This window comes from Lepidochelys olivacea (genome assembly GCF_965140295.1).
Source record: "Lepidochelys olivacea isolate rLepOli2 genome assembly, chromosome: 9".
In the NCBI taxonomy this organism is placed as follows: domain Eukaryota; kingdom Metazoa; phylum Chordata; order Testudines; family Cheloniidae; genus Lepidochelys; species Lepidochelys olivacea.
The window spans coordinates 90507852-91465345 of record NC_140419.1 but is presented as its reverse complement, the minus strand read 5'-3'; the positions used below and the strand labels follow the sequence as shown (position 1 = coordinate 91465345).

General features: G+C 42.4%; 4 protein-coding genes and 1 long non-coding RNA gene across 12 annotated transcripts; 1 reads left to right on the top strand and 4 right to left on the bottom strand.

Annotated features, from left to right (window-relative positions):
• Positions 1-17510: 17510 nt before the first annotated feature.
• On the bottom strand, positions 17511-62148 carry RNF128 (ring finger protein 128). Its single transcript, XM_084640293.1, has 7 exons — positions 61485-62148; positions 39532-39779; positions 27054-27125; positions 25963-26045; positions 22397-22493; positions 21111-21279; positions 17511-18977 (listed from the first exon to the last, which is right to left on the bottom strand). Exons 1-7 carry the CDS (start codon positions 62131-62133, stop codon positions 18859-18861), a joined length of 1437 nt encoding a protein of 478 aa, XP_084496419.1. The 5' UTR covers positions 62134-62148; the 3' UTR covers positions 17511-18858.
• A 23498-nt stretch (positions 62149-85646) lies between these two features.
• Positions 85647-120773, bottom strand: RADX (RPA1 related single stranded DNA binding protein, X-linked). 3 transcript variants are annotated; one of them, XM_084639982.1, is made up of 15 exons: positions 119976-120771; positions 118509-118651; positions 114093-114285; positions 110469-110577; positions 110164-110255; positions 109953-110075; positions 106676-106783; positions 104772-104939; positions 103969-104123; positions 103232-103449; positions 99603-99682; positions 96397-96696; positions 91092-91274; positions 89639-89734; positions 85647-87902 (listed from the first exon to the last, which is right to left on the bottom strand). In XM_084639982.1, the coding sequence occupies exons 1-15, from the start codon at positions 120574-120576 to the stop codon at positions 87757-87759; spliced, it is 2715 nt and encodes a 904-aa protein (XP_084496108.1). In that variant the 5' UTR covers positions 120577-120771; the 3' UTR covers positions 85647-87756. The 3 variants fall into 3 exon arrangements, with proteins under 3 accessions (XP_084496108.1, XP_084496110.1, XP_084496109.1); XM_084639984.1 differs by lacking the exon at positions 96397-96696 and having other exon boundaries at positions 119976-120773; XM_084639983.1 differs by lacking the exon at positions 89639-89734 and having other exon boundaries at positions 119976-120770.
• A 10096-nt stretch (positions 120774-130869) lies between these two features.
• Positions 130870-251834, bottom strand: NRK (Nik related kinase). Its single transcript, XM_084639819.1, has 31 exons — positions 251455-251834; positions 243954-244019; positions 209459-209515; positions 201490-201615; positions 200522-200632; positions 198766-198856; positions 196227-196357; positions 193235-193289; positions 190115-190193; positions 188763-188938; positions 186633-186705; positions 185989-186196; positions 184911-185075; positions 183183-183347; positions 178735-178887; positions 172766-172897; positions 171602-171669; positions 170453-170568; positions 167127-167215; positions 165524-165642; positions 161218-161311; positions 158469-158645; positions 157476-157605; positions 156921-157079; positions 153884-154027; positions 151932-152066; positions 148470-148570; positions 146835-146984; positions 144328-144487; positions 135488-135627; positions 130870-134674 (listed from the first exon to the last, which is right to left on the bottom strand). The coding sequence occupies exons 1-31, from the start codon at positions 251509-251511 to the stop codon at positions 134591-134593; spliced, it is 3711 nt and encodes a 1236-aa protein (XP_084495945.1). The 5' UTR covers positions 251512-251834; the 3' UTR covers positions 130870-134590.
• Positions 251835-286944: 35110 nt separating this feature from the next.
• IL1RAPL2 (interleukin 1 receptor accessory protein like 2) lies at positions 286945-839561 on the bottom strand. 6 transcript variants are annotated; one of them, XM_084639401.1, is made up of 11 exons: positions 839412-839561; positions 813537-813637; positions 547255-547528; positions 531955-532141; positions 525548-525701; positions 428928-429002; positions 317011-317140; positions 309809-309954; positions 303764-303907; positions 299410-299580; positions 286945-289591 (listed from the first exon to the last, which is right to left on the bottom strand). In XM_084639401.1, exons 2-11 carry the CDS (start codon positions 813616-813618, stop codon positions 288894-288896), a joined length of 2061 nt encoding a protein of 686 aa, XP_084495527.1. In that variant the 5' UTR covers positions 813619-813637; positions 839412-839561; the 3' UTR covers positions 286945-288893. The 6 variants fall into 6 exon arrangements, with proteins under 6 accessions (XP_084495527.1, XP_084495528.1, XP_084495529.1 ...); XM_084639402.1 differs by having other exon boundaries at positions 839418-839561; XM_084639403.1 differs by lacking the exon at positions 839412-839561 and adding an exon at positions 838735-839194.
• On the top strand, positions 733844-741590 carry LOC311526716. Its single transcript, XR_014713114.1, has 3 exons — positions 733844-734013; positions 739414-739506; positions 739757-741590. It is a non-coding gene; the product is annotated as an uncharacterized lncRNA (long non-coding RNA).
• Positions 839562-957494: the final 117933 nt, after the last annotated feature.

Below are 957494 nucleotides of genomic sequence, written 5' to 3'. Positions count from 1 at the left end.
CCTGCCGCCCCAACACACACACACACCCAGCCTGTCCCCCCAGCCCCAACACACACACACACACAACCTGTCCCCCCCAACCCCTACACACACACACCCAGCCTGTCCCCGCCGCCCCAACACACACACACCCAGCCTGTCCCCGCCACCCCAACACACACACACACACCCAGCCTGTCCCCGCCACCCCAACACACACACACACCCAGCCTGTCCCCCCAGCCCCAACACACACACCCAGCCTGTCCCCGCCGCCCCAACACACACACACACCCAGCCTGTCCCCCCAGCCCCAACACACACACACACACAACCTGTCCCCCCCAACCCCTACACACACACACCCAGCCTGTCCCCGCCGCCCCAACACACACACACCCAGCCTGTCCCTGCCGCCCCAACACACACACACACCCAGCCTGTCCCCCCAGCCCCAACACACACACACACCCAGCCTGTCCCCCCAGCCCCAACACACACACACACACACAACCTGTCCCCCCCAACCCCTACACACACACACCCAGCCTGTCCCTGCCACCCCAACACACACACCCCCAGCCTGTCCCTGCCGCCCCAACACACACACACACCCAGCCTGTCCCCCCAGCCCCAACACACACACACACACAACCTGTCCCCCCCAACCCCTACACACACACACCCAGCCTGTCCCCGCCGCCCCAACACACACACACCCAGCCTGTCCCCGCCACCCCAACACACACACACACACACACACCCAGCCTGTCCCTGCCGCCCCAACACACACACACAGCCTGTCCCCCCAGCCCCTACACACACACACCCAGCCTGTCCCTGCCGCCCCAACACACACACACACCCAGCCTGTCCCCCCAGCCCCAACACACACACACACACCCAGCCTGTCCCCCCAGCCCCAACACACACACACACACCCAGCCTGTCCCCCCAGCCCCAACACACACACACACACCCAGCCTGTCCCCGCCACCCCAACACACACACACACCCAGCCTGTCCCCCCAGCCCCAACACACACACCCAGCCTGTCCCCCCAGCCCCAACACACACACACACACCCAGCCTGTCCCCCCAGCCCCAACACACACACTCCCAGCCTGTCCCCCCCCCAGCCCCTACACACACACACCCAGCCTGTCCCCGCCACCCCAACACACACACACACACACACACCCAGCCTGTCCCTGCCGCCCCAACACACACACACAGCCTGTCCCCCCAGCCCCTACACACACACACCCAGCCTGTCCCTACCGCCCCAACACACACACACACCCAGCCTGTCCCCCCAGCCCCAACACACACACACACACACCCAGCCTGTCCCCCCAGCCCCAACACACACACACACACACCCAGCCTGTCCCCCCAGCCCCAACACACACACACACACCCAGCCTGTCCCCGCCACCCCAACACACACACACACCCAGCCTGTCCCCCCAGCCCCAACACACACACCCAGCCTGTCCCCCCAGCCCCAACACACACACACACACAGCCTGTCCCCGCCACCCCAACACACACACACACCCAGCCTGTCCCCCCAGCCCCAACACACACACCCAGCCTGTCCCCCCAGCCCCAACACACACACACACACCCAGCCTGTCCCCCCAGCCCCAACACACACACCCAGCCTGTCCCTGCCGCCCCAACACACACACTCCCAGCCTGTCCCCCCCCAGCCCCTACACACACACACCCAGCCTGTCCCTGCCGCCCCAACACACACACACACACAGCCTGTCCCCCCAGCCCCAACACACACACACCCAGCCTGTCCCTGCCGCCCCAACACACACACACACCCAGCCTGTCCCCGCCACCCCAACACACACACACCCAGCCTGTCCCTGCCGCCCCAACACACACACACACACACCCAGCCTGTCCCTGCCACCCCAACACACACACACACACCCAGCCTGTCCCTGCCACTCCAACACACACACACACACACCCAGCCTGTCCCTGCCGCCCCAACACACACACACACACACAGCCTGTCCCCCCAGCCCCAACACACACACACAGCCTGTCCCTGCCGCCCCAACACACACACACACACACACACAGCCTGTCCCTGCCACTCCAACACACACACACACACAGCCTGTCCCCCCAGCCCCAACACACACACACAGCCTGTCCCTGCCGCCCCAACACACACACACACACAGCCTGTCCCTGCCACTCCAACACACACACACACACACACACACAGCCTGTCCCTGCCACCCCAACACACACACACAGCCTGTCCCCCCAGCCCCAACACACACACACAGCCTGTCCCCCCAGCCCCAACATACACACCCAGCCTGTCCCTGCCACCCCAACACACACACACACACACACACACACAGCCTGTCCCCCCCCAGCCCCTACACACACACACACAGCCTGTCCCTGCCACCCCAACACACACAAACACACACAGCCTGTCCCTGCCACTCCAACACACACACACACACACAGCCTGTCCCCCCAGCCCCAACACACACACACAGCCTGTCCCTGCCACTCCAACACACACACACACACACACAGCCTGTCCCTGCATCCCCAACACACACACCCAGCCTGTCCCCCCAGCCCCAACATACACACCCAGCCTGTCCCTGCCACCCCAACACACACACACACACAGCCTGTCCCCCCCCAGCCCCTACACACACACACACAGCCTGTCCCTGCCACTCCAACACACACACACACACAGCCTGTCCCCCCAGCCCCAACACACACACACAGCCTGTCCCTGCCACTCCAACACACACACACAGCCTGTCACTCCCACCCCCAACACACACCCAGCCTGTCCCTGCCACCCCAACACACACACACACACACAGCCTGTCCCCCCAGCCCCAACACACACACACAGCCTGTCCCTGCCACCCCAACACACACACACACACAGCCTGTCCCTGCCACTCCAACACACACACACACAGCCTGTCCCCCCAGCCCCAACACACACACACAGCCTGTCCCTGCCACTCCAACACACACACACAACCTGTCACTCCCACCCCCAACACACACACACAGCCTGTCCCTGCATCCCCAACACACACACCCAGCCTGTCCCCCCAGCCCCAACACACACACCCAGCCTGTCCCTGCCACCCCAAACACACACACACACACACACAGCCTGTCCCCCCCAGCCCCTACACACACACACCCAGCCTGTCCCTGCCACCCCAACACACACACACACACACACAGCCTGTCCCTGCCACTCCAACACACACACACACAGCCTGTCACTCCCACCCCCAACACACACACACAGCCTGTCCCTGCCACCCCAACACACACACACACACACACAGCCTGTCCCTGCCACTCCAACACACACACACACAGCCTGTCCCCCAGCCCCAACACACACACACAGCCTGTCCCTGCCACTCCAACACACACACACACAGCCTGTCCCTGCCACTCCAACACACACACACACACAACCTGTCACTCCCACCCCCAACACACACACACAGCCTGTCCCAGCCACCCCAACACACACACACACAGCCTGTCACTCCCACCCCCAACACACACACACACACACAGCCTGTCCCTGTCACCCCAACACACACACAGCCTGTCACTCCCACCCCCAACACACACACACAGCCTGTCCCTGCCACCCCAACACACACACACACAGCCTGTCACTCCCACCCCCAACACACACACACACGCAGAGCCTGTCACTGCCAGCCCCCCCAACACACACATGCAACCTCTCCCTGCCAGCACCCCCCCATCCTGCCAGCCCCCCAACACACACACAGTCTGCCCCGCCAGCACCCTGCGTCCTGCCAGCACCCCAGCATAGACCCACAGCCTCTCTCTGCCACCCCCAACACACACACACAGCCTGTCCCTGCCAGCCCCACCCACCCTGTCCTGCCAGCCCCCTCAACACACACACAGCCTGTCTCTACCAGCCCCCCAATACACAGACACAGCCTGTCCCTGCCCCCCACAACCAGTCCTGCCAGCTCCCCAACCTGTACACAGCCTGTCTGTGCCCCCAGACTCTGTCCTGCCAGCCCCCGAACACACACACACACAGCCTCTCTCTACCAGCCCCCCAACACACACACACAGCCTGTCCCTGCCACTCCAACACACACACACAGCCTGTCACTCCCACCCCCAACACACACCCAGCCTGTCCCTGCCACCCCAACACACACACACACACACAGCCTGTCCCCCCAGCCCCAACACACACACACAGCCTGTCCCTGCCACCCCAACACACACACACACACAGCCTGTCCCCCCAGCCCCAACACACACACACACAGCCTGTCCCCCCAGCCCCAACACACACACACAGCCTGTCCCTGCCACTCCAACACACACACACACACAACCTGTCACTCCCACCCCCAACACACACACACAGCCTGTCCCTGCATCCCCAACACACACACCCAGCCTGTCCCCCCAGCCCCAACACACACACCCAGCCTGTCCCTGCCACCCCAAACACACACACACACACAGCCTGTCCCCCCCAGCCCCTACACACACACACCCAGCCTGTCCCTGCCACCCCAACACACACACACACACACACAGCCTGTCCCTGCCACTCCAACACACACACACACAGCCTGTCACTCCCACCCCCAACACACACACACAGCCTGTCCCTGCCACCCCAACACACACACACACACAGCCTGTCCCTGCCACTCCAACACACACACACACAGCCTGTCCCCCAGCCCCAACACACACACACAGCCTGTCCCTGCCACTCCAACACACACACACACAGCCTGTCCCTGCCACTCCAACACACACACACACACAACCTGTCACTCCCACCCCCAACACACACACACAGCCTGTCCCAGCCACCCCAACACACACACACACAGCCTGTCACTCCCACCCCCAACACACACACACAGCCTGTCCCTGCCACCCCAACACACACACACACAGCCTGTCACTCCCACCCCCAACACACACACACACACAGAGCCTGTCACTGCCAGCCCCCCCAACACACACATGCAATCTCTCCCTGCCAGCACCCCCCATCCTGCCAGCCCCCCAACACACACACAGTCTGCCCCGCCAGCACCCTGCGTCCTGCCAGCACCCCAGCATAGACCCACAGCCTCTCTCTGCCACCCCCAACACACACACACAGCCTGTCCCTGCCAGCCCCACCCACCCTGTCCTGCCAGCCCCCTCAACACACACACAGCCTGTCTCTACCAGCCCCCCAATACACAGACACAGCCTGTCCCTGCCCCCCACAACCAGTCCTGCCAGCTCCCCAACCTGTACACAGCCTGTCTGTGCCCCCAGACTCTGTCCTGCCAGCCCCCGAACACACACACACACAGCCTCTCTCTACCAGCCCCCCAACACACACACACCCTATCCTGCTATCCCACCAACACACACACAACCTGTCCCTCCCAACCCTCCCCAACACACATACAACCTGTCCCTACCAGCTCCTCCCACCACACACACCTCCTGACCTTGCTAGACACACACGCAGCCTTTGCCAGACACACACACACACACCCTGCTCCTGTCAGCATGCGCACACGCACTCGCAGCTCCTGCCAACACGCACACACTGCCTGCCTCTTACAGCCACAGACAAGGATTGTGCATGCAATCAGTGACCTGGCATGAACCATGCATTCCCTCTGCAATGTTATTTACGGACACTGCAGACGCACAGGAAGAACAAACCCATGTCCCCAAAGCACTGTGACAATCTATATTAAAACAGAAGACAGAAAACGATAGAGGCGAAGGAAGGGCAGTTGAGGGTTAACAATAATGCCTGGCTCTTATATAGCACTTTTCATCCGTAGATTTTCATAGAACAGGGAGGGGGACATAGAACTTGCCAGCAAGTTAAAGTATGGATTGGATGAATGGTCTATAAGGTGGATAGAAAGCTGGCTAGATTTTTGGGCTCAATGGGTAGTGATCAGTGGCTCCATGTCTAGTTGGCAGCCAGTATCAAGCAAAGTGCCCAAGGGGTTGGTCTTGGGGCTGGTTTTGTTCAACATCTTCATTGATGGGATGGATTGCTCCCTCAGCAAGTTTGCGGATGACACTAAGATGCGGGAGAGGTAGATACGCTGGAGGGTAGAGATAGAGTCCAGAGTGACCTAGACAAATTGGAGGATTGGGCCAAAAGAAATCTGATGAGGTTCAACAAGGACAAGTGCCAAGTCCTGCACTTAGGATGGAAGAATCCCATGCACCGCTACAGACTGAGGACTGACTGGCTAAGTAGCAGTTCTGCAGAAGAGGACCTGGGGATTACAGTGGACGAGAAGCTGGATATGAGTCAGCAGCGTGCCCTTGTTGCCAAGAAGGCTAACGGCATATTGGCCTGTATTAGCAGAAGCATTGCCAGCAGATCGAGGGACGTGATTATTCCCCTCTATTCGGCACTGGTGAGGCCACATCTGGAGTATTGCATACAGTTTTGGGTCACCCCACTACAGAAAGGATGTGGACAAATTGGAGAGAGTTCAGCAGAGGGCAATAAAAACGATTAGGGAGGTGGGGCACGTGACTTATGGGGAGAGGCTGAGGGAACTGGGCTTATTTAGTCTCCAGAAGAGAAAAGTGAGGGGGAATTTGATAGCAGCCTTCAACTACCTGAAGGGGGGTTCCAAAGAGGATGGAGCTCGGCTGTTCTCAGTGGTAGCAGATGACAGGACAAGAAGCAATGGTCTCAAGTTGCAGTGGGAGGGGGGGGTCTAGGTTGGATATTGGTAAAAACTATTTCACTAGGTGGGTGGTGAAGCACTGGAATGGGTTACCTATGGAGGTGGTGGAATCTCCATCCTTAGAGGTTTTAAAACCTGGATTGACAACGCCCTGGCTGTGATGATTTAGTTGATGTTGGTCCTGCTTTGAGCAGGGGGTTGGACTAGATGACCTCCTGAGGTCTCTTCCAACCCTAATCTTCTATGATTTTATAGCAATTCACAAAGGAGGTCAGTATCAGTATCCCCATTGTACAGATGGGGAAACTGGGGCACAGAGAAGGGAAGTGACTTTCCCAGGGTCACCCAGCAGACTATTAGCAGAACCACGAATAGAATCCATGTCTCCTGAGTCCCAGTTCAGTGCTCTAGACACTAGGCCACGCTGCTCCTTGCATGTTTAACATCAACCATGTGAAAGCCTTGCATTCTTACCCACACCAGGTGCCTTAAAGCTGCAGCACAGTGTATTTAAAAAAAGACACTAATATGGGTCACTGGGGGACATGGGAGGGGAAAATCTCTCCCCTCCCTTCTTTTATGAAGGAGGCTGGCTGCAACATTAACAGATTGCACACCAATAGACCTTTAGGAGTAGGGGGTGCTTCGCACCGCTCTTTAAATGTAGTTTACATTTAATTTAAAAAGTGGGCTAATTAACGCAGAAAGGTTTCTTTGGGGGTGGGTTGAAAATTCAAATTTAATAGCCAAAGAGACCCAGAAATAAACCTTTATAACTCACATAATCTGTAATTCAAATTTTATTACTTTTTTTCAGAATATATACAAAAAGCTGAGCGTGTCAGCCATGAAGAATACATATGGGAAATGGTAACACTTGTAATGTGCTCACATGATCGTATCAGTGCCTGATTTATACAGACCTCTGTCAAGATGATCTTATAGGCAGTAGAAATTGCTGTACCTGAAGGTCAGTATAGCAGATCTACCTAAAACAATAGATCAGATAGGAAGAAGAGGGAGGAGAGACAGTAGTTAGAAAAATTTTAAAAAGGGAAAAGAAACACCAAACAAAAGGGGCGTATGTGTGTGTTTATGTAATAGTAATAACAGTTCTTTACACTTATTTAACACCTTCCGCCTGTGGATCCCAAATAGTGAAATTTGGGGCTTATCAAAGTCAATGGTAAAACTTCTATTGACTTCAATGGGGCCATGGTTTCACTCAAAATGTTTTATAAACTTTAAACAGGGTGGTCTAATTTTTTTAAATTTATACTTTTTTCATTTAAATTTTGAATTCCAATGAGAAGGTCAGTCCATATATGAACATTTCAATTAAAAAAACTGAATTTTTGTGAAAATATCATTCTGTTTTTTGAGTAGCTATAGAGCTGGTAAAAATTAATTTAGAAATTTTGGTTAATTAACTTTCAAATGTCAGCCAGACGGGACTAAATTGTCACAAAAATGGTGACATATTTTCAACCAGCTGTAAGATTATTTAATTAAGCCTCACAACATCTCTGTGAGTAGGTAGATACTACTTTCCCCATCTTACAGACAGGTAAACAGAGGCACAGAATGAATAAGTGATTTTCCACACACAAAAAACAGTCACAATTGGGAATGGACTCCTGGCTTCCTGCTCTAATCACTAGATCACACTGTCTTCGGTGTTTCAGATTTGTTTGTTTTGTTTTAAATGGAATTGGTGCTCCAATTACTGAAATTTGTTGGTGGAACAGTAATGCATCATCAGTTGTGTGTTCTATGCATGAGCAGTGTCTCTTTGTTTAGGATTAATATATGACAGGTACAAAAGAAGGCGCTTCCCACATGCTTGTGGCAATAAATAATTTATCTGACAAATTTTGTCTCTTTGTGAATTGTCTGTGAACAGCTCAGTTTCCCTCACATATGGTTTATTCAGAATTATTCACCAAAGACCTCTTGGCTGTGGTTTGTTAGTGAGCAGTTCTGATTGGTGGAACAGGTCACATGGTACTGCATGTGATTTTATTCTCTGATCTGATGAGTGTAACTCTTCAAATCCAAAAAGAAAAGGAGGACTTGTGGCACCTTAGAGACTAACCAATTTATTTGAGCATGAGCTTTCGTGAGCTACAGCTCACTTCATCGGATGCATACCGTGGAAACTGCAGCAGACTTTATATATACACAGAGAATATGAAACAATACCTCCTCCCACCCCACTGTCCTGCTGGTAATAGCTTATCTAAAGTGATCATCAAGTTGGGCCATTTCCAGCACAAATCCAGGTTTTCTCACCCTCCACCCCCCCACACAAATTCACTCTCCTGCTGGTGATAGCCCATCCAAAGTGACAACTCTCTACACAATGTGCATGATAATCAAGTTGGGCCATTTCCTGCACAAATCCAGGTTCTCTCACCCCCTCACAAAAACCACACACACAAACTCACTATCCTGCTGGTAATAGCTCAGTGTGAGTATTCATTATGTATTCAGAAATCAGTTTTGGCAAATACACTCCAGTATGCGACTTATTAAGTGTCATCCTGTCCAAGAACACTCCTGCCAATAAACTCAGTCTCTAGAGCATATGTGAGCACAAATGCAGTCAAAGCAAACGTCAGACAAACATTCACAGAAAGCGTCTGGTGGTGTTTGCCCAGCCCTAGCTGCTTGCCTGTTTGCCCAGGTGACTGAAGCTCGGGATCAGTGTAGATGCAGAATTTGGGAAGAATGCTAATGAAGATATCAGAATTGTAGTTTTATATACACATTAATGGTAGGATGTAAAATGTACACTGATATAAAATAATTTATCCTACCCATTTCCAGTGTGGATACACCCTAGGAGCGATTCATACCTGGGGGAGGTTAGGCCAGGCCATGTTTGCTTTTCCTTGGGGGTTTCTACCAGGGGAAGGCAGGTGAAAGGTGTAGGTGGCTTTCCATAGCAACCCTGCAGCGAGAGAGGGCACATGGATGTGCTGAATCCATACATCCTCCAACTGCTATAGCCATGCGCATGCCCCAGCCAGTGCCACCAAGTTTGGGCCTGCCCTGACCAGCTGCATGGCTTCACATGAAGGTAACTTTAGGCATGAAGAACTGAAAAGTAGTCACCTGTCTGAAGTGTTTGAGGATCTCATGGAGCATGATTAGGCCCTCAAGGACATTATGGACTATTTCCTGGAGTGTGACAGAGTGTGTTGAACCAGGAGCTGACTTTTAAAATCCCCAACAGTATACATTAATTGGGACCTGATTGAATGACAGTCAATTGGCAGAGGTGGCTAATTAACTGAGTAGCGGTACAGCTGAGGGGCTAATTGGATTAAAGTAAACATCTCCCCGCCACCTACCTCTATCCCAGAGCTGGGACTATACAAGCAGCCAGGATGCACGGGGGCTGAAGGAAGGTAGGATTGGGGGTGGCATTAAATGATAAGTATACTGTACATCCCTAGAAATAAGCAGGGAAGCTGGCTAGTGACTGTAACTAGTATGTAAACAACACTCTAGTCTGTGGCCTCTTAAAGGGCTCTAATAAAGTGCAGTGGTGGTTCCGAGCACCTGGCATTCAGGTCCTCAGTTACTTAGTCTAGACGTTGGTAATCAGCTATTTAAAAAAAAATTACAATCATATTTTTACAAAAAGCAGAAACCGTTGTTCACCCCTAGCTAGATTTATTTTGTTGTTCAATATCTATTATTTCTTTCACATTCACTTGGAAGTGAATTATGAACTACAGACTGAAAACACACACAGCTATTCTTTGGCAAGTTAATTTATAGAGATTTAAATTTTCTCTCAATGTGTCATTTTCTTCGATCTTTATGAAGGCTGGTTATGCATTCTAATCAATGCATTCAATAGAAAGAGATAAAGCTTGATCTGAGGCAGGAGACCATTTGTTTCAGTGAAAGAATGGTTCTGTAGCAATAGCGGGTTATTCCCTTTCCATAACTGTGATCCAGTGATCACTGACATATTTTGGTGCTGCCGTCTCTCTGCATAACCGTTTGCACAAGTGGCATGGCACAGGGGACATCATTTTTGAAGTAAAGTCACGATTTTAGCACCGTGGGGCGGACTTAAGCTAGTATGATCTTAAAGTGGATTTAAACACTTCTGAGAAAAAGCATAGGGAGCTTCAACACCAAGCCCCAGCCTTACGTGCCCTTTAAAGGGCCAATCTTACATCAGTGAACTGAAGCCAGTAAATGCTCATTTATTTTAACGGGAGCAAGGGCTCACAGAAACAGCAGTGATGCTGCTGACCATTGCACCTCTCAGTGAGTGCCTTGCGAGCAGATCAGCATCTATCTCTATGTGAGGACAGCCTGCATTTAACCAGGGAGGAAAGAATAGGGCCAACTCCTCAGCTAATGTAAATCAGCACAGCTCTGCTGAGTTCAGTGGAGCTACACCAATGTTCACAGCTGAGGGTTAGCCCTGTAAACTTCATTTTGGAGTGGTTGGGATCAAGTTGAAGCTGCAGACACCCCTTTCTACCTCAGTTCTGTGATGCCACAGATCCCTCTCTTGTGCTGCTCGGATCTGAGAAGAAGAATTCTTCAGATATTGTTTCCTTGGCCCAAACTGTTTTTACAATTTTGCCGTCCCTCAACATGGGTCCTGTGTATATCTAGAAAATTCACACTCTGATAACTACATTGTTACAGTTACACTAAGGAAAGTTTCTTTAACATAAGCAGGACCTTAGATCAGTGGTTCTCAAACTTTTTTTTTCCATGGACCACTTGAAAATTGCTGAGGGTCTCAGTGGATCACTTAATGATCTTTCCACATGTTGTTTGTACCGTTAGCTAACTATTGTAAAACGCTTTGGATAAAAGCACTATATAAAAAAAACTTATTAACTTTTTTTGGTTCTACAAATAAAAGCACACAACTCATATTTTAATATCAGTAGTCTTACCTTTCTAATGCGATGGATGTGCCCTCTCTCCCCCGCTGCAGCAGCCCCTGAGCTGGGGCTGGAAGGAGGGCCGTCTCTCCCCGACAGCAGTAACCCTACAGCTGGGGAAAGCTGCCTCTTTCTCTGGCTGCTGCAGCCCTGCACATCCCAAATCCCCCCCTCCCACCTACCCCCTATTCCCCCCATCTCACATGTCTGTCTTCTCCAGGATTCAGGCACCTAATTAGTGCAGGCACACCTGCACAGCTCCACTAATTAGGTGGGTGGCCCTTCAATGTCTCATGTGCGGCCGCCTAGATGCTCACTTTAGAGGGATCTATCCACGGACCACCTGAATGGAGCTCATGGACCACTGGTGGTCCACAGACCACAGTTTGAGAACCTCTGCCTTAGATGATAAATAAATCCTTTCAGATGTTTAGGAACAATACAGTACTCAAAATCTCACTGCTGAAAAGTCTTGGGTTACACACACGACAGTTCACATAATTGACCTACTTTGCCACATCATCTTGTTGAGTAGAAATCTTTCCAGCATGATTTCTTGAAAAGAACTCAAACATGTCTCTGACTCAAGCCTCTTGGGCAGAATTTCTTCAGGGAGTGGAACCACAGGAGCATGAGTGAACCTAATCTGCTCTGGTTCCTCTTGGCGAGCAAAATAAAAAAGGAGATATCTAGATTTCCCAGTGGTAACCTCAATGCTTCTATGGTAGTCATTATAGTCATTACCGCCATTACCATTTGCAAGTACCACAGTATTCCCTGAACTCCGTGTTTGCAAAGATTTTAATGGAGCATGCACTATGTACAATGAGAACAAATGAACTGCAAAATAAGACAGAAGCCCACAGTTTTTTAGGATTGTGCGTCAGTTATTGTTCTCTGGCAGCAGAGGACCAACCTCAGGCACATTGTTATTAATAAAAAGGGTTAAAGGACCAACCCTAGCCCCAGGCAGGTTCCTATTTTTAGCTTGTCTGGAGAGCCACTCCTATCACTGCTTGTAAATTACATACCTCCATAATGCCAAAGAATATTTATGTAAATACAAAGTGGGCAGTTCAAAATTTATAAGGGTGTGTACATCAGAGTTGCACAACTTCATAATGTCACAGGTCAGGTCAGTTAAGGACTAACGAGAAAGGAAATAAAAATGCAAAGCCTTATGAATAATACAAATACATGGACTATGATGCTGGTAGTGTTAGAATCACAGGAACAGAGGGCTGGAAGGGTTCCCCCCCCCAGCAGATCATCTAGTCACCCCCCTGCGCTTGGAATGAGGACCAAGTATACCTAGACCATCCCTGAGAAGGTGTTTGTCTAACCTGTTCATAAAACTCTCCAGTGATGGAAATTCCACTGCCTCCCTTGGAAGCCTGTTTGTATTCTTAGAAAAGTTTTGTCTAATATCTTACCTAAATCACCATTGCTAGTTTATGAAAATTAGTTCTTGTCCAACCTTCAGTGAACATGGAGAACACTTGATCACCATCCTCTTTATAACTGACCTTAAGCTATTTGAAGACTGTTATTGGTCCCCACTCCCTTTCCTTCAGGCTTCTTTTCTCAAGACTAAAGTTCAGGTTTTGTTTTTTTTTTATTAACCTTTCCTCTGAGGTTGGGCTTTCTAAACCCTTTCTCATTTTTTGTTGAGCTCCTCTGGACTCCAGGCAAAGTGAAAGAAAACAGAAAGACCATTGTTTCTCAAAACACATAAGTTAGTGATTTACAGATTGTTGGGCATATGGAAATATTTAAGGATGGAAACATTGTGCATGCGTTTAACAAGAAATGTGCAGAGCTAGAGTATTTACAAATGGACTTTAGCCAATGCAAAAGTGTGTCAATGCGATATTAAAACTAGCCTATTAAGCAAAGGGAGGAAATGGGGTGGGGGGAGGAGAGAGAGGGGGAGAGTAAGCTTGCACAAGTTTAACTCTGCCCTCGTGTGCACATGTATTACAGTTGGAATGCCACTAGCTGTCACCTTCAGCCCCCAACTAAAACCTCTCCAATGCATCATCAAGGATCTACAACCTATCCTGAAGGACGACCCATCACGCTCTCAGATCTTGGGAGACAGGCCAGTCCTGGCCTACAGACAGCCCCCCAACCTGAAGCAAACACTCACCAGCAACCACACACCACACAACAGAACCACTAACCCAAGAACCTATCCTTGCAACAAAGCCCGTTGTCAACTCTGTCCACATATCTATTCAGGGGACACCATCACAGGGCCTAATCACATCAGCCACACTATCAGAGGCTCATTCACCTGCACATCCACCAATGTGATATATGCCATCATGTGCCAGCAATGCCCCTCTGCCATGTACATTGGCCAAACTAGACAATGTACAAACTGGGGGGGAGGGATAGCTCAATGGTTTGAGCATTGGCGTGCTAAACCCAGGGTTGTGAGTTCAATCCTTGAGGGGGACATTTAGGGATCTGGGGCAAAAATTGGGGATTGGTCCTGCTTTGAGCAGGGGGTTGGACTAGATGACCTCCTGAGGTCCCTTCCAACCCTGATATTCTATGATTCTATGACAGTCTCCACGTAAAAGAATGGACACAAATCAGACATCAAGAATTATAACATTCAAAAACCAGTCGGAGAACACTTCAATCTCTCTGGTCACTCTATTACAGACCTAAACATGGCAATTTCTTCAACAAAAAACCTTCAAAAACAGACTCCAACGAGAGACTGCTGAATTGGAATTAATTTGCAAACTGGACACCACTACATTAGGCTTGAATAGACTGGGAGTGGATGGGTCATTACACAAGTAAAACTATTTCCCCATGTTTATTCCCCCCCCCCGCTGTTCCTCAGACCTTCTTGTCAACTGCTGGAAATGACCCACCTTGATTATCACTACAAAAGGTTCCCCCCCCCCCCGCCACCGCCCCCCTGCTGGTAACAGCTCACCTTACCTGATCACTCTCCTTACAGTGTATATGGTAACACCCATTGTTTCATGTTCTCTGTGTATATAAATCTCCCCACTGTATTTTCCACTGAATGCATCCGATGAAGTGAGCTGTAGCTCACGAAAGCTTATGCTCAAATAAATTTGTTAGTCTCTAAGGTGCCCAAGTCCTCCTTTTCTTTTTGCGGGTACAAACTAACAGCTGCTACTCTGAAACCTGACCACAGGCTGTTTCTCAATGGAATAAATTTTGCAGCCACCATGTATACATGCATACTATCTTTATTCCCCTTAATCCAGAACTTTCATCTTTCTCCTGGTCCATTGTCCTCTGCCCGCACCCCAATCTCATGCCTTATGTATGCTAGACACTTTGCAAAACATAAGGCACACCATCCCTACCCGAGAGCTTACAATCTCAGGAAAATCAATTCAACATTATTTTCATGCACACTGACAATGGGGAGATGCATAGCAGAATATTTGCCCCACCTACATGCCCCTGTGGTCCAGACTCTGCCTTTTATATTATGAGCAGAAAGAGAAAAACGTAAATATTGCACTTCAGAGAACTGCAGAATGTTAAACAGGCTTTAGCACTCTGTGTTCATATGGAGAAACCCAGTTACAAGAGACAGGAGCAGAAATAGGAATTGTAAAATATATTACTATCAGCTAGACTTCCTGTAGTTTGATGAGTCAGTTTGGGCCAGATTTTGCTTCTATTGAACTGTAGCCAGTGGAAGTTTAGCTACTGCCATAACAGGGAGGATGACGGAGCCCTTAGATAGCAGAGTTGTCATTATCCTCTGGTGCATTTGTTTCAGCTTGCACAACTCCCTCTCATGACCAGCATCCACGTCATACTGACTCGCATCAGGCTGCCCGCTCTCTATGCTTGTCACATTCCAATCCTTCATTACCAGTGGAGACCCAGTTAGTGGAGACAGCATGCAGAATCTGATTCCACTCAACTTCATTCACAGGTTGAGCAAACAAGATGACTAGTGCTTTCCAGAGCAGGGGTTCTGAAACTGCAGTCCGCGAGCTCCATTCAGGTGGTCCACGGATAGTTCCCTCTAAGGTGCGAGTCCGGGCGGCCGCGCACACAATAATGAAGGGCCACCCACATAATTAGTGGAGCCACGCAGGTGTGGCCTTGGGGGTGGGTGAATAGGTGGTGGATGGGAGGGGGCAGTGGGTGACAAGAGGGGGTGGGAGGAATTTGGGACGTGCAGGGCTGCGTCAGCCAGAGAAAGAGGCGACTTTCTCCAGCTCCAGGGCTGCGGCTGCCAGGGAGAGGGCCTTCTTCCCAGCCTCCACCCTGTGGCAGGGGAGAGACTCCCCCTCCTTCCAGCCCCAGCTCGGGGGCTGCTGCAGCGGGATAGAGAGGGCACATCCATCGCATTAGAAAGGTAAGACTGGTGATATTAAAATATGAGCGGTGTGCTTTTATTTGTAGGACAAAAAGTTTTTTTTGTTCTACAGCGCTTTTATCCAAAGTGCTTTAAAACAGTTAGCTAACGGTACAAGCAACATGTGGAAAAACCATCAAGTGGTCCGCTGAGATGCTCAGCAATTTAAGTGATCCGCAAAAAAAAAAAAAAAAAAAAAAATTTGGGAACCACTTCTAGAGCTTGCAGATTATCTAGTAATTCTTGCAAAAGCAAGCTGGGTTACCTAATAATGGACTTTCTAGGAAGTGTGACATGTACACAGACTGGGTATGTGTTTATCATCTTAATACTTTATTTTAAAAGGTACAGTAGTTCTTAAAGTTATATGTACCATTGAACAGCCACATGGAATTTTTTTTTAACACTTCTGCCACTGTATTTCAAGGTGTGCAATATCAATTTAAAACATTGATGAAGGGTGCAAATCACCAACATACCAGTTCTCAAAAATAGCATGGCTGCTACATTTGCATATAATCTACAATTGGAGTTAGAGCTTTACCGATCCCTTTTTAGGTTATCGCATCAACTTTTGTTTTTGCTCTTGAAATACCAGCCTTGATTGCCTGTTTCTCCTATGCCACCTCTTCTGTAGGCAAGCTTGTCAAAAATCCTTAAAGCCACTTCCCCCTTCATCAACTCCCTTCTCAAAACTCCTCTGCTGTGGTGCATGTAGAAAACAGACAGCCACTAGGCTGTTGAGAGAATTGTTACAGCTAGCCTATGAATTAGGTATACAGCTAGCCTATGCAATGCATCATACCCCCACCCTCTTTCTCCCCCCCCAAACTCTTCCAGCTTGTTCCATGCACCTGTTGTGGTTTGTCTCTTCAATTGAAAGCAGAGTATCATTTACTGTACTTGTAGAAAGGTTTATAATGGTTTAGGCCCTCAGCGTGCAAACAGTAAACACGTCAAAACAGTATTACCTATTATGTTATGGGTGATAGGTAGTATGCATTACTACCTGATATTTAGTAATGTTTTTGGTCTTTGAAACACCATTCGTCTCAGATAGGGACATGAGGGGAAAAAACCCAAACAGTTTTGCGATTGTGGATGGAAAAAGGAATGAGAAGCATTGAAATAGCTGGAAGAAAAGGAGTACTTGTGGCACCTTAGAGACTAACCAATTTATTTGAGCATAAGCTTTCATGAGCTACAGCTCACTTCGCTCAAAATAAATTGGTTAGTCTCTAAGGTGCCACAAGTACTCCTTTTCTTTTTGAGAATACAGACTAACACGGCTGCTACTCTGAAACCTGAAATAGCTGGCTAAGTTTCCACCAAGAGGAGGAATTTAGTAATAAAAGTGGTTATGTACAAACATAAATAAGTATCAGACAGGCAATTTGAATATAGTTTTATTTACATTTTCATATTCAAAGAAATTCAGTACAAATCATGAAATATTTACAACATTTTTAATCATACTACACAGAAGTAAGAAAATGCATTGTTTTCTCCCAAGAGATTCAAACAGTAGTACATTATTGCTGTTCTTTAGACTAAATTCTGTTAGCATTAGTATTAGGAACAAAACCACAGAATAAAGAATAAAGACACAAAATAAAAATAAAGTGCATTTATAGATGTACTTAGTTAACTTTGGTGGATGAGGCTCTAGACTTTGTACTAAGGCACCCTTGTGTTCCACTCCCCACAAATATTAGAAAATTATCAGCCATAATTTATAGCTACATTTACAGGACATCAGTTGAGTCATTGCAATTTTATCCAGTTTGCTAAACTATGCACCCCCCGATACTCAGTAGCATTTTTTATCACCTGTTGCCTTACCATGTTCTAGTTGATGTTTGTAGACCTTCACCCTCAGTTGACAGTCTTCAGCATTTCAGACTCCCACAAAACGTGGACTAGCAAACATTGCTGGTGTTGCAGCTATTTAGACAACCCCTGAGACATAGGATAGCCTTCAGACTCCATTTAAAAGTTAGAAGAAGTTTGAGAAAGTGAATAGGTTTTTTTTTCTTTTAAAAAAAATACAGCACTTCTGCAATTGTTCCCTTTACAATATTGTGCAAGTCAGACTTGACCTGTTATTTAAAACCCTTCAAATAGGTTTAGGAATATATGTTGCATTATATGACTGATTAGAACCTTTAGCTCATCTGAAATAGGTTTAATATTCCACAAAAATATTTGGGGAGCAGGGGAAGGTTGATAGGCATTTAGTTTGTAATTCTGTCCTACTAATTTGGAGCAGTGACAGTTAACATGAACACTGCTTTACATAAAACAATTAAGTATCTATAAGTCCAGATCAAAATTGATTTGGTTGTAATAGAAATCCATCTTTATACTAAATCTGTAAGCTCCAAATCAAACAATTCCCAACAGAGACAGCTACTACAGGAGCATCCGCTTAGTACAATATTTAAAAAAGCAGTATACGTTTTCACAGGCTGAATGGAAAGATCACTGCACAAGACTGGCTGGGTTAGGAAGGTTTGGTTCAATGTTAAAATCAGATGGTTTTCTTCATACGTTCTTTTGAGACAGTTTTATCTGAAGAATACTTAAACTAAATTCCAACGGAAGATAAAAAAGGTTTAAATTAGCAGAAGGTTAAGTTTTCAAACCATGTAATTGTGATCTATTAAAAAATTTCATTTCATCCCAATATTTCCAATGCAACATTGCTGCTCCAGAGTAGTTCATTTGTTACACAGTTTGACGTACCTATGACCACAACTGGCAGTTTGTTACAACAGGTTCAGATTCCGCATTGCTTGACAAATTTTTAGGATTTGATTTCTTGAACACGGGTTTCATCTGCTTCAAAGCTTGGGTTGTCAAGGTGAGGAAGGACTTCCACTGCTTGAGACTGGGACTCATTGTTTACGAGATGCAGATTGTCATCTTTTAGAATGAAACAAAAGAAAAAAACAATTAATAAATACCTTTTGGGTCACTTAATTATCCTGAAGTATATAACACACACTAACTTTTCCTCTCCCGAGCATCATGCTCTCTACACAAACAGACCTACTTGCCATACGCTAACATGTTGCAACTGAAATGTTGCTCTGTACCCCTACATGCAGTACAGACCCTTCTGGGCTGCAGTTTGTCGCCCTCTCCCCACTACTTCACCATTGGCACCTTTGGAAATAAAGGGTAATGCCAATTACACTTTTGTGTTAACATCTCATTGAGTACACCCAATATGGGGCAGAGTGCCAGGTTATAGTTGTGTGGTAGATCCTGGATGAGAGGGTGAAGACAGAAAGAAGCTTAACAAAATGTATCAGGTATTGTAGCCTCACGCTAGTTACAATACACTAAAACTTAAAACAAAAGAAAGGGAATATGAATGCATACAAGAGCTGGGAGGAAATGTAATAAATATTAAGTGGCAAGAAGAGAACAAGACGTTCAATCATTTATGTAAATACACTAAAGTGGCATATGTTTGGGGGAATGTAAAAAAAATGTAGCCTTCAAGAATTCTGAATGAAAGAAAAGATCCACTTGTCTAGTTTGAGCAGAGCACACTCGCTCTTGTCTGAACAATTCTACCTGCATTTTCCAGGGCAAGACACCCAACAGGTGGCAGCAAATACCATGCTTTGCGATTGTTTTAATTATTCATTTGAACCATTTCCTATTACACACACAAAAAAGCACTCTGCTTGTTGCCTTTATCATCATCATTCTGGAGTTCACTGGAAAAAAAAAATTATTTTTTCAGGTGGGAAGAGCCCAGATAAAGCAACAGCAAAAATACTGAGCCATTTGGGGAAGTTGAATTTAATAGGAAGATTAAACTTACAAATCACATGAAGGATACAAGTACAGAGCAATTTCGCTACATTTTCTATATCTGTTCTAGTTTATAGACAAGAGATCGATATCTTATTTCTGATAGGAGAAAGTATGTTATTAATCTGTAGAAGAGACTATAAGTACTTCAAAGGATATTTATAAAGTCATGTTTTCTGTTTTCTATTCAAGTTTGGGAAATCTGAAATTCAGTATGATATTTACCATTTTTAATCATACTGCACTGCATCACTTAGAGTATTACACTACTCTTCATAAATCTTCCATAACTAGTGCAAAATTTCAAGAATGTAGATTAATCTAGTTATATTGTAGAAACTACATTTGACATGGAAAGGTCTCACTGCCCTTGTAACATGGGCTAATCTAAGAAATTCCTTTGGATCGCTGAAATCCATAGTTTACCAGTTAAACTTACATTCTCTCTTCTTTGACCTTGTTCCTCACTAGGATCAGAAAAGACTAGTTTCTCCTAGCTCTCTTAATGCAGCACAAATGCTAGAAAGCAGGAAACCTGATTGACACCAATGGTAAATTAAGATTTTCTTCTTCATAAGAGTCCTGGGCTTAATACAACCAAACACCATTAAACTTTGTGGCCATGAACAGATTTTCATATAAGGTACATATTCAGTTCTAATGTTAATACTAAAGCTTGTCAAGCTCCTTCCCAGAGTTAATACACATCTAGTATTTCGGATCCCACTCAGTGCATGGTTTCTTAACCTTTGCTGCACAGAGCATTCAGGAAGGGGAGCAGATGGGTTTCCCTTATACAGACTTCCAGCTTATACGAACAGCCAGTTATTCTGCCCAGCTGAATTTGGTGAGATGGCACCTTGGGCATGGATCTAGGCAGAAGTTCAAGTTGAATCCACTGGTGTTTCCCTTAACTTTAACTTCCGCCTCAAGAATGGAGTCCTACCTTTTGTTTTACTGGTTAAGGGCCTTTTTCAACACTTGCAAGACCTATATTCCTATCAGACTTCTTTTTCTAGGAAGAAGATTTTTACTAGACAATAGCCTTTGACTACTAGCCTTCACTAGAATTGGTTGGCCTGAGTGCACTCTGCTTCTGAGTAGGGGCAACTTAAATAGCCATATCAAAACAAAACTTAAGTTGTCCTGCAGCATGAGAACATGCAATGAGGGGCTAGTGGAATTTGTATAAACAATTACTGACAGAGACAGGGATCACTGAATACTTACGCTCTGAAGATGCATGTTCCTCTAGAATCGGCTCATCTGTTCCTTGCACTGAAGCATATCCAGATGATGCAGTCTCACTACGATTATCCTCTTCGTTAAGTGAAGCTCTATTTGATGCTTCATTGGACACCGTGGTCTGGAAAGACTCTGCTCCATCTTCTATATCCACCTTTTTAAAGTCAAATGATTTAAAATAAGGTGCAACTCTAGTTGTCCACTTTATCTATGAAGCTGTAGCCTGCCCAACACAGATGTCATATTAAACCTTGTGTCTACAGGGCAAGTGGGGCAACGTGCCTGCTGCCTTCTTGGAACAACCCTCCTGAGTAGGGCACAGTGAAACTAAAAAGATAAAATATGGAACACAGGCTCATGGGCTAAGCAACAATCCGCTGGAAAGAGCCACCTTCCACAGGGGTTCCTTTCAGGGCCAGTACTGCAAACCCTGGTGCTACGCCTAGTTCTCAAAGGACAAGTTAAATATTTTTCTACACACCCAGCAGAGGAGAAAGCTAACCTGAGATGATCTAGTGAAGCAAACTGGAAGAGGTTCATATATTTATTACCTTGTGTATTCCTGTTCTCTGCACTCTCCATTCCCCCTTCCTCCAAAACACACAATATAGTACAGTTGATTTCTCAAGTGTCTCACTCTGACACTTCCCTAGGTCAGAGGTGCCTAATAATAAACTGACAGTCTCTGATAAACACAAGCTCCTTAAAAGTATGTTATTAGAAGCCATCTGCTGAAGGGAGGAGAGTGATCTCTGCCAGCCTTCTTGTCATCTAAAGACTCCTGGGGATTTAATTAAATAGCTGCAGGGGTGGTGGAATGGAGGAAAAGTGGTAATTACCTGAATCTGCCAAAAAAATGCAGGCCAACCCCACTAACATAACTAATTTATTTCAAGAAGAGTTGCAACTCTCAAATGCACACATCTGCTAGCCTGGCCTGCTATAAGACCCATCCAAATAAGTTTGCTGTTAAAAGCAGCTACTAACTCTTTTTTATGACACTTGTAATCTACAACGGAGTATGTCACGAAACATTTTAAATAGTCAATGAGCAGCTACTAAGCCATGCCAAGTCAGCAGCAGTTTTCACCAAGAGATTAGTCTTTGCTGTTTTAAGTGCCACACAGAATATCGTACTATGGGAGATATTCACAAAGTCTCAGCGCTTATTCTCTACGATCTAGGAGTAGCTAAAAAAAGAGTCAGCTGATTCATTATACTAGCACTAACATTTCTGAAGTCATCTGTCACTAGGAAACATGTTAACTCACCTCAATTCCCAAAGCTTTGAGTATGTCCAATTTGCACATAGGACATGTCCTGTGTTCTAATAACCAGGGATCAACACAAGTCTTGTGGAAGAGATGGCTGGTAGGAAAAAAGTTAACCATCACTATTTCAGTCTTAACACCGTTTGGTCATCATAGAGCTAATTATTTTAGTCAACCCAACATTACTGAATATCCCAATGGCTCTCATAGCATCTGTTCAATACCATAGACTTTTAGTTCCCTGTAATACACTGCAAATGTTTAAGATAGACTTACATTTGTTGCTGCTTACTTTAGTTACACCAACTACAGGTAAGGGAAGATTTAAAGGTGATATTCTAATTTTGAACAGTAATAGCCTTAGAAAGTTTAGGAGCCTTTATATTTTTAAGGTGCAACTATGAAGAGATAATGCCATATTGGATGGATAAGACCTAGACTATAAAGAGGAGAAATTAATGGAGTGTTACAAGACAGCTAACAGGCAACACAGCTTTCAGTAAAGCCGAAGTAGAGTGTGTGTCCAAAATAGATAGTTAAACAGCCCCACCAATGAGTGTAGAAAGTAAAGGAGTACTTGTGGCACCTCAGAGACTAACAAATTTATTAGTTAGTCTCTAAGGTGCCACAAGTACTCCTTTTCTTTTTGCGAATACAGACTAACACGGCTGTTACTCTGAAACCAATCAGAGTAGAGTAATTTGTGGTTCTGTTTATTCAAGTTCAAAATAAGCTTTTTGAAGATTGTCTCCCACAGGTTTGGAAAAGAAATGCTTACATATTAACAGATATTAAGACTAGTTAAGGACAAAATTAACTCTTCCAAGACATGAGAGGTATTACACATGCATTGTGTTGCTTCAAATTACATAAGTAGTTATCTGAACCAGTTGTTTCTTATGACTAATATATAACTGTTTAAGCCTGTAATTGCTGTGTCTGGTGCTTTCGTTAGTTTCTCTGTTTAAAACAAACAAAACCACACCTTACTAGAGCAAGTCAGCATGTTAGCTGTATCACACCCTTTCTTAAAGCTTGCATGCGAGCACTAATTTCCCCCAGTGGATAAACATTGAACTTATATAAGCCAAGTTAACAACAAAGTCTATACATAACACCGCCCCCCCCCCACTTGTTTCTGTGAAATCTAAAAAAACCTCAGTTATTATCATGCCCTCATCCTGATGAGGAAGACTGCATCCCCACGTGCTTACTGTCAGTACACACTGGCTGCACAGACATACCAGTACATAAAGTGGGTGCATACACAAGGAATACATACAGTAGAACCTGAGAGTCATGAACTGACCGGTCAACCACACTTCACTTAGAACCAGAAGTATGCAATCAGACAGCAGAGAAAAAAATACAGTACAGTACTGTATTAAACATAAACTACTAAAAAAATAGAGGGAAAGTTTAAGAAAAGATTTGACAAAGTAAGGAAACTGCTTCTGTATTTTTCATTTAAATTAAGATTGTTAAAAGCAGCATTTGTCTTCTACATAGTAAAGTTTCAAAGATGTATTAAGTCAATGTTTAGTTGTAAACTTTTCAAACTACCACAGCATTTTGTTCAGAGTTATGAACAACCTTCATTCCCGAGGGGTTCATAACTGAGGTTCTACTGTAGTACACTACATGTGGCATGACTAATACACAGGCATGAACATAAGTGCCTACCACATACATACTGAATTGGTGATGGATCTGGGTAAGGAGACGGGGAATGGGGACATAAGAAAAATATATGTATGATTTCATATTAACTGTAGTCTAGCTATAAGTGATTGAAGGTTGAAAGGACAACTAATTTAATCTGGAGTGGAACTAGGTAAGGAAAAGGGACAGTCTAAGAGTACTGTACAGTGCAATCATAAGGTGCAACTGCAGCTTGACTAGACATAACTGAGCTTGCTTATGGACATCGTCTTGTAGAAGAGGGTAGCTAACTTTTCAAGTTACCAACTTAGATGTGTCTAAACCCCTGACTAGATGCCTTTTTTCTCTGGGAAGTTGATCCACTGTTAAATACCACTGTCAGCAAGAGGTCCTTTGGACAGTTGCTGAAAGCTATTTAACTGCTAACACATTTAGTACTAATGAAAATGTTAAGTGTTCCTGAGACGTGCTTGCTTTTGCTAACAGTTGCACTGTGCTCAGCACTGGACAAGGGAGATCAGTTGATAATTGCTTTTGTCAACTTCTTGGTGTCATCAAGTCTTAACATAGAGCTCCTATTACATGGTAGTAGGGCATAGAGTGCTTACACAAATACTCACTTATATAAGATTATATATAAGATTCCAGCTTGTATTAGATAATATATTTGACAGTTACATAACACTGTCTCTTCAATGTGGCTATCTTCCTATTGTTGATGAGAGATCAACAACTTTGGATTTGTCCTATCTTCAGAACTTATTTCTCAGCCTAAACACGGGATGAATGCTATTTTTTGCACGCTTCTTACACAAGAATTATGTTTCCAGCTTTCGAAAGCAAACTATCTTGAGCATTTAGCCTGATCTCTCTTGTTCCAAAGTTTTCAAAGTTCAATTGCTAACGTGGACCAAGTTCAGGATGCCTGTGTTGAATTCAGATTTTTTTTTTTTTCCAAACTTTACTTTAACCTGCAGATCAAGAGCTGTACAAACCCAGAAAAGCTTCCAGATTCAACTGGTTTAGTTATTAGAACACTAATTTTAGCTTTAACTCAGAGAGCTGGATTATTTTGGCCAACCCTTCCCAAAATGAGAGGTTTAGGCAAGTTATGAGAAAGGGAAGATGGGGGGATGTTATAAATCAGTTTTAATTATAGAGAAAGTAAGTAGCACACACTGAAGTGGCGTTGTGAAATACCAACAGGCATAATGAAGCCAAAGAAAGTAAGTACTAAAGTACTATTTACACTGAGCTTCTGTAGGGCGTAGAAGACTAGGATATGTAGGGGACATAGGAGATACTGATAAATATTTTCTGCAGAGATCTTATTTTAGTTTGGTCATCACCTTATCCTGAGAGTAGAGGAAGTGGAAGCTATTCCAGAACTAGTTTTAATGATAAACTGCAGAGGAAAAACACATTGCAAATACAGACTACACTCAAAAGTGCTGCCCATGAGACACCATAAATCTCAGCCAAAGCCTTGTTCATTTATACTTTGACAGCCTGGTTTTCAGAGGTGCCAAGTAACCCCAAATCCCAGCAAAACTAGTGGGAGATGCAGGTGGGCAGAACCTCTGAAAAGGAGTCACACCATAAGACCGAGGAGTTTGGGACCATACAGTTCACACAAGCTATGTGGTAAAATTCTTCGACCTTAAGAATCCATTCATCCTCACTGAAAGTTATTACATGGCAATAAACAACCTTTATTGCACATTTCCACAATTTTTAATGTTTATCTGAGAACCTGACAGTGAGGTTTAAAGGCTATTTTGGTGGGGCAACAGCTGTAGTAAGATTAGACCCCCTTGCATCCTTTACTGTCTTTTAACAAAGGTTTTGGGAAGTATACTTTAGCATTTAAAATATACATGGCAATTTAGCAGAAGATAACCTACTTGCATGTTAAAATACGCACTACATCATTTGGTTTGTATACTTCAATGCACACTGCACAGCTATCGCCATCAGGACCAATTTCCTAAATGAAGAGCACAAGTCATTAGTTATCCTGAGACAGATTCATGATTGAGAGTTGCACACAGATTTATTCTGGAAATGAATCTCAAGCTGAAGTATTCCAGCCAGAGTAAACTAGAACAGGTCTCAAATACAAATGATGAATTACCAACTCAGTAGGTTTGATATTTAACCTGAGGCATTAAAAAGCAAACCCATGACTTAATCAACAGCAAAATATCTTGTTTAATCAGTGGGTGGGTGTTTAAAACTTTAGAGAAGCCAAAAGGAAGTAAGGGTACGGCTACAGTGAATGTAGTGCAGTGAAGACTACAGGAGCGTGAACTGCAGAACGCTCCGAAGTGTTGCACTTTAAGCGTCCAGTGTTTGCGTTAACGTAGTCCTCTTTGAAAGAGGACGACGTTTTAACAGGACTAAATTAATGCAAATTGAGGTACCTTTTAGTTCACTCCAGCAATGTCCATACAGGGCAGTTAAAGTGCAACACTTCGGTGTGCTCTAGAATTTGCAACCTGCACCCCAATAGCTCACACTGCGCTGCAGTGTAGATGCTCTCAGTTCCACTAAAGAATGACTTCTGAATTTTAAACCAAAACAAAAAACCCCACACTCAACTATTTAGTTGTCTGCACGAATGCCCAAAGATCAGGAGCATTTGGCACAACTAAAAAACCCCAACCTTTTAAAATGAAGCAGCTGACTCAAGTTACCCCTGCCAACTCCTTTCTGTGACATTGACATTATTGCATCAGTTACATCTGCCAAAATTTCACAGTGAGAATGGAGTGGATTTTGCTATAGGCTACAGTTTTGCAAGTTATATGCCCTTTGGAAGGCTTAATCTCAAAACTGATTTGAGTTTGCACTCCGTTTCATTAGACTTAAGGCAGGAAGATTTTAGGATATTTACACAGCCAACTTTATTAAAAGCAAGAGGAGGAAAGTTTGGACAATGCAGTGTCAGATTACATTTCAAAAGAATGTAAGGAAATTATTTTGTCAATTATACCTTGTCCCCCTGTTTTAATGTGCGCAGTTGTAGCTGTCCAATAGCTTTTTTGGCATCTGCTTTTAATTGTCTCTGTAACAAAAAAAGAGAAGTGCAGATTAAACTACAGTATTAATTTTCCTATAAATAATGACTAAAAAACCCTAGTGTAACCAGGTCTCCCTCTATAATCCATAGGTATTCAGTGTGGCTTTTGAAGAGGAAAGTTTGCCTATTTATGCATCAGAAACATTAAGCAGAAAAAACAGCTGAAGCTTAAGTTTGATACTTTATGCAATTGTGCTTTTAAGGTACATACCACATGCTTTCCCCAAAGGTATTTTAAAAGGCTTTTCATTGAGAATACACAAAACCAAGGATTTTCAGGTTTGTAAACATACACAATCGTATCTTGATTAAGTTACATCAAATCTACCCGTGTCAACCTAAACCTTCAAATTAACTCAACCCAGAAGAGGGAATACTGTAGAACCCAATCACAGGGAGTTAATATAGCCAATTGCTGTGAATTTGTATTGTGACTTCCTAGCACAGACCGCCACTTAGGCGTATCTTAATAAAAGCAAGGTCCTTTACCAGTCAGCTCCTCAACTACTCTCAACACGCCCTCTGAACCAAACCTTTGAAATGAGTTCATTTCATAATGTATACAAACCGCTCAGGAGCCTAGAGCTTCCTAGCACCAACTGCAACTGTACACTGAGAACAATTCAAACAATTTTATCTGGCGACTGACCCATGTTAGCATATGCAATATTTGCATCTTTGTGAAAGCTAGTTTTTAATCTAAGCCTGTGGACAGATTAGGTAGAATCTGTAGACTGTTCTATCAAAGACTAGCCCTAAAAGACTTAAAAGGTAGCTACAATGCCAGCAAAGAAGTGGGACTGCATTCCCCCTCCTTGCCCACCTTGTCAATCACTTGATCTAATTTTGTCAGGCTGCCAAGAGACAGAGGCACACACAAATGGCCAAAAAGTGGAAGCTTTAGCTTGCCTAACAGCTACTGTTAACCAGCTGGTACCGCGGAGGGTTCAATGATCATGAAAGCCAATATTTCTGCTTAAAATGTCACAAAAGGTTTATCTTCAATAACATGATGAACCTCTCCCTTCTATGCAGGTAATTACTGCTTCAGGACATGAAGTCATAGCAGGCAGAGCCAGCTACAGTGCTGCAACACCTCAGTGCAGCAATGATAAGGATCGTTATAGCCCAGGCAAGGTGGATCAAAGTTCGGCAGCAAACTAGATATTCTGCTACAAGTTAAAATGTTGAGTTTATCAATGTACGAATGTAAACACAATCAACACAGAATCAGGGCTATTAGTTTTGAAACTTTATCCCTTCCCTACATTTTCAGTTCTTAACTGAACTAAGATTTTGGGAGTGACAATACATAACTATTGTAGAAAGTCAGGAGGAGGAAAGAAGTCGCTTGAATTTGACAGCTGAATGGAGGGGCACTTGCAGGTTTTGACACGTAGGCCATGTCTACACTAGCGTGGCACAGCTGTGCTGATGCACTCGTGTAGCTGTTCCATACCGATGGGAGCGCTCCCGTCGACATTAGACCACCTCCAACGAGCAGGACAGCGTCTCCCACCGACATAGCATTGTCCACGCCACCACCTGTCGGTGTAACATATATCGCTCGGAGGGTTTTTTCCCCCACACCCCTGAGCAACAAGTTATACTGACAAAAGCACTAGTGTAGACATAGCCTTAAAGAACTGAGACACAATTTGCAGCTGTAATACGAGCCCATAAACAGTCTCTTTATGCTAAAAAGTTATCAGCAGCGAACAATTTTAAAATGTGTTGTCTTTAGGTTTCACATGAAGCAAACAATTTAAACAAATATGGGCAGTTCATGCATCAGAGTTGACGACTCAAAGGCAACAGGGCATCAGTTTGCATTCCAGTCCCATTTTCAAAGTTAACTTTGCAACAGAAAGGGGGTAGAGGCTTAGTACAATTCTACAGCAAGATGTAAATTTCACAACATATACAGGGGCCATGAACTCAGCTAGAACAGACTGACAAGTCAATTTAATTTTGTTCTTTAAAACAAAAAACCTCAAAAACCACCACAAATTGATTTAAAAGTTTTTTTTTGTTGGTTGAATTAGAACCCCCAGATAATGCCACTTTGCTGTTTCCATTTGAATGAAGATTAATTCCTAAAACGTTAGGCAGAACAAAATCAGATATAACTTTAAGGTGTTTGAGGATGAGACTGTGACATTTCACTCTGTATGATTTTATGAGAGTATGCTGATGAGCGTGAATATAACTAAAATATACTTCATGCAAAAGGTCTCTCGTAAGGTCTCACTACAAAACTTATAATCTACTGAGTGTGGTCATCCTATCTGTATAAATGTATCACTCTTGTATCTGGAATTAGAAATATGAAATATAATTCTGAGGTCCCACTGTAGTTATGCAAAGTGTGGGCCATTCACGGTGGTTTGGAATCTTGATGGCTCCCATTAACCAGGACAATTGACTGTAGATGGCTCTGTTTTACTTGTAAGTCTTCCTGTATACCTGTGTGCTGGCAAGTGAGTAACGAAGTCTTACAGTGACATGTGATCATGTCACCTGAACTGGAATCTATCTTTAACCTGGTGCTTTTAGACTGAGAAGGAGGGGGTGGGAACCCAGAGAGACAAAGGATTCTTGCCTTATACCAAAGATATATGAGTGGGTGGAACAGAACAAAGGGAGCAGCCATCATGAGAAATCCTCTAGCTACCACCTAAGCTGGAACAAGGGCTATACCAGGGGAAAGGATTGTGCCCAGACTAGGAAGGTGTCCAGTCTGTGAAAGAAACTTATTGAAACATCTCTGAGGGTAAGTTTTTAATCTGTATTCAGTTTTATTACCGTACTAGACACAGACTTGTGTGTTTTATTTTATTTTGCTTGGTAATTCACTTTGTTCTGTTTGTTACTACTTGGAACCACTTAAATCCTACTTTCTGCATTTAATAAAATTACTTTTTACTTATTAATTAACCCAGAGTACGTATTAATACTTGGGGGGCAAACAGCTGTGCATATCTCTGTCAGTGTTATAGAGGGCGAACAATTTAAAGTGTATACAGGGTAAACTCATATACAGGGTATAACATTTATTTAGGGTTTGGACCCCATTGGGAATTGGGCAACTGAGCGTTAAAGACAGGAACACTTTCTAAGTTGCTTTCAATTAAGCCTGTAGCTGTTAGGGGACGTGGTTCAGACCTGGGTCTGGGTTTGCAGCAGGCTAGCAGATCTGGCTCAAACCAGGCAGGGCACTGAAGTCCTAAGTTGATAGGGCAGGAAAGCAGGAGCAGAAGTAGTCTTGGCACATCAGGTGGCAACCCCCAGGAGGTTTCTGTGATCCAGCCTGTCACAGAGACCACGTGGAAGCATTCTCTATTGTGGTCTTATGAGTCAGTCTGTATGACTAACAAATAGATGAAGAGCCCCAAGAATGACACACACTGCCACAGCGTTCTCAAGTGGAGTATGGTACAATCAATAGAAGATATAAGTATATAGCAATATCAATATTGTCTATTATCTATTGGCCAGAACAGCATATATCCAGTTTATAGTTCTCTAAATCATGACAACTGAAGAAAAGACTATGTAAAATTCACACCAGCATCTAATTCACATGGTTCATGTCAGGGTAGGCACATTACATGAGTTTTGATTGGCTTTATTAGTCATTTTAAAACAAAACATTTTGCATTTGTCTAAGCAATAATGTTTGTTAAACTCACAAACTACACTGACAGAGTCAACTCTAACATCAACATTAACAGGAACAGTGGGCATATGTAGGGAGCTAAACCACTAAGTAACTACCATGTTCTCGAGAGTTCCTGCTTAGGAACTTGCATCTAGATTCTGTGCCTCCATTTTCCTGCCTGGATCTCCAGCTCTGAGCCCTGCCTCTGGATGCTTCACCACTAGGTGTAGTAGTTTCAGTGCTCCCATTAAGACAGACCCTGCCCATGGACTGTTGATCAACCAGAGAAAGAAGCGGTTTAGAGGCTTAATCTGGAAACATGTTGATAAAAACAGCCACACATATTCAGACAATTTGTAGTTTAGACCTGGTATCAATGTATGATACTATGTACCATGATAATCAATGTATCAATTTCCAGCTTAGACCTGGTATCAATGCCACAATTCCTAAACAGTAGTTCATCAGCAGACTTTAAATTTAGAAACTCCACAGTCACTTACTCTGACAATAGTCAAAAATATTTCCAATTGTGCTGTCAGCTGTGCACAAGGAAGCTGCACCAGTGCTAAGAGCTGCACCAGTGAATTACTTCAGACACCCCTTCCCACTGAGCTAGTTTACCTTCTAGTGTAGACATTTTTCTAAGGAGTGTCCACTTCTGACCAAGCTTCAGTACACATTCTCTCTGCTAAGATCCTGTAGGACAGACACACCTGCTGTACCCTGGTTCTTTCATAAGAACGGCCATATTGGGTCAGACGAAAGGTCCATCTAGCCCAGTATCTGGTCTTCTGACAGTGACCAATGCCAAATGCCTCAGAGGGAATGAACAGAACAGGTAATCACCAAGTGATCCATCCCATCACCCATTCCCAGCTTCCGGCAAACAGAGGCCAGGGACCTGGTTAATAGCCACTGATGGATCTATCCTCCATGAACTTAGGGCTCAAAAAAGAACTAGATGCTATGGACTTGGCCATCACAATATCCTCTGGCAAGGAGTTTCACAGGTTGACTGTACGTTGTGTGAAAAAATATTTCCTTTTGTTTGTTTTAAACCTGCTGCCCTGTTGTAATTTAGGAGTTTGTGAAAGAGCAGGAAATAGTCTAGAAATTGTTCTATTACACAAGAGTCCTGAACTTCCGTAGCCTTTGGAGAACCGGAGTTGTGTCACTGTCTGCAGTTACAGTATTTGAGTTTGAAATGAAGTCTGCCTCACATACAGCTCTGAAGTTTTCATACTGTCATTAGAGGCAGTGCAAGTAGAACTACCTAAGATTAAGACTGCCCAAGGTTTTCCATTGTGAGTTCCTTTTTTTAGCTGCATAACTTCGTCACCAAGCTTAAAATGGTGTGAGAACTTACAGCCCACACACCAAGTGTCTGCTTCAGGCTGATTTTTGAAAATTTCAGGAAGAACTATTCAGCCATTTCTTAGAATAACGTTAGGGCAAAACATTTTTCCCTATGTTAAATTAACAGCATTTTGTTAAGCAGCTCCTGTAACTCCATGCTTGGAAAAGGGACTTGAAATTTAGTATTGTGGCTGCCCTAAAGTCAGGGCCTTTTGCTTTTTCTTTGAAAGAGTAAGTTATGGGCCACACATTGGTCAATGAAGATAAGATACTGAATAGTTGCTCATTCAGGGAGTACCACCTATTCTATACAATGATGGAGGCAGTGGTTGTGTGGAAGAGCATGCAGTCCTGTATTTCAAGGCTGCATCATAGTGCATATATAAGGGGGTTAAATTAAGGTTGCACAGGCAACCTTAAAGCTGTTTTCCTAACTTCAGTGCTTGCCTACCTTTTTTTTTAAAAGGTATTTTTATGTGAAAATTTAATTTAAGACAAAGTTTATGAACAAGTTTTAAGGGCTTAAATTGACTGTCAAGCTTCAGCAAAAAGTATTTTCATGAAGGTAAATGAATTTTTACCTGGGGTGGGAGAGAACAAGAAGGAGCCAGAGACGGGATGAGTCTGTCCTGGCTTCCATACACGTTTTGACAATTCAGAGTTAAGAATATGCCACAGTCTGCAAGACTATGGATTTGCCATTGCCTGGTCTAAACAGGAGTCAGACCCAGATGGAAGGAAGAGAGGGGAGGAGACAGAGTGGCTTTTATTTCTGTCCCTCCATTCTGGAAGGTAGCACTGATGCTGTCAAGTTCCTTTCCCTGCTCTTCCTCTGAGAGGATCACCACCACTGCTTGGAGATGAAGGAGTTTCAAACAGGTCTGACACTCCTTATGTTCCTCCTATAATCCAAGACAGACATCTGCATGACACGCCGAGCTCCACTACCCTGAGGCGCAGAGATTTAATTACTGTTCCCATGAACTTGAGCATTGCCCTGATGCAGGTCACCTTGCTTCCTGTATCACATTAAGTGGGTCACTTCTGAGGCATTATGTAATTTGTATGACGGCATTTAAGTTTAAACTTTGAACCAATTATGGTGAACTAAGTACTATCACTAGTTATTTCCGGGTGCCAGTAAACTAAATTAGAATGGACTAGATTTTGAAAATGTTAATGTCCTACACTGGTCAGCATCCTGCTAAAGTATTAGGAAAAACTTTTTCACTAAGAGGGTGGTGAAACACTGGAATGCGTTACCTAGGGAGGTGGCAGAATCTCCTTCCTTAGAGGTTTTTAAGGTCAGGCTTGACAAAGCCCTGGCTGGGATGATTTAACTGGAAATTGGTCCTGCTTCAAGCAGGGGGTTGGACTAGATGACCTTCTGGGGTCCCTTCCAACCCTGATATTCTATGATTCTATGATTGATTCTAATTAGTACTGGGACTTCCCTCATGGGTCTTATGTTTCATTCTATTTGCCTTTGACAGATTAATTTACTATTATTTCATACAATTTTAAGTGTAAGCAGCCCTCTTCAATTGTTAGAAGTGGTAACATCCAGAAATGCCATCCTTATTATCCTTGCTTAAGGATTTGCTGATCAGGCAGATTATTCCTTCTGCACACTCACTGGGCCCAATTCTCATTTACATTTAAGACCCCTTTACTCTGTCAGAGTGCTGTAGAGTCTCCTTGGCATAAATGAGAATCAAATCCTCTCTTAAAAGTCTATTTCTCCAGTTTTCAGATAACAGAAGTTGTCAAGTTTTGTTTTTAAAGGTAGCCTTTTAACGTCTCTCCCGCCCCGCATTAACTATAAACCTCCTGAAAGAACAGTAAAGGACTCTGCAGGGTGAGGGAATCATGTGGTTCATGAGAGATTGCAATGTCTTTTTCTAGTCTTTTCTTTGCTATCCAGCTTTCTACAGTCACTTAGTTTATCTGCTTATTCTGTTAAACTGGTGTATTTACTTGCATAAGAGTAAAGATCGCAACGAGACAAAGATGGACCTCTGCTACTGCACAGAAGAAAAAGAAAAAGAATCGGACCTCTCTCTCTAAACATTAAGGTTAGCATATATACCATTAAGATATCAGTTTGCAACAACTAGGTTCCTGTTTAGATTTAAATAAACTACACAGCTGAAGTCAGTAAACAAAACCTCTTTTTTCAGATGTTTTATTACAAACTTGCAAGATGGACCTGAAGGCATTTTTAGACTATCATTTAATAAATACTGATTCACTGGGCAGACAGCCAAACCCTGCTTTTCCACCAAGGGATGTTCTGATAACTAAGTACTATAAAACGGGTTCTGTGGTGGACAGAAAACAGAAGTCAAGATCAGAGCGTGGGGAAAGAACAGAGGCCAGCAGGAGACCAGTTCCAGAGAACTACAATTATATGAAGAGTATTAAGAATAATCTAACCAAGTAGTCAAAAATGATCATCAGACAAATAATAAAACAGTTTATTAAACCGACTACTCAAATAAGTTCATGGGTACTTCCCTGCTAGGTCAGTTTGGATAAGTCTATGCTAACTTAAAATTATATCCTTTGCCATTTGCTTGGGGGAACTCCTCAATGTTTCAAGGTTTGAAAGCTCACTTGCTTAGCACAAGATGTTCGAATGCCTTCATCCATCCGTCCAAAATACAAATTCATTCCAGTTCTTAAAGACCTTCTCTCGAACCCTTGCATAAAATTCAGCTTTTCTGCTTAAGCAGATATTGGAATAAAGACTAGAGTCCAGCAAGAAGGTAGATCTAATGGTGCAACAATATTGAAGGCAAAGACTGTTTACCATCTTCAAAATGACTAGGAGCTGCTATTTGAAGTTGATATACGAAACGGTCTTTCCAGTAATCAAAAATCTTCCATTTTGGTTTGGGAGTTATTGACCACTACTGGGAAAGCTGAAGTTTGGAATATTTAATGAGTCAGTTTTGTGATGATCAATCTCCAAAACACATGTTCACCTAGAGTATTGAACAGTTCCTACCATAGCTGGTATAAAGAAAAGCCATGACATTTCCAAGGCAGAGTCCAGTGAATAATGTAAGTCAAAGTTTTGGAAGTGTTTAAAGATCATTGCTAGAACTCCACGTTCAGTAAGCAAGTTTTTATTTGTACTGTTCAGCTAATGTTTAGTGTTTTCAAGAGCTAATAAAAACTTAAACAAAACTAATCCCATTCCTGGATTTTGTATTTACATCGTAAAGCCATTCTTGGGCATCGTAAAGAACATTCTTGGGCACACACCAAACAATAATAAACGAGGGATGTTTTGGTTTTCTTTTTAAAAAACATGCTTTGCCAGCCTATGTTCATTGAACAGAGATCTACCTCATGATACCACTTTTGTAGCTAACCACTAGTTATGCTAAAGCTTCAAGTAGTCATGATTTGGGAGGAAAATAAAGAATACGTTTAACTGCTCCTCTGGGTTTTGGCATGTTTTACAAGATAATTACCCTTTGCTGGCATATAGTAGAGAAATGACAATCTGAAATCTCTAGATTTGAAGGTAAGTTTAGTGACTACTTCCTTCTGCTGCACTGTTTCAGCTTCTTATATTGAACAGATCAGTTGAAGCCACCTTAGAAGTGACATGCCGGTTCCTCCCAATGCTATTTTTCAGCTTGAATCTAAATTAGCTGTACATGATTTGTGCCGGTTTGTAGAAAGAGTAAGCATTACTTATGTAATTCAGCTGCCAAACTGAATAAAAATAATGAAAATAAAAATCATAGTTAAAAAGCTAGAATGCAATTTAAGAAATGTGAAACCACACGTTCTAAAGAATTGGTCAGATCCCAGTAGAATGCAGTACAGTAAGGAATCCATCTGACCATGTATTACATCCAACAGGTAGAAACTTGTTCAATGTTCGAATTCAGTAACTTCAAAGGATGCATACAATAGCTTCAGAGTATTCCCCTACAGCTCCCTCACCTTGCTTTCAACATCTATCTTTTAAAAGGGCTTGATAATGAAGAGAGATTTACAGATGGCATACAAGGTCTAAAGAATTCAACTAAAAGCAAGTTTATTCCCCAGAGGCTATTGTGAAGGCCAAAAGTATAACTGGGTTCAAAAACAACTTAGACAAGTTCATGGAGGATACGTCCATCAATGGTTATTAGCTAAACTGGTCGGGGACGCAACCCCATGCTCTGGGTGTGCACGGGCCTTTGACTGCCAGAAGCTGGGACAGGATGACAGGGATGGATCATCAAGTGATTGCCCTGTTCCATTCATTTCCTTTGAAACATCAGGCATCGGCTACTGTTTGAAGACAAGATACTGGCCGGCTCAGATGTAACACTGGTCTGAAACAGTATGGCCACTCTTATGTTCTTATGTAAAAGATTAAGACAAATGTCTGGTTTGAGTAAAACTAACAAGCGGTCTAGCACCTTTCACAGATGTTGTGCCTGAACCCTATCTGCTATTTTCACCCAATGCCTCATGGAAGCAGTAGATTCCCTGACATTCCCTATAGACATGAGGCTTGGAGGTACTCTATTAGAATTAATATCCATAAGTAAAGAGCTCAAACTTACAAACAAGAGGTTCTCAAAATATATACTGAAAACTTAATTGAGCTAAAATTCTACAGTAATCATGCTATAACTGATGTTCAGCTGTCCTGGCTAGATTCACAAGAAACATTTTTATGTCCATCTCTCTAACCTTATAGCCTACCAGGAATGGAGATCATAATGTAGGTTAACTGGAGTTGGGCTACATTCCTAGTGAGTCAGTTTACCCACTCACTAGGTTTACAAGTTATGACTACGTTTGCTACCACAGTGACACAGTTATGACATTCTCAGGTTTCTTTTTTGAATTTTGAGCTATGGCAGTTTGTTTCAAGCAGTCCAGTTCATGGACTGGATGAACAAGCGTACTTAAGGGATTAGGTGGGAGGGTTATCAGTGAAATCATCTGAGATGAAGGGTAGGTTGTTTTATCAATCACAAGTATCCAAGCACCAAATCGGTGATTTGCTCTGAGACAATCAGAAAGTCACCTCGTACTTTGAGTGTCTCTTTACTGCATTATGGGTTGGGGGAGGAAACTGTTCATCAGATCCTCTTTTCAAAGCTCCAGAAGACTGGGGCTTTACCAGAAGCCCTGGAAAGAAATCTGGAGAGAGAGAACAAAGTCACCAGAGAGGATCACATGTTCTGGTAGGCTCCTGAATGATACAATTAGGACCATATAGAAATGGCTGTTCATATTTGGCACACACAGCCCTTCTGCCCACTAGTGACTACAGCCATTGGCCTAAGCTTTCCATGGGGAGAAGAAACGATAGGACTAGATTCTCATACCAAATTAAGGCCCATCATAGATTTGTCCCCAAGATTTTAGGAGCTCTTTGTGACTAGACTATCTACTGTAATACAGTCAAACTGGAGACATAATTTGTATTAATTATATTAGCTGATCATAAATTACCGCATAGTTGATGAAGAGTTACTAATTAGTCAACAAGTTTCCATGTAAATCCCTGCTGGTGCTTTAAAATCTAAGATTACAATTTTATATGTCAATATCACACCAGTGCTGCTTTTGACACCAGAAGTTGAAATTCAGTAATTTCCTCTGTTGAGGAGTGTCTTATTAATGTTCAGTTTCTAAAGCAATTTTCTTCTCTGCTAAAAATCCTAAAATAGCAAACTCCTGTGTGCACCTGGCTTTGAAGACTCTTGAACGTCTCTAGGGTTGTGTCTTTTACCACAAAACTAGGAGACAGGAAATGCTAATAGCCAAAAGTTTTATCACCTGATCTAATATCAGCATTATTATTAGGTCACAGCTCTAGGGATAATGTTTATTATAGCTGCTGTACAAAACAAGCAGTTGGAGCAGATGTTTTGTTAAGTGTTCCAGATAATCAAAATTGGCTTTTTGTAATTCCTTAGGAGGAGAGTTTTGGGAATAGAATATTTGGCATTTTAAAGACACACAACATCCTCAGAATGGGAATGGGAAGTCCCACCTAAGGAAGCACAAAAGTGACCTTAAGCAATGCATTTAAAATAACTTCTGCATTTGTCCATTCAGTGTTTTATAATCCTCTCCAAGGAGCACTGTAGAACTTGCAAGACTAAGCTTTTAGAGAAAAAAAATGTTTTCTGCTGTTTCAAGTGTCACTATATATTCTGGCACACCCCTGGAGCAGCAGTAAGAACTTTTACTTAAAGCCATGGTGAACTTACTATTAGCAGACCATTACTAGTATGCACTAGTGATGGGGGAGGCTCATTACAAGTTACCGGTTTTGCAAACAAATGAACCCAAACATACACATCAATTGTACTTTGCTCCTTTATAGCACACATTTAGTACAAGCTTCATTAAGTATTCTGTAGTGTCATTTTGCAGAGTAACTATCGCATCTACTACTAAATCTGAGGTAGGGAAAAGCTGTAGTTTTTGTGCAAGTTGGAAAGGTTCTACTGTATACCTAAGCTTCACAGTAATAACACAAGAACAACTGGAAAGCACACGCACTACATCTATGAATTTTAATATGAATGTTCAATTGCTTCCAGTGGCGAGAAAACTGATGCCTATTAACATTCTACTAACAGTTTATGAACTAAGTAACTTTATTCTATTTTTCCACAACTGAAGCAGATGACAGTTGGTTTTATGTTCACTGGGAAGCCAACCTATTAGAACTAGAAGCTTTTGATACACTGGGGTCTGTATTATAATAGCATATTAGGTGATCATGGGTTAAAATAAATACATCAAAAGACTGAGCCTTCCACTACTTGCATGAATTCAGACAGTTTATCAGGAGTATGGAATTCTGTAAAAAACCCAAGTCTCAAAATTTCACAAACATTTGAAGGGAAGGGAACCAGCACTGGTTCAGCTGGAGAGGTCAACGATAGCATAACCAACTGGGAAAAACAATAGTGTCGTGCCCCCAGGTCTGGAAATCACTGCTACCAAGTTTCACGTTAACTGCAATAGGACCATTATGAAGAGGGAGCTTTGTTTCTGTGAAAGTAACGTAGAAAGCTATCACAATGCATAGTTTCCAAGGGTATGTCTGCACTGCAGTGTAAGCCCAAAACTCCCCTTCCATTTACACGTCTGTTGGGCTTGGACCCAGGCCTTAAGACCCCACAAGCGTGGACATTTCAAGCCCAAATAAAGCCAGGACCCAGGGTTCAAGCCTTATTTTGCGTGACAGATGTAGCCCCAGAATTCCCCACGCCAGTGGAAAGATGCAGTGGAAAGACCCTGCAGGTAGAGCTACAACCACCACCATCTCCCAAAACAATATGCAATGTACAACATAAATAAGCAAGTGTCAAATATATAGGAGAAACTAACCTCTCTCCTGTTCTGAGCTCTTACAACCCTGAATCTTCGAGCAGAATAAAAAATGAAGTAGCCCACAGTTGCTGCTGTGACAATGAAAAACGACACTGAGACAAAAAAGATTGAATAGTGATTCATCCAGGGTGCATGCTTTTTCCCTACTTCAATAACCATAGTCACTTGAAAGCCCTTCTCAATCCGGCGTACAATGTCCAGGCCTTTCAGATTGCTGATCATAATTGCAACAATGTCTCCTGCCCCTGTAAAGAGAAGAGGAAGCTGTTTTCAGTTTCAAATTATTGTATAGCAGAAAGAAAAGGAGTACTTGTGGCACCTTAGAGACTAACCAATTTATTAGTGATTGAGTCAATTATTTCAACAGTGGTTTTTACGTTGCTTTAGCTCAGATACTAAAAAGAGTAGAATGGCAGTCTCCAACTGAACATTTCTACACTTGACCTGTTAGCTAGCAGTTGTTTAGTGTTACATTTTAAACTTTATCTTCATATATAGTGTTATAAAGATACAGCTAAGGGTAGCATAAAATTCCTCCTTTACCTGTAAGGAGTTAACAAGCTCAAATAACCTGGTTGGCACCTGACCAAATGGACCAATAAGGGAAGAAGATCCTTTTAAATTTGTGGGGGGAGGTTCTGTTTGTGTTCTTTGTTGTTCTCTCCGGGACAGAAAAAGACCAGGGCAGGAAAAACACATCTCCTAAAACCCGACCTAAAATAAGCATCTAAGATTACAAATTGTAAGTAATAGCAAGGAAATTATCTTTTGTTTTAGCTTGTAAATTTTCCCTATGCTAAGAGGGAGGTTTATTCCTGTTTTTTGTAACTTTAAAGTTTTGCCTAGAGGGGAATCCTCTGTGTTTTAAATCTTATTACCCTGTAAAATTACCTTCCATCCTGATTTTACAGAGGTGCTTCTTTTACTTTTTTCTTTATTATAAAGTTCTCTTTTTAAGAATCTGATTTGTTTTTAGTATCCTAAAAGCCCAAGGCTCTGGTCTGTGCTCACCTTGTTTACTTATTTGGTTGGGATATTATTCTCAAGCCTCCCCAGGAAAGGGGGTGAAGGGGTCTGGGGGGATATTTTTGGGAAACAGGAACTCCAAGTGGTCCTCTTCCTGAATCTTTGTCTAACTCACTTGGTGGTGGCAGCAACACCATTCAAGAACAAGGAAAAATTTGTGCCTTGGGAAAGTTTTTAACCTAAGCCGGTAAAAATAAGCTTGGGGGTCTTTCATGCGGGTCCTCATATCTGTACCCTAAAGTTCAGAGTGGGGAAGGAACACAAAATAGATTAGCGTTTCAAGATATCCACTTGTTACCCACAAACTAGGTAAACAACTAATTTCAAATAATCATTACATAAGGCACCTTTCGGACATGGAATGTTTAAATTACTGTTATACACCTGGAGCAACGCTATGTACTACGGAAGGGTACATTTTGATATGTTCCTTGGAACCACATCAGTACGAAATCTTGGTTTACATCCCAGGGAGTCACTATGATAGCTACCTATTTCTGAAGGGCTAAAGTTTGTATTTGTATGTATATAGTGGTTTAAAAGCTCTATCATGAACACGGTATTTCATAAAGTACCATTCTAAGACCTTGTTGATTTCCTTGTTCTGATGCTGCTTTTCTTACACCTCTTTCCTAAATTTGGCAATCCTACTGAACAAGATTTATTCAGACACAAAATAATCTGTTAAACAAAAGACAGACTTGGATTCTATATTTTAAACAGGAAATTTAGCATGAATTTGACTCTAGTGACTCCACCCAGGTCTCCTCTGAAAGATAACTGTTGCTATTGGTTTCCAAGTTTCCCTCAATGGCTACATCTACACTATGAACTATGGTGTGACTCCCCCACTGGTCTACACATACTGGTGCTAGCTCTTATCGAGCTAGCGAGAATATAAACAGCACAGGTACCGGCAGCACGGGTAGCGGCAGTGGAGGCATGTAGAGTACAGACCCCCAGGAAACCAGTGGGTATGTACTTGGCATGCCTCTGTTGCTGCTACCCATGCTACCACGGCTACACTGCTATTCATACTCTCAGTAGCTTGATGAGAGCTAGCACCGATATTTGCACACCAGCAGAGGAATCACATGCCTAGGTCACAATATAGATGTAGCCAGTGACTACCATATCAAGTGTTTGCAATTTACAAGTAACAAGACATGTAGAAGGATCAGTGTTGCAGAATCAACCTGGAATTTTAATGTCAGGCTGTGCTTCCTAGTTTACCCATCACAACAAGTCAATTAACATGCATTTCTGATGTAATGGCTGAAGTTCCTTTTCTACAAGTCTGGTTAGTAGGTATGAGCCAGAACAGAATCTCCTTCACTGCAAGTGACCAGGAATGCCAAGAACAGCCAGAAGTACCTGAATGGTTGTCTAAGTGTCCACAACTTTTTTATAATGTAAATGAACTCCTAAAAGGAGGAGTGAAGCAAATGTGGGACAAGCAGCAAATCACCTTAACTTTACCCAGCTCAATCAGTCCTCCCCTCCACACCATGAATAAATCCAGGTAAAAACTACTTTAAACATCAGCTAGAAAAGAGTCTCATGGCAGAGCTGTGTTGGTTCTGCGGTGCTATTAAACATTTGTGTCAGTAAAGTAAGTAGATATGACTCAGAATGTCCTCATGGAGCAGGAGTGGTTAAGAAGGTGCCATATTTAGTTAGTCTTCTGATCACACACTTTTATTACAGTTGTAGGAGACTACCATTTAATTAACCTCACCCAAACTTTGATGATTCTCATTTTCTTATGATAGAAATATAATAAAAGGAGCTTTCTTGGTAGTCAAGCCACTCTCTGCACTACAATTGATATACTGCTTTTGTTCCAAACTACTAAATATATTCAGCATTGAGTCTATCTAGTACAGGGGTCGGCAACCTTTCAGAAGTGGTGTGCCAAGTCTTCATTTATTCACTTTTATTTAAGGTTTCGCCTCCCAGTAATATATTTTTATGTTTTTTAGAAAGTCTCTCTAGAAGTCTATATATTTAGTCTATAACTAAACTATTGTCGTATGTAAAGTAAACAAGGTTTTCAAAATGTTTAAGCAGCTTCATTTAAAATTAAATTAAAAAGCTGATCTTACGCCGCCGGCCCACTCAGCCTGCTGCCAGTCTGGAGTTCTGTCCACTGGCTCCTGCCAGCCAGGGTCCCAGCTGCCAGCCCTGCTCAGCCTGCTGCTGGTCTGGGATCCCAGCCTTGCCCACACAGAGTAGGTACCTACCTTCTCCCTGGTTCTAGCCCATTCTCTTCCTCTCTCTCTGCACTGAGCTGAGGGTGGGAGTGCACTGAGCACAGGGCTGGGGGTGAAGGAACAGGCTGGGGGTTGGGGTGTAGGGTCTGGCCAGGAGCTAGAACGAGGGAGGGGGCTCAGGGTTGGGGCAGGAGGTTTGGGTGTGGAGTGCTTACCTGGGCAGCTCCCATTTGGTGTGAGGGGTGCAGGAGCTCCCATTTGGTGCTCAGGGTGGGGGTGGGAATGTGGAGGGTGCAAGAGTCAGGGCATAGGGGGGCTGGGTATGTGTGAGGGGTGCTGAAGTCAAGGCTGGGGTCGTGCAGGGGTCAGGGCAGGGGGCTGGGTGTGTGGGCTAGGGTCCTGGGGTTGCTCCCAACCCCCTGTCCAGAACGGCTCATGGCAAGGGGCAGGAGGGGATATGCCCTGATTCTACCCCCCTTCCCCAAGGCCCCGTCCCCACCTCTTCTCTGCCTCCTCCCCTGAGCTGCGCGTACACTGCAGCTCCACTTCTCCCCATCCCTTGCAAGGGCCATCAGCTGATGAGTGGCATGGAGGGAGAGGAGGAGGGGCAGGAACCCAGCATACTGGGGGAAGAGGCAGGGGAGGAGGAGCTTGCCAGCCCTACAGCAGCAGCCAGCAGGATCAAGCTTCTTCACCCTGCCCCCCGGGGGGCAGAGAAGAGTGAACTGGGGCGGGCAGGATTTTTAATGGCACGCTGCTGCCTGCTGGGGTCCTGGCCTGGGTTCGGCAGCCAGCTGAGTGGGGCCGGTGGCTAGGACCCAGCAGGCAGCAGCGTGCCATTAAAAATCGGCTCGCATACTGTCTTTGGCATGTGTGCCATAGGCTGCCGACCCCTGATCTAGCATCTCCCATGCGGCTAAACTATATTTTATTCAAAAAATGTTCTATGATGAGAACTATGCACCATGGTTGGTTAATATTAAGTCACTCCAAACTGATTCAGTGTCTAACATACCACGAGTTTTAATTAAGTGTTACAAGTAGATACAGTGATTAAGTACAGGTCAAGTCCCTCACAAAAAAAGAAAGATCGCTGCTTTCATAAGTTCAGCTACAGAGAGAATGAGTAATAACAAGCTATGCCAAAAACAAATCAAGTCAGAAAGCTGTTCGGAGTTAGTTTTGATCCTTATTTGCCTTAGTCTCACATGGTTTGATAGAGATATCCCATAGGGGAGGATCTATTAACCAGGATTCTCTATATCCTAGACAAAAGGAGAGGATAAAAATGGATAAAGTACAGGTAGGAACCGAAGAGAAACAGTTAAATGAAAAAAAGAGTTCCCATTCAATTACATTACATGAAGGCAGACAACCAAAAAGTGACAAATTTTATAAGTGCTGTATACAAATGTTAGAAGTCGAAATACCAACATGGGCGAATCTGAGTGCCTGATATTAAATGAGGATATTGACATAACAGCCATGACAGAAACTTGATGGAATGACAACAATCAATGGGACACATAACAGGGTACACAATATATAGGAATGACAGAATAGGTTGTGCTGGTGGGGGAGTAGCACTATATATGAAACAAAACAGAGTTTAATATAGTAAAAATGTTAAATCAAACTCTACCATAGAATCTCTATGGACAAATTCTATGCTTGAATAATAAGAATAGAGTAGTAGGAATACACTACTGACCACCTGACCAGGATGGTGATCGTGAAATGCTCAGGGAAATTAGAGAGGCTATAAAAATAGAAAACTCCATAGTAATGGGGGATTTCAACTATCCCCATATTGACTGGGTACATGTAATCTCAGGACAGAATGCAGAAATAAAAGTTTCTAGACACCATTAATAACTGCTTCTTGGAACAGCTAGTCCTGAAACCTACAAGGGGAGAGGCAATTCTTGATTTAGTCTTAGGTGGAGCATGTGATCTGGTCCAAGAAGTGAAAACAGCTGAACCGCTCGGTTATAGTAACCATAATATAATTAAATTTAACATCCTTGGGGCTGGGAGGGTGTGCGAATATCAAAGAAGATGACCATAGTAGCATTAAACTTCAGAAAGGGGACCTACACAAAAATGAGGAAGCTAATTAAATGAAAATTAAAAGGAACAGTCACAAGAGTGAAATGCCTGCCAGTTGCATGGAAACTTTTAAAAAACATCATAAGAGGCTCAAATTAAATGTATATCCCAAATTAAAATGAACTGTAAGAGGACCAAAAAATGCCACCATGGCTAAACAGAGTAAAAGCAGCAAAAAGGCATCCTTTAAAAATTGGAAGTAAAATTTGACTAAGGAAAATAGAAAAGAGCATAAACTCTGGCAAGTAAAGTATAATTAGGCAGGCCAAAAAAGAATCTGAAAAGCAGCTAGCAAAAAACTCAAACTAACAGCAAATTATTTTTTTAAGTACATCAAAAGCAGGAAGCCTGCAAGACAATCAGTGTGGCCTCTGGACAATCGAGGTGCTTAGGGAACACTCAAGGAAGACAAGGTCATTATAGAGAAGCTAAATGAATTCTTAGCATTGGTTTTCACTGAAGAAAATGTGATGGCCTCACATAAACCACTCTTTTTTAGGTGACAAATCTGAGGGACTGTCCCAGGTTGAGGTGTCAGTATAGAAGGTTTTGGAATAAATTGATTTACACTTACCAATTGAGGGAGGGAGTTTGGGCACGGGAGGGGGCTTGGGGCTGGGCATTGGGACATGAAAGGAAGTGCAGGATGCCAGATCCGGGCAGTGCTCTGCAAGCAGCGACATGTCCCTGCTGCTCCTAAGTAGAGGGATGGCCAGGTGGCTCTGCACACTGCTTTCACCCCCAGGCGTCACCCCTGCAGCTCCCACTGGCCCTGGTGCCTGGCCAATGGGAGCTGTGGAGCCAATGCTCGGGCCAGGGGCAGTGCATGGCGCCCCTGTGGCAGTGCACTGAGCCCCCAAAGCCATTCTTCCTCCTAGGAGCAGGAGGGACATGTTGCCACTTGCAGGGAGCGACCTGAGGTGAGTGCTGCCTGGATCCGGAACCCCGAAATGCTGGTTTCTAGAACTTTCCAATTGGTAAAGTGCTTGATGATAACAGCTTTTTCTGTATGTTGTTATTCTGTTTAAACTTCACCCAGTCTTGCTTTTGTAATGACTATCCCTTTGAGATACTTTCTGCTTTGCTAGGCATATTTTCCCTCGAGAGAAAAGAGGGAGTTGCTATAGCCGTGTACTTTCCATGCTGAAGTTTCTATGCTGAAGTTTTGCCACACTCTCTGCAGGCTTCTACAAGTTGAATCCAGCACATTTCCACTTCCAGACTGTGCACCCAATTTAACAGCAGGAAACGAGTCTTTCTTGTTCTCCTCATAACTGAAAAGCTTCATGTGTGTCTAACATCTTCCTTACATGATTGTAAATAGTTAAAAGTCAAGTTTGTTGTTGCATTTTCAGGTCTATTCCTTTTGCTGTAGGATGCTGAAATAAGATCTAATTACCACCATTTAGCTCTCAAACAGTGTTCCTATAACATTAATCTTTCTGCATTCATTCATATGGATAACTTCAGTACATTATGTAACAATTCTATGGAGCTTCATGACAAGTATTAGAAAAATTTAACTCCCAGAGAATTGTCATAGAGATAAATGTTTCCCTAATGACTTGAAAAGTCAATATATTCTCCAGCAAATATTTGCTATCTGAAACATTCACTTTAGTTTTCCTTTCAGAAAACCTTTACTGAAATGGTATGTTTTTACTCTTCATGCATTCATTAATACGTACAAATCGCAGCACTGCTTATACATGAAGTTTTTCCATGAGAGAGTTGTGGTTGGGGCAGGGAGGAGAAGAGGGAAGATACCCACCTATTAACCTCTCAGGAATAGCTAATCAACATTCCTACTTCAGAGTTACACACTTTATTTTTGGTAGCAGCATAATAAGTTAGTAACTTTACTGCATTAAAAAAATGCATTAAGATCTAGAAATTAAATTTGAAAACGTACTGACAGTCACTGAACAACAATCATACCTTGTATTTCTAAGGCTAACCATGGAATCATTAGCATTAGTATGTGTTCCTAATATAATGAGGAGAACATAGATTCTAAGGCCAGATGGAACCTGACAGGCCATAAAACTTCCCCAAAATAATTCCTAGAGCTCTCTTTTAGAAAAACATCCAATCTGGATTTAAAAATTGCCAGCAATGGAGAATCCACCATAACAATTGGAACAATTTGCCGAAGGCTAACCCAGAAAACTCAAAATCACTAAAAAGGCATGTTTTCTGATCCTTTAATCATTCTCATGGCTCTTCTCTGCACCTTCTCCGATGAACAATTCTTCTAGCACTGATGACACCAGAACTGGATACAATATTCCAGCAGCGGCCACACCAGTACCAAATACAAAACTAAAACAACAGTGCTACTCCTAATCAAGATTTCTGTGTTTATGCATCTAAAGATTTCATTGGCCCTATTGCCACAGCATTGCACTGAGTTCACATTCAGGTGATTTGCCACCACCCCCAAATCTTTCTCAGAGTCTCTGCTTCCCAGGACAAAGCTACCCATCCAATTCAACATCTTTGAGGAGAAATTAAAAGGCTAAGATTCGGCTGGCACTCCTTGATATGCAATACTCATGGATAACACTACAAAATGCATCTGAATACTCAGGGGATGATACCTGTGTAAACTCAAAAGCTTGTCTCTCTCACCAACAGAAGTTGGTCCAATAAAAGATTACTTCACCCACCATGTCTCTCTAATATCTTGGGCTACACCACCACCGCACAGAGTATTTTGATAAATCAAAATAAAAAATAAAACTTTGATTTACCCAAAATGCAGCTTTTAAAAGTTTTTCTTTGGAGAATTTTGAAATGTTGGGGTTTTATTCCAATGAAATGAAGACAAAGTTTTGAAACACTTCACAAATGGAATTGTCATCTTACAGCCAAATCTTCTACTGATAACTACTGGTTCCAGTAATCAGTGTCAGAAGACCGCTTTTCCTTGCACCATATGGTTAACACACTACAAAGTGACAGCAACTTATTTGTAAGTGCTTCATTAAATTATTGTTTCTGCATCCTCAAAGGGAAAAAGTGTAAGTTTTGCTTTTGCCCTAACCATATGGTGAGAAGTCAGATATTTGATGGAATTCTCAAAACGTCAAAATATTTTTGATGTAGCTCTCATTGTTAATATACATATTCATATTGATTAAAATTCTAATCTGGTATGAAACTCTCCTGAACTAATTTCAGCTTAGGTCTCAACTCCCTTTAAATACTTGTATATATTCAGCAACAGAACTAACAAGTTAAGCATTTGCACAGTTCAAGTCTCAAGTACCACACTTTAGCAAAAAGCTTCAGAGAAACTATTAGCTTAGAGATATTTAGGAAAGTCATCTTCCTGTACATGTACAATGTCTTAGGCACTACCAGAATACTAACAGCTAATGCCTGAAAGAAGCTTTTAATCCTGTAGTGAGAGTGTGTCTTGGAGTTCAAACAAGCTAAGACCCGCAGAATGTAAATAATTTAATAATAAAAGGTCTCCTTTTTGTGAAGTGAATTAAATGCAGCCAGTTTGGAAGAAGACCAATCAAATGACTCAACTGTCACAGCTCTGAGAGCCTTCAGAAGTGGACTGTAATGTTTTCAAGAATTTATTTATTTGAGCCAGCAAGTGTTTTGCAACAGTAGATTAAGTACTGTAGCATGATTATTGGCAGAAAGAGGGACTTCTAATCTAGAAATATAGGCCCTCTAAAATTAAATTAGAGATATTCAGAGAATGTAGCTACACAGGAAACCTATCTAAGCTACTAAGCCAACAACCCATCACTTCACCCAGTGCTAGTATGCCAATGAAACTCTCAATCATAAAGCTGTTACCCCAACCCGCCAGCCAAGCTTTTTCTACCACCCAAGCTGCGTGTATGAAATTCTCCACTGCACTGAAGGCAAGGTAAGGAAATGACCAAAGAATTTTTTTTCACTCTAGAACTAAGTTGTGTCACATGCAAATGGAAAAGTCAACACAGTTGTCAGTGCAGTTTGAGATCTTTGCTATTGTTTAGGCAGAACCTCTTACTGCTAAGTCACTGTATGACATCGCTTTATAAAGCTTTTGGCATGAGGTCAAAAGTGTGATGGTCTCATCCTTGTCCCTAGTGTACACAGGCTTACAAGAACTCAACACTGCATTTTCAATCCACAAGACAAGTAACCAATCTGCTCAGGAGCACTACAGAATGGAACAGAATGGAAAAACACCAAAAGGTAAACAAGGATAACAGCACAGCACACATGCACAATATAGCTGGTCTTAGCCAAAGTAGCACTAGTACTCACCTCAAGCACGTAGTGACCTTGTTAAATCTTATTCTTGAAATCACTAAGTCTGAAATGTAGTCTAAGCTGGGATACCAAATAGGCAGGCCCTGGGCCAAATCTGGACTGCCAGACGCTTTTGAACAGACCCCAAAAATCTTTATTTACTTATTACCATTGATTCTTTCAAAACTATTTTCTCCAGAGTCTGGACCCTGAATATACCTTGACCAAGAAATGTGGACCTTGACAAAAAAAACTGACTGCCCCTTATCTAGCTGATGTAGCTTGACCAGTGCAGCTCCTAATGCAGGTGCCCTGTATGTGCTGTTTTCCCAAGCCCTGATTTTGACAGATTACTTTAGTCTATTATATGTTGATCTTTATTGGATTAAAATCCAACAGTATAACCAGACAGCACTAGAGGCCAAACCAACATTTTCTGCACTTACAAGGAAGAGACATCATAAATTACACAGCAGAGTCAGCGGAACCTACTGGCAATTCCCCATCATATCACCACACCTGGCTGTCCAGGCATGCAAAAAGGGTTTGTTATACTCTCCTACAATTCTAAAATGCAAGTCATTACATCAGTCCCAAATGCTGCTCCTATATATTCTTGCCAGGTCAAAATAAGAAGAGCCATACTGGATTCTTGTTGATGAAAACTAGAATAAACTACATCAGGCAATCTAGAACCAGCCTGTAATGTTAGTTTTAGCAGAAAGAAAGGTATCCAGTATCACAGGAGAAACAGGCACCATCTTGTCAGTATCGCTGATTTATCTTGTGTTCAAATCTGGTGCTGTAAACAGACACAGAAACTTAAGTTCCACAGGTCATGAATCTCCTCGTGACAGGCAAAACAGGAAGCTTTTTTGGCAAGGTATCCAAGTTACTCAGAATGCCATACGTTATTTCACCTCTGCACACGCTTGCCTCCAATTCACACATCATCTGAGGCAGAAGCTGCTTAATGAAGGAACTCTTCATAATGCCCCCTCATCCTGTTTACAAGGATGAGAGCCTGAGGAATGGGAAACATTTCCATTTTTCTAGTTTAGTCAGACTAAGGTGAGACAGTGACACCATTTCAGATGTGACCGCTATCAGATAAAAGCTATGATGTTGGTGATGCAAGGAAACGGACCAAAACGTGCCACAATCTGGAAGTACGCCAAGAACCCCACTCCTAGAATAGTGTCCAGGTTTTAAACAAACCACTTTGTGAAAAGTATTTCCCAGCTCACATGCCACCTAAGATGACTATAATTGAAATATAAGGGAAAAAACCACCCCATTTTCAGTTAACTTTGTGCAGTAAATGGCACTTTGCATAGTCTGGTTCCCTGATCCTACAAGTCGTTATGGATCAAGGACAGAAAGATATTTAATGGAGAAATGCAGTTATTTAAAAAAAAAACCAACAACAAAAACCAAAGGCTAGCAGACGGTCTCAAGAGCAAGCTGCATTAACTGGAACCTTTAAAAAAGGAAACATATGTCAAGTTAGTTTCCCTTTAAAGAAAAGGGTACCCCTCAGAAGTGAAATACTCAAGTAAAAGGAGAGGATCAGGACTATTCACTGGTCAGTTGCTAGTTGAAATCCTCTACTCCAGGTGTGTGGGAAGGAGAAGATTTTATTATACTTTTCTGTAGCAGAACAGTGCCCTTGCAACTGCAGAGGTGTCACACCAAACTGCTTAAATATTAACCCCACCTCCACCATTCTTCCTATGCATTAATCATTACTTACAAGCATGAAAAGGGAAGAAGAGAAAGGGAACAGTACAGAATGACTGCATGACATGTAGCATTCAGGTAACTTTTCTAATTACAGCATTGCCACTAATAGTGGCAGCAAGAAAAACGTCAGAAATTAAAGAACTGATATCAACAGTGATCTGATTGACGTCCTAGTCTCCCCACCAAGCAAAGGCATCCAAATATCAGTAGTCCTGCTCTATAGATTATGAAGACAGGATGACCACTGAGATTATCTGCTCTGACCTCCTGCATAACACAGCCCACAGGCTTCCCTGAATTAATTCTTGTTTGAACTACAGCATCTCTTATAGAAAGGCAATCTAGATCGAATAACGTTTCCAGTGATGGCTAATCAACCACAACCCATGTTAAAGTACAGCATATCTTAGATGTAGTACTTGCTCGGAATGCAAGAGTCACCATCTCTTTTTAAGTCACTTCATGCAGCACATGATGTACACAGAGGGAGAACAGAAGAGTTTGAACATCAGCTGGATGACCTAGGCTAGAAATTGGTCGCCATCTGGGAACAGGAAGCAATCCCCTCCAACAATGGTATAGTATTAATTGTGAGATGCGTACTATAGGGTTTTAACCTTCTTTGCCAGAAGTAAGGTAGCAAACTCTGAGTACAAGTTGGTTTCACTCTGATAATTTCTGTGCTTTGAACAGGGGTACAGACTGAAGAGAAGTGTAAAGAAAAGCCAGATCTGGAGACCGGACAGTCATCCTACCAGAAGCAATACTTTCCAGTAAAACAAGAATGGCTGCCACAATAAAAGGTCAGGTGTCACAGCCAATAGAAGGTGTGTGTAAAAAGGAAAGGAAAATACAATGGCATTAAAATGCTTCCGGCTGCACCTTTATCTAGATTTTTCCTCAACTAGGACCCAAGGCAGAGCCCCACATCCCTCAATGCAGATTCAAAAACTCCAGCAAATTTAACTTATTGCCTTGATATCCTTCTTCCTCTGTGCCTTACAGATTCATAGATAATAAATGCCAGAAGGGATCATCATGATCATCTAGTCAAATCTCCTGCACAAAAGCCATAGAATCTCACTCAGTAATTTCTGCATCAAGCCCAGAGCTATAGTTTGTCCCCTTATTTAATTCCAAATTCTCTCTAGCAAGACACTGCAGTTAAAGAGCACAGAGGCAAAGCCTAAAAAGTGCTTCAGCTCGTTTCAGAAGCTGCACAAGGGACAATCCAGTGAGCACTCAAAGTGCAACCGAACTGGTTTGGTGAGGGATCTTTTTGTTTTTGAGTCAGCATTCTGTAGGAATGGCATACACGTCCTGCGTTTACGTCCTGCATTTTAATCCTACAAGATTTCAATGGGTACAAACAAAACTAACTTGGCTGGAGCATATTTTATATATATTTGCTGTTGCTGCTAATGCCGCCGCCACCCTTGTTTGTCTAGAGAGATTATTCTGCTAGGTTACCTTCATAGCCCACCAATACATTGATTTACAATAGGCAGGGAAAGTCACTTCCACAAGTGCTGAAAACATTGACTGAAAGCTCAGCATTCAGAAGAGAGAGAAGGGGATATGCCATGTTCTGTGATTTTCCATAGTCTCCAACTGTACTTCTCAGATTTGATTAAACTGAACTATAAGTGATCACTTGTGAGATGAATCTCACAATTAACAAAATCATCTCGTCTCTCAATGGTATGTTAATATAAATGTTACTATAGTTTGACACAAAGAGCCAGGGCCTAACATTTACTGATGTTTAAAATGTCATCCTTTACTGCATTGTAAGAATAGTATTTTAGCTGCAGATTTCAAAATCTGAAGACAGGATGTTCTATAGACAGCTCATTGCCTTTTCTTCAGTGAAATTTACAAGGTTAAAGCATTGCCTTTCCTGTCTAATGAAGAGAATTTAAAAAAATCCTCTGGAGAAACTTACAAAGTTCATGGAGCCTGTTCAATACTCCCTTCTGATCGCTCTTCACTAACCAACTGTGAGTAGTTTTGGCTTTGTAGAAGATCGATTTATTCTGTTCAAATGCGATTAAGTTCACCACCACCAATATTTCTTCCTGACATTGTACTGTGATGGGCTACATATACTTCAGTTACTGGATCAAGCTTTCATTCAACCTAAATATTATCTAGGACTCACAGAAATAAGCCAGATTGTTTCTTGTGTACCTCTTCAGAGATGCAATTAAGAATTCCACTACGAACAACAAATCACTTTTGTTGTTTTCTAATAAATCAGTACAGGAACTGAATTGTCTTGAATCCCCTCTGGCATACTCCTCCAGGAGTTATTAGCCAAAGACAAAGTTTGCTTTGTCACAGTGAGTTTCTCTACATCCTTCAGCACCTAGACAATATGCAGGTTCAACTGGAATGGCTTCCCAAGTCTCTTACAACAGAGAAACAACATTTGCTTGCTGGCAAGTTCAAAACTATATGCAGTGTTATCAACCTGTTAGGCTCTGTAGGATTTGCAAGGTATGAGCCAACAATGATGCAGCTGGCGAGAAAGACCAATATACCCTACCACTAGGTTAGTAAATACTTACAGTAACTGTTACTTCGTTACATTTTTTATTTCATCATTTGTCATTGCAACAGTTTAGTAAATCCAAAGAGCAACCGTTTTAGACATAACTGTTTTAGTACAGCTAAACCACCATAACCACACCTTGGGCAGTACCAGTGAATTCAAAGAGTCTGAAAACTCATGCCATAATAATATCCATCAACTGTGCTGGCTACAGACTCCTTGGGGAAATTTCCCCAAACACAAGGCACTGCACTGGAACAGACAGCTGAGAACCTACTACAGCTGCATCATTTTGGCTCATCCATGCTGTGGAAAAGCCACCTTATACTGTACTTGGCTCAAACATTGTAATTAATATTTATATGACAGCTATCTGTGGACACAAGAAGTTACAAGCTCAAGATAAGTGAAAACTTTCACAAGTGAGCTTTTACTTGGTGCAGAGATAAACTCAGAGTTCTGGATCCAGTTGTGTTCTTTCTGAATCAGCTGTGTCTGGTATGAGCACAGAGGCATGCAAAGAAACTACATCAAGCCATGGCTGAGGCAGATGAGGGTAGTCACATTTGACATTGACAGACAAGTCCATATTCCAAGTCTCTAGGGTATTCCTAATATTGGTGCATAACTGGTTGAAAGACTGTACTTGAAGAGTAGTTATCAATGGTTTGCTATTAGATTGTGAGAATAGATCTAGTGAGGTCCTACAGGTATCTGTCCTGGGTCCGGTACCATTCTACATTTTCATTAGCGTCTTAGATAGTGGACCGGAGAGTACGTTTATAAAATCTGCAGATGAAAGCTGGGAGGGATTGCTAGCACTCTGGAGGACAGGATAAGAATTCTAAATAACTTTGACAAATTGGAAAAATTGTATGAAATCAGCAAGATGAAATAAAGACAAGGGAGAAGTACTACACTTAATTAAAAAAAATCAAATGCACAACTACAAAAATGGGGAATAACTAGCTAGGCAGTGGTAGTGCTGAAAAGGATCTGCAAGGTATATTGGATCACAAATTGGTTATGAATCAACAGTGTGATGCAGCTGCAAGGCAGACCAGTATCATTTCAGTGTGTATTAACAGGACTGTCGTATGTAAGACATGGAAGGTAAGGCTTGGCCTCGATGAGGCCTCAGCTGAATATTGTGTGGTTTTGGGCACCACAATTTAGGAAATATGTGGACAAAGTGGAGAGAATCCAGAGGAGAGCAAGAAAAATGATAAAAGATTTAGAAAACCTGACCTATGAGGAAAGGATTAAAAACTGGATATGTTTAGTCTTGAGAAAGAGGATCGAGGGGGTACCTGATAGCCTTCGATATGTTAAGGCTATTATAAAGAGGATGGCAATCAATTGTTCTCCACATTCATTGAAGGTAGGACAAGAAGTAATCAGCCGACTCTGAAGCAAGGGAGATTTAGGTTAGATACTAGGAAAGACTAACTAATTACTGAACAGGATTTCAAGGGAGGTTGTGGAATCCCTGTCATCGGAGGTTTTTAGTAACAGCTTAGACTAACACCAGTCAAGGAAGGCATAATTATAAGGCATAAATATAAGGCATAAGGTCCTGCCTCAGCATGGTGGGTTGACCAGATGACATCTCAAGGTCCCTTCCAGCCTTACATTTCTATGATTCTGCTCTTTCAAAAGCAGCAAAGGATTGTTTATTTACCATTCACAAATATAGTGTTAAAAAACAGACTACTTTAGGATATACCAATCATAATACTTACCACAGATCTCAATCCTTTTCTCTTTTAGAGATTAGTTTCCTTTACTGCTTGTTTCTAAAAACCATGCTTCATAACAAGCCTGAACAGGACACAGCTAGTCTTCTTGCTGACTACTGCTTCCTCAAGTAACTTAACAGATGGTATGCTGTTTTTGCTGGTGGCAATTAATCCCTTCAGTACAAGTTTTACTATTGGCATTAAAGGTTTTAACCTCACCAGCTTCTTTTTCATATATTGATCCAAGTTTAGACTCTCAGATCCTTTTTAATCCTAGTTTGTTAATATAGGATACCCTAGAAACTGTGCCTCTTGACTTCTGCGCTTCATGACAGCAACACCCCTGCTTGGCTAGTATTCTTTCCTTGATACATTTGTTGGTTATTTTTAGCCAATGTCTGCTCAGGCCCTCTCAGGTATAGCACTCACAAAGCCAGATGATCTGTCATTCAAGGCCAGCAGAGTCAAGATCTGAGCACTGGAAGAAGGAAGTTAAAAAAAAAAAAAAAAAGATCACATTGTACTTTCTTTGCAGATCTTCAAGACATATTACTCTTAACACTTAAAGAACTTCCACAGCTATTAATGTACCCTGACAGGAAAACCACTTAACATTCTGGTTCGCTCAAGTCTATTAAAGAACCCTTTAAAGCTAACTGAACTCATTTTATGTACTTTGGTCTTGCTCTGTTTCAATCTTTCCCCAATCACATGTTTGCTTTTGAAGGCCAATATATGTTACAGAGGTCAGCAATTATCAGCCCATAATATTATACTTTGAAACCATGTTCAGCCTGCCACAGAAAGGCACCATCATCTTGAAATGAGTATAGTTAAAACTGATGTTTACTTGTTGATAAGATATAATGCTTACAAAATTACTAAATAAATATGACATCAGACTCCATTAAATCCTTGACATTTTAGATACTAGAAGGTATTAGGTAGGATATTATATCTGATTTGGCTATTTTTGTATTGTGTGTGTTTTTAATGGTAATTTTGACAAACTGATGTACCATTAATTTCTAGACATAAGACTGATGCGAACAAAACAGAATTAATCTAGCCCTCTCAATGTGTGCACAGTAATTAAATAATGCAAGCCTCTTAAAGTGAAATGACTAAAAATAAGTTACTTAAATGTACAGGAACGTTTGAGCCTCTAAATAAGAATTCTACCTCAAAAGATAAGTTTGATAATCATACAAAAAAATACAGTTGTTTATTGCACGTCTAGAAGATAAGCCTATATTAGGAGTTGGAAAGCTTCGTAGCAGCAGAGATCCTGTGAAGGAGAGAAGAGTCAACATATTTTACATTACTCATGTGCAAGTCCATCCAAGAGGGCTTTTGTTCTTTGTCTGGCAGTACTTGAAAGCTTCCATGCATAACCTCTTAGTGGACAGGAAGACGGTTTGCATATTCTTGCGTCGGCAACAATATTTAACTTCAGCCCCACCTGTTTTTACCATCATTTCCTCGGCTGAAATCTATTCCCCCCACCTGCTCCAATTCTCCCTCAATGTGGCTGCATTACTGCCCTGCACCAATGTCTTCCCAGAAGTGCGGTCTCCAATAGTCTATTTCATGCTAGCAAAGGCAGATTAAGATATTTCAGTCACTGTTCCATGCAGGCCTACAATAAATTTAGAATCAAATCAGAATATGTGAGCTTTTAGTTTCAAATATCATGGAGCTGCACTTCTCCAATTTACTATTTATTTAGGTTTCATCAAAAAATGAGCTGAAAGTTTACTTACACAAAGTTGGCCTTTGGAGAAGCCCCAGATGACAGTGGGCAAAATCCTGGTAATCTCGACACTAGGATTCCCATTGTTACTCCCTCTGGAGGGAGTCACACCAGTGATACACAAGGTGGGAAACTATGAGGTAAAAATCCTAGGACTTAGTGAGTAAGCTATTTCTGTACATGTTTTTCCTTCCCTGTTTCAGTCTGTCTTCTTGCTCCAAGTGTGATTCTAGATATAGCATTACCGGGTCCATGTTCAGGTTGGTAGTATTTCATATGAAATATACTCGCTTCATTTACAAGTGTTTTTTCCAATTGTCAGACCCAGAAGCTGGGCCCGGAATAAGGGTCAAACTGGTTTCTTTCCTTCCCAAGCACCGCCACCTGTAATAAAGGTTCTATGGGTCAGATTGTGCCCATAGGATCATTAGTAGGCATGGATAGATAGCTGACTGAACTCAAATTATTCTGTTAGTGATGCAGTAGAAGGAACAAAATCTAGTTCCTTCCCTGTACTGCTGTAAAGCGCTAACAGTTGCAGATTTGTCCCCCAAGTCAGCAGACAGGACTGACTACATACAGGGGTAAGAACCATTAAAATACATATTTTTTTTTAAGAAAAGAACTGCATTTTAATGTCTTAACTTCACTTCCCCTTTACTTTTCTGCTATACTGTCCCCAAAGAACGAACAGTGATGCATTGCCATCCCCATCCTCTTTGCAGAGGACACTACTTCTTCTGTTGCCTTGTCAGCAAAGTTTCACTGAACCAGACAGAATCACCAGAGCTTCATGCACCACTTCCCCCACATTCCTACCCTCTGCTAGGGGACAGACAAACATTCACTGTCCCTGGCAAGCAGGATAATTGGGAAGAGAAGAGAAAGGCCAGCACTGTCAGGGGCAGACACACAGGAAATACAGCAGCTGGAAGACAGATAACAGAAAAAGCAGAGGAGAGCACTGGAGGGTAGGGAGAGAGAAGAGATCAGAAGACTCAGGAAAGGTAATGAAGTAGAAACAGCGAGAAATAGGAGACAAAACAGTCAGACAAAGGACACAAGAAGAGAGAATGGCAGCACCACAAATTAGGTGCCCCAATTGTCATGGCACAGTGCAAGGATTCATGAGGTACCATAAGGCAATTACTACAGAGGGACAGCTTCAGACAAAAAGATTGGAATCCATTGGTTTAGAACTTCCTGTTCTATTTTTTGTCCATGCTTGGGCTTGGAAGTTGCAATATACCCCAGGGCACATAATGAATCATGCTGGATCACCACCTTGAACAATTGTGGCATGAGTCCCTGGGCCTAAAACTCAAAACTACACCCTAGGGGCAAAGGGGAGGGAGAAGATCTCTGAAGCACAGCACACACCATGGAGAACAGCAGCTTGTTCAATTAAGCTAACCAAGTCTCCATCAACTGGGATTTTAAGAAAAATATGGCACGGAGGAAACTGGCTGGCTAAACAGTTTAGTAAGGAGATGCTCCTATCCCTGGGACACTAGTTTAAGAGGTCAGCAGTGATCAAAAGTAGCTGCTCCCTGATGGCTGTTCAGTGATTTAGGTGAACAATATTCGAGGTGCAGGTACTGAAGAACCAAAGTTCTCTTTTCAAAGCTAGCGACAATCCCTTCAGGTCAGAACCCAGACACATGGTTGGGATGCTTCATTTCAAGAACTAGAAAGCGCCCAAAGTCCACGTTTTGTTGTAAGGTTACACGTGCAGTAATCGAATAGCAGACAGTTCTCTCCTTATTTCACTTTCATCCTCATCTGCCACTAAATTTTATTGTAAGTTCATGTTAAACATTCTTCACTACCTTCTCTTAATACTTCTTGCTACAGATATAAGTAGATGCCAAACTAAGGGTGATCTGTTAATGACTGCTACTCTGTTTATGCCCAGTCTTAAGAACATTGCCTTACTTAAGTCCATGCTTTGGCAAGTCTGTTTGGGCCACATTAGTCTTTACACCAGAGGTGGGCAAACTACAGCCTGCGGGCCACATCCGGCCCATGGGACCATCCTGCATTTAACTCTTCATCTCATAGATGTTTATGTGGATTCTGGGTGTACCAAAAAGATTCTTAAGAGGACTTTTGGAAAACCCTGAGTCACCAGTGTATTTGTTGAGTTAAACAGCTTCCTGCACATGCGCACACACTCTTCACACACACACCCCCCAACTTCATCTGTAGATCACAGAGGATAAAAAGCAGGATGACTGTATTTATCTTCTTTAAGTCCAGGAACTTGCAAGACTGAAACCTCAAGAGTGCTTTATGAAAAATACACCGGAAAAAGCCACACAAATGCCATTTATCCTTAACACTTTAAGAGTGAAGAAATAATCTTTCCCCATTTTCACCAGGTCTTTCTCAGGTCTTGTTTTAAGCCTGCAAGTTTTAAGCCACCCTGTTTTTGTTTGCTAGATTAGTAATGGAAAAAGTAGACACTTCAAAGGAAGTTCTTTTAAGAACCTAATATTGTAAAGTGTTAGCTAGAGTCTTAATGTCCACTCTGGTGCTCAAACTTAAGATATTTTCCCATGAAATATTAGCTTGACTGTACTACCATGACGACCAAACTGTTAAGTCTTCATTTGAAAAATGAGGAGTTTTGAGGGGAAACCCCCCACTCACCAGTGGCAAACAGGAAACTTTCTGTGGCAAGTGGAGGGAACCTATGTCATCAACTTCTGCAGAAGGTAAATTTGCTTAAAAAAGGCTTGATACTTGTACTGGAAACACAACTCAACCTGGCAAGGGACAAGTTGTGAGGCATAAAATGATTTTACATGAAGATCAAAGAGTGGGACCCACACTAATTCCATTCAGAGTTGATTGTTGTGTGGGATGCAGGGAAAACTGTGACTAAAAATAGAAATGTCTGGAGGAGACATCAGCCTCTCTCTCTGCCCTTAGGTAGACTGACTGAAAAGCAGACTCTGAGCACATTTAACTAGATTAGTAGCAAAAAGAACCAAACAATTCCCACCCCGAGTCCATATGTCTGAACACATGCTGCCATATGACAGTGCACAGCTCTCCCAGCCCAGGGAACTCAGGCAGCAACCTACTCAGGTTTAAGCTGCAATAGCTTATGTATTTAACACTTATGTATTAAATCAGAAATTCAACAAAATGCCTTGAACAGCAAGCTATGTTTAGGCTGATAAATTGGTATAAGTTCAGGAAAGAGTAACAGACATGTAATTATGAGGACTTCCTGTCTTTTGAAGTAGATCAAAATCACTCGAAGGGACTAAACTAGCCAGACTAAAGATGCCATCAGTCCCTGGCCAACACCCTTCTGAAAACCAAGTGTTGGCCAGGGACAGCTTTTCACTCCGCTACAGGTTTGGGAAGTTCTGAGCAGTAAGCACTGGAGCCCTCTGGAAACTCAGGACTGCAGTAGTTTGTGTTCAGAAGATCATTTTCAAAACCAAGAGCTAGAATACTAGTTAAACGTCTCTCCAGCTTCCTCCTTTTCCCCTTACAGCACCACCACCATTCCCCTATGCTTGCAGTCCTGGCAATATCTGGCCATCATTACTCTACCCCAGCCTCCCCCCCCCATCCAACCCTCACAATTCCTACTCTTACGTTGTCCCCCAAAACTCTTCCATTCTATCTTATTGCGGAGACAGTAGTCCATCCCCCCATATGTCTGGCTTGTCCCACTCATCCTTTTCACTTTCAGTCCAAGCCACAGCTGCCAAGATAGCCTTCCTGTCCACCCTATTTTAGTCTCTGCAATGACTCTTAGCCTTTCTATATCAAGGTCATGCTCCTACTTGCCTCCCAAGTTCTCCCAAACTCCACCTCTGCTCCACCAATCCTTAGAATCCACTCAAACTACCACTTAGTGCCCTTTTGACTCCCTGCACACACTGCCGCTGAGTGGATTCTCCTTCCCATTAGCATATGGCAAACTCCCTCTGTTCAGACCTTAGAGAAACTACTGAAGACCTCGCTCCCGGGGAAGGGCGAAAAATTCGAGCTCGACTGAAGACCATTCACTTTTAGTGACTAGCTGTTTGTTCATTATGACAGCAAGCAACAGCAGGTTTGCTGCCTGCTTAGCCACATGCATTCAGCTTGCAAGCCCCACTGCCCTACACCTGCACAGCACCACGCCCTCTTCGGGTCCTTGGCGTGAATCCCAAAACGCAGCAGGGACACTCACCCCTGGAGACCTAGCCCTGCCTCGTGAACCGGGAAGCCATCGGCCCCCTCCACGGGAGGCCTTTCTCCAGAGGGCAAGTCTCGAACCGGGCTTGCCCCTGAAGCTCTAGGGCAGCAGCATCGTTGCCATGCGATAAGGAAGCCCGGCCAGAGCCTGCGGCGCAGAGCCCAGCCCAGGGGACAGGGAGCCAGAGCGCGCTAGAAGGGACAGGGGGCGGTGCCCGAGAGTGGCCGGGGTGGGCAGCGCGCCCGGCGGGGACCGGGCTGAGGAGGGGACGATCCCCCGCAGTCACCGAGGGCCGAGCCCGGAGGCCCCTTCCCCCGGCCGGGGCCGGGGCCCGCGCGTCACTCACCCGGGTGCGACATGGGCAGCGCCTCGTTGCCCGTGCCCCGGTAGTTGTAGATCACGGCCCCCGCCGCGCCGCGCTCGGCCGCCAGGCGGATCTTGTCCGCGAAGGTGCAGCCGCCGCCGCGCTGGATGAGCGCGAGCCAGGCCTGGCCGGCGCCCGCCTCGCTGAAGTTGGTGAGCGGGCTGCAGGCGTTGAGGCCGTCGGGCCCGTCGGGCTGCACCAGCAGCCCGGCCGCCCGCTGCAGCGGCGAGTCGTGCCCGAAGAAGCCGCTCTCGCTCGCGTTCCAGCCGCTGCCGTTCCCGCCGCCGCCGGGCTCCCGCCACGACACGTTCAGCCAGGCGGTCCACACGGCCTGGGCGGCGGCGGCCGCCCGGCCCGGGGGCTGCGGGCCCAGCCACAGCAGCGCGCCCAGCGCCAGCAGCGCGGCCGAGGACAGCATGCCACCCGCACGGCCTCGCGCCGCAGCTCCAGAGCCGCTGCGCGCCCACAATCTCAGCACCTTACTGCGCCGCCGGGCCCGCCCCCGCGCCAGGGCGGGCTCGTGCAGCCCCGCCGCGGCGCCGGGCCCGCCCCCGCGGGGATGGACGGACGAGGAGCTCGGCCGCTGGCCGGGGAGTGCTTGTAACGTACGCCTCCGCCGACACAGCCCCATCACCCCCCCGGGGGGGGGGGCTGCACTGATACCGCTCCGCCACCGATACCCCATCACCGGGAGGGGGGGCTACAGTGATACCCCTCCGCCACAGACGCCTCATGACCCGGGGGGGCGGCTACAGTGATACCCCTCCGCCACAGACGCCTCATGACCCGGGGGGGCGGCTACAGTGATACCCCTCCGCCACAGACACCCCATCACCCGGGGGGGCGGCTACAGTGATACCCCTCCGCCACAGACACCCCATCACCGGGGGAGGGCTACAGTGATACTCCTCCGCCACAGACACCCCATCACCGGGGGAGGGCTACAGTGATACTCCTCCGCCACCGATACCCCATCACCGGGGGGGGGGGGGGCTACAGTGATACCCCTCCGCCACAGACGCCTCATGACCCGGGGGGGCGGCTACAGTGATACCCCTCCGCCACAGACACCCCATCACCCGGGGGGGCGGCTACAGTGATACCCCTCCGCCACAGACACCCCATCACCGGGGGAGGGCTACAGTGATACTCCTCCGCCACAGACACCCCATCACCGGGGGGGGGGGGGGCTACAGTGATACCCCTCCGCCACAGACACCCCATCACCTGGGTGGGGGCCAGCTACAGTGATACCGCTCCGCCACAGACACCCCATCACCGGGGTGGGGGCCAGCTACAGAGATACCCCCCACCAGAGATACCCCATCACCGGGGGGAGGGGCCAGCTACAGTGATACCCCTCCGCCACAGACGCCCCATCACCGGGGGAGGGCTACACTGATACTCCTCCGCCACAGACACCCCATCACCGGGGGGGGGGGGGGCTACAGTGATTCCCCTTCGCCACAGACACCCCATCACCGGGGGGCTGCACTGATCCCCTTTGCCACAGACACTCCATCATCAGCGGGGGAGGCAAGACAGACTGCGCCAATACCCCTCTGCCCAGAAACCCCATCACTGGGGGTGGCTACACTGATACCCCTCAACCACAGATATCCCATCATTGGCGGGGGGTGGGGGGCTTGTACTGATACCCCTCTGCCACAGACACCCCCCTCATCCTTGGGTGATGGGGGCTGCACCAAGGACCCTCGATCACAGACAACCTCTTCTGGCGAGGGGGGCTGCACTGGGATCCCTCCTCCACACACATTCCCCCATCGTAAGGGAGTGGGGGGGGCAGCACTTGGACCCCTCCACCACAGGCACCCTCTCTCTGGCTGGGGGGCACTACACTGCCCCCCCCCAACAGACACCTCCCTGCCAGTGGGGAGGCAGCAGCACTGAGATCCTTTTCCAGCATGGAACCCCCCCACACAAATAGTTAGCAGGAAGCAGCATTGAAACCTGTTAAAGGGGCTCCTCCCTTAGGGATCCCCCTAATAGCCAGGGGAAAAAACCAGTTCTGGAGCATGCTCCCACCCAGACACACTTCTCCATGGTCATACCCCAAGAAAGGTCAAGCAACAGCCCCTGGAATTCCCCAACATGAGGAATCCTTTTGGGGTTCTCCCCAACTAGGAAGAGACTAGCAGATACCTTTCCCCATGAGACTTCCCCACTGCCCCCTTCAGGGATCCAGCAGCAGCCCAGGGAACATCCACAGGGGTTGCTCTCCTGGGGGATTCCCCCACCATCTTAGCCTGTCCTGTGGAACAGTGCCAGACCATTCTACATTGTCATTGCTGCCACCAGGCACACACTGTTTATCCACATGCTCATTCTGCTTTGCATTACTGAGCTGTTTGCAGAGCGCTTGGTAAATGTAAAGTGCCATATAAATGCTCCCTAATATTAATTATGTATTTGCACTGTGTAAACAATGTCCACTCACTGCCTATTGTGCTCTGTCTTAATATTTTACAGAAAACCATCACTTTAACCAAATATTCATGTACTATTAGTTCCTACATTATTTTTATTTGATTTATATGGCATATAAATTGCAATACGAATTAATGTGCCTTTTGTTTGTTTCTCTGTAGTAGTATATTACTTTCTGGTTTTGTTACTATAGGGGCCTTATTCTGCCAGTTCATAGTCATCTGGGCCCCAATCCTCAGATTTACACATGTATTCAACTTTAAGCACCTGAGTTGTTCCACTGGTCCCATGTGCCAAAGAGCGTGAAGGGTTGGGATCTTACAGAGTCCCACTGATGGGCTAAGCAACTTGCAGAATTAAGTCTTAAAGGGACTGGGGAGGTGAAGTGAGGGGATTCATTTTTATTGATAATTGTCAATATGTTAGGCCTGGATCCTGCAAGCTGCTCCAAGCAGATGGACCCCTATGCCTTCATGAAGCCTCACTGAAGTTAATGGGCCTTCACATGCACAAAGATCCCCCCCATGCAGATTAGTTTGCAGGATCAGGGCCTTACCTTGGAAATTATTGTTCATATACAGAGAACATGTGTCCAAAGACTTGGTGAGAGGCACATATTTGATAAAGATAACATACTGTAAATAAGAATGAACAGACATTTCTCCAAAGATGATCACATAGGAAATCTTTCAAATGTGGAAGAGTATATTCTATTTGTTCTTTAATTATAGAGTTTGGGCTGATCCTGAACCTACTGCAGCTGATAACAAAACTCTCACTAATTCTAATGAACCAGGAAAGGGCTCATGGGGCCTGTTTTTCCACAGTCTTCCACCTTGTGGAATCATTTACACCCATGCAAAATGGGTGAAAATCCTGCAAACACATATGAGTAATTCTACCATGTGAATTGTCCCAATGGATTCAGTGGAATTACTCACATGAATAAAGATACTCATGTTCAAGTTTGCGGGATCAGGCCCTGAGTTTGGGAGTGTTTTATCACCACTTTACACAGATGTGAGTAACTTCAGAAGGAGCAGAGATTGGCCAACATTGGGTGGGATTTTCAAAAACATCCAAACTGTCAGGCAGTGAAGACTCATGCCTGTTGTTCCATGGCATCAGGGAAAAAATCAGAAATGTTGTCAGCTGAGCAAGTAAGATTCAGAAGGACATACTACAGAATTAAAAATATATATATATTGCATGTACCTTATGCAATGTCTAGTAAATTTTAATGTTATGCCCCAAAGATCTGTAGTTCCTATTTAACAGAAGCTGTAACATAATCATAATGCAAACAATCTCTTATTACTAAATTAACATGAAGCTTGTGACACACACATATACACACAGCTCTTGTTTCTTTCCTTTAATGACTGACTGAACAAATTGGCCCACCTTTCCCAGGACACAGCATGCTTGTCTTGTTCCATCCTTGCATGAAAGCTGATCATTTCCAGCCAGGAACCATTCCAATGTTCTCAATATTTCTGTGGTGCTCTAATTTATTTGCCACATTCAGTACTCCAGGACCAGGAGTAAGATATGGTGAAATAATGGTTAGCCTCCTCTCTGAACCTTGTGAAATTGGTTTAAAGGGGCACAGTCAAATTGAAAGTTAACTCCTTCCCTTTCCTCCCAAAAAATGAGAGTTAAAAAGAATACCAGGTACTACACCTGTCTCTGAATCCCCTTACACTTTGGGTGCTTTTACAATAACATTTTTCTATTTTCAAAAATGTTTTTTTCTTCCCTGGTTCTATGCAAAATACTCACACAAGCAATAAGGGAAACTAATTGGCTGTACAGCAGAAATAGTGAAATTCACTCGACAAAAAGTGCTGTCAAATACACAAAGCAAACAAACTGAAAAGTATAGAGAGAATTCACCCCTCCTGCCCCTTCTCTGATCTGTTCCACTTGTAGTGATCTTAATATTACAACAGCAGGTAAAGAAAACAGAGATAGAAGGGTAATTTTTAAGTTAATGCTGTCCCTTTAAAACAAAACTCTTTACCATACCTTTTCACCTTGCTGATACTGTGATTCTTGAAAGTACATAAGGATTTTTCTCCTGATCCAGCAAATGTTTATGAACATGCTTATGCTTATCTACATGCTTAACTTTAAGCACATAAATAGTCTCAGCAAAGTCAATGGGTTGAATCCTGGCTCCTTTGAGTTTTACCATTGAATTCAATTGGGCCAGAATTTATCCCAGACACTACTCGTTTTATTCGAAGTGTTTGCAGGATTGTGGGCTAAATCCTAACACAGTTACACTCTTCTCCCGGTAAGGAATTCAGCAGTTTGTATGCTACTTGTGATTAAAAAAAACCATGAACATTTACAGATTTTTACAATATTTTGATGCAAGGATACTAGACGGGTCAGAATGAGGGGAAACCTGCAGTTTAAAAAACAGAAAATATGACTCAATGCGCAAAAGTACCCTGGTCACTTCTGGTTGACACATATTTCTGCCAATCAAATAAGTCTGTGACCTAGAGCATCCTCATTTATGTACATGATTGTGTGTGACATTGTTCACTGGCTTTGCCACAGACCAGTGTGGCTGGCTGGCTTGGTTTGGTTTAGACCCATAGTGAGACGAGAAGACTTTTTTCGTTGTTGGCGGTGAAAGGGTAGTGAACAGAGTAGGTACTGAAGCCCTGTTATATGTCTATATAGAGAAGTTGAATATTGTCCTAAAGTTCAAGGAACATTTGAAGCTCACTGAGCAAATCCTTTTCTTCTAAACTATGCTAACCAAATGTCTCATTTCTTATTACACATGAAAGCATAGAATTGTAGGACTGGAAGGGACCCTGAGAGGTCTTCTAGTTCAGTCCCCTGCACTCAAGGCAGGACTCTAGACCAGCATTCTCTACCAGAGGTCTGGGGCCCTCTGGGAAGCCAAGAGTAGGTTTCAGGGGGGTCTGCCAAGCAGGGCCAGTGTTAGACTCGCTGGGGCCCAGGGCGGAAAGCCAAAGTCCCATCATGTGGGGCAGAGCCCACCCAGGGGCTGAAGCCAAAGCCGAAGCCTTAGCAACTTAGCTTTGTGGGACGCCTTGTGGTGTGAGGCCCCAGGCAATTGCCCTGCTTGCTACCCCCTAATGCCGGCCCTGGATTTCATATGCAGAAAAACATTTGTTGTGGCACAGGTGGGCTGTGGAGTTTTTATAGCATGTTGAGGGGGCCTCAGAAAGAAAAAGATTGAGACCCCCTGCTCTAGACCATCCCTGACAGGTGTTTGTCTAACCTGCTCTTAAAAACTTCCAGTGATGGAGAATCCACAACCTCCCTAGGCAATTTTTTCTGGTTAAAGCAGATCAATTATTTCAAAATTGAAGTTTCAGATAAAAGCAATAGTCTATATGAAGGTAATCAACATGCCAAGGCCCAACCCTGCAATCAGTTCTGCATGGGAGCAAAGATCTGCTCATAAAGATTAGAAAAATCTGACAGGGCCTTACGAAAGAACATTAACAGAGTTCCAGACTTTTTCCAAGTTTTGGGGATAATCAGATTTGGGTATTTCATAATGATAGGAACCAGCTACAAAACTTGGTCAGGGGAGTTTGGATCTGATCTTTTGGTCCACATCCAGTTGTCCTAAGAGCACCCCTTACATCAATTTTTAATTTGATTCTAAAAATGTGATTGTGTGACTAGAAGATTGATTAAATCCAGCTTTTAATGTTATTTTAGGCAGTGTTGTTATTTTGTGTGAACAACGTTCTTGTGAAATACAGCAGAAAGTTAGGAGGGAATCTTTCACAGGGACTGTATGGCTTTGGAAACTGACAGTTGGCTATTGCACCCTTTACTTGTAGGTCACCAGTTGAAAACTAGCTCAGCTTGGTAATGAACAAAGTTATGGTTCTTTGGCAACTTATGTGAAATGAGTTTGTGGTCTCAGTCTGGCTCCTGGTGGCCAAATATCCACAGCACAAGTCCACCCGCTTTACCAACTAGCAGAGGCTTGAGGTACAGCACTGTTACTTGAGCTCTGCCGCATGAGCTCTCTAAGATAGTCTTTATGGCTATGATTACAGACATTTCACAAACATTTATTTTGCTTGGGGCCACGTGATTCGCTCTCTGCTCAGGCAACATTCCCCTGACTTCAAAAGGGCAGGGTAAGCAAAGGCTAAGCACAAATAGAAACTTTGTTCATATTGTGTGGGGAACATATTTCAGCTTAGTGATCATTTGCGCTGGAAAAGGGGGAAGGAATATTGAAGCTGATAACATTCAGTCCTAAGTAGTATTTGTTGGAGGATCTCAGCACTGCTTGGAACTTAGAGAGTCAACATTGCTACCCACCAGAAGCCTGATTCTGCATTCCTTGTACAAAACTCCTACAGGGCTGATTCTCCACTCCAAGATACTGGTGTAACAGAGTGGAGAATCAAGTCTTTAACCATCATTTGTGTGTGCAAGGAAAACAGTATCAGAGCACAGAAGGACATATTTCTAGCAGTTAAAATTTTAAAAACATAATGCACAATTTAAATTGATAACTTTAAAAAAGTTACATGCCTAAATGTTAGAAATCTTCCTGTTCGCATTTCATGCTGAATTAATTCTCCTTCCATGATGATGCATTAATAAACAGATCTGAAACCTTACTAAGGTGTGACCCCCCGCCACCACCACATACTCTCCTTTTGTAACCTAGAAAAATAGCCTCTACATTGACTGTCAGCCCAGTTACCATCTATCCATAACCAATAAAAAGGATAATTGCCCAAAGCAGTAGCTGAGACCTCTGCAGTACTATAAAGGAGTTCTTTGGTACTATTTCCCTTTCCACAGAAAGGACCATTTTGCATGTTAGAGGGATCTCGTCTAGTAGTTAGAGTAGTAGATTGGAACTCCTGAATGTGACCTCGGTCAAGAATCATAACCTTTTGGTGCCACAATTTACACATCTGTAAAATGGGTCCAGCAATACTTACATACAGGGGTAAGCTAATACCTACATGGCAGGAGAGTTGTGATGATTTGTTGAAAAAGCCTTTGAGCTGCTTAGAGGCAAGGCACTGTAAAAATGCAGTATCCCATTTTACCATTGCATAAGCAAAAATGATGTGGCAAGTAAGTACTGGTAGCATTCAGAAGTCCATTCATTCCCCAGATCTCTCTCTGACATTGGTTTAAAGTTGGTTGAGTGTGCTATAGAAGGGCTTTTGTCCTAGCTCTGTATTTGTTTGACTTCTTTGTAAGATTTATTAAGTGAAGGATTTAGTCTGTGTAACTTTCCTCTTCCCCCTTTTTTTTTTCTTGGAGTAAGTCATTGAGAAGGTTTTATAAAGTGTGCTTTGACTTTCAGTTAAACAAAGTGAAATCCTGGCTGCAGTGAAGTCAATGGGAGTTTTGCCACTGGCTGGGATTTCATCCACACTCTTTATCTGAAGCATTATCTTACTGAAGTAAATATTTAAGCCCTTTTTTTTCCAACATGTGCTTGCCAAATAGTGATGGCGCTAATGTCAGGACAGCCTATTTTGGTGAATTCTTCCTCATATTTGTTGTATGGATTTGACTATGTCATCATTTGAAAACCTGTAGTTTGTGTTGTAAAAAGCCTTACTATAGACCACCTTGATGTTCTTATCAATAGATCCTAGATAGACCAAAAACCTTAAATCTAGTTCTAAACCTCTTCAAACTTCAGAGTCAGATACCCAGATGTGAATCCACCCCATTCATGCCGTGCTTCTTTAGGCCAAAATTTTATGAGCCCAGTTTGTGAGGGTTCAGTGTCATTGCATCAGAACGCAGCAGCTCTGTATCCGTTCCTTGCAACCTTAGCCCCTCTCCACTGAATAACTTTTAAAAATGAAAAAAAAAAAACCCCCAAAAAAACCCCACAGTGATCAAAATTATAGTCATAAATGAAACTCAGGACTGAAGAAATGAGATAAACATCCAGGAACAAACACTGAAAAAGACGCCTTCTAACAGACAATAAGAGTTGCACCAATGTGGGGGTGGGGGAATTTTCTCCCATTGTCTAAAACTGGAACAATGCCTGGCGTAATAACTGCAACAATTTCACAAGGAGTCAGAGGATCAGTAATGCCACAGCAATTCCATACTTTCACCCTCAGCTGTGCAGTTATTTAATCAGCTTCCTACCAACCTATACGAATAAAAGGCAGGCCAAGATTCCTCATTTGTCCTGCCTGCGGGACCCTAGCTTAGGTTTTCCATTACCCTAGTGCATTTTGGGGTGTCACCAAATACTGTACGGGGCGGTGTGGTTAGCAGGACCAGAATTTAGGTTTTGGAGTCTGCTGCTGCTGAATGGGGATGGGCAGGCAGCTTGCTCTGCTGAAGATGATTTCTAGGCATTAAGCTGGAGAGGGGGCCATATCTTGTGACACCCCTCATACAAGTTTTAAGATGGGAGAATGGACTAGACTGTTGTCCTAAGTGACCCCACATGGAGGCCAACTGGTCAGGCCTGAAGACATCAGGGAGGATGAGGTAGAGGTTGCAGTGCATCTTGCTTGTCCCTCTTTTCTGCCCAGAAGAAAAGTCTCCGAGGTGCTGGGAGATTTGAGGGAAAGGGACATCCTGGCTCACAAATTCACACAGAAACCAGCTGACTTTCACTGCTTTAGCATTTGTTTGAAACTCAAATAACTTGGAAATGAGGTTGAAATTCTACATCAACTGGAATGGAAAAAAGTGCATCAGATCCCCCTGCAAGTTGAAACCAATTAGTTTTGCTCAGCTCTTGCCACAAGACAATGAGATTTCCACAAGCGTCCTAGGTACCAGTAAAGCAAGCATTGTTTTTAGCTGTGGTTTTGGCTTAAGATACCAAGGGAGTTTAGGTTAGCTCTTTGCTATGACAGCACTCGACGTGCCTGCTACAGGCCAGGCAATATGTTTTAAACGTTCTGTCACCCTGACATATGGGCAGTATGAGATCATTACAGTTGTAAATGGATGAGACTTCTCCAGCATGCTTTCTCCCTTCTACAAAATGTGTGACCTCAAGGGATTACATTTTCTGCCACTTAATCTCAAAGGAAGGGGTCAATAAAAAGATCCACAGAGCAACTGGGAGAAGCAAGTGACTTAAACTGAAAGCTGAATCCGTGACACCAATTATAAGCTGCCTCTAGCTAGGAAAACATATGTAACACTAACTAATCATATAGGAGCTTATAAAGACATGGCTAAAGAGGGCCAGATCATGCAACATACCAAGTGCCCTCCATCCTTCTTGACTTCACTGAGATTTGGGGACCCTCAGCACTACACAGGATCAGGCCTAAGCCCCCTGATTCACTGGGGTCTTTCCTCAGTGGTAGGGGAGTTTCCATTCATTGGGATTGAATCAGTGCAGTTTACTTCCCTCTTTGGTAACAGATTGTGCAAGTTCCTGCCCGGTCTGGGATCTAGAATTTCCATATAATGCATCTGTGACACTGAGTTCAGCAGTTAAAGGGCACCAAGTGACTGAAAACCTGATTGTGTCCTCCTGAGCAGAAAACACTGCACATGGGGGCCCTTGGAAAAGAATGAATGAGGTTTGAGAACAAATGAATAAGGTACAAAATGGCATCACTTTTGGGACCAATTCAGACACCCCCATACATGAGCGGCTGGACCAGCAGCTGGAGCTATATGCATAGTCAAATTCCGGTCTCAGTGCAGATATTTCAGATACAAAATGGACATAACTCAGCACTGCCTCACGCCTTGTGAAATCACAACTGATTTCAATAGGAAACCTGTAGGGACTTAAATGTGTGTAGCTCAGCACTAGTGCAGTCCTGAGATTTTTATATAAAACGCTAAAAGCTGAAGAAGGGAACTTTCATTCTGAAAGCAGGTATTTTAAAACATATGACCGCAGAAGCTTAAGCGCTCAAGCTAACAGCCCACTTTCCTGGCATAAATGGGATGTGGTTGGTTCCAGAGGGTGAAATTCTGGCCCCTCTGAAGTCAATTGGCATTTTGCCATTGATTTCAATAGGACGGAGATTTCACTGGTCCCAGAGTCTTTAACGTGGGAACTTGTTTTTCTCTTTGGCCCACCAGACCAAAGATCAGGTGACACATTGCAAGATGTACCTATTGTACCAGCATATCTCAGTGGAAGTAGTGGTGGGAGCAAGGGACTGGTTAAAGGATTACCTGGAGAGGATGGAGAAGTTGGAGAAAGCAGGGATGGGAAATGGTTTCTGGGGGGGACCTTATTTTCCTTTGCCCAGATTTACATTTATATCCCTTGCAGGAACATACATTATAATTTTATTGAAATTCTGATTTAGGTAGCAACATTGTCCACCACCTAGACTTTTAAACAGGTGCAGTTAATAAATGCAAATAAATAAAAATGTATATTTGTCAGTTGCATAAGAAGACGCTTTTGACACGGTCTCCCACAGTATTCTTGTCAGCAAGTTAAGGAAGTATGGGCTGGATGAATGCACTATAAGGTGGGTAGAAAGCTGGCTAGATTGTCGGGCTCAACGGGTAGTGATCAATGGCTCCATGTCTAGTTGGCAGCCAGTATCAAGTGGAGTGCCCCAAGGGTCGGTTCTGGGGCCGGTTTTGTTCAATATCTTCATAAATGATCTGGAGGATGGTGTGGATTGCACTCTCAGCAAATTTGCGGATGATACTAAACTGGGAGGAGTGGTAGATACGCTGGAGGGGAGGGATAGGATACAGAAGGACCTAGACAAATTGGAGGATTGGGCCAAAAGAAATCTGATGAGGTTCAATAAGGATAAGTGCAGGGTCCTGCACTTAGGATGGAAGAATCCAATGCACCGCTACAGACTAGGGACCGAATGACTAGGCAGCAGTTCTGCGGAAAAGGACCTAGGGGTGACAGTGGATGAGAAGCTGGATATGAGTCAGCAGTGTGCCCTTGTTGCCAAGAAGGCCAATGGCATTTTGGGATGTATAAGTAGGCGAATAGCGAGCAGATCGAGGGATGTGATCGTTCCCCTCTATTCGACATTGGTGAGGCCTCATCTGGAGTACTGTGTCCAGTTTTGGGCCCCACACTACAAGAAGGATGTGGATAAATTGGAGAGAGTCCAGCGAAGGGCAACAAAAATGATTAGGGGACTGGAACACATGACTTATGAGGAGAGGCTGAGGGAGCTGGGATTGTTTAGCCTGCAGAAGAGAAGAATGAGGGGGGATTTGATAGCTGCTTTCAACTACCTGAAAGGGGGTTCCAAAGAGGATGGCTCTAGACTGTTCTCAGTGGTAGCAGATGACAGAACGAGGAGTAATGGTCTCAAGTTGCAGTGGGGGAGGTTTAGATTGGATATTAGGAAAAACTTTTTCACTAAGAGGGTGGTGAAACACTGGAATGCGTTACCTAGGGAGGTGGTAGAATCTCCTTCCTTAGAGGTTTTTAAGGTCAGGCTTGACAAAGCCCTGGCTGGGATGATTTAACTGGGAATTGGTCCTGCTTCGAGCAGGGGGTTGGACTAGATGACCTTCTGGGGTCCCTTCCAACCCTGATATTCTATGATTCTAAGTATGTGCGAAGCCAATCCATCACTAAAGTAGGAACCATGACCGTTTCCAATGGCAAGTGACCACGGTCCGGAACAGCATATGGGCTGCTGCACACAGAGAGGCAGGGTCACTGAGTTGTTTATAGAAGGCATCCTGGTTCAAACAGAGGACATTGTCAGCATCACGGAACACAAGCAGCTGGCCGTGGCACACAGCCATGCTTAAACAGCGTTCTCTCTCTTTGATAATGCTCTGGAGCGGTCTAAATCAAAGACCCGTTTCAGACTAAATGATTTTTGTTACACATTTTTGCTGACTTACGGAGGAACGTTATTTCAAACAGTGACAGGCCCAAGTTGCAATGTTTGGGTGTGTATAGCCAAATTTTCCAAAGGCCAACCTGACCTGGATTCTGGAAACGTTAATAGAACCTTTCTTAAGGGACCTTTGTACAACTGAGATATAAGAATACAACTTCTGAATGGATACATAAAAGGATAATTAAAAAAAGTAATCACAATTAATCACTATGTTAATCAATAATAGAATACCATTTATTTAAATAATTTTGGATTTTTTTTACATTTTCAAATATACTGATTTCAATTACAACACAGAATACAAAGTGTACAGTGCTGACTTTACATTAATTTCGGACTACAAATATTTGTACGGTAAAAACAAAAGAAATTGTATTTTTCAATTCACCTAATACAAGTACTGTAGTGCAATCTCTTTATCATGAAAGTTGAACTTACAAATGTAGAATTATGTAAAAAAAATAACTGCATTCAAAAATAAAACAACGTAAAACTTTAGAGCCTACACGTCCACTCAGTCCTACTTCAGCCAATCACTCAGACAAACAAGTTTGGTTATAATTTGCAGGAGATAATGCTGCCAGCTTCTTGTTTACAACATCACCTGAAAGTGAGAACAGGCGTTCGCATGCGCTATTGTAGCCAGAGTCACAAGATATTTACGTGCCAGATGCGCTAAAGATTCATATGTCCCTTCATGCTTCAATCACCATTCTAGGGGACATGCGTCCATGCTGATCTCGGGTTCGGCTAGATAATGATCCAAAGCAGAGCAGACCGATGCATGTTCATTTTCATCATCTGAGTCAGATGCCACCAGCAGAAGACTGATTTTCTTTTTTTTGTGGTTTGGGTTCTGTAGTTTCCGCATCTGAGTGTTTCTCTTTTAATACTTCTGAAAGCATGCTCCACTCCTCATCCCTCTCAGATTTTGAACAGCTCTTCAGATTCTTAAACTTTGGGTGGAGTGCCGTAGCTATTTTTAGAAATCTCACATTGTTACCTTCTTTGTGTTTTGTCAAATCTGCAGCAAAAGTGTTCTTACAACAAACATTTGCTGGGTCATCATCCGAGACTGCTATAACATGAAATATATGGCAGAATGCGGGTATAACTGAGCTGGAGACATACAATTCTCTCCCCAAGGAGTTCAGTCACAAATTTAATTAATGCATTTTTTTTTAAATGAGCATCATCAGCATGGAAGCATGTCCTTTGGAACGGTGGCGGAAGCATGAAGGGGCATACGAATGTTTAGCATATCTGGCATGTAAATACCTTGTAATGCCGGCTATAAAAGTCCCATGCGAACACCTGTTCTCACTTTCTGGTGACATTGTAAATAAGAAGTGGGCAGCATTATCTCCTGTAAATGTAAACAAACGTGCTTGGCTTAGCGATTGGCTGAACAAGTAGTAGAACTGAGTGGACTTGTAGGCGCTAAAGTTTTATATTGTTTTGTTTGTGAGTGTGGTTATGTAACAAAAAATGACATTTGTAAGTTACACTTTCAAGATAAAGAGATTGCACTACAGGACTTGTATGAGGTGAATTGAAAAAAACTGTTTGTTTTTAACAGTGCAAATATTTGTAATCAGAAATATAGAGTGAACACTGTACACTTTGTATTGTGTGTTGTAATAGAAATCAATATATTTGAAAACGTAGAAAAACATCCAAAAATATTTAATACATTTCAATGGGTATTCTATTGTTTAACTGTGTGATTAAAACTGTGATTTATCACAATTGGGGTTTTTTTGAGGTAATTGCATGAGTTAACTATGATTAATCGACAGCCCTAATAAATACTACACTACTTAGAGTTCATTTTTCCAGGTGGGTCTGTGCCAGTCCTGGAATTAATGGAGCTGTGCAGTAACGGTCTGCTCTAAAGCCCAGTGAAATCAATGAAAAGACTAGATAAGTTCATGGAGGATAGGTCCATCAATGGCTATTAACCAGGATGGGCAGGGCTGGTGTCCCTGGCCTCTGTTTGCCAGAAGCTGGGAATGAGCAACTGGGGATGGATCACATGGCGATTACCTGTTCTGTTCATTCCCTCTGGGGCACCTGGCACTGGCCACTGTCAGAAGAGTGGCCAGTGCTATGTTTGTAGGAGAAGCTCAGGAGCTTGGTTAATTCACACCTACTGCCTCTCATGGTGGGGGAGGGGGAGGGCTGGAGTAATTAAGTTGACAGGAGAGAGCTCTCCCGTAGAGCGGTTACACAGAGAGCTTACAGCAGCTAGTGCAGCTGCACTAGTGTAAGCTCTCTAGCGTAGTGATAGCCTGAGTTTCCCAGACCTAAAGAAGAGTTCTGTGCAGCTGGCCCAATAAAAGATATTATCTTACCCCCCTTGTCTCTCTAATATCCTGGGACCAGCACAGCTGTAACACTACATGCTACAGCATGGGAAGCAGGGGCTAGCCACTCTTCTGGACCATCTGGGGATAAACTCTCAACACACAGGACCCTTGTTAGCTTCGTGCTTTGCCATGTGGCCGTACTAGCTCTTACCTCTGATTATGAAAATGAGTTGGGTCTTTTGGGATGCTGTCCACATGGAAAAAAGCAGCTGTTTCATTGTAAACGAGGCCACTTATGCCATTTTCACTGACAAGGGGGACAAATGTCATCCCTATTATGACTTTGTTGACCTCAGGGATGAATTTGGCCCCTGGTTTGTAAAATGGGTTGTTGCACTGAAACAGGATTTAATGAAAATGTAAATCCATCAGCTGAATGTTGTATACCCTTAGAGGGTGAGCTGTTCAAACTGCAGCTGTTCAAAACAAGAATACAGCAATTGGCTGTTACTCCGGTGAAAGCTCAGATAATCAATGTATGTTGCAACATATACAGTACACTGAACATTGGAAAGTGGTATTTTCCAGAAAGGGGAGAATAAGGGAAAACTCAGTGAATCAGAAGATAAGTTTATACTAGCCTTCAAAACAAAAGACAAAACAAAAAGTCCAGTGGCAGACACTCAGTCCACAAGTTTCTAGCACTGTATCAAAAAGCGTAACAGCCTTGTTTGAATGAATCTCCAAGAGAACACAAATTAGCCTTTGAGGCTGCAGAACTGTTCTGAATGCAAAGTTTGGGGGGGAGGATGGGGAGGGAAATCAACACCAACTTTTTCAAGTACAATTGTAGATTAGGTGAGCTGTGTGAACTGAGGGAAACGTACTGCTGCTAAATATGTAAGATACGTCGGCCAGAGTGTGATTTACTTTATTAGTATGGGACGTATTAACTACTACAAAATTTAGTTTTCATAGACTGAGGCTTAATGTATCTGCCACAGCAAAACATTTCAGAACACGGTAAATACCTGTACCGTAGCCAACATATTTGAATGATTTCAGAAGTGAGCAATACAAATTCTCTGATTTCCTGTTCTATATACATGTGTCCTCCTATTCTATTTTGAAAATGAAAAGGATCTTTGTAAAAATAACTGGAAAGATAATCAACACAAGAGCTTAGTACCCTCTGCTGGTCCCTGTTCACAATGCAGGAGAAGTGTTGTCCATAAAGGACTATTAATGCTGGTTGAATTTCATGGAGTTGTTTTGCAGCCGAGTGGTATGATCTTGTAAGCCTATTTTGCCCTGAATTACCAAGAAATGCTTTTATCTTTTTTACTTAAGAAGTAGCATCCTCCTTAAATCCTGGTATGTTCTTCATCACCTACTCAAAGCACAAGCATGAGAATGACTCCATAGCCTAGTGGTTGGAGCACTCAACCAGGATGAGAGAGACTCAGGATACAGTTCCCACACTCCAATGATTCTTTCCTTATTTATCCACAGTGCAACAGCTTCAACAGAGACTGAGGGACTGCTTACATCAGAATACCCCATCTCCCAGTGGTTAGAGCACTCACCTGAGAGGTGGCAGATCCCTGTTCAAATCCCTTCTCCCCCTAGATGGAGGGAAGACTTGAACTGGGGATCTCAGATGAGTACCTTAACCCATGGACTAAAAGTTATGAGGGAAGTCCACCTCCCCCTGCCCCCCAGCTGTTTCGTGGAAGTTCATCTATTAGGCATGCTTCTGAGTTAGGTGGCCAAACATCCATCTACCACTGATTTGTGAATCATTCTGGGGCTTAGGCAGGAGATAGGCATCTGGACACTATAGGGAGGCAGAAACACAGGTGCCTACGGAACATTTACTGTAAAACAGAGTTTAGGTGCTTACAGAATTTCAGCTGGAGTTTTGTGGATTGCAGGGATCTCGAAATTAAGACTCTTATACCTAAAACAGGGACTTCGGCACCTAATTGATTTTGAGCTTTGAGCCCCAGGTGCCTGAGTATGGATTTAAGAAACTAAAGGGAGCCATTTTTGAAAATTATTACAGAAGATAATCTATTCAATGGATTGTGCTGAAGAGAGAGAGAGATCCTACATATATATCTTTCTTTAAGCAAGGGCTCCTTCCCTGTGTAACTGAATGTTAGTATAATTTACACAAATCACATACAAAATTTGCCTGTAGGATTTCAAGACTACACTACTATTAACACTTCCTGCCCTACAATTAGTGAGTCTGGTAATCAGACTGGGGACAGCAGAAATGCTCTCTCATTGTGATACTAAGCTTTTCCTTCTTAACAGCAGTGAGTGTACTGGCTTCACTTTACATCTATGTGCGCTACACTGTCACCCTGGCGTTAATGCCCACTGACAAATGAAATTGACGAGGAGCAGGAGGGAGCTGGCAATGGATCAGAGAGGGGAACCACTTCCCCTCCCCACCAATTTAAATCTGTTATAAAAAAAATATTCAAAGTGCTTTACAAGGGACAGGATTCTAATGGTACCTGTTTCAGTTAGTGGGTCACTCAGCAGACCATACTACACTATGGCACTTTCTCTAGCGCAGGAGATGTATTCTACCATAAATTCCATTAACTTAATGGAAAAGTCAGTGGGATGTAAGAGGAGGAACTCAAAACCAGCAGCAGAGGTCTAATAAATAAATGAGCTGAGTAATTCTAATAAACAATTATTCTCAGGTTTCAGAGTAGCAGCCATGTTAGTCTGTATCCGCAAAAAGAACAGGACTTGTGGCACCTTAGAGATTAACAAATTTATTAGAGCATAAGCTTTTGTGAGCTACAGTTCACTTCATCGGATGCATAGAATGGAACATATAGTAAGATATATATACACACACACCCCCACCCACACACACATACAGATAAGTTGGAAGGTGCCATACAAACTGTGAGAGGCTAAAAGAAAAGGAGTACTTGTGGCACCTTAGAGACTAACAAATTTATTTGAACATAAGCTTTCGTGAGCCTGTGGCCACTCAGTAAAAGATTTAAGGGTGGCAATTTTGCAACAGAAAATCTTCAAAAACAGACTCCAAGGAGAAACTGCTGAGCTTGAATTAATATGTAAACTAGATACCATTCACTTGGGTTTGAATAGAGACTGGGAGTGGCTCGGTCATTACACATATCGAATCTATTTCCTTAAGCTAAGTATCTGATGAGGTTCAACAAGGACAAGTGCAGAGTCCTGCACTTAGGACGGAAGAACCCCATGCACAGCTACAGACTAGGGACTGAATGGCTCGGCAGCAGTTCTGCAGAAAAGGACTTAGGGGTTACAGTGGACGAGAAGCTGGATATGAGTCAACAGTGTGCCCTTGTTGCCAAGAAGGCCAATGGCATTTTGGGATGCATAAGTAGGGGCATTGCCAGCAGATCGAGGGACGTGATTGTTCCCCTCTATTCGACACTGGTGAGGCCTCATCTGAAGTACTGTGTCCAGTTTTGGGCCCCACACTACAAGAAGGATGTGGAAAAATTGGGAAGAGTCCAGCGGAGGGCAACAAAAATGATTAGGGGACTGGGACACATGACTTATGAGGAGAGGGTGAGGGAACTGGGGATGTTTAGTCTATGGAAGAGAAGAATGAGGGGGGATTTGATAGCTGCTTTCAACTACCTGAAAGGGGGTTCCAAAGAGCATGTCTATACTGTTCTCAGTGGTAGCAGATGACAGAACAAGGAGTAATGGTCTCAAGTTGCAGTGGGGGAGGTTTAGATTGGATATTAGGAAAAACTTTTTCACTAGGAGGGTGGTGAAACACTGGAATGCGTTACCTAGGGAGGTGGTGGAATCTCCTTCCTTAGAAGTTTTTAAGGTCAGGCTTGACAAAGCCCTGGCTGGGATGATTTAATTGGGGATTGGTCCTGCTTTGAGCAGGGGGTTGGACTAGATGACCTCCTGAGGTCCCGTCCAACCCTGATATTCTATGATTCACACCTTCTTGTCAACTGTCTAAATGGGCCAACTTGATTATCACTACAAAAGTTTTTTTTCTTCTGCTGATAATAGCTCATCTTAACTAATTAGCCTCTCCCAGTTTGTATGGTAAATTCCAACTTATCTGTATGTGTATCTATCTTACTAGATGTTCCATTCTATGCATCCGACAAAGTGAGCTGTAGCTCACGAAAGCTTATGCTCTAATAAATTTTTTAGTCTCTAAGGTGCCCAAGTACTCCTGTTCTTTTTGCAATTATTCTCAGAGGCCAGTCACAATGCACAGTAACAGTAAAGGAATCACGAAAGCGGATTTTTGTAAAAAGTTTGGTGTTGGTATCATCCTGATTACCTTGGAGGTTGATGTTCTTTACTTATCCATGAACAGGTACATATCACAAGAGCAGTGTAAGTGTCCTCACACTGTCCTGCCACTTTAGATAAGCTATTACCAGCAGGACAGTGGGGTGGGAGGAGGTATTGTTTCATATTCTCTGTGTGTATATAAAGTCTGCTGCAGTTTCCACGGTATGCATCCGATGAAGTGAGCTGTAGCTCACGAAAGCTCATGCTCAAATAAATTGGTTAGTCTCTAAGGTGCCACAAGTACTCCTTTTCTTTTTGCAGATACAGACTAACATGGCTGCTAATCTGAATCCTAAGCTGATGTTATTGTACTTAGCCCTTGCTGTATTTAATGTTAAATTTGAAAATTACATTGATTTATAAACCTTCATTATCACCACCAAATACACATTCTTTTTATGTTTTATTGAAAAGAAATGCTAAAAAAAAATATCAGAACTTGTCTTCTGGAAAAGTAAATGCAATGAAGTCCAAGGGCTGTGTGGATCTCAGAGCGAATATTATTCAGAGAGTTCTGCTCCTTTCCTGTTTTGTTTTTTATAATGTATTTTTATCTTCTTTTTAAACTACCAGAAATATTTGAATGAAAATAGGATCTGCTTTCTGCTTCATCTTACTTCAGCTCCTCTTTTCTTTCTCAGAATGCTGTTTGTGACCTCCCCACTATACTGTATATGAATGAGGACTGTCTCCGGGAAATGCTCCATGCTCAGACCTCCCCACAGACTTAAATGGAAATGCCATTCAAAGGGCACATCTATACTTACCTCTGGAGCAATCTATCCAGCGGGGGTCGATTTATTGCGTCTAGTGAAGACATGATAAATCAACTGCCGAGCGCTCTCCCATCGATTTCGGTACACCGGCGTGAGTAGCGTACGCGGAGTTGACAGGGGAACGTTGGCAGTTGATCTACCGCAGTGAAGACACTGTGGTAAGTAGCTCAAAGTACATAGACTTCAGCTATGCTATTTTCGTAGCTGAAGTTGTGTAACTTAGACCGGTTTAGCTAGCCACCCCCCACCCTAGTGTAGGCCAGGCCAAAGAGTGCTTCAGAGATTCTGGCTGGCAAATCTAGCTCTTGATTTCACTTCAGATGAATTAGATCATGTGGCCTCTTGGGGTCTCTATTGTTCCATTAGAAATTGAGCAGAAAACCTTACCTACAGCTAAACACAATAGACAAGTCAACAATCTGTAAGAAAAATATATCTCCAAACAAACAAACAAACAAAGCTATACAAGATCCTTTATATCAGTACCAGCCAGTTTTTCTAGATTGATTAGATAAATCACTTTCCCGTAACAATACAAAAGAAAATCTTCAATTAATTGGCCATATTTTCATGTTAGGTTAAATATTTTAAATTCCAACTGTAAACACTATCATAATATTAGTAGCATGTAAGGGAATTATATACTGTATTATAAATATATATTATGTAATTTGCTTTCAACATCATATACAATTAATCTTCTATTGTATGACAATACAACACTTATGCCAAAGAGAGCACTTCTCCCATAGGTGTAAGTATTCCACCTCCCCAAGAGGTGTTAGCTATGTCAACAGGAGAAGCCCTCCCATTGACATAGTGATGTCTACCCTGGGGGTTAGGTCAGCATAACTATGTCGCTCAGGGGTGTGGATTTTCCACACCTCTGAGAGACGTAATAATACTGACATAAGTTTGTAGTGTACGCGACACTTTGGAAACAATTTAACGGAAGTAGTACATTATTCACATTAATTAGATTATCAAAACATGCCATCTATAAAAGTGTCTGACAACAAAATCTAGACACAAACAGGACCTGATGCAAATCTTTCTGAAATCAATGGAAAGGCTCCCATTTGATCCAGGTGGTACTCCTGAGGGCATTCTGCGCCCAAAAAATAAAAATTCTGCACACAATTTTAGAATTCTGCAAATTTTATTTGCCAAATAAATGTGGAGGCTCCAGCACGGCATTTAGGAGCACAGGCCACTGCCTGCACAGAGGTGGGAGATCATGGTGTAGCTCTCCCCCTCCCCCGGAGGACATGGACTCAGCGGTGAGGCTGCACCCAACGCTGACACAGCACAAGGACCTGGCCTGCCCCAGAAATACCCCAGGGCTCTGCCCCTCTGTGTGAGGAGGCAGGCTCAGCAAGGCAGGATCCAAATGTGGAGAGGCTTAATGTGGGGGATCCAGGTGTGGATTGAGAGGGTTCTGTGTGGGGCAATCTGGGTGCAGGAGACTCAATGGGGGATCTGGGTGAAGTGACTCATAAGGGTGGTCCAGATGCAGGGGGAGTGGGGTTCATTGTGGGGGTTCTGATTGCAGGGGCAGTGAGGCTCGGTGTGAGGGTGTGGGTATGAAGAGGATGCACGGGGGTTGGGTGGATGAGGGAGCAGCTCCCTATACAGAGATCCCTCCCCTCTGCAGCTGAGGAGCAATGGGGTGCAGGAAGCAAGGGGGAGGGGATGTTTGCAGAGCTTCCTGCAGCCAGAGGAGAAATTTGGGGGATGGGTCTGACCAGGCCCCAGATGCCATGCAGGTGAAGAAGCAGCCCTGTCCTCTCCAGCCCCGACGAGCAGCTGAGCTTGGCACAGCGTAGAAGCCACCAGCCAGGTCTTTCCCAGTCCCGCCTCCTACCCCACAGTGATTTACTTCTCTGCCGGCTGCCCTGGGCACCCAAAACATACTGCTGGGGAGGGTTGCATGACCGTTCTTGTGGCTTCCCTTTGCTGCCCTGTCAGAAAGTCATTTTTCTGTCAGGAAGCAAAGAAATTGCAGGGGACATAAATTCTGTGCATGTGCAGAGGAGCAGAATTCCCTCAAGAGTAGGGTGGCTTTGGATCATACTGTTAGTCCTCAGAAGAAAGCATACAAATTGAGTGAAATCTATCAAAATGCAAAAGTCCTGGTGCCACAAACCCATACTACTTAATGGGACTTGTCTGGTAAATAAGAAAGGCTAAGTTTTGCAAGTAAGGACTTGCAGGGATTGGGTCCCAAAAACTTCTCCATAAAAATAGCAACCAACCAACACAAGAACAGAAGATAAAAACATGAAATACTTTCAACATGTCAGGTTGCCTTCAGTGGAAATGGCATATTGAACTGGACAGAAATTAGCAGGCTCCCAGAGTTGATTATTGTAGTACTCACCAGAGTGTGCCATACGGATGGGATAACTGCCACTCTCTGGGGCATTGTAGATCACAACAGCTTCAGCACCCTTTTTGGCCGCCAGGTGAATCTTTTCTGAAAATCTGCAATTGCCTCTTTCAATCAGTGCAATCCATGGTGCTTCCGTGACAGTGAACTCCGTGTGAGAATCACAGGCTTGAAGGTTAGCAGATTTAGGAATGCCCACCAGCCCCGAAGCCGTACCCAGAAGAGAGTTTACTCCAAACTCGCCACATTCACATTGCTCGGTCACAGTGCTGTTGCTAGTAATGTTGAAATAGAATAGATTCACATAGGCTGGAACAGTCTCTGCAGCTCTGAATAAAACAGCAACCACCAGGAGGCAGGAATAGCTGGATTTATTCTTCTCCTTCATTGCTTATTAATTGAAGCATACAATTTAAGAGGTCTAGAGATATTTTCAACTAACAAGGACCACTGTTAGTCCATTGCTTCCCTAAGGAATTTGAAATTTCAGGTCAAAGTAGGTAACTGATAGCACCCACAGAAATATAAGTCCTCAGTGAGTCAGCTCTATTACAACTAGCTTATCCAGGGAAAAAAATCCACACCTGGTTACCGTTACTATGAGTGCCTGGAAATGTAAACTTTGGCCCCGTATTCCTGCCACTCCTTATGGTCCATCAGCTTTTTTCATTTCTCTACAGGCTTCCATCTGTATCTTGGTGGCACTTTGTAGGTGGCTGCATCAGCCCCTGAGCAGTAGCCAGAGGACAGTTTAATTCATACAAGCCACATTCACATCCAGGATAGGCTCCTATTTAGTCTGAAATGCTTCTTGCCAGGGGTCAGAAAATTTTCTTCCCTTCAAGGATATAACAGAGTGACCTCGTTTCAAAACAATCTGAGACTCTCATTAAAAATAAGATTTAACAAAGAAAGGGTCTGCATAATTTTTCTAATCTTATATAGTGGAAGAATTAAGTGAGATAGAATTAATCCAAGATTAACCTAAGGCCAGGTCTACACTAGTGAGCTCATGTAGCTGTTCTATGAGGACAGGAGAGAGCTCTCCCGCCAGTGTAGTGCTTTCCACACCAGTGCTTCTGTCAGTGAAACTTATACCGACAAAAGTGCAAGGGTAGACACAGCCTTAGACTTGCATTTCTCCCTTTCTCCTTAGCCTGTCCAAGATACAGGGCTTGTCTATATAAAAAAGCTGACACTAGTAAAACTGGATTGATTTAAAAAAAAAAAAAAAAGGAAAAAAAGGTCAATTTAGTTGCAACAGTGCAGACAACTAATGTAGATGTACTGGAACCAATTTTTAAAAATCACTTATTCCTCCTTTAAACCACAATCTCTCTCACATCCTTGTCATACCTTATAATTTTTTGTGTGTCTTGCTTTTTTTTTTTTATCATATCAGACGCCACTTTCCTATGTGGTGTGCTCCAGGGTTTGTCCCTAAGTACTATGGCTAGTCAAAGTTCCCATTTTCCAGTTCCAATCTCAGGGAGTATTCACCTGCCAATTCTGACCTCAGATAAATCTACGTAACTCCCTTTGAAGCCAATAGGGGATGGAGAAGTACTGCATGTATAATGGGGGGGGGGGCAGAATCAATGCCACCCACCCACCCAAGTCATATGAATTACAACAAGCAGTTATGTATATATCCCAGGCTCTGCTCTCCAATGGGGATTGCCTCCATCATGGGAAAATGCATGTATAAACAATTTTAAAAGCGCTTTCTTCGAAGGGTGGTCTATTGGAAAATGAAGGCAATGAAACCGGAGGAAAACAGATGAAGCCACTGGAACTCATTGCCAAAAAAAAAAAAGTTTAGGGTTGCAGGCCCAGAATGGCTGCAATACAGGATGCCTTGCATATTCTGAGGCAAGCGAGACTTAAAATTCTGCTGCAAGATCATTGGGTTATGCCGCACTCTGGTGGAAATTCTTGAAGTTCTGCAACAGCTTTAGATACATTTAAAAAACAGACTGTTTTATTCAATTATACATAAAAATGAAATAAAAACAGAAGCCTTTGTATTATTTGTTATTTCTTTTATTTAAGCTGTCCTCATTTTCAATATCCCACAGACTGTAGTCTAAGTTTCAGAGTTAACCACACACAGATAAATCTGAGCAGTTTACACCTGGTAGAGTTATTGTTTCAGTCTCTCTGTATATTCATCACTGCGCTGGTTTACACTCAACTGTCCTTTCTATGGTTTTCTTTGAAACTACGATGGGTAGAAACATTTATAAAAGAAAATAAGAGCTAAGATTCTGGAGTACAATACTTTGACAGGGTGTGAATTCCAGGATTAGGGAATACACAAGGCTCTGGTAACAATCCACCTCTGCAATGGCTGTATTCCAGTGGTGGATGAGTGATCCCTATAGAATGAAAAGATTTTACAAAGCCCTGTTCTTGAGAATGAGAGGCATAACAAAATGTTATGTTTATCAACAGGACCTTAGTTTCTTAGCATTTTTAATCTTACAGTTAGCTATGCTTCATGAAACAAAAGAATGAATGGATTCTTTGCAAAGAATGGAATTTACTCATTTTTGCCAGTATATATATTATATTTTTTTTAAGTTGTCTTTTGATACATTTCAAATAGCACAGATATAAAATAAAATGGGATATAAAGACCAGAGTCTACATAATTCTGAATTTGCTGTTAAGATTTAAGACAGCAAGCATTAAGGGATAACAACAATGTTAAGTATACACTGCTATGCAGTGAGACAAAGCAGGCAGAGCCATTGTTGGGTTTTACTACATGTAATGGGAGCACTGAGAAACAAAACAAAAGGAAGAGGGCTGAGTGACTAGAACAAATAATAAAATACGGTAACTCTGTACAAGTGTCTGTCATTTCTATTACAAAAACATAATTACCTTACACATTTAATCTTGAAATGCTGGTTTCCTTAAAATTAAGCTTCTACCTGAGGTATATCTACTTTAAAATATCTGCTGGCATAGTCAGCATGGCTCAATTTGGAATAGCAAGTACGAGTGCCAGACTCTCTTATTAGACCCTGGAGCCTATACCATATCATACATTTAAATACAAAATACAGTACAGAAAGATATAAAGGACAAATGTTTTACGGTATTAACTTTCACTTATCAGGACATTTACATTAATATTCTTCTATTAGTAAACTGTTAAAAATTGTGAGACACACCAAAACTTTACTGGATATCTATGCAGAAGCATAGAATGACATTCTAAGTGACCAGACAACACTCAAACTTTGGCCCTGTATCCAATAATGCTTCTAGAAAATCTAACACAAATAATGCAGAGAAGTGCCTTGTTTTTTAACTAATTTAATATTATGGAGCAGAACTGAAAGCACTTAAAACTGAAGGCTTCCGTTCACAGAACCTTCTGTGGCTTCCATTCACAGTATGCCACTGGCTGGGCAAACTTTTCCCCACCAACAGCCAATGCGTCTCTCAAACTGCTCAGAGGGACTCTTCTATAAAGCAGAGGATAGTTCTCAATCTATTGAAATTAAGTCTTTTGGCTCTACTGAAACTACAAACAAGGGAACAAGTGAGGTGGCAAGTTTCTGTGATGCAGCCATGTTTTCTCTAGAAACTGGTCTGAGACCACCATTTTATTTCACATGACCTTCCTGACGAGCTGTCAGATGGCAATGATTTTAGGTTACTACCAGCTAGAGAGACAGTCACACGAGTGACTTACAGCCAAATTCTTCCCATGCATATATGCAGGCAACTCTCACTGACAGAGGACAGAATCTGGCTGTACATTCCATTCCCCATCCAGTCTCTTTGCTTAATGATGGAACATGTACAAAACACCTGACACTTGGGAGCTGCCTGCAGCACTCAATGCATTACACTAAAGCAATAGAGGTATAAAAATAATTAGCACTCAGCCATATTTATAATACTCTGCTCCAAAGCCTTCAGATATAAAGGTAATGAACCTTCCTTGTCAATTGTAAGGACTACCATTACAATTGCTCTATCAGAGCACTTCATAACACTGGATATGCTGGCTCTATACGCTCTAGAAAGTGGCAATATGCAGAGGGTGTACTGTAAGTTACGAAAGGTTTTTTTCCCCTCCCTTCCAACAATATATGGATAACGTCAATCAAACAAGCTATTAAATTACACAAGGTTCACCACATCAGTCTCCATTATCTTATAAATTTTGTTCAGAAAAACTTCCACTTTATCTTCACCTAAACGACAGATGTCCAGGATACAGATGACATGTTGTCTGTCTAGGTCAACTGCTGCTTTTACAGTTTCATCTAGAAGCCAAACACAGATAGTTCATGTGTGTGTGTGTGTGTGTAGCAAAACAAATATTTAACTAGCATTTTGTTTTACATGCAGTATGCTGTACATGTTCACCTAGGATAAAAGAGAGTTCTCTTTTCTGTAACTGGCGTTCTTCGAGAGGAGTTGCTCATGCCCATTCCATGTAGGTGTGTGTGCTCGCCACATACACTGGTGCCGCAAGTTTTTCCCTCTACAGTATCCGTAGGGGACTGGCTCTGGTGCCCTCTGGAGTGGTATAAGGCGCGCTGCCAGCTCCCCACACCCTCAGTTCCTCCTTTCCGGAAACGCCGACAGTGGGGAAGGAGGGCGGGCTGTGGAATGGACATGAGCAACACCTCTTGGAGAACACCAGTTACGGAAAAGGTAACTGTCTTTTCTTCTTCGAGTGCTTGCTCACGCCCATTCCACATTATGTGTGACTCCAAAGCCGTACCCCTGGAGGTGGGCTGGAGTTCATGGACGTGTAGATTGCAACACAGCTCTGCCGAACCCAGCGTCGTCTCTGGCCTGCTGAGTGATGGCATAATGAGCAGTAAACGTGTGGACAGAGGACCACTTTGCGGCTCTACAGATGTTCTGGATAGGGATGTGTGCCAGGAAGGCTGCCAAAGACATCCCTTGATTGGTGTCCCCAGTGCTGGGATTGAAGAGGGCTCAGCTGAGCCCGCCTCTCTAGTCCTGAGGTGTGATGGCTTCAGGCAGGTGAGCGATGGCAGGACGTCCTTCTCAATGGGGAATGGTGCTGCTGAGGTGGAGACACACGTATAGGTCCCAACGCGGATTTTCCCTGAGACTGGGGTACCATTGGAGGTGTTAAGGAAAAGTTAGCACATGTGACTCCATTTTGGTTTGGGGCCCACCATTGTTTAAATGCCAGCACATCATACACCAGGAGGAGTAATCCTTAGATATTGAATCCCTGTGAAAATCCTCCTCCTTGTCTCCAGCCTGCCTTGACTCCCAGTATCTGGTTTTTGTCAGTCTCTAACTCCCTGTCTCTTGGCCTTGATGTGAGGCCTCCCATCCTGATAATAAAAGTTACTGATGCATAGCTTTAGGACCATGCTGTGTAATTAACATACTGGTATAGCACGAGGAATGCACCAAGCAGGGATAGGTGGTAGGTAAGACAAGGGTTTGTTTATTGGCTAAGGTTTCTGATGCACGAGGGCAACATGCTTTGCTAAAAAGTATATAACCTTTGTATAATCTGCATTCAGGGTCCCCTCCTGACTAGCAGGGGGCACCACGCTCGAGCGTAATAAACTTAGTGTCTTTTGGGAACTCTGCAGTTGTGGACTTTGTTTCTGTGCCTCAGCCTAGATTCGTAGCACTTGTGTGCGTGTCCTACCAGGTGTAATTCGTAGCACTTGTGTGCGTGTCCTACCAGGTGTAATTCGTAGCACTTGTGTGCGTGTCCTACCAGGTGTAATTCGTAGCACTTGTGTGCGTGTCCTACCAGGTGTAATTCGTAACAGAGGGTCAGGATCTCCTAAGCCGCTTGAAGGGCTGTAGGCATCGACAGCACCTGAAGTTGGCCTGGGCCTGCACCACTAACCGGGGTTACAGGTGAAGCATGGAATGGGCTGCACAGCTTGACCTGAGCTGGGGCTCAAGTTCCCAATGGGGGCATGGAGCTGCCCGGCACACGTTGTGGCTTGCCCCCAGCCCTCTTCTTTCGCTTTCGGGAGGTAGGAGATCTTACCCTCAGTCTTTTTCGGCTTCTTCACCGGAGCCGTGGAGGGGGACCAGTGCCGGCCCGTGGAGCACTGCGCATGGAGCGGCAGCAGTCGACTCACCACTGTGAAGACACCACGGTAAGTCGATCTAAGTACGTCGACTTCAGCTATGTTATTCATGTAGCTGAAGTTGCTTAACATAGATCGATCCCCCCCCCACAGCGTAGACCACGCCTTTGGCAGCTGGTATGCGGATTACTGACTGGCATAGGCCATTTGCAGCGATTGCAGGGCTTAAAACCTGGGGCATGCCCCGTCCCCCAGCGGAGTCCCGTTTGGGACTAACGAAGAGTTGAGAACTACTACTAAGGGTAACTAAGAGTTACTAACTATGTACAACTATATTACAGGTTTTCAAAGTTCGCTAGAACTGAGAACGCAACACCTCTAGAGAACGCTAGTTCTCAAGAACCGAGAACGTAACTGGTGTACTTCGAGAGGTGTTTCTCAAGCCGAAGCAGCAGAGGTTTCAGCACCATCACTGGTGGCAAGAAGGAACTGAGGGTGGGAGGAGCCGGCGGCGCCCCTTATACCACACCATGCTGGCGTCACTCCAGAGGATGCCAGAGCCGGTCCCCTACGGATACTGCTGAGGGAAAAGCTTCCGGCGCCGGTGCATGTGGCGAGCACACACACCTAATGTGGAACGGACATGAGCAAGTACTCGAAGAACGAGGACAATTTACATGCTAGTCCACGTAAAGAAAAATTTACTATTCTTCAAGCAGTTTGATATGGGGCAAGCAAAAAAATGGACTTAATTAAAATCAAGTATTTCTATTTCTGATGGATAATTTCCAGCATTTACATAGCACTTTACACATCTGAAGTGTGCTACAAACATTAGCTCCCTCTAACATTTTTTGTGGGCAGCCATTACATGGAACTATAATTTAAAAGACAATTAACAGTACACAAAAACTTCAGCTTTTACTTGTTGCAAGTTGCACTAGCTGAGTGCTGGCTCCTTGAAATGCCATCAGTGAAATAGGAATGAATGATTGAAAGCTGCAGTGTTTCATTTATGGACCAGATTCTGGGCCAAATATTAAAAAAACCTGGTCTCTCTGCTAGTATAACTTTGTGCAAACAAATAACTGCAGGCACAATACAGGTAATCCAGAAGTGACTCAATGTGTGTGTAGCAGGTACTTACATATCCAACTTCGTAGCATTCTTATTTACACCTGCTAACTTATGGCTGCAGAAAGGTAGGCCTAGTGAAGACTGGCCTGAAAGACAGACCTCATGTCTACAGTATCTAGTAAAGGTGTTAAGTGAAAGCATACATGTATCCTATGAGACGGGGTGCCGAATGCCTGACTTACAAATAGGGACCTGTATACAATATTAATGCTTACATTCAGAGATAAAAGAAGAAATCGATACATGAGTAATACCAATAATAGCAATTCTTACTTGAAAGTGGAAACGTGTCATAAAGCTTTTGATTGCTCATGGTGTCCTGCTGACACACAGAGATGCAGCTCATACAGGATAACAACATATCATTCTGAATATCCTCTATTCGAAATAAATGAGGATCTTCAGGACAAAACATAGGTGGGAATGCAACATCTATAGCCACATCATGGTTTATCCCTATTAAGAGAGAGAATTATTTCAGCAAAATATTTCACCTTCAGTTTGTAATAGTTTAATGCACAGTGTTTATTTCTCTTCAGTAATTCTTTTACCAATTACCACATTTAAACCCAGCTATTCCAATCTGAACATATGCAAGTTGTCATAAGATATTCACCCATACCCCTCTGTTCCCATTACGTACTAAACAATCTCAGATAAACTAAGTTTCAACAGAAAATATGTACACTTACACATGCATACTAATATTACATATATTTAAACTGACATCATGCAATAACCATATTTTTATGATAAAGGGATTTTATAGTATTTGTAGTTTCAGTATATGAAACCAATTTTTAAAGAGGTTTTCCTCTCTGTCCCCATGGTGTCACTACAGGAGAGAGAGTTAAGTTGCTTAGGTGCCTTAACTGTACATATCTTGCCCATAACGTGTTTGGATTTCTTTTAAATGTAACCTTATCTGAATTTCCTAGGTTTGTAATGCTTGTAGTAACCCCAAAAGCTATTATGTTTTGCACTCAAGTTACTGATACATACTCAGCCTGAAATCCATCTTAACAGTTTTCACCTGGAAATTTCCTTGTTCAGTTATCATAAATGTAATACATGAACATGGAATAAATGCAAAAACAGTAATATCACAATACTATTAATGAACTGAAGATATGGATAACATTTAAATATTTAATTTTAAATGATTCAAGACCAATTCACTAGTATACTTTGGCTACTTTGTGCTACTCTGAAGCAGCACAAAGTAGCTTAATTTACTAGCATGCAGCCATGATTCAGAGCAATGACAGTTGGACAGGGTGGATAAAAATCAATGATTTTAAAAAAATCACAAAAGTTGGATTTTTTTTGATAAAATGCTTTTTCAAGAAAAAACCTATCTAAAGATACATTATCGCTCATAGATAGCTCATCATGGAAAAGGAATTATAAATTCTAATTCTAGAGTATGAGACAATATATTCACATAATATTTAAGAAAAAGTTTTGTAAATGAGTTCCAATAGTTCATGGATTAGGGGGGACCCAATCTTATGGGGTCTGTATAGATTTAGGTTAATCTTCCTATCTACACAATGGGACTCAGTGCTCAGTCTAGAAGATACCATTAGAGATGCTTAGTTCTGCAGTTCTCAAACTGAGGGTTTGTGTCTCCAGAGATAACATGCTTGTTAACAGCGAAAATGTCTTAAATAAATAAAATAAATAAATATACAGAGGTGAGAAATAACAGACCTCAACTCTATTGTCCCTCTGCAAATTTGTGTACACAAAGTCAATCCCTGACCTCTCTCTAAAAGTGCAAAGTTTCAGAAAGTTCAGTGAATAGAAAACTGTTGGGGGTGGAATAGTTTTGGACAAGGAGAAGAAGTCTGGAGATAAATGTGAGAAGGGAGGGACAGGCAGTAGAAACAAAAGTGAAACTGTTTGAGCAGCATATTCCAGAAGTCTTGAGGTCTTTCTGAGTGCAGCCTTCATTAGTTTGAGATCTACCATACCATTCTCTCACTAGAAACGAAAACCTATAATGGCAGCAGGCCATAAGAGAGACCCAGTTTGCGAATATTTTAATGAAGTTCCTCTACCTTAAGTAAGACAGGCATGCGTGCAAAATGCAAACAGTACAACGAAGAAATGCAAGGCCTGGTTGCCCAAATGAAACAACATCATGAGAAGTGTTCCTTCTCAGGAGGAAGGTGCATTGAAGATGATGAAAGGAACATGTCTGAACATGCAGGATCTTCAGGTTGGTAAACTTTTATTTCATACTTCTTTCTTAAGGACTGCCTGTCTTCCTTCTGGACTGTTCTTGAATTCTCATGTTTGAGCAAAAAATATAGTTGTTACTCTATGGTACTATCATTTTAGATGCAGTTGTGATCAAAAATAAACAGCTGAAATTGGCAGATCTTCCTTTTAAAATTTCACCTTTAAAGTAGTACTGTCAGTGAATGCAATGAGTAATACCAAATGAGCAGTATGGTAATAATAATAATTAAATAACTGCCTTGACTTATTTTGTTTAGGAGAATCCATCCTCAACATACAGGATTCTGAAGACTATCCACCTTCAAGACCACCATCATTTTCTATATTTTCAGAGTTATCTGCCAATGATACTGTTTCAGTCACATCATGTATGTCACACAGCCACAGTATATCACCCGAAGCAAAAAGAAAAAAAAAATCTCCATCATCCAGAAACAACTGTAGAAAAGTTTGTGGTAAGAACTAGCAGATTACAAAAAGAGGTCATTGATGAAAAAATTACCCAGTTTGTTTATGTAACAAACTCTCCTTTCTGTATGATTGAGAACCCCCACTTCATTAACATGGTTCAGTCATTAAGACCAGAATACAGTCCATCCAACAGAGCAGATGTTGCAGGCAAATTGCTGGATAAAGCATATGAAAGAGAAATTGAGCAGTGTGCAAAAGGTCTAGAGCGTAAAATTGTTAACCTGAGTCTTGATGGGTGGAGCAATGTCCACAATGATCCTGTTGTATGTGCTTGTGTGACAACAGAAGAAGGGAAGGTCTTCTTTACAGAAACAATTGATACATCAGGAAATGCGCACACAACAGAATACTTACAAAAAGCTATAACAAACTGAAAAAAATTCAAACAGACAATGCTGCAAATGTATCCAAGATGAGAAGCAATTATTTAGAAGAGAGTCCCAAGCTAATAATATACAGTTGCAGTGCTCATTTGATGCACCTCCTAGCAAAAGACGTCAGTGTTCCAGAAATAAAGGCTAATGTTGAAATTGCAAAATACTTCCATAACAACCACTTTGCAGCAGCTGCTCTGAAAAAAGTGGGAGGAACCAAGTTAACTTTCCTACAAGATGTACGATGCAACTCAGTAGTGGACTGTTTTGAGCCCTGTATCAAGACCTGGCCTAATCTGATGACAGTTTGTGAACAAAATCGTGAAAAAATAGATGGCAAAGTTCTCAACACTGGGCTTAAGAGAAATGTTGAACACATGCTGAGTACTCTGAAGCCTATTTCTGTAGCCTTGAACAAAATGCAGGGAAATAGCTGTTTTATTGCTGATGCTGTTGAAATTTGGAAGGAACGGAGTGAGATCTTAAAGAGAGAAATATACAATGACAGAGTTAAATTGCAAGCATTAAAAAAATGAATGGGACAAGCACTATCTCTAGCTCATTTTCTTGCAAATATTCTCAATACTCGGTACCAGGGTCAAACCTTAACTGCTGAAGAAGAGGAGCTGGCTATGACATGGACATCCAGCAATCATCCCTCCATAATACCAACCATAATAAACTTCAGAGCTAAGGGTGAATCATTCAAGAAATATATGTTTGCTGATGATGTTTTAAAGAAAGGTATACCAGTGAACTGGTATAAGTCACTTAAGCACTTGAATTCAGAGACTGTTGAAGTGATAATCTCACTTTTAACAGCAGTAGCTTCTTTTGCTGGTGTAGTAAGAATATTTTCTTCCTTTGGACTAATTCATTCCAAATTGAGAAATAGTTTGGGACCTGAAAAAGCAGGAAAGCTTGTTTTTCTTTTCCAGATTATGAATGAACAGGAAAATGAAGGTGAAGATGACTGAGTTAGCTGCAGAAGCCAATATTTTAAAGTTTCTCATGTTGACCTGGCTGACATAGTCTATTTCATTTTTTTTAAAATATTTCACTTAACTATTTTAGTTAAAAACAATTTTAACAAAAACAAACCTGATTCAAAAGTTCATATGCTTGTTTTGTTACAATATTATATGTTTGCTGTTGAAGAAAAAAAATCCAGAATACATAACGTTGTTGTTTTAGTTAAATAAAACAATTTAAATGTCTGTGTGGTGATGTTCTCCTCCTAATACAGCAAGAAAATCCTCCAAATATTAACCTGCTGAATTGGAGATAGTTCACCTCCTAGTGACTTCATAAATATCTGCTTCAATTACCTTTGGTAAATGAAATAACCAATTATTTATTTTCTGATATAGCTGTAAAACTAATCTGAAAAGTTTTCAAAACAAATCACTTAAAAAGGTATAGTGTGTACCTTCTAAAAATGAAACCTACATCTATCTCTGCGTTGTGAAGAATGTGTATTAAAGTTATAACAACCAACAAAAAATGCACTTTTATGTAGAAATCCATGATTAAATTGAGTCTTCCTGACTAGTGATTTAAATCATGATTTAAATCAAATCCACTCTACAGTTGGAACCAGTCCAGTTATAGATGAGGCTGAAGTAGTACTCTTGAAACATACGTACAGTTCCCTTTACACCACTGACTCATTTCAAACACACACATCTCCAGCATGTAAAATAGCTGGAGAAAAAGGGTGGAGATTGGTTATTGCTGTTTTCAAAATAGCTCCACTTAAGAATGATCTGACCTACCGAACAATGCTTGTCCGTAATCGTAACAGTTACATAAAAACAAAATTTTAATAGCTTAATTACAACCCAGTCTCTTCAAATGTAGCTGAGAAACCAGATTTAAGTGAATTTTAACTGCACAGAAAGTACAGCTAGAAAGCAACTTTCAAATTCACAATTTAAGCTAAAAAAAGGGGAGGTGGGAGTGGGGGCGGGCAGGATATTTTCCACAAAAATTTAATGCTGTTTTTCAAACTGATATTTTGAACAGTTTGTTTTTGTTCTATTTAAAAAAAAAAGTAAGGAAACATCCAAAAGTCAAATTTTAACTTTCTTTAAAATTAATTTTAAAATAGGTCTTAACTCAAATTACATGGAAATTTGAAAATCATCAGAAAATTAATGCTGTACTCAAAATGTGCTGTAAGTCTGGAGACTACCTGCTTTTAGTGTAAAACGCAACTCAGACTTAACTATGGAGTTTGGAGTGGTGCCTCCTTAATATTATCCTTTAAAAAAAAATCAGTCTGTACATTTAACAAGATTGTATATAAAAAGAACCTCATTCATTTCTTAACTTAGCAATTTAGCATAATGCCCAAATTATACTAAAGTATCCATTCAACTTCATAGAAAGTTAAACAGTTCTTTGTTAAACATTGAGAATGCTAACAAACCTTACATTGCTATGATTTCTTCCTAAAAAAAATTAAAGTACTAATTGTCACTTACCCAGTATAGTCACTTCATAGTGCCCAGGGCCACTGGCACTTTTAAATTCATGAATTTCTTTATTTGTTATGTATTCTTTTGGATTGTGCACAGCTGGATGTAGATTGTATTGCTGTATAAGGAATTCTTTGAGCATATAATCAAATTTACGTGGGATGCTTTCTGGGAAAACAGTGCAGTAATGCAAGTGATCTATTAAGTTGTCTTTCACCATTACCCACAGATCACTTTGCCATGAATCATGAGAAGTTCTTCCCATCTCTTCTATTTCAGGTGCATCACTCAGTCCCTGTTTGTCTGCTATTATAAATACATTAAACATTTAGTTGATCAATATGCATAGACAAAACCATACTACCCCCCCCCAATGTATTAGGAAAAGCAAAAATTTCATGAATAGATTAATATTAAAGTCAAATGTGAAAATATAGGTGGAAAAATCAAAACGAAGAATGCATAAAGAATTAAGCTAAGGCTGGACTGTTAGTAAATACTGTATGTTGTTTCCAGCTACAGTTTGAAGACCGGATTCATAAAAATAATTATTGGTTGGAAGGTGCCATTCATTGCTTGCTTTTGGGTGGATAAGGATCAGTCACCTCCCCAGTCACTTTGTTTTACCAACACTCGGGAAGTATAAAAAGGAAACAGGTACTTTATGATGATATTCTTTACCACCTTCTGTACAACGTATATTCATGCAATGAAGACTACTGGCTGTACCTTATAACAGTGGTTCTCCAACTTTTGTACTGGTGACCCCTATCACAAGCAAACCTTTGAGTGCGACCCCCCGAACATTTTTAACACTATTAAAAATGCTGGAGGAAAAGCAGGATTTGGGGGTGGAGGCTAACAGCTCGCGACCCCCCCGGTAATAACCTTACGACCCCATGATGGGTCTCGACCCTCAGTTTGAGAACCCCTGCCTTATAATGTATATTGTGCAGAGTCCCAGTTATATAGCTAACTGTAAGTCCCTATGTCGACCATTATATGTAACCTGTGAACTAAGAACTGGAAAAACTTCAAAGAAACCATTTTTTTCCAATTTTGTAGGCAAGTCCCCATTCTGTGAGCTTACCACTAGGCCCATTCCGAAATGTAACCAGCCTATTTTTTCCCCCAGTTATCCCTATTTTGTCTTGCCCCCCCCCACAAATAGTGCCCCCATCCTGATACTATACTATGAAAACTTGTATTGCTATTTCCAATTTAGTCACATGAATTGTGTGTGCAAATTTCCTCACTGCTTCGCAGGAAGCACGACGGTAGTTATTACAACGGAGCTTTAGCTGTCCCAAAGAACTGAAGACACCAGGGTGTATATGGCTAAACCAGAAATGGCAACACCCAAGTGGAAGACCATTAAACAAGCAGAGTACACAACCATTACTGCATTGGATGAGACACAAGGAATTATAGTGAAAAGTAAGGAAAACTGGTGGGCCTAAGAAACTGCACTAGCATTTGAGTGCTGTCTGGAGAACCCTTGTGCAGAGCATGGAGCAGGACTTATCTCACAAAACTGGTGTGTATAGTAAGTTTACAACCACCATCCTCCCCCATTCATAAGCACTCTCTCAGTTTACTATATGGATGATTAAGGTGGTCATGCATTAGATAGGGGGAAATTACTATTAAATATAGATGAGTCAAATGAAACTGAAAACAATGACATCTCAAAAAACTAAAACAAAAAGCTTAGCTGCTTGATTATGTAACAGTTGCTTTTAATCTTTTAAATTTATAAGCAGCATGTTGTATCATTGGGAAAGTGTACATTATTAGGCATTCCATAACAATGCTGGCTGTTAGAACTGCAACTCTTTGGTAGCGCTGCCTTATATCAGTGGTACAGTATACCAAGTGTTAAATTTCATGCTATTGCCATTTTTAATTTTGAGCAACTAAACATCCACATCTGGTTAGAAAGATAGCTGGCTGAAAAGAAATTTTACTGGGATATTCTGTATAATTACATTAAGAGAAGAAAGAAAAATACTGTAACTGAGACCCTCTAGAATAAGTGTGAAGACCTTATTTGCAGGATTTTGTGGTATTAAAGTTAAAAATTGCTGGGATATAAATGCCAGGATTAAATATCTCTCCCCTTCTCAAACTTCAATCATGCCTTCTCTTACTTTCCTCTCTTTATATTCTGGGGCTGTAATTTGCATGTCCTATTTGTACACTCACATTTGAATCAACACAAACAGATGTGAAATTAGGACAGGACAGCAGAAGTTACAGCCTTTTGCTACTGAAAAGTGAGATGCTGAAATCCACGTTTAAGAGAATGATGGTATTTAAAAGTATTTGAAGCCCAGCTGGCTGGAGAGAGCTCTTTGCAGCCGACACCACACTTTCTTTGCCAGTCTAATATATATAAACGCCATCATGAACATCTGATTGCGTGAGCTCCCACTATGAACAATTACAATAATGCAGATTCCGCATGGAATAAGATAGAGTTTACATATATTGATAGTAAACTTACAAATGAAGCCCACACTAGGAACAGATATAATTTGAGATATCTGTTTAAAACATCTGGATTTAACTTTCAAATATAGACGAAGAACAAAACAGGGAAATTCTAATGTGTTTAACTTAAAAAAAAAAGTCCAAACATGTAGCTAATAAGATGTGTAACTCTCATCACCATGATTACTTGCTTGTATGTTACTACCTTTCCTCAGAGTGTGACTTTTTTTAGAATGTACTTATCATCTGGGAAGACTTTCCTGACTTTGGAAACACTACCACATTTGGACCACTACTGCAACACCAACAACAAAAATGGAGACGAGGTCCTCTGCCCTGCTCCAGAGATGCAACATGGACTCAAAGCCAGCTAAAGAGACATTAAGGATTCCTTACACAGTGGCATAGAGCAATACAGTTGTGTTCTACCACTCATACAGCCACCCCAGCATGTGTTGGGGGAAAAGATGCTGATACCTAGTTGCCAGAATGGTTCCTTAGAGGCTGTTGCAGCTTGATGTAAATAAGAACAGTCCTGGGGCTTCTCTACATTGTATTAAGGGCTGAACCAGCTCAAGGATGGTGGGGACAGGGGATGTAAAGGTGGTATACTACCACCTTTGTCCCCCTACTTTGGGCCTGAGCGGAGAAAGTCTAGATCTACATCTTTTGTAAAATACTGGAATGATCGCAGCCGAACAAAATATTTAGCCACATACCTCTATCGGGTTGTGAAGTGTCAGGCTCAGTCAAGATATTTTGTTTTGGAACAGAATCTTCTTGCTGAAATTCATGCAAGCTATAAAAGGAAAAAATTACAGTTAATTCTGAGGTTTTCAAGCTTCACATAAAATTGTGTGTGTGTTTGGTGACTAGGTTATAAAAAACCTGTAACTTCTAACGCACAAACTCCAGACCTTGATAAGAGTTCTTTTTATTGATAAGGATCAGTCTGACATTGAGCTCAGAAATTAACATTTGAGATAACTAGAATCATTTTTCTCAACATAAACCTTCTCAAAGTTCAAGGCTAAATGCATTTCTTGACACGTGAATCAGTGAAATCTACAGAAAAATGTTTTACGTTAAAAACAGCATTTCTCGCCCTCTAGTGGAAACTTGCTGAAAACGACATGTGTAGCCCTGGCAGAAACAGAGCTGAATGTCATAGACCAGCAGTTCTCAACCCACGGGCTGCTTGCAGCCCAAACAGCACATAGCTGCGGCCCACGTAACAACCTCAGGGCCATACAGTATGTATATTGTGGATGCAGCCCACATAACACAAAGAGCTGCATATGCAGCCCACAATAGTAAATGGGTTGAGAACCACGCATAGCCCATAAACAGGTTTCTATACTAAGCCCTCTCAGTTCCTTCTTGCGGCAACTACAACAGAGGGGCAGGAAGGCGGGTAATGGAATGTACACGAGCAACACAGTTCCAAGAACAACAGTTACGAAAAGGTAGGTAATAGTTTTTTCTTCTTCGAGCCCTAGCTCATGTCGATTCCATTCATGGTGACTCACAAGCAGTGTCCATGGCAGTGAACTTGGAGTTCACTGTTGTACAGCTTGCAGCACTGCTGTGTCAAGCCAGCATCATCTTGAGCTTGCTGGGTAAATGCATAATGAGACACGAACGTGTGGACAGACGACCAGGTAGTGGCCTTACAGATCTCTTGGATTGTGCCAGAAAGGCCGCTGATGACGTTTGTGCCCTGGTTGAGTGTGCCGTCACAACTACCCGTGGAGGCACGTTTGCCAGCTCACAGCAGTAGCTACTGCCGACATTCATTTCTGCTAACCCTAGCCAGGACTCCTGATACCACAGATATGGGTTGGAAGGCACACAGAATCCTCCCATCACAAACAAACACAGAAATGTTTGTTCAGAACATCAGTATTATGCTCTAAAGCAGTGGCCTCCAAAGTGGGATGTGCAAGACCATCCGTGGGGGTGAGCGGCAGGAGGAGTGCCACCGGCATACTGGCGGCAGCTCAGCTCTCCCCACTCCGTCTTCAGAGGCAGCTTTTCTTTTTGCTTCCCCAGAGCTGGCCCTGGGGGTGCGCGATTCAAAAGGTTTGGAGACCCCTGGTCTAAAGAGATCTAGCCTGACTGTCACCCAACTCCAGAAAGATTTGATCACTGCTAGTTGATCAACACAACCTGCGTATGCCCTTTAATCCACCGGCTTAACCTTTCTATGATTTAGAATTTGCTTTCCCTGACAGGTTGGTAATCCCCAGGAATGTCTCCTGTGGGGACTCTTCTCACACCAGAGTTTGTTTCTCATCACAATAGGTATGATCCTGCTTCTCCCTGTATATAAAAAGCACTGTGGTCCACTTGATTGTTTTAATCAGGGCAAGTGGAATGCCACATGTCTGAAAATTCTTAAAGCATTCATGATGCCACTTGCTAGGTCCAACGGTGCAGAAATTTAGAGCTGTGAGAGTTTCTTCCAAGTCTGCATGCTGGAGTACTGTGACAGTTTGTACCCGTATGCTCACCCCTTTTACAAGACTATGATACATTTTGTACAAAGTATGCCTTATGAGGTATCATTTGAAACTCATAATTTGCTGATCATTTTTGTCCTGGTAAAACGACTGTGGCAACATTGTATGTAAAGTTATAAAATTCTACTGTATGACATACTGAGACATGTTCCAAGTTTAGAAAAGCAGCCACAAACCAGTTCCTTAGGGACAAAAGGCAAACTGATGCCTGAGCCAGGTATCAACAGAATCAAATAGTTAAGTGGCCATTCTTTGGCAGGGAAAAGGGCGTGAGGGAGAAATTTACATCTTGGCAAAGAAACAGCTGGAGATTCCCATCCCAACACATTTTCTGCATCCTGAACCCCAGTTGAAGATAATACTCAAAGAAGAAGTATAAAAATGGGGGACAGATGCCCCAACTTATTCCTCCCTCTCTCTCTGCCCATGGCAGCCATGTCACCTGAGGAACAAAGAAACAGCTTAGGACTGAAGGAGGGATCCTGCTGAAGCATGTGGTGAGAGAGACTTTTGCTTTGAATTCACTTAGCTTGTTAAGTTAGGTATTAGATGCATTTTACCTTTTATTTCTTTGTAACCAATTCTGACTTTTATGCCTCACTACTTGTAATCACTTAAAATCTATCTTTCTGTAGTTAATAAACTTGTTTTATTGTTTTATCTAAACCTCTGTGGTTGGACTGAAGTGTTTGGGGAACACCATTTGAGATAACAGGATTTGTGCATATCATAGAGGTTCTGGGCAGTACAATATTCATATTTCTGGGGGAAAGTCTTTGACTGGGAATTTGCTGGTGTTACTCTGCAGTGTTATTCAAGAGAGGCTGGCCATAGCACTCATTCAGTATAGCTGGGAGTAATTTACATTCTGGAGGCTTTGTGAGAGCAGACTAGGAGTGGTTGCTCTCACAGAGAAACAGTGTGAAAGGCACCCCAGGTTGGAGAATTGAGGGGACACAGCTGTTCAACAGTCCAGATTGTTAGAGTCCTGCACAGATAAAAATTGATATCTGTGGATGCGGATATCTGCGGATAGAAATCGGTATCTGCTGAACCGCAGGGCTCTCCTGGGAACCAGAGTGGCAAAAGGAGCAGAACGTGGGGCCACCACTCCCAGGAGCCAGTGCCCCACACCGACTGCTCCACCCGTACAGCTGTATCTCCCCTCAGCCCCGCCCCCGTCCATGCAGCTGTTTGCGTGACTGTGTCTCCTGTCTGAGGTCTGTACAGCTGTGCTGGAGGAGCTGCTGGTGCGGGGCGCTGGCTCCCGGGAGTGGTGGCCCCACGTTCTGCTCCTTTGGTCACTGCGGTTCCCAGGAGAGCCCTGTGGTTCAGCGGATACCGATTTCTATCCGCATCTACGGATATCAATTTGTATCCGCAGAGGGCTGTACAGATTGTACCCTGGATAATGTCACAAGTATTTAATCAAGAATGGCAATCCAATGAAATTTATGTTTTTGGAGAAAATAAACTCAGAACCAGTGGTTCAGATGACTGAGAATTAATATAATAGCTGCAAGAATATAGCAAGAGCTAAGGAGGATGATTTTCTGCAGAATCATTTCCATGGCTTACAAAGTTCTAGTCAGTAAGGTGTTTTCTTCAATCCTGCTTTCATTGACTAATGGGAGCAAGACTGGGTCTATAAGGAACAAGGATTACCATTTTTAATTGGGCTGCTTATAGTTTCAGTCAGTTGCCTTTCAATGGGACTTGTACTGCTAGATCACTTAGGTACTTTTTAAAAATCTTACTCTATATATCTATAGTAGATCAGTGAAATGGAACAATTAATATAACCACACTTTATTCAACAGGCTTACTTTTCAGGCTCTGTACGGTGTTCGATCTTTCTCTTGATTCGACTCTTTCTGGTTAACATACGTGGATGCTGCTGTTGTTCCAGTGAAGCGCATTGTGAATCAAGTACGGAGTTAGCTTCTTTATTTCGATGACTTCGCTTTTTCCCTTTCGTAACACAATCTTTAGACATACCAGTGTTTTTTATAGTTTTTTGAGATGCTGACTGGTCTCTATCTTCCTGTAACAGATAAACAAAGCTATTTCATCTTCAATTTCAAAAAGATATCAGACTGATCTCTAGTTAGTTTTCCTCCAATAACTTTATGAGGAATTGGATACAAGATTGAGACTAGGGTATCGCCATCATAGTGTCGAGCAAATTTGCTTTATAGAAAATCCTCTCTAATCAAGTTTAAAGAAAAAAAGAAAACACCTCTGTCTAGAAAGTGACAGGTTATATTAAAGTAGCCAGTTCTCCCAGTCCCTAATTTACTTTAACTATGCTATTTAATTAGTTTTTAAATCAGTAACTTTTATACAGCAGGTACTTTTATTGAGGACTGTAACAGAAAACAAGTAAATCATTAAGTTTTAAAAGTTAAACTATGACTTTCATGCTTCTCTTGCGCTCAGAATGGTAAATTCAGTTAATCAAGAGACAATGTATGTGGGTTCTGAATTCAAATGCAAGAGATCTCAATTGTAATTACGATCGCAGCATCTTAAGTGCTACACTATTAATCCTCAAGCACTGTACCTGAATTGGTGCCACTCCTGAGGCATCTTCAGCTGCATAGCTGACATATTTTATAGCACTAATTATCCCCTGAACAGCAAAGCGCTTGTGCTCCCTGTAGTGCAGGTCTTCAATCTCCCTCTCCATTTCGCTTATGGCTTTCAAAACTGATTCAACTGCAAAAGAGCAATTCCCACAAATTTAAGTTTTAAAGAAATAAAAAACTACTAAAAAGTATCAATGTTGGATTCATAAAAAATAATTGGAAAGAACCTTATTGCTAAATTTAGATTATTGTCTTAAAATTGAAATTCTCAGTAATTAAATCCTCCTGTTTTCTCATCTCTCATTTTCAGAATATTTGGGGAGCAAAGCTTTTCAGCAAGCTCAGAGTTAATACTGAATTATCATAGTTATTCAAGGCTCTGCCTAATATACTACTGCGGAAGTTCTTTATCATTATCAAATCTTATGTTCTTCAATACGATGCTGACTTTCAAGCTGATTGAAGATGTAGCTGAAACAGATGGTACAGAACAGAACATCTATGGAGTATACATTCAGAGGGGCAGATTCTCTGCTGACGTAAACTGTCAAAACTTCAGTGCCATCAATAGAGCTATGACAATTTATACCAGCTGAGGCCTTGGTTCAGAGTCTATCTTCAGCAGCTACATAATACTTGTTCCTTGAAGGACATTCCAGTATTTAACCATTGATATAATCCAGGTGCAAAGCAATCAGAGTTGCTAATTTTGAATACTTGTGATGACATCTCAGATTGAGGCACATGTAATGGGGATATTAGGTATGATGCAGGATACCTTTATTATTTTTACAATACTTCAAAAAAGTATTTGGTGCTGGTGGGAAAGGACAGTATCCACCAATTACAGTTTTCTTCATTTGATCAGCTTCACTTTGAGTTTTAATCCACTGGATAAAGTTTTTCACTTTGGCATCTCTGGTATATGGTTGGCCTTTGTGCCACCCTGTTAAAACAAAAGGTTTGGGTATTGAAATAAAAGGATCAAATAGATTAAATCATTGTTTTTTTATAAATTGCTACATTTGAACACTATACAGCAATATGCACAAAAAGCCAAGTCAGAGATGCTAACACAATGTCCCTTCTAGCAGTCAATAGTGGCTTTATGAAAAAGTGAAATGGGACCCTTATAATATGGCACTTGGATTTAAACACACAAACTCTTAGGTACCCTAAATGCTAACATTTGGGTAGTAAAACAGTTAAACACTCTTTTTAGAACTAGCTAGTTATATTCTGTCCCACACAACAGTGTAAAAAAGATGAGCAAGAAGCAGCATTTCACACCAAGAAGTTACCTTTTCCTCATCAAAGGAGACCCTATTCTCCTGTTACCATTGTGTCCGCAGCAAGATAGACCAATTTAGAGGCTGTTGAGCTGAAAACAGTCTCAGCCGATGATTTTGAGATGCTAGCTGATGCTCTGATTTAGGAGCAAGGTGGATATAAAGCAGAATAGCTAACATACTGGAAGCAAGTCAGGAGGACACTAAAAATCAGAAGTCCTTCATTTGGGAGCTCTGAAATCTAGAACTAGATACCTCTGTCAAGAGGAAGATTTGTGGCTAATCCTGATTCAGCCAATCAGAAGCTCCTCTGCAGACCCAACTGAGTGCGTTGAGGCATCCAGATATTTTTATAATGACATAAAAGTGTATTTTCTTGTTTCCATCTGCCTATAAAGGGACTCAGTACTCATTGTCTGGGCTGACATACCATGTCAGGAATACTGTAGAAAGAACAAACTGGATAGTAAAACAAGGATATGTCTGGGGAAGAATGTTTACTGGGCTGAATTTAAGATTAAAAGCTATACAGGACCTTTTTGCAATAGAACGGAACACTGGAATCTATGAAAAAAGCAATTGATGGAATTACAGTTTTTATAAAGGTTCCTTGTTGCATATGATGTAGGAGTGTCAAGTTCTTAAAATAGTCTGTAATGAAGCAATTAACGAGTTTTCATATGGACCAACCCAACAATCGCACAAACACTGGATATATTATTATAATTTCTTAAAATATACTATGATGATTTAGCAGGGGAAGACACCTTACATCTTTCGGTTACCATACTGCAGTGTTCTAACTTTTGTAACAATCTCAATATTTTCAGCTCATAACTGTCCTGATCTGCCTTTCAATATCAGTTAGCTCATATCTTCTCATCATGGCTTGTTTAGAGTCCATCTGACATTAGCTCAATGAAGTTTTAATAGTTTTACTCAATAACTTCATTTTCCTTCTTGTGCACATGTCTTGTAGACAGGAAGGAAACCTAACCACTTTCCGGACAGGCCAATTTATGAATGCTGAAACTGGACTGGTCTCAAGTTTATAATCAGGCCAATAGGAGTTAAATATGAGAGTATTTTGATTGGGAGTGGGAGTGTGAGAGAGAAAAAGGAACCTGAAGTTATTAAATGGAAAAATAAAATTTATTGACTCTCCAGAGGATTTAAGAAGTGGCGCTTTGATAAAATAACATCTCTGAATGAAGGAAGCAATGCAAGGTATGCTACAGTGTGATGTTGGAATCTGCTTTAAAAGCTAATTGTTTTTGCTCTGTATCTAGAAATACTATGGACATCTTCAAGCTGAAATACCTCATTTATCAAGGAATATATAACATGCAGTACTTGTCATGTAAAATTAATTTAAAAATAATATTTTATTTACCTGTAATAAACATCTGACTCTCATTTGAAGTTGTAAGGTAAAGTGCTCTGGGAGTATTCTCAGTGATGTCCCGCACCACTCTCATCTGTGTGCACACCAAATAGGTCACTAGAGAGAAAAAATCATTTCAGTTTTTTCTGGTATATCAAGATTCCAAAGCTGTCCCATACCAAAGTAGTTTTAAATATGCACTAAAAAAAAAAAAAGTATCTTAACTCTTGATCCTGCAAAAACTTAACCATGTGGTCAATGCTTCACTCTTTTGTTGTCAGAGCTCACAATTTGGGGATGGAATTGGATTCATAGCTGTTAAACAAAGCAATAAGATTTCAATGGAAGTTAAACATTTGTACAAGTATTGGCAGGATTCAGGCCTTGGCAAACCATGCTACAATTAAGTTAATATTTCACAATTCAAACATCACAGATGTTTTGTCTCATGAAGATTTGCGTTCAGATTAAAACTATGCATTAAAAAAAACTTTCTTATGTGCCAGAGTAGTTTCTCTCTCTCTCTCTCATATATGTTGGAGCTACTGTTCCACTGAGTAAATAATTAAATCCTAATAAGGCCCAAGAGATAGAGAGACTGATTATAGACCAGTGGTTCAGGCACTTCCCTGGGTCTTGAACCTGGGTCTCCCACATCCCAGATGGAGCGCGTTAAGCACCAGGCTATCGGCTATTCTTGGATCAGCCTTGCTCACGTTTTTTCATAAATTTTTCTGAAAGGTCTCGTTTTTGTTCCACATTAGAACAGAATTTCTTGTCTTCCAGCCAGCCTTACTAATTCTTCATTATGCGACACAATGGAATCTATCAGTGTTAATAATTAAAAACAGCAACTATGGTCGTATACAATTCTACATTTGATTTCCTCAACTTTGATATTTCAAGTATTCTGCAAAAAAGGCCAAACAACTATGATAGTTAAAAGGGGCTTAATTGTGATACCATTCCAGTTTTTTCCTCAAAACTTCATCACAGAACATCCTCCCCCTCCAAACTCATTTCCCCTTAACCAAAAAACACAGAGTACAAGAAATAGTAGTTAATTTCTCTCCCTCCCCCCAACCTGTAACGCCATATCTTCTTAAGGTTTCACACTACTGTGGCTGGAGGTGTGATCTCATCACAGATGTTTCTGTGATACATACTAATCATTTTTGCCATGGGAAAGAAAGTGTTATTTAAGTTGATCTAGTATAACAAAGTTATGTCAATTTCAGCTGCATTCAAAGCGGAAGAAACAAATCAAGTACCAAACACTAGAGAAAAAAATTTCTTCTGAAAAGATGTTACAATCAATGGTCTAAACAGAAATAGCATCACTCTCTGAAAAAATATACAGTTCACAATCTTTAATGAAGAAATGACAGACTAGGATTGTGTCTGAAAAATCTTGACTAAGCAATTGGAAAAAGATCATCAATAAGATATCAGGTAAGCCAATACAATCTTTCATAAAACTGAAGCCCTGTATCCACAGAACCAATATGAGCAAGTTTTCCCATGCTGCCCTACAAAAGTGTTTCTTCCTTGGCATGGAAAAAAATGTGTTGGGGTGAATGCATAGTAAACTCCTAATGTTCATTCAATCCTTGGACTTTGTTGATACAGCTAATCTGGATACCAACTGTGACTGTGTTTTTTTTGTGTTTGGTGTGGACACTTATCTGCCAGCAACTGAATTAAAGCCACCAACTCATTTCACACAAACCAATTAACAGTCCTTCTCAACCTGCTCTATACACAAACTAGTAACTCAAAGATGAAAATGCTTTGTATCCTATTACCAGTCTAATACTTCAGTACAAGTACATCAAAGTTTTCAAACTAAAGTTTGGCACACAAATCCATATTTATGCACCTAGATATCTGATTTTCAGAGGTGCTGAGCATCTGCACCACCTGTTCACTTCAATGGGATTTATGTGTTCAACATCACTGAAAAGTCACGCCTTAATGTGTATTGGTTTAAAAACATTTAGAATAAGAGAGAGAGAAAGAGCAGAGTATTATCCTTAAATACTAAGGCACTATTTTCTAGTGATTAGGGGTCTGTTCCAAAGCCCATTTTAAGTCAAGGAAGTCTCCCAATGATATAATTAGGTGTTGGATCAGGCCCAAGTACCCTGAGTGGACAGGGCCGTTCCTTCCTTGCTGAGAGATCCCAGATGGTGGTTTTAGGAAATTGCTCATCATCCCTAGTTATGCTCAAATGTCCATTTGCACAGTTTCAACATGACTCCCCTCCCATTCAATCTGTACATGAATCCTTCGGGAGGGTTAGCAAAGAAGCACGTAATGCATGCACCCTGTTACTCAGCGCGCTCTCTCTGACTGAACCCAGCCTATTCTGACAAATGCCAGAGTTTAAGTAAAATTGGGTCATGGATGAGAACTGCAATGCAGATAAAATTGAGGTGATAGAGATGCTGATAGCAAGTAGAATATATGGCCCATTGAACTGAGGGTGCGCAGCTGCATACTTGATATTAAACATTACAATATGGGGAGTATAATCTGATTCACAGCATTTGTTAGCCACTCAAAGCAGCAGTTTCTAGGAAGGCCTTTTTCCACCTCTATCTGTCCAGGAGGTTGCGACCAATTCCTTTGGATGCAGATGCTGATACCATCATACATGCTTCAGTCACCTCAAGATCGTAATGTCTTATACATTGGGCTTCATTCAGAAACTGAAGATTATGCACAATCCAGCAGTTTTATTAACCTGTGCAGCATGCTGAGAACCCCTCATGAGTGCTCTGTGATCTCTACTGGATCCCTGTTGGTTTCTGGGTGGAGTTTAAGGCGTTAGTTTTTATCTGTAAAGATCTACACAGCTTAGGACTTGCCTACCTGAGAGGCTGCCCCTTTCCCTGTACTATACTGTCACAGTTACAGCTGGGGAGTCTTTTGAGCTGAGAAAGGGGGTTACCAACTGGGTGTTCTCTGCAAGGGGCTTCAAAATTGGAATTCACTCAAACTTGGTTAAAAATAGGCCAGATCAGCTCAATTTTAGGGTACGCTGTAAGGCCCATCTATTTACCTGGGTTATTGGGGAAGGTCTGTTATGATGAGGGCTACCGTCTTTTGCTGTGGTAGGCATTGTTTGGGTCTGTTTTCATTACTGCTCATTTATTTTCTGAGTTGGGATGAGAAGTTTTAGGGATAATTTGAATTCATGGCAAAGATGCCTAGATAGAAAAATATTGTAAACGGAAACAAACAAGTAAATAATAAAATAGTCAGACTATTGTACGATAAATACTTGGGTGAATATGTTCAAATACATCCGGCTGAGAAGTGGCAAACAATTCCAGTATGAATGGTTGGTCAGATGTCCCATCAACAACATGTGCCCAGCGATGAATCCAAAAATCTTCACTATATTCTGCACAGACAAAATTTTTTTTAAATTAAATAATATTCCACCAAATTGTAATAATTCGATAAATGTTGAAAAGAATTTTTATAAAAACCTCTCTTTCTTGTTCTTTCAGCCCTTCCTACAAATATTACAAGACCAATAATATCACAGGAATGATTGTTCGGTAAGTTATCCAGTTCTGACCTAAAAACAAAATTAAAGAGAAATGGTTGATAATTCTTAAAGACCTGAAATTTAAATCACTCTGAAAAATTCCTAAATAGTGTCCAGAGCAGAAAAGTTGGGAAGACATAACAAGGTATAATGGATGTTTTCCTGTAATATTCCCAGTTAAAATTCAATAAAAATTAGCAAAACATTAGGCCACACATAACAGAACACAAACCTTTATTTTACCTTGTGACAAACCGATATCTAACTTCAGGTAATCTCCACTCCGGTTTAACCATTTTTTCTGGAATAATGTTAATTTTAGTTGGAGGATCTCGAACATTCAGGCTAATTTCTGGGGAAAAACAATAACATTTTAAGCATAAAAATGTATTCAAAGGAAACCTTTACTTTGATTTTCTGAATAGGTAGAGACACAAGGTGGGTGAGGTAATATCTTTTATTGGACCAACTTTTGCTGGTGAGAGACAAGCTTTCAAGCCACACAGAGCTCTTCTTTAGGTCTGAATAAGTGGTATTTTTGCTGAATAAATGAAACACTCTTACTTTGGCCCACTGCTTTTGCAAGTACGAATAAAATTTGTGTCTCTGATTTTAGGTCACTACATGGATAAAAGGATCAGAAGGGTAGCTGTGTTAGTCTGGATCTGTAAAAGCGGCAAAGAGCCCTGTGGCACCTTATAGACTAACAGATGTACTGGAACATAAGCTTTTGTGGGTGAATACCACGAAATTCACCCACGAAAGCTTATGCTCCCATACGTCTGTTAGTCTATAAGGTGCCACAGGACTCTTTGCCACTTTTACATGGATAAAGTGAGGAATGTAAGGATGTCATAAAAGGTTGTAACAAATTATACGAAGAACCTTGCTGGATTGTCCAGCTCCCTCCATGGGGTAGTCTGTTGATGATCCAGTTGGATATTTTAAAAACCTTTTGTCAACCACTATCGACAGGTTCTTAAACACTCTCAAAGATCACCATAATTTACAGAACACTTTTAAAGGATGAAATAGGAGGGAAGCCAGCTGAAGTGCCAGTGGTGGAAGTTCTGATTTGACTCCAAGCGATTATGATCAAGAAACTCTGTTGTATATTTCCATTATAAGCAATTCGGCAGGTCCAGTACAGTGATTGATAGTGCATGCCAGAGATTTGGGCTCGGGTGAGGACTACTTGGCTGAAGCTTAATCCAGATAAGATAGAGAATTACTAGATTCTTGGAAGCAACCCAAATTATTATATAGTTATGTGAGCTCCATAAATTTGTGGCAGCAGGTTATTATTAACAACTCAGGTCTGCAATTTAGAGGTATTGTTATACCCTGGGATGAAAAGGCAGTAGTTTTGGGGAATGCATCCGGTGTGGTACGATCAGCTGTTTCATTTGCGCTTGGTGCACTCATCCCTGTCTTTGTCACTTTACGATTACTGTAATACACTCTATACCTTATGACCATTCAGACGCTGAAGATTGTTGCTAAGCACACTGAGCTATGTTCATTAGGACCACATAAATTCATTGAACTAAGATACACACACTGCCTCTGGACTACTGGGTGGCATTCAAGGTGTTGGTTTTAACATTTAAAGCCCTAAATGGTTTGGGTCCTGAGAAATCACCACAGTCCTTGCTCTAAACTACCACAGTTGCAACCAGCAGAGGAACACAAGCTAGCGCTCACTTGATAGAATATAGAAAGTTGCTATCGGGATATTCTTTGCGAAGGTCCCTCAACTATGGGATGCATTTTTCCCCATGGTCTGACAAAACCTGGCTTTTTTTAAATCTTTCAGACACACAGACTCATTTTTGGGAATCTGAGAATGAGGACAGGAGAGAATATTTGGTTATTTAGAAGATGGGATATAATGGACTATAAGTGTATTATTTCAATGGTCAGTGATTTTAGCAGTTCAATGTAACTGTCGATTATTGTGTTTCAATTAACTATTGGAAGGGCACTCACAGTATGTGCATGTTCTATAATAAATAAATATCCTATAGCAGGATTTGTGGCTGACAAAGTATTTAAATCAAGCCTTTGTTTATACATTTTATTTTTTTATACCATCTGAGACAATTTACTGAAACAGCATCTCACTTTTAATGTCATTCTGAAAATACAGAGCAAGTGCATGCTGAAATAGTTATATAAAATGGATATCTGTTGTCCTACAGAATTTTTCTATATTCTTGCAGTCTACAACACTACTCTGTCTTTTTACAACATCCATGAATATAGCTCATCCATCAACACATATGTAATTTTTTTTTGTTATGTGTACGCCAGGGAAAAGTGTTTGAGCTATTTGTCAAAAAGAGAAATATACAGAATAACATACACATTTTGGATAAGAGAAAAATAGTTTTGTTTTTTTTTAAAAACAAACTACAACTATATTCTGCAGATGCCCCATGACACTTCATTATTGAGTTACAATTTTATTCTTGCATTGTGCAACTATTAGCCTATATTATATGTAGCCTTACTTCCCAAGTTGTTTTTAATCTCATCACCACTGATACCCCAATAAATGGTGTGGTGACACCAAACTGAAGATTTCTATAAGCGTTAAAAATTTGAGTGATTTTTGTTTACACAAAAAGGAGTCTCAGACTAGCATATCTGACAGCGCCTCTTTGCTGCAGGCAGGTCTGTGGCAAGTATAATTACTGTTATGCTGGCTTGTAAGCATTAACAGTTTTCATTTCTGTCTTCCCCCCCCAAGTCTCCCTGCCTGGCAAAACATTTCTCTCTCCTGCCAACTCATCATAAACACTTCAGATGCTAAGTACAGGGTTTAAAGCAAAATGCATGAGACAGAACACATGGCTTTGAGCAGTGCAGCACATTGTCTATTTTCATGCACTGTAGTGACTACTTTAGCAAAACTGTCATTACTAAGAAGAAAAGGAGATGTATACACCAACACCCAAAGATATGTATTTTTGTGTGTGTCAAGGAAATGGCTTTTCTGATTGCTGTTTAATTCAGAATATGAGTACGTAAGGAAGGGGAGTCCATATTCAGGGAGAAAGAAGTGTTGGTGACAAGGCCTGTTATGGGGAGGCCACTGTCTTGCAATAAGTTGCATTAGTGTTCCTGTATTAGGGCTGCCTTGGCTCTGTCACACCCTCCAACAGCAGAAAGGAAGCCTCTTTCCTCTGTGTTGAGGAATCAGTACATCAAGGACCATGATACTATTGTTTAGTGCACCTGGTAGCAATCAATCATAAAGCACCAAACTTTTACTTCAGTGGGGCGCCACATGGGCACCGGTATGGATTGTTACAGGATGTGACTCTTAGATCCCACCTTGAATGATCCGGATGAGGATGGAAATAGTACATTAATTATATTTGTTTGTGACACTAATTTGGAAGGAAGGCCAAATTAAGACATAGGCACTAGAGCCCTGTACCTAGGGCTCCAACACTTGGAATTATGTGATCATATCAGACTCAGCTTTCATTTACAAAAAAATGATAGTTTTTCATCTAATGGTTGTGGAGGGAAAAAAAGCTTGTCAACATGACCCAAGTGTAACCAAAGCAGGAATATCTACCCCAGTGTGCAGACAGCCTGAAACAACAGCTGTGAGAGGTATGCATTACCTCATTCATTTCAAGTGGGTGAAGCGCCAAGACCCGCTGCTCTCGCTGACCATACTAACATCATCCCAAAAATGGACTGTGTATTTCACCTGCCTTTAAATGGGAACTGAAGGTAAATCTATCGAAAGGCCACGTAATTTCACTGTAGCTCTTGTAACTGGTCAGCTGAAATGGTATTTTCTAACTTTTTAACAGCAATACTTGAAATCAGATTTCTGGAATACTTAACCAATCGTAGTAAATCTCTTCATCTGCGAATCCCCTGGTGTTGGCTGTGTTTTAAATGGATAACTGGTTTTGATACCATACTGTTCAAGCAGAAGTACTGTACCAATCTTCATACTGTTATACCACTCAGGACATAAAGAATTCCACAAAACCATCGACATCATGCCTGAACTATCAGCAACTTCAAAATAAGCCTAGAAAAGAAAAACCAAACATGTGTTTGACCTTTAACTACATAGATAACAAATGTTCCTCTTTTTGGATAACTATTAAAATGCCTGCCCAATTAACAGCAATTTCCCTTGTAGTTTTGATACTCATTATAAACTTGAAGCCAGGGTATGCTCCACAAGCTTAAATTCAAACATGGAAGTGCAAGAATCCTGTATTTTCCTGCATCACAGTCCCAATTACGTAGCTGCTCCTGTTCAGCATTTCTAAGTGCCGTGAACATGCCATGAATCGGTTTCACAGTATAAACCTTGAGGAAATATTATGGGCCTGAGCTGTCGGACTACAGGGAAAGAAATGAAGCAACCAAGCTAGAATTGTATTACTAGCTCATCAGGGAATCTCACCTCTCTATTGATCTCAATCCTGCGAAGATTTATGCACAAGTAGTCCCTACTGACATCAGTGGGAGTACTCACATTCTTAAAGATACTTCCATGTTTAGTCTTTGCAGGGTCAAACTCACAGTTTGCTACTTATGTGGGATCTTCACCAGTTTTTTCAAATAAATGCATAATAATAAATCATAATTAGCAGAGTGCTTCTCCCTCCAGAGCTCCATTAGAAGGGTAATTTTGAGCCTCTCCCACTCTCCTCCCCTACCTCCTATAGTGAAAATGTTCACATTTCTCACACTGTTAAGGTAACCCTTCAAATGGGGGGGGGGGGGGAACCCAGAAGTTTTTTTTAAAGAAGATAACACTTCAAAATGCCAGTATAAAGAACCTCTATTAAAAACTGTCAAGTTATAACTCAGGAATCATTTGGTAAACAGCATGGGTCATAATATTGTGTGTGGGCTAGTTTTCAAGAAAAAAAATATTACTAGCAGAGGGGTATTCTGTCATCAAAACTAACATATAAAATTGTGTAAGAACCCCCTTCATGTGGAAATTTTGTGAACAAAATATTCTGACAGAAAACTTTATGTGAACCCTTTTCACAGGGAAATCTTCATATGCCAAATTGGGAAAACGTTGCCTAAAAAGTTTTTCCAGCTCTAACCTGCTGGCATGCAAAGTCTACAAATGCACTTCAACACATACAAAAAAATCCATACACTGAATGATTCCCCACTGCCACTCCTCTACTCAGATAAAACCTTGTCCAGGGACCATGTTTGCGCAGGTGACCCAATCCACATAATGCCTCTCAGATCTTCCAGGATACTTACAGAATGCAGCAACTCAGTGGAACAAACCTCTTTTCCACTGATGTTTCCACCTGTATCCACTTATTTGTTAGCCTCCAAAAATCACCATTATGCTTTCTTCCACACAATCCCCTACACATGGTTGCCCATGAACTCACCTGCAAGGCTCCTACATTCTCCCTTTAAGTCCCTCTTAAAAATCTATTTCTGCCATTCTGCCTATAGCGAATCGTGTTGATCAGCACAGAATATTCCTTTTCTGGTTCCCTTTCCCTGACCTCTGTATTACTTATCCATCTGTCCTCAGATTGCAAGTTCTTTGGGGCAAGTTATGATGTGCCAGAATATTTTTGTTACATGCAGAATAATGCACACATCTGCGTGTGTTAAAAATAATTCAATACATGTAGCTTTAGGCACATAACATTTTACACTATGTGAGGACTTCAGTGCATTATGGCCTAAATGCAGAATATTAATTAAAAAAAGATGTAAAGAGCAAGTGGTGCTGGATCTTTCCTCTTCCTCATCTGCCATTGACTCCTCCACTTGAATCAACTCTAGGTACTGATCCCATAGTTCATACCAAGGACTGCGACTGATGTTCCACCCTTGTTCCTGAGCAGTTTAAGAGCACCACCTGGACTGGGTCTGCTGAAATACAGCACCAACAAGAGATCCAGACTTATTTTTCATCTGGGTGGGGGAACAACAGCTTAGAACAATAGGAGTGTAGAGACCCATCATCAGGCAAAATGTTATGTACCGATGCTCATTTGAAAGTATCCATGCAGGCCTAATTCATGCTCTGCAAAAACAACCCTTAAAACTTAAAGTCAAGATTTCTATGATAAAAACAAACACTTGAAAAACTAATATTACAATATAAAAGCACCTAAACATTTGGAAGCAATAACCAAATAAAGTAATGTACATGATGTTTAAATACATGTACATTCTAAGAAAAAAGTACACATGTAAAAATTTCCAAACATTACAACTAAGGCTGGCCAGAGATTAAAAAAATTAATCACGATTAATCGCACTAACAATAGAATACCATTTATTTAAATAGTTTAGATGTTTTTCTACATTTTCAAATATGTTGATTTCAATTACAAACACAGAATACAAAGTGTACAGTGCTGACTTTACATTAATTTCGGACTACAAATATTTGTACTGTAAAAAAAGAAATTGTATTTTTCAATTCACCTAATACAAATACTGTAGTGCAATCTCTTTACCATGAAAGTTGAACTTACAAATGTAGAATTACGTACAAAAAAATAAATGCATTCAAAAATAAAACAATGTAAAGCTTTAGAGCCTACACGTCCACTCAGTCCTACTTCAGCCAATCACTCAGACAAACAAGTTTGTTTCCATTTTGCAGGAAATAATGCTGCCCGCTTCTTGTTTACAACGTCACCTGAAAGTGAGAACAGGCGTTCGTACGCACTGTTGTAGCCGGCGTACCAAGATATTTACGTGCCAGGTGTGCTAAAGATTTGTATGTCCCTTCATGCTTCAACCACCATTCCAGGGGACATGCGTCCATGCTGATGATGGGTTCTGCTCGATAACAATCCAAAGCAGAGCGGACCAAAGCATGTTTATTTTCATCATCTGAGTCAGATGCCACCAGCAGAAGGTTGATTTTCTTTTTTTGGTGATTCGGGTTCTGTAGTTTCTGCATCAGAGTGTTGCTCTTTTAATACTTCTGAAAGCATGCGCCACACCCTCGTCCCTCTCAAATTTTAGATAGCACTTCAGAGTCTTAAACCTTGGGTGGAGTGCTGTAGCTATTTTTAGAAATCTCACAAAGGTACCTTCTTTGCGTTTTGTCAAATCTGCAGCTGAAGTGTTCTTAAAACGAACATGTGCTGGGTCATCATCCGAGACTGCTATAACATGAAATATATGGTAGATTGTGGGTAAAACAGAACAGGAGACATACAATTCTCCCTCAATGAGTTCAGTCACAAATTTAATTAACACTTTTTTTTTTAAAATCCGATCAGCAGCAGCATGGAAGCACGTCCTCTGGCATGGTGGCCGAAGCATGAAGGGGCATATGAATGTTTAGCATATCTGGCACGTAAATACCTTGCAAGGCCGGCTACAGAATTGCCATGCGAATGCCTGTTCTCACTTTCAGGTGACATTGTAAATAAGAAGCAGGCAGCAGTATCTCCCGTAAATGTAAACAAACTTGTTTGTCTTAGCGATTGGCTGAACAAGAAGCAGGACTGAGTGTACTTGTAGGCTCTAAAATTTTACATTGGTCCATAACTGCACTCAAAAACAAACAAAAAAAATCTACATTTGTAAGTTACACTTTTCACAATAAAGAGATTGCACTATTGTTCTTGTATAAGGTGAATTGAAAAATACTATTTTTCATTTTTACAGTGCAAATATTTGTAATAAAAATAATATAAAGTGAGCAATATATACTTTGTATTCCGTATTGTAAAAGAAATCAATATATTTGAAAATGTAGAAAAACATCCAAAATATTTAATAAATTTCAATTGCTACTCTACGGTTATAAGTGCGATTACTCGCGATTAATTTTTTAAATAGTGATTAATATTTGAGTTACTCGTGTGAGTTAACTGCCATTAATCAACAGCCCTAACTACAACCACCTTAACTCTGAGCTGTAGCTCACGAAAGCTTATGCTCAAATAAATTGGTTAGTCTCAGGTGCCACTAATACTCCTTTTCTCTTTATGATATAGTTACCAAGAAAAATTCAGTTTGAGATTAAGACAAACAATTAAAAAAACAACACTGACACTGTTCTAACACCATGAAGCTCTATAGTAACTGGGATCGGTCACATATACATATACACATATGGGATTTATCATTTTCATACTTTTAAATGGTTAAGCTTTTACAATTGAAACAATTTTAGGGTTTATTTGTTGCTGACTGTAGGACCCTTGGCTGTACCCTTACGGTATGGAAATAAGATCTGCACACCTCAGAACTACTCAGACAAGTTGGATTTTTCCCCCCTACCTGATACGGTATATCCAGTTTTTTGTCAGGTTTCCCATAGTACCTTAGTCTAGCCTTATGCAAGATTCTCACAAGCAATGGACTGAAGTGTATTCTGCTCCTCCAGTTCATTTCCAGATGACCAAGAGAAGTTAATTTGGATACTAGTGAAAAAACAGAAAGCAGGAAAAAAAAATCAAGTGATAAAACAGTCCGCATGCTTGAATTTGAATAAACCTCTTTGGTGGTACATGTGCCGCTGCATGATTTGTATCAGCAGATTATAGAAATGTGTTAAGGCAGACAGGATTTCATATGACAGGTTTCAGAGTAGCAGCCCTGTTAGTCTGTATCCACAAAAAGAAGAGGAGTCCTTGTGGTACCTTAGAGACTAACAAATTTGAGCATAAGCTTTCATGAGCTTGCATCCGATGAAGTGAGCTGTAGCTCACGAAAGCTTATGCTCAAATAAATGTTAGTCTCTAAGGTGCCACAAGGACTCCTCTTCTTTTTGAGGATTTCATATGTATTTTATAATGTTTCTCATAAAAATTAAAACTGTTTGCTAATGCTGTATAAACAAACTCAGTTCTCAGTCATCTGCACAAAGTACTGAACTTTTTTTTCTTCTTCCAAAAGCAATAGTGGCATACATGTTGAAAGTACGACTACTACATTTTTATCATGCAAGTAAAAACAAAACAAAAAAAAACAAACAGTGGGAAACTTTTATGAAATACAGATTTCAGTGAACTAGGGCCCCCAATCTTGCAGCAAGTTGTGCATGGGCAGACTCCTGCACCTAAACAGAGCACTGTTCACTTTTGAAGGGCTTGTGTGTGTTTGCAGGGGTCTGTTAGTGCAGGACATGGAACTACATTTCTGCTCAGATTTCACTTCAAATCTGAAATTAGGCCCCTACGTAAGACCTGTATTTTGAGAAAATACTTCTATCACAGCTGTTTTTTAATTTAACATGTTTTTGCAATATTTAGAATGTTTACTGTTTACTAATTGTTTAATGTTTATTGTTTAAATTGTGAGGGAATTAGCCAATGTCTACTCTAGGCTTGCTTTGCCGCTATAGGAATATTGGTAGACTACTGTGGCAGAGCACTCCTGCTATGGATGCACCTCTACCGGCATAACTGGATTTTATTCCAGTAACCAGCCCAGAGGCAAAACAAGCTACAGCGGTAAAAGCACAGCTTTGCCAGTAGAGCTGCATCTACACGAAGGACTTCTGGTGGTACAGCTACCTTGGTCAGTGATCACATCTCTTTACACAGAGCGGACACAGCCAGCAAAAATCTGTCGCATAGACCTGGCTTAGACCGCCCAACCCCCTCGCTAAGTAAACACAACACCAGGGCTTGGGCCAAGGGGCCAGGTCAGTTTCCAGGCGCCCGCAGGCCTGACACGGCCAACAAGCCCCCCCCCCGCGCGCCCTCCTCGTTTTCCTGCATCGACCCCCCCCCCCCGTTTTACCATCGACATCGACGCGCTCCGGCGGCCGGCCCGCCAGCCACATGTCCCCGTAGGGATCTTCGTTGTTCCACAGCGGCAGGTAATGGCTCCTCCCGCCCTTGAGCGGCGGGCGCCGTTGCTGGTCGGGCTCGCGGCCCCCGGGGGGCAGGTCCGGCGGGTCCCGCAGCACGTCCAGCCGCTCGAGGCACAGGAAGCCCGCGCTCAGCTTCTTCTCGTCGTAGAGGTAGGAGCAGCGGGTGAGGCGCAGCCGGCCGCCGGCGCGCAGCGCGCCCCTCTGCACCAGGGCGTTCAGCGGCGGCGCCAGGTAGCACTTCTCCCGCCGGCTGCCGTCCGCCAGGGTCACGTCGTAGCAATAGGCCGGGGCGGGCGGCTTGGGCAAGGCGCCGCCGCCGCCGCCGCTGCTGCTGCTGGGCGGCGGCGGGCTCTCCGCCATGTAGCGCTCCACCGCCACCACGGCCACCGGCGGGGCCTCGGCCAGGGACACGCTCAGCTGGGAGGAGCGGAGCACCTCGTTGCAGAGCCGCTGGAGCCAGGAGGCGGGGCTTGGGCCAGCCCCCTCCTCAGCGCGGGGGGCGCTGGGCCCCGCGGCCGCGGCCTCCATGGCGCTGGGCACCGCGGAGCCCCCGGGCAGCGGCCCGCTTGGGCTCCCTCCGCCGGTCACTGGGCGAGCCCGGGGGCCGCCATGTTGCACGCGCGAGGGGGCGGTTCCCGGAGGCGGCCGCAGGGCCCGCGCGCTCCATTCGAAGAGTCCAACGGCTGCGCCGGCAGATACGGAGGGGAGAGCGCGCGGCAGGCGGCCAGGCCATGGGCGGGGCTCGGGAGGGGGGCGGGGCAGCGAGCAAGAAGAGGAGGGGGTGGGGCAGGGGGCGGTTCTGGTAGGGGAAGGAAGGATGGTGGGGTAGGGGGAGGTTCTGGGAAGCGGAGGGTTGGGAGGATCTGGTGTGGGAGAAGAGGTGGAGAGAGGATCTTGGTTCTGGGGAAGAGGCTGAGGATCTGGAAGGTTTGGAAGGGGAAGCAGGGACAAGTAGGAGAAAGGTGGGAGGAGGGGGTGAAAGGATATGGCAAAGGGAAGTCATTTAGCATGTCTCATTGTGACATGGGCTACTGGGGCACATGACACCTGGCTTTCCATAGCGTATTAAAGTCACGTTCAAGGGCTGTGTCCTTATTTTCCAGGCACTCCTTGGCGTGGGCCCAGGATATGTAAAAGAGCCTAAAACTCGGGGATGAAGACCACGATTGACAATTCTGCTCCTCTGGCACAATAGGACTCGCAACAATAAGGATAACCCTCATCTGTGAGAGAGACAGAACTTTCTGGGGGGTGCGAGCTGTCTGAGACTGGGGAATGAATTTCCCCAGGAAATCAGGAGCATCACAAACCTCATCACCTTCTGTCCCAAGTGCAAGGTGCATTTCTTTGACCTTGCCTGCAAGGTCATAACCACGCAGCACCAACAAAAACTAAAAAAACACACACCACCAACAAAAACTAACAGTATATTCCACTGCACACATGGTTCTCTCGCTGAGGATGAGTGAATGAGCCACATATGACAATTTTTATTGCACCATTTAATGCACTACTGGAAGGTGCTCAGAGACTACAGTGATGAGAGAAGTATAGGAACCTATGTCGTATAGAACGTCTACTATTATTATTACTATTGGTTTGTGTAGTGGTTGCACTTGGGTGGCCTAATCATGGTTCACTTTACTAGATACTGTACAAATTACATCAGAAAGATAGTTCCTTTCCCAAAGACCTTACAATCAAAGTATAAGACAAGAGGCAATAGGTGGATATGACAAACAGAGAACATAGACAATACTAGTCAGCATGATTCAGTAATTGAGGAAAACATGCTTCTCAAACTTGCACTTACAACAGCTTCATTAGGTCTCCCCATTTTGTATCTGTGCTGTTTATTTCCTCTCCTAGGGCAAAGGCGTTATTGGTTGTAGTGAATTTTTAGTATAAAATTTCCCCATATTGCTTGCAACTTTTAATGGGCTAATCTCACATGGTCACTATGCAGTCTCTCTGTGTTTGCTATCCCTTCTGTTTTGGTGCCATCTGCAGTTCTGATCACAGATGAATTTGCACCAAAGAAACCTCACACACATCACATAAAGCTGCAGCACAAAGTGGCTAAAAGTGGCAAATTACAACTGAGCCCTGGATAACAACTAGCTCCTCCGGCTGTAACAGCTGCTCACAGGCATGACTGCTTGAAGACTAACGTGCTTCAACATCGGGGCAGTGAACCGCGATTTGAGAATGGTTAAATATATCTGCCTGTTGCCTTTGAGATAGTGGAGTATTCATCTTGGGGAAATAGTGGAAGCTTTTTGGTTGGGGCCATGTAAAAGAGATCAAAACTGTATTGCCCTTGGACTAGTCCTAATAAGTCTTTTCTATCAATGATTTCTGTGATTATGTCTAATACATTCCTTAGAGAGTTTAAAAACAAGATCAGACATGTTCTGTGTTTTTACACTTAAACTAGATTGCAAAAGCATTTATTAAGCACATCTTTATACTGATGTGACTGATGAAACAGTATCTGTTCTAAAGAGCCTTTTCATTACATTTGTAGATAAGGATTTCACCTCACAAGCAGTAAAACCAAATCTTTCCCAGAGATTTGCTACTTTAATTTTCAACTAGAAAATGGCTCACCAGTTATAACAAGAACATCTCCAGGTCATTCCCAGATTGCCTGCAATTACATACTTACTGTGCTTATGGAGATAAGTAGTTGTTCTGCAGGGTGTCTTGTTTATGGCAATGCCAAGTGCTATGTGCACATATTTCCTTAGGATTTACATCACTCTATGTATCAGGATATGGCACAAAAATACAGTCCACTATGAGAATGTAGCCTCCACACAATGAAAGTACCTAAAGAAAACTAGCCATGAAGGCAGAATTCACAATTTCTAATTCTGGAAGAATCTACACGTTGTATGTTTTTGCAGGAGGGGTGCTTCTCCCATTGGCTGGCTCCTGAAGGGCTCCTTTCTCACCAGCTGCTGTTTTTAGGGCACAGAGGTCTGACTGACATGCTAGTTTCAGAACTGAACCGGGGGAAGCTTCTTTCGGCTTCAAGTCCCCTTTGTCACATACTTCTGTACTAGATATCAGAGCTTGCTCATACACACCAGGTACAGTTAAGGTTAGTTTACATAAGGTACAGTAGAATCTCAGAGTTACAAACATCAGAGCTATGAACTGACCAGTCAACCACACACTGCATTTTGAACCGGAAATACACAATCAGGCAGCAGCGGAGACTGGGTGGGGGGAAAAAAAGCAAATACACTACAGTACTGTGTTAAACTTAAACTACTAAAAAATAAAGCATCATTTTTCTTTTGCATAGTAAAGTTTCAAAACTGTATTATCAATGTTCAGCTGTAAACTTTTGAAAGAACCACCATAACGTTTTGTTTAGAGTTAGGACAACCTCCATTCCCGACATGTTTGTAACTCTTGTATTTTGCATACAGTGCCACCCAGTGGCTGAATAATATAATACAGTTTAGCATTCCATTACATCTACCACACTTTTCAGAGTAACAGCGTGTTAGTCTGTATTCGCAAAAAGAAAAGGAGGACTTGTGGCACCTTAGAGACTAACCAATTTATTTGAGCATGAGCTTTCGTGAGCTACAGCTCACTTCATCGGATGCATACCGTGGAAACTGAGCTCATGCTCAAATAAATTGGTTAGTCTCTAAGGTGCCACAAGTACTCCTTTTCTATCTACCACACTGTAAGTTATACATCCTTACCATTTACAAAACTTACACTATCATGCTGTCTTTGAAGTTCAATATATCTCACTCTGTTGAGTGTCTGTGAATCATACTGGTTTTCTAATTACTCTACCCGAACTTGTAACAACTTGGTCATCAGTCTGTTCATTTGTTACGTCTGACTGTGGCTGGTTTGGAACCCTTGATTCTTCTTTTTACTGTTCTGTATCTGCCATTTCTAGAATTTACTCTGTTGATTGTTCTTTCTGAGGAACAAACTGTAGTTTCTGTTGAAACTGTCCACGGTTGGTTTCTATCACAGGTGATCTGAATTCTTTTTCTTTACAACAGCTGCCGTTGTCCATCCTTTTTCTCCATCTAATTTGACATGAACACAGTCATCAGGTTCCAGACCTGTCAGTTCTCTAGCTGCGTGACATCTTTTGTAAAAGTGTTCATAAGCTTTTTTAACCCTTTTATCCGATTGGCTACTCTCTTCGTGTCTGGCCACTTTGGAGACAGATTCTTTTCCCAAGTTCGAACAATAGTTCTGAGTTGTCTTCCCATCAGGAGCTGTGCTGGACTATATCCAGTAGTTGCTACTGGTGTTGATTTGTAAGTCAGAAGATCAAGGAATGGGTCTTGTAGGATTTTCTTGGACATCTGTATAGCTCTCTTAGTCTCTTCTTTTGCTTGTGGGTAATGTGGGATGCTAATAATGTGAACAAAATCATATATAGTTTATTTGGAATGACTTAAATTCTGCTGCAGTGAGTTGTGGTCTGTTGTTCATCACTAGACGTTCTGATATACTGAAGTGAGCAAAAGTGCATTTAAGTTTCTTGATAACACTGTGACATGTTATGTCTTTCAAGTACATTACTTCTACCTGGAAAATAGTCCATGATGACCGGGTAATGAAGTCCTCTGAATTTGCATAAATCTGCAGCTAATCTCTTCAAGGTCTCTCTAGTAGGAGTGTTTGAACACTGTATGGTTCAGCATTGTCTCTTGATTTGTACTTGATCTCCTTTCAAAAGCTCACTATCATCAACTCCTCCATCGAGTTCTTCCACCTTTCTCACTAAGGCCCGTCATGGCTGCCACACTGTGACTGAGGAGTTTGTTGGTCTTTGAATCTTTGATCACATGCACTCTGAATGCATATCTTTTGTCTTTGTAAGTTATTTCTGTGGTGAACTGGCCTATGCAGTTCAGAATATCTCTAGGGATAGTCAGAGCTGTGTCAGGTGACTTCAGCTCTGGGAGGAATTGGGGGTGTCAAGTGACTTCACCTCTGGGAGATTTTAAGTCCCTTCTGAGGTGCCTGTGATATCCGTGTCTGAATTTGTTTTAAAGTGTATAGTCTTTCCATGAATATTCAGTTTTATTCTCTAGGCAGATTCTGTGTCATCAGAAGCAATAGATCCCAGAAACAATGGATCTTGATTGCTTATAATATGAGTCAACCCCTGACTGCTTTAGTGCAGCAAACAGCTGCAAAATGCCCATATTTCATGCATGTATAATACTGTGCACCTTTGGCCAGACATGCATCATTTCTTGGGCTATGACTTTTTCCACACTTTGTGCACATAGGCTGGAATTTGTCCCTCTTAGCTTGGGAGTTCTCTCTCCTTGCCTCAGTGATTTTATGATATGACTTTTAACATTAAAGTGTCTGTTTACAGTTTCTAAGCTAGTTTCAGGTTTGTCAAGTTTCTCTTGGTTTTGCTGTTTCACCAGTTCAGGCTGTTTTGCTGCTGTGGCTATAGAGCTAAATCTCTCTTCAGTTGCAGGTGCTGTGAAAGGTTTTTCTCTGTTAACCCAACAATGAGCGTGTCTAATATTTTTGTGTTTTGCATTTCCAAAAACACAGTTTTCAACTAACGTATGCTGAGCTTTTAGAAAACATTCAGCGTTTTCCCCTCATTCTTGAATTTTCTGGTGAAAACATGCTCTTTCATAAATCACACCTCTCTGAGGTTTAAAGTATGCATCAGACAGCCAGAACCCTTTCATAGTCATTTTGGTGACTGTCTTCAGAAAGGTCTAAGGATTTAAAGATAGGGAAGTTCCTGCTTCCCTATAGCATAAATTAAAGAAGATACCTGTATATCTTCAGGTTTCAGAGTAACAGCCGTGTTAGTCTGTATTCGCAAAAAGAAAAGGAGTACTATTGGTTAGTCTCTAAGGTGCCACAAGTACTCCTTTTCTTTTTGTATATCTTCAGTTTCTTTTTGGGGTTTGTTTGCAATTTGAAATCTTGCACTGTCTTCCAGTCTCTCCATTATGAATGTTTGTCAAAGCTGTATCAGAGGGGTTATGTTGATGAGATCCTGCAACCTTTGTTGTTTTACTCCTTCTATTTGCAACCTTTGTTGTTATTTTGATGCCATGTCATGTACTTCACCGCCAGATTGGCAGAGCTGCCTCATACACACCAGGTGTGTTTATCATAATAAGATCCTTTAATGCTGTGCCAGATATGGCTGAGGTTAATTTAAATAAGGTATTTTACACAGTGCCACCTAATGGCTGAACAGCATAATACAGTTTAGCATTCCATTGCACCCTTTATCTCTCTCCCCTGGTTGGCTGAAATTGTCAGCAGTGGAAGAATCTGCCCACATGTTAGGACAACGTGTTACTGTGAGTGATCATACCTGAATTTCTCAAAGAGCATTCCCATGGGACTGATTGCCATACAATATGTGACAAGTGCGTTAGATAGAGTCTGTGATCATAATGGGAAATGGACAGTCTTCGAAAGCGGCAGAAACACCTTCCTAGTCGGTATGGAGGGAGAAGTATACCCTCAATAACAACCTCCTCGACCATAGAAACTTGTGGCTAACTGCAATGTGCTGAGCCTGATCCAGAAAAGCACTTGACCATGTGTTAACTTTGAGCATGTGAGTAATCCACTGAACGAAGTCAACAGCACTACCATACTTAAGTACTTTTCTGGATTGGGTCAGAGTATTCGGCCCTTTGCAGGATCGAGCCCTTAGTTACCATGTGCAGCATACGTCACTAAGATCAAATGCCAGAGAGTCCCTTTTTCATTGCCATTTGAAAATACGTATGAATCTGTGAGGCCCAAACTGCACTAAAAAAGAAAAAAAAATCTGTTGTGGGGGGCGGGGGGGAGGGGAAATCACTTTTAACACAAGTACTGTTGGACCAATGAAAGGCACAAGATAAAATTTCATGTTGCAGCTAAAGCATCTTATTATTGTATAGGATGATAAAGCCTACTGTAAAATACAATTGTTTGTTGCAAATTATTTTGAGGACAAAAAATAGCCTTCCCAATATTTGTTTCACCATTATCTCCTCCAGTATCACCATTATCTCCTCCTTTTGTTGACCCTACCTCGAAAATAACAGGAAACCATAAATAATGCTAAAATATCATCCGAGATGATTACCCAGCAGACACCCTCTTGCCCTTTAATCAGCACTGTGCACTGTGAAGAGCATTTTAAGAAAGTGGCAGGCTATGAGCAGGAAGGTCTCTTGTACTTTTGTTACGTGAAAGTTTGATTTATTGCTCAGCTTTTAGAATCCGTAGAAAACAGTCTTTTTATATAGATTGCAGGTTTGCTCTTGTTTCATTTAACTTAAATACAGTTGTAAAAGCACAGAACCTGAACTTGTAAACCGGATTGTATGATGCTTCTTATAGAAAATCTCATTGCAGAACAATTTAGCACCATAGAACTACTCCCCCGCCCATTATAAAACAGATTAAAATTAAAATGCCAACTTCCATTTAGGTTCCACTGAAGATAGGTGCTACAACTAGATGTAAGCTATAATCAGTGTGTTCTATATACTGTGCAATTTACAAAATATATGTATTTATCTGTACCTATGTTGTTTAGCACATTGTTATTCATTAAAGAGGAATGATAAATCATTCCCTGTGGTTTTTGTACTTTGCATGCTCCAGTTTTGAGATGAAAAACAAATGTTTTCACTTTGAACTTGCACTGTTTGGTTTGCAAAGGCATATTTTTTGTAGATATATGTAAATCACTTAGTCCATGCAATGGGGAACTTCCCAGTGCAGCGGCAGATGGACAAAAGCCCTAGCAGGGAAGTTCCATTGAAAATGGAGGGAGCGGGGTTGGAGGGCTTTAGAATCAGTGGAGGTACAGAGGACACTGTGTGTGATGGGATTTGCAGGTTCTGGGGACAGAATCCCCTCTTTGTTCTGGAGATGGGCATCATCCCCTTCACTCTCAGCAGAATGATCTGCGGAAAACACTGCAAGAGAAAACATCATGCAGTTTTTCCTTCCCCTGCTTGACCTCTTTCCAAGGGTTTCTCTATATGAGAGAGAAGAGCTGATCCACGAGACCTAGCTTCTTTGAAGTAGGCATCATAGATGAAGGTGTTGCACAGTGCAAGCAGGTTAATGAATAAAGCTAGCAGGGTTGGCTGAACAGCTGGCAGAAGTTATTGATGGAGTGCTGCAGACATCATATACTTTCCCATGTTAAAGGAGATCGGGAGTGACGTGATTACATTTTGCTGCTGCTGTTAGAGACTGAGGCCAGATTCAAGTGGGACAGCACAGAAGGCATATCCCTGTAAAGGGATGGCAGCAGGAGGAAGGGGAGATGCCTGTACACTAACTTTTGTGTCTTCTGGCTTGGTGGCTGCTGTAGAGATTTCTGTACAGACCACATTAATTCTGGCTAGGGCAGATATATTACAACCCTGTGCAATATCTTTGGGGACCATTGTATTAAATTTCTGACTTGTTTATATATTCTATTCCATGGGGGAGGCTTAGCACAGCTCCTCCAGGAAATAAAAACAGCAGGGGTGATTAAACGAGTCAGTGAGACTAAACAGCTCTAGACAGGTACAACACCCTGGAGAGATTTGCACTTACTAGTTCAAACTGAGTTTTACAGTGACAAACAAAGAAAGGGCTTTTGGTATAGAGGCTGATTTAAAACTGACACAGGGTCATTCTGATCCATCAAATGGACACAAACTTTGTCCAAGGAGGCCCCAATCCTGCTGAAGGACTTTAGCCTATTAGGCACCCATAAGACTGATGGCTGACTCCTGGCATGTTTAGTACAGGTCCTGGCAGGGACCTGTTCAGCCTTAAACCCCCCCCCCCCCACTCAGAAGGGAAAGGGACAAGGATTTCTGCCAAGATTCAGGTGATGGCTGGAGACCTGAGCCCTGTCTGGCACTCCTGGAGTGGACCATGGGGGGCAATACAGGTACAGTTACCTTTAAATTGACAGTGAAATTTCCTAACTGGAGTGCTTGATTTTTCAACCCTAATAAAGTTTTTGTAACATAGATTTTGTATATGTAAATTCCTAGGTTTTTTAGAAAGCAAACTGAAAAAACTAATTCTTTCATATGGCATCATATTTACATCCACACAGGTTGCCAGCAGGATTGGAATCATTAGATCTACTGCATGGACTTCTGCCACTTGACTTGAATTAATGAAGTAACTGATAGCAGTAGCAGGTTGTCCTGTACCAGCATTAGCGTGGGTTTCACAGTTGTTTGCTGACAGCAAAGCAATGGTAAGACTCAGGAATCTTGGGTTCCATACTAGGCTTTGGAGGGATAGTGCTTTAGTGGGTATAGATTCTTCTGCTTCATATCCCTTTCTATCCCATCCCCTCCACCCTGTCCCTCTCCCACGCCTATCTCTTTCCACTTCTTTGCATAGGAGTGTGATTTCTAAAGTGCACTAGCATTTTGCATGTTAATTGGACCATGTAGACCTACTGGTGCACACTAAAAGTTCCCAAGTGCATTTTACATAGTACTGTTTCAAACAGCACTATGTTAGAGCACACCAGCAGGGGCCACATAGACCAGTGAATGTGCCCTTAGTGCGGTTTAGAAATCATCCCCCCCCCATTATCCTTCCGTGTATACAAGCCCTCAGAGTACTTTCCCAATGTTAATTACATCTCACAACCCATCAGTGAGGTAGGCGTAGATCACTGCACCCATTTTATAATTGGGTGAAATGAGTTGACCAAGGTGACAAACAGTCAGTGACAAAGCTAGGACTAGAACACAGATTTCTTACCTCCCAGTACATGCTAAAACCATTTCTAATTTTGTGGAGCAAACAAACAAAAAGCACAGCGAATAAATTATTGTCTCTGAATGCAGTCAGCCCACAGGTAGAATTGTATGGACACTCAGCCTGATTCTACTTTCACTTATGCTGCGGTAATTCAGGTGTAACTCCATTTAAATCAGTTGGGTTGGAGACCCCTGTGTTTATAAGCTGCATGAGACACTGCCTGGAAACAGCTTCTGTGCAGTAAATAGAGGGTGAGTGGCAAGGGTAGCTTTTGATTTCTTATGGCTAGCTTCAAACAGATGGGTTGACAGATGTTTATGGTGCAGTCCCTGCTCAAAAACACAAGAAGGCATGTGCTGTGCTAGTCAGAGAAGCACATTCAAAATAGGAGGACAAAGCTCGATGAAAGGCCAATTGCCTTTGTTTTTACACTTAAGGTAAAAGCATGACTCCATTGATTTCAAGGGGAGGGGGATCAGGCTTTCACCTTTATGCCCTTCAGCCTTTAAGTGGTATTGTCACAGCAGGTTACCACGAACTGTACTGTAATGTGTGACAATGAATTTTACAGGATGTAACAGAGAAGACAATACTCTGAATCTCAAAGAAATGTGATGAAGACGGATACATTGGCATTAATAATTCTAGCCACCCATAAAAGCAGAAACCAATTTTTGTACAGTATTAACGTTTCCATGCTGTACCATCGTCTGGAGGGAAACTCTAGTTCCATCTTCTCTGAGGTTTGAGACCGAGTTTGTGTAGCTGCTTCGTGGCACATAGCAATGTGCAAAGTGTCACTGTTACCAAAGTTCTGTGTAGTCTAGGCTCGCACTTCATTGCCCAGACACCTTTTCCCATTGTAAGCAAAATGTAAAATACGATTTCACTTTGTCTCTATAGGCAGATATAGACACACAGATCTAGACCTTTCTAGAGGTCTAAATATATAAAGAGATTGAAAGAAATACTTCAGTATGTTTTAATATCAGTCTACACCAATATAACAACTTCACAGTCACATTTGTTTTGTTTTTCTGTGTACTGTTTTATTATTGCTTTTTCAAATGTACAATTTGAACATAAGATAACAATGAAAAGAAAAAACCCACATACCCAATGTACAGTACATAGTCAGGTTGTTCCCAGTTTTTAAAGTCATGAGTCAGGGTATAAATTGAAGAATATGGTTTAAAATTTCTAAAATGTATACACTATAGTCACATAAAATAGTGCCTTGATGGCATATTAGCTCAGACTCCTGTATGCAAATATGAATATTGGCAACCCTATGTGTCATAAGAAAACTGATGGCACAACTAGATTGCACAGCTTAATGTGTTGGCTATCTCCTCCTACAGTATTTTATTCATAACAAAATGATTACACAAAAGAAACAATCTAACAGCTCACTTCCTTGCTTTTAAGAATACAATTAATAAAATAAAGCAAATGACTAAATGAAGTTGGAGAAAAAACACAACTCTGAACAAAGTGAGTCTGACAATTAGATTTAGTCTGCATAGTTAAATTCATGGCATTAAAAATTACTTTGGGTCTCAAACTTTTCTCTCCAATCTCCTGAATCTTATTTGCTTTGAGCTTCAGCAGTTTTTCAGTATCTCCCTCCAAATAAACCCTTCCAACCACTGTGGATATCTCTTGATCATTAGACACTCTCCTCTCCTTAACTAACTCAAACCTCTCCAAACCTTCATATTTTAGCCACTTTTCTGGACATCTTCTATTTCCTCTCTTCAGCTACTTCTATTCACTTTCTTCAGCTACTTTCCCTTCTTCATTCTTCAATTAAGGCTCTGGACATCTTCACTCTCTATCCTTTTCAGCCACTCTAATCTTTTCTTTGGTCTTGATTGACCTCTTACACCTACATTTTCTCCATGCTACGCCTAGCTCTCATTATTAATTGGAATTCCACTTCTAAATCCCTTAAAAATGTTTCTCTCTTTGGGCCAGATTTTCTCCATATTGACATGGGTGCAACTCAGAGAGGAGAACCTGGCTGTTAATGTCTTCCACCACACATAGAAGAATTTGAACTAATGGAGTGGAGACAAAATGTGAGATTAAACACTTAATACAGCTATGGGCTCTCTCGCTCTCAAAAGATCAGCTTTTTTTTTCTTTTTGTATGGCTCTAAACAGGTTTACAGTAGGTCAACTCACTATCACATTTTTCTGTTACAATACATGTGAAAAAAGTTTAATCACATTTGCTTCTTTAATCTCATAGTATGGGCTGTTCCAAGCTCCCAGTGTTATGTGCTAAACTCTTTTGAATTAGTGCCTGGTGTCAGGAAAACCTGCCTCCTAACTCTTGGCACCAAGATGTTCAGAAATCACATGCCTCATGTAATGCAGAGACTGATATGATAAGCACACATTTTGAAGTATACAGGGCAGCCGGGATCACTGATTTGTGCAGGAGCAAGAGCATTTTAATAACAGGTTTTGCACACCCATGGGATACATGATGAAAGATGTCCTCTCTTCACAGTATTTCAGTTTTTTAAAAGACATGAAAAGTAAATGACATTTTTGACTTATTGCTGGTCTATTAGCCTGTAAATATATATTTCTTTTAACTTGCAGCTTTTTCTTTTTTTGTTTCTTTTCTTTTTTTGAAAGCTGAGCAAACGGAGTCCAATGTTCAGTGGCATAGAAGCCCAGGACCAATCATTTTTGTTATTGTTGCTATTTTGCTCATGCAATTATTATGGCCTCAATCCTGCAATTGACAGCAGACGGGTGGAGTGCTGTGCCCACACAGAGACCCCTTGATTTAAATGCAGCTGTGCCTGGGCACAGCCGTCCCAACTCACTGTGGATCAGAGCCTAAATTTGGGTGCACAATTGGCCATTTGGGTGTGCAGATGCCCTCCCAACTTTGACATGGCCTTGGTTTTGAACTCTTGTAAATCAATACCTACCTATTTGAGATGTGAATATTTAATGTTTAAAACTCCACTTTACAGTCTGAGTGGAACTAATCCTTACCAAATGAGCTGGATTGACAGCCATGGAGACTGCCATCCTCCAGTTAGCCAAAGAACATGGACAGCGGAAGTGCGCACACACCACGAGCACTATCCTGCCTGCCTGCCTCAGCCTTCGAGGGATCACCAGCAGTGGGTGAGAGTGGTGATCAGCCTCCAGGCCCATCTAGTTCTCTGCTGAGAGTACATAACAAGGTGCATATTATGGTGGTGGTTTTGCTACGTGAACACCTGTCACCGGGACCACTAACCTCATTGCACATAGGGTGCGGAAGAGCCGTCGGTTGCTAACAACTTTCATTTGGTCAATTTTCAATCATCGTAGAGGTAGAAGATCAGATATTGCAATACCACTTCCCCTTCCAGTCTCATACATTTCAAGTTAAAAATGGTAATAGTTTTAAAATACTGTAGCTAATGATTTCCTTTTTCTTTTTCCATACAGTTTGGTCTAGACTGAGATCTTGTGTATTGAGTTTATTATTATATATAGCCATACTTAGCTCTTTACATTTATATAGCCCTTGACATTTTCAAAGCACTGCACAAACATTAGCTAAGTAATGATTGTACATTTAAACCTTAACGTTTAACCCTAGCATGTCTCTGATATTAAGCCCCTGAGAACAGTGTTTTATGATAGAAATGAATGCCACTAGGGGGTGCAGATTTATTTTGAAGTAACTAGAATAGAAAGAGCGCCTGAAATTCAGTCTTTTATAATTACTTGGTTCTCTGGATATGTTTATAGCTGTATTAAGAATACTTTTGTTAACCATGCCATCCATTTTGGAAAGAGCGTATTTACAAGCCAACAAATGTAAGCCTGTTGTTGAATCAGCAGGAATGAGGAATCATGCAAAGACAGAGTCCCTGATCCTACACCCTTATTTATATACATGGATAGTCTCATTGAAATCAACTTACATGAGTAAGAGCTACTTGTATGAGTAAAACCTACATGATCAGGCCCATCATGCTTCGTGTATATATGTTCGAACAAATTGCTATTTAAAATATTTTTACAAATACATTCTACAGTAACTGTGTCTAAGGGCTCAATCTTGTCCAGAGGCACACAAGGAGTCAGCCTTATGCGTTTTGTAAACTCCGTTACTGTACAGGTGCCTATGTATACAGTAGCTGACTCTACAAACTCTACAGTGATGCACACCCATGCTTCTCAAGGCAAATCCATCCCTAACTGTCCAAGTCTGCAACAGTAACTATTCACAAGGAGTTAATGCAGACTTGGACAATTGCCTTTGGGTGAACCTGTTAAAAGAAAAAAGTGAAACAAGCAAAAATAATTCAAAATCAGAGGAATTCCAGCTCATAACATATGTGTGTACTTTATACTATAAATCTACATATAGATATTGCTGTCCATAGAGAAAGACTCAAGTTCAAAATAATAAAATTACAATATTTGTGCAAAAGAAATTGTACGCTTTTCAGAGTACAAGCAACCTGCTATATTGGCTACATTTTCCATGACAGTTGCTCTTTGCTACATTGTACATTCAGTCTTGGTTTGCACCATATTTTTAAAAGAGAGAACTAAACATATTTGCAATTGTTTGACAAGAGAATGGAATTCTTCCACAACTTGAGGAATATGAATTTTGATAAGTTAATGACCAGTTTCTTGTAGGTAAAAAGTGCAAATTTAAGTGTATAACCTTCCAGCATTTTACACTGCTTGTATCTACTGGGAACCTTCAAAACATCCTTCAGTCTGATGGGATTTACCAGTTGAATAGGACGTTTTGTCCAAGTGTCATAAAGTAAATTTGACTGCTGCCTCCAGATTGTACAGATGCAAAGAATACCTTGAAAAGGACAAAGAATAGACCGCTGTAAGTTTACATGTATGAGAATATTTTAAACATATTTGAAAGCAGAGAGAAATACAATTCAGAACACTATGACATATAAATCACAATTCAATTTTAATCCCATTGGTAACATTTGCTTAGAAAAATGAAGTGTTAATGCTTGCAAGTATACATTCTGGCAATAAGTTATAGTGTATACATTTTCTACCAGAAAAGAAATCAGAGCCTATTTTCAAACAATGAGGTAAACTAAACAGTTTCTGGTTACAGTATTCTAAACACACCAATGGTCTAGAACAAGCTACAGTGAATATTTACAAATCATTACCATACATATGTGACAAAATGCACTCATACTGGTGGCATCTCAAATATTGGTGTGTGATACTTCGCTCAAGGCTGCTCTAAATCATACCTGGTTGCAACAGTTCTTAAGAGACTTTTGTAGCCAGAGATTACTGGAGTGCAGATGCATGCTAGCCACACCCCCAACATATTCTCTATGCTGAAGCCAGACCACTGGGGGATTCGCCAACAGGTTGGTTAAACTGATTTTCCGTCTGCGGCACAAAGCAGGTGGAAGAGGTGGCTAGGATCTGGCTGTCTTCAGTGGGGCTCTGCAAAGGTGCAGGATTCCTCCCACAAAGCGTAGTTTGTGGGATCAGTGCCAAAGTCTGCTTTTAATTGAGTGGTAAGTACTATGCACTATAATAAAACGCTAAATAAAAATTAAATGGCCTCAACTTTTTTCATATTCAACTGTAAAACCATATTTGTTAAATCACTATAATTGAGTCACGTGTGTACCTTGTCATTTCTTTCACATAGAAATTTTAGCTTCTGTGCTTTCTTGTGCATAAATACACCTTCCAAATTTCCTGTTTCCACGGAACGCAGTTCGATAGCCTTCTCTCCCCAACCCATGACCTGGTTAGACTGCAGATAAGCTAAACAAAAAAGTCAGATTTGATAATTAGAAAAACACAAGGGAGCCTGAAATATTCATCTGTTAGTAGTAAGTTGGCAGCTCCGTGTCCCCACCCCAGTAACATAAAGATTGTATAACTGAACCAAATCCAGACACACGCAATATTTAAATATCCAGTGGAATCCATTTAGATTGTATCTGTTCAGAGAAGGAAATCCTATACATCCAAACAAACCGTACACTGAAATACTGTACAACAAATACCATTCAAAGTATTAAATCCTGGCCTCGGGTGCAAAGCCTGAATAATCAGGCTTTGCAACAGTGATCTGTGCAGGGCATTTGTTGGCCGTATAGAGTCTTCCACTGAACACAACAGCAGGGCAAGAAACAGCAGCCTATACAGCTGCTCTGTGGCTGCTCTACAACCTTTGAGCTTCAGCAGAATTTGCACCTGCTTTGCCCTCTGTCTTTAGTTGGTCAGCGTGTTTACACAGTTCTGGCCCCACTCCTGCCATTCCACTGCCCTTTATTGCTGCTACACTTTGAAAAAAAGAGCAGAGTGTTGTGGAATGACAAGGCAAGAAATTCACTCTGCACTCAATAATATACCTGTAGGTTTTTAATAGTTATTCCCCCCACCCCCCCACTTGAGTTCACACAAAAGATTAGAGCCTTTCCTCTGGTTAAACAGCACTTCAGCTTAATGTGTACTAGGGATATTCAAAATTCATGCTAGAAGGCTATGGAAAGTAACTATGTATGTAACAGCCACTTTACAGTTGAGCACCAGATTCTGACTTCAGTTACATCGACATACATCTGAAGTAACTCCACTGACCCCCCCACCACTACTGGAGTTTCTCTGAATATACGCTGCTGTGAATGAGATCAGAATCTGCCTCTGAATATATTGCTCATTCATTCTAATTACTTCCATTACAGAAAAGATCTTAGTTGTAACTAAACTTCATTAAAAAAGAGTCAGAGCAGTTTTGGACTTCTACAAGTATGTTAAACAAGTGAACAGGGTATTTTTTTGGAACGATGGGGCAGTAATACTTGTATGGCGTGATTTTAAAAATACTGTTATATACCCATATTACATGGCACTTAGATTACTATAATCTAAGTAGGTAATCTTAGATTACTACTTGTGCCATGGTAATTAGGTAGGGTGACCAGACAGCAAATGTGAAAAATCTGGACAGGGGGTGGGAGGGTAATAGGAGCCTATATAAGAAAAAGACCCAAACATCGGGACTGTCCCTATAAAATCGGGACATCTGGTCACCCTATAATTAGGCAATATATGTAAAATAAATAAGTGTTGCTATGGAGGATTTTGTTGAATTTGGCCCCATTGAAGAAAATGGCAAACCCCCTAGGCCCAGATCCTGAAAGACATGTAGGCACCTAATTTCCATTTGAGGATCTAAACCTTACTGACTTCAATATGACCTGGGTTTCACCCTAAATCTTTGTTGTATCTATTGACACTGGGGATAAAAGGTAGGTGTGAAGCCAAGTAGCATATTTCAGTATCAAGCATTTCACCAGCCCTTCATGTTGCAACTGAGATTTGGTGGAAAAGTTAAAAACTCACAGCACAAAGGAAAAACTTTAACTCAGCTTGCAACTGGAAATGATCTGTGTAGCACCAAACCAGAGGGGACAGTTGACACTAGCTGTACATTTCCAACGGTCATCGATAACTGACTGGGGGTTAGTGATACTCTGTCACGCCCTCTTTTACCTGGCCACGTCACCACATTGGGGGCCAAGAAGGTGAATGCTGCCCTGCACTCAACATCTGTCTGGCAAGCATTCATCCCTTTCGCTGACTGAAGCACCAAATAGGTCCGATGTTCCATGGATTTCACTGGTTCATTTTAAAGTACCATCAGAAAGGGGGCTGCGAGTGGAGTAAGGTAGATTGGAAGTTGGCTCCCTTATGCATTCAACAACAGGTCCTGGACTTTTTAGATAACAGGACTCTAATATCTTACCATGAATGAAAAGCACCAGGTAATTAACATGCTGGTGAGACACAAATCAATACTTAAGGACCTACTCTAGTATATTAGAATTAAATTCTACTCTTGATAGAGTGACCTTCACAACCCACAGGATGCTCAAACTTTCATGCACTATGGGACTTCCCTTCCACGTATCCTTAAATGAATTATGGAGGGCAGGACCAGAAATAAACTGGAAAGATACTGACTATAACCTCAGCATGTATTACCTTTAGAGATTAATTTCCATGGTGCCAGCAGGGGATGATTTGCATGCCCCTGGCTTTGCTACTCCGAACACGATCCCTCTCTCTGTAAATTCTGGCCTACGTGGACAGGGACATTGCCCGATTGGGGAGTGGAATGGAAGGGGCATCCTCATTCCATTTGGAAGTGGGGTGCTCAACTCACCAAGGGTTCCCTCCACACACACATCTTGCTGGGAGGACAATCCAGCTCTGTGGTTTTAGTTACCCAGAAAGTCTTTTTCTAAATGATTTTAAAATACGGAGGTATCTTACATGGTCTTCTCTCACTGTGTGAGATGCTATCATGTGGTGTTACTGTACGTGCTTATAGGACAGTCACAACATAAATGTTACATTTTTAAAGGAATTTTTTTAAAACTGCAGCTATATCAGAGTACCCTGGTTTGCTACTGTACTTCATTGTTTAAAGGCTAGAGACACAATCACACTTTAGAAAGGTCTCTAATTTGTGTTTTGCTGGCCTATTTTATCATGCTCAGCACACTAACATACAAAAGACTGTGCACAATATATCTAACTCCCTCAAGAATGGCTGTGTTGTTCTCTTGGGATTTTGGTGACATGTCCAATCCTTCCCTCGGGGCTTTGCTCACATTGTTTAAGACAAACACTAACTAAATATGTTGCCTCGTGACTCGATCCTGCAAAACCTTTACTTGCTCAAGTAGACCCACTGGGGACACTGGATCTGGTGTTCTTTATATAGAAGCTTGGTAGAATTTGACTTTTCTTAAAAATTTTTTTTGATGGATAATATTGATGCTTATTTTAAGCCATTTTTTCAGTTTTTGTCGATTTAAGTGTTCACAGCTGTGGAAATTATGGGAGGGTTAGACAAGAATTATTTAAGGACAGCAGCCGTTGAGATTCAAAAGTTAAAGCTTTACAGTAGTTAAAACATAAATTGTCACCATCACATGTCAAAGTAAATTTCCTTAATCAAACTCTAATACGTTGTCAGGCAGCATTTTTCTTACTTTGCCTATCTGGACATTTCAATGATCACCAGTGGGACTATTTTTTTGGGTCAGTTTGTGATGGTGAAATCGATGTTCACCAACATTTACAGACAAAAATCTAATTCTTCCATGTCTATTTACATACACACAAACATGCATAAACGGAGTTAACCTTGAAGAGAACTGAGTTTACATTTTGATTGTGTCTTCTAAGTTAATCGCTGGACCGCCAAGGTTTCCTTAAGCAGACATATTTCTAGGACTCTGCATTTCGGATGGGAAAGAATTTGCCCTACTGGGGCATAGGACACTGCCTTTCACATTTAAAAGGCCACAAATGGTACAGTTGGATATGTTTTAGACTCACATGTCATCCATTTATCAGCCACCAATTTATTACTGTGTCCCCAATTCTGTCTTCAGATACAGCGATAATGGCACGCATGTATCTGACAACAACATTTAGAAGTACATAAATTAAAAAGCTAAACCCATTGCAAACAAGGGTGACAAGTTCTGCCTCTGCCTCAGAGGAAAGACAGTATAATCCTGTTACTAAATCACAGCTGAGCAGGTTTCTGGTTACTGCCTGTTTCCCTGTGAACCCATTGTTTCCTTTTGGAAATGCACCATACACTCAAAGAAGGGTCATTTGTACAGCACAGTGGAAGCCTGCCATAATATTCCCTTAACACCTGGCAAATAGCGTAGAAGTTAGCACAGAGCTCAAGGAGTTCACTCCAATGGGAGTTCAAATTTGGCCGTTTCAAGGAAAGCCATGAAGTTAGTGTACATAGGCATTTCCAAGGTGAAAACACATTATTTATGCTCTAGATATCCAACATGCAGAACAGGCTCTTCTTCCTAACGATGAAATGTTCTTTCATTAGACTAGAACGCTAGTGCTGTGAATTTATCTAGAGAAAAAGCTTTTGTAGCTTCACCACAAACTCCCATCTGTCCCACATTGTTCATGTGAGCATGCTCTTGTCCTGGTTGGGTTGCACTGCACAGGTTAAGGTGCGCATACTCTGACATGCAGCATGTCCCTACCAAAAGAAAGTTACACACAACTTAGTGTGTTTTAAATAAGACTTTTAAAAACACGTAAATATCTATGTATCTATGTTCCAAGCGTCTAGGCTTATAGTAGCTGCTCATTCCTCAATCAATTGTTGAGTGTATATAAATAAAACCCAGGGAATTTTGTGGTTGCACCAAGGGTACAGGAACAGCTGTAAATGAGGTCCAAGCCATAGTTTTCTTAAGGACAATAAGAATCATTCTGATGTGAGCAGACTATTTCTTTGCATGAACTGGGCTGCAATTATTTCATGAACCAATAAAGAGTGTTGACATAGCAAAGTCATTATAAGATACTTTGGCTAGAGTGCTTCATTTCTCTAGATCAACATCCTTTCTGCTTCCCAGTAAAGGACATCCAAACCACTCCCAAAATCATGCTTTTAATAATTTTTACTAATATGAGAGGACAAAAGTACCTCCCCATCTTATTAACTGGATGTTTCCTATACCTTTTTAAAAATCTTGTGTTATATAAAGAAAACATGCTCTCTCTATTTGTGTGTAGCCCTACATATCTGAAATATCTCACCAATTAAATATAGATAGAGTAGCTCTACAATTTTAATTTCCCACTGGATTTCAGTGTCCTCATTCCAATTTCTGATTAATGGACTGGCCATACAGGTCCCACCCTAAAGACTACAAGAGGCTGCTATTTTTAGTTTTCCTGCCCTAGAGCCGTCAATTATATTGCAAGCATTTGCCACCTCTCTCAATCACTTAAGATATTCTAATAGACCAGGGAAGTTTACTATCCAAAATAATTTTGTTAAAGAATGAGACCATATATTAAGAATCAAGCAAGTGGCAGCTAGCTAGAACCCTGAGTTAACACACAAGCCTTTCACCTCTGAAAAAACAAGGTCAAAATTCATAATAGGAAAATCGTCAGTACAGTTCATACAGATTGTTGTCAAAACGTGGTTAAGTGTGGAAGTTTCAAGGGAACAGGATCTCTAGTGGAACTTGCAAGTTCTTCTTAGGTTTGGCCAAGCAAGAAATGTGGTGACCTGAACTTCGCTCGTAATTTTTCAATGCTTTTGGCCTGAGGCAAGAATTTCAGAGGAGCAAGAGTATGAGTGAGCATTGGTGGGAAATGCACGCTTAAAATAAAATACTAAATGGGGCTCTTCGAAGCCCCCGAAGTTTAGGATTTGGTTTGAGCTGGAAGTCAAGGCTTGGGTCAGTTTGCCTCTAAATGAACTCTGACTCCAATCACAAGTGGAACATCTGGTGCCACGTGACAAGACCCCTGTCAAACTTGTTACAATTGACAATATCTGCTCCAAGAAGCCCTGGGCTGGGATAGTCAAGAGCGCTGCAGACAGTGGCGTAGTAGTAATATTGAAAGTGTGGTGGCCTAAGGTCGACTGGAAGAACTGTTTGGAGGCCAGTGGCTGAGCCCTGGCCAACGGGAGGGGAAGAGAGAAAGAGTGCCTTCCTTCCAAAGATAAACAGCCCTGTTTGTCTGCATAGCCTTTGGTGGTGGTCTGTGGAGAGCTGGTTAGTCCCCCAGAGCTGTGTTCTCCTTGCTGTTCCTGGCTGTTAAACTCCATTAAAAGAAGTTAAAAATCCATTCAGATACTTTCCTGCTGTCACTTTTTGCATGTAAGTGGTTCCTGTGGACACCCAAAGGATGCTGTGTGATTGCGAAGGGGAGGGGAGGTGGTTGTGCGATCCTGAATGGGAAGGGGAATAGTCACCGGGCAATCTTTCTCTCACGATACTATCCACCTGCAGAAAAAGACAGCGCACCCCTGTAGTGCACAGCAGAGCATCCTGAAGAAATGTCAGCTGCCAAGGGCCATTTCACTAGCATGAAGCTGGTGTAAATCTGTTTAGCTCCGCTGACTTCAGTTCACACCCTTGGGGGATCTGCCTTGAAATCCCAACCTGTGACAAAGCAGCGCAGTCCCCATGTATGCCCAGTACACAGTAGATCTTTACAAGCCACCAACAAATTTCTGTGGGTTCGCTGTCTCAGCGCTTTAGGCAATGAGGGAGGGCGATTTGCAAAGGCACAATGGGTATTTAGGCACACAACTGCCATTGACTTTTCTTTGTGCCTTTGAAAATCTCCAGCTGTCTCTGGATTAAACAGGAATATTCTTGTAGACGACTATTGATGTCCAAAATCACAAACTCCGCATTTCAGAGCATATCGTAACAGTTGGCATATATGCAAACCTTACAGCAACTAGTTTTCTGAAGCTAAAGGTAACAAAACACTTAGTTCCTTATATATCTGCCTCTGGGGCTCCCTCTGTAATTTTGTCTGGTCTTTGTTCATCTTCTAAAAGGAAACACCTTGGGACAAGGACTATGTCTTGTACAGAGCCAAACACTGTTGGCACCTACCACACATTCAAATAATACAATCAGACAATCTCATAATAGCTACAAGTTCATCCATGCTTTAAAAATCGTTAGAGACAAGATCCAGGAAAATGTTTGACAGCACAGGATGGCAAATGAAGCCAGTTTTAAAATTTTGTTGCTTCCCAAAGGGGGAAAAATGAGTGCAAACCAATGGAGTGCATTTATAGGAAGAAGAGAAGAGAGCTTAAATATTTAAGCTGATCGTATATTCACCAATGTTACTTTGGAGGAAACATTAAGATTGCTTTTTAAACTGTAATGTTATGCCCTTCTTGAGAGCATGCAGTTCCTATTTAGGCAAAAGAAATGTACTTTCCATAGCATCATATCTCCTGCAGGCTGCTGTCTCCATTTTGCAATCCAGCTTCCAATTAGATTCAATACTCACAGATAGAACTTTTCTTTTCCTAACCATACTGGGTAATGGTTCTCTTACCAGTGATTGTTTCACACTAATGTTAGAATGTGGGCTGTAGAGACTCAGTGTATCCTACGGCATTAAACATTAATACAGCATTGAGGCGGACGTACTTGACGTGTTGTAATTTTACCCTACAGCTTAATATTTGGGTTGGAAAGTGAAGAGGATACTATTTGCCAGAGGAGAAGGAAAGTACAGTATCTAGTCTGTTGCTATAGCTGTGTCTAGGCTGGGGGTGGTGGTGGTTATGGGGGTTGCTGGACTAGCTAAGTTGGTCAGGCATGTGTTTTTTTTCACACCCCTGACTGACATGGCTATGCAGATATAAATGTAGACCAAGCCTGAAGCTATGCCTTCACTAGAAATGCTGCAGCTGCAGCGTCGACACTTACTACAGTGAGAGGTTCTCTGGTCACTATAGTTAATCCTTCTCGCCGAGAGGTGGTAGCCAGGTCGACAGAAGAATTCTTCCATCCACCTAGCACTGTCTACACAAGGGTCAGGTTGGCTTAACTAGGTGGATTTTTCACACCCCTGGAGCAATGTAGCTGGGTTGATCCAACTTTTTAGTGTAGACCTGCCTTTAATATGTACAAAAGTGAACTTATTCCTAAAATGATTCCTAAAGTGGTTTTACTACTCAGAGCAGCACAATGTATATGGTACCATGTAGATATCTGAGTTCAAGACAGAGGTGGGTCTCACGCTCTCAAGGGTGGCTGGAAGCCCTCTAAAAAAGATGGGCCTCTGATGTAATTCTACCAATTTCATGGAGTAACTCCAGATTTACACCAGTATTGAGAATCAAATTAGGTCAATTTTGCTATGATTTGCTTGTGACTTAAAAAAAAAAAGATGAAGAAAGATTAGAATACACAGAAATAAAAAGCCAATCAGGTGAAATTTACAAATGCAAAAACCTGCTAGAGGTGGGTTTCCTTTGTTCTTAGTTATAACGTTAACAATTGGAAACCTAAGAGAAAAAAAACGTCCTGATGAAAAATAATCAGATCCCCCTTTTTAGCATTTGTGAGGCCAGATGAAAAACATGGATAGCCTGACAACCCATGTAACGCTATATCTAATCTGATGTACTCTGAATGGATGATGATAAAAATAAAGGACAATTTGATAGGATGTTATGTTTATAGACCCATTAAACTACTGTACTTTCTACATATTATTAATTTCTATACAAAATACTGTGGATATGAAAGATTCAAAGTAGGAAACAGCCGCACTTTTTCATTCCTTTGTAACCCACTAAAATGATTACCAGACACAAGAATATACCTATTGGAAGGCCTGCATCCTATTATACAAACTCTGACTCTGCAGTAAACCCTTTGTGGCATAAACTACCATGAAATGAATACAAACAAATGCAGAGACCCTTTTATAATCATTGATTGGCTCAAGAATGTACAGAAATTCACATACATGTATCTGCTCATTAGAAATCTGTTTTAACCAGAAATGGCTTAATGTGCCACACAACCTCTTTCAGTTGGACACAAACCTAATAACAAACTCAGATTTCATACAACAGAATCTTACATTCAACACAGTGCTGTTTTTCATACTTACCTACAGATGCTGGCATTTCTCCCCACTGTAAAACAGTTTCCTTTGTGAAGTGCCCATATATATCAAGGTAGACTCCTTCATCTTCATAAGTGAGTAGAAGTTCTGTTCCATTGGTATTAGGGAGGATAATAATGGCATGTGGGTGAATAGTCCCTTGGATCTGAAATTGTATTTTATTAAGATTTATATCAGAAAATGGGCTACAATTTTAGTGACTATATCAATCTAAATAGCTTGGCAGAGCAAAAAAAAACCACCTACTCATCGCTCACAGAAAGTAAATATCTGGTTTATGATGGACTATATATTTTGCTAGCTGAAAAGGGATATTATATTTCCCCCTTTAGATATTATTAGACTAGGTTTGTATAGAAGTCACTGTTCAATTTTTCACTTTATATTTACAAGTATTACTTGGTATAAAGAAGCCAAGGAGCATCTGAGATACAATGAGATTTATTGGCTTGTTCATGAAATGCTGGTATATAAAGCGACAGAAGGAGCGTGAGCCACACTTTAATTCAAAGATGATTTTAGAAGAGGATGGAAGACAACTTACTCAACTTCCCTATTCTAGGAACCCAACGCTTCCATTTTTTGTGATACAGACCGAGCATAACTCATGAGCTAAAACAATGATTCATTAGCACTTTTGATGACAATATTTATGGTAGTTTGAAAGAATCACCTGAGCTTTCTAAATGTGAACATCTCTGCAAGGTCTTTTCCTGCTTTGCATACAGTGTCCTTAAACAAAGAAAGTGCTACTTTAAATACTATTGGGTTTACATTTTACACTCATGCCACAGGAACGATGCAATGCACGCAATAAAATAGTCCAACAGCAGAACGGGACCCAGATTCTCTCTCACACCAGCCAACACACTTCGCAAGTGAGAAAGGATTTATAAGAAGCATATAGCTATGGAGGTGGGTTTTTATGGAAAGTACTTTCAGACAAAAAACAAAACAATAACTAAGCATTTCTAAAACACTAACAGGATCTTTTCACTTTATGTAAACAATGAAATATCCTTGCAATCAGCATTTCCACAGGAAGAGACAGATAAGCGGAGAGTCATTTTTCACAAGCCAATAACACACATATCTTTTCTTTTTCAGCCCAAAACATTTATGCACATGGTAATGGCACAATAAACAGAAAAGAAGCCTAGAAGCTGTACTTGCCGAACTGAATACACTCAGGCCAACCACTTGAGTCCGTGCTTCCGCAACTACGATCCGTAACACTAAAACAGGTATCCAGAGTCGCAGAGCAATTTTAATGCGTTGCCTTGGTATTCTCATGAGCAATTGAAGCAGACGAAAGAGAGAGAGAGAGAGAGAGGGAACAGGGGAAAAAGGGTACGGAAAGCAAGCGTGTCTCAACTCAACCTGTTAGATTAAAGTAAGTCTGGGCTGCCGACACTGAAAACCAGCTTGTGATAATTATCGTCTATGAGACAGTCCCTAAAATAACGATACAGCCCACTGTAGCAGCACATTTACTTCTGATCCAAGACTCCTAAGGGAAAAAGTATTTTTAGCACACGCTGACTTACGGTGGAAGAGTGCACACAAAGGGAGTCACAGCTCTTCTACAGGTGCCCCATATTCAGGGCGTTCACTTGGGAAATATCTTTCCTGATGTACATCATTATATCTGGAGCGTGTTGCAAAACTAAATCATTTAAAAGGGTTCACCTTGTCCCTTGCCTTTTATCTATTGTGCTAATTATCTCTTTGACGAGAAATCATTTGCCACGCTTAGCAACCAAATTACACATGCAGTGGGCAGGCAATCCTGGTTAGACTTATAAACTAGTATGAACTTTGAACGGTGCCATCATCAAAGAAGCGACTAGCTTTCAGATGAAAGAAACCACTTTAAGCTACGTATAAAAATAACATGGGTCTTTAGTAAGTGGATCAGTAGAAATAATTGTTTTCAACAACTAGATATCTACATAAGTTACGTTTTAATGCAAATGAGTTTACAAAATTAACATCACTGTAACTACTAGAATTACTGCACTGGCATAGTTTGGTGGGCACTGCTTGTTTGGGTGCCTAGGAGTTGGGCTGGTCTTCAGCTGGGTTTCCAGAGGTAAGACGCCATAGGAGTGGGTTTCTCTGTGTTGGAAGATGCAGGGTGAGGGGTGGAGTACATGTAAAAAGTTCGGAGCACAGACGATAAAGTTTAGATCTGGAATCAGATATCCCCAAAGTTCAGGGGATTTGCTTAGGCTCATTTTGTAGTTAGACCCCAATCCTGCACAGAAATCCATACTAGTGGACCACTGTCTCTGCACAGAGACCTACTGTGAACACAGGGGTGGCCTCTAAAGTGTTTGAACACGAACATTTTGTTGGCTAGCCTAAATTATACATGTTCTTAGAAGATAAGCAAGATCCAAACCACTGATCTAGTCACCTTTAACCTATAGCCATGAGGAATAAATAAGGAAACAACTCAATTATTTCAGCTTTAGGAAGTAATATCTTACATGAGTTGGCAAGTACAGGTCATACACAGACCCAGAGTCCACATCGATAGCGTGAAATCCCACTTGCGAGCCATAGATCACTTTTAATCTTTGTCCATTTTCAACTGTCAGGTCAACTGACAGTGGTTTGTGATGAAGTGAAATGAATGACTGGAAAGAGAAAAGTCAGATAAAATTATAAACACATTATGAATATAGTAACTGCTACCTGATTCGTCGGTTTCTGGGTTTGTTATTTTCACATTTACAAATATGAACCTTTTTCAATATTTACTAGAACTCAAAAACCAAATGGCTATTATATGTCACATTTACTTCAGCGTCCCTATTCCTGTGGTACGACGGAATCTTATTATCTTCCTTTTTCAACTCAAAGGTGCAAGTTACTGAGAAGTGTAAAAGAATAACAGAGGAAGGTGTGAGGATAAACATACCAAACCCCCAAAAGACATTGGAGCTGTAAATATATACATAGGCAGCACTTGATATCTTGACTCTAGTTTATTGTAAATTAGTACATTCAATGATATATGAGTTAGATATTGAAGACAAAGGAATTACTACTTATAACATATCTTGTAAAGAGGCAGTTTACTAAAAATACATCCCTACACCAGAAACAGGGTCAAATTCTCTTCTCAATTACAACTGTAATCCCAGTGATTCTATATCTAAGGGCAGAATTTGGCCTTACAGCTAGTATCTGTTTACCTAACTCAGGTGATTAGGACCACTTAAGTCTATGAACTGCTGGATAAATCAAACAAAATTTGGTCCCTTACCTGAGCCATGCCCTTTTCTAGTACTTCAGCATTCTTATTTCATTTCTCTGTTAATCAAAGATCTGAGTTTGCGATTTCCTGTCTCAGAGTAAACTTCTACTCCAGTCAACTTTCTACTGTTTATTTTGGATGAAACCCAAAAGTTTGTTCAGTCTCTGTCACAATTATCTTGATTTCAAGGAAAGGTTTAGGTGTTTCTTTCCCCATACTTGAAATTAAATTTTGTTGACAGTACCTTTCTGATTTTGTAACCTAGAAGCTGAATTATACAGCTGAGCACGATGGCCATCAGTCACATTTCTGTGCTAAATTTGATTAATTTTGGCAGACATCTCCAGAAGTGCTCAGTGCTGGCTATATTCTGCTCCCACTAAAGTCAATGGAAGCTTTCTTATTGACCTCAAGGGCTGGGATTTAAGGATTAAAGAATCCTAAGGGAGTGAGGTATCCAACTCTTAATGACTTGCATAAGGTTCCTAACTCCTTTAGGTGTCCTAACCCACATAGATTTTTATAGGGTATTAGACCAACGCTGAGCATTTTTGAAAAGCCAACTCTTTGGAATTTTCCCCCCTTACTTTTGGGGCAGTTCATTTGCTTGTGTATCCAAACACATATTTTAGACAAGATGTTGCAAACAATTAGTAAAAGCATGTCTGCAATGTTTAAGAGACAATTTGACATGTGACATTTGCGTGGTGAGCAAAATGATCTAAATTAAAAAAAAAGTTTACTCATTTACTCCTAAATTAAAAATAAATGTTACACAAAGCAACAAAATCTGGAGCAGTCGGTGGGGGATAAAACAGTGGGTGCTAATGATACCTTTAAACTGAGATGTGATCTATCTTACCTTAAAAGCCATAAATTTGTGATAGGGCTTTGGAGCCCAAGCATACACCTCCACGGAGCTTTTCAACGCAATAACAAGAAATTTGATTCTCTCATATTTCACTACAATACAAAAGGAACAATTATTTCCGTTTCAGATGGCCCATACAAATCAAAAATACTTCGAGTTCAGATTTTGATGCCAATATCAAACGCAGCCAATAATTAAAATAATTTAAACGCAGCCAATAATTTCAATGGGACTATTTTGGGTTTCAATGAAGTCACAGAAATGATGGTCATTCTTGTCAGTTGCCAGCTTGTGCAGATCAAGGAGTGACTGGTTCACATTCTTTTCCAAGGGGCTGTTCACTGAGTAATGGTATTAGAAGTTGGTCCTTGATATTTAATAACTTGTAAATCATCTCTCCTCTCCTTTAAACATTCAGTTCAATGACTTTCAGTAACACAGCCAATGCTTATTGTTATTATTAATATTTATTATTTATTTATCATCCAAATGTATGCTACCTTACATACAATCAAGACAGGTCAGTGCCCTAAAAACACTCGATCTAAGGCCCTGTTCGTGAAAGCACTTTTGTGTGTGATTAAGTTACTCACATGCATAAATTTATACAAGATTGGGGCTTGTGTGGTCACTATACAGACCCGAGAGAGGAAGGAAGCAATGCAAAATTATTTTATTGAAGTCTAAACTTGGGCCTATACCATTATCTACTGCTCAAATTCTTTACAAAGGTGGTATTTTAAAGTTTTTAAACTGAGGCACAGAAAGATCTGTGCAGTATTTGCAAGCAGTTCATTAATAGTATTTGGTGATGGGACGTCAAAGCTTTTAGACTCAACGTATATAGGTCAGAGGATAATTTTCTGTTCCTGGGTTGGACAAGAAACTCTACAGTCAGATTCCTGGCATGAATGCTTGACAATTATAATATTGATACCTTGTAACGAGGGCCTGATCCAATGCCCATTATTGGAGTCATTCCATTACCTTCAATAGGCACTGAGCTGGGCCGTTGAAGAGCACCTTTGTTGTACAGCTCTCAAAGCAGTATAAAAAAATTAATGAATTAGTCTGCACACCACCCCATCAACTAAGCAAGTCTATTATTCCCATTCGCAGAGAGGCTAAGGGCTCTATTGTGGCTTTATGGCAATGGCCATAAGACACCATCCCCACTTCCATACTCTTTTGGTTCTGTTTCTTATTTATCTGGTTTTGTGTGGGTATTGCAGGAGTGCATGGAGTCCCAGGCCCATCATGCAAGGTGCCGTACAAACGAATAACAAAAAGCCTGCCATAATGGTCTCGATCATCCACTATTGCTTCTATCCAGCGAGATGGCCTCAAATCGCTGCTAGAGGCTGGGGAAATCATCAGACAAACAGCTGAGCAAACTTTTCCATAGACAATTGCTTTTTCAAAGGATTTGCTGTCAAACAACAGACCCCCGTTGGTATTACTTAGCGATGCTATCAAGCACACGTTGTGATATCTTCTAGGCTACAAAAGGAGGGCCAGCGGTTTGCTGAGCTCCTTCGTGGAGCGCTAAAGGCTTTATTCTCTTCTCAGCGTGCACGTTGGCAATTAAATCCCCACACATACGGGCGGCAGTGGCTTCCCCATGTGTCAAGCTGAATGAGCATTTCAGAGAGGAGCAGTTTCTTTGAGATGGTTAAACTCACGTTGGGTTTATGAACAGTAAACGCAGAGCTGGGCACTGAAAAGTAAGGTTTTTTTGGTCTGTTTTATTTTAATTCTGCCAGACATGAGCATTTCCCTCAGAAATAGAACACGCCACAAGGGTATTGCTTTCCTACACATTTCTGCCTTGTTTTACATTCAGCGTCTGTGTGGCAAATTACAGTCAGGTTCTCTAAAAGAGATGCAGGTGTTACACAAGTTAGGTAAGAATCATTTCTGGGGGAGTAAGGGGGTGCTCAGCACATGCCGCTCAAACGGGACCATTTCACACTGGCACAACACATAATGGCAGCTCGGTGAAGGGGTGAGGCTGGACGAGGATGGAAAACTGATGAGAAAGGCCAACCTGGGCAGAGAAAATAAAAAACAGCGTTTTCTTGCTCTATACAGGAAAATGCCCGTAAGGACAAAGGTTAGAATACACAAGGATTTGCAAACAGTGAAATAGCAGCCGGTGCTTGCCCAAAGCAGCAAAGCAACAGAGACAATCCCTGTTTATCTGACAATGGAGAGAGAGGAATATATTGCATTTTGCTGAAGGTCAAAGTTGAGAAGCCAGTTTAAAGGGGATGCTGTCTGCAAAGTCCAAGGGCATCCACACAACTCCTGTAGACATGACCACATTTTGGTAAACTGGAAATGTCAAGGTGCAGGGAGGCTTTTTGTCTGAGGTTTGCAGGGGGTTCTCTAGAAGTTAGAGTTTTTCTGGCTCCCCGAGAGTATTTGTATGACCATTTTGTCAAATTACTTAAGTTATTTTCTATCTCATGCCCATCCTCCCAGAAGCTGCAAACAAGTGTACATTTACATTTATGAATACTTTTCTTTACAAAAGCTAAAAATGAGCCATTAGAGTTGAAAATAAATCCAGATGCACTATAATTACAAAGAAAATAACTATAGGTTCATGCAGATCTATTTAGCTTTCTGTCTCTGATTTCATTCTAAACTATGCCAATTTTTAAAGCACTGTGTTGTACAAGCAAAGCAATAAAACAGAATATAAGGCAAAGACCTCCCCATCCCAACCACCCATCCACCCACACATTAGTTTGCTATATTGCTTGGGAAAACACAACTGTAATATAGCATCTTTTAATACAGTCAAATCTATTTTATGTTCTGCTACAGCATGCATCACTGAAATATCTTAAGTGCTAAAGTAATAATGACTGTCACACATACTGGTGTTCATCTTCAAAGGTGCTCTATGCAGAAGCCGAATAAGAGCCAGATGATATTTCAGCTATGGTCACAAATGCATTTTACTGCATACTTAAGTAGAACATTGATATGTATATTTAGGGCTTATACAATATAGAGACAGGGACGAATTGTGGGACACCCATCCAGATCAATTACCTGCAGGCATCCCATTGATACCGTTACCGTGCAGGTACTCTGGGCCAGAAGAAGAGACTGGTATGACGGAGGTGAAAGATGTCACTAACAATGAGGATGCCAGCCAACCCCAGAATGCTGAAAGCACCGGCTGAGCAGAAGAAGCGTCCTGCCTTTCAGTTCAGCCAGCCCTTGCAGCAAAGAGTAGTACACCCTGCTGGCAATGGCTGCAAAGGGAGGAGCAATGTGCAGTTAAAGGGAGAGGGGCGTCCGTGATGTACTGCACGCGGGTGTGAAGAAATGACCAAGTCCAGGTATAATTTTTCAATGAGGGTGAAGGAAAATGTGGCCAATACGTGTGATCAGATAGGAAAGGAGGACTGCGTAGGGCTGCCTAGGAACTAGACTCACCGACTTTGTAGTGCACGCAGCCTTCCAGGTCTCCCACGGACACCCAGCCTTGCCGCTTCTCCACCTCTGGATCATTGCGCAGAATCTTGTTTCTCAGCCAGGATAAATAATACACCCTCAGCTTATTCTTTTTGCCTGACATACATAGATCAGAAAAATAAAAGGCATCACATTTTACTTCCGAGCAGTACAAATCTCTTGAATTCAGCCTCAGTGATTGTTATGACCCAGAGTGCAAAGAGACTTGTGTCGTTTCAGCGAAGCCACGTGAGACATGAGGCCAGCAGTGCAGAAGAGGAGACACCATGTGGTGCCGATGTCTGCCACGGCACTGAGACACCGATTGTATTGTGGCTCTTGCACACCTGTATTTATTTTTTTCTCTTTTCCCAGTCTTCAGACTTCACACAAAGGTTTTCCCTTACACCCACAGAATGGCTGCCCCCAGACCCAGGCCTGATGGGAGAGTTGAACATCTGACATCAGTCTGAAGGGAGGATTACAGATATTATTTGGAAAAGCCATTCTGGATGGGGGAGCTTCGTCAGTTCCAATTCATTGTCAGCCTTCATTGTAGGCGCCTATTTTCTTTTGATTCCCGTTGGAGGGTGTGATGCGGTGCCCACCCTACACAAGCCCTGGAGAGGTTAAAGGACTCAGCAGGCCAATTAACTGCCCAGGCTGCACCTGAAGAAGAAGACAGGCAGCAGGCCACTCATTGGAAATGATCTCAGCTGGGCAGGAACAGAAGCGGGCTGTATAAAGCCTAGAAGCTGACAGCAGCAAGGGGCTGGAAGGAAGTAGTCTACAATCACTACCTGGGAGGAGAGAGGTTGGACTGGCAAACCCAGAAAGAGGGGGAAGCCAGATAAGGAGGACGAAGCCCAGGGAAACATCAGCAAGGGGTAGGACTGTATAGACCTTGGCTGCTTGTCACAGGATCCCTGGCCTGGAACCCAGTGTAGAGGGTGGGCCTGGGTTCCCCTGCAAGCCACTGGGAAGTGGCGCAGTGAGTTGGCGACACCAGCCACCCAGCTGGTCTGGAAGGACTTTCATTTCCCTGGAAGGGGAGAAACTTAGTGACCAAGCCACAAACAGGAAGCTGCAGCTCCGGGAATAAGAGAGGCCTCAGAGTAAAAGAGATGATGGGTAGCGACACTGACAGAGGAGGGCAGCGCCTGGCAAGAGCTAATCCCCAGAGCCACCAGGAGGAGGCGCCACCAGCAGTCCTATGATCGGACGGGGGGTGGGGCATTATTTCGTAATTCCTTATCTCAAGAAGTCTTTTTAATTTTGTTTTTAGACCTATATAAGGCAAAATAGCAATCTAGATTCAAGAGACAGGCTCAAAAGGGATGCTGCATTACGTGGAAAGTCAGAACGAGCAAATCTGGGAAGCACAGGCTTCAGCTATGCCAAATGCATTGTGTCCAACCTGTGTATAAATAGAAGTCATTCCAACCTTCCCATCAAGGGCCTGATCCTGTGAGGTGCTGAGCATCCTCAGCTGCCTTGGCAGCCAATGGGAGCTGAGGCCCTCAGCACCTGCAGACTAGGGTCCCACATGATTCATTTGCCCTCTTGCCAGCCATACATTGATGTGATTTAACAATGTTTGGATGGAAATCTGCTTAGAGCGATGCTCACATGTTATACGAGCAATTAACCAAACACAGACTTCCTTAGCAGCAATGGAATGATGTTTTAAGCATTCAACACATTTTTATATCCCACAAACCATTTTACACATTAAGTATGTAATGGCATATCCCAAGTCACAGACGAATCTGGAAGGAGGATGCAAATATTGGAGATCCAAAGAGTGCTTTCCTATTAGCAAAAATAATTGTCCTGCTTTGTCCTACAAGAGGAAAGTCTATAACCGAATTCATAACCTAATTCTTCTTTATAATTTATAAAGTGGGTCAGATACTTTTAGACACTGAACAAACCTGATATGGTGATTAGCACATTGAGTCCTTCCAGAACATCCATTTGCTGGAATCGTCTCCTTGTGATCAGTGAGTAAACCCTTCCTTGTCCACTTCGGTCCAGCAGCCATAACCCGTTCTCCGTCCCCACCAGTAAATTTACTCCTGTTAGTACATAAAAACCACTGTCAATTATCTACTTAGTCATAGCATATTTCAGCATTAATCGCTTATCTATAACTGACTCTGCTTTGGGCTTCCTTCTCTTAACTGCCTCTGATATCTTCTCTGGCACTATGCAGATGACCTCGTGAAAAGTGAATTACAAAATTCTCACCACTTCACAATGCAATAAAACCCCAATCCAGCTAAGTACTTAAGTGCACATGTAATGTTAAGCATGAGTAGTCCCCCTTAAGTCAACGTGGATTTAAACTGCTTTGTGAACTCAAACTGGTTTGTGATCCCAAAAGCAGACTATGAATATTGCAAAACCTCCAACTCCACTAATGCTCCTGCATTATGCAGGAGGTCAGACTAAACAATATAATGGTGCCTTCTGACCTTAAAAATCTATGAACCAACTCCAACCTCAAATTCAATGAGGGGTAACAGTCCCAAGCACAGGGCACACTAGAAAAGGAACAAATGATGCTAGGAAGTGGATTGTTCAGGACTGAAATTTTCCGTGTTTCATAAAGACGCTTTCGAATGCCAAATTAATGGAGTGAATCCATCTGAAATCTAATTATTCCCAGCGAAGTGAAGGCTCCAATGGGCTGCTGACATGAACTGACACCCACTGGATGGGGATTCAGTTTGGCTGGAGTGATTGGTAAGGTTCCTAATCAGTATGTTGTAGTGGAAATAAAACAGCATAAGGTATTACACTGCACAAAACCATCGTTTCTACTGGCAATGCTCCGATGAGGACCTGGCGTTGTTCAACCTCAGTGTACATGTAATTACAGACTTTGCTACGCTGTTCTGTTCTTAATTTAAAATCTTGGCCTCCTTTAAACATGCATTAAACAAAACTGAAGCTGTAAATGGGAAATCCGCATTTCCTTTGGATAGCGTTTCCCCTATTTCATTCATTTATTTTGTTTTTCATGTGAGACTCAAGCTGACTGGAGATAAATATTTTGTCAGCTCCACAGAGCTCATCTTCTTTCTTCTCCTAAAACAGATGGATGATTAAAACCATTTCAGAGCGAAGGCACTAGGAAATGCGGGCCCTGTCCACAACTGGGCTAAAGTGGAGTAGCTCCCCCGGAGTCAATAAATCTATGCCGATTTATACCCACTGGGTTCTCTCTGTACGTGGCTGATCCTGCAAGGTGCTGAGTACCTCTTGAGAAATCTGTAGGAGTTGAGGGAGTCCAGCCTCTGAGAGAATTGATATCTTGATCTGTTTTAGCTTCTAGAGAAGATTCCCATAGAAAGACTCTATGGCAGAGGTTCTCAAACTGTGGTCCGTGGACCAAGCTCCATTCAGGTGGTCCGTGGATAGTTCCCTCTAAGGTGTGTGTCTGGGCGGCACACACAAGAGAATGACGGGCCACCCACCTAATTAGTGGAGTCATGCAGGCGTGGCTCCACTAATTAGATGCCTGGACCCTGGAGAAGACGCACATGTAAGGTGAGGCGGTGGCCTTGGGGAGGGAATAAAGGGTAGGTGGGAGGGGGCAGTGGGGTGAGAGGAGGGTGTGGGGGGAATTTAGAATGTGCAGGGCTGCAGCGGCCAGAGAAAGAGGCCTGTGGCTGCTGCGGCAGGGGAGAGAGGGAGAGACCCCCCCCTCCTGCCCAGCTCCAGCTCGGGGGCTGCCACGGCGGGTGAGAGAGGGAGAGACCCCCCTCCTTCCCAGCCCCAGCTCGGGGGTTGCCGTGGCAGGGGAGTGAGGGCACATCCATCACATTAGAAAGGTAAGACTACTGGTATTAAAATATGAGTTGTGTGCTTTTATTTGTAGAACCAAAAAAGTTAATTATTATTAAGTTTTTTTTATGTAGCGCTTTTATCCAAAGCGCTTTACAATAGTTACCTAGCAGTAAAAACAACATTTAGAAAGAGCATTAAGTTGTCTGCCGAGAACCTCAACAATTTTCAAGTGATCCACGAAAAAAAAGTTTGAGAACCACTGCTTTATGGAATATGTAGCATATGTGAGGGGATGGCTTAACCCAGTGGTTCTCAACCAGGGGTACACATACCCCTGGGGTCTTCCAGGAGGTACATCAACTGATTCAGATATTTGCCTAGTTTTACAACAGGCTACATAAAAAGCTCTAGCAAAGTCAGTACAAACTAAAATTTCAGACAATGACTTGTTTAAACTGTTCTATGTACTCTGCACTGAAAGGTAAGTACAATATCTATATTCCAATTGATTTCTTTTATAATTATATGGTAAGAAAGAGAAAGTCAGCAATTTTTCAGTCATAGTGTGCTGTGACACTTTTGTATTTTAATGTCTGATTTTGAAAGTAGGTAGTTTTTAAGTGAGGTGAAACTTGGGGGTACGCAAGACAAATCAGACTCCTGAAAGGGGTACAGTAGTCTGGAAAGCTTGAGAGCCACTGGCTTAACCCATTCAGCTTCAGGTGTGGCATTATTTCCACTCCCCAGAACCTGAAGGATAATTTGGCAAAGCTTGGCATGGTCAATTCAGCACTTCATTCAGCTAAGGAAGATTCATAAAATATTGTGCGGTTTACTGTGTGGGAAACGTTCTGGCAAGGCCTTAAAAACCCAGGTCCTGATGCTCTGGAAGAGCATGATGATCTCTTGGCTCTTTCAGTGAGAAAGATTTTAATTTAGTGCCTTCATCAAAATGTCCTCCTACCCTGTTGCACAGAATGTTCTGCAACAGAGATTCGTCTGCCTGTCACCTTCCACCTCGAAGGTGGCTTCATTTAAGTACCGCTGTAGGTAAATAGTTAGTCACTTTGCGATGAGGTGCAATACAAATGCAAAATCTCAGCACAGCCTATGCTCTCAGAAACATGCTGTCCCTGTTTTCTAAATAGACAGATGCCTCTTTATTTCTAAGCTTACCCCACAGAGCAGCACACAGGATCTCTGAATTAAATTTCTTCTTGTATTTGCGAATTTCTGGACTGTCACTCTGTGGCCGGATATTTGTGGGGTTGACATTGACAACAGAGCCTTTCCTTGCATTCCCTCTTCTAATAGGCTCTGGTTTGGGGCTAGATGCTGGAAGAAAAGACACAGAGAGTCATCAAAGATGTAAGTGTTCGGTCACACCCCACACATGACTTGTTTATTGCAATTTGAAAGCAAGTCCAGAGAGCTGCATGTTTCACCAACAGCCAGGGAATAGTTTCTGCAAAACTTAACGTAGCATGAGGTAGAACCATAGGTCTGCACAGTTTCTGATGTATTCATGAATATGCATTGGGCTCACACAAGAACAGAGTAATGCACACTTCATCAGGAGCCAGTGCAATGAAACCCAACACTATTAACATGGATTTAGCGTTTCAAAAAGTCACCAGAAAATTCCAGTCTTCATTTCCAAGAATTAAGCCAGATGCTTTTGGCAAAAGAGCCAGGCATGATGCATTTTATGATAAGAGCAAGCATACTCACGAGAGCTACAAGTAGGCCCTGCTGGACTGCTGGGAGGTGAGATTTGTAGTAGTCTAGGATCTATGAACGAAGTAAAGGATGTTGTAGATGATGAACTGCCCTTTGAGGGTGTACTTTCAGCACTTGATGTCTACAATGAAAAATAAGGTCGGTTTTCACTTCGGAAGTTGATGGCAGGGAACAGATATTGCGTAGCACTGTTGGTATCCAGAAAGCTCTCTGAGGTTTATATGAAACTGTACATGACATAATTAGATATGAACAACAATTCTGAAGTGCGAGTTTGTGGTACAAATTGAACTACAATGAAGGAAGCCTGAGCAAAGAGTCATGACAAGACACAGCATAGAAGTGAACTAATTGGTGCCTAGAGGAAGAGATAGAATAACAGACACCTTGCATTTACATCACTCCCTGCTGTCTGATTTGAAGTAGGACATTATTCAAACCTCTCTGCAGCCAGGAGGATGCTGTTGCAGCAAACCAGGGCTGTTTTAAAGACCTGTCTCTTGAGAGAGTTATGACTTATTTGCATCTTTAATGTTATCCCTCACCTGGCAGTGCTGGCAATGTTCCTTTGATGTTGCTGATTTGCACCATCGGCAGAGAGATGGATGAGTAGCTAAGGTAGCACCCTAGGACAGCGCTGAAGGCAGCAATCTAAGAGCATTAGCACCATGGGAAAAGAGAAGACGTATACTACTGGAGTGCAGGGGAAGTATACTAATGTTTGGGTAGGGGGAAAAGGAGGGAGTAAAGAGTAAGGGGGACATAGAGGAGTATGGATGGAGAAACAAGAGAGGAAGTAGGGATTGGGTTAGGGCACCCAAGACTTTCTACTGGCCCCTGGTTCAAGCCTCTTTGAGAAGCAAGGGGAACAAAGATCTCTTCTCTTGACGAGATTTGATCCTTTGGCCCCTATGCTGGAGAAAAGGAAGGACTGGAGGGGACTGTTATTGCAGTGAATCTAATGAACACAATTTGAAGCTATACCTTATTATTTACAGATTTGTTCTGAGGTCCTTGACTATTCTGAGTAACTTTTTGCTGGTTCACCGAGGAGTCTGAAATTTGGCTTTGCTGTAGGAGATCCGGCAGGAGATAGTTCTGGTTGTGTATGCTCCAGAGTCCTTCCTGGGTGCTACCACTTTGTTTCTCTGCAATATGATTCTGCACATGAAAACAGATTGGGAAGTTAAATTCACCACAACATACTTTTGTTTCATCGTGTAACCCTAGCTAGGTAGGACAGAAAGTACTGGCAGGGCATGGTGAGGGGAGGCACAGTACTCTATGTGGTACATCAGGTAAAGAAAATCAGCTTATGGCACAAATGTCTAGCCGACAAAAATATTAAATTCAAATGACAGTGCACTGACATGCTGATCTATGGCAAGCATTTATACAACATCAGTAATGCGCCTTATTTACAAAATAGCCGTCTTTAGTTCATTAGTAAATCTTCACATCCCCAAGTGGTAGGTAAGGATGTACTGTCATCTGGGTAGAAAAAATGAGGCACAGAAACAAAATGATTTGCCCCTCGACCACAGGTGGAGTCTGCATCCGAGCTGGGAGCAGAACTCATGAGTTCCTTGATCCCAGCTCTGTTCCCAGACCATACCTCATTATCGTCCTTGTCATTAAAACTTTCACTTACTGTAGCTGTAAGCTTTTATTACAGAATAATCGCATTCAGTGAAGGGACAGTGAAAAGACTGGAAAGACTAAGAATCAGTCTTATCAATGCGGTGCATTTTTATACTGCAGCCTTCCTTAGTAGGATCACAGACATCTGGATAAATACCGGTCAGTTCAGTGGGTTTATAAGACATCACACAAGTAGCATCTATAGATGTGGTAGGGCAGAGGGCTCTGGGTACAACGGCCCAAGTTTAAGGGAAAATGACTAAACATAGGGAAAGCAGGGTTAGGAGCCATTGGCAAGGGAGAAAGAGATGGACCTTGAGATGGGATTTGTAAAGGGTCATTGAGGCACTGATGTATGTTCTAGAAGGTGAGTGGAGTGCAGAGGGATCTGTCTACTGTGGAGGATGAAGGGGAAGGATGGTATTTGAGGACCATCAGTGCTGGGATGTAGGAAAACAATGGGATGCTAAGTTTTACATTAGAAATTTCCTTTTGAATTATACTAAAGGAAAAAAAGGAACACCGGCTGAATCAGAAGCAGCAGTCTGTGTGGTTTGCTGGCTGATAAACAACCTAGTGAAGTAAACTAAGCCTTTGTGAATGCTGGCCAATGTATCTGAAGACAAGCAGTGAATTCTAAATCTAAGCTGTTTGTCTTTTAAAAGACAAATAACCAACTGGAAATTAAAGGGATGCTGTGAGGCATTTTTTATTCTACTTTTTTTTAAACTTGCCATTAGGCTAATATCCTGGGCTGTATTAACAGGAGTGTTGTACGTAAAGACATGGGAGGTAATTGTCTCACTCTACATGGCACTGGGGAGGCCTCAGCAGGAGGACTGTGTCCATTTCTGGGCACCACACTTTAGGAAAGATGTGGACAAACTGGAGAGAGTCCAGAGAAGAGCAACAAAAATGACAAAAGGTTTGGAAAACCTGACCTAAGGACTTTTTTTAAAAAAAACCTGAGCATGTTTAATCTTGAGAAAAGATGACTGACCGGGGCACCTGATAGTCTTCCAATATGTTAAGGGCTGTTATAAAGAGGATGGTGATCAACTGTTCTCCGTGGCCACTGAACGTAGCACAAGAAGTAATGGGCTTAATCTGCAGCAAGGGAAATTTAGGTTAGATACTAGGAAAAACTTTCTAACTATAAAGGTTGTTAAGCTCTTTGTTGCTTTTTCAGTTGGGGAACCAACATTTGATTCCTTCCTAAGAGAGGAAGGATGCTATTATGACTGAGGCTCAGAAGCCAGGGTTGGGGCCTGGGAACCTGAGCACTATTGCTGGCTCTCCCACACTTTGCCTCTATGACCGAGGGCAGTCACTCAATCTTTTTGTGACTCATCGTCTCCATCCTTGAAATGAGAATAAATTCATTAATGTTTGTCAGTGCTTCAAGGCCCATGAATAAGAGGTGCTCTACAAGAGCAAAGTATTATTATTATTCCTCCAGCTTGGTGTTTTCAAGGCAGTAATGGAGTGAATGGTTCTATTTTGTTTGCTTTCTTTTTTCGTGTACCAGCAATATCATCTGCTCTGGGAACATGGTTTGCTAGTTAATGCAGGTGGAACTGAGCCAGCAGATGGAGTAAGACAGCACAACATACTGGTTTTGTGCGGGTCCTTTATGATTTCTTAAATTCCTAGGAATGAAGATATTTTTCACTGGGTAATGATTTAAAAAGTGAGAGGATATTTCTCCCTAAGTTATAAACATTATAAAGAGGGTGAAAAATCTGGACCCTAATTCTGTATTATGATGACGGATAGTATTGTGTTATGTAGGTCCTTTAACAAATCTGTTGATTCAAGAAACTCTTCTACTCAATAAGAAAGAAAGACAAATAAGGAGGCACAATTTTGTAATAATAAGCGAATTTATAGGAGGCACAAAACCTGAAATGGCTTAAAAATCGCTTAAAGATTTGCAGTGTAATTTGAAATTGCAGATCAAAACTTTACAGTAAAATGACCTCAGTGCTGTTCAGAAGAAATGGAAATGATGTCTACCCTGTACATTAGCAATGATAGGCAATTTGACTTCGCACACCTTCCCTCCGCCCCCACCTTCAAATGTCCAAATTACCTTCTGTTCTATTACGATGCTTTGGGGTTTGAGTTCAATTCCATCTGGAACTCTTGTCCTTGAGAAATCTGCCATTCCATTACTTAGCAGTTGCCTGGTGACAAACTCCAAATAATGAGCAGACCAAATCCAGGTGAAAATAAAACACACACACACATTCTAAAATAAACTAACACCACTGAAGTAGCTAGTACACTTGGATATTTTTGTACGGGAGCAAGCTGATTAGCTTGCACACAAATCTACATAGACTTTATGCTGAAACTGGCACTAAGGACGACTTGCAATAGAAACCCCTCTACCACCCAAATACCAAGTGATTACTTTATACTTTCCCCAGTGACTCCAATATAATTTTTTCAGACACCACTTCAATTAGGCAATATATATTTGGTGCATAGAGTAGTCACTTCAGACAGGCGTGACTATGTACTTTGCCCACTCCCCTGCCCCCAAAGAAAGTATCTCCCACACTAGTGAATTTTTGTCCAAAGGCTGCAATTATTATTAAATAAATAAGAAACAACAATAAAGAAACAAATGGGGAAAATGTGTATTTGTACAGCAAAGTTGGCCATGGCCAACCATCCCCACCATATGCTACCCTTTCATTCAATAGCAGTTTACTGACCTAAAAGCCACAGAGAGGGCCCCTAGCAGTATGAAACCTTCCATCCCGTCTAGGCCTAGACACAAGGTCTGGACTACAAGCCTTAAACCTGTGCCTCCATACACAGCAGTCACTTAGCCTATCCCTGCGAGCCTCTACTAGTAGATGTTAATGTCCCCTGGCAACAATTAACCCTAAATTCCAAATGATAATCTGGGAGTTTAAAACTACCTCCCTCCCCACAATTTTGGCCCAAATGGCTAGGAAGAACCACATGAGACCCCAAAGAACATAACAACGTAAGAATGGCCATACTGGGTCAGATCAAAGGTCCATCAAGCCCAGTATGCTGTCCTCTTATAGTGGCCAATGGCAGGTGCCCCAAAGGGAATGAACAGACAGGTTATCATCAAGTGATCTATGCCCTGTTACCCAACCCCAGCTTCTGGCAAACAGAGGCTAGGGACACAATTCCTGACCATCCTTGCTAATTGACACTGATGGACCTATCTTTCATGAATCTAGCTAGCTCCCTTTTGAACCCCTTTATAGTATTGGCCTTCACAACACCCTCTGGCAAGGCGTTCCAGAGGTTGACAGTGTGTTGTGTGAAAAAATACTTTCTTGTGTTTGTTTTAAACCTGCTACCTATTAATTTCATTTGGTGGTCCCTTGTTCTTGTATTATGAGAAGGAATAAATAACACTTCCTTATTTACTTTCTCTATACCAAGAGTAGCAACAATGCTAATCACACAAAGGTATGCAAATGCTATCTGAGTTTGCCCCCAACGGAAAAGAAAATGGCAATATATTAGACAAAATATGCGTAACATGTCCATGTATTAAACCCTATAACCCACCCAGCTCCTCCCTCAGCACATTCGTAGGGTGGGAAATAATTGCTACAGCTGCAGGAACTGGCTCCACATCTTCCCCAGCAGCAGCCTATAGAAGGAAAGGTTAGTTCCACCCTCCATGCCAATCAGATGTCCCATTAGGGCCTCCAGGGCAGCCAATCACTCAAAGTTAGCCTGGGATTGGATGAGAAGGGCAAGGTGCCCTTGGCATCTCCTTCAGGTGACCCTCAACAAGAATTTCCCAGCCATCATTGTGCTGTAAGGAAAGGTAGGAGCGTGGGCTGGGGTGGAGATGATGACAACGATGATGACACTCTGCTCTAACACAAGTCAAGCTGTGCAGTTTTTCTTAATACAATGGGCATGGAAGAGCACAAGTGCATAGGGTTCCTCCTATCAAGTGGAGACAGAATCCATGAGCCTGATCTGGCTCCGCTTGAAACACATGGGAGCTTTCATTGTCTTCCGTGCTGGCACAGCATAGTGGAGTTTCAAAGCATTGTACAAAAGTACATAAACTATTGTTATCAACACTTTATACATGAGAAAACTGAAGTGCAGAAAGACGTGAGTGACATGCCCAAGGTCACATTGTGAGTAGTGGTAGACATGGCAACAGATCCCAAATCTCCTGACTTCCGGGCTTCTGCTCACTCCATGAAGCCTGACAAACAAAGGTACGTTCTGAGTGGCAGATCCTCAGCAGGATAGTTGAGGACCATTGGAGGACTGAACTTGTATTTGTATATTTTGTGTGCGATATATGCAAGTGTCTCTTCATTGAGGTTTATTTTTATTTTCTGCCGCTCCCCCCAACCCCCGCATTTTCTACTAATTGATTCTGGAGCCTGGTGTCAAAACCTCTATTGTACTCCTGGGGCTGTATCACAATCGGTCCGAGTTGTCTTCTGTAAGCAAAGGCAATAACAGTGCAAGGGGCTATTGTTTTCAGAGGAACAGAGTCTGAAGAAGAGCAGTGACTTGCTTCTGAAAAAGGGATTAAATTAAACAATCGCAAACGTAATAAAATTGGAAGGAAGCATGACATGACAGAGGAGGGATTGCTGGGACTGCTCTTATGAGGAAGGTGAGTAGGACTTGCCCTGAAGGAAAACTGAAATCCACTTTTATTAATTGTGACCAAAGAGAGAAATACAAATCCAGGGGTGGGGTGCGTATGAATTTTCTGTGTAAATTCAGAGCTGAGATGTGAAACTGATCTATAAAAATGAGCCACAAGAAATCCTCTGAATTAGGGGGAAATGGAGTTATCTGAACATTGTGACGTCTCCCAGGAGCTGCATTCTCACTGGAGTGGTATTAATATGCATAAATACAGTACACCGGTACATACACTTTACAGGCATATGGACAGTTTAACCCATGCAGACCACATGCAGGAAAGTCTTTTATTAAAAGAAAATTCTGACTTATCCGGTACATAAGCAGAGCAGCAAATAGCACTCAAACCATTTCCGCTGAACAGCCCATGGCGAAAGACAGCTGCCCCTGTCCTGGTTCCCCTGAAAACATGCCCAGAGAGTGCTCCTCAGATCCTCCACATCAGCAACAGTGAATGGGATTTGGCCAAGGGGACAAAACAGTTTCTTCATATGTGGCTATACTGCAATTACAATGTGGACATAGCCTTCAGCTCCCTGGCAATTTATGCACTCCAAGAGAGGACAGATTATGCAAGATGTGGCTTTCTCTCTTTCACCTGTTCTCAGCCCGAATACGAGCAGATACCAAAGCTGCTTTGTAGTTCTCCTGGGAACAGAGGTGAAAGTAAGCCGGTACGCCCCGGACCACGTACTTAGTGGGAAGGAAAAAGTTTTTAATTCGTAACTCCTGTGGGAATGGAACTTTTATCCAGGTTCTGAAAAGATTCATTACTCGCTGCAGATTTCACTTTGACCACTAGGGCCTCCTGTATCCAATTAGCATTAATCAGGATACATTTCCCTGCAGATCTATCACGTAATCGAAATGGTGCTCAACTGAGATCGGGTTATTAGCTAATAGGTGAGATGATACTTTTGATGGCACAAAACTTCTAGATATGACTCCATATATCTAAAGGCAAACCTCATGGGGGTCATACTGTGAATTTCCTTTTACAAAAGGCCCTGCAATTCTCAAATTTAGAAGAGAATTATGTGGAGTTAAAAGGACAGTGATGAGAAACTTCAGAATTATTATGGCATGGGAGGGCCACAAAACTCTAAAAATTAAGTAATAGGTTTAATGTTATGTAGTGAAGCAATACGTTTTTTGGATTATCTGAGGTTTACAATGAACTCTCACCTACAATTGATAAAAACGTCCCTTTTCAGATCACAACAGGGAAGTCTGGAAGAGGGGCACTCAAGAAAAATAAGGCCTTATGTAAAACAAAAACCAACAAGCTAGAGAGTTTTCAACATTTCCCCCCCTGTGTTTTGAAAGCGGTAAAACACAAATCAGGAGCATATGCAGGACGGAATAGATGTGCATTCTGGAAACAACTGGTAATAGCAATGCACAAGCAATTATTTCTCAGGAAAATATGCCTTTTAAATGCCTGGTAGGCCTTGCAGATCTCACTCACAAAAACTGCAATAGAGAACGGGAAAGCTAAAGGAGAATAAAAAACTTTGAGATCAGCTTGATAAAAAGCATGCAAATTGGAGATACACCATCTGATCACTGTAATAATGTTGCAAAATCAAAAATAATACTGGCCACATTGTCGGCTGGCGTAAAGGGGTGGCTCTTATGTCAATACAGCTGTGCTCATTTACACCAACTTGTCCTTTGAGAGTTAACAAATTAGTAACAAAAGAAAAAAAGCTAACCTTGTGTGAATCGTATCATCATCATCGCTGCTGAGCAGTTCATCACTGGATGATGAATATTCTGCTACTGTGGAGAACATGTTGGCACCGTCTTTCCCTTTGGCGAAGAAGGCTGGACTCTGAAGAAAGAAAACTCGATTGCATTTTCCCATTTAAGAATCCACTGCAAAATCACATGAGCAAGCAGCCACCTTATTCCATTTCTAGTTGGTAAATAGTTACTGCAACTTTTAACTAAAACTCTTTATTAGGCAGATAACACTTTTGCACCGCCCCACACTGGAGCCAGGTAGTACACAAAGAATAATGAGCTGAACTAAAATGACTGAATTCCTCTAGCAATGGCGTCTGGTTAATTTTAACCAAGCTGTTAATTTTAGGCTCAAACATCTCACCACCATTTAGCAGGGTGAATGCTCACTAGTAGTATAAGCACCTTTCATCCAATCTTGGCTCTTTAAAAATGTTACTTTTGAATTTTGGGGCCAAGGTTAGGTTAAATCTCAATGGTATTCAAGGGATGGGCTTTAATACCTGTGTAGAAAATGCTTGTGTGGAGAGGTATTATACACAGGAAAAACAAACCTCTCACTTTCATTTTACATACACATTCCCCCAGGCTGTTTGGGGTGGGATTGTGCTTCAAGGAGCCTCAGCCCAGCTGCCTACTTGGGCCAGTGGGTAAATGCCATAATTTAGCCCTAAACTGGAGCCCCTTGGCCTCTACTGAGTCTGCTAAAGTGGACACCATGCTAATTGTGATGGTGGTTTTGATAATGTGGATACAAGTCTACTGGGAAATGAAGTGAGACCATCATTTATCTACCAATGATACTTCTGTGGCGCCCATTACCGCAGTACCTGAGCACCACTCAATCTTTAATGTATTTGTCTTAATACACCCCTGTGAGATAGGGAAGTGCTACTATCCCCCTTCTTAAGGATGGGAAGCTGAGACAGAGTGAATATGTGGCTTACTCAAGGCCACAAAAGGATGCAAACCTGGTTCTCTGATGTCCCAGGCCTTTTCCCTAAGCCCTGGACCATCCTCCCTCTCCTCCAAACCTGTCTTACACAGACCGCCAAACAACTAGCTGACCTTACGAACTCTAGGCTGCTACAGGTTTGCTCTAGATTTGACCCAGTCTCTGGCTATGCATTCCTCCAAGCCATCTAGGTCCTTCCCTGCAACTTTTAAAATACCAAACATTCCATGTATGATCTCTTGCTCAGGGCATGTTAGCTCCAGTTAACTGAACCGATGGGCAAACACCCAACTTTACAAGGCTGAACTAATAAAAAAAAACAAACCCAAGAAACAGAGGTCACACTTTATATTAAAGACACATTTATACACAGCTCCTGAAGGGTTAACGCATTATTAAGCGTGTTACAGTCATAAGTGGTAGGTGATCAGAGGGTTATAAGAACAGCAGTAGATTCTGCTACAGTGGGTTATATGCTCTGCCTATGAGCAGCCTGTTGACTTGGACTCTATAACAATTGGTTAACCATTAATTAAAACGTTTATATTGTTTATAAATGTACCCTTACTAGAAAGTGTGACCAAAACCAAAACAGTATTGGCAGTAAAAGAACCTACTGAAAACTGGGCCAGGTGAGGAGCATTTTCAGACTTCTTGAACTGCTGCGGGTGGTTCTGGGACAGTGGGCTCTCTGCCTTGGACGAGCCTTGATTCCCCAAAAGGAGAGTTGTAGAGAGAAGCATTAAATACATGGCACATACAACAACAGGACAATCCCTCAGCACGTGCATAGGCCTCCTATGCTTGCATTGTATTGTTTTCTCTTTTATGGAAAGGGAAGCCTTCCTTTGATTTTTAGGGTGAGCCGGCCCCTCCTCCCCTTTCCCGCCCCCCGCCCCCCCTCCCCGGTCCACAGCCCTGCATGGCTGTGGAAGTCCCGATGCATTTCTGCTGCCTAGGGTGAGGCCGGCAGAGTGGAAGCCAACTGGCTCGCACAAGCGCTGTGGGCAGTGGAAAAGCAGCAGCTCTCTGAACGAGAAGAGTGGGGAAAGTGGACATGCCAGGGTTGGGGCCGACGGGTCAGCCTAACCCTCTTAAACAGCTCATCACATCAGTGATTGCTCGGCACATTCCACAGCAGGGGTGCCACCCAGCTGCGCTCCACTGATTGCAGGCCAAAGCAGAGGATGGAAACCCTGAGCCCCAAACCACACGTGCATGTTTTCCTAAGCACTTCATCTGACTGTAGAGCAGAAACAGCATAGAGGGCCCCATCCTGTAACCCAGCCTTTGGGTAAGTATTCCCTACTCCCGTCAGCGGTCCCGCTAACATCAATGGCTCTGCTCCCATTCGTAAGAGGGAGTCAAGCCCTACATTTTTTAGAATATTTTATGACATTTTGCCACTGTCCAAACTTCAGAGCTCTCATCTCTCTCCGAAGCCAGTGCCCTGTGGAAGCCAGGGTAAGTTTACACTGAAAGCGAAGCTGCCATAGCAGTCAGAGCTAGGGTGTATAAAACTGCACTGCTCCCTCTGCTAAAAGCAGAGGGGAATGCCCCCTTCGCCAAGGCTGTTGCCTTGGAAAGTCACTGTTCAGGTCTTGCTTCTCTTTATTCTTTGGCAGTAATAAGCCATGTCAGCACTTCTCCTGGCACAGATTGCTGGCTTAGCTGTGCTGTCTGATACATTGTGTATATGCGTGTGTGTGTCTGTGTGGGGTGGGGGGAGTAGCCAAGGCTACTTCCCAAGCAGCTACACAGGAAGGGCAGAATTGTCCAGGATCGCTGCTGTCCTCCTCCACATATGGTCTAATGATGCAATTGGCCCATGAAAGGAAGTACTCCTTTCTCCTCTGCACCGGCATGGAAGGCAGCTCATAACTCAGTTCATTGCTTAGTAACTTATTACATAACCTGTCCCATTGCTATCAGCGGGACTACTTGCAGAGCAAGACATTGCTCAGGGAGAGTAAGGATGGCTGCATCTGGCCAGATTAGAACTCTATAATGCAGGCAGTTATTTGTGTATCTACATAATTTTATTACAATCACTATATGGATTTAAGCATTTTCTAAAGCTGTTTTGATTCCAAACTCATTACTAATCACTGAGTGTTTAAAGCAACTAGGCTGCTATATTAGTTTAAATGTATTTAAACACCAAATTCACTGTTCCTTTGGCTTTGAGAAAATAAAACTTTTCCCTGACTACCACACATCAGAACAAGCTGTCATTCAATTACACTTAAGAACCCAAGGAGACAGGTTAAACCACTGGGGAGTTTTTCAATTCTTTCCATGGCCAGTGAGGTTTTTAGTTCCCCTTCCCAGAATAGCACAGGTTTTACATATCAGACAATGACTGTGAAGTGGCGCTGGGCTGCTGCATGATTGCTTTTTGCTGAATTATTATTGAAAAGGAAAATGACATAAAAGCAAAAGAAAAACAAGGTCAAATCATTTGAGACTGTGGTTTGGATTTTTCTTGAAGCCAAGTTTTCTATATCCAATGGCTATTTAAAGCAAAGTTTGCTTGAATGTGTGACTGCAATAAATATGCAATTTGGCCTTCATTTGTCAAGTTTTTGTAAATTAACATGAACATCACTTTAAAAATAACTTTTTCTTTAAATTCCATATTATTATGAAATGAATTTCTAAGATGCTCATTGCCATGATATCAGCCTTAACGCCAATAGAAACACCAACGATTTCCCCCTGCCTTAGTAGTCATTTACATAGTGCAAAGTGGGTATCAAATGCTACCATTCTGCAGAGAGCTACACAAGCAATGGCCAACCAGGCTTAATATACGTAACTGGTACTCTGACATCAAGGCAATGAGATTCTTATAATTAAATGTATTTTTAAACAAGACACGGTGGGTGAGGGAATATCTTTTATTGGCCCAACTTCTGTTGGGGAGAGTGAGACACGCGTTCGAGCTACCTGAAGAAGAGCTCTCTATAGCTCAAAAGCACGTCTTTCTCACCAACCGAAGTTGGTTTAATAAAAGGCATTACTTCACCCACCTGGTCTTATTTAAAATACATTTAATTCTAAGAATTATAATATCCTTGGACCAACATGGCTACAACAAATGACATAATATATTTAGGAGTAACTAGAGAGGAATAAGGCTGTCTACTTCTCCTTCCGTGTCCCTGCCTGCTGGTGCTTCAAGCCACATATTTAAGAGGAATCTGAGTTTGTACCGCCACGCATTTGCATGGACTAGCATAACCCAAGCGAGCTATGCAGGTCTTCATCCACAAGTACGATGCAAAGCTGAAAACCCACCACACGTTTTGGTTACTCTACATGTGGTTGTCTTTGTCTAATAATTTGCTTTTGGCCCCTTTTAAAAGTTTCACTATATTTTTCAATAAATTATAATATACCAAAGGAATGTTTCATAAGAGGCTGAATGGGGAACCTCATGTCTTCCCCAGCCAAAACAATAATAAAGTGCAGAAATGTTAATGCATAACAGCTGCTAAACTGTATCATCTCATTAGCTAGCAATCCAATAAAGTAGTAAAGGTCATGAAGAAAAGCTCCGGTGAGTTACCCTTATTATAGCGTTAGGCCAATGTACCCGTAACACCAGATCTACTGACTTTCAACAGTACTAGTGAATAAAAAGACACTGATTTTGTTTTTCACCTCCTAATTAAGACAGTTTATTACATTTTCCATCTGGGAACATGCTCACTGTCAGTTTTGCACTCAAAAAAGGAACAGTTTCTATTTTAACTCCGTGCTTGGAACACAGACCATACAATCCAGAAAGCAATCAAAATCATGTCATGAAAAGACATGCAGTGAACACAAATATAAATTTGTATGCAAGATTTTGACATCTTGGACTCAACATGTACCAGATTTCAAGGCATAGGAACATTACACATTTTGATTGATAAATCATTGACCTAAGAATCACCTGAGGTTGATCTTTTGCTGAGATGAGATCCCATCTCCCATTGCCTGCTGCCAGGAGAGCTGCTGCTGCTATTTAGTTTCAGAGCATGTCCCCCTGGGGATGGCTGCTGCACGTTACTAAACACAAAGACAAAAATCATATCCAAATATTTTGCATTTCTGTTCCTGGGCCTCAGAGCACTTACAGATGTTACTGAATCCAGCCTCAGAACACCCCAGGGAGGTAGGTATTATTGCCTCCATTTACAAACAGAGAACAGAATACACAGGAAGATAAAGGGACTTGCCTAAGGTCAAAATGAAGACTGTGGCATTCCTGACTCCAAACACTGTGATTTAACTACTAGCCCATGTCTCTTTTTTGCATTGCATCCTATAATACTTAAAGAGAGCATATTTAGTAATGAAGCTATTGGCAGAAACACCACAAGTCACGGCTAAATTGCATATATGCAGAGTCAGAGACAGAAATTGGGAGCATTATTGCCAAAACCCACTGACCTCTACCACCTGCCCACAGTGTGACACACATGAGTCTGATTCTCCATTAGCCTGCTCCTCAAGCAGTCATTTACACAAGTGCCAAGCGGGTGCTAGCAAAGCTGCACGGAAGGGTTTTACACCCACTTTTGTGCTGGTGTGAATGATGGCACCATATCCAGGGCAATGGAGAGTCAGGCCCACTGAGTTGTATTCATTGTGCTCAAACTACTGGACCAAATGAGAGAACTCAGAGCAGTCAGCACTAGGCCCTGCATACGAATGTGCAGGATCAGGCCCTTGCATATTATCAGTGCAATTAGGGACTGATAATAGGATGAGATTAAAATTATGCTGACGCAAAAAGAGAAGCGGAGCCACAAGCGGGTTTTATCTGGGTTCAAAATCACACATGTAAACTGTTAAGAGGAGAAATGTGAGCGGGTTTAGAAGCTTCGTTAAGGTTCAAGGTCAGAACATTTGGCTGGGTTACTTTGTGGGTAAGTTGGCTCCAAAGAGGGAATAATTGTCATGGCCATTAAATGAAGTATGAACCGACGTTGACAGTGGAGTTCCTGAAGTTATGGCTTTGATTTTAATGAGCTGGCTTCAGTTTTCCTGTTGGTAGTAAATCAACATTAGTTTAAGCACAAAACACAGAGGAGCTTACCTTGAAGGACATCTTTGACGGCCAAGATGATCCCTGCTGTAAAATTTAGAGGTTGTTCTTTCTGGAACCTTAAAGATTTAACCAAATGTTTCAGTTCGCTACTCTGATATCATATACTCAGTTAATAATCCCAACGTATGCCCTGCATAAATACAAGACAGACTAAAACACACAGAAGAAAAATGCTCCAGTGGGACATTCTGGGAATGTGTCTTTTTATTGGAAATTACTTTATTGTTGGGTCAGTTTTTGTGGTGAATGGGGGAAATACAGTTCCGGTCACATAAATGTTGTTCCTGTCCAGGGACTACCAGCGTACAGGGTGAATTACCTTAAATTGCTACAAACAACACACCCACCCAGGAGGCAGTAGAACATATATATGCAAATACCCAGCACTTGTACATAGGGGTTTTGGCTAAAAAAGAAACAAAAAATCCTTTGAATTATGTGAACTAATAATCTAGCTCTGCAGTGTAACTAGATTCTTCAAAACCCGGGGCAGAGGGAAGGGGGCAGGGAGGAAAGAAACCAAATAGTTGGTCTAGCCAAATAAGTGTTTACACATACACAGACCACACACATATATTACATGTACTGACATACACAGCATTCACTCAGTTAGGCCAGATATTATTATATTTACTCAAATCCATGTTTTTACATTATCCTTTCCAGATTAACAAGATCTCTTCAACCACATAACCAATTTTGAACTCCAGGGTGATTTTACTAATATCCTATCAGTCTATTCTAACACAGGGAGTGACAGAATTACAGGGTGAAATCCTGGCTTCATTGAAGTCAATGGGAGTTTTGTCAAGATTTCACACATAACCCCTTCATCAGTGTGTTGGGTTTAATCTGCAATAGCCATTCCTATCAACTGTACATTAATTGTAGATTAAGAAATGGATAGTGAGATGGGGGGGGGGAACCCCCCAGCAGGAGTCTAATTCTCCCCTTGATGCAGATCTATCTGTCATGTGCCCATCAGTATCAAGGCGTATGTATAAGTTCTGGTAATATGTATGGGGGTAAAGGACCTTATTCAATGCTTAATGAAGCAAGTCAATGGAATGAATCCCACTGACTTCAGTGAAGCTGAATTAGGCACTATTAATAATGGCCAGCTGGAACATATACCCCTTCAGTTTCCAGTACCTTTGGAGGCTGCTCTTCATTTTGACAAACACTCCAGAATACATCATCCTGTCCTGGGCTCACTGGTGTTATCACCATGTCTGACAGTGAACTGCTGTGGTATACGTCTCTACTGGTCCGGAGGTTTTCACTCTTCAAACAAATGAAGTTTATGTCAAACATTATCCCCCAGCCAGAATCGCTCTACAAACATCACCACCGCCACACTGTTGGTATAGCCAGGTATTTGGCAAAGCAGACATATTGCATTAAATAAGGACCACTGGCACATGAACACAGTCTCATTTATCTTCACCTTTGTAAAGGAATTTATTTATTTTCAGGATGTGTGTGTGTGTGTGTGGGGGGGATAATGGGTACCATAAAATATATTGCTAGTAAAAATTTCTTATACTTCACATTTGTCCTAAAAAAAACCCCCAACCCAAAGAAGCTAATATTTCATTAGTAGTACATGGCCAACTGCATAACTGGATGGTATAAACCATATGCTGCAAATCAAACAGATTTCAAAATGAATATTTCATGGAAGAATTAATTTCCAGTATGCATGTTGCATATAAAGCAGTCAAATACTCCTATTTTCAGAGTTAAGTATTGCAAATGTGTTCCCCAAAATGTAACCAACAGTTTTTCCCAAGAGCTGTACAAATTAAAGATGAGACCAAGCCCTGAGTCAGATTTGAAACAATAATTTCACCAAAGCTCAGGGATAGTCAAATCAAGGGGTGCCAATTTGGGCCCATGTCTGTTTAAAAAAAGCACCCTGATAAAAGCAGGTTGTTGTATTTAACCAGCAGCTGGCCTGAACTGGCAGGAAAATATTCTCACACGTGCTCTTCATTCCAAATGAAAGAACGTTTAAAAACTTAAAAACTCAAACTTTCAAAAGAAAGAAACTTTCAAAAGAAAACTTTCAAATACCCAGCATTTGCTACTTAAGGTTTCTGGCTAAGAAATAAAATCCTTTTGAGTGACGGGATAGCTCAGTGGTTTGAGCATTGGCCTGCTAAACCCAGGGTTGTGAGTTCAATCCTTGAGGGGGCCATTTAGGGATCTGGGGCAAAAACTGGGGATTGGTCCTGCTTTAAGCAGGGGGTTGGACTAGATGATCTCCTGAGGTCCCTTCCAACCCTGATATTCTATGATTCTATTAATCTAGCTCCGCAGTATAACTAGACTCATTCATGGGGTGAAAGAAGCCAGAAAAGTCCACTGTGATGATCGTCTCTGAAAAGAGCAAGCTTCTTTGATTCAAGAAAAGAATAAGGGAAAATATATGGCAATGGTGTTGTATGAGCTGGGTCCATCCAGAGGAATTTCTATGTGGCAATCCAGTTGGCGTTGCTAGTAATATCAGAGAGATGCCTGCAGCTATAATCTCTCATGTTGTTATCCTGTCAGATCTCACATGCTAAGCATGGCAGGAGCACTCCAGAGAACATCTAGGGACTGCAGGAAGTGGTATTAGTTATTCATTAGTTGACATTCTTCCTTCTGAATCAGGACTGAAGCAATGCCCAAGCATGCTAACATCTTGCTGCCTCCTTTCAAGGTACCTCCTTTCAAAAGCACCATAAAACCAGGATCACTTCCAGGCCTTAAAGATACCATTGCAATGTTTAATAAGAATAAAGGTACTGAACCTGTGTCCAAACCAAATTACATGTTGCCTGCTTAAAATCCCTCTGTGCATTCAGTGGGAACTTCCTGTCCCAAATTGCTACCGTGTGTCGCTATGCTCTGTTAAACAGCTGCTGTGGTTCATTCCAGAGGTAGCTGCTGTTCAATGAGTGAAGTTTCTTTATACATTTTTTCTTTACAATACCTCAGAGTGGTATTTTACTGATTAATTAATTGAAGTCAGTAAAAATGTTTAAAATGCTCAGTAGAAAGATACTATAAACAGGTGATGATTGTTTACTTAATATTTCATTAATTTTCAATACTGTAATTTATATAAAAAATACAAGTAAAACAAATAACTAAGAACTAGGCACAGAATTTCAGAAACATAACGTATTATGATTCTGAAGTCTATATAACCCATCCTGGACTACTTTATGGGAACAATAGGGCCTCATTAAGATTCCTTAACAAATATTGAAAGGAACAAAGTATAAAAGAAAAGAAAAATAAGCTAATCCCAGTTTATACTTTCCAGGCTGGGATGGGAAAACCAGATGCAGGACACAGTTTTATCTATTTCATCTGCTTAGAGATTCAAGGTGCTTTATCTCAGTTTTGGGAGCAAACAGCTTTATAAGCATTTAGAACATTTAATGGTCTATTTTTCCAGTTTGTGTTCTAAAAAAAATAACTTTTTTGCCCAACATGATTGCCACTAATAATAGTTTTTATTTACCAAAATTATCTGTGGCTGCAAGGTGTTCCCTCAAGTGGCTTAACCTGGGGATAGGTATGGGTTTTATAGGAACTATGTTATCAATACACAGGAATATTTTTCTCCATCTTCTCCTAGGCCCTGATGCAACAAAGTACTTAAGTGTGTGCAAAAATTTAAGCATGCGAGCAGTTCTGTTGACATCGAGGGGACTACTCCTATGCTTAAAATTAGGCACATGCCTAACTGCTTTGCTGAATCAGGGCCCCAGTGACTGGACAAATCCAACCAGGTGCTCTATGGGTGAAGTCTATTCCTGTGCAGATAGCCAGCCCAAGGCTAACATAGAATTCAGGTCCCACTTATGAGTGAAACTCTGGCCCCACTGAAGTCTAAGGGAGTTTTGCCACTGACTTCAATTACACTCTATAAATCAAAAGCAGTGGAACCCTGGGGTATTGGAGATAACTACATCTCCTTGTGTTTGTCTGAACGAATCATTTTTACAAGGAAAGCTCTGTTGATGATTTTGAATTAAACAGAGCTCAATCGCATTGTGTTTTTATTATAAGCACAAGTGAGGGCATCCCACCCACTCCTAATCCCCGAGGCTTCCCTGTGGGTTTCAGAAAGATGCCCTGGGACCAAAGAATGGATCCTAACTGAGTTGAGGTAATGGGCTCTTTTCTGCATGGGAATTATGACAGAAGAGGACACAACACACAGCAGGCCATGCTTGTTTGAAAAAGATTCCAGAGGGGGAGTACAAGACAACTGGATTGCTTTGTGAGGACACCCCTAATATCATTTTGGCATGCATCCACAGGCATTCCTGGATGCTGTCCACATGTTGTCATAGGATGGCCTAAAGAAGGGAATTTTTTTTAAAATTACTTGTATCTTTGTTGCAGAGCTTGGATCAATTCATGATTTAATGCATAGCTGATTATTTTAATACAGCCAGCTTTCTGGTTCTAATTTAGCAAAAAAGTAGGACATTAATAATGTTCTATAAATTTTAATGTGTACAACTGAGAAAATATATCCAACAAATCCTTACAGGTGAACCACAAAGCCAATGAAAACTGAGTTCATCACAGATTTGTGTGCTACATCTTTCCATTAGCCTGGCTGTGGGAAACAGTGAGAAGGGAAATATGTGGATTTTTTAAATATAAGTCTCAGGCACCATGAAATTCTGAAGATAACCCAGAATGCATCACAGATAACCATGGGGCTCGATTCACCGCAGCCTTGCACCTAATCATATGCAAAGTGAGTGAAGACTGGGTGGAAAATGTAATCACTAGGGTCCGGTAATGTTTTGCAGCCCCATTGCATGGGTGAAGAGGACTACACAAGGTGCAAGGCACTTCCAAATCAGGCTCTCTACATCTTCATGGCTGTGATGAGATTTCTTCTTTAATCATTCAGATACAGATTCAGCAAACCATTAAGTGTCACTTGATCTTACGGAGTCTGAACTATGACAACATGCAGCCGCTGCTCTGACCTTTCAAAGCCTGGATAGTGGTACTTCAACACACACATCTGGGATTCATTTAGTTTTCGTATTAGTTTTACAGTTTACTTTTAAGTCAATGGTATTATATTTTGAGAAACAAATGAGCTCTACCCCTCTATACTTAGTTTTACCAGTCTTTGTCTCCGAGTCTTGTAAGCTGCAGATGACTGACTGGTCTCTGAGCCATCTTATACCATAAGCACACACGGCAAGAATGCATCGGTTCATTCCACCTTGCCGCAAAATGCTAAGTTACAGTGTGTACATTCATATGATTCACAAAAGGAATGAAAACACAAAACTCATTTTCTTCTTGAGACTAACTGCAAAACTAAATGTTTCTGATGTGGCCATTTCAAGAGAAGGATTCTTACACAGTATGTTTTCAAACATGCTTTTTGGAAACCATGTCTAGATATAATTTTTGCCTTTTGATACAGGAATCTTTAAGCCTACTTCCAGTTTTAGGACAGTTACATTAGTAACCAGAGTCTAATAGCAGAGATTTGGGCAACTCACATGGGGCAGAAGCTGTAAGGATCGGAGTGAAAAATAGGTATATGGATAAGTGTCAAGTGAACAAGGAAGGAAAAATCAAAAGCATCATGGAAAAGTTCCAGCAATGGTTCCTGGCCAAGCAAAGTGAAGTAGAGCGTGGAATACAACCTGAGAGGGGAGGGAAAAGAGAATGAATTGTGCCTAAGTTGGTCTCACGCTTTAAGAAAAACTGTTGGTAATAGCTCACCTTAAGTGATCACTCTGGTTACAGTGTGCATGGTAACACCCATTGTTTCATGTTCTCTGGGTATATCAATCTCCCTGTATTTTCCACTGCATGCATCCGATGAAGTGAGCTGTAGCTCACGAAAGCTTATGCTCAAATAAATTGGTTAGTCTCTAAGGTGCCACAAGTACTCCTTTTCTTTTTGCGAATACAGACTAACAGGGCTTCTACTCTGGAACCTATCTTAATTTGAGAAGACTTTCACGGTTCTGAGGGTCAAAAAATGATTCTGGAAATTGTGAAACCCTCTGCAGTAGTGGAAAGTGGCAGCTTCTTGGTGCCCTTTAGAACCGGGGTTCTGGGCCTGGGAAGAACCTGTATGCATGTGTGGTGTCCCAGTGAATGGAACTATACTAACTATCCTCTAGGTGTGAAGGTGTAAGGCTTCAGTGGAGGCAGCTGGTGTCCCAGTTGGCTCCCTGGAGATTTTAGGGGATTTATAAGGCTTGTAGGTCAAATCCCCTACTTCTTCCAGGGTGAGGCAAATCTTTGGCCAATGATGGAAGAACACAGAGGAAACTCAGCAAAAGGAACTCCACAGATCTTCCAGGTGCCACACGGGAGCAAAATCTGACCCTACATTGATAACTATTCCTCATTCCACCTCCGTGTGCTTTCAGAATATTTAACAAGGTTGGCAACAATTTCGCCAGTGTCAAGGCCTTCAGGTATTCCCTGCCTTTTTCACTTATTATGTAAAGTGTCATTTACCTTTCTGGTGCTATGTAAAAAATACAGAATAAAATCCTTCCATAGGAAATAAAACAGCATAGTTGGTTCAGGCTTTTTGTGACACATGTAAGGGCTTGGCTACACTTATATTTTATAGCTCTCTAACTTGCTGGCTCAGGGGAGGTCAAAAATCACGCCCCTGAGCACAGCAAGTCTGAGCGCTTTAACGCACTAGTGTGGACAGGCTCCCAGCGCTCGGAGTTTTCCCCTCGTGGACCACACTCACACTTCAAAGGGCTGCTGTGGGATTACTCCCGCGGCAGCGCTTTGAAGTTTTTAGTGTAGACGTAGCCTAAGCGTGACATCAGAGACTCCCTGCCGCCAGGCATCAACGTATCTGAAATTAACTGTTATCTAGCCCTAATCTGCAGCGCCTGCATACAATCCCATTTATAATTCAGCAGGAAAGGATGGCATCAACAAATTCTTAGGGCTAGACTGTCACAGCCCTTAGTCAGCTGTGCCGGGGGGTCAGAGGGAGGAAGGGCTCTTTTACCTCCTCTGCCGAGACGGCAATTGACTTGAGTGAGGCCATGATGTCACCCCGGGTTTTACACACTGCACATGGAACAATGATACTTCACCTGTGCTACCACTGCTCTTTGCAAAGCTGGGGTGCAAGGACTAGAACTACTGCCAGAACCTAGTCTAGTGTGCGGGGCGGCTTCGTGTCCAAGAACGGCTGCCCAGTCGAGAGGAGTCTGTAGCCCATCATTTTTCTTCTTTCTGTCCTCGGCCTGAAAACAAGAAATGAAATCAGACCCATTGCAGACGACAGCCTCAGTCCTGCCATCAGGTCCCTGTGGGTACACCCTGATGTCCGTGCAGACCCACTTTGACGAGACTCCGTGCGGGTGTGAGATCTGCCCATGTGGATTCAAGTGAAGGATCAATACCTATACATTCTCCCTAATTTGAACCTCACCTTTTCCATGAAGCTTCCAATCTGCAAGAAAACTCACTGCAGCATGATACTGCCAAGTAAAAGCCTCAACTGTGAGGTGCCTGGATTGCAATTTTGTTTTCTTTCATGCCACCCAATGTATTATTCGTTGAGATCTCATAGGAGGAGGGAGACCTTTCCTTATGTCTTCAACAGGGTTTTTAAAATCTACATTGAATTTCCTCCTCCCTCTTCCCCCGCAATGTGTGGTCTGCTGCACCTGTTCCTTCTGCTCCTGGTGTATAGTCACCTGACCCGATAAAGCAGACATTACTTACAGGTGGTTTTCTGCATTAAAATACGTGATAGCATTTTATATTGTTTGGAATATTAACCACGCCACGTAAATTTGGCAGATGAAAATGCCCTAAACTGTACAAAGATCATTTCATTTCCAAAGGCCCTGCTCACTACAAAATTGCTTTCCCACAGTTTTGACCCTACGGCTCTTTCTGGTTTTACTCAACAGGACTAATTCCTGTTTACTAATTCTTTAGTGTAAACCTTTCGATTTTTGTCTGATTTAGAAGGATAGGAACAGTTTTACAGAGCTACCCAGAGATTAATGCTAACTCATTTCTAGCTATCGGTGTCTAAATATTTTATTTTATGTAGATAGTTTTTTTTAATGCACCCATCACTGTATCTGGGTGCTTATGCCTATGTTAGGAAGGGCATTAACACTGTTGGGAACATATTCTAGGAACCTGCTGATGACCTGTGATGGAGAATGATTCCCACTAGTTTCACAGACCTGTATTGGAAAAGGCACTTCATTAAAACAAACAAACTCCCAAAGTATACCAAGAACTTTGGGAGAAATTCTGGCTTGACTGATGCCAATGGCATCACTCCCATTGACTGCAGTGGGGCTAGGTTTTCACCCTTTGTATCCTCTCTCAGTAAAAGACAAGTGCCCCCCTCCCCTCCCAGTCACTAGCAAGGAAAAATGAAAATATTAAAGTATTTTGGACTGTGACGGGTTGCCCCCCTTTAAGGTGCCACCTGATGTACTGGGATACCACTGAGCCCACCTGTTCCACCAGCCTGGGCCCTCTTTACCCTGTCTAGCCAGGCTCTTAAGCCTCCTCTAGCACACACAGGCAGGGCTACACCCAGCTGCAGACAGACCCAAAGTATATTGTCTTGCGCTGTAATTTAGCCGCGACCATGAACTGGTTCGAAGACAGTCTCCCCTTTTTACAGCTAAGCGAATGAATTCTCAAGGGTAGCTTCCGTGGTCATGAAGAACAATTTTTTTTAATTCTCTCAACTCAGCTGTAGAGCCAGTGAGGCTTGGGCATGAATGTCTGCCAACCGTCATTTAACCAAATCTCATAAAAGTACTAATGAACGTAAATTCGACTTCTGCAGAACAAGCTCTGGAAGAGGGAGTAACCTCTGTCAGAAGTCATCTTTTTGTAGTGCAGAAGTTAGCAGCTCTTTGGATAAGAAAGCAGGAGAAAGATCGATACAACTGATAAGTTCGATGAGACCTAATTTTTAGAGAGGTTCAAAACATTTTGACTTTTTTTTAAAAGACGACATACAAAAAGTTGAACTGAAAAGCAACTGGCTTTTTTCCCAAAATTTGACAAAAAAAAATATTTTGCCACTGATCAGTGGCACTGATTTTTATTTAGCTGGGAGACCCTGCAATTCTTTTCCAACCAGGTTTTCAGCAAAATAGTGATGTACAAATGTGATTAAATATAATCTATCATCAAAAATAGAATAAATAAATGGCTGCAGTATGGTACAGTGAACACAAGAGACCATTAGTACTGGTGAAGAAATTGCATATTTATCTGATTTCCCTTATCTTTTTTCCTCAGTGCCGCATATTTCCAGATGAGTCCAGCTATGCACAACTGATAATGTCAGGATTCAATATTTAGCTTAAAATTTAACAGGAACCATATGAACTAAATTCTACAATACATTTTATTCAAGTACAAAGAGGTCACTTATGGAATACATGCCAAAACCAGATGAATATTTGAGTTGACATTTTGCTGTAGATTTTTCCCTTGGCTATCGCAAAAAGAAAGTGAAATAGGCTCAACAGAGATGCATTTCTTCCCCCACCCCTGAGAAAGTTGAGCAGAAACACAACATTTTCATTGACTCTTGTAGGTACATATTTAGTAAATAGCTGGCTTCTCTCTCTGTGGGCCCAACCTGCTGACACAGCCTTGGCTAGGTTTCCAAAACAAACATTGACTTCCAAAAAAGCTAATTCCAATGTCACTAAATTATTTATTTACTTACTTAATGCAATAAACCTCTTGGAGAGGAGACATTTGTTTTTGATAGCTAAGTTGCGCTTCAAACAGAATTATGCATTCTTCTGTTTTCACAAACAGCTACTGTAATAACACGCTTAGGCGTTTTGTTTCCCTAAACTGATTTCATATCATTGCTTGGTTTTGTTGCAGTATTAAAATGTATCATTTCAAAAGTCTAGCAAAATAGTTCATTTAATTTATCATCAACAGAGGAAATTCCATCTTGTGAACATCTGCAGATCTCTTAATCTAAAGCTCTTACACTGATAACGTCAGAGTTCACCCGTTTAGATACTGAAGCAAAGTATGCTTATCAGCATTCTGCTTTCCTTAGACACACACACACACACACACACACAGTTTTTCACAAAGCCTTTACTCAGGTATTTTGGAGGGTGCTTTGCTAGAAATATCACCCAGACTGTTCACGCCCCATACTTTACACATCCACAGCAAACGTGTGGGGCATGATCCTGCAAGATGCGAGCAAACTGCTCCCAACCCAGCAAAGCACTTCAGTACATGCTTAACTTTAATCATGTTGTAGTTCCACTGGCTGCTGGATTGAGCCCCTAGCTGGGAAGTTTAAAAAAGAGAAAAGGGGCTAAAAATGATGGGATATTAGATACAGTAAGAGAAGCAAAGGAGCTTTGGCTCCATGACAAGATGGCACGATACAAACTATCAGTAGGATATACATAGAAAGAATCCATTTTGTGGGCAAAACCCTTTTTTGAAGCAGCAAAAGGAACTGAAGCTCTGTCTAAAGTAAGTCACTGACTACATGGTCATGCGTTATCCACCAAATCTAAACTTATTAGGTAAAGAGACAAAGTGGTAGAGGGTACTATCTTTTTTTGGGTCCATTTCTGTTGGTGAAATAGACAAGATTTTGAGCTACACACCTCTTTTTCAGGTCTGGAAGAGCTCGGTGTAGCTTGAAAGCTTGTCTCTCTAACAGAAGTAGGCCCAATAAAAGACATTACCTCACCCACGTTGTGTCTCTAATATTCTGGGACCAACACGTCTACAACACTGCAAATAACTAACTAAAGATCTTTAAGTACAGTGAGTGGCAAAGGATGTCACATTGCTTGTTCATTGACTACAGGAATCTAGAGACCTGTGCTGGGTTTAAATTACAGAGGAAAAAATGTTTGTGAATCTGAACTAGTTTTCACAAAAAGAACAGGAGTACTTGTGGCACCTTAGAGACTAACCAATTTATTTGAGCATAAGCTTTCGTGAGCTACAGCTCACTTCATCGGATGCATGAACATCTTCCTGTAGCTCACGAAAGCTTATGCTCAAATAAATTGGTTAGTCTCTAAGGTGCCACAAGTCTTCCTGTTCTTTTTGCGGATACAGACTAACAACGCTGCTACTCTGAAACCTGAACTAGTTTTGCAAACCTAAAATCAGTCTCAGAGGTTCACCAAATCTCATACGCCACAAGTTTCATTCATCCCTCGTCGGAAGGCAAGGACATGACAGAGAGAGAAAGTAGACTGGTTACATGCCATTGCAGAATGTGGCCAAACTGGCTATGTGGAAGGATCTCACTTTTTTTCTCTCCTTCATCAAATCCACTTTGATTTGGAGTAGAAGTAACGGAGACAAAACCTGTACTCTATGGAGAGGTGGTAGCCAATCAGGCTTCACTGCGATATACAGTGCCTGGGAAAAAACACACCTTTGCCCAGATTTGGGTTAAGGTTTATCCAAAAGACCAGTCAATTCCCTTCCTCTGAGTTACCTGCACATCACAAAATGTAACTGTAACAATCTGTTATGTGGGTACCTCTTTGCTTGTACTGCTTGGCGGAGGCTGTGATGCTGAACTTGAGCTCTTTGGAAGCTCTTTCTTCTTTTGCTTGTGGTCGTGCTGAAGAGACAGCAGTTGGGTCTGATCTTTGGGGAGAGTCCGATGTAACTTCTTATTGTGTTGCACTTCTTCCATCTTTTTCTAAAAACAAGTCGGTATTAACAATTTTCACTTTTTAAACATTCCTACTGGGATTCTTAAAGGGGCTCACATGAGCTGTATTTCAGTAGGAGTCGGGTGCCCATCTTTCTTAGGTCCCCTTTGAAAATGGCTAGAATCTTGGCTCTTGTGAACCAAAACTTTCTGAATTTGCATTTAATAGAAGTATAGCCTAAAACAATAACAAAAAAGCCCCTCTGCCAGCTCCAAAGTGTTCTCTTAATATTTTTCATTGGTGCCTTTCTAATACTCTTATGACTTTTCCAAAAGCCTGTGGCTTTATTGAACATTATAGTTTTGAAGGATTCCATGTTTCCAATTCCATATAAGCAATTCACCTGTGAAAACACTGTGGCCAAAATGCTAGAATTTGCATCTGTTACAAGATCTAGGTGGTGAAAATATTTCCATTTCAATTTCATTTAGTGAGGGAGAAAGTGGGGTTGGTTATATTCAGAAGGAAAATAAAGGAGCTGGGGATTTACATTAAAGATGGGCTGATGTTTGTGGGAAGCATACAGGATTACTATATTTTTCAATCAAGTCAAAAGTAATTGACTGGGATTATTTTAATTTTAATTGCGTACCATACATCATATGGTTTCTTGGGTATACAAGTTCAGTAACTTATTCATAAAGTGTGTGGGGAGGTGTTTCCTGGACCTTCTTTTCCAGGAGGACAAGATGAAATAGGAGACAGAAGACAGATGCCCCAAACCCATCTCATGTACGTTGTGCTCAGAGGGATCAGATGGATCTGCATTGTATTCCATTTCCATCCTTTGACTGTTTTACGTAATCATCACTTTCTACTTTACTTTCAAGGAACAGAAGAAATATCCCAGTTCTGATGCTTTCTGACAGTACCCTACTGTACGTGTTAAGACTTCCAAATTTTCTGACTTTACTGGGAAATATAATCCAGTCTAAATCAACAGGAAATGCAGATAAAGAAATGGCCAGATTTGCACTGCTCACACAGAAGCTGGAAAGCTGCCACAGTGGGGCAGGTACATCCTTTTATGTAGAGAGGTCCCCAGATGTATGCCAGATTTGGCATATACCACCCTCTCTTGGCCTTCCCCAGCATGAAATGTACGTGGGAGCTGGGGGCAGGAGGGTGCTGTGCTCCAGTCATCCCAGGCCAGGGCACAGCCTCGATGGGGACATTCTTAGTAATTTTCGACATGTACCGTGGCAAAGTAGGCCTTAAGGCATGAGCTGAAGGAGAAGAGGGTAGTGGTTTTACAGACCAGTTCTGTAAGGAAGCTCTACATGTTAAGGAGCAGCATGGAAATAAGTGCAAAACTTAAGGGAGAAGAAATCTGGCATTGCTGGAGGAATGGAGATGACTCAATACAACACAAGCAGAGAGGGGCAGAGTTGCCAGGGGCTGTTAAGGTGAGGAAAAGAACCAGTAAATAAATGAAAAAAGCCCCTCTATATGGTCCTTGACCTATAGGAACAAGACTCCATTAATTAACTTAGACTTCAGCCACAGAAACAAGGAGCTGTGAATTGCATTGGTAAGTCCTAGAGTTATACCTGCTTCCTTTCTGATTTCCTCTGTCCGTCCACTTTGCACATTTCCTCGTCAACAAATCTCTTGTCATCTTCACACTTTTCATCTCTGCGCTGAACTGCCTTAATTTCTGGCCATCTCTGCTCACATTCTTGCTGCTTCCGGAGCTCTTCTTCTCTCTTCTGATGCTGAATAAGTGCCAGGGAATAGCATTGTTCATTTTAAATTTTACTTCTTTGCTTAAAGATTATTGGTAAAATATGCAATTAGCTATACACTTTTTATTCATAATTATGAGACATTCCCAACGGAGAAGGTCAAAAAACCCTATTCCTGGAGTATAATCAGTGGTGGTGTCATGTATTCTAGTATGACCCAACAGAAGTTGATGGTTGTGTTTGGTATTAAAATAACGATAAGCTTCTGGGATTATATCCTGGCCACACTGAAGTCAATGGCAGTTTTGCCATTGATAGTAATGGGACCAGGATTTAACCATTGCTGTTGGGTCAAACAAGCCTCCATCGTAGAATTCCTTATTTCAGCACATGGCATTTTGATAGGGAAGAGTTATCTGGACTGCCTAGATTTTGTTGGAGCAGACTGGTGTTTCAAAAGCATCATCTTAACTGTCCTATAATGGCTTCAGAGGCCATGAAAAGACATGACTCTGATTTAGCAACTGCAATGTAGCACCACAAAAGCAGAGTGCAATCCTATCACAGGTACCAGTGTAGTTTGGACTCACAAGTATAGACTTGAACTTGGACTATGCACAAGGGCAAGGGAATAAGAATTCCACCTCTGTTTTGCCTACCCATTCCTGGGGTCCAACCACACTGAGGTAAGTGTGGTTACACATCGACTTCCCAGAGCACATGGGCAGGGAGTTAGCAGGAAGTGGGTAGAACCTTTTCAAAAAATTGATTAATCTCAGTGGTCAGAAGCCACAAATTTCTACCAGGGTTAAAGATTCCAAACCAGCTGGTGACGGGAATTTAACAAGGCCTCTTTTTCTTTTAAAACCTATTCTTGAAATTGGCATAGTTTCGTTGGTCACTGATTGATATACGTGGATTACAAATACAAGCCATTTCCTACATCCTCCAGCCTCTTCCTCCGCTCTTTTTCTTGCTCGATTCGTTTCTGCCGCTCTGCCTGCAGCTGCTTTTTGTATTTCTCCTGGTCCTTTAGCTGCTGCTGCTGGAACTGCTGCTGTCGATGAGGGTCAGACCGATTTTTGTTCTCCTGCTGCAGCCTCAGAAATTCACGACGGAGCGTTGATTCACCAGGGATATTAACTATGGAACTGAAACAGAAGAGAAGTTTCTATAAGACTCACCATAACGTTAAAGCCGCAGAGCAAGTACAAAACGTCGCTGGGAAATGGCATGCTGCCTGTGCTAACAAATGTAAATGTTCAAATAAATCTCCACAGAATCATTCTCTGTAGGCTGGCCATGCTTCGGTATTTACTACACTACAAAATCCAGGCTGAAGCTGATTATCTGCTTCTTTGTTTGTGACATTCCCTCCCCATTGCTGGGGAATTATGAAAACAACATATTGCAGATACCTTACACTCAACATTTAGATGCAACAGCTACAAACCAGTTATGGCTAACTGGGTACCACAGAGCATTAGGGGTTAAAATATGGTAAGAAAACCCATCTGGCTGAGGAGAGGTGCCTTTGATGAAAATGCTTTGGTTAGTCCAATATTATACACAGCTAATAAAATTAACCTTGGTTCTCCTTCATCTTCATCCAGTTCATCATCTTCTTCCTCACTTCCAGTATACTCATACTCTGTTTCGTCTAAAAAAGAAAACAATACAAACCCAGATAAGGAGTATGTTACCTCCCGATACTAACCTAAGTAATGGTTCTACAAAATCACAGCAAATGACTTTAGGGTCCGATTCAGAACCCACTGAAGCCAATGAGAGGCTTGTTTTGACTTCAATGGACTTTGGATCAGGGCCCTTTATGTATCAGATTTGAAGAGTCTTAAAAGTGTAATGGAAGAAGGAAAAGAAAGAGACATCATCAGCTAGTCATTAATGGAACCCCTTATGGAAGGAGTAGATGGTTCAGGGGATTATGGATGGGTTACCAAGTTTTTCAACATTAGGTCACCCATTCAAACCCAGCTCAGGTGATCTGGGAAAGTCAATGGGAGTTGGGAAACTAACTCCTTTAGAGCCCTTTGAAAATCGCAGTCTAAAAGGTTGTTCCCATTGAGTGGTCTACATGAAATGGGTTTCATGGATCTAGTCTACTTTTCTGTAAGCAGGCGTCCACATTGGAACCAATCAGAAGAAGCCAAAAAACGGTGGCAATATCTGCAGAAGGGTGCCTCAGAACAGGATTTGAGGCACATTGGTGGGAGGGTGTTAGGGAGCTTGCATGGCCATTGCCTGCCATGCTATGCCTGTTTTGTGGATGAGCCAAGGCCTTCAGTCAATCCAGACCTAAATTCATATGAAAATTAATAAAACTAATTAAGTACAAAAGAGAAACACCTTGTTAACTGGTTAATTTGAGCGTTAGTATAAACATCTCATAAAGAAGCAAAGTTGTAAGTCTGACGTTCTTTCCAACTTTTATCACGAAGGCAGATCTTTGAAGTTTTAATTTCATCCAAACAGGGTCAGCATCTTTATTTCCAGCTGGGCACAATGTGACAGTGGGTGTCTGTAACTTTTTTTTCAAGTCACTGAAGTGTATCATGAATAGTAATTCCACAACATTGCTCCCCTTCAGGTGAGCTTTGACTATCAGTAGGAATTCCGCCCCCCATGTAATTTTCTAGCATTTATGTAATTATTACCATGAGCTTTTGCACAAGTGGCAAATGTGTAACCTTTTAATAAGTTGTTTTCCTACTCATGTTTGCTACCGTTCCAAACGCTTCGAGACCCGCAGATGACAGGTGCTATAGAATGTACCATTATTATTATTTCAGTACGTAAATTACACCTTGCGGCAGTAGTTTCATTTCAGATACAAAAATCTCATTGTGTCAAACCAGTACTTAGACTTTATACATACAGCACTTTAAATTTTCATTACACTTTACAACCAGGCTCTAATATTCAACTAATCTTCACAATGCCCTTGTGAGGTATAAAATATACAGATGGAGAAAGAGAAGTGGAGATGTTGAGTGGCTCCGTGGCTCTCTCTTTCTATGCTGCATGGCTGATACCACGCAATATATGGTCATTTATTCAAAAATCAATCATTTAGTCTAAAACAGATTCTTTTCTAAATTTTGCTTTGGAGAACAAAGTTAGAGTTTGTTTTAGTTGTTACAAACTCAGATTCTTGTTTTTGAATAAATCAGTAGGTTGAAAGCCCAGGTAGGAGTAAAACAAGGAAATGGATTTATTGATCTCTTCTGTGTGATTTAGTCACTTGGGGCCCAGATTTTCAAAAGAGCTCAGCTCCTGGCAGCTCTCATAGAGACATTTACATCCCGATTTTCAAAAGAGCTCAGCTCCTGGCAGCTCTCATAGAGACATTTACATCCCGATTTTCAAAAGAGCTCAGTGCTTAATGCATTGAACTCCTTTGAAAATCGAGACATTTATCTAGGTGATTTCATGGGAGCTGATTTCTCTTGAAAATCTGGGCCCAGCTACAAGTGCTGAACCCTTCTTAAAATTCCATTCTCGGGTCCCCTGCAATCAGCTCCATGCAGACACACACTGTGGGTGAAATCCTGCCACCACTGAAGTCACTTGCAACTTGCAAGACTTTCATTGTCTTCAGTGGGGCCAGAATTTCACTGTGTCTGCACATAGCTCCACTGCCTTTCGTAAGGCTCTGTGCAGGATGAGTGCCTATGTTTGCATTATTTTTAACCTTACCTTTCTCTCCCTTTTTCTTCCTGGTCCTGTCCAGGTGGTCTTTCAGCATGATGCGCACTTGCCGTTCATTCTGCATGTCTCGGATAAAGGAATGCTTAAGCAAAGTTTCAGTGGATGGACGATGCAAGTAATTTTTAACCAGGCAACTTTCAACAAAATTAAGAAATTTCTTGGACCTGGGGGGAAAAAACCAACAACAAACAAACAAAATCAGATGAAAATAAAATTCTGCTTAAATTTACATAGCACCTTTTACTCTGCAGGATCCCAAGTCACTGTATTTGCAAGGTTTGCTTTGGCCAGCACTAAAGCACAGCCTCCTATAGGGTGGAATACAGCAGGAGTTTTATCAGTATATCACATCACTACATGAAAGTTTAGGACACAGAGCAAGGAAGAATTCTAGGACAAATTCTGCTCACTGAGACATTACGGTGAATTTACACCAGTGTAACCGAGGGCAGAATTTCACCTCCTGTATCCAGTTGAAATAGTAGGGGAAATTTAAGGAGGCAGTAACTACCAAAATTGGATTTTGACTATAATAATAAGACTATCATCACTACACTTACAAAAAGTCCATAATGACCATACATGGCAAAGACCACAATTTTATGTCTCATCTGAAAGACAAACACAATTCTCCCTAAATTCATGCTAGGGAATGTGTTCATTCCTGATGTATCTGGATACAGTGCCACCTTCTGGCCTACCAACACTACTGCCTGCAGCACCTTGGGTTTTCCTTGGAGGTCTCCTGATAAACACTGAACAAAGCAACCCCACGTAAGCCATGTCTACATTGGAATTTCAGCCACCAGTGCAAGTCCCTAGTGTAGGCACAGTTTACACCAACGCAGTGCAATTTGTACCGGGGCAGCTTAGCTGGGTTTCAAATTGGGGTAATCTGCCCCAGTGCAGATCATGCTTCACAAACAGGAATTGTGTTTATACTTGGAACTCACATCAGTAGCTGAAAGAAACGGAGGACTTGTGGCACCTTAGAGACTAACACATTTATATGAGCATAAGCTTTCGTGAGCTACAGCTCACTTTATCAGATGCATTCAGTATCCGATGAAGTGGGCTGTAGCTCACGAAAGCTCATGCTCAAATAAATTTGTTAGTCTCTAGGGTGCCACAAGTCCTCCTTTTCTTTTTGCGGATACAGACTAACACGGCTGCTACTCTGAAACCTATCAGTAGCAGAGGGGATTATATCAGTAGCAGAAATACCAGCATAGACAAGATCTCATTTGTAAGATTTGATAAGATCACAGTCTTTGAGCTTCAGGCATCAAAAACCCACAGAAGCCTGAGGCTGCTAAAATATATTTTAAAAATATCTTTACCATTTTCTGGATTTCAGTTTTGGGGGAGGGTTTCGTGGAATGAGAAAGAGAGCTCTCATGGGATGCATATCACACAGGGCTGCAAAGGAAAACACAAGCTATTAAAAAGTACACTAAAGCAATGCCAGGTTTCCCCTGTCCTTTGATCCCTTTGACATACCTAGGGTGATGTGGGGGCACGGAATAGCTCTTTCTGATATGAGAAGTAGCAGCCCTTTAAAATTCCTCCTGTTCTAAAGAATGGAAGGATCCTTCACAGGAGTTCAATGCTATTCAGTGGAATTCACTGCCCCGAGGAGGAAAAGCTTTGCAGCACAGAAGGGCTCTGAGTGGGCCGGACTGTACATTGCTATAGCTGAGATGCAAGGATTCAGTAAAAGGAAGGACTCCATTGAAATGATCAATGCAGCCCTTCAGACTTTTAAGGCTCTATATCTCTGTTCAAAACAAAGGCCAAAGAATGCTTGACTGGATTATAAAACAAGCACATTTTCATAGCGATGAAAGGACATTTACACCTACATGTGAAAGTCAAACTCTGGATCAAAATGTTGATCTATTTTAATATGCCTGGTTTACAGCTGAGATAAACAATAAGCTCGGTGTTAACAAACCTCCTCACTCTAAAGCACGTGGCATAAGGGAAAAAGAAGGAAGAGAAAAACCTGGCATGGGAACTGGTACGTCGCTCCATTGGAGCTGGACATATGGCTAAGAACATGTTTTGGCTACACTGTATTTAAGGACTCTGTGCCCACTTAGACCAATCGGTGCTTTCTAAACAGATTCCATCACTGTGTTTGGTACACTGTTTTTTTTCTATCTACACCCACTCCTGGTTTTGTTGTAGAAAGTCAACACGGAAAACAACACTAAAAAGTAAATACTGTCCTGACCCAGAAAGTCCACCCCCTACATTTCACTGACCATTCCCAATGTGTCACGTTTGCTGGGTGTGGAGTAGAAATGTTGGCGGACGGTTGCCCCTCCAAAATGCTACTGCAGGCTGAATGACACGGATGGGGACTATCAGGCCTGATAATCTTGGTGTAAATCAGAAGTAACTCTATGGCCACATCTGCACTACAAGTTGGAGGTACGATTCCCCTGCTCGCGGACACTTACTCATGCTAGCTCTTGCAGAGCCAGGGAGAACATAAATAGCAGGGGATGGGCAGCAGCGGCAGCAGAAGCATGGCTTAGCCGTGCCCAGTACAAACCAGCCTGTAGCCGGTGGGTACATAGCTGGCATGGCTCAGCCGTACCTCAGCTGCCGCTAACCGTGCTATTGCAGCTGCATGGCTATTGACACTCCCGCTAGCTTGATGAGAGCTAGTGCATGTGCGCATACATGAGTGGGGGAATGACAACCCTAGCTCGTAAGGTAGATGTAGCCTACTAAAGGCAATGGAACCACACTAGTGTGGAACAGGTGTGCCAGAAGAATCAGGCTCCATCGTCTCATTGTTTCCTGGTCTTCTGACATCTGTCTGTCTGTATCCACCTATTGTCTCTTGTCTCATACTCGGATCGGAAGATCTTTGGGGCAGGGACGGTTGTGTGTTTGTACAGCGCCTAACACAACGGAGTCTGGTCTTCGCCTGGGGCTCCTAGGTGCTACCTCAATAGAAATAATAAATACACTATCGCACCCTCCTTAAAACTTGCCTACTAGCATTAGCCAGTCTGAAAATACAATAAATAAATACAACTGAAATATGGTGTGAAGCAAGAATGTTTGTTACATAAAAAATATCCTCCAAGACTTGTGCCTCAAAACTAAGATCTAGCTAGCCTGGAGCATGATTTGTGAAAATGCTTTAGATCTCAGTTTGGCCTGACTTGTATCTTGACTGGTTGATAAACACATCCCAGGTGCCCTCTAGCATAGGCCAGGTCCTAGGCTATAAATAGGATCCCCTCCAGCAGGTTCAGCAATTACCAAACACCCCTATTGTGTCTTCACACCATTATGCTGCAGAACATCCAACATGCCTTGTGCTCCTAGGCACAAACCCACCCTATTGCACAAGGGTAATAGTCTGCCGCAATGCTAGATAACCAGGACCCTGCATCTAAATTACGTTCTGTACTTGTATCTTATATCAGGAGTATCTGACTTTGGTAGATAATACTGAAAGAAAATTTAAGGCCAGAAGCATGTTGACAGAATTGTGGTGCCATGTGGCTGTAGGAGAGTGTCTGGAGGAGCAAGAAAATTGCAGGAGAGGGGAGATGATGGAAGCAAATCAGAACTGTGACTGAAGTGTGGCTGAAGTATTTTTGCTGTTCTGTGGGGGGGGAGGGGTCTCACTCCACAGATCTCCAAAATTGCTTTGAGGGGGGAAAATGATGTAATCCTTGTGAAACTCAGGAGTGAGCAAGGCACTAACCCCAGACCAATTTTCTTTCTCTAGGGGGCCCCGTTCTCCATTACGCTGCACCTCGTACAGCCACTTACACCAGTGCAAAGTGGGAGTGAAACGCTCCCATTCAGATTTGATCGTGTTTCGCCTCAGTAGCATTTTCACTCTGAATGACTGCGTGGGGTGCAGTGCAATGGAGAACTGGTTCCCTTGATGGGAAGGCCAAAGAGGTGGATTAGCCCACTGACGTACCGTGAAGGTGAATAGCTCTTTCTTGACACTGGCCCCTATTCCAACCTCCTGGAGGAATCTTCCATCTGGAATTACAGGATGAAGATTCGTGCCACAACAGGTTGGGGGACCATTTTCAAGGGATGTTTTTCTCTGGAGAAGCCCCAGTACTGAAACTGTCCCACATTTACGCTGAAGCTTTAATCGCTCTTGCTCATCTATATCCACATGTAATGATCAATGAAGTGACACTACTAACCTCAGCTCTAGAAGACAACACTTGGCTTCCCTATCTTCCCAAAGGCAGGCAAGGAGTGAAGAAACAGAAGGAGAGAATCAAAAGAAAAAAGGGTGAGCAAAGGAGCACAGATAGGAAAAGAGTCAAATAACGAATTATTTGAAAAGAGGCAGTCAGAGCTGAACACGCCCTAGACAAGCATGAGATAAGCTAACCTAGCAGGACAGAATGTGTCCATGAAATTTAGGCTAACTATTTAACAAAGAACTATACCCAATCACTTACGAGGAGCTCCTTCTGCCATTTCTATAGCTGTGATTCCCAGAGACCACAAGTCACTCTGTAGGAAAAGAAACCGTGAATGATGTAACTTGTAGTATGTAGGGTTAAAAAAACCATAACGCTTGCCTAGAGTTCCATGGAAGGGTCTTTTCTTGTGAGTGACATCCATTCTGCTCCCGCCCGTTCCCAGCTGAGCCTGTCGGAAATGTGCTAATGGCCAGCTTTCCATTTCCCACACAACTTGGAACAGCTGATTCATCATTGAAATAGCCAGCCCCGAAACAGACCTTTCATCTTTAAAACAAAAGTTCCAGAATATAGAAGGGCCCATTTGAAGCCATGGCCCAGATTCTCTCCTCTGTTACAGAGGAGGTGCACAGGTGAGACCCCACTGCTTTCCTACACTGCTTGAAGGGAGATGGCAGTCAGGCCCACGGAAGGTATTTCAATCCATGGACAAGTTACTAGCCAGTGGGAAAAAAAGTAGAACTATGTATTCAGATTTAATATAGATATATTAACTTAGTTCAGTTAGGTCAGACTGGAGTCTCCTCTATGAATATTATATGGCATCAGAAACCCAAATGGCCAGATTCTGATCACAAAGGTGTAAATCAGGAGTAATGCTATTGACTTTAAGAATGTAACCAGGCTTCCACTTGCTTAGTGGTGTGCAACACTTCTCTCTTTTTGTGGACATATGCACCTAGGCAGATACATTTATCCAAATAAACTTATGGGAGATCTCTATGATTATTATGTAAAAGAAAAGGGTACCCTGAAGTCTCATAGCACTTTGTTACTCAGAAAATCAGACAAAATACTGGCAGATGGCAAATCCTTGCAGACTTGGCGCAAAACTCCTTAATGAACAGCTACTTGTGTCCGACCTGGCCCTAAGACGACACCTTCACAATAAGAAAAGGAGTACTAGCGGCACCTTAGAGACTAACCAATTTATCTGAGCATAAGCTTTCGAGAGCTACAGCTCATTTCATCGGATACAGTGAGCTGTAGCTCACGAAAGCTTATGCTCAAATAAATTGGTTAGTCTCTAAGGTGCCACAAGTCCTCCTTTTCTTTTTGCGAATACAGACTAACATGGCTGCTACTCTGAAACCTTCACAATGTGTACAGTGCCAAGCCAACCCACAGCGCTTTACAAGGCTGGAAACAGCTTGCATTGCAGACTGTGGGCCTGATCCTGAGGAGGACCCTGGATTTCAGTGGGAGCTGGAGAGGATTCAGGATCAGGTTGTGTCATTTAACTAATGACTGAAAGCAAGAAAAGGGAGATCTTTCAGAAAAAGTGCGAAACAAATGGCCACCCACTGTACTACAGTTAGACTCTGGTGATGATGGGACATGCACGCAAGCTTCAGATAACCTTGGGCTGATGCTTAGGGGTGTACGGAGAAACGAGGCTAGTGAGATAAGAAGAACTGCATTTTTTGGTGGGATTTTTTTTTATTTTTTAAAAGCAGGACCTGTGAGAAGTCATGGGCACAGCAGAACAGCTTCCTGCTTTTCACTCAGCATATCAGCAATGTTTATAAATACTTGCCCCAGTCCAGGCTTCTGAATAACAACACTGTGTCTGAATCAGCACTTTGGAAACCCCCGGCTGATCAGCTTTGGACTACGGTCTGTGGAATCGGACTGGAGCTAGGGCAATGTGGGCAAAAGTTATTCAACACAGGGAAACCACACAAACTGGGGATACCCTTCAGTCATCACTAGAAAATGCGCTAAATAGGAATAGAACTGGGGGTACAGATGGGAGCTAACGGATAAACTTCTTGAGTCTTTGGCATAAGGTTTATATAGTATGAACAAAAGGCAAAGAATAGTCTTTGGACTTGATTTTCTCTTATGTTAAGATGCCTTTAAATGGGTGAAAGGCCATTTTTCAACAGTGACAAAGCAGTATAAATCAGAATCATGCCCTTTGACTCAGTAGAAAACAGAGGTAATAATATGAGCTCTGAATATGCCACAGCTGGAATAACAGATGTAATTTTGATGATCCTTGTGTTACAAACTTGTTATAAGGACAAGATACACAAAAGAAGGCAACCAACCCAACACAAGGACTTGGCAAGAGCAGTCATTCAGAAAGCATTCTTTGGAAATTGTCCTATGTGGTATGTGCAGATATGTAAATGATGACAGTGGTGCAAGCAATTCAACCACAGGCTGACAAACAGTATCACGTGCCTCTTTAGAGCCAAATCAGCATATTATAATAGTAAGGGGGACTGCCAGAGAATTTTTTGATAGCCATTTTTATACGGTATCCAAATTGCAGTGTGCCCAGATGGCCTCGGAAGAATAACACATACTCTATCTCTTTGGTGTCAGTGAGGAGGATATTTCGTTCATGGTTGTACAGTGCCATGAATGAGTTGAGAGAGTGTCTCACCAAGAAAACAGTCCGGATATAGTCATAAGGACAAGACACATAAAGTCATTCAGACTTTTTCCTCCCGAGAGCATGACTGTGGTGAATGGTTAGTGATCTTTTCTGGAGCAAGGAGTCTTTTGTTGTTCTAAGCTAATAATTATATGTGTGATATTATTGTAAAATTACCCCGAGGACTGTGCAATAAGCATAAGGAAAAATAATTTGCTATCACAGAGGAAAGAAGCTGTGTTACACTGCTTCTTAACCACCCTTTTTAGGTCTTTTCACCCTAGCCATCTCCAGATACTGTGTCTTGTTTTCAGAGAATAAGCGATACTTTCATACGTTTCATTCTAAACATATTTGTATTTCATTTTGTACGTTAACGGTTCACAAAGAAAATAAATTCATATTGAAACTCTTTTTTTTTGGTCACAAACCGAATATTAAAAAAACAGCCCTTTACATGACTGTGGTTTTAAGGGAGGGTGACGCCTTTTTTCAATTCTTTCGGTTAACTACTTCAAAAGGATGTCAATAGCAAAAACTTGTTTACTTTACTATTGATTCTAAGTTCCTAACAACACTCACTCTGTAATCATATGTTGAATCTTGGTTCTCCTCGCAAGCTATGACCTCGGGCGCCATCCAATAGGGAGTTCCGATGAATGTATTTCTTCTCCCAATCGTCCTAGCCAGTTGAGCGCTTACCCCAAAATCCACTGCAGAGTTAAGCAAGCGTAAAGTAATGAGCCAAGTGCTGAATTCATAGGACAAAAGTCTGATATGTTATTGTCTCTGCTTGGAAAGCAGACTCTAGGGTTGCAATGCATAGCAGATTTGAGCTCTTATAATATAGGGTTTCCAGTGGAGCCTAGCTATTTATACCAGACAGTCCAAAAGGAAAATTTAAAATTAACACGATCCATGCTAAGTTTGGCAGAATGGCCACTATAGGGATGTACTCTTATGATAAATAAAAATACCTAACTTACAAAGTGCTTTTCGTTGGCCTCAAAGTGCTTTATAATAGGATACTATGGAATATATAATATATACTTGGATTAAGCACTACTTTGGGGTGTGGATGAAGATTTTCAAATGGTATTTTAATCTAAAACGAAAACCTACACGTAAGTGTTCAGGTGAGACTGGGAGATTTCTAGTATTACGGCTGGTGGTTAACGTTGGATAGGGTCAGCACATTAGCGAGGAAATGGATTGCTTTGTTCTGAATGGTTTCACAGACCTTTTTTTTGCTGCACTCCTGTCTCAGAATATGTTGGAGGAGTGCACTGTTTTATCCACCTGTGACGTGCATTAAGAGGAATAAGTTGTGCTGTGCAAATGGGCAGTGGCATCACAACCTGAATTTTTAGTTGTATTGTCAAACATCATTGCTCAGATGATAAATAGGATCCACATTCAGTAACTATGTACTCATTGAAAAAAACACCTCTGCACAATATCTGATCAACTGGGAAAAGGATATAAATAAAGTTGAGTGTTACTCAAAGAGTAGCTACAGTAGTATCCAATTAGTGTAAGCAGCAGAGGAAAAAGAGATTAGGCAGTGTACAACCCTATTATTACCCATGGCACCAAGGAGCAGATTTTCATGCTTGACTCCAATGAGCAAATTATTTGCATGCAACTTCTGGTATATCTATTGATAAACAGACCTCATAGAACCATACGGCAACAGGAAATTATTGTAGCACTAAATTGTGTAAGCTTATCTAATAATGGGCGGGTGTCTTTTCATCGAAGTGTTCTGTATTTTGGATGTGAAATATTAGTCTTTTATATAAAGCCCATTAACAAGGTTGAATGACATTGGATCTCTGAAGTCTGAGTTTTCCAGCTTCTTGGCTTTTAGACATGGCTGAGCTAAATTTCTCTGGAAATATTTTAGTTTTACTTTGGTACTTTATAGAAATGTTTCATTATTGTCTGCTCATCTAAAATACGGAGTACTCGCTTTATTTTTTTAATAGGCGAAAGACATCCCTTATGCTGTTAGCAGCAAAACAAGGCAGCAAACAAAATGAAAACAAAACAAAAAAAGGCCTTGCTAATTTCAAGAAGTACAGCAGGAGCATTTGCGAAATGGAAAAAAAAGACTCTGGGTGAAATCCTGCCTCCACTGAAGTCAGTGGCAAAACTCCCACTGACTTCAGTGGAGCTAGAATTTCACCACATAGATCAGATCTCCACCAGGCGTCAGAGCTTTGCTGATTTACATTTACTGAGCATCTCACCCAGTATCTACACAGAATAATCTTTATTTTATTTTTGAACTCCTGAAACCATGAAACAGAGAAAACAAAAGAAAAATCCTACATGAGAAAAGCACTGTTCTTGATACGCTCTCTTTAAAAATTGCCGGATATTCCCGATGATGTCCTTTCAAAAAACCAAACTCCTAACTGTCCACATTTGCTTTTGAGCTATTGACATTGTTGGCTTTCACAGAGCTAAAAATTGTCAATAGTCCGCACACCGCGACATACCACTTGGAAGAGGAAATGAGAGGGCTCTCAAATACTCTTGGGTGGAAACTCTTGGTACATAACTACCTTTTCATGGTGCCCTTTAGACAGGGCGAAGTGTATGTCACAGCCTCAGCACTGACTATGAGTTTCATTAAAATCTCCTAACCCACTTTGAGTAGAAAAACGGCTCAGTGGAATTTATTGCTCAAAACTGATTTTTCTAAACTGTTTTGGCCAAAGAAGAGCTCTGTGTAAGCTCAAAAGCTTGTCTCTCTCACCAACAGAAGATGGTCCAGTGGCAGATAGGCAGAAAGGACAGGACAAGGACACTTTTCTACATTTTGAATTTAGTACTTATGCGTAATGTAGTGTTGCTGTGGGCTATTAAACAGGTTCTAAGTGTGACTCTATTGGGATGGTTGTATTTCATATGAGGAGAGCAATTCCCATGCACAGAGCCTATAAAGACCTTTGGGATCCTTCTGTATGAAAGGTACCATATAAATGTAAGTCTTTACAACTATACTTAATATATTTTTCACTCTTGAGTTATTAGATATCCTTTTCAGGTTAACATGGAAACCTCAGCATATCTTTAACTCACAGGTTTCTAGAAAAAATTGAGAGAAACTTACCTAGTTTTACTTCTGCATTTTCTGTTAAGAGAACGTTCTGTCCTTTAATATCTCGGTGGATAACGTGATTAATATGAAGATGTGCCAAACCCTGCAAGACAACCACATGGTTCTAGCTTTTTTCTATCAGTTTCATCACTTTGGAATTTTTGTCCCATGAAGTTCTTTTGCTTTGTTCTGGCTATATTAATGGAGAAAAGGGACTAAAATTTACCAATCTAAAATTCTTTAGCTGTGATTGGCAGCAACAAATTAATTGACACCATTTTAGCAGTAAGAGAAGAAAGCAACAATGGGTTTGATTTTCTTCTCACTCCCACAAGTCTGACAGCAGGAGACCATCTCTGATGACAAGTAAGAGGAGAAAGAGGCCCCAAAATTGCATACTGCAATTTCAGAATCAGAGGGATGCCCATTTACAGTATGTGTTAAAGGCACATGAAAGAGGAAACTGGGGTGTGAACAGCAAAGTGTTTGCACAGCACGCAGAGTGCTGTGTATGGAGTATGCAGAGAAACAAAAGACTGGTCGCAATGGATTAAATCCTGTATTGAGCCAGATTCCCGCAGACTTCAGTGACTAGTGATCACATCTCCATTCGAGACTATTTTAGTTTCAAAACATTCGTTAAAGTAGGCTAGAAATAATGGAATATATTGCACTGATGCTGACGAGAAGTAAAAAGACCACCAAAAATGTTTGCCCTCTTTAATATGAGTGACTAGAAACACAGACAGCGTCTGACAAAATCCAAAGTTCTATCACAATTTCCTCGCCCCACATACTGACAGGTCACTCTCCACACATGCTCTTCATCAGTTTTCATAGGGAGATGGGTGTAGCCATTCCCTTTTGTCCTACACTAATGTGTATTTATTATCTTAAGTTGCAGTACTTAAATTAAAAGGGGGCTTGTAAAGCCAAATTTTCTAAAGGGGATGCAATGGCTGTGCAAGTAAAATGGCATAAGTGTCCACAAAAATTAACGTGCCTTTGCACTTGAACAGTGAGAAACTGCATACGTGCCCGTCTCACCATCAGTTACCCATTTGCCATGGACAGATGGGAGGTTTTTACACCTCTGTGGAAAATGTGGCCTTTCATGTCCCCAAATGGAGGCAGAATGCAGACCATGGTGGACCACGGTAATGACAGCAAGCTGAGGTGTCTGACAACAAAATTTCCAAGTGATCAGGGGAGCTACTCCATTCAAGTAATTCCCAACAAGAGAACAGATGCCCCCAGTGACTCATGGATTTGATATCTATTCAAATCTGCAGTCCAGTCCCAAATCCAAGTGGGCTATTTGATGTTCTGTCGAACAGACCACCCATCTCTGTCCCTACACAAATAAAAGACTTTAGACCTTTGAAGCCTTAATGCACTATTTTAACATATGTCATTTGAATGGCCGTTTATCTTACTGTTATTTAAAAATGGGTAAAACTCCACGGTGATGATGATAGATCAATATCTCACTAATGGGCTTGGATCTTTTCAGCCTGGCTTGCTATGTAACCCTTGCTACCAGGCTTCTATGTGTATTGCTTTCACAAAAAACAATTAGAAATTGGTTTGGTTTCTGTACTATCCAGGAGAAACAAGTAGCAAAGAATGAAGATTGGGCTCAGGAAGTAACCTGGGACATCCTCTTTTATTGACACTAAAGCAGCCCTGGTGCCACATCTTATAGTTATTACAGGAAACTCTTCACATTGTCAAGTGGCAACGAGCAAACTCTGTTAGCAAGACTCACCCTGAGAACCTCTCTGCAGATATATGCAATCCAGTCCTCCTTGAAACAGTTACCTTTTGTCTTCTTTACCAAATCTGTTACAGAGCCAGCTCCACAATATTCCATCACCAACTGCAGAGAGGCAAACACATTATACCTCCTTAACACAGCCCCCATTGAAACACACTGTGCAAGTTCTGGCCTGACACAGTTGGGCTTGACTGTAAATGTGCGGTGCTGTACGTAACCTCCAAGGATTGCAAGTGGAGTAAATTTTCATTTCACTTTGCTGCTGGAGTAAAACAATCCAGCAACGCCTCTCATTTATTACAGTTCTGTGGGCATGTCTTTCCTTACTAGAGCTGGCTATAAAATTGCAGAGCCAGGGGAGAATTTTGAGAACATGCAGAAACTGTTTTCATTTCACATTTTTCAGAAAGAACTGATTTTGAAACAATGATCACAAATATTTTTACCGAATGTTTTTGGTATTGATTTTTCCTTCTTCTCCCCATTTTTAACTCCCCTTTTTGCTTTTTCCATTTTGCCAATGGAAAAAGGGGGAGAAAAAAAACCAAGAAAAGGAGGCACAAAGGGGGGAAAACCTAAAAGGAACAAATGAAATCAAAACCAGGAAAACTGAAAACATGGCTTTTCAATTTACATTTTCATAGGGAAAAAAAGGAATTCTGTGTTTTGGAAAAAGGCGATTTATCTACAAAACTATTTTGTGTTTTGACTACCTAGGAGTCTTACAGGACCATGTCACCATAAGATGTACCAAGTCCCATTTGTGCTCCTTCTCCAATTCACTTCTCAATCATAAGTGGGGCAGATAGGTAGGCAGAAAGTCTCTCTCTTACAAAGTAGTCCTCAAAGCAAAAAAATGGATCATTGAGTTAGACTCAGGGCTAAGCACACTGGAGCTCCCAATGAAGAGTTGCTCTCCCAGGGAAATGTGATGAACACAGATGGGATTCAACACTTACCCAGAGCTGATCATCCTGGCCTGCAGGACTCTGCTTTACAAATGCTCCATAATATGTCGCAATATTTCGGTGATGAGAATATTTCTTTAACATATTTATTTCCAGTTTGATTTCTTCTTCCTCATTCTGTGGCAAGAGAGAGCAGAACACAGTAAAGATGATACCGTATTGATCATTGTATTGCTCTCATAACCCTCTGTTCTTTGAAATCGAGGGCTAGGCCCTCCTACAACCACAGGAGCAAGCTCTTAAACAAAGGAATGAAGACTGAAACATCAGGGATTGAACCTGGCACCTAAATCTGTTTAGAGCTGTTACAGCTTGAGCTAAACAGACATACCTGTCTAATTGCGGCTGTAATAGACCCATATCCTGTGTGGATTGGGAACAGATAGGGAACTGTAACTCACTCATCAGTGGGTTAAATATATAGTCATTTAGTCATGGAGAAATTAACCAGATTTAAGAGAAATAAAATATTACTATAATAGAATATTACTAAATATTACTACCAACATTTCATATTTAAATAGGGCTTTACACATTTTAAAGCATAGTACATACATCAACTAATCCATCCTCCTGATACCCCCAAGGCATTGATTATCCTCCTTGTACTGCTGCTGGGGAAATTTAAACCAAGACAGGGGAAGTGACTTGCCCAAGGCCACAAAGCAATTCAGAGGCCAAGCCAGGATTAGAAGTCTGTTCTTTTCTCCTCATCTTGGGGTTAGTCCAGTAGAGTGTAGAGTTGCCTACAGAAAACTGGACAACAGACAGGCATCTGGAGTGCAGAAACCACTGCCTATCATTCTGAGGAGTATTGTATGCATGTGCTGCCCTGTTTGCCTGTCGTATCTACCTGTTGTCTCTTGTCTTATACTTAGTTTGTAAACTCTTTGGGGCAGAGGCCATCTTTTGTTCTGTGTCTGTACAATGCCTAGCACAATGGGGTTCTGATCTCTGGCTGGGACTTCAGGGCTGCTACCGCAACACAAATAAATAACAACACTACAAAGAATTAGAAATAATGTCATCGGTAGCATCTAGTGGCATCCTCCATGAGATTATCCTTCTCTGAGAAGAGAAATCTCTGATCCAACGGAGAATTCAGCCTCCTTTATAACTAGCCAGCTGGGATGTTTCTGTCTCTGATTGGCAGACTTCTTTATGGACTCCGCTGTCTGTATTAGCACCCTCAAGAGGTGGTGCATGGTTTCAAGTTAGGTGCATGTGGATTTAGCGGCCTGCTTTGCCATTATTGGATCAGCACAGCTACATGCTGAGGAGCTGTCTGTCTGGATTGGCTCAAAGGAACCAAACAAGGCTGATAATTAGTTTACGTTTTGTTGCAGAATATTCTGGCACTTAGTAGCTGATGAAAAAAATGGAAGAGAAAAATGGCTGGCACTTACAGGACATTTTTCTGCCCTTTCCCACAATTTTCCAGTAGCCTTGCCATTAAAGCATTCCATTAACTGTCAGCACGAAAACAGTGACATTGTCCTATACCGGCCGTATGGTGGGGAGGGGTGAGACACATGGAAGAGTGATAGGCTGGAGCCAAAACCCCTCAAGAAGACCTAGAAGTGGGCCATCTCCTAGTATAAAACACCAAAAAGCATTCCCAACAGACACGCGGTGGCCATGTGGTTACACAATGACATTAATCCAGAAGAGAAATTTTGCCAGACCATAAATACAGAAAATATAATTGTCTTAAACTTGAGGAAACGAGAAGCGTAAAATGGCTCCACTCAAAGCAAAATCAACTCTGAAGTATTAAAACAGCCGCTCTGCTGAACACATGGCTCTCAAGTTGCATACAGTACCCCGGCTACTTCATCTGTCTTATATTTCAAATGAAGAGGAAAGGGAGAACTCTGAACACTGGGCTTGATTGTGCCCTAGGTGATATCCAGCATAATTAAAGAAGGTGAAGAGGAGCTGGGCATAGCTGGGACAGCCGCCAGGACAAATTCTAGATGACTCAAGCAGAATTCCACACAGCGGCTCTCAGCCAGCACACATTAGAGCATGTGTTGCAAAACCCTGGAAGGTCATATTTCGCTCTCCATGCCTGGCCACCATCTTGAGCCATGTGGCATTAGAGGAAGGAGGTTTCCGCAATCAACTGGGAGTGAGCAACTGGACAGCTCTGTTGATTAATGAGAGCAGGTCCTGCCCTTCTTCCCATTACAAGTTCCTTCCTAGCATTCATAAGGATTCTAGCAGGGAGCAGGAGCTTTGCTTCCCTGTGGGATTCTAGTCAGCATTGACATAGGGATGGAAATGGGTGGGTGGGGAGGGAAGTCAGAGGATAAAGCCGGCCTGGCCTTTCAAATGATCTGTTCAGATACATACATATAACAGAAAGTATTTTCAAAGCCTGAATTAATAATCCTGGGCAAAGATGGGGCCAGGAAGGAATTCCTCCCTGTTATATTGGCAGGGACTTTGAGGCTTTTATCACCTTCCTCTGCAGCATGGGGTGCAAGTTACTTGCCAGGATCATCCGGGCATATATCTCACATAACTCCCTGCCCTTGCAGGAGTGTTGAGTTTTGGTGCACCTCAGCCCATGCTGTTCTCTGCCATCTGTAAAATGGACATAATAATCCTTCCCTACCTAACTGGGGCATTGAGAATGTACATAAATGTATGTTTGTAAAGTGCACTAGTGTAAGGGAGGCCATACATGTATGTATGTAGGTAGGTACATGTTTTTCCTATAACCAGCTAGTACGACCCCTAGATCCATCTCTTGCCCTTATTAGCTTCCCAGAATCCTTGCCATCACCCTCCTTGCCGTTCCTGATTTTCCTTCACCCCCACACTGCCTTCAGATGTCCTTACGCCAGACTCCAGTATCTCTGATGAAGCTCAGATATTGTGGTATGCTGCTCAGATGTTCTAGAGATGAGATAACAGGCTTCTCTGTTGAGATCCAGCCACTGCTGAACAAGCCTTGCAATCTAAACTATTCTGCCCCTACAGAGACAGAGGCATGAATTGCGCAAAGGGCAGGTCTTCAAAAGGTAAAAAGACAGAAATGGGGGCTGTCTCAGTTTGGGAGCTGAGATACTGTGTGAAGCTGGTTACTGGAAAGTGGTAGGAGGTGTTAGTGGAAGAGCAGAGGGTAGATGGTCCTGGGCATAGGGTGCTGGTCTGGGAGCTCGGAGACCTAGTTCAGTTCGTTGCTCTGCTGCATGCTTCCTGTGTGACATTGGGCTAGGCACCTGCTGTCTCTCTGCCTCTGTTTCCCATCTGTAAAACGGGGACAACAGCACTTCCATCCCCCACAGGGCTGTCATGAGGATAAATATATGAAAGACTGAAAGATGTTCAGATACTATGGAAAAAGGGGTGATATAAGGCCCTTCAGTAGATGCGGGTCAGGGAAAAGGAGGGGGAATAGCCTCAGTGGTTGGATCCCTCCAGATGCTCATGATTCCAGTCCTGATCTTCTCCTTGTTAATACTACTATGGGCCACATTTCCAAAGGGCATTGAAATCTGCTTGTAAATGTTGCTGGCAAAGAAATAAAAGTCGCTCTCGGGTGTGCAGGCGCCACCGCTGTTTCCCCACACAAACCGAGTTATTTCTGGGCACAGCTGACTGCATGCACAAAATGACAGGCTCATGTTCAAAGGCTATGTTTGAAAACATGGCCCTATCTGGTAGGTAGCAGCAGCATACACCTCCAACCTCAAGAGGAACAAGATGAGGCTGATACACACTGCTGCCAGGAGACCCCTTTATGGCCCTGATATTATTCATTTAAACAAATAGCACTTAGATAACTGGAAAGACTGAAAGCAAGAGATTCACAGGGACAGCCTGCTGCTCCCTCCGTAGACACAGATCCGCAGGGAGAGTAAGTCAGCAAGAATCGGATCTCTTTGCAAACACTTTGTTTGCTAGGCGTGATCAGATAACAGGAAGCAGAGCCTGTGTAAAGAGGCACAGAAGCACACTTTGCCCTCAGTTCTCATTTAAAGCTCCCACGCCCCTCCCTGTAACATGACACTGCAGCACTTCCTGACAGATGTCCAGATGATCCCACCCTGACCACAGCATCCTGCTGCTATCATAAGAAAGCAGCTCCGAATCTCGGAGCGCACGCTAGAGAGAGAACAGATTTACTCCGCTCTGAAGCTGGCACAGTCCTCAGAAAGAAAAGGAGGTCTTGTGGCCCCTTAGAGACTAACCAATTCATTTGAACAAGCAAAGGCTGTAAGATAAAGACAAGAACGATGGAGGCTTGTCCCGGAGGGCTAGGAAGCTCTTCGTTTCACATCACTTTATTACGAATGTGCCCCATTCTCTATTACAAGTCGACCTCCCCATGAGATGCGCCCTCGGATGTGCTGCATATTGAGCACATTCGAGGGGATGCACTTTGATATTTTTTTAGACTTTACTTAATATGTTTCAAACCAGTTTTTCAAGCCCAAAGGAATAGAAAATAACTTAATCCCAGCTAGACCATAACGTTGTGCGAGAAACACTGAACCTTTAGTGGGCAACCAATTTTATTACACTGAATTCTTGGAGAATGAAAGTAGTTCAATCCAAAATACTTCTGTGACCCCCTATTACTGTAGTATATGAGCAACTCACTTAATCTCACAACATTCCTGTGAGGTAGGGAAGAACTATTATCCCCTCTTTAAAGATGGGTTTCAGAGTAACAGCCGTGATGAAGTGATGAAGTGAGCTGTAGCTCACGAAAGCTTATGCTCAAATAAATTGGTTAGTCTCTAAGATGCCACAAGTACTCCTTTTCTTTTTTAAAGATGGCAAATCAAGACCCAGAGAGACTAAGGCCTAAATCAGTGGTTCTCAAACTTCTGTACAGGTGACCCCTGTCACATAGCAAGCCTCTGAGTGCGACCCCTCTTACAAATTAAAACCACATTTTTATATATAACACCATTATAAATGGCGGCAAAGCGGGGTTTGGGTGGAGGCTGACAGCTCACGACCGCCCCCATGTAATAACCTCGTGACCCCCTGAGGGGTCCTGACCCCCAATTTGAGAACCCCTGGCCTAGATCCTTAAGGGTATTTAACTCCTATTGAAATCAAAGGGAGTTAGACACCTCAATACCTTTGAGGCTCTGGACATAAGTGACATGTCCAAGGTCACGCAGGAAGCCTGTGGCAGAGCATCAGGCTGTCACCCTAACCCCTGGAAACTTGTTAGTCTACCATTTCACAGCTGAAATCAATAAAACTTCTGCCTGCAGTCCTACTGCAACAAGCTATGAACTCATAAGAGCTTTTATACTAAGCAGGGCTTAGAGGGGAGAGCACCACAGAAAACCCCAGAAGGGGTTACACGAGATCTAAAGATTTTGCCTTGAAGCGCTGCAGAATTCTTAAAAAGACACAATCAATTTTGTGTGGAATGATTCAAACCAAAACCAACCAGACCTGTTACTGGTAAATCCTCGGCGTGTAAAGACGCTGCTCAGCTCCCCAAATAGTGAGTCAGATACCATCAATACACCACAGCTGCTCTGTGCTGCTACGGTGATGCAAAGCAGCTGTAAACCAGGATTAATGAGTCAATGAAGCAAGTTTATGGCTGCTTTGTGCTCGCAGAACTGCACACAGATACTGATGTGAATCTGGGCCTCTGGGTTATCTTATCTTTCATTTAAGTTTGGTTTCCAACAGTGTACTAGCACACACTATATTCTGTTATTTAAACATGGAGAATATCAAATTGTGTGCAGCACAAGGCAGGAGATCTTTGTAAAGTTCCCTGCCTCGAGTTTTCTCATTGATACTCCCTGTGGCGGTCTCTATCCCCTGCCCATGGATCAGGCCTCCGGAACAACCCCTGTCCCCTGTGGATCCCTGGGGTTCAGTGGGAGGCAAAAGCTATCCATAGAACAGCTCTGGGTCTCTGGCAGCCCCTTCCCAGCTGATCTTGAAGTCTGGAGGTGCTCAGATCTGGGAGTCTGATTTGGGTTCACACCCCACCACAAATTCAACCTCTGCCACTCCCCGAAAACCTTTCCTCTTCGGTGACTCTCATTTCTACAACATAAGGCAGATGGCGAGGCCTGTACCCACAGAGCCAGAAGCAAAGTCCCAGCACTTTACTGGTCCAATCATTTCAAAAATGTACCCTCTCCACAGACAGAAAAGCAAAACCTTAGTAGTTTGACCTTCTATATGTACACAAGTATATTTTATAAAGGTATAAAAAGCCTGTTTTTTATTCATATTAAGGCCCATTTGTACTACCCTGGCAGTGTAAAAGGGCCTTACAGTGGGTGTGAGTTACACTATACTTAATCCTGCTTTAAGCCCTCCTTGTCTTAGGATATGTCTACATTATACAGCGGCACAGGTGCAGCGTTGAAGCTACGCAGCCGTAGCACAGTTGTGTAGACACTGATTACAGTGACGGAAGGGTTTTTTCTGTCACTGTTGTAAATCCACCTCTCTCAGGGGTGGCAGTGGGGGTTAGGTCAACCGAACGACATTGCACAGGGCGTGACATTGTTCACAGCCCTGAGTGATGTAGCTAGGTTGACCTAAGTTTTAGGCGTAGATCATGCCTTAGCGTTTTACGCGGCCACCCACTGCCATAGTATATGTACGCTGCCAGCATAGCATAAAACGAATTTAGGCCTTGTCTGCATATGGAGTTATTCTGGAATAACTCTCCAGGAATAGCTATACTGGAATAACTCCATGTGAGGATACTCTCAGGTCTTGTCTACAATAGAAAAGTTTTGCTAGCATCATGATACTGGTATAGCAATTATAGCAACCCTCCCTTCTCCCCAGTGTAGACTCAGTTTATATCAGCAAAAAAGTGCTTCTGTCACCATAGTTTACACCCGTTTCCCAAGAGACACAAACTATATTGGCAAAAACACTTTGATGCCTGTATAAATGTATCTACACTAGGCTCAGTTAGGTTGGTAAAAATCTACACCCATAACTGACATAGCTATGCCAGTATAAGTTTTAACTATAGACCAGGTCTACTATTTCGGAATAAGAATGCCTTTTTCTTTAGTATCTTAATCCACTTTGGAAGTGGATTATGCTAAACCAGAAAAAGGCATTTATACGCAAAAAAAGAGTGTCTATACTATTTATAGGCATTATTATATAGCTATTCTGCTTTAAATGAACATCCTACCTTACTCCGGATTAATTTTCATGTGCAGAAAGTCTTTTAGTGTAAATGAGAATCAGGCCCATAATATGCAGGAACTGAATTACAGGAAACTCTAGGGGAAAATGTTTTTTGGCCTTTCATGCTAACATTGTCTTGAGGTGGCAAGTTACAGTTCTATAAAACCAGCTGCATTGATCAGAGGAGGAACAAAAAAATCAATGCTTAGCAAATTCTGTGACACTGTGTTCTAACTCTGACACCACTTTATAAATGTGAGCAAGGACTGTGCCAATTAAACTGTCCCCTTCTCTCATCTAGTTGATAAAAAAAAAAAGCAACATTTGCAACTCTAATGTTCTTTCCTGCTTGCTGTCAGAGTGACTACAATGCCCTAGATTTTTGTACTGCAGAGAGGAATAGCTGGCGTGTGAGGGGAAAGGATGTGATGAAACACAGCAGGGGCAGCACAGAGCTACAGGAAATCTTCTATTTACTATCTCTGGAAACAGATAATCAACTAGCAATAAGCAGGAAGAAAATTCTTTTCTTCATCATTCTAGACTAGCAAAAATATACAGAACTACTGGCCCTGATTGCTTTGCCCCCATTGTACAAATATGATTGAAAACAAAGAAACTTGCACATACAACCATCCTTAGCACATTAGGAAAAAAAACCCAATTCCCAGCAAGCAGTACTTATGCAAGCAGATCATCTTCTCCAATAAGTTATCTAACTCTGTAGTGATCTGGCTGGTTGTTTTATATGTCCTTTTTGCTTATATCCAGACAACTGTTTTTTCCACAGATGCTCACTCACCTCAGTAACATTCATAACCTTGATTGCGGCTAGTTGTCCTGTCTTAACGTGGCGGCCCTGTGAAAATAAATGACATGCTGTAGGTAAAACAGACATGTATGTAAACCATATGTACAGTATTCACTGACTCATAGAAAAGTAGGGCTGGAAGAGATCTCAAGAGGTCAGCTTGTCCATCCCCTCCCATTGAGCCAGGATTAAGTATTTCTGCAAGCAAAATAATTCAACTAATCATTGATACAGTGAATTTGCATAGCAAGATTTTCTTGTTCAGTTACATTAAGTCAATGAAAATAACATGCATGATGCAAAACCATTAGGGTGAAATTCAGCACGGTACAGGGGGCTAGCATCAGACCTGTGCCCAGCTTAAGTTCTGAGTTTCAAAGGTACATAGTCTTTTGTGCTGGCCCTCTCCAGGAGAGAATTTCACCCTGAATGCAGACAAGGCAAAGAATATGAAACTCCTGTTTTCAGAGTCCAGTGTGGAATTAGTTTGTAGGTCTCAGTACAGCTCCCAGGAAACAGGTGTCTCCAAGACGCAAACCAACATTTCTTGGTAATCTCAGCAGAGATGTCAAGGATTCCGTGAGCATAGAGCCCAAATGACCTTTTCGTCCCTCCATGTCAGGGCGGAGACATGTTGGTGAAACGAGTGGGGATGCTGGCACTGCTTCTTCCTGTGTTGTACCCTACGCATGGATAAACAGAGGACTCCAGTTTCCAGAGCTGTCAGTCTGGCACCTTTTCCACAGTCATCAAAGACTACCTTCGTACATCCCGCCCCCGACCCCTCCGAAGGTTCTATATTGTGAAATAAGCCTCTAGAACTCAGGGTCAGGTATCAACTTGAAAAGCATGTGGAGGTTTTGCACTTATAATAAGGAAGAACCCGTCTGAGTTTTGTAATGCACACTGAGACTGTCTAACTGTGCAACGCTGAGACCTAGAAATTGAGACAAGCAACAGCCTTACTTTAAAATGCACCTTTTACACTTCTCTGTTCATCAAGATGTCTAGGCCACTTTGCTTGGAAGAGGTATGCAATGGAAAGTACAGTACATTACCATGCTAACCAGCACTAATCTCGTAGTTGAAGATTGCATCAAATTACATGGGTCGACATCATATAGGTTAAACATTCCAATTATGTTTCCCTTGGGCCAGATTTTCAGAAATAGCCTTCAGCTTTTTGAGTGCAATTTCTCTCCTGCAAATAATTGTCTACAATTCTGTACCCACAATTAACCGCAGAGGGTAAACCATAGGAAATCAGGTATTCCAACATGAAATGGTATGATTTGTGGACACAATGATTTGCAGCTGCAATTTTACACTTGTAAAATTAGAAGCTGAGTTGATCCTTTTAAAAAAATCAGACCCTATATGTTCAGAATTCCATATGAGAATTATGTTGGGGACTAAGCAATTTTGCTTCAAGAAAATGGATTCTTTAATATCAGGCAGTATGTCACAGTCCTGTTCTATCTTTGTAAAAGATAAACCATGCTGAATTTTTGTATATTTATGAGTGCTCTCTTTTTGTGGGCACACTCGTGGGCCTGCAAAGCTTTTTCTCACAACAAAGAAATCCTATAATTCTAGTTTAATCACAGAATTTAGGAGGAAGATAAATGAGACACACCCAAAACATATGCATGACACATACATCAGTGTGTCTGACTACAGATCCTCTAGTGATGAGTGCTACTCCAGACAGATGCCTGCCTTTGGTCACTGTCCATTTCAGCTGACGTCAATCATAGTCAGTAAGCTTCCTTTTAGCAGCCACAGTTCCTTTGTTGGAGGCCATTGTTTGCAAATGTTTCCAGGCATTGAATGTCTTGGCAATACAGGGAGACGACCCACCACAAAGTACAGTAATGCTAGACATTCTGGCACCCTGATTTAACCCCAAAGCCCATCTGGAATTAACCATGCTGATAAATTCAGGTCTTTAGCCACTGTACCTAGCAGGCAGCTGACCTCTCTACGTGATACCAGCTTTTAGGGCAGCTGCGTGCACTGCAAAAGGATGACACACTTAGTTTGCCTTTGAGAATTTAGAAGGATTTTCATCGTTGCAGTCTGTCAGATAGATCGAGGATCGAGATGGGGGAAAGAAAAGATTTTCCTTTTGTAATAAACACAAACCTTTTAGTACCAAGATAGTGTTGCACAGGGTAAAGACAATTCAACAGACTAGACAAGAAGGGAGGACTTGGTGTTTTACTTTGATTTCAGAACATCTGCCCAAATAACTTGTCCCTTTGTATAAAAGATAGCTGTTACTTTATAGCCAGAATTATCTCCACTCCATGCAAACCTGCTGTACTTGCTTACTTTTATCACTGTGAATCAGAAGTGTCAAATCTGTCTCCACATCAAAAAGAGAGGAGAAAAGCTGAGAGTAAATGAAGAATTTTAAGCCAGCCCTGCAGATTCACTCTTGTTCCCATCCTCTCTGTGAGCTTTATCATGATTTTTTTTGTTTGGATTTGGGGGGGGATAATCTCAGCCCTCACAAAATTCTTAAGAAAAGGTAAACATAAACCCCATGTATCAATTAGTTGGGTTGAATGCAATCATGTAAAATGCTGGAGGGACAGCATAGAGAGAATGCTTTAACGAGGTTGGAAATATCTTATATGAGACACTAACTGTAATGCTATTTGTGGTGAAATGTGGGTTTGTGGGTGTGATTTGTGGCATGCTTTCCAAAAATAAATAAGTAATGGGTCTACACCCCAAGTTCCTTAATCTGGCAGGCAAGTGGCTCCTTTCATAGCATAACCTATGCACATGCTAACCTCTGTAATAAGCTTGACATAGGACGGCATTACACATGTGACAAATACACACTTTCCACATGAGCCTATGCCACCCTCATCTAGGTATGCACAAACAGGCCTTTCCCACCAAATATGATGGAGCTACTATAAGGTGGGTGCATAACTGGTTAGAAAATCGTTCCCAGAGCGTAGTTATCAGTGGTTCACAGTCATGCTGGAAGGGCATAACAAGTGGGGTCCAGCAGGGATCAGTTCTGGGTCCGGTTCTGTTCAATATCTTCATCAATGATTTAGATAATGGCATAGAGAGCACACTTATAAAGTTTGCGGACGATACGAAGCTAGGAGGGGTTGCAAGTGCTTTGGAAGATAGGATTAAAATTCAAAATGATCTGGACAAACTGGAGAAATGGGCTGAAGTAAACAGGATGAAATTAAATAAGGACAAATGCAAAGTACTCCATTTAGGAAAGTACAATCAGTTGCACACATACGGAATGGGAAATGACTGCCTAGGAAGGAGTACTGCGGAAAGGGAGCTGGGGGTCATAGTGGATCACTAGCTAAATGAGAGTCAACGGTGTAACGCTGTTGCAAAAAAAAGCAAACATTCTGGGATGTATTAGCAGGAGTATTGTAAGCAAGACACGAGAAGTAATTCTTCCGCTCTACTCCACACTGATTAGGACTCAACTGGAGTATTGTGTCCAGTTCTGGGCGCCACATTTCAGGAAAGATGTGGACATACTGGAGAAAGTTCAGAGAAGACCAACAAAAGTGATTAAAGGTCTAGAAAACATGACCTAGGAGGGAAGATTGAAAAAAATTGGGTTTGTTTAGTCTTGAGAAGAGAGGACTGAGAGGGGACATGATAACAGTTTTCAAGTACATAAAAGGCTGTTATAAGGAGGAGGGAGAAAAATTGTTGTTCTTAACCTCTGAGGATAGGACAAGAAGCAATGGGCTTAAATTGCATCAAGGGCGGTTTAGGTTGGACATTAGGAAAACCTTCCTAACTGTCAGAGTGGTTAAGCACTGGAATAAATTGCCTTGGGAAGTGGTGGAATCTCCATCATTTGGGATTTTTAAGAGTAGGTTGGACAAACACCTGTCAGGGATGGTCTAGATAAGACTTAGTACTGCCTTGAGTGCAGGGGACTGGATTATATGACCTCTCGAGGTCCCTTCCAGTTCTATGATTCTACGACTAAAGACACAACATGACAGTCATGACACACTCAACAATAGCTTACACACACAGCCTCAGTCATGGGAGACAAAGGGAACAGCAGAGAGGACTCCAGAATTCTCCCAGATTTTATTCTAAACATCCAACAAGAACGTTAACATCCATTTGGACACTAACTAGAGAGGGGCCCAAGGGAGCTCTCTTCAATGCCTTATCCTATGAATAACAGTCCCTAGGCTGTCAGCATTGGCAGCAAGCCAGAATCCCTGCATGAGTCTTGAACTCAGAACCTCCCAACTAAAAGGATGCTACCACAAGGATGTCTCTTTAAAAAGGTTTTAGGCAAGTCTAACCCTGGTTAAATTCCTTCACGTAGGATTTCACAGACTGTTAGCTCATTCAGTTTAGCAGTGAGACTTACCAGAGGTTGCATGCTAAAGTTGTTTTGATGTATAGAAAAGGCTACTGGCCTTTCTGCCAGAACAGCAGTGATAATACAAGTAAAATCACTGCTCCCTTGGCTTTTCAGCTGCAGCAAGTTTCTTCTCCTTGCAAGCTTTACAAGTGGTTTTAAACATCTTCAGCCCCACCCTGAAGTTTTCACTCAAGCAACCTTCCTGAGCAAAGACCAAGTAAACACGTTGGGGTTTGGCCTTTTTGTATGTGTGTGTTTTGTTTATCAATAACTTTCAAGGGTTATGCAGAGTGCATGGGAACTCTTGTGCACTTCTACTTCTCTAGCAGCCCCAAGGATCTGTTTTGGTAAGCGTGGCAAAACTGGTATCTATTTTCTAAGAGGTGTTGGTTTTGTGTTTTTGCTTAAAGCCACCCACTGATTGTTTTGACCGTTTCATTGCTGAGTCAGATCAGCCACTATCTTAACAAGCCAGTCATTTAGAGTCAAATCCTGTGCACTTCACTTACGTGAGTAGTCCCACGGTGAGTAAGAGAAGCAGAATTGGTCAGCTAAAAAAGGAAATTGAAAACACCTTCCAGCAGCAGGAAAGGGTTAAAGGGCTTCCTCACCCCACCCCACAAACGGCAGATGCTAAAAGCCTGTTCATTTCTAAAGCTGGTTTAACTGCAGAGCGCTAGAGGGCTTTTAGGTGGCAGTGTCCTGTGTTAGGCTGGTCTATTATCTCACGCTTCGGGCTCAGCAGAATTGGCTGAAGGTGTTTGTGAGGCAGTGACTCCATGTAGTTAATGAAAGGTTTGTTTAAGTTTCAGTCTTCATCCATGTGCTCAGTTTGTTAGTCTATTATGACAGTTGAGCCGAGAGCGAAATTATCTAGGAGCCCCTCCCTGGGGAATCACTCAGGTTTTCACCTCGAACGCTACATTAAATAATAGCAAACACAGCAATAGCCCGACCATCTAGCGGTGCTCAAACATGATGATTTTTCTAGTAAAGATCTCTCCAGCATTTTCATTCATCAGGGGCTTAAAGCAATTCTCCCACTGACTTGAACAGGCTTTGGATCAGGCCCCAGATAGCAAAATTCTTCTGTAATATGTTTCCAAAGAAAGCTTTGTTGCACTTTCCTACTTAACTAGTCACTGTAATAATAGTTTGCAAAACTGAAGTCAGTTTACACATTCCCCTAAATCTACCTACCGCTGATCACAGCTACATTTGTGGAGGCTGCCCTATGCCAGAGATCTGGTTTTTGTGTGTTCTAGCTGTGTATTCACACAGCAGGGCAGAGAATGGGAATAGATTAATCCATGTATTTATCTTCTCAATTAATTTAGCTAAAGAAGCCCTTAATCTCCATCCCCTAGCGAGTGTCAGTCACATTGTACATGCGTATGGAGAACTTCAGTAGTTAGTGGTCAGGCCATGAGCTAGACAAGGTGCTTTGAAGCAATTTCATGGATTTACAATGAGATTCGTTTGGTTAAAACAATTACTGCAAATGCTGCTCCATATCAGGGGCAAGGCAATGGTTTTGCTATGTGGACCATGCAGCAATTACAGGTGGAGGCCCCGATTCTCAATTATATTCGAGCTGTGCTTGCAGGGCAGGGATGGACGCTCACAGCCATCTGGCCCCAGCAGAAGTCCTGATCTAACTTATGCTGGTAGTGTATGGTCCCTTATGCCAGTGTATCAGTGGAGCTCAGCTTTGCCACACACAATCCCAACATGCCCCTTTACACATCCTGTGCCAGGGTTGCGGGGGGGGGCAGATGGTGCAGAAGGTGGCTACTCTGCTTCCTCCAGCTCTACACAAATGGAGAGTCCCTCTGCACATGGACATCTCCACCTGGTTTGGAACAGAGAATCTGAGCCAAGGGCTCTAGGTAGCAAGTGTCTCATGACTGATTCTGGCTTCCACCTTCTCTTTCTCTCTCTCACTGATGATTTACTTTGGCTCAAGTCAGCCCCTTGTAGCTCCTGTCCCACATGTCCTTCTTGGCACCAAGCACTCAGTTGCTTCCCCTTGTTTCTGGGCCCATCCGCTCCATCTGCCCCAGCTAAACTGAGGCAAGAAGAGGAGCTCGTGAAAGGCAGAGCAACATCTGCCTCACTGTTACACTGCTGACCTTTCACCATATCCTTGGGGCCATAAGCCAACTTTGATCTGACATGGCATTTCCAAGGACAGTGACTGGTCCAAGTATAAGGGACCCCAGAGCATGGAAAAAGAAACAGGCAGCCACCCACTCGCTCCTCATAAGTGCAAGGTGAAGGTAAAGCTGCTCAACTGTAGGCTGTTATTGCTGGTGAACTTAAACAAGCAGATTCCCTCTTCAAAACCCACATCTGAGCTTTGAAGCTTGCGCCCTTGTCTGTGTGTGTGGCCCCATGGCTCCCAGCAAATGGCCAACACAGCCTTGTTTGTCCTACAGAATGGGACTCACCCCTCTCCCTCTAGCCTGGTAGCTGCAGGAAAGCATGTGAGAGAGTGTGCGCTCTACGGGATAGGGAAAAGGCCCGGAGTCAGGAGACCCATGGGTTAGTCCAGGCTCTGCAAGTGACCTTGGGCAAGTCACTTCACTCCTCTGTTTCCTCGTGTATCTTCGGTATTGCGATGGTAAGTTCTTCGGGACTGACTGTTTGGGTGCCCCGATCTCTGCTGGGGTCTCTAGGCACTACAAGTGAACAGCAATAGGGCACAGTGTATGTATTTGGGGGCTGCTTGGGTCAAGGCGATGAGCTGCGTCCCACTGACCAGCCTTGCTTTCCCAGGCAGGCAGTTTAGGCCTCCCTGCTTTTGCCTGGTACCAGAGAAGGGGAGGCTGAAGGACAGCCCACTGCTGCGCGCCTTAAGCTTCACTGCTGAGGGGAGCGGGGGGGGGGAGAGTGGTGGAGGGAAACTGTTTAAATGGGACAGGAATAATTGCCGAGAAACAAGCTGTTAGGAGTTTATAGCTAGCTTTTGTTAGTTAATGGTCTGAGGCAGAGCTCAGGGTGGTTAATGCACTAAAAACAAGCATCAAGTTGCAGTTTTGAACAATTTCTCGAGGAATACACCATTATAAACCATAACAAATGATTTACAACAGCAGCTGTGACAGCCGGGTTGGAAAAATCCATCCCTCTTTGGCAGTTAATTACAAGACTTCCCTCCCCCCATAAGGAATTCAGGACACTCCTTGATGGATCTGTAATTCTACTTATGCCCCAGCCCTTTTTGTTTTAATCATGCAATCAGCGGTATTGCTGTGGAAAGCCCACTTTGGCTGACACTATAAACTCTCTGTGGCAGCTCTCTCACAGCCTTGCCTGTTTGTCATATGTTGATTACGTAAATCAAACTGCGTGTTCCCCTGAGGAATTTTTCCATCCTTTGAGGTGGCAAGAGTTCCTCAGGCTTGCGAACACAGGCTTTATTCCACTTCAGTTCTAGGATGCCCCTCAGTTCCATTTGTCATCTGCAAAGCTTCTTCCTTCTAAAAAAGAACAGGAGTACTTGTGGCACCTTAGAGACTAAAATTTATTAGGGCATAAGCTTTCGTGGGCTACAGCCCACTTCATCGGATGCATAGAATGGAACATATAGTAAGAAGATAGATATCTAGATATAGATATATATATATATACATACAGAGAAGGTGGAAGTTGCTATACAAACTGTGAGAGGCTAATTAATTAAGATGAGCTATTATCAGCAGGAGAAAAAAAACTTTTGTAGTGATAATCAAGATGGCCCATTTAGACAGTTGACAAGAAGGTGTGAGGATATTTAACTTAAGGAAATCCATTCAATATGTGTAATGACCCAGCCATGCCCAGTCTCTATTCAAACCCAAGTTAATGGTATCTAGTTTGCATACTAATTCAAGCTCAGCAGTTTCTCCTTGGAGTCTGTTTTTGAAGATTTTCTGTTGCAAAATTGCCACCCTTAAGTCTTTTACTGAGTGGCCAGAGAGGTTGAAATGTTCTCCTACTGGTTTTTGAATGTTATGATTCCTGATGTCAGATTTGCGCCCATTTATTCTTTTGCGTAGAGACTCTCTGGTTTGGCCAATGTACATGGCAGAGGGGCATTGCTGGCACATGATGGCATATATCACATTGGTAGCCGTGCAGGAGAAAGAGCCCCTGATGCCGTGGCTAATGTGATTAGGTCCTATGATGGTGTCACATGTGGACAGAGTTGGCATCAGGCTTTGTTGCAAGGACGGTGTTATGAGCTGGGTAAAACCTTGTTATGGGCTGTGTTAAAACCTTGTTCAAACTGATGGGTGAACACATCCTTCACTTAACATAGTTGTAAGAGGCGGTTAAGGGCCACACCTAAAACAAGTTAGTCTCTAAGGTGCCACAAAGGCTCCTCGTTATTTTTGCTGATACATGCAGGGTCCCACAGCTCAGGTTCCAACCCAAGCCCAAAACGTCTACACCGCAGTTTTACAGACCCACAGCTCAAGCCCCACGAGCCCAAATCAGCTGACATGGACTATCTGTGGGTGTTTAATTGCAGTGTTAGACCCTGCCCAGAAACGAGCACCATGTGGGCAGGGGGTTCCATTGGGTATTGTGACCAGGTAGGTGTGCATGCACAGGGGTGTGAGAGAGAACACACAGAAATGGAGAAGAACAGACAGAACAGAGAAACAGAGGCAGAGGCAAAAAGCAAAGAAGCCATGCAGTACCCTGGGAGCACAGTGTGACCCAGGAAAAGCTAGAGAGAAAGCTTTGGGGTCTGCTGCTTAAAGGGGCTTGCGGCTGCAAGCTAAGAAACTGCTTCTTTTGTTCTTGATTGCTTCTGCATCCAGAGACACAGGATTTTGTACATCCATGTAAACAAACAAGAGTGCATCAAGAATACCAGAATCCATCAATTTCTACTTCCAACTGGAACATTCCCAGGGCTCCAAAATTTGACTAGCTGCTTGGGTCAAAAAGGGGCCACAGTAGCAGCGCGTTAGTTAAGAGGAGAGGTTAGAGTATGTCTCTTTTTCCATTAGTTAGAATGCAATAAAAATCCTGGGGTGTGCATGTCACCTTTTCAGAGCAAATGACTAGAACGAACAGATGTGGGAGGAAATAGACAATTTTATACCCATATTGCAATTGATTATACCATGATCCACATGAACTGTAAAAACCAAGAGGCACTGAGCCACCAGAAGAAGCTTTTGTGTCCAGCTTTTTTTACCCTTACAGTTTCTATTTCCTCCCATTATCCAGTGGAAATGCAAAGTGTATGCTTTGCTTAATGTTCATCTGTGTTTGACTGCAGGCCAGTGGGAAAAGAAAACCAGACAAAAAGAACGAACTGAAGCCTTTTCGCAAACACAGATTTGAATATCTAAATTTTTGCAATATTAGTATGAACACCAGATTACTGTCCCCATGCAAAATGTGAATGCAAAATATGAATTTGACTTTGAGGTCCCTTCCCGCTCTTCATTTCTATGATTCTGTGAAACAGCTAGGATTCAGGACAAAGAAAATACTTCTTTCTAGGCTTTAGGAGTATTGGCTTCTCTTTGCTCCCATCGCTGTTAATGGGATTTGTACCATTAACTTCAATGGAAGTAGAATTAGGCCAAACACTGCACCCTGTTGAAAATCCCACCCTAGACATACAATGAAGGAAGGTCTTTTACTTTGAAAATTAGGCCCAAGCAGTCATTATTGCGAACGTTTTAAAAAAATGTACCCATTGATTATGCTTGAGAAGTCAATGCGAAATGAGGTAGCTAGCAATGATGGCTACCGATAAAAATTTTAGTTCAACCCACTGCTGCCCAAGTGGTTGTTATGGGGCGTTTAGAAAGTGTCCTTTTGCCCTTCCCTGTGGCTACCTAGCTATGCAGCGAAATGCCCCGAGGTCCTGATGCTCATTGGAGCCCCCTACTGGAATGTCAGCTACATGGCAGCTGTGGGAGCACACTGTGAAAGGCATGTAGAATGAGGACAAAGGCCATTTGAACAAGCAGTAGCCCTTTGTGGCAAATGGAGGGCAATAGAAAGCGGCAGCACATTCAACTACCTACAGGTAATGAGGCTTAACTCAGGGAATGCCACTCTGCTGGGTGCACTTGTGGTCTATGTGGATTGCAGAGACCTCGGGGCACACGATTAGGGCAGCACAGGGGCAGCTACGCTCAGTGAAGGCCAGACCCAAGTCCACTGAAGTTAGTGGAAAGGCTCCCGCTGACTTTAAAGAAGCTGGCTCAGGCTTTGAGTGCTTCACATCCAAGCGTCCTGAAGGAAATCCAAAGGAAGTCTTCCTAATTGTTTAACCAGGAAGACTAAGGCTTCTTTGAAACACTGGCTGTCCCCAATTCAGAAAAACACACAGGTGTTTAACATGTGCTTAAGTGCCATTACTTCAAGGGGATATAAGCATGTGCTGAAAACAGAGCAAGTACTAAGGCACTCTTCCTGAATGGGAGCCATTATTCGGATCTAGAGAAAAAAGAGATTCCATGCCTAGGTATAGACAGACACAGAGCAGAGCCCGAGTGAGCAGAAGGAGACGTGTGAAAAGGCAGGCTGCTCAGTTATTCCCTTTCCTCACATTTTATTTATTGGGACATAAAACCTGACTTCTTTAGGCTTAAATTTCAGTATTTACATAAATAATGGTTTAAACAGTCTTACCATTCATCTTGGGTTTAAACATTTGTCACACCTCTTAACATCTGCTGAAACACATTGTAGGGTTTCCAACCTCAGAAACGCCATTATATAAGGATACTGCTATCTTTCCATGCCAAAAAGCGGTGATTTCACAAACACAGGAGGCTTTATTTGCCTCCAAGATTTTCTGACTCTGTGGGTGCCTGCTGGCAGAAGGTCTGCAGGCTTCCATGAGTCAGCAGCAGTGCTGGAATTTAAGTGCCAGAAAGAACTGGGTGGGAAGGAATAGGGGGCCACTTTCTGACCAGGGCTCGCTCTCAAACTACAAGGGCTCAGACCTCAAAGGCCCTGGCATAAGGCCAAAGCTCCTCAGCACCTGTGGAATCCGATGGTGATTTATGAAACCAAAGTTCTGTGACACAGAGAAAATATTCATACTAAAAAATAAACAGTTTAGGAAAAACTCAGGCTTTGGAAGTTTCTCTTCTCATTTTACAGAATGAAGCCTGTACAGAGAGACTTAAAGTGGGGTGAGGTAGAAAAGTATGTCTCCACGCCAATGAATTCTCTTCCCCAACCTTAGCAGTCTTTATCCAGCTTCACAAACATAATGGACTAACTAATGTGTACACGCATCACAATGCTCTTCTAGATTAAATCAGAACTATTTAACTGTGTGTCATAGGCCCTGTACTACTGACAGGAAGTGAAGATTTTCCTTTAGCTCAGGGGAAGGGGTCTGGGGTTTTGGAGCAGAAGAATGTGAGTTTTATGCCCACCTTCACCACAGAGCTCTGAGTTGAGCAGATCAGTGACAACCATGAAGTTAAAAAATATATGTGTGAATAATGTTGCCTTCCCTCAAACTAATAAAACTTTTAATACGATCAGACACACAAATGTGCTCTGTTTGTGTGTGTGTACTTGCACATGCTCCCTCTCAAGTAATTTTGCCACTGACTTTTCTAAGAGCGTGATCAGGTCCATGGTTCTTGTGTGTATTGTAAATTCTGTTGTTTATCTGAATTTTCTGTTGTATACAATTCAGAATGCACAAGGGACAATCTCAGGTTAAAACCACATCATGTTTTTTTAGAAATATCCTTATCCATATAACTAATAGGACTGGAATTTCAAAAGAACCTAATGGTATGCATACACTGCAATGTAAGCCCAGGGTTAGTAGAACTTGAGTTAGCAGACCCTGGGTTTATTAACATTTGTAACCCCAAGTTAGGAATTGTTGTTCCAATCTAGGGCTCCAGCCCCTATGCTGCATTATACAGGCCCAAGTCTAACCACTCATATCCCAAACTACCCTCCCAAAATATGGCTGCTTTAGCCCTTTGTTTGTGGTGCAGTGTGGGAAAACTCAACTGTCCACCAAACTTGACTGTCCAGAGGAGACAGAAAGTCGGACCGTGGAATTGTGGTATACAGAGTGGGACAAACAACAAAAATCTTCCTGACAACCATTTGATGGATCTGGTTCATGGTCCTGTACGTCTCCTTCCAGTGGCTAACTTGCTGACAAATAGCCTCATGCAAACCTTTCCTCCTGATGTGGATACTGTGGATGAAATCCTGGCCCCAATTAAGTCAGTGGGAGTTTTTCCAGGATGTCACCCCACAAACTCAGTGGCATCCACCCTAAGTCATCAGAGTTGGCCATGAAGGTGGTTCAGAAAAGGGACAAACTTCTTGCACAAAATTTTGCACAAAATTTGTCCCATTTTTCCATTGAAAATTTAAAAAACTCAACAGTTTCTCAGCCAGCTCTAGCTGACTATCATCTATAAAAAGAAGAAGGATCTAATGGCCACAATTTGAGTTTGTGAGATGAGTACTGCAAAATGTTGGTCTTCTGATTGGGCTCTGCAGGAGATAATCTGTAAGGCACTGTTCCTGCAATGAACATTGCACGAGCAGACCCCTGTGCCCACACATCTGTTGACCAAAGGGTCCCCATGCCCACTGTCTACAGCATTACATGTTTTGAAGAATTGGGTTTTCCAAAATTAATCAACTGATTTCTTATGTGACACCCGACACATTTATTTGGATTATCACTTTTTTCCTGGAAAAGGCAAATCAGTTTATTTAATTTACTTTTTTTCTATTATGCTTTGAAACACTGCCTCAAAGTTTATTTTTCATAAATAAAATTCTAAATTGAGTAGAGTCTGTTATTTTGTTCAAACTAATCTAATGTTTCATGTGACAGATGTCTATTTGGCAAAATTTCTCTCTTCAAGTAAGCTACAGGTCAGACTTATTCTAATAATTCCCTGCATGCCCACTTTTTGCATTTATTTTAGGGACTGAAGTCAATCAGCATCCAGAGAGTAATTAACTAGATGAACAGAGAACTCTTGGGAAAAAATATTGTATAACAATTGCAAACAATTGCTAAATACAGTACCGTTGAAGAATTGCAGACCTACAGCTAGACTGGAGCCGCAGTTACTGGCAACTTTAAAACAGCAAGATTTAACTTTACTTGATGAATTAATCAAAGAAGGGGCTACCAGTTTCTAGGAGTAAACAGTGAATTGCTTTACCAGATTTTAAAGCTCTGAACTATTTTCGTCTTTCAACGCTCTTATCCTCCCAGACTCATTTTGTTCAATGTCCAAGGAGTTGTTTATGATTACATGCATTCCTACCAGTAACAAGTGTGAACAGTTAGCTCCTACACAGGCTTCATCAATATCGTGTAGTTGGCCCTACAAGGCTGGTATACAATCCATTTTCTGTCACTCCTCTCCAGTACATCCTGTCTATTGACACTTACCTTTCTTCCGAGTTGCTAGACTCTTCTTGCTCTCCTAGCCATGTTCAGTGGTCCTGGAATTGTGATATCATGGGTGCATTCCTGCAAAGGGATCCCCCTCTGTGGGCTCCTACACCCATTTGAAGTACCCTGGGAGTAAAGGTCCATGCAAATGGATCTCTTTGCAAGACTTCAGCCATGGTTTGGAGTAAGAGCTCATAGAAGTGAACTTCTTCTGTCACAAAATCCTGTCACCATTGTTCTCTGTCAACCTTTTATGTTAAATTTCTGCTGACGTGGGATCCACTAACAGATAATGGACCACACTGTTGTCTAAGTAGAAAATTTTACTCTGGCGAAATGCCTAGAAGAAATCAGTCTGTCAATATGGCTGGATGTGAGGAGCAGAAGCGACTAAGTGGCACTTATTTTACCTATTTACAACCATTTTTTAAAATTACAAAAGTACACTGGCTACCTGTGTATGTATTTGATTGTATCCCTCTCCCCGCTGCCCTTGATATTTCACAGTAAGCTTTTCAGAGCAGGGGCTGCATCTCTGGGTATGGTACACTGGGAGCTACAAACGTAATTTTCCCAGTTCAGGTAGACATACATGCGCTAGCTCCAATCGAGCTAGTGTGCTAAAAACAGAAGTGTGGCAGCAAGGGCTTGCATGGCAGCTCGTGCCAGCCCAATTACGCACCTAGGACCTCGGACCGGATTGTACTTGGACAACTAGCCCCAGCTGCCACAAACACAGCTCCTTCAGAGCTAGCATGCGTACATCTCCCCAAGCTAGGAATTACAGTTGTAGTAACACCCTCTGTATACATTTATACAGCATCTATTATAATGGGGCCTTGATCCTCAATAGGGCCCCTGTGTACTATGGAACATAAATATACAATAATAAATAAGAAGGAGGAGAAGGAGATTTAAATCTCACCAGACCAGATCATAAGACCGCAGCTCTATTGAATCTGAACCAAAACTCTACCTGTGATTCAACTTGGCCCAATTTTAGTTTTAATAACAATAGGCAAGCCAACCAGCTGCATCACATAGCAAAACAGATGGGGGGTTTCTGGGAAAGGAGAGAAGAAATAAACAACTTGAACATTCCAGTAGGTCCCTAGCCTGTATTAGAGGCTTAGTGGAAACAAATTCAGAGTAGCAAAGATTTGGGGGATGGCTTAGGGTATAAAATAAGTTTAAAAACTGGCATCATTCTGTTAATACTAATACAATTAAGAGAAGATGTTAACTAGGAGTTTCAAAGCTTAAATAGGCAAGGTAATATCTTTTATTGGACCAATTTTTGTTGCAGAGAAAGACTAGCTTTCAATCTTACACACAGCTCTTCTTCAGGTCTCTGTTGTACTGTTTCCCATGCAAGTAAATTTCCATTGTAAAAAAAAAGTATGTTAGGACAGCCCAAATTTTACAATATTGCCAACCACAAACATTCAAAAATCCTGAGTCAGACCCGTCAAAATCATGAGACTGTCTAAGAAACGATAAGATTGATTTTAAAGATAATATTTTGAGTGCTTTTTATTTCCCTTATGGTTTAGGGTTCACTTGGGTCAGGTTTTCAAGCTTTTGTCTCCCACCATCAGGACTAGATGCTTACTTTGTTTTTCCACATGAAAGCTGAGATTCCCATGACTCCAGCAGCTCAGGCTTTAAGAAAGACATCAAATATATTGAGACTCATGATAAAACCATGGGAATTGGGAACTCTGCTTTAATACAAATAGATTTTTGTAACACAGGGGAAGAATACAATTGTCCCCCGTTAGGCTGGTGGAGACAAAGTACTTTTGGATAAGTGGGAGTTTAAATTAAATCATTGTTCCCTATACAGTCTGAATCTTATTTACACGGAGGCCGATCTGTTCTAGCAAGCAGCAGTAACACTGTTAGAGTGGTGTAGGGCAAAGCAGTCTCAGGATAAATGAGATTCAGGCCCAGCACGTAGAGCTTTGCATCTATACAAAAATAGGTATATATTAAAGTGTTATGGAAACCAAATGGCTAACAGGAGCCTGCTGCTAAATACAGGCTAGAAGGAAGTTATGATGGTTACTAAACAAACCATTGAAGCTGAGCCCTAGGGCCTGATTCTCCAGGGCCTTGCCCCTTTGGTAGCCATTTACTGTTGTAGCCAAAGAGAGTACAAGGTGGGTGTAAAGCACTATCATTTAGACCTGGTAGCATTTTACACCCAGGTGTAAGCGACAACACCAGTTGCTGGACACTGAAGAATCAGGGTCCAAATGTTTATTTTCAAAGGTCTGGTCTACACCCAGAATCGGCCCAGTTTAAGTAGAAGTCTGTTTTTAACCCAGTTTTATTAGGCGTGCACATGCTGAATGGGATTCAAACCTGGCTTGTATCAGTTCTGCTTGTGTCAATATTAGCTCGCCCAACTACTCTGGGTGGGATTTTCAAAAGTGCTCTTCTTTGGCCTGACTCCACTCCTGGAGTTGTACCAGCAACTTCAATAAGAGCAGAGTTAGGCTAATGCCAAGAACTTTTGAAAAATCAACCCTTTATTTCTATGCTACCAAATCATTAAATAAACTGGTATAGCAGGCTGGCAGTTACTTGCTTTACCACTGAATAACAGGGCTTCCGATGGGTGGAAGCCCCAGATTCATCTATCTTCTGCTCCAATTAGAAGGGAGCCTTATCAATAATCATGTCAGTAAACCCTGGCCACAATTAGGGCTGGGCGCAGCCGGTGGTTTGGCCTTCACAGCAGCCAGATGTGAGAACGTGGTTCTGTGTCAAAGCGACAGCTTTTCCACCTGCTAAAACTTCCTTTTGTTTTTGCCAAGCAGCAAGGTGAGAATCATTTTCTTTTCTGCCAAACCTTCAAAAGACACACACACACACACACACATGCTCTACTTGTGCATTGGCACCATCAAGCCAAGTAAACCATTCTAGAGTGAGTGGCCAGGATCTCAGCTGATGTAAATGGTGCAGCCCCACTGAAGTCAATGAAACTGTGTCCATTTACACCAGCTCAGGTTCTGGCCTAAGCTCTTTGGAACTTTCAATTATCCTCACGTGTTTTAACTTTTTTAAACTTGTTTTCTCCTTTTAATTAATTTTTTTAGTGCTCATAAAAGGCACCAATAAGCGGAGGTTTCCCTAGACAACAGGCTCTGTGTAAATAGTGGCAGTTAAAGCTTTGTTTACCCTGCCCGTTATGAATTATTTTTCTTGTTTGTAATCTAGCATCTAGAGGCCTCAATCAAGATTGGTGTCATTGTGCTAGGCATCGTATAGACACACGTTAAGAGATAATCCCCATCCTTAAGAGTTTATAATCAAACCGACAAAGGATGGGAGACCATACTGAGGCAGAGAAACCTGGCCACAGTTTATTATTTGCATTGCTATCAAACTAAGAGTCCCATTGTGCCAGGCACAGTCCAAACAAATCCAAAAAAGGCAAGCTCTTTGGGGCAGGAACTAGGTCTGACCACCACCGATGCACTCACTTTCAGCCACAAGTGCAGATGAGCCAAACCCGGAACCTCGCCTCCACTGTAGTTTTGAAGGGCCATTTGGGATGAGAAGTCCATGAAGACTCAACAGCCCGATGTGCACACACATGCTTCTGAGCTGGCTGAAGACACCAAAGACCAAATCATGCATCTTAGATATTTGATCCTTTCTAAAATGGATTCCCTTTGCCAAGGCTCTGGAGGAATGTAATAATACAGCATAGGCAACAACTGATTGACCCGTGTCACCTAAAAGAAACTCCACAAGATCAGTAAATCCCACTAGCTTCCTTCTGAAGGGAAATCCCAATAGAGGAAATTTACACTGACGGCCAACATGCATACGTCTTGACAGGCCAATGTAGGGATCAAATTCCAGAGGCAAGGCCCTACCTCTAGCCCCACAAAATTGGGACTGTTACCAAAAACACCCCTGGTGATCTTGATTGGCATCCAGAAGTCTCTAAGGTAATCATGACTCAAGCCACAGGTGGCTCAATAGATCAAAATCAGCACCTGGAAGCCACCTGGCCAGCCGGTGTAGACTTTGGAGAACAAGTGTAATCAGCTCTTTGCTTCTATAAGATCTGAATAAGCAGGCTGACCACACATCCAGTTGTGTGTTCTGACTCCTAATAAATCATACTGTTACTGGTTTTTATACAGTGCACAAGGATTAGACGAAAAAAAATTAATGGCTTATATAACAAAACACTAGCTTATGAGAGTCATATTACATGCCTGGCACTGAAAGCAGCCAAAAAGAAAAGAAAACCCACTATTGGCATATGTGCTTGTAATCTCACAGAGAATAAACTATATTGCAAGTACGGGTAGAATTAACGCATAACAGTTCAGACTCCCCATTAAAAACCAACTTTTATACTCCACAAAGTCTAGACTACCTTGGGTGTCACACAGACAATCCCATTTGTTGGGGCCCAATCCTGCTCCCACTGAAGTCAAACAAAGTCTTCTTACTGATTTTAGTGAGTGTGGGATAAAGCCCTTTGTGGTGTCAGTCAGCTCACACTGACTCACAGCAAAGCCTGTGAACATTGGACAAGATGCCCATATTCCTAAAATGAAGAACTTGTCTTGTGTTGCCCATTAATAAAAATCAAGATTAGAGAGTGTCATGGCTGTCACGTAAACATTGCTGTACCAAGCAAATCCAGAAGCTCAGAAAGCAAAATAGCCTTTCATCTACACTGACTGGGCCAAAGTCTCGTATCCCACACAAAGCTCAGGCTTTGCACAGTGCATCTACTTGGGTGATGGGTGTCTCTGCAAACCATGTGTGTCACTCCTGTCTCACATGGCGCATATTTTCATTTTCTGCTGACCAAAAAGCCACAAATATGACACAAGTTCTTTTGCAGAAGCTATTATTTTTAAAGGGGTTGCTGGCACTCGCATCAGTGCACTGAACAAATGTACAGTACAAAAATGTCTCCAAATAATGTAGAATTTCAATCTGGAAATTCAAACAAACAAACAAACAGTCTTAGGGAATGTCTACACAGCAAAAAAAGACCTGCTGCATTGACTCTCGGAGCACGGATCAACTGACTTGTGCAGCCGGGCTCAAAATAGCAGGATAGCTGCTTGGGCTTGGGCTGAACCGGGCTCTGAAACCTAGCAAGGAGAGAGGGTCTGAGAGCCCAGGCTCCAGCTGAAGCCCCAACATCTACGCTGCTATTTTTAGCCCCACAACAGGAGCCTGGGTAAACTGACTTGGGCTCTGAGACTGCCTGCCAAGGGTATTTTTTTGCCGTGTAGATGTGCCCTTAGACAGAAATCAGCCAGGACTTTGTCCATACATTTGTCATTACTATTGAAACAGCCTCAAAAATAGACTAAGTGCTTTACAAACATAAAAAGAGAGGGCCATGCCAAGAGGATGTTCAAATCTAAGGACCTGATCATACATGTGAATCTGTGTGGGCAAATCCTCTATACCCTCACGGAGCTCCACTGATTTCAGTTGGCTCCACGTGGGCACAAAGCTCTGTCCATGTGGAGTCATTTGCAGGGTGGGTCCTCTGTACAGAATACAGGTTAGGAAGGAAGATGAAAACAGATGAAAACAATCATCTTCTCAGCTATATTCGCCAGCTTGTTGGATGGGAGGCCAAAGTTTACAATCTTTGTTTTGCTACTGCCCCCATTGAAAGAAGTTTGGCTAAGTCTTCTTGATGTTCTCAAGAAAGGAAGGCACAATCAAGAGGTTGGAACTTGACCCACTTCTCTTCTCCATCGTTCCTTCTCCATGTCCAACCCTGTTTATGGAGACACATGGTGAAATATTGTCTAGTGATTCAGGAATTATCACACTATGTCAAAAAGGAAGATGGACAATGTCCAATACCTAACGTATGGATCAATATTGTCTGCATGGTTCTGCAGGTCAAGTAAAGCACGTATAAACTGCACGTATTGGGGCAAATTCTGGAGGCTGCTACAACAGTCTAAATCTGGAACAACTTCACTGAAATAATGAATTTATAGTCTCAGAGTAGAATTTGGTCCCCGGTGCCCTGAGACACAAATATGTGGTAATCCCATATCTGATGATATAATTTGGCCAGTGGATGTGGAATGTTTGAAAGGATGCCTTTTCTAATGAATCTTTCATGTTAAGTTGGAAGGGGCAAATACTAAAGACATGTAATTTTCTCCCAGGCTTCTTCATTTATCTTCCAGGTTTGTTACAAGTTACAATCGTGGACAATCTGCTTAAATAATATATCTCAGAGTCCATTATCTGAATCAAATGCATATTTATTTTATAATGTTTTCATTATATATTTTAGTAGAATTATTCACAGGTTTAAAGCAAAAAGTCAAAACAAGAGATTTAAGTAGACAAATGTACCGTAGCAGAAATAATTTGTAAATTGTTTATTCCCTATTTTTTTTTAATGCTAGGAAGAATCCATCATAAAATTTAATTCAATAGACCAGAAGGTTCCTTAACTTCAGTGGAATTAACTTCTCAAAACAACACCAGACAAAGTTCTTCTCATCCTTTTTCCTCATCCCAAAACGTTTGTTTTAATTATCAAAAAGGGGCATACAAATATACAAGAAATACTCACTGGAAATATCACAGGAAAAATATGGAAAGCAAACTGGATAATAATAAAAAATAGTTAGAGATTGTCAGGAAATGGAATTACTGTTCTGTGGGAAATTCTGATATTTTGAAATGGGCTTTTGTTCTGAATTGGAACAAAGCTGAAATATCGAACTCTCTCACAGAATAGAAATTCCAAAAAAAAAAATTCAAAAACACTTATTGCAAAAAACAACATCATCATAAACATTGCATATAATTAAAATGATTATAATATACAAACTGAAGCATCAAGATGATAAAGTCAAAATGAAACTTTTCGGCATTATTGAAAACCGAAATGATTTGTTTTGACAACTTCTGCTGTCAAAAATTTCATCAAAAAATCAACCTGTTTTCACAAAATATTTAGATTTTGATGAAACTGTATTTTCTACAGAAAACTGTTATGTCAAATTTTTTCCAACCAGCTGTAATAATAATGTTTTGTGCTTATCCCGGTTCCTTTTATGCAAGGATGTCAAAGAATTTTATGAAGATGGGAAAGATCTATTATCTCCACCTTAACACATGGGATCACAAAGGGCCAGATTTTTAGAAGAGCTCCACTCCCACTTAGGTACCAAAATAAGTGACTAGATTTTCAGAATAACCAGCACATTGGATGATGTGAAATTCTTGCCAGAAACAACATGATGGGAGCTGTTGGGGTGCTTGGTACTTTTGAAAATCTGAACCTTATTTAGGGGCCTACAGGGGAACAGAGCTCTTCTGAAAACCTGGAATTTATAGGTTTAGTGACTGGAATTCAGCAGCAGAGTCCCAGTTCCCTGTTCTAACCATTAGACAATACTTCCTCATTTTAATCACAAAAATGTATTATTTATAGTGCAGTAACACCTAAGAACCCCAGTCATGGACCAGGACCCCATTTTGCTTTCACTGTACAATATAGCCCAGATTGTCACCTATGTGGGAAAAATCCATATAGGGGACCAGAAAGATCACAAGATTTCCTGTCTAGAGTTTTCTCTGGACCACTCCATTCATCAGACCCAAGAAACTACTGGGGATTAGGAAAAGTGACCTTAAAAACTGTTGTTTTTAAAATACTGTGGGATTCTAAGCAGGGTTTAAAATGTGTGGATAGCTTAACAGTGTACGCTTAAAGATTATAAATGCATTTTAAAAACAAAATTAGCTGAAAATCAGTTATTCTTTTGCTTTCTTCCCAAGATCCACATTCAGAGTTCTGTGCGGTCCAAGAAGATGATTATTGGCCAGCAGCTTGGCAACAGCCAAAAACCCAGACATGACAAGTACAATGTTATCACTTACTAGACATTAAAATTTGAAGTGACTTACGGGACATTTCATAACAGCTGGAGAAGCGGCTGACCTGCTCCTGCATTTATTGACTGACTGAGGTGTCCAACCAGGGCTGGCAACTAAAAATGGCTTCCAAACTCAATTCCCTTGTAAATCCCACCAAAGGGCAGTGTTAATGATTGCTTTGCCAGCCCAGCCGGCCAGGTAGAGCCTGAAGAGGCGAACAGAGTCCTGTGCTGGTTTGAGAGAGAGAGAGAGTACTACCACCTGTCTGCTTAGAAACTAACATGAGGCACAAGTCTGGGGCAAATTGTGCTCCTTCTCCTGGCTGGGCTGGGCCATAGAACTCTACTGCCCGAGCAACAGTGCCACAAGGCCCCCAAAGCTGAACTAGGGCACTACGAGACACCCAGGAGGCAGGGCCTTGGCTCCTCCCCCAGCCTGCTTAGCCACACCTCCACAGGGCCGTGGAATGTTGGCGGGTGCACCAGCCCGTCTTCCCTCAGCCTCCTCTTAGGTTGTGCAAACGACACCATTATATCTAGGCACTGTGCAGGGGGATGAAGGAGCGCATTAGGGGAAGAAGCTCTCCCCAGTGCAGCGGTTATACTCAATTTCATAACATTATTTTTAGTGACGTACCTTGTATTGTTGTGGCCAAATAAATGGCCAATTGTTGCCTCTTTGTCAAGCCCCTCTACCTGCCCCCACCCCCCCGCCACACAGCGTGTGGTCAGTATGCTGCTGGTCACTCTTACCTTAGGAATACTTAAGGGCTGATCAACGAACACCAGCTATGGCAGGCAACTGTACTAGTATACAGATGCACTTGAAAGGTGGGAGGAAGGGCTGATTCTCCACTGCCCCGCATCTTGTGCAGTTATTGACACCTGCGCAAAATGGGTGCAAAATGCTGATTTGGAAAAATTTTGCACTCTCGTTGTACTGGGGTAAATGACAACACAGGGCAAAGGCAGCAGAGAACCAGTGTAATTCAAGTGAAGATAACTCAAGTTAACTCCCCAGGGAAGACACAGTCTAAGACTGACTGAGCTGCAGATTGATTTTTCACCTCTGCATCAACAGAATTATTCTCGACATTTCAATAATTTCCAACCAGGAAAAGCCACAGAAGACTATAAGACTGCTCAGGTGTCAATGATTGTATACCTAGGAGATAGTGGAGATCCCAGGTGTGACAAACAATCTAATTTGGCCCGCAGAACCTTTATGATGGGGATAATGAAGGAGACAGAAAGAACCTAGCATGACTCTGAGACAGACTAATTTGCAGAGGTGGTGAGTACAGCTTTGTGAGTAACTGAGTTTTTTGATTCACTGGCAAGTCCGAAAAATAATAATTAGAACATGGTTTCAGGTTGAATGAAACATTGTTTAGATTTTGAACTTTTTTTGTTAAACATTTAAAAAATAAAAATATTCGGGGAAAAATTGAAATGTTTCACTTAGGCATTTTCTAAATGAAATGTTTTGATTTCTTAATTCAAAACAATTTTTTGTTTCACAATTTCCTTTAATTTTAAGAGGGTTTTCTTGACCAAAACAATATGGGCAAATGTGACACAGATTTTGTTTGACACAAATCTGCATTTTTCACCAAAAAATAAGTTTGGTCAAAAAATTTTGCCCAGCGCGAGTGCTGAGCACTAGGGGATGTGGGTACTCAGCTTTTTTAAAACCACGCTTTTAAAGTGTACAAGCCAGTTCCTCAGCTTATCTTGGTGTAGCTCAACTGAAGTCAGTTGCAAATGTACATGTACTTTTGGACAGCAGCTATTATTGTCAAATGAAATGCTCTTTATCTCAGCCTCTACTTGGATATTATCCTTGCTCTAAAATCTGGTAGCAGGACTAAAGTGATGAGGAGCTCTTTCGTTGTCTACCTTCTAGGAAGGATAAGACGTTTGACAGAGGATCAGCGAATGTGTTATTTAAACACTTGTATGGACGTGTATAAAAAGATTAAGGAAAGAAATGGAATATTAAAGTACTACAAGAAAACAGGGGGGAGACAGTGTCTGTTGTTGAGAATTCTGTCTGCATTTACTACCAGTTCTCTGTCTGATGCCACTGCATGAGGAGTAAATATCACTCAGCAGCCATAGTTATCTGACTAAATAATGAGAGTAACACTGTGGTAAATCAGGCCCAAAGTTGAGACCACCAAACTCACTTGTCATATTCCCATGAGGCTTAGCTACTTTCAAGTTGCCATGTCCCTGTTAGTTACTCATACCAAACTCATTCATTCGATTTTAAGCTCTTTGGAATAGGAGTTTTCTTTTCCAGTTCCTGACTTGTATAGCATGATGTGCTTCTTTCTACAGCACCATATAAATACTAAATAACCATTATAATAAAACATGCAGCAATTCTGGTGGAAAACCTATGGCTGTATTCTTAAGGGTATAATCTCAGATCAGATTGTGAACTCTTTGGGGTAGGGACCATCTTTCAGTTCTGTATTTCTACAGAGCCTAACACATGGGGGTCCTGGTCCATGAGTACCGCTATATAAATAAGTGGGTAAGGATTTGAGCACACACCTCCCAGTCCTGCAAGGCACTGATCACTCTGATCCCGATATAGCAAAGCACTTAAACATAAGCATGTGCTAACTTTAAGCACGAGTAGCCGCACTGATTTCAGTAGACTAGTGCTCAGCACTTTGCGTGATCAAACCCTGCTCAAGATAATTACCCAGCCTCTTCTCCTAATGTCCAAAAGGTAGCCAATGAATCAACCAATACATTTTTTGCTCATTTTCCCACTTGTAAATAATAGACCTGATTTCCCAAGTGCAAAATGTTACCAGATTTGAATGGCAGCATACTACACCCTCTCTTACAGATGTAAATGGCAAACACCAGTTGAAAAGCAATTAAGAATCAGACCCAGTATATACACATAACTTGGAAACGGCAAACCTAATTATTTGTTAGGATTTACTATCTGCTAATGGTTGAAATGGCATGTCTAATTTAGTGTGTGGCTCTGTTCAGTCAAAGGATCTTTACTATATTAGAAGGTTTCAGAGTAGCAGCCGTGTTAGTCTGTATTCGCAAAAAGAAAAGGAGTACTTGTGGCACCTTAGAGACTAGCCAATTTATTTGAGCATAAGCTTTCGTGATGAAGTGAGCTGTAGCTCATGAAAGCTTATGCTCAAATAAATTGATTAGTCTCTAAGGTGCCACAAGTACGTCTTTTCTTTTTACTATATTAGAACCACCTCCTCTGCTGAGCGTTTTTATGTACAGACTGTTCTATTTTTGATACGCTAGATGTATACTTCGGAATCTTAATAGAATCCCTCTTAAATATTTACTGACTATACCCAGTATTTTATGACTAGCCAATTAATTACACATGCATGCTCCACTATTTTTAGTTAAAGTGCGGAATAGAATTTGGCTTTATCATGTCACTAAGGAGATAAAGCCAAGAGAAAAAAGAATCCGCCCCTCATACGCAACAAGTAATTATGAGGAAAACACTGCTGCTGGCTTCAGACTCGGACACTGGTACATGCAGGGTGCTTCTGCTTCCCCCCTATATTCACACTAAAAGCCACCTGCTTTCTGCTGTCTATCAGCTCATCAAATACAGTGAACAAGGCTCTGTTGGACTTGGCTTCCAGGTGGGTGTGATCAAGGGCATGGTACATCCACTGCTGTAAGATACACATCTGCTGCATTCCCCAAACCCTCCCCATTCAGCTTGTGCCTTTACTGCACATCCTCATAGATGTGGGAACCCAGCAGGATGGTCAACATGGGGGCTCCAATATTGCCAAGCCCAAGCCTTTAAAGACCATGAGTCAGGCTCTCCAAAATCATGAAATTGGCCTAAAAATAATAAATGTTAGGTTATTTCTATTTGCCTATTTGAAAGCTGAAATTCTTACTTACAAGACTCCAGGAGCTTTAAGAAAAAACAGTGAATATAACAATACTTGTAATAAAATCATGAGAGTCGGTAATTCTGGGGGTTCAGTCACTAAGGGCAGCTTCAGAGTACGAATCAGACTACTTGTGCCTCTTAATAACTTCTCCTGGCAAGTGCTCCAGTGTGTGTTTGCAATAGATTTGCAGGTGCAAACTGCTCTGACCAAAGGGAGGGTGGGCCTTTGGGAAATCTTGCCCTAAATGAGAAAGATACAGTAGAACCTGGAAATTATTAATCAAGGCACTTTCCACTGTGGCATGATCTGCAGACAAAAGTAAGAGTAACAAGTCTCCCTGGATTCTCACCACCCCAAGAACATGGGATACCGCAACAAACCTGTGGCCACCTACATTAGGACTTCATGGTTGTCCTTCAGCTGCTCACCATGGCGTTTCAAACTTCATGGCAATAGCACAGATGGAACTCAGATCCTCTGGTTTCCAAAGCACACACCCCTACCACGGGAACTAAAGGATAATCTCCATTAGCTGCTAGCACTATAGGGCTGATGACACACACTTGATCAATTCTGACTGCATCCAACAGAGGACAGTAATACCCATACTGTACACCCTAGCCAAAGGACTACAATATAAAATGCTAGTAAGTGACAAGATAACAAACAAGGCCAAAGGAACTCTTAAAAAACTCAAGACTTTACAAAGAAGGGCAACACACAGAACAATATTATGACCAACCGCCGCTGGGATCTGAAGTTATATTTTACCATTATCTAAAAATTAAAAGAAGTCCCTATTTGCCTTGCCAAAACCCCAGAGCCCTGATTACTATAATTGGCCTGGAAAACTTAATTGACCAAAAATAAGGAACTATGGTATTAAAATACACTGTGCCTATCTGATGTTTTAAAAAGAACTGTGATTATGACAAGCTCTGGGGACTCCAGTGTTGCAATTCATTAGCGATAAGGGATTAACATTCTTTCAAGGAAGGCAGCCTAGCCCACCTAGCCCTCAGAGGCAGGCAGTTGAAAGATTTTAGCCCAGTCCTTGTGCCTGAGCACCTTCAATTTTTGTCTTACAGTGAACATAATAGTAACATTTCTTAAATTTAGCCTTCAAGTACATGCCTAAGGCACGACCATCAATTAAGGCTTTCAGCATGGTCCACAAGCTTTCACACTTCATAATTTAGCAAGGCTATGTGATGCTTTGCAGGCAGTTCCAATTCTTCCCTGACAAATAAACTATGTACAGTATCTTTGTGATTCTTTCTGGATAAAGGGCCTGAATTATTTTATTCAGCTATCTAATACAATTAATTATGCCAAATTTAACAGATTTGCAAATTGTTTAAGAGAAACCAAAAAGTCACATATATGTTTCACAACACTGCCTGCTACTGTACATTACTTTTACAGTAGCTCATAACTCATGCCGATGTTGAAGAGTGGTTCAACTCCAAAAAGCAGCAGGGTAAAAACACTACTTTCTTGCTCAGACGATCTGCTCCTTGTATGTATTCAGAGTCACCCGTGATCAGAGTAGCAAGTTTTTATTGGTGTTTCCTTCCTGTTTGTCCTGCAGAACCAAAGAAGCTACAGGAAAGCGAGCTGGAGTCCATCATCCACGGAATTGCTGACTATGGGTATGTCTGCACTAAAGCTAGCTTGGGAATGTCTACGTGACCTGCAGTCACACCTGTGATAGCAGCGTAAACCATGCCCAGAGCACAAACCATTCACTCATTTAGATTTAAGCAGCCAAAAAAGAACATCCATCCTAAGGTCTAGGATCCCTTGTCGTCTATTAACCATGCAATCCTTTTCCACCAGTGCAACACAAAACAGTGACAACCCTTCATAGGTGCCAACTCCGTGGGTGCTCTGGGGCTCAAGCACCCACTGGTCACAGCTGTTCAGCAGGGCCACCAATCAGCTGTTCGGCGGGACCGCCAATCAGCTATTTGGCAGCTGGTTGGAGGTGCCCGGGGAAGGACAGAGAGCATCAGGCAGTGGGCAGGCGGGGGCCTTGGGGGTGAGGGGGGATCGGGGGTGGGACGAGGTGGAGTGGGGGTGGGGCCTCAGGGCAGAGCAGCCATGGGGAAATATAGAAGTCAGCGCCTGTGCGACCCCTCCACAATTGACCACCAGCCTGCAAGCAGATATTCCAAAACAAGATCACCCTGCCTCAAGAGATTCACTCCCCAGCCCCTGGCCTCAGCCCTCCACAGATGCCTTCTCACAAAGAAAGCCAACATGTCGGACCAAGATAGGAAAGTGAATATGAAAGTCAAAAGGCCCCATCAAAGGAATCACACAGAAGACAATAAGGCTGCATGGATGTCACTGAAGGCCTAATTTGGCCTACAACATCTATACTGGTGATGATGTGTACCCAGCTTGAGTCTCAGAGCCCACCTTGAGCTTGTAGGATTGACAGTTTTCAGAGCACACGTTAAAGTGTGGTTTTGGGCAGACGAGTGACTCTTTAAAAATGACGCCGACTGTATGCGCCCCACCTATCTGCTACTCAGGGTTTTCGCGGTCACACCTGCTGGAAGAGTGCCACTGTGGCTAATAGCACCGGATGGGAAGTCAGAAGACCTAGATTCTATTCATAGATCTCTGTTGCACACTTAGCCACCAACGAGCCTGACACTAAGACTTAAAGGCATAGTAAATAAAATAAACAGTATGTTTCATCCCAAACAATTCAAGTGATATACATACAAACCCCTACTGAAATGGACCCACATCTGGGGTGTAACAGGGCTAGGGTTTAGCAGCTCACAGCAATACAACAGAGTAGGGGAGAAAGCGAAGAACAGGTGATACCATGCAGGGTAATCAAGGTAGATAGATACTAAGGCCCAGATTTTTAAAGCTATATAAGCATTGCTGCACTCAGCATTGCAAAGCCTAACTGATTTAGGAGCCAAATTCTCATTTTCAGGAGGGATTTAGGCTCCTAAGTACCTAAATCCCTTCTGAAAATGAGAATTTGGCTTCTAAATCAGTTAGGCAGAGCAACGCTGAACAGAGCAGCAACTAAATAGCTTTAAAAATCTGGGCCAGGACACTAAGAGTCCCTTGCAAAGAGTGACCTGGGATTCTGTACTCACAAGAGGTCAGACCCTTGGCTTTACCACTCTTCTGCACGATACAATCTCCAACAGTACAGTGCCCTAGATGTTGCTCAGCACTGATTCACAGCAAAGCATGCCACATACTGCCTCTCCTACATCACGTCCTGGAGCAGCTACGTAAAGCTTTGTCAACTCCCAGCCAAGCTGTACCAGGTTCAAACTTGCCAGATGAAAGCCTGAGGTCATGTGGTTGCAGATTCAAAAGGAACTGAAATCAGAGGGTCACACGGACAGCCTACAACACTCTCACTTCCTCCCTGGCTAGACTTACGTTTGTGCAGTGCAGTCATATTCATCCAAATGGCTGCATTCTCTGCTCTGTCTGGGTGGCCTTATTGATCAGGAGCTTTTACAAACCCTCGCTGGAGCTATACAGCATCTCCCCTGGAGATCAAGCCAAGTGCACCCAAATAGTGGTTTTGCTTGTTAATAAACGAGTCAGTATATCAGGCATGACTATATCACCAACGGACTGAGTCATGCCTCCCCCACCCATACCTTTTGGGGGGATGGGATAGCTTAGTGGTTTGAGCATTGGCCTGCTAAACCCAGGGTTGTGAGCTCAATCCTTGAGGGGGCCATTTAGGGATCTGGGAAAAAAACTGGGGATTGTTCGTGCTTTGAGCAGGGGGTTGGACTAGATGACCTCTGAGGTCCCTTCCAACCCTGATATTCTATGATACCATAGGCCAGCAATTCTCAAACTATGGGGCAGGCCTCCCAAAGGAGGCCCGGGAATATAGCAAGGGAGGTGCAAGCTGTGTGCTTTTTAAAAAAGCACTCTGGTTGTCAGCCCCAGGTGGCTGGGCTCATGCATACCCAGAAGGCGTGTGAACTCCCGCCTTTCGGGGAGGTGAGCTCCTGGCCCCACCCCTTCTACCTGAGGCCCCACCCCTACCCTTCCCACCCCCCTTGCCTGCCAGAACCCCAAGAGCCCCCCACTGCGGCTGAAGGAGTGCCAGCCAAACCGCCTGCCCTAGCTACGCTGGCCGGCCCAAGCACCAGCCGGCCTGCCCTGAGCACAGGTCTGACCCCGAGCAACGGTCTGACCCCGGGTCAGCCTTAGCTGCCCCTGGGCACCGGCTGGCCTGAGCCGCCCACTGGCCCGAGCTGCCCCAGGCCGCCCCGAACCCCAAGGTCCAGCCGCTGGCCCAAGCTGAGCCCCCCCACCTTTGGGGGAGCGGGGGAGTGAGGGCAGGGCCTCGGGACGGACCATGGGCGAGGCCATGGCTTGGGTTAGGGGAGGCTTAGCCTCCCTTGGCCTGTGACACCCACCGCCCATGAGGACAGCCGGAGTCCTGGCACCCGGGCTCTCCTTCCCCCTCAACCAATCCCTCATCTAGAGGTGGCAGGGCTCTGGCTGTCAGCCCCGGGTGACAGCAGCAGTGCAGAAGTAAGGGTGGCAGTGGGGTGCTAAGTCTGCTGTTTCAAGTAATATCGACAAATATCACTTTTCTCATGGCCACCCTTACTTCTGTGCTTCTGTTGGCACCACGCTGCCAAGGGCTTTCCATTGTGCCACTCAGCCCATGCACCAGGGAAGCTCCTTACATCTTCTCCATCCCATGCAAACCTGTGTGCAGGGACTGGACACCATCTGTCCCCTTGTGTTTAAAACCCGAGGCGGCACAGCTGAATGAAAGGCTTAAGGTGAACGTTTTTTACGTGATGTTAAATTTGCTCCGCTCGTGAACCCTCATCAGTCTTGCCAACTCTCACCATTTTATCATGAGTCCCGTGATATCTGGTTTTTCTTAATGCCTGCTCATGGAGGCATGTGATTTCATAAGAATCTCAGCTGTCATTCGAAAAACCCAAACCCAAATCTATGTTTCTAGCCATTATGGCTGCAGATAAAAGCATGAAATGTGAAACCCAAAGCCTAAAAAAATTAAAAAGGAAAATAAAAAGAACCTCAAATACATCATTTTATAAAACTCTGATTATTTCTAGGCCAGACTCATGATTTTGTGTGTCTTACTCATATTTTTGAATGTTTGAGGTTGCCAGTATTGAGATCTTCAAACCTGATTCCCCCCATATGTTGTTTGAATAGTACTCCTCTAGCTTTTATTCTCTTAAAGTATACAGATCCTACCATTAGAGCTGTTCTGTGCAGCTCTAATGTTACTGTGGGCCAACTACATATGTAGACTGGTGTTTCTGTTACAATCTTTGCTTTATAGCGGCTTTATAACTTCTGTCTTAACTGGCAAAGAACTGAAACTGGGTCCACAACATTCCAGTACAGATATCATTTTTCCCTCTCAGAAAGTCTGTTAAGCAGCTTTTTCTATGTAATGATGAACCTCTAATTTTGTTTTCACAGAGTTGCATGCTTTTAAAAAAAATACAGTATAACAATTCCGATTTTCTAGATCCAGCTGGTCTGCTTAGCTGCTTTGGACACAGTTTGTTGAGCCTGAGTTGTGTTTTAGGTTGTTTATGTATATATTTAGCTATTTTGGTATGTATGAAAGATACTGCTGCCTTTGAAGAATGAATACATGCTCCTGTGACATAATTAAGTATTGGGATAGCTGGGATTACTTTCTGACTCAAATATTTATGATCACAAGCTAAAAAATGATGCCAGCATCCACTAACCCATCTCTATCAGTCCCAACTAATTACAGACCAAAACCAAATTATACACCAGAATAAAATATGTAAATACCATAACCCTGACCATAATCATATTTCCATTACAGGTGGCCAAACTGTTTATTCTATACATTTAACCTTTGGGTTTGCAAGTTATCTGCAAACAGATTGTATTTTAACGAATTTGTTTTAATATTCAAAATTTTTCAGTAAATGGCTTTTACAAATACATTTGAGCATTGGATTATGTGAAGACAGCTCAAACTGAGTATTCAACTGATTACTTAATATTTGGAATTTGCTGGAAGCTTTGTGTCTGGTCACCTAAATCAAATCATATTGTTCACGTTCCTTGACAGGATGACTTAACTTTACACTTCTGCCAAGAGCCACTTGTATTTCTTGATTAAACAGATCTTTGTCAATGGGCCCCAAATTCAGTGGTCAGAAATATTTATATGAAGGAAGCACAGTGGTAAGAATGTTCACAGACAGCCAAAAATTAAGCAATGTAAAACAGGCTGAATTGAAAGCAGCGTTCTAGTTCAGTTTACTCACAAACAGGCCTTAAAAAAAAGAAAACTGGTATTGCTTTGCTATCTTAGCACTTTAAGGGCCAGATTCTGATCTCAGTTACATCAGAATCTGACCCTAGCTTGGAGATTTGAAAAGCCCTAACAAATTATTACAACAAAGTTGGTTTTATTGTCCTATTAACATTGGCCCTATTTAAATTCTTATGCTGATGTGATTATTTTCCATTCCCAGATATCTAAACGGACCCATTTACTGTTTGGTCACTGGTTCTTGGAAGTGTTACCCAATCATATTCATCCTTGTACCATCCATTCCACCAAATACAAGGCTCTCCTTCATTCCCACGAACAAATGCCTGAGGCACTACCCTTAATTAGTATTATCAACATTTCTTACATGCTTTTGCACTTAGATTTTAACTTTCAGCTGAACCATATGATCTCTCAAAACTTTTTCTTTTTCAGTAAATAAACTGAACTATGTTTTCCCTTCCTGTTTTTAGGGAGATTAAAGAGCAGCTGATTAACTCCAACCCAAAAAAATCCATAAAAGAGTATCTAGATAGAAATAATTCTCTCTCTGTCATACATGGGTTTATTTTATATTACGAAGGGAAATTATGTAGCAGGCAGCAGCAATCTTCATTTTTGCAGGTGGAGATTTGTCCTCTGTAAAACCCATGCAACCCCACTGATTTCACAGGCCCTAAAAGTTTATTGGCTTCTGATTTGCTGATGGGAACTCTGAATTCTCTACTTTTGACTTCATAATCCTTGCCACAGCCACTGAGCTGCATTGTAACAAACAAGTGAGATTTAAACACTGCAGCAGATGGAAAGTTATGATAAAAATGTCAAATAAAAAATGCAGGATGGAAAGGCAAAAAATACTATTATATTATACTATTATAATACTATAATACAATACCATTAAATACTAGTATTTCAGCAGAACTGTCTGTACAGACAAGGTGTCCCAGGCTTTTCCATGAGGTATCCACGGATCTTTAAAACCTCAAAGGGGGACCAAAATGTGGAACCAGTTGTTTCTTATCCAACACTAACATACATTTGAGAATTATGTATCTTGGGCATCTTGAGGAATGATAAGTACTATCCACAGCCTCTTCCTAGTGGACAACCCCACACCTGATTCCCTCATTCGGATGGATCAACTGAATCAGAACCCACGTCTCCACTACCAGATCCTGATACAATAGATGCCTTCCCCCCCATGTCCATTTTCCCCTTCTTTTCCTGCCTTTGATCCTTCTTCCTTCTCCTCTTGTTTCTTCTATTTCTCGTTGCATGCGTATTCATAGACACATTTATTCCTTTTCTAGCTTGTTATTCTGTTGCGGCTTCCCTTTACTTTTCCCTGCTAACCAGAAGACTGCATACTGCTTGGAGTGGGAGAGTCTGCTGGTGGATGGACAGAGCAGGGTTACATATGCCCTCAAAGCTGAGTGAGTGCTGCAAAAGACGAGAAGCCTACACTAGTGGGATACAGCCTGAGCCCGAGTCCTCTATATGTGACCTTGGCCGGTGGCCAACTGCATTACCCCACAAGGAGCAGGGATAGATGAAAGTGGCTTCCAGAGAGTAGCCCATCACATTACCCACTGCTGCAGGAGCTTGTTCCTGGTGGGAGTTGTGGGAGATCCAAGATTAAGGAGCTTTCTCCACTGCTGCGGCCTCTCTCACCTGCCCTGTGCTCTCCTTCAACTGATCTTGTGTCCTGCATCCTCCTCCATTTCCCTTCTCCAGGTGGGAAACACGGATCTAAAGTCTCTCTATATTTTCTCCATTTCTCCTTTTCCGATCATTCTGAAAGAAGGCCTCGTGACTGAAAGACCGTTTGTTTTCTATAGTCCTTCCCCAAATCCACTTCTTTAGACCAGCTGACACCGATTCTCATCTTAAGTCAAACTGCATATTGCGTAATTTGCCTAACATTGTATAGCACGTTCATGTGGTGCTTGGTGAATTATCCGTTGACATAACTAACTGATTGGTAGTTCTGCCCGAGTGTCCCAGCAATGAACTGTAGCAACGGGAAGAGTCAGATACTTGTCAGCCCTCCTGAAGAGCGTGGCTAAGTAATTCACTCATGCCAGCGCCCTACAGGGCACGGCTGTTTTTATGAATATTTTTCTGTGTCCTCTCCCCCAAATAAGGCACTCTACCTGATCCAGCAGTATACTAGTTATTTCTCATGTTAAAATATTCTCACTATATTTGCACTGCACCAGCAGTCTATGAAAAATATTTTTAGAGTGAAAATGACAAGAAGATTGAGAGACCAGGGTGGTGGAAATCAGCGTGAGGGCCACCATGGTAAGCTGCCCACGAAAAGGTGAAAGTGCCCCTGGAGGAAAAAGCACACAATTTCGCAGCTGCCACTATTCAGGCACAGGCACGAACCGTTATGCAGAGAGACAAAGCAAGCTATTACTGTAACAACCACTCCCACATCTTATACATTTCCCTGTTCTTTGCTATAGGGCAACAGTTATAGCAGGAAAGACATAGTAAATTAAAAAGGCATCAAACCTTGTAGACTTGTCCATATGTCCCATTTCCAACTACTTGCACCAGTTCAAATATCCCTGCTGGGTCCTGTAAAAAGTACAGTAAATACTGTTATTCATGGCAAAGCGGTTACACGCCCACTTTTCAAAGGGAGCACTATTTTCACGAACAGAATGCAAAAAGTCTCGTAACGATTTATATTACAAATAGAGAGAATAATAAAACAACTAAATAGTAATATAATCATCATTAATAGTAAAATATGATGAACTTCTATTACAATTTTCAGCCAAGCCTCTAAAAACACTATATAAATATTAGCCAATGAAAGCTTAAATACACCAATATCATAGATAAATACAGATGGGTAAACTGAAGTGCATAGAAGTTACATGACTTGCCCATGGTCACATGACAATTTAGTAGCAGAGGCAGGAACAGAATCCAGAAGTCCCAAGTCTCAGTTCTAATCACTGAGCCTATCTAGAGGATGAATTTGGACATCTCTCTTCTGTTATGAAATATTTAGGTTACTAGTCTACAGAAAGAACGAACCACAAAATATTACAAAATAATACAAAATATTAACCGCGTCCTATAACTAATTGGGTTTGATTTAGATCTATCCTTACCAAAACAATCATAATATCAAGTCTACATCTAAAATGCACACTGTCTCATTTCTCAAAGGTGGACTGGAAGACACAGAGAATAAAGAGCTTTTTGTCTCGGCATCATGGGTTTGAATCCAGACTTGATTGCTGTTAACTGTGACCAATTTCCATGTAACAGATGATCAAGGGCCTATGTGAAATAAACTAGTACAATTCCTACTCGTTTAGCATCCACTCCATTAAAACCCAGCCTTGTCCACAAGGATGAAGTTGAGATCTATCTTGTATCATTTCTCAAGTAGCAAGAGTACTATGCAGAAGAGTATGGACATGTAAACATCTACTCCTGCAACTCAGCATGTTAAGAACTCTATTATTTCAGTTAAAACTCACTTGAAAGATTTATATAAAACCATTAAGAACTCAAGAGACCAGTTTCTTGGTAGCTGGCTGAGCAATTTATCACTCTAGCACATTTCTTTGGAGGATATCATTGAGAAGTTTATATGAAATATTATTAATTCTGTGAATCCGTTTCTCACCATCTGTTTTAGCTATCTATCATGTAGGTTGATATCTTTGGGTACCACTAAGGGATGTGCTATAGAATCACATCATTCACTCAGAAGTCCAGTTTCTGTGACGCTGGCTGGAAAAGCCCGTTATTTATCACAGAAAAAAATGTTTTTCTGGTTGAAGATTATTTGTTGAGGAAAAATTTTTTTTTTTTTTTTTTGCACGGAAACTGTCCACCTAGGGATTGATCCAGCACACTTTGCTTGGGAAAATCCCCTCTGAAATAAACAACAGTTTTCGACATAAATGAAACAGTACTAGGCTTTTTGTCAGCAGAGTGTCCTGATCGGCATGCAACAGATTTCATCACGAGAACAATGTAACATAGACTTCTACAATTGCGTTACTGCGCAGTTATTCCAAAGCCAAATAGCTCTGGCAGTGGCAAAGCACAAGTCCCCCTTACAGCCATGAAAATCTATTTTTATCTTGCTAGGATTCTCTGTGTTCCCAGCCAGTAAATCTGAACGCACTCATCTTCAGTCCTTTGTGGTTAGATGGTTTTCAATCATGTCCTTCCCATATCTCCAACTGTCTGTAGATTTGTTTTATTTAACTAACAAGATGGAACCAGCTCAGAGTGATTTTTCACTTATCCACACGCTCAGGTGAAAGCCACAAACAGAAGAGAAATTACACATAAGAAGCTAAGGCACAGTTTGAGTTTATTCTTCCTTGATTTCGGTATCGATTCTGCAAATTCTTACGCATGCCAAAATAAATGGAACTATTCGTGTGCAAAAAGTTAAGAAAGCACATAAAAGGATTTGCAGGAGCAGAGTCCTTGTGTGGTGCTTCATTTCCATTGGTCTGTGCTCTTTCTTTCATAGAATCATAGAATCACAGAATATCAGGGTTGGAAGGGACCTCAGGAGGTCATCTAGTCCAACCCCCTGCTCAAAGCAGGACCAATCCCCAAATCATCCCAGCCAGGGCTTTGTCAAGCCTGACCTTAAAAACTTCTAAGGAAGGAGATTCCACCACCTCCCTAGGCAACGCATTCCAGTGTTTCACCACCCTCCTAGTGAAAAAGTTTTTCCTAATATCCAACCTAAACCTCCCCCACTGAAACTTGAGACCATTACTCCTTGTCCTGTCCTCTTCTACCACTGAGAACAGTCTAGAGCTATCCTCTTTGGAACCCCCTTTCAGGTAGTTGAAAGCAGCTATCAATCCCCCCCCTCATTCTTCTCTTCTGCAGACTAAACAATCCCAGTTCCCTCAGCCTCTCCTCATAAGTCATGTGTTCCAGTCCCATAATCATTTTTGTTGCCCTCCGCTGGACTCTTTCCAATTTTTCCACATCCTTCTTGTAGTGTGGAGCCCAAAACTGGACACAGTACTCCAGATGAGGCCTCACCAATGTCGAATAGAGGGGAACGATCACGTCCCTCGATCTGCTGGCAATGCCCCTACATATACATCCCAAAATGACATTGGCCTTCTTGGCAACAAGGGCACACTGTTGACTCATATCCAGCTTCTCGTCCACTGTAACCGTTAGGTCCTTTTCTGCAGAACTGCTGCCGAGCCATTCGGTCCCTAGTCTGTAGCGGTGCATGGGATTCTTCTGTCCTAAGTGCAGGACTCTGCATTTGTCCTTGTTGAACTTCATCAGATTTCTTTTTGCCCAATCCTCCAATTTGTCTAGGGCCCTCTGTATCCTATCCCTACCCTCCAGCGTATCTACCTCTTTGCTGAGGGTGCAATCCACACCATCCTCCTGATCATTTATGAAGATATTGAACAAAACCGGCCCCAGGACCGACCCTTGGGGCACTCCACTCGATACCGTCTGCCAACTAGACATGGAGCCATTGATCACTACCCGTTGAGCCCGACAATCTAGCCAACTTTCTATCCACCTTATAGTCCATTCATCCAGCCCATACTTCTTTAACTTGCTGACAAGAATACTGTGGGAGACCGTGTCAAAAGCTTTGCTAGAGTCAAGGAATAACACGTCCATCGTTTTCCCCTCATCCACAGAACCAGTTATCTTGTCATAGAAGGCAATTAGATTAGTCAGGCATGACTTGCCCTTGGTGAATCCATGCTGACTGTTCCTGATCACTTTCCTCTCTTCTAAGTGCTTCAGAATTGATTCCTTAAGGACCTGTTCCATGATTTTTCCAGGGACTGAGGTGAGGCTGACTGGCCTGTAGTTCCCAGGATCCTCCTTCTTCCCTTTTTTAAAGATGGGCACTACATTAGCCTTTTTCCAGTCGTCCGGGACTTCCCCTGATCGCCATGAGTTTTCAAAGATAATGGCCAATGGCTCTGCAATCACATCCGCCAACTCCTTTAGCACTCTCAGATGCAGCGCATCCGGCCCCATGGACTTGTGCTCGTCCAGCTTTTCTAAATAGTCCCGAACCACTTCTTTCTCCACAGAGGGCTGGTCACCTCCTCCCCAGGCTGTGCTGCCCAGTGCAGTAGTCTGGGAGCTGACCTTATTCATGAAGACAGAGGCAAAAAAAGCATTGAGTACATTAGCTTTTTCCACATCCTCTATCACTAGGTTGCCTTTCAATTATGTTAGAGTCAGTAATAAGCCTATTGCTGCTGATAGATCTAAAACATAATTTTAGGTGGACACTATAAAACCCTCATTGGCTGGCGTCAGGATCCCAAAAAGCAGAGTCAGGACTAAGGGTCCAAAGCAGGGGCTAACCTGAGGCTCGGAACAGTGGAGGAGTTCACAGCCAGGTTCCAGGCCAGGGTCAATACCTAGGGTCAGAGTCAGATTTCAGTGTCCAGACAGAAGGCGAAAATCAAATTAAGCCAAGGTCAAAGTCAGGAGCAAGGAATGGGACTGGCAGCTATAGGCAGTCCACACTGTTGCCTGGACACTTCCTGGAACACGCCTTGGGTTTATATAGGACAGGGAGCCAATCAGGAGCCATGAAGTTGGTGCCTGGCAGACCCCTTGAGGCAGGGCTTCCCATGGTCCATGCTCACGGTGGTTCATGGGCAGCTGAGCAGCAAGCTAGTTACAGCAGCGGCTGACTGGCAGCATGGAGATGCCAACTGCCTGGCAGCTCTGCAGGCCTGGGTTCTAGACTCGTGGGGCCTTACAGCTGAGCTGCATAAGCGCCACCCCAGTGCTGAGCTGTGGCTGCTCGGTAGGCCAATCAAATGTTCAGAGACCCTCCCTGGAATTCTTCCGCCATTAGAGCTCCTTTGCGGAATATGCATTATAGCAGCGTTTCTCAAATGTGTACTGTTCTTGTCTGGTTGGACATGAGCATTGCATCCTCAGCTGGCACATTATGGTTAAGTCCTCACATTGGGCCAATCTCTTCATTATCTCAGAGATAGGAATCATCTTTGATGTAGTGCTTCCTCTCAGCAAACATTTTAAAACTCCATGGCCCGTATAACCCTTCACCACCTACCCATTGCCAAGTTGCTACATTTCCTTTGACCAATGCCAAAATTCTGACCCAAACATTCATCACTTTGAGGTTAATTACTGCAATGCCCTGTACCATATGCCGGTCTTCTTGCTTTCCTTTATCATCTGCAGACTGTTCAAAAGGCAACAGCAAGACTGCTGACCTGGATGCCACCTGGGCAACATATTATCCCCTTACAGGATGGCATGCCAAATGCTGCATGCAACAGGATACCAAATGAAATACACTTTTCATGGATTCTGCAGCCAGGCAAGAGAAAAGAATTTGCAGCTCTGATTTTTCTGTCCCTCTTTACAGAACAAAAAAATCAAAAGGCATTTTAGCCCTCTGGTTGCCCTTATGAAATGAGCAACCCTGGAAGGTCGGTAACATAAATATACACCGTTAGATCACCAGGGCAGCACGAGGTAATAACCTGGTTTGGAAGCCAAATAGCACCAGAACTGCACCCAGATGCTCCCTGAACTTTTGGAATGTATTGGCCAGACCACCCCTTCCCATGGGAGGAGGGCGCCCGGGAGGACATCTCTGTGAGAATCCTCTCATCCCATCCCACTGGAGGGAGTGGGGCTAACTCCCAGGGAACTAATGCCATCTGCCCGGAGGCCATGTGCCTCGACACTGGTTCTACCCTCAATTGGCTGACTCCCTCAAAACACTGCGATAGCAGAGTTCCACACTACCTGAATAACTTTGGCCATGGCTGGTCCAGGGAGAGGGCTTTGCAAAATAGGTCCTATGACCCCTGATCAAATTTGTTTTCCCCTCCACTCATAATTTCCATGGGGCTGGAAATTTGCTGGCCTCGGCCTGCCTCCACTCTTGCCTCCAGCATGCAGCCTCTGCTGGGATCTGGGGAGTGGGGGACCATGCTGTGGAGATAGCTGAATACTGTCCCATATGTGGATCAAAGGGGCACTTTGGGACTCTTTTAGTGTTTCCTTATTGAGGTCTAGACCTGCAGTAATCAGGATCTCTGGGGTAAAACCCTGTGAGAGATTTGCTGGCTTTGACACTGAAAGCCAGCAAGCTGCTTTACAAAGCTAGCCTCCTCCCTGCTCACACAGGATTCTTATTTCTTTAACAAGATAAGACACATCCACTGAACTTCATCACTTTGTTTTACTTGTCCGAGCGTCGCTACGTTTCAGGTTAAATTCTGGCTTTCCTGGCTTTTCCTGGTCAGGGTCCTGTGCCATCACTGCAATCTCCATGACAGTGCAGGCCTTTTATTTTTCCTGGGTCTTGTGTTTGGAACCCCCGCCATAGGATTTCTGTGCAGGGTTTTCCAAACCCTCTTTTTAAGTCATTTTTAGAAAATATCTTGCATTGGTTTCCCTGTTTGAGGCTGAAAGCATTTCGCCACAGTTTTTTCCCCTCCCTGGATCGGAAGAGTGCATTAGAAGAATAGCTGTGGCTGGACTGGCATGATATTTCCACTCATCTTTTTAAAAACCTAAGCTAGCCACCTAAGTTGCAACCGTGTTAACTGTTTGTGGGCATGAAATACGACCAGGGTTGTGTTTTCTGGAGACAGAGCTGGTTTACATTAAAACCCTGGAAGTTGCAAGAGCAGGCACAAAGCTAGTATTTATAATCAGCCATATTCATATCGGCTTTGTTGGCCTTGCAAAAATATGACACACACACTCTTCATCAGAGGAGCCCCATTTACCACACCCACCCTCTCCCCACACCTTTGCGGGATTAAAGTAATGCTTATTGAAGTCAAGGGGAGTTAGTTACTGGGGAAGGGGAATGGGACAGTGATGAGATAGGAATAAAATAAAATACCATCTCTGGACTCTAAAATCCTGCTTATTTTATGCCTGTGAGTTAACTTGACTACAGTTATTGCAGGAGTAAGTTGAGGAGCATTCAGTCCTACATGGTGTGTATGTGAGTACTTGGGGCTAAATTCTCTGCTGGTGGAAATGGGCATAGCTTCATTGACTTCAATAGCGTTTCACCCATTTGCACCATCAGAAGGTGGGCCCCTTTGTGTGCACTTTAGAGATATTTACACAGATGGGGTGAAATCCTGTTTGCCTTACTCATGCAAGAAGTCCAGCCCCCCTAAAGGTCAGTCATGCAAGGAAGACTGGGCCCACAATTTGCACAGCCCAGGACATCTTTACATAGCTTTAAGCAGCTTGCAGGCAACCTAAACAGTGAGACCGGCCTTTAAAAGGTCAGGTATCAGCTATTTTGTCCTTAAAGATGCACCACACAGACTCCACCTAGCTGCTTCTTTTGCAATTGTCAGCAGTGACTTGTACTCATCACGGGAAAAAGTATCACCCAACTAAAACTAAAACTCCGTAAGGCTGGAAATCCTTTGCCAATCACAGCTTAAAACCAGATGCTGTAAAATCAAGGATCTGCCAGAATAACACAGAGGAAGAAAGCACATTGGTTGGGTGAAGGGCAGCAGCAGAGAAAGGCTGAAAATGGCTTTCTGAACACCTCGGATCTGACACTGAAGCACACCATTACCCTGCCCAGAAAAACAACAGCAGCACCAGGAATGACTGAAGCAGTCTTGAGGCTTCTCATCCAGAGAGGGGAAGGAGGAAACATTCCCACAGGAGGCAGGAAACTGAAACCAGAAGCAACAGGCGACTGGGCAAGATCAAGCCTTGGGTCTGCTCCTGGCTCTGCGAGTGCCCACAGAGGAAGGCAGGGGCATGGACCTGGCTGGGGGGAGAAAAGCCCAGCTAAGCAGGGCTCAGGTCGGGTCAGGACGGGCTCGGCAGGGACCGGGTCAGCCAAAGCAGACGTGCATTGGATCAACCCAGGTCAGGCAGGGCAGATGAACCCAGCCAGGCTCAGAGGGGTGCAGCCCGGCCAGCTCTGCATGAGCTCCGCTCCCCGCAAGTCCCAGCCCTGGCTAAAGCCAGAGGTGCCACTTACCCGGAGCGCAGCCAGGTCGATGTTGTCCAGGCTCTTAGCGGTGTAGTCCCTCGCCATGATCCGGGGTCCCGGGAAACTTCCCCGGGCTGAAGTCAGTGGCGGCGCAGGAGAAGCCGCGGCCGGTGCAGGCGTTTCTCTCGGGGTGGGCGGGGACGGGGCGCTGCAGGAGCCGAGGGGATGCTCTTGATCGGTTTTTGCAGAGCTAACGGCCCCGACCCAGCTCAGCCCTTGCCAGCGGGTCCGTCCATGGCTGTCGGTCTGTGTGACAAACACAGGAAGCTTGACATGCAAGCAGCCTGCACGGCCGGGAAATCCTCCCCAGTCAGAGGGCGAGGACACAGCCCCGGAGCCGAGCTTCTTTGAAGAAAAACAACTTTGGCAGAGACATTTCCTCGGGAAAGTTTGCAAGGAAGTGACGTGCCCGAGGGGGTTTGGATGCCGCAGCTGCTGCGGCCGGAGCGGAGCAGGACTGGGGCGGGAGGGGCAGGGAATCGATTAGGGGGAAAGGTAACGAGCTGGAGCCGGCCACGCTTTGGTCCCATCAGCGAGAGAGCGAGAACCAGGCTCCCGGTGCATCAAACCACCCCGGAGCCCAGCGCGTCCCAGGGCAAAGCCCGGCAGCTGGATCGAGCCCCCAGCCTCTCCACTCAGGCATTAGGCTACGGGGCCCATTGGGCCGGGCCCAGCAGGTGTCAGACCCAGCCGATCCCGGGTCACCTGTTCGCTCTGCTTTAGTTTCTTTCGCCTCTGAGGTTCTCCGGGGTCAGCCAATGTCTGCTTGCTGGAGAAGCTCTCCTGCTCCGAGCCAGATGGGAGCTTTCTCCCTTGCCATGCTGGCAGAGATTCAGTCTCCTGGGGAAGGTATTGGGCATAGGTGCTGCGGCACCCCCTGGCTTCAAGTGGTTTCCATTATATTCAGGGTTTACAGTTTGGTTCCCTGGCTCTCAGCACCCCCCACAATACAAATTGTTCCAGCACCCCTGGTTTTGAGGGATACCCGCCCCTCATCCCTTTCTTCCTGCTCTTTGGACAGCTTATGCTATTTTGGAGGGGTGTGTAGGATCTTCTCCCCTTCTTTTTCTGAGCTAGCATTGATGCCAGCTTGACAGAGCTAAGGTATGTCTACACTGCAAAATAAACTGAAAACCCCCACCGTGGCAGCGTGTCTCAGAGCCCGGGTGTACAGACTTACAGGGCTTGCGCTACAAACACCAGTCCCTTCCCCTTTGAGCTGGAGCTCACAAGGGGGGTTGGGTCTCGGAGCCCAAGCCTGGACATCTACACTGCTGTTTTTAGCCTGCTGCCGGGGTATATATGTACCTCCGGAGACTTAAGTCTGAGTCACACCTCTTCCTCACAAGCAGGCCGTGTCTTCACTGCAGAGTCCAGTGGGGTTACCGAACACCAGTTAACGCCTCACCTCTCACGTTTGCCTCACTCCAGTGAGAGCAGCCGAAGTAACTCTGGAACTGCACAGACGCAGTAGCATGTACCCCTGACAGGCTAGAAGCACCACTGCCCTCCAGTGGAGGGGTTGCGTGTGGACAGGACTTGAGATGCGTAACCTCAGGTTATAAGTAGACTTAACTCTGCAGTGAAGACAAGCACAGGGATTCACCTTTGGAGGGAACGACCAGCACCTAATAAAGGAGCGATGGGAGATAGGGCTTGCAAGTGATGTCATCTCTCCCTTTCCCGGATTCCATGGAAGCCCCTCTGGCAAACTGGGCAGGGGTAGGCCGTCTATTTGTAGACAGGGGCACCCATCTGTGGGCTTTGAGGCAGGGGCATCCATCCGTGGGCTTTGCTTTCTGCTGCAATCTCCCTGGGCAAGCCTGAAGAGATGATATTGCGGTAGAACGCCTGCTAACTGTGAATACATATTAAGGCCCACATGGCAGAGAATGATGGGAGCTTTTATTTTACTTACACAGAGAGAGAGCTCAGCAATCACAGCAAAAGACGGGCAGATGCTTTCGAAAGTTCCCTTCAGTACGGAATGCAGATGCAGCAATGGAAGTTGTGGGACACCCTGAGAATTTGGAGCTAGCCCTGCCAATGTTCACAGGAAGAAACAGCTTGATCTTTAAATATTCATGGTAAATAGGCCCAATGGCCTGTGATGAGATGTTAGATGGGGTGGGATCTGAGTTACCCAGGAAAGAATTTTCTGTAGTATCTGGCTGGTGAATCTTGCCCATATGCTCAGGGTTTAGCTGATCGCCATATTTTTGGTCAGGAAGGAATTTTCCTCCAAGGCAGATTGGAAGAGGCCCTGGAGGTTTTTTGCCTTCCTTTGTAGCATGGGGCATGGGTCACTTGCTGGAGGATTCTCTGCTTCTTGAAGTCTTTAAACCACGATTTGAGGACTTCAATAGCTCAGACATAGGTGAGAGGTTTTTCGCAGGAGTGGGTGGGTGAGATTCTGTGGCCTGCGTTGTGCAGGAGGTCAGACTAGATGATCATAATGGTCCCTTCTGACCTTAGTATCTATGAATCTATAAACCACCCAGACTGATTTCAGCAAGGCGGTTCTACCTTCTGCAAGGTAGCATCACGTGTCCTGAAACAGCCGACAGCATCACAACACCACAATGCTGGCGTTTGCCCCCAGAGAGTGGCACTCTTAGATATAGCAGGTCCAGGGACTCCACAAGCGACTCCACTCCTGCTAGGGCTGAGCATAGCCTAACCTCCAGGGCATCAGTCAATTCTTGGTCTCTTTTTTTCAAAATAGAAGTCTGGCCTCAGTTATGAGCTGTTGGCATGGGTTTCTCTAGAGGCAGTGAGGTCACTGGACTGGTTATACCCCAGAGGAAATCCCAGGCTGCCTACCTGGCAAACCTCAGTGAAAAGTAAACTTGGAAGAGATTTAAAGAAAAAAACATCAGTACATTGGCATATAATTTTAGAGCCCAAATTCCTTCCAGTGGGTTTCACTCCCGGTTATAGAGAATACATTCTGTGTTATAGTGGAGGAGGAGGGGAGAGCAGAAATCACACCGGGCAGAGGAGGATACATTAGACAGAGCTGCCCTTTGGCCCTGAAAAGCCCACAGCCCTGGGCCTCCCTGATTTGGGGTAACTAGCAATGCAAAGGAGGATTTCAGCTTTCATTTTTTGTTAAGAGATGTTTCTAGACTCTTTCCTTGTGGAGACAGCCTTGAAGGCATGAATCAATACAGGCCAGTAGTTAATGCTGAAGGGAACAATTTTCTGAGCTCCCATTCTGCAGCAGGAACCTGAGATAAACCTAAAGATTCCTTTCACAAAAATGAGTGCTTTATCCTGGAAGGAAGGGAATTCCAACCCATCTTTAAGCCAGCCTGGTGCACAACAATGAAATAACAGTGGAGAGGAATCAGTTACACTTTAGGGCAGGATAGCAAAAATGTATTTGGCAAGCTTGCAGTAAAGTGTTATGGCTAGCTCTCAGGATGGCATGTGATTACAAACTATGCTGCCCGTTACAAATCTGTTTTGCCCTGTAATTACAAATGCAGAAAGAACATAATGTGCGACTGCATTGTTGTGGGATTGAAGGGATCTACATGCCATGGGGCTTTCTTGTTCATACTTAAAGGCACAAATCAAGGGAAATATATTTTATCACCCGATAAACTCCTTGAACTTTAAAAATCATCCTGAGAACATCTTGGCCAGAATTTCACACTCTTTTACTTAGGAGTGAGCAGAGGTCCACTGGAAAAGGGGTTAGCTGGATTGAGATACTCATATCAGTTTTGAAATAGTCATTTTATAATCTTACATATGAAACCAAGTCACAGTGTTTCAAATATCTGTTAGCACATGACTGCGGATGCAAGGCCAGTCGCTGAGGGACAGAATGTTGAAATAAAGTCCTTTAGCAATTTCCTTGAGAAGAAATGCTGATGCCTCATTTGACTTGAAAATGTTCGTTTAAAATAGTTCCCTGCAGTGTATGTTAACAGCGAAGCTGTCCCCAGCTTGCCCACCCAGTTCCTCTGTATGCCAGCTGTCGGAGGGCAGTTATGGACTTAGGGTTGGTTGCTGTAATCGGATCTTTGGTGTGCGTAAGCTTGTTCAAGGAGCTGAACTATGTATGTGGGGACAAGCATCTGCTGATGACACAAAAACCTCCAGCCCTTGCTCCTCTCACACCTTGATTACTATATCTTTCTCCTCTCCTGCCTCTGCCCTCTTCCAGTCCTTCCAAAACTCCACTGCTTAGCACTCTGTGCCAGCTTGCCCTTTGAATCCTTTTACTGGATTCCTGTCCTCACCTGCCAGGCTTTATATAAATATCACCTTAGCCTACGTCTCCACTGTCATTTCCTCCACTCTCCACTCCCTGTGCCCCTCTCAATCCCCTAGCCATAGAGCTGTCTTTGTCTCCTTTTCTTCTCGGCTTCATACCTTCTTTTGTGCTATTCCTCAGCATGAGAGAGTCTCCAAGTTGTAGTCTGCTAAGTGTCCTCTCTCTCTGCCACCTTTTAAAACCTCCATAAGACTCTCTTCTTTAATGGATCCTACCTACCTTGTTTTCCTCCTGGGTAATCTTTCCAAACATTTCCCTCTCTGAACTGTTGCCTCATTGTTTGTCTTGTCTTTCACTGATTATCAGCTTGTTAGGGCAGGAAACATGCCTTACCACAAGTGTACATAGTATTTTTACAAGGCATAGAATGTTTTATAACTGATTAAGGATAACAGTAATAATTTATGGATGCTTCCTGTCTTCTGGCCTCCTACCAGCCACTGCCCATGTGGTAGGGCATAAGCCTGCTCCCATAGATGTCAAAAGCAAAACTCATTGATTTCAGTATTACAGGATCAGGCTCTAAAAGGGGCTTAGCAGTAGTCCCAAGGACAGATAGTTCTTTCCATTTCTTCATCTCTATCTTTTCCACTGCCCTGCCCTAAGGAGTATTTTTACTTAGACTATAAGCTCTTTGGAGCAGAGCATGTCTTTTTGTTCTATGTTTGTACAGTGCCTAGCACAACGGTCCCAGTCTATGACTGGGCTTCATAGGCATGACCACAATACAAATAAACATGATTTTTATCTTGCTTACTTCTAATTAATTTGGAACCATTGGGATCTATTGGTTCTTAAAATGTGGTCCATCAACATTTGCTGGTGGTATATGGAGAGTAGGCTGGTCACATGATGCTGGCTGTCCTTCCTGGCATTTAGCTGCTAAACTGCAGTAAAATAAATTAAAGTACTTTCTAACACTTCACCAAGTGATCAATTGCTGTCGTTGCCCCCGGTATGTCATGTGATCACCAGTGGGCATTGAGGTGGTCTCTATTAAGATGTGGGCCACTCTATGAAAAAGTTTGGGAATCCTTGGAACATACAAGACCTTTTATGGCTTCAGTCCTACTCAAATAGACTTCACAGGTTCAGGATTAGGCCCTATAAAAATGCCACTCAAACTTGTAATTCCAGTTAACCTGGACTAATTTTGCCGGTGAATTATACAAAATTCCTGTCATTCTGTCAACGTTTTGCTTTCAGTATAAAATGATCAAATCCAACATTTTTGAGTACAGTGGAATTGAAAATTAATTCAGTATAAAATGTCAAGTAACAAAAAACCAGCATAAACCCCAGAAAAAAGCCTTGTTTGCAATGTACAAGTAAAAAAACAACCCTCTCAAGCTACCATCCCAAAGCAAAGAGCCACGTAAGGATTTGCAGGTGGATGTCCTTAAAATATAGAGTGTTTCTATATAGTGTGTGCTTTCAGGGCCCATAGACCGCCCTCAGTTCCCATACAGATTTGGCATTGATGCCAAGGATTAAGTACAGACCTTTGGTTGTACTGATCCTATTGAAAGTAAAATGAAACAGGTAAACGTATTCACAGCTCCCCACATGGAATATGGTGAGTACCCTTGCCAGAAGGAAAATTTTAATGATGCAACGGCTTTGACTTTTTGGATTGAGTTACAGACTGAGGGTATATTTTAAGGCAGTTTTTGCATTTAAAAAATATAGATGGAAGGATGTCAGGCATCTATTCTGTCTGCTTGGCTCTTTTATGTGGCTTTACCTTGGATCTCAAACCCAGAACCATCTGGTTGACAGATGAGACAACTATCAGCTGGACTACGCTGACATAGTGGGTTCACTCTAAAGTCATGGCCCCCTCTGGTTCCCATCCATCATGGTACTCATCAGCCCACAGTGAAGTTACTGTAACAGCAGGATGTTGGAAAAGCCAACAACACAAGAGTAACAACAGGAGGGGAACTAGTTGTTGAAAATTAAAAAGGTAAATGCTTGAGTTAAAATAAAGTTGGGATCATAACAGGGCATCTGATTCATACGTGCTGTTACAATTGCACATATACATGGGGACACTGCTCGCACAAGTAGCTGTGTATGGCCATTGCCTGTGCACATATGCTGTTCGCATGCACAACCGCAGCTACTGTGTGTGCATGTTACTACATGTACATTTTGCATATGTAATTGCACTCGTAGCTTGTTTAAAAATCTGGTTCACCAGGTACAAAATTATTTGGAATATTTTTGTGAGAACTCCTGGGTGTGGCAGAATTGTCTTCCCTCGGTGCTACTACCATTCGGCCTTCACCATGTTCCCCTTCCTTTAATCCCTTGCCAATTGTAAAGTTCCTGCAAGAAGAACTGGGTTTTCAGTGATGCCCACTGCCTTCCTTATACTTACACAGGTAAAACTTCTTGGAATTTAGGAAACAATTCTCTTGATAATGCCAAAGAAGGGACAGACTCTAGCTCATAGTTTGTCTCGTAGCTATGTTGGCTTTGCAGGGCTCACAGAAGTACAGTGTAGCTTGTTTTTATCTTGAATGCTAGCAGATCTTACTCTGAATATAGAGAGGGGGCAGGTCTGTTGAGTAAGAAAGTGCCATTTGTACATAATCACTTTTCAGTGTGCAACCAGACTTACAAGCTCTAAATCCTTTTTCTTCCAATTGCCAATCTGAGGTCTGTTTTCTGCAGAAACAGGAACTGGCAGGCGTGCTCTCAGTCCCCATTGCTGACTCTGTAGGCTGTTTCTGCTCCAGTCCCTGACCAAGCATCCGAAGAGAGGGTCTCTGCTATCTTGTGTTATCGCTATTGTACCTTGCACTCTGCTTCTGCCTGAGGCGGAATGTCAGAATAACCCCCAAGTGATCCATGAATTCAGTGTTACACCTCAGACTGCCAGTACAGACATCAAGAAAATACATTCATCTTATTAACAATAAAAAAAGTTTACAGACTTCCTTTAGAATTATGTCAGTTGAAAAAAACCCAAAAGCCACTGTGGACAGTTGGCTGCGCGGCTGGAGTATATTGGGACAGCCTTCTGTTCTCCTCCTGCAGCAAAGTACAAGCCACTGCAACTAAATCCTCCAGCAGCCACTGCAGGCCTGAGCACGAAGGGCTAAGAGCCATATTCATGCAAAGGATGTTTTGTATTAAAAGGGAAATACAAGTGTAAAGGGGGAAGAGGAACTTCCTTTGTTTCAACAAAGGAAATGCCATTGTACCCAAGAAGTAGGGGGCTTAATCCCAAACTCCATTCTCTGGAACAGCTCCCATTGACTTCAGATTTGGGCCCACTGTAATAATGATCACTGCCAGATGTGACACTTGCTAAAGGAAGAGTGTGTTTAAAACTGCTGCCTGGCTTGTTTCTTTTAGGCCTTGTTTACACTGGGATTTCAGTCACTGTTGTGTAGCTACAAAGGACCAAATCCTAGTGCAGACATGGCTTACACCAGTGCCCACCTCACTCTGCCAGTGTACATCATGTCTGTATTAGGACCAGTGCAGTTTCTGAAATTCAGACACCAGAATATTCCTTCTAAAGTAACAGTCTTTTATTGAATTGACTTGGAAATGATTTTTTTAATAGAATCTTAGAATACCAAGGTTGGAAGGGACCTCAGGAGGTCATCTAGTCCAACCCCCTGCTCAAAGCAGGACCAATCCCCAATTTTTGTCCCACATCCCAAAATGGCCCCCTCAAGGATTGAACGCACAACCTTGGGTTTAACAGGGCACTGCTCAAACCACTGAGCTATCCCTCCCCACCAAATATTAACTAGAGATTTTAAATAACCCTTTAGTGTGTCTTTAAGGCACAGCCTGGCATTGGAGAGAAGCTCCTTGGCCCAGAAACCTAAAGGAATTTATGTGCCCAACTCCCATTGACATGAATGGGGCTCCTTGAGGTTCTGGTGACTGTATCCTCTGCATAACACTTCCAGTGGGGGAAGTGGGTGCTCTTCTCTGAGTCTGGCTAGCTTTGCTGGCTTGTGTGAAGGGAGTCAGGGCCATCCTGCCTGCCCACTTAAGGCGGCGAACTTAGTAGCTCTCCCAGTGCTCCGCAGAGGTCCCTGGGTGGAGACACATGGGGGAAGAGGACAACAGACTACAAGTTTATTAAATAAAATTCTGGTGGAATAAACAAATGGCAATAACGAATCCAGTATTAAAGAAAACACAACTGACATCCATCGATAGGGCTCCTGGGCCAATGCTTGGATTCGTTACCTCTGAGAACATCGTTCTAAAAATGATTTATTGCTGCTAATGGTTTTTATGAAGTCCTATAGAGCAAAGTCACTGCTGCTAAGATCTTGATTTACTAGGCCTCTTTTTATCATCCTCTAACTATAAAGTTGTCCCCTTAAGTTTCCAATTATAACATTGTTTTCTTTTCATGGGTGGCTTTTGTCTATTCTCTGCCATAAGGCGACAAGTTGCAGACACTGTCGATGCCCAGCTGTGTGGTCTATGTGCCCTGTGAATGTCTTCATTCCAGCTACTTGCAATCTGAAGTCATCCACACCCAGAGGTTCTCCACCAGGGGTTTGCATGCCCCTGGGGGTACGCAGAGGTCTTCCAAGGAGTACATCAGCTCCTCTAGCTATTTGCCTAGTTTTACAACAGGCTACATAAAAACCACTAGCAAGTCCGTACAAACTAAAATTTCATACAATGACTTGTTTATACTGCTCTATGCACTATACACCAAAACAGCAGTGGGCAAACTTTTTGGCCAAAGGGCCACATCGGGGTTGCAAAACTGTGCCTCCCCAAACAGCCTGGCCCCCCACCCACTATCCGCCCCCTCCCACTTCCCGTCCCCTAACTGCCCCCCTCAGAACTCCCAACCCATCGAACACCCCCTGCTTCTTGTCCCCTGACTGCCCTCTCCTGGGACCCCCTGCTCCAACCACCCCCCCAGGGACCCCACCCCCTATCCAACCGCCCCCTGCTCCCTGACTGCTCCCTGTCCCCTGACTGCCCCCCAGAACCTTCTGCCCCTTATCCAACCTCACGGCTCCCCGCCCCCTTACCATGCCGCTCAGAGTGGCAGGACTGGAAGCTGCGAAGCCCAGCTGGAGCCAACCGGCGGCGTGGCTGTGGGTGAAGGGTGACAGCAGGGGAGGGGCCAGGGGCTAACCTCCCTGGCTGGGAGCTCAAGGGCCGGGCAGGATGGTCCCGCGGGCCAGATGTGGCCTGCGGGCCGTAGTTTGCCCACCTCTGCACTAAAATGTAAGTACAATTTTTATATTCCAATTGATTTATTTTATAATTATATGGTAAAAATGAGAAACCGAACAATTTTTCAATAATAGTGTGCTATGACACTGATTTGTAAGCAGGTAGTTTTTAAGTGAGGTGAAACTTGGGAGTACGTCAGACAAATCAGACTCCTGAAAGGAGTACAGTAGTCTGGAAAGCTTGAGAGCCACTGCTCCACACAATGTGTTGAACATGCACCATTTGTTGATCAGAGCAAAGTGAAAAAGAGCTTCAGCCATCCCTAGATTTGAGGATATGTAATGTATGGGGAACTATTGTACCAGTCAATATATCTCTTCTCTTGCCTGGGGTGGCAGTCCTGTAGCCTGTGGGGGAAAGAGACTCTTTCGTTTCATGCAAGGTGCACCTAGAATCCGAGACCTAGCATTTAACTAAGAGATCACAGAATCTGTCTACTGTCTAATTAAGGTATTTCTACACTACTCATTACCATAGCATCTAAGGCACAGGTGAGAAAATTATGGCCCGCAGGACCGTCCTGCCCGGCCCCTGAGCTCCCAGCTTGGGAGGCTAGCCCCTGGCCCCTCCCACGCTGTTCCCTCTCCCCCGCAGCCATGCCGCTGCGCCACCAGTGCTCTGGGCAGCGGGGCTGCGAGCTCGTGCCGGGCAGCGTGTCTGGCTCCGGCTGGGTGGCGTGGCTGCCAGACATGCTGCTCTGAGCGGCATGGTAAGGGGCCGGGGCCAGGGGGTTGGATAAGGGACAGGGGGTTCTGAGGGGCAGTCAGAGGACAGGGAGCAGGGGGTGGTTGGATAAGCGAGGGAGTCCCACACGGCCTGTCAGGGGGCGAGGGTGTGGATAGGGGTTGGGGCAGTCAGGGGACAAGGAGCAGGGGGGTGGATGGGTTGGGGGTTCTGAGTGGGGCAGTCAGAGGGTGGAAAGTGGGAGCGGGTCGGATGGGGGCGGGGGCCAGGCTGTTTGGGGAGGCACAGCCTTCCCTACACGGCTCTCCATACAGTTTTGCAACCCCGATGTGGCCCTCAGGCCAAAAGTTTGCCCAGCCCTGATCTAAGGGCTGATCCAAAGCTCACTGACATCAGTGGGAGTCTTTCAATTAACTTCAGTGAACTTTGGATCAGGTCCTAAGTGCTAAATATTTTTCATCCCTTCCAGCATCTAAACTACAGAGAATTCTACTATTAAACCTTGGTTTATAAATGTAAAGATTAGGTCAAGAGGTAATATTTGGACCTAAAAAACCCTGGTGTTTGGATCCAGGAATTGAGTTTGGATCTACCTCTACTTTTAGCATCCGAGGAGTAAAAAAAAAACCCAAACCATGTCTCCTACAGGATTCAATAATACACCCGGAAGTTTTAATCTCTTTTTAAAAAGTTCATTTTTCAGTTCCTGGCAGCAATAATAGTTTAGTTTTGCAGGATATCCAAAATGAGACATTAAATGACCAAATAGCTTCCTTCCCAAACGATTCCTGAATGGATAGGCCCAGTTGGAAAAAGTGCCTCTTAATTTAATCACAGCCACAATGTCCTCTTATCTCCCATGGCAAAGCTAATCACACAGGTCTCAGTCAAAACACAAATTAGTCAGAATGCTACACATTGGCGCTCTTAGGAGAAATTAATGTTCTTTTTGGCCTTATGCAAGGGCATTTCTGGGCAATGTGTGTCTTGATCTATTTGTACATAAAGAGCCAGAGAAAACCCTTCCTTACTAGCTGATAACCCTCCCATTTACAGCATGACCCATGACTTCATAGTATTGTTTCAGCACTGCAGATCTGAGTTTCTCAAGTAATGCTAGTTACTGGAGGTTTCCTGTTTCCTTTAAATCCAGTACATTTCCCTGCTATCCCAGACAACATCCCTGCAAATACTTTTCCTCAAACAAGTCACATTTTTCCCCATCTGGAATCCCTGGTATTTTCTCTCTCTTTTCCTGGGTTCTCAGCTGGAGTCATTTGCTTGTAATTAAATGTGTTACATGATTAATTATGCACATACATGGCTGATGGTATGAAAGCTGTGTCCATACAGCAACAAAGTGTATTCCATATTCATTTCCCCCCACTTCATAAACTTCCCCTCTCTTTTTCCTCTCTATTCTATTTCACTTAGGTTGTTATACTTTGCCCGTCACCTTGATATCTGAGCACCTATAGATTTATACAGCCATTCACATCTATGTAGCCATTCTCTGCCTTTATACAATTCACCCTCCATACACTGATTCATGAATAGAAATAATATTGGAGTTCAGCCCCAACAGCAAATTAAACCACGGGTGGAATCCTGGTCTTCTTGAAGTCAGCGCCAAAACTTCCATTGACTTCAGTAGAGTCAGTGTTTTAACCCATATCCTTTTGCTCTATGGATTATTCACAATGATAGTTTCATGCAATAGTTGAACTGAGATTGCTAACTTGGGGGGAAATCTTGCATCCAGTGAAGTCAAAGGCAAAACTCCCATTTACTTCAGTAGGGTCAGAATTTCATTCTTTATATTTTAGTTTCAGCTTGAATTTGACAGCCTTTTAATTCTTCCTGTTCCTTTGGTTTCCCTGCAACATTGCCAACATCACTTTTTACTGCTGCTTGCTGCTATCTGTTGGGCACCTTGACATGTGTTCGGTTTAAATGCTATTGACTGACCAATATATCTGCCTGACTCCCCCGTACATCAGGGTCAAAGCGGATTTAGTTTGGCAGCTTATAACAGAGAGAGAAAGAACAAATTCCTTGCAAAGAATAAATATAGAAGAATGAAACAGATTGCCCGTGTTAAGGGACTCTGGCTTACTGAATGATGCACTCTCAGCTTGGTGATGGTGCTTTTTTACTTCTCTACAATGAGCTTCATTTACCTAATCTTTTTAAATTTATTTGCTTAGTTTCATTCCTTTCACCCATCCATTCTGAGTCACTCTGTAATTGAGGACGTGATAAAATTATACTCTAATAGATTTCAGAGTAATAGCCGTGTTAGTCTGTATTCGCAAAAAGAAAAGGAGTACTTGTGGCACCTTAGAGACTAACCAATTTATTTGAGCATGAGCTTTCGTGAGCTACAGTTCACTGCATCCGATGAAGTGAGCTGTAGCTCACGAAAGCTCATGCTCAAATAAATTGGTTAGTCTCTAAGGTGCCACAAGTACTCCTTTTCTTTTTACTCTAATAGAGCCAATCTTAGCATTTTTCGTTGGCCTTACAAATTTTTTTTTAAACCTCTCGCCTCAAGCATAGCTGGCTGGCACTGTGATCATGCTGGTTTAAGAATCTGCAGGAGGGATAACAAGATGATTTGATGGGGTACACCAAAGCTTAACTCACTAATGTTATGTAAAAAGTTTGTGTGTGCTCACATCTCTCTCTCCAGTTCTTCCCCAGTCTCCTGTTGCAGAAGTAGTGGACTCCAGTTGCTTCTACTGGGGTCCATTCAAAGTTGCATACGTTTTGCAAGGGATAATTTTCCAGATATGGTGTGGGACACTCGTTCCTCAGATCCTGGTGGGTTTTATGTGCATTCTAGTGAATTTCAGCACAGTATGTGTCTTTTCCCTCTCTTAGCAACTTTGTCGGGGTCGGGTGGTGGTGGGGAAACAGCTGCTGTGTCTGCACACAAGACGACATTTAAAAATGCAGTACAAAGAAACCAAAAGGCATCACAGTTTCATAGCTTCCACACTGACATTATAAATTAATCTGTTGCATGGCACAGCATCCATTGCTTTTCTGAATTTCTGACAAATTATGTTAACTTTTGACAGACTGGTTAAGGTTTTGGACTTTTAAAATCTTGTAAGTATGGTTTTGGCTTGGCAAAAAACCAAATGCTAAACCACAGATGACTCAGATCAGAGTTCCCTTTTATCCCAGCCACTGAAGTGTGATGGGTTGGATAATAAGGAAATCATATCTGAATCACCCAAGGATTGCAGGCAGGGGAATTGTCAGACAAATGCCATTTTGTTCTAAAAAAACCCAACCAAGCTGGTTTTGGTTTTGCAAAACCAACTTTCAAAGCAGGGATGACTTCCAAGGTATGAGGAGTTCTTAAATAAAATGTCCTAGTTTTGTTCCATCTCTGCTTTTTAATGCCATCTACAAATTCTGCATTGTACTCAACAAGTTTCTCAGGCATGAGCCTCTCCTTATAAATCAGTTCTGTGCCTCACAAAATTAAACGTCTCTAAGCTTTTTTTATGCCTCCCTGCTAGTCCCAATTGCATATCTATAGTTCCTTGGCCCCTTGCTGCTCCTTTTCTGAAGAAGAAAAAAAAAAAAAAAGAGGAACTACAGAACATTAGCTCCCATCCAGACCTTTGGCACAAAAGCTGGCCAAAGTGAGCTATTAAACATCCCCAGTAAAGTCTTTCCTGCTCTCAATCCCACTTCCTTAAAGTCCTGTGTTGTTTTTCATCTCAGTACTTAGTCAACTTTGAACGTTTCAAATGAACTCAGCTGCCCCAGCGCAGTGCCTGAGCCTTTTAAACCATTTTCTTTTCCTCAAGGGAAATGCAGTCCTATCTTTGGGATGTTGCCTACTGCTTCTTTTGAGATTGCTTATCATAGAATATCAGGGTTGGAAGGGACCTCAGGAGGTCATCTAGTCCAATCCCCTGCTCAAACCAGGACCAATCCCAAATTTTTGCCCCAGATCCCTAAATGGCCCCCTCAAGGATTGAACTCACAACCCTGGGTTTGGCAGGCCAATGCTTAAACCACTGAGCTATCCCTCCCCATTGCTTGATGGGAAGGACAGAGGGAAACTCATTTAAACCCTCAGTGATACTGTTCTCATCCAATACTAACTTGTGAATAAGTCTATGGTCTTTTCCTTTATATCCCTGCCTGTCTCATCTGAACAATCTTTATCTTTGTATATGAAAAACCAGCACATAACTGAAGCTTGGCTGGAAGTTATGTCCATAATATTGTGCTCTCTATGATCATCATTAACATTGCTCTAATTAAGGGCCTGCCAGCATTTTCATTAAAAGACCTGGTTTTGCAGTGAATATGGAGCTAGCAGAGTGCTTGGGTGGGGTTACATTTGACAAACTGTGCAGTGTAGCTGTCAGCTCTGACTGTAAACATTTTAAAATTAAATTAGTCAAAGGAGTTCAGATGTTTGGGAACAGGATGATTTTGGGGTTAAGGCCCTGGACTGCAACGCAAGAGACTGGGGTTCTCTGCCATACTATGCGTCACCTTGGACAAGTCATTTCATCTCTCCAAACCTGAATCATTGTTGCTACAAGGCTCCTTTACCCTGGCTATACCAGCGTGAGGTAGATCTAGGTGCACCCCAGGGAATTAACCCTGGCGTAGCAGGAATCCTTGACCGCATAGCATCAATGCAGGAGGCATGCTAGGGGAGGTATTGCTACACCCTGGCTACTCTTGGCTGCTGTAGGTTCCTCCACATTTTGAGGCAGAGAATAATTTAGCCTTGCCACTTAACCTCTCTGCTTTAGCTTCCCCGTCTGTAAAATGAAGATCGTATTCCCAGTGCCTTATAGATGTGTTGGGAGGACTCATTCCTTAATGGTTTTACAGAGCTTTGAAGAAGAAAGGCTCCATTGCTCTTCAGTAGATATGGGATGAGTCTACTATTTTTGTAACCGATGAGTGCTAAACACCAGTAATAAGGAAGCAATTTGGCTAGATATTAAAGACAAATAAGCCATTCTAAGGAGTTAAGATGTCAAATTGTTAAACAGGTTTGGCTCCTTCTGGTGGAGAAAACTCTGCAGATGATTTAAACCGATGGACAGTGAGTCCTGCTGTTATAAATACCATCAGTTTCCAGGATGGGGTCTGATCTGAAGGGGGATAGGAGGCCGGGGTCTGAGAAGCGACACAGGGATTCCTGAATGGAACCAGTCAAACACTACCTTCCCCATCTAGCTTTGCTGCTCCTTTCTGTGATATTGGTCCCACCTTCTGGCTCAGCCTGGGAAGCAGCAGGGGGCCACGTAGCTTTATGGGGTTGAGAGAAAGTGACTCTGTACTGGGAAGGTGATCAGTGGGGTCTTGTTATTATTAGAGGGGGCTTTGAAAGGACCAGTGAGGTGGGGGAAGGCTCCTTCTGTAGTTAGGAGAGGGAGAGGACAATGTCGGGAGGTAGGGAGAAAAGGAGAAAAGTGGCAGCATAGGGAATATGGCTCCCATCTCTGCATTTAGAGTCTCCCCCCCTCCCCCAAGTTCTGAGAGGTGCCTCTCATGAGACTGGCTCCCCAGGTAAGTTAAATTGGTGCCTCAGGTTAGTCCAACATACATGTGCTTTGAATGGCCCTAGAATAATTGGAGTAGAAAGTGCCCTGGGCACATATGATGCCAGGTCTACAGTCCCTTGGTAATCTCTCTATCTGGGGCAGCAGGCAAGCCAGCTTTGTGGCCTCTGTCCAAAGGCTGAGCCACCACAGAGCCCAGAATTGGCATCCTGCAGCTTCCTTGTATTTAGAACTCTAAGGGTGGGAGATTTAAACCAACTCCACTCGTTCTAGCAGCTTAAATTTTTAACTGCTTTAAGCTTCATTAACTGCTCAAATATCTTTAACTCCTTAAACTCTGGCACACCTCCTTAAAGCAGTTTACAGGCTTACATTGCTTTAAGGAGCAAATGCTGATTTAAACTATCTGAGATCTTGTGCATTTTATGAGGTTGCTAACTTTTACTCTTTTTTACTATGTGTTTATACCATGCCTAGCCCTAATCTGAATTAGGCCTTTTAGCCGTTAATGTAACTTCCTAATAATAAAAATAATGTTAAAGCTTCCATGGTCTCCTTAATTCATCCTTGAAGACTGGTATTCATCCAGTCACTTGGAGCAGACTTTTCTCATGGGTGAGTAAAATATTATTAGTATTTACATTATCATTTTGTTAGGGGAAGGAGGGACATAGATTTTGTGCCTGGGTCGGAAAATGTTCACAACAATTTTTCAGGGGGTGTAGTATTTGGAAACATTAATGCTGTTGCTGGGTTACTATATCAAAAATCACTGTTTCTTACGCAATATCAGTAGGCCTATATTTCAGTGCCATCCATCCTAGCTGTCACATGCGTAGATGTCACTACTCCATCTACCTAACTCAGAAAAATGTAGCCATCTATCTGCTCTCTGATCAAAGTATCCAGGTGTTGCCTTGTTAGGGTTTATCCTCATTATTTGGCAACAAGTAGGTAAAATGACCGTTACAGTAATATACAGGAAAATGAGAATGGTGTTGCCGGACAGCCTGGGTGCAGGTGACATGCGTTGAAATATGAATTAAAGTGCCAACTGATGAAAGATATTGACGTCTCTGGGGACTATATTTTAAAAACATCACTATCCATATTTAATTAAAATGTTCACAGGATCAGCTGAAAGCCCACAGGGCTCTCTTTCTATGTGAAAAGAAAGCACAAGAAAACATCTAGAAACAATATGGTGGATCTTATAGATTTCTGCCGAACAAGCTAGGAGCTGGTACTGCACTGTGAAAAGATACTTTAAGGTCAACAGATCAGACAAGTCCAATTGACTCCATAGGTTTTTGTAGCTAAAGTGAAGTGAAGAGTACTGGGAACTGCAATTGGAAGTGATCTCGGCCGGGGGCAGCAGGGAACTGTTTAGAAAATAGGTTTTGAATAGGGTAAGCTTTTCCTTTTGATTCTGATTGTATGTTTGCAGTATTGCCAGCCCAAGATATCACAAACTGTAATCCCAAAATCATGAGTTAGGATTAAAATCATGATATTTTAAAGATAATAAATCTTGGGTTCTTACTTTTTGGCTGCTGATGTTTGAGCCTTTAGGTTTCATGTTTTCTCTGCAACCACAAGGGCTAGAAACTTCGTAGTACCTTTTTAATGAAAGCTGAGATTCTCATGAAATAGCATGACCTCAAGATCCAAGTCTTTAGGAAAAAGACCAAATAGTGCAAAAGTTGGTAACACTTAATGGCGCTATGATCTAGGCAGCAGTCTTTGAGTGATAAAGGAGGTGACAAGAGACTACTGGAACCTTGTGTGGATTTTCCAAGAGGATTAGTCCTGTTCCAGTTTAAGTTAATAGATTCCAAGGCCAGAAGAGACCATTGTGATCATCTGGTCTGAATTTCTGTACAACATAGGCCACAGAACTTTCCCCAAATAATTCCTGCAGCAGATCTTCTAGAAAAACATTCAGTCTTGATTTAAAATTGTCAGTGATGGAGAATCCACCATGACCCTTGGTAAATTGTTCCAATGGTTAATTACACTCACTGCTAAAAACGTACACTATACTTCCATTCTGAATTTGGTTTAGCTTCAACTTCCAGCCATTGGATCATATTCTATCTTTCTCAACTAGATTGAAAAGCCCACTATTAAATATTTGATTCCCCATGTAGATACTAACAGACAGTAATCAAGTCACCTCTTAACATTCTCTTTGTTAAGGTAAATAGACTCAAGGATCTCAATCATCATTAAGCAGATTTTCTAATCCTTTAATCATTGTCATGGCTCTTCTCTGAACCCTCTCCAATTTATCAGCATCCTTCTTGAACTGTGGACACCAGAACTGGACACAGCATTCCAGCAGCGGTCACACCAGTGCCAAATACAGAGATAAAATAACTTCTCTATTCCTACGCGAGATTCCCCTGTTTATACGTCCCAGGATTGCATTAGCCCTTTTGGCCACAGCATTACAATGGGAGCTCATGTTCAGCTGATTATCCACCAAAGCCCCAAATATTTTTCAGACTCACTACTTCCTAGAATAGAGTCTCCCATCATGTAAGTATGGCCTGCATTCTTTATTCCTAGAGGTATACATTTAAATTTAGCCATATTAAAATGCATATTGTTTGCTTGCGCCCAGCTTACCAAGTGCTCCCAATTGCTCTGTATCAGTGGTCTGTCCTCTTTATTATTTACCACTTTTCCAAATTTTGTGTCATCTGTAAACTTTATCAGTGATGACTTTGTCGTCTTCCAAGTTATAAATAAAAATGTTAAACAGCATAAAACCAAGAACTGATCCCAGCGGAATCCCACTAGAAACACATCCGTTCGATGATGATTCCCCATTCACAATTACATTTTGAGGCCTATCAGTTAGCCAGCTTTTAATCCATTTAATGTGTGCTAGGCTAATTTCATATCTTTCTAGTTGTTTAATCAAAACGCCATGCAGTACCAAGTAAAATGCCCTGCAGAAATCTAAGTACATTACATTCACACTAATATCTTTATCAGCCAAACTGGAAATCTCATCAAAAAAAGATACCCAGTTCTCAGGAATGTGTGGTGCTTCCATGGTGACCACCATCTCGGCTGACTCATCAGGGGCATCCATAGCTACAAGCATAAGCTGCTACAGCTTGAGCTGAAGAACCATGGCTCAGTAGCTGTACAACTCATCTATCCTCTAAAAAAACAACAAGGAGTCCAGTGGCACCTTAAAGACTAACAGATTTATTTGAGCAGAAGCTTTTACGGGTAAAAAATCCCACTTCTTCAGATGCATGGAGTGAAAATTACAGATGCAGACATAAATATACAGACACATGAAGAGAAGGGAGTTACCTCACAAGTGGAGAACCAGTGCTGACAGGGCCAATTCGATCAGGGTGGACGTAGTCCACTCCCAATAATAGATGAGGAGGTGTCAATTCCAGGAGAGGCAAAACTGCTTTTGTAATGAGCCAGCCACTCCCAGTCCCTATTCAAGCCCAAATTAATGGTGTTATATTTGCAAATGAATTGTCACTTTTTTGAAGGCTGACTTGTAACACCCTGCCACCAGTGGGTTACTCTTCCACATGGGGATACCATCTGCATAACCTTAGCACAGGCTTTCCCCCCCTTGGAAAGCCCAGGGTAACCCAAATAGACCAATGTGAGCAATGCTTACAATCTAAGTAGCCAATACTACAAACACAAGCAGAAAGTAAAAATACATATGGTGAGCAGCCCCTTCTGAATGGCTTTGTTTAAACTAACTTTGAGATAAGGAACTGAAAGGAGAAGACTGTCAGAAAGCTGAGTAAACAACACTAGCACTTAACAAAACCCTACCATCCAAACTCCCCCCACTGAATAGACCATCCTTACTCAAAGATGGATGCTCAATATACATTATGTGTTGGCTACAATAACTCAGAGTCAAAAAACCCTCATGGTTAAGCACGCAGATGTGAATGGTGGGACCTGTTGCCATGGGTAAGGGTCTGAAGTGATGGGGTAGGAGAGGGCACACAAAGCATAGGATGGGGATCTCTCAGAAACCACCAAGGCTGTAAAGTTAGGGGGTTGCACCTATTTTACAATATGGCAGGAGGTTAACTGGATCCACTCAAGATTTCCATCCTCCTGTGGAAGCAGGATCAGGTTATCACCCGGTTCCCCATAAGGAATTCTCTCTTAGTCTCCGCTGCCTTTGACTCCAATCTGGCATTTTTCCCATCGTCCTCACAGGCAATAAACAACATCTTAGGCCTCTTGCATCAGAAGCAGGGATTGGAGCTTACAGACATTATTACTGTATTATAAAAGTGCCTAGAGGCCCCCAAGTATAATCATAGAGAATCATAGAATATCAGGGCTGGAAGGGACCTCAGCAGGTCATCTAGTCCAACCCCCTGCTCAAAGCAGGACTGATCCCCCATTTTTGCCCGAGATCCCTGAATAGCCCCCTCAAGGATTGAACTCACAACCCTGGGTTTAGCAGGCCAATTCTCAAACCACTGAGCTATCCCTCCCCCTCAAGGCACCTGTCCTGAAAAGGGAAGATGCAGATGCAGGGTGGGAGAAAGCAAGTGTCACTAGCTCATTTTACTGGTGGGGAACTGAGGCAGAGGGAAGCTAAGTGACTTGCCCAGTGTCGCACAGGTAACAGGTGTCTTACCTCTGATGCATCCACTGGCTCAGTAGCCCCTCAAAGATGCTCTTTCCCAGCTGGGTCGGGTGATCTGGCAAAAGGTCTCCCCTTCTGGGGCAAGCAAAAAGTCCCAAATAAATTCCAAAGGATTTACTTTTAAAAAGCCATAGCTTTCCCCACAGCCTGGTTACTGGGCCACACCCCTCCCTTCAGGGCCTGTCCATCTGTCTTCCTTCTCAGGGCATAACAACATTTGGCTCACCCTAGGCTGCAACAGCTTCCTTTCCAAGTCCTCCCTCTCGGTGGCAGGGTTCTTTCCCCACTACCACCACCACAAGGCAGTGCCATAGAGGAGCCCAGCCCCTCCTTCTACTATAGGCTCCCATCATAGGGTCCTATACAATGGGAGGTTGCCCACCTTTAAACACCAAACAGTCTGTCTCACTGCTTCCCAGGGCCATTTGCCTGCTGTGCTCATCTTTGTCCAGGCCTTCTTCCACCTCGTCCCCGCAGTCCTCCACAAAAATCCCCTCCCAGGTTCCTTCACTGGCTTGTGCCTCATCCTTTATCTCCCTGGCCCTGTCCAGGCTCCTAGCCACAGCCTATCTACAGGCTCCTATAATGAACCTGCTGGCTCATTACTGAGCACTGTTACTCTCCCCCCGTCCCATCCTGAGCCAGTGGACGGCTCTATAATTTCCCCAGCACAGGAAAAGGAAAGATCCTGAAGTCAGAGACTACAAGTGGGGAGGAGCAGCAAGCCATTGGCACTAGCCTGAGAGCTGGCTGTAGAGACAATCCATAGTTCTAGGCCACCCAAGAGGTGGGACTAAGGGTTGGACAGAGAAGCAGCCGGTTGCCTGTCACTGACAGGAAGTTAGTATCAGCAGCAGGCAGCTACAAGGCAGTGTTCGGAAGAGCCCCACAGGTGTGGTTATCCACATATCCTGTTGTGACCTGCCATTAAGGGAGGGTGAGACATTGCTGGTTTGATTTATGGAAAACTGTTAAAGCACCATGCCTGGGGTAATTTGCACTTTTTATTTTCTTGCCGCACTAGTAAAGGAAACTGCCATTGTACTCAAAAGCTGTGAGCATTTATGGGAAGGGCCTCATGTTTGGCACAATTGCGATTATTGCCTCCAAGCTCACAGTATACCTAAGACACAACTACACAGCAGCACCCTGCAGTGGGGTCAGTTATACTCCTTTCCCAGGCCTGTTCCCTAAGCCACTATGGGAAAACTCCCTAGCCCGCCTAAATCCTCCCCATTTCTGGGCAGCAGGCAGCTCTTTTATAACTTGGCTCTCTGCCCCCAGCAGGCCCTGCTTCCAGCCTGCAGTCATGTGACCTTGGTGGACTACAATTCCCAGAATACCTGTCTCCAGAGGAGTAGAATTGTGCTGGTCAAAGCCTGCCTTTAAAGGCACAGCCTGAGACAGAAAACCAGGAAATGAGCTCTGATCTCCTGAGTCTTGGGCCAGTGCCTAAAATCACAAGAGCTCTGGATGAGCTCGCTGTTCCTTCCCCTTACAGCTCCTCATCCAAATCCCACAAACTCCACTGCTGCCTCTCTTCAGCCTTTTACTCCCTTTCTCCTCAGACTTCTCATCTGTGCAAGCGATCTGGGGTGACTTTTCCCAATCTCTCACGCCTATTTTCTGAAGCGGTGAGCTGTTGTTGCTGGAGTCAACCCCAGTGCTCCAGCCAGGCACTTTTGTTCTGGAGTCTTTGTTGGAAGTGGGAAGATGGTCCCCTCTAGTCTCCCTTGGGTCTACCGGGACAGACAAACTGGGTTCAGCAGGGTTATATTACCAAATAGATGATTGTGATTTGGTTCACGATACTGATGACTTTACTCGTGTGTTTGGTTATCCTAAATTTAATTTAATTTTGCCCTGTGCCCATGCAGTTGAACAGCTTCTTTAGTTACACCATAAAGGTGTTTCTCATGAAGCTTTTGCTAGGTTGGCTGTTCAGAAGACTTTTCCCATTCAGTTCCAGGCCTGGGCCTCGCTCTCGTTAATTCACTCTCAAAGGCTGCAGGTGTTCCATCTGAGGACTGCGCATACACGATCATTTTCAGTCCTGCCTGTTTTCTATGCTCTTTGCTTTGGTCCCACCACTGTTTCCCCGTGCTGTTTGCAGCTCTCAGATGTTTTTCCGGCTTTTTTTTTTTTAAACTAACAAGCCACAAAAGCACGAGTGAACGCCAATACTGGGTTATATTTTTTGGCGTTAGGTTAGCCCCACAGAGCTTGATTGTTTTTTCGTCCAGGCATGTCCGTCTGTTCAGTCAGATAATGGTTTGCTTTACTTAAGTATGGGCGAATGGGTTTGCGTTTTCTCTTGACATTTGCATGAACAATGTAGCCATGGTCTGCATTCAATGTTTCTCCCCTCCCCCTCTTTTGGGGCGTCTGTCCTGTACTTAGGATAGTTGTGCTTTTTTAGTCATATTTAATCCCCTCCAGTGGCCACCTCCACTTTTCCAGTGCACATGATGGTATTAAACAGTTCATTGTTATGTCCTTGTTTCTGTGCTGTTAGGATATTAATCGCTTATCTTTTTTGTGTATGCCCCTTAGCATTGTTTATTCTTAATGGAGTTTGGAGAACCTGCTTTTCCTGGTATTACCATTATTTTCCCCCACATATCCCACTTACAAATTGAAATGAGACAGATTTCTGGACTAGATCCTACTTGGCCAGTACTTCTCCTGGATATAATTTTTTTAAAACTCATGGATTGATTTTCTTCCATTTGGCTCCTTTTTGTGTTTATAATATAGTAAGCCAGGGATGTGTGTGTGTGTATGTTGGGTGTGTGGAAACTCTTTGGTAGCTTTGCATTGGAGATTTGCTTAGGGCTTTTCCAGTGATGCACACTATGATAAGGGTAATCACATTTCATTCCTTGGGTTGTAAACTGATTGCTGTCAGGGTCAGGAAGGTTTCCCCCTCTTCATGTACAGCATTGCACAATAGGTTGCATGTTTTGCTTTGTTTCATTTTTTTAAAAGTACAGTTCAATCTTTTTCATCACGTTTCTTCCTAAAGTCCTGGTAACGTATTTTGATGATAAATCCTTGTAAAACTAAGTTTTGTCATTGTTAATTTCAGCCCTGTGTAGCAGTCTGGAAATATGTTCTTTAAGTCCTATCAGTGCACAGAAGAAATGTAGTTTCTGTCATTCAATGTCACATGAATTAGTCCTTTGAAAAGAAAAACTTCAGTGACATGTTTTTGACCTTGACAGAGGCTTTAAAAGAGTTTTGGGCTAAGAGGAGTCAGGTGCAGCTGATTGTTATTTTATATTTCCTTTCAACATTCAAGGGCTAATGGGACAAATCTTCTAAGTGAAGATGGTAGAATCCATAAGAACTGCATTGATTTCAGTGGCATTATTCCAGATGTATACAGATGTAAATTAGAGGAGAATGCTGATATCATTTCAGGTGTACTGTGCTCTTTCAGGGTATTATTAATCTCTTGTCATCTGCAAAACTGGTAACCCAGAAGGAGCCCTTTTTTTATTGTTCGTATGGAAGAGAACACTAAGATAAAGCTCAAATTGACCAACTGTGATTCCTCTTGGGAATTATACCTTAGAGGCAGTGTTGTTGTTGCATTGTGTCAGAATAAGGTGGTTGTATCATGAAGGAAGAAGGACCAGAACATTTGTGGTTTTCAACAGGTACTTGAAATCTATCACCTGTTCTTCTCCATCCACTGACTGCCTTCTGAGGAGTTAGTTACTCCCTTGTTATGATGTATGGGTGGTAGCGACATCAATGAAATGATGCTCAGTTCTACTAAAGGTTTAGGCCATTGGTTCACTGATCACATTTAAGCTTAATTACCTACTTTGCATATGAAAAACTATTTGGCATTTGCTTCCTGCCAAATTCAGATCATTGGGGTCATCTGAGCCCATTACTGGCTGCTTTATAGCTGGGAGTGTCTCCTAAGTTATTGCAGTGCAATGGTACGTTAATTCCAATTGTTACAGTATAGGTTATTGGCCGAGGTGGCCTTTTAATGATTTCTAGCCTTTCAAACTCTGCACTTCAAGCTCGCTTTCTGTAAGCGGTCTCTCCTCTTTGACATCAACTGGGGTGTCCATAAAGGCCCGTTGAAAGATCAATCCAACCTTTGAAAGATGTGATCTGACTCATGAAATCAGTGGAAAAATAAGGTAGGCTCCGTGAATGGCAGTTTAAAACACCGCGATCGCAGACAGAGCTCAGGGTCAATCTGGTGTAGCGATGGGCTGTTTGGAACAGAGAATGTCTGAGAGGGAGAATCGATTTCCTGACTTTGGTAGGTGAAGACGCAGCATTACACAGGCTGCAGTTATCAGGCATCTAGGCTCTCTCTCTATTTCTCAATTACTTAGTGAGAATTTCCCCCCTCCCCAACTTCATTTGTTAAAGAAAACACCAGGCCCTCTCCTGGTAGCCTCCATTACATTAAGATAAATATTAGCTTGATGCATTTTGGTATTATAGTAATGAATTTTCCCCCAACAAACTGGCATTCAGTTCAGTGTGTCAGACGCTAAGCTGCTTTAGCTGCCTCAGTGCCCTTTGCACACAAGTTTGTGTGGTCATCACTCTGCACGGTGTTAGCAAAGCAATGAGTTCTCCCAGACGAGACAGCGGCAAATGCTTCTGGACAACATTAGTTTCCAAAGTGAGGTAGTCTTGCCCATACTCTGTCTTCTGCTTTGCTGCTAACTGAGTGGCAGCTGACTGATGTACCATGTCACAGACTCACCGCACCTGCTCTTGAAGGGGTGGGAAGATTCAGGGCCTGAGGGGAGGAACAAGCATCCTGGTGACAGCATGGAGCAGAAGCTGCATTTTAAGGCGGAGGGTCGTGGGCACGCAGACAGATTGAACTAATGGAATTCAGGGATGTGGGGTCTGCAATAAATATACAGGACAGTAAGAAGTCCAAAGGCACTGTATTAAGGACAGCAGTGTTTATCGCAGCGATAATGGTCGTGCTATCAAGGCCACGATTACTCCTAGCTCAATTCCCTATTCATTCATGCTAAGATGGCAGAACATTGGTTCTGTTTTAATTATGGCCCAAACAGGAGCTATTTTTTTTTTTTGCTGTAATGCCACAAGAAAAGTATTCTCCCCCTTGCCTAAAATCAGCAAGTACTGGAAATCTCATACATTAATGAGCTTTCTGAATCAAGAAGGCTAGGATAAACTGAAATCTGCTCTCCAGGGTGCAGACCCAATACAGGTACTGACTGCATAAGCTCTCCCACACCACCCTGCTAATAAATGCACACCCTGTCTGGGAAGAAATCACCATGAGAGATTGAGACAGTCATTCAGTCTTTGTGCCTGTTCTGTCCTTGATCTTTTTGCTGAGATAACCAAAATGGGTGTCAAATGTGATGTACACACCTGACAACCAGGAACTGGACAGAGATCAACAACTCACTGCACACAGGCCACTAATGGCCATCAGATGGCAGCGAGTTTTGGCTATCAGCCCACTACTGAACTTGGCTGGATTTAAACCTCTGTCTTAGGGGTGAAACGCTCTGTATTATCCTGTTAGCAATACCTTGAGCCAAGCCCCTATTGGATTGATGTATCTGCAGTGAACCTGTTGAGATTTGCCCATTGTTAACAATCACATGGGAGACCCGCTGCTTTATTCCTCCATAGCTTCTTTTCCTGCAGTACCTTTTAAGTCCCTTACAAGTCACTCTTACTTCATTAGGCTTTTATTTCCCCTCATTATTAAAAGATTGTGCAATGTGGTCAGTGTAAAATAATGAGAATCTGGTTTTTTAAAGTCAAGAAGTTTTTCTGGCTGTCTTCTGTGCTGTTGCTATGATCACTCCTAAGGCCCCTCTGACGATTCCTGTGACCTTATTTCTCCAACACAGACAACTCCCATCATCCCTTGAGTCTCCATAGCTCTCCACTCATTCAAAAGAGGAAGCACAGTCTGCCAGTTTCAGCCCTATCTCTGCATCTGTTATTATACATGTTTGTTAACCCTCCGGATACAATGCATGCCGAAAGTTATTCTTTCGTAACATTTGTTTGGCTGCCAAAAAAGAAAAATGCTTAGCAGCCCAAAGGTTAGTTTTGCAGCATTTTGCAATTGCGGCCTTCGTTACATTCTGCCACTATTTCGTTGACTCCTGGAGCTTTCAGCTATGTGCAACCCCACCTTACTTTTTAGCATGTAGTTGCCTTACAGTAATTCTGTAGTCCTCCATCTTTATTTCCTGCCATTTAAAAAGTTTATGGTTGAGCTTTTCAAAGCCATTAGAAACACATTTCCTTTTGCCTTTACTTGGAATCGGCCATCCAGATCTCTTAGGCAGCTTTGAAAACCTCAGCCCACATCTTCCGCTCGGCTCCGCTCCACTTTAGACAGATCAGTAGCATAATACATTATTAACAGAGTAACTGAGCATCGTCTGCCAGGTGCAGTATTTATATAGATGTGTGTTAATTATTTTAGAGACATGTAAAACAACCAGTCCTGGCCCTGACAAGCTTATGACATGCGGATAAAGGGGAAGGGAGTCAATGCCCGATTTTTTTTAAGGGAGTGTTTTCATTACTGTTCGCTCTTGTTTATGTTCATCACCGAGGCCTATTTGCAGCATCAGGGCCTAAAACAGCCATCGAAGCTGCCTGAGTGGAACTTACACCTCTATGGAGTCTGTACTGTAGTATATAAGAATTGGATAGTATCTCCTTTAACAGTTTCCCCAGGAAAACAGGGAGGCCCGCAGGGCTTGCCAGCTATTTAAAAGGGGTACCAACCAGTTCATCTACACTACAGGACTTGAACCCTTGAAAAGTGCAAGTGTTATCTGGGCGGATCTGACTGCAGGATCGGGTCTGCATTTGCTCATTTTGACTGTTGGTTTTGTTGTCTGTTGTGGTTTGACCCTAACCCAATCACTCATATGCCTAACTCTTCATCCTGTTTCCCATTATTTGTATATGGTGCCTGGGCTGGCTGCGTCTCAGGAGAGTAAAGACTATTTGTTACAATTCATGCCTTTTCCTTTTCCTGCTCAGACTCTCTCTCTCTGGCTCTGTCATAAACTGTCCATTTTGAAGTTACAGTGCAATAAGATGAACTTACTTTGCTCTGCCATCAGGCACTTTCCAAGTTAAAACTGTTGCTAAAGACAGGCTTTAGCTGGCCAAAGTTTTGATCTGGATTGGAATTTTTTGATAGGCTAAGCATGCTCATAGCCAAGGAGTTGGGTCTACTTAATATGAAGATGGGGTCCAGTAATGAAATTCAGATTCAGATTTTCCTAGAATCCAGGGGCTTCAAGAGGTTAGTTTCAGTTTGGACTCATTTCTATTTGCTAGGATTCAATCATCCTTCAATACAAGGTTCTGCCTCCTCCTTTCCCCAGTAATCTGTTGCCACAATCAAGCAGTCTAGCCTCTCATCTTCTTATCAAGTTATGTCCCTCCAAAGTACACACCAAATCACTGTATGTCCCACAGCTGATAGTAAACCTCTGTGTTTTCCTCTCTCAGCAGCAGTTGCTGATCCCAAATGAAAGTGCCAAGATTAGCTCTCAGAGATATATGCCTGATGTCCCATGGGATAGTTAGAGTAAAAACAGGGCAAAGGACACAAATTCTGCGGTGGTTCTCGCAGACTCGCACAAGCTTTGCTCTTGATCAAGAGACAACTTAGCCACAAATCCAGGCCCAGGCTATTGAATTAAACTGACTGGCTGCCTGAAAGCAGCAGGTTATTGTCTATTCCTTTGGATTAAGTGTAAAGCAACAGATTATTCTGTGTGGTATCTGTGCTCAAAGTGGGGGAAGTGGTGTAATGGGCAATGAAGGTAGTAATCAGGGACCAGAACACAGGACTGAGCATTGGCATGCAGGTCCAATTATCTATTCCCCCCGCCCCCTCCAAGAGCTTTTTTGATCTTGGCCAAATTTTATTCCATTTAATTCCTTCAATATTCACTGGTTTTCCCCCTTCTTCCAGTGAAATAGTAAGACACGTCTTTTCTAACACTCTGCTCCAGTGTTAGACAGTAAGACAGTGAGTGCTGGAGCTGAGTTCCTATGAGTTCTTCCTCATTTTCACCTCTGTTTGTTACAGTGTGAAATTCACCCCAGCCCAAGGCCTACAGAATCATAGACTATCAGGGTTGGAAGGGACCTCAGGAGGTCATCTAGTCCAACCCCCTGCTCAAAGCAGGACCAATCCCCCACTAAATCATCCCAGCCAGGGCTTTGTCAAGCCTGACCTTAAAAACCTCTAAGGAAGGAGATTCCACCACCTCCCTAGGTAACCCATTCCAGTGCTTCACCACCCGCCTAGTGAAAAAGTTTTTCCTAATATCCAACCTAAACCTCCCCCACTGCAACTTGAGACCATTACTCCTTGTTCTGTCATCTGGTACCACTGAGAACAGTCTAGATCCATCCTCTTTCGAACCCCCTTTCAGGTAGTTGAAAGCAGCTATCAAATCCCCCCTCATTCTTCTTTTCTGCAGACTAAATAATCCACTGTTGACTCATGTGCACCACTCCATCTGCACAGGGGTGAATTTTTCTCTTAGTGTATTCCAGGATCTGCACTCCGTCTAAATGGCTGAATAAATGGAAATAATCATCTATTGATCTTTGGTTATTTCTTTCTTAATAGTACTGTAGGTTAACAGCCAAACACCATATCTCATTGATTTCCAATGAATCCTGACCCACTCTTTGAAAGTGGCCACCTCTATTCCAAGCCCGTATCCTACATTTTTGTGCACTCAGATGGTCACTTGGGCTTGTTGGTATTGTAACCGAGGAAGGATTAGCTGGAGATTAGTGAACAAGACTGGGGCCTTGTCTACACTACATGGATACATCAGCGTTGCTGACTTTGATGCAGCAGCATCGATTTAGCAGGTCTGATGAAGACACACTAAATTGTTGGGAGCGCGTCTCCTGTTGGCTTAGTGTAGTGTGGACACCACTGCATGTCCATCTGAGGTATGTCAACTTAAGTTATGTTACTTACGTAACTTAACTAGTGTAACTTAGCTCAATTTACAGTGTTAGCGTAGGCCAGGCCTGGGAGTTGGGAGATCTAGCTTCTGTTCCTGCCCGTTTATGAAAACTGAGGATGGCAACATTTTCTTGCCCTAGTGATGTGGTCTCAAGTTTATTTCATGGTTGCAAAGAGCTCTGAGGTCCTCTTCTCAAAGGGCTTTGGAGGTTTTAAATGGTGGTAGTATTTGTGGGACAGCTCTGCATTCTCTATGCACAATGTAAGAAGTGACTTTTGAAAATTGGGGTCTCTCTCTTTAATCCCTTCTGTTGGGGGATTAATTTTTCTATGCTCCCTTGTAGCTGCTGGCAGATGTTACATTTGACTCGCATAGACACTGGTCATAGTATATTGTACGTTAACTTTTTCACATCTCATTAGATGTGATTCTTATTGAGTATCCTCTGAGAAGGCTAATTTACATCAAGTCTATGCAGGATCAGGGTCTGGATTTCTCCTGGAAATGTGTTTGGTAGCAAAAGCAATCTCCCCTTGAGTTTTCTGCATGTGAGTCACCCCTCCACGTCACAAAGCCCAGTGCCAAGTTCTGAATTCCATATCGTTTGCATTCAGATATCAAATACACCTGGGCTCCTCTCTATGAGAATTTTCATCTTCACCTCGGCTCTGCTATACTCTTCCTTCAGAGCAGGGCACAGAGTGTTGTACAAATCACTCGATACACATGGAGCACAATCCAACAAGGTGCTAAGCATTCTGGGCCCCTATCCAGCAACGCACCCGAGCACACACTTTAAGCATGTTCGTCATCCCACTGACCTCAACCCCAGTCCCACCGGTTTTGAATAATATTAGTGCCATTGGATTTAGTAACAGATATGGGTATTGTGCACTTCTGCACATCAAGCTACTCCTGTTTCGGGGTCTAACTTTAGGGACCTATATTTGAAAATTTTGGCCAACGCTAATACCAGACAGCCATGTACACCACTCAATATTTCATCAACAGAAACCGTTTTAAAGCCTTAAGGAAGCTTATAACACTCATCCAATAGAAGAGAGTTTGTTTGGACTTTGCTCTTGCTTGTACTGAAGAAAATACAGCTCTTACAACCTAATATAGCCAATTACATGGTATCTGGCACTGGTGAAAAATGAATTAGGGGAGTAGTTTACAGTATATCTGCCATAACAATCTGGCTCATCTTGAAAAACTGAATTTTTTATGTATTTGTTTCCCTGCTTGGTCTAGAGCTGTACGGCTATATTGCAATGAAATGAAAATGCTGACAGCTTGTATTCTGCTTCTATTGGCAGGGTTACTGTTTTATCATTTAAATGACAAATGTTTTGGCAAGGTTCAAAAGCTTTTGCGTTCCACTTTCTACAGATTTAGACTGTGCTTGTTAAACACCTATTTTGATTTTCTCCATGAAGGGTAATTAGTGTGTTAACCGTTAAGATGATCAAATGTCTTCTTGTTCTAATTATTGAAAAAGACATCCTTATTTTAGCATCACAGGCAGGTCAGCTCAGTTCTTCAGGGAAGTAAGGTTAAATACATCTCAACGACAAGGAAAATTAAACCAACACTGTCTTTATGGAACACAAGTGGGCTGGTACTTTCCCATTTTCTAATTTAACTTTTTTCTATAACCTATAAAGTATTAAAAAATCTTGTGGTTTTTCATATTAACTATGCTAATCAGGGCAGAAAAGTAGGTAAGTATTTGAATGTTAAACACTTCCAAAAGTTTATTTGGGGGGACAGTTCATGCATTTTTTCATAAACTTCTAAACAGACAAATATTTACACAACTAAACAAACATGTGCATTATTATTTTACAATGTTCAGTACCTATTTTTCCGGCTGATGGCATAAAGCACATACCAGCCTTTCCCAGATAGGACTGTCAGAGTACTGGACCAAGGGTAAAATTTTCAAAAGCATCTAACTGACTTTTGAGCCTAAGTTCCTATTTTCATAAATGACTTAGCTGCATAGGAGTCTACACTAGAAAAGGATTTGCTGGTAGAATTAGGCCTGCCAGCCCTCGCAGGGGAGACGTAGTTTATGCTGGCAAAAAAGCCTTCCAATGGGAGTAACGGGGGCAAACGATCTACCTACTTTTAAAATAGAGCTTGATAAGTTTGTGAATGGGATATATGATGGGGTTGCCTGTGGTAGCAGGTGACTGGACTGGATGATACAGGAGGTCTCTTCTAACCTTATGCTCCTAACAGGAGTTTGGCATGCACTGGGCTGTAAGATCATCAAGACATCATGGTAACAGGTGCAGAATAAACATCCTAGATAGATTGATAGGCCCAATCCTGATCCCATCTGCATCCATCACATGGTGTTGGCAATAGGGCCATACTGCTGGCAGTCTCAATGGGTTCAAAGAATTCTGTGCTCCCTCATCACTTAATTTGAGGGTTGGAGAGCAGGTGTGGCTGCCTCCCCACAGGTGGCATTTGTAAGATCGCTGCCCGAGCTGCTGTATGTGGCATCTGGAACCCTGGGGCATATCAGGGAAGGAGAGGTGGGAAGGTTACTGCTAAGCTGAATAACTGAGGAAACTAAATGGGCTACACAGTGAGCTTCCATCTGCCCGTTTCAAGATGTTTCTGTCTGCCAGATACTAACTGAAGATGAGGGCACATGTACTGGAGGAGGACCTGGCCCCACCCTACTATAGTCAGAGCCCCTCAGTAATCCTCCTAGGAACAGGCAAATGTCATATGTGAACTACAAGAATACAAGGACCCTGATATAGTCTCGTCTCCCCCTTGTGCCTGGGTTGCAGAAACTTCTATGGTCCCCACAGGTGTTTGAAAGCTGGTGAAGATGCATAAAAGACCACTTGGGCTCACACAGATCACATTTCTGGTCCACCACACCAAGCAGCTCCATGCCAGGTGCCTGTGGATTAGGTGCAGATCGCCTCTACAGCAGACTTAAATGGCCTTGGGATAGATTGGTCTGATGCAAGGTTGGGTTATGCAGCAGTAAGGGGCTATCTCACCCCTTACTGGCATACCACATGGCCAATGGTTTGATCTTTGTCATGTACTGAGTCCATCTGTGAGCTATGGCACAGTTTCAGAGGAGTTGCACACAGCATCAGATGATGTGGTTGGGAAAACTTTCCAAACTGACCTTGTAAACAAAGAAGAAACCTCTAATCTCAAATCAGCTACTGACTTCCTGGAAAGAGTTCAGTCCCAGGTTAGCATGCATTGAAGACTGTCTCATCTCTACAGCCCGGAGTATGGAACCTGTTAATGGTGAGTCTGTCAAGATATTCAGATCAGTTCAGAAGATGGAAAATTAAAAGCCCAGCTAGGATACTGCTCCTGAAGACTTAATCCTGTGAGCTGCTGCGTGTCCTTAGCTCGAGTACTTCTGAGGATTGGGATCAGAGAGATCATCTATTAGGAAGAGGAATCCCAGAATATGAAAAAGCCTACAATAACACTCTCTCTGGGTTGTTCAGCCTAATGGTACAATAAAGCTCAGTTATTGGGGTTTATTCAGAAGGTCTATTGCCAGGTAAAGGGCATTTTAAAAAAGTGACCAGTGTGAATTCAGTAAAGCATTTACGTATGTGCTTAATTTTAAGCACCTACTTAAGTTCCATTGAAGTAAATGGAATTTAAGCATGTGTTTAAGCATTCTGCTGAATAGGGATGGACTGATGAACCAGGAGAAACTCTGGTGAGAACAGAGTAGAAGCATTTTTAAAACCATAAGGTAGTGATTTTTTAAAGGCATTTGTTATTTTTTCCCCAAGTCCTTATCTTGTTTATAATCAAGAGGTACACTAAATTCCTTTCCCAAGGCTAAAGAGCCCTGAAATACCAGTTTGTGTTAGCATTGAATTGAAACAAAGCAAAACACAAAACCAAGTCTGATCGTAGACAGCTTTAATAAGTAAATAGTTATTCGCCTCTTTGTTTCTTTGTGTTTCTTTTCTGTATTATTCCAGTAAACCTGGATCTTTAGAGTCTGATCCAAAGCACACTGAAGCTGATGGGAATCCTTCTAATAGTTTCAATGGACTTTAGATGAGCCTTATATAGACAGAGGATGACAATATTTAATTATACAGCCTTCTCATTCAGCGAAATGGATATTAACTATCGAAGTTGGCTTGTTGGTCCAGGAGTATGATTCTTGCTTAGGGTGCGAGAGGTCCCGGGGTTCAAATACTGGACAAGCCCACTTTTAATGGGGGGAGGGACATCTCAGTGATTTGAGCACTGGCCTGCTAAACCCAGGGTTGTGCGTTCAATCCTTAAGGGGGCCATTTAGGGATCTGGGGCAAAAATTGGGGATCGGTCCTTCTTTGAGCAAGGGGGTTGGACTAGATGATCTCCTGAGGTCCCTTCCAACCCTGACATTCTATTCTATGAAACACTGGTCTATAACCCTCCCCCCCACATAGTATGATTCATTGGAATTACACAAATAATTCCAAGAACAGTCAATATTCACTCTGAATTGGCACATCAGTCCAAGTTAAATGGTCTTCTGTCTGAATTTCCCTCACTATAATAGAATTAGTAGGAAGACTGAATGGATTTATATTTCCAGCGTTATGAATCTCATTTTTATAAATTGTCTTTTCGTTCCTACTTGATTTTCTGGAAGGTGTTTCACACAATAGGACAAATGTATGTAAAATAGTTTTCAAACACTACTACGCTATATATGCCATTTTAAAAAGATGACTGTCACCCCAAACCAGAATAACCTTGTGGTTACCATTTAGACATTTGATTATCCTTAGAGTAAGTTGCAGTCTGCAGCCTGCATGTTTCTCAGTTTGTTGCTATTCCCCTCCCTCCTTTTGAATTTCCCATCTCTTCATGGCCATTTTGCATTGCTAATTATTTTCTGTCAGCCAAAATCTCTTTCTCTAAGCAAGTAGAACAAATATATTATTTTTCTAAAGAAAGAAAAGCTAAACATGTTGTATACAATTCCTTATTTCAGGTAATGACGTTCTCATGGTTATGTTGGAACGTATTAGGACAAAAGCCACTTTGGCCCCAATCCATTTCTCACTGAAGTCAATAGAGAGACTCTCATTGACATTAATGGGAGTTTGATAGGGGCTGTTAGGTTAAATTCACCCCAGGTACAGTGGACCAGCACATTGTCCACACACCACGCAGGTCCCACTTAACTCTAAATTCTACCCTTTGACAAAATTTATCCAGATGCTTAATTGCTACTTAAGGAAAAACTAGAATTCCACCATGTAATTTCTTTGTATTGTGAATTAAAATGAGTGGTATCCCTTGCAAGACCTATTCCCCTTTCCCATACTCAAAGCAGAGGGTATGGTAGGTTCCAAGTTATGTATATGTTGCAGCAGTATGTGATACACAATTGTAAATCTCAGATTAAAAAGCAGAGTGTGATTTGTCATCTAGGACTAAAATATATAGATACATAAATACACAATGCCTTCAAACCTGTTCTTTTCATGTTACCCCAATGCAAATGTAGCTGCATTTTGTTCTTGAGTATCTACTGCTCTGAGATACATATTGTGGCCAAGCAACTGACATTGATACCCATGTTTAATCGTTGTAAATAAAAGAGGCAGATAGACCTGCATATGTTTTCAGAGTTTGCATGCTCAATACAGAACTAGTAGGGTTAAAAATCTCACTGAACATTCTATGTGAATTAAGAAGATTTTAGAATCATGTGAAAATAAAAATAAAGTACAGCTTTTCACTTAAACATATGCAACTCTCTTCATGCAGAATTTGTTTTAGTTTTTTTTTAAGTTACACTTTGCATTAAAGAACATAACCAGTGTAAATACAATCTGTAACACTTATAAAACAGTGCAAATGTTGTAAATTTCATTTTTTTAAATACATGTATTTATAATGGAGGCAAAATCACCTTCTTTCTCAATAGAAAAATATTTATATTAAATACCTACATATGTTGAACTTAACTTTACAAAAAAGTAAGTTATAATTTCACATTTGTAATAAATGACTATCATTTCTAGGTTTCCATGTTTAATGTTAGTGTCAAATGCATGTATGTTTAGAAAAACAAAATAAACCTGTATTATTGAGAACAGAATGAAAATATTCCAGTTCATAACGGGTGTGAAGGGGTGCAAGAGAAAGTTGATAAATAGTGTGAGAGAAGCAATGGAAAAATACAGAACTTGACAGATTATTGCACATTTGAGTTCATTCTTATGACCTTTTGGGCAAATACTTCATTCTTTAGATCTTAAGTTGGTATTCATTTTAATTTTACTGCACTTATGATTTAAGAAACATTTGCAAAATGTGAGAATTTACTATACCTTGATTACAGATTGAACCACGGGAAGCTAGGTGCAGAGTACAAACTTTAACTTATGCAATCAAAAAGCAGCAAGACTAAAAAAGCTATTAAAATGGGGGCACCATTGCCTTCTATGCACATATTTCTGGATTTGATCCTGCAGCCCTTACGGAGGCAAAACTCTCATGTTGGGCACGCTCTCACTAAAGTCAATGGGAATTTTGCCTCGCTAAGAACTGCAGAATTGGTTCCTTGAACTTTTTCTTCAAACGCTGTTGTCTCCATTGGCCCAATTCTATAACCCTTAATCATGTGATTAGTCCTTACAAATCCTAATGGTTTCCATGAGACTCCTCGATTATTTAATTAATGATACTTAGGACTGGGAGAATGATTGTCATCCCTAGAGCTCAGAATGCTTACCAAGAAGGATAAGTAGCATTATTCTCATTTGACACATACACTACTCCCACGAGTAAGAGATGCATGAACTGACCTTAAGAGCTGCTTACGCAACCCAATCTACATAACGTATCGCTAGAAGCATTGCGAAAAGAAATACTTGTGCTTGAGCCATAGTAAAAGATATATAAATTGACAGGTAGATATAGAGACAGCATATTCTCTCTTTCATAACTACATTTCAGATGATTATCACTGCAATTGAAGTCATACTGGTAGTAAACCTGAATAATTTAGCTCTTGATCTCTGAATATTGCTGTATTAATTTTCTCCTGCTAATATTCTCAGTAACGTGTACATTTTAAATTGCAACTGTTTCAATTTTGGAAAATAATATGTAAAAGTACATGGCCATTAGTACAAACCTTACAACACGTCAGGAGATTTTAAGAAATCATGATTTTGTTAACAGACAATGAAGTTTGTACTTAAAGTGTTTAAAAACTCCCATTTAAAATGGTAACATTTGTGAAATCTAATAAACCACAGAAAAGTCGTTTGAAATCATCCTAAACAGCTGACAATATTCTCACAATTTGTTAATAAAAACACACAGCTAACCGTCTGCTAGGAATACGATATGCCTCAATAACAAAATGAATGGATGCTGACGTGAGCAGTGGATTTATTCTGAAGTTACTGTGCACTGTACTGATAAAGCTAGTAGCTCTTCATCCATATTGTTGTATCAGCTGGGCATCTTCTAAAAATGTACTTGTGACAACCTTATGGGAAGTGCTTCCTAAGGTTTTCTTTTGAGAATGGCTCATCCAGTGTGCTCTACAAAGACATATTTTCTTTTATAGCATGTTAAGTTTAGAATTTGCAATCTGTACTAAAGTTTATACTTTCTTTTTTTTTTAAATTCTGTGTAAATTGTTGAAATGTTGATCAAATACAGTATTGAACTTCCATCCATACCAGGCTGTAAAACATATACGTTAAACTCAAAGGATATGTTTCCCCCTTCAAAGAATCAAGAAAACTGTACATTAAATTATATGAACTACATATTGAGCTACAAAAGAAGGTCCCCTTTGTCAGTAATTTGGAAATGTAAACAAAAAAGTTCAGGTACAAAAGTGAGTAAATGTGCCTCTGCCTCAAATATGATTCGGCACCCGTGGCATCAACTTAATGTTCTTTAAAAATCTGTCTTCGTGGTGCTCAGAAAGCATCTCAAAAGAGTTCTCATCTTCACTACCAAATATCACTTGTGAAGCTAAGCTCCTGGGATGATAAAGGTAGCAATGGGTTGTTCCTGTGAAATTCTTGGGTGTCCTTCATGGTATTATTAAGAGGTAGCTGTCCATTTAGTAGTGTCAAGGGTATGTTACAATAGGTGTGGTGATTACTTATGGAAGCTATTGGCATGGTTGCAGCTGACATGTCATACTTGTATCCTCTGCAATAATGTCTCATTTGCATGGAATCCGTTTGATGGTAATCGGCTAGATCTGCTTGAGATGCTACGAAAGTGGCAGAGGCGCCTGTCATAGCTAGAGACGGTACAGTTTGGAGGTCTCCAAAAAGTCCCTGTTCTGCAGAGTCCAGGACTTGGCACCGAGATAAAACTTCTTTTTTCTTTGCTGGCATTTCATAGACTAAGCGCTTCCAGAACTTAGAATTCAGTTTGCTGCTTTTTGGTCCTTTCCACTTGACCACTGAGAGAAGTTTGATGGTGTGCTTTAAAGATTCCACTTCGTGGTAATTCACTTTCCCTTTTAAGTCAGTACACTCGATCAAAATAACTTTGATTTCTCCACTGACTAGCATGTTCTGGAGTCTGTTTTCCATCTCAAAAATACTCCATCCTCTCCTGAGAACATAGTCTGGAGTTAACACGATAATGAGTCTTCTGCTTTGCTCAACACATCTTGTGAGATCTTCAATGTATGCTACAAATTATAGAAAGAGAGAGAGAGAATAAAATAAAGAAGTCCATTGTGTTAAACCATTAGCCTTGCAATTAAGTATACTAAAATACCCAGGTTCACTAAGGGTCTGATCCCACACCATTTAATGGAGCTTTACAATAAAAATATGATTGGACATTAATATACAACATCTCTCTATTTACATAAAATTTAGAAAAGGAAAAAAGTCTAGCTCCTAATGTTTCCCCATATTAATCACAGTATAGCTAAGGCTGATTTAACCTCCTCACCATTCAGCTGTATTTCAGTGACATACAAATTACAATATTTGTTTTTCATTCACAGAAAGGTTTTAGCTCTAGATCAATTTAACTTTTGCGTAAAGTATAAAATTCAGAACACATGCTATGGCCATTACTAAAATTTCTTGGGATGCAAGCTAAGGTAATCAGTTCTTATGCTTCAAGGTGGAGAGAATGGAAGGATGCAAGGATGCTTTGGGGTGTATGGATTGTAGCTAACCGGTGCTCGGGAAGGAATTCTCCATCACCACACGTACAAATTATGTTATTGGAAAGGTGCAACACGGGCAGCTTTTACCTTCTTCTACACATATTGACCACAATCTTGGAGGTCCAATGATACCAATCTTGGAGGTCCAATGATCTGTTTTAGTATTGCAAATCTATGCTTCTCCGTACACGAGATAATTAACAGAATCTTCATTAGATGATAGGGGGAAAAAACCCCAAACAAATGGAAAACATAAGCAAATGTAGAATTACTCAGAGGTGTTTATTTTCTGAGGTACCACTGACAAGGAAAATGCATATTCTACAGTATTTATGCATGCTAACATTTACAAGGTGTTGGTGTAAGCAGAGATGCTGTTCACCATCTTTCTGTTTCAGAAGGTCAATTTATCACCCCAGAATATATTCTGGGGGTCGAATCTTAATTTGTGCGTTTGATATGCCTAACAAAGGAGAATGGGGGAGAGAGGCCAATGAAAGTAATCTGACATGGACCTCTTTACATCTGTTTACAGAGGTCCTGACCCAAAACCCATTCAAAGCTATGGAAAGACTTTCAGTGGGTGTTGGATCAGGCCCAGAAAAATAATAAACAGCGATAAAGATAGTGAGAACAGAAAAAAAAAAGTGCTTTGGTTGCATATCATTTTGCTGGTAACACTTTACTTTTACTTTTTATTACACAATCTGTCCTTCGCAGCTATGCTACTCAAAGGCATGCTGTCTGAGAAAGGAGGGAAAGCATGTGTTACAAATGAAGACTTAGACACAGGAGCTGCACACAACAGGCCTTTTACTCAGCACAGGGCAGGCTCTGTCTTAGACATACTGACCTCTAGCAGGACGAATGGTTACAGTACACTTCGTTGATCAATGGCTTTTACTGTAATACTTATTTTTCTAGTCCCAGGCAAAATGTCACAGCATGCTTATTGACACCACTTCCCACCAGATAGAGAGCTACAAAACAGGCTAACAAACATTCAAAAATATCTTCATTTCAGGAGACTCAGGGTATATTTAGCAAAAAATCTGCCTTTACCAGTGTTTTATTTCACCACTTAGCAGCAAGAAGAAATTATTTCACATGTGAAAAAAGCAAATTTTTATACACCCTACAGACAAACAAAAATGTCAAGACATACACATACAGTACAAATGTTTATGCAACAATCTTTTCAGTGAAAGTTTTATGATAGTTTACTCATGCAGCATATACAGTTCTTTGAATTGTTTTTCTTCAGCTGATATTTTCTAAGGGGAAAACATTGCTCTCTCTAAAACGTTCACTTATTGAAGGGAAAATTCGGCATCAAAATCGAGTAAAAATCAGAAGCAACAGGAAAAAGATCAGCAGAACTGGTGAAACAAAACTTAAGGAAAGGTAGCAATGTTCAATACAATGGAAAGAGATTATCCCAATGTATCAGCAGCTCAGACTCTTCATTTTCTTCTTTTCTTTCTGCTCCCAAAAAGAAAGAAGTTAGGTGGGAAGCTTCATCATTAGAGGCTGGATCTGCAAGATACAGCAAAACAACAAACCATCATGCATCTTTCCTGATACATTTCCATTCCTCCTTCAAGAAATTCAGACTACGGGTGCGTACAAGACCATTTTTATTATATAGGACCCGATGTTGTTCAGTCACTGCCAGAAAGTCCCACGTATCCAGTTTAATACTTATGCATAGCTATGCAGGTACTATGCATGTCTGTTACGAAACACATAAGAAAATCAATCCATTGCACTTATCTTCTTAAAGAAATTGTAGTGATATTTTTAATTGCAACAATAAATCCAATATTATATCAATTCAATTGAAAACTCACCAGACTTCGCTCTTATATCCTCTATAGCTGAAGAGGTGCTCTGGGGGGAAAAAGACACCCTGGCTTCCCCATATGAGCTCTTCACCCCTCTGTGTTTCTCCTTTATTGTTGTGTGCAGTTTAATTGGTGGTCATTGCAACATTTAGAGCTCTTTCTACAGGCGACTAGAATTAGCCCTTACAAGGTTACCTTCAGAGTCCTTTCTCAAACCTCAAGTCTGCAGCTGGGTCACAGATAGACCTGACCAGTGAACAAGGGATCCTTTGGGGCAGTGAGGATGGAGTTGAGAATAGTGGCTTGCACACAACTAGACGCACCCTTCTATGCATCCCAGAGGAAAGGCAAGCAGGTTTTGAAACTGCTCAGCCCATAAATACACGATCATTCCAATATCTTCACAGCAGTACGCCAAGTTCCAGCCTGTGACGCCCTGAGTCTGTGCCAGCCAGATTCCTGTGTGAGTTCAAGGAGTCTTGGAGCTGCACTAACTTATCTCACTTGGCTATGGTCCTAAGGGGCTTTATACCAGTGGAGGATCTGCCCAGCCCCACCCTTGACCACCCCAAGTGGGGCTAGGTTGGGTGGCTGGTACAGGAGCTGGCTGTACCGGCGTCACACCACCAGGAAGGTCTCTTCTTCCAGGAGAATTTTCTGCTGTCAAGTTATGGCTGGAATCCAGTTCCCTTGTGGTGGTGGTGGACAGAGGCTGGAGCCTAACACAGGATCTATCCACCACATTTATTTTTACAGGGGAACTTTGCCTTGTGATTTGGAAAATGTGCACTAAAACAAAGCCAACATTGTTGCCCTCTCTGTAACGCCCCTGCTTGTGGTGAAACAGGCAGGCTAGGATTCTCTTGCAACAGGCACAGAATATTCTGCTGTCACTCTTATGCCATCTGTGAAACAGAGCTCTGAGAAAACATTTCAGATGTGAAACTTAAGTAGGGGAATTCTCCTCTGCCAATTCTACCACCAGCTGGAAAGAAAAAAATAATCACAACGTTCTGCAAATTTCAAAAGCAACATAGAACTACTTCAGTGCAATTGTATTTCTTGGAGTGGCATAACTAATCTTCAGCTGGTAGAAATGAGCGTAGCTGCATTGACTTCAACAGCGCAATGCTGATTTACAACAGTTGAGGATCTGGCCAGAAATGAGAGGGACTGGGCGTGGAAGCTGTGAGGTTCAAAGGGGAAAGTCTGCTTCCTGTCTCAATCAAGAGAACCTGCTTTTGATCAGCAAGCATTTTGTGACCATAAAGATTCTCAAAGGGCAGTGAAGTAACATGGGCACTGACAAAAAAATGAAAAAAACCGAATCCCCGCCCAACCAAACCAAGCCAATCAAACAAAATAAAACAGAAGGAGAAATGTTTAACATTGATTAAAATAGGCAAAAGGCATCTTTTACATTTTACTTATGAGTCTGATTCAGGCAACACATAGTCCATTTTGTCAGCTGTTTTGGCTGGTGGGTACCGTACTGTAGAAGAGGATTAGAAAGTAAACAAAGAACCCAAACCCTACAAAATTCAAGTGGCACAGGAATTTTTCCTTTAGTGGTAGGATAAGCTAGTTAAAGAAGGTGAAAAGAAAACACATTAGCCTCTGGTGTGCAGAATCAGGACTCCCCTTTGTAGCAAAAGAAAAGAGCAAGCGGTAACCCGAAATGGGGTAGTGGGAGCACCAAGCTTCACCGTGCAAGCTGTGTAATTTCCCATCTAGCATTTGTGAGTCAGACTTGACTGGGAGCTGACACAGAGAAGCAAAGAAGCAAAGAGTAAACACAATGGAAGGTAAATACAGTAGCACTATAATGTATGTATTATGTATTCTGAATGTAGCGTTATTACATAAGGATTTTTTTTAGGATCTCACATCAGACACTAAAGGAAATCGTAAAGTTCAAATACCAAAGCCATCTATTGCCTTATACAGCACACATCTCTACGAATGTATTTATTAGTTCCATTTTATAAAATCGCCTTTGCTAATAGGTGGTAGAACAAAAATGAAATAAAACAATACAAGCCAGAGGGGAAATCCCCCATTATGTTAGACCTCTCTTCTTAACCTATAGCTCTCAGTTTGTTATTGTTCAGCTGAGTTGGTTTCAATGAACTGGGTCCCTTTTGTCACCCTACCTGTAAATAAAGTGAATAAAAAGCAAACATCCTCCCTGGTACATGGCCAGAGTTATGTCAGGGAGGAATATGCTCCCAGATCATTTGGTTTTTGGAAGCCCTATTCCTAATAGTTATCTTGAGAAAACTTGTATGGCTAGCCTGTATGTTAGGCCTGGACAAGAATATGGGAAATGGGGATAGCATGGGGCCTGCCAACTCCCTCCCCTCATTTGCAGTGGTCAAGCACAAGCCCCTGGAAAAAGAACGTGGGAATTAACAGGGCAATAACATCTACTGGCGGAAGAGTAGGATGAGAGCAGAGACATATTCTCTCCCTTCACTTGGGCTAAATAGTAGAGATGGGGCAGTCAGATTAAATCATTTACCCAAGGTCACAAAGGAAGGTTGGCAGAGCCAGCTATAATTCAGTGTCCAAGCCCCAAAACTATCCTCTCTCTACAGTCTGGGCCCGCTAGCTACCAATGTGCTTTATTGCATTATTCTGGATGAAATGGCACCAGCTCATCCTGGTTTTGGCATCTTGAGGGATTTTATTAAACTGTTAGGAGGACAAGTGTGAGTTGGGTTGCCCTTTTACTATAGCCCTTGATCTCTTGTTCAGTTCATGTCAAATTGTGTCAAACTGTGTGATAACTACACACTATAGCGTAATTACACAGACTGATGTGGACACACATCTGCTACGCAGGGAACTAACAAATTAATTTGCACTGCACATAGAGCAGGGCCTGAGCTGTGAAGTTTGGATCCACAACCTGGATTTGGATATGAACTACCCCATCATTTGCGGGTGTCAGTATTCAGGGTTCTAATCCAGCCTGTCACAGAGGTAAGATCAGGGTTATGAAGTTCAGATACACATCAAGACTTTTCCATGGTTTCGGTAGGGAATAGGGAGAGAAAGGGATTGAAGTATGTTCCTATGTTCTGGTCCAGGCCCATCTCAAATTGTAACCAATCCGGGACCCCAGAAGTGAAAGCTGATTTTCTTCTTCCTCTGTGACAATTATAATTCCATCAGCATCAGTCTCCTCTTTGCAATATATAGTGACCAATGTTTAATATCCCCTACTTCTGTATAACGCAATGGCTGAAGGGTTCTTCTGTGTCATCTCCGCTATTCTTCAGCTTCATCTAATGATGATGAACTTGGAGTCCCTCTGGGCAAGCTGATTACCCAACAACAAGATTGACAGGAAGTTTTCTAGGTCATAGAACTTACGCCACTAAACACTCAGGTCGAAACCCTGTGATCCTTGTTCAGTTACTAAGCCTTTAGTCAGGCAATGATTATGTTCTGAGTAAGGACGGAGTAAAACACTGAGCAAGAACTTTGGGATTTCTTTTATTGCATCCATATGACAGCTAGAGCTGGTGGGACATTTTTCCATTAGAAAATGGCATTTAATGAAAATCATAACTGTCCACAGAATAGGGATGTAAGAGTTTAACTGGTTAACTGATAAGCTTGATGGTTATTGGTTTCTGTCAACGGTTAAACTCCGCCCAGGGTCCTGGCTGTCGCCCTGCACGTGGGGTCCCTCCGGGCTGCCAGCCCCGTGCCTGGGGCTCTGCTGCAGCCCAGGATCCCGGCGTGCCAGGGGTCCTGACCACACCCAGTGCCAGGTGCTTCAAAGGGAATGAACAGAACAGGACAATTATTGAGTGATCCATCCCCTGTTACCCAGTTCCAGCTTCTGGAAGTCAGAGGTTTGGGGATGCCCAGTTAGTTTATTGGAATAGACTTACAAATGGGTCTTCTTGATTTTTGGGATCCCAACACAGGCAGACTCCATTACACCTCCTCCCTCCCTGTGTTTCTCTCAGTAAGGCAGAGATCACTTGTATTTTGCTGTGATATTATTGTTAATCAAGCATCAATAACACAGAAAGCAGAGCCTGCTGTAAGCAGCAATCTGCCTTTGCCTGATCTCGCCTCTGCAAGACAGATTCCCACTTTCCAGAATGGAAGATGCCTTTTGATTTGTGCTGCCAGAATCCACTTGACAACAACAGCTGCTGCTCATGCTCCCCGTGTATGGCCCTTCCTGTCCCCAGCACTCCCCGGAGTCAAGAGCGAAGAGCACAAATGCAGGGCTTGAATATGGCACAGACGTACCAACAGGAAGTTCCCTCTCCAACAGGGGAATTCTCTGCTGGGCATCTGAGGCTAGGTTATGGCCCATTCACTCCCCCTGAGTAGCTTGCCCATCTGGCTCTATATCCTGCATATAAAGACAGTACCATAGAAATGTAGAGCTGGAAGGGACCTTGAGAGGTCACCTTAGTCCACCCCCGCGCTGAGGCAGGACCAAGTATACCTAGACCATCCCTGACAGGTATTTGTCCAACCTGTTCTTAAAGACCTCCATGTAGAGAGACTATTATTTCCCCCCCCCCCCCAGCGGCTAAGCTAAGAATCAACTTGATTAAACCACAATCAAACTTGCCCTTTGATTTTACTGAGGTAAGCTTTTCAGTTTGTTCAAAAATGCCCTGAGACAAAATAAACCATCAAACACTATTTAACAAATCTATACTTGGATACTTCCCAGTCCAGAGAGCAACTGTATGCATTCATGCCGGGAAGTCAGAGCAAAAATGGACACCCTCCTGTGGCAGCAGTTCACAATTGCAGAGATTATCTTAAACAACCAGCCTTCCAAAGGATACACAATTGACTATAGCACTGGAATCTTATAATCTTAAATGCGCACAGTTATACAAAGAAACACCCCAGATCATCTGGTGGGAAAGTGGTGCATTATACTGAGTGTCATTTGCACTATCAGATGACAAAATACAGTACATGAAAGCATTTCGCTAGAAAAATAAATCCCTTTTTTTCCCCGAAGGAATCTGCACCTAAGAACTAGATAGTCCAGCAGCACTGTTGCTTTTGAGAGATTCGTTAAAAAACAAATTGTGCAGTCTATTCTGCCTGTTCTGTTTTTAATCTACCATAGATAACCCTTTGTAATGTAAGATCAATATTAAACAGAACAACCAAGTAGGTATGTTCCACACGTATATGCAGGAAGACATACGTTTGTGTGTCTGAATATTTTTTAACAGTAGTCCAAGTTTTCCTCTAGAAATACAGTTCCTTTTTTTCACAAATCCCAGGCACACAAATCATGCTAATTTCAAGTACATATTTTATCCTGCATTGTCGTCATTAAGTTTGATTAAGCATTCTCGAGGTTCTATATGAAAGAATCAAGCCCTTTCATAATGCTGAAGCAGAGAGGATGGAGAGGAGAAAAGAGATACTACATCTGTGAATGTTCATAAAATGAGCATTCCAGGAGATATTAAATGAATACCCAAAATGATGACAAGTATTTGTTGAGTGTCTGAATGACAGGTAGTCAAAAATAAAATTGCACGCTAGTTATTGCAGCAGCTGGGAGAAACAGACTCATGTCAGACAAATCTTCGCCTTCAATATGTTTATCATTAAAAGGATACAATTAAACTCTCTCTTTAATTCACTTTGTACTATTACTACATTAAAAAACAAACAAACCCTGATGCACGGACTGTATCTGAACCACAGTTACTTAATATAATCCCTGCTAGTGATCAAGCCCACTGGGGTTTTTATGGCAAATAGATCTGTGTTTTCTCTCAACAGTATCTCCCCTATTAATGTAACCGTTTCTCAGATAGGAAGGAGTACACTTCCCGGTTTGCACTTTGAGCCAGGAAAGAAGAGAGTCTTTCCTAGGAATTTAACCCTTTCAATTCCATTTAACAGTTTCTTTTGGGGAGAGAAGGGAATGTTTTGACCTTTCTAACTCCTGCTAAGAAGCAGTATGATATGCTGATGCTGATAGGGACCAAAAGTCTAAGGGTTGAGCCCCCAATTCTGCAATGCTCTTCAGTGGCGTAAGGTCAGACCCTATCTGATGGCTTGTAGAGGTAAAGGAGCACTGCAGTGGGGACAGGGTAAGTAGCCACAGCTTACAGGCTGCAAATGCAGGGACTGCTATAATGCCTTCAGAAACGCCAGGGAAGCATTTGCTCCATGTGTAACAAAGAGGCAATGTGCATTCTGACTAGCTAGTGACGGGGGGGGGGGGGCGTCCGGGGGGAGGGAGGGAGGCGGGGGGGCAGGTGGCAAAGCCGTGGCCCTGCCTCCAACTCATCCACATACTTGAGGAATAAGGTGCCTAAATTTTTGGGGTGTGTGGTGGAGGTTGGTGGTACTGGGAAAACATTACCAGGTTCCTTTGCAGGCAAGTTGCTAAAGCAGCTGATTATAACTGCCGCAGTGTGGGGCAGGGCTTTCTGTACATCTACTTAGGAGCAGACATAGTCGGGTTTTATGTTTATGTTTCTTCTACATTAACACATACACAGAGGTACAGATTTCCCTTTTCTAACATGTCTTAGTAGAAGCTAACTGAATACAGACATTGCAAACTAAATTAATATTCAAAAGCATATTTCTCGCAGGAGCATCTCAACTATTTGGCAAAAACACGTGGTATAAATGCAAACAAACCATGCATGCAGAATCCATGAATATTATGCACATTACAATGTCATTTTTTACTTGTCCCACAACCAATCAGGAAAAACACAGCTATAGATGTGTCACTGTGGTTACAGACATCAACACATGCAGCGGAATATTCAGAAATTGCAGCGGAATTGATCTGAAATGGATAACTGCATTTCACTAACTAGAAATGGGCAACAGAATCAGATAACTGAACAGTGCACATCCCTTTGAAAAAGTGGAATTATGCACACAGTCCACATTTTCAATGCAGCACTTGGACAAAACTCTAATTTAAAAATGGCTCAACTGATGTTGTTAACTTGGAAACAAAAGTATAATATTTGCTCACTGTAAAATCAGAAAAAATAGAAGACAATAGGAAATGCTTTATTTGTAAGGTTGCTGTGGACAAATAAGTAATTGCCTGAATGATAATTGTTGAGAGAATCCCATTTTAAATGATACAGTAACAATCCGCTGTGCACAGATCACACTTCCTAGCAGCCTCTGACAATTACTTTTGTCTGACAATGAGCCTTTTTGCTATGGCATACAGTTTTGCAGAATTCCCCTTCGTAAGGCTCCGATCCTGCTCCCATTGAAGTGAATGGCAAAATTCCCATTGACTTCACTGGTGCAGGATCAGACCCTAAGCCGGAGGTCACACCTTGCTGTATTTTAGGAAACTCTTGAGGTTCTGAAAGCAGTCTTGCAAAGAGAATGAATGGTAACTATCTCTGTACAGTACTTAACATGCAGCACATGCCTTTCCAATAGCATCAGACAGGATTAAACCCAAAGTTCAGAAGTACTTACTCCCGCTAGGGATCAGGTCCCTATCTGGAATGAAGAGTTTGTAACCATAATGTTTTTCCAGAACATCTGGCAGTATTTCAAGTGCAAACTGCTCCTCTTCGTTATTATCACAGTCTAATGCATCTGGATCCACTTTGGTGTAAGAGAGATAGGCATCGTATTCCTTGTTGTCTGTAGAAAAACAAAAGCCTATTCGCAGTCATCTGTTTGTAAATGTACCAGGCAGAGGTAAACTGTCTTGTGGCCTAGTTCTGAAACCCTTGTGTGTCATAACTCCTATCATGAGGTCAGTGGGGGTTTTGCACATGTAAAGAATGCAGTACTGGTGAAAATACGTTCTTCCTGGTTGTTCAATATCAAGCTTAAAAACCACTGCATTATGCCAAAAACTTTTAATGGTGAAACACAAGCAATCCATATTGCATAATAGAGATTGTGAATTATTCCTGGTTTTATACGCATCTTTCAACTCCATATGGCTTTATCGGTGGGTATTCATAAGCCTCATTTTATTCAACTCTTTTTATAGAAGTTTTAAGACGACAGCACTCATCTGTGACTTCCTCGTTTCCCTTCACATGCTGAGCTGGTAAAGTATGGCTTTGTATGGTTCAGCAAAAGGTAAACAGGTGCATTGGAGACTGTCCCACACCCAGACAGACTTTGGGAAAGTCCAAATGTTGCAGCTTGGGTTTCTTTGTCTTTTATACATAATGAAGGACCAGACTGTGCCTGATTGGTAAAGGTGTATGTTGGGTGGGGTGGGGAGGAAGTGCAGAGCTGCACCACCACTCCAGTAGTTTCCAGACTTTCCCAGAGTTCACTGCCTGACTCACTTAAGCTCCTCCCTTAGCTGCTGGCCCGCTCTGCTGATCAATGTGGAGGGATGGCTTGCACCCCTAGTGGCACTTTAAAGAAGCAGTGTAATTGGCCTGGCCCTTGAGTTGGCAAAATGGGTACAACAGAGGGTAAGGCTGATTGTGCCACTTGCCCCCACCTGGCCTACTCGCCCACACAAGAACAAGGTGGGGACAACTCACCCACACCGTACTACAGGATCTTAGCAGAGCAGCCAAATCTTGCAATGTTATTGCGAGTCTCATGATAGCTGGAATTTTTCTTAAATCCCCAGTTCCTGGATTCATGTGATTAGGGGAAAATCTGAGCTTTCAATTAAAAGAAAAAAGTTCCTAGCCTTTGTGTTTGTGGAAAGAAGCCTGAAAACATGACCTGAGTAAGTACAAAACCCAAAAGGCAAATATAAAGAACCCCCCAATTAATTAAAAAAAATCTAATGATTTTTAAGCTAATTTCAGAGGTTTCTTGGGCCTGATTCATCAATTTTAATGTTTGGAGTTTGTAATGCTGTCTTAGTTAATGGCCATTACCTTTATTATAACCCTACAGTATTTCAGAAATAGTGGAAAAAATACGTATGTGAAAGAGTCAAGTTTTAACAGAAAGATCTCAAGTGATGGCTACCAGCTGTCATTTCCTACAGAAAATGAAAAATCAAATCATTAATGTAGTGAAAAGAGAAGTACGTGAAAGTAGGATTATTAAGCACCAATTTTCTGTAAAAAACTGGAAAAAATCGTTACAGCAGAGTCAAAGTTCATCAATATTTTGTATTAAAGGAAGATAAATAGTTGATGAGAATGTGATTTATTAAGTGCTGCTCTGTAAATGATGACTATTTTCCTAATATTCCTTAGATAAATCTATTCCACTATGGTTCATGAGCAAAAGCCAACATGATGTGGACATTTATTTGCTTAGCTGTGGAATTGATTTCACGCTGAAAACAGGGTGCTCAAGCGAACTCTTGTTTCTAAGACAGTCTGGTAAATTTTGATATGATGAGCTAGGTCTTGCGTGATTACCTTCAGTGGCTCATTTAACAGAAACAAATCTGCCTCTAATCACCAGAGCAGCATGGGATCTAGTTTAACTGATATCCTAACATTTCCTCAATATCAGCAAACGACTAGAATGGCAAGGATGGCAGCACTGCTGAGTCAGGAAGACCAGCAGCAGAAGGGTTAAAACCAGACAGGTCTAGAGACTGTTCCAAAATCTGCCACACCAGGCAACAATGGAACCTGCCAGAAGGTGTTCAGGGGACAGCCAATGGGTAATCAGGGAGGCAGATGTCACTGCTAACAGTTCAGGCCCTTGCCAAGGTAGAAAAGTGAACCCCGGGGATGGCCACTGTCGTTGGCTCTAAAGTAGAGTGAAATGAAAACAATCAAGCCAAGATGTAGATCAGGTTAATACTCAAGGTTAACAAATGTCTGAACATTGCTTTAAATCTAACTTGTTATTGAGAAACAACATTTTGCCTGGGAAACACAAGTGCATGTGTCTGTGTGTATTTCACACACATGGACTTCCTGGGTCTGATTTTCTAAAAAGCTAGGCACGTGGTTTGCACACACAAATTAAATGATTGTGCACCAATGCCCACTTATGCACCCAGCTGTGCACTTCAGCGTTGTCTAATTGTATCTTCTGTTTTGGCACAATGCACCAAATACTGTACACGGTCTGTAAAAGTAATTCTACTAGATGTACTTCACTGTTATTTGACAGCAGCTCATTGGCAGTGGGTGGGAGGTGCTGGTGGGGAGGGAGAGGAGCTTATCAGTGTGGCCCCGCAAACAGCTGAGCACCCACGATTTTTTTTCCAGCCCCAGAGCCCTCCCAGAGTCAGTGCCTATGAATTTAGCAGGCGCACACAATGACCTGTGTGCAGAAGGGGCATTCTCTAAACCTCCAGGAAACAGGGTTGTTTTTTAAACGAAAACCAGCCAAACAGCAACAAAAAAAATCACATTAAAAATAGCAATAACTTGATGCCGACAACACAAGTCAACAGAACCCAGGCAATTCAGAGTTGAGGCTGGCACGTTGAGCTAGATCCCCAACTGGGGTGAAGAATCAAAGTAATAGCTGATGTGAAATAAAGTCAGTAGAGCTACACCAATTTACACCACCTAAGAACCTGGCCCTTCTTCTTTAGCTGATGGATTTTCAGTGTGAATACTGCCCATGTGGAAGAGATTTGTTCTGTGTCATGATATTTAAACATAGTTTCTAAGTACTGCTAATGCAGACAGAGTAAGAAGGAAATTATTTTCCTCTGCCTCATAAGTAGCATCCACATTCTTGAAGCCAGCAGATGAAATTCTGGCCCCATTGAAATCAATGGCAAAATTGAGAAAAGCCAGGATTTCACTTAACATATCCATCGAGCGTTTAATAGAAACGATTATTATTTTGACACTGACACAGCTTAGTGTCGAAGCAATAGTTCGGGGGAACTGGTTATTTTTATATAGGAGGAAAAAACCTTCCCCTCTTCTTTTCCAAAACGTAGGGATTCTTTTAGGTGTGGGATTTTCAAAAGTGCCTCTGTGATTCAGGCACATTGACTTTCACGGGACTTATGCTCCCAAGTGGCTTAGGAGCATTTGAAAATGCCACTCTAGCTCTTGAGCAGACACAGAGTACACTAACGTGGAATAAATTGTATGGACCTGATTCACATCTGGGTTGCTCCCGTTTTACAGTATCTCAAAACTTAGATTTTGAAGCTAAAAATGCAGTGGTGGAACGTACCTCATGGGTCTAGCAATTAAAGTCCTGCTCTAGCAAAGCACTTAAGCACATGCTTATTGAGCATGAGTAGACTCATTGCAGACAAGTTAAGTGCCTACCATAGATACTAAGGGGGAAAGCATTTAAAAATTATCTGCTTTACACCAAACTTCCATTCCAGTCAGTCCTCTGAAATAGTCCACATATCTGCATTAAATTATTTCCCTGCTCCCAACTAGTGTTTGATGGGGGAAAATAGCATTGACATATTAGTTAAACAGAAATAATTACTGTGGCTTTTTGCTGATCCTTTTAAATTGGCAAATATAGTGAAATTGTCCAGCAAGAAATAGTTCCAGTCTGCAATATGCGCCTTACTGGTGACTGTTTTTAGTGGGTGTGGTGCTGGGAAACATGAATGGAATTTAGAAATCTGAGGAAGGGTCAGAACTGATTTTCACCTAACTCAATTCTTTTGAGGAATCCATTCACACTTTGTCCTCAATAAAAGGCTTATAAAAGAGGCTTCAGAACAATTCCTTTATGGCCTGCTCATTGAAGTCAATAGAAATCCAATTAATTTCAGTGGATTTTGGAATAGGATTTTTGGGCCTTATCGTTCAAGGTGCTAAATACCTTCAATTTCAATTGACTTTAGGCACCTTTTGGCTTCAATTAAAATTAAGGTCCCTCAGCACTGGGCCTATGATATCTTTTTTGGGGTTACAGTCCGTTTCCCTGAGAGACTACTTACCATCCATAGATTCATCACCTCCAAAATTCTGTCTATAGAATAGCATTAATTCTATGTTGTAGCATTTATAGATAGTCACAAGCAAAATAAGCAGGAGAAGGATAGCTCCTAATCCTCCGGCAAGCTCTATTTTGTAGATCAAATCTAGAATAAGCAGAAAAAGACAGACTGGTTATGATTCTTCCAAGCTTTAATTGCACTAATTCAGTGTGCAATTCCATGTACAATTGAGCAGCTTCTCTTTATTGCCATTATAAAATTGTCTACCTAATTTTCAGTTCATTAGCTATTATTATACTTTACCTATTCACTCCTTCTACTGCCAGTCTACAATTGCCATCTAAAATTCATTTGAGGCTATAGTCATAACTCTTCGACAAGGGAATTATGCAGTGAATTTACACAGAGTATTAATCAGTTTTTAAATAGCTTGCAGAGGATAATTGTATCTTCTGTTTGGCACAATGTACAAAATACTGTACACGGTCTGTAAAAGTAATTATACTAGATGTACTTCACTGTTATTTAGCAAAAAGAAAAGGAGGACTTGTGGCACCTTAGAGACTAACCAATTTATTTGAGCATGAGCTTTCATGAGCTACAGCTCACTTCATTGGTCAAATAAATTGGTTAGTCTCTAAGGTGCCACAAGTCCTCCTTTTCTTTTTGCGAATACAGAATAACACGGCTGTTACTCTGAAAACTGTTATTTAGGAGACTCTAGTTACCCAAAGAAAACTAAACAAAACTTTTATATTTATAAAGTCAACAGGTGACTTGATTTGATCTGGTAGGCCAGGGCTTTGGCTAACTCATTTGAGAATTGTTCTAGCCCCTAGAGTGCACAACATAATGTTCATGTCAAGTGTTAATGGCCAATGGGAAGCCAGGGACGTACACGACACAGCTAAATGCCACTTTGTTTTAGAGGTGATGGATACTAAAGGCACCCATGTGCATAAGATGGGAGTTCTCAAACTTTTGCTTAGTGCATGCCATATCTTAAAAGGGACTAGAGCTGGCTGAAAACTTTCTGATGGAACAGCTTTCCATTGGAAAATGCTGATTTGATGAATCAAAAAATTTCACAGGAACATATTGACATTGATAATTTTTTGACAAAAATTTGGACAAAGTGCTTTGTTTCGACTTTATTGTTTCTTCATCGATATACTATAACAAATGTACTATACTATTAGATAAGACAAAGTCAAAACAAAGCAGTGTAACCTTATTGAAATACAGCTTTTCAATAAGGTCTTTTTGATGTTTGCCAAACAATTTTTTTTTCATGTCACAGTTTAACTTTTTTTTCCAAATCAGGATGAAGGAATATTTTGAAATATCAGAATTTCCCATGGAGTAGAAATTCCAAGTTTTCAACCAGGTGTGATAAGTCAATATCACCTGGGCATCTTCCATTGTGGCTACAGGAACAATCTCTTCTGCCATTTACAACCACAGAACATCCTTGTGACGACAGTGATTGTTTACATGAAAGAGTGACATCAGGAAAGTACTGGAGAATTGATTGAGATAAAAATTTTCCCTTTTTGGAAAATAGATTAATAATTCTCTTCACTTTTGCGCTTAATTTTACCTTCCTCTGTGCTGTTCAATGGGCAAAGCTGAAAGATCCATTATGCTCTATTGTATATTCAGTGTCAGACATAATTCCCTCTCTCCTCCCCCCCAACAGAGGTTTAACCCTGTGGACAATAAGGCCCCATTGTTTGATGATAACTAAGATAGATCTATAGAGACCTACAAGATTTGTGTCCTTTCTGTAAGCCATAACAACCGTTTGTATCATCTCTACAGCAAATCTAACAATTCCTGTGTGTGTCTGTAGGCCATGGGCAGCATTGTTTTCTGTGGAGAGTCCATCTCTCTTTAATCATCTCAGTACTCTGGTCCAACAAAGCCCAAATATGTTGACCTTCAGGAAATGGTATAACACGAAACTGCCAGGGTTTGGAGCCATACAAGTGAAGCATGGTTTATACATTTATAGATTACAGTTGATGTTGCACCAGGACAATGACAATCTGATGATAATTATATAGGGCACATTTCATACATGGATCTCAAAGCACTTTACAAGGAAGGTAAGAGTCTTTGTCCCCTTTTACAGACGGGGAAACTGAGGCACAGACAGGTGAAGCAACCCCAGGCCAGTGGCCGAGCTGGTAACAGAAACCAGGTCCCAGGAGCTCTGTGCTCGAGGATATGCTGCCTGTCACTGACAAACCAATGACAAAAGTTGGGATGACTTACAATAACTAAATCTGCAGCACTGGAGGTGCCCATTTTCTGACTCCTCTCAAACATAGAATAGACACTACAACTACTCAGCCTTGCTTTTCTGTTCATCCACCCATAAAACTTACAAGAAGACAACCTGACATAGCTATCATCAGCAGCCCAGATTACTTTACACAATATGTCAGTGCAGATATTTACCACTTTGACAAATATAGTTCGAAGAGACATAAAGCAAAGAACTAGGATGATACAAGACATAAAGTTTTGAAGCATAAAGTTTACAAAAACTTAGATGACAAGAAAATGTACGATTATGCCACCGATGTCATCTTCAGGTTGAAAAAAGAACACCAGGCAGGCACAGTTTGGGCTTAGTTTCCATTTTGCAATGCTTCATGTTTCAGTAATTAACCATCAGAGATGTCCTCAACTTATTTTCAATTTCAATTTCCAATTTGCAAGATCTCTCCAGCAAGAAACCATAGTCCCACAGAAGTATGAGACGGGAAAAGTCACTCTGCATTTCTCAGTGCTCGTTTTAGAAGTCCTGCATATAGAGGTAGCACTCTTGGGAGACTACTCCACAGTCTGATAGCTCTACACGCATCCAAAATTTTGTCTTTCTTAATTACATTCCATTACCCTGACTTGTACCTCCCATAGACTACACTAAATATCCAAGCTATACATGTTTTAATCTTTCCTCAAAAATTAGCCCATCTTGTTCCCTAATCATTTTTCTTCCTCTCCTCTGAACTCGCCCCAGTTTGTCACTATCTTCCGCTAATATGGTGTTGAGAATAGGCTAAATGTCAACATTCTCAGCTCTGCCTGAGTAGCTGGTTCTATGCTACCCACTCTCCCTCTCTGCTTATCTGGTGTATCAGAGGTAGGATGTGGGGTGGCCCAGCAGTCCCTTTGGCTGGCTGTTTCAGTGCTTGACTGGCCCAGACTCAGAGACCTTTTCCCCTGAGCTCCAGTCTTGGTGTAGTTCACAGTCTAGCCCATTACTTCTATCAAAACCCAAAAAATACATTCAGATATATTTCATTTGGGGCCCAAGTCACAATGAGTAGTTCCTTTCTCCTTGAGTAGTCCCATTAAAGTCAATAGGATAACTCGTGGAGCAAGGTGTTACAGACCATGAAGAGTCTCAGAATCTGGCCCTTATGCTATTATATGAGGGAAAACCAGTAAAGGGAAAAGGTGCAAAGACTATTTCTTATTTAAAATAATGAAAAAGGATTAATCCATGGTACATTATTTGGAGCACTGACCTGGTTTAAATGCTAAGAGAACTAGAAATACCCAAAACCCAATAGCTCAGTGTAGCTCAGAAGGTTCCTTCATGGCTAATGATGACATCAAACACAAAATTTGTTTCCTTTATGTCTGATGTGAAGTAGACGTTCTTGAAAATAAGTGTTGAGCTGATATTGTTGCAGTATATCTTTTCATTGAAAATCCTACTGCATCTTTCAACGCGGGCCACTGATTGATTCAACTCAGCAGCTCCTGACAAGTTATTTCTGTTCTAAGAAGTACATTTTATAGTGCACTTAAGATATTTTTTTTTTGTCAGAAAAGCCATGGACTGTTTTCAAATTCATGTAAAGGGAATTCTAAGCTATTTCCTTGTTATTTACTGAGGGAAGCTGCTGGTAGATGAATGAGGACCGCATAACCTACGGACTCCCAAGTAACAGGCATACTCAAGCAGCGTGAGGGCAAAGATTGTGTGGAAAATACATTTTAAAATATATCAAAGCAAATAATAAAGTGTCTTTGAAAGACACCAGTTAATAAATGTGTGACAGAGAATAGACTCTGGTATTCATGGCTCAGGAACACACCCGTGTCTTTGTTTTCATAAGTGGGACAATCAGACTGGTTTTCACGTAAAGTTATCCATGTAAAGCTGTAGTTGTTTAGTTTGTAGGCAAAATTGCCCCACTCTGGATGACACCGTATCCTAAATAACTAGATAAAACACAGTACTGTGTGGATATAATACCAATATTTCTTGATGCCTAGGGACAGCTGTGTTTTTATCCTTTGAAACAAACCTTCCTGTTTGCAAGATAATTAAAACACCAATCCAGCAAAGGACTTAAGCACATGTTTAATCTAAGCACATGAACAGGTTCCTTGGCTTCAGTTTCTTTGTTAAGCATGCACTTTAAGGGATCAGTGCCTAAATCCAGAAACTCCATTCAGCATTTATAGTTTGAATTTCTTTTTGATCCTTAATATTATGGTTGGAGCATCATGATTAATATTCATGGATCTGTGGGTACTTTACAAGTCCATACATGGGGACAAAGGGCAATTAGGATAGGATAAGAAGTGATTAGTTTAGGGCACAACAAGGAAATTTAGGTTAAATATTAGAACTTTATAAATATCCAAACAATTAGACAATGGGACAAGCAGACACGAGTCACTCTGGAATTACCACCAATGGGGATATTCAAGGCAAGACTTGAAATTCAACTATTGGTGGTACTCTAAGGAGAATATGAAATGTATCTAGTCACAATGCAAGGGGAGATGATAGAATAACTGAAAAGTGGTCCTTTCCAACTCCAAATTCTGTACTCAGCAATCTTTTGTATGTAGCATCATTAGCATTCTGAAATGCTTAGCATTTTCTTACTATTCCTTGTGCATCCTAAATGTTCAATAAAGGAAACAAAACACTGCTTTAGCAACCTTTACATGGAAACTTCCAGGTGCATATATAAAAATAACTTTACTTTTCTGGTAAGTGCATTTACAACCAAGAGTAATAGTAGCAATGCACCCAATTTGTTAACCCTTTTGTGAGCTTCCTGTGCCTTCTCAGTTTTGCTTCCTGAGCTTCCTGTGGCTTCTCAGTTTTTCTTTTCAATAGATGCAATTTCATAGCTTTTGTACCTGTTGGAATGCTTCACTTTAGAGTGAATGGGCATCTCCATAAGGCTACGTCTACATCTCACATGTTGGGTAGGTGTAGCTATACACGGCAGTGAAAAAGCAAGCTCTACGTGTCAAGGCTCTGGCAGAGGGGAGACAGCGGGGAAAGGCTGATGGAGTCTTTCCCTCTAAATGTCACCCTAATTACAAATGAGAGAGGATGTTGAAATTAACAACATGGGAAGGATTCTAATGAGATACTGTTTACATTCTGTATAAGATAATGGCTTGTTCTAAACCACAGAGTTTCTTAAAAGATAATACTAATTTGGATGTTTCATCTACAATCAATGGTATTAAAAATATCATGGCACTTGCAATGTTTGCCATTCTCAGCACAGGGAATCCTGCAAATATCATGGTAAAGGTAAACACAATGGTAATGGGTTAACAGCCTCCTCTGTAGCAGAGTTTTCCTTCTCGTTACTGTAATAAATCAACACGCACCTGTATTGTTTAAAACACTCAGTTTAATCCGATTTAATTTAATCAGAAAATATGATAAAGGAGCGATACGAAAACAATGCACTTCAATATTAGTGTTTGTTTTCAGATTTGCAGCTGGTTTAAATTGAAATCCTTTCATTGACTTCATAGGAGCTCAGGCCATATTACTCAATTACTGAGTCTAAAGAACAGCTCACTAGTTCTCTAAAACAATGTTACGCTTAATGGTACATGTATGCCACAAGGCACATGTATGTTAGCTGCAATAAACACACAGGGAGAAATCCTGGCCCTTTGAAGTCAAGGAGAGTTTTGCCATTGACGGGCAACGGAGCTAGGATCTCACCCCAGTCTCTAAGGCACGGGAGAGTTAAATACCTTTTTTACGCAGAAGGACACTGGCATGCTTACGTCCATTTCGGTTTTCCACATGGCAGGTGTAGTTAGCCAGGTCTGCCTCCCAAACAGCATCAAAGGTTAATGTTAATTCCACTTCTTTCTCTCCAAGATGTTCTTTGAGGAGTCTGAAAGGAAGAGTGATGTCTCCTCTTAGTCTGATGGGGACAGGGTGCCCATGAAAAGATCACCATATGCCACACACTGTACAAAAAGCCACAGGTTGCCTTCCACTTACCCAGCATGGAGGAGACCTGAAAGGGCCCCCAACAGGTGGAGAAGAAATGGGAGGATCATGCAGAGGGAAAGACGGCTATGAGGCCACAATTAAGAGTAAGATGAGGATGTGCTGCAGAAGCAGGATTGCGTACTGTGCTCTGGTGGAAAACCTACGAAAGCAGGTATGCAGCTCTGTGGAAAGCCAGAGATCTGTGGGATTCTGCTCTGCCCCTTTTATGGGCAGGCCATGTGGAGGATCAAGGATTTGCGGCTCAGTCTTTCACAACTTCTAAGGCACAAAGGGGAAGGGTTTGGGTTGCTGCAATCCTGCAGCAGCAGAATTTTCAGTGAAGTGAATGGGCAGTTCTATGCGGCAACTGGATGGCAGGACTGGCCAAAGAGAGTTTTAGGCCAGAGGTATAACGAGTCCTTTCCTTTCACGGAATTGCACTGGTGCTAACGTGTAAAAATCAAACCCAACCAATACCAACAAACCAGATGGGTTTTGATGATGGCACTGGTGCTGATCAGCTGCTTGTAAAAGACATCTAACGAGGTCGCAACAGGAAATGAAGCGTCGACATAATCAGCTCTGTAGCCAGCGGAGTCACTTCAGCCCTCTTAGCGTATTATTGCATACTATGTGAGAAAACTGTATCAGAAACTCTGCGCAGCACTCACAAATCATGTAATATTGTAATGACTAGAGCAGAGCTTGACTGTAGCACAGTGTATAATGCAGCACACTAAGCATGCTTAAGGGCACATCTTTAATCTAGTTACATCGGGTGTACTGGAACCGCGAAGCCAAGGAAGCATGGGCTGTACAAACCTGCCTGGGATCCTGGTAACTTACGTGGATGGCTTGCCCACGCTGCAGTGGCTTCACTGCTTTGCTACCTGAGCGAGCTAGATCAATGCTAGCTCAGGTATGTCTACAGATGCTGCAATCACAATGGTATAGACACTCTTAAAATAAATTAAAGTTCCCCAAAGAACAAAATCCCTTCCCCAAGGAAGTTACACACTAAAGCCCAAAAGAACGGCAACTGCCTTGTTTATCATTTGTATTGCAGAGCCAGCTGGAAAAGCCCCCCACCCCTGCCAAGGAAAACGCTGACTTTTCATCAAAAAAACAAGGTCTGAAAACTTTTGGCTGAAACAAAATTTTTTTGATTTCAGGGTTTTCAATGAAAAGACAAAATTTTCCATGGAAAGTATCTCACTTAATTAAAAAACCCAATTGTTTCTCCCCACTGAAAAACAATTTAGATAGACAATTTTCAACCAGGTACAGGTTGGGATGAGGGCCATATTGTTCTCAATGCTAGATTTTCAGAAGAGCTCAGGACCAGATTTTCATGTGCTTGGCACCCATCCTGGGTTCAAATTTTCTCAAGGTCAAGGTATCTGGAAGCTCCCATTGTGACATGGCCAGATCTTCAAAAGAGCTCAGCACCAAACATGCACTCAGCACGCAGAGCACCTTGGGAAATCTGGCAACACATTTTGATGCCTAAATGAGAGTGGACAACTTTTGAAAATCTGATCGAAAGTAAGAGATGGTTTCAGCTGTAACCTCGTGATCTGGAGTTTGAACACTCCCAAAATTTGTGGGTGGTTAGATCCAGGATCCAGATCCTGACTCTTGCAAGGGTCAGGTCCAGAATTTGGATTTGCATCCTGGTTCTGACCACCCCTACAGTTTGGGTGTGCATCGGGCTTGTGACTCAAATGCCACTGTAAACCACATGTCTACAGTATGTTAATCCCATTCAATTCTGCCTCTAAAACCAAGAAACCTTATGCAATCTGAGACACACTCTCAGAAACCATACTGGAGGGAGCCACTTTCTCTCTAGTTACACTGTATCTGCACAAGTGCGTTGAGTATCAGAACTGCCCCACTCCTAGCATATCTTTGAATTTTGGAAAAGTTTGAATCGCTTCTTTTTTCAAAACTATCTTCAATTCTTGTGTACTTCTGCATTTCCTGGTTCTGGCACAGACTGCAAGGGCTGAAATACTGCAAGAAAAGCTGAATTTGCATCATTTCTGGACAGAATGGGAACCTCCAGAGAGAAGCCACTCAGACTGCAGACTCAGATTTTTGCTTGCCTTCCATCTGTCTGGATAATTACATGTCCAATCAATTAAGTCCATTTTCCTTATAAATATTCTTTGTATCTGTTGAGATAGTTACCCCTGGCCTGTCTTTCTTCTCTGTTGGTAAACAATATGCTCCCCATTTTGGTCCACAAGTCGCGCTGCAGGGAAGGAAGAAAACAGCTCACAGAGAAGATATCTGGGGGCATTAATCAGAAGCACTTCATGAGTTTTCAGGGGTTCCCAGGCTTAGATTTATTATAATGAGCAAATCTTACACACAGTGACATTTATAAAGATAGTTCAAAATTATGATAAAATAAACTATTATTCCAAATCCATTTAAAATTAAAGTACCAGTCATTCCCCCTACACTTAAATAATGCAGAATGATCTAAAAAGAGCTCTCTTAAAAAAAAGGATTTGCACTTGGACTGAGACTCATTGTCACTTATCCTGTTGCTAATTAAAATGGCAGAGAAATAAACTCAGTAGAAGGGGACCTAATCATGGAAATGAGAAGAGACACTTAAATATTGTGGTGGGCTGGGGTAAAGGCAGCAAACTGCAGGAAGCTCCTAATGGGGTTAGACCTTTCATTTGCTTTTTACCCGCAGAACAGAGCTCATGACAAATTCCTGTAAATGTGTTACATATGCACACAAAATATTACAAGATGTGCAATCTCTAAGGGGCTGCATTTTGTAACTGATCCTGTGAATGGACAGAGCCATGTTTTCTAGGAAGTACAGAAGAATTTTAACAAACTCAGGCCCTGAACCTGCAAAGGGATCCACATACACAGGGAGAAACCCTGGTCCCACTGAAGTCAGTGGGATTTTTGCCATTGACTTCACCCAGGGATCCAAATTCCCATGCAGCAACTTGAGATACAATGTCTTAGATGCAGATCACTACAGTCACTCTCATTGATGTTAGACACATAAGTGTACATACAGGTGGCTCTCTTTGCAGGATTAGGGCCTTCATTAATCAACATGTGATCTACAGCCACATCTGTAGGCGAACTCCCCGCCCTGTGATGTACACATCTCATAAATAGCCAAGGATCTGGGCCACTACTTCTAACAGGCACAAAACCCATACTTGTTCCCTCAAGAAAGATAGATTGTAGATGAAAGGACACATACGTAGACACCTCCGAACAGAAGCCATTGAACTAACAAGCTGTATGGTGGGCTTCATCGCTCAATCACTCCCCACCTCATTCCCCGTTCTTTGCCTGTATATTGTCTTTTAAGATTGGAAGCTCTTCAGGGGAGAGTCATCATCTTCCTCCTTGTCTATAAAGCACTCAAGGGTACGTCTGTTCTGTAATGGGTCCTGAAGCAGTGAAGCTGAGACAGCATGGGCTTCAGTGTAAGTTGTACAAACCTGCCTGGGCTGGAACCAATGACTTGAGTGGCTAGCTTATGCTGAAGCGTGTGCTGCTGTGGTTCACTGCTCCGGTTCCTGAGCTAGCTAGATTAATGCTAGCTCAGGCATGTCTACACGAGCTGCATACACATCCTGTGACTGCAGTGTGGCCACACCCTAACACGCTAGATAAATAGCTATAGTAATTTTGCTTTCTTACATCTCGTAGTGGAATAGAAGCTTCACGTATTCTTGGAGCATTTTGCACCTGCTAATTGACTTGTGTGGGCGAGAGTGCAGAGAGCGAGATAAATCAGTGAGGGAAAATGAGGCTTTCAATTTAAAATGTCCCCATTCACATCTTTTCATGCATTGAATAGGAATTAAATTATTTCCATTTTAAAAACTGAGAAGCTTCTTGTGGGGAGAAAAAAAAGACAAATATATTTTCCAAGACAAGCATTATAAGGGATTTGTAAACTGTTTTATGGTGTTGCATGAGGACAAAAATATTAGCAATTTATAGGGTGATTTGTAAAGTAAGATTTATAGTGGACAATATTTCTCTGCTGTGGCAAAGGAATAGAATTGAAATTCACTGAGAACTCCTTTGATAATCAGTTGCAATTCACAACTCTGCAGGCAGGCTTAAAGACTGTTATTCCTTGTTTAATAGCACTGGTTCAATTTCCATGACATTTTTATTACTGTGTGGAAATCCCAACCCTGGGCAAGAAGAACATGGGCAAGATCTCAACCCCCCCCACTTCCCTACAGTTCTCTATCTTTTGGTGAATTTAATTCAAGGGGAAGGCAAGTGAGGGAAGTAGGAGAAGGCCCTTCTCACTTAGAAAAAGAAGACCTTGCCTTTGATTTGCCCCTGCAATGCTAATCACTACTTCACGATGATCAGACCTCACCGTCTTTGTCATGCCATCTCACAATCCCTTGATAAATCACTCCAGACCCAGTTCTACAGCCCTTACCCAAGCTGAATAGCCATCACACATGAACATAGTCCCATGGATACGACTTCAAAAGGAATATATCTGAGTACACATTGTAGTGATCTCCTAAGAAAGCACAGATTAATTCATAGTCAATTATCAATATTAGAGGTGGAAATGTATCATAGATTCTCTGGAGTGTCACATGACTGTAAACAAAAGACCTCACCAGCTATATTAAATTCTCTTCAGAACAGAAGGGAGTAGCTTAAATCTTGTGTAAAGGAAAATATCTGAAGAAGCCTGGGAAGACTCAGATTAAGTTTGAAAAGCGAAGGGATGGACTTCTAACCTTCTCTGAGATATAAAGTAGAGCTACAGCTTTAGACTCTTAGCAACAGAAAAATGCCTGGAGACTCATTGGTCCGATTGTATCAATGCCCAGTTACTGCAAGTTTATCTCAGCATTTAAAGGGACACACCTATGGCTGCTGCATCGACAGCAGAATGGTAGGAAAAGTGTCAAATAGACAGGGCCCACCATTGCTAATCAATTTCTAAGCATCAGTTGCATATCTTTTATCTTGGAAAAGATCAATAACAATGACTGGATGGAAGATATAGGCAGGCTTGCAGTGCTGCTAACATGACAGCAGTGTTTCGTGTTGAATTTAGAGGGCATGGTCAATCTGAGATGTAGACAACAGTGGTCACCATGAGAAAGTCAACTTTTGTAAACAGTTATCATGTGGTTGCTGTGGTTATTTCCAAATCAAAGAAAAGGCGTGAACTCTGGCACCTAAAATAACAACATTGGAGCTGTTGGCAAGTGCTGAGATTTTAATGCTGATCATGGTCTATAAAAGCAAGAGGGGATATATGGTGCTGTTAGATGTACTGAAGAGAAGACACACTTGAATTGCTATGAGTTTATACACATATATTATCCTGAGTTAAAGGATTTTAATTGGGGGAAAATGTGCAATTAGTTAAGAGGAACAATTAAATGGGGCAACGGAACACAACTGCAACTTAACCTCCAATTCAATCAAAGAAGTCAAGAAGGCACCAGTTAAAGACACCAATTGTAATCTGTGCTAAGGGCTCACTGCTAGTTTAATGCCATCCCCGACCTGCCCTCTGGAGTGGAGTGCATGCTGGGCAGCAGGAGGAAGCATGGTCAGATCATGCTTGCCTCCAGGAATCTCTGGAAAGTGTGAACAGATACATGGCAGCCAACTTTGACTCCCATGTTCCCCTGCGGCACTGGGCAGAGATCCGCTGCAGCTGGGAACCTAGCCCAATGTACTTCTACTGAAAGATATTGCGACTCCTGGGGTAAAGTCTATGCCCATGCAGTCTATGCAGTTCTCAAAGAAGTCAGTGGAAGAGGCATGCATGTAATTTGGGGCAGAACTGGGGACTGAGTTTGGAATCAAGAGATGTTCCAGGGGAGTGACAAAAATCATTCTGTTGCTATAAAGGAACTTCCATATGAAGAGTTTTTAAAATGCTCATTAATACAGGCGGCAGTTTGCTAGAATTTTATATTGGCAGTCATTAGATAGCACAGCAACTGTGCAACAAAAACTCTTCTTACTTTTTGTGAGGAATCTTACATGTGACTAAGGGGCAATTTTGGGTCAGTTATTTTGGATTTCTTTGATAATTTGCAGTTAAAGATGGGTCTTAAACAGGTAAGAGGTTGAAGATGTGAAAAGAACCTGGGTTGTTTTAGTACTTTTATTCATCATTTGTCAAGGAGAACTGGGAACACCAGTGAGCTGGGCAAACATAGAGGAAGATGTGGGTCCTACTCAAGAAGCTTTTAGTCAGGGAATTATTAATGAGGGATGACAAGGGAATATAGTTAAGTACAAATTCCATGAACTACGAGGTTCATTTGGACTCATACAAATTAACGGAGACACATATTATGAAGGATTCTTTTCATTAAAACTTTTACAACAAGCAATGGTCAGCAATCTGAATGTCTGATGACACAAAAAAGGCACAAGATGGGTAACAAACACCTCATGATTACTTGTTTCTCTGCAGAAAGGAACACATACACACGTAGAGAAGGCACTGGTTAAGTTATGTGCACTGTACATAGCTCTATGCTGGTTGGGCAAGTAGAAGAGAAACAGTGTAGAAATCTCTGGCAGGTGGCCATCCATCTTTAGGATTAACATCGATACTGAAAATAACATTAATTTCCCAAGAGCATCCACTTGGGGCAAATGTAGTGGACAATATCATTATAGTTAAAGGCCAAAAGCAACCCCCAGGACATTCAGAAGCATGTCAGCGGTAGCCTAGGGAATTTGGTGACATATCCTCAGAACACATGAATAGCCACACTGTCTTTAGAGTATAATCAGAAGCAATGAACTAATGTTGCACTGGTTCGCAGCCATCCATCACTTTTTAGACAAGAAAATCATTTTCAGTTCAAATTAAAAAGGTGTTAAAAACATTCCCTGTTGGGCCATACCATTTTCTTAGCAGTAAAATAAATACTCCAAACAGTACCTGATTTCCCCTTCTCTAATGTGACCTTCTAGTTCTTCAATGAATTTTTCCCCTCTCATCCAGTAGATCATGGGGCCCGATTCTCCACTGAATCCAAAGAATGCTTTGCAGGCAATGCTTAGTGGGTTACCTGAGGACAACATACAGAGAGGCGGTTAGACAAATAAGCATGGATGTCAGTGTAGGAAAATAACTGTGAAAATTCTATTGTTAAAAGCTTTCAAGAAAGTTCTTTGTAAAAGACTATAAGGAAAAAGAGCCATGAGGCATGAAGGGAAATTTCCGTGTGAACTAAAATGTGCAGTGTATAGTAGTGATATAAAACTCTGATGTGATCCATCATTGAAATGTTCTCAGAATGGTATCACATGGACAGTGAGATGGCAGCTACTAGAAATGGTCATAGTGCAAGTCATGTTGGGTTAGTTGCTAAAGGTTCTCAGTTCTATTCCAAAATTGGCCAGTATCACGAGGCAGTAGGAAAGTCACTAAATCGGTGTGCTTCTGTCTACCCTTCTGTAAAATGGGTGTAATAATTCCTACTTCACATGTGTACTGTTCATAAAGCATTTAAAGTCCCTGAAATAAAGGTTGTGTGTAACGGCAAGGGTGCAACAACAGGAGCAATGGTCATATCAATCAGATTTGTGAAAAATGATTAAACCTTAAATGACTGATCAGGTAATAAAGTAAAGAAGTCTCTTTCCCCATTAGCTCAAATTTTTTTTTAAAAGAAATAAAACAAAACACAGATGTCCTGCTGCCTCTCTTTTCTCTCCAAGGAATCAGCTTCTAGATAAGCTTTCATTGAGAGATGACTTTTAGCTGTACTAGATAGCCAAAAGAATCATTCAGTGTTTGCTTTGCCAGGCCCGATGGTTGCTTGCCTGCCAGTTGTAGTTGTAGCTGAAGCAGCCATAGCTTCAGTGAATTTTGGGGAATCGTGCCCATTCCCCGAGTATGCAGATATAGCTGTTGGATCTCTTTCTGTGTGCATGTGTCACGGATGTTGCTGAAGAGGGTCTGGTGTCCCGAGCGCCCAAGAAAGAAGAAGGGCAATTGGAGCTTGAGCTGATGTCAATGAAAAAGACTTTCAACTGGAACTGGATCAAGACCACTGGAAAATGGACTAAATTATATTTAGAAGAACTGTCTGATTGTGCCAGCCATGCTGGTAGTTGAGGGTTTTTACATGGAAACAGAATGGGCACCTCACTCTTTTAGAGCCCAACCCTGCGAAACTTTAAAGGAGCTGGAGTTCCATAAAATGCTCAATACTCAGCCTCTGAAAATTAGGACCCTCTAAGTTGTTTCAAGTTGGGCTCACAAAAGCACGAGTCGCTTTAGGGTACAGTGAGGGAAAGAAAATCTGCAGATCTTGTCTGACAAAAAGACTGTTTCTCCAGAAAATAATGAGAGGAAAAAATGGAAAGGGAAATGGAATGTGTATCATGAAAGTGTGCGAAACAAGGTTTCATGAAAATTGTCACTATTTACTGTTAGTGTGTTTATTATTTGTAGTTACCTACAGAACATATTGATATCTATAAATAACGATGATATACTGATAGCTTGATGTATAGATTATATATCTACATTCAGTCACACACTCCTACAGTAAAAAGAAAAGGAGTACTTGTGGCACCTTAGAGACTAACCAATTTATTTGAGCATGAGCTTTCGTGAGCTCATGCTCAAATAAATTGGTTAGTCTCTAAGGTGCCAGAAGTACTCCTTTTCTTTTTGCGAATACAGACTAACACGGCTGTTACTCTGACTCCTACAGTACTGATTAATGTCATAACAAAGAGACATAAAGGATCAATGAATCAACAATCAAACAATATGTATCCAAATGTAGAACTGCTCAGCCTCACTCACTACAAGACGGTATCATGGGAAATGATTCTATGAAATATTCTGGACCAATCTGCATTCTCACATAGGAACCAATTCTGTGAGGTGCTGACGAGTGTCCTTAACTGATGTGACTGGGAATTAGTCCTCCAGCTATATACATTTTGCAATGTCTATAGATGGCCAATGCCAGGTGTAAGTTCTTATTGTGCTGTTTGCCCAGCAGTCATGATGCACATCAATTTAAGTGATTCCTGGCATGCGGGTGTTCAATCCACGTTTGACTTGAATGGAAAATGACAATTAGAGCAATGTGAAAAAAGGAAAAGGCTAGATGTGGTCTATCAAAAATGACAGTATTTGCCCCTTACTTGGCACACTGTGCTGGCCATTAAGTATTGCTAGAACAGTTTCTTACAGGATGTTTTTTGTTCACTAATCCAGCAGATTCTCACAGAATCAAATGAAAGAAGCAAAAACATTCTGAAGAGATGTCTGATTTCTATAATTGCAAAGTAAATGCCCAGAGAATTGCATGTAGTTATTCACATTAGGTATCACACAAAAGAGTTAACATTTTAACTACATTTAAAATTCTCTTGCATCATTTAATTAAAAATCAAAGTTCCAAAGAGTTTGTGGGATTCTACAATTGCCTCAATTGTCAATAGGTTCAATTTAAATCCGATAGACATTTCTTTAAATTAAACATTTTGGTTAAAACTCGGGGAGTGATTAGAGGGATTACTAATGAAGTCAACATTTAATGGAGCATTTTAAGTCACAGTGAGGAAAGAATAGAAAAGACTGTTAGATATTATTAATTCTCCTTTTTTTACCTCGGGTCACCTTGCTACATTAAAGCCTCTGCTTCCAAGCAGAAGTCTCTGCTTTTGTTTTCTTCCCCATCTCTTTCCATCAGACATGCTTGTTGTAAACTCCCAGCTGATAAGGCACTACTGCTGGCAACTGGAACTTTTGATAGCCAAATCTTATTGTAAATTTTCATATGACTATTTTCACAATAAATGAATATGAATTCTTCAGTACATTTTACCATTTCCCCTTGCATTTCATTTTTCAAAAGAGAATTCCAACTAAAAACAGTTAGCCAAATCCTGCTGGCCCTTACTGAAGTGATTTCATGGGATGTCTTGGCTAAGGACTGAGAAAGGGTTTGCAGTAGAATATTGCTCTGTGTGATTTTGAACATGCTTACTGGGGGTGTGGCATATTGTGAAAGTAAATGGCATATTCTGTATCGCATCTCATCTTGAATATTACACCCTCCCAGCCTCAAACAAATGATGCTTAAAATAACTCTGCAAAAAGAGTTTGATCCTTTAAAAACTGAAATATCATGGTTAAATGAATGGCTCGGAGACTGGTGCACAAAAACAAAAGCTGTATATAGATCACAGGATCCAACTAATGCACACAGGCATATCGATTTATCTGTTGGCAGGTAGCCTATTTTCTACCTCTTTATACTGGTTGCTATTTGCCCTTGTAAGAGCACTCATTTAGTCTTTCCTGGCTAACTTCTGTTAGTGATTGTAACCAGGCCAGATGCCTCTCATGTGCCCCCTAGTGGCTTACCATCATGCTACAGGCAGCCTTCCTCAGTTTCCCCTCTTGGACTGTTCAATAAACTAAAAAAACCTCAACCACTTTTGTCCACTCCCATCCTTCTTTGGGTCCTGTTTTATTAAATCAACAAACATTCAAAATAAAGTTTTCCAGTGCATCCGAACGTCTACACAAAACAAAGGCGTCTCTTCTTCCTGTCTGGGACCTTTCCTGTTTTGGCGTGCCCTACCTGGCTGAAGTCTTAGTCCTAACTCCCACTACTGTCCACTAGAGCCTGCTCATTCCTAGCAGTCTCTAATCCCTGAGCATCCCCTCCTTCATTGCAGCCTCCTGCTGCTCTTTACAGGGCAATCACCCTGCTCTCTTCCAGGTGTGGCTCAGGCTGTAACCAGGATTGGCTAGCCCCAGCCCTCCAGTCCTTAAGGGTGAGGCCTCCTCTTACAGTGATCTTTTCCTCCAGTGGATAGGGCTTAAATGTCTCTCTACAAATTGCCTGATCCAAGGCCCACTAATGTTAATGAGGCTCCTTGTCATCATTTTCCTTTGGTCAAAAACTCAAAAGTTTGAAACACTGGGATTTCCTGATTCTTGTACTTTCATTCCACTTTACACATGCCATCTTTGGAAGGACTCTCATCCCTACTGCTTCCAGCCTTCTGATGTCTCTTGAATTTAATGCAGCTGTTTCCAGACCATAGAGTAATACTGTTAGTATTGTCACGTTGGGATCCAACATAACATTTTTATCAGTCCATCATTTAATCAGATTAAGTGCAGCATATGTCACTAAAGCACATCTCTTTAAATTTCGCCCTTGATGGACCCGTCGGATCTGAACAGACTTCTTAGGTACACGCAAGATTTTACTTGTTCTGTGACTTCACCTCTGCTGCACAGTGACAGGTCAGAGGAATGAAAGGTAACGATGACATCATCAACTTCCCGCCTCAAATCTCACAAACCCATTCTGATTTCCCACCCCAAATAGTTACAACATCGGGTGGGTCTATCAGTGTAGCCGGCTGGGTTCTATCTCTGGTTCTTGCCCTGAATTTGCAGGATGAGCTCAGGCAAGCCACAACCCTGCTGTGCTTCAATTTATCCATCTCTAAAATGGAGGTAATACCTACTTCATAAAGGTGTCAAGAGGCTTAATATTGTTAATAAAGTCCTTTGAGATCCTTGGATGAAAGATGCTCCATCTGTGTTAGTCATTATGACATTTATTTAAAGTGATAGAGTTCTGTCTTCCCCTGCTAGTTATGTAATCCTACCTCAGTCAAATATAACTAGGAAGATGAGAGTAGAGGGGCTGTGGAGAAAAGAGACTAGACCCCAGAGAGGCCATGCATGGATGCTCAGCGCTGCTGGAAAGCAAGCTATATTTCTTTGGTGCCAATGGATGGATTCAGGTCTCTATATATTGGCACTCAAGTTTGAAAATGTAGGTTGCTACACTCTTGCTGTTTGTGGAGAATACCTTTCAGAAAGGTAAGGATTTCTGATGTAGCCTGGCACATGTACTGTCCCTGGAGAATTGTTTTTTAAATAAATAAGTTTTAAAAAATGATGATACTTGGGCAGGGGATGTTTTCCCTTTAGCAATAATCTGATTTTGATATTTGCATAGTACACAATTAAACAATAACCCGAGACAGCTAAAATGGTACTCTGGGACCTGAATCAGGACAATATTTGTGGAAAGTCATAATCTGGTCTTTGCACCTGCACCTCTTTTGCCGGAAACTCGATTTGGTGGAGAAACCACTTCTGATAAGATCCACAGGTGCTTCCTTTCTAGAACTGCTTAGACTGCACAGACCTTACTATCATTCTTCAATCTCCCTTCCTCATGAAACACTTCTCCTTATACACTAAAGCACAAAACACTCCACTCAAGCCATAAGAAATGAGGTAAAGCCTTCCAAAGTCAGGTCAGTACTTGGCTGGACTGATGACAGTATATCTCTTTAATCTGGGCAGAGATTCATGACTGCTCTAGCTGCATTCTTGGACAAGAATCTGACCACTCATATACCAATTTGATGCACATACTGGCTCTCTGGTACGTCTGTGATCATACTCATCTGTTTTAGTGGCATTCTGCCCTTTCAGAAGGCGGAAAACAGTTTCAACTGGGTTCAGGTGCCAAAACTGGCTACCAAACAAAAGACTGAAGAGGGTGGCCTGCAGAATACAGTACAGGATACCTCCTTTGCAAGGAAATCCTTCTTGTGACAAGCGGTGTCAAGTTAATTCTGCATGGTTCATTTTCTGGGTTTGCATCTGCAGACCCTCATGGCCATTAATACTACTGACTAGTGCCTTTATATGGTATTTTTATCTCATTTGCCTAAATAATGGCTATTGAGCACATGCAGAAGGGAAGATGTGTGCATCTCTGCAGAATCACTCTCTCATTCCAGGCCTTCCTCATCAATGCTTAAGTTTTAACTGGTTCACATTGACAATAGCGCAGGTGTCTTACTCCCTAGAAAGGCACTATATTTCTTGGGAAAGATGCAGTTGGGCCAACAGCTGACAAAGAGCTCTACATCCATCTTCTCAGACGTTGCCTAGACATCAGCATTTTGTGACCCCTAGAGCTCTCAGCCAGCAAGGGGAGAGAGAGAGAGGGCACATGTTATTCAAGTGGCTTTCAGATTTATCTTGCCAGAGTTTCATGGGACATACCAGAGGCATCAGCTAAGAATGTACATCATATCACCCAGTACAATTACAGAACACAGTGCTTGTGATTATTAAGGAACCACAGGCTGTATGGCCAGCCAGGAATATTGTAGTCACGCAGTTGGACCCTTACAGTTTGCAAGACCACTTACTATCTCACTTTCAACCATGCTTGCAGTGAGGGCAGAATTTATTGCACAATTCAGCTGGTCTTAATTTTCCCCTCATATCTATTTTAACATTTAGATTCAGGCCAATGCTCCTTGGCCTACCTAGTTCTGGGAATAATGCCCTCTCTTCATTCATTTTAAAGTTATTAATCAGCTGTCATTATATTCCCTAGCTCTTCTCTTTTGTGTATTTGTGTTGAGCATCCAAGTTCTCTCCTCCTACCTTATCCATGTATCATTTCTGATTATAAAAATATATATATTGGACTTGGAAAAGGTTCAGAAAAGGGAAACAAAAATGATTAGGGCTATGGAACGGTTGCCATATGAAGAGAGATTAATAAGACTGGGACTTTTCAGCTTGGAAAAGAGACGACTAAGGGGGAATATGATAGAGGTCTATAAAATCATGACTGTGTGGAGAAAGTAAATAAGGAAGAGTTATTTACTCCTCATAACACAAGAACTAAGGGCCACCAAATGAAATTAATAGGCAGCAAGTTTAAAACAAACAAAAGGAAGTATTTTTTTCCACACAACGCACAGTCAACTCCTTGCCAGAGGATGTTGTGAAGGCCAAGACTATAACAGAGTTAAAAAAAGAACTAGATAAATTCACGGAGGATAGGTCCATCAATGGCTATTAGCAGGGATGGTGTCCCTAGCCTCTGTTTGCCAGAAGCTGGGAATGGGAGACAGGGGATGGATCACTTGATGATTACCTGTTTTGTTCATTCCCTCTGGGGCATCTGGTATTAGCCACTTTCGGAAGACAGGATACTGGGCTAGATGGACCTTTGGTCTGACTCAGTATGGCCATTCTTATGACCTCTCTTCTGGCTTTTTTACGTTCCTCTCTAAACTGTGAGAATGTAGCTACATGGTTTATGCCTTTATTACAAGGTCATCTAACACAATACAACGTGACTTTCATGTGCAGACATTACATAGATATTCCACTGAGTACTATACATCCATTACTGTAACAGATAACTAGAGGTAAGAGATGAAAGACATTTTTTAGCCCATCTCACTAATAGTCTTCCAGAGACTGCCTACAGGACTGAATCTGAATCTCCAGTTGTGATGTTTGCAAGGCAAATCATTGTGTCACTGGTTTATCACTGACCAGAACTCTGGGCTGCTGTAATGAACTTTAAAAATGTCTGGAATTAACCAAAGAGCAGACTCTTATATTCATCTGGCAAAGTGGGCTGAACTGAATAGAACAGTGAAGTAAAGAACCTACTTCCTTTACTCCAGAAGGAAATCCTGGACAAGGAGATAAGGGAGACAGAGCTTCTACTTGCAATTTCTCCACACCACAAATGCCAGGGGCAACATAAACCTTGATTCATGAAAAACAATCTTTGTGCAGAAGCTGATATCTAGTTTGCAGAGAGCATCAATTTTCTCCAAGTTCCTTCCAAGGTCATGCTTTTAGCCATTCTCTTGCAATCGGCAGTAACAGGCAGAATCCAGGAACACACTAATACACCGGAGCTTTTAGGCTCCTGGGAGAATTAGCTCTGTAGATGCTGAGCTTTAAGAACTCGGGTGGCCTATGCAAGCAGCACCTGCGGATGCTGAATATCTGCTGAATAAGATCCATAGATTTTATGACAGTAAACTATAGCAGATGTTTTACACTAGAGGTCAGTCTTGCAATCTAAGACCAACCCTCTTAGTCTGAAATTCTGGAAAAAAAAAATACATACGGCGCCAAATATTTTGTTAAGTAGGTTGTGTCTTTGCTCTTTGAGTTTACAAGGTTGCATTTAAAAGGTATCAGTTAATCAAAGATTTAGGTAGGCAATCTCTGCTGAGCTGTGCATACTCATTGATACTGAATAAACAGAGTGATTCTGTGCAAAGAAAGGACTTCTGTACTTCTGTGACTGTCAGCAAACATTCTCCTCATTCCCATATTTCATATCATACATTTCACGGGTCAGATCCCGAGAGCTGCTGAGCGCCTACAGCTTTCCTTGATTCCAGTGGAACATGGATGCAGGTACTTAGCACCTCTTGAGATTTGTCCCATGTGGTGAATAAACATCTGCTTGATTTAAAAATTGATACGTCCCACACCTTCTGGATTCATTTAATAAACCCTGAATATAGATGCTGAACAGTTCGTGCAATAGGCAGAGGAAGCCGGAGACGCTGCAGATAGAGGGCATAATCGATCACACACGAGCACATAATGGGGTAGTCAAATCCTGGATTCAGATGCTCAGATCTGCACTTAGGTAACTAGAAGCCCATTTTGCACACATCAGTGCCAGTTCGTGCACCCTAATATGGCATCCAGAGGCCCCATTATGACATAGAACTCATGAAAAGGAATAAATTATAATGAACATAAAAGTTACTGCACTTGATCATCGTGGGGTGTTATTATTATTATTACTATTATTTTTTGCAGTATCTTCTTTCCATCCTCATCCCAATCCTTCTCCTCTTTTGTTTGCCTCTTTATTTTCTGCTACCTTTATTCCATCATTTTCTGCTGGCCTCTTTGCCATTTTACTCTTGCTCAGTATTTTCTAACTTTCTCTTCTCTCTCTCCCCATTTCACCAGGCTGGGTTTCTTTCCCAAGGCTTGTTTCTTCCTGTCTATCCCTCATGTTCTGTCTCTCACCATCTTGCCATCCCTCCACAAAATCTCCCCCTTCCCATCTTTTATTCACTTGGCAATTCCCTTTGGATTCATGAGCTTTCAGGTTCATTCTCAGGTTTCCGTTCTCCCTTATTTTTACCCTTTGAGTTCCATTCTTTTTTCCCTTTTTCCTCTTCCTCTCGCCGCAACATTTCCCCAAGACGCCCACCAAATACTTTCTTTCCCTCCCTGTCCCATATTTCCTTTTTCTCTCCACTGCTTCCTCTGTAACATCTGCCACTGGGGTCTGCAGATACTGACCACTATTATGTGGCTGTGGTCAGGGAATAAAGGAGTTCAGAACTTTATTAGACCCACCCCACCCACTTCTTAGACCCTTCCATTCTCCCCCTTGCTGCTGTTACCATTCATGGCACAGTCTAGATCCCCTCCCTGTTGCTTCTCTTCCAGGTCCCCACTCCCTCCACTTCTCCAAAGATCCTATTGCTGGGACTGCAAGTGACCCACAACTCTTGTTCCACCATTGCTGCACTCGCTCAAAAGTGAGGGAAATTTAGCACCCCTGCAGGATGTTGGCCTATTGCACCTAGACTGCTCTGCTCAAACTCCCGGTGTTTTCACAAGAGACTCTGCCTGTACTGGAAGAGGCGGCTGCAGTAAATATCTTTAGCAGCTGAGGCATGTTAACAACGTTCTCATTCTTTTTTAGAAGCTTTCCCCAGAGTGAACTGATCAAAGGAACCGTGTTTTGTTTGGCATAACAAGATTTATAATGTTCATGCTAATTACTATAGCTGGGGTTTCCCCCCCCCCTTTCACTTAACTGATTATTTTACAAAGTGGAATCCTAGCTATGGGCTAAATCCTTCTCTCCTTTACTCAGGTAACCCTCCCACTGAAGCCAATCGCAGTTTGACCTGAGTAAGCACAGATTGTATTACTGAGGAGACACTGATTGCTCTAATAAAGCCATTTTAGGGGTGAAATAAAATTATCTAACTAGCTCCCAGCTTTGTTAAAGTAATTTAAACAGCATTTAAGAATAATGTTTTTTCAGGTGCTGGACTGTTATATCCCCCAACTTCTACAAAGGAAATAAATCTCAAGAAGGTCACCAAAATTGGATAGTGATTCAAGAACTGAATACAAATGGTGTTTTGGCATCTGTGCTGATAGGTGTGAAAAAGAAATTGCTGTACATGACATGAGTTAACTTGTGAACTTGTATATTCACTTACATATGGATTGTTTCGCTCAAGCAATTCTTTGGCAATAAGAAAAAGTGCAAGCCAGGATACAGAGAAGAAAATGTAAAAGATCTTATGCTTGTCCTGCTTTGACCTTTATAGTTTACGAAGCTGCTCCTGATTCTTTTGTTCCATTCTATTCTTTTTTTAAAATGTCCTGACACATCCTCACACATTTGGCTGCTAGATATTGGTGCTCTTCCATAATAGATATTATGCATGAGACTCACAGCACATACAGCATATCTAGGAAGCAGCGGAACATTAGACAGCTTGTAGGTAAGATTTCTGAATACCCTTATCCATTTTTAATTCACAGGAAATAATGATGATCCACAGGAAATACTGCTTGTGGCTTTTCTTGTTGATAGTGGCCCTTGCCAGAAGGGAAAAGCCAAAATAGAGTATACAAGAAGTTGAAACTTCAAAAAGTGATCAGATATTCTGAATTGCTTCGGAAATGGATCAATGAGAACAAAATCTTCTAAGGTAAAATTTTCTGAAAAGCACCTAAATGACCTAGGATCCTAAGTCCCATGTTCAAAAGTGACAGTCACTTAAGAGCTGAAGTATCATTGAAAGTCAATGGGACACAGGGTCCTACATGCCTAAGTGGCTCTGAAAATTTGAGTTAGGCTCCTAGGTCACTTTGGGCCAGATTTTTAAGTATATTTAGGCACCTAGTGGAATTTTCAGAAGCTTCTATGTGCCTCGCTCCCACTGATTTCAAGGAGTGTTAGATGCTTAGGTTTTTTTTGAAAATCACACTAAGCACCTATTTGCATCTTTAGTTGCCTAAATACCTTTAAAAATCTGGCCCTTAGTCCTTTCAAAAATGTTACCCCAAGCTAGGAATTTCAAAAGAGGCTGAGTGAATTAGTTACCCAACTCCCATTTCAAGGCAGTTTTGAAATTCCCTGCCGTAAGCTCTAAGTACCTGGGGTCCTTCAGGGACCACAACTGCCTTGGGACTGAACTACTGTTCAATGAACATCTGGGGAGGCCATGCAGCTAGAGCTGCTTGGGAAGTTTTCGACAAAACTTTTTTTGTTGGAAAATGTTGATTAATGGAAACCAAAATTTTTCATGGAAACAGATCGGTTTTGACAAAACTTTTGTTGGGAAGGTTTCTCAGGTCCAGAATGGAAATTTGGTTGGGGAGAGGAGAGAGAGAATACACCCTACCCAAGAATAGGCAATAGCCTGGTGGTGAGAGCACTCACCTGGGAAGTGGGAACCCAAGTTGAAGTACCTGCTCTGAATCAGGGAGGGCAGGGACTTACCACACTCACTCTCAAAAAGTTGAAAAGTCTCCTTTCCATTCCGATGTGAGCCAAAACCTCCCAATTTCCTGCAAAACCGAAATTCTTGTTTTCGGGCAAGCCCTGTTTGCAACCTCTTTTTGTTCTTCCTCTTGACAACACAGCAACAGGGGCGTTTTTTACTTCAACCCAATGAGGCAGAATATATGGAATTACAGGTCAGATCCAGGTCATCGGGAAGATCTCAGAGCACTTGGCATCTGGCTACACATATGTGAACAGAGTCACCAAGTGACACATTTTCAGCACTTTCTCAGTGATGCTTTCACTTTGCTAACTGCATCTTACATAAGCTCCTGGAAGCCAGAATTGTCCTGGTGTCTGTCTCTTGAACAGTCCTGATCATGTTGTTGGCGCTTAACAAATATGATTAATAATAATGAAGTGGAAATTTACACTTGGGCTAGGAGACAAGTTGTCATGTTTTATTCTATCAGTCGAGCAGAAACTTTTATATACAACAGTGAATTGGAAAAGAGGAGTTAGTATTTCAGACTATAACTAAGCTGTCACTAATACCTTTGAAACAGAAGCCCTGCTCTCTGAAATCCTAATGTGAGCCTCCTATGATCAGATAATTATAGTAATAGGGTACTGTGACAAAGCTCTGTCCTTGCCTCCATGAGTCCCGCGTTTCCTGGCGGATTTTGCTAGCCTCAGAGGCTCACTGTGGAGACAAGGGTCACAGTCTACTGAGCCATTTTCATCATAAGCCAGTGAGGGAGGTGAGGAGAAGTTATCCTTCCTTGCACAGTCTCTGTTGTCTCCCAGTCTCAGTGATTAATCAGGGGCAAAGGTGCAGGGGGGGGAGCCCGGGCCCACCCTCTACTCCGGGCTCCAGCCCAGCTATGGTAGCTGACCTTTTAGAAACATTACATGTATGATTCCCTGGGCTACTTCCCCCACAGCAGCCCTCACTTCCTCAAGCTCCACTTCACCCTTACCTCAGGGCTTCCTTCCTTGTGCCTGATATGGTGTGTACTACTCAGCCTCTCCAACAGCGCAACTTCCTCCCACAGCTTCTGACATGCACACCCACCTGACTAACTGGGAGGCTTTTAACTAGTTTCAGCCAGCCCCTGATTGGCTTCAGGTGTCCCAATCAACCTAGCCTTCTCCCTACCTTCTGGAAAGTTCTTAATTGGCCCCAGGTGTCTTAATTGACCTGGAGCAGCTGCCATTTCACTTATCCTGGTACCAGGGATTTGTTTAGCCTGGAGCTAATATATCTATCTCCCACTACTTTTCTATAGCCATCTGGCCTTGCCCCGTCACAGTACATAGATATGTTTTCTGCCAGGGCAGTGACACACTGTTATGGGCTGCAGATCTCAGATCTCATTTCACACTATCAGCATTTGAACTAAAGTTGGGGTTTCTCTCATTAATCATACCATGCAGAAGACTGTGTCTTTGATACTGATCTGACAGCTGGAGGAAAGACAGATATTTGTCTTGACAATTATTTCCAACTGCTTACTTCCTTTTGTTACAGACTTCTATTCCTCATCCCTGCCTGTATTTCACTCCACCACAGGCCAGTCCTTTTATCCCTCTACAGTTAAGGGCAATAACTTCAGTCTTATGCAAAATGTATAAGGAATTACATGCATTTCTCCATCCTCTGGCAAAATGCTTTGTGAAATAACTTCTGTCAAATAGCAGGTAAAAGGTCCCTTTTGCACTTTTAAGCTGTCATGCTAGCCTGCGTTTCACCAGGGACAAGAGGTCTGTGTTACACTACCATTCACATCTGAATCAACCAAAGGTTCAGAATGAACGTTTACAGGGCTTCATTAGGCAGAGTCGCCTGCATGAAATTGTCTCCACTCTTCACATTGTGCATGCTCAAGGCCTGCACTCTGATCCATCAACCCAGTCAGAAAGCCCATTTCTCCTAGCCATTTGAGGTTGGACTGTCACTTTTCAATCTGCCTTGAATAAGGGGCAGCATGTAGCCGAGCTGCCCCAGGAGCAGAACAGGGAGGGAATTGTGATGCCGAGTCACCGTTGCTTCTTTGGATCCCACTCTTGATCCAAAGGGGAAAACCATCTACTACTGGTATATGTCAGTAGCAGACTATCTCCACCTCTACACCAGCAGATTTCTGCTGAGTGGCACATTGACAGGACAGAGCCAAACAGGACAGAGCCAAAACAGCCCTTCATACACCCCTGCCAGCCCACCTGTGTGGGAAGCTTTTCAGTAGGACCTGAACTTGAAAGATTAATATTTCTCTATGAAAAGTTATTTCTGGCATTTCAGCATAACACAAATTAATTTGAGCAAATAAATTAGGGATAGGGTTTTTTTTTTTCCCTTCCAAGGGGAGAATGAGATACTGTCTGGCATCACTTTATATCAGGGTGATCAGGCTTCATACAAAGGAAATTAAAGATACAGTAATAAGTGTTGGGATATTTTGGGGTGGGGGGGGTCTCAGAAAAATATCATCTACCACACAAAGGGCCGAATCCTGTATCTTACTCACATGTATAGGATGGCTATTCTGTCTTAGCAAGTTTCACTTTACAAGGCAGAGTACATGGGCAAGATTGCTAAGGAAACCAGCTACATGACATAACACTCTTAAGAAATTACACTAACTTCTCACAACTTTTGGGGCTCATTGTCTTTGAAACAGACAATGATAAAGCTATCCTATTAAGCTAAAGACCATATCAAGGATATCCCTCTCTCATATCGGAATGACAAAGATACAGCTTTTCAGGTGGATGTGAACGTCAGGTTAACATGGCAGGTCTCTTTAGAGTTTAACATATGCTGGGCTGGTCAGACTACACTTTCATATGTCAGATGTGTGAGGGCAGGTCTGAGAGAGCTTTCTGGCCTCAGGAATGGAGTTTCATTAAAGATCCGGATACACATACCCTCCCCTACTTCTTATAGCGACCATAGGTTCTCTACAGGCATAAGTGCATGCATAGACTCACACAATTGGGGAATGCATAGACAGACAAGTTCATCGTGGTCACTTGAGACTTCCTTCTGGCCTTGTGTTGAATGCTTCAGTCTTTGGGGACTTTATCCAGAGGGCGAGTTCCTCTAAATGGAACGACCGACAGCCATAGCAGCTGTAGTAGCAGCAGGACAAGGAGCCATTTCTTTCTATAGCCGGAGGCCAGCTTGGTCTGCCCCTTCGCCATGCAGAACCCAACCTCTGCAGCAGAACTAAGAGCCACTGTTCCATTTAATCTCCAGCCCAGTCCACCCCTCACTGCCCATCCCTCATAAGGCAATTGGCGAAAAAGCAAACTTTCATGCACAGAAATAGAGGGCCCTTTACAATTCATGTCCTGAGTTTTCAAATTTCAGCACAAGATAGGAAAACAAGCTGCTACTGTATGTATACATGTCTTGCCCTAGGTACATAATTTTATGTCACTACACGGTATGTGTGACTTGTAATAATAAAATTAATAACTGTGATCACTCATTTTTACTAATGTATCTATAATCCAACCAAACAGATAATTTTCTCACAAATGTCTTAAAATGTTAATTAACAAAATAATAAAATCATAATAATGTAATTAATAGCAAACCTCGTACCCTATTTCCCCTAAAAAGGATAGAAGTAACTCCCATCATGCTGATTTCTAGTGATTGGCATTGCAGGGCTGTGACTGTTACTTCCTTTAACAAGGTACAGAAAATCATCTTTCAGTGTTTTTCTATCAGCCAAGTAGCTCCACCAAACCCCCGGCCATTCAGGAAAAAGTTACGGAGTATTTGAAGTTCATTACAGACACATTAGCAGGAAACTTGCTGTTTTTGATGTAGTAAATTTAATTTTAAGAAGAATTACTGTGTGACTTTTACCTGTTTATGACATGGTGGAGAATTTACAAGGCATAGGTAACATGTCCAGCTGTTAAGGAAAGTGCTATTCAGATAAAATTCCCAGCTCCTCACTGGGAAAGGTCTGGTAACTTGGGACTGGTGGAGCCTAACCACCAATCAGGACTTTCAGATTTTGTGGGAACCTTCAGCAGAATGCTCCATCCCACATAGATGGAATCTCAAGTTATATATCCTCTCAATGCCAGAATATGGCCTGTAGAAGTGCTGCAATACAGAATCAAATGAGCAGCAATATAAGAGGAAATAGAGAGCATCCACCGAGGCCACTTCAGAGCCAGCTGCCAACAGTTCTAGTTATTATGACACTATTAAAAAAAAGAAGACAGGAAAAACCCCTGGTTGAGAGCATGTGTATTGTCTTCAGCAAAAGCAGCTTGTGCCGTGCTCCTTCACTCAAACTGGCAGAAGTGTATTACCTTTGTCTACTTTGCCAAAGACCTTTTCCCGCTGAAAAGCAAAGATGCCCTTCGCTGAGGATTCAAACCTCACTGCTCTTTGTGTAAGTGGATTTATTTTTACCAGAAATGATGTACTGAGTGCCAAGAGCCTCTTTTCCTGGTTAATAGTGAGGAGTATTGCTCGTTGAGCCAGATCCTCAACTGGTGTAAACCACTGTCGCATTATGGACATCAATGGAGTTACACCGATGGAATGAGTGGAACTCATTGCCAGGGGTATTGTGAAGGTCAAAAGCATAAGTGGTTCAAAAAAGGATTGGAGAAGTTCCTGGAGGATAGGTTCATCAATGACTATTAGCCAAGATGGTCAGGGACCCCAATCCCCCGTTCCAGGTACTCCTAAACCTCTGAATGCCAGAAGCTGGGAATGTATGGCAGGGGATTGATCACTCAATAAATTGTCCAGTCTGTTCATTCTCTCTGAAGCATCTGGCACCAGCCACTGTTGGAAGACAGGACACTGGGCTAGATGGACCATTGGTCTAAGCCAGTATGGCCGTTCTCATGATGTTCTTATGTTTGCTGAATGGAGGTGGGCTTACTCGCATGCTTAAGCACATGCTTAACTGCAGTGCTGAATCACGGCCACAGTGAATATTAAATATATAAAGTATCTATTTTTAAGAAGAAAACAAAAATGTTACAGAATGACCTTTTTACCAAGCTCACTCCAGTGGAGAATTTCCATTTATTTATTTGAATTTAGAGATAACGTTTAAGAAGAGTAAAAATGTAAAACAGAGTTCAATAAATATAACCTGTGTTTTGCCCAACAAGTGAATCAATATTGTATTTCAGTCATCCAGTAAACAATTTACAGTGAAGTTTAATCTCTTCTAATCTGTCAAAATGAAAGAAAACATTTTTTATTTGTCCTTCTTATAAAAAAACAAGTAATGGCATAAAACCTAAATAGTATTAAGATGGATATACATTTTGAAAAAAGGTCTAGCACATTGAAAACATTCGCTAATCTGGTAAAAGGGAATGATTTTCTCTGGTTCTTTAGTTTTTATTCTCAGAACCTGGGGGGGGAAATACTTTATGGTCCATTTATTTAATCAAAAAATGAGATCTAAATGAAGCAGGCATGAGAGAATTTAATGGGGAAATAAAGCTGAATGAAACTAAAAGAGTCATAATAAATTAGAAAAACTCAAACAACTTTCAGGGGTTAAAACGATTCCTTCCTAAGGCAATATTCTGACAACCCATTGTGCTCAGTGACTTGAGCCATAATCTATCAGTTTAGGTAAGTGTCATGTTGAAAATGACCTTGGTTTTTCTTTGACAGATGTGATTTACTGACGGCAATAGTCTAATTGCCCTAAACCTATTAGTTGCGAGAACTCCAGTTTACTCGGAGTCTCTTGCCTTGCACTCAGTTGATAAAACTCACATTAGCCACACATTAAATGTAATTTCAGGCATGTAGGGCTCTAGTCATCTAAAATTTTGCTTGGTGGGTGCCAAATCAGACAGGCTTTGTGACTCACAACTCTTGAGGTCTGCACCATCACGAGAGATGGCTTCGACAGCCTTGCGAAGCTGAGAGGAAAATTTACCTGCCCAAGCAAAAAATCCACTCACTCACCCTTGTCAGTATCGTCACTGTTGACTGATGACAATGGAAAAAAACCCAGCCCTGTGGATATTTTGCTTCCCCAAGGACAGTTCTGCTTTGATGAGGCAAACCCTATCCCATTCCCCAGTGCTTTGGATGAGATTCAAGGCATGTGTCTCCCCAGATGGCCAGGGAAAGAAGAGGCAATTTCTAATAACACAACAGGGAAATCTCCCAAGGTTAATGAATCCCCTGATGTGTAAATAGGGAAGCAGGATGAGGGAAGCCTCCGTGAGGACTGCAAATTATATCAGGAAATCCTTAACTAGGAGAGAGAGAGAAATACAACAAAAACATTGAGCTGGATTTGTGCTTCCACTACCCGGGCAGAGGGAGTGGACAAAAGTGACTTTTGTAGCACCCTGGCTCTGTGGCAGACTAGGGGCAATTTCAGCCCCTCTCCCCCCAAGTTAAAAAACTCTCTGGCTTGTTCCAATTTATGCCCAGTTGCCTATCGCCACAATGCAGTAATACTTGGATCATAGTCCTTTCCCTTGGCCATGCTCCCTAGGGCTGGGGTCTGGAAGGAGTATGGTACACAGTCCTATGAGACTAACCAATTTATTTGAGCATAAGCTTTCGTGAACTACAGCTCACTTCATGGGATGCATCCGATGCCTTCGATGAAGTGAGCTGTAGCTCACGAAAGCTCATGCTCAAATAAATTGGTTAGTCTCTAAGGTGCCACACGTCCTCCTTTTCTTTTTGCGAATACAGACTAACACGGCTGCTACTCTGAAACCAGTCCTATGAGAGCCCAGCGATTAGCCCTTCATTGGGAGTAATTCCCAGGTGACCAGATCCGCTGAGTTTACATTCCATTTGGACCAGGATAGTGGCACAAATGAGCCGTACTGTGGTAGTGAACTGGGCTCACAGACTGAGTCTTTGGTACTGTAGAAAAGCACACTCCAATGACAGGAGACCAGGTTCTTCTTCTTTAAACAAGAGATTGTAAAATCATAAGCATACAGGCAATGGCTAGTAATCAGCCAGCCACTTCTGTGACAGCTAGTTTAACTCTGAGGCTTGATTCTATGTGGTTTAAGGCATTCCACCTGCAATGGTGAAAAAAAATCTGGGTCCCCACGAATCATACACAGAGATAATGTGGCTATGATGAGACCTTCAAAAATAACCATTTGTGGAGAGAGGGCTCACATCCTTCTCAAAGCTCAAAAGAAGATAACTGCTAATTTGAATCTGAAATACAGTGAGAAGGGAAGTAATATTTTCCCATTGTGGAGAACTCTTCATGAACTCCTGTTCCATTGGGGAAAGCTATTTTATCAGTTAATACAGAGCAATCTTCTGAGACCATTGTCTGAACCTAATGTGGTTATATCGTGCAAAAACAATAGCTTGTTATCCCCAGGGCTAGGAAGTCATGGGAAGAACTTAAGGGCGTGAACATGGCAATCAATAGCATTAAGCATGGCCTAAGTGACCTACAGACTGACCTTGACATCAGTTTAAGACTATACTTTATTCGAGTATGCTCTTGGCAGCAAGCAGCAGCTAAAACTGTACCACAAGAGCCCTTTGCATACAGCGCTGACTACCAAAGAGAAGCTGACTTTTATGTTCTACAATTCTGGAGCCTTGAAATGTCCTATGTGGTGCCTTACCCGTGGTGTTATTTGGATACAAGACAGTATCTTACCTAGGAGGTAGAGTAGAAGCTTACAAAATCCTTCCTCTGAGAGAAAAGCTTTGCCCTTCCTTATGCTTATCTCTTTTCCTAGCTGTGATAGTGTTGAGAAATGAATTAAGTTGCTCTCTGCGAGATCTAATAGGAGACCATGGGCACTTGACTGTCAAGACTGTTATTTGATCTGCTTCTAGTGCCTTATCCACAAATGGTTACAGATTTCCTCCACTGTCCCTTGGGGTAGCTACTGCCACCATCTGGGCACCGGTAAAGATCCAGGTAACTGTAATAATCTTACAGTGTGATGGGCTATTCACACAAAGTTGTAGTGGCATGACGGCAGTACTGACCTATGGTGATGTGCATCTGTCAGATCTATGGATGTGAAATAACCCCCTGTGGGGAACAGCTGAAATATGTCGAGGCATGTGTGTACCTAGTCTTCTGTGTACATTTCTCTGAATGATTTTAAATCTGATACAACGTGTGTTGTTCCTGGGGAGAACACTACAGTACAGTTTTCAGATTTAGAAATATCTCCAGCACCCTGTACAGTAGGCACCATTTACCCACAGCTGTATATAGCTACAAGAGTGCATTACTATATGGCTATACACAGGGGAATACGTGGAGCATAGCAGACACTGCTGGGTAGAAACTGTGGGCATGATGACCACTGCACTTGGAGTCCGAGAGGCATCTCTACCTGGTTTATGGGTTTCTGGCCAGTAGAAGGCTGAATGTAGAAAACGTTGGGTAAAATTCTCCCGCTGTACACAGCAAATCACCTGCTAGGGTATCACGCCAGGGATCAGCTGGCTTGAGTCTATTGCCTTCATTTCTCGGCAGAAAAAACGATTAGTTTCCCAGCTCATTAATGGCTCCCAGCCAGACACATGCCTCCCAGGAAGCCCCTATTCTGAGGACATACAGACACAATTCCAAGGGCTTTTTGTATGGATGGCAGGGAAGGTTTGAGCGAAAACGTGTGTCAGAACCGGTGTCAGACCAGCTGTGTGGAACCTTTAGTGAGCAGCACGCTGAGTGCTCCTCTGCTGTGATGATCTGCAGGCCATCTACCAGAGAAAGACATGAGTTTCTGCAGCTGCTCTCGTGTGACAGGCATCATCCTGACTAAACTTGACTCCCCTGGAATCTCTGCTCCATAATCTGATTTTCTAAAGCCTGAATCTACAATGCCATATCCGTGCTGACTGCCTGAAGAACAGGAAGGTCCTTTACTTGGGTAAGGTTTGTTTTCTCTAAGGCTTCCCTGTGGGCTGGGAATGTTTTGCCTTCTATGTTGCATTTGCCACATTCCAGCCTAGATTTACTCTAATCAATTTCCCCCTGCTGAATTTTGCAGATAATGGGCAAGGTTCAATACTAAGCCTGAGCCAGCCATGCCAGGCAATCCCCTTGTGATAGTAAGCCTGTGTGGAGGGAGCTGCGGATTACAAAATACCTGAAAAATCCTTTCCACAGTGGAGCACTCAGAATGCAGGCAGGACTGCCTAGGGAATGTGTAGTTAGGGCAGCGGGCCGATTCATTGCAGCTCTCCTGCAGTTTCTACTAATTAGGACACAATGAGGCCCCTATCAAAGATTAAGAGACTGACCCAAAGTCTGTTGAAGTCCTAAAACTGCCAGGGTTGACTCCTCAGAGAAAGATGGCAGTGGAAACCCCACCAGCTTTCCCAGGAGGTGAATCTCACACTAGATGCAATACCCCTTGCAGATGCAGAGGGTGAAGAAAAAAAAAAGTGGGGGGGGGGCAGAAAACCTGGATTTGTGCTGGAAATGGCCCAACTTAATTATCATACACATTGTAAGGAGAGTGATCACTTTAGATAAGCTATTACCAGCAGCAGAGTGGGGTGGAGGGAGAGAAAACCTTTTGTAGTGGTAAACACCCATTTTTTCATGGTTTGTATGTATAAGAACATCTTCTGTATTTTCCATAGTATGCATCCGATGAAGTGAGCTGTAGCTCACGAAAGCTTAAGCTCAAATAAATTGGTTAGTCTTTAAGGTGCCACAAGTCCTCCTTTTCTTTTTGCACTAACTAAGGTGTAGCTAGCCCAGATTCTGTTACCTGAGAACAGAATAATCACCGATCTCCCCCCGTGTGTGAAGCAGGGTATGGTACTTTGTGCATCTCGATGTCCTGAATATTGAGCATTTTTGTCTGTGGGGGTGGGTCAGCCATAGATATAAAATGAATCCTTCTGCTATTCCCAAACTCAACCCAAATTAGGTCCTTTGGCTCTTTGTTAGCCCATGGCTGCCCCCCTCAAACAAATCCACTTTCAAAATCATATCTATGCAGAAATGGAAGTGGTGATCACTGGGATGTTTTTGCGTTTTCCTGAGGCGTTTCTGTCAGCTTTCTCGCAGGAAGGTGAGTCAGCTGGACACTCCTTTCTTATGCCCCAACAGCACCAGTACACATGGCCCTGTATCTACTGAGGGGATTGCAAGTTGTGTGGAACAGGATTGGTGGGGATAGAGGTTACGCTTCCAGACAGAATGTTTCAGAGGCAGAACTGCCACTGCAATTGCTGAGGCCCTTTATAACTTGAAGAAATCTAGAAATTTAACCTCACTGCAAACATGGACAAACATTCCCTGCATATCTGAAGGGAGGCGGGCAAAGAACTTGTTGTGGAATGATTGAGAAAACACAAATGATGGTTCTGACCACCTCCTAAGGCAGCGTGTGCATGACCATGATGCAGCGTTACCTTCCCAGGTAATGATCAAACTGGGTAATTTCAATTAACAAGATGAGAAGGGCTTTCCTTCTTGATTTGTCTGCCCACCCCACACTGAAATATATGAATTTCCATTTCAGTGGCATGGATGTTAGTTGTAATGGAGGCCAAAGCTCTTGGAACAAGCTGAGGGAGTGGGGTAGAGGGGGGTAGAGGGGGAGTGGGGTAGAGTGTAGCAAGGGGTTGTTTCAAAGGAGTAAAACAAAGCAAAACAAGGAAGAATGCAAACACAAGTCCAACAGTGTGCTTGCTCTCTCAGTGCTGGGTCTTCAATGAAAAGTATTGTATTACACCAATGAATGTCATTATTTAATAGGACTTTGCTTTAAAATGCGTTTCTATTTTTGATAACATGCTCACATGTAACGGGGTTGTCCCCCCCGTTACCCGGCTATTAACAGACAGGCTGATGGGAGGTATAGGGTGTTAGCAGCTGATTCTGGCCTCCCCCCTGCTTAGATGCTTTGCATTTTGCTTCTGTAATATTAAATAAGTGGCAGGGTGATCAGAGCCTGTGTATGGATGCTTTCTAGTCTAACTTGAAAAAAGAAAAGAGAAGAGAGTGACATTCATCCTAGTGCAGAAAGCCATCACTTAAGTCTCATATCAGGGCTCAGCTTAGACTTATATGGTGCACACGGGTGAATTTCACTCAAAGTTTTTACTGAGTTAGGACAAGTTTTACAGGGGAAAAGCGGAACCTCCAACACAAATGACCATGTGTAGTCTATGTACAGAGGGACTGAACTATTTCTGTCTGTGGTCTTATTCTGGTCATAGCAGAGTTGTGCTTGAGCACATATAAAATTCATTAAGTGAGCAAAACAGGAGCTCCAAGTCTCTCCTTGTCCCTCATTGTGGAGGGAGGTTGGCCTTTTTTCCCCGTACTATGGCACATAGGCTGGGTTACTGAGGGAAGGGCAGGTACAGGGACAATTCAAGTATTTCCAGAGACTGATGAGTAATGAGGTACAATCCCTATTCAGGTGTCTCAGAACTCAGTGATGCAGCATCACCTGAATAAATGATGGAGGACACTCAAAACTGACAGTTTTAGAAGGATCTGTTCTCATCTGTGTTGATGGCTTTTGTTGAGGGGAAAGCTGCGAGAAAGTTCTCTCTCCACGGCCTGGTCTGTACATAGTTTTTATACCAGTATGTCAGTCACGGGTGGTTTTTTTACCAATAGAGTTATACACCTGCACAATCCCTAGTGGGAACCTAAAGGCGCCTTATTTCCTTCCCCTGTAAGAATAAGCTTTGCCAGGAGAAGCACTTCTATGCCAGTTAGCGGCACAACTTGTGTGAGCAGACAAGACTTAAGGGGTAAATCTCAGAAGCTTGGTCTCTCTTTCACACAGCTCTGGTGCAAGTGCAAAGCTGAATAGCTGTGCCCCTAAGAGACTGCAGGCAATAGAGGTGGAACTATTATAAATTTACACGAGCAATTTGCTTTATGGGTGCAGAAATTTGGAAGCAAATCGCACCCCAAAATTGGTCTCTTCTCAGCTGACAATACACTCCAAAGTCTCTAAGCTGACTACCTGGAAAAGAGAAATTAGGGTTTTTTTTATTAAACCATCCTCCGGTCTCCAAAGTACACTCTTTTTAAATTAAAATATTTCAGTTTCTTTTTTGTTTTAAATCATTGGGACTCAAGCTCTGCTAAGCTCTGTCTTTTCTGTGGTCTCTAAAGACCTTCCTGTATAGTGTGGTCCTTTCCTCTTACTGCTGTCAAAGCATACTGGGTATACATTTTCTTTCTCCATATTACAAGACACCAACATAACCTTGTCATTTCAATTTTTCACACATTTTCTTTTCTCCTGCCCTGTATCTCAGTGTAGTCTCATCTCTACAGCTCAGTGCCATAGGCTACTAACATTGAACAAAGCTGTCTCAATTTCAAACATAATGAAAAAGGAAAATTAGTAACACAGAAGCGAAAATTAACCAAGGAAAACTACTCTCACAGGGTTGGCAGGATTCTTTAGATTGATCTACCAAACCTGAAATATAGGGGCATACTGAGACTCCTGCTGCTGCTCTTCATTTTCCCTGGAGTTCCTCCTAACAAAAGTACATCTCCCGAAGAGGAACGTAGTGTGTTGGTGCTAATTTGAGAATGCCACTCATGCTGCTGAACAGCACAAAGGCCTCATTCTTCCTCAGAAAATCTTCCTACCACTCACAGAACTTTTTAATAGACAGAGACCTCTTTGACAGTGAACAGCTACTTGACAACTTTTGCAGCAATCAATACCTAGAATTTTTATTTTACGTGCAAATAAAACGTGCTTCTTTCTGTATTATGCTGAAATTTTCCTCCAGAGCAGATTGGAAGAGGCCCTGGAGGTTTTTCACCTTCCTCTGTAGCATGGGGCATGGGTCACTTGCTGGAGGATTCTCTGCACCTTGAAGTCTTTAAACCACGATTTGAGGACTTCAGTAGCTCAGACATAGGTGAGAGGTTTTTCGCAGGAGTGGGTGGGTGAGATTCTGTGGCCTGCATTGTGCAGGAGGTCGGACTAGATGATCATAATGGTCCCTTCTGACCTTAGTATCTATGAATCTATCTATAACTCTTGCAAGCCACGAACACCATATCTTTACTAAACAAGCAGTTTGTAAGTACGAGTGCTTTTTAAATTTTAAAAGGATAGTGGCTACCAGTGGGGTGTTGAATCACAGCCCTGACCCACTGGGACCAAATTAGGGCATTGTTGTCTTTAGCAGAGTTTGCCATTTTGTGCCAATTGCTTGTCCTCTCTCAAAATTTCAAAAGGACTTGTTGTTACAAATGGCTTTTAAAGAAAATAAACATTAGTTTTGCTTATTGGAAGTACTGTCTCTGCTTTACGCAGCATTCCTAAGTCAGTGCATCTGCCATGAGAAGCCTTCATGTTTCAAATTACTGTCAAAATATGTCCTGGGGTTGTCACAGACTCACAATAGGCACACACAGCTTTGCACGCAAGCAACAATTCTGGGAGATGACGACTGGAAATGGGTTCACAGGAAAGGAACAAGACTGTAAAAGAATGGCAAAAATAGATTCTGTGGGGCAGGGTTCTGAGAACTGGACGTGTTCAGTTTTGAAAAGGATGACTCCAAAGTCCCAAGGACATACGTTACCTGTCTATAACTACCGAGATGGAGCTGATGAAGTCATGGATAAATTATTCAAATTTATCAGTGACAGTAAACAAGTAGTAATGGTGCCAAGATGGAGCAGAAAATATTTAGACTAGAAGTTATGGAAAACGGCATCATCTGTAGGATGTTTAAGTAATCAAACAAGCTGCAATTGGTGCGTGCGTAAATGTCAGTTTTGGACAGCTAGAAAGCTAAACTCGATATGTATCCATCAGCAATGGTATAGGGATAATTAAATCATCTTGCCATAAAGCAGGGGTTGGAGCAAATGTCCCTGCTAATAAAAGATGAGATTGTGACTTGTCCAACACAGCCACACAGGAATCAGAAGTGTTTGCTTTATTCCCCTGGATGTCAACATATATCGGCATCACCACACTTTGCATCCCACCAACTTATATTTCTATTCTACCAATGGTATTTGGAAACCTGAATCTCCTTGAACACTTTCCATTTCTCTGTTTCAAGACGTGTTTTGTGGCACTGTGCGATGAAGTTTCCAGAAGTGCTGACAGCATGACGGAGGGTCAGATACATTTGCCTTTGATAGATGCCAATTTCAAAAAGAGGTCTGGGAAATGTGTGTATAGTCTCTAACTGTAGGCACCTACCCCCTGGGACGTGGCCTCCTATAAGCCTAGGTGATTCAAGTTGAAAACTATCTTTTTGAAACTTTTGTATCTTTACTTGTTTTACTAACTATATTAAATTCATTAAAGTACTTTAGTGATTTTTTTACTGTTATATTTAAGGCATGATCAAACCCTGTCCTCTCAAAAATCTGTTGAGATTCATAGATTTTAAGACCAGAAGGGACCATTATAACCACATATTCTAGTCTCCTGCACAAAACACAGGCCAGAATATTTTACCCACTAATCCTTGCATTGAGTCCATCAACTTGTGATTGAACTAGAGCTGGGGCGGGCAAACTTTTTGGCCTGAGGGCCACATCGGGTTTCCAAAATTGTATGGAGGGCCAGGTATGGGAGGCTGTCTTCTCCCAAACAGCCAGGTGTGGCCCGGTCCCTACCTCCTATCCAACCTCCCCACCCGCTTCTCACCCCCAGATGGCTCCCTGGGACTCCTGCCCCATTCAACCCCCCTGGCGGCCCCCCCGGGACTCCTGCCCTATCTGCCTCCCCCTGCTCCCTGTCCACCCCTGGACCCCCACCCCTGACTGCCCCCTGCCACCCCATCCAACCCCCTCTCTCATTCCTGACTTGCCCCCTGGAACCCCTGCTCCATCCAACCCCCTTGTTCCCTGCCCTCTGACTGCCCCAACCCCTATCCACAACCCCACCCCGACCACCCCCAACTCCCCTGCCCTCTATCCAACCCCCCTGCTCCCTGCCCCCTTACCGCACTGCCTGGAGCACCGGTGGCTGGCTCAGAGCACCGGGTCAGGCTGTGACGGGTCAGGTTGCGCCAGCGGTGCAGAGAGCTGAGGCTGTGGGGGAGGGGGAACACCAAAGGAGGGGCCGGGGCGAGTCTCCTGGGCCAGGAGCTCAGGGGCCAGGCAGCAGGGATCTGTGGGCTGGATGTGGCCTGTGGGCCGTAGTTTGCCCACCTCTGAACTAGAGAGTATCTTTTAAAAGAGATCCAGTCTCGATTTCAGGACTTCAACCAATGGAGAAGCCACCACATCTCTGGGTAAGCTGTTTAATAGTTTATTACCCTCATTGTTAAAAATGTGAATTTTTCTAGCTGAATTTCAAGCTGTTGGCTCTCATTATGCTAGCCTAACGAGGCTTCTACTGTCTTATAGATTCTGCCTGTCCAGATGCTTATACACCGTCATGAAATCCTCTATTAGCCTTGTCTTCGATAAACTAAATAGATTGAGCTCCTTAAGTCTCTTGTGGTAAGTCACGTTTTCCATAACTCGAGTCATTCCTGTAACTCTTCTTTGATCCTCTCCAATTTGTAATGTTCTCTTTAATCATTCTATTCCAGTGCCAGTAAATAAAAAAACAATTCTGGGTGACTGGATGTTTCAGGAAATTGTTAATGGCCTGCAGAGCTTTTCATCTTTAAACTGCTTGTTCAAATATATTCCCAGATCATCAGAGAACAAGAGGTAAAAGGAGGTGGAGAGGAAGCAGAGCATGCTCAGAGGTGGTTCCTCCTCCTTCTCCACGGAGTAGCTCTCTTATGGCTGTTTGAGAGCCTGTGTGCAATGAATTTGCGTTTTCACACTAATTCCTAGTGGGCAGGTATGTAACATAATTGAAACTCCCACTCAAACTGGCACAATTGCAGGCTATTTCAGATAAGGAATAGAGGAGCTAATGGATAGAAGGGCAGCCCTAGAAATGTCCAGTTTGGAGTTGGAGAATGAAGGGATATTTCTGAGATGCTTGCATGCAATGCCTTTGTACCTTCATCCCATACTTCAGTCTCTGGGCCTATCAATTTGGAAACTTTCCTAAGCACTAGCTACAGTGAAGCATATTTTTAAAAGAAGGAAACAGTGTCAAATTAATGCAGTAATCAAATAACAACCTGCCAGTTTCCTTTATCTTTTCATGGAGTAGCTATTTTCATAGTATAGCTATTTAAAAAAAAAAAACAACCAAGTGATAGCATTTAGCATTTAGGCAGCCATCTGCAGTCCTGAAGTTTGCTGGCAAATAGATGTCAGAAAAGAAGCACAACTACTTGCTACGATAATGTCTTACATTGTGAAGATACCACCTTGTCCAGTTCCCAGTGGATATTTGTAAATTTGGCAAAGTTCACAATAGCTAGCGGTCCCCTCTCAAGAGAGGGGTGAACTAATCCAAGGGGGGTTGATATCAGGATTCATTCATTCTGGTGGAGCTGTGTTTGAGAAGCCTAGCTGAAAATAGTCTCCCATTAGGAGTGGCTCTGGCCACTCCTGAGAGCCTCATGCACTTATTACCACTAATCATTTCCTCCACTTCAAAAGAAAAGGTTAAGAGTTTCTCTCCCCCACCAATAAAACAAGCATCACCAGTCTCGTTCCCCCACCCCAAGCCATCTTGAATAAGCGTTCGCAGAGACCGTATCATTTCAAGTAGAAAAGCAGATATTTCATGAAACTTAATAAAAGTAATTCCCATATTCTTCATCCAGACATAAAACATGATAGATATGGATTGGTGGCAGTTTTTCATGAATCTGTTTAGTGCTTTAGTGAATATAAATTATGGTGAAGGGCAAGCTGTGAGTTCTACATGACTTGAGTTGTAGTAATGAGAAACCAATGCGCACATAGAGTGTCACCAGATGACATACTATTTTCAGTACCTGTCATTAGTATCCATTCACTTCTTGTCTGGGGAATTTTCCTCACATTTAGTTCTTCCTGTTTATTAGCGCTTTTAGTTAAAAATTCCACCTGTTATGGGTGTTTAATCTAAATTAAAGGCCACTGACCAATAACGAGCCCCATTCTTTTTGAGAATGCTCTCTTTCTTTAAAAGCAGACTGGCTAAGAGAAATATGGTTTTCAGTTTTTGTCATTCTTGGCATTTCTTTAAGTCTATTATACCTTTCTGTTCTCTGATGTGTTTCATACCTTCTGTGGCTTAGGGTGAGAAAATCTGTATCTTGAGCAGAGCTGGCTGGAAAACAATGAGAGAGAGAGCATGGGCCTCTGACACGATGTAGAGCTCAGTCAAAATCCAGATTGGTGGTTAGGTCAGTGGTCTGAGATGTTAGATACCTAAGTTCAAGGCCTGGCTCTACCTCATTTGATGTGATGTGGAGCTCTCCAGAGCAGGAACTTGACTTGAACCCGGGCCTCCCACTGTCGCAACCACCGTGCTATCGCAACTCTCTCTCTTCCATCCAACATTTCGGTGGAAAAGAGTTTCGTCAGCTTTTTTTTTTTTTTTTTGGCCAGCTCTAATCTTTGATCTGTATCAACTCCACATTATTGTTACTTATGCACTTCCATAAAGGTGCACGGCACTTTACAGACCCAGATCCCATGTTGAAGAGCTTGCAACTAGTTTAATCTGAACAGGTGAAAAATGTTCATGCTACGCTATTCCACCAGGGGCAGCTGCCCCGGAGAGACACTTACTCCAGGTGGGAAGCAACATTACTAGCCTTTCACAATTAATCTGCCAGAGGAGGACAGCACTTTGAAGAACTGGTCCCTAAGGGCCCGAGTGGTGGATGCTGCCTGGGAGAGGAGCTAAATCCACCACATCCCCAAACCCTAACCCTCCCCACCTAACTCTGCAGGGATTACAGGTGGTTTATGCTCAAGCAGGCTTATTGGTAGCTAAGGGCCAGGAACCCAGGAAGTGTGCTGAGCCCTAAGTTTAACAGACAAGTTACGGCAACAAAACATGGAGGGTGGGTAAGAGGGAAGAGAGGTCAAGGGTTACAACAATCAGGCCAGGTGATAACTTGGGTCTGTTTCGCAGCCTTTTATTGGGAGGGAGCTTGAGATCACAAGAGACTGCAGGAGGGAGAAGGAAAGAGTAGGAAGCCAGGGAAGACACAGAGAAGTATTTGGGTGGAGGGGAAGATCAGGAAGACAAATACAGGTGGTACGATGAGGCAAGGCAGGCAACATTACATCAGTTGGCAGTAGCGAGGTTATTCAAATGACAAGAATAAATCAAATGGCAGCAGAGCAAGTCAATCAGTCGGTGGCAGCGAAGTGCAGGCTGTCGATGAGGTTTCTGCCTGACATGAGGGAACAGGAGGCTATCCAGCATAACTGCCTATCACTTATCTTAATGAGCTCAGTCAAAATCCAGATTGGCTTTTGATATTTGCTGCAAGAAAGTGATGAGCCAGAAGAACTGTGAACAGTCTTGATAAAGCAGCCAGACTGAAAAATGAAGGTCCGATCCTGCCCTCCTGGAATACGCAAAATTCCCTCTGAAGCCAGTGGGACTTTTAGCTGAGCAAGGGATGCCCGAGTGAATACCGAGACTCTGATTAACAATAAGAACAGACAGGGCAGCCTAGAAGCACTTTCATGTTCACTATGTTCAGTGATTTTTTTCTATTAGGACAAAACAAAGCCCCAGGGCATCCAGACAGGAAATAAGGGAGGAAGTTACACAGATCAGGATTAACACAAAGTCCAGAATCACCCTAAGACTGTCACATACTGTAGAGACACACCTGGTCAATCTTGGCTTGTTAGGCACCCTACCCACAAATCTGGAGCCAGGGGTGAAATGTGGAGTAGAAGTGTAATACCGGCTTTGCTTCATTGTATACTCTGGCAAGCAGGAAATCCCTGCAGGAAGATTCAGGAGGGGGAAAAGCAGATTTTAGTGTGTGCATCTCAATATTTGGTGTTTTTCAAAAGACGCAGCTCCTGGAGGCATGTCATTAGGTGATAATCTAAGCTTCTTTTTTTTTTAAAGTAAATTTCTAGATCTTATAGTTGTGGAAAAAAGCTGGAGTCAAGTGTACCATAAAGACTCAAAACACAGGAAGCAAATAAAAAGCATCCAACACTTATTTTTTTTTAAATACAATCTTATGAGTTTTTGGGCCTGACCCATGCTTTTTTTAAACTGTCGGAGTTGGAAAAAGAGGAAACAAACAAACAAAAAAAATCCAGGGATTCCACTCCCAGTAAGTATGATTAGCATGCAACAAAACAGTGGGTTCTCAGCCCGAGATGTAGACTCAGGTGTTAGGCAGGGTATCACGATCACTTTGTCCTGCCTATATTGCTAAATGGGGGCAGGGTTTCCCATCTCGATCCCACCTGGGGTGGTCCCGGTATGGGAAAGGTTGAGAACCGCTGCAACAAACTACTCAAAAAGAGCTGCCAGATTCAATGGAATTTCTCTTTAACTGTCTATATAATGGTAACCCTACACTTTTTTTTAATGCCGCTTCACTAAAATACGTATCAACGTTTTCTACTGAAAGCGTCAAATAATTCGGTTCACAATTCACGTGGTTTTATGGGCCCAGGTCTGCAATCTGCACTTGGAGGAGTAGCACTTAACTCCTGCGAGTGCTCTCGTCTAAGCCAATAGTACTGCTTTTGTGAGCTAGCACTGCTCAACCTAAGTAGTGGGTCCAGAATCAGGCCCCAGAAAGGGAAGATTCTGCCTTACGGAAGAGGTAACAGCTTTAAAATTACTTTTACTGGTGAGAAGCTGTGCAGTTATTAATTATTAATAAAGTTCTCATGTTCTACTTTTAAAAGGATGACATCCTATAATGCCAAGAGGGAATAGATCCCTATCATCAGGGTTTGAATGATGAGGAAAATGTCCTTGTGGCTAAAGAACAGGATGAGGAGTCAGGAGATCTGGTTTCTCTTGCCATCTTAGATTTCCTGGGCGACCTTGGGCAAGTCACATAAGGTTCTTTTAGGCCATTAGATTGGGCACCTAATGCCCTCAAGTCCTTCTAAAAATCCCAACCTAAAAAAAGCTCTTTCCCATGGTGGGGGCGGGGGGGATGGAGGCAAAGGGAGAATCAGAGGTATTTTGTCAGTGGAACACCCAAATGGAAAGACCACCTTTGGTGGGACTGGCTGGGGAAAAGGGGAGCATGTTCAGAGGTGGCTAACAAACCCCTTCCTGGATTGGAAAGCTCTCTTCTTCCTCACCTTTATGAAACAGACATCTTCTTCTTCCCTGGACCAGGATTGATCATCAGGCATTTACAATGTTGTCAGTTCCAAACAAGATGACCTAAGATCAAAGCTATTATATTGGTATTGCTTACAAACGCCACAGATGTGAACTAAGAAATTGCTTGTGACTTTGTGTGATTTAAAGATCAATAGAGCCAAGCAAACAATTAGTAGGCGATTAATAAGAGTATACAGACATGTCTATTGACAATCCCCTTTGAATTTATGTGCTCAGGGAAATGAATCTAAAGAAAAAAATGTAATTATGGACCCTGCCTTGAGGTTCTTACTCACATTTTACTCAGTCCTTACTCAGGCAAACATCCATTGGTTGGACTGAGTAAAATTTGTCTTGGATGTCAGGATTTGGCCTTGTTTTGTTTCATAGAGGAAATATGATCCTGCTGCTAAAGCTCAGGATTGAATGTCAAGAGTTATGGGTTCTACAACTCTGCCACAGATTTGCTCCGTGGCCTTAGGCAAGTCACACAGTGCTTGAGCTTTATGGATACTGAGAACTGACTTTCTCTTGGAATTCAAAATGGGAGATGAGGGTGTTCAGTATTTCTAACAAGAAGACCAATAGGTTATACATTTCCAACTCAGATGCCCAAAGTCAGGCACATAACTAAGGGTCTGATTTGCAAAGTCGATGAGAACCCACAACTCCAAATGTCTTCAACTGGAGCTGTGTGTGACATGTGCCTCTGAAAATCAGGCCACCTTGATTAGTATGTAGGCACCAGTATTTGAAACAGAGCCATTTTTCTCTCAGCAGTATTCCCAATTGTACAATAGAGATAATGATACCCTATCTCACAGAGATGTTGCGGAACTAAATTAACTGAGACACTTACATATATTTCTGTGCTGAGCCTTGGTTGAAAGGCACTACGGAAGTGCAAAGCCACTTGGCCAGACCTTCAGAGGGGCTGAGCCCTTGCAACTTGCATTGATTCCAATGGGAGTTGCAGGAGTTCCTCACCTCTGAGGATTTGGCCTATTATTGTTAATATTACTAGACTACCATTCTTGTTCTATATCAGATACATTGACATGCAGTTTCAAAGCCTCAGCAACTACTGTAGGCTAATTTAACGGAAACAAATGCTTTAGAAAACTGTACAGATCAAGATCTTGAGAAAATGGATATAATCAATCACCAGGAGAAAAATTTAATTCTGAGCCATTGTTTCCAAAGTATTAAATGTTGCTGATAGATTTCTGTTCATTTTTGAATCTAATCTTTTTGTGGCTTAAAGATTTGACTTTTTTGATCACCCATCTATTTGTGTTGCTTTTTGGATTTGAATGAACCTTTGACCTTTACAATAATAAGACCACCACGTATAAACTATGCCACTGTCCCCTTGGGAGTGATATACATGACTAGAATGTTTGAGACTTTCTTATTAAAACTCCTATTAAAACTCACTTAGAATCTTTGGCGGGTAGTCCACTTACAGAAGTGCATGTACATCTTCATTGCAAGAGAGCTGCTTTCACAAATCCTTTATTTCTTAATGGAATGTGTGTGTTGAACTTCCACGCACTGCTTAGAACATTTACTCTACAGTTTCAAAGGAGGCACTGATATGGCACTGTAGAAATAAAAATCTGAGTGGATGCAACATCTGTCCCAGGTGGTGAACGTTCTTTCCTTCAACCACTGACTAGTTCTTTGGTGGTCCTGCTTTTCTCATCTTTGGACACCTGGTACTTGGAGAATTCATAATTTAGTCAGAGTTTCACTCCAGGAATAGACTCCTCAAAAGGATTTTAGGAATATGATAAAAACATATCGACATTCTTTTTTTTCCCCAGGGGGATTAGGGGGAACGAGGGATGAAGCAAGATCAGTAGTTAGTTTAGTCACTAATATTTTGAAACCAAATAACATCTGTCTGGTTGCAGGTGAACACAAATTTCAGAACTAAACCTCCAAATCATATTTAGCGCTTATTATTTCTATTTGGGTTTCTTATATCTGGATTGATGTGTGCGTGTATGTGTGTGTGTGAATGAGATGAGAGGTCTCCCCATAGGCTCGACAGTAGATACAAGTCAAACCTGCACCGTTTCAGGGTTCCCTCATCCCCTTCTCCCTGCCTCCTCAAACCCCTCATTCTATTCCTCTCCCCAGGCACAACACAGATAAGATCTTTGCCCTTAGCCCAGCTTCCATAAGCCCCACAGAGTATGTCTTTGCAGCTGAGTTAGCCCAGGTGGTCGGCACGTGGGCCGGAGCCCTTGGATTAGTCTTGCCTCGGTGTGAGCAGTCACAATAAAAAGGCATACTCGAGTTCCTCTGTCCTCACTAGTGTTGCATTCCCCTGTGTATGTCACTAGGACTTCTGGGGGCACATCACATGGTTCTTTGGGCTGCAGTAAGCTGAGATGCTCCAAGATTTTTTCCCCAGTGAATTGTGGGAGAACTTGTCCATCCTTCTGGGCACAAAGGAGGAATTGTGGGAAGGCACTGGAGGACTACCAGCACTCGAATGGTTTAGCCTGTGTCCTTACTGCAAAGTGGTGGGTTCCAGCCCAAGTGTAAGTGGATCCCATGCTCTAACCCCTACCCCCAGCCATGCCAGCTAGCCTGAGTGAAAATCACCACCAAATTTGGGTGAGAGGCTTTGGTGGTGAATGGGAGGTGGGTTAGGAGCAACACCCAAGGAAGAGCCTGGGCTAACTGCAGTGAAGACAGACCAACAGAGCAGAAACCTCTATCTCCAGTACACCAGCAAATCTCATAAAGACAGCGGTGTCTTGTCTATCTCTATTCCCAGCTTTATACCTCCAGGAGCCTCTTTTCCATTCCCTCTCTCCAACTTCCCCTCACACATGCCCTGTCTTAACTCATGCCTCCTCCGCAGCGAGCATCACACAGACAGGGGTCACCAATAAACAAAGCAGAATTTCCATAAGACAACAGCACTGGGAGTCAAGAAACCAAAGTTCTAACCATAACTGTGCCTCTGACATGTTCTGTGCCCTTGGGAAGGTCACTTCACATCATGGTACCTCAGATTCCTCCTCTGTAAAATGCACCCCATTGTATGGTGCTTGGAGAACTATGGCTAAAACATGCCACGCTGCCTCCAAAAAGCCTCCCCACAAAATACAAATCTTAGAAACATTTTCAAGTTTCAAAGTCTCGTGATACAGCACCATGTCATCTTTTATTCAAGCTCTCTTTAATGCTTTAACACTTGCCACCTCAAGCTGTACACCTAGAAGCCAAATCTTTATAGTTTTGACTCTCTATTCGATTTTTTCTTATTTAACCCCCCAGCATAATCACTGAAGAGCTAAAAGTGCTAATTTAAGAACAAACGAATTGCCATACTGGATCAGACCAGTGGTCTCCTAGTCCAGTGACCTGATGCTTCACAGGAAGGTGCAAGGAATCCTGCAATAAGCAACTATGGGATAACTTGCCCCCAGGGAACATTTCCTCCTCACCCCCAATAATTAATCTTGGCTTACATGCTGAAGCATGAGGGTTTATGTTGCTTTCAAACCTCTCGTTCATAATTCTAGGATTTACTATAACACCACTGTGTCATCTTGTTATCCACATAAATATCAACCCCCCCTTTAAATCCTGCTAAGCTACTGAATTTTAAATGCAAGATTCTAAGTCACCTGGCAAAGGGAGACAAAATAGTGAATGGTCATAACTAGCCCCAGGAAATTTCTTCCTGACCATCAGTCCCAGTCACTACAGACGGGTGGGCTGTGAGTTACTAGAAGTGGGTAAGGCTGGGAGAAGTTTTGTAAACCTGAAACCTGTAAACCTTGTGTGAGTATTGCCTTCCACAACCCATCCAGGATCAGAAACAAGGAGATTCTCCAGTACGCAGGCCTCTCGGTGGCTTTTTGGAGATATCAGAGACGCAACATAAAAATTGAGGTGATAAATGCCACTTACCTCCAAATCAGTAAGTGATTTATAGACAAAGCCTCAACAAAGGCAGGTGACAAATCAGGTGACTGAAGTGAAAATATCACTGAAGCAAAATATAGGGCACTAATAGTGATCAAAGGAAACTGTGGATGGACCAGTGGCTGCAAGATGCTACCACTGTAGTCTTTGAGGCAATGGGTGGCAGAAGTTCTTCTATATTCTATCCAGGAAAGTTTCACTTTCCTCATTTGCCAGAAAAATTATAGTGCTGATGTATGGAATGGGACCCTATAATATGCATAACACCTAATTTTCCAAAATCACTCTTGTGATCTGCAGGCTGGAGGAACCTAGTGTCCTGTTGGAGAAGAGAGGGCTTGTAGAGTGTAAACCCAAGAGGGACTTCTATGCTCTCACTTTTGATGTCTTTTTGTGGAGCTACAACTGTGCCTTCTATTTCTTTGTCATTGACATTGCAACTGACTAATGAATAATTAGAGCTATTTCAAAGGAACATCACACATTGGGAAGAGGGAACTGAGGAAATTAAGATGCTGAGCAACAGCCTGAGTGTCACAGAAGGCATGTCAAAAAAAAATGACTTTGTGTTTCAGCCTGGGAATGCAGCTGTGTGGTCAGTAAATACTGGCATAGCCTTTTTATCTTATTCCTGCTGGTACTGCTACCACAGGCTGAACAGCTAATTTCACAGATCCCTGCCAAGTACAGTAAGGGAAACAGCCCCATTTATGGCATGTGCAGATTCTGTTGGCTGGCACCATCTTTTGAAGCCCTGAAAAGATCTGTCTCATAATGGAGCCTACACATGCAGATGTTGTATTGGTAAGTGCTTTGATTTACGTCTATTTGCTCCTTTTTTGAGCTACAGTAAGCAAGCTGTGCCTTTGCATTTTTGAAATGTGCAGTACAAGCAACATGACAGGACATCAAAGTGGCTCCCACCGGATAGTTCACAATCCCTTTTGCAAAAGGAGCAGAAAGCACAATCAGCACCTGGGAATAAACAAGCAAAAAAATTCCCACTGATGTGATCTAGCCTGTGCCAAGAAAGTTAACTTTCCTAGAGATTAAGCACTCAATGATGTGACTCAGTGATTACATTTCAGCAATCGGTGTGCAGTTTCTTTGAATGCCCAGTGTGGACTGGCTGACTGTAGCAGATTTAATGAAGTGACTTGGCATCGTCTAGTACTGAACAAGGCTTCACCTCCTCCCATGCAGCTTTTGCTCTGTGCATGCATCTCGGGTGTGATCCCGCTCCCATGGAATTCAATGGTGCAAGATCAGGTTGGAAATATGCAGATTATAAATGTTGTTTGACTCACTTAACCAAATCCAGCAGTTTCCTACCTGGGTCCTGCTCCTATACATTAAAGGCAATGAATCAAGAGTCTCCAGCTGCTGCTCTGGTTACTACCATTGAAGAGGGGGCAGAAAAGAGCCACAGAAATGGTTTGAGCCTGAGAAGATGCCTCCAAGCAAGAGCCTTAAAGAGCTCAACACATTCAGCTCATCAAAAAGAAGACTGAGAGGTGACTTGATTACAATGTATAAGGACTTACACAGGGAAGAAATAACAGGTATTAAAGGTATTTAATCTCGTGGAGAAGGAAATGGCTGGAACCTGAAGCCAGACAAACTCCAATTAGAAATTAGACACACATTTTTAACAGTGAGAGTGCTTAGCCATTGGAATAAACTATTAAAGGAAGTGGTGAATTCTCCATCTCTTGATGTTTTCAAATCAAGACGAGGTGCCTTTCTTGAACATGTGCTTTAGCCAAACACAAGTCATTGGGCTCAGTGAAGGGGTAACTGGGTGAGATTTAAGGACCTGTTATATATAGGAGGTCAGACTAGATGATTTACTGGTTCCTCTGGGCCTTAACCTCTATGAATCTGTGAGCCTAAGTGGATGGGACCACTTCCATGAGAAGAGAATTCCCACAGGGGAGAGTTTGCCTCCCTGGGCTAATTGCTAGAAAGAATTGTTTCCAGTGGATGTCACCCATGCTATACCCCACACCTTGACAATGCAGGATGACCTATGTCTTTTTGAAACAAGAGAAATGGTAAAATCCAGAAAATTGCTTAGATCTTGGTTGCTGTTTTGTTTGTTTGTTTGTTAGGGAGCTGAGTTATGTTAGGGAAGATTATGTCAAGCACCCATTATGTCAAGCAATATCTAACTTTACTGAGCAAACCCTCTGTCATACACTTTGTGAAGTACACTTTCCTGTTAGAATGCACTGTTCACTTTTCATTATTTATTGGGGGGAGAGGGGGGAAGAATCCCACAACTAATTTATGGCTCATTAATAGGATTTGAGAAAAGGTCATTTTTGCCTTTTATCAGAAGAAGCAAAGCTTTTTGAAATACAAAACAGGAAATCCCCTAAATTGGTTTTAGGTTAAAAACAAGAACAAATACAAAAATGATCCTCAGGCTTGAATGAAAACAGGTTCATCTATAAATCATCCCTTTTTTGCTTCTTCTCTCAGTAGTTCTGGCCTGGGGGAGATATAGAATGATAACGGCTGCCTTTTTAGTAGAGATATAAAATGCAATGATCCGGATCCTCATCTGGTGTAAATCAGCAAAGCTCCAGGACTGACATCAGCTGAGTATCTAGACCCCTGTGTGCTAATTTTAAAAATATACATTTTTGAAAAAAGTTCTTTATAAAGAGGTTTGGATATAAAAAGTCCTGTAATGGTGCAAACATTCATACATTTTAAATTTTGGTAGGTACTTAAAAATGGATATTTATCCTGTCTCTTCATGGCAGGAGAGAGTATCTGGCATTTTGATTGATCTCTAGTTCCCCAGTTCACCCAAGTTTGATGTGGTGTTCTGAGAACGTTAGCCCGAGTGGGCAATTATTTGGAATGAAGAGGATATCTTTAATGCATTGCTGACCTGTATCCAACTCATTAACGCCTTTTTAAAGCCTTCATCTTCTTTCACTTCCACATCAAGTTCTTCACAGATGTGCTTCCCAGCACACATGGAGCTTCCCTAACAAACAATAGGGCACACAGCTCTCAGCCTGGAGAGAGCTGACTCAAAAATTAAAGCCACAATCACTTCACAAACATGGCTGGAGTGACAGTGAAATCCTTCAGGGCTTGACTGCTGATTTAAGTTTGCAGCAGTTCTGCTGAAAGCTATGCAGTTCTGCGAGTGTATTATGAGTCTTTCCCATATTAATGTGGTACTGGTTTAACCACTGTAGTCAATGCTGTCAACTAATTAACAAGATCCCTCTGAATATTTTAATCCTGTTATTAACCGAAAGACCTTGACAATGGTTTAATATAAAATTAGATTGCTAAAGTGGTTTGGGACAGTTCTTAGGTACTGAACACATCTCTCTGATCTTCAAATGATGGCAATCTCTCTGAACAACCTCAACATGTGTTCACTAAGGGCTTAGTTGTGGATTTGCCAATAGCCTTGAGCAAGGGACAACACACAGTTTATTGCCCCAGAAGCAGACCAAGAACCATACTGATGCAGAGAGTCACAATCTGATTCCTTACTCCCCCATCTGTTCCGGAGGAGGTACAGCAACCTGCGCCAGCCCTATACCTGTCACAGATTGCTTCTCCTGCAGTGCTGGCTCAGCTGCATTGACCATTGCATTAGTAGGTGGGGAAGACTTGGCTAGTGGTCCATTATAGGCTGCTCTCTCCCTGCATTGCTAACAATGATATGGAGAGCCTGCACAAATAGTAAGGAGACTTCTACCCTTTGATCCCAGCCTGGGTGACAATCTGGCCCTAAATAGTGATTGGTAGTGGAATATTTTTATTGTCCATGATTTTCTTTGGCCAATAAATTGTACTTGAAGAACTGATCGTTATATAATGTATGCGATTGCACAGCTGAGATCAACTTTGATTCTTCCACCCCAAAATATACCTTCCTGGGTGTTTTTAAATGATCCAAAATTTTATCCATTTTCTAACCTTTATTATTCTAAAGTTTATTATGATCTTTAATTGTATGGAAATAGGTTCAAGGCTAGATCCTCACTGGTGAAAAATCAGCATTTTTATGTGCTTTTAGTTGCTTAGAAGGAGAGTAAATATTTATCACATGCTTTCCCTGCATTTTGTAATGTGAGTCTCTGTAATTACTTTCATACTGTATATAAATGTATGGAGCTTTGCAATGCTTTGGCTGTTATAGATGAGAAATTGCCTGGGGACGGAATGGATGGTGGTAATAGTTGGTGGCATTGCACAGTTCCCACAATCAGGCTGAAGTGAGAGATTGGATTAGCCTTAGCTTTTTGGCCCAACATAGACTTTGGTGTTAGTTAAAAGCTGCTCAGTCTTCATCTTTTGAAAGTACAGTCTTTAAAGCCTACTTTGGGCTATGCTCCGCTTGAGCAAAAGTGGGAGGACACCAAGGAGCATGGCGTCACTCTTGCTGAATGGTCTGGTGTCACTGGTTGGGAACGTTGTAAAATAGATTAGCTTGGTATAGCCAGATCCTGGGCTGCATGTTGTGCCTCTGGAACAATAGGCAAACCTTGACTGGCCCCCGTGCTGCGGGGCTCTATTGGGGACACTTAAGGTGGAAAGGAAGCACTCTGGGTCTGCAGGTGTTGGGGCCAGAGTGTGAGGTGCTCAGTTCTTAGGGCACTATTCTACCGGTGTGATTTGAAACAGTCCCGAGTTTATGCTGGAAGCTGGTTTGACCCCTCCCCTGGCTGGGCCAGGATCAGAGGATGTGTAAACTGTCACTTAGAGCCACCTTTGCCTCCTGCCCCCTCAGCTCAGGATGGCACATTTTGTTTTTAAGTGGCTGTTGAGACAGGGCGGTGGCCAGTGGCGGTGCGGGGAGAGAGAGGGAGAGGAGGAAATGAGATTAGAAGGTGCTGTTCTCTAGGGTTTAAACAGATTACGTGTATTCAGGGTGCTAAAGCTTTGACAGAAGCTTTAGCAAATGTGCTGCTTTGTAAATTCTCTGTGGAGTGTTACTTACAAATACAATAACAGTAATTCACCACATCGGCTGTTGACGCTGAAGGTGAAAACCATGCTGGAGCCAGAATGTGTCTGCCTCCCTGAATTTTTATTGCTTGGAATTTGTGGGAGCATCTCTCTGCTGATATTAATGGAGAAGTATTTTGAGATAAGATTAATGATATGTTTAGCCAAGAAGTGCACTCTGAGTTCTAGTGACTGTCCGTGGTAAATCTCACATTAATCATGCTATCCTTTTGTAGTCAAAGGAAGTTCATTTTTTTCACAATATATTCTGATAACCTAACAGTAATAAGAGAATACAGTTTACCTACTGGATATCTTCAGCAAATTCAGGTTTGTTGCCTTTACCTCCATCAGCAATGAACAGCCGTCACTTGTATTCAAGCAAACCTGCATGTCATTTATAATATTCAGAACTTAAATAACTGAAGATGGACTGGTTCCAGCAGAGAAACACACTCCTGCTGTTATATCTGCAGTCTGACAGCTGCTTTGTGTTTAGCTGTGCATTCTCAACATAGGACTCACTGCTGTGTTAAAGTGGTATCTATGGAGAATCCATGCAGTCCCAGTGCTCTTCCTCAGTCTCTTTGCTGAAATAGAGACCATTTATTATGTCTAAAGTCCTTATAATTTATGTGGCTTCTTTAAATGAAACCTTCACGACATTAGATTGCTAGGACTGCACCCAATTTAAATATGGTTACAGTATTATTTATTTTAAAAGCCTATGAGAGAACTTTTGAGGATGTGAATGCCAACTACAGTCAGAACACAGAAAAATTTTAGAGCTATTACAGCACATGAACTTCCAGTTAACTTTAGATTTAATTCTTCAGAAAGGGTTCAAATTGTTTCTCTTCTCCAAAACCTCTAACCCCAATTCACCAAGGCGCTTAAGCATGTATGTAAATTTAAGCACTGACATCAAGGAGACTACCATATGTTTAAATACCTTGCTGAATCAAGGGTTTTGGCTATGCCTTCACTACAAGAGAGGAGTGGTTTTTTACATTGAAATAGCTATCTCGAGTTAGCTGCCTCCATATAAAATCCCACTGGAGACAAGGGACTGTAGTTTTTATCTCAGTGTAGCTAGGGAGATCAACGCTAAGGTGGGATTGTAGGGTGGACCTTGACTAGCTACATAAAGGGAAAAGCTACCTCTGATGTAAAAACAGGCCACCTTTTGTAGTGAAGACATAGCGTCACTTCAGAGAACAGATGGAGCAACTAAAACACGTATCACTGATTTAACAAGGGATAAAATATGGTAGTAGACCCAAAGGAAATGAAAACAGTATGGCTTTCCCTCTAGGTTCCAGTAATATTCAGACTTGTAGGCATCCGTGATACTTTTAGGTGCATGCTGTCCAGGGCCGTCCCACAACATTTTGGCACCTGAGGCGGGGAGCTCAAATGACGCCCCAATGCCCCCTTGCTTGGGCCAAAACTTTGAAACTCTGGGTCCTAGTGGTGCACCCCCTCTCCCCCGCACCGTCCGGCACCTGAGGCAGCCACCTCAATTCGCCTCATGGTAAGGCCAGCCCTGATGCTGTCAGTTATATACATCACAGCAACAAAGGGCTTCAGTAACAGAGAAAGGGAACTCTTCTTTTTCAATCCAGGGTGCAAATTCTTTGTCTTATCCTTAGCTTGTAAGCTCTCTGTGGCAGGGACCATCTGCCCCAACCCTTTCTCTACAGGATTCTTTCCATAAGGCCCTTGTTTATGAAACGCCCAACCCTCTACATCTGCAGTCTTTTCAAGACACTGTTTTCAAAACTTGGCATGATAATGCACTTCCACTTCCTAGGATGTATACACATCATTGTTGCGAGCACAGTTTAAATCCCAGTGTGAACGTGGTGTAAAATATCCCCTATACTAGGTTAATATTACAGACACACTTCTATTCATGGTGATTTTGTGATACCCTTCTTGCAGAAGACATTCACAATTTGTGATATATTTATACACAGAGCCTCAGAGAACCTTTTTAGTGTCAGAAAAGAAAATCCTTTCCAGTGGATTTGAGCTATTGGTCAAACCTTGTTAATTAGTCATGCTGTCAGCCTGTCAAAAGAATTATATGGATTTGCAGGTAATAGCTCATTAATAAGAAATAGCTACTGTTAATTATACCAAGGTCATGAAAGCAATATCATTCCAAATTTGTGAAGGAATTAAAAATAATAAGGCAACTATCTTTTCATCTGAATGTAGATTAAAGGACTATAAAATGCCTTTTCTCAGTGTATAGTATTGAGCCCTGGTAGTTACTGACATAGCCATGGTATCTCTTATGATTGAAGGTGAGACAAATCAAAGCAGGTCCCACTAATTCTAACTTTAGCTGTTATTCACGGGTGCATAATGATTCCATCTATAAATTCAACTCACTTTTTACTAGTTACCCATTTAACATCATTATTTTTATGCCAAGACCTTTCTAAATAACCATGTGTGCAATTACAGTACTTTGCCTTCCAGTTCAGTTGGTGAACAGTCTAAACTGCCACAAAATATCATGTTTGTATTACATTTCTTTAATGCAAGATTTGGTTTAGCCTGAGGTAATGACACTGTAACTTCCTTGGAATGAACAAACTACAGTTTTCATATAAGCAAATGTTTATAAATTTAAAATTTCCTGGAAGTTGCTGCTTGATATTCTGGAACTAGCAGCACAAAGTTAATTAAAGACTAAATACTAATGTTACGCGATTGTGCATTTGCAACAGAAATCAACATGTTTCCTCCTTAGCTTCTTTAAACAGAGTTCACTGTGGAAGAGTTTTCTAGATCTGTGGTGTTCAAATACACTTTCAGTGTGCACGTAACAGCTGCCTCTGCATCGAGGGTAAAATACTGGCTCTACTGAAGTCAAAAGGAGCTTTGCTGTACAGTATAGATTTATCTCTATCCTATTCTCAGACATGAATTTAAAGAGACAGAATGCTTATCTGTGCTGGGAGACAAGGAGAACAACAAACTGGGCAGACTGATGTATGGTAGAATCATAGAATATCAGGGTTGGAAGGGACCTCAGGAGGTCATCTAGTCCAACCCCCTGCTCAAAGCAGGACCAATCCCCACTAAATCATCCCAGCAAGGGCTTGTCAAGCCTGACCTTAAAAACCTTGAAGGTAGGATATTCCACCACCTCCCTAGGTAACCCATTCCAGTGCTTCACCATCTTCCTAGTGAAAAAGTTTTTCCTAATATCCAAAACTTAAACCTCCCCCACTGCAACTTGAGATCATTACTCCTTGTTCTGTCATCTGCTACCACTGAGAACAGCATAGACATCCTCTTTGGAAACCCCTTTCAGGTAGTTGAAAGCAGCTATCAAATCCCCCCTCATTCTTCTCTTCTGCAGACTAAATAATCCCAGTTCCTTCAGCCTCTTCTCATAAATCATGTGTTCCCGCCCCCTAATCATTTTTGTTGCCCTCCGCTGGACTCTTTCCAATTTTTCCACATCCTTCCTGTAGTGTGGGGCCCAAAACTGGACACAGTACTCCAGATGAGGCCTCACGAATGCCAAATAGAGGGGAACGATCACGTCCCTCGATCTGCTGGCAACGCCCCTACTTATACAGCCCAAAATGCCCAAAATGTCTTCTTGGCAACAAGGGCACACTGTCGACTCATATCCAGCTTCTCGTCCACTGTAACTGTTAGGTCCTTTTCTGCAGAACTGCTGCCTAGCCACTCAGTCCCTAGTCTGTACCAGTGCATGGGATTCTTCTGTCTTAAGTGCAGGACTCTGCACTTGTCCTTGTCCTCATCAGATTTCTTTTGGCCCAATCCTCTAATTTGTCTAGGTCCCTCTGTATCCTATCCCTACCCTCCAGCATATCTACCTCTCCTCCCAGTTTAGTGTCATCTGCAAACTTGCTGAGGGTGCAATCCATACCATCCTCCAGATCATTAAATGAAGATGTTGAACAAAACCGGCCCCAGGGCCGACCCTTGGGGCACTCCACTTGATATTGGCTGCCAACTAGACGTGGAGCCATTGATCACTACCCATTGAGCCCAGTGATCTAGCTAGCTTTCTATCCACCTTATAGTCCATTCATCCAGCCCATACCTCTTTAACTTGCTGGCAAGAATACTGTGGGGGACCATATCAAAAGCTTTGCTAAAGTCAAGGAATAACACATCCACTGCTTTCCCCTCATCCTCAGAGTCAGTTATCTCATCATAGAAGGCAATTAGGTTAGTCAGACATGACTAGCCCTTGGTGAATTCATGCTGACTGTTCCTCATCACTTATCTAGTGTTAGGTTATCCAGTGTTGTCAGTTCTCAGGATTTTATGGGGGGGTGGAAGGGGGGCGCAGAGCCCTGGCTCTGGCTGAAGCCACAGGTGCGCAGCCTGGATTCCAGTCCTGGCCGCAGCCGCGGTGTGGGTGGGAAGGGGCGCAGTCCCAGCTCTGGCTGAAGCTGTGGGGTAGGGATGCAGAGCCCTGGCTCTGCCCCTGCTGCCGACAGCTGATGCTGAAATCCCAGAGGTCCAGTAAAGTCACGGAACCAATCACTTCCGTGACTAAATCGAATCCTTACCCATAATATAACTTGGTCTAACCTTTCACAGAGCTGGTGTGGTGCACTGTGGTAGTTATGTGGCCAAGGTAGAACATGGAACATGTCGTCTGGCAAGGAAGCCTGGCCCATAATGGAGAATGGGGGCATAAGGCACCCAAAGGACCCTTCCATGAGGCAGCATGGCAGCACTTCCCAATTAAAATTTTTGAGTTTTGGTGTTCTTTTTTTCTGGAGAAAGTTGAAATTTCCCATTGAAAGTGGCCAGCCTTTGTGAAATTTTTCAGTTAGTCAAAAAACCAATTTTCCATCAAAAATAGTTAAGATGAAAATTTTTTAACCAGCCCTAATCCCAAGTAACGTTGTCCTCAGTGTTATATGTGTTGGAAGCCTTGTATGGTGAAGTTTTGAGATTTTTATCTCATAGTCAACTGCGTTTCTCTATTACAAAGGCAGGTCTAGTTGCCATAAGATATTCTTCCTCCCCGCAGCGACTCTGCTCTGGGAGTGATGGCAATGGGCCTCTGGAAGCCTATACTCACTGTCAAAGAGAAGCAGATGTAAACAAGATTGGCCAGGCTCATTTTCACTTTACATGGGGAGCAGCTGCAGCAAGACCAGGAGTCTAGTATTCCTTCTTACTCTTCCTCAACCCCCACTTCCCCTATATAATGGAAATTTGAGCAAATAGCAGCCAAAGTGAGCTCAGGAGGAGGAGGAGTTGATATAATTTTTCTAGGATACAGCATTTATTGCCTCTCTGGAAGGACAATAAATGAACTGATTCATTCCAAAAGAATTAGCACAAAGCACTGTAGGTGTTCTACATATTTGTAAATGTTTTGAAGAAATTTGAGACTTTCACATCATTTTGCTCTTAGGGAAATTTTCCTGCAATCTCAATCTTTAGACGTGTGTTCACGATACCACACAAGGACCAAACATTATATATTTCTTCTGCTGAAGCATAAACAGGATGCAGATGACAACCTAACCGAATGTTCCAATCCCAGACTGAAAATTCCTATAGAATTTAATAATGTTTTGTTTATATTTTTGAACCTCTTGTAGAGTTTAATAAAGAATCTTTACCCTGGTATAGAATTCCACAGGGCAATTACTTAAAAACAAAGCCAACAACAACAACAAAAGTCTAATTCTGTCTGAAACTCTATTGTTTTTACAGTAATTTCTATGGAATGCTATTTTCCATGAGAAAAAACTCCGTTTGGAATGGAGAAACATCCATAAAATGTTTCTGCATAGCAGCTGAAATAACCTTTCATTTGTGCTGCTTATCTGAGATGTACTCCCATTGATCAGGTGGGTGGATTTAGACCTAAATGTTAATACAAACAAACCTAATGAGGTAAGCCACATAGACTAATGAGGGTGAATTAAAAAAATCTTTACACTTTAGAAAAGGCTTTGTGGTGCTATGCCCAGTGCAAATTGTAATGAGTTACAACTAAGCTATGATAAGCTACAGAGAAAACCGTTATCACTTTGGAAGATTGAAAGGCAGAGTCAATTTCAAACAACACTTGTCTTGGTACTATACATATAACATTTAAATCATAAAAAGTAGGGGGTTGAACTGGACCCCAAGGATGAATTTGGCCTGGCATTGCACATTTCCAAGTTGGCTTTGTGGGTAACAAACCATTTCTCTGTTTATCCTGTTGAAGTTCATGATTTTTTTCTCTTTTCTTTTCTTATTTTTTTTAACAAACAGTCTATCTGGTTTTCAAAGTTAATTCAATGAACAATTTGCACTAAATTCCTCTGCCAAAGATGGTTCTCTCCAATGAGCCTGAACTCACAAATTACACTCAGCAAACAACTGTTTCTCATGGGAATTCAACCTGCTTCTTAGAGAGCTCAGTGCTTTACTTAAAAGGCTCCTGTCTTCATTTTTCTGAATTCACTCGGTAACTCTTCTCATCCCCAAATTCGAAAAGAAGTTACCTTACCCGAAGCAATGCCAATGAAATGTTAAAATAGACACCTTTCTGCAGAAATATGATTGGGCAGATCCTCAGGTGGTGTAAATTATCTCAGCTCCATTGAAGTCAATGGCTCATTGGACGTAAATTGATTTCAAAGCTGTATCCATGAACCAGATTGCAGGGCTGATGTCTTAGGGCCAACATTTTCAAAAACTGCCCACTGATTTAAGTGTCCTCAAGTTTTAGCAGCCCAACCTCAGACACAACAGTGTTGTTTTCAGAGCTGCTGAGCACTTAGATTCCTGACTCAATTGAATAGTTATTATAGGCACGTCACACCTCACTAGATGTTCCGAGGTGAGCAGCCAACAACTGAGATGACAAAAATCAGTGGACAATTTCAAAACTTTTGTCTAATGACTCAAGTCGTCTCCGTCCCCTGAAGTCTCAACATCTTGAAAAAGTATTCTTCCTTCCTTCCAAGCACATCTTAATTGTCTCCTGGCAGAAGATTTTGGGCCCCAATCCTTCAATTGGACCGTCGCAAGTAGACTTGTCACGCGCCTAGCTAGATCCTCAGTGAGGCATAGGACTTCCCTCACATGGTGTTCAGTGTGTGATTGAGGCCTTGCTGTTTATTTGGTAAGTTTTATAATAAATTCGGTAATATATTTGTTACAGTTTTTAAGCGTCTACTAGGGCTGTGCAGCACCATTTAAAGTGAGGGGCCCATAGATTTGCTCCCCACCCCGCCTGACCCTCCTCTTCACTCTCAGGCACCCCGCCCCCCACCAGCAGCCTCACCCATAAGCCACTACACCCACCCCTTCCAAATCTGAGTGAGTAGCATTGCGACCTGGAGCATGGGGACGGGGGTTGCAGCACCGCTCGGGTTTGGCCCAGCCAAAAGGTGGCCAGGCCGGTACCCCCTGCTCCATGGCCTATGGCATCTGCAGTCTGCCAAACCAGCAAATACCTGCTGCATGTTACTACAATGTTATGTAGTGGAGTTAGTAGTGGTAATTTGTGATCTGTTATTTGAGCGCTGGGTAGGGGGTTTGCTTACACACACAAGCTGGGTCTCTAATTCTTATCAGTCGGAAGGCCAGAAGTCTGAGGCCTCCAAATTAGCTACAGTTAAATGTATTTGGGAAAGAGGGTGAGACTGTGAATCAGGGGTTAAACGAGACATTTGTAGAACACTTGGTGAGTACCTAGGCGGGTGTTATTGGTGTTTTTTAATCTCAGAAAGACCATGGTAACCAAAAATTTCAATGAACATTAGCAAACCATAATTCAGTTCTCTATTTCTTCTGCACATTTGTGCTTCAAATGCTATTTGGCCATTCAGTGTTAGACATGGCAGACATCAAGTGCAAGTTCTCTGCTTACCATCTGTCTGAGAGAGAGCTAGAAAGAGTCCATCATCAGAACATGCCACTAGCAGCTTCCTTCATACTCTGGGACAAGAAAACAAAGGCCACTTCTGACCTGAATCTAGAAGTTGGCTGATCAACCTTGCACTTAGGCAGACCAGACTACTGCTATATCGACAGAAAATGCCCTGTCATTTAATTTAATTCTTTATTATGGAAATATTAAACACAGTGAAAGGAGTTTCTCCTTACCCAAAGCCTTAAATGGGAGGTATCAGTGTTAATGAAGTTGTAGTGAACATTCCCAAATAAATATTTAATACCACAGTCACTAGTTCCAGAGAATGAAACTGTAACCCTGCTAAAAAGTTACGAACATCCCTTAACATTAAACTGCGCTTTGCACAGATAGTGCTGTTTCGCAAATGCAGTTAGATGCTTAATGAGCAGGTTCAATGGGGGGAACTAACATTAGGATTGCTATAAACTACTGTCAAGGGAGTCACCAATAAAATCAATAGATTTATGGGGAAATTAGTGCTAAGAACTCTTTTAGAGGACCATGTTTGAAAAAAAGATCATTATTATAATAAATATCACAAATACATTGCATTTTATAGTGCCTTTTATCTGGAGAGCTCAACTTGCTTTACAGATAATTTATCCTAATGACACCCCTGTGATGTAGGCAATTATTATTATTCCTATTTTATGACTAATGTAACTGAAGCACAGAAAGATTATCAGTCTATCTTGTGGGACAGTGGTCAGAGCACTGAACTGGGACTCAGCAAACCTGGGTTCTGCAACTGGTTCTATCTTGCACAAATCACTTCACAGCCTCAAAAAAAATGAGGAGTACTTGTGGCACCTTAGAGACAAACACATTTATTTGGGCATACGCTTTCGTGGGCTAAAAACCACTTCATTGGATGGATGCAGTAGAAAATACAGTAGGAAGATATATATACACAGAGAACATGAAGCAATGGGTGTTGCTATACCAACTGTAATGAGACCAATTAATTAAGGTGGGCTATTATCAGCAGGAGAAAAAAACCTTTTGTAGTGATAATCAGGATGGCCCATTTCCAATAGTTGACAAGAAGGTGTGAGTAAGAGTGGGGGGAAATTAGCATGGGGAAACAGTTTTTACTTTGTGTAATGATCCATCCAACTCCCAGTCTTTATTCAAGCCTAATTTAATGGTGTCCAGTTTGCAAATTAATTCCAATTCACAGCCTCAGTTTCCCCATCTGCTGAGTGTCTTATAAAATGCTAGAAAAGCTGGGATGTATAGTTTTAAAATATTATGTTGGGGAAAAATGTTTTTGTTGTCTCAGAACCTGAGTTTCCTACACTGCAGCCAAATGCATTGCATCAAACTCTGCATCACCTCACTGACATGAGTAATGCCATGGAAATCAGTAAGTCAAGCAGAATTTGGCCCATTGTTAAGAATGTCATTTTCAAGGTCAAAGGTCATTGATTTATATACATTAGTCTCCAATGCTTGTTTGTACATTTCAGTCTCTTGTTTTATTGGTAGCTTTAGAAATACATATACATACAGACACACACACTACTGCTGAGGGCATTCTGCACAAAAAAAGTTTAAAATTCTGCGTACAATATTTTAAAATTCTGCAAATTTTATTTGTCCAAAAAATATGGAGGCTCCAGGATGGCACTGGGGAGCACAGGCCACTGGCTGCACAGAGGTGGGAAATCACTGTGCAGTTCCTACCCGGGACATGGACTCAGCAATGAGGCTGCACCAATCCCTGACACAGCACAAGGACCAGGCCTTCCCCAGAAACACCCCACGGCCCTGTCCCTTCCTGCCAGGTGTACCGGGTGTGGGCAGACAGGGTCAGCAAGGCAGGATCCAAGTGTGGAGGGACTTAGTATGCGGGATCTAGGTGTGGTTTGAGAGGGTTCTGTGTGGGGCGGTCTGGGTGTGGGTGGCTCAGTGAGGGATCTGGGTGCAGGGGCATCTGGATGCACAGGGGCTTGTTGGAGGGTTCTGGGTGCAACAGTAATGGGACTCTGCAGGGGGGGTCTAGGTGAAGATGGTTGGGGTGCAGTGTGGGGGGTATGGGTTTGGTGTGAGAGGCTCAGTGGGGGGGTCCAGATGTTGAGGGAGTGGGGCTCAGTGGGATGGGGATCCCGGTGCAGCTGGTTGGGGCTTGGTAGAATGGGAATCCAGGTGCAGGTGGCCTGTCAGTGTGGTCCAGGTGCAGGGGGAGTGGGAGTGGGACTCGTCGGGGGGGGGGGGTTCTGTGTGTGTGTGTGTGCACACGCGTGTGTGTGAGGCTCAGCGGGAGGGTGTGGGTATGAGGCGGTCTGGATGCATGGGGGTTGGGTGAATAGGGGATCAGCTCCCTGTACAGTGATCCCTCCCCGTGCAGCTGAGGAGCGATGGGTGCAGGAAGCATGAGAGAGTTTTCAGAGCTTCCTACATCCAGGGGGTGGCTTTGACATGGCCTCAGTGCCATGCAGGGGAAGAAGAAGTCCTGTCCTCCCAAGCCCAGCCGTGACTAACAGCTGAGCCCGGTGCAGCTAGGAGCCACCAGCCGGGTCTTCCTCAGTCCCGCGCCTATCACACCCCTTGCCCCACAGTGATTTACCACTCTGCTGGCTGCCCTGGGCACGTGAAATATACTGCTGGGGAGGGTCTCATGTCCGCTCTTCTGGCTTTCCTTTGCTTCCCCATCAAAAAGTAATTTTTCTGCAGGAAAGCAAAGAAATCTGCGGAGGACATAAATTTTACACATGCGTAGTGGCACAGAAGTCCCCCAGGAGTAATATATATATAATGTATTCATAATCTGCTGATTTCTGCCTGGCTGAAGGTTTAATCAGGTAGGAAGAGATTTTCAAAACCACAAAGGGCAGCTAGGCACTCAAATCCCTTTGAAAGTCAATGGGAATTTAGCACCCAACTCCCCTAGACACATTTGAAAACCTCAGCATGAAATTTCTTGTTACAATATATCAGCAGGGGTTATCTAGGAGAAATGTCACTTAGATTAAGTTGATACATTATAACTAATTAATAATGTAAAGAACACAAGTCATACTGTGATAAACTTAACTCCAAATATATGTGGACAGTTTGCTACTGTCATGTAAGCTAAAAAGTCTTGGTTAACTTTTAAACATTATAAGAAGATAAAGAGGCATTTCGCCACATTATACCTTTAAAATTTACCATTAGACTGTTTTAAAGAACTGTGAAATACACCACATTTTAAATCACTAGCTTCCCACCTGGTGATTCTCCCCAGAATGCACTGTGTTAGTGATGTCCTAGCCTGGTCTGATCCCCCATTTGCACTGGGTTCTGCCTGTAAAGGTAAGGTAAGTCTACTGGGTTTCCAACACTCTTCAGTTTTCTAAGGTTTCCCTTGTACGTGTATTTTCTAGCCCTTAAAAAACCTTAGAGAACTGCATAACATTGGAAGACCAACAGATTTGCTATATCTCTATAGGCTGGCTCCACTGCCATTCAGTAATAGTTATGACATCAGAGGGCAGAACTGGGGGCAGCTCACTAAGCAGGAGGAGGAGGCTGACCTGTGAAACAGGTAATGGGAAAAATCTACTTCAATGGTCCATACTCAGATTTAGACATATCCACCAGTTTGGCGAACACTGTAACAGAAAGAGAGACACACACCTGAAGCGGCATGTCTTTTACGCAGCTCAGGAACTGTTGGAGATGTTTTCAACCTAGAATCTCATTTGATTTTCTTATAGGGCCAGATTTTGCCCTAAATTTTAACCTCTATCTTCTTCAATGAAAATTTCAAATGGGGTTTGCACGGTTGTAAATCCAGGTAGATTTTGGCATAGGATTTGAAACAAGGAGTGTTCATTTGTTTTTATACTAGACCTTGCAGAAAAGAAACAGAAATGTCCCTGCAACATGAAACATGCTCCAAGGTTCTAATCCTTGTCTTGACTCAAAGGGCTAGTTAACTGATTTTGTCTAAATTAGCTCTATTAAAAAAAAATCATGCCATACTGGAATGAGAAGTGAACTGTAAAATAAAATGTGAGTTTGCTTAGCCATTTCATATTTTATTAAGTCTGCAAAGCCTTTAAATATGGATAGTTGTGAAAATGCTCAATTGTGCCACAGACATTTCACTGTCTGCTGCATCTATGTTAGATGTTGGGACTGGAAATTGTTGCACTGACTATTGTGTAGTAAGCTTTCCCTTCCCAATATTACTGGAGCCATGTCTCTTGCCATAAATGCAGGAGGATTATTCGATATCAGGAGTTGTACAGAGATTATGCTCTATGGGTGAAATTTACCCCGGGATGGATTGTGTAAGGTTTTGTGTACCACTTGCATCCTATTCTAACTGCTAATGTGAGTCTTAAATGGCACATAGGACCTTGTGCTGGCTGCCTGCCGGGATTTTCACCCTAAGGATATAAGAGGAGGGCCCCTACAGGAGAACTATAGGAATCTGATGGTATCTGTCGCTCTGATAGATAATGTGCCCATCCCCATGGTATCTGAGAGTAGTATCACACAAGTAGTTCAGACACTGGACTATAGGACCCTGACATGAAGCGGAGAATTAAATTGTTCTGCCCTTTCAGAATTGTGAATAAAGCAGCCTATAACTAAGATTAACATGGTCCCCACATATACAGTGATTGTGAAGCAAGAAAGATGAACAGTGCAACTGAAACAGACATTTATCTACCCAACTGATTTTCATTCGCAGTTAACTTAACAATTCCCCCTCTTCAACCTTCATATAATGGAAGCACCCCTGGCAACAACAGCTGGTAGGCCAGAGCTGCTATTTGTTTACAAAAGCAAGATGAGGAACCTTCTACTGAAAACATCATCTAGCCCTCTAAATGGACGAGCCTTCCTTATTGTGAGAAGCTGGAGATAACACCCATGCCAAAGAAATTCTTTGTATACAAGTACTTAGAAAACAGCTGAGGGTTTGTAACTAAAGAGGTAGCGTGCAGCTTTTGAAATAATGGATTTTAAGGGCAGAAGAGAGCACGAGGATCATCTAGTCTGACTGCCTGCAATAATAGAGGCCACAGAATTATGAAATAGTGGAAGCATAATAATTAGAGAAACTTCAGCAAAAGGGATATTGCTGCGCATTTGGCACCCAATCTGCAAGTGGTGTCAATCCACATCTCTCCTTTGAAGTCAATGGCAGTATGCCACTTACATCGGCTGAAAATCTGGCCTTTGGTTTCTGTGTATTCCCTTCCACGTGGTTAGCTGATCATCTAATAAAGCACATTTGAGTCAATCAAGCAGAGACAAGTTTGCTTAAAATGACGACTCAGCAAGACCAGTCTCTCTGTGTAGAAGATAATCGAGCATCTCCATATCCATAGCCAATGTATGTCTCAATCCCACGCAGAGTTCCCAAGGACTAAGCTGCCGTGGAATGATTAGAAATAATAGAGGGATTCCTTCTGGGGGTTGCAAAGCTTCAGCTGCCGATGACAGTCTCCTATCTTAGTCCCCGTTCAACACTCCATCTCGATTCAGCAAAGCACATAGGCATGTGTGTAACATTAGACAGGTACATATGGCCCAAATACTTTAATGGGATTTGAGCACATGCTGAAGTGTTTGGCTGAATAGAGATGGGCTGCAGCACATATTTAAGAGCTTTGCTGAACTAGGGTCTTAAGTTTTAACTTTTACTGCTGGGTGGGTTTGCTCTTGTAAATAAGCGCCAAAGGACTTTTTAGTCCATGAAGCACATGAGTGATAGATGATAGTACACCTTATTCTTCTCTTTGCCCTTCGTGCTCTCTTGTGTAAGCACACCTAACCATGTGACTGTCGGATCACTGGAAATTAACACCTTTTGCTCCACAGGAAAAAGGGTTGGTGTGGACCAAATAATATCCTACATTGTCATGTAACATGACATTTTATTTAACTGTTTTGCTGCTACTGCCTCGCGTGTCCAGTATGTGAGGCAAAACACAACCCCAATCGGCCTGATAAAATTGGTATATTTCAGTGTCATTTCAAAGGGTCTCTGGAATATCTTAATGCTACTGCTGCTCAGAGCAATATGGAAAATCAGCAGTTGAATGGTTAAACTGGAGTTGGGCTGAAGAAAGGGGTGTTTAGAAGCACCTGGATTTGCCAGGAGTATTAACAACCATAGTTCAAACTGCCCTGGATTTCAGTGGGACCAGGGCTTGGTCCCCTGACTACCTAACTAAAGGGTCAATCCCACCATGTTTTCTTGGTCATTCTCAGACGTGGCTCTCTTTAAAAACATTGCTTTGGGGAGGTGTGAGGCGGTAGGTATGGTGGTGAAGACAGGACACTGCTGTGACCTTGCAGTTCTAAGGCAAAACCTCCAGAAAGAAATCTCATGCAGAGGTCTCCAGTGGCACGGGAGTATTTGGAAAGAGCTGCAGGTACAAGCAGACATTTCTTGGAAGCTCATTTCAAAATGGACTCCTAGATGACAGCATGATTCCTTTGAGGGTAGAAGGAGCAAGGGAGAGTATAAATTAGGTAATTGGTTTTTTTGCCCATTTACCATTGCTGGTGCATTATCTCTGCCCTCTTTGTGCCCTGAGGCCTTATCTATGCTTGAAAATTGGTGCTTAACCTTTTGTATTATTGAAGAAATAAGCTTCTTTAAAATGTACTGGGGTTTTAAAATCACTGCTTAAATCCTCTGTGGCCTATTTCCCAAGGGAACAAGTCAACACCCCACAATGCAGCCCCCTCCTTCCCCCTCTGAAATAATGGTTGTGTCTTTTTTGGCATTTTGCAAACTGCTTTTCTCCTACTGCCTGTCTGTGTATGTTACCTTGTAATGTGCCACTTCAAATTTCTTTAATAGTCACTCATGGAGATGAGTTTAATAATTCTGGGACTTGTCATAAGAGGACTGATGCAACCTCAGGCACCTTTGCACTCCCACAATAAGTATCATTGAAACCTAGGGATCTATGTTCCCCTAAGATGCTGTGTAACTCCTCATGCAGCAGAGCAGAAATATCATCTAAATTGCTTTTCCTTACACTGAAATCAGTTTCCTGCTCTGGGTGAAATCTACTCCAGTGCACAGAGACAGCACAAGGCTTCTGAACCATTCAAGCCTTATTCTGAGAGTTCATGTGGGATTTAAATGTGTTAGGCCACTGTACAGGAGTGAGCTTCACCCTTTGTGAGAGACACACCATTACATCCAGGACACTAAAACCTCTTTGGAAACTAACTAATAATATGTAACAGCCACAATTTTGGATCCATAATTATTTGCATCCACAATGTTGTTAGTGCAAGTCAATTGCATGTGCAAATTATATTCGCTATTTGGCATATTGCTCTATGTCTGCTAGGCCTTTTGTTCTTGATGTTCTATGGGAGCATCCCTATTGCATAATGGAGACTTCCTCTACCATTCTGTGGTAAATTTAGGGTGACCAGACAGCAAACGTGAAAAATCGGGACGGGGGTGGGGAGTAATAGGAGCCCAAAATCGGGACTGTCCCTATAAAATTGGGACATCTGGTCACCCTAGGTAAATTGGACACAGCACTGTCATTAATTCTTATAAAAAATTAATGCAAACGTGCTCATGCACTGAATGAAAATTGTGTTTTTCCTGCAACCATATCATTCTTTAGTCCATCAGGTGGAATCCAAAAGCTAAGTTAATTTATATACAATAGATAGCTGAGAATGTCATCTTCATATGCATTGCCTTAGTCTTTCTTTTAACAACTACTCAGACTAACTAAAGTGTTACTTGTTTGGTCTATTTAAGAGTCAAGAACCTTCCAGATTGCTGGTTGCCCAGATAGGTTAACTTGTCTTCTTTTGGCTAATTGGAATGGATCATTGAAATGCACGATTCTTTTCCTGCATTTGGAAGTAGGTGCCCAGGTCCCATTTGTGCCTTTGAAAATCTCCTGCAAACAGAATACTGAGAGGAACAGGCTAAACTTTAGGTGACAGAAAGGCTTTGGGGTGTATTCTCCTCAATTTCTACATTAAAGCTGTGTACAGTTGTCCCCAAATAAGACTGACAGTGTGAGTCAGTGCAACCTGATTGTGCCGTCATTTTATGCATGCCTATGGATACATGTATGCTGGGGATGCAAAGGAGCTACAGTGGTAAATGCCCATGTTTAGTACACACCTGCCTGGATACTAGACCTAGCATTCCCTTGCAATCTTCCCATGCTGAAATGCTTTCCTGAATCCAGCCAATTACCACTTCTACCTGCATGGGATGAGTATGCTAACCGGACTACCTGGTCCACTGCTCAGCAGCCAGGTAGCAGAACTGACCAGAGGATGATGAGTTCATTCTGCAGCACGGTTTGAATTTGGATTTTTATACTTTCATTAGCAAAAAGTGGAGTTTTCTCATTTGACCTGCAAGTGGCTCCAGTTTCTCAGTGTCAATCCTAAGGGACCCAGTTTGGCAGGCACCCCTGCTTTGGAGCAGCTGCAGAAGTGAGCCCTACTTTGTTCACTTGCAGGGTACAATAGCACAATAGGAAAAGATGGTTGCGCAATGTATTAAACTTGCTGGATTAATTTTCTGGTATTACTCAGAAAATCCCTGCGTGGTCCCTAGACAAAGTCTGGGTCAACAGAGAAGTCCATAGGGAGCCTAGCAAACAGAAAAAGAGACTCCTCCCCTACATCCTTCCAAGCTGCAAAGTAACAACACAGCCACTCTGCAGCCAGCATTAAACCTGAGGCTGTGTACTTCTGCAGTCACTCAACCTCCCGATCACTGCAGAAGATTTTGACCCTCACCCCCACTCTCCCGCGTGCACGGGCTGAGAAAGCATCCACAATGCACAGCCTTGCACCACATGTTCTATTGGTCCCTTGTTCTCCGTGTTCTATCCTTAAATCCTTAACGCATCAGGACTGGAAAAATCCTGCTCCCAGAGCAAGCCAAATGATATCTTAAATAAAGATTATACAACCCCTGCATAACCAAACCAGATCGCAGCCGGGCTGAATTATCTATCCAGAGACATTTAGCATTAATTTTCCCTATTTGATTGTGCTATTGGTATGACCCCTTCCCACTCTCTCCAAAGTCTACTCCCGCTGTGAGGGAAAGACTCTTTATACACCCCATCTCCGCTGTACCTCACCAGCCCTGTCAGTTGAAGCCCTGCGTGCATAACACCTGAAAGCACTGTGATGCAGAGCATTAAAAATCACTCCGGAGACTGCAACCCAGTACAATGGAAATAATGGTTTACACTCTATCTGAGTTCCCTTCTAGGAGACAGAAAGCAGATGATCAATTAAATCTAACGTTAAGATATTCAGGGCTTCATTGCTTGAGGTGCTCCTGCTATCTGTGCCCTCATCCATCACAGTTTGCAAGTGCTCCGGTTTCCTCATTGGTTGTCTGTCAGATCTCTAACCCCAGATTGCATCTCCTTTTATATGGACTTTCTCCCCAGATAGTCTCGAATTATCTGTCTCTCCTTTTCTGGAGCTGCCCATCAGGCTGAGGCGCGTAGGGAGATTTCTTCCATAACTCTTGCACTTGTGCTGTGGTGCCTCTCTCTTTAGGAGAGGGTTCTTATTTTTATTGTTTGCTTCAAGTCTCATCATTTCCTTCATTGTCTCTAGCAAACTAAGCATGATCCACTGCAGATCTGCTCTGAACCTGAATGCATTACTGTGACTCCTGTGCAAACCAGGGGTCTGATGGGGCCCCACTCAAGTCACTGAGAGCTTTCTTATTGACTGGTATGGGAGCAGGATCGAGCCCTTTGCAATCTTTTGTCTTCAGAACTCCGCATATTCTTCTCAGCCCAACAAACTGGAAAGGCTCAGATTCCGGGATATTAACAATACATTTCTTGAAAAGCCAGGACTACTCTTTCCTCCCAACTCTTTACCAATTTTTCAATCCAATGTGAAATTTTCATTTCTTCCTTGATTTCTGGCAGAAGGCTATATCCTTCGATCTGCACCTCTGGGGAAATGATTTCTGCAAAGCTTAGTACTGTACGGCATGCAATATCCTGCTGCTTTCCCTCCTTCACCCTCAGAATATAAAGGCTCAGTTAAAAGTTCTATATTTTTAAAAAAAGAAATAATTGTACTTCAGAATGACGGCTGCCTCCAATTGTTTCACTTCACTATGACTATTCATTCAGCACCCCTGAGATTCCCCACGGTTCGCACGTTTGATTTTCTTTTTCCCCCTAGGGATATTGGATACATAGGAGCAGATCTTATCTGTAAATCAAGCATCTCAGATCCGATTCCACTGCCTTTTTATTACTAGGGAGAATAGAGATTAATTCAGTACAGTGAGTATTCTTTTACTGCCAACAAATAGGAAATGCATTAAAAAAACAGGAAGGCCAGCATTCTGCTCTTTGCTCTGGTTTCTCTTTATATACAGAAAGCTATTTATTTAATCATAATGCACCTCCATCTGAGTTTGAAAGCCTCCAAGCCCAGGGTCACGTATCAGAATGTGTGCATAAATGCATACATAATTTCAAAGCCCTTCACAGCCTGTCTCCACCCTTCCAATCATCTCTCATTCACCATCAAGTGGTTGACTCCTGTCTTTGATTGGCCCAGGATGTCAGCCTCCATCATCCACTTGTTTGAAAATTTAACAAGCACCTTTGTGCTTTCTGCCATGCTTCCCTTTACGCTTGGCAGGAACTCCCCATAAACATTAGCAAAGCTGCCTCGTTGGCCTTTTTCAAATCCCTCCTAACACTCTCTTTTTGCCATGATGGCTGCAACCAACTTGACAATGGTTAGGTGGCTGATGTGCTGAGCCCACTGCCTGTCATGGTGACCAATATTGTCTCATTGTTTCCTTGTACTCCTGCACCTGTTGTCTCTTGTCTTATGCTAAGATTGTAAGTTCTTTGGGACAGGGACTGTCTTTTTGTTCTGTGTTTGTACAGTGCATAGCTCAAGAGGGTCTTGTCCATGACTGGGGCTCCTGGGCACCAATGGAAAACAAAAACAACAATTTCAAAACTTTGAAAGTTTCTGCAAAGCTGAATAGCTGTCCTCTACTACAGGCTGCTGAGCAAGCCACCACATAGTCCAATTAGCAAGCTCAGCCGACACAGGCGGAAGTACCTGAGTATGGGACTGATTCAGGAAAGCATGTACTTACATGCTTTTCTGAATAGGAAAGGATGCTCCTGAAACTGGGCCTCTGGAAGTCACGTTTTACACATTAGAGGAAATTGAGGCCAGAACATATGAGTGTCTCAATACAGGTGAAGGAGTGAATTTAAGTTAATTTTCTCTTATGAATTTTTGGGAAACTAACATTATATATATAATTGGTAGTGGAGGGCTTTACAAACTGATTCAGGATTTGCAATAAATGACTACTCTCAACACACTGCTTCAGTTTTGTATGTCTGGGTTTTTTTCAGGGTTTTTTAGGGAGGGCGGATGGGAAAGGGGACAGGGGCTGTTATAGTTCCCCCCTGCCCCTTTGGTAGCTTGAAAAATATATTCCACTGGTTACAAAGAAGGCTGTAAAAAAGTCCTCAGGACAACACTGTATACATAAGCTATTACTGGTCTAGAAACAGCCATCATACAACCTGCTGGGTTTCAGAATGCGAATGTCCAGCACTACAATGTATCAGAAGCTTTCACCAGGATAATATCACCTAGTTATTATATAGCTCCTTTCATCCATAGATCTCAAAGCACTATATGAAGGATGTCAGTTATCACTATCTCCATTTTACAAAAAAGGGAAACTGAGGCACAATGCAGTAGAATGACTTGCCCAAGGTCACACAGCAGGTCACAGAGCTGGGAATAAAACCCTAAGTCCCAGTCAAGGGCTTTCTCCACTAGGCCATCCTGCTTCCCAAAGTGGATCAGTTCACCCAACCCAAATGTACAATCATGATATCCTGTCCTATCTGCAATTTTCAGCAACTGGGGCTAGTGTACTGCAGGTCAACTCCACATGGGAACAAAGCATGAGGTTAACTGGGAAGAAAGCCTTCTGCTGTCCTCCATGCTAGAGAGAGAGCTACAGATGGCCGTCATACCTTATTGCCTCCTTAACTTCCCTGGGTGTACGTTTCATCTGCACCCGTTAGGGACCCACACTTCCATTCCCTTCAATGAGAGCATTACGGGGTCCTAAAACATCTGGGTAACATGAAAATGGCTTTGTTTTAGGTTCATATTAAAACAGGTGAAGGTGAAACCAGGTTTATAATCTGTAGTGTCCCAAGAACAACTGGGTACCCAAGATCTCAGGGCCAGGGACAAGCAAGATAAACTATCATGCCTTCTCCTCCGGTCCCACTGTTGGAGAGGAAGATCAGATGAACAATCTTCTCCAATTGTTTCTTCAAGAGAGCTGTCCCAATTTGCTTTAAGGGGAGACTGAGCTGCCTAGTATAATTAAGTCTCAGCCATGCCACCCATTGGGAGGGGTCCAGACAGCGGTTTGTGCCTATGAGCAGCACTTGGTGGGCTATCCCTTGGTGTGTTGTTGTACAGAAAGAAAAGCTGTTTTAAGTTAGGCCAGTTCTACATTAGAAAATGTTTACTGGTATAGCTGTACCAGTGAAACCTCCTAGAGCAGATGCAGCTTATACTGATAAAAAGAGTACTTTTGCTGGTATGGTTTAGACCAGTTTCTGGAGTGAAATAACCTATACTGGCAAAAGGATTTTTTTTTTAACCCAATGTGGGCAAAAGTTTCTATTGTAGAACTGGCCCAAGCTGGGATACATGTTAAGAAACTATGGAACATCATCCTGCATGCGGCCCATCGCCAGCTTCTCACAGCAGATGTGGGAAAACCTCTCCAAAGCCTCCCAATTAAAGAAATTCTATCAGTCTGCATTCCTTTTATCTCCCCAGTCTATTGCCATCATTAGAAAGAAAAGGCTTGGGAAGGAGGATTCACTCTTTAAAGCTGACAGTTCTAAAACAGCATTCTTAGGCTTGCAGAGAGAAAGGTGTTTTGGAGATCAGTACATTCTAGGAATCAAATGAATTGCACGTTTTCCTTTAATACTGAGCAGTTCTTACATTCCTGCCACTCCGGTGTAGCACTGGACAGCTGATTCAAAGAGATTGGGTGCTCTCAGAATTAAAGCTGTAGGACTCTGGAAAACTAAAAAGATCATTTTCCCTTTGATGTCTCTCTCTTCCTTCTCTGTCAGCAGGTAATCTGAAATCCATTGAGAGGGAGGGAACAAAAGCCATATATGTATAGTAGCTCAACAGGTTACAGATATTTACGGTAAAATGGCAGCTTTCCAAAAGCTTCATAGGGTTGGGATTTGTCACATGATGGACGCCTGTTGATGCTGAAATTCAAATCTGCATCTGTTTTCCCCAGTTCCAGCCTTTCAACACATTCAAGCCCCTTGAGTACATGTGCATCCTGACCGATGCAGCACACCTCTTCTGTGGACCGAAAGTGTTACACTCTGCTTGCTCTGCCATTTTAGTGTGTAGGCAGCACACACGTGTGACAATATATACACAGTGCATCCACTCCATGGATTGCTGCAGGAGTGAGGTATAGTGGAAGGGATATGACGGTGGTTTGAGCAAGGACTAGGGAGCCAGAAGTCTCTACTGGCTTTGCTACTGATTAATGAGGTGACTATAGGCAGGTCACCTGACTTCATTTTATTCATGTGTAAAATGGATATTACAGATGAGTTCCTTGCCCATGTCTTTTCTCTCCATTAAGCCCACATGGCTTAATCCAGCCGTAAAGCTAGAGTAACATCCTCTCCTCCAGGCTCGGGGGGAGGACCTGAAAAGCTGTTTTTCCCCCTAATGATTGAGGCGGCCCCATAGTGACATGAGGCAAACCACTTATTAACAACCACCATTACCTCTTTGCCTACAATCAAGCATTTGGAACACAGAAAGAGGTGTGAGCAATGCCCTGCTGGAAGGGTTACAGTGGCTCATGGCCTAGCCTGACGGGAAGAGAGAGGATACAAATCTGAGGTGTTCAAATGAAAAGGCCTCCCAGCAGTCTGATCACAGGATTAATTCCAGGTTTCAGAGTAGCAGCTGTGTTAGTCGGTATTCGCAAAAAGAAAAGGAGGACTTGTGGCACCTTAGAGACTAACCAATTTATCTGAGCATGAGCTTTCGTGAGCTACAGCTCACTTCATCAGATTAATTCCATTTCACTTTGAACACCTCTAGTGAGGAGTAAGCGGGGATCCAAGACCGAGCAGATGGATGGGGGCAGGACAGGTAGATCCAGACCTGCTGACAAAAAGAGGCGCTCTCAACATGATGTGCGTGCGGGGGTTTGAGCTGTAAGGGGAGGGGAGATCTAACCCAAGCAACTGATGGAAGGGAGTTCCATGCAATGGGAAGAGGGTGGGCACTGAACTGCTGAGGGGGAGGGCACAGACACAATCTTGGGCAGCTTCAGTGTCAAGTTGAGGACAGCCTCAGAAGATACAACAGCTGCAGGTCAGCAATGAACTCCTTTTTCCCCCACAGAGGGACAAATTTAAGATAGTGGGGGGCCATCCCATAATTTCTACAAAAGACTATATTTGATGCAAAGCCTCACACAGAATATTAGTATATAGCAGGTGGATACAAAGACCTCTGCAGTGAGAGGGAGGGAACAAAAGCCACATAAAAGAGAAAAGACCTAAAGCAAGGGCTTAGGGATTTGATCCAGCTCCCTTGATGTCAATGGGAGTCTTTCCACTGACTTCAGCGAGTGTCGGATCAGGCCCCGGGGAGACAGACAAAAGAGTCAGTGCTGTAAAAGGGGCTAGAAAAATCCAGATATATGATGTTTCAGCTACTTTAGATTATTCACCCGTGTCTGATGTGTTGAATCATATTTAATTTTATCACTCTGATGGGGTGACCTGCTTGAAAAAATGGTCCCTAACAGCGACGAAATGCATGATTAACCAGATGGTCACATGATGGGTTAAATCAATCACAAGTAAGGGTTTTAAAACCAATGTTATAAATAGATGTAAAGGCTTTGCTCTCCAAATTTGAGAAGTCCACTGTGGTGTACGCTTAGCAGGAGTGACTCACTCCCAACATTTCTGCTATTCAGCAAAAAGAGAGACTATTATGGGATGCCAGACTTATCTATTCGTTGGTTACATTTATAATCCAGAAGAATTCATATATTTGCATTCAGCATAAGCAGCACTCTGGCAAAGCCGGCTAGCAGACACACAGGTGTCTGACATAACCTTGTTAAGCACAAATTCCTGCTCTAAAAGTACAGGCAACATTTTAGAGCCAAGATCAAGAAGAAGGTGATGTTGAAGTTCAGGTGCTGAACTGGGACTCAGAGGACTTAGGTTCAATTCCTGACTCTGACTTATGATCCTGGAAAATGTCCTTAAATGCTCTGTACCTGATTTGTAAAATAGGGATAATACTGCTTCCTTTTTTCTGGCCTATTTAGATGGTAAATTCTTCAGGCCAGGGGCTGTCTCTTATTATCTGTAAGTACAGCACCTAGTACAACGGCTCCCAATCTAGATTGGAGACTCCTGGTGCAATTAGTTGCAAATAATGACATTAATATTATTATTATGTATTACAGTAGTACCTAGAGGCCAGACCCTCACTGTGGTACAATAAAACAGAAAGAGTCATACTTTAATATTAAAAATATTTTTCAATAAAAAGGTTCTCTCTACAGTAGTGCTGAAGGGAACATTACTTGAGGAAGGGGCATCAGTGCAGCTAGAGAAGAGCTTTATATTAGTACTATCATATAGATGAGGCTGCTGGTCAACACTCCCCCTTTGGATTCTTCAGGATCTTAATCAAACTCATCTTTATGAGTTACTATGAGTGAAATTAAAGTGCTTATTGAGTCAATATCTCCGGGTGAACTAAAGTAAATGCATAATCCTACTCTAGGTAAGGATTAATTCTATCCTAAGAGATAGGACAAAACTTACAAGCAGAGAGTGAAAGTACTGTAACAAAACTTGACGTTTAGCAGATTTAATTAAAGCACTGACTTCCTAAATCCACTTTCAGTGATTATTTACTCTTCTTGGGAAGCTAATTGATCAACAGCAGATGTCACTAGTATACAAATCTTAATACACATGCACAAATATAATTCAAATATTTGTCAGGTCCTGCTGCAATCTGCCTATTAAAAGGTGCCTGTACTTTACAGTTCACATACAGAGGATTGCTCCAAATCTTTTGTAACACTTAAATCCGAACTGAAATCATCCTTTACCCAGAATTAAACTTCTTTAGTTTTACGCAGTACAGATTAAATTTAGCAAAGATTTTGTAAAGGCACCAATCGTGCGACCCAGTGTTACACAGTTACAGGGCTAGCTGCACTTCTGCTCCTTTCTAGTCTCACTGAGAAAACGCCCGCAAGTGTCAGGTCTTGTGCTTTTACCTCTCCTAGGGTGGAATTCTGCAATGCTCCTACTCTTAGACTTGGCCCTGGACTACAGTGCCCTGTATATCCATCATGCTGACCCAGCAGGTCCAATTTAGTCAGGCCACCTCTGGTCCTTCCCTTTGTGAATCTATAACCAGTGGCATACAGTGACTAACAACTTTCTTAAAGCTACACATAGTTTATTTTGCATTATAAACAAAGCATTTAGGGCAAAAAGGATGTTAGAAGAATAAAGACTACACACATGTCTAGCTTATCTAAAGGCTTACCATCCCCTGATGGCAACTTGGCCAGGCTAACTGCTTTCGACACCCACAGTGGGCTGCTGTGTCAGAGTCTGGTTTCCCCAATCAACTCCCCCTCACTCTTGAGAGAAATGTCTCTGACTGACAGAGTTAAAATGATGGAGTTCTTTTGTTTTTTTTCTGCATTTCTGGACTTTGGCTCTTTTGGACAAAATTAGTTTTGCAAATTGGTTGGGGGAGGGGGAGGTAAAAATCTTCAAAGCTAACAGTTTGGGCATTGTCCATTAATAGCCCTCAAGTGTTCGCTGAGTGGTGGTCTATCATGAGCCATACTTTCTCCTTCCTGCTGGTTTTTCTTTACAGCTCCCTATTAAAGTAAACATCCCAATAATCAGGTCAACATACCACAGTATTTGTCACTTACTGCAGAGCAGTGCCCTGTCTGTCACAGTATGTACTTCAATTAGCACTAGTCTCAGTACACAGTTAAGTTACTTGGGCTACTCACAGCATGTGAAGTAAGCATGTGTATACATCTTTGCAGGACTAAGGCCTAAATTAATCCAGTGTAGTTACCCATATTAATTCACAAAGGGCCTGATCCACAACCCACAGAAGTTAATGGAAACACTCCCCTTGACTTTGATGGGTTTTGAGAGAGAGGCCCCAAAAGAATGTTTGCTATCAAGTCATGTTAATTATTGTCTTAACATTAGTGCTTTGGGGCACATATATTTAGTACAATATACATTTCAGTTGTATTAGAGCCATCCGCAAATGTATTCAGCAATTAATGGTGTCATCCTCAAGCTATAAAAAAGATATTCGTGGAAAAGCCAAAATATCTCCTCTTGGTTTAATAAATATGAGTTCAATTAGCTCTAGCAAAATGAGGTTTGTGCTGTCTCTCTCAGTGGCTAAATGAGATTAAAGAATAATTCTTAAAGCCCCTTTTTAAAATCATTCAACGGCAGCGTAGCTCTGTGGGTTCTAAAAGATGACTGAGCCTCCTTACTCAGGAAAATCCCCTCACTGAAGTCATTTCAGGATGACAGAAAACAATATGATGCAGTTGGTGAGGAAGATTCTATTGTGTCCAATGCAAAAATTGTACAGTGGGATTTTCAAAAGCACATAAGTGATTTAGCAGCACAAGTCCCATTGATTTGCATCGAAAGTCAATGGATCCTGTGCTTTGAAAAGACCCACCCCCAATGTGCAACAGGTATTTCTTTGCTGGTGGCAAGTCTGAAACTCCTTTTGCAACCATAACCTCTACCAGAGTAGTACGGACCCAATCCAACACCCAGTGAAGTCAACTGGAAGACTTGTTGACTTCTGTGGAGTTGGATCAGGTCCTGTATGTGTTCTTTTGCTGAATTTTTCCATACTGCATTTTAATCCCTGCATTGTTCTATATAAAACCGAACACAGGGTTGCATATCCAGATCAATTATATGTGGAGTTGTAATACTGAAGATTTTCCCTAAGACAAAGCAGCACCAACCAGATGAAAGCCACCCATTTTGGGAGCACACAGGACTGAAGCTTTATTACAGCCTGCTTTGAAAACAATGAAAGGGAGAGAAACAAAGAGCTCGCATGGGATACAACTGATGCTTAAAGGGAAAATGCAAGAAAGGTCAATGCCATTTAAAATTTCACACATTTTAAATGAGGTCCTAGGCATTTAAATTACAGTGTTTTTTGCATTCAAGAAACAGCTAAAATCAATAATATGTTGATGAGGATGCCAGCAACGTTGGAATGGGGAAAACTTGGAAAGGTTTTAAATCCAAAGCACTGGCATTTAATTGTTCATCCGATTGATTAAAGTAAAGACGGGTAATATTTAAAATAGGGGAGAAGGTATAACCATATAACAAATGTCATTGTGAAGTGTAATAGCACCCTGGGAGCTGTTCGTAGAGTGGAAGATCATGGATTTCTGAGCTGCCAGGACGTCAGTCTACCTGCTTCAGGAAGCTTTGTTAAACTAATTGGGCCCTGATCACAATGAAACGAAGGTGGAGGGGAATCAGATTCATCACACACTCTAAACTGTAAACTGCAGCCATAAAAGGAGTGTTTTTGAAAAGAGGGATAATCCTGAGCTGGATTAACTCCACTGTGTAGCCGTGAAATTTATTCAAATAAATATGAGGCTGCCTGCCCTCAATCCAGCTTTTCTACAGCTTTTGGCCTTTGGCCTGTTTCCTCGTTAAGGCTCTTTTTAAGATTACTTTCCTATCCCTTAAGTAAGTAGACCCCACTCCCATAGCAAGATAATTTTCTATTACATGGCTAGTGCTAACCCTGAGTATAGTGCATGTGACAGGTTTCAGTCGGTCCTCCGGGCCCCTAAGGGGCGATGGAGAGCTATGGTCCCACTGGCGGGCCTTAGTCACACCTTTAGGGTGCTGGAGAATTAGCGGGGAAGGTGTGCCGGCCTGAGTCTGCGGCGCGCCCCGCGGGCAGGGGAGCGCCGGTACGAGTCTGCGGCGCGCCCCGCGGGCAAGGAAGCGCCGGTACGAGTCTGCGGCGTGCCCCGCGGGCAAGGGAGCGCCGGCCCGAGTCTGCGGCGCGCCCCGCGGGCAGGGGGGCGCCGGTACGAGTCTGCGGCGCGGCCCGCGGGCAGGGGGGCGCCGGTCTGATTCTGCGGCGCGCCCCGCAGGCAGGGGGGCGCTGGTCTGAGTCTGCGGCGCAGCCCGCGGGCAGGGGGGCGCCGGTACGAGTCTGCGGCAACCCCGCGGGCAGGGGGGCGCCGGTACGAGTCTGCGGCGCGGCCTGCGGGCAGGGGAGCGCCGGTACGAGTCTGCGGCGTGCCCCGCGGGCAAGGGAGCGCCGGCCCGAGTCTGCAGCGCGCCCCGCGGGCAGGGGGGCGCCGGTACGAGTCTGCGGCGCGGCCCGCGGGCAGGGGGGCGCCGGTACGAGTCTGCGGCGCGGCCCGCGGGCAGGGGGGCGCCGGTACGAGTCTGCGGCGCGCCCCGCAGGCAGGGGGGCGCTGGTCTGAGTCTGCAGCGCAGCCCGCGGGCAGGGGGGCGCCGGTACGAGTCTGCGGCAACCCCGCGGGCAGGGGGGCGCCGATACGAGTCTGCGGCGCGGCCTGCGGGCAGGGGGGCGCCGGTACGAGTCTGCGGCGCGCCCCGCGGGCAGGGGGGCGCCGGTACGAGTCTGCGGCGCGCCCCGCGGGCAGGGGGGTGCCGGTCTGAGTCTGCGGCGCGCCACGCGGGCAGGGGAGCACCGGTACGAGTCTGCGGCGCGCCCCGCGGGCAAGGGAGCGCCGGCCCGAGTCTGCGGCGTGCCCCGCGGGCAGGGGAGCGCCGGCCCGAGTCTGCGGCGTGCCCCGCGGGCAGGGGAGCGCCGGTACGAGTCTGCGGCGCGGCCCGCGGGCAGGGGGGCACCGGTCTGATTCTGCGGCGCGCCCCGCAGGCAGGGGGGCGCTGGTCTGAGTCTGCGGCGCGGCCCGCGGGCAGGGGGGTGCCGGTATGAGTCTGCGGCAACCCCGTGGGCAGGGGGGCGCCGATACGAGTCTGCGGCGCGGCCCGCGGGCAGGGGGGCGCCGGTATGAGTCTGCGGCAACCCCGCGGGCAGGGGGGCGCCGGTACGAGTCTGCGGCGCGCCCCACGGGCAGGGGGGTGCCGGTACGAGTCTGTGGCGCGCCCCGCGGGCAGGGGAGCGCCGGTACGAGTCTGCAGCGCGCCCCACGGGCAGGGGGGCGCCGGTCTGATTCTGCGGCGCGGCCCGCGGGCAGGGGGGCGCCAGTACGAGTCTGCGGCACGGTCCGCGGGCAGGGGGGCGCCGGTACGAGTCTGCGGCAACCCCGCGGGCAGGGGGGCGCCGGTACGAGTCTGCGGCAACCCCGCGGGCAGGGGGGTGCCGGTCTGAGTCTGCGGCACGGTCCGCGGGCAGGGGGGCGCCGGTACGAGTCTGCGGCAACCCCGCGGGCAGGGGGGCGCCGGTACGAGTCTGCGGCAACCCCGCGGGCAGGGGGGTGCCGGTCTGAGTCTGCGGCACGGTCCGCGGGCAGGGGGGCGCCGGTACGAGTCTGCGGCAACCCCGCGGGCAGGGGGGCGCCGGTACGAGTCTGCGGCAACCCCGCGGGCAGGGGGGTGCCGGTCTGAGTCTGCGGCGCGCCCCGCGGGCAGGGGAGCGCCGGTACGGGTTTGTAGTGCAAAGTTCTGCTACCCAAGGCGGGTTGGCCGGGGTAGGGGAACGCAGGCCCGCCTAACTCCACTGCGTTCCAGCCCAGGGCCCTGACAGTAGCGGGAGGCGAAGGTCCCGCCCCTGGGTCAGCAGGGGGCCATCCGCGCCCACTGACCAAACACACCCACCCCACGGTGCAGTTCTGCCCCTGGGCTACTTCCTACCCGGTCTCTCCAGCGGGTCGTCCGGGTATTCCGCTGCTGGCAGCTCCAGCTCCCCCTCTGTGTCGGACTCACGCTGGCCCAGGCTACAGCCGGGCCCCTCCAGGTCCTCCGGGTACTCAGCGGCTGGCAGTCCTGGTTGCCACAGGCCTTCCCCCCGGTCAGATTCCTCCTGGCCCAGGGCCTCCCCTGGGTCGGCAGCACGATCGCGAGGGAGCAGCCTGTGTCTGCCTCTCTCCCTGGTGCTGCCCTCACTGGGCAAAGGGCCCTGCCCTTTGTACTTCCTGTCCCACCCCTCCCCTTCCGGGGATTGGCATAAGCTTGGTCTGGCCCCGCCCACTCAGGCTGAGAGGGTGGCTCTTTACCCTCTTGTTCGGAGAGAAGCCACCCTGGCTCCCTACAGTACACTTCACAATAGCCAGATGCCACGTGTCAACAGGATCAGGCAAATACAAACTGGCAAGGGAGGGCAACATGAAAAGCATGTTTCACAACTGGTAATTATTTGAGAGGATCAGACCTCTCAGGGGAAACCTGGACTGGGGTCAGATTGCTTGTGCTACAGACAATGGAACATAATTATTACATAAATGAAACACTGGGATTCCAGACAAGAACCTGTCCATTGAGTGCCAAAAGGTGCTCTGCTACTTGATTTAAAAGAAATCTCCCTGTGTCCTGCTGTTCCCACTGGAGTAGGACTAAGCACATTTTTGAGGTTGACATGCATCAGTCCTTAGAATAATTTGCTGCTTGCAATGGGGGCTCAAAGTACAGTGCTGGTGCAGTGGCGAAGGAGGTGAGCAAAGTGAGAGAGGTATGATATTGTTACACATTTGTGTGACGGTATACGTTTACACAGGAATGTGGAGTTTATCATCTTGCTCCAACCGTGGTCAAGCCCCTCGTTTTTTGTTTATGAGTAAACACTGGAAATTATGATGTATATGTATATATCAAACACATACATACACAGTTTCTCTCATTTTTTATATATTACACACACACACAGTTAAAATAACTATCAAGGCTGCCAAGTTAAACACTCACAAATTAGGAAATGCCAAGCTTAAGCTTGCCTGTGCATTACGATATAATCTCTAATTACATGATCTTGTACTACTTTTTTTCCACAGGACCCCTGCCTCTTTCAGCGCACATGAGAGAGGGTGCTTACTTAATGAGCAGCTATTCAATATTTTGGTTTATCCTTATTGTTCAATGTGAGGCCCTAGATCTTATTTACTGTACACTATTCACATCCTGCTCTGAAGACAGGATTATTCATTTCCTCATGGTCTTTTCTATGGTGCTCTTCACTAGAGTATTCAAGTGCTTCAGAAACAAAAACGTGAGAGGAGAAGGTGTTTTTGTCTCCATTTTACAGACTGAGAATTGACAGAGACATTAAGGTGAAAGGTATCCACTAATTTTGGGTGTCCAATTTGAGACTCCTAGGACCTGATTTTTCATAGTATATTCCTCATATCATCTCTCCTCCCCACCCCATCTCCTTCTCCTGTCCAACTGATTCCCAGTTCCAGGCTCCTTGCCCGGCCAGTCCCAGTTTTCCTCCTCCCCAGCTAGCCTTCAGTCCATGTCACAGGTCCTCCCCACCTGCCACCTGCCACCGGCTCTTGCTTTTGCTGCATTCTAATCAGGCAGCTTACTCCTATGCACCAGCAGGAGGGCATTGACAGCACATGCAAGACAGGCTCCCCACTTGCATTTACAGGGCTTGGCCCCAGCATGATTTGCAGCAGCTCAGAGCGGCAATTGTAGGGAAAGTCTTGCTCAGCTGCAAGCATGCTCAGTGGACAAGGCATCTTGGGAGTTTTTAGCTGCAGTACTCTAGCAAGACTCCACTGAGCATGTGCAAGCTGCAATTTTTCAGAGGTTTATAACTCGGTCAAATTTGAGCTGGTTTTCACAGGAATGGCAAAAGTCATACCTTGACACACAAGCCACCACCTGCCAAATTTGAAGTCCCTGCTCTAAAGCACAGGGGCGCTAAAGCTTCTCAAAGAAAAAAATCATCAGATTTTAGCCATGCATCTTTCCCCACCCCAACCATTTTGGCTGAAATTTTCCAAAAAGAAATTAATCCTGAGGCAAACACTCAGCATAGAAAATTTTATCCAAAATAACTGACAACAGGATCTTATAATGTATTGGGCAAGCTTAATAATAGGTGGTGTGGTGCTACCAGTCTCATCTATAATACCAGTCTCATCTATAATACACACACCCCCATAATCACCATTCCTTTTTAGCAGTAATTGAAAATGTGCAATTTAAGAATAAGAAAGGAAAGACTAGAAGCATCCATGAAATAGCTAATCAATTACATACAAGGTTCCATGTTATACATTTACATCTAGCGGAAGATTGTGCATTTAGCTTATGGTAGAGCTAGATACTTATCTCAGGTTGGGGATGTGTTTATATTCATCACACTGTCGGTAGATGCTGGCAGTCCTTGTTCTATCAAATGAACAATGATCCAGTCTAGATCTCAAGGTTAGGATAGTCTGATTAAATGAAGCATGCTGCATAAAATTTGTTGTGTTGTCCTCAAAGATAATAAGCAAGCTTAAAAAGCTTAAGGTAATCAATTAGTTCTGGTTTCCAGGTGTCAAACATGTGTTTTGCATTAGATACCCACAAAAATATGATAAATTTTATTGCTCTCAGTGCAAACATGTTGATAAAATCAGCAGGTGTGAAACTGATGCTATCATATTTTCAGATACCAAAAATACAGAGCAGGAGAGAAAGTTATGGAGGTACTTGTCATTTCTATAAAATAAATTTGAGGCTGGACCTAACAGTAGAGTTGTGCAAACAATTGATTTTTTTTAGTTTGGTGGCCCACCTGAAAAAAAAATCATTTCAGTTTGGCACCAAACCAAAATATTTCAAATTATTCAGCAAACCAAAAAAGTTTGGGGCAAACAAAACATTTTTATTTGACCCAAAATTAAATGTTTCATTTGGTTCGAGTTTTATACCCTTTTAAAACAAAATTTGAAACAAAACATCTTTTTGAATAAAAAAAATCAAAATATTGCATTTTAAAAAAATTTCAAAGTGAAACATTTTGATTTTTTCAGAATTTTTTTTTATTTTCTGACTGAAACAATTGGCAAATTGGACACAAGTTTGCAAAATATTTTAAGTGATCCAAATTAGCATTTTTTGGTGAAAGAAGTTTTGTCTGAAAAATTTCACCCAGCAGTACCTCGAAGTTATATATTAATAGGGCTTTCCCACAAACAGTGAAATAGAGTTACGGTGGATTAGTGATATTTTCAACAGTTAAACAGCAGTGCTGGTCCTATTCAATTTGTGAGATGGTTGAGATAATGAGGGATATTTTACTGTATTGGTGTGAATATATTGGCAAATTAAAGTTTTATGAATTGAGACAAGGTGTCTAGTGCACCAGCTTTCAATATTTCTGCACCTCTGATTTTGGCCCAAACTTTCGCCATTCCATAGGAGGGTACAATATGTGGAAATCAAATACAACGGACATTGATATATTGACAAATACAGGAGTTTGAATGTTATCATAGAGTCTTAGAGTTGAAGGCCAGAAGGGACCCCCACATCGTCCAGTCTGACTTCCTCTATATCATAGGCCACAAAACACTGGCCAGCCCAACCACGAGAATTAGACCAAAGTAATGACACTCCTTAGGAGACTAAACTATTGTGTGCCGTAGGCAGAGAACAGGAGGGGCTGAATTGACTTTAGTGGCTATGTCTACACTGCAATTAGGCATCTGTGGCTGGCCCATGCCAGCTGACTCGGCCTCATGGGGCTCAGGCTAAGTGGCTGTTTAATTGTGGTGTAGAAGTTCAGGCTCAGGCTGCAGCCCGAGCTCTGGGAACCTCCTACCTTGCCGGGTCCTAGAACCCAGGCTCCAGCTGGAGCCTGAATGTCTACACCCTAGTTAAACAGCCCCTTAAACCGAGTCCTGGAAACCTGACTCAGCTGGCACGTGCCAGCCACAGGTTTTTAATTACAGTGCAGACATACCCAGCGGGACCAGAGCTGGGCCAGCTCTTGTAAAAATCCCCCCAGGGAGCCATTTTTAACTAGGTTCACTCTGTCATTTAACACGGTCATCCTTAAGTACATTTAAGTGTTAGCCATTAAGTACCTCTATTTTTTACATTAACGGTTAGTCCAACTGTCTAACTGGCTGGATAATCATCAGTTCACTACAAGCAACGATTAGATTTCTAAATCTAAAGAAGCAGGATCTAAACTGCTAGGGTAAATGATTTGAAAAACAAGCAGCCTTTTACTGCTGTAAACCACTTAGCTGTTTGGCATATCGTTAAAGCATTTAGCATAACTTTAATTCTTTGAAAGCAGTCATTCCTGTGTGAAACAACCACTTGGTAGACTGTTAAAATCCTTCTGCTTTGCCTTGGGCTGTTAGCTAACAAAATGATCATTAATTCTTTGGAAATAACAAATACCTCAGAGATTTTTACTTTAATGTTGGAGAGAATCTATTTTAGTACAAGGGATGCTCAGAAATATGCTGTTACTTATCTGCAGTATATTAATATGTCTAATTATCCTCAACACACGGTTTTATGTGGTGGACTTGGATAGGACATTTTAAAATTCATATCTATTTGCATTAAATTTGTCAAAGTACAGAAACCATAGAAGCTAGAAGAGCCTCTATAAGAAGACTATAAACCAGTTCTCTACACTCTGGCTACCATCCTGAAAACACTTACACACACTTAACTTTACACATCTGAGTGGTCCTGTTGGGTGCAATCAAATTACTCATATGTGTGAGTGTTTGCAGGATTCACACATTTACTATAGTAATATTTTGAAAATTCAGGGGAAATTTTTTTCTTTATTGTGGCCCCACATAGGGCAGGGGTTGGAGAAGCAGGACTCCTGCTGGCCATGTAGGGGAGCCCTGAGCCATTCCATGAGCATGAAGGCTAAGAAGCCTGGAGAAGGGCGGAGGGAGGTTGTGTTCTCTGTAGTGCATAATGGAGTTCCTTTAAAAACAACAACAAAAAAGGCTTGAGTATGTATTACAGCATGTATGGGCCTCTTCAAGCTCTCAGATCATGCCTCTAGGGAGTGGAAAGCCCTACTGTGTGATAGGTACACTCTCCTCATAAAGATGTTGGAAGGGTGTGTGGCCCTCCAGGAGTGGATGTGAAAGAAGAGGCTCCTTGTGCCAGCTTTCCCCCAACACACCAATGCAACCTGGGGCAGAACTTAGCCCTGCCCTGTGGAACATAAGAATGGCCATACATAAGAACATCAGAATGGCGATACTGGGTCAGACCATCAAGCCCAGTATCCTGTCCTCTGACAGTGGCCAATGGCAGGTGCCCCGAAGGGAATGAACAGACAGGTTATCATCAAGTGATCCATGCCTGTCACCCAATCCCAGTTTCTGGCAAACAGAGGCTAGGGACACCATTCCTGCCCATCCTGGCTAATAGCCATTGGTGGACCTATCCTCCATGAATCTATCTAGCTCCCTTTTGAACCCAATTCAACCTGAATTCAGTTCCCAAACACTAAAAGTATCGTCTTGTATGTGATCAAATAAAATTTCATTGAGCAATGAAATTATTTATGGGTCAACCTCAAGGAACTCAGATATTTGGGCCCAAGTCCTCAGCTGTGTTGGGCATTTTCTCAGGTATTTTTCTGTAGAAAAATATTTAAAAAGCTGGGCCAAATAATCCCTTGTTTTCTTTGTAGGGAGTTAGCCTTCCTGGCAATCTTCTTTCTGATTTTTTGTCAGAGACAGTGGTTTATGCCCAAGTGACCTAATTCTCATTGTATTATAACCACCAGGAGCCTGTTTACAGTCTAATCCAGAGGTCCCCAAAGTGTGGGCCGGGCCCCCCTAAGGTGGCCGAGGAGGACTGTCCGGGGTGGGGGGGGGAGCTACACAAAGGAAAACATTTGCAATGCATAACAACAAGCTTTACTGATCCTACAAACACCAGGAACTATGCTGCGTATTCTTGGGCAAAATCAATGGGCTGTTTATCTATTACCTAACTATTTATGTATACATGGACACAGAAAACTCATCTCAGAAGTCATTGGAAAGACGCTTATTCACTTCAAGAAACTCTGAATCAGGATCCACTGTATGTCAGCATTATCCCTGGTTGGAAGAACCGTAGAAGTGAGGAAAAGCTGCTCTCTGTCAGAACATCCAACTCCAAACGCACGTGGAAGTCTCCACTGGATTTAGTTTTCCCCATAAAACAGCAGAAAAGGATAAAAAAATCACACCTCCTCACTGGATAATTCCAAGGAAACAGTGTAAGTTTTAAGTCAGAGAATTTCTTGATCTTTCTGTGGGGCATCATCTGTCAAAGACTGGGTTTGAATCTTTGAGTGAAAGTTGAGATAGAGAAAATAAGAACCTAATCTGATCTGTCATTTCTACAGCTTCACTAGCTGGGCTCTAGGTGGGCAGAGTTAGAGAGAGGCTGGGAGAACTGAAAGAGTAAGGCCTGGTCTACACTAGAAAGTGAGGCTGATTTAACTACATTGATCAGGGGTGTGCAAAATCCACACCCCTGAGAGGCATAGTTAAGCCAACCTAAGTCCCTTTATAGAAAGCTCTAGGACGATGGAAGAATTCTTCTGTTGACCTGGCTACCACCTTTTTGGGAGGTGGATTACCTACACTGATGGGAGAATTCCTCCCATCAGCATAGGTTGCGCCTACACTGAAATGCTTCAGCGGCACAGCTGCAGTGGTCCTGCCGTGTCATTGTACCATTTTAAGTGCAGACAAGCCCTAAGTATTCTTGGGTGCTGTGCAGACTTTAGAGGACACAGAGCACAATGCTCGGATTACATTGAATGATCGTTAGGAGTTTTACCATTGACTTCGGTGGGGCCAGGATTTCCTCTAGAGCTGGTCAGAAAATTTCTGTTAACGTGATTTTCTGACAGAAAATGCCCTTTTTGCCAAAAAATCAAAATGGGGAAACTTCAATTTTGCCAAAAATGTTTAATTCCCTATCAGGAAAATCATAATGACAGCACTCGGGCTGCCTGTCTGGACAGCTCTTGTCAATTTCACTTTCTCCCTGCCACAGCTAGGTTGGGGCGAAGCGGGAAGGTTGAATGCCCCAGCTCTCCACTTCCCCAGCTCTCTGGCAGTGAAGCTGGCTGGGAGGCAGGGAACCAGAGTGCTCACTGCTCAGCCTCTGGCTGCCTTCTGGAAGGCTCTTATCAATTTCACTCTCCACTTGCAGGGGAAAAGAGAAATTGGCAAGAGCCTTCCAGGCCAGCAGCCAGCCAAAAAACTCCATTTTGATTCTCCCCAGAATGGAACTTTTTGGAAGGTCTTTCTCGCAAAAAAGGTTGAGGTTTTTGTTTTTTTCATCCCAAACTGGGACTATTTTCTCCTCCCCCCAAAAAACTTCAAAATATTCTACCGGACAGAAATTCCCTGCTCTAATTTCATTTAATGCAGCCTCACCTCATTTGTGCCAATTGCCTTGATGCTACACTATGATCTTAAATGTATTTTGTGGAGAAGAAAATCACCAGAGATACTGAATGATCTATTTCCTTTCACAAGACATCTGTTCTAATCTTGCAAACGGCTGGTAATGGTTATTAGAAATTCAAGACTTGTATAAAGTACACAGCAATTTTCTAAACATAACAACTATTTTTACCAGTGTCAAACGATTATTCAAACCAGTATTCAAAACTATATGGATTACCACCAAGTCCCTTTACAGTTCTGCTTTCTGAAGTGCCAAATCTCCAAGGAGACACACATACCATATTATCTACCACTTTCATGCAAAACACTAGAAAATAGATGCCACAGAAAAGAGCAAGAACTCGTATGTAATTAACAGCCACTATGAAATAAACGGGGAAAAAAATTAAATGAGGGTTTGGGGGTTTTTTTATTCAAAGTTTCCACACTCTTTTGGAAGAAAGAGAAAGAAAGAGCTTTTCGTTTATTGACGCAATCCTGACTCTTCTGGAATCACTCCTTACTTTGTGAACTGTTGTACTGATTTCAGTAAGACTGCTTTGATTAAGGGCTAAATTTACATTTAGGTGCACAAGTGTGCAGACAGTAGGATTCACAAAAGCAGCTGTGCCTAATTTCCATTAAAAATCAATGGGAGTAATTAGGTACCTAACTTAGGCATTTCTGTAAACTAGCCACCTACTGCAGAGTACGTGGCTCTGGAAAGGAGGATAAAGGAGTATGAGCCGCAAGTGGTGTTCTCGTCCATCCTCCCCGTGGAAGGAAAAGGCCGGGGTAGGGATTGTCGAATTGTGGAAGTCAATGAATGGCTACGCAGGTGGTGTTGGAGAGAAGGCTTTGGATTCTTCGACCATCGGATGGTGTTCCAAGAAGGAGGAGTGCTAGGCAGAGACGGGCTCCACTTAACGAAGAGAGGGAAGAGCATTTTCACGAGCAGGCTGGCTAACCTAGTGAGGAGGGCTTTAAACTAGGTTCACCGGGGGAAGGAGACCAAAGCCCTGAGGTAAGTGGGGAAGCGGGATAATGGGAGGAAGCACGAGCAGGAGCGTGTGAGAGGGGAGGGCTCCTGCCTCATACTGAGAACAAGGGGCGATCAGCGGGTTATCTCAAGTGCCTATATACAAATGCACAAACCCTGGAAAACAAGCAGGGAGAACTGGAGGTCCTGGCAAGGTCAGAGAATGATGTGATTGGAATAACGGAGACTTGGTGGGATAACTCGCATGACTGGAGTACTGTCATGGATGGGTATAAACTGTTCAGGAAGGATAGGGAGGCCAGAACAGGTGGGGGAGTTGCACTGTATGTAAGGGAGCAGTATGACTGCTCAGAGCTCAAGTATGAAACTGCAGAAAAACCTGAGAGTCTCTGGATTAAGTTTAGAAGCCTGAGCAACAAGGGTGATGTTGTGGTGGGAGTCTGCTATAGACCGCCGGACCAGGGGAATGAGGTGGACGAGGCTTTCTTCCGGCAAGTCGCAGAAGCTACTAGATCGCACGCCCTGGTTCTCATGGGCGACTTCAATCATCCTGATATCTGCTGGGAGAGCAACATAGCGGTGCACAGACAATCCAGGAAGTTTTTGGAAACTGTAGGGGACAATTTCCTGGTGCAAGTGCTGGAGGAACCAACTAGGGGTGGAGCTCTTCTTGACCTGCTGCTCACAAACTGGGAAGAATTAGTAGGGGAAGCAAAAGTGGATGGGAACCTGGGAGGCAGTGACCATGAGATGGTCGAGTTCAGGATCCTGACACGAGGAAGAAAGGAAAGCAGCAGAATACGGACCCTGGACTTCAGAAAAGCAGACTTTGACTCCCTCAGGGAACTGATGGGCAAGATCCCCTGGGAGAATAACATGAGGGGGAAAGGAGTCCAGGAGAGCTGGCTGTATTTTAAAGAATCCTTATTGAGCTTACAGGGACAAACCATCCCGATATGTAGAAAGAATAGTAAATATGGCAGGCGACCAGCTTGGCTTAACAGTGAAATCCTTGCTGATATTAAATACAAAAAAGAGGCTTACAAGAAGTGGAAGATTAGACAAATGACCAGGGATGAGTATATAAATATTGCTTGGGCATGTAGGAATGGAATCAGGAAGGCTAAATCACATCTGGAGTTGCAGCTAGAGAGCGATGTTAAGAGTAACAAGAAGGGTTTCTTCAGGAATGTTGGCAATAAGAAGAAAGCCAAGGAAAGTGTGGGCCCCTTACTAAATGAGGGAGGCAACTTAGTGTCAGAGGATGTGGAAAAAGCTAACATAATGCTTTTTTTGCCTCTGTCTTCACGAACAAGGTCAGCTCCCAGACTACTGCACTGGGCAGCACAGCATGGGGAGGAGGTGGCCAGCCCTCTGTGAAGGAAGAAGTGGTTTGGGACTATTTAGAAAAACTGGACGTGCACAAGTCCATTGGGTTGGATGTGTTGCATCCGAGAGTGCTAAAGGAATTGGCGGATGTGATTGCAGAGTCATTGGCCATTATCTTTGAAAACTCATGGTGATCGGGGGAAGTCCCGGAAGATTGGAAAAAGGCTAATGTAGTGCCCATCTTTAAAAAAGGGAAGAAGGATGATCCGGGGAACTACAAACCGGTCAGCCTCACCTCAGTCCCCGGAAAAATCATGGAGCATGTCCTCAAGGAATCAATTCTGAAGCACTTAGAGGAGAGGAAAGTGATCAGGAACAGTCAGCATGGATTCACCAAGGGAAAGTCATGCCTGACTAATCTAAATGCCTTCTATGATGAGATAACTGGTTCTGTGAATGAAGGGAAAGCAGTGGACGTGTTATTCCTCGACTTTAGCAAAGCTTTTGACATGGTCTCCCACAGTATTCTTGTCAGCAAGTTAAAGAAGTATGGGCTGGATGGATGCACTACAAGGTGGATAGAAAGTTGGCTAGATTGTTGGGCTCAATGGGTAGTGATCAATGGCTCCATGTCTAGTTGGCAGACGGTATCTAGCGGAGTGCCCCAAGGGTCGGTCCTGGGGCCGGTTTTGTTCAATATCTTCATTAATGATCTGGAGGATGGTGTGGGTTGCACCCTCAGCAAGTTTGCAGATGACACTAAACTGGGAGGAGTGGTAGATACGCTGATGGGTAGGGATAGGATACAGAGGGACCTAGACAAATTGGAGGATTGGGCCAAAAGAAATCTGATGAGGTTCAACAAGGACAAGTGCAGAGTCCTGCACTTAGGACGGAAGAATCCAATGCACCGCTACAGACTAGGGACCGAATGGTTAGGCAGCAGTTCTGCAGAGAAGGACCTAGGGGTGACAGTGGACGAGAAGCTGGATATGAGTCAACAGTGTGCCCTTGTTGCCAAGAAGGCCAATGGCATTTTGGGATGTATAAGTAGGTGTATTGCCAGCAGATCGAGGGACGTGATCACTCCCCTCTATTCAACATTGGTGAGGCCTTATCTGGAGTACTGTGTCCAGTTTTGGGCCCCACACTACAAGAAGGATGTGGAGAAATTGGAGAGAGTCCAGTGAAGGGCAACAAAATTATTAGGGGACTGGAACACATGACTTATGAGGAGAGGCTGAGGGAACTGGGAATGTTTAGTCTATGGAAGAGAAGAATGAGGGGGGATTTGATAGCTGCTTTTAACTACCTGAAGGGTGGATCCAAAGAGGATGGATCTAGACTATTCTCAGTGATAGCAGATGACAGGACAAGGAGTAATGGTCTCAAGTTGCAGTGGGGGAGGTTTAGGTTGGATATTAGGAAAAACTTTTCCACTAGGAGGGTGGTGAAACACTGGAATGCGTTACCTAGGGAGGTAGTGGAATCCCCTTCCTTAGAAGTTTTTAAGGTCAGGCTTGACAAAGCCCTGGCTGGGATGATTTAGTTGGGATTGGTCCTGCTCTGGGCAGGGGGTTGGACTAGATGGCCTCCAGAGGTCCCTTCCAACTCTATTATTCTATGATTCTATGATTCTATACCTCTGTTGTTAGGTACCTAAATACCTTTGTAAATCTAGTGCTAAGGGCAACGGTGCCAGAATGTAAGGGTGACAGAATCTGGCCTGTTATATGGCAAAGCAGACAGCTCTCCTATAAAAAAGACAATTATCCAGAGTATGTTACTGCTGAATAATCAAAAAGGGTAAAGAATTAGCCAAATAAATCTCAGTTTTACAAAATAAAATAACCCCCCTCACACCCACACACAAACATCCTGACATAAGCAACCCTCTTCTCCCCATTATCCTAAGCAACTTATAAATGTAATTTACCCCATATTGTGAGGGCACTGGGTCTCTCTCTTCTGTGATCTGTAAGAGCATAATATTCGTGGCAAACAATATTGTTTCTGTTTGTAAACAGCTGGGGAAAAAGTTGGCAGCTAGGATTATACTGAGTGAATCTATCTTCTCCCTTTATGTAGGGTAACAAGGTTAAGTGACACGGCATCTTAGCCAATCAGAAAAGTGACAGCCACACAACGTATGCAAAGACACTAAATTGGAAGATTTTCAGACAAAAAACCAGACTGGGACAATCGAAACAAAAGCATAATCTGCAAACGCCTGCAGAAAAGCTGCCTAACACTCTCCCAAGCCATAATGAACAGATGTGATGAGATTTGATTTTTTTGTAAGTGTTTGTAAGACTTTAAATTTAAAACCTAACAATACAAGTCTTTTCACGTGGGAGTCCATAATATATTTTTAAGCCACGGAGGGGAAAATCTGTCATAAGTATTCATTATTCCAGCAGGGCAAGAGTGTATATTCATTTTCCATCCATTATTTGCAGCAAAAGATTGTATTTTTCTTGTGCTAATATAGTATTAACTTCTGTAATGCTGAGTTACAGTAGTAAATGAGGTTTTTTGTTGTTGCTGTTGCTTAATTAAACCTACATTTAAAAAGGCTGATAACCTGGTCATTATTAAAGGCCCAGTCATATATGACAGTGTTTCCCAAATGTCTGAAAGCAGAGTCTCCCTTCAGGAGAATAAAGCCAATATGCTTCCTTCAGCCCTGCCGCACGCTGTAGAAGGACTACTCAAAATGAGGTCATTCAGAGTAGATTGTAGAGATCTTTGTAATGTGATCATGCCTTTTCCTTCCTTTCCCATTGATGAGCAGTGAAATAATCAACAACATTGCCATTGAAAGAACTGTCATTCACATCTGAGTTGGCACCCAACAAAGGAATGAGGGAGTTCATAACTCTGAGCTATTCTTTCAAGCTCTCTGTAGACTCTGTGTAGTCTGCTATGATGTAGTCTGCATCATGCCTCACATTTTCAAGGTTCACTTCACAGCCATAACAGAGAGAGACTTGCTTAAAAAATTATCAAATCTGAAACCATGGAGAACAATCAAGAGGTCTGTCCACACCCCAGCTTGGTCCTTCATTCCTCTGAGTGGGGTTCATCCCAGGCTTTGGGAAACAATGCTCTCAGAGATGATGGAGTACTCAGAACAATGTTACACACCAATACTATTAATGTAGTATTTTTTTTGTGAAAATTGCTATGCATGGAGTTGGATAAAATACCAGGAACACCCTTTTGTCTTTTTAGCTCTGGAACCCTTTTCGTAGGCCTCCTCAGCTCGGGGCAACAGGAGGGGATTTGCTGCAGGTGCATGTACCAGCAACTAGCAGCCTCAGAACATTCATGGATAGTCAGACAAATCTGAGATGGGGATTCTGGGGCTTGAACATAGCAGGGACCATGTGTGTGAGGAGGGGATCAGAGGGATGCTGACTCTTTAGGAAAGACTGGGATGTTCCCTTTGGAAGTTTGTGTTATAAGAATGTGCAGCAGCTTGTTTTCTGAGAGTCCAATGAACAAACCTCTACTTAGAATCACTATCCCAGAACCAGCACAGAATAAAAGAAAATAAAGTTGAGAAAATAAAGCAGTCATGCATCCTGGTTTAATCTATGTAGGCTCCTGTTACCCACCCATCACCATGGCATCTGAGCCCCTGAAGAGAATAATTAGCCCACCTACTGCCCTAGTTTACATTGCTTCTGCCATTCCCAACTGTGTTATAGAGGAGGTCAGACTAGATGGTCACTGTGGTCCCCTCTGGCCTAAGAATCTACAAATCTATGAACTGTTCTCTCTTCAAACAGCATTTCCTCTCCCATTAAAAGTGGAGAGAGATTCCTGGTTGACACAGAGGAAGTTTCTCTCAGTTCCTGCTCCCTCTAACTTCATCAGATGGCCTTCTTGTATCCCTAGAGTTCATGCACCGGCTGTTTTCCAGTGGCTGTCAGAGGCAGCAGAGATACAGCTCAGAAGGCTTTGACTGCCACTCCCACTACAAGTGACAGGAGCAAACTCTTCTGGGGTTCATTAACACGGCTGCTGCTGCTGGACAGGCACAGACAGAACATAAATAGGTGCAGAAACACTGGGGATACACAATAGGGCATTGCAGACTGGCAAATAAATCAGAGAATCATGATTACTTTGAAAGTGCATTTCCAGTTTATCGGTACTAAAATCCATGCAATAGCCATGTATGTCAGAAAACAGGCTGCAGTGTTCAGGAATTTCTGCTCCACTCATTGGACATGCTATGGGCAAGATGGCGACTGGTCTTTGCGTGGGAATGTGGCGAGGAGGAACATTCCTCCTGCCCAAGAGCCAGCCCCAGCACTGATCCTTCTGTGCACTCTTCACCAGAAATAACCCCAACAGGAGATGGGGAAGGAGACAGAACAGTCTGTGATCTTACCTTGTACATTGGGAAGCTCCAGGAGAAACTATGCCTTCCTGAGTCACAATCGCTCTCCCAACCTTCCCTTGGGCATTCTGCAACCTCACTGCCTCCAGCAGAGGGCAAACAGCCAGGTATGAGAGATGTTTATAACATCCGTTACTGAACATACACAGCATTCGCTGGAAGTCACACAGGTAAGTGAGCTTTGCACACTGGCCATGTTTTGCCTATTACCTGCTCTGTAACTTCTTCTTCTTCTATCATTTGATTTCTACCTCTTATTTGCACTGAAGTTTAGTTGAATGCAGAGACTCTTTTCACTTCTAAGGATCCTGTAAAGCTGGGGAAAGGAAACTGGGGGAGCTTTCTGATTACTTCTGAGAAAAGAACAAGGATTATATGGCTGGAACTGTAAATAATCAGAGGTATCAAAATGACCTGATGGGACAGTAAGATTTATTTCATAGTTTATCTGAACATCAATGAAATACAGTCTTAGTGTTCAATGTCAGCCCCTTTTTTATCGAGTCAGGAGATGTTTAAAGAAATTTATGGAGCTGTTTGAAAGTCAGAATTTTTAGTAAGTGATATAGAAAAATAGATTACAATGTGCGAGAGACACAGGAAACACAATACAGTCCAAAAGACAAAAGGGGATTTGCAATTGCTTTGCTTATGAAGTCGGAGGACAAAGTGTAATTTTTGTGATTTACCCACTCATTTTTCTTATCTATGTTCTGTCTGTCCTTACATTTTTTTAAAGAGGTTGGGAAACTCCGCTGTATGGATTCTCTTCACCCTGAGCAGCAAGCTATATGTGTGTGTGTGGGGGGGGGGGCTGTAGAGAGAGAGAGTGATCTCCTGAAGTAGAAATATCCTGGCCCAACATAGAACCAAAGCCTGCACTCACCCAGGGTTTTGGTTACTCAAGAAACCATTTGGACATGCATCCGATGAAGTGAGCTGTAGCTCACGAAAGCTCATGCTCAAATAAATGTGTTAGTCTCTAAGGTGCCACAAGTACTCCTTTTCTTTTTGCCAAAACCTTTTGAGTGACTTTTTTCGCTACACTAAAACCACAACGGGTACGGAGACAAAACCGATGCTAACAGGTTGTCCTCATCATAGTTGGAGAATACTTAATGAAAGAAGGGGTAGTGGTTTGCCTATAATGTTTCATTTGATTTTTTGTACATGGTTGGGGGCCAAGACCTTGGAAATATAATATATTATATTATATTTTCCCCATTGACTAACACTGAAGGGTCTAACTCACACAAAAACCACAACTGGTAGGATGATCAAGCCAACGCAGAGAGATATAGCTCCTCCTAGTTTGAGAATACCTCATGTATGAAGAGGCACAGGTTTGGCACAAAAAAATTTATTTCCATTTTTGTACCGCATTATGGTCAGACAGAACCCAAAACACTAGAAGAGTTTAAAAAAGACATGTCTGAATCTGAATCTCCATATTTTCCTCCAATATTTGATATCATTTTGAAATGGTAAAGAAGCTCCTGTGAGCAAGAAATCTGTCCTGGGTCCCTCAACTTTATAGCAACTCCCTCCTCCCCTTCAGATTTACTCTTGATACCATAATTAAAGATGCAGCTAACAATTGAACAAACAGTATGATTTACATTTAAAACTCACATGAGCTTGACTATACTTTTTAAATCCTTACTTGGAAGCAAAATAACGTATTTATGCAGAAATCTGTTTCAAAGCTTTCTCAAAGCTTCTGTTTGAGGCCGCATCAGTGATAATTCATCTCTAAAAGACAGCTGAAATATGCACTGCTTTGAATTGGTTTAATATTGTGCACAAGGGACAGGGGAAGAGAATTTAGTGCCTTATGCTGCATGGTTCTAAGTATCAGATGGATAACAAAACAGAAAACATAAAATCATTTAGAACCCTTTTGGAACCATATGCTCAACTTCACAGGCAATAATCAACTATAATATTGTATATTTCAAAGCACAGAATGGGAGAGATTATCTGTAACTCATTATAAATATAGTTATAAAATCAAGCCATAGCAAAGTCTTATTGCCTACTCATGGCACAGCTTTAGGCATGCATGCATACATGTACATCGAGACATGAGCTTCCCTTTACATATACCTAATATGGATTAATTCAAACAGTTGCAGAAACGTGCAGATAATAGACAGTAGGGAGAGTTCTTTAAAGGTTCCGCTATGACTTTTAAAGTACTTTTGGCAGGTTTATGGAGTGCTAAAGCCTCACAAACACTAGTGTTAGAAAAGTAATTGAGGGAAATTATTCAGACTTTAATAAAACATTTTTTCTGAGTAAGAAGGAGCAATGAAAAATCCTGTTTACACATTTCCTTTGTAGGACAGATCTCCTGGGGTTAGCTCTTGACAAGCAGACATTTCTCTACAACTCTCTCTCTTTTAATGAGGTCCTTTATACCCTTCCAGAACCTCATTCACACCTTCTCCTTGCTTTCTGGGTCACATTTCAGTTCTCATAGCATCAATAGACCATTGATTCTCTTTCTGTAGCTTATTTTTTTACCACCTATTTCTTCCTGGCCTCTCGTCTGCCCTTCTCATTGCTTCTCTTACATATCTTCTCTCCTTCCATTCCATTTCCTATTGCTTTCAGGACCTCTTGCTATCTCCCACCTTCTCTAATACCTCTACTACATCATCTCTCCCACTTTTGCTACTTTCTATAGGCAATCTGTCTTGGTCAAGTTAAATTATACCATCAGAGAGGTCTGCTGATGCTGTTTAGAACCCTTTTAGGAACCTTTAAAAAGGATAATTGTGTAGTGTTGCCAACTTTAGGGATTTTATCGTAAGTTTCATGATATTTGATGTTTTTCAGAAAGCCCCAGCTCCTGGGGTAATGTGAGACTCTCAGCATCCTTTATAAAAAAAAATATTCTAGTCCCTCATGGCTAGGGGGCCAACGTGACCCAAGTGTACCCCAAGATTCAAAACCCAGAAAAAGCATACTGATTTTTAAAAAAAATCTCATGATTTTTAAGCCATCTCAGGACTTTTGGGGGCCTCACTCATGATTTTTGAATGCTTGGGGTTGGCAATACTGCAGGTAAATCAACATTTGCTTCTTCTTCTGGGTTATGTGCAGGCACACAGATAAATATGACAGAGACACAAAGGAAGATGAGAAATTAAACGGTTCCTATTTGAGATCAGCTTGATTCATAAAAGTACTATTAGACTGTCAATTGCTTTGATGCCAGGAGTTAGGTGTTATGTTTAAGTGAAATCCCTTTTAATATTGTTAAATGGCCGATCATTTATAATTATTTAAAAGGTTTAAATCCCACATTGCTATATCTTCCTTATTGGGCAGGGAGATTGTATAAGAAGTCATGGGATTTATGGCTCAGGTTTGAATGGATATGAAATGTTGTTGGGTCATCTTGTTCTTGGTCTATAGAATAGTATTCACGTTCTTATTTATAGCATTCATTTAACTACTATGAGTTACCTATTACCAGCAGTAATGAGGAAAATACAGTTGATATGAATTAGACTGATCATCTAAGTACTCAATGGCTGTTACAGCTAGATACAGCATTTGTTTTTCATGTGATGAAGAGCCGGGTTAAGACTTGCAACCCTAAGCAAAAGTTTTGCATGCTCTTGGCATACCTCAAGATGGCTGCAAAATGCAGGGTCAGCCTCAGTCTTCCCTGTTCCTGGGGAGTAACTCCAAGTAATTTTTTTTTCCAGCTGTTTCCTCAGGAATAGAGAACTAAGCAAACTATAATTCCTTAGATTACCCTGCCTGCTAGGAGCTGCACGCTTGTCAAGATAATATTTTCTTTCCTACATTAAAATCACCCCAAACCATACATAGTATTCAAAAGTCAGGTCTAACTAATAGTTAATATGGCATTATCCACCCATTCTTTATCTTCTGCACAGGCATTTAGACATATGTGGCAAGGGTTTGACCCTTTATTTATCGGTTTCGATTCAGCACAATCGGATACTTATGAAACACTCCATCTGATATCTGTTCTGTGCAAATACAAATTCAGAGGAAGTTATTAAAGCAATATATTACTTATCAGCTTTCAGATATGAATGCATAGGAATGAGGACACATACACAACATGCACTAGGAAGCAAAACGAAGAACAAGGGATAAATATTTGTTATTAATCTGTTATATGGTTTGCATGGTTTTGTCATTAGTGTCTTCTTTTTAACTTTATTTAATTGTATTCTCACAGGTCTGGTTGTACCATACAAAGGTTGTACCACAGCAGTTCAATGTCTCGTGAGAACGCATTTATGTTTTCTTCCAGGTCATTGATAAAAATACTAACTAGCGTAAGGGGACCCCATTGGAACACACTCTATGATGATTCCCTGTTTACAGTTGCATTTTAGCCAGTTTTCGATCCATGTAATGTGTGCCACATAGATTTTGTATCATTCTAGATTTTTAATCAAAATGTCATGCGGTATCAAATCAAATGCCTTAGAGAACCCTAAGTATATTACATCAACACTTTTACCTTGATCAACCAAAAGTGTAAGCTCATCAAAAATGATATCAAGTTAGTCTGAGAAGATCAATTTCCCATAAACCCATGTTGATTGGCATTAATTACATGACCATCATTTAATTCTTTAGTAGTTAAGACCCATATCAGCCTTTCTATTATTTTGTTTGGGATTGATATCAGGCAGAAAGGCCTATAATTACCCACCTCTTTCCGTAGACCCTTTTAAAATATTGGCACAAGATTAGCTTTATTCTAGCCCTCTGCAATTTTCCTAGTGTTCCAAGACTTATTGAAAATCAACATTAATAGTTCAGAGAGTTCCTCAGCCACCTTTTAAAACTCTTGAATGCCAGTTATCTGGACCGATTGATTTAAAAATGTCTAGGCTTAGTAGTGGCTGTCAAACATCCTCCTGAGTTACTGTTGGAATGGAAAGTATTTCATCATCATATGTTACATCTTCTGTGCTTTGCTCAGACACAGAACAGAAATATTTATTGAACACTTCTGCTTTTTCTGCATTATTATTGACAGTTCTCCCATGTCTATCTAGTAATGGACCAATACACAGGATTCCTTTTGTTCCTAATATCCTTTAATAACTCATTCTTATTAATTCTGTTGGCCATAGATTTCTCCTTGAGTTCTTTTGTGTCTCTTGTCAATTTCCTACAATCCCCAATTTCTAATTTGTATTAATTCCTATCAAATTTCCCTTTTAATCATTTGTTATATACGGTTTTTAATTTTTTTATAGCTGCTTTCACTTCCCCTCGAAGCCAAGATGTTTTATTAAAAGTGCAGCCTTCTTTCTTGATTGTGACTTTCTGGGAATCTAGTAAAATGTTCCAAAACAATTAGCTATTATCATTCAAATATTTCTGTTGAAATAATTTCTTCCAAATTATTTGGCTCATAATTGTTTTGAGCTTTGAGAAATTGGCCCTCTTAAAGCACCAAGGATATATAGTACTGGGTTGGACTTTATTCTGTTTGCACATTACAAATGTAACCAAGGCATGATCACTTGCACCTAAGCAACCACTAATGTTTAGTTCTGTGATCAATTCCTCTTTATCTGTCAATAGGAGCTCTCATACAGAATTCCCCTGTGTTGGATACAATACTTTAAGATAGATAATGATCATCTATAATGTTTAGAAATTCTGTGGAAGTTTTATAACTGGAAGCATGAGACTGGCAGCATACATCACTCAGAATGAAGTCTCCCATGATAATGCACCTTCCCCCACCTTGCCCCCCATATTATAGATAGGTACTTCAAGAGCCAGGCATCCTATTCCCTAGTGTGATTTGGTGGTCTGTGGCTGACGCTAACTGGTACAGATATTGTGTTTTCTCTGTTAGAACATTGATCCATAAGCATTCATGATCATTTGTTTCTGAGTTGCCAGTGACTCAGAAACAGGCAGTGCCATTTCTGAGATGGAGTGCCACTCCCCCTCCCCTTTGCCCACTCAATTCTTCCTAAATAGGTTAGAACCATTGATTTTAACAATCCAATCATGCAACTCTTCCCACCAGGCTTCAGTTGCACCACCTAGGTTGAATTTATGTTCATAAATAAGCAATTCCAACTCCTTTTGTTTACTAGCATTGGTGTTTGGGCAATTAAAGATTTTCTTATCTTCACCTCCCTTGGTGGTTTGATTAATTTTGTTCTCAATATCTCAATTTTGTACTAAATGAATGCTTGTTCACTCCCCCTTTACACCCTCTCCTTTTGTTGTTAGTTACCTGCCTTCCTGACTTGTCTAGCTGGCCTGGAATGGGGCTTGTAAGGCCTCCTTGCTGAAAGAAGCATAGATCCTCCATTGCCTATTGGTATGGGCCTGTGCTGTGATGGTCGTACATTCTGAGAAGTGATCCATGGACTTGGTTTCCCCCAGGTAAAATAAACGGTGAGTCTGCGTGTCAACATCAGGGAACATGGAGAAGCCTCACCCATGTTGCTTCAATCCACTCTTCTTATCCCCATCAGTCATAGCTAACTGAAGCCCGTGTTAAAAAAAAAAAGGGTGCAATTGTGAGTATTACCTGAAAACTAGGCTAAAAAACCTCACAACATTATAAAAACAAGGGACTGCATTTAGTAACGTTCACTCCTCTAGAAACAACTCCGAGTGGGGAGAGGAGGCCCCTTGATCCACAGTAGGAAGGAACTGAGGTCATTGGGAAGTGAAGACTTCTGTCAAGTCTGGTGCCACGTGATGATGCTTTGGAGGCCCAGATGGGCACTGCATTCTAAAAGCTAAATGTTGCCAAAAGAGATGGCAGCAGGACATTCTAGAATTGGGACTAAGCAGGGGCACCTCAACGAAGAATTGATAGAACCCTTATCTGACCCATCAGCAGCAGTTAGGGCTTTGTTTAACATGTCTATCTTTTTATTTGTTACAGTGATTATATATCTAGTGCATTAACATTTGACCACCATCCAAAATAAAGTCTGACAATTGAAATACAGTAGGTACTATGTACTGGACAGATTTCTTCCCCCTCACCCCAAAAAATCAATTGTAATGAGATTGGCTAATCTACATAATAAGGATGAATGTCCCAGGATCAAATATAAAGAGTCATAGAATTTCCAAGTGTGAGATTGTGATTTCTCTTTGTGCACATCTGAGAGAACTATTCATTCATATTCTGAATGGGAAAAGGCAACTGAAACAGGTGGTCCATTACTAGATCCATTAAACAAGAGATTTATGCATTACATATCCATCTTGAAGCAATTAGGCTGATCATTTTTTTTCTCTTTTATGGCTTCATTGAAAACTTCTGGCAATAAAGCAATTAAAAAGTAAGTAACCAAGCATTTATCTATGTTATCAAAGACAACCAGCTTTCGCTTTAATCAGAAGCAAGCTGCTTCACTTTTCCCACTTAAAACTTTCAAATTTAGAGACGCATTCACTGCTGAGACAGGGACAAAATGCCACAGTTGTCCAGGGTCTGAATGGTGAATTATGGGGTATAGACTTATTAAATCATTGTTCACTTTCTTCTTTGGAAAATTAGTCTTTTAAGATCAATTTTAATCTCTTGAGGCACAAGGACTGCAAACAGCAAAATGGAGTCGCACAGTTATCCTGAGATAATTGACTTAGCTACATATGCATTAATTGTATCTGTTCCTTCCACTTTTGAAATTGCATCATCACTACAGGTGAATAAATAAATAAATTTATCTGCAAAATCCAGTCTGACTGGAGCTGAAATTTCAGTTCAGACCCTTCGAGATACAGACTAGCTACAAATTTCAGACATGAACTTCTTCAGAGTCTGGATTCATAATGAAAATTTGGAATAGAGCATCTGAAATTAGAAGCTGACCCTCAGTAAATGGGCAGCATTTGAATGAATGCATCTGTAAGCAAAGACGTTCTTTAATAGAGAGAACACGGGGTTCCCCTCATTGAATACTCTGAGGTAACACCACAAGGGTCCATGTGAGCTGAACAGTTCAGAAACCATTCAGTAAAGACACTATCCCTCCCCACATGTTAAAGTGCCCAGTTGGCTAATGCCTGGTTTACTCATGACAGCATTTCATAGCAGTCTCACCTTTGTCTGCTCACTTTCATTGTCCTTATTCTGATTTCTTAAAAGCAGCAGCTATTGCTGTTATTGCTACGGCAACCTGCTGGGTTAGGAACACAAGATTGCCTTTCCCCTCCAAGTGTCCTATGCATTTTTGTCATTAATCTGTGTTTTGCTCATGACTTTGCTTTTGTTGTCTGAGCTTTATGATTTGCATTAGTGATGGGTCATCTGATTTAGTTAAAATTGGCCCTTCCATCCTTTCTGAACCATCATCCATCCCTAGAATTGAACCCAAAGCTATTGGGAAGTTCAAAATCATTTTTCCTAAGGCCTCACCAAATGAGGAAGGTGGGAAAATGTCCCCATATTAACTGCACAATCATGCACAATCTCCACTTTCTTAGGAGAAGTGGGATTATTTTGGGTCTTGCGGGATGTCCACCTAGCCAGCTCCTGCAGAATTTAAGCTGTCCTTAAACAAAAATGTAGGGCCTATTTTTCAAATGTGTGTGTGTGTGTATGTGAGTACATCTGCAAGTCAAATTTTTGCATGCAGTGCCCATTGCCAGGGTACAGAAATCAGGTACTTGCGTACACATATTGTCATTTGGAGATGTATCTAATTCTTCGCAAGTGTAAATGTTAACAAATGAACGTCAGGATTTTCAAAAGTGCTCAGCCTTGGCCCTACTCATCACTCTGCTGTGGGGGAGAAGCAGGGCTGGGGACCCTCCTAATTCCGATAAGACTTGAAATTCTAGATGATTTACCAAACTTAGCCACTGAAAATGTTAAGATCCACAGACCTCGGGTTTAACCAGCTTCAGACTCTGGGGCATAATTGTGATAAGGTCATGACTATTTTACAACTCTAACCTATTTTTATGATCCAGTGGGAGGAAGGAGGTGTTTCCCAGCATTGTGGAGCCAGTAGAAGAACCCTACATAACTCCCATCTTAGGCCTATGCTAGGGAAAGGGTGTACTTCCCTCTGGCTATTGTGGGCTCATGCAGCATAGAGGGACGTTGTGACAGAGGGTGAGTTAAAGCAGCCCTGGGGACTGCTCTAGTTTAGGAGTTCAGAATGCAGAGGGTGCAAAGGTCGTATTGCCAGACATAAGCCAGAATAGAGACTCAAGGCCCATATAGTCAAGAATTTACTACTGGTTGGTCATATTTTGCTTCAGGAATAAGCTTCTCTCAGTAGAGCTCACACTTCTTGGGAAAGAAAGAATGAAATCAGTTTGGCTATTTTGAAATTAGAATGTGAGAATTTCAGATGCTTTATTTGCGCTGATCTCATACAAAATGGTTTCATTTTAAAAAATCAAATTAGCTGGAGATTAGTCTCTGATCAGGGCTAATTTCACAAATATATAAAATTGTATTGAAGGCAGGTGAGAAGACAGTAATTCAAAGTCCCTGGGCATGCATTTATAAATGTAAATGATGACACCATCAAATTGATATATACTTTGTGAGCAACAAATGTCCTATCTTGCTCTCACTGAAGTAAAAAAGAGCAAGATTGAACCGTACTGTATTTCTTAACATCAGACTGATCACTCAAGAAGCTACAGGTGTTCCACATCTGTGAAAAATCAGGCCCCAAGTATTCACAGTAGTATTGAACTGTTGGAGAGTGATGAAAAGGTAAATCAGATGACCAGTTCCAGTCATTTGGTTCCTTCAGAACTAATAGATCCTCAATTAAAAGCTTCACAACTTCGATAACATTCATCAGACTTAAGCAAAAACTATGAAAATATAAATCGATGAACCCAGCCATGCATACCAACAAGCTCGTTTCTCATGCAGGCATAATTCTTTCAGGCACAGCATTGTTTGCTGCTTTGTCTCCAAAGGAATTCTGGAATTGCAACATTTAAAACCGGAAGCACCAGACTCCACAGAAGTCTTTCATACCAATTCAAAACCAAAGTGAGCCAAACCCTACAATAACAGAAGCTATAATTTACAGTTCCTGTAAATGGACAAAGTTCATTATTGGAAAACAAATGCAAAGTGACTAAATCATCCTAATGCGGCCTTTGAATAGCCAGGTTACTGGATGCAAAAGCTACCAGCCACCAGAACATACCTAGTGATGTTCTAAACATTCTTTAGGAAAAAAGGAATATTTAAGGCCCTGATCCACAGCCTGTCTATGTCAAAGGAAAGACTCCTAATGTCTTCAGTTGTCTGTGTATGGGGTAAATACGTTTCTGGCTGCACGCCATTAAAGATTTTTATCTATAGGTTATATGGGGTTAATAAATGATTGATGGATATTTCAATGGTGTTACAGACAAGCGTAGTATATGTCACAGATATAAGCACATCAGAAAAAGGTGCCATACATAGAAGGCTATAGTAATAGGCAACAATCTATAACTGATTAGCTATTTAAACAGCTATTAATATAAAGTGTGACCACATTTCTGAAGGGAGACTACAATAAGCTCAGTTAGTGGAGCTGGTGATAAATGTAAAAGCAAAGATCACAAATGGATGTAAGCCAAGAAAAAAAGCCATTTACTAAAAGAGTTTGGTTTTGTTTGTTTTAAATCCAAAACAGCAGCAAGAGCAATTGAACAGTCTATAGAAAATAATCCAGCTAGTATCTATAGGGGAAACACTTACCTCAGAAGATGGAAGAAATATGCATGTATTCCCAGCATTACTAACATCTCTCGATTTTATTACTAGTTTTAGGTATTTGGTGATTTTCTTAAAACCCCATCTCCTGAAGACTTTTGAGACTCTCAGCTCTTTCTCTCCCCTTCACCCCAACCCTTTTAAAAGGAAGTTTCTAGTCCTCATGATTATGGAGAAAAGTTTAAAAGTTGAGACCTACAACTTCAAAACTCAAAAGGCAAATAAGAACTCAAAATGTATTTTTAAAATAAAATCTCATGTTTTTTGACACCTGATTCTTTATTTGTGGATGCCCAGGGCTGGTGATGCTGTATATCGTAAGTCAGTGTAAATGTGGCACAGTATTGTGTGGTATGTAACTATGCTACTAACAAAGGCAACTACAAGCCAGCTTCTATCACTCAATTCAGAATTAGTGTGATACCAGGGTGCACACAGTACAAAAAGACTTCTTGGCCTCATTCCATCCTACAGCTTCCTGTGCAGGATACATTTAAGTGACTTTTGGAAGCACTGCAAGTTGTGAATGATGGATGAAATGAAAAATCCCTGCTCAGTGCACAGAGAAATCAAGATGATGCCTGCCAAATCCCTTCTGCGTTGCCACTTGCTATCCAGGTATTCAATATGTGACTTTGTGAAAGATGTATTCAGAAAAACCCAGCGAGCCCAGATGCCTCAAAAATAAAATAGAACACTCCAATATTCTTCCAATGCTTTGGTATTATTTATTAATTTTAATTTTAATTATTTTCTGTTCCTATCTGCCACCCTTCCTGGTCACTGTGTATTATAAACTTGATATGTAAACATCTGCTCTGTTGGTCACTGAGTAATAGCTTAAGACTCAGTTGTTACTTCCGTGACTGAATTTGTGCTTGCCTTGTGACAGCTAAATAGAATAAACAAAGATCTGTAGAGTGAGCACTAAACCTTCTTGTCTGGGAATTAAAAGTGAAAGTGAAAAATTGGTGGGTACATAGGTCACAAACACCGCTCAGCATGCTGACTATATTGTCACATTGAGTATGTCTAGGCTGCAGTCACCAGGTGTGATTGGAACATGTGTTGACATACCTGAGTTAGCTTTAATCAGGTCCTGAAACAGTGATACCCATGGCTTATGAGTTTCAGGTTCGGGGCATGTTTATACAACTGCACTGAAGCATGCGCTGCCATGGGTTTGCTACTCTGGTGCTCAATCTAGCTAGTTTAAAGCTAGCTCAGATGTGTCAGCTTGAGGTGAACTCACACCTACTGACTGCAATGTAGACATACCCATTGTTTCCATATCCTTCTCTTCTCACTTGTTTTATAGTGGATTGTAAACTTTTGGGGTCTTTTTTTTCCTGTGTTTGTACAATGCCTCGCATCAAGGGGTCCTGGTGCATGACTGGGACTCCTACGTGCTACAGAAATACAAATACTGCTCAATAATATAACTAACCAGACGCTGGGTAAGGACTGCGTTTTCCAAACACCTCATTGGGCAGATTCTTGTGCAACAAAAATCAAACCCTGGGCAGTTTGGATTGGGCTCTGTAGACCTGCCTCATCACATCCCGGGAGGATGGAGGATGAAAGATTCTGGTTTTGCTCCGTCTCTGTTAATGGCCAATGAAGGTTGGCTTAGCAAAATCCAAACCAAACTTTAGTCTAGAAGCTTTTGGTGTTATAGCAACGTCAGTTGGGGGTGTGATTTTTTTTTGCAATGGTTTTATACTGACAAAAGCCCTAGTGTGGGCAACCTGGAGGACGCGGGGCGCACCTGGCCCATCTGGGTAACCCGCTGACAGGCCACGAGACAGCGTTTACATCGATTGTCCGCAGGCATGGCCGCCTGCAGCTCCCAATGGCCGCAGTTTGCTGTTCCCGGCCAATGGGAGCTGCGGGATGCGGCGCAGGCCACAGGGATGTGCTGGTTGCCGCTTCCCACAGCTCCCATTGGCTGGGAATGGCGAACTGCGGCCACTGGGAGCTGCGGGAGGCCATGCCTGCGGATGGCCAATGTAAACACTGTCTCGCGGCCCACCAGCGGATTACTCTGATGGGCCGCAGGTTGCCCACCACTGGTGTAGGCACAATTACATCAACATAAAAGTGCTTTTGCTAGTATAACTTATTTTGCTCACCAAAGCATTCTAAGCAATACTGATTCCAGCACTTTTTTGGGTCAGTGTGAGCTGTTTCCATGTTAGGCGTGTTTCCTGGCAACCCTTTTTTTTTGCCTAGACCCAGCCTTAGGTTTTGGCTGCCATCTGACCACAGCTTGGTAAATGGCAAGATGCAGTTACTGCTCCTAACAGGCTAAGGACTGCAGACTATCTGCACATCTCCCCCACTTCACAACCCTGCCTGCTGGTTTGCATTACACGCTGGTTAAGTCTTTTCTTTTAGACTGTAAGCTCTTTGGAGCAGGCAGTGTCACTGTGTGTTTTTAATTTATAGCCTCTAGCATCCTGGCCTCTACATGCAACCCCAATACAAGTGTTAACCAAAACGGCGGCTCACCTCTGGATACTGTTTCATCTAAAGCTCAATAGTAAGGAGAGGTGGTGCAGAGAGAAAGTTTAGATTCATCTCCCTTATTATTCTTATATAGACTTCTTTTATCTTGGATATTATTTGAGATTATACGATATGATTTTAGCTATTCCTTCATTAGTACTGCAAGGGTTTAAGTGAAGGCATAATTTGGCACTTGATGTAGATTTTATTTAAAAACTTGAAATTTCGCTGAAGCAAATTCTAACTTGGTCATGTATACAGCTCCCATCAAAGTCAAGGGGAGCCCTGGGCAAGCAAATGACATGAGCCCATCAATGACATGAGGCAAGGTTTGCTCAAAACGGTGTTATTCATTCATGCTTGTTTTATTCAGCAATACTTGGAGCCAGGGCCGTCCTTACCCATATGCAAAGTAACGCAGCTGCGTAGGGCACCAGGAAATTGGGGGCAAATTTCCTGGTGCCCTGCGCAGCTGCATGCTGCTCCAGCCCCTGCTCCGGCTCTTCCCCAGGGCCCCCGCCCCACCTCTTCCCGTCCCTACTCCACCACAGCCCTGCCTCCACTCCCCTGAGCTCTGCAGCAGGGCCGGGCCTGCACGGTGGTTCCCACCTACCCCCCCAAGCCAGCCCTGCCCTCCTGCCTAGGCCTGGGGCCAGCTCCCCTCCCGCTCCCCTCCCGCAGAGGCCGCCACCCCCCCGTGGGGGAGCTGCATAGGGCCCCAGAATAGCTAGGGATGGCCCTGCTTGGAGCACATTTACTCTAAATGGTGGATTCCTCAAAACACAGGGCTATTGTGCTTCCCATTGAAAGGTTTTTGGACCATTCATCCTGATTACTTTTTAAACTGGAGGCCATTTCATTCTTGAATTGTGTGATCCCACTAAATACTGCCACAAAACATCACAGTAACACCGATACATGGTCTTAGATACAGTGCTGTCGGTTGTAACTTGTTACATTACAAAAATGGCATGGTCCACCTACTGGCAAGGGCAAGTATTTCATAACCATGAGCAACTTGGTAAGCTTGGTATTTTAAGAACAGATTTAATAATTTTATTAAGATGATGTTGATGTAAAAATAAAATGGTACAGAGTTTAAGCATAGAAGTTTCTGGTTATCAGGGAATAAGGTACAGATTATCAAGGGGTGAGAAATTTGGTTTAGGAACGGGTGGCGTAAGGAACACATAATCTGCAATCTCCCCGATTGGGGGTAAAAGTTTAACGGGACAAAGTACAGAGATTGAGATATAGGGGTTGTTCATATAACGGCTATGTTCAGGTGTGGAGTACAATGAGTGGATACGATGATGCAGATGGATTTACCCTCATTTGGTGGGAATTAATGCTCAATGAGTTTATGGTTCCAGTTCATATGGTCCAATGGAAAAAGTCTCTCAGTCCCTTTCCCACAGTTGATGCATGGTACTGGCTCACATCTCCTGGTACTGTCGGTGGCCGTTGATGTGTTCGATGTAGATGTCCCTGGACCATCGGATGGTGTCCGAGACCACAAGGCGCTGCATGAGCCGTGCGTAGCGTTGACCGATCCCACAGGTCTGCAGCACATGCTTGTTGCAGGGGTCCCAAGCGCCCAGGGCTCCGACGATCAGGGCGTCCATCTGCACCTTGTAGCCCTTTGCTCTCAGGGTGTCGGCCAGGGGGGCGTATTTTTCCATCTTACGAGCTCGGGCTTCGTGGAAGGCCGGGGTCCTGTTCTCAAAGGAGACCGTGACGTTGACGAGGATGATCTTTTTCTGGGCCTCGTCGGTGACTACCATGTCAGGTCGCAACTGGCTGTCAGTACCGGGGATGGTGCAGTTCACGGCAACCTCCCCCAGGCGTGGTGCGATGGCTTTTATCAGGCGGTTCTGGATGGCGTTGTGGCGCAGCTGCCAGGCTCTGGAGTGGGGCTTGCAGTTGCACAGGACGTGGGGCAGGGTCTCGTTGGAGTAGCCGCACTTCCTGCAACGCTTGTCTCTGTTCCTGTGGTGGACGGCTCCGTTGAGCAGGATGTAGTTGAGCCGGGCACGGTGGACGAACCGCCAGTCGGCGAAACGGGTGAAGCCACCCCTGGAGAGGAAGTGGTCGCTGGCTTCCCACTTGCTCTTCAGTTCGAAGGCTTTACCCTGGTCCGGTTTACGCTTCAGGGTTTCCATGTACAGCGAGTGGATGGCTGCCTTCAGGGTCCTCTCCAGCATGCCCCTGTCGCTCGGGGTGATGATGGTGTTGTCGTTGGACCTGATCTGCGGCACCAGGACTTCCAGCTCCTGGCGCTCCTCACACCGCTCCCAGCGGCAGCCGATGCGCTTCCCCAGGCAACGTGTGTCATTGCGAGCGCGGGACCACAGTGAACCGATGTCGCGCCCGTCCCGTCCGAATTCGCCATCCAGGGAACCGCTCAGGAAGGTGGCAGTGTCTTGGTTGGAGGGGGCTCTGCCAATCCGTTTCTTTGTTGCATCATGGAGGGCATTTGCTGCGATGTTCCTTACCATGGAGTTGAGACATGTCAGCAGGGGGGGCTAATCAACACTCAGGTTTCTCTTTTTCTCTTTTTTATTATTTTCACACCAAAATCTCCTACCACTATATTTGTTTAGAAAATTATTTTTATTACATTTTGATTGCTTTTTCCATGTATGCAAATGGGAAACCAAATATCTTCAAGAGAGACTCAGGTGGGTAGACAGCTGGGGTAGAATGCAGAACTTTTAATTCCCATATCTAGATGGAAACTGCGTCAGTGACACTAACCAACAGAGCCTTTGGTTAAACAAAATGCTACATACAGGTAGAAAACTGGCCAGCAAGTCAGGCTCTTTCTTAGACATAACCCACTGTTAGCAAACTAGATGTTCATTAAAAACAGGTGGTTGTGGGAACTCATCGTATTTCTCCCACCACAGATGTGGCATTCTGCTGAGTGCTCGAGTTACAGAACATTAGTTTCCTTCCCAGTTATACTTGTGTTTCATCTGATTTGATACAGGATCTAAATTAGGTTCAACAGAGTCAGCATCGGCTTTGAAAACTGGTGATTTCAATCAAGGGCGTAGTGAGGAAATAAAAGTTTAAATACATGCCAGCTGTTCAGTTTCCTCCTATTTAATCTCATAATCATCTATTATTGTCTGCTAAAAAGTCAGATTCCTTGGGTTGCCTTTTTAAAAACTAAATTCTGCCAGAATTCCAGAAGGCCCAGATCCAGCCTGTGTTGTAAACATCCGTTGAGTACTGGAACATGAACCAGCATGTTTTCCCTTTTCTGTTTAGTGAATGTAGCGATCATGAAAGGTGTCCAAGTGCCAACCCCAGAGACTGAGGTCCCCTGGTTACCTACCAAACAGATACAGCATGGGTAGCAGAAGCAGCACCTGGTTCCTTTGCTTCAACCATAACCCGGAGAGGCCACATCTAAAAATTATTTCAGTCCCCTTGTCTATTTAAATCCTTGGTCTTTCTGATGAGACTGTCATCTAACACCAACAGTGGACATCGATCCACTGGGAATGTTTTTGAGTTCACCACGTAATCTCACAAAGGCCACCAAAAATCATAGGCTTTAGTGACTACTTGCTACCAAACTGGCCCACTCTTGAAACTTAGGAGTAAAAAGCTCACGAGCCCATGACCAATCCTTTGAGCCTTCTATAATCCTACCTAGGTCAAACTTAATAAACCAGGTAATGTGTAATAAATTGCTTGACAGTTTTCACTGGGAATTAGCTATCATATTTCTAAGGTGCTCATTGCCATGGTATCTTAGTACTCTACTGATAGCATTAGGATGTGGTGGGCCTTTGAGATGGGAAAGTAGGATCACAATATCCAGTTTTAAAATACCTAGCGTGGTGAAAACCTTCCAAATACTTTCACAGTCATTAGGTTTCAGGGACTTTTAGTAATTAGATAAATGGCATGTCTGAAAATGGACTTAAGTCTGTAGCACAGTAAATAAATGCAGTATGTGCATCACAGGAAATCAGAAAATGAGAGATACATAAATGAAGAATATAGACAACACGATTACTGTTAGAAAAGGACACCCCCTCTCTTTGTATATACTTTTTTACAATATTTGTGGAGGCTATTTTCCACAGTCATAGGTCACTTATTATATGTAGGAATGCCTGTTTGTGTCTGTTAATAGACATTTTTGCAAAACATGTTGAGTAGTTAGATGTGTTGTTATGCACTCAGCACAAACAAAGGTGTATGCATGTAGATGTGTGAACAAAATATTTGCACGCCTATTTGAAAGTTAGCTCAGAAAATAAGAGGTTTGCATATTACCAAAGATGACCTATTGATCTTTGATCGGAAAAAGTTTCTAGAATATAATATGTTTAATATGGAATGTCTATTCTTGTGCACTACAGGTTATTTACCTGTGGATTTCCTATTTATTTCAGTGGAAAACAATGGGGGTTTCCGTGCCCCATTACACATGAACCCTGACATGCCTGTAGAAAATTAAGTTGTTGATAAACATGAATTCATTTGAAAATCCCCCCTGTAATAATAGCCATAATTTCAGATAGGAGTTACACTGGGAGAGAATGTGCAGAATATGTGAACTTGGAATTTGTCAGCACCTGAATTAATGCTAAAATGGGATGCTCCTTCATCACGTACAGTACTTACAATCTGAATAGCAATTTGATCCTGAGTAGCATTCATTTTGCCATACAAAATTTGCAAAAGCTAAACTGCAGTCCCACAGAGACCCTCTCAGTCAATTTTCTTTGGTAAAGCTGATTGCCTAATGCGAGCTGTATAGTCTCTACAATCTGGTCTCTAGACTGGATTCATGGTAGAGCTGTTTGAATGAGGCAAAAACTTTTCCAGAAATATTTGTTTACATTTTTAAACAAATTCAGTTCAGCTGTTCGTTTGTTTTTGTTCTTTTCCCTTTCCCCCCGCCCCCCATACAAATTTTCTAGCAAAACGGTTTTTTGCCAGGTATGTTTACTAAAACAGAATTTGAAGGGAATATTGACGATTATTCACTGAAAGTGGATTTCAAATTCATCAGTTCAGGTATTTAAATTGGAAACCTGATTATAAAAGAGTTAATGTTTGTTCACTCAAGGAACTTACGGTTCTACATGGCCAACATATCTATTCAACACAGCAGCAATTCCCAGTCCCGCACATTGAAGACATACGACAAACTACTCCCAAAAGAGCTACGAACCCTGAGTATTTGTGAAAATTATTTGAAATAGGTCAGGGTTGTCTCTCATTTATGGGATGGCAATTTGTGAATAGAAAAAGAGGTGGAATTCATCAAATACATTTTGTTTGTTAATTATTCTCTTACCTCTAGTCATTGGCTCCGGATAAGTGAGCATGGATGACTGAATCGTGAAAAAAAAAAGTCTGTAAATGCTGAACCCATAAACTATTCAGCTTGGTCAGTGAAGTATGGAGAATGTTTTGAGTTAGGAGAGAATTGTATGAAGCTTGACCAATAAAGCATGCAGCACCATTTGCAAACCATGTAATTGAGTCTGTATTAGTAAAGTATGCAATTCATTTAGACCCTAGATCTGCTAAATTTAAATTGCTATTTACTTACGCCATTCTGTGAGTGCTATGCACAAGTCTATCAGTAAAGTTTGCTGTTTCAGCAATAAGTGTATTGCTGAAAGAGTTAAGTGCATGTTCCTACAAATACTTACCTGTCCGAGTAAAGCTATACACGTAGAGTAGTTCCATTTAGATTTCATAGGGCTACTCACATGTGTCAATTTATTCATCTGCTTGAAAATGCTAAAACTGGTAAACTTTTATACAGTATTAAGTATATAAAAAGATACCCACTACTAGACAACTACATTTATCATGAAGTTGGCCTATTAACCTAAAAATGTGCAACAGAAAGTGCAGTGTGTTCCACTCTTTCCATTTCTTCCTACTGTCTGTATTATTGATTTCCACTGGATATTTGGGGGCTGAAAAGGCATGTCCTATATGCTTTCAGTAGATAGTAAAGGTATCAGTGCTTTATAGACAAATCTCCCTTTGAGACTCTCTCATTTATAGGCAGCGTCTAAGAATAGAACAGTAAATCAATCTGGTTGTAATAGTGAAATTTCAGTTTTGTAACACAAGCAATTCACTCCTGTAAGACAAAAATAAATACAAGAGTATCTAGGACAAAGTTAAGTGTGAAAATAATCCAAATATAGACTCAATTAAACAAAAGTTTGGTAGGTTTTTTTTTAAGCTCTTCTCTTTTGATAGCAAGTCTAAAGTTGTGTCTATATAACTATGGCACCCGAGATCGTGAGACTGCAATATCCTGATTTTAATAAATATGAATTATGTGATCACTCTTCATTTTCTGCACCTTGTTGCCTTTGAGAATAGACTATGAACTCCCATTTTCGCTTCTTCATAAAGGGAAGATTCATAAGAATGATTAATCCATATTTTAATCTTTGACATGCACTGTGGAAACACCAGCAGCAGGATGCGTGGTCTAGACCTTTCTCCCTACTGTATATTTTGACTGACTGATCCTTCTGCCCCTTCTCTATCTTTTGGTGAAGCTGTAAATAAGTGGGGATGTGGAATGGCATACTCAGCAATTGCAGAATGTTGAAAAGGTCAGAATAGTACAGCCAGATGTTACTGTCCCATAATATACAGAATATATGAGGCATTCACCTTCTCCTAACTCAGTCATATGACAAACAAACAGCAAATGGAACAGCATGAATGCATTCCAGTGACAGTGTTTTTAACGAGTATGGAAAATGGTGTGAACTGCCCATTTTTGTTACACCCCTAAAGCTATATTAGGGCCCTCCTACTAATGCATACATATAGCCCCCACTTTCAATTGCATAGCATCACACATATAAGTATAACAAATACACATCAGTCAAATGCTTTTAAGTTTAGTTTCCTGATCAGAGCCGAAGAAAGATAAGGAAAAACTTGGATCAATATTTATTGCTCAATGTTCTATCTACCTACTATTTCCCTCTTCCATTGCTGTAGTGTCTGAGACCTCACACTCCTTTGAAATAAGGAAGTACTGTCCCCATTTTGCAGATGAAAAACTGAGGAACCTGGAAGATTAAGTGTCTTGTCCAAAGGCACACAGAAAGTCTATGGCAGAGGGAGCAATACAACTGTTTTCCATGAGTCCCATTCCAGCACCCTTCCTATTAGACCATCCTTTCAGCTTCTAGTCCTGTGGGCTAGACTTCCCTTTTCTGGAGGAAATACGACTCGGAACAATCCAAAAGCAATAAATATTGCAAAGAAATGGTGGGTGGAGTAGTGTGTTTATTGAAGTCAATGACAGTTTTGTTTGAGTGAGGATATGTAGGTACACATGGTGGTCATTTGGACAAAGCTGCCATTGGCTTCAAAGGGAACGTTGTGCAGGGTCAGTCCCACGATGTTTACAATCAGTTTGTACATGTCTATGGACGAACGCCACTATGGAAATGTTAGCCATTATAAACTTTTTTCAAGTTGCTTTTACTTGAAGAATTTTACATTGTGGTAGTGCAGATAAGAAAGAAAATAAAAGAGATCTGATTAAACTTTTAAGACACCTCTATGGCAAATTTTGTCTTAAAGCATATTTGTCTGGTATCGCTGGATATTGCTCCATAAAAATAAATAGGATAAAATCATTGTGTCCTCAGAGTTGTACATTAAGAAGCCTGATGCAAAGCCCAATGAAGAATACAAAATACTTGAACAGAAGCATAACAGTAATGAAATATGTAAATATAGAGTGGGTCAACTTCTGCTCTCTGATATGTTAGTGAAAATCTCATGGATGTCTATGGGCATTAACAACATGGGACAGAAAGCAGAATTTGGCACAGTGTCCCCAAATCAACCAAACTGTCACAAATATCAGGAGCCAAACTCTGCTCTCTGTTATTTCTGTGCATATCTGGATTAATCATGTTTAAATTGATAGTTACTGCAGATTAAACCACCCTAATGGCAGAATCTGGCATCTAGTTTCTAAATGTAGCATTTTGGCTTTATCCCTGGGAAAAGCTATTAACAACAAACCAAATTAGCATTAAAGCATTAGCTGTACTACACGGAGTATTTAGGGAACTTTTTCTAAAGCTGAATGTCAGACAATGTGTCTCTAATATTCTGTACAGATTAGTACAAAAGCTATTGTAATAGATGCAAATCCTACCTCCCCTTGTGTGGGCCTGGAAAGCCGTGGAACTTCTGCATTTCTGCTGCAGAGCAGATGCATGCTACAGAGAGCCCTTTAACAAGGACTGTACACAACACTCCTTGCGGAGAACTGCTCCTTAATAGCTTTCTTCCCCAGGAGTATGGAGAGCTAGGGGTACTGCAGCTTCATGGATCCACTGTCCTAACTGGCTGGCTAGGGGATGTGGAATCATGGTAGACAGTAAACTTTCATGGTGGTAGATGTAGCCATGGGAAGTAGGCTCCATGGTTGTTCCGATTCTGGGATATGGTTTGGGGCAAGATTCTGTCCCCACTATGTACCTAGGCATTAGCTCAGACTTTGCATAAGGAAAAAAAGAATGTAAGACATTGAAGAATAGTTTTTAGCCATGTTTGCGGAATACATAATGCACTCAGTTTAATGATGAAGACTACAGCTGGGGGTCAATTACACTGCCCACCATCAAGTATTATTGAGTATTACTAGAGGAGGATGGGTATCTACAGGGTAGTCTGGCAGGAAAGATTCTGCTACCCATAAAATGTTATTGGTACAACTACAAGACTAACATTAAAGGTAGCATATTTTCCACTAGTAAGATACAGAATGCTTTTTGTATTATATATAGTAGGTGGGGCTGGAATTACCCAACACCTTAATTCTGGCATTTCCTAACCTTTCAGTGTTTCAGGGTAGCAGCCGTGTTAGTCTGTATCCACAAAAAGAAAAGGAGGACTTGTGGCACCTTAGAGACTAACCAATTTATTTGAGCATAAGCTTTCGTGAGCTACAGCTCACTTCATCGGATGCTGTAGCTCACGAAAGCTCATGCTCAAATAAATTGGTTAGTCTCTAAGGTGCCACAAGTCCTCCTTTTCTTCTTTCAGTGTTTGACTTTGCAACCTTAATAGTCTTTTAATGTAGTTTTTTGGTGCATTTATATTGCACACATATGTGTGCACACATACTCCTCTTGAAAACTCATCTTTCCTATTGATCGTTTTAAAGCTTAGGATTTCTGAATTATTTTTTGTTCAGAAAACACTGTCATATTGCATCAAGACTCTTCTTAGTACTGCCGTCCTTAAAAGTGAATTGAATGAAGTCTTTGTCAGTTGACTGGTAATAAGGTAAACATTAGACAAATGACAACTCATTGCTGTTGTTCTTCCATTGGCAGCTTTTTGCATAAAATTAACATCCTTGGAAGAGCCCACAGAAATTTAGAATGAAAAATGGTCTAAAATAAAAATCAGGACCCTGGACAGTAAATTTAGCTTAATCTTATTTTTCTTGTCAGCATGTGCACAAATTTTGCTGTCCTATGGAGCTCCTCCCAATCAGAGCTTCCTCCCAATCAGTAAAAGGGAGTTTTAATTATTATTTTATCATCTCTACCTGATTCCCACATCTCTCAGCAGTTACCATAACTTTGCACGTTCTCTTTCATTTATTTTACAGTGCCCTTGATTGATCTGCTTAACAATCAGTCCCAGGATATTTCATAGCTACAGCCCACAGAGGAAAAATCTTTCTAGGCAGTAAAAAATGAGAATGCTCAAATAGAAGGTGTTTTTCTCAATACCTCTGAAAGCAAGAAAAATACCATGAACTCTGGCAAGGTAAATCCCTTGACACTTCCCTTGTTTGGAAAGTGAATTAACTGAGAAATTTGTCCTTTTAAAAGTAATGCGTATGTCACCCTTTTTACTGTATTTCTGAGATCAAAGCAAATATATTTTTAAAACCAGATGATACATAAATGATGGATTCAATTACTATACACACTGACATGCAAACATTCATTTCAATTACACCTATTTCTAACTAAATATCCATAAAGAGGAGATTTTACCTAAAATTAATTGTAATAAAGGCCAAGGAATTAACAGCACAGAAAATCTCTAGGTCTGTTTGCATGTGGGATTTTTAGATCTTTAGCTCCTCTATGGAATATGTAACTCTAAGTAGAGTTGGGTGAACTTTTTTCAGACAAATGGTTTATTTAACAGCTTCAACAGGAGAAACTGAGAGCAGCCTACCCCCTACAGGTTAAGATGCTCACCTGGCAGGGGGAAAATCTGAGTTCCAGTCCCTGCTCCAGAGTGGGGATTCACACCTGGGTATCCCACATCCCAGGCAAGTACCCTACCTGCTGGGGTACAGATTAGAAAGCAGGAGTTGGACACACAGAGACCTTACCCACTGGGCGAAAGGATTAAGGCATGGGCCACACACACACGAACACGCACGCACGCACGCACGCACAGTTTGTTGGTCCAAAGCAGACATTGCTGGCGAATTCCAAAGCATTTACTGATGTGAATATTTTTTCTGATTTTGCAGTTTACTGTCTGAAACAGAAAAATCAATTATTCACCCAGCTCTAATTGTCAGGCATCAGCCCTAGCATTAGTTAGATGAGTCTAGGAGCTGCTCTATTATAACCTAGCGAGTATGGTCTCTTTGGGGCCACTGTCTAGCAGACAATTAGAGCACAGCTGTGCTTCACCCCTTCTCTGAACACACCCCTGATATGCCCCCTACACCAGCCCACTAGGCCAGTTTTACACTTGTTAAGATCCCTCCTGCCCACACTGGGGAAATTCTCCACTGTCTTGCTACAGGCAGATTGTGGCTCTTTGTACTGCCTGAGCGGTGCAAAGGTTCTCTTGCCTGATCCGGCTCCTAGCTCAGAGTTATCTGGTCACCTAGAACTGGTGTAGTGAGGATGATCTTCAGATTCAGATTCTCAGCATGTTGAGTGAGTAAACAAAGTTCCATAAGAAAGGGGAGGGGAAATAATTTTAAAATAAAAGTAGCAAAGTAATGTACCAACAGCTTGTCACAAGACTGATAGCACAGCATGCTTCACTTACAGTCACACATTTAGAAAATTACAAATCTATCCTGGCCTGCTTCCAAAAGAAGTGGATTTTTATTTCGATGGTCTGAACAGTCATATTCAGATCTTTAAAACCGACTGAACCCAAACCCAAAGCTTTGAGGTGTACACATCTCCCTGTTTGGATTTTTAAAAAATGCACTAGTAATTCTGCAACCTCTGTGATAAGTAGTGGACAATTTAGGCTAAATAAGGTCTAACAAGGAAGCAGCTATATTTTGCGGCAGAAGTAAATGCGGAGTGTAGAAAGCAAGAATCTTAAAGCACGTTACAAACTTTATCCTCAGAACCCTCCAAGAGGTATTACCACATTTTCCAGGTGAGAAAACTATGTCTGGCAGGAGTTATGTCACTTGACCAAGGGCACTATCAAGTCACTGGTAGATCAGGGAAAAGAACCTTGATTCCTAGTCATCTGCAGAAGCCACAAGGCATACCTTCTCCTGAGAAATACAGGACAATATGACCAGATTCAATTGATTGCATGGCTAGTCATCTGACACAGGGATGAATATATATTTGTTCAAAAATCTTGAACAAATATTCTGCCAGTTTTAACTTTTAGCTTTAATCTATTGGAAAGCCTTGAATGATCTTCATTAGGAAACAGTTAAGACTATTAGAGGAAACTCATGTATTTGAAGAACTAATCTTTAAAATATAATGTCAGTGTATAGAAAGGTTAAGTCTGCTGCATATTCTATAATGAGATTGTGATTCACAAATCCTTCCAAAATCCATAATGCCTATGAATATTAAAATAAAAAATTCTTGATGAAAATGAGCAAGCAAAGCAAGCAATTCAATCAATCTATTGTACTTCCCTTCTAGTTTTATCAAGGGCTGAAATTATTGTCTGGTTTAGCAAAGTGTCTTGGATAATTAAATTGTTTTGAACTATTGCACTAGTCCTCTGTGATGCTCTCTGGTACTCTTGTCATCTCTCTGTCTTGCTCGCTCACTCTCTCCAGCAGAGACAAACAGAGAAAACAAGTGGGTAGCAATTTGTAGTTTCTGCTTCCAGCTGAACTTGATAGGGCTGTTTTGATCTTTGTCAAATTCCAAAGCATGGAAAAAGAAAAAAAAAATCACACTCCTTGAGAAGAAACAAGACATGTTTTGGGGCTTATTTGAAGCCTGAAGGAACTCTTTTATCTATTGTCAATAAAAACTATGCAAACCCACTTTCATTTGAATCTTCTTATAGTAGAGAAAGCAAAGACATGAGTATTGAAGTTAGCAATTAGGTCACATAAGATGTTGTATGTGGTCAGGCCACTGACTGCTCTTAACAAATCCTGTGTAAATGTTGCTTTATTAAGGATATAGGAAATAAATAACTGCTATTCTCCTGTGCCTACAGAGAGAAGACAACTAAAGATTCGTTTGGCAATGAAAAGCTAAATTGGTCTTTCTATTAAAGTGGCCACGTTAATGGAGTGAATGTAGTTTCTTTGGTATGTAGAAGCATTTTAATATTTGCCTGACTATTTAAATGGCATACACAAATTGGATGAACAGGTTAATCTCCAGGGATTATTGACACTGTAAAATTAGGATGATTTTGAATAGAATATTTATGTTGATTTCTAATAAAAATATATTAGGAACACACACGGTTGGTATGTGCAGCAACATTTTAAGACAGGCAAATAAACAAATTAAAACCAGCAGCTATCCCACCCCTGTCCCCAACTCTCAAGAGAACTCTCCACCCAATGCCTCTTTCAAGCTCCGTGGTATAAAGAAAAATGTGTTGTGCTCTGAAGGTCAACAAACCCTTCCACATCAAGTGTGTGTGTGTGTGTGTGTGTGTGTGTGGAGGGGGGTAGGTTCTGAAGCCCTGGACCCCTCACTGAGAATTCTCTACTCCCAGCTCCTTGCCTATTAAATCCAGGTGGGTACAGCTGGAAGAACGCTACTCGGTGTTTTTGAACTATATTTAGGGTACTGTTCTTTTGTAAACATTAATCTTTCAGCATATTATGAAAGTTTAGGAACAATAACCAAACGTATCACTGCGTCAGCAAGAAAGTGCTGCATGTCAACTCCTAGATTCTAGGAGACAACTAATGGATTATACCATGGGACAAAAAAATGCAAGGACTTTTATTTCCCTTTAGAGATATTCTGAAATCCTATTACTGCAACATATCTCCCAGGGGCAGGAGATTTTTTTTTTGTAGCAACACTTTTTACTAGTAGAAAAAATAATTTTATATGGGGGACCAGTCAAAGAAAAATTCTGCAGGGGCTAGATACGTAAGATGAGGTGGGGGGAATTGAGGTTAGAAAGGAAGATCCAATAAGAATATAGGAAACAAGGATGTGCGTGTTTTGTATTAGTTTGTTTCACTGATGTACTTGAGGACATTTCACTAACCTCGAAGGATTCATTAATTCTGATTTTTTTTTCAAAAAAGTTAAATCTGTGAGCTTAATTAATGGAACTGAATTGGCATTCAGCTTGCTGGGATGATCCAAAGCCCATGTCAGTGGGTGTCTTCACAGTGACTACAGTGAGCATTGGATGATGCCCTTTGAACCTGTGTATGTGTGTGTGTGTTTGTTTTCATCACTAAGGATCAAAATCTATCAGACACATGCACACAAATTTGAATGAAGATAATTGGAGTATCCATATCTGGGGGCAGGATTTGGGTACTTTAGGCAGAATCCACTGTTGCTGTCTCTCTATCTATCTTTACAAACTGTTGGAAGCTAATGTTTAAGATGAATTCAGGTCACAAATGATTCACATTATTGTGCACAACTTAACAGACAATCCAATTCAAGGACTGAAGTTCCATTTGATGGGACTTAAACACATGCTTAAGTGCTTTGTGGAAGAGGGATGCACTTAAGCACAAGCCTGAAGTTAACTTTATTGAATTGGGACATAGAACAGTAGGTTTACATTAAAAACGTATGGCCCCATCACACTGGTATCAGTGCAACATAATCTTACAATCTCAAACCATGATCCTACTTTCTTTTATAATTGTGTAAATCAGGATTCAGTGGTCTTGTTCCAGTGTAAACCTAGAGCCAGAGCAGAGTCAGGCAATAGGAGATGGAAAATAACTCAAGCATGATGAGGCAAACAATCTGTCACAACAACTGTTTCTTTTATAACTTAAACCCACATACTTCAATCCTCAACAATATTTGCAATTCCATGCCTCAACATAAGGAACGTTTCCCACCTGACAAGACTTCTACCAGAACTTCAAAATCCCACTATTACCCACAGCAACAATGTGGCCCACAGCTAACTACTCTCAAAAAGGTCACTTTGCAGAACTCTCTTATAAAGTTTCTTCCTATTACCTCAGGGGTCTGTGGCTGATTAAGATTCAGACACACTCAGGCTAGCAGAAGAAAATGTAAGAGACAGAGAAAAGAATACAAACATTTTAATCAAAGAAACTTTTCAATAGACAATGCATTCTTTCCCTTTATCTTTTAAAGAATCGCCATTCTGTATTTTGTTAAAACATTTGTCTCCTATGCACGGTGAACATTGACTGACCAGTGCAGGCACCAGTGAAGGCATCCATTAATTTATCAATCATACACTCAAAAGAGTGGCAGCCCTGAATATTTAATACTCCAGGTAACCAATTAGTATTGCCTTTCCTTGAAGCTATACAAACTCATTTCCTTAAATTCTACCATTATAAATGAGAAGCAGCAAATTGATTTGCATGTAATAACAGTGGCAATAAACCTTTCAATTTTCCCCATCTGTTAACAGAACTGATATTTAGGCTCTATTATTCCCAGAAGGGGACTTACCCAGCTGGACATCTATGACACTCGGCTGATTCTCCACGGGGAACAATGGTTTTGGAGGTTTGTCGGTGAGTAAAGCTAGAAAATGAGAACAAGTAATGGAAAAATTGAGACAAATTACAATTAGAGGAAGATTCTGTCACACAGAAGTTACTGTGTATTTGCAGACTTGATGATGTGTAAACATTTATTCCACAAGGTTGCTGCTTTGGCTGCTATGCTATCAATACAGTATTAATTTCCTAGCAGGCTTAGTGGCCCATGGATTCAGTGGAAGCAGTTATGTTTTAAAATATGATACAATCAATTGGCTCCTTTCTGGTGATGTCATCGTCTTCTTTTTGTTGGATAACAATAAACTGAACAGAATGAATTTCCTTTAAGTGTTTTAGGTCCTGATTTTGTAAAGTATAATACACATGCCACTCCCAGTGTGTAATGAACTAGATTGCTCGCAGGTGTAGACGCTTAAGACTTGGTCTATTCTTAAAAGTTAGGTTGACAGAGCTACCTTGGTAGGGCTTACTTTGTTAATTTGCTCAAGCAATTTTTTTACATTCATAACTGATACAGCAAGCCCAAAGGTGCCAGGACTATGAAGTGCTAAGCCGAAAGGTGCCGGAGGGCTTAGCCCTGGCAAGCCCTGGCACAAATTAAGCACTGTATCTTGGTCAGCAGTATGAAAAGAATCCACACTCCTGACTTCTGGAACTCTGCCAACCTAGCGCCCAGTGTGTAGACACAGCTATGCCAATGAAAAAGAATGCAACTGTCGTTTGTGGAGGTGGTGTTCCTACACAGACAGGAAAACCCCTTCCATTGGTTTCAGAGTAACAGCCGTGTTAGTCTGTAGTCGCAAAAAGAAAAGGAGGACTTGTGGCACCTTAGAGACTAACCAATTTATTTGGGCATAAGCTTTCGTGAGCTACAGCTCACTTCATCGAATGCATACTGTGGAAAGTTTAGAAGATCTTATTATATACACACAAAGCATGAAACAATACCTCCTCCCACCCCACTCTCCTGCTGGTAATAGCTTATCTAAAGTGATCACTCTCCTTACAATGTGTATGATAACCAAGTTGGGCCATTTCCAGCACAAATCCAGGTTTTCTCACCCCCCCCCCACCCCCCACACACAAACTCACTCTCCTGCTGGTAATAGCTTATCTCACCAGCAACCACATACCACAAAACAGAACCACTAACCCAGGAACCTATCCTTGCAACAAAGCCCGTTGCCAACTGTGCCCACATATCTATTCAGGGGATACCACCACAGGGCCTAATAACATCAGCCACACTATCAGAGGCTCATTCACCTGCACATCCACCAATGGATATATGCCATCATGTGCCAGCAATGCCCCTCTGCCATGTACATTGGTCAAACTGGACAGTCTCTACTTAAAAGAGTAAATGGACACAAATCAGATGTCAAGAATTATAACATTCATAAACCAGTCGGAGAACACTTCAATCTCTCTGGTCACACGATTACAGACATGAAAGTCGCTATTTTACAACAAAAAAACTTCAAATCCAGACTCCAGCGAGAAACTGCTGAATTGGAATTCATTTGCAAATTGGATACTATTAATTTAGGCTTAAATAGAGACTGGGAGCGGCTTAGTCATTATGCAAGGTAGCCTATTTCCCCTTGTTTTTTCCTACCCCCCCCCCCCACGTTCTTGTTAAACCCTGGATTTGTGCTGGAAATGGCCCACCTTGATTATCATACACATTGTAAGGAGAGTGGTCACTTTGGATAAGCTATTACAAGCAGGAGAGTGAGTTTGTGTGTGTGGGGGGGTGAGAAAACCTGGATTTGTGCTGGAAATGGCCCACCTTGATTATCATACACATTGTAAGGAGAGTGGTCACTTTGGATAAGCTATTACCAGCAGGAGAGTGAGTTTGTGTGTGGGGGGGGGGGGGTGAGAAAACCTGGATTTGTGCTGGAAATGGCCCGACTTGATTATCATACACATTGTAAGGAGAGTGATCACTTTAGATAAGCTATTACCAGCAGGAGAGTGGGGTGGGAGGAGGTATTTTTTCATGCTTTGTGTGTATATAATAAGAACTTCCAAACTTTCCACAGTATGCATTCGATGAAGTGAGCTGTAGCTCACGAAAGCTTATGCTCAAATAAATTGGTTAGTCTCTAAGGTGCCACAAGTACTCCTTTCCCTTCCATTGGTGTAGGCGGAGTCTATCCTAGGGGGTTATGCTGTCATGGCTATGGTTTTGCAGGATTGGAGCCCATAGGTCCTGATTCAAAGTTCATTGAAATCAATGAAAAGACTCCCAGTGATTTTAATGGGCTTTGGATCTGGACCTTTAAGCATCATTTCATCAATGTAACACAGATTTATTTGTGTGTGTGTGTGTGTGTGTGTGTGTGTGTAAAAAAGATACAGAACGTCTGTATGTTAGGAGACCTAGACTCCCCCCCTCCTTTTTATAGTTCCTAGGTTTTTCATTTTTATGGGAATTTACATTTCCCCCCTTTCTGAAGATATATTTCCATGCCCAATTCCAGAATGAAAATAAAAAGAGAAAGAATGTCAATCCTGACTATTAACACTTCGGATTTACCTGCCCTCTGAATGACTTATTCTTCCCAAACAGATGGTGTCATGGCAGAGCAAGCATGTCAGAGGTGCCATCTACAGTCAGTGCTGGTGTTCATCCATACAATTGTCATTAGAAACAGGCTTTTTCCCCTCTAGAGGGTTTTTAAGCCTCCTCCTAACACAGCCTGTCTTTGTGAGTATTTCAGTGGAAAGCACAGCTACAGACAATGGTTGTGATCCAGATCCTGAGTGCCTTCACTATGGAGCTCAGCACCCTCCAACCCCATTGGTTTGAAGAGTCACTGAATTGAAATATTTAGATGTTTCCAAAACAAATTTGTTTTTACCACAAGAATTCACTGAAATTGACCTGAATTGGCTAGTTGTTTTGGTTGACCTGAATCTGCGTTTTGGGGGAGGGGCGGGGGGCACAAAAAGATTGTGCACAAAAAGTTTCACCCAGCTTTCATGGTAGGCCCCACGCTATGCACTAAATGGTTTCCTAACACTCAAGTAGAGCAGCCTCCAAATCGCTTAGCTATACAGATAAATAGAAGTGCAGGAGAAGAGGACAATGATAGGTAATTGTGTTGTAAGAGAGGTGGCAGACAATACTTTCCCACTGCAGGCACTATATTTTTCATTCAGTGATTGTTAGGATTTCCTCTCTTCTTATACTTCAATTCCTCTCTTGAAATTGTCAATAAATAATAAGTTAGAAACAGTTAAGAACCACTGACCCAGAAGTACATAAAATGAAATATAATCTGCTATCAATCATAAAAAAATCCTTTTGTGAAATTCTCTGCTGGTGTCCCTTAGTTTACTATAAAGATTAGATGTGCTCCCTAGCATTTGCTGGGAGGGTACCTCATCACTAGAGACACAAGCTGATAAAATTGTTTTTCTGCACTTTTGGTTTAGTTTCTATATTGGTTCCTGTTCGTGCTAGGTAGATGCACTGGAAAGAGGCAGAAGGAAGCAATTGTTAAAGGAATAGGAAGAGTACAACAGCACTCCAGGTGCAGAAGGTCACCAGCCTCTGAAAACAACAATCATTCTCAGAGAACGCTAGCAAATACATTGTTACCCAGGAGGAATGGTTCCCCCTCACTCCCACACCAACCTGTTGGCCTGTGCCTGAAAGTCTGTAGCACCAAGTATATTCAGTGTCAAAGTAACAGGAGTTAAAGAGAAGCTGTTTTTGGTTGCAGTCTCTAGAAGGGCTTGTTCCAAAGCCCACTGAAGTCAGTGCAAAGCTCATGGCTTCAATGATACTTTGGTACAGGCCTTAAGGATTTGATTCTGCCAGTTTCTGAGCACTCGCAGAATTGAGGCCTAGGTGCAGAGCGATGGCTAATTTCTCAATCTATATTTTATTTTGCCCTCTGGAAAAAAAAGTCAGACTAAATTGACATTTATTAGCATATTTTGACTGATTTATATCCAAGGGGTAATTTACGTGACCTCAGAATGTGATCCATCGGGCGATTTTCATTGCTGGTATCAATCTACTGAAATCAATGGATTTACACCATGGTTGAATTTACCCCCTTATATTTTGAGAATAGTGTTACTAGTAGTCTCCATTTTGTCTGTTATCCTCATTTAGTTTCTGTGTGGGTTTTCTAGCTTGCATTTCTACCTTTAGGCTTCCCTTCCATTAGTGCTTTTCATCTCTGGTACCAAATGGCGTTTTAACTTCCTGTGCACCCTAGGCTTTTGAGTACATTCACTGTTCTAGTTGCACACATGCTGTTCCAATGTGTTTTGGCTTTGTTTTATTTTATGTTCACTCATCCCTCTCTTCTCCCCCCGCCCCCATTGAAATGAGTTGAGCTTCTCTTTTTCTTGATAAGTTAAAGTTGCAGCGTCTCTGAATCCTGGTTTAATGTGTTCATGTGGGTTACGTATTTAAACTGTTGTGGTTTTCCATATTGCTCTGAGAGGATAATCATTATAATGAACCAGAAATGTGTCAGATTTAGCTTTTTGTAGGCACTGTAGGCCAAAAGGGATTTTCAGAATAAAATGTGGAGGAATGCTGGCTCTTACATGTTGCAAGTGTCTACAGAACTGAAGATCTAGTCTCATTTAGATTTGACCTTTGAAAATTGCTTTTAGTCTTTTTCAACCAGTAAGATAGCACAACATTTCCTTGGCTGCAAGGAATTCTCATTTAAAGCTTATGATCTCTGCTCCTGACACAAGTCCATAAACACCACTTCCTCATTTCAGATATACCTCATTCTATGAGCAATTTCTTTAATTCCCTCAACAGCTTTATAGAGGAAAGCTGCTTTGATTTTGATCATTTCTTAAAAGGGAAACAAAAAAGTCAGGGCACTTAATAAACCAACATGTCTTTAATGTACCACAGAGTATTTTGTGCTTTCATGCAATCCTTCCGACGACTCCCACCAATCCACTTTATGTAAACCAACTATATGCATGACAAACATGCTTCCTTTTATTAAGCATCCTGCTATTCAACTTACTCCTATTCCTCTGTCAAAAAGTATGAATATAACCCTCATTAATTGTCACTGGAGGAGCTTGGGTAGTACTGCCTCTACCTTCGTAACCCCCTATGAATGTCACATACTCCAGGGTTGCCCGGGGCAACATCATTTATGGTAAAGACATTGCAATGAATATAGTATAATTCCCAGATGCATACATTCATAGGGCCATATGGTTCTCCTTTAGTGAGATGCTATCTCTGATAAGACAGCACACAAATTAAGGAGTTCATTTGCCTTTACTTAACATTCTGAAATTTCATCCTGAGAATAAGACAGGATTATTTTCCCTGAAATCGTTTATGCAAATATAGGTTCTACAATGTATAATGAGCAGTGAGGATGAGTGTTGATTGGAGTGTCCTTTCTTGATGGCACAGTCAACTCACCATTGACGCTACCACGGGCCTAGCTTAAAGTCACGGGTGCCCGATGTCAAGCTCTGGAAGCAAATTTCTTTACCCAGAGGCACCTGATAATGTGTCTGTCTTCCCTCAGAGTTTGGTGGACATGACCCAAGGCTGTTTAGTTGTTTGCTTACTAGGAGGTGGTTTGAAGTGCTGTTTCCTCCCATATTTATTTTCACTCCTGTTTGATAGCAACACTTGGACTTTTAAATAATAATAAACTCAAGTATGATTTCAATGGTACATGACACAGGATTCTTCTTTAGAGGCCTGAGTATCTCTTGCACAAAGCTGCACATAGGTATAATACTTAGTCCTGCCATGAATGCAGGGGCCTGGACTAGATGACCTCTCGAGGTCCCTTCTAGTCCTATGATTCTATAGGTATAACTTTTTGCATAGCTTGCAGAAACCTTGCATGATGCGATCCTTCTTGGGAGCTAAGGTTATTTTTATTTCCTGTTTCCTTCACTTTATGCAATCAACTCTTAATTCTTTTCTTATGGCCACAAAACATGTTGTCGTCAGAGATGGAGCACAGTCAAGCACTGGACCAACAGGCAGGAGATATAGGCTTTGTTCCTGGCTCTGCAAATTAATTAGTCAGGGAGCTTTGGGAAGTCACAATCTCTGTGATCGTCATATGGGGATGATAATCTTTAGCCAGCTGAATTTCTCTTTGGGGAGAAAGGAGAGTCCCACTGGGCCGGGATACAGAAGGTCTGAGTTCAATTCCCAGCTGTGCCCCAGACTTCTGTGTAGACCACAAGTAAACAGCTTAGAGTGAAGACCTGACCCTGTTGAAGTCCATGGCAAAACTCTTGCAGATTACAGCAGATCCAGGATTTCACTCCTTGATCTCCCTGTGCCTCCTATCTGTATAAAGGAAATAACTGTATGTCTTTTCTATTTAGATTGTAAGCTTTTTGGGGCAGCCACTTTGTACGTGTATTTACTGTGCCTAGGCAATGGAGCCTTGATCTCAACTGAGGCCTCTAGTCTCTCCTGTAATACAAATAGTAATAACTGCACAGAGATAGGTCAATTTCTTTGCTGATTGTAAAGCAGGACACTCAGATGGGAAGTGCTAAAATAAAGAGGATTTGAAAATTTTGGATTAGTATTTCAATGGATACAGTGAACAGCTGGACAGAGGGTACAAAGAATGGGGTCCTTCTAATAGTCCATTTGATTTATAGGTAGTCATGAGCCTTTTCTTCATACTACTTCTTTTCTACCATAATTGGTCATAAAAACAATGATCCCTGGTGTCTCATTCCTTCATCCATATTGAGAGGGATTATTTGCTCAATATCACACTATTCAGATAATGTAAAAGTGACATCTACTCAAAGTCAATCAGTGTAACACAGAACTGCTGCAATAGTATGATTCAGCCTGAAGCGGACAACTCTCCTCCTCACAAACCTGTTCTCAAGTACAGTTCTACCATGAGAGGGGGATTGTGCTTTAGAAAAGGAGACAGGCAAATTTCAAGAGAGGCCAATTAACTGGAGCCACATGGTGCAACAGTGAGAAGAAAGGTGAAACAACGATTGGAGCAGGCCTTTCAGGAAACGGTGACCCTAGGAAGTTGAGACACATATTATAGGTTCCAAGTATATAATGGGTCTCACTGATGTGGAAATTCCCCCGTAGATATTAATACTAATATTCAGCTGGTTTAGTAAGGAGCGATATCGACAGCAGTCCAGACAGGAATTGGAGGGGACCTTTACAAATGCTCCAATAACAGGTTTTTTTCAGAAGCAAGTACAAAAAACCATTTGATAGGGAGGATGGCTCTGGGCTAAATAGACTGAATCCACATACCCTAGAGTAGGCCCCGTGCCAACCTTCCAGGACATTATAAAGTATTATTTAGATCAGCAAGGGAGGCACTTTCCACAAACACTGACTTTACTGGAAGTGTTTAATTTCCCTATTAAATTAGTGTGGAGTCCATTCAATTATGTAGAAATTCCTCCATAAGTACTAATGCTAAGCTATTATTTATACAGAACCATAAGCACACGTGTATAAGAGACAACTTTGTTGAACACATAGCATTTCTCCTGTCTGGAAGAGCTTAGGTTACAGTCATCCTTATGAAACTGTTCGCTGAATTGGTAAGGAAGAGCCATCCTTTCCTAAACCCGGACAAATTAAATCTGATGTAGTTCAAAGAAAAACATTGCAAAGAAAAGTCATATTGCATCAGAATCAATTAAATGTCAACTATCTAGCAATTAATTAACTGGCACAATCTGGGTTTTATTTTGTGTTTAAAATGAGCAAATTCAGGGTGTAGGGCCTGATTGTGCTCTCATTTATGTCCGTGTAAATCAGGAATCTCTCTGCGAAAGTCAGTGAAGGTATGCCAGCGTAGAAACAGTGTGCAAACAGAATGACGCTCATCCTTTGAGATCTAGCTGCTTAAGACTTGAAGGCCCCCATACTGGAAATGACTTAATGGAGTACTTTGTTGAACAAGGGTTTCTAAAAATGTATTTAAAGGAAGGAATTTTTCATTGGGGTGGGAACTGTTTAGATCTTGCCCCCCCCCTTACCCCCTTTACTGCTGATGATGATTTCTACTGATAGATGTGATGAACACCAATAAATAAATTTGGCAGTCCATTGTATTGCCATGAAGGCTTCTGCTGAGATGAGTATTTGTAAATGTAATTGAAAATGAAGAAAGGATAAATTATCTGGATATGTGGCAGAATGAGGGGACGCAAGAGAAAAAATGCTTCATTTCTTCTAGGAGACAATTAAATGCCAGCTTCCTTAAATCAAGGGACCTGGCACTTTCCCACCATTAATTAACATAAAGCACCCGTTACCATTCAGTCAAGAATCTGGAATACCTTCTGACAGCAGATCTGGTCTGTCTGAATAGCATCCTCTGGAGAAAATAATGGCATGCCAAATCCTTGATAGGAAACTAACTCATACCCCAAATCAATCTTTTGTTCACTCCTCGGTCAAATACGCATGGCTTCGCTCTATTCTGGCATCTAAAGTCTTGGCAGTGATGTTATAACATTCATACCGTAGATGAATATGGAACTACGTACAAAATGATACATCAATGTGCTAACAAGATGTCACCTGTTGCTAAGTGAAGCACAGCATTATACCACTTGGAAAATGTGCACCTAATTCCCTTAGGCTCTGTTGAAAATCCCACCACGTGCAGCAGATTTCTTCATGACTGAAACAATAATCCATTTCAGACCCGATTCTCCACTGCTTTGTATTGTATGTTGTAATTTGGCACTTATGCATAAGTGCCAAGTGCAGTGTGGGTGGACAATGCTCCCAGGACAGCTAACTTGTTGCCTGACATATCTGGAATTTGAACCAGGACCACCAGAACTAAAAAGCATGAACTACTGCAGCTTGTTCTAAAGAACCAAAGCATGCTAGCTCTGGCTGTAACAGACATCCCCTCCACAGGGAACCATTGGAAGACTTGCCAGAAACAGACAGGAATGGAGGAGTTTTGTCGCTGCCCGAGAGCCAGAGGCGTAATGGGTACTAACTAACCAACCGCAGATGGAGATGGTAACACATGCACCACCAGTAGGTTACGTTACCAAGTCAAAACGGTAGTATTTTACATTCTTGGCATCGATGTGAATTACCACACAAGGTGAGAGGCAGTGGAGAATCAAGTAAACAGCCCATTCATACAAATATTGCTCTGTGAAGCTGTGTCTAGATGCGAGCACTGTTCTCCGATTAGCCACAGTGAGTCTCTTCTACAAGTCAGTCAAAATGCAGTTACTCAGAACTGGAACGTTTTGTTGCCATATACCACAGTCGTAGCAATCTGACAGCATGATTAGACACGCATCAGTCTTCTGCTCTAACAGAAATAAAGTCATTGTAATACAGTATTGTCAAAGGATAGATGTATCCAGCTTTGAAAATAAACATCTAACTCTTAATTTCAGTAAATGTCTCAGCATTTGCCTGGAAGCCAGGCATCATTGTCCTGTGACAAAGTTCTATAGCATTGGTATTATTTACTCAGGTAGGACATACATCTCCTGGAATGGTAGAGCTAAAGAACACAGCAACCACTGTACGTGCCAGAACCCGCGTGACCACCTCCCGCTAACTTCATCTAAAAGCAGACACGTGAACTTGCTGTCAGAGTTTGGGCAGAATCTACATTACAATTATTTCCTTGCTACACCTCTGAGGAGAGGATTGTAGATAGCATTAACAGGACAACGTCAACAGTAAATAACTGGATCTTCTTACAGACTCTTAGTAAATAACACAGGGGATGTGGCAACAGTTTTAAGAAAGATGCCGCACATCCACTGACGTGCAGATCAAGGGAGGCGTTTTTGTGGCATACCAATGCTTTTGGTCAGTGACTGGTAAATATTGGTATTAACCTATAAAACCCTCAATGGCTTGGAACTTTTGCCTGTTGAAGAGACTGCATCGCTGGCACGGAAAAAAGGGTGCAACTGGCAGTGAGCCCCTTGTCTCCACATACAGTAGAACCTCAAAGATACAAACACCAGAGTTACGAATTCACCAGGAAACTGGACATCATGTGAAACTGGAAATAACTAATCAGGAAGCAGTGGAGACCAAAAAAAAGCAAATACGGTACTGTGCTTGTATAACATCTCAAAGGTAGGCATATCTGGGTTGCCTGTCCCAACCCCTATCCCCGCCCCCACAGGCGGGGCAGCCACTTACAGCTAGGAGGTGAAGACGCTGGTGCTGCCAGCCCTAGGCTGCCAGAGCTGTCAGAGCGGGAGCAGCACTGGGGTCTGCACCGCTTTCACCCCTCCACCCCGGCTGGGAGGGGCACGCACTGTTTCCGCCCTCTCCCGCTTGCAGACTCAGTCTGCCCTGGGGAAGAAACTGCCTGCAAGGAAGCTCCTGGCCAGCTGTTGCTGGAGCCTGGCCTGGAGCGTCAGTGGCTGGAGCTGAAGCCTGAATTGCACTTTGTTCAGAGTTTCAGAAAACCTCCATTCCCAAGGTGTCCGAACTCTGAGGTTCTGCTGTACACAGTCCAAACAGCCAGCCAGCCGCAGCTGCCTTTTCCTGATGTCCCGATAGCTTCTGCCACTGGCAGGACCAGAGCAGCACCCAGCACCCCTCCTTCAAACTAGGATGTTCCAAAGCCTGCTCTAAAATGTGGTTTAACTTGAAAAGCAGCAAGAGCAGCTGAGGGTTGAATTTACTGCACAATTCTGAATTGTACAGCGTGGCATTTTGGGTGAGAACCACCACGGAACAAGGATCTCATCTCCTAATCTTCCTACCTACTGTCACCACGGCACCTGAGCAGCTATCTGGGTGGTTTTGTGCCCTGAATAAAAGGGAAGAATGGCAGCACAGTCAACTCCCTTCAGATACTAGAGGCGCTTTATTTGTGTTGTGAAAAAAATTAACAAAAAGGTGTATAAGTAACTACCTTGGCAAGTTAGATCTTCCAGGTTGCAGCTTCTGCTGCATGACTCAACTAGGTCTTTTGTTACCCATTTAGGAGGCAACCAAGTTTTGTAGTGCACTGGAAAAATAAATGGTGTGATTTTTGTGGCATGTACACGATGAAATATGGTTTGGGCGGTCTCTAGGGAGATAACCTGGAAAGATTAACACTTTGTAGATTGTGAACTGTTTGGGGCAGAGACTGCCATCTCCTATATATTGGTACAGCGCCACCCCCTTTCATTTGCAATTGTGTCACATCTTTTTGGCAATAATGGCAATTTCCTCCATAGAAAAGTAAAAGTAATAATGTAATTATTATACATGTTCAATAATAATAGCAGCAGCAGGGAATCTGGATTTCCTGATGTGACACACTAATGTGTTTGATGCTAAAGGATTAATAGAGGTGCTGTCATAATGTGCATTGGAGGGTGGGTGCTGGAAGAATGTATGTTCAGTAATGGCAGGGTTCTTATTACGCTAACAGAACGGTATGTAATTATCTCTCTCTTACATTGCTGATGCACCTTTCTTCCTGCTAACTTTTTAAAGTTCTCATATTGGATCACATTATGCACATTCACTTAGTGAAATAAAAATTTGGATTGTGCATCCTTCTTATATGAAAAAAGGGTAAGATTTCCTATGTGGTGGAGAAAAAAGCATAACAAATTGGTATTAAAAAGGATATTGGTTTCCCCCCAATACAATTAATTAAAATTTCAATCAAGAGCACACTTTATTTAAATGAACCAAACATACATTCCACACAAAGGACACCACCCCATTTCATCTCTTGGACTTTGAGTGGAGAGAAGATGCTTGAAGTTACCCTTTATTTCAAGGAGATCTGCAGAGCACATTTTATCTTTCAGGTTTCTTAATTTTTTTTTTTGCCTTTTCATCTTATAAAAAAGTAAAGAATAGTGATGGATGAAGCGGGGTCCCATCATCCATCTTGAAGGGACAGCTGGTGCTTTTGCATGCAAATGAAAGCTATCATTCTTGTCAACCTGAAGGTACCGCACCAAAGTCTGCAGTCCACAACCAATTAATATTCCATGACCAATCAGACTATTCATGCACAGTACACTCCTCCACTGAAATGGAATCCCAGTGACAAGACTTATTAGCTACAGAGTGGGGTTTAATGTGTTATTTTCAAAGAACTCAAGCCAATTCATTATTCATTTAAACGAAAAATCTTATATTAAATATATATAATATATTGTGATGGAATTATTTTGGCCAGTGGAAGACAGTTGAATACTAAATAATCTGAGATGATTAACATTATTATGCACATCTCTGGTTTTTCTTCTCAGAAAAACTGTGGCTTGTAGAGTCTATCATCCTGATCCACTTTTCTTCCCAAAGGATGAAATTCAGCACTGTGCACAAAGCCTATACATCACTCAAATCCCACTTACACCTGATTTAAAGTGGATTTAAGTGGTTCATAGACCTTGTGCTGGCCTTCTACACAGGGGTGAATTGCACACAGAGAGAATTGAAATATCAGTCATGGTTTTCAGCTGTGCCACCGGCAGCCATGGAAATCCTTTGGAACAGCCACTGCAGATGGATGGCCAGGTGGGATCACCAGTGGGAGCTCCCAAACCTTTTCACAGAGCGGGCCATATGTTAATAGAACCATCTCCCCTGCAGACCACCCCCTTTCATTTGTAATTGTGTTACATCTCTTTGGCAATAACAGCAACAGTAATAATGTATTTTAGTGGTCTATAATACAATCATAGTTTGGGCCTTTAAAAATATATATATCACCCTGTGTTACTCTAGCTCGCCATTTCATCACCCCCCCCCTCACCTCCCTGATCACATCTGTTCTGTTTCTCCCAGCTGGAAACAAGGAGAATTAGCATCATGTGACTTGTTAGTTCTCTGTCATTGGGAATCACTTGATCTACAGCCAACATAATAATTATACCAGAGATAAGGAAGTCCTCAGAGAATCTGCTGCTATTGCTTCTTTTTCAAATTTATATAGGGGGGAAAATGGTGTGATAAATGCTATAGTTGTGTCTCTAAAATCAGGGCCCCATTCCACATACACAAACTAAGAGACAGTCCCTGCCCCAAAGAACTTAAAATACACAGACAGATGAAGGACGGGAGAAAGGAAACGTTCTATTATTCCCATTTTATAGTGGAGAGATTAAGTGACTTGCCCAAGATGGCAGAGTCAGGAATTCAGCTCAGACCTCCTGAGCCCCAGACCAGTGCCCAATCTCAAAACTATCCTTCCTTTGTACACAGGTGGTCTGCAAAGGGCTACATTTCACCCATGCTGCTTGATCGCGTAGCACTGCCTTCAGTGTGAGCTTTGCCTTTGATTTCAGTGCCATCGGGAGCAGGGCCTAATTGTTTTCTCCACTCCAGGTTATTTTGCCACATTATGAAATGAGTTTGAAAAAATTAGAAACTGTCCCTGCAACTGTCATAGAATAGTGAAAATATTATGCGACCTCCAACACAAGATTTCCAGGAAGGAAGGTGTAGCATAGCTACTGAGAATCTACATTAAAAAATACATTTTACTTTTAGTCTCCAAGGCAGTGGATACCCTACAAATTGTAATTTGGATATAATTAGTTGTTGCACAGACTAACAGCACAGCTTTCTTTGATGTTCAGCAAGAGCGCCAGAATTTCAAAGCCTATATATCTCAAATAATTTTTATGTGGAATTTCATTTGAAAATTTTACATATTAACAACATTCACAAGAGAGAAATACAGACACTTCTGTTATGATCATTGCTTGCTAATTGATTTCTCTCTGTGGGGGTTTAATGCGCAGACACTTTTCTCCCATACAGCCTATTAATTTTGATGCTTTTTTTGGATTAAGACCCTGCCTGAGATGGCTGACCAAAATGATTACAAGTATTAGAGTATTTGACAAGGAGAACCTTTTCATAAAAGTTCATGCAATATTTATTTAGGTTCTCTCTTTCGTTTTCCCTGAAAAGCTGCTAAATATATTCAGATAGCTTTACTGTTATTTTGGCTCTTCCCTTTTTCCCTTGCACAAGCCTTGAGTTGTCTTATTCATTGCACACCTATAGCATTGCCAAGACAAAAGAGGGCAGAAACAATAATATTGGGTTAGGATGGATTAGAGAGAAGATAGAGAAGAGTGGGCATGATGGAACCATGCAAAGTATCCAATTATATAGAGAAGATAAATCAGTAAGCGCTATTTACCATGTATTAATACAAGATCAAGTGGGCATTCAAGGAAACTGAAAGCCAACAGATGTGAAGCTGATAAAAGGAAATACTTTTTTAAAAAGTAGAGCAAGATATTTACCTTGTGGAACTCATTGACATGAGGTGTCTTTGAGGCCAAGGGGATTAGTAGGATCCCAAAAAATTATTTGGTATTTCTATGGATAATTCTCAAATATGATTTTAAAAAGGATGAGAGATGTAAACTTTCACCCTTCCTGGCATAAACCAACATGGTCAGGAATGAGAAGAAACTTCAGTTCTGGACTCATTTATCCTTAATTTTTCAGTATGGTGGTATGGTTCCCCTCCTCCCTCTTTTGCCATTCTCTGAAGAATCAGGTATTGGCCATTGTCAGAGTCAGGATACAAGATGGATCAGTAGTCATATCTGGTGTGGCAATTCTGTGTTCATAACATCTTACAAGAAAAGCAAACGAAACATCTAGCAAACATTCTTTCTGAGGGAGAGATACTAAGGTGAACTAAAAAGCTATGATATAATAAGTTCTATATAAATTATTATGATCCTAAATTCACCCCAATGCACAAGTCCTGCAGGAGGTTTTACACAACAATAAATACATAATGCTTTAAGACCAATGTATTGAAAAAGTCTAACACGCATTACAGATGCAAAGAACCATCAGCAAGCCTCAGAATGCGAAAGTGACCTAAGGTTGCACATTAAGCTGCTTGTAAGAACTCTTGGTCAAGGTGTTGCTTCAGTGTACACTTGTGCATCTCTGCATAGCAGTGTGTGAATTGATACATTTCTATGTAGCATATTTTAAAGGAGGAACAAATTGATTTCACAGGGAATCAGTTATAAGAAGCTAAGGTGATTATAAAACAGAAGATAAAAGTTAGAGATGTGAACAAAGAAATAATACTAGAGGTGAAGACTGTTGAATCACTAAATGTGCTGTCCACATACCACAGGTGTATATCACAGGAGTCGAAAAGAAACTTGACAGCCAGGTTAGTGATGGATTGTATCTATACCACAGTGCGCTTGGGCCTGAGCTATACTATATAAAGCAGATGCTGTGGGAAGCCCATCTTCAAAATCCCCAGAAAATAAGACTTAAACTCCCACAGGCTTCAAAAGTCCCACTTCACATGTCTGTTCATAAGGATTTAATTCTTAAACATATTTCTTCCTACTGTTCCAAACGGATTAAGATAATTTTTAAATCAAGCAAAGCAAACGAAAAAGAAAAGCACACAACTCCACCCCCCCGACCCCCCCCAAAAAAGCCCTTCAAAACATTCCCCAACTACAGGATTCCATCATTAAAATAAATAATAAATGAAAATACTACCAGCACCTGTGTTAATAAATCAGCATCAACTTTCCTTTCCTCTAGGGCTATAACATGCAAATGTGAGATAAAAGGAACCTAGTACAAGCAGTCTCTATTAGGAAATCAGCATAAGCCTGGCATTACAGCCCTTATACGTATAGAAACCTAGGCATGCAGATACCACAGTGAGTGTCGACCTTGTAAAAACCTAAATAGACAGTTGCTCTGGCTACCTCAGACTGTCTTTTGCTCCATGACCCATCACACGTGCTGCCATCAACAAGAACGTTGTGACTGATGGAGCTCAGATTAAAATGCTAGAGGGTTGGGCCCAGAGCATTCTAGGTGGAACCTTATGCAGTCTTGTTGGACCTCCTTATGCTGGTGATAACAGTTTTGCCATCTTCGAGGCAAGGTGTAAGACTCCTCCCTCTACAGTAACTGCAGGATGGTCCTACAATGTTTCCCCTTGAAATACACAACAGGTCTTCCTTATTGAAGTGGCATAAAATGAAGGAGCTATAGGGAGCACTGTTCTGTCAGACAAGGACACCATATTCTCACTGTTGTATACGGAGCCTAGAACTTGCTGTGATAGGTGCATTACAAAGCCAGACACAACACATTAGCACCACCGCTGTAGAGCTATATCAGTTTCTGCATGAGCAGACCAGCTTAGAGCTAGAACGTTTTCTGGATGCAGGCAATATCCTCCACACTGCATCAATCCCTTCTGCTCAGAGACCCTCATCTGTGTGCCTTTGTGAAGTGTGGTAAGGGGACTGTCAGTGACAGTTATAAGGTTAGAAGTTCTCTAGGCAGATGGATAACACAGCCATTCCTTCACCCTAATCATGGAATTTTCCTCACCAGGCCAACCCTCCTCAGCTCCCCTTGTATAAATGCTAGGTGGCATTCTCAAGCTGAGACAAGTGTAAAAGAGAAATAAAAAGGGATATGAAGTTTAAAGGAGGAATGTGTTGGTCAGCATTTTTAAAATGTTAGTACAGTAAAAATAAAAAATTGCATTTGGCCATAGCTATCTGTCAGGTAGTTAACCCAATAGGCTTAACAATAATTGTGTGAGAAGGTTAGCCAGATTCCTTGGAATCCATTCACCCAGACTCACTCTTCTAAGGATCCCTTAACTACAGGTAATGTAAAATAACACTCCCACCCACACTCCTCTTTCAGCTTTAATTCTCAGGGATCCTAAATGATGACCTCTCACCTTTGAACCTTTCACTATCAGGACAATAGGAGGTGTTTTTCTCTCTCCTCTTTCCGAGATATCTCTCTCTCAGATGATAAGACAAAACCCAGCCTTGCTCCATGGCACTATAGCATAGCAGCTGCTGCTTCTTTGCCTTCGCCTTGTCCTGTCTGGCAGGATTAGCAGCTCTCATTCTTTGCATACAGGAATTCCTGCTGAGTGCGCCTTCCAAGCTGGTGCTGACCTTCTTCATGTCATCCTTCAGTGTCTCAAACCACCTTTTCTCTGGGTCACTCTTTCATCGTTTTTGTCCCGTAACTTCTAAATCTTGTATTCTATGACTAACATATCCCATATCTTGTCATCTTACTTATATGATCCAACCATCTCAGTTGATACTCCCTCAGCTTTTCTGTGATTGGGGCTACCTGTATCGTGGCTCATATCATTTAATTGTGTAGCCTATCAGCTCTCATCTTACCCAGCATCCACTGAGCAGTCTCATTTCAGCAATGTGCACTAGTTGTTCTTTTATCTTCCGCACTGGCCAGCATTCTGACCCTTACGTCATGGCTGACCTAATCATAGTCTTATATACTCTTTTGTTTACTTGGTTAATTCTGATCACACAGAATTCCTGTCAACTCCTATTTGCACCAAGCACTCTTCATGCAAATCCTAACACCCACCTCTCTATCATCGGTGCAGGGTTGAGCTAAGTATTTGAATTGTTGCAGATTTTATTCCATCTAGTTTTACTGGTTTCTCATTGCTCTTCTCAACATCACATATATTCAGTCCTTTGTTGCCTGATTCATAACTATTTTCTTCTAATGCAGTCCTCCACTTGTCTAGCTCACTTTCCAGTTCATATTTATCTTTGCAAAACAACATAAAGTGATTGGCAAAATCATGCTCCATATTTGCGATCAGGAAGGAATTTCCCCCCAGGTCAGATTGGCAGAGACCCTGGGCTTTTTTTTTTCCTTCCTTCCTCTGCAGCATGGGGCATGGGTCATGAGTCACTTGCAGGTTTTAACTAGTGTAAATGGTGAATTCTCTGTAACTTGAAGTCTAAACCATGATTTGAGGACTTCAGTAACTCAGCCAGAGATTAGGGATCTATTACACAAGGGCGTGGATGAGGTTCTGTGGCCTGAAATGTGCAGGAGATCAGACTAGATGGTCCCTTTGACCTTAAAGTCAATGAGTTTATGGACCCTCTCCTTAATCCTCTGCATCAAGATGACCATCACAATCACAGATAGAAAGGGCTTAAGACTGATTCTTGATGTAGACCTTGATGAATGGCTCACTGCTTCCCACGTACATGTCAATGATAATCTAAACATGTCTCTGGGAGATTGCACAACAAAGTACCATCATGTCAATTCTCTAGGAATTCTGTCATGAGCCTTCTCTAAATCCACAAACACTAAATGCAATTCCTTGTGTCTCTAGCTGTACTTCTCCTGGAATGTTCGGACTGCAAACACTGCATCAAATGTTGACCTTCCTGGAATAAATCTGAATTGGTTGTTTCTTACTTATTAATTATCTTAATTATTACATTCTTGCACATCCCCTTTATGCTTGAAGATAGAGACCAGTGTGCTCTTCCTCCTCTCATTAGGCATTTTTTTCAGTTCAGAGGATTAAGTGAAAGAAGTTTGTCATCATCATCACCAGTCCCTTATGGCCTCATGTTTTAAATGTCTTGATTGGTCCACTGTTCAGTCCCACTGCCTTCTCTCATTTCACTATCTTTAGTGCTTTCTGTGATAGGTCTTATGAAGTTGTTGCTTGTGCATACTTCCCTCAACGGCTTCCTTGGATTCTCTTCAATGAGCAGTCTCTCAAAAAAAACTCCACCATCTTCCACCAGTACTCTTCTGTGTTGGTCTTTGATGCACTAAACAGCTCCCAAAGCTTCAGGACTTCTTTGCCTGATCCTGGCTAATCTATATATTCCCTTTTCCCCTTCCTTCATAAGTAATCCTGCATATGGCTTTAAGTGCCTGAGTCTTGGTTTTCGCAACTTCTCTTTTCACTTTTTCTTTACCAGCTTTGTATGCCTCATAACGCTCCACCATCTTTACATTCTGACTTCACTTTAACTTTTCCTTCTTCTTCACTGCCTCTCATACATAGTTTGGCCACCACCACATCTCCTTGCCATGACATTTCCTTGCCATAGCTGATGGGCTCTTTTTGTGACACAGCTTCCAGGCACAGAGTCCACTTCCTTGTCTCTCAGACCTCCAGTCTGAGACCAGACACTGGACCAGCTGGGACTCTGCTTTGTTTGTTTTTACCAGGCTGGTTGCAGAATTTTAATCAAAACCATTTTCCATCAGAAAATGCTGTTTTGGCAAAACTGAAATTTTTACAAAATAATATTTGATTGTTGTAATGAAACCACCGGATACTTTCAACTAGAAGATAAGATAGTGTCAAAATATCCAACGGTTTCATTACAATACAAACAGGAGACACAAAAAATAAGATATTTCAATTTGTACTAAATAGCAGCTGCCCTTAATGGTTGTTTTAAAATTTAAAACAAAATAGAATATGTTGACTATTATACCATAATATGATGTCATTATATATTCTGGTATGATATGAGGTCATAATATGCACTGTATTACATCATGAAAGAATGTAAAAATAAAAACTAAATAATTTTTGAGACAAAAATTTCATTTTGAAAATGGATTTTTCCCATATCTCCATTTCCCAGGAAATTTCAAAAATATTTGATTGCAGTTGAATTGGGAATGAAAGCAAATGATGAAATTTACTGTGAAATGAAGTTAGCCCACTGGGATAGGATTGCAGATATATTGAAGAGCTTAAGCATTGCTTTCTGTGTACTAAAAGCTTACTTATGGGTACATTACTTGTGATATTTATTGAACAGTATCCAGTTCCTAGGTACATTCCAGTGTCTAACAAACCACCCAAATTATTTAATAAAGCTGGTCATGAGCTTTGTTTTCTTTCAAATGCTTCATGCGTGGTGCATGCTTCTCTCTAATCTGCATCTAAATATACATCAAAACTTGCTCATGCCTTAATGACACGTGATCTTTTGCAGTCATGTTTTATTAATGACAGGAGAAAAGATTATGTTTTGTTCATCAAGACAGGCTTGCAGTTTAATTCTAAGCACCCCTCTCTAGACTCAAGAGGCACAATTGAAACTGCAAAGGTTAGGATACATAGCTAAAAATCATTACAGTTTCTCAGTATTCAGATTAATAATTACACACTGAAAGCACTTTAGCACAGTAATCAGGAGATAATCTTTGTCAGTACAGGATTACAGGTGGGAAAATATGCCTGCCTCCTCTTCCTGGATTTAACTACTAGTTAAAAGAAAATCCTTTTGTGTCATATTCAGTACACCTCTGAAGTAAGCATTAAATAAGGATTGATGGCTTATCTATGAACCATATATCATTGTTTCCGTGCAGTGGCAGTAGGTTAAAGAGAAAGAAAGGGGCTATTTTAATAATCAAAGCACAATAGCATGGCAGAAGTACTGAGTCATTGTAGTGATATAAAATAACGATGTAGCAGTGATACACAAAGACTGAGATAGTGAGGTTCAGTATATTGATGATACAGAGCATCAGGTAGGATTCTGAGATCACACTTAATAGCACATTTAAAAGCCTTGCTTTTGGTTAGTATTCTCTGTCCAATCTCACAGTCCTCAGGCATACATTACTCACACTGAAGTCAACAGGAGTATTTTTTTATGCAACTGCAGTATTGGGCTCTATTATTAGTTAAGAGGGACTATGACAAAGTGGAAATCAAAACTTTTTTCTCAGCACTTTACAGTATTCTACTTCTCTTTACAATGACGTACATCATTAACAAAGTACCATAAAGGGAACTAATACACCACACTGTAAACTGCCCTAAGCACTTTCTCCTGGAGATACTAAAACACTGTTCTTTAAACGGTTCACAGCTAGTACTGAGGGAACTCAATTGCCAGTGACACTATTTTATCTTCCCTACTATTCATTCTAAAATTAGCATAACTGTTGGTAAATTGGCGTCTTTGGCTTTTATTATTAAGAACAGTGTTGGCTCAAGCAGCACAAAACAGTTAAATTATCATTAGCAAGAGTTACTGATTTTTCCAGGAGTTGAAAGCACCAAAGCAATTTCATATCAAAGCACTGTAGCCTTAAGCTTTTGCACCTATGAATGATGAGCAACATTACTTCCAATGACATCTTTTTGTCAGAGTTGCTTGGACTAAAGACATAGTGAATCCATTTGTATAAATTGCAGCTTCACTATTGAAGGATTACAAAAATATATGGTGCTATACTTAAGTCTCAACCCATTAATATAGTTAAAATATGCCATCCTTTCCCTGGAAGAACTTGTGAGTCCTTAAATCGCTATCATCAATCAAAACTAATTCACTAAATATACAACTTAAATAGCAATAGAAGGAGAAAATATAGTACAGTATATCATCTGTCACTACATCAAACATCTCTATTTTTCAATGGAGGCTACTAGTCAAGATTTTCAAGGTCTGTGGTATAGATGATTCATAACTGAATTCTTTTCCCACTAGGATTAACCTTCCATTCATTTTCATTATTTTTATTAGAAAAAGCAAATTTACATTAATTTTCCTGCAGGAAAAATATTAATATGGATGTGGCAATTTAGTAGTTAGTTATTTATAAAAATAAAAAAATTAGCAGTCAACCTTATTTTATTTTTGAAAAAAAAATTAATTTTCCAGCCCTATCAATGAGCAGTTTCTATGATTCAGTATTTGACTGAAAATAGTATATTGACCCGGTAATCAATGCATCTTTACCATATTGACTCCCAGTTTAGAACACAGTGCATTTAACTGCAAGAGGAAGACTACACAAATTAAAAGGAACATTGTGATGCTAGTACTCCTTTTCATTTTGGAAACAGTGAATTATTATCCAAAACCTATTTAACTGTCTATTTTTTGCCTGATCTTACTTTCATGGAAGTCAGTGGGAGAACCTTCATCAACTTCTATGGAAAGAGGATCGGCTGCCTTAAGAATACAGTATAAAACATATTACACAGATTGTTTTTATTAAGTAGTCCTCAGTAGAAATCCTTACAGTATAAAGTTGCATTATATAAATTCATAATATAATACACTTTCAGTTATACTTATTTCTGCTAATTATATTAAATGCTGCTTTTATTTTTTATATTGATGTCTAACCTAGAACATTTTCATATTTTCTACAGAGATCTTACAAAACCATCTGCCTATCACAAACTACCATCCCTCCATATCTTGCTGGCAGTTTGAGGTTTACTTTAATAATATTTGAACTACATCTCAGACAATCACAGTTCTCCCCAAGATCCAGACCCCAACAGCACTGTGATAAATTACTTGGCAATGGCACTTATGTTTACTTGAAAGGAAGGAACAAGGATTATTCTACAGTTTTTAGATTAAAGAATCTCATTCAGTAGGGTCTGATGTAAGTCATGAGTAGGGCAGAAGGCCAAGTATTAGTGTTCCTTAGTAATGCATAGCAAATCAGACCATTGGCCTATCTACTCTCCAACATTGGTCAATCCTAACAGTGCAATGGAAGGTAAATCGGCTATGATTTATCTGGAAGAGTTCAAATGGCTGTACCTGAAGAAGCCTTCCTCCCTGATTGTCACAAGCATGAAAGCATGGAATTTGATGGGCTTGGCTTGGCTAATGGCTGCTGTTACTAATTATGGCCCAGACCAGAGTTTCTACATGTATGTTGAATTTGATCTAAGTTTTCACATGGTGCTCATCTTCATGATATCAGAGCATTTTAAAAGTTCCTACCAGGGAAGGGTTTGCCAAGGTTCCATTCCTCAAACTCTCACCTCTTCTAAATTATAGAAAAACAAATAAAACATTTCTAAGGATATGTCTATATTACAAGTGCCACAGTGACACATATTCAGTGCTGCAACTATGCAGGTGTAGCTCTGCAGCAGACAGACACTACTACAGCAACGGAAGAGGCTCTTCCATCGATGTAGTAAATCCACCTCCTCAAGAGTCAATAGCTAGGTTGGTGGAAGAATTTTCCCGTCAACTGACTTGTGTCAATATTGGGGATCAGGTTGACCTAACTACATTACATAGGATATTAAATTTTTCACAGCCCTGAGTGATGTACTTAGGTTGACCTAAGTTTTAGGTGTAGACCAGGCATAAATCGACCTTAGATTCCAGAATAGTGGAATGTTTGGAATGCAAAATCACATGAATTATGTATATGTAAAGACCATCTTTCCATTCATCTAAGAGAAGGCAATCATTGTCATTTTTCCCTCTTCCTTCCATTCCCTTTCCATGGACAATGCCAGTATAGGACCATGGATCAGAAACGTTTCCTTGAAATCCAGGGACTGAAAGAGAGGCTAGTTCCAGTGAATCCACTTATGGCTGGGAATAACATTTGGCAACATTACCTAGACACAAAACTGACCCAGGACAACATGTGAAATATCTCCAGTCTAAAGGGCCTCTCACCTGGAGTCAAGGTGTACTGGAAATTGAGACATGGGTTGTGGCTTTGACAAGAACTTTCTTCATCCCTGAGTGAGCTACTTGCCATCCAGAATGCATCCTTTCCAGTGTCCTGCTTGTGGAGGCATAGTCACGCATGGGAGGACACAGCTTAATGCAGATAGCATGGAGTTTTCTCAGTTACAACCCCCCACAAGTCATTAATCTGAAAAGATTCCCAGATTGTACATCGGCCTCTCTAATGCAGTAAATTTATTCATAGTGAGTAGACTTCTTTTCCTCTGAAAAATTTGAAGCAGCTCTGTCTGCTGCTGGCTAGTTAGAAAATTCTGTACAAGCAAAAGCAATCATGTGACTGCTTTCTTCTTCATTGTGTTGCCCTCTTTGTGTCTCCTCTCATTTTTTAGGCTCTCTTCCCCCTGCTTTGCCATTATACTCTATAAATAACAGAGTGGGAGAAAGAGCGTAAAAACATAAGGAGTTATTCTGAATGCTGATGTGGCAATATTTGATGTAACTTCAGGCAGTCATTTTTTGGGGGGTAGTGGAGAGATGAAATTGGGTAGCTGACATCCAGTCTGAACATTTTTGTGTAACAGCTTGGCAGCTCAATTACCTTATTCCCCGTGGGCATTTCATTTTTGCTAGTACTTCATATCCGGGCAAGTCAGTCGTTTCATTTACAATCCATCTCTGTTAGGAATATTGGCTGTCTTACGGCCTTCCCTCAGCTTTTTCCCTTGCAAGGTGTGTTTTTCTCCACACCTTTTCACTAATGTAATTAAAATAGAACAAACTAGTGGAACGAACTATATTTTTACATATTGGAACACTAATTACGGCCGTTTTTCCTGAGAGCTGAGCCCCACTTCAGGACAATGAAGGCTCGTTCTTCACACCTTCCCAAAGAGGAACACTCCACAATTTGTGAAACACTGAATTATGGGCCCACTTCTGCTAGCTTTATGAGCAATCTTTACTTATACACATTCTCCTATGGAAGACAGGGGACTACTTGTGTGAGAAAAGGTGCGTTCTCTCAGGGTTTGATCCTGCATACAATAACCATTCAAAGGCTGGCGGCGGCGGGGGGGCGGGGGCGGGGAGTGAGACAGCGGCACAATACATATGAAGACAGAGATAAAAACCTAGATTTTAATCTGGACATTTCCTTTACTTACAGCTTAGTGTCTGTGAGGTACTGCCTGCATCACAACAGCAGATGGAAAAACATGTGACGAGGGAATGGTTCAATGTTCCTGTGCATTTATCCCATACATAATCTGTTTTAGAGAGACATTTAGTGTAAATGGGTGCGTCTACTCCACAGAGGCCAGGTGATAAAGCTGAGGTATAAAGTAACATGTACAAGACAGGTGCAGCAGCATTTTGAGGTCTGTATACAAACTGAGGGAGACACTGTTGGTTTGTTTTGGTTTTAGAAATTATGGGCTGGGTATTTTTATAACTGTGGTCACACCTGAACCAATTTAGACCAGCATAACCCCACTAATGGAAAGAGGTTTAACTCCAAATTTATATCAGCACAAATGAAATCAGAGCTAGACCTACTGTTTCATATTACCCAGTGCATGGAAACTAAGAACAAAAATAACTTGCTGCCCAGCGTGAACAAAGGAAGCCTGTCATGTCCCATTAAACTGAACACCATCTCTGTGAGACGTCACCACACACTGAAGGTCAAGACTCTTACTCTTAGGGACAAATATGTGATGCAACTTCCAAAATGGAAGGCCCATCTCTGAAAGTGCCCTATTCAGAAAAAATTTAAGCACATTCTTAGCTTTAGTCATGGCAATAATCCCATTCCTATTCAGCAAAGCACCCACTGTGATGGGTTTATTTAGGTGCTTAGACTTAAGCATGTAATTGACTGCTTTGCTGAACTGAGGCCTACAATGGCATCCATAACCTTCCTTCTCCCCAACCCCTTGCATGCCTAGAATTTATACAACCTAATCACCTCTTTCCAAAAGATTAGGGAAGAAAAATATTACTGCTCCCAGGCTGAGAATGTGCATGGCAATGTTGAGATTGAACAATTCAAAATGGTGCAGTTATAATGAACCCATACAGAAAAGGGATTTGACTCTGACACACTGCACGCTAGCATGGTGCAACTAAGACACAATAGCGCTGCCATCTACCTCTTCATTAGTTTTATTCCCCTCATGGGATCTCACAAAAAAGTATATTGCCCATTCCTGTGAGCTACCAGGGGCCATTACTTCCAATGGAAACTAGTTCCAATAACACTATACCACAATCCATTATGAGACATGGGGACAGGTCAGAAATTAACCTGTTGCCTCCACTGTAAGTCTGGGCTAGAGGGGAAAAAACCATGAGATGGGGTCAGTTGAAAATATCTTGACTTGTTTGTGCACCTTTTACATGGGACTGTAAGGATACAAAACTAGCTCAAACCATATTCCACTTCACTCGGAAAAGGAAGAGGTCAGTGTTTTAGCACCAGATCTGCTTTTCTTTAAATTTCTTCTGGCTATTTCCAATAAGCTATATGCACCCGTCAGTCAATAGTTCTGTTTGTCTTGCCACGTCTGCCCTGGAAGTCCCAGCCAGCAGTAATGACTACAAGTGACTTTTCCATACTAAGCTGGCCAGAACGGTGCAATATTTTCTCCCCCATAGACGCCTTGTTATAGTTTTCCATGCCTTTGTCATCCCCACGTTGAACAACTGCGATGCACTTGCTGGGAATTGCTAACCAGAAACTCCAGCCAGTACAGAAGACGGCATCCCATTTGCTGAGCATGATACAAATGTCAGGCTAAATACACCAGTGCCCCATAGGCTGCTCTGGCTTCCTATTTTCTTTCTAGTGCACATGATTTTAAACTACAACGCCCTAACTGAGCTGTGTCTGGTATACCGTAGTGGCTGCTACACCCATTCTGTGTCCTGTTAACTAATGAGTTGAGCAGAAGCTCTCCTGTTAACTAGGCGGGCCTTTTGTCCAGTTTTAAGCTAGACAGTCCTGTTTTTAAATGATTTTTACCCTGTTCGTGTACGAAGCAACTTTGAACAGCATTCCACTCTGCCTCCACCGGCAGGGTGGCATATGCAAGATGGCATGGGGCGGTGTGCTCTTCGAAATGTCTTCCTTCTTGCAGCATGACCTTGGTGGTGCCCTCTTCAAAATGGCATCCTCCAGGGTATGCCGTTCCCAGAAGTATCAAATGTCTGGTATTCTGGGGATGCGCAAGTGGACACCCCACAGTTAACTGTCCCAGGCTTTAAAATGATGGAGGGTGGTTGCAGGGTATTTTCAGTGCAGGGTACTTTACTCTGGAATGCACCTGCCCCTGCCACTTTGTCAGAGTTTGTGTTTGTTGATCTACAGGGACTGGTGCCATAAATCATCAGCTAGCTGCTACAGCCAGAGTCAGGTATTACCATCACCAGGTGTAAGTGATAAATAATGATAAGACCCCGGATTTTGCCAGACTAAAGAGCTGGGTAGGACAAAACTTGTGTCTAAATGACTGGTTCGGGTGGTGCGCCCGAGTTATTTTGAATGACAGTGCTCTATATCTGGGGGCTGGCTACTTGCTGTCCGTGGCGTACAATCTTATGAAGGTGTATATTTTTTAAAAGCTGTAAACACACTCAAGGTATGTCTACCCAGGAAAACAAAACCACAACCCTGCAGCAGTGAGTCTCAGAGCCTCGGTTAACAGACTCAGAATAGCAGTGTAGACATTCATGTTTGGGCTGCAGCCTGGGCTCTGAAACCTGGTGACGGGGGAGGGTCTCGGAGCCCGAGTCTGATAACCTACACTGCTATGTTTAGCTTTGCAGTATGAACCCAAGTCAGTTGACCTGGGCTTTGAAACTTGGTGCTGATATTGGAGGGGGGGGGAGGAGAGGTGCTGTGTACATATACCCTTGGAATCTTGTGCAATAGGCCCATGTTTCAGAGATGCTGTTATCACTAATACCAGCATACAGTGCGGCAGAGTAACCACCACCACCAAAATCCACTTTAACTCTGAGCACTTCACTTTTATGGGTCTTAAGCTTTTAACGCTGGGTATTTCTGTGTGAATTATAGCAAACTCTTTAACATAACCCTCTGGAAATCAGATGAGAGAGATGAGGAACAGCTCTCAAGAACAAAAGTACCTTCTGTATTCTTTCCATCCAACCCCATTTTCTTTTTGTTTGACAGAAAAAGCTGATGTGGAGAATCTGAACTGTCTGTTCAAACAACATTGTTTATCTTCTGAACTAACCGTACAGCTACTGCCATTTTCTTCTTTATGACATAGGAAAACCTTATGGCTGGGCATCCCACATAGCAAAAGAATTTAACTTTAATGCAAGCCAATGTTCTACAAACAAACAAATAGCACCCCCCCAAAAAAAACCCCCCACACGGTAGGAGTAGAGAAAGTTCCGATAGAAAATGTACTTCCTCCCACTTCACTAGATCTCATTTACTGCTCCAACATTTGTCCTTGGATTGGAGATGCTGCTGCATTACAGATGCTGATTCTGCGCTACTGCATCTTTGTAGACCTTGCGCTCAATGAAGGAATGTACATAAGGTTTGGCACAGGTTTGCCATGATAGTTGCTTTGCATTGCTCTTCTGAAACTAATACTGAACAGGTTTTGTATCTCAACAGATGGAGTCTACGGCCTTTCTGCACAGCTCCAGTGGCGGTGTGCGTGTGCATGTGTGACACAACAGGCGTTGCAAAATAAATGGTTGTTTAGCTGTCTTACAAGGAGAATATAGCTTCTCACTCAGGGGTCTTCCAGCATGTATATGAAAAAGCCCATACACAAATACTACCTATATTTAGGGGCATTATTCGTATGCATAAGAAGAATATTCCATTTAGTGTAGCGTTACAACGTGACCAGCAAGATTTCCAAATACTGTCATGCCTTCCTTTGTGTGAGTGATGGCCTTATTAGTGGCATTTGCCTACCAAATCTTGGTATTATTCCTCTGTATTAAATGTATATAAATCCTCATGAAGAAATGCCCAGCTTCTTTTTTTGCAAATGAATGTAGTGTTCATGAAAGGTGATGTATTGACAGCAACACAGAAAGAGGCAGAAATCCTCTTCTTTCATGGGACAGATATTGCTCTGTTAGTTTCCATGCAAGCTTCTCCACACTGCCTGGCCAACCTGTCTCATTGCTGACCACACACCAGGTAGTTGTACCATTTCCCCAAAGTGCTCTGCCAGCATGCCTCAGCCTATGGCCACCTCTAGGAGTTAGAAGCTACTACAGCCTCTACGGTCTGTTCCGTCCATTGGCCCTTTGCTGACTGCCAGGGGGAAGGGCCAGATTAAGGCACAGCCGCTAGGTTTCTAGCTTTCATAGTTGCAAACCAAACGTTTAAAATGTGACCTGAGTGGAACTGGTGCCGCGATGCTGCACGAGTGTGTGCAGATGGGAAGAACTGCCCCATTCTTTGCAATGGGGGGGCGGGGGGTTTAAGTTCCAGACCCGTTGGTTTGTGCGGTGAGCATCAATACCACCCCAGCAGAGGACTGCGCACAAGGTGCAGGAGGAGAAGAGTGTCATGGACCTGGCTCACCCACTGAGGCAGCTAGCCCCAAGCTGCTGGAGTAAGAAGTATGAGGGGTCCCCTCACTTCCATCTCTGCCACTCTGGGTCTGTAAAAGAAGGCTCCTGCTGCTCTGGGGGCGGGGTGGGGGAAAGGGCCCTGTAACTCTCTAGGGGAGGAAGGTTCACGCCTACTCCATTGGGTTGGGTTATGGGGTCCCCACATTATGGTGTGTTTAGGATTGCCTTAATCTGTTCCTTCCAGTGGGAATGACCGTGCAAGGCGCAGTGCTGGTTTCTGCATGTAGACACTCTTCCTCTAAGAAAAAGACACAGGCCAAAGTGCTATCAAACAGTAGCGATATTCAGTCTCTGCCAACCTACAGCACAACCTGTTAACTAGAGTAAAGAGCTTTGTATTCCATTACCAACCCCACCATGCTCGAGTCACTCACTCCTCCACATTTACACTTCTGTGCCAATAAACACTTCCCTGAGCAAGAGCTGATTCCTGGCCTAGAGATTTAATACCTTGTGTGCTAATGCAGCTAAAAATCTCCATCTGCTGCACTGCCTTTCTCCACAAGATACCCATACGATTATTCAGTTAAAGCAAAGCTTATTTTGATGAAGAGTTGTCTTTGAACAAGACAAAATCATAGAATAAAGTGAATTAATTTTTAATAATGAAATTACTACCTAATGCTCTGCATGCTCTGCGGAGGTTGGGCGGTGTTATAAATATATTTATTATTTTAAAATCTTTATTGACTCTGGTATATTCAATAAACAAGTAACTTGCATCTGTAACAGCTCTCCAGCTTACTTTTTCATTTCCACAAAGACTAACCTCTATTAACAATTGCTTCTTTCATTAGAACAAAAAAAAAAGTGGAAAATACATGTTTAATATTTCTGCTCAAATAAACGAAGTCTTAATCCTGCAATGGGAGTTCACGCAAATGCAAGGGCACCTCCACGTGGAATAGCTTGCATGATGGGATATTTGTGGAAAGTTTATATGGCAATAGAATAGTTTCAAAAAATCCCCTGCATTTCTATTGATCAAGAGAAAAAGCCGGGGTAAAAAACAAACTTTGCAAATGCTGATAAGTAAGGAACCAGCTTTATGGTATACTTGTGCGATTTTGCCTCTTTAATACAGATTGTAACGTCCCGCTAAGTAAGTGGTGCAATTTTTTCCCCATTAAAATGCTAATAGGAAGGTTAACTTTAACTTATAAACCATCTCAGTGACGCACCATAGATAGAAGAGTTTAGCTTGAGGTTATACTTAAGAAAGACCAAGCTTAAGCCGTATTACATTTTCAATGCTTTTCAAAACGAAAGCTTCCTAGCAGGCAAAAAAATAATTAAAACCCCACCAGTAGAGCAGCTATAATACCTGCCTTGCATTTGTTTATTTGATCAATGGAATAGTTTATTTCATTTAAAAAAATGTTTATTTCTAAAAGCTAACATCCGCCCAAGGGAAGCCCCTCCCCACTGCCCTTTCGATTTTGCATCAGTTTACTAGCTTGGGCAAATATTTGCCACTGTTATACCCACTTGCTTAAATAGGTTGTTTCGGGATCTTTTCAGTAGAAATTCTCTAAGGCGCTTATGAGACCCCACGACTGCCTACACTGTGTAACGTATTTGTCTCCCCAACACCCCTGGGAGGTGAGGCAGTGCTATTATCCCCATTTTACAGATGGGGAACTGAGGCACTGAGAGACGAAGTGACTTGCCCAAGGTCACACAGCAAGCCTGTGAAGAAGCAGGGAACTGAATCCAGATGGCTGACATTCCTGATTAATACCCTAAATCACTGGCCAATCACCACCAATTCTGTGCTGGCCGCAGAAGCACTGCAGGCTGGCTAAGAGGCAATATGGAAGAATCACTTCACTAGCAGCAAATCCTTCCTGTTCTACCACAGGGTAGCACTGGGGGAAGGGGCTTTGTCTACTGATGTGGGGGAGGGGCGGAAGGAAGTCATACATAGTATCTTTGAATCTCAGAAAGGACGGGGTTTATTTTCAGCCAAAATTGAAAAGGTTGGGCTCGATTTTTCTTCTGAAGAAACATCTGCATTACTGATGGTTTTGATATTTTGGGCTCAGTCATGACTTTGCCACAAGCCCTGAGCAAGGGGCAACACCCTGTTGCATTGCCAGCGAAGCAGCCCTATGGCTGGCTCAGTGTAATTCCCCAATGCCTGGCTGCCTTTTCCACCCACCTGAGTGGGAGTGGGGGTAGGGTGAGGGGAGTCTGCAGAGTCTGCTGTCCTCCCCACATTGCAGCTCCTGGTAGAGCTCCTGCTTAGCCCCCTGTGCCCTGCACAGGTTGGGCCATGGTCTGATTCTTTGTGAACTGGCTCACAAAGCCTCCTCAAGTATCTGGGTGTATTCACAAAAAAAAAAGGAGTACTTGTGGCACCTTAGAGACTAAACAATTTATTTGAGCATAAGCTTTCGTGAGCTACAGCTCACTTCATTGGATGCATTCAGCACCAGTTTGTTTCCACCCCAAACGTTCCAGATTCCCTGACAGATCCCTGCAATTGGGAAAGAAGGTGGACCCAAAGCTTTGCGTCATGGGTGCTAGTATTTCATTCTCAATGGCAGACTTAAACCAGGGCAACACTGACTAGTGAGAAAACCAGGAAAACAAAGATAATACTGCACTATTGGATGTGGAGAGAGACCCCGATGAGAGACACACCCATGAAATTTAGAGACAGAACATCACATGGAGCAGTACGTGCATTCCTGCTGATCTGATGAAAAAGCCTTAATCAGCTGTACATTATGGGTAAAAATTCACCCATCAGCAGTGTCTAGGTGAAGCTCTAAATACTGCAGCACACCTGAAATCCCTGGGAAAGGAGTCTGGTGGGCAGGAGGGCTTGGTACCCCTTGATATGGAGATGGCTCTGTTTGGCTCTGACTTTGGAAGGAGGCTGGGGAAGGGCTAAAATACCAGCACTGATTCAGTGACCAGGAAACCCCCCATCTGGGTATAGATGGACAGTAGATGCAGAGGTCCTGTGGACTGCCTTTATGAGTGGGTGCTGGGTTGTTTTCGTCACTCTTGCTGCAGGAAAGGCACATAAAACCTGATTAATTAAGGTTTGAGGATTTCACCCTGCTCCAAGCACTTTATAAACTTCTTTAGCTGTTTAATGCAGTATCTTTGAGATATGGGCCAATTTCCATAACAATCTGCCTGTGTGGGTGACAATGCAAATTAGTCTTGGATCTTTTATCTGAGAGCTGGGGTTCTATATTTTATGCTTGATCATGCAGATGTGTATTTATCAGCATGTAGAGAGCATATAGGTGAGCACACATTTAGTGGGCGTGAAATTCAGTTATGGAGAAAGTCTCCTTCTTTAGCCAATAAGTTGCAGATACAAAAATATAGCTTGTTTCATAAAAGATAGATTTGCTTACAGTAAGGGCATGCTGGATCATGCCCTTTCCACAAAGAGCTTGCTGTACAGGAGTTATGAATCCCTAATTTACATGGTGCACACTGAAATGTACGCTGGTTTCTGGAGTATTCAGAATAATATGGTAAGTTCAGGTCTGAACAGGGTACCAGGATGGAATGAGTCATAGAATTTAAGGCTAGAAGGGACCATGAGATCACCTACTCTAACTGCCTGTATATTACAGGGCACCAACACCACCCATGCAGGGTAGAATGAGAAGAAAAAAAATGAAAAATCCCTAACTCAAACTAATTGCCACTACCCAGTTCTTATCTCCTTATATAACTTAAGTTATGCAGGGGATGAAGCAGAAACTGATTTTCACTTGCAATCCACTTGGGATCTGTACACCCTTCAAATTTGCTTGGAAATTTGGGTACTAAACAAAGCCCAGCCGAACCCCCTACAGTGTTGCTTGGTTTCACACAAAATCATAAATCAGCCCAAAGCTGCTTGAAACGTAGCCCAGTCTCGCTTCCAACTACCCTCAAGGACCTTTTGGAGACCTTGTTATTCTGCGACTAACAAAACCAGGGGAGAACAGGTTTATTACAAACACTTGCCACAGCTTTACTCAACATAGTCACCGTTTTCTATACCCTTCCCTGAGGATTCTGTTCTGTTAACCCTGTCAGGTATGAAGTCAGAAGAATATATGTATCAGTCCACACCAATGCTTAAGAGAGGCTTTATTTCAAGGGCCAGCACCACCAGAGACATGGTGAGATAACCAATGACATGTTCACATCTTAGTAAGAAAATAATTGAGTCCAGTGCCGAGCAAACGTTCTATGCACCCTGTGGAGGGTCCTTGTTAAGAATGCAATTCATCTACCTGAGTTCAATGTAGTCCATGGTGGGGAGGTTGTGGGAGGAGCAATCAGTACAGTATCGATATGAAAAGTGAACGATGTGAACCTGAAGAACTGACTCTTATTTTTAGCTGGTACGGTGCCTGCCGTCACTTATTTGTGCAGTAGCTACATAAGAAGCTGCTCATGCCATTTTTCTCCCTTACAGTTTCTCATTATCTTCCTGAGACTTTTTAAGCTCGAGTGTTAAGTAGAGAGTGTTATTTTAAACCATATACTGTGGCAAAGAAACTACAATTGCACTTGAAAATACTATAGTCCGTCTTCATCTGAACTGTTAGCGAATGCAGGCATCGGTTAAGTTGTGTGTGCCTGGCATTTGGATGCCTTTTGTCCCGCAATCAGAGATTACTGGTGAGGTTCTCTGGCCTGTGTTATGTAGGAGGTCAGTCTACATGACCATAAGAGAGTCCCTGCTAGACTTAAAATCTATGAGTTACAGAATACTGGCTGCTAAAGACCATGGATGGACGGGAAAACTCAGCTTTCCATGTTTCAGACCTGTTCAGTCATGATGGGTGAAATATCTAACTCAAATAAAATAAAAACACTCTTGGGTTTATGCTCTACTTAGACTGGGAGAAAAGGAACCGAGAGAAGGAACAGAGAAAAATATTAAAGGAAAATGGAGCATGAGGAACAGAGCCCAGAGGGGCAATGTCAAATAAGGAGAGATTGAGGGAAAGGAACAGAGCAAGGAGGAGAGGCGGAGTCTAATGAAAACATAAAACAAGAGCATATGCAGTTCACTGGACCAGCTTTATGAATGGTTCGTGCTGCCTTCTGTTAGCATAAACCAGAGGTCAGAGCAGGTGACCAGGGCAACCCAAAAATGGCTGGGGAGAGAACACAATCAGGGTGGCCTCAGAAGCACTCAGTCAACCCATTCACTGCATAGAATTCTGTGCCAGTAGGACCCCAATGGAGCCCTGGTTGAAATTAAAGCTCCCTTCCCACCCAGCACAGCCAAGAAGGAAATACTGCCCGGGGAGCACCCCAGGCGCTACCCAAATGGGGAACTCCAGTAAGGGTGCAGCCCACCATATAGAAAGGTATCAGACTTTGCTTTGAGGGGCGAGGAAATTTCCTTGTACCCTTCCGCCGGAGTGGCACAGACTTCCTTTGAGATAGAAACAGTGTTTTTTGTAATGAATCACTTAAAAAAAATCACCTCATTGATTTCAGATGACAAAAGCAAATGGTTCACAAACCAAACGTACATGAGGGGCTCACCCCAACTTCCAAATGTGCAACCATGCCTGCCAACCACCAGCATGAAGGAACGAGGCGAACATTTTGATCCCCCAGTGTCTGAGGGGAGTGGACTGGAGCACGCACAGATGATGGCAGGTTGTGGATTCTATACATTGACTCTGTTAACGGACAAATAGCCAGGCCAGAGCAGACAGCTCACCTAAGGCTCAGATTTGAACACATGTCGTCCTCTCCTGGTTAGGTTTTATTGTTGGGTCCGGTTTAAGACCCACAAAATTGTGCCCTGAACATGACTTTTGCAAACTACCCCTCCACATAGACTCTCTCTTTTCCCCACTCATTGTCTCTCTTTTCTATTTAAATTATAAACTCTTTAGTGCACCTTATTTTATGCTTGTACAGCATCTAGCACAATAAAGCCACAATCTTGGTTGGCTTTTTGGCAATATCATAGTAAACACAAACACTAACTTGGCAAAACTCCCCTGTGGCAGCAAAAAGTATAAGCCACACAAAGCACCTTCTGTGTTTCCCCTAAGCTGTGCTGGCTTGCTGGCTTGCTTCTGGTCTTTATCTTTCCTCATTCTTATTCACCCGTCACCCCCATCCTTCTTATCAATGTATTGAGCTAAATAGGTTCAGACACACCAAATTAGTTATGGAGTGTGTCTCCCAGAGTTGCCTCTGAACTGTGGCTGGCAATTCATTTCCAGAACATGGTCTGGTGGGGACTCCTCCTAGGGCAGGGGTGGGCAAACTTTTTGGCCTGAGGGCCACATTTGGGTTCCAAAACTGTATGGAGGGCCGGACAGGGAAGGCTGTTCTTCCTCAAACAGCCTGGCCCCTGCCCCCTATCCGCCCCCTCCCACTTCCCGCTCCCTCAGAATCCCCCCATCCAGCCCCATCCCTGTCCCTTGATGGCCCCCCATCGAAACTCTGCCCCATCCAACCACCCCCAGCTCCCTGTCCCCTGACTGCCCCCTGGGACCTCCTGCCCCTTATCCAACCTCACTGCTCCCCGCCCGCTTACCATGCCGCTCAGAGCAGCATGTCTGGCCGCCGCGCTGCCTGGCAGGAGCTCACAACTCCATAGCCCAGAGTGCTGGTGGCACGGTGAGCTGAGGCTGCGGGGTAGGAGGGACAGCAGAGGAGGGGCTGGGGGCTAGCCTTCCCGGCTGGGAGCTCAAGGGCTGGGCAGGATGGTCCCACAAGCCGGATGTGGCCCGCTGGCTGTAGTTTGCTCACCTCTGTCCTAGGGCCTCTATTGGAATGGGAAGCAGAGGGGCTTTGGGATCTGCTTCCCAGCATGCCGGAAATGCTGTCTCCCACAGAACTAGGATAAACAGCTGCTTAAATGGAATTTTGAATTAAGTCTGACATTGTGACCTTTTTAAATGATAGGCAGACAAAGGGGCTGGGCCCCGTTTGTTGATTTCATAAACTGAAGTAAACAACAAGGGGTGCAGACTTTTCTTTTGCTATCTCTGGGGTGGGGGACTTAGGGTCAGCATGGCATAGCCTAACTGGAAGGCCACCTGCCACCTAGTGGAATTCACAGCCCCAGGTTAGGTGCCCAGTGAAATGCTGAGGTGAGGGGGTGTGGCCTAAGCCTTGGCCCTCAAAGGGAGTTAGGCACCACCATCCTCTTGGGATTCACAGCCATGAACCCTCTCCTCGATTTGGATGCCTTTGCTAGGTCAGTTTTTTATCAAGAAAAATGGAGGTGGAGCCACCCTCTTCCCTTTAATGCAATTGCCCTGTGGTTACAGCACTCACCTAGGATGTAGGAGTGCCAGGTTCAAATGCCCACTTTGCCTTACGTGAAGCAGGGATTTGAACCCAGGTCTCCTACCTCCTCCAGCAAGGACTACGGGAAGGCTGAAAATAGATGTGCCATTTTATGTTCTCCAACTCCCTTCCCTTTTGGGATTTGTGCACCTCTCTTTGTGGCAGAATGTCTCCATGCAGCATGTGAGCTGAAAATAACATGATCAGGCCAAGTTTCTTCATGCCATTAGATATATTATCCAGCGAGTAAACTTTAGTTCCTCCCCCACAGCAATGCACTCATTCCCTCCAGCAAATGGCAAGCGGATTTCCTGAGCTGGGCTGTGATCCAATGGGAAAGAAGCTAGACTAGCTGACGTCAGACACAATTATTAATTCTTTGCATCAGCAACCTCAATAGCGACACAGTCTCCATGAGTATATTTAATTAGATCAAAGGCTGGACACAATTTGCAAATTCTAAGTTCTTTGTCAACAGGAAAGCAACCAGAACTTTCTTTTTCTTCTGACTGGCTTGTGTGGCTGAGCCCCAGACTCAGAGTAGGAGATCTCACTTGCAACAGAATCAACTAATACTCCATCATGAAAAGGGACAATCTGAAGCATGTTCCGAGTGGGCTTACACCCAATGCAAGCCCATTGACTCCTGAAGCTGCTAGGCTTGCTGTTCATTCTCCTATACTAAACACCTGTTGTTCAATCTTTGGTACCTGAATTTGTAGTAGGAGGCACACAAAGTCACTCTATTTTGCTTCAGACTGCCCTCTTTTAGGCTTACCTGAGCAGTGGAAGGTGATAAAGAAGCATGATCTCTAGCAATGTTAATGGAAGATGTTCTGTGCCATTTTACAAAGACATATTTTCCAGGGGCTACTAGATATGATCAGAAGATGATGGGCCAGTTCCATCAACTGACATTCTCATGCCTCCAAATCTCTATCTCTCTCTCGTAATGGACAAAACTTGGCAAGAGAAAAAGCTTTAAGAATTTCCAAAAGTGCCTTCTACACTTTTTCCAATTAAAGTGCAAATAAATAAATAAATCCCACCTTTAACTCTGTTTGTGACTTAAGCCCTAAGAGACGATCCTAAGTATTATCATTAAACAGCAACAACAAAAAGATGATTAATGTGTTATTCAGCTGAAGTGACCGCATAATCCTTTTGTTTTTCATTTTGAATCTTCATACAGATCATGTCTATTTCCATGAACTTTCCTATAAATCAAGATTGTCTGCAGGAGAATTGCAGCAGTAAACTTCATAAAGCAGTTTCACAGAATCTGGGATCAAGATGTTAATACAAGCAGAAGATATTCTTGATTTTATATAACTGTTTGGGGGTGGAGGATGTCTTTCATACATTTTAAAATCTAATATTTCAAAATGGCATTTGCTTGCTTGAGAGCAGCATGGAGTCTGGCACTGTTGAATCTCTTTAATAAAACTGTGCAATTTTATATTATTCCTTTATTGTCAGCTTTTTGCAATAAAAACGTTACATTAAAGTCCAACTGCTTCCAGGAATTCCCTACTGTAAACAAATTACAGGATGTTTAAAGCATAACAATGTATATCAAAATATAGTGTACAAGTAGTGGATCACAGAAATTCTAATTCCAAATAACCCAAGTGTCATAAATATAAAGGGAAGAGTAAACACCTTTAAATCTCTCCTGGCCAGAGGAAAAAACCCTTTCACCTGTAAAGGGTTAAGAAGCCAAGACAACCTCGCTGGCACCTGACCAAAATGACCAATGAGGAGACAAGATACTTTCAAAAGCTGGAGGTGGGGGGAAACAAAGGGTTCTCTCTGTCTGTGTGTTGTTTTTTGCCAGGACCAGAGCAGGAATGCAGGTCAGAACTCCTGTAAAGAGTTAATAAGCAATCTAGTTAGATATGTGTTGGATTCTGTTTTGTTTAAATGGCTGATAAAATAAGTTGTGCTGAATGGAATGTATATTCCTGTTTTTGTATCTTTTTGTAACTTAAGGTTTAGCCTATAGGGATTCTCTATGTTTTGAATCTGATTACCCTGTAAGGTATTTACCATCCTGATTTTACAGAGGTGATTCTTTTACTTTTTCTTCAATTAAAATTCTTCTTTAGAGAACCTGATTGCTTTTTCCTTGTTCTTAAGATCCAAGGGTTTGGGTCTGTGTTCACCTATGCAAATTGGTGAGGATTTTTATCAAGCCTTCCCCAGGAAAGGGGGTGTAGGGCTTGGGGTGATTTTTGGGGGGGAAAGACGTTTCCAAGTGGGCTCTTTCCCTGTTATATTTGTTAGATGCTTGGTGGTGGCAGCAATAAAGTCCAGGGACAAAAGGTAAAATAGTTTGTATCTTGGGGAAGTTTTAACCTAAGCTGGTAAAAATAAGCTTAGGGGTTTTTTTCATGCAAGTCCCGACATCTGTACCCTAGAGTTCAGAGTGGGGAAGGAACCTTGACACCAAGCAACTAAGTTCTGATACATCAACTACTTTACCTAAAAATCAAATGTACATGACACACGCAGTTAAGCAAGACTGCATTTTCTTTTCTTCTAGGTCATGTGTTTTTACTGATGGCATTTCCCTCACATTTGAGGGACATTTAGTAGTCTACATTTAGTAGTTGAGATGGTCTCAGTGCTGGAAATAATAAAGGAAATATAAATAAAACTAAGCTAGAAATATTAACTTCTCATCTCTTCATTGAGAGCTCACAAATGCCTCATATTATGGAGAATTACAGTGGGATATTAAGGCTGCTGAAATGCATTTGTTATCTTGAGCATGCTAATGAAACACATTCTTTGTCAACTTTTATATTTTATATAAGCGAGAAAAGCACATAATGACTAAATCTGTTAGGCTAAAGTGTTCTAAATGCACTAATGGGGGCACACAGAGTTGCAGACATATACTCAGAACTGTATTCTACACACATTTTAATCAAAGCCAAAGAAATCCTGCACTGAGGACACCATCTGTTCTCCCACAACAAAAATAAGGCAGTATTTTAAATGTCTCCCCCACCATCATAAAAATAAAAAGTCAGTTCCTGCAATGGAAATATAAAGGATCCGAATAAAAGCAGCACTAACATTTATTCAGAAAACATCCACAATGAACAATTTTTTCTGGGAAACAAAAGTTGAACAAAACAGAATTTTAATTGTCCCTATGAAAACTGGTGGGCAAAATTTACACCACTATAATGAATTTATCTGTATTGCAAAAGTGCCTAAGCACCCTAGTTAAGGACCATGACACCATTGTGGTAGGTGCTGTACAAACACAAAACAAGGTCGTCCCTGCCCCAAAGAGCTTAAAATCTACATATAATTATAATAACCCTTCAGTTACAGATAACTGTGTCAGGTGTGGTGTTTACCATTGCAATGTCAATTAGACTGATCTGTCTCAAGCCAACTGAATATTTCTTGTAATTCTACGTCAGTACATTGTAACGTTCCATAGAGCCTTATATGTTCCTGACAAAATTTTCAGAAGTGGCCACTCATTTTGGGTGTCCCAGTGGTTGGGTATCCAAGCTGAGATCCCAAAATCAATGGTGACTTTTGTAAATTTGGGTCTAAACCTGAATAGACAGAATTTCAGAGTGGAGCACAAGAGATAGGATCACACATCCTTTATTGCTATGCAAGATTTGTGGCACTTAGGAAAAAAATCATCCTGTAGAGAGAGACAACACAAGATTTATAAAGCACTCAGTCTCAGATCCTCAAAGGTATTTAGGTGCCTAAATCCCACGGGGATCCTCAAATTTATGGCTTCTGGAAGACTTCAGTGGAGTATAGGATTGCACTGGCCTGCTCCACACGGGTGAATTTCACCCTTAGGGACCACTCCTAGAAAGTGTTGAGCCTTTTCAGCTCCCGTTGATATCAAAGCTTAAGAGTGTGATTGGGAGAGGAGTGCTCAGCATCTTGCAAGGGGGGTCAGGTTGTCAGTGTGCCTCAAATGTATCATAGATCCTTGTATAAATTCTTTTTACTCCCTCAAGGATCTAAGCGTAATTTCTTAAGGGCAGAAAAATGCTTTGTTCTTGACATGTCATTGATGGACCATCTGGGATGTTAGGTTCCTATTTAACCATTTCATTATCCTTCACTGGAAAAGCTACTTTAACTGCACAACTTCAAACATATTAGCTGTGATAGGAAATACTTACAATTTTTCTAGTTATTGAACTTTTTAAAAGTTAACAGGGATATTGGAAGAGATAGATATATCTAAACAAAGATTAAAGACAATACTTGGATCAAACTACGATGGCAAAAGACAAAGCTGACTAGCACACATATTACAGGCTTTCAAACCTCTTTTCTATCATCTCATGCCCGAGACATATTTTCCAGGTCTTCGTGAAAGGAATCTAAGTATTTCAGGGCTACATCCTTATCTCAGTCATAGCGGTCCAGATAGTCTTGATTTTGGATTCATTAGTTCTTTTAACCATTGGTGCTAATGTACATATTTCTTTCAGAGTGCAACAACCTTATCTTGCATTGTGCTTAATTCTTTCATTTCACTGAACAAAAGTTCTGGAACTTGCCAGACGGGATCACTGAGATTAGATCTCTCTTGACAGGAAATGCCCCTTGACAACATTTTAGCTTCCAGGTTTCCCTTCCATTAGATCTGTGAACCATAATGATCACTTCTTGTACATGCTTCCCCATCTAGAGCTAACTCCAGGGTCAGTGGGGATATAGGCTAAGGGAGTAGAAAGGACGGTAGCTGTTTGTTTATTCTGCAGGTCTGTCAACCTAGTTACCCTTCAATTTCAGATTAAGAGGACACTTCAGCAGAGAGAGATATTTTCTCCTACACAGTGCTGCAAATTCTATTCATGCAGCAACCATTGGCAAAAGAATGTGCACATAAAGTGTGGATGGAACCATCAAAAAATTCTTCTAACACCTTGTTAGTCTGGTGTTAGGACATTTCTGAAATTTGGCTGATGTTGCGTAATGCAAGATGTGGATCAACCCAACACTGGGGGTACCTCACAATAAGCTTCAAAAGAAAGCACAACAGCAAAGGAAATGTATAAATGCTATATAATGCTACACACACAACAGATAATGCAGAATTTCTCAAAATAGTTTCTCTCCATAACTATCACTCATCTCTTTTCCTCATGGGAAAAAGACTAATGTAAAGATATAAGAACCCGAATCCTGCTCCAAATGACATTGATGGGAGTTTTCCTATTGAAGCAAGAATGGGCACTAACTTAGTTCTGTGATAAACATGATTCTTTTAAACAAAAAAGGAAGGAAATGCCCACAGACTCCCAAAAGCCACAACAAATGTCTCCATAACTATCTGATCAAATCCATCTTTTTTGGGCTTGGTTCAGTTTTGCATATATCCTTGCACTCATATTTGCATTTAAGCTGTATGGCAAAATTGTCAGCAATGGACACTGAGCCCTTAACGTCTTTGCAGATGGCTGTCATCAACCTTAACTCATTGCTAACACACCGCACAGATAATACTCAATCTCAGCATCATCCCCTCCCCATCCCACTCTTTGCTTGGGTTTACTCTTAATTAGGGCTGTCAAGCGATTAAAAAAATTGCAATTAATCGCCATGTTAAACAATAATAGAAGACCATTTATATAAATATTTTTGAGGTTTTCTATATTTTCTAATATACTGATTTCATTTACAACTCAGAATACAAAGTGTACAGTGCTCACTTTATATATATTTTTGATTACAAGTATTTGCATTGTAAAAAAACAAAATAGTATTTTTCAATTCACCTAATACAAGTGCAAAGTCTTTAGTGCATGACAGTTGAACTTTACAAATGTAGAATTATGTACAAAAAACTGCATTCAAAAATAAAACAATATAAAACTTCAGAGCCTGCAAGTCCACTCGGTCCTACTTCTGTCTCAGCGATTGGCTGAACAAAACAAGTTTGTCTGAATATGCAGGAGATAATGCTGCCCGCTTCTAGTTCACAGTGTCACCTGAAAGTGAGAACAGGCATTCTCATGGCACTATTGTAGCTGGCGTTGAAAGATATTTACGTTCCAGATACACTAAAGAGTCATATGTCCCTTCATGCTTCAACCACCATTCTAAAGGACATGCATAGGTGCTGATGATGGGTTCTGCTCGATAACAATCCAAAGCAGTACAGACTGATGCATGTTTATTTTCATTATCTGAGTCAGAGGCCACTAGCAGAAGGTTGATTTTCTTTTTTGGTGGTTCAGGTTCTGTAGTTTCCGCATCAGAGTGTTGCTCTTTTGAGACTTCTGAAAGAACGCTCCACACTTTGTCCCTCTCAGATTTTGGAAGGCACTTCAGATTCTTAAACCTTACATCAAGTGCTGTAGTTATCTTTAGAAATCTTACATTGGTACCTTCTTTGTGTTTTGTCAAATCTGCAGTGAAAGTGTTCTTAAAACAAACGTCATCATCTGAGACTGCTATAACATGAAATATATGGCAGAAGGTGGGTGAAACAGAGCTGGGGACATACAATTTTCCCCCAAAGAGTTCAGTCACAAATTGAATTAACACATTTTTTTAAATGAGCATCATCAGCATGGAAGTATGTCCTCTGGAACGGTGGCTGAAGCATGAAGGGGCATACGAATGTTTAGCGTTTCTGGCACATAAATACCTTGCAATGCCAGCTACAAAAGTGCCATGCAAATGCCTGTTCTCACTTTCTGGTGACATTGTAAATAAGAGGGCAGCATTATCTCCTTTAAAATGTAAACAAACTTGTTGGTCTTAGCGATTGGCTGAACAAGAAGTAGGATTGAGTGGACTTGTAGGCTCTGAAGTTTTACATTGTTTTGTTTTTGAGTGAAGTTATGTAACAAAAAAATCTACATTTGTAAGTAGCATGTTCATGACAAAGACAAATTGCACTAAAGTACTTGTATGAGGTGAATTGAAAAATACTATTTCTTTTGTTTATCATTTTTACAGTGCAAATATATGTAAATCAAAAATAATATTCACTTTGATTTCAATTACAACACAGAATACAATATATATGAAAATGTAGAAAAATATCCAAAATATTTAATACATTTCAATTGGTATTCTATTGTTTAACAGTGCGATTAAAATTGCGATTAATTTTTTTAATTGCGATTAATTTTTTTTAGTTAATCGCGTGAGTTAACTGTGATTGACAACCCTACTCTTAATCTTAATTAAAGTAACACCACCATAAGGCAGGACTGCATGTACAGACAAAAGCTCTTTTGTGAGCAGGCTCATTAAGGTTCTACAATGCAATTTGAAAACACTGGCTGGCCTGCGCCAGTTGACAGGGTTAAGGGGCTCAGTTTAATTGCAGTGTAGATGTTTGGACTTGGGCTACAGCCCCACCTCTAGGATCCTGCAAGGTGGGAGCTTCCTGAGCCCGGAGCCTGAGTTCCAGTCCAAGCCCAAACGTCTACACTGCAATTAATCAGGCTCTTAAGCCCAAGGCCCGTGACCCCAAGTCAGCTGGCACAGGTCAGCTGAGGGCTTTTAATTGCAGTGTAGGCATAACTCTAAGACTTCTCCTTGAAGGACTTCCTGCCCTTCCCCCTAGCTTTCTCTCTTACCTTTATGTCTACACTGCAATTGGGAGGTGTGATTACAGCACTTGTAGCCATAACTGAGCTAGCTTTGAACTACATGTGCTGGAATTACACCTCCTGACTGTAGCGTAGACATACCCTTAAGAGACAGTTAATTCAGCAAATAGGATCCACTTAGCCTAGCTACCAGGGTGTTTTACCAGAAAAATGTTTGGGTCCATGCATGGTCCTTTTGAAAGATGCATTGTTGGAGAAATGCTGTGATTCACAGTTGATCATTAATAGAAAGCCTTGGGTGTGTTGAAATTTACGTTGTGTTCTTCACCATGGGATACATTCATCAATGCTGTACTAATTACATTTATATTTTATGTTTAATATTTTAGTGCTGTAGTCGTTACGATTCATTATGGCTGAGAAGGCTTCTAGAAGCAGCTTATACTTTCTTTAAATATACCATTTGGTATAAAATTCGACATGTCTGGTCCTAGCCCATACATGGATATTTTTTTCTTTTTTTTAGCATGAAGAAAATCTGTTTGGTTCAGTTGATTCCGATCTTACAGATTATGCGTCTCTGGGATGAAGTACACTGCCATTCATGTTCCCCTTTGATAACAAGTCCCCCTGAATCCTCCTCATCTATCAAAATGACAGCCAAATGAGACCTGGAGATCTGGACATGCATTTGAGCAACACACATAATTTCTATTTCAAATTTTGTGTGCCCTGGTAATCCAGTAGGTATGATAACCTAATAAAGTACATGAAATTGGAATGTTTAATTTCAACTTTGGATGGGATAATTGTTGATCTTAAAAAATTTCATACATTTAGTTTGTTTAATTAGACACTTCTCAATAACTGTTGGAATCAGGGTATTCTTTGCGAAATGCCACAAATCAGTATGATTGTTACAAAAATCAGCTTTAGAACACATATATGTCTATGGGCCAGATCCTCAGCTGGTGTAAATCAGCATAGCTCCATAGACAACCATGAACCTATGCTGATTTACTCCAGGTCAGTATCTGGCACTATAATTTTAAATGCCAAACTATATAACAGAAATATGCAGTGGAAGAAAGGAATAGCACATATATCAGCATACATGAATTTGAGAGTATTGTATCTTGCCATTCCAGATTTATGAATTCTCTTTCACTAAATAATAAATGCTTTATTCTGACTGTTGAGAGTAAGGTTCATACTCACAAACACACAATTTATGTCTTTTAAAATATTTCATTGTCAAAGTACCTTATATGCTATTTAAATCTGCATTATGCTACATACTGGATCTTAAATGTGAACAATATTTTGATATATTATACTGTGATTCTTTGGTAATTCAACTACCAGAACTGTTTCAGGCATCAGTACATATTCTTGAGCTCTAACAAGGCATTATTTTTCATTTGAGTTGAACTATGGCAATAAAACAAAACGCCCAAAGGTTAGTCTATTCATGAGCATTTCATTTCTTAGGTTTTTAAAGCCCAGTTGTTGTGAAATTATATTGCCAGCAAAAAATTGTAAATCTTACAAACTGTGGTTTCAAGCTCAATTATCAGACCACAGTTCAAATAGATAGATGGACAGACAGGGACGTAAGCCTATATATTATGGACAGTGTAGCATTTGAGAACGTAATTGTATCCACATGAATAAAGCTAGAGCAAATGTATCATCAGAGCCTATAGATATGTGCATAACTTTAGTGAGAGTTTTCTTGATTTGTACATTTACCACTGGTAATTATTGAAAGACTAGAGTTATTTCCTATGCAGAGTCCATAACACTTACTTCATTTACTATGCTGATATCTGACTGATACATATTCTGGTGCATGTATTTCATGAATCTAATGGTTCTCACATGATAAATGGGAGCGGGGGAGAATGAGAATTTAAAATATATAGTTTGTACAGAAGGGAACAAGCTCAACAGATATTCATTACTTACAGCTTGATTCCTATGTTCTAATCATCCCTTTCCTTGTACTTCAATATATACTTAAAGTACGACTATAAAATACTGTTTATGGAGGAAAGGGCAAAGGGAAGAAGATGAAGAATGTAGCTGCGGCCCCTTTAAGGAAGAGTCCAATAGGATTTCACAGAGAATGGATATATGACCTTTCTGTTGAAATTTTAAATCAAGTTCTAGAATTTGGCAGGGGAATAAAGCTCCTGGTATCAAGGCTAGTTTGGAAAATGATGCTCAACGGGCAGTTACAGGGAGGCCCCGGTCACATGCCCCACGCTACCAGGAACAGTTGAAATTCTGTGGTGGTATTTACTTCACGTCTACAGTGCTGTGAGTTGTGGGCTATGAAATGTCTCGTGCTGACTGGGAGCTCTAGGGAAGTAGGAAGTTTCCCCTTTCTGGCAGCCTACCTGGGACACAGCAGAGATCCTCCTCTGTGGCAGCCTTCCTGGGACATATTAGTTCTGTATGACATATTAGAGGTTCTCCACTCTTATTCCTGTCTTCTAGCCTCTGGTCTCTCAGGGCCTGATCCACAGGACATGGCATCCAATGGAACGACTTCCATAGACTTCGGATCAGCCTCCTTACTCCCTCCAACATGTATACACATTGTAAGTCCATTCTGCTTTGCCTCTATCTCTGCACATATGGTAAGGTTGTTACTGCACAGCTGTGGCCTGCTCCAAAGCTCATTGAAACTAATGGGGGATTCTCTATTTACTTCAGTGGGCTTTGGATCAGGTCCTTGGTTAGATGCATTATGGGTTCTGTCTCTCAAGCAGTAGGCAAGACCACAATCAAAGACTGAATACCAGCTTAAATACACAATTGCTCTCCACACCTTCCCTGAGGTCAATATGAGCTTCTTTTATGACCACTGTTTTTTACGGAGCAAATTCGATGGTTGGCAAAAGGGCCCAAGAGCCTGCACAGCATTTAGAAAATGGTGACTGAGGCATGTTGTCCTTGATAAAAGGGAAATGTTCATACATGGCACTAAGAGAAAGGGCCTCTTGGGGGACCTATCATTTCCCCTTACACCATATGGGATCATCTTCTCCATGCAGTTCAATAAAAATGTGACCAGCTAGAGAATAACAATCAGTCACTTCCAAGGTAATAAATCCATCCAGGAACTGGGTTGATTTGTAACACTATAATACATCCTCCGCGCCTGCAGAGATATTTTTTTCAAAGAGATTACAGCCAAGCAAAAGGTCAAGAGTTCATTCACAGGACATCTTTACCCTTACTTGGCTTTTGAGAGCTGGAATCATGCAAAATGGGAAACTAGAGAAATGTGGTGGCTCGCCTACATTTAAGATGTATAAAGTGATTGGGAATGGAGACAGAAATTGTAACCTTTCTGAAGACAACTCAATCATTTTAAAGGGATGCTTAAAGATACAATTGTAACTTTTTTGTTATACAAATATGAGAGAGAGAGAATTAATAAATTCAGGTCAGTGGTAGGTTTTATACATATTATAAGACAATAACAAATCAAAAATTCAAAACTAAGCTGTCTTTTAAGGCTGTCTCTAGACTCCATCCTCAATGTATCTGGCATGAAAAACAAGCAATAAATTATCCAAAATGTTTAAAAATCAGTCATTAATGAAAAAACCAATTGCTCAGTTTTTCCAGTTGCACGATCAATATACAAAATAAGCAAAATATTATAGTAATTCAGATCAGGCTATCATCCTGCAGTCCGATCCACTAGCACAGACTCCTGAATAACTGTTGGCTCCACCTGGCACCTGCAACCTCTATGTCTTCCAGTTTTAGGGCTCTTTTAGTCCCACTCCTTTGTACCTGCGGCACCATGCAGTACAGGTGAACATACAGCCCCTTAAGGTACAATGAACTCCTGGTTATCTCTGAAGTTGTCATTTTGTTCATTTCTGCTCATTTTGTCCTTGGGAAAATAAACTTGTCCTTTTTTAAAGCATGTGTCTAGATCGTTAAGATTTCAAGCATCGCCCGATTCCTTCCACAACACTGTAATCTACATAACTGAAAAAGTATTTTATAGGGCATGATCTTGCAACTCTGAGTAGTCCTCTTGAAATTAATGGCACCGCTCACATAATGTAGAATTTCAAGGTCTGTGAACCAGTCAAACATTTTTTCTATGATCAACAAGCTATTATTGATTATTATTATTATTTGTATTTCCCTGGTGCCTAGGAACCCTACTCATGAACCAGGACTCCATTGTGCTAGGCGCTATAAAAACACAGAAGAAAAAGATGTTCCCTGCCCTAAAGAGCTGACAATCTAAGTATAAGACAAGAGACAACAGCTGGATACAGACAGACAGGGGAACAATGAAACATATTGATCAGTGTGATAGGCAATGGTCTGTTGAGACTGAATAAAACAATTTGCTAAACTCTGCTTCTCTAATCAGCTCTGTGATTCAGATGTCAGCTATTACTTATTGGCACTAAGTGTTATGCTGCTGGATGCCATATAAAAACATATGCCTCAATCCTTCAGTGAGATGCAATAATGCAAACCCCCATGCTGGTGTGAAAACATACTGGAGGCAATGGAGCTAGGCTTGAAGACAGGGTCCAAGTGCGTGCACATCTCACTGCACTGCCCAGGCACTAGATTGATAGACAGATTTTCGAGGAACACAGGACTTTTCATACTGGCTAAGACCCCAGGTCCACCCAGCCCATCTGTCCCCGATTCAAAAATCCTTTCACTGGTATGAGAAAAAGAGAAAAAATTGTTTATCAGAAAATGAAAAGATAGAAGTATCATATTGATTTTTACAGATATGCACTGTATTTGAAGCCTTTTTATAAGATAAATATCTCATCATTAGAACTGAGCAAATAACAGATTTTTCAGTTCACAGAGTTCTGAAAAATTGAAAGAAAAATCAGTTCAGATTGAACAGAAATGGAAAATTTTCAGAATTTTATGGTGAATTGAAAAAGTTGGAAAAATCTGTTTAGTTCTGGGGCATTTTAAACCAACAAAAAATGAAGATCTAGATTCACAAAACCAGAGGAGGGGATGGTGTCCCCTTTTATAACATTTAGACCAGGGCACTCCCCAGGAATATGGGAGATGTAGGTTTGAATCCCTGCTCTGGAGCAAGGACTTGACGCCAGGTCTGTCCACCCCGGTGAGTGCCCCAATCACCAGGCTTCAGAGTAGCCTGGGGTAGGATACCCTTAATCTCTCCTGTTGAAGCTGTTCCACTTTATATAAAACACCTGAATAATCCCTGGGCCAGAGCAAATGAGAATGACTCTCTAGCCTGATGGTTCAGGCACTCACCTAGGAGGGGGAACACCTGGAATCCAGTCTCCACTCCAGTGAGTAATTAAGTATTTATACAAAGTGGAACTGCTTCAATGGACTGTTTTGACATTTCAAAAACTATTCTTTTTTTCCATTTTGACCCAAACAATTTGCTGAAATAGACACACATTTGTGAAATGTTTCAGTCCACCCAAATCTGCATTATTTTTTTTTTTGGCAAACATATTTTTCCGGCCAAAAAATTTCTTCTCTAAAAAAGGTCACTGAGCACCACGCATGAGGGCCTCCTGGAGGTGTTGGAATGTTCCATTTTAAAATGAAGATATTTGTCTGGGATTCCAAAAGGTCTTAAGAGAGTTAGACACCCAACTCCCACTGACTTTTTAGCCTAGAGGTGCAGGGTTCCCCTTTTTAAAAAACTCAGCCTTTTCTTCTTCTCATTTTCTTCTCAATAATGTCCGTATGGCATAGACAAATGACCACAATCTCCAGATGCACAATGTCGTCATCATAGCCCTGTTGATTACAGTATTACATTGGGGTTGTGTGTTTCTTTTGTTTCTCCACCGGAGGGTGAAAATCCTGGTCTCATTGAAGCAAAACTCCCGTTCACTTCACCAGGGCCAACACTTCATCCCCATTGTTTTTGATTTCCTAAGCCCAGCCAGAGCCCATTTTGAGACCTACACATATTTACCTTTACAATGAAAACTGAATTTAATTAAATCGTTTATAGTGTGCGCACACACACAGGACAATCGACATAACAGCTATGGAGCCACCCCACTCCTATAGCCATATTTAGAGCCTCTTAAACTGAAGTCTGATTGGTCTACAGAGTAAGCATCTGGAGGCAATGACAGTGCACCTACCTGCAGACAATCTTGCCAATATGTCAAAACTCAGGTATAGAGGGGCCATCTTTGGGATAAGAGGGGCTTCATTCTCCTTTGAAACTGAGCCTCCCTGCTGAGCTTCCTAATACATAATAAATACATACACACACATAAATAATAATATCTAGCTCTTATATAGTGTTTTCCATCAGTAGTGCTTTACATAAAAAGGCAGTATCATTATCCCTATTTTACAGATGGGGACACTGAGGCATAGGAAGGTGAAGTGACTTGCCCAATGTCACGCAACAGGCCAGTGGCAGAGCTGGGAATAGAATCCAGGTCTCCTGAGTTGCAGCCTAGTAGGCTACACTGCCTTGTAGAGTCCAATTTGTTCCAGCTTGAATTTCTTTATTAAAATCACATATCCCCTAGAAAATGGTCTAAGCCTCCAGCTCATATCACAAGATGCTAAACAGCACCATACGCTAAACACTTTTAGTCATCATGATTGGGACACGGACTAGAACTAAGGACCTGGAGGTTAAAGACTGTGGGTGAAATCCAGGCTAATTTAAAGTCAATGGCAACACTCTCACTGATTTCAATAGGGTCAGGATTTCACTCTCCGTATCCCGTTACCAGTCCCCTCAAAAACCAACTCTGTTCTTATTACTTTACAAGGGCCATATAAAATCCAGTCTGATCTATAATGCAGCCAAATACTACTACAAAATAAAGACATATTTGAAAGACACTACAAATATTAGCCGTCACCTAGAGACAGAGATGAAAGTAAGCCGGTACGGTCCGGTACGGCATACTGGTAAGAAAGTGCCAACCATACTGGCTGGGCCGCTGAGCGGGGCGGGAGAGGGGGCAAAAGGGGCAGCTGCCCTGGGGCTCTGGCTGCTGCCACGGTGGCAGCGGCCGGGAGCTCTGGGGCTCCGGAGGTGATTTAAAGGGCCTAGGGCTCCTGACTGCTGCTGTCTACTGCACCAGCAGCCACAGTCCCAGGCCCTTTAAATTGCTGCCAGAGCCCCAGGGCTCCTGGCCAATGCCCCTGCAACCCCGGAGGGAGGCTCTGGAGGTGATTCAAAGGGCCCGAGGCTCTTGGCCGCTGTTGCCTACAGCGTCAGCGGCTGGAGCAGGCCAGGCAGCGCTGAAGGGCTGGCTGGGGGATTTTTGCCTGCGGCCCCATCCCTTCCAGGGGCCCAGAGCCGCCCTTGCACCTTGCCCAGAACCCCGGCCACGCTGCATACCGGTGAATCATTTAAGTTACTTTCACCCCTGCCTAGAGAAGGCAATTTGCTGAGCAAAATAAACTCTCTATCAGTAAAGTAATAGTATCACATAGAAGAAATATTCTGGAAGCCCAGGCTCCATTCAAACTAGTAGCACAGCAATGGAACAAGAGAGAAATCTTGACAAGGAGGAAGAGAAACTAGCAGTAAACACATGGGAAAAATGTGTAAAATACTAAAATATCTTTTATCCTGACCGTACACAATGCTAAGAATTCCTCAGGATCCAATTTTTAAAAATCAGAAACACAAGCTCACTTCTCACGCTACAAATCTCAATTGACTCTAATAAGGAACTAATTACCAAAGATTAGTGCCCCTTTTGTGTCACAAGACACAAAGCAAATCAGGACAAGATGATAACAAGATGCAATCAGGAGGTTTTAAAGACAGCAAAATAGTGGGTAAGACTTGGGAGTGAGGGAAAGAGAGAGACGGTACGCAAAAAACAAAAAAAAAAACAAAAAACCTCGGTGTTCTTCCTAATTAAGGGGTTGCTTCAAATTTTAAAATAGTCATTGAAAGCGACAAAGCAAAGAGAAAGTCAGTCTTTGTTCTGGTAACCGAGATGTACGTTAAATTATCCAGCTTTTTAGCCCCGATAACTCTTCCTTCTCATTTCTATTTAAGACCCTGGTAATTAATGTCATTTTGAGAGACACTGGAGCATGCCCTTTACTACTACTGGAGTTAGGGGCACAAGGAACCGCGTTACTCACTACCTCCTGCCGGCTCCTCATTCTGTGGCCGGTAATGCAAACTGGAGAGCAGCCTCTGTGGGGCCACTACGTCCCTCCTGCAACGGTGGCTTCATCCCTTCAATGCAGCAGCCAGTGCACTGGGAGATGTTTACTGCATCAGGTAAAAGGGTGGGTACAGGGTTATCCCCCTGGTACAGGGAGCCATCAGGCAGCAGATGTGTCACTTTGTAACAGCAAGCCAGGTCCGGTTTTAATAAAACATGACTGAAATGGGTCATGTTCCTATTAACCTGATTCTGCCGCTGTTGTTCACCTTGAGTAGTACTTTTGTTCTCAACTGTCCCATTAATTTCAAGGGAACTAATTGTGGAGTAAGGTATTGCTCAATATGATAAAAAGTGGCAGATCTGGACCCTTAACGAGTTTGACTCAGCTGTACAAAGCTGTCAATGAAATGTACCATCCCAAATGGAAAAGCCCACATTTTTAACAAGGCTGCACTTCAAATGTGCACTTATTTTTGTATTCATTTGAGATGTAGGTGCAATACGCCAAATGTGCACTCACAAGTCCAGATGGACAGGAGAACGTCTAAAATTTTCGGCCAAACATTACTTGTCCATTGTTTACTTTTTAGAAAGATGATGAGGCTGTCAAAAAAACAACTATATTTTACTCATCTTGAGGAAGTTGAGGAAGGCCAGGTTATGCTGTAGCTCCTAGGACAGAGTTAATGCACGTAAATCCTGTTTTATGAGGCATCCAAAGCCTTTGTAACCCATCTGGAAATCTCAATCAGTCTCTTGCATCTATTCTCCTTCTCTAACCCCTACACTCACCCCAATTACTCTATCCCATCCCATCTCCTGATCTCACTCGCACCAACTCTCATCCCTTAACCTCTCACTTTCCTCTGACCTTTTCCCCCTCATAATACCAACATGCTTTAATCTCTCCCTTGAACACACCTGCCTCTCCAACGACTGCCCCTTTCATGTTTAATCTAATTGAATGAGCTGTCTACTGTTGCTGTCTGAAATTCTTTTCCTTCAATTCCATTCTAGATCCTCTCCAATCCAGCTTCCACCTCTTGCATTCTTCTAAAACTGCTCATGCCAAAGACTTTAATGATCTCCTCCTAGCCAAAGCCCAGAACCAGCACTCCATCCTCATTCTCCTTCACCTGTCAGCCTCCTTCAACACAGTCAATCGTGCTCTTCTTCTTGAAAACGTGTCCTCCCTTGGCTTCTGTGACTCCATCCTCTCTAATCATTCTTTCAGAGGACCCTTCCCATCCTCACTCCAACTTTCTGTGGGGGTTCCACGGGGCTCTGTCCTGGCTCCCCTTCTTTTCTCCCCTTACACCTCATCTCAGTGTAAACTCATCTGTAAACACAAATTCAACCATTATCTCTGTGCTGATCATTCACAGATTTACCTCTCTACTCCAGACTTGTCTACTTCGGGGCATACTGAAATCTTGCCCATCTCTCTGACATCCCCCCCGCCCCCCAAGCCTTCCCAGCAACATCCTTTCTCAGTCATGATGACCAGCACCACCATCCTGCCTGTCACTGAGGCCCCTACCCTGGGCATCATCTTCGATTTTGACCACTTTAGGCCCTCACTCCCAGGCTCTGTGTAAATCTGAAACAAACACCTTACCTCTTTCCCCATGCTGCCCTTCCCACTAGAGAGGCTCCCCCCATAACCACCCACAAATCTAATGCATTGTCTTCCTTAAAATTCTTCCTTCAAACTGCTCTCTGCTCTGATTCCCACAAAAAACTTGATAACGGTGAGGCCATTGATGTGCTGAGACTGCTGCCTAGAAGGCTGACCCATGTTGTCTCATTGTTTCACAAAATAATAATTCAGGTAAAAATATGAAAGCGATTTAATTACTTCCAAAATGAAAATAAGATGGGAATTAGAAGGCATGTTGTTCACCTAGAGGCCTGTGACAAAATCAGTTCTCAAAAAATGTCTCAGTCCTGAAATTATTTCTCTTAGAATAGCATTAACCCTTCATTTGCACAATGCGGTTTATCAGTGCCATTGGCTGTTCAGAAATGTGATTTACTCTTCCCATTTTGCTAATGGCAAGGGAATGCAGTAATAGTCTGGCTTCCAAGATCAATTCGATGGGGGATCTTCCTGCAAACACCACAGTCTGCACTGAGCGCGAGGTGAGGAAGGGCTGTGCATTGGGCGTGGCCCCGTTATAACTGAGGCAGATGCAATGCCCCCACAGGAGTGCTAGGAGAATGCACACAGCAGTACCCACTATTACCCCCTTGCACAGAGTGCTCCACCTGATTCGGGCACAGCTGAGATGGCCAGTACGGAGGGCTGCCAGGACCATGGCCCTACTGTTCCCGTCTCCCATAAAGAATCTAGTGCCACTGTCAGCATTAGACTCCTCCATATCATTGTGCACTTTTGGTGGAAGGCTCAGGAGTGTGCCTGGCTCCTGTACAAGGATGCTGGGTGTCTGCTTTCACAGGCTCTGTGTGTCTGTACAGCTGGTTGGACATTCCACAAGGTTGTCCGGTGCAGGTCGGTGTAACCCGCAGGTGAGCTGTGTAAAACAACTCACAGTGAAATCAGCATGATCAAAATTGTCCGTAACAAATGGATCATTTAAAAAATTGATGCTACTTATGGCACATCTACTTTCATCCATACCGCATAGCTGTTCAACTAGCATTCGGCACATCCCATTCTGCTTGGTAGAAAATGTTTTCCACAGAGGACCAGATGGATAAGGATTTTATTACAGGGATGTGCCATAATTACAAAATTACACATTGTAAGTATATGATTACACAAACTAAAATGCATAATTAGATATTTTGGTAATTATATAACTTTAGTGATAACATAATGCTCAACTAATAACAGTTTAAAATATTTTATTAGATGATGGAAATTCATGTAATTAAAACTACATTGAGATCTTCAAGTTGATGTGGGACAAAAGTAGGTACCTTTAGGTAACCAAATTTTCAGTATAGGAGGACAGCAGGTCATAGTATATTAATGTGACCCTTGGGGTCAACTTTCAAAGGTGTTCCTACCTACCTGAATGACCCATATCCTTTAAGCCAATAGGTGGAGAAAAGGAGTAAAGTGGGATCAGGGCCTAAAATAGCAGGGACAAATATATTGCAGGTCTACGTTTCTGAGCATACAATTATTGATAAACAATTTTTTGCATGCACAGAACTCATGCAAACTTCATGTGTGTGTCCAACTGGGTACTACCAGTAATTATGCATCTGTTCTGTTTGCACATATAAATGCAATGTGCAAAATGTGGAAAGACAAGTATGGATGCATAACATTGTGCAAGACCAGCTTTAGAGGCTGCTACTGAAAAGGTGGCCAATGGTATCTAACTGTGCTAGGCGTGATCCATACACCCAAAACTCTTCTCTCCCTGCCAAGATAGCGTAGCATCCTCAGTTACCACCACGCCCCACTCCCTGTCCCTGTCCCTTCTCTTTCCCCAACAACCCTCCATGGCAGTTTTAAGGGGACAGTGTAGCTGGCCCTGTACAACATCTTCAGGGGAGGGAGAGAGAGAGGCTGGTACCATGGAAGATCAGTCATTTGCATGAGCTCTCCACCCCCTTCATTAGCTCTTGAACTTTTAGTAGGTGGGTCCTGACCTCAGAGCTGTTGTGGATCCATAAATGGCACTTTCAGCATTAGCCTCCATGCTCCCTCATTCACAATACCATATGCTGTTAGCAGACAGAACGGTATTACATCTGTTCATGCAAACCAAAGAGCGGGACACCATATAATGCAGTGTACAGCCCTGCAGACACTCACAACTTGTCATACATTACGGATGGTCTGTTAGTCAGAGACTCCATGTCGGTCCTAAGTTATACCATGAAATCTCGCAATAATCAGAGAAATGCTGACTAGTGGGCTCAGAGCCAGCAGGACTGGACTGAAACCATTTTTCAGCACGCTGGAGAGAGAACAGCGGAAAAAAAGGATTTTATTTGCTAAAGATTGAAAAATAAGTTAAGATAAAATCTACAGGGCCAGAGGCAAATTTCAGGTTTCTAGCAGGTTGGGGAGTTAAAGCAGAGAATAGCAAAATTACAAAGTAAACAGGAGATGTTAGTTGGGAGCATGTCACCAAACGCAATAGCACCTTCACCAACGGGCAGCAGAAAGTATGTACTTCACTGGGTGCCTTGATTTCCCATAAGCAGTAGCCTCTTAACAGTGCCAGAGCTAAGGAGAAACTTTTCACTTCCCAGATAATTTTCAGTGAAATTTGTCAAAGTTCCTGTAAATGGAAACAATTCAAGTGTAACCTTAGGAGAAAAATATCTATATCCTTGGAACTTTGGCAGTGGTCCACTTTCATTTGATGCAATCAAGGTCAACATCAGATATTCACAATAGTGAAATCAGAAGTCCTGCCCAGTAGACCCCAAATCGTGGAGTTCTCCACAGCTGGCCGCTGGTAGCCTGGTTGATTGAAAAAAAGCCATGTTTGTTCTTAGAAATGATGTTTTCTGAATAAACAAACTAATTTTAAAACAGTTTTATTTTCAGTCTCAAGCCGACAGACACGAATACGATTCCGGCACAGTCTGTCTCCAGGGCTGAAAAGGCAATAACCCATATGTAGGAAAAATTGTTAACATAAGAGTGTTTTTTTGGCAAGGAAAGAGGTCTGCTTGGTAATCACAGTCCTGGAATCCTTTTCGCTTCTGTCATATCAAGTGTGATTCTCCTTGAAATTAACAGAAAGGAGGATGACTGGGGAAGACTTTTCAAAGGGAGAAACACCTAGATTCCTGGGTTCCTTTAATGTATATGTATGAATGACCGTGTACAACTAAGTGGCAAGTCCTATATTAACATCACATATTTACTTTGCTATCCCTAGCAAATGAGTGATCAAATTATAAGAGGAAAAAAATCTCTAAATATCTGTGGGATAATGGATACACAAGCCATGAGCAACTTGGGTCCATCATGAATAAATCTTGCCAGACAAACGTGAGTGCTCTTTGATAGACTTACAACCTTAGTGGATGGCGGCATCACGGGCAATATATTTGGATGTTAGTAAAATAAATTATACTGTGCTTTACAAATTAATTACAAAAATTGATGTAAATTGCTTTGGAAATGAACACTGCTGCGAGCTGAAAGCCAGCCGCAGGACCAGATAATGATAAAAGGCAAGAGAGAGACCCTCTGTAGTTTGTCAGACAGAAGAAAATCATTTAACACAAACAATCATGTGCAAAGACATGTACAGCAGGCATTCTAACAGATGCAATCTGACATACAGCCTTAGAGAAACACATGACCTTTCAGAAAAAGATAACAATCCTGTAAAACTTGGGACTTCTGCACTTATTACCTCTGCTAAACATTTTACAAACACTAACCAATCCATCGCCACAGCACTCCCGACATACGGTGGCTCTAGTAAGCACTGTTAGAGAGGGAGTGCAGAGCGCATTCACATTTTGATGGGGAAAAAGAAAAGGAGGACTTGTGGCACCTTAGGGACTAACCAATTTATTTGAGCATAAGCTTTCGTAAGCTACAGCTCACTTCATCGGATGCATACTGTGGAAAGTGTAGAAGATCTTTTTATACACACAAAGCATGAAAAAATACCTCCCCCCACCCCACTCTCCTCCTGGTAATAGCTTATCTAAAGTGACCACTCTCCTTACAATGTGTATGATAATCAAGGTGGGCCATTTCCAGCACAAATCCAGGGTTTAACAAGAACGTCTTGGGCGGGGCGGGGGGTTAGGAATAAACAAGGGGAAAGAATAAATGGACACAAATCAGATGTCAAGAATTATAACATTCATAAACCAGTCGGAGAACACTTCAATCTCTCTGGTCACGCGATTACAGACATGAAAGTTGCGATATTACAACAAAAAAACTTCAAATCCAGACTCCAGCGAGAGACTGCTGAATTGGAATTGATTTGCAAATTGGATACAATTAACTTAGGCTTGAATAGAGACTGGGAGTGGCTAAGTCATTATGCAAGGTAACCTATTTCCCCTTGTTTTTTTCCTAACCCCCTCCCAAGACGTTCTTGTTAAACCCTGGATTTGTGCTGGAAATGGCCCACCTTGATTACCATACACATTGTAAGGAGAGTGGTCACTTTAGATAAGCTATTACCAACAGGAGAGTGGGTTTGTGTGTGTGGGGGGGGAAGAAAACCTGGATTTGTGCTGGAAATGGCCCAACTTGATTATCATACACATTGTAAGGAGAGTGATCACTTTAGATAAGCTATTACCAGTAGGAGAGTGGGGTGGGGGGAGGTATTTTTTCATGCTTTGTGTGTATAAAAAGATCTTCTACACTTTCCATAGTATGCATCCGATGAAGTGAGCTGTAGCTCAGAAAAGCTTATGCTCAAATAAATTGGTTAGTCTCTAAGGTGCCACAAATACTCCTTTTATTTTTGCGAACACATTCTAACACGGCTGTTACTCTGAAACCTGTCATTTTGGTGGGGGAACTTCCTGCTGGTGCACATTCCCTGGCTGTAGGCCCTGTGCTGCTAACTGCTCCCTTCAGTGCAGGTAGCATGTCGGGGTCAGCAGGGGTGTATTGGGGCAGGAGGGGATATGGCAGAGCTATGCAACGCCTATCCTGCACTGTTGGAGGGTCCACAAAGTTCCCTGTATTGGTGGCACAAGTTAGCGCTTCCTGGAAGTGGTTGTAACCCTCGTTCAGGCCTGTGCTGGCCCTGTGAGTAAGGGAGCAGGATGTGATGCCCTGATCGAGCTCAAGCGCAGCAGTGAATTAAGCCCAAATTCTGATCCTGCAAGGTACCGAACACCCACAATTCTGGGTGAAACTTCATTGTACATTTACCAGCATAAAATATGGGAAGAGGCCTGGCCGTGATCCAGGAATGCATCCGTATTCAAAAAAGCACTTGCTTAAGTCCCACTGAAATCCAAGGCCATGCTGAAGTCTTTTTTTCTGAATTAGGGCCTACGTAGGTAATTGCAAACAACCCGGAATCCCAGAAACCTCAAAGGGAGCAATGACATAATGAAAGCAGAAAGCCATTTCCAGCCCTGCTGTATTTAACATACTTCTCACTCGGGAAATTATTATACATTCCAGAACACAAACATGGGTCTGCCAAATGGATTTCTAAGCTCTGGTCAGGGAAGGGACGCTCTAAAGCTTCGAAAAACGAGACGTCTGAGCCATGGAAATCCCCCCTATTTTTTAGTATTTCCAAAGAGTAAATTAATACTTTAACTCAAGAACTACTTATGTGAGACTTACTTCTTATCTCATGGCCCGTCAGCATGTCCAAGTGGACAAATCCCTTTTGTCACTTTAGCTCCATTAGTCTCTCCAAACATATGCCTCTGGGATGGACACATTTTTTTTTTTTAATGACACATCTAGTCTGTTGTTAAAATGATGCCAGAGCGTGTCTACACAGGGCTTTAGCTTCAGCAGCACTTTCTGGCAGGTTTTTGCTGTTGTCAGGGATAACTTCCCTGACAGTTTTAATCTTCAAGTTGTCATCCAGACCTTTTTGATAGGGAAGGAGATACTACTGAAATACCAGCATAAAGTTAATCTACAATTCTGCTGGCTAATAAAAGTGCAAATATTAAAGACAGCAGGATGAAAAAACTTCAAGCTGTTAATATTGTAGGCAGTTTCTTATTATATATAAAGCAGATATATGCCAAGCTTAGCAGGCTGAACTGTGTATATACATACACACGGTGCTTCTAAACTGTTGGAAAGAGATCAGAACTGGAACATCTAATCCAGTGGTTCCCAAACTGTGGGGGCGTGCCCCCTTAGGGAGGCACAGAGGAATGTTCAGGGGGAGTGCAGCTGGGACTAGCCCGCCGGGGAGGGAACGCCACTCAGCCCTGCTCCTGGCTGCGGCTCTGCTTCTGTTCTCAGCCCCGCTCCTGGCCTCAGACCCGCCCCCAGCTGCGGCCCCAGCCTTGACTCTCTTACCCCGTCTGTGCCTTCCCACTGGAGCTGTGGCCCCGCTTCTGGTCCTGGCTCCCAGGGGCAGGGCTTGGACAGGAGTTGGGGGGGGGCGAGCGTCAAAAGTTTGGGGACCACTGATCTAATCTGATCCTCTTCATACTTCAGGGGGTTTAGTTTCACCCCCCTGTCTGAATCTAATCCAGGGGCCTTGATTCCAGGAGAGACTAGACGTGGCCTGTTTTGTGTTTCAGGTTTGAATATTGTATAAATCTCATGGTGACACTTTGCAAGATTGCAGAGCCATTGAGTATAGCTGCAGACCCAGTTTAGCCTGAACCCTCAGACCTAGCATAAATCTCATCCACCTCAAAAACTCTCTCCTAGGAACATTACATGTTACATGAGAATTAGTTACCACTTTTACAATTACCTTAAATTCTCAGATGAAAATACCCTGCATCGTCAGGCAATGGCTCATGCAAACACATGACAGTTTTCAGTTAAACTACAGTCAAAGGTGGGCAGCATTGGGCCCTACAATACCTGATAAATAATAATGGGTATGCTGCTACACATCTATCCTTCCATCTCAAAATGGAATTTTACAGGCATTAGTCAGTCAGTAAACACAGACTCCTTGTTCACTAGGTAAGTTATCATCTTCTTTTTACAGGAGGGGAAACAATGGTGCTTAGAAGGTAAGTAAGTTGCTCAAGGCAGAGCCAGGAATAGAACAATTAGATTGTCAGCAGGGCTTGAACCTTGGATCTTCAGCACTAAAAGCATGAGCCTCTACTACCAGAGCTAATGTTTTCAGCATGAAAGCTGCCAGATTTGTATCTCAACCCCAGCCTGGACTATCAGTGGGGCTTGAAGCCACTTCTACATTAAAACTATGAGCATCTCTCAGCTGAGCTAAGGGAGTGCTTTCATTTGCTGGCAGGTGTAGTATATTTCTAGCCTCTTACATGGATCAGCCACTAGAGGGAGACAGAGTAAAACACTACCAGAGTGGATTGTACTTGAAGAAACAGGCAGCAGGGAAAAACAGCTAGCCAGGTTGATAGGCTCATGGAAATGAACATGAGTTCCTCGAATGGAAAGTTTATATTTGATATTTAAAAAGTAAAATTTTCCAGAATTCTGCAACTCACTAAAATATAAAGTTTGTGGATGGAATGGCAAGTTTTGTCTGCCATTGTTTAACTAGACATTAGCTCTACATATTTTTCCTGCATTGTATTAAGGCACAGAATATATTAACTTACTATAACTTTTTTAGTGCTTATAATGAAGATCCGCAAAAAAAAAATACAAACACTACAGCAGACAATTGCTTTGTTTTTCCAGTGTGAAAAAAAAGTCAACAAGTACGTGTGTTAATTATTAGCTGAAAAATCAACCAGAATCTTGTATAATTGTTTTGAAGAGATGATTATGTGTCTGCCACTAAAGGAAGTCAGTAAATGACATTAATATGTACCAGCTAGCAGAGAAAATGCTCATTCAGTAAAAGCATTCCAAGAACAGAACCAACATGGATACCACTTAAAATAAATTCATCCCAACTAAAGGGACAGACATTTTTTCCTGATTGCTGAGTGTGGGCACTGATAGCCATTGTGTTTGCCATGTTTCTTTATGGGCACAAATGAAACTAGTCTGATTCTTCTATCATTTACACACTGCTATAAATCAGGAGGAATCCCACTGAAGCTAATGGAATTAATGTAGTGTTAAAACTTGTGTAAGTTTGGGGAAACTTGGGTGCAATATACTTAAGGGAAGAAAGGGTTTTTTTTAAAGTCAAATTCTATGCATAAACTATAGTGAATGAAAGTAAAATGGCAAATCAGAAGTTTTCAGAATAATGAAATGAATAAAGTGTGTACATATGTATATAATACTATTGTATTTCTAATTGTATTAATAGAAGAACCCACTGGTGCTTTGGGTTTTGCATAACTACTATAAAAGTTTTGGGTTTCATTAAACTTTTTTGCATTTTAACCCAATACATCCCCTTTAATTTAATCCTATAGTTTTAAAGAGCAATGTAATGAAAAGCTTCCTTTCTTTTTCAACTAAAAATTGGCTGTGCTACGCAAACTATAAAGATTCTTGTCTGAATTGAAATATTGCTCTGCTAGGACCACAATGGGAATAGCATGGAAATAACATGCAACGGTCTAGAGAAGTTGCATTTTCACAGAACCAACAAAACTTAACCCTCAAGTTCTGTTCTTACAACTAGAAACCAGGATTATCAGTGTGTTCCACATCTGGCAAAATGAGTTCTGCTATGGTTGTTCCATATGTTACATACGTATTTCTTTTGTGTCTTTTGCCCTGGCCTCTCAGAATTTATTTTGCATGGTGGTTAGCATAACAGTTGCAGCCTTTATTCCCTTGTATTGACTATCTGAAGCTGCTCCATGGGTTCTCCCTTGCACAGGTAGATGGGAGTTGGTGGGACAAGATGGGGAGCGGCCTTTGCTCCGGCCCCACAACACACATGGGTTAGCATAGCTACAACAAAGTACTAGGAGAAGTACATTGCACCAGATATAGACCTGGTGCAGGGTATTTCCCCCTAGGACGAAGGAGAACCTGGAACGTAGATAGTGACTGTCAGAGTCATAATCTGTATTCTGGTCGCTCCTGGGGCAACACAACAATGCACAACCCCTTACTCATCCCAAAGCCACAACTGAGCCCCTACAGTCTAATAAAAGGTAAGCCACACAATATTTAAATCCATTCACAGGACTTGTCTCCTTTACTTTGTTGGTTACTTTGTGGTGTTCTCACTCTCTCTGTCTCCTGCCTATAACATCTCCCCACCCCATCCCCAGAACAGGTCGAAAATATCCAGACTAAGAGTTAAATCCTGTTGAAAGCCACAGACATGATAATTCCAATACATGACAAAAGAAGCCTATTTTGAAAATGAACTCATCTTCCTTCCTTCAACTTCCTGGAGGGGCATTTAGGTAGAAGGGAGGGAGGGATTTAAAATCAACCAACCAAGCAGAACATAACCCCATCCCCTTGCAGAGTATTTATACCTCAGAAAGGGAGAAGAGGCAGAGCCTTTGTGCAGTCCACCAGGGACTGCCAACTGCCCATCAACTTGATGTGACAGGAACTCAAATACTAAGGTGATGGGAGCCCGTACAAAATCTGAAGACAGATAAATACCTTGAAGAAGGTTTCTGGATCAGAAAGTCTCTGAACCCGAGGAAATTCCAGATCTGGATCCAAACTTCGGGACTCTGGGACCATCTGCATTACCTAATGTTCTATATCCCTTTTCCTGAGATGCTTCAAAATACTTGTTTTATTTTAAAAAATATCATTGCAGCCAGTACAGAACTTCCCATTTCACATTTCTGGCACATTTCTACCACTATGTGGTATCTATTAGTGTAATAAAAATAATTTTAATGAAAGAATGTATAGGCAAATAATGTCTTTGAATTCTAAAACAGAATTCTGGCCTGATAAATTTGTGTTAGAATTATTCCTTGATCCAAAATATATTGCTTTATCAACTTGATCTCATTCCTAGACCCAATACAGCTACAAACAAAATTCTGATTTTAGCAAAAAGATGTTAAAAGGGAAGGAGAGTGAAGACCTCCCCCCCACCCCCCCAAAAAAAAGAGGACAGGGTGGCTGTTTGTTATTTTGGGGATTGCTCCATTTTTAAGGAGGAACATCTTGGTGCCTTAAGGAGCCCGAGTCCCCAAACCAATTCTGGAGACTGAAAAATGACATCCGGGTTCAACACCATATTGCAATGGAATGACATGTTGATAGAACTTGATGACATTGTGCCAAGTCATTTATCATATTAGATTGTAACAGTCCAAAGTAAAAATCACAAAATCATGATGGAAAAGATGGCAGCCCTAAGCTAAAAAAATGTGATGAAAAAGAGCTGGAACAGAAGCACGTTAACTCACAGGGCCATTTTCTTAACTGGTATAAGTTGTCATAGCCCCACTGAAGTCATTGGAACTATATCAATTTACACCAGCTCAGGAATTGGCCACCACATACAACATTTAGAGAGTGACACTGCTTCTAATTTACTAGTATTCACAACCTGCTAGAAATTTCATTTCTTCTAACTACAATTCAAGAGAAAGATCACCGCCCACTACAACTTTGGAAGCTTTTCCAAAGACTGTCGATATTATCTTAGAGCATAAAATATTTGGAATGGAAGTAGCAACCCGCTGCTGAAATATATTCCATAGCCTTCAAATCCCATATTCAATGTTGAGTTTTAATTTATATCCTTCACCCCTGCTTGCCCTTGTAGAATTCATTTCTGATAGACATATGATTCCAGAGTCCGCCCAGGTTATTAAGTAACACATTCTCGAACTGCAGAGATATATTTGTCAGGTCTCTAAATTAGATATACCCAGCTAAAAGGTGATAAGTATTATCCGCTTTTATTGCAATGTCTGTGTTGACTTGCATCTACTTTTCTCCCATGTCAGTGAAACAGTACTGAGATAAGCTTGTTGTAGAAGTGGAAGTCGTCATTATTAATTATTCCACCCATTATAAGGATCAGAACAAATCACTTTTTGCCTGTAGACTTTCATACAGGCGCTGGTAGGGTACAACAGGCACTGTTTCATTGTGAATCTGTTCCTTTCTTTACATGAGAGATGGGCTCTTAATTAATATGCTTGTATATTTTAATGGGACAAATGTGTGTATTTCAAGCAATTACACTTTTTGGAGCTATATTTTTCTTTGCTGCGTGTAGCCAGTAAAGGTCTTATTGTCAAGCTCCTTAATGAAACAGTATGTTTTTCTGTCACATACACTTCTACTATTTAAAGTTAATGTCAGTTGGAGGTGACCATTGTTTGTAACAAGTGCCATGTGTTGACTTCATGGCACTTGTACAAGGGCTGCATCCTCATCATGACAACAGCATAGCTGCTTTCCCTAACCAGCACAGCAGGAAGAGGTGCTGCGCCACCCCGTTGTCCTTGTTAGGTAGGCCTGCAAACTCGTGCAGGACTGTGCTGTATGTGAAGACAGCTAAGAAACAAAGAAGTATGCTGCAAACCCCTACTCACACGGAGGCCAAATCAGCAAGTCATTTCAGCACATGGTTGGCTCCATTCCTTCCCTGCAAAACATTTAACATGTGCTTAAGTTTAAGCACTTGCTCAAATCCCATGGACTGCAAAGGGAATTAAGCTCGTGCTTCTATGCTTTGCTGAATGGGAATGGACTGCCGGACTGCGGTCATGAGTAGTCCTTTGTCGCATGAAGCCTAAGTCGGAGTTCATGGACTTCAATTCAGATCTATGAGTAGTCCCACTGACGTCCTGTGAATACAGGAGTAGGACTGAGGATCTGAAGTGCAACGTTCAACTAGCTGACTAAATATTTTCTGCAGTCAGGTAACTATATAGGATGTAGATGGATATAGAATCATAGAGTATCAGGGTTGGAAAGGACCTCAGTAGGTCATCTAGTCCAACCCCCTGCTCAAAAGCAGGACCCATCCCCAATTAAATCATCCCAGCCAGGGCTTTTTCAAGCCTGACCTTAAAAACTTCTAAGGAAGGAGATTCCACCACCTCCCTAGGCAACACATTCCAGTGTTTCACCACCCTCCTAGTGAAAAAGTTTTTCCTAATATCCAACCTAAACCTCCCCCACTGTAACTTGAGACCATTACTCCTTGTCCTGTCCTCTTCCACCACTGAGAATAGTCTAGAACCATCCTCTCTGGAACCACCTCTCAGGTAGTTGAAAGCAGCTATCAAATCCCCCCTCATTCTTCTCTTCCGCAGACTAAACAATCCCAGTTCCCTCAGCCTCTCCTCATAACTCATGTGTTCCAGACCCCTAATCATTTTTGTTGCCCTTCGCTGGACTCTTTCCAATTTATCCACATCCTTCTTGTAGTGTGGGGCCCAAAACTGGACACAATACTCCAGATGAGGCCTCACCAATGTCGAATAGAGGGGGACGATCACGTCCCTCCATCTGCTCGCTATGCCCCTACTTATACATCCCAAAATGCCATTGGCCTTCTTGGCAACAAGGGCACACTGCTGACTCATATCCAGCTTCTCGTCCACTGTCACCCCTAGGTCCTTTTCCGCAGAACTGCTGCCTAGCCATTCGGTCCCTAGTCTGTAGCTGTGCATTGGGTTCTTCCGTCCTAAGTGCAGGACCCTGCACTTATCCTTACTGAACCTCATCAGATTTCTTTTGGCCCAATCCTCCAATTTGTCTAGGTCCCTCTGTATCCTATCCCTGCCCTCCAGCGTATCTAACACTCCTCCCAGTTTAGTATAATCCGCAAAAATAGAACACAATGTAGAAAGAGTGGCCATGAATGAACTCAAACAGGCAGAATCATTTCAATGATACATTCCCCACAATGGACACACACAGATTCCTAGTCCTCAAGCACACGCTCTCTCCTCCCGTCATAAGGCTCTCCATTTTCTTTGCACAAGACTGCATAGGTTTCTTCCTTCTCTACAGTGGGGACCAAAAGAATATAAAGGGTTTTGTTGCTGAGTTAAAAAAGTAAACCAACAGCAAAACAAACTTTTCAACAAACTGCGCTTAACTTAAACAAAAATTTTGCAGCTGTTACATTTTTAGAGGCTTTTTAAAGCTTGGGTAACTCAAAAACAGCTTCAATTTTAAAACTTCCTAATTCATTTGAACGTAGTCCTGGATCAGGGTCTTTTGCTATGGCACGCTTGAAAGAAAACGCAGTTGTGAAGTGAAGTGATGGTTAAGACATCTGTGATTATTTGATTGCATGATCATTTTCATAGCTGAGTGCATATATTTGTCTTTACCGTGGGACAGACCTGGAGAGCTCTCGCTCTACCACAAAGCAAACTTTACTCAGCAGCTAAAATTTGACCACTTTTCACTGAGGCTGAACTGTGTTCTGATGAACACCACTCTTGTTTCGTTTTGCAAACAAAGTTTTCAACTTCTGTATCTGTGCAGCTGTTCACCTGTACAATTTGTGAGCAAGGGGCCTGATTCCCAGCTTTATATGAGAGTAACTCCTTTGACTTCAGGGGAATTCATTCTGATTTACAACAGCATAAGTGCAAGAAGAATTAGGCTCTCCTGATTTAAAACCGTTCAGTTAAAATGCTGATATAGACAAGTGCACCCTGGAATTAATATAGCTGTGGAACCACTGAGAGCAGGAACAGAAGTAGCATGGATGTTTGCAGCACCATGGTTGAACTAGTTTAATTAGTTTTGATCTTAATGCTTATGAAAGCTCAACAGGGCTTGGCTAAGTCACCATTTGGAGGGGAGACCACCAAGAACGAAAGGAGCCTGTTTTGCATGCTCGCTTTTGTAGCCCAGATTTTTGCTACTGGCATCAATTATGACAAGAGCAGAATCACCGTCAACTCAATAAGTCTGTAAATATCTGTATTTGCTATTGGATTTCTTGCAAATCAGGATAATCATTTTGATGTTTCCTCACTTGGTTACTTTTCTATCTTCTGCACTGTCCCCATCAGGCTTTGTCATTTTTATTTATTCTTGGTACTTACACATTAGCTGTTGCTATTGTAATTACCATTGTATAGGCAAGATGGCACTTTCATTCCAAGTCAGTGGTTTATGAAACTTTCCCTTTGGGGATGAAATTTCTCAGGCTTGATCACAGCCCCGTGTTATTGTTGGAAGAAAATCTGTTCAGCTGCTTTTGAAGGTCAGATACTCAAAAAGAAGAGCAATTTTAGACGCAAAATTTACTGAAATATTTTGGGGCCTCCTTCTGATCACACATGGGCTTTACACCAGTGCAATTCTATTTACTTCAACGGAATTGCTCTTGATTTACACTGGTGTAAATGGGATTAGAATCGGGCCCATCTGATCTCAGTTTGGGCCTCTGGGCTCTTCTGTAATACAAGCAACAACTACCTCATGCCTGTGAATACAAATGAATGCCTATAATTTAACCTTAAAGATTACCCGAATAACAAACTCTCTCAGAGACAATCGTAGCAGAGCTATGCACTTCTACTGTTTTGCATTATGTTCACATTCTAGCTGGAGTGATATACGGCACACGCCACAAAACATCAGGGTCCCGTATCTCTGAAGCAATGCATCTGATATGTTGACAAATGAGGGTTGTATGAGAAATTGCAGCCAAATGTTTTCAAGTGATTCAATTGATTCCCTTTCCGCCAGTGATGAGCTGCCAAAATCTGAAGAACCGGTTCCTTCACTCGCTCCAGGTCTTCGGCGGCACTTCAGCGGCACGTCCTTCACTCGCTCTGGGTCTTTGGCGGCACTGAGGGACTCGCCGCCGAAGTGCCGCCGAAGACCCGGAGTGCCGCCAGATGAGTAAAGAGAGATTCTCAAGGGGAGCCTCCCCAGCCAGGAGCTCAGGCGGGCTGGGCAGGACGGTCCTGTGGGCCACATGTGGCCTGCGGGCTGGAGTTCGCCCAACCCTTTAACAACCGGTTCTAAACCAGCTTCTAAATTTAACAACCGGTTTGCCCAAACTGGTGCGAACCGGCTCCAGCTCACCACTGCTTTCCGCCTTTCATCAACAAAGAGAAATGGAACTTTATATCTCAAAACCTCTCTGCTATTACAGGACTTATAATAAATACCCTTTGACTTTAAAGAATACTTAGCAAGCCAGGTCACTAGAAGATACAAGAAAAGGAATTCATTGTATTGCATTGGAATTATCGTGTATTGCCCTGTGCAATGGAAAAAACCCTGAGATATACGGTAAGCTACATGCCAAATCTAACAGGAGCAACTCACTGAACCTTCTTTTACAGCAAGCAGCTAACAGTTAACAATCAAAGGCCAAATCCCTCAGCTGGTGCGGAGGCTCTGGTCTGATGTTTCTAATTTTCAAACTTCAGAAGTTATAACAGGCTGCCAAGCCATTGTGTGGTCACTTGGATTGCTGCCAACAGTCTTGTTACTGTAGCAGGTGGTAGAAATGGAGCAGAGTCACAAAGGGCAAATAAGCATCCAGACTTTCCCCCAAAAATTATGACTTGGATTCAGGGTTCTGGTACATGCATCTGTCACCTGCCTGAGACCTGGATCTGTATTTGCCCATAATTCAGAGGTTTCTAACCTCTGATTCTGGGTTTAGGACCCTGTCTAGTATTTAGTATTAGATTTCAAATGCAGCATTAGTTACTATCACTTAGGTGCTCTGGTCTGAAACTCAGGCACTTTGTATTTTTAATTCATTTTCTTTCCCTTCAGTACAAATCTAGCCAGCGGTTCTTAGCCAAACATACTATCGGGGTGAAAGTAAAGAAATATCAATTCTATCAACTCAAACAGAACCAGAGCAAGATGAGTGTACAAAGCAAAAAGAAGCCTATTTAAGTGCTGATCAGACTCCACAAGGTGTCCAAAAGTGAGAATGATAATATTCTGGAAATGCATTAATTTTCCCAAAACGAGCAGTAGTACATTTTCTTCCTTCCATAGCTCCGGGAGTTCAAACACAGGAATAGCATATAATATTTAGGTGAAAAAATGTGTGCTGCCCAGTAAAGCCTTTATGTATTTATTTTGTTTGTCGTTGCTTAGTTTTTATGATTGATTTTCACAAATGACATGTTTTAGCAAGACCTTTCCACCTCGCAACCCATCTCTTTCCACAGCTGGATACTTAACATAAAATCATAACAGGCAGGGTTCACACATATATCACACTGAAAACATCAGTGTGAGCCATAGTCAAAGGAAGGGGACATCAGTAAAGGGGAAGGATGGGTCAGGGAAGACAATTTTTTAAAAAAATGTATGGTTTAACATTGAGAACAGAAGTAAATGTCTAGAATGTTTTCTCAAGAGGGTGGAGTCCTCTCTTCTCCGAAGTCTGGGAATGTGCAGCCTTGTCCTGCTTCCAGGACAGATGTTAGCTTGCGTGGAGTTCTATGGGAAGCAAGACAGTAGTCTTCCTTCCTCTCTGGGAAATGGGTTTGTGGTTCCAAGGAATGCATGCACGGGAGAAGCAGGGTTGTGGGTGGTTTTGTGGACAAGACATGGTTAAGGCTACTGCTGCCTGCTGGAGGGTTCAGGTACTGATGTGCTGAAGGGGCTTGCAGAAACCCTTAGTGATAGATCCAACTATTGGCAGAATACAGGAGAATCTCAGCTATCATTAAAAAAAAGTAATTAAAAGTAATTAACATAGGAATTGCCATGCTGCATCACAGCAGTAATCCAACTACTCAAGCATCCTCTCTCTGGCAGGGGCCAAGTATTAGATACTTCAGAATAAGGTGCAAGAAACTCTATATTGGACAATTATGGAAAACCTTCCCAAAGGGGAAGTGTCTTCTCAAGTTGTTAATGGCTGGCAGACACCTTTAAGCGTAAGGATCTATATCCCTATTTTAAAAATCCTACCGAACATAACTGTGGGTGCCCTTGTGTACAATCCTGCTAAACTCTTGGTCTGAGTTCCATAGGTTACTTCCGAGCTTTGTAATAAATAGATAGATACTTAGCTCTTCTATACTGCTTTTCAGCAGTAGATCTCAAAGCGCTTTAGGAAGGAAGTCAATATCAATTTTACAGATGGGGAAACCGAGGCACAAAAGGGTGTAATGACTTGCCCAAGTTCATCCAGCAGGCCAGTGGCTGAGCCAGAAATAGAACCCAGGGCTTCCGAGGCCCAGTGGAGAATTTCCTCTGAAAGGGACTTCCTTTGATCAGTTGGCTGTTGCCTTTCATTTCCATTAAATGTGTGACAGCACTTTGCTCCCACCAGAAAGGATAATTAGGAGCAACTGATTCATCTGCTCTATATCAGCCATTATCTGCCTGTCAGACCGTAAGCTCTTTGGGGCACGGAGCACATCTTTCTCTATGTAATGTATGGTGCTGAGCACATTGTGTGCACTTCATACATAATACCCAGTTGCACCTAAATCAAGACAGCATGGAACAAATGTTTCTTCTTAATATAAAGGGTCAAATTTTCCAAAGCAGTTTTTTTTTTAAAGTGCCCCTTGAAAAATCGTATACATGCCTGTTCAAGCTACAGATTCTATATTTGCTTTTCACTGGGTAATTGAACACAAGTATCAATTTTCACATGCACAATTAACCCATTTGCTACACAGAAAATCCTGTTTGTGTGCAAATATGGGATCACCTGGGCACAGCTCGTTCACATGCAAATTTGGCAGGGGCAGCTTGGTATCTGAATGTGCAAACTTCTCCCATCGCGTCACAGAATTTTCTAGGTTTGTCACAAGAATATATTACATAGCATGCATCATTCTGGCAGACATATTGTATGGTAAGCACACATCATACATATAGAAGTTGTGACGCTGTGTGTGTCGTCTGCTGGAAACTTTATACGTTTTTGTTAAATCCTGACGGTCGGAAAGTTAACAACACCAATTTTATTCAGTTTGATTGACACATACAGAACAATAGGCTGGGGAGAAAATTAGAATAAACAAATGTTATGACAGGCAGGAGGGCATCGAGTTTGCTTCCCTCCCCCGCACCGATATTTTACGGTGTCTTGAGCTTTTGTCCAGTTCATACTTCTGTTTCCTGCAGAGTTCACAAGTGATGAAGGGCAAGTTATTGTTTTATTGCATAGATGAATCCTTGAGATGAGAAATATGTAACCACACAGTCATGATTCATGGTACAACAACAGAAGCTATAGGCAAAATTCTAATTTGTAACACCTAAAACAGCAGCCATTATAGTCCAAGAACAATTTGATACTTTAGGATCTTCCCCTAGCCTGTATTTATCATGTGGCATGACAAGCTACTAGCCTTTGTCAATGACCTCATTATGGCATCAGGTAGGGATCTGAGCTCACAAAGGTTCACCTCTCAGTGACATCAGATGTAAACAGTGGGTGAATTATGGATCTTTGTCACCTTGAGTTGAAACCTGAATGTCAGCAGAGCTAGCAAAGAACACCTCATCTTAATGAACAAAGACCTTTTCCCGTGCCAAAGAAAAGCTGGTGCAGAAGTGCAATATTTACACTCCGCAAAGTCCTTATTAAATGTGACAGCAGCAGCTGTAACAGCTAGAACACTGGCAGAGCAATGAAAGCCCTTTCGAGGGCTGAAAAAACAGGTACAATTTTAAATATTAAAAAGACAGTGCTGGGCTGATGGGGGACGCAAAATCTGTGGCAGCGAGCCAGAAATTCCTAAGATGCTGAAAGCTGGAGCTATGCTCCTCCTAGGACTTAATGAAGAGAAATAATCTTTTCATTCTTTCCAGCAGCCACCATGTACATTAAACTAATACATGTGATTCCTCGCCCAGTCCTCAGAGTTTGATGAATCATATTAATCTCTCTCCCAAGTCATGAGATTCATTTAAGATGAAACAAACATCCATATTTGCTTATGCAATAAAAAATTTAAACATCTTAGCTATGAATTATTGAGCTCCTAGCGTGGAGAGCATAATTTGAAAACAAAAAGGTATTTCTCTCCCTACTCATATAATAGTCCACTGTGCACAGTTTAGATGGGCCCAGCTTTCCCCAGTCTGCTTTTATGTAACTAACGTAGTGATAACCATCCTGGAGGGAATGACTCTAAAACACTTCTGGGCTTTATTATAATGCTTCAGCCACGTTAGCATAATCTGTAGCAACCTGAATCTTCTTGCATGGAACTCCTCTAACGTTTGAGAAGAAATCCTCTTTGATAACTTGGCCTCAAACAATCCCAAGCAGTGGTGAGCTGGAGCCGGTTCGCTGGAACTGGTTGTTAAATTTAGAAGCCCTTTTAGAACCGGTTTTGGACAGCCGGTTCTAAAAGGGCTTCTAAATTTAACAACTGGCCAAAAGTGGCATCTTAGGCACCACCTCCGTGGATGCTTCGGGGCTGGAGCACCCACGGGGAAAATCTGGTGGGTTCAGAGCACCCACCGGCAGCTCCCCGCCCTGCGCCCGGCCCCAGCTCACCTCTGCTCTGCCTCCTCCCTTGAACGCCCCGCCCCGCTCTGCTTCGCCGCCCCCCCCCACCGCTTCCCACGAATCAGCTGTTCACGCAGGAAGCCGGGGGGCTGAGAAGCTGGAGGCAGCTTCGTGCTCAGGCCCAAGGAGGTGGAGGCGGAGCCGGAGCGGAGGTGAGCTGGGGCGGGGGGAGGGCCGCCCGTGCCACAGCAGGTAACCCCCGGGGCGGGGGCCACAGGGGAAGTGCTCCCCGCCCCAGCTCGCCTCTGCCTCCCTGGACCTGAGTGCGAAGCAGCCGCCTGCTTCTCAGCCCTCCCAGGCTTCCCGTGGGAAAAGCTGATTCACAGGAAGCCGGGGGGGGGAGAAGCAGAGCGGGGCGGTGTGTTCAGGGGAGGAGGCAGAGCGGAGGTGAGCTGGGGGGCGCGGGGAGGGCCGCCCGTGCCACAGCAGGTAACCCCCGGGGCGGGGGCCACAGGGGAAGTGCTCCCCGCCCCAGCTCGCCTCCGCCTCTCTGGACCTGAGTGCGAAGCAGCCGCCTGCTTCTCAGCCCTCCCAGGCTTCCCGTGGGAAAAGCTGATTCACAGGAAGCCGGAGGGTTGGGGGGGCGGAGAAGCTTAGAGGGGCGGTGTGTTCAGGGGAAGAGGCAGAGCGGAGGTGAGCTGGGGCTGGGTGGGGGCTCTGCACCCACCAAACTTTCCCCGGGGGTGCTCCAGCCTTGGAGCACCCATGGAGTCGGTGCCTAAGATGTCACTTTTGATGTGATCAGTGAGGGGAGCGGCCGCCCCCCTGCTCCCCCCCAACTACGGTCCCCCGCCCCTAGGAGCCAGAGGGACCTGCCGGATGCTTCCCGGGAGCCGCCCCAGGTAAGCACCGCTGGGACTCCCCACCTCACCCCCAGCAGGTCCCTCTGGCTCTTAGGGGCAGGGTGGGGCGGGGCGGGCACCCACTATGGTGGCCCACGACACCCTCCTGACCAGTTCTGGGGGCAGTCAGTGGACAGGGGAGGGGGGTGGGTGGGGCAGGAGTCCCGGGGGCGGGCCACGACCCCCTCGTGGGGTGAGGAGGGAACCAGTTGTTAAGATTTTGGCAGCTCATCACTAATCCCAAGTGTAGTAAGTTCAGTACATGGGTAAACTATGAAACCTTTCTTTGCATAGGCAAGATGAAGGCTGTCAAAGACAGGGTCTAATAGACTGTATCACTGCTGCAGGTCTTGGGAACCACAACACAAATTCTTGACCTTTCAGGACTGACTTCCCCCCCCCCGCCCATTTTTTACTTCTCACTCTCTGGCTGCCATCAAAGTATTCTTCTTCTGATTGCAGCATTGTCCAAAGCTTCCCTTGCACCTTCTCTGTCAATTGACTGACAAGGCTTTCTAGGTAGAAGTACAGCTGCTTCCCTCCTTCTGGAGACCACAAAAGGGAAATTGTGATTCCCCCTGGGCAGAATTTTGCTAGGGAAAAAAAAGTGGGAGGGAAAAAATTGCAATTTTTTACCCTTTGATGAAACTGAAGAATTCTTAGGAAGACTCACAAAGATCCATTTTCTCACTGACAGCTGGTGTGGTTGTTTCATCAGATTCATGCTGATACTTTCATCAGTAAAAGCAGCCAGTCACCAGTATCCTCTCCTGTCTTTTCCAGTCTTTCCTACTACATTCCTCTATTCCCTTCTTCCTTTACCACAATTCACACTACCCTGCAAACTTATTATTAAATATCATTCATTCTTTTTTCATTGATAACCAAATCTTGGATCCAAAAGGTCTTTGGTCCCCTACGCACCTACAGAAGTACGTGATTCAAATGACTGTTTACTTGTCTAAATCAGTTCAGAAATTTAGAAATAGTTATTCTGGCACAGATTGTCATGCAAACACACAAGCCCATATATAGACAACAGAACATTATCGTATAAACTTGAGCATTCCCTTGAAAACAATGGGCCACGTACTCTACTCTGCTAAAGCCACATAAGCACAGAGGAACATTGGTGGAGACAGTACAACCTCCGGCTGTTCGCTGCCCCTCCTTTCTAGTTTCAGAGGAGAGGAGGACATGTTGGGGCACACTACAGATGAGGTGGGGCATAGATTGGACATGGTAAAGTAGAGTTCCTCTGCACTCAGTCTTCCACTGGCATAAATGAGAGCTGCTCTTAGTCAAGTTAAACTCATATCAGGGCCAGACAACTCCGCAAGCCACAACAGGATTGCTAATGAGCTATGCGATCTTTCACTTCCGATGAAGTGAGCTGTAGCTCATGAAAGCTTATGCTCAAATAAATGGGTTAGTCTCTAAGGTGCCCCAAGTCCTCCTTTTCTTTTTGCGAATACAGACAAACACGGCTGTTACTCTGAAACCTTTCACCTCTAAAGCGGCCCACCTGAGACAGAAGCAATCAAAGGCCCTTGACCATCTCACCTGTGTGAAATTAACTGATGATCTTGGTCCAGTTCCTGGTGGATGTGTGGTCACACCACAAAATCCACTATTACAGTCGGCACAGATATTGGCAGTCAGAGCAGAGAATCAGAGTTCATGGAGGCTAAACTGCTCTTCAAGGTCAGAGCTTGGACTTATTGGCAAGGTAGTGAGGGAGGAAGCTCTCTCCCCCAGGTTATCTTGCAAAGCAGTCTTGGGGATTGAGACATGTCATCTATTAATTTTACCATCTAATATATTTAAATCCTCTCCTTTGGTTCGCCTCCTCCCTGCACTGTCTAAGACAGAGCACTGTGGCCTTCAGGACTGTCAACTCAAGCATCTTTCAGAGCAATATAATTAAAGTTTTTTTTTAAAAAACAATCAAAGCAAAAGATGATGAGTTAAACTGCTTACTGTCGTCTTCCCATTATTTGCAACCTAATTTTATTTACTGAAGCAGCCTTGCATTGCAAAAAACAGCCAGCACATGCAATAAACAAGTCAGTTCTTGAAGCCAAGTAGCTACCCATATTTTTAATTCTGCAGAAGTTGTATGTACTTAAACTCAAATTTAGTTAACCACTGTTATGTTTTTTCTCTCACTTATAAGCAGTTGATCAATATTGTAAAAGATAAAGACTAGTTCAATTTGTTGTAAAACTAAATTAAGAATACATACAGCGGTATTACACGGTATTAATGGGGAAAGACAATACTCAAGACGATGAAACACAAAGCATGTCTTACATATGTCCCTTCAACTTCAAAATTGCAAGGGACAGAGCAAATGTCCGTAAGTTATTAGCTTTGGTAATGTGGTAAATATCATAACAATAACATTACTGCCTGCAGTAATACCATCATGTGCTGTGATCTTGTCGGATCTCATTTAAGCTAAGCAGGGTCAGGCCAAGAAGGTACTGGACAGGAAACTTGAGGATCACCTATGTGCTGCAATAAATGGTGCTGACAAATCTGTAGGGGGCGCCTTTCCCTCTACACTACAATACTTCATACCCATTGTCCAGCAGCAGTGCAGTGCTAATGTAGACCAAGCTTAGTTTTCAGCACCGTGGTATGAAACCATCATCCTGGTACCCTAGACAAATTCTAACTCAAAGTAATTACAGTCCAGCTATTAAAATCTTCCCTGCCATTATAAATGGGTAAGATAAAGTAGGAAATGAAGACTAATACTTTTTAGCTACGCCAATTACTATTAAACAGGTGCTGTGTTTCACCCCAGAAGTGGCTGCATTTCAGTGACAGGAGAAGTGATCCATACGCATGGTGTCACAGGGTCTGCGCCGGCATTCCACTTTTGCGCCTGCACCCTGTGTTTAGGCTGGTATAATAAAGAGTCCCACCACCTTCTTCCGTGGTTTCACCTTTGTGTCTTTATTTACAGTGTTCTTGTGCAGTCCCAATTCCCCCAACAACAATCACACCACAGTCCCTTCCCAGAGTCTTCTGGCTCTTGAGGCGCCTTCCAGTAGGTAAGGAGACAGAGAAACAGGCCTCCTGTCCAGTGGCGGATTAATGATTTTGCTGCCCCTAGGCCCTGAAATAATTGCCACCCCCCCTCCCAGCAGCTCCCAGCTCTCCTGCCACAGCTCACCTCCACTCTGCCTCCGCCTCCTCCCCTGAGCGCACTGCCAGGTCCTGCTTCTCCCCACTCCCTGCCAGTGCTTGTGCGCGAAACAGCTTCGCGAAGGATGGGGGAAGAAAGGGGAACACAGCGTGCTCAGGAGAAGAGGCGGGGCCGGGGCCAGGATTTGGGGAAGGGGACCAATAGGGGCAGGGAGGGGGCGTGGAAGGGGTGGAGTTGGGGGGGGGCTTGGGGCGGAGGGCATGAAACGGTACCGGGAGAATCAGCCTCTGGCTGCTATTATAAATTTGCCGCCCCTGCAAATTTGCTGCCCTAGACCTAGGCCATGTCGGCCTAGGTGTTAATACGCTGTTGCTCCTGTCTCCTCGCAGGCCAGCCCCCTCACTGAGGTTTTCCCAGGGCTTTTATAGCCCTCCCAGTCTTTAGGCCAGCTGTTCCCACTCAGCCCAGCTTGTTGCTCTGAGCTAGCCCTCATTAGGGCTTACAGCTGGGCTCCCTGCTGCATACCCATGTTTCTCTACCTGGCCTTTTGACCAGAGAACCGTCTTCAGCCAACATTTTGGCAGGGCTTTAAAGGGGGTTTTACCCCTGCCTTGCCACACATGGGTATACCTATCTATTTCATGATTTACAAAGTACTTTGCAATCCTTCAGGATGAGTATCACTGTGTGAATATATATATTAATAAGGATCAGCACCCTATCATTTTTTTAAATTAAGGCAGCCTCTTGTATAAGCATTGACAGTGTCCTGGCTTATTTCAAAGGTCAGCCTTTACCTCACCTTCGTGGGCAACAAAGCCTTTAAACTACCAGTCACTTACTAACCCACCTGCATTACTGAAAGCACAATATACTCAAAGAATGTAGTTGCAGCTGAGCAGGTTCCAAAATAAAAGGCATTTCTCAAAGAGGGAGCTCTTGGCTGACATTTACACTACACAGTAAGTGATTAAATGAGGTACAGTAGCTGTGCAACAATGGATAAATGAGGAGCTGAAAACAAGTGTGGAAGCTCTGGCTGTCTAATTACTTGATGCCGACAACAGCAAATAACCAATGCTATGAACTGCAATCATCTGATTTAAGACTGGATGAAAAAGAAAAAACCTAGTTGATGCTTGAGACGATGCTAGAGAACTAGGGGCCATTGTAGGTCAATAAAAAGTGAAGATATTTGTCATTCTAACTACTTTGCATGTTCATAAGATAGGAAGGCAGTTTGCTATAAAGTAAAGCGCCGGGAGTGCTGACACAATATATAATTAATAGACTGCAGCGTATTGCTACATTTCTCATAGACTGTAAAGCTTGTATCTTTACTAAAAAAGAAAAGGAGTACTTGTGGCACCTTAGAGACTAACCAATTTATTTGAGCATGAGCTTTCATGAGCTACAGCTCACTTCATCGGATGCATACCGTGGAAACTGCAGCAGACTTTATATATACACAGAGAATATGAAACAATACCTCCTCCCACCCCACTGTCCTGCTGGTAATAGCTTATCTAAAGTGATCATCAGGTTGGGCCATTTCCAGCACAAATCCAGGTTTTCTCACCCTCCACCCCCCCACACAAATTCACTCTCCTGCTGGTGATAGCCCATCCAAAGTGACAACTCTTTACACAATGTGCATGATAATCAAGTTGGGCCATTTCCTGCACAAATCCAGGTTCTCTCACCCCCTCCCCGCCTCCCAAAAACCACACACACAAACTCACTATCCTGCTGGTAATAGCTCATCCAAAGTGACCATTCTCCCTACAATGTGCATGATAATCAAGGTGGGCCATTTCCAGCACAAATCCAGGTTCTCTCACATCCCCCCCACCCCCATACACACACAAACTCACTCTCCTGCTGGTAATAGCTCATCCAAACTGACCACTCTCCAACCAAGTTTAAATCCAAGTTAAACCAGAACATCTGGGGGGGGGGGGTAAGGAAAAAACAAGAGGAAATAGGCTACCTTGCATAATGACTTAGCCACTCCCAGTCTCTATTTAAGCCTAAATTAATAGTATCCAATTTGCAAATGAATTCCAATTCAGCAGTTTCTCGCTGGAGTCTGGATTTGACGTTTTTTTGTTTTAAGATAGCGACCTTCATGTCTGTGATTGCGTGACCAGAGAGACTGAAGTGTTCTCCAACTGGTTTATGAATGTTATAATTCTTGACATCTGATTTGTGTCCATTTATTCTTTTACGTAGAGACTGCCCAGTTTGACCAATGTACATGGCAGAGGGGCATTGCTGGCACATGATGGCATATATCACATTGGTGGATGTGCAGGTGAACGAGCCTCTGATAGTGTGGCTGATGTTATTAGGCCCTGTGATGGTGTCCCCTGAATAGATATGTGGGCACAATTGGCAACGGGCTTTGTTGCAAGGATAGGTTCCTGGGTTAGTGGTTCTGTTGTGTGGTATGTGGTTGTTGGTGAGTATTTGCTTCAGGTTGCGGGGCTGTCTGTAGGCAAGGACTGGCCTGTCTCCCAAGATTTGTGAGAGTGTTGGGTCATCCTTTAGGATAGGTTGTAGATCCTTAATAATGCGTTGGAGGGGTTTTAGTTGGGGGCTGAAGGTGACGGCTAGTGGCGTTCTGTTATTTTCTTTGTTAGGCCTGTCCTGTAGTAGGTAACTTCTGGGAACTCTTCTGGCTCTATCAATCTGTTTCTTTACTTCTGCAGGTGGGTATTGTAGTTGTAAGAAAGCTTGACAGAGATCTTGTAGCTGTTTGTCTCTGTCTGAGGGGTTGGAGCAAATGCGGTTGTATTGCAGAGCTTGGCTGTAGACGATGGATCGTGTGGTGTGGTCAGGGTGAAAGCTGGAGGCATGCAGGTAGGAATAGCGGTCAGTAGGTTTCCGGTATAGGGTGCTGTTTATGTGACCATTGTTTATTAGTACTGTGCCACAAGTACTCCTTTTCTTTTTGCGGATACAGACTAACACGGCTGTTACTCTGAAACCTGTATCTTTACTGTACTTTTATAGGAAATATGGCACAACACTTAATGTTGGTCTTCCAAACTAATTTTTCACTTGAGTAGATGAACAGCTCTCCTTGGTCAACAGTACAGCCATTAATTTGAATCACTTTTGGGGATGAAAAATTAAAGAGCTCTTTTCCTTATAGATTCATCTGTAGTGGTGTCACTTTAGCAGCTACACAAGTCACAGAGCAACCCTTGATGGGCTTGATAGGGGTCAGATCCTCAACTGGTACATATCAGTGCAGCTGTATTGAAGTCAGTGGAACTATGCTAATTTACACCAACTGAGGACCTGGCTGGGATTAATTTAAAAAGGAGATATTAACGATAGAAAATGTGACTGGCAGCATCAGTAGCTTAAGGTAAATTGTCACTTGGTTTGTACTTTCCTATCAGCTTTTTGCAGCTGTCACACTCATACACAGTTTAGTTTGTTTCTTGCACAATGTAAAAACTGAGACTTCTGAAAGAGGGTATTGTAAGTTGCTCCTTCCTCGAAATTGGGCCAAATCCAAATAGATTTTTCTGGAGCACATAGCAAGAACTGCAGTTGTAGGGAGTGCTTTATGAAGTGCTATAGACACAAAAGCTATAAAATCAGTATTGACACTGCAGAAATAGAACTTGAGTGTGTACAGAGATAATTATACCTGTGCAATTGTCTCAGAACTTCACACCTATTTAAATAAAGCTACTGCGTATTGATCTGCATAGCTGTATTTGTTTGCAGTAACTGGTACATTACAATGCCTTCACGACTCCTGTGTTTTAACCAAAAATGGTTACCCAGTGTAGCTGAATAGCAATCTTCTACCAATTTACATATGTCAAAATGAGTCTGTAATTTTTAAAAAATGGTGATTCCCCTGTAGGTTGATTGTGAACTTTTGAATCTGGGCTCTGAGTATTTGATCCATGATATTCAAAGTTGACACTTGTTGAGTCCTGATCCTACACTGAAAACTACATGGAGACAGTGATTTCAGTAACAGGCCTCCCCCATGGTTTTCAATGCATGATTGTGGCTTTAATTAGCTGTGATTGGCCACAAACAGTCACATGGCTAAACATGAGCTGGAATTTTTTCTATTAATTTTTCATTAGAAATATTGATTCATTGAAACAAACTTTTCACAAAATGGTGATCATGAAAAAAAGTTTTGAAATTATCAAAATATTTCTTTTCAACATTTTCAAAATCTGGTTTTCCAGTTCAAAACAACTTTTTGTTTTGAAATTTAAGATTAAAGTGGAAAAAGTTTAAAGAAAAAAAGGCAAAAACGGCAACCAAACATTTAGACTGATCAGAACCAAACTTTTTTTTTTCCCCCTCCAGTTTTTCAGTTCATGAAATCGTTCAAGATTTTGACTTTTCATTCTGATTCGGGATCATAAAAATTTTTGAGCTCTTGAAAATGTCCACAGGACAGGAAAACTGTCCTGGTTTCACACCCAGCTCTACACATGGTACCATCTCTGTGCCCAGAATAGATGAGGGGAGCTTTTAAAATCAGGAGCACCCCTCGAAGAAGCCTTGGGTCTGCAAATCTCTCTGGGAAAGACAGCAGCATTATGGAATTGCCTTCCCCACGCTGGGTTTATACTGGACTTGGTTGAGACATGATGCCTAAAATAATTAAGGTGAGGCTTATTGGCTGCGTGGGAAGAGTCCAGCTGTCCCTTTTGATGCTTGGCTAGGTAAGTTCAAGTTCATGGCTAGGGCTTCTGGCATAAATCCAGAAACACTTGTAAGAAATGGAAAATGAATATTAAAAAGATAATTTACAAAAGAAACCTCAACAAGTATTAATTCAATCAACTTAAATATGTCACAGGAAAGCTCTAATTTTTGGCACTTCCTATATGTTGCTCTAAATAGGCTGTCATTTCTATTACGGCTTGAGAACACAGCTGTGGAATTCATTCCGTGGTCCTTTAGTGCCGTATGTGTCAGCACTCGACCTATTTCTGGCTCTGTTTATTGTCATAAAGAGGAAGATTTCCTTTAGAAAATCAAACTACTGTAAAATGTAATACATCATTTCCATGAAAATGTAGCAGAGGAAATGCATAGAACAATATCTGCACTCAGTAAAGGCCCTTTTAGGTTTGAGGCACTCAGCAAGAACCTAATTTGGGTAGGTTCTTCTCTGCCCCTCATATTTACTGATCGGCTGTTTCAATGACCACTTAGGGAGATTAGACTCAGAGAAGTGATATAGTCTTGCCATGGAAGTAGACAATGGCAGTAGCAAGGTACAGTGACTCCAGATACAAAAATGCACATTACATATTTCAGTTGTTCATGCTAAAAAGGAATGAGAAGAAAGAATTTCTCTGCTCCCAAGTGTAGCTTGTAGGATTCTTCCTGGAAGTGTGGAATTGTTGCAAAATTTTGCTCATTCATCTGATGACATTAATTCCTTTTTGATTTTAAAAAAATTTCCGTTTGAGACATTTGTTACGGTTGGGGTCACTAGAAAGTCTCATTGCTCCTCTCTCTTTCTTCTCCCCGCCTGCAACAGTCCTAGGTTCTAACAGATCAGTTTTCTAGGCCTGAAAATTGGTAAACAGCCCTTATCACAAAGAAAACCCAGCATGTTATTCTGCAATTGTAGCCTGAAACACTGCAATAGTACTACACTATGACCGTGGTGAACTGAACCATGCCACAGAGAGAAGGAAAGAAAGAGAAAAAGAGACCATGCATTCAAGAAGAGGCCATGAGATACTGAACAGTAAGTAATTGTAGAACTTTTAGTAGTTTAATGTCAATTCAGTCTGCCTGGTGAGATTTAATGAAGATCTTGAAATGTTTACTCTGATTGGAGCTAGCCAACTTCATAAGCACCAGGGTTTTCTTAATAGAAACGTCTGAATTTTTGAAGATATTAATGATATGGACATATTAGCGACCAACTCCTGGATCCTTGCAGAAGCAACACTGCCATTGAAATCACGGGAAATCCAGTTGAAATCCTTGGCAGTTTTGCCTGAGTACGGACACAGGATTTGGCCTCATGCTAGTAGCCAAGGCAAATGGGGTACACGTGACCATTATATACTTGGGCAAAAAACATTTTGGACGGTAGCTTTGCAGTCCATATTATTGATGAAAGAGAGAGTTAGGGCACGGGGAGAAAAATAGCTTGTTCGGTATAAAATTGGTTATAAAGGGGAAAGTGCCAATCTGTTCTCACTGCACTCCTACAGCTCCCAGTGAAGTTAGTGAGGGCAAAACTTAGGCCTCTGGCTGTAAATAGAAGATTCCTTGCCAAGAAAGTAAAATAGATGAAGCACTCACTTGGGATGAGACGGAGGACATGCATTCCATTCCACACATTAAGAGTGAGTGTTAAATGCTGAGTATGAACTGAAAATTTTCCAAGGCAGGGGAGAAGGGTGAAAGCTGTTCAAAGGGAAGGGAAGATGATGTTCTGGGGTATCCTTGCCTGGGGGCATTTTTGATACCATGTATGATTTGATATATTCAGATACATTCCTAAAGGAGAAAAGTATTCTTTAAAAGGAGAGACAGAAATAAAAAGTTATTCCTGGAAGGGATGGTCTAGCAGCTGTTTCCAGGGATGGGGAATAAACTCTACATGCAGAGAATTCTTCCCATTCCCTTCAACGCTTACAGTGCAAATATGTAACACTCAAAATCGGGAAGGACGATGCAAACCCTGTCTCACCCCTTCAGAGTTCTTACCTTAAAATTTGCGATCTGTCTTATCAGGAAAATTTACTAGTAGCTTTAAGGTTTGTTTGAAATATTTTCTGCCTTAACCATGACAACAAACAGCCTGACTCATGTTTGAAATAATAAGATTAAATTAAAGTGCAGAGGCTAATGGCTCCCAACAGTTCTCACTGGCAAAGATCACAGCAGGAAAACAATGCAGGGCACTTATCAGCTCCCAGGAATTAGGTGAAATTGTTAGAGCTGGTCAAAAACTGGAATTTTTGTTCCTTTGGGAAAATCTGACATTTCAAAATAGGCTTTTGTTCTGAATCAGCTCAAAGTTTCCTATGAAATGAAAATTCTGAAATTTTTCTATTAAAAACAATTGAAACATTTAATCATGTTGAAACATAACACAAATTTAAAAGAATATATATTATTAGAAGCAAGGGGAAAACGAAGAACAGGGTCAGTCCGTTACTCAGTGAGGGGGCAAAGATAACAACAGAAAATGTAGAAATGGCAGAAGTGCTAAGTGACTTTTTTTGTTTCAGTTTTCACCAAAAAGGTTAGTAGCAACTGGATGTCTAACATGGTGAATGCTAGTGAAAATGAGGTAGGATCTGAGGCTAAAAAAGGGAAAGAACAAGATAAAAATTACTTAAACAAGTTAAATGTCTTCAAGTCACCAGGGCTTGATGCAATGCATCCTAAAATACACAAGGAGCTGACTGAGGAGATCTCTGAGCCCTTATCAATTATCTCTGAAAACTCATGGAAGATGGGAGAGATTCCGGAGGATTGGAAGAAGGCAAATATAGTGCCCATCTATAAAAAGGGCAATAACAACAACCCGGGGAATTACAGACCAGTCAGCTTAACCTCAGTACCCAGAAAGATAGTGGAGCAATCAACTTGCAAATACCTAGAAGATAGTAAGGTGGTAAATAACAATCAACATGGATTTGTCAAGGACAAATCATGTCAAACCAACCTAATAGCTTTTATTGACAGGATAACAAGCCTTGTGGATAGGGGGAAGCAGTAGATGTAATATATCTTGACATTAGTAAGGCTTTTGATACTGTCTTGCATGACCTTCTCACAAACAAACTAGGGAAATATAGCCAAGATGGAGCTACTATAAGGTGGGTACATAGTTGGTTGGAAAACTGTTCCCAGAGAGTAGTTATCAGTGGTTCACAATCAAGCTGGAAGGGCATATCAAGTGGGGTCCTGCAGCGATCTGTCCTGGTTCTGGTTCTGTTCAATATCATCATCAGTGATTTAAATACTGGCACAGAGAGTACACTTATAAAGTTTGCAAATGAAACCAAGCTGGGAGGCTTTGCAAGTGCTTTGGAGGATAGGACTAAAATTCAATATGAACTTGACAAACTGGAAAAATGGTCTGAAGTAAATAGCATGAAATTCAATAAGGACAAATGCAAAGTACTCCACTTAGGAAAGCACAATCAGTTGCACATGTATAAAATGGGAAATGACTGCCTTGGAAGGAGTACTGCAGAAAGGGATCTGGGGGTTATAGCGGAATACAAGCTAAATATGAGCCAATAGGGTAATGCTGTTGCAAAAAAAGCAAACATCCTTCTGGGATGTATTAGCAGGAGTGTTGTAAGCAAGACATGAGAACTAATTCTTCCACTCTGCGCTGATTAGGCCTCAGTTGGAGTATTGTGTCCAGTTCTGGACACCACATTTCAGGAAAGATGTGGACAAATTGGAGAAAGTCCAGAGGAGAGCAACAAAAATAATTAAAAGTCTAGAAAACATGACCTATAAGGAAAGATAGAAAAAATTGGTTTTGTTTAGTCTGAAGAGAAGAGAAGAGAAGACAGGGCGGGGGTGGGGGTGGGAGGGAGGGAGGACATGATAAGAGGGTTCAAGTACATAAAAAATAGCTACATGGCGGAGGGTGAAAAATTGTTCTTCTTAACCTCTGAGGATAGGACAAGAGACAATGGGCTTACATTGCAGCAAGAAAGGTTTAGGTTAGACATTAGGGAAAAACTTCCTGTCAGGGTAGTTAAGCACTGGAACAAATTGCTGAGGGAGGTTTTGGAATCTCTTGTCATTGGAGGTTTTTAAGAACGGGTTAAACAAACTCCTGTCAGGAATGGTTTAGTTATTACTTAGTCCTGCCTTGAGAGCAGGAGACTGGACTAGGTGACCTGTTGAGGTCCCTTCCAGTCCTACACTTTTATGATTTTATATTTAACATCTACACATACTTAAATTAGTATTTAATATATTGAAGTCAAAATGATATTAATCAAAACAATAGTTGAAATTAAATGAGTTGACATTATCAACATGAAATGAGAAAGTCAAAACAATTAATTTTTATTTTTTCCCCACAAAAAAAAATTCATAGAAATTGACATGTTCCCATGAAATGTTTTAATTTGGACAAAAATGCATTTTTAAATGGAAAATTTTCTTCAAATAACTTTCAGCCAGCTCTAATGATTATGTTATATGTCGATTCTCTTTTCCGTGGTAGCTTTCAACTGGGTTTCATGGGATTTGGGAATGTCCTTTTATAAGTTTAGTTTGAGAAAGAGAAGGAAGAGAGTGGAGAGACAGTCTATGAAAGGTATCATTTGGTAAACTACCAGTTCTCAGTATTATTATATTATTTCTGGTAGCATCCACAATATGGTAGGTGCTTCTAAATGAAAAAGGTAGACATCAAGGTTGCTAAGTAATTATGTCCTATTCTGCCAATAACAGATTATCTGGATGATGTAATGCTTACAACTTGATCTGCTTCATGGGGAACTTTGGAAGTGGAGTTTCTGTGTTCCACCAAAGTGACTGGTAACCTCTCTGGCTTGTGCAGATTAAAAAAAAAAACCCCAAAACAAAATGAACAAACCAACCAACCTTTTCAGCAAAGCCTGAAGGAAGAAAAGTGCCAGATCAGTGATGGTGCTTTCCAAACAGACAAGGCTTTATCAGATCTTTTCATTTCCATACAGATTGGAAGCACAGAAGAGACAAAAATTGTGCAGGACTAGAGGATAAATCTGTCACATTCTGGGGTGCAATCCAGGCTAGTGAGGGGCTGTCTCACCACTGGCCCTGTAACCCTGGGTATGTGAAATGCTTTGCTGCTAAGGCTCACAGCCTGGATACCAGCAGCCAGCAGACAAGTATGCAGGTCATCCCTGAGCATCTGTTTGCTGTACATTCCTGGATCAGCAGCTCTGACTCCAGCCGCCCGCCTACAGGACAATGGCCTCACTCTGGCTTACACCAGCCTCGGTTACTCCTAGCTTGATGGTCCCAACACACTCCCAGTCCTGAATTTTCCCAAAACCATCTGCTCTGAAATGTCCAGCCCTTTTCTGGACCGCCCAGAGAAATTATAAGCTTTGTTTGCACCTTTAAAGAGACAAAAGGCTCATTACAGCTTATTAACTTAACTGGAGTAAATACACCCTTCCCTGCAGACACTGAGTTGGTTTATAGTAAAATAAAACACATGTATTAACAACAGGACATAGGTTAAGTGATGCAAAGTAAAAGAAATAAAAATAGAAATGTCTACAAGCAAATAAAGTGGAAAACATGCATCTAAAAAGTCTAAAACTTAATCTAGCAAGGTATAGGCTTTGTTCAAGATGGTTTCTCTCACCAGTCATTCTTCTTCCCAGCCCTGGCTGACTTTCCCTCAGTCAGGACGTTCCACAGAAGCACAAGGTGCTGACTTCCCTTGTCCTCCTAGGTGAAAGATCTTTGCCTAAGCAGGTTTCTCACCTGCATTCAATTCCCAGAGACTTCAACCCCTCCTTGATTAAAGGACCCATCTTTCTAAGCCTGCGGGAGCTCTGGCCTTTTGTGACCCTCTAAGTGATGGATGTCAAAATGGCCCTCTGTCTCCGCTTCTCTCTCTCTCAACGTTCAGTGACCTTGTTTCAAGAGCCAGGATGACCTCATGCTGTTCTTCCCTCCCTGTGGTCTTCCTATCTCCCTGTTGATTTGAATGTAAATGGGGCGTCTGCTGTTTTTGGGCACAACTTTGTATAATTTCATTGGTGACAGGTACAGAGCTCCCTTTCCTCCTGCCTGGGTAAAACCTGTTTGTCCCTTTGTTTGGTCAAAGACTATGAAGCATAATATCAGTGAATATCCATAATTCCTTATATAGTGTTAATACATACGTTTCACAATTATATTAATCACCAGGGTGTCACAGGCTTACATAAAACATCTCACTCGTTACATGTTGTATACAATATAACTGTATTATATATCAGTTGATTCAATTGCTTATCTCTCAAAGTTCAGATCCCCTGTCTTTATAGCGCAGATAAAGTTTCTCTTCCCTGCTGGGATGTAGATGCCAAGGTGTCTCCTCCCCTGCTTATTAGCTTGATAGCTTTGCTTATCTAATATGTAAATAGCCCTTAATTGTCTCTGCCTGATGACTGGGCTGATCAGACAAACAAATACACATTCCTTTGACTAAGGCAGACCTGTTCACCAAGGCCCCCTAACATGCCTGCTTTAAACACATTTTAGTCATAATTCCAGCACATATCTATAACTTTTAATATACCCTGTATTTACCTCACACAAGAATACCCAAGAAAACTCTGTACATACCTCACACAAGAATATTAATGATCAGTGAGATATGAGATTTCCAGTGATATCTCACATGTTACTGTGTCGATACAGATTATGACAACAGTGCAGTAGGTGTAGTGAGGATGTCAGGGCTGACAACAGCTGCTGAGACAGAGTAAGGAACTACAAACGGGCCTCCATGTCACAGAGTCCTCAGCATCAGAACAGGCTAATGGGAGACAAGGGAAGAGGGGAAGATACAGGGCTGTTCTCTGGTAGATAGTAGAATTGCAGAGGTGGTTTGGGACCCGACCAGTACGCCACATAACAATTATTGTTACACAGAAGGAATGTTACCCACATTTCTTTCTGAATCATACACAGCAAACTGCTTTTGCAGCTCTGTCACATCCTGTGACCCTCTGACACAACAGCAGGTGTCATTTAAACACTAAGAAACGTAATGAGATTTAAAACAATTTAAGCAAAAAACCACGAGCGAACAGTGAATTCAGGCGGAATCATTTCATTCATGTGGAATAATCTGTCATGCAAATTGGTCAAAGCAAATATTGTTGTGGAAATGGCTTTTGGAAACAACTAGCATTTTAAAGGGGGATAAAAAGAGTCTGATGGAGACAGACCTGGGGTTAAAATAAACTCAGAGGAAAAGCTGGTTGGGCAAAGTGGTCTTTTCCTGCCCAGTAATCACTTCTGTCGCAATAATTGATCACTGGCAGCTTATAAAGACCCTTAAATGGTTGCTTTCTGCTGGCCAGTGGGGAAATAATTCATCAATGCAAGTTCACAAATCATGTATTGGTACAGGGAGTACGTCAGACAACTCAAAATCTCCTCCCTTAACATAGTACTTTATGAGAGAGCCTGTTGCAGACAGAGGTCAGAGGCATCTCAGTGAAGATTCAGGTACCACCAAACACAGAAGTGCTGGCTGACCTGCAGAAGTCGATATTCCTCATGATAATAGCACTGTGAGGTGCTATGTCCTTTGCTATGTTACAGTATCGTCTATATGATATATTAGTTCCCAAGGGGTGCATGATACATTACTTACCAAGGGCTGTGCATATTTTAACAGAACCAAAAATATATACCTCCTGGTTTTTCAACCTTATTCCAAACATATAACCTCATGAGTAGCTTTTCAACACAGCAGGCTGGCAGGCACACATGGAAAAAGTGGAGAAGCTACCGGTAAGTGTTACAGGTATATTTTTAAATTGCACATTGCTATAAAATCAGAGACTGAAGAGGTTCCAGGAAAAAAAGAGAGAAGTTCAGGTTGGCTGAGTTTTATTTCATATATAGTTTATATTAATGTGCTTTTATTACTTGAGTAATGTATTTGAATGTTAATAGATCCATCTGTATTCCAGATGTAATTTTGACATTACTGGGTATCTATCAATTAATCCTAGTGCATTTATTTTACACTATGTGGGCAAATTCTAATTTTATACTCCAATTAAACTTTGGGGGCTTTTGGTAGATCATTAGGTTTTAGAGACTTCAGAGATCAGAAATTTTTATAAATAAGTCATTTACTAATTCCTCTCTGCATCCACAGTAAAGCTACCAACAAACAATGCAGGAATGCATAAATATGTCTTGCATATATTCTCAGGGTACTTTATGTGAGCACATTATCAATGGTAAGAGATGATGCTAGAGCAGGGGTGGGGACACTTTTTGGCCCAAGGGCCACATCTGGATATGGGGTGGGCCATGAATGCTCACGAAATTGGAGGCTGGGGTGCGGGAAGGGGTGAGGGCTCTGCCTGGGGGTGCGGGCTCTGGAGTGGGGCCAGAAATGAGGAGTTCAGGGTGTGGGAAGGGGCTCTGGGCTGGCGCAGGGGGTTAGGGTGCGGGAGGGGGGGAAGGCTCTGGCTGGGGGTATGGGCTCTGGGGTGGGGCTGGAGGTGAGGGGTTGCGGGTGCAGGAGGGTGCTCCAGGCTGGGATCAAGGGGTTCGGAGGTTGGGAGGGGGATCAGGGCTGGGGTAGGGGGTTGAGGCATGGGAGGGGGTTAGGGGTGCAGGCTCCAAGTGGCACTTACCTCAAGCAGCTCCCAGAAGCAGTGGCATGTGCCCCGCTCCAGCTCCTAAACGGAGGTGCAGCCAGGTGGCTCTGCATGCCACCCCATCCACAGGCGCTGCCCCTGCAGCTCCAAATGGCCGTGGTTCCCAGCCAATGGGAGTTGTGGGGGCGGCACTTGGGGCAAGGGCAGCGTGCAGAGCCCCCTGGCTGCCCCTATGCATAGGAGCCAGATTAGGGATATGCCACTGCTTCCGGGAGCCTCATGGAGCCACGGCACATGCGGAGAGGGGGCAAGCCCCTGGTTGGATTGCCAGAGCAGGGCAAGCTTTGGACCCTGCTCCCTGGTGGGAGCTCAAGGGCTGGCTTAAAATGTCTGAGGGGCCAGATGCGGCCCCCGGGAGGTAGTTTGCCCACCCCTGTGCTAGAGAGACCTTGGGCCAAATTGAATTCAGTGGAACTTCTTCCATGAATAAGGCTAGCAATATTTGGTCTTGCTCCATTTGAAGAATATAATGAAACCAAGGAGAATTAATGATGGAAATAGCTGAGGTTTGCGGACAAATTACTATTATTAAAACCAATGCACATGGAAACACAGAGATTTATGTACTGCTAATTGGAGTTGTGTGTTTACAACAAGGGACCATAACTCAATATTAAGTCCTGCTAAGTACATAGTGTCAAAAATATTTTTTGGAATGCATTCTAGGTCGTAGGTGTTTTCTTCCCCCCCCCCCCCAATAGTCCTGCAAAGAGCTCAAAACCTCGGACATGTTTTATCATCCTAATTGCCCTCTCCTAGGACTTGGCCAATTTGTCAATACCCTTCCTATAAGATGACTTCCATAAATTGTGTGCCGTGCTCCAGCTGCGGTCTCACTAGCCCTTTCTGCAATGCCATTATGACCTATTTTGATTTGTGCTCTGTTTTTCTATTAATATATCCGAGATCCCATTTGCTTTCTCAACTGCCATCGAGGCATTGCAGTGATGGCTTTCAGCCTCGGTCCATCATTGCTTCAGTGCCTTTTCCTTACTAATATCTTGTAGTAGGTGATCTTGTATGACTGGTTTATGACTAGAGCTATCCACAGGGGAGTAACCAGTGAGTAAAACACCCCTTCTACTCCTAGATGAGCTACTCAGACCTTGAGTCTGGGCCCAGAGGAGGAGGTAAGGACAGGAGTAAGAAGGAACTGTTCCTGAGCTCCCTTGAGCTGAGGGAGTGCACTGGGGGACAGGACGTGTGAGTGGAAGTGGGGGTTCTTTCACTTTTCTTCCTTTCCCCCTTGCTCAGTGGTTTTTCATGTAATCACATTAAATATTATTGCTGCAGTAGCCTCTATACCCTGATTATCCTTTCTTAGTGCACATACAACATTAAAATACTGCTACTGGCTCTTTTAATTTTGCCTACCTTTTCTATGACACAGGATCTTTCCTTCCTGGTACCTCCTCTGCTTGTAGTTACTCTGATGTCAGTTTCTACCATTTTGGGTGCTCACAGTACATCTGCACATGAATGCTATTCTTTATTTCATATTTTTATTACAGTACCGCCAAGAGGAAAATTTCTTATGTTTCTATACCAAGGACCAGAGATCCATTGTGCTAGGTGCTATGCAAAGCCAGAACTGGTCGGGAATATTTTGTTGGAAAATGGTGATTTGTCATAGTTGAAACTTATCACAAGAAAGGGTCAGTTTCAACTAAACTTTCCTTTGGAAGGTTTCTAAGGTCCAGGATAGAATTTCTGGTCAAAACCAGAGAGAGAGAGACTGTTACACTCTAATGCACTCCAGAACAGCAATCCCAATCCATTCATCAGAGGCCCACCTCAAAACAGCCAAAAGCCCAGGTGAGTGCCTTCATCACTGGAATGTGAGAGACCCAGGTCCCTACTCCACCTGAATTACAACAGAAGCTCTTAGTTTTTTTCCAAAAAAGTTTTGAAAAAGGTTTCTCCTTTGTCCCAACGCAGAATGGAAACATTTTTGAAATCCTGAAAATTTCAGTGGGACAGGGAAACAGTTTCCCATTCAGCTCTAAGGAAAACACATTTTGTGCCCAGGCCTAATACAAACATGTAAAGACAAGAGAACTCGAGAACTTGTAATCTAAGATACCAACCAGCCTCCAAGAAAAAAATGATATTTTTATTCAGCATGGATGATCCAGTTCAGAAAAGATAAAACTCAACAAGATCCCTCATCCACAGCTATAGGTGTCCCTACTGTTGGTTCTCCGTGGGCCACAATCAGATGACCTTTGTCGTTCCATTGCTGATGTTAGCATCACAGATGTTAGCTGAGACACAAAATGCCTCTGTCTATTTTCTTCTGGCCAGTAAGCTGCAGCTGTTTATCTTTCACTTGTCACAGTTATCTATGCCTTGATCATTTCCTGGTTGTATTCTCAAAATACCCTCTACTGGGAGCTGTTCCTGAAGATTATTTGGACATCTCAGCTAACACAGACTGTAGCCACCTGCTTGTTAAGTGTAGCAACCTGGTAATGAAATAGTGCAATATTCTTTTGGTATTCTCAGGCAGAGCAACACAAGGGAGGATCAGAAATCTCAGCAATATCTGTCCTCAGAAGATTACTAGAGCAATTTTTGGAATAAAGAGGTTTGAATAAATGTTCATAAAGCAAGCCTCTTTGAACTTCTGGATGCCTCTAAACTTTTAGGTACATAGCTTTTAACCTACACACAGTAAGGGCTACCTGTTCTCATTCTCAGTGCTGACTGAATACCAGAGGAAGGTGGGCATTACTGCATCAAATATGGCCTCCAGGGCCTACTGCCTTCTGTGGTTGCTACACGCACCACTATTTCCTCACCAAGGTCAGTCTGAGCACTGCATACTGCCTGCCTGTCATAGAAATGTCCATGGCTATAAACAGGGAGGATGTAAATAAAAATAACTACAACAGTCACTAAAGTAGACAACACTTTCAGCTGCAGATGAGAAGATGTACAGGATAATAGAATCGAAGTTAAGCCACTTCTCTCTGCACAGCACTACAGCTCCTCTTGCATAAGGGAGCCCAGGTGTTGCCTATTTTAATGTCAGGCTAACCCTTTACTCTAATAAAAAATTCCAGATCACCATGTCCTCCAGGTTAGGCCACCAGAGTCTTACAGTTCTGAATCTGTATGGTCGAAAAAGCCCGTGTGCCTGTGATTTCAAAATGCCAGCTCAGGCACGTTGAGAAGCAGCAGAAGTAACATCAGCATTAGAAACACCCCGCAGAGGAAAAAGCATTTGAAAGCAGTAGGTAAGATTTTTCTTTCTCCACGTCTGCAGTATACAGCAGCAGTGAAAATTCTCTTAGGGCTTTGCTTCCAACAGCTATTGCTTTTCTAGTTAGCCTTCAGCTGTATTTACTAACTGTAATTTACATGCAGCAGCAGGTCTGTCTGTCAGTCTGAGCTCAGGTTCTGTCCTTGCCCCTCATAGCATTGTAAATCTATTTTGATGGGAACTCAGCTGGATTCCAGAATTCAATTCCAGGAAGTGGGATAACGTTGCCCACTGTGTCAACCAGCAGCAACCTGTTTCCTAAATGCCTGTCTCTGACAGGTCACTGTTGATTACAGATGGCCTTCAGAACAGGCGAAGTGATAGGAAAGCAGGCTAGAGAACTGGTGGCAAAAGACATGTTCTTGGTCTGATTGAGGCAAATTTCTTATGTTTGTATACCAAGGATTTACTGGAGGTTATTCTTGTCCTTCACTACAACATCTATGAAGTCAGGTCAGAGAACCTGCCTATCGTCAGAGGCACTGGGCCAGATGGCCTTCTTTCAAAGGGAGAGTTGACTATTTGCTGTTATGAAGAGGTTTCCATTAACTTGGCAGATAAGATTGCCCAGATCCATGAGAGACTGTCCTGCTCCACTAATATAATGTCAGTCCAGCAGGCAGCAAATGCACTGTCCTTTTTGGATGAGTTGTACCTGGTTTGCTGAAGGAAATTTTAGATTTACTATATGGCCTTCACAGAATTACCTGCAAAATGGACTCTTGTCCTTTATGGTCAGTGAAAAACAGTAGGGAAAGCTGGACTCCATTCATCAGTTTTAGTGGCCACATCACTTAACCATTAGTTAGGTTTCTATTTTGTCTTTGTTTTCACTCCAAAATGTATTTCACGGGAGGCGCAATATAAATTAACCTATACCTAAATTAGTCACAGAGGAAGAAGGGTTTCTCAGAACGTTTGCCAGTCACGTATTTTTCTTCAGTCTCCTGGGACAACACTTATAGTCACACTTCAGCATCTTCCAATTATTGCTTCCCCCATGCATCTACTCCCAAGCTTTGGCTTGCTCTGCCTGTAGAATCGGCACTTTGCAGTGCAGTCATGGACACAGACAAATAAACCACTGTCATACTGTTGAAAGATTTTTCCTATGAATTGATACATAAAATCAGTACATATCTCGATACCTCAAAGCTATTTGCATATAAAATCATGAACTGAAAAGAAGAAAAAATGAGTTTTTGTGCAGCACCAAACCATTACATATCTGGCATCACTGATTTTGCATGTACTGAATTGAACCCATTGCTATTATTCATCTAGACAGGTTGCCATTCATACAAATTGGGCAGAGCATTTCAAATATAATATTCCATAGAGATAGACCCAGGCCAAAAAAATTCAGATTTTGGTCTCAACCCCACTTAAAATTAGGGTTTGACATTATAGGTAAAACCCAATATATATTTATAAATTCATGTAAATTGAGATCACTTTTGTTTTGCTGCTATGTTCACAATGCTGATTACATAGATTATTAAGGAATAATAGGTTGCTTGTTGTAAATTGAGGAGAATATACGAATTGCACATCAAATTTCAAGGATAACAATTCCTTGCTTCTCAAGCGTTCTGCAAGCAGGAATGGTACCATATCCCTTACCTACAATTCTTAATACTTCAGATCATAAACCCTTTTATCTGAACAAATAATGAGAGCAAATATTACAACAGGTGCAGGGCAAATCAATTAAAACCTAAAGTACTGCAGATACTGCATAGTGGGTAGATAATGAACAGCTAACAAGGTCTTGCAGATACTAGAGGGGATGGAGAGAGCTGACAAGTCTGTAAGCTAAAGAACATCCACCATGTGGAATTAATACAGGTGTATTTACCTTTATTAGTCACATTCAGTTAGTATTCTGACTGAAAACCAGCATGCTACCTGGTATAGCAACTGCTTCCAAGGAAGGTAATGTGTTTTCATTTGATAGCTTTTGGTTCAGGTTGGTCAAACTGATGATGGTACAGAGATCTGTCCAGGCGCAAAAGCAGACTACAAATAATCATATACTGTGATTTTGACATCCAGTGAAAAAGATTCATTTCAAATAAGCGGCAATGATAACTAATGGGAAATTAATATGTATAAATCATAGTAGCTTCTGAAACTAATAATTTCAACAATGTTATTTTGAAAGCGTGTTAGAAATAGCATCTGGACTAAACAGAGCCTTGTGTAAGCAGGTGCAATTCTACTGATTTTGGCAGTGTTTATACCAAGACTGGCTCTGGCTCCATATCCTTCTAAATATTTGCTCAAAAGTTATTGTGTGAAGAACTGGAAGAAAACAATGATTTCAGAAGCTTGCTGATGGCAAATTAATAATGACAGGTACATTATCTAAAAAGGGAAAATGGAAAGGATTCAGGAATGAATGGGTATATAATGCAGTCCTACTCTTTCATTCCTGTCCTTACGATCTCTCCTGTGAACACACATGCATGGCAATAATAAATGGACACTACTTAGTGAAAGCTTTCTATTATAATATTGCTTTTTAATTTTATTCTCAGAATAGGTGTCCTGAAGTCCTTACTGAAGACCAGACCTCCAGCAGAGAATCTGATGACCAGAAATGAATCAGAAGATAAAAGGCATGGAACAATTGTGTACTCTGAACCATAAAACAGTTACTTATGCTGACTGTTTCTACTGCCTCTTTCTCTGGAGCAACATCTTAATGACTGCTAATTATTTTATTTGCATTTGCAGCCAATATTCCTCCTATTCACCATTAGAGAAGGGCCCAAGTCACACAGTCCAAATCTGGGCCTGAACTCCTCCGAAGTTTTGGGGTGCCAGGATCTAGGTTTTTGTTTTGGCCCTTTTTGTGCCTTTTTATCTTTAAACAACTGGGGCCTGATCTGCATTTCCCATTTAGGGTTGCTTGGGTTCAACCCATACTTCAGTTGCTGTGTGAAGCCATCTTCCCTGCATTTGAGAACTCACGTTATGCAAGAAGTTTCTTACCTGTAACCTTTAACTGAGTTGTTCTTCGTATTAGCTTGCCTTCAAACTTTAGTTCACAAGTATAATTTCCTCCGTCTTCTTCCTGGACTTCTTGTATTAAAAGAGTATTTCCTTTCTGAATTACGATGCTTCTCCACATTTTTGGCTTACATTCCTGCACAGAAACATCAGATGCCTCAATTAACCAGCTGGTACGGTAAAGCACCGGTCTGACTGGACAAGTAAACACGTACCTCACACAAATCTCAGTGGAAATACCTTGGCAAAACTGAGGTTTCTTAAAAAAAATCAATTTAATTTTAAGTATGGATATCGGATACAGGATCAGATATGATTTCGAGACAGCATGGAGATTTGAATATTCACCACTTGAAAAACTAGGGTTTATCTGAAGTCATTTTTGTTTAAAATTTAACAGACATGTATATAACAAGCTACAATAATGAATGCTCACTGAACTACATGTGCAGTGGTTTAGACATCATCTACCCAGGGCCAAGTAGAAAAAAAACCCTCTACTTTTTCATCATAAACCATTGTTTTAGTTAAAGATACATTAGTATTTTCCTAAATATACACCCTTGTTCGTGTATTTATATCCTGTGAAATTTGGCTCCAGCCTGAATCTTAACACATAAGGGCTCAGTGTAGATGTACTTAAAAAACAAGAAGAAAATTTGAAGAAAAAAATCCATGTGGCTGGTGCATTTACAGTGGCACAAAAACTCATAGCAGTTCCTGATTAGGTAGAAGGATGGTCCAGCGGACCCCAGAGTAGGACTCATGAGACCTGGGTTCGAGCCCTGGCTCAGCCCCAGATTTCCTGAGACACTTTCACTTAATCTACCCTTTGCCTCAGTACAACAGCAATAAATGGGGATAGTACCTCCTACCTCACAGGAGGGTTGGGAGGACAAAATCCATTAATGATTAGTAGGTGTTCAAATATGACAGTGATAAGACCCTAGAAAGGTTGCTTCAAATGCTTTGTTTGCACGATAACGTGTCAGACCTGTCATTGTTGTAAACATTTGGAAGGATACAATGAGGCCTAAAACAGTGTTTAAATATTCTGTGCCTGACTCACAACATTATTTTTAATAAAAATCAATGGCCTGAAATTGGATGATACAGTTCTCACTTCACCTCCTTGGAGGTATTGATGATCTACAGGTCCCATTGACTTCACCCCTCACCAGTTGTCATTTGGCCGGACTGGGCCGTATGTCCATATTTTTAATTGTTGTCCTGGTAGGAAGATTTGTAGTGATTCTGAAGTCTTTACATCGGGTCTGGTACTGTATGTGTGATCCAGTAAATGCTAGGCATCGCAATATCTGGTGCTTGATCCACTTCCAGGCTGAAGTACTGTATCATTCCAGCCAGCTAAATTTGACAGTACTTAGTGGTGTTGATCATTTAATACACCTTGGAATAATCAGTGCTAACATGTGGACATAGTCTGATAAGTGCCTCTATAAAGAGGTGCATCAGGGTGATACGTTTGTTCATCTCTCATGGACTTTAATATCCACTCCGCTCAGTCTGCAAACAAAATGATGGGTTGTTTTTGTTCCGTGACTTCCAGAGTTGCCAACTCAATCTGAACACCCAGTTCAGTAGCCATGGAGCACACAAAGCAACTCAGGAGGGTGCGAAAAAGTGACTTTAAGCCACCTTTGTCTACTCTAATTCTGGGCCTGAACCAGTCCCCCAGAATAAATTAGAGCAGCTTGAGGGCTACTGTAACTTGTGTCATCTACTACTGCACTCAAGGAGCCAATATGCCACCTGGGGATTGCTGGGAGACAGTAAAGTCCGGGTCCCTTCTAGGTCATGAGCCTTACACCAACAGGAGGGAGATGGGATTGAGTAGGAAACATAACTCTATGACAATGGACAAACTCCCTGGACTTTGGTGGCCATCTATGCCAGCTTTAGGGCCCTTTATGTCAGCGGTGTGGCAAAAAGCAGTGAGAGGACAGCCCAGGATTTGAGCTAAAATTTGAATCAAGTTGTGTTATGGTTTGGCTCTGACAATAATAATAATAATAAAATACAGTTAACACAGAACAGAGTGACATTGGTGGTGCTTCTTTTCCCCTTGAGAAATCATGACAGTTCCATGTTTTGTGTGTCCCAATTTCCAAATAAAATGTAATCAATACACAAGTAGAAAGGTGGATTATCTAACTTCCAGCCTTACAAACTCATACCAGATTCTGAAACCCTCTGCTTTTCAGGCATCATTAATAGCAAAGACTGAGGATGAAATTTTACCCTTAACAGGACAGATCCTGTGCGGTCCCATTGTCCTATCCAAATTTTGCTCCTACTGACACTTGGGCAACCCCATTACATTCTTGGTTGACACTAGTGCAACTCAGTGGTCTCCAGTGGGGTTGCACAGGTGTGAATTAAATGAAATTCAGCCCTGCTCTTGGAATTTAGTTAATAGTTGATAATGCAGGAAAAGGAACTAAATCCAGCTCCCTATCTGCATGCAGAGAACGGCTCTGATGAGCAAGAAAGTGCCATTTTTATATAGATACCTTTCTGAGTGACATTAGATTTTTAGCCCTGTTTAAAGGTGCCCCAAATTTGAACAGACCCTCTGTCCTTGGGTGACAGAACATGAATCTGGTCCAAAGAACATGATCCAGGTCTATCCATCTCTGGTTAAAAAGGACTACAATTCCCAGAATGCACCGGTAAGTGTGTTTCAGTAGGTAACTGCTTTGCATCTTTTCTGTAATGTAGCAGTAAAAGTCCCATGTCTCATAACAGCTTCCAGGGTAAGATTTTTGTTTTTCTTTTTTGAAAAATACCAGAGCGAACAAGACAAACAAAACAAATCACTTTTCTTTGGCAGGATGTTGCTTTACATATTATGTACTTCTAATAAAGAGGGTCACATCTTCCTACTGTAATGATTAATGAGGTAGAGGAAACAATGTATGTGTCTGTCCCGGTTGTCTATTCAGAATTGCACTGAGCAGAGAGGTTTGTAACACTCACTTATTAATTATTCAACACTGTTTATCTCCTTGTTTACTTCAAAACATTTCCTATTTTAAAATGATTTACAACTCCCCCAAATTTTAGCTCATTTACATTACTTCTTCCATCTGCTACCCAGCATTTCCAACTCTGAATGGAAAGTTCTGGCTTTTAGTCTGTCCGGATTCATTTTATATGGATTGGTTCACTGTACGGGACTGACACAAGAGCAGAAAGGCAGAAAGTAGAAATCACAAAAATATGCATTTTAAAACCACCCCCCCAAAAAAAGTAGTCTTTATATTCTGGAGGAAATTAAACTAGATCCCCTGTCAGACAGATGCTAACTCCCTTTAATAATCAGTCCCCAAGTGTACGATTATTTCTTATTTAAATCAGGTCACATTCTTTTTCTGGTTTGTCTTGATGGAGTAATTTTAACTCTTCCCTTTATTTGCACATTTCTCTCATGAGTCTTTGGCCCTCAGAGTCACTTCAATAACTAGGCTGTTCATTATTGTGCTTCTCTCTTCTTCCCTGAAATTTTTAAGTGGTAGCACGTCAACGACTCTGTTTTTGCAGACTCGTATAACTAGTACCTGTCCTTCACCTGTCATTCTAATTGTTTTCATAGCTATTTCTTCAACACAGTCATAGCAAGGAGGTGGTGAGGAGGCAAGAAGGGGTTAGGGCTCTTCTTTCTAGATACATCTTTTTTTCTCCTCCAGTTTATTTTTCCATGAGAGTAATTCTATTCTTAAGTCTTGTTCATTCAATCATGTCTTGACACCTGCATTTATCTAAAAAAATCCTTTATTCATGTTGTCAAAACAGTTATTTAGGCCTGATGGTGCTTTGGAAAGAAAGTCACATTGACATTAATGCGTAATTCTTTAAAACAGGCATTTCATTAGTATAATTTCTGCTATAAATGAAACTTACACTTTTAATAATAATAATTTTGTTAGTATTTTTCCTAGAGAGTTTGGGTGTAGAAATATAGTCATGCTTAATTCTATTAAGGACATGCTCAAATTGCATTAGGTAGCTTGTTACTATTAATGCACCCAATTCTGTAATCCCTCCACATGTAGACCTCCTACTGAGGTCAATGAGAAGTCTGCTCATGGCAAGCTTGTAGCATTGGATCTGCTGTCTCACAGTAGACCAGTGCCCACCAGCCCAAATTCCCTGACCTTCAAGGGACAACAGTCACTGGAAGGTTCTATCATGATCACAAGCTTTTCTGGTGGGAGTTGTGTCCAGCTCTCCTTAAGCAAAGGGAAGGGGAAGAATCCTGGGGGACCACCTTGGCTTTGACTATCATCTTCATATTTTGGAAAACATTCACTGTCCAGGTGTATCATGAGTATGGGCAAAGTATTCAGCACAGTGGCCTTTGCCCTACCTGGATCTAAGGCAGGTGAGAAGGTGATTGATAGTATGTGTGTATCTATATCTCCATAATGACAGGTTTCAGAGTAGCAGCCGTGTTAGTCTGTATTCGCAAAAAGAAAAGGAGGACTTGTGGCACCTTAGCGACTAACCAATTTTGTTAGTCTCTAAGGTGCCACAAGTCCTCCTTTTCTTATATCTCCATAGTGAGTGCAGCCTTGTATGTTAACTGGCTTGATCCTTTCAATCTCTCTCTAAGTCTGAAATCACACACCCTCTTTAGAAACTTCAGGTCAGGCCCTCAAGTGATACAAGTCACCACAATTCTATTGACTTCAGTGGAGATGCAGAGGGCGTAGAGATTATGGGCTAAATTCTATAAGCTCTTTGGAGCAGGGGCTATCTTTTTGTTATGTGCTTGTACAACGTTTAGCACAAAGGGCACCTGGTCTATGACTGGAGCGCCTAGGTGCTGCCGTAGTACAAATAATAAATAGGAATAAAAATATTCTGAAATCAAAGGGATGTAGCAGAGACACAAGTCTTCTCTAGACTCTGGCCCTCAACCTTTCTTTAGACTAGAGTGAGAAAAGAGAATGTCTATGCCAGCTTGTGCCATAATTCTCTTTGGAGTGTTTTTCAACAACCTCTGCCACAAATGGGTTTGAAGGCATAACCTGCCCTACATATATCACGCATAATACGACATTAACATTGGAATCCCCAGTGACTGAACCCTTCTGACTTTTTTTAGGTCTGTTACAGATGATGTATGTGGGGTCTAAGAAGTGAAGATCCTGCCATCCAATCTGCATTTGTTAGCACATTTATTAAAGGACACTTATCATTAAGTATGAATAAGGAGGACGACGGAGGAGGTTATTCCAGTAATGTCTCTTTTTCTTAGCAAAGCAGACTAAAAGTCCATTTTGATTGTCTTGCGGCTGCACTGTTATCTTCAAAATATAATATCAGTTCTGGTCAATTTAATCATTGTGACAACTCAGTCAGCTGTCAGACCGAAAGCCGGTGCTATATAATCTATGTGTTGGACACAGAAGACATGTACATGTGTGAAAAAAAAATAAATGAAAGTTCTGTTCCCATTTCTGGCCAGTACAATTCCTCACTGATTTTGGTTTGCACTTTTCTTGCATTCATTTTCCTGGAGTGTTTTAAGAGTAACTGCTGAGGATTATGTCTGTCAGATAATTTCTGCAAAGTGAACTTACATAATGATAATGCCTTCTTCAGACTTTTGGTATTCAGCAGGTATATGGGTAGGACATGAGACTTCTGCCCATACACTTTCTTTTCTGTACAATTTCATAACTAAATATGCATATTTCATGTGTAAACGGCTCTAAACATATCTGCTCATATAACGGGGGGGGGGGGGAAGCTTTCATGGCTTTTATATGAGTTACAGTACATGTTTTGTCAGTGTAAATTGGAATATCCAAGACTTTGTAAAAATGAAAATAGAGTGACAACTTTTTTGTCATTGTTATTTTCTGATGCACCTGTGCATCTGGCAAGTCAAAACTCAGCGCATCTCAAAATGTATTATGTATACACAGCGCTCACACACACTCTACATGGTGGTGCTGATGGCATGTAAAACAGCGTTGCCTCCAGCTGGGTTGATTGCAATATTCAGAAATGGCAGAGTTCCTCCAGTGCAGAAGCTGTGGTGGGGGTGAGGGGGCGGGTGGGGGAGGCGGTGGAACATCTGAGCTTGTATTCCAGTTGTTAGAGCAGGGTTTTTTTAAGTTCCTAAAGTAGGGAAGACCCTTCACAGATATGGAGCTGCTGTCGGTCACTGGCCAGGCTGGATAATTTTGCACCAATAAAGATAAATCCTGTGCATCAGAACTGTCAGACTTTGGTTGGTCCTTCAGAGCAGTCACTCATCACTTGACGCACAAAAAGTTCATAACTGGATGCAAGACTGAAAACAAAGAAAGTAATTGTATATATTCAACAAAATGCTAATTAGATAGCCATGTTACCTTGTACCATACTACTTCTGGCTCTTGATGTGATGTTTTATAATCCTCAATATCAGGGCAGGAGATTATCTTTCTTTTCGTGACTTCTGATTTTTCCAAATATCGGATCTGGCTGTTGTAGCAAAGCCCAGATTCATTCTCAGCCACTGTCAAGGACATTGACACCTTCATGCAATAGGTGGAGTTTCTGCAAGAACAGAGAAGAGTTTTACACTGATAGCTTAGTTTTTACCACGTCTGTTTCAAAAGTATCGGCTTTGTCATCAAGATCTCACCTTCATGATTCAGGAACACACTCAAATAAGTCACTGTAATGTTATGCAATTCAGGTGTTAAGAAAATATTAAAGAGATGCAAATTAAATATGAAGCATCACACAGAACTTACATTCGCCAAGGCAATTTCTTTTATCGAGCTCAGTGGCATAATTGTAGTGATCCTCATTACCAGATAAGAGAAGAATGTTCAACTCCCAGAACTGGTTTCAGCTCCCCAGCAGGAGTTACTGTGCTATTAACTAGAGGAAGGGGAGTATATGTAGGTAGTATAATTTTTCAGAGATCTGAGAGGCACTGAAGACCATGAAAAGAAGTCCCATCCCACTTGAGCTCCTTCAATGGTAAGGGTGCAGGGCCTCAAGGTTTGGAGCAAAAGAATTTATATGTATTACCTGCAAGCACCTCTAAAATGAAGGCCAGCACTGCCTCAAAAGTCGGTGGAGGAGGCATAACCAGGCAACTGAGGGACATGCTAATCAGCACACCCCCTTTCAGGCAGCTTTCACTGGAACATCTCCTATAGATCCCAGAGACACCACCTCCCTTCCCCTCAGGGTGACTCCAACCTAGAGTACACTGGGATGCAATTTGCTCTCCTCTGAGTCAGTGGTACTAAATCATGCATAAAATGCAGGAATAATTCCTTCCACTGAAGGAATGATTGGTGAAAGTCTATGGCAAGAGGTCAGACCGGACAGAGATAGTGGTCCCTTCTGGCATTAAATCTATGATCCTACAATTATAATTTCCAAAAAAAAACAGAGAGGGTGAAGTCCAGGAAAGTGTGCATGAGTGAAATCCAACTGTTCTTGTTTTTCTTGCTGTCAGTCCAGAATAAATGTTAATGACCAAGCTACATGCTTCCTGAATATGAAAATCAGGTTAAAATGGAAATGCTTATAGACTCACAACTTTAACAGAGTTAGCAGCTACCACAATAACAACTCATGCTGATATTTATCACGGTGTTACTGTCAAGCATTTACAGTTTGTGCAAGAGTGGTGCAACTCAGACTGTCAGATTCTGGTTTTCATTAGAAGGGATGGGAAACACAGTCCTTTAAGAACAGACTACAAATTACGACAGACATTATAATGAGGGCTCTGTTTCCCATCATGCATCACTTTGTCACTTTAAGTTTTCCGGAATCAAAGAGGTCTGGGGTAAGACTGATACACTGCCTGGCTACAATATCACGGAGAGTGCTGGAGAGTTCCCGCTGAAGAAATTACCGCTTTGCTTCAGTATTCTTCTGCGGCGACTGTGTTTCAGATTGTTTTAGCTGGTACAAAATAGAGGGCAGCACTGCAAATACATTTTGCCCCATTCTCCTGGGGAATGATCAATGACCACATGGTCAAACCTCTGACACTGACATCAAGATGATGAATCCTCAAATTAGACTTATGAGGAGTTTCAACTGAAAAAGACAAATACCAGTTTATCGCATTGCAAATCTTTTGTTGCACATCATTATGGTAATAAAATGTCACATGGAACAGCATGTGTGGAGCCTGCAGCTAGAAATATACTAAAGACGTGTCACTGCGTTTTTCCTCTGACAGAGGCTTTTTAATTTTTGTTGTTGTTTTATTTAATCTAAAGTATAGTTGTCAGAGCTGAAAAATAAACATTTTGGGAGGGGTTTTGAAAAGTCCCTGTGCAACTTAACAATAAAAATCAATTTTCTCCTAAAACATGTCTGTGTTTTTGAAAATTTCACCCTTTGTTCCTTGCATGGGGGAAAAATAATTATTTAAAGCTGAAGTTTGAAGCATATTTTGACGGAGCACTAAAAACCCACACAACAGCAGTGCATTTACTTTACCACTGATGCATGTATATAATTAGCAGCATTAAGCAATTGGTAATTATTAACTTACCTGGATGATTACACATATTCTTGATTACAAGACAGGTCACATACCCAGTAGAAATTATCAAGGCTCGTAAAGATAATGACTTTGGGGTTGTTATTCATTATTTGATATAATTTAATAGTGCTATATTTTCTGCTAACAATCTTTCATTATTTAGATTACATTTTGAACAGGGCCTGAGGCTAGTTCTATTTAAAATGCTTACTCCCTAAAAATGTAACATTCCTTTCACTAGTTACAATCGAATTGATCAGAGTTGAGGAAACTGACTGACTGGTGAGCAACATCACTTAAAAAAACCCAAAAACCTGCCAGAATAAGTCTATTCAAGCTCATGATAAATAAAGTCTTTACTAAGCCAACAACAATAGGCTTGAGAACTGGATGAACTATCTACCACTGGCTGCATGTGACCTGGTCTCTTTTCCTTGAGGATATTGATAGACTGGCCAATGTTATCCCTATATTTATTACCTCCGTTTTCCTTCTTTAAAAATAATGACGAATCTCATTAATTTGTATTATAGAAAGGAGGAACTTCTCCCAATACAATATAATGAAAACAAAGGTGGGCTGGTTGCACTGGGCCCCAAGCATGGAGGGAATAGGAGAGGAAGGTTACATATAAAGAGTAAATAGGGGAGGAATGTACTTGCAAAGAACACAGAAAAGTAACAAATAATCACTATTTTAGTGTTGCTATAGCAGATAAATGAAATTGACAAAATCATTTGTTTTCCACTGTGGATGGGGAGCTGGCTAGATGAAGGTTTGTAGACATGACCTTGAAAATAGATTAGTTTAGCAGGGAGTTTGCAAGTCAGTAGAAACAGTTGTTGATCAAGTACAACTCAAATGATCTTAGACCTTAATGGGATTTCAGAGCACTCATTTAATAGACAAGAGGTAGGCTCAGCATAGAGAACATTTCTGGTAGAAAATAAACTTGAGACCTTGAAAACGCGTCTTCTAAAGCATTATCACTTCTTAAAGGGTCTCAAGCTGCTCACTCTCCCATTGGGTTGACCTCCACAGGTTTCAGTTTCTTTAAGAGAAAGCACTACTAACAAGGAAGGGGAGAAGAAAGAGGAGGAAAAGACAGACCTTCTTTTTGCAAGGAGAAAGGATTTGGAAGTCTTAACATATTGGCACCAGAGGTTGTGATTCCCCATCTCAAAGTACTACTGTACTAATGTTTCCGCTCTCTAGACTGGAGAAGTGCACAGCTCAACAGTTTTGCTTTGCAGGAGTTTGTGAAACTATTTCCTTCTATCACAGTGTCTAGGTCTTTGCAATCCTCATACCAAATTTTGCTTTGAATTATGGATTCAAACAAACTCAGAATCCAAAAGAAAACCATGGCCAAAACAGCAGCAGTGGTGGATTAGCTACAGGGCCAATGGGGCCCATGTACAGGGGCCCCGGCCAATTGGGAGCCCATGGAAAAATGGGCACCCCTTCTTCCCCGACCCACTCTGCCTGCCTAGTGCTCCTGCTGGTTTTTTTATTTCATTATCATTGCAGAGCTATAGGTTGGTCACATATCCAAGGGCAGATGCAATTGTGAATACCACGAGGGGATTCATGGAAGCTGTGCCCAAGAAAGAACACAAGAACCAGGCTTCTAATGGAATGCAACATGCTGCCTGCTCATTTTAACTGTTGAACTCTATTCAATCTATGGCACTTTCATTGGCTCATTGTAACACTAATAGCAGCTATGTGCAGTTCAGCCTCCTGAGTCCATTCCCTTTAACTGAGTCTCCACAACTTGGGAACTTAGCAGCTTCTGACTTATAAAGAATACCAACCCATCATCTAGCTCTCTCTGAAAATCAAGAGCACTTGTTCTGCTAACAACTATCTGCAGGAAATTGCTTCCTTTACCAGACCCTGACAGTTTCCTGTTTTTCACTCTAGTCATTACCGGGAGAACTATCCAGGTAATCAATAAATTCCAGAGTCTGAATTTATGTTGCCATTATTTGCAATACAAGCCCAACGTTACTTAATGGTTTCATGTGTGTCTGCAGATGGTGTCTCAAGTTGTTCTACACCAGTTCCATGAGGTTATAGTCTTCTGATCTGTTAGAGAAAAACATATAATTTACTATCATCATACAATTCTGAACACAGATATTGTATATTTCCTCGATTGGAAAAGTGTTTAATGTATGATATTATTAACTCTATGGGAGTCTTCACTAGGTTAGCACCTTATTCTTCTATGAGCCCTGCTGCGGCGTGTTTTGGGTCATTGCCTGCAGAAGATACCGACCATGCAAATCACACTTGGATTTGTATTTTCAAAGTTCTTGGATGTGCAAGCCCTTCTTTCTCCCCAGAATGTGATGCACATTGACTCCTTCAAGTTAAAAGGCAATACCTGCAAGAGAAAAAATTTAGTAGACACTTGACATCACTGTAGTTGTCTATTGAACCATAAACAAAGAGTACATATTCCTTCTGTTCCTCAGTGTATGTTACCTTGGCTTGGCACAACTCCAACCATTTCTGCAGAAGAGTTTGCTGTTTCTTTTACTGTTGTAATTCCAATCCCAACTCCTGTATCAAAAACCCAAATGCTACTTGGCTCATCATGTTCATCCTCTAATGTCTGAATGGCCCTCAGGATCTCACTAGTAAAAACAAAAACAGTTTAGAAACATTATCACAGAAAATTAGGTGCAGCATGTTATAGTTGCATCATGCTACAAGTCCATTTTACCATACCTTGTGTATTTTCTGATATTTCCTTTCCATGGGTCCTCCAATACACAGCTGTGGCCTTAATCCAGACTGAAACTCCATGCAAATTCCTATTCCTTCAAGCAGAAGAACTATTTGTGTTATGCTTATCTCAGCATTCTTTAGGTTTCTCCATTCTCCTGCACTGTTCCCTGGTAAGCTGTTCTCATTACACCATATGGTTGCTGTCATATGCACTGGATTCTGAAGTCAGAGGCAGGTTCATCTTGAAAAAAAACACTGTCCCAGTAGCCTATGTTTTAACATGCAGAAAGGATGTACCATTGGCCAAATACCAACAAGAAGAAACTTGTACTGGGCAAAGTCACTACAGGCCAACATAAAAGAGGAGTACGAATTGTGGTTTGGTTTCAAGATACCCAGAGACATCTCCACAGACGAACAGTCAGGAATACACGTTCTTAACAATGGCATCTAAGAGAGTAGTCTGCTCCTCATCATGCCCTCATTCATGTCATTAAGCAGAATGGATATTTTTTGGATTGAACAACTAATGCTTCTGAATTTTCTGAAGGCCCAGTATATTGGTCAAGGTTGATCTGTTACACATTAGTTTAACTTATCCTCATCTGTCCAGTGTTTAGATAGATTAGATCCCAAGCTAGGTTTCAGCAAATGCTCTCTTCAGAGGACATCGGCACACATTGGAGGGTAGACGACATCTAATGTTATCATTGACATGGGCACTCTCAAGAAGACCAAAAAACATGATGACAGGATTCCCCAGTAGCAGACTGTCTTCAAGACTCCCCACAGTAGGAAGTACAAGGAGCCAGTTTTCACCTTTATTATCTCCAGAGGAACTGACTGGCTCTACTGATCCGTTCACCTCAATAGGAGCTGTCTACTTGTCTTCTCCAGAAAGAAGATACCACCCCCCCTCACCAAAATCACATAAATAAGGACTGCTCAGCATTAGATAGAGATAAAAACGAAGTCTTTTTCTCCTTTGGTAATGTTACTACTGCAATTGTCCTTTCAGACAGGTAACAATCTCTGAAAGCATTAAAACTTCTAAAAACAAGGTAAATTGTAAATACAAGATGAGATTATACAGAATGCAGCAAACTGCAGGAGTTGACTAGGAACATCAAAACTTCTATACTTTATCCGAGGTCCGAGTCCAACATTTTTTCTCTCACAGTAGCCGGCTTCAGAGGAAGAAATTCTGCAATAGGCCGCATATGCTCCCAGGGGAAATTTCCTCATAGCCACCAATAGCTAGAGGTTGACTTATGTCACGAAGCTTGAGAGCTTACATACCTTCCAAAGCTTTTATTCATTTATGTTTTAATATTTACCATAAGATCTCTGGATATTTTTGTTAAAATACATTCTGTGCTAGAAGAGCTACATTTCAGGAATAGCATGAAACTAAGGCCCTGAAACAACCACCCCCAGGAGATCCCCCCTCCAATAATGTGATTTTTAATAAGCTGCTAGTTAGAACCTATAGCACCTTCTCTTTTTATTCTAGTCCACCCCACACTGTGGGAAAATTAATGTGTCTGTTCCCCTTCATATCTTAATTAGACACAAACAAACTGAAGTTCAGGACAGCAGGTCTCTCTGAAGTGCTCTCTGCATAAGTACTGCTGAGCCTGACCAGTTCTGCTGCCTAAGGGAATAAAACCCCTAGGGGATACAGTCTTTCCTGGTGCATACAATTGACAACAGTGTATGCAACAGGAGAAAGAGAAGCTCCCTCAAATACAGACAACTGGGAAAACTAAATGAATGGATCATTTATTATTTGATAGGGTTAAAAAAAGAAAGCGTGCATGAAGAAAGCATAATGTGTGTTTAATTATGTTAATTTACAAAGAGAACTGCTCAAAGTCTTTCGGAAATTCCTCCTGTTAGTGACCTGTGAAAAGTGTTCATCAGTAAAAGAGAAATACATGACAGCAGATCAAATTCTCAGACACCTGGCAATTTAACAGAGTATTCCCCTTTGGACCCAGCACCCTACATTTTGACCAAACTGATTCCCTTTTACACGCTCTGGGTCTTTTGAGAATTGTGTCATTTCCTTTTACCCCTCAGTCAAATCAAATGTAATTAACTGTTACATGAAGGCCAAATCCTACTATCTCAAAGGACACTCCCCCCTCTGTACCATAAGGCAGAGGAAAACAAAGGAAAGGAAGGTCCCTTACTTTTGGAAGTACTGGTGGCTGGTAATAGCTCACCTTACCTGATCCCTCTCTTTACAGTGTGTATGGTAACACCCATTGTTTCATGTTCTCTGTGTATATAAATCTCCCCACTGTATTTTCCACTGAATGCATCCAGTGAAGTGAGCTGTAGCTCACGAAAGCTTATGCTGAAATAAATTGGTTAGTCTCTAAGGTGCCACAAGTACTCCTTTTCTTTTTTTGGTGGTAGGGAGTGAGTACTGGCTGTGTGTCCCACTCTTCCCCAATTTCTCACCCTCTATCAAAAGTAAATGGTATAGGGGAACAAAGCATGGCTACTCCCTAAAATAACTGAAAGAGAGTTGGTCATTCATTCAGGAATGGATCCTGTAACACTGATAAACAAAGCTTGGAAATATGTTAGAAGGCTGATTCCATGTAAAAAGAGATTGTGAAATCCATGTGACTGCTAGAAAAATGTCATGGATGGGTTGGCTATGGAAGCCGACAACATGCCTTAACATGACTTGGGGTTCAGGTCTGTGTGTGATCAAACAGAGAGGTGCAATCAGACAACTGGTTAGATGGCCTTCTCTTGGATCGTGCTTGACTTATTGCTCCAGGATCATAAGCATAGGCGATGGAACTAGGAGTGCTGGGGGTGCTGCTACAGTCCCTGGCTTGAACTGGTTTCCATCATATTCAGGGTTTACAGTTTGGTTCAATGGCACTCAGCATCCCCACTATAAAATTTGTTCCAGCACCTCTGATCATAAGTAACAATGAGCGAGATGAACAATCTAAATGTAAAGACTTTAGTGAATTTGAAATGGTAACTTAGAAACCTTTTCACAGTAAATTATAGAGAAGGCACTTGCCAGATAGGTACATAGAAGCAGATATAGAGTGATTACGTTGAAACTCTAGCAACCTTTCAGAGGGATTTAGGAGAGTCTCCTTTCCTTTCACCCCCCCCACTCCCCGCCAAATCCATGGAAACTTTAGCATAGGGTGTTTAAGTCCCCTCTGCAAGTCAAAGACTCTGCTGCCAACAGAATGAATGGCCATGTTAAAAACTTAGCTCATGAGATTAAGGTGCCTCATAAGGCAGTTTCATTAGCTTTGGGAGGACCATATTAACCCCACAACATAGATGTTTTAAAAGGGGGCTGCAGAGAAAGTGGCCTCATCATTCACGTATTTGTGGAGTGTTTTAGCCCTCGTACCTTTTTTGGACGCAAAGAATTTGTATAACCCCCCTTTTGTCTTTTGGCTGGTTGCAAAGGTTTTAATGGCAGTTCTTTATTTTATTTTATTTTTAACTTAAAAGACGGGATTTCAGAGCATTCCTGAGATGGACTATTTGTTGGAACCTCTTTGAAGTGTGTTCTTTAGCTCTGCTTGACTCCCATACGTGTAATGTGATATGAGGGGCCATCAGGTGAGAGAAGTCTTGCTGACACCCCTACAGAAAAACCCTCTAAGGTGGATTTGCATTGACTGTCTATATGTTCCTGTCAGGGTTCCCTCTCCACTCTGAACTCTAGGATACAGACGTGGGGACCTGCATGAGAGACCCCCTAAGCTTATTTCTACCATCTTAGGTTAAAAATTCCCCAAGGCACAAATTCTCCCTCGTACCTTGGGTTCAGTAACAATGCCACCACCAAGTGAATTAGACAAACTCAGGGAAAGGACCACTTGGAGTTCCTACTCCCCCCTAATATCCCCCCAAACCCCCACACCCCCTTTCCTGGGGAGGCTTGAGAATGAACAAGATGAACACAGACCAACCTTGGGTTTTTTTAGGACACTAAAAAACCCCCCAATCAGATTCTAAAAGAAACAGAACTTTATTATAAAGAAAAAAGGTAAAAGAAGCACCTCTGTAAAATCAGAATGGAAGATAATCTTACAGGGCAATCAGATTCAAAAACACAGAGGACTTCCCTCTGGGCCAAACTTTAAAGTTACAAAAAGAAAACCAGGAATTCACCTTCCTCTCAGCACAGAGAAAATTGAGATTGGGTGTTTTTCTAGAAGATCTTCTCTAGGAATTATTGCATTAATCTTGTCTCCTGCTAAAGAATTTCCACGCAGTCTCACAACATTACCTAAACACTTGCCTTTTTAATATAACGAACTCCAAAGATGTTCAGGTTCACTGAATCCCATTTGACTTAACTCCACAAGGTTTGTTGGGAATATTGTCAGTCTCTCACACCCTAGTCTGGGCTCATTTGCAAACAGTGAAACAGAGAATATTAACATTAAAGTTATCACCCCGGTATAATAAACTCTTATCCAATCACTGAAATATATATTTTTACCCATTGTCATCATCACAGTCATGTCAGCCTTTCCCTCATACACTCACTCCCACATACCCAACCCACCTTCCCCAGTGTCCTCACCCCACCCCACTAAATTGTTTTGTTGGCCTCGATCCTGCCAGGAGCTCTGAGGAGGCATTTTCCCAAACCCACTCAGAGCCCCACAATAGAGCACAGAGCTTCTTGCAAGATTAGACCTTGATGTTGTACATTGCTGTACACTGTACTTCTTTTTGCACTGCATTGATCCTACTGTATGATTCTGGTAGAGGTGAAAGTAAGCCGGCATTGGCCGGTACACTGTGCCGGACTGGACTGGCTTCCCCAGGCCAGCAATTTAAAGGGCCCAGGGCTTCCCGCAGCGGCTGGAGCGGCCCGGGGCTCCCCTCAGCGGCCGGAGCCCCCCGATTTGAAGGGCCCGGGGCTCCCCGCAGTGACCGGAGCCCCGGACCCTTTAAATCGCCTCCTGAGCCCTGCTGCCGGAGCCCTGGGGTAGCGGCGGTAGGGCTCCGGCCGTGATTTAAAGGGCCTGGGGCTCCGGCAGCTGTGGGGAGCCCCGGGCCCTTTAAATCATCGCCCAAGCCCCGCTGCGGGAGCCATGAGGTAGAGGCGGCAGGGCTCTGGTGCTGATTTAAAGGGCCCGGTTGCAGTGGCCAGACCCCAGGCCCTTTAAATCGCCCCTGAGCCCCGGGGCTCCCAGCCGCCTCTGCAGCTGGTAGCTCCAGGGGTGATTTAAAGGCCTGGGACTCCCAGCCACTGCTAGTGCAGCCGAAGCCCCGGGGCCTTTAAATCTTGATTTAAAGGGCCCAGGTATTTAAAGGCCCCGCCTCTTCCGGTTGAGGCCACGCCCTCTGCTCAGGACTCCAGCATACCGGTAAGTCCTTTAAGCTACTTTCACCCCAAGATTCTGCAGTTAGTTTATAAAAGGCAATACTTGAAACAAATTATAGATGTTTCTACAAAATCATCTTCTGCAATTCCTGCTTTTCAGCTGTGACCTTCATATTCTTGCAAACTAAGTGATCTTGATTAAGGATTGTAAAATGGAAACATCTGCTTAAAAAACAAAACAAAACACATTTTAATTTCAGCTTGATCAGTTCAAAATCTTTTACAGAGTTTGTGGTGTGACTAGTCCATCACAATAACATTATTATATTTCAGAGTATTACATCTAACCCAATTGTAATGAAATGAAAATAAATTACTATTGCTCTTTCCTCAGCTATTTTAAGCTACTTCTAATTTTATAAACAACAAAAGCAAGGATTCATTACCAAATTTTTGGAAGAAAAAATAAATTTATTCAAGCAAGAAATGTGGTCTTTTATGTATAATTACAAAACATAATGCTGTGAAACACAGTACTCCCACATAAATCTGAAAATAGGGGGGAAAATCTCTAATTACATAAGAAAGTTTTGGCCTAAGCAGCAAAACCGCAGAACTGACATAGAAGACATTACTGCTGCATAAAACATTCCAAAAAGCCTGACAGATAGTCTTTATGTCTGGAAGTGAGGAGAACACATTCCTTATTTAAGAAATTGCCTATTTCTTACCAAAACTATTTGTCACATAAATGAACAAAGTGTGCTGAAATCTCCCATGTAAATGTGTGTCCCAGAACTTGAGCTCATAAGATTTTTTCTAATGTTTGCTTGTGTCAAGCTGTCTTGACTATCTTACATGAAAAATGTACATGTCTGTTGAAATACGTAATTCAGTGTCTTTACATAACTGTTCCATAATGCAACTGTCATAAAAAATAATGGTTCTGTCATTTGTATTATACTAATTACAGAGGTAGCATTATAAATTCCGGATTCGCTAAGAGTTAATCACACAGTGGTATCAGACCACATTTCCCCTCTCCACATCCACTAGTAAATAACTTTGAAATATGTTGGCAAATGTTGACTTTCTAATAGTAACCATTAACTTTACATTTAACACTTTCTGGAAAATATTTATAAACCAGACACTAAAGTGTCACCACAAGTTTGAGAGTTACCATTTAACTGCTAAAGATCCAGATTCGACACAGTTTTGACTTCAAGTGAATGTTCAAGTCAATATAATCGGTTGCTTTGTCTCTTTTCTCCAGCTCTGAGGATACAAAGATTGTTCACAGATGCAGGAGCCGATCTAGAAGGTCTCTCTGCAGAATCAGGGGCTATGTTTGCTATCCACCCAGAACAATGGAGCCATGGTCCCAACTGAGGCCTTTGGATACTGCCCTCTTATAAATGTTTACTATTACTCTTACAACTGCTACTAATAATAATAATAGAGTGCGATGGGTTCATCTTTAGTCCAAACTAGATGTTAGTCCACAGCACAAAACAATCAAAACATCACAGTCCTATATTGCTGGTAGCCTCTAGCAGGATCAGAAGCAGATAAAATAAGGTAGAAGCAAGTCAGTAGGCGCTAGTGGAAATGCAGATAGGAGCTGTGGAAGTTTCTAGGCTCTTTCCAGTTCTATTAATATGCCACCAACATAAGCACTAATGTTCTCCAAATGTATGTACAATTTTAAACTACAATGGGTACCAATATGTTTTTGAATTAAATTCAGTGGTTTCAGCCATGGACTCTCAGTGAGCTTCATAGCCAGCTTGACTGAGAAGGTAAAAGACTTTATCTTCCATGTTCACAGAATTTTTATTCAGTACTGAAGTCACGCTTAACTTGTCCTTTGTAATGGTACTTCATCCTTCTGTGATCAAACAGGCTGAATGGAATATGTCCTGAGGGAAGAATGATGTCACATTTTGGGAGTAATGGCTACATCTTCACAACCACAAGAATGGCCAAAAGGGAAATGTATGTTTCTTGTTAATCTCTGTGGTAAATGGGAACTTCTAGATGCTAGCTCCTCCTGACTACAAATGTGTCTGTTTTACATCAGCTGAGTTGATCTGTCTTCAACATATAAATGTTCCCCATTTGCCCCTCACAGTAGGTATGATCCTTTGCCCCATATCCTGCTAACTAAACAAAATCAAGCTCTGATTACCAAATTCTTCAGGAAAGTGCATCACTTGAGCTTTAATCATTTAAAGTTTGATCCAACAAACCTTTTCTCATGTAAATAATTCTTATGTATGTGGGTAACTTCAATGGGACCACCCGTGTCAGTAAGGGTTTTGCAGGATCTACCCCTTTGTTTGCTCCTTGATGCTTTTCATTCCAGACATAGGATGGGTTTTTTAATTAATATTCAGCTTAAAAGTCAAATTTTTCTGTGGAAAGCAGATCTTTTCTGCAAAAATTTCCATTTTGTTGATACCGCGAGCGTCTGTCAAAAAAGAAGTTCAACCGACATTTTTACAACCAGCTATGGATGGTTAGGTTTGGACGAAAATATTCTGCTGCCTTGGGAGTGCTCAATAGACGGCCTGAGACGCAGAATCATAGAATATCAGGGTTGGAAGGGACCTCAGGAGGTCATCTAGTCCAACCCCCTGCTCAAAGTAGGACCCATCACCAATTAAATCATCCCAGCCAGGGCTTTGTCAAGCCTGACCTTAAAAACTTCTAAGGAAGGAGATTCTACCACCTCCCTAGGTAAGGCATTCCAGTGTTTCACCACCCTCCTAGTGAAAAAGTTTTTCCTAATATCCAACCTAAACCTCCCCCACTGCAACTTGAGACCATTACTCCTTGTCCTGTCCTCTTCTACCACTGAGAATAGTCTAGAACCATCCTCTCTGGAACCACCTCTCAGGTAGTTGAAAGCAGCTATCAAATCCCCCCTCATTCTTCTTTTCTGCAGACTAAACAATCCCAGTTCCCTCAGCCTCTCCTCATAAGTCCTGTGTTCCAGACCCCTAATCATTTTTGTTGCCCTTCCCTGGACTCTCTCCAATTTATCCACATCCTTCCTGTAGTGTGGGGCCCAAAACTGGACACAGTACTCCAGATGAGGCCTCACCAATGTCGAATAGAGGGGGACGATCACGTCCCTCCATCTGCTTGCTATGCCCCTACTTATACATCCCAAAATGCCATTGGCCTTCTTGGCAACAAGGGCACACTGCTGACTCATATCCAGCTTCTCGTCCACTGTCACCCCTAGGTCCTTTTCCAAAGAACTGCTGCCTAGCCATTCGGTCCCTAGTCTGTAGCGGTGCATTGAGTTCTTCTGTCCTAAGTGCAGGACCCTGCACTTATCCTTATTGAACCTCATCAGATTTCTTTTGGCCCAATCCTCCAATTTGTCTAGGGCCCTCTGTATCCTATCCCTGCCCTCCAGCGTATCTACCACTCCTCCTAGTTTAGTACCATCCGCAAATTTGCTGAGAGTGCAATCCACACCATCCTCCAGATCATTTATGAAGATGTTGAACAAAACCGGCCCCAGGACCGACCCCTGGGGCACTCCACTTGACACCGGCTGCCAACTAGACATGGAGCCATTGATCACTACCCGTTGAGCCCGACAATCCAGCCAACTTTCTACCCACCTTATAGTGCATTCATCCAGCCCATACTTCTTTAACTTGCTGACAAGAATACTTTGGGAGACCGTGTCAAAAGCTTTGCTAAAGTCAAGAAACAATACATCCACTGCTTTCCCTTCATCCACAGAACCAGTAATCTCATCATAGAAGGCGATTAGATTAGTCAGGCATGACCTTCCCTTGGTGAATCCATGCTGACTGTTCCTGATCACTTTCCTCTCATGTAAGTGCTTCAGGATTGATTCTTTGAGGACCTGCTCCATGATTTTTCCGGGACTGAGGTGAGGCTGACTGGCCTGTAGTTCCCAGGATCCTCCTCCTTCCCTTTTTTAAAGATTGGCACTACATTAGTCTTTTTCCAGTCATCTGGGACTTCCCCCGTTCGCCACGAGTTTTCAAAGATCATGGCCAATGGCTCTGCAATCACAGCCGCCAGTTCCTTTAGCACTCTCAGATGCAACTCGTGAGAAGCAGTGAGATACACAGGACAGGCAGGACCACCTCAGCAGCATGACCAGAGATATTTCTTTGAAGCGATTGTGGTGCAATATTGAAAACACATACAGCACTTGTGAAGTCCTTTGTATTTCAAAGTAGAGTCAGTTAAAGGAACATTTATGCATCTTTTAAAAAAATCAAAGAGCCTTCCTAGTTTGCCCTATAAACGTATGTTTAGGACAGGCACTACTATGCAAGTTAAGGCCCCAAATCAGCAAGCCATCCCTTATCAGCAATGCTCTTAAAAACATGCACAACTCAAAGCACATGTTTATGTCCCAACTGATTTACATATTCTCATTTACATTTACGCTTATGTGCCTTGCAGAATCGAGGCCTCGGGAGGCACACTAAACATTCGATCAACATGTATCGCTGCAAACCAGAATAAACAGATTTTCAAATCAAATAGAACTTTGACTGTCACTTCCACAATGTCAGGGCCATTCAGACCAGGTTATGAGCTGTTAAGCCATTTTAAAATGTTAACTCACTCTTGATAGACAGAGGTCACAAAAATACCATGAGAAAATGATAATCTGTGATTACTGTCTGTCAGTTATGGGATTTGCTCTTGATTTGCCAAACAGCTTTATTTGATCAAAATGTTTGTTTTGGTTTAAGCCTTCAGAACTGAGCTGCCGCCACACCCTCCCTCCCCTTTTTCGTGACTAAGTTAGAAACCTTTGAAAATCGGTCTCAATGAAGGAAGTGATGACATATTTAATTACAGCTATTGGAACAGATCATCATAATTGTTTGAGAAATTGTAATTCCAAGACAATGCAACAATCTGAAAAACAATCAGGAAAAGAAAGATAATGAGTATATATTAATTGGTAGTACCTTTCAGTCCTGAAATAGCTAAATTTAAGCATTGCCTTAAATAAGAAAAACTATAGAAATGTATTGTTATATTCAACACAATACCCACCTTAAAACACACGTGTAGAATCCACTGTCTTGCAACTCAGCTGAATGAAACCATATTGAATCTTCATCCTTGCTCATCCTAACTTCCGAAAATATAATGGGTTCTTCTAAATCTCCTTTGTTTTTGTACCACATAAGCCTAAGACCTGTGCTTTGGGCCATGCTATAATTAGTCCTGATATAGCTGTAGAAAAGGGCACATTTCACTCGGACTGGTTCACCTGCCAAAGCCATGTATGTCTTGAGATCCACTGACCAGTCAATGCAACCATCAACTGAAAGGAAAACAATAAAAGAAATATTAGATACAGACATATTTTTCAAGATAGTGAGAGACAACCTGTGAAATGCAATAAAATCAATCAAAAAGAAAAGGATCTTTATTTTTAAGCCATTGTGAATCATCAGTCACAGTTAACCACAACTGAAGGTTTTCAATAGATTTTAGTTTGATGTAAAAACAAAAAAAAATTCATTTGTAGAGTGCATTTTAGCTCCATTCAGTTCTATTTCCTCTTTAAAATTTCATTACTTCCACTAACTCTTTAATAAATAAAGAAGTGTTTTTACCTTAGCTACTTGACCTGAAAAACCAGTTTAGAGTTCTGTAATTGATGAAAATGCATGTTAGCATCTGATCTCAATCCACCCCCTAAACCTCTTCCTCTCACCTCTTCTAATGATCTTTGTCACTGTCACAAGGTGCTTCTTCAGCTACCCTGTGAGCTGTGCTGTGTAGCCTATTTTTATAGTCTCCAAATCACAAACACACAGTCTTTCTTCTGGGAACTTGTCCCTGATGCCAGGTCACCATTCAGTCCACCCCTTCTGGGGTTACAAAGTCCAACTGGACCACTGTCCAAATGCTGTCTCCAGGCTGCATTTGGATCTGGCTCTGGTCTCTGTGCCACTATACCAGTGGCTGGGAGGGGAACCCACCACACCGGGTTCCAGCCCAGTGACCCTATAACCAGCAACCCGGGTCTTCTCAGTCCCCATTCCTGCTGCTGTTTCACTGGGTTCCATCCTACCCAGCCTCTCTATCTTAGATTTACGAATGGATCTTATTCTACTCCCCGTAGCTACTTCACCCCTATCCTAGTCTCTTACTCCAGGGCAGGATTGAGGGCTTACTTTCCCCCTGGACTTGCTCCTTTTCCCTACAACCTCCCTCAACCCAGTGTGACAGCAGTCTCCTTGCTCTATAGCCCACTTCTGTTTTCACCTTCCTCGCTGTATAATGCTTTTGCAGCCCTTCTCCAGCTAGGCTTCACTCCGAATTAACCCTGGCCCTCCTTGTCTCAGGCGATGCCCTGGCCTCTCAGGCTCTTGTTAGCCCTATCAGGACTGGTACTGGGAGCACAACACAGTAGCAATAATTAGATGTGACATAATCCACATCTTTATAATTTTATTTTGAAGTCCATTACACAAGGCTGTTTCTAAGCACTAATTAAGTTGCATGCATGTGTCTTATACGGTAGGATACCTTTACTGTATGCTGTGCAATGCAATCGTGTTTAATAGAGCAACGCGGAAGATGTGGCTGGGGTCCTTTTGATGTCAGATTATGTTCTTTGGTTAAAATTTCTTTTAACTGGATTTCCAGGCTCTGTAGCTTTGATAATTCACTTTAAAAATGCAATTGACTACCACTTCTCAATCTCTTTCACTACAATCTTCTTTAGTAATGGGAAACATTAAGGTCCAAATCCAGCAATTGGTTACATATTTGCTGACTGCAATCAACAGGGCTTTGCAAGGGCTCAGTAGTCCACAATTTGCTGCTTGATGCCTAACATAGGTACATTGGATCAAAGATTTATCCTTTATGTAATTCCATTGACTTCAGTGGGATTACATGAGGGATTGATATCATCCACAGGCCAGATGGTATATATCCATGATATACAGATGATATATTTCAGGGTAGATCCATTGAGTTCGATGTAGCCATACTGATTTTCATCCACTGAAGGTTTGGCTATGTTTTGCAACCACGGGACCTCTTTCTGTGTGTATCCAATACCCATCTCTATAGGATATATGTTAATTTCTTTCAATTACTCTGACAGCTATTCTTTATTTCATGCATACCTCTAATTGCTCTGACACATTAACTATTATTTTTTCATTACCTTCCTAAAGGAATGTACAAAGCCATTTCTTAAATTGTTTATTTGCTGGGATCTCAAACCGAGTCCATGAGCTTTGGATCAGTTAGTAATTCCATCATTGATGCATGAGCCAGAAAAGATTCCAGTGTGGTTCAGCAAAGCTGACCACAGTAAACATGAATAGACTCTTATGGCTCTGAATACACACAAAGCATATCAGGTGAGTAAGAAGATCCCGTTCTTACAGAGTCATTTTTCAGAGGAGTATCACAATTTAAAGGTATTAGGAAAAAAGTTTGCATTTAGAACCTAGTCAAAATCGGAAAATGCTGCTTCTGAAGCAGAATTTTGAAGATCATTCATTTTTTTTTACTATTTCTGTCAAGACATTTTCAATTCTTTTTCATCCTGTGTCTTAGCACTTCCATGTCCACTAGCTCCTCACTGAACAACTGAAACAAACATTAAGCATCCTTTAACTCCACCTTATCAATTCATCTATTTTCCAATTTCAGGAGGCATATTTTCCCCCTTTTTCGTTATTTCTCCCTCCCTCTATTATTTTAACTTGAAAGTTGAGGTTAGTTTGACTCTGCAAAGTACATTAGAATAATGCAGTGTGCATAAAAGACACTATGAAGTCAAGTGGTAGTTCAGAGCCAAGTTACAAAGGAAGAAGACTGGCTGAGACTTTCCTACCGCAGCTACTAGTATAATAATCTGGAGACACTATGGGACAGATCCTCAGCTGGTTTCAGTATTATTTATTATTTGTATTACTGTAGCACCTAGGAGCCCCAATCATAAACCAGGACCCCATTGTGCTAGGTGCTGTCCATACAGAGAACAAAAAGACAATCCCTGCTCCAAAGAGCTTACAATCCCTGCTCCAAAGAGCTTACAATCTAAGTATGAAGGACAACAGATGGATATATACAGACAAGTACAAAGAAACAAAAAGATAGTGGGAGGCATTGTGGCCTAGTGGACAGACCAGTAGACTGGGATTTGGGAGACCTGGGTTATGTTCCGTTATGGGAATAATGATACTGACCTCTTTTGTAAAACACCTTGAGCTCTTTGGATGAAAAGTGCTATATAAGAGCTATTATTATTATTAAAACAATATTGTCTCACTATTTGTCATACATTTATAAATTTGTTATAGCTCCAGAGAAGCCAATGGAGCTCCGACAGTTTACACCAGCTCAGGATCTGTGTATCAAAAGGAAAAGGAAAGCAAAACACACTGGACACTAGACTCTTTCCCCCCTCCTCTAATTGTATCCAAATACAACAAAGAGCAAACCTGCAACTGGGCTCAGACTAGTCGGACACCAGAAGCAGCAGTGATCAGACTATTTGGACACCAGATGCAGCAGTGGAAGGGGAGATGTTTGTGCATGTGACGCATCACGCCATTGTTTCTGCCCACGTGTGGGTTCTTCGGTTCATTTCCTCAGCTAGATAGCCAACTTGCTTAAAGGAGCATTCTGTGAGATGCTAATTATGGAGAGCAGAGAGATGTCAAGAACTGACTGAAAATGAGGTAATGATTTGTAATAGGGCTTCTAACATTTGATGACATTTAGAAAAAAAATCTTGCAGTGAGCATGGACTAAATCTTAATTATCGGAGAAAGATTAATCAAACAGAAGATGACTTTCTCCCCCCCTAACTATTTTCCCTCTTGTTAAAAAGCATAATCAAGAATGCTTCCTCTTATGTAGCCGGAGAGGCTAAAATCTAGGTCAGGCTGCCTAAGCTTATGTGTAGCTGGAATTTTTCTCCTTGCTCTGCTGTCAATCACTGAAGTGTATGAATTGTTAGATTAATCTGGAGCATTCTCAAAGCAGTCATTAGAAATGACTGGAGCTGCTAAGGCGGAGTTTGACACTCTATTATCAAGAACTAAGTTTGCCATCATTTGTGTTGGGCTTGCTCTTGCTATGTGGTATTTCCATGGCAGTAAGGAGAAAAAAATGAATGACATTAAAGAAAAGCCAGGAGAGGCATTGTGCTATAGAATAAATGTATCTGACATGTGTTCTTTCCAACCCGATAATCTACTGCTTCTTAAGAAGGGCCTCATCTAAAGCCCATTCAAGTCAATGGCAAACTCATATGTATTTTAGACATTTGCTGTACAACAATAAAGAGAGTTAGTTAAAATATCTTTTCAGCATTCTGAGCAGTGAGAGTACACTGAGAGTACAACAAACGCTGTATATTACCTTTCACAGAGGGTCAGTGACATGCATCGAAACAACAAACTATACCTTCCAGTACAGTCCCATTTTCCATTCATCATAAAATAAACATATCACCATCTAGCTCTTTCCCTATTCTCAAGTCCCTTCTGAGGAGCTGGAGCTGTTGTGTGCTGATTCCATGTTCCACAGAGATGGTTGCATTTCTGTGGCTCAAAAGACCCATAATTAGGGCTGGTTTCTTGTTGGGGAGGCTGCCTCCCCTACTGCTCCGCCGGAACTGATCACCTGCCAAAACCATACTCTTTCCCACTGGCTGAGGTGAGGGCCCTTTAAAGATGACTTGGTCTGGTACAGCATTTCCTTCTTCCACATGGATCAGTCTCTGGCCAGAAAAATAGAGGAGGGAAGGGTGTGGCCTGTTTGGAATGACAGTTTAATAGCTTTTCTGGTGTACTTTAAACAAGGGAAACACTTGTGGACAGCAGAAGGGGAGTAGGAGAGAGTTGAGCTCCAGCAGTTCCATGAGTCAAATCAATTTCTTCCACTTCCCATTGCAATATCCTGAACAATGCACTACATTGGTCAACGTTGGCTAGCTATATGCTAGATCTGATTTAAGTCAATTTTCCACAAGCACCAACTCAGGGAATGGAAGTCAATGAGAGATGAAAGACATAAGCTATTATTCCAATTTCTTTCTCATGTAGGTGATGCTGTTTTATCATCTTTTAAATAATATAGCAAATTTTATTTCTGTTTTATTTCCTGTCACTTCCAGAACTCGGCAGTAATTCCTAATGCATGCATTCTGTGATTTTCAAGAGAGTCCTAATGGAGTTTGCCATCTAATTTTCATTGGCTTTCAATGGTATTTGATACCTGAACCCCTTAGAGTCCTCTGAAGATGCCAGTTCTAGTTGCTTCTCTAGTGAAATTGTTTACAGACCAGATGCAATCAATATAGCTTAATGTTATCCCCATAATGAAGAACTGGATGATGCCTTCAATAGTGAAGTGAAAGGGAAGACTTTAAATATATACAGTGAATTACAAATTAACTTTGCTGCCGACAATCTCCTGTATTTCTGTGTTAGCATCCTACAATGTGTATTGCATTTCCTCCATTTTCTAGTGATTTAACATGATTGTTATTATAAATATACCTAGTGGTCTAGGGAATCTGGGTGCATTTTACATGAACCATAATAATTTATGAGCAATTATAGAAGAGCATGTACATAGTCTCTGAGTAATTTGTCTTTCTGCTTCCTGTCATATAAATAATTTTTGCATTGTGAATCTGCCTGTAATCATTTTTGTAAGGTCCTGTCATGCAGAGCAATTTATACCATGGAATTCTTATACATGTTTGTCTACCTAGTTATCTGAAATCTAATTTTAAATTCAAGTAAACTAAAAATAAATAAAGAAGAATGAACTAGTTCATTTACTAAATTTATTATTGCTCACACAATAATGCAGTACAGAAGAAAACATTACATATTTGACTATAATTATTTGGTAAGAACAACATTCTTCTGAAATAAAAGTAATATTTTTATTTACTAGTTGTATTATAACTAGAGTCTGAAGCCCCCAGCCAAGAATGGGAACCATTTTGCTTGGGGCTTGTGATGGGGTGCTGGAGGCCTCAGGATCCTACCACACCCCATCCCAGAAAGAAGCTAAGTCCTCCAAGAGGCCTAGGTAGACTGCGCAGGAGGCAGCCAATCAGGGAAAGGCTGCAGGGATCAGCCAATTAGAGGGTTGCAGACCAATGTCAAAGAAGGTGAAGAGAGAGAGAGAGAGACAGTTCCTTGCTGGAGCCAGAGGAGTATAAATGGTGCTCCTGGCTGACTGAAGGGAACCACAGAACCAAGGATAGAGCAGTTGCTGGCAGTGACCAGGGGAATAAGAGGGAGATCCAGGCTGGCTGCTGAGACTTGTGGTATGCCCTACAGTAAAGGTGAAGCATATGTGAAGGTGAAGGGGCTTTGGGGAAGTGACCCAGGGAGCTGAAAGCAGTTTAGTTAAAGGGACTTGGCAGCATGTGGCTGCTATTCTTAGGTCGCTGGGCTGGGACCTGGACTAGTGGGTGGGTCCAGGTCCGCTCCCCTCCAATAAGCCACTGGGGAAGTGGCCTACGGTTGGACAGTGATAACCCTCCTGAAGGAGATCTGAACTGTTAAGAGGCCCTGCTGGAGAGCTGGAGCCAGAACAGATCAAAGTGGGTGAAGAGTCTCCAGGGAGAAGCCCTGGGGGCACGGCCCTCTACCAGGGCCAGGAGCGCTCAAAGACTTTTTTGGACTAATACCCTGGAAGGGGTCTGTCTGAGTTGTTCCATACAGACTGTGTGTAACTTGGCCGGAGGGTTGAGTCACTAGAACAGGGATCGGCAACCTTTGGCACGAGCCCCACCAGGAAAAGCTGCTGGCGGGCCGGGATGGTCTGTTTATCTGCAGCATTTGCAGGTTCGGCTGATCGCAGCTCCCACTGGCTGCGGTTCGCCGTCCCAGGCCAATGGGGGCTGCGGGAAGTGGCGCGGGCCAAGGGATGTGCTGGCTGCCCTTCCCGCAGCTCCATTGGCCTGGGATGGCGAACCATGGCCAGTGGGAGCTGCGATCAGCTGAACCTGTGGACCCTGCAGGTAAAGAAACCGGCCTGGCTCACCAGCAGATTTCTCTGGCAGGCCACGGGCCAAACACTGCCGTTCCCTGCATTAGAAGCTGCCAGAAGGGGTCATCGCAGACTGAAAGAGGTGCAGACACACATCTGAACGAGGATGCGCTCATGAGAGGTGGGTGCCACTCTGTTACAGGGCTGTATCAATACATAGAGAGATGTTATCCCTGCCTCAAAGAGTTTACAATCTAAATAGACAGAAGGTGGGAGGGAAAACAGAGAAGCGATGTGACTAGTCCCAGGATTTTAGAAGATGCTATTTAAGAGAGAAAGTATTCTGTGCACTGAGGAACTTGGGCTTCGGGTTGTGCAGCTTGAGAACAACCCATCTTCAAGCCCCTTTGTTGAATAACAGCAATCACAGCTATGCTCAGTGAAATTACAAGTAGCTGGTCAAGAGCTAAGGGGGGAAAAGGAAAGAGTGATAACAAAAGGCTTCACTGGTGGCATTTAAGAGCATTGCCTTTAGCAGCATGAGAGGTGCCAGGCCAGACAACTCAAGCAGTGAGGAAAAGAGGAGGAAACAGTAGGCGAGTCATAGAAATCAGTGATGTTTCTTTTCTATGCAGCATTGGTCAGACATGATTTAATGAGCTTCAGTTTGATGCTATTTTTATTTCAAATAAATATTGGCTTTAATTCTGACTATATTCTCATCTGAAGTTGCATTTCAACGGAAAGGGACACAAATACAATAAATGAAAAAATATATCCATAAAAGATGAAGGCATTTTTAGAGATCCACCTTCTACACTTCTTAGGAAAAAAAATAAAAAACCTTTGCTATGATTAGAGTTGGATAAATTACTCAAAAGTTTTTCTTTAACAACCTATTTGAATTTAAAATTGAATAACAGTTATTATTTATTAGTAGTAGTACGACAGTCCTAGGAGTCCAGTCCTGGACCAGACCCCCCTCCCCTTGTTCTAGGTGCTGTACAAACAGAAAACCAAAAAACCATCCTTACCCCCAAAAGCTTGGAGTTCACCTGTACTCACCCCCATTTGGGTGTGCTTGTCATCAATAACTGAGCAACTGAGTTTTACTGGTACAACTGTTTGTGAATTTCAAATGGTGCAAAGGCTGCAAAATTTCAACGCTGAGCTGTTCAGAAAGAACACACTTTAATTTCACTCATGCAAGTGTTCACATTGAGTGAGATTGCACTGTCAGTCAATCAGGGCACAGAAATGGACACATCTGTCCAGAGAGGTGAGTTGAAAATTTTTCTCATCTAAAACTTCACATTTCAGCAAAAAGGGCCAAAATTTAAATGAAAAATTTTGCAGAAGTTTTATTCTAGTTTTTGACCAGCTAACAAACCATAACAGTGCAAAACTGCTCACATTTCAAATATTAACGTTCAGTCTAGAAAAAAGAAATATTTTAAATTTGTCAGATAAAAGTGGAATAATTAATATGTTTGAAAAAATTGTTCTGTGCTTGTAGATACACATACACTAGCATAAGCAGAAAGAGAAGCTGGCTAATTGTTTGGAGAAGCCTTTACACTAGTAACAGGAGAGAGAAACAGATGCTAAATACATCAACATGTTAGTCTTTTAGATTATAGCATTTAAGCACATAAGGAAAAGAAGACAGTCATGGAATGTTTTAAGTGGCCACAAAAGGAATCAGTCAAAATAAGTTGCCCAATAGTGACAGTCCTTACTTAAAGCTCAAACACAATTTTATGGGGGCTACTTAATACGATTGTTTAAGTCTGGTAATTGCTGTAGGAAGTGCTCTTTATATTTATGGAGTGAGGAGTTGCTAGAGATGTGGGACTACCTATCATAAAAGGAAAGAGAGCTGAGGGAGAAAAATATATAGGACCTGATTTTTCAAAGGTGTTGAATCCAGGGCGTCGGGGAACAAAAGAAAATGAAGCAAATTTTCCTTTCAGGGAAATTCCAATTAAATGAAAGTGTTTGAAATTTCCAACAAAACTCCATTATTTTTTCAAAGAAATCAAACACTTCCTGCAAAATTAGCATAACTGAAAACCAAGTTCCATGTTGGTTAAAAAGTTGAGAGAAATTTTTCAACCAGCCCTTGTGCTGAACACCCAAAATTCCAAGACTCGACGCCATGGGTCCGAACTAGAGGGCAGCCTCCTTGCTGTGCCTACTCTGTCCCCACCTCTGCAATCACGCAGGGCTAGAAGCAATCTAGTCTTTTATGCAACATGCTAAAGGCGGCACATATTAGACACACGTGACCAATCTGAAAATCAAAGTCCAGCTTTGGAGCATCTGTGAATTCTCAGCTTCTGGGAGTTGGGCATAATTCATGAGATCTGAAGTTGGAAATTCCTTTTGAAAAATAAAATATAGAAGTAGGGTCAGTAGATATTACTGGACAAGGACATTTCGTACAGTAGCACTTGTCAGATCTGCTGGGCAAACTGATGGCTCCAATGCCAGCTTTTCCCATGGCATTTTATCACAGGGATTTTCAAGAATACTTGCTGATGGAGAGAAAAGCAAATGGGAGCTGGCAGGTAAAAGTGAGACTGAGACAGGGAGTTCAGAAATACATTGTGTTGTGGGAAGGGAATCTCTGGCTGGTCTCATAACAATCTTTTCTTCCTCTTCTAACTTGGATGTTCTGAAGACAGATCGACCTGAACTGAACTCTCCTTCTGATGCTGTGCTGTTGGCTTTGAGCTGATTTGTATCCTTAGCAATGAGGAAAAAAAAAAAAGAGCCAAAAAAGCAGCAGTTTAAAATGCAGATCTGCATCCTAAATTAACAGATGGGATGGTTTTGATCTTGTAATTAGTTTCCAATTTGGTAAGTTTTTAAGAATGCATATTAAAATAAATGGGAGACGGGTTAGAGCTTGTATACTGTATAGTTGGTTGTTTTAAAATATTTAGTTTAATGGCTTGCCTCTGTACGGCTGACACAACGTTATCAAATAATGTAAAAGGCACATTGAAAAAACAAACTACACAAATAGGTCACCTAGAAATAAGGGACTATGTTTCATTTCCTTACGTTTTTGTATACTTTATAGTACTCCGGAGCACAGAGTCTATTCAAAGCCCAGTTTTGAGTCCCCTCTGTAATTTTCTAAAACAACTTCTTTCCACCGGCAATTTCCTTTCTGTACTGTATGCCCAAAGAAGGGTTTGATTTGATTTTGGAAGGTATCACAATAATCAGACATGCTATTCTTTGTTGGAGCTATGAGACCTAGAACCATTTTAAAAAACAAATGCATTGCCCAGGCTTTGTTCACACATAACTAATAGAGTGCATTCTTCACAATGAAAAAATGATCCTATCAATTTAGCATCTTTTTCCATTCACGGAACATCACTGCCTTGACGGGATGAACAACCAAAACTTCCAGTGAGAATACTGAATTTGCTTTCCACAAACAAACTAGATCTCCAATGTTCATGGAAAGCATACACCAAAGCAGGGCTAATGTGGCCGAAGGGACTTCAATAAACAATTTGAATGAATATTTGATGAAAATATATTTGCATTATTCACCCAGCTCTAGTCCTTATCCAGAAATGACTTACTATAAAACTTCAAGCGGGTTTATTTCCCAAATCTTCAATCACTCGTTTCTTTTAACTGAGTTCGAGTACAAAACTTTTTATTTTAGACATTGAATTCTAACTCCCGGAGACTACGTGAGGGTCATCAGGTATCTTAGAATTTTTATGAGATGCCTGCCTGAGACGCCACCTATCCTAATTTAAGCTTTCACTTTGAAGAAGCGTTTAGCCATCTTCATTCTAAAGACAGCCTTCAGAATGTAAAGTGATCACTAGTGACTCAGTCCTGCAAAGGAATCCATGAGGGAGCACCATCATATCTGATCTGAAATTGAGCCAAGCCAATCCAGAACATGGCAAGGTCCTAAGAATCTCTCTATAGATTTTTATAATAGGCTAATAAAAATGAATAGTCCTGTTGAAAATGGGCTACCGGCATGTGAGGGGGGTAAAAAAAACCCTCCAAGCTACATAATTGCATAGACATTATCATCAATGTATCTAAGTGCTTCACAACTATTAATGGATTTTATCCTCCCTGCACTCCTAAGAGGCAGGGAAATACTATCCCCATTTTATAAAATTGAGGTACAGGGAAGATTAAGCGACTTGCCCAAGGTTGCAAAGAAAGTCTGTGGCTGAGTCTAGAATTGAACCTGAGTTTCCTGAATCCCAGGCCAATAATAGCCTCTCCAGTGGATTGTCCTTCCTCCCCAGCAAGGCCACAGGCAGAAAAATTATAGGGCAGGTACTGCAGCCCTGAGGCTTCTGCTAGAGAACTAACATTTCTGTGAAAAAAAAAATCACTTTTGAATTTTCCTTTAAAAAACATGAAAATGATTTTTTCCTTCCTGACTCCTGCTTTCCTCCTTGCCCATAAACACCTTTTCAGTGGCAAAACTGATTAAGAAAATAAAGAGTTGGGGAGGAAAAAAAGCGGGAATCCGAACATTTTCAAATCTGAAAAATTTAATAAAAAGCAGTCACAAAAATGAATAAAGGAAAAATTGTCCTGTTTTCTAAACCTGCAAAAATAAAAGTGATACCAAACTTTTTCACTAATATTTACCCTTTTTGACTAGCTCTATATGAAACTAAAAGGACAAAGATCAGCCCTGAAGAAGTCAGTGGAATCACCCTGGGTAATTTACCCCAAAGTGTTCCTCCTACCACTCAAGTCTGCCCAACCATCTCTTTGCCACTTTTGTGCACACTAACATCACTGGCCAAACTAGAGAGAGATGCTACTATTTCTTGTTGAGACTATTTCTTGTTACTTCTTCCAGAGTAAAAGAAAGGGTGATCAGAGCAATTATAAGGAACAGATGAACCATCAAAACAAAACAAAACAAAACAACCTGCCCCCCACCCCCGAGAAAATAAAAAAAGCAGCCGGAAAATATTCAAGTGTAGTTATGAATAGAAACTCTCACTGAAAACTCCAGGCAAGGATCAATACCAGGGAAATGTGCTCTTATAACTGGAGGTGTAGACAGTTATTTTTGTAAGTGTTGCTGACTGTATGAGGTCTCTTTATGCAGATTCTCTGCAATAGTTTGATAGTCTCCAGCCAGCCACAAGAACCCAGGGAGGAGGGGTTCATTTGTCCCATTTCAATTTGTTGGCATTATACAAACTTTAGAAACAAAGCTGAATTCATTTCAATAATTGATGAGCCTCTTTCCATTAGAGTCCCTTTGAATAACATTACTGAAGGTAAAGCAAATGGAAACTTAGGCCCCAGATCAGGTTGCTGCAGTCTCAAGTCATCACACAATTAGGAAGCTCCAGATACACTGCCTACTATTCTTAGCAGGAAACAATACAGTCCCAGGGAGCGGATAATAATAAGAATTTTAAATCAGAGGAGATTGAAACTATTAATTTTTTTGTCCCCTGGGGCAGAGGGACTGGTCTTTATGGAACTAATCAGTTTATTTTCCATTTATCTTTGGAGAGTATGGATAGTTCGAGTTGAATGATCATTTGGGGTAGAGCATGTTCCTCTGGAACCTGGATTAGGGTAGGCAAGCATATTCCCTGTTGAATATATGGGACCAAATTCACATTTGGTGTAACTCCATTACCTGCCTAGGGGAAACTTTCAGTGGCATAAATCCACTATCATGGCTTTTATGCCACCTCCGTCCTGATCTGGGAGGAAACAGGGATGAGTTGGAGGGAGCAACCTGTGCCTTGGGGATCCATGGCTGTCGGAACAGCTCATGCAGTTTATCCCACCCCTTTGTAGAGGGCTTGTGAGCATTCTGAACCACTTAAAGCCTTGTGGATCAGCAACATGGTGTTTGTGGATAGGGTAGAAGATTTTAGGCAGCTATGCGGTGGGACACCTGTTCATGAGCATTTGTTCTAATCCCATATTCCTGTTCAGTCCAACCACATTAAGGTCCTTTACGAGTTATTTGTAAACATTCATGTATATGGATTGCTGTTCAGAGGAATGCTTGGGAATGGTTAATTCTTCAGAGGACAACCCATATCTGCATGGGATCAACGGTATTCACTATTCATTGTGTCATATATGTTGCTTATTACCATTATTCCTTATTCTCCTGCTTTAAAGATTTCAGTCATCCAACCAAGGAGTGGAAACAATACAGTGTGACCTAGGCAACCATCCCATATCATAAACAGTGAATACAGTCGGTAGAGTCAACACTTTGGATCAACAATTTTCATCCTGTACATTCACAAACTATTTGGTGAATCCTTGGGGAAAACAAATACACGAGTTGAAATTAGGATCTGTTCACGAACAGGATAAAAACCCCAGAGGTTATATTCATCTGAATTTATTTGCAATGAGTAATTCAACTAGCTCCAGTCCTTTTCTTTGTCACCAAGCATTTGACTTTGAAACTTTAATCACGCTTACAATTTTACTGTTGCTCATGCCATTCCTTCCATCGTCCGGCAGAGATAATTTCAGTGGCAGTCAGCCAATTAGCATTTCCACTTGCATGACAGGTAGACCTTTGTTTGAAAAGGTGATGACCCAAGATCCAACCTAAGTTGTAATTTTCTCTCTCATTTTAATCCATTAGCTGTACATATGCAGTAGAATTTAAATCTGAAATTCCCTTTCACAGTGACAGAACATGTATAATTTCATTTCCTGAGGCTGAACACTTACAAATCAAAGGAATATTAGCCTTTATTGGACAATAGGGAATGGAATTGTTAGAGGATTATTTGATCAAAAAGTAAATGCCAATAATGTGTTCTAAACACACAAGTGGCTTCAGAATAAGACAGAGAGTTACAAATTTAACAAAATTACACAAAAATAAAATTATTCCAATTGTAAGACATTATATTATTAAAATGTATGGTAGGAAAGATGAAGGAAAATAACTGTGGAAAATGATGTTTCTGTATTGTCATGAAACATTTCATAATACAGGCCTACATTAAAGCTGTATCTGCCAACCTACAGCGTCATTTTATGTTCTGTACCTAATGTATCTTTTCCATTTACAAGATATGGTAAGTACGTTTTCAGCATATAATATATTTTTCTTTAAAGTATAATATACATTGTAACATTATGATTTGTCTGTAGTAAATACTACAGTATCAAACCTGCAATAGGTGTATTGTACTTTGTTGAGTACTGCACCTTTAAATGTCTAAGAATTCTACCTGTGCGGAGATGGTAACCATTTTGTTCTCAAGATTGCAGCAGTCTGTTACAAAACGACACACTAAGGCTGTGTCTACATTGTGAGCTAGGAGTGAAAGTCCCCCGCTCATAAACACATACTTGTGCTAGCTTGATGAGCGTGAGCGTAACTAGCAGCGTAGCCGGGGTAGCGGTAGTGGGAGGCAGAGATTAAGCATGCTGAGTACAAACCTACCTGAAACTGGTGGGTATGTACTCAGCTGCCGCGACCCATGGTCCTGCGGCTACCCTGCTAGTTATACTCACACAAGCCCATACGAGCTAGCTCGAGGACATGTACGTAAGCAAGGGAATCACACTTCTAGCATGCTGTGCAGACATAGCCAAACATTCACTGTGCTCTCTCTCGTGGCTACTTATGTTCCTTCTTGCTGTTTTCCTTCATCTAAATTAAAAGCCTTTCAAACTTAAGTACATAGATGCTTTATGTATATGAAAAAACAAAACCATCTGTACTGGTTTGGACAATTACTATAGACTAACAACTGTTGTCTTTGTTATCTTTTAATTAGAGCCACCAGGCAATAAATATTTGCATATTGGCCTGTATAACTGTTCAATGCCCAGTATATTTTCTGTAGCATCCTTTAGTACATGTATCTGATTGTTTACCTAGTTAGGGTTTGTTCTTTCCAAACAAATGATATGTGCACTATCATAGTCATGCTCCTGGCATCTTCTGCCCTCCTCCAACAATGGCAGTAGTTATTAAATATGTATGGCATCTTTCACGCTTGTGTAACTTAATGAGCCGCATGACAAGACTGGCAGCTGGAGTGTATCATTTATTAGTAAAGCAAAAGTGACTAACTACACTTAATAATACAATTTGTTTCTCGCTCGCAGCAATATAAAACAAACAGCAGCAATTGTATTTTATTTATATAGCTCCTTTCATCCCACAGGACACCAAAGCACTTTACAAAGCACAGAGCCACCTCTATGGTGTAAGGATATCAGCGCACTGTACAGCAGGGGAAGGGGAAGAGGAGGGGGCATTTAAATTTAGGACACCAGGCCAAACCCAGTGCTTGTGAAAAGCACCATGGGATTCTTTATAGCCACACAAGTACGTGGTTTTTAAGGTTTCATTCATTAAACAGCCCAGCCCATTATCTGGGGCTTCATTCTGCACTTGCGTCATCAGTCACCGAGTTGGGGTATGTCTACACTACCGCAGTAAGTCGACCTACACCGTGCAACTCCAGCTACGTGAATAATGTAGCTGGAGTCGACATACGTTAGATTGATGTCTACACCATGGGGGGTTGACAGGAGAAAATCTCTGGTCGACCGGAGAGTGATCTGCAGTCGATTTGGTGGGTCTTTACTAGACCCACTAAATGGACTGCCAGTGGATCGATCTCAGAGCATCGATCCCGGCCCTAGTGTAGACCTGCCCTTGCTATTTGAGGCCTCATTGCTCAAATTAAAAAGACGCTCAAAATAAAACTTTAAAAACTATTTACCTGTATTCCTGATAATCCAGGAGATTGTAAAAATTCTGTCAGTTTTAATAATCTAATTTGCTTTTCACCATTTGTACTGACTAGTCACAAGTCACTTGGACACTGAGAGGAGAGTGCTCAGTTTCTAATAAATTCCACTTCCTGGTTTTTAACCCAAGCACAATCATATAATGTTCTCAACTGAGTAGAAGGAAGTGGAAATGACTGATTGAGGCCATGTATTTGGGGGAAAAGAGGAGGATGGCTATTACCATGGGTAGGTTAGATAAGTCATTCCGAGCCTCGAGCTTGTGGATCTTTAAGAGAAAAGGCACTGAAAAGTCGCAGAAAGGAATATAACAAATTGGAAAATACACACGTTTCTGTGCTACAAAATAAGGCCTTAATTCTGCTTCCATTAAGGTTAATGGCACAACTCCTAGTGAATTCAACGGCAGCAGGATCAGCTGTCTCATCTATAGACAACAGGTCCAGTCCTAAAAGGTGCTGCATGCTTCCTATGAGGTGATGACAGCCTTCAACTCCCACTGAGGTCAGCAGGAGTTGGTCGCGTTCTGCAACTTGCAGAGTCAGGCCCTACTAGATTGGGAAGCACGTCAATGGTGTAACTTTGGGAACTGGGAGAGAAAGAGAGATGTAAATAGAGATATAAATTAGAAAATTAAAAAATTGTAAATGTCAGCCAAACTCTTTTGAAGGAAAATTGCTGAGATGGAGAAGATCTTCTTCACGGATGGAGAAAACACTTGATTTTTTTTTTTATTGAAATACAAGTGACATGAAAGCAATCATTTTCTTTAATTTTTCATGTCACTTGTGAAAGAAATGATATTTCATTTTAGGCTTGACAGTGTAATAAATGCAATTAAAACGATTTGCATATTAAAGACATTATTACTCCTTCATTGTAAATATTTCCAACGTGATGACTTTGAAAAGAATTTGTTGCAAACAGCATACACATACTTATGTCAGATTTCACATAATCTGAAATCATGTTGTGTCAAGCTGTCAATTTTAAGAATTCTTCTAAGCCTCTGCAAACCTCATTTTATAATCTCTCTTAAGAAGCATTTGATTCTACATAATTGAAAGTAACCAGTGGTTGTGATGTGTTAATTTTTATGCAAGGGAAATAATAGGGTGCCAGAACTACCCTTCCAGCCAACCAGTATTTTGAAAAGCTGTGCTAAATTTTCAGTCTCCATGACAGCCTGCCTAAGGCAGCATAACCCTTTATAATATATTTTTTTTGCCATAGTTTAAAACCAAATATTCAAAAATATGTCATTAAAAGCCATGAGAGTTGAAGTTTCTCTTTCTCTGGGATGGATCAGCGTGCCCTAGGTAATGAATGTCGGAAAATATAACCTTATTTGTGATGAGCTACAAGCTTAAGATAGCAAAAAGTTTTATTAAAGACACGGGCTGCTATTAGTACTGCCTCTTGTGAGCGAGTCATTCTTCAAAGAGGAAAAACGTACTCTGCAGACATACAGGACCCTGTACAACTTTGCTTCTGTTGCACAGGTGAAGATAAGATTCCTGGTACTGCACAGAGGGTATGCAACCTCTGTGAATTATGGGACATATCTCAGCAGGGTCCGACTGCAACTGAAAGACCAAACTGTAGGGGGCCAGGCTTAGAAGGAGGGCAGGGGCGAAGGGCTGGTGGATCTATTATGTGCATCCATCGGTCCTCTCTCTCTCTCAAACACAAATCAAGAGTGTTTTGCAGTAAAAGGAGATTTTGCAGCCTGGACTGCTAGGGGATAGATGTTCCACTGACTTATGGATGCTGCATGCTAGGGAGATTACAAGCATAAACCTCACACAAAACAGTCCACGCTTTACGCTCTCTAAATGACTGCTAGCCCAACATTATTCCTGCCTACCCTGGGTTTTTAAGTGAAATTACATGTCACCTGTTGCTTCATATCTAAATGAAAAATTGTTGTTCAAATTGAACCTCAGAAAATCAAGTCAAAAGTTAATGAGATTTAAATTAGTAACGGCCAAAGCTTTCCCTTAAAGAAAACATTATCGATTTTAAAGAGCTACCTAATGAAAAAGAATGGCATTCATTTAGAGTTGGCATGAGCTGCATTAGAGATTCATTTATAATAATAAAGAAGGATATGCCTCACAGTAATGGAGTAACGCATCAGCACAATTTATGTACATATGTGTGATGATTTAACTACACATTCCTTAAGCATTTAATTACATTTGCATTTTATCAACTGGTGAATTTGGTGCATATGAAAGCACTTACAGTCACGGCAAGAGCCAAACCTAACACTGATGCTGGACAAGTTCCCATGAACACACAGCTCTGCTCTTGAACTTGGCATTAACCTACAACAGCTTTATCATCAGTCTCATCCCTCTCAAACCAAGCAAGCCAAACTTGCCTCTTCTGTCATGGTCAAGTGTCTGCTAGGGAATGGGAAAAGAATGAGATTATATTGTGTTTTCCCCCACGCAAGCCAGAATCTCAACTCAAATTTTCAATTTTTCCTCTGCAAACGTTAGCAAGTATTTCAATAAAAACAGTCACATAAAAAACTCAATTGTCCTCTGAAGAGCTGGTGTGCCAAATATGAAGAGTAAATTCAATCATTAAAGGGTGAAACAGAGATATGAGTCACGGTGGTAACTCAGACTTAACTGTGGAGTTGCTCGCAATGGCTCCATGATGCATCTTGAAAGTTAACTCTGCGGGGGCCACTGCACAGCATAAGTAGTAGTAGAATGGATGGACAGTCCATTGGTTAAGGTGCTAGCCCGGGAACTGTGTGATCGAGTTCATTTCCCTGATCCATTGCAGACTTACTGGGCAACCTTGGGCAAGTCACTTAGTCTCTTTAAACCTCAGTTCCCCATCTGTAAAATGGGGATAATAGCACCACCCTACTTCACAGGGGAGTTGTAAGGATAATTACAGGAAAGATTGTGAGGTGCTCAGATACTAGAGCATTGGGGGCCACTGAAACACTAAGTAAGAAGTAGTAATAATAATAATACCTCTCTTTTGCATTGCACTTTTCCTCAGTAGATCTCAAAGTGTTTTGGGTCAGTATAATTATCCGCATTTTACAGATGGGGAAACTAAGGCACCAGGCAGTGATGTTAATTGCTGGCGCTCGCCTGGCAAGCCAATAGCAGAGTCAGAACTAGAAACTAGATTTTCCGAGTCCAGAGTGCTATCCTCCCAAGACAGGGACACGGCCTATGTGGATTTATGCTGAAGAACGAGGAGAAAGTGGAAAAGGTCTAAAAGAGCACTCACAGATGGCCTAAAAGTGTCTGAGACATTGAAAGTGAAAGAACAAATAAAATGTGTTTGGGGTGGGGGGATCCAGGCTTCACTTTTAATTGTGAAGGTTTTGCAAGTGAGACAAATGCATAATGTAACTCAATCATGACAAAATGTTCATTAAGAAGCCGTGATAGCTAAGGAGAATGGTAACGGGTGATGGAGAATTTCACCTCTACGTCACCAGTTCAAATTTAGATCAAATCAGTAGTTACCCAATGTTACCATTTCACAGAGGACATCAATTGAGTTGGTCTTCTCAAGTGTATTTCCTGATGGACAGGTGTCTAGATCATACAACCTACGACAATGGGCAGCCTTAGCACAAAAGGGGTCACTGACATTATCAGTACCTTTCATTAGCATTCATTTAGATTTATTCATACAAAATGCCCACCACTTTATGAAGAAAGGTTATCAGAACAAGTTCTGTAACTCTCAATTATTTCATGTGTGGTTGGATGCAACATTTATGAGCCCTGAACAATATTTTTCACTGTTGTTTTTCCCCACTGAGCTTTATTGTGTCCATTTGTATCTTGCAAATCAGTAAAACTTGCAAACTGAGTTTTAAGCTTAGCTTGACTTTCCCAGGTGAGCTTCTGGACGTGTGTTTGCTCCGCTTTAATCATCACAGGGGGAAGTCATGCAGCCAGTGTGCTGTCTATAGAGGAATTGTAGTTCTTATTTTAGGAAGTTTACAACTAAGAATATTTTTTCTGTTTTCCTAATGGAACACTTTACAAGAGAAAAGTAATTTCTTCCGGGGGTTGGGAGAGGAGATTGTGTGTGTGCATGGGCGCTCGCCTAAACGATAGGCTGACTCATTCAAGTATTACTTTTGCTTCAGAGTTTGCCAAGTCCATTATGTGTTTCAACAGAAGTTCATATTCAGACTAGAACTGGCATTGTGCTTTTAAAGCCTCATGCTGGAATTTTCAAAGGAAACTCTTCCTGTGCTTAATTCTAAGTGAATCTCTTATAACTATGCCAATTCCAATCTTTTTGAGGGCTTACCTGCCCAGATGGTGAAGACTATCTTAACCGAACTGTTTGGAAGGAGTAAAAATACATGCACCATTCATTGCCAGGATTAACATGCTAATGAAATTCCACGGCCATTACGGATGCACTTTCAACTGTGATTTTCTTTTGTTAAAAAAAATGGTCTAGTTTGGCCTTTGTCAACTAAGTTTTGTTAACATAAACACTTGCAACACAACTAAGCTATTACAACATTCTACATCCTCCCATTTGGCCCTTTCATGCCACCTAACAATGAACCATGACAATCCCCTCACAACCCTTAATATTTGGCCCTGTGACTACTTTGGAAGTTGCTTTTATATTACTGTCACTGTCCCAATTCGTTGTCATTTATAACAGAAGCAGAGCGCACCTGCGCTGTGAACTGAGTAAATGACACAGAATATGCTCTCTGGTCAGAAATCTATTTGATATAGAACTAGATACGTTCCTGGAGAATAGGTCCATCAATGGCTACTAGCCAGGATGGGCAGGGCTGGTGTCCCTAGCCTCTGTTTGCCAGAAGCTGGGAATGGGCGACAGGGAATGGATCACTTGATGATTGCCTGTTCTGTTCAGTCCCTCTGGGGCACCTGGCATTGGCCACTTTTGGAAGACAGGATACTGGGCTAGGTGGACCTTTGTCTGACCCAGTATGGCCATTCTTATGTTCTGTTATGATGTTGGTTTATTAAAAATGGCTATAATGCTAGTAAGTTACAATAAAAAAACTTGGGGCTACTATACATTTACACACTCCCAGGAAATAGTCCACGTTTCCATACCTCTTTATAGTATACATTTTAACACATGTAAAAGTAAAAGTAAAAAGTCAATTATTCATCTTACGCCTAACGCTAGCTATCACTACAGGTGCTCTGTAAGATGCTGGTGGTAAACAGAGGGAGTATTGGGGAATTCAGGATATTGAAAGAAATCTCACAGTTATAATGAGAGAAAATCAACTGTTCTTTTCTTATCAATAAAAATAACAAGAAGTCCAGCGGCACTTTAAAGACTAACAGTGAATACAGACTAACACGGCTACCCCTCTGATATTTTCTTATCAATCTTATCCAAAGTGCAACCACTTTATATTCTACAGGGATGCGGAGAAAGGGAAATGACACTCCACCATCAGCAAGGTCAGGCGGACTTTACATGAACCTTATGTTAACAGTTTACAATTATTATTGGTATTTATTGGCATTACAATAACCCCTACAGCTCCCAACCAAAATCGGTGCTCCATTGGGCTAAGCACTGCCCAAACACAACATGCACGATAGTCTTCTGCCCCCCAAGAGTTTACAATCTAAATAGAAAACCCAGAAAACGGGCGAAAGATATTATTAGCCCCATGTCATGGGTGCAGAACCAGGCCTGGAGGCTCCAGTTCAGGAAGACAGCCTTATCCAGAAGAGCATTGAGGCACATCCTCCACACGTGCTGAACAGCTGTTCTGAAAGAGGGCCTAAGCCACTTGCTCCAGGTCATGCAAGAAGTCTGTGACAGATGGGGCCAGCTCTACAGTTTTTGCTGCCCCAAGCCGTGAAAAAACTGCTGCTGAGGACGGCAAAAGGGAGAAGCTGCCGCTGATTGGCCTCCGCGGCTGGCAGGACAGAGGAGCTGCCGCCGAATTGCCGCCACCGGGGAAACACTGCCGCCCCTTTCTAATGGCCGCCCCGAGGACCTGCTTGGTACGCTGGTGCCTGGAGCTGGCCCCGGTGACAGAGCCAGGAATGGAATGTAGGTCCTGTCCAGGACTGCAACCACAAAACCATCTTCCTCTCTGGCTATGGGTTAATAAAACCTAGTTTGAAATAATTTCCCCTTCTAGTTTAAACTCAAAGCTCTTTGAACGCTGGCAGAAAAGAACATGCTTTTGATGGAACGTAATGGAAACCTGTGTTGTGGGTTAGGGACAGAAGAATTCCAGAAAAGTTTGACTGTCCCTCCTGGGAGCCCTGTATTCAATGTCTATTACCTGAATGTATTTTTTCCATCCGAATTTCCCTTCCCTCCCCTCCCCCACTGTTTTTCTCTCAGTCTCTCTCTGTATTTGTTTTCACGCTGCTATCATATGCTACCATTTTCCACCCTGGGTTTCCCTCTCCATCTTTCCTCTCTGCCCATTTTTGCTCCTGTTTTCAAGCTATAAATGGAGTGAGAACCAATAATGTTCAAGTCAAACTCTCAAACCCACCTAGGCAGATCCTGTTTGTAATTAGCAACAAAAGTTTGCTCATCCCTACATTTAAAGCACAAATGGACCAAAGAGACAGTGCTCAGGTAAAGACCCACATAATGTTTAGATTAAGTTTGTTGTTCATGTAGGATGATGCTGAAATCTCGAGAGCTGGGCTCACAAGACGTGCACAATTTTGAGCTGAAAATTCATGCAAGGAGGCCTCACCGTTTTGGATCGATCATGGGAAAAAGTAGCACAGGAATGAATTTAGATGCTTATCCAAAATCCCCACTCTTGTGAACCAGATTTGAAGGGGCTCAGATTGGAAGTTCTGGTTTCGGCCTCCCTCTGCTTTGAAGAAGACTCTGCCTTTGACAATATAAAAGAATTTACAGCTGATCTCTTCATTATCCCTGGTTCCAGAAGCGATGTGTGGGAAGGCACATGGGGTCACGCTCCGCTCCGCCCCCCCCCCCCCCCGAGTTCTGCCACAGTTTATATTTTTATTTCTTTTTTCAATAGGTTCAAAATACGTGTCCCTCCCACTATCAACTGTTAACACATCGCTTCTTTCGGGTTCTAGATAGGAGTCTCCTCACTGCATGCTTATCAGATAGAGAGAGAACAGCGGACACAACTATTCCTTTCTATGAGTGAATAAAGAAATGGTTTCAGATTACGCTTGAAGAACGCATTACCTTTTCTATGAAAACTGTCACTGCTGGCTTTTTTGAAGCCTACCTTTCTTTTCAGTCAGTCCCTAATTTAGGAGGCTCCATAACCAAAAAGACCAGTATGGAAACGCTGAGCCTTTCACCTCCTGATCTGTGGTCAAAGTCTGGCTGAGGCTGTTGAGGTCCAGGGCTGTATGGGAACCGATGTGACGCGGTGATTTAAATCCATTTCCTAGTGGACAGGTGTCCACATCACCACCATCAATATTGGCACTAAATTGCACCCTGTTTTTTTAACTTTGCCGTTTTAACATAGAGGCCAGCAACCAACTAGTCATGTCGATAACCATCCTCTCATCGGTACATGATTCATTATCCACCTGATCAAGACTAATACTCACTAGCAGGATGGCATGGCACTTGCACTGTAGCTTGTACCAATTGTCTGAATAGAGATAGCACCAAGACCTCCAGAACTGCCAACCCAGCACGTTTCAGAAACACTGACTCATTTGGTTTCATAGAATCATAGAATATCAGGGTTGGAAGGGACCTCAGGAGGTCATCTAGTCCAACCCCCTGCTCAAAAGCAGGACCAATTAAATCATCCCAGCTAGGGCTTTGTCAAGCCTGACCTTAAAAACTTCTAAGGAAGGAGATTCCTCCCTAGGTAACGCATTCCAGTGTTTCACCACCCTCCTAGTGAAAAAGTTTTTCCTAATATCCAACCTAAACCTCCCCCTCTGCAACTTGAGACCATTACTCCTTGTCCTGTCCTCTTCTACCACTGAGAATAGTCTAGAACCATCCTCTCTGGAACCACCTCTCAGGTAGTTGAAAGCAGCTATCAAATCCCCCCTCATTCTTCTCTTCTGCAGACTAAACAATCCCAGTTCCCTCAGCCTCTCCTCATAAGTCATGTGTTCCAGACCCCTAATCATTTTTGTTGCCCTTCGCTGGACTCTCTCCAATTTATCCACATCCTTCTTGTGGGGCCCAAAACTGGACACAGTACTCCAGATGAGGCCTCACCAATGTCGAATAGAGGGGGACGATCACGTCCCTCCATCTGCTTGCTATGCCCCTACTTATACATCCCAAAATGCCATTGGCCTTCCTGGCAACAAGGGCACACTGCTGACTCATATCCAGCTTCTCGTCCACTGTCACCCCTAGGTCCTTTTCCGCAGAACTGCTGCCTAGCCATTCGGTCCCTAGTCTGTAGCTGTGCATTGGGTTCTTCCGTCCTAAGTGCAGGACCCTGCACTTATCCTTATTGAACCTCATCAGATTTCTTTTGGCCCAATCCTCCAATTTGTCTAGGTCCCCCTGTATCCTATCCCTGCCCTCCAGCGTATCTACCACTCCTCCCAGTTTAGTATCATCCGCAAATTTGCTGAGAGTGCAATCCACACCATCCTCCAGATCATTTATGAAGATGTTGAACAAAACCAGCCCCAGGACCGACCCCTGGGGCACTCCACTTGACACCGGCTGCCAACTAGACATGGAGCCATTGATCACTACCCGTTGAGCCCAACAAATCTAACCAACTTTCTACCCACCTTATAGTGCACTTACTGTATCACTGACTTTACAGTTTATTGTATCACTGACTTTACACCATATTTTTTAGCCTTTTTGACCCCCCAAAGCTTATAAAAAGTTCATTCAAACTCAGACTTCAGTGTATTTCCTTTATTTTATTTGTGTGGGTTTTTTTAATTGATATTATTTCTGCATGTCACGAGCATTGTAGCCATAAAGGTATTTGTACAAACAATGATGTGTTCTTATTTTATTAGGCAGATCCTTTCCTTTCAAACAGAAAATAACTAACCTAACTTTCTCATACAGATAGATACAGCCAGCCAACTACTGTAGCTACATTTTGTGGAGCTGTGAAGCTTCCTGCTACTTCTGACAATTGTTCAGAGATGCCTTAGAAGCAAAAGTTTATAGTTTAGGGCAAGGGTTATCAATAATTCCACATCTGGCCACATTTCATTTACGGATGAGCTTCCAAATCTTCTCATTGATCATGGCTATGAGGTCTGGGAGCCAAATCTTTAGCTTTCACAAATAGCTGCTTTAAACATTTTTGGGGCGGGAAACTAATAACTAATAAGCGGCATCACAATTGGTCTCACTATCCTCTTCAGGAAGTACAAAGTGGTCATTTGTCTTGGCTGTTACAACTTGGCCACACAGTTGCAGGACTAAATGCTCTTCTTGCCTACTTGACTGCACACTCTTCACCTGCTCCTGCATTTCTGTGCTATCATGGCCCTCTCAGAGCACTGTACTTGTACTTTGGGAATGGAGGGTGGGCCAGGAGGCATAGAAAAAATATCACTTGCTATCACTCAGGAAATGGCTGATCTCTCATCAGGTCTATTTTTCATTTGCAAATTGAGCACTGGGAACCGCTTGTTTTGTCATCTTTATTATTGATTTAATATTGATATCACTATCATGCTCAGAAGACTTGATGAGAATTGGGGCCCCGACTGTGCAGAGTACAAACACATAAGGTATAACAAAATGCACTCTGCCCTGAACAGTTTACAATCCAAGAAGATGAATTATACCAAAATGTATATGGAGATAGGGATACACTGAAACATACTTTATCTGTTTATAATAGTGTCCATAATAGGAGCAAACTATTCCCACCTGCCCGCTGGCCTAGCCATCATTAACTGGTTGATTGCTTATCAGTGTCATGGCAGAGGTGGTAATGAACTGACTAGTGGGTGAACTAGGCTGGTGTAGCTAGTGGGCTACAGGAAGCGGGCAAGCAAGGCGGGGCTGAGTTGACCAGGGCCTTGGAGGGGAGGACATGAAGTTTCAACTTGATACAGTGAAACAGGCGGAACCAGAGGGGGGATTGAAAGAGCTGTTGCTGCAAAGCTGCTCACCTATGTTACCACAAGATACTTGCAGTGACATTTTGTGGGAAATGAACACTTGAAATGGGTCATGACTCCCATTAAAACTTAATTGACTTTTGTTTCCTTTGGCTCACCTACAGCACAGGATAGATGTTAAACATTGCTGGGAGCCAAGCTGAAGGAACCTTTCCTAAAAGCCATGGAGTCACTAGCATTATGTCGATAGAAAGAAAAGGGTCAACCATTATTCCTAGTTTTTGAAATTTTTCCTTTTCCGCTTTTAACTTCCTCAATAGCACTAAGGGAGCCCGGCAAACTTCCTAAACCAAGAGCTACTATCTGATTAATCCCTGAGAAATTGTCTGCTCAGCTCTCTGAGGGGGCAAAGCTCTCTGCCTCCTCCCCCATGGGTTGGTTGCAAAGGGTTCTGCCAGCAGTGGTGAGATTTGGGGGGGACCTACACACCCCATGTTACATGTGGTGGAACATAGCAGTCTGGAGCCCCCTCTTTCACCCACCAGAAAAGACACAATAATCTAAAAAGTAACATGACCAACAACCAGCCCATGAGCGCAAAGATTAGGGAGTGAATATTGTCAGAGACTTGCCTCAATCGACCCCGGAGAATCTAGAAATGACAAAGCAGCACTTTCCAGCAATGATCCACAAGCACAGGTGTAATGAACCCCACATGAGACATCAGTAGGGTTTGAACCCAGGTCCTACTGGGCTATAAGTATGAGCTTCTTCTGTGTCAGAAGTCTCTCTCCTCCAGCTGTCAGTTTTAACAGACTCTTACATGGATATACCACTAGCAAAGGGGAAATCCATGCTCTTTTAGTGTCTGTTACACAAGTTCCCCTCTGCTCAGAGAAGCAGAGGATGGCTTGGAGGTGGGGGTATTTACTAACTTTCTAACAACCGCCATGATGCTCTCTCCAGGTGCTCTGACCAACATTTAAAAGATAACAACAGCATTAAAAGCCCCTCCCATCAGGCAAACGTCTGAGAAAAAAGATGAGCCTGACACTATAATCCTGAAGGTCCACCAATTCAGGCTTGTTAGAAAGTTTAACTAAGGCTTTCTGGTAGGTCATCTTCCTGCTTTTATTTAATACTTCGTCAATGGTTTTCAATGGAAATTCATTGCTCCCAAAGAGGTCAAGCTCCAGTACTGGTAATTAACAGATGTCGAATGATAAGCTACATGGTCACTAAAGATTCATCTGAAGCTAGACATTAGTATATTTACTATGTAACTGGTTGAGTAAAACATCTTGTAGGGAACCAATGCAGTGAAAACTGAATTTTGTCCCCTTTGTGACCTGCCCCTGATCAGTCAAAACTCACAGCTTTCCACAGAAGACATCTCCGAAGGTCATTTTAGTTATGCATCTCTGACTCCACACAACATGAAAAATTAGTTACTCAAAAGACGCAGCGCATTACTGACAACAGTGTCAGTACCGTTTCCATTGTGAGGAGCATTATGGTTCTTCCAAGTGTGGTCATGGGAAATTGCATTAGGATAATAGATTATGCTAGCTGCTGTAAGATACTGTGGCTCCGAGGCTCCCAAAGTAATTACATACGGCAGCAAACTATCTTTATCCTCAAAAACACACAATGAAAAGTACCAAACGCCTTTCATGTTCTCTGTCATTTAAAGAAGGGTCTAAAAACATATGAACATTGGAAATATCAGAGCATATAATAGGCACATTTTTATAGCTGGAAAACCGGTCCCTTTTCCTCCCTCCAGCAGCGGGTGTCATCTTCACAGAACAACTTGACAGCTTTCTTGCTCACCTTGGCATCAAGCCTCTTTAATAGGTAGCAAGGCACCAGCCATTAACACACACTCCAAGGCCTATTCTCTAGCTCCTGAAAAGGGGGAGGAAGGCACCATGCTCTAGTACCAAAAGTAAGGAACTAAGAGTCAAGAGACCCCAGCTCTATTTCTGACTCTGCCATGGACTTGCTTAACTGCAGCTAAGCCCTGACTCTCTTCATGCTGCACTTTCCCTGTCTGTCAAGTGGGGTTACTAGTGCACCTTTTGTAAAGCTCTAGGAGACCTAGAATGAAAGGTACTGATGCAAGAACTGCAAATCTTGAGGCCATGCAAAGTGTTCAAACTTAGGATTTCACATAGCATACTGGTGGGAAGCTTTAGAGGGCCTTGCCCATTTTGAAGTGACAGAGAAGTGAGGTCATCAGAGGGCTTCTGGAGATCAGATGGGGAAGCGGACTGCCCAGGCTACCACAACAGCAAAGCCAACCGCTCAGATGCCATTGAAGACCAGATCCCAAAACCTCACATCTGAACACTTGCAAGAATGTTAGGAAAGTTCAGCTTGAAATCTGAACTTTCCCCAAGATGAACCTAGCCACATTCCATAGGACCTAGCTTGTTCCCCGAGAGCGAGGAAAAGGCCAGGTTAGGGCAAAGGGTCCCAGGATTAATCTCTGGTGATCTTTTATGGTTGGATGTTTCTGTGTACTCCATAAAGGGGGCTCTGAGCTTCCTACCACTCCCCTTTCCTCTTCACTTCCACAGTTACATGTAGGGTTTTAACCAGACTAGTGCCATGGAAGAGAATGGTAGTCAAGTGATTACTATGCATTATTTGTGTTAACATAGCACCTAAGAGCCCTAGTCATGGACCAGGTCCCCATTGTGTTAGGAGCTGTACAAACACTTGTGATATCCCCACATGCAGTACTTTAGAAACACTGGTTGGAAGTTTCAGAAAGGCACCCAGTTCCCTTAGGCCCAACCCTTTGGCCCCTTTGAAAATCCCGTCTCCTGATTATCTAGGCACATTGGACTCATGGGCCCTGGTTTCCATTGCACTGCATTGTCACAGGAGCAGAAGGAGAGAGAGAACAGCTAACTGTACTGCGGTTGGCATTATTCTGGAAATCAAGCACAAAGCCAACTGTCCGTCTCTCATTGGCAGGAATGGGGGAAGAGGAGGAAAGCTGCTTACAGCGGGAGAGTTTGCCAAAGTTCACCTCACAGTACTTGTTCATGGTCAGCGGAGAGCAAGCCTTGGGAAATACAGAAAGTGGCTGCACTGAGCTGGCTGAACATTCCATTTTGGTAAGGGCAGGAGCTGCTGAAAGGAAACGTAACACTTAGAAAGGTGGCAACAGAGTCACACGCTCTAGGAATGTGACACCTTTTGTCATAAGTGAGGACAGATGTGTAATGAATGCATCAGAGGATGGGGAAGAGACACGAAGTCCAAACACTGCACTGATAAGTGGGCCTCACTTTTCCTCAAATAGCTTGAGCCCTGTGGGAGCCAGAGCAGCAGGAACATCTACACAAATAGCTGAAGACAGGTTTCAGAGTAACAGCCGTGTTAGTCTGTATCTGCAAAAAGAAAAGGAGTACTTGTGGCACCTTAGAGACTAACCAATTTATTTGAGCATGAGCTTTCATGAGCTACAGCTCACTTCATCGGATGCATTCAGTGGAAACTGCAGCAGACTTTATATATACACAGAGAATATGAAACAATACCTCCTCCCACCCCACTGTCCTGCTGGTAATAGCTTACCTAAAGTGATCATCAGGTGGGCCATTTCCAGCACAAATCCAGGTTTTCTCACCCTCTACCCCCCCCCCACACAAATTCACTCTCCTGCTGGTGATAGCCCATCCAAAGTGACACCTCTTTACTCAATGTGCATGATAATCAAGTTGGGCTATTTCCTGCACAAATCCAGGTTTTCTCACACTAGTATCTAACTCCAACAATGACTTTTTTAATGCAAGCATTTGAGGAGCCTTTGTCTAGGATGCTGTATATGTACTAGCCCATAATGAGCCAGGGTAAGAAAGTGGAGGATCCTAGGGAACAGTCAAAAGAGGTGGCTTGATTATAAGGTGGCTCAGGTGATCTAGGAAGGGAACTATCTGAGATGCTGGGTTTTTTCCATTTCCTATTCACCACTTGCAACATAAAAGTGTTTCCAGAAATTCTGATAAGTTCATTGATTTATTTTAAACAGTATCAAACAATATGATCAAAGTAAGTTTGGCACACAGATTTCTACAACTGAGCAGACTCATCTCAAGAGGAAGAATAGTCAGGTGGTTAGGGTACTAGCCTAGGGCACAGGAGATCTGAGTACATTCACCCACCCTGCCACAGACATCCTGTGTGACTGCTGACAAGCCACTTATCCTCTCTGTGTTCCCCACCCCATAAAACAGGGATAATAGTAATTTCCTCTGTGCGTTATGGTTCACTGAGGAACCACTAAGTGCATTGAGAGGATTCTACACACGTGGAGGCATTTACGAGTCACAGACAATTCCAATGCCTGAACACTGATTGGGACATCAAGGCTCAATTTTCAAGCAGCAATTTATTTGAGGATAAGCTTTCGTGAGCTACAGCTCACTTCATCGGATGCATTCAGATGAAATGAGCTGTAGCGCACGAAAGCTCATGCTCAAATAAATTGGTTAGTCTCTAAGGTGCTACAAGTCCTCCTTTTCTTTTTGCGAATACAGACTAACACGGCTGTTACTCTGAAACAAGACATAGAAAGTTATACTATTGTTTTAGGGTATGATGAGACCCTCCCCTCCAGTCTATATTCAGTATGTAGCGGATGTCAAAGATGTCCAATTCTGGAGAAAGTCCAGAAAAAAGCTGATGAAAAGCATAGTCTCTTCACTGTGATAACCTGAAGAAAGCAAGCAGAAAGTTTGCAGAAGTGGGAGCTACGGGGGATCTTATTACAGAATGAAAATGGAAATACTAAAATGGGAACTAAACAGCAACAAGGAAAGATGTGGACACTCCAGAAAAAATGGAACACACACCAAGTTCCGGGTAAAGTCCCTGATTCTGCAAAGTACTTAAGAAGGTGTTCTGAAGGTAGGTACATGCAAAAGTATTTTTCTGAATCAGGCCCAAAGACATGAAGAGGCTTTTTCCTCAGCACAGAGGCAGTACTCACCTACTGGGAATTGCAATACATGATTAACTAAGGTTAACGATCATATTTTTAGAAGTTTATCCTACTCACCAAATGGAATCAGCAACTAAATTTATTCTGGGTATATTGCCTAAGACCTTTTTCCTGTCTTATTCTAGACCCACAGGGATTGTGTGGTAGGAATCACATCAGGCATTTCTAATAGAATCAGATTTTCAATGACTGCAGGAAGCAGACATTAGTGAACCTCAGGCATTCCCATCTTATATGCGAGAGGAAATGGGACCCAGCCATTAAGTTCCGATTCCACTCCAAACTTCTGAGGCATTTGGATCCAGCCCATTTAATGTATAGTGGGCAACTGGCTTCAGTGGAGCTCCCCTCATTTACACCAGCATAAGATCCAGCAGAACTGCCAGAGGCAAAGTTCAGATATGGATTTGAATGATCCCAAAGCTCAGGGATGTTTGCCTCCAATTTTAAAACAAGATTAGTTTCTAGTTTCATAGCTGCCTCTTCCTTCCTTCTGGATCTAGACAGACCTATTTTTCTCCCAATCTAAAAGTGCAGAAATTCCATGTTTAAAAATAGCTCAGTACGAAAGACTGACTGCAGCAGCAATCACGCTTATTGGCAAAGGGGGTCTGTTATCCTTCTGTTTCAAAGATAATGACCTTCTAAAGATTACACTGATTCCAAGTGTTAACATTTTTCACATTACCCACATTGTGACAAAAAAAAATATGCCTGTACTGTATGAATACACTCATGGGACCCAGCATTAAACAGACTTTCGCAAGGTAATGGATACAAACAGATGGACAAACCCTGGTTTTTTTTCAGCAGTAACATTCCATGGGGTTTCCTTTAGCCAATTTGATTGTCTCTGAGGAAAGTAAGCTTTACACCTGCTCATCTGTGCTCAAAGACCCCCTGCCTTTAGAATGACTTTTCTGAGTGTTATTGGAAACAACATCAGGATAATGGCAAGACTGACAGTGAAAAATTCACAAGGAATGCAAAATAACTTAAATCAATTAGTATCATAAATACAGGCTGAATTTCTTCTATCTTACATGTCAATTATTTATACCAAACATTTGAGACTTTACTACTGACAAGCTTATTTTGGTGAGATCTGTCAAAAGAAAGAAAAACATAGCCTGCTGCTATGTTAAACTGCGGCCATTATCTTCGTAGTTTACATAGCTGGAAATAAAATGGTTCATAAAAATAATCTACCATCAAATTTACTGATTCTCTAATATCGAGGAGCATTTCAAGAAACAAAATACTGGTTTTAAAATATGCCTGATGAAAACCCAATGGTCTGATTTACCCAATTAAATGGAAAACGATTCATATCCATTTATGCACGAAGGTGAAATATTCTAACCAAAGCTCTGTTAGAATGCATCTTCTTTTGAGGTCAGCTGTCTTTTTTTTCAGTTGGTCCCTGAACAGATCACAGAACAGATGGAAAAGGCCAGTTTGACATGATGCTTTGGCTTAATTATAGCATTACTAAGATAGCACATGGAGTTTGTATAGACTGGTGAATTTTATTCATTTAGTTTATTTACACATAAATTCAGCAACATGCTTCATTTTGTTTTAACTGATCGTCAATATGTACATTTCACTGCCATTTAAACATTTTTATCTGTTTATTAATAGGTCACGCTTTCTTTCCAATTACAAGCAACGTCCATTGTTGTTAATGTTCAAAGAAGTGTAGAACTGGGATTTTATATTTTGTATGAGTTCCTTTTCAAAACACCCTTGTTCATCCAGTTCCATTGTTTTCCAGCAGTAATTGTGTCAGGTCCCTGGAGTTACTTTATGATTGCACAGTCTTGAACAAAGCCATGCTAGTCTAGTAACACCAAGATGTTACGTTTTGTAGAATAGTATAAAAAAAAAACCTTGGTCAGTTGGTTTACAGAAGTCATTTGGTCTTTCAGGTTTGCAAATCACAGAAAGGTCATTTATCACTGTGTGGGTTTTACCAGTGTGGGTACAAAATACATATTTTTAAATTTTACCTCAGAGCAACATTTTTGGAGAGTGTTGGTCTAATTCATTAAAAACCCATTGTGACAGGGTTCGTGGGGTGCAGCCTTGACTGTGGGATCACTGAGCCCTCTGTCCCACCAACCTGGGGTGTCCTTTTCATTCTGTGATCCTGTGTTAAGCCACAAACCTCTGGCAGGCACAGTACTTACACAGACATCCACAGGCAGGCACACACCCAACTGAGTTGCATGAATGCTTTGCCCAGCCACTCATGAACCAACAGTAGAGAGACTCCAATCAATTCCCCCCAGTTCCTCAGTCTTATAACCCAGAACTGTACCATCTTGCACTGGTGAGAATCCTGGCCAATGTAAATTCATTACCCAGTCCACCCCTCCCTTGATGTGGAGAGGATACATGCTAGCCTTTGTAAACCGAGTTGAGATTTCCCAAGCACTTCACCAAAACATTTGGTTTTAGGTCAAATACAAAACAGATTTATTAATTACAGAAAGAAAGATTTTAAGTGATTATAAGTAGCAGGTGTAGAGATCGGAGTTGGTTACTTAAGAAACAAAAATAAATTCGCAGTCTGAGTTCTACAGACTAAACAGGATTTGAATCAAGCAATGTCTCACCCTGATAAATGGTACAAACAGGTCACAGATCCTCAATACACAGGCTGGAACTCTTTCCCGGCCTGGGACCAACCTCCCCCAGTTCAATGTCTTTGTCCTCCAGATGTGTTTCCAGGTGTTGAGTTGTGAGGCCATGTGATGATGTCACTTCTCCTCTTTTATAGTTTCTTCTAGCTTGCTGGAAAGATCTTTAGACATAAGGATCAGGCAGTCTCCATTGTCTACGTGTTCTCTCTGAGAAGTTTCCATTGTAGTTCCTGGGATAATGGATACTTTCCTTGATGGGTGTTGATGACCCATTAACTGCTGTCTGGCTACTCCTTTGTTGTACCTGAAAGGCTGGTTGAGGGTGTTCCCAGCCTCATAACATATTTCAGTAACAAATACTGCAATACTTCATAACTTCACGTACAATCCAACAGGATATTAATGTTCAACAGATCAAGACATTTAAAATGATACCTCACAAGGCATACTTTGTAGAAAACATATCATCATTATATGAAAGCGGTGAATATGGGGGTTCCAGGGCACAGCTTTGAGGTATGGAGTGTTACATGCAGGATTACACAATTTTACTATAAATTCAGTACACACGAGTCCACATCTGTATCGTGTTCATCAGTGATGAACAAGTTAAGACTTGGAGGCACGGAACATGAGGGTGAAATTTAAGTGATTGCAGAAGATAAAATAGACTGAAATACTGTCACAGGTGTTAGGGAGAGAATGAAAAAAATAGAGATTTTTTAAAATTTTTCCCCAGAAGTCTTCATGACAACATTTGTTTCATTCATGGGCAGAAAAATCCCACTCTTATTTAACATTTTTTCAACACTTGAGAGTAGGGGGAAGGAGGGTCCACCCCTTTTACTTTTTTATACACACACACAGGAAAAGGAGGAGAGATTTTAAAATAAGTGAAATTGTGACCATTTTGCCACTGTCTTTAGTGAGCACAAAATCAAGTCCTAAAAAGGCAGAGCATAACAGAACCACAATATTGGACACAGCGTAGCGCACATCTTGTCCAAGGAGCTTAAGCTAATGTTTCCAAAGCTGACTTTGTAACTAATTTCAATGAGAGTTGTGTGGCTAAATCGCTTAGCTCTCTTTAAAATTTTAACTTTAATCTTTATCTTTAATAAAGGCAAATTCAATTTAAACAAAAAGATAAGGGTAAAAAAAATCACAATGGATTATGTGCTCCCGTAAAAAAAAGTTTTCACTTATCTAACAATGTCAGAATGTCAGAGTTAATAGGCTAGTTTATCAAACTACTAGATTAAAACAGTGAAGTGCAGTTGAACCGCTTAATTTGTGATCCTAGTTAACAATTGCATGGTGGTTAATGGTTCATAATTTGATTTCTGTACAGGAAATGCTCTCCATTACACAGACTGGCAAAGAGGTACATGCCCCTAGGGGTCCTTGCAACCAAACTAGACAAGCTTCCATCTTACTCTAAATGTTTTCCAGCCTTGGGCTGGAGCAAACTCCAGAGATGAGAGCCCTTTATGCCTTGCCTCCAGGACCCATTATGGACCAGATAGCATGTTGTAAGTAATACAATTTGAATCCAAAGCAAACACAGTTCCAGTAAGAGAGCAGCCAGAAGCAGATATGCATTATACAAGAATGCTGAACATGGGGAAAAAACAAGGAGGAGGAGGAGGAAAGGATATGACAAGGGGCAGGTAGAATATGAATTATGAACATTCACATTCTGATGTGCAACAAGCTTCCCAGCAAATCACTCCTTAAGTCTCACTAGCATCCAGTTAGAAGTGTAGGCCTCACCAGCTTCATAAAGCCTGTGAGCCTGCATCTTAATATTTTCTCCATCTCAGCTAGATCTGGACAAAAAGTCTTCACGTATTGTTAGAGCTAGGAACTTCAGAAATGCCCACTCTTGATTCTTTTTGACAAGGCATAAATTGCTTTGCCTATTCCATCTGCATTCAGCAGAGGTGTCTGTGGAACTTTTACATGAGACTAGAGTGAACTTCTGATGTGAAGACAGAATTCTGCTGTGATGGTGAAAGCTAACAATTAGTTATGTGCATCAGAACCAGTAATTCCATCCCATCAGCTATATAATCTGGTGCCTAACTTTTTAAAGTAATTTTTAGTAGATACAGGAGTGATGATCCTACCTTGAACTGGACTAGAGTTAGCCTTTTGGGTTTGAGGGTTAGCGTTTAGGTTCAGCTGTGCTGAGATCTCAAGTTTGTTGGCCCAAATAGGCCTATTGGCCCAAAATTACCTGAGAACAGTAGACTTCCTGAGACTTTGACCACGTCTGAACTGATTTGGGAACCAACACAGAAGTTGTATATTTGAGGATTTGAATCCAAATGTGCCTCAAAATTTGAAGGTGCTTGGATTTAAGGTTTTGGCTTTGGCACATGTCTGGGTTTTTCATTAAGCATTTTGTCAGCACAGACATATAATATTCCAATGAAATGGGGGCGGGGGGCAAGAGGAGGGAGATAGTGGGATTTTTAGATTTTTTCCCCTATTCTAATTGTTTTTATAAGAGCCTAAGGAGTTGGCCAAGTCCCACTGAAATTCCCAACCTGCAAAACCAAATACCATGCAAAAATCATGAGATCACAAAAAATGGAACACTTTTCTCCCCAGGCACAAAGTTACATTCATATGAATACCTATGATACCTATACCCTAAGCTGTAAATTTGTATGGCTAATATTCAGTATTTAAATATCAAAGTGATTTTGCTATATCACCCTAATTGGCATATCAAAACACTACAGTAATAGCAGTTTTATATAACAAAGTTTTATAAACCAAAGAGAAAGGGATTTGTCATTCACATTTGTCTTGAAGTATTCTTTAAAATACCTACCTGTTTCTATCACATGATGGTGTTACATAGCGATGTTTTGATATGAAAGATGCACTACAAACACACATTAATGAAACATGACAGCAGTAAACCTTTACTGTGCTGCAAGTCCTAAAATGATTGCAAATGCAGCTTCAAGAAGATACCACTGTACACAATTACTCTCCAGAGACAAAAGAAATCTTGAAAGAGAATTCTCTGAAATTCTTTCTCAATTACTTCACAAAAGCATAGATGAAACACAGTTTTCCTACAAGTACATTTGTCACCAACAACTAATTCTTACTTTGACTGGAAGACAGGCAATCTAAAAAGTTCACAATCTAAAAGGAAAAAAGTGGGGGCAGAAAGCATTTAGGGTTTGTCTTCTTACCTAGTACCGACTCAGAGCTAAACAAAGTTTTCACCTCAAGAATGTTTAATAGCCAAACTGGAAAGTTTCAACCTGACAAAGGCCATTAATGAAAGCAATATATGAAAGCAATTGTCCCTCTATATTATAAATAACTGCTTAGATTATTGAACTGGACACTTTAATACATTGAATTTATTTACTTTCTTGTGCAGCATCTCTCACGGCACAGAGGAGATTGGATGCAAAGGGTATAAAAGATGAGGTTATTTATACTACCATGCACAGAGAAGACCTCTGTGAAACAAGGTCCCCCTAAGTCTTGACCTGAACAAATTTGTCCTGGAAGGGCACTACAATCAACATGAATCATGACAATAACAGCTTAAGTATAAATTAGAGCTGGGGGGTGGGGAAGGGGAGGAGGGGAAATGTCCAAAACATTTTTTTTTGGCTGACTTGAATCTGCATTTTTTCAACCGATACCATTCTTGAGTTTGAGTCAGTTTGGAAACAATTGAGGATGGCAAATTGTTTTGGGCAAAACAAATTCAGAAATGTCAGGCTAGATTTAGAAAACAGAGGAGGTGGTGACGACGACCCAGGTTCAAGTCTCTGATATGAACCAAAGACTTGAACCCAGGTATCCCACATACCAGGTGAGTGCCTTAAGCACCAATTTATTGGCTGGGGTGGGCCTCTCAATGTCTTCTGTTGAAGCTGTTCCACTTCATATACATAATTAAATATTCATAGGAGCAGGGACTGGAACCCACATGTCCCTCCAAGGTAAGAGTCCTAACCACTGGGCTGTAAAGACATTCTCCCTCGTTTGTACTCCAGCCCAGTGATTATGTCAGTATTTATGCAAAGTGAAACAGCTTCAATAGGAGAGGTTGAGAAACACCCACCCCAGAATAGCCAGTAACCGAGTGGTTAGAGCACTCATCTGGGATGTGGGAGACCTCATTTCCAGCCTGGGTCTCCCACATCCCAGGTGAGTGCCCGAAACGCTGGGTTACAGAGGATAAGGGGAGTACTACCAACTCCTCTTCTGTCTCCATTTTGTGAATCTAACTCTTTGTTTCCAAATCTCATTTCCTTTTATTTTTTAAAAAAAGGTTAAAAATGCCCCCAAATCAACTCTAAATGAATTCTCTCCCTTCTCCCCCTCCCCCAATTTTTTTCATTCACCAAAAATTCTGGAAAATGTTGCTTTGGGGTTACCGCAAACTCTTCCCCTCCCGCCCTCTCACCTATACAATTTTTTGGAACTTCCAGCAAGCTCAAGGACCAGTTATTTGTACAGCTGTGTTACAGTTTATTGGGATCTGTGTAAAGCCACTTCTTTACATACATAAATATGGATTCAGATGCCCACTTTGGCCAACATTTTAAAACTTAGGTGCCTATATTGCATAGCTGCTCCAAGGCTGAATGCTATGTATATACACATAAAATAGTTAGAAGCAAGGGGAGTAGAATCCTCTATTGTTACTCCTCTTGTTTCTACCTATTGTTACACACATTCCATAACTGTTCCATTCTGGATGTAGATTTTTTTTAAAAGAAATAGATATCTTGTCAAGTCTGTGTGTCTACATTTAGATTTTAGTTATGTAAGGGGACTGTTGCCCCCTCACTAACATTCAGTGGGGGTGTTTTGGTTGGCTAGCTCCCAGTACTAAAAGGGGAAGAGTCTATGAGAAACCAGGACCCTGAGACTGATAGTTGATAGCAAAACAATGGGGAGAGGCCAATGCTCCAGGTCAGCCTGAATGACAGGGCGAGCAGGCTAATCAGGGAGCCAGGAGGCCAGAGAGGTCCCGTCCTCCATGTGAACTGGATTTGCCTGGGTCAGACAGAGTGGGGACAAGCTAAGGAGAAAGCAGGGGCCCAAGCTAAGCTGGGGAGCAGAGCTGTGCCAGATCCAGAGGGACCAGAAAAGCAGCCCAGAGAGAGCAGACCCAGTCTTGGGAGCAGAGCTGCAGCCCCAAAGCCAGAGGCACAGCCCAGAGAGAGCAGACTTGCCCTGGGAGCAGAGCTGCAGCAACCAGAGCCAGAGGGGCCAAAGGAGCAGCCCAGGGAGCTGGAGGCAGAGCAGCAGCAGCCGTGCTGAGACCGAGTGGTGGAGCTGAGGCTGGAGCAGTCCGGAGCTGGGTGCGGTGAGCAGCTGGGGAGACCGAGGGGGACCCTGGGCAGCAGGCCCAGCACAGGGAGACGCCTCAGCCAACAGGCTCTGCAGGCCAGGCTTGGATTATAACCCCGACAGGGCGGGGGCGACACTGGGAAGAAGGGTCCCACCACTTAGAGCCTGAGAGCATGTGGCCACCACCAGAGCAAGTGTCCAACCCACAGCATCCCTGCAGCACGGCCAGGGCCGGACAAGGAGGCCTGGGACTTACAAGGAGCAGACTGTGAACTGCCCGGACGTTCCAGAGACCCTGTTTGTGATGTTCCCTGCCACAGAGCGGGGTGATGTGTTTCCTTTAACCTTTCCCATTTTCCTTATTCTTTTTCAAATTAATTGTTGATTAAATAACTTGCATTTGTTTTAACTTGTATGTAATGGTCAATGGGTCAGAGAAGTGCCCAGTGCAGAGAGAGTACCCCAGAGTGGGGACACCCTAGCCCCTGTCCTAGGTGACCACAGCAGGGTTGGGGGTCGAGCCCCCCAGGAATCCTGGGCCCAGCCTTGTTGGGATTACGAGGACTCTGCCAGACAGGAGAGTGGAAGGGGAGTCCTCAAGGGCAGGGAGGCCACTGGGTAAAGAAAGTGGGAACAAGGACTCAGATCCTTTCGCTAGCCCACTTCACCGGGGTAGTGCAGAAGCCAGGAAAGTTCCCCACAATAGCGGGACTATTCCTCCGCTTACAGTTATATATCCCTAATACACAACAGATTTTCTTCAAATAATAGTTGTTCAGGGAAATAGCTTCTGTGCATCGTTTAAATGATTTTTAGACAATCCGTAAATAGTTCCAACTTGAAGGTACATTTTTTTTTAAATGAGGGGAAAAAAATCATGTAGTCCTTAAATAGCCTCATCCTGACCAATCTTTTCCAGAAAAAAAACCCAAAGCAAACTTGGTTAGTTCCTGACATTTGTAATAGAGACCGTTTAAGAAAAATTAATGATTTTCCTGCAAACAGAGATTCCTGTAGTCAAATTGCAGACCAATCTAACTTGTCCCACAATAGCATTCTCTAAAAATATGGAAGGAGTTCTACAAATTCAGTGTTATCATGCATGCAGAAATGTTTGCGTTCAGAATAACTATTTCAGACATCTCTTAATTATCCTATCTTTTTTGGCTCATGGATATTAGACTACCACAAAGTAAGATTCAGATTCAGCAATGCTACCTAGCACACACTGGAGAATTTAGACAGATTTTCTTTTTACATTGCTTCTTTTTCTTGTACTTTGTGACATGCCTATAGGAGGCTAACCACCAATTTACTTCATCTGAGGAAGTGGTCAGCCGATGATCAAACTGAATAAATATTGCTACACTCTTAACTCCTACAGCAAAGAAAATATTGCCACCATAATTTGTCTAGAAAAAACAATACAATAAATTCGGAGCTCAGATGCATGTATATCCTCCAGTGCTATCTTTAACACTTATCAGAACTGTTTCCAAGCAAGCTACAATACCCAAGACCATTAGACAGTCACTATTTGTGTACGAGTTTTATGTCAAGTAATTCCAGAATTTTACAACAGTTAGTCTTGATCCTGCAACAGGGTTCCTCCTGTGCACATCACATTGCAAGATCAGACCGTAGGCCTCGATCCTGCAGAGATTGATGCACGTGCTCAATTTATGAACTGTAAGCAGTCCCACTGAAATGAATGGACGTACTCATAGTGCATGAAGCTAAATGCATGCATAAACCTTTGCAAGAGCAGAGCTTCGGGTTCCTTCTTTTATTAAGTATGTTCAGTTAACTTTATTTTTAAGGTGAAAACAGAAGAGCAAGTAAAGATGTAATATTTAAAATAATCCTCTCCAACAACTAGATATAATATTTAAAATAACCTCCTGTCAAGGTTCCTTCCCCATTCTGAACTCTGGGGTACAGATGTGGGGACCCGCATGAAAGACCCCCAAGCTTATTTCTACCAGCTTAGGTTAAAAACTTCCCCAAGGCACAAAATCTTTGGCCTTGGACTAGGGTATGCTGCCACCACCAAGCGCTTTAACAAAGAACCGGGGGAAAGGACCAGTTGGAGTTTCTCTTCCACCAGCTATCCCCCCAAGGCCTTACACCCCCTTTCCTGGGGAGGCTTGAGAATAAACAAGTTGAGCACAAACCAGCTTGGGTTTCTTAGGACCCTAAAAACCCAATCAGATTCTGTAAAAAAACAGAACTTTATTAGAAGAACAAAACAAAGATAAAAGAAACACTCTGTAAAATTAGAATGGAAGATAATCTCACAGACAGCCAGATTCAAAACATAGAGAATCCCTCTAGGCAAAACCTTACATTACAAAAAGACACAAAAACAAGAATACACATTCCCTGCAGCACAGTGAATTTACAAGCCAAAACAAAGAAAACCTAACACATTTTCTAGCTAGATTACTTACTAACTTTACAGGAGTTGGAGGGCTTGCATCCTCGATCTGTTCCCGGCAAAGGTATCACAAAGACAGACAAAAGCCTTTTCCCCCCCTCCAGATTTGAAAGTATCTTGTCCCCTCATTGGTCATTTTGGGTCCGGTGCCAGCGGGGTTACCTTAGCTTCTTAACCCTTTACAGGTGAAAAGATTTTGCCTCTGGCCAGGAGGGATTTTATAGCACTGTACACAAAAAGGTGGTTACCCTTCCCTTTATATTTATATCACCCCCCTCCCAGCCACTAGAGATGTAACGAAGCTTTGAGATCTTAAGACAGTTTTCAATATCCTAACAGCGTGCTCCCAAAGGATAGTGTCAAATTACAAAAGGCAATGGTGTATTGTTCCACATTCAAACTGAATTTCTTTTGAAGAGTTTTTAGAATAAAAATAGTCTCTGATATTTAGTGCAATCTCCATTAGGAATAGTAAGAATCTAAGAAGTAGAGTGGAAATATTGCTAATTGAAGCCACAATCTAAATTCTAGTCTATGAAAACTTCTGTCTCAGCTCAATAATCAGAGTGACTTGGCCTGATTATTAAAATATACATATGCAATTAAATTTACAGTTCTTTACATAAAGAAACTGTACATTTCTTAGCTGCTGGTTCAATGTTATGAAATTGTCATAACTGGGACCTTATAGTCAAATATGACTAACAAGCATCCTGAGTTCTCTCTAGAGATTAATCTAAAAAGTTTGTATACATTGCCACCAACCCCCTTATTTTGTATTCAGTTTACAGTCTCTGCTGAGAAAAGCTTGCTGAGCTTCTAAAGCACCAAACCATCACCAGTCCCAATAAAAAAAACCCCTCATTTTCTTCTACTCCCATTTATGTCCCACAAAATGCTTTTGTCAAACTAAATCTGTATTTTTGGATGAAAAAAATGTTTTGCCTGAAAAATTGAACACAGCTCTAGTCCTGAGGTCCCTTATAATGAGAATTTGGATGGCCATGTACAATGTTCTTATACTACTCCTGTGAGTTGGAGCCTATCAGCTCAGCTAAAATACTAGATTCCCAACCAACACTCGTCAGTTACTCAAGTGAGGAAAAAATGCCTCCTCTTTAGGGGTTTTTTATGAAGTTAACCCTCTTTGATTCTGAGCCAAAGCCTATTGAAATCAATCTTTTCACTAATTTCAATTAATTTTGGGTCAGGGCCCAAGTTCATGGAATTCCAATTCAACCAAAGAATTTTGGATCACAACCTAAGTTCATCAAGTTCTGGTCACTCCAAATTCATTAACAAAAATGTTTGTGATGACACAGGTAATTTGAATGTAGAAGAACCAAATCTCTATTATTCAACCACAAGAACTACCCAATATCTATTTTTAGCGTATTGCTGGAAATATAATGCCTAGAGAGGACTCCATTCCTCTTAACACTGATCAGACTTTGAAGACACACTAGTTCATTTACAAGGCCTTACTGATATGAGCGAAGTCATTCTGGTCATTTATAACACTCTAGAATTCAAATCCCTTTGTTAATGCAGAATTATGGGCAGCTGACTTCAGATTTGAGAAAGAGCTGTGTAGCTCAAAAGCGTCTCTCTCTCACCAACAGAACTTGGTCCAATAAAAGATATTATCTCACCCACCATCTCACCGTAATTAGTCCACCATTGTTTAGAACAGCTACAGCGTTTTCTAGATCTGTTTAATTTCTAATTGCTTAAGACTGTATGCAGTGGTATTTTATACCACACATTGCATTTTATACCCTTCCCTTGGTCTTTCGCTTTCTATTTCTTCATTTGAGAATAGTGAGCAATTCCTTGATTTGTTTCTAAAATAAAGTTGCTTTCATTTGAACCCTGGTGCCTTCCAGCCAACCTCTGCCAACTGCAATTTACTTAAAAACCTGCTGAACCTGTCTAAAGTGTGTTGGATGAGTTGCTTGTCATGAAAGGTGCTTTATAAACAGCCACTGTAGTTGTATTGTAATCTAAGTATTTGAGGGATTCACAGAGAAACTGAAGAGAAACTGAACACACATGAACTTACATTTACATCATTGAATGTATTCACCCAAAAGCCTCCACAAATTTTGACCTAATGCAGAACCGGTTGTTATAAATTGTCCAGCAATTTAGCTTGGTTTGAAGAGATACTGTATGTTCTAAAATGTTTATGTGGAGTGTCAATGAGGGATGGACAGAACAGTTCAGATTAAATAGAAAGTTGCTGCCATCAATCCTAATCAAATCAAACTTGAACCTTACCTGCTTTTGAGGTTATGAAATGTTTGGGTCCCTTTTCTGGTTGTGGGGGTAGCCCAGTTAGAATCATTCTGAAGGATAACAAACATAGCAATGCAACACGTTTTCAAATAGGACAAATCTACTAAACACAACAGGACTCCTGAGGAAAGTAAAATTTGAACCAGTCTCATAGAAAATAAATTTTAAAATGAAAAATGTTCTGTTGTTGACACGGATGTTATCATAAAACATTGATTACATTCAGGATGCTTTCAGAATCTTTACTCAATACAACTGGTTTGCTGGCTGACTCCATGAATGAAAGATCGACCTCTCTCATGCACATTCCACCCCACAGCTTAGATCAAGTATGCAAGTTGTACTCATGAAAATATTCTTTCCAAGCACGTGTTCAGATGCTCAGATACTATATTATGATCGCATCCACATGAATGGCTAGGGAGACAGACAAATGAGGAAAGCCAGTAATGTTATCTGCTTAGTAATACCAAAAGGACTGAAGGTAAAAAATCCATTACAATCTACATACCACACAGACTGTGCTGACAGCTTGTGCCACACGCTCTCAAAGAAACTGCGGAACCACCTGATCAACATCCTCTACAGCAAACAGGGAAAGATTAAGAATGAGCTCTCAAAACTGGATACTCTCATAAAAAAAACAACCTTCCACACAAACTTCCTCGTGGCTGGACTTTACAAAAACTAGACAAACCATTTACAACACACACTTTGCTTCTCTACAAAAGAAAAAGGACACTAAACTATCTAAACTACTACATGCCACAACGGGCCAAAACAGTGGTTCCCTTAACCCACCCAGCAATATTGTTAATCTATCCAAGCATATTCTTAGCCCAGCAGAAGAATCTGTCCTATCTCGGGGCCTCTCCTTCTGCCCCTCCATCCCCACGAACATGATACAGTTCTGTGGTGACCTAGAATCCTATTTTCGATGTCTCCGACTCAAGGAATATTTCCAACACACCTCTGAACAACATACTAATCTACAGAGACCTTCCTACCAACACTACAAAAAGAAGGATTCTGGGTGGACTCCTCCTGAGGGTCGAAACAACAGACTGGACTTCTACATAGAGTGCTTCTGCTGATGTGCATGGGCTGAAATTGTGGAAAAGCAGCATCACTTGCCCCATAACCTCAGCCGTGCAGAACACAATGCCATCCACAGCCTCAGAAACAACTCTGACATCATAATCAAAAAGGCTGACAAAGGAGGTGCTGTTGTCATCATGAATAGGTCAGAATATGACCGAGAGGCTGCTAGGCAGCTCTCCAACACCAGTTTCTACAAGCCATTGCCCTCTGATCCCACTGAGGGTTACCAAAAGAAACTCCAGCATTTGCTCAAGAAACTCCCTGAGAAAGCACAAGAACAAATCCGCACAGACACACCCCTGGAACCCCGACCTGGGGTATTCTATCTGCTACCCAAGATCCATAAACCTGGAAATCCTGGACGCCCCATCATCTCAGGCATTGGCACCCTCACAGCAGGATTGTCTGGCTATGTAGACTCCCTCCTCAGGCCCTACATTACCAGCACTCCCAGCTGTCTTCGAGACACCACCGACTTCCTGAGGAAACTACAATCCATCGGTGATCTTCCTGAAAACACCATCCTGGCCACTATAGATGTAGAAGCTCTCTACACCAACATTCCACACAAAGATGGACTACAAGCCGTCAGGAACAGTATCCCTGATAATGTCACGGCAAACCTAGTGGCTGAACTTTGTGACTTTGTCCTCACCCACAACTATTTCACATTTGGGGACAATGTATACCTTCAAATCAGTGGCACTGCTATGGATACCCGCATGGCCCCACAGTATGTCAACATTTTTATGGCTGACTTAGAACAACGCTTCCTCAGCTCTCGTCCCCTAATGCCCCTACTCTACTAGCGCTACATTGATGACATCTTCATCATCTGGACCCATGGAAAAGAAGCCCTTGAGGAATTCCACCATGATTTCAACAATTTCCATCCCACCATCAACCTCAGCCTGGACCAGTCCACACAAGAGATCCACTTCCTGGACACTATGGTGCTAATAAGCGATGGTCACATAAACACCACCCTATACCAGAAACCTACTGACCGCTATTCCTACCTACATGCCTCCAGCTTTCATCCACACCACACCACATGATCCATTGTCTATAGCCAAGCTCTACGATACAACCGCATTTGCTCCAACCCCTCAGACAGAGACAAACACCTACAAGATCTCTATCAAGCATTCTTCCAGCTACAATACCCACCTGCTGAAGAAACAGACTGACAGAGTCAGAAGAGTACCCAGAAGTCACCTACTACAGGACAGGCCCAACAAAGAAAATAACAGAACGCCACTAGCCATCACCTTCAGCCCCCAACTAAAACCTCTCCAACGCATCATCAAGAATCTACAACCTATCCTGAAGGATGACCCATCACTCTCACAGATCTTGGGAGACAGGCCAGTCCTTGCTTATGGACAGCCCCGCAACCTGAAGCAAATACTCACCAGCAACCACACAACAGAACCACTAACCCAGGAACCTATCCTTGCAATCAAAGCCCGTTGCCAGCTGTGCCCACATATCTATTCAGGGGACACCATCACAGGGCCTAATCACATCAGCCACACTATCAGAGGCTCATTCACCTGCACATCCACCAATGTGATATATGCCGTCATGTGCCAGCAATGCCCCTCTGCCATGTACATTGGTCAAACTGGACAGTCTCTACGTAAAAGAATAAATGGACACAAATCAGACGTCAAGAATTATAACATTCAAAAACCAGTCGGAGAACACTTCAATCTCTCTGGTCACTCGATTAGAGACCTAAAAGTGACAATTCTTCAACAAAAAAACGTCAAAACCAGACTCCCAGGAGAGACTGCTGCACTGGAATTAATTTGCAAACTGGATACAATTAACTTAGGCTTGAATAGAGACTGGGAGTGGATGGGTCATTACACAAAGTAAAACTATTTCCCCATGTTTATTTCACCCCACCCCCCACTGTTCCTCAGACGTTCTTGTCAACTGCTGGAAATGGCCCACCTTGATTATCACTACAAAAGGTTTTCTCTCTCCTCCCCCCCACCCCACCCCCGCTCTCCTGCTCGTATTAGCTCATCTTAAGTGATCACTCTCCTTACAGTGTGTTTGGTAACACCCATTGTTTCATGTTCTCTGTGTATATAAATCTCCCCACTGTATTTTCCACTGAATGCATCCGATGAAGTGAGCTGTAGCTCACGAAAGCTTATGCTCAAATAAATTGGTTAGTCTCTAAGGTGCCACAAGTACTCCTTTTCTTTTTGCGAATACAGACTAACACGGCTGCTACTCTGAAACCTTTTACGCAGGGTTGCCTTTATTTTTTCATTAACACCATGAAATTCTCAAAGCGTAGCAAAAAATTTCTATTGTAACTGATCAGACTTCTTCTTGAGAATTACATCCTGATTCTTAGAAATGTGGGGCATCCATAAGATTAGTTGCAGGCACTCAGTACCTTTGGGGATCAGACTTTCAGTAAGGACAAGCAATTCAAAGCTGCTGATGTGCCATGGAGGTGGTACTGGAAAATATGCTATCAGAGACATCAAGTGAAAGACACTCCACCTTCCCCAAAGTTAAAAACAACAAGAACAAAGTCAGCTGAAAAATCTTTGAAATATGTGGAGGAAAAAGCAATAAAAAGAACGGCATTTTGCAATAAAAATTCTTTTTTATGAAAGCATCAAAGATGTACCTAATATTCCTTTAAGCTTTCAGGACAGCAAAATAGTTTTTGTTGGTCACCCAGTCATCCTAAAGAGGTTGTCTTTTTATCTCAACAGGTGCTCCTCATTAAATACTTATGTGGGAAGAAGTACAGTACTTTTGTCTTGTTTACTATGACATAGAAAGAGTGATTATTTATTATCGTTAGAGGACTGGTAGAGATGTTTTGAGAATTTAGTTTCTTTGATATGACAGACAGTTTGTTGGAGGGAAAGAGAGATCTTGCAACTCACTGAGAAAGTTAAGCAGGCATCCTCTCCTTACCTGCAGTACTTATGAAGTGAGTTCACTAGGCTAGCCTGTGTAATAAGTCTTCTGCGAGTAACGAAAGGAGATGGGATAGCAGGACAAGTATTTATGCAAGAAGATTAATAATAGGGTCTCAGGTGCTTTTCCTTCAGTGGAAATACAGATTTGAAGGAGGAAAGCTCTGGAAAGCTAGTTGTCATATGGCCTCCAGGCTTCCTCCCCAAGAGAGGATAAATGAAGCATGGAATTGATTTCTGAAAATCATGATGTTACATGGGGTGGAAGCTGAGGTGAGCATGGGCTGATTTTTTGTAAAGGTATTTTGAGATCACTGTGGATGAATATTAATTAAACCATGTGGTAGACTGAACAGGATACAACTTCCAGGTGAAATCCTGGCCCCACTGAAGTGAGGGGGGAATTCCCATTGACTTCAGTGTAGCTAAGCTTTCACCCCAGGTGACTGGTTATGTACCATAGGTAAGGACACAAGACAATGCACAGCCAAAAAAGAATATACACCTACACTGAGTGCATTGAAAACAGGAGGAAGCTAGTGGAATGATTCAAACAGTAGAAAAATTAAAATGTCACTCAGCAAGGTAATTTTCTCAATATTTATCTTGGAGATCAAGAAAGGAAGGTACTGCTACTTGACAGAGGGGAACCAAATAGGGGGTTTTGTTTTTGACAGTCACAGTCCCTGCACAGCTCTTGGCGAAGCCATAGGTTACATGCCTCCCCATAATCCGGTGTACGCAAAACAAAGAAAACTAACCAATCACAAAACACACAAAGCTGTGATATAGCTCTGTAGGCTATGTTATTTGGGTTATTGCCTCGTATGAACATTGTTAGAGATCATCTTTCTTCCGGGCCATACCAGATACAACGTGCTCCCTTGGCAAAGACTTCTTCAGGGCACTGAGCCTGACATTGTCAACTTCCCATGATAGGAAATCATGTTAGACAAACCTGCCTATGTGCCGGTCTTCCATTCTGATGTATATCAACAAAACCACTGGACAAGCTAGAATTGAAAAATGGACATCTTCCCAAATCAAATGCGACTCTGACCCAAACCAGGAGGGGAAGAAATAGTAATTCATTCTGGCACCCTAATTAATTATCACACAGATTGCTTATTGACTTTCTTGTATTCACTCTGATGCTTTATGAAGCACACTCATTTCATACAAAGCCCTGATAGAATGGGAAAGATCAAAGGTACCTAAGTGCTTGGAACTGCAAGGTGGGAGTGGGGCAGAGGAGAGATGAGAGAGTGTGTGCGCATATACACTAGCAGGCATCTAAACTTACCCACTGACCCTGGGCTACTGGTTAAGAGGGCACTCAGCTCACAAAGATTTGCAGGTTGGGTTAAATTGTCCATTACGGATTCCCAGAAACCAAAAATATCTCAGAGTCACTCCGAACCCCAGCTGACAACAAGAGTAGATGTCCTGAGGTCAGTCTTGGATGTGTTATGTAGCTATGTACCCTGTGGTGCTGGACCATTCACTCAAGCTTGTTCAAACTTGATACATGGGGCACTGGGCTAAGCTCGCAGAGAAGCAGCTAATAGAATATTTTCTCATTATAATCAATTACTGCTACAGAACAAACAAAGGCATGTCAGGCTAACAATTATTCATACAATTAGCTTTCTTTTGTATCCAACAAATACATTTTCATCTACTCTTGAACTGGGAAATCTAAAACATCGGAGGGTTAAGCAAATAATCCGAAATACAATGCCTCTGGAACAGCACAATGGAAACCGTTGAGGCTTTACCTCTAAAGAAGCATGCACACACGCCATAGACAATGTGGATTTTTCTTGCATACTCAAAGGACAAAGGAAGGACCAAATGCTAAGAAATCTCCCATTTGCTTTACTGGGTCTTGAATTGGTAACTTAACAGGAATGACTTGCAATGCCCGATCACAAAAAAATCTATGCCCACTCACACAGGCAGAAGTCAAGGTCATAATGATCAGTTACATAGGACAGTCTTTATAACAGGGAGTAGCAGCCCTCAGAGTACATGTTCCAAGAGAAGTTCTAGAGGTTGGCTCATGTTTGCCAGAGTAAAGAGAAATATTTAAGTAACTATTGCAGCTTTTATACAGCCAGGGCACTCCTTGTGAGAAAGGAGACAGAGGCAGTCTCTGGGGGTACTCTAGCTCATTCTGCCAGAAGGAAGCCCTGGCACAGGGTAAGCTGTGTTAAAAAGGGACTGCCCCTTGGCCAGCCTCTGACTCTGCTGTCTAGAAACAGAGAAGTTACGTCACACATCCAGCATTATATGACAAAGCTATGGTCCAGCAAAACACATAAATACAGGTGCAACTTTCAGGATGTGCCTCAGTGCTTTGCTGGATCAGGGTACTAGTCAGTGAGAGAGGCAGGAATAGAACCCGTCTCGCCAAACTACCTCTCGAGGCACACTGTGAGCCCATTGGACCTGCTGAGAACTTATGTGCTAACTCATATATTCTCACTCACTAGACCAACACTGGATCAGAGGCACTGAGTGGAGGACTGGAAACAAAGTGGGTAAATGAGATGCAAGTACGTACAAATAACTAACCTGAGACATTTTCGCTATGTATTTTTCACTCCCTTGCTCCTTAATTATAGATAATGCCTTCTTTACAAAGGGGTGGGTGGGAAGTCTTTAAATGTGAAATAAAAATGTCCACATAAATGCCCACAGAAGCATAACTGATGGAAGGAATGGGGATTATTTTAATACTTACACATACAATACTGAACCATTCTCACAAGATTCCTTAGGAATAGTTTAGTAAACTGATACAGAGGTGTGGCTATTTCAGAGCCCTGGAAATATCACTACAAATTGGTATTTCTCCATGCTTGAATTCAAACACAGTGGATTTCGCACTATAAACACTTTAATAGTGTATTAAAGATGAGTGTCTGGATCGCTTTTCAAGCCAGCTCTTCATGTTGCATCTAATCTATCATCACTAATGACAACAAAAATAAAGTACCCAACGGGATCTATTTTAAGTGGCGGAGTATTGCACCAGTAAATATTTGTAAAGCTAGTATCCACAAAACTAGTCTTTGAAGAGTTTATGCTTCAGAGATTTATCTTCGGCACAGCAAAGGAACTAAGTTGGACAGGAGAAGGCCTGAAGGTGCTGAACAGTGAAGGCTGCCTTATTCATCAGTCATATTTGTGATTTTTTTTCTCACTGTAATGCGCTCCAAGCAATCTTTAACTCAGAGGTCATCTCTGCTCAAGAAAAGAAGAGGTGTAGGATAGATAGGAAGTGAACGCCTATCAAAGTTTTCTTCCAAATACTGTATGGTATATAGGCTTAGAGAAAAGGACTTACATATTTGGGGCCAGACTAGGTGCGTTATGTAAAGGTCACCGAGGGTCTTCTCAGCACAGGCCCTCTGTTCCAAATGGAGGTAGGGACTCTGCTACCTCTGTGGCAACATCAATTCCCCCTCTTTCCTTCTCCTCCCCCACCCAATGGGCCTTGTGGAGTATCATTCACATATTTGGATATCTACAGTTGGGGAGAGGCCAGAGGATGAATGCAAGTGGGGGAGGAGCAGGGATATGTTGAGATGACCGTCTGTTTATTCTAAAGGACCACAGAAAGTCCAGCGAAGATTCAAATGCTGCCTCTGCACAGGGGAACCTGCAATTAAAGATCCAAGGAGCAGTAACAGATGGAGGAATCCATGCTTCAATGGAGCAACAGATGGCCACAGTGGCAGATCAACAGGCGATGGACTTCTTTATGCACGACTCTGGCCTACGGCTCATCCCCAGGATCTGCAAGATTTGGGAGTGCAGCCCTATCTTTTCTGCGCGAAGCAAACTCCACCCACCAAGCAGAATGATTTGATGAACATTCTTCAAGGGGATCCTCAGAGGTCATTTTCACCCACCAGGCAGAGTCTTGTGGGTATTTGTGCAGGAGGGAAGATCCCTAAATCTGTGCATCTGCTCATTAACATTTACAACTTGGAAGCCTTTTATTTATGAAGTTTCAGTACAGTTAGCTTGAATTATACAGAAGTTATCAGAAAAATAAGTAGATACACTAAGACTAGTGGTGAATCTGTGCTGTTTTTTTATATAGCACAGCAGCACTCACTCTTGTTAAGAGTAGGCTTTTGTCAGGACCCGAAAGCCACTGATTCTATGCTTTTCATGTATTTTTTTTTAAAAATAGCTATCCATGACACTTGACATTTTGAGGATGTGATGGTAACAGCTGAACAAGATTTAGTGATTACAAAGCATAAGTCAGCAATGGAAATGCAGTAATCACAAAACAGCAGGCCCTAAAGCCATTCAGTTGCACCTGGCACTTTTCATATGTCACCTGTCTCACAGCAAAATACACATAGGAGGCAGAGCCCAAACTGGGGCTTGCACCTCTCCAAGCACCTGATTCTGAGAGGTGCTAAATACCCTTAACTCCCACTGAAATCCCAGGCCCTAAGTAGACAGGAAGAAATAATGAACGCTAGCGATCAAAGAAGTCTGAGGTCAAAATATCAGACACAAAGTTTTTTTCATTGTGGGTAGGTGGAGGAGAGAGAAGGAGTTTAAATGGGGAGGTGAATGGGGATAGATTGAGCCTCTGGAGGAACTCAAGGAACCAGCTAACTTTATGTAATAGTGTCTCTAGACAGGAGTGTTTTGGTGTTGCTAACTACTTCATGAGAATTCCTGACATGGTTAGTCTCATTACCTATTGTGCAGAGAGCTTTCCCTTCATCATATTGGTTTGAACAAAAACAAATCAAAACCAAAACACAAAAACCTGATGCCAAACTCAAAGGAGGAGAATCCACAAAAACAGAAATGAACAGAAAAAGTGAGCTGAAACAAGTGTAGAAAGAATCTTATAGCTTTGAGCAGATTAAGTCCTAGGGCTTCCCACTGCCTTTGCAAATGAAATCTTACATTATTTAAAAATTAGAGTTTACAAAGGTAATTTCATTATCACAGGTGATGAGCAAAGCTCAAAGACATAGAAAGTTAGATTCAGATAAGCATCCAGAAGTTCCGAGGTTTGATCAAGAGGCATCCAGATCATTTTGAAGGTCTGCTCTTGTTTGCACTATACCCTAAAAGGGCTTTGGCATCCCACACAGTTCTTGTCTGCATCATTTTCTCCTCCCAAAAGGTGTCACTATGATGCCCAGCTGTGTGCTCAGCAATGCGTGAGGACCAAGTGAGTGGAATTTCTGCAGCGAGAGCAGAGCGGTTTGGGATCGGCTTTTTGGTGAGTGACCTTAACAATCCAAATTCCATGGTGGAATCTCCTCAGACATATGGCCTTAGGCTGCTGACTACTTTAGTCTATGCCTCAGGCTACCCATTGTCTCTTTGCTCCAGGAACAGGGCTCTAAATCTCAAAAGAACAGATTTCATATGCCATTACCAGGACTTAATTGTTTTGGCAGGTTCAGCAATAGTGAGTAATTGACTCATTTCAGTATTTCTGCTGAAAGCACGAGACACTTGAGATCGGCAAAAAGGACAAAAGTAACCACTCTGTTGTGAAAGTTTCATGAAATTACAGACAATGTATTGCAGCAGTGGGAACAAGAACCAAAGGACACCTAGCAGAGAGAGAGTGTATAGCAAGGAGTAACATGTAAGGAAAAAAACAGGGTAAGATATGGCCAAACAGCTTTAAAATCAAAGGATGCTGCTGATGCGGAATTCAAACAAAGCAGTAATATATTTTAATCAATGCTGTTTTCTGATTGGCTCTTCGCATTTTGTTTCCATCTCATTTTACTCTTCAAGTATGTTTGGTCTTAACTGTTTGTAAGTCTTCTGTATCTAGACTATTAAATGGCAAACAGATATTTCTACTCTTCCCTCTCCACCTGGTACTTCCTTCCCAAATTTCAGCTTGTTGCATAAGAACCATCTTCCAGATCTTACTGAATCCAGAAGTTAGGCATCATTCATGGATTCATTTTCTTCTTTATGCTGCTACCAGATGTGAGATAGTGCACACGGCATCATCTTGAATGGGGTGGCAATCTACAGATCAACAAGGTCGTAGGGCCCACTGGTACAACATCTCCAGTTATGCCTGGATTTGAGTTCAGAGCTCACTGAAGAAAGCCCTGAATAACTGTCTAATGGTAACTTATTTTCTTTCACCCTCCCCCTCCCCACAAAAACATAACAACAAAAACCACCACAGATTCAGGTCAAGTTTTAAAGAGATGGATGGATTTTTATTTTCTACAATTAATCTGGAGGGACAATATATTTACTAATGTATTCAATATTTTTGGTCATTTTTGCCATTAACTTTCCTCAGAATTTACTGTGACAACTCTGCAGCCTTGATCCTTATACAATTAGCCCATTACACCTTTGAATTTTTCAATTAGATGGATCCGTTTGTTGTGCCAGCATTATTATTAAAGATGTATAGAGCATGTAACAGTGCAGCTGGGAAGCAGCTATTTACAGTACAGAATTTAACACAATGACATACCACCACTTATAGTGAGTGCAACTAAAAACTAAAATACATTTTGTCATGAATAAAATCAAATTGGAGAGAAAAATCAGACAGAAGTTAAGCCAAGTGAAAACAAGATCTTATGCTGTACTCTGAAGCTTGCCAGACTTGAACTGTGATGGATGTCCAAGGCAAGGGACCTCATCTGAGAAAGTTTGCAGTTATGGAGTATTCGACCCCAGAAGACAACAAGATCTTAACTGCCAGGACATGTAAGAAGCAGTCTCTCAGATACTTGGGTCCCAGATGAATAAGAAAGAAAAAAATCACCAACACATTGAATTGCACCTGAAGCTAACAAAACAGTACAAAGACTTGAGCAAAAGAATGGTTTGCTTATAGTGGTCTGATGCGTTGAGGAGAGGATCTTGGAGCAATTCACAAAGCCTCACAACTAATTCCTGTAAAGTAGGGTATTACTATGTTCTATTTTTCAGGTGGATACACTAGCACAGAGGGGTTATGTGATTTACCCAAGGTCACACTGTAAATCAGTGGCAGATAGAAATGGAGCCAAGGAGTCTCAGCTCCTACACCCGTGCTTTAACTATTTTAGGCCTTCCTGGGTCAAATTCTGCCCACTAACACATGGATGCAACTCCCAGTGAAGCGTGTGTCTGGATAAAAATTGGCCCATTATGTTTAATCATATCCTGTATAGCTGGATCAAAATGGTAGCTGTGGCTCAGAACAGTAATGGAGATTAGAGATAGCTTTTTCCTGTTCAGGAGGAAAACATCAGTAATCTACTTATATGAAAATCAATTTTAGATGTTCTTTTATTTCACTTTATGGTCTGCAAAGTTCCTTCCTTTTCATACTACTAAGTGAATGGTATGTGATTCCTAAACCAATGATAGATTTTCCTTTAGAAAAGAAGTGAAGGTCTTAACTTTTTAATACAAAATTATTCATTGGGAATCCTTAGCCGGCATTCAAGCTGTTTAATTCCAAGAGCTATATCTCTCATTCAGAAAACTTGAAGTGACACTAATCAGGCCAGCTATTTTTATTATTAATGTACAACAGTGCTAATCTAGTGTGACTAGACTCTTTAGCCAGAGTATTAAGGGCTTTTTTCTCCCTAAAGTGGGATTTAATAACAAAAATTAGCATTTTTGCATAATCTATTTACGTGTTTTGCATTTGCTGAAGATTAACTGCAGCTATTTTTTTTTTAAATAGCCACTAACCATTTAATTCTCGGGACTCTCTTCTTATCCCGCATGTGCCACCCTAAAAAGATGCCATGGCAGCCCCCCCATGCCATCCCATTTATTTAGAAAAACATGCATCGTGCATATGTCTTCTGAATGCACTACACTTACTGTAATAAGCCACACACACAAGCCACTTCAGTCAATAGGGAGCTGTCAGCTTTTATGTCATTTTACACTTCTTGCAGAGCACCTCATGCCGCTCTCAGACACCAGGCCTGGTTCTGTTCTTCTGACTTACACCAGCTCCACTGAGTGAGACAGACGGGGGATTTGTCTGCACAACTTATGATTCTGATTGATATTATGAAGTTGTTACTGTGAAGATTGCCATCTCGCCGAGTGCCCTTATGTAAATGTGGAATCCACCGATTGCTGACAAGGCTGTAAGCAAGTCTCTGCCAGACCATGGACAATATTTGGTCACCTGCTGGAAGCTCCTTTGGGTTAGCTGAGGGAAGCTACTTCCTCCAACTTGCCTGTGGATCTGTCCCCAGTTTGCAGCAGTTTAAGGCCAGGTCTACACTACAGACCTATATTGTCAGGAGTGTGAAAAATCCGCATCCCTGAATGACATAGTTCTACCAACCTAATCCCCCATGCAGAGCTGCACCCATCAACACAGCTACCACCTCTCTCACTGTAATGCCATACATAAAGACAAGCCCTAAGTCAGAGGAGAATTGGGCCCCAAAATAGATCTGTGAGCCTGTGTGGAAGGAGCTGGGGCCCATAAAAATCAATAAATTTAATTCACTTACCTATGATGCAAGAAATAATCTTCATGCAATAAATAAGATGACTATACAATACAAATTGCAAATACAATCATCCTCTGGAGCCTGCAGGTGCATAGACACAAGATGGGTAAAATAGGTGTAAAATGCCCTTACTCAGTTTTAATTAGGTGTTAACACTGAAGCATAATCAGCCCTCTACAATAGTCCCCGCTCTAATTAGAAGTAATACAAGGAAATAGAATCCTTCTCACTGTTTGCATTAAACATACTTCTGCATTGACTCTATATCTATCGGAATCATCCCTTTGTATAGAAAGTTGTCCTGCCCTTACAGCATGAAACAGTGTACCTATTTTTTTCAGTTATTCCTTTTCTCATTATACACAGAGTTCAGAACCGAACCCCGAGCCCCCAACTGCTGGGAGGGGTGCTTGGTTACCCAGCTCCCATTAACAGCAACGTTAGTCGCACATTTAATTTTCCATGCACTGTTTTGAAAAAGTAGAGGTAAGAGACTCGTAACTTCTGTATTGTGGAGCATTCAAGAAAGCATCCAGATTTCTAAAATGCAACCTCACCTCAAAAGGAACAAAACAAGATTTACATTTATGATTTATACAGATTATGCAAACTGTATTTGATGACATTTAAAGACAAACAGATACAATACTTGATCACACACAACCTGCCTTTTGCCCTATTCCCTTTCCCACACTGTCCTCCTTTAATGGTACAACAGATATGAGGGGACTAGGGCCTAGATATAATAGTGGGACTTTCAGGTAACTTTGCACTGACATGAGTTGTGTTAAAATGTCAATTGTATGTTACACATAAGGGATGAAGAACTTGCCTAATGCAACACACCATATCACACGCACGAGATCTTAGGCCAAATGGAAAGTGAAAATCAATTTAATTTTATCCAGAAAGGCAGGCACCTTAAGATGCATGAATAAAGCAATGTTGTCTTACAAATGTAGAACCCACCTATGCAGTTAGGAGTCAGGGTTTTCTACTGCAGTCTTGTTTTTAGGGTTATCGTCTAACTCAATTAAAAATTCTAGCCTAGCCGACACTTGGCAATCCAAGTTAAAAACAAGAATGAAAAAATGTTTTACCAGTTTTACAGATAGATCATCATGTTGGTTATTTTTGAAAGGTAGGGGTGGAAGGGCAAGATAAACTATGTAACAGCAGACATTTCCCTGTGTGCTCCTGTAACTTGGAAAGAGCCTTGGTGTTTAAAACTATTATGGTCACGTATCTTCATCCAATAGTTGATCTAAAGCCTCTGGTATTCTGGATTTTTAAGAAAGTCTAGAAAACAGATATAATTTCAATGGGATCAGGATTTCTCCCAGTCTTTTGTATTCTGGGACAATAGTGCCTTGTATTGTTTCTTAGTTTATAAAGCAAACATAATCACAATCTGAAAGACAAGTGGGCACCAAAGCAGGAGCGCACATGATCACCGGAGCTATCTTGAAGGCATCCATTTTGTTACCATAAGAATAGCATCATGTGCAAATGGAACATGGAATTTCACATTATGTGTACAAGCAGCATGGAGATAAAATAGCTGGCTTTGGCAAAAGCAGGCTTCGTGAACTAAGAAAATACCTTTCAAGCAGTGGTACATTTTTGATCTTATTGTTTTAGTATTTATTTTGCCTAATATGATGTGACAGTTTCTAATATGATCGGTCTTTCATACCCTAATGAAGACAACTAACACTAATTCAGTAGGATTCAAATTCGATAGGATGGGATGAACAAAGTTGTAGATGTGCTAAAACAGGAAATCTGAGTATCTTTCCATGCACTTTTCAAATATCAGATTCAGCTCTGCTTAAAAGAAAAACAGAAAAATCCAAATGGGAGCTGGGTTCCTACCTGCTATTACCCCTATTCACTTTTTGGAGAAATCTCTATTTTGAGCGGTTGCAGTCAACAAGCACCTATTTTTGGTAACTGATATTATTTCTTCTGTGTGCAACAATTATTAAAGGAAATTTTTCCACTGCTCAGTTCAAAGCAAGGCAGAGACATGACCTAATTAAACCCCATAACATCGGAGAGAGGTTGGTATATTAGTATTATCCTCTTATGAAAGATGAGGAAACAGACGGTAAGTGACTCACACAAGGCTACAGAATCAGCGGTGGAGCCAAACATACAAAAAATCAAGGTCCTGGATTCCATTCCTGTAAGCAGGCTAATATATCCTATTGCTGATCGTCTAGAAGTGGTTAAGAACGGTTTCTTATTCATTGAACTGGAACATGTCCTACTTTATGTGTTAAGGCCCTGATTGATGAGAACATCCCTTTTCAAGACTGCACTGAAACATGTGCTTCACTTTTAAGACAATGGAGGGCTATTCCCCTTTACTTTTTAGTCCATTTAATATGTGCTATATATATTTTGTGTAATAACAGTACACCACCACATTCTGGTTAAAATATTGAGTCAAACCGCCCACAGAAATCTAAGTATATTATGTCAACACAGATTTCAGAGTAGCAGCCGTGTTAGTCTGTATCCGCAAAAAGAAAAGGAGGACTTGTGTCACCTTAATTTGTTAGTCTCTAAGGTGCCACAAGTACTCCTTTTCTTTATGTCAACACAGTTACCTTTATCAACCAAATTTATAATCTCACCATAAAGTGCTATCAGGTTTGTTTGACAAGACATATCTTCCATAAAACCATGTTGACTGGCATTTATGATGACACCAGGATCTTTTTATTCCTGAAGGGGCCAAAAGCTGTACTGTGTATTTCAGTATCTTTTGATATTAATGATATTTTATGGTGTTATGTCTTTTAATACATGGTACAATTTTCTAGTGATTTCTATTTAAAAAAATCATTGATCAACAGCTGAGACATTTCACCATTCATAAGTATAGAAAGAAAATCTGGTCTCCTTTGTTACATGTTGACTTTTAAGAGTGGCTGTTGCATTTTACATTCACTGTAAATTTATTCAGTCAAAAGGAGGTTTCTTGATAAACCAGAATGTAGCTGTTTTGCACAAAATATAAGCAATACAAATATGCTAGAAATAGATCCTTGAAGTTTTTATTGGGGCAGTGTACCAAAGGGTTATTAAGGCTATTTATATGAAATAATTAAACAAAATAGCAACTTCTATTCCAATCAAAAGTATGATACATGCTTGGCTTTTTTTAAGTTGTCAATCTTTCCCGCTCGATAAATCAAGAACTTCCACAAGAAAGGTTCATAACAAAATTGACTGCTTCATAGTTACAGAATCTCTTGCTATAAAAAGCTTTTTTAAAAACAAAAATGAGCAATTTCTTAGGTGTGAATGCTTGAACTGAAAGTGTATGGTAATTTTCAGAGTTCAATCAAATGCTCTGCCAGCATATTATTTATTTGTATTGTGGTAGCTAGTGGCCCCTGCCCAATTGTGTTAAGCACTGGACAAACATAAAAGAGATGGTCCTTCCTCCTACAAATTGAGTATCAGCTGACAAACAAGAGGTAAATACAACAAATCAGTGGGAGGACCAGGTAACAATACGACAATTACAATAAGCAGTGGCCACAACACACCAACTGCCTAACCTCTGTCTGGGTAGACAGAGGAGTTTTAAGTACAATGTGGTGGCTTTTCAGATGTTTACAGGAAACTTCCCCCATGCTTAAGGGATGGAATGGGATAAAGAACAAGGATGTTTGTACCCTCTCTACTCCCAAGTACTTCTTCCCCGGCCCCACCTAAATGAGATGAAAGAATGCTACACTTGGTTGTTTGGAGTCACCTATTCTGTCCTCTCCCCGCTTCCCCTCAAAATTACTATAGTATCTGTGCGCCTTCCAAACTGGAATGTATTTATCGTTGCAGCAACGCTGGGAGCTGGGGAAGGGCTGCCATTCCCGTTTTACAGATGCGGAACAGAGAAAACACCTGACTTACCCAAGGTAACACAGGAAGTCTGTGGTGAAGCAGCAAACTGAATCCACCGCTCCCATGTCCCAGGTTAGCACCTTAGCCACTAGACCATCTTTTCTGGGTACAGCCATTTGCCCTATTATTTAGAATAGAGTGCTAGGAATTGTCTAGAAGAAAAGCGTTACACTCCCCCAGGTTCTTTTTGGTTTGGGCATGTAGGTTTGTACTTGCTTTGGGTTCCTTTTTCACTACCACTGGGCTACTTTAAAGCGACACCTGCCTCTCTGAATCTCACTGCAGAATCCACTCTAAACACCCAGTTAAAATAATTGGGGAAGAGCAGTCCCACCAGATTAGAACATTTCTGCAGCCACCTAAATTTGCGTCTAACTCATTTACATAACTGACAAAACACTCAGGGCATTTCATGACCCCCTGCGCGGTTTCTCTGGCCTCCTCATCTTAAACTCCGAGAGGAGCAGGAGCTCACAAGATACTTATTTATTGCAGCTGCTTCTCCTGGCAGACTTTGCCTCAGGGCAGCGTTACGCCCACAATCAAAAGAGGAGTTTTAAGATAAAAGAGTTGGAAAAATTAATAGCCTCATATGAAGAGAAGAATGTAGCGAAATGACTTTGAAAGCAACACCAGATCCGGCCTGGGAATTGAGGCAACACTGTCATCTTAAAAACACACACACCCTCTCTCTCTCGGACAGTATTTTACCTGCAATATTTATAACTCATTCCCAAGGTTAGTATAACTTTAGGTGACTAGATTCCAAACCTTTCCGCCCCCCCACAACCTCACCTGGGTTTACTTTGTGCATTTGACAGGACTTCCCCTCCCAGTTCTGACGGGGTGCCTGATACCCTAAACGGCACCAGAGACAGCAGAGAGGGCCATGCTCTCCCACACCACTTCTGCATCAGCCTGTAGAGCAGGAGCAGCACACAGCAGGAGACGGCTGTAGCATAGTGGTGCTCTCCCTGTATGACGGAGTTCTCCCAGAGGTAACAGAACTCTGGACCTCCCTCAACTCTGAGACATACCTAAATGGCACAGTTGAGCCTTTACTCATTTTCCTAGTGTAGCTGACCCTCCTTGGGCCAACATAGGGTTCAGACTTGGAACCTTCAGCCCTAAAAGCGCGAGCCTTTACTACTTCAGCTAAAAGGACTAAATCCTCTAACTGAACTCTATAGCAAATCGATAACCCTCTTCTGATCAGCCACTAGATGGGGAAATGCAAAATACTGAACAATGGGCTACATCACACATATTCGGGCTATTTGTCATCCTTAGTTCATTAAAATGTGTCACATTTGTTAAATGAAAGAGTTAATGCACTAGTCGCAAGATCACTGCACCCAGATAGCAACCATCTTCTACCAAAGATATTTGGACTATTTAAATCATCATCAAAGATGATCCAAGGGGGAAAATGCATTCTTCATTTTTGAATAATTTATATCTAAAAATATGAGGCAAACACACTAACTGGCTTCTCTAGCCAGAGGTATGCGTATTCATGAAGTAATAGGAAAACTTAGGCATCTGGTTATTATGCCCTTATAGAAATTCAAGAAATTCTAGACCTAGAGATAAAACAGTGGAAATGTTTGCAATTGACTTGCAGTATAAAATTCAGATATAACATCTCCAAAATCACCACCCCTTTCAAAGCATTTTGATTAAAGCAAAACATTGGTCCCAGATGCAACCACATGCTCTGGGTGTCCCTAAACCTTCTGACTGCCAGAAGCTGGGACTGTACAACAGAGGATGGATGACTCAGTAAATTGCCCTGTTCTGTTCTTTCACTCTGAAGCATCTGGCACCAGCCACGGTTGGAAGACGCCATTGGTCTGACCCAGTATGGCCATTCTTATGTAGAGAGGCCACGTTACATTTGGTTCAGTTGAAGGTGCTTCACTGAATACATTGGAACAAGGTCAGATTATTTTAGTATGGTTGATCAGAAGATGATCAATGGTGAAGATGCAGTTGTGACAAATGTAATATTGAACACAGTATTAATTTGTCCACACAGATGCAGAGTACAATAAATGCTCAAACTTTAATTTTGTTACAAATAATTAATTGGAATTAAATCCTATGTACACAAATGTTTATTAATGGAACACAATGGCAATATTCCTTCACACACACACACACACACACACACACAAACACAAACACACACGCTTAATGTCTCATAATTTTTCCATCTATTTCTTTTTAGATACCAAAGGGAATAAAAAATAACCACATATATAAAACACTGTTGCAGCTGATATTTTTTCCCAGGCAAAGTTATCAGATTATGATTACCAATGGAGACAAGTATCAGAACCACCTGCCCCTGAATTTTTCTAAAATCATTTAACATTTGCTGATAGGACAATAGCTGTACATATTGAGTCCTGATCCAAGGGCCAGTGGAAAGACTCACATGCGCTATACTGAGCTGAGCTTTGGATTAAGCACTAGTTTGATTTGGTTTAACCCACAATCAAGTTTAGGAAGATAAAAGGTTATTGTACCATTCATTGGGCTATAAAACTCAGATCCAAAGCCATAGACTTTACCTGCATGGCCCAATCCTGCAAACAATCTTGTGTAGACTTATTGACTTCATTGGGACTATGAAAAAGAGTAAGCCTACACCCAGGAGTACGTGTTGGCAGAACCAAGCCAATTATTAGTGGGAGCTATTAATCTCAGTTGTGACTGGCTAATTGACAATTTTTTTGAAGATCAATGGATAATAAATTTATTAAGAAACATGTTAGTCACAGACACATTTGCATTTCTCCCCAGAGAGTCAAGCCACAGATACATTTATATTTACCTCCAAAGCATATAATGGTCCAACAATGGAGAAAAATATTCTCTCTTGGTGGTCAGATCCTGCTTGCGGATACTGTGTCCATGATTGTATTGTTCATTTTATCTCTCTCAGCTCCTAGGCAGAGGTGCAGCCAGACAGTGTGTGCTGCCTCTGTGTGCTGCCTCTGCCTGCAGGTGCCACCCCCTCAGCTCCTATTGGCCATGGTTCCCGGCCAATGGGAGCTGAGGAGCCAGCGCTCGGGGTGGAGGCAGTGCACAGAGCCCCCTGAGCGTGCCTCCACCTAGGAGCCGAGAAAGGGACATGTGGCCGCTTCTGGGGAGCCATGTGGAGCCAGGTAGGGAGCCTGCCAGCCCCACCAACCTGCCCTTCCCCCCAGCACTGTGGGAGTCCCAGGCTGCCCAAGCAACTGTGGTATCCCCAACCCCCTTCGCCCCCCTAGCACCGAAGATTTAGGGGTGTATATAGTACAAATCATGGACAGGTCACAGGCTGTGAATTTGTTTACTGCCTATGACCTGTCCATGACTTTTACTAAAAGTACCTGAGAGTAAAATGTAGCCTTAGTGATTATGTGACTTGCCCCAGGTCATACGGCAGGTCATTGGCTGAACTGGGCATAGAACCAGCGTCTCCTGACTATCCTTCTGTCTACTAGACAAAAGTGCCTCTCTCAGCAATTTCTGTTGGAAAACAGTTTTACAGTACATGAAATCTAGGTGCATCTGCCTGAGTTTTCCTATTGCCAACCATGAGAAGCCAATCTGAATACCTAATTGGGAAGGAAACCCTTCCATTTAATTGCCTGAGAATCAAACAGATCATGACTCAAGTGTTTTCTTCATTCTCTCCCACTGCAGAGTAGCAGCAGGCACACGTAGTTTTTAGGGACAAAGGCTAGGAAGAGGATTGTTCTTTCTTCTGCATGACTAGACGTTAAGAATACAAGAAGGCGTAAACGTTCAGACTTCCATGGACAGCAAAACAGGGAAGAGGCAAGGTAGGGGGAAAACAGCCAGCTAGATTAAGCAAGATAAGCCCAGGCAACTGGCAAAAAGGCCAAGCCAAGGAAAGAACCAAGTGACACTGCACATGCGCTTTTCATCATAAATTCATGTTAAGAAAACATGGAACATGCTGACAAGCAACAAGTTTTCACTCTTAACTTACAAACTGATTTAACTGAAGGCAACACCGCATTAGTCATTTTAGCTCCTACTCTCACAAATGCAAGGCAATTTACTGAATAATAAATCAAAGCTCTCTCAATATATCCAAGTTTATAGTTTCCGCTAATAACCTGCTAAAAAAAGCAACTAGGGAAAGAGAAGCTCATTGTGCCCATGTTTAATTATTAGTTATTTAATTTATTCGGTTTCCGGCAATTCTAAATAGTGCAGTTATTTTGACTATCAGTATTTCATTCTTTGGTCACTCTTCCAAATGTTTACTTATATCTAGCCTAGACTACCAGGTAACTGCAGATATCGTGATAATAATTGTACAAGAAAATTGTTTAATAACTGTCAGATGGTATTTATGATTGCTTTACCTTGCTGTTTACATTTACTGGTCTAAGAATATTTATTACACATCTCACTAATTTCAGTGGAAAAATGGGTTTCATTGATTCATTAAGGGATAGCATAATACAGAGGAGAACGAAGGAGAAAACCTCTGTTCTACTATAACATTAAGGCTTTGCATATAGGTTGATAACAATACTAGAATCAAGCGGGAGCATAGCTAGTGAAAATAAAGAGGGCTGAACTGTGCTCATTTACTTTTAATTGGTATCTCAGAATTATTCTGGCAGCTGAATTCTGACTGGGCCTTGGTTTTCCTTCACATAAAGAAAAATGATGAACCTCAGGATAACTCCTTACCTCACAAAGAAATTACAAAGCAGCACAGAAGAGCACACTTATGCAAAGAGAATAGCTGATGAAATTCTCCCCAGGGCTGTTGCAGAGTGGGATAATAATGCTCTTGCTAGGTTAAGGCTAAGGAAAGCTAATAGCGGGAATGAGGATGATCTTCCAGGGGCTGGATAACCTACGGGTATGGTCCTCACCTCCCATGCCAGAGGTCCTGGGTTCAGACCCCAACTATGTCTTAGAGAGGCTAAATTCTCTGAATCTATGATATAAAGAGAAGTCAAGTTACAGAGCTCTTTGATGTAGGGGTTGGGGGTGCCATGTCATGTTGGAAGAACATCTCAGTGGGTCAAGCAACTTGAAACTGTCCCAGGAAGAAAACTGGAAAGGCCCAGGATACAGGTTTGGAGCACAAGATTTTCAGATGGTAGGAGGTTGTTGCCTGGAAGAGGGTACATCAATAAAGAAGTTGAGCACTACACAGATCCAAGACAATAAGCAGAAGACGTGAAAGCATGTCAGGCAGCTAGGTGCTGGAAAATAATGAAATAGTGGCCATTAAGTTTTCACCTTTTGGTTTTGTCTGTAAGTTGGATGACCTGGTTAGTCTTATTAAATTGCATTTTTTAAGATTCTTAGGGCCGAGTTAAAAGGTAATAAATAAGCTGGTATCAATTAGACTCCCTCCTCCATTTTGGTAGGTGTGAGGGTGTAAAGAACCATGATCCGGAATACATTTTCTATCTCGAAAGGTAGATCAAGTTTAGTTTCCCATAATGCCATGAGCCTTTCAATGGTTTCTGCAACTGTACATTTTCTATAATCCCAAAGAATGGGTGAGTTAGAGATTCAGCCTGGTTTCTGTAAAGTCTTTAGCTTGCTTGGCAAAATGTTCTCCTTAGTAAACATAATTGAAACAAGTAGGGAAAGTCATTTCAGCTATTAAATTCCGCCTATGAATTACTGATAGTACGGAAATCTTTGTACAGAGTTCACCAAGTTTTACCACTCCAAAGTCTATGGGCTGTAAAAGTCAAATGCAGCCTTAAGTCTTTTCTCAATGGCAATGGTCACTGGCAAAATAAGTTTCAAAGAAACTATTCCAAAGAATGCTGACAGGGACACAGTTACACCTAATTCTATCTCCTCTAAAGTTGCTTCTGGGTAAAAGAGCACGCTCAGCTGCCCCAAGGGACCAAGTATCCCTGCCTCACCCAGGGCCTGATCCAAAGCCAAACCAGGTCAATGAAAAGACCCCAATTGATTTCAGTGGGCTTTGGATAAAGGCTGCTGTACAAAAAGAGCCAGAGTAGAGGAGAAAATCCAGGATGCACTGTCCTTAGAGGGCTTCTTGGGAAAGTTCCTATTTTGAAGCTGCACAACACAAACCAACAACATACAGACATGGCACAAAGTGACAATTAACCTTATCTGGGGAGGGGGAGGAGGGATGGAGATGGGGAGAGGGTCTCTGGACTTAGTATTGGGAAACTGGGAAAGGCAAGAGCCACTGTCGGGTTTCGCGACTGGTGCTCCAACCACAATCTGCAGACAAGCAGGAGCTATCAGGAATCCCAGCTGAACCTCCTGCTGCCTATAGATCATCATTCCATCCCCAAAGGTGTTAGACTTGAATTGAATTGCCCCATGTGAGCAGAAATGACAGAAGGGGAGATTAATGCACGATGGGAGCTGTGCATTTTATCCACCTATTCAGAGACGAGGAGGGAAATGAGCACAAAGACAGTAAAGGGGTACATTTTCAAAGCAATTCCCCTTTGAAAGTCATATGCCTCCTGTCATTGGCAGTGAGATCTGTGCAGCTCTAGCCCCTCAGAGTGCTTTAAGATGGTACTCCATTAAGCAGTCTATTCTTCCTGTAGAGTTGGAGTCCCAACACCCGCCCCCTTATGGTTGGATGTGGCATTGCTGCAGCTGTGCCTCAGTTTCCCTCTTGTGTTCTTCAGCCAAGTCCAGCCACTGGAATGGCCTGAACCTCTGGCCAGCACACACCCAGGAGTCTAACCCTTTCCAGGGCCACAGAGGTCTTTAATGCGTTCAACAAACATATAAAGACAACTAAATCTTCAGCCTCATTGAGCTCTGCTGGCTGCTGCTCTCCCTCACAGGTGACCCTCAGCTATAAATGCAATATCTCCATGTTTGTCCACGGGCTCCTGTGCCCCACTGCAACCCGCAGTCTAGGGCTGGCATAGTTCTTCCCCTTTCCAGGGTTTCAGGCACGCCATCGTCCTTGAGTGGCTCCTGACCTTCCGTCAGGACCAGACAAACTGCTCTTTTGCTTTGCAGAGTAAGATATACAGTAAAATATACTGGTTTGTATATTACACGCCTTTGAACAAATATTTGTTTTACCATCCTAAAATATATTGGCCGAAATGATTGCAAAAGCCATCATCTGAACCTTTAAAAAGATTAATAAAGTGTCTATTTCCTGAAGTTAACACAGCATTAAGCCTATGGAGTGCTATAAGTACTCAATTTCCATGAGCGCCATGTGACATTTGAACTATATAGACATAACTTTATTTATTGTATAAAAGTATATTCATCCTGATTGATTTCAACACTTTCAACTTTCAACACTTTCAACTAATGTGGCAGTTCAGTTTAATCCAATACTAAACTAATTGGGTTATGTTTGATTTAAAAGTTTGAAAACCCCACTCCAAAAATTGTTAAAGGCTGAATTTAGCAAAGTCATAATAGTTAAAAATGTATATTACGTACTGGGGCTATGTTGAGTTTACTGGCAAATTTCCAAGCAGCAGACCTTTTAAAAGACTAATTGTCCGTGACTATGTAATTCCCAGAGCACTCTGCACTTTTTGCCATTGACTTGCAAATACCAAGTTGGAATAGTGCTGAAAGCATCAGTGGGAAAATATTCTTAAAATGTTGAAGGGGGAGAAAAAAAGCATTGCTCTTTTTTTCTCTTAGCACAAAGCTGTACATTCCACAAATATTATAGGAATTCCAACTAGCATTTCACTGCTGTTAGATGTCTTCATCTTTCCATACAGAGCTCTCCCAACGACCCTCTTCTTGCCAGGCAGACACCAAGCAGGAGGGAGAAGGAAAAGGATTGCCAAATTCCTGAGGGAAAAAGGACTCCTCAGCAAGAACTGCTGAGGAAATCTGTCTCTCTGAGCATGGAGACAGAAAACTTAGGAATCATCATTAGTGCAATTCACCAGCTCTGTTTTAGAGGGTGCCAACAGTCAGACATGACAGAGAAACTCTTAACTAGAGATGTACAACTAAGCAATCTTTTTGATTCAGTGCTCAGACAAACAACAAAAAAAACATGTTGACCCAAAACAAAGATATTGCAAATTTTTCAGCAAAGTGAAAAGTTGATTAAAAATGGTTTCAGGCAGAACAAAATCTCTTTTGATCCAATAACATTTAGTTTCATTTGAAGGGTTTTTGAAAAACCTGTTCAACCATAAAATTCAACATGACTATGTCAAATTGAAAAATCAAAACGTTGTGTTTTGAAAACATCAAAATGAAATATTTCAACTTGTTCAGAATTGCTGGGTTTGTATTTTTTTTTGAGAGGGTCGCAAAACAATCTGACAAATTTGAGAGCTGTTTGGTTGACCCAAATATAAATTTTGATGAAAAAAAAGTGTCGGCCAACATATGTCAACTCGAGTGCCTCAGAGACATGGAAAATGCAGAAAAACCTAGCAGTGGCAGATTGCCATGAGTGTGAATAAAAGGGCCCCCGAGATAGCTTAAAAATATATTCTCTTCAACCTACAATGTTATATTCATATTTTGCATCAATCTTCTCTCCCAATTTTCTTGGCACTGAATAAGTCAGTGGCATCTCTTTTCTTTAGCCTTACTACTACTGTGACCAATGGCTGAAGACAAAATAAACCCTACAAGGGAATGTTCCATGATGAGACATGGTGCAGTACTTCACTTGGTTATACTTGCCTTGCAGAGGATCTAAGGACCAAATTCTCAGCTAGTGCAATCAGCACAGCTCCATTGACTTCACTAATGCTACCCATTGATTTCATTGAAACTGTACTGCCTTACACCAAATGAGGATGTAGAGCCAGATCCTCAACAAAGATATTGCTCAACATAGACAGGTTGCTAGGCATTAAGGTTGGTCAACTGGTCCACAAGTACCCATGTGACAATCTGATACACTACAATGAAGACTTCCCAATGTACATTCCAGGCCCAAATCCAATTAGTGTCCCTTCCTCTCTGTCACACTCAGAGGTGTAAGGATTGAATAATAGTTGAATTTGTGACCTGAAAAGTCACACTGTAGTGAAGAGTGAGTGTGAAGAGAGAAGCTGCCAAATTTAAACAAACAAAAGCTCTTGTTAGGATAAAAGACAGGCCGATGTGGAAGCATTCACACTTAATTACTCTTAAAATCTTTTCTCAGGAGAGATAATAAATAAATTTGTTAGTCTCTAAGGTGCCACAAGTCCTCCTTTTCTTTTCTCAGGAGTGTAGAAACAAGACAACAGTAGCAGCTGCATGAAAACCACTACATTGAACTAAACATTCAAAATCATCATCTGGAAGGAAATCTGTTCTGGTGAGCTGAATTCTTCTCATGTTAAAGAAAAAAGTCATTTCTTGACTGAAGCAAGGTAACATCTAAAATGGACGTACAGACTATATTTAAATAAAAGCCCTGGCTTGAATGTCTTCATTTTATTCTTTGGATATAAATTATCTGACCTTTTCCCCCCTGTTGGTGAAACAAGCCAGATTCCTGAACATGTATTCATTGGATATTCCAAAGTACTCACCACTTTGGGTGAATAATTTGCAAATAGTTCATTTGACTCATACTATTCACTATTGTTTGGAAATTTTTGTCCAAAATGGGACAAAATGTCAAACGATCAGAAATTTTCCTAAAACAAAAGCTGTGAACATTTTGATTTGGAAACGAGAGGGCAAAACAGTTTACTGTTTCATCTGAAACTAAACTGCTTATTTCAAAATGGTAACTCAAAATGAAATATTGTTTCAAAATGTTGATTTGAAACTAGACTAGTTCATTCTGAATATTCCCCCAAAATTGGAAATTTGTCAAACATCAACATTTTCCTACATTTTTTTTTTTGGATGAAACATCATATTTCATCCAAATTGTTTTCAGTCAGAACATTTCAACCAGCTCTGCTATTGGGTATTGGTGGGGTGTGATTAGTCACCTAACTCACATGGTTTTGTGTCTGCCTTCCAATTAGACAAAACACTTTAAAACTGGAGGGGAAAAATGAACTAAGGAGCAATTAATTCTCTTGTATGCATATGAATATGCTTGTTCTTTTGAGAATGAGTATTAATTAGAACAGGCATTCCCCAAACACTTGGGTGAACAGAAATCCATAAGTGTGAATACTGAATAATGAGAAGCATAAGCTGAATGGATTTGGAACTGAGTGATTTGGAAATCATGGAAATGGTCACAAAAACTAGTTTTCCAGTATTCAACTATCTCTACCTCAAAGAGAATACAAGTTACTAAGGCTGGGGCAATGGTTTAAAGCAAATAATATGTAAAAACGTATTGTAAGAACTCTATTGACATGTCAAATGAAGAAAGTTATGACTAGGGACTTTTGCCTTGAGTGAGGACTACGTGAACAAACCAAAAGATTCTGTGGAAGTACAATCAATTTGGTTTACATGTAGAGATGGTTCCAAACAAGTCACCACAAACTCTAAGGAAATTTTTAGATTCAGATTGGAAATCCATGTCCTGAGCCTGATATTAGCACAGATTTATTATGATCACAGATCATAATTTAACGACTGCATATCAATGCCTTCTGAGAAACTTCAGAGTTCATGAATCATTGGTGTCCCAGAACAGCATATATGTAAAAATAAACTCACAACCTACTTGAGTGCCCATCAAGCTGAGAAAATCATGCAAATATACACTTGGAAGATTTGTTAAAGAGACACTATCAAATAGTCGAAGCCCAAGGTTTCAGATTGTATAAAGGTTTTTCAATCCAATATGAAGTTTTTAATTAACTGTAAAATAGTAAACATTTTTCTTTAAATGTAAGCACTTTTCTACTGTTTAGGCAACCCAACACACAATGGTTTCAAGATAGAATCAGTAAGTGAAAAGCACTAGTTTAACCTTCCAACAGGCTAACAGACTTCAGTGGAGACCCACTGCAGCTGCTATTCCAGCCCCATGTGTGGAGGTTTTCAACCACTGGATCCACACAAACATGGTTCTAATGACATCATCCCTAGCTCACCTCTATGGTCCACTCTGACAGCTAACTTGGAGTTAGCACAATAAGCAATCTACATTTTACACCACTGGAGAGCTGCTCTGCCAATGTTCCCCCTTCTAAGTGCTGAGCTAATGGAGAGTATAATTGGCGTGGAGGGCTTTGTTTGGTCCCTTTGCATACATGGGTATCTTGAGAGTGCACATTTAAGATGTATATTATTGACCTCATCAACGGTAACATTTCCTTACAAGTTATGACCATTTATGTAGTAACTGAAAGTGTCATCTTGTAAACATGAATGTGTTTTCCAAAGCTTCTAAAGTGTGTGTTATTAACAAGATCAGTTGTAACAGTTTCGAATGAATGGTCATAATGAATTTTATAAAGATGCCTTTAGAGACTTTTTCAAGTCATTCTGTTGCAGTCCATCATATTAATGAGAATTTAAGGAGCTTTAGACTGTGGATTATTGATACAGACTTATAACTCCTTAAAGTCTAGAGGGTAGATGTACTGGCTTGCTAGATCGGTAAATCCTGACACTAACAAACCCTATGAAAAATATATAGGCATTACACTTTCCTGGGAGGCAACATGATCTAGTAGATAGATCACTCAACTAGGAGTCAAGAGACCTGGGTTCTTCTTCTGGATCTCCCATAGACTCACTTCGGCAAAATATTTTACTTTTCCATGCCTCAATTTCCTCATCTGTATAATGGGAATAATTACACTTTGCTTCATTTGTGAAGTGCTTTGAAATTCTTATTATGTCCTCAGTTGTTTTCTACCATTCTCTGCAATACACTAAAGACTGGTACACGTCATGGAATAATAATGTAAACTTTCAGGTAAAACAAAACAACAAACAACAAACAACACACTTACGCCCAGCTACTATACATGGATTCTGTTCACGTGAACAGCCCAACCATTTCACTACTCTGCAGCTCCCAATATAATATAAAAATAAGTAGCTCCCAAACTAATGCTGTTTTTTGCTAAGTTTCATTATGGACTGCATAATTATGGCTCTTATAAATTCCTCAAAAAGGAGGGGTGGCTTTAGAAATGCTGACAAACCTTTAATTAAAATGACACAAATAGCTGCACTCTAATTGGTAATTCATTAAGACTATAGGGGGAAAATGAAGTATCCCTACCTCCACTTCATTTTTTGTACATTTCCTGCTCAACCAACTTACCATATCCTGTGATATATATATAGGCTGGCTTTTACTGCTTCCAGAAATCAAATACAGTTGACTATTCACAGAATTACAGGATATAAACCGGGATGTGCAATGTCACTAATTCTACTAAAACAGGATGAGGAGGATTTCCTACATTAATCTTTCAAAGTTTATGACGTTTTGGGGAAGCCCTGATATTCAATGGAACACATCATTGTACAGATGAAATTTGATCATGTTCATAACAGGTAAAACTATCAACCTAGAGTACGATTTTCAACAGAGATTAGCATTGTCCTACCACTGAAATCCCGTACCATTGGTACTGGCCACTGACCAGTCGGTGGTCTGATTTCAATGGGAGAAAAGAGTTGAGACAACACTGAGTGCCTTTGAAAAGCCCACCCTTGGACAGAAATAGGAGCTGTAAACATTCTACTGTCCTAGTAACTCCATTCAATTTTCAGTCACTAATTTCACCATCAAAGTAATGTGGAACCCAGACTAGAATACTGGAGTATAAATAGAAACACATACCTGTAATTAAGTTTTAAAGCAGTGTAAACTGCTTTTAATGCTTTACACGGTTACACCTACTATTGAACAATCTCCCAATGATTTACAAATGTTGATTAATTATTGCAAACTTTACTTCACTCCCATATTTCTCCCCCCCCACCCCGACATCTGCGACTATGGTATCTAAGCAATAAAAGATAGCATTGAGGATGCCATAAGTGATCCTTTGTTTTAGGAAAGTATTGTATCCCCATAATAGGATATGCGAAAACTAGGGCATTGAGAGGCTCAACAACTTGCACAAGGTGATAGAGGAAGCCTATAGCAGAGCCAGGAAAGGTATCACGGTAGTAGCATGGGGGTGGCTATGCAAATAGCTTGATGTAACATGCACATTGGGGCAGCTATATTAATGCTTGTATTAGGTCTCTGGGAATGCCCAATCTGAACTCAAGGGCATGGAGGGAATTTTCCAAAGAGCTAAGTGACTTGTGAACATAAGTTCCCTTGACTCGGGACTTGTGTAAAGTGCTTTTGAAAAAATCCCACTTTAAGGTTGAGATTCTAGCCGCACCTCTTAGAGGCATAGCGCCAAACTCACAGTCCAAGGAGACGAGGGCATATGGGACATTAAGACACTTTTGTACGAACTCTGCCAATCCCAAGGTACTCCACGGGCCCTGGCCTAAATTACAGTCCCCAGTCCCCAGCTGCCTACGGACCACAACGCTACCTGGAATCTCTGCAGCATTGCACATTGTAGCCCTAGCCCCCAACATACCTCTTCCACCATCAATATGCTCCCTATGCCAGGGTTTGCAAAGACATCCAGAGAAGGCAGACTTCCTCATTTCCTGCACAGAGGGAATCCTCCAGGACTGGATCCAATCCTTTACACTGCTCAGACACTTTAACCTGTCTGGTAGAGGCTGGAGTAAGAGCTGAGGATCTGACCCAAGACATTTTTCGGTAGCCAAAACGCACTCACATTGAACTGAGTGCTCAAGAAGTGAACTTCTCCCGAGTGCTTATTCACCGTAACATTGCTCATATATCCTTACTCCCAGTTCTGTTTTTAACCTGCTGTCTGTCTGTCTTCTGTCTGTAGGAGGCATATCTTCTGCACAGGTAACAAACTACCTAAGAACTTGAAACTATCTGAGCAACAAATATTTTAAAATGTACCAATTCTATATAGCCAGGTGCTCAAACTTGCTGGAAAAAACAGAATACAAAACTTTGGAAATTATGGGAGGCCTCCCAGAGAGTACACCTTCAATAATCCCCACAAAAACACAGTGAAGCAAATAGATCTGCAAATTCTTCTCGAAGTGTCCCTGCAGAGAAAATCACTGACAGGACTGGGGGGATTGGGGGTGGGAGGCAGGGGAGAGGGAGAGAGACAGAGGGGAGAGTGTCTAGGATCATGAAGGCAGAAACCATGGGCCAGATCCTCAGCTGATGTACTCTGAGACAGCTGTACTCTGAAAATTAACTACAAAAAATGACTTAATGGAGCATTGTGTTCACTGTCTGTCAATGTCTCTGCACCAAATGTGCTTAGCTGACAACTAAAGAGATGCTCCCCTGCCCCCGCTCCGGTCTGTGCTGCAATCCCAATTTAGGCTCTTTTCTGCTCACACACCATTACCAGCAATAAAGGTTTTGCGGGCCCAGCTCTGCAGTCCTTACACCTAGGTCCTTAAAATGATATAGTTCTGTGACCATGAAACTAGCAACAAAAAGCTATAAACATAGATGAACAGATCTGCTGCTAAGGAAAAGGAGATTGAGATGCAAGTTGATCACATTGTGTAAGATCATTGTTGATCGCATTGTTTTCTCCATGGCGAGAAAATTCCTGGCACTAAAGGGCTCTTTAATTGAGCAGAGAAAGGCATTACAAGAACCAATGGCTGGATGCTAAAGCCAGACAAGTTCAAATTAGAAATAAAGGCACACATGTTTAATAGTGAGGATGATTAACCACTTGAGCCAGCTACCAAGGGAAGTGATGGATTCTCCATCTCTTCCTGTCTTCATATCAAGCCTGGATGCCTTTGTGGAAGCTATGCTTTTATCCCATTGAAGTTTTATCCAGCTGAATGAAATTCTATGGTCTGTGGTACACAGGAGGTCAGAATAGATGATCTAATAGTTCTTCTGGACTGAAAAGGAAATATTAAATTTCTTTTAAAAGTATTGACAGAGAAGAGTGCTTTTTACCAGGACAATTATTAATAATGGAACACAGTAAGTGCATACTACATTGTGTAGAAAACAAAAGACAAGGTACATGTTCTAAATAGCTTACAACCCCCAGGCCCTACCCAAAAAGGGATGGAGGTACCAAGTACACTCAATGGAAGCTAAGGGCTATCAGCACCTTGCACATTTGGGCTCTTAATTAGAGTACATTCCAATTAAATTCTTTAATCTTAAAGCACAGGACTGGGACTCAGAAGACCTGGGTTCTATTCCCAGCTCTGTTGCTGGCCTGTTGGGTGAGTTGGGCAAATCCCTTCACCCCTCTGTGCCTCAGTTTCCCCATCTGTAAAATGGGGCTATGATACTTACCTCCTTTGCAAAGCACTTGGATGTCTACTGATGAAAAAAACACTATTTAAAACAATATCTAGCTTTAACTAAAGGTTCACTTTAATAGTCCTTTGCTTCACAGACTATAACTGTAGCTCGTATTCCAAATATATTTTTTCTACTGCCACTTTTTAAAATAAAATTATTCTGTTTAAAAACAAAAAGATTGTGGTTCATAATGGGAAAAAGGTAATTATACAGAAGAATAGCTACTAAAGTGAGTAGAGAATGATTTATATTTATTGATTACAATGATTTAGCCTTTGATCAGCCTTGTGAATATATGGTTGACTAGCATTGCTGTCAGTAGCTGTTAAAGCTATGTTTTGCTAATAAAATGCTCAAGAAAAGTGGGGGAGGGTTCGCCCATGCAGTGCTAAATAGCCTCGAGGCAGACCACGAGGGAGGGAGAGCACAGGCGCGGGCTCATTGGGACACTGCTACTAAAAATCTCCGATTAGAGGTGCAGGGGCACACAGACACCTAAAGTGGAGCACCCGTAGGGACACTACTCGAAGAAGAAATGTTTGTAAATTAAACACAGCCATCTAAATCCTGCAAAATAGATATAATTTAATCCAATAGGACTGAAATAGCCTTTCCTTTGCTAACATTGGTACCTACTAGTCTAGAAGGGGGGTAGGGTTTTGTCATCTACATGGCATGCTAACATATTTTGAATTTTATACATTATAACTTAGTGGTCATTTCTATTGTATTGTAACCTACTTTAAAAAAATCACCATGTATAAAAATTAGCAGTTGAATTCCAGTTATTTCTGGGAAATACCTAGATACTTTCTAGAAAACCACATTAAAGAAAATGTGTTTAAAAATCAATATTCAACATTTGACTGTTATTTTGTAAGTATTCTTCCTGGGAGAATTCCCACAGAATTTTCATTAGCCAACAAGGGATTCCTGCCACTGGAGTGTTATTTATTAGAGTTGTTATAAAAGTAGAGAATCTTCAAAATCCTACCGATCTTAGCAGTTGTTTCTACAGAACAGATGGTCTATTGTTGATTCTAGGTTCCCCTGACTTTCTAATTGCTAATGTACACGTTAGTACTAATTATACAGAAATGGCAGCCTCTGTAGTGTAATAAGTGGGTCACGGCTGCTTCATAGACCTCAATGTTTTGACTCTTATAGCGATTGCTTTATGAATCAGCCACCAGCCATAGCATAGATTTATGCTAGATTTACATTCAGTATAGTATGTGTAAATCAGTTTCTTTCTACCAACGTATAAGGAAGCAAGAAGAGCGTATGGGCATTCAGTCTCAAGATGGAGGTGGCCAGAAGATTTGGGTTTAGATGGGTTATGAGCTGGGCCCTGTAGGGTCCATTTGTAGGAGATGGCAACCTGACGTTGATGGCAAACCTGATGGCAAACCTGATGGCAACCTGGAATGTGGTGTTCCACGGAGAATTGCAATATAGTTCCCAGCTGCTCCATGGTATCCTTGGTGCATTAGCCACCTGCAACCGTAGTAGATTTGTACGTCTACTCCTGCTGTGCTCTTCGGGAGAGACTCTGACCCCTACACCCACCCCCGTTTTCTCAGAATACCCAGACGATGAGGCAATGGCTTGATGACTCTACCCAAAGTACTGAGAGATGAGGATAGGGGTGTAGGCAACCTGGCACTTACGAAGGACAGATAGGATAAGTAGAGGAAACTGGACCAGACAAAACCTTTTGTGGATCTGGGCTGGCTTTCATGAGTAGAGCTAGCACCTGATTTCACAAGTGGTCAACCGTCCAAATAGCATTACTGTAACAACATAAACAGGCACCAGCAGGAGAAAAGCAATGCTTGCTCAGTTACATAAACATTTCCATTTGTGGTCAAAAAGCTAGTCCTCATTCAAAAAGTGTGTTTATGAAAGCATTTCAGCTAACACTACGTACACGTGTGGATCCAGTTTTGACTTCACAGCCCCTCCATGTTCAAGCATGTTTGATCTAGGGTTTGCTTTTGAACCCGCTTCTACCTAGGAGACTTGTTTTGGAAACACAATACCTCCACTGAAGTCAACTGGGCGCTGAATGGAGTTAATTGCAGACCAAGTCTGGAGATGGTTAGTTCCCAGAAGGTTATTTTTTTGTTTCATTCAATCACATTAATGTGAGTTTCAAAAGGGGAGAAGTTATTTGGACACCAGGGAAAAAATCAAGTGGTGCTAAGAGCAAAAAGCTATGAGCAGTTGAAACTCTGGTACCATAACTGATGAGTAGGTTACCAGAAGTACTAGTGTGACTGAAACTTAGCACATAAGTCACATTTGGCATTATGTTACAGTATTCTAAAAAATAGCGCAAACTGATTCACCAACACTGTGCTGATGCCAAATCCTCTTGGAAGGACCACCATTTGCCACTGTGACAGACTGACATTTCTGGGTTAAAGGAAAGTTACAAAACCTTAGAACTATGCTACATATTCAAGCATAGTCTATAAATTAACTATTTAAATATCCACCAACAGCTTTCAGAACAGGCTGTGCTCCTGATACTCAAGCAAGAGTGGCAAGTGGGAGGAGCCATTGCTCTGTTCTGTCTCCCCACCACAAATTGGCCAGTGGATCTGGCTGGACATGGAGCAGGAGTAGGCTAACCTCTCCCCACCCCCCCACACCCCAAGAAGGGGTATAGTAAATTGTTCCCCTCCCCTCTGTGCACAAGGGGATACTAGAAAGATTGTGCCTATTTAAGGCAGAATTGCTTTCCAGGACTCTTCCTAGGTTGGGAGGTCTGCTAGGTGGTGCCCCATGCTCAGAAATGAAACTAAAGACCCTAAATTAGGAAGGGGATTATTGAGGGTAGTACGCAGGACAATTAGCATGGATGGGATGAAATTAAGAAAAGGGAAACCATATAATCTGAATATCTGGAAAAGACTTTCTGAAGTGAGAGCTCTTAAGCTAGGAAACCATCTCCCCAGGAAAGCAATGCAAATCCCATCCCCCCTGGCATTTATATACCTAAACTGGAAGGGACATCAGAAATTAGAGAGAAATAATCCTGTATTAGCAGGGAGGTAGAATGGATCCACTGGATCGACTCCATTTCTAATATCTTCTGTGATTCATCCAAACCTAAGTCTATCATATGAAAAGCTACTGTAATTCAGACTCCTCATTTGCTTTTGTCTCCTATTATACAGCAGCCCTTGTCAAAGTGTATAAAATGAGAACACTACAAATGCGTAAGGATGTACCCTGAGGTTAAAAAAATAAACCTCACAGCTTCTCAGAGCAAGTCAGATTAATCACAGCTAATAATTACAATACTAAGTGATTACACTTATGCCACCATATTATCACATTAAACTCACAAGCAGTTGCTTTTAGATAGGGCTGGGAAAGTAGTTCAATGCAAAATTCATGAGGCAAGATAAAATTACCTTATATGGTAGAGGCCTCAGAACGAGTCCCTTGTACTGTTTGGGTACAGTGTCTCTCCTCAAACACGCAAAGTATCACAAAGAAGAGAGATGTGTGAAATACTTAATGAGGAAAGCAGAAAAAATATAAGTCTTCTCCAGTTTAATGAGACGTGTAACATGTTACAGAGTAACAGGAGTCAGAGCATTGATCAAATTGACAACTAGGGTATATAAGAATGGGACAAATTAATCCCCGGTGCAAGTCCATTGAAGTCACTCTACTGAAGCATATACTCTCCTATTCCCAATGTCTTAATTAATAGTTCAAGACTTTTGGTGTATGTCAATATTTAAGTGAAAAATGCATGACAGCGAGGCCTGGTTGACCATGGAGAACCTGAAGAAAATATAGGATTTGTATAATCTTAAACAAAGACTTTCAAACTTTGTATCCATTAAACCCACTGTAATTTGAGTCAGGACCCACCATTTGTTAATCTAATCTCTGTTCTCCAAAAGGGTGATGCTAAAAGCAGATGGGTCAGTTTTCCAGATAGTACGAGCTCAAAGGGGAACTAGGGAACCTTCAGCTAGATTTATTCTGTTCAGACGTTAGCATGGAAGCCAGTTTTTTCCATTTATCTTATTATTTTTATTCTCCACAGTCTCTCCCACTTTACAAAACAATAAATGGCCAGATTCTCAGCTGGTGTAAATGATCAGTGGACCCATGCCAATTTACACTAGCTGAGGATCTAAGCCAGAAACTGAAGACATCAAGTCATAAAAAGAGAATGGAAGAATTGAAATCCACATGCCGCAGAAAAGGGTCTCTTTTCTTGGTTGCTGACCCCTATGAAAAAGATACGTTTTATTGAACTCCATGAGCATGGTATAAACAGCTGATATTTTAAGAAGCACCTGAATGATGATCTGTAAATGTATTGTGTGCGCGCACCAATTAAACATTCTAAATTCCTATCCAGATTATTGTCACCTATTTAATGGCTCATTGCTTTTAGGAGCCATACCCATTATCGCTTTCATTTTCATTACAGTAATGGCTAGCCAGAACTGCGTCCCCCGCCCCCAAGAGATAACAGTCTGCAATGTGATTTTAATATATCTATGCATTCTATAGCTGTGCTTTTAGGAGAGAGGCAGGTTGGCAACCTTCCTGCTACCTCGCATAGGATTACCTTTGGCCTATTTGGTTCTGACTTCAAAGCAAACCAGGGTAGAGTGCTCTGGATATGATAAAGCAGAATACTAATACAGTATCCTGAAGGCACCCTTATAAGGACAGGGTAGGACCATTACCCAATGAGGGGGGCGGGGGGAAATAACAGAAAATGTGGAAGTGGCAGAGTGCTTAATGACTTCTTAGTTTCGGTTTTCACCAAAAAGTTTGGTGGTGATTGGACATCTAACATAGTGAATGACAGTGAAAATGAGGTAGGATCAGAGGCTAAAATAGGAATAAAACAAGTTAAAAATTACTCAGACAAATTAGATGTCTTCAGGTCACCAGGGCCTGATGAAAGGCTTCCTAGAATACTCAAGGATGCTGACTGAGGAGATATCTGAGCCACTAGCGATTATCTTTGAAAAGTCATGGAAGACGGGAGAGATTCCAGAAGACTAGAAAAGGGCAAAGATAGTGCCAATCTATAAAAAGGGAAATAAGGACAACCTGAGGAATTACAGAGAAGTCAGCTTATCTTCTGTACCCAGAAAGATAATGGAGCAAATAATTAAGCAGTCAATTTGCAAACATCTAGAAGATAATAAGGTGATAAGTAACAGTCAGCAGGGATTTGCAAAAACAAATCATGTCAAACCAACTTGATAGCTTTCTTTGACAGGGTAACAAGCCTTGTGGATGGGGGAAGCGGTAGACATGGTACATTTTGACACTGTCTCGCATGATCTTCTCATAAATAAACTAGGGAAATACAGCCTAGATGGAGCTACTATAAGGTGGGTGCAAAACTGGTTGGAAAACCATTCCCAGAGAGTAGATATCAGTGGTTCACAGTCCTGCTGGAAGGGCATAACAAGTGGGGTCCCACAGGCATCAGTTCTGGGTCTGGTTCCATTCAATATCTTCATCAATGATTTAGATAATGGCATAGAGTGTACATTTATAAAGTTTGCGGACAATACCAAGCTAGGAGGGGTTGCAAGTGCTTTGGAAGATAGGATTAAAATTCAAAATGATCTGGAGAAATGATCTGAAGTAAATAGGATTAAATTCAATAGGGACAAATGTAAAGTAGTCCACTTAAGAGGGAACAATCAGTTGCACACATACAAAATGGGAAATGACTGCCTAGGAAGGAGTACTATGGAAAGGGATCTGGGGATCACAAGCTAAATATGAGTCAACAGTGTAACACTGTTGTAAAAAAAGCAAACATCATTCTGGGATGTATAAGCAGGAGTATTGTAAGCCAGAAATGAGAAGTAATTCTTCCACTCTACTCTGCACTGATTAGGCCTCAACTGGAGTAGTGTGTGCAGTTCTGGGCACCACATTTCAGGAAGGATGTGGACAAATTGGAGAAAGTCCAGAGCAGAGCAACAAAAATGATTAAAGGTCCAGAAAACATGACCTATGAGGGAAGACTGAAAAAATTGGTTTTTTTTTTTAGTCTGGAAAAGAGAAGACTGAGAGGGGACATAACAGTTTTCAAGTACATAAAAGATGGTTACAAGGAGGAGGGAGAAATATTGTTCTTCTTAACTTCAGATGATAAGACAAGAAGCAATGAGATTAAATTGCAGCAAGAGGGGTTTAGGTTGGACATTAGGAAAAACTTCTTAACTGTCAGGGTGGTTAAGCACTGGAATAAATTGCATAGGAAGGTTGTGGAATCTCCATCATTGGAGATTTTTAAGAGCAGGTTAGACAAAACACCTGTCAAGAATGGTCTAGCTAATACTTAGTCCTGCCATGAGTGAAGGGGACTGGATGAGATGACCTCTCGAGGTCCCTTCCAGTCCTATGATTCTAGCCATGGTTCCTTTCTCCTGTGGCATTTCAACATACAAGCACCCCTTTGTCTTTAATAAGGAGCCCGTATACTTAACGCTCCAATTCTCCAGGGAGGAATCTGACATACAATATATGTAAGGATGCCTTCTGCTAGGGAAGCCCCAGACTGGAGCCATGAAGAGAAAGGAAAAGGGAAGTTGGTCTTGAAGAAGGAACAGATTTCAGATGGGCCAGATTGGAGCTTGTATTTAAAAATGAAATATGAGTCCCAATTAGCTCTGTCAACCCTAAATATCAAGACCAATGCACAGTCCTTAGAGTTCTTTAGCTATAGCAGATGTAAAGCCCTTGGCTAGTTACCTTGTTTGGAAGTATTTCTCTAAAGCTTGCCAAATTCTACATTATTGGAGTAAGGGAGCATTTCAAAGCTGAGTAGGAGTCATACCCACTGGCTTACCTTGTGGGTTTCATCTGGTGATGCTCAGCCACCCAGGCCACCAGGTCTCTACCTTTCCGCAGAGCCCAGTCCCTGCTGAGGGTCTCTGCAGAAACTGCATGCCCATTACCTAAGGATCCTCAGTGCAGAGAATGATATGGGCCCTAGTTTACTGGCCACATCACCATTTGTGTTCAAGAACTATCCTTGCCACCCTCTACCATCCAGCTCTACTTAAGACCCACATTAAGGATGAAATGCACCTCTTTGTATAGGCCAGTGGTTCTCAAAGTGTGGCTTGGGACCCCATTTTAATGGGATCGCCAGGGCTGGCTTAGATTTGCTGTGGCTTGGGGCCCAAGCCAAAGCCCAAGGGATTCAGCCATGGATGTGGGGGCTTAGGTTACTGGCCCTTGGGCTTCAGCTTTGACCTCTTCCCCACCCAGGGAGTGGGGCTCAGGCTTTGACTTTGGCCCCCCTACCCTGCGCAGTGGGACTCGGGCAGGCTCAAAGTTTGGTCCCATCCCATCCCCTCAGGGTCATATAGTAATTTTTGTTGTCAGAAGGGGGTCATGGTGCAATCAAGTTTGAGAACCCCTGGTATAGGTATAACACAAGGCCTATGCACCATTTCAGCCCTCAGAATAGGACTGAAATGGGACTCAAGTGGTGCACGGCTCTTGTGCTGGCCCTCTGCATAGGGATGGATGTGAAATGGTTTATCTGGTGCACTGTGGGTTGCTTGAGTCTTCTTTGAAGGAGTGAATGACACTCCATTAGTCATGATTCACTGGCTCAGCCAATTCACTATGAAGTTCTGCATTTTAAAGAACAAGTCTTGCAGAATTACCAAATAAAACTGAGATGCATGAACATACTTTGTAAAAGAGATGTGATTTTAAGATATTGAAAAACGTGAACTTTAGGGGTGAAATCCTGATCTCATGAAATCCTGATCAATGGCAAAACTCTTGATTTCAGTGGGCCAGAATTTTATCCTCACACTTTATCGGCTGTGTTTAACCAACAAGACAAGGATAATCAAAGTCCAGCTGCTTCCATTTTAATCAATCAATTTTAGCATGCACATACTACTATAAACTTTTTTAAGGAATTGCAGAAAACGTAGTTAGGCAATATTGAATCCATCACCCCCAATCATGGTTTTTTGGCAGTATAAACAGAACATTGATTACATAGGATTTTAAGGAGTTCATATGTCAAAGTTCATACACAGTGTGGAATACAAAAGGGGCTTGTTTTCATACACAATCATCATTTCTTTATACGCACAGCCACTGATGCAACTGAACTGGTAGGGACAGGAATAATATTCCTAATCAATACCAAACTGAATCGGAGGAATTGATTACAATCTTAGGCAGGCTGGTACAGATCATAGGACAGAGATTAAACACTTGTGTATAAGATTTTTATTTAGCCAAAATGTTTGTTTATATACAAGAAAAATTCAACCAATTTGTTACATTGAGCTCTGTTCTATTATTGCTGGGAATTTATCACTTACACAGTCAAAAGCCCAACAAAAATAAATGTGTTAGCAAATGTGAGAGTGAAACCACTGCTCAAAGGCTCAGAATTTCTATCACTGAAAGCCTTAATGTTCAGTCTTTTTACAGTTTTACTCTGTTAATGCTGGCTGGTGCATCTAGTTGCCTTCTAAACCAATGCCAGCATTTAAACCACTGAGGTTTTTTTCCAACTCACAATTGGTATTGATACAGCAGCTACCCTTAAATGTATATCTTATACCTCAACATTAAAACTAGGATCAACATTTCAATATTGTCATTGTAACAAGCATTGTTAATCTATGCCTAAACTGAACAAATGCTGCGTGATTTTATGTGTGTGTGTGTGTGTGTGTGTAATTTCAATTACTTTTCCAGTTCTCTGCTAACTACTACTACTACAGATTTTTAAATGATGGTAAGAAAAGCATTCCAAATAGGTAATCTTAGAGAATTTGGAAGAGCTTGGTTACCCACAGAAGCGCCCTGCTCAGATTGCAATGTCACTGGGCGGTTTTGTGCTGACTGAAGGAGATAAAAAAAAGAGAGTGTATACTTAAGAAAGCCAGCATTAAAGTAAAAGACACAAACAAAAAACACAATCCAGACTTTGAGAGCGATGCCAAACATCAGATTTGGTTCCACTTTCTCAGAACTGCAAATATGATCTTACTATCAAATGAAAATGATATGTATTTTTCCTCCTTTGTGAAAAGCAGGTAAATATAATTAAAAATCTATTTGGAAACAGAATATTTCAGAGTGTTCTCCAAGAAGTCCCAGGACTGTCATTCACACACAATGGGATTTCATTAGCTCAAAATAAAATCGGAGGGCTCGGACAGTTTGTTCAAAGATGCTTCAACAATGATATAGCAGAAATAGAAGGGAGGGTCAAGATACAGCCAACAAAATGGGGCAGAAGATTATAGGGACAGATTTTATTTTAAAAACAATTAAGCTTATTGAGGAATAAGAATAAATCTGTGTTAACATAATCATTTGGTAACGTAACACACACTGATCAATAGTGATAGTTAATCACACAACTTCCGGGAGCAGCCACTATTGCTTTGGGAGGGGTTGGAGTCCCTTTCGAAACTCATTTGCCTCCTCTTATCTACTGCTTCGTCCTTCTGTTCATGGTCCAAAGCAGGGTTATGTATGAGCAAATTAATGTGCATCCAAACATTAAGAGTGCAATTTCAGAAGCCAGCTGAAAACAGTCACAAATTTTATTTTAACATCCTGTTTTTGTCTGAATTTATTTGGGTTTACATTTTGGTTCCATCGATAACTGTGTTATAAAGGATTTGTAGATGATTAGTAGCTGTTTTAATCAATCAATTATTATAGAGTCCAACACATGAATAGTTAATTAACTTGGCTAATAATCACCTATAACATCTTCTATTGATGTGCTCAGTAAAAGATTTAAGGGTGGCAATTTTGCAACAGAAAAGCTTCAAAAACAGATACCAAGAAGAAACTGCTGAGCTTGAATTAATATGCAAACTAGATACCATTAACTTGGGTTTGAACAGAGACTGGGAATGGCTGGGTCATTACACATATTGAATCTATTTCCCTATGTTAAGTATCCTCACACCTTCTTGTCAACTGTCTAAATGGGCCATCTTGATTATCAGTACAAAAGTTTTTTTCTCCTGTTGATAATAGCTCTTCTTAATTAATTAGCCTCTTACAGTTTGTATAGCAACTTCCACCTTCTCTGTGTATATATATATATATAGTCTTCTTACTATATGTTCCATTCTGTGCATCCGATGAAGTGAGCTGTAGCCCAAGAAAGCTTATGCTCCAATAACTTTGTTAGTCTCTAAGGTTCCACAAGTACTCTTATTCTTTTTATTGATGTGCTTAGAACCAGCGATAACATACTATTTGTGTCTGTAATATGCTTATAATGTATATTAATCATTTACAAGTATGGTTGTCTGATCTGCATGGAACTTTCCCATGAAACCTGAAAGGAAATATAACTCTCCTAGTTCTTCACCCTAAACACTGGCCAGGTTCACCTGTTCCTTCAATCCTGGGTCAAGTTCCACACAAGACCAAGTGTACCTGTTCCATTTGCACAAACCAGGCAAAGTTAGCAGTTTCGGTTGAATTTTGATTCTAGTTCACAGGAAGACCCTATTGTCTCCCCCGTCAAAAAAAGCAGGGATGGGTAATCTCATCTGAAGCAAAAACCAAAATAAAAGGCCTGCACCTACCACCACGTGAATCGTAATAGCTGAGTTTCTCACAACACCCAGGATAGTCTATTACTGAGTGTGGGAATATTGGCATGGCCAAATGCCACTGTGGTCTTTATATTCTACCTGGAAGTATATCTCACCTTTAGACAAGCAGCTGGGAAAGAGGGAGATCAGAGACTTCTTAAGCTTAGAGGGGATCTAGTAACAGAGACCTGATAGGAAGCTGTAGGCAGACATTGATTTGGAAATTAACATGGAGGGGAAAGGGAAAGAAGAGATACCAAGAGACAGGGCTGCACATGGAATAGGTCAAATAGGCTTTAAGATGCCATGGGGCAAAAAAACTCTGAGGTCGGCGCCAGGAGAGTTGGATGCTTTTAGGGGGATACCATAAACTGATTTGAACAAATTATTCAAGCTTTATGTTTTGTTATGAATGAATGAAAATGCAGTGTCAGGCACGTCTCAGAGACCAATGTAAATCCTGACAAGAATGAGGGAGAGACAAATGTGCTCCAAGTTTTGAATCCCCAGCTTAGTGGGGAGTTTCAGCTCATGTGTTCACTGACATTTTGTAAGAAGTGTCCATCACTACCATACCAACTCCGTTTTTTCTCACGATTCCTATTGAAAAAATTAAGCAACCGCGTAACATTTTAATGTAAAAAAAAATTACACCCTTCACCTTTTTTTACTGTTCTTTTCTCCCTTTCTTGGTTCAGGTGATTCAGCCCAGCATAGCCCTAAATCTGAAATTCTTGAGGCAGGACCTCAGCCTTCAGTGACGGACACGTGGCACTCAATTCTCATAGGACAGATTGTCATCAGCTCTTTAGTCTATCCTCACCTCTGTCCTCTCACCACTGCCTCTTTCTGTTTCGCTCTCATTGTCTCTGTTATCTGCATTTCTCCCTCTCTTCCTAGGGCACCAAAGTATCCTGGTGTCAAGGTTAGTAAGCTATAAACAGGGAGTAAGCCTTCAAACAGAAGAGGGCTCTGCTTCTGCCTGGCTAGGGATCAGAACCTGTGCTTTCATAGATTGGTTCTTTAATTTTTCCTTTAGCCATTAGGTTTTTCTCCTTGTCATTTTGTTTGTATGACCATCCTGGCTCCTGTTATTGTAGCTTTCACACAGAAGCGGGTTCTCATCCTGTCCCTTATCCCCCATTATCCATAATTCAGAAGGCTACTAATTGTGCACAGCTCTTCTCAGTAAGTGGAATGGGCCATCTCCCTTCCCTCCCTCCCTCTGTTCCACCTCCCTTCTTCCCTCCTCAGCTCATTGGACTGCCTCCTCATCCTCCGTGCCATTTTTCACTGTATACTATTCCAAGGTCTTCCTCTTTCCCACCCCCCTGCAATCTTTCACTAGTTATCAATATGGGCTAATTGCCCGTGAAGTTACATCAATTTGTACATCAATACAAAACAAACCTGTTCCTAAGTAATGCACAGAAACTCCAGCAGAGAATTTCTTTGCTGATCACTTATAGCCAGAATTCAGCCACTTTGTACTGTTTGAATGCCACAAAGTGGTTAGAGTGGCACTGACCAGTGGCCCCCACTCCACTAAAACTAGTCACCTTCTACATTTTAATGTGGTTATCCTGGTGTAACTCCAGAGATGACCAAACATACTTTTGAAAACTGAGAATATATTGCTTATGGAATACAGAGTTTCAGCCAAAGTCAATTTGTACAATCTAGTTCCTCTGGAAGTGTCTGAGTATCAAAGGGGGTTTATAAGGGAAATGTTGACAAACCCTAACTATGGCAGCATGAAAACAGCTGAGATAATGTAGTAAATTTGTTAGAAATTGTATGTGTAACCAAGTAGGTCAAGTACATAGGAGAAAAGACTTTGTTTCAAATGGCAAGTTATTTAAATTTACGATTCCTTCATGGTTTCCCGAGACTGCATAATATAGTAGTTTTCATCTCTGTGCTGTGCTTTTTTAAATCCGTAGGCAAACTCACATAATCTACTAATAATGTAAGTGAGTGTAAGCACATTGTATCAGACATGATACAATGGAGGAGTTTCTGTGGGCGCTTTTTACCAGATCTCCTTTTTAAACCGTATTATAATGGGTTAGCAATGAACCTCAAGTTTGATGCGGGCAAGTCCCTCATGGTTATGCTCCAAAGCTTTGGATAGGCTGGGATACTATTCTCCTTTAGCACTCCTCAGCAATCCTTCTTCCTCCCCACTCTTCTTAGTGTAACCCAATTGTCAGTGGTGTTATATGTTCTCCTGAGTGCCCAATCCACAGACGATACAAGTCTATTACAGCTGTAAGCTACAGTGCCTGACTTTTTTGTCCAAGCTGTGGAGACTCATGCTTTTATGTCTGGACTGAGGTTTAATCATGGATGTTGGCCAAGATGAAGGCAATCCTATAGCCTCATCTTGGATTCGAACTGCTTGGGCCTCAGGCACGGAGGACAAACTTTTTTTGTTCCGAACGGGGTATGTAACTCCCTGGTTAGTGTGTTACAGGTCCTCTCTGTGTGATTACAAAGGATATGAGCCGTTCTAGCCCCACTGAGAGCCTGGCTCTTTAGCCCAAGCTGTAGAGATGCATAATTTTAGCTCTGGAGGTCCCTGTTATGTCAGCCAAGACGGCAGCCATCACACTAGCACAATATCTTTCGGCTTTTCCCAAACCACTGTCCTCTGAATTATGACTTCCTCCTTTCACCTTCTAATTTAACCCTCGGAATACCCTCACAAAACCCCCCTCCCTAAGAGGTCCTCAATTTCCAATAGGCCCTTTGCCATTAGTAAAGAACTCTCTTTCTCTCTCCCCACCATGCCAGAGGCTCTGGCCAGCTTCCCTATTCAAATCTCATATTCAGGATTTCCCCTGATCAGAAGCAACCAAGAACTCACTGAGTTGTATGTACTGTGAACCACACAATACTCAATTAAAATTGATACTAACATGCCATCATTAGGATTCAAAGCTAACTATCAGCTGTGTTAACACTAGAACAGACCAGCAAAATATTTCTAACCAAGTTTTTTTGTGTTTTCGGTTGTTTGTTGTTGGGTTTTTTGTTGTTTTGTTTTTACACAAAGATTGCTTTTTTCTAAAAAGATTTGTGAAAAATTGTTAAGCTTGTTTTCTATTTTTTCCCTCAAAAACATCAACATGGTTAACATTTTTTACTCACTCAAAATTGGTTTTTGATGGTAATGGCGGTAATGGGGAAATATTGCTAACCATTTTGTAGCACTTTTATAATATTTCTGATAAAATAAATTGAAAATATACAAATATTTACCAACTTAATAAATTAAAATGGACGAGTCACCTCAAAATTGCTAAATTTTTCACAAAAACATGGTTTTCATTTTTCAACAAGCTCAAGTTAATGCTTCCAATGTTGAACAAATTGTGCAAGAGAAAGATGACCATAATGTACACAATCTGCCGTGAGTGGCACATCACTCTGGTATCACAAATGGGTGGACTTTGTCATGTCCTAGCTGACCACGGGATAGGTCATAGTTGATAAATTGCATTTCCCTCTCTGCCTTCCCTCATTGTCTTTTTAACATTTTTAATATTTAAATCACAAGTGCCATTAGTTGTGAGCAGAACCTTTGGAAAGGCCTCAGTTCAGTATACATGTTCAGGATGTATCCAATAACATATACCATCCTACCTAAGGACCTGATCTTGCAAACACTTATACAAATACTGAATTTATGCACAGTAAGTCCCACTTAAGTACATAATAGCACTCATGCTACTCCTGAGGGCATTCTGCACCAAAAAAATAAAAATTATGCACATAATATTTTAAAATTCTGCAAATTTTATTTGTCAAATAAATGTGGAGGCTCCAGCATAACCTTGGGGAGCACAAGCCACTATGCCCCAGGAAAATGGACTCAACAGTGAGGCTGCATCCAACCCTGACACAGTGCAAGGACTGGGCCTGCCCCAGAAACACCCCAGAGCCCTGCCCCTCCATGCCAGGTGCAGGGCAGGATTCAAGTGAAGCGGTGCTTAGTGTGTGTGTGTGGGGGGGGGGGTAATCCAAATGTGGTTGAGAGAGTTCTGTGTGGGGCAATCTTGGTGTGGGCGGCTCAGTAGGGGATCTGGATGCACAGAGGCTTGTTGTGGGGTTCTGGGTGCAATGGTAATGGGACTTTGCAGGGGGGTCCAGATGAAGGTGGTTGGGGCTCAGTGGGGGAGCTGCATGTGCAGGGCTCAGTGGGAGGTCCAGATGCTGTGGGAGTGGGACTCAGTGGGTTTGGGATCCAGGTAGAGCTGGTGGGGCTTGGTGGGGTGGGGATCCAGATGCAGGTGACTCATTGGGGTCATCTAGGTGCAGGGAGAGTGGGGCTCATTGTGGGGATTCTGGATGTGAGCGGGGGTGAGGCTCGGCAGTAGGGTCTGGGTATGAGGGGGTCTGGATGCATGGGGTTTGGATGGATGGAGGAACAGCTCCCTGTACATAGATCCCTCCCCCTGCAGCTGAAGAGCGATGGGTGCAGGAAACATACGGGAGGGGGAGTTTGCAGAGCTTCCTACAGCCGGGGGAGAAATCTGGATGTGGGTCTGACCCAGGCCTAGATGCCATGCAGGGGAAGAGGAAGTCCCGTCCGCTCCAGCCAGGCTGGGACTATCAGCTGAGCCTGGCACAGGAGAGGAGCCACCAGCCAGGTCTTCCCCAGTCCCACCCCTGCCCCACAGTGATTTACCTCTCTGCTGGCTGCCCTACCCAAAACATACTGCTGGGGAGGGTTGCATGAACGCTTTTGTGGCTTCCCTTTGCTTTCCCGTCAGAGTCATTTTTCTTCGGGGAAACAAACAAATCTGTGGGAGACATAAATTCTGTGCATGCGCCGTGGTGCAGAATTCCCCCAGGAGTATGATGTGCATAAAATTTGCAGCATCAGGACCACTGAGATTTGGTCAAGTTTATTTAATTTTTATTTCTGTCTTTTGCTGTGAAGAATTAACTGATTTCCTCAGTTCAGGCTTTAACTGTTTCCCCTGTCCACTGGCCATCTGCTGTAGTGCAGAAACATTTCCTACAGGGATGCATGCCTTAATGAGTTTTTGTCATCACTGTCATATCAGCTCAGCATTTTCCTGTCATCTTTCTATTCTGATAAACTGTTTCTGAATTGACAGCTGTCAAAAACATGCTTAGGTAGCAATTTAGAGGCTGCACTAACAGACCAAGGTTAAATCTTTACACTGCATAGAAGGAAGTTAGGGGTAGATAAAAGGTTTTTGCTGGACTTTTTAAAACGAATGAAGTCTTAAAACTAACTTTGTGCATTATAAACAGAACATATAACCAGATTCTGTAATCCGGAATTCCAATTTAATGAGGTTTACATACATGGCTCTGATGCTGCAAGTTTTACTCACAAGTACTTTTATTTACTTCAATGGCACTTACCATGTGCATAAAATTCAGCATCTGTATAAGTGTTTGCAGGATCTGGGCCTCACAGAGCATGCTGTATGTTATTGGATACCTCCTGAACATGTATTTTGTATGCTGAATCAAGGCTTTCTGGTGACTCTGCTCACTAGGGCAGCATTAGGTAAATCTCTTTAAGGCATAAGCATGAAACAGATGCACTACACCAGACCTAAATAAAACGGTGTACATTTCATTTCATTTTTCAATACAGAAATGAGCACTATAGACAAGTTAGTTACTCTAGATTTACACTAATTAAACAGATAGTAAAATATAATCCCATCCCTTCTTTGAGGATGTGATCTCATTCAGATGGTTTCTAGATTGAATCATATTCTGAGGGTATGTGTACAGTGCAGTCAAAGGTGTGATTGCAATTCACGTAAGCAAACCCTCATTAGCTTTACGCTGGCTAGCATAGCTAAAAGTAGTGAAGACACAGCAGCATGGGGTGCAGTTCAGAGGCCTCCATCTGGATACGTAGTCACGTTCTTTACCCATGCCAGGGTCAGTGCCACCATGTCTTCACTCCTTTTCTAGCTACGTGAGCTAGATTGAAACTGCAATCACACCTCCAACTGCAGCATGGACATGCCTTTAGAGATGGTCCTGAGAGCTAAACATCCCTAAAGTTTGCATCAGTTCAGATCCAGTCCTGAACCTGAACTCTGTAGGGCAGAACCATCTTTCTACAGTGCCTCAGCGTTGTTTAAAAGACAGTGAATATTCCATAACAAAACCTAAAACTAGATGAAACCAAAAATGAACATGGGCCAAGTTATGGTGTCAGATGGAAACCACACCAAACTTGACTGAGTTTTCTTTTGAGATTTGAGGTTCATTCGAACATTAAGCTCATGGGCTGTGAACCTACAGGAACCAAAACAAGCAAACATGTGTCCCGATTCTAAAGGTTTTATTTACAAACAACTCTGCTGAAAACTACTTGCTTGAGTGAGAACAACTCATGTAGGCAACAGCTAGCTGCATATTTAGTCTCAACAAAAGGCTGAGTTAAGCACAGCCCAAAAGAAATACATCCATGTTATAATATAGCCCTGTCATAAATATAAAGGGAAGGGTAAACCCCTTTAAAATCCCTCCTGGCCAGGGAAAAGCTCCTCTCACCTGTAAAGGGTTAAGAAGCTAAAGGAAACCTCACTGGCACCTGACCAAAATGACCAATGAGGAGACGAGATACTTTCAAAAGCTGGGAGGAGGGAGAGAAACAAAGGGTCTGTGTGTCTGTCTATATGTTGTTTCTGCTGGGGATAGACCAGGAATGGAGTCTTAGAACTTTTAGTAAGTAATCTAGCTAGGTATGTGTTAGATTATGATTTCTTTAAATGGCGAGAAAAGAATTGTGCTGAATAGAATAACTATTTCTGTCTGTGTATCTTTTTTGTAACTTAAGGTTTTGCCTAGAGGGGTTCTCTATGTTTTGAATCTAATTACCCTGTAAGGTATCTACCATCCTGATTTTACAGGGGGGATTTCTTTATTTCTATTTACTTCTATTTCTATTAAAAGTCTTCTTGTAAGAAAACTGAATGCTTTTTCATTGTTCTCAGATCCAAGGGTTTGGGTCTGTGGTCACCTATGCAAATTGGTGAGGCTTTTTATCCAACATTTCCCTGGAAAGGGGGGGGTGCAAGTGTTGGGAGGATTGTTCATTGTTCTTAAGATCCAAGGGTCTGGGTCTGTAGTCACCTAGGCAAATTGGTGAGGCTTTTTACCAAACCTTGTCCAGAAAGTGGGGTGCAAGGTTTTGGGAAGTATTTTGGGGTGAAAGACGTTTCCAAACAGCTCTTCCCCAGTAACCAGTATCTGTTTGGTGGTGGTAGCGGCCAATCCAAGGACAAAGGGTGGAATATTTTGTACCTTGGGGAAGTTTTGACCTAAGCTGGTAAAGATAAGCTTAGGAGGTTTTTCATGCAGGTCCCCACATCTGTACCCTAGAGTTCAGAGTGGGGGAGGAACCTTGACAAGCCCTAATGCTCAATACTCTCAATCTATCAGCATAGTATTGTCTACGTGAGAACTTCCCTACCTTGTTTTCAAAACCACATATAATAACTTTCACTGGGAGGAAAGAATGAAATGGCAGTGGGAACAAGAGGCCAGATCATCAGCTGGTAGCCAAAAGAGCTATGCTGAGTAACACTATTTGAAAGAATGTTCAGAATCTCAAGCCCAGCTTCTCACTGAGTCACTGAAAAGAAGAGGGAAAAAGTCTCTCTGAGGAATAAAATTACCCATTTCAAGACTAAATTGATTATTTTTATTATTAGGAGACAAATGTGTTTTTGGCAAGTGGTGCTATATTATGCAACTTTAAAATGCATCAGCTTGCCAGACCAAGGGAAAACAAAGTAAAACGGAGCAGCGTAAAATTAAGAATTTCAAGAAGAAAAAGCCAGTAATATCACCACATCCATCTGCATATTTCTGCATGACATTGTTGTCAAGTGACTGAGAATAAATTGTTGCCAAGCAGCCAACTTTCTGTTCATTTAAAAATGGAAGTAATTTTGGTTTGTATACACAGCTATGTTGAGTTACAAAAGCTGAAAGGTTGTTCAAAATCTGAAGCCCAACTTTATATTGGGTCACTGAGAAGAGGGGCAGTGGGAACATTGGGTAAGCTCACTGATATTTACTTTTTGGAATATAAACACTTTTTTAAACTAGAGTTTGGTAAAACAAATTGTTTTGAACTTAGAAAAAAAAATGAAGCTAACTCTATACAAGACCATTTTTAATATTCATACATATTCATTGCAAATAGCAAAGAATCTAACTGCATCTTCCCTTTTAACTATAAGCATCGTGAATGTCAATAAAGTACGTTGTCTGGGCCCTTTCTCCCTCCATGGGATACATGCATCTCCCACCAAATTCAGTAGGAGCCACATGAGTTCAGTTTAGTTTTGAATTTGACATAGAAATAACCAAAACTCAAAGTAAAACACCTAGCATTGTCAAGGTTGGTCTGAAAAAACATGCAAAAACCACCAGTATAGGTGGAATCGGAGGTCCAAATTCATAATAAAACCAGAAAAACAGGCAAGTTGTATATTTGATACAGAAAGGTTCGTAAAGCGCTGCTTAGGAAAACCCAGTGGTCTACGGGCATTTGCTCATCCTAATGGCACAATGTTGATCTGACTCAGTGGTGGGCATGACTAGCTCTACTGTGAAATGAGCAGACATGCCTGAATTCAGCTCCAGGCCTGAGAGCGGAAAAATTGTTCCATCCAGGCAAACACACTGGATTAGGCCATGTCTGCACTGCCACTAATGTCAGCAACATTTATGTTGCTCAGGGGCGTGAGCGACATAGTTTCATCGGCATCAGTGGCAGTGTGCACAGTGCTATGCTGGTGGGAGCCAATCACCGACATAGCGACCACCACTCATTGGAGGTGGTTTAATTATGTCAACGGGAGAGCTCTTTCCCATCAGCACAGAGCAGCTACACGAGAGATCTTACAGCAGCGCAACTGCATTAATATCGCTGGAGGTCTCTAGTGTAGACATAGCCTCAGAAATGGTCACAAAATAGAAGACCCACCTAACTACATAACCTCATTATGCATTTAAAGATGCTCCTGTTTAAAAATATATAGATACACCAATATGCTTTTGGGTTGACAAATGGTTCCATTTAATTGCTTAAGTTTTTATCATCTTGACTTTCTAAACTTAATTCCATAAATACAGAAATGGGTACGTACCTTTCAGACAGAGGCAGTAATTACAGCTGACAGCTGTGAGAGCATTTTACATGTTTCAGTAATAAACCTATCTATCCCTATTAAATATTTATACCCCATCTCTCCATATTACCTATTATGTCATCAGTCACATCAGTTTTAGCAGGAAGGTCAGCACCAACAAGATAAGACTTTTGTCATTTTTTAATACAGACTGAACAGTTTATAGATGTTAATAAAACCACTGACAAGAGCAACACTATTTATTAGCATGATTGATATACAACGGGAGAAAAAATAAATAGAATGCTTTCCTGCCTTAAATTTGTTCATCTGCTGTATAAATATTTCAGACACACTATATATTTCATCCAGGATAAGAGGAGAAAGTTAATACTATATAAGATGAAAAGAAAATGCATTGGCTTTTGCGGCTATTGATTCTGCTGCCAAGCCGCTACTTTGTGGCCCCTCCAACGTGGCGCACCAAGCACGGAATGGAAGTTAATGCTGCTATGAGCAGCAGTAACTCTTGCAGCATGTCCCGGCAGCTTCAGGAGAAGGCAGTCGTATACACAGGAATTGCCATAGCAATGGTGCCTCTACTCCAGTTCCTTTTTCCAACACACGATTCACACAGAAAGGTGTAAGACCCCCATAAATGGAGGCTGAGTCAATAACTTGCCCATGGACCAAAGTTTTTACTCAACATCAGTCAGTTACAGGCTCATTCACATCCCTCCGATACATTTTTATCCCACCTAGTAGAACAGTGGATATTTTGTTAGCCATGTACATTTCTAATCTTTTGTGATTATAAAGCTCTTTCTCTCAATGCCTCATGGCAGTGATTTTCACAAGTTAATTGTTACAGCTAATTGAACGTTTTCGAAGGAACAGTTTTCTGTTGGAAAAGGCGGATTTGACGAATGTTTCACAGAATTTCAACAGGAAATTACTGAAACACTTACTTAGGGTTGAAACACTTAGTTTGGACTTTGTTTTGTTTGACTTTATCATTTTGATTTTTCAGTACTATTATATTAGAATTTGTAATCTGGCATGAAAGTCAAAACAACAAGGTTAAACAAAATATTTCAATAAGGCTGACATAAAATATTTTGGAATATTTCATTTTGTGAAAAATTCAGAGATTTTGATTTTTTCATCTCATTTCAGGGTGAAACCAGATTTCAAAATTTCAGCATTTCCTGCCGGATGGCACTTCTGTTTTTCAGCCAGCTCTATTAATGCTATAATATGTAAAAGAAGGTCCTTTAACCAGTTTAAATGTGTTGCCTTTCAGCCGACTGGGTGTTTCCGAACCCAGGAATGAGGTGAGGCGAAACAGAAGTGCCGGCGTTGCTTTCTCTATACCACTTATTTTAATAGGCCTTGCTCACATCACCCCTAATTTGTCTCCTCTCTACACTAAATTTCAAACTTCCTTCGCCTTTCTGTATCTCTAATCATTTTCATTGCTCTGCTCCAGGCCTCTTCCATTTCTCCTTTATACTTTGGAAGTGGGCTGAACAAATGTGAACACACCCTGGAACTGCACGCCAATTCAGCTCCCTTCATGCCCACATAGCATTATACACCTTCTTTCTTTGTATACCAGCATCAGTCAGCCAGCATTTGCTCTCCTGTTCTCCCAGAAGGGGAGCATTTGCTTAGACCATTTTATATGCAAGGCCTCAGATCGCTTCCCTTGGTGCAGAAGAGTAGGCCCTCTGCAGTCAGCATACTTAGTACTGGACTCTTTTTTGACATTGTACAGGGCTCTTAAAGGATTACACACCCCACAACCAGCACTGCACTTTAAAGGATGGCAGTTCCTCCTGCATCAGGGAAAATGGGATTGCTAGGCAGTCGAAGGCCATGTTCTCTCAAAAGTGCATTTTGCACTTTTTTTAGGTGAAGGTCATGAAAAACCCACCTAAATCATTAGACACGTCCTTGTGAATTCATGTGAAAGTGACTGGGATCCCTTCTTTGTAAGGGCACTACAGTTGCGCCTGGCACATTCCTGAACTGTGTTTCAAACAAATGAAATGATGCCCTTTTCTGTTAAATGACTAATTCATCTACTCATTTTACTGTATTTGCTTTGCTACCTTTAACCACAAAAAACACAGGGCTTTAAAAAAAACAACCAAAACCTACTTAACAAAGCCTGGTGAAAGTCACCAGCTTCATTTTGAAGGAATTTGGGAAACAATTTAAATCAGTTTTGGTTCATGCTCTTCACAATTTGTTAGGAATTTGGGACTAATTTTGCACCCAAATCCTACCCCACCCTCAGCTAAAGATGCCAAGTTTTACATGGTTTCATCATGAGACTGCATCCTGGGAAGTCTTCTTCCTGTTAAAATTACAAACTTCAGCAACATTTCTGGTGAGGCTGAGCTGAGTTTTAGCCTGGTATCAAACCTGAATCCAGATGCCTGTTTGTTAGCACCAGGTTTAGTGCTTATTAAAGCTGGTCAGAAAATATTTGGTGGGAAGAAAGGGAGGTTTCCATGGGCAACAAAAACTAGATGTTTTTCACATTCATTGAAATTTTCCAAAGGAAGTGTTCACATTCAGTAAAATATTCCAGCCCAACCCCAACATATTTCAATTTAAACTGGCATCTCAGTGCGCCATGGGAATTGTATTTCAAGTAGCTTTACTCACGTGGTCTTGTATGGGCTGGACTACATCTCCCATGATGCACCGTTTTCTCCCCCTTGATGACAGCAGGCAGAAGGTGCTTCATAGCAGTCTGTAGCTCTGGTGAAGCAGGGAGATTTAGTTCTACTGAAAAGCCTGACCCATGGAGGGAAATGGGAGCATGAGGAACCTGAACTACAACTCCCATTAGCACTCTGGAATCCATTTTGAATCGATTTTTTTTCCTGTTTGATAAAGTATCAGAACTTGCCATGGAACACAGATTTTGTTGAGGAAAAAAAAATTCATTTTATCACCCAATTTCTTGTTAAAAAAACAGTTTTGACAGATTTTTTGAAGCAGCCCCACAAATAGGTCTTTAGTTCACATTTACTGTTGGTGGTTATACCACTGAAATTAAGATGATGTACCACTGAAATCAAGATTGGAGTCCAGAAGAATTCCATCTGATCTGAGCATAAATCTTTCAGAATAAAGCCTCTCTACTCATCATATTCGTGCAGTCATCTACATTATTTTTAGTGTACCAAAATATTGTATAATAAGAAATGACACTTTGGAATGATCAGTCAAGTTCAACAAGCCTTATCCATTATGACAATGATAAGTATTACTGCCTTGGTTAATGAGGAAACAATCTCCTAATCAGCATATAAAAAAAAATCTTTATTACAGTAATTAACATTTACCAAATTGCAATGTCAAAATGCTGGAAAAAATTCCCTAGACACAAAAATGCAGGAGAGATTATGTAAAAATCACCAAAAATGGAAGTTGCTTTTGTATTGAGAGAAGGGGTAGGCGAATCCTGCAATTTTTAGCAAATATTCATTCAGGTTTCTTTTACAACCATGTTTTAATGTTGCTCACATCATATGTGGTTGCTTTCTACAAGTTAGTTTGGTTGCAGGATTATTTGCTAAAAAATATTTTAAGCAAATATCACACACTTCCCCAGGAGAAAACCATGATCACATTCCTCTGCTCTCAAACTGTGTTGGGGGTGGGGTGGGGGGGAATTGGAATGAGGATTCCTAGATAATAATTTAGACTCCAGCAACATATATCTGGTAAATAACCCAACACATACAAAAATAAGTGAGATCTGAACTTATTGACTGCATGAATACACACATTTTCTGTGGCTTCCTGCCCTTTTTCACTGCCATGGTATTCAAAGTAATTATCTGGAAGCAATAAAGGAGAACTAGAATAAGCAGATAACCACTGTTTGCAAACCACAGTTCACTTTCAATCAGCACCTGTTAACAAAGTCATTTCACCAAATTCTTGAGTTTACCCATATGCTCAGTAGTTCTACAAGCAATTTATGTTCTGATTTACACCAATGTAAGTTGGAAATAAGTTGTCAGATTTCTAATTCTCAAACAGCTCCAGCCCTGATGTGATTTAAATCAGCCTAGGAGCTGCTTTAGTTTATGAACAGCTGCCTTGGTCTCTAATGCACCAAGTGTTAATTGCCAAAGAGAGTGGATCACCCTCTCCTTGTTCTATCAGACCCCCCCTCATCTCCTCTAATATGACCCCTACGTGGACTGGAGAGGAGGTTGGCATAGCAGCCTACTCTGACAACCTTATGGCAGTTAAGAATCCCACTTTTACTGACAGGCCTCCTCAGGCTGAAGATGTGACCTCAAACATATTCCGTCTAACAATTGATCAGGTTATATATATAAAATATAAAAATTGTTAGATGGAATGTATAATTTTAGGCAAGACATTTATTTTTATACACACACACAAATATATACAAATGAACGGATGAAGTTTGGCAAGATTCTCTCTTTACAAATTCAGGCTGCTTACTGTTCATAGGTCCATTAGCCTCAAGTTGTCCGGATATTTATTTTGTTATTTTATCAGGGAAAAGAATGGTAAAAGGACCTTGCTGAGGGTTCATTTTAATGCTGGCAGCACTGATTACGTTTAATAGCCCCACAAGCTAAAAGAAATCCCATGTCAATTTCTAATTCATTATGGCAGGGGAAGACATTAACCCCATTAGTGTCAAAAGGAAAGGCCTAAGTCTCAAGACAGTTTGCATAAATTTCAACTGCACCCTTTAGAGCAGGTACAATTCCTAGGATTCAGCTATTTCATAGTGCAGAATAGTAATTTTTCATCTTTCTGGTATTGTTAGTGTGACTGATACAGTCAATCACACTGTTGGATCCAGTATTGCAACAATTGGTAGAGATTTTGGCGGTGAGTGTGTTAAAAACCAAAACAAGACTTCATTATGTTAATCATTCTTACCTTTAAAAAAATGGTGGAAGTTTTTTCATTTAAAAATACGTCTGATATAAATTCCAACTGAAGTCAAAAAGACAGTGTTCCCACTGACTTTAATGGGATCTAGTCTGATGTCAAGACACAGTATAACCATACTGCAAAGACATGTTTTTTTCCTAATGGTTAGAAAAGCATTATGAAATTGAACAGGTGATTCTTTTAGAGAAACAAAAGTACCAAGATCTATTTCTGTTAGAGTGGCGATAACAGGACAGTGTACCTGGGTAACTATCCTACACTGGAAGTGAGATGGACTCCAATAGGTCTAACTTGTATGGGTCTGTTGTATACGGGATTAGCAATAGCACAAGACCTATAACCTGAGGTTAAAACGGTCATTCAGCCTCATCACATCAGACCTTATGAGGTTAAATTTTTATTGCTACATACACAAAGAGCTACCCAGAATTCAAAGAAAGCCGACATGGCACAGCTACAGAATAGGAGAGCGTAGAGGCATGAAATGTAAGGCAGCAACCTGAAACAAGGCAAAACCATGTATTCTGCAAAAATATTACACATTTTTCAGCTTTTGGGTCTGATTTAACAAGGTGCTGAGTGCCTACATTTCATATATAGGACTTAAAATGGACCTTCAATGCCTTGCAGGATAGAAATTTATGAGAGCTTCCTGAAAACATCATGTAACCCGAGTGCTCACAATACCCTAGGTCTACCTCTAGTGTCTTATCTGTAAAGGTTTATGAGTCTGCTGTGGCTCACAGCTAGGGGACATAGTCCTCTACTCAAGTAGTAGAGGCTCATGGCTTTAATAGAGAAAGTCTGGAGTTCCAAACATGCTGCTGGCCCAAGTGGAATTGGTTACAATCGTAAAACACATAGGTGGTAATAACTAGAATTATGCCTTTTGGATTACGACTTTGTGCATGAACAGGTTAAAAATATATTTTTCCAGTCCTGTTTTGCATGGTCTTTGCTGTTATAGTGACTAAAGCCCCAAAATTATGAACTATTACTATTTAAGAATTGTCCAGGCATCCAGGCCTTTTAGAAAAGATAGGACAGAGGGCTGAGAAAATTTTAAAAAATCGCCTTAAAGGTCTGGCAAAGTTTGACTTATTATTTGCTCTCTAAATTTAATCCATTCATTCTAAAACAGAGAAAAAAGAAAGTATTTTCAGCTGCACCAACAGCACAAGCTTGTGAAAGGCGGTAGAAACTCTGAGTTTGCTCGGACTTTCAAATAGTCTGTGGAAACTCAGAGTTTCAGCAGCCTTTCACAAGTGTAAATTGTTGGTGCACCAGAAGAGACTTCCTTTTCCATCCAAGAAGGGGGTCATGTTAATATTGTTTTAGTTTAGGTTAGTGATAAAGTGAAAAAGTAAGGCTAATATTTGCAATCAAGCGTGCTTATGCCATCAAGGTGGTGAAGTACACCTGTGTTGAAAGAGGCAATATATTAAAGGGAGTGAAGACAATGGTGTGTTATAAGGACATTTGACAACATAGCGAATTATCAGAAATATAACTGTTTGATTGATAATGCACAGACAGGGCTTAGCCATACATACCCAGGTCTCACCATTTTGTTGTTAAAATAAGGAGAACAGTAATGGAAGGTCTGTACAACTGTTCCAGCCTGCTAGAGAACAGCAGTTTTTGAAGTAACTTTATATTGTATAATGGACTGTTAAAGAAGTTTAAAGAGCGTCAAAGAATATGGAAGGACGTTGTATAAACTGTATGAATTTTAAACTGGACATTTCAGCAGCTAGCAGAGCATTAATTAAGAAACTCCAACTTTGAGCGTAGCATGCAAAGCTGCCAAGGGATGCAGCACAGAGGGACCCATGGAACGTGACTTTTGAAGGCGAGTTGTATGTCCCAAGATGGTTGTACCAACAATCATGGCCTAACGTGTCTTACAAAAGCTGGTATGACAAGATGATTTGCATAAAAAGATGGGAAAATTCTAGCCCCAGTTTTAAGAACTCAAACATGACACTTCATTCTCTGATTGGATGGTGAGAGAGGACAACTTTCATATTGGTTGGACATTTCAAATCTTCAGCAGCTATCTGAGTCACCAGCTGGTCCACACCAGTATGGTCCACACCAGCGTCTGCAAGATGAGGGACCAAGCTAGACTACCCCGCAGAAATAGGATAAAATGGCTTGTCTCTTTTAGTACATCACTCCCCAAAAGTTGAAGACACCTGGAAGTCCTCCTGGTGATAGCAAGTATTTATCTTAGACAGGCACATTTAACTGTCTTCTTTTTTCCAGGAATGTGGGTTGCCTGCTATTCCACTGGGAAAAGACTATAGTCACGTCTGTCCTTCACTCCGCCTGTGTTTGCAGTGTCATCCCCTACTACGAAGAATAACTGAGCTGAAAACTGATGGCTGAGTAAAGATCTAGTTAGAAGTAACACAGGAACCTTCTCTTGGGTGATGACCCAAATCAGTCAGTTGACTACTTCCTGACACTGGGTACCTAATTAGTAAGGAAGTGTACATACTTATGTATCTGCTTTAAAGATTGTCACAGAATTACAGTGTGTCCTCGTTTTGTAACAAGCTCCAGTCAAGTTTGTTGTAAAGTAGCTCAGAAACGGAGTAAATTACAGTTAACCAAGATTGTGAAGCACTGTACATGTGTCTACCATAGTTAAAAGGTTTCATACTGACTTTCAAGTCCTAGGTGTACTCAGAGATAAAACAATACCAAGTTTTTTGAACTGTGTTCAATCTATATAGTTTGTCAGAAATTTAGGAGTTGATGTTAGATAGGAGTGTTAAACAGACTCTGGGGCTAATGTAATTCACAGGGAAGTAGGTACTATAGATGCATTGGGAAGGAGACGTTGGTGAATTGGCATGTAAATAACTGACCAAACTGTCTTATGCTTTAGCTTTAAGTAATTTTTCCTCTGTTGTTTTAAGGACCACTGGAGTCAATAACCAATTTGCACAACCAAGGCCCTATTTTGAGGGATTGTTTTGTCAAAAATCTAACCAAAGTCACCCTCCCATGACAGTACAAGCATTATTTTCTATTGCGATTGTGTATTTGATTCTTAAAATCTGGATGGTCATTGTATTGACCAATTTTCTAGTTTATATTAGCAAAATCATAGTCCCATACTATATTTGCCTTCTTATATACTATAGGATATTTAATAAAACTCGATAAAATTAAAGTCAACTCTTGAGTCTTTTCATTAGTTAAGAAACTAAAATCCAAAGAACCCTAGGAAAGATAGTACAGGTAATCAGTTTTCTCAACCAAGGTTTGTTCTGAACCATATCTTTCTTAAACAGTGATCAAAGAGAAGCCTCTACCAGCAGAGGCAGGTTTCTGCTTTTCAAGGAAACAAAGTTGTGAAGTCCTCCAACTCTCCTCCCAAAGAATTGAAATCCGTTTCAAAATGATGGTAAATCCACAAGAAGCCTGGTCAAATGGCAAAAGTGCCTGAAAACCAAATAAGTTCAGAAAAGTATTTCACTTTGCAGACATATCCCCCCCCCCCAACTGAAGCCCAGAAGGTTGTCCTAGGCAATTGTGGACTTCTAGCTCTATTAATAACTTAATGCATGATAAATAATACATTATTCAAGAATAGCTTGTACTTTCACATTTGCTACAATACTTGCAAGCTACTGGCACTGTCTAACACATGATTGCAAGTGACATGCCAAAGCCTTTGCAAGGAAAAAATAAATCTGCCCAGTTCAAAACAGATACTGTCAGTGCCCAGCTGAATGCACATCTTTCCTTTGCAACCAAAGTGAAGAGAAACATTAAGTTCAGAGTGTGCTTTAAAAGAGGAGATGAGTACATGCAAAAAAGGATGAGATGTCCTGTTCAACTCTGGTCAGGCAGTCTCCAAAGGATATAGCAGAAATATAAGAGAATCAGAGAAATAAACAAGATTAGAGGCATGCAGAAATTTCCACACCAGGAGAAACTGAAGGTGTTGGGACTGTTTAGTTCAGTGAGTATCAAAGGGGGCATGAAACAGGAATATAAAAAAAAAATGAAAGGAACAGTTAAGGTAAATTCAGTGTTCCTATTCATTCTCTTTCATAAGTTAATTACAAGGAGACAGTCAATTAAATTGAAAGGCAGCAAATTTGAAATGGAGGCAGCACATAGTTAACCTGTGAAACTCATCACCACACAGCATGATTGAGACCAGCCACTTAATGTGAACCAAAAGAGGGTGAACATTGTTCATATGTAGAACTGGTTGACAATTTTCAGACTGAACAGTTTTCTGTCAGAAAATGCGGATTCTATGAAATCAAAATGTTTCATTGGAACGTATTGATTTCAGCAATATTTTTATGAGAAATTTTTGAAAAACACTATCGTTTTGATTTTTGTGTTACATAATATTGTATAACAAAATTCAAACCAAAATGTTCTGACCTGACCCAAAACATTTTGACATTTCTGAAATGCAATATTTAGGACTTTCATTTTGTGGTAAGTTTCGAAATTTTGACTTCTTGTTCTGATTCAGAATGAAAACAGATATTGGAATTTCCATGTTTCAGCCAGGTCAATTTGTATGACTAATGAGAACTTTCACACTTTGGACTTGTGGGCATTACAAAAATAACTGGTACTGAATATAATTGAGTTGCAAGTGCAGACAATCACAAAACCACTGCGCCCACTGGTGATACCTGTTTTCAGCAATGGTTCTCTTTTGTCATGTTGACAAGCCCTTCCATGAGATAATACATGTATCTATATTTATTTTAAATAAAGCATGTATATTCATGCTCCCTGGCACAATCCAACTTCTAAATTATGGACGTTATGAAGAAAATTTCCCTATGAGTAGGTTCCATGATTGTCCATTACAGATATTCTTGCACATTACTCAGAAGCATCTGGTATATGGCCAACACTGGAGAAAGGAACCTGGACTAGGAAGACCATTGTTACGGTCTAGTGTGATGATTTCCATATGCCAGCATCTAAAGAAGGCAACATACGTGACAGACAACAGTAAGCATTATTTAACTAAGCACCATGCTGTAATTGTTCATCTGCAGGGGAATAATCACAGCAGTATTCTCACATAACCTAAGGGATCTGTTCTGTTAATATTAATGCAGCCTCAGTTTTGGAAATGATCACCTAGCTGGGTCCGCTGATTTGCTAAAACTGGTAATTCAGTGCCCCTGGAATTAGTTTAGAAATGGAAACAAATTACAATTTTGTGAGTAAAATCTGTAAAGATTTAGCTGCTCCCAGTGTAAAATCCCAGTATTTCCACCTTCATGGAATGGCAGCTCCCCTTCCAGTTGAAGTCACTGAACATGCCTCCCCCCCCCCCAGCATTCCAAGCAAAAGAGCCATTTTTCAGAGCAGGGTCACTGCTCCCTTTCAACATCAACATGTTCTTTTCATGAAGAGCCGTGTCATGCCCTGAGTCATCCCTTCAATGAGCTTCTTCCACTAGCCACTTGCTCCCACCATGCCCAAAGCTCCTTGGTTCCTGTCTCTTTCTTCTCTTCTATAGGAAGGACCCCATTTCCCCCAACCTCAGTCATGAACCTGACACTCCTTTTAAGCTTAAATTATTTACTGTGGAGGAGGGGGGAAGTGTATCTGGTGGAAATAAGAGCATGTTGTTGAAACTGTTTTTTTTTGTTTGCTGCCTTAAGATTAAAAACTATGAAGGTAAGAACAATTCCATGGCTTTCATTTTGTTTTATTCAGGTGGATTCCAGATCAAAGATTTGGAAGCATGCCAAGATTCTTATCTTATATTGGAATCTATATTAGGATCTGCACCATGTGATTCCCATCGATGCTTTTGTGACCCTAAGAACCCTCTCAGTGCAACTGGGAAAGGGTTCACTGTTCTGTAACAGTAACCCCTGACAGACCTTGCAAACTTGCTACACCCAACACATTGCTTTCATAGTATTTATCCGAAGGAATCTAATAAAAGCTTACATCATACTGATCTTCAGAATCATTGACAGATGTATGTACGGATGATATTTAGGAGCTGTGCATGTACACTGGAAAACATGTTTTAAAGTCTGAGTCAAAGCAGGATTGTCAACCAGACAAAGGATGCACATTCACCTGTCTGCCTCGCTTCACGTGTAAAATAAGCATTGTAAAGTCAACCCAATGGAAGCCCATTTGCATACAAGGTCAACGTGAGGATGTTATGGCAACATGTAGCCAGCACACTAGGGAATAAACCACAGAAGTCATCCTGATGCTGGGGACAAAACAGTGAACTTCAGGGATACAGAAAGGTGGCAGAAGACACCTTTTTTATCCTTCACTGAGAAGTAAAAAGGATAGCGCTTTTTGCATTCATGAAAAGATTCATGATCCCAGCCATGTAGTTGGAGACAATGGGAGATTGCTTATGTGAGATCGATTTAGACTAGGGTTTTAGCCTGTTAAAGTGAAGTTTAGTCTCTAGGAAGTGTGTCATACTTTTTGTTTTGGTTATACATTTCGGTTTCCATCATTATCCTTAGTCACTATCTCTTAAATTTTAACCTTTGATAATAAACGTAGGATTGTTTTCACTATAAATATATCTCAGTGCTGTGATGTTATATTGGAGTTGATCCTCAGTTGAATCAAACAACATGGTATGTGCACTGTTCCTTTGGGGACATCTTATCTGGTAATTTCTGTGAGTGTCCAGTGGTTAAGGTCTGGACACTACAGAGGAATATTTCAGTGGGGCTTGGGGTGCATCTATTGTTAATGTGCAAGGCAAAGTAAGGACTGGCAGAGCCCCAAGGAGATTGTTCAGGCAGCTCACAGATGACTAGTGGTGTGAAAGAGCTGAGGCCCATTTAAGCATAAGCAAATCTTCCTCTTCCAAGAAGCAGACAGTACCAAGGTGACTCTCAGTCTGGGGTACCCTGAGAAAGCATCACAGCTTTAATATGCCTCTGCCATTGCAGAGGAAGAACTGTAGTGTCTCAATTACAGCTGCTTATGCACTGCATTTACTGACCCTCTGTGGGACCCCACCCCCATCCTGCATCATGACCCACTAGTTCAGACCCTACACCAAGCTGAGTCTCTCAGAAATCACGTAACAGACTGGAAGCTAAAAGCACATACAAGCTCTTGTAGTAGGTCTGATTTGTAATACTTTTAAACACAGGAGCAATCAGAACAAAACCATGTTTGTCTTGTACTCTTTTCCCATTGAAATGCACTAAACATTACAGAAAAACAATACAGAATAGCAAAGAGGAGGAGAAAAGTCAATGCAAAAGATAGAGTCGTCGTAGTGACACTGATCACTTTACATCAGTGTTACTATTGTGTTGTTGCTATGGAAATGTAAAAAAGTGACTATCACTACTTCATTCAAAAAGATCCTTGTAAATTCTAGGTGTGAACAATATGAACTGTTTGCAATCTGTAATTTTCCTTTCCAAACTATGATAAATGGTTTTGCTTTTGGGGGCATTAATAATGTTCTACTCTCTGTTCACATGTTAAAATTAGCTAACCTCCCTGCTCTGGAGAACATCCCAAAAGATCTAAAGCAATGGCAACACTTACTTTATCAGGGTTAAGCAGATTTATTTTCATATTATTAAAATCAACATACTAACTGGCATATTCTACATAGTGCTGATGCTATCTTGATTTTTATGATGGGGCCATCTACAAAGTTAATTCCACCATATTCAAAAACCAGGACCTTAAAGCACTGTCAAGGAAACTATGTTCTGAAAATTTCAGTGATGCTTGCAGGAACAGCCGCAAGGATTTTCACAGCAACAAGACACCTCTGTGCTTTCTCTAGCATCAGTAAATAACGATGAAGCACTGCCTTGGTTCTTAGGAGTAAATCAACTCTGGGGGGGCGGGAGGGAAAGGACGTGGCACTGGCTCTCTTTCAGTTTATAAAATTGTATCTGATACACAATAAGAGAACAAAATATATAAGGCAGTAAATTGTATTTGTATAATCATCCCAACCCTGATCTTCATTACAAAGTGAAGAAATATAATTATTCCCCAATCTTTGGCAAAAAAGATTTAGCATCCCATATGTGCTGCTGGAGGTCACGTTCAATCAAGAAGCTGTATATTCCATTATAAGCCTCAGTGTTTATTACTTACAATGGCTATTCACAGTGACACGTTGTAATGGGGTAGGACTCAGCACCATGGCACCTCCTGCTGGTTGTTCTGGGAATTAGCTTAGTCTTTTCGCAGGGCGCCCTCCTCCGGTGGTGTCTCGCTGCCATCACTTCGGCACTGGCCATGCCACATTCCATTCTTCCTCCCCCGCCCCCCGGGGGAACAGCAGTCCTCTGTCCAGCCACTTGCCTTCGTGGTCGACTGCAGCCCAAGGTTCTAGCCACCTGCCTCAGTGGCATATTGCAGCCCTTCACTGGCCTCTCCCCTCAATGGCAAGCAGGGGGTGAGGAGGGTAGGGAGAGACCTGGGCTTGCCCATTACTCCGGGTCCCAACCCAGGGACCCTTTAGGCAGCAGTTACATGTTGCATCTCCTTCAACCCCTGCCATCCATTTCCCTGGGCCACTTCCTCCGTAGCCCTAGCACCTTCTCTGCCCCTGTATCAGGGTTTCAGTGTTTCCACCAGTCAGGCTGGAGCTCTCTCTCGCTCCCCTCACTCAGCCCAGCACTGCTCTGCTCTGCTCTGCTCTGTCCAGGGTGTTGGTAGGTTCTCTCAGCCCTTCAAGGACCCAGTTCTTTCTCCCTAAGCTCCCAAGAGAGAACTGCCCCCTCTGCCCTGCAGATCTCTTTATATATGGGCCTGCTCTGCCCTGATTTGCTGCTCAATGTAGGCCCTCTCTAATTGGCTGTGTGCTGCACAGCCCCCGCCCCTCCCCAGGGCTGCTTTTAACCCTTTCTCCACCAGTGTGGGGCAGACAGCCCACCAAACATGTACTAATGGAATTATAGCTGATTAATACTTTTAAAATATAAACTATTTAAAATGAAATAAATTTTACATTATGAACTAATATGATGCAATGCCAACCAAACAAAATGAAGGGATTTTTCCTGTTATTTCCTCTCTTCCCCTATGCATAAAACTACCGCACTCCTCCTTTGTCTGTATTGGACTAATTTGGGGCCAATCACTGCAAAGTCTTATATGAGTGCCCTGGGTGAAGTGAATGGGACTACTCGTGTGACCAAAGGCATGTGGTTCTTACAACATGATCCACAGCCTACTGAAGCCAAACAGCAATCTTTCAAATGATTCATTTACGAAGAGCCTGATCCAAATGTAGGGATGTATCTAGTGGGGTCCTGCAGGGGTCTATCCCAGGTCTGGTACTATTCAATATTTTCTTTAATGACTGAGATAATGGAGTGGAGAGTATGGTTAAAAAATTGCAGATGACACCAAGATGGGAGGAGTTACAACCACCTTGGAGGACAGGAGTTGAATTCAAAATGACCTTTACAAACTGAAGAATTGGTCAGAAATCAACAAGGTGGAATTCAGCAAAGACAAGTTCGAAGTTCTACATTTAGGAAGAAGAAAAATCAAATGCACAGCTACAAAATGGGAGAATAACTGTCTAGGTGGTAGTACTGTTGAAAAGGATCTGGGGATTATAGTGGATCACAAATTGAACATGAGTCAACAATGTGATGCAGTTGTGAAAAAAATAATTCCGAGGTGTATGAACAGGAGTGTCATATGCAGGACGTGGGAGGCAACTGTCCTCTCTACTTGGCACTGGTGAGGCCTCAGCTGGAGTACTGTGTCCAGTTCTTTAGGAAAGATGTGGACACACTGGTGAGAGTCCAGAGGAGAGCAACAAAAATAATAAAAGGTTTAAAAAACCTAACCCATGAGAATAGATTGAAAAAAAAAAAAGAACATGTTTAGTCTTAAGAAAAGAAGACTGATGTTAAGGGCTGTTGTAAAGAGGAGGAGGATCAATTGTTCTCCATGGCTACTGTATGTAGGACAAGTAGTAATGGGGTTAATAGGCAGCAACGGAGGTTTAGGTTAGATATTAGGAAAAACTAACGATAGTTAACTAAGTACTAGAATAGGCTTCCAATGGAGATTGTGGAATCCCTGTCATTGAAGGTTTTTAAGAATAAATTAGACAAACACCTGTCAGGGATTGTCTAAGCATACTGTTGTCCTGCCTGAGTGCAGGGGGCTGGACTAGACAATCTCTGAAGGTCCCTGCCAGACCTACATTTCTATGATTCTATGAATAGTTCTTTTGGGTTTTACACAGACGCTTGGGTCACTTCCTATTTTACCAACATGCATGCAAGGATGTACACATGTATACATAGTATTTGCACTTCTATCCATGTTTAAAAATCAAAACTAATCTAATGTTAGTGAACAAAGTTCTCCTAGGCTCGCATTTTGCCAATTTCTGTTTTCAGCTTGTCCACTGGCAATTTATGATTTTCTCTAGTTTATTCATTATTCTATATCTACTACATTATTGTTATGCATAATTTTTGCTTTGTATATTCTTCACATACAGTTCATTGGGAATATTAAAAATTCAACCTTCTTTGTTGGAGACTCAGGTCACATGCTTCATACAATCGCAGAAGACACGGTTTTCAATGTGAATACTTGCAATTACAAATTCAAAATTGGATTTCCCACGAATATCCTACAATATTTGATAAAGAATAGTCTTTGTGCAAACACTGCTTCCGGAAGACCTCTAAATATGAATGTTTGCAGAAATCAAACACTGAAGGGGATCACATTCAAAGAGCTTTAGAATTTAAAGGAATACTGGTGGAAAGTTTTGTGCAATATTCTCCCAGCTCTGTAAATCTGATCCAAAGCCCACTGAAATCAATTGAAAGATTCCCGGTTGACTTCACTGGGCTTTGAATCAGGCTCTATACATGAACACCTCCAAAACACTTTGAAGAAGGGGCTAATATTGACAACAGGCCATATAAGTAAATAAGTAAAGCTATAAAATAGAAGATAAATATGTTACAGATATGCTGAAGAGAGAAGGTATTCTCCCCTAAAGAGTCAGAAAAATGACTGCTAAAAAGAGGCAACTCTAAAAAAACAAACAAAAAAAATTCAACTCTGAATTCTCCAAGTAAAGATCAATAAATATAATTTGATGAGGGAAAGGGATAGGACCAAAATGGGTGTAATTTTGGATTTGAAGGAGCAATGGGTGTTTTATGCAGTGCAAAACCAACAACAGTTATAGAAACAGCTGATGAAAATCTACAGGCAGTAACCACTTTAGAGTGTGTGAAATGTATAGTTACATAATTCACAGATGGAAAGCTACATTAAACAGCATTAAAGGTCGGTCTTACACAGTTTTTACAAAAGCAAACAAATTCAGAGCGCGTGGTAGAACTCTCAGCTTACATCCCGAATCCTTAACGGTCACTTTGATGTCTAGGTCAAGGGCTTCCAGCACAAGTTATACCTGAACATCATCACAAGTATGTTATGAGGCTCAGTCAATAACCCCAGAAGGAGACAGCATAGCAACAAGAACGTGGAGGAGTCACTGGGAGGGTAGTCATTAACAATTATACATCAAAGGGGGCCCTGAGCGGTTCTGTTCGGATCAGGACCAGAACTTTGCTCAACAGTATGGGAAGGATCTGACCTGTGGGCCAGTTCTTTTAATGCTTTTTATTTACAAACATGCTTCTGGTCCACAGAAACAGAATGCTGATTCTGATGATTTCTGACAATACAATGGCTCAAATTGCTTGCTGTACTACTGCAGATGATAATCATGGGCAAACAGAAAAAAATAGATATTATCTCTGGGGTAATAATGTTATAAAGAGATAACAGCCCCAATTCTCTGCTGGCATAAATTGGCTCAGCTTCACCAAAGACAATGAAGCTCCATTAATTTACACCAGCAGAGAATTGGACTTGATTACTAAAGCTGGGTGAATAATTCATAAATTAATCCTCTAATTAATTTCACCTTTTTCTGTTCATGAGATTTCTTAACAGATTCCAATTTATTCAAACATATTCTTATTGGCAATTCTTTTTGGAATAATTCTTGGCTTTTCTCTCATTCTGAGCCAGACTGTTGCAAGTATTCAACATTTGTGACACGATTGGACATCAAGGTCATGTGGCGGGTTTCTGTTCTGGTGAGAATACACATGATTGCAAATTTAGAACTGGTTTGCCACAAATACTGTGCAATGTTCACTCAAAAGTCCCAGTTTGCACGGACTGTAACTGCCAGGAAACTGATTTGCTGGAATAATCACAGAAAGTGAACAAAAACAAATTAGTTGAAAAAAAACAAATTTTAAAAATGTATTTATTGCCAGTATTTACCCAGCTCCAATATTAACAAATTACCAATAGAAATTTCCCTTCTTGTTCTTCCCCTTTGTTCAAGTAAATGCATTTTTTTATGGACATGAATAATTGAGTAGCCCAGTGACTTCTAGGTATTACATATTTATAAATTCTCTCTCTCTGTTTTATAATTAAAAGATTCTTTGGGAATGGACTAGTGACGGTCTCTCCCTGCTATGCCCGAGGCTCATTTTTTGCCCAAAGTACCTCCTACAAAATATAACAGTAGTTTTAAACATTCAAACATTTGTTTCTGAAGGTGTCTTTGCAGAGCTTTGGTTCATAGTAGTCTCCCATTAAGAACACAAGAAGCAGTTCTCCTGCTTTCACAGTGCATTCCTCTTTGTTACCTGCCCTATACTACTGTATAGTATTATTGTGATTTTATATTTACATTGTGGTAGCACCTATAGGCTAGTCCGGTTGGGCCCCATTGTACTAGGCCACACGCAAACAGAGAATTAGCCCCAGTGAGCATTGCCATCCAGAGGAGAAGCTGTGAAAGGCAGATTAGACAATCAAGCGGGCTAGGGAAGGGTTTGCAGAAGATGGGGTAACAAAAAAGAGGCTGTACACAATTCCTAGCCAAGCTGGAACCATAGTCATAACTGACCACCTGCCCTACCATTTCTAGGGTAGGCGCTGCTAAAAATCTGCTGGATGACTGCATTTCAATAGCAAACAAAGCGATCACTCTCTCCATATTTACAGAATAATCCATCTGGAAGCGCTTTCAGGTCATCCTGGATGAAAGGTGCTATGGAAATACAAGTTACCATCATTAAGATATCTTCAATCAAGGCCACTAGAATACATTAGGCTGTCCTCTGGATGCCAGCTTTCCATGAAAGAAATGCAAGACACAATGCTAAGTGCACCTCAGTGCACTGACGACACTACAAAAATCCCGAGTTGGGCACAAATGTGTATTATCCATCATCCACTCACTTGCAAGGCAATCAGATATTTATACTCCTTTATATTCCAAGCACTTTTGTTTTGCCATAAATGCCCTTTCCTGCTGAGAAAATGGAGCACCCTATTTCCATAGAGGCTGGAAGGATATTTGCTATAAAATTTCATAGTAAACACTTCATTTTCTAACAAAAATAGCCCATTTTCTCCCCTTTCATTATAACAACATTGAGTTGGCCAGAGTAAACAAAGGAATTAACAATGCCCATGTCTCCAGTTAAATGCCTTGGCCCTCTACACCTTCCCATTTAATCAGTGGCTCAGGAGCCATTCCTTTGTATACTCCAGCAAATTTAACATTAGTTCCTAATGAACCTGCTAGCTAAACAAGAATGAAGAGAACGCAGGAGAGGCTAAATCGCTACATAATTAGAATTTGCTTTGAAGGTTATGTGTGAGAATCACAGCAGTGTACATTGAACGGTTTTGTTTTTTCCTAGATTACGTTACATAATTTTTGTGTAACCCACTGGTCAGTGTCAATTACAGGTCCCCTCCGGTGCCCAATCCACAAAGGATAAGTGTGTTTACAGCACCCCCGTGGGGAGTTTGCAGTCCCAGATTCAATCCTCATTTTGTCAGCCAGACACCACAACTGCACTGTTTTATTACTCTGCACTGTTACAGGTAGAAGATCCAAGAAGCTATACTGGGTTTGTTCTGTGGCAACAATATTAAATGTTTAAGTGAGACACCAGAAAACAAACCTTACTTCAGTTTCTGGCGCTTTGGAGGCTTCTACTGGAATATGCAGATATGATCCCAGCGAAGCACTTAGTCCCAGAAGTCAAGGGGACTTAAACAGATACTTAAGTGCGTTGCTGAATAAAGGGCTATCCCGATGGATCGTTCACACACTTATTCAATTAAGAACTGCAAAAGGTACATTGAATTGCAATTAAGGTGAATTTATTTTCCTTTGTTATTATTTTCTCAGTTTGTTCGGTGCCTGAGGAATCTCAACAATGGAGCACTAGATACATTCCATAGTGAGCTCTTAATTGGCATTAGTAAATATTTCAGGATGTAATATTTCACTAATTCAAAGAAAATCAGACATAGCCCATTATATTCAATTTACTGCAATAGCATCTTTCAGATTTTGACAGTTATGATGATAAAGCAATAATGCATTTGCAAACAATTGTTACCCACAGCTACGAAACACTTGGATAGCTATTAGCCTAAAGCAAAATCAGATCTCCTTAGCACTCTCAAAGCAACTGTTAGCTGTTGGAAGGTAAAACGCACACACATATATTTACATTGTCCAGACCAGTGACGCACCTAAACCAGATTCACGGTGTTGTGAACATCATCGGCTTAAAGGATTTAAACCTTTTTCAAACCTAAAAACCTTTTAAATTCTGTACTTAGAAAACTGGACCATTTAAGGTGGGTATCCCCTGACAGCTAATTTTCTAGGGATTTTGGTGGCCACTGTGGTTTCTGGATGATAACAGATAAGGCAGGACTTGAGGAATCTTGGAAGGAACAATTCCTGATATGCCTCCTTTCTTCTGACCCCAGCCTTTGCCCCGAGCCTCTGCCCCTGGTGCATCTAATTTCTCTACCATCACTAGTAGTCTTAAACTGCCCTCTGAGCCTGAAACCCAACCAGAGAAGAGGGAATTGGCCTGGAGCCCTGAGTAGCCGCAGACAAGGAGATAAGGCAGGCAGCTGAGGGTAAGTGAATGAGGAGCACTGGGGATGTCTGGAGATCAGAAGATTCATTTCCAGAAGATACGCTTCCTGTGAAGGATAAGTTGGAACAGAAGTGAAGAGGGAAAGAGGCTGTCAGATGTAGAGAGGAAGCAGGATGGAGAAGTCATTACACTCCTTTTGTCTGTAAGGGCATATGGTGGAGAGGAAGCATAGACAGTAATGTTGCAAGTGGCAGAAAGCATCACAAAGACGCCCTGGTTTGGCCAAGTCAATGGAATGACCTTTAAACTGAATATTAATTTGCTATTTAGTATGTTTGGGATTGACTACTACAACTTTCTGTTTTGAAAACAAAGTAAAAAGTCTGCAAAGGTCCAATCTCTCAGAGACATGCTAACCAGCATCTCCCAGATCTAACAGGCATGAATCGAGGGGCTACAGATTCTAAGACGGATGAAACCAACAAATCTATACAGCATCTAGTCTAAAATGCTACAGGAATTGGAGAGAGAATGGTGATCTTTCTATGAGATCAATCATGAACCCAGCAACATGCCTAGTGGGAGATCCTTTTCTCCCACATGCAGCCTACCTGCATTTCCAAACTTCATGCAAGGGGACAGCAGCCAACCCTGGGCAGCTAGCTCCTCTTCCCTCAAGACATGTGGGCAGAGCCTTGGCTGGAGTAGGGACCAGCGTATTTTTAACCTCAGGCCACCAAGCAAGGGAAATTAGAGACCCTTCCTGCCATGGCTTCTCCCAGGGGCTGAATGAAAGAGAATCTCTGCTGGCCTGGAAACCAGACAGTGTACATTTCTCCCACTCCCAAACCTGGTCATTCCTCGCTGCAGCTAATGTTTCATCAGTTTCAACAAAGGTGTTTTCCAGGTCTAGGAAGAAATTTCTTGTCAGAGCGGGAGAGAAAGATCATGGTTACAGAATAGCTAATAATGCAGCAGTTAGGACACTGATCAGCAATGTGGAAACCTAGAGACCCCCCTGTTGGATCTGGATCAATGAGTTGAACCTGGGCCTTCCACATCCCAGGTCAGTGCTCTAACCATGGGGCTGTTGGCTATTCTGGGGTCTCTTGCTCATGTTTTTCATGAAAAATTTCAGAAGGTCTCATGAAATGCGATTATTGATTGCCAAATAGCTCTACTACAACTCACCCAGCCCCCACCCCCTTCCCAGATGTGTTTGGGTTTCCTGGTTCTATTTTATCTCAAAACAGCAGCATTTGGGGTGGGAAGTTCAGAAAAAGGTTTGTCTCAACTGAAATGGAGAAGTTTATGCCAGAGAATACAATAATAATGGAAGAAATTCTGCAGGTCCTGTGATTATGGAAATCTACTTGATTCTACCTGAAATCTACCTCATTCCTGAATCTATAAAAACACAGGTAGGTTTAGATCAAAACAGGATCAATGTTGGTAGGGCACTGGACTGTACTCCTGGATCGGTCACTGACCTGCTGTTTGACTATGAGTGAGGCCTTTCCCTTTTCTGTGCCTCTGTTTCCCCTTGTCTTTCTTATCTATTTAAGTCGTAGGCTCCATGGGGCCCCTCTCTTATTACGTGTTTGTTCAGCATCTACCAAAATGGAATCCTGAGCTTGCTTGAAGTCTCTAGGCCTTACTGGAATACAACTAACTGGCAATGCCAGAATTTATTTTAATCAATAAATTGGTCAATTTGTGGGGAGGAAAAGGTGAGAATGACAGTAAACCTTCTGAATAAGAAAGGCTACTGATAGGTAGCAATGAAAGATGTGTTATTCAGCCAAAATCCAAAGATGAGTCACATGCAAGGCTTACATTAGAGGCAAATCCAGAACAAATACTCCCACCAAAAAGATTCGGTCAATCTGGCCTTAGTGAGAACTGATGAAAATGTCATCACAGATGAGGAATTGATGCACAAAAATCCAAGCCAGTTAATCTGCTAGAATGAACAAAACTACATGAAGTCAAGTCAGATTAAGACAAAGAGGGAACACTGACACCAATAAAAATACCAAGAAGAAATGTTAGGCCTGGAAACAAAAGATATACTCTAGTTAGGATACAAGAACAGTGGGGGAACTGGTGAGGTGAACCACAGAGGAACAATGATGAAGAATGAACTCTGCTGGATTGAGTTGACAAGGCTACTCTATAGACCACTCTACTGGTGATGAAGATGGTGGAAATCAGACTGATTTAAGAGGTTTTGGCGACCAGCTTTTAAAATAAACAAGCGAGTCAGGCCATGCTATGATCAACAGAGAGAAGATGTGAAGTAATTTCCCTCTGTAGTCCTCCTTTACTATTGGAAGACTAAGCCAATGGTGGCAACCTCAAGATCACTACTCTACCACCCAACTTGTTGGGCCACTGGAAATAACCAATTTTTATTACTATCAGTATGGAGCTCAATTCTACTTTCATTTATAGCCAAGTAACTCTATTGGCTCCTATTACCCTGAAGTAAATGAAATTCCATTTTTTGATGAATAATTGTCCAAAAAAATTCCAAACAGCTCTAGTGAGCTGGTTGCTCATGTAACCAGTCCCAATGACTCAGGAGAATTACACTCATGAGTAAGTGGTCAACAATGCCTATAAGAGTTGTACACAATCTATTTCTTTATGTGTAGAGTTTAAAAAGAAGTTTGCACGGTTGCTAAATTAGCAATAGGGAAGTCACTTCTTGCAGTAAACATTTTTTTACCAGAAACACTTGACATTTAGGAGAAGCCATTTTCTTTCCCCTCAAAATTTGCTTTTTTTCTACTGGGAAAATTGTCTCAAATTGTATATCATCAGAATTTCTATCAGGTCACCTAGTAAGTGATCAGTTGGAACACTGGAAAATTTCCAGTACATGCCCCAAATTGCAATTCATTGGTGTTTGAATTTCCACTGAGCTACAACAAGGAAGCTATTTTGAACAAGCAAATCTGAGCAGTCTTGATGTTGGTGAGCAGTAGCTTGGAACGATAAAATAAAATGTTCCTATTTTCCATTTCAAAAACTCCAGGATCAACATGAATTAATGAGTAAATGAATTAATGAATGAATTAATGAGTAATGAATAAAAATCCTAAGCATCCCTTTGTGGTACTGAAAGAGCACTAGCAATCAAATGAACCATTGCGAGTTGCTCACAGTGGGAAACCAAATTAAATATGAAATAAAAGTTACAAATGCATAAGGTTTAAAAAATTTCTTTAGGATCTTGATGAATCCCTTTCCTACCTTCCACGCAGGTGAATTCCACCACAAGTGACAGACAATAGCATGGCTGATTTAATTATATCTCATGTTAAGATACAGATATTCAGGCCTGTCTGTAAAGGCCTATACTCTAAGAATTTAGGTGTATTCTTATCACTTGGCTAGTTAGAGGTGTAAAAGAAAGAATAAAAATCACTGTCTGCCAATGTAACGTCCTTCTCTTACTGTGACTGTCTGAGGCCCTGTTCTTAGGCTAAGGCCTTTGGCTAAGCAACAGAGGCAGCCATAAGCTGGGAAGCGACCGGTCACCTCCTCACATTCCAAACTAGTCACATTGAAATAAGGTGCTATTGGGCTGTTAGGAATACAATCCTGTCGTGATAATGCCTATCACCTCCAGAGAAAGGGAAGTGCCTAGAAGATGTAAAAGGAAACTTAGTTTGATAGCATCCTGTCTGGCAAGAACTCACTTATCAATAGCTGGGATGTGAAATCCTCACTTCTGTATTGTTTTGTCAATATAGTTCCCACTTTGCTATTGTTTGTCTATATAATCTCTGTCTGGTTCTGTGATTGTTCCCATCTGCCATACAATTAATTTTGCTGGGTGTAAACTAATTAAGGTGGTGGGATATAATTGGTTACATAATCATGTTACAATATGTTAGGATTGGTTAGTTAAATTTCAGGAAAATGATTGGTTAAGGTATAGCTAAGCAGAACTCAAGTTTTACTATATAGTCTGCAGTCAATCAGAGAGTGGGTGGGTAGGGGAGGATGGAAACAGGGAATGGGGGTGGGGAAATTGGAATCATGTTTTGCTAAAGGGGGAAATGGGAACAGGGACACAGGTGTAAGGCTCTGTGGTGTCAGAGCTGGGAAGGGGGACACTAAGTAAGGAAACTGGAATAGTGCTTGCTGGAAGTTCACACCAGTAAACATCGAATTGTTTGCACCTTTGGACTTTGGGTATTGTTGATCTCTGTTCATGCAAGAAGGACCAGGGAAGTAAGTGGGTGAAGGAATAAGCCCCCTAACATCTCACTACTTGCAAAATAAAATGCCTGACTTTGTGCAAAATCCCTGTCTAATCAGAATTTGCTCTAGAGGAGAAACTGACCAACAGTTTATGACCTGAAAAGTGACACAATTAAAACTATTGTTTTAGGGGCAGATTCTACCACTACTTATTATCTGTATTTCACTAGCATGTAGGAATCCAAAGCATGGACCGAGATCCAATTGTGCTCGGTTCTGTACAAATACAGATGAAAAAGGCGGTCCCTGTCTCAAAAAGCTTATAATCAAAGTGTAAACCAAGAGGCAACACGTGGATGCAGTCACCAACAGGAGAGCAGAAGGAAACAATGAGAGTCAAACCAAAACCATAAAGAACCCAATTCCAATCACATTGAATGAAACTACTCTGAGTAAGGTACTACTGAAGTTGAATAAGAGTGGAGGAATTTTGTCCTTAATTTAATAGTATCAGAGAGTCAAATGGACTTTACTGCTTCCACTGTTATTAAGAAATGGAAGAACCATAATCCATAAAGAATAATATATTGTGGAGTTATGATTTTCTGTTTATAATGTCAGGGCATCTCAGACAGTAGAAATTCATGGTATCTCTAGGTTCAGTCCTGAAGAAGAGAGTTAAATTTTAACATTAAAAGAAAAGGAGTACTTGTGGCACCTTAGAGACTAACCAATTTATTTGAGCATGAGCTTTCGTGAGCTACAGCTCACTTCATCGGATGCATCCGAAAGCTCACGAAAGCTCATGCTCAAATAAATTGGTTAGTCTCTAAGGTGCAACAAGTACTCCTTTTCTTTTTGCGAATACAGACTAACACGGCTGTTACTCTGAAACCTGAAATTTTAACATTGTTATTCATCATTTTATAGTTAGATGTAAACAGTCACTCTCTTGTGATGTGAAAGCTAGTTTCCCTTGGAATACAGTGAACAAATTCCTTACAATTGGCTCTGCCTAAGTTAGCTACAGTACAAAGATCCAAGGTATATCTTAGAGTATGTACCTTCCTACTCCAAGGTTAGCTTTTCATTAAACTGTCTAGTTGCACTCTATTGCAGCTTCAGTAAAGGAAACGCATCTCATCTAGAATGCTGTAAGGACCAGGGCTTTGTAACCCCCTCCCATTGAAACCAATACAAGTTTTGCCAATGACCTCAGCAGGGGCACATTTAGGCCTCATTAGCCCAATTCTTTTTCTCATACTCAAATTACTGCTGATTAACACAGTTGTGAGAAGAAAGTCAGGCCCTAGTCTCACTACTTTCTTTGCTGTGACAGTTAAACCAAATTTGGCCCCAACTATGTTTTGTAAAAAGATTAAAAACCAATATAAGAACGGCCATACTGTTTCAGACCAATGGTCTATCTAGCTCAGTACCCTGTCTTCTGACAGTGGCCAGTTCCAGGTGCTTCAGAGGGAATGAACAAAACAGGGTAATTAACGAGTGATCTATCCCCGATTATCCAGTTCCAGCTTCTGGCAGTCAGGGAGTTAGGAACACCCAGAGCACGGGGTTGTGTCCTTGACCATCTTGGCTAATAACCACTGCTGGAACTACCCTCCAGGAACTTATCTAATTCTTTTTAGAACCTAGTTATACATTTGGCCTTCACACCATCCCCTGGCAATGGGTTCCACAAGCTGACTATGCGCTGTGTGAAGAAGTACTTCCTTCTGTTTGTTTGAAACCAGCTGCTTATTTTTTTCATCAGGTGACCTCTGCTTTGTGCGTTATGTGAAGGGGTAAATAAAATTTCCATATTCACTTTCTCGACACCATTCATGATTTTATAGATCTTTAACATATTCCCCCTTAGTCGTCTCTTTTTTAAACTGAATGGCCCCCGTCTTTTTAATCTCTCCTCATATAGAAGCTGTTCCATACCCCTAATTATGTGGTTGCCCTTTTCTGTACCTTTTCCAGTTCTAATATATCTTTTTTGAGATGGGGTGACCAGATCTGCAAGCAGGTTCAAACTGTGGATACACCATGGATATATATCTATTAGTGGCATTATGGTATTTCCTGTCCTATTATCTAGCCCTTTCCTAATGCCTCCTAACATTCCTGTATGCTTTTTTGACTGGTGCTGCACACCGAGTGGATGTTTTCAGAGAACTATCCACAATGACTCCAAGATCTCTTTCTTGAGTGGTAACAATAGAAACCTTTCCATTTTTTTAAAATATCCAAATGTAAATAGTACCTGAAAGGAAGAGTCTCCTCAACACAAACATTGCATATTCCTATTCCACCTAATTCCCTCACTCTTGCTTTACTTTTAAAGCGACATACTGGCAAAAAAAATAGATATGAAGTTTTAATTAAATTGCATTGTTTTCAAATACCAAAAAATAAAAAAATAGTGAAGCTGTGTGTGTAATAACCTTAAAACCGAGAGAAGTATTCCTTTCTTTTTCAATTCCAACAGTTATCTCAAGCAAATTAATGTCCCCTTGCTGCTCAAACACTGGAGTACATTCCTATGCACAGTAAAAGAACAGATTGTGCGGGGTGGGAGGGGGGGAAATCCATTAAAAAAATTGGATTTTTTAGAGGAAGAAAAGTTAACTTTACAGTTATTTCTATTATAAAGGAGGAGTTATTTAGCTCTTGTAGCTGGGGAAGGAGAAGGTGTATACCACTTCTATAGCCAGGTAAGTAGAGAGTCTCTCTCAATTTCTTGAATTTCCCCATATGAACCTTTATTTTGCAAAGCCATCTTACATACAATATGATGGGGAAGTGGACTTTGGATTTTTTTAAAGCACTTGTTAAGATACCCAACTCCTGTGAACATCATAAATTGGACACTGTACAACAAGACTTGTTAAACATCAATGTTTTCCTTGAAGGCACAAAGAGTCTGCTGGAAAGAAACCACATAGTTTCTGTCTCAGCTCAGTGATGATCATTCACCTGCGAAGCTTACAGTCAGGCTGCTCTTCCTCACCAAGGGCTTCGCTCTGAAAATTAATGAGTTACGGGCTCAGATGCAAGCTAAGGGGTCCAGTCTCTCTTTGATACGTGCATTTAACGCACAATGAAGTTAACAGGAGTTCGTCATACGGAATATCAAGTGAAAAAGAACCTGACTCCGCATTCCTGAGTATTGATTTTCACAGCAAATGCTTTACACTGGAACCAGACTTTTTTTTCTTTTCTTTGTTCAAGGGTTTAGATTCAGCTGCCAGAGAGTCAACCTGAATCTTCATGAACCATTAACAGCCCGTTTACGAATGACAGCTGGATAATTAGTTTGGTGCCTTCTGGTGCCACCACACACCAGCTATTTTTCTGCTGCTATATCAGCACTATGCATCTGCCCTCCCTGCAGCAAAAAAGGCTCATAACTGGATATTTTTCAGGAAAACCTTTAAAATATTTGTGTGTCCATATTATAGACAAAGGTGTCATTGAGAGAGATCAGTCTCTTACCATTGACCTGCAGGCAAATACTTCTCTTCTGGGATTACATCCCACATACAAACACACACATACAAGGGGAATTAAAAAATAGGAAAGCAAAAGGTGAGGTGAGAACAGGCCAGCAAAACCATCATTGTAAGGCACAGAATCCTGATCCAATAGCAAAAAGGAAATATTTTCTAGAGAGCCAACTGCAGCATGAATCTCACTGCATGCTGCAGTTCACCCAGACAGCAACTCTGCCAGTATTTTGGATAGTTCCCAGTTTCTCCAGTATATTTGCTAAACACCAGGCCCAGTGCTGCCTTGTGTCATTTCAATAGGACCATTTGTATGAATTAGAACTTCACATGCGTAAGGATTGTGCTTTGAGCCCAATGTTTTCAACAACTGATGCAGGTCTTTATTTTCCCTTATTTTACACCTTTATTATATACTATGCGAAACAAATTCTCCCCTACCCTCAACAAACCCCCTAATACACAGTCCACCTGTGTTGGAGATTCTGAGCTTTCCCCTAATTATATACCAAGGCAGTGATGCAGTACACATCTTGTTCCAAACTCATGTCTTTTCTCTCCTCCTGGATCCTTTTATCCAGACTTCAGTGCTGTAGAACAATTGCTAATCTTTAGTGACCTTCTGCACCAATGGGCCCTGCTCCTGGGGATTAAAATCGATTTTTTTCTCCTTAGCTTACAAAAAGTCTAGTGGGCTGCCCTTGCTTCGTTATTTGAGTGACACCCAGAGCAGACTATGTGAAATCAGCCATTTGCATTGGAGTAGAAGCGGCAGCAGACAGCACGGAAGCAGTTTGAATACAGCATGCTATGTAACATATCTATCCCTGTCCAAAATACACTGAGGGAGTAAAATCTACAGTGCGTATAAAGACTTGCTGAATTGCCATATGGGGTATAAAGACAAAAGTTTGTGTGAACCAGGATAAGTAGCGTGAAGTTAGCTTTAATAATTAATCCTACAAGAACTGCAGATTAAAGAATTATTCTGAACAGAAGTGAGTTATTAAGAGCACATTTAGACTACATTCTTCATGCTCAGGTACCCTGACAACCAGGGAACTATTACAGGTTTGCTTTCCTAAGAAGGAGAACCAGGCCCTTTTTATGATTGACAAGCTAAATCTTACACCAAGACTGTTACTGAATGCATTATGTGTCATGTCAAGTATAAAAATTAACCCTGTGCAAACAGATATGGTTTAGATATTGCCGTGATGCTATTTACTGCACATCTATAAGGACAAAAGAATGGAGCTTTAAGGGCTAAAGAGAAATGCAAAACTGTCTTTCTCAGTCAGAGATCAAAGTATACGTGGGAGGTTCCTTCATGTAGGTCCCATAAATTAGAAGGCAGCTCTCCCCACTGAGGATACAAAACTCTTCGGAGGCTACACCTATGCTGTAAATGGAGGTATGATTTGCAGCTCGTGTAAACATACCCACTGTAGGTTTAATCTAACTAGCATGGCTCAGTGAGGATGCAGCGGTGTGCAAGCCCTGGGATACTTATTCACATTGCCAGCCAGTGCCACTGCATCCTCACTACTGCTTTGAGTGGCACGAGTTAGATTAGATTAAAGGTAGAGTACATGTGTCTATATAAGCTCATGTTATACCCCTGGCAGTAGTGTAGACATAGCTTGAGTCTTCCCTCACAGGCGGCCTTCATTCTGACTTCTGTAATCAGTTGTTGCCACACCCCCACCCTGCAAGATCCCTCCATTCCTCATATTTCCCAGGTGGCTCATTAATTTCCTGTTTCTGGCCCAGCTCTGCTATTATGTGAATTCCTATACTCAGGACAGGCATAGTCCTATTGCTGACCAGAGGCCAAGGGTTAACCACTTCTTCCCCCACGCCCGCTCTCCTGCTGGTAACAGCTCATCTTAAGTGATCACTCTCCTTACAGTGTGTATGATAACACCCATTTTTTCATGTTCTGTGTGTATATAAATCTCCCCACTGTATTTTCCACAGTATGCATCCGATGAAGTGAGCTGTAACTCACGAAAGCTTATGCTCAAATAAATTGGTTAGTCTCTAAGGTGCCACAAGTACTCCTTTTCTTTTTGCAAATACAGACTAACATGGCTGCTACTCTGAAACTTCTCTCCCAGCGTCCAGGTGGGGTTTGTACACGCTTATCACAGGATGCTTTTAAAGTGCAACAGAACCTCAGGATAGGGTGATCACACATCCCAGTTTGGCTGGGACAGTTCCTTTTTTAAACCCTGTCCCGTCCATTCCAACTTTTTTGGCAAAGATGGGCATTTGTCCCATTTGCTCTGGCTGACTTGATCAGTTGGCAAGAGCAAACGGGACAAATGACAACTTCTGTCAAAAAAGTAGGGTGTGGAGGAGCGAGGGGAGGGGCACGATGATAGCCCCATGCAGGGGGAGGCAGTGGGCAGGCAAGGTTCGAGCAACGAGCCACAGCCTCATGCAGGGGGCAGGCAGCGCTGGAGCGAGCAGCTCAGGCCAACCCTGTGTGGGGACAGGGGCTCAGGCAAGTGGCTGGGGTGGGGGAGGGGAGGGAAAGAAAGGTTTGGGCCAGTCCCATGTGGTGTCTTCCTACTACAGGTCACCTTGTGGTGTCATCCTACTACAAGACCAACACAGCATCTTCCAGGCAGTGAGTCCAACAAGATAAAGAAGACATTAAGTTGCGAAACAGTTGCTGTTAACTGAAATATGTTTTCCACACTTAGTGGCATCAGTATTAAATAATTCTGGCTTCCCTTATATTGCTTTAGGGCCAAACCCCATTCACTCCTCCGTGGAGGTCAGAAGATCATAACGCAGTGTACTTCTGGCAAAGAAAAAGGGAACATGGCATGAGGGTAAGGATCCCTGGCAGAAGAATAAGGGGTAGGACAAGAGCTGATGGGTTGGATCTAAGAACTTTCTGCTCCCTGCACAAAGACGGAGCACCAGCTTCCTGGGCTATTGGGCTCATCAGCCTGAGTAGGGGGAGGGGAAGTTGCAGGTCAGTTCTTCTCTCTTCTAATCTAGTTTGCCAACCCCTGCAGAGAAACCCACCCACAGGAGTCAAGGGTTTGGCTGCTAAAATTGGGGAGGTGGGATTAAGAGAGTCAAGCTGTGACCTGTAGGATTCAACATTTTGAATTATGGATAAGCAGCTGTGAAAATCATATTTTACATTTCAGATGTGCCAAGCCACATGCCTAACAGGTTTGTTTCCTTATGTAAGTTAGACTAGAAGTAAAAATAAAATACATTGTGGGAGGCGAGAAATCTTTTCAACCATGAATGGAAAGTGAACTGAAAACAAGTTAAACTACAGACGTTTTCATTCCTACAACCGAGAAAGGGGATTGAGGGGGAATCCCCCTGCAAACATGGCGATTGCAGCATTCCCAAACTCAGGTAGCCTACTTCCATCCAGATGCTTCCACTCTGCAGTGTATTCTTTGGATTCATAGAAGAGACCACAGGGATCATCCAGTCCGAACTCTTGCATAAGGCAAACCATAGAACTTCACCCTGTAATTCCTGCACTGAGCACAGTAACATGTGGTTGAGCTGAAAAGTATGTTTTAAAAAGGAATCCAATCTTGACTGGAAGACTGACTGACTGACTGACTGGATATTTTACCCAGGAATGTGGTACACTGTTCTAATGGTTAACTACCTTTGCTGATTAAAAAACAAAATTACATCTTATTTCCAGTTGTAATGTTTCTAGCTTCAACCACTGAATTCTGTTTTTAAAGAGCTCTCAAGTATCAGACATCTCCTTCTGTAGGCACTTCTAGACAGTGGTCAAGTTGCCTCTTATCCTTCTCTTTGAAAAACTGAATAGATTAAGCTTGTTCAGTCATCAATTGTAAGTTTCTCACTTCCAAACCCAGAATCAATTTTCAGCTCTCCCTAGAACCCTCTCCAATCTGTAAAGAGGATGGAAGCATGGGTGCTTTATCTTAAGCTCTTCTGTTGAATAGTTTTCCTCTGACAACCCTGTCTTCAGTCTGGAAATTGTACCAATTTACTGAGTTGTAACTAACATTGTCACTGGATTTTGCCTACATATATGTGTTTTATATTTAGTGCGTGCAGAGCGAATGATCTTTAGAGAGTTCACCCTCATCACACCTCATTTTGACAATTTCTTCTGGTTTCAACGACTTTTCCCACGTCTGGTTAGGTAGTCTCTCTCAAACTGGAAGAAGCTGTCAACATAGTACATCTGCTATCTTTCTGACCACCCCCCCGCCAAATCTAGGTCTCCTTAATTTGCTAAATTCCTACCACAGAGGCTCAGTTGCCCTGACACTCTGTGCTAATCCAGAGGCAGTCTATTCTACTTAGTTGTCATATCCTCCAGGATCACCCAGGATTCCATACACACTTCTCCCCAGTGAAGTTCTGGTACGGTTGAGAAATGAAGTAAGCAGCCAAGCCCAGCATAGAATGCCTGACCCTTTGATGAGTTTTGTTGGATATCAGGGAGTTCCCGATTACTACAAAGAGGTGGAGAGTTCATTTTGAGGTTCAGATCAGTTCTTAGGTGTTCCAAACCTAGCGAGCCAAGCCCTAATGCAGTAGAACCTTGCTAGTCAAAACACCAAGAAACCCTTTGTAAATTACTATAGTTCTTTGAGGTAGGCCATGTCTACCCTACAGAGTTTTGTTGACACAAATTACATTGACGTACAGCCGCCAAAGTTTGTATGTTGCCCAGGTTCACGGACACTTGGCTGCATGCATTGGCACTGTAGGTACTCACCAGGAGTGTTTGCGTTGATGTAAAGTGTGATGCACCATGGACATCTCAGTATGTCCCAGGCTGCTAACAAAGTGCAATGCCTTTTGGGACATTTTACAGTGCTATGTCGGATAGTAGTGATTCACCCAGGGATTTCTGACAGCTAAGGGTCAAATTCCCACTATGCCACTTTCTCTGTCTCATGAGTGAACAATCAATCAAAAAGAAAGAGTAACAACACATCACAGTCAACCTTATTATGTCCTAGATAATGAGAAGCTCATTTACTTTGGCAACGGAAATTTAAATTTATTAATAATCATATATTAATTTTTGCAAAAATAAGGAAATTCAATACTTGCTATTCATTTCTGGCAAAAAAAATAAAGACCGTGTTTTTTGGCAGATTGGCAATGTTCTATTTTAATATAAAATACTTTCTTTTGATTAGGGAACTTGCTTCCTCAGCGTTTTGTTCAGCTTTTTAAACTCTTTAAGGTCCTAAATAATTCTACCTCACTAGTAAAAACAACTTCTTCTCTGCTCTCCTTGGCTGAATGACCATCCCACGGGGTCCGCAATCAAAGGTTTCAGCTTTAAAAGTAACTTCCTTAAAGCAGTTACAATGAAGTATTCTAGGGAAAACCACTGCATTTGATTTCTCATTGAGTAAGGAAAATGTCTTACAGCTTGGAGATAGAAAGCTTCAAAGATCCATTACATTCCCACATAAACACTAAACTCAAAAATCAAAGTATTATATTTGGCAAAAATCATTCAGATGTGATCTATACTAGTTCACGCACTATGATATTTTTTCTTCCCTTAACCTAGTGGCTCTCAACCTTTCCAGACTACTGTACCCCTTTCTGGAGTCTGATTTGTCTTCTGCACCCCCAAGTTTTACCTCACTTAAAAAAAAATCTGGCTTACAAAATCAGATATACAAATACCCCCCAAAAAGTGTCACTGTCTATTACTGAAAAATTGCTGACTGTCTCATTTTTTACCATATAATTATTAAAAAAATCAATAGGAATTCACTAAAGCAATTCACTAAAGCAAGTTTATTCCATCCTTTTCTGCATATTAGAACAGTAATCCTTTCATCTTTCCAGTATTTCTTTTATTCCAGATTCCTTTAGGAACCCATTTTGTTGTGTTTGGCTTAAAGGAAGTAGATTGGACTCACTATTGGCCATATTCATGAGTAAAATCTATTTTTTATTTTTTATTTGGACAAACATTTTTGATATCAATATGAGAAAATTCAAAAATTTAAGTGTTGATAAAACACAAATATTTCATACACAAAATTAGAAAAAGCTAATTTAAAAGCTAAGGATTAATTTGGGTCATCCAATCAGATTCTGCCCTCAGTGACACCTATGCAACATTACTTGCACAGGTGTTGCCAAGAGCAGAATTTAGTGCATATTTAAAATCCAGGCTGATAGGATCTCCAGAGAGGATTCAGTTTCTGCAATTGTCTCCTGGGAATGGACTCTTTACTCACAGAGAAACCCACCAATCTCAAGAAGTGATCCAGTTAATTTACATCTAAGAAGCAGAACAGAGAAAACTAACCATCCTGTGAACTTTACTTATCCCTCATCCAGGCCCTTACAAATGCACTAGACAACCATTGCTTTTCATTTGGGGTGCATGAAACTCTTTACACCAGTCTTGGCTTCTATCCAAGAGAATTTTTTATATACATATATATATATATTTTTTTTGCAACTCGCACTGTTATTGTTTTCTTGCTAAAGAGTTAAATTAAAGTTCATTCAAGCAAAAATGCAGTAGAGGTGGCCACTAGCCTGAGGTCAGTTTCGGCTCTTGAGATTTGCAAGGCAGCCACTTGGAGCTGATTACACAGTTTCATAAAACATTTTTGACTTGATATTGGGTCGCATAAGTGCTCTAAATGTGGTTTGGCTGTGCTACAGTACAAATGATGTTTTAAGTACCCAGTGCTCATTCTCTTCACGCTCCCCTTGTCTTTCACTGTATTCCAAAATTTTCCCATGCCTTATGTGTTTTATTCTTTCTTTCTGATAACTGTGCATATTGTGGTTAGTTATATATATAGCCACGTGTGCAGCATACTATAATTAGACTGCCCTGCCTAAAGGAAAAGAGCACGCTGTTGGTGTATGTATAAATTCATACTGCCACCTTATCTTTTCTCCCCAAAGACTGTACTATTTTAAATTTCCAGTAGTTCTGCTTATAACTTATCTTTCAATAGTATATCAATGTTATACACTCAGCATTTTCCCCATACTGCAATCTTACTCAATTCTTCGCTGATGCAGTAGTCACCATTAGAAATCCAACATCTGCTAACAGTCTCCAAACAGATTTCAGAGTAGCAGCCGTGTTAGTCTGTATCCGCAAAAAGAACAGTACTCCGGTTCTTTTTTGCAGTCTTCAAACAGGCATCACAGCTTAAAGCACCCTATTCTAAATTTTCTGCCTCTTACTATTCCCCTGTTATAGGGTTCATGGAAAACTTAACTCAAATACCACAGTGTATTACCAGTTGGCAAATGCTGTTTGTTTGATTTTTCATGTTCTCAGTTTTAAAGCAACCACTATCTATAGGCATAATCTCTATTAACAACAATAACTACATACAGACATAAGCCACTAATGTGTCTCAGAATCATAACAGATGTCAACACGCTTCAGGATTTTGCTTTGTTGTTGCAGGCCAAATCAAATTTGTCTATCACTTAAAACTCTACCCAAAAGTCTGATCGTGTTATATTCAATGTAACTATTGCCATTCAGAAGTGATTTCAAGGTAAATGAGAGACAGCCACAGAAAGTTAACACACAACTGTGGAGAAAATGGCACCCCCAAAATCTGCATCACCTTTCATTTCATCTGTGGTTTTGGAGTGTCACAGAGTTAGAAAGTTTTTGATATCTAAAGCATAAATATTAAGTACTAGCAAGTAACATCAGCTATGAGTATTTATTCCAGCTGGAAATCAGAGCCTAGATTCTCTTTCTCATTCTTTCACCCACAGGATTTGAGCTTAACTAGTTCACTTGTGAGACAAATCTACCTTGAACTGTAAATTGAATCTCATGATTTATCATCTATTGATAGCGATAGATCTACCCCACTGGCACACATGGGGCCAGTTCTGCTCCACATTTATAACATCAGGAGCATACCCTATAAATCATCCGGCAGGTCGCCAACCAGGAGATATATCCTACCTGCTGCCTGTTTTTGAAGTGAGCATGGGAGGGATATAGGAATGGCAACTCAGAGGTTCCAAACATACAGCAGTGTTGCAGGAAAAAAACAAACAGTCTGAATCTCTGCATATTTCAGATTGTAACACTCATTGAAATGGGGCAAATCACACACACTTCTCCACAACTTAGAAGAATCTTCTTATAGTGAAGCCAGTGCAATTCTGCTGTGCAAGAGATAGGGGCAGGATGCAGGGATTGCATACCCTCAGATGCCAAAGCAATCAACTCTGTTGACACACAGTCCTTGCATGTTTCCATTCATTTCACATTAAGGTTTCCCTTCTCTCCCATAAGAGCTCCAGCGTCATATTTTGGGAGGAAGCTTAAGTTCTGCAGAAACTGATTAACCGCCAACATGCCTACAAGAGCTGCCTACTCATCACAGGCAAACGAATTTCTCAAGCATTGCTCATCTCATACATTTTAATGTACAAAAGCCAATTCTGGCTCAGTCTTCAACCTTCCAAGAATATATTTTAAATCTCAGGAACACTTGGCTCTTGTGCTAGACATCTTATTGAGGAACATAACAGATCTGGAATGTTGACTATTCTTTGTAGACATATGGAGAATAGACATTATATTGTATATATCATTATCTTTAAAAAACCTTTTTGGTGGTGAGTGGCAGCTATCAGGATGTGATGTGTACCCCATTAACCTAACAGCTCTTGCATGGGCCATAGGGCAGTACAGAATTGCATTGGTTTTAAGTTTTAGCTCCACTGTTTGAAGGCCAGTGTAACATACTGTGTCTTATCTCGGTTTGGTTATAAACTCTATCCCTATTCAGCAGAAAAGTGGTTAGTGGGTACACAGTACTAACTAAAGAATGACTGATACTGGTCACCTCTATCATTGGTCACCTCTATCATTCATTTGACCTTGGACCCAAAGCTGTTCCCAAACAAAGGTATGATATGGGATATTATTAAACAATAGTCAATATTTTTCATTAAAAAGGAGAATAATTATTGGGCCAAATTCAGACCGGGTTTGAAGAGATACAGCTGCAATTAAGTAAACAGAACTGCAGCTGTTTACACCTGTTCTGAATCCAGCATGTCTTATTCAGCTTTAAAGGACAGTCATCTTTTTGCAGCCATTTCTTTTTTAAAAAATGCAGCTGTTTTTTAGCAGGTGATTTTTTTTTCCCACCCTGCTTATCTTGTACATGGAGTAGGATCTCAACAAATATACATTATCCTACAAGCCCACAGAGGTTTCTTATCATGATAGTCGGCTTATCATTTGGTAACGCCAACAACGTTTTGCAAACAGGCTGGTTTCCAGATGAAGTGAGACATCAAAGCTTCTGGGTTAAGCATTAAGATTGCAGTGTTTAAAGCAGCATATTTTCTCCCTTTTAGCCACTCTGCAGTTTGGTAGAAAAACCTCCATGGAAATAAAGTGTGTTTGATATTGGATCAAATGCCATTTTTATTAGAAAAATCTACTACTGCTGCAGAGTCATATGTTTGGCAACATTTAGGCCTTGATTCAGGCAAATGCTTAAGCACCTTGCTAACTTTAAGCACATAAGAAGCCCCATTGACTTCAGTGAGAACTACCTGAAGTCAGTGGGACTACGCATGCACTTAAGTACCTTGCTGAATTGGAGCCTTAATGCAGTCAGACCCTAATGCAGGTGTTGACCATTGAACCCTGATCTGGTCTCAGAGGGATTATAGGTGATGGACAATAAAAAAGTCCTTTGCTAAGCATTTTTAATGAAAGTTATGAAAGGTGTAACAGCAAGTAGGACAACAAATAACTGGGTTATTAGGCTTGCTATAATTTGTATTTGTATGAGGCCTTGCGGGAATAGTTATGCTGGGATTTAGCTGAATAGCGTAGGCCTAAGCAGATAACCCCAGATCAGATACTTTGCACACTCATTCTGAGAGACAAACAAGTAACCACAGACGAGTACTGTATACCACAAAATTCTGCATTGGGAGTTTTGGAGCACTTTAGCAACTGGGTGGCTATGCAGTATCTAAACAGACAACATTTACATATAGGAATTATTAAGAAATAAGTGATGTAAATCATTAATATTAATGTTTGAGGCTTTATTATGGATACCCCAAAGGCCACATAGGGATAGGGGCAGCTATAGACCTTATTCTAATCAGGGTAAAAGATCAAATGTGGCATATATCTGTATTATTACCATAAGGAATACACAAAGTTCCTGTTTCTTTGGATTGGTCAGGTCCCCGAGACAGTGTAAACTGAATCAGGACCTCCCTTATGATGGGCTCCACTTACTTTCCATTCTATCTTTGTTTCCAAAGGTCCCCATAAACTGTAAGCATGCATAATGCAATACTGTAAGTATGAACAAAACAAGAAACCACTTTACCACCCTTATCTTATTCCTATATTTATGTATATTGAGCCTTTCTTATGACTTTAATTATAGTTGTCTGTATTAAATAAAGTTTTTCCATGTGTTTTACCAAGTTCCATCTTCGCAATTAACTCTAAGTAGCCACCTAGAAAAAGAACCTGGTTTCTGTGACAAACACAGGTTGCACCCCAATACATAATCTTAGAAGTGTAACAATTGTTCAAGCTACACAGGAAAAAATTTAAGCATGTGTTTAAGTCCCATTTACCTCATGCTTAAGTTCTTTCCTGAAAAAAGGCTGCTTTCCTGAACTGAGGCCTTTGTGCCAAACCTTGGTTCCATCAGAATCAGCAGACATTTTGCCATCGGCATTAGGATCTGTCCATGGTTTAACAATAATTTTTACTAGCCTATTGACTGTTAATAGTGGAGATAATAAAAATATACCATTTGCAGGCCACTCCAGATACAGTGTTCTAAGCAATTCATTTCAAAATTATTTAGTTTGCCTGACTGAGATGGGTTTACAATATTCTTAATTACAGAGCCAGGGGATTTATCCAATTGGAAGCCATTACACATTTTTAATGTTACTTTGGATGATCGACATTAAATGTAGTAATATTTTACTTTTTGAAAATCTTTGGTATTGCAGACTTCAGGCCTGTTTTCATGTTTAATTTTTAAACATCATTTTATCCCATAGCTTTATTGCTTTATTTAACTTTACTGTATTAAAATATCCCTACAATTTTTAACAGGCAGAACATGCCTCTACATTCTTATCATGCATCCGATGAAGTGAGCTGTAGCTCACGTGATACAAAACTGCTACCTTGGAATTACTGCTGCAGAGAGTCACTTTGTGTTGAACAGTAGGTAGGGCCTACTAGGTTTAATATGGGGAAGTTGTTAATTTGCTGTGTTCTCACAGAACACTGTGAAAATATTAATCTAGACAAACTACAAAGTAATGTCTTCAAGGGATCAGAAAGGCTTTTGGGAGTACTTGTGTTTCATTTTTAAGAGCCCGATTCAAAAGTTGGCATACTGACCCATATGGAGACCAGTTTCACACCAGGAATGGGGTCTCAGAAATACAATCTGCTTGTGGTCACCATTTTGTCAGAGTGCATGGATCCAGGCTGGCACGGTCCCAAAAGTGGGCAGAGCAGGGCAGGCAGGCTGCGGGATTCATTGACTCAATGTAGCTTGTGTTCTGGTTTTTACAGAGCTCCAGAATTAAAAGATACCTTTCAAAAATCCTCGCCAGCTGAATACAGACGCCCTGCCCCATGACTGCTGACCAAACGTCAAAGTTCAAACACACAAAAATCCTCATTTAATGGAATTGGAAGGTTAGCCATGGAAATATGTGCAAAAGCCCCAGAATTTCAGAACTTTTCAATTATTGTTTAATCTAGCAAGCGAGAAAGTCCTTCACCAGCCAAGAATTGTTTTTCATTTAGAAAAATTGAAACCCATGTGCCTGAGCATAGGGATCAATGGGAAGTCAAAGTTCAGCTTCTGCTTGCTACTGTAGATCACTGACTTGCCATGTGAATCCAATGTACCCATGTGATGGTCAGGGTTCACTGTCAAACTGGAGAGATCTTGGTAAAAGAAGGGCCTGGGGAAATGGGTTAAGACCTGAAAAGTATGGATCACAGAGCAAGATTTCACCCTATATACCTTCCCTGCTGTGCTACCTAGCAAATAACACCATGATCTCTCTGAACACCCACACCCGGCCATTCACACAATCTCTTTTCCACAAGCAAGACAACAAATCATATAGATATCTATTATCCTTTTGCCGCAAGTCAACAGCTCAGAAATATCCAAGTTTTCACAATTGTAAGTTTTCCTTAAAAGTCTCAGGGCCCCATCCTCAGCTGGCGTAAATCAACACAGCGTCATGGACTTCCATGGAACACCACCAAATTACACTAGCTGAGGGTATGGCCCTCAAGGTTTCCAATCTATGCCGTGAACGTTCTGGAAGGCCAAAATCAGCATGTGTGTCCACTCTAATCATCATCAAGTTAGGTTATGTTTAAACGGTGAAATGCTGCCACTGTGTTTTTGCAATGTAACCTTATGCAACTAAACTATAAGAAGCCAACTCTCTGCCAGAACCTGGAAACAATCTGCCCCTGTGTCAGACAGGTCAGCTTGTATCTTTTTCCTATAGTTTGTATTACAACTCTCCCAAGTGATATAAAGCTCCTTCAATACAACTCCTCTCTTGCCTTTTCTAGAAGGCATGAGAACACAATCTGCACTGTAGCATAGAAAAGAGATGCGGAGTATCTAGAGCATATAGAAGTAACAGAGATGGTTGGAGAATTTCAAAAATCTTTAACATTTTGATAAGAAATGGATGCAATTTTCCCGAAGACCTTGTTTATTTGTTTTAACCATTATTTGACCAGTTCTAACAAGTAGTTCTTCAAAGAAGATATGCATAAGTGAGTCCCATATTAGGAGCTTGCCCTAACACCGACATAAATCTCATTAAAGTCAATGGGCCAAAACCTCCTCTTATTTTACATTATGCAAGTCAGGGAAGTGGCATCACTGTAACTGAGCAAAGAATTTGGCCAAAGGGACCAAAGCTAGTCCCACCGAAAGTGAATATGGGAGTTCATTACTTCATACCAGATCTGTATTTGGCAGGATTTGGCTCTATGCTGTTCTGAATCTGAAGCCTTCTGGGCCATCAAATGTTACCTAGAGGACGAACAAAGCTTTGCCATCCCTGTCTATCCTGGGCCACCCTTTGCATGTCCTCTCTGTTTTTTAAGTCACAAGTTTTTCCTCACTAAATACTGTTCAAAAATGGAATTCTTTCAGCTGGCTCCTTTTACATTGTCCCCCAGCTGCCCAATTTTGTGCTATTGTGTTTTACTTTTCCAAAACTCAAAGTTCATTCTATAAGTTTCTAACAACTATACAATACGTTGATCTCAGTTTATAAAAGTGTCAGAAAATGGAGATTAAAAATTAAACATCTCAAACAGCACTATGCTAGGGAAAACAAGAGCATTTCCTAAAACTGGGGCTAAACTAAGGGCTTCTCTACATGAAGCTGGGGTGTAAATCCACAGTGCTGTAGCCCACTGAGCACTAACTGGCCCTGTGGACCCTGCTACTGTGCAGTAGAAGTTCTGTACTGCACTTTGACCTAGTGCTATCTGAAAGCAGAGTAGCACTACAGAACTTTTAGTGCATGGCAGCAATGTTTACATGACCTGCTAGCATGCAGCAGGCTAAAGTTCGGTGGATTTACACTTCAGCTTGCTGCACATTAACTCTCCATATAGGCATACTTAACTTTATTGACTCAAAATGGTAAAACAAAAATTAACAGCAAAAGCAGCATGTGATGTGCACCTTTGCTAACAATTCGTATGTCCAACATTAATTAAAATGCAGTAGCTGCTAAGTTTGCATACATTTTCATATTCAGTATCTGCACAAATTCAGGCATACTCCAAGTTCCTTCCCCTTTTAAAGTTACACTCCAACCTTCATGAACTCTGAGGCAAGTTGGACCCAAATTCTATGGCAAGGTCTCCTGGATCCAGCTGCAGGCTGAAAAACCTGTGGGAGTCTCATTTAAATTAAGGACTGATGATTATAACTGAATTAAATCTAAAACCGAGTGAGGCAGACTGAGGAACTCTGGGTATAAAAAGAAATACCACCAATGACAAGAAAGAGCCAAAGGGAAGATATGAAATGGGTCATAAGTGTCTACAGCATCCCTCTTCAGCTCCATCCTCCTCAGCTAAGAGGGCCATAGGGAGCCAAGTCCAGGTCCTTCTAGGAACAGGGGTCTCCTGCATGGCCGGCCACCCACCCACTGGTGTTGCTCAGCAGCTCCAGCTGCCTGTGCATTTGCATCAGCTCTATAATTAAGAGCATGTCAGGGGATTCCATGAGGAATCAGAGCATGCACCAAGTCTGGATCCAGGAACCAGAAAGAGCAATAGGTTGGTCGGGTTTCTTGCTGGAAAAGTCCAGAAAGCAGTAGCCTACTGGGGAAAATAACAGACTTCTGTTTCACCTCAATTACCTAGACCTGTTTATGGACACTTTTATTGCCCAGTGTCCACTGCTTGGGAAAGCTGCCAAGCAGAGTTCTCTTTTTTCCCTTGCAGTGAGTCTCCTGCCTCTTCGAGAAGAATCTGGATGTCCTCTCAGTGATCTCGTCATTTCAAATTTAGTGCCATTCCTGACTTTTGCTCTCAACAGTACAGAGTCCCAGAGTGTGAAATTCCTCCCTCGCTTCATCCCATAAGAACCAATTATTTGGCAAGCTCTCACGCACTCCATTGTTTTAGAATACCATGGCACACTCTGGGGTGCAAGTTGTGCGTTCACTCTGGAAACCCTTTACAAGAGTATGGGGGAGAGATCTTCAGGGCCTGACCAAAGAGTTAGTAGGTTTCTCAGAGTAGACTGCCAGCTGAGAGACAAAGTACTCATCAGCATATGCGCAGTGTGCCCAACCATTTGATAGCCTCCTCATCAGCCAGGTGAAGAGTCGGTAGCCTGCTGTCAAAATAAGTCAGTGGGCACTGTGACAGAGTCCCTTCTCTGCCTCGGTGGCTTCCGCGCTTCCACTCAGCACTGGGCTGGGGTATTCCTCTCTACCTCAGAATTTCCTCATGCCCCTGAGCTTGCTGTCCATACCTTGCCTGAACAGGTTCCTTCTGGCCTCCCTGATGCTGGGAGGGGCAGGGGAGTCTCTTAGTCTCTGGTAGCCCCTCCGGGCATGGTGGCAACAAACCAGGCACCCAGTTCAGTCTCTCCCCTTCGGCAAGTTCTCTTCCCTCAGACCTCCGGGGCCCAGAAGGGCTGTTCGCCCTGTTGGGTAGGGTTTCCCCTGCCCTTCGCCTCTATAACTGTGGGGTTTCCCTCCTGGTGCTTGTCAGCGTCTGCACCACCCAGCTCTCCAGTAGCGCGCTTTCCTCCCACAACTGCTATCGTGTGCCCCTCTCTGGATGAAGGGGAGGCTTTTAACAGGTTCTAGCAGGCCCTTGATTGGCCCTGGGTGTCCTAATTAACCTAAAGTAACCTCTGATCAGCTACCAAGGGAGAAGGAACCTGCTTATCCTGGTGCTAATATACCTGCCTTCCACCACTCTCCTGTAGCAATCTGGCCTGACCCTGTCACAGCACTCATCAAGGATATCTGACAGAGTCTGAAGTTGACTGAACCTACATTGTGGGTTGTTCGAGAAACCCTATTTCAAGACTTTGGCCGCACAAGTGCCCTGCCCTGTTCGAAACCCATTCAGGGATGACCACAGATGCCTTGGCAGGTCAAAACATGGTGGACAGATGGTTGGGTTGGTGACAACTGCGGTCGCTGACCACTCATAATGCCAAACAGATTCCTGTTTGGTGGCATGAGCAACCATAAAGGGCATCTAGAAGACCAGCAAACCAGAGGGTGATTGAAGAGGTCTGAGTACAGAGGCAAGTCACTGTTCTTGTGGATCTTGGCCGCAAGCATGCTGGAGGCCCCTGCATGCAGAATATGAAGTGGTGCTATGCTACTAAGTATTAGCAGCCATGGCAATGGAGTTGCACATAAAGTCCGGTAACAATGCGCATAACTTCCTTAACTGATTTAAATGCAAATGACAAATGGTTTATATGACAAATGGTGTCAATTTCAACATCTGAATGTGGACAGGAGTCAACCGGAGCCATTCACAGCCAATGAGCTACATAAGGCCCTTAACTCTATCAAACCAGGCACATCGGTGGAGTTAATTCATCTTGCTGGAATTCCTTTAGTACCTTGGACTAACGCATCACAGTGAGTCACTAATGAGAAGAATGGTTAATGAGAAGATGCTACCATGCACTTAGCGTCAAGTAAAGATTATTGGTGTTCTTAACCCAGGCAAGGACCCCACAACATGGTGAGTTACCACCAAATATCCTTGATGTCAAGGTTGATCCTTGAACGCTTGATCCTCCAACGAATCGCTCTAGAGCTGGATTATGTCTTGCAGGCTGAGCAGGCAGGACTCAGTGAAGGATATGGCACTTGTGATCGAGTCTTGGCCTTGACCACCTTTATCGAAAACAGTTTCCAACGATAACTAAAGACAGGAGCCATCTTCCTGTATTTGACTGCCACTTATGACACGGTTTGGCAGAGAGGCCTTCTGTGTAAACTCTCTCGAGTTGCCCGGTGTTGGGTGGTCAAAGTAGCTCTTCCTCCAAAATAGGTTGTTCAGAGTACACATGGGCAACCGGTGCTGTTCCTGGAAATGTCATACCAAGTACCGAAATGGGGGAACAAGCTACCCATCCACCTCTGCAGCTAATTAAACCCAATGCTTGAAGGAAGTGGGATGAGCCACCAGTCTGTCTCCCTTTTGAAGGATGCCTATTAATGAGGCCTTATTAGCTACTATCTAGCCCCTTCCTGGGAAGAACAGCTACTGCAAGGTAAGAAATGGCGGCATATGTTTAAGTTTCTGGGATGGGGCTTCTCAACCCCCCTCTAAGGTTGGTTTGAGGGACGGATGGAAGCTTGAGCCAGTTCTTATTTAGTGATGGCATTTGGGGCCTGCTGATTATACGCGGCATGTCAAAAGAACGTTGAAGGGGCTCACTCAAGCAATAATGATTTGCATTTTGTTCACTTAAATGCACCAGTGTTTTTGTATGAATCAGTCTCTTAGTGGGTGCTTCAAAATTGGCAGAACAAGCAAGCAGCTATGGATGATAATATTAAAAATAAAAATGACCCTCTGAACATGCTCTATGAAAAAATGCATCCTTTGACAAAGAGACCTAAGAAAAATATATTCAGGAGCAATAAACTACACGTTAAATAAATACTAGTAAAGCTTATAACAAAATTACTGACAAGCAATTCAAGTTCTCTCAAGGGTCTTACATACTTCAAGGAAAATATCTTCCAATTATCTTAAAAAGCTATCTATAATATGCTGATTGAGAATACAAAATGTATGGCTCAGGTATTTTTGTATAATCAACTGTAACCATATCCTCAAGTGTAATGACAAGCAAGTGGAAGAGCAAGACAAATACTTTAGCTATTTAAATTTAGATTGCCTGGTGTTTATACTAGTATTCCCAACAGAGAAAAGAAACAAAATATTTGAAACAAACAAGTATCTTCTTCTTCTTAATATTAATCTTCTCTCATAAAAGAGTCCTAGTGGAAAAACAGATTAATCAACAACAGACACAGGTGCAATGGTAGCACGGCAGAGCTTTCTGCACTTGGTTTTTAAGAACAAGCACAGCAAGTGTGTTCAGGAAATGAATATAATATTTCACCTCTGTTATGGAAAAATAAAAAACTTTCAACCCTAAGGTCACAACAAACAAACAAAGAGTTGTTGTGTCTTCATGCAAACACCAGGGATTCACTCAGCAGCCTTGAGAAAGTACAGCTTTGTCTGAAGAACGGCTTGAGGAAAATGCCCAATTTAACCATACAAGAGAATTTTCGATGCTTCAGACCTACTGTAATATTCTACAGGCCAGATCTTCAGTTGGTTTAAATCAGCCTGGCTCCCATGAGAAGAGTGCAGCTAGCTACCTTACACCAGCTGTGGACTTGTACTTAACACTAGCACCAGAGAAACCAGCGAGGAACTGATGATATACACTGCTCTTAAGGTAGGACCAACATACAGCTAGAGCTCATCACGGGATTCGTACATGCAGGATCATTCATATGAATCTTTCACCACCTGAGTTTCAAACCACAAATGGCCACAAGGGGCCAAAGTCACCTCTTAGGTAAGTGGGCACTACTCCTAGCTATAGAGCAGTTGTGCCTGCTTAAGGCAATGGAGAATGTGGCACAATAATTGGTCCCAATCTGAAAGAAACGGCCTGGGATAGGGTGGAATCCTGCCTGAGCATGGTTTGTTAAGAGAATAGCCTGTTAAGCAGTCCCTAGTTATACAGTGTGACAAAGTTCCTTCTCTACCTTGGTGGGTCTTGCGCTTATGGATGGATTTGCTCACCTCGGAGCTTCACGGCAGCCCTCAGCTTGGCCGTTTTCATGAACCCACAGTCCAGGTCAACTCCTCCTGTGTCTGACCAGGAGTTGGGAGGTTTGGGGGGAACCCGGGCCCGTCCTCTACTCCGGGTTCCAGCCCAGGGCCTTGTGGAATGCAGCTGTCTAGAGTGCCTCCTGGAACAGCTGTGCGACAGCTACAACTCCCTGGGCTACTTCCCCATGGCCTCCTCCCAACACCTTCTTTATCCTCACCATAGGACCTTCCTCCTGGTGTCTGATAATACACCTCAGTCCTACAACAGTCCGCGTTCTCAGTCTCAGCTCCTAGCGCCTCTTGCTCCCAGCTCCTTACACGTGCCCCACAAACTAAAGTGAGCTCCCTTTTTAAAACCCAGGTGTCCTGATTAGCCTGCCTTAATTGATTCTAGCAGCTTCTTGATTGGCTGCAGGTGTTCTAATCAGCCTGTCTGTCTTAATTGTCTCCAGAAGGTTCCTGATTGTTCTGGAACCTTCCCTGTTACCTTACCCAGGGAAAAGGGACCTACTTAACCTGGGGCTAATATATCTGCCTTCTGTTACTCTCCTGTAGCCATCTGGCCTGACCCTGTCACAACAGATCAACAAAAAGGCTGCCTGAGCATAAAGGAGTGGAGATTACTGAGGGGAGAAAAAGTGTTTACAATCAAAAATTTAAAGTCCCAATAGCTGTTCAATTCAGCCATATTCGTACCCCTTCACCCTTACTAGAAGGTTTTTGGTGATGCAAATGTTTGGGTATTCATATAAAGGTCAGCTATTCCTCATTCACATATAATGGCATTCATGGGAGAAGGGTTTTGTTGTTCCCTTGTCATCTGCATAATACCGTACAACCAAAATGCATGCTAAGTTGCAAACAGGTCTCGTGTAAAAATGAAAATACGTCAGTGTACATTAAATATTGATGAAGAGAGACTTTGCACTTCAGTAAATTCACAGATGTTTCCGTCTGCCCACATCTGCCTTTAATATGTAAATATGTCAAAAAGAAAAAAGTATAAGATGTTAAGGAGATGTATTCCAACAAACAGTGACACTTCCTAGCAGCATGCACCAAATGACACAACAATAAGAAAGGTGAAGCAGAAGACAGTAAAGGGCCTGATGCTGAGAGATATTAAGTACCCTTTAAGAGACATTGAACTATGCTGTTTTACACCAGCTGAGGGTCTGGCCCGTTGACTTCAAAGGGAGTGCAAGGCTCTGAGCCCTTCAAAAGGTGGAGCTCAGCAATTTATGGGATCAAGCCCCAAATTCTCCTCTAAAAGTTAGGTGTTCAGAGAAAAGTAAAACAGGATTTGAAGTGGGAATACATAAGATGCTTCTCTGGTATTAATTTAATTGTTTAATGCTTCTCTCTCTCTCTCTAGAAAGAGTAATTTTCTCATGGTGGTGTTTTATTCCATTTTCTGAGCATTTCTGAGATTTCACACACTGAATGGTGCTTTCTCAGCCTAGTGGCTTAAGGATAGCAATTGCAAACTGTCAAGCATTGCTCCAAGACACAATCCTTGATTGAAACTGTCAGGAGAAAACTCATTTGTTTATTATTAGATTTTTATTAAGTTCTACAATTACAATTTAGAGTGAAAACACATGTTCCCTTTCTAATTCCATTGCTTTACTTTCAGTTTGTGTTTTTCCCTCCCACCCCTCAACCTGCCATCACAGGGTATATAAACTTTGTAGGGAAAGCACCAATTTCTCCTCCGGAACAATCACAAAATATATTTCCACAAGTTCTCAGATTTCACCCACGGCAAAAGTGTAACATTTCTGCAGAGAAATAGAGTTTTTAATTGCAAAAAACAACCTTATTCCATCACAGGGCCAAAATTTACATTTTATGACAGTTTGCCCAGACAGAAACCCACTGTTTTCAAAGAGATAATGTTCAGCGCAAAGAGTGCTAAATTGGTTTTGCATGTAGGAAATTACAACTTTCCAACTATTCCTTTATCCAAATATTTGAAGGGCAGGAGAGAAGGGTCACTTCCCCCACCCCCACCGGTGCGGATTTCTTCCTAGTTTTTGTTTTATCAGACAGGATTGGAAGTATATAATCCACGCAGGAAAGAATCAACTACTGTGATTCAGGGATGGTCTGTTCAAAATGCTCATTGAATATACTAAAGAGACAAAATGCAGACTCCTTTTTCTTCAGGCCCTATCGGATGGGCCCCAGGCAAGATGCTTAAGTATAAATCTACTTTTGAGCACTAGCACTCCTAGTGCAAACAAAAGTGTTCACTTGTGCTTAAGTACCTTGTTGAATCAGGCCTTTAGAGATCAGCCAGTTTTTCCACAAGATTTTGATTTTCTCAAAGCTGCCATAGGTTTTTAAAATGTTCCGTTTATTGTTAAGTCTTACCCTAAACTCCTGTCTGAGCAAAAGGTGAACACTGGGGGCAGGGAGGGGGAGAGGAAATCCATCAAAACTTTCAGCTATTTAACGTATTTTTAAACAATATATTTGCCTTCTTCTTCCTTCAGATTCACATATCTCTGCATCACAAGGGACATAGCTACAAATTCATTCAATTTGTGCAGTACAGCTACATTTCCTTAAATAGGAAGCTAGACTTGGAGTATTTTGAGAATCCTAATACCAAATATATCTAATAATCACAGAATTACGTGTATAGTATTAAGACTGCTCAGTAAAGATGCAGCTCCTATGAGCTCATGTCAGGCGATAGCCAATGTGTGTAATAAATTGTCCGCTTGATTCATACATACATCTATATTAATGTACAGAGCATACAAAACTAAGTCAGACTGCGGAAAAGCAAAACAGGATCTATGGAAATTATTTCTTTGTCCCATATGTGAAAGCAATAATTTGATAAGTCTTTAAAAAATGGAACATAGCTTGCATAATCAGATAAATTATTAGAGGGCATATAAATCATTACCACCTAATATGCCTGCAACAAGATTCAATGCAATTTACAGATAAATATGAGAAATGACTACTGCTTTTTACCGAATTAAAACTGGCAAGAATTCTAAGACGACAAATGATTTAAGACTACCTTAGATTCATTTGCAAACTAAAAAGGGGAAAGGAAGGTAACACATACAGATAAATCTTACTTTTTCAATCATTTTGCAATTTGCCCTGAATCCAAATATTAATCATAAAATGAAAATCCTTGCTATTAATTAGAGATGGGGATAACCTGAAAAATATTCTATAACAGTATGGAAAATTCTAATGTTTCTGGAAACCAAATGTTCTGAAATAGGAAAAAAACTCCTCGCTGTGAAATGAAAATGTATAAGCTTGCCACCTGTGCAAACTTAATTCATCCCCCTTGGGCATAAGCATTATGATGCAGTCTTTAATTACACAATGACATATTTTTTTCCACATTCTCTGCCTCATTCAATGCACAGAATGCTCCTGGAATTTCATCAGGGCTGTGTACCATTCACCTGTTTTGTCTATTTAGCTTGTATGCACTCCAGGTTAAGGATTCTGTTTTACTATGTGTTTGTACAGTGCCTAGCACAATAGGGCCCTGATCTTGGTTGAGGCCTATAGGGACTACCATACTATAAGTCATAAATATATATAATGGGCTCGATCTTTCAAGACCCTGTGCAGCGCAAAGCTGGAATTCTAAGACTATTATGCTCTGGTGCAAGAATGAGCAAAAGGTTACTCAAAAGGTATAGTCCTCCACAGTGAAGTTTCAAGACCCCTTAGTATGTGCTTCCTTATTCATAAGAAGGGCTGGCCAAACATTGGTATTTCCAGTTTATGGGAAATTTTGGTATTTTGAAGTGTGGTTTAGTTCCGATTGGGAATGAAAACTTTTTTTTTTAAAACATTTCCTGTGAACCAGAAAAATTGTTTCAGAAACATCATGCATCTGTGTTTCCAAAAGGAAATCTGCTCTCCAGGATCTTGGCAGCTGTTGACTGAAATTGACACTTCTTTTCAGCTCCCAACCCCCCCCCGACTTCTGGCACCACAGCAAGGAGCCTAGAAGCCCTGAGACTCCGAGTGCAAGCCGAGGTTCTCATGGCTTCCAGGCTGTGTATTGAGGAGCCAAGTCCCAGTTTAGAGCCAGTTCCACAGCAGGAAGCCTGAAAAAACCTGGAAGCCCTGAAATGGTAGGACTTCCACAGAGTGGCAGAACCTGGAAGAGCTAGGGTTCCCTGCCAGCTCACCGGTGGGCTGCTGGACCTGAAAACCCACCTGCAGGTAGACCCAACACTTTGCTACATGCTTCCCTCTTTGGGGTTACTCTTGCTACTAGGCAAGAGTACTTTGGCAGCATAGAGTGTAGTTCCCAGCATGGCTCCACTCCTAACTCACTCAGCAGAACACACACTAGTCCTATTAGTCACAAATTTCAAGTTTGATACATGCTTTACTACCTTGATGAATTGGACCTGCAGGACCTGGTTCCCATGAACCCTGTCCTGAGTCTCTCTTTTTACATTGCATAACACTCCATTCTGCAGGATCAGATCCACATGTGATAACTGATGCATGATATACAGCAAGTGATTCATTGATTGTATTCAATTGGACTATGAGCTGACATACATACTATATCTTGTACACACACACACACACCCTCCTGCCCACCACCTACTACTGACCCTAAAACAAAACTTAAAAAATACAGGAGGCCCTGGAAATGACAGGATGTGTATTCCTAGCTTAGAAATTATGGGGGGAAAGGCCTATAAATCCATCAACTGTTCCTGCAGGTTTGTTCCCTATATAACGTAGAAAGATGTGTATTGTCACTGGCTATAATTACAAGAGCCCTATGATTATTTTTCTCCTTCGGGCCATGTTCATAGCCCTTAAAAGTTTTATCCACTTTTTGAACAATGTCTTCATCAGGGGGCATCCACCATGTCAAAAGGTTTGGTAGCTATTATCTCTTCCAAAAAGAGGATGGTCTTCTACTCAGTTTTCAAGTTTTACACAATATTTTACTACTTTTTCTTTAGGCCTTCACCAGCTTTGCCCAATTAGAATACAGTCTGAATAGCACTAAAGACAAGCATATACTTTCAGACAAAGTTTGAAGCATGGGGCAGGAGTTGGGGGCGGGAGGAAACTGGAAGAGAAGAAAGAGGATAATTATTTCCCACACACACACACAAGTGTAACATTCCAAAAGCTTCAAAAGCTTGTCAGTTTCAAAGTAGGGATGGAATCTTTTAAGTTACCACATTGCTACTCTGCCAACCTCTGTCTATGACATGTGAAGTTGCAGTATTTTAATGGAGCCTGAGCCCCACTTTGAAATAGACACTTGAGTTGGGGCCTGGATTTCCACAATCAACATGATCCTAGTGAGAGTCCTTTATTTTAAAGGCAAGAAAAATGTTCCTTTCCTTGAAGTAGGATCCTCACTATTGCAGCACAATGTATGCAAACTTTTAAGAAGCAGCCATGAACTAACATTCTTGGTGGACAGATTGTAGATTAATGGGACATACTGAAGCCATGCTAAAGGCTGTCTCAACAAGTTTCTCAGATTATGGACGCTAATATTTATTAGCTACAGAATTAATTTTTCTCTTACGGCTTTTTTTGAGACAGGTTACACATCTCTATAACTAGAGTCACAAATTGATCACACTGCATGATTGGAATCCTGATCCAGGCATTTCAGAAAGTGAGATTCAAATCAGTGTCAGTCCCCTGCCATCTCTCCAGAACAAAACTGACAAGGAGAGCAGAGGGACAGTCAGAGATGCTTAATGGAAAGCTAAACACAGATATAAACATCTGAAGACAGGTCACTTGGACCCAGTTCCTTAGTAAGGCACAGCATGGAGCTACACAACCACTTTCCAGGGCTGCTCTGGGAAGAATTTGATCTTGAGCGCTAGCAGCCCCTTTCTGATTCTCCCCAATGCACAGGGGGAGGTGCACGCTGCACTCACGTAGAATAATGTAGTATGTTCCCCTCTCCAGGCTGGCCAGCTCCCAGGATGGGTGGGGCCGTGGTCCATTCCTTGTTGCCTCCCACAGGGTGGCTTACAAACAGCTAGAGCAATCCCTATGATCCCACAAGCACTACGCTTGTCCCTGCACAAGGAGCACAGGGGAAGATCCTTGCTCCTCTCTCAGCAACTTCATATTCATGTAAGGACAAGGCATATTCTAGCACTCAATACACCCTTGTACATAGTGCAAGTAAAAGCGTTCACTCACTGGCCTACTGCACAACATTCATAGATTCATAGAATATCAGAGTTGGAAGGGACCTCAGGAGATCATCTTGTCCAACCGCCTGCTCAAAGCAGGACCAATCCCCAATTTTGGCCCAGAACCCCCTAAATAGCCCCCTCAAGGATTGAACTCCCAACCCTAGGTTTAGCAGGCCAATGCTCAAACCACTGAGCTATCCCTCCAAGGCCAATGCTGCATACTTAGCAAGCAGCTTTTAAAAATTGACATCCTTTCAGTGCAATGCTGAAGGAAAAATATTATATTGTCAACCCTTGGTTTTCTTTCTAAATGGCGCTCAAAATGAACATGGCTTTATTCCCCATCACCATCAATAACTGACACAGGAGACATTACCACTCAGTTGCTGATACCCTGGCAATAAGTATAACACAGAATTTCCCCGTTATGCAAATAGGGATAGCACTGCTACGTTAGCAAGTTCAGCCTCAATTGAGGAGACCAACTGGGCTAAAAGCCTAGCTAACTCATGCTGGCCAAGTGTGAAGAAGTTCAATCTAAACATTTCCACATGATAGACAGTAGCAATTAGAGCAACATGGCAAATGTTTTCGTGTTGTGTGAGTATTTTCAAGACTTCAAAAACTTTTCCGAGCCCCAACCAAGACAAATGTCAAAATCTCAGAAGTTTTCATGAACCAAAAAAAAATTTAGATTGGGTCAATCAAAACATTGTGTTTGGATAATTTCAAGTCGTTTTGCTTGGTTTATGACTTTATTTATTTTAAATGTTTTGCAAGTCTTAGCTTAAATTTGGAAACATGATGTTTCATACAGGAAAATCAGAAATTTTTGTGAAAGTGAAATGTTTTGACAATTTTGAAACCTTCTTCAAAAATGCATCAAGTTGGGAGATTCATCAAAACAGACTCTGTTGCACAAAGTTTCCGTTTTGACAAATCAACATTTTTTGCAACAGTACCAATGAGAAAGAAACGTATGCCCTACAGCAGGCTGAGGATGTGATATAACAATAACAGTTACCAATTACAGGCACATATTTTTGGGAATGATGTAAGTTACTAACGGCTGCAACATTTGAATACGACACCTTATTTGTGTTTAGGTCCCATATAAACAGCGTCTGTCAGACAATTTGTATGGGACAACTGAGATGCTGTAGAATCACGAAGACATGCTCTAATACCTTCATTTGCACAGCCATTGTGCCCTTAGTTGTTACATGAGAAAGGTGATCCTGGTTAGATTCTGGCTAGATTAGAAGTGGATCATGAGGAGGGAGTTGGAGTCCTGCCATGGAAAAGGCGGAGAACCACTGCTCTGATGGATCACAATGACCCTTAAAGCCTCTCAAACAGACTTAAACTACTTGAAAATATTCATTAAATACATCTTTTTAGACATTTTCTATGTTTGAATGGTGTGCAAAGAGGACACCTCAATCATGACTAACATACATTTCCAACGCAACAATTTCTTTGGTTTCAGATATGGGTCACGGGAATCTCACATAATATCTTTGCAGATAATTCACAAAGAGAATGTTTACAAAATGTGGGTGATTTCCAACTGTGTGGAATCTTCTGAGAACATCTCAACATCCATATGTCAGGTTTTTATATATAGGAGTTCCATATGGCATATTTATTGCATCACCGTTCGTAGCTGCCAATAACAATTTAAGATAACATAAAAAAGAAAGGAGAGTGGTTTGCTTAGTGCAAAGATAGTGGATAACATTTTCAAATTGTGCCTAAGTGAATTAGGAGCCCAAGTCCCATTTCCCAAATAGATTTAGGCACTTACATTCGTCAGTCAATAGGCCTTAGGTTCCTAAGTCATTATAAGGGTGTGTCTATTTCCATCTTGAGGAGACTTACTCAGGTTTGCTCCCAGCAAGCTAGTGCTCTTAAAATAGAATCTCGCCACAGCAGCATGAGTGGTGGGAGGGGCTTGCCACCCTGAGTACATGCCTATGGTCTCAGGTGGGCATGCACCCAGATGGCTAGCTCCTCCCACCACTCATGCTGCTGTGGCAACATTTAAATTTTAATACGCTAGCTTGATGACCTGCGAATCACACCCCAGCTCAAAGCGCAGACATTCCCTTAGTTACTTCTGACAATTTTATCCAGTGTCCCTAGGACCCAGCCCATAGCAAGGGGTGGCATGTAGCTGCACCATGCCAGGTTCAGTGCAGAAAAGGAACTGTAGCTCAGGAAGCCACAATTCCCTCCTTGCTCCAAGGTGGAGGTCATTTACTCCTGGCCCATACCAGCATCAAATTCCTAATCTTCACCTCCGTGCCAGTTCAAATCTGCTGGCTAGCACTTACAGGGAAAGAGGGGTGCACAAAGACAAGGCTACACTTGTTCCTTGCCCCTCCTTGTCCACCTGCCCCAGGAAGGAAGCAAGCAGGCAAGCATGCAGCTCCTCTTACCCCTAAACACCTGGACCCAGAACGTTGGTAGCTTGCATGGAAACATGTGCATGGAAGATGTTCTCACTCCTCTGCACAAATACCTCTTCTAGGTCACCACAGAGATTTGATTAGACACAGACAAACTCAGAAAGAAGCCCCAAAACAACACAAACCCAGCATGCCCTTGTTTTTCCAGGCAAGCGTGTGTGTGTGTGTGTTTTGTTTGCAGGAATGTTTAGTTTATACAGGCTCTTAGCACTTGCTTACAGCTCGTTTTATTCTTAGCCTTTCCCTAGGGTGGCTGTAGGATTATGGCCATCTGGTCAGAGCTTTTCAGCAGAACTGGAGGTACAAAAGTAGTACTATTCAATTTTCATGCCGGTGTACATGCTTTCTCATTGTCTGCATTGGGGGCAGATATAGGAGTGTGTATAATCTCATTCTCTCTGTCTGGTGGTTGTAAGTGTTTCAAATGGCAACGTAGTCTGGAGAGTCCAGTACATATTAAACGGACAGCAATATTTTAGTTCTTCTAATTCAGCAAAACATTGGGGCGGTTTTCAGTTCCCCTCCCTACACTGTCTGTTCCCCCGAGACCTGGCATTCACCTGACCCATCCTTGCAGGAGCTGCATTCAGCCACCTCAACCAGAAGAACATGCTGAAGCCTTTCCTGGACTTGTCATTAGAAGCACCCCAGCAGCTCTGCTCACGTGGTGCTTATATGCTATTGTTTATACAGTTCTGCCTCAAGATTCGGCCCATGGACAAAACAAGGCAATTGGACAAAATGATCAGACAGTTCGGATTGCTTTGAAATCTTGATTACAGAGGAAAAGCAATGTGTGCCATATCTAAGTGCCCAAGCCCCTTTCATTTTCAAAGCGCCAAATCCTGAGATTGCTGGTTAGCTTTTAGAAAGTCCTTAATCCAGCAACCTCCCACTGATGTCAGTGTGAGATTGCCGAAATAAGAACAGGGTGAAAACTAAGTAGAGGCCTCCAAGGATACAGACCTCCTAACTTTTTCCAATATAAAATCACAGTGTCGGTAAATTCTCTTTGTTTAACTAAATAGTGATCCTGTTTCAGCTGGTGTTTACAAATTGCACTGACTGTCCATCTTCAAATACACATGATTGAGAGATGGAGTTGTGGTTTTTGTTGCTGTTGGGTTTTTGTGAAAGCCAGTGACTAATTGTTTGCTAGACTCTCTCAGTATAGTATCTTGGAACTATATAGATCAATTCCTAGAACATCAGTGGGTAAAGTGCAGCGTAGCTGATTAATCTGAGAGCAGAGACCAAGGCAAGGGGAGAAAAGTTTGGTACCAAAATGGCACCCGCTTACACCAGGCTTGAGTTTGGCTTGTGAATGTTTACAGTGCTTTTTGTTAGTAGATATCTAGCAATCCTCACAGCTTGGGTACTGCCCCAGTCGGGGAGCAAGGAAGGCTCTCTCAGGGCTAATAGTTACAGGGCAGAGATCAAGAAAAAGCACATCACACTCTCCCAGACCACAGAGATTGAAAGAAGCCAAGTTAGAAGCTTTTCTCACTTCCAAGAAAAAGATTTAAACAAGCCACTGGGAGTAACTTGATTTCTGAAGAGCAAAGAAAGGGTTTGCCAGCATTAGTTATGGTCTGAGTATGTTGTAGCCCTTATATCCTCTGGTCTGCTGGGGTTTGTGGAAAGCCCCTTTGTAGCAAGATTCAGGGCAAAGATGAGAGTCCTGTGAGAGGGTCCGGATGCCCAGTCACTATTAGAGACTGTGGGAACAACCCAGTACCCCACCCTTTCAAAGCAACAGCCCTTTTGAACAGATGACCAGCACAGTGCTTCACAGGCCTGTGATATTTGCTACATGAACATTTCTGTTGCCACCAAGGACCACTTCAGCTTCTTAAAAGGACAAGTAAATTGTGTGTATGTTTTCACAGCGCTGTGGAGTAACGTTTGCTGTGGGATGCAGGTCAGCTTGTCCTCCCTGTCATTCTACTGCTACCTACTGTAAAACCCCTACCACTATATAGACATGTAAATCACATGAGGATAAATGGCCACACTATAGAATCATAGAAACATAGGACTGTAAGGGACTCTGCTCTCCTATATAGGTGAAATTCCAAAGGTGAATTAAGGCACACGTGATATGTGACAAAATAAGCTAGCCTCAGGGAAGATCCAAGTGTGTTAGAGCTGCTGGTTGACGAGAGCTCCGACCACCCACACTCCAGTATTCTCTGTCTCCCTGATGGTTTCACTGCACACCTGGAAGCATTTTACAGCCTTGGAGCTGGACTTGCTCAGCCCCAAGAGTCTTGGCAAAAAAGAGGCTCCCCCGACAACGTCAGAGTCCTGAAGACTCTCCATTGCCATTTTTAGAGGGGGTGGGGAAGGGAATAGCCTACAGCCTCGTAACACATCTATCCTCCATCTGAGCACGGGAACGGAGCCCGCAGACAAGGAAATTCCATTTTACTCACTGGGGCAAAGCCCCTGCAACCTTTCAGGCCCATACTGGACAGAAGAGCTATCTGGGGAAAGCTGACTCAGCACAAGGCTAACTGAACCATCCAGTCTGGTGTCAGTAAAACAAGGAGGAAGGATAAGTGCCTTACCATGGACTACCTCATGCCTGCAGGCAACCAGCTGTGGGGTCATTCTGAGACAGGAAGCAAAGAATACACTAGTCAAATGAAGGAACGGGAGAACTTACCGCAGGTAAACTGAATATCCCTATGCTGGAATTTGGACAGGACAATAGGGCTCTCGCACGTTTTCAATAGTGACAAGGAATCTTTAGACATTAGTGCTTTGGTTTTACATCTCACTGGTAAAATTGTCTTGCCAACAGCACAATTCCCTCTAACGCCATAGTGGGGCATTGTTCCAATCCTCAGTGCCACCTACTAGGACACTTGCAGCACCTAGCTTTTTCCCCTGGATCTCTCCCAACAAAGGCAAGCTCTGCTTAGCTAACAAGATCTGGCATGGAGACGCCCCTTGGCAGATATACTAGGTGGACTGAATAAAGTCTGAACTGTGTGACACTGAGGTGCAAAAGTACGTTTTCCTGGGTCCTTTGTGGTAAAGATTCAAAATCAAAAATAATTAAGACTATTCCATGAGCAACTTCTCTTACTTGGAAACTGAAGAAGTTCAACATTCACAGGAAGGAATTCAATAAGTAAATATAATGTTTCTCTGCACTGACTTATCTGCCTCCTTTTACCGTTTGGGATCAGATGACTGGCACAATTTCCCATTGCTAGACATTTATTGTACCCACTCACGCACGTTCATTATAGAATTATCCATTGAAGACTGCCTTTTCTTGTTGCGTTCCTGCCTCTGAAAAATGGTGAACTCCACTGACTTCACTTCGTGACAGTCCTTGGTCCTGACAGTTTGATTTAATTAATCTATTTAATTTATTGATCTAGTCCATAGCAAAAGCGTATTCCCTATTAAATGGGCTTTTTATCATCTTGAGTTATAGGACTAAATGCCTTTTTAAAATCTGAAATTTACTTAGCAGATGACATGCTGTCCATTCGAGAATCTACTTGCAAAAAGGAAGACTCCAAGATTAAAAATGACTTGTGGCTTTAAGTAATGACCAACAGGTCAGGTTATAAAATTAGAGTACATCCAGGCTGTCTATTTCACTAAAAATGCAATGCAGTAGTCAATCCTGGTAGTCTTATTTCAAGGCCCAATGCGACCATTGGATTATATGGTATTACATCTGTGTTACAGATGGTAAACAGGCAGTTTTATTTATGTAAACTGGGACTTGTACATTATTGGCTTGCATGGCAAAGCTCAGAGTACTTAACTGTACCATAGTCTTCAAAATGAGTCTCTGATTTAGAAATAAAACTATGTGGATTAAAAGAGGTCAAACAGGCAGATACACAGATAAATGAGAAAATGGATAGATTCTCAAACTGTAGGTAGACCAAGCAGTGAAGTTCAGGTCCAAATTGGGCCACAGGATTGGATTCAGAGATCTAGCTCAGGCCTACAAAATAGGCCTTTTATTTAAATTTCCTTTAAACAAACAGCTAGCAACAACCTGGCAAGTAATTGTTAACTCTTTGTATGCCCAAAGAGCCACAGTTACAATCCAGAAAAGTGACATACAGGATATATGCTCTGCATTTTAGCTCGCCAAAAAGATGACATCTCTCTAAACATCTCCCAGAACTTAAGAGGAGATGAAAAGTATCTGTCATTCTTAAAATGACCTTCCTATTTGAGTCTAATTATGATTCTCATTTATGCTCAATGTTCTTGGTATAAAACTCATTTCATTTAGGGAAGGTCAGTTGTCCAATCACACCAGTCCTTTACCTGTTCAAATGATAATGATCCCAGGGCCAGTGAACCAGTTCTGATCACAAAACATTGTGAAACAAATTTCCATGGCCCACTGCCATCAGACAGAAACTTTGCTGTAGCTTAGGCTCCAATATACATTGTAGTTGCAAAAGGAGGTGACAGATGCTGCTGGTAGGGCAAGCTACACCTATCTGCAATATTTATTCACCCGTGCAATTGTTTTTGAAAGAAGGATGAGTTCCTGAAGGACTTTTGAATACATCAGGGCTACTTTGCAGTATTGTGCAAGAGTATGGGAGCTGTAAACTGCCCATTTTAAAGGTACCTCTACATAAAGATAAATGTAGCAAGTCCTGATGGTGAGAAACAAAAACCAAAAAAGAAAAATTGGGCCTGATCACAACCCAACCAATGGGACTGTTGCCCCTTTTGACTCAAGCACCTAGTCAAAGTTTGAGTTCCAGTTCAAAGCAGAAATTGTTAAGAGTTAGGTACTTCTTAGACGCAGTTTTATTTACAAGGAATGCAGAAGTGTCTTGTGTCTCTGAACACAGAAGGACTCAAATAGCGAGGAACAGCTTCTCATACTCACAGCACCAAGAACCCTCTTTCCAGCTTACACCCCAATCCAAAAACCTCCTCTCAACTTTCTTCCAGGGTCAGCTGCCGTGCTTTTTATATGTCACTAGAAAGCAGTGAAATCTCGGTGCTAGAATCAGCGTGGGCTCTTCCTTCTCCAGGGGAGTCTTACTCATAGCCAAGAAAATGTATGTTTTCCTAGTAGAAATTTAGCAGAATGGAAAATAGCAGCTCTGTGCCCCAATAAAGTTACAATGCAAGTCGCTGACGGACTTTAAATTATGTTATTATAAGGTTAACTGGCATCCAAACTCTTTGAAATTACAGGCAACTTCAGATTTGAATCGCTAGATCTGAAGCAGTCCCACAACTTGCTTCAAATTCAGGTCCAAACCCAGAACACGTCTGTTTGCTGTTCCAATTTACATGTGTCCACGTTTTCATGTGAAAAGCTTCTTTTGAGAGATTTTTAGATCACAATAGTGGAAGTCTCCCTGAAACTGCTGGTGAGATTCTGGAATCACAAAACTCGAGTGCTGATTTGATCGTGAATTTAGAACATGGCTTACATCTGAACCAGAGGCAAACGCCATTTTTTTTAATATTAGCACATGAATACATAAATAGAAATGCATAAAACCATCATTCTGATCCAGATCCCATTTTATCTGAACCTTCAAACTTTGGAGCCTGGGTGAGATCGATAGCTATGGGTTTTGCCCAACTCTGTTAAAACAACCACTAATCCAAAAATAATAGCAGGGGAAGTTGGGTCTAAACCGCTTGCTTTCAAACTTCCTCCTTATGTATACCCCTCACCCCAAGTTCAGAGTATTTGAGATACAAATGGATCACATTTGAAATAATCTAACTAATTCCCATAATACAGCGTGCTATATGGAAAAGCATTATAAGCAATATATCGGCATCCACCGCGTACTTGCTGCTAAATTCATAATTGTTTGAGTCCATAAATATTATTTCAATATTATTTAATTTAGGATCCTTATTAAAGTACCCACTCTATTAACTCATATTACTCTGTAGATATCACAATCAACCCACTATATTTCAATTATTTAATGGCTCTTATGGAAGTATAGTATGAGCCTATTCAAACTTTTTGGTTCTGACTTCACTGCATCATATTATACATACAATTATTACTTGAACGAAGATGATAAAATATGCTAAAGCAGGGGGAAATTCCAGTCTCGCCAATTAAGTGATGCAGAATAAATAGCTTAAAATGATTCGATGACTACATTCCACAATGGTTATGGCATTTTAAAATTGCAGAGCTAAAAAAACCCACCTAGGCAGCACTCCCTAAGAGATGCTTTAATAAGGCAAGACCTTTCACGGCACACAGAAAGCAGCTAGTGATGCAGTGATTTCTCTTTTGTAAATTTAAGCACATACATTTGTGCGTATGAATTTGGAAGGTCACCATGGATCTGCAACAGCAGGTCAGAGTCCATACGTTTTGTCAATGTACACAACATTCTACAGTGTACCCATATCTTGACTTCAGAGCACCACCTATTCTAATACCAAATATGGCGTACCCTTGACAACTGAGGCAGATAACTTCTCTCTTAAGGGAGAGTAGTATTTCCCCTGCAACCTTGATCCAAAAGGTAATCTACTATTTGGAAGTAGTCAAGACAACCAATATTTTTCTTTTTGCCATCCCTTGGCTCTTCCCTAATGGATATTCACTACTGAATTTCTCAAGCTTTCATCTTTACTGTAAAAGTTACGCTTCAATTATAAGCTCTTTGGGGGGACAGTCTTTTTGTTGTGTTTGTACAGTGCCTAGCCCAACAGAGCCTCAAACCCTGTACTGGGATGTGTAAGCACTACCGCAATACAAACAAATAATAATAAAATAGTATTTACTGAATGTGGGAAACAGAAATAAATCTACATGAGTGCTCAACAGCTAGACAACACACAATTTTAAATACTTCAGGTTGAATATTCATTCAATCCACAAGCAACCATCCACAGAGAAGATGATCACTTCAAAAAAATCATCTTAAACAACAAGCAAGTAACTTAAAGCTATGACAAAACTTGAGAACATTGCAAAGTAAACAACAGAATAAAGTGTGACTGCAGGGGAAAGTGGATAGCAGCTTAGGGAGAGAGAGAGAGAGAATACAAGTGTCATTCCTGAAAATATTAGGCTAGTGTAAAATGCGCAGGCTGGCTGCAGAGTTTGAACTGAATTGTTTTCTCATCACGTTCACACCAAGGATTTGCCTGAGAAAGTGTTCATCAGATCCTTCCTTCTCTCACCTACAGTTTTGCTGCATCTGTGCTCTGGTGACTATCTGGGGGAATCCTGTCTCCCTTCTGGGTTAGTAAGCACTGGCTGATTCCCCTCTAGAAAAGAGCTACTTCTCATGTGACTTCTTGAGCACATAAGCTTAAAACTTACATTTAGTTGACACTCGTGCAACTAAAACTGGGGTTGTTCAAATGTGCATGGAAAGCGAGTAGAAAAGGTGCAGCCATGCAAAAGCAAGGTCATTTTAAAATTCAAACACACACTCATGATTAATTAACGCAGAACCCCCCCCAGCTCTACTGTCTGGTCACAACATGTCTTCCTCTCCATTGCACATGTTCATGTATGATCTAGGAGTTCTTCATGCAGCTAGACCTCCATGCTTGTCTCCAAGTGCAGCTCACAAAGATCCATTAATTTAAGAGAAACCACTGGAAAGCAGTGACAGAAACCATATAAGCCAGAGAAAGCACTATGGGCCAGATTATCTCCTGTATGTATATATTGGTATAGGTCCACTAAAATCAATGTCACTGCATGCACTCATCTGAAGGGCAGGCCCCATATCTCCCAATTTCCTGCCTTCTGTCACATACTTACAGGTATTGTCCATGTGCCTTTTGGTAGTTAGTTTGGTGTTTTTAAGCAGTTTAAAATGTAGTTTGCAGTGGATTTCTTTTTAAATAAACGTATGTCATTGCACTGTGTATTCTAGGACAATCTACCAAGCTTAATAGACTGATCAGCCTCTTTCTGCTGAATAAACTTAGTGGTGTTCCACTGAATTAATGGATTACACGATGGGCAAACTGCAAAACGATTACTTTAAAAAAATGAAGAAAAGAAGAAGACTAGTTGGTGTAGTAAAGGCGGTTAGGTCAAAAGGTTCAGGAGAAAAGAATGTTCATTTCTGAGCTTCAGCAGAGGGTCCTCTAACACAAATGAAACCTCATTTTCAGTTAGTGTGTTAGATAGTGCTTTGGCATTAATTCAGGCAAGATGTCAAACCAGTAGAAAACAAGCTATAAAAACAAGCCTCGCTATTGTCTATTAGATTGAACTAGTCAGGTTATTGAAGGGGCTAATAATGTTTGCTGTGCTTTCCTTCATCAGTAATCTATTTTTTTTTACTCTTTAAGAAAAAAGTAATAGGATACAAATTTTATCAAATCTATACTTTTTAGATTTTTAGTATATTTATTTTATTACACTTTAAGGTGGTTTTATTCCAATCTAAACCATCCTAGTGCTGTGCTGAATTAAAGTAATAGTTAACTCCGGTTAAAGCAATAAGCTGTGCAGTTTGTTACGTTAGAGGAACGAACAAACCTTATTATTCCTCTGAATGATCCAGGAAGGGGCTGGACGCTGCAGAGCACATAGTTTTGGGAAGAATTCAGGACTGGGGCTGTTATGGTCATCTTGTCACATGTAACGAAAAAGCTGGTGGATACCAGAGTGTGGCTGGGTTATAACAAGCAGGCTGCTGGAATCAGAGTTGCTAGTCCACGGTTGCTAATCAGACGGACACTCAGTGCATGTTTGTATGCATGTATGTATCCAGACAAGGGAGCTACAGAGTTTATAGAGTACACAGTGACACACCCCTTACTGATCTGGATTGCGCCCCAGAATGAGACACCTAGGAAAAAAAAGATATACTGCAAACACAATTAAGTTTCTAACGAGAGGATGACAGACAAAATGGTATGACAGATATTCATCACGCATCTTAATGCCCTGCTGTAAGGTGCTGAGGACAGGATAGGAACATACATATGCACAAACACATTTTATTTATAAACAGAACAATAGGACAACTTTCCCATTTGTTCAGAGAGGAAACTCCCACACTACTGATTGCTCTCACAAACCATCATACATTCCACCATCCTCATACATACACTTGTATTAGAGACGTGCAATAAAAAGAAGCTCGTATCTTTTCGTGACATTTCACAAGTCATTTCTTATTTTGTTTTGAGGCCCTGGCCCCAAATTTGTGTTTTCCATGACTGTTTTGCTAATGGTCATTCGCACAGCGAAGTATAACGTTTCTCATGTTTCACTGAGCAGATCATTCTTCACTGAACAATTTTTTTAAACATTAGCTCTCTCATATCAGCTCCAAGCAGTCCACAGGTTTGTATTCTGTCACGTATGTTCAACTGTACATAGGAGACTATTAGAAGGGTCTGTAAGTAAGTATAGATAATGTTCTCATTAGATGATCCAAAACCAATTGAAGTCAATGGGAGTCTTTCCGGCAGTTCAGGCAGATCCTAGCTTTGCATCTCTTCTGACCCTCCCCAGTGCAAACAAATGACTTACCCAGAGTCTAATGGAGACAGAGGTGCCTCTGTGACTTTTGAGCTCTCTCCATGACTATATTCAGCACTTAGGACCCAATTCAGAAAAAACATCCCTTTTCAGGAGTGCACTTAAGTATATGCTGAACTTTAAGCAGGTGCTTAATCCTCATGTGCATCCTATTTGGGGCTGTCCTGAATAGATATGAACTTAAGCACTTGCATAAGTGCTTTCCTTAATCAGGAACTTAGGATAACTATGTGAGAGGTGCCTTTGAAGTATCATAGTCTAGATCAGAGGTGGGCAAACTACGGCCTGTGGGACCATCCTGCCCAGCTCTTGAGCTCCCGGCCAGGGAGGCTAGCTCCCGCCCCTCCCCTGCTGTCTCCACTCCCTCCCCCGCAGGGAGGGGGAGCCTGAGCTCCTGCTGCTCTGAGCAGCATGGTAAGGGGGGGCGGGGCGGGGAGCAGGGGGGTTGAATAAGGGGCAGGGAGTCCTGGGGGCAGTCAGGGGACAGGGAGCGGTTGAATGGGGTGGAGGTTCTGGGGGGGGGTCATGGTCAGGGGACGGGGGAACAGGGGGTGGTTGGATAGGCGTGGGAGTGCCAGGGGGGCCTGTCAGGGGCAGGGGTGTGGATAAGGGTCGGGGCAGTCAGAGGACAGGGGGAAGGGGGAGTTGGATGGGGGTGGGGTCCCGGGGGAGTGGTTAGGGGTGTGGGGGGGTCCTGGGAGGGGGCAGTCAGGGAACAAGGAGCGGGGGGAGGAGTTGGATGGGTTGGGAGTCCTCAAGGGGGCAGTCAGGGGGCGGGAAGTGGGAGGGGAACAGATAGGGGCAGGGGCCAGGCTGTTTGGGGAGGCACAGCCTTCCCTACCTGGCCCTCCATACAGTTTCGCAACCCCAATGTGGCCCTCGGGCCAAAAAGTTTGACCACCCCTGGTCTAGATCGTCAGGACCCATATCTGTCTTGTCTACGTGAGACACATACTCTCTCTTGCCATGTAACGTGAGGGCAGCTGTTTATTAGATTATAAACTCTCTGGGGCAGGGATGGGTTTTGTTGTGTGTTGGTACAGCACCTAGCAGAAAGGGGTCCTGGTCCATGACTGTTGTTCGTAGATGCACTGCAATACAAACAATAATAATAATAGAGATGGTGCCCAAAAAACTCCTCTGTTTAAATGGGACGGGACCAATGGCTGGACATGCTCAGAAGGGGACCTGGAGTGGTTTTGTTCGCTCCCTTTTTTGGTGACCATCAGGATCTCAGACATGGGGAAATCTTTCTGAATTGGGAGGTTTTAACTTTTGTAACAAACCTGGAGAAATTATTGACAGATACCAATGGGTAAATGTCAAAAACTGCAAACACCTCTGCCTAATGTTGAATAAAAGTTTTTATCAGTTCCTTTTCACAGAAAGAACATAACATGCGTGTGGGGAGAACATTACCTGTCAAACATGACCTAGTCAATTGAGTTCCAGACAGACAGCCCACATTAAGGCTATGTCGACAGCTTATATCAGCGTATCTTATGAAGAAATCACCCAAGTTAAGCCGATGGGAGAGCTCTCTCCTGTCGACTTCGAGCAGCTGCCTTAGAGAGCTTACAGCTGCACCGCTGTAAGCTCTCTAGCATAGCCTGGCCCTTAGAAGCAGACATGCAACCACAGGTCCCCGGGCAGCAGTGGCAGAGAGGATTTCCAAACAGCCAATGTGGGGGGACACAGTGTCAGCTGTCTCTATGGCTCAGCATACAGCCAATCAGTGGAAGGGCCCAGGCATTGATTGCAAAAGAATCTGCTGACCTGCTAAGCAAACAATGGAGAAAATGCTGAAATAGCCACAGGAGGGACAGAGACAGTTCTGTACCATAAATAAGTCAAGTAACTGAAGTTCATTTGTGGATCAAGGGCCTTGGGCTGAACAGAACATATTTAAGTGCCAGTTCATGCTGGTGTCATTGCTAAGAATAACAGTGTTCCTTGGGAGAGCAGTCTAAAAAACAAGCAGCTGGGATTTATGTGCTGGGTGGATTGACTGTTTGGGCACAGGGGTGTGGAAGGTCTGGCAGTTTGCCAGTATAACATGTATACTTCAGCACACATTATTGTGCCTACATATTAGTCATGTAATGACATAAACAGAATTCACACAACAAGTATTTTTACAGGGAAAACACGTTCTGGCAGAAGGGAAACACAGCCTTTTATCATACAAGTGCAGTATGTACTGATAATTAATTAGAAATTGGCTAGCCCCAGATTCACTAATGCTGAAATAAAGAAGCTGCCCTCTTTCTTCACCCTTGGCATCTCTCACAATTACAGCTTCACTCCAGTGTTACACTCATATAGTGCCTGAGTTCTGCTTTACGTTACTCAGTGTCTTTCTGTTACTGATGTAGCTGCAGTGAAGCCGGGGGAATTACGTCAGGGATGAATAGGCTCATAGCTTTGTGATTAACTACTGCTAACTACATACATTGGCAGGGCAACACGCCCTTCTTCTCAATTGAAATCTGGATATTTACAACCCCAGTTGAGACTTTTAGTCCTCAGAGGTCTGAGAGCATTCAAAAAGGGACATGAGTATTCACACAGTTCTTAGTATCCTTTTGCCCTTCACAAAACACCATATGAAATGGAGTACCTGATAGAACCAACACTCAAAGGAAAAGAATCAGACGTTATGCAGTGGTCAGGATTAACGTCAACCTTTACTCTAACACACAATGGGACCCGTAACACAGCAGTTCTATTATAGCTATATTTTAAGTATAGGCAAATAAAACAGGATGATATTTCAAGTGCCTCTCTCAGCTGTGGGTAAATGCTGAGTTTTAAATAGCAACCACTGTACTCTGAGTAGATAGAGAAGGCGCATTAGCATCCCACTAAAAATAACGCTGTGTGTCTAATGCAGCTTTGCGGCCACACTGTAGAAGGTATCTGGAAACACGGGTACTTACCTGTCTTTGCACCAAAAGGAGCAGCTACTTTGTACACTGCCAAACCAGCATTAATGCCAAGTCCGTGATATTAGAGGAACAGCCCCTTTCAGCACCTCACTACACATTCTGTAGAAGATTTTCATAAGTGCTCAGCCCACACCGTTGAGGCCAACGTCAGCCCCCAACAGCTCCCATCGAGAACAGGGGGAATTTTGCCCTCAGCTCTCACTGAGAGCAGTAACATGTGACCATAGCCCATCTCCTTGGCCCTGACCAGCAAAGCCCTTCTATAAGCATCTCATCTTCTCTGTAGGTTTGTGAAGAACCAAGATTGAAGCCACAATCTTCTGCCATGTGCTCTACCACCCAAGTGGATGCATCAGTACGAATGCTGTATGTGTTTCTGTGAACACCGGTGCACAGCTGCCCAGGCTTTGCTGCAGTGGGCCTGACTCAAAGCCTGTTGGAGTCTTCCCATCCAATTCAGCAGGCTTTGGCTCAGGCCCCGAAGTGCATACAGCTTGGAAAGAAAGAGGTGAGACAACAAAGTGCCTGAATGAAGCCAATAAAAATGCTGAGCACATTTGAGGAGACGGGGGAAAATGAAATCGAGAAAAAACACCCAGGTTCCCACTGAGGTGAACAGTTATTCTGTAACTTAATTTTTAGAACAAATGTGGAGTTCAAAAGAGTTTCATTTGCCTTTCCAAAGGTGGCAACTTCTGCTTGAACTTTCTGACTAAAATAAAATCAGTTCAGAATGGAGGAACTGGTTTGGGGGGGAAACAGTGTAGCTTAAGCATTCTCTCAATAATAAATTACTTAGAATAGGCTCAAATTTTCTATGAACTCATTCACACATCTTTAAATGAATATACCATACCGTTTATATATTCAGCAGGGGGAAAAAAATGAGTCTTCCCCAAGATTTTTAACCTTTTGAAAATTAAAGTCTCTGAATGGAAATTGTTTTTACTAGTTACATAGAAACCAAAAAGCCAGATGATGAAAGTGTCAAGGGAGTCAAATTAACCTTTTTTGATTGATGACTAGTTTGCAGAGATAAGAGCATATTTGAAGTTGTGACAACTGCGGTGCTACATAAGCCACCAAGGCTGCAATCAATAGAAGGTGAAAATGAAGTGGTTTTTCTGAAACTTGTTTTCACTGAAATTTGACAGCAAAGGCATTTATTATTCATACAGCTTTGTAAAAGAAATCTGTCTATGGTGGATTGAGAAGTCTGGAGCTTTCGATTCAGTTGTAAACTTAAGACAAATCACCTTACTAAAATGAGTTTTGATTTAATTCTGCGGAATACCGAAATTTAATCTCTCACATCTATAGATGAATCTCTAATATACCCATCACCATTATATCTCAGTGGTTGAACAAATAGGAAGAAGTTCTCTCTTCAGAGGAATATAGTTCATTCTTTCAGGAAAAAATAGGAGCTTTTACAGAAAAGAGCAAGCCACACGAATAATTCAGATGGTAACAGTACATGGTTTTTTAAATGCACCTTCTTCTATCTTCATAAACATGCAACTTCTTTGCATAAGTAGTCTCATAATTGTTTAAATATTCAGAATATTGTAAGTGGTTAGAATTTTTCTTCTCAATATCTGAATTGTGGCTTTAGCACCAAACTTTGAAATCAAAGCTTTTCAAGAAGTGTGCCTTTCTACACATCTGCTGCAGACATCTTGGATGGGATTTTCAACTGTGTTCAACACTGGCCTAATAGTGCTCCCATTACTTTAATGGAAATAGTTCAGTGTTGAGGGCTTTTGAATAACTTTGGGAGATGTAACAAGAGATTGTTATCTTATTGAATGTTGTATTACACAGATTTCTTCAATTTAAAGGTCTGGCCATATCCAGGTGCTCCCCTCATAGGCCGGTGTTATGCATTGTGTATTACAGATACATACCATTATGGCGGGTTTCAGAGTAGCAGCCGTGTTAGTCTGTATCCACAAAAAGAACAGGACTTTTGAGACTAACAAGCGAGCCTCTGACAGTGTGGCTGATGTGATTAGGCCCGATGATGGTGTCCCCTGAATAGATATGTGGACACAGCTCGTTCACCTGCACATCTACCAATGTGATATATGCCATCATGTGCCAACAATGCCCCTCTGCCATGTACATTGGCCAAACTGGACAGTCTCTACATAAAAGAATAAATGGACACAAATCAGACGTCAGGAATTATAACATTCAAAAACCAGTTGGAGAACACTTCAATCTCTCTGGTCACTTGATTACAGACCTAAAAGTCACAATATTACAACAAAAAAAACTTCAAAAACAGACTCCAACGATAGACTGCTGAATTGGAATTAATTTGCAAACTGGACACCATTAAATTAGGCTTGAATAAAGACTGGGAGTGGATGTGTCATTACACAAAGTAAAACTATTTCCCCATGTTTATTTTTCCCCCCTATTGTTCTTCACACGTTCTTGTCAACTGCTGGAAATGGCCCATCTTGATTATCATTACAAAGGGTTTTTTGTTTGGTTGGGTTTTTTTTCCCTCTCCTGCTGGTAATAGCTCACCTTAACTGATCACTCTCATTGTAGTGAGTATGGTGACACCCATTGTTTCATGTTCTCTCTATATATAAATATCTTCTACTATATGTTCCATTCTATGCATCCGATGAAGTGGGCTGTAGCCCACAAAAGCTTATGCTCAAATAAATTTGTTAGTCTCTAAGGTGCCACAAGTACTCCTTTTCTTTATACCATTATAGGTTTATTACTTTAGCATGGACCATACTTTTGCCCAGCAGTCCAACTGCATGAGTTTCCTGGGCCAAACCCTGTGTCTCACTTTCATGCCACTATAGTTAGGATTGGCAATATCCCTATTTTTCAAAGTTTCTGAAACTTTACCTAGGGATAGAGGAGGAAAACAAGAACATTCCAAAAAAGAAATGAGATGGCTAGAGTTTTTCCCCCTCATCTGATATTCCAAGACTTCCAGTTTTGGGGAAGAGTCAAAAATCTCATGAAAACAGTCCACGCAATTTCATTGCCATCCAATCCTCATCAAAACTATCCCAACCACAGTCTCAACAAGATCTGGTTCCAAAAGAGTTTCTTCAAAGCCTCTCTTCACCCATGGCAGACAGCAACATCCTGTCTGTGTTTGTAATTATTTTGGTTCAGCTGTAAACTTTTATTTACCTTGAAAAACACTAAGTGGTTGTAGCATTAATTATTTTCAAAAGGAAGCTCGATACAACTGATGGTCAGAAGTGATGTGTGTGTGTGCAGAGAGAAAAAACAGATCTAATTGGTGATCTAGGGACCTTATTAAAATTTATTCTTCTTGAAAGTTCCTTGCCGTGTTGTTCTAGCCATGTTGGTCCCAGGATATTAAAGATATAAAACGCACAAGAAGATATTGCCAGATTGGATTTGGTTGCATCCCAGTTTCAGCCATCACGCAAGGTTTTGTTCTCCTTTTATGTCCTTTAGCTGCCTGGCAACCTGAAAACTCCATGTCTGATCTTTCCCTATGCCCACTTTACAGTATAGATTTATTCAGAAAAATGACTAAGTAAAAAGAACATGGTAGGCTTTATGGTTTTTATGTTTCATTGACTCCAGATCAAACATACTCAGCTTACCTGTACAAGATTTTTTTTTCTGTCAACCCTGCAAACAGCCTGAGTCAAGCTAGGTTCCTTCCTTATCATTCACCACAGCCACTAATGAAGATTGTGTAAGCCATATTATGGCCCTAACAACAGTTCTGAAACCCCACTGATTGTGCCCTCAGTGATACATGGGAAACTCCAAGAGCTGGCTAAAACTTTTTCATCAAAACTTTTTTTTCTGTAGAAAAAATAAACAGTATGAGATCATGTAATTAAAGACCATATCCAAATGCATATGGGGGACAAATTCTGGAATTTACTAATGTTTGTGGTGCTTGACTTTTCAACTTAAGTGTTTTGGATGTAATTTTCTAAGTGTTTAAAAGCTTAAAAATTTGCAAGGGGGATGGGGAAGACAAAACAAAAACACACAAATGTCATGTTAATCCCCCATGCAGGTCATCAGCAGAGTTGGGATTTTTAGTTTCACATCATAGTCCTCTACCACCTGAGCTAACTGAGTAACTGGTAACAGTAGAAAGCTGTTATCTTCTACATGGCCTTACTACTACTAGAGGTGGATGGAGACATTTACTTTGCAGGTGGGTTTCACAGCTATTTAACAGACAGGAATAATAGGATCCGTGGGGCTCTAGTGGTTACACAGCCTTCTGCCCCTCCATGCCCCCTTCTGTTCTGATCCACCCTCCCCATGACCTCTCTCCACAACACCTATCCACCCTCATCCCCGACTCTTGCTCCTCTTCTTTACCATGTTCGTATTTCCCTCTCCCACCCCATCCCAGCTCCTGCTCCCAACCCCCCTTCCTCCTCTTTGTTCCTGGACATGTCCCCCTGCCCTACATCTCTTACACACACACACACACAGAGTGACATTCTGTACCTCAAAATAGCACCCTAGAACCCCCCATATTCACCAGTCTCATAATGATATTTTATACAAACGTATGCCTTGTGAGGTATGCTTTTAAAAATCTGGATCTGTTGAACATTAATATCCTGTTGGATTGTACATACTATGCTGGTATGTGAAGTTATGAAGTATTACTGTATGTGCTACTGAAATATGTTGTGAGGTTGGGAACGCCCATGAGCCAGCCTTTCTGTTACAACAAAGGAGGACCAGACGGTTTTTATGTCCATCAAGAAAAAAAATCCACTGTCTCAGAGACTCCTTAGAGACACGTACACAATGGAAATTGCTTGACCAATAGGGACTGCCAGAACCCCAGGTCACAGGAAGGAACTTTGTAACAGCTGGAAGAAGGCGTAAAAAGAGACAGTGACATCAACACTTGGTCTCTCTCTCCCCCACATCCCTCCATCTCAACACCTGGAAGCATGACTGGAAGACACAGGCTTTGAACTGGGGAAATCTGGTCCCAGGCTGGAAGAGTATCTAGTCTGTGTATTGAGGAACTGTAACCTGCTTGTACCATCTGTTAAGGTTAGACATTGTTTGATTCAAATCTTGCTTAGTCTGTCTAATTTAGAATTCAGGCTGCATTTCTATTTTTGCTTCTTTGGTAACCAACTCTGATTCCTATGCCTGCTACTTATAATTACTTAAAAATCTACCTTTCAACAGTTAATAAATCTATTTGATATATTACCTAAAACTGTGTGTTTTGGTTGAAGTGCTTGGGGGAATCTCAGCTCAGATTACAAAGGCTGGTCCACTTTCCTATGAAGAAGTGATGAAGTTATTAATGAGTTTGTACAGTCCAAGGGAACCTTGAGTAGTGCAAGGCGGTATATTTCTGTCATGCAAGGCTGGAGGGCTCAGGGGGAATTGGCTGGAGTTTCTTTATTGATGATTCATGAGTGACTGGGAGATGGGTGTTGTCCTGCCTGTGAATGTCTGTGTAAATGCAGTGCCTGTCAGAGGCTCTTGGCTTGACATCAGCACCACCGAGTGAGAGGCAAGGGCTCAGCAGTCCCAGAGTCTAGGTTACACCCAGGGAACGTCATATCACACACACACACACACACACACCAGTCCCAGCAGGGGAGCATGGAGAATGCAGGAGTGACTGACACTCTCTTGCCCTGCTCTCAGTTCCTGTGCCTAGCACCCAAGGTTCTGTTCAGCCCAGGTCGGGATCATGCTCAGCTGCTCTACACTCTGGTCAGCATGCTGGAGCCATGAGGGACTGGAGCATGCTCAGTGCAAATGGAATTGCTGGAGAATTTAGCTGCCAAACTCAAACAAGTTTCTACCAAGCATGTGGAAACTGACATTTTTCAGAGGTTCACGATTCAGCCAAATTTCGGCTGTTTTTCTACAGGAACAGGAAAAAGGCACATCCCTGATACCAGGGCAACCCCTTGGGCTAACTTCAAATCCAAACCCTGCTCCAGATCATAAGGTGCTATGGCCCTTTAATGAAATGATTGTAAGAATTTCTTTTAATCTGAACAACACATGTAGTTTTCCCTAATCTTGCTCTTAAAAACAGATGAACCATTTTAGCTGAAACTTTCCTCCATCCCCATGAATATTTCAGCCAGCCTGAGGCCAGACACCCAGCATGGAAAATTTCAGCCTGAATTGTTTCAGTTTGGCAATGTAATAGTGTCTTATAATGGAAAGTATTGGGCACCTTCACTGTAGGGAACACAACCTGCACCACCTTTGTTTTTAAAAGCCAAACAAAATAACCCCCCCAGACATATAACTCTTGTACTTTCAGCCACGTGGCTTACATGCAAATGTTTCTGCAACTCCATCCCTGGCTCTTGTTGAGAAACTCTCTAAAACCATTTAGCCACAGGCACCAACTTCCCCTGTTCCCTGGCAGCGTGCTCAACCCCTGCTCCTCCCCCAGGTTCTGCTCCACCCCTTTCCCCAAGCTCCCACCCCGCCCCTTCCTGTCCCCACCCTCCCCCTTCCCACCCCATTCCACTCCCTGCCCTGCTTCTTCCTGCTCCCACTGCTCCTGCCCCACCCCAGTGCCTCCTGCATGCCACTGAACAGCTGATCACGGCAGGCAGGAGCGGAGCAGCAGGGCCCACTGGCAGGTGGGAAGGCGAGATGATCCGCGGGGCTGCTGGTGAGTGCTGAGCACCCCCTAGGCAGCTGGCACCTATGCATTTAGCGGACTAGAGCTTCCAGAGTTTATGCAAACGCCCTTGTTCTCCTTTTGCACGTTTAAGATTTTTTAAATGATAATTCATAAGCCAAGGTACATTTCCCATCCAGTCCTAGTGAACAGCGAGATGAATGACATAGCAAAGAACTCTTACCATTCCCCTGCTTCAGGGCCCTTCGAGAGTACTTTGGCAACTATTTCACACTCTCTCAGGTTTTCTTCCCTGAAATCTCCCTAACCACTTCATTCCATTTTCTTCAATGTCACTTGTATCTGCCTCTCTCATTTCACCAGCTTTCCATTCCTCTCTCCTCTTCTCTGTTCTTGACCTAATGCAATCACAAACTGAGACGCATCAGATGCTGTCTTTTTGTCTGAATTTCTGATGCCGAGGCTGCCAGACGTAGGATATCTTCATTCTCACACGTGACATCTTATGTTCTTGTCAGTCACTGGTAACAATTCAGTGGTCTTTTCACAGAGTTCATTTACAATCTCAAACAATTCCCAGCCCTTGTCCCTTTCACTTTTGATGTGTGCTGTTCCCAGAACTCTCCTGGTCTTGCCTGCATGTCCCAACTCACCTATAGCATCTTTGTCTTCTCTTCTTTTAAACTATTCTAGCATATTTAACATGTCAGATGTTAGCCACCCTCTTTGATTTGGGCTGAGAGAACCTCACCATCTCTTACTTGAGATAACACCCCTTTGTAGATATCTCAGCATTCCTTATCTTTCTCATAACTAGCACTACAATGGGAATCAAGAAAAATAGCTTGCTGACTGCTTGAGGTGCTCCAACAGTTTCATGCATAAAATCTGGCAATTTTTATACATTTTCACTGTATCCATTAAAAAAGCAAAGGGACATAAAATTTGCAAAAAATAGCTGGCTTGCTTCTTATTTCTGAGAGCAGCATGGATATTTCACCAGTAAAACATTTCTGCTCTGGACAAAAAGCAGAGGATGGAAAGGTAAATTGTATTCATTTTGGTTATAGTCAGACACAGCGCTGATCACAACAAGAAAAAAATGTGTTCCAAAATATTTTGCAAAAAAAAATGTAATTTTTTTCCAATCAATTTATTTTCCAACCAGCTGGTTCCCTCTATACAAATAGCTATTTTACATGGAGAACCCTGAGGAGAATAAACTTCTGTAGTAAGTCAGAGATGCTAAGCAACCTCCTTTTTTAAAGCAAATTGGAGGGTGGAAGGCGGTTAAGTAATCATAAGAAAGAAACTGGCTTTGGGGTGGCCATTAGATGGGGAGCCTTTCACCTCTTCCTCAGCATTTCAAATCCAGCCCAAGTAGCTAAAAGTTATTACCATCCAATGACTGTTTGGTGTCCCAGGGGAAGAAAGTTCCATGATCTTAATGAGAATGTTTATTAAACTCCTCTCTAGCTATTGGCTGGGACTGGTCAAAATATTTCCATTGAAACTTTTTAACTGAAAAATAGGATTTTTGACTCAACAAAAGTTGTCATATAAAGCCTCTGGTTTCCTCAAAAAAACATTTTTCATCAGCAAATCATCTCTCTCTCTCTCCCCACCCCTAATGATTTCTTTTCTGGTTTTCAGTGTTTTGGATGATTCAATGAAGAGCTATTTCATTTTGTCAAAAACAATTTTACATGTTTTTTTGTAAACAGAAAAAAATTCCAACCAGCTCTATTATGAGCACTAACTTACACATCCAGCAGGACTGAATGGGCCTTATTGAAGGGACACTGAATGCCCGGAGCTCAGGACTGAATAGACAGAGACTGAATCCACCACGAGTGAGACTGATCCAATACTTCCCACAAGCATTATATTTTAAACAGCAAAGCAAGCAAGCAAGCAAAGGCCTCCTCTAAAAACCCAAGAAAAGGCAAAGGAGGCAGAGAGAGATGATCAGGATGAAGTTCAAGAGGGACTGAAGGCAAAGAAGAAAACAAGTAGCACCCAGCAACCCTTGAATTATGTGTACAGCTTCTTACTACTCTAGGCAGAGAGCTAGGGGAGATAGCTGTAGGAGTTAACCCTGAGGGGGTCAGATTTAGCAGTGGTTAAAAAAAGTGGAGGACAAGACAGCTGCAAGAGTTATGGCTTCCGGGGTCTAAGCAAACCCCCATGACTGGAATATTTCTGGAACATATGCAGCAAAGCCCAGTGGAGGAGAAAGAATGGTGACCAAGTCTTCAGAGTATGTGTTAGCAACAGAGGGAGAAAAGGCAGGAGGAGTCAGCTCAATTTAAATTTGGAGCCACTGTGAATAGAAAAAAGAAAAGGAGTACTTGTGGCACCTTAGAGACTAACCAATTTATTAGAGCATAAGCTTTTGTGAGCTACAGCTCACTTCATCAGATGCATATCGTGGAAACTGCAGCAGACTTTATATATACACAGAGAATATGAACCAATACCTCCTCCCACCCCACTGTCCTGCTGGTAATAGCTTATCTAAAGTGATCATCAGGTGGGCCATTTCCAGCACAAATCCAGGTTTTCTCACCCTCCACCTCCCAACACAAATTCACTCTCCTGCTGGTGATAGCCCATCCAAAGTGACAACTCTTTACACAATGTGCATGACAATCAAGTTGGGCTATTTCCTGCTATCACCAGCAGGAGAGTGAATTTGTGTGGGGGGGTGGAGGGTGAGAAAACCTGGATTTGTGCTGGAAATGGCCCACCTGATGATCACTTTAGATAAGCTATTACCAGCAGGACAGTGGGGTGGGAGGAGGTATTGTTTCATATTCTCTGTGTATATATAAAGTCTGCTGCAGTTTCCACGATATGCATCTGATGAAGTGAGCTGTAGCTCACGAAAGCTTATGCTCTAATAAATTGGTTAGTCTCTAAGGTGCCACAAGTACTCCTTTTCTTTTTGCGAATACAGACTAACACGGCTGTTACTCTGAAACCTGTGAATAGAAAGAGCAGCAGCAGCAGCCCCTGCTTAGAGAGTAAGTTATACCCCAGCAGGGTTCAGTGGAGATGGACATGCTGAAGTCCAGGTCTGTTGCACTAGAGAAACTGCACCTGAACCTGACTTAGGAACTGAAGAAGGGACAGCAGAAGGGGCTTGGCAGTCTACAACACATGCCACTGCCAAATAAGGAGCAGAAGCATCTTCCCTAGCTGTGCCTCTGCCAGCAGATGACATCATTCTGATAGTGAGCCTTTGCCAGGGTCAAACAAAGGGTTTTATCCTCCAGTGCAGTTATGGTCAGCCTCCAGCTCCCAGATTCAGAGCTAAAGGAACAGCATGATGTCCAAAGACACCAGGAATGCAATTCGCTCCAGGGAGTCCACCATGGTTGGTAAACCCATCATGGGGAAGGCAGGTTTGCAGTGTGCAAGCCCCTACAATCCCCAGTCAAGCCCACCTTAACAGCAGGAAATACTGGTGCAGGAGGGGACGCGACCAGGGCATACAGATGTTCTGAGAAAGCACATCTCCCATACAGCCTCTGTCCGCTGTACTCCTGGACCAGCAGCCTTAAGTCAAATTAACTCTCTCTCTCTGAGGTGAGTGCCCCATGGCACAGCTACCCCGTTGGTGCAGAGAAGTCCATACTGCCCCTTACCACCAGCAGTGACAGGGACTCAAGCTTCTCGGTGTAAGGTATACCGTAAATGGCATATCAGATTCCCAGCATGATGAGCTACAGAGGCCTGAGGGATTTTCTCAGCTGTGCCCCCACATTGCTGAACGTCGACTCATGCTGTAGGAGCCACAGAATGTAGGGTACTGTACTGTAAGTCAAGTCAGAATAAACTATGGGTTCCTCTAACTTTAACTTCAGAGCCTAAGCTTTAACTTGAGAAAATTCAACTAGATTCTGCACAGAAGCAGCTTAGCTACCATTGTTGGCAATCAATGGTCCCTAAATGCTCAGAAACTGGCAACCGTTCAGTGTGCTGGCAGAGAGGTTCTCTTAATTAAAGATGTCACTTTTCCAGCTAATTGAAGTCTGCCATTTCTCTAGACTACCAATTGCCACAACAGAATATGAATAGGAAATTGACTTCCCTTGCACCTGTTTTTTTGCAAAATACTTCCTCTTTGAGTCATATGTTTCAGCTTAAACGGTTTAGGTCTCTGGTTAGAGGAGACACTACAGTTTCGTACTACCTTCTAAATAAGAAAAACAACAGCGAACACAAAATGTATGAAAAATATGCATTGTTCTTGTTCATAAGCAGATGTTTATCGCCTACACTCAATTAATTGTAATATGTGCCCTGCCCTATACTGATTCCATCAAAGCAACAGTATAGAAATCACCTATAAAGCTATCTACTTATCTGGTCTCTATGACCATAGTATCTGCTCACCTCACAATCCTTAACATCATCATCCTCAATTCCCCTGAGAGGTAGGGAAGTGTTGTTATCCCCTTTTCAGATGGAAAACTGAGTCACAGAGGAGCTAACTGACTTACCCAACATCGGACAAGAAGTCTGCTGTGGAGTTAGGGCTTGAACCCAGGTCTCCCAAACTTTAGGCTACTGCCCTAGCCATTGGGAAATCCTTCCTCTGTGGCTCTGAATTAACCTGGAAAGGTCTGATCTTTAATCCCTCCATGACCAGAATTCCTAGGGTCTCAAGCAGGACACTAATGTGGCATGTTGCATTTTTCTGGATAACTAATAGGATGTGACTATGCTAACTTTAGAGCTTTTAATGACAGCTCCAGCAATTTGCACAGCACCTTGTTCAGCAACATTTTAATATAGCCCGAGTTGGAAGGCAACTGAATGGAATCCCAGCAGAGAGCTGTTTTAATCAAAGCAACACACTCCTCCCTCCCAATCTCTTCCTATTTCATGGTCCATTTGTGAATCTTTGTGGAGTGAGACACGCTACATACAGTTAATTAGGACAAAGCAACACTACCCGCTACACATCTCAACTGGTTTCCTTTATTCCAGAATCCTCTAACCAACAACAAGAGGGTCAAAAATGAGAGCTAATCAAAGAATATTCACTGAACACAAAACACCGTGAATTTTGGCATTGACGGGTACTTGTGAACGAGCCCCGCCACTCGAGAACCTGTATGGCATTCAGAAACATCCAAAGATGATCCACAAGCAAACGAATGGCAGCAAATGGCATTCAAGCAAGGAATTCAAGGTTGGTATAATCAAGCAGCAGAACTGATCCGAGTATTGCAGTACTCGTCAAATTTACGTGTCTGCTTTTTGGAGTGGGGACCATCTTTTGGGTGGTGTGTGTGTGTGTGTGTACGTACAGTGGAGTCCTATCCTTGACTGGGGTCTCTTGGTACTACTGCAATACAACTAAATAGTATAATCAACTCAGAGCAGTCAAACACCCCCCCCCCCACCAGAACAATGCAGGGGTGTAATTTCCTCATGGAGTTTGACCCTTCTTAAGCCCTAAGCAGGACAGCTAAATTCAACAATGTGGGAAGAGAAGGGACCACATCAGACTGCACAAAAAGGTTTGTGAAAGGTTTCTTTTGCCCTGTGACAATGAGACATTTGCCCATTTCTATTTAGCAATTCTTCCATTGTGGCTGTCTCCAGCCCCTGCAGGAGAATGTGACCTGCCCGCACCCTATAACTAAGGTCAAGGCAATGCTTGTTTTAAAATAAATTGAATAGCATTAGAATGCATGTTATGCAGAACTAATTTGTGAATTCAGCCTCAGTGTCTTTTTGTCTGAATGATGGTGTTTTTCCAGTTCACTGTTATAATGTCCTTCCATCCGATATGTTCATGTCAGAACTAGCTAGTGCAAGAAATCATAAGATTGTATCTCTCTCTCTATCTCCCCCAGAAAGAACAGGCCCATTTCTATTCAGAACTCTCCCTGTGTGTATATGGGTGGGGGGGGGGGAGGAGTGATTGATTAGCATTCATCAACTTGCGGATCAGCAAATGAAAAATAGCCAAATAATTACTAGAGAAGAATAAATGCAATAAGACTGTTGTACAAGGTTATGAATCTTTGGACTGCTGCACTGAGAGAGTAAAATGGAGCACAGCTGGGACCAGCCCCAGGCCTTAACAGGCCTTCTAGAGTACTGGGTTCAAAAGTACTGCAATCAGGAGATTGGCTTAGAAATCCTAAGGGCTTTTTTTTTTAAAAAAAATACATTTCGGTTTCTTTTTATTTGCCTTTTGATGTGTGAACCTTCAAGGTTCGCATTTCCAAGCTTTTCTCCAGAGCCATGAGAGCTAGAAACCCACACTTGTTAAAATCTGAGATGCCAGTGTAGTAACGCGATTCTAGGAGCTGGAACATTAAAAAAAAAAAAGTCACCAAATGTCCCCAGACATGCAGTAAAAATCAGGAGAGCTGGCAACAGTGAATACATCTACAAAAGGAAGACAACACATAGTATTCAAATGAAAGCAGGAATCATAGCTTCAGTTCAGCTCTCCAATCACCTGTCATTCCATCGTAACACAGGAGGAGAATGAAGAGGTTAACCTCTCAGAAACAATCACTTTGCAAATAGTCCAACAACCTTCATAGAATATTAGGGTTGGAAGGGACCTTGTCAAGGTTCCTCCCCCACTCTGAACTCTAGGGTACAGATGTGGGGACCTGCATGAAAAACCTCCTAAGCTTATCTTTACCAGCTTAGGTCAAAACTTCCCCAAGGTACAAAATATTACCCCTTGGACAGGCCGCTACCACCACCAAACTAATACTGGTTACTGGGGAAGAGCTGTTTGGACGCGTCCTTCCCCCCAAAATACTTCCCAAAACCTTGCACCCCACTTCCTGGACAAGGTATGGTAAAAAGCCTCACCAATTTGCCTAGGTGACTACAGACCCAGACCCTTGGATCTTAAGAACAATGAACAATCCTCCCAACACTTGCACTCCCCCTTTCCTGGGAAATGTTGGATAAAAAGCCTCACCAATTTGCCTAGGTGACTACAGACCCAGACCCTTGGATCTTAGAACAATGAAAAAGCATTCAGTGTTTTACAAGAAGACTTTTAATAAAAAAATAGAAGTAAATAGAAATAAAGAAATCCCCCCTGTAAAATCAGGATGGTAGATATCTTACAGGGTAATTAGATTCAAAAACATAGAGAACCCCTCTAGGCAAAACCTTAAGTTACAAAAAAGATACACAGACAGAAATAGTTATTCTATTCAGCACAATTCTTTTCTCAGCCATTTAAAGAAATCATAATCTAACACATACCTAGCTAGATTACTTACTAAAAGTTCTAAGACTCCATTCCTGTTCTGTCCCCGGCCAAGACGACTACAGACAGACCCACAAACCCTTTGTTTCTCTCCCTCCTCCCAGCTTTTGAAAGTATCTTGTCTCCTCATTGGTCATTTTGGTCAGGTGCCAGCGAGGTTACCTTTAGCTTCTTAACCCTTTACAGGTGAGAGGAGCTTTCCCCTGGCCAGGAGGGATTTCAAAGGGGTTTACCCTTCCCTTTATATTTATGACACGCCCCCCAAATCTCAGCTAGGGTGAAACACTGGCTGGGATTTCTTCCTGGAGCTCTAGGAAAACAGAGTTAATAAGACACATGCATCTCTAAATATACTACCAAGTACATAAAGACTAACAATATTTTCCACATCTCAAGGACGATTTTAACCAGTTGATTCTGGGAAACTTTCACGGGAGAGTGCATCAGCCACTTTGTTAGAAGCTCCTGAGATGTGTTGGATGTCGAAATCAAAATCTTGGAGAGCTAAACTCCACCGAAGAAGTTTTTTGTTAGTTTCTTTGACGGTGTGAAGCCACTTTAGTGCAGCATGGTCGGTTTGCAGGTGGAAACGCCGTCCCCAAACATATGGGCGTAGCTTTTCCAGAGCGTAGACAATGGCATAACATTCTTTTTCAGTGACTGACCAGTTGCTTTCCCTCTCAGACAGTTTTTTGCTGAGAAACACTACAGGGTGGAATTCTTGATCAGGTCCTTTCTGCATTAAAACTGCTCCCACACCACGCTCGGATGCATCTGTGGTTACTAGGAACGGTTTGTCAAAGTCTGGGGCCCTTAGTATAGGGTCAGACATGAGTGTCGCTTTAAGCTTGTTAAAGGCCTTCTGACACTTTCCGGTCCACTGAACAGCATTTGGCTGTTTCTTTTTGGTTAGGTCTGTCAGTGGGGCAGCAATTTGGCTGTAGTGCGGTACAAATCGTCTGTAATAACCGGCCAAGCCTAAGAAGGATTGAACCTGTTTCTTTGACTTTGGGACAGGCCACTTTTGGATAGCATCCACTTTGGCCTGTAGGGGGCTGATAGTTCCTTGACCCACCTGGTGTCCAAGGTAAGTCACTCTGTTTAGGCCTATTTGACACTTCTTAGCCTTAACAGTTAGTCCTGCCTCCCTTATGCGCTCAAGGACTTTTTGTAGATGTTCCAGGTGGTCTGCCCAGGAATCCGAAAATATGGCCACATCGTCAAGGTAGGCGACTGCATATTCTCCTAATCCCGCTAGGAGCCCATCTACAAGTCTTTGGAAAGTGGCGGGTGCATTTCGCAGCCCGAAAGGGAGTACATTAAATTCATACAGCCCGAGATGTGTGATGAAGGCTGACCTTTCCTTGGCAGATTCATCTAGCGGTACCTGCCAGTACCCCTTGGTTAAGTCCAAGGTAGAGATGAACTGGGCCCTTCCCAGTTTCTCTAATAGTTCATCTGTGCGTGGCATGGGATAGTTGTCTGGGCGAGTTACAGCATTTAGCTTACGGTAGTCCACGCAAAAACGTATTTCCCCATCTGGTTTGGGAACTAGAACCACTGGAGATGCCCATGCACTTTCAGAGGGGCGGATTACACCCATCTGTAACATATCCTGGATCTCCCGTTCTATAGCAGTTTTAGCTTGAGGAGACACCCGGTAAGGTTGGACCCTAATTGGGTGAGCATTACCTGTGTCAATGGAGTGGTATGCCCGTTCAGTCAGTCCTGGGGTGGCTGAGAACGTTGGCGCGTAGCTAGTGCACAGCTCCTGGATCTGCTGTCGCTGCATACGCCCAAGGGTCATGGAGAGGTTCACCTCTTCCACACCACCAGCACATTTCCCTTCGTAGTAGACACCTTCAGGCCACTCAGCGTCGTCTCCTCCCTGGGCTGTAAACTGACAAACCTTTAATTCTCTGGAATAAAAGGGCTTTAGAGAATTAATATGATACACCTTAGGCTTTCGGTTGGAGGTGGGGAATGCTATGAGATAATTAACAGCTCCCAGGCGCTCCTGGACCACGAATGGCCCTTCCCACGATGCTTCCATTTTATGGGCCTGGAGCGCCTTTAAGACCATGACCTGGTCTCCTACTTTGAAGGAACGCTCTCTGGCATGTTTATCATACCAGGCTTTTTGCTCTTTTTGAGCATCCTGTAAGTTTTCTCTAGCAAGGGCTAAAGAGGTTCGGAGGGTGTTTTGTAGGTTGGTTACAAAGTCCAGAATGTTAGTTCCTGGAGAAGGTGTAAATCCCTCCCATTGCTGCTTCACCAACTGCAATGGCCCCTTAACCTCACGGCCATATACAAGTTCAAATGGGGAAAACCCTAAACTGGGATGTGGTACAGCTCTGTAGGCAAAGAGCAACTGCTGCAATACTAGGTCCCAATCATTGGAGTGCTTATTTACGAATTTACGTATCATGGCCCCCAAAGTTCCATTAAACTTCTCCACCATGCCATTTGTTTGATGATGGTAAGGAGTGGCAACCAAGTGATTTACCCCATGAGCTTCCCAAAGGTTTTTCATAGTTCCTGCCAGGAAACTAGTCCCTGCATCTGTGAGGATGTCGGAGGGCCAACCTACCCTGGCAAAAATGTCTGCTAGTGCCTGGCACACACTTTTAGCCCTGGTGTTGCTTAGAGCTACTGCTTCCGGCCATCGGGTGGCAAAATCCATGAAAGTCAGTATGTACTGCTTTCCTCTGGGTGTCTTTTTCGGAAAAGGACCCAGAATATCCACAGCTACTCGCTGAAATGGAACTTTAATGATGGGGAGTGGCTGGAGAGGCGCTTTGACCTGGTCTTGGGGTTTTCCCACTCTTTGGCACACCTCACAAGACTGGACATAGGTAGAAACATCCTTGCCCATTCCCTCCCAGTGGAATGACCCCCCCAAACGGTCTTTGGTCCTGTTCACCCCAGCATGGCCACTAGGGTGATCATGGGCTAAGCTCAAGAGCTTGGCCCGGTATTTAGTTGGAACTACCAACTGTCTCTGAGGATGCCAGTCTTCCTGGTGTCCCCCAGAAAGAGTTTCCTTGTATAAAAGTCCTCTTTCTACAACAAACCTGGATCGATTAGAAGAGCTGAGAGGCGGTGGGTTGCTCCGTGCCGCCGTCCAAGCTCTCTGGAGGCTTTCATCTGCTTCCTGTTCGGTCTGGAACTGTTCCCTTGATGCTGGAGACATCAGTTCCTCATGGGATTGTGGACCTAGGCTTGGTCCCTCTGGAAGCGATATAGGGGATGGTGCTGTTTCTGTTGACTGTGAACCGCTCTCCGCTCGTGCACTATGTTGGGATTCAGGCTCCGGCTGAGCCTCTTGTGTAGGGTTATCGGCTGCTGCCAGTTCAGGTTCGGTGGGGCCCTCTGGTGTTGAGGTTGCAAGTACTGGATTCAGTGCTGACACGGGGTCTGGTGTTGGTTGTTCGGCTGGTTCCGGTTCTGGGACTGGTTCCGTCTGGGTCTCTGGGACTGGATCCACTACTGCTGTTGCAGACATTGGCCTGGGGTCCAGGTCCATCACCTCTGACTGGGTCCTGATAGAAGTTTCCGGAACAGAGCTAGGCCTCACGGCTTGTTTAGCCTGGTTGCGGGTGACCATTCCCACCCTCTTGGCCTGCTTCACATGATTGGCCAAGTCTTCCCCCAACAGCATGGGGATGGGATAATCATCATAGACTGCAAAAGTCCACATTCCTGACCAGCCCTTGTACTGGACAGGCAACTTGGCTGTAGGCAAATTGAAAGAGTTGGACTTGAAGGGTTGAATCGTCACTTGGATCTCTGGGTTGATTAAATTGGGGTCCACTAAGGAAGCATGGATAGCTGACACTTGTGCTCCGGTGTCCCTCCACGCGGTGACCTTCTTCCCACCCACACTCACAGTTTCCCTCCGTTCCAAGGGTATCTGGGAGGTATCTGGGCCTGTGGACCTCTGGTGTGATTCCGGTGCAATGAACTGTAATCTGTTGGGGTTCTTGGGGCAGTTGGCCTTTACATGCCCCAGCTCGTTACACTTAAAACATCGTCCAGCTGACGGGTCACTGGGGCGAGGAGGGTTGCTGGAGAACGGGGTGGTGGGACGATAAGGGGTCTGGAGGGTTCTTTGGGAGGTAGGTGGGGCTTTGGGCGGCCCCCGGTAATAGGGTGTGGTCTGGGGTGGTCCCTTCTGGTCTCCGCTCCAACTGCGACCAGTTTTCTTCTTCTCTGCCACCTCCACCCATCTGGCTCCAATCTCTCCTGCCTCAATTACAGTTTTGGGTTTCCCATCTAGGATGTATCTTTCTATTTCCTCAGGAACACCCTCTAAGAATTGTTCCATTTGCATTAGGAAGGGCAAATTTACTGGAGATTCAACACTTGCTCCTGATATCCAGGCATCCCAATGTTTTACAATGTGGTAGGCATGTCGGGTAAATGACATGTCTGGTTTCCACCTTAGGGCTCTGAACCTCCGACGAGACTGCTCGGGTGTTATCCCCATTCTGACTCTCGCCTTGGATTTAAACAGTTCATACTTGTTCATATGTTCTTTAGGCATTTCAGCTGCCACCTCAGCTAAGGGTCCACTGAGCTGCGGCCTCAGCTCTACCATGTATTGGTCAGTAGAGATGTTGTACCCAAGGCAGGCCCTTTCGAAGTTTTCTAAGAAGGCCTCAGTATCATCACCTGCCTTGTAGGTGGGGAACTTTCTGGGATGGGAAGTGGTACCTGGAGAAGGATTGCTAGGGTTTGTTGGTATATTCTGCTGGGCCTTTATCCTCTCCATCTCCTCCACATGCTTCCTTGCCTCCATTTCCCTCTTGTGGGCAGCCTCCTGTACCTCCTTCTCCAGCCGCATGAGTTCTGTCTGTCTTTCATGTTCCCTTTGTTTTTCCTCAGCCTGAAATTTGGCTAATTCCAGCTGTAGTCGAGCTGAGGATTTGGCCATTCTAACCTCTCTGTTTTTAACTAACTTTACACCCGAGGTTTAGAAATAAACAAACAAAACTTGGCTGTAAACTTTTGCTGTGCTGGAATAGAGTACCTATTCTCTGATAGTGATTGTCAGCCTACAGAAAAAGACAATTCCCTTGTCTCTGCTCTGGGCCCAAATTAAAGCAAAAAACCTCCAACTACTTGGAAAACTGCTTACCCAGCCCAAAGAAAAAAAAAAATTTCTTTTCAAACCTGTGCTCCTTGTAAAAAAAAAAAAAAAAAATCAAAATCCTAAAAAAAAACCCTGCCACTTTTGTCTCCAGGCAAATGGGTAGAGCACACACCCCCTATTTACTTTTAGGAAGAAAAGAAAAAAAAAAAAACCTCTGGGTTGGAAGACTGTGAATTTCCCTGCAGGAGTTAAGTACCCTGCCTCCAGGCAAGAAAACCTGCAATTCACAAGATAATCCCCTTTTGTCTCTGCTTGGCCACAAAGCAGAGAGAAACCAAGCTGCTTTCAGTTTCAAAGCTGTCTTCTGGACTTCCTAAAAATTCCTTTTTAAAATCTGTATTTCTAGTTCAAAAAATCTCAACTGGATCTCAAAATGATTTCAGGTTAATCCCACCAGAAGTTATCCAGTCCCCTGCTCAAAGCAGGACCAACCCCCAACTAAATCATCAACTTTCATCTCTCTCTCTCACACCCCCCTTTAATTCAAGTGTAATCTAATCAATACCCAATACATATTTTATGTCTTAAGCTATGTGCACAACAATGCATAATCATCTCTCGCTGGGGAAACTTTCAGTGCTATCACCCCGTCCATTTACCTAATCCCTAATGCTTGCACAAACTGAAGAGAAGACAACATTTGGTATCCTTTACAGCAGTGGTTCTCAACCTATTAACCATGGTGGTCCGCATATGCAACTCTGTGTGCGTTATGTGGGCTGCATCCACACAATATATATATATATATTACCTGTATGGCCCTGAGGAGGTCACATGGGCTGTAGCTGTGTGCTGACTGGGCCGCAAGCAGCCCGCAGGCCCTGGGTTGAGAATCCCTGCTTTAGAGAAAGAGCTGCATGTATCTTCCCTTTCATCAACACATCGCAACTCCTTTGTACTGGAAAGCATTAGCCTGTTTCTTCCATAAAGTTTGTTTCCATATAAATCTACATTTCAGATAGTGATGTATCCAAATACGCACAACAACATAATGCTAACCAGGACTCAGGCCATTATACATTACGGACAAGGTGGTGCTTAGTCAAGACTTGGATGAAAGACTGGTGCTGGTGATCAGTAAATGGCTCTTTTCCCACCAAATCAGTATTGGAGCAATGCCCTAGTATGGTAGTTAGAGGATATTGTGATGATGGAGGCACCAACTGACTAGTAAGACATAAAACCAAAGCACTTATGTAATTCTTCCCCTTAACTTGTTTCCCTGGGGAAGGTAGGTTCTAGGAAATCAGACACAACCACAAGACGAACACAGGCAAATGTAATTTGTCACCTCATGAGACAAGAGTAATAGAATGGGAAAGACGAATGTCTGAGCTGTCCAGCACAATTTGATTCAGGAAAAAAAGGACACTGAAACACCTATTTTGTGATCGTGTGCAGTTGTGATCACTGCAGATCCCATGGCATTTCTCAGCAGTACGGTTATGGAATTTGAATGTCCTAGCCAAATTCACAACACGGGTAACTAGATTCTGGCAACCTACAATTCTTCCTTTATCTTTAGTTAAGCAAACTATTCTTCATTCTCCCCATTGCCCACACACAGCCTCACAAAAAACCCTGAGGTGTATGGTAATGTAGCTGGAAAAGAATACTCCCACTCAACAATAATTAGCAGCTGGATCATGTTTTCATCTTCAAGATGATTTACAAACATTAGCCTATTGATCAGGACTGAAATGCTGTCGTTTCAGTGGATTTCAGTCTCTGGCAGACCGCTCCCTGCAGTCTCTTTCCTCAGGGCCATATGACTGGGGAAAAGGGAGCTGTTGCATGGGTCCTACTTCCCCAGAGAGAAATCTTCTCAGCACAGTTCTAGGTACAGAAATTGCTGGATTGGGGAAAAGATAGACCCAGCTGGGCCCCTTCTTACCACATGTGGCCTAGTACACCAGCCCCCAGATTCACAAATTTATACCAGACCTGCACTCTTCATTAGCAGTGGGGGCTGACTTTCTGTGATGGGTCAAGTAATCCGTGCGCACATTGTGGAGTGATTTGGTACTTGTCAGGGATAGTGTATCAAAGCCAAGAAAAATATTACAACAGGAAAGTAGTAAAAGCAAATCTGCCCCAAGCCCACTAGGGCAGTTTCAATGGATTTGGCTTGCCACAGGGAGGCCAATGCATTGCAATGTAGAACTCCTTGCCCCTTTCGGCAGTTCTCATGGCACAGAAGTTCAGTGGTGTCTGCACTTCTGAAACATGCAGCCAGAAGACACCCATTAAAAAGGCAAGTCCTTGTCTCATTCCTTAGGATCTCTTAAGTGCCCATCAATTCTTACCTCTCTCACTCTTCTCTGCTCCAAGGACTACATGCTAGACAAGCAAAGGGACTGGCCAAAGAGCAGCCTTGAAGCTACTGAAACTAAATGCAGTGGGTCCTCCTGATATTATGACTGATTTACCTCTTATTCAGCATTTAGAGTTTGAGGAGACTTTTGACATTAATTACAGAGACACACTAGAGAGGCGAGAATAAAAAACCCACCATGGTGCATTAGTACAGACATCTTAACATTCAACTCTGTTGATTCAGTGGGTGGGTGTGGGGGGGGCAGGGGTGTATTTACAGAGGAAGAAAAGGAAAAACAATGAAAGGAAACTTGTTTGTGGGGGAATCTATAACTTGCCTTCTCACATAGACTTGCTTTACTGCACACTTAACAGCTACCCATACATACAGATACATGGAGTGAGCAGAGTCATCATCTTATTTCTCTTAAAATTACTCTTGTGGGTTGTTGTTGTTTTTCTTACATATAAAAGAGGCTCTTGTCATGGACAATGACTACTCAAACTCCTAGTCTTTGTGGGTGGCACATCCTCCAAGCAACTCATGCACTTGGTAGAAGGAGTTTTTCTCTTACAGATTCTGCATTCCTTTCTGCAGGTAGAAATGTTCTGCAATGTACAGCATAAACAAAGAGAGACATAGTTATAGTTGAGTGAAATTTTCCAACTGAAACTTTTGGGGGGGGGCTGGAAAAAGAAAAAACAACACCTTTGGGTCAACCAAAGCATTTCACAAATTTTTGAAAAATTCGTGGCAAAAATGTTGCCACGTTGTTTCAGTCCAAAAAAACAGAAGAAAATTGAAAGGTTTCCTTTCAATATTTTAAGAACAAAATGTAGCAATTTTCTGATTTGAAATTACTTTGTGTCAAATTTTATTTTTAAAAAAATTTTAAAAAAATCTTATAGCTGAAAGTTTAAACAAAAATGGTTGGGTCAAACAAAACATTTCATTTAGTCCAAAGGGAATTATTTTATTTTACTTGCTGGAAAATTGCCAGCAAACCAAAAAGTCAGTTATTCACACAACTCTAGACATAACCATGATGTTCCCTCCCTGTTGGTCACGCTGGAGAACCACAGGTAGTGCAAACTAGTAGATAGGGTAACAGATTAGGACTTAGGAGACTGAATTCTGTTACTAGCTCTGCCATTGCCTGACTGTGTGACCTTGGGCAAGTCACTTCACTCTGCTTCCCCTTCCATCCTTTGTTATGTATATTAAGCTTTAAGCTCTTTGATGCGGGGACTGTCCTCTTGCTCCGTGTTTACACAGTGCCTAGCACAATAGATCCCCAGTCGTGACTGTAGCCTCTCAGCACCACTGAAATACAAGTAGTAAATAATTGCTCATTGCTTATTAAATGAATTAATACAAAGTTTAAGTGATGCTATTGCTTCTGGCCCACCTTCTCAAGTGCATGTATTTTACATGCCACCGTAAACGTAGACATGCCTTTAGTGACAATGAATGATACTGTATATTAGTTAGAGTCATTCAAATCATTCTTCATTCTTGTGGAGGACTTCCCTTCTTCTCTGTATTTTTAGTGCTATGTGATAATAGGAAGCCCAATCTGAAATACTGGATCTGTATAAAAACTTTCCTAATGTTGGGGTGTTTCAATGTTTGGGGGAATTTTCTAAAGTGCCCAAGTGACTTAGGAGCCTAGTTACCATTTTCTAAAACATGTAGGAGCTTAAATCACTTGGTCATTTTTGAACATTTTACTCCAGGCTTCCAGTTCAGCTCACTGGTTTTGAGTCTACCTGAAACAATTTTTTTTTAGAATTGCCTGTGAACTTAATCAGTTATTTACACCTTTAGTCAGAAGGTTTACTAGCCAACCCAGTAGACTGAAAGGGGACATGACAACAGTTTGCAAGTACACAAAAGGTTGCTACAAGGAGGCAGGTGAAAAATTGTTCTCCTTAACTTCTGAGCACAAGACAAGAAGCAATGGGCTAAAACTGCAGCAAGGGAGGTTTAGGTTGGACATTAGGAAAAGCTTCCTGTCAGGGTAGTTAAGCACTGGAACAAATTGCTGAGGGAAGTTGTGGAATCTCCATTATTGGAGGCTTTTAAGAATAGGTTAGACAAACACTGGTCAGGAATGGTTTAGTTATTCTTTAGGCGGTGGCTACACGAAAGAAGATGCTGTATATAAGCTCTTTAGTGTAGCCGCTCTAAACTGAAGGGAAAGAGAGCAGCTTAATTACTCCAGCCCCCGTGATCAACAGTAGCAACACTGTCCACACCAGTGCTTAAGTCGGAATAAGGGGGTCACTCAAGGGGGTGACTAATTTACACCCCTAAGGGCCATAATTTATGTCAACTTAAGCTGTAGTGTAGCCGTAGCCCTGCCTTGAGTGCAGGGGATTGGACTTGTAATGAGACGCGCAGACTTGATGAAACTCACAGCCTTCTTGTGTATGCACTTAGCATAACCCGCAGCCATTTTGTATGCTCAGCCACCATAAGCTGGAAACAAAATAAAACTAGAGAGCCAGGGGACTTCAGCCTTGGCATAACTAGACAGATAGTAATGCTGTAGCTGATACTTTTCTATCTGTCTAGCTATGCCAAGGCTGAATTCCCCCGACTCTGGCGTTTAGTTATATTCACAAAGTCATGAGACTGGAGAAAGAATGGACAAGCTAACCTTGAGTTTCTGCAGCTTCTTCCTGATAATAAAAAGTAAAAGGTTTTGCTATTGCAAGTGTATCCCCACTAATGAAGCATAAAGATAAGTAGACCTTGAGAAGTTTTTATAAACTTTGAAAAATACAAAAGATACTGGGTAGGCGGTCTTAGGAATGTGAATCCCTGTATAGTGAGAATGATTGGTCAGTGTTTTTTGCATAGCTATGTTTTAAGTAAAATAACTGGTTAAGGCATAGATAAGAGAAATCCTCATTTTGACTATATAATGAGGGTCAGAAAACAAGTGCATTGGAACTTGATTCCGGGATACAGCTCAAGACCAAAGCTGCTAGGATTTTTAATCCCTATATGACCAGGCTGTGCAGAAGCTGGAGCCCAGACAACAAGACCCTGACAGGCCATCGGGAGATGTCTGTCTTATCGGGAGTGGTGAGCAGAAGATGCTTGGCGTGTGTATTTTGTTGATTTGTTGCTAATTGTTAATAAATATTTGTATATGTTTAAGGATATTCACTGTGTGAGGCTCTTTCACTGGGAAAGGCCTCACAGACCCATAAAGCCCTCAGTCCACTGGGAATGGGTTTAGCTCTGAGCTAACGGAGCAGTACAGTTGGGTCCCTTATGCTCTGAATTCCCATGAGGGAGGGTAGGGGTGGAGTCTTAATATGTGCAGGTAACAGACTAGGTGACCTACTGAGGTCCCTTCCAGGCCTAAACGTCTATGATTCAAAAGGGGCATGAACCAAATATAAAATCTGGATCCAGATCAGAACTTCCTCAAAGCTTAAGAGTTCAGTTTTTGTTCAGGCTCATCTCCAGCGGTAACAATGATAAGCTCAAAAGGCCAGACACTCTGAACCCATCTTCTCTGAGGAGTATGAATATAACATTTCCAGTAGGGGGAGCCAGTGTTTCCTGCAGCTAAAGTGGGTCATTTAATCCTTTAACTTCTAAGCTGTTCTGCAAACTCTAAGGCCTGGTCTTCAGAGGTGCCGAACAATTACTGCAATCACAGAGGATTTTTACAAACAGTTAATTTGCTAGTTGTAATTTCATTAGCACAGAAATTCTCATCCTGATCACATTATTGGACATTTCCTTTAATCATTCAAAATTTTGAGTGTTCCATAGAACGTAACAGCCCTAATATAAGGATTCCAGAACACTGGTGTATCATAACATGTCTACACTATTAGAGGCCAAAACAGCTTAGAAATATTGCAGAACAAGGAATATTTGCTATAAATTCATTTTTGCTATAGTCACCCATTTGAATAATCAGCTATAAATAATTTAGAGGGTAAGCGGTAGCACTTACATACAGAACACAACCAAGAATAAGTAAATAAAGTAGTATGAAAATGTAATGGGTACTAATAATCAGCCCTACAGTCATTCTATTAGGTGCACAGTATATTTTAAATAAAAGGTTGTTTCTGTTCTCCTTTCAAATGTAAGTAGATCTTCTGGCAAACATGACAAATGAAAAATGAGTTTTTAAGCTAAACTAGAATAAAAGATTTAATTCAAAAACTGTGATTTAAAGAATAGCAGCAATATAAAGTGCAATCCAAATCCACTGGTGAGTTCTACTTAAAAATGTGACTGGGCACAAATTTCATAATTGCCAAAGTGACTTAGGTGCCTAATTCTCTTGAAAATGAGACCCAGGCCTCATTTTTAAGTGCCAAAAGGTACACCAGATAACAATACAATCTTGAATTTCTGCCATGCTGTTTCTCCTTACCCCCTGTTCAAATGGGAGAGTTAATAGCCAAGACCCGATACACATTGTGATAGACTTAAACGAGGCTTTGACAGAATAGGTGCATAAATCCAATTGCATGAATTGCAACAAAGGATTGAAGGCCAGAGATATGAATGTCAACCTCCTACTCCTGGAAGTAATCCCACTGAAATCTGTAAGACTACTCACTTGATAAGGATTTTCAGGACCAGGTCCCAAGCATTAACATCAACTTTCTTTTTGTCAGAATCTTACTGTTATTTAAGCACTGCTTCCCTGTATTTAGTCACTGAATTACAGTCCAGTAAGGAAGCGCACTGAATCATCACGCATTCAGCAGGATAAAAGTTCTGCATGGTAACAACGGCACCATCCGGGAGTGTCCTTCAGACAGCCATGAAAAATGAACTAGCTTGCAAAGCGCTTATCCTGATGACATGAGTTATCTCACTAAATAGTTCAGTTCAAAGAGGGGGCAACCATAAGAATCTTACAGCAACAAGAGAGACTTTTCAGTTCATTCATAACTCCCAATATAAGCTTTCTTAATCATGATTGTTAGAAGAAAATAATGTAAGCTTCCATATATCAATAGCCTTCACAATACAAAATAACAACTTTCAGAGACAAAAGAACCTGTGAGTCACAGCATAGCAGCTGGAGGTTTGGGGATTTTTTTGGTAATTGTAGATTCGGATTAAATGAATAATCCTTTTTCAATTGTGCTACAGATCAATTTATGGTTACAGAACAGCAATATACAAAATGCTGGTTACTGTAATAATACTTCATTAAATGAATAGGTAGGCTGGTTGCTGAAATCAGAGGAGCATTATTTACCTCTTTTTATTGAATACTGATCTGGATGCTTAACAAATAGAATGCCGCTTAATTAAGCGATTTTATCTAAGAAACTTTGATTCGATAATAAGTAGTAGTTTAAATATCAACTGGTATTTTCTCATTCAATCATTTTCAATTATCATCAACAATAGAATGAGTGTTATTGCAATAAAGATTTCTCAAGGCAGTGGGAAGGACTTTTAATATGTACTCCTACCACCACCATTTTATGGATCAGATTCTAATCTTAATTGTACGTTGCGTAACTGAAATCAGTGCTCTTGAATTGGAACTAGGAATACCATTGCCCTTTTTGAGATACGCTTTTGCAAACACATGCCATTCTGAATCTAGTAATGGTAACTACACTGGTAACACTAGTAAACAGTCTAACTAAAGCTGTAAATAACATTGTTAAATTAATGGGCAATTCTGAAAAAAAATTGTTTCAGGTCCCCTCAACGCCAAAATTTTTCCAACTGAAAAGTCAAAAAGGTTTTGAGTCAAAAGCAATAGGTTATTTGACCTACCCACCCCCCAAAAAAGATTTCATTTTGATTGAGCATTAAAAAATAAAATAAAATTGAAGGAAATTTCTAAATGAAGTAATTTCAAATTGAAAAATAAAAACATTTCGTTTCAAAGATGTCGAAACAAAAAACATTTTGAATTTCAGAATTCCCCGCTGCCCCAAACACAAACTATCATGAATTCCTGAAACATTTTCATGTCACTAAATCTGCATTTTTCATCAAAAAAAGTTTCGGGTGAAAAATTTTGCCCAGCTCTAATGATGACTCTAATCCAGCAGAGCATTTGAGCACATGCCGAACTTTTAAGCACAAGTCATTCAGTTAATCAATGGGGCTATTTACTTGCATAAGTGTATATATTACCTTTGTATGAAGGGGATGCGTACAGGGTATGAAACCCACTGCCCTCACTGGCTTACAGAGCCTGAAGCTCCAGTCCAAGCCCAAACGTCTACACTGCTATTTTTAGCCCCGTAGCATGAGCCTTAGTCAGTTGACCCGGGCTCCGAGACTCGCTGCTCCAAGTATTATTTTTCCCCCCAGGGTAGACATCCCCTATTTCACTGGAGAGAGTACCCACACTTTCCTCGGGATCACTTTATAAAGGTGCCATGAGATTTGATGGACTCAGTACTAGCTCTTTTTTCCACACAGCCTCCAGTTAATGGGACGTGTATTGACTATAGGAGCATATGGATGGTAGGATCATTGCTCAGTTCGGAAGCATAGTAACTGCTATGCCCTGAACAAATATGTCAAGTACACACTGGGTAAATCCCCTAGGAAGTAAGAATTAAGCCAAAACCAAAGTTACTGAAAGGCATGTCCAATACTTCACACTGGTGCTAGTAGAGAAATGTGGGGGATAGGAGCTTTAAAAAAAAAAATGGGGAAAGTGATTTGGAGGAGGATTATTTTTTATTCACAATTCCATCACAGAGACAGGAAGTAATGCATTAAGGGCTAGAGTGGAACCCAAACATTCCCTTTAACTTTAATGAAGTTCAGATCTAAACCCAGCCTTCCTAGTCAGCTTCTAGCTCTACAAAGCACTGCGCCAAAATCCTAAGCCCCAGTCCTTCCAGTAACTTTGGTTATCATGATGAGAGTGCTCTAGGTCTGTATATATATGGAAATAGGTACGGTGCTTGTAGATTGCACTCAGGAGCGGGTGGCATAGTTCCTTGGTTTGTAGGCCTGACAGAAACTAACCATTTGTAGTGCACAAGGAGTTCTCTGCACAGCTTTTAAAAGGTACTTTTAAATCCTGAAGCCAGTGTTGTCTACTCTCATGATTTTGTCATGAGTCTCATGATAATTGTTTTCCAGAAAGCCCCAGCTCCTGGAGTCAAGTGGCTATGTGATGATTTCAGCCTTCATTCTTAAAGTAGTAGTAAGTTTCTAGCCCCCATGGCTGTGTAGAAAGCTTGTAAATGTGATCCCAGTGCACCCTAAAGGCTCAGAAAGCAGAAGGCAAATAAAAAGACCACCAAATCTATTATTTTTGCATAATCTCATGATTGTAAAGCCAATCTCATGATTTTTGGACATTTGGAGTTGGCAATACTGTGAAACTGCAGTTTGGGCCCATCTCTGTTAGCAAATTGACAGGCTGGGACAGAGAGCTGCCTCATCCCACCTAGGCTAAAAAGCAAGTGCTATCTTCTCGTTAGCTGGGGGAAATGGACAATCATGGTGGTTCCCAAACTTCAGCACAAAATTCCCCATCTGTGTACCGCATGGCAGATCACTATTCCGACAGCTTTTTCTTGCTATGTATATGGATCTCCTAGAGAGAGAGAACACCTTCTCAGTAGAGAACTGCCTTGGGTCTTTGAAATGAGACTGTAGCCCTTAGTGTGGAAAAGAAAACGATTTTGCCTGTCAAACACATACATAAATACATTCCTACTAAACATAGATCATGTCCTTTCTGCATGCATTAAGCAAATCAATGATCACAATGCTTTATTTAAATATCATAAGGGATTGTAAGGTTCAGAAAAACTCCAAACCCATAAAGTGACGCTAAGCAGGATTACTTTCTGGCGAAGTGTGGATACAAATGTAAGCTGATTATACATTTTCATGACCTACATCTCTACATAGATTTCAAAGTAACAGCCGTGTTAGTCTGTATTCGCAAAAAGAAAAGGAGTACTTGTGGCACCTTAGAGACTAACCAATTTATTTGAGCATAAGCTTTCGTGAGCTACAGCTCACTTCATCGGATGCATACTGTGGAAAATACAGAAGATGTTTTTATACACACAAACCATGAAAAAATGGGTGTTTATCACTACAAAAGGTTTTCTCTCCTCCTACCCCACTCTCCTGCTGGTAATAGCTTATCTAAAGTGATCACTCTCCTTACAATGTGTATGATAATCAAGATGGGCCATTTCCAGCACAAATCCAGGGTTTAACAAGAACGTCTGAGGAAGGGGGGTGGGGGGTAGGAAAAAACATGGGGAAATAGGTTACCTTGCATAACGTCTTAGCCACTCCCAGTCTCTATTCAAGCCTAAGTTAATTGTATCCAATTTGCAAATCAATTCCAATTCAGCAGTCTCTCGCCGGAGTCTGGTTTTGAAGTTTTTCTGTTGTAATATCGCAACTTTCATGTCTGTAATCGCGTGACCAGAGAGATTGAAGTGTTCTCCGACTGGTTTATGAATGTTATAATTCTTGACATCTGATTTGCGTCCATTTATTCTTTTACGTAGAGACTGTCCAGTTTGACCAATGTACATGGCAGAGGGGCATTGCTGGCACTGGGAGTGGAATAGAGACTGGGAGTGGCTAAGTCATTATACAAGGTAACCTATTTCCCCTTGTTTTTTCCTACCCCCCCCTCCCCCGTTCCTCAGACGTTCTTGTTAAACCCTGGATTTGTGCTGGAAATGGCCCACCTTGATTATCATACACATTGTAAGGAGAGTGATCACTTTAGATAAGCTATTACCAGCAGGAGAGTGGGGTGGGAGGAGAGAAAACCTTTTGTAGTGATAAACACCCATTTTTTCATGGTCTGTGTGTGTATAAAAACATCTTCTGTATTTTCCACAGGATGCATCCGATGAAGTGAGCTGTAGCTCACAAAAGCTGATTTCTACATAGAGAAGCACCGCTTCATTTCCCACTTCCTACCTCCCCTGTTTCAAACAGAACGAAATCAATTTGTATACTTCCCAATGACGGATTCCATGCTTCTGTTCTTTTCTTTTTTAACGGCGATAAGAGAGAAGACTACAGCAGCCGCAACAAGGTGGGACTGCTGAGCTGTAGGAACAGCCACAGTGTAAAGTCAATGGCATTCAAAGCACTAACAGCAGCGATCAATTGAAAAGAGGTAGTAAGAAGTGTGAATCTGAAGGGAGATACAAGGTCAAAGCAGCTGGTGGGAGACAATCTGAGTAACAGCAAAAAGACAAAACAATTCACATTCATAGCCCAACATTCTTGCAGTAGTTGGTATGCTCCTGTCTCCTTAAGGAGAATTTACATTATGCTGCTTGCACCCAAGAAAGCTATATAATGAACAACACTAATTATAATGAGGTGTCATACATGACAACTGCCAATGCACTACTATCCTTCACAGGCACAGGAGATTCATTGTGCATTGTCCTGCACACAAAAGAGGCATTCCACAGAGACCGAATACATCAGTAACTCTGCTTACTTAGTTGGGAAAAAGCAAAGCAAAGCAAATGTCATTTTTCCCATGCACAGAACAGTGACATTTGTTCATGCCTATAAACTTAAAAGAAGAAACATGGCTGTCAAGAAGCAAAGCTGCCAAAACAAAAAAGGTCTGTAAGAAAGCTTTTTCATTAGATTTACGACTCATTTTTAAATGGAGGTTGCAACGGTATGTATGCTAAGTTAATAGAACACAGCATAAAGACCAATGCATTCATACTTAGAGGTTACACATATAAAAACCTGCAATTAATTCAATCGCTAGTTTTTATTCAGATTCATACGTTGGTAGGCAAAGAGAAATTTCCAGCATTTACAGAGTTACATTTTCAAGTATTAGACGCTGGTTTGATCTTGGAATATTTCTAATGCAATTGTCCAACCTTGCCAAAGAGGCTCTAGTACTAAAGGAAAGGGATAAAATGTGCTGGTTGTAGCATGTTTCCCTCTGACCAGATTAAGAGCTGTTCAATAGAAGTATAATAGAATCTGTAAATCTACTAGGACTTGAGAGCAGTGTATCTGACATTGAAGATACAGAGCTGTCATACTGGAGATAACCTACACATTGAACAGTGGGCATCTTGGTACAGATAATATATCTTCTGACAGCATTAAAGTAATAAAAACAGATTTAAACCAAAATGAAACAGACTATACCATCCAGAGCCATCACAAGGTTTATATTCAATACGAATCAATGCCTATTAGCTGCTCATATCTTTTTTTTTAAAAAAGAGCAATCGGGCCATTTATTTTTAAATGCTGTCTCTCTAATAAACACTGTCAGCCTGCTCCTAACCCCACACCCATTTGATACCACAGGCGTGTAACTCCACTGACTTCAGAAGAGTCACACTGATGTAAACAGGGAGCAACGCTTCTGAATTCGGTGGAGTTCCATGCCAGTGTAAAACCAGTGTAAAGGGATCAGACCCTGTGAGACTGCTGTGTGCCATGTTATACTGTGCGGAGGGACACCTCCTCCAGCATCTGCAAACACCTCTCTCTCAGATTGTTGCTAATGCTGGACATGATGCGGCTGTGGGTCAAACCCTGAGTCGTGAAGGGAAGACCACGCATTTCAGTGGGGCTCCTTGCACAAGTGAGGCAAGCAGCATTTGGCCCAATGTCTTTTCATTCTGGAGGTTCATCCAGGGTAGCTTTCTCCACCTTTATCGATGGCCGTGCCATCAATAGATCCTTTCCTTGAGCATAATGCTCAAATAAATTGATTAGTCTCTAAGGTGCCACAAGTCCTCCTTTTCTTTTTGCAGATACAGACTAACACGGCTGCTACTCTGAAACCTTTCCTTGTAGTGACACTCCCTGGAAACCAACACAGCTCGCTTCTGGGCCAAATATCCCTGCAAGCACCAGCCGCTTGCTGAGATTCTCCCTCTTCCTTTAACAACTGCCTCATGCAACTTCCGCTGCAGGAAGAGCAGGCACTATTCTGATGTTTGATCCCCCATGTGGCAACATAAGTTGCTACAATTAAGCTAGAGACTCTAATGTGTTGCTTAACGTAACATAAGAATGGCCCAACTGGGTCAAACCAAAGGTCCATCTAGCCCAGTATCCTGTCTTCCGACAGTGGCCAATGCCAGGTGCCCCAGAGGGAATGAACAGAACAGGTAATTACCAAGTGATCCATCCCCTGTCGCTCATTCCCAGCTTCTGGCAAAACCTATTAAGAGCTGTTCAATAGAACAGCTTACTCCCATTATTTCCAAGAGTTTACGTTAACAGCATAGTCTGATCATTCCAGATTAATAACCAAAGTGTCATTGGACCTCAGCCGATGTTTATGAGAGTTTTGCCTAGTTAAGGATTGGACCCCACAGAGATTTTAATTTTAGTACTGCAGTTGAACAGGGTCCCCTGATTTCGCCTCTCCACTCACAGAAACACTGAATACATTACCTTGAAGATACTGGTGATTTCTGAACACAAACTAGAAACAGCAAGAAAGGGTTAAATATGTGAAGAAGTCCAGTACCAACCACTGTAATTTCCCAAGGCCAGACCCCTACCTTCTGGACAGCAGTTGAGAAAATGTGGATATTGCATGTTACTGAGAAAATTAACAAAAGCAAAGAGTCTCTAAATTGACCATGCAAAGTCCCAGTATTGAGAGAGACATGGATGCTAAAATTTCAGGGGGAATATAGTAAAGACATAACTATACCATGCTTCAAGTACCAATATGCCACAATGAGACAAAGTCCCTAAGACAATCTTCCCCTCCTCCCCCTCCCACACACACACTAAAAAAATCTATGAGCAGATCTCATCACTAATATTAAATATGATTTGGCCAGGTGCAATTACTATTTAAATTTCATATAGCACTTCTAGCAGCCTTGCACTGTTCAGCATTAGCTGAAGCTTCATTAAAGTAGAAGAATGTTATAGGACTAAGAAAAGGAGGACTTGTGGCACCTTCTTTTTGCGAATACAGACTAACACGGCTGCTACTCTGAAACCTGTTATAGGACTGTTTTTTGCAGGGGGAAATATAGAGATTGAAGTCAATTAATACAACATTTAACCTAATAACTGCAGTGTAAACAGGGATTCCAGGGATCAACCGAATTAACAATTTCACTGTAACGTTTGCAAAGAAATATCCAAACTGAGTAGAAGCAGGCTTTAGTTAATTTCCTACTGCTGGGAGTTTTTCTGTGGGTGTCAGTTCTTTTCAAATGTATCGCAAATGATTCACAAATCCTATTCTACCTGGCGAGACAACGCTAAGGAGGAGGAGCATGATTCCTCCCCTTCATAGCAAAGAAGATTGCACTAAATATGCAGATCAGTATAAATCAGTGAGGTAGTGACCTGTTTAGATGTAATTAGCATAGGCGAAGGATTTCAAGAACAGAGATAAGAGTGATACAGACGTCTCTTGCATTCCTAGTGAGGTATCTACCAGGGTCAAGCCCTTTTCAGAATATGAAATTTATGGACAGAATGTGGACGATAGAATGTTATTCAGATTAGATTTAGGGTGCATGCATGAATTTTAACTCATTGCCAAAGTCTATGGGTCCCAAACAGAAATGGTTAGGGAAAAGAAGATCAAGTGTTAAAAGTAAAGTAGTCTGAGAGAATCCTGACTATCTTGACAAGAGAAAATGACCAGAGACAGTGATGGAGCATGCCAGGCTTAAAGGCATACTTCTGACCTGAATAATATGATGGCAGAAACAGCAATTGACTCGCATTCTTGTAATGTTTGCAAATGGCTTGCCCCATCTCTAAATGCAGGGTACTGTCTGCGGCACGTGCAGATATCAGAGTGACAAAACTACTGCAAGAGCTACAAAAGGATGATCACTGAGGCTCCGGCAACATCACATTACTGCCAACAGCGATGTTGATGTGTCAGAATTAGTGGAGGTAGTAACTGGCAACTGCCAGATCTGCCGGATGGACAGACGGATTTAGCTGGAAATGGAACACTTGGTTAGCTAATTTAAAGGACAAGCAGGTGGACTTTGCAAATACATCCCTCCCCCTCTCACAGATCACAAGATTTGCGTGCAGAATTCTGCTTTCCCAAGAATTCCTATTATTTTATCTTTGTACAATTACTGCTTTAGTTGGTTTATTGCCTGCTTGTTGGCTGCATTTCAGAGCTATTCCAGCCCACACAGTTAGAAAAAAAAAAATTTTAGAAAAACCCAAAGAGCACACACAATCCTTGGTAGAAACAAAATAACTTCCATCCTTCTGTACCAGTAGGCCACTCTGCAGTGCAAACGCCTGCTAAAAACTCTTAAGAGTTGAATGTGGCCTTTAAACCATCTAGCACATACACTCACAGTGTTAGAACTTGTGCCCACCAAACCCACTGATGCCAATGGGTGTTTCAGCACACAGGCTAACACTTGGGCACACGTGCGTACGGGGGACAGGGGCAAGTGTTAGAAATTCTAACCAATGAAGATTCAGAGTAAAAGAAAGTGGTGTAGGTCCACTCTGCTCTCCGAGTAGACATATCCACACTAGCATTAGTCATGCTAGCGTGGCTAAAAATAGCAGTATAAAATAGCAGTATATTTTAGCGTGGCTAAAAATAGCAGCAGCATGGGCTTCCAGGTGTGCTTTACAAGCATCCCAGCGACCTTGGGTATGTACTCGTGTGGCTAGTGCATGCTGGAGCCTGTGCTGCCAGGTCTACACTGATATTTTTAGCAAAGGTAAAAGTAGCAGAGGTTTCTCTCCCCAAGTTGCAATAACATGTCAGCTTACAGTGTAGTGTGCGCAGTATGACTCGTGCACAAGAGACCATCAGGTAATGGCCCAGTCCCTCAGCTCTGTGCAGACACTGTCAAGGAGGGGGTCAGTTAATGCCAACTGGGCTCAAGTGAGTTCCGTTTGTCAGACCCTACACTGAGCTCATTTCACAAAAGTCACTAGCTAGCTAAAGGCAGTGGCAGCTGGTGCCGGAAGTAAGCAGTGGGGTTGCAGGTACCATATGATGCTAGCACAACCTCCACTCTGCCTGCCCTGCAGACTGATCAGAGCTAAAATGGGGACACTGGTGGAGGATATCATAAGCAAGGAGTTTGAGGAGGGGTGCGTGAGAGAAGTTGATGGGGAAGTGGCAAGAAAAAGGAGCTTTCTGTTTCTTCTCCCACCCATTATGAAAACCAGAACACACTGAGAAAGGGCAGGGTGGAAGAGAACAGTATTTGAGTCTGACTGCTCTGCTGGATACTCTCTTCACTGCCTTCTACACCTCTCCTATCTCCCAACTACCATCTTCCCCCTGCCCTCAAACACACCCAATTTGTTTGCCCTCTCGTCCGCCAATCCACTCATTTCAGCCCACCGCCTTTCCCTCCCAACTCAACCCAACTTCTCCCAACATGAAACCTGCCCCCATCCCTTGCTTAAGATTAAAGCTCCTACCCCTCCATAGTGCAGGACCTTGCCCCCACTTCCAAAACTCCTCCCTGCAACTTAACCCCCACACACACCTCTTGCTCCTACATGACCCCCTCAGACTCAGGACCCGCATGTCAAATACCCCATGAACCCTCTGACTCCAAAATATACCCTCCACTCACCAGAATCAGAGTTCCTCTCACCTGGCCTCCCTCAGGTTCAATAGCTTCTCATAGCTCAGAAGGCATCCCTGAGACAGGGTCCATCAGGTCTTCTCTGCCCTCTGCTGGAGACATCAGCACCCTGACACCCCTTGCTCAGGTTTTTGACCAACAAGACTTTGCCAGAGGCCTGGAAAGACCGGGAGTGACACTGACCAGCCGGGAGCCAGCAGGCCAGTTAAGTAGGCTTGCGCCTACCCCCGCTGAGGAGGAAGCTCTGGGTGAGACCGGGACAGAGGAGGTGCTCCTCAGCGCTAGCCAAGACCTCTTGGGTCAGGTCAAGGCAGGCCTTTTAGAGCTGCAGCTAAGCACTTCCTTTTGAGATTTCATTTGTTAATTTATTTAAAGCCAGCCAAATTCTGGGTTTGTTATCTGTATTTAACTGTGTAGAGACGGACGCGGAGCTTGTGACACAGGCCCGCCACCCTGCTGCAAGCAGGCGGCCACAACTTCTGGACTAAGACAAGGAGCGCTTGCAGTACTATGCTTGGCCTCTCAGGGGGCGCCATGGACACTCAACTGTGACACTCCCACTTCCCAGTTCAAGGCTCCCCCACCCAGCTCAGAAACCTATTCCTCAGCCTGAAGCACCAGCCAGCATGGGCCTGCAGCCCTGAAGGGGTAGATGGCCTAGGGTTGCCAACCCTCTAGGATTGGCCTGGAGTCTCCCAGAATCTCCTGAAAGCAATTCAGGAGATTTTAATGGGATAATTTAAGAAAATGACATTACTTCATGTTGGGGGGAAAAAAATCTCCCGGGATAGCCTCAGTCAGAGTTGGCAACCCTATGGCCACAAGGCCTGAAATTCCTGCTCCTGAGATCCACATGCTGCAGGCACTCCTGGTGGGTCTACAGCTACGCCCACCTCATCAAGGGTCCTGATGGCAGCAACCAAGTATGCACGGAAGCTACTATTGCCTCGAGGGGCTGAGGAAGTTCCAGCCACCCTGGTGTCTAGAGTTGGACCAACACTAGAGACCACCTGAGCCTGGCTGTGAGTAAAGAATGACTTTCAGTCTGTATAGACCTGTCAAGCATTCCTTCTGGTGAGCCACAGGTCCAAGGCTCTATATCTTATTGCCAGTCCCTCCGTTACATCACAATCCATCCTGTAACAGGTCTGATATTCTAAGCATATAGACTAAGTACTCTTCCTCCTCCCAGCACCGCTAGAAGTTGTGCAGGCAAGTCCCTTGGGCAGACACTGATGAAAGGGTAGGGCCCAAAACCCCCACCCTTTTCAGATACTCCTATATTTGACAAAACAGGGTAGGCTATACATTGTGGTGATCTATGAACAAAGAGCTCTGCAGCATGGCTTCGTATCAGTTCCTCTTCACTGAGCTTCTAAGCTGTATCACAGGAGTTTGAGATGATGTTGTCATACTTACATCTGTGTGTCTGGAATGAAGTGTCGGCTCCTACTCACTGCTCTTTTTATTAGATAAAAATCCTTTCAAAACTGGTAAATTAATGGGTCTATACCAGACGTATGGCTGCATAGATAAAAGGAGAAATCCTAAAGGAGTCTGTTCCAAATTTAATTGGCTAATAACCACCTTAAAAAAGCCAACTGATAAAAAACAAATGCCACATAACGTTTTATTCCTAGTGAGAGATTGGGCTTCTGTTTATTATTGGAAATTTATTTTCTTATACAATATGAAATTCAATAACAGGGCAAGATTTTTAAAAACACTCTGCTCGCAGCAATATGAGCTTTGAACCTGCCCTGGACGGTGTATTCTTAGAACCTGCTACAAAACAACAGATCCCTGACTCGACCATGGTTACCATTAATTGTCAGCATTTGACAACAGTTTCCATAGGAGTAGTATCTGAGAGAACACAAAAAGAACAGGAGGACTTGTGGCACCTTAGAGACTAACAAATTTATTTGAGCATAAGCTTTCGTGAGCTATAGAGCTCACAGAGATAACACAGCTACTTAGCCCTGGTCTACACTAGGACTTTAGGTCGAATTTAGCAGCATTAAATCAATGTAAACCTGCACCCGTCCACACGATGAAGCCCTTTTTTTCGACTTAAAGGGCTCTTAAAATCGATTTCCTTACTCCACCCCCGACAAGTGGATTAGCGCTTAAATCGGCCTTGCCAGGTCGAATTTGGGGTACTGTGGACACAATTAGACGGTATTGGCCTCCCGGAGCTATCCCAGAGTGCTCCATTGTGACCGCTCTGGACAGCACTCTCAACTCAGATGCACTGGCCAGGTAGACAGGAAAAGAACTGCGAACTTTTGAATCTCATTTCCGGAGACTGCGGGAACTGTAGGATAGCTACCCACAGTGCAACACTCCGGAAGTCGACACTTGCCTCGGTACTGTGGAAGCACTCCGCCGAGTTAATGCACTTAATGCACTTAGAGCATTTTCTGTGGGGACACACACACTCGAATATATAAAACCGATTTCTAAAAAACCAACTTCTATAAATTCGACCTAATTTCGTAGTGTAGACATACCCTTACTGTCGTAATTACGACAGTTCCTGCCTGCAAGTGTGTAGTAGTTGTTGGCAAACGCAGACTTTTTAAAAGAAGGTTACTGGCGTTCTTTGGGTTTTACTAGAGCTGCACGCACACACACTGCGGTTAGTGTATCCTCGTCTAATTTATTTAGAAGCATGTGCACTGCTGATTAGACAATCTTAGGTGACAACCACACACAGTTTATCCATCCACGGCATAGCCACACACTTTCAGGGCTCCAAAAAACCAGCCCCATGTTTGACTTCCCAACCAGGTTACTTTGTGTCTCTGCCATTTCATGATCACGCAAAATGCTGTTCTTACCTCAACTTTCTAAGGTGTACCATGAGATTTCAGCAATACTATTAAAATCCATCTTAATTCCCCACCAAAAAAAAAATCAATGCATACAATTGCTTACTGGGGAATAGATGCAGTCTAACCTTCCAGTCACACTGCTGTTACAAACAAGAACAAACGTACTGTACTGCAACAGACAAAACTTATTCTTTGAGATAGGAAGCGTGTGTATGTGGTGTATGTGTGTGGGTGGGTGGGTGGAATTGTTTAAATGAAGCCTGTTATTCTAATTTAATAATACCAGATCAAACAAACATCTTTTCTCTCACAAATAAACAGATTAAAAATATGTCATTCAAGTTTAACACACATCGTGCTAACTTTGCACTTTTGGCACAAATTGAGAAACGAGGGTCACGTGTACTCACAGTCCTTCAAACCGTTACTCACACAAACTCACAGTCTCATTAGAGCTACCGTCAGGGGTAAGGGTTTGACAGTATTGGCCTATATCTTACGCCCTATGAATACAAAACTAAGAATCCAGTCCTGCACCCTTATTCAGATGTGTCCCAGTGGCGGTACTCATATAAGAGCTACCTGTGTGAGTAAAGGTTGCAGGAAGTTTCTGCTGATATGTCACAGTATTTAAAATTGCCTGCAATAATTTTAATGACAAGAATCAGTTAAGACACACTAATGCTAATTGACTTAATAATTTATTATAATACCACCTAGCTATTAGATAGCTATCAAAGCAAAGCACTTTGAAACTAGGATAACACCACTTAACCCAACTTTGTATAAAAAGGGGAAACTGAGGCACAGATATTCACTAACCTGCCCTGTGTCACACACTGAGCCATTAGCAGTGCCTCCTGATGCCCTATCCCATCTCAAGGTCTGAAAGTAATTTGGAAAGCAAAACCTATGAAGCAATCAGCAGTCATTATTCTTCTGTTCTTCCATTCCACAACAACTTTTAGACAAGATACTTGGAAAACTCTTCTTCCTAAAAAGCATGAAACAGATCAATAGGCCAGAACCTAATACACTTCATGGCTCAGCTTTCAGAAGCTTCCATGTTCTTTCCTCCCCCTGCCTCCTCAACAATCACTTTGTTTTTGTCTCTTCATAGTTATCAGATAAAGTCTGCCTTCAGACAGCTAGATTGCCGTGTAGTCTGGCTGTGTCAGATACTGGTAAATAGCTAGGTGCCAATAATTGCCCATTCACAATAAACTGCAGTGTAAGTTGATATTTGTCAGCATACTACTAAGTTTTAGCATAGAAAGGTATCATGTAAATATCCCCCTTCACACACCCTAATTCTATCTAAACAGGAAGACAGACATTAAGGGCCCAGTCTGACCTTCAATACACAGCTCCAAATTGCAGAACTTCGCATGGCCATCTTTAAAAACTCCTACTGAAGTGTACCGAGACATGTACATGCGAGCAGAACTGAATCCAAATATCCCATGAAGAGACTGTAGGAGCAAGCAATTTCTTCTGTTGCTAAAGATGTACAAGTGCTTTAGATGGAAGAACTGACTCCTAACTTTAAAAAAAAAAAAATCATATTCAGTGCTAAGCTGTCTTCCCCCCCCCAAAACAATTGCATTTTTGACCATTTATAAAAGAAAATACGTATAGATGCTAATTGAGTTTTCTAGCCTCAAAGGCTGGAGAGAAAACCAATTATCACATACGCTTTATAGACTGTGAGTTGAGATAACCAATAGCATCAGAGGGTATCTCCAGCAGCGCACAAGCCAAACATCTGTTGTTTTTCCACAGTCAGTGGTGGAAGCAAGTTTGCCCAAAAAGGAAGTGCGGGAGTTAAAATACAGCTGAATATAGCTGAGGTTTTAAACAGAGTTCTCAAATGTCTCTGGGGACAGAAAGAAACACATTTTTCCAAAGATGGAGAGGGAAAAGGATAAGTTGTGTTATCATGACTTAAGAACAGACTCAGCAAAGCACTTTAGCACAGGCTGAGTCATGACATAAGGGCACATTTACCCAGAGTGAAGGCGTCAACAGCAACAACATTAACATGGAGGAAGCAGCGATGACTGGCTGGTCTTTGGGAGATGGATAACAAAAAGGACCCTACCATTTTAATTCCCAGTTTTTGGGAGGCCAACAGATCGGTTTGCTGTTGTGGGGAACAGTGATCCACAAGCTGCTGCCGCCCATGGGACATTCACTCCCATCTGGCTGCCTCCAGCTCCTCTCCTGAAAGCCTTCAGAGCAAGAAGGAAGGGCAGCTAATTCTGGTGAGAGGCGGTGTAATACAGCGTGCTCCAACACAGACTCCATGCGTACACTAGGTCAAGTCACAAATTTTCTGCCTTAGATTATCATCAGTCACTTAAATGGAGCAGGTAATACTTACCCATCCTACAGGGATGTCGTGGCAACAAACTAATGTTTGTAAGGTACCATAATTAACTGAAATGCACACGTCCCATCAAGTGGCTGGGGGTGTAGGGGCTCCCAGATCCCCAATTTATTGGGACAAGTATCCCTGGCAAACTTGTGAAAATAACTGCAACTCTAAAACTCCAGCCAAAGCAACCGAGCTTCACTTCTTCAGCAGCAGAGAAAACAGAAGGATTCCCACACACCTTTTGTATCACAAATAATTAGCTAAATTGAGGGCTGTCACAACGTATTACCTCACTGCTCCCAAAGAGCAGAGGCTAGCACTGGACTTAGTGGTGTAAGCAAAGTGGTCAGGAGTTAGTTCTATTGTAGGTGGGAGCTGTAAGTTCCGTTGTAGCTGGGAGCTGGTTCACAGGTCTATCTTAAAATGCTAAGGCCAGCTATGCACACAAATAAATGGGACCACTTTGTGTGGGTTTGCCGAGGCCTCTAGCTTGCTTATGGCCAAATAAGGCCTTTAGTAGTCTTGTGTTTTAATCCATTATTCTTAATTTAGTCAAATGAATTTAAAATGCTACATGTAAATATTTCTGTTGCAGAATGAAAATAAAATGCAGAATCTTGCCATAGTGATGAACATGATATAAAAACACGACAAGAAAAGGTGGGGGGGGGAGAAAGAGAGAGAAGTGATCATACGAACAGATAAATATAAGCAAAACCAAATCTAATTGTGAAATACAAAGCACCATTCCATCACTGGAGGGGTGGGAGTGGGGGGAAAGAAGGGGAAATACATTATTCCCCATCCATGGGAAAAGGCTGTCTTGATTCTCCACAGCTTTGCACCATGTTGAGTCATTGACCCTTGTGAAAAGTGGGTGCAGAGCTGTAGCAGACCAGCGGGCAAATACACGAGGGCACATCCACTATGCACAAGTGTCAGTGACTACACAAGGTGAAAGGCAATGGAGAACCAGGCGCAGGGTATCATTTCCTATCAGAATAACTGAACAGAAATAGATCTCAAGTAAAATTCAGCCCTCAGCACAAGTTCCTGAGCAACTCCGTTGAATCCAATATACCCACTGAATGTAATAGGAATGAACAGGTAGGAGAGTAAACTAACGGCAGTAGGACAGGTTCTAACACTTTTTTTAAACCAGCACTGCTAGACATAATTTGCTTTGCCCTGCTCATGTATTACCTAACTACACTGCATACTGATGTAGTATTCTAGTCATTTTGTCTGCATCAATAAACTCTGCTTAAATGGTGACAGATTTTGAGATACTCCATCCATTTACAGGATTCTCCTTATAAACAAGACATTGTTTCAAGCATCTCTCATCACCAAGTGTCACTTTCAAAGTGGATTGTAAAACTGTGTGTGGTGCAATATTTAACTATCATGGTGATGGTCTTGAACAGTGCAATCAAATCTGTAATTTGTGTGTCAGACTGGGTTTAGTTCTTTCACAAACATTTAATCTACCTGTTCTTTTCTACTGAGCTGGAGTATAGCAGTCTCAAGTCACTTACAATTTACTGACTTGCTGTACAAACCAACCTGAGGTCAAAATTCTTGTAACTTGTTCAAGCAGTTGTTTAGCCAAATAGGGGGTTCCTCCTTCACCTTTGTCCTTGAGTCTTCTTGAGACAGGTCTTGCCAGAGAATACAAAATCTTTGGGAAATATACAAAGGAAAAGCCTGGTCCAAAAATCTCTTTAGAAGTCAATGGAAAGAAAGGCTCACCACTGAGGTCAGTAGGCTTTGGATCAGGTCTACAGACAGGGAATTCTGGTCCTGAAAGAATGGGTGATACTCAGGTAATTAGCTTCCTCGTGCTATTCTTAGTCAATGTGTCCCGGGCATGGTTACTCCAGGAATGTCTGTAAGCACTTTTCAGCACCAGTGCAGTTGTACCCATGCTACCAATGGTGTAAAGTAGGCCACAGCGTTTGACAACTGTGTTACCTGCCACTGCACAGAGCCGGGACCCAGAAAAAGATCTAGCGTAACGGCCAGTTTTTTACATATTGCAGCACACAGCATAGCAATGCGTAACTGATTTAGGAGCCTAAGTCTAATTTTCAAATGGGATTTAGGAACTAAGAGCCTAAATCCCATTGACTATAAGATTTTGTTTCCTAATTGCCTAAATCCCTTTTGAAAATGAGATCGGCTCCTAAATCAGTTACACATTACAATGCTGAGCACTGCAATACCTAAATACCTTTCAGAATCTGGTCCTAAGTATCAGGAGTTTTGAATGCTAGAAGCTCCGCTTTTGTTAAACATTTAATGAAAAATGTAATATAACAAACACAGCATTCCTTTGTTCACCAGAAGGGCACCCATTGTCCTTTGTAATCAAAGATAATACACTAGTAGCCACATCTTACAATAGATGCCCTACCACTGAGTACCTACTGTACACCAGTCAGTATTCTAACTTGCTGGAATGAAAGCATCCCAAAGCATGTGATAAGAGACATGCACCAACTCATATATGCATTCACATTATGAACACTTGACATATGGTCTGATCTAAAGGAAAAAAGTCATTGGGAGTTTTTCCCATAGACTTCAACAGGCTTTTGAATCAGGCTTTAGTGTCCATTTCTGCAGCCCTCATACATGCATTTTCGTTCACTTAATGCAAGTACTCTCATTGAAGTCAACAGGATTTCTCACGTGAATAAAGGTGAAGGCACATCCACTGCTTTAGAGACAGACCTAAACAATACACACACTTGAGGCTGGAGTGCCTCTGGATTTACACTTGTTTAACTGGCAGCAGAATTTGTGTGACTGCATTTTATCTTCATGATGATTTGTTCTTCAGCACAAATTTGCTTTGTCAGGGAAAGGATGCTTAATTCTCACAAGCGGCCATTTGTTTTCATTGCATGTATTTACACAGTACATTTTATACATTACTACATTTAACTAACTACTATAAATATAGTTAATTAAAATGTAGATAATTGAGTCTGCTTCATCTTTGCAAATATGCGTTATGTGGAGAGAAGCAGCGAAGTTTGAATACAGGACTGGGAGCCAGGAACTTCTGAGTTCCAGTCACAGAGCAGATATCGACTGGCAAGTCACTTATGGCTTGAAATGCTGCAAAGATGATTTCTGTGGCTGCGAAGGCAGGATCAGGCTTTTGCCTTTCCATACCAATTTCTGTAATACAGGAATGGTATTTGCTGACCTATCTTGTGGAGGCTTATGAGAGTTAGTTCATATTCACATGACACATTTTGTTCTGTATCTGCTAAATATTTGCCATTTCTGCATTTTTCAGAAGCATTTTTATTAAGATGAAAGATAAGAAGGCATTAGAGCCATTCAACATAGAGCAGATAAGTATTGTCCTGTCCTATAAAATACTAATCAGAATCCTGACATGTTCACATCACTATAGTTAAGACAACCATGGTGGCATTTTGATTTGTATAACATCTTGACTATAAACCTCATGTTTAGAGACACACAAATTCAGTTTCAAACACAGCTTTAAAAAACAAAAACAAACAAAAAATCTCACACCCAACAGCAATGTTGCATATATGCTACATCAGTTACACACCACACACTAGTCGGACCTCACACACATTTTACTGCAGCAGTAAACATAGGAATGCTGTGCATTTAAGGAATCATTCATTGCTCTAGTGGATGTGGATGCAGATATACACGCAGACCATGTCCACTTGGCCCATAGCCACATCCAATTATGCCCCTTAGCAATACCAATACCAATCCCAGAATATCTGCAGAGCGGCCGCCTCACATCTTTCTGGACAAGACAGATCTGGGATTTTAATTTGGCCCATTAGAACAAGATGGATGAGAGGCAAAGCTCAGATTTAGATCAAGATTTGACCAGAATTCTGGTGTGTTTCGGTTATGAACTTCTCTAATGCTAAAACAATCCTGCCTCTCTTATTTCAACAAGAGGGCTAGATTAATCTTCAGCCTCTTGCCCCACCGCACCTGTTCAGCTGGGTTAGCTGGCACACTGGGGGCTGAAAACAAAGCACACTGCCTGCTTATTCTAGTCCATATAGATTTTTCTCACCATGGTATTTGAGTGCCTTCCATTACTGCATTCAGTAATTTGAGTAAAGTGAGGTTTGTTCTCACAAGACAGATGACTGCTTACCTTTATGTACCCATACCCAAGACCTATGGACTGCACAGAGGGGGTGCTGGATGGTGTAGTGATATGGGAGGGGGAAAGTGAGTCTGCACCCCTGCACAGCTGCTTACTGTCCTCTGGTGTCCATGCCTTGTCATGGCGGGACAGCTTGCGTGCTCTAATGATACCAAGAGTCTGTGTCGGCATGGGCTTTTTGCTCCTGGTAGGTTCAACCATGCTGGATTGGTCCGTGTGGGAAGGGCCAGACAAAATAGACACCCTGGTCCTACAGGGTTGGGGGTTAGGTACAGGGCTAACAACCCTGTTCCTTAAAAAACAAAATATGTTACGGAAACAGCAATGGAGAAATCGACCATTACTGCGTGTGATGGCCTTCAGGAGTCAATGACCAGTGTGACTGCCAGTGGTGAAAGACGAAAGGAAGCCACTGACATGAAGACTGAAGTGGATTATACCCAGCACGTGGAATGCCACAGAAACCAGACAAACCCTGAAAAAAAAAGTTTTAGACACAAAATCCCAGAAGCTAAAGGATCAATACGGCAAGCAGTATGGCAAGGCACACCAGGAGGTCAAACGCCTTGCAAGAGTGGACAAACAACATTATATTGATAATCTGTCAACACAAGCAGAGGATGCAGCTGCTTGTGGTGAACAAGGACCCGTCTACAAAATGATGCGGCTTATCAGTGGTAAACAGCTGACAGCAGGAAACACTCATTGGGGACAAACAAGGCCACCTACTAAAAACAGAAAAAGAACAAGAAATGCGTGAGACAGAGCATTTCAAAGAACTGTTGAACAGGGAGCCACCTAAAGAGGAAGCGAACATCCAAGAGGCAGAAGAAGATCTTGATATCAATACAGACACCCCAACTAAGGAAGAGATCACTCAAGCCATCAAATCCTTAAAAAATGGGAAAGCTCCTGGCAAGGATAACTTGCATGCATAATTGTTCAAGGTAAATCCTGAGTTAGCAGCATCTATCTTGGCCCCTCTATTTACATCAGTCTGGGAAAGGGAAAGTGCCAGATGAGTGGACCAATGGGGTTACAGAGAAGATACCAAAGAAAGGAACTCTCAGTTATTGGAATAACTGGTGTGGTATCACACTTTTATCTATGCCAAGCAAAGTATTGTGTAAGATTATATTCCAGCAAATATCTGAGGCAGTTGATATCATTCTCAGAAAAGACCAAGTTGGTTTTCAGAAAAGGCATGGATGCACAGACCAAATCGTCACTCTATGAAACATAATATAAAACAGTGCTTAGAATGGCAACGGCAACCCTACATAAATCTCATAGATTTTGAGAAGGCTTTTGATAGCATTCAGAGAACCAGCCTATGGCGCATTTTGAGGACATATGGAATCCTTCTCCATATAATCATCATCATCAAAAGCTTTTATTTCAAATTTACATTCAATGTTGATCACAGTGAGCTCAGTTTTGAAGTCAAAACAGGAGTATGTCAGGGGTGTGTCATGTCTGCAATCCTCTTCAACATTGCCATCGACGGGCTAATGCGGCGTACAACAGAAGACATGCCAAGAGGCATTAAATGGACACCCTTCTCATCTCTTGAAGACCTGGACTTTGCACATGATCTCACTCTCCTATCACATACACAATGCCATATACAAGAAAAAAACTCGACAACGCATTCAGCCAGCAAATTGGATTGAAAAGCAACCACAATAAGACAGATACCATGAACTTTAATGTTGCCTCACCATCACCAGTACGATAGAGGATTACGTTCTCACCAATGTAGAAACATTCACATACTTGGGCAGCACCATCAGCCAGGACAGTGGAACAAGCCAGGACATCCGGAACAAAATCAATAAAGCCAGGAACATCTTCAGGAGCTTAAATACAGGCTGGAAAACATCAACATGCAAAACCAAAACCAAACTCAAGATTTATCAGAGCTGCGTACTTTCAACACAACTTCATAGTGCAGAATGCTGGGGAATGAGAAAGTATGACATGTCCAAACTATCTTCATTCCATACAACCTGCCTCAGAAAAATCCTCCATATCTTTTGGCCTAGAACAATCTCAAACCAAGATCTATTCACGCAGTGCAGCCAAGAAGACATGAGCACCATCATTGCCAGGAGGCCTTGAAGATGGATTGGCCATGTGCTTCGGATAGAAACGGATTCCATCACCAGAGTAGCAATAAGATGGACACCAGAAGGGAAGTGAAAGCAAGGCCACCCAAAAATAACATGGCGAAGAGCTGTGGAAGCTGAGCTGAAAAACCTGGGGCACAGCCGGGGAACCATTGAAAGACTTGCCAGAAACAGACAGGAGTGGAGGAGCTTCGTCGCTGCCCTAAACACTAGAGGCATAATGAGAACATGATGATGATGATGCAGCTGCTTAGGCCAGGATGTGGCCCTTTCTGAATTTTTGCAGCTCTGCTGGCTTGCATGCTAGATTGTAACTAACTCAAACAAAACTAGAAATTTTTAAAAGGTTACAAAAACCAGGTTCTGAAACAACCATAAACCAAGGCAGCAAAGGGGACTGTTTTTTCTCCACACTGAGCAGATATAAATCTCAACATGAATGTGCATTAAGAAAGGTAAAAAAGTTGAAGTCAGTCATCCCCGAACATGCTGATGAATGGTAGTTATTCTTGCCTTTCACTCCTCTCCAGAAATTAATGAGGATTTATAAAAGTGATAAGTGAAGAACAGCATATCACAACACCACTGTAGGTAGTTACTCTTCTACTCCCAGATGACGGAATGATTTGGCATCCAAAGTTTAGCAAGCAGTGGACAAACTGTTGACCAGGATTTAACATGTCCTATTTTTCTTACTCAGTCATGAATGGTATCACCTTTAAAGTTTGTTTTCCATACTGATGTAAATTCTTCTAAGCATTTTCATCTCCTAAAGTAGATGTTTGCTATAGGGTTACTCTCTCTAAGGTCAAAACAGAAATTCTACATTGTTTTCTCTCTCAAGCACATATTGTGGACTAGGTTTATAAAATAAGACCATTTTATCCATTAGAAACAAATGAGAATTTTATTTTTGGAGAGGTTTTTTTGTTTGCATTTGAGATTCTGAAAAATAGGGGGGTTGTTTGTTTTAATCTCTCTGCTACAGAGTTTATCATCAGAATCAATTTAAGGTTCAATTTACAATGGGTTTAGGATAACATTTCATTCCTCATCAGGATTATGATCATTAGTGGGTGGCAAGCCTTGCAAAGTTGAAGTTTCAATAAGTGCCTCAACATTCAGATACTTATCAGTACCTAAGTTTTCAAAAGCAGCTAGTGATTCTGGGTGCCTAAACTGAGACAGTTTAAGAGGGGCCTTATTTTCAGAAAGTGGACCTTTAAGGAGTGTCAGGCTGGCACCCAAAAAAAGCCCCCAAATCAATAGCTATTTTTCAGAATGTTTGTCCAGACCCTTAACCACACTTCAAGCATCTCTAGGATCTGACAGAAATCTCATGAGATCATTGGCACTTCCCAATTCCTAGCAGGCAGGAAAATCCAGAATACTAGCATCTTTTATCTATAGTATTTTGGTACTTCTGCTTCCAGCTGGGATTTGGAAGTATAGAAAGGTGTGGAAAAAAAGAATATTTTTCAGGGGAGGGGAGAATGATAAAGTTTCTGTTTGGGTCAAGTTCAATTTTGAGTTTAAAGTTTGAGTCAGTTCTTAAATCCCAACCATTTTGCTCTTCCATAGATATGACATAATATTTTATGTATCATTCTTTCTTCCTTTTTTTAAAAATACACCCAAGCATATACGCAAGTACTACTGAACACTAACTAGACTTCTTAAGTCTATTTCCTTGGAGGATCCTGCAAGTTCAAAGAACATCAGGGTATATGTTTACTAGATTACACTGGTTTTGAAATTATGCCTTATTTATACTTGTTGAATTTCACCTCCCCCAGACCTGCAACACCTCTAAACCCATCTGGATTCTTTCATAATAGTCCACATAGTTTTTCTTACTTGGGCTGAGTGAATAGTTCATAATATATTTGATGAATATTGCTTTTTCTCCTCTTCAGTAATTGCCTATGAACAGCCGATGAAATTCTCTAATTTATTCATTATTCAAAGTTATTCAAACATTTTGTAAGCAAATAATTCTTGGGTTGCAGGTCATTTGAATTGCAAATTGTGACTATTACAGTCAAATACAAAGTTTGCAATTTGTTCTGTAACATATGTAATTTAATTTATGTAATGTGCTTAACCAATTTAAAACTAAACAAGTAAATTTCAAATTGTGTATTTGATTGTAATATTCTTAGTTATGTAAGTCATCCAATCAGGAATCGGTAAATAATAGCATGCTACTTATGTAATTAACCAATATAGCATGAACTGTGAATTTTACAATTTAATATATCATTCAAATTCACATTTGACTCATATTTGAGCAGAAATTCACTCTCTCTTGAGTTTAATAGGAAGTGAATACAAAATCATAGAGAGGAGCAAATTTAAATTAACTTTTGTAGTCATATGGACGGGTGCAGGAAGAGGTTTCTTTTACATTCTCTCCAATATAGTTTATTTCTAACCAAAACAAAGTAAGCAGCAAACATTACCAATTCATTTTCAACTTCTTCCTCTGTATGGTGACTAAGTGTATTAAATGACACCAGTTGCTATTAACTTTTCTCCACTCTGAAATTATTTATTTGACCACCACAAGTAACAGAAGGCTTGCACTAAGCTAGAATTTGGTAGGTAATTGCCATTAGCAGTTACCTGAATTGATCACTATTAGCATTACACATCTCTAGTTACTTAATCCTTTTGATTTTATCATAGAACCAGAGATAAAATTGTAATGAGGTCTGATAAAGAAATTTGGGATTTGGGGATTGATGTAAGTGTTTATCCAACAGATTCCAGTTTGTTTGTACTGGAATGTATATTTCCTTCCAGGGTTCCACTGTAATTGAGGCAATAGCCTGGAACATTCTGACATGGATCATAAGCATAGCTAGAGAAGGGGGGGGGGCGGGAAATCAAGCTGACAGTCAATTTTTGATGCCAACATGGCTTTACCTAGTGGAAAAAAAAGACCAGAATTGGCAATGGCTCAACAATGCACTAATTGCACAGCACTGAAAATTCTTCCTTTAGTTGAATACAAGGAAAACAGACACCTAACACATGAGTAATTCAGCATCAGTTTACACACACACACACACCTTGTACCAACGAAGATGAAGTCCCGCTATCAGCGAGAAGAGAACTACCCTGTTTTATATTGGCGATATCATAAAAATGTACTAAAGGACATTAATCCCTATTTTTAGTCCAGAGGTGGGTTTGAATCCCCAGTCAGTGGGTGTTCAATCATGAGTGGAGGATCAGCTACAAAAATACAGATCTGAATCGGAGAGTGCACATTTCATCCCCTCTCCTCAAAATGCGGGACTGTGTAGATGTGCACGCTTGCTTCGGGCTCATCTCTTGTCATTAAAGGGAAGAATTTTTCACAGCTGTCTGATCACATCCATGAAATATGGCCTTTTAAAAACTGTAACCACCACAGAACTATTGCATCCATGTTTGAATATGAAGGTCTGGACTTTAGACACTAAAAGAAGCGCAGGCAATTTCTGCAATTGCCCAAGCAAATCTGTATTTGTGCAAGTACATAGGCAGTTACGTCTCCAGCTGGCTATCAGCACATGAGCATACCTGGTACCTGCACTCTGATGTAGGGTGACCAGATGGCAAGTGTGAAAAATCAGGACGGGGGTGGGGAGTAATAGGCACCTATATAAGAAAAAGCCCCAAATATCGGGACTGTCCCTATAAAATCGGGACATCTGGTCACCCTACTCTGATGGGGTGGTCAGACGCACATTCAACCAGGCCAAGAAGCAATTAATGATCTCTCCTGGAAACAAAAAGTAAAGCTGTCCCTCCCTGACAGCACCAGGTATCAATATCAGGCCTAGAGATGGAGGCTATAAAAAGAGAGGGAGCAGGCTTCAGGGTTGAGAAAGAGGGATCTGAGAAAGAGGAGTAGAGGGTGGCCTGAATAGCCCTGGTTCAAGGAAAACTAGCAGCAGTCAAGCCCAAAGAGAAGCACTGTCTGGACTCTGTGGGTACACCTACAAGGGGATAAAAACCCTGTGGCACAGCTGTGGCTGGCCCAGATCAGCTAACTCAAGCTTGAGGGGCTCAGGCTGCGGAGCTGAAAAATTGCTGTGTAGACATTTGGCCTCAGGCTGGAGCCTGAGCTCTGGCCCCATGTAGACATACTCGGCATTGTTTTATAATTCCATTTGTTTGCCAAAAATCAAACTACCAGAAGGGTGAGAGGTTCTGAACCTACACAGGATGAATGCTCTGCGTCTTAGATGGATACTTCACCTGCACACATGCACTCAGGCACAGTAACTGTGCATGCAAATGAGGCACAGCATCTTGTGCATAATAATGAACCTCAGGGTCAGGTGTTTCCTTGGAGATAAGTGAACTTCAGGATGTAAGCACCTTTGGGTGTGGGGGTATGGATTTTCTATTCTAAGACTTATAAATACTTGAAAACAGCCCTTTAAATGGTAGTTCATAATGGAGTCACTGACAGAACCCAAACTATAACCTTTGAAAATGTTTCAGAGTAGCAGCCGTGTTAGTCTGTATTCGCAAAAAGAAAAGGAGTACTTGTGGCACCTTAGAGACTAACCAATTTATTTTGAGCGAAGTGAGCTGTAGCTCACGAAAGCTCATGCTCAAATAAATTGGTTAGTCTCTAAGGTGCCACAAGTCCTCCTTTTCTTTGAAAATGTGACACTGACGTGCTATGCATGTTATGTATGGAGCAACTTGGTGATGGCTGTTTTTAATACATCTTTGTCTCTTTGTCAGGATGGAGGAAAATTAGGTGTCATCATAACTAATGATGAGCATACCTCAAGAGCTTCAGAATTTGGATAAGTATCCAAAACTCCAGATGCTCACTGGAAATGTATCTGACACTCTTGAACTTGGCTGTCTTGTGAGATTTCTGCCTCTTCTTCCAGGACTTGCCCACAGTCACACATCAATTCAGTGGCAGAACCAGGAATAAAAGCTAGGTCTCCTGACTCCCTTTCCAGGACCCTGTGCACTAGTCCAGTCGTGCACAAACTGTGGGGTGTATCCCCCTACTGTGGGCACGGAGGAACATTTGGGGGAGCGAGCGAGCGAGCAATGTCAAGCCAGCCTCCACAGGGGGCAGGAAAACAGCCTCACACTTCCAGCCCAGCTCTGCCCGCAGGTCCACCTTCAGCCCAAGCTCTGCTGCCGAGAAAGCCACAGCTGTGCAGTGTCAGGTCTCCTCCATTAATGGTAAGGGAGGGCACAACCACTGGAAATGTTTGCACACCACTGCACTAGACTGTCGCATATTGATAGCGTTCCTCTTGTAGGATGGGAAGGAACCCTGGGAGCATTTGAAATTCTGGAAGAGATTCCCCCCTGTATACAGTTTTTTAAAATACCTGGCATTTGGTGCAATGCCATCTGTTTTAGTGACAAATAAAAAATAGTTAATCTGTAATAAATTTTCTTCTCAGCGGCAGGTGCAAATCTTCTCGGCCAGATATTAGCAGTATATACTGAAGGAGCACAAGCTTTCTCAGGGACAATGAACCCTCCCTTCCACTAGGTGGTGGGATTTTAACAAGGGGCTCCTCCAGGCCCCCAGTGTGATTCACACGAAGAGCAGTACACGACATTTTCATGTCAGAATATTCCTTTTTTTACACTTGAATCTTGTTTTCATTCTGCATAAGAAAATATGGAACACTTACTAAATGCCACTATACAGTAGATTGTTATTCATGTGCTCATTATAGCTGTGAAACATTATTTCCATTACATAACTATCTTACTTTCTCAATATTACAATAGGATACCATCATAAATATCTTATAATGCCCACTGACCTACCTATCACCTTGTAATGGAAGCAATCATCTCTGATGTTGCCCTTTATGAATTCTCCAGCTGTCTTGATTCATTAACATACTGTTAAGTGTTCCTGGTCTAGCAGTGAAAATGTCCTGTTCTCCCATTTCATAAGTAGCCTCTCTCTCCATTCAGCTCATCATTTAATCAATGCTAATTTCATAGCACTGTGAACTTCTCATAAAATGAGCACAAATGCCAACAAGTTTTCTGATTGGCAATGTTTTTGTAAATGTTATTTCCAGTGCCATATTTTTGTAATATAGCAGCATAGACGAGATTTGTATTAGAACTGTGTGTGCTATTTCAAAATCCATAACAATAAAGGCACGTATAGCAGGAATCTACTGCCATTCACATGAATTGATTCAATTAAATAGCGTATTTAAAAAATACAAACAAACTACACCCTAACAGCACTGTGGAAGAGTCTAGTCACTCACAGGCACATTCCCTCATGGGTGGGAATGGTGTAGCAGCTCTCCTCCTTCTGTGGTGCTCCCTGCTGACAGTCATTCTACCCCTACAGTGCTCCACCTCTTCTTGTGACCTGGCTCTCCAGTCAGGTCACTTTTAGTGCTGCCCCTTCCAGGAAACCCGAGTCCAACACACCAGACGTCTGGCAGCATCACACCAAAAGTTCATCCCAATTCAAGTTTTTGGGCCTGACGGCTGTTGGCTCTCTTCTGGTCCCTGTCCTAGGTGAACTGGTAAGAAAACTCCAGGCCCACCCTGGGTTCCAGCTCAAGGACCACGTATGAAGCAGATGAGGGCTGTTTGTTCAGGCCCTCTATTGTATCCCTGGGCTGCTTCCTACCATGGCCTAGACCAAAACTTTTCTCACAGTCCCTTCCCTAGGACACAAAGAGGATCAAAATTAGTTGAGGAACAAACTAAACAAAAGGGGTCTGTACCTGCCCCATGTCAGCTCTGGCACTTGGAGTCTCTAGCTAAGCTCTTGCTCCAGCTGGTCCTTCTTTCACAGGCTCTCTCAAATCTCCTCCCTCCCACAGTCAGCCACCACTGAGCTGGGCTTTCACTCTTATCTCTTCCCTCCGAGCTTGACACCTTGCACAGGTATAACTATGTGGGTTGATTGGGCTCACAGGTGCACACCAGCCTCTTCCCCATCAGTGTGGGGTCTATTTACCTCATATCACACATATTTTGGAATACCATTGCTTAAGGGGAAAGGTCCATAGTTCGCTTACAATAAAAGCATGGGGCATTACTGAAATACAAAAATACTCATGTGTGTCATTTCTCTTTAGTACAGAACCCACAAGCATACTGGATTATAGTAACTAAGGAAAGTTTGGGGGGAGGGGGAGAAACATATTGTGAACTCATTGTCAATACTGGAAACTGAAAGAAAGACACCGAGCAATGAGCAACTCCTGTTAAGCATCGAAGTGCTAGATACGTGGACTGTATGTGATGACATTTTAATATACAGTGAAACTGGACTTAAGTGACTACCCAAGAAACAAGAAAAATTGGTTGTCTGCTAGCGGATGGGCTCTTAATTGTAAATAATACCGGAAGGCTGGGGATAATTCAAAGTGATCCTCCAAGGCAGCAAGTTGTTTAGTGGAGAAGGTGTTTAGTGCACATCTCACTGTGTCTATAGTTCATTATGAAGTATCAGTGGCTTATCAAAGAGCAACATCCCAAAGGGTGATGGACTCCCCGTAAGTCAGTATCACTGAAATCAAATTCAAGGGCCATTAACACCCCAAGGACGTACCTCACCAGGTCCCACCCTATTCAAGCACAATAAAAATACAGCACTCAGGGTGAAACCCTGTCTCCATTGAAGTTAATGGAAAAACTCCCATTGACTTCATTGCAGCCACTATTTCACCCAGTCAATTAGCATATTGCAGAGTTTCCCAATTCCCGCAATCACAAGGGTGCAACCACGACTGCTTTTGCCTGTACACGTACTTTAGGTGAAGGAGTGAAGATTCTGAATCGAAATTCACATTGCACACTGCTGCGTGTTATATTCCGGAGGAGACAAATGTTTTGGGTAACAAACTCAAATCAGTTCTGTGGAGATTCCTGCTCAGGACGTAACCTATCCCGAAGATTGCCCCACTTTGGAGACTGCAGAACAAGAGTGAGCCAAGAAAGGCTCTAAAACCAAAAGTTCTGATTTGAAAACATTGCCTCCCCCCAAAGAACACTTAAGCAAGCCATGTACAATGACTGCGTCGGTTGATCCTCTTAGCTACATTTTTCCTCATAAAAGGAAGAGTTCCTATAGAAAATGGTCTTATCATGAAGATTCTACATAGGATCTCTCTCAGGAGACGTGGGTTTGAGTCCCAGCTCTGCCACAGATTTCCTATATGACCTCGGGCAAGTCTCTGTCTGTGCCTCACAAGGTCCCACCCCCATCTGTAAAATTTGGACAATAATATTGCCTATTTTGACTGTAAGATCAGTGAGGCAAGGAATGTCTTGCTATGTTTATATCTCACACTACGAGGTCCCAGTCCCAATTGGGGCCTCTAGGTTCTATTGAAATACAAATGAATAATAACAAGCAGCCACTGAAGAGGTAGTAAAATTAGATTGCACCTGGAAGAATACAATGGCAGAAAATCAGAAGAGTAACTAATTTAATCTTTACAAGATGCTTGAGACCTTTGGACAAAAAGTACCATAAAAGATTAAAGACTTATCCTTTGGCATCACAAATTGCATATATAGAAATTTAAAATACAAAAATCCACAATAATCTAAACACAGACATTTCTTTTGTTATCTAAGTTATCTAACCATGAGGACACTTGATAATTATTTTTAAACTACTCCACTAAATTACTACCTGTAATGCCATTATGAAAACAACAAGATCCAGAAACGTCGAATGCTTTGTTAGACTACAGGTTTACAGCAAGCCTTCAGCACATTACGAGCTTTGCACACACATGCCAAACCAAAAAAAGGAATGCCCTATGATGCACTGTTGTGACAGCAGAACACTGACAAGACCTTACATTGGGCAAATGCCATCCAAAGGCTCGGGTCTTTCTTTCAGTTGCTTCCCTGATCTTACAAAATGAAATGGTGCCTTCTAAACAATAAAACAAAAAACTTTAGCTTTAAAAAGAGCCAGTTGGCAGGAGGCCATCTGCTGTGCCAGGATGAATCTACATGCAGTCAAGTGATTAATTAGTAACTACATCTGTTTAAAGGTACACTTCACTAGCTTGTGATATCTAAGCCACTAACCTTATAAGATTTTTGAGCTTATTCTCAGAGAGGGGTAAGACTTCATTCCCTGGCAGAAGCTAATTCATTGCCCAGCAGTGGGATCCTTTTGCAAGAAACCATCTGTTTTATTCTTCTACCAAATGACATTCTGAAATCTCTGGCAACCTCCCTAAATGCACCCAATAAATTCTGGTGTGTAGGAGTATTCAGCAGACCAACAAACAGAAAAACAATTCAAATACAGCAATATTCATCTTGCACTTACTTGTGTTTTCCATCACAACAAGTAGTGATGGGCTTCAGCACAAAGTTTGGATCCAGAGTGGGATTCAGAACATCTAGTTCTAGAATCTAGTTCAGGCCCAAATCCAAACACCAGCCACAGTGTGGATTTTATTAAAGGGATAGATTGTTCCTGGCCCTTGTACAAGAAGTGCCAGCAAAGAGGCTACTGAGGAATTCCTATCACCGCTCATTCTCTCTAGCACAGTGCAGTGGATAAGACACAAGAGACCTGGGTTCTATTCCAGGCTCTGCCATTGAACTGCTGTATGAACTTGGGCAACTCACTTTACTTCTCTGTTTTCTGGCTATCCTGTCGGCTTAGTGCTGAGGTCAGAACAGCCTTTTACTATATATTTGTACAGAACCTAGTACAATGTTGATTCGGTCTTCGAGGTTCTAATACAATACAAATAAATAACAGCATCACTTGTCACCTGAAGTTGCAAAGCACCCCAAAGAGGTCCGGGAGGGACGTGTTGCACCCTCGTAAGGTATTTTCCATTCCTGCTGAAGTATGTTTGTACAATATGGTAATCAAATAATTCACGATTTGATCGCGGACAAATCACAAGTGGAAGAAACAGTTTATTCACTGAGTTTAGCTATCAATAGGTCACCTGTACCTACAGCCTCTTCTTGATTCAGACCAAGGACTTGAACCTGGATCTCCCACATCCCAGCTGAGTACCCTAAGCATCAGCTGTAGAATTAGGCTCGCTCTTCTGTTGCAGCTGTTCCGCTTTGTATAAACAAACAGTCTCTAGGCAAGAGAGACTGACACTGTAGCCCAGTCATTTAGGCATTTTCCTGGGATATGAGACACCCTGGTTCAATTCCCTGCTCATGTCAGGCAGAACACCCCTTTATTTCTTTGGATGAAACTTTTATCAAAAATGTTTCTCAAGTCCAGGATGGAATTTCTGCTCAAAGCCAAAGATAGATACCCATCCCAGACTAGCCAATGGTGTTTTCTAGCGCCGGTCTAAATTTGGTATAGCAGAGACTTGGGGTGGGGGGAGTGTCTCACTCCTATATTTTCCAAAATCTTTTTTAAAAGATCTTGGTTTAGTTCCACATCAAAATGGAACCAATGTTAAAACCTCAGAATTTTTCACCTAACAGAATTCTTGTTTTTCAGCCAGACCTCATGATTAACAGTTTCTGGTATTCCAAATTGCCAATTTCAAATCAGTAGTTGTGCTTTCCTATTTCTGCGACACTGCACTACTGCAAAATCATTTTAAAAAAACCTCTATATTACGAATCTATTCATAGTCATAGGATAAAACATGTCTGTATAGCAGGATTCTCTCTATCCTCCCTGGAATCTCCCTGACCATAACTACATTGTTACCCCACATCCACACCATACATTAATATGCTATGGGATAATCACACACCTTCCAAACTAGTAGCTGGTACATAGTCAGCACAATCTCTTATTACAAATACCTATGGGCTGACTTGAGACTAGAGGATGAACTGAAAGATTGTCTACTAAGTATTATCTCCACCAGGTGCCTTCGTCCTCATACGCAGTATATACATTGCCAGCCATTTCCAGATGCTCATGCACAGTATTTCCCTCAGTACCTTATGCGTAACACAAAATAGCTGAAAGCTACGGTAATTTGTGGCCTTCTTTGCTACTTTGCTTTCTGTCACCTGGAGCTCTGTCTCACCTTCTTTCCATTCAGTGACAATAAAAATAAAATGCTCATCAATCTCTCTAGAAAACCCTCGTCCGCTTTCGTTGCTAGGAACTGCATTCTGAAAGAGTACTAGTACAAAACCAGCCCTAACACCCCACCAAGTTTCCCAGAACATCAGCCCTATAGGAGTCTGTCACCTGTGACATGCAGAGGTCCTAACTGATCTACTTTTCTTAAGTCATTTGTTCTGGTATTATAGGCTCTGGGAACAATTTGTCCTTCCCTAAACCTGCACCTAATAGCCGAGGGACTTCACAGGTGGTCTTATTGGATGAAACCCTTTCCTATTGAGTCACTGTCTGGTTGATAAAGCAGTTTAAAGCATTTGGTACCAACATTTATCAAGACATTGTTAAAGCTGATTCCCCACTGTATTTTGGTGCATAAGCAGCTTGGGCAATTCATTAGGTTTATGTCCTATACAACAAAGGCTGTATTATTTTGTCTCCTTCCATCGAGTCTACCGTCTCCAGAAGACAGGATGTGTCTCCTGCTGAAACAACACACAAATCTATAGGTATTTTTAAAGAGCAAGTTTGAAATTTTTGCCACCATGTTCACTGAATAAGTGGAAAACATTCAGCATCACCTAATAATCAGCATGCTTTGTGAGAGGCATGGATTCCATGGTGTTACTTGAATATAAATAACAGGTAACTATTCCCTGTTGGAGAATATATATAAGTGCAGATGGACTGAAGCCACATCAGGAATTTGATCCTAATCCTAACTTGACAACAATTTGGGTGTGTCTGGATTAACCCATTAGGTAGATCTGGGCTAGATAAAAGGCTCTGCTAAAGCAGTACATTTTTCAACATTTGGCAGGTTTTGAGTGTTGGGAGCTCTACTGTGAGAGGGTTGTTTTTGTTTTTGTTTTTTTACTGGGGAGGGGGCTCTAGGTGGTTATTTCCCAGTAACAACTACCCAGAACAACTCCTTTGACTCCAAAAATCAATTGTTTATTTTTAATAAATCTTTCACAGAAGGATTAAATAAGTAAAATCAGCATTAAAGAACAATAACGAGGTAATTCATATACATAACCACTCCCCTGTTTCAACAGCATAAAGGTTATGGCTCAGTGTGACAGAACCCCAGGAACTCAGAGGAAAGGCCAACATTCTGCTTTTAACTCATGTCGTGGTGCCCTTTGTTTTCATAGCTGCTAATGCGAAGGACAGAGTGTCAACTTTAATTTTGAAATTCCTGGCTCTTGTCAGTTTGTGTCACAGTGTTAAGTGGTTTTGATTATTTGGTGTCAACTTTGTTTATTTAAAGCATTTCCAGTATTTGCATTTGCTTTTGTTTAAAATGTATAGCCAGTCTTTTTGGTTAAAAATAAAAATAAAAGTCTTACTCATAAGGATTAGTAGGGCCACATTGGTATTCACCAATGGCTGTTACCATGCGACCCTGTCATATGCATTTGATAGTTCCCATCCACATCACCAGGAATGTCATTACAGCTGGCATTTAGCACCCCCATGCTGGCAGGCTCTACAAAGAAGCCAAGAACTGGAAGAGAATTTAGAGTGAAACACCCTCTCCTCTCTACAGGATTCCTTCAAGACAAGGTGGAGGCACGCTGGCTTTTGCTGCTACTGACCTCCCTCTTCTGCAAATAAATAGACTTCCTTTGCCAGTGCTGTCGATCCCACAGCATTCGTCAGCACTACCATCAATTTAAAAATGTTTAAAACAACAACAAAAAAACCCCACCCAACCTGCAAGAGTTCAGTGTTTCAGCAAAGTGTTGGCAGTGGCATGACAGAAACGCACTTCAGACATGACATTCTTTGCACTGTAACTGTTTTCAGTTATTTTTGATGAACAACATGACTGCAGAAGCACGCTAGCTCTTCTCATATATGAGCTGTAAACATGAATAAAAATGACAGCATTTGTCTTTACTGTGACAAAGTTCCTGCGCTGCCTTGGTGGGTCTTGCGCTTATTGGCGGATTTGCACACGTTGGAGCTTCACGGCAGCCCTCAGCTTGGCCGTTTTTCTGAATTCATAGTCCAGGTCGACTCTTCCTGTGTCTGACCAGGAGTTGGGAGGATTTGGGGGGAACCCAGGCCCGCCCTCTACTCCGGGTTCCAGCCCAGGGCCCTGTGGAATGCAGCTGTCTAGAGTGCCTCCTGGAACAGACAGCAACAACTCCCTGGGCTAATTCCCCAGGGCCTCCTCCCAACACCTTCTTTATCCTCACCATAGGACCTTCCTCCTGGTGTCTGATAATGCTTGTACACCTCAGTCCCCCAACAGTCCGCGTTCTCACTCTCAGCTCCTAGTGCCTCTTGCTCCCAGCTCCTCACATGCACACCACAAACTAAAGTGAGCTCCTTTTTAAAACCCAGGTGCCCTGATTAGCCTGCCTTAATTGATTCTAGTAGCTTCTTGATTGGCTGCAGATGTTCTAATCAGCCTGTCTTAATTGTCTCCAGAAGGTTCCTGATTGTTCTGGAACCTTCCGTGTTACCTTACCCAGGGGAAAGGGACCTACTTAGCCTGGGGCTAATATATCTGCTTTCTGTTACTCTCCTATAGCCATCTGGCCCGACCCTGTCACATAACCTTTTTCCTCATTACTCCCAATTGGACTGAATAGATCATTTCTGAACCAGCATGCCAGATACATCTGGCAAAATGCATTCTATTGCTACCCAACTTGTTTTGTACAGAAAAACCCTCAAGGGGGGGGGTTACGCTAACAAGTGGTTGGGGTAGAAGAGATGAATGAATCTGTGTGTGAAATCTATGGTCTGTGTAATACAGAAAGTTATACTAGATGATCACAAAGGTCCCCTCAAGATTTAATTCTGATCCCACAACATGCTGATTTTATGTTGGTGAAACTCCATTTATATCAGTGACATTACTCCTGATTTATGCTGGTACCTGTGGGGTCAGAATCAGTCACTTGTGCTTTCTGAGTGATTTAGGCACTTGAAAAGGATGTCACTAGAGCACAGCAGCTGGGGAAGGAGACCAATAGTGAAACGCTTAAAGAAAGAGGGATTTTTTTTAATATAGTCAAAGTTAAGGAATAAGAGTTTTCTTAAAAATTACAGAAAGATTTTAAGTTAGTCCTGAAACAGCTGAATCATTGTCCAACACTGTAAGGATCTCTTTGCACTAAATTCACATCCAATCTCAGAGAGCTGTGCACATTGTCAAGTTTTATTCTTCCCATTAAATACATGTAACCGATTAAACTTCAATGCCGGTGCGCATGAGTTAGGAATCACACTTTTATATTTTGCATGCAGATTAGTCCTACTTGAATCTGCATAAATTTGCTATGCATCACTGCAAAAAATGAATACTCAAGCAACTTTTATTTTTATCTAATCAAATCACTGCTTAATGAAAAACGAGTGACTGCACTCAAAGGTGCACTGAGGTGGACTCCAGGGATCAATCTCAATGGAAGCATTTACTGTTCAGCAGCCTGTGTAGAAGTCTCTCTAGCCTCACAGGGTATGTTTAGGCTGCAAGAAGAAACCCACGGTACCAAGTTTCAGAGCCCAGGTCAGCTGACTGGGACAAAGGCTGCAGAGCTAAAACGTGCAGTGTAGACGTTTGGGCTTGGGCTGGAGCCCAGGCTCTGAGACCCTCCCCATTCACAGGGTCTCAGACCCTGAGCTCCAGCCTGCATACCTACACAGCAATTTTGTAGCCCCACAGCCCAAACCCAGCAAGCCCGAGTCAGCTGACCTAGGTCAGCCACAGCCATGCCATAGGTCTTTTAACACAGTGTAGACATACCCATAGTTAAAAGCTGGTAACGGTCAGCACTTTCAACAGATCAGTTCTTCTGTCTGCCTACGAACAGAAGAGATACTTGATTTTATTCACTACCCCACTACAAATGAAATGGGCTGAGCCAAAAAAGGAAATGCTATTAAACTTCAGGATAGTCCAGGAATTAAGGCACCAAACCAAAACTTGGGTGACCTGGGTTCAAATCGCTCCTCTGTGTGAATGTAGAGACATCACTTAGCTTCGCTGTACCCTCTGTTAACTTGGGACACACCCTTCCACAGAGGTGATGTGAGAGTAAATAGATCAAAGGTGGTAAGCTGTTTCAGAGACTGCAGGAATGGGGGCTTATAAGTATATTAGGTGTACAGACAACAGGATAAGGATACTGCTTGCCATGGCAAAAAAAGGGTTAAGTTATAATCTTCTCATGGCAAAACAGTTAATTTACTACAATTCTGAGAGTCACAGGAAGCTGTTTGCAATAGGAAGTTACAAGACAAGTCAAATACCTTTTATTTTACAGTTTAATATTAATTAGTTGAAATTGTTTTAAAGCCATTTTAAAAAAAAAATCCCCTACACTGTTCTGGACAAACACAGAGCCTAAATCGTAGGACTTCATGGAAGGATCTGGCTCAGCAGCAGGTTGTCAAGGGTGGCTTCTTTATAAACTAAACAAAAAGTTCATCACTGTGATTTCAAAAACTGGTAGCAAGTTACCTAGAGTTAAGTTCAGTTGTTACAAACTTTAGTGAAGTGACACGGGACCCCAGAGTTCGTCAGGAAAGATTTGATCACTGCACCTTCTGTCACTCTGGAATACCAAGTACCAGCAGCTGGTGAAGGAAGTTAACATAGAGCATATTCTTGTGCAGCAACTCTTTCACCAAAGACCAGTTGGGATGGTGATAGGGTGACCAGACAGCAAATGTGAAAAAAATCAGGACAGGGGGTGGGGGGTAATGGGAACCTATATAAGAAAAAGACCCCAAAATTGGGACTGTCCCTATAAAATCGGGACATCTGGTCACCCTAGATCAGAGGTGGGCAAACTATGGCCCACGGGCCACATCTGGCCCACGGAACCATCCTGCCCGGCCCCTGAGCCCCCGGCCCCTCCCCTGCTGTGCCCACTCCCACACAGCCACGCGGGCAGCAGGGCTGCAAGCTCCTGCCGCTCTGAGTGGCATGGTAAGGGGGCAGCAGCGGCATGCGCGAGGCAGTGAAGGGGTTGGGTAGGGAGTTCCGGGGGGCAGTCAGGGGACAGCGGGGTTGGATAAGGGGTTGGATCCTGGGGGAGCAGTTTGGAGTGGGGAGATCCAGGGAGGGGGCAGTCAGGGGACAAGGATCGGGGGGGTTGGATGGGTCAGGAGTTCTGAGGGGGACAGTCAGGGAACAGGAAGCGGGAAGGGGTCAATAGGGGGTGGAGGCCAGGCTGTTTGGGGGGCACAGCCTTCCCTACCCGACCCTCCATACAGTTTCTCACTCCGATGTGGCCCTCAGGCCAAAAAATTTGCCCACCCCTGCCCTAGATGGTGAAGGCATTCCATGCATCCCATCTGAAGTACTTACATGGCCCCCTGTTACTGCTGTATCTGAGCACCTCAATCTTTAATGTATTTATCCTCAAAACACTCCACTAAGGTAAGGAAGTGTTATTATTTCCAATTGTAAAATTAGGGTGTAGACTGCACTGAGGAAGAGGATCAAAATTTCTACCTCTTTTGTCACTGTGAAGTTCCAAATGGCCATGGGGTGCAGCGTAGCAATAGAAATCCTCGATGCACACAGATGTTACATTTATAGATCATTTTAGCATTTTTACTTTTGTAAGTGCCATTGTGTATCTATCCCCTCTCCACACTTCCAAGAACAAAATTTTCAAAAATACTACAGTTAAGGATATGCTCCTATCCCCAAATCAGAAGAGGGACAAAACCTATCTGTTATGTAGCATAATTAGGACAGAGCAGCAGCACCATTCAGTTTCAATCTACTTCAGAAGGTTATAACCACCAGCAAGGAATATTCTGAAGTCACATTAGGACAGCAAGGAGAAGCTGAGTGCAGCTCCATGAGTGACAATTCTCTCTGGTGAGAAAGAAAAAGTTCTTTAGATGGTTTCCTCTCATCCCCAGCAATGGGACTACTCAGTTGTGCCCTTTAGGGACTGGCAGGTCAACGGGACTACTCATGGCTAGAAGTGTTCGTAGAAGCAGAGCCGTTGATTCTTCAGTGTTTACAGTACTCCTAACTCAAAACATCCATGAGAAAGGACCCTCTTAAGAAGAGCCCTTAACTACCATTTGTCCTCATTCCACATGAAGTTGTTTAAGAGATATTGAAAGAAGAATTTGAAAGAAATTAAATTAAGAAGGAACAAGAACATGCTGCAACTGGTGATAAACAAGTTCCTCAAACTGAAGAGAACAGACTCACTTCCACCACATTTCAAGGTCAATTGAACTCATGAACAAATCACTGAGTCACCACCAGGTTCCAAGAACTACACCAATCTGAATGGAAACAGCAATGTCTCAGATCTATACTTCTACCAGGCTTTTAAAACACAAACACACTTCATTCCAACACGGACTGTCCCCACCTCTCAGTAGAAAAAAGGAGTGCTGCAGCCGAAATCTTTCCACACCAGAAAAAGAAGCCATCTTATATTCGCCAAATCCATTCTGTCCTCATGTGCCGATTCAGCTAGCTAAGTAAGTGCTCAATAAAAAATAATTAATATTAATATTTATGGGTTTTTCTGATACTCTGCTTCCTCCCCTTTCCACCCTCACGTTTTTATGGTGTTATCGCTGGATTGCCAACTATCAACAGAATGGATTGTCGAAAAGCAAAGAAAAAACATGTATGTTAAACAGAGGCCAAATTGCTCCATCCTGAACTAAAATCCATAGGAGGAGCCTAAGGGAGAGAAAATCTAAGGTTCCCCCCAGCCACAATGGAATTCATCCCATTCAGGGGAGGCCAAAATTGCTCATCAGATATCCAAAGTCAACAAGCACAAATGCCACAATTCCTAGCACAATCACGCACATGCAACAGTGCACTTAGAAACTAGGGTCATGATCCTGCAGACATGCAGTAGAACATGGACACGGTTACACTGCCTACGCATCAGCTGGATTGGGTCCTTGGATCTCAGCTTCCAAAAGATCCCAGGCTTCCACACTTGAGCCAATGTTCTCCCATTAGCAGTCAGTAGGGAGGGTCTCCCTTTTTGAGAGGGATCATGCATATTAGTCTCAAAGTTACTTACATTCCACACAAGTTTGGAATCCCCTCACTTTTACTGTTGAAAGTTATTTACATAAGAAAGAAAAAAAGTCTTCTAACTAAGAAAGAACTATTTAATCCAAAATATTATATATTAATATATGTATATTAATAAAAATATCTTTAAAGAAATTAGGCTTTTTTTTTAAATGCATGATTTTTAAACTTATAAATGTCCTTCTAAATGTGATTGCCATACACAACAGAAGGTATTGTGTAACACTCAAAACAAGAATTTCAGAGAGTCTTACATATGGATAACATAATTAAACATTGGAGACATTAGAAATTCAAATATATTAGCTAGATTGTTTTTGGCTGTTGCTGGGTTTGTTGGCACCATGAGCCTTCTCCTCCCCTTTCCATATGAACTCAGGGCTAGATGTAAATTGCACAACTGGCTGGGCCTAGTTATCTAAAATTACATGGGACAATGTACTAGAAAATCTACCTTAGGGAGCAATCCCAAATTGGCTGGGATAGACTAGATGCCCTACCAAAGTCAATGGGACTTTTGCCATTGACTTCAATGAGGCTACAATGTCACCCTGAATCTTTTCTTTCTGTAATTTGTGGGTTATTGTGCTTAGTTACAAACAACTGGTTCACTTTAAACAGCGTAATCCTTTTGGATATGATGCACGTTTTAAAAAAACATTACAAAAGGAGTCTAATGAAAGACTCAATCTAGCATTAAAGGGCATCAACCTAAACGTGCAGCTAATCGGGAGGGCTATATTCCCCTGTCAAAATGCATTCATTTTACTTGCTACAGTATCAGGAGGAGTGCGTGAGAGCATGCGCCTGCCTGCCTGCCACGTGCGCAACGTAACTGCTTTTGTTGCAGCTAAAGTGATCCCTTTATGCGGTGCTAAGTTTTGGAGAGCCGCACACAAGGGCACTCAACTGGACATTGCTGCTTAATAACCCTGGAGTCACAACTGCAGATGTCTACATTAACACAAGCTTTGCACAAGGGTAGCAGATGGTTAGGAAGCTCTTACTGAGAAAGCTGTAACTATTTCCAAATGTAAAACAGCAAGTAGCTTTTGTGTATCAATGATGTTCACCATATGGTCAACATGACTGAATATTTTAGCAAAAATCAAATGATTACAGTTAGATTGAATGGAACAAAAATCAATTAAAGGTATGGCTGAGCTTTATGATAAACAGAGAAGCTTCACAGAACGAATGCTTAATGCTCTTTGGAAGGGGAACCGAGACCACAGACCAAATGAATGAGTGTTCTTAAGATCGAGACACAAATCCCATTCCAAGCAATTTGCGGCTTCGAAGATGCACCCAAATTGAGAGGAATCTGACATTTCAAAGCATTAAATCCAAATAAAAAGATACATTACATGCAAAAATCATGCCACATTGACACTAAGTAATGGATTATATGCTATACTGTTTCACAGGCCGTAAATGGGCATATGTTTATACATAAGCTTTCCACTCACAAAAACAGCCACAAACAGCACAGCACAGCACCATACGCTTCTCCAGTCGATCACAGCACACACATGCACACAAACGCTAGGCATTAAAGAGACTATGTCCTTAACAGAATGAGAACGAGCACTGCTGGCTTTCAAAGCAGACGCTCTGCCAGTGAGCTACAGGCTCAACTGCAGTCGCTTAAAAGTTGTTACAATAGTGTTCACAAAAATCACTGAACTCCTTGATGTGCACAACACCTGCCTGACCCGTACAATAGTCACAGCCAAGAAGACAGTGGTTTCAAAGCCATAGAGACGCACCACACTGTGGCCATAGCTGTTTGAAAAAGCAGATTATACACAGAACCATCTGCTTCTCCCTGGGAAGGTTAGCAGCAAGGTACTTCTTTCTGCCTGCTCCATGAAGTATTCCAGTTAAACGGATGACTACATGTGGCATGAGTCAGGTGACATCACATTAGGTCACATGATGAGATTAACTTTCTCTGACAAGTGAAGTGACATGGGCTGCTTGGCATCACCTCCAGTATTTAAAGAAACACTGCTCTTTTAGTAACAGGCACCGCACATGTTTAGCCACAGGTAGCAACATCAAATACCCACCTGTGGCTACCCCAAAGCGCATCTACTGACTCCCAGCAGAATAAGCAGTTCGAGTACATCGTGTGTCTCTGTTAATGAAGTGAACCTGACACAATCATAGGTAGACTCTTTCCCAGAAGTCTAGTCGCTCTACTGTGTTAGGGCTGGCTGAAATTTTTTTTGTCGGAAAGCGAAGATTCAGATCAACCAAAACATTTCATGAATTCATGTTGATTTTGACACATTTTTTCAAAGACTTTTTTTTGTTGGAAATGTCAAAACGGTTCATTTCAACATTTCCAAAACAAAACGTTGTTTTTTTTGAGCTATATTCACAAAGAGACTTAGGTGCCGTTCACAAAACAAAGGAGGAGTCAGTGCCTTATACCCAATAACCCACTGGTCAGGGCACTCTCTGGGATGTGGGAGACCCAGGTTTGAATCTGTGCTCTGGAGCCAGGACTTGAAGCCAGCTCTCCCATACTCCAGATGAGTGCCCTAATCACCAGGTTACTGGCGATTCTCTCAGTCTCTCCTGTGGAAGCTGTACCACTTTGTACAAATAAATACTTAGTGGGTCAGAGAATGAGAATGACTCTATAACCTGATGGTTAAGGCACTCAGCTGGGATATGGGAGTCCCAGGTTCAAGTCCTTGCTCTGCATCAGCTAGGGGTGGGACTGAACATGAGTTTCCCACATCCTGAGTGAGTGCTCCAACCAGTGGGCTATCGCATAAAAAGGGAGATGCCACTATGATTCTATGACTGGGGCTTGAAAACAACACGTTTCAGGTTTAACAAAGCATTTCATTCAATGTCAAACAATTTTTCCTTTGACTTTTCCAATTCATTGGTAATCCCAAAAAACTCTAAAATAATTCCCAACCAAGGCGTTGGGGGTCGGGCGAGTAATTTTTACCACTGCCCGTGAACCATTAGCTACTGGCACAGCTCTACTCTTTATCAGCACATAGGCTTATGAGGGGAAACGGGGGCAGCATCTTAACTCCATTGGAGTCAATGGTAGAACTTTGTGTTTCATTTTGGGTTCATGGGAACCTGAAAGCTCAAAGGGGAACTCATCTGGAACTGCTCTGTTCCATTTCACACCCAAAAATCAGCCTTGGTTTATGCTGAGTCCACACTGGCTTTGCTCAAATGGTTCTGGGCCCCTCACCTCACACAGGAATTGATGACGCAGCACCTCAAAGAATCAAGTCTTAATTCAACTGGGGAGTGCTGAGCACCTTCTAGATAGTTCCCCCATTGAGTGTGTCATCAATGGGGGTGGGAGAAATTGGGCCCTTAGAAGTCTGATGAAGTCTTGCCGTCCAGAGCATAGCAATGGGATCATGCTCTAGCATCTTTGTATTTTGCTACATAGAGAGGCTATAATGTCATTATTGGCGTATTTGAATTTCTTTTTAGTCCATTGCTGAACATCAGAGACAGTCCCTGTTATGCCAGGATTAGTTATTTCCTACTGTCAGAGAGGACTCTTCCAGAACACGGGTCATTGGGATACATAGTTTTCAGCCACGTAAAATTGAAGGGGGAGAGGGCAGCGGGAAATCAAAACACCCCCCAAACAAACGAACGGCAGCCTCACAGATAGGGAGAGGACTATGAGCTTCTCTAGGATGCGACAGGTGTCAGATACAGACGACATCAATTCTGCAGAAACAGAAAGGTATTAATGCTCATTCCCTGTCTTTCAAGCAATCAGCACTGAATCATATTCCTATACTGAATCATCCTCCTATCACAGAACCCCCTCTCGGTCGTAGTACTTTATTAATCTCTCTCTCACACACACTCCCTCCCACTCCCCATCTCCCCACCCCCCATTTAAAGTAGTGGATGACAATAACACAGTCTTCCCTTTAGACAGCTACTTCATCTGCAATTTCTTCCTGGTTGCATCAACATAAATGGCAGGTAGCCATCTGGTGTCCCCTTCCACTTGGACAACTATCATGTACATAATCTCTAAGCAATGCCGACACTTTTAATGTTGAGTTCACATAGTGAACAAGATGCCTTTGATTAGGATGCTCAAGAAGCAGATTCCTCAGCCGCCTCTCTCACAATCATGCCCCTGATAAAGCTTGTGCAGCGGTAAATGACCATGTGCCCCACCACAGTATTTTATCCAAAGCAAGCGCATCACTCTGCATTTCTCCTGGCCAATTGTCACGCACTACATATTGTATACACGCGTTGCTCAGACCGAGTGCAAAGTTGAAACAAATCAAAGCCATTTTTCTCACAAAAGGGACTAAAACCAAGATGGTAGAGATGACAGAGGTTTCATGGAACATCCATCCGGGATGACTAATATGTGGCCTGCTTGGCAAAGCAGGGGACTAAGAGGTGGGATTCTTCTTTTGGCTTGTTGTGACAGCCAAGGAAAGCCATCTCAGATCTCCATGCCGCAGCTGCATTGATCTGTAAAACGTTCACAACCATTCACAGGGGGGTCGTGAGGGTTAAGGAAATATTGTGGGGTTCTCAAAAGTAAACAAAGTAGAGAAGGGTAATGTACCATTACTAAGAATACGGTTATGTCACAGAGATCACGGGATCCGTGACTTCCAGAGATGTCTGTGACGTTTTCTGCCTCGGGGCTGGAGCTGTCAGCAGGTGCACCCTCTTCCCCCCACTTCGCAGCTGCCTGGCTGTGGCGGGCAGTTGAGGGGCCACCCACAGCTGCCCCTTGGATCCTTCTCCCTCCTCATTTTGTCAGGGGTATTCTTAGTAAAAAAAATCACAGACAGGTCACGCACTTCCATGCATTTTTGTTTATTGCCCATGACCTGTCTGTGATTTTTACTAAAAATATCCGTGACAAAACCTGAGCCTTAACCATGACTGTTGTCTGATATGTATCCAACTGCACTGGCGAATGCTCATTTTTCTTTTATTACAGAATTTCACTGTTTTTAGTGATCCTCAAGTTTGCTAGTAGCTGATTGGTTGCCAGAGCCGAGCCCAGCACACAAGGGGAAGGATGCAGGAAAACCTTAGTGTACTTTTCCTATTTTCCCCTTAACACTTACTAGCTAGTATTAGTCTCTTATAGGATTGCAATAGTGACCCCACTGAAACTGGAGCCTCACTGTGCTAGGCACTGCAGAGATGTAGGCTATGTCTACACTTATAATGCTACAACACTGCCGCACTGAATCCTCTCAGTGGAGCTGGAGACATTCAAGGCAGTACAATTTTTATAAATGAACACGGTTGTCTAAAAACTGAGGAGAAGATTCTACCTTGACCGAAAAACCACAACCTCCTTAAGCTGTGGTCCATCTCTCCCAGTAGATTCCTATGGAGTAGAGGTTAATGTAAAAGAAAACACACCATCGGGTCCCTATACATTTAATTACTTGACCACAGCCTTCGCGTACCCTTTTTTGATATATTACCCAGTGGAGCAGGGGTCGGCAACCTTTCAGAAGGTCATTCACCCCAATTTAAGGTTTCGCATGCCAGTAATACATTTTAACGTTGTTAGAAGGTCTCTTTCTATAAGTCTATAATATACAACGAAATTACTGTTGTATGTAAAGTAAATAAGGTTTTAAACATGTAAAGAAGCTTCATTTAAAATTAAATTAAAATGCAGAGCCCCCCAGACCGGTGGCCAGGACCCAGGCAGTGAGTGCCATTGAAAATCAGCTTGCGTGTTGCCTTTGGCACACGTGCCATAGGTTGCCTACCCATGCAGTAGAGTATGCTAACAGACTCAAGGTGCTGACTAATTAAGTTTGGTCTAATCTCCAAAGCTGTTTTTTGCATACTAATTAAATTTACATGCAGTTAAGTCTGACAGGGGTCTACGATATCTGCCAACGGCCCTTCATAATCAGTTAAATTATGAAGTCTCAGCCAGCATGATAGTCCTTGCGAAGATGCTAAAAATTCTGACAGGCATGCTTCCCAAACGAGTAGCAGATGGGCCAGTTCATGCCCTTGTGAACTGTCCACATAAGGGGGCTCTCTGCACACAGCTCTTCCGTCGCCCATCTGGGAGAAGTTGTGGGGGAGAAGGGAAGTCAGCTGGCTCACCAGTGACATCCCCTTGTCTCACAGATCCAATGGAGGGCCCCTCTGTGGGCTTCTGGATCTGCATGTGGGCAGACGATGGCTTACTGCCATTAGTACAAAGCAGAACAGGGGCAAAAGAACATGTTCACAGAGCACATCTTCCCAAGAACCAATGGAGACTTGACCTAAGAAGACAATAGAGTCTCTGGCTGTAGTATATTTTCCATGCTTCCTGGTCTGTGGAAAAGCACTTCACGGTGGGTTTCAAGGGAAGCACTAACAGGGCAGCCCTCAGCAGCATGGTTCCTATGAAACGGCACTGCCAAAAAGCTAGAAGTAGGAACAGATCAGTAAATATTAGTGTCCTCATTCATAAAATAGGGAGACGAATAGGGAAATCACTTAATTCATCCAAAGTCACACAGAGTTACAGCTGAGAATGGAATGAAAACACAAAGGGCTTGATTCACAAAGGGACTTGGGTGCCAACTGCCACTTTAGGCACCTAACCCCAACATTCAGGAGCCGCTGGCATTCACAAAACCCCAGCCTGTTTCCGCTGTTAAAGTCCCTTACGTTTCACCAGATGTGCATGTACACAGCCACCTCAGTACTGACACTTCCCAGTAGCTTGGCCCTTAAAATTCATGCCCAAACCCCAGCTGGATTCACAAACTAGGTAATCCCCTGCCTATCTTGTCTTTGCCAATAAGCATGCACCAAACCCATACAAAGTAGCCAATGGAGAAGGTGGCCACCCTTAGAACAGTTAGCTCAAATTATTAGGGAAACTCAGTTGGGATGCGGGAGACCCAAGTTCAAACCCTGTCTCCACATCAGGCGGAGGGGCAGGAATTGAATCCAGGTCTTTGACATCCCAGGTGAGTGCCCTAACCACTGGTCTAAAAGTTATAAAGAAGGTCTCCTCCTCCTCCTGCAGCTGCATTTCTTGCAAAAAAAAAAAAAAACACCACACACAACGTGTTAAGTGCTTAACTCCAGTAGACAGTTCAGAGCCATGAATCCCAAGCAGAGACAGGTGCCCCTCTCTCTAGCATGGACTTTGGCACTTCTGCATCTTTGAGGAGCAAGGCTTAAGCCCCCCCCCCCTCTTCTCAGCATTTCCTGTTGCCTGGCTCAGGCAGCTCCCTGCTCTGCATGCTGGCTTTTGCAAAGCCCATTCTTAGGTGCCTAATAGTTTCCACAAGTGTTGTATATAGAGACTGGGAGCCTAACTCAGGAGCAGGAATTCCACTAAGCAGCTGGACACCTAAACGTTAACCTAAATCCCCTTTGTGAATTAAACCCAAATTATGTCAAATCAGGCAAGTGCCCTCTTTGGCATGTGCCTGCATTATGATGCATCTTAGTGTTCCATAACCTCTAGATCTGCTCACTAAGATGCCCCTTAAACTGTGTTGAGGCTGTTTGCTCATCCTACGACGACTGTTGAAAGATTCCAGAATCCAACGATACTTGAGAAAAAGAGCAGTTATTTTGACTAACTTCTCCCCCACAAGTAGTTATTGTGTTGCCTTCTTCCCACTCAAAATACGCAAGTTGATTAAAACATATGGATCATCTCAACACTACCAAGAAATCCCTTTAAAAACTAAGAACTGAAGTTTTTAATATCCCTTTCATCTTCCACTTGGGGTAGCCAGCCATTTCATAACTTGCTCTCAGCCCTAGTTGACCTCCCAGGGCCATATATATGTATTTTGTTATGTGGACTGGAGATCTATTATCTTCCCAGCTAGGTGAACCCCCCCCCCACACACACCCATTAATGTACAAAGATACCTCACAACATCACATTTAAGATAGATAGCATTCAATTATAATTGTGTAATGCCATGACTGATGTGGGAAGAAAGGTGGTGTGAATCCTCACTGACGCAATTTACACCCTGAAGTATGAGATGGGGTGACCTTATGCATATTTTCCCCTCATGGTGTTAGGTCAATGTGAAATATCTCAAAAAGCACCCATTAGTGTAATCAAATATTCCCCATGCAGCTGATTAAACTGCTCCTGTGATTTGGAGGAAGAAATGAAGGGGAATGACCTCTGGGGTGTACGTTTTGTAGTGCTTTATAAAACTCAGAGAGACATGGTTGTAGGACACCAGAGAGAAATTCCTGAGCCCTGCTACTCTAGAACATGGCAGCAAGCTGGCTGGTTGACGTAGTAAGAGGGTATCGAAGTAGGCTGTGGGATAGCAGATATCCGAGTCAGCACTTTAAAGTCACTGGGATCCAAAGAGGGGAGCAGGCTACATATAGGGAGAGGGGAAAGGGATGGCACCATGTTTTGTCCAATACAGGCACTTATTACACACATGTAATCATTACTACAGACTTCCCCCATCTCTTCAGATGAGAGATATTGGGGGATTTCTTAACTAACCTTTCCTAAACATCTAAAAATGGTTGGTTGGGCCCAAGTTCAGTGGTGAGAGAGGTGATGCTTATTCTATGCAAAACGGTTGTCCATCTTTATTGGAAACATTGAGTGCTGTGGACATAGTCAGCTCTTCGGGACAGAGACTCTGATGACAATTTGGAAACCTGGGGGTATAAAAGTTAGCCCTAAATAGGGATTTAGGGGTATTGACATAGAAATGGCCTGATTTGCAAAAGATGCTGAGTACTGGCAGCTCCTTATGATTTCACATGCATGCTGGTGATGCTCAGCAGTGCTGGTTGGAGACAACAACAAAAATCCATGAATTTTTAACTTCCAACCTTTCTCCCACACCCTGCAATTTTTGAAATTCCATCAGAATTTGAATTGTTTTGACCAGCTCTGTTGCTCAGCATCTGTGAAAATCAGGCCAAAGTCTTATTTAGGGGCTTAAATCTGGATTTGGGAGATTAACTTTTTAGGCCTCGGTGTTTTAAGATTGTCATCTTTGTCTTTATAACTGTAAGTAAAGACCCTGCTGTGGATCTATGTAAACAAATGAATGAACAGATGAAAGAACATCCACTATGCAAAACCAGATTTAGAGAAACAAGATGGAAAAGGCCCAGAGCAGCAGCAGAAACTATTCAGAATAAGAGCAATACAGGAGGAGAAGCTACTGTACTCCCAAAGAGAAAATTAGAACAATCATCATTGTATTCAAATAAATATACCAGGAACAGCAAAATAACTCAGAAACCACCCAGGACTTCCAATAGCATTACAGTCACTTCACTCCATTGCTCTCTTTTTTTTTTTTTTGCAACAGGAAAGCTGCTTTGCTGGTAGCATGGCTTCACTTTTTCTCTCTCCTCCCCTTAAATTAGTTCACGGTATTTTTTCCTATGAGCTTTCATTGCCCTGTACTATTGTTGAGTAGTAATCACCAGTAATCCCCACTGCTACCCCCAAAAGCAGCACAGATAGTGGGGGTGGCTGGAACAGGAATAAACTCTCAGAATCAAAAAGATCTTCCCCAGCAGGGAACCTGGTACCCTGTATATTCTCCAATTCATGGTGTGTTGGGGCGGGGGAGGAGGGGTTTGGAAAGTAACGTCCGTAAGAAGGTACCGTTCTTACCAAGTAATCTGTAAAAATAGTGACCCAGCCTAATCTGCAGTTCCTTCCCAATCACATCACCTAATCTGCAGTTCCTTCCTTAATCCAAACACAAACAAAACTGAAAACATTCTGTGCACTAGTTCTTGAAGTATGAAGATGAAATGCTACCAAACTGTCAGAGGCACTGATCCTTCCCCTCTCCCCTTCCCCAGCAAAAAAAAATTTTGGATTTACTGAGCCATCTTGCTTCAGATTTAAATCTTTGTTATGGTGAAAATTTTCCTCCTATTCGACTTCCCCCTCCACTCCTGTAATAGCTAATAGGAGGTTGAAAAGAGAGACTATAACCAACTACACTACCATGGAAATTCCTATAGCTTGTGGGGAGTATCTTGATGGTAATAAAATTATTAGGAAAAGATTTTCAGCACTTTTACATTAGGCAGTGGTAAAACTGTTCCTCTACTTCAATGACTATTTCCCCCCTCCCTTTTATACTGTGGGGTAGGCACTGCAGTGGGAGTAATAATAATGCACATCTGCAGAGTTACATATTCATTCATGAGCAGTTAAAGTAATTAAATCCCGTTGCAGAAAGGAAAGGTTGAAGAGCCTCCTGAGGATGTACCAAACTGCATGTAATCTTACTTCCAAATGAATGAGGTTGCACGAAGCTCACTTACATTGTACTACTGTGCTAGTATACTTCCTCATGTATTTAAGCCTTTTCTCTTTGAGCTAGGTTATCACCGCTCTTACCTGCCTTGTTCAGGTTGTGATTGGCAGGGGGGGGGAGAGCGGGAAGCAGGAGTTAATCACCTGATACTCCCTACTGTCTGCAAATGGGCAGCGTCAGGACCGGCTCTAGGCATCAGCAAATCAAACACGTGCTTGGGGGGCACATTTCCAGGGGCGGCATTCCAGCCGTCCTTTTTTTTTTTCGGGGCAGTTGCGCTCTCGGAGCTGCGCCACTTAGACGGGGCGAGGGCGCCGCGCCCTCGGCCGCAGCGGGAAGGGGAAGCCCCAGCCCCAGGATACTGAGCTGCCAGGGCCCAGCCGCTACCTGGGGAGGAGAGAGCGAGTCCTGCCAGGGAGCTGGGGCTGCACCCCCTCATCTGCGCCCTGGCTGCTGCACTGCCTTGTGCCACCCCTTATATCGGGGCTTCTCTGCGCGGCCAGGCGGGGGCGGGGGGAAAGCCCCTGCAGGTGCTGGGAGAAAGTGACATCACTGCGAGCCCCAGCCCCACCTGAGCCTGGGGCAGCAAAATTTTTGCTTGGGGTGGCAAAAAAAACCTAGAGCCGGCCCTGGGCAGGGTGTAGGTAGACCCTGGCTTTGCTGATCTTCTTCCAATTGCCGGCAAAAGGGTGAACAGGTGGGAGTAGCTTTAATGCCGCCTCCAAAGCAAAAGGGAGGAGGCGAAGAATTGTGACTGATTAACAATTTGCTCTCTGATCTCTCCTTGGGGTGGTACAGCTACATGCAGGCCATTACTCGGGACAGATTGTAAGGATACAAGGGAGAACTGTTCCAAGAACTGTGGTAACTTAATGCCCCTTAGCGTAATTTCCTGTAAAATGTCGATTGTCTTCTCCCACGTCCTTCCTCCCACCTTAGACACACACACTCTCTCTCTCTCTCGTTTTTAATGAAATGTGAAATGGTTTCTATTTTTAGGAGCAGAATTGAAATTTAGGAGACTTCTGACAGCTCTATTACATGTGAGTCCTTTTTAAATGCAGAATAGATAGAGAAAAATCAATATACTGTTTTTTAAAGCATTTGAAAATTAAATAAAAAGGTTTAGTCTCATTTTATTTGAGTGTCTGTGCACACTGACAGAAGTTTCAACAAAATTCTTGATGATGAAAATGATAACTTACTCGGCTTTAAACCCCCTGGCATGATACAGTCCCATCTGCATGCCTGTCACACACAGTGCTTCGCATCTGTGGGAGTTCTACATGTAGGAATGGCTACAGAATAAACCTTATGCAACTCTTTTGATCAATTACAAGCCCAGTGGTCGCTTACCAATCTTTTCCTTGCCACTTAATGTCACTTTTTACAAATGACAAGGCCTCGGGAGAGGGGAAGTTTAGTTTTGTGGCTAAACTACAGGATTAGAAATCAGAAGATCTCAACTACTGCTAGACTTGCTATGTGTTCAGGGGCAAACAATTTAACCCCGTTGGGCCTACTTATCTATAAAATGGGGATAATAAAGCTTAATTTGTTAATTTCTATAAAGCACTGTGAGATCAGAGGGATGTACAAGTAGATTGCTTTTAATAAATCTGTACTTAGTTTTGCACTCACTATTACTTGGGATTTTTCGGGATTATAATGGGATTTTTCACATAACCATCTGATCTGCATCTGTTTACCATTTCCAAAGACTGTTCAAAATATTTGATTATCTACCAGCAAAAGCGACATTTTAAGATTACTAAACGCAAGAGGCTGCATTATTGCATAAATTAAGAACACACAAATCAGGAAATGTGTAATTTTAGGATGAACACACAATTTAAACTATTCCCCCTTATGCATATGTGGTCTGACACCTTCTTTAATTACATGATCACATAATTAGTCTCTAAAATACTCTGCCAAAAGTTAACGTTCCAACATGGCCATGCTGTTCCTTCTGTATGTTTCTTACAGTATATATATTTTTAAAATACAAATAATGATGCATCAGGCTACACTTTTAACCAGAAAAACAGGGATTGAAAAATGCATGCGCAATGCAGTGGAGTTAGTATTGCCAAAGTTAATGTTCTAACAGCATACGGTACTGAAAAATAGTATGGAATTGTATTGGGTGAAATTCATCCCTGTGGAGAGGGCCACCACAAGCCTGTATGGTACTTAAAAGCTATTTAGAGGACATATGTATTGGCATTCTGCTGACCTGCTACATAAGGGTGAAATTCACCCATAGTAATATTAACTCAGAACTGTGTTGAAATGAATAATGTGCTGAACACTAACAAGAGTTATTTTTCTTGTCTTCCTCACCTGTGTGATGATGGAAGGATAAGGACAATCTAACGTCAAAAAAAAAATCCAGTCAGTGCCAGCTGGGCAGGATTTTCAAGCTCGCTCAGCATTTAGCTAACTTACTGAGGTCCATGGTAAAACTCCCACTTTCATCAATAAGAGAAGTTATGCAATTATTTGAAAATCCCACCATGCTGCTTTTGAGTGGTTAAAACCAATGCTATGTGTAAATTGCAGATTACTTGTACAAAAGCAGGACAACGACTTTAAAAAAAAAAAAAAAAAAAAAAAAACACCTTAACTTGCAAAGAGTTACCTATTAACGATAAAACTTGCAAATCGGAAGGCTAGGAAGTGCTGTCTTACACTTGTATTTTATGGAAGATTTTGCTGATAAAAAAATCCCGAAAGAATGGAATGCAATTAAATTTTATCTTAATCTCCCCAGGCAGCAATGATGTTGTATATGTCCTTAAAATAAGATTTCGCTAGCAATAATCTTGTTAGGCCTTGTGGCTTTATTATTATGGGGATACCATGGCTAGGTTCTCTCTCTGTATCTTGACACTTTCTGAAATAAAGTAATTCCCCCTTCAACAATATGAAAGATGGAACTGAATAAAAATGGTGTGAAGAAAATAGTTTTTGTAAATTCTCTAGTATTTTCCTCACCCACTACCTCCTCCTTCGGGACACATTTTGTCATCCCTTTTCATTTTTTTGATTTTTCTTCCAGCACAGTTTCTCTCTTCTCACTTCTGAGCTATGAACAGAAATGTAAAGGAGAGGGAGGATAAGAGAAGTTCATTGCATGACTTCTCAGAGGGGCCAAGTACCTACGACTTCCACCAAATTCTGAGAGCTGGGCAGGAAACTCTTTTCCCATCCTGTGGAACTTTTTGAGATTTCAGAAATTTTCCTCTTCTGCATTAGGATGAAACCAAGATCTTTAGAAGTCTCTCAGGGAAAAACAAGAGAGCCATCCCAGAATATCCAGCAGTCAAGTGGTCAGGGCACTCAGCTGGAAGTGGAGAGACTTTGGTTCCTGTGCTGCCATTCTCGCCCATCCCAAGTGAGTGACCTCATCACTAGACTATTGGCTATTCTGGTCTGGGTCCCCCAATCTCTCCTGCTGAAGCTGTTCCACTGCGTACAGATAAATATTGATTGGAGCAGGGGCTGGAAACTAGTTCTCCCACATCCCAGGTGTCTGCTGTGTTTGAGCACTGGACTCTAGTTAGTCAGCCTCTCTCTGACCCAATGACTATGGAATTATTTGTAAAAGGCGAAACAGCTCCAACAGGAGGAGATGGAGACAGAGACCAAGACCATCCCCAGTCAGATAATTCCTTACCACCTCTGTGCAGGAGCTAAGCACTTCCAAAAAGCAGACCATCAGTGTCCTTCCTCCCTAGGCTTCAGAGCCTGAGCTCCAGCCTGTGCCACAGCTTTAAAGCAACTGTCCCCACAGCTATTTTTACAGTGTCCGCACTAACCCTGCAAGCCCAGGTCTGTCGGCCCAGGCTGGGAGGCTTGTTCCTGTGGGCTGTGTAGACATATCCACAGTGTTTCTAGGATCGGGATTGAGGATTAATATTCTTTTGCCAGGCCTAAAAGCCGAGTGGAATAGCGCTTGTGTATGTGTGGAGGGTGAGTTTATTTCAGCTTGCTGTTTGCTATGGTCTTGATCTGAATCTTACCCAGCTGATTTAGCATTGTTTAAGGTCTCGGTAGGGGACAACTGGAGGAGAAGGAGACAGTGGAAATTGGAAGAAAAAAAAATCACATGGAAAAAAACAATTAAACAGAAATCAACTCTAGTGTTTATCCTTCCACATCAGATCTTGCACCATTAAATTCAATTGGCATTTTTCCATTAATGTGGATGGTGCAGACGTTTGGTTGTGTTGTTTTACCAAACTTCTGTTGCTTGTAAAAGTTTATACAAATCCTACATTCAAGCAAACGCTCTCTCTGTTTTGGTGGCAGTGAAGAATAGAAGAAAACAGTGGAAACTGGTTGACTCCATAGTTCTTTCAACAGATGCTAGAGAGATAAGTAAGGTTACAGATGTGATAGCACAAGTTATGTATAAGAGGCTGCGAGCCAGGAGTCCAAAAAGACTCTCTCTGCCTGTAGAGAGAGAAGGGCCTGGCTGCTGGGGAGCCTAACCAAGTGCCTAGAGTGGAGCAGAGCTGGGGGAAGGCCAAGGGAGCTGGGGAGCTCCAGCCTGGAAACCCCCCAGGCTGTGGCCTAGTCAAAGGCCAGTTAGATCCTGCGGTTGCAGGGGGAGCCAAACCCCACTTGCCTGTGATGAGTGGCTTATATACTGCAGTCAGCCCCAGTAGATAGAGGCTAGATAGTGATTGGATAGCAGCCAAAGACTGAGGTGAGGTGGGGATAGGGGGTGGGGGTTCCCCTGGGTGGGGAGACCCTGCAAGTCAGGGGTTACTGCCAGGGGGCAGCACCCCGGAGTACAAGGGGCACCGGGTCTGGGAGGTACACAGGGGCCTGGCGTAAGCGGGACACCCGCCTGCAGAGGGCACTCCAAGGCTGGAAGAAGAACTAATTCCCAGGACACCAGCAGGAGGCGCCGCAGGGGTGAGTCCCACACGCTTACAGAAGAATTACTGAGCAATCTTGATTCATGACGTTTTATTCTTAGCCATTCTATTCATTCATTAGAAAATTCTATTAAGGCTTTAGCCACCAATTAATACCAAGGGTTCAAGTAGTTTTTTCTTAATTTAGTTTAAATAACCACGCCCTAATAGCTATATCTCTGCCCTGAAGTGCAAAGAATCCGCAATATTTATAAATAGAAGTTCCAAATATGAATTAGGATTAATATTTTATTATGATCATTGTAGATGCAAGTCTCCAAATAAATGCTTTAGTGGATTTGAGGGCCATACTCTGTCCTTGAATATTAGTAATGTTGATTGTAATAGCACTTAGGAGCCCCAGTCATGCCCCGGGACTCTATTGTGAAAGTGCTGTACAAAACAGAACAAAAAGATGGTTCAGTCCCCAAGCATTTACAATCTCCGTGTGCACGTTCAGCCATCTTCAGTGGTAGTTGTATGCACAGACCTGAGAACAGACCACCAATCATGATATAGTTGGCCACCATTTCAAGATTTCATTCAGTCTTTTAGTTACAAAAGCTCAGAGTCATCAGAAGCCTCCAAGGCTTTTCTTTTTTGTACCATATCTAATTGGGATATTTTCCATTAATAATCATAGTAGGGGGAACATTGATGTCTTACTGGGAAATTTAAAAATGCTTGAAGAATTGCAGGTGGTCTTCCCCAAAGATGTGTCTCAGGAACAATGATGATGTGTTATTTTTCTTTTGCAGGCTACAAGCTTCATTTAAAATTCAAATTATGGTTTGGAAAGGTTCTGGTATCTGAACAGATTCAGATTAGAGGGCTCTGCACTGAAGAATTTTGCACAGCATGCTTCAGTTCAGAGTGTACTGAACTATTTGCTGTTGGTCTGGCATCTACAATACTGTATTATTTTTGCAGGCTTGTCTCTCCATTATTCAGTTCAGTAGATCTGCTTCCTTTAGAACTCTACACAGATGCAATCATAATACAATGCATAGAAGGCAGAAAATCCCCAGTAAATACATACAATACTTGACATTTGTTGCTCTCTTCAAAATTCTCACTTTCTTGTAGTAACATTTGTGGGGGGAGGCTGCAGCAGAAGGAGGCTACAACAATCTACCTAACCAGTAATTTCCTTTCCCCTAGATATATATTCTTGTAACCTGTATTTCTATCCTTAGTAATCTGCGCCACACATTAAATTACCCTTTGCACAAAAGGAATTTCAGCAATACTTTAATTTATGGAGTACAAATACCCGTTAAGTACTCATTACTTAAATGGTAATTGTTGTCCATTTAATTTCGCAATCAGTAATCACAATGTAGTGGTGGGGTTTTTACATAAATTCTGTAGCCAGTTCATAAGCAGAACTCTCATTGAGGTCAAGGGAAACTCCAAGCAGTCATTGGCAACAGCACGTGGGCACCATAAGAAGATCTGTATTGTTGCAAAATATATAACAAGGCTTTGCTGCTAGAGAGGGTGGGTTACAAGTTAATTAACTTTAGGCTAATTGAAATCAATGGAAGTTTTACAAAAATCAGGCTAACTGGAACTACAGTACACAGTAACGTGCAATTACCAAATACTTGCGTTGGGCCAAACTGATCCCTAACTTAGTTTCACTGAGGTCAACGGAATTACACCAAAGATGAACTGAGCCCAGGGTGTAGCAGTAAGCCCTATTAAGTAACCCTGCAATTAATGAGTAGTTAGCGTTCATGATAATTGTGCACTGTAACTCAAAGTGTTACTGACATTTCTTCTAACCTACTTTAAACTCAGATCATTAGTTTTAATCTGCTCTTTTGGTGGTAAATTGCCATCTTTGAACAATCTGTGCCATCCACTGGCTGTATATTGCTGTCATTTCTTTTCTTCTAGCAAATCCTTACTTTTTTCTTAACCTCTCCATTAGATGCAGCCGCCCGTGGTCCTTTTCCTTTGCCAATACTTCAGCATCTGAGAGTCAAGTGCAACATCTAAATCTTAGCCCAGTTCTCTAGATGTGGTCACCCCAGCTCTTTGTACAGCAATGATCTCTTCTGCTTGATACACTGCAGTGTCTGGTTTGTGTTCCTACCCATAGCTACAAACCCTTAAAATGGCTTTGTAAGCCATTTGCATTCCACCTCCGAAAGCACGATATGCACTCAAGCAAGTGTTTCTTCCAAACCCTATCTGGGTTCTGCAATAAGACACAGCCTTGGTTAAAACAAGGGTGTGCTCTGGGGGCTCACAGTGAAGGCCATGGAAGCCATGCACACATATCCAAGAATTGGATTTAGCTGCAAAATGGATAGATACAACATTACTTAAAAAAAAAAAAAAAAGTATGATCCTTTAATATCTGCCACAAGGATAATCTTTGTGGTTGCTATTAAAAGACTTTTCACAGACAAGATTATATCTGTTCTTGAGGTTTATCTGGTTTGGATTATGGAGTGTCTTAATATTTTTAATCATGAGTGTTCACACACGTTAAGGGGTTTACCAAATTGGCCTGGTTAAATGTGCATGCCCAATGAGGCAAAGGAGGATGGAGACGAAAAACAATTTTGTTTATTGCCACTTGCATCCATATACTCTTAGACTTTGATGACAAAACATTAAAGTGTTAGAATTAAAATCAAATAAAAATATGGATTGACGCTATTGTGTAAACTACATAATTTAAACTTCACAGAGGTCAGGACTCATGAAGACAACAACATGCCCCACAGACTAATAACTTTGCTTAAAACCAAAGAATAAGTAAAAGTGCATTTAACTCTCAGTCAAGGCTTAACCAGGGAAATCCTTAGGGTTCTTCCATAAGAAATTAGCTTTCCTGCCAGAGATACACAAATCCTGTTGAACACTGTAGCTCCAGGTAAACTCCAGATACTGTGGGAATAGTACAACACATTGCTGAAAGTTTGAAAATGTACAATCAGTTGGGAGAAAGTGATCTGACATCAAGTGCTCAATTTCTTCAAGGACCCATTTTTCAAAAGTGAAATTTACACAAAACTAATCACTTTTCTTGTAAGTGCTCACAAAAAATACTGCATACAAAGATCAAGTATTGTAATTCTGGGGATAAGTTTTATTCTTCATACACAGCAAAGTGTTGAATTCCTGCTTTAGGGTCAAAAAACAACCTTAACTGTGGAACAGTAAGCTGTGCATTTTATATGAAAAAAATGTTTGTATACATTCATAAACAGGCCAGAAGACAGCATTAATTTATGGTCTTGTCCAAAGCCCAGTGAAGTGAATAAAAAGACTCAGTGGACTTTGGGTTAGGCCATGAAGCAATAAATGTAGCAGTGGGCACGTTGCGCTGAGCTATAGTTGTTATGCATCACACTGAAGGTTTTAGCCACATGAAATGTGACAATAGCCCAGCAAGACCAACAGCCTGAAGCATCGTAGAACCTGAAGCCACACCTCCTGAAAGGTGCCGTACAGCTGCAACTCCCATTAATGCCAGGGAGAACTGAGAATGAGGCCCTCAGAACTCTCATGTGGTCTTATTCAGTATCATTATAAAATTTAGTTATTTATCCAAGAGTTTATGGCATTTCAAAAATTATACCAAGACAAGAAAAATAATTCCTGCAATGATCTAAACTGAACAAAATATTCATTCAAATAAGTTTCTTGTTGCTACTCATCAGCTATTCCTCCTTTCCCTCCCTCCAGTCTTTCGGTAGCTGGCATTTATTTGGAGCAGGACGCTTTCACTGCTGAAAGGCTGGCTTTCTTCAGCAAATGTTACTCTTACCACTGGTTGCCAGTTACTCTTCTATACAGGCATATAGGGTAATGGAGCACAAAGCATTTTGGGCTCATATCAAGTAACCAAGCAGATTCAAGCGTTCCTTGTGGCTAGCTATCTGGCCTTGGTTGGGTCCACCACACGTGCTGTAGTTATGATCTCGAAATTACCAAGGAGAATGCAATTTTTCTGGCGGAGGACACATTCTACTGGCAAACTGGTCCCTTCAGTGCTCCACATGGGACAACAAAAACGGTTAAGGGCAAGATTAACAAAAAATTTGCTTCAGGGAAAGGGCAGACACAATATGGCCTCTGGTTCTCAGTCTTGCTCTGGGGGAGACGGGAGAAAGATATGAGCTATTGGTCCAGGAGCAGAGGACTATGCTGGCCAGCTTGGTGGGGGTGGAGTCAAAACTATACACACTTCCAATGCATCTGCTCGGGGGGGGGGGGAACAGCAGCTCTGCAGAGGATAACTCCTCTCACTATCAGTATGCAGGACCAGGGAATTAGAAAATGCTTTGTGCTCCATTACCCTATATGCCTATACAGAAGAGTAACTGGCAACCAGTGCTAAGAGTAACATTTGCTGAAGAAAGCCAGCCTTTCAGCAGTGAAAGCGTTCTGCTCCAAATAAATTTTATACATAAAAGCATCTAATGAAAAAAGAAAGACCAAAAAACATTATTCCAAGGAACCACTATTGTGTTAAGCTTTGAATAAGTCTCTCCCTCAGGGCAATTAGATATGGGTAAACTAGTTACTGAATAAATAAAATAGTTATGAGTCCATTTTCTCTCTACTCTCCTTTCCAGTAACAGTAAATTTCAAGTATTTATCATAATCTTATCAGCATGGAAATGTGAAAATTGTAAATATGATTTGGTAAAGGTATTTTCACACATTTATTTACCAAATTCTAGTACAGACAGCAGCAAGAACAGTGAACTCTGTCATGAAAAGTAAGGATAGGTCCGCCTTATTAATAGAGCTCTGTGCCCATATATTTCAAATACCTTTGAGCACATTACCATCTGTGTATATTCTACTAATGAGCTACCGTGTCTGTTGAAGACGACCAGTCATCTCACACTGATTAGTCAGATGGAGACTGCTTAATTTCTAAACAATGAATGAGCCCTTCTTACATGGTGTTGAAACTTGCTGTAGTTGGTGCTCGTGAATCTCATCCTAAGAAAAAAGGGATTGTGGCATGATCCAGGCTGGGATTCAGTTTCACAGATTGGATCAGAACCCAAAAAATCACTGGGGGGTGTCAGGGCTCTGGGAGGCCACATGGGTCAGCAGCTTCACCACTAGTTTTTTTCTTCTCTAGGAGGCAAAGGCTGCTGAATAGCAACAGCAAGGACAACAGGCTGGAGTGGGAGGAAACAGTGGAACAACCAGATCCCCAATTTTGTCCCACACTCCTCCAGATCAAGACTGTACCAGTGAGAGGATTTGGGGCACTTGGCCCAGTAGCACCCTTCCCCAAATGCCACATGGGTTGGAAGAGCCAGCAATACCTTTCTGATGATCTCCAGTCAATCTGGACACACACAAAGCCAGCTTGTTCCTAATTGCCTGCACAAATTAGGTCGCCATATGTAAATTATAGCATTAGCACACACACCGTACAGCGTGTGAGAAACTGCTTGCATAGAGCTTCCGCACAGAGAGAGGGGCCTCACTTGGAAAATTTGAAACTGATCACTACTAGCCCGAGAAAGCTTCCTAGCTGGAGAACTTTGCCTTGGAACTCTGAGTCCCAATGAAGCACTGAATTCTCACTATGATAACACAGTGACTGACTGCTCTGCCATCTTCCTCCCTGACAGATTAATGCTGTTTTAAGAGTAGATCCTTAAGGGACTATTAGTTGATGCAAAAAATAGAAGTCTGCTGCCTCTAAAAATATTTTCCTAACAATCTTAAAAAATGTAAGATCAAAACTACCTTTTAAAGCTCCCTATTGGAAAGCATAGTAGTAAAGCACAGCACAAGTACTAAATTATCCTAGTAATTATGGTGATGAGAATGCACAACCTTCAGGTGAACAAAACCATTAAAGGAGATCTGGGTTTTTTGTTGTTGTTGTTTTTTTATGGGTAAGAGCAATGAAACATTCTACTATATAGACCTCTTCCACTGCACCCCCACCATCATGTTCAGCAACATGTGCATTAAAAGAGTAGGGTTGTTATCACCCACTTCCTGTAACAAAGTCATGGACAGATCTTTGCTATGAGGAGACACTTTAGAGAAACCCATTTAAAGAGGCCTTGAGGATGATCCTAAATTCACTCTTGCTGGCACAGGATTTTATATTAACATTTTGTTCTGGTGGTCATCCTGCACCCTGGACAGACAAGTTTGGGCAAATCCCCATCGCTTCATTCTCTCTGGAGATAAAAATCCAGCAACAAAGTCTTTGCCCCTTCATGGTACTTGGGAATGTAGTATTTCCATTTTCCCAGTTAATACCAATGGGATGTCTATCCACCCACCCAAGTACTATCTTGACCCTCATTGCCATGGGCATCTGAGTAGCACTGAGCAAATACTTCATTTTGTGGATCTATAGCCAAGCCAGACAAAGAGGATGTGCTCGCTTTGAGCCAAAACTGGAAGTTTTTAGGCTGAAAAATTGAAACAAAAAGCTTTAGAAACTTTGTTTGGGTCAAATGAAACATTGCAAATACCATTTCGACCTGACATTTCATTGTGAAAATGGAGCTTCGAGCACCTTCAAAATGGTTGAAAAATATTTTCCAGATCTTTCACAGCTGAAACCATTTGCCATATTCTACCCAAATTCATGAATAGTTTTAATGCCGGGCGGGGGGGGGAGGGGGGAATGCATTTTTTTGGCGCATTTCCTATTTGTTAAAAAAAATTGCCCAGCTCTACATCTGGGCAGCTTTGATCTCAGGTCACGTTTTAAATCTTCATGTTCTACAGATAACTCTAAATACATGCTGGAGAGCCAGCAGTTCATATCAGATCTCCAGTCCCCCTAGGACTAAGCAAGCCTCCGATACGTCATCTCTTCCTGCATAACAATAGATGGAACATCTCATTCACAGGCATATTTAAATGGGGACTTTGATAGGGACCCTCTCTCAATAGTTTGCATTTTTATTTATTTATTTCATGTTTATGAAGGACCATGATCCCCAGGAGCCTAGCAACCCAGGTGACTACATTCAGGTTTCTCTCTCCTTCCCTAAGTCAGCAACATGCTTAACATGTGCAGATAACTCTGAGCAGTAGAGAGCAGATTGACTCACCCCAGCCCAGATGAAAAAAGCATAATGCTGTAAGTAATAGGTTGCAAAGTCATTATTAATAAAACTTATGCTGACCTATATTAGAAAAATCAGCCAAAAAACTTTAGCTTCCAGACTGCTCCAATGACACTAAAAAGCCCCACCCCAAACATGGTTTCCAGTTTAGTCCGTTGGTTTGCCTATAAATAGAGATGTCGCATTGAATGCGGACATAACATCCCAAGTGTCATTTGTAGTACTCATCCTGTTTTCTAGCTATATTTTCAGATACTTCTCTGAATCATATCCAAATTGTATGAACCTCCTTAGCTTTGTAAAATTGGGCATAAAGTGTCACAAGGTCATGCAAGGAGTCAGAAGATGAGTAGATTTTAGTGTTTTCTGCTGGACTGGAGACGCTGTAAAAATAGCCTCAAGTTATTACCATGGTTATTATCCCATCCAGATCTATCCAAAACCTGGAGGCGCAGAGTGCCTGAACATAGCAAACAGTGAAAGTAACTAAAGAGGTTTGGACTGAGTTTCTAAGCTGAAGTCCCATGAAGGGAGCAGCTATTTATACAAGCACTAATGTATTACAGTAGCCTCGAGTCCCAACCAAGAAGTGCTAGGCACTGTGTATGTAACACACAGCTTACAGACCAAAGAGCTCACAGACCAAATAGCAGAGAGTGGAAGGGAAAAGTGGCATAAAGAGGGAAAGTGACTTGCCCAAGGTCACACAGAAGGTCAATGGCGGAGCTAGGACTAGAACCCAGGTTTCCCAACCCCAACGTAGTGCCCTATTCCCAGTACCACACTAGAAGTAGATGGGGTAGCATTCCACCCCTTTTAACACAGTGGCACATTTCCAATGCACATTTCACAGAGAGCTCTTGAACTCTGACTACATATATTTGAACAACAAGAGGAAGGGATTAATATGCTGTTAAAAAGAACACGAACTTACACAAACACCGAAGTGCCCTTGGAGAGGGCCATTCAAGACTATTTGCATACTAACATTTGAGTGGAGGAGGAGGAGGAGGAAATGAAAAGGTTGTTGGCTTTGCAAAAAGCAAAAAATTAAGTCTAGCTCGATCCACATTTATTCAGCAGCCTAGAAAGTGGAGTTGTTGCAGTCTATGAAATGAGTATTTACCAGAGAGCCCCGGAAGACACTCTTGATCTCTAGGGTAAGTCACGTACTTTTTTATTTTAAAAAAATGTACCTGCCCAAGAGACTGGGGTGGTTCTTAAGGAGCAATTCAGTCAGTCCCTCAGGTAAATCAAATGCATTTTTTCAATGCATTCAAACAACACACACAACTTTCCTCCCCAGGCCACCTTTTAAATTCAAAGCTAGGTTGCAGTGACACTGTTGTTTTATGTATCAAACAAGACTTGAGACATTCACAGCAAAGTATCTAGAAGGCCAACTGCTATGCCATGGCAGACATATTACAACCAGCCTCCCTGGGCCACGCAGAGCTACGTTCTATTTTTCATAATAAAGCCAAAATAATTGCTATTACTTTTACTTCTCTACCACCCTCATCTGAGGATTCAAAGCACTTTCCACACACTCACCAATTTAGCCTCAGAACTTCCCTGTGAGATATCCTACAACATGGAGCTCTTTCAATGGGGAGCAGTATGCCTCGTGGTTAGCCCACTTGATGGGGACTCCGGGGATCTAGCTTCTTCTCCCCAACCTGCAGCTGGATTGCTAGATGATCTTGGGCAAGTCACTTCACCTCCCTCTACCTTTGTTTCCCCATCTGTAAAATTGGAAAAATGATGCTGGCCTTTGTTTAAAAAAAAAAAAAATAATAAATTCTCATCTGTAAAAGCTTAAGAACTATATAAGCACTTAGCATTGATAAGAATAGCAATAAAGCTTACAGAGAGGAGCTAGAAGTCACACTCTTGATGCCAAGCATTTTATTAGGAGAAAACTGAATACACAAAATATTTGCCTTTCCATAATATACTTGCCAATTACTTTCATTTAAAAAAAAAAAGTGTATGAAATCATTTGATGCTGAAACATTGATCTGCCCCAGACACAGACAAGATCTGGGTATAATTATGGTCTGGTGGTTTAGTATTCAAAAAAAAAATCCACCACATTAGAAGAGTCATAGAACTCTGCCAAAACAACTTAAAATCCACATTTTTCACTATTTCACTGCTGATACTTAAGAAAGAACAGGATCGATCCGATTATGAAGGACCACATCATCTACTTGGAATAGCAAATCATTTTGGAGTAATGAGCTGGTGGATCTTGGATCATGAGCATAACGTGGGCAAAAACTGCTCCTTATTTTTGTCCCATCAGACCCCTGCTTCGGGCTAGCTGCCTAGGTCACTTAGTAAAGGTCTCACTCTACTATTCCATTTCATAAATGGGATAGCTGATGCCTAGAGATTCAGACATTTTCAAAAGCACCTAGGTGCCTATCCACATCATCTTTAGGCACCTAAATACTTTCAAAGAAATCTGGCCCTCAAGGTAAGTCTACACAGCAAAGGCTGTGCATGGGCTAGCTTGCCCAAGCTAGCTTGAATCCAGCTAGGACAGGTAACAATAGCAGCAAAGACAGCACAGCACAAGCTTCAGAGCAGACTAATGAGCTGAGCACGTTCACAGGGCCTTCAGTGCTATTGTTACCTGCTAGCTGGATTCAAGCTTAGCCTCTTGAACTAGCTATGCACAGCTCTTGCTGCATAGATGTACCCTCAATGACTCACTGAGGGTCACATAAGAAGTTTGAAGCATAGCAAATTGTCATATGTGAAGATATAGAGAGAACAGCTGGGTGGAGGGACAGCTCAGTGGTTTGAGCATTGACCTGCTAAACCCAGGGTTGTGAGTTTAATCCTTGAGGGGGCCATTTGGGATCCAGGGCAAAAATTGGGGGATTGGTCCTACTTTGAGCAGGGGGTTGGACTAGATGACCTCCTGAGGTCCCTTCCAACCCTGATATTCTATGATTCTATGTAAGAAAAGGCCAGTCCAGCTGGAACATCCATGCCCAACAGTGGCCCTTCGGCAGAGAGCATCACTGGAGAATAAGTAAGAAGTACTTGCTGGAGTGTGACATTGAGTTAAGTGGAAGGCATGGGACGGTTCCAAACGTTGAAGTAGTGAGCTGCTGTATTCAGTTCCCAAACTAAATCCTGAAGGGATTTTGTTCAGGTCTCACATCAAGAGATGAGGACACAGCAAAGGTCTTAAGTTTTCTAGTATGTGTCACATTCATCACCATGATGGGAGGCTCTCTAGTTTTGTTTCACAGTAACAGCAAAATATGCATGTGACTTTCACCCACTACTCACAGACCCCCTCCCCCACACTAATAAAGGAATGGTGGATCAACCACTGTCTGAAAATAAACACAAATCTTTGACCGCAAATTCCACTCTGGCCTATCTCCAGTGTACTATGTATCTTCCTCCCAGCAGATTACAAGTACTAATCATGCTCAGCATAGGGAAGGATTGATTGGTTTTGAAAGGTGAGATAATAAAATGATAAACATACTCCCCTAAGGGTGACATTGCTTCTTGGATCAATTTAGCTTTCAGCTCATAGACAGGCAATTATGTCTACTTTAGCAACTAGTAGCTGATACCATAATAGGAGAATACCACGCAGGTCTATATACCAGCCCTTGCACAAAGTATGAAAAGAATCACTTCCCTTTGTCACAAGTCAACAACTGGAAAATATTTAAACCAGCCCTTCATCAGAGTTGGAGTGAAATTTTAAGCTTTTCTTTATTATAATTAGTTCAAAGAACTTACTTCAACTACCCGGGGGGAGAAACCAAATTATCATATTTCTCTATTTTATCACAATCTCCTGTAGCCATTTCACACACTCCTCCTCTCTTCCCCCCCTAATGTTAGCACTTATTGTTTTTAAACTGCAGTCAATAATAGATTTCATTACAGACTCCATGTAAAGACAAGGGAGCATCTGAGGCAGCAATTGTGGGCATTCATCGCTTACAACTTTTTAAATCAAATTTCCTCACTGCAGTGCACTTTGCATGGTAAATGTGATTTTTCACAGCAACAAACAGAACCTAAATCTTTAAATTCCATGGACAGAAATTTTATGCTCAGTGTTGTATTTAATTCATAATGGCAGTACCTAGAGCTCTTCAAAGAGTTATTGGTTCTCCAGTCCTGCTGAATCACTGATATGTAGAGCTAGAAGAGACCTTGGGAGGTCAAGTCCAGCCCTCTGGCTGAGACAGGGGCAAGCAAATCTAGACCATCCCTGACTGGTGTTTGTCCAACATGTCCTTAAGAAAACCTCCAATGATGGAGATTCCAGAACCTCCCTTGGAAGCCTATTCTTGAACTTAGTTTTTCCTAATATCTAACCTAAATCTCCCTTGCTGCAGATTAAGCCCATTACAATTCTTGTCCTACCTACACTATCCTCTTTATAATAGCCCTTAACATATTTGAAGACTTATCAGACCTCCCCCTCCAGTCTTACTCAAGACCAAACATGTCCAGGTTTTTTTTTAAAAAAAAACCTTTCCTCATGTGTTATGTTTTCTAAACTTATTTTTGTTGCTCTCCTCTGGACTCTCAACAATTTGTCCACATCTCTCCTAAAATGCGTGGCTCAGAACTGAACACAGTACTCTAGATGAGGCCTGACCCAGTGCCAAGTAGAGTGGGACAATTACTTCCTGTGTCTTACATGTGACACTCTTCTTAATGCACCCCAGAATGATATTAGCCTTTTTTTTTAATAGCATCACATTGTTGCCCCATATTGAGCTGTGATCCACTATAACCACTGTATCCTTTTCAGCAGTTCTACCCCCTAGCCAGTTATTCCCCATTTGGTACTTGTGCATTTGATTTTTCCTTCCTAAGTGAAGTAGGTTCACACTTGTCTTTGTTGAATTTCATCTGGTTGATTTCAGACCAGTTACCCAATTTGTCAAGGTCTTTTTGACTTCTAATCCTGTCCTCTAAAGTGCTTGCAAGGCCCCCCTCTCCTCCAACCTTGGGGTCATCTGAAAATTTATAAGCACTCTCCACACCATTATCCGTGTCATTTATGAAAATATTGACTAGAACTGGACCCACTACTGATCTTTACAGGATCCCACTACATAGGTCCTCCCATTTTGACAGAAAACCAGTGATAGCTGTGCACCCACCTCATAGTAAAAGCGGCAAAGAGTCCTGTGGCACCTTATAGACTAACAGACGTATGTGCATCCGATGAAGTGGCTATTCACCCACAAAAGCTTATGCTCCAATACGTCTGTTAGTCTATGAGGTGCCACAGGACTCTTTGCCACTTTTACAGATCCAGACTAACACGGCTACCCCTCTGATGCTTGACACCCCATAGTAATTTCACCAAAACCATATTTCCCTAATTGTCTTTGAGAATATTATGTGGGTCTGTGTCAAAAGCCTGTCTAAAAAAGAAAAAAAAAATCAAGGTATATCCTGTCTACTGCTTCTCCCTCACCCACCATCCAGTAAGCCAGTAACCTTGTCAAAGAAGGAAATTGGGTTGGTTTGGCAAGATTTGCTTTTAACAAATCTATGATGGGTATTCTATATAATCTTACGATCATCTAGGTGCTTACAAATGGATTCTATAATAATTTGTTACAATATCTTTCCAGGTACTATAATGCCCTAAGACCTGGCTCAAGAGATGTGCTCAGCCAGATACTATTCATCTCAAATTGGGGAACCAAAATTAATAGCCACTTTTGAAAATTTGGGCTTACACAATTCAGATCATACAAGAAGTCAGAGGCAGACCTATTTCAGAGTAGCAGCCGTGTTAGTCTGTATCCGCAAAAAGAACAGGAGGTGCCACAAGTACTCCTGTTCTTTTTAGGGGCAGACCTAGAAACTCACAGTCTTCTGTGAAGGCTGACTAGCTTCCTTTTTTGAATAAAAGCTCTAATGTAAACATTAGTAAAGCAGTATGAGCATCTTAGTACTTTCCATACACAAAGGTACACAATACCTGCCCTGAAGAGTTTACATTAAAGAATGAAGACTCAATTCCTTAGTCATATACATTGTCCCTACTTACGAAGAAAAAAAAAATCAGATAATAAAAACTACTTGACCAAACACAATTTACTCACCTGAGTAAAGGTGGCAGGATCCAACCCTCAGTTTAGACCAACTATGATGAATGATTGCTACAAACCCTGAGTGAAGTCCTGGCCCCACTAAAGTCAGTTGGCAAAACTCCCATTCACTTCCGTGGGGCCAGAATTACACCCATAACAGGTGCATGTTTGGGAGAGGGGATTTTTAGAGGCAAGAGGATGAAAATTACCCCTCAGTAAGATTATGTGGCAGGTTAAGTTCAGTTTGGTTCATGCCTTGATGGTTGAAATTTGTTTTCAACTAGCAAGTCAGTTTTAGGCCAGAGTTGCTTATGAATGAACAGGCCAAATCCTACTGAGATAAGTGGTCTCCTGAGCAGGATTCAGCCCACTAGCAATAGCCTACTCCCGCAGAGAAAGCGGGTAAGGTGAATTCAGGAAGAAGTCTACCCTGTTAAATAAGTGCTTTTGCCTTTCTTCAGGTCTGTCTATTCACTCATACACAAAATGCTATTGTGCGGAACTCAATTATTCAATAACTGCGAGTAAAGTATTAAATAAACTAGTTACACAAGGGCAGCTCAAAAGGAAGTGATGGTTTGAATGAAGTTGATAGCATTCACAATGCAACATGAAGAACTCCAGTGAAGGGGCAAGATGTTTGTTTTTTTAACAGTTGGTGCATTGTTAGGAAGGTCCAGAAGGAGTTTATATTGACACTAAGAACAGATAATGTGATGTGTACAGTCCATATAAATTAGCAACAGAGAACCAGATCATTACTAGTGGATTTAAATATTATCAGAGATAAGAAATCAGCCTTTTCACATCCATTGTCCTTTGCAACAAAATACACTTATTTTGAAAGTACAAAAATTGTGTTATAGGCCATCTGCTAGAGTGTTGCTATGGTCCAATGATTGTCATAATATTCATAAACCAAGCCATAAGTATTCACTGTGTCCTGGAAAATTGATTAAATCATCTTCATGGCTGCCCTGCAGACACCCTCCCTGAATCTTGCCTTGCTTGGGACATCCCTTTTGCTTCCCTATTAAATTCAGTTTTTAAATGGTTGCTTCCCAGGCATTCTGGTGTCACCTTCTGTACATCCCAGCCCAAGTCCCCTGACTGTTCCCACAGGCCCACTGGGGCCTCTGGACATTTCCACTCCTTTTACTCCACTTCTTATTCCAGAAAGATTTCAAATCGATGTCTAAAGCCCCCTTCTTCCACTCCTTCAAAAAGCTCCCCAAAACCTATTTGTTCCAAAACTTTCCCGAGGCACCTCTCCACATTCTCCTTCCTGACACCCGTTCCCTCCTCCTATACTATGACACCAAATCCCTCATTTTCATAATATTGTGCCCTCTTGTGTGTTTAGGCTCTGGTCAGCAAGGTACTTAGGCATGTGAGAAGACCCACTTGTGTCAATGAAACTCCTCCTATGTCTAAGTTCTGTGCAAAATTGAGACCATAAGGCCGATCCAAAGCTCACTTAGAAGACAAAGGCACAACAAGATCCAATGGCTAGAAACTGAAACTAGGCTGGACGATCAGATTAGAGGATCATCATGGTCCCTTTTGGACTTTATGAAGTCAGTGGGAGTCTTTCCATTAACTTTAGTGGATTCTGTATCAGGCCTTGAATTTGTAAGCTTCCCAGGGCAAAGGCCCCTTTCTTTGTCCGATATATTCCGCCAACCGTCAAATACTGTGCATGCCCAACAGTGCTTTATACATTACTACCAGTAACAGCCACCTTTCTGAAGCTTGGCAGTCTGTTTAATACCTAACAGCTGACATTACATATCTGCTGCAAGACAGAAACAAGACAAGGAAGTGGGAGTGTCTTGACTTTTAACTCAGAAGTTAATATACATTTCTATTCCATATTTTTCTTATTTTGATTCCCTCCAAGATCCTATGTTGGCTTTTCACTTCACCCTGGAATGGTGTGTGTTCACTTTTCTTTATCTGTTTCCTAATCTAGCGCTTCTTTTGGGAAGGGGCTAGGCTTTCGTTTCTAAATCTGTTCAATATTTTAAATGTTTTCATCATAAACTAGTTAATTTTAACCAAGTGCAATATTTAAACAGGCTCCAATTTTTACCAAAGTTCAGTATTTCAACCATATGAGATCAAGGTAGCTAACCCTTCAACAAATGTTGCTATTTGCTCTGGTCTTTTCTATATGCAACTCAATGTTGCCAGCTGTCACCTGGCTAGTGCTATATCTGTAATGCTGCTTCCTCTCTAGAGGAGAGAGAACCATGACAGAGTTTCCCTTAATAAAGTGCATGGACTACTGGTGCTTCACAGATTAATTGCTGGTGGCCCGTGGAGGATTAACTGATCACATGGTGCTAGCTCCTCTTCCTCCATTCACACTGATAGAAGCTGAACAGATGGGAGGCAGCAGGGAAACAAGAAGTGAAATAGACAAAGTGATTAACTCTCTGTGAAAAGGACACAGCTTTTAAGCACTGATGACAGCTTAAAGCATTTTGTGCCAGGGCTGTGAAAGCAAAATCCTGGGTGGCTGAGAGGGGGCTGTGGATAACCGGTGATCTTTCAGGAAAGAGCAAGTGACACATTTTCATCCATAGGGATCAGTTGGCATTGCTTACGTTACTCTCTTCAAAAAAAAGCTCCATTTTATATAATATGTGAGTGAAAGCTGAGGTTCTCCTGGACATTTCTTGGTCCTCCAAATTCAGTGGAGCCGGTAGCCAGGGGTGTTGCAGGATCCCAAAGGCCAGCTTTGGCTAAGAGGACACAAATTCTTGGATCTACATTTCAAAAGCTATCATGGTGTTGGGCGCTCAATCTGAGACCCCTGAAGAGGGCCTGTTGTTCAGAAAGTGTTAAGCACCTGCCCCCTCTAGAAATCAAGCCCCGTGATGAGGTCTGCAAATCCACTAGAACTTTCAGAAAGTTTGGCCTTCACTTTCATGTACACAATAGTTTTAAATTGCCAAAGGGATACCAAATGGGTCTTGCAATTATTTTAAGCCACTTTCAAAAATCCCATCCACTGTCTAAGTCACGAATGGCAGGGGAGGTGGCCCATACAACAATCTCTTTGCACTCTGTACTATGTAAAATTGTTTCAGGGTTCTGAAAAGATAAGAATTTCATTGAAATATTTCCTACAAACAAAAATGTATTCAAATTCTATGAGCCAATACCAATACCCATACTAGCCAGAGATGGACTCACGCAGCAACACTGATATGGGATTTAAGACACTTAGAAGTTCAAGGATGTTAAAATATAGGATTTTGTAGTTCTCAGAATTAGTTCTGAGCCAAAAATCTAAAACTATGTCGCTTCCTAGACACAATTCCAGTAATGATTCAGCCAAACCTATTCAGACAACAGAATCTAAGCTTTGAACCATTTAACTTGACAACAGTTAATCTGTTTTCTGCTGAGACTACAACCTGTCAAGTTGACCAGTATCATATGTTTCCTTGCACTCCCCTCGCTGTCTATATCTGTCTGTCGTCCCTGATCTTATACGTGGGTTGTAAGCTTCTTGACTGTCTTTTTGTTTTGTGTTTATACAGCACCTAGCACAATGAGGTCCCAGTCCATGAGTAGCACGCCTAGGCATTACTGTAATATAAATAATAAGAATTGCAGCTTCTCTGATGTTCTTTCCTTCATGCAATGTATTCGGACTGACACGACATCAGTGAAGCCCCCTGCATGCAGTCAAGCAATCAAAAGGTAGTTCTTCCAATGTAAAGGACCTTTTCAGAAAGGGTAAAGTTATCAATTATGCTTCAAATACTTCAATCACAGAAAGTGCATTTCTCACATACATTGAGAGAGAAAAAAAATCAATGTTCTGCTCCACATAGCAGCCTAAAAATCATAGGGTACGTAAGAGAAAGAATGCATATAGAAAGTAGAAAGCTAGCCACATATATTCATGTCTTTACAAAGGGACACTATATATTTTGGTCTTAAATCCATTTTCTCTTTCATCTTATGCTTGGCATACATTGGCCCACCCACATGAGAAATTTACTCCAGTCGGTTAAATTTAGCAGTAGGCAGTCTAATATATTAAAGGGTTTTTTCCCCTACTGGTATTCCACTTGAATTGAGATAGACAAAAATTGCCAGTAACAACTCAAGACATTCTGCAAGGTAAGTCAAAGAAAGCAGCAAAGATCAATGTACTAAAATATAGCTAGTGGCACACTATCAGCTGGAGGACACTATACCGACATATATTTTAGGTTTCATGGACGCTGTAGAAATGTAGGGCTGGAAGGGACCTCAAGAGGTCATCCAGTCCACCACCTGCGCTGAAGCAGGACCACGTATACCTAGACCAGGGGTCGGCAACCTACAGCACGCATGCCAAAGATGGCACGCAAGCCCATTTTTAATGGCACGCTACTGTCTGCCAGACACGGACAGACAGCAGCGTGCCACTAAAAATCCTGTCCGGCCTGGCCCGCTTTTTTCCAACCCCGGCTCTCTCCTTGCAGGGCAGGCAAGCTTCCCCCTCCCCCTGCCTCTTCCCCCAGCATGCTGGGTTCCTGCCCCTCCTTCTCTCCCTCCCTGCAGCCAATCAGCTGATGGCCCTTGCTACGGTGGGGGAGAGGGAAAAGCGGAGCCGCAGCTCGCTCGTGCTCTCTGCTCCGGGGACCTTGGGGAAGGGGGTGGAATCAGGGCATATCCCCTCCAGCCCCCTGCCATGAGCCGCTCACAGCAGGGGGCTGGGAGCACCCCCATGACCCCAGCCCACACCCTCAGCCCTCTGCCCTGACCTCTGCACCCCCACACACACCCCAGCCCACTGCTCTGACCCCTGCACCCTTCTCACACACACTCCAGCCCTGACTCCGGCACCCTCCTCACATACCCAGCCCCCCCACACCCAATGCCCTGACTCTTGCACCCCCCACATCCCCACTCCCACCCTGAGCACCAAACGGGAGTTCCTGCACACACGCCCCAACATTCCCACCTGCACCCCTCGCACCAAATGGGAGCTGCCCAGGTAAGCACTCCACACCCAAACCTCCTGCCCCAACTCTGAGTCCCCTCCCTCATTCTAGCTCCTGGCCAGACCCTGCACCCCAACCCCCAGCCTGCTCCTTCACCCCCAGCCCTGTGCTCAGTCACTCCCACCCTCATCTCAGTGCAGAGAGAGAGGAAGAGAATGGGCTAGAACCAGGGAGAAGGTAGGTACATACTCTATATGGACAGGGTCGGGACTGCAGACCGGCAGCGGGCTAAGCAGGGCCAGCAGCCGGGACCCTGGCTGGGAGGAGCCGGCAGACGGACCCCAGACCGGCAGCGGGCTGAGCCGCTTAGCCCACTGCTTAGTCTGCGGTCCCGGCCGCTGGCTGCACTCAGCCTGCTGCCGGTCTGGGCTTCTGGTTGCCAGCCCCTTGCCAGCCGGGGTCCCAGCCGCAGGTCCCGCTCAGCCTGCTGCCGGCCTAGGTGAACGGAACCCCAGGCTGGCAACGGGCTAAGCAGGCCGGCGGCGTAAGATCAGCATTTTAATTTAATTTTAAATGAAGCTTCTTCAACATTTTGAAACCCTTGTTTACATATGACAATAGTTTAGTTATACAATATATAGACTTATAGAGAGAGACCTTCTAAAAAACGTTAAAATGTATTACTGGCACGCGAAACCTTAAATTAAAGTGAATAAATGAAGACTCAGCACACCACTTCTGCAAGGTTGCCGACCCCTGACCTAGACCATCCCAGACAGCTGTTTGTCTAACCCGTTCTTAAACCTCTAATGATGGGGATTCCACAATCTTCCTAGGTAACCTGTTCCACTGTGTAACTATCGTTATAGTTAGAAAGCCTCTCCCCCGTCATATCCAGCTTTAAATCTCCTTTGCTGCAAACTATGCCAATTACTTGTTGTCCTACCCAAGTGGACATGGAGAACAATTTTTAAACACTGTCCTCTTTAACAGCCACCACCCTTTATATATTAAAAGACTTACCAGGTCCCTCCTCAGCCTTCTCTTCTCTAGACTAAACATGCCCAGTTCTGTCAACCCTTCCTCACAGGGCATGTTTTCTAAACCTTTGGCATTTTTGTTGCTGTCCTCTGGATGCTCCCCAGTCTGTTCACTTCTAAAAGTGCAGTGCCCAGAACTGGACACAGAACCTCAGCTGAGGCCTTATCAGTCCTGAGTAAAGCTTAACAGTTACCTCCTATGTCTTATATAGGACATTCCTGTTAACACATCCCAAAACAATATTTTCACAACGCCTTTGCACTGTTGGCATATTCAATTTGTGATCAGCTATAACCCCTGTATACTTTTAAAGAAAGGAACTGCCAATATCATTCTCTGTATTTACTCATCCAGGTTCTATTGATACCACACAGCAGGTCATAATACTGCCAACTCCCACAGATCATGGGTAAAATCCTGGCCCTTTTGAATTCAATGGCAAAGTTCCCATTAACTTCAATAGGGGCAGGATTTCACCCTATTTCTCATCTCATTATTAACTATCTCCTGCCCCAGGGACCTCCAGATGCCAACTGGCAGAGGGCATAAGGGTTACAGGAATCCCCTTTGGTGAACTAGAATGGAAATACTAGACAAAGACTGTCCTGGGAGATCTCTAATGAAAGCCTGTGTCACACTGCTCATCACTATCATTGCAGAACACATGTATGGATGTTGGGAGTTACACACATACAGAAAATTATGTTCTTAAGGTCTGTGTCTAGGGACTGGTCACCAGCAAAGGTGACAAGCAAGTTTTCTTTCAGACAAGTAACATTTGGCCATTTACATGTAAATTAAGAATTGTGTGGTTCACAACAGGCCACCACTCATAGATCTGAGCCAAATGCTAATGAAGGAATGTGAGGTCTTCAAAGAGAGGAAATTAACAGCAAGAGGTAAATAGCATGAATTATCCTGTTTAGGAGTAACACAAAGAATTTTTGAGACTATATCTGATGGGGTTGCCAACCCTCCAGGATTAGCCTGGAGTCTCCCAGAATCGGCATTGATCTCCTGGTGATTATTGAAAGCAATCTGGGAGATTTTAATAGGATATTTTAAGAAAATGACATTACGTCATGTTGGGGGAAAAAATCTCCCAGAATAGCTTCAGTCACAGTTGGCAACCCTAATATCTGAGGTACAGATGAATCCCTAGGTATTCCTTCACTCTGCGAGGACAAGCTGTCAGCAGACTTGATCTGATGGGAAGGGGGCTCAACCAAACTGGTTAAGATCACTGGGGAAAGAATTTTGAGTAAGCTTTCCTGTAGGAGATAGGGGAATGCCTTATTAGTTAAGTTTAGTCTCTAGAAAACGTATTGCCGTTTGTTTTTATATGTAGACATTTTATTTCTGACCAATATTATGATCACTTGAATCTCTGTTCTTTGAGAATATATTTATAGTAAAAACAAGAACAAGTTTTAGTGCTGTGCGTTCAGCAGAGCTGTGATCTAAAATATAACTAGTAAGCTGTAGGGTACTGTTCCTATGGGAACAGCAGGCCTGGTAATTCTGTGAGTGGTCAGTGGAGGACTCCGGAGTTGGCATATGGCTAACCTGTACAGAGAAAGCAAATCCTTAAAAGGCCTAGAAGGCAGTGCCTGTGTTGTCAGGGACTGGTAGTTGCAGGGAGCTGATCCACAGCAGGCAGAGACAAGACTCCCTCATGCTCAGGGCAGGTGATGGTGTTGCGATAATTGGGCCTACAAATTTACCCTACTTGTGAGCTCGACTATTAAAAGTGAGAATAAATTAAGATGTCACACAATAACTTATAACAAATGCTGATGGAAAACGGTACAAAAGGGAGGCAGACTTAATTAGTCCAAACAAAGAAGCCTACTAATATAACACCAGGACTGCATGAAGATCGTGCTCAGTAAACAAGAAAATGGGGGACCAGAAATTAATAAACCAAAAGTGGTGTGTCAGAAACTAGGCCTAATTAGTGGACAAAATAATGAGGAAATGAGCTATTCTGCCCATCAGTTCCTTCTGGAGTCCTAAAGGAAAGAGACTTCAGAAGAAAAATTGGCTACTGGAGCAAGCTTTACCATCATGGCTGCCACCCCCGTCTCCTGGGATCCAAGGACTTCATCATCCTGATCAGGCCAGAGGGAGAGACCCAAGATAAAACTGCCACTGCTCTCCAGCCAACTGAATCCCAATCACCACCTGGGATGAAACAGGTTTGGACTTTAACAAAACAGCGGCTTCAGCCCATCTCAACTAACTTCTTTTGTTTTCCCAAACAGGACAGTTACCATCTTTGATACCATCTCAGAGCCTGTCACACAAGAGTTTTTCCCAGCTAAAGGGAAAGGGAACAAAAGATGATGTTACATAATATTTTACATTTCAAATGCTTTAACTGTTTTTCCCTTCACCTTTAACACAAGGTTAACAGGACATATAATGTCATGTTTGCCACGGTGCTAAGCAGGCAGAGGTCTCTGTATACCAAAATTTGAACTTTGTTTAACACTGTTTGATGTTGGACGGTGACTGGGTTGTGGTAACACCTTTAATGCATATATTCCATCTAAAAGAATACAAACAGTAGGGAAGTGCATCACAAACCTGAGCACCACAGGAAGTGTCGCACTACCCCATGTGCTTTGGGCCAGGCCATAGTAGTCAATGGGAAGGCTTCCATTGTTTTCAATAGACTTCACATCGAGCTCCTTGTTATGGCCAAATCCCAATCACCTGACTTCAGCAAGAGTGCCGACCAAAGGGAAGTGGGACCTGGCCCTTGATGTACTAACGATTCAAGACAGTAAGATAGTTTTACTAAATAGAAGTTACATTTCATTTGGCCTAAATCCCAGAGAGAAGATACTGTTTAAAAAAAAAAAGTCTATTTTTAAACAATTTTTTTAAATAAAAAAAATCCTCCCTAGCATTTGTCCATTCAAAAAATAGACTTAACCTCTCTCTCTCTAGAAATGTGTGTAAGACCATAATGAGAAATTAAACGTACCTTTCTCACTGGGAAACGTAGTGAACTGAACTGAAAATCAACAGACACCAGCCAAGTCATTTGTTTTCACACATGACTTTTTGGCTAAATACCTTAGCTGAAAGACTGAGGGCAGACAGCTCATTAAGAGCCCTTATGCTCATATGCATGGCACACAGCGGTCACAAAAAAGTAGCTTAGACACAATCAACCGAATAAGGCATATACTGCACATTCAACAACGTGCTCGATTTTATCCCATACCTACTTACTATGATCTCAGAAGATTCACAACCGTATGCAAGATCTTGAGGCCTAATCCTGCTCTTCCTCCTCAGACAGGAATCCCTCTGAGGTCAAAGTTTTGCTTGAGAAAGGAGAGCAGGTTCAGATCATGTCTTTAACGCTCGGTAAAAATAACCCTCTGGACAAGAAGTTACTCTTGGTGCCAGTGCCAATTCTATGGGTTAGATGGTCTCTTCTTTCAAGCTAGATGATAGCTGGCCTAGAGCCAACATAAGATTTAAAAAAAAAAAAAAGACATTTTATAGACTTTGGGCCCAGTTCTTATTTACAGTTAGGCCCGTTACACCACCCGGAATGTAAAGGAGCCTGAAAGTGGATGTAAATTCATGTTGACTTTTAAGATCCTTTGATACTTCCACAAGAACATGTGAGCACCTTAGTGTAATTGAGAATCGGGCCCTTAAAAAAAAAAAAAAAAAAAAAAAAAAAGACCAAAAAAGGCCTAAGATACTCATAAGCTAGACAGATCAGCATTTTTCATGGTAAATCACTTCAGGCTTAATATCAAAACATTTCAATACAATGAACACACAGACAGAAATTCCATTGATGCTAAACAACAATGTGTTTGTGTTGGATACAACCCTTCTTAAATAATTGAACAACAAGGATTATGCATGCAGAACAAAAATTGGGTCTATGACATGATCGCCGAAGCCAGACTTTGTTAAATATAAAATAGCGATCACATTTTTCTGAGACTTACCGGAATTTCTCTTTGATACCAACTTCAAATTTGTGCTGACTACTGTACAGATCACAAGAACCAAGAGAATGGGAGACTTCATCTTTCACTTTCATTGACAGCTGAAACGCAAACAGAGCATGAAGTCTGAATCACAGCTCTTTGCTACAACAAAGCAACAGCTAGAGTTGAACATTTCTCAAAGAACCATTATGGGGCAATGGCTTAATCTAGTGACTTCTGGGGGGCAGCTTGGGGCATTATGCCGAGCTAGGAAAACAACGTTTCAAAATAAATAATTTATCAGAGTATCAGACAAAAGTTTTTTTAAATGACACAAAAACTTTTTTCTCCTTTAGAAACAGTTAAACTATTTATTTGAAATAGTACATGTCTATTATATCAATAAGATTTTTGTCTGTTCTAGCCAGGAGATTCTGATGGCCACAATCAGAGTTGTCTCCAACAAAGAAAAGATATCTTTTAAAATACTTTGATCTCCCACATTACATGACAAGATCTAAGAGCAGTTATTTGCATAATTTCTCTTAGAAACCTTATTTCCCCACAGGTAACATTACAAGAGCTGCTGCAATGAATTATTACTATTCCCGAGATTTCACCTATAAAATGAACTAAAGACGGGTGAATGAAATTTAGAAGTCAATGAATGCAAGTCTCAGGGTTCTTATTAGAGAGATAAAATTAGTCTTTCCTGAGAATTTTACTGTCAGCTTTATATTACCTACTTTAGAGAGGAGAGAAATCAAGTTTAAAATTTCCAGTTTTAATTTATATAGTTATTGAAGCAAGTTCCACTTTCATTTATCAAAGTCACTCAAGAAAGTGTGGTTGCAAATATACAACACAGTAGAGTAGAATTCAGTCCCTTATGTGTATATAAAAAATAGCTATATTAAATTCTAAACATGCACTTAGCTTTAAACACATGTAGTTCCATTGATTCACATGCTTAAAGAGAAACATGAATCAAGACCCTAGAAAGCCATAACTTTATCAAAGACCCCTGTTGACTTCAATAGGTTTTGGATCAGGCCCTTTATTCTCAGCAAAAACACACACTAGTTAGATCATCTGTATGAAGAATGTATTAGGCATTAAAAGAATAAATACTCAACACCTTACAGCAGAATGACATTTCACAGGGGCAATTATTTTTTGTAAGAACAGTAATATGTGAAACCATCAAGCTAAAAGGGAAAGGAAATAAATATTTAAGTTCACACAGAGAAATAAAATATTCAGCTGGATAGCCCGCTGTCCCTTCGAAAGCATCCACAACTAGAGGACCAGTGAATTATTGCACACAGATCTGAAAGTTCTTTTAAATAATAAGATATAAAAAGGGTGTACACAGCCTGTGAGTCTCTGAAAATCATATTTTAATTTGAGTTTATTACATGATGTCTTTTCTCCCTTGTAATTTTACTACCAGCCTAACTGTCGTGTGAAGAAAGTGTAAGGGACCATGGATAATCTCTTGTATAATGGCAATTATGCTGCTATTCTATTATTTCAAAAGTACCACTTCATTTTAAGACTCTATCCCCACCCCTTGCTACAGTACTATAGCTATAAATATGCAGTGCTTCTTTCTCCCGAATTCTACCTTCCCTTGAGCACTTTATGCCTTTTGATTCCCCCAGCTTACTGTGTTAGAGGACCAAAAGGCTATGTGATGAATTATGAGAAGTGAAGGCTGTCTCACAATGGTTAATGAAAGAATTAGTATTCATGTTTTCTTAACCTCTCCTTGGAGTACCAAATCCTGATACAAGTAGAGCCATCTTGACGAGACAGTTAAAAAAAAATGTAATGGAACAAATCTTTTGCTGGATAATTTGCAATGATGATGTTATGCTAGAATGACTTTCAAATGTAGCTTTGCAAATTGCTTTCTCCACTTTGCTCTCTTCAGTTATTACAGCGGAGGTAGGTAACTCTCAGGTCCTTGTTTCACACTGAATTTTTTTTAAACTAACTACTCTGCAGCAAATAGACTATAAAAACCAAAGCAAATTCTACTTACTAATATATTATTCATGCTAGAGCTAATGGGAATTTTGCCAACTGATTTCAATAGGGACAAGATTTTGCCATTGGCTTCAGTGGGACCAGGATTTCAACCGCTGTAGTGGTTTCCTAATCTGTCTGCCTGCCCAAAAAGACTGAAAGCCTAGGGGGTAGATTTGGGTCGTTCCTTTAAATCCCACCATTGGAAAGTAGCACTTTTGAGGCTGTTGTGACAGAATCAGCAATACTGAACATCCTTGTGCAGTCATCTTTAGATGTGCCAGTTGCAATGAAGGTGCTTCAGGAGTCCTACATGACTAAGAAGCAGGGTGGGAGGGCAAAGTACTTTAGCCAGTCAATGGATTTCTACCTCTCAGAATTCTCACTTTACTGTGGAAGAACCATTGATGAGAGAAGTGAAAATTTACCTCCATGCCATGCAAACCTGCAGGTATCTTAATTTTTTACAATTTAAAATTTACAACTGAGAACTTGAATAATGTAACTGAGGTTATAGAAAATATTGTTTGTGCTTAAGAGGATCCCACATAATAAGATTCTTGAATTCTTTCTTTATTACGTTATTTGTATTATGGTGATGCTTAATGGCCCCAACTGAGATCAAGGTCCCTTTCAGCTAAATATTATACAGATACATAAGAGGTAATCTCTGCCCTCAAACAGTTTACAATCCCAGGCTGGTATTTTCCGAGGCACCTGAGGGAGTTTGGCACTTAACTTCCCTAGACCCCTTCAAAATCCCAACCGTAAAGAGACAAAACAGGGGACAAGAGTGGACACCAAAAAGGTAAGATGACTTGTGCAAAATTGGATGGCATGTCAGTGTCAGGGAAAGAACCTGATTTCTCACATTTGGGGGCTGTCCCCTGTGAAGGCTATGGAAGGTGGAGAGGACAACACGAATAAATCTCAGCAGATATGTTTTAGGACTTGGCAGGGGGAGACAACGTTACTCTGCTAGGATTCTTTTAGCCACATTCCAAGGCACAGAAGACTTAGAATCTCTTTCTAAGGGGAACGAAGGAAGTAAGGGCAGAGACAGAAAGGGAGATCCCCCACTCCCTCCCCCCCCCCAAAACACACACAGGAAAACATCAAGATCAGGAAATGTTTTAGGGATGTACCTTTTAGTATTTAACTATGAAGGGAAACCCCAGGCAAGGGGTAAGAATCAGACATTATTCCAGTGGCCGTACATATACCTCATTGAATGCAGGATGTGGAGTCTGACCATTCACAGAATGGGGCACATCCTCAGTTGGTGTAAATTGTCATTGACTTCAATGGAGCTATGACAATTTACGTCAGCTGAGGATCTAGAGCAGAAAGAAATCAAGACATTTGAAACATTAAAGAGAAAATGTGGACATTTAACTCCCCAGTCCTCTCTCTAAGATGCACATGTGGATTGCATAACAGAGAGGTATGTGCCTGGATACCGCTGCCCTCCACTATTATCAAATGTGACCATGGCAATAAGAAGATTTATATGCTGGTAGAGACCTACCAAGGGAATGACCATACTACTAGATCTGACCAGGAATTTTCCCCTCTGAATGGGTCTGGCAAAAGATGCTCTTTTCGCAAAGAAAAGAAATTTTCCCATGGGAGAATTTTAATTCACTCCCCCTCCCACCCTCCAATAAAATGATTTCCCTCCCCCCCCCCCCGCCCCAACAGAAAAATCTGAGCAACAATTCTCTGGCTGCTCCCCTGGAAAGCTCCTCAATTTTGCTTTCTCCCTACAGGGAGAAAGTGAAATTGTCAAGAGTCTTCCAAGTGAGCATCCAGCAAGCTAAAAAGATTCCATGTTGGTTCTCCCCAAAATTGAATTGAATCCAGGAAATCCCTTCATGTGAAAAATTTTCACATTTGACTTTTTGTCCCAATTTGGGATGATAAAAAGTTTCAAAAGGATTTTTCCACAGAAAGGGATTTCTATTTTCTGGCCAGCTCCATGTATCATATGATGCAAGATGAATATATGTTCTTGTACATACACACTACATGGCTGCTTCTCTGTGCTTTTATTCTAGAACAGGGGGGTTGAGCTGCCCTCACAATATTTTAAAGGAGTATTTTTCACAAACTCAGAACACACCTGAGCCCTTGGATGGTTCCTCTGATCACTCTTGCGGTTACGGGACTTTTTCCACAAGAGTGAAACTTGGAAATAAGTGTTATACTGCAGAACGACCCCTCCTCAAAACAAGGAGAGCTGGGGCAGCGTTCCATAGGTAGGACCGGCTCTAGGCACCAGCAAAACAAGCAGGTGCTGAGGGCGGCGAATTTATAGGGGTGATATTCCGGCTTCGGCCATGCCGCTCCTAGAAATGTGCCCCCGCCTCCCCAGCTCGCCTCCGCCTGCTCCCCTGAGCATGCTGCTGCCGCTCTGCTTCTCCCCCCCCAGCTGTTTCGGGGGAGGTGGCGGTGGTGGAGCAGAGGTGAGCTGGGTTGGGGAGCGGTTCCTCTACTCCCCCCCCCGTTACTTCCTGCGCTCCCCCCCTCCCTCGCTGGCGGGGCCGGGGATTTGGGGAAGGGGTTGGGAAGGGGTGGAGTTGGGGGTGGGCACAAAAAAAAGCGGGGGCGGCCAAAATTTTTTTTTGCTTGGGGCGTCAAAAATCCTAGAGCAAGCCCTGGCCATAGGAGACATGAGGCCTGGGAGTTTGTTGTCCCTACACTGACTTGTGTGTATGGCTCCGCATTGTGTAGATCCCAAAGATGTATCAATTTAAGGAGCTAAAACCCACAGGTAAGCCTCACTCTCCTCTGCCTCCTGGATGGAAGACATGTGTCAAGGCCAGATCATGGGTAGCCAGACCTAATGGTCAGAGCTGCAGTCCTCAGTCAGGAGTCAGCTGGGTTGGGATACTGGGAGGTCAGAAGCAAGAGAAACTGGAGATCAGAACCACAAGTCAGAGGCAACAGACAAACCAAGGATCAGGAGCCAAGTGAGGCCGGTGGAGCTGGAGTCAGAAGGCACACAGTCCAGAGCAGAGTGGATCCCAGTTGTTCAGACAGCTCCCTGTTGCTGGCTTAAGTAGGGCCAAAGGGCCAATCAACTGCTCTGGGACTCTGCCAATGGGATGTCAGGGGCAGAGCCTCAAACTGGGGCTGGTCCTGGGTCAGCTATTGTCAGCAGGCTGCCAGCCAGGTGGAGGGTTGCAGCATGGCTGCTCTTGTAATCCCTGTGGACTCAGGTTCAAAGGTCTGGAATGTGGAAGGAAAACCCACTGGTTACATTTGCGTCTCATCTGCACTGACGGGGTTCCCATGTTTCCAGAGTGTTAAGTCCTCCATGTGTGACTAAACTGTTTGTGGGGAGATTTAAATTATTGTAGCTGCCAAGATCCCCTTTAGTGCAACATAGGGACCAGTTTTAAAAATTTCTTCTTGTGGGATTAATGGGGGGAGAGCGGTGTAAAGAGGAGGAGCAGAGGAGAAAAGAAAGAGAGAGATAAGCCTTGACTGGATTGTGTTAATTTGCAGAAATATTAGCTATAACAAGCCAATTAAAGTTCAATGTAATTTCCCCATAATAAAAAGATAAAGTTTATTTCTATCAAGGTCAACCCTGGTGGAAAAAAGAATCAAGATTCCAGTTGTATCTTGTTTGACTTCCCTTTAATCAAGGGGAGCCACTGATCCATGCAGAAAGGGAAACGATATATGGCAGGATTTCCCTTGACATTTACGGAAAGAAAAGAGGAAATTCAGCCTTGGGATTCAATACTTCTTGTGGATCTCAGCTTATTTATTCCATGAGCACAGAAATACAAGGTAAGGAAATACAAGTTACAGGGCACCTCTTAGTGATAACCTAATGGGCACACACCACAGGGCACATCACCACAAGGAATGGGCTTCTGCCCTTCACAAATGCAACACACAACAGATGATCACACTGTAATGCACCTCAGTGCTGTTCCCACCCAATCCCACACATACTGCAACTCTGTATTTGCGAACATTGCCAATGCTGCAATTAAGTTTTGGCATTGTACTGTGAGGGAAGGTAATATTCTGGGCATCGTACATTGCCTGATTGGTTATTGCAATCACCACAAACTTCAGGATTAGGTCCCTTGTCATTTCAAGTTCTGTTTGTAGCACCAGGAGCGCAGTATTGTACACAGGGGAAGGGACAAAGGGATCCAGCTACATGATTTTAATTACACAAAACATGAATGATATTTGGAGTAAGCCAAGTGGCCTAGAGAGAAGGGAGCTCACTAATGACACCTGTTGGTGAACAGGGGGAAGAGCAGGTGGTAGAGGCTCCCTGAGAGAGGGAACTCTTTGCCAGCATCTGTTGGGGAGCCAGGAGAAATGACTGAATGGGCCAGGCTGCATTTGCATTTTGGTTCTGACACAGTTTGGGGGCATGTTAGTCAAAATGCAGCTAATTTTTAAGTTTGGGGGGTAATACCTGACTGGGATAACAGCATTTTAACAAAAGTACATGAGAATTGCACCAAGCATACCTGGGGTGAGGGGTCAAAACCGAAATCTAGCATAGCTGGGCAGCAGAGCCTGGACAAAGGTAGACAGCAGGGGACTTATCTCTGGTGGGAGTATATTGCTGGTGGCAAGGACTCTGTCCAGGGTCCGATACACCACTATCCCTCTCTGAAGGCATTATGAAAAGGAAGCTTTCGTTAAGAGGTGGCTGGTGGTGCAGGGGCAGCTGCGAAGTCTGAGGCAGCTTTTGCTGAAGCCACAGAGGACAGCAGCATAGCTGAAGAACTCCAGTGAGGGCCCCCCCACCTCCCATCACTACCAAAGCATTAAGTGGTGGATCCCCCAGAGCAGGCCAGGGAGCTCTTCCCTTACAGGCTAGAGAGGGACCTGCCTGACTGCTGCCAGTCCAGACAACAAACAGAAAGTGAGGGTACAGTGGAGAAGGAAAGTGGCTATTTCAGAAGCACACTACTTGATTAGATGCTCTTCCATGAGTGGAGGACTGAGTTTAAGACTATTGCCAAGACACCCTGGCATTGGGAGTCTTAATATACAGTTGATTATTGGCTTCCCCAAGTTTATTCTGTGTCCCCTTCTTCCCCCTCCTCCCCAGATAATTTTCTTTGTTTCATGCACTGACTCACGGCTTATGAGGGGGGAGGTATCAGCTACCCCAGATTTCCAAGAGAATATTTATTTAGTTTTCCCAAATTTCTGGGTGGGGACTAGAGACAAAGTTATCCAAAGGAACCCCTAGATAGTTTGAAGCTGGCCCTTTTGGTTGAGACTCCACCACCTGGAAAGGAGGGTGGGGGGAGATTGTTGCTATCAGAAATGTTCACATTATTCGGTGTGGCTAGAGGAGACAGGCAAACCTGCCCCCCTCTTCTCAACTCAGTATAGAACAAATCTCTTTCTCCTCCCTCCCCGAATACTAGGCGTGAGAGCAGACCACAGAGTTCAGGCAGCTGTCCAATTCAGTTGTAAGCAACAGGCAAGACCAGGAGAACCAAGCTGCAATGCAGTATAAATACCACCCATTCCCCTGACAAAAATCTCAAATCTGATATTCTGCTCAAAGTCAGCCTACACCCCCTCCTCTGCAGTGAAATGCTCTATCCTCTCTAACTCCCCTCCCCCCCTTGAAAATACAGTCTAGTGAAATATTCTCCTTTTTTCTTTGAGAGTTCCTTCTTCCCAGCTCCAGCAACTTCCTGGATTCAAAAGGATCCCCAGAGAAACGATCGGGAGAAGTATTTTAAATGGGGATAAACAATTAATATTCTGTGCAGATGCCTACGCTGTTGTCTATCTATATGGGGCTCCACGGCCTTGTTTTTCCATAAAATTAGGTTTTGTTCTCATCCTTGTATAAAAATGCAATTTTTAAAACAATATTAGTGACTCTGCTCTTTGTAGTTTGCTTTTCAGATGCAAAGCGTGATTTGCCGATGCTCCACAAGGCTCTATGGACTCTGGTTTCTCCACAGTAGTTGAGATGTAGAAGGTGCTCATTAAAACAAAACCCCACCTCTTTGGCAGTCTCCAATTGTCAGGTTTTGTTGCTCAGAAGTCTCAGGGAAATAAATTACCGTTTCTTCACACAAAGCATGAACTGGCAACACTAATTCTTTTGTCTTTTTGCTAGTACTCTAGATAGTGTTTTATGTTCCATTCTTTTGATGTTATTTTTCTACTTTCCAAGGCTTTTAATTTTAATGAGGATTTTTCTATCAGCCTGCTCCTCTCCTTTTGCTACCTCAAACTTTGAGCTGCCTCTCTCATTGCTGGTTTCCTATGTCACACTGTCTTCTATAATGGACTGCAGACCACAGGCCTCTCTTTATACACACCTGAATCCTACCAGCAAGGGGTGGGGTGGGGTAGAAAGAGAAAAGAGTACAACAAACAAAACAAAAACAAAAGCCACCACACACTGACACAGGATGTGTGCTAATTTCAAATCCAAAATCTTCAGCTCTCCTTGGTAGGAGTCATGCAGGATTCTTTGTTCTGTTGCTCAATGAACACTGAATAAGATTTCATTTTTGCCTAATTCAGTGTGCATCTTCAACATCTTAAGCAGCCTCTTAAGTCAAATAAATACCACATGACTGAATCCAAACTGTGCTATGGAATTAGATTTCATACATCTGCATTTGAAGATCCATGTCACCGTTGCTGCTCTGGGCACAGTCTCTGGACTAAGTTATCGTCCGACAAACTCAGATTCTTTTTCCGGCCATGAACATTTAAGGCTAAAATTAGAACCAAGATGTCTTGTGGCTCCAGGAGTGTGCTACTTGCAAGCATGCAGTGACCACACTGAAAATGCAGAGTTACAGGATAAAGAATCACTACAAACTAAATGGCGTAATAGTGGTAATGATTACTCAGTAACACAAGTGAGCAACAACACATCACGTCGGTGCTCTGGGTGTCGCACTGTCTCCACATCCAGAACTGGATCCGTTTCAAGGGCATGGTGCAGATCTTGAAAGGACTCTTTTAAAGGCCAGGAGTAGGGATCTGGGGATGGGGAGCAAAAGACCTAGCCACAGAGTTCAGACAAGACCTAGACCTACAGCCCCTTAATTCTGTGATCTTGCATAGTGCTGGCTGATCATGTCTTCCATGAGATCACTGAGGGTTTGAGGAAACAATCTCAGCACTGAGCCATTGGTCCATGCAGGTGTTATTTCAAAGTAAGTGTATTGCAACAGGGCTCCCACGTTGATATTGGCTGGATCCTGGAGCATATTAGGCCCCTTTTTGGCAGGGAACTCTTCAGCATATGTACTGAGCAAACATGTTCCTCTCATGCTAGTTTATTTTTTCCCTTCCTTGTGGATTTTGAATTGACCTTTACTTGAAAGCAAACAACCTGAGTCTGGTTCTGCTCTCAGTTATACCAGGGCGACCCAACCAACCTGGTTGCAGCTGCCCCTGCATCACAGGCAGCAGAATTTTGCACCTAGAATTTCAGCTCTCAGGCATGACAATTGACGAAGAGTCCTCATTACAGGTGAGTGCAAGCCACAGAGTTCAGACAAGACCTAGACCCAAACTCCCACAAATTCCAAATTTTCAGACTTCACGCAGGGCCATCTCCGGTCCTCGCCACTAAGCCTTCCCGTCAGTCACTTAACTACCTTTGAAGACTCTAGTTAGTTGCTCTGATTCCTTTAAGGTATTTTAAAAACAAAAACAAAAAAAGCCACCCTCTACTAGTAGAATACTGCAATCAGTACCTGTGGCAAACACAGCCCAGCATGCCCCCTCCTATTGCAGCACCTCTTACCTCAGTTTCTCCCACCTTCTTTGGGCACACTCCAGCCACACCACTTTACAGCATCTAAGCCCTTCTGGGGGCTTCACGTCCTTTACTGAAGTCCAATGAAAATACACACACACAAAAACCCAAACCTTCAGCCTGGCTAGGCTAAGCTGGCTGCCTCTTCCTCACAAGTGCACCTCATTTACTACAGTTTGTCCCCACGCTTGTCTCAGGCTCCTGTCCTTCAACAACCACATTGTCCAGAGACTGACACACTTCCTCCCCTCGCTCAGGGACTCAGACAGGTTACAGCTCCTCAAGGCCCCTGTCTCCAGTCAGGTTGCCAGCTCACCCCTGGAGTAGCCTGTCTGCTCTGCTTCCTCCTTCTCAGCCTTCTTTCAGGCTACTTACCAGACCCTCTCCCAGGTCTTGCTTCCCCTGATGTGGCTCACCCAGCTCTGATGGAAAGGCAGCTAGCCCCTGCTCTCCCCACAGCTGGGCTTTATTTCCAATCAGTCCAGGCCCACCTCCAGGTGGAAGCAGGCAGGTTAATTGATCTCTTAAGCCCATAATAACCCTTTCATACCATGTTCACATCACAGTACTACAGAAATGATAATGCTGCCTACCTGGAAGCTCCGCCTATGTGGGTATTAGCACCAGACTTTCCATAAGCTACCTCTTCAGTCTTCCAGTCAGGAAGAGGTTCATACGAAGTTTCAGGCTGGTTTCTAAAGCTCTCTCTGCAGTGCCTTCACCAGGCCCCTTTTTATATTTGATGGCTGCTCAGCTCGGCTGGAAACAGAGGCTCAAGTAGCTCCTGTGAAATACCATGTGCCTAACAGCTCATGCAGAATCCTTAGACTTGCTTCTTCTAGCACTTCCCAGAACATCCCTATCCATTTGCCTGTTTCTGTGACACGCCCTCCTCCTCCACCCCTCAGGGCAGGTCTGCCATTCACAGAATAGTCTATTTCTCTCCACCAACTTCCAGCCTCAGAGGTCCAGACAGCACATAAGGTCATCTGAGATCCAAAGTTCCTTTTAAGTGAGGATGAGCGAAACAGCCATTCAGTGCCAACTGGCATTGCTTTCGGGGGGAGGTTCATACTAGTAAGAGATTAATAAGAACTGCAACCTTACGGGGGCGGGGGGGGAACCTTTTAATATCCATCTCCTCCACCCCTGCTTCTACTCTCACCACACATGCCCACCCCCATCCCACCCACCCCTACCTTCCTAACAATTTCCACTGCCTGCTGTGAGAATCTCCTTCACTCGCTCAAGGCTAGGATGTGTTTAGGTTGAATGCCCATTTTGAGACCTGTTTGCTCAGCATTTTCTGAAAAATTAGATCCCCTGGGCACCCAAAATCATGTTAGAAAACCTCAGCTCAAGACTCCATCTCTCAGTCCAGATGGATTCTTTCCAATTCCCCAGCGCTCAGGATTCACGAATACAATTCACTGATGCTTCAGGCCCAGTTCTTCCACCACAGGAGAAGAGTTACACCCCCCACACAATCAGCCTCACCACATTCACTTGGATTTTTAACTCTTGAGCAATGCTGGCTCTGATCATACACTCAATATTTGTCTTGCATTAATCACGCTGCCATTAAAAGGCTGTTGCTTGTCCATGACTAGAGCTGCGGTTTGTGACATCCAGAAGAGGTTCTTTGCCTTAGTTACACTGTAAATGTATTTTAAAAAAATGGATTGAATGAGACAATGTAGTCATGACTGTGTTCCTATAAAGGAACAAGTGCTGTTAACATTTCTAATTTACCTCAGGCATAAAATTTAACAGCAACGGTCAAATTTAAACCATTTCTCTGGAACACTAAAAACAGCCCTTGACAGCTCTTTAGGATCTCCCATTCCTTAACCTACCATATGTGACATCAGTGTGAAAAACAGCTCATGCCTCTCAACGGCCCACTTCTTTCAGAACATGGCTACTTACTTGTATGAAAGCTCCAGGAAGCATGAAACCCCATGTACAAGTCGGGATTCACATTTATTTTTGTTTTTTTTTTTTATATTAAATTGGTGTTCCTTAGGGCAGTACAAAAACCTCTATAGAATAGATAAGATTTCAGTGGGTGTTTTGAGTGTGCCAGGACAGGACTGTAGGACTGGGCCATCTAAATTTATTCCTGGGATCTCTCTGTTAGGTGACACTAGGATGGTAGCAGAGGCTATGAGTCAGTATGGGCTCAATCCTGCCACGTGCTGAGCATGCCAGCCCCAGGCATGGAATTGGTCATGTGCTTAATATTAAGCACATGCTTAAGTACTTTGTGGATCAGAATCAGCATGCTCAGCATCTGGCAGAATCAAGCCCTACTGGAGTAGCACACCCATGAGAATTAGAGGCTGCTGAATGCAGACGAACACATTGGAAGTTACCTCTATATTCATTACAGCTAAGTCCCATCTCTTCTCTACCTTGAGGAACGCAACAAGCCATGAGTGACTCCACTTCAGCATTGTGCATCTTTACCTAAGGATGACGTACAGAAAAAATTGCAGTGCAAGTGTCTCGGTACTTCCTGCTCCTATCAACAATTTCAAATGCAAATTGAGTGGCAAGATTAATAATTATTCACACAGGAAGACTCAGGGGATTAGCAATCATTTTAGGAACGTGTCAGTTCTTCGTGACTAGTGTGAATCCTTGCAAATGAATAGCACTGTAGATTGCTGACCTAATGTTTGTTGCTGCCCTCCCGAGCGCTCTTGATACCTTTTAGTGTTTCTTCCTCACATTGGGAGAGGGGAAGCCTTTCTGAAGAAAAGAGGAACAATAAGACATTTTACTCTATCAACTTGGGTCGAGGCCGGGACTGTGAATTTTCAGAGACTTGAACAAAAGCTAAGGCAGCATAATTACTTAAGTAGCTCTTCGGAAATTATCAAGGCGAAGGTAGCTCATGCATCCTGAAGGTCGGCCTCCTAGTGCTGGGTTCAGAGTCCATTCACGTCATTGGTCTTTCCGTTGACTCAAATGGGCTTTGGATCATTCCCTTGGTTCTGAGAAGAGTGGATAGACACACTGGTCACATGCTAATGACTCCTTTGCAGAATGAAGCTGATCTTCAGACCAAAGGGATATTGTGCATGATACTTTATGATAGAAGAGGAATAGGGGAAGGGAAGAAGCAAAATAAGGGAGCAGGAAGTAGTTAGGCAGAGAGATTCCTTTACCCAAGTGCCCCAAAGTCTCTGTTATGAAACAAGTGCATTCCTAGTTGAGAGAGGTTTGAGGGAACGCTGTCCATCCTGCAGGCCCTAACTCAAGCAAATAACTCCTTTGGCTTTAGGAGGACTCCTCATAGGAACAACAGCTATTCATGTGAGCCAGGGCTTGCTGGATTGTGCGTTGATGATTTTAAGATCCCAGGTAATAAGAACAGCCTTCCAACTGCAAAAAGAGTAGATGTGGTTTTGGTCCTACTAAAGCATAAACAATAAAAACCTACAGGATGAGCAAAACTGTTGGATTATACTAAACAGGGAAAGCCCTGAGGGTGTTGATGTGACAATGTTGTGACCTGATGGCTCTCTATTACAGTCTGCATTTACAGCAATGATTGAAAATCATGAACAAAAATAAAAAGATTAACATTCCAAATACTTAAGGACTCCAGTGTTCGTGGCATGAAAATACTAATGTTAATGTGTCTTCCCATTATAGATTCTTGCCTGAGACTTTCCTAAAATATTCTAGCAATAGCCCTGAGCAGTTCTTCTGAACGTGTCAGCAAAACTAATAAAAGAAACCAACCCACCTTGTATTGCAACTAGACACAGTGCTGAGAGCTCATCATACAGACCGGGCTCCATTCACTTCAGTAAGAAATTGAAATGTGATCAAAGTTTGTCATTTTGGCATTTAGGTCTCTTAATTCAACTCCTCGCTCCCCAGTTCTGCTCTTCTCCACTTGTTCCCAGACCCTGTAGCACTTGAAGCTGCAGAAAAGCAGCTAATTGGGGTGGTAGTGGGGAACACATTAATCACTTCCAATGGCTGTGACATTGATTAGACTCCACAGAGCTCCACAAAGAACTACTGTTCTGTCATGTATTCATTTGATTTTCCAGCAATCTGAACTTTGCATGTCCAAGCTATACCCCTTTTCCCCAGCTGTCACAAGTTATAGAGACTTGCTCGTCCTCTGTCACCGCTTTTAAATTTGAACCCAACCGTTTTATAGACATTGAAACTGAAAATATGACTGTGGGAGGAACATTACGGTTGCAGGCCAAGCACTCCTGGTTTACGAGATCAACAAAACGCACCCATTAACTTACAGCCTTGTGTTCAGAGTGGAAGCTATTAATATTCTACATACATTTACTGCTGCAAAATGTGGCTTAATCAATACAGTACCTCAGGCAACGTGAACTACTGTAGGCAACGTAAAAGGAGGATTATCAGACCCAGAGATTTTAAAGACCACTGATGGGATATAACTGCTTGGCAGGCCAAAGGTATTTAGAAACTAGCCACAGCATACTGAGGGTGAGACTGAGAGCTAGTCTACATTATACCAGCTACTCTCCTAATTATATCAGTTAGGGGATGTGACTTCTTACCAGTCTAGTTATATGGTATAAGCAGGGGTCGGCAACCTTGCAGAAGTGGTGTGCTGAGTCTTCATTTATTCACTTTCATTTAAGATTTCACGTGCCAGTAATACCTTTTAACGTTTTTTAGAAGGTCTCTCTCTATGTCTATATATTATATAACTAAACTATTACCGTACGTAAACAAGGTTTTCAAAATGTTGAAGAAGCTTCATTTAAAATTAAATTAAAATGCTGATCTTACGCCGCCGGCCCACTCAGCCTGTTGCCAGCCTGGGGTTCTGTTCACCTAGGCCGGCAGCGGGCTGAGCGGGGCCGGGCCCCGAGACGGGCAGCGGGCTGAGCGGGGCCGGGCCCCGAGACGGGCAGCGGGCTGAGCGGGGCCGGGCCCCGAGACGGGCAGCGGGCTGAGCGCCTCAGCCTGCTGCCACTAAGCCCGCTGCCGGTCTGGGGTTCCGTCCACCGGCTCCTCCCAGCCAGGGTCCACATAGAGCTCAGCCCGCTGCCGGTCTGCAGTCCCAGCCCTGTCCACGTAGAGTAGGTACCTACCTTCTCCCTGGTTCTAGCCCATTCTCTTCCTCTCTCTCTGCACTGAGCTGAGGGTGGGAGTGCACTGAGCACAGGGCTGGGGGTGAAGGAGCAGGCTGGGGGTTGGGGTGTAATGTCTGGCCAGGAGCTAGAATGAGGCTCAGAGAATGAGCCCAGAGTTGGGGCAGGAGGTTTGGGTGTGGAGTGCTTACCTGGGCAGCTTCCATTTGGTGCGAGGGGTGTAGGTGGGAATGTTGGGGTGTGCGTGTGTGCAGGAGCTCCCGTTTGGTGCTCAGGGTGGGAGTGGGGATGTTAGGGGTGCAAGAGTCAGGGCATCAGGTATGGGGGGCTGGGTATGTGTGGGGGGTGCAGGAGTCAGGACAGGGGGCTGGGGGTGCGTGAGGAGGGTGCAGGAGTCAGGGCAGGGGGCTGGGGGTGCGTGAGGAGTGCCAGAGTCAGGGCTGGGGTTGTGGGGGGGAGTCAGGGCATGGGGCTGGGGTGTGTGGAAGTGCAGGGGTGAGGGCAGAGGGCTGGGGGTGTGGGCTTGGGTTGTGGGGGTGCTCCCAGCCCCCTGCCGTGAGCGGCTCATGGTAGGGGGCTGGAGGGGATATGCCCTGATTGCACCCCCTTCCTCAAGGTCCGTGGAGCAGAGAGCACGAGTGAGCTGCGGCTCCGCTTTTCCCTCTCCCCCTCCATAGCAAGGGCCATCAGCTGATCGGCCGCAAGGAGAGAGAGAAGGAGGGGCAGGAATCCAGCACACTGGGGGAAGAGGTGGGGGGAGGGGGAAGCTTGCCTACCCTGCAAGGAGAGAGCGGGGGGCAGAAAAGAGCGGGCCAGGCCGGTAGCAGCGTGCCATTAAAAATTGGCTCGCGTGCCGTGTTTGGCACACGTGCCATAGGTTGCCGACCCCTGGTATAAGCCCTAGTGTGGAGGTAGTTTCACTGTATAAAGTCACCTGATACTGGTATATCTTATTTCAGTTCCCAAACCAGAATAGAATATACAAGTATAATTGTAGTCACATGGCGGCGGGGCAGGTGAAGAGAGAGAGAGAGAGAGTGTGTAGGTGAAACAGCAAGAGTGTTTAGTGTAGACAAGCTCTTGGAGAATCATCCTAGGAAAGCAGACTTTGCAAGCCCCAAGAGCCACCTATGGGCCATATTCTACACCCATACTAGCCCATCTCCCCATACAGAAGCAGAGGAGTTCTGCTCAAGATGACTGGCTGTGTGACTTCGTGGGGGGCGGGGAGGAGGAAGAAGAGGTATCCAGATAAGAATTCTTAGAAGTTAGTGTTATCATGGCCTGGCACTTTTGAAAACCCACAGCTTTTGGCCTAAATTGGTCCCCTTGCAGCCAGTGACCCGTTGAAGCCATAGACTTCAATGGGAGCAGAGGTAGGTCCATGCCAATCACTTCTGAAAATCCTACCCGTGGCCCAAAGTTCTCTCTGCTAGAATTTCAGAAACCAAAGGGAGCAGAATTTTCACATTAAAGAGACATATCCAGGGACAAGTCCCTGGTCTGGAGCAGAATCTTCCACATCCAAGGCCAATATCTTACTTCCCAGCCGAGAGAGGGACAGGGTGTCTCCAAAATCGTTCCCAATGAAAACTCTGTCAAAATCGATAGGTCTCCATGAAACATTTCAGGTTTAACGAGACAATATATTCCAATGAAAAAAATTGTCAAAAAGGTTCTGACCAGCCTACAGGCCCTCCCCTACACGTCCCTCGGAGGAACGTGCCCTTCCAGTCTCCTTCACAGCCCCCAAACTGCCCTCTCTCTTGTAGGGAGGAATAGCAGGAAATACCATCAGGAAACCGCTACAGAGTTTCCCCTATCTCCCTCTCATTGACTTTGCCACAGAAAAATATAACCTGGCCTTTGGTCTTGATGCAAACAAGGCCTCCAGAGACTTCAGTGGGCATTTCACCTGAGGCAATTAACGCTTAGGAAAACACTGAAGGTGAAGCCCTGACACTGCTGGGGTCAATGAAAAGATTTCCATCAATTTCAATGGGGACAGGATTTCTCTGTCAGTTCTTAAAGAAAGTGACAGTCTGTTTTTTTAAATGGACCAGCCTGAAAAGCAAGTGCCATCAGACTGCTTCCTTATATCACCATACAGACAATTCAAATCCTTACTTTCCCTCGCAGCTCTAAAAAGACTTCCTGATAAACAGCTTAATGTAAAGTCGCATTGTCTGAAGAGGGCTTAGAAACAATGCTGGGTATGGTTGCTCTTAAAGACTTTTAGCAGTTCACGATTTAGCATTCCTTGATATTTTCAAATTCAGCCTCAGTTTGAACTGAGATTACTCAGAGCTCAAATGTACTAGACTGTGAGTAAATCCCATACATTATAGATGCTTTATTTGTACTACGCTCAGTAATGCCCAGCTCAGAAGTAATTATGTGCTGTTCACATGGAGTTTTGTACTCAGGATGGGTTTAGCTAAGTCTTCCCTGAACAGAATGTATTGTTCACGAACCACCTTTTCTATGTCCACATGTGAAGCGCAGAGGCAAATAGACATGGAGGAGAAGAGGGGGTTTAGCAACAATTATGCTCCATTTGGGCAAGATGTACCTAAGCTCTTCTCAATGGCACAGGCAAAAGGATGTTCCTACAGGGCTTTCCCTCGGATCTATTCTTGGACTGATCCCACTTCCTGTAGGGAATCGGGCATTTTAGGCTGGAATTTTTCCTGGAGCTGCACTCAAGCACTTGCGTGAGCGTCAGGAAAGAAGAGGATTCACACAGTAGCTCACGGAAATCAGACTAAGGGTGTGTCTACACTGTGAGGAGTGATTGTAGCACAGATAGCCCAGGTATGCCTAACTTTCATCTAGGCAACACACGGAACAGCAGCAGCATAGACATGGCAGCTCAGGCTTCAGCCCAGGCTAGCAACCACAGTACATACCCCTAGGGTCCCAGCACACTTCTACTCTGGTTGCAAGCATATGCTGAAGCCTGTGCCGCCAAGTCTACGCGACTATTACCACCCATGCTCGCTAGATTAAAGCAAAGGTTGGTGTAGCTACTGTTAGAATATAGATAGTCAGGCCTGTCTGTAAAGGCCTATAATTAAAAATTTAGGTGTATTCTTATCACTTAGCTAGTTACAGGGGTATAAAAACAGAGTCAAAATCACAGTCTGCCTGTGTATGGGCCTTCTCTCACTGTGACACCTCTGAGGCCTTGTGCTTTAGCTAAGCAAAAACAGAAGCGGCAGGGGCAGCCATAAGCTGGGAAGCGAAGGGTCACATCCTCACATTCCAAACCAGTCACACTGAAATCAGGTAAGCTTAGGCTGTTAAGAAGGCAATCCAGTCTAACACCTCCAGATAAAGAAACAGATCTTAAGATGTTTAAAGAAAACTTAGTTGGATAGCTTTCTGTCTGGCAAGAACTCACTTATCAGTAGTTGTGGTTGTGAAACCCTCATTTCTTTCTTGTTTTGTCCTTATGGTCCCCACTTCTCTATTGTTAATCTGTATGGTCTCTGTCTGCTGTATAATTAATTTTTCTGGGATACGTTAATTAGGATAGTGGGAAATAACTGGTTAGAGAATTATGTTAAAATATGTTAGGATTGGTTAGTTAAATTTCAGTAAAATGATTGGATAAAGTATAGCTGAGAATATGACTATATAAACTGGAGTCAAACAGGAAGTTGGAAAATTGGAATCATGCTTGCTGGAAATTAACCCCAATAAACATCGCACTGTCTGCGCTTATGGTCTTTTGCTGCTTGCTGTCTGCGTGATAGGTTTCAGAGTAGCAGCCGTGTTAGTCTGTATTCGCAAAAAGAAAAGGAGGACTTGTGGCACCTTAGAGACTAACCAATTTATTAGAGCATAAGCTTTCGTGAGCTACAGCTCACTTCCTCAGATGCATATCGTGGAAACTGCAGCAGGCTTTATATATACACAGAGAATATGAAACAATACCTATTCCCACCCCACTGTCCTGCTGAACCTGGGAAGTGGGAGGGTGAAGGGAAGGCCCTCGAACACCTTCAGTCACACCTTTGCTTGCAGCATGGACATTCTTAAAGAGCCACGTCCTGGCATTAAACCACTGGCCATGCTAAAGCAGCGTAAGTGACTTGGCTAGAATTCTTTCCCCGGCAACCTGGGCTGCAGAAGCCCCACTATCCTGACCCTCTCTGGCTCCTGTGCCAATGCAGCCCCACCCTCACCCACTCCTTCCTGCTCCTTTACGGGTGCCCAACGCCTGCGCTCTACATTACGATTACGACTGCCCCTCATATACGAGGGAGGTTCCTTGTGCCGCTTCCCCCACCTGCCCTCTCAGGCATTGGCACCTTCAAACCAGAATTTCTAAGCCCAGATGAGATGGAACCTTGTTCATCGCCTGCCAAGACCCTTGTTCTTAGCTACAGTGCAGCAGCACAGAGTCAAGCCCATCTTGTTCCGCTGCACACAATAAGATAGAAACGCTGCTGCTGGAAGCTTGCACTGGAATATACCTTAGAGACTAACCAATTTATCTGAGCATAAGCTTTCGTGAGCTACAGCTCACTTCATCGGATGCATACTGTGGAAAGTACAGAAGATCTTTTTATACACACAAACCATGAAAAAATGGGTGTTTACCACTACAAAAGGTTTTCTTTCCCCCCACACCTCACTCTCCTGCTGGTAATAGCTTATCTAAAGTGATCACTCTCCTTAAGCTATTAAGGTAAGCTATTACCAGCAGGAGAGTGAGGTGTGGGGGGAAAGAAAACCTTTTGTAGTGGTAAACACCCATTTTTTCATGGTTTGTGTGTATAAAAAGATCTTCTGTACTTTCCACAGTATGCATCCGATGAAGTGAGCTGTAGCTCACGAAAGCTTATGCTCAGATAAATTGGTTAGTCTCTAAGGTGCCACAAGTACTCCTTTTCTTTTTGCGAATACCGACTAACACGGCTGTTACTCTGAAACCTGGAATATACCTGGAGATTTCTAGTGTGTGCACGCACAGCACCACATCCAACCCCCCAGAGCAAAGCGTTGTGCTGAAAAGCCAGCTCCAGAGGAGCCAATAGTTTTGCATTGATGGAATACTTAAAAGAAAACGAAGGAGCACTTTCACTCCAGAGCTAATGAGAAGGCACTATTTGTTGGAGGAGTTCCTCATGAAGGTTATATATACAGGCCAGATTTCTTCCTCCCACTAAATGCCAATTGCGAACAGTTTGGTGAAGTCAAGATCCTCCGAAGTTATCAAATAATGTGTGAAAATCCAAATGGTTCCACCAAACATTCACACTGAGGAGTCACCAATAAAGGGCAACTGCACAAACTTGTGCAATAGAAATTTCCAGAGATCAGTCTTTGTGCACCTACCAACGCCCATCTCGGATTACAGCCCATCCGCCCAGCATCAGAGTGGAGTCAGAAGGAGTGGGACCTAATCAATCCCATTTTTCGATGTGGGGTTGGGTGGGAGCAGCAATGAGTCTTGGGAACGAGAAATATAACAGCCATTTTCAAATGACAGCGGAGAAAGAATGCTCAAAGCTGAGAGACTACAGGTGAGTTCCTAGATTCCTTTGATTTACTGTACCCAGAGAGATTTTCGGGCCCAACCCTGCACTACTGTTTGGCATCACGCATCCCTGGGCCCATCACAAGGTCAGCATTTTGCACAAATGCAAATAACTCCGCAAGATTCAAGGCAAAGAAGAATGAGGCTGCTCACTCTCAGCTGTGCTCACTTACAGCCCACACCTTCACAGCACTGCACCTATTAAAGTTCTGTGCCCACCCACATCTAAAGGCCCCTCCCCCCAGACTAAGGGGAGGAGCCACCAGACCCTGCCTCGCAGCCAGCTGAGGCCTGGCTGGGGGAGGGAAATCGATCTAAGTTACACAACTTCAGCTACGCAAGTTACGCAACTTCAGTGAATAACGTAGCTGAAGTCGACGTACTTAGATCTACTTACCCCGGTGTCTTCACTGCAGTAGGTCGACTGCGGATGCTCCCGCATCGACTCCACCTGTACTTCTCGCTCCAGTTGAATACCGGAGTCGACAGGAGAGCGCTCGGCAGTCGATTTATCGCGTCTTCACAAGACACGATAAATCAACCCCTGCTGGATCAATCGCTCTGGAGGTAAGTAGATGGTGAATGGGGCAGGGGACCAGGGAGGCTCACGGGACAGAGGCCAAATGGTAAGGTCCCAAGACCTGACCTGAGGAGTGGGGGGGGAGCGCCCTTCTGCAGGATTCATTCAAGAAAAATGCAAGAGGTGGGTGGTAGGGCTGCCCTCACCTCCTGGAGCCCGTGATGGGGGACATGAGGGATACAGAGCCCCATGTGCCAGCCGAGTGCCACAGGGTCCCCCCTGTCCACCCCAGTTGTAATCCAGGAGGTCTCCAAGCCTGGTGGCACCAGCCTTTGGTGCACTGATGGGGACTCCGCCGCCTGCATACCAAGATGGGGGTTGTACAGCAGAGGCTCTGCAGGAGGTTCTCGCCTTCAGTGGCTACCTAGTCGCCAAGACCAGCTTCCAGGCCCTGAGGAGGTCAAGGTGCTGCAGTTGCAGGAGCAAGCCCAGACACATCAGAATAACATCATCACACAAGAACAGTTATAGGTCTCAACATGCTACCTGCTCTTATTGCTTTTCCTTTCTGGAAATTGACCGGAAAAGCTAAAGGGCTTTCAATATACACACACACACACACACATTACCTTCCACTCAATATCCTTATTTAAAAGGATTTCTTTAGCTCCTGGCTTAGACCACCAATAACAGCTAGAAAGGATCTCACTTGGAGTGTAGGGCTGGTCTCTCCTTGCTCATTTGTACATGACAGTCTCACTTTCTCCTTAATGAGAGCTAGGTGCAAGCTGCAGACAGGGAGGGACTCAGAGAAGCAGAGAAATCAGCCTGGAGACTACAGCTCCTCCTGTGCACAGAGAAGCCAGTCTGAAAGGGGAGGGGATAGGAGATAAGTAAAACTCCCAAGGCGTTACTCCTACCCAGGGCTCCACTGATTTTCTACCCACTAGCATCCCACCCGGGACCTTCCAGTTCCGAAAAGGTAGAAAAATGCAGAAGAGAGACTATTTTTGTTCACTTACAAGTAACTTCTCACTGTCTCCTTAACCTCTCTCCAGCCAGACACTTGTTTTACGCAGGTTTAGCTCAGTCAGATTAGATAGCCCAAAATCTAGATAATATCAGAAGCCTCAGCACCCCCGAGCTTCCCCACAGCTAACTTTGGAGGAGAACTTGACTCCTTGCAAGCCAACATCTTCCCAACTTCACCCCCTGCCTCAGGTCTGGCATTAGCCAAGTTAGTCACACCAGTCAGCAGAAGCCTCCTCCCAGGCTTAGCTGCTCCTATAGTTCCTATCTCAGGTCTGCTTAGCCCACCCACTAGACCCTCTCAAGAGAGTGCCTCTCCCTACTTCCTTCATTTCCAGGTAGAGAAACGAGCCACCTGCTTTCAAGTTTAAGGTGTTTCAAGACGATACTGCTAGCCTATTACACCCACATTTTATCATTGCTTATAAATTAAAGTCCCTTTCAAAGTGCTTATAGTGACAGTGCTCCTGTGAACACACACATACAGGGCCTGATCCAAAGCCAATGAACTTCAATGGGAGCCTTTCCATGGGTTTCCAGGGCGCCTTTATTGTCCTTTCCTCGCTCCTTCCCTCTTAGAGCCTTGTCTTGCATTCCAGTGAGTTCAGATCGAGCGTTGGGTTTCCAAGGAACGCAGGCTCAGAGTCGAGAAGGAAAGCCACAGCATAACGCACCCAGTGCATGCCAATCGCTCCTACAAAGGAATTCTGTGCACCTTAATTTTTTAAGAAGCTAAGAGCAAACGGGACAATTTGATGCTGCAAAGCAGAACTGAAAGAATGAGTTCCCCTTAGAAAGCATTGGAAGTCAAGGTTTTCCTAGACATTGTAACATGAGGTATCAGTTCTGGCCCACTGAACACTTGTTAGGTTAGCCCACACAATACACAGAGGTTTTATGTTTTAGGATTTACCCATTGAAACACACTGATTTCTAGGCTTTCTATTGGCCAGGTATCCTACTTCACATCATCAAATGGGGTCCCTATTGGAAGCATCAATAGTGACGGGCCGCATGGGCCGCATGCACATAGGGCCCAATGCAAAGCCTATGGGATTCAATGGGAGTCTTTTCAATGACTTCAACAGGCTTTGGATTACGCCCCCGTGAAGAAGCACCGACAGGTGTTAGCCCACCTGATTAGTGATTTTGGGTGGCCCAATTTCCACATACACACTGGAGATACCTTAAAGGGGCCTGATTTCCAGAAGGTTGTGGGGTCAACATTTTGAAAGCCAGGCCCCTTTAAGGCATCTCCAATGTCACCCTCTCCCCCCAAAAATCACTGCTCACTTTTGAAAACCCTGGCTGAGTCTTCTTTGCCTGTTTATTTAGCACCATAACTGTGCTAAATAACTAGCCTCTCAGTAGCACCATAACTGTGCTAAATAACTAGCCTCTCAGTAGTTATTTAGGCTTCCCTCGGAGATATGAATGTTCTCAAGTGTTTCTTTTATTAAGGGGCCTGACCCTGAAAGGTTCCATGTACCTGCAGCTCCCATACCTACCGGGATTAGATCCTTTGCTGTTATAACTAACCGGGGGGGAGAGAGGGGAGGTTATTTTAAGCCACCCACCCTCTGGTCTTTAAACCACGATTTGAGGACTTCAATAGCTCAGACGTAGGTGAGAGGTTTTTCGCAGGAGTGGGCGGGTGAGATTCTGTGGCCTGCGTTGTGCAGGAGGTCGGACTAGATGATCACAATGGTCCCTTCTGACCTTAATGTCTATGAGTCTATGATCCATCTTGACTCCACGAGCCACTTGCAGAAAGAACGAACTGATCTGTGTGGTCACCAGCAGCTGCCTTTAGAGCGCAGCTCAAGCCCTGCAGCCCTTCTTGGAGGATTCAGAAGGAAGTGGGAGAACTGTAACTAACCCAGAATAGAAAGCGCAGGCGTTGAGCAGAGACTCTGGTTTTTTAATTGAAATAACGGCGCTCTAGAGGGATGGCCATGTGCTACGTGGGGCAGGGATCTATTTATAGGGGAGATGCCAGGAGATTCCCCACCCGCCTGAACCGCCTGTTTCCTCGAGCGTTCAATAACTTCCCAGCTGGTGAACGTTTTCCTTTCTGGGGTTTGCAGCAGCATTTGATTAACATATTGCCATGCACTATTTCCCTTGGGCAGCAGCTTCCAGGCTTGTGGTGCTGCTACCTAAATCACTAGGGATACAGTAATGGATCAGGGCCCTGAGCCAAAGCCCACTGAAGTCAATGCAAAAATTCATTGACTACAGTGGGCTTTGGATCAGGCCCCAGATGAACATCACTAGAGGAGATGGTAAAGATGCCTCCAATATACAATATATAAACAGGTACATATCCTCTGCCCCATACGTAATGCGCACATTTATAACATCGCACATGAAACATACATTCCATTTTCTTTGTGCTATTCTTACAAAGGAAAACCAGAGGGGGAAAAAAAGGAACAAGGGGAAAAGCCAGCATAACAGAGGTGCCTTTTTCCAGACACTTTCCCCCTCTCTTTCAGCCTCACAGACAGACTTTAGAACAAACTTTGCTGAGAGCCCATCTCCAGTCATGCCCCTAATCAATGGCATTATCTAAGGCAGAAATCAATGTTCTTCAATCCTCAGAGCCGCAGATTTATTGGCAGCATCAGTCACCAGTTTACTAAATTCACTATTCAACTCTCCCCACTTTTTTTGGGGGGGGGGGGCGGAGAAAAGATTAGTGTGGATCACAGGAGAGCAAATCACAAGTGTCCACAAGGGGGTTGTTTTTCGTGCTTTGGGTTTGACTTCCTGGTCCACATATGGGGCGGGGGGGGGGGGGAGAACTTTTCCTCTCTCTTTTTGGAAAGGTTTAGATCGGCATTAATAGCCTCGACAGCAGTGAGGGGAACAGTCCCTCCCTTAAGTGACAGAGGCAAACCAAAGCCATTATTGTGAGGAGGGAGAGGTCTTTTTTAAATTAAAAGGCTTCAAAAGCAATTTTGCAGCGGCGGGGGGGAAGGGGGAGATGTATTATCCCCTTAGAAACAAAACGACTCCCGCCACCTGCTCCCAAAGTTTGAAGGGACCGTTTCACTAATGCGGGGGGGTGGGGTGGGGGGGAACGATTCAAAAGAGGCTCTTCCCCCCCCCCCAAAAAAAATAATAACAACCCCATGCAATTGTGGAGAGGCCAGGACACCCCAGCATAAGTGCATGCAGCTTACCTACTTCTGCACAGCGCAGCAAGGAGTTGGCCAGGGAGCTCACAAGTTCAATTCCATGCCCGGGAGCTTTTGGTTCCCCTTCTAACAAGCCGAAATCGCTTCAGGCGCCCACCCCGGAGGAAACCGTGCCTACCACACACCCCCCCCCCTTCCCCCAGCTCGCTCGAGAAAGTCCTTGGCTTGGTGCTGGAGGGCAGCTTCCTGCACCAGCCAGGGCAAGGGCAGGACCTGATGAAGAACTTCCCCAGCCCCAGCAAATGCCTGGAGTTGCGGCTTCCCTTGATTTCACGCCAGGCAGCGGGGCTGCCTCCGAGGCTGCCGCTTACACGGTCCTGGCGCGGGCTGCGGCCGGGGCTCGGGTTAGCAGCACATCCAGCAGGCGCCTTGTCCCCTCGACAGCCGCAAACCCAGCGGGGCAGCTTCCCCTTCGGAGAGAGAGAGAGAGACGCAAAAGGGGTGGGCGGCTGGTTCCCTAGTTAAGCCAGTGCAGCCATCGCCCAGAGGCAGGACCCCGCAGTCAGGGCGGGGGGGGGGGGCGTTTACACTGGGAAGCCTCTTCACGGCCCTGCCCGGACTTGCTGCCAGAAACCCACTGAGCCGGAGAGCAGCTCTCCTGGGTGGCTCTGTTCCCATCGCACTCCTGGATCCTCCCCAAGAGCGACTCCAGCCCCACTCACCCCTACCCTGGCTGTGCCATCTCTCCAGCCGGCCGCCTGCCCACGGGAAGAGGCAGAAACCAAGTCACCCCGCGGTGCCTAGGCTGCCCCCTTGGATCTGGCAGTTCAGGTGAGGAGCGAGAGGCGTCCAGCCCAGCAATCCTGGGTTTAAACAGCTCTTCCCCAAGCAAAAGTGTCATTTCACTTACTTACCTTCCTGGGTTCGGGAAGTGCGAGGCGGCAGCGCCGTCTAGCGGCCAAGGGAGAGATCGCCCGCTTCTGGACCTGGAGTCAGGCTCAGCTGAGGTCGCCGCTTCCCCCACCCTCCCCATTGGGTGCCATGTAATCTTGCAAGCCTGCTCTTCACTCAGCGTTAAAGCCCTTGCGTGTTAAATAAACACCGGGGTGGCCGCAGCGTTTCCCTTTTTGCAGGAGGGGAGCAGCCTCTTTCACCCCTGCAATGGTTAGAAAACCAGGGCTTCCCTTCCAGTCAGGTCTGGCAGGGTCACTGGCTTTGGGTTGTTAATTTCAGGATAAGCCTCCCTAGGCATCAAACCCAGCACTGAGAGTAGCCAGGGGTATCCAGTCAGGCGCTTTTGCCTCCCTCGTCGCATGGAGCAGCTGCGGGTAACTCACTGGGGCAGACTGGAGCCTGATATGTGCCTGTGCAGAGCAGAGCTTGGAGGAATCAGAGGCAGGGGATGGTCACAGATGACCAGACGAAGGTAGAAGAGGACCAGGCGAAGAGTGGGTGTCTAGCATATGAGGAGCTGATGGGTGCACAGCTGATTAATGCATTGAACAGGAGCGCTCCTTTCCAAGGTCAGCTCCTGCGTTCATTCCAGTATCCCGAGGTGGTTTCATCATATCCTGCCTGGATCAGTCTTCTCCCCCCCCCCCATCATGAGTGTGTGACACATGCGAATGGGGAGCAAAAGCCTTCTTCACTGAAGTGTATGAAGGGGGTTGGCCACTAAACCCTGAGTTAGTACACCTGTGATTGTTGATGATAATGTTTTAATTACTGGATCTGTTTTAAGTAAACTAGAGGAAATGTGAACCTGCAAATTAGGTGTTTACTGAAAACAAGTGGTTCTGCAGGCCCATGTTTTTGATGGAGCATGGAGTCATGAAATAAACAGATGAAGACTTTTTCCATCACATTAATGCCCTTACTTCCTCCCCCCAAAGATTTTAAGCAGGATTTAAGGACTGAAGTGGGAATGGGGAAATTGCCATAATGGAGCTAAACTTTCAGAGACAAGGCAGGCGAAGTCATCTCTCTTATGGGACTAACTTTTGCTGGTAAGAGACAGACAAGCTTTGGAGCTTACACAGAGCTCTTCTTCAGGTCTGGGAAACGCACTGGAGAGTCACAGCTAAATACAAGGTGGTGAGGTGTTTGAATGGTCCCTTGAAAATGTGTTAGCTACCTATGCTAAACAATCTGTTCCAGCTTGTATTTAGCTGTGACACAAAGTATACTTGTCTCTTTCACCAACAGATGTTGGTCCAAGAGAAGATGTCACTTCACCCACCTTGTCTCTCTAATATCCTGGGACCGACGCTGCTACAACAATCCTGTGCTAAACTTTCAGTGTAAAATCTCAGCAATAATTCAGCTCGAAAGTCAGTGGGACATAAAATAGGTTAGAAGTTTCCCAGCAGGTAGGAAGGAAATATTCTGATCTCTCTGTGAAGCAAGCTTGATCTTTCCCACCCAGTCTCAGCCCCTGGGCTTCCTAGTGCTATAACTTCATAAAGGGCTTGCAACAAGGGTTTTGTTTGTTTGTTTGTTAAGTTCTAACAGCGCTTGAAACAAACACCAGGAGCTGAGGATGATGGTGTCATTGAGTGAATGCAGGTCAGGCTAGGTACCTTCCCCTAGCTGTCATCCTATGTGACCAGATGTAACATGGATTCGGAGACCTGGTTCAGAAAGTAACTGATGGAAGAACAGAGTTTAGACATAGGGAAGGATTAATAATAAGCTCCTCTCAATGAATAGATGATGAGGAAAGAAACCATTATTAAACCCTGTCGGGGAATCAATCAGCCGGCTGAAGAGCAAACATGCTGCTTCTGTGAGCAGCTACGTAACGCTGGAGCCTTTGGTGGCTAGGCCTGCTATCTCCCAGTTTGGGCCAGTCTGGCCTGCAGTGCAGTGCAGTGCAGTGCAGTGCAGGACATCATTGAAATCAATGGCTGAAATCCCATTGCATCCAATGGGAGCAGCATCCGTCCCGTGGCTTTTAAGGCACTAACTACAGAGGGTCCCCTACGTTGGAACAATCGGTCTCAGGGTCCTATGACTCCCAGGGACCGAGCCTGCAGCCCCTAACCAGGCAGAGCACCCTGTTATTTACTCGCACCAGGACTGCAGGATTGGGCCAGGCTCAATGGCGTGGGGCAGGAAGCCCACAGTGGAGGCAGTTGTTGGGGTACTTGGTACAGTGCATCGCTTCCCACCCCCCTGCTAAACTGCCAAGTTGCCCTGTGACTTTAGGCTAGGTAAGAAAGCCATAAAGCGAGGCAAGGGGGACCCACTAATAAATCAGGGGCAAGGGGCGCACGTGCGTTCTCTCTGCAGATCACTCTGCTTGCTCTGGCGTTAGCCTTAAAGAGGGAATCTGGAGAGTTCTGCACCCCAGGGGCACTTGCTTGTGATCATCTGTACACTGGCAAGCAGGGCAGGGAGCAGTGACCAAGGGGAATAAACCCCGGAGGGTGCAGTGCAGGGTTGGGGAGCGGGGCTCTTAAATGGTAGGAGACTCTTCACTCTGGCAAACACTGAGGGACGCCCATAGCTCTGGAGAGAATCCACCTGCAATTAGCCCAGAGTAAACTCAGCTCTAAAGAGGGTGAGCCACCGCTCGAGAGTCTTTCAGCTAAAATATTGCCTACAGTTGTGCTATACTAAAACCTGGACTTGGGTCTCATATTGCTCTTCACTAGCCACTAGGGAGCAACAGAGGCCAGCACGGTAGAATTTTATTTTTTAATTAAACATTTAACTCAGCCCTGTTTGATCAGGAAGACTTTTTATTCATTGTGACAGACGTTGCAACCCCCCGCCATATCTTCAGGGCTTACTGCATTACATTTATGAATGGTTTATGTCTGACTGTGTTCTACTCCAGTGGGGAGGGTTACCACAGCTCTTACACAAATTAAAACAAGAGGAAGTGATAACCCCTGAGCTAGTAAACAACTCCAGAGAAATTCCACCTCTCGTGGGTGGTTCAAGCTGGATTTTCCAGGGAGTAAGAGACAAAGAAAGGGACTATCATATAAAAAGATGAGCTTGAACTGACACAAGACCTTCCTTCTGATCCACAAACCAGACAGGACCTTCTGTCTAAGGAGGCCACCTCACACTTTGAGGAAGGGTTGGAGAGACTTTGGCCTACTAGGGCCCCATAAGGCCTAGGGTGGCTCCTATGCTTAGTGTCTCTAAATCTGTTAGTTGTTTTTTTATATGATACTTTTATTTTAAGAATAAATATGCATGCTTAGAAAGAGCTGTGTGGAAACTTATAACTGCAGGCAATACACTGTTCAAGGCCATTGGAAAGAGAGAGCAACGCACTGGCATGCTGGGGATATCACAGTATAAGGCAGGGCATAAACCCCACCCCCTGCTCAACCGGGAGTGGGACAAGGGTCCTGTCCAGAGACAGGTAATGGCTGGAGATCTGAGCCCTGCCTGAGTACTCCATAGAGGGAGGGGAGGTAGGAGCTATTACCCTGAAACTGGGACATTCATAGCACAGGAAACAAAGTTGGGAGGAAGGCTGGGCTCCTGGTTAAGGCAGTAACTGAGGATTGGGGGACAGGAGTTCTATTCCCAGCTCTGCCCCATTATAGAAGATGTGTTAATTTTGCTGTGTCCCAGTCTCCCTTCCAGGGGTATTGGGTAACTGAATGCACTAACGTTCACCAGGGGCTCTGGTAGGGTGGCACTGAATACCATACAAAAACTTGTAGGAAACAAAACAAGATTGTACAAGATCAGTTCAAAAATCTGGTGTAGGGTGAGTGAAAATGTGTAGAGTCATTTACATCTGTGCAAAGTGGGTATAATACACTACCAGAAGAATTGTGCTCACTTCCACCAGCTGTGAATTTGCTATAACTAGGCCCAAAGCCCTGAATACACTAAATCAAGAAGAACTTCCATTTTACTTCTCAGAGAACTAGGAAACCACACCTACCAATCCAATTTTTGATGTTAGGTAAAAACCAACTTTGCCTTCTACCTTTCACAAGGACAGAAAGTCACTGTATTTATAATTGCCAAGAACTATCCTGCTCAGAATATGGAGCATCAGCAAATTTCTGCAGAAAAGCACAGGGGCTTCTAAATTATTTAATATCTTAGGAGTTGACTTTTCAAACTGGAAAATTGACTCCACCGCAATACAAACCCAGGCTAAGAACACAGTACAGCATTCGGCCCATATGTTCCCCTTCCCAAGCAAGTACAAACTTCATGTGTCCATTGAAACAGAGTCTAGACATATTTACCATCCCCCAATCTGGCAGTCATAATGCCGCCTACAACTCTCAAGCACAATCAGGCCTTGTCCCCATGCAGAAATTGTAGCAATATTACTGTAAATTGGTGCAAAGCACTCTAGACACTCCTCTTGCTGTTTGAGAGTTGCTTATATCAGAAGGAATTGACGTAAATTCAACGATATAAGACACTCAAAACCAACATTTGAGCATCATCATGGGGTTTTGCACCACCTTACCTAAATACATTTAAAACACATCTCAAATTAGAGCTAGATCAGGCCTAAATTCTCTCCCTCAGTGCTATATATGGCCCTAGTTCTGTTTCTAAGATGACACATATACCCTTTTTGCAGCTGGGCCCTGTTATTTTTAGTTACTGAGGTTGCTTTTAAATGTCTTGGAATAGCTCCATTCAGCACGCTCCTGCTGTGCAAGGCCTCAGATGATTGGGTATTATTTTCTTAACACATTTTATGAGGTAACGGCAGTTCCAGTCAGGAAAAAAATTTGCTGGGCCTGATTCTCCGTCGCCTTTTACCTTGTGGAGTCGAGTACATCTGCACATCTACCCGCTTTCATTGAGGAGCATTTTACACTTACAGCAGGGTAAAGCATTGATGTAATTGCATGTTGTAGCCCACTCATTGAAGGAGGATTCCAGGGGGCTAAGTATGAACACAGGAAGACACTCCCTCCCTACTACTTCGCTTACCATCTAGTTAAATATGGCGCAGAGCATCTGGTGAACTGTGTGAAAATAGCACCGTACAAGGTAGATCTTCTCTTCGTAGGGAGTCAGAGGCCTTTCTGTTCCTGTTACTACTAAGGTAAGTTTTCCCTACTTTTAACTCCTGTTATCCCGCCAGAGCCGACACAATTATGGGATTGGGAGCTTGATTCTATTTGGGCTCTCACATGAGACGCAGAATTGTTAACTGTGCTGCAGTTGAAGAATCTTTGCTGCTATATGATATGAAAGGCAGGAAAAAACCCAGCCCAGCTTGGCTCCTCAGGTGAGTACGCTGGACTGGCACTTAGAGCAGTCTTTTTACCTGTGGACTAAGGAAGTCTGCTGTAGATGTCATTGTGAGACATTAAAGAGAGCACCCCATGATGCCATTTTTACAGTTACTTTTCAGAGTCTAAGCACACTTCAAATCCTCCTTTGACTCCAGGGGATTACACTGGTGTAACACAGCGGTGCTTGGCTCTTTATATTTAAAAGGCAGGCTGCAGACAATGCAGTAAGATAACCTTTAGCAACCCCAGCACAGCTACACGCCCGTCAGCGCAGAAGGGACTTGTACAAAATTATTTGTAATGTATTTCGAATGTGACAAAAAATAGCCAATTTTTAGAGGGACTATAAATCTTTCAACTCGTCAGAAAGAGTCAATATGTGGCCCGTAGACCTTACTTCTCCCCGCAACATCCCTTCTTACTGGCATGCTAATACCTTTGCAGCAATTTATAGCCTCTGACACTTCAGCTACTCTTTCATTTTCCCTTGGCATGATTATAGTATAAAAGAGCTATGTTTTAAATTATTTAACGTGTCACTTATTAAAGTCAATTTTCAACTGAATTAAGAGATTAGAAGCATAGAAGTAAAAACATCCCATGGACTTTGAAGTACACAGTAAAATGAAATTATATTTAATGATACCTTTGATTTATATTGTAATTTTAAATGAACAGATGAAGTGGTATCATTAGACATACTTTAACGGTTTACAATAAATCAAAGATACAGTATAGCATAATTAAGGTAACAGCATATACATTATTTATAAAAGTGGAAATAAAATCCCTAATGCAAATTCAGGTTTTTAAACTAACTTTAGTCCACATGCTCTGGTCTCATTTTAGCCCAGCATGGAAAATAGCTCATTTCACAGACACTGCTATGACACAGGCTTAGCAGTGAATGAAGATACAAAACATGTATTGATGCATTAGAACATACAGCAGAAGACAGCAGCCTTCCAGGGGAAGAGAAAACACTCCCCTGTGCCACGTACCATGCTTAGGAATAGCTTCTTACACATATAGTAAGGAGACTTCTTTTGCCATTTATTTCTGAGTCCTATCATTCATATTACAGTAGCCGCCAGAGGCCTCAGCTGAGATCAGATCCCAGTTGTGCTAGGTTCAAACACATAGCATGGGACAGTCCATCCCCCAGAGAGTTTACAGTCTGCATAGACAAGACTGGGAGAGAAAAAAGTATTATCCTTATTTCACAGAGTGGGAATTGAAACATAGAGATTAGGCCCCCTTCCTCAAAAAGTATTTAGGCTCCTAACTCCCAAATGAAAACAATGGGAGTTATGCATCTAAATACCTTTGAAGATCTAGGCCTAAGTGACTTAGCCAGAGTCAAACGGGAAGTCTGGGGCACAGCCAGGAACTCAATCTGTGTGTGATTCAGGTAGTGGACTTGGACCTGTAGAGAAGACCAGCCTCTGCTTCCTGACTTAAGTCTACCCATTTGCCACCTCCACGCTCAATCTCTAATTCTATGGTACGTGTCTGTTCTTCCTTAGGGCCCTGAGCCAAAGCACACTGAAATCAGTGAAAAGGCTCCCAGTGACTTCCATAGGCTTTGGATCAGGCTCCAGGAGCATATTCTTAGCCCCACTTAAGTTCTAACTAATTGTTGTATGGGGTTCTCTCAGCAAAAGTAATCTAGGGCTTCCCTAGCCTTTTCATGAATCTACACTCCAGAGGGCAGTTGGCTTCCATGGGTTTGCACAATTTATAGCTACAAGATGTCCTAGATATTGGCTTTGCCGCCCATCCCCGTGTATAGCAGTAAGGTCTCAATTCTGATCTTTGGGATGAAGACTAGTGTATTTCTGTTCAGAAGGGGTCTCACCCACCTGCAACATGCACAGTAAGCATTTGAGACAAAGGATGCAAGTTGCAGGCCCTTTTGAGAATTGCAGGGTAGGGAGAGAAACACTTTGCTCATGTTCCCCCTATCCAGCAAATGCTTAATTCAAGCACACGAATAGTCCCAGTGAAGTCAGTGGGCTATTCATATGCATATAGTTAAATGCCTTGCTAAATAGGCCACTGGGGGAAGCACTATGCAGTGCCTACTGCTAGATCTCACATGCAGTGTGCAATCTAAAGGAAACATGGGCATTTGGCTACAAAGAAGCAGCACAATTGTGCCCAAGTCTCTTACAGAGCATGCTCCTCTCTAGCCACCATATAAGAATGGAATCATTTAAAGCTCTACACAGTGGCTTTAACTTTTGTTCAACCCAAATATCTCTGCTCCATACCTCCTCCCCTCTTCTGCATCATTGGTCCATTGTTGCCAATGGTAATTTTGGCCCCTACTAGATAGGGCAAAGGACCAGAGGAGAAGAACCTGCTGCAGGGTGATGAAGAGGAAAATGGTTCAGGAGTGAAAATGTAATTAAGTGAGGGAGGAGTAAGATGGGATAGGGACATAAACTGGCAGGGGAAAAGTGTGGGACTGCCTACCTTTTTCTGTAGTAACCCAGATTCTGAATACCAGTTCTGGGGAGATAAACAGAGATGCATCCTATTTTTCCAGTTCAGCTATAGCAGCGGTTCTCAAACTGTGGGTCAGGATCCCAAAGTGGGTTGCTGGGGCTCAGGGCCCAAGCCAAAGCCCAGGGGATTTAGCCGTGGGTGGTGGGGATCAGGTTACAGGCCCCTGGCTGGGGCTGAAGCCCTTGGGCTTTGGCTTTGACCCCTTCCCTAGCCGGGGCAGTGGGGCTCAGGTTTTGGCTTTGGCCTCCCCACCCTGGCCAGTGGGACTCAGACGGGCTCAGGCTTCAGTCCCCCTCCTGGGGTAGTATAGTAATTTTTGTTGTCAGAAGGGGGTTGCAGTGCAATCAAGTTTGAGAACCCCTGAGCTATAGGAATACAAAGGGTGCATTGTTGCAAAGTTACATACATTATAACATTATAAACAGCAAGAAGTTAAAAATTTTAGACTTCAGAAATCATTTTGCATTTGACATCAGGAGTTATTTTAAGGACAAGATAAATGTACCACCTTGCAAGCAGTAATCCAATTTGATAGCGACCTGTGCGTAGGGTTGGTAAGTTTGAAATAGGATAACTTCCTTTCCTATGTGCTTGAAAGCTAGAGATACGGGATCAAGTGTTTTGCTCGTAGAGAGTTGAAGTGCAATGGCTGCTTTATTCCAGAAGTGTGAAAGCCCTACAATACAGAATGACATGACCTGAATACAGGGAAAGTAATACTGTCACACAATAAACACTATATTTATAGAACAGGGTAACAATGTACAGGGCGGCATTTAATTAGCATATATTGACCACTTAGCCATTTCTCTTGAGTAGCAAGAGTAGAAGCTGGAGAGGTGTTTAGGATTCATTAAGAGCAAACCCATATCCTAACTTGGGTCTAAATCCTGCAAACACACTTGTAAAATAAAGTTGCACTTGTCCATAAGTGGGACTATTCAGGTGTGTAACTTTACTCATGCAAGTGTTTGTGGGATTGGATCCAACATATGATAATAAGATATAAAATCTATTAACAGAAATGAAATGTATGTCCATTTCCTACTGGCAATTTTTTGGATGAGGTTAAGACCCGAGCTGAGTAAATAATTGATTTTTCAGTTTGCTGGCAGCTTAACAAAAAAAAAAAAGCACATTTATTTTGGGTCAACCCACATTTTTTCAGAATTTTCACCCAAACAGTAAAAAAATAATTGTTTCCATTTTGGGCCTTTTAAACTGTTTAAGTAAAACCAAAGAAAATTCTGAAACCACTGCCAGTTTTCATACACTGAGCCATCTCACTTCTTCCTTCCGTCTCTCAACCCCCACCTCCTGACTTCCCCTGACTGTCTTATGCACTTCTCCAGTTTAGTCACACAAAGGGATTGAGGTGTTTAACTCTCATTGAATGGTGCCTAGAAACCTTTGAAGATCTGGGCCTAGGTGTCAGAGCTCACATGATTTCTGCATACATACAAGCAGCAAGAGGAGTCTGCAAGGCATGCTGTACATTACGGAAACACTATTAATTTAACTACTGATATAGTTAACGTGGCAATAACAGAAGCATGTTTTTACATATTGTTGTATATAGGTAAGTCCGATATTAAATGCATAGACTTGTATACTATTGTAAGTGCTTGTGTCGGAATGATTCTTTCAAGCAGACCAATGCTATCAATACAATTTAAACTTCGGAGTTTAAATATATATAGCTATATATATAGCCTGGAGTTTGACTCTAGTCTCTCTAATACTTTCTGAAAAGATAACTGAACTTTGACCAGCTCTTCAGCCAAGATCGAGGCTGACGTGCAAAAAGGAGAGTGGTCCACAGCTCAGGTTCGATAGACCCAGGCAGACACAATCTTGCATAAATGGTCAGCTGAAAGAGCAGACATAGCAATGGTCCCACTGGGTGAACAGTTAGCATGCAGGTGGGTAGCTAGAGCCCCACTATTTAAAAAATACCGTTATTAGTTTCTCCATCTATGATGAGTTGGGGGGGATAACAAGCAGTGTGGAGGTGACCCAAAACTCTGCCCCTAAACTTCTCCAGCAGGATATCAAGTGACAACCGTGAAAACAAACAAGTAAGAATCATTGCATCATTAAAAGAGACGCGCTTTGCCTGAACATACCTGCAACTGTGTGGTGCTATTTTTTGCAGTTTTGGAAAGCTAGTTTACTCAGTTAATTCTTTTTCTGGGTGTTACACACCCCTGAAAGATGATAAAATGAGCATAGTCATAGCCTGGGAAAGGAGAAGTGTTAAGCAGCAACCTAATACCTGAATCTGCTTTATGTGGTCACTCACATGGGCAGTCCTCTTCAGAAGAAAAGGAAAGAAAAAAGCAGTCTTCACTGTTATATAGTTAAGGGGGCCATGAAACTTCACTGTACCAGCAGCCAAAGAGGGTCCTTGATGCAAATGAAGTCCCTCCATTTTGTTGGAACGTTGTACACGTATGGAGTATTCTTGGCAGGAAACGGAGTCTCTCTCTCTCACACACACACACCCCCACCCACCCCTAGGCTAATCCAGACAAACTAACACCAGATGGAAGTTTCTAGTAGTTCTAATTTCAACACAAAGTAATTGAATTCAAACATAACATTTCAGGGCATTTCTGAGCATTATTGATCACGTTCTCCTTGTGAGCATTTTACAGAAGTGTCAAACATATTGGCAGTATTTCATGTTGACTAAACAAAAGTCTTGTCTGTTAGAAATCCATTTCCCTATTCCATCCTTAGCTGCTTTGAGTCCTCAAAATTTCATAGCATTATTTTTTCGAGGTATGACATTTTAAAACCATCACCGTTATGCATTTAATTCCCATCATCTAGGACATCTGGGAAGAAAAGTGTTTAAATCCTACTCATTTACTGCTGTAATCTGTGATTCAAAGATTAAATGGAGAGGTTTTAGTTATTGACATTTTATTTTTTCCAGTATGCTTAAGCCAGCCTTGTCATTCAACCTTTCAGTGTGTTCTGTACCACAATTAATGTTCCCAGCGAGAAAAAAAACTTAAAATAAGTCAGTGGAACTGGAGCTAATGGCTTCAAGAAACACTTTTGATCTCCAGAGCTTTTACCTTATGATAACATTTTAATATCCTAAAAGTGGCTTGAATTTCTGCAAGAATGTGTTCAGTGTATTTTGAATTGGAACATTTCTTCCCTAATAAAAAAAACTCCAGTACTTTGAAATGCCAAATATATTAGAGCTACATATTACTGTCTGAAAGAGAAAACCTCTTCTAAAGCTAATATTTAAACACACACTGTTACACTTCTCCAGCTGGTGTACGTGGTTCCCTGCCACAAATCAGACACAGTGCAGATAAATACACTGTTCAAGCTTATTATAGACACCCACCTCCACCCACCCTTCAGTCCCTCACACACTATTCCATTTCTAGGAGGCCTCATCTGAGCAGACTCTGCCAAACATGCCCAGGGCTTGATTAAGGCATCTCTTCCAGTTCCACAATACAGTTGCCACCATTCAAAAGTCAACAGTATTCAAGAGTCTCAGTAGACCAGAAACATTCACTTTCTCTTTTGATTTAACTGACCGATTGTTTTGGGGAATGCACATTACTGAAGCAGTCAGATAGCCGACATACTTACTAGACCACAGAGCACTGTTGACTTTAACAAGTGACTCCTACTCCTGTCTTTACTGAAGCATCTCATGAGGTCTTAAGCAGGAGCTTGGCCCGTGTTTGTCCAGTGGCACGGTAATTTAGGAAATAGGAAGCTAGCTATTGACACCTGTTGGCGAACAGGGAGAAGAGCAGCCCAGAGCTGCATCAGAGCTCCAGGCGAACAGGTAACTTCAAGGTGGGAGATGGCACAGAAGGGGCAGCCATGCAGAGGCAAGTAGCTGTGCTGACGGGCTTTTGCTGAAGCCACAGAGTGTAATGGCATAGCTGAAGAACTCCTGTAAGGGCCCCCCCTGTCCAGCTATTAATAAAAGACTAGATGATAGAGCCCCCTGGAGCAATCCAGACAGCACTTCTCCAGTGGCTAGAAATAGACTTGCCTGAACTCTGGTCTCCACCAATCCTGGACAACAAACAGCGAGTGAAGGCACAGCAAAGAAAGTAGCTACTGCAGGAGATTGTATTGCAGTCCTCCTCTCTCAGTGTAAGACTATTGCCAAGACCCCCGCTGGGGTGGAAGTCACACATTTACACAGTTCCTTTATTATTGCTGGCTTCCACGTGTTTATTTTGTGCCCTCTTTATCCCCTAATAAAGTTTTCCTTGTTTTAAACTTTTTGCTAAGTGGGGAAATGTTGCCTATCAAGAATGCCCGTGGGAGGTAATTTAGTTTTCCAGCTTTTTGGGTGGGGCCTCAAGCCAGTGCTATTTCTTAAGTTTCTGGAAGGAACCTTGGATAATTGAATTCAGCCCTTTTTGCCGAGACAATGCCTGGCAGGAGAGTCAAACCAGTATTAGAAATAATGCTTTCCTTCAATGACAAGGAAAGAATTTTATTATCCTTGAATATGTTTTTGTGCCCTTTCAAACATGCTTATTCTCACAAGACTTTGCTCTAATTTCATATACTGTAGCTGGCAGTGCAAAGCTGAGCCTTGACTCAAACTGAAAAGTGATCCATAAATGGTTGTGAACACAATAGTCTGTGTTCCCAAAAGATCAGATCAAGGTTGACTGGGGACAGGGATGGGGGAACTGCAGAATAAGAAACTGATGAAGCAGTTTTCAAGGTATGCATTCAGCTGTTTGAATTATGTTCCTGCCATTAAAATACACAGTAGATAACTGTTTTAAATAGCCCCTGTCAAGATTGCTAGGAGTACCATACCTTGACATTAGGTCTCTAGTAAAGTGGCTACTTCCAGGAGTTTCCTATTTAAAAGGGCTTTTATTCTGCTTCAAACTGAACATTGTGGCAGCTCAAAACATGAATAAGAGGTGGGGAAAGTAAATGTTTGATTTACTGAAGAATTCCAGCAAACAAACAGATGCACTCTTGTCCCTGCAGACAAGCAACATGCACAGGGAAAGAAAAATTACTCAAAGCAACAGGGAGCGGGAGATGGGGCAAAGGCTAAGAGAGAGAGAGAGAGAGTTATGTAATGTCAATATATGTTCTGTTTGGCTGATGTAAAAGTTCACTGTAGGATTACAAGGGGTTAATTCCACTTATACAGGAAAGACAAGAGCTTCAGCTAGCCACCATTTACCCACACAAGGGACAATACTAGACCTGTTTTCTTTGACGTCCTCTCTCTGACCTGCTATCAAGCTCAACAGACCAGTCTGGCAGGGGTTGGAGGCCTTCACAGGTTCCTTTGCATCTACAACTTAAGCCAAAGGGCTTTGGGTGTATAAGCAACATTCAAGGAGGGGGAAGTGGTGGTCAGGGACTGTTCAAAAGGAACAGGCTGACTCAGAGACGGGCCTTGTGGAGGGGGTCAAAGGCAGCTGGGCCTTATCCCTGGAAGTTGAGGTGAGAGACATGCATATAGAGTGTTTTAAAGTCCTTCTCTCTTATGCTTTGCTGTATTTGTAGCATTAAGATTAAACAATACTTGGTTCTAAGAAAGCTGTCTGGTCACAGCCTCAACCTCTGGTCACAGCTCCCAAAGGAAAGACTTGCAGGTGGTGAGCCCAATTGGACCTGCTGAAACATCACATTTGGGACCAGCATTCCCTCTAAAATTTGTTTGTTCTGAGTGGGCTACCAACTCCACCCAGCACTACATATTTGCCCTGGGGCAAGCTTACACTTTTCAAAGCAGTACAGTGACATGTCAGCAATACATATACACATGGATCACACAACAGTGAGTTGAATGCCCGTCAACTTTCCAGAGTTGGAGTGTTAAAAGCCACACAATAGTCAGAAACTCAGAAGTCCCCAACTTTCCCCCTCCCTCCCCATGAGCCCATACACCCATCCCCTCCCAGGAGATTCAGCCTTTGAGGGATCCCCCTACTGTCCCCTTCCAAGAGCCCCTGCCTCCCCCCACCCAACTCCTTACCCCTCCCTGTTGGCTTGCATCTTCCTTGGGAGAAAGGATTTTAGGGTCTGTCCCTCTCTGTCCCACAGCCAGTCCCTCCCCACCTCGGGTCCCCCGGAGGGAGTTGCCAGCGCAGCCTGGAGAGAATCACACAGAGCAGACACCCCTACCTCAGCAGTAGCATGGGCTCCCTTCCCTGCATTGCTCCCCTATTCCATGGTTCTCTGCCAGGGGCTCATTTCCTTGCCAGAGGATGTGGTGAAGGCCAAGACTATAACAGGGTTCGAAAAGGAACTAGATAAGCTCATGGAGGACAGGTCTATCAATGGCTATTAGCCAGGTTGGGCAGGGATGATGTCTCTAGCCTCTGTTTGCCAGAAGCTGGGAATGGGTGCCAGGGGATGGATCACTTGATGATTACTTGTTCTGTTCATTCCCTCTGGGGCACCTGGCATTGGCCACTGTTGGAAGACAGGATACTGGGCTAGATAGACCTTTGGTCTGACCCAGTATGGCCATTCTTATGTTCAGTACCACCAGCCTCTGAACAGCCTCCCTGCCCTCCCTATGTTGTGCCCCTGACCCCTACCTCCCAACCTCACTCCTTAGCCTTCCCTGCTGGCTTGAGATTTTCCATGGCATCAGGTTCCAGAAGAAGGGCCCAGCAGGACCCAGTTGCTGGCCATACTCCCACCAGAGCTGGCATCCTCACCCCTCCCGGCTTGCTCAAGGCTTCCTGCCAGTCCCCAGCACCCAGAGATGCTGCAACCTCTGGCTGCTTAAGGGCCTGGGTGCCAGCCACACTTCCAGCCAAGCGAGATGCACGGTAGGTACCCAATTGCTGCATGGCTGCACATGTGCACAGCTTAGGGGGAATGTTGGCTGGGATTCAGTGAGCTGTAGTCAAAGCCCCAGTCTAGAAGTGGGAGAATTGTGGGATTCCACCCTAGGACAGATGAAGACAAAAGGGCTAAATCCTGAGTGGTTGCACTGAGAGAGACTAGAGAGGGGGTCAAAAGTACAACTAGTCCTGTAACCGTGACAAGCTGCTCCTCTACGCAAGGATGAAGCAAAGCTTTGCTTCCCTGCACACTAAAACGCCTTCTCCTGGATCTGTGTCCCAACCCTGCAAAGCCCACAGGAACCACAGCTCTAGCTTTTGAGCAAAACTGTGCACAGCGCCTGCAGAGTAGAGAGCAGCAACAAGGAGCCTTCCTGCCTTGCATGCAACCAGAGGCCAGGTGCAATCATAGGCCTTGCATGCCAGTGAGCACAAGGAACTCAAGTCTAGCAGCCAGCGCTAACCTCCTAGAGCAGGTAGGGCTATGCTCAGAGGCTTTCTGAAAATCTAAGTACACTATATCCACTGGATCCCCCTTTTCTACATGCTTGTTGACCGCCTCCAAGAATTCGAGTAGATTGGCGAGGCATGATTTCCCTTTACACAAGCCATATTGACTCTTCCCCAACAAATTGTATTCATCCAGGTGTCTGATAATTCTGTTCTTTACTAGAGTTTCAACCAGTTTGGCTGGTACTGAACTCAGGCTTACTGGCCTGTAATTGCCAGGATCGCCTCTGGAGCCTTTTTTAAAAATTGGCGTCACATTAGCGATCCTCCAGTCACCTGGTAGAGAAGCTGATTTAACGACAGCTTACACACCACGGTGAATAGTTCTGCCATTTCACATCTGAGTTCCTTCAGAACTCTTGGGTGAATACCAGCTGGTCCTGATGACTTATTACTGTTTAATTTCTCAGTTTGTTCCCAAACCTCCTCTAATGACACCTCAATTTGGGACAGTTCCTCAGATTTGTTTCCTAAAAAGCAGGGCCGGCTCCAGGCACCAACGTTCCGAGCAGGTGCTTGGGGCGGCGGTCAGAAAGGGGCAGCAGAGTTTCCACGGTGGCGGCAATTCGGCGGCAGCTTTTCCGTTCTGCCAGCCATGGTGGCAATTCAGCAGCCACTTCTCTCCCCCCTGCCATCCACGGCGGCAATTCGGCGACAGGTTTTTTCCACTGCTGCAAAAATGGTAGAGCCAGCCCTGCTAAAAAGAATGGCTCAGGCAGAGCCATCCCTTGGGTAGGGCGAATTGGAGTGACCACTCTGGGTCCTGCGCTTTGTGGGGCCCCACAGGCCAGTGTGATTGGCCGGTGCAGTCGGTCCCAGAAGAGACGAATTCATCACTGCCGCCCTGGGCCCTGCACACCCCTAGGGACAGCCCTGGGCTCAGGTTTGGGAATCTTCCTCACATCCTCAGCTGTGAAGAGCAATGCAAAGAATTCATTTAGTTTCTCCGGGAGGAAACTATCATCCCCGAGTGCTCCTTTAGCATCTCAATTATCCAGGGGCCCCACTGATTGTTTTAGCAGGCTTCCTGCTTCTGATGTACTTAAAAAAAAAAAACTTTTTGCAGTTAAAAGGCTCACTCATGGGAAGAGTGCACGGCCAACCTTGAAGAGGCTGCAAAGTGTCTGAGCTTCATTGGGCCCTGATCCTGCAAAACCTTTAATCATATGCTTGCCTGTAAGCATGTGCTTAAGCACTTTTCTGATACTGAGCCAGAGTGCTTGGCTCCTCACAGGATCAAACCCACTGGGCTTGCCTCTGCTCTCATATGCCTCTAGGATCTTCTGCTGCGGTGATGCAGCTCTACACTACCTCCCCTCATTGGCTCTGTATACCACCGCGGAGCCATAATGAGTAGAACAACAATGCTACTTACACCCACACAAACCTTCTCTGTGAAACAATGTTGGCAGTCACCTGTCCCAGCCTCTGACTGCTTGCTAATAAATTTAAGTTCCAGCAGATGTATAGTAATCTATACTATAATTTGGAGTGCCTCTGATCAGCTGCTGAACATACTATGTGCCACTGATTTGAGTGAGAGCGTGTTAGACTCTGAAATTTAAAAAGCTCCCACTCCTCGTTCTCAGGAGTAGCTCCCCTGAAGACAAGAGAGAGTTACACTGGAGTGAGAGGAAAAACCAGATGCCGAAAGAGTTCTGCATATTTGAAAGCTTTTTTTCCCCCCCCTTCTGTTCACATTTCCACCCCACCCCCAACTTCTGTACTTCTCCACGGTCATGTTACAAGCGTGAGGCTGAATGCTGAGAAGACAACTTGGTGCATACCCAGATGGTCATTGTCAGGTATAATAATTGCCAGTGGTTCATAGTAAGTTTATTAGTTAATTCCCATAAGACCCTGTAATGCAGAATATCCAGAACAGCTGATCTGTATGTATTAATTTCTCTCTCCAAGGGCTCCTTGCCTGCTTTTCATCAACACCGATATTGACGTAGTTTTCATTACTTCCTAGTTGCTCACATGCCACCTCTTTATTTTTCACCTTAAAGAAAAGCAATTTAATAGCACAGCCATTGTAGAAGCCTTGTTGATTTCCTCTCCCTTCTTGTTTATGGAGCTAATTTTTTCTTCATTTCTGTCCTTCAGTCCTGATATGTGCTGAAGGGCTTCTACAAGTATATTTGCCCAACTTTAATTGCTACCAGGGGATTAATGCCTTCAAAATTGGCTACAAAATGTGTCTGTAAGATTACACTGAGTCTTCAGAGTCTTCTTTTCACATCTTCATACCTTCATGAAAATTCCTGTGTGGGTTGCGTTTTCCTTGCTTGGTCTCAGTGCATATATAAGTCTGAGTAGAATCTAGTCTTTTGAGTTGTGCAAGGCTAAAAGCAGTTAACATTTTCTGCTGTATGAAAGATCCATTTTCTTCCAGAGGGTTTCCACTAACTAAAAGGTGAATTTTCATTGTTCCTTACATTTCTAAGGACTGGGAATGAACTTTACAGTTTGAAGCTTTTCAGGTTGTTAGGCCTTTCTGAGGATGAAGCAACTGCAGGACTCAGCCTTTATTCAGTGAAAGTGCCTTGGAGATCTCTCCGATACTACTAATTACTCCCCTGGGGCCCACTTCCCCACCTGGACTGGAGTAAACCAACAGTAGTGGAATTACACGACTGTAGAAATCAGTGAGGAGAACCAAGTCAACTGTATCTGTAGTAAGTGAAGAAAACCCACCCCTACAAAGCACCTCTATGAAATCAATGCCCAGCAGTGTAGAGGCGGTGGCTGAGTAGTAAGATACCAGCTGCTGAAGAGTCAGGTAGGCACCACTCCTCAACTAGCCTACAGCAAAAGGCAATGGAACTATGCGAGTTCACACAAGCTGGCCCTTTAGTCTTCTGTGGATTCCACAACGGCATACGTACATGCACTAAGCTCCCCCATCATCGCAACCCTATCCAGTTTGTCCAAACCCTACAGTCCTTACGCTGGCAACACTCCCAGGGACTTCATTTCCACAGAAATGAGACCGAAGAGGCCTATTAGGTTATCTAGTCCACCTCCTGCTAGCAGGGGATGCTTCATTTTGGTACACTGGCCAGCCGAGGTTCAGAGGTCTAAAAGCAACAGGGTTCCACTACTGCTTTTAAGAGACTGTGCCACAAAGTATTACACTACATCTCACCAGCGGAATTCTTTTCCTGCTATAAACTCCTTAGGGACTACAGGACTGCCCCCTCGGGCATGTCTACAGCCAAGCTGGGAGGTGCGACTCCTAGCTCACGTAGATGCACCCGTGCTAGCTTGAGCATCATAGCCAGGGTAGCCCGGGTGGCAGCTCGCACTACCTACCCGAGTACGTACTCACCCGGGCCCCCGGGTACGTACTTGGGTGGTTAGCTCAAGCCCTCCCCCATGCTATGCTGACTGCACACTGCTATTTTTAATAGTGCAGGTATTTCTACACAAAGTGGGAATCACACTCCTAGTTCTTATGTTGCCGGAGGGGTTAGATTCCATTAATCAGGTACATGCAAAACAGGGATAAACAAGCAGTTGATCTCCTTCAGGTATGTGCATGATGCCTTTGGGGGGAGGGGTAGCTCAGTGGTTTGAGCATTGACCTGCTAAACCCAGGGTTGTGAGTTCAATCCTGGAGGGGGCCATTTGGGATCTAGGGCAAAAATTGGGGATTGGTCCTGCTTTGAGCAGGGTGTTGGACTAGACCTCCTGAGGTCCCTTCCAACCCTGATATTCTATGATTCTATGATATAGTCATTAAAATAAAGTAGATACCAGATACAATTTAAAACCTTCTGCCAAGAGCAAAATAAAAAGGAGGTCATTTTTGGCAAATTAATATAATCCAGTCTTTTTTGGCCATCTGTAAATAACATTTACCTGAAGCAGCTGGACAAGGCTATATGCAATACCATAAGGAAGTCATACAATTATCTGTGTTAAGAGTGAATAACTTTCTTGAAATGAAGTTCAAGAATGGACGGGGTGGGGGAGGGAATAATAGGCTCTATCCTTTTTTAAAAAAGATACCCCAAATGCAACTGATCCACAGTCTCCAAAAACTCAGTGAAGTCTCAAGAATCCAAGAGGCAGGAAGCTCATTTACAGTGCATGAGCCTTCCACTCCTTGAGCACTCAGCAAGGCAGTGTCTAATTGGCCTTGTGCAGAAAATTGATGATGCAACCAGATATTATTTATATTGCATTAGCACCTGGATAAGTGTTAAATAGTCACCTAGCATGTGCCCGTGCACCTTTCCTAAACATGTGTAATTTAGAAAGGATAGCAGCTTGTTAATGGCCAGATTCTGATCCCAATAACTGAGGTAAAGGCCCAATCCAAACCCCATTGATATCGATGGGCTTTGGATCAGATGCTAAATCCAGAGTTACTTTATTGACTGGAGTCACTACAGATTTCCACCGGTGTAACTGATAACAGAAGCTTGCCACAGGATTTTTAGGAGTCAAAACAGAGTGCAAAGGCCCCAGGCTTTGGTGGTTCCATTACTTTTGTATTGCTGTATATGATTTGGGTCCTCTTGTATTTTGTCATTTTAACACAGTCACCTAAATCCCGATTGCAAATGTTGTACTCAGTTACATAGATGCATCGTGTAATCTACAAACTGATGAAAAAAACATAAGGTTTGCTATATCAGATCAGACCAATTATCCTCCTAGTCCAGTGTCCTCTTTCTAACAGCAATTGCTTCAAAGGAAAGTTTAAAATCCCCATTATGTAATAGTGTGCTTAAGTCTTCCGAACCCCAGCCAACTTGTCTTATGTTCTAAAGCATGAGGGTTTAGAATGCCTTATCAACATTAACCCTAGCTAGCACCTCTGTTTTCCTGCATATGGGGAGGGAAGAGACTGTTGAGGGCTGGGATAGGTTTCAATTTGGTTTTCCTTCCCGGTTCAGGGAAGTTGCTGGGTTTACTTTGATTTGTATTTTTAAATGTATGACAAAGATGCTTAGAGCCAGGGATAGACCGATAGGTTGACATGGTACATTAAAACCTAAAATATATAGCGCTGTTGTGGATAATAGTCTTATTATTCCTACAAACCACAAATCTCTTTTTGTATTCTGCTATATCAAATCATATGGAAGTGAATTCCACAGGTTCATTTTGCATTGGGTTAAAAAAATTTCTCATTTATCAGTTTCAAACTTGTTGCCTTTTAATTTTGTTTAGTATTCCCTTCTTATATTGGGAGAGGATAAATAGCAGTGCCTGACTGCTCTTCTCTGTGCCATTCATTATCATCTATTTCTCTGTCATATCTCCTTTTATTAGTCTTCTCTCCAAACTGAGTAGTCTTAAACTTGTTTAATCTCATAAGAAAGCCCTCCCATGCCTCTAATTATTTTGGTTGCCCTTTGCTGGCTCTTTTTTATTTCTGCCATAACCTTTTTGAGATGACGTCTATTTCTCCAGCTGTTAAGAAACAGCAATGAGAGGGATCAGCAACAGGAAAACAGAAAATAGGAAGACCCATGTGTTAAACATTTATATTACAATAGCATCTAGAAGCCTGTAGGAAGGCGGAGCCTCATTGTGCATACAATACATGTACCCAAAGAGGCTGTATTCTCAAAACCAGAGGAATCTGGCGGCGGCGGCAGCGGCCGGGGGGGGGGGGGGGAGGAGACAACTTAGTTTGTAGACTTATATTTGTAACTCAAACCACTGGAGAAATTTACCTCTAACTTCCCAGAAAATTCAACCTGTACTTTGAGAAGATATGATGTACATTTGATACCAACTAACAAGTGTTTATTTTACATGTATAACAAAGGGATTTAGACCCTGCTGTCATGGCAAATCTCAGTGTGAACTTTACTGCACATAACTCTGCAACATCTAAATCTGCATATGGTAGAAAGAACAATGCTTGATTGTCAGATCCAAGGAGGAGTTTGCCATGCTGGCAGTTAGGAAAGAAACTTTTGACTGGTGCCTTCAGCAGATTTGCTGTGGAAGTCACTGAGAGAACACAGACCCCTGTGCTATCATTTATCAGTCTTTTTAAGAGACTAAAATATTCCAGTGACAGAAATCACTCTGATGCAGACATTAGGGGAACACACCAAGAACTGATCATCGTCCTATATGAGGAAAACTTGAGTAACCAACTTGAGGCTGTAGCCAATGGATGACCTTTTCAAAAGTAATTAAGCGAATTAGGGGCCTAAATCCCATTTTCAAAAAGTGAAGGTCTTACCCTTTTCATTCACTTAGGCATTTTTAAACATTTTACCCAGAACCTTTATCGTGCTTTTTGTTCCTAGAATGTTCAATATGCCCATGGGGCTTCACTGGAGGGGGAGTTCAACTGTGCACCTTGGAAGAAAAAAAAAAAAGGCTTTAGCAGTGAATGAACTAATCCAATCCCAGAAAGTGGAGCTCATGGTGCATACCTAGGAGGCTGGGTCCCCAAGGGAAGCACAAATACAAGATTACTAGGCTCCCAATGGAGTACTTGAAGGAGTTGTTAAAAGCTTACCTTCAAGCTGCTGGGAAAGTTACTCTTTGGCTAGCACAGAAGCTGGCAAAGCTGCTGAAATGAAAGGTCACTAATAGAGCTTGATTGCAGTGACCTCACCTCATGCTCAAAGGGGTATTAAAAGATAAATTAACAAAATATAAAGTGATGAGTAAACCTGCTGCAGGACTGGTAGCTGGATCAGTGAGACAAGCTAGGTAAAAGTCTGCTTTCAGCACAAGATATGTACAGCCCTGGATTTTATTTTCCAATTAAGGGATGATAATAATAATAATAATAATAAATATTAATTAATAAATTAACTAGGAATTGTTGACTGTTGTCTAGATCATTCTGGGGGCCCTCTTTTTCTCCTTCTAAGTCTCACTCTGATTTAGTGCAGCTCAGAGTCCTTTTGGTCTGCATTATGCTGACGGGATATTAATAAATCTGCACTAGATGTACAGGCTCTTAATGCACTACCAGAAATGGACTGGAAGGCTACTGTTCATAATCTGTGCAACATTTAAGGGGGGAAAAGACCTAAATAGGCTTTAAAACAATCATCCTCTTATAAAGTTGTCCAATTTTTGGCCTTGCATATACATCTCAGGGTGGTACATTCAAGCCTCTGGGACGCATCATTAAAAAGAAGCAAGGGCTAATTTACAAGCCATTATGAAATGGACCATAAACTTTAAAAATTGGCTGCAGCTTTTAGAAATAATTTTACAAGACTGAAGACTGAGATAGCTGATGGAGTGTGTGATAGCAGGCAAAGCCGGTGCCAAAGACTAAAGGGAGGGAAAGCAGCTAATTCCATATTATAGCAAAAGCATAAAACATTTATCACACCAAAATGTTAGTTTAAAATAGTAATTAAAATCAGTTTTCCCTCTGTTCACTGGAGATTGGTTATTCATTTGAAGTTCATGAAGCTGCCCTAATTTCAACATCATTATTTCTATGCTCATATCACAGGAGCCATTATATTTTAGATTCATTAAGTAGCTTTGCCTGATTTATTTCCCTTGCTTTCAATCTCCTGTTTGCAAACCTTTGTACTGAACACAGAAATTTCATTTAAAAAGGAGTCTCTTAATGACTGTCTCCTGGAAATACATTTCCAGTGCATATGAGAAAAAGCAGCCTCAAGTAATATGTACAAATGAATTGCTTCTGAGCTGGATCATTTCCAGTCTCTTCTAAACTTAGCACTTTTACCTCTGGACTGAACTGAGTTTCAGTCTGTCTGGCCCCTCCGTTCAGCTATTCTCATCATGTGTGTTTGGTGGGCTGGGGGAATCCTTCTAGCCTCATTTACAAGAGTAAGCACAAAGGACCATACCACTTCCTTCTTGGGACAATCCTGGCTGAAGGCTAGACTATTAGCTCTATCCCATTGCACTCTACAAATCTTCAGCAACCATATAGCCACAATGGCATCCAGGCTAATTTAGAGCAGACTCCAGGCTACTTGGAATTAAACTGCTGCACCGTTTGGGATGTGAAGGTGTTGTGTGCACCCCTCCTATGCTGAAAGGGGCAGGGCAGGGTAGCTAGCACAGAACCAGCTAAATTGGCTTTGCAACACCCAAGGACTCCCCTATGTTGTCGGCAATTCTCAGCTGTTCCTTCAAGGCAGCTCTCTCTGCAATCAAAGCCGATGTGGAGGACTGGGCCTTCAGGCTGTACTAGTGAAAGTATTTGACAGTAGTGGAGATGTTTAGACATGAAACAGATAAGCAGTTTCATACTCCTTGTCACAGTTTAGGGTAACTGCCCCTGTATTCCCCATCCATTGTCCACCCAGGGCACCCACCTTTAGGCTCCCATCACCTCTCTTAGGCAGAGACCCGTATGCCGCTCCCTTCTAACCGGGGGTTTTCATGGCTGCACAGCTCCCTGCCTAACAGTGGGATATGCCCAGCAAGCCGGACTGACTAAACAGGCCAGTGTCTGTGCTCTGCTTTCTCTACAAAGGCTACAAACTGTGTAGTTGCCCAGAGTTACAAGTTACCACATGTCAAGGTTCCTCCCCCACTCTGAACTCTAGGGTGCAGATGTGGGGACCTGCATGAAAAACCTCCTAAGCTTATCTTTACCAGCTTAGGTCAAAACTTCCCCAAGGTACAAAATATTACCCCTTGGACAGGCCGCTACCACCACCAAACTAATACTGGTTACTGGGGAAGAGCTGTTTGGACGCGTCCTTCCCCCCAAAATACTTCCCAAAACCTTGCACCCCACTTCCTGGACAAGGTTTGGTAAAAAGCCTCACCAATTTGCCTAGGTGACTACAGACCCAGACCCTTGGATCTTAAGAACAATGAACAATCCTCCCAACACTTGCACCCCCCCTTTCCTGGGAAATGTTGGATAAAAAGCCTCACCAATTTGCATAGGTGACCACAAACCCAAACCCTTGGATCTGAGAACAATGAAAAAGCATTCAGTGTTTTACAAGAAGACTTTTAATAAAAAATAGAAGTAAATAGAAATAAAGAAATCCCCCCTGTAAAATCAGGATGGTATATATCTTACAGGGTAATTAGATTCAAAAACATAGAGAACCCCTCTAGGCAAAACCTTAAGTTACAAAAAAGATACACAGACAGAAATAGTTATTCTATTCAGCACAATTCTTTTCTCAGCCATTTAAAGAAATCATAATCTAACACATACCTAGCTAGATTACTTACTAAAAGTTCTAAGGCTCCATTCCTGTTCTGTCCCTGGCCAAGACGACTACAGACAGACACACAAACCCTTTGTTTCTCTCCCTCCTCCCAGCTTTTGAAAGTATCTTGTCTCCTCATTGGTCATTTTGGTCAGGTGCCAGCGAGGTTACCTTTAGCTTCTTAACCCTTTACAGGTGAGAGGAGCTTTCCCCTGGCCAGGAGGGATTTCAAAGGGTTTTACCCTTCCCTTTATATTTATGACACGCCCCCCAAATCTCAGCTAGGGTGAAACACTGGCTGGGATTTCTTCCTGGAGCTCTAGGAAAACAGAGTTAATAAGACACATGCATCTCTAAATATACTACCAAGTACATAAAGACTAACAATATTTTCCACATCTCAAGGACGATTTTAACCAGTTGATTCTGGGAAACTTTCACGGGAGAGTGCATCAGCCACTTTGTTAGAAGCTCCTGAGATGTGTTGGATGTCGAAATCAAAATCTTGGAGAGCTAAACTCCACCGAAGAAGTTTTTTGTTAGTTTCTTTGACGGTGTGAAGCCACTTTAGTGCAGCATGGTCGGTTTGCAGGTGGAAACGCCGTCCCCAAACATATGGGCGTAGCTTTTCCAGAGCGTAGACAATGGCATAACATTCTTTTTCAGTGACTGACCAGTGGCTTTCCCTCTCAGACAGTTTTTTGCTGAGAAACACTACAGGGTGGAATTCTTGATCAGGTCCTTTCTGCATTAAAACTGCTCCCACACCACGCTCGGATGCATCTGTGGTTACTAGGAACGGTTTGTCAAAGTCTGGGGCCCTTAGTATAGGGTCAGACATGAGTGTCGCTTTAAGCTTGTTAAAGGCCTTCTGACACTTTCCGGGCCACTGAACAGCATTTGGCTGTTTCTTTTTGGTTAGGTCTGTCAGTGGGGCAGCAATTTGGCTGTAGTGCGGTACAAATCGTCTGTAATAACCGGCCAAGCCTAAGAAGGATTGAACCTGTTTCTTTGACCTTGGGACAGGCCACTTTTGGATAGCATCCACTTTGGCCTGTAGGGGGCTGATAGTTCCTTGACCCACCTGGTGTCCAAGGTAAGTCACTCTGTTTAGGCCTATTTGACACTTCTTAGCCTTAACAGTTAGTCCTGCCTCCCTTATGCGCTCAAGGACTTTTTGTAGATGTTCCAGGTGGTCTGCCCAGGAATCCGAAAATATGGCCACATCGTCAAGGTAGGCAACTGCATATTCTCCTAATCCCGCTAGGAGACCATCTACAAGTCTTTGGAAAGTGGCGGGTGCATTTCGCAGCCCGAAAGGGAGTACATTAAATTCATACAGCCCGAGATGTGTGATGAAGGCTGACCTTTCCTTGGCAGATTCATCTAGCGGTACCTGCCAGTACCCCTTGGTTAAGTCCAAGGTAGAGATGAACTGGGCCCGTCCCAGTTTCTCTAATAGTTCATCAGTGCGTGGCATTGGATAATTGTCTGGGCGAGTTACAGCATTTAGCTTACGGTAGTCCACGCAAAAACGTATTTCCCCATCTGGTTTGGGAACTAGAACCACTGGAGATGCCCATGCACTTTCAGAGGGGCGGATTACACCCATCTGTAACATATCCTGGATCTCCCGTTCTATAGCAGTTTTAGCTTGAGGAGACACCCGGTAAGGTTGGACCCTAATTGGGTGAGCATTACCTGTGTCAATGGAGTGGTATGCCCGTTCAGTCAGTCCTGGGGTGGCTGAGAACGTTGGCGCGTAGCTAGTGCACAGCTCCTGGATCTGCTGTCGCTGCATACGCCCAAGGGTCATGGAGAGGTTCACCTCTTCCACACCACCAGCACATTTCCCTTCGTAGTAGACACCTTCAGGCCACTCAGCGTCGTCTCCTCCCTGGGCTGTAAACTGACAAACCTTTAATTCTCTGGAATAAAAGGGCTTTAGAGAATTAATATGATACACCTTAGGCTTTCGGTTGGAGGTGGGGAATGCTATGAGATAATTAACAGCTCCCAGGCGCTCCTGGACCACGAATGGCCCTTCCCACGATGCTTCCATTTTATGGGCCTGGAGCGCCTTTAAGACCATGACCTGGTCTCCTACTTTGAAGGAACGCTCTCTGGCATGTTTATCATACCAGGCTTTTTGCTCTTTTTGAGCATCCTGTAAGTTTTCTCTAGCAAGGGCTAAAGAGGTTCGGAGGGTGTTTTGTAGGTTGGTTACAAAGTCCAGAATGTTAGTTCCTGGAGAAGGTGTAAATCCCTCCCATTGCTGCTTCACCAACTGCAATGGCCCCTTAACCTCACGGCCATATACAAGTTCAAATGGAGAAAACCCTAAACTGGGATGTGGTACAGCTCTGTAGGCAAAGAGCAACTGCTGCAATACTAGGTCCCAATCATTGGAGTGCTCATTTACGAATTTACGTATCATGGCCCCCAAAGTTCCATTAAACTTCTCCACCATGCCATTTGTTTGATGATGGTAAGGAGTGGCAACCAAGTGATTTACCCCATGAGCTTCCCAAAGGTTTTTCATAGTTCCTGCCAGGAAATTAGTCCCTGCATCTGTGAGGATGTCGGAGGGCCAACCTACCCTGGCAAAAATGTCTGCTAGTGCCTGGCACACACTTTTAGCCCTGGTGTTGCTTAGAGCTACTGCTTCCGGCCATCGGGTGGCAAAATCCATGAAAGTCAGTATGTACTGCTTTCCTCTGGGTGTCTTTTTCGGAAAAGGACCCAGAATATCCACAGCTACTCGCTGAAATGGAACTTCAATGATGGGGAGTGGCTGGAGAGGAGCTTTGACCTGGTCTTGGGGTTTTCCCACTCTTTGGCACACCTCACAAGACTGGACATAGGTAGAAACATCCTTGCCCATTCCCTCCCAGTGGAATGACCCCCCCAAACGGTCTTTGGTCCTGTTCACCCCAGCATGGCCACTAGGGTGATCATGGGCTAAGCTCAAGAGCTTGGCCCGGTATTTAGTTGGAACTACCAACTGTCTCTGAGGATGCCAGTCTTCCTGGTGTCCCCCAGAAAGAGTTTCCTTGTATAAAAGTCCTCTTTCTACAACAAACCTGGATCGATTAGAAGAGCTGAGAGGCGGTGGGTTGCTCCGTGCCGCCGTCCAAGCTCTCTGGAGGCTTTCATCTGCTTCCTGTTCGGTCTGGAACTGTTCCCTTGATGCTGGAGACATCAGTTCCTCATTGGATTGGGGACATAGGCTTGGTCCCTCTGGAAGCGATATAGGGGATGGAGCTGTTTCTGTTGACTGTGAACCGCTCTCCGCTGGTGCACTATGTTGGGATTCAGGCTCCGGCTGAGCCTCTTGTGTAGGGTTATCGGCTGCTGCCAGTTCAGGTTCGGTGGGGCCCTCTGGTGTTGAGGTTGCAAGTACTGGATTCAGTGCTGGCACGGGGTCTGGTGTTGGTTGTTTGGCTGGTTCCGGTTCTGGGACTGGTTCCGTCTGGGTCTCTGGGACTGGATCCACTACTGCTGTTGCAGACATTGGCCTGGGGTCCAGGTCCATCACCTCTGACTGGGTCCTGATAGAAGTTTCCGGAACAGAGCTAGGCCTCACGGCTTGTTTAGCCTGGTTGCGGGTGACCATTCCCACCCTCTTGGCCTGCTTCACATGATTGGCCAAGTCTTCCCCCAACAGCATGGAGATGGGATAATCATCATAGACTGCAAAAGTCCACATTCCTGACCAGCCCTTGTACTGGACAGGCAACTTGGCTGTAGGCAAATTGAAAGAGTTGGACTTGAAGGGTTGAATCGTCACTTGGATCTCTGGGTTGATTAAATTGGGGTCCACTAAGGAAGCATGGATAGCTGACACTTGTGCTCCGGTGTCCCTCCACGCGGTGACCTTCTTCCCGCCCACACTCACAGTTTCCCTCCGCTCCAAGGGTATCTGGGAGGTATCTGGGCCTGTGGACCTCTGGTGTGATTCCGGTGCAATGAACTGTAATCTGTTGGGGTTCTTGGGGCAGTTGGCCTTTACATGCCCCAGCTCGTTACACTTAAAACATCGTCCAGCTGACGGGTCACTGGGGCGAGGAGGGTTGCTGGAGAACGGGGTGGTGGGACGATAAGGGGTCTGGAGGGTTCTTTGGGAGGTAGGTGGGGCTTTGGGCGGCCCCCGGTAATAGGGTGTGGTCTGGGGTGGTCCCTTCTGGTCTCCGCTCCAACTGCGACCAGTTTTCTTCTTCTCTGCCACCTCCACCCATCTGGCTCCAATCTCTCCTGCCTCAATTACAGTTTTGGGTTTCCCATCTAGGATGTATCTTTCTATTTCCTCAGGAACACCCTCTAAGAATTGTTCCATTTGCATTAGGAAGGGCAAATTTACTGGAGATTCAACACTTGCTCCTGATATCCAGGCATCCCAATGTTTTACAATGTGGTAGGCATGTCGGGTAAATGACATGTCTGGTTTCCACCTTAGGGCTCTGAACCTCCGACGAGACTGCTCGGGTGTTATCCCCATTCTGACTCTCGCCCTGGATTTAAACAGTTCATACTTGTTCATGTGTTCTTTAGGCATTTCAGCTGCCACCTCAGCTAAGGGTCCACTGAGCTGCGGCCTCAGCTCTACCATGTATTGGTCAGTAGAGATGTTGTACCCAAGGCAGGCCCTTTCGAAGTTTTCTAAGAAGGCCTCAGTATCATCACCTGCCTTGTAGGTGGGGAACTTTCTGGGATGGGAAGTGGTACCTGGAGAAGGATTGCTAGGGTTTGTTGGTATATTCTGCTGGGCCTTTATCCTCTCCATCTCCTCCACATGCTTCCTTGCCTCCATTTCCCTCTTGTGGGCAGCCTCCTGTACCTCCTTCTCCAGCCGCATGAGTTCTATCTGTCTTTCATGTTCCCTTTGTTTTTCCTCAGCCTGTAATTTGGCTAATTCCAGCTGTAGTCGAGCTGAGGATTTGGCCATTCTAACCTCTCTGTTTTTAACTAACTTTACACCCGAGGTTTAGAAATAAACAAACAAAACTTGGCTGTAAAATTTTGCTGTGCTGGAATAGAATACCTATTCTCTGATAGTGATTGTCAGCCTACAGAAAAAGACAATTCCCTTGTCTCTGCTCTGGGCCCAAATTAAAGCAAAAAACCTCCAACTACTTGGAAAACTGCTTACCCAGCCCAAAGGAAAAAAAAAAATTCTTTTCAAACCTGTGCTCCTTGTAAAACAAAAACAAAAAAAAAAATCAAAATCCTAAAAAAAAACCCTGCCACTTTTGTCTCCAGGCAAATGGGTAGAGCACACACCCCCTATTTACTTTTAGGAAGAAAAGAAAAAAAAACCTCTGGGTTGGAAGACTGTGAATTTCCCTGCAGGAGTTAAGTACCCTGCCTCTAGGCAAAGAAAACCTGCAATTCACAAGATAATCCCCTTTTGTCTCTGCTTGGCCACAAAGCAGAGAGAAACCAAGCTGCTTTCAGTTTCAAAGCTGCCTTCTGGACTTCCTAAAAATTCCTTTTTAAAATCTGTATTTCTAGTTCAAAAAATCTCAACTGGATCTCAAAATGATTTCAGGTTAATCCCACCACTGTGCCACCATGTCAAGGTTCCTCCCCCACTCTGAACTCTAGGGTGCAGATGTGGGGACCTGCATGAAAAACCTCCTAAGCTTATCTTTACCAGCTTAGGTCAAAACTTCCCCAAGGTACAAAATATTACCCCTTGGACAGGCCGCTACCACCACCAAACTAATACTGGTTACTGGGGAAGAGCTGTTTGGACGCGTCCTTCCCCCCAAAATACTTCCCAAAACCTTGCACCCCACTTCCTGGACAAGGTTTGGTAAAAAGCCTCACCAATTTGCCTAGGTGACTACAGACCCAGACCCTTGGATCTTAAGAACAATGAACAATCCTCCCAACACTTGCACCCCCCCTTTCCTGGGAAATGTTGGATAAAAAGCCTCACCAATTTGCATAGGTGACCACAAACCCAAACCCTTGGATCTGAGAACAATGAAAAAGCATTCAGTGTTTTACAAGAAGACTTTTAATAAAAAATAGAAGTAAATAGAAATAAAGAAATCCCCCCTGTAAAATCAGGATGGTATATATCTTACAGGGTAATTAGATTCAAAAACATAGAGAACCCCTCTAGGCAAAACCTTAAGTTACAAAAAAGATACACAGACAGAAATAGTTATTCTATTCAGCACAATTCTTTTCTCAGCCATTTAAAGAAATCATAATCTAACACATACCTAGCTAGATTACTTACTAAAAGTTCTAAGGCTCCATTCCTGTTCTGTCCCTGGCCAAGACGACTACAGACAGACACACAAACCCTTTGTTTCTCTCCCTCCTCCCAGCTTTTGAAAGTATCTTGTCTCCTCATTGGTCATTTTGGTCAGGTGCCAGCGAGGTTACCTTTAGCTTCTTAACCCTTTACAGGTGAGAGGAGCTTTCCCCTGGCCAGGAGGGATTTCAAAGGGTTTTACCCTTCCCTTTATATTTATGACACCACACAGCTATTTCTAAGCAAGCCCATTTATTCTTAAGGTAAAAGCATTAGAGAGAGAACATTAAAAACAAAAGAACCCATACACAGGCTAAAAAAAAACAAAACAAAGCAAAACAAAAAAAACTTACCAGAGGTCACCCATCAGTCTCATGGAGCTCTAGCCAGTCAAGTCCTTCCAACCCTTTGGCAAGCATTGAGGCCCCTTCTGGGACACAAAGTCCTGGCTGTTTGCTGGATCAGAAAAAAGGCCTGAGTCAGGCTATTTATCCAAAATCCTTTGTCTGTTGGTCTCTGGAGACACTAGTATATGTAATCATCCCTGGGAGGGTTTACAACTTGGCTGAGTTTTCTTAACCACCACCCAATGTTGTCAGTTCCTGGAGGACCTGTGCTAGCCCTCCCCCATGGAGTAGAGCACAATCACATATAAACCATTCATTTAAAAACAATGGACCCCAAAGCGATTGCATAGGGTTGCACTGTCACATGTACCCCCTTGAGAGGTTACACACTATCCCTGCCCGCACTAATACATACACTTAATAAATAAGGTCTTCCAAGGATATTGCAGGAAATTGCCAGATCTGTCACACTCCTGTCTCAGCTGTCCCTGCACATTTGACTAACCCCCTGCTTAGTGTACTGCCTATGCTAATCACAGGAGTAGTACCGGATCTGCATTTTAGTTAACAGGCAATAACAATGCTCATCGACAAGAGCAATTGAAATGTTTAGCTTTTAAAATAAATAGATTTCTGTAATCAATGTGCTGATCTTATCAGAGAAAGACTAGGAAAATTGCTGCCGTCTACTGATGAAAAGGAATAGGGAATCCTGAAGACCAGTTCAGAGCATAGTTCTAAAATACGAGTTTCTTATGTTTTTTATTCAACTTGCAAGTTCTGCTCTGGAAAGTGACTTTATGAAAATGGCACCTTCTTAGGTCCTGATCCTGCAACAGAGATCCCTATGCCTGCAGAGGGGCACAGGAGTGCCACCCACATGCATCACATTGTAGATCAACGCCTTGCCCAGCAAATCAGCTCTTGTGCTTATTCAGAGTCCAATCTACTGACTTCAGTGATTAATAATAATAATTTTACCGATTTTTACTCCTGACGGCATTGCAGAAACAATATAGCTCAGAGAGTGAGCTGGACTTTGTTTTCCCTTGTGCAGCATTGGCATAAGTGGTTACTGAGTTCCAATGAATTACACCTGTGGAAACTCATGGGCAGCAATGACATTGCACAGGTAATAATAAATAAAACCTAACCCTTATATGGCACTTATTTATCAGTAGATCTCAATGCACTTGAGTTTCACTTGAATATAGTGTGCTTAGCATGGAGGTAACTGGGGTCTTACTATGTCCTGCAGAACTTCTCTCACAGGTGATGTATTGGAAGGAAATAACTAGACCTGGTTTTAAAAAAGATCACAGGAATTTTTTTGAATATGTGAGGGGTTTTTTTTTGTTTTTTTAAGTCATGGAATTTTTTGGTTGTCACCATTTTTCAGGGTTTTTCCCATTGAAAATTAATGTTTTGACTCAAAAAATGTCAAATATTATATCAGAAAATTTCAGCCAACTCCAGACACAACCCAGCTTGGCTCTTAGATGCAAGATGGAGGAGCAGCCCCTCACAGGAGTAAGTTAGCATAGCTCCAATGACCTTCCGTGGAGCTTTGCTGATTTATTGACGCTGCATCAATTAGAAAGCAATTAGAAAGAACGTCTTACTTGCATTACCACATCCTATGGAAATGTCTATTCTACAATCACCGATCAGAAACGCACTTCACATTTAAAGTAATTAAATATTCATTGGCTCTGGGATGGAACCCCAGCTCTCCCTCCTCCAACATGAGTGCCCAATCAGCCAGGCTAGAGAGTCACTCTCACGGCTCTCTTGTCCCGAGATTTATACAAAAATTAATAAGCTTAAATGGAAGAGATTGAGCAGAACCCCAAAACAGCCTATAGCCCAGTGACTTGGACACCCTCTGGAGAGGTGGGAGATCTGGGTCCAAATCCCTGTTCCACACCACGTAGCGAAGAGATTTGAACCTGGGTCTCCCACACTTTAGGTAAAGGCTCTAACCACTGGGCTGCCAGGAAGAAGAACAGGAGTGGAGAGAGGTGCACCTCCTCAGGTTTTTTGTGAGAAAAGGTTGACTTGGTTTAGACACCCAAGTCCAGGAAAAGATTCATGGCTGTGAATCCCAAGGGGAGGAAGATGCTTCCCATTAGGCACCTAATTTCCTACTGGCTCCTCAGCATGCTGACCTTTGTGAATCCCATTCTTAGGCACCTCTCTCCATACATTGTGTAGGAAGTCTGGGCGCCTAACCTGGGGGAGAGGGTACCAGTAGGTGGCAGGATGCCTAAAAGTTAGACCCAATCTTGCAATGCCTGAGTCCCTGTCACCATGTCTTGGTGGGTGCCGAGAATGCCAAATTCAGGACAGACTGCTGAGAAGTAGGGAAGAATTACCCCAAACTGGTGGTTATTCTATCATTAGATATACCAGACCAGTAACAAAAGTAAACTTCTGTCTCACCACACTGGTTAACAGGAAGTCTCCTTAGGCATTCCAGTCCTGGTCTCACCATCCAGACACTGAACTCTAAGATGAGTGGTTACTGAAAACCAGTTTCATCAAATACAGGGTTCTTCTAATCCCAAGAGATCAGACACCTAGCCAGGTCAATATAGAACTCAGATCTTACCCAATAATCGCACTGATGCCAAGCCTTTGGTAACTAAAACTAAAGGTTTAATATGAAAAGAAGCAAGTTAATAATGGTTAATAGATCATATACCTAGAAATGATTGCAAAGTCTTTGTATAAGGTTTGTAGCAGTGATGGAATACACTGCTGACTTGTAAAGTCTCTCTGGTAACTTCCAAAAGATTGGAAGGTTCTCAGGCTATAGTTCAAAATGCTCCTTTTAGTTGTAAATCCACAGTCCAGAGAATCAGGGCAGAAAAGAGGCAAAATGGAGATCTCAGGGGTCTTTTATATCCTCTGCCACATGCCTGGAAAGTTATTCTCCCTGTTTGTGGAAAGTTACTGGCCTTAGATGGAGTCCAAGGTCACATGAGTATCACACATTCTGACATGGCTTGATGACTCTCAGGGGGTAGCCATTGCCCATATTCTTGCTGAGGTGTCCACAGGAAGAGCAATGTGGGAAGAATGAGTTTGTTCTATCGCCCATTGTCAGAGTAAGTGTCCTTGGGCTGTCTGGCTTTAATCTAAATTTTACCTGGTGGGTGTTACCCAGGAATACAACACATCTGTATGATGCCAATACATAGCCAACATTCATAATTTCAGATACAAAAAATGATACATGCATATAAACAGGATAATCACACTTTGGCAAATCATAACTTTTCCATTGACACCTTACATGGCTGACTTTGTACAAGATTTGTTGCAATTGTATAGCAGTGGCAATATCAATGATATAAATGGTCATAATCAACGCTTTGTGGATCTAGCCCATAGTGATTAACAGCAAAAAGCAGATATTTTTAAACCCCCTGGGTACCCGGCAGATGGGATAAAATGCACCTCCAGTTCCACCCCAAGTGTGTCATCTTTGAAGTCACCATGTTACACAGAGTGTGCCTCAGGAACCAGCTCCAGAGGTAGGGGTTAGTGAGAAAAGAATGGAGTCTGGAGTCTTATAAGGAAAGTTCTGAGGCAAGGAGTATATCTTCACATGCTTGCAGACCACCTTACATAATTAGACCTTAATCCTGACTGGGACTCCTAGGTGCTACTGGAATAAAAATTTTAAAAAGGAGCATGGAGTAGTAGGCTAACCACATGTCTGGGAGGACCTCAGGACCTCTTGAGATCCTCATTCTGCCACTGAAAGCCTCTGTGACCTGGGGCAAGTCACCTACAGTATCTTCATCTCAGTTTCTCCATCTTCAAAATAAGGTGAGCAATACTTATATAACTCAGAAATACTGGGACGTTCCATGAGTTATTACTCCCACCACTTTGAAGATAAAACATTTCTTAAAGTCATAGTAACTGGGATTATGTAACCTAATTGATCATTGTAATAATTCCAGTTGTGATATTTAATTTCACCCCTCCTTTTATGATTTGATAAAAATCACATAGTCCAGCAAGTTTAAAGCTCTGAGCTGGCAAAGGTCCTTCAACAGCGCTCTTAAACAGAGATAAATATTTGAGTCTGCTGCAATGAGCTGAAATACTATGAAATTCTTTATTCCAAAAATTTGCATTATGCAGGCCACTGTGCAGTGTAAATAATAGTTATGATATTTTCTGGTTTGGGTGATGTATAGCTGGCTCCATGGGTTACCAGTGGATAATTTACTACATTATTACTGTTACACGTGTATATGGGAGAAGGCCAACTTTATCAGGAAGGACAACGCTTCCAAGGAAAACTGCTGCCAAGAGGTGCAGAACAATCTTTGCCCCTTCAAGAGGGACAACATCAAACTATCTCTCTGTACAACCGATGACGATTCCCGAAATCCTTGTTGCTGGGGTTTGGTTTCCTGGCTATGCCAGTGTTTCAACTAAACATCTTCTGCGTGCTGCCACTGTCAGTCCATCTGCAGGTCAACAGCACGCATCGGTTCTTTGATGGCGGAGAGGTTAGGACTGGAAAGGGGATCCAGTAGAGCCACAGATTCCTAAAATACAGCCGCCTCTTCTCTGAGAGATGTTTCACTCTCTCCCATATACCAAAGGCATGAGACAAATCTTAGCGCAACAGTAATCAGAAGGGGTGAACGTGATAATTTTGAGTACCCTTGGATTTCTGGACCATATACACGCTGCATTAGCAGTGCATTCGTTGAGACATTCCTGTGGTGGGAAGAACACTTCAGTCCAACACTGTGGCATTTAATTTCAGAAAGGGGAACTAAACAAAAATGAGGAGGTTAGTTAAACAGAAATTAAAAGGTACAGTGACTAGAGTGAAATCCCTGCAAGCTGCATGGACACTTCAAAGACACCATAATAGAGGCTCAAGTTAACTGTATATCCCAAATTAAAAAACACAGTAAAAACTAAAAAAGAGCCACCGTGGCTTAACCATGTAAAAGAAGCAGTGAGAGATAAAAAGGCATCTTTTAAAAAGTGGAAGTCAAATCCTAGTGAGGTAAATAGAAAGGAGCATAAACACTGCCAAATTGAATGTAAAAATGTAATAAGAAAAGCAAAAAAGGAATTTGAAGGACAGCTAGCCAAAAACTCAAAAGGTAATAACAAAATGTTTTCCGAGTACACCAGAACCAGGAAGCCTGCTAAGCAACCAGTGGGGCCCCTGGACGATCGAGATACAAAAGGAGAACTGAAAGACAATAAAGTCATTGCAGAGAAACTAAATGAATTCTTTGCTTCAGTCTTCACGGCTGAGGATGTTAGAGAGATTACCAAACCTGAGCTGTTTTTTGTAGGTGACAAATCTGAGAAATTGTCACAGATTGAAATGTCACTAGAGGAGGTTTTGGGAATGATTTGAGAAAGTTAACAGTAACAAGTCACCGGGACCAGATGGCATTCACCCAAGAGTTCTGAAAGAACTCAAATGTGAAATTGCAGAACTATTAACTATGGTTTGTAACCTGTCCTTTAAATCAGCTACTGTACCCAATGACTGGAAGATAGCTAATGTAACGTCAATATTTAAGAAGGGCTCTAGAGGTGACCCTGGCAATTACAGACTGGTAAGTCTAACATCAGTACCAGGCAAATTAGTTGAAACAAGAGTAAAGAATAAAATTGTCAGACACATAGACTAACAAATTGTTGCGCAAAAGTCAACATGGCTTCTGTAAAGGGAGATCATGTCTTACTAATCTATTATAGTTCTTTGAGGGGGTCAACAAACATGTGGACAAGGGAGATCCAGTGGACATAGTGTACTTAGATGTCCAGAAAGCCTTTGATAAGGTCCCTCACCAAAGGCTCTTACGTAAACTAAGTCATCATGAGATAAGAGGGAAGATCTTTTCATGGATTGAGAACTGGTTAAAAGACAGGGAACAAAGGGTAGGAATAAATGGTAAATGTTCAGAATGGAGAGGGGTAACTAGTGGTGTTCCCCAAGGGTCAGCCCTAGGACCAATCCTATTCAACCTATTCATAAATGATCTGCAGAAAGGGGTAAACAGTGAGGTGGCAAAGTTTGCAGATGATACTAAACTGCTCAAGATAGTGAAATTTCATTAAATGAAATTTAATGTGGATGAATGTAAAGTGATGCACATTGGAAAAAATAGCCCCAACTACATATACACAATAGGATGGGGGCTAATTTAGCTACAACTAATCAGGAAAAAGATCTTGGAGTCATCGTGGATAGTTCTCTGGACGTCCATGCAGTGTGCAGCAGCAGTCAAAAAAGCAAACAGGATGTTAGGAATCATTAAAAAAGGGATAGAGAATAAGACGGAGAATATCTTATTGCCCTTATATAAATCCATGGTACGCCCACATCTTGAATACTGCGTACAGATGTGGTCCCCTCATCTCAAAAGAGATATACTGGCATTAGAAAAGGTTCAGAGAAGGGCAACTAAAATGATTAGAGGTTTGGAACAGGTCCCATATGAGAAAAGGTTAAAGAGGCTAGGACTTTTCAGCTGGAAAAGAGACTAAGGGCGGATATGATGGAGGTATATAAAATCATGAGTGGTGTGGAGAAAGTGAATAAGGGAAAGTTATTTACTTGTTCCTATAAGAACTAGGGGCCACCAAATGAAATTAATGGGCAGCAGGTTTAAAACAAATAAAAGGAAGTTCTTCTTCACTCAGCACGCTGTCAACCTGTGAACTCCTTGCCTGAGGAGGTTGTGAAGGCTAGGACTATAACAGGATTTAAAAGCGAACTGGATAAATTCATGGCGGTTAAGTCCATTAATGACTATTAGCCAGGATGGGTAAGGAATGGTGTCCCTAGCCTCTGTTTGTCAGAGGGTGGAGATGGATGGCAGGAGAGAGATCACTTGATCATTACCTGTTAGGTTCACTCCCTCTGAGGTACCTGGCATTGGCCCCTGTCAGTAGACAGGATACTGGGCTGGATGGACCTTTGGTCTGACCCAGTATGGCCATTCTTATGTTCTTCTGAGACAACAATTAAGGGCCAACTCCTAATTGCACCAAACTTTAATTAAGTTATCTTGTTGATAGGTGAGTGTTGATGGAGAGAGGAGATCAGTTTCTGTCTAACTCGGAACCAGGAAATCCTGGATTCCAAAGCAAGGGAAATATCCTCTCCCCAGGCCCCTAGCCCCAGGTCCATTAAATAATGAAGGGTACAAAAATAAAAAGTGTCAAACATACATCTGCTGAGTTAATCAGAACCAGGCTTGAAAAACTACTCTCAACACAGTCGTAGCACTCCACCGCCAGCATGCAGACACGTTGCGCTGGGACATGTCTATTTGCTTGGCCGCTGTACTGATCATTCCTGCAAAAGTGTGTAAGTGCATTAGACTAAGCAACCAATTGGGCACCTGTTAATGTTTATAGAGAAAGACAGGTAATAGCTCCCTACCTCAAAATATTTTATTTATGTACAAGTATCACAGAACAAACAACTAGACTGATATTCCATTGCTTGCAGTTATCCTCAAAATACTCTTCCTAACCACAGGGACATAGGACTGTATGTTGCCAAATGAGCCACGTGCATTTTAGAGGATGGAGGGCAGAGTGGTCATGCTCTCCTCAAGTATCAGCTACTGGTCACACCAAAGCTGGGCCAGCAGAAAAGATGCTTATTTGGTTAAGTAACTGGTCCAGAAACAAGACAGTGCTCATGCCAGATAAACAATGGCTCATGTGGCAGGTTACCACTTGACTAGTAAACCTTCCAGTTCTCCTGTGAATGGTTACATCTATGTTTGACAGGCTGGTTAGCTGAGCTCTAGATACTATCCAGATCTACTGTACAGTTCTAGGTCAAAAAGAAAAGGAGGATTTGTGGCACTTTAGAGACGAACAAATATATTTGAGCATAAGCTTTCGTGAGCTACAGCTCCCTTCATCGGATGCATTCAGCCGTCTATTCCTGTTCCATAGTGAATTGAGGCATGTTCTTAAGCGCTTTGCTGAAATGGAGCTCTAATGCATTTAAAATACAAAACACTTCAGTGTTTTTCAGTTGTATTATCCTCACAGAACCAGGCACCGGAAGAATATTTTCCCTCTACATTCTCCTCAGAGGAACATATTCTCAGCCTTCTACTGACAGAGAAATCAGCCTAACAGAAGCATTTATGTCAGGTTATCTTACAAAGACTATTTCAGCTGTATTGTCTAGAGAAGACCCTCTGTATAATATTTGCCTGTCAGGAAAAAAAAATCTATTCCATTTTCCCAAAAGGAAAATTTCTATAATATTTTTCTGACAGGTAAGTTATAATTATCCATGCAGGAACACATCAGCTGGATTCCCTTGACAAGAAAAAAAGTGGGGGCAGGGGTTCCCCTGGAAGAAAAATCTAGTAAATGAAGTGCTGGTAGATTTCTTTTGCTAACAAAGGTGCAGAATTGCATTGTGTTATGGAAAGGAAAAAATTACAATACAAATAGAGAACCTAAAGTACAAATAGCACAGTAAAGCAAAACTTCAACAGGATAACACAGAGACAGCACAGAACATATCATCAGACCTGAGCCAGAATCACTGAGTAACTACTACCCACACAAATCCACAGATAAGCTGGTACCTTGACCTATCTAGTGCTCCAGAATCTGTGCTTCATGTATTAAAAGCCTGAACATAATTGGCTAACATTTATCAATGCAACGTCTTATTAGCAAGTCAGTGTCACTGCTCAAGCAGGAGAGAAAGTGCAGTAGAAATTAAACAAGAAAAAGAAGCTAAAAATTATTTTTCATTGCTGTGCTATGGGCTTTCTCTCCTTCTAATGGCTTTACCTTTCAAATGACCCTACATAGCTGGCAGAAAGAGAAGGGGCACACCGTGTTAGAAATGACAGAGAAAGCATTGTAATATTAGATTACTCTAAAATCAGGACAATAATCACAGTTTACCATAATAAAATATTGTGATAAGATGAAAGCAAACATTGGTGTTATGAACTCGTTTTATTTTCTGTCCAATTATTGTGACAAAATATTACTGATGAAATCAAGATTTCCAGGCCCTTAAAATCCATCTGAAAGGACTGATGGCTACAGTTGGAGGAAACGCACCCTGAACATAACTCGCTCATTTGTTAGCTTCAGCATCGTTGTTGATTCATTCCCAGGCATTCATCAGAATAGTTAGGAGACACTCAACCTTGTAGGTTTTAAACAGGCAAATCTACGGCTCTGAGCAGACAGGAAAGTAGTTAATAAAAGGATGGAATAAAGTCTGGCTCTGGAGTTCCGGTTGCTCATTCCAGTGAGCTACTTAAAACTTCCCCACAGGAGCTTCATTTCAGTGCATCTTTATATTCTTTAAATTAAATGACTAAAGTCTGCTATTTACCAACCCCCTTCCTCCTTACAACAAAAATGACATCTTTAAAGTTATTCAGATATGTTAATTGCTTCTTTTCAAAACGTAAAGACTCTGTAGAGGATGCAGGGAAGTAAATATATAGAATCTCTTTCAAAGATATTTTGGCAGCCTGTTTTACATTGGTATTGGTCAGATGTGGCTTGAGTTTTGGATGTTGTGTGCCATTCCCAGGTTTCCAAAAAGTGAAAAAATTCAGTAACGATGTTGACTGTGTTCTCAAACATATTGATCTGTTGCATCTTGATATCCTGTTGAATTGTATGTATTTTTGTTGTATGTGAAGTTAAGACATATTATTATATGGGCTAGTGAAATACATTGGGAGACTCCCATAGCTGGCCTTTCCGTCGGGACAAAGAAGCAACAAGCAGCGGCCAGACAGGAGTTAATGGCTCATCAAGAAGAATCCACTATCTCTGAGGCTTCTCAGAGAAGGCATATACGTAAGGAGGACTGCCTGACCCCACATCACAACAAGGATCTCTCTCGCAGCTGGAAGAAGGTTTAAAAGAGGGACAATCTTGGCCTCTTCCCCAAATCTCAACACCTGGAAGATTGTCTGGAAGACAAAGACTTTGAATTAGGGAGATTGGTCCCAAGCCGAAAGAGAGTTTAGTCTGAGTATTGAGAACTGTAAGCTGCTTGTAACATCTAGTAGGGTGAGAGACTGATGCAAATCTCGCTTAGTCTGTTAGAATTTAAACTGTTTTTATTTTTATTTCCTAGGTAACCAACTTTGATCTCTATGCCTGCTATTTATAATCACTTAAATCTTTCTTAGGTAAAATATAAAACAGATTAACTACAAACAGTCTGGTTTTGGTTGAAGTGCTTGGGGAAATCTCAGCTCAGGTTAACAAAAGGGTTATTGCACATCCACTACCCTTTTGTCAGAGAGGTGAACTTATTAATGAGCTTGCACTGTCCAAGGGAACCTTGAGCAGTATGAGACAGTATATTTCAAGGGTGCAAGGCTGGGAGCTGGGGTGATCTGCTGGTGCCTTTCTCTGTATAATTTACGAGTGGCTCAGGGACTATTCAAGCAATTTAGCTGGGAGTGTAATTCCACATGCATATGGCTGAGTGATCAGAGCCTGGAGGGATTCGCTGCTTGTCCCTAGCATAGCTTTGATGGAGACAACCCAACCTAGAGGTTTAAGGAGGCACAGTGGTCCCACAGTTCCAGGTTGTACCCATAGATCCCATCACACCACTAATAAAGACTGTTTCTATAGCCCTTATTCAGGCAAAGCTTTGATTTGCTTCACTGAAATCTAGACTCATTTGTCCTGCTCCAAATGATCTATACCTTACGTCCATTGAAATCTATACTAATTGTTGGGTGCCAATTGACTGATATTCAAAGCCCTTCATTTTCAGTTTTTAATTTTATTTACAATTTCCCAAGAATTTATCAGAATATATTACAAAAAATTAAAAACAGGTGAAAAATTGGTGCAAAAAACTACCTACAGTTTTCTGGATTAACACTGGGAAATAGGAGGACAGGAAAAAAAGCAACTAATAGAGAAGTGAGCATATTGAAAGAGCAAGCTGTCCCATGTTTTAGTTTATTTCATGAATGGTATATTAACAGTACATACACATTCACGTGCATGCATGTGTGTGTCTTCCAGTATAGGACCTTACTTTTGACAGCCTCACATTTACATTTAGACGAATTTATTAAGAAAAACACATCTACCTAATGTGATGTATTGGATGTTCTTAACACAATATTTTCAGGTACTTGAGCAGCCCAAAATTCAGGGAAAAATCAGTAACCAACAAGTAACAGCTTTTCTAAAACATGGGAAAATGTTGGTAAAAATTGGTAAACTGAAAATGAAAGATCTGACATATATCCTACGTCCAATGAAATCTATACTAAGTTTACCAAGAATGTTTGAGTCCTACTAAGACACAAGTTATGTGGCTGAGTGCTGAGCCATGACATTGGGTTGAGTGGTAAGCCTTCCAGAAATTCTAACATTTTTATATATTTTTATACACTATAGCGCTCCAATCCTCTGGTCATTACTCAGACAAGCACCGCATTCAACTCAGTCATGTTTGATTGTCAATGGGCACTTTACCCAAGTAAGGACTATGGAATCAGGTTCTATATTTCCATCCATAAAAACATGATCATAACATCTGGCACAGTAATGTCTCCCCACTCTACCTGATTATTTATACCCTTGATTCCTGCTAATGTTCTTGTCAAATGAGTATAGATTTATTATTTTAATTATCTTAAGCTTGTAGAGATTTAAACATCTGTTATAGGTGTTCAATAAGTATTAGAACAGCAATCAATTTTTCTTTAAGCAGAGGAATGATTTATGGTTTTCTGAGGATAGCTAAACACACTGTAGTCGATACCAAAAGGATATTTTGAAGGGAAGCAGGAGGCCTTTATAATTAGCTCATAATTATTCTATTTAGGATGCCTAGATGAAACATAACATTAGGAAACACTAAATCATTTAATATGTTATCCTGAGAGCCTTCATGGCAAAGAAACAGCATTCTCCTTTCCTCGCATCAGGACAGCAATTTATGGATTATCTATACAGTTTATGTTTAACATTTTCTGTTCTCCAAGGACAGAATTTATCCTTGATTACCCAAGATTTATCATGTTTTGGTAACAAATCTATCAGTTAGTGATGGACCATAAAAAGTTTGGACCAGAGGCTTTTCCTACATTCTGAATCTCTTTGGGCTTTAAAGCCAGCTGGAAATCTCAGGAGAAGCTTTCTTGTGAGGTTTCTAGGACTTTTTGCTTTGGGCCATGTCCAAGGTTCCATTAAAATAGTGTCTCATGGAAAGGAGAGTGATCTTGAATTATAATCTTGTAAGTCTAACTTCCATCCTGACTTAAATAAGTAATATTAATATATAGTGTAATTCATAGATATATCTGTCTACAGTGGGGCCCGCTTCTCCTCAGCGTCATCAGGCAAGGTCAGGGGTGACACCACTGAAGTCAACGGAGTTACACAAGTGTAAAACCATTTGAGGAGACTCTGGAACACAATGCCTCATTTCGTATTAATAGTTGAGGAGTTTAACTAGGGCTGTCGATTAATTGCAGTTAACTCACACAATTAACTCACAAATTAATCACAATTTAAAAAATAAATTGTGATTAATTGCAGTTTTAATTGCATTGTTAAACAATAGAAATTGAAATTAAATATTTTCGATTTTTTCTACTTTTCAAATATATTGATTTCAATTACAACACAGAATAGAGAGTGTACAGTGCTTACTTTGTTACTTTATTACAAATATTTTCACAGTAAAAATGAGAAATAGTATTTTTCAGTTCACCTTATACAAATGCCAAAGTGCAATCTCTTTATCGTGAAAACGCAACTTACAAATGTAGATTTGTTACATAACTGCACTCAAAAACAAAACGTAAAACTTTAGAGCCCTCAAGTCCACTCAGTCCTACTTCTTGTGCAACCAATTGCTAAGAGAAACAAGCTTGTTTACATTTACAGGAGATAATGCTGCCTGCTTCTTGTTTACAATGTCACCTGAAAGAGAGAATAGGCTTTCGCATGGCATTTTTGTAGCCAGCGTTGCAAGGTATTTACATGCCAGATAACTAGTCATTCATTTGCCCCTTCGTGCTTTGGCCACCATTCCAGAGGACATGCTTATGACACTTGTGAAAAAAAAATGCGTTAATTAAATTTGAGACTGAACTCTTTGTAGAAGAATTGTGTGTCTCCTGCTCTGTGTTTTACCCGCATTCTCCCATATATTTCATGTCACAGCAGTCTCAGATGATGACCCAGCATGTTTGTTTTAAGAACACTTCCACTGCAGATTTGACAAAATGCAAAGATACCAATGTGAGATTTGTAAAGATAGCTACAGCACTCGACCCAAAATTTAAGAATCTGAAGTGCCTTCCAAAATCTGAGAGGGATGGGATGTGGAGCATGCTTTCAGAAGTCTTAAAAAAGCAACACTCCAATGCTGAAACTACAGAACCTGAACGACCAAAACAGAAAATCAACCTTCTGCTGGTGACATCTGACTCAGATGATGAAAATGAACATGCATTGGTCCGCACTGCTTCAGATCATTATCTAGCAGAACCCATCATCACCATGGATGCATGTCCGCTGGAATGGTGGTTGAAGCATGAAGGGACAAATGAATCTTTAGTACATCTGGCACATAAATATCTTGTAATGCTGGCTACAACAGTGCCATGCAAACGCCTGTTTTCACTTTCAGGTGACATTGTCAACAAGAAGCAGGCAGCATTATCTCCTGCAAATGTAGACAAACTTGTTTCTGTTAGTGATTGGCTGAACAAGAAGTAGGACAGAGTGGACTCGTAGGCTCTAAAGTTTTACATTGTTTTGTTTTTGAATGCAGTTATTTTTTGTACACAACTCTACATTTGTAAGTTCAACTTTCATGATAAAGAGATTGCACCACAATACTTGTATTAGGTGAATTGAAAAATACTATTTCTTTTATTTTTACAGGGCAAATATTTATAATAAAAAATATAAAGTGAGCCCTGTGCACTTTGTATTCTGTGTTGTAATTGAGACCAATATATTTGAAAGTGTGGGAAACATCCAAAAATATTTATATAAATGGTATTCTATTATTAACAGCGCGATTAATCACGATTAACTTTTTTAATCACTTGACAGCACTCCTATTAACCTAGTAATACATGTATTCTTGGATTTAGACAAACAGCTCACAAGGTTTGCCTAGCCAACATACCCAAATGTGTATACCCAAATATATAGATTGGGGATCACTCCCTTGAACAATGACTATGCATGCAATTATGAAAGGCTGTGCTCTGCTTGCAGCTAACCCAGCTTCTGCTGAGCAGCTAATGTGGTTTATGAACAGAAGAAAGTACAGTTCAATAGCCGACAGGCCATGTGCATGAGGCTGAGAGCAAGGGACTGGTGTTCTAATGTCCTCTCTGCCTTGGTCAGATCAGTTAATCGGTGCCATCACACTGAAGTTCCCTAGAATGCTACTGCTGATGCTCTGGAAAGCAGGTGATCATGTTAGAGAAGAGTCATGGTTTTGAGGAGGTATCAAAAAAAGGTTTCACAGGCCCAACCCACAGTACTAACTACAGCTCTTCTTACTATCTATGAACCTGCTCACCACCCCTCCACAGGCACAACTTCCCTTTCTCGATGTTGCAGTGTGCAGAGCCATTGACAAGGCCAGGTCTGGTCTCACACCACCCTTCACAATTCTTCCCTCTGGTGATACAATCCCAGCATTTCCACTGGTTTTGGACCTTATGCAGCCATGGAAGGCTGCTCAGGATCTTGCCAAAAGAGAGAGTTGTCCAAGGAAAGAAACAAACTGAGGGCAAGGAAGATTCCTAGTCTCCTGTTGGTATCCCCTGGCTCTGTCCTATAATCTATTATTGTTACCTTAGAGACAGTCTGAGATTGGTTCAAAACTGATATTATTCTGAATGTATTATGCAAGAAATCCCTAAGAGCAATCCTACTGCAATTCATGTTACTTGCAATGTGAATGTGGCTAAACAGAAAAATGTTCCTTTTATATATCATCTTGAGCCACTGCCCTTGAAAAGGAAAGGAAACAGATTTTTGAAGGTAACAAGGCCACATGCATTTCATGCGGAACAATAAAAGCATGACCACAATTGTAGCTGATCACCCATTCTCAACCACTATGTCCTGGACAAATTTTAAGGGATTAAAAGGAGCAGAAGTTGAGCCACTCAGAAACTGCAGAATGCATTAAAGGCTACACAGATAAAATATTAAAAGAAACCTTATTAGGAGAAAAGAAATCAACTTCAATATGAAATAGAAAATTAGCATCTTTTGCAATTTTCAAATCCCAATCTTGTAGCCATGGAATGGACTAACATTTTGGTGCATGGGAAAAAAAATCAATATTTACTTTTCAGATAAAAGGGATTGCATTAATAGTCCCTGAGTGTGTCCAACCCACTAGTGTGAAGAAACACTAAGATGCCTGAGAGATGTCTAAACCAAACAATCCTTTTGTAAAAACCAAACTGCCCACTAAATTCCAGTTACAGAATTGTTTTTCCTGGTAGGGGGAATGTGACTTTGGCTTTCAAAACTGAGGCTGAGCTTGTAGGACCGACAGCTAGAATAAAAATATTGTATTACTTGTAAACTGTTTGCGACACATGAGTCTGTCAGGTAATAAACATGGAAACCAACGCTTGAGGTCATTTTTACAGTTACTTTTTAAAGCAGAACTGCAATTTAAGATTCTCTTTCGATGTTCCTTTTGCGATTGAATCTAGTCGGTCAGCTTCGTATCAACCTTAGCATCTCATAGTCGGTTCTAATGAAAGAAGAACGCTAAATTAGTAAAGTTGTGTAACAAAAACTTTACACTTCGCTTTAATAGTATAACAGTTAAAATAGAAATTATGATGTTCACTCCATCTAATGCTTTGCCTTGTGTGAATTCACTACTTCATTGTAGTGCCATACTAGAAACACACGCTTACCAGATTAAAAAGAAGCAACTGCTGTAAGATTTGGGTGTATATGCTTGCTACATGTAGATCTAAAATTATACTGTATAGAAAACATTTTATGAGCAATATATTAATTGGAGCACAGGAAATAAAAACTAAAATGCAATTTCTCTCTTCTCAGATGAAGAAACTGGTTCACAAAACAAGTAAGCCCTCTGCACATGGTTTATTATCCCAAACTTTAAAAAAGCCACATTTACTTATTTTGGACCCCGCCATGAGTAGAGCCAGGCAGGAATTTTCCAATAAAATATTTATTGGAAAACATCAATTTGACAACACTGAAACTATTCAGAAGAAAGGGTCAGTGTTGACAACTGTCCAGATTTGAAAAAAATTTTAAGAAGTTTTGAAGTTGTTGAAACATCCCCTTTTAGCATTTTCAGACTGAGATGTTTCGTTTTCCGGTTCCAAATGATGTTTCACTTTGAAATTGTAGTTAATTTCTAGGGGAAAAAAAATTAAAAAGGTCAAAATGCTTCAAAATTATTGAAACAAAATGTTTCAATTGACCCAATCTCAAAAATGTGTTTGGATTATTAGTTTGCAAGAATGCTCAAGATTTTGATTTTTCATCCTCTCTGCGCTGCTAGACCCACTCCTGCACAGCTGGGCAAGGAGTGGGCAGAACCTTAGCCAACACAGCTGAGCTCAAGCCAGAGAGGATAGTAAGTTGTACGAGGAAAAGGCCTGGAGCAGCTTCCCCAGTGGAGCAAGAGGAAGAAGGGACCAAATTGTAACTCTCAGAGCCACAATTCTATCACTGCTCTGCACCTGCGAGGCACAACTCCATTCTGCCCCTCTGTCAGGTGGATTGTAACGTGCCAACCCAGTCTTTGGGGCCTGAATCAATGCCCGTTGAGTCAGGGGGAATCCTTCTATTGACCTCTGTAGGTGCTGGGGCAGGGCCCTATTTTGAGCTGTACAGAAGTTCTCACTTCTACTCCATCACTCTTGGAAGCACTAGATAAAAGGACATCTTAAGGCAGTAAAAGTGTGACAGAGCAACTGGACATTGATATTCTTCAGCCTCTGGACTGTTAGAGCATGTTCTCTCCATCTTTGCACTGTGGAAGTTCAGCCTCTTGCTGTGCAGTGCATCACTTTGGACTAATGTGTCATATCTACTATAGATACTGAGAAACACAGGAGAGAACCTTTTAGCACCTATGAAGCTATGGTCTTCATCATCCAGAAAATACACAAAACCGTAAAACAATTAGGCCTTTGAAACAGTAATCACTACATGCCAAGTAAAGGAAACCCTGCTGAAAGCCACATTATTATACACTCATTTCCACAGATATCAGGCCTTTAACCCAAGCAAAAAGGGGCTTACACCTCCCCTTTTACTGTACTGGGGAGAATGCCAGACAACCATTTAATCTCCCACAACACTCCAGGAAGAAGGTCTACCAGAGTTGGGAGATCTCTGAAAAAGAGAAAATGTTATGCACATTATGCAAAAACAAAGATATCCAATCGGAGCCCTGGTTCACTCTTTCTGTACATTTAGTAATAACAGGCCCATCCCTACAGTTTGCTGGGCCATAAATAAAGCATGGCCCATAGCTCTCCGGCATGGGGTAGGTATAGGACAGGACCATTTATTTACTCCTTTTATGATCCTACCTCTGCGGGGAGGATCTGAGTAAAGTTACTATCTCCACCCTCTGCTACTACCTAAGGTTGGGATTTAAACCAATGGGAAGATTCCCATTGACCTCAATGGGCCCTGGATGAGGCCCTACGAGAGAGAATCAAGTAGTGAGTTGCATCCCCCACTGGTCCCATAAGTTGCCTGTCTGCAGAGGACTCCCAAACTCATGGAAGAATTGCTTGCATGGCTCATGTTTGAGCCCAGATCTATATCGTACATGGGAACTGATAGAGCATTTTTGTAGAGAACATAAGAACGGCCCTACTAGGTCAGGCCAAGGGTCCATCTAGCCCAGTATCCTGTCTTCCGACAGTGGCCACTGCCAGGTGCTTTAGAGGGAATTAACAGAACAGGTAATCATCAAGTGATCCATCCCCTGTCGTTCATTCCTAGCTTCTGGCAAACAGAGGCTAGGAACACACTATTCCTGCCCAATAGCCATTGATGGACCTATCCTCCATGAATTTATCTAGTTATTTTTTAAACCCTATTATGGTCTTGGCCTTCACAACATCCTCTGGCAAGGAGTTCCACAGGTTGACTGTGCGTTGTGTGAAGAAATACTTCCTTTTATTTGTTTTAAACCTGTTGCCTATTCATTTCATTTGGTGACCCCCTAGTTCTAGGGTTATAAGTAGTAAACAACATTTCCTTATCTACTTTCTCTACACCAGTCATGATTTTATAGACCTCTTTATAGATCTATATTATAAAATAGAGATTTTATAGAGGGCCAAATTCATGCATGGTGAAACTCCTAATCGAGGCATAAATTTTGCCCACTGTAGTCTGTTGCTGAATCTAAGCCCAAGTAACTCTTCCAAAATCTTTGTCTGTATTATAAGCAGCATAAAGAATTTAGGGTCTGATACTACATCATTGAAATAAAAGGGAGGTTTGCCATTGACCTCAATGATTACAAGAGCAGGTCCTTATTTAATATATTGTTGGAATATGAATATTGCTTTCAAAACTGTTCTGTTGGGAAGACTCTGTACTGGGTTTTCCCTACCAACCATTTCAATGGTACACAGCTGACTTTGGCTTGGAGATATGCTCTGACACGAATTGCGCTGCCCTCCTTTGTGATGTCATGTTCTTTTAATGAGCTGTCATTGCTTTTGGTTAAGAGTGTTAAATAAATACCAAGAAAGCAGAGAATGTCAATCTAGTTGACGTCAGTGGCAACAGCAGGCACTCAGCAAAGCACTGGAGTCTCTTGGCAATGGTTGGGCCTTCAGGAAAGAAACCTCTCTCCGTTCTGTCTAATGGAAGCTACATGGACTAGTTAGAATAGTTTGGCCCGCTCCACTCTTCAGTATTTCACTGGGTTCAGTTAAGTTATATTGAATGGCAAGTTAAAGTTAATGATCTGATTCATTACGAATTAACAATCTAACTGTTGTGGTCTCTGTTGTTTAACAGCTGCCTAATTTGCAAGCATATAATTTAAAAAGCACTGTTCAAATATTTAGCAATGCTTTTTGCTGCCTCTGGGGCAGAAAACTGAATTCAGTCTAAAATAATTTAGCCTGACTATGAGAGAAATCTAGTCAAAGAACACAGTTAAAATCACTCCCAATTCCACACTGCCAAAACACAGACATTATACCGGGACATACTTTGGTATATTATATCCATAAATATGCAGCTGATTGACATTTTAAGTTATTAGTAGAGAAGACTAGGGGACATGGGGCTGAACCCTGCATTTTTGTCACGCTCTGTTGAGGTCAGTGAGACTTCCAGGTGCACAGGAATGCAGGATAAGACCATGTACCACAGGAAGCCACCAGAAATAAAGCTATTTGCACTGGTAATTTTTTCACCTTTCCTAAAATATTCTACCCTTCATTCTCCATGCCCTACAATCTCTGGCCTTTGATAGGAACATAAGGAACACTCTTCAAGAGACTGGTAAAAATTAATGATCATTGTGATCTGTGGGTGAGTGAAACTTACTTTATACTCTCAATAACTGAACTTCAAGAACCTATAGAAGAGGCACTGGTTTGTGGATGACAGACAGATGTGGTCAGAGAGTAATACTACGGTCTAAACACAAGTAGACATGATAAGCCATACATTACCGGCGACGCATGAAAGCGCTGTCAGTCTTAAATCCATGGACTTGCACCAGACTGGTTACCAGATCCAAACTCCAGCATGGTCCGTCATGCCAGATATGGCCCCATTGGGCAGATCATTGAGGGTAGGATTTTCTAGATTTCCTAATGGAGTTAGTCACCCAACTACCTCGGGCTTCAGTGGACCCTTAAGTCCTTATAAAAGTCTCACTCTAAGTAACTTCTCCTGCTTTTATCATTTTCTTTAAGCACTCATATCTTCGCAGCTTCTTTCTGCCAGTCTTGTTACTAGACATTCTTCCTCTTCCACTACACTCCAAGCCAGAGAATTCTTCCATGGCTTCCTTGTCCATTTCATCCTGTCAGAAACAAACACTGTGGATTCCTATAGTCTCCCCTCTGAGATACACTTAGAATGCTCCGTCTCAGCTGCAGGATTTCAGTATCCCTCTGCCACTAAAGCACTCTGTTGTCTCTCTTGTCCTTTTGGGACACAGCACACAAATTCAACACATCACACAATGCTGAGTAAGTGCTTTCACCATGTATTGCCCAAGGCCCTGATCAATTCTGGGCCATTTCAAAGTGGGCAGAATGTTCAGGTTCTACTTTCTGAAATGCTCAGTTTTGCTACACTTTTGATAGTAGTATCTGGCTCAGCTGAGCCATTACCAGCCCTAGCAGCTGTTCTACTCTTAATTCAACATACAGTTCAAATAACTGAAGCATCATCATTTATCTGCTCCAGGATTCATTAATAACTATAACATTTGTTAAAATTGGCATTCCCCACACACACTGTGATTTTTAGCATGGTTAACTTTCCCCACATACCTGTTGATCTTTCCCAGGGGAAGCCTTAAGCATCAAAATTGTTTCCTGCATGGCACTTTGCTGAACCAGGGGGAATTTGAGCCACTTTAAGCTAGAGGTCTTTACTACAAGAAGAGAAACCAAGGAGGAGAAATTGGTGGAGGATTGCTTGCAGCGTGCATCAAGTTCCCCAAAAGGTTGTGAACTTGCCAATCAACTTGCTGGTAAACCTAGTCAGACCAAAAACTGATAAGTTTTGAGCAGTTTCATGATTCATTATGAAAATTCCCACGGCCCTAGCTCCCACCCAAAGAAACTTGACAACTTTTTTAAATAAATGAAGCGCCAAGTTGGACTAACCCAGGACATCTCTAGAGGGGAACTCATGTTCCAAGAATTCAACACAATTGAAAGCAACCCATTTCTGCCAGTCTGGAATATTTTGGACACAGATCCTGAGTTTGCAGTGGAGTTTCATCCTGAGGGCAAAGTTATTACAGTGATTGCACTAATCTTGTTATTTGATAGGATGTGAAGATCCTAGACCTCTGCAAGAGCTTTCCTACTTAGGAAGGGGTGTCTAGGGCGACAGAGTCAGCTGATCTCCTACTCCTATGCAAGTAGAAACACATCTACAGAATGTCCAATCCTCACACGGATCTCAGGAATGGTGGGACCCAAGATTTCCTTCATTTCTTCACATTTTAACTGGATATTTGGGCACTTCAGTGATGGTGGGCATACACATAGACAGACATGTTACTGTTGAAAAGAGGGTAAAATATTATCCTAAGAATCTAATGCTAAGTTAATTATTATACCATAACAATAATAATGTAATAGCCCACACAGCCTCACCTGATGCTAGATTTTTCAGGACATCTGCTTTCACTTCAGGAGTTTCCTTGGCAACTTTATTTTGTGTTATGTGAGGCAACTTCTCCATCACTCTGGTCAACAACTGCCTGGAGGGCCCTGATTTCCAGACATTTTTTTTCCTGCCAGCCCCGTGATTAAAAAGAAAAAGAAGCTATTTTTGCATATTGAATCGTCTGCCAATTCCTTTACTCAGAGGTTGGTTGGGGTGGGGGGGTTCTTTTCCCAGACAAAGTTTAAGTATGTGTTTAAAACAAAACACAAACATAAGTACAGCAGCAAAGCCAGCATACTCTCGAAGGACAGTCTAACTCCAATCTCTCTCCTCGCCTCAGGCTACCAATCACGGAACATGCCAAATTGCTTCACACTCACAGTTCAGTTCAGTTCAAAGAATCCTAAAGCACAGAAAGCCTTTGGGGGGGTTGGGGGAGGAGGAACAAATCACCACCACAAGGTTGTCAATAAACTCACTGTAAATAACCTCTAGTTCCAAGTGGTTCCAAAAGTCTTTCATGCCTCTTTGAGAGGCAGCTGTGGATCAGGGCAGGTTATCATCCAGTAAAGGCTGACAAGTTCTCAGAGCCAGGTAAGAGAGACAACAGGACACTGCGAGTGGATGGGTCATTACACAAAGTAAAACTATTCCCCCCCCCCGGCCCCCTGCTGTTCCTCAGATGTTCTTGTCAACTGCTGGAAATGGCCCACCTTGATTATCACTACAAAAGGTTCTGCCCCCCTCCACCCCCCCCCCCCGGCTCTCCTGCTGGTAATAGCTCACCTTACTTGATCACTTTTGTTACAGTGTGTATGGTAACACCCATTGTTTCATGTTCTCTGCGTAAATAAATCTCCCCACTGTATTTTCCACTGAATGCATCCGATGAAGTGAGCTGTAGCTCACGAAAGGTTATGCTAAAATAAATTTGTTAGTCTCTAAGGTGCCACAAGTCCTCCTTTTCTTTTAACCGGAGCAAAGGAGACCACCACTACATTTCTTGAAATTGAAAGCATCTTTGGAGTCCTAGGGGTCCCACACCACCCTTAGACACTGATCAAGAAAAAAAATAGCCTGATTTTGGGGGGGGGGGGAGAAGAAACCTGATTAAAATGCAGCAAAAAGGGAACAATGGCAATATATCTTAAAAAAACCAAACAGCATAATTTGCTATTTTCATTTCTGAGATATTGTATGAGGGTTTGATCGAACATTCCTCCAAACTCCCAGTGATTGCCACAGGAGTTTTATATGTACAAGATCAGGTTCCAAGTGTATCCATGCCTACATAGACCCCATTGTTCAAAAAGCTCTCAGCCCAAGTGAATTTCTGGTGGCAGGGTAAGATACAATTCAAATGATTTCCTAGGCTGATACTCTACAAGTGTTCTTTCCTTAAAGCACAGAAAGACACATGGTAAGCAACTTGTACAGAGCATATGGTGCTGAAATAGCAAGCTGATAAGTCTTTAACAGCTTTTGACAGTGGTAAAAGACCAATTATTGCTCCATAAATATTAAAATTTTCCTCCAGTCTTTTGTTGGAATGCATGTATATTAACACATAAGTGTCTCTCTTTAATAGCAGCCAAATTTGCCTCAGAATCTGCAAGTCATGTAGTCATATGAAGTTAAGTTAAATGCTCAACTGCTGTGTGTTTCCATCTCCAGCTGCTAAAGATCAACAGCCAAATTCAGACCTGGGGTTAGCAGCATAACTTCTGAAACCAACGGAGTGGCAACTAGTCTGAATATCCCTTAAGCAATAGTGACCACCCAAAGCACTAAGGAGAATAATTGTTGCTTTTCTCTGACAAAATAACTTAGGGATTCATCGGCTGCACACAGAGCAAGTAGATTTAGGTATTCTGAGAAATATAATATTTAGGATCCATTCAGGCAAAAGTCTGATCTCTCCACATCTTTGGCCTCTGCACACGTTGACTACCACTCCATCTCAGCTGGGATTCGTCAGCCAGATGGTTTTATCCTCAGAGCTTCCACAGAACTGCGATTTCAGCCTTTGATTAAAAATATGCATACGTATCAACCTTGATGTCAGCTATGGGCAAGCAGGCAGTCAGCCTCCCAGGGCTATCTGGAGAGGGTGATAGAAGTTAGACGATAATGGCATATTACCAATACTGAACTCTTTTAGGGAGCCTTAATTATTGAACTGCCATTTAATGCCTCAGAGGTTCAGTCCAGATCAACATCCAAAAGAGGAGCCTGACACTGAGCTGTATATGTTGGATTTGGGTCTACAGCTGAGCTAGCCATCGTCGGGTTCCAAGGATTTCATTTGAGCCCTTCATTATTAGTAACAAGTGACAGTGACACCCAAGGCACCTCCTTGTTGGGGAGCTGTGCTAGCTAGTTTTGGAAAGCTTGCAATGTAAGGCCTTGTTTGGGCAAGATACAGAAGATCTAACTTTAAACATGTGTGCAGTCCCACTGACTTCAAGCATGCGAGTAATCCCATGATTTTGTAGTCGTGTTATTTATTCTTTGTATTATGGTAGCATCTAAAGTCCTCCAACAAGATCAGGGATCCAATGTGGGGCAGTCCCTGTAAACAGACAGCGACAGCCCCTGCTTCAATTTACAACCTAAATAGACCAGAAAGACGAAGTGTGGGAGGGGAAATGGAGGCACATAAAGTAAAGTGACTTGCCCAAGAGCACTAAGCAGTTGAAAAGCAGAGTTAGGAATAGGAGCTCATGTCTCCTGGCTCTCAGATCAGTGAGCTATCCACTAGCCCAAACTGCCTCTGTACTGCTCACAGGCTTAACATTAAGCACATGCTTAAATGCCTTGCTGAATTGGGCCTAAGCAACACAATGCCCCTACAACCAGGACTGGGAGCAGGGTTAGTTTAGAGTCTTTATACTAGCGCTAGGCCAGCCAAGGAAGGGAGTATTCTCAGTAGGCCATTTCTGCCCACATTAATACTTCTTTACATTGCCAGAGTGACATAAAAGGGCCTTGGTTTTACTGAGAATCAGTCCCAAGTGGTCTAATTAAAAATAAGATCTATTAAGAACAGAGAGAAAAGATGAGATTCAACCAAAAGAAATGGTGTACAAGGACATATCTAGTCTGAGACTCTGCAAAAGCTCATCTAGATATTTGCACCTTAGTATCAGCTACAATAAAAGAAAGAAACATACTTTCCCCTGCCAGGGAACTCTTTTCTTCCCCCTAATCCTTCCAGTTGGCCAGCTAGAAGACCACAGCCTTTGGTTTCCGGGCCTGTGCCATCCTCCTTTCTTCACCTGCCTCTATGCCCTGTTAGGTGTTTCAGATTTCTTTGGTGTACCTAAGGTTTGATTTATCATCCTATCAGACATAGCTTCCCAGATGGTGCTTTCAGGTGCTGGTCATGCCATGGCTGTTGTCTGTGAACTAGGACTACATTCACTGTTTTGCACATCCTGTTTTTATAAAGTACATTCCCTTTGAAGATGCATCTGTAATAGTTGTTTCTCCATCTATCTTTACTTCTGATTGCCCCAAAGAAGCATGGCTTTCCCAAAACCCTTCAAGGGTTCTCTGCTACTTATTCTGGCCTAGCGGCCACGCTTGGCTTGGCTGGAGATGTCAACCTGAAGCTAGATCCTTCTGCTCATAAGAATTATGTAAGCCCTACATCCTTATATACGTCATTCTTAATATTCAGACTCCTCTGTGACAAATCTGAGCCAAGGTTCAGATTTGTAACAGGGTTTCAGATGGCAGGGGTGAGGATTTGTACTATATCTGAAGGAATTCACCAAATCCCACTCGGGAATTAGGATCTATGTAAGAGCAGGTGAACTCACCCCAAAGGCAACTCCCCAGCAGCCAGTAGCAACAGGGGTAACACTGAATCACAAAGGAGCCAATGCAGCAAAGCTCAGGATAAAAGCATGCCTTTGAGGAGTATGTGGAATGGAGAAATGGCTGGATGCTAGCAGCTAATAGAGCCTAGACAGACCTTTCTCCAGTGCCAAAAGGAAACAAAACAGGTTGCCTACATTCTTTGCATCTAAAAAACTAGGGAACCCTTCGCTCTGTGGAACTCAGCAAGAAGGAAAAAGAGTTGGATCAGCTAAATCAGCTGTGGCCAACCTGAGCCTGAGAAGGAGCCAGAATTTACCAGTGTACATTGCCATAGAGCCACAGTAATAAGTCAGCAGCCCGCTCAGCAGTCCCAGAGCTTCCCACCCACCAGCGCCTGCCAATCAGCGCCTCCCTCCCACACACCTCCCGATCACCTGTTTCCTGGCATGCAGGAGGGTCTGGGTGGTGTGGGAGAGGAGCGAGGGCACTGCAGGCTCAGGGGAGGGGGCGGGAAGGGGTGGAGTGGGGGCAGGGCCTGGGGCAGAGTCAGGGGCGGAGCAGCGAGCGCCCCCCGGCACATTGGAAAGTTGGCGCCTGTAGCTCCAACCCTGGACTCGGTGCCTAGACAAGGAGCCGCAGATTAACCTCTGAAGAGCCGCGTGTGGCTCCAAAGCCCCAGGTTGGCCACCCCTGAGCTAAATCCTTGACAAAGAGACAATAGGTCAGCAGAAAAGGATGGAACCATAGTTATCTCTAGACCTGCTGTTCTCAACCTATTCCATACAGAGACCCCCTTCTCTGTAATGGATCCAGCCAATTAGAGTAATGGGAAGGGCAGAGTGACCATGACCTCCCTCCCCCAAACACCTGTTAACAAATTCCATGGTGGGGGTCTCAACCCCAAGGCTGAGAACTCTTTTTTTAGATTATTGTGATCAGGTTAGACAAACTCCACGTTCCCAACTTATTAAACTCCCAGCAGAGCCCAAGAACAAGTTTTAGGACAAGGGTAGGACGCAAATGCACAGTGGAAATACAGAACTGTGATTTTGGGTAGTGTACCATCTTACCTGCGACTGAATTGGAGAAGGATGTTGCAGCAAGTCTGCAGCACACCGTTGTGCGTGATGGAGAGCTGTTATGAGCAAGCATCTCCTGGATGAAGCCTTCTGTTTATAGCAAAGCAGGGCAAGTAGAAAAGAATGGTGGGAATAGAAAGAGAACCCCAAGCAGCAGAACAGATAAGACTGAGGCTGGAGAGGGAGACCCAACACAGGTCTTGTTGGCTTTTATCAGCTGCCTGGGAGACGGAGGGGCTATGGCTGGCTGAGCCTCAATTTGTCATTGGCGGTCCTTAGGATTTGTTCCTTCTTCTGAAAAAAAAGAGGGCTTTTTATTTTCTCCTTAGCAGACTTGTGTCATTTTTTATAATGTTTATGCCTGTCTAACTCTGGGTAATTTATTTCCTCGTCTCCATCTCAGTCTTACAAGGATTTAAAAATAAAAAAAATAAAAAAAAGGAGGATTTAGTGCTCAAGAAAGGTCCCAGAGTGACAATAGTGGAAAACAAAGTCCTCCCTACTTGATCAGCAAGCATGTACAGCCTGGGCAGTGGCAGTGCAAACTTCTCCACACGGCCTCTCCTCTGCTTTGCACGGACCATCTTTGGGGTACTTCAGTCCCTGTTGCCAGCCAGCCATTAGACTCAGCTTCCTCCAAGACTGACAATTCATTTGCTAAATGGCGTGAACGGTTTTGTTTTTTGAAGTGAACAACTGAGCCCACCAACTCGTGGGATGAGAGCACCATGGACCGTCAGATACTTAAACCAGGGACAGCGATCCTAACATCTCAAAGAAGGAAAATGTCCCACATGGGAATGAGATGCAAGCCCTGTCTGAGTCAGTTCAGAGAAGCAGGCAGCAAGTTAGTCTACTCTTTGCATTGATGTAACTCTGTAAGTGGACAGAGCATTGCCCAGTAGGAACCCTGCACCAAAGAGGAAGTCCCTGCTGTGATATGTTTACCCTGCAAGGGCCCAGCTCTTCCCTCAAATACACATGTGCAACTCCCACTGTATTTGTATAGTGGAAGGAAGAATCAATCCCAAAATGTGATCTCTAATGACATGGGGCAGACGTGCCCTCTCATGAAAGGGGTGGATATAATCCTCACCATAACATCTATTAACTTTCCCCAGCCTGCCAACCTCACCTCAATCTTATCCTCATTGAGCTCCAGCCAATCAGCTCTCCTCCATACCCCAATCTCACCCAGAATATATACAAATAAAAAAGCATCCCATCCCTCTTTGGTGATCCATTATATAGATCTTGAACAGACAAGATGGAACCTAGTTAGACCACATGACTTCTTGGGAGGGGCTCAGTTCCCTCAGCATCTATTCAAGCCAATGGGAGTGGAGGATGCTGAGTACCTTGCAAGACTGGGATCTAAGAAGCAGCTCTAAGATGGCAATGGAATTCAACAATTTATGAGAATTTAAGTCAACTTGCCATTATCCTTTGAATACCTACACTGCTTTGTGTAACTGACAAGGATGAATCTTATTAAAAATACAAGATCATGTTTTTTAGATGCCAACCACTCAACCAACATCATTAACATTGCATGAGCTAAAAGTAATCGAGCATAGCTTTAAGATATTGGACAGTGTTCTTTTTATAAAATGTGTGAGCGTGCTGAGGAAAGAGTGGAATTAATATTGTTGCTTGAGGCAGATAGGTGAGCTGTAGTGCACCTCTGTCAAAACACTTCAGTCTGACCCTCACTCCAAGGCCTTTCTTAAGCACAGATTGCGAAGTGTGCCAAATTGCAGCCTGGCATAGGGATGTCCACAATTGGGGATACCAAACTCATGCTCTCTTGGGCGCTGTGAATCAGGATTTGGGCTCAGGTGTCCAGAGGAGAAAGGTAGTAAGATAGCTCGCTATGTGTCAACCTAAACAAACAGGAACAGAATTGGATCCAAAATGCCACTACCCCTGTGTCATTAAAAGACCATGAAGTACATGGAATACATTGTGGAAGGAAACCATTCAAGCAAATAGTAGAACTCACGGCAGTAAAAGCCAGAAGGTTTGGGCCATGATGAGAAAGGATGATAGACTCAAGGTCTCCCAAAATATAGCGGGTTTGTAGGACAGAGTGGTTCTTAAAATTGTGTTCAGTGAGGTTCATACTATACATGGGTGTCTGCTTAAAATAAACAGGCCTATGTTGTTTTATTCTACTCTCCTTTATTGAATCATGTTTACATTGTTGAAGAGAACGGGATAGTTTGCCTAATAGATTTAAGATGGTTAAAGGTTTCAGAGTAACAGCCGTGTTAGTCTGTATTCGCAAAAAGAAAAGGAGGACTTGTGGCACCTTAGAGACTAACCAATTTATTTGAGCATAAGCTTTTGTGAGCTACAGCTCACTTCATCAGATGCATACTGTGGAAAGTGTAGAAGATCTTTTTATACACACAAAGCATGAAAAAATACCTCCCCCCACCCCACTCTCCTGCTGGAAATAGCTTATCTAAAGTGATCAATCTCCTTACAATGTGTATGATAATCAAGTTGGGCCATTTCCAGCACAAATCCAGGGTTTAACAAGAACGTCGGGGGGGGGGGGGTGTCGGAAAAATGGTTAAAGCAAGTTTGTTACTTTTAATCATTATAATTAGTAGTTGATTGGTCAAGCACTTTTCCTCTCATCCTAGTAGGAAATGCAAAAGGGCTTTATTTATTTTATAGTTTTACAGCAGCCAGGCTACCTTATAGATTTATGCCTCGCTTGTATGCTTTATAACACTCCCAGAAACATTAGTAATATTATCTAGGCAGGAGCCATAAAATCCCAGGACCCTTTACCATCTGTGACACTGACACCAAATCAAATAACTGGAGTGAAATACAGACCCAAGAAAATAGTTGTGTGAGGCGTATGAATCAAAGCTCTCCATAATACCTAGGCCGCTGATGTCAATATATTACATCCCTATTGAGCTAGACCAAGTGGTTTTTTTCTGAAAGATGCAATAGTAGAAGCGTTGCTGTGGATCTGAAATTGAAATGTATATAGAATTCTGTGTCTATTTTTAATTTTACATAGTTTTGTACTTTTAGACTCTGAATCAGCTTTATTTTATTTATTTGGAAGAATCATTTCTACCTGCTTGTAAGATAGTTGATGGGGGTTTCAAACAAGATCAAAGAAAAAGAAATGAAAGCACAAGATTTAGTAAAACCCGAGGAAACATACATGGGCAGGGACTAAGGGACTGATCCTACTCCTATTAGAGTGAATGAAAAAGTCCTACATAACCTAATAGTCTTTTCAGTTTCTGCCTTCTAGGATTCTGTAGGTTCTTGTGTTAGATGTCTTCCTAGATATTTGCTTGGCCATGACTGTACCATGGAAATATTTACTTTAACAGAAACCTGTTATGGACAAACAGTATCCAGCAGCTGCTGTTTATACTGTCAGCACTCGGATTTTGAGACATATGGAAAGCACCTGATTCTCAGCTACACTGAGGCCCTTTTACACCACTCTGACGATAGAAAGACAATATTAAAGCAGGTGTACTTTATGGCCTCTTCATACTGCCAAAGCAGTGTAAACAAAGCCTTAGGATACAGGAGTGTCAAGTCCAAAGTACTTTTAAAGTTCAAAACAAGGTGAAACGTGCCAGGTTTGCACCCTCTTGGTATACGATTGTGATGGGGTCTACAAACCTCACAATGGACAACAAGAGGTTAAGGAGCTGCTCTGGGCTCAGCCAGCCCACACCTGCAAGACACACATAGGCTAGAGGAAGAGTTAAAAGGGAGGCAGAACTGCTCACTTGGAGGCAGGCCAGGGAAGAGAACAGACCCTCAACCCCTGAGGAAAGGGCTGAGGGAAGGCAGGAGCTTCCCGAACAACCACTGCCTGAAGACACATCCCTGCAGGAAGGGAGGGCCTGATATAATCATAGAATATCAGGGTTGGAAGGGACCTCAGGAGATCTAGTCCAACCCCCTGCTCAAAGGGGTGTCATCTCCCCCCTCACATACTAACGCAGCTTGTTTGCGTTCACTCCCATTGCTTTTGGTTCACGGACTATCCCAGAAGGGGAGACTTGGAAATGACCTAGCCAGAGGGCCAAGCCACAGGAAGAGGCCTGTCAGAAGAGGCAGAGCAGTCAGTGGCTGCAGACCTCAGGGGAAAAAGAACGGTCATGCCATGCACTGACATGAGGCGGCACCAAGCAGTGAGCTGTCTCCTTTACAGGGATGGATATTATTGAGAAGGACTTACAAAACCACTAACTGGGATTCTACAGGAGTGCTGCTCTGCTGCATGCATGCGGCCAACTTCCTGCATTTAGCGAAGATGGAACAGTAAAATATTTACCATTTCCACTCAGTCCCTCCATAGATCTCTGCGAGTCCAGTGGAACTGTGTGGAATTCAAAAGGTGTCTCTGTTTCCCATTAAAAATGCTCTGATAGCTATCAACTGTTGGCTGGCATCCTTCTCATGGGACCATGCCAAATTGGCACACTCTGCAACAGGAGTATTTAACACATCTTTTACCTGAGGAATTTCTTACAAATTAATTCCAGCCTTGGATATAAAAATACTGAATTCTATATCCTCAGTGAATATGTATTCATCAGAGACTGTTGTATTCATCAGCGCACTGCCAGCTAATGCCTAATAGTCTGCTGCAGTGGTGTCCATGTCACATTCAGAAGTGAACTCACCCCCCTTCCCTGGCACTTAGAACCTTCGCTACCAGCATGTGCCTTACAAATAAATTTGCTAACATAAACAGCTCCCTGCCGCACCTGAGAACCCCACGGGAATGGTGCATGATCCTGGGTGGAAATGGATGGCATCAAAATGAAAGATGGTACACTGAGCATAGTCCTCAGCCCATATGCTTTATGGGAATTTTAAAGGTAATTTACATCACTCCATTAATAGACACATAGGTCCACTTTTGCAATATAGGCAAAGTTAAAAACACTGGGTCAAAATGATAAAAGTGAAAGAAAAAAAATTAACACAAAATCTATTCTATGTGGCCAAATTATCTGATCTTCAAATCATTTGTTGAGGCCCTAGTCTTTGAGGAACAACATTAATCCTCTCCTGCTGTTACTATTCTCACACTGTAATAATGGTACTGCAATAAATCCTGTTCTTGTTCACAGACTGGTTAACTACCAAAACACTCTTCACCATAGCCACAGATTCCAGATTAGCTGTTGGTTAAACCCTGACAATGCGCAGGGAGTGTTCAGTTGACAGATCACTGTCATAGCCTTTAAGGTAAGCACCCTTTAAAATACTCAATGAGCTATGGCAAAAAAACAAAACAACAAAAAAAAACCACATCACTAAATTCCCAGTCCTTGCGTACATGGTGAGCTTTACTTATGTGCGTAATCCCATTGAAGTAAATGGAACTACTCATATATGCAAAAGTTAATACAGTCCTATGGGTCTGATCCAAACCCATGTAATTAAAAGGTGTCTCTCCATTGACTCCAAAGGGCTTTTGGATCAAACCCTAGGTACAAAAAGCTCAACTGTATTGCTTTTGCTGGCATTGAGTTACAGTCCCAAGTTACAGTCATACAAGCGTAAGGGCTCACCAGGCTGCGGAAGAGCCACACAACCTAACCTTGAGCGATTTCCCCTTTATTGCAGAGAGTTTGATATGCTCTATTGTAAGCTTTTTTCCTCCCTATTCTAAAAGGTTTAAAGGTGACAGTAAAAATCACAGTCAAGACACATTGTTTTATACCGACCATCAGCGACAGTGATTTATAACTTAATAGTAATTCCCCAGGAGTACTTAATAATATAGATTAAACCCTAATAAAAGTGCTTCCTGCAGATTTAAGTGACTAACTGTGTGATCTATTAGGCTTGTCTCATAATAGATGCAATTTTTCTTGGTAACTGTGGAAATTTCTAAAGAATTGGCACACTCTGCAACAGGAGTATTTAACGAATCTTTTACCTGAGGAATTTCTTACAAATTAATTCCAGCCTTGGATATAAAAATACTTAATTCTATATCCTCAGTGAATATGTATTAGAAGTGTTAACTCTATGTATTTTAAACTGTGGAGGGGTGTTATACTGGATAATTTTAATTATCCTTCAAACATTCAGAATCATTAAGAAAATTAAACTGTTAAATACTCTTCAGACATTATAACTAATGATGTCAGGCTCCAGTTTTATGTTTTAGTTTCCAGTTATTTATCTGTTTGAATATACATTTGCAGCACATAACTCAATGTATTCTGTGTTATCCCTCCAGGCTCCAACCACTGTTATGTGTTGATCAGTAAAGGAAAATCTTAACATACAGCTGCTTTTACTTAGCATCTGTCAGAACCCCAAAAGATTAATGAATCTGGTGCTGACTAGCATGTCCAAACATCACAAGGCTCTGCTAATGTTTTGATCAGTCTGGAGCAAAGTGTGTTTAGGAGCCTCCCTCTCAGCTAGACCGTGGGAGATAATCACATTGTATGAAAAGTCCAAATGCACTTGACTGGTAATGAAATTGTGCTGAATATTGATTCAGGGCGCAAATAAGCTCAGAAGTTCAAAGCAAGCACTGGCAGGCAAACATGCCCCATCCTGCCAGCTTCAGCCAGTGCTACCACAAAGTAGGATTTCTAGGTCTTCTAAATATAAGATTGTAAAGCAGAGTGTTTAAAGCAGTGTTATCCCATGGCCTCTTTAAGTACACAGATTTAACATTAACTAAACTTCTGCTACTAGAGTAACAGTTTCAAGTGAAAAGAAGAGGAGGACTTGTGGCACCTTAGAGACTAACCAATTTATTTGAGCGTAAGCTTTCGTGAGCTACAGCTCACTTCATCGGATTTACACCCAAACAAATAGGGTATTTTCCCCCCTCACCCATTGATATTCAGAAATTATGCAATTTCCTTTCCCCCCCTCCCCAAACTGACTAATCTGCAATTAATGTTCAGCGAAAGCTCATCCTTCATTCTGCCCAACCATCGCAGAGATGCTAGTGACAATGTTAAGGCATCTGTCTATTTTGCAGGGGATATTCATGACACTAGCATCTAAAAATGTTAGTCTGAATGTGTATGAAAGGCACTAACCCCCCTGCTGGCATCCTTCCCCATGTGATGCCATGACATGCTGCCCTTAGAGGGGGAACGAGGAAAGTCTTTTCGGATTCAGTGGTAGTTTTCCCCATAAAGGCATTTCAGACAGGACATACTGCTCAGAGAGTACATCCTGGTGCTTTACGTTTCCTGCTGTGGCTGGCAAGCGATGAGACAGAGAGATGCCTCTGTACGTAGAGTGTGGTGATAGGTTGCACAACAGCATCAGTAGATTGGTAAATCTGTATCTGGTGCACTTTATACCCTTCTCATTCCTTCTCAAGTACATGCCACAGCACAGCTTCCTGTGCCTCGCTCACAGGACTGAGCATCACATTCCAGCCACTCAGACTGGATCTCTGGGATGAGCCCCCCATTGGACAGGCTCATCTGGGTGTGGCGCCTGTAAAGTCCTCCCCTCCAAAGACCTGTGACCAGCGAGCTGACTAAAGCAACTCCAAAACAGCTTCTTCCAAACAAAGCATTTGTTATTCACCCAAAAGTACACCAAATGCAAACAAGAAAGTCATAAGGCTTTTACCTACCCCTTAATCTTTCCTTGAAAGCTCCCCTCAGCCCAGATCCCTCCACCTCTGGCTGGGTGAAGCAGGTTGACCTGTTGCAGCTTCTGTATCGATCTCTCTCTGCTAGAGAGACTCATCTCCTGCCACTACTGCCAACAGCCCACCCAGCTCCCCTTCCTCCCTAAGGTAACATCTTTAAGGCTTTAGGATTCCCTTTGATCGTAGATTTTGTCTGGGAGCAGTGCCCTTTACTAGCCTGGATGGAATCAAGCAGAGGTATTGTCCAGTTGGTAGCTCCCACATTGTTCCCTTAAGGAGCCTTAGTAGTCTTTATGGGTATGTCTACACTTCATGGTTAACCTAGGGCTTGAGCATCTACACTCATTTGGAACCTCAAGTTAGGAATTGTTGAACCCTGAGTCCCAACAGCTATACTCTATTATGTGAGCCTGAGTCCAAACACCCTCTTCTCCAAATCACTTTTTCTGCAATATATATAAGGAATCAGTCAATATATGAAGGCTGGGAAGAGGGTCAGCTGAGGAAAGTCAAGATTGAGTGATTTCATTTATCGGGTTACAGAACAACCCCATTTCTCCTCTCTCTCAAATAATGGTAGTATATTTATCATAATGTACAAGCTCTTGAAAAGGGTACTGTTCCAGAGACCTATACCCATCTAGGAGGGCTACATCCCCAAAGAGCAATCCAGTTGCAGACCAGAATGAAGCACTTGCAATCAGGTAATCACAAATGAGAATCAAAGCCGGCTATCAAGGCAGGCTCAAAAAGCAGCAACCTTTGTGGTCCTGTCCTCGGCATAAGACATGGTTTGGCAGGATGGCCTGAAAGTGACTAAAATAGCACACTGAAGAATAACCATTGCAAGTTCCATGTACATGTAATGGAACAGACCAGCAGACCTCATCTACTGAACAGCTGGCTCCCACAGGGATCCATCTCAGCACCATAGCTCTTTGGTATTTATATTAACATACCATTGAGCTAATCATGGAAATTTGGATACACAGATGTGCTCACCAGTCAAACAAATGCCTTTACCCACATGGAATGCATCCTCACAGAAGAGCTGAAAAAACTGGAGGAATACTATTAGTTATGACGACTGACTGAGCCCTCAAAAAAACAGCTGTCTCTGCATTCTACCTGAGCAACCACTCAGCAGAGAAACATGTGAATGTCACCTTCTGAGACACTAAACTCAGGCACGAGGATTTCCAAAAGTAACTCAGAGTGGTTCTGCATTGTAGCCACATATCCCACCAACATGTGATGAAAACCACTGCCAAGAAGAAGGCTAGGAACAATATAATCCACAAACTAGGCAGGACCAGTTGGGGAGCAGATGCTCAGACCTTGCAGACAGCCACCTTGGCCCTTGTCTTGTCAGCAGCTGACGATCGCACACCAGCATGGTCAGGTAGCGTACATATGAAACTAACTGATGTGCAATTGAACTCTGCTGTGAGAATGGTCACAGGAATGCTGAAGTCAACAGTCTGCCTCGCCATCCTTGCATCTCTCTTACCACCATCCAGCTGAAGAGAACCAGCAACAACACGAGAATACAACCACGTGATATTGAACTCAGACTCACCCATCTACACAGATCTATAAAAATAAATAAATAACCAAGATGTCGGCCTTAAGTCCAGGAAACCCTTTTGGTCAGCAGTCAAAAGCTCTCAAAGCTGTGGGACTGTCTCCCATAGACAAATGACATCTGTTCGTTAGGTGTAAAAGATGCAGTTGTTAAAACAGGTCTCTCACCTTTTCCTGAGGGGAAAAACACAATATCTCAAGTTTTCAGAAAGGAAAATGAGTCATTATAGCAAAAAATGCCAGGTGATCAAAATGCTTCCCTCATCCCCTCTCCCCTGCAGTAGGAAGCACGATTGTCTGTTCCATTGGTGAGATATTAAAATTTGCATCTAGATCTCAGTGTGAGACTCATTAAGGCTGTCATTAGATGTTCTTTGTGTGGGAAAGAAAGGAGAACTGAAAATATTTGAACTTAAGCTTGTCATGAAACCCTCATTGTTGAAGGTTTCCAAAAAAATGAGGTCAAATGGGATCCCTTTTTCCTTCAGTTGAATTTTTTTTTAAACCAAAAAGCAATGGATTGAACAAAGTGCTCATTTTGCTCTTTGCAGGAATGAACAAAAGATAAGTAAAAACTTGCCCTTCATTGATTCTGCTCAAGATGATCTCCATAAATTTCAAGGTGACAGCCAATCATTTTCAATTTTCCTGTAGCCGATTATCATATTGATGACTTGGATATGTGCACTTACGTATAGGTTTAGATACAGATAAAGACAGGGAAGGCGCACAAGGCTGACAGAACACATGTGGCGGCAGTGTAAAGTTTTGATCAGCATAGGTTCAGAATGGTCCCATTATTCAGGAATGGCACAGCTGAGCTGGTACCAAGGAGAGAGACAAGCTGGGTGAGGTAGTATCTTATTTGAACCAAACTTTGTTGGTGAGAGAGAAGTTGGTCCAATAAGAGCTATTCCCTCATCCACCTCGTCTCTGACAGTCTCGGGCTGACATGGCTACAAAAACACTGCATGCTGGTCCAATGAAAGCTTCACACCACAGAGCAGCATCACGTATTCTGTGCGTGTGCTTGTGTTATAGCAGAGCTGCTTTAGAAACGCTTTATAGGATTTTTTTTTAAAGTGCCTATAAAGAGCTACTTTTCATAACCCTGTACCCCACTGCAGTCTAGCTGCAATAAGAGGAAACTGATAACCAATACCATTTAAAAACTAGGAGCCCTTGTGGCACCTTAGAGACTAACAAATTTGTGCATAAGCTTTCATGGGCTATAACCCATTTATAGCCCACGAAAACTTATGCCCAAAATAAATTTGTTAGTCTCTAAGGTGCCACAAGGACTCCTCATTGTTTTTGCTGATACAGACTAACATGGCTACCCCTCTGAAACCAATACAATTTAGAAACTTCTGCAAGTGACCTACAATAGCTTTGCTGTTCAGAATAATGTCCACATTTTAAGATCTGGTATCTTGGGCCCAGCCAATGCATCAAGCAAGTCTTATTGCAAAGCAAGTAATCTCCTTTTTTCTATGGCATAAAAACTCCCATTTCTACCTTTGATAAGTCAAATATCAGACCTTAAGCCTGAAAGAGGGGCCAGCTGCAATGTTTGGATTCAGATGTGGGTTCAAGGCAGAGCTAGACAATGGAGACACCTCTTCAAATGTGCAGCAGCCTTGCTCACCCTGAAGCTCTGGGAAGCATCGTGCCTTTGGAATCCACACCAACTCAGCGTGGCATTCTGGTGCCCTTTAGTGGTAGCTGGGGCACATGTGGAGGCTGATGAGCCTGCTACAGACTTACCTAATAAGCTAGCTCTTTTGGCTCAGGCAGGAGAGAATTATGGTTTTACCTTGAGAGGTCCCAAGTTTGATCCCTGCAGCCAATGGGCTACCCAGAGGCGTTCTTACAGCTTAAAGCTAAATGCCTCACTGAGTTCCCACTGGAACAGGGTGGCCTCACCACCGCTCCCAACACATGTCTACTGCTATGTTCAACAATCCTTTGGGTCTTAGAACAGTAGCAGGATAGCCTCTCTCCTCACTTGTCCTAATTACATGTCTTCCGATGGTACATTACAGCAACAAGATCTCATCCACTGTGGGAAGACAACAAATAAAGATTGCGTGAGCTTTGGAAAATGTCTGATGCCTTTGATCAAAATTTCCCCATGTTGCATAGGGTCATCACAGCAAACTGACTTTTACAAATATTCAGACCTGGTGTAGAGCAATTCTCACTGCATGCACTGGTCTATATGCGCTCTCCACTGCACATAAATCATTAAATTCTCAGCAAATACTAGTAAAAGCCATCATGATAAAAATAGTAGCATAATGTAACAGTGGTAGTGAGAACACAGTGCTATCCAATTAAGACATTAAATGGACAGGTCCCCTACTAGTGGGCCTTAGTAAAAAAAAACAATCCTATTGCATGGGCCAAATCCTATTTATTAATATTATGGTTGTGCCTAGGGACCCCCAACAAAATAAGGGCTTTATTGTGCTAGAAATTGTTCAGTCAAAGTGAGTTCCTGCCAGTAAGAGCTGGCTTTACCCATGCAAACTGTCCCATTGGCTTTAGGATCCAGCCCAATATTTTATCAAGGCACTTGAGCCTCATAGTTAGTATTGTCAAATTCCAAACACCCAAGCAAATATGATTAAGCATGGAATTTATAGCGGAGACACAGATGTGGCACAGCTGTCTGAGTCCAGGACTGGGAGCCAGTAACTCCTGAATTCTTATCTCAGCTCTGACTCAACTCTAATTTTCGTTTAACACACCTCATCGGCTACAGATATGAAAAAAAAGGGAATCTACTTCTAAAAGGACAGGGATGTGACTTCAGAGACCACCCAAATGAAAGTTAACATCTGGGATTTAAATGACAGCTATCCAGCAGCTCACCCTATCTATCCAGCCATGGCATTTGTAAAGCACTATTCATCAAGGTATTATCTTAAAGAGCAAAACAAAGTTCTGACGGTCATACACCATAACAGCTGGATCCATATTGTGGATAGACTTGTGTACTTACTATATCATGGATTCGGTATTAATTTAATGAACATTTGATCTTTGCAATGCCTATTTAGGTCAATTGCTTTTTTTCCTTTTGTCCATCTGCAACACTGCAGAGAGAGCACTCGCCTGTAGCTTTTATTTTTGCATGCAACTAATTTTTTTTTTTTAAATCTCCTTGCACATACAATGTCCCTGCTGCTGAGAAGTAAAATGTGTCATTGCTCCATCTGCTCCCCACTTACTCAATAGGCTGCACAGCAGCATGCTGCGGAGTGTAATATTCCAAAAAGAAAGAAACCGTTCAGCCCAGTAGATATGGCTTTTGACAGAGCTGGAGCCTGTTCTCATTAATCATCCTGCTTTGCTACTGCCAGTACCCGGTGGAACCATTAGGCCTGCATCCCCAGTTCAATATTTTATGTCGCTATCTTACAAGACGACAGCTCTATGCTTAGTGAAGGGATAGACAAATGGAAGATGCAGCAGCAGGCTTCTGATGCTCATGGATGCCATAGCACAAGACTGGCCCATAATTCATGGGCAACAGTCCTTGGTTTCTGGGATGAGGGAAGATGCCCACCCAATACTGCTTCCTGCAAAACGCACCCAACAGGTGCGCGCCTCTGTATTTTCCTAAATGTACCTCAGAAGGCTTTGGCATTGTAACAGACAATACAGGAGACATCGTAAACATCCTGATCTGCTTGACAGCACCACCTAAACTGCGTTACCTCCCAGTGCCTGCTTACCCGTCTTGCCCCTCCCCCACAGGAGCAGAATGCTCCTTGGCACCAGAAATGCAGTGGTTCTGCTCTGCCAAGAGGAGGGGTTTGGGGAAGCACGTGCTTTGCCCAGCTCTGCGTGGGCTCCCCGTATTACATGGAGATGTTGCAGGTGGGATTGGGGAAGGCAGGGCTGAGAGGCTTTACTGCTATCCGAAGGCTCTGCCCACAGTTGAGGTGCACTAAGTGAAGTGTGCCCAGGTAACGAAGACAAGCCGTGAGACTACAGAGCAGCGGTGTAACCACATCACAGCCATAGGGAGGAGTCCTGCTTTGTTTCCCCCCAAGCATCTAGTTGAAATACTTGGCTTGAACAGTGGATTTGCATCAGAGAACCCAATCCTCTGAGGAGCAAGGGCCTTCAATTCCCTTTTGCTTCGTTAGTAGCTAAAGATATAAAGCCCTTTGTAGGATCAGTGTGAAATGGAGCATTAAAAAACTTTCCAATCAACAGGTCCTATCACAGCCTCTCTTTGCGATGCTCTAGGGCAGGGGTGGCCCAACTATGGCTCGTGAGGCACACACAGCTCTTTAACCATTAAAGTGTGGCTCTTGGAGCTCCTCACGTCCCCCACCTCCACCTACCAGACTGGAGGAGGAGGGAAGCTTAGAACCTGTGCCTTGCAGCGGGGTAGTGGCTTCTGTCTAGTGGGGGGGGGAAGAGGGGGTCCTTGGGGCTTCTGCCCAGCAGGGTGCACCTGCCAGGGCTTGGGACTTCTACGGGAGCGGTGCTGAAGCCCTGAGCCCCGGCAGGTACGCCCCAGCTCTTGAACTTCTGAAGATTGTCACATGGGGCTTGGAAGGCCATGAAGTTTGGCCACCCCTGCTCTATGGATTTAATGGTGCAACCTAAGCGTGTGGCATCACCCCATGTCACACCAGCCAGTGGGGGAATAAAAAGGCAGTACGGCTGAAACTGCCGGCACACGCTGCCTGGCCAGCTCTACTTTTCAAATCAAAAGTACATTTCAAGGGCATATTAAAACAAACAAAAAAATAGCTCTTCTGTGGCAAAAAATACAATTTGTGCCAAAAATCAGCTCAAGTAGCACGTTCCATCCCACAGGAACTCTCCCAGGCACGCGCTTGAACAACTTGTGTTTATTTGAAGGGTATTTGGACACAGAGAGCGTCCATACATTAGATCCTATTGTCGGTTTGATTTGCGTCACTGGCCTGCTGAAGCTTCCTTTCCTTGACTTAAAAAGTAGTCTGAATATGAAGGCCAAGGGTTGTGTCTTTTGCCATTTACAACCAACAAAATAATCCACAGGCACAGTGGGGTCCAAATAGCCATATTTACTAATTATACACAACATGCATGGCCTACCTGTGTATACACACTTTGGCTGGCTGGTTTCTGAAACGTAGAACACTGTGAGAGGGGCTCAAACTAATTCCAGCAATGCTACCCAATTCCTAAAAACTAGTACCCCAAGGAGCTCCCTTTTTAGTAACAAAGGCTTTTCAGCTGGCTCACGCTGCAAGGACTGGTGAAATATTTTAGGGGCATTTAGTTCTGGAACATGACTAGATCCACATTTCAAGAGGTAGGCTGCAAAACTATGAGGCAGCCCAGTGCAAGAATAGATCAGTGACATGATGTTCACATTCACTCAAAGCTCTGCAAAAAAGCTGAGAGGTGGATAAAATCAACACCCCATTTGAAAGGTGTGGCTGCTTGCCAGCTGACCAAAACACAAAGGAACATCTGATACTCTCCAGAACCTACAGGGGCACATTCTCCGCTGGTATAAATTGTCATTGTGCCGTTGACGTCAGTCGAGCTCACAATTTACACTAGTCGAGAACGTGTCACACAGAATCACTGCTCAACTGATCCTGACCTTACACCAGTGAAATTGCCATTGGCTTAGAGCTTTATTGGCTGCAATCTATTTTGTAGAGGATTTAATTCAAATATTTATCTTCATATAAATTAATTACCAGAAGGAAATCAAACTGTAATTGTGGAGAGAGGGAAGGAAATCTGTACTGACCTTCTTCCTCCCACCCCAAAAAACACCTAAAATATGTTTAAAAAATTCCAATTGGACTCTTCTTCCTAGACATAGCATGTGATTAAGTTAATTGAAATTCATTTTTTCCAAAAATATTTCTTATTAGAAAAGTGAAACCTTTTCATTAAAAATGGGAAAACGGACATTTCAATCAACATTTTGCAAAATTAGGAAAAGTAAATTAAGATAATGAAAAAAAATTGCTAAAAGTCTGACATAGTTCAGTGAGCTTGGATTTCTATTTAATTAGAATCTCCGTTTAAACACCTCTGATGCACAACAGTCACTCTTCTGAGTTTCATATAAGTCATGTTGCTACAGTTCATCCACAGTCACGAAGGACACAGACAAGCAGGCAGATAAAAGAAGTGAAGAACCTGAAAGTGATTTTATAAAAGTGATAAGATCTCCTAGGCAGAAACACATTTTTCTACTTATTGTTGCCTAAGGATAACACAATTCTAGGCATAAAGACATGTAGTTCCTCATGTCTGATGAAAAGATTACTAAAGAAGAAGGGGGGGAAATGGCACCCCCTTCCCCACCACCAATCTTTGATTTGAGTCAGAGCAGAAACTGAACATGCCTAAAGGGGAAGCAAAGAAGCTGCCTTCAGATATTTTCTCAAATCCAAATCTTGATTGAACAAGTATGTGGTAAAATTATACCTCCAAGTTAGAATTGGTGACACAAGGACTTTCACATTTGAAGAGTCAGGTTTTTGAGGCATCAGCTGAAAAAGAGCCCTAGAGGAAAATTTACACCAAGAAAACATTATGCTAGGTTACAGTTCCATTACATCCTGACAAACCCACTAAAGCAGTGGTTCTCAAACTGTGAGTCAGGACCCCAAAGAGGGCTGGGGCTCAGGGCTGAAGCCAAAGCTTGAGCCCCACCACCCAGGGCCAAAGCCAAAGCCTGAGGGCTTCAGCCCTGGGCAGCAGGGCTCAAGTTACAGGCCCCCTGCCTGGAGCTGAAGCCCTTGGGCTTTGCCTTTGCCCCCGTCCCTGCCCAGGGCAGTGGTACTTGGGCTTTGCCCCACCCGGGGTGGTGGGGCTTGTGCCAGCTCAGGCTTCAGTCCCCCCTCCTGGGGTCGTAGGAATTTTTGTTGTCAGAAGGAGGTTGCAGTGCAATGAAGGAGAACCCCTGCACTTATGCAAAGCAATCCCTGTCTACGACTCCCATTTAGTCATCTCTCAAACCCATATATTGCAGCATATCTGGCATATAAAATAACCCTGGTTTCACATGTTTTGAGGAACCTTTTGAGGTGCCATTGAATAGGCCTACTAGTGCCTAGTTAAAAATGCTATCATTGTTCTTATTTATTGTTTGTATTGTGGTAGCACTCTGGAGCCCATTGTGCTAGACACAGAACAACAAGATGGTCCCTGCTCCAAAAAGCTTCCCATCCAAGTACAGCACAACTCTAATTCGAGAAGTCAGAAAGAGCCAATCTGGCTCCCGATCTCAGGTTTTCATTCAGTTTATTATAGAGATAGAAGGTAGCAACAGAACTGGAGTCAAGTCTGGATTTTAGGTTTTGATACCAGCCCAGCTCAATTCATAATTTCCTTGACTTACAAGCATGCAGCAGGCACCAGACAGTCTTTGCAAAGGTTATCATGATTCAGTGCAAAATACTTTTATTATTTTATCAATCCTCATCTCCTTTCCAAATGGCCACATTTCCATTGTTCAATAGAAACTCTGCTCCAGATAAAGACTACACACACATCCTAGAGGGTCAATCCTTGCGAATATCAAACTCCAGGAAGGGTGCAACAAAGTAACTCGGGATACAAGGGAAACACCAGCCTAAGCCTTCTCCCTAGAACACTACTGTAGGGCCTGCCTGTTCCCGATCTTAAATTCCTCTCCGCAAGAGCTACTCCCAACTTCCCTGTATTCAGCATGGAGTCTAATGAGCCCCATCTGCTCCAGAGAGTCAGCGGGAATTCACCAGCAGCTCCCTGCAAGTTTCCAACTACTGCTAACAGGGTGGGACAACAGGCGGACCCTTTTAACATCGGCCAAACCAGTATATCAGGATCTGAAAATAAATGCGCTCTGCAAGTACTCATTTGAATATCTGCACAAAAGCCCTGGAGAACCACAGAGCAAGTGTGGATGGCATTAACTGACATCCACACTTGGCAAACCATGTAAGCGTTCCCTAGAGCAGTCAGGCAGTCATTTAAGAACAATCAGCAATTTTCACAACCACCTCACCCTACCCTAGCATTCCCACAGAAACCTCCCAGACCCCACAAAGCGGGCACTCACAGGCATTTAGTTCATTTGCTGGCTTTTAATAACTGTGGATGAAGTCGGGTTTTAACACCAAGAAATGATATTTTGTGAAAGGGAGTCTGCAGAGTGAGGACAACAAGGGCTATTTATAAGAACAGCTGGAGTCCATCCCTCCGGCGTTTTGGATGTGGCACTCGCAGCAGTGTTCCAGTTCAGCATCAGAAATTGCCAAAGAAGCACCACAAAAAAAGTTCATCTCCACATATCTCCAGAATCAATGGGCCAACTTCATGCTGGGGGACGTCAATGGAGCCACAAAAAGGCTGCATTTAGCTCATACACATGCAAATGCTAAAAGAACATTATCAATGTTGCTAAGTCAAGCACTCCAATTCTGGCATTTCCTAAATTTGAAGTTGCCGGTGCATACTGGTTCCCCCCCCCCCCAGGTCCCTCTCATTTAGTGCACAGGAGGGAACTACTCTGGATATGAATCAGGGCTGCAAATTTCCACAAAAACTTCAACCTCAGACAAACACCTGGCAAGGAAAATTTCTGCCCAAATGGTTAAAGTTTGGCAACATTATAAGCAACTGAAACAGGGTCTTATAATGGGAAGTGTTGGTCAACCTTAATAATAGGCAGCGCTACCAGCCCAGCCTTGAATATCTAGTTGTGGCGTTAGATGAATGTCAGATCAGACCTGTTTTGTAAACTATACAGAGCAATTCCCTTCTACTGCACATGTTGATGTTCACGGCACTTGTTTCCCTTACAAAAAATGATTAGAATGCACTGAGCATAATTCAGGAAACAATCAGAAAGTATTTGCCAGGGCTAAAGCTTCTTGGGCTTTTTCATATGGTGGACCTCTTCTTAACAGTGACCATCTCCAAGAACATCACCTTCCCCAACCATTCCCGCCTGATTCTTCACCTTCCTTTTTGAATCTACAGTGCCTGAGAACATCCAACAAGGGCTATTGGTACAGAAGAGAAAAGAGCAGCTGCAAAGAAATTCACATGAATGCAGCAAGTCAACCTGCTTGGTTATGTTCCCCTCACTTTGTGTTTGTGCTATTTATTTTCTCTTGCTGATTGTACGGCATTAAACACCCCTGCAGTCCCCACTGGAATCTCTTGAGATGGCTTTGCAGTTTGGTTCCACCTTCCTCAGTCCCTGCTATCCCTCTAAATCAAGTGTGCAGTTGACAGCTGAATATCGTTAGAGTAACATCAAAGATACACCCAAAAAAAGAGAAACATGAAGCAACAGAGCAGGGCACGGAGAAATGTAATGTTTTAGCTTACTAGATTAAAACAAAAAAGCAGTCAACTAGTCCCAGACTGAGCTACAGGTAATATCATTGTTTGAGGATTTACAGCTGCTTCATCATTATGACAGAAGCAGCTGTGTGAATTCTGAACTGTTGCAGGACTGTTGTGGTCTACAGAGACTAGACTACAAGAGGACTCATTAGCAGCACTTGACACAGTTTGTCACTGTGTCAGCCACATAATATTGCAGACTTATCTTAGAACAGATCCATAAAGATTACTTTTCAGTCTTATCAGCAGTCTGCAAACTTTCCTACCACAAGCTGAAAAAACAACAAAAATATCTTCACTCTGGTAAGACAGAAGGAGGGAAGATTTAAAACAGTCAAATGTTACAATCCTCCTGGATGGCTATAGTGTCTTGTCCTCTAGAATTATGGTTGAAAGCCCATTTTCTCCAGCCGAGCTCCATAGTGACTAAAAACAGTCAGTGCTTGATGGCTGTTCAAAAGACCTTAGCAAAATGAATTGGAAGGTCTTCATCCTCTTCCCAATGGTATGGTTTCTCCATCACCACAACTGGCATTTTTGCCAACAGCCAGAGACCGAATGGCTGTTTCATGGGGCAGTGGCAGGAGAAAGCGTGCACTCCTGCTTCCTGTGATGTACCTGTTCTGCAGAAAACTGAAGATGTTCGTCTCTATATCTGTGGGTCTATCATCTTTCATGAGTAGTAAATTCACAGAAAATTTTTTTAAAAAGGTACTTCTAAAAATTATAATCCCCACCCAGCCTACGGATCAGAACGGTAAGAGCTTTAGAAGTCTAAGATTTTCACATTTATACCATATATAGTTGGCTTTCAAAGATCAGAAGCCCATTCACAGGGCCTATTTTCTCCCCGATCCTCAGCAGCTGGGAAACACTGATCCACTAATCTTTCAAAGCTTTGAGCATCCATGATGATGCTACTGTACTTTCACTCAACCAGTCATATTCCTTCCCCAAAGCTGCGATTTTAATTGGCTTCAGTCTTCATTCTTGCTTTGCCCATCCACAGCCTGAGCCATCCTGCAAGGCTTCATTAGCTTAATGGTCAAATGGAGAGATCAGTAGGGGTTTCAGGCAAGGACTTTTGTACTAGATATCTTGCTGCAGTTCCCCCCAGTTACATACCCGAAGACCACACTAACATGGGAAGTCCTAGTCATTTCTTTGGGTTTAACTTGATCAAGGAGAACAATTGCAATTCTAATTAATAGCAAGCTTTTTACGGAAAAGAAGTCAAAGTTGGACATTGCGCTTTCTGGCATTTCACTAAACCACTGACAATGTACGAAATATTTCCATTTCACTACCCCTCCCCCACTGGCTTCCCTATCCAATGGTCCATAATGAAGGGGAATCTCAGACCTTTTTTTTTCCTAAATGGGAAGAACAGGGCAAATTCTCTCCCTGTATCACCTCAAATGTGCCAGCATCTCAAATGAAAGGACCGTCAATGAGAGCTGGTCACATTTTTCAAAATGTTGACAAAAATAGATGCTTTTTTAAAAAAAATCCTCCCCTCCTTTCCCCCGCCCCTATTTTTCAACCAGACGTACACTCAGTCCATCTGCACTGGAGCATAAGCCATGGGCTAGATGGGGTTGTCACACTCCTCCTCCACTGTACAGCAGAAATCCCCTACTCTAAGTATAAGGAAAGCTGCTACTTCAGATGTCACTGTGTGGTAACTCCCTGCAGGTGCTAACTGTCCAACGGTGACCCCCATTGATATATATATCAGTCTAATCCAGCCCTTTTTACTCAAGTAAAACTCCCAGTGATATCAGTACAAGATTGTCTGTATGAGACTTGCAGGTTAGGCTGCAATTGCCTGTGGCTGGTCCAAGCTAGCTGACTTGGGCTCACAGAGCTCTGGTAAGGGGCAGTTTAAATTGTGGTGTAGACATTTGGGTTCCAGGAGCCTGGGCTCTAGGACCCCGCAAGGCGGGGAGGGTCAGAGCTCGGGCTGCAGCCCAAGCCCGAACATCTACACCACAGTTAAACAGCCCCTTAGCCCAAACTCCATAAGCCAGAGTCAGCTGGCACAGATGTCTAATTGCAGCGTAGGCATAGCCCTAGAGTCTGATCATGCAGGTACTCCTAAGGCCAGACCCAAGCCCATAGACCTCAACCAAAGTTTTTCTGTGGATGCTAATGGGCTTTGGATCAGGCCTTAACTGTGGTAACTATAATTCAGCTCTCCTCAGACCTCTCAGCCACACCCACCTTCTGCTATAACTTTTATTTAAGGAGTCAAGATCTTTAAATATTTCTGAACCATAGTCAGATCCCTACAATAAAAGCAGCTTGGTGGGATTAATGCATTAAAAGGGCAAATAGTTGCCATGAGAGCTGTGCAGATCTCTCGTGCTTTCTGCAGTTGAGGACCTTCCTCTGAAATAAGAATTTCTCATATTCTTACCTATTTGTACTACAGTAGGGTGTAGATGGCTCCAAGCTAAATATAAACCCCATTGTGTTAGGCACTGTACAGACATGTAAGAGACAGCCCCTACCCAGAAGGATATATAAATGTAGGTAGACACAGAGAGATATGGAAAGGTGACATGACTTGCCCATCAGATCAGTAGCAGACCCAAGAATAAAACCCAGGTTTCCTGACTCCCAATTCAGTGCTCTATCCACTAGGTCATGCTGCCTCTAAAGATTCAAAATGCCCCCATTTTAATCATTTCATGGAAATGAGAAATCCTCTCTGGGTGCTCCCAGCCCTAATCCCAACAGCTATTTAATTTGGTTTCCTGTAACAGAGAGACTCCTTAGGTTGATTCCCTCTTGGGGAAGGAAGAGCCAAGAGACAGTAAATAAAAGTGACCTTGCATAGGATATTGCTGAACAGTAGCCAGAATTGTTAAAGGACACAGAAATGCTGGAAGTAACATGAGACCTGGGCCGGGGGGAAAGTGACGAAACTTGGCAGAAAGTAAGAGAAAATGCAGAAGTCATGAGAAACAAACACGATGCTGCACAAAGCATTGCCTTAAAAGAAATACTTGTAAAAAAAACCCTTTGAGTTAATGTAAAGATTTTCTTAGTTGGAAAGGAAACAGCATGACATTAACACCTGGGTCTCATTAATATGCATGCCAACCTGTTTCCAAGATAAATAACTGCATTCATGTAAACCATTTAATATAAAAGCCGTCATACAGAGACACTCTATGCAATTCATGCTGAGGTTTTAATTTAAGTTTAGAACATAATTTGTGCTGTTCAAATTGAGCATTAAAAAAATTAAACATGCAGGTTTACTTTATGTTTGTCTTAATTTTAAGGTGCTATAAACAGTACTTAGAGGCAGGCTGTATCTGTGACATTTGGACCTAGATCCCAACCATATCCAAAGTTCAGAAGTGTTCCAATTTGGACTACTGGCTCCAGTTTAGTGTTGAAATTAAGTCTAATGTGAAGATTGGATCATGAGCTGGACTTTCCCTAAGCCCAGAAGAAGGTTTAAATTCCAAGTTTCCAGTTAAGCCCCATTGCTCTGTTCAGATGTGAAAATACCCTATATATAGGTTTGTGTGGCTTTGCTATTTATAATTAAGATTATGAATATCTTTAGAAGTAGTCCTGGGGAAACTTCTGAAGTTAATCTAAGAGTCAACCGAAGTCTTCATTCAAGGTCTCATCCAAACCCAAACTCCAAAGTTCCTCCAGTAATCTGAACTGAAATATTCATCCTGGTATGATACTTCAACATTTTCATACATAATGGGCCAAATTCTGCCCTCAGCTGAGCACGAACAAGCTCTGTTAATTTCAACAGAAGACGCATGCAAAATTTGGGCCATTATTTTTTCTCAACCCCGTACAAATGCCAATATGTTCCAATGCTCTATACTTAACTCCAGTTAACAATAATGAGTGCTGCATTATAGCATCAGCAGGGCAATAAATCTCTATATTTAACTCCAGGGAATCGAGAGGAGAATTAAGGCAAGTTTCTTTTCTTTTCGGCTAATGAGAGCTCTGGCCCTCCATTCAAAGAAGGCGCCAACACAGCAGTGAGTAGCAGATGGGCTGGCAGAGAGATGATTGTTGCTGGCTACCCATAAGTCCTTGGCCAGAGCCCTCAGGAGGAAGAAATGCACTGTGGGTGCCAGGTGCCCCTTCATCTCTCAGGTCTCCCATCAGGACATGGCTAGAAGAATGTAGAGGCCAGTGACTATGGCAAATCATGTGACCACCTCACCTGACATGCATGGCATACCCTACTGGCTTCTTCAAGGAGGTTAAATCAAGGCCCACAATAGACTTAATCCTCCCCTTAGGCGGCTGTTTCCAGTAAAGGGCTGACTGGTCAATAAGAGAGTGAGATGGAATAAATGAGTCATTTCAATAAAGCATAATTGCCTTCTGGGCTCTGCAGAAAGCCATTCCCGCTCCCATTGCTAACACATCCCTACAAGACTCCAACCCTTTTGCTTCATTGATGATGCCAGCCTCTCAACTCCCTTCACGTCCTTCTCCCACTTTCATCTCTGTTCCTTCTTCTATGCGGCCCTAATTCTATGAATTACATCCCTAGCTCAGCACTCCCAGGACTCTCTCATGCTTCATTCAAGTCCTTCTGCTTCTGCTGTGAGGATCACAAATCTCAGGCTATCCCAGCATTACAGAAGCCCTATTCCAATGTAAGTTCACAGTCATCTCCATCCTCTGGCTCCATACCAGTGGGTTTGTCTTTTAGACCACATGATCCTAGGGGTAGGGACTGCAGCTCAGATCCTCCATGGGAATTAGGCCTCTAAACACCATTGAGGATCTAGGCCAGGATCTGTAGTCATGTCTTAGCACACAATTGTTAGCGCTGAATAAGGAATACATAGCACGAGGAGTATTTCCTTCTTGTGAAATCCCGGCTTAGATTTCACTAATCAAATGAATCCTTTGTATCAGGATTTTTGTTGTATATGGACAAAAGGTGTTACTCACTGTCCAGCATTTAACAGTGTTTAAACAAGGCCTGGAGCTTGATATACAAAAGTCTCAGCCTGCTTAGCACCATGGGAAACAGCATTTAACAGCCTTAAGCTTGTCCTTCTCTTTATTAAAAAGAGTTAAAGCATTTTAAGTGTAAAGTATTAAGTAAGGCTCCCCTGTTCCCTTCCCTGGTAGCTGGAGACTGCTAAAAGGGAAAGCCCTTTGTTTGACAGTCTCCTAGCTGGTGTAAAGGAGTCTCCTCAGGTTGTTCTCCTGGATGGTGGGAGAACCTGGCCACACCCAGTTATTTACTCTGGATGGCTCCAGCCCATGTCTCAGTCTGTTATTACTTGCAAGCCTTTGCGAGCCTTCTTAAGTCTCCTTTTGACCCCCTCTCAGAGAAAAAAGTTAAATGATCCAATGCACTAGAGGGCACCCCATTCTGGGGGCCCTGCAAAAGTGGGGGTGGAAGGTTCGCTGCACTGACAAAGATGCAGCGCCCACAGAGTGGGTTTTGAGAAATCTCTCCAGCAGGGCTACTGAGTCCAGCTTACCCTGGGAGTTTGCTGCACTCCCCATAGGTTTGGGGTGAAGGGCTGCTGGATGTGAGTTTCCCTTGTGGCTTCCAGACTCACTCTAGCAGTCTCCTGCTTAGGACAATCCTGCTCCACCCCCAGCTGCCTGCAATTTCCTCCCTTTTAAAGGCCCCCTCCCTACCACATAGGATTGACAGGACTGGGACTAGTCCTGCCCTTTCTTTGTCCGTAGAGGATGTAAAGACCCCATCACAGATAGTAGTAACTGTCCTGTTGGGGGAAAGAGAAGTTAGTTGAGGTGAGTTGGAGATGTTGCTGCTGCTAAAGTCCAATCTTAGAAGTAAAAGCCCGTGTGTTTGACAGTTGCTCTTCTAGCCACCTCTGAAATATTTGTTTAACAGATGCCATAGCTTCACTTTTCAATACCTCTCCATCTCAAAAATTCTTCAAATATTCAAGATCTGTATAAATTACTCTCAATGCTTTTATGTAAAGCAACACAGAATTAATGACTTGTGCGCTAGCATTCTGCTTAATTGTATCATGCCTGTACACCTTCTGGCTCAGTTTTCCATCCCTGATGTTTACCCTAAAATTCCTCTCTCCAGATGAATAGCTCAAATTGCTGCATTGTACATAATACAGGTAATAAAGAGCTGGCAAACTTCACATTCACATTACGGTAGCCAGCTACCTCATAAGCACTGGTTTAGCGATGATTGATAGACCATTATTAGCAGGCAGAGCGATATGCTGTAGTGAGTCATTTGGCTCAAATCCACTCATTACTTATATTTGGTGGTGGGGAGGGGGAATCCATGGAGCTCAGCTTGTCCACAAAAAACACCTACTTATGTGAGACTAGAAAGCTTTCATTAATGCAAAGGAGGCTATATAATTCCAGAATGAGCAATCAGCTGAGAAACTTCTGTGTTCCTAGCCTCACACTGAAATATTGGTACAGATCATAAAATCGTTTTTAAAACATTAACTTTCCCAGAGGAGGGATTGTAATTCACCCCTCCCCTGAAGCAGCCTTTATAAACTGTCTAGTTAGAAGCCACCTTATTGCAAAGTCTTGCCTGTCGGTCAATAAAACCCACAATTACAATGAATGGTTGAACCCATTCAGAAAGTTTGGGTGCTCTCAGAACAGAGGTACCTTTTAACAAGTTGCTGCTTTATAACCCATACATCACCTGCCTATCACTGATAAGGCTTCATAAGACAGTTTGGACTGGTAACGTGAACTGTCTGGCCCATCTCCACCCCAAAGAGTGTGTGACAAAGTGGGAATGTTCTTAATGTTTTCTCTGAATACTGTGTGAGTGCCTCAGTTTTCCCTATGCAGTTCTTAAATATCTAGGTGGTGGGATAAGGGTGTGGGATTGTTGTAGAGCCCTAGAGGGCCAGTGTGATGGTGTCTGCACACAGAGAATGGCCGACACCCTGTCTCCTAGCAACTGATGGCCTGGGCCCCTCCTCTCTGCAAAGGTGCCAACTGAAGGTGTTGAGGAACAAAGATCAGGTGGCCTCAAGGTCAGGAAAGAGACAAAGGCAAGAGGAGGGGTGGGAGAATTTTGGTTTGGAGCTGGCTAGGGAAATGGAGGGAGGCCCAGATGCGGCTCTGGGCTCCCTGCCCCCCAAGTTTGACCGGACAGAGGGGTCCTGTTCTCTGTACCTACAAGCTCTGTTTTAGACCATGTTCCTGTCATCTAATAAACTTTGTTTTACTGGCTGGCTGAGAGTCATGTCCGACTGCAGAATTGGGGTGCAGGGCCCTCTGGCTTCCCCAGGAGCCCCACCAGTGTGGACTTGCTGGGGGAAGCACACGGTGTGAGAAGGGGATGCTGAATGCTCTGAGGTCAGACCCAGGAAGGTTGAAGCTGTGTAAGCTTCTTGCCCTGGAGACAGTCTGCTCACTGAGAGGAGGCTCCCCCAGAGTCCTGATTGGCTTCATATGGAGTAGTTCCAGAGCATCCCCTCCATGACAGAGTGAAAGTAACACGTTAATATAACAGTATTGGCATTAATTCAAACAGGAATTTTACTGGTTTGCCAGAGGAGATATGATATACAGCCAATCTTTCCTGGCTAGCCATGTCCCCTCTCCATTAAACATCCATAGGGGCCCAGTGCATGCACTTCTCACAGTGGGGTTTCTGTGGAATCAGATGGAAATGGGGATTCCTTCCCCGTCGACAGATTTTGCACATCTGAGCAGGCCTTTTACTCCTTTCATCTCCTCCACAAACTAAAGTCAAAGGGGATCAGGGTCAACCCTCACATCTGTTCTATGTGTAAGGCTATGTTTTAGTTATGGGCTGTGTTAGTAAAAGTCAGACAGGTCACGGGCAGTAAACAAAAATTCACGGCCCGTGACCTCTCTATGACTTCTATTAAAAATACCCATGAATAAAACGGGGGGGGGGGGGGCTGCCTGGGGGCCCTGTGGATGCTGGAGGAGGGTGGCTCAGGTGCTGGGGCAGTGCATGGCCCAGGACCCCTGCTGATGCTGGAGGGGGCAGGCAGCTGCATACAGCCCAGGACCCTCACTGGTGCTGGGGGCAGGGGTATTGGTGGGTCCAGCTGTCTCCCTGCCTGGCTCTGCACCCCCCTCAGCAGAGTTTGGGTGTAGGAGGGGGCAGGGGGTTGAGGCACAGGATGGGGCGGGCTCTGGGCCGCATTTACCGGGGGGCTCCCCGGAAGTGGCAACATCCACCTCACTCAGCTCCTAGGTGGAGGTGTGGCCATAGGCACCACCCCCACAGCTCCCATTTGCTGCGGTTCCTGGCCAATGGGAGCTGGTGCCTGGCCATGCCTCTGCCTAGCAGCTGAGTGAGGGGGGGGGATGTTGCCAATTCTGGGGAGCCCCCCCAGGTAAGTGCTGCCTAGAGCCCATCTCATCCTGTCCTATGCCCCAACCCTCTGCCCCCTCCCACACCCCAACTCTTCTGCTTGGGTGGCTGAGCCAGGTACAGCAGCCACTGCAGAAGTCAGAGGTCATGGAATCTGTGACCTTTGTGACAAACTCACAGCCTCACCTCAGATCGATGTAGTGCTGTAACTGTTGTAACCCTACGTTTTCCCCAGGTGACACTATAGCCATTAAGTGCAAGCTATTTGCTCGGTCTCAGGCCTTTAACTTCAGGAAACAGTCTCATTTGCTGCCGTAGTTAAACATGGTACTTCTAAAGTCTACATTAAAAAAAAAATTATGGAAATCCCATTCCATTGAGTAGCTTGGAGTACTGCAATACGTTCAGTGCCAAGCACTTATACCCCAAAGAAAAAAAAAAGCAGATTTCAAACTAATTCCTGGCACACCAAACACTGAGATACTTACATACATTCAGAGCATGAAGGAACCATTTAGGTTTTTAAAGCTATGGCCTGACCTAGTTCTGAAAAGCTTAGATACGTGTCCGTGAACTTGGGTTTTCTGCCTGGTCAGACAGCAAGCGATGATATTTTGTTCCCCACATACCAGCAATCCAGTACAGACATTGGAGCCCATATTTGCTCTCCTTTTACATCTGTGTAAGCCACAGACTAGAAATTGGAAGGCAGAATTTGTCTCAGTGGATATTGTGGCCTACCAGATGCAGATAGCTTCATAGAGTAGGAGTCTTCTGTAAATTTTTCCTTCTGCCAGAATATCCACTTGATGCTTTGCTCATGGAACCCTCTAGGACTTCCCAGAACAAATTTTCCTCATATTTCCTTCAAAATTTCATATTTCAATGGTGGGGGAAATTCAGGGAATTGTCACAAAATGTTGTTCCTATTTTGCGACCTGTTCTATCTCCCAACACTCACTGCAGCCAAATCAGTTTGTTTCTGATTCCCAGATTGGAGACAATGTACCTGAATTGGAAAAGGAAAAAGTAAAAGACTGGAAAATGAGCTATGTTGTATAACTACATTCTTCAGAAGGCGCTCAGGATTGTCCTCAGTCTTTGGACATTAACTAATGGAAGTTAACTAACTACATGGTGTGCAGTTTCAAGTGAAAGACTATGGTGGAACCTCAGTCGTACCTTGACTGCTAACATGTTAAAACCACAACTGCCCCCTCTTCACTAGGATTTTAATTAACAAGCATGGTAACAAATGCCCCTCTTTTCCCAGTGAAGACAAGGCTAAGCTATACAGAGGAAATGTTTCTCATCTCCTATGTTACAAAGGCTCTTTGGGAGAGGAAAGCAGAGAGAGAAAAGAATGGGATCACCACCTAGAAAACAGCAGAGGGGAAGCTTCGTTTTGTCTGAACCATGGCCCTGAGCTTTGACAGCTGTCTCTGACCGGAACATTACAGCAACGGCAGTGACCGAGCAACACAGTCTCCTCTCGGTGACCCCAGCACAGATTTTCTCATTGCTTACGTCTTGCTACGACAACAAGAGTGCAAGGCAGGACTCACTGTTGACTACATCAGGGTTCTCTCAGTTCATTGCACCGTGACCCCCTTCTGACAACAAAAATTGCTACAGAACCCCAAGAGGGGGACCGAAGCCTGAGCCTGCCCAAGCCCAGCTGCCCCGAGTTGGAGGGAGGCTAAAGCCTGAGCTTCACTGCTCTGGGCAGATGGACCCAAGGGCTTCAGTCCCAGGTGTGTGGGGGGGGGGGGGAGAAGAGGAGCCTGTGACCTGAACCCTGCCACTAAAGGGATAAAGTCTTTAGGCTTCGGACCTGGATAATGGGACTTACACTTCAGCTTTGGCCCTGGACAGTGGGGCTTGGTCCTCGGCCTCTGGCCCCAGCAAGTCTAACATTAGCTCTGGTGACCCACTTTGGGGTCCCACCCCACAGTTTGAGAACTGCAGGACTATATTATAGGCCACACCTGCCTTTTGTCATGGAGGGATGCATTGCCCGCATATTATCAGGCCTGGCATGGAGCATGTACTGCTGATTTGAAGAGACGGGCTGTCCTCTCACTTCAGGCACAGGATGCATATCACAAGAGATCTCAGACACCAAAGCATTAGACAAATCCTTCCATCTGTAATGAGTTAATGGGGGTTCCTGTGCAGGGCTAGATCCAGAACTGGTGGCAGCAGGCACAGCTTCTGTGGACCCGCACCTATTTACACCAACTGAGGAGCTGGCCCCCAGCACCTAGGAAAATCAGTGATATCAGCAGTAACTCTGGCCTAGCTTATTCCATTTGGGCACAGCCCAGAGTAAGAGGCAGACAGAGTACTGGCAGGAACTGGCCAGACTCCATGGCTTGCACATTGCCTTTCCTGGGGCCCAGCCTAGTCCCACTCCACAAGCTGGTCTGGAAGTGGTGCAAGGCCATAACTCCAGCTCCTCCCTACTCTTTAGGGCACCCTCCACCTCCTAGAGAGGCGGGGAAGGAGCAGTCCCTGCCCTCCCCAAAGAAGGGAGGCTGCAATGCTGCTCGCCCTTTGGCAGGCTTTGCAAAGGGGTGATTGAAGACTCCTTTCTTCGCTGCACACTCATGGGAAGAGCAGGCAGAATCTATCCGTATGTATATATGCTACCTTATGCCAGATCCCTCTAAAACAGCACATTGAAAAGCTCATCTTCTGACTGAAATCGCAAACCCTTCCATAACTGCTATGCAGGCTTAACAAATAGAAATTCTCCATAAGCACAAGACTTGGTCATTGGGAGATAAAAACTTTTCACCCAAGACACAAAACTACATAATCCAGTCACTTTTATACCCATAGCTGTAACTCATTAGTGTCATAACTCTCTCAGATTCCTTCAGCTGGCTATTTCAAAGTTGTCAGTAACTGCCTGCTATGGAATTTAATCTTCTCGGGTAGCATGTTCTATTTGCAGTATGCTTCCTGTACCTGCCACCACTCTTCTCAAGTTGGATACTAAATTTTGTTCTTTAAAAAAAAGCCACACAATTTACATCTGTGGAGGATCAGGCCCCATAAGTGTCAGAGACAGCCTTAAATATTAGTTAATTTTTTACTCCTGCAACTCCCTGGCCTGCTGTCTTCTCCTTGAAGGAATTTACCCTGATTCACTCTCTACTAAAATCCTTCCTCACCCCTTGATCTTTTATAGTATTACTGAGGTGCAGATCTGCTCCAAAATGCTGCTCCTGAAATTGCTTCATGTTTATCGTCTTCAAATGACTCCTGATCAGGTGTGCCCAGTTCACAAAGGAAAAATAACACCATCTTTTTAAAACTACGCTCCCTGCAAACTCAACCTGGGCTCTGAGAATCAACCACTCTTTTCTTCTCTTGAGTCATCATAAAGGTCCTACAGGTTAGAGTATGCCCTCAGTGATTCCTGTGTAACTCCATTGCCTTCTATGGGGTTGTACAGGTGTAGTTGGCTAGAACTTAAGAAACAACTCTGTTGTTGAGGCACACAAGGAGGAACTGAATCCAGCCCCCTCTCCTGCGGCCATGATGCCTCTGCAGGGCTAATAGGAGTTAAAAGCAGAACAAATGTAATGAGTCACTAGAGATGTCAGATCTGGCTCTGAATGTGCACAGGGAGCTGATCTGTTGAGATGGATGACAAGATTCTCACAGGGTAGAACTGCACTTTTAGATTTAAAGTGCATCTAAACAACTTTAGCCGGATGAGGCTCCCACTCCCAGAAGCAGAATCCCCCATATCTTCCATCCTCTTTGCTGGCTTATTGCAGAGACCAAAACTGGTTTTCAAAGTTGTCTTTAGACTAACTCTGTCCAAGTCTGTGTATCCTTATTGCCACATTGTCTTCCACCTGCTCATTCCACTCCTCCAACTTCAGTCTCGGCTTTGTCTGCTGGGTCACCTTCCACCAGTGCAAGGTGCCCTTTTACTTGTGCTGCTTTTCGGCCACCCTCCAACCCCTTGAGCAAAGCTGTGTAAGAGCAGAAAAAGAAAAGCTTGTGTGAACACTGTTCTTTTTTTCTGAACAGTGTGGTGACAGAAGGTGCTTAGGAGTCTGGGGTCCATTCTGAACATCCCATGATCTGAGGGGATCCCAGGAGACACCAATCCTTCACGTTTTCAGATGGATGACACAACATACCCCTGGCACATTGTATCCAGCTGGGTTAGTGTCTATCAGGTATTGTGCAAGCCACCCTGAGCAGAGACAGACAGGTGGTCCAAGAAGTAGAGTTACAATAAGGTGGCTGTGATGGGTTCCTCCAGAGTGGTACCCCAGTTCCAGGTGGCACTGAGCCCCCCTGACCCACCAGCCTGGACTCCCGGGAGAACCCATCACAGTGGCCTCACTTGATTTAAGTGGGTTCAGTGCTAAGTGACTGTGTTGGCACTGTCTGTGCACAAAGAAAGGGTGATGTGGACACATCAAGAGATGTAAAGAGCAGCAAGGAGGCATAGGGACACTAAACATCAGGCACCAGAAAGCCTGGCAGGATTGAAGACTGAAGTTAGTGACTGCAACAAATGAAAAGAAAACACAAAGGGGGCGAATGAATAAAAGATAATGCAAGATGTTCAGACAACTAACAATAAAAGATTCAAGTCCAGAAGACCCATGGGGTGCCGTAAGTGAAGCCGACTGCCTGGCTCGAAGATACTGCAGCCAGGCTAATTTCTTGACATAGCAAAATGACATTTTCTAAAACAAGCTCGATGAATTATGTGCCTCAGTACTTCCACAGGGGAAAAGGAAACTGATAGAAGATGACACAAGGTACATTTCCCAGTATGCTAAAGAGAGACTAACACAGATGCTGGGTGTGGTCCCTTTAAATCCCAGCTGTGCTACTTGGTTGCCTGGAACAAAACCATAAATATCCATTAAAAAAATGCAGCAGAAAATGGACTGGGATAGGGAGAGTTTTGTCTGATAGTTCAGATAAAGCCCAAGATGCTCTCTGGGCTTGATTCTTCATTGCCTTAGATCTTGGGTCACCATTCAGACCTGTGCAAAGTAAGCAGGAAACTCAGCGAGGTCAGAGACTTTCCCACTCACTCCTCTGGATGGCAGTTAAACACTCCCTGTTCACAGGTGTAAACATCTAGACAAAGTGCAAAAAGAATCTGGCCCTACGCTTCTTAGTTCTTTCTGATCTGCAGGAAGACAGCGAGGGCCGTGTTTTCAAAACTGATGTAAAACTAACTAGGATCATTAAGGTAGGAAAGCACAGACACTGGGACCTCTTCCCCTCTGCACAGCCTCTCTGCAGGGTGAGGAGACCAGCATTTCCTGACACCTTCATGAGGTTGAACAGATCCAGGACTTCCTTCCTGGTCCACAATGGAGGGTCCAGGCTGCTGCATAAAGTTTTGCATAAACAAATGAACGAACCAACAGGTCACTCATTTTTATCAACATGGATTCATCTGCTTGTTTTGCAATATTTTGCAGACAGCAGCTCCAGCTGTTACTGATTATTTATTGCCACCAACATGCATTGGCCCTGCCAACACATCATTATTATTAATTCAGTGTATGGTGGCAAATGGCTAGAGGCTCAGCATCAGCTTCTAGGAACTTCACCCCCACCCAAGTCCATAGAAAGACTCCCCTCACATTCACAGGATCTGGACCAGTCTTTTCCAAGCAGACATCACGGGACCTGAAGAAGAGCTCTGTTTAGCTTGAAAGTTTGTCTCTCTCACCAGCAGAAGTTGGTCCAATAAAATATATTACCTCATCTCTCCCATACCTGGGCCCAACATGGCTACAACAGCACTGCCAACAACATAAAGCAGACACAGAATGCATTGGGAGACCCAGAGGATTGTTCAGTCTCAGAGCATCTTTTTCTCCTTTAATGCCTTCTTGGTCAGTGACAGCATTATGTATGGCAGCATTAAATAATTTGTACATAGTTATAAATATTTATTTGCTTACAAATCACCATGAGTAAAGTACTTGAGTGCCAGGGAGAGAAGGAAAGGAAAGCCCTGCAGCATTGGCATGGTGTGCATGCCTGCTGAAGCACCATCCTTAATCTAGTGCTTATGTGCTGTAATCAGAGACACCGAGGTGAGAGAGATTTGTGTCATGTGGATAAGGTAATAAAAAGATGTAGCCCTAGTTTTATTATTGGTATTACAGTAGCACCAAGAGGTGCTAGGCACTGTAATAAACATAGTAAAGGGACAGTTGCTGCCCTAAAGAGTTTGCAATTTAAACATACAAGGCTTGGCAGGGAGGGAGTATTATTAGTCCCTTATTTTTAAATGGGAGATGAGGCACACAGATTAAGTGACTTGCCCAAGGTCACACTAGACATTTGTGGCAGACTCAAGAATTGACCTTAGATGTCTTGAGTTCTCACCGAGTTTTAATGGCAAGACCATTCTTTCTATGCCTACAGTTTCAAAGTCCTATACAGGACTTCGGGTTCATGACCTCCATTAAAATCCTCTGGCTAAAACTCTGCCCAGTAGACAAGGGGTCTGCATTAACACATACACAGCTGCAACCCTAACAGCATCTTTGAGCCATGGCAATGGAGAAAGTGCAGTTTTAACAAATTTACTTGTGTAATCAACACACAGAAGTTCAAATTGGAAAAGCTTCCTACAATTCTGACTGCCAACAGGGGAGAGCCACCCCTGCCAGGCATGACAACAAGAGTTGGGCATGTAAACCCCTGTGACATACTTCCACTTCTTGGCTCCCTCTGTGAGTAGAGCAGTACTACATCAAAGCAAAGTGCAAAGTGAAACTAAGACAGAGCTTGTCAACTTCACTTTCACTTGGTATAGTACCCTAAAGATTAGAAAAGCTTTTGATCCAGTAGTATACAGAGAATTGGTCTCTAAGGCATAATATTATTTGGAGTCACCAGATGGTGCAGTTACAGTTTGTTTTACAAGCTCTGTCTAACTGAATGACGAGGCAGCAAGATCTTCGAGAAATGCTATTTGTTACTTGTGGTGCAGTTCTTCTTGGGAGCTGTGATATAAAACATGTAAAGACTGTTTTCTGCATAGGTCTGACTGGGTCATTTTTAGGAGTATAGCTGCTGCCTACAGGATATACATATGCAAACAAATGCATGACCGTGTCAGACTGTAAACAAAGATAACTAAATGTTTCAGTTTAGTGAGCAAGGATCTGAAGTGGATGAAATAATGAAAGACTTGAAATCTGAGGACACATTTAAGTGGAAACAAACAGTTTGGGATGGACTGAGGCTGCTTGAATTTTTCTGTTTAGATGTCAGTGACTTTGAATGAAAATTGCCCCTGATAAGAAACTTTGGAGGATGCAATCAGTCCAGAAGAGAGCAATAATGCAGTTCAATTTTATAGAATTATACTCCTAGTCTATTTATATCTCTGAACTTTAAAAGAGACTGGAGACTTTTCCCCTCAAGTTCCATTATGAACTTTTAAAACACCATGTGAGAGAGTCACTGATATATTCTTCATAGCTGCAATCTCTGAACCTAAGAATTTAGCAGTGAACTACAAATCTAAAATAAAAAAGGGAAGCAAGCCTAGAATCAGATGATAAATGCCCTCAGTAACCAGGCATGCAGTATGGACAAATTTTGACCCAGTTTTTAATACGTGTTCTTTTTAGGCTTGTAGAAATTAAGGTGCACTTATGGGTTTATTAGATGGGATGTGGTAGTATCCATGCTTCCTTCATAATACAGGATTCTGGGGCATTAGCAATATCAGACACCTTGTGCAACTATTGCCTCTTCTTGAATCTGTGACATCCTAGAACGATGCACTCTGAAGCATCTCTTGAAAACTGAAAGAGAAACATACATTGTTATAGTCCAGTTGACATGGGGCTTCATAAAACAAAGTATTCCTACTTGGGTTATCCATAATTATGAACTTTGTCAAACAATCCAAGAGTGCAGACAGGATTAAAAAGCCATTGACTTCAATGGAAAAAAAAAGACTCCTATTGACTTGAATGGGCTTCGAGTCAGGCCTCTGAGTATCCACACAACTTCCAAATTCCTGTTGCAACATGTCAAACCTAGGCTGCATTTTCTGGGCATAGTCTCTTCATTAATTATTCTAAAGTTCTGGACAGGAATAGAGGGGCCAAACTGCAGTGCAAAGTAGAGAAATGTGAAGTGCTTGGGATCCAAAAGCTATGGGGAATACAGTACGTCTTCACTAGCCACATGTGCCAATCCCCTGGATGGACGTTAAAATATGCAAGTGTGCTAATACCGGTGGAATGCAAATACAATTGCAGAAGGCATAAAGAAGTTATCAAATGTAACTAGGAAGAGATTCTTCTAGCACATTCTAAAGAGCAAATGAGGCCACATTTAGAGCACTGGGCATAAATTGCAAATCTCAGCTACAAAACACTAGTCTTAGAGATTAAGCAAGCACAGCAGAGGGCAAGCAGCATAATACATGGACTCGGAAATCTTAGTCATTCTAAAGAGGTTACGAAAACTAGGTCTGAATTTCAGGAAATAGGAGATTCAGAACCTAGTCCTGGTAGGTGCTGAGCCATCTCAACTCCCCAGGTACTAAGTACCTTGCAGGATTGGGCCATAAAAGCGAAGATCCCAGAGTATACAAGACTAAAGGGAACATATGCAGCAGGAGGGTGCTGCCAAGGGCATGAGCTGGTCTCCAATCAAAGGAGACATTTATTCCAATAGAACACGAAGGCACATGTGTAAGTGAAGGCACAGAGTGTACTTCTGTGCTTAGAGACCTCTCCATGTAGGACTCAATATTGACCCCAAGCTAATCAATAATTTCATTCAGGCAACATGCTCCACAGAACTGGAGTGGAAAATTGATCAATGCTTCATTACACCCTACCACTCTGTGGCTCAAACAGCAGCAGGATGCTCTCTAGCAGCAGGCCTGTCGCTTTTTGCCTCAGCCAACTTCGTTTTCCAAAACAATACACAATTTGCAATAGCAAAGCCAAGCAAGGACGCACACTCCAGGCAACACCACCCTCCCTGCACCTTCAGTTTCTTGTCCTGTCTATAGGCCTCCTACACAATCAGCATTTCAGCACCACTACCAATTGTGAGGGGAGTGCCTTCATTTGGAGCCTAACACCCTAAATCCACAGAGAGATCCAACCAAATTCTGACAGATTCTGTATTGGTTTTTATACCACACTCATCACTGTACTAGCCAGTTGTCCTTTCTGATATCCTGGACAGAAAGGATGAGAAGCTACTGAATCCCTGCCTGAAGTAGGGGGACCCACAGAGTGGGGAAATACCACCTTCCCCAGACTGCAGAAGTCCTTCCACCGGGATCCAGGCATTGAGAGAAAGGGGCCAGGAGAGAAGAGGCCTTCTCCATACCTCATCCCCACACAAACCCACAGGGATTTGCCAACTTCAAGTCCCAAATCAGTCTAAAAAACTTGGGCTCCCTCTGAGCTATGGCAGCCCCTCCTAATATTCTGTGAGAGGTTTGGGGGGCAACTGCCTATAGGGTGCCCTGCCAAGGACCAGGATGTAGGGATATGGCTCTCATTGATAGAAGCAAGGACCAACAGCTCCCCTGAGACTTGTATAGATCACTGGGTATGTGAGGATTTGGAGGATGAAGCCCTTTGTTTCATTCCAAAGGAGGGGGAAATCCCACTACCTGAGGGGATGATTCAGTCCACACATTTCCTGGACCACTCTATGGAGCATGACTTGGGCCTCCACTGCTGAATCTCTTCCTATTGGTTAAATATCTGGTTCGGAGCTGAAAAGCAACCCTGCAGGAATGGCATTGCAGGGCTCCTTCACTGGGTCTCTGATCAAACCTGATCAGCTTGCAAATAAACTGAAGAGTTGAATGTCAAGCCAGGTTCTTGCTGGCTTATTCATCATAAGCCACATGTCAATTAAGTCCTCCCTGCATTATCTTTTTTTACAATTCATGAGCTCTCCCCCTCCTCCCAACTGTGTTAGCTCTGCCAGGCATCAGTAAAATAATCACATGGATCTAAATTCACTTGGGGAAACCTGTTCTAAAATTCACTGAAAGCTAAAGAGATTTCCACGCATCAGGCCCACAGGAAGCAGACCCAATGAATAAGCAGGTACCTTTCTTACATAATCAGTGTTCTGACCATCACTGCATTTGGAAGAAATTGCTCTCATTCCCCTAAGACATTTCCATCAACAGAAGTCCAGTGGCAGACTCTCCTCATTCAGGTCAGTATTAATCAGATTTTGACTAAACAATTTCCATCCTCCTGCTGCCTAGCCCTCTCTGGTCCCCAGAGCTGTAAGTGGGGAATTTCCATTAGTACACAAATGTCATCACCTTACCCAATGCATCCTCCCACATGCATTTTGGCTGCCTTGTCAGTGGCCCGGCTAAGAACAGACTTCATTATATCTGGCACCATCACTTATCCCAGCTGACTGGCAATTTCATGTGCATACCAATCGACAGCACTGCTATCATTATTAGAGCTTTAGTTCACCAGAATGAAGTTTAATATGGCATAAAATTATCCAGAATGCGATTAAAATGGCATTTTCCAGCCAAACTGGTGGGAGAGCAAGAAGATGTAGGACTTTGTGACAGGGTGCTGTACTCACCACTGGATAGCACCGCCTCCTGGCAGGTCTGGGAATTAGCTCAGTCACACCCCTTCTAGCAGTTACACATCAGTTTCTTCTCTGCAGCTCCTCTCTCGCTCTCAGGAGCCACAGCTGTCCTCTTCAGGACTCAGCCCTCTGGCCAGGTCACTATGGGGGAGGAGGGAGGGGCCCCTTCCAGCAGGGAAGTGCATAAAGGTTCCTGCTCTCCAGCATTCCCAGGCAGTCTTTTGCTTCACTGCCTTACAGTACCAGCCCCACAGTAGCTGGCAGGGGAACCTAGGCCCACCCTCTACTCTGGGTTCCAGCTCAAGGACCCGCTACACAACAGCCAACCTGTGTTCCCTGCACCTTACTATATTTCCTTGAGCCACTTCCATACCTTTGGCCTTCCCCACTCCTCTGGGTTTGCCAGTCTCCTCCCACGGAATAACTTTAGGCAACTTATCCCTGCAGTCCCTCACATAGAATCATAGAATCATAGAATATCAGGGTTGGAAGGGACCTCAGGAGGTCATCTAGTCCAACCCCCTGCTCAAAGCAGGACCGATCCCCGACTAAATCATTCCAGCCAGGGCTTTGTCAAGTCTGACCTTAAAAACTTCTAGGGAAGGAGATTCCACCACCTCCCTAGGTAACGCATTCCAGTGTTTCACCACCCTCCTAGTGAAAAAGTTTTTCCTAATATCCAACCTAAATCTCCCCCACATCCCTCCCTTCTCTCAGGAAGAGACTGTAACCTCACCACCACCCCCTCTGTTGCCAGCCTGCTAGCTTTTATAGAAGCCCCACCTGTCCCTCACAGGTGAGCCTCTCTCTAATTAGCTGCTTCTTGTTTGCAGCCTAATTAGCTAATTGAGCCCACCTAGCCTAATTCAGCTCTTGCCAGACAAGTGTGGGGAGCACACCCATCAGAGACCTGCTGAGGTAGTCCACGTTCCACCGAAGGAGTGAGGGACACAGATATCGCATCATGGCATACAGCAGGTCTCAGGAATAACAGGACACTCAAAGTGGAACCTGCACAGAGTGGAACTATGTTGTTTCCTGCCCCTCATACTCGGAACAACTTCCCCCTTAGTGTGAAAGGCCACTGGAATTGACACGTTTTCAGACACTGAAACAGCCGGATTTCAGCCTACTTTGCTGTCTGCATTCCATGTGCATTTCTAAGGCCCTCCTCACTGTTATATCTACTTCACTAGAAGAAAACCAGTCCCACTATTACGAAAGCATGATCTGGACACAGACGGATCCACAGGAATTTCTGACTTCTAATCCCAGAGACCAAGTCATTCTGTTGATCTCTCTGCCTCCACTTCCTCATCTGTCAAATGGGGGTCATAATACTTTCCTACATCCTAGGGCAGCTATGAGGATTAATGTTTGCAGAGCACTTTGAAGATGAACAGCACTGCATGAGAGCTATGTATTATTATTAGCCACATTCACTGTACACATGTGCCACTGAATTGCATTTCATAGCAGCCGGCCACAAAGCCAAACCATCGTTAGTTGCAGCTAGTTGGAAATTAATGGAATTAAAATGGAATGATGGCCGTGGATTGTGTCTTATTGCAGCAGCTAAACCCTAGCAAAGGGTTTTCCAAATATAGTTCCTTGGGCTGAAGTATCCATATTCCTGACAGAAGAAAAACAACTCTGCAAACTGAAATGCAGGGCGATAGTCCTCATACAGGGTCACACCAGTCCCAGCAGCCTGAGGTGTTCAGGGCTGAGGAGACAGTTTGCTAATTCACATCCATTTAACAGTGTCAGGAAAAGTGGTGTTATCACCATCTAGTTCTCAGCAAACACACAGCTGGTCTCCCTGCACTGGTAGGAGAAAAATGGACGTTCTGTTACTGGTTTATAGACAAGGCTTTTGTTCCACCCTCCTCACCGTGGTATCTGAGTGCCTCCATGTGGGGTATATGTTGTAGTAAAATGATCAGAGAATGAAATCGTATCTCATACTCTCTCACTAGTGGCTAGGGGTATGGCTACATTGTAGTTACACCCAAAGCTGTCCCGTGCCAGCTGACACCGGTTTGCTGGGCTCAGGCTAAGGGCTGTTTAACTGCCATGCAGATGTTTGGGCTGCAGCCCGAGCTCGGAGACCCTCCTCACAGGATCCTAGAGTCCAGGCTGCAGCCCTGAGACCAAACATCTACATAAGAACAGACACACTGGGTCAGGCCAAGGGCCTTCCAGCCCAGTGTCCTGTCTTCTGACAGTGGCCAATGCCAGGTGCCCCAGAGGGAATGAACAGAACAGGTAATCACCAAGTGCAATTAAACAGCCCCTTAGCCCGAGCTCTCTGAGTCTACATCAGCTGGTACGGGCCAGCCATAGGTTTTTAATTGCAGTGTAGACGTACACCTCGGAGACCCACTGTGAATTACCAAATGGTGTGAATTAGTCTAATTATGGATTATTCTTTACAGTGCTGCAAAGTGTTCTAGGCACTTTAGAGAAGAAACCAAAGGAAAAGATGGGGTAAAATGTTCAAAAACGCCTTAGTCCCACGCGTAAAATTGATTTAGGCACCCAGGTGCCTAAATTACATTGACTTTCAATGGGACTAAGGTGCCCAAAGTACCTGACAGCCATAGGTGCTGGAACGAGAGAGGAGGGGGATGCTGCCGCACTCCCTGGTTTGAAGTGGTTTCCATCCTATCCCGGGTTTACAGTTTGGTTCAATGGCTCCCAGCACCCCCACTATACAAATTGTTCCAGCCCCCGTGCTGACGGCTGATCCACACTGCAATGAGGACTATGGGGCGATAACCTACAGAGCACACCAAAACGTTGCACTGTAACCCCATGTAGATGCAACCGGCCCCAACTAAAAGGTACCTAGCACAGGTTAATGAAGTCTGTCTGAAAGACTTAACGCCAACCAGGTACCTTTTAGTTAGCACCGGCAGTTTCCACCCGGGGCAGTCGCAGTGCCGCATTGTGGTGGACTCTGCAGTTCGCACCCCTTCAGGCTGTGCTGCAGCACAATGGAGGCACCACTGTAGTGACTTTCAAAAATAGGCTCCTGAAAATTTTACCCATGGCATGGCCCTGGAGAGTTTACAATCTAATTTCAATGAGTAGAGGGGCCCAATTCTGCAGTGAGTTCCTCCCTGGTGGAAGGTGAGAGGTTTTTCGCAGGAGTGGGTGGGTGAAATTCCGTGGCCTGCGTTGTGCAGGACGTCAGACTAGATGATCACAATGGTCCCGTCTGACCTAAATATCTATGAATCTATGAAAAAAAAACCTGCTGCCCTCAACCCTGGCACACAGCAAAAGCCATCTGTTTACCAGGGGGTTTGAAGAAGGCAGAGCGTACACACCCCACAATGACAAAGGGATGGAAAGGTCTTTCAGTAGGTGTCTGGCTGGCTGAGTTCCTGCTGAGTAATTACTGCAATGCTGCATTATTAATGATGTGTTAGGGCACCTAGAGCCTTGGATAGGTGTCTTTTTTATTATTTTCAATTTAAATAAATGAACAAACTGACTACTATGGGGCTGTACCTCGGCCTAGGGGCTCCCCCAGCTGGATCTAACTGAGGAGAAACAATAAAGAAAGCAGGGATAATGCATCATCACCTGTGCTTTGTTCATGGGTGCTCTCGATGCTTACTAATTATTGGCTGTAACACTTGTAAATGTACCATAGTGTAGTTTGTAAATATCATGAAATATTAGTAATGGGAGCCCTGGCTACATTTGCTGTCAAATCTTTTGTGAGAGAGAGCATCAGTTCCAGGTGGAGATCAGAAGGTGTGTGGCATACCGAAGTGCAGATTAGAAAGGTTTTAATGCATACAATCATGTTCTTATTGCAAACATACAGCGAAGGTACACAATTCTCATTGCTTGGGCTCAGCTGCCCTGTGTGACAGAATGCATTTTGCACCATAATGCAACTGAAAAGAAAAGGTAATAGCAGAAGAAGCAACAAATACCTGCAGCAGAAACTGGGGTGGCAGGTCTGTCCCCCAAGTGATCTATGTTTTCCAAAGAGAATCTAGATATAGATTTGAAAACATTAGTCCTCATACACTCTTGTAGTGATGTCTCGTGTTTACACATTTCCCCCTGTAAATCTACCTCTCTGATGACTGCCTGATAATCACCTGGACAACATACGCAAAGCCTAGTATGGTTTTATTGCAGACCTGTGCTTAAATGTCTGTACTGTCACACACAAATACATCTCTGTACAGCTAGCGACACCTTGTGGCAAACCACTGCATCATATCTGAGAATCCCGATTCATGCACCTTGTTTGCTGCAGGATATTTGTGGGACTGTTAGGTTGGTTTCACCGCTTAAGCACATACTCATTTTATAGGACTTCACTGCACGTTTCTCCCGACACCCCTTCATATGTTTCCTCCATACCCAGGCACTCTCTGCTGTGGGTATAAACAGGGCATCGCACAGAGCAGCCTTCATGAAAGGGGAATTTACCCTCTGACTTTCAACTTCCGCTCTCAGCAGTGACACACAGATTTCGCCAAGTGCAAAGTACTTCAGCAGCTTCTCTGGTAAACACCTGCTTTCCACCTACTGGGGAAGGGAGCAAAAGTACACCGGTGGGTGAGAGAAAATGTGTGAGTATGTGTCTATGAGAGACTGCCCTCTGCTGGATTGAATTAGAACTGCTCAACCTGGTGTCATAGTCCCAGCATTCTCCAGCGCAAACAAAGTATTCTGTTTAATTCAAGAGGCAGGGGCTTGTGCTTTTGGAGCAGTTCTATATTTGAAGGCTGGAGTGGCCATGGGGAGTCCACTGTAAAAACCTAGGTGGCCAGAGGTTTGTTATTGTCTACCCTGGATCTTAAGACTGTGGAACATCTACAGTCTTGCAGGGACCTAAGCGATGATTCTGTGGAGGGAAAAAAATCACCATTTGATAGCATTGGTCTGCAGCTATAAAAGATGCTCTGTAAATTCCTCCCTCCTTACCTCTAGCCCTGTCCTAGCCTCCAACCCCAACCCAGTCCTTGCAGCTGTGACTCTTTTTCCTTTCACCTCAATCCCTCTCCTCTTTCCTTCACTTTTTCTCCCAAGGTTTCCCAGAGTACTACTTCAGGTTGCGGGCGGGGGAAAAAAATCACCCAGGACTAGCTCCAATATGAAAGTTAAACAATTGCGAGTTCAAATTGAAGAGTCCTGTTTAAGAAAAAATAAAAAAAACCTGTCTTTGATTTATTGTGCCCCTGATTCTCCATCAGCCCCGCAAATGACCCTATTCATCAAGAACACATTTATTGAGTCTGACAATATTCTGTCAGCGGATTTATTTTTTTAACCACATAGGAGTGAAGCCTCATGTCTGCCGCTCAGCACGATCACGGATTTCACAGCAGTAAATAAGTCTGATAACTACATGTAGGTGAACAATGTCTGTTGGCTCTGAGTGACCTTACAATTTCTAAAACTGACCCTTGCAAAGAAACATCTTGGTGTGGCTTATTTACTGTGCACCACCTGAGGCCCTTCATCCAAAGCCAGGAGCTAGTCTTTGTAATTATGAACCCTCTGTTTATTACTGAACACAAACATCCGTGGATCAGACTTGCATCAGTATTTAATCAAGTACTCTAAGGGCCATCCATTCAGTGATCATGCAATGCTTCCATCAAGTAGGACTGTATTTTCCAAGTTGGCTTGCTTGCTTGGTAGGTTCTGATAGTCACAAAGCTAAGAGTAGACAGTTATAGGAGAGTATTAGTCCACAATAGCTGTGAGCCATAAGTATTCACAGTAATACCATCCTGGTGTTGAACTGTTTACACTTTAACTCTCCATCTTACTGGGATTTAACACCATGTGTGGCTCAATATAATTTTGATGGGCCTGATCACGCACAAAGCAGAGGTGAAACACACAAAGGGAAGAGCAGCAACTCCATGGTATGTTCCCCCACCCTGTCATCCAATCCTATCGAAGCCTCTTTACAGGTATTCAATAGGAGCAGAACTTCAAGGGTAGATTCTCACCACTGGCTCACCCCTTTTAATAGTGCTGAAAATGTGCAAGGCAAAATAGCACCAGAAGCATCTGTTAAATTCTGTGCTGCTTCCATTCCATAGACTGAAACCACTACCCACAGGGGAACATCTTTGGAGCAGGGTCTAGCAGGAAACCCAAGACATTATGGCTTCCATAAGACAAGCTGCCAGTCTCCACCCAACCTACTCCTCCCTGTACCATGGGACACAGAAGGGAAGGGACACAGACAGGGGACGACTTGCAGGAAGAGTGACCTGAAAAACCGAGCGGTAGCTCTGCTATGGAGGAAGCATCTTCTCCTAGCTAATTTTCTATTGTTTCCCACGTGAGGAGTCCTGTTCCAACAAATCTGATCATGTTCATCAGACCTCTGCACACCTACTGGCAAACCTTGGCAGATCTAGGGACATCTAAGCCGAGACAGTGGATGATGGGGGAGTTAAGGCTGGCTGGAAGCTGTCCAGGCAGGCCAAACAGTTGTACAGTAACTTAGTTGGGGAGGAAAAGGCAGTGAGGCTGGGGAGCCAGAAAAGGAGACATGTTATGCTACCCACCCTGCTTCCATAGTTCCCCAAGGATAAGGGCTGACTGGGGTGGGTGGGTCTTTGTAAAGAGAAGGGCTGGAGATCCAGCATCAGAAAACAGAATGCCATGTCAGCTATTGTCACGGCCTATGTCAAACATACCATGGGAATCGATCTGTCTGGGGGAAGCTTTGAGCCTGAAGCAATTGAGATTGTTTAGCCAAAAAAAGTGAGAACAATATTATTGCTATGAAGGCATGCTGTGGTAGCACTTAGAGGCCCCAGTCAAGATTGGACCTCATTGCACAAGGTTCTGTACAGAGAGGAAGACAGAATTAAAATCAATCATTCTCTTAACTCTATTCTCGCCACAATCATTTTTAAATGTAGCCTTGATCTGTATCATCTCAAAATTGGTAACTATTTTATTCAGTTGTCTTCAGAAAAGATAGCGGTGACTCAGGAGACTAAATTCAACTGCTGAACTCTAAAATAGAGGGATTTTAATCTTGTTTTAAGTGAAAAGTTCAAAGTAACCTTAACGAGGGTTTGCTCCCACTGCCTCCATAATGAAAACAGTGGCTAAACTCCTTCTCAGAGTGATGGATAACTTTGGCTTCTAATAGATCATTGTCTAGAGATCAGCTGCCTCCAGACCTTGGACCCACAGTAAATTAAATGATTGATGCTGCTTTTGAGCGTGAGCCTGAAAAAGTTAGGGTTGTAAATCTCAGAGAAAACTTAAAGCCTGCTCCTATTTTTAATAGAGGTTTGGCCAAATTTCCTCACCGAGATTTAGAATCAGGATCTCCATTATCCTGTCCAAGTGCAGAAGCAGACTGCCCCTCATGCCCCAAGAAATGCAGATGTGCGCTTTTCTACAACATCAGTGGCAGACTCCTGGCAGTCATTTGAGGTTCAATAGGTCTTGCATGCACACGTGTGCGTGTTCTTTTGTGGAGCTTCCAAAGGAAGCATCAGGGGCAAAAGAAAACTCTCATTGGGGACTGTCCATCGTTCCAAGAGATTTTCCTTCTCCTTCAGTATATATTTTTGGAAGGGATTGTTTTGTTTCTTGCTTTGTCAGCCAGATGACTAAAGCCAGACATTAGACTGGACATCCAATGCCCAATGTTAGATTGGACGTCTAACATAGTGAATGCCAGAGAAAATGAGGCTAAAATAAGGAAAGGACAAGTTAAAAATTACTTAGACAAGTTAGATGTCTTCAAGTCACCAGGGCCTGAACAAATACATCCTAGAATACTCAAGGAGCTGACTGAGGAGATATCTGAGACATAAGCAATTATCTTCAAAAAGTCATGGAAGACGGGAGAGATTCCAGAAGACTGGAAAAGGGCAAATATAGTCCCAATCTATACAAAGGGGAATAAGGAAAACCTGGAGAATAAGCTTAACTTCAGCACCCAGAAAGATAATGGAGCAAATTAAGCAATCAATTTGCAAACACCTAGAAGATAAGGTCATAAGTGGCAGCCAGCATGGATTTGTCAAGAACAAATCATGTCAAACCAACCTAATAGCTTTCTGTGACAGGGTAACAAGCCCTGTGGATTAGGGGGGAAGCAGCAGATATGGTATATCTAGACTTTAATAAGGCTTTTGATACTGTCTCGCATGACTTTCTCATAAACAAACTAGGGAAATACAACCTAGACGGTGCTACTACAAGGTGGGTGCATAACTGGTTGGAAAACCATTCCCAGGGAGTAGTTATCAGTGGTTCACAATCAAGCTCTATGGGCATATCAAGTGGGGTCCTGCAGGTTCCACTCAATATCTTCATCAATGATTTAGATAATGGCATAAAGAGTACTCTTATAAAGTTTGCGAATGATACCAAGCTGGGAGGGGTTCAAGTGCTTTGGAGGATAGGATTAAAATTCAAAATGATCTGGACAAACTGGAGAAATGGCCTGACGTAAACAGGATGAAATTCAAGTAGGACAAATGCAAAGTACTCCATTTAGGAAGGAACAGTCAGTTGCATACATACAAAATGGGAAATGACTGCCTAGAAAGGAGTACTGCGGAAAGGGGTTTGTGGGTCATAGTGGATCACAAGCTAAAGGAGTCAACAGTGTAACACTGTTGCATTAAAAAAAAAAAAACATCCAAGCATCATTCTGGAATGTATCAGCAGTATCATTCCCCTCAGTGCCCCCACAGAAATTCCAGCAGAATAGCATGTAGAATGAGCCTCTAATCTAGGTATCTATGCAGTCCCTGCCACCTTAACATCCTGGCACCATTGCAACCTCTACTTTTGCATATCTTGGCTCTACGCCCTCTAGCTCTAACCTACCACCCCCTCCAGACAAGGTGACATCTCTTTTAAATATTACCAATATTTCATAGGGCCATACAGCTGGAGGAGGCTCAGCTGACCACTCCCTGATCTCCTTTACCATCTCACGGCCGTTCGTTGGTGTTCACTCACACAGCTGAGATCAGATTCTCTGTGTTATTATATGCCCACTTGTCTGCTCCCTTCCTAATGTCATTCCAATTCCAGGATTGGAGTACAATTCAGAGAGAGAGAGAGAGCAGTTTGGCAATGTCCCCTTAAAATGACGATCTGCTCATGAAGTCATCTCCTTTGTCAGTCTTGCCTTTCACCAACATTCATTTTTTGTGCCAATCTTGTAAAGAGCTTTTAAAAACAAAAAACCAAGCCACTGAGAGGGCATAAGCCTTACTCAATGGAGACCCAAATGGCTTTTCAAGATAACTCATCTTTTTTGTCTATTTCCGCTGAAAGTCATAAAGCAGCTGAAGTGACATTATATCCGGATGCTGCACCTCTTGGGCTTTTGAGGTCAAGGATTTATGGCTCTTAAAAGCTCTTAAATGCCATTTGACTGAGAGAGCTGAGCAGTAACTCCTATGGAATAAACAGAAGCTCTGATGCATTTACAAACTGATACAGCAACTGCTTGACATACCAGACGGACAATTGCCAGAGGAGAATGTCAGCACCCACTGCAAGAAGAACACCACCAAGTGTCAGAGGCACCTACGACAGCCATGTTTGTTTAAGGCCCTATTCCAAAGCCCGTTGAAGCCTTGTAGAAGGTCTCCCATTGGCTTCAGTAGATTTTGGATCTGACCCTAATTCAGGAGAGGGAAACAGTGTAAAAAACTAGCAATGGAATGAATGGGATGGCTCACGTACATCAAGTCAAGCACATGACTGAGTGTTTGCAAGATTGGGGGCATCATTAATCGTGCACCTTTAAAACATGCATGAAGATGCCTCGAATATTTCTCTTGGTGACTGTCTGTTTGCTGCTACCAAGCACTCAAGTTTGAGCACCAGTTCAGCATTCATCATCCATGCCAGGTAAGAATGCATAGAGCAGTCTGACCAAGTGCTTATCTGCTCAACCACAAAACCAATACCATCAGTTAGGGGAAAGTAATTTCCCCTGGCAAGTCAAGACAGCCTAATTGCCTAATCTGACAGGTTATGAATGGTTCAAGTCAACAAAAAGTATAATGGATACCACTTGGACATTTGGCACATATGCTATTACTAGAAATTACTGCCATGACGGGCTGCAACTGACCATCAGACTAAATTGTCTAACCTCTGCAGGTTTCATTTAACAGGTCTATCAATGTGATAAACTGACAAACCAGCAAGTTAGTCCATTAATTAGAGCAGTGGAAGAGGCTAACAAGATGGAAGATATTTACCATATTTACATTCCAGCACAACATAAAATACATGTGCTTCACTGAATTAGTTTAAATGTCATTATCGTTACAGAGCTCTCCCACGCTTAAAGGCTGTTTTGGGGGAGCCAGCCATCTAATAGGCTTTAATAGCAAGATGCGTAGTGTGCAGATGGAGTTTATGATGAATTTACCAGTAGGAGTCAGTGTCCAGCAACTTTATATTTAAGATTCAGTGTTGCCAACCCTCTCATGGTTTATCTCAAGTTTTGCAAAGTTTGGTGTTTTATCTTAAAGCTCCAACTGCTGGTCTCCTGTTATCACATTAAAATCTTGGCTTTCATTTTAAAGAAAATAGGACATTTCCAGTATTAATGCTTTCAGAGAGAACCTTGAAATATAAAAACTAGAAGCTCAGAAACCAGAAGGTAAAGAGAAGAAACCCAAAATGGACTCTTTTTTAAAAAAAAAACCTTGATTTTCAAGCCACGCTCATGATCTTTGGGGGCCTTACTCTTGATGTTTCAGTGCCTGAAGTTGGCAATACTGAGGATCATCTAAGAATGAAGAGAAAGTACTGCCCTCTTAGAGCTAGATGCTCTGACTTTCCATTCAGTGGGCCTGACTCTTGGTTATTCCATTCCTACTCTTAGGGCAAGGACTGGGTTGGGTGGCCTTATATCGTCCAAAACTGGCTGGCTTTTTTTACTGAAAAATAATGGGACAGGGAGAGTTGGGACAAAAAAGATTTTCGTAATGAATTTTTCTTTATTTTTTTAAATATTTTTATTTTTGTATCAAAACCTAATCCATATTTTTAATTTTGAGGCTTTTCCTACTCCCCCTCTTTTCCAAAGGGAGAGAAATGAGGGGAGGCAGAGAGAAATGACTGAAAACCCAAAAGAAAAAACAAAACTTTTAGTTTAGATCAGTGGTTGTCAAACTTGTTCCGTCGCTCGTGCAGGGAAAGCCCCTGGCGGGCCGGGATGGTTTGTTTACCTGCCGCATCCACAGGTTTGGCCGATTGTGGCTCCCACTGGCCACGGTTCGCTGCTCCAGGCCAATGGGGGCTGCTGGAAGCGGCAGCCAGTACGTCCCTCAGCCCGCACTGCTTCCAGCAGCTCCCATTGGCCTGGAGCAGCGAACCGCAGCCAGTGGGAGCCGCAAGCGGCCGAACCTGTGGACGCGGCAGGTAAACAAACCGGCCCGGCCCGCCAGGGGCTTTCCCTGCACAAGCAACGGAACAAGTTTGGGAACCACTGGTTTAGATATTTCACTTCAAGAACAACAACAAATAAATTCCCTCCAAAATTAACATTTTTCAATTCTTTTGAAATTTGCCACAGATAATGCTTCCCATCTCCTGACCAGCCTCAATGCCCGTCCTATATGCACGCCATATCCTATGACTATACAAAATCCTGTCCAGCCCCTGAGGTAAGTTAGAGCAGCCTCAGGTCAACAGCAAATCTCTCCAGTACTGTGCTCCATGCTTTACTGCCATTGTACAATCTGAGAGAACAGGGATTCTGTCCTACTAGTGCCCCACCACACACCCCCCAGACCTTACCAGCATGGAGCCCACTTATTCATACCGCACAGTAAGTCCTGGATTTGGATCTAAATGCCTATCATATATTGCAGACCTATGTTTAATTGCAAGAAGTGTGTCCTCTACAGATGTGGCTAAATAACACTGCTCAGGCATGCTGTACTCCACATGGAACTAACATACTGTGGTTTGCAACAGCATGTTGTATCATTAAGCAAATCTTTGCATTGATGAAATATTCATTTCACTGTCTCTCCAGACTGTCAGTTACATGACAGCACCTCCCTGAAATGGTACAATATCTGACATCTATCCAGCTGGATGTATTTTGGGTAACATTTGACTGACATTTTACAGTAAGAGGCTCGGATGTAGGATGCTCCATGTTAATGATAGCTTATGTTCTCTGAATCATAAACAATGGTGGCCCACCAGAGGTATGTCGTCTTTCTTATGCTAACATGATTTAGCATTATGTCACTGAAAGACCAGTGCCATATTCCTTATTCTGGCCAACTCCCCATTGACTTCAATGGGATTTTTGCTGATGTCAGGACAAGAGCCGGTTAGAAATGGAATCTTCATCCTTCAGGAAATTCAGTATTTTTAAATTTGTTTTTTTGTCTCAAATCAGGATGAAAAGTCAAAAATCTGGACATTTTTAATGGAATGGAAATTCCCACATATTTCAATTTGAAAACATGGAAAAGAACATATCAAACCAAAAATGTCAGCGTTGTCAAAGTCTTCCATGTCAACAGCATCAAAACATTATTATAAGTCAAAATGAAATGAGAAATTTGAAACCAAATATTTCAGTTCGATTTTGAATTATTTCAAAACTTTTCTGTTGAAAATGTTTTTTTGGGGGGGAACTTGTCAATTTCAGCAAAACAGCATTTCCCAATGGAAACCTGTTCCATCGAAAATGGCTCAACCAGCTCTAGTCAGCACCTGATGGGCAGTTGTAAAAGTAAACATACATTTTCAAATCTTAGCAATCCTGCTGGGCCATGTAAAATAGCCAATATAACACTAACGCAATTCAAAGTTTGTCTCCTTGTAAAGTGCAGAATTACAGATTTTTAAATTGGATGTAAAATGTATGCAGTGATATTAATGATTATTATTGTTATTAGATATATTACGGTTGCGCCAACGGCCAACCAGGCCATGACCCCATTATGCTAGGGGCTGTGTAAACACAGCCTCTGCCCCCCAAAGAGCTACATCTGCTTTTCTGTTTATTTTAAAAAGTTATATCCAAGTAATAAAACTTACAAAAGAGGCAAAAAAAAAGCATTACAGTTGCCACATTCAAAACAGCCTGAGATTCATGTATATTGTAGCATAGTGTAGCATAAAGACTATAATCTTTAAATAATAAAAATACTTTGCACTTCTTTGTATCCCAGAATCTCAAACACTGGTTCTCCACTTGTGAGGTAACTCCCTTTTCTTCATGTGTCAATATATAATGCCTGCATCTGTAATTTTCACTCCATGCATCTGAAGAAGTGGTGTTTTTACCCACGAAAGCTTATGCCCAAATAAATCTGTTAGTCTTTAAGGTGCTACCGGCCTACAAGGTGGATACAAACTAACACAGCTACCCCCTGATACCAGAATCTCAAAATGACTTTAAAATATCAATTTAGGTTCATGAGATGCCTACAAGGTATGTATCATGCCATTTTATAGAGGGGTAAACTGAGGCATGGAGCAATTACCTGTTTTGCAAAAGATCACACACTGAGTCAGTAGTAAAGGCAGAAATAGAACCCAAGAGTCCAACCCTGAATCTCCCTGCCCTAACAACTGGACAACACACTCCCTTGAAATAGAAGAAAAAAAAACAAAACAAGCAACAACATGCACTTAAGGAAGAAACAGGATATTAAGTGTCGCAGCTTTAAGTTTAGTCTACATAATGTGTTGGGAGGTACTGGTGCCATTGGGGAACTAAATAAACACTGAGGGGGTCTTGACTTCAATATTCCCTTGACTCTATTCTTGCCACAAGCATATAACTTATCAGAGGGCAACTGTTCACACATGATGTAGGTTTGGTTCAACCCAATTATAAACTTTTACCCGAGAGGTGTGATCCTGCAGCAGAACTAGTCACATGGCTGAAGTTACTCACATGTCTGTGTGTATGCAGGATAAAGCACTAGCTTAGTCCCTTATTGTCTCCATTACATAAGACACAGGAAGTGTATTTTCTTCTAGATGGACAAACCCCTACTTCTCCCCACTATAAGCTGTAACAAAACAGACATTACAAAAATCTAAGCAATTCCCCATCACTTACAAGATACATGGTGAACTGCATGGCTCAGTTTGCTCTTTAATGCATCTCATACCCCATCTGTGTGGGAATAATTCAGTCTGCAATTTCTTTGGGCAGCAACCTTATCTTCATACTTGTCTCAATGCCTGGTGCACTGTGGGAGCTATAGAAATATTAATAAATACAATTATTATATTTTCCATCACTAAAACAAATCCATGTAAGAGACACCGATGTAATACATAATCAACAAATCCATGAAAGAGACATAGAAGTAACATACAATCCACAAATCCGTGTGAGAACCAGATGCCAGAGGGATAGTAAAACATTTTAGGTTGAACAGCTCTGAGCATTATTGGTTAAATTCTTTCAGGCCATTCTTTTCCCAGGAAAGATAAAGCATAGTAAGTGAGTTATACATGTAGCCACATTTCATATGCTTGTGTTTGCTGGAAACCCAAATGCTAGGAAGTGGTGATGCATTTCGCATAGCTTTTAAAAATATGTTGACTGAAAGGCTATGTTCTGATCTCATTATGGGTATGACCTTGCTACCATTTATGTCAAGGGCAAAATTGCCACCGATTTCAGTGGCAGTAGGATCAGAATGAAAATGTACAAGTGCAACTTCCATTAGTTTTAATGGGAGAATAGATTAACCCTTGAGTTATTTTCCCTTCCTTTTTTTACTGAGAAAAAGTGGAAGAGGTAATATCTTTGATTGGACCGACTTAATTACCTCACCCACCTTGTCTTTCTAATGTCCTGGGACCGACTCAGATACAACAACCCTGCAAACAACTTTCTTTTTTTGTCATTCACCACAAGAGGGAGCACAGAATTCACCTTCCTTATGCTTGCAGTTCTACAGAGCGAGCTAAGATGCTCACGTTCTGCAATTATTTACAATGAAATCCAAAGTCAGAGCTGACAGTGCCCTCATTTACACAGGAACCCGCTAGTGGAGTGTGATAGGGTGCTCAGAGGGCCGGGTAGCCTATCAGCTAGCACACCTGACTTCTGGCCCCTTGCTTCCCTGGCAGAGGTGCCTGGTTCCTGACTTTATGCTGAGAACCTTCTCTGGCTTCCGCTTGCATCTGGACTTCAGCCCTTAAGAAGGTGTGGTACGGGGACGACAGCCCTCCCTCTCCACCAGATCCCAGCCCAGAGCCCTGTGTGAAGCAACATCGGCAGGGTCCTCCCAGCAAAGAGTCCAAATCCACCGTCCTGGACAACTTCCTACTGTCCCCTCAGTTTGGGGCGTGGCCCTGATAGCACAAACAGTCTGTAGTGGCTTAACTCAAATGGCCCCTCCTTGGGGACCTTTGGCAGCATCCTGCAGCGGCCGCAGTCCCTCTGGATGGGGCGGATGTAAAATTGGAAGGGCCTCGCCCACAACGTCTTTACAAGTACAGTAAAAGCTTTGTTATCATCATGTTGGGAGGATAGGGGTGCAAGTTAATCAAAAATTCCGGTTAACTTACCAATGAAATACCAATTTTCAAAGAATTAGAATACAATAAAATGAAAAAAGTATAAAATAGAATACAGGTACTTCAATCCAGTAGCAGTATTGCACTGCAGAGGGGTTGATTTCTTGAATGCTAGTTGAAGCACTTAGGTGTATAGAGGTAAAGTTTTCTATACAGTAGGTTGTCTTATGACGCTACATATCACAATGTGCAGCGTACAGCGTACACCCAGATCACTAAAAACACACTTAACACTAAAACTATCCTGAACATAATTTAATCTTTCTTTGATGATTCAGAAAGCACTTCAGGATCCTGCCAGTGCCTCAGGGTCATCGTTATCAACATCAATGACCATTATAGAAGGTGTAGAAGATTGGGCTGAATCTGCACTGACCCCATGACACACCCTGGAAGCTGCTTTTTTGAATAAATCCCTGATATCAGATGGCTGCCTTGTCTTCTGCCTCCTTTGCATAAAAGCAGAGTGCAGAATGTGCAATTGCGTAACCTCCCGGGCCGGATACTAGTCCCGGTTACTAGACCGAAGATTTGTACTGGGAGAGATCAGAAATGCTGGTCAACAGAGCCTTCTGGTTGATGAGGTGCCAGATACCACAGGTTTTACTGCAGTACAGCCCACTCACTGCTGGGTGCTCCCCAATCTCCTTCAGTGCTTCTCCCTCCCTCAGGCTCGTAGAGATGCAGAGCTACCTCCTGCCTCTTCACGAGTCAGCCCTAAACTGAGCCAGGTTCCCTCCTTTTCTTCCCCCTCCAGGCCTAGCACTGGCTGCAGGTATAGTGGGGCAGGGCTAGCTAAGCCCAGCGGGTAGGTCTGCACTGCCCTAGAACACACCCAGCTGGCCTGTGTTCTTGGACTCACACGTGGGCTTGGCTGCAGGGCTATAAAATTACAGTGCAGCCATCTAGGCTTGGACTGGAGCACAACTGCCAGTGACTCCCAGAAGAGCTCTGCGCCTAGAAGACTTGGGAAATTGTTCCTGAAAAGTGGTAGAGAAGCACGTGCCAATGGTACACTGGTAATATTCAGTGGTTCTCCTCTCTTTGGTCTCCATAGATTACCTCCAGTTAAACACTTCAACTAGCATTCAAGGTACTCAAGAGAAACAATTGCTATATTTGATTTTTTTAATCATTAGTTACTATTTTAATTGCAGTGCTCCAGCCCACCCAGGAGTGGGCTCCCTTTGCTCTGGGCATGGCACAAGGCACATACACTGCATGTGTGCCTACACTAAAACAAACACATACAAGGACTGGCTAACGGGTGAAGGCAGAGTCCATCAAGACTATCAGTGCTGCCCAAAAACCCACTCACATTCATGTTAAGGAGCTTTCAGATTCACTGCAATAATAGGACATGAGACACACACAGGTGTAGATAACTAGTGTATGCGTGGGGTATACGTGAGGGGGTAGGAGGAAGAAGAAGAGATTCTTTTCAACCATCCTAAGCATGCAATGATCTTTTAGAAATACATTTCCCTATAAATAGTCCCCTAGAAGGACAGTCCCCTGAATGTCCTGTTGTATAGTTATGTATGATTAAGCCCTCCATGTCTGGAACAATTCCATGGTATCATTTCTCTTCTATACCCTTTTAAGGCTTTTTTTTTAACAGTACAATTAAATGAAAATGATAAAACATCTCTGTTCTAAGCACCTACAGAGCGTTATTGACATGGGCTTTGATGTCACTGATGCAGAATGATGACTAAGGTCCCAATTCAGGAAAGCATTTAAGAAGATTGATTTCAATGGGAAAACATAGATTCTATTCAACTTGATTCTGATTCTTATACCACACTCATGCTTGGATGATTTGCTCCAACCCCTCAGACAGAGACAAACACCTACAAGATCTCTATCAAGCGTTCTTACAACTAGAATACCCACCTGCTGAAGTGAAGAAACAGATTGACAGAGCCAGAAGAGTACGCAGAAGTTACCTACTACAGGACAGGCCCAACAAAGAAAATAACAGAACGCCACTAGCCATCACCTTCAGCCCCCAACTAAAACCTCTCCAACGCATCAACAAGGATCTAAAACCTATCCTGAAGGACGACCCATCACTCTCACAGATCTTGGGAGACAGGCCCGTCCTTGCTTACAGACAGCCCCCCAAACTGAAGCAAATACTCACCAGAAACCACACACCACACAACAAAACCACTAACCCAGGAACTGGACAGTCTCTACGTAAAAGAATAAATGGACACAAATCAGACGTCAAGAATTATAACATTCAAAAACCAGTTGGAGAACACTTCAATCTCTTTGGTCACTCGATTACAGACCTAAAAGTGGCAATTCTTCAACAAAAAAACTTCAAAAACAGACTACAACGAGAGACTGCTGAATTGGAATTAATTTGCAAACTGGATACAATTAACTTAGGCTTGAATAAAGATTGGGAGTGGATGTGTCATTACACAAAGTAAAACTATTTCCCCATGTTTACTTCCCCCCACCCCCACTGTTCCTCAGAAGTTCTTGTCAACAGCTGGAAATGGCCCACCTTCATTATCACTACAAAAGGTCCCCACAGCCCCCTTGCTGGGTAATAGCTCACCTTACCTGATCACTCTTGTTACAGTAAAAAGAAAAGGAGTTCTTGAGGTACCTTCTGAAACCTCTTGTTACAGTGTGTATGGTAACACCCATTGTTTCATGTTCTCTGTGTATATAAATCTCCCCACTGTATTTTTCCACTGAATGCATCCGATGAAGTGAGCTGTAGCTCACGAAAGCTTATGCTCAAATAAATTTGTTAGTCTCTAAGGTGCCACAAGTCCTCCTTTTCTTTTTATGTGTAAAACTGATGCAAGAGGAGGTTCGGACTCAATACCTTTATTTGCCCAGCAGAGGGAGCGTACAAATGCAATATGTATGGAAGCGTTGAGTGTGCTTCGCCACAGTCTCATTTAATTAAAGTGGCATAAAGGGACAGTAATCACTCGGAAATGCAACACGCATAATGGCACAACAAGAATCCAATTAAATGCTACAAATGAATCCTTCTTGCAATAGCCTTTCCAACTTGTAACAAGTTTTGTAAGGGTAATTGTAATCGTATGAATATTTATTGATTATGAAAGAAATTCAGTTAGATGCTTGTAGCTGTTCAACATACTGTTTTACATTTAACTTTATCAGGTTAATATTGCAAAAAAGCAGCCTAGGTTTACCAAGTATCAGAGTGGTAGCCATGTTAGTCTGTATCCACAAAAACAACGAGGAGTCTGGTGGCACCTTTCAGACTAACAGATTTATTTGGATCCGAAGAAGTGGGTTTTCTACCCACAAAAGCTTATACCCAAATAAATCTGTTAGTCTTTAAGGTGCCACCGGACTCCTCGTTGTTTCTATGTTTACCATTATTATAACAATATTTAAAAGTTAATTAGTATTTATAAAGCAGCCCTTAAAAGGAGAGGAAGGCTGGTCTCATGGTTAGGGTGCTAACCTGGGACTTGGGAGAAGTCAGTTCAGTTTCCTCCTGTGCCCCGACTTTTTGGGTGAGTCGCAATCACTCTGTGGCTCAGTCCCTCATCTGTAAAATGGAGCTAATCGCATGTGGTGTGGAGAAGATGAATACATTAAAATGGTGAGGTACTCCGATACTACAGTAAGGTGGGTCAGATGAGTGTCTCAGGGTAGGTCGACACTGCAAAAAAAAAAAAAAAAAAAACCCAACGGTGACACCGAGTCTGAGAACCTGCATCAATTGACTCAGGCTCACTCTACGGGGCTAAAAACAACAGTGTAGACATTCCTTGGGTTGGAGCCCAGGCTCTAAAAGCCAGCAAGGGGGATGGGTCTCAGAGCCCAGGCTCCAGCCCAAGAACAGGGGGTTGGACTAGATGACCTCCTGAGGTCCCTTCCAACCCTGATATTCTATGATTCTATGAACATCTGCACTGTTATTTCTAATCCTGTAGCATGAGCCCCATGAGCGTGAATCAGGTGACCAGGGCCTCTGAGACTGACTGCCGGTGGTGGGGGGCGTTGGTGCAATGTAGCTGTACCCTAGCAGAATAAAAGCCAGTATGTTTACCAAGCCATATCATCATTTGTGCCGTGGCCCCTTTGAGGGATGAGCCCCCATTGAGCTAGGCATGTCACATCCATATTACAAAATAACAGTCCCTTTCCCAAAAGAGTTTACAGTCTTTGGCCCTTGTCTATAATGGAACTACTCGAAGTAGTCAAATGAAGCATGTGCATAAGTGTATGCAGAATTAGGGCCTAAGGATATAATTACCATAGAGCAGTATATGAGATGGCCTGGTTATTTCTACTTATATAGAGAAACATTGGGGAGCCTCAGACACCACTGTAAATGCTGATAAATGCTGGATTTTTTTTAAACACAGCCACTATGACTAGACAATTCATTCCTAGAACAAAAATGGTCACCTAAAAGAGAATCATATTTTCAGTGTTTATTCTGAAACAAAACAAGGCTCATTTTTAAAAATTAAAAAAATTATTTAGGAAATATAAATAATTTTACAAATTATTGTGTATGCATCAGAGGAGAAATATTATAATACTAACAAAACCCAGCTCTTGTATAGTGCTTTTCGTCAGTAGAACTCGAAGCGCTTTTCAAATGAAGTGTCATTAGCCCCATTTTACAGATGGGGAAACTGAGGTACCGAGCAGTAATGTGACTTGCCAAGGTCACCTAGCAGGCCAATAGCAGAGCCAGGAGCAGAACCCAGATCTCATGAGTCCCAGATCTGTGCTCTACCCACTAAGGTATTATAAAATGGACCTTAGAACAAATTGGTGATTATATCGTTCCATTACGTTTCTTTATTTGGGAAGGCATAAGCACTTTAGAAGAAGAGCATCTTGACAGCACCCCATACATAATGTTTCCCAGGGTTTTTCTTATACTGAAAGATTATTCTATCTTTGCCCATTAACACAGTGAAGCCAGTCTATTAAACTTATTAATATTCCAGCATAATTTCAAATGTGATAGGTTTTGTGCAGGCAAGAGTATTGAATGAACAGTAACCAAATATGATCTAACTGTCCAATTCTCTCCTTTCTATGTCACTGTATTCATACTGTATACATTTTAAAAATGATGAATTAATCAGTTTCAGGAGCTACCAGGCTATTGTTAACCTCTCTCTGGACAAGAAAACCTTGCCCAAAATTAGAGTATCTACTTTGTACTGGAGTAAATGATTACACTCCGTGCAGGGCAAGAGAGTCATGCCCATACGCTCACCTTGATGCGTGCATGTAACTCCCACTAACATTAATAGGAGTTGTATGCATCGATCTATCTTTATATTTCATGGTTCCTGTATCTCAAACACCCTTATTGCAACAGGTTAGATGGAGAAATGAATTAAACAATCCTTTTCACTTCTTGAACCAGATTCACAAGTGGGAAGGAATTTGAAAGGCTCATTCTTTCTTGCACACATCACAAGAATCATCATACAGTTACTCATCCCATTATTTTGGAATATTAATAAGTTGAATAGAATGGCTTGGCTGTGTTAATAAGTAAAGATAGAATTATCTCAGTTTAAGAAAACCCCTGAAAACCGTTCTCTGGAGTCGCCCATACTGCAGCTGGCATATTTAGCAGAGCGTCAACTAAACCTTTATCCTCTGAAGAATTATTTTGTCATTGGCCAGAGGGAGTTACAGAAAGCCACAAAAATTAAACATGTTCAGAATATAAAAATGCATGGGAACAGTAATAGTTCATATACACCTCAAAGCAGCAAAATAAAGGTTATAACATGAGTAATACTAGTTGGCACTGTATTTGCTGTCTGCTTGGAGAAGACAGTCTATAAAAACGTTTGCCACACCCATGTGTGTATGTCTCTCCCCCTTATATATTTGTTTTTCATTGTCATTTACAACATCATGAAAAACTCAAGTCCAGGAAGAGATGCAGTGTTGTAAAAACATGCAACTCAGTGCCCTTGAGTTGAGGATCAGGAGGAACTAAGTTTGGAATATGCAATATTCATCACACACAGGCTTTTTACATTCCTATGAGTGGGATAGATTTCTGTTTTAATATATTTATTATGAAATACGTTTAATCTGTATTTAAACCATGGCCCTTTGGTACAAACAAGGAATGAAGCGAGAGCTTCTAATACTGAAAGGCGTGAAAAATGAGACACGGCAGAGAATTCATTAGACTACAGGAATTAAATGGTAAATCTCTCTCCACAGACTGCTGCCACAATATCCACATATGGTGACTTAAACAGAAATTACAATTAGTGAGGAAAGAGGTGATTAACTAATGCACAAGTTGATGGTAGTAAAACCAAAAGTTAAGCAAGAATGAGAAATAATTGCAAAAGCTGACATTACAGGCCAAGTTAAAGACTTCCTTCTCTGACATGCAAGCTGAAAAGAGGATCTTCTTTTAGCTTCCAGAAGTAGCTCCATTAGGTGGCAGCAGAAATAAGCTGTTATCCTCTCGGTAGATTTGCCAGTAGGCAGCGACATAGCCCCCACTTCACAAATGTATTACACATCCAGAATGAAAGGCCAGTTTTTAGAGAGGGGCTTTTAAGACCTTCCATGCCACAAACTACAGACAGCAAAGCAGATCACCTGAATTTCCATGAATCTCGAAGCATCCTAAAGAAATGATGGTTTTCACACAAAGTGTCCTTGGACAACTTCTGCAAGGAATTAGGCACAATGATTTTTTTTCAGCGTCATGCAAACACTTTGCTGACTGTTCCAAAATCATGTGTCAGGCACACACACCCCAAAATTAAGAGACTGGCTTTAAAATCATGACATTTCTTTACAAATAATAAAGGCAGGGTTATTTTTATTTGCCCTTTGGTGTTTTGAGTCCTGGGGTTGCACTCAGATCACATTTTCAAGCTTTTCTCCACAATCATCAGAGCTAGAAAAAAAAATGAATGAAAGCTTCTCACCTCATCACTTGAGTCCAGGAGCTGGAGCTTTAAAACACCAAAAATTGTGAGACTTGTGATAAAATTGCAAGAGTTGTCAATATTACGAACAGCTATTCGCATTTCACCTAGGTCACATCTACACTACAAATTATGGTCAATGCAAGTTAAGTTGGCATAACGCCACCACAGTTAGTATATCGCTGTAATAGGGTAGCATCCACCTCTCGCAAGCACCCTTGGCCGGGGGGTGGGTGTCTACACTCTCTTAACCTGTGGTGACCTCTGTCAGGTGGTTTCTCAGGTGGGTTTTCAGTGACTCAGCCCTCCAGCCGAGTCTCACACACACATCTATATGTGAAACAAAACAGACCCCTTCGAAGATATACAACCCATCAGGGGCCTACTCCAGAACCCCTCTGTTGGTAACTCTGTAGCCCTTCCCGGGCTCAGTCTTTAAACATCCCAGCCCTGGTATGGGGCCCTACCCCTAGGTCTTCCTCGCTGGAAGCACTGTCTTCACCCACTCT

Bases quoted from the DNA above. Each gene is read 5' to 3' on its own strand.
- RNF128 (XM_084640293.1), bottom strand. From the start codon at position 62,133: ATGGGGCTGTGTCGGCGGAGGCGTACGTTACAAGCACTCCCCGGCCAG. The intron at 21,280-22,396 runs GTGAGTTAACAT...GACTTTAAAAAG, and splicing joins TCAAAGCTTTGGGAATTGAG to GTGGATATAGAAGATGGAGC. The intron at 18,978-21,110 runs GTAAGTATTCAG...TCATTCTAAAAG, and splicing joins GGAACATGCATCTTCAGAGC to ATGACAATCTGCATCTCGTA.
- RADX (XM_084639982.1), bottom strand. From the start codon at position 120,576: ATGGAGGCCGCGGCCGCGGGGCCCAGCGCCCCCCGCGCTGAGGAGGGG. The intron at 103,450-103,968 runs GTACAGTGCTTG...TATCTGTTACAG, and splicing joins CAGGAGTGGCACCAATTCAG to GAAGATAGAGACCAGTCAGC. The intron at 99,683-103,231 runs GTAAGCCTGTTG...TTCCTTTTATAG, and splicing joins CACCGTACAGAGCCTGAAAA to CTTGCATGAATTTCAGCAAG.
- NRK (XM_084639819.1), bottom strand. From the start codon at position 251,511: ATGGCGAGGGACTACACCGCTAAGAGCCTGGACAACATCGACCTGGCT. The intron at 188,939-190,114 runs GTAAAGATATTT...TTTTCCCCCCAG, and splicing joins AAACTGAAATCCAGAAAATG to GTCCAAGAAATTTCTTAATT. The intron at 148,571-151,931 runs GTGAGTCTAGTT...TTTGTATTGTAG, and splicing joins CTGCGTGCACTACAAAGTCG to TGAAATATGAGAGAATCAAA.
- IL1RAPL2 (XM_084639401.1), bottom strand. From the start codon at position 813,618: ATGAAGTCTCCCATTCTCTTGGTTCTTGTGATCTGTACAGTAGTCAGC. The intron at 429,003-525,547 runs GTAAGAAACTTC...CTCATTTTCTAG, and splicing joins AACTCAGTTAAAGGTTACAG to CTTTACTCACCGACAAACCT. The intron at 309,955-317,010 runs GTACTGTTTGGA...TCTTCCTTTCAG, and splicing joins ATTAGAGAAGGGGAAATCAG to ACTCCTCAAAGAACATCTTG.